Source organism: Heterodontus francisci, chromosome 3 (assembly GCF_036365525.1).
Source record: "Heterodontus francisci isolate sHetFra1 chromosome 3, sHetFra1.hap1, whole genome shotgun sequence".
Lineage (NCBI taxonomy): Eukaryota > Metazoa > Chordata > Chondrichthyes > Heterodontiformes > Heterodontidae > Heterodontus > Heterodontus francisci.
Window position 1 is genome coordinate 30776583 of NC_090373.1, and position 1153433 is coordinate 31930015.

Genomic DNA, 1153433 nt, shown 5'->3' on the forward strand with positions numbered 1-1153433 from the left:
CGGGTTCAATTCTGGGTACTGCCTGTGTGGAGTTTGCAAGTTCTCCCTGTGTCTGCATGGGTTTCCTCCGGGTACTCCGGTTTCCTCCCACATGCCAAAGACATGCAGGTTGATAGGTAAATTGGCCATTAGCAATTGCCCCTAGTATAGGTAGGTGGTAGGGAAATATAGGGACAGGTGGGGATGTGGTAGGAATATGGAATTAGTGTAGGATTAGTATAAATGGGTGGTTGATGGTCGGCACAGACTCGGTGGGCCGAAGGGCCTGTTTCAGTGCTGTATCTCTAAACTAAACTAAACCATGGGTTTCTGGAGCAGTACGTTGAAGAACCAACTAGGGATCGGGTTATTTTAGATTTATTATAATATAAGGGCTAATTAATAATCTTGCTGTAAAAGGAGTCTTTGGGAAATAGTGACCATAATGATAGAATTTTCCATTAAGTTTGAAAGTGATATAGTTCATTCTGAAACTAAGGTCGTAAATCTGAACAAAGGAAACTGAAGGTATGAGGGGCAAGTTGGCTATGGTGGATTGGGAAATACACCAAAAGATTTGATGGTAGACAGGCAATGGCTAGTATTTAAAGTATTACATGGTCTACAACAAATATACATTCCTCTAAGACACAAATACCCAACATGAAAGATGAATTAACCATGGCTAACAAAAGTTAAAAGATTGCATTAGGTCAAAGGAAGTAGCTTACAAGGTTGTCAGAAAAAGTGGTAAGCTGAGGATTGGAAGCAATTTAGAATCCAAAGGATGGTCAAGAAAAGGACAAACTTATGAATGCAAGCTAGCAAGAAACAGGCAAAATGTAAATGCTTCTTTAGGTATGTGAAAAAGGAAAATATTAGCGAGGACAAATGTGGGTCCATGACAGGCAGACAGGAGAATTTGTGGTGGAGAATGAGGAAATGGTGGAGAGACTAAACAATTACTTGCTTCTGTCTTCATGGAGGAAGATACAGAAAATCTCCCAGAAATACTAGGGAATCAAGGGGCTTGTGAAAATGAGAAACTGAAAGAAATTCGTATTAAAAAGGTACTCCTCAAAAAATTAACTGGACTGAAGGTTGACCAGATGAGTTACATCCCAGAGTGTTGAAGGAGGTGGCTATAGAGATAGTGGATGTATTGGTGGCCATCTTTCAAAATTCTATAGATTCTGGAAAGTTTCCTGCAGACTGGAAAGTAGCAAATGTAACCCCATTATTTAAAGGAGGGAGAGAGAAAATAGGAAACTACAGACCCGTTAGTTTGAAGTCAGTAGTCGGGAAAATGTTCAAATCTATTATAAAAGGATGTGATAACTAGACACTTAGAAAATATGATTGAGCAGAGTCAACATGGATTTATGAAAGGGAAATCATGTTTGACAAACCAGTGGGAGTTTTTTTGAGGATGTTACTTATAGCAAAAGATAAAGGAGAACCAGTGGATGTGGTGTATTTGGATTTTCAGAAGGTTTTTGATAAAGGCCCCACACAGGTGGTTAGTAAGCAAAATTAAAGCACATGGGATTGGAGGCAACATACTGGTATGGATTGAGAATTGGTTAGACAGAAAACAGTAGGAATAAACAGGTCATTCTGAGGATGGCAGGCTGCTACTAGTGGGGTACTAGAAAGATCAATGCTGGGGCCACAGCTGTTCAATCCATATTTGGATGTGAGGACCAAATGTAATATTTTCAAACTTAATGACACAAACTAGGTGGAAATGCAAGTTGCAAGGAGGCTTCAAGAGGACTTGGACAGGTTAAGTGAATGGGCAAGAACATGGCAGATGGAATGTATTGTGAGTAAGTGTGAAGTGATCCACTTTGATAGAAAATAGAGAGAGTATTTCTTAAATGATGAGAGGTTGGGAAGTGTTGATGTCCAAAGAGACCTGGGTGTCCTGGTTTATGAGTCACAAAACTAGCATGCAGGTGCAGCAAGCAATTAAGGCAAATGGTATGTTGGCCTTCATCGCAAGGAAATTTGAGTATAGGAGTAAAAATGTCTTGCTGCAATTGTATAGCGCCTTGGTGGGACCACACCTGGAGCAGTGTGTATGGTTTTGGTCTCATCTAAGGAAGGATATATAGAGGGAGTGCAATGGAAGTTCACCAGACTAATCCCTGGGATGGCAGGATTGTCTTATGAGGAGAGATTGAGGAAACTGGGCCTGTATTCTCCAGAGTTTTGAAGAATGAGAGGTTGAGGGGTGATCTCTTGAAACATATAAAATTCCTACAGGGTGTGATAGGGTGGATGTAGATAGATGTTTCCTCTGGCTGGTGAGTCTAGAGCCAGGGGACCTTGTCTCAGAATAAGGGGTAGACCATTAAGACTGAGATAAGGATGAATTTCTTCACCCAGAGGGTGGTGAATCTTTGAGCTTCCTCAGCCCTCTGGGGTAGAGAATTCCAATCATTGAGCATGTTTAACACAGAAATCGATATCTGGATACTAATGACATCAAAGGATACAGGGATAGTGTGGGAAAGTGGCGTTGAGACAGATGATCAGCCCTGATCTAATTGAATGGTGGTGCAGGCTCAACAGGCTGAATGGCCTACTCCTGCTCCTATGTTCCTTAGGCACGGAGAAGTGCATTGGGCAACATATCTTCTGCTTCATGCAGTTACACTAAATTGCTCTGCACTTTCCAAAAGCATTTCTGCACATCAACTTTACAAAGTCCTTGTGCTCCATGGTCGACTTGAAATAAAACGTAACTGACTGGAGTTAAGAGCTAGATGTATTCTAAGCTTTTGTTTTCAAGCTGCTTTTCTTTTAGGTACGGACATGCTGTACCCTCGGGCTGTTTCTGGGTCAAGGCCATGGAACATAAATAGCAGTATAATGTTCCCCTCATATTATTCCTTGGGGTACACTTTGGCATAGTCTGAAAATATCTGACCTGTGCATCTTGTAAAGGATTTTTTTTTTGCCTGTACTGGATGTCGCTGTGGTTAATGTCTGTAGTAAACCTATTAAAACAATATAGATAGAAACAGGAAATGCTGGAAACACTCAGTGGTGAAGCTGCGGAATTCACTTCCAGTGTTAGTGGTTATTGCAGCAGTGAAGATTAGATTAGATCGGTGGCTGAAGGATTATGAGAATAGGGTGGTGATAGAGCAAGGGAATGGGACAGGACTGGACTAGACAGCTGGTATGGACTTGATGGGCCAAATGGCCTCCTTCTATGCTGTAATGATTATGACTGAGATGTGGACTATTTGCTAATGTGGAGGGTAAATGGCACTATGGGCTGCTTGGGCTAAATAGCTTTTCTTGTGTTGCAACTTCTATGCAAAACTGGAAACACAATTAAAATTTCAGTTTAAAACCTTTTAGTCAGCTAAATCTTAAAAAATGTATCCTAGAATTTAGAAACAAAGAACACAAAAAAAAATGCTTTGAAAATTCTGCCAGACAGCATTCCTGAGTAGAATGGCCTCCATCGGCTGATAACCAAGATCCGGAGTAGAATGCATTTAAAACATAAATATTAAAACATTCAAACAACAAAAGACATTAAAAATATTGCATTATTACTGGATCAAACTGTTTTAATACTCATACTTTTTTGGCTCAATGTCACCACTGCAATGCTTTTTATTCAGGTCCAATGCTCTTCTGTATTCTCATCAACATCCTTATAGTTCGAGAGTCAGACCTATCAATATGACCAGATTGCAGCATAATAAGCATTTAGTGTAAGCTAATGCTTCTATTGCTTAATTTCTTCAAATATATATTGCCTCTGCACCTTGCACATTTGGCAGCCCTGAATTTGATGACACTGCTGGAAGTAAACATGGCAGCGATGCTGCTACTGACAGCCATTTTTCTGCCTTCAAGCAGGCTGTGCTCAGTTCATCCATAATGGCCAGCATTTTACCCATTGCTGTCCAGCCTCGTGAGTGGGACTTAGGTTAGAACTTTTAAGTGCGTGGTTGTTTGCCCATCACTACTTGGTGTTAAGGCATCTGTTCCACAACGTACAGGCTAGTTCATTTTAAACTTCAAGTTTTACAGAGCTGTTTCTTATTGTTCTGTCATATAAAGAGGGCATAAAATAAGCATCAAGAGTAAAACCCTAAGATGAACTATGTAACTAGGATACTTTTGTCTTGTTATGCAATAGTTAAATGGATATGAGTGGCAAAATTTTGATATGTTCATTCATCTTTTATGCACTCAAGACACGCTCATTGATCAGACACTGGCAACAATATGGTATCTGTCCTGAGAGTTTACCTGTATATCCTGTATATAAAATGTATATCCTGATACTGTAAAACTCAATGTTGCCGTCCTAAATATGCTCCCTAGAGACAACAGTTGAAATTTCCCCCTTTAGCAATCTTTGCAATGGCTGTAAACTTTAGCTTCAGCGATGATGTTTTGCTCTTGAGCATTAATACATAAAGCAAACTCATTAAATCATTCGTTAACATTAGATTGGTACCTTGGAATTTTATTTGATATTAGCAGGAATGGTCAGCTTTATTCTCTTGCAAGTTCAATTTCTGGTTAATTGCTTTATTTTCAGCAAATTAAATAAATTGGACAGAGTGCCCAGGAATGTAATTTCCAAAGAGTTACCCTATAGTCTTTTGAGAGGAGTGGGTTCAGTGGTCTGGGTACCTTTTTATTTATTTCTCATTCTATACTTCGACACTTTTATCTTCATCCATATACACCTTGCAGTATTTTCATTTAATTCCTGTTATTCAGTGATTCCGCTCTCAGCATCAAATCTTTCAATGGGAATGCAGACTGAAGTGGAGAGAGATCAAAGCCCATGTCCTGCACTCATGACCTTCCAGTTAATTTTAATGAAAACTTACTCACCTGTCAAGTGAGGACTCCAAATATTTGCTCTAACATTCGAGGAGGTGGGAAGTCAGTATGCCGAGTGACTTTTTCTCATCCTATATTTTGTGACGTTTATAAAAATTGACATCCTGGGGGTTACCATCGACCAGAAACTTAACTGGGCTAGCCCTATAAATAAATACTGTGGCTACAGGAGCATGTCAAAGGCTGAGAATTCTGCAGCGAAGAACTCACCTCCTGACTCCCCAATGCCTGTCCATCAACTATATGGCACAGATCAGGATGTAATGGCATACTCTCCACTTGCCTTGATGAGTGCAGCTCCAATAACATTCAAGAGTCTTGACACCATCCAGGACAAAATAACCCACTTGATCGGCATCCCATCCACCACCTTACACACATTCACTGTCTCCAGTACCAGCACACAGTGGTAGCAATATGTACCCACGTACAAGATGCTCTGCAGCAACTTGCCAAGACTCCTTCAACTACATCTTTCAAACCCAAAGCCCTTACCAACTAGAAGAGCGAGGGCAGCAGACGCATGGGAACACCACCACCTGCAAGTTCCACTCCAAGTCGCACACCATCCTGACTTGGAAATATAGCCATTCCTTCACTGTCACTGGATCAAAATCCTGCAATTCTCTCCCTAACAGCACTGTGGATGTACCGACACCAGATGGATTGCAGTGCTTCAAGGACGCAGCTCACCACCTTCTCATGGACAATTAGCAATGGGCAATAAATGCCGGCCTTACCAGTGACACTCATCCCAAAAAGGAACAAAAAAAAAAAATTACCTTCCAAATACACCTCAGTATTTTGGTCTAATTCCTCTCTGCAGTAGGGAAGAAAGTAAGTTTTCAGTATCTTAAGATTTCACTTGTGAATGCCAGAGGTTGGTGATGTGATCAGAAGCAAATGTTTTATATCCTAACTGCAGATTTTTCTGATCCAGATGCCAATGAGGGGAATCTCACGACCCTGAGCTACTGCAGGCCATGGCCCAACACACAGCTGTTCAAAAGGAAATGGATTTACTGGTTCACAAACATGTCATGAACACAAGCAATAGATGTTGTCTGTTTGTTCTGTGGTTGCCCTCTTGTGGTAGATTTTCATTAAATAAAAGTAATCTTGTCAAAGAAGAGATTCACATTTGCTTACATTAGTAGAAGCTGTCACTGTTTTAGGTTTTTATACTTGGTATTTTCCAGAGTTCAGTGTCACTGACCACTTTGAAGGTCAGAGGCTGGAATTCTGCAGCAAACAACTCACCTCCTGACTCCCCAAAGCCTGTCCATCACCTATAAAGGCACAAGTCACGATGTGATGGAATACTCTCCACTTGCCTTGATGAATGCAGCTCCAACAACGTTCGAGAGACTTGACACCATCCAGGACAAAGCAACTCATTTGATCGACATCCCATCCACCACCTCACACATTCACTCCCTCCTCCACCAGCACACAGCAGCAGCAGTGTGTACCACGTACAGCACTGCAGCAACTTGCCAAGGCTCCTTCAACAACACCTTCCTAGCCCTCAACCTCTTCCACCTAAAACGACAAGGGCAGCAGATGCATTGCAACACCACCACTTGCAAGTTCCCCTCCAAGTCATACACCATCTTGACTTGAATTACTACTGTTCCTTCACTGTCACTGGGTCAAAAACCTGGAACTCTAACATTGCAGCAGCTTTTTCAGGAGCAGAGTGTGAGCGAGTGAGCAGCTGGGAAGGTCAGTTTGAAAGTAAACTTAATTTCCTTTTGTTTTCGGCAGAGGCCAGGGGGCTGCTGGGTAAGTAAAACACTATATATTTGGGCGGTTTCTGAACCGAGACACCACACTTGTAGTGTCTCCCACCCGCCCTCCTCCTCTAACCAAAAAAAAAAGGACTCGGTGGGGTGTTTATAAGGTAAGGCTTTTTCTATTTCTCTGGTTTTATCGTGATTGGTAAAAACTTTTTGTTCCTTTTTCATTTAACTAAGTTAAGCTTAAGATTAAAAATGGCAGGAGATCTCAGACCCGTGTCATGCTCCTCTTGCTCTATGTGGGAGCTCAGGGACATGGCTGATGTCCCTGACTCCTTCACGTGCAGGAAGTGTGTCCAACTGCAGCTCTTGTTAGACCGTATGACGACTCTCGAGCTGCGGATGGACTCACTTTGGAGCATGCGCGATGCTGAGGAGGTCGTGGATAGCACGTTTAGTGAATTGGTCACACCGCAGATTAGGATTGCTGAGGGAGAAAGGGAATGGGTGACCAAAAGGCAGAGAAAGAGCAGGAAGGCAGCGCAGGAGTCCCCTGCGGTCATCTCCCTCCAAAACAAGTATACCGTTTTGGATACTGTTGAGGGAGATGGCTCACCAGGGGAAGGCAGCAGTAGCCAGGTCCATGGCTCCGTGGCTGGCTCTGCTGTTCAGAAGGGCGGGAAAAAGAGTGGAAGGGATATAGTCGTAGGGGATTCGATTGTAAGGGGAGTAGATAGGCGGTTCTGTGGTCGAAAACGAGGCTCCCGAATGGTATGTTGCCTCCCAGGTGCACGGGTCAGGGATGTCTCAGATCGGCTGCAGAACATTCTAAAGGGGGAGGGTGAACAGCCAGTTGTCATTGTGCACATAGGCACCAATGATATAGGTAAAAAACGGGATGAGGTCCTACAAGCAGAGTTTAGGGAGTTAGGAGCCAAGTTAAAAAGCAGGACCTCAGAGGTAGTAATCTCAGGATTGCTACCAGTGCCACGTGATAGTCAGAGTAGAAATGAAAGAATAGTCAGGATGAATGCGTGGCTTGAGAGATGGTGCAGGAAGGAGGGGTTCAGATTTTTGGGACATTGGGACCAGTTCTGGGGGAGTTGGGACTATTACAAATTGGACGGTCTACACCTGGGCCGGAGTGGAACCAATGTCCTTGGGGGTGCTTTTGCTAACGCTGTTGGGGAGGGTTTAAACTAATGTGGCAGGGGGATGGGAACCAATTGAGGTCAGTTGACAGCAAGGAGGTAGTAACAAAAGCCTGTAAGGAACTAGATAATGAAGTCAGTGTGACTAAGGGGAAGAGCAGGCAGGGAGCAGATGATGAATATAAAGGGACTGGTGGTCTGAGGTGCATTTGTTTTAATGCAAGAAGTGTAGTAGGTAAGGCAGATGAACTTAGGGCTTGGATTAGTACCTGGGAGTATGATATTGCTATTACTGAGACTTGGTTGAGGGAAGGGCATGATTGGCAACTAAATATCCCAGGATATCGATGCTTCAGGCGGGATAGAGAGGGAGGTAAAAGGGGTGGAGGAGTTGCATTACTGGTCAAAGAGGATATCACAGCTGTGCTGAAGGAGGGCACGATGGAGGACTCGAGCAGTGAGGCAATATGGACAGAACTCAGAAATAGGAAGGGTGCGGTAACAATGTTGGGGCTGTACTACAGGGCTCCCAACAGCGAGCGTGAGATAGAGGTACAAATATGTAAACAGATTATGGAAAGATGTAGGAGCAACAGGGTGGTGGTGATAGGAGATTTTAATTTTCCCAACATTGACTGGGATTCACTTAGTGTTAGAGGTCTAGATGGAGCAGAATTTGTAAGGAGCATCCAGGAGGGTTTTCTAGAGCAGTATGTAAATAGTCCAACTCGGGAAGGGGCCATACTGGACCTGGTGTTGGGGAATGAGCCCGGCCAGGTGGTTGAAGTTTCAGTAGGGGACTACTTTGGGAATAGTGATCACAATTCCATAAGCTTTAAAATACACATGGACAAAGCCGAGAGTGGTCCTAAAGGAAGAGTGCTAAATTGGGGGAAGGCCAACTATACCAAAATTCGGCAGGAGCTGGGGAATGTAGATTGGGAGCAGCTGTTTGAAGGTAAATCCACATTTGATATGTGGGAGGCTTTTAAAGAGAGGTTGATTAGCGTGCAGGAGAGACATGTTCCTGTGAAAATGAAGGATAGAAATGGCAAGATTAGGGAACCAGGGATGACAGGTGAAATTGTGAGACTAGCTAAGAGGAAAAAGGAAGCATACATAAGGTCTAGGCGGCTGATGAAAGACGAAGCTTTGAAAGAATATCGGGAATGTAGGACCAATCTGAAACGAGGAATTAAGAGGGCTAAAAGGGGTCATGAAATATCTTTAGCAAACAGGGTTAAAGAAAATCCCAAAGCCTTTTATTCATATATAAGGAGCAAGAGGGTAACTAGAGAAAGGATTGGCCCACTAAAGGACAAAGGAGGAATGTTATGCTTGGACTCAGAAAATGGGTGAGATTCTAAACGAGTACTTTGCATCGATATTCACCGAGGAGAGGGACATGACGGATGTTGAGGTTAGGAACGGATGTTTGATTACACTAGGTCAAGTCGGCATAAGGAGGGAGGAAGTGTTGGGTATTCTAAAGGGCATTAAGGTGGACAAGTCCCCAGGTCCGGATGGGATCTATCCCAGGTTACTGAGGGAAGCGAGAGAGGAAATAGCTGGGGCCTTAACAGATATCTTTGCAGCATCCTTAAACACGGGTGAGGTCCCGGAGGACTGGAGAATTGCTAATGTTGTCCCCTTGTTTAAGAAGGGTAGCAGGGATAATCCAGGTAATTATAGACCGGAGAGCCTGACGTCAGTGGTAGGGAAGCTGCTGGAGAAGATACTGAGGGATAGGATCTATTCCCATTTGGAAGAAAATGGGCTTATCAGTGATAGGCAACATGGTTTTGTGCAGGGAAGGTCATGTCTTACCAACTTAATCGAATTCTTTGAGGAAGTGACAAAGTTGATTGATGAGGGAAGGGCTGTCGATGTCATATACATGGACTTCAGTAAGGCGTTTGATAAGGTTCCCCATGGCAGGCTGATGGAGAAAGTGAAGGCGCATGGGGTCCAAGGTGTACTAGCTAGATGGATAAAGAACTGGCTGGGCAACAGGAGACAGAGAGTAGCAGTAGAAGGGAGTTTCTCAAAATGGAGACGTGTGACCAGTGGTGTTCCACAGGGATCTGTGCTGGGACCACTGTTGTTTGTGATATACATTAATGATTTGGAGGAAAGTATAGGTGGACTGATTAGCAAGTTTGCAGACGACACTAAGATTGGTGGAGTAGCAGATAGTGAAGGGGACTGTCAGAGAATACAGCAGAATATAGATAGATTGGAGAGTTGGGCAGAGAAATGGCAGATGGAGTTCAATCAGGGCAAATGCGAGGTGATGCATTTTGGAAGATCCAATTCAAGAGTGAACTATACAGTAAATGGAAAAGTCCTGGGGAAAATTGATGTCCAGAGAGATTTGGGTGTTCAGGTCCACTGTTCCCTGAAGGTGGCAACGCAGGTAAATAGAGTGGTCAAGAAGGCATACGGCATGCTTTCCTTCATCGGACGGGGTATTGAGTACAAGAGTTGGCAGGTCATGTTACAGTAGTATAAGACTTTGGTTCGGCCACATTTGGAATACTGCGTACAGTTCTGGTCGCCACATTACCAAAAGGATGTGGATGCTTTGGAGAGGGTGCAGAGGAGGTTCACCAGGATGTTGCCTGGTATGGAGGGCGCTAGCTATGAAGAGAGGTTGAGTAGATTAGGATTATTTTCATTAGAAAGACGGAGGTTGAGGGGGGACCTGATTGAGGTGTACAAAATCATGAGAGGTATAGACAGGGTGGATAGCAAGAGGCTTTTTCCCCAGAGTGGGGGATTCAATTACTAGAGGACACGAGTTCAAAGTGAAAGGGGAAAAGTTTAGGGGGGATATGCGTGGAAAGTTCTTTACGCAGAGGGTGGTGGGTGCCTGGAACGCGTTGCCAGCGGAGGTGGTAGATGCGGGCACGATGGCGTCTTTTAAGATGTATCTAGACAGATACATGAATGGGCAGGAAGAAAAGAGATACAGAACCTTAGAAAATAGGCGACATGTTTAGAGAGGATCTGGATCGGCGCAGGCTTGGAGGGCCGAAGGGCCTGTTCCTGTGCTGTAATTATCTTTGTTCTAGCACTGTGGGTGTACCTACACCAGTTCAAGGTGGCAGCTCACCATCAGCTTTCCAAGGTCAATTAGGGATGGACAATACATGCTGGTTTTGCCAGCGATGATCACATCCCAAGAATGAATAAAAAAAGGCAATGTAATAATCGTGGAGGACTTTAATCTTCAAAAAGATTGGACAAATCAAATTTGCAAAAGTAATCTGAAAGATGAGTTTGTAGAATGCTTATGTTCCAGGAAACAGTCACAATGTGTGGTGAAACCATGTAGGGACAAAGCTATCTTAGATCTAGTATTGTGCAATGAGTTAGGTTTAATTAATAATCTCATAGTAAAAGATATTCTGGGGAAAAGAGTGATTATAGTACAATTGAATTCCATATTAAGCTTGAAAGCAGCATACTCCAGTCCCAAACAAAAATCTTAAATTTAAACAAAGCCAATTACATAGGTATGAGAGGAGAGCTGGTTAAGGTTGATTGGGTAAATAGTCTAAAAGGTATGGTGGAAATAAACAGTGGGAAGCATTTAAACAATTCAAAATGTTCAAAGTACATTAAAAAAAAACACAGCAAAATGTTCCTTCCGTGGCTTCTCGGGTAAGTGAAGGATAGTATTAGATTAGAAGAAACTTATAATGCTGCAAAGAATAGTAATAAGTCTAGGAGTGTTTTAGAAACCAGCAAAGGGTCACCAAAAAGTTGATTAAAAACAGGGAAAAAATAGAATGAGAGTAAACTAGCCAGGAATATAAAAATAGATTCTAAGCGCTTTTACAAGTAAATGTTGGTCCCTAAGAGGCAGAGACAGGAGAAATCATCATGGGGAATGTGGAAATAGCAGACATTTGAACAAATATTTTGCGTCTGTCTTCACAATAGAAGACAAAAAATACATACCATAAATAGAGGGTAACCAAGAAGCTAATAAGATTGAGGAACTTAAGGTAATTTATATCAGTACAGGAAAAGTATTGAGAAATTTAAGGGATTAAAATCCAAAAAAAAAATCTACATCTATGGGTTCTAAAAGAGGTAGCTGCAGAGATCGTGGATGCACTGGTTATAAATTTCCAAAATTCCCTGGATTCAAGAACGGTTCCAGCAGATTGGAAGTTAGCAAATGTAACACCGCTACTTAAGAAAGGAAGGAGAGAGGGAACTACAGGCCAGTCAACCTGACATCAGTCATTGGGGAAATGCTGGAATCTATTAAAGGAAGTCTTAACAATGCACTTAGAAAGTCATCGTATCATTCAAGGCAGCAGCTCATCATCACCTTCTCCAAGGCAATTTGAGATGGGCAACAAATGCTCGCCTTGCCAGCTATGCTCACATCCTATGAACAAATAAAAATGTAAGCAGACTTCATGACCCTACAATCTGGAGTGTACCATATGCCCCCCCAATATAAAGATAAACAATAGCTAGACCAAGAACCCTACTGTATACACCAGCTACTGGAATGTATTATGTGCTGCCACACATTCCTCTCAGACTTGGGCTCTAAACCAATAGACTAAAGAACATTATGAAATACACAATTCTCAAGGTTGAAGTAGAAGACTGGGTAAAGTATCTAAGTGTTTCTGGGCACCAAGAAGACTCTCAGCATGCTGGAACTGAGTGGTGAACCGAGGTTTGTGCTAAAAAAAAAAATGTAGGATATGCTCCATAAATAGGGATGTGCTGTGGATTGGCATCAATTTAACATGTTAACTCATAAACCCAATGTCCCCACATTACAAAGCTGTGATGTACCCGTCAGAGAGCCTAAGAGGTTAAAATCTTGAGAATGGCACCCACCTAGTTCTGATAAGGGATCTTAAAGTGTAGTCATTTTTGCGGATGGAATGACACCAAAGGATAATCACCTGGAATCTGCCCTCCCCTTAAAGAATTCCAACAGCACTCACACATCCTACCCATTTAAAATCTCCAGAAAATGCTAGTAAGGGCCATAAACATCCCATAATATCATTAGACTGATGGCAGCTTTGTGCTTATTTGAAGATACCCAGGCTTCCCTCACCTGGTCATGTGACAGCTGCGAACTCCTAGCACCTGATAGATTAGTATGTACTCCACAAGGGTTAGATTCCATATTTCACACCACTACGTTTTCTGTTGACTCGAAATCCATATAGAAAACAGATACAAGATAATGTGGACCTTGTACAAGATCTTGTTTAGGCTGCAGTTAATATTGTGTGCAGTTTTGGACACCACATTATGGGAAGGAATGCGAGCAATGAAAAAGGTGAGGTTAGATTCACTGGAACTACTTCCTCTCGTTGAAGTCAGTGGTTAGCACTGCAGCCTCACAGCTCCAGGGACCCGGGTTCGATTCCGGGTACTGCCTGTGTGGAGTTTGCAAGTTCTCCCTGTGTCTGCGTGGGTTTTCTCCGGGTGCTCCGGTTTCCTCCCACAAGCCAAAAAAGACTTGCAGGTTGATAGGTAAATTGGCCATTATAAATTGTCACTAGTATAGGTAGGTGGTAGGGAAATATAGGGACAGGTGGGGATGTTTGGTAGGAATATGGGATTAGTATAAATGGGTGGTTGATGTTCGGCACAGACTCGGTGGGCCGAAGGGCCTGTTTCAGTGCTGTATCTCTAATCTAATCTAATCTAGAAGTCGGTGACAGGGGGTCATCAAATTAAAATAGTCAAGGACAGAGGATTGTAGGAGCATGGAATATTTTGCCACAGAAACCATTATGTCTTTGAAAGGAAAATAGCAAATATTTGAAGCAGAGGAAAATACAGGGCTATGGAGGGAATAGGGCAGTTGGAATTACATTGGATTGCTCTAGCAAGGAGGGTACAGGCATGATGGGTCAAATAGCCTCCTAAGATTTGAACTATGATTCTATGCATGTCACTCGGAATGAAAGCTTATAATTGCAAGGAGGGACTCGAGCCTTAAGGCTTTTTCACCAGAACTGAGTGGTTAAAAAGGTGACCTGATATAACCTTTCATAATCATGAAAACATCTATGAAGGATTAATTAATTAATTTATTTATAGATACAGCACTGAAACAGGCCCGGGTCTGTGCCGACCAACCACCCATTTATACTAACCCTACAGTAATCCCATATTCCCTACCTCCACTAGGGGCAATTTACAATGGCCAATTTACCTATCACCTGCAAGTCTTTGGCTGTGGGAGGAAACCAGAGTACCCGGCAAAAACCAACGCTGTCACAGGGAGAACTCCGCACAGGCAGTACCCAGAATCGAACCCAGGTCCCTGGAGCTGTGAGGCTGCGGTGCTAACCACTGCGCCACTACTAATGCCACCATTAAATGGTGATAGATAAGTTTTTGTTGTTCAACAAGAGTACGCTTATTTAACAGAAAAGTTTAGAATAAAGTTATTTTAAAAACTTTTATTTATACAATGCATTTCACAACAGCATCTCAAAGTAGTTCACAATGAACTAGTTTTGAAATGTAGTCAGTTATATGGGAAATTACAGCAGCTGAGAATGGTTACTACATGGAATTTTCTATCAGAAAGTCTTGTTTCTAGAGATGATCGAAAAAGCAGATTAAAAAGCATTGAATAGGAGATTGTGACTTAATTAGGTGGCTCATGTAGAGACAAAAACCCACATGGACTTAAAAGGGCCAGATAGCCTATTACTATGCTGTAAAGTCTGATTCTAACATTGCAGTAAAAATTAAGACTGATGGTGAACAACAATTTATTTTGAGGAAAGCTGCTCCATTTCTTTTTTTGGAGCTTTTTGTTCCCTTTTCACTGCCTAGTCCTGCCTTCAATGCCACTTAGTTACATCCTAGTGGCTAATATGAGAGCAGCCTAGCGATGACTCTTACTCTTCCGTGCGAGGAAGCAAGTGACTTCCTCATAATAACAGCTGTGAGCAAGAACGCAGCAGCATGAGAGACTGTGGACAGGAAGTCACAATGTGATACTGACAGCATATGCTGTTCTTTCACACGCATTGTCATACCACTTTGTTGATTGAACAAGATGGGCTGAATGGCCTCCTTCCATGCTGCAAATGACTGACTCAAACAAGATAAAGCTGCAGTTGGGCATGTTAAATTTAAGTACAGTGGTAAAATTCAGCACTGGAATTTATTTATTTAGAGATACAGCACTGAAACAGGCCCTTCGGCCCACCGAGTCTGTGCCGAAGAACCACCCATTTATACTAACCCTACAGTAATCCCATATTCCCTACCACCTACCTACACTAGGGGCAATTTACAATGGCCAATTTACCTATCACCTGCAAGTCTTTCGCTGTGGGAGGAAACCGGAGCACCCGGCGAAAACCCACACGGTCACAGGCAGAACTTGCAAACTCCGCACAGGCAGTACCCAGAATCAAACCCGGGTCCCTGGAGCTGTGAGGCTGCAGTGCTAACAACTGCGCCACTGTGCCACTCAGGAATAAAAGAGTAGAAAGTACAGTTCTTTTCAGTGAATTACCACATGTGCACATCTTATATAAAAGAGGTGTACTTTTTAGAAGGCAATATAATTCAGCATACAATGGATGAGGTCTACTCATCGTTACTCACAGTGACACCTATTGGCCAATACTGTTAAATGCAGCTATAACTTTTTTTGGATCAGAACGATTTTGCATTTGTATACAGGAGCACCCAGCCCACATTCACAGATGTCCCAAAGCATTTTGCATATAATGAATTGCTTTAAAATGTAGCCACTGTTGTTACGCAGGCAAATGTGAGAGACAATGTCAACAACAGGATTCCAAAAAAGCAACGAAATGAATCATAAGTGACACAATAGGCTTTATTTTTGTACTAAAATCTTGGACTTCTATGTGTTTAAAAAAAAGTGAAAGAAGGATTTGCTCAGTGAAAAACACCTGCAAAATAATTGGAATTCCTGCAATGTTTCGAAAGGAAGTTCAGAACAAAGAGTTGAACTTTATGGGTGTTTTGAAAGGAAGTTAAACTTGTAAAAGGACAGGAAAGCCAGCAGTTTCAAGGAAATCACAGGGGTTTGACCTGTCTTCAGAACAGCTTTTGAACCGGGGGAAACACTGTCTGGACGTGTGATCATGTTCAGGAAGGTTCTTTTTTCACTTTAGATCCTTTAAAAGCCTGTGATTTGGACAAAGAACAGGCATTTTGAAATCTTTGCTTGACCTGCCTGTAGCAAGAAAGAAAAGACCCATAAAAGTGCTACTTCTCTCTAAGTAAGACTCTCATCTCTTGAAAAAGAATCCTGCATTTGAAAGGTAATAGATTCCTGTTGCCTCTTGTCTCTGAAGAATTTCTGCATCCAGTGAGATTCCTGCTGCCTCCTGTGTTCTAAGAAAATCCTGAAACTTGCAGAATTCTTCAATTGCTAGACTGCTGCTTCAAAACCCAAGCAGGTCTGTTGCTACACCCCTGATAGAAGACCTATGTGACGCCTGCTGCAGTTAAATTGCCTTGAACACCTACCCATCACAGATTGTTCATCAACCTTGCCTGGAGAGACTTCAAGTGGCATCTGACTATTCAACTCTGAAAACATCCTACCAGAACGTGAACCTCAATTATTTTATTATCCCTTCTATTCCCAAGAAACAGTTATAATCCAAAAACCTGTTGAAACTGGTTAACCATTTCTTTTTGAATGTATGCATGTGTGCATGAGGGTTAAGGGAATAAGGGTTTTTTCATGTATAGATTTATCTTGTTAGTAGTTAAGACCTATGATTTCTTTTCTAATAAATAGTTAATGTTGTTGCTGTTTAAAGAAACCTGGTTTGGTGTGCTTTATTCTGGGGGGAAATGGTGTTTAATTTGGTTAGCTTCTTCGGTAGGTGGAAACTTTGTATACTATAACCTGTGGAGTAGTGGGACCGAATTAACAGTACATTACTCCCACCTTGGTTGTCACACAAGTTAATTTGTTTTTCGTTGTATTTGAGCTAGGATTATTGGGAAACGTCCTGAGATATTTTACATCCACTGGATTAGGCAGCCAAGGCCTTAGTTTAACATTTCATCCGAAAGACAGCATCTGACAATGTCACACTCCCATCAATACAGCAGGAGTACACCATTAATGGGGATAGTCTATAGGAAATGATATGGGAATTCAATGTAAAATGGCCTTAAGCTATAAGCACTATTTCATCACTATTGCACAAAGGGAAACTAAACCTCAGAGATAAAACATTAGTCCCAAGAGGAGATAAGTAGATTGGTATGCAAAGTACTAGTCTTCCTTCTTGAGTGTTGCATACAGTTCTGGGCACCATACTACAGGAGGATATACTAGACTTCAAGGGAATACAAGCAAAGGCCACAATGTTGAGAAATAGGATTGGACACCTGAGCTATAAAGACTAAAGGTACTGGGGATCTTTACATTGGTAAATTGATGATCTTGTTCAGGTGCCTAAGATCCTTGAGGTAATAAATAAACTGATGACCAAAAGAGATGTTTAATACCAAACTCCAGGACACATGGGCATGGATTCAAGTTTAGATGAACAAGCATGAGTAAACAGTTACAGTATAACTTCACACAGAACGGTGAATATGTGGAATAGACCATACAGACACGAAATGCAGGTTGTGGGTATTATCAGTTGTTCCTTTCCTGTATTTTTTAAAATTTAATCAGGACAGATCGGCAAGATCCTTATATTACCAGTAGTGGACTGTGGTACTGTTCTATTGCCATCTCTAATGACAATTTTTGCCCAATGGTAGTCATATGAAAAAATTGATGACAACTGGCTAATTTTATCATTATATTGTCTTCCCATGCATACATCAACATCTGATATTTCATGCTGCGAACTCCCTTATTTTGCATGTACATTTACAAATGTTGAACTCTCCCTAAAATGGTATTGTGACAGCTTCACCCTCTCTCTCTTTTAAAGACAGCATATTTGTGAGCTGTGGCACAGCAACAGGAGTCTTCTAACCCCAATGGCTGAACAAAATATATTTTGCACAGTGCAGAATACAAGTTCCATTGCAATAATTTACTTTGATGGCAGGGATGTTGGACGAATTGGACTTGGTGCCAGTCAAAAATTGGGAGCAGACTTTATGGAGGGTGGAAGATGGACGGCTGGCCAGGAGAGCATTGGAATAGTTGAGTCAGGAGCTAACCAAAAGACTGATGAAGGTTTCAGCAGCAAACAGACAGACACAGGGGCACAGATAGGTAGTCTTAGTGACAGAGAGAATCAGCTGAGATTCAAAAAGGATACAAGGGTTGTGAAATCTGGTTCAGCCTGCGGTATTGGCCAGGATGGGGAATTGAGTCAGTGGCGAGGGAACAGAGTGGGATAGCCTTCCACCGGCTAACGCTTGCACTGCTAATTATGGCGTAGGGTACTGGAGATCAAGTGAATGGTCAATAGATTACAGAATCATGGAATCTTACTGCAAAGAGAGGCCATTCAATCCATTGTGTCTGTGCTGCTTTTTGAAACAACTATCCATTAGTTTCACTCCCCTATTCTTTCCTGAAAGTCCTGCAAATTTATCCTTCAAGTATTTATTCAATTCGCATTTGAGAGTTAGTATTAAACTTGCTTCCAGGAACCTGTCAGGCATGGCATTCCAGATCACAACTTACTGCATAAAAAAAAACTGTCTTCACCCAAAGGTGTTAAATACCATCCTGTTAGACCAATACATTCAGGTTAAAACTAAGTGGGATTTATTTATAAGTAAGAGAATATATTTGATAATCCAATAGCTATTGGTGGGGTGGGGTGCTTAAACAGTGAATAAAACCAGAGCAGTACAAAATGCCCAAGGATTATTCAGAACAAATAACAGAAAAAAGCTGGAAACCCTCAACGCATCAGGCAGCAGCTGCGGAAAGAGAAACAGAATTAACGATTCAGGTCGATGACCTTTCATGAGAACCATGGGGAATCAAATTGGCATAACTTTAAATCTAAAGCTTCAAAGCCGGTTTTCTGAAGCTTCTAACAATAAAGTCGCGATTACATTTAGGAAAAATGTAAGTAAGAGAGTGATTCCCACACTTCCCTAATCTGTGTAAGAGACTGTAGTTTGACTGACCCTTTACTACAGGAGGCTGAGAGGACTCGATGCGTTGTCTGCACTAGTACGCGCTGCGTGTTTGGCGTTTCGATGACCGTTGGAGTCGCGGTCGGCGAAAGTCGGGAGTGGCGCGGGCCGAACGCGCGACAATCAAATCGAACAGACAAGAGAGTGCGGGCGAACCGTTAGAGTGGCGCGGACGGAACGCGCACAAATTCCAATCGAACGGACAGCAGCGCGCGGGAGTGCGGTTACCGTGGGCTCGGCCGGGCCGGGCCAGTGCGGTCCAGCTGAGGAGGGTAGAGGATGTTCGCCGGGATGAACGTGATGAGGATCCCCGAATCGCCGGCCTTTGACCGTCGGCCGAGATCCGTCTCCGGGAGCGATCCTGGGCCTCAGGGGCAACACCCACAGAAAAGAGGTATAATTGATAATAGAAAACGAGTCCCAGCGGTCTCCTGCCGCTGGCCAGGTTTTTAATTTGTTAATAAATGTGATTTTAATGTGATCATCCGTGCGTGGTCTCTCTCCTTTAACCGCACCCTATTCCCCTCCGGGATTGGGTTCTGCACTGGGCTCCTGTTGCTGATAGGAGCTGGCCTTCTATCCACACCAGACAGGTGACTGCTGATTTCCACCCCCTATCTCTGCACAGTGGACACAGACTAATTGCAATGTCCTTTTCATCAAATTGGTTTAGCTGAGCTAACTCGGTGCAGACCAATGCTAGAACCTGGGACCTTATGGTCTTTATAATTCAGCCACTTACTGGACAAATCCACTACGTCATCGGGGAGCTGAGGGAAGCCATTCTGTATTTTAGCAGAGATTAGTACTTTTTAAAAAAGTTGATTTTCTCTGAACTTGAAGCCATATTTTCTGATTTTTGCTATTATTCCTATTTTCATTTTTATACTTATCACTTCTATGTATGCTTCTACATTAATTTTAAATAAAGAATTGTATAATTTTAATATTCATGTTATGTAGTTGGTAGTATAATGTTCCAGATGAGTCTAGTACAGTAGCTGTTAACAATATTTATGGAACTAGCTGGTTATGTGGGTGTTAATATTTTCACTTTTTTAATTTTCATTGTTGATAAAACAATATTTCATAATTATTATGCAGTTACATGCATCATGACACATTACAGGACCTGTTTCAAAATAAACTGCAATAAATAGATCATATTGTCAACATTAAATTGCCATGGTTCCAAAAAAAACTGCATGAAAGCACATCATAGGTCGTGCAGTTTTATCTTCAACATGATAATTGAACCATCTGTTATTTGTGTTTTACTATTAATGAATTTAAGCGGGCAGCCATAAAGACAGGGCTAAAATGTGGCGAGTCGAAGAGACTTAGTAGTTGGCAGGAAAAAAGACAGACGCGCAAGGGGAGAGCCAACTGTGCAATAGCCCCGACAAACAAATTTCTCTGCAGCACCTGTGGAAGAGCCTGTCACTCTAGAATTGGCCTTTATAGCCACTCCAGGCGCTGCTTCACAAACCACTGACCACCTCCAGGCACGTATCCATTGTCTCTCGAGATAAGGAGGCCCAAAAGAATGAAAGAAAGAACTATTAATGAATTTAAGTAATTTACTTGAATTATTGAGACTAGAAATATAGTTTCCGTTGTCTCCTAAACCACCACATGACCTCATTTCCAATGTACTTGATAACTGAAATTATATTTAATGGAGGTTTGCCTTCCATTGAATGCTCCCATTCTAGTTTTGCATGAATTGCTCTGCAGCTGACTGTGATAACTATTGTGTTCATATAAGAATCTGCTTCTTGAAACTATGGTCTTTTCAGTAATTACTTCTCCATGTAGCTTAAAAGCCCACTGTTGTCCATTTATTATTTTAGCCTGATGCAGTGTTGGCAAGTTCCCATTCTTGAAACAGATGCCAACTTCTACCACTTCTTCCAAGAAAATACTGGGGCTAAAATTGGAAGCCATCCCTGATGACTGGAAGTAGCTTTAATAACTTAATATTGCTTTGATTCAGACTTGGGCCTGCTTTTTTTGGCCCCCACCTATTTGTCATCCACATGCTGCCCCTCAGCAATATCTTCTGAAAACACAGCATCGGTTTCTACGCATTGCTGACAACCCCCAGCTCTACCTCACCACCACCTCTCTGGACCCCTCCACTGTCCATAAATTGTCAAACTGATTGTTTGACATCCTGTATTGGATGACGAGCCCCATTCACTAGCCACCGACTTCATCCCTCTCCCTGGCAACTGTCTGAGGCTGAATCTGACTGTTCGCAACCTTGGTTCATATTTGACCCCAAGATGAGCTTTCAACACAGCCGCGCCATTGCTGAAACTGTCTACTGCCACCTCTGTAACGTCACGCAACTCCACCCGTGCCTCAGCTTATCTACTGCTAAAACCCTCAATCATGCCTTTGTTATCTCTAGACTTGACCACTCCAATGCACACCTGGCCGACCTCCCACGTTCTACCTTCCATAAACTTCTGCTGCCCGTGGTCTAACTCACACCAGGTCCAGTCCACCCATCATTCCTGTGCTTGCTGACCTACATTGACTCTCAGTTAAGCAACATCTCAAATTTAAAATTCTCCTCCATATTTTCAAATCCCTCCATGACTTCGCCTCTCCCTACTTCTGTAATTTCCTCCAGCCCCACAACCCTCCGAGATATCTGCACTCCTCTAATTATGGCCTCTTGAGCATCCCCGATTTTAATTATTTGGGCATTGGTGGCTGTATCTTAGCTGCCAAGGGCCAAAGCTCTGCAATTTCCTCCCTAAACCCCTCTGCCTCTCTTTCTTCCTTTAAAGACCCTCCTTAAAACCTACCTCTTTGACTAACCTTTTGTTCACCTGTCCGAATATCTCCTTTGAGGCTTGGTGTCAAGTTTTGTTTTTATAACACTCCACTGAAGCACCCTGTTGTTGCTGTTAATGCAGGAAGGGAGGAAAAATAAAAGAGAAGTTTTTCTCATCGTTGTCCCTGTGCATCTTCAAGTTGACTGACGTTTGTTAGCAGGTCAGCTGAAGTTAGTACTGGACAAGAAAATTGTGATTTTTATCCTCTTAACAGATCTCTAAAATTTCTAATAAATGTTAATAATTTGGTCACGGATTGAGAAGGAATGGTTTGCATAAAAGTTAATGCGACTAGATGGGACAGCTCTTTCAAAGAACCAGCCCGGGGATGAAGGGCTTACTGGCTGCCTGTGCTGTAAGATTCAATAATTCTTGGCACTTTTTTTCGCCCATTTTCTCCTTTCTGCATCTCTCCTTGCTATGATAATTGTTCCATATGTGCTGGTTGTCCTTTGGGTTCCTTGCTCAAATGGCTGTCATTCAGATCTGAGCCTGAACTGAGACAGTGAATGACAACAAGCATTTTTATTGTGGAGCCTCACCCAAAATGCGCACGTGTTTCTGACAAGGGTTGTTGGACAATGACCAGGGACAGGAACCCTGTATAAGCTTACTTGCATGGAGTGTTTCTATCATTACTCAGGTTGAGATTAGCTAATGCAGTGTAGTCTGGGGTTTGAATCTGACATTCATGGGCTGTATTCTTAGCTACTGTTGGTAAATATCAGTTTTTAAAAAATCAAAACTGCAGACAAAGCTAATGAACTCTAAAGAGGATTATGATCAAAGCACAATATATCCTAAACGCCCGTATTAGTATACAAGATCATCAATGGTTTAGTGATGCTTTTGCTTTTTTAAAAATTTAAATGTAATCCAAGCCTGTCAAATTTTTGCAAAGCAGAGATTTGGGTCGGTAAAAGGGAACTGGTTTTCCCCTAAGCTGAAAGCAATGGATATGATAACATCATTTCAGATATTGTGTACTTGACATCAGCAGCCTTATTTAGAATGAATAGTTATTGAATAGTCAATTATGCGTTGTAGTTCAAGATTAGAATTACAATTTGAAATTTAAAACCATGCTGAGGGTTTAAGGCACTTACTGTGATAGTGATAAAGTTGTGCTCTTGAAAATTAGAGCTTAAAATTACCTGCTGCTTTTGACCCAGTTGACAGAAATAAATTGAGAAAATCAAATCTTTTTCTTTAGAAAAAATGTAAAGTAAGTAATCTGTTCTCTATCCTACGGCAAATCATTCTAAGAGATATACATGGTATAGAATTAGTGTAATTGAAATGTTTTCACAAGGAAGTGCTGCTTTGTTACTTAAAAATTAGTGCTTTACATTTGTAGATATGTAGTTTATGTTTAGTATCCATTTTGACCAGGGCAGTTACTGTTAATATCTGGGCAAGTAAATTCATCTTCAGATTATTAAATATTGTCTAATCTTTTTCCAAAGGATATAATTGTAGATTAAAGAGATACATCATTTGTGTTGCGAGTTTCACTCTCTTTCGGAACAGCAATACTGAAGAGTAAACATTGACAGTGTAGTTGAGGGATCTGCTATTGTTGCTGCAACCGGAGAAGGATCAAAGAATGGTTACAGTACAGAAAGAGGACATTCATCCTGGGCTGTCCGTGCCGGCTCTCTGCAAGAGCAACTCAACTCGTCCTACTCCCGTCCTTTCCCCTTAGCCCTGCAAATTTTTTCTCTTCAGATAATTATCCAATTCCCTTTTGAAAGCCACAATTGAATCTGCCTCCATCACACTCTCATTCCAGATCCTAACCACTTGCTGCCTAAAAAAGATTTCCCTCATATTGCCTTTGGTTCTTTTGCCATTCACCTTAAATCGGTGTCCTGTGGTTTCCGACCCTTCCGCCAATGGGAACAAATTCATATATTTGTTCATGGGATGTGAGTGTTGCTGGCAAGGCCAGCATTTGTTGTTCATCTCTAATTGCCCTTGAGAACGTGGTGGTGAGCCGCCACCTTGAACCACTGCAGTGCATGTGGTGTGGGTACACATGCAGTGCTGTTAGGTAGGGAGTTCCAGGCTTTTGACCTGGCGACAGTGAAGGAAGGGTGACCCTCGTGATTTTGAACACCTCTGTCAAATCTCCTCTCTACCTTCCCTTCTGTAAGGAGAACAGCCCCAGCTTCTTCAAACTACCCACATAACTGAAGTCCCTCATCCCTGGAATCATTCTCGTAAATCTTTTCTGCACCCTAATGCCTTTTCATCCTTCCTAAAGTATGGTGTCCAGAATTAGGCACAGTATTCAGTTGAGGCTGAACCAGTGTTTTATAGAGGTTCACCATAACCTCCTTGCTTTTGTAATTTCTTCTATTTATAAAGCCCAGGATCCTGTATGTCTTATTAATTGCTTTCTCAACCTGCCCTGCCACCTTCAATGATTTGTGCACATATACCCCCAGGTCCCTCTGCTCCTGCATTCCCTTTAGAATTGCATCATTTAGTCTGTATTGCCTGTCCTCTTTCTTCACACTTCTCTGCATTAAATTTCATCAGCCATTTGTCCACCCATTCCACAAGGCTGCCTATATCTGCTTGAAGTTTATAACTATCCTCCTCACAGTTCACAATACTTCCAGGTTTGTGTCTTCTGCAAATTTTGAAATTGTGCCCTGTACACCCCAGTCTAGGTCATTAATATAAGTCAAGAAAAGCGGTGATCCTTGTACCGATCCCTGGGGAACGCCATTTTATACCGTCCTCCAATCCGAAAAGCAACCGTTCACTGCCATCCTTTATTGCTTGTAACTCAGCCAACTTTGTATCCATGTTGCCACTTTCCCTTTTATTCCATGAGCTTCAACCTTGCTGGCAAGTCTATTATGTAGCACTTTATCAAGTGCCTTTTGGAAGTCCATGTACACCACATTAACTGCATTAGCCTCATCACCTTCTCAAGGGCAATTAGGGATGGGCAATAAATGGTCTCCTAACCAGCGATGTCCACATCCCATGAATGAATTTTTAAAAAAAATTCTGTTATCTCATCAAAAAACTTAAAGCAAGTTAGTTAAATATGATTTGCCTTTAACAAATCCGTGCTGGCTTTCCCTAATTAATCCATACTTATCCAAGTGACTGTTAATCCGGGACAAAATTATCATCTCTAAAAGCTTTCGCACCACCGAGGTTAAATTGACTGCCCTATAGTTTCTGTGTTTATCGTTACCCTCTTTTTTGAACAAGAATGTAACATTTGCAGTTCTTCTGTCCTCTAGCACCACCGCTATATCTAAGGAGGATTAGAAGATTATGGCCAGTGCCTCTGCAATTTCCACCCTCAGTTCCCTCAGCATCCTTGGATTCATCTCAACCAGTCCTGGTGACTAATCAACTTTAAGTACAGCCAGCCTTTCTATTACCTCCTCTTTATCAATTTTTAGCCCATCCAGTATCTCAACAACCACCCTTTCACTATGATTTTGTCAGCATCTTCTACCTTGGTAAAGACAAATGCAAAGCACTCACCCATGCCTTCTGCCTCCTTGTGTAAATTCCCTTTTTTGGTCCCGATTCAGGCCCACCTCTCCTCTTACTACGGTTTGGCTATTTATATGCTTATAGAGACTTTTGGCTTCTCTTTTATGTTAGCTGCCAATCTCTTCTCGTACTCTCTGTTTGCCTAACTGATTTCCTTTTCTTGCTCCCCCTTTGAACTTCTTGTATTCAGCCTGGTTCTCACTTGTATTATCCACCTCACATCTATCATATGGCCCCATTTTCTGTTTCATCTTACTCCCGTTTTCTCTTGTCACCCAGGGACCCCTGGCTTTGTTTGTCCTTGACTGTACCCGAACCATTTCCCCTTTAAAGGCATGATAATATAAAATGAAAAAGGCCTTTAAAGGCACCTCACTGTTCAATTACAGTTTTGCCTGCCAATCGTTGATTCCAGTTTACCTGGGCCATATCTGTTCTCACCCCACTGAAATTGACCCTCCCTCTAATTTAGTATTTTTACTTTGCATTGCTCCTTGTTCTTTTCCATGGCTAACTTAAACTTTATGATACTATGATCACTGTTCCCTAAAGGTTCCCCAACTGACTTCCACTTGACCCACCTCATTCCCCAGAACCAGATTCAGCAATGCCTGCTTCCTCATTGTACTGTGAATATACTGATCAAGAAAATTCTCCTGAACACACTTTATAAACTCTTCTTCCTCTCTACCTTTACACTATTACTATCCCAGTCTATAATAGGGTTATTGACGTCTCCCATTATCACTACTCTATAGTTTTTGCACCTTTCTGTAATTTCTCTGCATATATGCTCCTTTATATCTCCCACCAGATGGTGGCCTGTAGAATATACCAAGTAGTGTAATGGCACCTCTATTGCTTCTTAACTCAAATCAAATAGATTCAGATCTTGACCCCTCCAGGATATCCTATCTCTCCAGCACTGTAATATTCTCCTTAATCATTACAGCCACCCCTTCTCCATTCTTTCCTTCCCCAGCTTTCCTGAACTCTTTGTATACAGGAATATTTAGTACCCTGTCCTGCTCTTTTTTTGAGCCAGGACTCTTGTTATCTCAGCAACATCATATTCCCATGCATGTGGCTATTTGTGCTTGCAGCTCACCAGCCTTATTTACCATGCTTCATGCATGTACATAAATGCACTGTAAACCTAATTTAGACCTTATTACATTACCTCTTGGTCTGAGCACACTAATACCATACTATTTCTACTCTAGTGCTAGCTGCTTCTCCCAATATTTTGTACACCTTGTTTATCCTTCCTGGTACATCTGGGTTCCCATACCACTGCCAAGTTAGTTTAAACTCCTCCTCCAACAGAAATAGCAAACGATCCTGCTGTATTTCTTGCAACCCATCCCGCCTTTATATGTCCCACCTCCCACAGAATCAGTTCCAATGTCCCGGGAATCTAAAGCCCTTCCTTCTGCACCATCTCCCTAGCCACGCATTTATCTGCTCTATCCTCCTATTTCTATACTCACTAGTGTGTGGCTCCAGGAGTAATCGAGAGATTAGTACCTGTGAGGTCTTGCTTACTAGTCTCTTTCCTAGCTCCCTAAAATCTGCTTGCAGGACCTCTTCCCTACTATGCCGTTGGTACCAATATGGATCACAAGCTCTGGCTCAGAGCACTGATGTTTGAGGTTCTTTCATGCTGACCTTTGTTGCAGTCAAACAGTAAGACCCCAAAGCAGTCTCCCCTGACATGCAGCAGTGCTACATTGGCAGGTTTAGTAAAAATTAAAAATCCATTTGGGGAAGTAAGGGAGATGGAGAACAAATATATTTTATAATTGACTAAATAACACAAGATAAAGGAAGAAGGTAGATAGAATATACTGCTGTTATCTAACACATTAGCCACTCACCCATGTGGATAATTGCATTTCTGATCAGTAAATAAAGAATGAGGAATAAAGGCCATAGGGCATGTCATCTCACTATGCATATTTGCACAGTATACGCGTGTGTACTTAAACCTTTTTGTTTGCAAAATTAGTAAAACAAAAGCAGAGTATGAGAGTATTTTTGATCGTTGTGAGTGCTTTACTTCTTTAATTATTGAATGGTGATAGGTGTTTGTTAACTAAATATACACATAAAAAATAGTCACTAATAAATCCAATAGGGAATTTAGGCGAAACTTCTTTACCCAATGAGTGGTCAGAATATGGAGCCCACTCCCGCAGGGAGTAGTTGAGGCGACTGGCATAGATGCATTCAAGGGGAAGATGGATAAGCATGTGAGCGTGAGAGGAATAGAAGGATATGTTAATGGGGTTAGATGAAGAGGGGTTGGAAGCTCGTGTAGAGCATGATCATGATCATGGGAATGGACCTGTTGGGCTGAATGGCCTGCTTCTGTGCTGTAAATACTTAGTAGTATTTTGTAATTTACCTGTATTGAGGGGCACATGTTCAATAAGTGAAATAATAACTAGAAAAAGCCCAGTCACCTCCAGGTCATTTTGCTCATTAATGTTGTGGGATCTTAATGTGTGCAAATTGGCTACCGCATTTCCTTACAACAGTGATTGAACTTCTAAAGTGATTCCTTGAATGTGAACCACTTTGTGATGTATAGATGTGAAAGGCACCATATAAATGCAAATTCATTCATTCTTTCTGAACTTCAGGTTCACTTTAGGGCATATTTCAATATCAGTGGTATGAACTGATTATTTCTGTAGCATCTTACCTGGTGCCACCATTAGAATATCCTGTTGCTTTCACATTTACTTGATTTGAAGTGGGACCTATAAAGGCGAGAATGGTTCCAGGGATGAGGAATTTCAGTTATGAAGATAGATTGGAGAAGTTAGGACTGTTTTCCTTGGAGAAGAGACGGCTGAGAGGTGATTTGATAGAGGTATTCAAAATCATGAGGGGTCTGGACAGAGTAGATAGAGAGAAACTGTTCCCACATGTGAATGGATCAAGAATGAGTGGGCACAGATTTATAGTATTTGGTCAGAGAAGCAAAAGTGACATGAGGGAAAACTTTTTCACACAGAGAGAGGTTAAGGTCTGGAATGCACTACCTGCGAACGTGGTGGAGGCAGGTTCAACTGAAGCATTCAAAAGGGAATTAGACAGTTATATGAAAAGGAAGAATGTGCAGGGTTATGGGGAGAAGGCAGGGGAATGGAACTGAGTGAATTGCTCTTTTGGAGAACCGGTGCAGACACGAAGGGCTGAATGGCCTCCTTCTGCACTGTAACAGTTCTGTGATTTTGTGACATATTGGTTTAGTTGTAGGTTAGGAGATTCCACAAAAAAATTAAATTTAACATGAGAATGTTGCTTATAAAGACATGGCTATTTAAATGTAGATAAAATTAGGTAAAATCATATGCCATTGTCATTAAATACAGATGAATATTACAATGATGGCAGTGATGAATTTGGAAATTTGTTTACTTATGTGGAGAAATTGACTGGGATTGAGTTTAATGTCTGAAATTGTTTTGTGATGCCTAATTTGGTTCTCTAGTTTTTCTCCGCTTCATTGGCTGTGAAGGGCTTTGGGACATTTGGAAATTATAAAATGTCCTATATAATGCACGTACTTTCATTTCTTCTGTTGATTGCAACTGATGCTGTTAAAAAGGGTAGTCACAGCCCAGTAATCAAAATGATTGAAGAGAAAATACCCGATTGCAGAGCATTTGCCAGGACATGGAGGTTTATTCGTGATTTAAATTAAAAAATGCAACCCTGGCATCTGCAAAATGTTTATTACATATAGTTAAAAGATTCTTTAACTCTCACCTTATCTCTTAAATATTGAAGGCTATATAGGACACAATTTAATATAATATCAGTAACTTTTATTTCAATATTTCTTTGTATGCTAGGATAATAGAATTATCAACATAATCATCGCAACATAATAAACTTGTATTATGAATGACAATAGTACAGCTTTTAGCTGTGTTCAAATTAACAATAAAATCCAATTTAGACGATTAAAGTAAAAAATTAACTCCTGTAGCCCCTTTAGCAAGTTAACATTCACACTTTAATGTTATGTCTATAACGTTGGCAGCCTTTTTGACCATGCAGCAGATTACTTGATGCATTGAAACAGTTTAGGCTTCCATTGCCTTGTGATAATAGAATATTTCTTCACCAGATTGTATCCAGATTCTGTCTTTGGTTTATTACCAATCTTATTGACCCTGCAAAAACTGTAAAATATATTCATCAAATGTTAATTATCTCTGCTAAGTCAGCTAAAATCTGTCTGACATTTTTTATTTTCTGCTTTTGATTTAGATGGAGCCTCATGAAATTTACCTTTATATCCACAAATTTAACTTCTTCATGCCAATGAAAGCATTGTCGCTGACATTCTAATCCACATCACGGTTAGGATTTCAATTAAAGCTGCATAATCATGTTTAAACTTTTAGCTGTCCTTCTCTACCTTTACAATATCCTTTACATTTGCTTTTAATTAAAAGTTAACAAGCCATATGTCGTTATTGGTATCACAGGTTTTTAAATGCAAACATTATTTCTGCAACAAAAGGAGGAAATGAAAGAACTTGCTTTTATATAGTATCTTTCATGACTTCAGGATGTCCCAAAGCACTTTACAGCCAATGAAGTAATTTTAAAATATAGCCACTGTTGTAAATCATAGCAATGAATTTGCATCCAACAAGGACCCACAAACAACAATGTTACATGACTAGATAATCTGTTTTTAGTAATGTTCGTTGAGGGAAAAATATTGGCCAGTTCACAGGAAGAACTCCCCTGCTCTTCTTTGAATGAGAATATTTTCCATCCACCCAAGAAGGAATACGGGGCCTCGGTTATTCTCGAGAATGCAGCTATCCCTCAGCACTGCATGCCTAGCTTATGTGTGTAAGTTCCTGGAGTGGAACTTGAATCCAGAGTCTTGTGGCTCAGAGGTGAGAATGCTACAACTGAGCCAAAGCTGACATTGAAACATAGAAACATAGAAAATAGGAGCAAGAGTAGGCCACTCAGTCCCCCGGGCCTGCACCGCCATTCAAAAATGATCAAGACTGATTGTCTAATTCAGTACCCTGTTCCTGCTTTCTCCCCATATCCCTTAATCCCTTTGGCATTAAGAAATATATCTATCTCCTTCTTGAATATATTTACTGACTTGGCCTCCACTGCCTTCTGCGGTAGAGAATTCCACTGTATGATTTATACCACTTTGCTGCAAGATCCCAGTAGTGCTTTAACGGCACTGCTAAGGGCCCAAAAAGGATCACAGAAATTCTTTTGGCCTCAGCTACTTTTCTCTTGGCAGTCTCAGGAAATGGCAGTAAGAGAGGTGGAGAGCAGCAAAATTGTCTTGGAAAGCCAGGCCCCATCCCTGTCGCTATTTATGTGCATTAGCCACGGAAGATGAGGCCAGCAGTGCTCCTGGCATGGTGGGACAGAGAAATGGGTAAGAAAGCCATGGTAGGGCTGACTACTTGATTTTACCCCTTTATCCATTATTATCCAGGACATGACTTTCTTGATGGTGATTCCTAAATTTCTTATTTTTTGATCACTGCACTTTTTTACCACCTCCCCCACTGATCCTTTAAAAATCCTCATTTATCATCTGCTTATACCTTTCTGTCCACTTTCTGCCTCTGCACTGAGTGACTGCTTATCTTCCGTATTTCACCTCTATATAGATACTAGTCAGGTCACAAATGACAGTCTCTGATACTGCAGTGCACTTCCCCTCCTCATCCTCCTCGAACTCTGTTGCCTTTGACACTGTTGGTTGTTTTGTCTTGGCTGTTGTCTTTCGTCAACAATACACCTTCGTGGTACTTTCCTTTATTGGTCATTTATACTGCATATCTTCCAGTGGTTTCTCCATGGCCGCAGTTATAACTGATGTACCCCAACATCCCAATCTTCATCCTTGCCTCTCATTGTCCATATGCTGTCCCTTAATAGCATATCTAGAAGTACAGGATCAAGTTTCTCGATGACATCCAACTTTCCCTTTTTGTCTCTCTCCTTGATTCCATTGCTATTGCTCGATTCTCCAACTGCCTGTACTACATTAAGTCTCAGATGAATCAAAATTTCCTCCAGCTTAATGTAGGGGAAACTGAAGCTTCCCTCCTTAGTTTCTGTCAGGTTCTACATGCCTCCTGACTGTAGCTTCATCAACCGTCCTGACTGCCATCTCAGGCTAAGTTGGCAATATGGAACCTGAGTGTTGCTAGATGTGGTGATGTTGCTGTGTTCCTTCCCTACATCTGTTGCCACCAAGATGACTGTTTCCCACATGCACAATATTGCCTGCTTCTGTTTCTACTACTCCTCTCCACCGCCCCGCCCCCCCCCCCCCCCCCCCCCCCACTCCCCACCAGTGGACGAGCATTATTCCATGCTTCTATCACCTGGAGGGCTGATTTCTGTAATACTCCCCTAGCCAGACTTGGCACTTCCACCCTACACAAATAGTAATTAATTCAGAATTCTGAAGTCTCTGTCCTATGCCACTGAAAGTCTTGCACTTCAAACAACGACAGCTTGTATTTATATAGTGCCTTTAAAGTAGCAAAACACCCAAAAGTGTTGCACTGGAGCATTATCAAACAAAACTTCACACCAAGCCACACAAGGAGGTATTAGGACAGGTGATCAAAAGCTTGGTCAAAGAGGTAGGTTTTAATGAGCATCTTTAAGACGGAGAGAAAGGCAGAGAGGCTTGGTGTTGGGAATTGCAGACCTGTGGCCTGCGCATCTGAAGGCATGACCACTAATGGTGGAGCGATTAAAATTGGGGATGTGCAAGAGACCAGAATTGGAAGAGCACAGAGATCTCAGATGATTGTAGGACTGAAGGAGGTTACAGAGATAAAGAGGGAAAAGGCCATTGAGGGATTTGAAAACAAAGATGAGAATTTTAAAATTGAGGTGCTACTAACTAATTCAGGTCAGCGAGCACAGGTGAATGGAACTTGGTGCAAGTTAGGATTTGGGCATCAGAATTTTAGATGCGTTTAATTTTATGAGTGGAAGGTGGGAAGCCAGCCAGCATGAACAAGCAGCATGAAAAGTTGGAGACAGTGGAGGAGGTCAAGAGAGGTGATGGTGAGATAGACCTGTGTGTTGTTTACATGTGGGACATGATGTTGTGTTTGCAGATGATGGTGGCATGTAGATGAGAAATAGGATAGATCCTTGGAGGACTTCAGAGGTAACTGAGGAAGTGGGAAGAGAAGCAATCGCAGGTGATTCACTGGTTACAACAGGATAAATAAGAATGGAAACAGTCGAGGACAGTCCCCCCAGTTGGATAATGGAGGAGAGGTTTTGGAGGAGGATAGTGTGGTCACCTGTGTCAGAGGTTGCAGACAGGTCGAGAAAGATGAGAAAGGATAGTTTATTTCCGAATTTGATGAGGGCCATTTCAGTACTGTGGCAGAGGTGGAAACCTGATTGGAGGGATTCAGACATTGAGTTGCAGGAAAGGAGGGCACGAATTTAGGTGGGGACATTTAAGGACTTCGGAGAGAAAAGGGAGCGTGGAGATGGGGCGGTAGTTTGCATGGATTGTGGGATCAAGCATGGGTTTTCTGAGGCAGGGGATAATTTGGAGCGTTTTGAGGACGGGGATTATGCAGCTGATTTGAAAGGGAGGGGGCAGTACCTGAGGAGATGGAACCATTAACAATATCAACTGGGTAGTCAGCAGTTCGGTGGGAATAGAGTTGGGGCAGCAGGAGGTGGATTTCATGAACTTGGCAAGGGGATGAGGGGCGATAGGAGAGAAACTAGAAAAAGATGTGTGTTCAGAGCTAGGACGGGGAGTTACCTTCGGGAAAATTTTGCTTGATGGGCTGGGGAAGGGAGGGAAGCAGCAGAAGCAGTTGAATGAATGTCTCAATCTGAGTGACAAAGAATTCCATGAGCTTCTTGCTGGAGGTGAGGGTGGAGGAGGTAGGAGAGAGAGGTTTAAGAAGATGGTTTGTATTGGAGGAGAGAAGCCAGAGGTTATCTTTGCACTTGAGATGATCCTGGAATAGTGAGCAGTCTTGGCAGAGGAGAGCAGGATCCAATAGTGCTTTGTGTTCCAGCCAGTTCTGGTTATGAATGGCTAAACCAGTTGTCTGCCATAAACATTCAAGTGTACATCCTTTGGATTTAAAGGGATGAGAGCCTTACCAAGGGATGGGGACCAGCTAAAAAGAATAATCGCTCTAGTGGAGACAAGGGGAGCAAATGTGGAGATGAGGGTGTAATTGAGCACATCTATAATGACAGAAATGTCATGGTGATTGGAGGGTCAAAGGTTAGACAGTTGGAAATTTGAAAATGCTGATGTGTGACTTGGGGAGAAGGTGGACACAAAGAAGTGAGGTTGGGAGGGGGAACGGGAATGTGAGTGGAGAGGGATACAAGATAGTGATCAGAGACTGCCTTGTCTGTGACACAGTGGGAGTAGTAGAGAGGCCATATGAGATGGCAAGATCGAGGGGGTGGGCGTGAATATGGTTGGAAAGCTTACGTGGACCAAGATTAAGGGAGGATAGGACGGCAGTGACTCAGGAGAGAGGGCATGATGAGTTGAGATTGAGATTGAAATCACCAATGATGATAAGTCGCTCGGTGCAGACGCTAGGGCAGAAAAGCAGTGAGGATACGTCAGTTGGTGTGGTACTTGGGTGGGTGGTAAAGGACAAGGATTTTAAAGGAGAGATTGGGGGGCTACCGGGTGAGATGCTCAAAGGAGGAGAAGGTGCCAGACGAGTAGGGCGATGGACCAAGGTTTGGTTTGCTGATAAAGGCCATACCGCCACCGAAGCGATGTGGATGGAGAAAGTTGTGGAAGGTATAGCCAGATGTGGAGGCTTCATTAAGGGGAAGGTGTATTACCTGTCAGCCCAGTTTTCACCAAGGCTGTGATGTTGATGCAGTCATCCGCAGTAAGCTCCTGGATAGTAAGGGCCTTTTCCATGAGTGAACGGACATTCTAGGGGGGCTGATGTGGCGAGTAGCAGTGATAATGGATCCACTGGCAGAGTCCACAGGGTAAGAACTGTGAGAGGTGAGTGAGATGGGAAATCGATTGGCAAGATTAGCCCCCAGTGGGGGCACACACGATGAGGGAGTAGGATGGGACAGTTGTGGTTGCTGCTTGTAAGGTGACAGCACAGGTACCTCGATGGGCCCTTCAGAAGATGCCAAGAAAGACACTGAAGGAAGCTGCAGGCTTTTCTAAGAGGAAGTCCAGCCTGGGCTGGCAGCAGAAGAGTAGCAAGGTTGAAGGGTGCTGAGGGGTTGGGTAGGGACTTGTGGGAGCAGAGTATCCAAGAAAAGAGAAATAAAAGGAGGCATGACGACATAAGAGAGGAGACTAGAAGGGATGATGAAGAAAAAATTTATAAAAATGAGGCAGGGGTGGTGGAGGGGAATAGAAGTGATGGGCTCAGAACCAGAGCAGCAGCCATAATGTACACATGACTGGACACGGAAACTCAAGTTACATTGATGTGGGTTACACAGTATGTGTAGGATAGTTTTGATGAAAGATCACTGACCTGAAACATTAGCTTTTGTTTTTCTGTCCAAAGATGCTGACTGACCTGCTGAGTACTTCTGCTTTTATTTCAGATTTCTCGATTCCACAGTATTTTGCTTGTATAAGAATAGAATAGATATGTCATGATTATAAATGGAAAGTAGAGCGAGAACAACAGGAGGAAGTCCAAAGTTAAAGTCAGAGGTGTCGTGGGATAAAGTTGATGTAGGTAGGGTGAGTCATTTTGGAGTATCAAAGAACTGATGCTCAGGTTCAGGGGCAGTTGTGGAGGGCGAATGAGTCCAGAAGCTATTTAAAGGGTAGATTGACAGGGCACGTTGCTGTAGGTATTTCTGTGGGATTGAAGAGCCAGGAGGCGGGCAGAACTGATCATGGGGCAGATAAACAATGACGAAGTTGGAGGTCACTAAGATTCAGAAGGGAGAAAATAGACTTCGGCCCAGGAGATTGCGTTATTGGCCAGGAAGCACACTCTAGCAAAATAAAGCTGATAAGCCAGTCGAACAGTCATAAGCTCAACAGGTTACAACAGCAGTGGGCTAGGAAAAGTTACCGTAAAACATAAGCATCTGAATACAGGATCAGTCACAGCAGCTGAATCATCCATTAGAGTAGCATAGTCTTAGCATCCAGAGAAGTCCAGTAATGTGAAAGTGATCACTGATGAAAGCAAAACAGGCATAGTCAGGGAGTGGGCTAACTTTAAATTTGTAGCTTGAACTTGGTTAGGGCTAAAATGCACTCACTATTAGTGCCAGGGAAAATAAACAGTAGAAGAGAGGAAGAAAGGGCAAAGGATGGTAATGAAAAGCCAAGGATCGAGTTACACAGCAAAGGAGCTCCCCAGGGGGCTGCCAGCCCTGGAGCCATCTTGAAGTTGTGAATTATGAGGAGCCAATCTTCCGCGTGTGAACCCTGGCCCTCTATTGCAGAGTAGAGCCCAACATTCCGATGGTGACAGGCACAAAGTGTAAAAGATGGTGAATGGTACATGGAGGTCACTTTCTTGAGACAAAAACTACAAAATCCAAGAAAATTAAAACTAAACATGAATGACAAAAGTAAACTATACATGACCAACATAACTTGTATCAGAAATAAAAACAAGAAAAGCTGGAAATACTCAGCAGGTCTGACAGCAACTGTGGAGAGAGAAGCAGAGTTAATGTTTCAGGTCAGTGACCCTTCAGAACTGGCAAATATTAGAAATGTGAAAGGTTTTAAGCAAGTAAAGTGGGGGTGGGGCAAGAGATAACAAAGGAGATGATGTTGATAGGACAAGGTCACAAAGAATAACCGACCAGAAGGTCATGGAGCAAAGGCAAACAATATGTTAATGGTGTGTTGAAAGACAAAGCATTAGTACAGATAGGGTGTTAACGGACTGAAAACTGAACAGCCACAAGTACAAACATGAAAAAAAAAGTGGGTAAGCAAACTGAATAAACCAAGATGAAATAAAATAAAATTTAAAAAGAAGAAAAAAGAAAAAATAATTAAAAGTAAAATAAGGGGCCAGTCAATGTTCAATAATTTCAGAGCATGACGGGCCCCCCATTTTACTTTTATTTTTAGTTATTTTTTTCTTTTTATATTTTTTTTGTTTTATTTCATCTTAGTTTGTTCAGTTTGCTTACTCTTTTTTTCATGTTTGTACTTGCGGCTGTTCAATTTTCAGTCTGTTAACACCTATCTACTCCTTTGTGTCCTTGATCTATCTTCTCCTTTGTTATCTCTTGCCCCACCCCCGCTTTACTTGCTTAAAACCTTTCACGTTTCTAATATTTGCCAGTTCTGAAGAAGGGTCACTGACCTGAAACGTTAACTTTGCTTCTCTTTCCACAGATGTTGCTTGGCCTGCTGAGTATTTGCAGCATTTTTTGTTTCTATTTCAGATTTCCAGCATCCGCAGTATTTTGCTTTTATAACTTGTATCAGTAATGCTTGTGATTTACTCAGTCTTGTGGCACATGGTTTAATTTCTGTAATCCACATGTACATGTGTGTAAATATTATGAGAACATTTTCTTACCAATTGAAGTGAACCACGATTCCAGTTTTGATTTTTTTTTAAAGAAACTGTGAAGCATAGTTTTTATCTATAGAGATTATGTTCTTTGTTAGTGGTCAATATTAACATATTGAAGAGTCTAATTTGGAAGCAATTAATAATATATTTTTTTTTAAATGTGTTTTTTTTTTCAGATCATTGTAGTTCAATACTGACTGGAGTCAGTACTTGCAAAAAGAAACTTTCAAAGAGACCAGGGTACATGAGGAAAGATGTTGAACAAAGGTTAAATCACCCTACACTTGTTGGTGTCCACTTAGTATCACAACACGTCGAAAATGAAAGAAAGACTTGTGCAGACTTGTCTTTTAATATTAATAAGCTGGAGGGGCACTGCTTAAATAATCTTAAACACCAAAGGGAAAACAAAATTGCAGAACATCAAAATACAGTTTCAAATCACTTAACTGCTGAAAGTCCTGTAGTTGCAGCTTTTAGGCCAAATATGATCATGTCAGAAAGCATTCGGTGTTCTCCTGATTCTAACTGTCAGTGGACTGACAGTTGTGATGGCTCCTGTTACACTGGAATTAATTCTTGCTCCAAGCATTTGGCAACCGGGTGCCTCCAGAAGCAGGATGCTTACCCCACACAGTGTGAAAAGGAAAAGGGTATTGATGTAAGCAAGCCACAAGCTGTTACTAGTCCAAATAAACAAGTGAAGAGTGAACATTTGCAAAGACTGCAGCCTTGGGATATAGATAAAGAAATAGATTCAGCTAATGCCTTCATTTCCAGCTTCAGTTTCATACAAATGTCATTAAATTGTAGCAGTATTAATGTTGACAGTAAAGACGAACTGCAGAAGAATGGATCTGTTTCAACTTTACAGTTTCCCAAAGCTGAACCACATTTGATACAGTATCATGTTAGTACTTTAGCAACAAATCAGTTCTGTCCCGAACCTTTAAGGGAGGATGTTGAGATTCCTTGTTTGCACATGTGTCAAAGTGTTGACATTAAATGTGGCACAAACACAGAACCAAAGGACAAGCCTCAGGATTATTACTCGCTCTCACTAGATGCAGACATTCCATTTCTGTGTTCGGCTGATTCTTCTGATGACTCTTCTGGTTCATCTGTAACTTCAGGGTATGAGAGCAGCATCACTGCCTTTGACCAGAAATGTAATTCCTTACTGAGGAAGTATGAGCCAATTCTTCAAGATTGCCTTCTTGAAAACAGAATGAAGTTAAAGGCTAGTATTAGAGTACTCTAAATAGTTAATGTTCAGTGTTGCATGCTCCATTATGTTATAAATGCAGTGTTAAGTTCTGAAACAAAATTTGTATAGACTGTAACTTCAAGGGTATGAATTCACAATGTCCTTGCCATAAAACAAGAACATTTTTACAACTTTCACTTCACTTAAAATGGTAATCCTCCTAGAACTTTCTGGAACTTTTGAAACTTTGTCATAACAAGTCTATCTGCAGAAATAACATTTTCCTTATTTTTTAAGAAAAAATAAAATATGTCCAGGAATTGTTAATAATTAGATGTAAAATATTATTTCAACTTGTGAATTCAATATTGAAAGATTAGGAGTGACTGCCATTTATCTGCAATCCCAAAGTTGAACTGTGCACATTCCACACCATCAGTAAAGCCATCCAGTGACTAACTGGAAAAAATTGATACTCCAGGGCTGTGGGTTCTCGCGATAATCTTTGTTATGAGATAATTAATTTTTTTTGGTGCTTGTTACATTCATTTTGTGTTATTTTGAGATACTCATTTTGGTACACAGTTTGTCTCGTTCCACAAAATGTTTCATTGAAAGTGAGTTGCACTTTTATCGTTTCCTCTTGGTCTGAAAAACTAAAGAAGGTTTGGTGAGCAGCTGTCAAAAGTTATCACCACTTTACGCTTCTTGCCATCGATGATCAGTAATTTTTGGAGAATCTGTTAGATTAGATTAGAGATACAGCACTGAAACAGGCCCTTCGGCCCACCGAGTCTGTGCCGAACATCAACCACCCATTTATACTAATCCTACACTAATCCCATATTCCTACCAAACATCCCCACCTGTCCCTATATTTCCCTACCACCTACCTACACTAGTGACAATTTATAATGGCCAATTTACCTATCAACCTGCAAGTCTTTTGGCTTGTGGGAGGAAACCGGAGCACCCGGAGAAAACCCACGCAGACACAGGGAGAACTTGCAAACTCCACACAGGCAGTACCCAGAATTGAACCCGGGTCCCTGGAGCTGTGAGGCTGCGGTGCTAACCACTGCGCCACTGTTGTTCTGTAACATCCCTGTATTAAACTAGTGAAAGAGTTCCTGTGTTTTTTTCTATATGTTCATGTGGGCGTCGCTGGCTAGGACAGCATTTATTGCCCATCCCTAATTACCCTTGAGAAGGTGGTGGTGAACTGCCTTCTTGAACCGCTGCAGTTCATGTGGGGTGGGTACACCCACAGTGCTGTTAGGAACTCTCCGCCTGACTCCCCAAAGCCTGTCCACCACCTACAAGTCACAAGTCAGGAATGTGATGTAATACTCTCCACTTGCCTGGCTGGATGCAGCTCCAACAACACTCAAGAAGCTCGACACCATTCAGGATAAAGTAGCAGCTTGATTGGCACCCCATCCACAAATATTCACTCCCTCCACCACTGACACACAGTGGCGGAAGTGTGTACCATCTACAAGATGCACTGCAGGATTTTGACCCAGCAACAGTGAAGGAACGATGATATAGTTCCAAGTCAGGATGGTGTGCGACTTGGTGAGGAACTTGCAGGTGGTGGTGTTCCCTTGCAACTGCTGCTTTTGTCCCTCTAGGCGGTAAGAGATCGCGGGTTTGGAAGATGCTGTCGAAGAACCCTTGGTGCGTTGCTGCAGTGCATCATGTAGATAGTACACACTGCTGCCACTGTGTGCCGGTGGTGGAGGGAGTGAATATTTTTAGAAGGGGTGCCAATCAAGTGGGCTGCTTAGTCCTGGATGGTGTCGAGCTTCTTGAGTGTTGTTGGAGCTGCACCCATCCAGGCAAGTGCAGAGTATTGCATCACACCCCTGACTTGTGCCTTGTAGATGGTGGACAGGCTTTGGGGAGTCAGGAGCTGAGTTACTCACCACAGGATTCCTAGCCTCTGAACTGCTCTTGTAGCCATGGTACTTATATGGCTACTCCAGTTCAGTTTCTGGTCAGTGGTAACCCCCAGGATGTTGATAGTGGGGGATTCAGCGATCATAATGCCATTGAATGTCAAAGGGAGATGGTTAGATTCTCTTTTGTTTGAGATAGTCATGGCCTGGCACTTGTCTGGCATGAATGTTACTTGCCATTGTCAGCCTGGATATTGTCCAGGACTTGCTGCATTTCTACACAGACTGCTTCAGTATCTGAGGAGTCACGAATGGTGCTGAACATTGTGCAATCATCAGTGAATGTCCCCACTTCTGACCTGATGATTGAAGGAAGGTCATTGATGAAGGTGATTGGGACTAGGATACTACCCTGAGGAACTCCTGCAGTGATGTCCTGGAGCTGAGATGTTTGACCTCCAACAATCACAACCATTTTCCGTGTGCTAGGTATGACTCCAGTCAACGGAGAGTTTTTCCCCTGGTTCCTATTGACTCCAATTTTGTTAGGGCTGCTTGATGCCATACTCAGTCAGATGCTGCCTTGATGTCAAGGGCAGTCACTCTCACCTCACCTCTTGAGTTCAGCTGTTTTGTCCATGTTTGAACCAAGGCTGTAATGAGGTCAGGAGCTGAGTGGCCCTGGCGGAACCCAAACTGAGTGTCACTGAGCAGATTATTGCTAAGTGCAGCTTTATAGCACTGTCAGTGACATATTCCATCACTTTACTGATAATCGAGAGTAGACTGATGAGGCGGTAATTGGCCGGGTTGGATTTGTCCTGCTTTTTGTGTACAAGACAACCCTGGGCAATTTTCCACATTGCTGGGTTGTTGACAGTGTTGTAGCTGTACTGGAACAGCTTGGCTCGGGGCATGGCAGGTTCTGGAGCACAGGTCTTCAGTACTATTGCTAGAATGTTGTCAGGGCCCATAGACTTTGCAGTATCCAGTGCCTTCAGTCATCTCTTGATATCACGTGGAGTGAATTGAAATGGTTGAAGACTGGCATCTGTGTTGCTGGGGACTTCACGAGGCTGAGATGGATCATCCACTTGAGACTTCTTGCTGAAAATTGTTGCAAATGTTTCAGCCTTACCCTTTGCACTGATGTGCTGGGCTCCCCCTTCATCGTGGTTGGAGATATTTGTGGAGCCACCTCCTCTAGTTAGTTGTTTAATTGTCCACCACCATTCACGACTGGATGTGACAGGACTGCAGAGCTTAGATCTGATCTGTTGGTTGTGGGATCACATAGCCCTGTCTATCGCATGCTGCTTCCACTGTTTGGCTCGCAGATAGTCTTGTGTTGTAGCTTCACCAGGTTGACACCTCATTTTGAGGTATGCCTGATGCTGCTCCTGGCATGTCCTCCTGCACTCTTCGTTGAACCAGGGTTGCTCCACCAGCTTGATGATAATGGTAGAATGGAGGATATGCCGGGCCATGAGGCTGCAGATTGTGTTTGAGTACAATTATGCTGCTGCTGATGGCCCAGAGCACCTCATGGATGCCCAGTTCTGTGTTGCTAGATCCGTTTGAAATCTATGCTATTTAGCACGGTGGTCGTGCCACACGATACGATGGAGGGTATCTGCAGTATGAAGATGGGACTTTGTCTGCGGTGGTCACTCCTACCAATACAGCCATAGACCGATGCATTTGTGACAGGCAGGTTGGTGAGGATGAGGCCAAGTATGTTTTTCCCTCTTGTTGGTTCCCTCACCGCCTGCTGAAGACCCAGTCTAGCAGCTATGTCCTTACGGGCTGGTTCAGTAATGGTGCTACCAAGCCGCTCTTGGTGATGGGTATTGAAGTCCCCCCCCCAGAGTACATTCTGCACCCTTGCCACCCTCAGTGCTTCCTTCAAGTGGTGTTCAACATGGAGGAGTACTGATTCATCAGCCGAAGTGGGGGTGCGGTGGTGGTAGGTGGTGATCAGCAGGAGGTTTCCTTACCCATGTTTGACCTGATGCCGTGAGACTTCATGGGGTCCGGAGTCACTGTTGGGACAGGACATACCCACTGATGGTGATGGTGGTGTCTGGGACATTATCTGTAAAGTATGATTCCGTGAGTATGACTATGTCAGGCTGCTGCTCGACTAGTCTGCGGGACAGCTCTTCTAACTTTGGTACAAGCCTCCAGATGTTAGTAAGGAGGACTTTACAGGGTCGCCAGGACTGGGTTTGCTGTTGTCGTTTCTGGTGCCTAACTTGTTGCCGGGTAGGCCGTCCGGTTTCATTCCTTATTGACTTTGTAGTGGTTTGATACAAATGGCTTGCTAGGCCATTTAAGAGTCAATATATTGCTGTGGGTCTGGAGGCACATGTAGGCCAGACCAGGTAAGGACAGCAGATTTCCTTCCCTAAAGGACATTAGTGAACTGCATAGGTCTTTACGACAATCAACAATGGTTTCATGGCCATCATTAGACTAGCTTTTAATTCCAGATTTTTATTAATTGAATTCAAATTTCACCTCCTGCCGTTGTGGGATTCCAACCCCTGTCCCTAGAGCAATACCCTGGGTCTCTGGGTTACTCGTCCAATGACAATACCACTGCGTCACTTGCCTTCCCTAAGGACATAAATGTATCGGATACTAAATATCATAGGTTGGTTCTCATGCTGCTTTGGATTAGTTAGCAGCATGCTGTAATATGAAGTGGTAGAACCTGCAGTTCTCTTAATTATCATGGCTAGAAGTGTGATAGAGTAGATAACTGCTACTTTCTTTATTAAACTCTGGAGGGTGAATTGTAATTATCTATACATAAACAACATTTCAGTAACTTATGCTTGCGTAGAAGGAGTCTCAGTGGCAAACTCTAAAGGACTTACTAGTTTGTTATAAGAAAAACAACATTGTTAGGTTTTAAGGAAGAAGTCTGGTGAGGTGTCAACACTGTTTCAAGAATGACTTAGTTTACTTGAACATAATTCTCTGCCTAGTGTTCTGAGATGATTTGTAACATTGTATGTGGGGGCACCATTGTTTAATGTATTAAAGCTGATTACATATAAATTATGGTTCTGTGAGGCCACTCACTAGTATATAGAGGGCCCAGTTTTGAACTGCACGGTAGTTTTTTAATCTCCCTCCCTCCTAGTGATCAATTAGTCTTTACATTTTTAACCATGCTAGAAAGAAATACTTGCTTTGCTATTTGTTGTTGGTTTCATAACTGTCTAGTTTATTTTCAATCCCCCTTATATTTGATGAAATGTTGTTTTTGATTGGTCTGCAACAGCGAGTTTGACCTGGAAGATAATAGTCACATCTTCTATTGAGCCACTGAGACACACTCAGTTCCCAGTTATTTTGGTTTCAGTTGACTCCTCATCAACCTTCCAGTTTTCCATTCCTAAGTACATGTTGAAAATTATGCATTCTTCCCAGTAACTGATGCCTGTTTACACTGTCTTCTGTTCTTTTAAAAAGGGATTTCCTTATTGCTAGAATCATATTCCTCTACAATCTTATCTAACTAACGAAGACCCAGAAAGTATATGCAGTTAAATTAGGTCTTTATTGCAACAGAACTTCTTTAAATACAGGATTTCTGGTTATTCTTTCACCAAAGACCTTAACAGAATCAAAACTTCTCACTCTGGAGAAAAGCTACATAAAGCTGCCCATGTGTAAAAACAGCCTAGGAATATAAATACAAATTTTGTCAAAAGTCTGGTCTTGCGACTTGTTTATAGTCATAGAATATGAGAGTTTGATGGGTAACTGTTTTCTCCTGAGTTAAAATGGCAGGTTTATATCTCACCATTATATATAATAATGGACACACAGTCCCGCTTTCTGTACTGGCAGACCCCGAGCTGCAAGGACGTGACAAAGAAGGAGATGATGATGTAACATTAAAAGACCTTTTACAAAAGAAAGTCCCAGAAAGGATTCACTTTTAGTGTATTAAAGTTCAATTATACCCTTTAACTTCCTCACCTCTTACTGTACAAGTGAAAACCAAAATTGAGAGAGACGGAGGTAAAATGTAATCACTGTCATATAAAATAAAGAGGGATTGAGTTTAAGTGTAACCGATATCAGGTCTACTGTATCAAATAATTGGCCCCCCCATTTAGCCACACTTAACCAATTCCATCATCTCATCCAAACCACCCATCCCCTCCCTCCAATTCCATCCCCCCTTCTGTGCCATCCCCATTCCATCCTTCTCATGCCATCCCATTCCTTCCATTGCTATCCCCATCCCACTTTTGCCATCCCCATCCCTGTTATCAATCCCGTTCCATCCCTCACAGAAACAATCTCTCCAACGAGGGTAACTTTGTAGTTGGGCTCCCCTTACCTCCCGCAGTGTTTGTTCTTCATCAACCCCCCCCCCCCCCCCCCACTTAGCACTGCCAACTGTTGGCAGCTGCAAGTACATGACAATGTAGGAGATGGCGTGGTAACATTCAAAAGTCCTAGAAAGGATTCACTTTTATTGAATTAAGGGGGGGGCCCAGAAGATCGCTACGGCTACTGCCCACCACGGAGCCCAATGCCGGGATTGCCGGGCCCGATCTTTCCGTGGTGGCCCCTGCCGCTCGGCAATGGGACCCAATGTTAAATATTTAAATAAAGGACGTGAGTGAATTAATATATCTTTCACTGTGATCTTGCCAGCTGTCCACGATCTTGCGTGCGGCGGCTGGCACTCACGTGCCTTCACTTTCCCATCCAGGCAAAGCTGGCACCTCCAAGGTGGGGAAGGAGGGAATTTAGGATTTTTAGTGTAGTTGGGGGGGGGGGGGGCGGGGAAGGGGTCACCTCTGCACTTTGTGCAGTGTGAGGGGGAAAGGTCACATATTAAGTACAAGTGTTTAGGTGGTGGGTGGGGGGGGGGGGTAGTGGGGAAAGGGGCAGCCTTTTTTTTTGTACTGGGTGGGTGGGGGTATGGGCCAAAAATCAATTCTTAGTGTTTTTGGTGGGGTTGGGTACGGTTTTCAACTGTGCAGGTCTGGAAGCCCTTTAAAAACGGAGCCAGTGTCTGCGTAGAGGCAGCTGACATCGCAGAGCCCGCCCCCACCACGTGTTTGGGGGTGCGGACTGCTCAATGTATGCAGATGAACTGCTGCGAGATAGATCGCTGCGAGCTATATCACGGTGGCATCGCGGCACACGGCATGTGTGTGTGGGCCGCCAATTTTGCGTCTACCACCAGGAGCGGTGGTGGGAGAATAAAATTCAGCCCTAAGTGAAAACCTTGAAGATATCTACTATAGACCTGATCTCTCTGTTGTATACGCGGTGTGCCCACCCACCAGTTCGACTGACCTACCAATCAGAAAAGTGCAGACAGACAGAAACTATTATATAAGATTTTGATTGTTCCAGAGAGATCTCTAGGTTCTGGGTCTGCAAATAGCACAAGCCAACTCCAAGTCAGATAGAAAATTAAACATTAGCACACAGGTATGTCAGGAATGCTCCAGTAAATAAATAGTGATTGAACAATGTTTTGTGCCGACTTATATCATTTGACACAGTAATGCTGTCCAATTTCTAGGAGGCATGATGGAGGCACTTTACATACAGGACGTCCTACTGGTTGACCTCCTAACAGATACATTGGCAGAAATCTGCGCAGAACCAGATTATCTGAATTGACTCAGCTACATTTGTCTCCATCCATAAGGAGATCTGACACTGATGTCATAAAAATCTTACAGACCTTTCTGCGCAACATCTTATGTGCTTGAAGAGTAAAGTCAAGTTGTACATTGTGACTAGCTGGTATTGTCAACATCTAGCAGCTGGCACTAAAGGAAGGAATATTTTATTTCTGTGCAATATGTAAGAAATAATAAATGTATATATAAAATATCTTTAGGATTTTCTTATACTTAGTGCATATCTATACGTCTGTATGTATTATATATCACCTAGCTTCAGAAAGCAGATTCTGCACAAACCATACCTTTTCATCATTAAGGAACTATGGAGATCCATGCAAGTTGAATTTTGGTTATAGTAAACTTCAACATTTCCAAAGAATTCATTTTGGAAATGTTCAAATGTGCCTGCGCATTGTGATTTAAATATGTTTCTGTTCTAGCTTTCTCTTTACAACCTTTTCCATTTTAATCATCTGTAGCTTCAGTCTTTGATCCTAAAGCTGAAGAAACTTCAGAAGAAGGCTGTACGGGAAGATGATTATGAGAAAGGTGGGCTCTTGTTGGGTTTTCTCAGAATTGTGAATTGCATTATTCCGAAATGTTATATTAGTCAAGGAATTAGTTCGTTTTTGAGAACATGAGCTGAATTTCCTCATAATGATTAGGACTGGAAAGTTCAGTGTCTTGTTGTGCTAGTGTACAAATGGGCTGTGACTATGATAGTGAGATGGGATATGTGTCCTAGTTTTTAACCTCAAATGAGTGGAAGTTGAGGCTTTCTATTTTGTCTTGACTGATCCCTTTCTCAGCGGTGTATCCCACTTAACTTATTTTAACTAAATTAAATTTAATTACCATTTATTTTAGTTTTTCTCTCATTCTATTGTGGTTTGCTTTCTTGAAATCATATACTTCTGTTCTGGCCTTAACTAGCTCTGATTGTCAGATCTCAAATTTGATTCTATTGTGATTACCCATCTTTGGAAATTCCAATATATCATGTCTACCTTCCTGATTGCTGGTGTGAATTTTCACAGTGGAATTACACTGTATCGGGAAGCAGTTGTGTGCCACATTTATCAGTTCAGATTCTGTCACCACACTTCCATTTGACCATTCCACTTAGTATTGGATTGGTTGAAGTTGCCAATTATTACAAAGTTATTAGCTATACAATCTCCTGTAACCTATAAAATACTGTTGGCTTGCTTCACTTGTCTTGGATACCTGTAGCAAAATTGCCAAATTAGTCCTGTGACAATTTCTTCAGATCTAGCTGAACTATTTCGTTTGTTTCCCTTCCCCTAAAATATTTTCTGTTTTCTTCATATCCAGATTGTCTTCCTTTTGTGTCATTTGCATCCTTCTGAACAATCTATATCCCTGAAAATTCTTCACTGCCATCGTCTGAGTTAAACCATGTTTAGATGGTCACTGTTTACTTCTACGATGTATGCTTTCAGTTCCAACATTTTTTTCTAAGGCTTCTAATTGTTGATTAAAGACACTTAATTTATATACTAGGACCTTTACCTTGAGTCCTCAGTTTCTGCATTTTCCTACCCGCCAGTCTTCATGTCATTGCTACTGGGTTCAGCCAGGCATCAGCATTCCCACATTTAAATGAGGACCTAAAGTTAAACTTGTCTGAGCCTCATGACGATGCCGTCATGAAGATCTTTTTTTCAAAAACTATAATTTATTCATAAAATTTGTAAAAGTACATTACATAATTCAAATTTAACATTATGTAAAGTGCAATACAGTTCAATTTCTTTCATTACAGTATTTGGCACTCTGTAAGTGTAGTGAGGCACCTCAATTACAGGTTATTGTACATTGTGCAATGCACATTTCATGTCAAACAAATGGGTTCCAGCCCGTCGGAGTACTATGGGGGGGAGGGCCTCAGAAAGTGGCCTTTCTCCATTGAGTATTTGTGGCGGCTCCCCCAAGCTTTAGTGCAATCCCCCAGCATGCACTTGTGGACCTTGGAGTGTGCCAATCTGCAACACTCAGTCGTGGATAGCTCTTTGCACTTTGTCTCCCGCACAGCACAAACCCGCCTTAGATTAAAATCAGGTTTCTGAGTGAACACATCCTAGTTTGTTCAAGTTTTCACCTGGATTAGTACTGGTGACTTATGCAATTGTGCAAATTTTGTACTCAACTACAAATTCTGTGATTATATAATGCAAACTGATCAAACTTAACAAAGGACGTACGCAGTGCACAGAGGGCAATCTTTAATTTGACCTGCTATGACAGCCACTCCTGCAGGGCTTCATTCTACTTCTCTGTTTTGTTTTGTGGGTTTCTCAAATTCTTGGTTCAAGACAACTGGACTACAGTCAGTTGTGACACTGTTTATGAAATCTCCAATACTGCTCTGAGTTATCTGTGCTTAGCTTTAGAAGGTTTTGATGCTAAATTTGGTTTTGATGCTAAATTTGCTATTCTATTGGTGTAATATATTTAGTTAACCATTTCTTTAGCATAAATTAAAATTGCTTTGTGGAACTATGTTGTGCACTTTTGTCTAATTTGCTTTTGATAATTTGCATACTGACAAACAATTGCAGAGCAGATCAGTATTAAACCTTAATTTGTAGTCTCGTTTTTATTGTAAATAGACTTAGTTTTTATTTATGAAGTACAGTTTTTAAATTATAGTTTGATTTTACTGTAGCTGACAAGTTCAACAAGAAGTTAGCAGAGTTGAAAAGAGAGAAGAGTTCTTTAAAGTTCCAATTGCCTTCCTGCCATCCTTGTATTACAAGATTTCTGCAAGAAGTTAAATGTCAAGTACAAGTTGCTGAGCACCATAGGTATGTATATAAGTTTATTATCTGAATATAAATAAATCTGGAAAGAAAAGCCAGTGTATGTAATGGAAGAAGGAAATTCTGGGAGTGTTTTTATAGAAAAAATTAATTATACCAGAAATTTCTTATATTTATTTGTTTAGATTTATATTTTATTGCTACCATTGGGACCTAAAGGTAGGCATTCCCTCGCTGCTGCGTTTCTCTATTGACACCAATTATAAGGAGAGTCTGAATCCCAGAGCAGTTCCATTGTAAGCTGCGAGACATGCTCATCCTTGCTATTTCTAGCCAGTAGCTGGGGCCTAGAATAGATTACACTCATGTTTTTCATTGTCCTGAGGTACCAAAGCACATGAATCATTTCAGCATCAACACATATGCTATAAGTGATGGGAACTGTATATACACCATAATGGACACATAGGTTTAAACTTTGTGTGGCTGTCGAGGCTCTTCAGTATGCACCTGTGTAGCCCATAAAAATAAAAAGCTTAGAGATCCCAGTTTAGTTGAAGATCAGGTTCTGAGAGAGAGAGAGAAAGAGAAAAAGTGCACGCACGGGTCCCAGTCAAATAAAGACTTTTATTTATATCGTGCCTTACATAACCTCAGGACATCCCAAAGTGCTAAACAATCAAGGAAATACTTTTGAAGTAAAAACAGAAAATGCTGGAAATACTCAGCAGGTCTGGAAGCATCTGTGGAGAGAGGAAGAGAGTTAATGTTTCGGTCTGTGACCTTTCATCAGAACACTTTGGTGTACTTTTGAAATGCATTCTTATAATGCAGGGAACACGGTAGTCAGCAAGGTCCCACAAACAGCACTGTGATAATTTTTTTATTCTTTCATGGGATGTGGGCGTCGCAGGCCAGGCCAGCATTTATTCCCCATCCCTAATTGTGCCTTGAACTGAATGGCTTGCTAGGCCATTTCGAGGGCATGTAAGAGTCAACCACATTGCTGTGGGTCTGGAATCACATATAGGCCAGACCAGGTAAGGACAGCAGATTTCCTTCCCTAAAGGACATTAGTGAACCAGATGGGTTTTTACAACAATCGACAGTGGTTTCATGGCCATCATTAGACTAGCTTTAAATTCCAGATTTATTAATTAAATTCAAATTCCACCTTCTGCTGTGGTGGAATTCGAACCCTGTCCCCAGAGCAATACCTGGGGCTCTGGGTTACTAGTCCAGTGACAATACCAGTACGCCACCGCATCCCCAATGACCAGGTAATTTATTTTAAATTGTTGGTTGAGGGTTAAATGTTGGCCAGGACAACGAGGATAACTCCCCTGCTCTTCAAAATAATGCCATACAATCTTTTACATCCAGCTGAGAGGGTAGACTCATTAAAATCACTTGATTTTTTAAAATTGCAATGTATATGTATGTTGGTGTAATCCTAGCTGTATGTACATGAAAATTGGTCACTTAGATATTAGTATTCCTTTACTTTGAATTCTGCTTCTCCCCTAATTTCCCTGTGGATCTCACCCAACCCACAAGTCTTGGCAATCTAACTGACAAAGTTTTGGCAACTGACTTCTATTTTTACTTAAGTTTCTTAGTCCCTGATTTGCCCTGTTTGAATTTTGTGAATCAAGATATTTGTAAAGGGCTGTTCTTAATACTGTTGCCTCATTTGTGGGTAAAATCCTAAATTAGCAAGATCTGAACTTGCAATATAAGGAAATTAACAGATGTTAATTTAAACTTTATATGTTATGGACAGGTGGGTAATGGCGTGGCTGGTTTCCACTGTTCATCTCCCAACTGATTGCACTGTTTTTGTGTTACTACTGTTTCAACCCCTGTGCTTTAATTGCCAAATAAACAGACAGTGACAGGTTTAAAACAGAAGATTACCTATTTATTAAACAACATTCATTCCCCAAAATGTTCGCAACACCACTCACGCACACATTTCACTCACACACACATTTCACTCTCACATGCACTCTCGAAAAGATAAATGGAAGGTAAAAGAGAAAGAGTTCAAGGTGTAAAAGTCTGTTGTTTCAGGGGAAACCTGTGGGATCCTCTTGGAAGGTGAATTTTACAGTTGCAGGCCTGGTTGCTGGTTGTTTTGTAATTGCTGGGCTGTTACAGCATTTTGGCAGTCCACTCCAGGTTGAAAACGGTGATGATGCTTAACAAAGAACAAAGAACAGTACAGCACAGGAACAGGCCATTCGGCCCTCCAAGCCTGCGCCGATCTTGATGCCTGTCTAAACTAAAACCTTCTGCACTTCCGGGGACTGTATCCCTCTATTCCCATCCTATTCATGTATTTGTCAAGATGCCTCTTAAACGTCGTTATCGTACCTGCTTCCACCACCTCCCCCGGCAGCAAGTTCCAGGCACTCACTACCCTCTGTGTAAAGAACTTGCCTCGCACATCCCCTCTAAACTTTGCGCCTCGCACCTTAAACCTATGTCCCCTAGTAACTGACTCTTCCACCCTGGGAAAAAGCTTGTGACTATCCACTCTGTCCATGCCACTCATAACTTTGTAAACCTCTTATCATGTCGCCCCTCCACCTCCGTCGTTCCAGTGAAAACAATCCAAGTTTATCCAACCTCTTCTCATAGCTAATGCCCTCCAGACCAGGCAACATCCTGGTAAACCTCTTCTGTACCCTCTCCAAAACCTCCACGTCCTCTGGTAGTGTGGCGACCAGAATTGCACGCAATATTCTAAGTGTGGCCTAACTAAGGTTCTGTACAGCTGCAGCATGACTTGCCAATTTTTCTACTCTATGCCCCGACCGATGAAGGCAAGCATGCCGTATGTCTTCTTGACTACTTTATCCACCTTAGTTCAATGTTCACAGTTAGAAGAGTAGTTTTACAAAGGCACTCTCTTGCTCTACTGTAGCTGGCTTCTAACTTGTCTCAACAGGGTTCAACTATGTTGGCTGGAACTGATCTCTCTCTCAGCCTTGCTGTAATTCAAAATGCCTTTAGATGGTTACAGTGTGGCTGAGGAGAGACCAGGCTGATCTTGATGTCTGATGTTCTGTACTGGCAAGACTCCTTTTGTTCCTCAACATGATTACCTTATAAGGTGAACTTACAAGTGTTAGTTTTACCCATGTGACTTTAGGTTTCAGTTCTTGCTGGGCTTCACAATGGCCTTTTAATGGCCCTATTTTGAGGATATGAGGGCTGTTCACACTCCATTGTAGTGAAGATTAATTGGAGACGAAAGATCTGGGGAAGGCCTTTGTCTTAATATGTTTGAGTTTCGCTCACATCCATGTGTGATTATCCATCTTATTTCCATGCAGATGAAGTTGATTGGTTTTCAGTCTTAGAAGACAATGGATGTGGATTACAGTACAGGAGGTGGTATGAGTCATGACTTGTCCTCCATTATAACTTAGGAAATGAAGATGGGCAGGTGGAAGGAGTGGCAGTGGGAGAGCATTTTGGTGGTAGTGATCATAATTCAGTCAGTTTTAACATAATTATGGAAAAGGACAGAGATAGAACAGGAGTTAGAGTTCTCAATTGGGGCAAGGCCGATTTTACGAAACTGGGGAGCGATTTAGTGAAAGTGGACTGGAAACAGCTACTTGAAGGTAAATCAGTGTCAGAACAGTGGGATGCATTCAAAGGGGAGATTCAAGGGGTTCAGGATAAACGTATTCCCACAAAGAAAAAGGGTGAGGTGGCCAAATCTAGAGCCCCATGGATGTCCAGGAGCCTACAGGGTAAGATAAGGCAGAAAAGGAAAGCTTATGCCTGACACCGAGAACTCAATACTACAAAAAGCTGAGAGGAGTATAAAAAGTGGAGAGGTGAAGTCAAAAAGGAATGTAGAAAAGCAAAGAGAGGACATGAAAGAATATTAGCAAGCAAATTCAAGGTGAAGCCAAAGATGTTTTATCAATACATTAAGAGTAAGAGGGTAACTAAGGAGAGAGAAGGGCCTATAAAAGACCAAAAAGGTAAACTATGTGTAGGAGCGGAAGATAGTGTTGTGGTTGTTAATGAATACTTTGCGTCTGTCTTCACAAAAGAGGGAGACGGTGCAGATGTTGAAGTTAAGGAGGAAGAGTATGAAGTATTGGATGCGATAAACGTAGGGAGAGAAGAAGTATTAATGAGATTAGCATCCTTGAAAGTTGATAAATGACCAGGGCCAGATGAAATGTATCCTAGGCTGTTAAAAGAAGCAAGAGGGGAAATAGCAGAGGGTCTAATCATCATTTTCCAGTCCTCACTGGATACAGGTGTGGTGCTGGAGGATTGGAGAATTGCTAACCTTGTACCTCTTTAAAAAGGGAGCGAAGGATAGACCGAATATAATTACAAGCCAGTCAGTCTAACCTCCGTAGTGGGCAAATTATTGGAATCTATTCTGAGAGACAGGATAAACTGTCACTTAGAAAGGCACAGGTTAATCAAGTATTGTCAGCATGGATTTGTTAAGGGAAGATCTTGTTTGACCAACTTGATTGAATTTTTTGAAGAAGTAACAAGAAGATAGATGAGGGTAGTGCAGTTAATGTGGTCTATGTGGATTTTAGCAAGGCTTTTGACAAGGTCCCACATGGCAGACTGGTTAAAAAAATAAAATCCCATGGGATTTGCAGCAGGGAAATGCAGCAAGGTGGATACAAAATTGGCTCAGTGGCAGGAAACAAAGGGTAATTATATTTATATTTAGAGATACAGCACTGAAACAGGCCCTTTGGCCCACCGAGTCTGTGCTGATCATCAACCGCCCATTTATACTAATCCTACATTAATCCCATATTCCCTACCACATCCCCTCAATTCCCCTACCACCTACCTACACTAGGGGCAATTTACAAAGGCCAATTTACCTATCAACATGCAAGTCTTTGGCTGTGGGATGAAACCAGAGCACCCGGCAGAAACCCACGCGGTCACAGGGAGAACTTGCAAACTCCACACAGGCAGTACCCAGAATCGAACCTGGGTCGCTGGAGTTGTAAGGCTGTGGTGCTAACCACTGTGCCGCCCTGTGGATTGTTTACGGCTGTTTTAGTGACTGGAGGGCTGTTTCCAGTGGCGTTCCGCAGGGCTCAGTACTGGGTCCCCTGCTTTTTGTGGTGTATATTAAGGATTTGGACGTAAATGTAGGGGGCATGATCAAGAAGTTTGAGGACAACACAAAGATTGGCCTTGTGGTAGATAGCGAGGAGGATAGCGGGAGGCTGCTGGAAGATATTGTTGGTCTGGTCAGATGGGCAGAAAAGTGGCAAATGGAATTCAACTTGGAGAAATGTGAGGTGATGCATTTGGGGAGGTTAAACAAGGCAAAGGAATACACGATTAATGGGAAAATACTAAGAAGTGTAGAGGAAGTAAGGGACCTTGGAGTGAATGAAAACAGATCCCTGAAGGTAGCAGGACAGGTTGATAAGGTGGTTAAGAAGGCATATGGAATCCTTTCCTTTATTAGCCGAGATATAGAATTTAAGAGCAGGGAAGTTATGCTGGAACTGTATAACTCATTGGTTCGGCCACAACTTGAGTACTGTGTGCAGTTCTGGTCATCTCTTTACAGAAAGAATGTAATTGCACTAGAGAGGGTACAGAGGAAATTTACGAGGATGTTGCCAGGACTGAAAAAATGCAGCTATGAGGAATGATTGGATAGGCTGGGGTTGTTCTCCTTGGAACAGAGAAGGCTGAGGGGAGATCTGATTGAAATGTACAAAATTCTGAGGGGCCTAGTGTTACGACCGACCACTCCAGTCAAAGCCCCCAATCAAAATATACGATTCTGATTGTGGTGGGAGAAACTGTTAATTCAATCCCGTCTCTCCATAGATCGCCTAACATATCGTTTTAAACTTTCCAAATTCAAGAAAGATTCAGCCAAATTGTACCATCAATTAACCCCCGAATGAGGCTAACCAAACCAGGTGTCTTTAAAGCAATAAAGTCCTCACAGCCATCCAATGGGGAAAAAAGGTTCTTCCACAGTAGAACAGTCCGTAGTCTAATTCCACCAGTAAGTGATGCTTTCCTTCCTTCAGCAAATTTCAACAATTAACGACTTGCAAAAACTTTTTTATGAATCAATTTGTCTTTAGGATTTTTGAGGGATAAAAGATTGTCACAGTCTAGCTTCCCTTCCTTCAGTTTAAATTATCAGAGATCTCTGTTTTGGCTAGACTTTCTTTTAGAATTTTGAGAGATGATAATTAAACAGACTAAATTCTGTTCCTTCAGTTTAAATGGCTGAGAGCTCTTTTTTCAGGTGCTAACACCAGCTGTCTGTCTGTTCTCTGTTAGAACAAACTGTCTCCAACTAAAAGGCTGTTCAAAATTGAATTGTAACAAAGGTATCGCATGATGCTCAGTCCAAGTGGCTGTATCCAAGGTAATGAGAATGCACCCTTTGAATCGCAGTCTCCGAATGGCTCTTGCCGGGTAACCAGGATGCATTCTCTGAATCTGGTTGATTCCCTCTCCATATGGGTGTATCCAATGGCAACCAAAAATGTATTTTCTATAACTCCTGAGGCCTGTTGGTTCTTAAAGCAGTACTGATCCTTTGCAAGCCTTAAAGGCAAACCGCATATTCCCCGTAGAAAAAAAACCACAGGACCATGACACCTGGATAGAGTGGAGGTGAAGGGTCTATTCACCTTAGCAGAGGGGACATAGACTTAAAGTGATTGGTAGAAAAATTAGAAGAGAGATGAGGAAAACCTTTTTCACCCAGTGGAGAGTGATGGTCTGGAACTCACTGCCTGAAAGGGTAGTTGAGGCAGAGACCCTCAAATCATTCAAAAGGAGTCTGGATATGCACCATAAGCTGCAGGGCAACGGACCAAATGCTGGAAGGTGGGATTAGAATAGGTGGATCGTTTTTCGACCGGCACAGACACGATGGGCCAAGCAGCCTCTTCCTGTGCCTTCAACTTTCTGTGATTCTATAATTTTATTTTGTTGACAGACAATATCCCAGTCTTTTAAAATTGTTCTAAGTTTATAACTTTTCCATTTGTTTCTGTATTTTCATCGCTACACTTCTCATGCGTGTGACATATGTGATCCACTGATCCTAGTTTCACACTTTAGACAGATATGAAACAGAAAGTTTGAACTCTCCTGCTCTAGTTTAACTTACCCTTACCTTGTCGAAATGTTTCTAATGTTCTGTCTAGCTTCTTGGGTGAAATCTGTTGAAACTGTATGAAAGGGGTAAACTAAAGAATTCAGTCAATAGCTAACATTAGCATTGGTTCTTCAATGGAAGTCCCTTTTCATACTTAAGAACTTTAGGATTTTGGGTATACTTGGGTTACATGTGCAAAGAATGTACATCTCAATAGTTAGTAACTTTTTGTGAATGTATGTTTAGCAATGCAGGTAGTTTCTTACTGAAAAATGTTGAAGATAAATATTCAGATTCAAATCCTGATAGCCTACAGCTGTCATGGTCAAGGAGAAACCAACTTATTCAAGACAGACAACAGTTACAGGTATGTGATGAATTGTACACATTTAGATAGTTAATGGCCTTTTTATTTGGATATTACTGCTGAAGTAAACTATATAGTTAACTCATTAGTTCCTGTGGAACATCTTTGAAATTTAAATTTACGAAAGGATTGTGTACAAATTAGTGAAAATACAATTTGCAATATTACTGTAGTTCACAATAGAGATGTATTGTAGGTGTAGATAAATATAAAGGTGTTGCGAGTGAACTCGGGGGCACACAGTTATACTGTCAGTTCTGCATCACTTCTGTGCCCAAAGAAAATAGAACTCTTTGCATGTATGATTGAGAGCCAAACTCCTTAAGTTCTCGCCACTCTTGCATAAGTGTGTTTTAAATGACTTCACATCTGAATTACACTGCAGAATTTGTGCCCGTGTGAAATAAAAGCAATGACTTGCATTTATATAGAGTCATAGAGTTATACAGCACAGAAACAAGCCCTTCGGCCCATTGTGGCTGTGCCGGCCATCAAGCACCTATCTATTCTAATCCCATTTTCCAGCACTTGGCCCGAAGTATGGTATGGCGTTTCAAGTGCTCGTCTAAATACTTCTTAAATGTTGTGAGGTTCCTGCCTCTACCACCCCTTCAGGTAGTGTGTTACAGATTCCAACCACCCTCTGGATGAAAACATTTTTCCTCAAATCCCCTCTAAACCTTCTGCCCCTTACCTTAAACCTATGCCCCCTGGTTATTGATCTCTCCGCTAAGGGAAAATGTTTCTTCCTATCTATCCTATCATTGCGCCTCATTAGTTTGTATACCTCAATCAGGTCCCCCCTCAGCCTTCTCTGCTCTAAGGAAAACAACCCTAGCCTATCCAGTCTTTCTTCATAACTGAAATGCTCCAGCCCAGGCAACATCCTGGTGAATTTCCTCTGCACCCTCTCCAGTGCAATCACATACTTCCTATAGTGCAGTGACCAGAACTGTACACAATACTCCAGCTGTGGCCTAACTAGCGTTTTATACAGCTCCATCATAACCCCCTGCTCTTATATTCTATGCCTCGACTAATAAAGGAAAGTATCCCATATGCCTTTCTTACCACCTTATCTACCTGTGCTGCTGCCTTCAGTGGTCTATGGACTACACCAAGGTCCCTTTGACCCTCTGTACTTCCGAGGATTATACCATCCATTGTATATTCTCTTGCCTGGTTAGTCCTCCCAAAATGCATCATCTCACACTTCTCAGGATTAAACTCCATTTGCCACTGCTCCGCCCATCCTACAAGCCCATCTATATTGTCCTGTAATCTAAGGCTTTCCTCCTCACTATTTACGACACCACCAATTTTCGTGTCATCTGCGAACTTACTGATCATACCTCCTATTTTCACATCTAAATCATTAATGTACACTACAAACAGCAAGGGTCCCAGCACCGATCCTTGCGGTACACCACTGGTCACAGGCTTCCATTTGCAAAAACAACCCTCGACCATTACCCTCTGCCTCCTGCTACTAAGCCAGTTTTGGATCCAATTTGCCAAATTGCCTGGATCTCATGGGCTCTTACCTTCGTAACCAATCTCCCATGGGGACCTTATCAAAAGCCTTACTGAAGTCCATGTACACATCAACTGCTTTATCCTCCTCTACACATCTAGTCACCTCCTCGAAAAATTCAATCAGGTTTGTTAGACGCGATCTCCCTCTGACAAAACCATGCTGACTATCCCTGCCTCTCCAAGTGGAGATTAATCCTGTCCTTCAGAATTTTTTCCAATAGTTTCCCTACCACTGATCTTAGATTCACTGACCTGTAATTACCTGGTTTATCCCTGCTACCCTTCTTGAATAATGGTACCACATTCGCTGTCCTCCACTCCTCTGGTACTTCTCCTGTGGCCCTGCTATCTCCTCCCTTGCCTCACATAACAGCCTGGGATACATCTAATCTGGGCCTGGGGATTTATCCACTTTTAAGCCAGCTAAAACAGCTAATACTTGCTCCCTTTCAATGCTAATTTGTTCAAGTATATCACAATCCCCCTCCCTGATCTCTACACCTACATTGTCCTTCTCCGTAGTGAAGACAGATGGAAAGTAATCATTTAAAACCTCACCTATGTCCTCTGGCTCCACACACGGATTGCCACTTTGGTCCCTACTGGTCCCTACTCTTTCCCTGGTTATATCTTACCCTTAATATACTTATAAAATGCCTTGGGATTTTCCTTTATCTTGCCCACCAGTGTTTTTTCATGTCCCCTCTTCGCTCTCCTAATTACTTTGTTTAAAAGTAACCCCCTACACTTTCTATACTCCTCAAGGGCTTCTACTGTTTTCAGCGCTTTGGAACTACCATAAGCCCCCTTTTTTTTTGTTATCCAATCCTCTATATCCCTTGACATCCAGGGTTCCCTGGACATGTTGGTCCTACCCTTCACCTTTATGGGAACATGTTGGCCCTAAACTCTCACTATTTCCTTTTTGAATGACTCCCACAGGTCTGATGTAGACTTTCCTACAAGTAGCTGCTTCCAGTCCGCTTTGGCCAGATCCTGCTTTATCGTATTGAAATCGGCCTTCCCTCAATTCAGTACTTTTTTTTCAAGTCCCTCTTTGTCCTTTTCTATAACTACCTTAAATCTTAGAGTTATGGTCACTATCCCCGAAATGCTCCCCCACTGACACTATCACCCCTTACTGTACCTCCACTCTGTATCCCATCCCCCTGCCAAATTAGTTTAAACCCCCCCCCCCCAACAGCACTAGCAAACCTTCCAGCAAGAATGTTGGTCCCATTGCGGTTCAGGTGCAACCCGTCCAACTTGTACTGGTCCCACCTTCGCCAGTGATCCAAAAAACTAAAGCCCTCCCTCCTGCACCATCTCTTCAGCCACGCATTCATCTGCTCTCTCCTCCTATTGCTATACTCACTAGCACATGGCACCGGGAGTAATCCAGAGATTATAACCTTTCAGGTCCTGCTTTTTTTAAAATCTGCTACCTAGCTCCCTAAATTCTTGTTGCAGGACTTCTTCCCTCTTTCTACCTATGTCGTTGGTACCAATGTGTACCACGATCGCTGACGGTTCGCCCTCCCCCTTCAGAATGTCCTGCAGCCACTCTGTGACCTGAACCTTTTGTTCCAGGAGGCAGTCACACGCCTTAGATTAAGTAGAACTTTAGAGTTGGTCATTGGTCAGTGACAGGAGGATGTGATGTCGAGTCAGACAGACATGGGGATCCAGGATGTAGTGATGGAGGAGCCTTGGCCCTCGACTTTGACCAACTGGTATGAGGTACTTACTAACTGTGAGGATGAGAACAAGGACTGCAAGGTGGGCAACTTGACCAAAGCAGCATGGTACAGGAAGCTATTGAAATGGGGGGAATGAAAAGGAATGTGGTAGTAATAGGGAACAGTATAATCAGGGGAATAGATACTGTTCTCTGTAGCCACGACCAGGAGTAACAAACGTTTTGTTGCTTTCACAATGTCCGGTTTAAAGACATCTCTCGCGGCTGGAGATGAACTTAGAGAGGGAGGGGAGGGGAAGATCCAGTTGTTGCAGTCCAAGTAGGGACCAACATCATATGTAGAATTAGGAATGATATTCTGCTGAGAGAATTTTAGGAGTTGGGGTCCAAATTAAAAAACAGAACCTCAAAGGTAGTAATCTCTGAATTGTTACCAGAGCCATGTGCCAATTGGCATAGGGATAAACAGATTAGGAGGTTAAATAAAATGCGTGGCTGAAGGAGTTTTCTGTCCATTAACCAACCCTCAATCCATGCTGATATATTACCCTCAATCCCATGATTCCTAATTTTTTGTAACAACCTCTTGTGTGGCACCTTATCGAATGCTTTTTGAAAATCTAAATACACTACTTCCACTTGCCTGGGGCTCTGGGTTACTAGTCCAGTGACATCACCACTATGCCACCACCTCCCACTTATGCATCTTACTCGTTAAATCCTCAAAAAACTCAGAACAGATTTGTCAAACACGATTTCCCATTCATAGACCTGTGTTGATTCTGCTTGATCATATTATGATTTTCTAAGTGCTCTGCTATCATGTCCCTAAGAATAAATTCTAGCATTTTTGCCTACTACTGATATTAGACTAACTGCAAGGTTGGGAGTTAAATATTCCAGGGTACTTGACTTAAGAAATAGGCAAAATGGGAAAGGATGTGGGGTAGCCCTGATAGTAAAGGAAGGGATATGGACAGAGAAAGAAAGGAATAAAAACAAGAAATGCTGGAACCACTCAGCAGGTCTGGCAGCATCTGTGGAAAGAGAAGCAGAGTTTACGTTTCGGGTCAGTGACCCTTCTTCCGAAGATTTCTAGGGGTCCTAAAGGAGGAAAGAGGTGGAGAGGTGTAGGGAGGGTATTCCAGAGTTTAGGGCCGAGGCAACTGAAGGCACAGCCATCAATGGTGGAGCAATTAAAATCGAGGATGCCCAAGAGGTCAGAATTAGAGGAGTGCAGATATCTCAGACGGTTATGGGACTGGAGGAAATTACAGAGATAGGGAGGGGCAAGGGCATGGAGGGATTTGAAAACAAGGATGAGGATTTTAAAATCAAAAGACGTTGCTTGACCGGGTGCCAATGTAGGTCAGTGTGCACAGGTGTGTTAGGGGAACAGGACTTGGTGCGAGTTAAGACAGGGCAGCAGAGTTTTGGATGACCTCAAGTTTACCGAGGGTAGAATGTGGGAGACCAGCCAGGAGTGCATTGGAATAGTCAAGTCTGGAGGTAATGAAGGTATGAATGAGAGTTTCAGCAGCAGATGAGCTAAGACGGGGTGAAGTCAGGTGATGTTACGGACGTTGAAATAGACAGTCTTAGTGATGGCACAAATATGAGATCGGAAGCTCATCTCGAGGTCAATGTGATGCCAAGGTTGTGAAAATAGATTTATACAGTGCAGAAACAGGCCCTTTGGCCCATCGTGTCTGTGCCAGCCATCAAGCACCTAACTATTTTCGTCCCATTTTCCAGCACTTGGCCCGTAGCTTTGTATGCTATGGCGTTTCAAGTGCTCATCTAAATACTTCTTAAATGTTGTGAGGGTTCCTGCCTCTACCACCCCTTCAGGCAGTGTATTCCAGATTCCAACCACCCTCTGGGTGAAAAACATTTTCCTCAAATCCCCTTTAAACCTCCTGCCCCTTACCTTAAATCTATGCCCCCTGGTTATTGACCCCTCAGCTAAGGGAAAAAGTCTCTTCCAATCTAACCTATCAATGCCCCTCATAATTTTGTGCACTAAAATACTAAGAATGGCTTAATCTCAGAATGTTGCCAGGGAGAGGGATGGGAAGTCCATAGTCAGGGAATCTAATTTGGAGTGGGGACTGAAAACAATGGCTTCAGTCTTCCCAATGTTAGTCTGATAATTTAGCAACAATGGAGGAGCCAAGAGAAATGGTGGTGAGGTAGAGCTGGGTGTTGTCAACATACATGTGAAAACCAACGCTGTGCTTTCAGATTATGTTGCTGTGAGGCAGCATGTAGATGAGAAATCTGAGGGGACCAAGGCTAGATCCTTGGGGAACACCAGAGGTAATGATGCGGGAGGTGGAAGAGAAGCCATTGCAAGGGATTCTCTGACTACAATTAGATTGAGAGCCGTTCCACCCAGCTGGACGGAGGGGTCGGCAACATGTTCGTACAAGGACACCAACGTCCATGGTAAAAAATTTAGAGGTCCATGACTAGTAATTTCAGGGATGAGAAATTTCCCATTGGCTTCTTCTTTCTGACCAGACCGGAAAAATCGGAAGCCGCCAGACAGTTGACAGGTGCTGAGAGTAGGAACAGCAGTTTCCAAACTTCGGACAGCTTCGTGGTTTTCCGATTTTTTTCTTTTTAAAGCCCACCGGGAAACCACAAAGCCGTCCGAAGTTAGGAAACCGCTGTTGCCACTCTCAGCAACGGTCGGGGCGGGGGGTGGGGGGGTGGTGATGCAGAGAGGGAGACAGAGTAAGGGGGTGAGAGAGAAGGGGAGATGGGGGTGCAGAGAGGGAGTGGAAAAAGAGAGAGAGTGCGGTCAGAGAGAGACGGGGGACAGAGGGGGACGATAACACAGAAAGGGGGGAATGACACAGAGACGGGTGGGAACAATATGGGGGAGGAGGGAAAACGACACAGCGGGGGGGTGGGGTGGGGGGAGAACAGAGAGAGGAGGGACACCAAGAGGGAGGGGGAGAGAGAGGAGGGAGATATTTGTGTAGGACACAAAACTAGGAGGGAATGTAAGTTGTGAGAAGAATGCAAAGAGGATTCAAGGGGATTGGGACAGGCTAAGTGAATGGACAAGAACATGGCAGATGGAATATAATGTGATTAAGTGTGAAGTAATCCACTTTGGTAGAAAAAACAGAAAGGCAGAGTATTTCTTAAATGGTGAGAGGTTAGGAAGTGTTGAAGTCCAAAGAGACCTGGGTGTCCTTGATCATGTCACTAAAAGCTAGTATGCAGGTGCAGTAAGCAATTAAGAAGGCAAATGGGATGTTGGCCTTCATTGCAAGGGGATTTGAGTACAGGAGTAAAGCTGTATAGCTTCAATTGTATAAAGCCTTGGTGAGACCATACCTGGAGCGTTGTGTACAGTTTTGGTTTCCTTATCTAAGGAAGGATATACTGGCCATAAGAGGGAGTGCAATGGAGGTTCACAGACTAATCCCTGGGATGGCGGGATTGTCTTATGAGGAGAGATTGAGGAAACTGGGCCTGTATTCTCTATGGTTTTGAAGAATCATTCAATCTTACAAAATTCTTACAGGGCATGACTGGGTGGATGTGGATAGGATGTTTCCCCTGACTGGTGAGTCTAGAACAAGGGGATACAGTCTCAGAATAAGGGGCAGGCCATTTAAGACTGAGATGAGGAGGAATTTCTTTCCTCATAGGGTGGTGAATCTTTGGAATTCTCCACCCCAGTGGGCTGTGGAAGCTCAGTCATTGAGCATGTTCAAGACAGAAATTGATAGATTTCTGAATACCAACGGCATCAAGGGATATGGGGATAGTGGGGAAAAATGGCATAGAGGTAGATGATCAGCCATGATCGGTTTGAATGGCAGAATGGGCTTGACAGGCCTAATGGCCTACTCCTGCTCCTATTTCATATAATCCTGTGGGAGAGCAATCAAGATCATTCCTGCCTTTATCTTTCTGAAATTGTCTCACCAGACTCTGATGTAGGACAAAAATTGTAATGTGGCTCCCCATGCGAGAAGGTTGGACACCCCTGCTCCAAGCCTTTACCTTGTGTTTTAAAATAACCTAGCAGCCAGGTTATTTTAAAACACAAGTTTAAAGGCTTGGAGCAGGGGTGTGCAACCTTTTCGCTTGGAACACAAGCTCCGTGACATGTTGAAAGTTGCTGGACTTTTACTTCTGTATAAATGTCGCAATTCCACTGCTATCCATTTGGAATCACATTATTCCAGTACTCGTATTGAGGGGAAAACAGGCAAGAAAATTCAAGGAATCTCCAGAAGTCAGCACTGTAAGTTCCTCATGAATACAAGAGAAGGGTGTAATGGGGCTGACTGATATTGGCAAAAACAGGATGCTGCTGACCCGTATACAGTAGTTAGTAAATATAATGTAACGGATAGCTTGACTAAACCTTAATCTATAATCAACTGTTTACGATTCCTTAAGAAAATCCATGCTGCATTTGCAGTTTTAAAAATTGTCAGGGAAGACATAGTAAAGATTTATTATGTTTCAATGAGCTTGTTAAAAACAGTCATTAACTGATTTTTTTTGCTGTGAATTGGATTAAAGGACTAATTTTACAAGTATGTCAAAGATCAGTAATTACAATGTGCATCATTTACTATCTAATTTGAGGCCAGATAACCTGAGTGGCCAATGCCATTTGAAAGCTGTCTATCAAATAATTACATTATGTTAAAAGTGCACCTTTGCTAACAGGTAAGAGATTTGGCTTGGACATAAATTGGTTAGTCTGGAGTACAATCTTATACATAGTGACTAAACATTTTGTAACTGAATAATACAGGCAGTAACAACCACTCAACGATTTGCAGAAAAGCTTTTTGTTAATTATCTTGTCAGAGCTGAATTGTAATCAACGGTGATAGACTGTGATATAGACATGTGAATTTAAGAGAATCGCTTTATTAGAGGAACTGAAGGGCACTCTGTATTTGTAATAGTGTTTATCAAATTTTGTCACGAGTTTTGGTGAGTAAATGACATATTGTGTGTGAAGATTCTGTTGTTTCTGTATTTTAGAATCCAGGACCTAGTTTAACAGCCTGTCAAGATGAATAAACGAGTCTTGGCTACCTACCGTTAATCTCTCTGTCCTTTCCTGTCCCACTCTGCTTTTCTGTTTTACATGACTCTTCTGAAGTACTATCTGCTCCATCCTATAAAATTTTCTTGATTTGGAGATCATACGAACGTACGAATTAGGAGCAGAAGTAGGCCATTCGGCCCCTCGGGCTTGCTCCGCCATTCAATAAGATCTTGGCTGATCTGTTTGTGTCTCGCATTCCACACTCCCATCCCATCCGATAACCCTTGATTCCCTTGTCTAACAAGAATCTATCTACCTCCGCCTTAAAAATATTCAATGACCCCACCTCCACCACCTTCTGAGGCAGAGAGTTCCAAAGTCTCTCAACCCTCAGAGAAAAAATTTCTCCTCGTCTCTGTCCGAAAAGGGCGTACTGCCCTTTTGTTGGATGCCCTGTCTTCGGACACATATTACAAGCAGGTGAAGTTGAACAAGCATTGACCATCACGGGTTAAATTGTCTTGTGACAATAGCAGTGTGAGAAATGATCCGTCTTCCTATTGCTGATTTTTCCACTACCTCACTTCAATAACAATCCTAGCTTTATGGTTTATTGGAAGAATTTGCACTCATGACACAGTGTGATCACAGTGTATCCACTATCTCCTTTGCTACCTCTTTCAACATTCTTGGATGTAGAATATCAATCCTGGGGACTTATCAACCTTCAGCCCCATTAATTTCTCCAATACAACCTTCTTATTAATACTAATTTCCTGTAATTCCCATTCCCCTAATCCCTTGGATCTCTAACTCTGGGAGGTTTCTTGTATCGTCCTCAGTGAAGACAGACACAAAGTAATCATTTAGCTTCTCTGCCATTTCTCTATTCCCCATTATAAATTCTCCTGACTGTGCCTGTAATGGACCCGCATTTGTCTTAGCCAAACGTTTCCTTTCTACATACCTAGAGAAGCTTTTACAGTCCGTTTTTACATTTTGTGCTGGCTTACATTCATATTCTGTTCTCCCTTTATCAGTTTCTTCGTCCTCCTTTGCTGTATTCTAAAATCCTCCCAATCCTCAGGTTTACTACTATTTCTGGCAACTTTATCGGCCTTTTCTTTTAATCTTATACAATCCTTAACTTCCTTTGTTATCCACGGCTGACTGCCTTTACTTTTGGGGTTTTGTGCCTTGAAGGAATGTATAGTTGCTGTAAACTATATAATAATTCTTCAAAAACTATTCTTGCCTATGTACTGTCATACCTTTTAATGTATTTTCCCAATCCACCTCCACCAATTTGCCCCTCATGCCTTCCTAATTCCTTTGTTCAAATTTAACACCCTGACTTTAGATTAAACTACCTCACTTTCAAACGTAATGTAAAATTCTATCATATTATGGCTACTCATCGCTAAAGGTTCTTTTACAACAACATTATTAATTAGTCCTTTCTCATTGCCTAATACTAGATCTAAAATAGCCTGTTCTGTAGTCGGTTCCTCAACATACTGCTCTAGAAAACCATCCCTAACACGCTGCAGAAACTCGACCTCCACAGCTGTCGTGCTCATTAGGTTTACCCAGTCTATATGCAGATTGAGGTCACTCATAATTACTGTATTACCCATGCTAAATGCTTCTCTAATCTCCCGATTAATGCCATGTCCCACACTACCACCACTGTTTGGTGGCCTATAAACAATTCCTCTCAATGTTGGCTGCCCCTTGCTGTTTCCTGGCTCCACCCAACCAGATTCCACACTTTGTTCTTCAGATCTGAGATCCTCCCTTACTAATGTACTGATCCCATCCCTTATTATCAGCGCAACACCACCTCCTTTTCCTTTATGCCTGTCCTAAATGTTGAATATCCTTGAATATTCAGTTCCCAGTCTTGGTTGCCCTGTAGCCACGTTTCTGTTATGGTAATTAGATCATACCCATTTACCTCTATTTGGGCCTTTAAATCATCTACCTTGTTGCGAATGCTGCGTGCATTCAGGTAGAGTGCCCTTAAACTTGTCGTCTTGACATTTTGCATTCTATGCCTCGTTGATGCTTGCCTTTGTTTCACCTGCCTTCTAATGTCACTTGCTACTTTTCTATCTCCTGTTGCCAGCTTTACTTCCTTCCAATTTGAGCTACCCCTCAGGTTCCCATCCCCTTGACCAGCTAGTTTAAACCCTCTCCAACAGGACTAGCAAATATCCCTGCAAGGATGTTAGTTCCAGTCCTGTTAAGGTGTAGCCCGTCCATCTTGTACAGGTCCCACCTGCCCCAGAACCAGTCCCAATGCCTCAGAAATCTGATGCCCTCCCTCCTACACCAGTTCTCCAGCCACATGTTCAATCGATCAATCCTCCTATTCCTATGCTAATTAGCACATGGTACTGGGAGTAATCCTGAAATTACTGCTTTGGAGGTCCTGCTTTTTAATTTCCTTCCTAACGCCCTAAAATCTGCTTTCAGGACCTCATCCCTCTTCCTACCTGTGTCATTGGTACTAATGTGGACCATGATCACTGGCTTTTCACCCTCCCCCAGAAGGATGTCCTGCAGCCGCTCCATGACATCCTTGATCCTGGCACCAGGGAGGCAACACACCATCCTGCCGCAGAAACGCCTGTCTGGTCCCCTGACTATTGAATCCCCTATCACTATTGCTCCTCCACTCTTCTTCCTCCCCTTCTGTGCAGCTAAGCCACCCTTGGTGCCGTGGACTTTGCTCTGGCTGCACTCCCCCGAGGAAGCATCGCTCTCACCAGTATCCAAAATGAAAAACCGATTAACAAGCAAGATAGAATGACAGGACTCCTGCACTGTTTGCCTGTTTCTCTTAGACTGCCTGGCAGTCACCCATTCCCTCTCTGCCTGCATACTCCTAACCTGTGGTGTGACCACCTCCCTGATCCTGCTTGCTACGTAGTCCTCTGCCTCGCGGCTGCACAACAGTGACTCCAGCTGCTGCTCGAGTTCTGAAACCCAGAAATCAAGCTTCTGCAGCTGGTGACACTTCTGCAGATGTGTTCGTCTAGGACACGTGGTGCGTCCATGACTTTCCACATACTGCAAGACATACATTCCACTTGGCCGAGCTGACGTAGAAACATAGAAAATAGGAGCAGGAGTAGGCCATTCGGCCCTTCGGGCCTGCTCCGCCATTCAAAAAAGATCATGGCTGATCATCTAATTCAGTACCCTGTTCCCGCTTTCTCCCCAAAATCCTTGATCCTTTTAGCATTAAGAAATATATCTGCCTCCTTCTTGAATATATTTAATGACTTGGCCTCCACTGCCTTCTGCGGTAGAGAATTCCACAGGTTCACTACCCTCTGAGTGAAGAAATTTCTCCTCATCTCGGTTCTAAATGGCATACCCCATATCCTGAGATTGTGACCCCTGGTTCGGCACTTCCTAGCCATCGGGAACATCCTCCCTGCATCTAGCCTGTCTAGTCCTGTTAGAATTTTATAGGTTTCTATGAGATCCCCTCTGATTCTTCTAAACTCTAGTGGATATATACCTAGTCAACCCAATCTCTCTTCATACGTCAATCCTGCCATCCCAGGAATCAGCCTAGTAAATCTTCTTTGCACTCCCCCCATGGCAAGAACATCCTTCCTTAGATAAGGAGATCAAAACTGCACACACTATTTCAGATGTGGTCTCACCAAGGCCCTGTATAACTGCAGTAAGACATCCTTGCTCCTGTACTCTCATCCTCCTGCAATGAAGGCCAACATACATTCAGCTTCCTAACTGCTTGCTGCACCTGAATGCTTGCTTTCAGCTACAGGTGAACAAGGATATCCAGGTCTCATTGCACGTCCCCCTTTCCCAATCTATCACCATTCAGCTAATAATCTGCCTGTCTGTTTTTACAACCAAAGTGGATAACCTCACATTTATCCACATTATACTGCATCTGCCATGCATTTGCCCACTCACCTAACTTGTTCAAATCACATTGGAGCCTCTTTGCATCCTCCTCACAGCTCATATTTCCCTCCACCCCCCCCCCCCCCCCCCCCACCAGCTTTGTGTCGTCTGCAAAGTTGGAAATGTTACATTTAGTTCCCTCACCCAAATCATTAATATATATTGTGAACAGCTGGGGCACAAGCATTGATCCCTGCGGTACCCCACTAGTCACTGCCTGCCATCCAGAAAAAGACCCATTTATTCCTACTCTCTGTTTCCTGTCTGTCAACCAATTCTTAATCCATGTCAGTATATTACCCCCAATTCCATGTGCTTTAATTTTGCTCACTAACCTCTTATGTGGGACCTTATCAAAAGCCTTCTGAAAATCCAAACACACCACATCCACTGGTTCTCCCTTATCTATTCTACTAGTTACATTCTCAAAAAACTCCAGTAGATTTGTTAAGCATGATTTCCCTTTTGTAAACCCATGCTGACTTTGCCCAATCCCATTGCCATAACATAACTTTAAAATTTTTTTATTATAATGAGAAGTAAAATAACTTACCAGTTGCTCACCAATCAGCTTCTTCCCCTGTACTGAAGAGAGAAGCAGCTTTTGGAGGCTGAAAAAAGGTGAAAGAAAGAAAGGAGCTCCTCCCTAAGGCACCAAACTCCCACTTTACAATCTGTGCACTCAAATTTATTTTTTTCTTTCTTTATATAGTGCCCTTTCTTGCCGAAGTCCCTCAATTACCAAACTTCCTTCTTCACACTCTGTGCCTCCAGCAGCAATCAGTGCAGACAAGCAGCACTGAGACTCCCCTGAATTTATACTCTGAAAACAATGCTTTGTCAGCTCTGCAAGAGCTCAGAAACCAGCTTAAGATAGCCACCTAATTAACTAGCTACAGCCACTCTCAGCATGTTAGTATACCCCTGTTTAAAACTGCAAGAAACCTAACTTATTTCTTAACTGGAACAGGAATTTCAATTAATTGCTAGATGTAAACAAAACAAAAACCAGTCTTGAGAGATGAACCCTTAAAATTTACTCACTTACCAAACTCCCTTCTTCATAGTGCAGCTGCATTCTGTCAACAAAAGTAGTTCACAGTGGCAGTGCATACTATTTTGCTTGCTAGCTAGCTAATACAGTTGTGCTGCTCTGCATTGATGTTTGTATGCTTAGCTACTTTATTAATAGGGAGAAATGTGTTTTAAATTGGACTGTGTTTTGATGGCATTGGATTGGCTATACACTATATACAGATTAATTATTCCATGTCCGTGGCTGAGTCAGTAATTCTGTCAAATGTTTGCAGTGCAACATGTTGGTGCGCATCACTGGCTGGATGACAGTGGAGTGGCCTTGACAAAGGCTGCAGATAGGTTGAGAAGGACGAGGAGGGATAGTTTACCTTTGTCACAGTCACAGTATGTCATTTGTGACTTTGAAAAGAGCTGTGGCAGGGCAGAAACCTGATTGGAGGGATTCAAACATGGAGTTCCAGGAAAGACATGAATGGATTTGGGATTTTAAACTGATTTTAAATGTAAACAAAGCAAACTACGTCTGTATGGGAGTGAGATGGCTAAGGTAGATTGGAGAACTACATTATAAGATAAGCAATGTTGAGCATTTAATAAATTAATATATAATTTGCAACTGATATACACTCCTCTTAAGGCACAAAAAAACCACAGAAAAAGTGGTTCAACATGGCCAACAAGAGGAGTTAAATATAGTATTAGATCTAAGAAAGAGGCCTATAATGCTGCCAAAAAGAGTTGTAAACCTGAGGATAGGGAGAATTTTAAAATTCAGCAAAGGAGGTCCAAAGAGAATATGAGAGTCGACGAGCAAGTGACGTAAAAACAGATTATATGGTTTCTGTGGGTATGGAAATAGGAAGAAATTAGTGAAAGTAAAGGTTGGCCCATTAGAGGCAGATGCAGATGAAATTATAATGGGAAATAAGGAAATGGCAGAGACATTAAACAAATGCTTTGTATCTGTCTTCATGGTAGAAAGCATAAAAAACATTCTGGAAATAATAGGTCTAGCGAGCTTGTGGAGCTTAAAGAAATCAGTGTAAATAAAGAAACAATATTAGAGAAATTAAGTGGCGACAAATCCCCGGGACCTGACGATCTGCGTCCTAGGATCTTAAAAGTGGAAGTTGCAGAGATAGTGGGCTCAGCTTAATGGCGGTGGCCCCATCCACTGGCCAGAAACCCTGCCATAGCCATTTTCAGAATCCCCAATGGGATTAAATGTCAATACGGCAGTTAACTGCCTGCCATCTGGGTTCCCGTGCCTTTAAGGCTGACGATCCCATCTCCAAGAGCTGCTGGCTAACCAGAGGGCTGGCAAGGAGATTGGAGAGGAAAGGAAGGTTGGAGATGGGGACGGTAGTTTGCAAGGAGAGAGGGTTCACGGGTGAGTTTTTTGACAAGAGTGGGGTGATGACAGCAGAGGGGAATGGAGGGAAGTGGCAGAGGTAACTGAGCTCAGCCTTAGTGATGAGGAAGTCTATGAGCTCCTCATACTTGTTGTTGGAGGTGGGGGGGAGGGGTTTAAATGATGGGTTATAGTGGAGAAGAGAAGTCAGGGTTGTCTTTGTTTTTAGGGATGTTGCTAGAAGAGTGAGCAGTATTGGTAGAGTAGGACCTGATAGTGCTTTTGTGGTTCAGCCAGATGTGGCAGTGAATAGCTAAAACCAGTTTTCTGCCATAAATGTTCCAGTCTGCATCCCTTGGACATAAGGGAGCAGAAATGAGGGTCTTACCAGAAGATCAACCAGGATGAGTGACTGTAATGGTTTTAATGGGGACTAGGGCCTTAAAGATGGAGGTGATGGTGTGATTGAGCAGATTGGTAGCTACAAAAGTTTCATGAATGGAGGGCCAAATGCTGGAATAGTTGGGGATTTGCGACTGCAGTTTTAAATGACTTGGGGAGAGTTTTTTTCCCAGAGCAACACAGGAGGAAGTGGGGTTCGGTTGTGGGGTGGGGGGGGTGGTGCGGGTGGGGAGGTGGCATGGGATGGGGAGGGGAATGTAAGCAACAAGGCATACAAGGAAGTGATCAGAAATGGCCTTATCTGTGATTGCCTCATGACTGCTTTACATGGACAACACCTTGCAATGTAACTGGACTATAATTCAATCGGGATGTACTTTTTATAGAACATTTATGATGTGCAGTTGTATTAATGCAAAATTTGGCTTTGTATCAATGTAAATAGATATCCTGAATGATTTCTTGTTAAACCTAGTTCAGCTTAGCTCAATGTAATAGTGACTCCACTAATTCAGTTGTTATGTCAGCAATCAATGTGCTTTGCCTTTTTCCTCCACAGTATCTCCCTGTCCTAAATGTAATGGTGGGTGGTGGGGACAACTGTAGTCTCCTGCCAGCAATTGATTATAAAAGAAAAATGCACAAATGAAGAAGGAGAATGATGAATAATAAAGCCACATGAAAAGAATTCTGAATAAAGTTACTGTGAACAAATTGAGTTCTAATTTTAATGGCAATTACATTTCTGGCATACTTGTGGAGGAAATAGCTTTGTAATGAAATTTGAACTTGACTTACTGCTATCTAGTTAAATAATGCATTTTATTACAAAAATAGAAAGAAATCACTGATCTGAAGGAACGACTGGCAGTGTTGGAAGCAAAAGATCATCAGCTGAGTATAGAAATAGCAGAAGAAAGCAAACTCATACAGTCATATGATCGTGAACTTCCTTCCTTATCAACTCTATCAGCTAGTGAGTTACAAGATCTGAATAAGACATTGAAGGATATTCTGCCATTACGAAATAAAGTCCTCCTCAATGCAAAACTCCCTGAAGACATAAAGAGGTAAAAGAATATTTAAATGTTACCTGACAGTCAAGCTAGCTTGTAATACAGTTAGGTGGTTTAAGCAAAAACTTGTATGTAGTCTTATGACTCTTGGGACATCTCAAAGCACTTCTCATATAACAAATTATTTTGAATTGGTATTTTATAGGTGTATGTGGCAACCAATTAGGGCACAGCAAAAATCCACAAACCGTACTGAGATAAATATCCAATTAATTTACCTTGGTGATGTTGTTTTCTGGCAAATTGTTGCTCAGGACACTGGGGGAATTCCCTTCTCTATTTTGAATAATACTATTGGATCCTCAACAGCCAACTGAACCACCGAACAGGCATACAGAGCCTGAACTTAACATCTCATTTGAAAGAAGCACTTGGTCACATAAAGGATAGTGGAAATCGGGAACTTATTGTTTCAAAAAGCTATTGAGGTTAGGGTAACTGAAAATTTCAAAACTTGTAGTTGAAGGGTGGTTGACTTCCAATAGGTGTTTTTCTTGTCCCAGGGGTGTCATTTAGTGGAATCCCCTTATGTTGGTTGGTTGAATCTCACCTGGTTTTGAGTAAGTAAATGTATGAATTACCATATGTAGTTATAAACCAGATTTTCATGCCTAAATTGAACTTCATTTTGACCAGTCATGTTACGAGTTTAGTCACAATTGTAAAGGAATTCATGGAGTAGAATATTCTGTCTCACCCATCATCATCTGGTGCTCTACCATTTCATAATGTTTGACATTTCCAAACCATATTATTAATTGTTCTCTCCTGCATCACCCCCCATCTTGCCACTGCCTCCCTTTGTGATGGCTTTCTCTTGCTGTGCAACTAAATTTTTAAAAGAAGTGGTAAAAGTATTTGGGCTAGACCAAATGGAGGTCAATCAGATTTTTATTTCAACTGTTAAGCTTAGAGGCTAGTGCAAAAATGAAAGGAAGATAAAATTCGTTACCAGGGTTCATTTATGTTATGTTTTGATTTTCACAGTGCCAATCTTTTGAAGTCCATGTTAATTTTAAAGTCCAGTTTGTTGCTGTTAATAGTCGAGAAACGATGCAATGCTAGCTGATGTATGGTTTTGTGATAGGACATGACTATCATATTTCTCCTTTGCAGTCTGGTTTTGCTGGTCTGATTTTGCATGCATGCATATAAACAAGATTTTTCTGACAGATTTTCCAAGAGCAAACTTTTAAATTTAAATCAACTACGATTGACTAGATAGTAGATAGTTTACTCTGGACATAGCACTACCCATTTTTCTACTGCACACAGAGGAATGGCTTCCTTTATTAAATTTCTTACAAAAAATTTTAAATCTTAAAACCTGTGCACACAATCAGTTTGACAACCTCTTCCTTCTCTCATTCCTCCTCCCCCAAAAAAACTTTGGATTTTTTTTTGGTTGTACATGTATTTTTCCTAGTGGCAATAGTGTTAGCTTCTTGTGCTCAGGAATCACTGTGATCGAAGAGCATGTTACAGGTTCACATGGACGAAAGATGATGATTGAAATACTGTAAATAGTAATTGTAAAAAAAATGTTTTTTATAGGCTTCAAAAGAAAGAACAATCATTAAGTATGGCTATTAAGACAGCTACGACTAAGGTAAGCACAATATTTTTTAAAACTCTCAGCATATAATTTTAGTGTTCTTCTCTTTCCCCCCCCCCCCCCCCCCCCAATTATTATTGATCGCAAATTATAAGACTGTCTTATTTACACTACATGTTTTTCCTTGGTTGTATTGTTCGGAAGTATTTTTGACATGCATCCACAAGAATGATGTTTGATGAAAAATAGGAAACAAATTGTTATGTATTTGGATAAATAATATAAAGAAATACAATAGTTGCACCTAGTGTACCTCATTAATCCAGAAATGCATTCCTGCAAAGAAGTCACATATTGAAGTTTGTGGATTGATAGTGTCTTTTAACTTCCTGGTGAGACTATGTTTGGAGTACTGTGCGTAGTTCTGGGCACTTTCAAAAAGACATTGATGCATTGGAGAAGTTTCAAAGAATGATAGGAATGATTCTGGTACTTGAGTTTCTACGTTATAGGAGAAATTTGCAGAATTGAACTTGTTCTTATCGGAGAAAAGATGATGAAAGGGGAATTGATGACACATGCCAGGATGTGCCTGCAGGGAATCTTTACTGCTGACCATACCAAAGAATGCAGGGTTGGGAAAGTTCTCCATTTTCCCCAGTACGATTCCACATTGTTGTCAATTGAACCCCTTTATAAGAAGGCTAAGAAAGTAAAACCCTTTAAATAAAACTTCAGGAGTCCAAGCCAAGTTTCGGTCTGGACCACTTCTGCAAACCAGGCAAGCTGGTATACCTTTTCCTGACAGTTTGCTCTCCAAAAATTAACACGTCTGTTACTAGTAAGCATTTTCTGTGGAGATTTCTTTGCTGTATCCACACAAATGTTATATCAGTGATTGCCTATGGGCTGTGCTTTAATAAAGATTTAGCCATTTCATGCTCGTTTTTCCATCACAGAAACCACTAACTCTGTAATGACATATTAAAAAGCTTGGTTTAAGTCTCTCTGTTAGCTTTTGAAAGGGTGTAGAGGAGATTTAGCAGAATGGTACCAGGGATGAGGGACTTCAGTTATTTGGAGAGAATAGAGAAACAGGGATTCTCCTCCTTTGTAGCAGAGAAGATAAAGGGGACATTTATTGGAGGTGTTCACAGTTATGAAGGATTTTAATAGAGTCAATAAGGAGAAACTGTTTCCACTGGCAGGATTGGTAACGAAAGGGGACAGATTTAAGATAATTGTCAAAATAGGGAGAGGGAATATGAGGGGAATAGTATTTATACAGCGTATTGTTATGATCTGGATTGTACTGTCTGAAAGGATGGTGGAAGCCGATTCAGTTGTAACTTTTAAAAGGTTGGATATAGACTTGAAAAGGCAAGAAATTGCCAGGCTGTGGGGAACGAGCAAGGGAATGGGACTTTCAAAGAACTGGCAAAGGCTCATTGGGTGAAATAGCCTCCTTCTGTACTGTATAATTCTGGATGGCTCCACAGACTAGTTTACTTAAGTTCCAATGTGTCAACCATTTTGCTAAAGGTAAGCACAAAAGTACTAAATTTTCTTAAATCTATTCTTTGTCTTCTCTCAGGCTCTTGCATTTAAGTACTTTCAACCAGAACTTCGAACAGTTCTTAAAACAACCACCAAATATGGTTGCTGTTCTGCCCCATCCCTGCTGCCCCCAAATTTAATACACGTTTGATAGAAATCTGGTGATATATCCAGCTACAAAGGTATATGAATGAAAGTATAAATCGCCATAACCGTACTCTTGAGCATAAGTGACAGCACTCATTAACATATTTAAATCAGATTCCCACAATGTAATTGGGAGCCTGATTTAAAATTAGCAGTTGCTGACCAGGTTTTCCAGAGCTTGGACCCAGCAGTAAAAGTGCGGTGGGAGTGGCTGGCTCAAGAAGATACGTGCCTTTTACAACATTCCTTGTGGTCCAAGAAAGAGCAGGAGTGCTCTCCCCACCTCTTACTGGGAGCCCTTAGATTTTCCTTTGCTGATTATGGCCTCTCTCTCCTCCTGCAGCATTTAATCAATTCCTCCCCCGTCCATTTTCCGCCCCAATCTCTGCCTCCTGGATTGCTGCTATCTTCTGCCCTCACCCCCACCAAGCCCAGATCTCTCGCCCCCTCCTTGTTTTTGTGCTGGTTTGTCCAGTGTTTATTCCCCTTGAGAAGGTAGTGGTGAGCCACCTTCTGGAATATAATTGAGTGCTTTACAGACTATCTCAAAGGGGTGGTAAAAGTCAACCACATTGTTGTGGGTCTAAAGTCACATATAGGCCAGACTGGGTGATGATGGCAGATTTCCTTCCCTAAAGTACAGTAGTGAACCAGATGGCTTTTTATGACAATCTGGTAGTTTCATGGTGACCATTACTGTTACCAGCTTTTTAGTCCATATTTTATATAATTGAATTTAAATTCCCCAGCTGCCGTGGTGTGATTTTGAACTCGTGTCTCTGGGGTTGTTACGCAAGGCCTCTGGATTACTAGTCCAGTAACATATTTGCTATGCTACCGCACCCGTGTTTTCTTCTTCCCCACTACACCCCTTGCTCCCAGCTTCCCGTTTGCCATCCTGTTCTACCTCACCGCCCCCGCCACCAAGCCCGGTCTCTTGCTCCCTGACTCCTGGTTGCTGCTCTCTTATCCTCATCAAGGCCTGATCTCTTGCTCCCTCCCTCCCAATTGCTGGGAACCATCACCTGCAGTTGGTTTTCCCGTAGTCGGCCAGCCTGACAATCTGACCATTGTTGGGCAGGAAACTGAAGATAAAAATAAGAAATGCTGGAAATACTCAGCAGGTCTGGCAGCATCTGTGGAGAGAGGAGCAGAGTTAACGTTTCAGGTCAGTGACCCTTACCTGAAACGTTAACTCTGTTTCTCTCTCCACAGATGCTGCCAGACCTGCTGAGTATTTCCAGCATTTCTTGTTTTTATTTCAGATTTCCTGCATCTGCAATATTTTGCTTTTATATAAAAATCATAATGATGTCCTGCAGTTAAATTTGGCACATCCTCATCCTTGCCAGGTTTGGGGCCCTTGTGTCTTTAGGATAACCTGGAATGTTAATATATCTTTCAATGCGCTTCTTAATGCAGTATCACAGTTTTATACCTTGCAGATCATGTTTTGCACCTTCTACAGTCTTCTAATTTCATATTAGTTTTCATGAAATGTATTTTTACATATTTAGGTCCTCGGCAGCCAAAAGCTGTGCAGCAATCTGAGCAAGAAGGTGAGCGACATTGAAACACAGACTCCAACTCTCTTCGAAGCCAAAGTGTTGGCAATATCAGGTAAGTTGTGTGTAGTGTAATCAAAATACTAGGGATGAAAATTCCTCAAAGCAGCCTAAAGTAAGGTGGGGGAGGATGTGTATTAAACCTAGACAGATGTGTAGAACATTAGCTCCTGATTACCACTTTGGCTTGAGACAAAAAGTCATTCAAGACAGGAGAATGGATAATTACTCTTATGTTGAAATGGTTTGGAATAGTTTCTAGGGAACCTGCACCCAGGGGGCTGTTAGCAGGTTTAACTGACATCCTTGCTCTGGGACTGGAAACGGGTCACCGTTTAGGCTGCTGGTTTTCTATGTAGCTAAGAATCAAAGAAGAAAATACATGTAAAATAAAAGCAAAATACTGTGGATGCTGGAAATCAGAAATAAAAACAGAAAGTGCTGGAAATATTCAGCAGGTCTGGTAGCGTCTGTGGAGAGAGAAACAGAGTTTCAGGTCCGTGACCTTTCATAAGAACTGTTCTCCCTCAGTGCTGCCCCTCCAACAGTGCAGCACTCCCTCAGTGCTGATATTGAGAGTGTTGGCCTGGATTTTGTGTTCAAGTATCGGAACTGGATTTTGTGTTCAAGTATCTGAAGTGGGGCTTGAACTCAAGTCCTTCTGATTCCGAGGCAAGATTGACATCTTGCTCTAGAGGCTCTAACTTTGATCAGAGGTGTAAGAGTTTATGACATAAACCCATTCAAAAGAAACTCCAGTGGGCTGACCTTTAAAAGCCCCGAAACTTGGAATTCGGGCCTAAGCTTCCACGTGCAGTCAGTACATATATCCAATAATGCTTCAGGTCGTCATAGAGTTATACAGCACAGAAACAGGTACTTCGGCCCATCATGTCCGTGCCGGCCATCAAGCACCTATCTATTCTAATCCCATTTTCCAGCACTTGGCCCATAGCCTTATATGCTGTGGCATTTCAAGTGCTTATCTAAATACTTCTTAAATGTTGTGAGGGTTCCTGCCTCTACCACCCCTTCAGGTAGTGTGTTCCAGATTCCAACCACCCTGTAGGTGAATTTTCTTTCCTCAAATCCCCTCTAAACCTCCTGCCCCTTACCTTAAATCTATTCCCCCTGGTTATTGACACCTCTGCTAAGGGAAAATGTTTCTTCCTGTGTACCCTATCTATGCCCCTCATAATTTTGTATACCTCAATCAGGTCCTCCCTCAGCCTTCTCTACTCTAAGGAAAACAACCCTAGCCTATCCAGTCTCTCTTCATAGCTGAAATGCTCCAGCCCAGGCAACATCCTGGTGAATTTACTCTGCACCCTCTCCAGTGCCATCACATCCTTCCTATAATGCGGCGACCAGAACTGTACACAGTACTCCAGCTGTGGCCTAACTGGTGTTTTATGCAGCTCCATCATAACCTCCCTGCTCTTATATCCTATGCCTTGGCTAATAAAGGCAAGTATCCCATATGCCTTCCTTACCACCTTATCTACCTGTGCTGCTGCCTTTAGTGATCTGTGGACAAGTACACCAAGGTCCCTCTGTACTTACAAAGGCCCTACCATCCATTGTATATTCCCTTGCCTTATTAGTCCTCCCAAAATGCATCAGCTCACACTTCTCAGGATTAAATTCTGTTTGCTCTGCCCATCTTACCAGCCCATCTATATCATCCTGTAATCTAAGGCTTTCCTCCTCACTATCTACGACACCACCAATTTTCATGTCATCTGCGGGATCATTTTTGTGATCATACCTCCTATATTCACGTCTAAATCATTAATGTACACTACAAACAGCAAGGGTCCCAGCACCAATCCCTGCAGTACACCACTGGTCACAGGCTTCCAATTGCAAAAACAACCCTCGACCATCACCCTCTCCCTCCTGCCAATTTTGAATCCAGTTTGCCAAATTGCCCTGGATCCCATGGGCTCTTACCTTCTTGACCAATCTCCCATGTGGGACCTTATCAAAAGCCATACTGAAGTCCATGTAGACCACATCAACTGCTTTACCCTCATCTACACACCTAGTCACCTCCTCGAAAAATTCAATCAAATTTGTTAGACATGATCTCCCCCTGACAAAGCCATGCTGATTATCCTTGATATATCCCTGCCTCTCCAAATGGAGATTAATCCTGTCCCTCAGAATTTTTCCGATAGTTTCCCTACCACTGATGATAGACTCACTGGCCTGTTATTACCTGGTTTATCCCTGCTACCCTTCTTGAATAATGGTACCACATTCGCTGTTCTCCAGTCCTCTAGCACCTCTCCTGTGGCCGGAGAGGATTTGAAAATTTGTGTCAGAGCCCCTGCAATCTCCTCCCTTGCCTCACATAGCAGCCTGGGATATAACTCATTTGGACCTGGGAATTTATCCACTTTTAAGCCTGCTAAAACTGCTAATACCTCCTCCCTTTCAATGCTACTTTGTTCAAGTACATCACAATCCCCCTCCCTGATCACTACACCTACATTGTCCTTCTCCATAATGAAGACAGATTAAAAGTTATCATTTAAAACTTCACCTACGTCTTCTGGCTCCACACACAGATTGCCACTTTGGTCCTCAATGGGCCCTACTCTTTCCCTGGTTATCCTCTTGCCCTTAATATACTTATAAAACGCCTTGGGATTTTCCTTTATTTTGCCCGCCAGTGTTTTTTCATGCCCCCTCTTTGTTCTCCTAATTACTTTTTTAAGTAACCCCCTCCCCCCAACATTTTCTATCTCCTCTAGGGCCTCCGCTGATTCAGCCCTCTGAATCTGCCATACGCCTCCATTTTTTCCCTTATCCAATCCTCTATATCCCTTGACATCCAGGGTTCCCTGGACATATTGGTCCTACCCTTCACCTTTATGGGAACATGTTGGCCCTGAACTCTCACTATTTCCTTTTTGAATGACTCCCACAGGTCTGATGTAGACTTTCCTGCAAGTAGCTGCTTCCAGTCCACTTTGAGCAGATCCTGTTTTATCATATTGAAATCAGCCTTCCCCCACCCCCCCCCCAATTCAGTACCTTTTTTTCTGGTCCATTTTTGTCCTTTTCCATAACTACCTTAAATCTTACAGCGTTATGGTCACTATCCCCGAAATGCTCCCCCACTGACACTTCTACCACTTATCTGGCTTCATTCCCTAAGATTTGGTCCAGTACCGCCCTTCTCTTGTAGGACTTTCTACGTGCTGGCTCAAAAAGCTCTCCTGGATGCACAACTCATGGGATAGGATCATAGGAAATAGGGCAGGAGTGTAGGCCATTCGACCCGTCAAGCCTCCTCTGCCATTCAAACCGATCATGACTGATCTACCTCTTCGCCATTTTTCCCCTTTATCCCAATATCCCTTGATGTTGGTTAATATTCAGAAATCCATTGATTTCTGTCTTAAACATCCTCAATGATTGAGCCTCCACAGCCCTCTGGGGTAGAGAATTCCACAGATTCACTACCCTCTGAGTAAAGAAATTCCATCTCATCTCAGTCTTAAATGGCCTGCCCCTTATTCTGAGACTGTGTCCCCTTGTTCTGGACTCACCAGCCAGAGGAAACATCCTATCCACATCTACCCTGTCACACCCTGTAAGAATTTTGTAAGTTTCAATGAGAACCTCTCGTTCTTCAAAACTAGAGAATACAGGCCCAGTTTCCACAGTCTCCCCTCATAAGACAATCCCGCCATCCCAGGGATTAGTCTGGTGAACCTCCATTGCACTCCCTCTGTGGCAAGTATATCCTTCCTTAGATAAGGAAACCAAAACTGTACACACTACTCCAGGTCCAGTCTCACCAAAGCTTTACACAATTGAAGCAATACATCTTTACTCTTGTACTCAAATCCCCTTGCAATGAAGGCCAACATACCATTTGCCTTCCTAATTGCTTGCTGTGCCTGCATACTAGCTTTTAGTGACTCATGAACAAGGACACCCAGATCTCTTTGGACATCAACACTTCCCAACCTCTCACTGTTTAAGAAACACTCTGCCTTTGTTTTTTTTCCCTACCAAAGTGGATCACTTCACACTTACATTATATTCCATCTGCCATGTTCTTGCCATTCACTTAGCCTTTCCAAATCCCCTTGAAGCCTCCTTGCATCCTCCTCACAACTTAAATTCCCTCCTAGTTTTGTGTCATGTACAAATTTGGAAATATTGCCATTGGTCCCCATTATCCAGATCATTTATATAGATTGTAAACAGCTGTGGCCCAAGCACTGATCCTTACGGTAACCCACTAGTAACTGCCTGCTATCCTGAGAATGACCCATTTATTCCTACTTGCTGCTTTCTGTCTGTTAACCAATTCTCAATTCATTGCAGTATATTACCCCCAATCTCATGTGCTCTAATTTTGTTTACGAACTGCCTGTGTGGGACCTTACCAGAAGCCTTCTGAAAATCCAAATAAGCCATATCCACTGGTTCTCCTTTATCTACGCTACAAGTAACAGCCTCAGAAAACTTGAAGAGGCTTGTCAAACTTGATTTCCCTTTCACAAATCTATGTTGACTCTGCCCAATCGTATTATTTTCCAAGTGTCCAATTATCTGATCCTTTATAATAGATTCTAATATTTTTCCTACTACTGACATCAAATTCATAGGTCTGTCGTTCTCTGTTTTCCCTCTCACTCCTTTCTTAAATAGTGGGGTTACATTTGCTACTTTCCAGTCTGCAGGAACCCTTCCAGAATCTATAGAATTTTGAAAGATCACCACCAATGCATCCACTATCTCTATAGCCACCTCCTTCAATACTCTGGGATGTAGCCCATCTGGTCCAGGGGATTTATCAACTTTCAATCTAATTAATTTTTCGAGTACTACCTCTTTATTGATACTAATTCCTTTCAGTTCCGCATTTTTACAAGTCCCTTGGTTGTCTAGAATTTCTAGCAGATTTTCTGTGCCTTCCTCCGTGAAAACAGACACAAAGTAATTGTTTAGTCTCTCAGCCATTTGCTCATTCTCCACCACAAACTCTCCTGTCTCTGCCTGCAATGGACCTACGTTCGTCCTTGCTAATCGTTTCCTTTTCACATACCTAAAGAAGCTTTTACAGTCCGCCTTTATGTTTCTAGCTAGCATATATTCATAATCTCTTTTCACTTTCTTTATCAGTTTCTTGGTCCTCTTTTGTTGGACTCTGAATTGCTCCCAATCCTCAGGCTTACCACTTTTTCTGGCGACCTTATAAGCCACTTCCTTTGACCTAATGCAAACCTTAACTTCTTTTGTTAGCCACGGTTGATTCACCTTTCCTGTTGGGTTTCTGTGCCTTTAGAGGAATGTATATTTGTTGTAAACCGTGTAATACTTCTTTAAATACTAGCCATTACCTGTCTACTGTCAAATCTTTTAATGTATTTTCCCAATCCACCATAGCCAACTTGCTCCTCGCACCTTCATAGGTTCCTTTGTTCAGATTTAAGACCCTAGTTTCAGAATGAACTATATCTCTTTCAAACTTAATGTAGAATTCTACCATATTGTGGTCACTATTTCCTAATGGCTCCTTTACAGCAAGGTTATTAATTAGTCCTTTCTCATTGCATAATACGAAATCTAAAATAGCCCAATCCCTAGTTGGTTCACACTGGTTGATACATTAATGGTGTGGATCAAAGTGAATTGCATGAGACTCTTCAGTAGTCCATCAACTTTAATCCCAATCCATGCCATTAGATAACACCCCAGCACTAACTACTTCTACTACTCCTCTTAGAATGAGAATCTCTGCTCCTGGCCTGCACTTCTGGGTTGGGCGTAGCTCATGGGGGTGGTTGCTCTGTCTGCCTGCCTCGTGTCTGTGGCTTTGTTTATGCCTGGGTGGCCCTGGAGAAGGAGCATGCAGTGTTTTCTATTATGCTTGATGCCTTCCACGATCATTGGATACTGGAGTACATAGTTGACAGTGGAGCAATATTATTTAATTTGTTAAGTTTCCTTCTTCTTTTGTATGATTTGGGTGTTTATTAATTGTGCCACTCTAAAAGGGGGACACTTAGGCTAGATCTTTTTGTTTGATGACACTGGGGCAACTCGATGTATCTTTAAGGGTTCAATTAAAAGAGTTAGAGTGAGAAGCCTCATTAAATATCAGGCAGAGCCAATTGAAGTACCAGTCAGTATTGCATTTCCCCTTATCCCTTCTTTGTTTAGGGAGATAATGGCTAAATTGAATGTGCTTACTCACTTTAGTGCCGTATTTGAGATAATCTCCCACTGAAGTCTTGACACCCCGACCTCCACACAGCCTAGAACATACGAACATCCGAATTAGGAGCAGGCCATTCGGCCCCTTGACCCTGCTCCACCTTTTGATAAGATCATGGCTGATCTCATTGTGGCCTCAACTCTACATTCCTGTCTACCCCTATAAGCTTTGACTCCCTTGTCAATCAAGAACCTATCTAGCTCAGTCTTAAAAATATTCAATGACCCTGCCTCCACTACTTTCTAGGGAAGAGAATTCCACAGACTAACAACCCTCAGAGCAAACATTTCTCCTCATCTTCATCTTAAATGGGAGACCCCTTATTTTGAATCTGTGTCCCCTAGTTCTACTTTCTCTCATAAGGGGAATCTCCATCCACCCTGTTAAGTCCCCTCAGGATCTTATATATTTCAATAAGATCCTCCCTCCCTTTCATCCCTTGATTTACTAGTATTTCTGGGATGTTATTTGTGTCTTCTACAGTGAAGAGAGACATAAAAATATCTGTTCAAAGCTTTAACCATTTCCTTATTTCCCATTATTAATTCCCCAGTCTCACTGTCTAGAGGACCCATGCTCACTTTAGTTGCTCTCTTCCTTTTAATTACTATCTGTTTTTAGCTAGCTTTCTCTCATATTTTAATTTCTCCCTCCCTTATTTTTATTTAGTCATTCTTTGCTGGTTTTTAAATTCTGTCCAATCTTCTGACCTACCACTAGTCTTTGCAGAATTGTAAGCTTTTTCTTTCAATTTGTTACTATCCTTAACTTACCTTGTTATCCATGGATGGTGCGTCCTTCTCACGGGGGGGGATCTTTTATGCTGTCCCCCGCACCGGATTTGGAGGCGGGGAGTGCATAAAATCGGGTGGGATGATGGTGGTGGGGGTTCCCGCCTCCGCCCAAACTTAGGCTGGGGCAGGAAGGCCTGTGAACAACCTTCCTGCCCCGCCATCAATTGAGGCCCTTAACTGGGAAAGTAACCCCTAATTAAGGGCCTCTTCCTGCCACAACCATGTGTGCTGCTTCCCGGCTCTGGGATGGGGGGCCCTCATTTAAAGGCACATAGTCCCTGAACGAGGGTCCCGGTAGCAGGAAGTGGGTGCCTGTTGATAGCCCCTGCCCTTGCTGTCAACCCCCCACCCCACAAGACCCCTCCTTCCCTGACCTATCTACGACCTGATTCCAGCAAAGCTCTTTGGCCACTGGAAGGTGCTCCTCCTGCAGCAACCACTGCCTCTGCGGTGGCTCTGCAGCTGCCAGCCTTTAATTGGCTAGCAGCTCTCCAAGGGTGGGACTTCCAGCAACGGGGTCCTTGATCCTGTGGAAGGCCTGCTGCTGTCCACTTAAGTGCCTGATTTTGGCTAGATTTGGTGGGCCTTCCAGAGAAGAGTGACACGGGATCTCGGCCTCGCTTTTTCGGAACGTCGAGATCCCCGCCACCAGAAATAAATTCCTCCCATAGTTTTTTTTCTCACTGGAATGTATCTTTGCTGAGAATTATGAAATATCTCTGCCACTGCATCTCTACTGTCATACCCTTTAACCTAATTTCCCAGTTCACTTTAGCCAGCTCTGTCAGCTTGTCTTAAACCCACGCTTCTCACCTTCAAACTGAATGCAAAAATTCAATCATGTTATGATCACTGCTACCTAGATGCTCCTTTACTATGAGGTCATTAATTAATCATGTCTCATTGCACATTACCAGGTCTAAAATAGCCTGCTCTAAGAAATTGTCCCGAATACACCCTATGATCTCATCTTCCAGGTTACCTTTGCCAATGTGATTCGTCCAATCTCTATGTAGATAAAAATCACCCATGATTATTGTGGTACCTTTCTTACAAGCCCCCATTATTTGTTCCTGCATGCTCTGTCCTACAGTGTAGCTACTGTTAGAGGTCCTTTAAACTGCCCCCACCAGTGATTTCTTTGCTGTTTCTTATCTCTACCCAAACTGCTTCTACATCTTGATCTTTAGAAATAAGGTCATCTCTCACTATTGTACTAATATCATCCATAATTAACAGAGCTACGCCACCACCTTTTCCTAGCCTCCTATCCTTCCGAAATGTCAAGTAACCTTGAATATTCAGGTTTTTAATAAAGGCAAAATGCTGTAAATCTGAAATAAAAACAAAAAGTGATGGAAATACTCAGCAGGTCTGGCTGTAACTGTGGAGAGAGAAGCAGAGTTAACATTTCAGGTTTTTGACCTTTCATCAGAACGTTATGTGTTAAATGTTGTTATTATTATTGAATATTCAGGTCCCAGCCTTGGTCACCTTGCAGCCATGTCTCTGTAATGGCTATTAGATCATACTTATTTATTTCTATTTGTGCTATGTTATAACTGAGGCGGGAGGAGTGCGCTGTCTTTTCTAGCTCCACTTCTCCACAGGTTACAATATATATTTAAATGTTTACCCAGTTACTGATACAGTCAATCATTGAATCTACTCTTTATCCCAGAATAAAATACACCAACCAGGTTTCTTTAATAAACAACAAAAATATCAGTTTATTATAAAACAAGACATAACCAGTAACGAAGGAAAGCAACAAAGAGTGAAATTTGAAAGTTCCCGTTTAGCGTGGCCCCTCTCACTCGCTCACTCACTCACACACACACACCGGTTAACTGAAAAAAAGAGATTTTCTCTTTAGAGCTCTGTTACAAAAAAAGACCAAAAAAAATGCTTTGGCCAAATACTTGCCAATTCTTGAAGAAAAAAGGGAAGATATGGAAAGAAGTCAGTTGTCCCTTTTTGGTTTGGCGTCCCAAATACGCATAGACGCTGTCACTGGGGATCTTTTGTAAAACAATTCTTTTCAGGCGACATTGAAGATCATTTTTGCAGGCTTTCCAGGGGAAATGTGCCAACAGGGGTTTCTGGCAGGCTTTTTAGGAGAAATGCAGCATCAGTTTCTCTATTTCTTACACTTGATTCTCAGGAAGTTCCCAAAGAGATGGAAGAGGTTGGTGATGGTGACTGCTCTCTTGGCTGGTTTTCTCCAACTGCCTTCAAAACCGTTCACACACCAACACACTGTTCAAAGCAAAACCAAAAACAATATCTCAAGAGTCAAGCCTCATGACCCCTAAAAATCTTGACCTGTCACTTTTCTGTAAACATCTCCCCAAAGTCAAGAAGCTCCTGCTGTGTATTTATCTGAAGACAGGTGACTTCCAGTAAATGTTGTTTACAAACAAGACCTCTCAGTGTCCTTTCAATGACCCCAGTGAAAAAAACATCCATGGAATCTTTTTCAGTTTTCCCAAATAAAACAATGTCTGTAATTCTAAAATACATGAGTCCTCAAAAAATACCTAACAAAACAAATAGAAGCACTATCATAACTGCTGACAATTCATATGGTTTGTTACAAATGCTACGTACATTCAGATACATAGCCTTTAGTTCTGTCTTTTTATTATTTTTGCAAACTCTGGCCTTATCTCCCGGTGCACTCTTAATTTTGTACGTTTTCCCCCTTCCTGCCACGCTCTGATTATCATTACCCTTATTACTACCTTGCTCTATTGCCTTGTCCTTTCCCTTTAATTTACCACATCTTCCCTCACGTGATCCCTCCCTCCCCACTCCCTACCCCCCACCCCCCCTCCCCCCCCACCCCGGCCACTCCTTAGTTTAAACCTCTCTCTACCGCCGGTTAGATGACTCGCCAGAAAACTGGTCCCAGCACAGGTCAGGTGAAGACCGTCCCAACGATCCCACTTTCCTCTGTACTGGTGCCATTGCCCAATGAATCGAAACTCATTCTTCCCACACTAATCTTTGAGCCACGCTTTTAACTCCCTAATCTTATTTACCCTACGCCAATTTGCTTGTGGCTGTGATAATTACCTTTGATCTTTTTAATTTAGCCCCTAGCTGCTCGTCCTGTCTAAGTCATTGGTACCCACGTGGACCACGACAACAGGATCCTCCCCCTCCCACTGCAAGTTCCTCTCAAGCCCTGAGTAGATGTCCCGGATCCTGAGATTCTTATTCCCAATGATCCCTGTGGATGTAGGGTGGTCTCAGATCCCCCAATGTAATACAGAAGTGAATCACCTCATATTCTCAGGATTGTCATCCCAGACCTTCATCTCTTGGGAAATGTCTGACTACTAAGTGTGTTGATCTCAAAGGGTTTCTGTAAAGCATCTACTCAGCAGATGGTTATGATTAAAGGAGTTGACTGCATCATTGCCTCGATTTGACATCTCCTAAGCAGAGTAACCACTATGGTCTTCACTACAAGAGTTGGGTAAGTTCCTTTGTTGGTACCACCTCAGGTGACCACCCCTGAGATAAATGTACTGCAAAAAGATGAATAAGAGGAAGAGTCTTCAGAAAGAGGAGGAGCTGGAGGAGAAAAAACACAGATTTTTATCTAGCACCATTCACTTCCTCAGGATGTCCCAAGGCACTTTACAGCCAATTAAGTACTTTTGAAATGTAGTCATTGTTGTCATGTAAGAAACATGGCAGCCAAATTGCAAACAGCAAGCTCTGACAAATTGCAATGTGATAATGACCACATGGTCTGTTTTAGTGATGTTGAGGAATAAATATTGGCCAGGGCACTGGGGAGAACTCCCTTACCTCTCTTCGAAATAGTGCAATGGTGTAGTGTTCTGCTGTGTTTTCTTAAGTCTTCATGAAATGATAACTGCAGACTTTACATTTGGATTCAACACAAACACTATTTATTGTCTTACTTATCTACATTGCATGATCTCAGGTCCAGGTCTTTTCCTTGCTTGTGCATGTGAGCTGCCTGTAAGCCATGTGCTAGGTGTGTCTCTCAAAATGCTGTCTCCTTATATATGTATGATGATGTCATGAATTGCATCAATGGCCTGGTTTCTTAAAGGTGAAGTCACCACTACACACATTACATTACTTTCTTTTAAATTTAAAGTTTTCTACTTTTCTTTAAAGATTAGGAATTGCAATCTAGTTGCTTAATCATATAAAATTATATTGAACAAAACTCAGACTGAAGTTTGAAAACTTGGTGGGGAGAGGTTTCAGACACATCACCCTCAATACCAGACTTTTTTTTCCCCGCCTGGCTCCCTTCATCATCGATGCACGACATCGTCTATAAATCGGACAGGTAATCAATGAGGTGTCTAGATGATCTTTTCAGTGGATCTTGCAATATCAACCTTGGCTGTGTTTGATTTGGCTGAGCCTCTTCTGGAGTTGTCACAGGTGTGAAGTCATCAAAGTTGTCTTCGTCCCTTCTGGAATTGTTTTACTATTGACTCTTTTGAAGAGAGTTACATTTCTGTTCACAACCTAGTTTCCTCTCTTTGATATGATCATGCTTCCTTTTCTCTGAATTACTGTAAGCACTTTTGGTTAACTGGTGAGCTAATTTTTGATGTTTTCTCTTGCCGAGCTAGGTGTCTATCTCCTTTTATCTTGCTATCTTTTGTGTGCATCCATGGGTCTGCATGTGTCTTTATCTTCTGTTTTTGACTCTTATCTCTTTCCCTCAAGCTTTCCATTGAGCGCTTGGTGTGAATTGTGGCAGTGGATACTTCAAGGTTTTCAAGATACTTCTTTCATCAGGTAGTTTGATCCTCTGACGATGTTGATTGTGATCAGCTTCAGTGTGCTGGCAGTTTCGAAACTTAGCAGATTTTCCTTGCTTGAGTCTACAACATGGAAGTCAGTCTGACTTGTAGACCCGTGGGTGGATTTGAGAGTGACTTGGATCATCCCTAGGACTGGTAGAGGGCTATCTGATCCGTAGGAAAGATGGGAACAGATTTGGGAGGCAACAACATGTTCAAGGACTATGGACAGGAAAGGGAGATTGGAGATGGAACAGTAGTTTGCAAGGATGGTGGGGTCAAATCAGTGATGCTCGTGTATCTTCTATGTGGCATAAGCACTCCTGTTGTGATAAAACAGTCTTTGCTCACAGACTCTGGGAAGATCTGGTATAAAAACAAATTTCTTAGATGAATTTAGTACAAAAATGGATTTAATTCCCCCAAGTGCAATTTTTAGTGCATCAGTTTGAACGTTAACATAAATTTCTGTCTGCACTGTTATAATGCAGGTGCCAATCCATTTATGTTAAATGAATAAACTGCATTCACAGAATCATTACAGTGCAGAAGGAGGCCATTCAGCCCATGGTGCCTGCACCAGCTCTCCTAACGAGCATTTCACCTAGTGCCACTCCCGCGCCTTCTCCCGTAACCCTGCACATTCTTCCTTTTCGTATAACTCCCTAATTCGCTTTTGAATGTCTTGATTGAGCCTGCCTTCATCACACTCTCAGGCAGTGCTGGAATTCTCAGTAAAGTTTCTACTGAGAAAACTACCAATTTTAGAATCCAAATACACCTGTGGCTATACTCCTTGTTAAAGGAATTGTGTGACGCCTGCTGCAACCGAAGTGCTTTGAACACCTATCCATTATAGACTCAAATTCGCTTGGAGACTTCGAGTGGCATCTGATTGTTCTAATTTGGAACACCTCACCAGCCAGGAACATAACTCACCAGGACTTACAACCCAGCTACTTATTTTATTCCTAAGAAATAGCATTTTTAAAATGGTTAACGGTTGATTTTTGAATATAAGTGTGTGTGCATTAGGGTTAAGAGAAATAAGTTATAAAGTCTTTTAGACATAGGTTTATCTCAATAGTGTTTAAGATTTAGTTTATTAATAAATAGTTAATTTGTTGTTTAAAGATACCTTGTTTGGTCTGTTTTATTCTGGGGGTTACTAAAATGTTTTAATTTGGCTAGTTTACAGTAGGTGGGATAACTAATAATATGCTGCGACCTGTGGAGTATTGGGACTGAATTGACAGTGCATTACTCCCGCCTCGGTCGTAACAGGGATAATTGCCATATCATGAAATTAATTAATGTTTAATTATAAAATTCACAAGATCTAGTATTGATCACAAGAGGGTGCTATTGGAACATTATAAAATCCTAACAGCAGTGTTTCTTTTGTAATTTTGAGTGGAGAAAACCCATTTGAAGCAGAGTATTGAACTTTCTCTATTATTATGTATTTTGGTTCATCAAAAAAAATCACCTATTTTAGAAAAATACATCTTGAAAAACACAGCTTGGGGAGAGTTTCCAGGTTCTGTATCCAGGTGTAATAGATAACTAAGTGCAGCAGGTATTCAAAAATAAGATACATTCCTCTATTAGTGGCATTCCTACCTGCCTAATTTTATGATATTCGCTGTGTCCAGGGAATCCAGAAAATTCCAGGTTAATTCTTGAGAAGGTTGGGGCGTTGCTGCTCCTGTGATGGCTAATTGACCAGGGCTGCTATCTGTTATGGTGTTTCTAAGGTTAGGCAGCCTGTCACAAAAATCTTTTTTGTTGCTAATTTGTAATGTAAATGTGAATTTGCTATATTTTCCTTGGTGCTGTCAAAATTGATATAGTTAGCTTGAATGATGCTGATATCATGGTAGGGCTGCATTAGTTCCTGCCAGTTAGCAGCAGACCAGGGCAGTCACTGGAAGATTTGTCTCTCAACAAAGGCATGCTATATTTCTTTTTTAGGGCTCTACTGACAACACCTACTCATATCAAAGCTTTGACATCCTGTTCTTGGGCACTTTGTTCAATAGCCAGCCCCTCCTTCTCTCTCGACACCTTGCTCAGTAGCCAGCCTCTTCTACTGTCTGGGCACCTTGTTCATTAGCCAACCCCTCCTGCTGTCTGGGCACCTTGTCCAGTGACTTCCCCTTTTGCTCTCTGAGCAACATGTTCAGTGGTCTGCCCTTCCTACTATCTGGGGACCTTGTGCAGTGACTTGCGCCTTTTGTTTTCTGGGCACCTTGTTCAGTAGCCAGTCCTCCTGCTCTCTGGGCACCTTGTTCAGTAGCCAGCCCCTCCTGCTCTCTGGGTACCTTGTTCAGTGGCCTGTTCCCTCCTGCTCTCTGGGCACCTTGTTCAGTGGCCTGTTCCCTCCTGCTCTCTGGGCACCTTGTTCAGTAGCCAGCCCCTCCTGCTGTCTGAACACCTTGTTCAGTAGCCTGTCCCCGCATGCTGTCTGGACACCTTGTTTAGTAGCCTGCTCCTCCTGCACTCTGGGCACCTTGTTCAGTAGCCTGGTTTTTCCTACCACCACCACCCTCCCAGGCTTCTGGCTCAGCAGTTTGTGCTGCTCCATGGTCTAGAAAATGGAGTATGGCAAGAAATAAAGTATTGAAGGGACAATAGGAGGAGTGACATAAGGATGGAAAGAAGAGGAGGGAAAGAAATGATAGAGAAGTGATAGGGGAAATAGATAAGTGGAGGTGAGGCAAACTGAATCAGGACAGAAAAAAAGTGGAATGATGAAAAACAAGACTTGTATTTATATAGCGTTTTTCACGACCACTGGACATCTCAAGGTGCTTTACAGCCAATGAAGTACTTTTGAAGTGTAATCATTATTGTAATGTAGGAGAGAGAAACCAAAGTAAAGCTTCATAGAAGTAAGTGATGGCGGGAAAAGAAAGAGACTCTTTTTGTTGGTAAAGCCCAGTCCCAGAAAATTGGAAATGGTAGTGCTTGGCCAAAAATGTCTGAGAACGACAGAATTATATTTTTTGCCATATTCGTTGCCAAAGATGAACATAATCACATGAGCTATGTGCAAAGAGTGAACTTAAAAGTATAAAAAGCACTTTGCTTCTATATTGTACTCCAACCATATGCTGAATCAAAATCCTGGGACTCCTACCAAACAACTCTAGGAGTATCTTTACCAAGGACTGTAGTTGTTCAAGAAGAAGGCTGTTGCAGGTGGTCATTGCCTTTCACTTGTGTGGTGTGAATTTTACTTGCCACTTATCAGCCCAAGCCCAAATGTTGTCCAGGTCTTGCTCCATGTCGGTACGGACTGCTTCAGTATCCGAGGAGTTGCGATTGGTACTGATCATTGCAATCATCACTAAACATCCCCACTCTGACCTTATAATGGCGGGCAGGTCATTGATGAAGCAGCTGGAGATAGTTGGGTCGAGGACGCTGCACTGCAAAACTCCTGCAGTGATGTCCTGGGAATGAGCTGATTGGCCTCCAACAACCACAACCATCTTCCTTTGTGCTGGGTATGACTCCAACCAGTGGAGAGGTCTCCCCCTGATTTCCATTGACCACAATTTTGCTAGGGCTCCTTGATGCCATACTCGGTCAGATGCTGCCTTGACATCAAGGGCAGTCACTCTCACCTCACCTCTGGAATTCAGCTCTTCAGTCCATGTTTGGACCAAAGAAATAATGCGGTCTGGAGCCACATGACCCTGGTCAAACCCAAACTGAGCATTGTTGCACAGGTTGTTGCTGAGTAAGTGCCGCTTGATAACATTGTTAACACCACCTTTCATCACTTTGCTGATGATTACGAGTGCACTGATAGGGTGGTAACTGGCCGGATTAAATTGATCCTGGTTTTTGTGGACAGGACATACCTGGACAATTTTTAATATTGTGGGGTAGATGCCAGTGTTGTAGCTGTGCTGGAACAGCTTGGCTAGGGGCGTGGCTAGTTCTGGATAACAGGTCTTCAGTATATAACCGGGATGTTGTCAGGGTCCATAGTATTAGCTGTATCCAGTGTGTTCACACATTTCTTGATATCATGTGGAGTGAATCGGATTGGCTGAAGACTGGCATCTGTGATGCTGGGGACCTCAGGAGGAGGCCAAGATGGATTATCCACTCGGCACTTCTGGCTGAAGATGGTTGTAAGTGTTTCAGCCTTGTCTTTTGCACTGATGTGCTGGCCTCCCCTATCACTGAGGATGGAGATGTTTGTGGAGCCACCTCCTCTGGATAGTTGTTTAATTGTCCACCACCATTCACAACTGGATGTGGCTAGACTGCAGAGCTTTGATCTGTTGGTTGTGGGATCTCTTAGCTCTGTAGCATGCTGCTTCTGCTGTCTAGCATGCAAGTAGTCCTATGTTGTAGCTTCACCAGCTGGACACCTCATTTTTACATATGCCTGGTCCTGCTTCTGGCATGCTCTCCAATACTCCTGATTGAATCAGGGTTGATCTCCTGGCTTGAGGTAATGGTAGAGTGAGGGATATGCTGGGCCATGAGGTTGCAGATTGTGGTTGAATACACTTCTGCTGATGATGATGGCCCACAGCACCTCATGGATGCCCAATTTTGAGCTGCTAGATCTGTTCAATCTATCCCATTTAGCATGGTGGTAGTGCCACACAACACGACGGAGGGTGTCTTCAGTGTGAAGCTGGGACTTGTTTCCACAAGGACTGTGCAGTGGTCACTCCTACCAATACATACGAACATACGAATTAGGAGCAAGAAGTAGGCCATTCGGCCCTGCAGGCCGATCATGGCCAATAAGATCATGGCTGATCTGTTTGTGTCTCGAATTCCACACTCCCATCTATCCCTGATAACCTTTGATTCCCTTGCCTAACAAGAATCTATCTACCCCCGCCTTAAAAATATTCAATGATCCCACCTCCACCACCTTCTGAGGCAGAGTGTTCCAAAGTTGCACAACCCTCTGAGAGAAAAAAATTCTCCTCATCTCTGTCCTAAAAAGGCAACCCCTAATTTTAAAACAGTGCCCCCTAGTTCTGGACTCCCCCACAAGAGGAAACATCCTTTCCACATCCACCTTGTCAAGACCATTCAGGATCTTATATACTTAATCAAGTCTCCCCTCACTCTTCTAAACTCCAGTGAAAAAAAGCCCAGTCTGTCCACCTTTCCTCATAAGACAGCCTGCTCATTTCAGCTATCAATCCAGTAAACGTCCTCTGAACTGTCTCCAACGCATACACATCCAGTTGTCGTGGTCCACGTAGATAACAACGACATAGGTAGGACTAGGAAAGTGGTTCTTCTGAGGGACTATGAGCAGCTCGGGGCTAAATTAAAAAGCAGAGCCTCAAAAGTAATAATCTCCGGATTACTTCCTGACCCAAGTGCAAATTGGCATCGGGTAAAGAAGATTAGAGAGGCAAACGCGTGGCTCAAGGATTGGTGTGGGAGAAATGGGTTCCGATTCATGGGGCACTGGCAGCAGTACTGGGGAAGGAGAGAGCTGTCCTTGACCACCTTTGTTGGGGACGGGCTTCATTTGAACCATGCTGGGACCAGTGACCTGGCGAATCGTAAAACTAGGGTTGTAGATAGGACTTTAAACTAATTAGTGGGGGGGAGGGTTCAATTGAAGGGATGTTTAGAAAGTCAAAAAGAAACAAGAGAACAGAGGTGCAGGGTAGTGAAGAGGCAAATGGTAAAGTGTAAGGAAGGGGAAGAAAATATAAGCAGAAGAGTGCAGCAGAAATTAGAACCAGAATGAGTAATAATGGCAAAAAGTAAAAGCTTAAGGCTCTTTATCTGAATGCATGCAGCATTTGTAACAAGAGAGATGAGTTGATGGCACAAATAGAAATAAATGAATATGACTTTATAGTTATTACAGAGACTTGGTTGCAGGGTGACCAAGACTAAGAACTCAATATTCAAAGGTATTCGACGTTCTGGAAAAATAGGAAAAAAGGAAAAGAAGGTGGGGTAGCTTTGTTAATAAAGGAAGGTATCAGTGCAGTGGTGAGTAGTGATATAAGTGCAATAGATCGTGATGTGGAATCAGTTTGGGTGGAAATAAGGAATAGTAAGGGGCAGAAGTCACGGGTGGGAGTCGTCTGTAGGCCCCCAAAGAGTTGCTCACTTTAGGACAATATTGAGGCGTGTAAGAAGGGCGCTACAATTGTCACAGGTGATTTTAATCTTCACATTGACTAGACAAGTCAGATTGGCAGAGGTAACATGGAAGACGAATTTGTAGAGTGCATCAGCTTCTTGAGTGTTGTTGGAGCTGCACCTATCCAGGCAAGTGGAGAGTATTCCAGGAGTGTGATTGAATACTCTCCACTTGCCTGGATGGTTGCAGTTCCAATAACACTCAAGTAGCTCAGTACCATCCAGGGCAGAGCAGCCCGCTTGATTGGCACCCCATCTACAAACATTCACTCCCTCCACCACCGACGCACAGTGGCAGCAGTGTGTACCATCTACAAGATGCACTTTAGCAATGCACCAAGGCTCCTTAGAATTCAACCTTCCAAACCCGCAACCTCTACAAACCAGAAGGACAAGGGCAGCAAATGCATGGGAACACTACCACCTGCAAGTTCCCCTCCAAGTCACACACCATCCTGACTTGGAACTATATCGCCGCTCATTCACTGTCGCTGGGTCAAAATCCTGGAACTCCCTTCCTAAGAGCACTGTGGGTGTACCTACCGCACATGGACTGCAGCGGTTCAAGAAGGCAGCTCACCACCATCTTCTCAAGGGCAATTAGGGATGGGCAATAAATGCTGGCCTGGCTAGTGACACCCACATCCTATGAATGAATTTTTTTAAAATCGGGGATTGTTACTTGGAGCAATATGTTGCAGAACCTACACGGGAACAGGCTATTTTAGATCTAATAATGTGGAATGAGGTAAGATTAATAAGAGATATCATAGTTAAGGATCCTTTAGGGGGTAGCGATCACAACATGGTAGAATTTCAAATTCAGTTTGAGGGCGAGCAACTCTGGTCTCAAACCAGTATCCTCAACGCAATTACAGAGGTATGAAGAAAGAGTTGTCTAAAGCAGCCTGGGAAAATAGACTAAGGAGGTCAGTGGATGAGCAGTGGCTGACATTTCAGCAGATATTTCATAATGCTCAGCAAAAATTTATCCAGGTCAGAAGGAAGGACCAGATGAGAAGGATGAACCACCCGTGGTTAACAAAGGTAGTAAGGAGAGTATCCAATCAAAGACTATGGCATACAAAGCGGCGAAAACTAGTGGTAGGCCAGAGGATTGGGAATTTTTTAGGAACCAGCAGCAGATGACTAAAAGGCTAATAAAGAGGGAGAAAATTGATTATGAAAGTGAATTGGGAAAGTAAGGGGGAACAGGGAAATGGCAGATAATTTAAACCAATATTTTGCATTGGTCTTCACAGTGGAGGACACTATAAACATCCCACAGATATCAGATAAGCAAGGAGCTAATGGGAGGAAAGATCTTGTAACAGTCTCTATCATGAGGGACAAAGTATTTGACAAACTAATGGGACTAAAGTCAGACAAGTCGCCAGGACCTGATGGCCTGCATCCAAGGGTTTTAAAAGAAGTGGCTGCAGAGATAGTGGAGGCATTGGTCGAAATATTCCAGAACTCACCCGATTCCGGAAGGGTCCCAGCGGATTGGAAAACTGTTAATGTGATGCCCCTGTTCAAGAGGGGAGGGAGACAAAAAGCAGAAAACTATAGGCCAGTCAGCCTAACATCGGTCGTTGGGAAAATGCTAGAGTCCATTATTAAGGAAGAAATAGCGGGACATTTAGAAAAGCTTAATGCAATCAAACAGAGTAAACATGGTTTTGTGAAAGGGAAATCATGTTTGACAAATTTGCTAGAGTTCTTTGAGGATATAACAAGCAGAGTTGATAAAGGGGAACCGGTAGATGTAGTGTATTTGGATTTCCAGAAGGCAATCACTAAGGTGCCACATAAAAGATTATTGCACAAGATAGGAGCTCACAGTATTGGGGGTAATGTATTAGCATGGATTGAGGATTGGTTAACTCTCAGAAAACAGAGAGTCGGGATTAATGGGTCTTTTTCAGGTTGGGAAGATGTAACTAGTGGAGTGTCACAAGGATCAGTCCTAGGGCCTCAATTATTTACTATTTATATTCATGACTTGGAGGAGGAGGCAGAGTGTAATATATCCAAATTTGCTGATGATACAAAAATAGGTGGGAGGGCATATTGTGGTGAAGACATAAGGAATGTGCAAGGGGGTATAGATAGGTTGAGTGAGTGGGCAAAAACTTGTCAGATGGAGTTTAATGTATGAAAGTGTGACGTCATGCACTTTAGTAGGAAGAATCTAAAGGCAGACTATTATTTAAATGGAGAGAGACTCCAAAAAGGTGCAGCACAGAGGGATCTGGGTGTTCTTGTGCATGAAACAGAAGAAGTTAGCATGCAGGTGCAGCAGGTAATTAAGAAGGCAAATGGAATTTTGGCCTTTATCGCTAGGGGGTTGGAGTTTAAAAATAGGGAAGTCTTGTTACAATTGTACATGGTGTTGGTGAGGCCGCACCTGGAGTACTGTGTAGAGTTTTGGTCCCCGTATCTAAGAAAGGATATACTGGCATTGGAGGCAGTTCAAAAGAGATTCACTCGGCTGATTCCTGGGATGAAGAGGTTGACTTTTCAAGAACAGCTGAACAGGTTAGGCCTTTATTCATTAGAGTTTAGAAGAATGAGGGGTGATCTTATTGAAACGTACAAGATTGTGAGGGGGCTTGGCAGGGTAGATGTTGAGAAGATGTTTCCACTAGTGGGGGAATCTCGAACTAGGGGACATAGTTACAGGCTTTGGGGAGTCAGGAGGTGAGTTACTCACCGCAGGATTCCTAGCCTCTGACCTGCTCTTGTAGCCACGGTATTTATATGGTGACTCCAGTTCAGTTTCTGGTCAGTGGTAAACCCCAGGATGTTGATGGTGGGGGTTGCAGCGATGGTAATGCTGTTGAATGTCATGGGGAGATGGTTAGATTCTCTCTTGTTTGAGATGGTCATTGCCTGGCCCTTGTGTGGTGCGAATGTTACTTGCCACTTATCAGCCCAAGCCTGGATATTGTCCAGGTCTTGTTGCATTTCTACACAGACTGTCTCAGTATCTGAGGAGTCGCGAATGGTGCTGAACATTGTGCAGTCATCAGCGAACATCTCCTCTTCTGATTGAAGGAAGGTCATTGATGAAGCAGCTGAAGATGGTTGGGCCTAGGACACTACCCTGAGGAACTCCTGCAGTGATGTTCTGGAGCTCAGATGATTGACCTCCAAAAACCACAACAATCTTTCTTTGCGCTAGGTATGACTTCAACCAGCAGAGGGTTCCCCCCCGATTCCCATTGACTCCAGTTTTGCTAGGGCTTCTTGATGCCATACGCGGTCAAATGTTGCCTTGACGTCAAGGGCAGTCACACTCGCCTTGTTGCATGAAGTACTGAGGAAGTCCTTTTTCTAGGTGAACATATTTGAAGGATGATTAAGCTGTACAAAAATGTTGGATCATCTTTCGTAAAGTCATTGAGAATAAAAGTGTAGCTATGGAGAGAGTAGGTCCCCTTAAGGATCAGTGTGGCAATCTATGTATGGAGCCACGGGAAATGGGCGAGGTCTTAAATGAATATTTCTCATCCGTATTTACCGTGGAGAAGGTCATGGAAGCTCGTGAGTTAAAGGGAGGGAACACCGATATCCTGGAGCATATCAACATTACAAAGGAGGAGGTGTCGGAGATTTTGAAGCGCATTAAGGTGGATAAGTCCCCAGGGCCTGACCAGGTGTATCCTAGGATGCTATGGGAAGCAAAGGAGGAGATTGCTGGGGCCCTGGCAGACATTTTTGTATCATCATTAGCCACGGGTGAGGTACCGGAAGACTGGAGGATAACTAATGTTGTTCCTTTATTTAAGAAGGGCAGCAGGGATAAGCCAGGGAACTACAGGCCGGTGAGCCTTACATCAGTGGTGGGAAAGTTATTGGAAGGGATTCTGAGAGACAGGATTTATATGCATCTGGAAAGGCATGGTCTGATTAGGGATAGTCAGCATGGCTTTGTGGGAAATCATGTCTCACAAATTTGATTGAGTTTTTCGAGGAGGTGACCAAGAGGATTGACGAGGGCAGGGCGATGGACGTTGTCTACATGGACTTTAGCCAGGCCTTTGACAAGGTCCCGCACGGTAGGCTGGTCCAGAAGGTTCGAACACATGGGATCCAGGGTGAGCTAGCAAATTGGATACAAAATTGACTTGATGATAGAAGGCAGAGGGTGGTAGTGGAGGGTTGTTTTTCAGATTGGAGGCCAATGACCAAAGGTGTGCCGCAGGGATCGGTGCTGGGCCCTCTGTTGTTTGTCATATGTATTAATGACTTGGATGTGAATGTAAGGGGCATGATTAGTAAGTTTGCAGATGACACCGAAATTGGTGGTATAGTGGACAGTGAAGAAGGTTGTCTAAGGTTACAACAGACTATAGATCAACTGGGAAAGTGGGCAAGGGAGTGGCAAATGGAATTTAATGCAGACAAGTGTGAAGTGATGCATTTTGGGAAGTTAAACCAGGGCAGGACATATACAGTGAATGGCAGGGCCCTGGGGAGTGTTCTTGAGCAGAGAGACCTTGGGGTGCAAGTACATAGTTCCCTGAAAGTGGCAACACAGGTAGACAGGGTGGTGAAGAAGGCGTGTGGCATGCTTGCCTTCATCGGCCGAGGCATTGAGTACAAGAGTTGGGATGTTATGTTACAGTTGTACATAATGTTGGCTATTCCGCATTTGGAGTACTGTGTGCAGTTCTGGTCGCCGCACTACAGGAAATATGTGATTAAGCTAGAGAGGGTGCAGAAAAGATTCACAAGGATGTTGCCTGGTTTGGAGGGCTTGAGTTATAAAGAGAGATTGGATAGGCTGGGTCTGTTTTCCCTGGAGCGAAGGAGGCTGAGAGGGGACATGATCGAGGTATATAAAATTATGAGAGGCATAGATAGGGTAGATAGCCAGAGTCTGTTTCCCGTGGTAGGGGTGACTAAAACTAGTTTTAAGGTGAGAGCGAGGAGGTTTTAAGCGGATCAAAGGGGTAAATTTTTCACACAAAGAATAGTGTGTATCTGGAATGAGCTGCCTGAGGAGGTGGTGGAGGCAGGAACAGTAGCGACACTGTGGGCGGCACAGTGGTTAGCACCGCAGCCTCACAGCTCCAGCGACCCGGGTTCAGTTCTGGGTACTGCCTGTGCGGAGTTTGCAAGTTCTCCCTGTGACCGCGTGGGTTTCCGCCGGGTGCTCCGGTTTCCTCCCACAGCCAAAGACTTGCAGGTTGATAGGTAAATTGGCCATTGTAAATTGCCCCTAGTATAGGTAGGAGAATGGTGGGGATGTGGTAGGAAATATGGGATTAATGTAGGATTAGTATAAATGGGTAGTTGTTGGTCGGCACAGACTTGATGGGCCGAAGGGCCTGTTTCAGTGCTGTATCTCTAAATAATAAAAAATAAAATAAAAATTAAAAAAAATTTAAGAGGCATCTGGACAGATACTTGAATGAGCAAGGCATAGAGGGATATGGAATTAATGCAGGCAGGTGGGATTAGTATAGATAGGCATTATAGTCGGCATGGACGTGGTGGGCCGAAGGGCCTGTTTCTATGCTGTACGACTCTATGACAGAAGGAGGCCAGTTGGCTTATCATGTCTATGCCGGCTCTTTGTTTAATTGTATATCTAATTTTTAAACAGAAAAAATACTTGTGTTTTAAGGGGTCTGTTGAATTTTTATAACACTGGAGAACCAAAATGTTGAGAATTCCTTTCCTAGAGCATTCCAGACTCTCTCAAGTCTTTTGTATACGTCAAAATCCAGACAGCTGCTCAAAGTAAGTTCAAAGCTCTAAATTCAAGTAGTCAGAGACATCTCCCCTACATATGCTCATTGTGGCTACATAAAGCATCCAGATGTCCGCACATCATAACAACCACACATTGCAGGCTTCAGCTGCCTCTCCATAACCGTGAACTGTTTTCGTTTAAAAGTTTAATAGTATCAAAACGGAGTGATTTAACCCCTCGGATATAACTTTAGAGTTACTACACCTCAAATCTAAATTCTTGCTGAGACTTAGCCCTGTGCTTTTCTGCTGTTTTGCACTTCACTGCGCTCTTGCCAGTGTGCTCAAATTTATATTGTTTCAACTCATACAACAAGTACACGGCCACAAGAAATAGCAGCAGCCAGTCACACCACTTATATAATCAGCTAATTAATCTCATGGGAGTGGTTGAACAATATGCTGTGACATGTCAGCGTCAGTCACACAATTGATTAAAAACCAAGAGTTTGATAACGGAAACAGGGCTGAATTTTACTAGCCCTCCGACATCGGGGGTCGTGGCGGGGGGCCAGAAAATCCTTCTGGGTGAGGCCCACCACCACCACCGACGTTGGAAGGCCTTGCCACGTTTTACCGGCGGCAGCGAGGACTTCATTTTAATATTAAAATGAAGTTAAACACATGCAAATGAACTTACCTTGTCCCAGCGGCGGTCCCACGCCGATATTCCAGCCGCCGGCCAGATACCGCGTGCCTTCAGAACTCCGTTTGGAGTTCCAAAGCGTGAAGCTGGTGGGGAGCGGGGAGGAGCAAAATTATCAGGGCAGGAATGGGGGGTAGCGGGATAGTGGCAAGGGGAAGGGCAAAGGTAGCAAAGTTTGGGGGGCAAAATTGGTGATGGGAAGAAAAGTTTTTCATGTGTGTTACATACATTAAACGGTCATGGGTGGGGGTGGGAGAGGGGCTTTCATCGGTTAATATAGTTTTAACTTCTAATTTGCCCTCCATGTCCCTTTCAAAATTAGAAGTGTCGGTAATGGCTTGCACCCCTTTAAAAATGGTGCTGGCACATGCACGGTGGCACCAGACGCCCTTGCTGGGGACGGAGTAGCCACCCCCTCTACGTCATGGGGGCAGTCGCTCCGACCCCTCCATTTAAATGAGCAGCCGCGCGAAATATCGCGGGGGCTCAGTGATGGCAAATTCGCGCATGCGGACTGCAGCGATTTGCAGCGCGCTCATAAAATTCAGCCCACAGTGTGGCGACATGCTACCTAGATTCTTGACTGACATCTCTACAGTGTGGTTATTCTTGCAAGAATAGAAGCAGTCAGAATTTGTTCAGTGGACGTCCTCCAAACAGATCAGTTTTATAGTATCTCCTCAACTCTGGAATAACTTCAGCAACTTCTTGTTTTGAAATTCAACTCCGTTTCAATTGAATAGTAATTCTGTGTGATCTTTTCTCTCCAGGTTTTATTGGGTGTTGCTATGAAATGTGTTTGACAACACAACCTATCCATATATCTGTAGCCCCTCCTTGAGATCCTAATTTGGTTCTGCATAAATTAATTTATCTTTACTTTCAGTCACTGTACTTGTGAGCTAACGTTTTCTTTGTAGAAAACTGCATTGTTGATAGTCTGTTTATGCTAACTAACCTCGAAAACATCCGACATTTGTTGACGAGTTGTAAGTTGGATTTTGATTGTATAATCCTCAGACTTTATTCCAAGTTTCTGTCCAAAGAAGTTTCTTAAGTCCAGCTTTAATGGAATATTGCATTCATTGTTTCATCTGCATTACTCTTGAGTTGGATGAGGTGTTCTCACTGCATTGATGGTGTCATGCAGGCCCCCACCTGCCAAGAATGAGGCACCTCAATTTCGCCACATGGACATTAAACTTAAAATTGTTGCTGGGATAAAAAGGGGGCCTGGCACAAGGAATTGCCTGGCCCCTTGCCAGAAAGACATTTTTTGCATACTAGCAGACAGTGTTGGAACAAAGGAACCAGTCCCTGCTCCCCCAATACACAGACAGATTTGGTCAGACCAGTTTAGTTACATGACTAACTGGCTGTTGGAGTTTTTTGAATTTGAACTTACCACAGAGAATTTGAACTCAGAAAGCTGTTTGCTCCTGGACTGGAAAAGACCTTTCTCCTGTCTGCTGATCTCTTTCTCACAGCTTTGGAATCCATTGAAGACACAGGAACCCCAAGAGTGAAAAGTCTCCTGCAGTGAACAAAGTTTAAGAAGAATACTGGGCCCCAACGAAAAGCAAGAATTACCTACAAAAGGACTACAGTGAGCTCGAAGCACAGTAACAAGAAACTTTTCTGATATTGCCTGAAACCTCTCTAACTTTATTTTTCTTCTCTTTCCTGTCTCTATTTGCATATGTGTATCATGTATGCATGCTAACGTGGGGCGAGGCATGTATTCGTAGGCATTAACCAAATTAGAGTTTAAGTTTTAATAAATTACACTTTTCTTCTTTAAACCTAAGAAAGCCTGTTTATGCTCATTTCTTTGCCTTATAATTGGAAAGTGGTGAACAAGGATTCACCAAGGAGGAGCTCAAAACACAGTGTGTTTAAAAGTTAAATCCTGTTACAATAAGACCATGTGAAGGCTGAAAGAGACCCTGAGACATCTTTCTCACCTGGTCGTAACAATGGTTATAAAAAGTTGCCATTCTGTATAGATTATAGCAGTTCTTCCAGCACTAGAATATAAGAAGACATAACCAGGCTTGTACAGTGGGTGGATAAATGGCAAATTAAATTCAATATAACGAAGTGTGAGGTGGTTCATTTTGGTCGGTGAAATAAAGAGGCCACTTATTTCTTGGAGGTAAGAAACTAAATGGGGTAGAGCAGCTAAGAGATCTAGAATTAGAGATATGTAAATCGTTCAAAGTAGCAACACAAGCTGATAAGTCCATGAAGTGTGCCAAATAAAGTATTGGGATTCATTTCTAGAGGAATAAAATGTAAAAGCAGGGAATAATGTTAAATTTTTATAAATCCATGGTTAGCAAATACTTGGAGTACTTTGTGCAGTTCTGATCTCCGTACTACAAAAGGGATATTGAAGCACTGGAGAAAATGCAGAAAAGATTTATACTGATGTTACCAGAATTGGGAGGATGCATATATCAAGAAAGATTGGTCAGACTTAGGTTCTTTTCTCTCAAAGGGAAGACAAAGAAGAGACCTGAAAGAGGTCTTTAAAATGATAATGGGGTTTGGTAGGGTGCATGTGAAGAAACTGTTTCCAGTTGTAGATGAGTCCAGAACAAGGGGGTTTAAATTAGGCATCAACAGAACAAATAAAGAATTTAGGAGGAATTTTTTTACATAGCGTGGTAAGAGTATGGAACATGCTGCCACATAGAGTGGCTGAAGCAGATAGCATTGCTGCATTTAAAGTGAGGTTTGATGCATACATAGGGGAGATGTTGGCATAGTGGAAATGTCACTGAACTAGTAATCCAGACACCTGGGGACACGGGTTCAAATCCCACCATGGCAGCTGGTGGAATTTCAATTCACTTAATTAATAAAAAAAAATCTGGAATTGAAAACCAGTCTTAGTAATGGTGCCATGAAATGATCATCGATTGTCACAAAACTCATCTGGTTCACTCATGTCCTTTAGGGAAGGAAGACTGCCGTCCTTACCTGGTCTGGCCTGTATGTGACTCCAGACCCACAGCGTGTTGTTGACTCTTAACTGCCCTCTGAAATGGCCTAGCATGCCATTCAGTTGTCAAGGGCAATTAGGGATGGGCAACAATGCTGGACAAGCCAGCGACACCCACATCCCATGAAGGAATATATTTTTTAAAAATCTAGCTCTACCTCACCACCCGCTCTCCCAATCCTCTGCCATCTCTAATTTGTCAAACTGTGGGCTGGCTTTTAAGCATCCCTCAACATCGGGATCTGTGATGGGGTGGGCCAGAAGATGTTCCTGGATGAAGCCTGCCACGGACATCGGCGCCGGCAGGGCCCAGCCCGATATTACCGGTGGCGGCGAGGCCTCGTAACGGCCCCCCACTGCTCGGCGATGGGACCGCAATTTAAATATTGAACTAAATTAAAATACCTGAATTAATTAATTTCACATTGCCTCCTGTTGTCGTGCCATGATCTTCACCCCAGCGGCCGGCATTGCCGCACCTTCAGATCCCCGGGAATTGAAGGGAAACACTTGGGGGGGGTTGGGAGTTAGGTTTATCAGTGTTGGGGGGGGGTGGGGTCAGTGGAGCTAAATTTGCATCATGGGTATAGGAGATGGTGGGAAGGGTTGTGGGTGAAAGTTTGTGCACTTTGCGGTGGGGGGGGGGGGAGGTCAGATGGTAACGATAAGTGTTGTGGGAGGGAAGGGCAAATAATTAATTTGTTATTGGTGGGGAGAGGGGCAAAAGAGATGCATTTATTTTTCTAATTCCATTTAACTTCAATATTTACATTTCCCGGTCGGGCTGACAGCCCTTTAAAAATGACTTCAACACCTGCACACAGGCAGCTGACGCCATTGCCGGGGACAGACAGCCCGCCCATTCCATGTGTTCGGGAGAGGCGGCCCGCCCCTGCTATTGTAATGAGCCGTCGCACTTGGAATTGTGGCAACTCTTTGGTGCGCACCGGTGGGCTGCCATTCTTTTTGCCCACTGCCAATTTCAGAGCTGGCTTATAAAATTCAGTCTGCCTGTCTGACATCCCACTACTGGATGATGTTATAAAGGTGTTTATATGTTTTAATATTTTTTGAGAACTTGTGTGTAAAAGTCTGTGGAAATCTGAGGAGCTGCTCAACTTTTTTTTTTAAAAAAAAGGTCACTGGAAGGATTTTGGGACTTGCTTTAAAAAGACACACTGGAAGTCACATGTCTTCAGCTAAGTAAACAGCAAGAGCCTTGGTGACTAGGGGGAGTTGTTTACAAAAAAGTGACATGTCAAGATTTGGTTTCATTTTGGATATTGTTTTGAGTCAGTTGGAGGTCAGCCTGCTCAGAGAGAAGACTAGTTCACCCTTTCTCCACCTCTCTGAGAAGCTCTGAGAATCCAGTGTGAGCTGAAACCCCTGATGCTGCATTGCTCCTGGAAAGCCTGCCTCGATGTCACCTGAAGAAAACTGTTCCAAAAAGTACCCAGTGACTGCCGCCTATGCTTATTTGGGATGCCAGAATAAAGGGTCAACTGATATCATTCCATATCTTTTCCTTTTCCTTCAAGAATTAACAAATATTTGGACAAAGTTTTTTTTGTAAAGAGACCTCTGCAGAGAAAACTATTTTTTCTTTAACCTGTGTGTGTGTGTGTGTGTTTTGGGCTAAGTTAGAGGGGAACTTTCATATTTGAATCCATGTGTTAATGTTTTGCATCTTTACTGAATAAGTCTTGCTTTATAATAAATTGATAATTTTGTTTATTAAAGAAACCTGGTTGGTGGACTTTATTCTGAAATAAAAAGAGTATATAATGGGCTATATCAGTAACTTTCTTTTGGGCCTCCTTATCTCGAGAGACAATGGATGCGCGCCTGGAGGTGGTCAGTGGTTTGTGAAGCAGCGCCTGGAGTGGCTATAAAGGCCAATTCTGGAGTGATAGGCTCTTCCACAGGTGCTGCAGAGAAATTTGTTTGTCGGGGCTGTTGCACAGTTGGCTCTCCCCTTGCGCCTCTGTCTTTTTTCCTGCCAACTACTAAGTCTCTTTGACTCGCCACAATTTAGCCCTGTCTTTATGGCTGCCCGCCAGCTCTGGGTAAACAGTAACTGGGTAAACATTTAAATATATGTTGTGACCCATGGAGAAGTGGAACTAAAGAAAGACAGTGCACTCCTCCAGCTTCGGTCGTAACAATGAGCAGAAATTACCTCCAACTAAATTTTGGGAAGGACAAAACTATTGTCTTTGGATCCCATCACAATCTCCATTCCCTAAATGCCAGCTCCCTCCCTCTCCCTAGCAACTGGCTGAGACTGAACCAGATTCTTTGCAACCTTGGTGTCATAGTTGAAGCCGAGATGAGCATCCGACCACTCCATCATCTAACTGCCAATTTCCAGCTCCGTAACATCACTTGACTGTGCCTGTGTCACAGCTTATTTGCTGCCAGAACTCTCCCATGCCTGTTACCTCTGAACTTGACTATTCCAACACAGTCCTTGTCAGCCTCCTATTTTCCACAGCCGTAAACTTGAGCTCATCCAAAGCTCTGCTACCTGCATCCTAACTCACAGCAAGTCCTATTCACAATCACCCCTGTGCTCGCTGACCTACATTGTCTCCAAGTCCAGCAATACCTCAAATTTAAAATTTTAATCCTTGTTTTCAAATCCCTCCATGGCCTCATGCCTCTCTGTCTCTAGCGTTCTACAGCCCTACAAGTTTTTGACATATCTGCGCTCCTCCAGTTCTGGCATCTTGCACATCCCCAATTTTAATCACTCCAGCATTGGCGGATGTGCCTTCAGTTGCTTGGAGCCTAAGCTCTAGAATTCCCTCGCTAAACCTCTCTGTTAATTCTTTATCAGTTGGGTGTTAATTGTATTCAAATGGTGAGTCTTAACTGGGGTATCACCTGTGCCCATATATATAGGAGTGGGCAGAAAGAGGGGTTGACTGGTTCGAGTTTTGTGATATGGAATGCCTGTCTCTGTAAGTAAAAGCTTCTAAGTGTACAAAGAATAGGCTCCAGTGTTCTATCCTTCACTGCCTGGCTATCTGACTTATAACACTCTGAACTACTGCAGTCTGTGTGGTGTAGGTACACCCACAGTGCTGTTAGGGAAGGAGTTTGAGGATTTTGACCCAGCGACAATATATTTTCAAGCCAAGATGGTGTGTGACTTGGAGGGAAACCTACTGGTGGTGGTTTTTCCATGGGTTTTCAGCGCTTGTTCTTCTAGGTGGTAGATGTCGTGAGTTTGGAAGTTGCTGTTGAAGAATCCCTTTCGAGTTGCTGCTTTGCATCCGGTAGATAGTATATAGTGCAGCCATGGTGTACTGGTAGTGGAGGAATGAATGTTTAAGGTAGTGGATGGTGTGCCAATCAAGCTGGCTGTGTACTCCTGGATGGTGTCGAGCTTCTTGAGTGTTGTTGGAGCTGCAGTCATCCAGACAAGTAGACAGTATTCCATAACACTCCTGACTTGAAGATGGTGGAAAGGCTTTAGGGAGTCAGGAGGTGAGTTACTCACCACAAAATACCTAGCCTGTGACGTCTCTTGTAGCCACGGTATTTATGTGACTGGTCCAGTTAAGTTTCTGGTCATTAGTGGACCCCCACCAGGATGTTGATAGAAGGGGTTCAGTGATGGTAATGCTGTTGAATATCAAGGGCAGATGGTTGGATTCGCTCTTGTTGGAGATGGACATTGCCTAGCACATGTGTGGTGCGAATGTTACTTGCCACTTATCAGCCCAGGCCTGAATGTTGTTCAGGTCTTGCTGCATCTGGACATGGGCTGCTTCACTATCTGAGGAGATCTTCTTCTTCTTCTTTGGCCTCCTTATCTCGAGAGACAATGGGTAAGCGCCTGGAGGTGGTCAGTGGTGTGTGGAGCAGCGCCTGGAGTGGCTATAAAGGCCAATTCTAGAGTGACAGGCTCTTCCACAGGTGCTGCAGAAAAATTTGTTTGTCGGGCTGTTACACAGTTGGTTCTCCCCTTGCGCTTTTGTCTTTTTTCCTGCCAACTGCTAAGTCTCTTTGACTCGCCACACTTTAGCCCCGCCTTTATGGCTGCTCGCCAGCTCTGGCGAACGCTGGCAACTGACTCCCACGACTTGTGATCAATGTCACAGGACTTCATGTCGTGTTTGCAGACGTCTTTAAAGCGGAGACATGGACGGCCGGTGGGTCTGATACCAGTGGCGAGCTCGCTGTACAATGTGTCTTTGGGGATCCTGCCATCTTCCATGCGGCTCACATGGCCAAGCCATCTCAAGCGCCGCTGACTCAGTAGTGTGTATAAGCTGGAGATGTTGGCCGCCTCGAGGACTTCTGTGTTGGAGATACGGTCCTGCCACCTGATGCCAAGTATTCTCTGGAAGCAGCGAAGATGGAATGAATTGAGACGTCGCTCTTGGCTGACATACGTTGTCCAGGCCTCGCTGCCATAGAGCAAGGTACTGAGGACATAGGCTTGATACACTTGGACTTTTGTGTTCCGTGTCAGTGCGCCATTTTCCCACACTCTCTTGGCCAGTCTGGACATAGCAGTGGAAGCCTTTCCCATGCGCTTGTTGATTTCTGCATCAAGAGACAGGTTACTGGTGATAGTTGAGCCTAGGTAGGTGAACTCTTGAACCACTTCCAGAGCGTGGTCGCCAATATTGATGGATGGAGCATTTCTGACGTCCTGCCCCATGATGTTCATTTTCTTGAGGGTGATGTTTAGGCCAAATTCATTGCAGGCAGCCGCAAACCTGTCGATGAGACTCTGCAGACACTCTTCAGTGTGAGATGTTAAAGCAGCATCATCCGCAAAGAGAAGTTCCCTGATGAGGACTTTCCGTACTTTGGACTTCGCTCTTAGATGGACAAGGTTGAACAACCTGCCCCCTGATCTTGTGTGGAGGAAAATTCCTTCTTCAGAAGGAATCTTAATATCTCCTTATATGACTGTGTCAAATTTTTGTTTGATAACAATTCTGTGAAGCGCCTTGGGGGCATCCAACTATGTTAAAGATGCTATTTAAATGCAAGTTGTTGTTGTAGATTAAATGTATGATGAATGATCCAATAGGGCTTAAGCATGTTGATGTGTAATTGGTACGTACTATGGTTCAATGTGCTGCCGTGTATTCAGTCTACTTATAATGTAGACCATTATGATGCGCCTTTTTATTTCTTCTCTTCCACAAAGCCTTGCATCATCTCACTGGGTCTCATTATATATATCTTTCTCCAAGACATTGAGAGGTGTGGTAGATGCTTCTTCCATTGTCACTTTGAAATGGAATTTGAAATGTTTTTGAAACCAATTCCATATTACTAACTATATGGTTCTGAGCATCTATTCTTCAGCATTGCTAAAATAACAAGGCTAAGTGTATGAGCCATCTGCTTCTCCTTATTTGTAAATTTACTTGGAAATTTCAAGATAATTTGCTTTAAGCTACATTAAAAGAATTAATTCCCAATTTCACTCTTTTCGCATCCTCACTAATTCTCAGAATTGATGAGTTTCAGCCTATAAATTCAGGAGGAAGACAAAACTGACCCCTTAAGTCCAATATTTTGCCGTAATTCCATTTTACAATTTGAACATTTGGTTTTAAGTGCTATACCAGATGTAGTTGCCACCTTGTCTTTAGCTCTTTAGCTTTGAGTAGTCAGGAGGTGAGCTGCTCGCCGCAGAATACCCAGCCTCTGATCTGCTTTTGTAGCCACAGTATTTACGTGGCCTTCGTGGACCTGCAACAGGCATGCTATATACATGACCTGCAGCTCACTCATCAGTGGTCCTTTTGGCATCTTTCCTTGCAAATGTGTTGTAAGGATGTAGGTGGACTTTGTTGGAAAGGATATTGGGTTGGAAGCTCAGCTCAGGGTCAAATAGGATAACAAGGTTGCAAATATGTTGGAGTTAAATTTTACCCCATAGGATTCCAGTCTCTTTTAGATGGCCAATTTTCTATGTTTTCAGTCCAGACACTAAGGATGGAATAAACACTTACTGTTGTATTTACTTTACTATTAACAAATTTGGTGTTTCTTTTCTATGTAATCCCTATGGCAAGAGTCTGTGGTGTGCCTAGCAGCTGAATTTCTTTGAGCGGCTCCTGGGTTACAGATGGCCCTTAACCTCTGTACGCATGGACCTGTTTCAGGCTGCTATTCTTCTCCAGGGCATGGGACAGTATAGCCCTACCTGATTTGTATTACCTATAACTTAATTGTAGGCTGATATGGATTAATTACCATCAGACCCCATGACAACAATGACAGTAATATAGCCCCTATAAATGCCTGTCTCTGTTCAATCAGCCATCCTGTTCAAGTAGAGCATGTGCTTGCAGTTTGTGGCCTGTAGAGCAGCAGTTTGAGTATTATGAAGAGATGCAAAAAATTGGTACAATGTCCTGCACCATGAGAAACTGTGCTCAGGTGCCCTCGAGCTGCCATTCTTTCCAAGATCAACTGCATATTCTCCATTCTATGCATTATGAATATGTGAAAAATTACAGACAGGGTAAGACCTACTGGTTCATCCTGTTTCTTCCTTTATAGTTTTGGTACCTTGTGCATCACAATACTGAGATTCGCCACCTCGCCAAGAGCCATGTAACCTCCTGGTTAATAGTTAAAACACAGGCCAATTAGGGAAACAAAATCTGGAAAATTCCTCTTTAATTAGTACCAATAAGTGCTGAAACTACTGAGTCAAGTTGCCTAGCGACTCCAATTATCTTGTGTAGTCATAAGGTATCCTTCTATTAAAATCTGGGTCCTGGCAATGAGGAACCTCCCTTCATCCAGTGTTGGTGGAGGTGATTATACCTTCAATCATGTGCCATCCTGCTCTTCCTGAACCAACTCTCTTCCTCCTGCACAGTTGTGTCCTGTGCATCACCTATTGTACCCTCAAACTGGCAGTCCAAATCAGATGGATCTCTGCTGTTGCTGGTAGAGTGAAATTGAATTTTGGAATGTTGGGAGAATCCATTTCTGAAGCCTCGCAACAGCTTCTTCTGCTATAAAGTAAAGACATAGAATGAAGTGTTCAGAATGTCATAGCTCCAGCACATAGGGTTCCCCCTCGGCATCACCAAACTCATCTTTCCTTCCCCTTTAAGCATTCCAAAGGGGACATTTCCTCTGTGACAGCTTTGTGCACTCTTCAGTCACCCTTATCATCTGCTCCCCTTCCCACAGATCATTCCCATGCAAGTGCAGGAGATGCAACACTTGCCCTTTTACTTCTACCTTTCCCATCGTCAAGGGCCCCAAACTCTTTCCAGGTATAACAGCGATTTACTTGTACTTCCTTCAGTTTAGTATACTGTATTCATTGCTCACAAAGTAGTCTCTTCAGCACAAGGGAACAAACACAGATTGGACAATTGCTTTGCTGAACACTTCTGTTCATTCCACAAGTGTAACCCTGAGCTTCCAGTCGCTTGTCATTTTGTTCCACTCCTTCTCTGACTTCCTGTTCGTAACCTCTTATACTGTTCCAGTGAAGCTCAATGAAAGCTTATGGAACAGCAACTCATCTTTCGATACGGCACCTTACAACCTTTGTACTCAACATTGAGTTCAACAATTCCAGATTATAACCACTCCATTTTTTAGACTGCAGGCACTGATAATGGTTCTGTTGTTGACATTTACAGCTCCTCTAGCCAACTCTTGTTTCTTTACTTGTCCAATTATCATCATATTTTGCCTTGTACCATCACTCCTGCCTTCCACCCTATTACAGACCTTCCCTTTTGTTCTTTGTTCCTCTCCCAGATTTTCCCTGCCTTTATACATGTTTTAAAAACAGCTGCATCTCTTAACTTTGTCCAGTTTTGACAAAAAGTCATCGACCTAAAATTTTAACTGTTTCTCTCTCCGCAGATGCTGTCTAACCTACTGAGTCTTTCTAGCATTTTCTGCCCTTATAACTTTATTGACAAGCAGTCTTTGCAAAACAGCCATGATGGAGCTGTTGATGTATGCAAGGTTGTGTGTCAGTGATGGTGTGACTAAATAGAATGGAATCTAAGGGAAGGTTAAGTGTTGTATCAAACCTGAGCTGGTGTCATTCCATTTGCTTCTCCATTTCCTGCTTTCTTTTCTAAGTCCTGGCCCTGAATTGAGCGAATTCACTCCTTGAATGTGGTCCTTCGGTTGTCAACATCTGCTGTGGGGCCTTCATTCATTAAATTTTCTGTGGATTCAAGATGAGCAGGAGTCCTGGTGATCCTTCTTGTGGAGTCACGAGAGGCACCGACAGCTTGGCCCAAATATGTAGATGAACCTGAGGCCCAATTTCAAACTTGCATCGGCCCTCGCTCTGTTTGGGCGTAGGCTGCTCTTGCAATGCAAAGTTTGGGTCCAAAAAAACAGACCCAGACTAATTTCTACCCCGATATGTCAGTAATTGTATACAATTACAAAATATGCAAGAAATGCAATTTTCTTTCTGGCTGAGAGTTACAGTTAGATTGTCGGAATATAGTATAGCTTTTAACTTCATATTTATGCATAATTATTATCTTGCAGTTTAGAGGAATTCATAAAATTACTACTATTTAGAGGATAGCGAACATATACAAATATGTTTTATATTGCATTCACCACAAAAACTATTAGATATTGATGGTTCATATTTTGCATTCATTTGCAGAGAATAACCTGAAGGAAAATGTTTTTAAATATATGGAAGTCCTAGAAGACAAACTTCATAGGTAAGGTTTTCTGTTGGATATTTAAATAGCAGTCTTCAGAATTTGAGATTTAGATTTAAGCATATTTTTATTCCAATCTAAATTCTGCATTTGTTACATCTTTACAACAGTGTAATTACAATTTAATTGTAATTTCTATTAATGTGTGGTTGTATTTGAGGAAACTGCATTTTAAAAGTAGAATTGTAAAACAATATGGTTCCACTGCAAGATTGTAAATATTGAATTCTAGTTTCAGTATTTCATAATGCTAGTACTTTTTGTACTAGTGAATTTCCTGTGTCATTGCTTACAGGAAGTCAGATGATAACAGGAAAATAAAAGTAAATAACAGAAAATGCTGGAAACACTCAGCAGGTCAGGCAGCATCTGTGGAGAGAGAAACAAGAGTTCATGTTTTGGGTCGCTGATCGTTCATCAAAACCATTTCAGATGATAAACTGTTTTAGATATTCTAGCATGGCCTCCTTGGACTGGGGGAAGAATAAGCAATGTCTCTTAGCAACAGAATATTACACTGTGTATCCTATGTACTGCACAATGCTTTTTGCAGATAAACTGGATTTTAGATGAACCCTCCTTTTAAGGCCACAGTGTCTAAAACTGCTCAAAATAAACACAGCCTGTTGAGATCAGTGTTGAATTGCATTTTGATGAATTAAGTTTTTAGATTGGAAGCTGCCTGTAAATTTCTGCCCAAAGAGGTAAAACACAGCATGAAATGATTGTCTTTCTTTCTCTTTTTTAAAACACTTTTGAGAATTGATATATGATAGCTGTCAATGTAGATGGATTTTACAAAGTCACTTCAAAAAAAATCACATCTATTACCTTATTACATTTACATTGAGTTTTTCAAAATGTTTGGCTTTTCACATTTAAATATAACTTGTCATTGTATTGCTTCTACCAGTGTCTTTCTCCACTGTGAAAATGTAAGTCAAAACGTGTGTTTTTCCTCTAAACTATAAATATTACAGGAGTTATATTTAGTGCTGTTGGCTGTCTGCTTACAATCCGCAGCTAACATTTGATGTGACAATATATGAAAGCGCTAGCTTTGAATACAATAGGAGATATCACATTGACTAAATAAAAGGAAAATGCTAACAATGTTTCATTAACCAAGGGAAATGTGTATGATAAAGCACCATTTCATATTATGCAGTTTTTTAAACCAGGAAACAGAGTCAAAAATTAGAGCTGGACCTTTCAGGAGTGAAGTTGGGAAGCACTTCCACATGCAAAGGGTGGTAGAAGTTTGGAAAACTCTTCTGCAAACAGCAATTGATGCTAAATCAATGATTAAATCTGAGATTGACGAATTCTTGTTAACCAAAGGTATTAAGAGATATGGGGCAAAGACATGAAGTTAGGTCACAGATCAACTATGATCTCGCTGAATGATGGAATAGGTTAGAGGGGCTAAATGGCCTACTCCTATTCTTATGTTTCTGTGTTTAAGCATCCAGATAGTTCTGATTTGTTATTTAAATTGCATTCTTGGAATATATGATTCAATGGAAAACAACTGAATCATTTAATTTAAATAAACTAAATGTGAACAATAGACCAATTTTTTATGTCCTAAGGTATTTCATTATAATAGCAAAAAGCCAGTATGGAACCTCAACTCTTACCGTAACAAGTTTAAATTTAGAAATATTTTGTAGCAACTTGACTTTGAGCACATTTCCTGATCTAGTAAATTTCTTCTGATTCCATCGGTGCTCTAAAGGGTATTTTGTTGCAAGCACTCATCAATTTATGTAAGAGCATTTTTAAGAATGTTTTAAAATGCAGTAAAACATTTGAAAACAGCATTGAAGAAAGTTACTGCAACATATCTTTGCTTTCACATCAAAATTACTTTTACACCAAGATTAACTGGTCATTTAGCTAATTGCTGTTTGAAGGATCTTGCTGTATAGAAAATGGCATTTGCCTACATGACTTCACTCATAGGGGTTCATTGTATGTGGAGCAACCTGACTTGTTGCTGAGAGATTTAATTAGGCACTACATAGTTGCAAGTCTAGCTATCATAAAACAGTTGTTAAAACTTTATGGCAGAGTATAAAATTTCTGATTCCAGTTATTTTGATTACTTCATTTTGTGATGAAATATTTAAAATGGGTTAATTGTAGATTTTTAAAAATACAATGGGCTGGATTTTACGGGCCCCACCGAGGCAGGATCGGAGGCCGGGGAGCACAGAGCATTGCAACGGGGAGGAGAGCCCGTCGCCCAGCGATCTTCCTGGGGCAGGATAGGCTGATGACATCCTTCCCACCCAGAGGCCAATTGAGGCCCTTAAGTGATCTATTAACGGCTTGGGGGTGATGGTCCCTCCTTCGTGGGTAATTTATGGCCCACGGAGGTCCCCCAATGGGAGCCAATTCACCCCCAGGAACCCCTTCCCCTGGACCACAAGACCACCGCAGCCCCCCCCCCCCCGCCAACCCCCCCTCGCCTGGGCCTTCCGGACTGGCCCTGGCAACCCTGCCTCACCTACCTCTTGTCTGAGGTTCCACCACTGAGCCTGGGTCCGAGGCCTCTATAGTACTGGCAGTGGCCACAGCTCCTGGTGCTGCCGCCGATACTGTTGAGCTGCTAGCCCTCTGATTGGCCGGCAACTCTTGGAGGTTGGATCCCTGCCCCTTTAAAGTTTTTAAAGTGACGAGGATCCCACTTCCTAAAACTTTGACACAAAAAAACCGGAGGATTGTTCTGGGGGGGTCGAGAAAATGAAGAGGCAGGACTCTCCCCGCCTTTTCAGCCCAGTGCTGGGGGTCTCACCTCCAGCACAAAATCCAGCCCAATTGTATCAATTTTTTATGTAACTGATTAAATGTACAATAACATACTTTGAGAAACAATTTAAACAAGGTCATTCTGAACTTTAAACGGGCAGCTTTTGCAGAATATCTCAAAACTTTCCTTGGCTCTTCTTTCAGTTATGGAAGCCAGCTGCTTGAGAAAGTGTGGGAAGCAGACTTAGAGGCCTGTGAACTCTTTATCAAAGGTTTACAGCTGAAAGAGGCCAGTTGCCATGCCTCTGAAAGGGACGAGTACCGAGCAGATGAAGAGGATGAGGCCATTGAAGATGCATGCTCGGAGGTTAAAGATACAAAGGACGGTGCCTTTTCAACTAAACAAGATTGGTGTGCTATACCGTGTTCTATTCCTGACCGAAAAGAAAATGATTCATCTGAGGTAACCATTGTATTCTGTATTCCACATATAGTATTTTGATACTGGCCACCAATGCAGTTCCACTGTTAGATTCAGTAACAGCTGAATCTTTAGCGATTGGGAGAGTCTTCAGGTTTCTTAGATAAGCTGCTCGCTTCATGTTCCCACATACTTATGGATATCATGACTCAAAAGCTGTCCTAATAGCTGATATGACTGTTACTAATAAACAATTATTGTCAGTTTGGCCAAAATCAAACATTGATTCAAATTCCAAACTGCATTGCTCACTTTGACCAATTGTAAAGTAGAAATATATAAAGATTGTGTGTATCCTCTATTTTAAATCCATATTTACTTCACTTGCAGGAAATTTGTTATTTTAATTTGTTCATAAAGAATACTTAACAGCTGCAGTTGCTTTACATACATTTTAATAGTAACTAAAGTTTTGATGTATTTTTTGCTCATGAGTTATACAATCAGCCTCACTATGAAATTAAAATCACAGGCCACTAACAGCTGTAAAATATTCTATTTATGAGATTTGTATTTTTAATCAGTTAAATGACTTAAAACAGAGAAAACCAACTAATGATATTTATAGTGTCATGTGTGTGGAAATAGCAGGATAATCTTCCATGTGAGTACTGTATAAAGAAGGGAGATTTGTATTGATACATTTGTTTTCAGTTTTGTCGTAAATCAAAATTTATTTCATTTATTCTAATAATAGCTTTCATTTTGATCTACGAGGGAGTCCAGGGTTAAGTGGGGGGCAGGCAGGAAAGTAGAGTTGAGGCCACGATCAAATCAACCATGATCATATTGTATGGCAGAGAAGGCTTGAGGGGCCAAATGGCCTACTTCTGCTCCTATTTCGTATGTTCTTATTAAACTGCTTTGTATAGGTATTGTTTTGGTATTTCAACAATGTTTCCATTAAGGGGACGGGACCCGTGAAGATTAAACAGAAATTTTAAGTGGAAAATAGGAAGACATGGTCAGCTGAAGAATCCATATAGGAAGAAGGCTATTGGTTTGCACATTGAAACAAGACATTTGACCACTAGCTCGCCAAGTTGACTTTGTGCTAAGCATCAATCTAAAAAAAATGTTCTGATTTCCTCTCACTGAATGAAAGGCACTATATATAGGCAGATAGAATCAAAAGCACAAGTAACGAAAAGATGTGGCAGTTGGCAGTACTGTTGCAAAGGTGAATGGAAATAGCTCAGTAATTGGCCAGTAAAAGATACAAATCCACATCTGAGGCAAAGGGAAATAATCTGAAAATGAAATAACTCTAATCAAAAAATAAAAACAGAAAATGTTGGAAATATCAGTTACGTGGATAGGTTGGAGAAGCTGGGTCTGTTCCCCTTGGAGAAAAGAAGACTAAGAGGCGATTTGATGGAGGTGTTCAATATCATGAAGGGTCTAGACAGAGTAAGAGTAGATCGGGAGAAACAGTTCCCATTGGCCAAAGGATCCACAATCAGAGGACACCAATTTAAGGTGATTGGCAAAAGAACCAGAGATGACATGAGGAAAACCTTTTTTTTGCAGCAAGTGGTTGGGATGTGGAATGCACTGCCTGTGAGTGTGGAGGAGGCAGATTCAATCGAGGTCTTCAAAAGAGAACTGGATAATTATCTGAAGAGAAAAATTTGCAGGGCTTCGGGGAAAAGGCAGGGAGTAGGACTAGGTGAGTTGCTCTTGCAGAGAGCTGGCACAGATACAACAGGCCGAATGGTCTCCTGTGCTGTAACCATTCTATGATTCTAAATGTAGCAGATCAGTTAGCACCTGTAAATGGAACATGTTTGGGTATGTAACTTTCAACAGACCTCAGAGGGAAATTATGTCATAGATTTAGTAGGATTTAAAAGAGAAAAATCCAAGCATAGGTGAAACAAGAACACATTTATACACTCTCAGGTTTTATTATTCATATGTGTAAGTTTTGGGAAGCAGAAATTTAGGAAAGCACATGAGGAAAATGGGGAAAACCGAAAAAGTAGCAATGGTAGGGTAGTTTATACACAGTCTTATCTTGCTCTGCAACTCACTATTGTTGCTGCAGGTTATTCCTTTAACCTAAATATTCATAGTAATGGAGTTACACAGATTTTATAAGGGGGAATAAGAAGTAACAGCTGACGTGATGCCCTAAAACCAATATCTAAAAATGTCTCTTCCGATAATGATTTGCATATGTTGTATACTCTTAACTTTTCATTGACCTGTAGAGAGTTGTTGAAAATTACATGATTACAGTACATTTTAGACAAAAAGTTTTATAGAATATGAATTCTTATAAAGATAGAATCCAACTGTCAGCTGAAACCAATTTAATATACTGGTGCTTTCAAAATGCTAACTTAGCCAAACTAAACACTTCTGTATGTATATAGAATTTTGGAAAAACAAAACTTGTCATTGCTATTGATGGCTAAGTGGGGTTGTGTGCTATGTTTGACAATAGTTCTTTCTCTTCCTTCTGCTGACTTAACTAAAAGTCTTCCTCATATTGCATGCCAATTCTCAGTTTAGATTCTGCATGCAGATCAGCAGCTTTATAACTGAACCTAATTTTGACTGTTCTTTCCAACGTATTTAGTAGTTTGTGGTAAATACCTGAAGCTTACTTTTTAATTTCCTCACTTTCTATGCCCTGCATGCTGTGCAGTGCTCCCTTTCTGTCCCTATGAAGGAGAGGCTGACCTTCCCAGTAACCTACTAGATTCCAAGTCAGTGAAGGTGAGAAACGGCAAAAGGTAACACTACTGCCACCTAGTATTTCTGTAGTAATCAGTTGGGTGCTATGTTGATCTTTAAAATGGACATTGAATGTAATATTTCTCATACACCAATAAAATTCTTTTCTTATTTTAGAAATTCTTAGCACTATATCTGTGATCCTGCACTTCCAGTGGAGAAACCATACTTGAAGGGAGCATGGATTTGAAATGATTCTAGGATAACGTAGTCTCAATTCTCAAACCTAGGCTTGCTCCCGGTGTGACTCCCTGCTGGGAACACGAGATCATAGAGTTACACTTCATAGGAAATAACATGTGCAATGCATGCTAATATTTTTTGTATATTGCTATGTACACATGATTTATAATCTGTAGCTGCTGTATTTGTTCTAACAACAATTACTAAGTACAGGTACCTATTTAACTACAGAATAGATATTTGAATTGACAGCCTAAATAACATTGATATACTTTATAGCGCAATTTGTTTTTGTCAATTATTTGTTATAAACATTTCTGAGGTTATAAGGCTGAATATATAAAAATAAGGATATAAACTAAGTGCAAGCCACAGTTCAAAATAGTTAAGTTTACTCAATGTGAACTATATTGTTTGAAATAGTACAAAGGAATCTCAAGTTAATCAAGTGAAGGAATAAATGGCTAATAATAGTTGTAACACTTGGTTTGTACAATTTTAGTTCTTCCCAAGGATGAAATGTAAAATGTGTATAATTTGTTTTTGTTTCTTCTGAATAGAAGTATGAGGTAAATATAAAATGGAAAGTTGCATCCTTCAAAAATAGACTACCGTGTATTGTTTTGCCTAAAGTTTACAAATATATAGGGAGTAAAATTGGTCTTGGTAACACAAAATACGTAAAAAAGAATCAGCAGCCCGTCCTACACTATACGTGATAAAGAAAATCAGGCAGGAAGTAAAATGGGCTGTGGATTCACTTTCGGCCATTTTGCACTTCCATCCAAAACTAATTTCACCCCCATACTAGAAGCACAGTGGACTAGTTTAACATATTTAACAAGCAAGTTGTAATCTCAGAACCTGAAAAGATTACAAAGACGGGTACGTAGTTAATCCTGAAATTAAGAAAGTTTCTTAAAATATCAAGTGACAAATTCAAGGATAAATTATGAAGGCCTTATACTATATTTCTGGATTTCTCACCTGTTGTTTGTTTACTGTTTGATTTTCTGCATTCAGTTTTTTGTGTAATGTGAGTCTCCACTGTGAGTTTACCACTCCTGCACTATTGCAGAGTACACATTTGTCTGCCATCATTTCCTTCCTTCATCAAAGCTTAGTTTTCTTTCATGTGGGGAGAGGCGACAGAAAAGATTATGTTGATTTTGTTCTGACTGCTTCCAATTTTTTGTTAAATTTTGAAGATTTGGGTTTTAAAACTGAAAAGGAGTCCATGGATCTGTTTTTTTTTACAAGGGTCACTGACAGGTCTGGACTGTAAATTGTTACTGGAAGGCACCTGTTTTCAAATAATTACCCAGCAGGGGTTGTTTTTGACTTGGGAAAAGATGTTTGCAGAGAAGTGATGGGTCAAGATTTATAGCAGTCTTTTGTGACATCGTTCATGGTTTTGTTTTGGACTGTGAGTTGGAAATCTGGACAATGATTTGAAAAGACAGTTAGAGAAAACTTGCCAAGGGGGGAAAACCCCAGCTCAGTCTGCTCCAGTTCTTTGAAAAAGCCTGCCAGTTTTCCATCTCTTGACAAGCTGAGAAGCAAATGTAAGAAACTGCCTGAAACCTCTGTTGCTGCATTTTTTCCTGGAAAGCCTGCCCAAACTGATCTTCAACGTCACCCAACAAGAACTGTTCTAGGAAGATCCCAGTGACAGCGGTCTATACGTATTTGGGATGCCAAACCGAAAAGGACTTCTGACATCTCTTTTTTCTTCAAGAATTAGCAATTATTTGAACAATGTTTTTTTTTGGGGGGGGGGGGTTTTGTACTACAGCTCTAAAGAGTAAATCTCTTATTTCAGTTAACCGATGTATGTGTGTGTGTGTGAGGGGGTAAGGTAAAAAGGGAACTTCCACAGGCGCTGCAGATAAAATTGGTTGTCAGTGCTGTTACACAGTTGGCTCTCTCCTTGCACTTCTGTTTTTATTCCTGCCACCTGCTAAGTCTCTTCAACTTGCCACTCTTTAGCCCCGCCTTTATGGCTGTCCGCCAGCTCTGGCGATCACTGGCAACTGACTCCCACGACTTGTAGTCGATGTCACAGGACGTCACAGAAGTCTTTAAAGCGGAGGCATGGACAGCCGGTGGGTCTGATACCAGTGACGAGCTCGCTGTATAATGCATCCTTGGGGATCCTGCCAGCTTCCATGCGGCTGACATGGCCAAGCCGTCTCAAGCGCTGCTGGCTCAGTAGGGTGTATATGCTTGGGATGTTGACTGCCTCGAGGACTTCTGCGTTGGAGATACGGTCCTGCCACCTGATGCCAAGGATTCTCCGGAGGCAGCGAAGATGGAATGAGTTGAGACGTCGCTCTTGGCTGACATACATTGTCCAGGCTTCGCTGCCGTAGAGCAAGGTACTGAGGATACAGGCTTGAAACACTCAGGCTTTTGTGTTCCGTGTCAGTGTGCCATTTTCCCACACCCTCTTGGCCAGTCTGGATATAGCAGCGGATGCCTTTCCCGTGCGCGTGTTGATTTTTGCATCAAGAGACAGGTTGCTGGTGATAGTTGAGCCTAGGTAGGTGAACTCTTGAACCACTTCCAGAGCATGGTCGCCAATATTGATGGATGGAGCATTTCTGACATCCTGTCCCATGATGTTTGTTTTCTTGAGGCTGATGGTTAGGCCAAATTCGTTGCAGGCAGCCACAATCCTGTCGATGAGTCTCTGCAGACACTCTTCTGTGTGGGATGTTAATGCAGCATTGCCAGCAAAGAGGAGTTCCCTAATGATGACTTTCCATACTTTAGTCTTCGCTCTAAGACGGGCAAGGTTGAACAACCTGCCATCTGATCTTGTGTGTAGGAAAATTCCTTCTTCTGAAGACTTGAACGCATGTGAGAGCAGCAGGGAGAAGAAGATCCCAAACACAGACCTGTTTCACGCCACTCAGGATAGGAAAGGGGTCTGATGAGGCACCGCTATGCTAAATTGTGCCTTTCATATTGTCTTGGAATGAGGTGATGATACTTAGTAGCTTTGGTGGACATCCGATCTTTGCTAGTCGTCTGAAGAGACCCATCTGCTGACGAGGTCAAAGGCGTTGGTGAGAACTATGAAAGCAACGTAGAGGGGCATCTGTTTTTCATGGCATTTCCCCTGTAGCTGGCGAAGGGAGAACAGATTGTCCATGGTGGATCTCTCTGCTCAAGAGCCACACTGTGCCTCAGGGTAGACACGCTCAGTCAGCTTCTGGAGTCTGTTTAAAACGACAGGGTTTAGTATGAAAGAATGAGTTGGTGATGCAGAGGTTGTGATAGGTACACAACAGCAGCGGTCTCTGTCCATTCTCATTCATCCTTCCAATGCCATAGCACCCAAGGCAGGAAGGCCATGAGTCATGGTCGGCCCCAACCCTGGCGTTAAAGTCCCCCAGCAGGAACAAATGTTCGGTATTAGGAATGGTGATAATGATATTATGGAGCTCCTCGTAGAACTGGTCTTTAACTTCAGGTAGGGAGCAGAGTGTTGGAAAATAGATGCTGAGTAGGTGTACTGGGCCAGAGGCGGTGAGCAGTCGGATGGACAGAATTTTGGGGTAAAATAGAGTCTATGATGGACCGTATAGGTAAGTAGGAAAAATTTAAATATATGTTGTGACCTGTGGAGAAGTGGAACTAGAATAAGCAGTGCACTCCTCCCACCTCGGTCATAACATATAATTGGGGGCACTTTGTGGGAAAATCCAACACCGACGACGTACAATTGTAAGTGGGGTAACAAACATTGAAAAGAGGAAAAGAAAAAAAAAAACGGGTTTCTTGTGTAGTAGATTAATGTTTACTCTACCGGAATGTCTCTTAACAGTTGCTGCGACAAGGAGGATGTATCCCTGAGTGATTTGAGAAACTTAACCAAGATTAAACTGAAGGATTTGGCAGAACTATTAGTGTTCGAGTTAAAACCAGGAGCTAAGAAGGAAGACATAATTGAAGTAATAGAACACCATTTGCAATTGGAAATGAAAAAACTTGAGCAGGAACAAGAAGTGGAAAAACTTAAGCTTGAACAGAAAAGGGAGGAAAAATAATTGAAAAGACTTGAGCTCAAAAGAGAATTGACAACGAAGAAGCTTGAATTTGTAAAAGAGGAAAGGGAAAAAGAGAGAGCATTTCAAAGAGAAAGACAAGGAAGAGAATTCAAAGTTAAAAAGATGGAAATAAGGCAAAGTGGTGGTCTTGACTCCAGTGAAAGTTCTGTTGAGGGAAGATCTGACTCCAGCTCAGTAACACAGTGGAGAGCTGTTTAGATTTGTGCAAGCCCTCCCTAAGTTTGAGGAAAGGGATGTAGAGGCATTTTTCATTTCTTTTGAAAAGATAGCCAAACTGATGAAGTGGCCAAAGGAAAGATGGACACTGCTTATGCAAAACAGGTTGATAGGCAGAGCTCATGAAGTTTATGCCAAGCTTTCTGAGGAGGCTTCTGCAGATTATGAGATGGCAAAAAGGCCATTCTCGCTGCTTATCAGTTAGACCCTGAAGTGTACCGGTAGAAATTTCAGAACCTCTGGAGGCAGCCTGGGCAGACTTGTATAGAATTTGAGAGGGTAAAGCAAATTAATTTTGATCGTTGGATACAGGCACTAAAAGATAGAGGTCACATGTGAGAACTTTAGGGAATTAATTCTCCTGGAAGAATTTTAAAATACACTCCCTCCGTTAATATGAACCCAGAAGATTTCAACGTCTAGCCAGGCAGCGGAAATTGCTGATGATTACGAGCTTGTTTATAAGCACAAACTCTTTGTCCGTCATTCCCACAAACCCGAGAAGGATAGAAGGTGGGAGAGTGAATGGAAGGTAAGTAGCCAGGAGTAAGAAGGAATAGCTGGAAACACCCCGGTATCTCCTCCTCAGGCCAAAAAGGAAGATGCTGAGTGAGGTCCAAAAGCCTAAGTGTTACCATTGTCACAAGGTGGGACAACTTCATGTAGAATGCTGAAAGTTGCGGGGTAAAACAATGGGACTTACTGAGGTACACAAAGTCAATGTAGAGAAAGGGATCCCGACCGAGAGTACAACAGATCAGGTTGTAGCTCTGACTGCAGCTGTAAGGCTGATTACAAAAACCACCGTGAATGCAGGGGTTGTGAATAAGGCACCTGAGAGTTATAGGGAATTCTGGTCAAAAGGGAAAATAACTCCTTATCCCTCAAGTGAGGCAGGTAAGCCTACAGTTATACTGAGGGATACAGGAGCCACCCAAAATCATTTGCTGGGAAATGGCCTAACATTTCCACCAGAGAGCGCACTGAATGCCAAGGTTTTAGTGAATGGTGTTAGTGGGGAGTATATACCAGTCCCTTTGTATCGTGTGCACCTAGAGTGTGACCTAATGTCTGGAATGGTAATAGTAGGAGTTGTCCATAGTTTGCCGGTAGACGGAGTTGACCTACTCCTGGGGAATGATTTGGCAGGATCAAAGGTAGTAGCTTCTCCAGTAGTTCAAGGAAAAACCTAGTGAAGTTAAAGAGACAGAACAGTTGCAGGAAAAGGTTCCAGGAATTTTTCCTTCATGTGTAGTGACCTGAGCAGTGGTTAAACAAGTTCCATTGTCGGAGGTAAAATTGGTACCACAGTCAGATAGTCGAATATCTGAAACTTTAGGGATTTGGATAATCCGAAGAAAATGTTTAATAAGTCTTCTCTTATCAAGGCTCAGCAAACCAATCCAGAGTTAAATAAAGTGGCACAATCAGCTCTAATTGAAGCTGAGGCAAGAGGAGTTCCAGAAGGTTAATATATTAAAAATGGGGTTCTGATGTGGAAGTGGAGATATCCTCACAGACCTACAGACGAAGAATAGACAGTAGTTCATCAGATAGTGATTACGCTAAAGTATCGCCAAGAAATATTAAGGATAGTGCATGAAATTCCTGTAGCGGGATATGTAGGGATCCGGAAGACCCAATCACGTATAGGTCGACATTTTTACTGGCCAGGTCTTTCCAAGAACCTGGTGCAGTTTTGTAAAACGTGTCATACATGCCAGATTGTGGGAAAACCCATAAAATTCTAATTCCCATACCAGTTTTTGGGGAACCATTTATTAGGGTGTTGGTAGACTGTGTAGGACCCTTACCGAAAACAAAAGCAGGATACCAATATATACTCACTATCATGGATATGGCTACTCGGTTCCCAGAGAGCATTCCCTTGAAAACAATTTCTGCTAAGGTAGTGGTGGAGAAGTTAACCCAGTTCTTCACTAGATATGGATTACTGGTTGAGATTCAGTCGGATCAAGGTTCCAATTTTATGTCTAAAATATTTCGCAAGTTATGGGGTATTTGGGTATAACACAGTTAAAGTCCTCAGCATACCACCTACAGACACAGGGGTCTTTAGAAAGGTACCATTAGACCCTCAAAACAATGATCAGGGCATACTGTCATGAATATCCACATGATTGGGATAAAGGGCTAGAATTTCTTTTGTTTGCCACTAGGGATTCACCTAATGAGATATTCCAGTTTTAGTCCTTTTGAATTAGTTTATTAATTAGACATTAGGTAAAAGATCCTCTAAAACTAATTAAGGAAATGTTTTTAGAACAGGGAGACGAATCTTCTGTGCTAGGTTATATATCCGTGTTCCAGGAACGGCTCACGAGAGCTTGCAAAGTGGCTCAACAACACCATAAAGCTTCCCAAACCAACTATGAATAGATGGGCAGACAAGCATGCCAAGACCCAAACATTTCAACCAGGGGATGAGGTGTTAGTATTACTGCCTTTACAGGGTGAACCGTTGAAAGTACAGTTCAGTGGTCCATGTAAAGTGTTCAAGAGAATTGGTAAAGTAACTTATTTGATTGACACCCCAGATCGCCAGAAAAAGAATCGGCTGTGTCATATCAATATATTGAAGCAATATTACCGGGAGGAGGATAAGCAAGTACAGGTATTTCAGGTAGTAGGGACTGTGAAGGATGAAAGGGATAGCGAGGATGAGGCAGAACGAGGCGCAGACAATTCTGAAATTGAACCTCCTACTGTCCGGTTAGCTAATACTGAATTGTTAGGGAGATTAGACACTATGCTTTCATATTTATATGCAGAACAATGAGAAGACCTAACAATGCTACTCACCAGCATTTAATAGAGTCTGTAGGGATAAGAGCAAAATACTGCGGATGCTGGAACTCTGAAATGAGAACAGAACGTGCCGGAAGTACTCAGCAGGTCTGGCAGCATTCAGTTCTGATGAAGGTTTGCAGACCTGAAATGTTAACTCTGTTTCTCTCTCCACAGATGCTGCCAGATCTGCAGCATATTTCCGGCACTTTCTGTTCTCATCATCTGTAGGGATAAGCCAGGATGTACAACCTTAGCCACACATGATATGGATGTAGGGGAATCCTTTCCTATAAAACAGCATCCTTACCGCTCACGTTCGGAGAAACAGGCCCAGGTTAAAGCAGAGATCCAATGTATGTTGGAAAACCATCTAATTGAACCCAGTCAAAGCAGCTTGAGTTCTCCAGTGGTATTAGTGCCTAAACCTGACGGTTCAACTAGACTCTGCATAGACTACAGAAAGATTAATGCATTAACAAAGGCAGACTCCTACCCAATTCCTCACTTGGAAGACTGTATTGACAGAGTGGGCAGTGCCATGTTTCTTACAAAAATAGTTTTGTTGAAGGGATTTTGGCAAGTTCCTTTAACACTCCAAGCTAAAGGGATATTGGCCTTTGTCACACCTTGGTCTTTTCCAGTGCCGGGTAATGCCATTTGGGCCTGTTACGACCAAGATGGGAGGAGTGTACTAACAATTCTGTCCCACTTCTCCACAGGTCACAACATATATTTACATTTTTCAACTTAGCGAAACAGTCAATCAGATACTCTATTTGTCCACAGAATAAAGCTCACCAACCAGGTTTCTTTAATAAACAGTAAAATTATCCGTTTATTATAAACCAAGTCAACCAATAATGAAGTAAACACATATTCATGCCCCTTATTTTTTATCCTATCCCTCACAGACACTCACATACATAACCGGGGGAAAAAGGGATTCTTGTTTACAGCGGTTACAAAGAAATAGAATGAATAAAAAAACACTTATGCTTGAAGAAGGTATGGAGGTCCTTTGCTTGGCGAGGTGCCCCAAAGGCGAATAGGTGGCTGCCACTAGGAATCTTTCCAGGCAATGTTGATGAACATTCTGGGCAGGCTTTCAAGAAATGCAGCTACAGAAGGCTTCACTTAGGTCTTAGGTGTGCAGCAACAAAGTTTCAATTCTCACACATTCGATGCAAAGTTCTTTTAAAGATGCAAGGTTTGAGCAAACATTCAGGATTTCTTCAAACACAGGAGGCACTAGTTCAACTTGATACAGGATTTGCTTTTCAAGAGAGAAAGACGGGCTGGCTGGATTTTCTTTTCCACCAGTCAATAATCAAACTCCAACTGCCTGTATTTAGCTAAACCAACTGGTTGTTCTTAACAGTTCAAAATGAAAAAAAAAACCTTTGCAGATGCAAGTCCTATGACACCATAAATCCTGACTTGTCGATAAGCAAATAGCTGTTAAGGTCAAAACACAACCCCCTGCTGTGTTTACTTGAAATCATGTGCCTTCCAGTAAATACGTTAACTGGTTGACCTTCCTTTAAAGAAAAACACCCACAAAGTTCAGAAATCTCCAGATGATTCAGTGTCCAAAATTCAACTATAATTTGTTTAAAAAAGCCCCAGCAATCGTTCAGAGACTAATAAACCAAGTGGTAGCCAGTGTTCCTAACTGGGTAGGTTACCTTGATGATGTGCTGGAATAGTGACACTTGGAAGGACCACTTGAAACAACTAGAAACTCTGTTTAAAGAATTAGTTAGCTGATTTGGTAATAAACTTTGCCAAAATTTCAAAAACCAGAATACTAGACTATTCCGATGGGGTTTACTATTACAGTACTATCACCTAAAGATTATTCACATTGCGGGCAAAAATAGTGTAAATACAGATGCTTTATCTAGAATCTAACTTTGCTTTGAGTTATCTGAATGCAAAGGTGGTACAAAGCAGAACTGCATTAGCTGCAGGTAAAGAGTGAATGAGTATGAGTTTGAAAATATGTTTTAAAATTTTTCACCTATTTTTTCCATACATTGGTGTTTCATTTCTCCAAGGGTGGAGGGTTTTTTTTTGTTAAATTTTGAAGATATGGGTTTTAAAACTGAAAAGGGGTTCATGGATTTTTTTTTCAAGGGTCACTGCCAGGTCAGGACTGTAAACAGTTACTGGAAGGCACCTGTTTTCAAATAATTACCCAGCAGGGATTGTTTTTGACTTGGGAAAAGATGTTTGCACAGAAGTGACAGGTCAAGATTTATAGGGGTCAGAAGACTTGTCTCTTGTGACATTGTTTATAGCTTCACTTTGGACAGTGAGTTGGAAATCTGGACAATAGTTTGAAAAGACAGTTGGAGAAAACTTGCCAAGGGGGACAAACCCCAGCTTAGTCTGTCCCAGTTCTTTGAAAAAGCTTGCCAGTTTTCCATCTCTTGAGAAGCTGAGAAGCAAGTGTAAGAAACTGCCTGGATCCTCTGTTGCTGCATTTTTTCCTGGAAAGCCTGGCCAAACTGATCTTCAACGTCGCCTGACAAGAACTGTTCTAGGAAGATCCCAGTGACAGCCATCTTTACGTATTTGGGACGCCAAACCAGAAAGGACTTCTGACATCTTTTCATATCTTCTCTTTTTTTTCTTCAAGAGTTAGCAAATATTTTGGCCGACATATTTTTTTTTTGTTTTTTTGTATTGGAGCCCTAAAGAGTAAATCTCAATTTTTTCAGTTAACCGATGTGTGTGTGTGTGTGTGTGTGTGTGAGAGGGGCTAAGGTAAAAAGGGAACTTTTATATTTCGATCTGTGTGTTTATGCTTTGCTTCATTACTGGTTAAGACTTGTTTTATATTAAACTTATAATTTTGTTGTTTATTAAAGAAACCTGGTTGGTGTGTTTATACTGGGATAAATATAGAGTCTATGATCGACTATATTGGTAAGTGGGAAAAAAGTTAAATGTATGTTGTGACCTGTGGAGATGTGGAACTAGAATAAACAGTGCACTCCTTCTGCCTCAGTTGTAACAATTTTTGTAATGATGACATTGAATGTAGGATGCAACTGATGTCATTTTATTCTATGTCCAAGCAACAAAACAAGGTTTACCAAACTTATTTTTAGAAGAGTGACTCTTCTAAATAAATGCTTATTCAGTGCTTCTCAAATCAGGAGTTATAGAGGTCCACGGTGTTCATGGCTACCCTCCACTGTCCTTCATAATTCTTCTGCCAATGCCAGAACATGCTCCTTTGTGTCACTGTTTTGGAACACTCTCCCACCTGTATATTATTCTATAGTTAACTGTGCTGTGTTCATTTACGTTTATTACCTTATTATCCCATTATGGTGGAAGAAAAGGGAGTGTAAAAACTTTAATGTTGTCCTAATGCCCTCCAGAAGACATTATTGGTAATTATAATTACCATTAAATCAAGTTGGTAGTTTTATTTGTGGTACATATAATACAGAATGGGGTTTAGTAGGATCTTGAGTCCTATATTCATGCCTAAGACCTTAACAACCAACTAACAATTTTGTTACTTGGATGTAAAGATTGCTGTCTTCATGGTACTCACTATTGCAATTGTATGCTTTTTGTATCTCTTACATAGTTATACAGATAACATAAACTACTTATTTTCTTTGCAAATTACTATTTTCACTTATATTTGGTATCTTGTTTCTAATTTATTACTATTACTGATGTATACTTTTTAGATTATAATTGATGTAAATCTCTTGCACCATCTACATCACATATTTAACAACCTTTTGTATATTTCTTAGGTGCCAATTAAATGTTCTTTCATCATCAAGGATACACAGTCAGAGGTGAGTGTTTGGATGTTCACTTTTGGTGCTGTAGCTTGTGGCGTGGCACAAATAGAAAGGGATTATATGATTTCTTACTGCGTATTTTAGAGGTACAGAGTGCAGTGTTTAAAGAGCCATGCTGTGTTGTTTTCCTAACAATCCAAATGTTCCGTTCTTGTTTATTACATATAAATATTGGTGTTGGATTTATACTTGTCTGTGGTGATCCGAGTATAAATTCTTATTGGCAGTGATCCGAGTGTAAATCCTTGTCGGTGGGTGTCCAAGGACCAACTCCTGCCTAAACACAGCATCGATGATGTAGGGCTAGTGGATGGGAATCTGAAGACTGCAGCTGGGGCCCTACAGAAAGGCTTCCTGCTCCTCCTCACCTATCTTTTTTTAAAAAAAATATTTAAAATTACTTAGCTTTTGTCTCACTTCAGGGTCTGCTGTGTTTCCCTAGCAAAGCAAAGCATGTGTTGACACCACAGCACAAAGTTAAAATAGCATTGGGGTCTGATTGAGATCATCAGGCCTCAACTGTTGCAGCAAAGGCCCACATGCCTCCGAAAAGCCGGGTGTTAAAGTGAACGTAGTGTCAAACCTGTACAGCAGGAGTCATTCTCATAAGGCATGGAAGAGTAAAAAATCGACCATTGAGTTTTTTTCCATATGTTAATGTAAACATTAGACAATAATGTTCGGGCGGCGCAGTGGTTAGCACTGCAGCCTCACAGCTCCAGCGACCCAGGTTCAATTCTGGGTACTGCCTGTGTGGAGTTTGCAAGTTCTCCCTGTGTCTGCGTGGGTTTTCTCCGGGTGCGCCGGTTTCCTCCCACAAGCCAAAAGACTTGCAGGTTGGTAGGTAATAAATTGGCCATTATAAATTGCCACTAGTATAGGTAGGTGGTAGGGAAATATAGGGACAGGTGGGGATGTTTGGTAGGAATATGGGATTAGTGTAGGATTAGTATAAATGGGTGGTTGATGGTCGGCACAGACTCGGTGGGCCGAAGGGCCTGTTTCAGTGCTGTAAGTCTAAACTAATACTATTAACCACTATTTTAGCAGTCCTTAAAGAAAGCATTTAAGACATGAAAGGCTAAAGTTAGCTCACCCAGGTTTTCAGGCGCAGAAACCATGATTCACTACCCATCCATGCCAGTTCTGTTGGAGGTAGTCAGCACGTAAAGTTCATGTTGCCACCTTGTTACCATGATTGTGCCTGGGGCTGAGCGTCTGCCATGCTGCTAGCTGGATGGCTGCACAATGGCAGGGGCAAGAGAGCTTACGAGGCTAGCACGTGTCCCAGCTAGCCTTCAGCTTTTAAAGGAAGCTGCACATCTGAGCTGAAGGCTGATTTTGAAACACTGAAAGGGATTTTGAAACACTGAAGGTCAAGACAATCAGCACACCAGGCAAGCAAGAGAGCTCCATGATGTAGTGATGCCATGTTAGAGGAACTAGTGACCCAAGTGGAGTCTAGAAGAGAGGCCGCATTTCCTCAAGGGACCAAGGGGCCCTCATGCAGAAGCCTCTAAAGGGAGTGGGAGTGCATGGCAACGGAGGTGTATGATCAGACTAGCCCTGAGGAACAGGCAGCAGTGCTACGAGCAGTTTAATGACCTCACACATGTTGCCAAGGCTAGTGAATGCATCCTGAAATTACATCACGTACTCACCACACCATCAACCTCTCAAACTGCTCAGTGAACCACACCCCCATCATGCACCCAGCAGCATTCGCTAGCACTCGGAACCCATGCCTTACATTCACATATTCTACCTCACCCACACATACCTTCCAATCATGCCAGCTTCATGCGCACCTCTCATTGCCTCCAAGTAGTTCCAGCTATTTGGCTATGGTGGGAACATCATCCAAACAAAGCACTAACATTCTGCCCTCTCTCGCAGGAGAAGGTGGCTCATAACAACAGGGAGACTCAGAGAACTGGCAGGGGAGCAGGCACGACTCCATCCCTGAACCTCCTTGAGGAGGTGGTGCTTAGAATCATGGGGCTGGCATCAGTGAGCCCATGGCATCTGCACCACCGAGGTCAACAGGATGAAGCTAAGTGACTTAAAGGCCTGCTGAGGTCGGGAAAAAGAACCCGACCGAGCCACAGCGGGCCCGAACCCGACCCGGCCTGAGTCCCTCCGATTTTGCCCCGAGCCCGAACCAACCTTCCCTTTACTTACCTTCTGATTCGGAACCTCCAGGAAGCTGCTGCGCATGCGTGATGACGTCATAGTGAAGCCACTTGCTCACTGCGCAGACTCAGTTTCGTCCCGGACTCCCAGCTCAGGTAAGTTTTTTAAATTTCAATTCTTACCAGCAGAGCACTTAACGTGTGTGTCCGGCCCGACCCAACCCGAGCCCGAAAGCCGAACCCAGAAGAGGGGCCCTACCCAACCCGAACCCAACACATGTCAGGGGAAGCAGGCCTTTAAAGTGACTGCCTTTTATGCCCCTTTCTCACCTCCCTCCTCACCTTCATCCAGAGATGTGGAATGAAGTGAAAACTGCGTATGGTGTGACCATGGACCTCCTGCTTCTCTCCCCACCCCACTTCCTTCACCCCAACCTTCCCCTTCTGCTTTTATGCTTTCAGGTACCCTGAAACTTTCGCCTGGACAACATCAATGTTGGAAGGAGGAAAAGGAAGAGCAACTCCACGACAGTGATGAGGCACTGTCACTTAATTTCTCAATCCCACCCACCAGCTCAGGAACTGGCACTGCGTGTAACTTTGCGGTTAATCTAGAGTCATGATCTGCAAGTGTTGCGTCACTGGGAACAAGTGGTCTGCATTCAGGCCTGGCTGAAAAGGTAGCTCATGTGCCAGTTCCCCGGAGGGTGAGGTCGCAGACAAGTTCTTCTACAGGGACCTCAAATGAGGAATTCATTGGGGCGGCCTACAGGAGAAGGCTGATGAACATGCACAAAGACATGCTTGGTGCATTGCCAGACCTGCCATATGGCCTTCTGTCACTGTCAAGGGGCACAGAGGAATCCGGCTCCAACATGGCAGAGGGCATTATGCAGAGCTTGGAGTCTGTACTTTACACCTTGGAAGTGGTGCCCAACTTCATGACTGCACTAGTAGACCCAGCTGTGATACAGCGTCTGGTGGCTACTGACTCAGTTTTCACTGCAGCACAGGCGGAAGCTACACAAGGTTTCAGTGCTGCAGTGGAATTTCATACTGAAGTCAAGAGATCCATGCTTAATGCTATGGAAACTCAGCTTGCTGCTATGCAGGATCAGACTGCTGCCATCATTGCTGTAGAGCGCAGTGTTAAAATGGGCATGCAGGCTCTCAACAGCCCAGCAATCTGCCCTCCAACAGATTATTAGGATTGCAGAGGTGCCGTCCTGCAGGAGTAGCAATGGCACCGTGAAGGTTGAACGTGCTATCCTCTCAGAATGACCCCATTTTGTGATCCCACCACAGCCATTCTGCTAATGCCTTTGCCAAGGTGGTGTTGTCTGAAGCAGGCCTGAAAGCCCAGAGCTGCTCGAGGGCATCATGCAAGGCCATCTACAGTCTCCCCTGCTGAAAGGAAATGCACAAGGGTGGATAGCTAATTTTTGTCTATTATTAGATGTATTGTTGGATAAAGGAATGTAAAGATTTTTGTTGGTGGCTTTTATTTGTTGGATGGTGGCCAAGGGTATGCTGTGATGGGACTGGGGAAGTTATCTCAATGGAAACAGAGCCTCACAATCCACTCTTATCACAGACCATCCAGTAACACAGGCCCAGGCCCACAATCCACTCTTATCACAGACCATCCAGTAACACAGGCACCTTCTTGCCTCCACCTCCTCTTCCTCCTGCTGCTCCTCCTCTTCCCACAATGGGTTCCACATCCCTGGAAATAATGACTGCGCCCTCCTCATGGTGAGGCTGTGGGGGACGCAGAAGACCATCAAAACTTTGAGACTATCTCTGACTGTACTGCAGTGCTTCCCCTGAGCGGTCGAGGCAGCGGAACCCTTGGTGGATAGGGCCTTCTATGGAATCCCCTCCTCCTCCCTCTGCAGAGCTTCCCTTCTGTGTCTCCTCCACTCCATGTCCTGGTCATGTTGCAGACCAGGAGGCAGTAGAACAACTGCCCCATACTTGAGTCACTTATTCCTTTGTCCTCCCTGCCAACTTCAACAACCCAGCACAGTGCTTCCACAAACTCAGCTAAGCAAAATGTAGGTCAACAGCACCTCACCTGCAACTTTTTGAGTGGCCCTTTAAATAGCACTGATGCAGAGCACATCTTGCAGCTTAGTGTTTGTTGTTTGCAGAGTGATGCGCAGATTCATGGCCTGGACCTGTGATCGAAATTAAGTTTCTTGGCATTCCATTAGCCAAGTAGGGGTGTATGGCGTCAGGATAACACTCCTTCACAGGCTTCCAGCACATGCTGGGTACAGCTGTGCAGATGTCGCTCTCAAGAAGCGGCTGGCGGCACAGTGGGTCCCAGCAAAACACCTCTAAGCCTCCACTGGGGGTTAAGGGTTCCATTTAATGGGACAATGGCATCAGTATTGGGAAAGAACTGTACTGTTAGGATGGGCTATGCCTGTAACGGGCTGGGACTGGGTCCAAGCAGAAAGGACGGTCACAAGCTGTTTAAACTAGTAAATGGGGGAGAGGGCTCAGGTGGAAAAGGTAGTATTAATAATAGATCAAAAACAAGCAAAAGGGAAGAGAGTAATTGTACCTTAGGCAATACAGGTAAAGGGAAAACTAAAAGATGTAAAGTGCTTAAACCAAGATAGAGAAATAAGAAACATGTGCGTAAACCATTAGAGCTGAGGACAAGTTAGGGTGTGTTTCCCAAACAAGTGTTTTTTATACAAATACATGGAGTATAAGGAACAATCTGAATGAACTACAGGCGCAAATTCAACTTGGAGGGTATAACACAGTAGCCATTACGAAGACCTAACTGCAAGATGGTCAGAACTGAGTATGCCAGGTTATAAGGTCTACAGGAAAGATAGGGAAAATGGTAGCGGGGGAGGAGTAGGCTTCATGATTAAGGATGAAATCACTTCAGTGATAACAGGATATAGCAAAAGAGCTAAGTGGGCAGTGGGGACTTTATGGGTAGAATTAAGCATTTATGATTGAGTTCAATGTAGTGTTTGAAAGGGAGAAATGCGGAACAGCTACTAAGGTTCTAGATTTATGTAAAGCTCACTTTTTTTTATTTGTTCATGGGATGTGGGCATCACTGGCAAGGCCAGCATTTATTACCTATTCCTAATTGCCCTTGTGAAGATGGTGGTAAGCTGCCTTCTTGAACCGCTACAGTCCTTGGGCTGTAGGTACACCAACAATGCTGTTAGGAAGGGAGTTTCAGGATTTTGACCCAGCAACAGTGAAGGAATGGTGATATAGTTCCAAGTGAGGATGGTGTGTGGCTTGGAGGGGAACTTGCAGGTGGTGGTGTTCCCATACATCTGCTGCCCTTGTCCTTCTAGGTGGTAGAGGTCACGGGTTTCGAAGGTGCTGTCAAAGGAGCCTTGGTGAGTTGCTGCAATGCATCTTGCAGATGGTACACACTGCTGCCACTGTGCGTTGCTGGTGGAGGGAGTAAATGCTGAAAGTGGCAATCAAGTGGGCTGCTTTGTCCTGGATGGTGTTCAGCTTCTTGAGTGTTGTTGGAACTACACCCATCCAGGCAAGTGGAGAGTATTCCATCACACTCCTGACTTGTGCCTTGTAGATGGTGGACAGGCATTGGGGATTCAGAAGGTGAGTTATTTGCTGCAGAATTCCTAGCCTCTGACCTGCTCTTGTAGCCATAGTATTTATCTGGCTGGTCCACTTCAGTTTCTGGTCAATGGTAACACCCAGGATGTTGATAGTGGGGGATTCAGCGATGGTAATGCCATTAAACATCCAGCAGAGATGGTTAGATTCTCTCTTGTTTGAGATGGTCATTGCCTGGCACTTGTGTGGCTCTATTGTTACTTGCCACTTACCAGCCCAAGCCTGGATGTTGTCTAGGTCTTGCTGCATCTGGACATGGGCTGTTTTAGTATCTGAGGAGTCGCAAATGGTGCTGAACATTGTGCAATCATCAGTGAACATCCACACTTCTGACCTTATGATGGCGGGAAGGTCATTGATGAAGCAGCTGAAGATGGTTGGGCATAGGACATTACTCTGAGGAACTCCTGCACTGATGTCCTGGATCTGAGATGATTGACCTCCAACAACCACAACCGTCTTCCTTTGTGCTAGGTATGACTCCAACCAGCAGAGAGTTTCCCCCTCTTTCCCATTGACTCCAGTTTTGCTAGGGTTCCTTGATGCCATACTCTGTCAAATGATGTCAAGGGTAGTCATTCTCACCTCACCACTGGCGGTCAGCTCTTGTCCATGTTTGGACCAAGGCTGCAATGAGGTCAGGAGGTGAGTGGCCCTAGCGGAACCCAAACTGAGCATCAGTGAACAGGTTATTGCTGAGCAAGTGTCGCTTGATAGCACTATCGACGACCCCTTCCATCACTTTGCTGATGATTGAGAGTAGACTGATAGGGCGGCAATTGGTCAGGTTGGATTTGTCCTGTTTTTTGTGGACAGGACATACCTGGGTAATTTTCACATTGCCGGGTAGATGCCAGTGTTGTAGCTGTACTGGAACAGCTTGGCTAGGAGCGCAGCTAGTTCTGGAGCACAATTCTTCAGTACTCTTACCGGAACGTTGTCAGGGCTCATAGTCTTTGCACTATCCAGTGCCTTCAGCCATTTCTTGATATCGTGTGGAGTGAATCGGGTTGGCTGAAGACTGGCATCTGTGATGATGGGGACCTCAGCAGGAGGCTGAGATGGATCTTCCACTCGGCACCTCTGGCTGAAGATGGATGCAAATGCTTCAGCCTTGTCTTTTGCACTAATGTGTTGGGCACCCCATTGTTGACGATGAGGATATTTGTGGAGCCTCCTCCTCCTGTTAGTTGTGTAATTGTCCACCACCATTCACGACTGGATGTGGCAGGACTGCAGAGCTTAGATCTGATCCGTTAGTTGTAGGATCGCTTAGCCCTGTCTATCACATGCTGCTTCCGCTGTTTGGCATGCAAGTAGTCTTGTGTTGTAGCTTCACCAGGTTGACATCTCATTTTTAGGTATGCCTGATGCTCCTCCTGCACTCTTCATTGAACCAGTTGACTTCAATGCAATGTGACAAAGACTGTCCACAGTAAACTGGGCAAATCTGTTAATGGGTAAAATGACAGAAGATCAGTGGGAGGTGTTCAAAAATAATTTAATGAGATAAAGAGCTGGTTTATTACCCCTAAGGGGGAGCTCTACTTGCCAAAAGAAACACCCATGGACTAAAGAGGTAAGAGACAACGTAAAACTAGAAGAAAAAGCATACAAAAATGCAAAAAAAAAAACCAGGTCCTTGTGAATGGGAAAGACACCAAGTACAGCAAAGGGTGACAAAGCAGATAGTAGAGCTACAAAAAGGCAAAATGAAAAGAAACTTGCAAGGGCCATTAAAATCAACGCAACATTTTTTTAAAATAGTAGGATGGTCAGGAGTAATGTGGGCCCCATGAAAACTATATTGTCAATTGAAAATAAGAAAATGGCGAACATGTTGAATAATTACTTTGCCTCAGTATTTACAACAGAAGAAGAGGTCAGCATGCCAGAAATCCTATTGAAACAGGGATGGGGACTCATGAAAATCGACATTAGCAAATCACAGTAATGAAGAAAATAATGGCAGTAAAGAGTTACAAACCTCCAGGACCAGATGGTTTCCATCCCAAGAATTTAAAGGAAGTAGGTGAGAACATTACAGATACCCTAACTATAATCTTCCAAAGTTTTTTTTTTTAGAATTAGAACAATACAGCGCAGTACAGGCCCTTCGGCCCTCGATGTTGTGCCGACCTGTGAAACCATCTGACCTACACTATTCCATTTTCATCCATATGTCTATCCAATGACCACTTAAATGCCCTTAAAGTTGGCGAGTCTACTACTGCTGCAGGCAGGGCGTTCCACGCCCCTACTACTCTCTGAGTAAAGAAACTACCTCTGACATCTGTCCTATATCTATCACCCCTCAACTTAAAGCTATGTCCCCTCGTGTTCTTTCAATATGGGAACTGTTCCTTTACATTGGAAAATTATGCATGTTATTCTGCGATTTAAGAAAGGTGAAAGAGCAAAAACGGGGAATTATGAAATAGCCTAACATCTGTTGTTGGGAAATTACTGGAGTCTATAATTAAGGATAGGGTAACTGAACACCTTGAAAATTTTCAGTTGATCAGAGAGAGCAGCTTGGATTTGTAAAGGGTAGTTCATGCCTGACGAACCTAACTGAATTTTTTTGAAGAGGTGACTAAAGTAGTGGACAGGGATGTTATGGAAGTTTTTTTTAATTCATTCGTGAGATCTGGGCATCGCTGGCTAGACCAGCATTTATTGCCCTTGAGAACGTGGTGGTGCGCTGTTACTTATACGGATTTCCAGAAGGCCTTTGATAAAGTCCCTCATAAGGGATTGTTAGCTAACATTGAAGCTCATGGAATTGAAGACAAATTATTGACCTATTTAAAAAAATTGGCTGAGTGGCAGGAGACCAAGAGTAGGGAGAATGGTTAGGTACTCTAATTAGTAGGTTGTGACTAGTGGTGTCCCTCATGTATCTGTGTTGGTGTATCTGTGTTGGGTCCTCAACTATTCTCTGTGTTCATTAACGATTTAGATGATGGTATAGAAAGCCACATATTCAAATTTGCCAATGATACAAAGATAGGCAGTACCTAAGGAGTGTAGAAGTAAGCATAAAATTACTAATAGATATTACCAGATTAAATGAATGGGCAAAACTGGCAAATGGTTTTCAATGTAGGCAAATGTGAGGTCATCCACTTTGGACCTAAAAAGGATACAACAGGGTAGTTTCTGAATGGTGAAAAGCTAGAAACAGTGCAGATCCAGACTTCAGGGTTCAGGTACATGGATCATTAAAATGTCATGAACAGGTACAGAAAATAATCAAAAAAACTAATGGAATGCTGGCTTTTCTACCTAGAGGACTAGAATACAAGGAGGTGGAAGTCATGTTTCAGCTATACAAAGCCCTGGTTAGACCACACTTGGAGTACTGAGCGCCGTTCTGGGCACCACACCTAAGGAAGGATGTATTAGCCTTGGAAGGAGTACATCATGGGTTTACTAGAATAATACCTGGATTCCAAGGGTTAAATTATGAGAAGCGATTACACAAACTACAATTTTATTCCCAGGAATTTAGAAGGTTCATAGTGATTTGATTGCAGTATTCCAAGTTATTAAGGGGAACAGATAGAGTAGATAAAAATAAACTATTTCTGCTGGTTGGGGAGTCTTGGACTCGTGGGCATAGTCTAAAAATTAGATCCAGATCTTTCAGGAATGAAATTAAGAAACACTTCTACACACAAAAGGTGGTAGAAGTTTGGAACTCTCTTCCGCAAACAGCAATTAATGTTAAATCAACTGTAAATTTTAAATCTGAGATTGATAGATTTTTGTTATCCAAAGTTATTAAGGGATTTGGGGCAAAGGCGGGTATATGGACTTAGGTCGCAAATCAACCATGATCTCGTTGAATGATGGAGCAGGCTCAAGGGGCTAAATGGCCTACACCTGTTCCTATGAGATGAATTTTTCACAGAAAGCCTTGAAGACCCATAAGTGATGTTGGGCAGGAGGTTGGAGTGCAGACTACAACATCTCATGCGATTGAAAAGCCTCGTATAGTGAGCAAGAGAGACATTGTCCTAACTGCATCTTCACCTTGCAGGCCAAGTGGGAGTTGAACACCAGGGAGAACAAGAGGGCACGTTTAGACAGTGAGGTGCCACAGCTCACTTTGCTGATGCACTTTGAGGTGCTGGGCCTTGGTACAGCCAGAGTGTCATGCCAAGGGATGCTGGAGACAGAGAAATGAGTGTCTGCTGTAGACAGGGTAAAAACATCTCAACATCTCCAGGTTCAGGGGATGCATGGCAATGCTCCCTGTGCAATAAGCTGTCAAAGCATGAGTTGCCATCTCATTATTTTCAGCAGTATGATCATATGTTGACTGTCCCGATGTCTCATCACCATCTTTTCTTATGTCTCCCACAGGGCCAGTTGCAGAGGGGCAGGAGCCTACACAGTGTCAACAAGATCCCAAGGAATCAGAAGGAAGATACCTCAGAGCCTGCACCATCACATCTTTCTTGCACACCCTTCACCAGTCCAGATACTCTCACCTTGGTGGGTCTCATGCGTTATTAGGGAGGGTGAAGCACACATCACATCAGAGTAGGAAGATATAGGGGAGGCAGAGTCAGCTAAGGCCAGCCCCCCCAGTGGATGGAGGACAGGTGCAGCCCTGCTCAGCAGGGCGGAGATGCAGAGCCCTAGGGAGTCACGAAACAGGCGGCTCTACCTGGAGAACCAGCATGAGATGTGTGCCCACATTTTGGAGTTATGTCAGGCACTGCAGAGTCATGGGTTGAGAATGGAGGAGTCCGTTCATTTCCTCTTCCACAATGTCTCAGTACTTTGAGCACATGAGCTCCTCCACTGAGAGAGTGGCCAATCTCATGGAGAGCCAAATGTGGCATGGCTCAGGGTAGATGCAGGAACAGCGTTGACATGCACAGAATGCATGCTGCAGTCTGTAGCATTGACTGGTCAGTGGCACAAATGGCACAACAAAGCAAGGAGTGGATGCTATCTGCGCCCCAACGGGTGGTTCCCTCCAGCAATCAAGGGCGCCATGAAAGGGCCGAGGTGGCAATGAGGGGGGCACCTCTCACGGGGCTCCATCATCATCCGCCCCCATGGCTCCCTGACGGACGAAACATCTGTACAGTCACACCTTATGACGGAGGTTTCCCCTGCAGTGATGCCAGTGCAGCAGCATTTGGAGGTCCTCCCCCAGCAACTCCACAATGAGGCTTAGTGCCATGGACATCTCAGGCCCAGACCGGCACTGGTGAGCAGTCTGCCTCCACCTGATCCTCAGCCTCAGAGGTAGCACTTCAAGCAAGGAGGTTATGTTGAACTTGTATAAGACACTAGTTCGTCCTCAACACTAAAATTTAAAAGAAAATGAGCAATGATAACATGTATTAGTTGTCTCTTAAAAGGTACCAAATGGTTGATGGGTTTTCCCAGCTGATAAGACATTATTAAATGTTTACATATTTAGGTTTAAAGTTTAACCTGTTGTAATAGGTCAACCAAATACAGATGAAGTAATTATTTCTGTGGTGCTAAATTCTTCAGTGTTATGTCCATACTGTTGGTGGCCTGAAATAATTGGAACCATGTGTTGGAGAGGCATGCCGAATACAATTAAAGGCAGTTAGTTAAAGAGTGTGTTCTTTGCAATCTGTTCTCCCCTGGGCTAATTGCTTATTACATGATTATATGATTTTCCAGCATATGACCTCTGATTACAAATTAAAGAAATACAAATTTTAAACAGTGATTCCTGACAACGCGGCCGGCTGCTGATGTCATCAGACTGCGCCAGGCTGTGTGCATGCGCAAACAGGCTCCTGCTCTCTGCGTGTGCGCAGCGTTCCGCATTGCCAGGACTGGCGACGTGTGCGCAGATGATGTCATCGAGTACTGCGGGGGGTGGGGGGGGGGGGGGGGGGAGTGGGAAGAGGAAGTGGGGAGGAAGCGGGGAGAGTGGGGGGGAAGTGGGAAGAGGAAGCGGGTAGTGAGCGGTCGAAGACCTTGGTGGCGGCGGATGCGTTCTCCTCCTCCCCCCCCCCCCCCCCCCCCCCCCCAGCCACTGGCTGCAGGCCGCTTACTCTCCCCCCAGACACATTTAAAAGGGCTACGCACTTAAACAAATCACCCACACACTCCACAAAAATATTAGAGGGAACATTGCTTTTGATCCTTTTCCAAAAAGATATTCTGATTAATGTGGAAGTCTCATACCAATCTAGGCCAAAAAACTAGGAAGTAGAACCTAAGTTGTCGTTATGAAGCTGTAAACGAATAAGAAATGTATTAATTAGCCTGTCAGTTTGGAGAAAATATTTTGACAGTTCAACTGTACAGTACCAGTATCTCGAGGGAATTCTATAGCTCTAACAAAATAGATTTCTAAAAATCCTAAATAAAAAGTTACAACATGATAGGGGGCAATTTTAACCTGGAGAAGTGCAAGGGTTTCAGCGAGAGGCTAAAATGGCAAAAATACGAGCACATTGGGAAATCAGCTGCAACCCGTCAACTTCCACGTTTAACTCAAGTGTGTTAAGCTGCTCGCACGCACCCCTTGCTCATTTGGAGCGATATTTCAATACACTTTTAAATTTAATGTCACATTCACGGGATTCATGGGCTTACTGAAGCACTGCAGTGAAAGCAAGGCAAGAAAAGAACAGCAATTGAGGGGCTGATCAAAATTCAGGCAATACTGCCAAAGATATGCAATATTCAATGCTGTTTTCTTACCTACCAGTAGGCAAGGGTTTGTTCACAATACTTCTGACAGTTTACTTGCAGGTTTTCTGAATCACTTCAGGATGAGTGGCACCTTGGCTGCCTTAGGATGGACCTCAGATGAGGAGCAATATGACTCAGCATCAGCAGCAACTCACTGTTGACTGACCTGTAGTATACATCAGAAAGGGGACCAGCACCAGCCTGCAGTTCAGAGACTTTCAGCTGAACAACAGAACTGAACAAAAAAAAACACATCCATGCAATCGTTTCGGTTTTAAAACACAGGTCCTCAAAAAATCTAACATGAAATGGAAGTATTTTTGTAACAATGAGTATATGGGAAAATGGTATATTGTGAAGTTTCTGTTCTTCAGCAGAATTTTATTCTTTTGTATCACTTTCTCAGCTTACAAATTCTTAGTTGCTGGATGGAAAGTTGTCTTTTAACTTGCTGAATGATAAATGGGAAATTGACAGGGACCAATGGGGGAGTGTGCAAGGTCTGGTTGATTGTTTGCAGGACTGCTTTGTGTCAGTTGCATGTGGGGGTGGGGGTGGGGGTGGGGGCAGGAGCAGAAAGACAGAATGCTGCATGTGGTTCTGACATCAGTCCACTGGTGCAACTGAAGTGAACCTTGCATTAATAAGCACATTCCTGGCAGCAGTGTGAACAGCTAGTGCTGTATTGTCCCCATGACACAGTACATAGGCAGAGGCTGAGTTTCCTTGACATGTCAGAACAGTGATGCTTTAGAAGGCAGCCTTCTAGAAGAAGGCAATCTCCCTGCTGGACCTTTTGGCCATGTATTACCAGTGGCTGTCCAAGTGACCACTTTCCAATGTTCCTTCTATGGTGCGCAGCCATGCAGCAATCTGGAAGATACTGCACAGTGCAGCATACAGGTTGCACACAACCAATGTTCCTTTTAAGATTCACGCATGTGCAGCCCTGCAACAATCTTAAAGGGATCATGGAATGCAACAAATAGGCCACACACAACAAAGAAAAATTAGCGAGAACGTTGCCGCTCCCCTCAATATTTTTGTCTCCGGATCCTTCCAGGGAGACATAGTCAGGATCTCCCAGTCAGCATCCTACAAGTGCATTATGACACCCATTATGACTGATGCATTGTTTGCCAGGGCCAGCATTATATGAACTTCACCTGCAATGACACCAGTCAGCATGAACGGGAGCTAGGGTTGGCTTCCCACAGAAGCAGGCATAATCTACTGCACACACATGGCAACTCACGTACCCCCAGGTCAACCAGGAGTACTTTGTAAACCATAAGGGCTTCCATTCCATCAGAGTGCAGCTGATGACCAACCACAAAAAGATATTTCTGAAGATATGTGCAAGATTATAATGGAGCTGCCATGATCCTGTGGTAGTCCAAACTCCCCATTGTCTTTGGATCTACAAGTACACTTATACGGTGGCTACTAGGAGACAAGGGATACCCACTTCAAACTTGGCTGATGGCACCCGTCAGAAACCCAACCAGTGAATGCCACATGACCAAATTTGTGATTGAACAAGCCATCAGCATGCTGAAGGTGCACTTCAGGTGCCTAGACACATCTGGAGGTCCTCTTCAGTATGCACCTCCTATGGTGTCCAGAATGGTCATGGTATTCTGCATTCTGCACTACATTGTGCAGCAGCAAGATTTGGACCTGGGGAAGGAACAAGGCGCAGAGTGTGCATTGTTTGCAGACAACTCCGAGGAGGAAGGTGATGGGGGCAATACAGCACTAGCTGTTCACATTGCTGCCAATAATGCGTTCATTAATGCAAGGTTCACTTCAGTTGCACCAGTGGACCGATGTCAGAACCACATGCAGCATTCTATCTTTCTGCCCCTCCACCCCCCACCCCCCCCAACCATGCAACTGACACAAAGCAGTCCTGCAAGCAACCAACCACGCCTTCCACACTCCCCCGTTTGTCCCCGTCAATTTCCCATTTATCATCAAGTAAGTTAAAAGCCAACCTCCCCTCAGCAACTAAGAATTTGTAAGCTGAGAAAGTGGTACAAAAGAATAAAATTTATGCAATTCTACTGAAGAACAGAAACTTCACAATATACCATTTTCTTATACACCCATTGTACCGAAAGTCCTTCCATTTTTTGTTACATTCTTTGAGGACCTGTGTTTAAAACTGAAACGATTGCATGGTTGTATATTTTTTTTACAAAGTTCACCTAAAGGGCATTTGTGATGGAAATCATGTGCTTTAAGCTCGATAGACAACAGAAACCTTGGTGACTTGGGGAAGATGTTTACAGAGAAGCCACATGTCAAGGTTTATGGAGGTCAGGAGGTTAACTTTCTGTTTGGGGTTTGGATATTGTTTTCAGTTCAGTTGGGGTGTGACTTGTTTAGAAGACAGTTGGTGTTTAGCCTGCCAAGGAAAAAGAAACCCCAGCTCATTTTGCCTGCACCTCTCTAAGACACCCTGAGAAGGCCAGTGTATCAGCTCCTCTTTCCTCCTGTCTTTGGAAACACCCAGCGATTCAAATGTGAGTTGGCTGAAATTCCTGATGCCACATGTCTTCTGGAAAGCCTACCAGATGATTTCTTGACATCTCCAGAATGAATTACTTCTGAAAAGATCCTAGTGACCCGTCTCCATGTACCCAGATGCCAGACCAAAAGGGACAACTGACTTCCTTCCATATCTTGTCTTTTCAAGAATTAATAAGTATTTGGCCAAAGTATTTTTTTTTATAACAGACCTCTGCAGAGAGAATTTCTGTATTTTTTCCCTCTGTGTGTGTGGGGGGGGGGGGGGGGGCATTTAAAAAGGGAATTTTCATATTTCAATCCATATGTTAATGCTTTGCTTCATTACTGGATAAGTCTTGTTTGATAATAAACTGATAATTTTGTTTTTCATTAAGGAAACCTGGTTGGTATATTTTATTCTGGGATGAAGAGTAGCGTATATGATTGACCGCATCAGTAACTGGGTAAACATTTAAATATATGTTGTGACCTTTGGAGAAGTGGAACTAGAAAAGACAGTGCCCTCCTCCCACCTCAGTCGTAACATACAATTGGGGACTCTGTCCGGGATAATCCAAAAGCTTGACAACGTGCAATTGTAATTGGAGTCATAATAATTGAAAAGAGGAAAAGTTAAAAATCAGTTTTCTTGTCCTTTAAAGTTTACACTACTGGAATGTCTTTGTTAGTTGCTACGACCTTTCTGGGGAAGGAGTGATTTCCCTGAGTGATTTGAGAAACGTAACCAAGGTTACACTAAAGGAATTGGCACAAAAGTTGGTGTTTAAAACCAGGAGCTAAGAAAGCAGATATAATTGAGGTAATAGCACTGCATTTGAAATTGGAAGAAGAAAAAGGTGAACCAAATGGTAATACAGTTGAATTAGCTAAAATTCACTTGCAGATGATGCAGCTTGAACCTGACAAAGAAAAAGAAATAGAGTTGGAAAAACTTAAGCTTGAACAGGAAAGAGAATTGACAATGAAAAAACGCAACTAGAATTTCAAAGAGAAAGTGAAAGAGAAGGAAGGGAATTCGAATTTAAAAAGATGGAACTAAGACAAAGAGGTGGTCTTGACTCCAGGGAACATATTGGAGGGGAAAGATCTGACTCCAGCCCACCTCCCAGTGGAGAGCTGTTTAAATTTATACAGCCCTCCCGAAGTTTGAGGAAGTTTGCAGTGTTAAAGGGTATTTATTTAAATGCAAGTATAGCAAATAAAGCCAATTAGTTGAGGGCACAGATAGACATGTGGCAACACGATATCATTGCGATAACAGAAACGTAGCTTAAAGAGGAGCAAGAATGGCAGCTCAACATCCCTGGATATTGAGTTTACAGGTGGGATAGAGAGGGGGATAAAAAAGGAGGGGGTGTAGCATTATTGGTTAAGGAATCAATAACAGCTGTGAGGAGGGATGATATGCTAAATGAATCATCAAATGAGGCCATATGCATTGAGCTCAGAAATAGAAAAGGGGCAGCCATACTACTAAGAGTGTATTATAGACCCCCAAATAGTGAGAGGGAGAAAGAAGAACAAATATGTAGGCAAATTTCTGAGTGCCAGAATTATAGGGCAGTAATAGTTGGGGCTTTCAACTACCCTAATACCAACTGGGATACATACAGTGTGAAGGGCACAGAGGGCACAAAACTCTTGAACTGCATTCAAGAGAACTTTTTTGGCCAGCACGTAACAAGCCCAACAAGAGGGGGCGCAATTCTAGATTTAGTCTTCGGTAATGAAGCTGGGCATTTGATGAAGTAGCAGTGGGTGACCATTTTGGAGATAGTGACCATAATAGTTAGTTTTAGCGTAATCGTGGATGGCATAACCAGTGGGAGGCATTCAAAAGCGAGATTCTACAGGTGCAGTGTAGGCATGTCCCCACAAAAGTAAAGTGTGGTACGGCCAAATCTAGAGCCCCCTGGATATCTAGAAGCATACAGGGTAAGTTAAAGCAGAAAAAGAAAGCTTATGACAATCAGAAAAAACTTAATACTTGAGTAAGCCTACAGGAGTATAGAAAGTGCAGGGATGAAGTCAAAAAGGAAATTAGAAAAGCAAAGAGAGGACATGAAAAATTATTGGCAGAGATGTTTTATCAGTACATTAAGAGCAAGAGGATAACTAAAGAAAGGGTAGTGCCTATCAGATGTACAAGGGAACTTATGCGTGCATGCAGAAGATGTAGGCAGGGTTCTTAATGAGTTTTTTGTCTCTGTCTTCACAAAGGAGAGGGTGATGCTGACATTGTAGTAAAAATGGAGATGTGTGAAATATTAGATACGATAAGCATAATGAGAAAGGAAGTACTAGAGGGTCTGACATCCTTGAAAGTGGCTAAATCGCCAGGGCCGGATGGATTGCATTCCAGGTTGTTAAAAGAAGCCAGGGAGGAAATAGCGGATGCACTGAGGATCATCTTCAAATCCTCACTGGATACAGGCAAGCTGCCAGAGGATTGGAGGTCTGCGAACATTGTACCATTATTTAAAAAGGATATGAGGGATAAGCCCAATAATTATAGGCCGGTCAGTCTGAACTTGGTGGTGGGTAAATTATTAAAATCAATTCTGAGAGACAGAATAAACTGCCACTGAGAAAGACACAGATTAATCAGGGATAGTCAGCATGGATTTGTTAAGGGAAGGTCATGTTTTACTAATTGATTGAGTTTTTTGAGCAAGTAACATGAAGGATTGATGAGGGTAGTGCTGTGGATGTGGTTTACATGGATTTTAGTAAGGCATTTGACAAGGTCCCGCATGGCAGATTGGTTAGAAAAATGAAAGCCCATGGGATATAGGGGAATTGGCAGTTTGGATCCAAAATTGGCTCAGTTACAGGAAACAAAGGATAATAGCCAACGGATGTTTTTGCAAATGGAAAACGGTTTCCAGTGGCGTTCCACAGGGATCAGTGTTGGATCCCTTGCTGTTTGTGGTATATATTAATGATTTGGACTTAAATGTAGGAGGTATGATTGGGAGATTTGCTGATGACTCAAAAATTGGCCGTGTAGTTGATAGTGAAGAGAATAGCTGTAGACTCCAGAATGATATCAATGGTTTGGTTGTGTGGGCGGGAAAGTGGCAAATGGAATTCAATCCATAGAAGTGTGAGGTAATGCATTTGGGGAGGGCAAATAAATCAAGGGAATACACAATAAATGGGAGGATATTGAGAGGGGTAGAGGAAGTGAGAGACCTTGGAGTGCATGTCCACAGTTCCCTGAAGGTGGCAGGACAGGTAGATAGAGTGGTGAAGAAGGTATATGGAATGCTTTCTTTTATTTACTGAGGTATAGAATACAAAAGCAGGGATGTAATGCTGGAACTGTATAAAACGCTTGTTAGACTACAGCTGGAGTATTGCGTACAGTTCTGGTCACCACATTACAGGAAGGACATAATTGCTCTGGAGAGAGTACAGAGGAGATTTACAAGAATGTTGCCAGGGCTTGAAAGTTGCAGCTGTGAGGAAAGATTGGATCGGCAAGGGTTGTTTTCCTTAGAACAGAGGAAGCTGAGGGGTGACTTAATTGAGGTGTACAAAATTATGAGGGGCCTAGATAAAGTAGACAGGAAGGACTTGTTTCCCCTAGCGGAGAGGTCAGTTACCAGGGGACACAGATTTAAGGTGATTGGTAGAAGGATTAGAGGGTACATGAGGAAAAGCTTTTTCACCCAGAGGGTGGTGGGTGTCTGGAATTCACTGCCAGGAACAGTGATGGAGGCAGAAACCCTCAACTCTTTAAAAAGGTACCTGGATATGCACCTGACTTGCTGTAATCTGCAAGATTACAGACCAGGTGCTGGAAGGTGGGATTAGATTGGGTGGCCCGTTTGTTGGCCGGTGTAGGCATGATGGGCTGAATGGCCTCCTTCTGTGCTGTAATTTTGCAGTCGTTGGAAGGGGACGCAGAGACATTTTTCATTTCTTTTGAAAAGATTAGCCAGACAGCATAAGAGTCCGAAGGAAAGCTGGACACAGCTTATGCAAAGCAGATTAACGGGCAGGGAATCATGAAGTTTATGCCATACTTTCTGAGGAGGCTTCTGCAGATTATGAGATGGCAAAAAAAAGCATTTCTTGCTGTTTGTCAGTTGGTCCCTGAAGTGTACGGACAGAAATTTCGGAACATCCGGAGACAGTCCGGGCAAATCTATATAGAATTTGAGAGGGTAAGGCAAATTTGATCATAGGATGCGGGCGCTAAAGATAGAGGCCACATATGAGAACCTTAGGGAACTAATTCTCCTGGAAGAACTTAAAAATTCACTCCCTCTGTTAGTAAGAACCCATGTAGAGAACCAGAAAGTTTCAACATCCAGACAGGCAGCAGAAATCGCTGATGATTTCGAGCATGTTTCCAAGCCCAAACCCTTTGTCTGTCACCTCCATAAACTCGAGAAGAATAGAAGGTGGGAGGGTGAAAGGAAGGCAAGTAGCCAGGGACAAGAAGAGATAGCTGGGAATGCCCTGGGATCTCCTCCTCAGACCGGAAAGGAAGATTCTGAGGATGGAAGTGAGGACCCCAAGCCTAAGTGTCACAAGGTGGGACACCTTTGTGCAGAATGCTGGAAGTTGTGGGCTAAACCCATCAACTTATTGGGGTGCACAAAGCCAATGTAGAGAAAGGATCCTGACAGGGCGTACGACAGATCAGGCTGTAGCTCTGACTGCAGCTGTAAAGCCAAGTACAAAAACTGCTGTGAGAGTTATAGGGAATTCTTGTCAAAAGGAAAAGTAACTCCTTATCCCTCAAGTGAGGCAGTTATACTTAGGGATACAGGAGCCACCCAAACTCTTTTGCTGGTGAAAGGCATAATTTTTCTACCAGAGAGCGCATTGAATGCCAAGGTTTTAGTGAATGGTATCGGCGGGGAGTATATACCCGTACCTTTTTATCGGGTGCACCTGGAGTGTGACATAATGTCTGGAACGATAACTGTCGGAGTTGTCCATAGATTTCCTGTTGACGGAGTTGACCTAGTCCTGAAGAATGATTTGGCCAGACTGAAGGTAGTAGTTTCTTCAGTGGTCATGGAAAAACCAAGTGAAATCAAAGAGAAAAGTTGCAGGAAAAGGTTCCAGGAATTTTTCATTCATGTGTAGTGACCCAAGCAATGGCTAAACAAGTTCTATTGTCAGAGGTCAGATTGGCACCACAGACAGATAGCCAAATATCTGAAACTTTCTTTGGGGATTTGGATAATCCAAAGGAAATTTTAGTAAGTCTTCTCTGATCAAGGCTCAGCAAGCTAATCCAGAATTAAATAAAGTGGCACAATGGGCTCTAACTGAAGCTGAGGCAAAGGGAGTTCCAGAAGGCTAGTGTATTAAAAATAGGATTCTGATGAGGAAGTGGAGATCTCCTCACAGACCTGCGGACAAATAATGGACGGTTGTTCATCAGGTGGTGGTACCGCCCAAGTATCGCCGAGAAATATTAAGGATAGTGCATGAAATTCCTATAGCGGGACATGTGGGGATCCTGAAGACCCAATCACGTATAGGTCGACATTTCTACTGGCCAGGTCTTTCCAAGGACGTGGTGCAGTTTTGTAAAACATGCCATACCTGTCAGATTATCGGAAAACCACAACCTGCCATAAAACCAGCATCTCTAATTCCCACACCAGTTTTTGGGGAACAATTTAGTAGGGCATTGGTAGACTGTGTAGGACCTTTACCGAAAACAAAAGCAGAACACCAATATATACTGACTATCATGGATATGGCTACTCGGTTCCAAGAGGTCATTCCCTTGAGAACAATTTCTGCTAAGGTAGTGGTGGAGAAGTTAACCCAGTTCTTCACTCGATATGGATTACTGATTGAGATTCAGTCAGATCAAGTTTCCAGTTTTATGTCTAAAATTTTCCAGGAAGTTATGAATAATTTGGGTATAACACAGTTAAAGTCTTCAACATACTACCCACAGACACAAGGGGCTTTAGAAAGGTACCATCAGACCCTCAAAACAATGATCACGGCATACTGTCATGAATATCCCCATGATTGGAATGAAAGGCTAGAATTTCTTTTGTTTGCCACTAAGGATTCACCTAATGAGACATACCAGTTTTAGTCCTTTTGAATTAGTTTATGGACATGAGATAAGAGGTCCTCTAAAACTAATTAAAGAAGGGTTTTTAGAACAGAGGGATGAATCTTCTGTAATAAAAACAAGAAATGCTGGAACCACTCAGCAGGTCTGGCAGCATCTGTGGAAAGAGAAGCAGAGTTAACGTTTCGAGTCAGTGAGTTCCAAAGAAGGGTCACTGACCCGAAACGTTAACACCGCTTCTCTTTCCACAGATGCTGCCAGACCTGCTGAGTGGTTCCAGCATTTCTTGTTTTATTTCAGTTTCCAGCATCCGCAGTATTTTGCTTTTATTTTAGTGATGAATCGGCTGTGTTAGATTATGTATCCATGTTCCGGGAGCAGCTCACGAGAGCCTGCAAAGTGGCTCAGGAACACCTGAAAGCTTCCCAAACAACCATGAAGAAATGGGCATGCCAAGACACAGACATTTCAACCAGGGGATAAGGTGTTAGTATTACTGCCTTTACAGGGTGAACCACTGAGAGCACAGTTCAGTGGAGCATATAAAGTGGTCAAAAGAATTGGTAAAGTAAATTATTTGATTGATACACCAGATAGCTGAAAAAATAATCCGCTGTGTCATATCAATATGTTGAAACAATATCATCGCCAGGAGGAGGAGAAGCAAGCATAGGTATGTCAGGTAGTAAGGACAGTGAAGGATGAAAGGAATACTGACGCTGAGGCAGAAGGAGGCCTAGACAATTCTCAAATTGAACCTCCTACTGTCCGGTTAGTTAATACTGAATTGTTAGGGAGATTGGACACTATGCTTTCATATTTAGATGCAGGACAACAAGAAAACCTAACAAGACTACTCACAGCATTTAAAAGAGTCTGTAGGAACAAGCTTAGCCACACATGATGTGGATGTAGGGGAATCCTTTCCTATAAAACATCATCCTTATCGCTTAAGTCCAGAAAAACAGGCCCAGGTAAAAGCAGAAATCCAATACATGCTGGGGAACCACCTAATTGAACCCAGTCAAAGTAGCTTGAGTTCCCTAGTCATGTTATAGCCTAAACCGGACGGTTCAACTAGATTCTGCATGGATTACAGAAAGGTTAATGCAGTAACAAAGGCAGATTCCTACCCAATTCCTCACTTGGAAGACTGTATTGACAAAGTGGGCAGTGCCTCGTTTCTTACAAATAAAGATTTGTTAAAGGGACTCTGGCAGGTTCCTTTGACACTCCCAGCTAAAACTTATCGGCCTTTGTGACACCAAAGGGTCTTTTCCAATGCCGGGTGATGCCATTCAGGCTAAAAAATGCCCCAGCCACTTTTCAGAGACTAATCAACCAAGTAGTAGCCAGTGTTCCTAACTTGTGGTTTACCTTGATGATGTGCTGGTATACAGTGACACTTGGAAGGACCACTTGGAACAACTAGAAGCTCTGTTTAGAAAATTACAATTGGCTGATTTAGTGATAAACCTTGTCGAAAGTGAATTTGCAAAAGCCAGAGTAACCTACCTCAGGCATATTGTAGGACAAGGACAAGTGTTGCCAAGAACAGCGAAAGTACAAGCATTGGTGACGTTCCCTACCCCTAAGACTAAGTGACAAATCATGAGGTTCTTGGGGATGTGTGGTTTCTACCACAAGTTTGTACCAAATTTTAGTACCAAAGCTGCTCCACTGACAGATTTGCTACAAAAAAAAACAAAGTCGTGTGGTCAGGGGAGTGCCAAGCACCTTTTGAGAGGCTGAAAGCCATTTTGGTTAATGAACTGATTAATGAATTGACTGCTCCAAATTTCACTAAGCCCTTCAAGGTTGCATTTGATGCTAGTGACCTGGGGGTGGGTGTGGTCCTGTTGCAAAACCAAGAGTCAGATATAGAAAGGAGGTGTTATGAAAGTGCTTCCATTTTTTGTTAATTTTCTTTGAGGACCTGTGTTTTAAAACTCAAAAGATTCCATGGATGTGGTTTTTTTTTTACAAAGTTCACTGAAAGGACACTTGAGATGTTGTTTGAAAACAACCTTTGCTGGAAATCATGTGCTTTAAGCTCAATAAACAACAGAACATTTGGCAACTTGGGCAACATGTTTGCAGAGAAGCCACATGTCATGGTTTATGGAGGTCAGGAGGTTGAGTTGCTTTTTGGGGTTTGGATATTGTTTTCAGTTAAGTTGGGGTGTGAACTGTTATGAACTGTTGGTGTATTGTCTGCCAAGGAAAAAGAAACCTCAGCTCATTTTTCCTGCACTCTCCAAGAGACCCTGAGAAGGCCATTGTATCAGCTCCTCTTTCCTCTTGTCTTTGGAAACGCCCTGCGATTCAAGTATGGGTTAGCTGAATCTCCTGATGCCACATGTCTCCTGGAAAGCCTACCAGACAATTTCTCGACAACTCCAGAACGAATTGCTTCTGAAAATATCCCAGTGACCCATCTCCGTATACCCCGAAGCCAAACCACAAGGGACAACCGACTTCCTTCCATATCTTCACTTTTTTCTTCAAGAATTAGCAAGTATTTGGCCAAAGTATTCTTTTGTCTTTTTTTTTGTAACAGACCTCTACAGAGAGAATTTGTGTATTTTTTTTCAGTGTGTGTGTGGGAAATTTAAAAAGAGAACTTTCATATTTCAGTCTGTGTGTGAATGCTTTGCTTCGTTACTGGATAAATCTTGTTTGATAAACTGATAATTTGGTTGTTCATTAAAGAAACCTGGTTGGTGTATTTTATTCTAGGATAAAGAGTAGAGTATATGATTGACTGCATCGGTAACTGGGTAAACATTTAAATATACGATGTAACCTGTGGAGAAGCAGAACCCGAAAAGTCAGTGCACTCTTCCCACTTTGGTCGTAACACCATGTACATCCCTTGTGCAATAAAAGGCTTTACTCTTCCTTTTCCTACCACTCCTACATGGTGCAACCCCTATGGCTTCAGCAGAGGGAGAGGCAGGCTTCTCAGATCCCTGCTTCAACTGCTGAGATGCTCTTGGCCAATGATCTCTGGGCTTTGGAGTCCATGAGGGCCCCACCAAAGGCTGCTGCTTCTGCACCTGTGCATGGTCAGACTCGGCCATCAGGACATGAGGCAGCATGTCTGGTACTGACTGAGGGGCTGCCAACGACTGAGAAGTGGAAGCGCTTTGAGTGGTTTTCCTACATCTGTTCCCCTTTACGCCATCATCCCTTTTAGCACTTCACTGCTACCAATGTGCTGAATAGCACTTAACTGCGTTTGATGTTCCATGGAGCTGGCTGCTGTATGACATTTCAAGATGACATAATCACAAAGCCCTGCGACGTCAGCCCACTCATGCATTCGCTGTACACTCGTGGTGTGTATGCTCGCACATTGCATGTTTTCTGGTACTCTTTGTTGATTATCCTTTTCATCGATGGCCCCCAGGGTATAGAATCTGTGTACAGCTGAGTAGAGCTTGGAGAGGGCTGTACGCTCTGATGCAGACTTTTCATAGTTGTCCCTGCCACCACCACGTGGTCTTGCTCACTTGTGAAGTGAGAGACACCAGGTGAAAACTCCGCTATCTAACTGGTCCCACTGAAGTGCGAGTATCAGAGCTGATGCATGGTAAGTCTGAGTCCTGTAATGGTGTATCCTCAGGTGAATCAGCTCCTCTGAGGATTCATCGTCTGCGATGCCCATGGACTCCTTTTGCATGCATGAAGGCCCTGACGGAGAGAAAAGATATGAATGAATTACCACTGGCAGCATAAGAATGTTGTAACTTCTCATTATCAAGTTGATTATATTTTTCTTGCTGTTGAAATCAACTCAACATGCCTGAGTTGTATGACATAAAGGTGGCTGATATTTAATTGTGCACCATGTAGTTGGGAGGCCCCCTACTCCTCATCTCGAATGGCCAGTGATGGCGAAATGCCACTGACCTGCAGTGCTTCCTCCTTTGCAGTTGTTAATTGTGATATCTGTGGAAGACCACCTTTGGTTCTCTTCCTCAAGTTCTGTGCTCTCTATCGCAACAGGGAAGAGACTTATGACTGACTGTAATGGCGTGTGTTCACTTTATTAATGGGAGTGTATTTGGTGAGGGTGACTATCAGTGAGAGGCATGAAATTGCATAAGGATCGGGGTGAGTCGCAGTGGTGGATGTTTGATGGGGATAAGAGGAACTGCATTGAAAAAGGAGGGTGGGTGTGCTTGCAAAATAAGTGTGTGTGAGGAGTTATGTGATGGAGTAGGCTTGAGGTAGCATGGTCATTTGAGACCTTGGGGTGGTCATCCCTACCCTTTTGCGAGCTGCCCCAGGTCCAGATAAGGGTCCCATCCTCATGGTTACAAGCCATGACCAACTGCAGCGAATTTTTGGTGGTGATAGCAGAGGAGTTAGAACCTCGAGGGACAACATCTGCTTACAGGCAGAGGATGCTTCAGGAAGAGGAAGGATCTTTAAAGCACACATGAGAAAGGCAACAAGAAACCACTTTGTATACTTTTTCCCTGGTCATAATGCTCATGGAAGTTAAAAATGGGAAGTTCTTACAAGCAACTGAAGAGGAAAGCGCAGGACCATGAGGCGCAGAAAAATGAGCAGAGGACCTGCCCTTGGTGAGGTCATTGAAGCACTTATTGCACTGAATCCAGGAACATGGTGCAATGCTCCCACTGCTGTCTTCCTGGGCCACCTCCAGCCATGCTTTCTTTGTGGCAGCAGCAGGTTTCTTCCTCCCGTTGCTGGGGAACAGTATCTCTCTGGTTCCTCACTGCACCTAGCAGTACATCAAGCTATCATCATTGAATTGAGGCAGAGCTCTTGACTCCTGGATCCATTATGAAATGTCTGCCTCTCTTTGTCCAAACACCCAACTTCTCCAAATTTCATCTTTGGATTAGCCTTTTAAATACTGGAGTTGACATCGTGGATCCTCGTCACACAATCGGCACCACACTCGGAAGTAAAATGATAATGAGGTGGTTGCATTAAAATGCCATAAACCAACTTACTTCATGTGATACTGGACTCTTCCCCCGCCTCCCCCCACCACCACCTTCCTGCTCCCAAAGCACCTCCGAGTTAATACCTGAACCATTAGGTTTCGGCTCTACCTGATTCTTTCCCCCCGCATCTCCCTCCCCCCCCCCCCCCCCCCCCCGCTCCCCACCGCCACTTTATCTTCCCTTGTCTTTGTTCTATATGTTTTATCTTATACTAGCCGATCTCTGTCAGTCAGTCATTAGTCTCTCTCAGCAAGACTATCTGAGGTTTAAAAAAAGTTGGTAGTTTTAATGTGAAATTCAAATTGAAAAACTCGTGGAATTTATTTTGTCCTTATGTAATTTGTAAAAGCAAACAGAAATACCTATAAACTGCAAAAAGACACAAACACAAATTGACATTTATAGAAAAATATAAACATTTTTTATAGAGAATAATTATTTACAATTCTAAATATAAGCAGAAAGCAGAGTTGGTGCAATCACTCTTTTATGCCTTGCTAAAGAAAGTTTTCAGTTCATTTTACAGCTTGTTTCTGGTATGCTTTACATGCCAATCTTCTCAGTTGTGAAAATTGGGGAATAAAAGCCCTAAAGTTAATGCTTTATAGAAAAAGAATCAGTTAAAACACATTTCTGCTTACTGTTAAGGGTATGGCTTACAACAGCAGGTTCTAGTAAGCATTCTGTTTCAGAAGTGAAAATGAGAACTTGATTTGAATGTGAAACTTTACCTGAATAAAGCTGTTAACATCCATTTGTCAGCCGATTGTCAAATAATTAGAAGAAACAGAGAAACTGTTACATAATAAGGAAAGAGAGGGCTGAATTTAGTGTGGGCCCAGAAATGGGCACTGTTCCCATTTGTCATGTGGGCGGCCTCCCCATAGTGATCACGTGGCGGGGCTGGGAGGCGAGATGCTGAATACGGTGTCACATGACTCTGGAGCAGATGCTGACCCCAGCCCTGCTTGCATTGCTTCCTTGCATTCACTTGCTGCTAGCTGTTCAAAACTGTGACCCATTTTGCATTGACTCGGAACCACCCCCCCACCCCAACCCAGACCCAGCAGGATGGCAGTGCCGAGACACAGGGTGATCCCATGGTTTAGTGAGTGATGCCTCCCTCCAGATTCTCCTCCACACTGCAAGGGAAAGGCGGGAGGTTCTCTTCCCCAGCAATGGCAAGAAGAGGTCCTCCCATTTGACCAAGCAAGCCTGGATGGAGATAGCTGAGGAGGTCAGTAGCCATGGGGGCACCGCCCCCCCGGCCCCCACTGGAACTGGGTACAGTGCCACAAGAGGGTCAACAACCTCCTGCGTTCTGCCAAGGTGAGTACTCCCCTCCTTTCCTTTTTAGTAATTTTAAGTGGCTGTGCAGGAGGAAGCAGGGCATGGGGAGGGTGGCACTACAACAGCAATGGCAGAGAGGGCTAGGGATCACCTCATCCTGAGATGCATGACTGCATCTCAGCCACAGGCCACCTTCTTTCACAGCTCATCCCCCATAACTCCCCTGAGAGCAGATGGTAACATGAGATATATGTGAAATACCAGTTGGGGATGAGGGACTGACACTAGCAGAGCTGTCATGTTAATCTCCCTGTGAATTATAACTATCTCCATCTCTCCTCTTGCAGGACAAGAGGGCCCGCAACAGGAGGGAGACAGTTCAAACAGGCAGAGGCATACTGGATCTTGGGCCTCTCAGCACAGCTGAAGAAGAGGCCTCAGAACTGGCAGGGATACAGGGTGCCCACGCCATATCCGATGGAGAGGCTTGAGTCTGCATGCAAGAGAGTGAGGATTGGCTTCCATTCACATACAGATCACTTCTGCAGACCCACCTCGCATATGGTTGGAATGCTGAGATGTGCACAGTCTAACCCACACATTTTTGTTCTCTCATACAGGTCGGCGTCTACAGAAGACTCAACCAGAAGGGGGACAGCCATCCACCTCTGAGGTTGAGGAGCAGCAGTCAGAGGATGCACCATCCCATAACTCTCCTGCATCTTCCACCAGCTCAGATACTTTCACCTCTGTGGGTTTCTCCTCGGCTGTAGAATCAGGGTTACAAGCTGATGAGATCACACACACCCAAGCAGCTGGCTGAAGCTGAGACAGCGGAGGCCACTGACAGTCAGAGGACTGTGCATGGCCAGGCCGATGCTGAGCCCCAGGCTGCTGTCGAGCCTCTGGCGTCCACAACACAGGACATGCTTGAGTTGCAGAGGCATACAAACATACGAATTAGGAGCAGGAGTAGGTCACTCGGCCCTTCGAGCCTGCTCTGCCATTCATTACATTCATGGCTGAACTGATTACTCCACATTTTCACTTCCTCCCGATAACCTTCCACCCCTTTGCTTATGAAGAATCTATCTACCTCTGCCTTAAAAATCTTTAAAGACTCTGCTTCCACTGCCTTTTGAGGAAGAGAATTCCAAAGACTCACGACCCTCTGAGAGAAAAAATTTCTCCTCATCTCTGTCTTAAATGGGCAACCCCTTATTTTTAAACAGTGACCCCTATTCTAGATTCTCCCACATGGGGAAACATCCACCTTGTCACGACCTCTCAGGATCTTAGATGTTTCAATCAAGTCACCTCTTACTCTTCTAAATTCCAGCGGATACAAGCCTAGCCTGTCCAATCTTTCCTTTTATGACATCCCGCCCATTCCAGGTATTGGTCTCTGTACTGCCTCCCACGCATTTACATCCTTCCTTAAATAAGGAGAACAATATTGTACACAGTACTCCAGATGTGATCTCAGCAATGTCTTGTATAGCTGAAGCATAACCTCCCTACTTTTGTATTCAATTCCCCTCGCGATAAACTATCAGCTTTCCTAATTATGTGCTGTACCTGCATACTAACCTTTTGCGATTCATGCACTAGGACACCCAGATCCCTCTGCATCTCACAGCTGTGCAATCTCGCACCATTTAGATAATATGCTTTTTTATTCTTCCTGCCAAAGTGGACAATTTCACACTTACCCACATTATACTCCATTTGCCAGGTCTTTGCCCACTCACTTAACCTGTCTATATCCCTTTGTAGCCCCCTTATGTCCTCTTCACAAGTTACTTTCCTACCTATCTTTGTGTCATCAGCAAATTTAGCAACCATACCTTCAGTCCCTTCATCTAAGTCATTTATACAAGTTGTAAAAAGTTGAGGCCCCAGCACAGATATCTGTGGCACACCACTTGTTACATCTTGCCAACCTGAAAATGACCCATTTATGCCTACTCTCTGTTTCCTGTTAGCTAGCTAATCTTCTATCCATGCCATGAGCTTTTATTTTCTGCAATAACTTGTGATGTGGCACCTTATCAACTGCCTTCTGGAAATCTAAGTACAATACAACCATCGGTTCCCCTTTATCCACAGCACATGTAACTCCCTCAAAGAACTCCAATGAATTGGTTAAGCATGATTTCCCTTTCACAAAACTATGTTGACTCTGCCTGATTACCTTGAATTTTTCTAAATGCCCTTCTATAACGTCTTTAATAAAAGCTTCTAACGTTTTCCCTAAGACAGATGTTAAGCTTACTGGCCTGTAGTTTCCTGCTTTCTGTCTCCCTCCCTTTTTGAATAAAGGAATTACTTCTCTATTTTCCAATCAAACGGAACCGTCCCCGAATCTAGGGAATTTTAGAAAATTAAAACTAACGCATCAACTATCTCATGAGCCACTTCTTTTAACACCCTAGGATGAAGTCCATCAGGACCCAGGGACTTGTCAGCCCGCAGCTCCAACGATTTGTTCAGTACCACTTCCATGGTGATTGTAATTTTCTTGAGTTCCTCCCTCCCTTCCATTTCCTGACTTACAGCTAATGCTGGGATGTTACTTGTATCCTCAATAGTGAAGGCTGATGCAAAATATCTGTTCAGTTCATCTGCCATCTCCTTATTATCCATTATTAATTCTCCAGACTCACTTTCTATAGGACCAATGCTCGCTTTGTTAACTCTTTTCTTTATTAAATAACTATAGAAACTCTTACTATCTTTATATTTCTAGCTAGCTTTCTCTCGTACTCTAATTTTACCTTCCTTATCAATCTTTTAATCATTCTTTGCTGTTTTTTATATTCTGTCCAATATTCTGACCTGCCTCCCATCTTTGCACAATTATAGGCTTTTTCTTTAACTTTGATACTATCTTTAACTGTTTTCATTAATCACGGATGGTGGGTCCCACCCTTGGAATTTTTCTTTCTCGTTGCAATGTAACTATTCTGTGTATTCTGAAATAACACCTTAAATGTCTGCCACTGCATCTCCATTGACCTATTCCTTAACCTAATTTGCCAGTTCATTTTAGCTGGCTCTGCTTTCATGCCCTCATAATTGCCCTTATTTAAGTTTAAAATACTAGTCTTGGACCCACTCTTCTGTCCCTTAAACTGAATGTAAAATTCCATCATATTATGATCACTGCTACCTAGGGGCACCTTAACTATGAGGTCATTAATTAATCCTATCTCATTGCACAATACCAAGTCTAGTATAGCCTGCTCTCTGGTTGGTTCCAGAATGTATTGTTCCAAGAAATTATCCCAAAAACATTCTATGTACTCCTCATCTAGGCTACCTCTGCCCATCTGATTTTTCCGGTCTATATGTAGGTTAAAATCCCCCATAATTATCACTGTACCTTTCTGACAAGCTGCCATTATTTCTTCCTTTATACCCCGTCCTACAGTGTGGTTAATGAAAGGTGGTCTGTACACCACTCCCATAAGTGACTTTTTGCCTTTATGATTTCTCATCTCTACCCAAACTGCTTCTACATCCTGGTCTCCTGAACTTAGGTCACCTGTCTCTATTGCGCTAATACCATCATTAATTAACAGAGCTACCCCTCCACCTTTTCCTAGCTTCCTGTCCTTCCTAAATGCTATGTACCCTTCAATATTCAGGTCCCAATCTATGTTGTCCTGCAGCCATGTCTCTGTAATGGCTATCAGATCGTACTTATTTATTTCTATTTGTGCTCTCAGTTCATCTGTTTTGTTTTGAATGCTATGTGCATTTAGATACAGAGCCTTTAGTTTTGTCCTTTTATTATTTTTGTAACCTGTAGCCTTATCTGTTGATTTACTCTTAGATTTGTACACTCTGTCTTTTCCTGTCACTGTCTGTTTATCATTTTCTCAAATTAATACCTTTCTCTCTTGCCTTGTCTCTACTCCTTGATTTACCTTATCTTCCCAAATTTGATCCCTTGCCCCCACTATTCAGTTTAAAACCCTCTCTACTTCCCTAGTTATGCAGCTCGCTCAAACACCAGCTCCAGCACGGTTCTGGTGTAGACCATCCCAACGGTACAGTCATCACTTTCCCCAGCACTGGTGCCAGTGCCCCACGAACCGGAACCCACATCTACCACACCACACCAGTCTTTAACATCTGGTGCAGATGCCAGAGGTCGTACAAAGCCATGAGCAGATGTTGGAGGAGTCCATCCATGTTACTGCCATGTGACTGTATGGCTTCCTCCATCGAGAGGTTGGGGACCCTCATGGAGAGCCAGATCCCACAGATGTGCACAACCTGGACACCATCGCCTTGGCCATGAGTTCTCTGCAACAGTGGTAATGCAAGAGAAGAACATGGCACCTGGAGTCTTCTCCAGCTCCTCATCTTTCTCTGATAAGCAGGGAGGTTCCAGTGAGCCTCGAAAGGGAGGAAAAGAGGCTGGCCTCCAGAGCTGGGGATCCCCTCAGGGCACTCTGTGTGGACAGCAGCTCCTCCGTCCCTCCGCCAGTGAGACCAGCTCCAGCAGCTGAGGTGCCTAAGGAGAGTCCTGGACCACTGGAAGAAACCCTCGGGCAGCCAGGGCCTTCCAGGCGTCAGGCAGACAGAGGATGGCCGCTGAAATCATAGGCCAAAGGCAGCATGATCAGCAGATTGCCTCCAGCCTAGCTGTGGCGCTACGTTCACACCTCGTAGAAGCACTCACAAACGTATAAAGAAAAGCACCTAGACACACTTGGGGGTCCACGGGCATTTGATATCTGACATATGATGCTTCATATAAAGTTCTTTTTTCAAGCCATTAACGTTCATTTTGTAAAAGAGATTATTCGATCATGCCTTAATTGTGAGCTGCTGACTTAATCCTTCCCCCTTAGTGCAAAGCCAACTAAGCAACAGCACTCATTTAAATATGGTCTCCCATGGGCACTAACATCTGTTTCAGCTGGGTGCTAGGCACGGAACACAAATGGAAAGGAGGCAACAGACTACATGCATTGAGGTCAGTCTTTATTGGATTATCTATGAGTGGGCATCAGGGTGGCTGGAAGCAGGTGATTATGAGATTGTTTCTTGCCTCCTTGGCATGTCACTCAGTCTGCCTGGCCTCTGGTGCAAGGCTTCAACATCCAGTCTTGCTTGCTCCTCCCCTCCTCAATGTCCTCCTCATCAGTGGAGGAGTGTCACACAGGCATCTCATTGTTATGCAAGGCCTTCCCGCTCTATTGTGCTAGATTGTGCAGAGCACAGCAGACCACTACAATACGCAATTGAGACAGCAGAATCTCGTCTTCAGCAGCCCAATGGCCTGCTTGATGGTTGTTTGGGTGGAGCCGTGGCAATTGTATCTCTCCTCTGCTGAATTGCAAGGGTTCCTCACGGGCGTGAACAGCCAAGACTTCAATGGGTAGCCCTTGTCCCCAAGAACCCATCCCTGAAGGCGAGCGGGGGGCCTGAAAAGCTGTGGCACCTCGGAACGTCAAAGTATGTAGGCGTTGTGGCTGCTTCCCGGGAAGCGGGCACACACCTGCAGGAAACGCTTTCGGCGGTCACAGACGAGTTGAACGCTGATGGAATGAGAACCCTTCCTGTTGATAAGACAGCTGGCTGGTCCATGGGAGCCTTGTTGGCCACGTGTGCAATCTATCACACCTTGCACCCGAGGAAGTCCAGCGATGGTCCCGAATCCAGTGGCCCTCTCTGCCTGACTGCCATGATTGGTCCGGTAACACACATAGTCATCAGCCCTCTTGATGCAGCAGTGAGCTTCTGCCTTTGAGACCCCACACATGTCCCCAGTGGATCCTTGGAAAAATCCAGACGCATAAAAGTTTAGTGCCTTGGTGATCCTCAGAGCCACAGGCGTAGGGTGACCCCCAAATCCTATAGATCATAACTCATCTTTCGGCAGGGCACAAAAGTCGGTGACGGCCTCCCTAGAGAGGCATAGTCTTCGCTGGCAATGCTGCTCAGACATTTGGAGGTAGGTGAATCGAGGCCGGCTGCTGTCACAGTCGTCATGGAGCTTCACAGGCAGGTGCAGCTGCTTCTGGGCCCTCCCTCCGTCGGAGACGCCATATCACGCATGGGAGTCCACAAAGACAGGATGTATGAGACCCATGCAAGGTGACCAGTGGGCCTATAGAGCACTCTCCGTGCCCTGGCAACAGAGGTTTTGTTACTTCTCCCGACAGTATCCCTATTGGCCCTCAGTGCCCACCCTTGCTGATGTCCAACCCTCTCATTCAGCAGTACTGGAAAACACACATCTCACCCAATAGTTTGTCACCCAATACAGCTACCCAAACCCAAGACACCACCCCCCCCCCCCCACCTTTTGCAGAGCCCCTGAGACCCCGAGCCCCACTACAGAGCCCCCAAGACCCCAATCCCCATTGCAGAGACCCCGCACCCCCTTGCAGAACGCACAGCAGTACAGTCCAAAAATGGCCCCTGTAACCTCCTTTCCCTCATGCAGTGCTGGTCATGGCTGCCTCCCGGTCACAGCACTGAAGCCTCACCTCGATGACAGCAGTTTCAACGATTGTGAACCTGAAAGCACGTGAGTGCTGCCTGCAGCCAAATTATCCCACTGCTGCGCGCCCCCCCCACAATTAAATCACGACAAATGAGATGTGAATGTATTGAAAGTAAGTGTTCTACAATTTAAAATACATTTCCGTTGTGTCGGGGCGTTGATTCCGCCTTCTTGTTTTCCCGCCGCTAACTAAATCCGGAACCATCACAACATCGGATTTCCAGGCAGATGCTTCCAATGCAATTCTCCATCTCCCCCTATGCCACCATTCCCACTTCAAACGGTCACACAAAATTCTGCGCGGAGTGTGCAACTTGTACAGTGGGAGAATTAACCTGATGCATGTGCTGAAATCCCGCACTTTGAACATGCTAAGACTGCAGAATCCAAAGAATTGCAGCAGAGTGATAGCTGTGGGAACATATCAACTGCAAGCCTAAGTTTTTGGGAAATCTGAGGCCTTGATGTAAAAATTTTAGTAAAGGTTTTAAAAGTCACAAAATACAATTCTGTATGGTTAATTTAATGTTATAAAACAATAATTTATTATTTTATTTTGCTTTTAACGTTATTTTGGAAATTAGAAATTTTAGTTACTTAGAAACTAATGGACGAAAGGAAATGGGAATTGTTTTGAATGGTTCGATTGGTTTGCCTTCTATTTTTCATTGTAACTTTTCCTAACTAGCCATTTGAGATTAGTTGTTCTCATAAGCCCTAATATAGTTTCTCATTTGGTAGTCTTCTAGCCACTTTCCATGCTTTTTGCCACCTCTTCACTTCTGATTTGATAGAACAATATGTGATGGAACCAACTAAGGTTAGAGCTATCTTAGATCTAGTATTGTGCAATGACGTATGTTTAATTGGTAATCTCATAATAAAAGATCCTCTGGGAAAAAGTGATCATAATACAATTGAATTCCATTTTAAGCCTGAAAGTGACATACTCCAGTCCCAAACAAAAATCTTAAAGTCAATTACGTAGGTATGAGAGGAGATCTGGTTAAGGTTGATTGGGTAAATATTTACTGCAGTACCTTTTAATCTAAACAGAGAGAAGCATTTAAAGAAACAATTCAAAATGTTCAACAAAAATACATTCCTTTAAAAAAAGCCAAACCTCAGCAAGAAAGATCTATCTGTGGCTTACTAGGGAAGTTATTGATTAAAAGAAGAGGCTTATAATGTTGCAAACAATAGTAGTAAGCCTGAGGATTGGGAGAGTTTCAGAAATTAGCAAAGGATGACAATAAAGTTGATAAAAAGGGAAAAAATAGAATGAGAGAGTAAACAAGCCAGGAATATAAAAAAACAGATTTTATGAGCTTTTACAAGTATATAAAAAGAAGCTAAAAGTAAACTTTAGTCCCTTAGAGGCAGAGACAGGAAAAATTATCATGGGAATGAGGAAATGGCAAAGACACTGAATAAATATTTTGTGTCTGTATTCACAGTAGAAGACAAAAATTGCATACCATAAATAGAGGGTAACCAAGGGGCTAGTAAGAGTGTAGAACTTAAGGTAAGAGAAAAAGTATTGGAGAAACCTAAGGGAATAAAAGCTGACAAATCCCCAGGACCCAATGACCAACATCCAAGGGTTCTAAAAGAGGTAGCTGCAAAGATTATGATTTTCCAAAATTCCCTAGATTCTAGAATGGTTCCAACTGATTGGAAGTTAGCGAATGTAACTCTGCTATTCAAGAAAGGGAGGAGAGAGAAAGCAGGGAACTACAGAACAGTTAGTCTGGCATCAGTTATTGGGAAAATGCTGGAATCTATTATTAAGGAAGTCTTAACAATGAACTTAGAAAATCACAGTATGATGAGACAAAGCCAATATGGTTTTACGAAAGGAAAATCGTGTTTGACAAAATTACTAGAGTTTTTGAGGATATATCTGGTAGGGTAGATGAAGGGAGCCAAGAGATGTAGTATACTTGGATTTCTAAAAGGCATTCAATAAGGTGCCACACAAAAGGTTAATATGCAAGATAAAGGCTTATGGAGTTGGGGTAATATACTAGCATGGATGGAGGATTGGTTAATATACAGGAAGCAGAGAGTAGGAATAAATGGGCCATTTTAAAGTTGGCTGGCTGTAACTAATGGAGTGCCACAAGGATCAGTGCTGGAGCCTCAGCTATTTACAATCTATTATTAATGACATAGATGAAAAGACCAAATGTATCTAAGTTTTCTGACAATACAAAGGTAGGTGGTTATGTAAGCTGTGAGGAGGACACGAAGGGGTTACAAAGAGACATAGACAGGTTAAGTGAGTGGGCCACAAGGTGGCAGTTGGAGGATAATGTGGGGAAGTGTGAGGTTATTTACTTTGGTAGTAATAATACAAAAGCATACTTTTTAAAAGCCATGTGCGCTCAGAAGAGGAACACAGAAAGTCAACATGCAAGTACAGCAGGCAATTAGGAAAGCAAATGGCATGTTGTCCTTTATTGCAAGGGGATTGGAGTCCAAGAATAAGGAAGTCTTGCTACAATTGTACAAGGCTTTGCTGAGTCCATACCTGCACAGTTTTGGTCTCCATATCTAAGCAAGAATATACTTGCCTTGGAAGTCGTACAGGGAAGGTTCACTAGATTGGTTAATGAGATGAGAGGGTTTTCCTATGATGAATGGATGAGTAAATTGGGCTTATACTCGCTGGAGTTTAGAAGAATGAGAGTGAGCTCCTATTCCTCTGTTCCTATATTCATGCAATATAGAGTTGAAATACAGTGTGAAAAAGTATGGAATTCTTCTAAAGTTAAAGTATATATTATAAGTATAAGGACCTGATTTCTAGCTAATGAAGCTGCTTAAGAACAGCCAGTGAAAAAGAAATTAATTTTCCTGTCTAACTTACCATCATCAGTAAATTTACATCGTTTGCTAAATCATACATATCTTTAGGGCTGTAAATGCACCTTGAATGTACTACCTAAAATAGCATTAATGGCTACTTACAGAACAATCCATTCCTAAATCGTAACTGATGCTAATTCAGGTCCTTCATGCTGTCAACCTGAATTACTTCTTTAAGCCTATCCATGGTATTAAACAGTAGTTGTTAAAACAAAATTGTTAAGAACATCAGAAATGATTATGTTCAAATTACTTGGAGACATGTAATTAGGATATTTTTGATACAAGTTAAAATGCAGTACTACTTTCAGAGTAATACAATTCATATGACCATGGTTTTTGTGTTTTTTTAGGTTGCCTATAAGGGTTCTGCAGTGGACATGGGAGAACAGTGTGAAGCAATTAGTGACAGACTGCTATGTTTGGAACACCAGCTGCAAATGGCAATTAACAATCAAGACGACAGTCTTACTCATATCCTTCAGCTTTAGGATCGTAGAATTTAAAGTTGGCTTTGCTGCAAAGCCTGCATTATCAGCCTTTGATGGGAAATATATATGTAAGATTACATAAGTTTTCACTGTGATAATTAGCCCTAAAATGATCCTTCACAGATTCATGGAGATTTGTTCAAATAGCATTTTTTCTATTGAGCTGTACTTTTCACATGATTGAAAAGTTATTAAAAGTTCAGGAAGAAGAGTTGTTATTTAGCACACTATATTGTTCTAAGTGAGGTGTTTGGTACAGTGCTGCACAACAGACTTGTGAGCAAAATTATAGCTCATGGAATAAACCGGACAATCGCAACATGGATACGGAATTGGCTGAGTGACAGGAAACACAGAGTAGTGGTTAATGGATGTTTTTCAGGCTGGAAGAGGGTTTGTAGTGGAGTTCCCTGGGGGGTCAGTGTTGGGACCCTTGCTTTTCCTGATATAAATGAGCTAGACCTTGGTGTACAGGGCATAATTTCAAAGTTTGCGGATGATACGAAATTTGGAAGCATTTGTGAACTGTGAGGCGGATAGTGTAGAACTTCAACAGGACATAGACAAGTTGGTGGAATGGGCGGGCAGGTGGCAGATGAAGTGCAATGTGGAGAAATGTGAAGTGAAATGTTTTGGTAGGAAGAACATGGAGAGACAATATAGAATAAAGGGTACAATTCTAAAGGGGGTGCAGGAACAGAGGGACTTGGGTGTATATGTGCATAAGTAATTGAAGGTGGCAGGACAGGTTGACAGAGTTGTTAATAAAGCATACAGTATCCTGTGCTTTATTAATAGGGGCATAGAGTACAAGAGCAAGGAGGTTATGTTGAACTTGCATAAGACACTAGTTCAGCCTCAGCTGGAGTATTGCGTCCAGTTCTGGGCACCACACTTTAGGCAGGATATGAAGGTGTTAGAGAGGGTGGAGAAAAGATTCATGAGAATGATTCCAGGGATGAGGAACTTCAGTTATGAAGATAGATTGGAGAAGTTGGGACTGTTTTCCTTGGAGAAGAGAAGGCTGAGAGGAGATTTGATAGAGGTATTCAAAATCATGAGAGGCCTAGACAGAGTAGAGAGGGAGAAACTGTTCCCACAGCTGTACAGTATAGCCAGCGCATCTCCTCCCACTCATGATCCCATCTGGATTCATCCTTGGCCTGCTTTTCCTTATCTACATGTTGCTTGATATCATCCTCAAGCTTGATTAGCTTCCATACGAACTCTTCAGAATGCCCAGCTTTTGTTCTCCACTACTTCCCTCATCCCCATGATTGTGCCTGTCCTGGCCGACTACATGCCTGATATTATGTTTTGGAGGAACAGTAGAAAGACCTAGCCATCACTTTCAGCCTCCTTCCACTGATTAGTAGACTGTAACTTGTGGAGTGCTGCAAAGATCAGTGCTGGGGCCTCAGCTATTTACAATATTTGCTAATGACTTCGATGAAGAGACTGAGAGTAATGTACAAAGTTAGGTGGGAATGTAAGCTTTCAGGAGAAGGCTGCCAAAAGACAGGTTAAGTGAGTGGGCAACAAGGTGGCAGATGGAGTATAATGTGGGGAAGCATGAGGTTATTCACTTTAGTAGAATAGAAAAGCAGAATATTTTTTTTTAATGTGTTAAGCTTTTACATGTTGATGTTCAAAAAGACTTGAGTGTCCTTGCACAAGGAACACAAAGTTAGCATGCAGGTACAGCTAGGAAGGCAAATGGCATGTTGGCCTTTATTGCAAGGGGACTGGAGTATAACAACAAGGATGCCTTTTTACAATTGTATAAAGCTTTGGTGAGACCACACCTGGAGTACTGTGCGCAGTTTTAGTCTCCATATCTAAGGAAGGATATACTTGCCTTGGAGGCAGTACACTGAAGGTTCACTAAATTGGTTCCTGGGATAAGAGAGTTGTCCTGTGATGAGAGGCTGAGTAAATCTCTTTCGAGTTTTGAAAATGAGAGGTGATCTCATTGAAAATTGCAAGGCTCTGAAGAGGTTTGACAGGGTAGTCAGTGAGAGGTTGTTACCACTGGCTGGGGAATCTAGAACATGGGACACAGTCTCAGGATGAGGGGTCGATTATGTAGAACTGAGATGAGGAGAAATTTCAGCGGGTTGTGAATCTTTAGAGTTCTCTACCCCAGAAGGCTATGGATGCTCCATTATTGTGCATATTCAAAGCTAGGATAGATAGATATTTGATCTCTCAGGGAATCAAAGGATATGGGGAGCAGGTTGGAAAGTGGAGTTGAGGAAGATCAGTCATGATCATATTGAATGACAGAACATGCTTGAGGTCTACTCCTGCTCTTATTTCTTATGATTCCATCATCATCCTCTGATCCCACATGCTCTCCATTACAAAGAGTACTTACTCTCAACTCTGTAACATCATCCGCCTTCGACCCTGCCTCAGCCCATCTGCTACTGAAACCCGCATTCATGCCTTTGTCATCTTCAGACACAACTATTCCCGTGCTCATCTTCCACCCTCTGTAAACACAGCAAGCAATTAGGAAGGCAAATGGTATGTTAGCTTTTGTTACATAGGGAGTATAACAGTAAAGATCTCTTACTACAATTATACAGGGCATTGGTGAGGCCACACCTGAAGTACTGTGTGCAGTTTTGGTCTCATTACCAAAGGAAGGACATACTTGCTCTAGACAGAGTTCAACGAAGGTTCATTAAACTGGTTTCTGGGGTAAGGAGAGATTGAGTAGACTAGGCCTGTATTCCCTGAATCCTAGAAGAGTGGGAGGTGATCTTATTGAAACATACAAAATTCTTGACAGCGTAGATGCTGAGAAAATGTTTCCCTTGGCTGGGGAATCTAGAACGCGAGGTCACAGTCTCAGAATTTGAGGTTGGCCATTTAGAACTGAGAACTGAGGAGAAATTTCTTCATTCAAAGGGTTATGATCTTTGGAATTCAATACTCCAGAGGGCTGTGAATGTTAAGTCTTTCAGCATATTCAAAACTGAGGTCGATAGATTTTTGGGTGCTAATGAAAGGTTATGGGGATAATGCAGGAAGTTGGAGTTTTAGAAGATCAGCCATGATTGTATTGAATGGTGGAGAAGGCTCGAGGGGCCAAATGGCCTACTCCTGCTCCTATTTCTTATGTAATTAACTACAGATTATCCAAAAATCTGTTGTCCATATCCTATCCCACACAAGGTCCTGCTTACCCATCACCTCAGCCCTCACCAACCTGGCTCCTGGTCCCCGAACACCCCACATTTAAAATTCTCATCTTCGTGGCCTCACTCCTATTTCTACACCACCCATCGTCCCCTTCCCTGCCCCCCATCCCCACAAAAATCTCTCTGTTCCCCTGATTCTGACCTCTACTGCATCACTTCTCCCTTTACTCTACCATTCCTGGCCTGGCCTTCAGCCACTTAAGCCTCACATTCTAGAATTTCCTCCCTAAACCTTTCAAACTCTCCACTTCCCTCTCTTTTTTGAAACCTATCTCTTTGAACTAGGTTTTGGTCATGCGTCCTAATATCGCTTTAGTTGGCTCAGTATCCATTTTTCCCTTGCGCTTCTGTGAAGTAGCTTGGATGTTCTTTCTATGTGAAATACACTATATAAATGCAAGTTATTAATCTTTATAACACTTTCTGGGACACTATTATTTACCTAAAGCTCAATGTTATAGGGCTCCTTTAGGTACCAACCAAGAGTAGTTTTTTTCCTACACTTTTTGTTTTGCTGTCAATTATACAATTATTAAACAACAAAGATGCTTAAAAGATGTTAGTGACATGGTGAGTTTGACTCATTGGTGAGTTACTCTATATTGCTAAGCACATTGGTGAAGTTATTTTGTAGAATGAACTGATATAAAAATTAAAATAATTCCATATAAGTGGTAATTATTTAATTACAAAATATTTCGAATTAATTTGAAAATGCAGTTATTTTAGCTGTGCCCAGCTGGTGATACTTTAGTCATTTCAGTTCAATTAATAACTCCAGTAGAACATAACTGCTAATCATCTCCATGTTTCATCCTTAATAACTGCCCACAGTATCTACAGAGAGAAATCCAGATGGTGAAAGAAACACTTCAGGCAATGTTGAAACAGCTTTTGCCCTTAGAAGAGGAAGAGAAAGAAGAGGAGTCAAGAGATTTTGTAGTCGACAGCTGGTGACTAAAAAGTAATTACTTGAAGGCAAATACATCTGATGTTGGCTTATAACATTCCACATGAAGACACTTTTATTAATTGTGTAATGTCTTAGCAAACCTTAGATTCGAAGACAGTAATTACCCAGTTGCAAAAATATGACATGCAGCTATTATAAAGCACTTAATTTAGTTTTTGAAAATTCAAGTGTCAGGGTTTGAATTTAATGACATTATCTGCCTTACATCAATAACTGTTTCTAGTATCAAATTTAATCAAGTATGGTCTTCTTTGGTATTGTATCTAATACTGTAGAAAAATCAAGACTAACATACAGCTTTTGATGTTTTATATAACAAACAATTGGAGCAGTTTCAAATATTTCTGCTCTTCTAAAAGGTAACCCCTCCCATCATTTGTGCTTGCAATATTTTTTTACTAAATTATTTTTAATATTTTCTGAATGTCTGTTTTCATCAAGATGATTAATAAAGAAGAATGGGGCATTTTCTACTGAGTGCAGCTACATCATTGGGCACTCAGTTCAACATTAATAAGTTTCCTCAATCAGCTTTCTTATTCATAAACCCAATGCAACATTGTGCTGTGTTACATTCAGGAAGACTACACACAGACAAAACACAAATAAAACTTTTTTTTGCAGGATCACAAGAGCTAGGTCCATAGTTTGCAGCAGAAGTTAGGAGGTGGTCCAGTTGGTGCTGTAAAGAATATTCCATGATAATGTTACAACCAGATGAGAAAGGGGTTTAGGGTTCCCTCTCAACCTTCACCTGGTCTTACCATAACAGCGTTTAATTTTAAACACACCGTGTTTTTAGCTCCCCTTTGGTGAATCCTGGTTCACTAACTGCCAATTATAAGGCAAAGAAACTGGCCAAACAGGTTTTCTTAGGTTTAAAGAAAAAAGGTTGAACTTTATTAAACTTAAACCCTAATACAGTTAACGCCTACAGATACGCGACGCGCCCACGCTAGCATGCATATGCGATACACACATGCAGATAGAGACAGAAAAGAGAAGAAATAAAGTGGAAAAGTTTGACGCAATATCTGAAGATGGTTTTGGTTACTGTTCTTCGAGCTCGCTGTAAGGTTCTTGATTGTAGGTAGGTCTTGCTTTTTGTTGGGGCCCAGTATTCTTCTTAAACCTTGTTCGATGTAGGAGACCTTTTTCTCTTGAAGTTCATGTGTCCTCAGTGGGTCCAGAGGCTTGTGAGAAAGATATGGGAGCAGACAGGAGAGGTCTTCTCACTCCAGGAGCAAACAGTCTTTCTCAGTTCAAAAAAACCCTGGACCAACCAGTTAGTCACGTGACCAGCTGGCGCTTGCAGCAACCGCTGCGGCCCAGGGAGCCCTTCCGCCTGTTTGAGTCGCTCGGGATCTAATTTTCATAGGCGCATTATTCTAAATGTTCTCAAGTTTGTCTCCTTCATCTGAATTGCTTTTAGACCCAGTACTAGAAGATAATGGCCCAGAATTTCCCTGGAGTATCTGCCAGGCTCTCACCATAACTCCAACAGAGGACCAGTGGAACTCACCAGAAAATCGCAGGGACTTAGTTGTGCTGGGTTCTTGTCATTTCCAGCAGCATCATAAAGGGCAGAAACACCATTTACCCCTTGCAAAGCCAATGATGTTGGGGGCAGCCCTGGGCATTGGGTCTCCCAATTCTAGGAGTTAGCACTTCTTGGTTCAGGTAGGGCTCAACTTGGGGTTGTAAGGCCCACTGAGGGAGATGAAGTGCCTCAGATTCCATATGGTGGAAAGTGAGCTGTAGTAGGGAGATCAGGCTAAAGGGGTGCTGAATGGGAATCTTGAACAGTTGGGAAACAATTCTCCCCAACCTGGCAAATTTTCTTACTGCATGGGGCAGGCAGTCAGGCACTACTAAAAATGTACCAGCTGGCCCCATGCATATTAGATGTCCTCCCACTGACCCTGCAAACTCTGTTAAGATTAGAGTTGGAGGGAACTGGTGGGTGTAATTCCAACATAACCACTGGGATCATGGCCTGTGAATTTCTGGGTCTAAAATCTTCAACAGTGATTTCATTGTCGATGCCTGAGATGCTACTTTTGGTGGAACTGTCATTGTCTACATAAGAAGGCACTCTTTGAACATCCTTACACAGTGATTGTCCATATTCTACAGGATAATGGCCAATGAAGCTCCTGCAGAAAACTGAACAGGTAATTCCAACAGCACAAAGTAGTTTCCTTACTATTTACAGCTTGCACCCTGTTTGATTCCATTGATTCTGCTCAGGTACGTAGAGGTTCAGTGCAGTAGTCCTAGTGGGCCCTTTTCCCCTCATGGAGATAGAAATTAATTCAGATTTTCTGCCTGTTTCCACTTATTCAGAATTGGGCAGAGGGTGCCTTACTATAAGAAATCTTTACTGACATTATGCATCTATACTATACTCCAGTAGCATTTCCAGTAAATATATTTATAGACCACTGCAGATGAACAAATATAAGGACTCTGCCCTAAAGGCCTGCTACCCGACCCAAACCTGACGGGACCCGACGACATGTGTCGGGTTCGGGTCAGGTTGTTCTTCCAGGTCCAGCTTTCAGGCTCGGGCCGGGTCTGGGTCGGACACACAGTGTTAATTGGATTTGAAAGGTTGTTTAAAAAGATGAAGATTGCAGCCACGACTCAGTGATTGTTTGGTCACGAGTTAAACAGAAACCCATGGAGTTGTACCCAGAAGGTTGTGCCACACTGTACCAGTATCTGTATTACTTAAAATAAAGAGCAATTGCCCGCAGGCTCAGAAAATATCATTATACATTACCTAGACTCCTGCTTTACAGGTTGAAATACTTGCTGCAAGTGTATCCAGTGAGCAGCTGAGATGCAGAGACCAGGAAGGTCCTGAGTGATTAATTATTATAAAATATACAGTATTTATGTAAAAAATATAAAATGATCACTGTCAGGACTCTAGTCTACACACATACAGTACTGTACAGAATGACAGTGAGAGAGAAGTAGTTTTAGGAATGGGCTGAATTTTCCTCACATTGGTGAATTGGTCTTTTTTTTTCGAGATACAGCACTGAAACAGGCCCTTCGGCCCACCGAGTCTGTGCCGACCAACAACCACCCATTTATACTAATCCTACATTAACCCCATATTCTCTACCACATCCCCACCATTCTCCTACCACCTACCTACACTAGGGGCAATTTACAATGGCCAATTTACCTATCAAGCTGCAAGTCTTTGGAGGTGGGAGGAAACCGGAGCACCCGGTTTCCACCACGCAGACACAGGGAGAACTTGCAAACTCCGCACAGGCAGTACCCAGAACTGAACCCGGGTCGCTGGAGCTGTGAGGCTGCGGTGCTAACCACTGCGCCACTGTGCCACCCATTGCGCCACTGTGCCGCCCATGTAGTGGGAATACTGCCTGTCCATGTAAATTCATCACTAACCTGCTGCAGTTGTATCCAAGGGCCCTTATTTGCTCGGCAGGGCAGGTTTGGAGTATTAGTGTGATTCCTGCCACTCAGTGGAAAGGAAATGCAGTTCTGCGGCAGTCCATTGAACTGCAGCGTCACTTTTCTGCAAGAATGTCTGAAGAAGCACCAGCTGCAAAAAGGACTAGAGTCTTTTATGACCTCAGATGTCCCAAAGGTTCATTACAGCTAATGAAGTACTTTTGAAGTGCAGTCACTGTTGTAATATAGGAAATACAGCAGTCAATTTATACACAGCAGTTCCACAAAAAGCAATGAAAAATAATGACCAGATAATCTGTTTTAGTGATGTTGGCTGAGAAATAAATATTGGCCTGGACACCGGGGAGAACTCCCCTGCTTTTCTTCAAATAGTGCCACAGGATCTTTTATGTCCACCTGGGAAGGACCTTAGTTTAACATCTCATCTGAAAGATGGCACTAACAGTGCGGTGCTCCCTTGGTACTGCACTGGACCATCAGCCTAAATTTTGTGTTCAAAGTTCCTCGAGTGAGACTTGAACCCACTACCTTCTGACTCAGGTGAGAGTGCCACCCACTGAACCACAACTTGCAGTTAAGGCGGCCGGATTTTGGGACATATCCATGGTGGTCTTTTTTACCAGAAGTGAGAGCCAGAAAAGTAAGACTACTGGTCACTAACAGTTGGAGGCAGATAGTGCAGTTTGGAAGCTGGTGGAGACAGTCAGCTCAGCCTGCACCAGGCCAAGAACTATTAGACAATGCCAGAAGGGGGTAATGACCTCACAAGGGTGGTCAAGTTAGGCTTAGGCACTGGTACCAATACAGACTTTCTACTACTCATTCAGCCTTCACTCACCTTTTTACCTTCCACTCTCACGACCCAAACGTCCTAGAAATTGTAGGCAATCAAGCAGGAAAGCCTATGGGAGACCATGAGGCTAAAGGCAAAGTACAACAGAAGGTTGGTGAAGGCTGGACAAGGATGATCATATGTAGTCTGCTCCATGGGCCTTCATCAAAGTATTCCAATGCTCTTACATTCAGCAACCATTTTCTCAAGGTGAAATATGCATAGCAAAACAAGCTGTTCTGTATTTCATATCATAGGGGACACTTTGTGCTAAGAGGCCAGTTACTCAGATGGCTTGTCCACAACTGCCACTTCTTCACCAGCATCTTAGCAAGAGACATCCACTCAGCAAGAAGTGGCTACTGACTCCAAAGGATTGTCATTGGGTGAAGCATTGAGCACCAGCAAGAGTGAGTACCTAGTACTGGGAGAGAGGGAAAGTGCACTTCCTGGGGGAGGGTGGGGGGGGGGGGGGGGGGGGGGTGGGGGAAGAGAGAAATTACCACTCTAAGCTGTGGAATCTAGAGATCCAGGTTTCAGGGGCTCCAAAGCTATAATTAGGGATCATCGATCTTATGGAAGCACTTTCCATGGAAATGACTGTGATGATGGACAATTGGGAGAAGCCCACTAACTACATCTGCAGCCACTTTGGAGGAAATTTCTCACAAACTGCAGAACACCCTCAAGGCTGTGACCACCCAGGAGATCAAGACAGTAGGAAAAGTTTGTAAAGAAATCGGTAGCTTTTGGAGTGGCAACTAACAGTGTCACCATGGATGTTTTGAAGAGGACTTTTCCACAGGGCTTCCAAGACTTGGTTAAGACTATCTGGCCAGTAAAGTTTCTGAACTTGTGCTCAGCACTACTGAGTTGCAAGGAATTGACACAGATATTTCTGTCTCCGGAGTGTGGGATTGAGCTTACGCGTGAGGGAACTTCAGACACGGGCCCAGTATGCCTTGCTGTAGCAACAAAAGGCTGCCATTAGCTGGTGCCTCTGGGACCGTTGTTTCCCTGAGACACAAGTCACTTTAGGCCTCTGAGGCTCCACAGGAGTTGGTGAAGACTGAACCTTGAAATTATGGACATCTCTGACAAAGAGGGAAAAATATAAGGGAAGACATGCAAAGTACTTCAGAAATTTGCATCTACTTGCTGGTAGAGAGGATTAAAAAGTATCCAGCCAGTGACCTACCTTGTCCCTTCTGGTGAGGTAATTGAATTTCTGCCTGCACAGCAGCCAGATACACTGTATATTGCTGCTGCCACTTATAAACTTCAGGCTCCTGCCATACGTTCGTCTCTCAGTCTTTGACTCCTTCCTTCTGTTTGCTGGGAACAACATTGTCCATCTGTACAGGCTGCAACAGGATCTCAGTGTTGTCATTGTCAAAGCATGGCATCATGCTTCTTCCTTGAGATGCACTGGTCATACTAGCCTTGTTGAGGTGCACTTATCATACTAGCTTTATTGAACAATAGGTGCAGAGTTGTACATGAAGACATCTAAAAAGGGAGAACAGGACTGCGCAGCAACTTATCAATTAATAGGGCTAAAACTGGATAAAATCAGATAAACAGTCACAGCTCAGAGACTACCACCTAAAATGGAAAAGAGGTAGCCAGGAATGTACAGAATGCACAGGAGGCTTCAAATCACAAAGAACCATGCAGCACAGAAGCAGGCCATACAGCCAATCATGCTTTTGCTAGGCCGAATGTCCATTTAAGATTGGTACACCCTTTAAGACCCCACAAAGGCTTCACTCGCCTCCAATATTTCACCTGGCCCATGCCCTCCATGTGTAAATTAACATCCAGCGGAAACTGGCGCACAATAGTCAAGGTCCTGGTAAAGTACATTTCTGGCGCATTCTACCTACCACACTCTGGGAATGTCCTGAGAGGAAAATTAGCTCTGTTGTGAGTTATTGGGTGTAATGCACCAAGGAACATTTTTATATGTTGCGATATAATAAATTAATCTCTCATGGCTTTGCTTACAGGCAATTTTTTTTTAATCTGGGAAAGTGACCATGAAACTGTCAGAATTTCGTCAAAACCCAAACTCAAACTAATGTCCTGTAGGGAAAGAAACTTGTTGTCCTTATCCAGGCTGGCCTACATGTGACTCCAGACCCACACCAACATGGTTGATTTTTAATTGCTCTTTGAAGTGGCCTGACAAGCAACTCAGTTATATTCAGCAGCTACAATCCACATGGACTGCAGTGGTTCAAGAAGGCCTAACGTCTCCTGCTCAGGGAGATTAGGGATAGACAATAAATGCTTCGCCAGCAATGTTGACAACTTGCAAATGCATTAAAAAAAATTAAGCTTTCTTGCTCCACTATAAATGCCAGAAATCTATTACAATACTTAGCACCCAATTAGTTACAATTACATGCATATTTTATTCCTTTGAGACCTTTTAATAACCGATTTATAAGAACTACATGAAGAGATAACTGCAAATAAATGTAAATACAAAAGGCACTACCACTATCTGTCAAAAGTATTTATAATCCATTGAAAATGTGTTTTTTAACTCTTAATGACTTTGATAAGGTAGACAGCTCAAGAATAACCACATAATTTAATACTTGTCTTTTGTACTTGGGTTTGACAGTTTGTTAATGTTTTGAATAATTAGTTAAATTTGTATATTATAATACATATTTACAGCTCTTCCTGTGCAACTTATTGAATAACACAGGGAATCCATTTGTAGACGACAGGAAGTTGTTCTCTACATGTATGTGGTTTATATACCATTAAGAATATATAATAAACTGTAATAATTATATGAAAAGTTGCTGAGAGTATTTTATTATCAAATATGGATCTTATAATACCAACTTATGTCCCTGGTTAATTTGAATTCTCACGTGTTGCTTAATTCGCTATCAAAGCTATGAATACTGCGGCAGTTTTTGTCCCCTAATTTTGGCTGCTTTGCTTTGTGCACAAAAATCTGTTGTGGGATGGTGCAAGCCACCACCGAGAAAAGAACTAGGTAAGAGAGAATTTTTAAAAAGGGGAAATGAAAAAATAATACACAGGAAGAACAGAAATATGTGTCCACCTTTATACCAACGTTTGACTCAAACCTAGATTCCACCCAAGATAGTTTCTGAATACCATCTTACTGAGAAAACTGTAATTCATTTTACTCACCTCATGCTTTGGAATTTTTTTTTATTCTTTCATGGAATGTGAGCATCACTGGCAAGGCCAGCATTTGTTATCCGTCCCTAAGTGCCCTTGTGAAGGTGGTGGTAATCTGCCTTCTTGAACCGCTGCAGTCCATCTGGTGCAGGTACACCCACAGTACTGGTAGGAAAGGAGTTCAAGGTTTTTGACAGTGAAGGAATGGCGATATAGTTTTTTTTATTCATTCATGGGATGTGGGTGTCACTGGCTGTGCCAGCATTTATTGCCCATCCCTAATTGCCCTTGAGAAGGTGGTGAGCTGCCTTCTTGAACTGCTGCAGTCCATGTGAGGTAGGTACACCCACAGTGCTATTAGGAAGGGAGTTCCAGGATTTTGACCCAGCGACAGTGAAGGAACGGCGATATAGTTCCAAGTCAGGATGGTGTGTGACTTGGACGGAAACTTGCAGGTGGTGACGTTCCTATGCATCTGCTGCTCTTGTCCTTCGAGGTGATAGAGATTGCGGGTTTGGCAAGTGCTGTCTAAGGAGCCTTGGTGCGTTGCTGCAGTGCATCTTGTAGATAGTACACACTGCTGCCACTGTGCGTCAGTGGTGGAGGGAGTGAATGTTTGTACATGGGGTGCCAATCAAGCTGGCTGCTTTGTTCTGGATGGTGTCAAGCTTCTTGAGTGTTGTTGGAGCAGCACCCATCCGGGCAAGTGGAGAGTATTCCATCACACTCCTGACTTGTGCCTTGTCGATGGTGGACAGGCTTTGGGGAGTCAGGAGGTGAGTTACTTGCCGCAGGATTCCTAGCCTCTGACCTGCTTTTGTAGCCACGGTATTTATATGGCTACTCCAGTTCAGATTCTGCTTAATGGTAGCCCCTAGGATGTTGATAGTAATGCCATTGAATGTCAAGGGGAGATGGTTAGATTCTCTCTTGTTGGAGATGGTCATTGCCAGGCACTTGTGTGGCGCAAATGTTACTTGCCACTTATCAGCCCAAGCCTGGATATTGTCCACGTCTTGCTGCATGTGGACATGGACTGCTTCAGTATCTGAGGAGTTGTGAATGGAACTGAACACTGTGCATCACTGAACATCCCCACTTCTGACCTTGTGATGGAGGGAAGGTCATCGATGAAGCAACTGTAGTTGGTTGGGCCTAGGAAACTACCGTGAGGGGTTCCTGCAGTGATGTCCTTGAGTTGAGATGTTTGGCCTCCAAAAACCACAACCATTTTCTTTTGTGCTAGGTATCTAAACATAGAAACATAGAAAATAGGAGCAGGAGTAGGCCATTGGGACCTTCGAGCCTGCTCCGCCATTCATTATGATCATGGCTGATCATCCAACTCAGTAACCTGTTCCTGCTTTCCCCCCATATCCTTTGATCCCTTTCGCCCCAAGAGCTATATCTAACTGCTTCTTGAAAACATACAATGTTTTGGCCTCAACTGCTTTCTGTGGTAGCGAATTCCACAGGCTCACCATTCTCTTGGTGAAGAGATTTCTCCTTATCTCAGTCCTGAAAGGTTTACCCCGTATCCTTAGACTATGACCCTTGGTTCTGGACGTCCCCACCATCGGGAACATCCTTCCTGCATCTACCCTGTCAAGTCCTGTTAGAATTTTGTAGGTTTCTATGAGATCCCCCCTCACTCTTCTGAATTCCAGCAAATATAATCCGAACCGACTCAATCTCTTCTCATATATCAGTCCCGCCATCCCAGGAATCAGTCTGGTAAACCTTCACTGCACTCCCTCCATAGCAAGAACATCCTTCTTCAGATAAGGAGACCAAAACTGCACACAATATTCCAGGTGTGGCCTCTCCAAGGCCCTGTATAATTGCAGCAAGACATCCCTGCTCCTGTACTCAAATCCTCTCGCTATGAAGGCCAACATACCATTTGCCTGTTTTACCGCCTGTTGCACCTGCATGCTTACCTTCAGCGACTGGTGTACGAGAAAACCCAGGTCTCGCTGCATATTCCCCTCTCTCAGTTTATAGCCGTTCAGAAAATAATAATAATAATAATAATAATAACCAGTGGGGAGTTTTCCTCCTGATTTCTACTGACTTCAGTTTTGCTCGGGTTCTTGATTACCACCCTCAGCCAAATGCTGCCTTGCTGTCAAGGGCAGCCACTCTAACCTCACCTCTTGAATTCAGCTCTTTTGTCCATGTTTGGACCAAAGCTGTAGAACAAAGAACAAAGAAAATTACAGCACAGGAACAGGCCCTTCGGCCCTCCAAGCCTGCGCCGATCCAGATCCTCTATCTAAACATGTCGCCTATTTTCTAAGGGTCTGTATCTCTTTACTTCCTGCCCATTCATGTATCTGTCTAGATACATCTTAAAAGACGCTATCGTGCCCGCATCTACCACCTCCGCTGGCAACGCGTTCCAGGCACCCACCACCCTCTGCGTAAAGAACTTTCCACGCATATCCCCCCTAAACTTTTCCCCTCTCACTTTGAACTCGTGACCCCTAGTAATTGAATCCCCCACTCTGGGAAAAAGCTTCTTGCTATCCACCCTGTCGAGACCTCTCATGATTTTGTACACCTCAATCAGGTCCCCCCTCAACCTCCGTCTTTCTAATGAAAATAATCCTAATCTGCACAACCTCTCTTCATAGCTAGTGCCCTCCATATCAGGCAACATCCTGGTGAACCTCCTCTGCACTCTCTCCAAAGCATCTACATCCTTTTGGTAATGTGGCGACCAGAACTGCACGCAGTATTCCAAATGTGGCCGAACCAAAGTCTTATACAACATGACCTGCCAACCCTTGTACTCAATACCCCGTCCGATGAAGGAAAGCATGCCGTATGCCTTCTTGACCACTCTATTGACCTGCGTTGCCACCTTCAGGGAACAATGGACCTGAACACCCAAATCTCTCTGTACATCAATTTTCCCCAGGACTTTTCCATTTACTGTATAGTTCACTCTTGAATTGGATCTTCCAAAATGCATCACCTCGCATTTGCCCTGATTGAACTCCATCTGCCATTTCTCTGCCCAACTCTCCAATCTATCTATATTCTGCTGTATTCTCTGACTATCACTATCTGCTACTCCACCAATCTTAGTGTCGTCTGCAAACTTGCTAATCAGACCACCTATACTTTCCTCCAAATCATTTATGTATATCACAAAAACAGTGGTCCCAGCACGGATCCCTGTGGAACACCACTGGTCACACGTCTCCATTTTGAGAAACTCCCTTCCACTGCTCCTCTCTGTCTCCTGTTGCCCAGCCAGTTCTTTATCCATCTAGCTAGTACACCCTGGACCCCATGCGACTTCACTTTCTCCATCAGCCTACCATGGGGAACCTTATCAAACGCCTTACTGAAGTCCATGTATATGACATCTGCAGCCCTTCCCTCATCAATCAACTTTGTCACTTCCTCAAAGAATTCTATTAAGTTGGTAAGACATGAACTTCCCTGCACAAAACCATGTTGCCTATCACTGGTAAGCCCAAATGGGAATAGATCCTATCCCTCAGTATCTTCTCCAGCAGCTTCCCTACCACTGACGTCAGGCTCACCGGTCTATAATTACCTGGATTATCCCTGCTACCCTTCTTAAACAAGGGGACAACATTAGCAATTCTCCAGTCCTCCAGGACCTCACCCGTGTTTAAGGATGCTGCAAATATATCTGTTAAGGCCCCAGCTATTTCCTCTCTCGCTTCCCTCAGTAACCTGGGATAGATCCCATCCGGACCTGGGGACTTGTCCACCTTAATGCCTTTTAGAATACCCAACACTTCCTCCCTCCTTATGCCGACTTGACCTAGAGTAATCAAACATCTGTCCCTAACCTGAACATCCGTCATGTCCCTCTCCTCGGTGAATACCGATGCAAAGTACTCGTTTAGAATCTCACCCATTTTCTCTGACTCCACGCATAACTTTCCTCCTTTGTCCTTGAGTGGGCCAATCCTTTCTCTAGTTACCCTCTTGCTCCTTATATATGAATAAAAGGCTTTGGGATTTTCCTTAACCCTGTTTGCTAAAGATATTTCATGACCCCTTTTAGCCCTCTTAATTCCTCGTTTCAGATTGCGCCTACATTCCCGATATTCTTTCAAAGCTTCGTCTTTCTTCAGCCTCCTAGACCTTATGTATGCTTCCTTTTTCCTCTTAGCTAGTCTCACAATTTCACCTGTCATCCATGGTTCCCTAATCTTGCCATTTCTATCCCTCATTTTCACAGGAACATGTCTCTCCTGCATGCTAATCAACCTCTCTTTAAAAGCCTCCCACATATCAAATGTGGATTTACCTTCAAACAGCTGCTCCCAATCTACATTCCCCAGCTCCTGCCGAATTTTGGTATAGTTGGCCTTCCCCCAATTTAGCACTCATCCTTTAGGACCACTCTCGTCTTTGTCCATGAGTATTCTAAAACTTACGGAATTGTGATCACTATTCCCAAGGTAGTCCCCTACTGAAACTTCAACCACCTGGCCGGGCTCATTCTCCAACACCAGGTCCAGTATGGCCCCTTCCCGAGTTGGACTATTTACATACTGCTCCAGAAAACCCTCCTGGATGCTCCTTACAAATTCTGCTCCATCTAGACCTCTAACACTAAGTGAATCCCAGTCAATGTTGGGAAAATTAAAATCTCCTATCACCACCACCCTGTTGCTCCTACATCTTTCCATAATCTGTTTACATATTTGTACCTCTATCTCACGCTCGCTGTTGGGAGGCCTATAGTACAGCCCCAACATTGTTACCGCACCCTTCCTATTTCTGAGTTCTGCCCATATTGCCTCACTGCTCGAGTCCTCCATAGTGCCCTCCTTCAGCACAGCTGTGATATCCTCTTTGACCAGTACTGCAACTCCTCCACCCCTTTTACCTCCCTCTCTATCCCGCCGGAAGCATCGATATCCTGGGATATTTAGTTGCCAATCATGCCCTTCCCTCAACCAAGTCTCAGTAATAGCAATAACATCATACTCCCAGGTACTAATCCAAGCCCTAAGTTCATCTGCCTTACCTACTACACTTCTTGCATTAAAACAAATGCACCTCAGACCACCAGTCCCTTTGCGTTCATCATCTGCTCCCTGTCTACTCTTTCCCTTAGTCACGCTGACTTCATTATCTAGTTCCTTACTGGCTTTAGTTACTACCTCCTTACTGTCCACTGACCTCCTCATTTGGTTCCCATCCCCCTGCTACATTAGTTTAAACCCTCCCCAACAGCGTTAGCAAAAGCACCCCCAAGGACATTGGTTCCAGTCCAGCCCAGGTGTAGACCGTCCAATTTGTAAGAGTCCCACCTCCCCCAGAACCGGTCCCAATGTCCCAAAAATCTGAACCCCTCCCTCCTGCACCATCTCTCAAGCCACGCATTCATCCTGACTATTCTTTCATTTCTACTCTGACTATCACGTGGCACTGGTAGCAATCCTCTGAGGTCCTACTTTTTAACTTGGCTCCTAACTCCCTAAATTCTGCTTGTAGGACCTCATCCCGTTTTTTACCTATATCATTGGTGCCTATGTGCACAACGACAACTGGCTGTTCACCCTCCCCTTTCAGAATGTTCTGCAGCCGATCTGAGACATCCCTGACCCGTGCACCTGGGAGGCAACATACCATTCGGGAGTCTCGTTTTCGACCACAGAACCGCCTATCTACTCCCCTTACAATCGAATCCCCGATGACTATAGCCCTTCCACTCTTTTTCCCGCCCTTCTGAACAGCAGAACCAGCCACGGTGCCATGAACCTGGCTACTGCTGCCTTCCCCTGGTGAGCCATCTCCCTCAACAGTATCCAAAACGGTACACCTGTTTTGGAGGGAGATGACCGCAGGGGACACCTGCGCTGCCTTCCTGCTCTTTCTCTGCCTTTTGGTCACCCATTCCCTTTCTCCCTCAGCAATCCTAATCTGCGGTGTGACCAATTCGCTAAACGTGCTATCCACGACCTCCTCAGCATCGCGGATGCTCCAAAGTGAGTCCATCCGCAGCTCCAGAGCCGTCATGCGGTCTAACAAGAGCTGCAGCTGGACACACTTCCAGCACATGAAGGAGTCAGGGACATCAGCCGTGTCCCTGAGCTCCCACATTGAGCAAGAGGAGCATAACACGGGTCTGAGATCTCCTGCCATTTTTAATCTTAAGCTTAACTTAGTCTTAACTTAGATAAATGAAAAAGGAACGAAAAGTTTTTACCAATCACACGAAAATAAATAAATAGAAAAAGCCTTACCTTATCTGCACACCACCGAGTCCTTTTTTTTTGGTTAGAGGAGGGCGGGTGGGAGACACTACAGGTGTAGTGTCTCGGGTTCAGCCGCTGCCCAAATATATAGGACTTACTTACCCAGCTGCCACCTCGCTCTCCCTGTCGCCGCTGCAAAAAGAATGTAATAATGTCTGGAGTCGAGTGGCACTGGCAGAACCCAACTAAGCATTGGTGAGAAGGTTATTGCTGTGTAAGTGTTGCTTGATAGCACTGTCGACGACTCCATCACTTTTCTGATGAGCGAAAGTGGACTGATGGGGCAGTAATTGGCCGGGTTGGATTTGTCCTGCTTTTAATGGACAGGACATACCTGGTCAATTTTCCACATTGTTGGGTAGATGCCAGTGTTGTAGCTGTACTGGAACAGTTTGGCTAAGGGCATGGCTGGTTCTGGAGCACAAGTCTTCAGTATTACTGTCAGGATGTTGTCAGGGCCCATAGCCTTTGCTCTATCCTGTGTATTATATTGTTCATTCATTCAGTTTCTGCATATACTAAGATATTTCTTGTCACCAACAAAGCAAATTACTGGGAACCTTTCCTTTAAGCAGTATTTTTTTTTTTTACAGTAGTTTTGTTCTCTTTCATGATATAAATATAACCTCACTGAGACTCTGTTTCAATTCTCTTTTCTAATCAATAGTAATACCCAGCTGTTCTCAAGACATAACTCTACGTCTGACTCTTCCTGCCCTCCCTTCCTCAAAATTACAATCTCACTTTTAACCATGTTTATGTTTTTGATGCAAGTTGACACCTCAGTTTGTGGCGGAAATCCTCTTACCCAAGATTTGTTTACCTTAATAGCTTACTTTGTTCTGATATGAACATTAATATAAGACAGATCCAGGTAACTGTTGGCCTGTTAATTTGGCATCTGTAATAGGAAAGATGCTTGAATCATTAGGGATGCAATATATGAGTGGTTAGACAGAGAAGATCATATCAGAGCAGGTCTAGAGGCATTAGTTTAAATTAATAGTTTAAACAAGGTACCAGATAGATTCTAAAAGAGCGAATAGAATTTTTTAGATTATGGATGGGCAGCTGAAACCTGTTGCTCGCAATTCCTGCACCATGTGGGAATCCCAGGACATTTCATGTGTCTTGGGCGACCATGTGTGCAGAAAGTGTCTCCAGTTTCTTCAGTTCAAGCTCAGAATTTCTGAGTTTGAGGGGCCGATGGAATTATTGAGGAGCATCAGGGAGTAGGAGAGTCTCCTGAATTGTATTTTCCAGGAGGTGGTCACCCCACAGGCAGTAAGAGTTCAGGATACTAGGTGGGTGGCCATCCAGAAGATTAGGAAGAGGGAGGAGGTGCAGGAGTCTCCAGGGTGTGTGCCATTCTCAAACAGGTACTCAGCAACGGAGACTACTGGGAGTGACAATACCCTGAAGGAGTGCAGTCCAGACCATGGTGCCAATGAGCAAGGGACTGTACAGGAGGGAGCAGCAAAGTGTAGAATTCTTTTTTATTCATTCCTAGGATGTGGGCGTTGCTGGCTAGGCCAGCATTTATTGCCCATCCCTAATTGCCCTTGAGAAGGTGATGGTGAGCTGACTTTTAGAACCTCTGCAGTCCATGTGGGGTAGGTACACCTACCGTGCTGTTGGGAAGGGAGTTCCAGGATTTTGACCTACCAACAGTGAAGGAACGGCGATATAGTTCCAAGTCAGGATGGTGTGTGACTTGGAGGGGAACTTGCAGGTGGTGGTGTTCCTAAGCATATGCTGCCCTTGTCCTTCTAGGTGGTAGAGGTCGCGGATTTGGAAGGTGTTGTCTAAGGAACCTTGATGCATTGGTGAAGTGAATCTTGTAAATGGTACACACTGCTGCCACTGTGCGTCAGTGGTGGAGGGAGTGAATGTTTGTAGATGGGGTGCCAATCAAGCGGGCTGCTTTGTCCTGCATGGTGTTGAGCTTCTTGAGTGTTGTTGGAGCAGCACCCATCCGGGCAAGTGGAGAGTATTCCATCACACTCCTGACTTGTGCCTTGTAGATTATTAGAACATTACAGCGCAGTACAGGCCCTTCAGCCCTCGGTGTTGCGCCGACCTGTGAAACCATCTGACCTACACTATTCCATTTTCATCCATATGTCTATCCAATGACCACTTAAATGCCCTTAAAGTTGGTGGACAGGCTTTGGGGAGTCAGGAGGTGAGTTACTCGCCGCAGGGTTCCTGGCTTCTGATCTGCTCTTGTAACCATGGTATTTATATGGCTACTCTAGCGCAGTTTCTGGTCAATGGTAACCCCAGGATATTGATAGTGGCGGATTCAGCGATTGTAATGCCATTGAATGTCAAGGGGAGATGTTCAGATTCTCTCTTGTTTGAGATGGTCATTGCCTGGCACGTGTGTGGTGCAAATGTTATTTTCCACTTATCAGTCCAAGCCTGAATATTGTCCAGGTCTTGCTGCATTTCTACACGGACTGCATCGGTATCTGAGGAGTCGCAAATGGTGCTGAACATGGTGCAATCATCAGTGAACATCCCCACTTCTGATCTTATGGTTGAAGGAAAGTCATTGATGAAGCAGCTGAAGATGGTTGGGCTTAGGACACTACCCTGAGGAACTCCTGCAGTGAGGTCCTGGAGCTCAGATGATTGACCTCCAACAACCACAACCACCTTCCTTTGTACGACTCCAACCAGCGGCCAGTTTCCCCCCCAATTCCCATTGACTCCAGTTTTGCTAGGGCTCCTTGATGCCATACTCAGTCAAATGCTGTCTTAATGTCAAGGGCAGTCACTCTCACCTCACCTCTTGAGTTCAGCTCTTTTGTCCATGTTTGAACCAAGGCTGTAATGAGGTCAGGAGCTGAGTGGCCCTGGCGGAACCCAAACTGAGTGTCAATGAGCAGGTTATTGCTAACCAAGCATTGTTAATGACACCTTCCATCACTTTACTGATGATTGAGAGTAGATTGATAGGGCGGTAATTGACTGAGTTGCGCTTGCCCTGCTTTTTGTGTACAGGACATACCTGGGCAATTTTCCACATTGCAGGGTAGATGCCAGTGTTGAAGTTGTACTGGAACAGTTTGGCTAGGGGCGCAGCAAGGTCTGGAGCACAGGTCTTCAGTACTATTGCTGGAATATTGTCAGAGCTCATAGCCTTTGCAGTATCCAGTGCCTTCAGTCGTTTCTTGATATCACGTGGAGTGAATCAATTGGCTGATGACTGGCATCTGTGATGCTGGGGACTTCAGGAGAAGGCCGAGATGGATCATCAACTCAGCACTTCTGGCTGAAGATTGTTGCAAATGCTTCAGCCTTATCTTTTGCACTGATGTGCTGGGCTCCCCCATCATTGAGGATGGGGATATTTGTGGAGCCACCTCCTCTAGTTAGTTGTTTAATTGTCCACCACCATTCACGACTGGATGTTGCAGGACTGCAGAGCTTAGATCTGATCCGTTGGTTATGGTATCGCTTCAGTATCTGGGGAGTCGCGAATGGTGCTGAATAATGTCTATTGCATGCTGCTTATGCTGTTTGGCATGCAAGTAGTCATGTATTGTAGCTTCACCAGGTTTACACTTCATTTTGAGGCCTGGTGCTGCTCCTGACATGCCCTCCTGTACTCTTCATTGAACCAGGGTTGGTCCCCCGGCTTGATGGTAATGGTAGAGTGAGGTGTTACGACCAAATAAGAAAGGTGTCACACAACACGATGGAGGGTATCCTCAATGTAAAGACGGGACTTTGTCTCCACAAGGACTATGCGATGGTCACTCCTACCAATATTGTCATGGACTGATGCATCTGTAGTAGGCAGATTGGTGAGGAAGAGGTCAAGTATATTTTTCCCTCTTGTTAGTTCCCTCACTACCTGCTGCTGACCCAGTCTTGTTCTAGGAGATTCCATAGTCAGGGGGACAGACAGACATTTCTGTCACCATCCCTGAGGTCTGCACGGGGAAGGGAGTGAGCCAGAAGTTGTGGTATGCATTGGTACCAATGACATAGCAAGGGCAGGTATTGAGGCCTCACAGTCAGATTTTCAGGAGCTAGTGAGGAAGTTAAAGAGTAGGACCCTGAAGGTAGTAATCGCTGGATTACTGGAAGGTAGGGAGGATCAATGTGTGACTTGAAGCATTGGTGCAGAAGGGAGGGCTTCTGATTCTTGGGGCATTGGGACCAATTTTGAGGCAGAAGGTGTGTGTTGTTGTTGTAGTTGCAGCATAGCTAGGGTGTTATTGAGGAAGTCTCAAAGTCTGGATAAGGTCAACTAACAAGTCTTTTGTTATTTACACATCCCTATTTACACTCTCCTCAAGCCTTCTTTGAGCTACCACTCTCTTCCTTTCCAAACCCATTACCCTGTGTCTGTTCCATCATCACCCTTACAGTGGGCAGGGTTGATCTCACTGTCTTCAGCTTAATCCTTACATGTCCTTATATTGCATCTCCCCCCCAAGTCTCTATGCAACATTTTCTTAAACATATATACATTCTTGACTTTATCTCCTACACTTTTACCCCCAAGTCTCTGACTTCACAGATTTAGTCTGTTAGGAGGTTTCACGACCCTCCTCAATCTTATAGTCTGATTGGAACGATCAGTAATCTTCCTTGTAAATCTGGATCGCTGACTTGGTTGATCTTTATTAAGGATTGTAGTATTTTGTTTGCTTTGTGTTTGTTCATTTTTGTCTTCCAAATGAATGATTGACTCTTGCTTCTGGGGAATAGGGATAATGTTTCTCCTATTTCTATATACGTTACCTTCAGTTGTGTGTACCACATACAATCTCTGGTAGTTTTCATCTGTGGATTACAGTACCTTCCCTTTCTCGGTCACATATCCATACGCTTTGGCGTATTCAGCTTTGGTAAGTCTCTGGCACGAAATCTCCTGCACTCTTCATTGAACCAGGATTGGTCTCCCGGCTTGATGGTAATGGTAGAGTGGCGGATATGCCAGGCCATGCGATTACAGATTATGGTTGAATACAATTCTACGCTGCTAATGGCCCACAGCGCCTCATGGATGCCCAGTTTTGCATTGCTAGATCTGTTTGAAATCTATCCCATTTAGCGCCACACAACACGATGGAGGGTATCCGCAATGTGAAGGCGGGACTTCGTCTCCGCAAGGACTGTGCGGTGATCACTCCTACCAATACTGTCATGGAGAGATGCATCTGCAGCAGGCAGATTGGTGAGGACAAAGTCAAGTATGTTTTTCCCTCAGCACCTGCTGCATACACAGTCTAGCAGCTATGTCCTTTAGGACTTGGCCAGCAGTGGTGCTACCGAGCCACTCTTGGTGATGGACATTGAAGTCCCCCACCCAGAGTACAATCTGTGCCCTTGCCACCCTCAGTGCTTCCTCCAAGTGATGTTTAACATGGAGGAGTACTGACTCGTCAGCTGAGGGAGGGCAGCAGGTGGTAATCAGCAGGAAGTTTCCTTGCCCATGTTTGACCTGATGCCATGAAACTTCATGGGGTCCAGAGGCAATGTTGAGGACTCCCAGGGCAACTCCCTCCCTACTGTGTACCACTGTGCCACACCTCTGCTGGGTCTGTCTGGTGGGACAGAACATACCCAGGGATGGTGATGACAGTGTCTGGGACATTGTCTGTCAGGTATGATTCCGTGTGTATGACTATGTCAGGCTGTTGCTTGATTAGTCTGTGGGACAGCTCTCCCAACTTTGTCACAAGCCCCCAGATGCTTGTAAGGAGAACTTTGCAGGATCAACAGGGCTGGGTTTGCCATTGTCATTTCCAGTGCCTAGGTCAATACCGAGTCGTCCGTCCAGTTTCATTCTTTTCTATTGACTTCCCAGCAGTTAGATACAACTGAGTGGCTTGTTAGGCCATTTCAAAGGGCATGTAAGAGTCAACCATATTGTTTTTACAACAATCGACAATGATTTGATAGCCATCATTAGACTAGATTTTTAATTCCAGATTTATTAATTGAAACCAAATTCCAGCTTCTGCTCTGGTGTCCCCAAAGCAATACCCTGGGTCTTTGGGTTACTAGTCCAGTGACAATACCACTATGCCATCGCCTCCCCCCCTTTAGAATTGTACCCTTTAATTTATATTGCCTCTCCATGTTCTTGCTACCAAAATGAATCACTTCACATTTCTCCGCATTGAACTTCATCTGCCACTTGTCTGCCCATTCCACCAACTTTTCTATGTCCTTTTGAATTTCTAAACCATCCTCCTCATAGTTCATAATGTTTCCAAGTTTCGTATCATCTGCAAACTTTGAAATTGTGCCCTGTACATCAAGGTCCAGGCCATTCATACATATCAGGAAAAGCAAGGGTCCCAACACTGATCCCTGGGGAACTCCACTACAAACCTTCCTCCAGCCCAAAAAACATCCCCCACTCTTTGTTAAAGGCCGGCTCGGGTCTGCAAATGAAACCCGACCCGAGCATGACAGAACCACATCCGACCCGAGCTCGACCCGGCCTGAGTCCTTTTCACTTTTTAAGTTTGTGCAGATAAGCAAGAAAAACTGTAACTGGACTTGAAAGGTTGTTTAAAAAGTACATTAAGATTGGAGCCACGTACCGGAGGTGGTGATAGAGTGTGTTCGACCTGGCTCGACCCGACCCGAGCCCGAATGCCGGACCCGGACGAGCGACCCGCACCGACCCGAACCCGACACACGTCGTCGGGTCCCGTCGGGTTCAGGTCGGGTAGCCATGCTCTAGCCTTTGTTTCCTGTCACTCAGCCAATTCCATATCCATGTTGCTACCGTCCCTTTTGTTCCATGAGCTATAACTTTGCTCACAGGCCTGTTGTGTGGCACTGTATCAAACATCTTTTGAAAGTCCATGTACACCACATCAACTGCATTGCCCTCATCAACCTTCACTGTTACCTCCTCAAAAAAACTCCAGCAAGTTAGTCAAACATGATTTTCCCTTAAGAAATCCATGCTGCTTTCCTTAAATTACCCACATTTGTCCATGTGACTATTAATTTTGTCCTGATTTATTCTTTCTCGATGTTTCCCCACCACTGTTGTTAAACAGACTGGCCTGTAGTTGCTGGGCTTATCTTTACACCCTTTTTTAAACCAGGCTGTAATGTTTCCAATTCTCCAGTCCTCTGGCACCACCCCCGAGTCTAAGGAAGACTGAAAAATTACGGCCAGTGCCTCCGCGATTTGCACCCTCACTTCCCTCAGTATCTTTGGATTCATCTCATCTGGTCCTGGTACCTTATCCACTTTCAATACAGACAGCCTATCTAATGCGTCCTCCTTATCAATTTTAAACCCTTCTAGTGTCTGAATTACCTCCTCTTTCACCATTGCTTGGGTTGCATCTTCTTCCTTGGTAAAGACAGATGCAAAGTATTCATTTAATATCTCAGCTATGCCTTCTGCCTCCATGCATAAATCCCCTTTCTGGTCCCTAATCGGCCCAACCCCTCCTTTTATCACCCTTTTACTATTTATATGTCTACAGAAAACTTTGGGATTCCCTTTAATGTTAGCTGCCCCACAGACTGGTCAAGCAACAGCCTGACATAGTCATACTCACAGAATCATACCTTTCAATCAACATCCCAGACACAACCATTAGCATCCTTGGGTATGTCCTGTCCCACCAGAGGTGGTGACACAGTGGTATATAGTCAGGAGCGAGTGGCCCTAGGAATCCACAGCATTGATTTAGGACCCCAAGAGGTCTCATGGCATCAGGTCTAATGTGGGCAAGAAGACCTCCTGCTGATTACCACCTAGTGCCCTCAGCTGATAAATCAGTATTCCTTTATGTTGAATACTACTTGGAAGAAGCACTGAGGTTAGCTAGGGTGCAGATTTCACTCTGGGTTGGGACACTTCAATGCCCATCATCAAAAGTGGCTCCATAGCACCACTACTGACCAAGATGGCTGAATCCTGAAGGCCATAGCTGCCAGACTTGGCCTGCAGCATTGTGATAGAACCAACACGAGGGAAAAACCTACTTGACCTCATCCTCACCATCTACCTGTTGCAGATACATCTGTCAATGACAGTATTGGTAGGAGGAACTACTGCACAGTTCTTGTGATATCTTCACATTGAGGACACTCTCCATCATGTTGTGTGACACTACCACCAAACTGAATGGAACAGATTCAAAACAGATCTAGCAGCTTAAAACTGGGCATCTATGAGGTGCTGAGGGCTATCAGCAGCAGCAGAATTGTATTTCACCACAAACCCCTTTCACCACTATACTGTTACCATAAAGCTAGGGGACCAATCCTGGTTCAATGAGGAGTTTGGGAGAGCCAGGAGCACCACCAGCGTACCTAAAAATGAGGTGAAGCTACAACTCAAGACTAAATGCACACTAACAGCATTAGCAGTATGCTATAAACAGAGCTCAGCGATTCTAAAAGCAACAGCTCAGATCAAAGTTCTGCAGTCATGCCACATCCAGTGGTGGACAACGACTAACGGGAGGAGGAGGCTCCATGAACATTGCCATCCTCACGGATAGCAGAGCACATCAATAGAGTGCAAAAAGCAAGGCTGAAACATTTGTAACCATCCAGAAGTACCAAGTGGATGATCCATCTCAGCCTTCTCCTGAGGTCCACACCATCACGGGTGCCAATCTTCAGCCAATTTGATTCACTCCATGCGATATCAAGAAACAGCTGTGGGAACTGGATACAGCAAAGGCTATGGGCCTGGACAACATCCTGGCTGTAGTGCTGAAAACTTCTGCTCCAGAACTAGTCATGCCTCTAGCCAAGCTATTCCAGTACACTACAAAATGCCATCCACCCTGCAAAATGGAAAGTTGCCCAGGTATGTCCAGTCCACAAAAAGCAGGACAAATCCAATGTGGCCAATTGGCACCCCATCAGTCTGCTGTCAATTACCAGCAAAGTGATGGAAGGTGTCAAGTGGCACTTACTCACCAATAACCTGCTCACGATGCTCAGTTTGGGTTCTGCCAGGACCTCTCTGCTCCAGATCTCATTGCAGCCTTGGTCCAAACGTGGGCAATAGAACTGAATTCCAGAGGTGAGGTGAGAGTAACTGCCCTTGACATCAAGGCAGCATTTGACCGAATGTGGCTCAAGTAGTCCTAGTAAAATTGAAGTCAGTTGAAATGTGTGAAAACTCTTCACTGCTTGAGGTTATGCCGAACACAAAGAAAGATGGTTGTAGTTGTTGAAGGCCAATCACCTAAGCCCCAGGATATCGCTGCAGGAGTTCCTCAGGGTAGTGTCCTAGGCCAAACCATCTTCATAGAATCACAGAATTGTTACAGTGTAGAAGGAGGCCATTCAGCCCATCATGTTTGCACCGGCTCTCCGAATGAGCAATTCACCTACTGCCATTCCCCCACTTCACATTTCTCCCCATAACTCTGCAAATTCTTCCTTTTCAGATAAAAGTCTAATCCCCTCTTGAAAACTTTGATTGAACCTGCCTCCACCGCACTCTCAGGCAGCACATTCCAGATCCTAACCTCTCGTTGCATGAAGACGTTTTTCCTCATGTCGCTTTTGTTTCTTTTGCCAATCACTTTATATCTGTGTCCTCTCATTCTCAATCCTTTCACGAGTGGGAACAGTTTCTCTCTATCTACTCTGTCCAGACCCGTCATGATTTTGAATACCTCTATCAAATCTTCTCTCAGCCTTCTCTTCTCCATAGAAAACAGTCCCAACTTGTCCAATCTATCTTCATAACTGAAGTTACTCATCCCTGGAACCATAGTTGTGAATCTTTTCTGCATTCTCGCCAATGCCGTCATATCCTTACTAAAATGCGACATCCAGAACTGGACACAATACACCAGCTGAGGCCAAACTAGTGTCTTATACAAGTTCAGCATAACCTCCTTGCTCTTGTACTCTATGCCCCTATTAATAAAGCCCAGGATACTGTATGCTTTATTAACCGCTCTCAACCTGTCCTGCCACCTTCAATGACTTATGCACGTATACCTCCAGGTCCCTCTACTCCTGCACCCTCTTTAAAGTTGTACCTTTATTCTATATTGTCTCTCCATGTTCTTCCTACCAAAATGAATCACTTCACATTTCTCTGCATTGAACTTCATCTGCCACTTGTCCGCCAATTCCACCAACTTGTCTATGTCCTTTTGAAGTTCGACTATCCTCCTCACAGTTCACAATTGTTCCAAGTTTCATATCATCCACAAATTTTGAATTTGTGCTCTGTCCACCAAGTCTAGCATATTAATATATATCAGGAAGAGCAACACTGACCCCTGGGGAACTCCACTACAAACCTTCCTTCAGCCCAAAAAACATCCATTAACCATTACTCTCTGTTTCCTGTCACTCATTCAATTTTGTATCTATGTTTTGACTGTCCCTTTTATTCCATGAGCTATAACTTTGCTCACAAGTCTGTTGTACGGCACTGTATCAAATGCCTTTTGGAAGTCCATGTACACCACATCAACTGCATTGTCCACATCAACCCTCTCGGTTACCTCCTCAAATAACTCCAGCAAGTTAGTTAAACAAGATTTTTCCTTAATTATCCTGTGCTCGCTTTTCTGAACTAATCTGCATTTGTCCATGCGACTATTAATTTGGTCCCAAATTATTGTTTCTAGATTAATTTGGTCCTGAATTATTGTTTCTAGTCATCTGCTTCATCACCTTCCCTCCATCATAAGGTCAGAAGTGAGGATGTTTGCTGATGATTGCACAGTGTTCAGTTCCAATTGCAACTCCTCAGATAATGAAGCAGTCCATGCCCACAGGCAGCAAGACCTGGACAACATTCAGGCTTGGGTTGTTAAGTGGCAGTTGACAATCGTGTCACACAAGTGCCAGGCAGTGACCATGTCTAACAAGATAAAACCTGACCAGCTCCCCTTGGCATTCAGTGGCATTGCCATCAAATCCCCGACCATCAACATCTTGGGGGTTACCATTGACCAGAAACCTAACTGGACCAGTTAGATAAATACTGTGGCTACAAGAGCAGGTAAGAGACTGAGTATTCTGCGACAAGTAATTCACCTCCTGACTGTCCAATCCTTTCTACCATCTACAAGGCACAAGTCAGGAGTGGAATGGAATGTTTAACTGTATGATAACTTGGAAGCATTGTAAACTGTGAGGAGGATAGTGATAGACTTCAAGAGGACATAGACAGGCTGGCAGAATGGATGGACGCATGGCAGATGAAATGTAATGCAGAAAATTGTGAAGTAGTACATTTTAGTGGGAAAAACAAGGAGAGGCAGTATGAAATAAAGGATACAATTCCAAAGGTGGTGCAGGAACAGAGACACCTGGTGGTATATCTGCACAAATTGTTGAAGAAAGCAGGGCTGTTTGAGAAAGTGGTTACAAAGGCGTGTGGGATTCTGGGCTTCATGAATAGAGGTATTGAGTATAAAAGCAACAGAGTTATTGTGAACCTTTATAAAACACTGGTTTGTAGTGTCCAATTCTGGGCACCACACTTTAGGGAGGATGTGAAGGATTTAGAGAGGGTGCAGAAAAGATTTACGAGAATGGTTCCAGGGATGAGGAACTTCAGCTACGTGGATAGATTGGAGAAGCTGAGGTTGTTCTCCTTAGAGAAGAGAAGGTTGAGAGGAGATTTGATAGAAGTGTTCAAAATCATGAGGTGGCTGGACAGTGTTGATAGGGAGAAACTGTTCCCGTTGGTGGAAGGGTCAAGAACCAGAGGGCCTAGTTCTTACACAGCGAGTGGTTAGGATTTAGAATGTACTGCCTCAGAGTGGGGTGGAGGCAGATGCAATCAAGGCTTTCAACATTGAATTGGATAAGCCCCTGCAGAGAGAAATAACTGCAGGGCTATGGGGAAAGGGCAGGGTGTGGGACTAGCTGAGTTGCTCGTGCAGAGAGCTGGCATGGACATGACGGGCCAAATGGCCTCCTTCTGTGCTGTAACCATTCTATGATTCTATGAATTTAATATTGGGAGTCAGGTGTGTGGAGCTTTTAAATATATTGGTTTAGATAGGAAGCAAAGTAGCTCTGGAATAACTTTAAATCAACAAACCTATTTAGAGAGTGTTACTCCCATCCTGGTTAATCATATTAGGTCATCAACATAAAGATGTTGTTATTTTAAAGAAGAGAGAGAGAGCAATCGCAAAACTTGATTGGTCAGTTGAATTCATTGTACACTCAGTTTAGATCACATGCTAGTTTTGATGTGCTGGAATTATGTACTGCGATGAAACACACTAAAGTGGAGAATGTTTGTAAGGTCAATAAAACATTAAGCAAATTAAATCTGGCATACTTAAGTTCCCATCCTTATGTGAACCAAAGAACATGAAGCTAGTCATGTTTAGAAATCCTTCACATGCTAATCTCCCAGATGGGTATTCTAGTGCAGCTGGTTTCATAATATTTCTTACAGGTGAAAATGGGAGAAGCCAAGAAAATAAAACGAGTGGTTAAAAATACTCTGGCTGCTGAAACATAGAACCATAGAAACACTGGCTCTTGTGGAGGCAGTGAGTTTGGGATTCTATTTGTTAAATATTTTAAGTGAGATTTTTAACAATGGAGACAGTCTACTCATTGAATGTTGTGTGGATAATCATTCATTGTGGGATAATGTGACCTTGCTGGCTTGAAACAAACACTGGAGAGGAAGGAAATTTCTAAAAGTAAATGGAGGGATGCAAGCCATCAACTGTCAGATTGATTTAGCAAAAAAAAATGCATGTCCGAAGAAATTGTTCGGGAGCGGAGCAGACAGGAATGGAGCGGGCCTGTGGGGAGAACGCCAAGAGCAGAGCCTATAAATCGAACCCAAGGATCAAGGCCCAGTCTCTTACCTTCCGGGAGCGGAGACGAGCAGAACGGACCTGTGGGGAGAACGCCAAGAGCGGAGTCTATAAATCAAACCCAAGGATCAAGGCCCAGTCTCTTACCTTCCAGGAGCAGAGCAGACCTGTGGGGAGAACGCCCAGAGCACAGCCTATAAATCGAACCCAAGGATCAAGGCCCAGTCTCTGACCTTCAGGGAGAGCAGTCCAGACACACTGGAGTGTTTGAAAAAAAACATCAACAGTGACATCACAGGAAAGCTGCAAGGCGATTGGTTGGTGAGTAACTGCTGTTAGGGAATAGCTCGAAAGAGCTGGCTTAGTAACAAAGGTAAGAAAGGTCTACAGTTTATTTTCATATACAGTAAGTAGTGTTTTTTAGGGAGTTCTATAGTAACGAGGACCAGGGAAGAAGGGCCCCAGAATAATTGATATTATTTGATATTAAGCATCTTCCAAAAGGTTTAATTTAAAGGGTTAAGTCATGGCAGGAGAGCTCAAAGCCGTGGTGTGCTCTTTGTGCTCTATGTGGGAAGCCGGGAACAAGTCCAGTGCCCAGGACCAGCATGTGTGCAGGAAGTGTCTCCAGCTGCATCTCCTGGAAGCCCGGGTTTCAGAGCTGGAGCGGCAGCTGAACTGTGGAGCATCCACGAGGTGGAGAATATCGTGGATAGCATGTATAGAGAGGTGGTCACACTGCAGGCTCAGACTCCACAGGCAGGAAGGGAATGGGTGACCACCAGGCAGAGCAAGAGCACTAGGCAGGCAGTGCAGGAATCTCCTGTGGCTATTCCCCTGCAAAACAGGTATACTGCTTTGGATACTGTTGGGGGGAATGGCCTCTCAGGGGAAAGCAGCAACAGTCCAATTCGTTGCACCATGGTTGACTCTGCTGCACAGGGGAGGAGTAAAAAGTGTGGGAATGCAATAGTTATTGGGGATTCAATTATAAAGGGAATAGATAGGCGTTTATGTGGTTGCAAACAAGACTCCAGGATGATATGTTGCCTCCCTGGTGCTAGGGTCAAGGACATCTCAGAGCGGTTACAGGACATTCTGAAGGGGGAGGGTGAACAGCCAGTGGTCGTGGTACACATTGGTACAAACGACGTAGGTAAAAAGGGATGAGGTCCTAAAGGCAGAATATAGGGAGTTAGGAAGTAAGTTGAAAAGTAGGACCTCAAAGGTAGTGATCTCAGGATTACTATCAGTGCCATGTGCTAGTCAAAGTAGAAATAGCAGGATATATCGGATGAATACGTGGCTGAAGAGATGGTGTGAGGGGGAAGTTTTAGATTCCTGGGACATTGGGACCGGTTCTGGGAGAGGCAAGACCAGTACAAATTGGTCAGGTTACACCTGGGCAGGCCCGGAACTGGTCCTGGGGGGAGTATTTGCGAAAGTGGTTGGGGAGGGTTTAAACTAAAATGGCAGGGGGTGGGAACCTTTGCAAGGAGTCAAAGGAGGCGGGATGAAGGACAAGAACAAAAGACAGTAAGGGAAATAAGAAAAGTGATAGGCAGAGAAATCAAGGGCCAGAATCAAACAGGGACACAGTGAAAAATAGTGGAAAGGGGACAAGTAATGTTAAAAAGACAAGCCTTAAGTCTTTGTGCCTTAACGAGCGTAGCATTCGCAATAAAGTGGATGAATTAATCACGCAAATAGATGTAAATGGATATGATATAGTCGGGATTACGGAGACGTGGCTGCAGGGTGACCTGGAATGGGTAATGAACATCCAGGGGTATTCAGTATTTAGGAAAGACAGACAAAAAGTAAAAGCCGGCAGAGTTGCATTGCTTGTTAAAGAGGAGATTAACGCAATAGTGAGGAAGGATATTAGCTCTGACGATGTTGAATCTGTATGGGTAGAGCTGAGAAACATTAAAGGGCAAAAAACGTTAGTGGGGGTTGTATATAGACCCCCAAACTGTAGTGGTGACGTTGGGAATGGCATTAAACAGGAAATTAGAGATGCATGCGATAAAGGAACATCTGTAATTATGGGTCCGTTCAATCTTCATATAGATTGGGCAAATCAAATTAGTCATAATACCGGAGAGGAGGAATTCATGGAGTGTATACGGGATGGTTTTCTGGACCAATACGTTGAGGAACCAACTGGAGAACAGGCCATTCTAGACTGGGTATTGTGTAATGAGAGAGGAATAATTGACAATCCAGATGTGCGAAACCCCTTGGGGATGAGCGACCATAATATGATAGAATTCTTCATCAAGATGGATAGTGACGTAGTTGATTCTGAGACTAGGGTCCTGAATCTTACTAATAGAAATTACGAAGGTATGAGGCACGAGGTGGCTATGATGGACTGGGAAACGTTACTTGAAGGGATGACAGTGGATAGGCAATGGCAAACATTCAAAGAGCGCATGGATAAACTGCAACAATTGCTGGCGCAAAAGTAAAACAGGAAAGGTAAAAGTTTCTATAGGTAGGTGAAGAGAAAAAGATTGGTGAAGGCAAATGTAGGTCCCTTACAGTCAGAAACAGGAGAATTTATTATGGGGAACAAAGAAATGGCTGTCCATCTAAATACTTTGGTTCTGTCTTCACAAAGGAGGACACAAATAACACACCAGAAATGTTGAGGAACACAGGGTTTAGTGAGAGGGAGGAACTGAAGGAAATCAGTATTAGTAGAGAAATGGTGTTGGGGTAATTGATGGGATTGAAGGCCAATAAATCCCCAGGGCCTGATAATCTACATCTCAGAGTACTTAAGGAAGTGGCCCTAGAAATAGTGGATGCATTGGTGGTCATCTTTCAAGATTCTATAGACTCTTGAACAGGTCCTACAGATTGGAGGGTAAATAATGTAATTCCAGGGAATTATAGACCGGTCAGCCTGATGTCGGTAGTGGGGAAAATTCTAGAGTCCATTATCAAAGATTTTATAGCAGAGCACTTAGAGAACAGTGGTAGAATCGGACAGAGTCAGCATGAATTTACGAAAGGGAAATCATGCTTGACAAATCTACTAGAATTCTTCGAGGATGTAACTAGTAGAGTTGATGAGGGGAGCCAGTGGATGTATTTTATTTGGACTTTCAGAAGGCTTTCGACAAAGTCCCACATAAGAGGTTAGCGTGTAAAATTAAAGCGCATGGGATTGGGGGTAGTGTATTGCGATGGATAGAAAATTGGTTGGCAGACAGGAAAGAAAGTAGGAATGAATGGGTCTTTTTCCAAATGGCAGGCAGTGACTAGTCGGGTATCACAGGGATCAGTGCTAGGACCCCAGTTATTCACAATATATATTAATGATTTAGATGAGGGAACTAAATGTAATATCTCCAAATTTGCAGATGACACAAAACTGGGTGGGAGGGTGAGTTGTGAGGAGGATGCAGAGAGGCTTCAGGGTGATTGGGACAAGTTGAGTGAGTGGGCTAATGCATGGCAGATGCAGTATAATGTGGATAAATATGAGGTTATCCACTTTGGTAGAAAAAAACAGTATCTAAACGGCTATAAACTGAGAGAGGGGAATATGCAACGAGACCGGGGTGTTCTCATACAACAGTTGCTGAAGGTAAGCATGCAGGTGCAACAGGTGGTAAAAAGAGCAAATGGTATGTTGGCCTTCATAGCGAGAGGATTCGAGTACAGGAGCAGGGATGTCTTGCTGCAATTATACAGGGCCTTGGTGAAGCCACACCTGGAATATTGTGTGCAGTTTTGCTCTCCTTATATGAGGAAGGATGTTCTTCTATAGAGGGAGTGCAGCAAAGGTTTACCAGACTGATTCCTGGGATGGCGGGACTGACGTATGAGAAGAGATTGAGTCAGTTAGGGTTATATTTTCTGGAGTTCAGAAGAGTGAGGGGGGGGATCTCATAGAAACCTATAAAATTCTAACAGGACTTGACAGGGTAGATGTAGGAAGGATGTTCCCGATGGTGGGGGAGTTCAGAACCAGGGGTCATAGTCTAAGGATACGGGTTAAACCTTTCAGGACTGAGATGAGGAGAAATTTCTTCACCGAGAGTGGTAAGCCTGTGGAATTCGCTACCACAGAAAGCAGTTGAGGCCAAAACATTATATGTTTTCAAAAAGGAGTTAGACATAGCTTTTGGGGCGAGAGGGATCAAAGGATATGGGGGGAAAGCAGGAACAGGTTACTGAGTTGGTGATCAGCCATGATCTTAATGAATGGCGGAGCAGGCTCAAGGGGCCAAATGGCCTACTCCTGCTCCTATTTTCTATGTCTATGTTTTCTATGGGTCCTAAAGGGGAGTTCTTGCAATATATGCTTTGTACAGAATATGAATGTCTTCTGATTTAATTTGTTTTCAAATTTTGGTTGTACATGTAAAATCTAATTCGTATTTAAAGAGAGAGCAGGGGATCTGTTAATTGTGTGTTTAATTGTATGCAGGTGGTGGGCATTAACTGGTGATTCACTTGTGCTTCTATAAATAGGAACAGACTGAAACTGTGGTGGTTGGGTTAAGAGGTACATGTTTGTAATGTGTATCCCTCCAAATAAAAGCTTATAAAATTGTGTAACGATTAGGCTCCAGTTCTATCCTTCACCGCCATGCTTCATGGAATAGAACATGGAATATTATTCTCTTGCCTGGACAAGTGCACCTCCAAAATCATTCAAGAAGCATGACACCATCCAGGACAAAGCAGCCGCTTGATTGGCACCTCATAAATCACCTTAAACATTCACTCCCTCCACCACTGAGAAATTCGCCAAGGCTTCTTTGACAATATCTTCCAAACTCGTGATCTTCACCACCTTGAAGAACGAGAGCAGCAGGTGCATAGGAACACCACCACCTGCAAGTTCCCTCCACCTCACACATCATCCTGGCTTAAAAAAAGACGTACATTTATTTACTGCCTTTCACAACCACCAGACATCTCAAAATGCTTTACAGCCAGTGAAGCATTTTTTGAAGAGTAGTCACTGTTGTAATGCAGGAAACACAGCAGCCAGTTTGCATACACCAAAGTCCCACAAACAGCAGTGTGATAATGACCAGATAATCTGTTTCTGTGAGGTTGATTGAGGGATAAATATTGGCCAGGACATCGAGGGTAACTCCCCTGCTCTCCTCTTTGAAATAGTGCTGTGGGATCTTTTACATCCACCCAAGCAAGCAGATGGGGGCCTTGGTTTAACGTCTCATCTGAAAGACGGCACCTCCGACAGTGCGGCACTCCCTTAGTACTACGCTGGAGTGTCAGCCTAGATTTTTGTTCTCAAGCCCTGGAATGGCACTTGAACCCGGAACCTTGTGACTCAGAGGTGAGAGTACTACCAACTGACTTGGAATTATATCGCCGTTCCTTCATTGTCTGTGGGACAATACCCTGGAACTCCCTACCTAACGGCATTGTGGGTGTACCTACACCACACAGACTGCAGCGGTTCAAGGCAGATGCTCACCACCAATTTCCCAAGGGCACTTATGGATGGGCTGGTCTTGCCATTGCTACCCACATCCCATGAATGAGTTTTTAAAAAGCACTGGAGTAATGAATCATTCAGCAATAGGAGGGATCAGTTATGGGTTTAGAGTGCATGTGCATAAATGCACATAGCATGGTAAATAAAGTTGGGTTGAGCTGGGAATTGAAGTGTGGCAAATGAACATGTTTCAGTGGGACAGCATTTGTGGAACAGTAATCATAATATGGTTTAGAATAGTTACGGAAAAGAATAAGGTACAATCAAGTGTAAAAAATATTTAACTGGGGAAGGGATAACTTCAGTGAGTTGAAAAGGGATCTGGCACAGGTGGATTGGCATCAAATTGGTCAGCAGAACAGGCAGGCCTTCAAACAGGATATGGTTTGGGTCTAGAGTCGACACATTGTTATGAGGAGGAAAGGAAGGGCATCCAAAGCTAGAGCACCTAGGATGATTAAAGATATAGATATTACAATGAGGCAGAAAAGGGAGGCTTATGACAATTGTGAGGTTCATAATACAGTAGAGAATCAAGCTGAACATAGAAAATACAGAAGAGATATAAAAAATGGAGTAAGAAGGAACCTTTTATGTTTTTTGTCTTTTATAAACAGATTAATAGTAAAAGGATAGTCAAAGGAAGGGTGGGTCCGATTAGGGAGCAAAAATAAGATGTTCTTGTGGAGACAGAGGGCATGGCTGAGGTACTGATGGGCACTTTGCATCTGTCTCCACTGGATGAGGATGCTGCCAATGTAGCAGCAAAGGAGGAGGCAGTAGCAATATTGGATAAGATAAAAATAGGTAAAGAGGTACTTAAAAGGTTGGCAATCTTGACCAAAGGTGGGAAGTAAGGGTGGCAATTGCAGAAGCTCTGACCCACAGTCTTCCAATCCTCCTTGGATACAGGGTGGTGCCAGAGGGCTGGGGGATTGCAAATGTTACACTCTGCTTTAAAAAAGGGGAGAGAGATAAACCCAGCAATTACAGGCCTGTCAGCTGAACGTTGGTGGTGGAGAAACTATTAGAAGCAATAATCTAGGACAAAATTAACTGGCATTTAGAAAAGTATGGGACAATAAGTGAAAGTCAGCATGGATTTGTTAAAGGTACATCATGTTTGACAAACTTGATTGCGTTTGTTGATGATGTAACAGAGAGGGTTGATGAGTGTAGTGCGGTTAATTTTGTGATGTGAACTTTCAAAAGGTGTTTGACCACATAATAGATTTGTCAGCAAAATTAAAGCTCATGAGATTAAAGGGACAGTGGCAGCATGGAGACAAAATTGGCTAAGGGACAGAAAGCAGTAGTGAACAGTTGTTTTTCAGACTAGAGGGAAGTATACAGTGGTATTCTACAGGGGCCAGTATTAGGTCCACTGCACTTCTTAATATATATTAATCACCTGGATTTGGGTATACACGGCATAATTTTAAAGTGTGCAGATGAAACTAAACTCAGAAATGTAGTAAACAGTGAGATGGATAGTAACAGACATCGGGAGAACATAGACAGACTGGTGAAATGGACACCCACATGATAGATAAAATTTAATGCAGAGAAGTGTGAAATTATAGAGCTATGGGGAAAGTGCAGGGGGTGTCACTAATTGGATAGCTCTCACAAAGAGCCTGCACAGGCACAGTGGGCTGAATGACCTCCTTCCAAGCTGGATCATTCTATGATTCTCTAACATGGCAAGATTGGCAATTTAATGGATAATGACAAGAAGTCTATGTCCTACCACTCCATGGCACGAGGCGACAGAATTCATCTTCATCATAACCGGTTAGCCTTGATTGGTTTTGTCTCTGTAAACTTCAGAATTCCTAGTTGAAACCTGTCTTTTACATATGTGTCCCATCTTAGAACACAGCAGTTCAAAATTTTACAACTTGGGTGGAAGCACCGGACCTGATCCTGCTCTTCTGAGGCTAGATGCATTGCCCTTAGTGGTCAACTGACATTAGCAGGTATTGATACATTTCCCACTGAAGTCTCAAGCCAAACCAATCATTTCTCCTGACAGAATATCCATCTCCAGGCTGCACAATCATAAGGATGAAGTAATGCATGTTAAGAAATTTCTGAAAAAAATAATCTGTATTTCCAATCTGTGGAACACAATCATTAGATGGGTATACCATACTCCTGCGAAACTGAAGCAGCTCTTGGAACCATGATGTGTTTTTTGGAGCCAGTGATGAAAACAAAAATGAGGGTGATAGATATTTTAATTCAGCAAAGTATTGAAAAATGCAAAAATAATAACTTTACATTATGAAGGAAAGACTATTGTGATATGTACAGCTTAAGTGCAACATCCTTCTGGTGCAGTAACAACAAATAGATGTTATGCCTAATTATAGAATGGTAACAGCACAGAAAGAGGCCATTCGACCCGTCGTGTCTGTGTCGGCTCTCTGTCGGAGCAACTTAGCTAGTCCCAATTCCTGCCTTTTCTCCATAGCCCTGCAATTTTTTTCTCTTCAGATAATTATCCAATTCTCTTTTAAAAGCCAAGATTAAATCTGCCTCCACCAAACTCTCAGGCAGTGCATTCCAGATCCTAACCACTCTCCACGTAAAAAGGTTTTTCCTCCTGTGACCTTTGGTTCCTTTGTCAATCACCTTAAATCAGTTTCTTCTGGTTCTTGACCCTTCTGCCAATGGAAACAGCTTCTCCCTATCTACTCTGTCCAGACCCCTCATGATTTTGGTCTTATAATTTCTATATATTTCCCTTGCAGATGCTGACTGGCCTGTTTTGTACTTCCAACTTTCTACATTTCTTTCAGAATTGGTCTTGAGAGACCTTGTGTAATAAGCAACATCTGTCTACATATTATAAACAAAAATTGCAGTCTCCATTTTGAGCAATCTTATTGGCACCTTACTCATCTCAGAGGGTTAAGGGGGAAGTCAGATTATATATCTTGTGCAGCACGGTGAAAATCAGGCAATGTATTGTACAAGTAACAACTGGTATACAGTGGTATTCCACAGGGGCCAGTATTAGGTCCACTGCACTTCTTAATATATATTAATCACCTGGATTTGGGTATACACGGCATAATTTTAAAGTGTGCAGATGAAACGAAACTCAGAAATGTAGTAAACAGTGAGATGGATAGTAACAGACATCGGGAGAACATAGACAGACTGGTTAGCAAGATGTAACGACTGGTGTGTCACAGGGATCAGTGCTGGGGCCTCAACTTTTTACAATTTATTTAAATGACTTGGATGAAGGGACTGAAGATATGGTTGCTAAATTTGCTGATGACACAAAGATAGGTAGGAAAGTAAGTTGTGAAGAGGACATAAGGAGGCTACAAAGGGATATAGATAGGTTACATGAGTAGGAAAAGATCTGGCAAATGGAGTATAATGTGGGAAAATGTGAAATTGTCCATTTTGGCAGGAAGAATTAAAAAGAAGCATAATATCTAAATGGTGAGAGATTGCACAGCTCTGAAATGCAGAGGGATGTGGGTGTCCTAGTGCATGAATCGCAAAAGGTTAGTATGCAGTTACAGCAAGTAATTAAGTAAGTTAATAGAATGGTATCATTTATTGTGAGGGGAATTGAATACAAAAAGTAGGGAGGTTATTCTTCAGTTATACAGGGCATAGGAGAGACCGCATCTGGCGTACTGTGTACAGCATTGGTCTCCTTATTTAAGGAAGGATGTAAGTGCATTTGTGAGAATAAGAAATACTGTAATGTTGTTTCTACAGCTTGTGGAAAGTTACCAAGAAGTCATTTGTGCACAACATAATGAAATCACTGAAAAAGAGAACTGATAAGGATATGTCAGTGGAGACCTTAAGACAGTACATCACTGACAAAGAATTGATAAGGGTATGTAAGTGGAGACCTTGGGACAGTACATCACTTAAAAATTGTGCTTAGGCAGATAACAGAGAAACAGCAAGAGTTAGAACAACGGATGTAGTGAATAAGAAACTGCCCCACTAAGATAAAGGCTGACAGCTGCAAGTTAAAACACATAATGGAGAGCCAAATAAGGTAAAACAAAAACAAGAGTTCGGGGCTAGAAAGTTAGAGTAGGGGGAGAAGTAAACAGAGGAGGAGACTGTAGCAACCATAGGATAGGTTAGTGTCATAATACGTTATAACCAATAATGTAAAATAAAGGCGTGGACAAATGGATTTGTATTGTATAAACAAGAACTGAATATGTTGATCGGTGTGCCTGCTTGGAGGACACCCGATCTTGCAAGACCGTTAAATAAACTTACTTCTTCAGAGTTTGACTTGGTGTAAATTATTATCAAGTGGGCTACGTTTCTCACAATTGGGGGCTCGTCCGGGATCTCTTCATCATTGCCGGGACTGCGGCCGACGACAGACGAGAAGACGCGTCCCGTTAATTTAAAAACGGTCTCGTTTCTCTCGTTGGTAGCGGACCCGAGTAATCGACTGAAAATGATCCTAGGGAAGTCACTCTGAATGAGTATTTAGTGCGGCAGGTACACACGTGAAGTCAGGCAACTCCGTGCACGGACCAAGGTAAGAAAAACGACTTTTAAGTATTATCTTGGTGACTTATGGTTAACTGTAGGATAAGACCTTCTAAGTACCAAAAGTCCTTAAGGAGTGAATTTTACAGTCCTGCAGTATAAGACCTTTCAGCTAGGAGGTGAGTACTGTATGGTATAAGACCCTTCAGTTAGGAGGTGAATACCGTAAGGTATAAGACCCTTCAGCTAGGAGGTGAATACCGTAGGGTACAAGACCCTTCAGTTAGGAGGTGAATACTGTGGGGCAGTATAAGACCCTTCAGCTAGGAGGTGAGTACTGTATGGTACAAGACCCTTCAGTTAGGAGGTGAATACTGTGGGGCAGTATAAGACCCTTCAGCTAGGAGGTGAATACCGTAAGGTATAAGACCCTTCAGTTAGGAGGTGAATACTGGTTAACTGTGGGATAAGACCTTCTAAGTACTAAAAGTCCTTGAGGAGTGAATTTTACAGTCCTGCAGTATAAGACCCTTCAGCTAGGAGGTGAGTACTGTATGGTATAAGACCCTTCAGTTAGGAGGTGAATACCGTAAGGTATAAGACCCTTCAGCTAGGAGGTGAATACTGTAGGGTACAAGACCCTTCAGTTAGGAGGTGAATACTGTGGGGCAGTATAAGACCCTTCAGCTAGGAGGTGAATACCGTAAGGTATAAGACCCTTCAGTTAGGAGGTGAATACTGGTTAACTGTAGGATAAGACCTTCTCAGTACTGCAGTATAAGACCCTTCAGCTAGGAGGTGAGTACCGTAGGGTACAAGACCCTTCAGTTAGGAGGTGAATACTGTGGAGCAGTATAAGACCCTTCAGCTAGGAGGTGAGTACCGTAGGGTATAAGACCCTTCAGTTAGGAGGTGAATACCGTAGGGTATAAGACCCTTCAGCTAGGAGGTGAGTACTGTATGGTATAAGACCCTTCAGTTAGGAGGTGAATACCGTAAGGTATAAGACCCTTCAGCTAGGAGGTGAATACCGTAGGGTACAAGACCCTTCAGTTAGGAGGTGAATACTGTCAGGTATAAGACCCTTCAGTTAGGAGGTGAATACCGTAAGGTATAAGACCCTTCAGCTAGGAGGTGAATACCGTAGGGTACAAGACCCTTCAGTTAGGAGGTGAATACTGTCAGGTATAAGACCCTTCAGTTAGGAGGTGAATACCGTAAGGTATAAGACCCTTCAGCTAGGAGGTGAATACCGTAGGGTACAAGACCCTTCAGTTAACCATGGGAAATAAATCGTCTAAAAAGGAAGACGATGGGAGACAAGGAAAGTCTGCCGGCAACATCCCTCCAGAAAGTCCATTGGGACGGATGTTGGAGTATTGGGACTTAGAGTCAAAAACCAAGGAGAAAAAGACCCAAATATGATCTAAGGACAGCAAGAAGGACCACCCCTAAACCCGACGATAACGACGACGATAGAGACAGAGAGTCTCCTCAGACAATGATGCCCTTGAGAGAGGTACCAATAGGAAATAATGAAATTGGATTTGTTAGTGCACCATTAACGTCAGGAGAGGTAAGAGTGTTTAAAAAGGAAATGAAAGTCCTCGTAGAAGACCCCTGAAAATTTGGGAAAGAGAAAACCCTCCCGGGGTAGGGGGAAACGAACCAGCCGAACAAAAATACCCTAATCAAGACCCGCAGTGGCAGAACAATAATATCGGCCATAGGGGCCAGATGAAAGACCTTAGAAATCTGATAGTAAAAGGCATTGTTGTAAACAAGTAGTTGAAGCCCCTGCAAAACTTATGCCTTTACAGAGTTACCGCAGGCCCCTCTTATGGCACAAGCAGGCAACGTATTGAGTGCGACCCCTCTGGGTGTTGAAGGCTGTTTCTAGATAAATAGAGACCATTAAAGGCACCTAGGTGGGATCAAGGGATTGATTCTTAAAAATGTTTTGAAGAATCAAAAGGGGGACTGTGAGAACAGAATTTAGATTTTAGAATTTTTAAGAACAGAATTACATGGGAACATTTAAGATGAAACAATTAATCAGTCATGTACTGCTAACAAGCTAGCTTCAGTGCTGCAGGGAGGGACAGCTTATCAGAAATGACTTCATAACTTCAGGGCTGCAGAGGCAGCTTGGCCTTGCAGCTGGTGCAGCGAGAGAGAGAGAGAGAGAGACATTGTATTTCAACAGCACTCTTCTTATCACCCAGACATGACAAAGTTAGAATGAAAAACATACCGACCAGGCTAATACACACCCCCTTTTGTTAGAGGGTGGCTCAGCCTACCCTTCTGATTCAGCAGTTGCTGAGTTTTTTATATTTGCTTTTATATTATACTGTTTAAATGTTATTTGAGTAAATGGATCCACATAATCCAAATATATATATAATCATATATAAGTTGATCAGTAGAGAGAAGGTTATCATAGAATGATAAAAGGGGGGAATGTGGAAGTGAGCAGAAAGGCATGGCACTATGCTTAATGGGAAATATAGCCAAGTTAAGAATAGTAGCTTTGCTGAGCTTTGATTTTAAGTGGCAGAAACCACAATGAAATAGCTAAAAGGGATGGCCAGAGTGTGTGCAAGCTGTGGCAGCCACAGCACTTCAGACCGAGGAAGTCATTTTACCTCGAAGCTATTACAAGAAATAGTTAGGGGATTGGGAATCCAATGGGACTTCCATACCCCTTGGCACCCTCCCTCTTCAGGGCGGGTGGAAAGAATGAATCAGACCTTAAAGAAACACCTGTCCAAACTGATACTTGAAACAAGGTTACCCTGGACAAAATGTTTACCTATAGCGATACTCAGAATTCGGACAGCCCCTAGAAAAGATGTGGGACTGTCCCCCTATGAAATGCTATTCGGATTACCCTATATGGGAACCAGGGGCGAGATGCCAACCTTAGAAACTAAAGATTCGTTTCTAAAGAACTATATACTGGCGTTGTCTTCCTCATTGTCATTCCTCAGGAAGCAAGGCCTGTTAGCACAGACACCACCTCTCGAATTTGCAGTGCCCAAGATCCAACCAGGAGATTGGGTTCTGGTGAAATCGTGGAAAGAGACTAAACTACAACTGAACTGGGAAAGACCATACCAGACTCTCCTAACCACTGAAACAGCCATAAGAATGGCAGAAAGAGGTGGGACCCACTACACAAGAATCAAGGGGCCGGTACAACCCCCGGCCGAGGAAGGAACTTGGACAACCGGATTAACAGAAGAACCATTGAAACTAAAGCTAAAAAGACTTTGAGTAACGAACTTAGTTTTATATAGCGGCGCGAGCGCGGAAATACTGTCTGTAATATTGTGTGCCTTCTCTCTTTCTTTTCAAAAGTAGCCAGGAAATAAAATGGGTTGGATGTTTTTGTATTACCCACTTCCAATTAGACAACAAGGCGTTTGGAGTAACAGTTAGAGAAGGGAAAAAGAAAGGTGAATTAAAATGTTGTTTTCAGGTAACAATAGATAAGACTGGTAAACCATCTAACAAACTAAAAGGGACCTCTCATAACGATCCTAACATAGTAAAAATAATAGAGGTAAAGGACCTGAGAAAGACAATTGAGATAGAAACCGGTTACGGGGACACAAATGCCTGGGTAGAATGGATAAAATTACCTGTAAAAAGTTTGAACAAAAACAATTGCTATGCTTGTGCATCTGGTAGACCGATAGCTCAAGTAGTACCTTTCCCGCTGGGGTGGGAGCGTGACCGAAAGGGCATGGAATGCATGTTAGCCCTATATCAGGATAAGACGGCTTGGGGTATTCAAACTTGCATATCCTTGTCAATAATGTTCCCTCCCCTAGAGAAAAAGGATTCAAGGACTCCCCCTTCATTTTTAGCCACCAGTGTGAATCACACATCATGCGTATGTTGACACGGTGCGGAGCTAACCAGAAATATGGGAGAGTTGAAGTGATGCATAGAGACTGAGGACGAAACTGGAAGAGTCAGGGGAGGGAAATAATCATCATTGAATGTCCCCAGAGCGGATTTATGGTGGTATTGCGGAGGAAAAATCCTGGGACAGACCCTACCCTCCCAGTGGAAGGGGACGTGCGCAATTGTTCAATTGGCAATACCATTCACCTTGGCATTTGAGAAACAAAAGATAATAACGAGGGAAAGGGGTAAAAGGGAAGCGATAGCGAACTCTTTTGACGACCAGGTATACATGGATTTCATAGGGGTCCCAAGAGGGGTACCTGATGAATTCAAGGCCCGAAACCAAATAACCGCCGGTTTCGAGTCTTTGTTTTGGTGGGTCACTATTAACAAAAATGTAGATTGGATAAATTATATTTATTACAACCAACAAAGATTTATAAATTATACTAGAGATGCGGTAAAAGGTATAGCTGAACAATTAGATGCCACTAGTAGAATGGCTTGGGAAAATCGACTGGCTCTAGATATGATCTTAGCAGAAAAAGGTGTGTGTATAATGTTAGGAGGGAAATGTTGCACATTTATCCCAAATAATACAGCACCCGATGGTTCAATCACCCGAGCACTGCAAGGGTTAACAACTTTAGCAGAAGAGATGGCTGAAAATTCAGGAGCAGACACTTCCCTGACGGGGTGGCTTGAATCCTGGTTTGGAAAATGGAAAGGCATGATAATCTCGGTTTTTACCTCCCTGATCATGGTTGTCGGAATACTAATAGCCATCGGGTGTTGTATTATTCCTTGTGTAAGAGGGCTGACACAGCGATTGATTGAGACAGCTTTGACGAAGCAGATGTCAATACAAAGAGGCCAGGAAGAAAGTATATACCTGTTAGGTAATGACAAAGTGGATAGTATCAACGGAGATACAGACATTGAAAAGGCGGCTGAAATAATGCTCAGAGGATTTGAGAGGACATATGAGAACCCTCCGCAGTATGTAGAAAACAACAAGGATTAAGTAAAAGAAAAGGGGGAATTGTGAGAATAAGAAATGCTGTAATGTTGTTTCTACAGCTTGTGGAAAGTTACCAAGAAGTCATTTGTGCACAACATAATGAAATCACTGAAAAAGTGAACTGATAAGGATATGTCAGTGGAGACCTTAAGACAGTACATCACTGACAAAGAATTGATAAGGGTATGTAAGTGGAGACCTTGGGACAGTACATCACTTAAAAATTGTGCTTAGGCAGATAACAGAGAAACAGCAAGAGTTAGAACAACGGATGTAGTGAATAAGAAACTGCCCCACTAAGATAAAGGCTGACAGCTGCAAGTTAAAACACATAATGGAGAGCCAAATAAGGTAAAACAAAAACAAGAGTTCGGGGCTAGAAAGTTAGAGTAGGGGGAGAAGTAAACAGAGGAGGAGACTGTAGCAACCATAGGATAGGTTAGTGTCATAATACGTTATAACCAATAATGTAAAATAAAGGCGTGGACAAATGGATTTGTATTGTATAAACAAGAACTGAATATGTTGATCGGTGTGCCTGCTTGTAGGACACCCGATCTTGCAAGACCGTTAAATAAACTTACTTCTTCAGAGTTTGACTTGGTGTAAATTATTATCAAGTGGGCTACGTTTCTCACACATTGGAAGCAGTTCAGAGAAGGTTTAATAGACTAATACCTAGAATGGCCTTATGAGGAAAGGTTGGACAGGCTACGCTTGTATCTGCTGGAGTTTAGAGGAGTAAGAGGCGACTTGATTGAAACATATCCTGAGAAGTCTTGACAGGGTGGATGTGGAAAGGATGTTTCCTCTTGTGGGAGAATCTAGAACTAAGAGGGCTGGATTTTACGCCGAGCGGACAGGAACTGGCTACCAACATAAAAGTCGGTGGCAGACCCGCATCTGCCCAGCCTGGGGATCCGACCCGCATTTTACAGGTCCCCGGGCTTTAAATGTTTAGAGGCAGGACTTCCACCTGCTTGATAAAGATGATGTCCCGCCTCATTGAGTTGTCGGCCAATCATCGGGCTGGCAGCACTTAGTCCAGCAGTGCCACCAGGAGCGGTGGCCACTGCTGGGACTGCAGCCCAGCCAAGGACATGGAGCCAGGACTGCAGGTAAGTAAGGGTTGCCTCGCCATGGGAATCGGTTGTGATCCGGCGAGGCAAGGGTGGTCGTTTGGGGGAAGGGGGCGTCTCAGGTCCTGGCAGTGGTTGGGGAAGCGAGGGTGGCCCTCAATCAGGCACCTTGTAGCCAATTGTCAGGGCCCTCCCCACCAATGTGCTGAGAGGCCACCAGGTATCACTGGGCGGCCTTCCACGTCTACTGGACGCCCGCTTTCCATGGGTAAAATACCCGTGGAGGCGGGCGATGGCCCTTAAATTGCTGTTAAGTGGCCACTTAAGGGCCTTAATTGGCCTGGGGCTGGCGGCCCATTTCTCGCCCCTCTCCCCCACCCCCCATGACCGAGGTAAAGTTGGGTGGACGCAGCAGCGTGCCTGGAAGGGCAATCTGGCTCGCTGGGGTGGCGTAAAATTCTGGCCAGAGTCACTGTTAAAAAATAAGGGGTTGCCCATTTAAGACAGAGATGAGGAGAAATTTTTTTCTGGAATTCTCTTCCTCAAAAAACAGTGAAAGTAGAGTCTTTGAATATTTTTAAGGCAGAGATAGATAGATTCTTGATAAGCAAGGGGGAGGAGGTTATTGGGGGTAGGTGAGAATGTGTAGTTGGGGTTACAATCAGATCAGCCATGATCTTGTTGAATGGCGGAGCAGGCTTGAGGGGCCGAGTGGCCTACTCCTGCTCCTACTTTGTATGTTCGTAGGCATGTTTGTATGTTCTCCATTTTGAACACCAATTGGAAGAAGCACTGAGGGTAGCAAGGGCACAGAATGTACTCTGGGTTGGGGATTTCAATGTTCATCACCAAGAGTGGCTCAGTAGCACCACTACTGACTGAGCTGACTGGTCATAAAGGACATAGCTGTTAGACTGGGTATGCAGCAGGTGGTGAGGGAATCAACAAGGGGGAAAAACATTCTTGACCTCATTCTCACGAATCTACCTGTCGTAGATGCATTTGTCCGTGACATTAATGGTAGGAGCAATCACCACACAGTCCTTGTGGAGACGAAGTCCCGTCTTCATATTGAGGATACCCACCATCGTGTTGTGTGGCACTTCCACCGTGTTAAATGCGAAAGATTTCAAACAGATCTAGCAACTCAAAACTGGGCATCCATGATGCGCTGTGGGCCATGAGCAGCAGCAGAATTGTATTCAACCACAATCTATAACCTCATGGCCTGGTATATCCCTCACTCTACCATTACCATCAAGCGGGGGGACCAACCCTGATTCAATGAAGAGTGCAGGAGGGCATGCCAGGAGCAGCACCGGCATACCTAAAAATGAAGTGTCAGCCTGGTGAAGCTACAATACAGGACTACTTGCATGCCAAACAGTGGAAACAGCATGCAATAGACAGGACAAAGCGATCCCACAACCAATGGATCAGATCTAAGCTCTGCAGTCCTGCCACATCCAGTTGGGAATGGTGGTGGACAACTAAACCGCTAACAGGAAGAGGAAGCTCCACAAATATCCCCATCCTCAATGATGAGGGACCCCAGCACATCAGGGCAAAAGACAAGGCTGAAGCATTTGCATCCATCTTCAGCCAGAAGTGCCGAGTGGATGATCCATCTCAGCCTCCTCCTGAGGTCCCCATCATCACAGATGCCAGTCTTCAGCCAATCCAATTCACTCCATGTGATATCAAGAAACGGCTGAAGGCACTGGATATTGCAAAGACTATGGGCCCTGACAACATTCTAGCAATAATACTGAAGATAAAAACAGAAAGTGCTGGAAATACTCAGCAGGTCAGGCAGCATCTGTGGAGAGAGAAACAGAGTTAACATTTCAGGTCTGTGACCTTTCATCTGATGAAAGGTCACAGACCTGAAAGTTAATTCTGCTTCTCTCTCCACAGGTGCTGCCTGACCTGCTGAGTATTTACAGCAGCTTCTGTTTTTATTTCAGATTTCCAGCATCCTTAGTATTTTGCTTTTATAATAGTACTGAAGACCTGTGCTCCAGAACTAGCCACGCCACTAGCCAAGCTGTTCCAATACAACTACAACACTGGCAGCTACCCGGCAATGTGGAAAATTGTCCAGCTATGTCCTGTCCACAAAAAGTAGGACCAATCCAACCCAGGCAATTACCGCCCTATCAGTCTACTCTCAATCATCAGCAAAGTGATGCAAGGGATCGTCGACAGTGCCATCAAGCAGCACTTGCTCAGCAATAACCTGCTTACTGACTCTCAGTTTGGGTTCTGCCAGGGCCACTCAGCTCCTGACGTTATTACAGCCTTGGTCCAAACATGGACAAAAGAGCTGAATTCCAGAGGTGAGGTGAGAATGACTGCCCTTGACATCAAGGCCGCATTTGACTGAGTATGGCATTAAGGAGCCCTTGCAAAACTGGTGTCAATGGGAATCGGGGGGGGAAACTCTCCGCTGGTTGAAGTTATACCTAGCAGAAAGGAAGATGGTTGTGGTTGTTGGAGGTCAATCGTCTCAGTCCCAGTACATCACTGCATGAGTTCCTCAAGTTAATGTCCTCGGCCCAACCATCTTCGGCTGCTTCACCAATGACCTTCCCTCCATCATAAGGTCAGAGGTGTGGATGTTTGCTGATGATTGCACAATGTTCAGCATCATTCGTGACTCCTCAGATACTGAAGCAGCCCGTGTCCAGATGCAGCAAGACCTGGACAACATTCAGGCTTGGGCTGATTAGTGGCAACATTCGTCAGGCAATAACCATCTCAAACAAGAGAGAATCCAACCTTCTCCCCTTGGTGTTCAATGGCATTACCATCGCTGAATCCCCTGCTATCAACATCCTGTATGTTACCATTGACCAGAAACTGAACTGGACCAGCTACATAAATATTGTGGCTACAAGAGCAGGGCAGAGGCTAGGAATTCTGCAGTGAGTAACTCACCTCCTGTCTCCTCAAAACCTGTCCACCAGCTACAAGACACAAGTCAGGAGTGTGATGGAATACTCTCCACTTGCCTGGATGGGTGCAGCTCCAACAACACTCAAGAAGTTCAACACCATCCAGGACAAAGCAGCCGCTTGATTGGCATCCCATTCACCACCTTCAACATTCACTCCCTTTACCACCGACGCAAAGTGGCAGAAATGTGTACCATTTACAAGGTGCACTGCAGCAACTCACAAAGGCTCCTTTGACAGCACCTTCTAAATGCGTGACCTCTATCACCTAGAATGACAAGGGCAGCAGATGCATGGGAACACCACCACCTGCAAGTTCCCCCACCAAGCCACACACCATCCTGACTTGGACTATATCGCCATTCCTTCACTGTCGCTGGGTCAAAAACCTTCCTCACTCTCTTCCTAAAAGCACTGTGGGTGTATCTACACCACATGGACTGCAGCGGTTAAAGAAGGCAACTCACCACCACCTTCTCAAGGGAAATTAGGGATGGGCAATAAATGCTGGCCTGGCCAGTGATGTCCACATCCCATGAATGAATAAATTTAAAAAAAGTATTCAACAGGGTGAGTTCCCAGAGTATGATTTTGTTGTTCCCAGAACCAGAAACTTGGCCAATCAAATTCACTATGATTAATATTCATTTTGCACCTCTCAAAGGACCAAACAGCCAATTAACTAATCGTGGAAAGGTTGTCAATTCGGCTGTAGGAGATTGAGCTGAGTAACAAATCTGCAAAGCCTAAGTTAAATTCAAACAGTTTTTGATATACAGTCTGCTCTTGATCTTCAGAGTTGTTTTATACACTGACAAAAATTAAATTATCTAAAAATTTGAATTAAGCAATGTAAATACCACAGGTAAGTGGAAAAATAATGCTGAAACATCAAATTAACACATAATTTGAATTAAGTAACTTTGAATTAAGGGGAGTAGACTGAACTTATATCTCTATATTTGAACAACCAACAACTGATGGGTAACTCAGCTATTGAAACAACAGTTGCACCCTCCTGCCAGTGGTGCAGCATCATCTCCCCTGAGGGAAGGTGTAATTTCAGCATGGCAAGTTTACATGGGCAGTTTCCATTATGAATGTGGACATAGACATTTATAATGGGAAAAACTGTCAGCAAATATGTTTAATATTTCCTATCATTTCCTAAAATGTCCTATCAATACCTTATCTATTGTTATCTCTTGCCCCACCCCCGCTTTACTTACTTAAAATCTTTTATATTTCTTATATCTGCCAGTTCTGATGAAGGGTCACTGACCTGAAACATTAACTCTGCTTCTCTCTCCACAGATGCTGCCAGACCTGCTGAGTTTTTCCAGCACTTTCTGTTTTTATTATGTTTAATATAGCATGGATATTGTGCCCAGAATTTGAACAATGCCGTCAGGCCATTGGAACTAAGGTGGACAGGATACTCATCTGCCTTTCGGCCAAATATAAATTGAGGAGTCAACTAAATTAAACAGGCAGAGACATAGAGGCTATATAAATACAGCCTGAAAAATCTTGGATATGTTGGGAAGAGGAGGCAATGGCATAACAGGTGGGGTCAGGCCCTAAAATGGCCATAAAGAGGGGGAGAGCCTGGAAAATACCTGGAGTGGGATGGGGAAGTGGGTAGGAGACAGGGACAGCAGGAGGAAAGACAGGATATCAACCCTTTTGCTACCTAGAGTCATACAGTCATACAGCCACAACACAGTTATACAGCACAGAAGCAGGCCCTTCAGCCCAAAGCGCCTGTGTTGACCATCAAGCACCCATCCAATCTAATCCCATTTTCCAGCACTTGGCCCGTAGCCTTGTATGCGATAGCGGTTCAAGTGCTCATCTAAATACTTCTTAAATGTTGTGAGGGTTCCTGCCTCTACCACCCCTTCAGACAGTGTGTTCCAGATTACAACCACCCTCAGGGTGAAAAGAATTTTCCTCAAATCCCCTCTAAACCTCCTGCTCCTTACCTTAAATCTATGCCCCCTGGTTATTGACCCCGCTGCTAAGGGAAAAAGTTTCTTCCTATCTATCCTATCAATGCCCCTCATAATTTTGTATACCTCAATCAGGTCCCCCCTCAGCCTTTTCTGCTCCAAGGAAAACAACCCTACCCTATCCAGTGTCTCTTCATAGCTGAAATGCTCCAGCCCAGGCAACATCCTGGTGAATCTCCTCTGCACCCTCTCCAGTGCAATCCCATCCTTCCTATAGTGCGGTGAAAAGAACTGTATTCCAGCTGTGGCCTAACCAGCATTTTATACAGCTCTAACATAACCGCCTTGCTCTTATATTCTATGCAATACTTAAAGGGGCAATGGAGGCCCTGAAGGCAGAAGGCAACCTGAGCAACAAGGATGGCACCCAACTTGAAGAAATGAGCACCAAGCATCAGAGAACTGGACCTGCATGTCCTCCTAATGGAGATATGGAAGAGGAGGGACAATCTGTTTGCCGTCATGGGGCAAGGGCCGCGCTAACAATGTGGTACGCATTTTCTGGAGGGTGGTTTCTAAGACAGTGAGTGCCATCTCCTTGAATCCCAAAACACCTTTGCAGTGCAGAAAAAGTTTAATGACCCCACCAGAACAGTTAATGTAAGCTGCACGCTCCCCTGACCATTCCTTGTGGTCTCTTTGTATATGGGGCACTTTATTATCCCAATGATTTCAAAGGTAAAAGTGGAGCTTGACCGTGAGAACTGGAGGCCCTACAGAAATGGTTCCTGAGCAGGTAGACTCAGATCTTGGAAGTACTGCTCTAAAAATAATATTGGATTAGCATTACACTCATATGGAGGTACTGTGGACCATCTCTGAAGACTTGAGACAGATGACAGGATAGGTTTAACTGCATGGAGAGGGACCAGATGGTAATAAGCACTTTCCATAAATATTGAAGCAGTAAAATTAATGGTCCAGTGGTGATCAATCTGTATTGCAAGCAGGACAAATGAAAGATTTGTTGATATAATAAATGATTGTTTCTTAACACAACAAGTTATTGAGGAAACTACGGATAATCAGATTTTGGAAGTGTAATAACCAAGGTGGGAGGAGTGCACTGTCTTTGCTAGTTCCACTTCTCCACGGGTCACAACATATATTTAAAATGTTTACCCAGTTACAATGCGGTCAATCATAGACTCTACTGTTGATCCCAGAATAAGATACACCAATCAAGTTTCTTTAATAAACAACAAAATGATCAGTTTGTTAAAACCAGACTTAACTAGTAACGAAGCAAAGTATTAACACAGATTGAAATAAGAAAGTTCCCTTTTTACCTGTTACTAAAAAAAGACAAAAAAGAATACTTTGGCCAAATAGTTGCTAATTCTTGAAGAAAAAAAGATACGGAAAGAGGCTAGTTGTCCCTTTTTTGGTTTGGTGTCCCAAATACACGTAGATGGCTGTCACTGGGATCTTTCTAGAACAGTTCTTTTCAGGCAATGTTGAAGATCAGTTTGGCAGGTTTTCCAGGTGAAATTTGGCATCAGGGGTTTCTGGCAGGCCTTTCAGGAGGAATGCAACATCAAGTTCTCTATTTCTCACACTGGCTTCAAAGAGCTTCGCAAAGAAATGGAAAAACTGGCAGGCTTTTCAAACAGATGGAACAGGCTAGGCTGGGGGAACTGCTCTCCTGGTGGTTTTTAAAACTCCAACTCAAAACACTGTCCATACTCCAACTGCCTGTCCAAAGCAAAACCGAAACAATGTCTCAAGAGCCAAGTCTCCTGACCCTTATAAATCTTGACCTGTCATGTCTCCATAAACATCTCCCCCATGGCAAAAAGCCCCTGCTGGGTATTTATCTGAAGACAGGTGACTTCCAGTACATGTTGTTTGCAAATAAGTCCTTTCAATGATAGTGAAAAAAACATCTATGGAATCCTTTTCAGTTTTCCCAAATAAAACACAAGTCCTCAAAATTTAACAAAAAAAGGAAGTACTTTCGTAACAGTAGTGATTCTGATAAAGTATCAAACTTCCATGTGAGGGATCACCTAAGTAACAGTGACCACAATACAATTACATAGGAACATATGAACATAAGAAATAGGAGCAGGAGTAGGCCATTCAGCCCTTCAAGCCCACTCTGCCATTCAGTGAGATCATGGCTGATCTTCTACATCAACACCATTTTCCTGCACTATCCCCGTATCCCTTGATGTTTTTAATATGTAGAATCTATCGATCTCAGTCTTGAACGTATTCAATGACTGAGCCTCCCCAGACCTCTGTGGCAGAGAATTCTAAAGATTCAACACCTCTTGGGTGAAGAAATTTCTCCTCATCTCAGTCCTAAATGGCCTACCACTTATTCTGAGACTGTGTCCCCGGTTCTAGATTCCCCAGCCAGGGGAAACATCCTGCATCTACCCTGTAAGAATTTTGTTTGTTTGAATGAGATCACCTGACATTCTTCTAAACTCCAGAGAATAAAGGCCCAGTCTATTTGATCTTTCCTCATGGGACAATCCCTCCATCACAGGAATTAGTTTGGTGAATCTTCGTTGCACTCCCTCTATGGCAAGTATATCTTTCTTTAGGTAAGGAGACCAAAACAGTACACAATACTCCAGGTGCTGTCTCACCAAGGCTCTACATAATTGCAATAAGACATCTTTACTCCTATTAGCACATCCTCTTGTAATAAAAGCCAACATACCATTTGCCTTCTTAATTGTTTGCTGTATCTGTTAGCTTTCAGTGACTCATGAACAAGGACACCCAAGTCCCTTTGAAGTTCAACACTTCTCAGTCTTGCACCATTTAAGACATACTCTGTATTTCTGTTTTTCCTACCAAAGTGGATAACCTCACATTTCTCCACATTGTATTCCATCTGCCAAATTTTTGCCCACTCGTTTAGCCTCTCCAAATCCTCTTGAAGCATCTTTGCATCCTCCTCACATTCATACTTGCACCTAATTTTGTGTCATCTGCAAACTTGGAACTATTACATTTGATCCCCACATCCAAATCATTGATATAAATTGTGAACATCTGGGGCCCAAGCACTGATCCTTGTGGTACCCCACTAGTCACAGCCTGCCAATCTGAAAATGACCCATTTATTCCTAATTTCTGTTTTCTGTTCATTATCCAGTTCTCAATCCATGCCAGTATATTTCCCCCATTCAATGTGCTCTGATTTTGTTTACTAACCTCTTGTGTGGGACCTTATCAAAACCTTTCTGAAAATCTAAATATACCACATCCACAAGTTCCCCCTTATCTATTCTGCTAGTTGCATCCTCAAAAAAACTCCCAATAGGTTTTACAAACATGATTTCTTTTTCATAAATCCATGTTGACTCCGCCCAATCCTACCATTATTTTCTACGTGTCCTGTTATCACATCCTTGATTATAGATTCAAGCATTTTCCCTATGATTGATTTAGACTGACAGATCTGTAGTCCCCGTTTTCTCTCCCCCTCCTTTCTTAAATAGTGGGGTTACAATTGCCACCTTCCAATCTGCAGGAACCATTCCAGAGTCTATAGAATTTTGAAAGATGACCACCAATGCATCTACTATCTCTACAGCCACCTCTTTCAACACTCTGGGATGTAGATCATCTGGTCCAGGGGATTTATCTACTTTAAGTCCCATTAATTGCTCTAATACTTTTTTTTTTACAAATATTAATATCTTGCAGTTACTTGTTTACACTAGTCCTTTGATTCTCCATTATTTCTGGGAGGTTTTTAGTATTTTCCTCTGTGAAGACAGGCAAAAAGTATTTCTTTCACTTCTTTGCCATTTCCTTATTTCCCATTATAAATTCTCCTGACTCTGCTTGTAATGGACCCATGTTTGTTTTTGCTAATCTTTTCCTTTTTACATCCCTATAGAAGTTTTTACAATCCGTTTTTATGTTTCTCACTAGATAATTCTCATATTCTATTTCCCCTTTCTTAATGTTTTTCTTGGTCCTTCTTTGCAGAATTCTAAAATGCTCCCAATCCTCAGGCTTACCATTTTTTTGGGCAACTTTATACTCCTCAATTAGATTCAACTTGATCAGACGAGAGAAAATTGTAGACGAAAGGCAGATTTGACTAAGGTCTTTAAAATGATGAAAGGATTAGACTTGATCCATGTGGATAGGCTATTTGAATTCTATAAGTATTGGAGGGTCGGGGAACACATAAAAGTTGCTTTTGCATCGTAGCAGGTTAGATGTCAGGAGATCTTTTCACAAAGGGCTGGCGGCTTTTGGAACAAGTCCATTCATGAGTGCAAACTTGATTCCCTGCAAAGGTTCAAAAAGAAGCTGAATGAGTTCCTAACTGTTGCTGACAGCACAGCATAAAAAAAGGAAGGCGAAGTATTGTGCAATGTTCCTCCCAGTCGCTATATTCTCCTGGACCTTGTTTGACCACCTTTGGTCGGAGAGGAATTTCACATTTTTTTTCCCCCGAATTGACTTCGGACTTTTTCTCTGCATTTCCACATCTCCCATGAGATTTATTGGCTGTTGGCAGAGGGCCAATGAACATTGTGGTGTTATGTTGCATCATGACTGAATGGAAGAGACTCATTGGACCAGCTGCTCTTTTCCTGTCAATTATTTTTGTATGTTTCAAACAACATTTGTGGACATTCAAAGCTGGTAAACTCAACCGCTTCCTGGCTTAATCAGTCATTCAGGTAATTTTACCCCGTCTTTTCTGCAGGCTTAAGGCCAGTGCAATTGTGGTGTAAATGGTGGAATTTCTGGGATAGCAGCTTTGCCCCTCACTATCCTGTCATTTGCAGACATGTATCACTTATGGAGATAGGTACCAAAAAGTTCTCAGAATTTCAGGGCCTGTGGCCTAGAAATCTGATCATTCCCCACTTTGCAGCTGAATTTCTAGGACACAGGGTAAAATTTCCCTGTGATCATTGGGAACCCAATGTCGGGATCATATCGGGTCTCAACATTGTTGCTTGACCTCGGGCTGAATTTTACAGGGGGTGACCAATTATTGGGTCTCCTCCGCGTTCACGGCCCAGTTAGAGTTGGCAGGCACAATCAGGAGGTGGGAGCTAAGATGTGGCGGGCCCCATTTAAAGGGCATCTGTCAGCCATCAACTTAGCTGCAGGTAGACTGGCTCATAACAAAAGTAGAGAGCAATAACGTGGCAGGCAACCATGGAAGGTCAGTCCCACAATTCAACGACACCTCCCTGGAAGTTATGTTCGAGGTGGTGAGAGCCCGGAGGGTGGTGCTGTTCCCAGACAGCAGCAAGAGGAGGCCAGCCAGCCAAACTAAGCAGGCATGGCTGGAGGTTGCTCAAGAGGTAGCTGCAGTGTGGTGAGCAGGATGTGGATCCAGTGCCGGGAGTACCTCAATGACCTTCTGATGTCTGACAATGTGAGTAACATGCAACGCCCAGATGGCAGCCCTGAAGTAGCAGTAGTGTTCGTCCTTTGTAGTCGTAGATGACCATGACATCAACTAGAATTCATTGAGTTACGTTTCAGGTGCAATGTGTTCCAAGATGACTCATCAGTCCAATTTGAGCACAAAAAGATCTGTTGCATGTTGGACTCACATGTATTGTTGGTGCAGAAGAGGTGCTTGCAGCTCTGCAGTTGTGAAGCGCATGTTTCCTGTTGGCCAGTGCAACTCTGTTCATAGCAGGTGGCCCCTTTGCTGATGAAACTACACCACATAGAGCAATACTTTGCAAGGTTCTCCCATGTCTCGGGGCAATATTGAAACTCTTCAGTGAGACCTTCAGGGTGACCTTGAAGTGCTTTATCTGGCCTCCATATGAACGTTTCCCTTCAACTAGCTCACTGTAGAAGAACTTTTTAAACAAATGCTCATCAGGCATTCTGGCAACATATCCTGCCCATCTTATCTGCGCTCTCTTCAGCACAGTGTGGATACTAGGCGTATCGGTCAGGGAGAGAATTTCAGTATTAGGAACCTTGTCTTGCCATCTGATCTTGAGTAATCTCCGCAAGCAGGTCTCGTGAAAGTGGTGTAGCTTATTTGCGGCCTAGAGTAAACTATCCATGTCTCACAAGCATACAAGATGGTGGGAAGGGCAACAACTCTGTATACCTTCACTTTTGTCAAGAGACTAATTCCTCTCCACTCCCAGACAGTTTTTCGTAGCTTGCCAAAGGTAATGCTGGCCTTGGCTATTCTGGCATTGACTTTGTCCTCAATGTGAACTGCTCTGGAGAGGGTGCTGCCAAGGTAGGTAAATTTGTTAACTGTTTCAATCCTTTGACCATTGACTGTAATAGTTGGCTTTATATAACTGCTTTTGTGGGGCAGATTGGTACATGACTTCAGTCTTTTTGCTGGTGATGGTGAGACTGAAGTTATCACATGCAGATGAGAAACAGTCCATGCTATGTTGCATTTCTTGTTCTAAACAGGCATTTACGGCACAGTCATCAGCTAAAGGAAAGCTGCCACAAACCACAGCTCTGGCGTGTCTTTCTTTTCTTTTGGGCCTCCTTATCTCGAGAGACAATGGATACGCGCCTGGAGGTGGTCAGTGGTTTGTGAAGCAGCACCTGGAGTGGCTATAAAGGCCAATTCTGGAGTGACAGGCTCTTCCACAGGTGCTGCAGAGAAATTTGTTTGTTGGGGCTGTTGCACAGTTGCACAGTTGCACAAACCACAGCTCTGGCGTGTAGTATCCTCAAATTGAAGATTTTGCCATCTGCGTTATCTAATGTGAATGACACTTCCGCTAACATAGAATGCTTCAGAAAGCATGGCAAAGAACATTATACTGAACAGGGTAGGAACCAACACACAGTCCCACTTCACTCCATTTGTGACTGGGAAGGTGGCAGAAGACTCTCCACCGTCCAGGACATGAGCTGGCATGCCATTGTGGAATTGCTGTATCATAATGATGAATTTTTCTGGACAGCCAAATTTTGCCATGATCTTCTGTAGGCCCTCACGACTAACTCAGATCAGCAAATGTTGAGCACAAGTTGCAGTACTGCTCTTGGCATTTCTCCAGGAGCTGACATGCAGCAAACACCATGTCAACCATACTACCATCTTTCCTGAAACTGCATTGATTCTGTTGTGGAAGGTCCTGTTCAAGCTGCAGTGTCAAGTGGTTTAGCAGAACTCTTGCAAGTATTTTTCCAGCAATGCACAATAGGGAGACTCCTCAATGGTTGTCACAAATTCAGTGATTTCCCTTCCTTTTGTAAAGGTGGAGAACTGATGCATATTTGAATTCCTGACAAATGGCTTCCCGGTTCCACATTATCTGGAATAGTTTGTTGAGTTTGTCAGTGAGTATTGTGCCTCATGTCTTGTATATTGCATCTGACCCTGGTGCCTTGCCACTCGACAGGCGTCTGATTGCTTTCATGATCTCAGCTTTGTTGGGTGTGTCAGCAAGTGACATATTGACAAGCGGGCAATTACTTCATCATTGATTGTTGAGAGCTGATATAGAACATTGTTACAATTGTTATAAATCTCTCCAGGATTTTGGCTGTAATCAAGGTGGTTCCATCAATGTTGAGATGAGGAGATTGTCGTCAGAGAAATGTTTAGTATCATTTCTGTCTACATGTGATAATATTCCTTCTGTCTTTTTGCTTAGCCAGTGATCCTACATCTCTCTAAGCTTTGATTGGATGATTTTACAGATGTTGTTGAAGGTGGCTTTCTTTGAAGCTGATGAATGGTCATTTTGTGATGAAATGATCAGCACACCTATGAGCAGTAAGGTCTCAAGGCAGAGAATGCCCAAGAGTACTGAGGACATGTGTGTCCAGGTCTGCTCCTATTCAAGGGAAGCGCTTACACCAGTTTCATTTACAGGAGAGATGCAACAAAACTATGGACATTGTATTGCAATAATCATTACTGTGAGTGCACCTTATTATGTGCGGATGGGAAGCATTATGGCCATAATACGCTTATCTTCACCTTTCAGGAGAAAACAGCACACAATGCCAACAAGAGTGATCACACCAGGAATCGAGTGGCCCACCTGACAATAATGACGCCAATGGAGAAGGAGGCCTCTGACATTGACAAGCTGTTCACAGGGTAGGCCATCGCCGAGGTCAAGATGGATGACCAGCAAAAAGAGGGTGAAAGCATCTTGTTGTATCCATGCAAAAAGTTTAGAGCAGCTTTCATCATTTGTGTAGTTGTATCTATTAGATCACAGTTGACAGGCTGCCAGATGTTTGATGAAGCAGCTACTGAGAGATGGGAGGTTACCTAACTGATATCTTCTCTCTCCCACAGTGCTAGTGCCAGAGGAGAAGCAGCTGATTACTGTGGTGGATGCAACAAAGGACGAGATACACCCTGAGGATCTGCCATCACAGGAGTCAAGCGTACTTGCTACAAGTACAGATGCACGTACCTCGGTGGGGCCTCAGAGGCGTTTAGACGGGTGGGATAAGGTAAGCAGCATGTCACATGTGAACAGGAGCAGGTGATGGAGGCAGCAGCAGCTGTGGATAGTCCCCATCAGAGGACGGAGGAAGCTCCAGCCATGCTTACCTGGTTGGAGATGCTGAACCACGGCGATCACATACAAAGCGGGTGCTTGTGGAGCAACAAAGGGAAATGTGTGGCCATCTGTCAGAGTTTCCTGACACAATTAATTAATTACACTTGGAAGACAAACACGAAACAACTGGGAGACTATGTTTAGAAAGTTGAAATGGGCTAATTGGGACAACTTTTGTAAGATTTTAAGCCAAAAATGTTTTGATGGAACTTGTTGCTGTAGTCTTATCATTTTAGAAAAATTGTGTATATAAAATATATATCGGAAAAAAACTTAGTTTTTTTTTCAATTTCTATTTTTTGCATTGTAATGAAACGCATTTCGGGAATGGTGTTTCAGTTCACCAGGGGCAGAGTTATCACGGTCCTGTGTTATTTTGTTTCTTTCTCCTCAGAAATATTGCGGTGCGCCTTTAAGAGTGTAAAGAGATCAATGCATCTTTAAGAACTCACCGGAGACAGTGAGCCAAGGTGCATTCTGCTTGCCAAAAACAGCCACACAGAGAGGGAGAACACGAGATTCAATGTAGCAGTTTTGACTTTGAAAACTAGATGGCAAAAAACTGGTTTGGACAGAGACAGACTGTTCCAGCAATTGAAGGAAGTCAGTTGAGAGCTCTCTGAGAAACAATTTAAACTGAATGGGAACGAGATGTGTTATTCCTCTCTCAAGAAGATTCTACAGAGCAACAAGATGAATCAATTCCCTAAGAAAAATAAGAAAAGATTTTCTCTCTTAACAAAGTATTAGTATTGATGTGTTTATCACTAAAGGGACAGTTTATGCTACAACTGCCGAACTGAATTGTTGAATTCCTATCCTTGGAAGATGTTTCATCAGACCTTGAAAGACTGAAGGAGAACTTTGACTGTGTTATATTGGAAAACTACATTCATCAGGAATGTAACTTGCAAAGACTTTTTAAATTTTTTTTTCAGGCAGCTAATTAAAAACCAAATTACTGTGAGTTTGAGTATATGTGTGCGAATGCGGGAGTTAGGTTTTTAAATAAGAAGTTATAAGGTCTTTAGATATTGTGTTTTAAGATTTTAGTTTTTTTAAAGAAATAGTTGATTTGTTGATATCTAAAGATACCTTGTTAGGTTCACTTCATTCGGGGGTTACTAGATTGTTCAATTTGGCTTCTTTTTTCTTCGATTTGAAAAACTTAAAGAAATATGCTGCGATCTGTGGAGTGACAGGACTGAATTGACAGTGCGTTGCTCCCACTGCGATCAGAATCATATATTTTGATTGGGAGCTTTGTCCTGAGTGGTCGTAACAATGGATAATATTTGTAGCGATAATCATATAATTATAAGGACTGATTCATTGAAAACTTAACCTGTTCATGATTTATTCAGAAAAAGTTACATCTGAGGTGGGAAGGCATGGTGAAGAAACCCATTGTACACACAGGATGTTATCAGATTGGTAGAAAACTCATTAGGAATAAGACAAAAATACTTTTGTCGCTGTGCCTGAACAGATAAGTACCGGTCAAAGGAAATCCTGTTGACTTTTTCCTCCATCAATCAGTGAAATGTCTCTCACTTAGTGACTCAGTGGAGGCCAGCCTTACTCTATGAAAAACTGAGAGCATGAGTGCACGTGCTGCAGCTCTGGGACACAGCATGTACATATACCAGCTCGAGAAACAGCATCTCATTTACCCATTAGGCACGCTACAGCCTGCTGGACTGAACATTGAGTTCAATAATTTCAGAGCATGATGGGCCCCCCTTTTTATTTTTATTATTCACTGACCGGAAACGTTAACTCTGCTTCTCTCTCCACAGATGCTGCCAGACCTGCTGAGTATATCCAGCATTTCTTGTTCTGATTATGTACATATACCTGTCTGCCTACCTGTGTGAAAAATTATAATTCTGGTTTAAATTCATGAGAGAGTGAGCTATCAGAAGTATCTGTGACTGTGAGGGAGGTTAGATTCCATGGGACAATCCATAGTGTGCCAGATTTGTTTTTTGCCACTTCTGTCTTGTTCCCAGGATGGTGAGACTGTCCTAAGAAGAGAGATGGGGGAAACTGGGCCTGTATTCTCCAGAGTTTCAAAGAATGAGAGGTGATCTCATTGAAACCTACAAAATATTTAAAGAGATGGACAGGGTAGATGCAGGTGAGATGTTTCCCCTGGTTGGGGAGTCCAGTACCAGGGGACACAATTTCAAAATAAGGGGGAAGACACTTAGTTTAGAGATACAGCACTGAAACAGGCCCTTTGGCCCACTGAGTCTGTGCCGACCATCAACCACCCATTTCTACTAATCCTATATTCCTACCACATCCCCACCTATCCCTATATATTTCCCTACCACCTACCTATACTAGGGGCAATTTGTAATGGCCAATTAACCTATCAACCTGCAAGTCTTTGGCGTGTGGGAGGAAACCCACGCAGACACAGGGAGAACTTACAAACTCCGCACAGGCAGTACCCAGAATCGAACCCGGGTCCCTGGAGCTGTGAGGCTGCGGTGCTAACCACTGCGCCACTGTGCCGCTTAGGACAGAGATGAGGAGAAATATCTTTACTCAGAGGGTTGTGAATCTTTAGAATTCTCTACCTCAGAGGGCTGTGGAAGCTTAATCATTGAGTATGCTTAAAGCAGAGATTGACAGATTTTAAAATACCATAAAGGAATATGGGGATAGTTGGGAAAAAGGCATTGAAGTGGATGATTAGCCATGATCATATTGAATGGCGGAGCAGGCTTGATGGGCTGAATGGCCTAGTCCTGCTCCTATATTCCTATTTTCCAGTGCGGACCCTTGACAGAGAATGGAGGAGTCCATTCAAGACATGAACACCGCAATATCTCGGGCATATGAGCACATAAGCTCCTCCATTGAAAGAGAGTGACCAACCTCATGGAGAGTCATATGTGGCAGTCCACTGAGTGGATGCAGGAGCAGTGCTCATTCTGCAGCATTGATCAGTCAGTTGAAGTGATGGCACATAGATGCATGGACAGGTAGCCAGGTGCTCTCCCGTGCATGGCCATGATAGGGCTGAGGCAGGCAGGGATGCTGTCGATGGGGTCATTCCTCAAGGCCCACCCCGTTGACCCCTCTGGCTGAAACACAATGTCTCAAACCATTACCGAGGCTGCGCCTGCACATGGGCACCACGACCCCAAGGACGGGTGCCACAGGCATCTCAGCCACCAGGATCAACAACCGAGCAAGCTGCCTCCACTTCTGCTTCAGCTACAGGGGTGGCACCCCCATAGAATTTCCCATAAGAGGACAGAGAAACAACAGTAGCATTGCTTTGGGTGCTGTTCATAACACATCTGTCGTAAGCATGTACTTCATTGGAATAAAGTGGCTTATGTTTGTTCCCTGATATATGTTGTGTCATTATTGTTGGAATATTGCAACACCAGCATAAGATGCTGCCTGTGTGAGACATCTGTGAGTGGCCTGGGTCACAGTGTGGCTGGTGGAAAGTACTGTAAAGAGGTAATGCATCCCAGCAGACGTATCAGTGTTGTTGGCCTCTTGGTAGCACCCGCAGCGGCTGAGAGAGGTGTCCAGATGGGGCAATTACACTCCAGGATCTACCGTCCTCAGGGGAAGCGTGCCTGAAATCTGTCTTAAAATCTGTCAATCTCTGCTTTAAACATAATCAGTGACTGAGCTTCCACAGACCTCTGGGGGAGGGAATTCTCCTCAGGGGAAGCATGCCTGGCTCAGGGCTTCCCTGACATCCTGGTCTATGTGTTGCTGCCTCAGCAGGAACACACGCAGGACAATCGTCCTCACAACTTCCTCCTCCAATGTGATGAGGTGGAACAATCTTCCACGTGTTCCTTACCAGTTCCACATTTCTCGGCAGGGCCATGCTGCGTAGAGTATAAGAGACCACCACAATGTGGGAAAACCTTGAAAGGGTGAAGTGGAGGGCACCCCGACCAGCCAAGGCACCGGAACCGCATCTCTGGAGACTGATGGCCTGCTCAATGATGGCCCTTGTGGTGATATGGCAGCAGTTGTATTGCTCCTGCACCTCTGTTGTACGTTTCTGCACAGGTGGCAGCAGCCATTTCCTCAATTTTGTCAGCCAGCAGAGATCCACGGAGGCTTTCCAGTGACATGAACAGCTGAGGCACCTCAGGCTGCTGCAGGAGGAATGCATCATGGCAAATGGCAGGAAACCTTGCACACACCTGCAGGAAATGTTTGCGATGGTCACACACCAGCTCTACGTTAAAGGGGTGGAACCCCTTCCTGTTGGTAAGTGCACCAGGCTGCTCTGCCAGGGCCTTGATGGCCACATGCATGAAGTGAAGGGAATCCTGCCATGGAGGCAAATCTCACAGCCCTCTGGGCCTGAATGGTTACATCTGTGTTGAACACGAAGTGACAGGGCATCTGTAACCTATGGGAGCTGCTTGCAAGATTGCACATAGGTCCACTGCCGACCCCTGGAACAGGCCAAATGCAAAAAAAATTCAAGGCCGTTGTCAACTTGACAGGTACTGGCAGTGGGTGTCCACCTGCTCCTTGAGGACTAAGGTCCTGCTCCAAGATGGTGCAAAGATCAGCAATCACCTGCCTAGAAAGGCACAGCCTTCAGCGGCACTGCTGCTCAGATATGACCAAAAAGCTGAGCCTTTGGTGCTACACCCTATGGTGAGGGTAGCACCGTTGTGCACCCCCTGCCCCTCGGCCAGTGCCTCTGAGTCCCTCTTCCCCAAGGGGCTGCATGTGTTGCCGAGGCCGCTGCTCCTCATCACTGCTCCAGCCCACCACTGAATCCAGGGACCCCATGTTCAGAGATGCCCTTACTTTCCAACCAGCTCTCTGCAAAGTTTCCTTGGCCTTTTATACTGATGCAGACTGACCCGACACTTCCATCCTCCTGCACGTTCGCCAGCACCAGTCTGACAGCTCTGCCTCCACAATGGCATCTCCATGCCAATGGATGAGCTCCTGATTCCAAGTGAATGGAACAAGTGAATGAACGGTTGCTGCTTTGCTGAGTGGCTTCCTGCTGTGTAGCCTCCTCATCTGCTTTGACAAGTTGCTGACACAGAGAGGGGCACGTGTCAAAATTGCACCTCAGTCTCAAAATACCTGTCAATTGATTGATTAACTGACTACCCACTGCTTCTGGGTGGGTAGCTGTCATCCTAAGAAACTAGCTAGGAGGCAGCAACATGTCATGCTGCTGGCTTGCTGTCCTCTGGCGCAAAATTGCCAGCATGCTCGCCTCCAAAGTCACCTCTGACTCTCGAGGAAAGTTCACCCCTTAGTGTTCAGATCTGTTAGTCTTCTGGGAGCATCTAATTTCTGAGGGTTAGTGTCGGCCTCAGCTTTTGTTAGCTGAATTAGTATACTGCCATGTTAGGGAAAGTCAAGCACTGTAATGATGAAACTCCACTATATTGATGAATATATAGTTATATTCTGCGCTACATGGGCCCGGTTTGTTGTCTGTTCTTGGGGCCTAGGAGCCTTGCTGCTAAGGATTTGGGACAGGAACCTCAGGAATATGTGAATGCTATATGCATCACTCTTGACCGTACATTGACCATCAGCAACACCTCCAGAACACTGCAGCCAAGTGAAGACGAGAGTGAATCTCATAAGGAAACTGGCGGGTACCACCTGGGACAGCAGAGTCAACAGACCACGCACTGCTTCACTCACACTGGTCTATCCAACAGCAGAGTGCTACTCCTCAACCTGGCTCAGGAGCCGCCACACAAACATGGTAAATATCCACCTCCGGGAAATCATGAGGATTATTTCTGGAAACCAACACAGCTCAAGTGGCTTCCTGTGCTAGCACACATTGAACCTCCTGATGTCCGCAGGAAAAATAGTCGTCTCAAAGAACAGCACCAGCTGACAGCGAATGCAACACTCCTACTGTTACAGGGCCTCAAAAAAACCCACACACACAGCTGAAATCTCATAGCCACTACTGGAACACACTCCACACCCTACTAACTGACGACAGCCCCACCTCTTGATGGCGCACCTCCTGGTTAACTGCTAACATCACCAACCGCAATCTGGTAACTGATGCAAGTGGTCAAGCCCCAGGTTTCAGCCTCCCATGGAAAATCTGGACAACCCTCAACTGCTTGGGGACGGGCCAGGGAAGATGTGGCCACTTGCTCCACATGTGGAACATGAGGACCAGCTCAAATTGTGACTGTGACCATCCAAGTCAGGCCATCGCCCACATATTGAACACTTGCCCCGAGAGATCCATTCCTGGTGGCATCACAAACCATTCACACTGCATCAGCTGAATCCATTCAATGGATTATTAACTTCGACATCGAACTATAACTGCTTTCCCAGCCACACAAATATATTTACCCTCACTACAATATTCATACAAATACAAACACAAGAATCTAGGAAGGGCATAAAGAGGACAGTGAGCCCCTCGAGCATCAGATCTGACCACTTTTCATCCTGTACCAAACCTGCATTCTTCTGCTTGCTCCTGACTCAGGAATGCTCCGATCCCTTCTGGAAACTTCCGATGAGTATAGAACTTGCTGCACTAGATGGCAGCCAAGTCCATCGATTGAATGCTGTAGGCAGGAAGGAGCTATTTGTCATGTTCAGTTTAGCTGCACTTTCTGCAGCTTATAAATCATCTCCTGTGCTTCTATCTTGGGTTTTCACAAAATATCTTTCTAATTCAACCTGATCAATTCCTTTCATGCAAAAAAAATCAGCTGGAAAAATGGAGGGCTGGCGTAATAACTCACAAAATTACATATCATTTTGGAAATCGTAATGCAACAGAAGATGATAGTGTGCCCATAATAATCACATCATTGTGCATCTCACAATCTTGGACATATTTTAACGAAAGCTTTCTGAAACATTGTTATTTAATGTTTACTTTTGGATGAATGTCACTGTTGGACAGATCCATATTACTGACCCACAGGATAGCATCTTGCATGTCATTGATCTGAAGATCCAAAAACAGTACTATTTATAATCTGAAACAATATTTAGATGCTTTTTGTTTTTTTTCACCGTGCTTCAGGTTCCCGAGGGTGCTGCCTTTCTTCACACAAACATTCCCAATAAATAGAAAGTGCACAGAAATAACTGATGATTCAGATTTCCAGCATCCACAGTATTTTGCTTTTGCAAGGATAAGTCTTCCCTGTATTGTTTCTTGTGAGGAGCAACTCATTACCTATTCACGAAGTCAGTCACTAAGCACCAGGTGAAGACCAGAAAGTTACAATAGAATTGAAGACTGCGCACTCCCACCTCAGTGACATCACCTCCTCACTCCCACTATTCACTCCCACCTCAGTGACATCACCTCCTCACTCCCACTATTCACTCCCACCTCAGTGACATCGCCTCCTCACTCCCACTATTCACTCCCACCTCAGTGACATCGACCCCCTCCTCACTCCCACTATTCACTCCCACCTCAGTGACATCACCTCCTCACTCCCACTATTCACTTCCACCTCAGTGACATCGCCTCCTCACTCCCACTATTCACTCCCACCTCAGTGACATCGACCCCCTCCTCACTCCCACTATTCACTCCCACCTCAGTGACATCGACCCCCTCCTCACTCCCACTATTCACTCCCACCTCAGTGACATCGACCCCCCCCTCACTCCCACTATTCACTCACACCTCAGAGACATCGCCTCCTCACTCCCACCTCAGTGACATCGCCTCCTCACTCCCACAATTCACTCCCACCTCAGTGACATCGCCTCCTCACTCCCACTATTCACTCCCACCTCAGTGACATCGCCTCCTCACTCCCACTATTCACTCCCACCACAGTGAAATTGCCTCCTCACTCCCACAATTCACTCCCACCTCAGTGACATCGCCTCCTCACTCCCACTATTCACTCCCACCTCAGTGACATCGACCCCTCCTCACTCCCACTATTCACTCCCACCTCAGTGACATCGCCTCCTCACTCCCACTATTCACTCCCACCTCAGTGACATCGACACCTCCCCACTCCCACTATTCTCTCCCACCTCAGTGACATCGCCTCCTCACTCCCACTATTCACTCCCACCTCAGTGACATCGACCCCTCCTCACTCCCATGATTCACTCCACCTCAGTGACATCGACCCCTCCACACTCCCAGTAATCACTCCCACCTCAGTGACATCGACCCCCCCTCACTCCCACTATTCACTCCCACCTCAGTGACATCGACCCCCCCTCACTCCCACTATTCACTCCCACCTCAGTGACATCGCCTCCTCACTCTCACTATTCACTCCCACCTCAGTGACATCGACCCCTCCTCACTCCCACTATTCACTCCCACCTCAGTGACATCGACCCCCCCTCACTCTCACTATTCACTCCCACTTCAGTGACATCGACCCCTCCTCACACCCACTACTCACTCCCATATCAGTGATATCGCCTCCTCACTCCCACTATTCACTCCCACCTCAGTGACATCGACCCCCCCTCACTCTCACTATTCACTCCCACCTCAGTGACATCGACCCCTCCTCACCCCCACTACTCACTCCCATATCAGTGACATCGCCTCCTCACTCCCACTATTCACTCCCACCTCAGTGACATCGACCCCTCCTCACTCCCACTGTTAATTCCCACCTCAGTGACATCGACCCCTCCTCACTCCCACTATTCACTCCCACCTGTGACATCGACCCCTCCTCACTCCCACTATTCTCTCCCACCTCAGTGACATCGACCCCCCCTCACTCCCACTATTCACTCCCACCTCAGTGACATCGCCTCCTCACTCTCAATATTCACTCCCACCTCAGTGACATCGACCCCTCCTCACTCCTACTGTTAACTCCCACCTCAGTGACATCGCCTCCTCACCCTCACTATTCACTCCCACCTCAGTGACATCGCCTCCTCACTCCCACTATTAACTCTGATCTGTGACATCGACCCCTCCTCACTCCCACTGTTAACTCCCACCTCAGTGACATCGCCTCCTCACTCCCACTATTCACGCCCACCTCAGTTACATCGACCACTCCTCACTCCCATTATTCACTCCCACCTCAGTGACATCGCCTCCTCACTCCCACTATTCACTCCCACCTGTGACATCGACCCCTCCTCACTCCCACTGTTAACTCCCACCTCAGTGACATCGCCTCCTCACTCCCACTATTCACTCCCACCTGTGACATCGACCCCTCCTCACTCTCACTATTCACTCCCACCTCAGTGACATCGACCCTTCCTCACTCCCAATATTTATTCCCACCTCAGTGACATCGACCCCCCCCTCACTCCCACTATTCACTCCCACCTCAGTGACATCGACCCCTCCTCACTCCCACTATTCACTCCCACCTCAGTGACATCGACCCCCCCTCACACCCACTATTCACTACCACCTCAGTGACATCGACCCCCACCTCACTCCCGCTGTTAACTCCCACCTCAGTGACATCGCCTCCTCACTCCCACTATTAACTCTGACCTGTGACATCGACCCCCACCTCACTCCCGCTGTTAACTCCCACCTCAGTGACATCGCCTCCTCACTCCCACTATTCACTCCCACCTCAGTGACATCGACCCCTCCTCATCCCCACTATTCACTCCCACCTCAGTGACATCGCCTCCTCACTCCTACTGTTAACTCCCACCTCAGTGACATCGCCTCCTCACTCCCACTATTCACTCCCACCTCAGTGACATCGACCCCTCCTCACTCCCACTATTCACTCCCACCTCAGTGACATCGCCTCCTCACTCCCACTACTCACTCCCACCTCAGTGACATCGCCTCCTCACTCCCACTATTCACTCCCACCTCAGTGACATCGACCCCTCCTCACTCCCACTATTCACGCCCACCTCAGTTACATCGACCACTCCTCACTCCCACTGTTAACTCCCACCTCAGTGACATCGACCCTTCCTCACTCCCAATATTTATTCCCACCTCAGTGACATCGCCTCCTCACTCTCACTATTCACTCCCACCTCAGTGACATCGACCCCACCTCACTCCCGCTGTTAACTCCCACCTCAGTGACATTGCCTCCTCACTCCCACTATTAACTCTGACCTGTGACATCGACCCCTCCTCACTCCCACTGCTAACTCCCACCTCAGTGACATCGACCCCTCCTCACTCCCACTATTCTCTCCCACCTCAGTGACATCGACCCCCCCTCACTCCCACTATTCACTCCCACCTCAGTGACATCGAACCCTCCTCACCCCCACTACTCACTCCCACCTCAGTGACATCGCCTCCTCACTCCCACTATTCACTCCCACCTCAGTGACATCGACCCCTCCTCACTCCCACTAACTCCCACCTCAGTGACATCGCCTCCTCACTCCCACTATTCACTCCCACCTCAGTGATATCGACCCCCCCTCACTCCCACTATTCACTCCCACCTCAGTGACATCGACCCCTCCTCACTCCCATATTCACTCCCAGCTCAGTGACATCGACCCCTCCTCACTCCCACTGTTAATTCCCACCTCAGTGACATCGCCTCCTCACTCTCACTATTCACTCCCACCTCAGTGACATCGACCCCCCCCTCACTCCCACTATTCACTCCCACCTCAGTGACATCGACCCCCCCTCACTCCCACTATTCACTCCCACCTCAGTGACATCGCCTCCACACTCTCACTATTCACTCCCACCTCAGAGACATCGACCCCTCCTCACTCCCACTATTCACTCCCACCTCAGTGACATCGACCCCCCCCTCACTCTCACTATTCACTCCCACTTCAGTGACATCGACCCCTCCTAACACCCACTACTCACTCCCATATCAGTGACATCACCTCCTCACTCCCACTATTCACTCCCACCTCAGTGACATCGACCCCCCCTCACTCCCACTATTCACTCCCACCTGTGACATCGACCCCTCCTCACCCCCACTACTCACTCCCACCTCAGTGACATCGACCCCTCCTCACTAACATATTCATTCCTACCTGTGACATCGACCCCTCCTCACTCCCACTATTCACTCCAACCTCACGGACATCGACCCCTCCTCACTCCCACTATTCACTCCCACCTCAGTGACATTGACCCCTCCTCACTCCCACTATTCTCTCCCACCTCAGTGACATCGACCCCTCCTCACTCCCACTATTCACTCCCACCTCAGTGACATCGCCTCCTCACTCCCACTATTCACTCCCACCTCAGTGACATCGCCACCTCACTCCCACTGTTAACTCCCACCTCAGTGACATCGCCTCCTCACTCCCACTATTCACTCCCACCTCAGTGACATCGCCTCCTCACTCTCACTATTCACTCCCACCTCAGTGAGATCGACCCCTCCTCTCTCCCACTATTCACTCCCACCTCAGTGACATCGACCCCCCCTCACTCCCACTACTCACTCCCACCTCAGTGACATCGACCCCTCCTCACTCCCACTGTTAACTCCCACCTCAGTGACATCGCCTCCTCACTCCCACTATTCACTCCCACCTCAGTGACATCGACCCCTCCTCACTCCCACTATTCACGCCCACCTCAGTTACATCGACCACTCCTCACTCCCACTGTTAACTCCCACCTCAGTGACATCGCCTCCTCACTCTCACTATTCACTCCCACCTGTGACATCGACCCCTCCTCACTCTCACTATTCACTCCCACCTCAGTGACATCGACCCTTCCTCACTACCAATATTTATTCCCACCTCAGTGACATCGACCCCCCCTCACTCCCACTATTCACTCCCACCTCAGTGACATCGCCTCCTCACTCCCACTATTCACTCCCACCTCAGTGACATCGACCCCTCCTCACCCCCACTACTCACTCCCACCTCAGTGACATCGCCTCCTCGCTCCCACTATTCACTCCCACCTCAGTGACATTGCCTCCTCACTCCCACTATTAACTCTGACCTGTGACATCGACCCCTCCTCACTCCCACTGCTAACTCCCACCTCAGTGACATCGACCCCTCCTCACTCCCACTATTCACTCCCACCTCAGTGACATCGCCTCCTCACTCCCACTATTCACTCCCACCTCAGTGACATCGCCTCCTCACTCCCACTATTCACTCCCACCTCAGTGACATCGACCCCTCCTCACTCCCACTATTCACTCCCACCTCAGTGACATCGCCTCCTCACTCCCACTATTCACTCCCACCTCAGTGACATCGCCTCCTCACTCCCACTATTCACTCCCACCTCAGTGACATCGCCTCCTCACTCCCACTATTCACTCCCACCTCAGTGACATCGACCCCTCCTCACTCCCACTAACTCCCACCTCAGTGACATCGCCTCCTCACTCCCACTATTCACTCCCACCTCAGTGACATCGACCCCCCCTCACTCCCACTATTCACTCCCACCTCAGTGACATCGACCCCTCCTCACTCCCACTATTCACTCCCAGCTCAGTGACATCGACCCCTCCTCACTCCCACTATTCACTCCCACCTGTGACATCGACCCCTCCTCACTCCCACTGTTAATTCCCACCTCAGTGACATCGCCTCCTCACTCTCACTATTCACTCCCACCTCAGTGACATCGACCCCCCCTCACTCCCACTATTCACTCCCACCTCAGTGACATCGACCCCCCCTCACTCCCACTATTCACTCCCACCTCAGTGACATCGCCTCCTCACTCTCACTATTCACTCCCACCTCAGTGACATCGACCCCTCCTCACTCCCACTATTCACTCCCACCTCAGTGACATCGACCCCCCCCTCACTCTCACTATTCACTCCCACTACAGTGACATCGACCCCTCCTCACACCCACTACTCACTCCCATATCAGTGACATCGCCTCCTCACTCCCACTATTCACTCCCACCTCAGTGACATCGACCCCCCCTCACTCTCACTATTCACTCCCACCTCAGTGACATCGACCCCTCCTCACCCCCACTACTCACTCCCATACCAGTGACATCGCCTCCTCACTCCCACTATTCACTCCCACCTCAGTGACATCGACCCCTCCTCACTCCCACTATTCACTCCCACCTGTGACATCGACCCCTCCTCACTCCCACTATTCACTCCAACCTCACTGACATCGACCCCTCCTCACTCCCACTATTCACTCCCACCTCAGTGACATCGACCCCTCCTCACTCCCACTATTCTCTCCCACCTCAGTGACATCGACCCCCCCTCACTCCCACTATTCACTCCCACCTCAGTGACATCGACCCCTCCTCACTCCCACTATTCTCTCCCACCTCAGTGACATCGACCCCCCCTCACTCTCACTATTCACTCCCACCTCAGTGACATCGACCCCTCCTCACTCCTACTGTTAACTCCCACCTCAGTGACATCGCCTCCTCACCCTCACTATTCACTCCCACCTCAGTGACATCGCCTCCTCACTCCCACTATTAACTCTGATCTGTGACATCGACCCCTCCTCACTCCCACTGTTAACTCCCACCTCAGTGACATCGCCTCCTCACTCCCACTATTCACTCCCACCTCAGTGACATCGACCCCTCCTCACTCCCACTATTCACGCCCACCTCAGTTACATCGACCACTCCTCACTCCCATTATTCACTCCCACCTCAGTGACATCGCCTCCTCACTCCCACAATTCACTCCCACCTCAGTGACATCGACCCCTCCTCACTCCCACTGTTAACTCCCACCTCAGTGACATCGCCTCCTCACTCCCACTATTCACTCCCACCTGTGACATCGACCCCTCCTCACTCTCACTATTCACTCCCACCTTAGTGACATCGACCCTTCCTCACTCCCAATATTTATTCCCACCTCAGTGACATCGACCCCCCCTCACTCCCACTATTCACTCCCACCTCAGTGACATCGACCCCTCCTCACTCCCACTATTCACTCCCACCTCAGTGACATCGACCCCCCCTCACACCCACTATTCACTCCCACCTCAGTGACATCGCCTCCTCACTCCCACTATTCATTCCCACCTCAGTGACATCGAACCCTCCTCACTCCCACTGTTAACTCCCACCTCAGTGACATCGACCCCTCCTCACTCCCACTATTCTCTCCCACCTCAGTGACATCGACCCCCCCTCACTCCCACTATTCACTCCCACCTCAGTGACATCGACCCCTCCTCACTCCCGCTGTTAACTCCCACCTCAGTGACATCGCCTCCTCACTCCCACTATTCACTCCCACCTCAGTGACATCGACCCCCCCTCACTCCCACTATTCACTCCCACCTCAGTGACATCGACCCCCCCTCACTCCCACTATTCACTCCCACCTCAGTGACATCGACCCCTCCTCACTCTCACTATTCACTCCCACCTCAGTGAAATCGACCCCTCCTCTCTCCCACTATTCACTCTGATCTGTGACATCGACCCCTCCTCACTCTCACTATTCACTCCCACCTCAGTGACATCGCCTCCTCACTCCCACTATTCACTCCCACCTCAGTTACATCGACCACTCCTCACTCCCACTAACTCCCACCTCAGTGACATCGACCCCCCCTCACTCCCACTATTAACTCTGATCTGTGACATCGACCCCTCCTCACTCCCACTGTTAACTCCCACCTCAGTGACATCGCCTCCTCACTCCCACTATTCACTCCCACCTCAGTGACATCGACCCCTCCTCACTCCCACTATTCACGCCCACCTCAGTTACATCGACCACTCCTCACTCCCACTGTTAACTCCCACCTCAGTGACATCGAGCCCTCCTCACTCCCACTGTTAACTCCCACCTCAGTGACATCGCCTCCTCACTCCCACTATTCACTCCCACCTGTGACATCGACCCCTCCTCACTCTCACTATTCACTCCCACCTCAGTGACATCGACCCTTCCTCACTCCCAATATTTATTCCCACCTCAGTGACATCGACCCCCCCTCACTCCCACTATTCACTCCCACCTCAGTGACATCGCCTCCTCACTCCCACTATTCACTCCCACCTCAGTGACATCGACCCCTCCTCACCCCCACTACTCACTCCCACCTCAGTGACATCGCCTCCTCACTCCCACTATTCACTCCCACCTCAGTGACATCGACCCCTCCTCAGTCCCACTATTCACTCCCACCTCAGTGACATTGCCTCCTCACTCCCACTATTAACTCTGATCTGTGACATCGACCACTCCTCACTCCCACTGTTAACTCCCACCTCAGTGACATCGCCTCCTCACTCCCACTATTCACTCCCACCTCAGTGACATCGCCTCCTCACTCTCACTATTCACTCCCACCTCAGTGAGATCGACCCCTCCTCTCTCCCACTATTCACTCCCACCTCAGTGACATCGACCCCCCCTCACTCCCACTACTCACTCCCACCTCAGTGACATCGCCTCCTCACTCCTACTGTTAACTCCCACCTCAGTGACATCGCCTCCTCACTCCCACTATTAACTCTGATCTGTGACATCGACCCCTCCTCACTCCCACTGTTAACTCCCACCTCAGTGACATCGCCTCCTCACTCCCACTATTCACTCCCACCTCAGTGACATCGACCCCTCCTCACTCCCACTATTCACGCCCACCTCAGTTACATCGACCACTCCTCACTCCCACTATTAACTCTGATCTGTGACATCGACCCCTCCTCACTCCCACTGTTAACTCCCACCTCAGTGACATCGCCTCCTCACTCTCACTATTCACTCCCACCTCAGTGACATCGAGCCCTCCTCACTCCCACTGTTAACTCCCACCTCAGTGACATCGCCTCCTCACTCCCACTATTCACTCCCACCTGTGACATCGACCCCTCCTCACTCTCACTATTCACGCCCACCTCAGTGACATCGACCCTTCCTCACTCCCAATATTTATTCCCACCTCAGTGACATCGACCCCCCCTCACTCCCACTATTCACTCCCACCTCAGTGACATCGCCTCCTCACTCCCACTATTCACTCCCACCTCAGTGACATCGACCCCTCCTCACCCCCACTACTCACTCCCACCTCAGTGACATCGCCTCCTCACTCCCACTATTCACTCCCACCTCAGTGACATCGACCCCTCCTCACTCCCACTATTCACTCCCACCTCAGTGACATTGCCTCCTCACTCCCACTATTAACTCTGACCTGTGACATCGACCCCTCCTCACTCCCACTGCTAACTCCCACCTCAGTGACATCGACCCCTCCTCACTCCCACTATTCACTCCCACCTCAGTGACATCGCCTCCTCACTCCCACTATTCACTCCCACCTCAGTGACATCGCCTCCTCACTCCCACTATTCACTCCCACCTCAGTGACATCGACCCCCTCCTCACTCCCACTAACTCCCACCTCAGTGACATCGCCTCCTCACTCCCACTATTCACTCCCACCTCAGTGACATCGACCCCCCCTCACTCCCACTATTCACTCCCACCTCAGTGACATCGACCCCCCCTCACTCCCACTATTCACTCCCACCTCAGTGACATCGACCCCCCCTCACTCCCACTATTCACTCCCACCTCAGTGACATCGCCTCCTCACTCTCACTATTCACTCCCACCTCAGTGACATCGACCCCTCCTCACTCCCACTATTCACTCCCACCTCAGTGACATCGACCCCCCCCCACTCTCACTATTCACTCCCACTACAGTGACATCGACCCCTCCTCACACCCACTACTCACTCCCATATCAGTGACATCGCCTCCTCACTCCCACTATTCACTCCCACCTCAGTGACATCGACCCCCCCTCACTCTCACTATTCACTCCCACCTCAGTGACATCGACCCCTCCTCACCCCCACTACTCACTCCCATACCAGTGACATCGCCTCCTCACTCCCACTATTCACTCCCACCTCAGTGACATCGACCCCTCCTCACTCCCACTATTCACTCCCACCTGTGACATCGACCCCTCCTCACTCCCACTATTCACACCAACCTGACTGACATCGACCCCTCCTCACTCCCACTATTCACTCCCACCTCAGTGACATCGACCCCTCCTCACTCCCACTATTCTCTCCCACCTCAGTGACATCGACCCCCCCCTCACTCCCACTATTCACTCCCACCTCAGTGACATCGACCCCTCCTCACTCCCACTATTCTCTCCCACCTCAGTGACATCGACCCCCCCTCACTCTCACTATTCACTCCCACCTCAGTGACATCGACCCCTCCTCACTCCTACTGTTAACTCCCACCTCAGTGACATCGCCTCCTCACCCTCACTATTCACTCCCACCTCAGTGACATCGCCTCCTCACTCCCACTATTAACTCTGATCTGTGACATCGACCCCTCCTCACTCCCACTGTTAACTCCCACCTCAGTGACATCGCCTCCTCACTCCCACTATTCACTCCCACCTCAGTGACATCGACCCCTCCTCACTCCCACTATTCACGCCCACCTCAGTTACATCGACCACTCCTCACTCCCATTATTCACTCCCACCTCAGTGACATCGCCTCCTCACTCCCACAATTCACTCCCACCTCAGTGACATCGACCCCTCCTCACTCCCACTGTTAACTCCCACCTCAGTGACATCGCCTCCTCACTCCCACTATTCACTCCCACCTGTGACATCGACCCCTCCTCACTCTCACTATTCACTCCCACCTTAGTGACATCGACCCTTCCTCACTCCCAATATTTATTCCCACCTCAGTGACATCGACCCCCCCTCACTCCCACTATTCACTCCCACCTCAGTGACATCGACCCCTCCTCACTCCCACTATTCACTCCCACCTCAGTGACATCGACCCCCCCTCACACCCACTATTCACTCCCACCTCAGTGACATCGCCTCCTCACTCCCACTATTCATTCCCACCTCAGTGACATCGAACCCTCCTCACTCCCACTGTTAACTCCCACCTCAGTGACATCGACCCCTCCTCACTCCCACTATTCTCTCCCACCTCAGTGACATCGACCCCCCCTCACTCCCACTATTCTCTCCCACCTCAGTGACATCGACCCCTCCTCACTCCCGCTGTTAACTCCCACCTCAGTGACATCGCCTCCTCAGTCCCACTATTAACTCTGACCTGTGACATCGACCCCTCCTCACTCCCACTGCTAACTCCCATCTCAGTGACATCGACCCCTCCTCACTCCCACTATTCTCTCCCACCTCTGTGACATCGACCCCTCCTCACTCCCACTGCTAACTCCCATCTCAGTGACATCGACCCCTCCTCACTCCCACTATTCACTCCCACCTCAGTGACATCGCCTCCTCACTCCCACTATTCACTCCCACCTCAGTGACATCGACCCCTCCTCACTCCCACTATTCACTCCCACCTCAGTGACATCGACCCCTCCTCACTCTCACTATTCACTCCCACCTCAGTGACATCGACCCCCCCTCACTCCCACTATTCACTCCCACCTCAGTGACATCGACCCCCCCTCACTCCCACTATTCACTCCCACCTCAGTGACATCGACCCCTCCTCACTCTCACTATTCACTCCCACCTCAGTGAAATCGACCCCTCCTCTCTCCCACTATTCACTCTGATCTGTGACATCGACCCCTCCTCACTCTCACTATTCACTCCCACCTCAGTGACATCGCCTCCTCACTCCCACTATTCACTCCCACCTCAGTTACATCGACCACTCCTCACTCCCACTAACTCCCACCTCAGTGACATCGACCCCCCCTCACTCCCACTATTAACTCTGATCTGTGACATCGACCCCTCCTCACTCCCACTGTTAACTCCCACCTCAGTGACATCGCCTCCTCACTCCCACTATTCACTCCCACCTCAGTGACATCGACCCCTCCTCACTCCCACTATTCACGCCCACCTCAGTTACATCGACCACTCCTCACTCCCACTGTTAACTCCCACCTCAGTGACATCGAGCCCTCCTCACTCCCACTGTTAACTCCCACCTCAGTGACATCGCCTCCTCACTCCCACTATTCACTCCCACCTGTGACATCGACCCCTCCTCACTCTCACTATTCACTCCCACCTCAGTGACATCGACCCTTCCTCACTCCCAATATTTATTCCCACCTCAGTGACATCGACCCCCCCTCACTCCCACTATTCACTCCCACCTCAGTGACATCGCCTCCTCACTCCCACTATTCACTCCCACCTCAGTGACATCGACCCCTCCTCACCCCCACTACTCACTCCCACCTCAGTGACATCGCCTCCTCACTCCCACTATTCACTCCCACCTCAGTGACATCGACCCCTCCTCACTCCCACTATTCACTCCCACCTCAGTGACATTGCCTCCTCACTCCCACTATTAACTCTGACCTGTGACATCGACCCCTCCTCACTCCCACTGCTAACTCCCACCTCAGTGACATCGACCCCTCCTCACTCCCACTATTCACTCCCACCTCAGTGACATCGCCTCCTCACTCCCACTATTCACTCCCACCTCAGTGACATCGCCTCCTCACTCCCACTATTCACTCCCACCTCAGTGACATCGACCCCTCCTCACTCCCACTAACTCCCACCTCAGTGACATCGCCTCCTCACTCCCACTATTCACTCCCCCCTCAGTGACATCGACCCCCCCTCACTCCCACTATTCACTCCCACCTCAGTGACATCGACCCCTCCTCACTCCCACTATTCACTCCCAGCTCAGTGACATCGACCCCTCCTCACTCCCACTATTCACTCCCACCTGTGACATCGACCCCTCCTCACTCCCACTGTTAATTCCCACCTCAGTGACATCGCCTCCTCACTCTCACTATTCACTCCCACCTCAGTGACATCGACCCCCCCTCACTCCCACTATTCACTCCCACCTCAGTGACATCGACCCCCCCTCACTCCCACTATTCACTCCCACCTCAGTGACATCGCCTCCTCACTCTCACTATTCACTCCCACCTCAGTGACATCGACCCCTCCTCACTCCCACTATTCACTCCCACCTCAGTGACATCGACCCCCCCCTCACTCTCACTATTCACTCCCACTACAGTGACATCGACCCCTCCTCACACCCACTACTCACTCCCATATCAGTGACATCGCCTCCTCACTCCCACTATTCACTCCCACCTCAGTGACATCGACCCCCCCTCACTCTCACTATTCACTCCCACCTCAGTGACATCGACCCCTCCTCACCCCCACTACTCACTCCCATACCAGTGACATCGCCTCCTCACTCCCACTATTCACTCCCACCTCAGTGACATCGACCCCTCCTCACTCCCACTATTCACTCCCACCTGTGACATCGACCCCTCCTCACTCCCACTATTCACTCCAACCTCACTGACATCGACCCCTCCTCACTCCCAATATTTATTCCCACCTCAGTGACATCGACCCCCCCTCACTCCCACTATTCACTCCCACCTCAGTGACATCGCCTCCTCACTCCCACTATTCACTCCCACCTCAGTGACATCGACCCCTCCTCACCCCCACTACTCACTCCCACCTCAGTGACATCGCCTCCTCACTCCCACTATTCACTCCCACCTCAGTGACATCGACCCCTCCTCACTCCCACTATTCACTCCCACCTCAGTGACATTGCCTCCTCACTCCCACTATTAACTCTGACCTGTGACATCGACCCCTCCTCACTCCCACTGCTAACTCCCACCTCAGTGACATCGACCCCTCCTCACTCCCACTATTCACTCCCACCTCAGTGACATCGCCTCCTCACTCCCACTATTCACTCCCACCTCAGTGACATCGCCTCCTCACTCCCACTATTCACTCCCACCTCAGTGACATCGACCCCTCCTCACTCCCACTAACTCCCACCTCAGTGACATCGCCTCCTCACTCCCACTATTCACTCCCCCCTCAGTGACATCGACCCCCCCTCACTCCCACTATTCACTCCCACCTCAGTGACATCGACCCCTCCTCACTCCCACTATTCACTCCCAGCTCAGTGACATCGACCCCTCCTCACTCCCACTATTCACTCCCACCTGTGACATCGACCCCTCCTCACTCCCACTGTTAATTCCCACCTCAGTGACATCGCCTCCTCACTCTCACTATTCACTCCCACCTCAGTGACATCGACCCCCCCTCACTCCCACTATTCACTCCCACCTCAGTGACATCGACCCCCCCTCACTCCCACTATTCACTCCCACCTCAGTGACATCGCCTCCTCACTCTCACTATTCACTCCCACCTCAGTGACATCGACCCCTCCTCACTCCCACTATTCACTCCCACCTCAGTGACATCGACCCCCCCCTCACTCTCACTATTCACTCCCACTACAGTGACATCGACCCCTCCTCACACCCACTACTCACTCCCATATCAGTGACATCGCCTCCTCACTCCCACTATTCACTCCCACCTCAGTGACATCGACCCCCCCTCACTCTCACTATTCACTCCCACCTCAGTGACATCGACCCCTCCTCACCCCCACTACTCACTCCCATACCAGTGACATCGCCTCCTCACTCCCACTATTCACTCCCACCTCAGTGACATCGACCCCTCCTCACTCCCACTATTCACTCCCACCTGTGACATCGACCCCTCCTCACTCCCACTATTCACTCCAACCTCACTGACATCGACCCCTCCTCACTCCCACTATTCACTCCCACCTCAGTGACATCGACCCCTCCTCACTCCCACTATTCTCTCCCACCTCAGTGACATCGACCCCCCCTCACTCCCACTATTCACTCCCACCTCAGTGACATCGACCCCTCCTCACTCCCACTATTCTCTCCCACCTCAGTGACATCGACCCCCCCTCACTCTCACTATTCACTCCCACCTCAGTGACATCGACCCCTCCTCACTCCTACTGTTAACTCCCACCTCAGTGACATCGCCTCCACACCCTCACTATTCACTCCCACCTCAGTGACATCGCCTCCTCACTCCCACTATTCACTCCCACCTCAGTGACATCGACCCCTCCTCACTCCCACTATTCACGCCCACCTCAGTTACATCGACCACTCCTCACTCCCATTATTCACTCCCACCTCAGTGACATCGCCTCCTCACTCCCACAGTTCACTCCCACCTCAGTGACATCGACCCCTCCTCACTCCCACTGTTAACTCCCACCTCAGTGACATCGCCTCCTCACTCCCACTATTCACTCCCACCTGTGACATCGACCCCTCCTCACTCTCACTATTCACTCCCACCTTAGTGACATCGACCCTTCCTCACTCCCAATATTTATTCCCACCTCAGTGACATCGACCCCCCCTCACTCCCACTATTCACTCCCACCTCAGTGACATCGACCCCTCCTCACTCCCACTATTCACTCCCACCTCAGTGACATCGACCCCCCCTCACACCCACTATTCACTCCCACCTCAGTGACATCGCCTCCTCACTCCCACTATTCATTCCCACCTCAGTGACATCGAACCCTCCTCACTCCCACTGTTAACTCCCACCTCAGTGACATCGACCCCTCCTCACTCCCACTATTCTCTCCCACCTCAGTGACATCGACCCCTCCTCACTCCCACTATTCACTCCCAGCTCAGTGACATCGACCCCTCCTCACTCCCACTATTCACTCCCACCTGTGACATCGACCCCTCCTCACTCCCACTGTTAATTCCCACCTCAGTGACATCGCCTCCTCACTCTCACTATTCACTCCCACCTCAGTGACATCGACCCCCCCTCACTCCCACTATTCACTCCCACCTCAGTGACATCGACCCCCCCTCACTCCCACTATTCACTCCCACCTCAGTGACATCGCCTCCTCACTCTCACTATTCACTCCCACCTCAGTGACATCGACCCCTCCTCACTCCCACTATTCACTCCCACCTCAGTGACATCGACCCCCCCCTCACTCTCACTATTCACTCCCACTACAGTGACATCGACCCCTCCTCACACCCACTACTCACTCCCATATCAGTGACATCGCCTCCTCACTCCCACTATTCACTCCCACCTCAGTGACATCGACCCCCCCTCACTCTCACTATTCACTCCCACCTCAGTGACATCGACCCCTCCTCACCCCCACTACTCACTCCCATACCAGTGACATCGCCTCCTCACTCCCACTATTCACTCCCACCTCAGTGACATCGACCCCTCCTCACTCCCACTATTCACTCCCACCTGTGACATCGACCCCTCCTCACTCCCACTATTCACTCCAACCTCACTGACATCGACCCCTCCTCACTCCCACTATTCACTCCCACCTCAGTGACATCGACCCCTCCTCACTCCCACTATTCTCTCCCACCTCAGTGACATCGACCCCCCCTCACTCCCACTATTCACTCCCACCTCAGTGACATCGACCCCTCCTCACTCCCACTATTCTCTCCCACCTCAGTGACATCGACCCCCCCTCACTCTCACTATTCACTCCCACCTCAGTGACATCGACCCCTCCTCACTCCTACTGTTAACTCCCACCTCAGTGACATCGCCTCCACACCCTCACTATTCACTCCCACCTCAGTGACATCGCCTCCTCACTCCCACTATTCACTCCCACCTCAGTGACATCGACCCCTCCTCACTCCCACTATTCACGCCCACCTCAGTTACATCGACCACTCCTCACTCCCATTATTCACTCCCACCTCAGTGACATCGCCTCCTCACTCCCACAGTTCACTCCCACCTCAGTGACATCGACCCCTCCTCACTCCCACTGTTAACTCCCACCTCAGTGACATCGCCTCCTCACTCCCACTATTCACTCCCACCTGTGACATCGACCCCTCCTCACTCTCACTATTCACTCCCACCTTAGTGACATCGACCCTTCCTCACTCCCAATATTTATTCCCACCTCAGTGACATCGACCCCCCCTCACTCCCACTATTCACTCCCACCTCAGTGACATCGACCCCTCCTCACTCCCACTATTCACTCCCACCTCAGTGACATCGACCCCCCCTCACACCCACTATTCACTCCCACCTCAGTGACATCGCCTCCTCACTCCCACTATTCATTCCCACCTCAGTGACATCGAACCCTCCTCACTCCCACTGTTAACTCCCACCTCAGTGACATCGACCCCTCCTCACTCCCACTATTCTCTCCCACCTCAGTGACATCGACCCCCCCTCACTCCCACTATTCACTCCCACCTCAGTGACATCGACCCCTCCTCACTCCCGCTGTTAACTCCCACCTCAGTGACATCGCCTCCTCAGTCCCACTATTAACTCTGACCTGTGACATCGACCCCTCCTCACTCCCACTATTCTCTCCCACCTCAGTGACATCGACCCCCCCTCACTCCCACTATTCACTCCCACCTCAGTGACATCGACCCCTCCTCACTCCCACTATTCACTCCCACCTCAGTGAAATCGACCCCTCCTCTCTCCCACTATTCACTCTGATCTGTGACATCGACCCCTCCTCACTCCCACTATTCACTCCCACCTCAGTGACATCGACCCCTCCTCACTCCCACTATTCACTCCCACCTCAGTGACATCGACCCCTCCTCACCCCCACTACTCACTCCCAGCTCAGTGACATCGCCTCCTCACTCCCACTATTCACTCCCACCTCAGTGACATCGACCCCTCCTCACTCCCACTAACTCCCACCTCAGTGACATCGCCTCCTCACTCCCACTATTCACTCCCACCTCAGTGACATCGACCCCCCCTCACTCCCACTATTCACTCCCACCTCAGTGACATCGACCCCTCCTCACTCCCACTATTCACTCCCAGCTCAGTGACATCGACCCCTCCTCACTCCCACTATTCACTCCCACCTGTGACATCGACCCCTCCTCACTCCCACTGTTAATTCCCACCTCAGTGACATCGCCTCCTCACTCTCACTATTCACTCCCACCTCAGTGACATCGACCCCCCCTCACTCCCACTATTCACTCCCACCTCAGTGACATCGACCCCCCCTCACTCCTACTATTCACTCCCACCTCAGTGACATCGCCTCCTCACTCTCACTATTCACTCCCACCTCAGTGACATCGACCCCTCCTCACTCCCACTATTCACTCCCACCTCAGTGACATCGACCCCCCCCTCACTCTCACTATTCACTCCCACTTCAGTGACATCGACCCCTCCTCACACCCACTACTCACTCCCATATCAGTGACATCGCCTCCTCACTCCCACTATTCACTCCCACCTCAGTGACATCGACCCCCCCTCACTCTCACTATTCACTCCCACCTCAGTGACATCGACCCCTCCTCACCCCCACTACTCACTCCCATACCAGTGACATCGCCTCCTCACTCCCACTATTCACTCCCACCTCAGTGACATCGACCCCTCCTTACTCCCACTATTCACTCCCACCTCAGTGACATCGACCCCTCCTCACTCCCACTATTCACTCCCACCTGTGACATCGACCCCTCCTCACTCCCACTATTCACTCCAACCTCACTGACATCGACCCCTCCTCACTCCCACTATTCACTCCCACCTCAGTGACATCGACCCCTCCTCACTCCCACTATTCACTCCCACCTCAGTGACATCGACCCCTCCTCACTCCCACTATTCTCTCCCACCTCAGTGTCATCGACCCCCCCTCACTCTCACTATTCACTCCCACCTCAGTGACATCGACCCCTCCTCACTCCTACTGTTAACTCCCACCTCAGTGACATCGCCTCCTCACTCCCACTGTTAACTCCCACCTCAGTGACATCGCCTCCTCACTCCCACTATTCACTCCCACCTCAGTGACATCGACCCCTCCTCACTCCCACTATTCACGCCCACCTCAGTGACATCGACCCCTCCTCACTCCCATTATTCACTCCCACCTCAGTGACATCGCCTCCTCACTCCCACAATTCACTCCCACCTCAGTGACATCGACCCCTCCTCACTCCCACTGTTAACGCCCACCTCAGTGACATCGCCTCCTCACTCCCACTATTCACTCCCACCTGTGACATCGACCCCTCCTCACTCTCACTATTCACTCCCACCTCAGTGACATCGACCCTTCCTCACTCCCAATATTTATTCCCACCTCAGTGACATCGACCCCCCCTCACTCCCACTATTCACTCCCACCTCAGTGACATCGACCCCTCCTCACTCCCACTATTCACTCCCACCTCAGTGACATCGCCTCCTCACTCCCACTATTCACTACCACCTCAGTGACATCGACCCCCACCTCACTCCCGCTGTTAACTCCCACCTCAGTGACATCGCCTCCTCACTCCCACTATTAACTCTGACCTGTGACATCGACCCCTCCTCACTCCCACTATTCTCTCCCACCTCAGTGACATCGACCCCCCCCTCACTCCCACTATTCACTCCCACCTCAGTGACATCGACCCCTCCTCACCCCCACTATTCACTCCCACCTCAGTGACATCGCCTCCTCACTCTCACTATTCACTCTCACCTCAGTGACATCGACCCCTCCTCTCTCCCACTATTCACTCCCACCTCAGTGACATCGACCCCCCCTCACTCCCACTACTCACTCCCACCTCAGTGACATCGCCTCCTCACTCCCACTATTAACTCTGATCTGTGACATCGACCCCTCCTCACTCCCGCTATTCACGCCCACCTCAGTTACATCGACCAGTCCTCACTCCCACTGTTAACTCCCACCTCAGTGACATCGCCTCCTCACTCCCACTATTCTCTCCCACCTCAGTGACATCGACCCCCCCCTCACTCCCACTATTCACTCCCACCTCAGTGACATCGACCCCTCCTCACCCCCACTATTCACTCCCACCTCAGTGACATCGCCTCCTCACTCCCACTATTCACTCCCACCTCAGTGACATCGACCCCCCCTCACTCCCACTACTCACTCCCACCTCAGTGACATCGCCTCCTCACTCCCACTATTCACTCCCACCTCAGTGACATCGACCCCTCCTCACTCCCACTATTCACGCCCACCTCAGTTACATCGACCACTCCTCACTCCCACTGTTAACTCCCACCTCAGTGACATCGAGCCCTCCTCACTCCCACTGTTAACTCCCACCTCAGTGACATCGCCTCCTCACTCCCACTATTCACTCCCACCTCAGTGACATCGAACCCCCCTCACTCCCACTATTCACTCCCACCTGTGACATCGACCCCTCCTCACTCTCACTATTCACTCCCACCTCAGTGACATCGACCCTTCCTCACTCCCAATATTTATTCCCACCTCAGTGACATCGACCCCCCCTCACTCCCACTATTCAGTCCCACCTCAGTGACATCGCCTCCTCACTCCCACTATTCACTCCCACCTCAGTGACATCGCCTCCTCACTCTCACTACTCACTCCCACCTCAGTGTCATCGACCCCCCCTCACAGCCACTATTCACTCCCACCTCAGTGACATCGACCCCACCTGACTCCCGCTGTTAACTCCCACCTCAGTGACATCGCCTCCTCACTCCCACTGCTAACTCCCACCTCAGTGACATCGACCCCTCCTCACTCCCACTATTCTCTCCCACCTCAGTGACATCGACCCCCCCTCACTCCCACTATTCACTCCCACCTCAGTGACATCGACCCCTCCTCACCCCCACTACTCACTCCCACCTCAGTGACATCGACCCCTCCTCACTCCCACTAACTCCCACCTCAGTGACATCGACCCCTCCTCACTCCCACTGTTAATTCCCACCTCAGTGACATCGACCCCTCCTCACCCCCACTATTCACTCCCATCTCAGTGACATCGACCCCCCCTCACTCCCACTATTCACTCCCACCTCAGTGACATCGCCTCCTCACTCCCACTATTCACTCCCACCTCAGTTACATCGACCCCTCCTCACTCCCATTATTCACACCCACCTCAGTGACATCGCCTCCTCACTCCCAATATTAACTCTGACCTGTGACATCGACCCCTCCTCACTCCCACTGTTAACTCCCACCTCAGTGACATCGCCTCCTCACTCCCACTATTCACTCCCACCTCACTGACATCGACCCCCCCTCACTGCCACTATTCACTCCCACCTCAGTGACATCGACCCCTCCTCACTCCCACTATTCACTCCCACCTCAGTGACATCGCCTCCTCACTCTCACTATTCACTCCCACCTCAGTGACATCGACCCCCCCTCACTCCCACTATTCACTCCCACCTCAGTGACATCGCCTCCTCACTCTCACTATTCACTCCCACCTCAGTGACATCGACCCCCCCTCACTCCCACTATTCACTCCCACCTCAGTGACATCGACCCCCCCCTCACTCCCACTATTCACTCCCACCTCAGTGACATCGCCTCCTCACTCCCACTATTCACTCCCACCTCAGTGACATCGACCCCTCCTCACTCCCACTATTCACGCCCACCTCAGTTACATCGACCACTCCTCACTCCCACTGTTAACTCCCACCTCAGTGACATCGAGCCCTCCTCACTCCCACTGTTAACTCCCACCTCAGTGACATCGCCTCCTCACTCCCACTATTCACTCCCACCTCAGTGACATCGAACCCCCCTCACTCCCACTATTCACTCCCACCTGTGACATCGACCCCTCCTCACTCTCACTATTCACTCCCACCTCAGTGACATCGACCCTTCCTCACTCCCAATATTTATTCCCACCTCAGTGACATCGACCCCCCCTCACTCCCACTATTCAGTCCCACCTCAGTGACATCGCCTCCTCACTCCCACTATTCACTCCCACCTCAGTGACATCGCCTCCTCACTCTCACTACTCACTCCCACCTCAGTGTCATCGACCCCCCCTCACAGCCACTATTCACTCCCACCTCAGTGACATCGACCCCACCTGACTCCCGCTGTTAACTCCCACCTCAGTGACATCGCCTCCTCACTCCCACTGCTAACTCCCACCTCAGTGACATCGACCCCTCCTCACTCCCACTATTCTCTCCCACCTCAGTGACATCGACCCCCCCTCACTCCCACTATTCACTCCCACCTCAGTGACATCGACCCCTCCTCACCCCCACTACTCACTCCCACCTCAGTGACATCGACCCCTCCTCACTCCCACTAACTCCCACCTCAGTGACATCGACCCCTCCTCACTCCCACTGTTAATTCCCACCTCAGTGACATCGACCCCTCCTCACCCCCACTATTCACTCCCATCTCAGTGACATCGACCCCCCCTCACTCCCACTATTCACTCCCACCTCAGTGACATCGCCTCCTCACTCCCACTATTCACTCCCACCTCAGTTACATCGACCCCTCCTCACTCCCATTATTCACACCCACCTCAGTGACATCGCCTCCTCACTCCCAATATTAACTCTGACCTGTGACATCGACCCCTCCTCACTCCCACTGTTAACTCCCACCTCAGTGACATCGCCTCCTCACTCCCACTATTCACTCCCACCTCACTGACATCGACCCCCCCTCACTCCCACTATTCACTCCCACCTCAGTGACATCGACCCCTCCTCACTCCCACTATTCACTCCCACCTCAGTGACATCGCCTCCTCACTCTCACTATTCACTCCCACCTCAGTGACATCGACCCCCCCTCACTCCCACTATTCACTCCCACCTCAGTGACATCGCCTCCTCACTCTCACTATTCACTCCCACCTCAGTGACATCGACCCCCCCTCACTCCCACTATTCACTCCCACCTCAGTGACATCGACCCCCCCCTCACTCCCACTATTCACTCCCACCTCAGTGACATCGCCTCCTCACTCTCACTATTCACTCCCACCTCAGTGACATCGACCCCCCCCTCACTCCCACTATTCACTCCCACCTCAGTGACATCGCCTCCTCACTCTCACTATTCACTCCCACCTCAGAACATCGACCCCCCCTCACTCCCACTATTCACTCCCACCTCAGTGACATCGACCCCCCCTCACTCCCACTATTCACTCCCACCTCAGTGACATCGCCTCCTCACTCTCACTATTCACTCCCACCTCAGTGACATCGACCCCTCCTCACTCCCACTATTCACTCCCACCTCAGTGACATCGACCCCCCCTCACTCCCACTATTCACCCACCTCAGTGACATCGACCCCTCCTCACTCCCACTATTCACTCCCACCTCAGTGACATCGACCCCCCCCTCACTCTCACTATTCACTCCCACTTCAGTGACATCGACCCCTCCTCACACCCACTACTCACTCCCATATCAGTGATATCGCCTCCTCACTCCCACTATTCACTCCCACCTCAGTGACATCGACCCCCCCTCACTCTCACTATTCACTCCCACCTCAGTGACATCGACCCCTCCTCACCCCCACTACTCACTCCCACCTCAGTGACATCGCCTCCTCACTCCCACTATTAACTCTGACCTGTGACATCGACCCCTCCTCACTCCCACTGCTAACTCCCACCTCAGTGACATCGACCCCTCCTCATCCCCACTATTCACTCCCACCTCAGTGACATCGCCTCCTCACTCCCACTATTCACTCCCACCTCAGTGACATCGACCCCTCCTCACTCCCACTATTCACTCCCACCTCAGTGACATCGCCTCCTCACTCCTACTGTTAACTCCCACCTCAGTGACATCGCCTCCTCACTCCTACTGTTAACTCCCACCTCAGTGACATCGCCTCTTCACTCCCACTATTCACTCCCACATCAGTGACATCGCCTCCTCACTCCCACTATTCACTCCCTCCTCAGTGACATCGACCCCTCCTCACCCACTATTCACTCCCACCTCAGTGACATCGCCTCCTCACTCCCACTATTCACTCCCACCTCAGTGAAATCGCCTCCTCACTCCTACTGTTAACTCCCACCTCAGTGACATCGACCCCTCCTCACTCCCACTATTCACTCCCACCTCAGTGACATCGCCTCCTCACTCCCACTATTCAGGCCCACCTCAGTTACATCGACCACTCCTCACTCCCACTGTTAACTCCCACCTCAGTGACATCGCCTCTTCACTCCCACTATTCACTCCCACATCAGTGACATCGCCTCCTCACTCCCACTATTCACTCCCACCTCAGTGACATCGACCCCTCCTCACTCCCACTATTCACTCCCACCTCAGTGACATCGCCTCCTCACTCCTACTGTTAACTCCCACCTCAGTGACATCGACCCCTCCTCACTCCCACTATTCACTCCCACCTCAGTGACATCGCCTCCTCACTCCCACTATTCAGGCCCACCTCAGTTACATCGACCACTCCTCACTCCCACTGTTAACTCCCACCTCAGTGACATCGACCCTTCCTCACTCCCAATATTTATTCCCACCTCAGTGACATCGACCCCCCCTCACAGCCACTATTCACTCCCACCTGTGACATCGACCCTTCCTCACTCCCAATATTTATTCCCACCTCAGTGACATCGACCCCTCCTCACTCTCACTATTCACTCCCACCTCAGTGACATCGACCCTTCCTCACTCCCAATATTTATTCCCACCTCAGTGACATCGACCCCCCCTCACTCCCACTATTCACTCCCACCTCAGTGACATCGACCCCTCCTCACTCTCACTATTCACTCCCACCTCAGTGACATCGACCCCACCTCACTCCCGCTGTTAACTCCCACCTCAGTGACATCGCCTCCTCACTCCCACTATTAACTCTGACCTGTGACATCGACCCCTCCTCACTCCCACTGCTAACTCCCACCTCAGTGACATCGACCCCTCCTCACTCCCACTATTCTCTCCCACCTCAGTGACATCGACCCCCCCTCACTCCCACTATTCACTCCCACCTCAGTGACATCGACCCCTCCTCACCCCCACTACTCACTCCCACCTCAGTGACATCGCCTCCTCACTCCCACTATTCACTCCCACCTCAGTGACATCGACCCCTCCTCACTCCCACTAACTCCCACCTCAGTGACATCGCCTCCTCACTCCCACTATTCACTCCCACCTCAGTGACATCGACCCCCCCTCAGTCCCACTATTCACTCCCACCTCAGTGACATCGACCCCTCCTCACTCCCACTATTCACTCCCAGCTCAGTGACATCGACCCCTCCTCACTCCCACTGTTAATTCCCACCTCAGTGACATCGCCTCCTCACTCTCACTATTCACTCCCACCTCAGTGACATCGACCCCTCCTCACTCCCACTATTCACTCCCACCTCAGTGACATCGACCCCCCCTCACTCCCACTATTCACTCCCACCTCAGTGACATCGCCTCCTCACTCTCACTATTCACTCCCACCTCAGAGACATCGACCCCTCCTCACTCCCACTATTCACTCCCACCTCAGTGACATCGACCCCCCCCTCACTCTCACTATTCACTCCCACTTCAGTGACATCGACCCCTCCTCACACCCACTACTCACTCCCATATCAGTGACATCGCCTCCTCACTCCCACTATTCACTCCCACCTCAGTGACATCGACCCCCCCTCACTCCCACTATTCACTCCCACCTGTGACATCGACCCCTCCTCACTCCCACTGTTAATTCCCACCTCAGTGACATCGACCCCTCCTCACTAACATATTCACTCCTACCTGTGACATCGACCCCTCCTCACTCCCACTATTCACTCCAACCTCACTGACATCGACTCCTCCTCACTCCCACTATTCACTCCCACCTCAGTGACATCGACCCCCCCTCACTCCCACTGTTAACTCCCACCTCAGTGACATCGCCTCCTCACTCCCACTATTCACTCCCACCTCAGTGACATCGACCCCTCCTCACTCCCACTATTCACGCCCACCTCAGTTACATCGACCACTCCTCACTCCCACTGTTAACTCCCACCTCAGTGACATCGAGCCCTCCTCACTCCCACTGTTAACTCCCACCTCAGTGACATCGCCTCCTCACTCCCACTATTCACTCCCACCTGTGACATCGACCCCTCCTCACTCTAACTATTCACTCCCACCTCAGTGACATTGACCCCTCCTCACTCCCACTATTCACTCCCAGCTCAGTGACATCGACCCCTCCTCACTCCCACTGTTAATTCCCACCTCAGTGACATCGCCTCCTCACTCTCACTATTCACTCCCACCTCAGTGACATCGACCCCTCCTCACTCCCACTATTCACTCCCACCTCAGTGACATCGACCCCCCCTCACTCCCACTATTCACTCCCACCTCAGTGACATCGCCTCCTCACTCTCACTATTCACTCCCACCTCAGAGACATCGACCCCTCCTCACTCCCACTATTCACTCCCACCTGTGACATCGACCCCTCCTCACTCCCACTGTTAATTCCCACCTCAGTGACATCGACCCCTCCTCACTAACATATTCACTCCCACCTCAGTGACATCGACCCCCCCTCACTCCCACTACTCACTCCCACCTCAGTGACATCGCCTCCTCACTCCTACTGTTAACTCCCACCTCAGTGACATCGCCTCCTCACTCCCACTATTCACTCCCACCTCAGTGACATCGACCCCTCCTCACTCCCACTATTCACGCCCACCTCAGTTACATCGACCACTCCTCACTCCCACTGTTAACTCCCACCTCAGTGACATCGCCTCCTCACTCCCACTATTCACGCCCACCTCAGTTACATCGACCACTCCTCACTCCCACTGTTAACTCCCACCTCAGTGACATCGAGCCCTCCTCACTCCCACTGTTAACTCCCACCTCAGTGACATCGCCTCCTCACTCCCACTATTCACTCCCACCTGTGACATCGACCCCTCCTCACTCTAACTATTCACTCCCACCTCAGTGACATCGACCCTTCCTCACTCCCAATATTTATTCCCACCTCAGTGACATCGACCCCCCCTCACTCCCACTATTCACTCCCACCTCAGTGACATCGACCCCTCCTCACTCCCACTATTCACTCTCACCTCAGTGACATCGCCTCCTCACTCCCACTATTCACTCCCACCTCAGTGACATCGACCCCTCCTCACCCCCACTACTCACTCCCACCTCAGTGACATCGCCTCCTCACTCCCACTATTCACTCCCACCTCAGCGACATCGACCCCTCCTCACTCCCACTATTCACTCCCACCTCAGTGACATTGCCTCCTCACTCCCACTATTAACTCTGACCTGTGACATCGACCCCTCCTCACTCCCACTATTCACTCCCACCTCAGTGACATCGACCCCCCCTCACTCCCACTATTCACTCCCACCTCAGTGACATCGACCCCCCCTCACTCCCACTATTCACTCCCACCTCAGTGACATCGCCTCCTCACTCTCACTATTCACTCCCACCTCAGTGACATCGACCCCTCCTCACTCCCACTATTCACTCCCACCTCAGTGACATCGACCCCCCCCTCACTCTCACTATTCACTCGCACTTCAGTGACATCGACCCCTCCTCACACCCACTACTCACTCCCATATCAGTGACATCACCTCCTCACTCCCACTATTCACTCCCACCTCAGTGACATCGACCCCCCCTCACTCTCACTATTCACTCCCACCTCAGTGACATCGACCCCTCCTCACCCCCACTACTCACTCCCATACCAGTGACATCGCCTCCTCACTCCCACTATTCACTCCCACCTCAGTGACATCGACCCCTCCTCACTCCCACTATTCACTCCCACCTGTGACATCGACCCCTCCTCACTCCCACTATTCACTCCAACCTGACTGACATCGACCCCTCCTCACTCCCACTATTCACTCCCACCTCAGTGACATCGACCCCTCCTCACTCCCACTATTCTCTCCCACCTCAGTGACATCGACCCCCCCTCACTCCCACTATTCACTCCCACCTCAGTGACATCGACCCCTCCTCACTCCCACTATTCTCTCCCACCTCAGTGACATCGACCCCCCCTCACTCTCACTATTCACTCCCACCTCAGTGACATCGACCCCTCCTCACTCCTACTGTTAACTCCCACCTCAGTGACATCGCCTCCTCACCCTCACTATTCACTCCCACCTCAGTGACATCGCCTCCTCACTCCCACTATTAACTCTGATCTGTGACATCGACCCCTCCTCACTCCCACTGTCAACTCCCACCTCAGTGACATCGCCTCCTCACTCCCACTATTAACTCTGATCTGTGACATCGACCCCTCCTCACTCCCACTGTTAACTCCCACCTCAGTGACATCGCCTCCTCACTCCCACTATTCACTCCCACCTCAGTGACATCGACCCCTCCTGATTCCCACTATTCACGCCCACCTCAGTTACATCGACCACTCCTCACTCCCATTATTCACTCCCACCTCAGTGACATCGCCTCCTCACTCCCACAATTCACTCCCACCTCAGTGACATCGACCCCTCCTCACTCCCACTGTTAACTCCCACCTCAGTGACATCGCCTCCTCACTCCCACTATTCACTCCCACCTGTGACATCGACCCCTCCTCACTCCCACTGTTAACTCCCACCTCAGTGACATCGCCTCCTCACTCCCACTATTCACTCCCACCTGTGACATCGACCCCTCCTCACTCTCACTATTCACTCCCACCTCAGTGACATCGACCCTTCCTCACTCCCAATATTTATTCCCACCTCAGTGACATCGACCCCCCCTCACTCCCACTATTCACTCCCACCTCAGTGACATCGACCCCTCCTCACTCCCACTATTCACTCCCACCTCAGTGACATCGACCCCCCCTCACACCCACTATTCACTCCCATCTCTGTGACATCGACCCCTCCTCACTCCCACTATTCACTCCCACCTCAGTGACATCGACCCCCACCTCACTCCCGCTGTTAACTCCCACCTCAGTGACATCGCCTCCTCACTCCCACTATTCATTCCCACCTCAGTGACATCGACCCCCACCTCACTCCCGCTGTTAACTCCCACCTCAGTGACATCGCCTCCTCAGTCCCACTATTAACTCTGACCTGTGACATCGAACCCTCCTCACTCCCACTGTTAACTCCCACCTCAGTGACATCGACCCCTCCTCACTCCCACTATTCTCTCCCACCTCAGTGACATCGACCCCCCCTCACTCCCACTATTCACTCCCACCTCAGTGACATCGCCTCCTCACTCCCACTATTCACGCCCACCTCAGTGACATCGACCCCTCCTCACTCCCGCTGTTAACTCCCAACTCAGTGACATCGCCTCCTCACTCCCACTATTAACTCTGACCTGTGACATCGACCCCTCCTCACTCCCACTGCTAACTCCCATCTCAGTGACATCGACCCCTCCTCACTCCCACTATTCTCTCCCACCTCAGTGACATCGACCCCCCCCTCACTCCCACTATTCACTCCCACCTCAGTGACATCGCCTCCTCACTCCCACTATTCACTCCCACCTCAGTGACATCGACCCCTCCTCACTCCCACTATTCACTCCCACCTCAGTGACATCGACCCCTCCTCACTCTCACTATTCACTCCCACCTCAGTGACATCGACCCCCCCTCACTCCCACTATTCACTCCCACCTCAGTGACATCGACCCCCCCTCACTCCCACTATTCACTCCCACCTCAGTGACATCGACCCCTCCTCACTCTCACTATTCACTCCCACCTCAGTGAAATCGACCCCTCCTCTCTCCCACTATTCACTCTGATCTGTGACATCGACCCCTCCTCACTCCCACTATTCACTCCCACCTCAGTGACATCGACCCCCCCTCACTCCCACTATTCACTCCCACCTCAGTGACATCGACCCCTCCTCACTCTCACTATTCACTCCCACCTCAGTGAAATCGACCCCTCCTCTCTCCCACTATTCACTCTGATCTGTGACATCGACCCCTCCTCTCTCCCACTATTCACTCCCACCTGTGACATCGCCTCCTCACTCCCACTATTCACTCCCACCTCAGTTACATCGACCACCCTCACTCCCACTAACTCCCACCTCAGTGACATCGACCCCCCCTCACTCCCACTATTCACTCCCACCTCAGTGACATCGACCCCCCCTCACTCCCACTATTCACTCCCACCTCAGTGACATCGCCTCCTCACTCCCACTATTCACTCCCACCTCAGTGACATCGACCCCTCCTCACTCCCACTAACTCCCACCTCAGTGACATCGCCTCCTCACTCCCACTATTCACTCCCACCTCAGTGACATCGACCCCCCCTCACTCCCACTATTCACTCCCACCTCAGTGACATCGACCCCTCCTCACTCCCACTATTCACTCCCAGCTCAGTGACATCGACCCCTCCTCACTCCCACTATTCACTCCCACCTGTGACATCGACCCCTCCTCACTCCCACTATTCACTCCCACCTGTGACATCGACCCCTCCTCACTCCCACTATTCACTCCAACCTCACTGACATCGACCCCTCCTCACTCCCACTATTCACTCCCACCTCAGTGACATCGACCCCTCCTCACTCCCACTATTCACTCCCACCTCAGTGACATCGACCCCTCCTCACTCTCACTATTCTCTCCCACCTCAGTGACATCGACCCCCCCTCACTCTCACTATTCACTCCCACCTCAGTGACATCGACCTCTCCTCACTCCTACTGTTAACTCCCACCTCAGTGACATCGCCTCCTCACCCTCACTATTCACTCCCACCTCAGTGACATCGCCTCCTCACTCCCACTATTAACTCTGATCTGTGACATCGACCCCCCCTCACTCCCACTGTTAACTCCCACCTCAGTGACATCGCCTCCTCACTCCCACTATTCACTCCCACCTCAGTGACATCGACCCCTCCTCACTCCCACTATTCACGCCCACCTCAGTGACATCGACCCCTCCTCACTCCCATTATTCACTCCCACCTCAGTGACATCGCCTCCTCACTCCCACAATTCACTCCCACCTCAGTGACATCGACCCCTCCTCACTCCCACTGTTAACTCCCACCTCAGTGACATCGCCTCCTCACTCCCACTATTCACTCCCACCTCAGTGACATCGACCCCTCCTCACTCCCACTATTCACTCCCACCTCAGTGACATCGACCCCTCCTCACTCCCACTATTCACTCCCACCTCAGTGACATCGCCTCCTCACTCCCACTATTCACTACCACCTCAGTGACATCGACCCCCACCTCACTCCCACTATTCACTCCCACCTCAGTGACATCGACCCCTCCTCACTCCCACTATTCACTCCCAGCTCAGTGACATCGACCCCTCCTCACTCCCACTAACTCCCACCTCAGGGACATCGCCTCCTCACTCCCACTATTCACTCCCACCTGTGACATCGACCCCCCCTCACTCCCACTATTCACTCCCACCTCAGTGACATCGACCCCTCCTCACTCCCACTATTCACTCCCACCTCAGTGACATCGACCCCTCCTCACTCCCACTATTCACTCCCACCTCAGTGACATCGACCCCCCCCTCACTCTCACTATTCACTCCCACTTCAGTGACATCGACCCCTCCTCACACCCACTACTCACTCCCATATCAGTGACATCGCCTCCTCACTCTCACTATTCACTCCCACCTCAGTGACATCGACCCCTCCTCACTCCCACTATTCACTCCCACCTCAGTGACATCGACCCCCCCCCTCACACTCACTATTCACTCCCACTTCAGTGACATCGACCCCTCCTCACACCCACTACTCACTCCCATATCAGTGACATCGCCTCCTCACTCCCACTATTCACTCCCACCTCAGTGACATCGACCCCCCCTCACTCTCACTATTCACTCCCACCTCAGTGACATCGACCCCTCCTCACCCCCACTACTCACTCCCATACCAGTGACATCGCCTCCTCACTCCCACTATTCACTCCCACCTCAGTGACATCGACCCCTCCTCACTCCCACTATTCACTCCCACCTGTGACATCGACCCCTCCTCACTCCCACTATTCACTCCAACCTCACTGACATCGACCCCTCCTCACTCCCACTATTAACTCCCACCTCAGTGACATCGACCCCTCCTCACTCCCACTATTCACTCCCACCTCAGTGACATCGACCCCTCCTCACTCCCACTATTCTCTCCCACCTCAGTGACATCGACCCCCCCTCACTCTCACTATTCACTCCCACCTCAGTGACATCGACCCCTCCTCACTCCTACTGTTAACTCCCACCTCAGTGACATCGCCTCCTCACCCTCACTATTCACTCCCACCTCAGTGACATCGCCTCCTCACTCCCACTATTAACTCTGATCTGTGACATCGACCCCCCCTCACTCCCACTGTTAACTCCCACCTCAGTGACATCGCCTCCTCACTCCCACTATTCACTCCCACCTCAGTGACATCGACCCCTCCTCACTCCCACTATTCACTCCCACCTCAGTGACATCGCCTCCTCACTCCCACTGTTAACTCCCACCTCAGTGACATCGCCTCCTCACTCCCACTATTCACTCCCACCTCAGTGACATCGACCCCTCCTCACTCCCATTATTCACTCCCACCTCAGTGACATCGCCTCCTCACTCCCACAATTCACTCCCACCTCAGTGACATCGACCCCTCCTCACTCCCACTGTTAACTCCCACCTCAGTGACATCGCCTCCTCACTCCCACTATTCACTCCCACCTGTGACATCGACCCCTCCTCACTCTCACTATTCACTCCCACCTCAGTGACATCGACCCTTCCTCACTCCCAATATTTATTCCCACCTCAGTGACATCGACCCCCCCTCACTCCCACTATTCACTCCCACCTCAGTGACATCGACCCCTCCTCACTCCCACTATTCACTCCCACCTCAGTGACATCGCCTCCTCACTCCCACTATTCACTACCACCTCAGTGACATCGACCCCCACCTCACTCCCGCTGTTAACTCCCACCTCAGTGACATCGCCTCCTCATTCCCACTATTCATTCCCACCTCAGTGACATCGACCCCTCCTCACTCCCACTGTTAACTCCCACCTCAGTGACATCGCCTCCTCATTCCCACTATTCACTCCCACCTCAGTGACATCGCCTCCTCACTCCCACTATTCACTACCACCTCAGTGACATCGACCCCTCCTCACTCCCGCTGTTAACTCCCACCTCAGTGACATCGCCTCCTCACTCCCACTATTAACTCTGACCTGTGACATCAACCCCTCCTCACTCCCACTGCTAACTCCCACCTCAGTGACATCGACCCCTCCTCACTCCCACTATTCTCTCCCACCTCAGTGACATCGACCCCCCCCCTCACTCCCACTATTCACTCCCACCTCAGTGACATCGCCTCCTCACTCTCACTATTCACTCTCACCTCAGTGACATCGACCCCTCCTCTCTCCCACTATTCACTCCCACCTCAGTGACATCGACCCCCCCTCACTCCCACTACTCACTCCCACCTCAGTGACATCGCCTCCTCACTCCTACTGTTAACTCCCACCTCAGTGACATCGACCCCTCCTCACTCCCACTGTTAACTCCCACCTCAGTGACATCGCCTCCTCACTCCCACTATTCACTCCCACCTCAGTGACATCGACCCTTCCTCACTCCCACTATTCTCTCCCACCTCAGTGACATCGACCCCTCCTCACCCCCACTATTCACTCCCACCTCAGTGACATCGCCTCCTCACTCCCACTATTCACTCCCACCTCAGTGACATCGACCCCTCCTCACTCCCACTGTTCACTCCCACCTCAGTTACATCGACCACTCCTCACCCCCACTGTTAACTCCCACCTCAGTGACATCGCCTCCTCACTCCCACTATTCACTCCCACCTGTGACATCGACCCCTCCTCACTCTCACTATTCACTCCCACCTCAGTGACATCGACCCCTCCTCACTCCCACTGTTAACTCCCACCTCAGTGACATCGCCTCCTCACTCCCACTATTCACTCCCACCTCAGTGACATCGACCCTTCCTCACTCCCACTATTCACTCCCACCTCAGTGACATCGCCTCCTCACTCCCACTATTCACTCCCACCTCAGTGACATCGACCCCCCCTCACTCCCACTACTCACTCCCACCTCAGTGACATCGCCTCCTCACTCCCACTATTCACTCCCACCTCAGTGACATCGACCCCTCCTCACTCCCACTGTTCACTCCCACCTCAGTTACATCGACCACTCCTCACCCCCACTGTTAACTCCCACCTCAGTGACATCGCCTCCTCACTCCCACTATTCACTCCCACCTGTGACATCGACCCCTCCTCACTCTCACTATTCACTCCCACCTCAGTGGCATCGACCCCTCCTCACTCCCAATATTCACTCCCACCTCAGTGACATCGCCTCCTCACTCCCAATATTCACTCCCACCTCAGTGACATCGCCTCCTCACTCCCACTATTCACTCCCACCTCAGTGACATCGACCCCCCCTCACTCCCACTATTCACTCCCACCTCAGTGACATCGCCTCCTCACTCCCACTATTCACTCCCACCTCAGTGACATCGACCCCTCCTCACTCCCACTATTCACTCCCACCTCAGTGACATCGCCTCCTCACTCCCACTATTCACTCCCACCTCAGTGACATCGACCCCCCCTCACTCCCACTATTCACTCCCACCTCAGTGACATCGCCTCCTCACTCCCACTATTCACTCCCACCTCAGTGACATCGACCCCTCCTCACTCCCACTATTCACTCCCACCTCAGTGACATCGCCTCCTCACTCCCACTATTCACTCCCACCTCAGTGACATCGACCCCCCCTCACTCCCACTATTCACTCCCACCTCAGTGACATCGCCTCCTCACTCCCACTATTCACTCCCACCTCAGTGACATCGACCCCTCCTCACTCCCACTATTCACTCCCACCTCAGTGACATCGCCTCCTCACTCCCACTATTCTCTCCCACCTCAGTGACATCGCCTCCTCACTCCCACTATTAACTCTGACCTGTGACATCGACCCCTCCTCACTCCCACTGCTAACTCCCACCTCAGTGACATCGACCCCTCCTCACTCCCACTATTCTCTCCCACCTCAGTGACATCGACCCCCCCTCACTCCCACTATTCACTCCCACCTCTGTGACATCGACCCCTCCTCACCCCCACTACTCACTCCCATCTCAGTGACATTGCCTCCTCACTCCCACTATTCACTCCCACCTCAGTGACAGCGACCCCTCCTCACTCCCACTAACTTCCACCTCAGTGACATCGACCCCCCCTCACTCCCACTATTCACTCCCACCTCAGTGACATCGACCCCCCCTCACTCCCACAATTCACTCCCACCTCAGTGACATCGACCCCTCCTCACTCCCACTATTCACTCCCAGCTCAGTGACATCGACCCCCCCTCACTCCCACTATTCACTCCCACCTCAGTGACATCGACCCCTCCTCACTCCCACTATTCACTCCCAGCTCAGTGACATCGACCCCTCCTCACTCCCACTGTTAATTCCCACCTCAGTGACATCGCCTCCTCACTCTCAGTATTCACTCCCACCTCAGTGACATCGACCCCCCCTCACTCCCACTATTCACTCCCACCTCAGTGACATCGACCCCTCTTCACTCCCACTATTCACTCCCAGCTCAGTGACATCGACCCCCCCTCACTCCCACTATTCACTCCCACCTCAGTGACATCGACCTCTCCTCACTCCCACTATTCACTCCCAGCTCAGTGACATCGACCTCCCCTCACTCCCACTATTCACTCCCACCTCAGTGACATCGCCTCCTCACTCCCACTATTCACTCCCACCTCAGTTACATCGACCCCTCCTCACTCCCACTATTCACGCCCACCTCAGTGACATCGCCTCCTCATCCTCACTACTCACTCCCACCTCAGTGACATCGCCTCCTCACTCCCAATATTCACTCCTACCTGTGACATCGACCCCTCCTCACTCCCACTATTCACTCCCACCTCAGTGACATCGACCCCCCCTCACTCCCACTATTCACTCCCACCTCAGTGACATCGACCCCCCCTCACTCCCACTACTCACTCCCACCTCAGTGACATCGCCTCCTCACTCCCAATATTAACTCTGACCTGTGACATCGACCCCTCCTCACTCCCACTATTCACTCCCACCTCAGTGACATCGACCCCTCCTCACTCCCACTATTCTCTCCCACCTCAGTGACATCGACCCCCCCCTCACTCCCACTATTCACTCCCACCTCAGTGACATCGCCTCCTCACTCCCACTATTCACTCCCACCTCAGTGACATCGCCTCCTCACTCCCACTATTCACTCCCACGTCAGTGACATCGACCCCTCCTCACTCCCACTGTTAATTCCCACCTCAGTGACATCGCCTCCTCACTCTCAGTATTCACTCCCAGCTCAGTGACATCGACCTCCCCTCACTCCCACTATTCAGTCCCACCTCAGTGACATCGCCTCCTCACTCCCACTATTCACGCCCACCTCAGTGACATCGCCTCCTCATCCTCACTACTCACTCCCACCTCAGTGACATCGACCCCCCCTCACTCCCACTATTCACTCCCACCTCAGTGACATCGACCCCTCCTCACTCCCACTATTCACTCCCACCTCAGTGACATCGACCCCTCCTCACTCCCACTATTCACTCCCACCTCAGTGACATCGACCCCCCCTCACTCCCACTATTCACTCCCACCTCAGTGACATCGACCCCTCCTCTCTCCCACTATTCACTCCCACCTCAGTGACATCGCCTCCTCACTCTCACTATTCACGCCCACCTCAGTGACATCGCCTCCTCATCCTCACTACTCACTCCCACCTCAGTGACATCGCCTCCTCACTCCCAATATTAACTCTGACCTGTGACATCGACCCCTCCTCACTCCCACTATTCACTCCCACCTCAGTGACATCGACCCCTCCTCACTCCCACTATTCTCTCCCACCTCAGTGACATCGACCCCCCCCTCACTCCCACTATTCACTCCCACCTCAGTGACATCGCCTCCTCACTCCCACTATTCACTCCCACCTCAGTGACATCGCCTCCTCACTCCCACTATTCACTCCCACGTCAGTGACATCGACCCCTCCTCACTCCCACTGTTAATTCCCACCTCAGTGACATCGCCTCCTCACTCTCAGTATTCACTCCCAGCTCAGTGACATCGACCTCCCCTCACTCCCACTATTCAGTCCCACCTCAGTGACATCGCCTCCTCACTCCCACTATTCACGCCCACCTCAGTGACATCGCCTCCTCATCCTCACTACTCACTCCCACCTCAGTGACATCGACCCCCCCTCACTCCCACTATTCACTCCCACCTCAGTGACATCGACCCCTCCTCACTCCCACTATTCACTCCCACCTCAGTGACATCGACCCCTCCTCACTCCCACTATTCACTCCCACCTCAGTGACATCGACCCCCCCTCACTCCCACTATTCACTCCCACCTCAGTGACATCGACCCCTCCTCTCTCCCACTATTCACTCCCACCTCAGTGACATCGACCCCCCCCTCACTCCCACTATTCACTCCCACCTCAGTGACATCGCCTCCTCACTCTCACTATTCACTCCCACCTCAGTGACATCGACCCCCCCTCACTCCCACTATTCACTCCCACCTCAGTGACATCGACCCCCTCCTCACTCCCACTATTCACTCCCACCTCAGTGACATCGAAAACTCCTCACTCTCACTATTCACTCCCACATCAGTGACATCGCCTCCTCACTCTCACTATTCACTCCCACCACAGTGACATCGACCCCCCCTCACTCCCACTATTCACTCCCACCGCAGTGACATCACCTCCTCACTCTCACTATTCACTCCCACCACAGTGACATCGACCCCCCCTCACTCCCACTATTCACTCCCACCTCAGTGACATCACCTCCTCACTCTCACTATTCACTCCCACCTCAGTGACATCGACCCCTCCTCACTCCCACTATTCACTCCCACCTCAGTGACATCGAAAACTCCTCACTCTCACTATTCACTCCCACATCAGTGACATCGCCTCCTCACTCTCACTATTCACTCCCACCACAGTGACATCGACCCCCCCTCACTCCCACTATTCACTCCCACATCAGTGACATCGCCTCCTCACTCTCACTATTCACTCCCACCCCAGTGACATCGCCTCCTCACACTCACTATTCACTCCCACCTCAGTGACATCGCCTCCTCACTCCCACTACTCACACCCACCTCAGTGACATCGCCTCCTCACTCTCACTATTCACTCCCACCTCAGTGACATCGACCCCTCCTCACTCCCACTATTCACTCCCACATCAGTGCCATCGACCCCTCCTCACTCCCACTAATCACTCCCACCTCAGTGACATCGCCTCCTCACTCCCACTAGTCACTCCCACCTCAGTGACATCGACCCCTCCTCACTCCCACTATTCACTCCCACATCAGTGCCATCGACCCCTCCTCATTCCCACTATTCACTCCCACCTCAGTGACATCGACCCCTCTTCACTCCCACTGTTAACTCCCACCTCAGTGACTTCGCCTCCTCACCCTCACTATTCACTCCCACCTCAGTGACATCGACCCCTCCTCACTCCCACTATTCACTCCCACCTCAGTGACATCGACCCCTCCTCACTCCCACTATTCACTCCCACCTCAGTGACATCGCCTCCTCACTCCCACTATTCACTCCCACCTCAGTAACATCGACCCCTCCTCACTCCCATTATTCACTCCCACCTCAGTGAAATCGCCTCCTCACCCTCACTATTCACTCCCACCTCAGTGAAATCGCCTCCTCACCCTCACGATTCACTCCCACCTCAGTGACATCGCCTCCTCACTCCCACTATTCACTCTCACCTCAATGACATCGACTCCTCCTCACTCCCACTATTCACTCCCACCTCAGTGACATCGCCTACTCACTCCCACTATTCACTCCCACCTCAGTGACATCGACCCCTCCTCACTCCCACTAATCACTCTCACCTCAGTAACATTGCCTCCTCACTCCCACCTCAGTGACATCGCCTCCTCACGCCCACGATTCACTCCCACCTCAGTGACATCGCCTCCTCACGCCCACGATTCACTCCCACCTAAGTGACATCGCCTCCTCACTCTCACTATTCACTCCCACCTCAGTTTCATCGACCCCTCCCCACTCCCACTATTCACTCCCACCTCAGTGACATCGCCTCCTCACTCCCACTATTCACTCCCACCTCAGTGGCATCGACCCCTCCTCACTCCCACTGTTAACTCCCACCTCAGTGACATCGCCTCCTCACTCCCACTATTCACTCCCACCTCAGTGACATCGACCCCTCCTCACTCCCACTATTCACTCCCACCTCAGTGACATCGACCCCTCCTCACTCCCACTAGTCACTCCCACCTCAGTGACATCAACCCACCCTCACTCCCACTATGCACTCCCACCTCAGTGACGTCAACCCCCCCTCACTAACTATTAACTCCCACCTCAGTGACATCGCCTCCTCTCTCCCACTATTCACTCCCACCCCAGTGACATCGACCCCCCCTCACTCCCACTATTCACTCCCACCTCAGTGACATCGCCTCCTCACTCTCACTATTCACTCCCACCTCAGTGACATCGACCCCCCCTCACTCCCACTATTCACTCCCACCTCAGTGACATCGCCTCCTCACTCCCACTATTCACTCAACCCTCAGTGACATCGGCCCCTCCTCACTCCCACTATTCACTCCCACCTCAGTGGCATCGACCCCTCCTCACTCCCACTGTTAACTCCCACCTCAGTGACATCGCCTCCTCACTCCCACTATTCACTCCCACCTCAGTGGCATCGACCCCTCCTCACTCCCACTGTTAACTCCCACCTCAGTGACATCGCCTCCTCACTCCCACTATTCACTCCCACCTCAGTGACATCGACCCCTCCTCACTCCCACTATTCACTCCCACCTCAGTGACATCGACCCCTCCTCACTCCCACTAGTCACTCCCACCTCAGTGACATCAACCCACCCTCACTCCCACTATGCACTCCCACCTCAGTGACGTCAACCCCCCCTCACTAACTATTAACTCCCACCTCAGTGACATCGCCTCCTCTCTCCCACTATTCACTCCCACCCCAGTGACATCGACCCCCCCTCACTCCCACTATTCACTCCCACCTCAGTGACATCGCCTCCTCACTCTCACTATTCACTCCCACCTCAGTGACATCGACCCCCCCTCACTCCCACTATTCACTCCCACCTCAGTGATATCGCCTCCTCACTCTCACTATTCACTCCCACCTCAGTGACATCGACCCCCCCTCACTCCCATTATTCACTCCCACCTCAGTGACATCGACCCCTCCTCTCTTCCACTATTCACTCCCACCTCAGTGACATCGCCTCCTCACTCTCACTATTCACTCCCACCTCAGTGACATTGACCCCCCCTCACTCCCACTATTCACTCCCACCTCAGTGACATCGCCTCCTCACTCTCATTATTCACTCCCACCTCAGTGACAGCGACCCCTCCTTACTCCCACTATTCTCTCAACCCTCTGTGACATCGGCCCCTCCTCACTCCCACTATTCACTACCACCTCAGTGACATCGACCCCTCCTCACTCCCACTATTCACTCAACCCTCAGTGACATCGGCCCCTCCTCACTCCCACTATGCACTCCCACCTCAGTGACGTCAACCCCCCCTCACTCACTATTAACCCCCACCTCAGTGACATCGCCTCCTCTCTCCCACTATTCACTCCCACCTCAGTGACATCGAAAACTCCTCACTCCCACTATTCACTCCCACCTCAGTGACATCGCCTCCTCACTCCCACTATTCACTCCCACCTCAGTGACAGCGACCCCTCCTCACTCCCACTATTCACTCCCTCCTCAGTGACATCGCCTCCTCACTTTCACTATTCACTCCCACATCAGTGACAGCGACCCCTCCTCACTCCCACTATTCACTCCCACCTCAGTGACATCGCCTCCTCACTCTCACTATTCTCTCCCACCTCAGTGACATCGCCTCCTCACTCTCACTATTCACTCCCACCTCAGTGACAGCGACCCCTCCTCACTCCCACTATTCACTCCCACCTCAGTGACATCGCCTCCTCACTCCCACTATTCACTCCCACCTCAGTGACATCGAAAACTCCTCACTCCCACTATTCACTCCCACCTCAGTGACATCGCCTCCTCACTCTCACTATTCACTCCCACCTCAGTGACAGCGACCCCTCCTCACTCCCACTATTCACGCCCACCTCAGTGACATCGACCCCTCCTCACTCCCACTATTCACTCCCACCTCAGTGACATCGCCTCCTCACTCCCACTATTCACTCCCACCTCAGTGACATCGCCTCCTCACACTCTCTATTCACTCCCACCTCAGTGACATCGACCCCTCCTCTCTCCCACTATTCACTCCCACCTCAGTGACATCGCCTCCTCACTCTCACTATTCACTTCCACCTGTGACATCGACCCCTCCTCACTCCCATTATTCACTCCCACCTCAGTGAAATCGCCTCCTCACTCTCACTATTCACTCCCACCTCAGTGACATCGACCCCTCCTCACTCCCACTGTTAACTCCCACCTCAGTGACTTCGCCTCCTCACCCTCACTATTCACTCCCACCCCAGTGACATCGCCTCCTCACTCCCACTATTAACTCTGACCTGTGACATCGACCCCTCCTCACTCCCACTATTCACTCACACCTCTGGGACATCGCCTCCTCACTCCCACTATTCACTCCCACCTGTGACATCGACCCCTCCTCACTCCCACTATTCACTCCCACCTCAGTGACCGACCCCTCCTCACTCACGTTATTCACTCCCACCTCAGTGAAATCGCCTCCTCACTCCCACCTCAGTGACATCGACCCCTCCTCACTCCCACTGTTAACTCCCACCCCAGTGACATCGTCTCCTCACTCTCACTATTCACTCCCACCTCAGTGTCATCGACCCCCCACTCACTCCCACTATTCACTCCCACCTCAGTGACATCGCCTCCTCACTCCCACTATTCACTCCCACCTCAGTGACATCGACCCCTCCTCACTCCCACTATTCACTCCCACCTCAGTGACATTGCCTCCTCACTCCCACTATTAACTCTGACCTGTGACATCGACCCCTCCTCACTCCCACTGCTAACTCCCACCTCAGTGACATCGCCTCCTCACTCTCACTATTCACTCCCACCTCAGTGACATCGCCTCCTCACTCCCACTATTCACTCCCACCTCAGTGACATCGCCTCCTCACTCCCACTATTCACTCCCACCTCAGTGACATCGACCCCCACTCACTCCCACTATTCACTCCCACCTCAGTGACATCGCCTCCTCACTCCCACTATTCACTCCCACCTCAGTGACATCGCCTCCTCACTCCCACCTCAGTGAAATCGCCTCCTCACTCCCACTATTCACTCCCACTTCAGTGACATCGCCTCCTCACTCCCACTGTTAACTCCCACCTCAGTGAGATCGTTTGACACCCCCCACTCCCACTGATAATTCTCAACTCAGTGACATCCCCTCTCAAATATCCTCACTCCCACTATTTATTTCCATGCAAACTTGGAGACTGGTACTTTGGGTGATCCAAGGCATTGCAGCTACCTGGCGGATGGAAGCGGGCCCCACTGGAGGTTGCGATCTGTGCCTGAAAATTGAGGAGGGGATGTGCAATTTTTTTCAATGTTATTTATTTGTTTGCAGGATGTGGGCGTCGCTGGCTAGGCCAGCATTCATTGTCCATCCCCAGTTGCCCTTGAGAAGGTGATGATGAGAACCGCTGCAATCTGTTTGGTGAATGTATTCCCACAGTCCTGTTAGTTTGAGTTTTCCAGGATTATGACCCAGTGATGATGAAGAAACAATGATATTTTCCAAATCAAGATGGTGTGTGAGTTGGGGAACTTGGAGGTGGTAGTTTTCTCATTCACCTGTTGCTCTTTTAATTATTAAAGTTGCCCTCGATGGGGCCTCAATCCCCCGCATCCTGAGCAAATACCCCCTCGGGCTGCCCCAATACTGCCTGAGTTTCTGGGGTCTTTGGAAGAACTTTGTTACCACAGGATGCATCCGTTATATATACTTCTGGAAGCCACTCTCCTGACCCATAACCTTTGGCCAAGTCAGCAGCAAGAGTTCCAGAGCAGCCATGATTCCAGAGTAACTGTTATCCGGGTTACTTTTTCAGGGGAGAGTGCTCAGAATTATGTCTTTTTTCCTTATTTACTTATAATACCAGTGCCCTTAAACACACCAGCTACTTATTTTAGAAATTACAAACAATGAATTCTTACCTGCTGTGCCTGCCAGATTCTGAGACTAATTGATATTTTGCTATTCTTGCCTGCAATCGTTTTTTAGTGAGATTTTATGGGCTGATTTTTACACACCCGACATTGGGGGTTGTGGCCAGGTGGGGGGTGGTGGGGCAGGAAAATTCCTCCGAGAGGGCCCGCCACGGACCTTGACGCTGGAAGGCACGGCCCCATATTGCCAGCAGCGGCGAGGCCTCGTGGCGGGCCCTCCCACTGCTCAGCTCAATTTAAATATGGTAAATTAATGTAAATAAATGAATTGATTGCCGTCACACTCGCACTATCCGTCCCGGAGCGATATTGGTGCTAGTGGCCGACACTCCCGCGCCGTCGGATGGGGATCCGAGGCGGAACATTGGTGGGGAGAGGGGAGCAGCTACGTTTTTCAGTGTGGGGATGGGGGAGCGGAGTCAGAGTCATTTCATTGGTGTAGGGGATGGTGGGAAGTGGTAATGTTTAAAGTTTATGAACTTTGGGGGAGGGAAGGTTCGGTGAACAATGTAAGTATTTTGTCGGGGGTGGGGTAAGAGGGAAAGGAATTAAATCTATGGTTGTTGTGGGGGGGGGGTGGGAAAGGGACAAGATCAATTAATTTTTTTGAATCCATTCTCCTTTAAATATTTAAATTTAACGATAGGGCTCGAAACCCTTTAAAAATAGCATCAGCGCCTGCACAAAGGCAGCTGACGCCATTGCCAGGGACGGACCCGCCCCCCCCCCCCACCGCCCCCTCCACGTCATCGGGGGAGTGGGCAGTCTGCACCGGCCATTTAAATGAGCTGCCATCTTTAATATTGACGTGTGACCCGCACAGGTGGCCTGCACCCATTGTTCACGTCTGCTGCCAATTACGGCGGCAACATCATAAATTTCAGCCCTATTACTGTTCTCATGCCTGACACCCAGTCAGGATAATTCTCCCATAGACCTAGTATTCAAAGAACTGTTGTTATAGAAATCTCACCTGGATTTCAGTCAGAAAAACAAGATTACAAAATAATTACAGATGAGGGAGTCCATTTGGTCCATTTTAATCTATCTCGAGAGATTTTAACATCCCCAATTGTAGCATCCAGTTGTTTCTTAAATGATTCCAAGATTTTTACCTCCACTGCTCTATCTGAGAGTCTATTCCACACATTGATCAATACCGTGTGAAGAAGCATTTCCTGACATCCGTCTTAAAATTACCTTTTACTAGCTTGAATCTGTGTTCCTTTGGTCTTTCCATTCCTGCATTTTAAAGTCATATTCTGGATTAAATTTTCTATTCCTTGAATAATCCTGTATCCTCTATAAGATCATCACTTGAGAAACCTTAGTTCCTCCAAACTTTCCTCAGAACTCACACTCCTGACATCAGAGTATCAGCCTTGTGGTTCTTTCTCTGCTCTGCCTCCAGCCACAAAACTCTTAGGCTTATCAACATCCTCATGAGAAACCATAAGTTCTATGTCTATCTTGGTGACAAGACCAGACAAATAGGAATGCTCTACAATGGTCTGCCACACCGTCTTTTTCAAAATCTATGTGGTGGACATGCCCTGCCCAGATCCTGGAAGTTCGTCTATGCCAATGACACAGCACTGCTGATACAGACATCAATGCTAGAGGAAGCAAGTCGGACACTCACAAGTGACCTGGACTTACTGGAATGCTACTTTCAAACCTGGTGCCTGTGCCCTAATCCTGAGAAACAATTGTGTCAGCGTTCTGTCTGAGCAACAAAGCCACCGAGAAAGAACTCAATGTTTCCTTCTGTGGAGGGCAACTTACCCATGATTCCTACCCAAAATACCTGGGTGTCACCCTGGACAGGACTCTCACCTATCAATCTCATCTTGTTAACACTAGCCAAAAGTAAAAGATCAGATTGGGCCTGGTCTGGAAACTTGCTGGGAACATCATGGGGAGCACAGCCCAAACACTTCATACCCCAACTGTGGCTCTAGTTTATTCTGCTGCTGAATACTTCTCTGTCACATGGTCCTGCAGCCACCACACAAAGGTCGTGGATGTGTAACTAAATGCTGCCATGAGGACAGTGTCAAGGTTGCTTAAGTCTACTCCAACTGAGTAGCTCCTGGTGCTGTCCCACATTGCCCCACCTGCCATTTGCTGTGATACCATTGTGCTCTGTGAGATAGAAAGAAATTATGAGCAACACAGCCCCTCCAATTCACAAAGACTTGAAAGATCGACCAGGAAAGCATTGAAAATCACACCAGCCATTCTAGAAGCTAATATTCTTGAAGCTGGTATCAACTCACTATCCAGATGGACGGAAAAGCAGACGCATGCAGCATAAGGAACCAACACCTCAACAGTGACCCAACAGCAGAAGTTCCTAACTTCAATCTCCCTGAAAAGACTGTAGACAGCATTCAACCAAACCCACACAGGCTATGGATGATGCGGCCACCTGCTCCACAAGCGCAAGGTGAGGGACAACCTGAAGTACAATTGTGGTTATGAGTCACAGATCATGGAACATATCAACCTGCTCACTAAGATTTATTGCCTCATTTTTCCACTCGGTGCCTCAGGAGGCCATCGAACGGATAGCCAAACTTGTTTTCCCATTAAATGTTTTTCTCATCATACAAAAGTAGTAGTAGTACTGCCTCCAGCCCTTGAAGACCAGAACTGGATGCAGATTCAAGGAACGGTCTGACTAGGGTGCTATAAAGTTTGATCGTTGAATGCTTCATTGGCAGTAGTCACTCTATTGACCATTACCCCCTCTGACATATATAGTCCTGTTTTGGTTATTTAGGTCAATGTTCTAATAGATTTGTAAATTTACTACTCTGCATTGTTTGAAATGTTGATCAATGAGTCTCCAAAGTCTCCTAGATGTCATTCAGCTTCATCCTTAGCTATTACAACACCATTTATTAAATATGTCTGCTGCCTATTTTTTCTAACCATGTGTAGCACTTTACACTTGTCTGCATTAATTTTATCTCTCATTGTTCTACTACACTCACATATTTTGTAATTTTTGAGCTGCATCCTTCCATTCTATTGCCCCTCTTTAGAATTATCTGCAAATGTGACTAATTTACATTGAGTTTCTCAATCCAAGTCAATGATATTAATTTGAAACAGTAGCAGTCCCAACACTGAGCCCTGGGGCACCCCACTCAATACTTCCTCGCCCAAGTTCAGTACTACCCCCCACCCCCCACCCCACAGTACTCCCCTCACTCAGTACTTTATCTACCCCCCCCCCCCAACTCAGTACCTTCCCTGCACTCACTACTCTCCCCCACTACTTTGCCCCTGCTCACTACTTTGTCCCCACTCACTATTTCATCCCCACTCACTGCTTTTCCCCTCACTCACTACATTCCTCCCCTATTCACTACTTTCACCCCCATTCACTACTTTTCACCTCACTCACTACATTTCCCCCCTTAGTCACCAAATCCCCTCCACTCACTAATTTTCCCCCGACTCACTACTTCGTTCCCCACTCAGTATACCCTACTCAAGACTCCTTCACCCGATTTAGTACTTCCACCTCCACTCAGTACTCTCTCCACTCGCTATTGCATTTCCCACTCAGTACTTACCCCTGCACTCACGATTCTCTACCCCCCACAACGCTTGGTACTTCCCCACATTCACGCCTTCATTTCCCACTCACTACTTCCCCCCAGTTGGCACTTTTCCCCCACTCAGTTCTCCTCCCACCACTCACTACCTACCTTGCAGGTTGGGTAATTTGGATCTAATACAAAGGCTAATCTCCTGTTAAGGATGCCAGCAGATTACCACACCTGAACCAGAGTGGGTTCTTAACAGTTTCAGGTTGGTTGCTAATCAGCATTTCATACTTTCTCCGTGGCAGTCGTTTCTTTACACTGTATTTTCCTCACTTTACAAAATTCAAATCATCTTAGACGGGTACAGTGACTCATCCTGTTGGCTCAGTGGGCAGATGTGCTACTTGTTTAGTCCCTGGACTGTGCTGAGTTAATGGGCACCACTATTGGCATCAATAGTCCTGGATTAGGGAGGAGGGACAGCTGCTGGAAAGTGCTTGTGTATGGGGATTGGGTTCAGTTGTTGTGGCCTACAGCTTACTAACCAAAAGAAAGAAAGGCTTGCATTTCTATAGCACCTTCCACAACCTCAGGATGTCTCAAAGCGCTTTACAGCCAATACTTTTGAAGTGTAGTCATTATTCTACGAAACTCGGCAGCCAATTTGCACACAACAAGCTCCCACAAACAGCAATGTGATAATCACCAAATAATCTGTTTTTGTGATGTTGATTGATAATTATTGGCCAGGACACTGGGAATGACTGCCCTTTTGGGATCTTTTGTGTCCACCTCTGAGAGCAGATGGGACCTTGGTTTAATGGCTTGTCCAAAAAGACAGCACTGCATTCCCTCACTATTATATTGGAATGTCAGCCGAGATTTTGTGCTCAAATCTCTGGAGTGAGATAGGAACCAACAGCCGTCTTACTGAGCCACAACCAACACATACATTCATATATGAACAAGGCACTTGGTTAATATTACTTATTGCCCATAGATATATTCCCCCAATATGAATCACAGAGACGTAGGTAGGAAGAGAAAAATCCCTCCAATTTTTTAACATTAAAATCCAATTGCCGTTCGCTATAGCTGTCTCACACACCAGGGCCTCTGGGATAATATACCCTATTGTTCTGTCAAACTTAGAAAGCCCTAAATAAAAACTCTTTATCACAGTCTCCAGTGTCACACATTATTTGTGTGGCACCCAAATAAATGATAGCTGAATAAAACCGATGTCAGCAGAGGCCAGTAAGTGCAAATTGGGCCTGAACAATTAATGTTTCCTGTTCTTGTGTCCAGAGGTTTTACCATGTGTGTTGCTGCTTACACCTGGTCAAATGTTCTGGCCTCCAAGCCTTCCAGTATTCCTTGTTGCTTCTGACATGTGACATGAGGAATAAGAGTGTGATGGACATAACTCCACCTCAGTCACAAACTTCAAGAAGTCAACACACAGCTTAGTAAATAGGTTGGAGTGGCGGGTCTTGAATTCATTAACACAGTGGGATTCAAGTGCCAAGGGGCTTTTCAGAGGTCTAGGATTGACTTACCCTTCAACTGTTACACTTTTTATACATCATGAAACCCAAAATAAAGTAAAATACCTTTATTCATATCTTCCTAAACATATAAATCAAATACATTTCACAGACTTTAAGGAGTAAGACTTGCCTTTAAAAAGTTTTACTTGCTGTCTTTAGGCTTCCATTCATCTTAGTCCACATGTTGCACATCCTGGAATCATGCCTTGATCGGACTCTGACATTGAGCACAGCATTATATGAAACAGCAGGAACAGAAATCTGAACAACACAAGGCAATAGATTACTGCTCCTTTATCAGGCAGTGCACTGTGTCAGAATGTCCTTATCAGCAGTTTTAGACTGGCTTTTTTCTTCCCACATTCTGTTGGTACTGAGGACAGGGTCAAGGACTGCAGTTTATCATCACTGCATGTAGTTTTTTAAAAACGGAGGCCCTGAGGCATATATAGGTATCTATATTGAAAGGTGCAACGCAGGATGCGATTCAGTATTCACAATTTCCTACAAGCATTTTTCCTTATATATGCTCAGTGGGGTGAAGGACAGCTGTATAGGGAATTATACAGGGTATTGGTGAGACCACTGTGTGCAGTTTTGGTCACCTTATTTAAGGAAGGATTTGAATGTGTTGGAGGCGGTTCAGGGGAGGTTTACTAGATTAATACCTGGAATGAGCTGCATGTTTTATGAGGAAAGGTTGGACAGACTGTTTACACTGGAGTTTAGAAGAGTGAGGGGAGACTTGATTGAAGTTTATAAGATCCTGAACAGTCTTGACAAGGTGGATGTGGAAAGGATGTTTCCTCTTGTGGGTGAGTCCAGAACTAGGGGGCACTGTTTTAAAATTAAGGGGTCACCCTTTTAGGACAGAGATGAGAAATTTTTTCTCTCAGAGGGTTGTGCGACTTTGGAACTCTCTGACTCAGAAGGTGGTGGAGGTGGGATCATTGAATAATTTTAAGGCAGAGGTCGTATTTCTTGTTTGGCAAGGGAATCAAAGGTTATCGGGAGTAGATGGGAGTGTGGAATTCAAGACACAAACAGATCAGCCATGATCTTATTGCATGGCAGAGCAGGCTAGAGGGGCCGAATGGCCTACTTCTGCTCCTAATTCGTGTGTTCGTATGTATGTTAAATGGAATATAATTTCCACTTTGTACTCACTGACAGTCAATGAAACTTTTTTTGCAATTAAACAAAATGGTTTAAAGTGTATAACTTGCTGTGGGGGGCACTAATCTGTAAAAGTGTTCCAAATAGCTAAGGAGACAATTGGAGAAAATTAAAAGGGCAAAAGGATGCACTGAATAAAGTGCATTATAATTAAAGTGGCAAGATTTGTAATTATCCTATAGGGCAGCATCGCATAACTGCCTGTTGTGTGTACCCAGCAGGGAAAGTCAGTCGAGCTGGTGGTAAACAAGCAAAGTCGACTGCAGCCTTCAGACCATACATATCTTACTGTCATCAAAAAACACTGCAGTAATAAAAAATGCAGAATAACATCACAATCCAGGATCAAATAAAACTGTCCCCGAGTGAAAATTATTTATTGAAAGGGGATGAGCAAAACTGAACATAAAAAAACATTCCTGCTTGATTATAAATTAAAGAGATCAGGCCAAAACTAAGGGCTAGTACCCAGCACACTGAAAGACACTGTCAGAAATTCTTGCAGAGGGCCACAAATCTTATATTTATAGCAACATTCTCAAACCTTTTCTCTTACCTGCAATTCCCCTGCTGAAAATGTATTTTGTTTCATTTGTTGTGAAACATAAACTCTAATCTCAGATTCCCACTGGTCCACTTCTTGTCAGAACTATAATTAGGCCGAGAGATTTGGCACCTTGCAATGTGACAACCACAACACTATAGAACATTGGAAAGTATAGAACCTGAAAGGACTCTTGTCATTCATCTGTCTGGTCACAAAAATTAATTCCTAATGAATATTCTACTGTATCAAGGGCTTTTGATTTGGCATCAGAAACATTTCTATTTTTGGTTCTACATTTGTATTTTTTTTCTCTTACTTCTCTCTATGTTGTTCTTGCACTGATATAATTAAATTATTTTCTCCTTTCTGTTTCTTTGTTTGCCTCTTCTACCCTCTTTGTCCCATTCTTTGCCTCTCTGTTTCCATGCCACTGTGCATGGTACAAGAAGCCATTTAATCCATCTAGTTCGTCCAGCTTGCTCCACCATCTGTTGGGGTTGGAGGTGCAGAGGGATTGGACATCCATGTAAAAGCAGAAGGTTAGGACCAGGAAACTGGAAACTGTTAAAGTGGCAGAGGACATCGGAAAAGTCATGGATGTAGGTGGAAAGAGGCTGGACAAGGGGAGAAAAAAGAGTCGAGATAGGAAGAAATCAGTTATGTGGGCGAGAACAAGCTGAAATGATGGGTCTACAAAGGCAGTCCTTGTTGTAGATCTTGGGAAGGAGACCATCACCAAACACAGCTTCCCCCCTAACCACCCCCCTCCCCCGATCCTCCCCCTCCCCTTTCAGCATTCCAAAGGGACCATTCCCTCAGCAGCACTCTAGTCCACTTCTCTATCACCTCTCACTGTCCCTTTCCTTCCCATGGCACATTCTCATACACACAAACATACGAATTAGGAGCAGGAGTTGGCCACTTGACCCCTTGAGCCTGCTCTGCCATTCAATAAGATCATGGCTGATCTGATTGTAACCCCTGACTCCACATTCCCGCCTACCCTCAATAACCTTCCACCCCCTTGCTTATCAAGAATCTATCTACCTCTGCCTTAAAAATATTCAAAGACTTTGCTTCCACTGCCTTTTGAGGAAGAGAATTCCAAAGACTCACGACCCTCTGAGAGAAAAACTTCTCCTCATCTCTGTCATGAATGGGCTACCCCTTATTTTTAAACAGTGACCCACAGTTCTAGATTCTCCTAAAGGGGAAACATCCTTTCCACATCCACCCTGTCAAGACCCCTCAGCATATTTTATGGTTCAAGCGCAGCAACTACCCTTTTACCTCCTTCCTTCTCATTGTCCAAGGCCTCAAACACTCCTTCCAGGTGAAACATGACTTACTTGTACTTCTTTCAATTTAGTTTACTGTTTTCACTGCTCACGATGCCACCTCCTCTACACTGGAGAGACCAAACACAGATTAGCTTACTGCCTTGGGGAACACCTCCGTTCAGTGCACAAGCATGACCCCGAGCTTCTAGTCATCTGTCATTTTAATTCTCTATCTCACTCTCACTCTGATGTCTTTGTCCTCAACCTCCTACACCTCATCTTTCAATTAGGCACTTTACAGCTTTCCGAACTCAACACTGAGTCCAACAATTTCAGATCATAACTTCTGCTATCATTTTTTTCAGATAGCAGTTGTTGGTGATGATTCTGCTATTCCCATTTATACCTACTCTGGATCCATTTTTTGTCTCTTTACTTGTCCCATTACCACCTTCTTTTGCCTTACATTATCATCCCTTTTGTCACTTAATCCCTCCTGCCTTACATCCCATCACAGATCTTCCCTTCAATTCTTCCCCACTCATCCCTCTTTCTCTGCAATCTGTACATGCTTAAAACCTGTTACATCTCTAACTTTAAAAGCTCATCGACTTGAAACCTTGGGCCCTATTTTAATTCTGTGCAAGTTGATGTGTTTTGAATCAATTAAAATCTCACTCCTTAACTCAGTTTCTCTCTTCATGTATGCTGCCTGACCTGCTGAGTGTTTCCAGCATTTTCTGTCTGTTTATAATGCAGATACCGGTCTCAGATCAGCAACACTAAAGGTTCAAGCTCATCAGTACCCTTTTATATTGTAGATACTGGTCTCAGATGGGTAACACTAGGGGTTCCAGCCTGTCAGTACCCGTCTCAGACTGATAACAGTAAGGGTTCAAGCCAGTTCATACCTATTTGTTTACCTTAGTCATTGTTCCCGTTCTGCTGTCCAGGAGAGTTCTATGCCTGTGTGTATAACTGATTACACAGCTCCTGTCACAGGGGTTAGGGCCTCACATTCTAAGCATTTAAATCAGTTTGGGGTAGCTTAAAAAGGTACATGTTTAAACCCAGTTATGCTTTCATTCCACTCCATGCAGCAGGAGACTACCCACTCTACGATGTGTCTCAGAGCACGCCGCCAGGGCTACAGCTTTATATTAGACTTGACCATTTTATTCTTCGAGTGAAGCAGGGTCAGAGGGTTGGGATAACTGGACCAGGATGCGCAGACATAATCCCTATGTCTGCATTTATAATGATAGCTGGCTTTGTATGCTGCAAGGTCACACTGCTTTGCAGCCATGGTGAAACTGCACTATTAACACACCCTTAATCAGCTGACCACTGTTTTCTTTAAAAACTTTGAATCATCATCCATCAATTCATTTATCTACTGTTGACAACTGCTGGAGCCCATGCTGTTGTGAAAAGATAATATTCGCCTTCCTGCTATCTGAGTTGATGCACATTTCTATAACATGTTTAAAATCTTGGCCCTCAAATTCCTCCTGGTCTCCTGACATTAACTTTGGCAAGAGACTGGCGGAATCTCAAGGGAAGTAGTGCAAAGGCCATTTTTAGCTGTTTCCATGATGTTCTGCTGCTCTCAAACTGAAGTAATATCAGGAGACCAAGAGATTTCCATTTTGTCTGCACTCACTTCCTGTCAATTTTTCCCATTATAAGTTCCTATGTCCAGATTTACAATGCAAACTACCCATGTAAACTTATCACACTGTCATTCCATACTCCCTCCCCAACTTCCAGTGGAGACACTGCTGTTCCAGTTCTGGCAGGAAGGTGTAATTACATCAAGACAAGTTTACAAAGGCAGTTACCATTATAAATGTGGACAGAGGGATATATAAAGGAAATATAACAATAAGGACAGAATGGGGACTAAATTATGTCTGCTGCCATGTTCCAATTATCCCTCATCTTCTAACCTTGCACTGAGCACAATTTATTTCAGCAGCAGGTATTTTCCAATTTTCCTACCCCCTCTGCTTCTTTAAATCATTTCAAACACTATTGGCTTTGCTTTATGCTGACATTCCTTCAGTGTAACGGTTCCAGTGTACACTTCTGAAGGGAGTTACCAAAAGCATGGTCAAAATTAGGCCTAGCACAAACGTAAGTACTGTAGGGAAATAGAGTTAAGAGATGTGAAAGGGAAAATAAAGTATAACCCTACATAAAATGTCTAAGAAGAGAAACGAGAAACAGCATGATAAACAAAGACAATCTATTTTATTTCACAATCAATATAGAAACTCCATACTCTATCTCAAACATGGTGTAAAATTTAGCCACTAGGCAGTAATAATCTTCAGAAACATGTTAGAGCAAACTGACATCCAATATGCCTGCAAGCAGCTTCTACTAAAATATAATGATAGCAGTGTCACCACCATCACCAACAAATTCAAATTTCAAGACACAAAAAATCTGCAGCATGCCAGTTCACATATCAGTAAAGAACGTATCATGTCCACTCTCAATGCAATGAATCCTGCATTCAATTCCAGAGAAATAAAAATGTAATATAAAGATGAAATGAAAATAATAAACAAAGTATATGGCACTATTTGTTCCAGTACATTGTCCTTTAAAACCGTCCTACCAGAAGGAAAGTAAATAGAGATGAATACAGAACCTGAAATTAGATCAGTTGCAATTGAGCACTTTAACGGATTTGTCTGAAATTCCTCTCTGCATTGTTTTATTTATAGGAACATAGGAAATCAGAGCAGGATTTAGGCCATTCGGCCCCTCGTGAGCTTGCTCTGCCATTCAACTGGACCATGTCTGATCTACCTCAACACCATTTTCCTGCACTATCCCCATATCTCTTCATGCCTTTAATATCTAGAAATCTATTAATCTATCTTGAACATACTCAATGACTGAGCCTCCACAGCCCGCTGGGGTAGAGAATTCCAAAGATTCACCTGCCTCTGAATGAAGAAATTCCTCCTCATCTCAGTCCTAAATGGCCTATTCCTTATTCTGAGACTGTGCCCCCTGGTTGTAGACCCCCCAGCCAAGGGAAACATCCTTCCTGCATCTCCACTAAAATAACATAGCCAAAAGCATTGTGTTCATATACTAGTATTCCACGGTAATTTGTTCAGAAAGGAGGAAATTCAAAGGTTCCAGGGATGAGGGTTATATTCCAGTTATATAGACAGACTGGAGAAGCTGGGGTTGTTCTCCTTGGAGCAGAGAAGGCTAAGAGGAGATTTGATCGAGGTGTTTAAAATCATGAGGGGTTAAGATAGAGTAAATAAAGAGAAACTGTTTCCAATGGTTGATCAGTTGATAATCAGAAGGCATAGATTTAAGGTCATTGGCCAAAGAACCAGCAGCAACATGAAGAAAAACCTTTTTTATGCAACAAGTGATTAGGATTTGGAATGCACTGCTTGCTAGGATAGTGGATACAGATTCAAGGCAACCTTCAAAAAGGGAATTGAATAAATACTTGAAGAAAAAAATTGCAGGTATATGGGGAAAGAGCGAGGGAGTGGGACTAACTGGAATGCTCTATGAAAGAGCCAGCACAGACTTGATGGGTTGAATTCTTCCTTTTTTATTGTACGATTTGATTTAATGAGGCTGCTTGTGTAAAAGGACAGTACCATAATGTTCATTCTACAATCTCAGTGTAAACAATTGCAGCCACAGGAGAAGGTAAAGTAATTACAGTTCAAATATTCAGAAATTCCATTGATAGTATCCCTTTTCCCTGATGTGGTACATGCTATGTCACAAAACAGACAGAATTCTGGTGCACTAGTGGTGGGCATGATTGAATTTGGGATGGACCTGCATCACCCAGCTTTCAATCTCATTTAAATTTAATAGTAACTCACAAAGAAAGAAAAAAAAAAATCTTGCTTTTATCCAGGACCTTTCACAACCTCAGGATGTTCCAAAATGTTTTACACCCAATAAAGCCCTTTTAAAGTAGTCATTGTTGTAATGCAGGAAAGCGCAACAGCCAATTTGCTCACAGCAAGGTCCCACAAACAGCAATGTGATAAATGATCAGATAATCTGTTGAATGAGAGATATTTACTGGCCAGGGTACCTGAGCGAACTTCCCTGCTCTTCCAACAGTGCCATGGAATCTTTTATATCTACCTGAGAGGACCACGGTTTAACATCTCATCTGAAAGACAGCACCTCCCAGAGTGCAGTACTGCACTGCAGTGTCAGCCTAGATTTTGTGCTCCAGTCTCTGGTGTAGGACTTGAAGCTACAAAGGTGGGATTTTAAAACCCACATATAATTATCATCCAGATATTGTGCCAAGAAAATAACCTCAACCTTCACCATGAAGCTGATGCCATAGATAAAGGCTTAGGACTGGACTTTCAAATGCCAGTGGGGTCGGGACTGGGTGTGGATGGGATTTTAAAAAATAACAATCCTGGAGGCTGTCTCTTGATCCAGGTGCATCTGGGACAGACTCCAATTTTTAAAGTGAGGGGTGGCACAAGGGAATGGGGAACTTGTTCGCCTCCTAATGGCCCATTAAACTTCAAGAGGATCTTGCTAAGGGGCCAGGGAGATCGGGATTGGAATTTTCAAATTGGATCCTGAACAGTCTGGTGCACAGCTGTTGGGTTCACAACAGGGCGAAAGAAAACTTATTTTTGAGGTCAAAAAGTATGGGGCCCTTGGGGATCATGTGCAGGATCGTGCTCATTACCTCAGACTTGAATGCTTGTACACCGTCTTATTCCTTTATGCAGCTGGTCCTCTAAGGAGTTGCCTGCTTTCTTTTCCAAGGCAGGAACAGGCACCATTATGGTTGCTGTCTGACTTTGCCACTCAGGCTCTGTGTGCAGTTCTCACCTCCTGGAGACGCTTGGCACCATTAATTGGGCTCCGACCTCGCCTCCTGCCCAATTAGGGCATTTACATTTCAAAATAATGTCGCTTGAGTGATGCAGTTGAGGCACGGCATCAGTGACAGGAAATTATCAGGGCTTTAGGTTCCCGACCTCGTTTGTCATACTAAATATTGGGGCATTTTTAAAAATTCCTTTTTGAAAACAATTGACTAAGAAACCCTACCAAAAATCATATTGTTCTTCCTTCACCTGAACTACTTAGGGGAGCTAAGTTGATAGACTGAAGTGAACAAATGAAGAGTCTGAAATCATAAACTGCACTTGTCTTGTTCCAGCTTGTTCTGAGGTAGATCCACAAACCAATCGATGAAGAGCTGCAAGGGAGAGCAGCTGACCTCGACCTATTGCTCAGGAAAAGACCGTTTAATGACATCAGTCTCACTAATGAATAGTGAATGAGGGGATAAGGTCTAATGCAGTGTCCTCAACAAGCTCCCATGAGCTTTATATCATGCTGCTGATGGTGATGTGGGAACCTGACACGGATCCAGTCTATAGGAAGCCGCAGATGGGACGTGAGGACTTGCTGCTGTTTATGAATGGACAAGGTTAAACAGTAGGAAAAAGCTCAATTCATTGAACTGTATCTGGTTACTCAAATTCCAATTAATGTACCTCATTCAAATTAGTTTTCAATTGATTTGTTTTTTTCATGCCCAAACTGCATTCTATTCATTGAGTTCAAAGCAGATTGAATCTGTAGTGCAGTTAAAAAAACAGAAAGGGAGATTGTAACTCCCTTTGCCTGGGAGAAATGAGATAATAGCAGAGTTAAAACTGAGGTGATCGATTTACCTGTTCCTTGTTACTTACTTGTTCCTGTTCCATTTTAACTCAGGCCTTCTACTGGGCAGCCCAGATACCAGCCTGGATCAGGTGGGAGCCTCAGTAACCTATGTAAATCATGGTCCTATGGCATACAGAGGACCCTGATGCAATTATCATGGCCTACCAGGAGAAATGTACACTGTGAAAACATTGCTCAATGAAACCTGAAAAGGCCCTAAAAAGGTAAGTCTAAAATTATTAGGAGCAGGCTTCCTCCTCCCACTACCTCAATCCAAATACATGCAGCTGCCATTTTCAGGTCTGCGTCAAATGTATAAACATCCTGTGATTTATTTTCTATCCATAATCCCCTGCTGTTTCAAATCAGGGGAATGGCAAGTTTATGAAGCAGAACCACACATTTCAGTAATTGCCTCAATGTGACAGAAGGCTTTTTGACATAACAGTGTAACTCCAATAGTCATGGTTCCACAGAATAATAGATCCTACTGCAGTGATTCAGAGATCAGAAACAACCATTGCCTCTTCTTCTGCTTCTTTAGTTCATCAAATTGATTGAATCAAACGCCACCCAATGGCCTTCTACACTAAGTAGCTGCCAATTGTTGCCCCAGGAAGAGTCAGAAGTGAAGCTGAAGGCAATTGAAACCATGAAGGGCTTCACGCAGCAAATCCTTCTCATAGCCCTTAGCTGCAAGCTACATGGTCATCAAATGACAGTATGGGTTGCAACAGGGCTCTCATGTGACATCTGATGTGATACTTAAACGTGCAACACCACAGGAGAAGATGTTTCATAACAAAAGGGAGCAGACAGAAGTCAGAGGAAAACCAGAGATGTCAAGCCCTTAACTTGGGGGAGGCGGTAGCATAGTGGTTATGTCACTAGACCAGTAACCCAGAGCCCCAGGCTAATGATCTGAGGACATGGATTTGAATCCCACCATGGTAGATGGTGGAATTTGAAATCAAATAATAAATTTTGAATTAAAAAGCTAGTCCAGTGTTGACCATGAAACCATTGTCGATTGTTGTAAAAACCCATCTGGTTCACAAATGCCCTTTAGGGAAGGAAATCTGCTGTCCTTACCTGGTCTGGCCTACATGTGACTCCAGACCCACAGTCTCTTAAATGCCCTCTGAAATGACCTAGCAAGCCACTCAGTTGTGTCAAACCGCTACAAAGTCTTAGAAAAGGAATGAAACCAGACGGACCACCAGGCATCGACCTTGGCACCAGAAACGACAACAGCAAATCCAGCCCTGTCGACCCTACAAAGTCTTCCTTACTAACATCTGGGGGCTTGTGCCAAAGTTGGGAGAGCTGTCCCACAGACTAGTTAAGCAACAGCCTGACATTGTCTTACTCACGGAATCACACCTGACAGAAAATGTCCCAGACACTGCCATCACCATCCGCGGGTATGTCCCGTCCCACCAGCAGGACAGACCCAGCAGAGGTGGCGGGCGACACAGTGGTATACAGTAGGGAGGGAGTTGCCCTGGGAGTCCTCAACATTGACTCCGGACCCAATGAAGTCTCATGGCATCAGGTCAAACATGGGCAAGGAAACCTCCCGCTGATTACCACCTACCGCACCACGCACGCACCCCTCCCCCACCCTCGGCTGATGAATCAGTACTCCTCCATATTGAACACCAACTGGAAGAAGCACTGTGGGTGGCAAGGGCGCAGAATGTACTCTGGGTGAGGATTTCAATGTCCATCACCCGTGATATCAAGAAACAACTGAAGGCACTGGATACTGCAAAGGCTATGGGTCCTGACAACATTCCATCAATAGTACTAAAGACCTGTGCTCCAGTATTGCCGCGCCCCTAGCCAAGCTGTTCCAGTACAGCTACAACACTGGCATCTACCCGGCAATGTAGAAAATTGCCCAGGTATGTCCTGTGCACAAAAAGTAGGACCAATCCAACCTGGCAAATTACCGCCCTATCAGTCTACTCCCAATCATCAGCAAAGTGATGGAAGGGGTCGTCGACAGTGCTATCAAGCGACACTTACTTAGCAATAACCTGTTCACTGACGCTCAGTTTGAGTTCCGCCAGGGTCACTCAGCTCCTGACTTCATCACAGCCTTGGTCCAAACATGGACAAAAGAGCTGAACTCCAGAGGTGAGGTGAGAGTGACTGCCCTTGACCGAGTATGGCATCAAGGAGTCCTAGCAAAACTAGAGTCAATGGGAATCAGGAGGAAAACTCTCCGCTGGTTGGATTCATACCTAGCACAAAGGAAGATGTTTGTGGTTGTTGGAGGTCGATCATCTCGATCCCAGGACATCACTGCAGGAGTTCCTCAGGGTAGTGTCCTCGGCCCAACCATCTTCAGCTGCTTCATCCATGACCTTCCCTCCATCATAACGTCAGAAGTGGGGATGTTCACTGATGACTGCACAATGTTCAGCACCATTCGTGACTCCTCAGATACTGAAGCAGTCCATGTCCCGATGCAGCAAGACCTGGACAATATCCAGGCTTGGGCTGATAAGTGGAAAGTAACATTCACGCCACACAAGTGCCAGGAAATGACCATCTCCAACAAGAGAGAATCTAACCATCTCCCCATGACATTCAATGGCATTATCATCGCTGAATGCTCCACTATCAACATCCTGCGGGTTACCATTGACCAGAAACTGAACTGGAGTAGCTGTATAAATATTGTGGCTACAAGAGCAGGTCAGAGGCTGGGAATTCTGCAGCGAGTGACTCACCTCCTGTCTCCCTAGTGCCTGTCTATAAGGCACAAGTCAGGAGTGTGATGGAATACTCTCCAGTTGCCTGGATGGGTGCAGCTCCAACAACACTCAAGAAGCTCGACTCCATCCAGGACAAAGCAGCTCGCTTGATTGGCACCCCATCAACAAACATTCACTCCCTCCACCACCAACGCACAGTGGCAGCAGTGTGTACCATCTACAAGATGCACTGCAGCAACTCACCAAGCCTCCTTCGATAGCACTTCCAAACCTGCGACCTCTCCCACCTAGAAGGACTAGGGCAGCAGATGCATGGGAACACCACCAACTACAAGTTCCCCTCCAAGCTACACACCATCCTGACTTGGAACTATATTGCCATTTCTTCACTGTTGCTCGGTCAAAATCCTGGAACTCCCTTCCTAATAGCACCGTGGGTGTGCCTACCTCACATGGACTGCAGCAGTTCAAGAAGGCAGCTCACCACCACCTTCTCAAGGGCAATTAGGGATGGGCAACAAATGCTGGCCTTGCCAACGACGCCCACATCCCACAAACAAAAAAAACTGTGGTTGTAGCGGTCTCACTGGAACAAATCAGCTATAAGGGCAAAGATGGAATGGGAAAGCTCAGGGTTAGTTCCATGAAGTTCTTTTTGTGTCTTGTATCCTACTTAATTGCCAACCTATTTATTCACTCCTCACTACCAAAGCATTCTCTCACTCAGTCATGAATCTTTCACTAAAAGCTCATTCACCAACCCATTCACTCACAACCACCTTACTCAAAAACTCACTTACTCCTTCTCTGTCGCTCATTTCCTCTCTGTCAGTGTCTCTCACTCTTATTCACATACTCTCTCACTCACTTGCACATTCTTTCTGTCACAGGCAGACACTGAATATAAAACTATCACACAGAGTGGCTCTGAGTTCCATGGGGATTCTACTGGTCTCCCACCTTAAGGCTCAGAGGAACAGTGTAAACCATCATTTCGAGCTGTTTACTCTATCCCTAGATTGGTTCAACTGATCTCCCACTGGAGCTTTGGCAGGAGACTGTTAGATTTTCAGGGTCAGTATATCACAGTGCCAACTGTGGTTGAAGGTGTCTCTTACAGCCACTGTTGTATATTTCTCTTACGTTTTTACAGACATGGGGGAATTGATGGATGGTAGTGGATGGTCCATCCATTATGACGGGTGGTGCATTCCATTATGACGGGTGGTAGTGGATGGGACACCCATTAAAATGGGCAGTAGAGGATGGACCATCCATTATAATGGTGTTAGTGATTGGACCATTCATTTCATGGACAGTAGTGAAATGGACCATCCATTATAATGGCAATATTGGATGGAATGTCCATTATAATGGGCAGCTGAAAATGGCCTGTCCATTATAACAAGCAGTAGAAGATGGATTGTCCATTATAATGGTGAAAGTTGAAGGACTGTATTATAATGGGCATTTGTAGATTGACTGTCCATTTCAATGGATGGTAGAGGATAGGCTGTCCATTATAATGGGCAGCCGATCTGCTTTTGCCTGTTTCGTGGGCCTTCACTGACCATGACCAGCCCCTCACCACCTCCCCCCCCACACGCACCCCTTCCCCTTCACTCTAACCTGGGTTCACTGGTTGGTATTTTATATTCTGATGCCTGTGTATAACAGAGAGCCTGTCATGTTTCCGTGTGCAGTTGTATCATAATTTAATTACTCACATTGGATCGATTAATAAAATACTGACAAGTTGTGGTCCTAAGTAAGGACTGTGAGTGCTGGAGATTAATGCCACGCTTAAATAAACGCAACTTCGAACAAACAACCGCAGACATACTTCAACAAATGAAGCTGGGAAGTGCATATTCTGTTTACTTAACTATCGACTAACTACTTAACACGTTGATGATCTCCTCCATGGTACACCTCTGAGAAGGACTGGTTTGAAAGACAAATGACCTGCTAGTTTATGGAAATAGTCAATCTGCTGCTTAACAAATGCATGCTCCAGTCAAACTGACGGGTTAATGGGTTTCTGTCTGCAATTAATAGTCCCCGAGGCACTGGGGGAATTCTGAAATGTTGCAAAGCTGTTACATGGTACAGCATTGTTCATGTGGATTCTCAGGGATTTAAGATATTGCTTTTCCATTTCACACACTATGTTTGGGAAATCTGGCAATTTGGAGTACTGTTTCAGAGCCACAATGCCATGAATGTCACTGAATTTAAAACTGATGGAGTCCAGAAACAAGGAATGAGAAGGCTGTATTAATCTTGAGTGAGTGCCTGTGAGATGCAGTTTGAATATAACAATTTGTTTTTATTATTACCCATTTTAGGAATGTGGGCATCTCTAGTAAGGTCAACGTTTATTGTCTATCCCTAGTTGCCCTTGACAAGGTGGTGGTGGATCTTCTTTGTGAACCGCTGAAGGCATTGTGATGAAGGTGCTTGCCATTCTGTTAGGTTGGGAGTTCCAGGATTTTGCAGCCATTGATTTTGTATCCAGAACTTTTCTCTGAGTTTTATATGCTCTCCGGTTGATCTCCCACCTTGCACCTTACATAAACTTCAGCTCATACAAAAACTCTACTGCATGTATTTTTTCATTTGTTCGTGAGATGTGGGCATCGCTGGGTAGGCCAGCATTTATTGCCCATCCCTAATTGCCCTTGAGAAGGTGGTGGTGAGCTGCCTTCTTGAACCACTGCAGTCCTTGTGGTGTACGTACACCCACAGTGCTGTTAGGAAGGGAGTTCCAGGATTTTGACCTAGCGACAGTGAAGGAACAACAATATAGTTCCAAGTCAGGATGGTGTGTAGCTTGGAGGGGAACTTGCAGGTGGTGGTATTCCCATGTACTGCTGCCCTTGTCCTCCTAGGTGGTAGAGGTCGCATGTTTGGAAGTGCTGTCGTAGGAGGCTTGGTGAGTTGCTGCAGTGCATCTTGTATATGGTATACACTGCTGCCACTGTGTGTCAGTGGTGGAGGGAGTGAATGTTGAAGTTGGTGGATGGGGTGCCAGTCAAGCAGCTGCTTTGTCCTGGATGGTGTTGAGCTTCTTGAGTGTTGTAGGAGCTGCACCCAACCAGGCAAGTGGAGAGTATTCCATCACACTCCTGACTTGTGCCTTGTAGATGGTGGCCAGGCTTTGGGGAGTCAGGAAATTAGTTACTCGCCACAGGATTCCTAGCCTCTGACCTGCTCTTGTAGCCATGGTATTTATATGCCTACTCCAGTTCAGTTTCTGGTCAATGGTAACCCCAGGATGTTGATAGTGGGGGATTCAGCGATGGTAATGCCGCTGAATGTCAAGGGGAGTTGGTTAGATTCTCTCTTGTTGGAGATGGTCATTGCCTGGCACTTGTGTGGCGCAAATGTTACTTGCCATTTATCAGCCCAAGCCTGGATATTGTCCAGGTCTTACTGCATTTCTATACGGACTGCTTCAGTATCTGAGGAGTCACGAACGGTGCTGAACATTGTGCAAGCATCAGCGAACATCCCCACTTCTGACCTGATGATTGAAGGAAGGTCATTGATGAAGCAGCTGAAGATGGTTGGGCCGAGGACACTATCCTGAGGAACTCCTGCAGTGATGTCCTGGAGATGAGATGATTGACCTCCAACAACCACAACCATCATCCTTTGCGCTAGGTATGACACCAACCAGCGGAGAGTTTTCCACATGATGCCCATTGACTCCAGTTTTGCTAGGGCTCCTTGATGCCATACTCGGTCAAATGCTGCCTTTATATCAAGGGCAGTCATTCACACCTCACCTCATGTATCTTGACTCACACCAAGTCTTAGTCATCCATTACCCCTGTGATCACTGACCTGCACTGGCTCCTGGCCTGACAACACCTCAATTTTAATAAACTGATCCTTGTTTTCAGATTCCTTCATGGCCTCGCCCTTGCCTATTTCTATAAGCCCGTCCAGCCCTACAAACTTTTGAGATCTTTGTGTCCCTCCATTTTCGGCTTACTCTGTATCCCCAACTCCCTTCATTTCTCACCATTGGTGGCTTTACCTTCTGCTGTCTAGGCCCTAAGCAATGGAATTCATACCCTAAAGGTCTGTGCCTCTCTGCTGCTCTCTCCTCCTTTAAGACCCTCAGTAAAACTTTGTTGACCCAGCTTTTGATCACCTGTCCTAATATTTCCTTATGTGGTTTGGTGTCAAATTTTGTTTGATGATGCTTCTCTGAAGTGTGTTGGTTAAAGCTGCCATAAAAATGCAAGTCATTGCTATTTCTCTGAATGAAAGGCATTCAGACACCACTTTATAATCCTGTCTGTACGGGTGATCTTGAGCCTCTATCATTTTAGGGCATGTGGGTCACAAGCACTACATTGACACAGCCTCAGAAGAAAACCTCTCCAACACTTGCCTGTTGGCAAACCTGGGGCCTAAGGCTTTGCTTGAGGCCTGAAGCTTTACCTGGGGCCTTGGTTTCACCTGTGTGGCTTAATCTGTGGCCTGTCATTTTACCTGAGGCTTGTTGGTTTACCCGTGGACTGTGGCTTTTGTCAAGGCCTGAGGGTTTACCTGGGGCCTTGTTAATTACATATTAATTATTTAATTGTGTTGAGGTGGTGTCATTAAATGGGGATGCACTTGTGCATAGGAGCAAACTGAAACTGTAGTTGTTGGGTTAGGCGGTGCATGTTTGTAATTTGTGTCTCTGTAAATAAAAACTTATAAAGTGTGTAACTATTAGGTTCCAGTACTATCCTTCACTGCTTAGGATTCTGGGGAAGAACAGGCCTGTTGGATTCAGAGCCTCTGGCTTTATCTGGGGTTTGTTGGTTTACTTGGGGCTGTCTGGTTTACCTGGGATCTGTGGCTTTACTCAAGATCTGTGGGTTTATCTGGGTACTGACTTTACCTGGGGCCTGTTGAATGCTGGGATGGTTTCGTGTCTGGATTAAAACATAATTAAGGACTAAGTGGAGCATTTCAAACATTTTTATGAAACTCTTGAAGTCTTTGTGCCAATCTGCAAACAGTGAGTCAGAAAATACATTGCTGTCATGTTAGGGAGTACATAAGTACATTTGAAAGGTGATAAGGGGATCAGAAGGTTTGGGTCGGGGCTTTGTTGATTTATTGGCTGTGATGTTTGAAATGTAGAGCTGAAATGGAAAAACTGTTTAGGATGTGCAATTTTAGTACATGCAAGGAAATGTGGTTAAAGAGCTAATGTCTCCTTAATGTTGGCCTTTGGATATTTGGTGGAGAGATTGTAATTTCAGTCACTGAATTTTTTGAACAGCATTATTTCCGGAGGAGAACAAGGCATCGTCACACTGACAGGGTCTGCCCTCCTCTCACCAACAGAACTCTGATAGTGGGTGGGGTGACTACTATACAATATCCCACAGCCTCTCCCCTCCCTTCTTCCCCAGTATCAGGAACTCTGCTATGAGTGAGATTTCATAAAATTACTCCTGGAATATTTTAAAAATAATAAGATGAAAATGGACTCAAAGAAACTCAATTTTAAATAAAAAATTGAATAAAGCTTCCCTCGTTGCCCATCCTAGGATGTACCCTCATGCAGGTTTAAATTCCTAGTCCAGGAGTCTACAACCTGTGGCTCCAGACTCACATGCGTCTCTTTATCATCTTATTTGCAGCTCTCACCCTTTTCCAGTTAACATGAGAAAAGCCCAAAAAAATTAAGTCAAGAAAAGAGCCATGTTTTTATTGTAGGGTTAAAAAACTAATCATTATGCTATCAGTACTGTTTCAAAAGATTTCTTCTTTTTCTTTGGCCTCCTTATCTCGAGAGACAATGGGTAAGCGCGTGGAGGTGGTCAGTGGTGTGTGGAGCAGCGCCTGGAGTGGCTATAAAGGCCAATTCTAGAGTGACAGACTCTTCTACAGGTGCTGCAGAAAAAATTGGTTGTCGGGGCTGTTACACAGTTGGCTCTCCCCTTGTGCTTCTGTCTTTTTTCCTGCCAACTGCTAAGTCTCTTTGACTCGCCATGCTTTAGCCCCGCCTTTATGGCTGCCCGCCAGCTCTGGCGATCGCTGGCAACTGACTCCCACGACTTGTGATCAATTTCACAGGACATCATGTCACGTTTGCAGACGTCTTTAAAGCGGAGCCATGGATGGCCGGTGGGTCTGGTACCAGTGACGAGCTCGCTGTACAATGTGTCTTTGGGGATCCTGCAATCTTCCATGCGGCTCACATGGCCAAGCCATCTCAGGCGCCACTGGCTTAGTAGGGTGTATATGCTGGGGATGTTGGCCGCCTCGAGGACTTCTGTGTTGGAGATACGATCCTGCCACCTGATGCCAAGGATTCTCCGGAGGCAGCAAAGATGGAATGAATTGAGACGTCGCTCTTGGCTGACGTACGTTGTCCAGGCCTCGCTGCCGTCGAGCAAGGTACTGAGGACACAGGCTTGATACACTTGGACTTTAGTGTTCCGTGTCAGTGCGCCATTTTCCCACACTCTCTTGGCCAGTCTGGACATAGCAGAGGAAGCCTTTCCCATGCGCTTGTTTAATTCTGCATCGAGAGACAGGTTACTGGTGATAGTTGAGCCTAGGTAGGTGAACTCTTGAACCACTTCCAGAGCGTGGTCGCCGATATTGATGGATGGAGCATTTCTGACGTCCTGTCCCATGACGTTCGTTTTCTTGAGGCTGATGGTTAGGCCAAATTCATTGCAGGCAGCCACAAACCTGTCGATGAGTCTCTGCAGACACTCTTCAGTGTGAGATGTTAATGCAGCATCATCAGCAAAGAGGAGTTCCCTGATGAGGACTTTCTGTACTTTGGTCTTCGCTTTTAGACGGGAAAGGTTGAACAACCTGCCCCCTGATCCTGTGTGGAGGAAAATTCCTTCTTCTGAGGATTTGAATGCACGTGAGAGCAGCAGGGAGAAGAAGATCCCAAACAGTGTAGGTGCAAGAACACAGCTCTGTTTCACACCACTCAGGATTGGAAGCGGGTCTGATGAGGCGCCGCTATGCTGAATTGTGCCTTTCATATTGTCATGGAATGAGGTGATGATACTTAGTAGCTTTGGTGGGCATCCAATCTTTTCTTAGTAGTCTGAAGAGACCACTTCTGCTGACGAGGTCAAAGGTTTTGGTGAGATCAATGAAAGCAACAGGGAGGGGAATCTGTTGTTCACGGCATTTCTCCTGTAGCTAGCTAGTGGATCTCTCTGCTCGAAAGCCACACTGTGCCTCAGGATAGACACGCTCAGCCAGCTTCTGGAGCCTGTTTAAAGCGACACGAGTGAAGACTTTCCCCACTATGCTGAGCAGGGAGATTCCACGGTAGTTGTTGCAGTCACCGCGGTCACCCTTGTTCTTATAGAGGGTGATGATATTGGCATCGCGCATGTCCTGTGGTACTGCTCCCTCATCCCAGCACAGGCAAAGCAGTTCGTGCAGAGCTGAAAGTATAGCAGGCTTGGCACTCTTGATGATTTCAGGGGTAATGCCGTCCTTCCCAAGGGCTTTTCCGCTGGCTAGAGAATCAATGGCATCACTGAGTTCCGATTTTGTTGGCTGTACGTCCAGCTCACCCATGACTGGCAGAGACAGGGTTGCATTGAGGGCGGTCTCAGTGACAACATTTTCCCTGGAGTACAGTTCTAGGTAGTGTTCCACCCAGTGGTCCACTTGCTTGCGTTGGTCAGTGATTGTGTCCCCTGATTTAGATTTGAGGGGGGCAATCTTCTTGACGGTTGGCCCAAAAGTTCTCTTGATGCCATCATACATCCCTCTGATATTTCCTGTGTCAGAGGCCAGCTGAATATGACTGCATAGGTGTTGCCAGTAATCATTTGCGCAGCGCCTGGCTGTTCTTTGTGCAGCGCTTCTGGCAGCTTTAAGTGCTACGGATGTTAACTCGCTGGGGGCTTTCTTGTAGTTCAGCAGTGCAATACGCTTAGCGGCTATGACAGGTTTCAGCTCTTCAATGTGAGATACTGTTTCAAAAGATTATTTTAACTAAAGACATCATCATGCTCTAAATAAACCTGTTCAAGTGGTATAGCTGTACCACGGTTAGAGATAATGCCTTTGGTTCGAGTAACAGGTTTTATAGTTGTGACCATTATTGCTTCTAATATAACTGAGATGATAAATTACTCTGAATATGCTTTATTTATCACTTGAATCAATAGCTGAAAAAATGTCTTGATTCTACGCATCTTAAGTTATAGTATGTTTTAAAGATGACTTTACTGACAAAATTATAGTTTAAAAAAAGTTAAATAAAACACGATAATTCAGAGTTAGGTCAATTTTAATTTTTGATTTTTTTCTATTGATACCTTATTCAATACATATATTTTATTTATTATATATGCAAATTATGCATTCTGCCAGAGACACTTGGCAATCTGCCAAGTATTTGGTTTAGCAATGCCTAAATTTCGTCTTGCAGCTCCCAATAATTTTTATTTTCAGCATTTTTTTTTAAAAAGGTTCTTCAGGTAAAAGGAAGTTTCTGACCCCTGCCCTAAACTATGTTGAGTTCGCCAATCTCAGCAGCAGAAGCACTTCTATTAGCCTCAGGAAACCTGGGCTAGGAGCAGTGGAATCACTCTGAGCTCTTGCTCTTGATTGCAACAATGATTGGTGCTGGCAAATGCATACATGGTAGGGTGGGGGACAGGATTGGGCTTGGCTGTGATGCCCCCACAGTTGGACAGCCTGCCAATGAATGACTGCCCAGATAGAGGCTTTGAAACCGTTCCCCTGGACAGGATGCGGTCCTCATGTGAAATGCGTTGTACAGTCTCAGTTCAGTTACTAGTGGCTGTGGGTGAACAGAACTTGCTAGAGTAATCTTGCTCGGAGAGGCCACTGGATGGGCATTGTGGGAAATGGACAAATGCCATGCCATTACAGCAAGGGGATGCTGTGGTGAGGGACACTCTGCTGAGGGACAGGCCTGAATAGTGTTGCCAACCCTCCAAATTACTCTGGAGTCTCCCAGAATTGAAGAATGTGTGGAAAAGAAAAAAAAATTAAAAGCTAGATATAAATAATTTAGATTAAGATATGGCAGAGCAGGTTGTGTGTCTGAACGGCACTATGTGGAAGTTTGTGGACAGGGAGACTGTCCCAAACGAATGCAGCTGCAGTAGATGCCTCCATCTCAAATCTCTCTGGTTCAAGAGTCATTGAGCTGGAGTGTGTTGGAGACGCTCTGACATATAAGGGAGGGGGAGCAGTATCTGGACAGTTTGCTCCAGACTTTGATCACACCTCATAGAGAGGTACAGGTTTGGAATGGGGTTGGCATAACCGATAATATGTGGAGTAAGTGAGTTAGAAAACGTGAAACTGCTCCATTCCAACAGGTACAATGTATTTGCTACCTCTGAGTATAAGGATAAAGACTGTCAGAAGGACAGCCAGAACATGGACCATGACACCTTGGAGCAGGAGGCTGTCCAAAAGTGGGGGGTAAGGGGTGGGGTGTGCGGGAGGAGGAGGAGGAGGAAGAGAGGTAGTGTAATGTGGTACTTGTCGGGGATTCAATAATTAGGGGGACAGATGACAGCTTTTATAAGCAGAATCGAGTGTTCCGAAGAAGGGTCACTGACCTGAAACGTTAACTCTGCTTCTCTTTCCACAGATGCTGCTAGACCTGCTGAGTGGTTCCAGCATTTCTTGTCTTTAGTCCTGTATGTTGCCTACCTGGTGCCAGGGTGAGGTACATCTCAAACCAGCTTGAAAGGATATTTGAGAAAGTGGGGGGGGGGATCCAGTTGTTGTGGTCCATTTTGTGACCAACAACATAGCAAAGAGGAGGCAAGAAGTCTTGTTTGGAGAGTACCAGGAACGAGGAGCTAAATTAAATAACAGGACCTCCAGGGATATAAATCTCTGGATTATTACCCGAGTCACATGCAAATTGGGATAGGGGTAAGCATATTAGGGAGGTGAACATGAGGCTAAAGGAGTGGTGTGGGAAAGAGGGGTTCCATTTTATGGGACACTGACACCAGTACTGGGACAAGAAGGAAGTGTACCATTGTGATGGGCTCCACCTGAACCAGGCTGGGACCAGAGTCTTAGCAGAAAGGATAACTAGGATGGTCACAAGGATTTTAAACTGGTAAATGGGGGGAGAACTTAGGTAGAAAAGGTAGTATTGATAATAGTTCAAAAACAAGCAGTAGGGGAGACAGTGGAATAAAAGTCATAAATTGTGCTCTACCGAGAACAGGTAGAGGGAAAAATTAAAAAATTAATCCAGGAGACAGAAATAGGAAACAGTGAGTAAAAGCATTAGGCCAGGACACGTTAGGGTGTGTGGCCCAAATAAAAGTTCTTTATACAAATGCACGGAGCATAAGTAATAAATTGAATGAATTGCAGGTGCAAATTCAAATTGGAGGGGGAATGACGTGGTAGCCATTACTGAAACATGGCTATGTTAGAACTGGGAACTAAATATACCTGGTTATAAGATCTACAGGAAAGATAGGGAAAATGCTGAAGGGGAAGGAGTAGCCTTCATGATTAAGGATGAAACCACTTCAATGATCGGAGAGGATGTAACAAGTGTTAACAAGTCAGTTGAAGCTTTCTGGGTCGAATCAAGTAGCTTTTTTTTTATTATTCATTCACGGGATGTGGGCGTCGCTGACCAGGCCAGCATTTATTGCCCATCCCTAATTGCCCCTGAGAAGGTGCTGGTGAGCTGCCTTCTTGAACTGCTGCAGTCCATGTGGGGTAGGTACACCCACAGTGCTGTTAGGAAGGGAGTTCCAGGATTTTGACCCAGTGACAGTGAAGGAACGGCGATATAGTTCCAAGTCAGGATGGTGTGTGACTTGGAGGGGAACTTGCAGGTGGTGGTGTTCCCATGTATTTGCTGCCCTTGTCCTTCTAGTTGGTAGAGGTCGTGGGTTTGGAAGGTGCTGTCGAAGGAGCCTTGGTGCATTGCTGTAGTGCATCTTGTAGATGGTACACACTGCTGCCACTGTGCGTCGGTGGTGGAGGGAGTGAATGTTTGAGGATGGGGTGCCAATCAAGCGGGCTGCTTTGTCCTGGATGGTGTTGAGCTTCTTGAGTGTTGTTGGAGCTGCACCCATCCAGGCAAGTGGAGAGTATTCCATCACACTCCTGACTTGTGCCTTGTAGATTGTGGACAGGCTTTGGGGAGTCAGGAGGTGAGTTACTCGCATCAAGATTCCTAGCCTCTGACCTGCTCTTGTAGCCACGGTACTTATATGGCTACTCCAGTACAGTTTCTGGTCAATGGTAGCCCCTAGGATGTTGATAGTGGGGGATTCAGCGATGGTAATGCCGTTGAATGTCAAGGGGAGATGGTTAGATTCTCTTTTGTTGGAGATGGTCATTGCCTGGCACTTGTGTGGTGCAAATGTTACTTGCCACTTATCAGCCCAAGCCTGGATATTGTCCAGGTCTTGCTGCATTTCTACATGGACTGCTTCAGTATCTGAGGATTTGCAAATGGTGCTGAACATTGTGCAATCATCAGCGAACATCCCCACTTCTGACCTTATGATTGAAGGAAGGTCATTGATGAAGCAGCTGAAGATGGTTGGGCCTAGGACACTACACTGAGGTACTCCTGCAGTGATGTCCTGGAGCTCAGATGATTGACCTCCAACAACCACAACCATCTTCCTTTGCGCTAGGTATGACTCCAACCAGCGGAGAGCCTTCCCCGTGATTCCCATTGACTTGAGTTTTGCTTGGTCTCCTTGGTGCTACCCTCAGTCAAATGCTGCCTTGATGTCAAGGGCAGTCACTCTCACCTCATGAGTTCAGCTCTTTTGTCCATGTTTGAACCAAGGCTGTAATGAGGTCAGGAGCTGAGTGGTCCTGGCGGAACCCAAACTGAGCATCACTGAGCAGGTTGTAGCTAAGCAAGTGCCGCTTGATGGCAATTTTGATGACACCTTCCTTCACTTTACTGATGATTGAGAGTAGGCTAATGGGGCGGTAGTTGGCCGGGTTGGATTTGTCCTGCCTTTTGTGTACAGGACATACCTGGGCAATTTTCCACATTGCAGGGTAGATGTCAGTGTTGTAGCTGTACTGGAACAGCTTGGCTAGGGGCGTGGCAAGTTCTGGAGCACATGAAGTGGTAGCTTGTGTAAATGCTGAAAATAGACAAGCAAGTAGGAAAGGCTGAGTAGTTTTAATAGGGGAATTTAACTTTCATTGGGATAAGCACTCGAGCACATGTCGGAAAGCTAGTGAATTTCTTGTGTATTCGGGATAGTTTTCTGCAACAATATGTCCGAGAACCATTTAGATTTAGTAATGAGACAGATTTAGTTAATAGCCTGATGGTGTGCGAACATTTATTAAACAGTAATCATAATGTTCAACACAGTGTTTGAAAAGGAGAAATGTGATACAGCTTAAGATTCTAGACTTGGATAAAGCTGACTGACTTCAGTGTGATGAGACAGAGACTGTTCACAGTAAACTGGACAAACTTGTTAATGGCTAAAATGATAGAAGCTCAGTGGGAGGTGATCAGCCATGGACAACTAAAGAGGTAAGAGACAATATATGGGCGGCACAGTGGCGCAGTGGTTAGCACCGCAGCCTCACAGCTTCAGCGACCTGGGTTCAATTCCGGGTACTGCCTGTGCGGAGTTTGCAAGTTCTCCCTGTGACCGTGTGGGTTTTTGCAGGGTGCTCCGGTTTCCTCCCACAGCCAAAGACCTGCAGGTTGATAGATAAATTACCCCTAGTATAGGTAGGTGGTAGGGGAATTGAGGGAAGGTGGGGCTGTGAGAGGGTAATGGGATTAATGTAGGATTAGTATAAATGGGTGGTTGATGGTCGGCACAGACTTGGTGGGCCGAAGGGCCTGTTTCAGTGCTGTATCTCTAAATAAATAAAAGAAAAAGCATGCAAAAAAAGCACAGATTCTGGCGAATGGGACAGATAGAAGAGCTGCAAAGGGCGACAAAAACAGATCGTAAGAGCTATAAAAAGGAATATGAAAGGAAACTTTCAAGGGATATCAAAGTCAACACAAAAAAATTACAATTACATTAGGAAAAAGAGGGTGATTAGAAGCAAAGCAGTTCACCACCATCTTCTCAAGGGCAATAAATGCTGGCTTAGCCAGTGATGCCCACATCCCATGAACGAATATAAAAAAAATGTGCCCCTTGAAAACTGAAAATGATTTTTGTCAATGAAAATAAGGAAATAGCATAAATGCTGAATAAGTACTTTACATCAGTATTTACAGCATGACAGACAGCCCAAGCAAACTTGAAAATTGAATCAGGGACAGGGGCTCAACAAAATTAATGTAAGAAAGATAACAGGAATAGTGAAATTAATGGCACGAAAGTGTGACCAGGACCAGATGGTTTCCATCCTAGGATTTTAAAGGAACTAAGTGAGAACATTACAGATGCTCTAATTATAATGTTCTAAAGTTTTCTTGATTCGGGAACCATTTCTTTAAATTGGAAATTTGCGCATGTCACTCTGCTATTTAAGAAGAGAGAGAAACCAGGGAATCATAGACCAGTTAGCCAAACATCTGTTGTCAGGAAATTGCTATAGTTTATTAGGATAAGGATAGTGTGACTGAATACCTTGAAAACTTTCAGCTGATCAGAGGGAGTTAGCATGGATTTGTAAAGGGGTTGTGCCTGATGAGTCTGATTGAATTTTTTGAAGAGGGCAATTTCTATGGATGTTATTTATGTTCACTCCCAGAAGACGTTTGATAAAATCTCGCATAAGAGACTGTTTGCTAAAGCTGAAGGTCATGGAATTGAAGGCAAATTATTGACCTGGTTAGAAAATTGGCTGAGCAGAGGAGACAGAGTAGGGAGAATGGGCAGGTACGCTAATTGGCAGAATGTGACTTTGGTGGTGTCCATAAGGATCTGTGTTTGGACCTCAACTATTCACTGTGTTCATTAATGACCGTGGGATGGAAAGCCATATACAGGTCCTCCACTGTCTCTAAATTGTCAGACTGCTTGCCTAACATCCAGTACTAGATGAGCAGAAATTTCCTCCAACAAAATATTTGGAAGAGCGAAACCATTGTCTTTGGCACCCGCCACAAATTCCATCCCGCTCCCGAACAACTGTTTGAGACTACGCCAGCCTGTTCACAACCTTGGTGTCATATTTGATCTTGAGACAAGCTTCCGGCCATATATTTGCATCATCATTAAGACCGCCTATTTCCACCTCGGTAACATCGGTTGACTCAGCCCTGCCTCATCTCATCTGCTGCTGAAACCCTCATTCATGACTTTTGTTACTTTCAGACTATCCAATACAATCCTGGCTGGTCTCCCATGTTCTATCACAGAATTGTTACAGCACAGATGGAGGCCATTCAGTCCATTGTGTCTGTGCAGGCTCTCCAAAAGAGCAATTTACCTAGTGCCACTCTGCCACCTTCTCCCCATAGCCCTGCACATTCTTCCTTTTCTAATAACAATCCAATTCCCTCGTGAATGCCGCAATTGAACCTGCCTCCATGTTGCCATTGCATCTTTTGCCAATTGCCTTAAATCTGTGTCCTCTTGTTCTCGACCCTTCCACCAATGGGAACAATTTCTCCCTATCTACCCTGTCCACACCCCTCATGATTTTGAATACCTCTATCAAATCTCCTCTCAACCTTCTCCAGTGAAAACAGTCCCAACTTCTCCGATCTATCCACATAATTGAAGTTCCTCATCCCTGAAACCATTCTCATGATTTTTTTCTGCACACTCTCTAATGCCTTCACATCTTTCCTAAAGTGTGGCACCCAGAACTGGATGCAATACCCCAGTGTTCTATACAAGTTCTATATAACTTCCTTGCTCTTGTACTCTATGCCCCTATTAATAAAGCCCAGGATACTGTCTGCTTTATTAACCGCACTCTCAACCTATCCTGCCACCTTCAATGACTTATGCACATGTACATCCAGGTGCCTCTGTTCCTGCATCCCCTGCAGAATTGAACCCTTTGTTTTATATTGTCTCTCTGCGTTCTTTCTACCAAAATGAATCATTTCACACTTCTCTGCATTAAATTTCATCTGTCACTTGTCCGCCCATTCCACCAACCTATCTATGTCCTTTTGAAGTTCTACACTATCCTCCTCATAGTTCACAATGTTTCCAAGTTTTGTCTCATCCGCACATTTTGAAATTGTGCCCTGTATACCAAGGTCGAGGTCATTAATATATATCAGAAAAAGCACTGACCCCTGGGGAACTCCACTCCAAACCTTCCTCCAGCCCGAAAAACATCCATTAACCACTACTCTCTGTTTCCTGTCACTAAGCCAATTTCGTATCCATGTTGCTACTGTCTCTTTTATTCCATGAGCTATAACTTTGCTCACAAGTCTGTTGTACAGCACTGTATTAAATGCTTTTTGGAAGTTTACCCTCCGAAAACTTTCAAGTCACCTAAAACTCTGCTGATGTCCTAACTTGCACCAAGTCCTGTTCACCCGTCAATCTTGTGCTCACTGACCTGCATGGGCTCCCAGTTAAGCAATGCTGTGATTTTAAAATTCTCATTTGTGTTTTCAAATTCCTCCATCGCCTCACCCCTCTCTTTCTCTGTAATATCCTCCAGCTCCACAACCCTCCAAGATATCTGTGCTCCTCTAATTCTGGCCTCTACAGCAATTGTGATTTTAATTGTTCCACCATTAGTGGCCCTGTCTTCAGCTGCTAAGGCCCTAAATTCTGGAATTCCTTCCCTAAACCTCTCTACCTCACTTTCCTCTTTTTAGACACTCCTTAAAACCTACTGCCTTTAACAAGCTTTTAGTCACCTGCCCTAATACCTCTTTCTGTCGCTTGGTGTCAAATTTTGTTTGAAAACATTTTATTAAAGGCAGTATATAAATGCAAGTTGTTGTTGATTACAAGAATTGGCATGTTGTGTGACCAATGGGGGGGCAGCAGCTTGTGATAAAACCTCCTGGAATATGGTCCACCCAGTGTTGGCAACCCCAGAGTAGTGAATGTTTATCCAGTATTAACTATACAATGCTTGATCTGGGAGAGTTAGATGCCAATTCTTAAGTGTTCAAAATAATGGCACAAACATCCTCTTACCCTTGAAAAGCAGCAAATTCACAAAAAAAGAAAGCGCAAACAAAAAATAATCAGTCGTCACCAGGCGAGACTGAGACACCCCAGTGAGTATATTGTTGGATTGTGGAGCACACTTCTCCCACTATTGGAAAGGGGCACACTGCCCCTCAACTCTATTGAAACAATGGAGCTGGTTGGTGCCCATGATCAGTATTGGAGCAGCGAAAAAGCAGCAGTCCTCAGGTGGTCAGATTCAAGACTTGGTTATGGGCAAGAGATGAAGCAGTAATATGAAGTTAATGGGTTGTCTGAGTAAACTGGGTAGGCTGAGTAATTACCAGTAAATCAATGCTTTAAGATTCATACCAAGTTCCTGGGTGAAGGACATTTAGTTGGTATTAACTATCGATCCCCATGCAGAGCAGAATTCACCAGGAAATAAAAGTTGTTCCAATCTAAAATTGCACTCTCATGACATCACTCTTCTAATCAATCCTTAAGTAACACATGGGATCGAGAGGTAGTGAGTAAAGAATTGAAGTTAAAAATAAAATTTATATGAGTCAGACAGCAGAGACTGATGAAGTGTCACAGAGCATTCAGATAGGAATCAATATCCATCTGGACACCCATCAGACTCAGGTGAACTGGATGAGACCCTCTGTGAAATACTTCTTCAAGGGGAGCATCTTCCCTTCTAACATTACAGTCAAATGATCTGCTCTTCAATGCATTACAAATGATCTGAATGAGGGGATTAACATCACAGGTGGGTCTAAGCTCTGGAGGAACGTAAGCTAAGTGGCAGATAGCAGCCTTCCTCCTCTTGCAACTTCACTCATCATAAATTCCTATCTGAATTTGTATGCCTGGGATAAGCACAGTGACTACAAATTAAATTTCCCATCCTTAAATTTAAATCTCTTTCCTATTCTATTCCCTTCTTATCTCTGTAACCTCCTCTGTTAACCCCCTCAACCACCCCAAATTCTATTCCTCTAACTCTGGCCTCTTGTGCATTCATTAGTTCTGGATTTCCCCATCAGAGGAAGTAGCTTGCCCGTATCTACCAGACTTAAAAAATGAAGGTAGGAAAGAAATACAGTAGATGGGTGACCCTTATTCAATGTTCTGAACTGTAGGTGCCATGGGAGCACCAGGACATGGATTTGTCCATCACACCTTCTATGGCGAGTTTCTTTGTTTGAGAATTCGGAATGATGTTCTATTTCCATCCCCCCCCTTGCTCATTTGTCTCTCCACATATGGATTTCTCTGGGTCTCACTTCATTGGCTGTTGATCACACAGCTGTACCAACAGCAACATAGTCACAGTGGCTACACAGGCAGCTATCACATGTGGCATCAATGCCCCTTCCAGCTTTCCCACATTGCACTCTTCATTTCTACCCAGATCAATGCGAGGATCCAGTTGGAATCCAAATCTTAAGCAAATGTTGGGCCAGTAATTTTTATTTTCACTCAGTCCCTTTTCGAGAATGATTACAGTTTGGACCTCTGTGTTATGGGCCAGGAATGATGGATGCACCCGAAATAGATATGGACAATATATCTCAGAGCATAGGGACGATTCCAGACAGAATATCTGACTCTGAGCTGAATCAGCACAGATATCTGACCCAAAGTGTCACAGTGCAAACCTTCATTGCAGGAAAGTTGTGTAGTGATAAGGGTTGTGCTGTTCTCAAGATCATTGCTGGATCTCCAACTGGAAGTTGGAGAAGCAAAGGATAAACAAAGGAATTTATTCATGCTTAGCAAAGTAAAAGAGTCAGGGCCTGGCCCTGATAATTCTGATCACATCTAGCTTGTGGTTCAGGAGATATTTGTTCCTACAACCCACTTCCCACCCTACCGCCCAATCTCTCTTTTCAAATTCTTAACTTTGTTTTCAATTTCCTCCATGGCCTTGCCCCTCCCTATCTCTGTAACCTCTTCAGCCCAACAACCCTCCGAGATCTCTGTGTTCCTCCAATCCTGGCTTTTTTTTAATGCCTCCCCAATTTTCATCACTTTACTACATTTAAAGGCACTTTATAAATACAAGTTGTTCTTCCCTCAACTCTGGCCTCTTGTGCATCCCCCTGCCATTCATCCCATCATTGGTGGCTATGCCATCAGCCATCTAGGCCCTGTGCTTTGGAATATTCTCCCTAAACTCCTCCTCATTTCCCAGCTCCATAAGACCCTCCTCAAAACCCACCTTTTTGAGCTTTAGGCCACCACTCCTAATATCTCCTTCTTTGGCTCAGTGTCTTTTTTTCCTAACATCTCTGTGAAGCCCCTTGGGATATTTTTCCCATGTTGAAAGTGCTATAAAAATGAAAGTTGTTGTTAAGTACCCAGACTGATGTGGTGTAACTGTTTATTAATTGTATGTGTTTACAGTGATAGCACCAGCAAACTTTGCACAGAGCAGAATAGTCTGACGGAGGGAGGAAATGCAACTATTACCCAGTGATGTGATCTGTGCTTTATCTCCAAAGATACTAATAAGGAATTTCTACAATTTGTGTGGAAAGTTTGAGTTATTTCCAATAAATCTTAAGAACTGCTGCTACTCACTGTTGTCCCATATTCTTGGGTTACTGAATGACTGAGGGGAGTTAAGAATCAGGCCCAAGACACTAACTGGTGAATGATGAATAACACTTATCCAACTGCCAGACCAGTTGTTTCGTCTGGAGGGTCTTTCCCCCCCAAAGAAACAATCATCCAGATGTATATAAATATGATGGGGCTGCTGTACCCCCATGTCACAGCTGGAATACACTTGCTAGTCAGTCTCTGATGTACTTGTTACCCCAAACATTAAGTACCTGAGGAGGGAGAGAAACCAGATCCCGCTCCCCGAATTATTCAGTGTTACTGCAATTCCTTGTTCTCAGTATTTTTCATGCAACTATATTTCCCCCACCCTTCCACTCTGGTTATTTTAACACAGTTAATCACACAAAACCATCATGAGCGTATCCATGGTCTCTCTCTGTCGCAGCAAAGCCCAGCGCTCCCGCCAAGAAGCCTTCACTCATTAATTCACAGTTCTAAATTTTACATTCTGCTTTATTGGTTTCTTACAAGTGAGCTGTGAATCCTTATTCATTGTAAGGGTTGCCAATGCCAGGAAATTAAACACTTGCTACTTCTGATGCTCCCAGAGTTAACAGTAAGACCTCCTATCACCTGCCTACAATACCTTCCAGTCATTCCCAAGTACTTGCTTTAGTCCAATCTCAGAAGAGCAGGGCTCCAGGAATGATTTTCCTCTATTTCCAGTATAGCCTCTGTGTGCAATAGTTAAGTTATGGATGGCTTTGTGCTGCATACTGGCACTCACTCGGAATGGTGCTGAGAAGAAGCTGCTGCGTATCCTTTAGGTTTATGCTGTGGTCAGTCACCTGAGCAAACTGACCACCACTGTGTTCAGGGTCACCATTTCAAACCTCCCACTGAGCATATGGAGTTCAAAACTGGACAAAATTACCTTTTTTTTGGACCTTCTGAGGGAGAAGTTTGGCAGCATCAAATAATTATCCTTTACATCTATCATCTTGATGAAGTAAAGAAAAATCACAGAATTATATTTAATACATCAGTTTTCTGAGTGAAAATCTTGTAAAGAAATGGCATACAAGATTATTGGGCATTTCCTAGAATACACTGGGTGAAGGAGAAGCCATATTATGCTTTTATGTATTTAATGACATGGTGACCGGAAGTAGTCACAGTACTACAAACGATGCACAATCTTGTGAATAATGTGCACCTTCCATCCATCGGTGTGAATTTCATTTGCCATTTGCAGAGCCAAATTAAGAATTCTTGAGGCCCTGAATTAAGGCTTTGGAAGGGTGCAGAGGAAGGCCGTTTGACTAATTCCCAATTTTAAGTTATTAAAATAGACTAAAAGAGTTAGGACTCTACACTTGAAGCGTAGACTTAGGGACAATCTGATCAAGGTGTGTAAGATTGTGTTCTGGTTGATATTTTGTTCCAATTAAACAGGTTCGGGAGGACCTGGGTCACAATTTTAAGTTTTATGTGACCAGATCTAGGTCAGATGTCAGGAGATGGTTCTTTAATCAGAGAATAGCGGATCTCTGGAACAGACTGCCGACTTGCGCGTGGACGCCAATTCACTGAATTCCTTCAAGTGAGAGCTGGATCCATCCCTGGCTGGGGCAGAGATCACCTTGTACAAAAGGCTGGCAGTGCATTAAAGTATAAGGCTAGAGTGATCTTCTGGACTAGTTTTGATCACCTAAAGGTGTTGGAGGGAATTTCCCAGATCTTTATTCCTCTGAATTGGTCTGGGTTTTTAAGCTGTTTTTTGGCCTCTCCCAGATCACCACATGGTTTTTGGGTTTGGGTGGAGAGTGTATATATTGTGATGCACAAGTTGTGTGGGACAAGCTGGACGGACCTATCCATCAATGTTTTCCATCCTCCCAGCACAGTATTTTCCATCCTGAATGCTAAGGGAGTGTTACCAGCCTTGAACGGAGAGCCTTCGAGACAACACCTTGTGTACTTAGAATTACATATTTACTGTTCCCCATTATTCATCACCATGGACTTTAATCTGATCTACATTCTCAGTTTAACCTGATCAGCCAGCACACTGACATTAACATATTTCATTTAAAGTGAGATAATAGAAAAAGGTGTGCTACAAAATACCAACTAAATTTTACCCACTTTTACTTCACAAGTGAGGTTACTTGCAGAGCCACAGGGAAAGGAAGTGCAGCAAGATTTGGAAGGAAAAAATAAACCTAGGTCACTGTAGACTGCACTACAAGAGTTTTTATTTAAATGAGCACTGGAAGGTTTGGCTTCAGATGCTGTCACACTTTCAGTTCTGAGACCTACGGGTCGAACTCTACCTCTTACATTGCAAAATGTCTCAGCTCAGCTCTGAGCGACAAAGATTTAGCGACTAAAAATCCTTATGGTTCACATCCGCAGTCCAGCTCTCAAGTAACTCCTGGGTTGCCTGGAAGATCCAAGAACCTTATATGTGGCTGAAGGTCCCTGATACAAGCCCTGTAGTTTCCCTACATGAATCCGGTCCTCAATCTCCAGGTTATCAATGTCGATTAGAAACTACTAGGGCCTGATCATGTACCCCTGCATTGCTCAACTCAACCACCACCCCACCCCCCAACATTACTCCTCTCACAAATACTCTTTGCGTTTTGGATTTTCTAACGTCTGCTCCAGTCCCATCTCTGTGAATCTTTCTATTTGTGTCTTTGCCAAAATCTCTAAGAAAATCTGATAAACCATCTTCTTCAAAGATATCCTGATGCATCATCAGGCAGGAACCTCCCCCTCTTGGTGCATCCTGGCTGTTTCCTACTAAGCTTTACTATATAGGCCCCTCTTCAGCATACCCCAAAACCATTCATGTTACTGATATTAATTGATGTACAGTTACCTAGGTTTAATTTGTTTTCCTTTTTTGCCTATTGTCCCTTCCTAGTCCTGCAGAATCTCCCTAGTGATTCCTGGCTTCTCTGGTATGGTAGCCAAATTCCTCACCCTAGGATATTGTCTGGCTCAGATTTGTTAATCTTAAATCTGTTTCACTTGTCCGATGTGTGATCAAAGTCCCTTTATTTTACTGAGTTTACAACAATAAATGATCTTCCTATTTCAGCAACACTTTACAATCCTAGCTTCTCTCTACAGTAATGGGTCGGGAATATGTTTGTGCTCCTTCCACTGGCAACACTGAACTGCAGGTGCTCCATAATTATAGGACCTGTGCGACAACAGAAGTGAGACTTACTTCCATCCTTGCTTCAGGCAGCCTATTCCCAGGAGTGTGTGTGGTAGTGATTACATCGCAGTGGAATGCACAAGGTCACAATTCTGCCTCCTCAGGAATTTTTATAATTGCTTTTTAGGGCCAGCATTTTCTACTAACATTGAGAATCTAATCTCCTTCAAAATCCCAATTTAACTAAACTAGTGTCTAGGGGATACAGAGCAAGAAAGAAAATCACTTTACATCTCCATTTAGTTTGTGATAAACCTGCAATTAAATCATTGGTTGATTGGCTTGGCTTGACTGCTGAGTAGGGTTGTCTATTTGGCTTGGAGCATGAGTAGGGGAAATTAAACTGTAACGTTCTCAGATATATTGTGTTCCAGCAATGTGAATGGGAATTACATAGGTAATGTGTAAACTGGTTTCACAGTATTTGCAGCATATAGAACCAAAGGCTGTATGGGGGGGGGGGGGGGGGGGGGGGGGGTGGGGTAGATGGGAGATGAGGTACAAATCAGTCATTAGCTAATTGAATGGCAGAATATGGTTAAGAGGCTGAATAGCCTCCTCCTCTTATACTCGTTGGAAGAGTTTGGAGTATAATGATTCAAAGGATCCAGATTCGTATTTGAATATTTACTGAAAGCTGATGCTGAGACTTTGTGAGTCTTCCTATAAATAGTCAGACCATAGGCTTACAAATGAAGAAATCAGATGCAATGAAACACCATTACCAATCAAAGCACTGGGGGATCAACAACATCATCAGCACATAGAAGGTGCGAGTGAATCTTTTGTGGGTTATTGATGGCGTAGAGACAGCCAATCAGATGGATTCCTTGGGTTACAGTGCAGTATCCTTTAGAAACAAGTGGGCCTCTCTAAAGGCTAATGGGAGCATCAGTGGTTGGGTTAAGCTCAGGACTTTTCTGACTTTGGACTGGGAGGTTTGGATTTCCAGCCAATGTGAATCAGACACCAAAAGTGCAGTTTTTAAAGCCAGTAGCAGTTTTTGATTAACCACCAAAGAAAAGGTCCAGCCACAAACCAACCCCCTGTCCTATGTCTGCCTTCTGTTTGTATTTAGAAGCTGCCTCCATAAGGCAACCTGATGTCTGTGGTGGTGCGGGAGCTTATTTAACTGCTGGAGTTGGCAACTTAAATCACTGTAGTGCTGTCGGGTAAGTGAGGTGGCCCATGGCATCCATAGGGCGCTGATGTGAATCGCTTCATGAGACAAGAAGAGTGTATCGCAATCTATTCACTATTTGCAAGATGGGGAAACTATTTGATGAACACTTTCTGCTTCAGAAAGGTTTTGTTATTCACACTGTAAGGGAGGGGACATGTCCGTTCAGTCCACAAATGTGGCCATGAGCTTCCAGTTGCTTGCCATTTTAATTCTGTGTCTTACTTCCACGCTGATCTCTCTGTCCTCAGCTTTCTTGACTGTTCCTCTGAAGCTCAACGGAAGTTTGGGGAGCAGCACCTCATCATTCAATTAAGCATTTTACAACCTTCCGTCCTCGACATTGAGTTCAATAACTTCAGATCATGACCACCGTTCCCATTTTTTTTCCAGACAGCAGGTTCTGGTAATGATTATGCTGCTGCCATTTACAGTTCCTCTAAACCCATCTTCTGTTTCTTCATTGTACCATTATGATTCCTTTGCCTTGCGCCATCATTCCTTTTGTCATTTAATTACTCCTGCCTTCCACCCTATCACAGACCTGCCATTTTGATCTTTCCTCCTTGGTTGAAATATACCCCATCTCCCCTGTCCTAGCCCTTTTTATTTGAGAGAGATTCCCAGTTATTTATGAAGGTACCATTGTTCTCGCACCACGCTGCCAACCATTCGCACAGCTCCTCAATTCTTCTGCTGAACTCTCCCTATTTCCAAATAGTGAGAGTTTATTCTGCATCCTCTACCAGTTTTCAGCCAATCCACATTCATGTGGCCCTGAAAGCCTCTATTCTATTTCCCTTTATGTCACACACCTTGATTTAACAGTGGGGATTAGAACAGTACCCTTTGCTGTTGTTACGGCTCTCAGTCTGGTCTTTGTGCTCTGGGCAAATAAGCAAGCTTACTCAGATCTATTGTCAACAGCGTTCTTGAAGTGATTGATAGTAACTTTGCTGCTGATTGTCTTTCCACAAACGCTTCCAATTATGTGGTTTTAAAAAACCCAATCCCTTCTCGCTAACTCACCTGGTGGCACAATCAATGCCTTACCATGGGAGATCAGAAGCCTCATCCTCCTACACTCTGTATGCACTGATGTATTAACACATAGTATCATATTAAAGAGATTAAATAACCATAGAAATGAGCCCCAAAACCAGTAGCGTCAGAAGGTGCTCCTTCTACGTCATGACCTGTTACAAAAATAGAAGATCGAGCAACTAACTTTATGTCCTACATTTATTAAAAAAGCAACCGTATGTCACATTTCAAATGAAGTAGTTTAAAAAGAACACATTTCTCAAAGCATACAAACCGTGGAATATTATATACTAGCAGCATCCAAATGTTAGATTTGCTACAAACCATGACAGTCTTTGTACTGACGAACTACAGACAACACAATTTACAGCAAACTCTGTTTTTCATAGTGCAGATAAACAAAACTTAATAAATTTAACGATTTAAGGTTAAATAATTTTAAATAACTGTTAAATACAGGACACTTCATTTAGAGCTTCTGTACAAAGATAAACAAATTTGGCATTGTACAAGTGGCTTGCCGACTCACTGTGTACACACTCTATGGAGAAAGGTGCACCATTGATCCTACAGCCTTAAATGAACTGTACAAAACTCAGTGAAGTTGTAGATTAAGTAGTGAGCCATTCAAAAGGCAAGTGTAGCATCAAACATCAGAACACTGCTTGTTTCAGGCACCAATGTTTATTCCTGCAAATGAACATTCCCCTAAAGTAACTGTGTCTAAACCTGCTCCATCAGACCTATGCTAAATTCCAAACAAAGCCCTGCGAGTATCACTAAAGTCTTATTGCTATGACACTGCGACAATGAAAAGAAACTAATTACAAAAAATAGAGCACCTTTTACATTGAAGTTACCGTCTCAAGATTCTATTTTACAATACAAGAGACTGCGAAGGTTCTTCGCAAGTTCAACCACTGGGTTCAACTATATTCTTGTCATTGGTGTTCAAATGAACAGAATTAGACACATAAATATAGCTACAACACCTATACCTATTTCTGAACAGATTAGTATAACATTCTAGAAGTTAATGAAATTTCCATCTAGTGCTTTTTATCAAGGTCCTCAGTGTCTGTATATCAGGATTTCTTGTCGATGGTGTTGAAAAACCATTCAGTAAATTTCCGTAACTGTGCGGCAGCGGTCTGGGACTCCTCTTGAAGCCGCAGGTTATCGTGTCGCAGGTGGTGAACTTCAGCTTGGAGCATTGCCTTATCTTCCTTTTCCTGCTCAGAAAAGTATTACATGAAAGAAAACAAATAGCGCTGGTTGCTTCGCTGTATCCTGCAGGACTTTGCCTGATTGGGTCTTACACTATTCGATTTGGTACATGTACTTTCTCCGAGGTGCTGTGATTCATGCCCAGTCCATTAGATTAATGGTTTTAAAGCCACATGATGTGGCAAATACTTGATTGTTTAGATTGGTTGCCAGGCATGGCAATTAATGTAAGATTGATCAAAATTTTAAAGCTTTAAGATTTCTAAATATTTTTGGTTTTTTTGGACAATATTATATAAAGTAAGCATTCTAATTTTTTTAATCGTTCCTGGGATGTGGGCGTCACTGGCTAGGCCAGCATTTATTCCCCATCGCAAATTGCCCGGGAGAAGGTGGTGGTGAGCTGCCTTCACAAACAGCTGCAGTCCATTTGGGGTAGGTACACCCACAGTAATGTTGGAAAGGGAGTTCCAGGATTTTGACCCAGTGACAGTGAAGGAACGGCGATATAGTTCCAAGTCAGGATGGTGTGTGGCTTGGAGGGAAATTTGCAGGTGGTGGTGTTCCCATGCATCTGCTGCCCTTGTCCTTCTAAGTAGTAGAGGTCGTGGATTTGGAAGGTGCTGTCAAAGGAGCCTTGGTGCGTTGCTGCAGTGCATCTTGTAGATGGTGCACACTGCTGCCACTGTGCATCGGTGGTGGAGGGAGTGAATGTTGTGAATGGGGTGCCAATCAAGCGGCTGCTTTGTCCTGGATGGTGTCGAGCTTCTTTAGTGTTGTTGGAGCTGCACCCATCCAGACAAGTGGAGAGTATTCCATCACACTTCTGAGTTGTGCCTTGTAGATGGTGGACAGGCTTTGGGGAGTCAGGAGGTGAGTTACTCATCACAGGATTCCTAGCCTCTGACCTGCTCTTGTAGCCATGGTATTTATATGACTACTCCAGTTCAGTTACTGTTCAATGGTTATCCCCAGGATGTTGATAGTGGGAGATTCAGCGATCATAATGCCATTGAATGTCATGGGGAGATGGTTAGATTCTCTCTTGTTGGAGATGGTCATTGCCTGGCACTTGTGAGGCGGGAATGTTACTTGCTACTCATCAGCCCAAGCCTGGATATTGTGTAGGTCTTTCTGCATTTCTACACGGACTGCTTCAGTATCTGAGGAGTCGTGAATGGCGCTGAACATTGTGCAATCATCAGCGAACATCCCCACTTCTGACCTTATGATTGAAGGAAGGTCATTGATGAAGCATCCGAAGATGGTTGGGCCTAGGACACTACCCTGAGGAACTCCTGCAGTGATGTCATGGAGCTGAGATGATTGACCTCCAACAACCACAACCATCTTCCCTTGCGCTAGGTATGACTCCAACCAGCAGAGGGTTTCCCCCCTGATTTCCATTGACTCTAAAACAAAAACAAGAAATGCTGGAATCACTCAGCAGGTCTGGCAGCATCTGTGGAAAGAGAAGCAGAGTTAACGTTTCGGGTCAGTGACCCTTCTTCGGAAGAAGGGTCACTGACCCGAAATGTTAACTCTGCTTCTCTTTCCACAGATGCTGCCAGACCTGCTGATTGATTCCAGCATTTCTTGTTTTTGTTTCAGATTTCCAGCATCCGCAGTATTTTGCTTTAATTCCATTGACTCTAGTTTTGGTAGGGCTCCTTGATGCCATATTCGGTCAAATGCTGTCTTGATGTCAAGGGCAGTCACTCGCACCTCATGTCTTGAGTTCAGCTCTTTTGTCCATGTTTGAACCAAGGCTGTAATGAGGTATGGAGCTGAGTGGCCCTGGCAGAACCCAAACTGAGTGTCAATGAGCAGGTTATTGCTAAGCAAGTGCTGCTTGATAGCTCTGTCGACAACACCTTCCATCACTTTACTGATGATTGAGAGTAGGCTGATGGGGTGGTAATTGGCCGGGTTGGACTTGTCCTGCTTTTTGTGTATAGGACATACCTGGGCAATTTTCGACATTGCAGGGTAGATGCCAGTGTTGTAGCTGTACTGGAACAGCTTGGCTAGGGGCACGGCAAGTTCTGGAGCACAAGTCTTCAGTACTATTGCTGAAATGTTGTCAGGGCCCATAGCCTCTGCAGTATCCAGTGCCTTCAGCTGTTTCTTGATATCACGCACAGTGAATCGAATTGGCTGAAGACTGGCATCCGTGATGCTGGGGACGTCAAGAGGAGGCCGAGATGGATCATCAACTCGACACCTCTGGCTGAGGATTGTTGCAAATTGTTTCGGTGCTGTATCTCTCTCTGACTCTAAATGCTTCAGCCTTATCTTTTGCACTGATGTGCTGGGCTCTCTCATCATTGTGGATGGAGATATTTGTGGAGCCATTTCCTCCAGTTAGTTGTGTAATTGTTCACCACCATTCACGACTGGCTGTGGCAGGACTGCAGAGCTTAGATCTGATCCATTGGTTATGGGATCGCTTAGCTCTGTCTATCACATGCTACTTATGCTGTTTGGCAGGCAAGTAGTCCTGGGTTGTAGCTTCACCAGGTTGACACCTCATTTTGAGGTATACCTGGTGCTGCTCCTGGCATGCCCTCCTGCACTCTTCATTGAACCAGGGTTGGTCCCCCGGCTTGATGGAAATGGTAGAGTGGGGGATAATTTTAAGGAGAAATAAAGTATTTAGTTAAGGTTTACTCTAGTAGTTCGATATCTTACGAACTTATAATTGCATTTTCAATCTTGCAAAAAATTTTCTTCCCAAATACTTCAGATACACCATATGTGCTCAAGTAGCAGAGTCCATGTGTATGGAGAGAGAGGCGGGCACAGGGTGAGGAGGGGTGTATGGAGGAAGGATAGGTATATGGACTGAGGGAGAGAGGGAGGTGGAGTGTGTGGAGGGGATGAAGGGAGGGAGGAGGATGTACGGAGGGGAGAGGGGGATGAGGGGCATGCGGAGGGAGGAATGGGGGGTGTATGGAGGGAGGACTGGGAGGGGGCATGGGGTATGGAAAGAGGAACGGGGGTGGGTTGTGAGTGTCTGGAGGGAGAAATGGGGGGGCACTAAGGAGGGTGGAGTGTTATGGAAGAAGGGAAAGAGGGTGGAGGGAGGGTGGGAAGGAGAGATGGATGGGGGCGTATGGAGGGAGAGATTAGAATTAGAATTAGAACATTACAGCGCAGTACAGGTCCTTCGGCCCTCGATGTTGCGCCGACCATCTGACCTACACTGATGGGCGAGGGTATACAGAAGGAGGGAGGAGGGGGGTACAGAGGGAGGGAGGATGGGGGTACAGAGGGAGGGAGGAGGGGTATACACAAGAAGGGACGATGGGTATAGAGGGAGGGACGAGGATGAAGGGGTACAAAGGGAGGAACAAGAGGGTACGGAGGGAGGGGGGAGGGATGTGTGGGTAGGAGGGATATATGGAGAGAGGAGGGTGTACGGAGGAAGGGACGAGGGGTTACAGAGGGAGGAAGTTGGTGTATAAAGGAAGGATGGGTTTACGGAGGAAAGGGGCTATATTTTTAATACTATTACAACATTTTGCAAGGTGAAATAGATCTGAGGAATAAGCAGGTTAACAGGCAATACCTTTCGTAGGTCATCCTGAAGCTGAATGAGAATGGTCTCCAGCTGATTCACTTTTCCAGTGATTGTGTTTGCACTATTTCCCCTAAATGAAAGCACCAGGAAAAAAAAAAATCAGTGTTGGGCAGTTTCACAAACATCAGCTGATCATTCCATTCTTAGATTAATGCATGGAAGAGGTAAATAGAAATAATAGAAATACATAGCAAATCTGAGAGCATCTGTACAGGCTAACATATCAGCTGAAATCCTTCACTAGGAGTCACACAAAATCATAAGATATAGCTGAGGGGGCCATTCGGCCAGTCGAGACGGTGCCAACTCTTTGCAAGAGCAATCCAACTAGTCCACTCCCCTGTCCTTTCCCCATCGCCTTGAAAATTTTATTTTCCTTCAAGTGCTAATCTAATTATCTTTTGAAAGCCATGATTGAATCTGCCTCCACTATGCTCTCAGATCGTGCATTTCAGATCATAACCACTCGCTGTGTAAAATAGTTTTCATTATGATACCTTCGGTTCTTTTGCCAATTACCATAAGTCTGTATCCTCTAGTTCTAGGTCCTTCCGCCAATGGGACCAGTTTCTCTCGATCTACTATGTCTAGACACCTCATGATTTTGAACACATCTATTAAAATGTAAAGGAGAATGACCCGGGCTTCTCCAATATATCCACATAACTGAAGTCCCTCATTCCTGGAACCATTCTCAAAGGCCTTAACATCCTTCCTAAAGAGCGGTGCCCAGAATTGGACGCAATACGCCAATTATGGCCGAACCAGTGTTTTATAAATTTATAAATTGTGCCCTGTGCACCCAAGTCCAAGTCATTAATATATATCACAAAAAGCAGTGATCCTTGTACCGAGCTGTAGGAAGCCCTGCTGTATAACTTCCTCCAGTACATAAAACAAACAGCCATTCACCACTAATCTCTGTTTTCTGTCCTTTAGCCAATTTCATATCCATGCTGTCACTGTCCCTTTTATTCCATGGGCTTTACTTTTGCTGCCAAGCCTATTATGTGGCACTTCATCAAATGCCTTTTGAAAGTCTGTACACACCATATCAACTGCATTGCCCTCATTTACTCTGTTACCTCATCAAAAAATTCAATCAACTTAATTAGACCCAATTTGCCTTTAACAAATCCATGCTGGCTTTTCTTAATTAATCAGCACTTGTCGAAATGACTGTTAATTTTGTCCTGGATTTTCATTGCTATACGCTTCCCACGACCGAGGTTAAGCTGTCTGGCCTGTGGCTGTTGAGTTTATCCTTACATCCTCTTTTGAACAAAGGTGAAACATTTGCTATTCTCCAGTCTCCTCACATCCATCCCCTCGCCACCCCCCCCCCCCCCCCCCACCCTGAATCTAAAGGAGGATTGGAAGATTATGGCCAGTATCTCCACATTTTCCACCCTTCCTTCCTTCCATCTTCTTAAATGACAGCAGGCGTTTTTCAAGTATAGCTGGGAGTCCTCAATGAAATGTTTTGCAGATGCTGGAAGTTGTGATTTGGCTGAGTAGATGTTTAAGATTGTGTGATTGGGGGAAAGAGGGAAGATGGAAGTCATGGCTCATGAGAACCAAAGCTGTTTGAGAATAGAGGTCCTAAAGCGGAAATGTTGAGGTAGGGAGATGAAGAATGCTTGTTCAGACATTGAGACAAACAGATTAAGCGGATTAATGCTTCGCTCAACATATGGGGTAGAAGGGAAGAGGGGGCTTAAGTTCCTCTTCCAATGGGGCCCCCTCTGGGAATGGGGTGCAGGAGGAAGATAAGTCTGCACCATTGAGAGGGCCTTCAGCTTGGCTGATACAACAATCAAGATAAATAAAATGGGTGGGAAGAATTTACAATGGGCGAGCAAAGGGGAGAAGACAAGATTGTGGAATCATCACTCGGAATCAGTCAGGGTGATACAACAAGGAAGACAGATTACTCAAAGGTGTATGTATAAGAATGATAGGAGCAAAGAAATAAAGTGGATGAGTTAGAATTGATTGTGAGTGGGAGCAAGTATGATGGGAGTTTCTGAAACTACTAAAAGGATGATGAGTGGGAAACAGTGCAGGGATGTGTGTGAGAGAAGCAGGAAACACAAAGGGAAAGGCTTTGTTCATGTCTTTTTATTCCCTCATTAGACAAGTTGAAGTGGAACATTTGGAGTTTAGAATGTTGTTAGTTTCAGTGGCAGTGTGTGTGGAGTCTGAAGAGAGTGAAGTGGTAGAGTTGCTAAATCATTATTTTGTGAGGGGAGCAATGTCTGAACAAAAGGAGCAGCATAAGGGAGAGGGAACAGCCTGGAAATCCAAAAGAAAGACTTGTATTTATATAGCACTTTTCACAACCTCAAGATGTCCGAAAGCACTTTACAACCAATGAAGTACTTTTGAAGTGTAGTCACTGTTGTAATATGGCAGCCAATTTGCACACAGCAAACTCCTACAAACAGCATTGTGATACTGACCAATTATCTGTTTTTAGTGATGTTGATTGAGGCTTCCCTGCTCTTCTTCAAAATAGTGCCATGGGATCTTTTATGTCCACCTTAGAGAGCAGATGGGGCCTTTTTTTAATGTCTCATTCAAACGATGGCACCTCCAACAGTGCAGCACTCCCTCAGTACTGCACTGGAGTGTCAGCCTACATTTGTGCTCAAATCCCTAGAGGGAACTTAAACCCACAACCTGCTGACTTAAGGAGAGAGTGCTACCAACTGAGCCATGACTAGCACAAGGGAAACACAGTAGGAAGGTTTTGGAAGCTGAAGGTAAACAAGGCTCCAGGCTCTGACAGTTTCCATCTAAGGGAATTGACTGAAAAAACTGCAAATCCCCTCATCAATTTCTTTCAAAGCTCACTGGAATCCTGTAATGTCCCAAAGGATTGGGAATTGGTGATTGTGCTGCATACAAATAGGGCAAGGGTAACAGAGTAAGATGAAGCAGAAAAACAGTGCATATGAGAGCTATCAGGTGGGTAATACAATTGAGAACTAGACTGAATATAGAAGGTTCAGAGGGGAGGTGAAAAAGCAAATAAGAGAAGCAAACAGAGAATGAGAAGAAACTGTGGCTAACATAAATGGGAATCTAAAAGTCTTCTATAGACACATAAATAGTAAAAGGGTGGTAAAAGGAGGCGTGGAGCCAATTAGGGGCCTAAAAGGGGATTTATGCATGAAGGCAAAGGGTGTGGCTGAGGTACTAAATGAATACTTTGCATCTGTTTTTACTAAGGAAGAAGATGCTGCCCAAGTCATGAAAAAACAGGTGGTTGAGACACTGGATGGACCAAAAATTGATGAAGAGGAGGTATTAGATAGGCTGGCTGTACTTAATGTTGATACGTCAGCAGGATCGGATGAGATGCATCCGAGGGTACTTAGGGAAGTAAGGATGGAAATTGCAGAGGCACTGGACAGAATCTTCCAGTCCTCCATAGATACAGGGATGGTGCCAGAGGACTGGAGAATTTCAAATGTTACACCCTTTTTTGAACAGGGTGCAAGGTCAAACCCAGTAACTACAGGCCAGTCAGTTTAACCATGGTGGTGGGAAAGCTTTTAGAAACAACAATTTGGGACAAAATTAATAGTCACTTGGACAAATGTGGATTAATTAAGGAAAGCCAGCATGGATTTGTTAAAGGCATTTCATGTTTGACTTTTTTGAGTTTTTGATGAGGAAACAGAGAGAGTTGATGAGGGTAATGCGGTCAATATGGTGTACATGGACTTCCAAAAGGCATTTGATAAAGTGCCACATAACAGGCTTGTCAGCAAAAATAGAGCTCATGGCATAAAAGGAACAGTGGTAGTATGGATATGAAATTGGCTGAGTGACAGGAAACAGAGAGTAGTTGTGAACAGTTGTTTCTTGGCCTGGAGGAAGGGGTTCCCCAGGGGTCGGTGTTGGGACCCCTGCTTTTCTTGATTGATGTACATTAATAATCTAGACTTGGGTGTACGGGGCACAATTTCAAAGTTTGCGGATGACACAAAACTTGGAAGTATTATGAACTGTGAGGATAGTGATAAACTTCAAGACGACAGAAAAAAATTGCAGTCTTCAGGGAAAAGCCAGGAGAGTGGGACTTGATGAGTAGCTCTTGCAGAGAGAGCCAGCATGGACACGACAGGCCAAATGGCCTCCTTCTGTGCTGTAACCATTGTATGAATTGGTGAAGGGATAGGACAGAAAGTTCATTTGGAAGTATAGTGTTTTACTAAAGAGAGTCTGCACAGGTTCAGATAGAGCGGTCCGTGTCTGACGAATGTACAGGATTTATCTCAAAAGATTACAGATCTGGTGGTGAGATACGGGATATTGTCCCACTGGATTTCAGGAAAAAATTTGATTCTATCTCACATAACATACTGATTCACAAGGGGTGTGCCTTGTGCCTGTGGGATAGATGGCAAAATATTAGGCTGGATTAATGTGTAACTGAAAGCTACATAACAAGGGGTGAAGATGATTGGAAAGTCATTGCCAGTGGAGTCCCAGGGATCGATCTTCAGGATTCTGTTTCCATTTATAAATGACTTGAAGGATGGAATATTATCTAAGGTGTTGAAGTTTATGGATGACATAAAATTGGATGCAGCAGTCAGTACAGAGGTGAAAGAAGCGAGAATGTGGAGTACCTATTAAATGGTAACATGATTGTGGTGAAGCAGGAAAGAGAACTAGAGGTTTGAAACATAGAATATTAAAACCCTCGGTTTGGTGTTTGCCGGTGGTCAAGAAAGTAAATAAAATGTTGTGATATATAGCTAGGGTATGACAAGTCAAAGCAAGTGTTCAATTTTGGTTTCCGTGTAACAGAAAGGATCTTGAGTTGTTAGGAGTGTTGGGTGACATGGGTGTAAAGGGTTAAAATGTAGTGTGCTGACTCCAGTAAAATAAAAACAATGCACAATTGGGGACAAAAATTTCTGTCTGTACCATCATGCTGAAGCAGCAGATTTTACCTGCATTCTATGAATATATGATACTGACTGCTACTAAACTTAATTAAAAAGATCTGGAAACCTGTGAAAGTAAAGATAAGGGGAACTTGCTTGCTTTAGTTTGTTGGAGGATAGATAACAGGATGATAGAATGTCGAGTCCGTTTCACTCATATCAAAGGATTTTGAATCTTGTACATTTGTAGCTCAGAAACAGAGGTGATTAGGTCATCCTGCCATGCAGGGCATGTCATAAAAGGGAATTTTGATAAGAAACCAAGGTATATAAATAAGCGAATATTGCATTGAGTATTTGGATTTGACTCGGAAGATTGAGCCCAAGAACTATAACTCAAAACAACATTGTTTCCGTAGCCAAGCTAGCTTGGTTATGAATATTTAACTTTATTTGTGGAATTAATGCTTTGAATTAATGAACTTTGCTTGTTAGCACATTGTCCTACCATCACTGATTGAACTCTCATAACTAAGTCAACTGATTAATAGGGGAAAAGATATGGGGTTATTGCAGGAGAATAGATAAAATTATTAGCGGATAATGGGTTATTAAAGGAAAAAGGATAGAGATGGAGGAAAAAGGACATGGAATTATTAGAGGAGAAAGAACAACTTTAGTTCCCTTCCCTGAAGGACATCAATGAACCAGTTGGGTTTTTAATGACAACTCAGAAGCTTTTATGGTCATTTTACTGTCTTTACAGTTATTGTATAGTATTTCCCATCATATCTTTAACATTGTAAGTGGTTTAGATTAGTTGTTTTATGCAGGCTGGGGTGCAGAATACTATATTTAAAATATGCTTTCGATGGACCCTTGAGATTGGGAGTGGAGACTAAGTTTTTCCGCTGCAAACACTAATTTTTTGAATATCTTGTTGCAGAATTTAATACAATCAAAATGATCATCACTTATTAGTTAAGATTTCCCATATATGAGGGAGAAATCCTGAGTTTGTGTTAAATTACATCATTGCAACTATATTTCAGGAGTAAAAAAATTATTTGGCAATGGAATACTTGCCTTTTACGTAAAGAAACTTTTAACATGTTGTTGCTATTTGGAGCAAACTTATCTTAAACAAGCTGCTAATGAGAACAGATGGCAACATTTTTCTCACTTGGGAGTTTAAGAGGAATCACATTACACAAAACAAATGTAAAGTCATGAATTTCACAGATCCTGCTGGCAGAATGCAGAACTTAAGAGTTCCCAATCAATCCCATTTAATCCATATTTATTTATACTGACTGAAACCTATTACTATGCAGTGCTGTGTCAGCAAGACCAATGCAAGAGACAGACACAGACGGTCTCACATACATAGACAACAGTTTGGAATAACGTGGTTTTAACCATTCTGAAGATTTATAAATCACTGTTGGGTCAATACAATTACATTTGATGAGGCTTGTAGCTAGTTGGTTCTCAGCATGACTTGTGTGATATAGTCAAAGGGAACACAACTCAGTTACTTTCCTGAGAACAATAATTTAAAAAAAACTGAACTGCTGGAACAAAACCAGGTCCAGCCAGGTATCCAAGGTCAGCAAGTTGCACATTACACTCTCTGCTTCTACTCTTAAGCCTCCTGATTTGTTTGAAAGGCCTGTCTGTGTGCTGACTGCTGCTATACCTGCGGCTGCCCATGTTATGAGTTACACTCAAGACTCTCCTGTTTGCTGTGTAAGTCTTGGGCATCTTACAACAGTTTGATCATTTCATCTCATGTTGCCAAAGTTGCCAGTTGATAGTGGAAATAAAAGTTGCTGCAGGGATTTAAATGCATGTGTATATGAGTGCCGTGATGCTGAAGCTTTTACTTAAGGAATCAGACTGAAAATATCCAGAGATGTGTACCCACTCTCAGCCAAATGGAATCCAAAATTCTAACTAACGTCCCAGCAAATGAGCATGTGTGTAGCAGAGGGAGGAATAGTAAACAAAGCAAATAAACCCCATCACAATCAGCCAGCGCTTTAACAACAAATTACTTTACACATTTTACAATGTTTCCCATTTAAACTCATGAGGCAGTGGAATTAAATTACTGCATTTGCATTTATCTTGCTTTGGGAACTGTTCATCACGGCTGGTTTTAATTGGTACAGAACCGGGGTGGGGGGAGGACCTAACTACACCAGGGACGGAGCAATTAAAATGCATATATTATCTTATGGAGTAGATCTTATTTATCTTACTGATTTGACAAATTCCCATGTTGAATGATCTATATCTTCAGCATAAAGCTGTATACAGTTGTCTAGTTCTGAAAAGACTGATAATAGGTTTTTTCTCGGAGCAGTTCTGGTTAATTTTGTTTTAATATAGACACTTCAATCCTATTGCTGTTGCAAAGCTGACTGACTGCAATTTACTAGTTCTATTATTTCCAATAACACAATGGATTTTTAAGATAGCTAGGGCAAGGCAGGCTTGTAATTCAACTTTACTCATAATTATTTGAATGCGTCAATGAGGGTCAAGGGGAACGACCTCCAGTGGTTGGAGTAGCACCTGACCAAGGTTGGTCGAGGAAAAGTTACTGCAGCCCTAGGACATGACTGCAGGAGTTCCTCAGGGCAGTATCCTTGGTCTAACCACAGTCAACCTCTTTATTAATGACCTTCCTTCTTTTATAAGGTCAGGACTGAGGCTATTTGATGATGATTCTACAGTGGCCAGATCCATTCATAATTTTTCCAATAAATTAAGCAGGCCATTTCAGCCTACAGCAGGATCTGGATAATTTCCAGGCTGGGCTGACAATTGGCAAGTAACATTCATATTACATAAATGCCAAATAATAACCACCTTTAACAAGAAGAGGCTCAACTACTGCCTCCTGTCAATTACAGCACCATTGTGGAGTTTTCCATCAACATTGTGAAGGTCACTGATTGGAATCATCGGACCAGTCATATCAACAAGAGCAGGGCAGAGGCTGGGTATCCTGAAATGAATGGCTTACCTCAAAGCCTCTCCACTCTCTGCAAGGAGTGTGATGAAATGCCACTAACCTGGAAGGGTGCAGCTTCAACTATGCTTGAATATCACACTGTTGCCCCTCCTACTGAATATAATATCCACCCCCACTGGCACACCATGGCTGCAGAGTTTACTGTCTACAGGATTCACTGGAGCATCTTGCCAAGATTACATCCAAAGCACCTCCCTCTCCTTTGACCTCTACCTCAGAGAAGCAAAAGAGCTACAGAGTCCACGTTCTCTCCAAGTCACACATCATCTTGACTTGTACAAAGTGCTGCTTCTTCATTACAGCTGGGCCAAAATTCTGGAATTCCCTGTGTTACATTATGGGAGTACCATTAGCACGTGGACTGTAGCAGTTCACTTGAAGGCCCACCACCAACTTCTCAGGTTAACTAGGGATGCTGCCATGGTAGTGTCACCCATGTCTCGATGACAAAAAAGAAATCAAGCACCTTACAATTTTTTTTAATGATGAAAGGCATCAATAGCTTCCAAACAACAGATCTGGTTAGTTCACTCTTTCCCACTATTTGGATAGGGACTTCAGTAACTTTGACCCATGGCTGTTCAAATAGTCTAATATTTGAATGAAAAGTCGCTTCTTCTCTGATGATTCTATTTACGCTGAGGAAATTTGTACGATTTTGAACTATGTCGCTATGTCAGCTGAAAATTTTCTTGCCTTGTCTACAAGAAGATTGCAGTTGTCAGGCTATCTGTAGAATTATGGCTGGCTGCAGGATTTAGCCCAGGTGCTTTGCTTGGCAGGTCAACCAGCATTGTCCTAAACTAATCTGTTTATGTCAGGGCATTAATTGGGTATATAAACAAGCTGGTGATTAGTATTCAACTCACTTGGTGTCATGGCATAGGTGTTTTTGCTCCTGTTTTTGATTGACAGTCTGATACCCTGGATTGTCCTGATATCTTTGAATGCTATTTTTGATTGGCAGTTTTGTATAACTGTGAAGGATAGCTTTGATTTTTCTTTGTATAGATTGTATATCAAAAGGAAAGAGAGAAGTATAATCAGACTGGAGGTCCTCTTATCTTCAGTCTCTTATTTTGTTGGATCTCTCGGTAGGTTGGGGCTTAATGAGTACTCATCAGATTCATTTCTCACATAAAGAGTGCTTTCATTACACGTTCATGATTAAAAATAACTGAAAACAATTACAAAGACAATATAATCAAGAAATGAACATGAAATTAGTGATTGTAAACCTGTGCCCTACCACATTTGACCTTTCTGTTCCAGGGACCAAGGCAGTTGTGCTACTCCATCCTGTACTGAGAATCATTTGTAAAGTTCAAATATAAGAATCAACACCAATCCTGGTAACTCCGTAACGACGGAGGCAAACTTGGTTCTAAAACCTACTGAATGTTGAGAATCAACCAGCCCAAATGGAACAAGTTTTTTCATCGCTGGTGAACTTTTCATAAAACAAATTGTACTTTTTTCATCTGATGCCTCTCTTCTTGGGCGAGGTCAAACTAAATGCTTAAGAACATCTCAACAAAACTTGTATTTAGAGTCAGAGAGTCATTTACGGCACAGATTACGGCACAGAAGGAGGCCATTCAGCCCACCGTGTCCATGCCGGCTCTCCGCGGAGCTATTCAGTCAGCCCTGCTCAATCCCGTAACCCTGCAAGTCTATTTCCTTCAAGGGGCCATCCAATTTCCTTTTGAAGTTATTGATTGTCTCCGCTTCCGCCACCTTTGTGGGCAGGGAGCTTCCAGGTCATTACAAGTTCTTCCTCATATTCCCCCTGTATCTCTTGCCTGAAACTTTCAGTCTGTGTCCCTTAGTCCTTCTACCATTAGCTAATGGGAACAGTTTTTCATTGTCTAACATAGGAGCAGGAGTAGGCCATTCAGCCCGTTGAGCCTGCCCTGCCATTTAGTATGTTCACGGCTGATCTTCCACTTCAATGCCTTTTTTCCACACTATCCTCTTTTCCCTTTCTGTCATTGGTATTTAGAAATCTGTCAATCTCTGCTTTAAACATACTCAATGACTAAGCTTCCACAGCCCTCTGGGGTAGAGAATTCCAAAGATTCACAACCCTCTGAGTAAAGAAATTTCTCCTCATCTCTGTCCAAAGTGGCTTCCCCCTTATTTTGAAATTGTGCCCCCTGGTTCCAAACTCCCCAACCAGGAGAAACATCTTACCTGCATCTACCCTGTCTATCCCTTTAAGTATTTTGTAGGTTTCAATGAGATCACCTCTCATTCTTTGAAACTCTATTTCTATTAAATCCCCCCTCAATCTCCTTTGTTCTAAGGGGAACAACCCCAGTTTTTCCAACCTAACCTTGTAACTAAAAGCCCCCATCCCAGGAATAATTCTGGTAAATCTTCTCAGTGTCCTCTCAAGGTCCCACATCTCCAAAGTGTGGTGACCAGAACTGGGTGCAATACTTCAGTTGGGGCCTATTCAGAGCTTTATAAAAGTTCAGCATAACTTCCCAGTTTTTGTACTCAACGTCTGTTTATGAAGGCCAAAACCACATATGCTTCATTAACTACTCTCTCAATATGTCCTGCCACCTTCAAAGATCGACGCACATGCACCCCCAGGTCTCGCTGTTCCTGCATACCCTTTAGAACTGTGCCATTAAGTATATATTACCCTCCCCATTCCTTCTGCCAGAATTCATCACCTCACACTTGTCAGTATTAAATTCCATCTGCCACCTGTCTGCCCATTCTGCTAGCCTATCTATGTCCTGTTGCAGGCAGTTCATATCATCTTCACTGTTTGCCACACCTCCCAAATTTGGTACCATCAGCAAATTTTGAGATTCTACTCTGGCTTCCAAGATCCAAGTCATTTATATATAGCAAATAAAGCAGTGGTCCCAGCATTGATCCTTGGGGAACACCACTATCTACCATCCTCCAGTTTGAAAAACAACCATTTACTATGACTCGCTGTTTTCTTTCCTTAAGGCCAATTTTTTACCCAATTGGACACTGATCCTCCTATTCCATGAGCCTCAATTTCATTAACCAGCCTTTTATGTGGGACATTATCAAATGCTTTCTTAAAATCCAAATAAGCAACATCCACTGCATTCCCTTCATCAACCTTCTCTGTGACTTCATCAAAAAATTCAATTTGATTAGTCGAGCATGAATTGCCTTTTACAAATCCGTTCTGGCTATCCTTAATTATATCAAACCTCTCCAAGTGTGTCCTTACACCCTTTCTTGAATAAGTGGGTCATGTTTGACACTCTCCAATCCTTTGGCACCTCGCCCTATATCCAGTGGATTGGAAGATTACGGCAAGCCCTTCCGTTAGCAACATCCCACTTCCTTTAGCAACCTGGGATGCAAGCCATCTGGACCAGGTGATTTATCTACCTTTATATAGAAAAGCAAAATACTGTGGATGCAGGAAATCAGAAATAAAAAACAAAACTGCTGGAAATTGGAAATAAAAAACAAAACTGCAGGATATACTCAGTGGGTCAGGCAGCATCTGTGGAGAGAGAAACAAAGTTAACGGTCATCTGTTTCTCTCTCCGCAGATGCTCCCAGACCTGCTGAGCATTTCCAGCAGCTTCTGTTTTTTATTATATTTATACAGCGTCTTTAACATAGTAAAACATCTTAAGGCGCCTCACAGGAGTGTTATCAAACAAAATTTGACACCGAGTTACCTAAGGAGATATTAGGGCAGATGACCAAACGCTTGGTCAAAGAGCTAGGTTTTAAGGAGCATCTTAAAGGAGGAGAGAGAGAGATAGGGAGGCGGAGAAGTTTATTGCAGAGATTAGGGCCTCAGCAGCTGAAGGCATGGCCACCAATGGTGGAGTGATTAAAATCGAATATCCTCCAGAGGCCAGAATTAGAGGAGTTTTAAAAAATTCTTTCATGGGTTGTAAGCGTCGTTGGCGAGGCCAGCATTATTGCCCATCCCTAATTGCCCTCGAGAAGGTGCTGGTGAGCTGCCTGTTAAACCACTGCAGTCCATGACATGTAGGTACACCCACACTGCTGTTAGGAAAGAAGTTCCAGCTTTAGACCCAGCAACAGTAAAGGAACGGCGATATAATTCCAAGTCAGGTTGGTGTGTGGCTTGGAGAGGAACTTGCATCTGCTGCCCTTGTCCTTATAGGTGGTAGAAGTCGCAGGTTTGGAAGGTGCTGTTGAAGGAGCTTTGGCGAGTTGCTGCAGTGCATCTAGTATATGGTACAATAAAAGCAAAATACAGCGAATGCTCAAAATCTGAAATAAAAGAGAAAGTGCTGGAAATACTCAGCAGGTCTGGCAGCATCTGTGGAGAAGGGAAACAGAATTAACGTTTCAGGTCTGTTTTGTCCTGGATGGTGTTGAGCTTCTTGAGTGTTGTTGGAGCTGCACCCATCCAGGCAAGTGGAGAGTATTCCATCACACCCCTGACTTGTGCCTTGTAGATGGTGGATAGGCTTTGGGGAGTCAGATATCTTGGACAGTTGTAGCACTTGAGCAGATTACAGAGATAGGGAGGGGAGTGCTAAAATCGAGGCATTGCCTAACTGAAAGCCAATTTAGGTCAGTGAGCCCAGCGTGAATGGAACTTGGTGTGAATTAGGCCATGGGCGGCAGCATTTTGGATGACCTCGAGCTTATGGAGGGTAGAACGTGGGAGGCCACCCAGGAGTACCTTGGATAGTCAAGGCTATAGGTGACAAAGGTATGGATATGGGTTGCAGCAGCAGATGAGCTAAGGCAGGACATAGTCGGACAATGTTATATAGGTGGAAATAGGCATTTTACGTGATGTTGCGTACATAAAATAAACTCTAAAAATGGCTGGTCAACTGTTGGAAGAAAAAAATCTAGCAGTAGTTGCTGGGATACACTTAAAAACTTTATGCTCATTAAGGGGAAGGTATTGGTTTTGGAAAATGAAGACACTTTGCAATTCAGGCCCCCGTAACAGCATAACACCCCCAAGTCAAGTATAGCACAGCGAGATTTAGAACAAAGCTCTCTCTATTCTTATCTACCGCAGAAAAGCAGACCCTACAACACCAGTGTGTTATTCCAACACCCCCCCTCCCCCCAAATTCCTAACAAACCTATCGAATTATGGGTATCCAGTGCATAGACCCAGGCCCAAACAGGGACTGGATTGAAGTTGTCCAATTTCTATTCATGTAGGACCCTTAGAGCCAACAGAGAGAGGATTCCATCAGTCTGGGCTAGATTTGAACACAAGCTCCCATGCATAACTCACTGCATCACCCAGTTCACCTGGGTGTATCTTATAGGAAGGATTTATGCCCATGAATCCTATTTTGCAAGGCAAAACTTTTTTAAAAACTACTTTTAAAAAAATACAATTCAAATATTGTGACTGCAGGCAGCCTGAACCCAATGTGAAGGACATAATCTGAAGAATAACTGATATCTCCTGTAATGTTTCTCTTGGCAAGTCAGATGATTCGCTGCTCCGTAACAACACAATTGTACCAAGTAATGAACAATGTTCTATACCGCTGTTAAGACGCAATCGTTTTAACTTGCCCTGTCCCTTTAAGGCTGAATTTCTGACAATGAGGTCAAATGCTAGGGTGTCAGAGGTTTGCAAATTGGCAGGTGCTTTTAAAGTTCCTGCCCAGGTTAGAGTAACTAGCATCAAATTTCTGTTAAAATATATTTTTGACATTGTGAAACATGATGTGTGAAGTGTGATAGACTCAAATCGTTGTGTGCGTATTGTTACGACCAAGGTGAGAGTAATGCATTGTTAATTTAGTCCCACTACTCCACAGGTCATAGCGTATCAAATAAAGTTTCCCACCTACCGAAGAATAGCCAAATTAAACACACTATTAACTATTTACTAGAAAAGAAATAATAGGTCTTAACTCAGGAGATAAATCTATATATATGAAAACCTCCTTAATTCCTTCACCCTCATGCACACACAAATACATTCATTTGGTTTACAGCTGTTTCTTAGGAATATAAGGAATAATAAAAATAATTGAGTTTATCATGTTCTGGTAGGATGTTTTCGGTATGGTGAGCTGACCCAGAGTCGAATAGTCGGATGCCACTCGCAGTCTGTCCAGGCGAGCTTGATGAACAGTCTGTGATGGGTAGGTGTTCATGGCAATTTCACTGCAGCAGGGGTGTAGCAACAGGTCTGTTTAGGTAAGCAGCAGTCAAGCAGTAGAAGAATTCTTCAGATTTTAGGATTTCTTAAGACACAGGAGACAGCAAGAACCACACTGGATGCATGGTTTCTTCTCAAGAGATGTAAGATTCCTGTACAGAGGGAGGTAACACTTTTCTCGGTTGTCCTCTCTTGCTCCAGATAGGTCAAAGAAAAGATTTCAAATGCCTCCCTTTGTTAAATTCACTGTTTTTTCAAAGGGTCCAAAGTAAAAAAAAACTTCCTGAACATGGTCACATATCCAGACATAGTGTCTCTTGTCCTTCAAAAAAAAACTGCTCTGAAGGCGGCCAAACCCCTGTGGTTTCCTTGAAATTGCCTGCTTTCCTGTCCATGTACAAGTTCAACTTCCTTTCAAAGCACCCATAAAGTTCAACTTTTGTTATGAACTTCCTTTCAAAACATTGCAGGAATTCCAACTATTTGCAGGTGTCCGCCACTGAGCAAAAATCCTTTTCTCAGTTTTTTTAAAAACACACAGAATTCTAAGTTCTGAGTACAAAAAATAAAACCTTTGTAACAGTATATATGTACAGATAGAACAAGAGCAAGAGAGAAGAACGAGAATAAGACCACATGAATTGATAGAAAAAAACTGCAGTCCATCGAGTTTGCCTTTTACTATCCTGGTGTTCACTCGATACAACAAGTTGTTGTTGACTAATCACAACAATAAATCTCTATCAACTAGGCTACAACAGACCAGGTATGAGGTGAGGAAAAGGCCAGTGGTGGAAAGGTTTGGGAACCAGCGATCCAAAATTACCCATTTCTCCCAAACCATGTCATGTCTCAAATTACTCACATACTATATCCCAAAGTGTTATTTTCTGAAAGAAATTTATCTAATTTACAGTAGAATCTATACTAACGGCTTCCACAGTCTCTCTAGGGATCCTGTTCCACTGACTGACCTCTCACTCACTGAAATAGAAACATAGAAAATACGAGGAGTAGGCCATTCTGCCCTTTGAGCCTGCTCCGCCATTCATTATGATCATGGCTGATCATCCAACTCAGTAACCTGTTCCTGCTTTCTCCCCATACCCTTTGATCACTTTAGACCCAAGAGCTATATCTAACTCCTTTTTGAAAACATACAATGTTTTGGCCTCAACTGCTTTCTGTGGTGGTGAATTCCACAGGCTCACCACTCTCTGGGTGAAGAAATTTCTCCTCATCTCAGTCTTGAAAGGTTTACCCTGTATCCTTAGACTATGACCCCTGGTTCTGGACTTCCCACCATTGGGAATATCCTTCCTGCATCTACCCTGTCAAGTCCTGTTAGAATTTTATAGGTATCTATGAGGTCCCCCATCACTCTTCTGAACTCCAGCGAATATAATCCTAACCGACTCAATCTCTCCTCGTATGTTGGTCCCGCTATCCCAGGAATCAGTCTGGTACACCTTTGCTGCACTCCCTCTTTCGCAAGAACATCCTTCCTCAGATAAGGAGACCAAAACGGCACATAATATTCCAGGTGTGGCCTCACCAAGGCCCTGTATAATTGCAGAAAGACATCCCTGCTCCTGTACTTGAATCCTCTCGCTATGAAGGCCAACATACCATTTGCTTTTTTTACCGCCTGTTGCACCTGCATGCTTACCTTCAGTAATATAAAAGCAAAATACTGCGGATGCTGGAAATGTGAAATATGAAATACCTTACCTTCAGTGACAGGTGTACGAGAACACCCAGGTCTCGCTGCATATCCCACCCCCCCCTCTCAGTTTATAGCCGTTCAGATAATAATCTGCCTTCCTGTTTTTTCTGCAAAGTGGATAACCTCACATTTATCCACATTATACTGCATCTGCCATGCATTAGCCCACTCACTCAACTTGTCCAAATCACCCTGAAGCCTCTCTGCATCCTCCTCACAACTCACCCTCCCAATCAATTTGGAGATATTACATTTAGTTCCCTCATCTAAATCATTATATATTGTGAATAGCTGGAGTCCTAGCACAGATCCCTGTGGTACCCCACTAGTCACTGCCTGCCATTCGGAAAAAGACCCATTTATCCCCACTCTTTGTTTCCCAAGATTAATTTTGAATTTCAAGTGCTGGCTATGTCCTCTGATTCTACTGTTCTGGACAAGGTGAAACAGCTGATCATGATCTACATTATCTAGTCTCTTCAGATTCCTTAAAAACAGCAACATATCACCTCTCAACCTTATCTGTTTCCAGTGAAAACCTACTCAATTTACATCATCACTCCAGCCCCTCAATAGAATACAGTAGATCTCTATTAAGGAGTGTTGTGTGATTGCCTTTAAGAGTAATGTACCTTTAAGACCTTAGTATGCTAATAAGCCAAATACCGAGCACTCTGTAAGTGTAACACCCTCGAGGCAAGTCATGTAAATAGTTAGCTCTGCACTCTGCATATACTTGTTAGCTTCAATAAACCTGTTTGAGATCTTCAACAACTGAACTCCACGCATCTCATTTATGTTGTATCAGACAATATAAAAAGCTTCTTTTTACAAACAGTACAAGGATCCGATTCTAACAAAGGGCTTCAGGTTAGATGTCCATACTGCTCAAGCTGAGCTCACCATTAAAAAGAAATGTGCGATTCAATGAAAGGACTTTAGAGCAGCATTTGCTGGAATCAAATGAAAACCTAAAATAGATCTAAATGAAGAAGTTATTTATTGAATCAAGGCCAAAAGAAATTAGAGCAAAAGCTATGTGAGTAACTGACTGGTTACAGAAAACTTACCATGACCTGTTCAACTACTGCACAAACAAAGGCATCTGTCGATACGTTTCAATGTTAAAAGCACAACTGTCTGATACTATCGAGAGATGTATTATTGAGACCACAAAACCAGCATTGCAGCCAAAGTTCAGTAAGATCTGGCATTGTGCCTTCCTCATATCGGACTTCTAATGAATCCCTCAGTATTGGGTTGGTGCCAAGCAGCAGCCAGATCACTGAAGACTGTGCATTTGGGAAATGACAGAGACCGCAGACGTCATTAAACAGGAGAGAAGCTGCATATATGGCAACCCAGAAAGCAAGCAAAAGTCAACCAACCGCTTCAAATACAGCCCTGAACATAGACTAGCACATGCAATAAAAACAAAAAAATGCTGGAAATACTCAGCAGGTCTGGCAGCATCTGCGGAGAGAGAAGCAGAGTTAAAGTTTCAGGTCAGTGACCGAAAATTTCATCAGAATTGGCAAAGGTTAGAAATGTAATAGGTTTTAAGCAAATAATGTGGGGGTGGGGCAAGAGATACCAAAAGGGAAGATGTTGATAGGACAGAGGGGTCACAGAGAATAACTGACAAGGTGGTTATGGAACCTATTATATTTCTAACCTTTGCCAGTTCTGATGAAAGGTCACTGACCTGAAACGTTAACTCTGCTTCTCTCTCCACAGATGCTGCCAGACCTGCTGAGCATTTCCAGCATTTCTTGTTTTTATTTCAGATTTTCAGCATCTGCAGTATTTTGCTTTTATATTATTTTTGGGGCGGCACAGTGGCACAGTGGTTAGCACCGCAGCCTCACTGCTCCAGCGACCCGGGTTCAATTCTGGGTACTGCCTGTGTGGAGTTTGCAAGTTCTCCCTGTGTCTGCGTGGGTTTCCTCCGGGTGCTCCAGTTTCCTCCCACATGCCAAAGACTTGCAGGTTGATAGGTAGATTGGCCGTTAGCAATTTCCCCCAGTATAGGTAGGTGGTAGGGAAATATAGGGGCAGGTGGGGATGTGGTAGGAATATGGAATTAGTGTAGGAGTAGTATAAATGGGTGGTTGATGGTCGGCACAGACTCGGTGGGCCGAAGGGCCTGTTTCAGTGCTGTATCTCTAAAACTAAAAAAAACTAAAACTAGACTAGCACATGCAGCCTGGTTGAAAATGCAGTGGCATCAAGACTTGTCACAGGTGACGCTTCACGTACACCCCAGCATTCTCCCACTTGTACAGCACAAGTTTGTGGAACAATTGCATGGATTTTCCCTCGTTTTCGTAACAAAGCATTTGCAGACTGTTCTGGATCTGTTGCTAAGTCTGATTATTAAACAGCTTTAAAACCGTTTACATATTTGCCACATTGACACAAAGCAAATCTCTCCTCAATTTACAGAATTACACATCAGATAGCTCATGACTAAGCTTTCTTTCCCTTACTACAGCAATAGGAAGGAAGGGCCAGTAGCAGGGCTGCAGGGAGGGGCCAGGAGCAGGGTCACAGGGAGAGGCCAGGAGCAGGGTTGTTTTGGGGTTGGGGTGGGGTTTAGGGTCAGATTGTGATCCACAAACCCAAAGGGGTAAATGTCATTCAGCCCCTTGAGCCTGGTCAACCATTCAATTCGTTCACGCTGATCCGTACCTCCACTCCGTTTGCTCACCCGTGACCCATATCCCTTGATGCCCTTACCTAGGTGCAATCGGAGTCTTGAAATTCCAATTGACCCCCAGCATTCCCAGCCTTTTTTGGGAGAAAGTTCCAGATTTCCATTACCATTTGTGTAAAAAATGTGCTTCCTGATTTCACTCCCGAATGGCCTAGCTTTAATTTTATGTCTGTTGTCCTGTTCTAGATTCCTCCACAAGAGGAAATAGCTTCTCTGTATATACCCTATCCAATCCCTTAATCATTTTAAAAACCTTGATCAGATCACCCCTCAACTGTCTAAACTTAAGGGAATATAAACCAAGTTTATGCAACCTGTCCTCATAATTAAACTACTTACTGTGCTTCCCGTCAGCAAATTTGGATATACAACTCTTGATTCTTTCATCCAAATCATTTATATATGATGAAAAGCTGAGGTTACATTACAGATCCCTGGGGAATACCACTTGTCACCTCTAGTGAGTCTGACAATGTTTATTTTATTCCATGATATCTTTCATTTAATCTCTCCTGCCCTCTGTCCTATCACAGACCTTCCCTTTTGTTCTTCCTGCCACCCCCCGCCCCTTTTCACTTGCTCAAAATATATTACATTTCTAACTTTTGATGAAGGGTCATCAACCTGAAAAGTTAACTCTGTTTCTCTCTCCACAGATGCTGTCAGATCTGCTGTGTATTTTCAGCACTTACTGTTTTTATTTCAATGTTTCCTTTATGTCTAATACAAAAGCAAAATGCCCCAAATACTGGAAATTCTAATGAAAGTTATTGATCTGATACATTAACCCTTTCTCTCTATCTCCACAGATGCGGTCAGACCTGCTGAGTATTTCCAGAATTTTCTGCTTTTATTTCTATATGCCTACTCTGTGTCTCACACCTCCCAACCCAAAAGGTTACCTCAATTCCCTGCGCTTTCATTTTAGCCAATAATCTTTTGTACAGAACCTTAACAACTGCCTTCTGGAAAATCAGGCTTCAACCTTGGTTCAGTGGTAGCGCACTCACCTGAGTTAGAAAGACTGATGCTTTGGTGCAGTACTGAGGGTGTGCTGCACTGATGAAGTGCTGTCTTTTGGATGAGACATTAAACCTCTCAGTTAGACATAAAGATTCCATAGCGCTATTTCAAAGAGTAGGGGAGTTCTCCTCTGTGTCCTGGCCAATATTTATCTCTCAATGTCATTAAACACAGATTATCCATTCATTATCTCATTGCTGTTTGTGGCCACTTGTTCTGTGCAGATTGGCTGCCACGAATCCCCACATTATAACAGTGACTACATTTAATCAACTACAAAGTGCTTTAGGATGTCCTGAGGTTGTGAAAGGCACCATGCAAAATGCAGGTTCTTCTATGTTGGTGACACTGTACAAATAAGCAGATAATACAGTAAATACTGTTACACATTGTTTAAAATCTATTTTTATTGCTGTGATTTGCTATGTATAATTTTTCTGACACTGAATTTTGAAGTAATGGTCCTATCACCTAACAACAGGTTTTCAAATCTACACAACAGACATGAGCTATAATCTCAGATAAAGATAATTCCAATACACAAGCCTCTTGTGGCTCTTGAGAATCATCAAGTAACAGCTCAGTCATTCTAGAGAAGCTAAAAACACCAAGGGTTAATGGGATAGGAACATTAAATGCAACTCAAGATGTTAAACATGAATAATGAGGTCCAGGACACAGAGAACTGATTGAGGTCTAATACTGTGGTTCAAGACCACTCACTGCTAATCAAATCCAATGTGATGTTGGAATAAAAATGTTAGATTACTTACTCAGGCTGTGGCATTTCTCATTTGATAAAGTTCAAACTTCACTAGTTCCCATATGGGGGGAAAAAGCAGTTGGGGAACTGCTTTCGGGAAACCACAATAAAAGTGGTCAAGACATCTCTCTTTCCATGCACCTGCCCCACCTCCACTTCACCAATTAAAACAAACGCACAAATGCACCCTCACTTCTGTGCCTGGAAGGGCACTAACTGAGATCCCAAGTGAAAGCAAGAGACCGGGCCCAGATTTTCAAAGCCCGCTTAGTGCAGGCACAGAGGTGAACACACTTTGAATACTGTATTCATGGAGGTCGGCAATGGGACCTGCTGCTGCCTCTGGAACGTGCGCCATTTTTAAAGGGATGCCAGCAGTGAAGGAACGGGTCGGGCACACACGTCCAATTAAGTGCATGCTGAACTCATTGAAGAGCTCATTAACAGGCATGTCAGCATCAGTTTTTAATTTTTAAAGGCTGAGAATGTGGAGGATGCCATGGGGGGGAACACAACAGGCTGTTCAAGATGTGAACACAGTGTTTGGCGGGGGGGGGGGGGGGGGTGGGAACATGAGGGCTATGGGAAGGGCTGATTAAAAGATTGCAGAGGCCCAAATAAAAGCTCAGCTGCTCGAAAAGTGCCACAGAGTGGCCACTGCTGGAGCTGTAAGACTTGGTTTTCTCAGTGGTGAGTAGCAGGAGAGGGATGTGAGGCCGCTGGCACCACTTGGGCAGCTGGGGTTGGCAGGGCAAGGCCTGGTGAATGCACTAAGCCCAGCTGAGGGAGATCAGTGGGAACAATCTACTCTGACATTGGACAGAGCAGTCAGGATGAGCTGCGACCGATGCAACCTCCTGGACAGCAGGAGGCCAGAGGAGCACCAGACGGGGGGTGGGAGGTGGGGGGGCTGCAAGTGGAGGAAGGTGCTACCCAAGACATCGGGTGCACAGCCCAAGAGTCGGCTGTTTGCAAATGACAGAGCACTAGTGCCATAGAATGCTGTGTCTATCTAGGCAGATGGTCTCAGTCCTATGTGCTCTGATCCACAATGACCTGAGGCCTTATCACCCCCAATGGCAGTTCCCTACCTGCAGCTGTAAAGGTATATTTCTAAGCAACCGGGTCATTCCAGGGATCAGCTGTGGACCTAGGTGGCATCTCACAGTCAGCAGCTCATCAGGCAGGTCGTGGATGCCATTTTCAGAAGGGCAGGGACTACACACTTTGACACAGATGGGCCTGCGCAAGCACAGAAAGCACTGGGATCAGCCTCCATCGCTGGATTCCCCCAGGTGCAGGGCATCATCCCTTGTGTCCAAGTAGCCATCAAGGCACCCAGTGACTGGCCATTGAGATCCATCAACAGGAAGGGCTTCCACTCCCTCAACATCCAACTGGTCTGTGACCACAACAAGAGCTTCCCCCATGTGTGCGTTCACTTTCTTGGCAGCTGCCATGACTCCTTCACCCCCGCCAGTCCGGGCTGCCCCAGTACATCACTCCATTCCACAAAGTGCATGGATGGATCTAAGGAGATCAAGGAAATCCCTTGAAGAGATGGCTACTGACCCTTCTACGGGAGCCCCAGACAGAGGCACAGAGGCGAAACAATCAATGCCACCTGCTCAGCAGGACAACCATTGAGCAGGCCATTGGGTTTCTGAAGATGTGATTCTGGTGCCTGGATCAGTCAGGTGGCATTGTGGTGGTCTGCTGCACTGTCCATAACATGGCCCTTCAGAGAGGTACGAACTTTGAGGACAATGAGATCCTGGGAGGAGACAGCTCATCGGGGAAGGAGCAGGAGTTAAGAGAGAGAGGAGGAAGAGGGAGCAGAGGGGGATAACACTGAACAAAGAGGTGCCCCTGATACATGATGAGATGGCCTCCTCCTGCCAACCTCTGAGGAGAGGACCTCCTTCCTCCCCCTCACAGCATCTAGCATTAGATCCAGGTGGGCATCGATGAAGCGAAGGTCAGTCCTGCCCCTAGTGTCAGGCCTCCAGCTACCCTGTGACATTTCACTTCCATCTGTTGCTGTGGAAGGCAGATCTCTCCCTCAGGACAACAAGCAGCCTCAGCGATGGCTGCCGTGGAAGTCTACATGAGCCCCACATTTGATCTTACCCACTGCCATTTTCAATCCCACTGGCTGTAAGAGGACAGGAAACCCATCTCCATATCAATTAAGGGCTTTAACCATTTGAAAATTGCAATCTGAATCAGTTCCTACAGGAGGCAGGTTTCTGTTCTAAAACCAGACCCGGTTCCTGCTTCCCACCTCCATAATGAAAATCCAGCCATATAAAACCATACAGTAAAATAGTTTCATGCTGTACCAACTCACACAAAGGGTTGTGGAAATTTGAAACTCTCTTCCCCATAAAGGAAGTAAATGCTGAGTCAATTAGAGCTTCCAAGACTGAGAGATGCATGTATTTGTTAGGTGGGTAAATGGAGCTGAGATACAGATCAGCCCTGGTCTAACTGATTGGCAGAACAGGCTCAAAGGGCTGTATGGCCTCTTCCTGTTCCTATGTTGGTCAGGTCAGAGATGAGAAGGTTCTGTTGGTGGAAGTTGATTCCTTTCTAAGGATGGGGAACATCCCAAGCATAACAGGTAATCAAACATTGTTCCTCATTCACTCAACCTTTTTGAAAAAACAGAAGTTTACCAAAGCAGTACCAGTGGCAGCCTTCTAAAAGCCCACATCTTCTAATTGATTTGGAGCACAGCAGTTAATAGTGCATGGAACCTGTGCAGCCAACTCAAGATGACGGTGCTTAGTAAAAGCAAGCCTACAGCCCCACGTTTCGTTCTTCAGATGGGCCTGAGAAGGATTCATGGGATACTGCCACATGATCCTCTACTGCCAGTGAGTAATACAAGGTGGTACAGTCCACAAACCATTTGCTTTGCACTGGCTTTGCTCGTAAAGAAATTAAACAATTGCCTAGCTTGATAAAACCCTTGTGTTCTGCGTACAAAAGAGGCCAGTGTAGTGTTCACATTATGTAAGTGACCCTTCCTTCTGATGGAAGAAGTGAAATGGCAGATAAAATGTTACACTATCCATAGGCTATTAGACATGGAACAATAAACAAAGCACTTCCATTTGGTATTGTCCGCCTTCAAAATGGATTCCTTCTAGGTGCCAGAAATGTTCTAATTGCCTCTGACGAGGGGCCTTATCACACTTTGCACTTGACATAATTGGTGAGTCAGCAGGGGGCCAGGAGAACAGAAACCTCTGATTTGTTTCGGAGAGTGGGGTGGGGTGGGGTGGTGGGACTGGGGGAAATGACAGTGTCAATCATGCCTAGATGCTATAGTAATCTGGAATAATTTTTCTTAAATTGTCTTTGGTGATCCATATTAACTGGCAAAGGTTAGAAATGTAATAGGTTTTAAGCAAGTAAAGCTGGAGTGGGTGGGAAAGAGAACAAAAGGGAAGGTGTGTGATAGGACAGAGATCCGGAGAGATTAACTGACAAGCAGGTCATGGGTCCATTTCTAACCTTAGCCAGTTCAGATGCAAGGTCACAGACCTGAAACGTTAACTCTGCTTCTCTCTCCATAGATGCTGCCAGACCTGCTGGGCATTTCCAGCACTTTCTGTTTTTATTTCAGATTTCCAGCATCTGCAATATTTTGCTTTTATTCCATCAGATTATGGTGGTTCCAGGTCATTATTGGACACCCAACTGAGAATGAGTTCTTGCATTGTACTTATTGAATGTGTTACAACCAACCTCTCCTGTCAAAGCCCCCAATCAAAATATACGATTCTGATTGTGGTGGGAGAAATGCACTGTTAATTCAATCCCATCGCTCCACAGATTGCCTAACATATCATTTTAAACTTTCCAAATTAAAGACAGATCCAGCCAAATTGTACCATTGATTAATCCCCAAAATGAGGCTAACCAAACCAGGTGTCTTGAAATCAACAAATTAACTGTTTAATTAGAAAAACTAAATTCTTAAACACTATGAAGATATAAACAACATTTAAAATAGAAAAAATTAGAGTCCTTGCAAATTTAAAGTCCAATGTTGCTTGAAGTTCTCATAGCCGTCCAATGGGGAAAAAAGGTTCTTCAACACTAGAACAGTCCATACGTAATTCCAGCAGTAAGTGATGCTTTCCTTCTCCAGCGATGGATTTCAACATTACCAACTTGCAAACACTTTCAATAGAATCAATCTGACTTTAGAATTTTTGAGGGATAAAAGATTGTCACAGTCTAAATTTAAATTACCAGAGATCTCTGTTTTGGCTTGACTTTTTTTTAGAATTTTGATATAATAATAATTAAATAGACTATATTCTCTTCCTTCAGTTTAAATGGCTGAGAGCTCTTCTTTCAGGTGCAAACACAAGCTGTCTATCTGTGTTCTGTTAGAATAGACTGTCTTCAACTAAAAAGCCAGTTCAAAATTGAATTGTAACAAATGTAACACTTGATACTCAGTCCAAGTGGATGTATCCAAGGTAACGAGAATGCACCCTTTGAATCGCAGTCTCCAAATGGCTGCATCCAATGGCAACTAAAAATGCACTTTTGCCAACTCCTGAGGCTTGCTGGTTCTTAAAGCAGTACTGATTCTTTGCAAGCCTCAAAGACACACTACATATTTCCCCAGAGGAAAAAAACTACAGGACCATGATAAATGATACAAGTGCTGAGCAAGCACCATTTCCTATCTTGGTGGGAGCAATGTCTCATATCAGAGCACTTGTTACCATCATCCTGCTCTTCCACCTCTAAGGCATGGGTCAGAGTAGGAATTAGATATAAAAGAGGCATATGATAAATATAGCAAGATTAAACAGAAGGAAACTATACAAAATATAAAGAAGTAAAGAAAAGGGAGAGATTATTTGAGATAAGGAGGAAGGAAGGAAGGCTGAGTCACCATAAGGGTTAATAGGCAAGGGCTTTGTCAGCATGTAAATTAACGATCAAATGGATGGGATCACTCAGAGGTGATGAGGCAACTTGAACTTGAAAGGGAGGGAATAGCAGAGACTGAGTAAGTATTTTGTCTCAGTCTTTGTGTAAAGTGTGGGGGGGGGGGGGTTGGAATGGGAGCGGAGGAGGCGAGGGAGTGGGAGCAGAGGAGGGGTGCAAGTGACAGCTGGAGATAAATATCTAAGAGAATTTTACATAATTCATTATTTTTGTCATATCAAAAGTCCTGATAATACATTATCCCTTAAACTGTGTAATACCCCATGTTATAAAGAAGTAAATTGTGACTTGTGAACAATACCATCTTCTAACGTTATACATACTTCATGCCACACTGCAGACATCCTATGCTGTCTAATGTGAATATCTATATTGAACTTTTAAAAAGAAGCATAAAAGAAACAAAGCCAGTCATTTGAAAAACTCTCTAGGAAATAGGGATATCTGGAGCCACAGTGTCTGCAGGCTCTTAACTGACATTCCCACAAACAGATCCAGGGTTCTGTTTCCAAACTGAAGAGCAATTAATCTCTGTACGATGTCATCCAATGTTAATTTAGGAATTAGACCTTGTTAGTCTTAATGAGACAGGCAGACCAACTCTGCCCTGGTGGCTAAACATCACCACTGTACCCCAGAGTACCAGCGAACAACGCAGGGGATCAATTAGTGACTGACTATTTATTCATCATTGTATTCTTTAATACACAAAGTACTGAAGTATAAAGAGTAGGTATTGTACAAATCATTGTAGGACTTCCTTCCAATGTTAATACAAAGATATACATGCTCACCAGTTAATGTAGATCAGTACAATGAGGTAAGGGGAGAAAAGTTGACAGAACTTTGGCTGTAACTCAACAGAGCTCAATGCATTGATCTGCAGGGGAGGTACTGCTAACCCAGTGCTGCGTCAGAGAGTCACTGCCAGATTGAAACATGGACTGAACTGCTCTCTTAATTGAAGGGAGGAATTATAATAGCTGAAGACAATGGGCTGTGGGATGGGGGTGCCCAAGTGTCATATATAAAAAATGTGAACATTCAATTCGTGGTGGCAAATAAAGTGTAAGCAACAAAGGCTAAATGGCTGACACGCCTTACCCTTTCAACTTACTGATTTATATTTCATGAACTGTTTTAACCATTTCTTTGCTCCATTATTCTGCACATTTGGTGATTGAACTTGAACAATCCTGAGGTTTTTGTACACATTACGTCAAGGTCACTGTGGTACCCTTTGAAAGGAAACATGGAGTTATACCTACCCTGTATCGTCAGAGTGATCCTTCCTGTCTGCTTGGCCAATGTGCAGAGACAACTCCTCAGCACCCTCCATGCTCTGCGCTGACCGCATGTCATTCAGTGTGCAGAAGGAGGTCACTCTCTGGTCTGTAGGTGCAGAAATGAAGACGGTTACCACACAGTGCACAGCATCACATTCAAAGCGACAAAAAGCCATGGTGCTACAGCAATTCAGTCAGGTTCATCAGGAAACCACGCAGGTACCTCACATTCAGCATTAACTCTCCTCAGTCGGTTAATGCCAAAGGCAGGTTAGTGACATTCATAAAGTATTCAATTCAAATCACTCCCAGGACTGAAGATTTTTGCAACACCGCTACAAGGGAAAGCAGAAGACATCAAACCCTCAAAAGCTCACTTGCTTTTTGACAGTTACAGCCAGAGGCTAGCCCTGAGTTCACATGTCTACACACATCAAAGGTAACAGACAAATTCATTCTGATTAGCCGTTTTTAATTGGAACAGTAGGATGTTCTTACCTAGGCCTCCAAAAACTAGCAGAATCCAAAGAGACATTTTAGACGCAACTGTCCTTTTACTTAATCTAAACGACATCAAACAAACATGCAAAGGACCATAAAACAGGTGCCACATTCACATCACTGCTACTCTGAAACCACAACAGTCATCTCAGTAACATGTGTGATGGTGAACAGACCCAAGATCTTCAACAGAGTCAAAGCCTGAAATTAAAGTTAAAACAGCCTTTCCCATGGTATCCACAGGCCTCTGATTACACTCCAGGAAGTATTCCTGCATATATAAAGTATGACAGCATTCCCAAGAAAGGGGTCAATAGCCTTGTAATATGAAACCCTGAAAATCACTTAATTATACCGAGAGGCTGATCGTAAGCTAGTTTACATCTAACAAGTTATCTTGAAATTCGAAAATATAAACAGGTGGAAGTATCATCACAGCCCACTGAAATCACACATTCAGCAACTCTGTCTAAAGAAAATAACAGAAATCACTTAAAAAAAAGGTTACACAGAAGTGATTAGACTTTGGAATAGTCCTGCTGTCTCTATTTGAGAACTGGGAATGGTCAATCTGCATAGTTCAAAAAATCTCTGGGAATTATGCCACATGGTACATTTGTACTGAAAGTGTAGGAGGGAGCTTGGAAGAACAAAGAAGAACAAAGAACAGTACAGCACAGGAACAGGCCATTCGGCCCTCCAGGGTCAGTTTAACTTCTCTAACATTCTCCTCTCTGACCTCCTGAGCTCTATCGCATAATTTCTCCACTCGAACTTCTTCCTACACTCTCCCGCTGACCTTCCAAGCTCTCTCCTACACTCTCCCTCTGACCTTCCAAGCTCCCTCCTACTCTCTCCCGCTGACCTTCCAAGCTCCCTCCTACACTCTCCCGTTGACCTTCCAAGCTCTCTCCTACACTCTCCCGCTGACCTCCCAAGCTCCCTCGTACACTCTCCCGCTGACCTTCCAAGCTCCCTCGTACACTCTCCCTCTGACCTCCCAAGCTCTCTCCTACACTCTCCCGCTGATCTTCCAAGCTCTCTCCTACTCTCTCCCTCTGATCTTCCAAGCTCTTTCCTACACTCTCCCGCTGACCTTCCAAGCTCCCTTGTACACTCTCCCGCTGACCTTCCAAGCTCTCTCCTACACTCTCCCGCTGACCTTCCAAGCTCTCTCCTACACTCTCCCGCTGACCTTCCAAGCTCTCTCCTACTCTCTCCCGCTGACCTTCCAAGCTCTCTCCTACACTCTCCCTCTGACCTTCCAAGCTCCCTCGTACACTCTCCCGCTGACCTTCCAAGCTCTCTCCTACACTCTCCCGTTGACCTTCCAAGCTCTCTCCTACACTCTCCCGCTGACCTTCCAAGCTCTCTCCTACACTCTCCCGTTAACCTTCCAAGCTCGCTCCTACACTCTCCCGTTGACCTTCCAAGCTCTCTCCTACACTCTCCCGTTGACCTTCCAAGCTCTCTCCTACACTCTCCCGTTGACCTTCCAAGCTCTCTCCTACACTCTCCCGTTGACCTTCCAAGCTCTCTCCTACACTCTCCCGTTGACCTTCCAAGCTCTCTCCTACACTCTCCCGTTGACCTTCCAAGCTCTCTCCTACACTCTCCCGCTGACCTTCCAAGCTCTCTCCTACACTCTCCCGTTGACCTTCCAAGCTCTCTCCTACACTCTCCCGCTGACCTTCCAAGCTCTCTCCTACACTCTCCCGTTGACCTTCCAAGCTCGCTCCTACACTCTCCCGTTGACCTTCCAAGCTCTCTCCTACACTCTCCCGTTGACCTTCCAAGCTCTCTCCTACACTCTCCCGTTGACCTTCCAAGCTCTCTCCTACACTCTCCCGTTGACCTTCCAAGCTCTCTCCTACACTCTCCCGTTGACCTTCCAAGCTCTCTCCTACACTCTCCCTCTGTCCTTCCAAGCTCTCTCCTACACTCTCCCGCTGACCTTCCAAGCTCTCTCCTACACTCTCCCGTTGACCTTCCAAGCTCCCTCCTACACTCTCCCGCTGACCTTCCAAGCTCTCTCCTACACTCTCCCGCTGACCTTCCAAGCTCCCTCCTACACTCTCCCGCTGACCTTCCAAGCTCTCTCCTACACTCTCCCGCTGACCTTCCAAGCTCTCTCCTACACTCTCCCGCTGACTTTCCAAGCTCTCTCCTACACTCTCCCGCTGACCTTCCAAGCTCTCTCCTACACTCTCCCGCTGACCTTCCAAGCTCCCTCCTACACTCTCCCGCTGTCCTTCCAAGCTCTCTCCTACACTCTCCCGCTGTCCTTCCAAGCTCTCTCCTGCACTCTCCTGCTGACCTTCCAAGCTCCCTCCTACACTCTCCCGCTGACCTTCCAAGCTCTCTCCTACACTCTCCCGCTGACCTTCCAAGCTCCCTCCTACACTCTCCCTCTGTCCTTCCAAGCTCTCTCCTACACTCTCCTGCTGACCTTCCAAGCTCCCTCCTACACTCTCCCTCTGTCCTTCCAAGCTCTCTCCTACACTCTCCTGCTGACCTTCCAAGTTCTCTCCTACACTCTCCCGCTGACCTTCCAAGCTCCCTCCTACACTCTCCCGCTAACCTTCCAAGCTCTCTCCTGCACTCTCCCGCTGACCTTCCAAGCTCCCTCATACACTCTCCCGCTGACCTTCCAAGCTCCCTCCTACTCTCTCCCGCTGACCTTCCAAGCTCCCTTGTACACTCTCCCCACTGACCAAGCAATCTCACTAATACACTCTTCCCAATGACCTCCCGAGCTCCCTCCTATAGTCTCCCAGTGACCTTCCAAGCTCTCTCCTACACTCTCCCTCCTGAGCTCCTACAGTCTCCCAACTGACCTCCTGAGCTCTATGCTACATTCCATCGCCACACATTGGCTCTCTGTCCCTCTAATGTACTGAATTCAGAATCATGGTCCTTGTTTACAAGCCACCCATGGACTTGCTCCACCTTGCCTGTCACCTCTCGTCATTGATCCCTGTCTTTTCATCTCCCTACTCTGACCTCCCATGAGTTCTGATGAAAGGTCATCAACCTGAAATGTTAACTGTTTCTCTCTCCACAGATGCTGCTTGATCTGCTGAGTATTTCCAGCATTTTTGTTTACTCCCATGCGTCACCCCCTGCACCTCTTAGTAGCAATACCGTTAGCCATCTGAACTCTCACTTCTCAAGCCTCTCCTTCCTGCTACTTCCTGCCTTTAAAAAACCTGCTCTGCCTATCTTTTTGACCATGATTCAGTCATTTATTTTAACACCACAGCCACTCGGAATCCACTTCTTCTCAATGGCATTTACCACAGAAAAAAAGCTGCATAAATGTAAGCAATTGTTGTGCTTAACGTAGAAGCATAGGATCAGAAGTAGATCATTTAGCATCTCTTGCTGGACACTGGCTAAATTAATCCAGAATTTTTTTTAACAGAAGGATTTCTCCTTAGTTCATCATTGCCTTTGTGTAGTAACAGAAAGAGAATGTAAAGCAAAATGATTAACGGTAAAATAAAACTGCAGCTTAACGCACAGAATGACTAAGAAGGGTCAGATGTCACATTCTGCAAGAGACCAGAATCAGTGGATGAAAGAATAACTACAAGATGCGCACAACAAAATAGGGATTAGGACAGATTATTTTTGGCACAACATGCAACAGCCTTGGTAGGACTAAAAAGTGAAATAACAGTCAGCCAAACCTACAAAAAGCAGCCATCACTGCATCAAATATTCGAGGTCCTTGGCAGACACTTGCATCTTTTCAGAAAGAAAATAGTCTGATGTTTTGCACTGTATCAGATAAATTAGTTTACACGCTGCAGTTTGTTAGCCAGAGGCTATTTACATTGCCGCAACGAAGTGGGTTGTTTTAAACAGAATTCCCTTTAAAATTGAGTGAAACAAGGCAATCTATCCTTGATACACAGTTAATATACTACTCGGTGAGCTGACATTAACTTCAAAGTTGGTGATTATTTTGGGCAAAACTAATGGCAAAAAAGAAAAAAACTTGCATTTATACAGCTTTTTTCACAACCACTAGAAGTCTCAAAGTGCTTTACAGCCAATTAAGTACTTTTGAAGTGTAGTCATTGTAATGCAGGAAATGCAGCAACTAACTTTGCATGCAACAAACTCCCACAAACAGCAATGAGATATGACCAGATAATCTGTTTTTGTGATGTTGTTTGAGGCGCACCAGGAATAACTCCCCTGCTCTTCTTCGAAATAGTGCCATGGGATCTTTTACATCCCAGAACACGCGATGGGGCCTCAGTTTAACATCGCACCCGAAAGATGGCGCCTCTGACAGTGCAGCACACTCTTATTAACGCACTGGAGTGTCAGCCTTGATTTTTGTACTCAACTCCTGGAGTGAGACTTGAACCTTGAACTGGTGACTCAGAGGGGAGACTGCTACCAACTGAGCCACAGCTGACACTCAAATGGAACAAATATTATTTCCTAAATCGTCAAATGGAATCAAGCTGCTTTTAGTTTAAAAATTAACCACAGTCATGAATGCTTTGAAAGTAAAATTGGCCCTAAGCAAGCAAAACCAATCTGGTTACCCACTCCTGATCACTATCTAGTCAGCCCAGTTGGAAGGTGCATTTTCTGATGTCAATGAGGGCAGAATCATGTTTGGCTGTGATGCCTCTCATGGTCAAACAGCCTCTAGACAATCACCATAAATAAAGAATGGCCACTCGGGCAAAGTACCAGAGAACTGCCAGCATCAGTAGGAGACGACACGACAATGCACCTGACACTGGCACAGAAAGGGAGAAAATCGATTAAAAAAAATATACCCATGATTTTCCAGTCCTGATAACATTTTGTTGCAGCTACAGTATATGTGGTTAACGGCTGTTTACCAATTCCCAAAAATCACAATACTAAAAGGACAACATTTGTATCATCTGTATCCCTGAACTGAGTTTATGTTGCAGCAAATGGAATGCAGCAGAAAATCTCACACTACATTAGACTGTAATTTTCAATTTCTTTTTTTACCTTCAAGAAAACAATGCATATGACAATTCTGGAGAAAGAGATATAAAACTTGTAAGAAGTAGTAAACAGAATTATAGAAATCATATAAATTTACAGCATGGAAGGATGTCATTTGGTCCATTGTGTGCACGCTGTCCTCCAGCTGTGGAAAAACCACTGTTTTATACAGTGCCAGCACAAACCTCCCTGCTCTTTTATTCTATGCCTCGGCTAATAAAGGCAAGTATCCCATATGCCCTCTTAACCACCTTATCTACCTGTCCAGCAACCTTCAGGCATCTGTGGACATGCCTTCCAAGGTCCCTCTGTTACTCTACACTTCTCAGTACTCTACCAATTATTGTGTATTCCCTCATCTTGTTAGCCTTCCTCAAATGCATTATCTCTCACTTCTCCACACTGCTCTTCATTTGTCACTGTTCTGCCCACTTGACTAGTCCATTGATATTTTCCTGCAGTCTACACCTTTCTTCTTCATTATCAACCCTACGGCCAATTTTTGTATCATCTGCAAACTTCTTAATCATATCCTCTACATTCAAGTCCAAATCATTGATATATACCATAAAAAACAAGGGACCTAGTACTGAGCCCTGCAGAACCCCACTGGAAACAGCCTTCCAGTCACAAAAACACCAATTGATCATTATCCTTTGCTTCCAGCCTCTGAGCCAATTTTGGTTCCAACTTGCCACTTTGCCTTGGATTCCATGGGCTTTTACTTTCATGACCAGTCTGCCATGTGGAACCTTGTCAAAAGCCTTGCTAAAATCCATATAGACTACATCAAATGCACTACCCTCATCGACCCTCCTTGTTACCTCCTCAAAAAATTCAATCATGTTAGTCAGACACGACCTTCCCTTAACAAATCCATGCTATCTTTGATTAATCTGTGTCTTACTAAATGAAGATTTATCCTATCCCTCAGAATTCTTTCCAATAATTTTCCCACCACTGAAGTCAGGCTGACTGGCCTGTAATTACTCAGTCGATCCCTCTCTCCCTTTTCAGCCATGTCTCAGTAATAGCTATATCATCATATTCTCAGTCTGTGCTCTTAGCTCATCTGCCTTATTCCCTAAACTTCTTGCATTGAAGTATATACCATTCAGCACTGCCAAACTATCTTCTTGTCTATTTTCTAGCCTTTGTTTCCTCTGCCTTCCAAACACGCTTACTAATTTTCTGTCTTCCATTTTCAACTTTTTTTCTCTCCCTTCTGAATCTACTCTCAGGTTCCCATCCCCCTGCCAAGCTAGCTTAAACCCTCAAATAAAAGTAAAATACTGCGGATGCTGGAAATCTGAAATAAAAACAAGAAACGCTGGAAATACTCAGCAGATCTGGCAGCATCTGTGGAGAGAGAAGCAGAGTTAACGTTTCAGGTCAGTGACCCTTCTTCAGAACTAACTCTGCTTCTCTCTCCACAGATGCTGCCAGACCTGCTGAGTATTTCCAGCATTTCTTGTTTTTATTTTAGTTTAAACCCTCCCCAGCAGCACTAGCAAAACCCCCTGTGAGGATATTGTTCCCAGCCCTGTTGAGGTGCAACTTAGCCAGCTTATACAGGTTCCACCCACACCCCCAGAAACGGTCCCAGTGCCTCAGGAATCTAAAGCCCTCCCTCCTGCACCATCTCTCCAGCCACATACTCATCAGCTCTATCTTCCTATTTCTGTATTTACTAGGGCATGGCACTGGCAGTAATCTGGAGATTACTGCCATCGAGGTCCTGCCTTTCAATCTCTCTCCTAGCTCCCCAAACTCTGCCTGCAGAACCACATTCCTCTTTCTGCCCATATCATTGGTGCTGATATGGACCACAACATCTGGCTATTCACCGTCCCCCCTAAGAATGTCCCATAGCCGCTCAGTGACATCCTGGATCCTGACACCAGGGAGGCAACATACCATCTGAAGTTACGTCCGCAACCGCAGAAGTGCCTGTCTATTTTCATCATTATCGAATTCCCTACCACTATTGCTCTTCCACTCTTCTTCCTGCCTCCCATCCCATGCAGGTAAACCACCCAAGGTGACGTGGACTTGACTCTACCTGCACTCCCCAGAGGAACCATCACTCTCACCAGTCTTCAGAACTGAATATCGGTTGGAGAGTCAGATGCACTCAGGGGATCCCTGCCCTGCCTGCCTGCCTGGTCTTCCATGTCCCTCTCTGCCTGTACATCTTTAAGCTGTCGGGTGACCAGCTCCAGAAACGTGCTATCCATGAAGCTCTCAGCCTTGCAGATGCACTGTAGTGACACCAGCCACCGCTCAAGTTCTAACACCCAGAGCTCAAGCTGCTCTAGCTGGTGACACATCCTGCACATGTGGTCGCCCAGGCCACGAAAAGCATCCAGGATTTCCCACATGGCACAAGATGTGCATTCCACGGGGCTGAGGTGCCCTACCTTGCCCTTACTTTCTAGAATATTAACTAGAAACACCTACCAGTTACTCACCAAGTGACTCCTTCCCTGGTTGTGATGTTACTACAGCTGGTTTTGCAGATGTTGCTGATTTGCTGAAGGTTCTTTCCCATGCTATAACTCCTCAGTCGCTGTGCTTAGTCTCCACTCTGGCCACCGCCACCACTGCTGCCCATCAGTTTCTGGGCTGCACACCACACTCAAACGAGCAGCATGCAAAGACTCACAGAGTGAATCACAGAATAGCTGTAATACAGTTTATTATTCATTTCTAATCTGTTGCTTCAAGTTTCTTTTCAGGCCTTTCAAGATTTAAAAAAAAAAATTCAGTCACGGTGTGTGGGCATCGCTGGTGAGGCTGACATTATTGCCTATCCCTCAATGTCCTTGAGCAGGAGTTTGTGAGCTACCTTCTTGAACTGTTACAATTTGTGTGGTGAAGGTACTCCCACAGTACTGTTAGGTAGGGAGTTCTAGATTTTGATCCAGTGATAATGAAGGAATAGCGATACATTTCCAAGTCAGTATGGTGTGTGCCTTGGATGGGAACTTGAAGGTGATGGTGTTCCAATAAACCTGCTGCCCTCCTCCTTCTACATGGTAGAGGTTCCAGGTTTGGGAGGTGCTATTGAAGAAGCATTGGTGACTTGCTGAAGTGTATCTGGCAGATGGTACACACTGCAGCCATAGTGTGCTGGTGGTGGAGGAAGAAAATGTTTAAGTTGATAGATGGTAGCCAATCAAGTGGGCTACTTGGTCCTGGATAGTGTCATGTTTTTTGAGTCATAGAGTCATTATGGCAAAGGAGGCGCCCATTTGGCCCATCGAGGGTCCATGCCAGCTCTCTGTAGAGCAATTCAGTCAGTCCCATTCCCCGCTCTATCCCTGTAGCCCTGAAAGTTTATTTCCTTCAAGTGCCCATCCAATTCCCTTTTGAAATCATTGATTGTCTCCACTTCTATCACCCTTGCAGGCAGCAAGTTCCAGGTCATTACCACTCGTTGCATTAAAAAATTCTTCTTCTCGTCCACCTCTGTATCTCTTGCCCAACACCTTCAATCTGTGTCCCCTGGTCCTTGTATCATCAGCTAATTGGAACACCTTACCTAAACCTGTCATAATCTTGTACACCTCTATCAAATCTCCCCTCAATCTCCTTTAATACAAGGGGAACACCATCAGCTACTCCAACCTAACCTTATAGCTAAAATCCCTTATCCCTGGAACTGTTCTGGTAAATCTCTTCTACACCCTCTCAAGTTCCCTCACATCCTTCCTAAAGTGTGGTGACCAGAACTGGATGCAATACTCTAGCTGTGGCCTAACTAGAGCTTTAGCATAACTTCCCTGCTTTTGTACTCAATACCTCTATTTATAAAGCCCAAGATCCCATATGCTTTGCTAACACTCTCTCAATATGCCCTGCCACCTTCAAAGATCAATGCGCATGAACTCCCAGGTCCCTCTGCCCCTGCACATTCTTTACAACCGTGCCATTAAGTCTATATTGCCTCTCTTTATCCCTTCTGCCAAAATGCATTATCTCACACTCCTCTGTATTAAATTGCATCTGCCACTCGTCTGCCCATTCTGCTAGCCTATCTGTGTTTTTTTTTTTACAGTGACGTCTCATGTTCTAATTCGATCCTCTAATTTAAACTGTACTGCAAAAAACTTGCTGTACAAGTCGGAGTTATATCTGTATTCTTGGAAACATGGAGCAATTTGCACATAAGCCAAATGGTACCTTCCAAACTGGACTTTATATCCTTTCCATGTAAGGTTCACCCACCCAGTCACAAACAATTTTTATCCATAGCAATTTGCAAAATAATAAATCTGTTTAGGCTAGCTAACCATGAATGCCTATTAACCGAATTAGAGACCCAACCATCTCCGCAGAACACAGGTGGCTTTTCTCTTTACCTTCAAATGCTCTTGCAGCATCTACAAGGTTCGACCAGTCTAAGCCAGAAGCAGTATCTGGAAGAGGCATCAAGCCAGGATCGGTGAACCTTGACTTATCCACTAAAGATCCATCAGAGAACCAGAATTCAGCTGTGAGGAGAAAGGGGAGAAAAAGTGTGTCATTCTGCGATAATATGCATGCAATTTAGATTCTTAAATTCTTAAGATTTTAATCACTACTGAGATTTGATTTTTTTTTTTTACAACCACATATCCTGGTCACCAGTGGCAGACAGCAGACTCCCAGCAATGAACTATGTCCCTGGAACAGAAGGGTGACCTTGGACATATTGGACGGTATTTCATGGAGGCGACAGGTCTCTCACCCGCTGGCTGAAGAGCCAGCGAAAGCCCTGCATTGCCTCTTCTTAGCAAGTTCCGCATTACATGCCAATCAGGCACTTAACTGGGCAACGGCGCACTTTCCCCGGGATTAAGGAGCCCAGGAATGAAAGCTGCTGGTCAGACACTGGCAGATCTTTTAATTTTTCTCCCCCAAAAATATACTTTATTCATAAAAATCTGTAAAAAATACAACACAGTTCAAAACAGCACCAAAATGACATTCCAAAAAGTGCAAAGGAAATCAGTTTTCTTCAACACAGGATTGAGTTGCCTCACAACCCTTCCATTCCATTTTACATGCCATGCACATTTTACAGCAAACCCATATTTGATGTATACAGCCTGAGGGGTCTCTCATGGGTCCAGCCCCTCAGTTCACTATGGCGGGAGGACCTTACACAGTGGTCTTTCCCCATTGAGCCTTTGCTGCGGCTGCCCCAAGCTTTAGTGCATCCCTCAGCACGTAGTCCTGGACCTTGGAATGTGCCAGTCTGCAACACTCGGTCGTGGACAACTCTTTGCATTGGAAGACCAGCAAGTTTCGGGCAGACCAAAGAGCGTCTTTCACCAAATTGATGGTCCTCCAGCAGCAGTTGATGTTTATCTCGGTGTGCATCCCTGGGAACAGCCCGTAGAGCACAGACTCCTGTGTTACAGAGCTGCTTGGGATGAACCTCCACAAAAAAAACTGCATCTCTTTCCACACCTGCGTTGCAAAGGCAGATTCCAGAAGGAGATGAGCAACTGTCTCTTCCCCACCACAGCCACCTCGAGGGCAGCGTGCAGAGGGGGTGAGACTCTGGGCGTGCAGGAAGGATCTGATGGGGAGGGCCCTTCTCACCACCAGCCAAGCCATGTCTTGGTGCTTGTTTGGAAGTTCTGGTGATGAGGTATTCTGCCAAATGACTTTGGCGGTCTGCTCGGGGAACCATCCGAAAGGATCCACTATCTCCTTTTCCCATAGGGCCTTAAGGATATTCTGTGCAGACCACTGCCTGATGAATTGGTGGTCAAAGGTGTTTTTCCGCAGCAACTTTTCCACGAAGGATAGGTGGTACGGCACGGTCCAACTGGATGAAACGTTCTGCGGCAATGTGACCAGGCTCATCCTTTGCAACACCGGGGTCAGACAGAACCTCAGCACGTAGTGACACTTAGTGTTTGCGTACTGGGGTTCTACACACAGCTTGATGCAGCCACACACAAAGGTGGTCATCAGGATGAGGGCGACGTTGAGCACATCTTTTCCGCCCTTATCCAGAGGTTTGAACATCGTGTCCCTCCGGACCCGGTCTATTTTGGATCTTCAGATAAAGCGGAAAATGGCTCGGGTGACCGCCATGGCGCAGGAGTGGGGTATGGGCCAGATCTGCGCCACATACAGCAGCAATGTGAGCGCCTCGCACCTGATGACCAGGTTCTTACCCACAATGGAGAGAGAATGCTGCTCCCACATGCTCAGTTTATGGTGTACTCTGGCTACTCGCTCCTTCCAGGTTTTGGCGCACGCCCCGGCCCTTCCCAACCATATTCCCAGCACCTTCAGGTAGTCTGACCTGACAGTGAAGGGGACAAAGGATCGGTCAGCCCAGTTGCCAAAGAACATGGCCTCACTCTTGCCGTGGTTAACTTTGGCTCCTGAGGCCAGTTTGAACGGGTCGCAGATGCTCATCAGTCTGCGAACGGACAGCAGATCCGACCAGAAGACGGCGACATCATCCATGTATAGGGAGGTTTTAATCTGAGTGCCTCCACTGCCTGGGATTGTCACCCCTCTTATGCTCGCATCCTTCCTAATAGACTCAGCAAAAGGTTCGATACAGCAAACAAACAAGGCAGGAGAGAGTACAGCCCTGTCTGACTCCAGATTGGATCAGGAAACTTTCCGATTCCCACCCACTGATTGAGACTGCAGTACTGATGTTTGTGTAGAGCAGTTTGATCCAATTGCAGATTCCCTCCCCAAACCCCATTTTGGAAAGCACGTCCATCATGTAGGCGTGCGATATCCTGTCAAAAGCCTTCTACTGGTCCAGGCTGATGAAGCAGGTGTCCATCATCCTGTCCCGTACATAGGCGATCGTATCCCTGAGTAGCACAAGACTATCAGAGATCTTCCTGCCGGGTACAGTACAGGTCTGGTAAGGGTGAATCACCAACACCAGAGCAGACCTGACTCGACTGGGATGACTTTGGACAGAATCTTGTCGTCTACATTAAGCAGTGAGATGGGTCGCCAATTTCTGATTTGTGCCCTCTCCCCCTTCCGCTTGGTGATGATGCCTTTCCTCATGGATTCTGACAAGCTGCCAGCCAGAAGCATACTCTCGTATACTTCCAGCAGGTCCGGGTTGATCCAGTCCCACAGGGCCGAATACAACTCAACCGGTAAGTCCTCGCATCCGGGAGTTTTACTTGTCTCGATGGACCTGATGGCGTTTGTCAACTTGTCCAGAGTTAGCAGTTTGTCCAGACTCTCCCGCATGCTGTCATCTAAGACCTCTGTGATAGATGACAGGAAGGACTGGGAAGCCGTGCTGTCCGTGGGCTTCATGTCGTACAGCCCAGCATAAAAGGATTTGCTGATCCTTTGTATGTCGGACTGCGAAGATGTTACCGAGTCATCCTTTTCCTTCAGGCTTCTGATCACAGAGCTCTCTCTCTATACCTTTTGGAAGAAGAAACGCGAGCACATCTCATCCTGCTCAATGGAGCGGACTCTGGACCGGAAGATGATCTTGGAGGCCTCCGTGGCAAAGAGCGAGGCCTGCTGGCTCTTCACCTCTTGGAGGTCCTCCTTGACCTCGACCCCCATTGACAGCAGCCAGAGCAGATTTTGCATTCTTTTCCGGAGTTGGGACATTTCCCTCTGTCTCTCTGTCGCCCTCTGAACACCTTTGAAGATAAAGAACCTCTTGATGTTCTCCTTGATCGCTTCCCACCAGTGCACCGGAGACTCAAAGAGGGGTTTCACAGTTCACCAACCTTTGTAATCCCTTTTGAGTTCCTCAACGTTCTCTGGGGTTAGCAGTGTAGCATTGAGCTTCCATGTCCCCGCCAACCCACTGGTTATCCTATAAGTGACAGTTCGCTAGTAAGAGGCAGTGGTCAGAGAAAAACACCGGCTTGACGTCGGTGGATCAGACTGTGACAGCACGGGACACAAACAGGAAGTCAATCCTGGAACGGGCAGACCCATCCGATCATGACCTGGTGTATCTACGCTGTGCTCCGTCTGCAGGTTTGCTGAAGATGTCGTGCAGCTTGGCGTCTTTTACTGTTTCCATTAGGAATCTGGACGTAGCGTCCAGTTTGCTGTCGTCACTGTCGGATCGTCCAGCTGCATCAATGATGCAGTTGAAGTCACCGCCTAGAATGACTGGCCTGGACGTCACCAGCAGCAGTGGGAGCTGCTGGAAGACGGTCAGCCGCTCGCTGCATTGAACCGATCAACTGGAGTAGAGCATTGTTGTACATTACATCTGCTACGAGTACATGATGCCCACCACTTACTTAACTTCGGAGTTGGTGAAGTTGTCTCCCCGCAGCAGAATACCCAGGCCAGAGGAATGGGAATCATTTCCCCCTGACCAGATCGATGTCCTGTGGGACCACCATCGCAACCGTTGCTTGGCGAGGTAGCCCAAGGTCGAAACACATCGCCTAGTGGATTTAACGCTACACACATTAATCGAAGCAATCTTTACACCCATTTTAAAGTTGGGTGTTGCTTCCCACACCAGGTGTCCTTGCTAGTCCCAGTCCTTGGGTATGTTCTTGCATACCCATAGTGTACACAAGCTGTTTCACATTCGCTGGGCTCAGAAACCCCTCCTGGTTACTCATGACGATTTTGTTCCACTGGGTTGACATTGGGGGAGGCGGTGTTATAGGCAGCAAGGCTTGGGCTGTATCTGCTGGTGGTGTCTTTCCCTTCTGTTCCTCCTCGAAGACATAACTGCTCTCGGCTTCCCGGAGCTGGAGTGCACCAGCCACTTCGTTTCTCTTGGTGCTCCGGAGCTGGGGTGCACTGGGCATCTCGCTGGGTTCGGCGCTTTGGGTTTAAGGCGCGCTGGGCCCATCACAGTTTCCAGTGCCCTGGAGCTGGGGGGCTTTATCTTCCAGCTCCTTTGAGTTCTGCTGCTTCTTTTGCAGGTGCCATCGTTCCGGCCCTTTCTCGTCCAATGAGGAGGAGCTGTCATTGTCTGTCTCAGATGGTAGCCTCCTCTGTATCACTTGTCATTGACCAGTTTGTCCATCTGCTGCCTCCTCCTCCATTGATTCTGTCTGCAGAGGAGTTTCTAGGCACGGGTAGGTGTTGGGTCACTGGTTGCAGCTGCCTCCCCTTTCTTCTCCTTCTCAGGTAGACTTTCCTCGCTGCGGAGAGGGTTGCTTGTCTCCTTCCCAGCACCAGGCGTGTTCACCATTGCTTCTCCCAGCCTTTCCTTAGACCTTGCTGCCTGAGCATAACTGAGGCAGCGTTTGGGGCAGGTTTTCTAGAGGTGGCCTGCCCCACTGCACAGGTTGCAACACTTACTCTGCTTATAGTCCTCGGTCTGATGGCCTTCCTTCTTGCAGACGACTGTGCTGCAGTTAGTTGCCACGTGACCAGATTTGCCACAGGTGCAACAAACTCTGGGCTGCCCCACATAGACCAAGAAGCCTCGACTTCCCCCGATAGCGAAGCTGGAGGGTGGATGGATGATGGCTCCACTGGCATTGACCTTCAAGGTCACCTTGACCTGCTGCTTGCTGGTCCAAATCCCAAATGGGTGCTTAACATCAGTGCTGCTGCTGGCCACCTTGACGTACCTGGTGAGGAAGGTGAGTGCATCCACAACAGAAACATGGGAGTTGTAGAGGTGGATTGTCACCACCTGGTCACGTTGTGACGTCAGCATGAAGAGTGGCTCCACTGTGAGGATCAACAGCGGCGCCTGGTTTCCCCTCTCCTTGAACACCTTCAGGAGCTTCATGCAACCCACCACGTTCTTAACCGTCAGGTTGAAATATCCACTGCTGGGGAAGTCCTGCAGGCAGAAGATGTCTGCAACTTGGAAACCACAGCAATAAATAAGGATTTTCTTAATGAAGGAGGTTCAGTCCACAGGTGCATCTCCTTCATTAATCTTCATTACCACCCGAACGGTGTTACGCACTCCCTGGCCTGAAGCTCTAGAATTGGTTACAACCATTTTACTCAAAACCTACATGGAACAGATCCAAAGGCCATTGATCAGGGTGTCTCCCTGCCAGATGGCGGTACATGCTGCCATTAATGCACACACCCGAGGCCCAGGATTGTCGATGGTCCTAAGCCACAGTTGAGTGATGGTGAGCAGTGTTTCACGGGGTGGAGGTTGTTGGGGGGAGCGAGTCTTGTGGGGGGGGGGTTGGCAGCATGGGCAGGGGTGTGGCTCTCAGTGGGCTCCCCCTTCCCGATGCCAAGTCCCTCGATCAGGCACTAAGTGCCTTTTAACAAGGGACACGCCCCCACTCCTGGGAATCGGCAAGCAACCTGCATGGGTTTGCTTGTGCTCCCGACATGGTGACAGGCCTGCCTGCCAGTGGGCTAATACCAGCGGCGGTGGGAAGAGGTCCTTAATTGGGCATTAATTGCCCACTTAAGGGCCTCAAATGGCAGCGAGGCGGGAAGGCTGTTCATGGGCCTTCCAGCCTCTGACTTAATTGGGGTGGAGGCGGGAACTTGCCCGATTAAATGCTCTCCCCGCCTTCAAACTCACCACGGGGTGCGCATAAAATCCAGCCCATCATAGCATGTTTTACTGCACGGTGCAGGGATTGTTATTGCTTATTTACAATTCATTATTTTGAATAAAGTTGATATTGTTTAGACAGTAAAAATCTATCTTGTCTCAGTGTCCCACCCACTTTACCGTTCAGCATGGTTGACTCTTTACTGCCCTCTGAAGTGACTTAGCAAACTACTCAGATGGCCCACCACCACTTTCTGGCGCAAACAACAAATGCCTGTTTTGCCAGCGATGCCCACATCTCTAATTGGTAAAAACACAGGCAGGAGCTTGCTGTTTGATGCAGGATTTTTGATGCTGGAAATATCACTGTTCCCATCATGTTTCAAGATTTGGCCTAGTAGAGATGTTATGCTTTGATGTGAACTCAGTCTTGGGATTCCAAGGATTAATTGTACAGAATCAACATTTTAACTTGATAGAGAAACACTATAACAATGGGGTATTTTATTAACCTCTCCCAAGAGGATATAGAGGAGACACCTAGACGGTTAGCCACATTAGTTTGAGACAATGGAGAGGTCACTAACATATTCCAACACTCCTTACTGATGCTTGCACATGTAATGCAAGAATGGCTTCACTTTAGAGGTTGGGAATTCTGCAGCGAGTAACTCACCTGAGTCTGCAAAGCCTGTCCACCATCCAGAAGACACAAGTCAGGAGTGTGATGGAATACTCTCCACTTGTCTGGATGAATGCAGCTCCAACAACACTCAAGAAGCTTGATACCATCCAAGACAAAGCAGCTTGATCAGCACCCCATTTAACACCTTGCACATTCACTCCCACCACCACAGAAGAGTGGCAACAATGCATACTATCGACAAGATGCACAGCAGCAACTCGCCAAGGATCCTTTAACAGCACCTTCCAAACCCATGCCCTCTACCACCAAGAAGAACATGGACAGCAGATGCATGGAAGCACCACCACCTGCAAGTTCCCCTCCAAGCCACACACCATCCTGACCTGGAACTAACTTGCCATTCCTTCACTGTTGCTGGGTTAAAATCCTGGAACTCCCACCCTAACAGCACTGTAGGTGTACCACATGGACTGTAGTGATTCAGGAGGATGGCTCACCACTAGCTTCTCAAGGGAAATTAGAGATGGGAAATAAATGCTCGCTTTACCAGCGATGCTCACATCCCAAGGATGAAATAAAAAGGAAACTGGATTGGTGAGTGTGGGTGCAGTGGGGGTTAGTTTTCCAGGCAGATGGTAGCTAGTTGCCTTGTGGTTCTGCTGCCCTATGCGTGGACACAAAGATGGGGGAGGGCTTGAGGTCACACCTTTGCCTTCTTGTCTAACTGAAAATGAAAGAAATATGTGATCTGCAGACACAAACTGGTCAGAATTGGTAAGGACTGTCTCCTTAAGCTCATTATTGACCAGTTTCAGAGAAATTAATGGTGATGAGGGTATTTACACCAGTAACAGGTAGCAACACAAGGAGCATTACAAAATAGGTTGAAATTCACTGCAATCGTTACTCTGTTCGTTTACAGATTTATGGAAAATAAATTAGTTTGCTAACTTATAACTGGCCTCGTTGTAACAGTGTTGATCAGCTTTCCTGTTAGCAGATAGGAGAAGCGCATAGTGGGCACACATGAGGTTATCATATCCAGTTCATGCAATGAGGGGTTTCATTGTTAACTCTTTTATTCACACTACTGTCCAATATCTAGTTGCATGATAGAGTTAAATCCTGATTGTAAGGGATATGGGGTCCACTTTGAGGAGACTTTTAAAAAAATTCTTAGGATGTGGGCATCACTGGTAAGGCCAACACTTATTGCCTGTGCCTAGTTGCCCTAAGAAGATGGCTGTGATGCGTTCTTAAAGCGCTGCAGTCTGTATGGTAAGGTACTAATTCTTTGTAGCGCTTCTGACACAACCGAGTGGCTTGTTAGGCCAATTCAGAGGGCAGTTCAGAGTCAACCATGTTGGTGTGGGATTGAGTCACATATAGGCCCAGAATGGGTAAGGACGACAGGTTTCCCTTATTTGAAGAACATTGGTGAATCAGCTGGGTTTATAATGACAATCCAACAGCTTCACAGTAACTTTCACTGATACCAGCTTTTTATTTCCAGATTTTTAGTTCAAATTCTCAAACTGCTGTAGTGGATTTGCACTCGTATTCTCTGGATTATTGGTCCAAGCCTCTGGATTACTTGTCTAGAAACATTACCATACGTTACAGTACCTAGTGATAATGAATTGAGGAAATATTTATTTATTTAGAGATACAGCACTGAAACAGGCCCTTTGGCCCACCGAGTCTGTGCCGACCAACAACCACCCGTTTATACTAATCCTACATTAATCCCATATTCCCTACCACCTACCTACACTAGGGGCAATTTACAATGGCCAATTTAGCTATCAACCTGCAAGTCTTTGGCTGTGGGAGGAAACCGGCGGAAACCCACATAGACTTGTAACGTGTTTCTGTCATGTGGGACAATGCGGAGTCTGGACCATGAGCCTAGTGATCCAAGACGCCATGGAGACAAAGCTAATAAAGAACTTAAGCTTTCCTCTTTTGGATTATAATGCCATCTCAACCCAGAGTAACTTTACAACCATATAACAGATTGCAGACTGTGTCTGATACACAAGCACAGGATGAGCTTTTTGATATTTAAAAGCTACTATTGGCTCGCACGAGTCTATGGATTATCAATTGGAATTATATGAGATACTTAAAAGAACATTTTCAATATCAAGCTTTCTAGGTCATTCTATCAACATCTTCATCAGTGGATTGGCAGGTTAGCAAAGTGTCTGACAGGGAGTGTTAAAGGCTGAAGAAAGCCTCCTGACTTTTGCCTATTTACATCATAGAACTTGTCTTAAAGTGGAATAAGATACGTGAAGCAGCAACAAAATGAATTACTACTGGTTGATCTCTCGTGGCAATACACAGAGGGAATCCAGACCAAATGTAGTCTTCAGATGAAGTGATGTTATAGAATTGGACCAGGCATAATTTGATCCCCATTTTAAAAGGCATAAATTCTTTAAGGGCAGAAAGTATGTCTTTAAATGCACCAATGTGTCATTCTGGCGATCGCATGTGTCACACCAATATGCCAATAACTCCATTTTGGTAATTCAATGTGTCGCATAATGTGCCATCATTATCCCTGTTTTCTTTAAAGTTTGAAATTAATGGGGTAAATGTGTCATTTTGGAATCTAAGTCAGTGGAGGCCAGGAAATATTGCGCCCAAAGAATATAAAGTGGAAATGGACAGAAAGACTCTGTTCCTCCCCATTGCTCCCCAAACAGCTGGAACAATAGTTATTCTCACTAAACTCTCTGCTTAGGTCTGTTTCACCACACTTCTTATAAACAATTACAATTCAAACATTTAGTTAAATGTGTTGAAAAGTTTCACTTTAAGTGCAATAGCCACTGCTGAGATATTTTCAGCACACCTGTGACTTTCTCCATGCTTTGCATAATATATGTGAATTGCTGGGTACTGTGAATCACACTGCAACAGTCTGGCGATTACTAGCGAGAACTGGTATTTACAAATATTCGAAAATCAGAACAACGTTTTCCTCTTGCAATTTCTACAAATTGCAGACCCACTCTGAAAGGAGTTGAAAATACTGATCAAACACTGAAGCAAGAGGCTCCAAGTGATGAGAGAAAGTGCCAGCTTGGAAATACAGCAAGATCAGCTTGTCCCATCAGAAGTCATCTGAAAATCTTCCAAAGTTCACAATAAGATGCACTTTTCTTGCTGTTCACAAACACTCTTGGCACTTGCTCTATGCAAAGATCCTCAGTTGCATGGGACTCCCTCTCCAGCAAATTTTGATTAGTTACAGTTTTAACGAGTACACATCCACCACTAGAAAATGCCCAACCAGCTATTTCACAGCAGGGGAAACATTATTTTATAGCATACTTTGTGATTAGCAGAGGGAGAAATGTTGCTGTTTACTCACTGCGTAGGCCAGAGGCACAAGGGCTGAGTGAGGCACGCGGGGGTAGGGTGCAGTGGTACGGTGGGGTGGTGCTGAATAGGATGTCATTCGGCAGTGCTTGTTCAAGCATTGAACTTCGGGAGCTGTTGTATGAAGAGCCTCGCCGATTACTGCATATGCTTTCATCAGAGAGCGTGCGATATAGGGACTTCCTTGGTGACAAATTCCCAGAAACAGAAATCTTCACAACATGGGAGGAGAAGACAACAGCATTAAATACAACCTACACTTTTGAACTGAATGTTGCAATACAATGGCATCTAAATGTTGTATTTGGAGTGTAAAGGAGTTCTGCATAATTTTAATTACATTAAAAAAGGTACTTTATAATCGCTCCCACAAAGGCTAACAGCACCTCTGATGCTTGATTCTGCATTGCTATCCTTCGCTGAAAGTGCTGGCTGCTGCTAGGGTATGGTTTGCCCAGGCTAAGAGTTAGCTTGCATCACTCTCACCTTGGAAGCAGAAGGCTTTGGGTTCAAGGCTCACTCCAGAGCCATGAGTACATAACCCAGGATGACACTTCAGTGCATTACTGAGGGGATTTCAGCAGGCTATCAGCAGTGTAGGGCATCATACCAAGTACTCACTGGATGTTCATAAATGCACACATTCCAGCTTCCCCCATTAACCTCCCTCCCTAATCCAGGGGCATTGAGACAAACTGCTGAACTCCTACTGCCATCTTTAATTGTGAGGCTGTGAAATGTGTTACCAGAGTCAGTGATTGAAGCGGGGACCACGTCAACATTTAAGAATGAGTTGGAAAGGTGATGGAATGGAAGAAGAATAAAGGCATATGAGAACTGAGTGGTGACATCGGATTAGGACTACTGCATATGTGCAGGGTAAACATCAGCATGGACTGGCTCTGTAGAGCAATTTCTATGGAGTTCTATGAATGAATTTTGTGCTACTCCACATTGAAGCTGGTACCAACCTGGATGGTGCAGTTACCAATCGAGCCACTGGGGACTGTCAATGGCACTGGATTGAAAGCAAAACTGATTGTTTTGTTTTGGTTACAAGCTCATTCACCTATCTGCTGTAGTTAACATTCATGAGGTGGACATTTTAATAGATTTTAAGCATATACAGAACCAGGAAAAGTATTAAAATTGTTTTTCCTTTACCCCACCCTTCCCTGTCTCTGTACTTACTTAAAAACTAACATCTTCCAGTGCCGATAAAAGATCATTTTCCTGAAACGTTAACTTTGTTTCTCTCTCCACAGATATTTAGCCTGACCTGCTGAGTATTTCCAGAATTTTCTGTTTTTATTTAACATTTATAGGGTTACTTCTCCGCCAAAACTTCCAGAAGTTTATAGGTTAATGATGACCAGCGAATTATTACTTTCTAGGCATCTTATGATGGCTGTACACAGCAAGCATGCAATGCATCACATCATTTAAATGGAACTGTCAGCTTTCAAGCTCCTTTGTAATACATGAAGAGCATGATAATCTCCACTGATGTCTGAAATTTGGAGGGGGTTGGGGTGGAAGGGAGTGGGGAGGTGGTTGACCTGTGACCATTGACAGGCTGACTATGTATCCTGAGAAATGCTTAGCTTACTGTCTTATAGCAGGTTTTCAGTAACTAATTATACATTACATACTTGCTGAATTTCTTGATAAAATCAAATAAAGCTTTTAAACCCTAATGACAGTGATGGCTCCCAGGAAAATGTGAGGCCAGCAGTCCTGGCAGTATTTATTAAAAATCATCCTTTGCCCCACTTGATTTTAATATGAAATGACTTTATTTTAATATCATGCCTTTCTGCATTGATCAACAGCATGTGATGCGCAGCCTTATTTAGATAACAAAGTACCAAGGATTTTGGAACAGAAAGGAAAGCTGTATCAGCGAAGGCTGTTGGTGCTTCAAAACTGACTCTGCCCCACTGTTACTGTCTTTGGTACATTTACTTAGCCTTTCTGCACCCAAGAAAAGGAAACTCTCAAGTACTGCTCTTTTACATCCTCATTTTATGCCTCTATCTCCTGCCAGGATATAATCCTTCCTTACCAACCCATGACTAAACAATTTTCCCAATTTTTGTCACTGGCCAATGGAACCTGTACCTCAGGGAGGTTCCCGTCTCCCTCTCCCAGTCCTGCCCCCACCAACTGCTCATTGGTTGGTTCCATCAACTGACGAAACTCATTCCCAACCATGGAAGTGGCCTTCATTGAAGGCAATAAGAGGGACCATTTGCTCTGTTGTGATATCAAGCCAATCCTAGTGTCTTGGCAATCTGCACCCACACACATTTAAAAAAAATTTGTGATTGGGGCATGAGCGTCGCTGGCACAGCCAGCATTTATTGCCCATCTCTAACTGCCCTTAAGCAGGTGGTGGTGAGCTGCCTACAACTTTGACTTGCTAGACCATTTCAGATGGCAGTTGAAGAGTCGCTGTGGGTCTGGATCACATGTAGGCCAGACTGGGTATGGACAACAGATTTCCTTCTCTGAAGGACATTAGTGAGCCGGATGAGTTTTTACAACAATCCAAGAGACTAGTATTTTATTCCAGATTGATTAATTAATTGAATTTAACTTTCTCCAGTTGCTGTGGTGGGCTTTGAACATTAATCCAGGCCTCTGCATTACTAGTCCAGTAACATTACCATTATGCTACCGTTCCCCTTTCCGATCGTCTCTGTGTCCCACAGTTCTGCCTTTGAAGGCAGCAATGTCCAGGTAAACAAGGCAGCGTAGGTGGCATCTGAGGCCAGGAGCACCACCTCGCAAGGCAGCTCCATTTCCGATAGTCTCTGCACAAACCCAGGTTGTGTGGCTGCCAGAACTCTGCTCGCTGTCAGGACTTCCTATTTGAGTCTGCCTGAGAACAAACTGAGAGCTCAGCTCAAACCAGCGATGCACGGTGGAGAGTCACGAAGGTGACTTCAACTTTGTACGGAAAGCCAATTTCAAATTATATTAGTGATCGTGTATCTCTTCTGATGTTGGCAAATCTGCCAGAAGGTATAAATTGAAAAATTCAGCAAAACCTGGGTTTATGCTGGAGAACTGCAACATTGGAAACTGGTTTGTAATTAAAGTGAGATATGAGAAAAAGTTAGTAAGACTACTCTCTCCGTTTTATAATATCATCTGCATGTGCTGAGTCGGAGCATGAATGGAGCTCACAGCACATACTGTTCGTATAATTAACATCCAGAGACTGCAAGTGTGGCAAAGCAGGTGATGACATGAGGTTCTGAGGTGGAATCATAAGCCACTTGAGCTCCACTCAGGCAGATTATCAATGGATGATGTGTTTTGTCATCAAAGCAACAGGTTTGTCATGGGATTGAATCTATTCTTATCAGGAGTTTCTTTTTGTTGGCAACAGAAAAGTAATCAAAGCTCAAAATCAGAATTGTCAAGAGGTGTGATGGCCATGGTTTTAGGTAATTGAAAACAAAGTTACAGCAAAATAGCAGTGTGTGAATATATAATAGGACAATAGAAATTACAGGTCATTTAACTAGTTGCTCAACATGTTATCTATTCTAATCCCAATTACTGTTTTTCCCCCAGTATCCTTTTTATATTTTGTCTTTTTAAAATAATTATTCAATGTTATCGTCTCTACAGCCATATGGTAAAGGACTCTGAGTGGTAATTATTCTGAATAAAGAAATGCTTCCCATCTTGCCCCTTTGCTCTTTTACTGATAATAGTTTGTGTTCCCTTTTTATCAATCCACCAATCACCAAAAACGACTTTTCTCTGTGTACCCTCTCAAAATCTTTCATAATTTTGAACATTTATATAAGATCCTCTTTATTTTCTCTGTTCCAGTAAAACATAAACTAACTACAGTAATAATGCAACTGCAATGCTTCTCTTTGTGGGTAGGAATATTCTTGAAGTTAACAGTTCAAGGTTGTAGCATTCTCACAAAAATCCAAATCAAAGCATTGCTTAAATGAGACAATATTAATCACAAAAGTAAGCTCAGATACTAAGGTTTATTTGTTCCAATCATATGAAAAAGTGTTTTTGTGAAATAAAAGTTCTCACATAATTTGAAGCTGAGGGGCGTAATTTTTTTCTGAGTTAAGCTGCTGGTGTCTGTGAAACAGAAGCCTCCAACACAGGCGAAGTATCAAGTGCCACCCTACATTTTCTACCATTTAGAATGCTTCCTCCCATCCCATAATTTTCATTCCCCTGATACTGGCCTCTGGCACCACACCCAATTGACAATTCTTTATTTGTGAGTCAGAACAATTAATGTCATCAGGCTATCCAGCTGTGCAGACAGAAGAACGAACAGTGCCTTTTACGACCTCAGGATGACCTAAAGTGCTTTACAGCCAATTAAGTATTTTTGACATGTAGTCACTGTTGTAATGTAGGAGATGTGGCAGCCAAGTTGCGCACAAGATCCCACAAAGCAGTGAGAAAATGACCAGATCATCTGTTTTAGTGAGGCTGGTTGAGGGATAATTATTTCCAAGGACACCATGATATCTACCCTTCTCAATAGCTTACATTTGTCTTTCTTCTTTCTTTTTCTTTTGGGCCTCCTTATCTCGAGAGACAATGGATACGCGCCTGGAGGTGGTCAGTGGTTTGTGAAGCAGCACCTGGAGTGGCTATAAAGGCCAATTCTGGAGTGACAGGCTCTTCCACAGGTGCTGCAGAGAAATTTGTTTGTTGGGGCTGTTGCACAGTTGGCTCTCCCCTTGCGCCTCTGTCTTTTTTCCTGCCAACTACTAAGTCTCTTCGACTCGCCACAATTTAGCCCTGTCTTTATGGCTGCCCGCCAGCTCTGGCGAATGCTGGCAACTGACTCCCACGACTTGTGATCAATGTCACACGATTTCATGTCGCGTTTGCAGACGTCTTTATAACGGAGACATGGACGTCCGGTGGGTCTGATACCAGTGGCGAGCTCGCTGTACAATGTGTCTTTGGGGATCCTGCCATCTTCCATGCGGCTCACATGGCCAAGCCATCTCAAGCGCCGCTGACTCAGTAGTGTGTATAAGCTGGGGGTGTTGGCCGCTTCAAGGACTTCTGTGTTGGAGATATAGTCCTGCCACCTGATTTGTACAGTGCCTTTAACTTAATAAAATAAAATATCCCAAGATGCTTCACAGCAGCATTATAAAACAAAATATGACACTGAGCCACAGAGATATTAGGTCAGATGACAAAAAATTTGGTCAAAGATGAAGGTTTTAAGGAGCGCCTTAAAGGAGGTAAGCGAGGTAGAGAGGCAGAAAAGTGTAGGGAGGGAATTCCAGAGTTTAGGGTTGAGGGAGCATGGCCACCAAAGGTGCAGCAATTAAAATCAAGGATGCTCAAGAGGCCAAAATTAGATGAGCGCAGATATCTCGGAGGGTTGTAGGACTAGAGGCAATTATAAAGATAGGGAGGAGCGAAGCTATGGAGGGATTTGAAAAGGAGGATGAGAATTTTAACATCAAGGCATTGTTTGACTGGGAGCTAATGTAGGTCAATGAGCACAGGGGTGATAGGTGACTGGGGCTGGGTGTGATTAAGACACTGAGTTTTGGATGACCTCAAATTTACAGAGGGTAGAATGTGGGAGACAGTCAGGAATGTGTTGGAATAGTCAAGTCTAGAGGTAACAAAGGGATGGATCGGGGTTTCAGCAGCAGATAAGCTGAGCCAGGGGTGAAGTCAGGTGATGTTACAGAGGTGGAAATGGGTGGTCTTAGCGATGGCGCAAGCACATGGTCAGAAGTTTATCTCTAGGTCAAATATGATACGACGATTGTTAACAGACTGGTTTAGTCTGTTGCCAGGGAGAGGGATGGAGTCAGTAGCTAGGGTACGGAGTTTAGTATGGGGCCCAAAAACAATGGCTTCAGTCTTCCCAATATTTAATTGGAGGAAATTTCTGCTCATCCAGTACTGGATGTCAGATAAGCAGTCTGATCATTTAGCAACAGTGGAGGAGTTCAGAGAGGTGGTGGTGAGGTAGAGCTGAGAGACATCAGCGTACATGTGAAAGCTAACGCTGTGCTTTCGGATGATGTCACCAAGGGACAACAAGTAGATGAGAAACAGGAGGGGGATAAGGATAGACCTTTGTGGGACAGCAGTGGGAAATAGTGCCCGGTGATCTTTTATGTACACCTGAGAGGGCAGAAGGGGCCTCAGTTTAGCTTCTCACCTGAAAGACGGTACCTTCTGACAGTGCAGCACTCCCTCAGAACTGTACTGGAGTTTTAGCCTAGAGTTTTTGCTCAAGACTCTGGAGTGGAGCTTTAACAAACAACCTTCTGACTCATAGGCAAGAGTGTTACCCACTGACCCATGGCTGACATAAGATGGTGGCCATCCCTTATCTGGTCCACACCAAGCATTCACACTCACCCTTACAGTGTGGGCTGCTGCATAGCAATCAACCTCCACCATCCCAAACAACTTTCCCTTCCCTAACCAAGGGAAACAGTGAAAAGTGACAATGCTTCGGCTGAGATCAGCTAACTCATCATAGACCAAGGATCCAACCTGGGGCCTTCCTGCTGCATGGTGGAGATGAAAGTTTCATCTCTGACCTATATGGTTAAGCTAGAGAAAATTGCTGTGTATTGAAGCACCAGCACATTCTGCCACAGAGCAGAGGAATCCAGATTTCAACCCTCACTGTCAAATTTTGAATGTTAGTTACACCATTCTAAGACCACCATAAACAGAGAGATGGTATCTCCTCAGATGTGGCAGGTGAGGGGCGGGGGAATTCAAAAAAATCAGATGGGGCCACATTGACCACACCACTCATACGTGCTTACATGTGATTGGCTAACAGAGACATTCGTGGTCAACTGGTATGTGGCCCAGAAGCATCAGAGGGGCAGGAAACTGGGGGATGGGAAGAGGCTGATGGGTGGCGATTTCAAGACAAGAGATCATCTTATGTAGCGTTAGTTTTCAGTTTACTACAACATTTATGTGCCCTTCTTATGCTTTGTTTAATTCAGATACTTTCCATGTGCTCAATTTCAGAGACCATTCCCAAGGGGAAGCCTCACTCCTTATGTGAGAGAGAGAGAGAGAGAGAGAGAGAGAGAGAGAGAGAGAGAGAGAGAGAGAGAGAGAGAGAGAGAGAGAGATCAAGGGGTTTAAAAGAAACTCTCATTATTATTCCCAGCTAACTGGATATATCACAAGTTCCCTTATGATTTCCTAGACTTCAGGAAGTGACACAATAAATATCACCAGTCTGTGGATTAGATACAACATAAACAATAGATTTAATAACATTAAAGAGCTAAGAAAGCAAAGATAATTCTATGATTCTATTCGAAGAGATTATCTGCAGATTTACCACAATACACAGATTATAACTACTACCTCACAGATGTAGAAAGCAGATGTATTCCACTGCTACAGCTCCAAATCAAACTGCACCTAACATAGGGCCCACTGACAAAAAGTTTATCTGGCAACAAGAGCCCAACTTCTCACTGAGACTCTTGTCCCTCAGTCTTGGAAGGACCAGTGTCCCAGGGAAGATGATCTCTGGTACATATATACCTGGTGTATTCTTTCAAGTTCAACCTGAAGCAAAGGGCTTCAGAAAGACTGAACCTACATTTATTTAGGTCAGGTCTGCATCTCTCAACTGCATCAGGTTCTTTCCTGGGATAAATTCAACTCTTTCTGATGTTTTTTGAATGGACATAGACATCCACCTTATTTATAGAACAATCAGCCTACTGGACTGTTTTTAGAACAAAGCCAGGAGCTGAACAAGAATGTGAGTAACGACTTCCTGACCTATACAACAGAAACATTGGGCCAGATTTTCAAAGTGGAGGCGGGAAACAAAAGCCTGGTTAGGTTTTTTGGCCTGAAACTTGCCTCCTTTGGGAAACTGATTCAGATTGCTACTTTCAAGTGGGAAAGCCTTCATTGGTATGGAGACGGGATGCATGTCCACATAGAGCCAGTGTGATTGAAAATGGCAGTGGGACAGATCAAGTGTGGGGTTCATGTAGACTTACACGGCAGCTATCATAGAGGCTGCTGGTTGTCCTGAGGGAGAGAACTGCCTTCCATAGCACCAGAGAGAAGGCAAGATGTCACAGGGGAGCTGGAGGCTTGGCAGTAGGGGCACGGCAGACCCTCACCTCATCAATGCCCATCTGGATCCAATGCTGCAGGCTGTGAGGGAGAGGAGGGAGGTCCTCTTCCCAGAGGGTGGCTGGAGAAGGCCACTCGTCGTGCAGCAGGGGCATCTCTCTGTTCAGTGTTATCCCCCACCACCTCCGCTTCCTCCTCCTCCTCCATTACCTCCTGCTCCTCTGCCGATGAGCTATCTCCTTCCAGGGCCTACTGTCCTCAAGGTCCACACCTCTCTGGAGGGCCATGTTATGGAGTGCACAGCAGACCACCACAATGACCAAGACTCTTGCAGGAGGGCATTGGAGGGTGCTTTCTGACCAATCCAGCCACTAGATTCACATCCTCAGAAATCCGATGACCTGCTCAATGTTGGGCCTGCTGAGAGGTGGCATTGGTTGTTTCTCCTCTCTGCCTGTGTCTGGGACTCCAGCAAAGGGGTCAGTAGTCATATCGTCAAGGGATTTTCCTTGACCCCTTGGAGCAAGGTGTGCTCTTTGGGGGACAGAGTGAAGGACTGAGGCAGCCTGGACTGGCGGAGGATGGAGCAGTCATGGCAGCTGTCTGGAAAATAAGTGCATACATGGAGGAAGCTCTTGTGGTTGCAGACCTTATGGATGTTGAGGGAGTGGAAGCCCTTCCTGTAGATGGATCTCAGTGGTCGGTTGCTGGGTGACTTGATGCCACATGGATGATCTCCTGCATCTGAAGGAATCCATTGATGCCATCAAACCTGAATGCCCTGTGTGACAGCACAGGCCCATCTGTGCCAAAGCAGAAGTTGTCCCTGCCCTCCTGAAAAGGGCATCCATGACCTACCTGATGGCCTAATGAGATGCCTGCTGGTCCACAGCTGATCCCTGGAACAGAGCAGTTGCATAGAGGTTCAGGGTGCCTGAGACCTTGACCGCTGCAGGTAGGGAACTGTCACGAGGGCCGTGAGGCCTCAGGTCATTGTGGACCAGAGCACAAAGGACCGAGACCATCTGCCGAGATAGTTGCAGTCTCCTATGGCACTGGCGCTCTGACATTTGCAGGTAGCTGACTCTTGGCCTGTGCACCCATGACTTGGATAGCGCCTTCCTCCCCTTGCAGCCCTGCCATGTGCTCCTCTGGCCTCCTGCTGTCCAGGAGATCGCATCTGCAGCAGCTCAACCTGGCTGCTCTGTCCAATTTCAGAGTTGCCTGTTCCTATCTGACATCCATCAGCTGGGCCTTGAACACTCACCAGGCCTTCCCGTGCCAACTCTAGCTGCCACTGTGATTCCAGCAGGCTCACTTCCCTATCTGGTTTCATGCCATTCTCCAATGTTACATTTAAGTCTTCTAGTTTCAACAATACCCAGACTGAGACACATCTGAGGCAGCTGAGTGTTATTTACTGCTTCTGATTTAATTTAATCCCATAGCTCTCATGTCCGTCTATAATGCTCACATCTTCACAACCCTGTCCTGCTCCCCGCATGGCGTTTTCCCCATTTGGAGCCTTTGAAAAGAGCTCCCTGCTGCTGACAAGCCTGTTAATGAACTCAACAGGCACGTAATTGGAGGCGAGCACCTGATTCGTTCCCTCCTTGCTGGCTGCACTTTGAAAATTATGCCAACCTCTGAGAATGCCTTCTTCAAATTGCCGTCCCTGCTCCCAGCTGGGTTTGAAAATTCAAACCTTGTCTCTGTTCCTGGGCTGTTGTTCAACCACTGGAGAGCGCAACTTCTTTAAAAAAGCGAACCCAGCTTTAACCCCAAAAGTACCATAATGAGAAAAAACAGACCAAGAGTAACATGCCACGGATAAAATAACTACCCCATGAGATGCCATTTCTCGGTTTCCTATAAAACAACACATCCTTCTACAGCATCCTTAATGTAGTAAAATGTCCTAAGGTGCTTCACAGGAGTGTTTGCAAACAAAATTTGCCACAGTCACAGAAGGAGATAAAAGGAGGTGAGGTAGGTTTTAAAAAGCGTCTTAAAGGAAAGAGAGGCAGAGATGTGGAGAGGTTTAGGAACGGAATCCAGAGCCTATTGCTGAAGGCATGGCTGCCAATGGTGGAGCAATAAAAATCAATGATGTGCAAGAGGTTCGAACTGGAGGAGCACAGAGATCTCATGTCATAAAACTCATGCCATTCTTCTTGAAAAGCAGTTTCAGAATTCACGATAAGCCATGTTGTACCATGATTTAGGTCTCTTGTTCTACTGGATAACACCCTTTATAGGTGACTCTCTATCTATTTATTTAATGCAAAGATGAGAATAATACAGCAGCATCTCATTAGCATCTACTTGTCCCCTGAATAACGTTCCCAGTCTTGCATCTGCACAACAGCAGCTTTTTCAAACATACTCTATTTGAAGACAGATGGAATGGAAGGTAATAGTCACAGAATCAGACACATGCAGTGGGTAGCAGAGGTGAAATAAATAGCCTGCTCCATTGTGCAAGTGCTTCAAGTTCTTCAAAACACCCTCTGAATGCCCATGGCGTCTGGGCTCTTGCTGATACTAACTTTTTCTAAAAGCAAGAACAACTGAAAGATCAAGGGCATGACTGTATAAAAAGACGTTCAACTGAACATGCGAGTTTGCTCAATAAGTTTGAAAAGAACAAACTTACCTTTGTACAGCACCTTTCACAACCACTGGATGTCCCAAAATGTTTTACAGCCAATTAAGTATTTTTGAAATGTCGTCACTGCTGTAATATGAAAAACATGGTATCCAATTTGCACCCAGCAAGTGCCCATAAACCATGGAGAGATAAATGACCAATCTGTTTTTAGTGATATTGGTTGAGAAAACAAGACTTGAATTTATATGGTGCCTTTCATGACTACCAGATGCCCAAAGCCAATGGAAGTACTTTTGAAGTGTAACCACTGTTGCAATGTAGGAAACATGGCAGCTAATGTGATAATCACCAGATAATCTGCTTTCTTTGTGATGTTGATTGAGGGATAAATATTGGCCAGGACACCGGTTTAATGTTGCATCAGAAAGGTGGCACTTCTGACCACATAGCACTCCCTCAGTACTGCACTGGAGTATCGGCCTAGATTTTTGTGCTCAGATCCTGGAGGGGGACTTGAAGTCACAAACCTTAGACTCAGAGGCGAGTATGATAGCACCAAGCCATGCTGACACTTATTACAACTTGCTTACATCCATCAACAAATAGAGACAAACTAACCTATTAAACAGGCGGAAAAATACATGAAATTAATCTATTTATTGTTAAAATCAGTGAGCCTTGAAATTTAACTTTGCATCTTATTTCCAAAAGACAGTAAGAAACTCTGTTCTTAATATCAATTCTGCAAATATACTCAGATGAGGTAATGCCGAAAAAAGTCATCTTTAATTGAACAAATGATGGTGGAAAGCATTTAGAGAATCTGCCTGCTGACAATAAACTTGAAGATTATAAATCAGTGGCTGACCCTTAATTCCACACAGCTGGCAAAAATGGATAAAAAGTGTGTGCAAGGAGACAAGGTGGTGAAGTGAGAAAAGGCAACAGGAATGACAAGAGACCATGATCTCAAGATAAGCACTATATACATAGACAGAGCAATTCAGTGGCACTTTTTGCATGGTTATCAGGATGGAGAATACTTTGCCACAAGTGGTGTTTGATGCTAAATTGATTATTGCATTTAAAGATGAAAGATATGGGGCAAATACTGGAAAATGGGACTGCGCAAAATTGGCTACTGAGAGGGGCTTAAATTCAGTGCAGGCAAGAAGGGACGAATGATCTCCTATTGTGCTAAAATATCTGTTTTTATGAATTACAGCATTAACTTCACTTTCTGAAAAAAATTCTAGAATTAAACAATTTTCTTTCTTTAAAATAAGCATCTCCTACCCAAAAATTAAAACACAAGTGGCAAATGAAGAAATTAATGTGTTACACTTGACATTTTTTTTTCCTGCAACAAAGTAATCAATTTCTGGTTTCAGTGGAAACGTGTTGAACTTTTGCAATATGTTCAAAGTGGATTCCTTCGAATTATGTGTACTTACTGTAGAAAACACACAATGAGTAATACGAAATTAAAACAGCTGATTTATATGTCGGTGAGTATGTGAAGAGGGACAAGGTTGTTCCTCTTTGTATGTAATTGTGTTTAGTGATTGCTAAAGGTCTAATAGGCAGTGTCATTTAATAGTCTGCACATGGAATGTAAATATGGTGTAGGCTACAGGATCAGGCCATTAAGATATGTCTGCTGAAGATAACAGCCATCACAATTCCCCAGTGTCACCACCTCTCCAAAACCCAGGCATGGGGTACCACACGAGTGAGCAGCGTTGAAATTTTCCAGTTTATCCATTTTATAATCATGTTCTCTCTCGTGTGTGTTTCAGTTTTCACTACTGCAGATAATGTTAAGGTGCCAGCTTAGGGCTGGAGCTGAAAATTATTCTATGAAAGTAAATGCAGAATCGGTCTTAGCTAGGATTAAGCTGTTCAAACCTGTCTGAACAGCTGCCCATCCCAGACTGCTGAAGGAAATAGGAGATGTATTAGATGACCTAATGGCATGTATACTGAGGACTAGGTGCCAGCTATGGCTTAGTGGTAACACTCTCCTTTCTGGATTGGAGGTTGTGCATTCAAGCCCCAGCCCAGAGACTTGAGCACAAAATCTAGGGTGTCCTGGCTCACATTTATTCCTCAACCAACACCTAAGACAGTTTATCTAGTCATTATCTCATTGCTGTTTGTGGGAGCTTGCTGTACAAAAATTGGCTGCCACATTTCCTACATTCCAACATTGACTACATTTCAAAAGTACTTCACTGGCTGTAAACTGCTTTAGGGTGTCCCAAAGTTAGGAAAGGTGCTACATAAATCCAAGATTTTTCTTTCTTTGCCCCACTTCCAATAGACTGAAGGGATGACCCAATTGAGTTCTTTGACAAAGTGCCAAACTAGTGGATGATGCCTATCCAGTAGAGGTTATGTACTTTAATTTCCAGACAGCCTTTGATAAAGGGCCACATCGATGCCTATTGGAAGAGGTTACATTATATAGTATTTGCAGTCAGCTAGATAGGTAACTGGTTGCAATCTCATAGGCAAATGGTTATTATGAATGGCAACGAGCATGGGGCGAGCTCATGAGTGGACTCTTGCAAGACTCTGTGTTGAATAACTGCTGTTCATAATCATTAATGAGTTGAATGAGGTTAACAAAGGAACCATTCAAAAGTATTCACTGAAGGCTATGCAGCAAGAGAGGAACCTGGAGTTCATACTGGATATATCACCGAAGGATCACAGCAGCATAACTAGGCTATTGGAAAAACAAATAGGGTTTTAATGTTCTCATGAAGGTTCACTGACCTGAAACATTAACTCTGCTTCTCTCTCCACAGATGCTGCCAGACCTGCTGAGTATTTCCAGCATTTCTTGTTTTTATTTCAGATTTCCAGCATCTGCAGTATTTTGCTTTTATTTTAGGGTTTTAATGTTGTATTGGTAAAAAATAGAATCTAAAATTAAGAATACTCTACTTAGGCTGTACAAAGCTTCAGCATGATCACACTTGGGAGCATCGTGTCCAGTTTTAATGCTCACATATGGTAGATTTAGAAGCCCTGGAGAAAGTACAGAGGAAGATGTCCAAAATTATATCCACTCTGAGAGCTTGTAACTATCAGGTTAAGCTCAAGGAGATGTGAGATTATCTCTGGAGAAATATAGTCTGAGAGAGGATATGATTGAGGATTGAGAAAGAGGTGATGAAGTCTCTGGTCCTGTCTGTCCTACAGTTTTGCAGAAGATGGATTAATTCTATCGTCAAGAAAATCCAAATGCCAAATGAGAAATATTAATTTCATCAGTTGGAAACTTATATTAGACTTTTAATGGAAAAAATCCTACAGTTAACTTTAAAAACCTAGCAGCCAAGATGGCCACTGTAATTTGCATCTGAAATACCAGGAGATTGAACCGGAGACAAAAGTCTAACAAGATATCCAGCCAGATCAATGTTTTGTCTAACTGAATAGATTATGCAGATCACCCTCGTTAGCAGGACAGTCAAAGCTATCTTGAGGCATTCATAAGTGGAGAAATCCCTCCAGGGGATGAACACTGACAACCCCACCTAAGAGAGATTTTGGGTTTTAGACTTTGGGCCTCATTAAATACAAAAGCGATTGGGAGAACCATATGACCGTCTGTCTATCTCTGGAAAAACTGGAAGTTTTGTTACACTCACAAGAGACAAGCAGTAACTGAGTGTACAGCAGCAGAGAAGGCTGCATGCTTCCCTTTCTCTCTCTCCAGAAAACATCAAGTTTGAAAACTATCTGTGACTGTGGACCCTCCAAGCCTTCAGACTGCAACAGCCAGAAACTAGGCGAAGAGAGCCAACTACAATTCTGCCTTCAAGAAAACCCTGAGCAAAGCAGGCCAACCACAAAGTGCACTTTAACCAGTGAGGACTTCAAGAATACAGCTTCAGCCGAGGACTACGGGATCATCCACTTCACAGACTGTATTTAAGTTCCATTTATTCTGGACTTCAATCCAACCACCAAATCTATTTTTCCCTCTGTATCTATTTATGTGTGTGTGATTCCCTTGTGAATGTGTGCGTGAATGTGTAGCATATTTTTTTATTATTTTTAAATCAGGGTTAAAGTGTTAACTTAGCTCTTTCTTGTTTAAACTCAGAAAACCTATCCAATTGGGTTCTTTCATGATCACAGTAAAGAGAAAAGATAAAACACTCACAGAGGTGGTAAGCACAACCACTGTTTAAAAAGAATAAACCCTGTTGCGGTCAAATAAGAAGAAGGGCAAGGGGGAGGCGACTGTGAACCCCTCCTTCACGGAAGGAGCCGTGATGAAAAAACAATGAAATGGAAAGATTATGAATTTTTAAAAAATCAACTGTTAAACAAAACTACAAGAACATGGCCACTTATACCACAGTCAAAATGGAGTAGCAGTCACTTGACCCCTCCTGTACTGGAAATCAACAATCCTGTCTACAAGAATGAAACTTATTAACCTCGTCTGAAAGAGCTCCAGGAAGAACCCCTCTGAAATTGAAAAGGGCACTGTTGCAGTAATGACTCTTATCAACATGAATGAACTAACAAAGGATTCTGGAGACCGACGGACTCACAGCATCAACCAAAGCTGAATAGATGTGAAATAGCACCATGTTAACAGAAGGGTCTCCATTCAGCCATCAATTGATAGCCACGGTCTCTACATCTTGGTCCATTGTGTGGTCACACCAGGGGAGCGAGCCATGTCTCTCCTAACAGAAACTCTATCGTAGGATGAATTTTTATCTTAAAAAGGTAACCCTCTGGAGAGAGATGGGGAGATCAAGCCAATACCTTCAGAAAGCAGTCCAGCCAAGCAAGGAAGCAGCCCTGCGACTAATTCTACACTTCAACTTGCTGCAGCTGAAAACTTAAAGTGATCACCACCTCCAGTCTGAAGTTTTAACCACCAGAAAATTTACAACACCACAACAAGTTCAAGACGACAAACACCCAGGCCTGAACCTTTTAAAAGAGACTGTCCTCCTGAGAAAATTCAACAGGTTTACCGGAAACCACGAACACCTACCTCACTTTAAACTACTTACCCTTTTTTCTCTATCTATCTATTCTTATGTGCATGTGGGTGAATGTGTGCGTGGTGAGTTTGTGACTATTTCACGAATTGTGTAAAAATAGTTACTTTTTTTTTAACCTAAGAGAAAACCTGTCATTTGTCTGTCTATTTGACCCGAAAGACACTCAGGAGGTAATGCAGGCAGCATTTTTAACAAAACATGATTGCAGTCAGTTGGGAGGTGGCCAGTGGAAACTACCCACACCCCTTTCTACCTGTCCATAACAAGATAAATGTGTTGGCTGTATGCACATAATATGTACATACTGTACATCCATGCTAATACTTGAAACATGGCCCAAGGGTAGTCCCAGTGACAAGTGATGTGGGCCTGTCTAGTCTCATCTGCATTCACCTCAGGGGGGACCAAACATAAGCCATTACGATTTGTCTATATGAGTGCACTTTAAAATTTAAATAATTAATTCTGCATACTCTTGATTTTCCATTCTTAAAATATGGAGCTTTCTATGATTGTACAGAGAGGTTGCAGTGCCTTATAGGTATTCCCATTACAGTACTGGCAATCTCCATTTTAAGGGTAGGTGCATGTTGGGCAGGAATAACTTCTCAGAATATTGCCATTTCACCCATCCCCCTGTGCACACTCACCTATGCTGGCTCCTGGTCATGCAATGCCTCAATTTAAAAATTCTTAGCCTTGTTTTCATGTCTCCCCATGGCCTTGTCCCTTCCTATCTGTGCAATCTCTACCAGCCCCACAACCCTGTGAGATATCTGTGCTCATCTAATTCTGGCCACTTGAGCATCCCCAATTTTAATTGCTCCACTATCGGTGGCCGATAAGTCCTCAGCTCTGGAACTGATTCCCTAAACTTCTTTTCTTCTTTAAGATGCTCCTTAAAATCTACCTCTTTGACCAAGTTTTTGGCCATCTGCCCTAATATTGCCTCATGTGGCTTGATGTCAAATTTTGCTTTATGAAACTCATGTGAGGCACCTTAGGGTGTTTTATTACATTAAGCTGCTATATAAATACATGTTGTTATATTTCATTTATTACAGTTTTTAAGTGCTTTAGTAGAAGAGTCTGATGCAGATATTGATTGATAAGGTTCAATATTTAGGCCAATGCTTTCCCTATAAAGACATTTGGAAGCTGAATTTTCTGAATGGTATTTTGCAGAAATTACGCTGATGTTACACTGGTTTCTGTGCCAAACCTAAACCCAAGTTTCCTATGGAGCTTGGTTGCCTACAGCAGGAAGTAAAATCCAGTGCAAATGCAGGACCAACATGGGAAATGTATCAGGCTTCTGTCTGCCGTCATAGCGCCTCACACTCAGAGCCTCTTGCCTCTGCTGCTCACCTTTCACACCATTATTAAGTAGAACAAGGGTATTCCTATTGTGAAGGCCATTCTGAAGTAGTCCTTCTGAACATGTGGGTTGAAGGTTGCGCAGGGCTCTGAAAACTTTTGGGTGCACTGAGGCTGACAGAATAGACCTTAATCACTTACCAAATACTCACCAAACAGATAGTTTCTTTCCCAACCAATCACCTACCTGCTTGCCTGTGATATCACACTTGATTTTCTTGAACGAGGTCGTTCCACTGAACTGAACAGAGGATCCGATAGAGGAAACGATAGGATAGGCTCTCCCCACTCTTTCTGAAGTGAAGCCCCACCCCACTTTCTGCGCTCTTTATGAAGTGAAGCCTCTCCCCGCGCTCTGTGCTCTTTCTGAAGTGAAGCCTCTCCCCGCTCTCTGTGCTCTTTCTGAATTGAAGCCACTCCCCGTTCCTTGTGCTCTTTCTGAAGTGAAGCCACTCCCCGTTCTCTGTGCTGTTTCTGAAGCGAAGCCACTGCTCGTTCTCCACACACTTTTTGAAATGAAACCTCTCCGCGCTCTTTTTGAAGTGAAGCCTCTCCTTGCTCTCCACGCTCTTTTTGAAGTGAAGCCTCTCCTTGCTCTCCGCCCTCTTTTTGAAGTGAAGCCTCTCCTTGCTCTCCGCACTCTTTTTGAAGTGAAGCCTCTCCCCGCTCTCTGTGCTCTTTCTGAAGTGAAGCCTCTCCTCACTCTCCGTGCTCTTTTTGAAGTGAAGCCTCTCCTTGCTCTCCGCACTCTTTTTGAAGTGAAGCCTCTCCCCGCTTTCTGTGCTCTTTCTGAAGTGAAGCCTCTCCCCGCTCTCCGTGCTCTTTTTGAAGTGAAGCCTCTCCTTGCTCTCTGCGCTCTTTTTGAAGTGAAGCCTCTCCTCACTCTCCATGCTCTTTCAGAAGTGAAGCCTCTCCCCGCTCTTCCTTTTGAAGTGAAGTCTCTCTCTGCTCTCTCAGCTCTTTCTGAAGTGAAGCCTCTCCTTGCTCTCCGCGCTCTTTCTGAAGTGAAGCCTCTCCTTGTTCTCCGCTCATTCTGAAGTGAAGCCTCTCCCTGCTCTCCGCGCTCTTTTTGAAATGAAGCCTCTCTCCGCTCTTTCTGAAGTGAAGCCTCTCCCCACTCTTCCATTTGAAGTGAAGCCTCTCCCCGCTCTCCGTGCTCTTTTTGAAGTGAAGCCTCTCCCTGCTCCCCGCGATCGTTTTGAAGTGAAGTCTCTCCTTGCACTCCGCGCTCTTTCTGAAGTGAAGCCCCTCCCCGCTCTTTTTGAAGTGAAGCCTCTCCTTGCTATACGTGCTCTTTTTTTGTAGTGAAGCCTCTCCTTGCTCTCCACACTCTTTTTGCAGTGAAGCCTCTCCTTGCTCTCCTTGCTCTCTTTGAAGTGAAGCCTCTCCTTGCTCTCCGCGCTCTTTTTGCAGTGAAGCCTCTCCTTGCTCTCCGCGCTCTTTTTGAAGTGAAGCCTCTCCTTGCTCTCCGCACTCTTTTTGAAGTGGAGCCTCCCCCCCCTCTTTTTGAAGTGAAGCCTCTCCTTGCTCTCCGCGCTCTTTTTGAAGTGAAGCCTCTCCTTGCTCTCCGCACTCTTTTTGAAGTGAAGCCTCTCCTTGCTCTCCACGCTCTTTTTGAAGTGAAGCCTCTCCCCGCTCTTTTTGAAGTGAAGCCTCTCCCCGCTCTCCACGCTCTTTTTGTAGTGAAGCCTCTCCTTGCTCTCTTTGAAGTGAAGCCTCTCCCCTCTCTCCGCACTCTTTTTGAAGTGAAGCCTCTCCCTGCTCTCCGCGCTCTCTTTGAAGTGAAGCCTCTCCCCACTCTCTTTGATGTGAAGCCTCTCCCCACTCTCTTTGATGTGAAGCCTCTCCCCACTCTCTTTGATGTGAAGCCTCTCCCCACTCTCTTTGAAGTGAAGCCTCTCCCCACTCTCTTTGAAGTGAAGCCTCTCCCCACTCTCTTTGAAGTGAAGCCTCTCCCCACTCTCTGCGCTCTTTTTGAAATGAAGCTCTCCTTGCTCTCCGAGCTCTCTTTGAAGTGAAGCCTCTCCTTGCTCTCCACGCTCTTTTTGAAGTGGAGCCTCTCCTTGCTCTCCGCGCTCTTTTTGAATTGAAGCTCTCCTTGCTCTCCGCACTCTTTTTGAAGTGAAGCCTCTCCCCACTCTCTTTGAAGTGAAGCCTCTCCCCACTCTCTTTGAAGTGAAGCCTCTCCCCACTCTCTTTGAAGTGAAGCCTCTCCCCACTCTCTGCGCTCTTTTTGAAGTGAAGCTCTCCTTGCTCTCCGAGCTCTTTTTGAAGTGAAGCCTCTCCTTGCTCTCTTTGAAGTGAAGCCTCTCCCCTCTCTCCGCACTCTTTTTGAAGTGAAGCCTCTCCTTGCTCTTCGCACTCTTTTTGATGTGAAGCCTCTCCCCACTCTCTTTGAAGTGAAGCCTCTCCCCACTCTCTTTGATGTGAAGCCTCTCCCCACTCTCTTTGAAGTGAAGCCTCTCCCCACTCTCTTTGAAGTGAAGCCTCTCCCCACTCTCTTTGAAGTGAAGCTTCTCCCCACTCTCTTTGAAGTGAAGCTTCTCCCCACTCTCTTTGAAGTGAAGCCTCTCCCCACTCTCTTTGAAGTGAAGCCTCTCCCCACTCTCTGCGCTCTTTTTGAAGTGAAGCTCTCCTTGCTCTCCGAGCTCTTTTTGAAGTGAAGCCTCTCCTTGCTCTCTTTGAAGTGAAGCCTCTCCTTGCTCTCTTTGAAGTGAAGCCTCTCCTTGCTCTCCGCGCACCTTTTGCAGTGAAGCCTCTCCTTGCTCTCCGCACTCTTTTTGAAGTGAAGCCTCTCCTTGCTCTCTTTGAAGTGAAGCCTCTCCTTGCTCTCCGCGCTCTTTTTGAAGTGGAGCCTCTCCCCGCTCTTTTTGAAGTGAAGCCTTTCCTTGCTCTCCGCGCTCTTTTTGAAGTGAAGCCTCTCCTTGCTCTCCGCACTCTTTTTGAAGTGAAGCCTCTCCTTGCTCTCCGAGCTCTTTTTGAAGTGAAGCCTCTCCTTGCTCTCTTTGAAGTGAAGCCTCTCCTTGCTCTCCGCGCTCTTTTTGAAGTGGAGCCTCTCCTTGCTCTCCGCGCTCTTTTTGAAGTGGAGCCTCTCCTTGCTCTCCGCGCTCTTTTTGAAGTGAAGCTCTCCTTGCTCTCCGCACTCTTTTTGAAGTGAAGCCTCTCCCCACTGTCTTTGAAGTGAAGCCTCTCCCCACTCTCTTTGAAGTGAAGCCTCTCCCCACTCTCTTTGAAGTGAAGCCTCTCCCCACTCTCTTTGAAGTGAAGCCTCTCCCCACTCTCTTTGAAGTGAAGCCTCTCCCCACTCTCTTTGAAGTGAAGCCTCTCCCCACTCTCTGCGCTCTTTTTGAAGTGAAGCTCTCCTTGCTCTCCGCGCTCTTTTTGAAGTGGAGCCTCTCCTTGCTCTCCGCGCTCTTTTTGAAGTGAAGCCTCTCCTTGCTCTCTTTGAAGTGAAGCCTCTCCTTGCTCTCCGCGCTCTTTTTGAAGTGAAGCCTCTCCTTGCTCTCCGCACTCTTTTTGAACTGCTTCGCTGCATTAAATTTCATCTGCCACTTGTCTGTCAATTCCACCAGCCTGTTTATGTCCTCTTGAATCTAAAACTATCTTCCTCACAGTTCACAATACTTCCAAGTTCTGTCTCTGCAAATGTTGTCGTTCACATTAAAGTCTAGATCATTAACATATATCATGAAAAGCAGTAGTCCTAATATTGACCCCTGGCGAACCCCACTGTAAACCTTCATCCGATCCACAAAACTGCTCACCAGTACTCTCCATTTCCTCATCACCCAGCCAACTTTGCTTTCACGTTGTCACTGTTCCTTTTATTCCATAGGCCTCAACTTTGCTGGGAAAGTTATGAAATGCCTTTTAGAAGTTCATGGACATTCCATCATCTGCATTACCCTCATGAACTCTCCATGGTACCTAATCGAAAAACTCAATCAAGATTAAAGAGATCTGCCAATGTGCCATCTCCCTGCCCGATGCTCGGGCATGGTGTATAGAATTGGGGCAAATAATGTAGAAAACAACTTCAAATCCCACTTTTAGCCAATGTTAGGATGTGAAAGCTGTTCATCGCTAACAACTTCCCATCCTGATGAAAGTCAACAGCCTGAAGCGTTAACTCTGTTTCTCTCTCTGCAGATTCCGCCTGACCTGCTGAGTATTTCCAGTTTTTCCTGTTTTATTTTTTAATATGTGCATAGCGTCCCTAGACAACAAAATGTCTTGTGCATTATATATATAGCACAGCATGGAGACAACGTGGAACTATTCTGCAACAAATGAACGAAATGGGAGACACACAAACTTATTGGAGTCGCACACAACAGTCACAATGCAGTCATCTCGGTTTCTATTCAGCACCATTTAGTAGTCAGCAGCCTTTCCATTTAGCACATCAAAAAACTTAATTCAGAACTAAGCCAAAACTCTGCTGCCTGAATCCTAATTTGCACAATTCCTGTTCACCTATTAAACCCCTGTGCTCTCTGACACAGGCTCCCAGTTCAACAATGCTCAATTTAAAATTCTCAGCCTTGAATTCAAATCCCACCATGAACTCTCCCCCTCCCTATTTCTGTAACTTCCTGCAACCTACAACCCTTTAAGATATCAGTGCTCCTCTAATTCTGGAATCTTGTGCATCTCCCACTCCCTTCGTCCCACTGTGCATTAAGCTTCTAGGCCCTAAACTCTGCAAGCACCGCCCTAAATCTCTCTACCTTCCTCTCATCCTTTAAAATGCTCCTTAAAACCTATCTCTTTGACCAACCTTTTGGTCACCTGTCCAAAGATTTCCTATGCGGCTCGGCACCAATTCTTGTGTCTGCTTTTGCTCTGATGTAGCACCTTGGGAGTGCTTAAATGCAAGTTGTTATTAAACTGCCCCACATATACAATCTGTTGTTTTTGCTTGTTTATAATTTGCAGTTCTCGATAGATTTCCTTGTAAACAGCTTCACAAAATACAGATGGGAGCAGCACGGCAGGGAATCTGCAGGCCTGTCAGTCACTGGTTTGGAAGTAAGTTCATACAGCAGCTCATCCCCCTTCAACTGACTGAAGACTAACTGTTCAATACTGGTCAACCTAACAGTTGTTATTTTTAGTAAGTAGTGAACTATGTTAATTGTGTAACAATTATTTAATTATATGCAGGTGGAGGGTATTAATTGGGGTCTTACTTGAGCACTTATCAGGAGACACTTACTGAGACTGGTGGAAGTTGAGTGAGGAGCTACTTGTTTATAATCCTTTTTACTTTGTGAAATGTGAAACTGAGTAAAAATAGGCTCCAGCATCATCCTTCCACAAAAAGCTTTCTGGAATTTAACATGGTAGCAGAAGATGGTTGCCTAAAGCTGAAGGTTGGAAACTAACATTTTTTTTTTAACATAGAAAACTAAAATCTCACTGGCTATTGTGGAAAATATGGTAGAAAGCAAGTGTGAATTGTCAGGGCATATTAACCTCTGATGTTCTGACTGAATCCATATGACCAGTGGAAGAATGAAGTGGATTTGTGGACATGGGTTGCGTCGCTACCAAAGAGGAAACCAGGTATCTCCCTGGCTTTGTCACTTCCTACCAAAAGTAAAATCAGAAGTAAACTGTTTTGTTAACTAGATGCTCGTCAGTTGGAAACTGATGAAGGTTTGGATCTTCTGTTAGAATTCTTGGATGAAATTTACAAAAAAGACTCCGTTAGATCAGATGTCCGCAGACTTAAAGAAATTCCTGGGGAAACGGTCATTTCCTGTAGCCCTGGTAGAGCAAACAGGGCATTCTGCGGTAACACAAAGAATGGAAATTCAATGTTTACCGGATTTCAAAATGGTCCAGATACTGGACGCAGGCATAAGTACAATGGAAGAGTTAAAGACAGGAGGAATGAGGATGAAAGCACCTTTAGCAGGTCTGACTATTACAGTGGAAGACAGAATTGGAACAGCAATCATAAGCGAATGAATCCCAGGAATGCCCAAGGAACAGTTAACAGGTGCTGCAGGTGTGATCCAAAGTATTATTATGCAATGAACTACCCAAAGTGGAGAGGCAGAGTCCTCAAAATAACACATGTCACAGAAAATTCTGAGGTAGCAGAGCAAGATACTGATGAATCTGAACGAGCTGCAGTCCTGAATGTGTTAGTTGCAGATTTGTTCAACTGTGCTCTGGTAGATAGAACTTGCACATCGACAGTCTGTGGAACAGATTGGTTACAATGTTATCTGGATTCACTAAGTAGTGAGGAGCGCAAAAGGTTAAGGAATATAAAAGTATTATCAGTTTTAGGTTTGGTGATGACAACACATTGAAGTCACTGAAGAGAGTAGTAATGCCATGTAAAATAGCTGGAGTAAGCCACTTTATCAATACTGATGTAGTCTCTAGTGAGATATTTTCACTGTTGAATAAACCTTCAATGAAAAAGGCACAAATAATAAAGTGAATTTTCAGTTTACCCAGTTAGGGAATTACTGTATCACCTTGACAAAACCTGATGGGCTGGATTTTAAGAACCCGCCACCGATCTTGGCGGCGAGCTCATAAAATGGTGGGCTGCACGCCGAAGAGCCACCGCACTCCCCTGCACGGTAGCTCATTTAAATAATTGGGGCAGCCCGACCCCCAAATCACATGGAGGGGGCGGACTGGCAGTCGCTGGCAATGGCGTCAGCTGCCTGTGCACAGGCACTGGCGCCCTTATTAAACGGCAGCCAGCCCTGCTGGCATATTTAAATTTTAAAGATACATACGCCCCCCCCACCCCCTTCTAAAATGTATCAAATAAATTTCTAACGCCCCTTCCCCAAACCCCAATAACAATTACATTAACTGTTTGCCCTCCCCCACCCCACCAAAACACTTGCCTTTTAAATCTGGCCATCCCCCCCGACTGCACAAAGTTTATAGTTCACCCCTTCCCACCAGCCCCAATACACATTACGTTTATTTGACTCTGTTTCTCCTCCCCACCAGTGTCACGCCAGCTTTCCCCACACAGGGAATTGAAGGCGCCGGAGTGCCTGCCGCACTGAAGATTACGGTGGGCCCAGAAGATTAAAGGTAAGTTTATTTAAACTTATTCATCCTGTTGATTTAAATATTGTAATTCAGTTCCCATTGCCCAGCGGTAAGGGGGCCACCACGGAGCCTTGCTGCCATTGGGAGGATCGGGCCGAGCCCTCCCAGCGTCAGCCTCCATGGCGGGCCTCTGCCAGAATAATCTTCCACCCCCCCACCACGGAGCCCAACATTTTGGGCTTGGTAAAATCCAGCCCAATGTTTCTAGGCAGAGTGTTACAGAAATATTAATGGCATCAGGTGATGAGAATCAGCGAGGGGAAAAAAAGCAAATTGTCTTAAAGTTACACAGACAATTTGGTCACCATTCTAGTCAAAGATTAAAAACCCTGCTAAAGGATGCAGGTGTGATTGATAAGAGTATAGAAGGATAATAGAAGAGGTTAGTGAAAAGAGTGAAATCAGTAAAATGTATCAGAGGATGCCATCACATCCTATTGTCAGCCTTTCATTGGCACGTGACTTTAACGAGGTAGTGTCTGTGGATTTAAAGGTATGGGACAAACACAGGAATATTTTCATTCTACATTTTATAGATCTAGTAACTTGATTTAGTCTTTCTACAATAATACATAGCAAGGACAAAAGGGTGATGATTATAGTTAAAATTGTGGAGAAATGGATAGGGACTGGACTTGGGGCACCAGCGAAGTTTCTGACTGATGTCATGGTCCTGTGTTATTTTCTTTTTCTCTCCTCGGAAATAGTACGGTGCGCCTTTAAGACTGTAAAAAGAACAGTGCGCCTTTAATAACTCTCCAGAGGCACAGTGAGCCAGGGTGCATTTTGGTTGCCAAGCAACAGCCACAGAGAGAGCGAGGACACGAGATCCAATATTGAAGTTTGACTTTTGAAAACTGGCTGGCTGAGACTGGTTTGCAGAGAGACTGTTCCAGCAATTGAAGGAAGCAGAGCTCTCTGAGACAATTTAAACTGAAGGATGAAAAGCTGTGTTATTTCTCTCTCAAAATTCTACAAAGCTTCAAGCTAAATTAATTCCATAAAAAAATAAGAACAAACCTTTTTTCTTTCACAACAAATTATTGATATCTGCTGTGTTCATTGCTGGGAAAAAAAGAGTTTAATACGTCAATAGCCGAACTGTTAAACCCCTATCTTTGGAAGGACCTTTCTGTTTTCATGGGGCTTGGAAGTTTGCAAGTGAACTTTGACTGTGTTGTATTGGAAGACCATTCATCAGGAATGTAATTTGCAAAGAATTTTATTTTTTTTTCTATATTTTCGGTCAGCCAGTTGAAAACCGAGTGTATGTATGTGAATGCGGGAGTTAGATTTTTAAATAAGAAGTTATAAGGTCTTTAGGTATTGTTTTATCTTAGTAGTGTTTAGGATTTTAGTTCTTTTTTAATAAATAGTTAATTTTTTGTTTCACTTCATATGGGGGTTACTAGATTGTTCAATTTGGCTGCTTTCTTTCTTCAATTTGGAAAGCTTAAAGAAATATGATGCGACCTGTGGAGTGAAGGAACTGAATTGACAGTCCATTGTTCCCACTGCGATCAGAATCGTATATATTGATTGGGGGGCTTTGTCCTGAGCGGTCGTAACACTGATAATGGAGGGGAATTTGCCAATGATGAGTTCAGAAATATGTGTGAAATCATGAACATTATAGTTATGAATATCGCAGCCGAAAGTCCTTTCAGCAATGGGCTCTGTGGAAGGAATCATACAGTGATCGATGAAATGCTGAATAAAATATTAGCTGACCAAACAAACTGCAAGTTGACAACTGCCCTGGCAAAGAACTCATTTCAGATGGTTGGGGATATAGGCCTTATCAATTGGTCAATGGGTGAAATCCCAAATTGCCTTCTTTACTGTGCGACAGTTCTCATGTTCTAGAAGGTACTACAATTTGTTTTGCACATTCGAATACTTTATATGCAGGGAGACGGGCTTTCATCAAGGCTGAGGTCTGAGAAAATTCGGAGCACTCTGAGGTATCGTATAAGGCCATCTGAGGTGGACTTTAATTCAAGTGATTTGGTGTATTATAAAAGAGAGTGTCATAGGGGATGGAAGGGCTCTGGTAAGGTTGTGTTGGTTCTCAAGCATGTAAATCAAACTGTTAAGGTTAATTCCTCACAATTAATTGGGGTTGATTACAAAATCTCAGAATCTGAGCAGCTGATAGAGGGAAACGAGGCACCTTGTACCTCAAATACTCATGTATTTTGTAATGAAGGTCCTGGGGAATGGAATACGTTCAAGGGTTGGATAGTAACGTGAGGGATCATGACGCTCAGGAAAGAGCTAATGCATCCAAAGGCCAACTGCCCCAAGTAGGCACTCAGGTGACATATATTCCAGAGGAGTCTAATAAATGGAGGGATGCAACAATGTGGGATGTGCAGGAAAATCTACTGGCATTTAAATATTGGTTGAATGTTCAAGTTTATTGGCCAAGAAGCAAAGTCCATGGACTGGCAGAATGGGATGAAAGAGTGGAGAGTAAGAAAGCGCAGTGCAATATCTAATAATGGGTCTGGTAGTGACTATTGTGTAAGGAAACGATCACATATTAGAGAAAGAGTCTCCGATAGTGTGTGAGGGAGATCTTATAGCAGTAGTCCCGAAAGACTCCCAAGTGCTAATATCGGCCATAGTTTGAACAAATTATACAATGAAATGAAGGCTAGAGAGCAGTCTCGGAATAGAACTAGAGGCAGAAGTCCTCATGACTGTCAAGATTTCGTTTATCCTCAAGTTTATTGGCAGCCACTAATAAAAAAAAAAAGCAAAGCATAAGGAATTAGAGTGGAGAGAGTTTGGAGTTTATTCTGAGATACCAGATAGGGGACAGCCAGCCTTGTCACATAGATGGATTTCAACTGGGTGATAATGACGTTAGAGTGGACTCTCTCACAGCTGGAAAAGTAATCTTGAAAATCTTTTTAGCTCTTTTGGCCACATATTCATGGGAGTGTAGATCCATTGACATAAAAGCCGCATTTCTGCAGGGTGATACTTTTCAGAGAGAAGTGTTTCTGAAACCACCCAAAGAAGCAGCAGATGCTGAAAGAAAATTATGGAAATTGAACAAATGCATCTATGGCCTTAATAATGCTTCCAGGCTGTGGTATTTCTCAGTGAGATCTGTTTAGTTGAAAATTGGCTGTATTTAACTAAAAGCAGATCCTGCAATGTTTTATTGGTATCATAAAGGCATCTTCATCATGCATGTTGATGATTTCTTATGGGGGAGTACTGCGAATTTTAAGAAATATATTAAGATTAGGGCAGAATTTAATATTGGGAGTCAGGCTTGTGGGGTCTTTAAAATATATTGGTTTAGACATTAAGCAAACTAAGTCTGGAATAACTTTAAATCAACAATCCTATTTAGAGAGCATCACTTCCATCCTGCTTAAATGTGCTAGGTCATCACAGAAACATGATGATATATCTAAAGAAGAGACTGAGCAATTGCGAAGCTTGATTGGTCAGATAAACTGATTATGCACTCAGACTAGACCTGAAGCATGTTTTGATGTGCCGGAGTTAAGTACGATGATGAAACACCCGAAAGTTGAGAATGTTTTAAGGGCAAGTAAAACATTAGTAAAATTAAATCTGGAGAAATGTGTACTGAAGTTCCCATCCTTAGGTGACCCAAAGAATATGAAGCTAGTCATTTTTAGTGATGCATCACGTGCTAATCTTCCTGATGGGTATTCGACTGCAGCTGCTTTCATAATATTTCTGATGAGTGAAAATGGGAAATATTGTCCTTTTAGCTTGGGAAGCTAAGAAAATTAAAAGGGTCGTTAAAAGCACTTTAGCTGCAGAAACACTGGGTCTTGTGGAGGCAGTGGATATGGGGTTCTATTTGTCAAATATTTTAGGTGAGATTCTGAACAAGACATACTAAAGATAGGATACCCATTGAATGTTATGTGGATAATTGTTATTTGTGGGATAATGTACACTCTAGCGTGAGTGAGACAAGCCTAAGTATTGATCTTGCTAGATTGAAAAGTAAATGGGTAGATGCAAGTCATTAGCTATCTGATTATTTTTCACAAAAAGAAATGCCAGTACAAAGAAATTGTTAGGGGTGCTAGAGGAGGTGCATCTTGCAATGCAATACTTTGTACCTGATATGGAATTTAAATTTTTTTATTTTAAACTGTTTGAGCATGTTAATGCTTTGTATATAACATGGAATTTATTTTGAAATGTTTTATTACAATTAACAGATTCCCTTCTTTCTTTTATATTAATAGTTTAATTATATGCAGGTGGAGGGTGCTAACTGGGGTCTTACTTGAGCACTTATAAGGAGACACTTACGGAGACTGATGGAAATTTTGAATGAGGAGCTAATTGTTTATAATCCTTTTACTCTGTACAATAAATATGAAACTGAGTAAAGATAGGCTCCAGCATTATCCTTCCACAAGAAGCTTTCTGGAATTTAACAAACTACATTTAGTACACAGACATATGGATAACAAGTAAAAATAAATTTCCATTCTAGGTGCTCATGCTAAGCATGCAGTAAATGTAACAGGAAAAGCTGCCATCCACATTGGAGTACTGTGTACAGTATTGGTCTCCTTATTTAAGGAAGGATGTAAGTGCATTGGAAGCAGCTCAGAGAAGGTTTACTAGACTAATACCTGGAATGGGTGGATTGTCTTGTGAGGAAAGGTTGGATGGGCTAGGCTTGTATCCACTGGAGTTTAGAAGAGCAAGAGGCGATTTGATTGAAACATATAAGATCCTGAGGGGTCTTGACAGGGTGGATGTGGAAAGGATGTTTCCTCTTGTGGGAGAATCTAGAATTAGGGGTCACTGTTTAAAAAGACAGAGATGCGAAGAAATTTTTTTCTCTCCGAGGGTCGTGAGTCTTTGGAACTCTTCCTCAAAAGGCGATGGAAGCAGAGTCTTTGAATATTTTTAAGGCGGAGGTGGATAGATTCTTGATGAGCAAGGGGGTGAAAGGATATCGGGGGTAGGCAGGAATGTGGCGTTGAGCTTACAATCCAATCAGCCATGACCTTGTTGAATGGCGGAGCAGGCTCGAGCAGCCGAGTGGCCTACTACTGCTCCTAATTCGTATGTACGTACGTATTATGGACCGATTGACCTGAAGTGTTGGACGTGCCAGTATATTTGCAATGCAGCCAGAATGTCTCCCTGGGAGTATTTCTGTAGAAGAACGCTCACTGCTTTACCTAGCATTGTTCAGAATTTTGCTCTCTGTCAGTTAGAGTTTTGTTAAAAGTATCAGTGGACGTGTCTTGTGAATTAACCCTGACAGGTGCACAGACTAAAAAGAGATGGCTAACCTTCCTCCTTCTCTGCTCCAAAGGAGGGCTGTCTGGCAGCATCAGCTTCAGAAACTCCTCTTTGGTAAAGGTTTGCTGTGGTTTACTGATAGGGTTCAGATCTTGTGCCGAAGCCTGATGTTGGCTGGAACTGGATATTTCTGTTACATCACCGTACAGCCTCCTAGAGAGGGAAAAGATGACGTATTTGGTGAATAACAGCATCTAAACTGAGCTTTATACTCGTGCCTGATTACAGGTTTTGAATGATGTCATACACAAATATAAGTCCTGTGAAAGTCAAACTTTTAGCATTCAATAAATGATTGGAAAATGAGGTGATTGCAGCATCCACAATTCCCCAAAACACAAACAATATGAGGCACATTTATTTCACTGCTAAGTTGATTTTTTTTTTTAAAGTCCAGCATTATAGTACATTGCAGGATCTCTTTTAAACAATAACTTGCATTTATATATTTTTTTATTTATTTTATTTAGAGATGCAGCACTGAAACAGGCCCTTCGGCCCACCGAGTCTGTGCTGACCATCAACCACCCATTTATACTAATCCTACACTAATTCCATATTCCTACCACATCCCCACCTTCCCTCAATTCCACTACCACCTACCTATACTAGGGGCAATTTATAATGGCCAATTTACCTATCAAACTGCAAGTCTTTGGCTGTGGGAAGAAACCGGAGCACTCGGCGAAAACCCACGAGGTCACAGGGAGAACTTGCAAACTCCGCACAGGCAGTACCTAGAATCGAACCCGGGTCGCTGGAGCCGTGAGGTTGCGGTGCTAACCACTGCACCACTGTGCCACCCATATAGCATCTTTAATGCAGTAAAATATTCTAAGGTGCTTCACAGGACTGTCCTCAAGCACAATTTGACACCGAGCCACAGAAGGTGGATAGTGAAGTAAGTTTAAAGGAAAAGGGAGGTAGAGAGGTTGAAGGAGATTAGAGGTTTGGAGGGGTGAGGACATGGAGGGATCTGAAAACAAGGATGAGAATTTTAAAAGTATGGCGTTGCCAGACTGGGAGCCAATGCAGATCAGAGTGCTGGGGTAATGGATGAACGGGACTGGGTACGAGTCAGAATACAGGAGGAGTGTTTTAGATGAGCTCAAGTTTACGAAGGGTCGAAGACGGGAGGCCAGCCAGGAAAGCAATGAAAGAGTGAAGTCAAGCGGTAACAAAGGCATGGATGAGGGTTTCAGCCGCAGATGAGCTGAGGCAGGATTGAAGTCAGGTGATGTTGTTGGTCTTGGTGAAGGCATGGCTATGTGGTCGGAAGTTCATCTCGGGGTCAAACATGACAGTAAGGTTGTGAACAATCTGATTCAGCCTCAAACAGTTTCCAGAGAGAGGGATGGGGTCAGTAGCTAGGGAACAGAGCTGTCAGCTAGGGAACAGAGCTGTCTGATCCCTGGGAGTGACACCGACACAGGACTGTGTGGAATGACTGGTCCCTGGAGTGGGGTGGGGGGGCAACCCGCAACCTGGGGTAATTCACGGTGACCTCCCTCAGCCACCAGAAGCACCTTCCATGGTGAGACATAGCATCATGGCAGAATCCCCACTACTGTGCTGGGCTGGCCACAGTTTGCAGCAAGGCCATAGAATTATGTTTTGTACCAAAAAGTGGGACGGAATCACAGATTGCATTGGTAGAAATCATAGTGTCTCATGTAATAAAAAATAGAATTTTTCATTGTGAACTGGTTTCTCTGCTCATCAGGAATGCTGCATATTTTAAAATCACACAGACTTCACCATACAATATGTAAAATACAAGGCATGAATGTGGAAAGAAAAGCAGAAATAAATTGTATGGCCCACAGTTTAATTCCAGTATTCACAGAATCTGTGTACAAATTGTTAACTGGTTATATTTATAGTTTTGATAGAAAATACAGCCCTATAAAGTTAATTTATTTTAAAATCATTTCAATATTCTGTAAACTGTCCTCTTTTTAGATATTCTGTCCTAAGTAAAGGGCACAGACTTGAAATTATTCTCTGCTTACTAAGTGTGAATGCTTAATATTCTAAATTATTTTGTATGTTATTTTAACAAAACCATTTAACCCATTTATTTTAAAATGTTGGACTGAGGGACTTGGTATAAATGCTGTTAGCCGGAACTTGTATATAATTCTGTGCAACCAACTTTTATTCAGAACCTTTTTATACTCAGCAACTGGGGAGCCTTGCCATTTCGAACATCAGAAAAACTCCCAACTTCTTTTTTTGGGACAGCAAATTTAAGCTGATTCACTGTTTTTGCTGATTTATAAGGCAATAAAAATGTGTTAAGCACTCACATACTAATCTCCACACAACACAACTTCAAGGGTACAGTTTTAAGAAGATAATCTATATTTGTGACAGATTTTGGTGTTGGAAAAATTGCTTGCAAGTTTACTTCTGTGAGGGATTACTTTAGACATATGTTGAATCACTTATAATTGCAAACCATTGCTCCTATATATTATTCAGAGGTGCTGTCAGCTACACACTGAGGCTTTATAATCTATAAAGACTTTATATAGTCGACAATATAAAGTAAAATCACAGCCATTTTTCCAGAATTTGATTTACCTCAGTATTTTACATTCACAAAAATCTAGAATGAGAAATTAAATACTTGAAAAATATTTCTTTGGTTTTTGTGGATATTTTGTACAGTTACATAAGCAATGTGTGCAATTAACATTTGCAACAGCTTCTATTTAATTTAAAGAAAAGAACTTTAACTTTGGAGAGTATTGTGGTTGTTTTAAAATTTTCAGATCGCTGGAGACATGTCAATGGACTCAATGTTCAGATTTCTAGAAACAGTTTACATTCATGTAGCCTCTTTAACATATTAAATGTCTTGAGGTACTTATAGAATCATAAAATGGTTACAACACAGAAGGGGGCCATTTGACCCATCGCATCCCTGCTGGCTCTGTGCAACAACAACTCAGCTAGTCCCACTCACAGAAGTGAATTAGATGAAGGGCAATTTGGGAAGGTGACAGCACAGTCAGAAAGATAGGTTTTAAGATGCTTTAAACAGTGGGAAGGAGTTTCAGAAAGTGAGGGTGATGTGGATCAAAGCTTTATTACTGATGGCACAGCAGAAGAAGGGAGGGAATGCACAGGAGTCCAGAGTTAGAGGATTAAAAGTCACAGCTCTGGAAGTAGGGCTGAATGAAGTTGCAGCGGTACAGTAGGCCGGGCCACTTTTGTGCTGAGTCTATATGTACTCAGAAGTGTACTGAAAATGGATTTCAACCTCGTTCTAGCATTAAAAGGTCAATGTGTAACCCATGGCATCACACACTCATCTCTTTCTCCCCCTTCAACTTTATGGCTTTTAAAAATGGGACAAATTCCTTCAAGATCTGATAGATCTGATGACTGAAATTCTTATGACAACACATCAACACGAAAACCAAATCTCAAAGTAAAATGTGAACTTGTCAGGGAGTTACTTCAAGCTGCCTTAAAGCGAGCAATGAATAAAATCGCTCAGGGCAAGTCAGGTTGTACTCTGTAAACTACAAGAAACATGAAATGTTCTTGGATTCTGACCATTTTGCAAGAGCAGCTAAAATAAAACTAAAGGAGCAGCGGAGGTGGTGAAGGTAACCTTCCTCCTTCTCACCCAGGAAACCGTTACAATTGCAGAGATTTGTTGTTGGATATGGAGGAGGAGATGCAGGATTGTATGTTTGACAGAATTTAACTCCTGGCCCCGTAACAGCGCTGTGGGTGTATCTACACCACAAGGAGTGCAGCAGTTCCAGAAGGCGGCTCCCCACCACCTTCTCAAGGGCAATTAGGGATGGGCAATAAATGCTGGCCTTGCCAGCGATGCCCACATCTCATGAATTTTTTTTTTTTTAAACTGTGGCAAAGACACAAGTTCTATGCTATGATTATCTGAAAATCAAAACTTTCACAATTAGCTCGTGAAAATGTGTAACAAACCAGTCAATCTGATAAGTGTGAGCAAGGAAGCCACACCAAGAGTGTTGGTGAAACAAAGGGGCATAACTAACAGTAAGGCTTAACATTTTAATCTCACTCTTGCAATGCTGTCAATGCAAAGTTGCATTCTCTCCAATCAGAATACTTTTCATCCTTGACACCCACCTTTCAAAATAAGCCTGCCTTTGTTATCAGTTTAATGGGACTTATTTTAATGGCATAATATTGGAGTGCAGTGCATTTATTATTTGCATAATACATGTGCCTTTATGGAGATTCATCCAGTAAAAATACAGGAAGAGAAAAATCAATCTCTGGTTGGATGAGAATAGGACCCTGATGTATCAGGGACTAGCACATAGAATGGGAGAAAACATTTGGAATGAGACAAAAGAGGAACTAATTTGCACCAGTTTACAACCCTGTAAATTTTTGGAATTTAATTACTTTCCCCATTTCCCTATCACCACACTTAATCATAATCTTATCATTTTGATATAGCAACAGGAGAAGGCCATTGAGCCTCATGCCTATTCACCATTTGATTAGATTATGGCTGGGTCTGTATATTAACTACATTTAGCCGCCTTGGTTCCATATCCTCAATGCCATATTACGATCATCTAGTTTCATGGTTTATATTAATATTTTTAGAGTTCACTTTTAGTGTTGGGGAAATTAAATCTGTAATTGTAAGGTAACATACTTTGGGCTGAATTTTTCTGGCGAGCTTCAAAAATGGCGCAGTGCACACGCGAGATGTGTACCGCGGAGCCTCCACAATATTTAGCGCAGCGGTTCATTTACATGTCTGGGTTGAACCGCCCGCTTCCAATGACATAGAGGGGGCCCAGTAAAATTCTGGGCTCTGGAATTCAAAAGCTGCCAGACCATCCAAGGTATTTACACTTCAAAGATCCTTCCACGGGTACTTACAGGGTTAGAGTTAGAGGGGTGAGAGTCATAAAAAAACAGGTGAGCTTGTTTAATTGGAAAACAGAAGACAGTAAGTCTGAAAAAGAAAATGTAGGATCCGGATCAAAGTTTCTGTTTTGAAGCTAGAAGTTAAATTAGTTTAAGTTTCTATCTGGGACATCCCAGATGTACTACTTTGCTATCGAGATAGATTATGCAGGGAGATGCCTTTGGTCTGGTGTTTTATCTCTGATTGCTCACAAAAAAGTTGAATCTGTTTTTGGAGCAGCTGGAACCACGGCAGGGAATGTGCCAGAAGCTGGGACAAGGAGCAGAGAGGCCATCAGGAACCAGGGTGTTTCTGGCTTGGAGTCACTATGCAAAAATGCAATTGAGGCCCATGCTTAGAGTGGGGAAATCCAAATTCATGAGGTGTTGAAGTAGGGTTGGAGGGTTCGCCTAGCTGGTTGCTGGAGTGGCAATCCCCAAGTAACACCTCACCTTGGAAGATAGCTGGGAAACTAAGGAGAATCGGAGTGAATTTCCGGGAGCTGTGGTATGCTTTGGATTGGACCCAGGAGAAATGAAGGAACCCTCAAGATCTTGTAAAGTATAGGGGAACTCTTGGGTGGAAGTAAAAGTGAAATGGGGAGTGTTCTATTGAGATGTTGGGTTTAAGGTATAAATGATTACAAATTATAGTGCTAAGTTAGTAGTGCTTGCTTTGTTTAACTCTTGTACAGAGAAGATTTTTGTTTAAAACGTGAAAGCTTGTGGCGTAATTCTTCCAGTTAATAACAGGGAGTTCACATTTCTTTTCAAAAATGTTACTGGTCTCTACCAAGATTGTAATAACCCTCAACGAATAAAAATCAAATTGAACTCAGCCGTGAAGATTTCATTTGACCCCCAGCGGCCCTACCTAACAGTACCGACACCACACTGCCTACAGCGGATCAAGAAGGTGGCTCACCACCACCTTCTCAAGAGCAATTAATGTTGGCCTTGCCAGTGACACCCACATCCTGTGGACGTGGTTAAAAAAATCCACAGCCTTTTATGGAAGAGAATTCCAGATTTCTACTACCCATTGTGAAGAAACACTTCCTGATTTCACTCCTGAATGGCCCGTTGTTTTAGATTTCCCACCAGAGGAAACAGTTTCTCAGTATCTCTGCCATCTGACTTTGGATAGACTTTTATAATGATCATAAAATAGGCCCTTAAAGCTAAAGAATGTTTCATATCTCCACAGTCTGGGGAATGCAACCTGATATCATAATGTCATTCACTGATCACCATTATATGACTGTCTCATTAAACTGTCTGGTAACAATAATTAGGACAACAAAAAGTAAATGTCAGCTATAGGACCAGAGAGAAGCTAGTTCTGTAAACACTCTTGTTACAGACAGAAAGTCATGTCAAATTTTTTGTGTTACTAGGAGCGCTTGTGTCAGGAATTTTGCTATTTGTAGCTAAGCTGCAGTACACTTCAAGACATACAGCTCCTCACGGAGAAACAGCAGCAAAGGGGAGATCAGCAATGGTCCCGATGCACTATCAGCAGTAACTTCTCTTCTAAGCTCACCTTTCACATGCAGCTCTGCTTTTAAGATTTCATAGATATTTCAGATGTATTTTTGCTCAGAGTGAGTACGACACTCTTTTTACTGCTGCTGGGACTGTCCTGCTGGTGCCACCAAATTCATCCAGGTAGGGTGTTCAGTTAAGTAATGAAAATAAGACGATGAAAGCTGGATATTTGTCAAAATGTTGTGATAGGAATAATTTAATTTCACTGTTAAGGCCACATGGTGTGATGTGGGTGGCTCCCACTTTTCAACTCCCCCCTGACCGCAGCAAGTGTATTTGTATTAGAGATTAGCCCCTTTGTGTTTTATTTTCAAATAATCAGACAGTGACCGGTTTTCTGGTAGGTTTTTAAAAATAGAAAGTCAATTGTTTATTGATCAATACGCCTATCCCGAAATTGTTGCAACTGCATCCACTCGCGCATTCACGCATATGTGCATGCACATGCGGACACGCACACGACGAAACAGATGGGAAAGGGTAAGGTATTTTTTAGTGGGGGGGGGGGGAGAGGTTATGATAAACTTGTTGAATTCTCTTGAGAATCAAGTTCTGGATGCATGCAGGCCTGAGATGATTGTAGATTTCTCTCTTGATTGAAGATTCTGTTGAAGATGGTGGGTTACTTCTTCTTCTCACTGCTGTATACTGTAGATGTCAGATTTTTTCAACAGGGCGCTGTGCTTCCTGGCTTGGCTGGAACTCAAGCTAGTACAATTCTTGAGTTCTTTTAGCTCAGTTTCTCTCTTTCTTTGGCTATTTTAAAAAAAAAGTAAAACTGTCACCTCTCACCTCCTGGTTGGAGATATTCTCTCTTTTCTGTGGTGATTGTAAAATGGCCCAGGATCAGGCAACTTCACACCTTTGTTTCAGAAGAAGACATTCAATTCTTGCTTTTCAGAGGTGTGAAATAGGCTTCATTAACACCTTTTGGCTTTGAAGATTTGTCCTTTGTCTTTGATTGAATACACGAAAGGCCAATTCCCTTTTCTTCGGCAGCCACTTTGGACCATTGTTCACTTTTTAAAATAAGGGCTAATTTTTTTAAAGACAAAGTCTGTTTCTCATAGCTCTTCAGGGTTAGTCCACGATTGCTGTATCATCACACTTCTGATGTTGTGACAACTGGTTATTAGCCCAAATGTTTCAGCTCTGGGCACTGCACCTCGGGAAAAATATATTGATCTTGAAGGGGATGCAGGGCAGATGCACCAGAATGATACCAGAGCAAAAAGGGTTAAACTGAGGTCAGGTTATATCGACTGGGCTTGTTTTCCCTTGAGTATAGAAAATTAAAGGATGATCTAATTGAGGTGTTTAAGATGATTCTAGGATTGGATAGGGTAAATAGAGAGAAACTATTTCCTCTGGTGGAGGTGGCCAGAACAGGGGGGCATATAACCTAAAAATTAGAGCTAGATCATTCAATGATGATGTCAGGAAGCACTTCTTCACATAAAGGGTATTGGAAACCTGCAACTCTTTCCTCCCAAAAGCTGTCGAGGCTATATCAATTGAAAACTTCAAAACTTCAAAATAGATCTTAGTTAGGCAAGTGTTATGAAAATAAGGCAGGTAAATTGAATTAAGATATAAATCAACCATGAGCTAACTAAATCTGCAATCATCACCAGTGTTCAGTACCATATGCAACTCTTGTGATACTGAAGTAGTCTATGTCCACATGCAGCAAGACCTGGACAACATTCCGGCTTGGGCTGATAAGTGGCAAGTAACATTCGTCCCACACAAGTGCCCGGCAATGACCATCTCCGACAAGACAGAATCTAACAATTTCTCCTTGACATTCAATGGTCTTATCATTGCTGAATCCCCCAACATCAACATCCTGGGAGTTACCATTGAACAGAAACTTAACTCGACCAGCCATATCAATACTGCAGCTACAAGAGCAGGTCAGAGGCTGGGAATTAGACAGGAAGCAACTTGCCTCCTGATTCCCCAAAGCCTGTCCACCATCTACAAGGCACAAGTCAGCAGTGTGATGGAATACTTTCCACCTGCCTGGATGAGTGCAACTCCAACAACATTCAAGAAGCTCGACACCATCCAGGACAAAGCAGCCCTCTTGATCAGCACCCCATCCATCACCTTAAACATTCCTCCCTCAACTACCAGCACACAGCGTCAGCAGTGTGCATCATCTACAAGACGCACTGCAGCAACTTTTCAAGGCTTCTTCGACAGAACCTTCCAAACCCACGACCTCTACCACTTGAAAGGACAAGGGCAGCAGACACATGGGAACACCACCACCTGCAAGTTCCCCTCCAGGTCACTCACCATTCTGACTTGGAATTATATTGCTGTTAAAATCCTGGAACTCTCTCCCTAACACTGTAGGTGTACCTACACCACATGGACTGCAACTGTTCAAGAAGGCAGCTCACCACCACCTTCTCAAGGGAAATTAGGGATGGGCAATAAATGTTGGCCTTGCCAGTGATGCTCACATCCCAAAAACAAATTTAAAAAAAATGGTGGACCAGGCTCAAGGGTCGGAATGGCCTACCTCTGTTCCCTTGTTCCTACATTTGCGTTGCAACATTTTTTTAAAAAGGTGCTTCATATTCTGTGCCATCACCACCCAGAAATGAATCTGACCGACTGTTAACTGTTCTTGTATAATTATACTGAATGATTAAGGATGGTGAGACTATAAGCAGTAAAACGTTTAAATACCCATTTTAGTAAGTGTAAAAGAAATCTCATGTATGTCGTTCCCTACTAAAGTTGTCACGATTTTTTTTTTAAAGGTGCTGAATGTCACACTCGTGTGAAGTGCAGCAATTGAAAATACAGAATCCAAACTGAAGAGTTATAAAAAAAAAAATAACTTTTCCTAAAAAAAAAGTGCACAATGTGCTGCAAAATAGCCACTGAAGGTAAAACGACCTGGTCCTGTACTGTCTGTTAAGGACAAAAGGATACATTCCATGCTAAGAGGTGTCAATTAAAATTACACTTCTCCTGAATCCATCAAGAGTCATTTTTGAATTGAATGGGTTTTCTGAAACAAAGATGTGAAGAAGCCACTTCCGGGCTTATTGTTGGTCACCACAGGGGGCGGGGGGGTGTCTGCGCCTCCCAGAGGCAACATGTGAGCGAACTGTACCTTTAAAAAGTAACTCTCTGAAGAGAGAGGGAGAGAATCAGAACAACATCACAAAGGCCTGTCCAGCTGAGAGATCCAGCAAAAGCCAAAGAAGGAGCCCTGCTGCAAATCCCACCCTTCAACTCAGTGCAGCAGAGATCCCCAGGCTGAGGTCCTAACCACCAGAAAAATCTACAAACAACCCAGGCCTGTAACTTTAAAAGGGAAATTATCCTCTGAGAAGATTCAACAGGTTTACTGTGAACCATGAACACCTACCTCACTTCAAACCACTCACCCCTTTTCCTCTCTATCATTGTGTGTGAGTGTATGTGCGTGCGTACACCAGCGAATGCATGTGTGGGTGTGGTTGTAACCATTTTGGGAATGAATATTGCTCAATAAATAGTTAATCTTCTGCTTTAAACCTAGAAGAAAACCTGTCACAGTCTGTTTATTTAACAAATAAAACACAAGGGGTAAAAACCCTAGTAACAAAAAACACTTGCTGCAGTCATTTAGGAGTTGAACAGTGGGAATCACCCACACCCCTTACCACCTGGCCATAACATGATAATAAACAAAATAATCATAGTCCCACTCAATAATGTTATTTCAGTCCCTCTTCGGTCCTGCTTCCATGTCATGCTCTATACTCTCTCTGGGAACGTGTTCCTACAACTCCACCAGTGTTGCTGGAAGCAGCTACCAGCAGGCATACACGAGCAACCTGTTTTGACTCACAGTCTGCCCTTCCGTCCTTCTCACTGGGGAATGCCTCGTCTCCATCTGGTACCTCCTTTAATGGCTCAGCTGAAGTCAAACATGCTGTGTGGGCAACTGCACTGGCAGACTGCAGCCGACCATTCTATAGTGCAGCTTATTGTTATTCAACAGCCAACATCGGAGTACCACAGGTACTAAGTTAGATTTGCATTAATTGTCTCAAGTTTATCAATATTAACCTCATTTGGCAGCTTACAAATGTTTTTACATGTCAGATGTGTGCTTGGAACATATAACCAAACAAGTTATCATAGATAATGATGCATAATTAAATACTTAATTTTATAAAACATTTTTTTTCAGTGCAGTGAAAGAGTTTTTATTTTTTATTTTATTTTTATTTGATTATTTATTTTATTTTAACAGAGTTAACTGTTTCTCTCTCTATAGATCCTGCAGACCTGCTGAGTACTTTAAGCATTTTCTGTTATTTCGGATTTCCAGAATCCTCAGTAATTTTGCTTTTGTATTTTCAGTGCACCTAGTATCAAGGAACACTACAACTAAACAATTTTCCTTTGCTCGGCATCACATTTGCAAGTTTGAAAACTTTTAGCAGTTTCTTCATCTTTACTGCCAAGCAGTAAAATTGAAGACTACTTAAAGCAGTTATATTTCAACAGGATGAAATCATAGAATGGTTACAACACAGAAGGAAACCATCGTGTCCAGCTGGCTTTTTGCAAGAGCAACTCAGCTAATCCCACTGCCCAGCCTTTTCCCCATAGCCCTGCAAACCTTCTCTTCAGATAATTATCCAATTCCCTTTTGAAAGCCACAATTGAATCTGCCTCCACTATACTCTCAGACAGTGCAATCCAGGTCCTATCCACTTGTTACATAAAGTTTTTCCTCATGTTACCTCTGGTTCTTTTGCCAATCGCTTTAAGTTGGTGTCCTCTGGTTTTTGACCCTTCTGCCAAAGGGAACAGTTTAGTCCTATCCATTCCGTCCAGACCCCTCATGATTTTGAACATCTCTATCAAATCTCCTCTCAACCTTCTCTTTAAGGAGAACAACCAAACTATCTTCTCCAATCTATCCTCGTTACTGAAGTGTCTCATCCCTGAAACCATTCTTGTGAATCTTTTCTGCACTTTCTCTAATGCCTTCACGTCCTTCCTAAAATGTGATGCCTCTCAGATTCGGGTTCCCAACCTGCTGCCGACCCCATCACCCCTCCTGCTAGCCTATCGGTTTTGTCAGAATTCTGCCCATCAATTTAAAATTCATCATCCTAAACTCCTTCCATCTCTGCAGTCTCCTTCAGGTCTTTAATGCTTCCATCCCCCCAAAATGTGCTATTCCACTCACTCTGGCCTTTTGCCATCCAATTAATGATAGTCTTCAGGTCCCTGAGTCTACTCTCTTGGGCTCTCATCCCTGAACCTCTGTACCTCTCTCCTTTTAAAAAGTCTTCTATCAACCACCTTTAGGCTAAGGTTTCAGGTAACCCTCCTCGTCTTTCCCTGCTTTGCTTAGCAACAGTTTTCCCACCTGACTGCAGCAAGTATTTTTTGGTTATGAGGGTATAACCCTAACTTGTTTTATTTGTCAAATGAACAGCTGCCTTGTGGGCGTCTCGGGAGAGACCACGGCTAAGGGAGTAAACCCTAACAGAAAATCCGGAGTGGAACCCCGTAGGCGGTCATGTGTCACCTTTGGCATGTTTCCGGCAGTTCCTGCAGCCATACCGGTGCCAAACGTCGTGCTCTGCACTCCTTTGGACCCCACCAGAAAGGCCGAGAGGGGGGTTTTGACGCTTGGGCAACTCTCAACCTCCATACATTCGCCCAGGCATGCGCCATGGAGAGGTCACCCATAGTTGCCTCACAGCGACTGACACCACTGACCACCTCTAGGCGCTTACCCATTGTCTCTCGAGACAAGGAGGCCAAAGAAAGAAAGAAATTAAACACAATACTCCAGTTGAGGCTGAACCAGCGTTTTATAAAGGTTCATCGTAATTTCATTGCTTTTTCACCCTATGCCTCTATTTATAAAGCCCAAGATCCCGTACCCCTTATTGCTTTCTCAAACTGCCCTGCCACTTTCAACCATTTGTGCACATATAACCCAAGGTGCCTCTGCCCCTGTACCCCTTTAGAATTGCACTCTTTAGTTTAGATTGTCTTTCCTCATTCTTCTGATCAAAATTAATCACTTCACAATTCTTTACATTAAATTTGCATGACTAAAGCTTTAAAACTACCAAAATTGGGAGTTGCATGTACAGTTCTCAAAGCATGTAATCACCTCACTTCAGATTAAGCAATTCGGCAATGCTAACAGCATTCCTTTCAATTGGGTCACTGACCTTCTGCAGTCTGCCATCTCTGGCTCCTCGGGAGTGGGGCTTCCATCTAGCTTCTTCCAGCCAATGACATATTTATTACCGGCGCCCTGGCGATGGTAGGATCCAGACAGTGACCCTAGGACTTGTTGAGAGCTGTTCTGAGAAACTATGTAAACTTTGGAGGCATCAAGTGATCCACTGGTTTTAGAAACACGTGGTGAGGGGCTTCCTGAATGATGCGAACCACTAAAGAAACAGAGGTTTGGGGAAGGGATGGAAGAGAATGATCACACAGTTAACAATTCCAACTGTCTCCCCAGAGCTCGTCTTACTAATTAAAGAGGCTTAATTATTCCTACCCTCCAGCAATGCTTAAAGTCAGTATTGCAATTAACATTTGTATCACATAACACCCACCAACATCAGTACAAGCATCACTTTGGAACACATAAATACCAGCTAATGAGGCAGTTTTTGAAAACAAAAAGACACAAAGGCAAATTCTGGGCAGATATGAGGAAAACTTTCTTGCGAAGAGTGATTGAATTGATTTAAATTCATTGATAGGTAAGAAAAGTCAAAGGGCTGAATTTTGAAAGCTCGCCACCAAGATCGGCAGCGAGCACGAGAAAAGGCACAGCACACGTGACTTGTGCACCGCTGAGCCACCGCAATATTTCGCGCGGCGGCTCATTTACATGGAGGGCGGAACGCCCGCCCCAATGATGTAGAGGGGGCAGGCGCTTCGTTCCTGCAACAGCGTCTGGCGCCACCATGCAGGTGCCATTTTTAAAGGTTTCAAGCCCTTCAGTTTAATTTCCATGTTTAAAAGCACAGGTTCGTTTAAAAATTGAAAAATATTTGTTCACACCTGCAATGCCCGCTCCCATCCCGCCCCCCAATGAATAAACAGTTAATTATTTTTCCTCTCCCCCAAAAGTAAATTCCCGATCCCCACCCCCCGCTCTGAACTTTCTGTAGTTTGACATTCAACCCCTTCCCATCGTCTCCACAATCAATAGCATTCCTTTTTTCCATTCACCCCCGCCGCCCTCTACCTGAAAATTTCACTCCACCCCACTCAGCACCAGTGTTATGCCTCGGATCTCCGAACAGAGATCCAAAGGCGCGGGACTTCTGGCAACTGGCCGGAATATCGATGTAGGACGGCCGCTGCTACAAGGTAAGTCATTAGTCATTCATTTTAATGTTATTAACATATTTAAATAAAGCCTCTGTCGCCTTGCGGCAGGGAGGCCGCTACAAGGCCTCGCTGCCGCCAGTAAAATGGGGCGGGACTTTCCCAGCGCCAAGGTCCATGGTGGGCCTCTCCCGGAACGATTTTCCGAGCCCCCCTGCCACGACCCCTGACGTGGGGGGCTTATAAAATCCAGTACAAGATGTCTGGAATGTTCTGAGAACTAGCTGATTATTATGATGGGCAGCTGCAGGTTAAGGTGGATGGATGAGTCAGAAGGGAGTGAATGGGCTTCCTCATCCATATTTATTGTGTAATAAAATTATGGATGCACAACACAGCTGACTGAATATGCAAAGATATTGATGAGATTTTTTCCAAATTACAGTTGGAAGACATATTACTGAGGGCAATGAAACAGAACTATCCCCTCCTATCCAGTGTGTTATTATAATTAAACAGTCAAAAACCTTTGCAATTTTCCTCACTGCAAGTTCATTTAAAAGTGTGCATTTTTGATCGTGGTAATTTAACTTACAACAGCAAATCTTCCCCACTATATTAATTGCTACAAACTAAAAATACTGAGAGACTCTTTTTAGATAGGGGAGAAGAGAATAATATGTCATTCCAGGATAACTGAAATGCGACTGATGCCATCTTGGTTTTTAATTGATGTTTGATGGGAAGTAGTTGACCTTGATGCTGACTTCTAACATTTGATGAAGTGACAGCAGCCTTTCCAAGTTATTGCCGTGTGAAATTAAGAGCGGAGTTACTGACTACAGGAGGCTGCTTCTGCAGATACTCGGTAAATATGTTCAGTAGCAATGGGAGCCAACATTAAATCATTCCTTTCTCTTAAACAAAAGTTGATGGTTTCAAAAGCATTGACCAAGTATATTTCCATGTATCAAGATTCACAATACAAATTTCCTGCTAAACTAAATGCAAAAGGTATTGCAGAAAATAAGAGTATTAATTCATGCAGAAAATGTCACAAACAATATATTAATTCATGTAAAATAAAAGCAAAATACTGCAGATGCTGGAAATCTGAAATAAAAACAAAGGTCTGGCAGCATCTGTGGAGAGAGAAGCAAAGTTAACGTCTCAGGTCTGTGACCTTTCATCAGAACTGGCAAAGGTTAGAAAAGAATTAGGTTTTAAGCAAGTGAAGGGGAGGGGGGTGGGGGAGAGAACAAAGGGAAAGGTGTTTGATAGGGCAGAGGCATATTCTGATATGACTTCCTTTTTTCCTCAACCGAGAATATCCCCCCCTCCACCCCATAGTGATCTTCAACCGTGTCCGGCCCATTTCCCACACTTCTGCCCTCACCCCAGCCGTTGCCTCCCAGAACCGCGACAGGGTTCCCCTTGTCCTCACTTTCCACCCCACCAGCCTCCACATGCAGAGGATCATCCTCCGCCATTTCCGCCACCTCCAGTGTGATATCACCACCAAATGCATCTTCCCTTCCCCTCCCCTGTCAGCATTCTAAAGGGATCGTTGCCTCTGTAACATCCTGGTCCACTCCTCCATTATCCCTGCGACCTCATCCCCTTCCCATGGTACCTTCCCATCCAATAGCAGGTGGTGTATTACCTGCCCTTTTACCTCCTCACTCCTCACTATCCAAGGCCCCAAACACTCCTTTCAGGTGAAGCAGCGATTTACTTGTACTTCTTTCAATTTAGTATGCTGTATTCACTGCTCACAATGTGGTCTCCTCTACACTGGGGAGGGCAAATGCAGATTGGGTGACTGCTTTTCGTAACACCTCTGCTCAGTCCGAAAGCATGAGCCCACGCTTCCGGTTGCTGGCCATTGCAACACTCCCCCCTGTTCTCATGCCAACATTTCTGTCTTTGGCCTGCTCCAGTGTTCCTGTGAACATCAACCTCGAGGAGTAGCACCTCATCTTTCGATTAGGCATTCTACAGCCTTGCGGACTGAACACGGAGTTCAATAACTTCAGAGCATAACTGGCCTTTTTTATTATATTTTATTTTTTAACCATGTGCCTGCTTTTTCATATAGTCAGAGCTACTCATTATTCTGCTATCAACACTCTCTCTGGACTAATGCTTTGTCTTTCACCACAAGCATCAACACTTTTTGCCTTTGTCCCAAGCCAGCTTTGTTATTTAATCACCCTCTGCCCTATTTGTTCCGTCCTCCACCTCCTCCCCTTCACTTGCTTAAAACCTAATTCTTTTCTAACCGTTGTCAGTTCTAATGAAAGGTCACAGACCTGAAATGTTAACTTTGCTTCTCTCCCCACAGATGCTGCCCGATCTGCTGAGTATTTCCAGAACTTTTTTGTTTTTATTTTATATTAATTCATGTAGATAGCATTGCATAAACAGAAGAAAATTAATGCATGTAAGCAATGCTGCATCAACTAAAGAGTATTAATTAATGCAGACAGTGTCATAAACTAAGTATTGATTCAGGTAGACATGCGTAAATTGAAGAGTATTAACTCATGTAGACAGTGTCATAACCTGAAACTTATTTATTCATGTAAACCGTGTCATAAACTGAAGAGCAATAGGTAGTTTTGCTTAAACTGACATCTATTAATTAATAGACAGTATTGCATAAACTGAAGTGCATTAATTGACAGTATTGCTACAGTGAAAAGTATTAATTCATGTAGACAGTGTTGTGTAAATAGACTATTAATTCATGTAGACTATGTCAAACTGAAATGTATTAATAGACAGCATTGCATAAACTGAAAAATATTAATTCCTAGTAACAGTGCCATCAATTAAGAGTGTTATTTCATACAAACAGTGTCATAATCTGAAAGTATTAATTCATGTATCAGAGTATTAAATCCTGTTCGGACATTTGATTGAATTGGTAGGAGGGTCAGTAACCAGCGGACACAGATTTAAGATAATTGGCAAAAACCAGGGGTAGATGAGATAATTGTTTTTTCTTTGACACAGCAAGTTGTTATGATCTGGAATGCATGGCCCGAAAAGGTCAGTGAAAGCAGATTCAAAGGTAAATTTCAAAAGAGAACTGGATTTATACTTGAAAAGGAAAAAAAAAATCACCAGGCTATGGAGAAACAGCAAAGAAGTAAGACTTGGATAGTTATTCTTGGCGTATTTCAGAAAGTGCTCACATGAATAAAGTCAGGCTAAACCTCTTTACATAGAGGATTGTTGGTGTGTGGAATGCTTTACCACGGAGTAGTTGAGGCGGAGACCTTTGCATCTTTTAAGGGAAAACTGAATAAATATTTGAAGCAAAGCAGGGCAAGGGGATTAGTTTAGGATTGATTGAGGGCTATGGGGAGAGCACGGGACAGAGAGATTAGTTTTGAATTGATTCAGGGCTAAGAAGAGAAAGTGGGATTAATGCTGGATTTCTCTAGCAAACATCAGCACAGAGGTGATGGGCCAAATGGCCTCCTTGTGGACTGTAAAGTTCTACAGATCTCAACATTTACTAAAAGGTTGCATTATGAACTCCAGATTGGACTCCTACAGCATCCTGAGAGACAGAACTTTCAGAAATATATTGCAGACAGCATGATTTCCCTCAGTTGTCAGCACCATCAGTAAATTAATGCAGTCCAAGTAGTTAAGCCTACTTTTCTGGTACAGGCGACAGTGTACGTGCTTCCCATCTTAATCAAAGGTGTTCATTTAAGTGCTTTTGTTTTGTAATGATGATTTAACATGATATTAATTCACATGGTGTGGCCATGTTAAGTTTGTTCCTTGAACTGGGAACTAACTCTCTGTACCTGGAATGTGATGACATCTCACTGAGATCACCGGTACTTCCTTGGGTGGCAAGACCGGCGGAAATTGCAGCTGTATAGTTGTGAACGGTGTACGATTTTGCTTGTCCGTCTTCAGGCCCTCCATCTTCAGAATGCTCCACCCACTGCACCATCTGCTCTGCTCTACTTTGCACTGCTGACCTGTTGCCAGTTAAATGAACCGTACCCATCAAGGGTGGTGGAATACATGGGGCTGTGTCGATCCCACTGTCAGTAGAAGCCCCCTTAATGTATGTTAATCCCAGCAATTCTGGATCCATTAAGTCGCCAGAACCAAACTGTTTATCATCGCTATTGCTGGATGCATTACTGGACAAGGTATTACTGCTGGAATGGCTCGAGCAATTGTTATCTGTAATCTAGAAATGAGGAAAAGGGATACACAACCGAAGAATAGTAATTACGTCCTGGAGCACTTGTGTACTTAAACATATTCATTTATCAATAATTATAGTTTTACTCTAATAAGTACTAGCACCAAATCTGATTCACGTTCATAGGACAAGATTAATAGTATATTTTAATTTTCCATTAGCATTTACAGTAAAGATACCAAAACAAAATGAGCTGAATTGCTAATGATTGTACCCTTTGACTCTGGGGCAGCAGGTTATGAAAATATACTGTGGTGTGATCTCATTATAAAAACATACTGTATTTATAACTATTAGCTTCAAATACATGTGTATGAGCTGCACTATAATCCAAGGAGAATCTAACAGCCTTCACTTACTCCAGGTTCGGTCTGTAGACATGCTAATTTACAAAATACTGTCTTAAAACTGATCTAAATACCAGGGAACATGCTTAGTATATGTGCTAATATACGTGCTTCTATTGCCTTTCCCAACCCAATTTCACAAAGGACTATCTCCTCACCAAATGCTATAATTGCATTAATTTGCATGGTTACCTTTGACACAAAGGGTGTGAGATTGATAGAGCTTCTCTTTGTCAGCACTATTGCTTTCATTGAGCTCTAATGAAAAAGTGAAGCCACTCATGCTAATTGTTGTTAATTAAATTGAAAATGATTGGGAGAAAATGCCCTATGGCAGGGTTAGAATAAACATATCCAATTTGCTCCACATTTATTTTTGTTTTTGAAACAATCAATTTCAAGCACAATTACTGACAGCACAGCAATATTTACTTAAATAATAGGAATCTTCTGGTAACAATGTGATGTGACATTGGAAATGATTGAAAGAATGGTTTCATGGTTTTGCTGCACAGAGCAACTCTGCCCCAAGTCTACTCTTCCAGTGCGAACATTGCTGTAACAAAGGGCAGGCAATAAAGGTGTTAGGACAAGTAACTGTGCGACCAATATCAAGTTTAAAAGGATAATCCTTGCAGCTCACACAACTATACCTAATGGCCCAGTTATAGTGTAAAATAACAAAGCAAATGAAGTCACACAGCTGATGCTGCTTTTGGGTAAGTTGTCTAATAGGGAAAGCAGAGGAGATTGAGTGGGGCGACACATCATCACGTGGTGTCCTCAACGAGTGCTGGAATCCACTCCCACCATTGTGCTTTTTCTTTACAAATTTAGCCAACATATATGCAGGGAACTGTGCAGTGTACTGTACAGGTAACTGGAGCTCTGAGCAGTGTACAGTCACTTTTCAGGTAAATGGAGCTCCACAGAGTGTACAGTCACTTTTCAGTAACTGGAGCTCTGAGCAGTATACAGGACAGGTAAATGGAGCTTCACACGGTATACAGTCACCATTTCAGGTAAATGGAGCCCCGCACAGTGTACAGTCACTTTTCAGGTAAATGGAGCTTCACACTGTAGAATTACAGGACAGGTAAATGGAATTCTGCACAGCATGCTGAACTCCATGCGGCTTGACACAGCAGTGCAGAGCTGTCATCAGATCCCTGTGCTACCAGCTCCACACTCAGGTAATGGTTTTAAACCAGTCCTTACAATGCAGAAATAGATTATTAGTAAGGACCCTGGATCTATTCAACCCATCTCATTATACAAAATATTACAACCCTAACAACTACAAAGGTTTATTAACTTGGGTCTGCATACACTCACTGTTTTACAATCTAACTACTGATAGAAATTTAACAGCAGACACGCTGACCAAATAGTCATATGATATTACCAGGCTGAACCAGTTTTGGTTAGGGTTTGTAATTTGACATTCTCCCTCCTCTCTGGTTTAATGGACCATGTGACACTCTTCCCTACCTTCAGCCTTCATCTCACCCCTCAAGAGGTTTGCAGAGTGCTGTGTGAAAGCAACTCCGTGAGTCACCCCACCTTCCTGAAGCAGCTAATGTCTGCTCAGCGGACCCTCACAGGCCCAGTGTCAGCAGTGACCGCTCAACAGAATGCAGGGGAGGCTACTGCAATTTGGAAATAGTAACACTGAGCAAACTCAAACATGCTGACGACATTTTGGTGATGGCTGGTGAATCTTACATGTAAAATCTTATTTGGAGATTCTTTGCCTATAGTTTCCCTTTGCAGTCCTTTGTAAGAACTCAGCATCTTTGTTGATGGGACATGCCATCTTGCTTCTAAAAGAGAAAACAATATTTAGAAAAATGTACATTGGTGCCCATTTTGATCAGCAGTTAATAGAAAAACATAAGATTACTTGCAAGATTTCAAATTTACATTTTGACCTTTACTGCTTTCATTTTTTTTTCTTCACAATTTTCTCAATTTGATCCCACTACTGCCAACTGTTCAGGGGTTAGAGACTATTCTGTAGCCACCCGGAAAAAAAGTCAGGCAATGTTGGGTTAGTTACTGGCACCACTTAAGGACGATAAACTTTATAGAAGGTCTTTTTGAACTGCCTAGGTTAGTACTTCATGGACATTGCCAAGTCCTATAAGGACTTTCCCTACCCAGTGTCTGACCCTGGTGCACTTTACCTTTCCTGTCTACCCAACTCTTTTGGTTGCTCAGCACTTGGTTGGATTTTCTCTCCCTTCTGAGCAGATAGGAGAACTGGTCAAATGTGGCTTGTCACCACAGCCAACCATCAAGGGCTTGAAGCCCTCAGAAGCCTCCCCATCAACAGGACTCGAAGTCCTAACCCAGCCAGTTTGCAAATGGATGGGTGTCTTTATTGTGTAGCTGTGATGGGTGGTGGGGTGGAGGTGGTGGTGATGGTGGGAAAAAGACACACACCACTGGGGCCATTGATCCAATACTTAGCAACACACTGTGGATTTGCTAGACTGCTGTCAATGGTGATGACCTCTCACTATTCTTTTCTCATTTATCCATCAGTATAACATTCAAGGTTCACAAACAAATGCAGCTGATGACATCCCCAGGAGCTGCTTCTTCAACCTACATTTCTGCAACATCTCCTTGAAACTCGTTCTGTCCATTTTTACCTTCATTTGCCAGCTTCATCAAAGACAAGGCTCACCTTTCTGACTCTTTTGCACTTCCGTTATCTTTCATGTGCATCACTCTCCTAACCATTGGAACTCTTCACAACTGTCAAACATTTTGTCAAGCAAAACTGAATTTACCCAACTCCTAATTTCCTCTCTACTGAAATCACTACTCTTGGACTTAACTGCACTGATCACAAACTAATCTGTATGGTGCAATGTGCTGGGGCTCCTGCTAGCAGCAGGGAATACAGGAGAGCAGGTTAATCCAGGCCACTTTTCCATGACCCCCAGTGTCTCACTCAGTATCAGTAATACTGTGACAATAACTTTGTGCACTTTTCATACTAGAACTTCAATCACATCTGCCTCTAGCTGAAGGAAAAACCCAGCGAAGCCATCCACATTCAAGCTAGGCTTTTTCCATAATTGGGTATTTTCTGAATCCACCAACTTACTGTTTAATGATATAAAGGTAGCAAAAAAACATTAGCTGCCTTTGTTATACAAAAGTCAAACTGATTAAACTAAACAAACTGGAAAATTAAACATTATACACTATGAAAATGATTGCATAATGATGAAACACTAATAATATCCCTAAAAGTGGTTAAACAAACTCCAACTCACTCAAAGTTCCACCCAAAACTCCACTGCCTACATGTTATCTTGTACTATCATCCCTGTTCTTATAGACTTCTACTGCTCCTTATTCTCCAACACGGATTTCAAAAGATTTATTCTTCTTTACTGGTTCCTTCATGTTTTTACCACCCTACCATGCAGCTTGTACTCTTAGCTCTTCTGAGTCCAAATCAAAGGTGGTCTTTACTCCCCTCCACTCTGTCGATGACACAACTTATAGCCAACACGTTCCAGGCCTCTTGAATTCTCTTCCTAATTCCCTCTGCTTTTCTGGAACTCTCCCCGCACCTAAACCTCTCTCTCTTCTTGAGTTTCAGTCACCCTACCTCTTCTCCTAATTCCTGCTCCAGCTCCCCGCTGATGAATCTGCTCAAGACATTTTACTGCTTTACAGTTGCTTGCATTTGGGCTGTTGTTGTCCTTATAGTTGAATGAATGGGCACTGTTGTGCATTGTCCCAGAGTATTCTTTCAACAATTCAAATATCCCTTTGTTTTACTGATTTCGAATCGTAGAATCATACAACAAAGGAGGCCATTCAACCCAATGTGCCTGTGCTAGCCCTGTGAAAGAGAAATCTAGTTATTCTCACTCCCCTCTTTCCCTTTGGCCTGAAAATTTTTCCACTTCAAATATTTATCCAATTTCCTTTTTAAAGTTACTACTGAATCTGCTTCCACCACCCTTTCAAGCAGTACATCCCAAATCACAACTGCATTAAAAAAAATGTTCCCTCATATCACCTCTAGTACTTCTGCCAATTACCTGTGACTGCTGGTTATCAACACTTCTGCCACTGGAAACAGTTTCTCCTTATTTATTCAAAAAAAAAAGCTATCAAATATCTCCTTAACCTTCTCTGCTCCAAGGACAATAATCCCTAGTTTCTCTGTAACTGAAGTCTTTCATCTCTGGTACCATTCTAGTAAATCTCCTCTGCACCCTCTCCAAGGCCTTGACATCCTTCCTAAAGTGTAGTGCCCACAATATTCCAGCTGCAACTTAATCAGTGTTTCATAAATGTTTCGCATAATGTTCTTGCTTTACTCTATGCCTCTATTTATAAAGCTATGGGTTTCCAATGTCTTTTTAGAGCCTTTTCAACATATCCTGCCACCTTCAAAGACTTGTTTAGATACACTCGAGGTCTCTCTATTCCTATACCCCCTTTAAAATTGTACTATTCTGTTTATATTGCCTCATTCTTTCTACCAAGTGTGAATCACTTCACACTTTGCCTTGTTTATCACCTGCCATGCCTGTCCATTTCATCAGTCTATGTCCTGATGAAGCCTGTTACTACCATCTTCACTGTTTACTACATTTGAGTTTCGAATCATCTGCAAACTTTGGAATTATAAGAAATAGGAGTAGACTGTATGGCGCCTTGAGCCTGCCTCAACTCCACTTTCCTGCCCACTCTCCATATCTCCTGATTCCCTGAGACACCAAAAACCTATCTATTCCAGCCTTATATATACTCAATGATGGAGTATCCAGTACCCTCTGGAGTAGACAATTTCAAAGATTCACAACCCTCTGAAGAAATTTCTCATCTCAGTCCCAAATGATCAATTCCTGAGACTATGGCCCCGTGTTCTAGATTTCCCAGCGAAGGGAAACAACCTCACAGTCTCTACCTTGTCAAGCTCCTTCAGAATCTTGTATGTTTCAATGAGAACACCTCTCATTCTTCTAAACTCCAGAGAGCATAGGCCCAATTTACTCAGCCTGTCATCATAGGACAACCTTCTCAACACAGGAATCAATCTAGTGAATGTACTGCCTCCAAGACGAGTATATCCTTCCTTAGATATGGAGACCAAAACTATGCACAGTACTCCAGGTATGGTCTCACCAAAACCCTATGCAATTTTAACAAAACTGTCTTATTCTTGTACTCCAATTCCCTTGCAACAAAGGACAACATGTCATTTGCCTTCCTAATTGCTTGTTGTACCTACACGCTAACTTTGTTCCTTGTATGTGTATACCCAAGTCTCTCTCAACATCAAAATTTAGAAGTTTCACACCTTTAAAAAAATTCAGTTTCTCTATTTTTACTACCAAAGTGAATAACCTCATACTTCCCCATATTATACTCCATCTGTTGCCTTGTTGCCCATTCACTTATATTCACTATATCTCTTTGCAGCCTCTTTGTGCCCTCTTAACAGCTTACATTCCCACCTAACTGTATCATCAGCAAAAGTGGATACATTACTCTCCGTCTCTTTGTCTATGTCATTAATATAGATTTGTAAATAGCTGAGGTCCCAGCACTGATCATAAATGACATTTCTATAATAAACAGTTTGTAAAATTTGCTTGTACAATGACACAGAAAAGAACTTGTTCTAAATACAGGACTTTAACTGTAGATACAGTTTCCTAGTATTTTATTGACGACTGTTCTCACTATCTACTTCTGATGAGATTTGATTATTTTTACTTTGAAGTATTTAGTTTATAAAGGGAAACTTATTACTGCCCTAATTATTATTGTAAAACCCTATAAGGGTTGTTAAGAAATACTGGCATCTTTCTGCCTGACCAATGGAGATTATCCATTGGTTCTAGTGTCCAACAACCCAACACTGTTTTCCAATGTACAGGTGTAACAATTATGGGAGCGTACAGGTGGTGACAGAATGGGGCATTGGAAGAAAGGGTCCAAGAGAGTAAACAGTTCAGGGAAACCGTGACAGAGCTGGACATTGCAGGAGAGGTCGAGAGAGAGCATTTAAACAGTGCAGCGAGTCAGAGCGGTGATAGGGTGGGGCATCGCATGAAAGGTTCAGAGAAAGCTTTTAGTAACAGTAAAGAGTCCAAGCAGTGGCATAAGAACATAAGAAATAGGAGCAGGAGTAAGCGATTCAGCAAGATGGATGATCTTCTACCTCAACTCCACCTTCCAGCACTATCCTCATATCCCTTAATTCTCTTAATACCCAAAAATCTATTGACCTCTGTCTTGAACATACTCAACAACTGAGCATCTGCAGCTCTCTGGGATAGAGAATTCCAAAGATTCACAATCTCTGAGTGAAGAAATTTCTCATCTCAGTCCTCAATGGCCATCCCCTTATTCTGAAACTGTGACCCTTAGTTCTACTTAGACCTGAGTATTTCCTGCATTTCTTGTTTTTATTACCCTTAGTTCTAGACGCTGCAGCAGGGGAAACATCCTTTCAGCACCTACCCTGTCAAGGCCCTTAAGAATTTTATATGTTTGCACCTCATTTTTCTAAATTCTAGGGAAAATAGGCCTAGTCTACTCGATCTCTCATCTTAGGACAATCCTCTCATGCTAAGAATTAGTCTAGTGAACTTTCGTTGCACTCCTTCTATGGCAAGTATATCCTTCCTTCTGTTAAGGAGAACAGAACTGTACACAGCATTCCAGGTGTGGTCTCACTAAGGCCCTATATAATTGTAGTTAGATTTCTTTACTCTTATGTAAACCTTTATACTAAAAGTATTGAATTATATCAGTTTGCCTTCCTAATTGCTTGCTGTGCCTGCATGTTAACTTATTGTGATTTGTGTACAAGAACACCCAGGTCCCTGTGAGTACCAACATTGCCCAGTCTCTTATCATTTAAAAATGTTCTGCTTTTCTATTTTCCTATCAAAGTGGATAATTTGACATTTCTCAAATATATCCCATCTGCTACGTTCTTGCCCACTCATTTAACTTCCTCACAGCTTACTTCCCACTTAACTTTGTATTGTCAGCAAACTTAGATACATTACACACGGTCCTCTCATCTAGGTCATTGATAATTTAAAAAGCTGAGGCCTATGCATGAATACTTGTAGTACCTCACTAGTTACAGCCTGCCAACTTAAAATAACCTGTTTCTTCCTATCCTCTGCTCCTTATCCATTAACCAATCAACCCATGCCAATTACTGCCAATCCAATAAGCCTTAATTTTGTGTAATAACCTTTTGTGTGGCACCTTATTGAATGTTTTTTGAAAATCAAAATACACTATATCCACTGACTTCCCCTTATCTCACCTGCTACTTACAACCTCAAAAAACCCTAACAGATTTGTCAAACATGATTTCCCTTTCACAAACCAGTGTTGATTCTGCCTAATCAGATTATGATTTTCTATGTGACCTGTTACCACGTCCCTGATTATAGATTCTAGCATTTTCCTGATGACTGATGTCAGGTTTACAGACCTATAATTATGTTTTTGATCTCCCTTCTTTCCAGACAGCAGGGCTTTGTTTGCTACTTTCCAATCCACGGGGACCGTTCTAGAATCTAGGGAATTCTGGAAGATCACATCCAATGCATCCACTATCTCCATAGCTGTTACTTACTTAAACTCTAGGATGCAGGTCACCAGATCTAGGGGATTGTTGATTTTAGTACCCAAAAATGCACTAACCATCTGAACTAACCAGGACAGACATTGCAAGAAACATCCAGAAAAAGAATTTAATAACAGCATAACAGTGCAAAGAATCTGGTGAAGCAAAGAGTGAAGAATCTGAATAGTGACATCATAGGTAACACAGAGGAAAGAATGGCAGACACTAAGAAATAAAATCTAAGCAGTTATTTATTTACGCTTTAGTATTTAACAATACAGTAGATTAAGGGGTTACTAAACTTAAATTAATTCACAGGAGGCAAGGGCAAAAACCAGACTATCACTTATAAGTAAACAGATGTAATAGGCCAAATATACAAAACTGAGAAATAGATTAATACAAACCAAATTAAATTCAACTGTTAATCATAATTTAGTATTAAAATTGAATGCGCACTAGAGATCAATAAATAACTGCTGTAAAATAAAGAAATAAATATAGAATAGATAATGGGAGTCAGGACTGCAGAATGTGGGAATGTCAGACCATTCTGGATGATCATACCTGTGGGAAAAGTTCAATGCCGAGCCACTATAGCTCAGCTGTTGAGCTGGACTGAGAATATGGGACACTCTGACACATGAGGGAGGGGGTGAAATGTCTGGATCATTTACTCCAGAACAGTCACATCCCATAGAGATACAGGTAGAGGAGTGTGCGAGTGGCAATCAGCAGGGCAACAAGGACGTAGCGGAGGCAAGGAAGAATGAAATGCAGTAACTGGTTTTTCCTCAACAGGTCTGATGTACTTGCTGCATTTATGGACGTATCGAAGGCATCATGGAGCAGGAGACAGACTGGCCTTATCGTGCTTATGGGGTATGTAAAACTAGGTCAAAGATAATATTAAGGTAAAACAAAAAATTACAAAATGCAAGGAAAAGAGGAAATCAATTTGACTGGGAGACATATACAAAAACAGCGAAGAGGTACAAAAAAGTTGCAAGAGGTGCACAAAAAGGAGTTTGAACAAAACCTTGCAAGAACTATCAAAGCTAACGTAAAAGTTTTTGCTATTAAGAGAAAGAGAGTGGGAAGAGGAAATGTGGGTCTATTAAAGAAAGCTGCAGGTGATATTATATTGGAGAGGTAAAACTGAATCTCAATAGGTCAAAGGGAGAAACCTAATGGATTTAATACGTTAAGAAAATGGTAAGGGCAACAATAATGGGGCTTAGGAACATAGGAGCAGGCGTAGGCCATTCAGCCCATCGTTCCTGCTCCGCCATTCAATCCGATCATGCCTGATCATCCATTCAATACCTTTTCCCCACAGTAGCCCCATATCCCTTTGTGTCATTGGTATTTAGAAATCTGTCAATCTCTATTATTGCACAAAATAGGAGCTCAGGGTATTGGGGGTAATGTGTTGGCATGGATTGAGGATTGGCTAACACACAGAAAACATAGAATCGGGATCAATGGGTCTTTTTCAGGTTGGAAAGCTGTAACTAGTGGGGTGTCACAAGGATCGGTCCTAGGGTCTCAGCTATTTACTATCTATATTAATGACTTAGAGGAAGGGTCAGAGTGTAGTGTATCCAAATTTGCAGATAATACAAAAATAGGTGGGAAGGCATGTAGTGATGAGGACACAAAAAATCTGCAAAGGGATATAGATAGGTTAAGTGAGTGGGCAAAAACTTGGCAGATGGTTTTCAATGTGGGGAAATGTGAGGTCATGCACTTTGATATGAAAAATAAAAAGGCAGATTATTATTTAGATGGAGAAAGACAACAAAATACTGCAGCACAGAGGGATCTGGCTGTTCTTGTGCATGAAACACAAAAGGTGAGCATGCAGGCGTAACATGTAATTAGGAAGGCAAGTGGTATTTTGGCCTTTATTGCGAGGGGGTTAAAGTTTAAAAATAGGGAAGTCTTGTTACAAGTGTACAGGGTGTTGGTGAGGCCACACCTGGAGTACTGTGTACAGTTTTGGTCCCCATATTTAAAGAAGGATACACTAGCATTGGAGGCAGTTCAGAAAAAATTCACTAGGCTGATTCCTGGGATGAAGGGGCTGTCTTATCAAGAACGGCTAAACAGGTTAGGCCTTTATTCATTGGAGTTTAGAAGAAAGAGAGGTGATCTTATAGAAACATATAAGATTTTAAGGGGGCTCGACAGGGTAGATGTTGAGAAGATGTTTCCACGAGTGGGAGAATCTCGAACTAGGGGGCATAATTACAGAATAAGGGGGCACACATTTAAAACTGAGATGCGAAGGAATTCTCTGCCTCAAAGAGTTGTGGAGGCTAGCTCACTAAATGTATTTAAGGAGGAGGTAGATAGATTTTTGAAATCTCGGGGAGTCGAGGGTTAGGCAGAGCAGGCCTGAAAAAGTTGAGGCCTGGGATAGATCAGTCATGATCTTATTGAATGGCGGGGCTGGCTTGAGAGGCTGAATGGCCTACTCCTGCTCCTATTTCTTATGTTCTTATGTTGTTTAAACATACTCAATAACTGAGCTTCCATAGCCCTCTGGGGTAGAGAATTCCAAAGATTCACAACCCACTGAGTAAAGAAATTTCTCCTCATCTCGGTCCTAAGTGGCTTCCCCCTTATTTTGAAATTATGCCCCCTGGTCCTAGACTTCACAACTAGGGGAAACATCTTACCTGCATCTACCCTAACTATCCCTTTAAGTATTTTGTAGGTTTCATTTAGATCACCTCTCATTCTTTGAAACTCTAGAGAATACAGGCCCAATTGCCCCAATCTCTCTTCATAGGATAATCCCGCCATCCAGGAACAAGTCTGGTGAACCTTTGTTGCACACCCTCTATGGCAACAATATCCTTCCTAAGGTAAGGGGACCAAAACTGCATACACTACTGTAGGTGCGGTCTAACCAAAATTCTATACAATTGAAGCAAGACTTTGCTATTCCTGTACTCAAATCCTCTTGCGATAAAGGCTAACATGCCATTAGCCTTCCTAATTGCTTGCTGCACCTGCATGTTAGCTTTCAGTGACATACTGACGAGAACACCCAGTCTTCAGACAAATCTCCAGAACCTGATGGTTTCCACCCATTGGCATTAGAAGAAAAAGGTAAGGAAATAGAATATGTGTTAGTCATAACTTTCCAAAGTTCTCTAGATACTGGAATTGTGCCTTTAGATTGGAAAACTAGAACATATGAACGTACAAATTAGGAGCAAGAGTAGGCCACTCGGCCCCTCAAGCCTGCGCCCCCATTCAATAAGATCGTGGCTGATCTGATTGTACCTCGACTCCACATTCCCGCCTACCTACCCCCAATAACCTTTCACTCCCTTGCTTATCAAGAATCTATCTACCCTTGCCTTAAAAATATTTAAAGACTCCACTTCCACTGCCTTTTGAGGAAGAGAGTTTCAAAGCAATGTCACTCCAACTGATTACAGCTGTAAATGTACCGTCACTCATGTTCAAAAAGGTGACTTGCTGTTAATGCGACTGTAGGCATCGAAATTCGAACACATTCAGCTCCAATTGGATCTTAGTCAGGTTATTCACTAGTTTGTATTTATAATTTGGTGTTCAAAGCTGAATTCAATCTGATTAAACATTTGCAGCTTGAATTTTATAAATTGTCACCTTGACAGAGAAGTAAACAATCTTCTCAAATTCAAATTTGACGGTTTAAAAAAAAGTTTTCATCTGGAATGTTAAACTGTACGATCATTGTGAGCTGTAAAATTGATTAATGGTGCGTTTATACTATTACAATATGACTCTAATAGTTTTGCAAATGGTGCATTAAATTACTAAATGATTGAGTAAATCTGCTTGCTGTTCTATTCCCAGTCTGAAATTCTGATATTAGAATATTTCCCCTCAGCCCACAGCTATGGTCTGAACAAGACTGCAGCTTCCCAGTATCACTGGTGGCATATTAAACACATACTTTGGTTCTGTCTTCACAAAGGAGGACACAAATAATCTCCCAGAAATTTTAGGGAGCCAAAGGTCTAATGAGAGGGAGGCACTGAAGGAAATCAGTATTAGTAAAAAAAAAAATAGTGCTAGGGAAATTAATGGGGTTAAAGGCTGACAAATCCCCAGGGCCTAATAATCGACATCCCAGAGTACTAAAGGAAGTGGCCCTGGAAATAGTGGATGCATTGGTGGTCATCTTCCAAAATTCTATAGACTCTCGAGCAGTTCCTACAGTTTGGAGGGTGCCAAATGTAACCCCACGATTTTTAAAAAAGGAGGGAGAGAAAAAAAACAGGGAACTACAGACCAGTTAGCCTTACATCAGTAGTGGGGAAAATGCTAGAGTCTATTATAAAGGATGTGATAGCAGAATACCTAGAAAGTATAAACGGAATTGGGCAAAGTCAGCATGGGTTTACGAAAGGGAAATAATGCTGAACAAATCTACTGGAGTATTTTGAGGATGTAACTAGTAGAATAGATAAGGGAGAACCAGTGTATGTGGTGTATTTGGATTTTCAGAAAGCTTTTGATAAGGTCCCACATAAGAGATTAGTGTGCAAAATTAAAGGACATGGGATTGGGGGTAATATACTGGCCTGGATTGAAAATTGGTTGACAGACAGGAAATAGAGAGTAGGAATAAACAGCTCTTTTTCTGGGTGACAGGCAGTGACCAGTGGGGTACTGCAGGGATCAGTGCTTGGACACCAGCTATTCACAATATATATTAATGACTTGGGTGAGGGAACTAAATGTACCATTTCCAAGTTTGCAGACAACACAAAGCTGGGGGGGAATGTGAGCTGTGAGGAGGATGCAAAGAGGCTCCAATGTGATTTGCACAAGTTGGGTGAATGGGCAAATGCATGGCAGATGCAGTATAACGTGGATAAATGTGAGGTTATCCACTTTGGTTGTAAAAACAGACAGGCAGATTATCTGAATGGTGATAGATTGGGAAGGGGACGTGCAGCGAGATCCTTTTTAAAAAAAAAAATCATTCATGGGATGTGGGCGTCGCTGGCTAGGCCAGCATTTATTGCCCATCCCTAATTGCCCTTGAGAAGGTGGTGGTGGGCTGCCTTCTTGAACCGTTGCAGTCCATGTGAGGTAAGTACACCCACAGTGCTGTTAGGAAGGGAGTTCCAGGATTTTGACACAGCGACAGTGAAGGAATGGCGATACAGTTCCAAGTCAGGATGGTGTGTGACTTGGACGGAAACTTGCAGGTAGTGACGTTCCCATGCATCTGCTGCTCTTGTCCTTCGAGGTGATCGAGGTCGTGGGTTTGGAAGGTGCTGTCTAAGGAGCCTTGGTGCATTGCTGCAGTGCATCTTGTAGATGGTACACACTGCTGCCATTGTGCGTTGGTGGTGGAGGGAGTGAATGTTTGTAGATGGGGTGCCAATCAAGCGGGCTGCTTTGTCCTGGATGGTGTCGAGCTTCTTGAGTGTTGTTGGAGCTGCACCCATCCAGGCCAATGGAGAGTATTCCATCACACTCCTGACTTGTGCCTTGCAGATGGTGGACAGGCTTTGGGGAGTCAGGAGGTGAGTTACTCACCGCAGGATTCCTAGCCTCTGACCTGCTCTTGTAGCCACGGTAGTTATATGGCTACTCCAGTTCAGTTTCTGGTCAATGGTAGCCCCTAGAATGTTGATAATGGGGGATTCAGCGATGGTAATGCCACTGAATGTCAAGGGGAGATGGTCATTGTCAGGCACTTGTGTGGCGCAAATGTTACTTGCCACTTTTCAGCCCAAGCCTGGATATTGTCCAGGTCTTGCTGCATTTCTACACGGACTGCTTCAGTATTTGAGGAATCACGAATGGTGCTGAACATTGTGCAATCATCAGCGAACATCCCCACTTCTGACCTTATGATTGAAGGAAGGTCATTGATGAAGCAGCTGAAGATGGTTGGGCCTAGGATACTACCCTGAGGAACTCCTGCAGTGATGTCCTGGAGCTCAGATGATTGACCTCCAACAACCACAGCCATCTTCCTTTGTGCTAGGTATGACTCCAACCAGCGGAGGGTTTTCCCCCTGATTCCCATTGACTCCAGTTTTGCTAGGGATCCTTGATGCCATACTCGGTCAAATGCTCCCTTGATGTCGAGGGCAGTCACTCTCACCTCACCTCTTGAGTTCAGCTGTTCTGTCCATGTTTGAACCAAGGCTGTAATGAGGTCAGGAGCTGAGTGGCCCTGTTGGAACCCAAACTGAGCATCACTGAGCAGGTTATTGCTAAGCAAGTGCTGCTTGATGGCACTGTTGATGACACCTTCCATCACTTTACTGATGATTGAGAGTAGGCTGATGGGGCGGTAATTGGTCGGGTTGGACTTGTCCTGCTTTTTGCGTACAGGACATACCTGGGCAATTTTCCACATTGCCGGGTAGATGCCAGTGTTGTAGCTGCACTGGAAGAGCTTGGCTAGGGGTGTGTAAAGTTCTGGAGCACAGGTCTTCAGTACTATTGCTGGAATATTGTCAGGACCCATAGCCTTTGCAGTATCCAGTGCCTTCAGTCATTTCTTGATATCACGCGGAGTGAATCGAATTGGCTGAAGTTTGGTATCTGTAATGCTGGGGACTTCAGCAGGGGGCCGAGATGGAGCATCAACTCGGCACTTTTGGCTGAAGATTGTTGCAAATGCTTCTGCCTTATCTTTTGCACTGATGTGCTGGGCTCCCCCATCATTGAGGATGGGGATATTTGTGGAGCCACCTCCTCCAGTTAGTTGTTTAATTGTCCACCACCATTCACGGCTGGATGTGGCAGGACTGCAGAGCTTAGATCTGATCCATTGGTTATGGGATCGCTTAGCTCTGTCTATTGCATGCTGCTTATGCAGTTTGGCATGCAAGTAGTCCTGGGTTGTTGCTCCACCAGGTTGACACCTCATTTTGCGGTATGCCTGGTGCTACCCCTGCCATGTCCTCCTGCACTCTTCATTGAATCTCCTGGCTTGATGGTAATGGTAGAGTGGGGGATATGCTGGGCCATGAGGTTACAGATTGTGGCCGAGTACAATTCTGCTGCTGCTGATGGCCCACAGTGCCTCATGGATGCCCAGTTTTGCATTGCTAGATCTGTTCGAAATCTATCCCATTTAGCACGATGATAGTGCCACACAACACGATGGACGGTATCCTCAATGTGAAGGTGGGACTTCGTCTCCACAAGGACAGTGTGGTGGTCACTCCTACCAATACAGTCATGGACAGAAGCATCTGCGGCAAGCAGATTGGTGAGGACAAGGTCAAGTATGTTTTTCCCTCGTGTTGGTTCCCCCACCACCTGCCGCAGACCCAGTCTAGCAGCTATGTCCTTTAGGGCTCGGTCAGTAGTGGTGCTACCGAGCCACTCTTGGTGATGGACATTGAAGTCCCCCTCCCAGACTACATTTTGTGCCCTCGCCACCCTCAGTGCTTCCTCCAAGTGGTGTTCAACATGGAGGAGTACTGATTCATCAGCTGAGGGAGGGCGGTAGGTGGTCATCAGTAGGAGGTTACCTTGCCCATGTTTGACCTGATGCCATGAGACTTCATGGGTTCCAGAGTTCATGTTGAGGACTCCCAAGGCAACCTCCTCCCTACTGTAGACCCTGTCCGGCATCTCTGCTGGGTCTGTCCTGCCGGTGGGACAGGACATACCCAGGGATAGTTAGTGAGACAATGTCTGGGACATTGTCTGTAAGGTATGATTCTGTGAGTATGACTACGTCAGGCTGTTGCTTTACTAGTCTGTGGGACAGCTCTCCCAAATTTGGCACAGGCCCCCAAATGTTAGTAAGGAGGACTTTGCAGGGTCGACAGGGCTGGGTTTGCCGTTGTCGTTTCTAGTGCCTAGGTCAATGCAGGGTGGTCCATCCGGTTTCATGGTTTCATTCCTTTTTATTGGCTTCGTAGCTTCGTAACTGAGTGGCTTCCTAGGCCATTTCAGAGGGCGTGTAAGAGTTAACCACATTGCTGTGGATCTGGAGTCACATGTAGGCCAGACCAGGTAAGGACAGCAGATTTCCTTCCTTAAAGGACATTAGTGAACCAGATGGGTTTTTACAACAATCGACAATGGTTTCATGGCCATCATTAGACGAGCTTTTTAATTCCAGATTTATTAATTAAATTCAAATTCCACCTACTGCTGTGGTGGGATGTGGGTGTCATTGTAAACTAGTCACTGATAGCAAGCATTCAGGTGCAGCAAGCAATTAGGAAGGCGAATGGTATGTTGGCCTTCATTGCAAGAGGATTCGAGTACAGGAGCAAGGATGTCTTACTGCAGTTATACAGGGCCTTGGTAAGACCACATCTGGAGTACTGTGTGCAGTTTTGGTCTCCTTATCTGAGGAAGGATGTCCTTGCCATGGAAGAAGCGCAAAGAAGATTTATTAGGCTGATTCCTGGGATGGCAGGATTGACGTATGAGGAGAGATTGGGTCGAGTATTCCTATATTCACTAGAGTTTAGAAGAATGAGAGGGGATTTCATAGAAACCTATAAAATTCTAACAGGACTAGACAGGCTAGATACAGGGAAGATGTTCCTGATGGCTGGAGAGTCCAGAACCAGGGGTCACAATCTCAGGATACGGGATATGCCATTTAGAACTGGGATGAGGAGAAATTTCTTCACTCAGAGGGTGGTGAACCTGTGGAATTCTCTACTGCAGAAGGCAGTGGAGGCCAAGTCATTAAATATATTCAAGAAGGAGAAAGATATATTTCTTAATCCCAAAGGGATCAAGGTAAATGGGGAGAAAGCGGGAACAGGGTACTGAATTAGACGATCAGCCATGATTTTTTTTGAATAGCGGAGCAGGCCCGAAGGGCCGAATGGCCTATGCCTGCTCCTATTTTCTATATTTCTATGTCACTGATGTTTCCATGTGCCTGGTCATAGAACAGTAAGACACAAACTTGCGCTCAGTTTCCCAATAGGTGTGTCCTTCCCTGAGACCTTCAGTCCAAGGCAGGTATCAAGCAGGAAAGTCTCTACAGGCTGTCCTTTCGCACTTTTGAGCTACCATGGGATCAAGATCAGTTGGGGAATGGTGCTCATTATCAGACAATGTAAAGGTGGAAGAGAAACTCCATTTTAAATAGTGGGTATTATGTAGCATTTTGTCACTTCTCTCCGAATTACCTCAAATAAAATTAAATACTCTGAAGTGCTTTCTTGCATAATGCAACAATCATTCTCTGCAGTGTAAGAACCCATCACCAGCAATGTGGGATTGCCCTTGTAATCAGATTATATTGTTCAGAAATCCAGGACCCTTGGATTACACCCTGCCCTTCTTCAAGTGGTCCCACTGAATCCCTAACCTCCATATGAACCATCGGAGTGGGCAGACCAGACCTTAAACGAATGGTTGATATGAAGAGCAGCAGCTTCCTCAATGGAGCACAGCCTCAACAGCAATAACAATTGGTATTTATATAGTGCCTTTAACAAAGTAAAATATCTCAAAACACTTCACAGGAGCATTAAACAAAATCTGACACCGAGCCACATTGTTAAACTCCAGAAAGCTTGTTGGAGGATTATGCTGGAGCCAATCTTTACTCAGTCTTGCATTTATTTTACAAAAAGATTACAAACATGCAGCTCCTCACTCAAACTGTAACCCAATTTCATTAAATGTCCCCTTATTGTGTCTGAATCCACACCTGCCAAAATGAAATATATTAATTTCATCATATGGAACATTATTTGAATACTTACTGGACATTGAACATAACTTATTTTAAAAGACTACAGAACAGTGGCTGAAAACATGGCTGCATGTTTGCATTCTGAAAGACAATTGCATAGAGAGACAATGGAAGTACTCCCTGATCCAATTCGCCAGATGGGTTTTGTCAATACTGATGCCCAAAAGACATTGAGAGTCTTTGACTGTGTAAGAGCCAGCAGCCCACCCCTACTGAGTGTCTCTGGTAAGCTTGGAGGAATCCACAAACCTCGCAGGAGAGGCTGTTTCAAACAGGGAGCTAGTCACATGACTAAACTGCTTGTCAGCCTGAGGCTTTATGAATTGTGCCTGACACAGAAAGAGACGGCAACTGTACTTCAAGAAGCGAGCACTTCCTTCTCTCTGTCTCACTCCCTTCTCTCACGCAAAGTACCAAGGGCCCACATAAGTAACTTAAGCCTCAAGACAAAAGACCAGTGAAACAAGGCTGAAAGTGTGCACTGGGTCCCAACAAGAACTGCAAGACCTAACTTCAATCAAAGACTTTACATCCAACCCAAAACCAGTAACTGAACTCCACCTATTACTTCAAACCGTTCCCCTTTAATTCTTTCTCCTCCTCTGTCTCTATTTGCGTGTGTGTTTATCGCGTTGCATGCTAGTGTGGTCGCATCGCATAGTTTTAGTAGTTTTAAGATGAATAAACTTACATCTTTCTTATTTAATTCTGAGAAAACCTGGTTGATTTCTTTGTAATTACAATTAGAGAGCAGTGAGCAAGGACTCACTGAAGGGAAGCTAAAAACACTGTTCTAAAAGTTAAACCCAGTTACGGCCAAACCAGGACAAGGCTAAGAGGGGAGCCCTAGACCCCTTCCTCACCTGGTTGTAATATTGTATAGACTCCAGCAAGACTCTAATTCACACCCTCCACCTGCATATGATTAAACACAATTAACACACACAAGGAGATATTAGGGCAGATGCCCAAAAGCATGGTCAAAGAGGTAGGTTTTAAGGGGGTTCTTAAAGGAGGAAAGAGAGGTAGAGAGGTTTTGGCATGGAATTCCAGAGCTTAAGGTCTTGGCAGTCAATGGTGGAATGATTAAAATTGGGGATGCTCAAAGGCATGGGATGAGTGTTTCAAGAACAACCGAGCTAAAGCAGGGGCAACATGGGGTGATGTTACAAACATGCAAATAAGCAGTCTTAGTGATGGTATGGATATGTGATTGGAAGCTCACCTCGGGGTCAAATATGACACGAATGTTGTAAACAGTCTGGTTCAGCCTTAAGACAGTTGCTAAGGCGAGGGATGGTGTTAGTGGCTAGGGAATGGAGTTTGTTGTGGAAACCAATGACAATGGCTGTTATCTTCCCAATATTTTGTTGCAGGAAATTTCTGCTCATCCAGTACTGGATGTCAGACAAGCATTTTGACAATTTAGAGAGTGTGGAGGTGTCGAGAGAGGTGATGGTGAGGTATAGCGGAGTTCATCATTGTACATGTGGAAACTGGCACAGCGTTTTTAAATGATGTTGCCTCAGCACTACGCTAGATGTCAGTTTAGATTGAATACAAACTCCTGACCCAGAGATAGGAGTGCTACCAACTAGTTGAACTGAATAACTATACAATGCACGGTAATATTATTTACTAGTCATGATTTAAAGAATTGTATGAGTTAAAATGTTGAAGGCTTGAATTATTGAGAAGGGCATAAGTTGAATTTGTTACAACTGTAACATAATTGGGTATACTTTTAAATGAATAAATTGTTACAATTTAACAAATGGATTCCAAATGCAAGGCTTACCAACACTTCTGGTCCTCTCCAATGTGCCATCTCTTTCTCTTGGTCCGTCATACTCTGTCAGAGCACTGGTGGAACCTTGATGATCGTGTAGAATAGGGGATTGGCACCTATTAATTATAGGTAGGACATATTTAATATCAACAGTATGCATACTCATCCAATGAAGAGACATACAAATTTTAGATAGCTGCTGACAACAATCTAAGAAAGATAAGTAGCTGATCTAAATCTATTTTATACTTCAGGACTACACAGACACAAAGCCAATGTTGTTATTATATTGGCCGTGGAAATGTTTGACTGAGGAGATTTTTAAAAAGTAATTTTAATAATCCGGATTTTGATTCTAACAAACAAAATTGCATTTATATAGCCTCAAAATTTCCTGAAGCACTTCATGAACAATACATTAGATTTGAAGTACAGTCACTTGTTAAGTAAGCAAATATAGCAACCAATTTGCACACAGCAAAGCTCCACAAACAGCAAATTGAAATGAAGAAGTTATTAAATTGGTTTGCTGCTGCTGGTCAAGGGATAAACAGGACATCAGAAGAACTCCCTGATCATCCTCAATTAATGCCATAGATCGTTTATGTCCACCTGAACAGGCAGTTAAGGCTTGGGTTTAACATTGCAACTGAAAGATAGCACCAACAAAAAAAAATCTGCTCTGGTCTTTCTGAATCTGAAGTCAATTCTAGTCAATCACCCTCATAATACAGTATCATTGATTACCTGCATAACGAAATGACTATACTTCAAAAAGTAATGCATCAGTTGTGACCTATTTTGGGACATCCTGAGGACTATATAAATGAAAGTTGTTGTTGTTCTTCAATTATTGAGAGTGTTATGCATCAGTGGGCCATTTGCTATTAAGAAAACATCCCATAATGCACTAAAGCACTCAGCAGCCCTCCAACAGAATGCTGCTCACTTGAAACAGACCCTGATGGGGAGATTGCCACACACACTATACAATATAGTTGTGCCATAAATGGGCTTTGCAGTATAAGCAAAACAGCTGCAACAAACATTTAGGACACATTATAAAAATTTTGAAATCTGAAACTTTAAACAAAAAATTGTTTGTCACGTGTAACATGGTGTAAAGGGCCCCTGGATTATAATGACCTGTTCTTTTTAGGAAAAGCTTTGAAAAAGTTCATGACTTACTTGGCTTTTGAGTCAAGCTGGCAAGCTGCAACTCCCAGCATGAACCCGTATTTATAACTTTGAAGAGCAAGCCAGGACCTTCGTTTGCTCTTTATCTTGCTTTCTTTAAATTACTGGATAATGCAAAGTTTTAATGCAAAAATGATTCTGAATCATCAGGAATAAAACTGTATTTCTTGGACTTCACTATAAAAATGCACACTCCAATGACATTTGTCGTAAACGATTGCACTCCCAAATTACATGCACTCTCTATTTAAGTACATTCAACATTTACTTATCTATCTACGTACAAGGAATATGGAAATCCTCTATTTATTTTCCAAGAATCAATCAAAAAATATTTTGCCCATCTTTAGGGAGATCTCTTACAAACTCCTCCCCCAATTCCTTCACTGGAATTGTGCACCCCTTCCTTACTTCTACACCACTTTTTTCTACAACCTTTTATTTTAAACGTGTTAAGTTATGTGTCACAGTTGCATCTGATGGACCAATACAAAAATTGAGCCGAACAGCAAACAAGAAGTGAAGTAGTTTGGGATGAATAAGGGTCACCAGTAAGAATACAGTGATGGTTTTGTGTAAACTCCATTCCTCTCCTTGGCGACAATCTGAGATTAAGCCAGTCTGTTTGCAACCTTAGTGTCACACTTGACCCAGAGATAAACGTCCGGCCTCATATTCGTGCCATCACTAAGATGGCCTACTTCCACCTCCGTAACATCGACTGACTTTGTCAGTTCATCTGTTGTTGAAACCCTCATTCATGTCTCGTTACCTCTAGACTTGACTATTCTAATGCACTTCTGGCTGGTCTTCCACATTCTACTCCCAATAAACTTGAGGTCATCCAAAATTCTGCTGCCCGTGTCTTAACTTGCACCAAGTCCCGTTCCCCTAATACCCCTGTGCTCGCTGACCTACTAGTCAAGCAACGTCTTGATTTTAAAATTCTCATCCTTGTTTTCAAAGCACTCCATGGCCTCGCCCCTCCTTATAAAGAACAAAGAACAGTACAGCACAGGAACAGGCCATTCGGCCCTCCAAGCCTGCGCTGATCTTGATTCCTGCCTAAACTAAAACCTTCTGCACTTCCGGGGACCGTATCCCTCTATTCCCATCCTATTCATGTATTTGTCAAGATGCCTCTTAAACGTCTCTATCGTACCTGCTTCCACCACCTCCCCCGGCAGCAAGTTCCAGGCACTCACCACCCTCTGTGTAAAGAACTTGCCTCGCACATCCCCTCTAAACTTTGCCCCTCTCACCTTAAACCTATGTCCTCTAGTAACTGACTCTTCCACCCTGGGAAAAAGTTTCTGACTATCCACTCTGTCCATGCCGCTCATAACTTTGTAAACCTCTATCATGTCGCCCCTCCACCTCTGTCGTTCCAGTGAAAACAATCCATGTTTATCCAACCTCTCCTCATAGTTAATGCCCTCCAGACCAGGCAACATCCTGGTAAACCTCTTCTGTACCCTCTCCAAAGCCTCCACGTCCTTCTGGTAGTGTGGCGACCAGAATTGCACGCAATATTCTAAGTGTGGCCTAACTAAAGTTCTGTACAGCTGCAGCATGACTTGCTAATTTTTATACTCTATGCCCCGACCGATGAAGGCAAGCATGCCGTATGTCCTCTTGATTACCTTATCCACCTGCGTTGCCACTTTCAGTGACCTGTGGACCTGTACGCCCAGATCTCTCTGCCTGTCAATACTCCTAAGGGTTCTGCCATTTACTGTATACTTCCCACCTGCATTAGATCTTCCAAAATGCATTACCTCACATTTGTCCGGATTAAACTCCATCTGCCATTTCTCCGCCCAAGTCTCCGACCGATCTATATCCTGCTGTATCCTCTGACAATCCGCAACTCCACCAACCTTTGTGTAGTCCGCAAACTTACTAATCAAACCAGCTACATTTTCCTCCAAATCATTTATATATACTACAAACAGCAAAGGTCCCAGCACTGATCTCTGTGGAACACCACTAGCCACAGCCCTCCATTCAGAAAAACACCCTTCCACTGCTACCCTCTGTCTTCTATGACCGAGACAGTTCATCAGTGCAAAAGATAAGGCTGAAGCATTTACAAAAATCTTCAGTCAGAAGTGCCGAGTTGATGATCCATCTCGGCCACCTCCTGAAGTTCCCAGCATCACAGATGCCAGACATCAGCCAATTTGATTCACTCCGCGAGATATCAAGAAACGACTGAAGGCACTGGATACTGCAAAGGCTATGGGCCCTGACAATATTCCGGCAATAGTACTGGAGAACTGTGCTCCAGAACTTGCCGTGCCCCTAGCCAAGCTGTTCCAGTACAGCTACAACACTGGCATCTACCCAGCAATGTATCACAAAAGCAGGACAAGTCCAACCCAGCCAATTACCATCCCATCAGCCTACTCTCAATCATCAGTAAAGTGATGGAAGGTGTCATCAACAGTGCTATCAAGCGGCACTTGCTTAGCAATAACCTGCTCAGTGACGCTCAGTTTAGGTTCCGCCAGGGCCACTCAGCTCCTCACCTCATTACAGCCTTGGTTCAAACATGGATAAAAGAGCTGAACTCAAGAAATGAGGTGACAGTGACTGCCCTTGACATCAAGGCAGCATTTGACCGAGTATGGCATCAAGGAGCCCCAGCAAAATTGAGGTCATGGGAATCAGGGGGAAAACCCTCCGCTGGCTGGAGTCATACCTAGCGCAAAGGAAGATGGTTGTGGTTGTTGGAGGTCAATCATTTGAGCTCCAGGACATCACTGCATGAGTTCCTCAGGGTAGTGTCCTAGGCCCAACCATCTTCAGCTGCTTCATCAATGACCTTCCTTCAATCATCAGGTCAGAAGTGGGGATGTTCGCTGATGCTTGCACAATGTTCAGCACCATTCGTGATTCCTCAGATACTGAAGCAGTCCGTGTAGAAATGCAGCAAGACTTGGACAATATCCAGGCTTGAGCTGATAAGAGGCAAGTAACATTTGCGCCACACAAGAGCCAGGCAATGACCATCTTCAACAAGAGAGAATCTAACCATCTCCCCTTGACATTCAATGACATTACCATCGCTGAATCCCCCACTATCAACATCCTAGAGGCTACCATTGTCCAGAAACTGAACTGGAGTAGCCATATAGATACCATGGCAACAAGAGCAGGTCAGAGGCTAGGAATCCTGCATCAAGTAACTCACCTCCTGACTCCCCAAAGCCTGTCCACCATCTACAAGGCACAAGTCAGGAGTGTGATGGAATACTCTCCACTTGCCTGGATGGGTGCAGCTCCAACAACACTCAAGAAGCTTGACACCATCCAGGATAAAACAGCCCGCTTGATTGGCACCCCATCTACAAACATTCACTCCCTCCACCACCAACGCACAATGGCAGCAGTGTGTACCATCTACAAGATGCACTGCAGCAATGCACCAAGGCTCCTTAGACAGCACCTTCCAAACCCGTGACCTCTACCACCTAGTAGGACAAGGGCAGCAAATGCATGGGAACACCAACACCTGCAAGTTCCCCTCCAAGTCACACATCATCCTGACTTGGAACTATATGGCTGTTCCTTCACTGTCGCTGGGTCAAAATCCTGGAACTCCCTTCCTAACAGCACTGTGGGTATACCTACCCCAAATGGACTGCAGCGGTTCAAGAAGGCAGCTCGCCACCACCTTCTCAAGGGCAATTAGGGATGGGCAACAAATGCTGGCCTGGCCAGCGATGCCAACATCTTATGAATGAATAAAAAAAAACAATGCTTCCAAGTTTCGTATCATCCGCAAATTTTGAAATTGTGCCCTGTACACCAAGGTCTAGGCCATTGATATATATCGGCAAGAGCAAGGGTCCTCACCCCAACCCCTGGGGAGCTCCACTACAAACCTTCTTCCAGTCCGAAAAATATCCATGAACCACGACGCTTTGTTTTTTTCCCGTCACTCAGCCTATTTCATATCCATGTTGCCATTGTCCCTTTTATTCCATATAACTTTGTTCACAAGTCTGTTGTGTGACACTGTATCAAGTGCCTTTTGAAAGTCCATATACACCACATCAACAGCATTGCCCTTATCAACCCTCTCTGTTACCTCTTCAAAAAACTTCAGCAAGTTAACTCAACATGATTTACCCTGAACAAATACATGCTGGCTTTCCTTAATTACCCCACTTTTACCAATTAATTTTGTCAGGAATATAGTTTCTAGAAGCTTCCCCACCACCAAGGTTAAACTGACAGGACTGGAGTTGCTGGGCTTAAAGGCCTGCTACCCGACCCGAACTCGACGACATGTGTTGGGTTCGGGTTGGGTCGCTCTTCCGGGTCCGGCGGTCAGGCCGGGCCAGGCTGGGTCCGGGTTGGGCACACACAGTATTAATTGGACTTGAAAGGTTGTTTAAAAAGATAAAGATTGGAGCAGTACAGTACAGTACTCTATGTGTGCAGACTAGAGTCCTGACAGTGATCATTTTATATTTTTTAAATACTGTATATTTTATAATAATTAATCACTCAGGACCTTCCTGGTCTCTGCATCTCAGCTGCTCACTGGATAAACTTGCAGCAAGTATTTCAACCTGCAAATCTGTATAATGATATTTACTGAGCCTTCGGGCAATTGCTGTATTTATTTTAAGCAATATAGATACTGGTACAGTGTGACACAACCTGTCTGTGCACAACTCCATAGGTTCCTGTTTAACTCACGACCAAACAATCACTGACATCGTGACGACCATCTTTTTAAACAACTTTTCAAGTCCAATTACAGTTTTTGTTGCTTATCTGTACAAACTGAAAAAGTGAAAAACGGATTCGGAATCGGAAGGTAGGTAAAGTGAACATTCTGGTGGTTGGGCTCGGGTCGGGTCGGGCTTGGGAAAAAATGGAAGGACTCAGGCTGGGTCGGGGTCGGGTCTGATGTGGTTCTGTCGGGTTTGGGTCAGGTTTTATTTTCCAGACCCGAGCAGGCCTTTAGATGGGCTTATCTTTACACCTTTTTTTGAACAAAGGTGTAACATTTGCAATTCTCCACCCTCGGGCACCACCCCTGAGTCTAAGGAATACATGAAAATTATAGTCAATGCCTCCACAATTTCCATTCTTACTTCCCTCAGTATCCTTGGATGCATCTCATCCAATATTCATTTAATACCTCAGCCATGCCCCCTGCCTCCATTTGTAAATCCCTTTTTTGGTCCCTAATCGTCCCCACTCCTCCTTTTACCACCCTTTCACTATTTATATGCCTATAAAAGGCTTGTGGATTCCCTTTATGTTAGCTGCCAGTCTCTTTTCATGCTCTCTTTTTGCTTCTATTTGTTCTTTCACTTCCCCTCTGAACCTTCTGTATTCATCCTGGTTCTCAATAGTATTTTCTACCTGGCATCTGTCATAAGCACACTTTTTTTTTTCTTTATCTTAATCTCTACCTCTTTTGTCATCCAGGGAGCTCTGGATTTGTTTGCCTACCTTTCCCCTTCATGGGAATATACCTTGACTGTTCCTGAACTCTCTCTTCTTTAAAGGCAGCCCATTGCTCAGTTACCATTTTGTCTGCCAACCTTTGATTCCAATTTATCTGCGTCAGATCTACTCTTACCCCATAGAAGTTGGCTTGCCCTCAGTTAATTATTCTTACTCTGGATTGTTCCTCGTCCTTTTCCATAGCCAACCTAAACCTTATGATACAATGTTCCCCTACTGACACTTGATCGATTTGCCCACCTCATTCCCAAGAACAAGGCCTAGCAGTGCTTCCTTTCTTGTTGGACTGGGAACATACTGCTGGAGAAAATTTTCCTGGACACACACTAGGATATCTTGCCCCTCTCTGTCCTTTACAATACTATTATCCAAGTCTATATTCGGATAATTAAAGTCCTCCATTATAACTATTCTATAATTCTTCCACCTCTCTAACTTCCTTGCAAATTTTTCCCACTAGTTGTTGGCTTATAGACTGCACAGGACAATGTAATTGCACCCTTTTTATTCCATAGTTCTAGCCAAATTGGTTTTGTCCTTAACCCCTCTGGGACATCCTCTCTCCAGCACTGCAATGTTGCACTTAATCAATACTGCCACCCCTCCCTCTTTCCTCTCTTTTCCAGCTTCCTGAACACCTTGCATCCAGGAATATTTAACACCCAGTCCTGCCCGTCTTTGAGTCAGGTCTCTGTTATAGCCACATCATATTTCCACATGGCAATCTGTGCCTGTAACTCATCAATTTTATTTACCACACTCCGTGCAGTCACATACATGCACGGTAACCCTAACTTAGACTTTTTTACTTTCTCCCTTACTCTGAACCCACCTAATAACTTAACAATTCCTACTCTGTTATCTGTCTCTCCCAGTATTCTGTGCACCTTGGTATTCCTCTCTGATATTACCTCCTGATTCCCACACCCCTGCCAAGTTAGTTTAAATCCTCCCAAACAGCACTAGCAAATCGCTCCACAAGGAAATTGATCCCGGCTCTGTTTAGGTGCAATCCACCCGGCCTGTCCAGGTCCAATCTCCCCCAGAGCTGGTCCCAATGTCCCAGGAATCTAAAACCCTCCCTCCTGCACATTCTTTCCAGCCACACATTCATCTGCTTTATCCTCCTATTTCTATACTCACTTGTGCGTGGTACTGGGAGTAATCTGGAGATTACTGCTTTTCAGGTCCTGCTTGCTAATTTCCTACCTAGCTTGCCAAATTCTGACTGCAGGGCCACATCCCTCTTGCTGCCTATGTCATTGGTACCAATGTGGACCACGACTGCTGGTTGTTCATCCTCCCCCCTCAGTGTGCTCTGCAGCCGTTCAGTGACATCTCTGACCCTGGCTTCAGGGAGGCAACATACCATCCTAGATTCACATCTGCGGCCACAGAAATGCCTGAAAATAAAAGTAAGGATATTATGCTTGAGTTATAAAGGACATTGGTGAGACCACATCTTGAATACCGTGTGCAGTTTTGGTCTCCTTATTTCAGGAAGGATGTGAATGCATTGGAAGTGGTTCAGAGGAGGTTTACTAGATCGATACCTGGAATAAGCGGGTTGGCTTATGAGGAGAGGTTGGACAGACCAGGCTTGTTTTCACTGGAGCTTAGAAGAGGAGAGACTTAATTGAAGTATATAAGATCCTGAACAGTCTTGACAAGGGGGATGTGGAAATGATGTTTCCTGTTGAGGGTAAATCCAGAACTAGGGGGCACTGTTTTAAAATAAGAGGTTACCCTTTTAGGACAGATATGAGGAGAAATTCTTTCTCTGAGGGTTATGCAACTTTGGAACTCTCTGCCTCAGAAGATGGTGGAGGTGGGGTCAATGAATATTTTTAAGGTGGAGGTATAGATTCTTGCTAGGCAAGGGAATCAAAGGTTATCGGGGGTAGATGGGAGTGTGGAATTCGAAACACAAACAGATCAGTCATGATCTTATTGAATGGCGGAGCAGGCCTGCAGGGCTGAATGAGGGCTACTTCTGTTCCTAATTTTTATGTTCATATGTTCTGTCTGTTCCCCTGACTACTGAATCTCCTATCACTATTGCTCTTCCAGTCTTCTTTGTGCCCCCTGTGCAGCTGAGCCTCCCATGGTGGCATGGACTTGTCTTTATATGCACACCCTAAATGAACCATCACTCTCATCAGTATTCAGAATGGAATACAAGTTAGAGAGTGAGATGCACTCAGGGGACTCCTGCACTACCTGCCTATTTCTTCTTGACTGTCTGGTGGCCACCCACTCTCTCTCTCCCTGCTTACCCTTAAGCTACAGGGTGACCACATCTAATAATGTGCTACCCACGAAGCTCTCAACCTCACGGATGCACCGCAGTGATGCCAGCTGCTGCTCATGGACAACGCTTCCTGCACATATGGTTATCCAGGACACGGGAAGTTTCCTGGAGTTCCCACATGCACTCGAGAGATCGGAGCAGCCCGGCGATTCCACAATCTATTAGATAATAAACCTTGCTACTAATACTTGCTACTTAAAAATAAAAGAGAAGACTCACCAACTTCTCATTTCCCTTCTGTTGGTGACACTTGAATATAGCTAACTTCCTAATTTTGAAGAAAGAGAAATAAAGCTGCAATACTCACCAACCAATCAACTCACAGTCCTCCTGTGATGTCACAGTTCTTTCCCCTTCTCTCCTTTAAGTGACCTCGGTTTGCTGCGCAGTGATCCTGACCTGCTTCACACTCCTCCCGGTCTCCTGCGCAGTGATCCTGACCTGCTTCACACTCCTCCCGGTCTCCTGCGCGGTGATCCTGACCTGCTTCACACTCTTCCTGGTCTCCCGCGCAGTGATCCTGACCTGCTTCACACTCTTCCTAGTCTCCTGCTCAGTGATCCTGACCTGCTTCACACTCTTCCTGCTCTCCCGCGCAGTGATCCTGACCTACTTCACACTCCTCCCGGTCTCCTGCGCGGTGATCCTGACCTGCTTCACACTCTTCCTGGTCTCCCGTGCAGTGATCCTGACCTGCTTCACTCTCTTCCCGGTCTCCGGCGCAGTGATCCTGACCCGCTTCACACTCCTCCCGGTCTCCTGCGCAGTGATCCTGACCCGCTTCACACTCCTCCTGGTCTCCTGCGCAGTGATCCTGACCTGCTTCACACTCCTCCTGGTCTCCCGCGCAGTGATCCTGACCTGCTTCACACTCCTCCTGGTCTCCCGCGCAGTGATCCTGACCTGCTTCACACTCCTCCCGGTCTCCTGTGCAGTGATCCCGACCTGCTTCACACTCCTCCCGGTCTCCCGTGCAGTGATCCTGACCCGCTTCACACTCCTCCTGGTCTCCTGCACAGTGATCCTGACCTGCTTCACACTACTTCCGGTCTACTGCGCAGTGATCCTGACCTGCTTCACACTCCTCCCAGTCTACTGTGCAGTGATCCTGACCTGCTTCACACTCCTCCTGGTCTCCCGCGCAGTGATCCTGACCTGCTTCACACTCCTCCCAGTCTACTGCGCAGTGATCCTGACCTGCTTCACACTCCTCCTGGTCTCCCGCACAGTGATCCTGACCTGTTTCACACTCCTCCTGGTCTCCCGCACAGTGATCCTGACCTGCTTCATACTCCTCCCGGTCTCCTGCGCAGTGATCCTGACCTGCTTCACACTATTTCCGGTCTGCCTCACAGCTTGGGAAAATATTGTGTTGTGAATCAGAAAACACTGGTACGGAGAATGCTTGGCCTATCTTGAGGCGACCATTACTTTCATGTAAAATGAACTTTGTGGTGATACATTTGATTAACTGGAAATCTGCTGCCCTTACCTGATCTGGCCTACAGACCCATAGCAATGAGGTTGACTCTGAACTGCCACTCAGTTGCATCAAACTTCTACAGAAAAGTTGCAGTTCAAGAAGGCTCAAGGGCAATTAGGGATGGGCAATAGCTGTTGGCCTCGCCAGTGATGCACATCCCACAAACGAATATAAAAAAAAGGTCTGCAGAGTGTCTGCATAGCTGAGTTCAACCCTCTGTAAGTGTATGCCTGAAAGCACTGCATACCCGTCATATCCAGACTGCTGTCTCCAATGACTGCTGCCACTGGGTCCTGGATCACTCGAAGATGACTGGTTGCTGGGGGAGTTTCTGTAATGCTGACTGGCATCACCAACATTGGATTGTGAGAGCTGAGCATTTTCCACATCTTGCATGGACCTGCGTACAACAGGGAAACAAAATCAGTCTGTTTTCAGCTGTTGATTAAAAGGACAATATACTGAAGCGCACCTAGTTTCCACTATGTGCAAATAAACATTCATATTTTATGATTACGTAGAATTACAAAGAATTTACAGCCATTCGGCCCAATTGGTCCATGCTGATCTTTATACTTTACATGAACCTCCTCTCATCTCTCTTCTAACTTCATCAGCATATCACAGAATCGTTACAGTGCAGAAGGAGGCCATTCGGCCCATTGTGTCCACACTGGCTCTCTGAAAGAGCAGTTCCCTCAGTTCCATTCCCCCGCCTTCTCCCTGTAACCTTGCACATTTTTCCTTTGCAACTGGGTTGTTTCAGTTTGCTATAGCTCGGCATTACCGAAATACTGACCTGGATGATTTTCCCGAGTACAGAGACGGAGAAAGGAGGAAAACAGGGTGGGGAGGGCCTCAGACTGAGACCCCCTCCCAAAAAAGCAGCCGCTAGGAGTTTCACACATGCTCTGTGAGCTGGTGGGGGGGGAGCTGGTTGCTGGAGACTGTTTTGCCAGAGAGGCTGTTGGGCAGCCTGCTTTTAACTATCCCCAGAAAAGGGCTTCAGTAGGAGGATGCCACCTCTGTTGATATAGTTTGTGGGTTCTCATATGGAGCCATTATAGCCACGACACCCATTGATGACATCTTAGCCTTGGTGAAATCAAGCCACTTGGTGAAAGCTGAATTCACACACTTTCTCATTTGCTGAGTCCATGAAAAAGAGTACAATGCCTGGAGATGACAACTGTGACCCATTTGATTAAATGTCAATTGACTGTGAATGAACTCCCACAAAACTGCCTGGAATGATCTAGTAGCATGAAAAATTAAGAGCTTTTGTTAATTTTACCAGCACTGACAAAGCTGTACCCTCAATAGAGGTGGCAGCATCAGGGGTAGCACGGTGTCTCAGCAAGGAGACAGCTCTTAATTGTTTATGCGGTTCAGTCACATCGGTCAGTTGGATATGCACCAATGCATCAAACAGGCATCTTCAGGCATGCATTACAGTTTATAACCTTTCTTCATGGACCCAGCAAATCAGAGAATGTGCATTCAACTTTTACCAAGTGTTGGATTTCCCTAAACCCAGGATATCATCAATGAGGCACATGTAGCTGCAAAGGTTCCAGATGAGCATCCACTGTACTAAATAAACAGAGATGCTATCCTCTCACCCAGTGCTTAGATGCTATATGAATCCCACGAATTCCAAGAATGATACTTGGAAATGCCTTCTGTCTCGGAAACTCAACCAATCCACAGAATAATGGCACAGAATACTGGGGGAGATAGATAGCACAAGAGTAGGGAATAGTACGTTATTACGTGGGGTCAGAGTAAGGGAGAAAGTAATAAAGTTTGAATCAGGGTTAATGTGCACGTTTGTGAATGCACGGCGTGTGGTTAATTAGACAGGTGAGGTACAAGCACAGACTGCCATGTGGAAATATGATTTTGTGGCTATAACAGAGACCTGGCTCAAGGAAGGCCAGGACTAGGTGTTAAATATTCCTGACTACAAGGTGTTCAGGAAAGATAGGAAAGGAAAAAAAGGGGGAGGGGTGGCAGTGTTAAGGAGAGCATTGCAGTGCTGGAGAAAAAGGATGTCCCAGAGGGGTCCAGAATAGAATCAATTTGGCTGGAGCTAAGGAACAAAAAAGGTGCAGTTACATTGCTCGGTGTTGTCTACAGGCCATCAGCTAGCGGGAAGGATGTGGAGGAACAAATTTGCAAGGAAATTACAAAGAGGTGCAAAAATTATAGGGTAGTTATAATGGGGGACTTTAATTATCCAAACATGGACAGGGATAATATTAGTGTAAAGGGCAGTGAGGGGAAAGAGTTCCTAGAATGTGTTCAGGAAAATTTTCTACAACAATATGTTGCTAGTCCAACGAGAAAGGAGGCACTGCTAGACCTGGTTCTTGGGAATGAGGTGGGCTAAGTGGATCGCGTATCAGTAGGAGAGCATTTAGGGGATAGTGATCATTGTATCATAAGGTTTAGGCTGATTAAGGAAAAGGATAAAAAGGAGCAATCCAGGATAAAAATAATTAACTGGGTAAAGAATGGAGCTTGGGCGAATAAATCGGAGTCAAAAGTTGACAGGAAAACCGGTAGAACAATGAGCTACCTTCAAAGAAGAGATAGTTCGGGCAGAGTCAAGGTATGTGCCCTCGAAGGGGAAACGTAGAGCAAACAAATCCAGAGCGCCCTGGATGACAAAAGAGGTAGAGATTAAGATAAAGAAGAAAAAGTGTGCTTTTGACAGATGCCAGGTAGAAAATATTGAGAACCAGGCTGAATATAGAAGGTCCAGAGGGGAAGTAAAAAAGCAAGTAAGAGATGCAAAGATAGAGCATGAAAAGAGACTGGCAGCTAGTGTTAAAGGAAATCCCAAAGTTTTCTGTAGGCATATAAATAGTAAAAGGGTGGTAAAAAGAGGAGTGGGGTCAATTAGGGACCAGAAAGGGGATTTACACATGGAAGCAGAGACCATAGCTGAGATATTAAATGAATACTTTGCAACTGTCTTTACCAAGGAAGATGATGCAACCCAGGCAATGTTGAAAGAGGAGGCAATTCAGACACTAGAGGGGTTTAAAATCGATTAAGAGGAAGTATTAGATAGGCTGTCTGTACTTAAAGTGGATAAAGCACCAGGGCCGGATGAGATGCATCCAAGGATACTGAGGGAAATGAGTGGAAATCGCAAAGGCACTGGCCATAATTTTTCAGTCTTCCTTAGACTCGGGGTGGTGCCAGAGGACTGGAGAATTGCAAACGTTACACCCTTGTTCAAAAAAGGGTGTAAAGATAAGCCCAGCAACTACAGGCCAGTCAGTTTAACTTCGATGGTGGGAAAACTTCTAGAAGAAATAATTTGGGACAAATGTGATAATTAACTCGCAATTGTCCATGTGACTAAGGAAAACCAGCATGGATTTCTTAAGGGAAAATCATATTAACTAATGCTGCAGTTTTTTGAGGAGATAACAGAGAGGGTTGATGACATGTACATGGACTTTCAAAAGACATTTGATACAGTGCCACACAACAGACTTGTGAATAAACTTGTAGCTCGTGGAATAAAAGAGCCAGTAGCAACATAGATACGAAATTGGCTTAGTGACAGGAAACAAAGAGTATTGGTTAATGGATGTTTTTCGGGCTGGAGGAAGGTTTGTAGTGGATTTCCCCAGGGATCAGTGTTGGGGCCCTAGCTTTTCCTGATATATATTAATGACCTAGACCTTGGTGTACAGGGCACAATTTCAAAGTTTGTAGATGATACGAAACTTGGAAGCATTGTGAAGTGTGAGGAGGATAGTGTAGAACTTCAACAGGACATAGACAAGTTGGTAGAATAGGCAGACAGGTGGTAGACGAAGTTCAATGCAGAGAAATGTGAAGTGATTCATTTTCGTAGGAAGAACTTGGATAGACAATATAGAATAAAGGGTACAATTCTAAAGGGGGTGCAGAAGCAGAGGGACCTGGGTGTATATGTGCATAAGTCATTGAAGGTGGCAGGACAGGTTGAGAGAGCGGTTAATAAAGCATACAGTATCCTGGGCTTTATTAATAGGGGCACAGAGTACAAGAGCAAGGAGGTTACGTTGAACTTGTATAAAACACTAGTTCAGCATCAGCAGGAGTATTGCGTCCAATTCTGGGCGCCGCACTTTAGGAAAGATGTGAGGACATTGGAGAGAGAGCAGAAAAGATTCACGAGAATGGTTCCAGGGATGAAGAATTTCAGTTATAAAGATAGATTGGAGAAGTTAGGGCTGTTTTCCTCAGAGAAGAGAAGGCTGAGAGGTGATTTGATAGAGGTGTTCAAAATCTTGAGGGGTCTGGACAGAGTAGATAGGGAGGAACAGTTCCCACTCATGAAAGGATCGACAATGCGAGGGCACAGATTTAAAGTAATTGGTAAGAGAAGCAAAAGTGACATGAGGAAAAACGTTTTCACGCAGTGAGTGGTTAAGGTCTGGAATGCACTGTCTGAGAATGTGTTGGAAGCAGGTTCAATTGAAGCATTCAAAAAGGAAGTAGTCAGTTATATGAAAAGGAAGATTGTGCAGGGTTATGGCGAGAAGGCAGGAGAATGAAACTGAGGGAGTTGCTCTTTCAGACAGCTGGTGCAGACATGATGGGACGAATGGCCTCCTTCTGCACTGCAACAATTCTGTGATTTTGTAATCCAATACGCCTGCATAATTTCCTTCAAGAGTGACTGCAGTTCAAGTATTACTTCATTAATTGTAAAGTGCTTTGAAACATCTTGAGATCATAAAGATACTACACTAATGCAAAATTTTTTTTCTCTTTTTAATTCATCTGGAGGAATGTGTTGAGAACAAGGATAAACCAAACAACGCTGGCTGATTATGCCAATGCAGTGTCCAAGGTCAGTTAAGGATAACAGGTACAATAAAGTACTGGCAGGTACAAACACGATCACTAAAGAGGATACTAAAGTGCCATTTCAAGTGCCTGAACAGTTCTTCAATAGGCCTCTGGTACAGCCCAGCCATGCAGGGCCTGGGGTAGCCTCCGGTGCAGCCCAGCCATGCAGGGCCTGGGGTAGCCTCTGGTACAGCCCAGCCATGCAGGGCCTGGGGTAGCCTCCGGTGCAGCCCAGCCATGCAGGGCCTGGGGGTAGGCCTCCGGTGCAGCCCAGCCATGCAGGGCCTGGGGGTAGGCCTCCGGTGCAGGCCAGTCATGCAGGGCCTGGGGTAGCCTCCGGTGCAGCCTAGCCATGCAGTGCCTGGGATAGGCCTTCGGTACAGCCCAGCCAGGGCCTTCCTCGTAACAGTGGCATGTTACAAGCTTCACGACTCACAATTCAAAAAAGGATTGTTCCTTCCTTCTGCTGAAGAGGAGTGAGGGCAGAGCCCTCGACTTCTAGAGCATGTAGATCACACCTATGAGGGAGAGGAGGTGGCTCAGAACTTCATTAGAGACTAGATATTAAGCAGACCATTACCAGAAATCATCACTGAATGAATGGCCCCTTGCAATTACCCACTGCCCAAAGTTCATTCCTCATGTCATAGAAAATGGGCTAGGATCCTGAACATTGATTGACTTTCCTCCTGGGGTATGGCTCTATGTATTTGGAGGAGGATGGCAAGAGACAGTGATAACAGAGAAAAGTAAAGGAGCACCATCTTCCTGAGAAAAATGGTCAACCAGTCTTGTCAACTGTAAACAAATATAAGACACAATGACATAAATTACACTGAACTGACTGAGTATCACTTGAAAATGGATCACCACAGTGAAATAATGCACCAATTTCTCTCAGCAAATAAAAATAATTCTGCCAAATGCTTCATCAGGAAGACAGGACCACTTTGAGCATAGATAGATTTTCTGTAGATCAAAATTAATTGCAATCCGTGTTTAACTAATTAATCAGATCTAGGTGGATAAAATTAAAATTAAATAAAGAGGGATAGTAACACGAAAGGGTTCCTATTTTTTCATTAATTAATATGAGATGTTTATAGATAATAATAGATAAGTAAAACATTTAGGTTAACCTACCTATAAAATAAAGTGACATCAGCACAAGGACAGAGCTGATTGTGGAGTTGCTGGTGAGTGTTTATTTCAGTATTGTATTTATTTCTCAATTTATTATCCAAATATAGACTGGCAGGAAGTGTTGTCAGTTGGAGGAGCTCGAGCTCCAGCAGCAGTTGGCGTCACTGTATTGCATCTGCAAGTCAGAGAACTATGTGGATAGCATGTCTCTGGAGGTGGTCACCCCGCAGCTTAAGTGTGAGCAGGCAGAGGGGGAATGGGTGAAGGCCAGACAGTCAAGGAAACCCAGGCAGGTAACACAGGAATCCCAAGTGCGCCTCGCTCTCGAACAACAACAACTTATATTTACATAGCACCTTTAATGGAATAAAATGTCTCATGGTGCTTCATAGGGGCATTATAAAATAAAAATATGATACTTAGCCACACAAGGAAATATTAGATCAGATGACCAAAAGCTTGATCAAAGAGGTAGGTTTTAATGGAGTGTCTTAAAGGAAGAAAGCCAGGCGGAGAGGCAAAGGGGTGTAGGGAGGGCATTGCAGAGCTTGGGGCCTAGGCAACTGAAGGCACGACCATCAGCGGTAGAGCGATTAAAATTGGGGATGCTTAAGAGGCCAAAATTAGAGGTCTTGGAGGGTTGTGGGGCTGGAGGAGACTACAGAGATTTTTTGGGGGGGTGGGGTGGTGAGGACATGGAGGGATTTTAAAACAAGGCTGACAAGTTGTTGCTTGACCAGGAGCTAATGTAGGTCAGTGAGCACAGAGGTGATAGGGAAACAATACTAGGTACGAGTTAAGACACAGGCAGCAGAGTTTTGGATGACCTCAAGTTTACGGAGTGTAGAATGTGGGAGACCAACCAGGAGTGCATTGGGATAGTCACGACTAGAGGTAAAAAAGGCATGGATGAGGGTTTCAGCAGCAGATCAGCTGAGACAGGGGGAAATAGGCTGTCTTAGTGATGGCGTGAATATTAGGTCGGAAGCTCATCTTGGGGTCAAATGTAACACCAAGGTTGCAAACAGACTGGTTTAATCTCAGACTTTTCCAGGAAGACGGATGGAATTGGTAGTTAGAAACGGAGTTTCGAGTGGGGACTGAAAACATTGGCTTCAGTCTACCCAATATATAATTGGAGGAAATTTCTGCTCATCCAGTACTGGATGTCGGCTAGGCAGTCTGATAATTTAACAGCAGCGGAGGAATCAAGAGAGGTGTTGGTGAGGTAAAACTAGGTGTTGTTAGCATACATGTGAAAACTAATGCGTGCTTTTGGATGACGTTGATGAAGGGCAGCATGCAGATGAGAAACAGGAGGGGGCCAAGGATAAATCCATGGGGAACAGCAAAGGTAAGGGTGCGGGATCTGGAAGAAAAACCATTGCAAGTGATACTCTGGCAATGATTAAACAGATAAGAATGGAACCAGATGAGAGCCGTCCCACCCACCTGGATGACAGTGGAGAGGCGTTGGAGGAAGATGTCAAAGACTGCAGAATAGGTCGAGAAGGACGAGGAGGGAAAGTTCACCTTTGTCATAGTCACATAGGATGTCATTTTGACTTTGACAAGAGTTGTTTCGGTACTGTGGCAGGATAGTGCAAGTAAAGTAAGCAGTCTTGTTGAGGGGTATGTTGTGGTATTTAAAGCTGGAAATGCCCTTCCAGCTTAAATGTGTTGAACACAGACGTGCGCCATAATTGTAGTAAGTACAGGTCACAAGCCTGGTCATGCACGACTGAGAACAACTAGGTCATGTAAAAAAAAACTAACACAAATCTGCGCAAACGCTCCCACAGAGAAAACAATGGGAATGCGAGTGGAAAGGAAATGTATCAGGTTCTGCACAGGATAGTGGTTGCACCTGCATGTGTGCTGTTACTGATTTCAATGGAAGCACTAAGTATTGTCATAAGCCCCTCTCCAGGTTCACAAACAAAATATTCCTCAACTCAACACATGTAAAAACATTTGAAATAATTTACTTTTTAACACTTTGCCCCTCCTCTTTAAATTTCTCTTTTTAAATTATATAGAATTCTCCATCTGATACGGAGTCAGTTTCAATCTGAGACTGTAACTGACGAGGGGGATGCAATCAATGATGAGGATATGGAGCCCAGGATGTATCTTCCACCAATTCTTTTCCCTCTTCCTTAATTCAAATTCAGCTATTTCTTTTAATAGTGTGGAAAAAATCAGAGACTCCTTATGTAGGAAAAGGCCTGTACCCGACCATTCTGTTACCCACACTGCGGCATATTTCACACAATGTGAAACTGCATTCAGTATAAACTAAGCAGGGGAGGTGTATGGAATACTACTGTACTGCACAGTGTGTCAGTGCAAGCTGAGAGAGAATGAGCACTAAACTTGTCATCTGCCTGCACGCAGAACATTGGATGGTGCAGCTGTCCAAGACTGAGAAATTATCAATTTCCAATTGGTGTCAGCCATGGCTCAGTGGGTAACACTCTCGCCTCTGAGTCAGGATGTTGTGTCTCCAAGTCCCATTCTAAAGAATTGAGTATAAAAATCTAAGGTGACCCTCGAGCGCATTACTGAGGGAGTCCTACACTGTCAGAGGTGCTGTCTTCAGGTTGAGGCATTAAATTGAGGACCCAACTGCTCTCTTAGGTGGATGCAAAAGATCCCATGCGCTATTTCGAAGAAGAGCGAGGGAGTTCTTGCCAATATTTATTGCTCAATGAACATGACTATAAAACAGATTATCTGGACATTATCACATTGCTGTTTATGGGAGCTTGCTGTGTGCAAATTAGCTGCTGTGTTTCTTACATTACAACAACGTCTAAACTTCAAAAGTACTTCATTGGCTGTAAGGCACTTGGGAAGTCCTGATGTAGTGAAAGTTGTGATATAAATGCAAGTCTTTCCTTCTTTAATATAAACAATTCAGTTCCTAATGTTGTTACAATCCCCTGTGTTGGCTGCAGGTTAGTACTGCATAGCTGCAGTATTAAGGGCAAAGCAGACACTATGTATGTTTTTGGGGATGATTTGTTTACCAATGTGTTGCCTGGGCTGTGAAATGTTGCCAGGGTCAATTGTCTTCAATCTAGCTTATTGGCTATCTTGCTGTTTCTAATACACACAAATTGTCATGTTCAAATATTTCCAATGGGTAATACAGAAAGAAAAACAGCAGCCAGTTCTGAAATCAGATATTTATGGATAAAACCTGGCTGTTTTGAACATAACATTTCTGCAAGCATTTCACAAATGCTATTAGATTATTTCTTCACCTCCAAAAGAAACAAATTCCACGCTTGCCTTGCAGCAGATGGTCTAATCCTATTAATAGAAAAAGTAAATTGCATCTCTCTGTATCAATGATCAGACAAATTCAGAATTCCAATATGAAACCTGACACACAATACTTAAGGCAAGAGATCTTTGGAATGCTAATGGCCCCAGAGAACTGATGTAACCTAAAGCATTGGAGGAATTTTCAAGGTCAAAGAAGGAATGAATGATTAAAATAGTCTATTTATTCTTGCTTCGATCCTGCAAAACATCGCCGTTGTCAGGGAATGGCTAATCCTTGTGTCTCAGAGCTGGTCTGTGTGATAGGATGAAGGTGTGCCTAAATGAGCTATTGACTATTTCTTCCAAATTCTCACCCTGTGCCTGTTTTATACTACCATGGTGCTGTGGCAAAGAACTAAGTACTTGTATTTATATGCCACCTTTCATGACCTCAGGATGTCCCAAAGCACTTCACAGCCAATGAAGTATTTTTGAAGTATAGGCACTGCCATATTGTGGGAAGCGCAACAGCCAATTTGCACACTGCAAGATCCCACAAACAGCAATGCGCTAATGACCAGATAATCTTTTTTGAGGGATAAATACAGCCAGATCACCAGGCAGAAGTCTCCTGGTCTTCTGCAAAATAGTGCCATGGGATCTTTTATGCCCACCCGAGAGAGCAGTCAGAGCCTTAATTTAATGCCTCATCCAAATGACAGTACAGCACTGAGTGTCAACCTCAATTATGTGCTCAAGTCTCTGGAGTGGGAAGTCTAAGGGAAGAAAAATGAAGCACGAGCCCTACCTGGGCAATCAATAATGAGAGGCTAGAGAAGATGATGTAAAAATGGGTGAAAGTGAATGAGGGCAACATTTGTAGCAAGAAAAAAAAACTTGTGGATTTTGGCAATCACTGGGAAAAGAAATTCTCTTTCATAAAAGTAAAATACTATAGATGCTGGAAATCTGAAATAAAATCACAAAATATTGTATATAATCAGTAGGTAAGGCAGCATCTGTGGACAGAGAAACATAGTTAACATTTCATTTCAATGACCTGAGTTCTGATGAAAGGTCATTGATCTGAACCGCTAGCTTTCTTTCTCTCTCCACAGATGTTGCATTTCCAGCATTTTTTGTTGTTATTGTACTTTCATGTTAATTTCAAATAAAACCAATTTTAAGAGTTAAAATCTTGATGGTTAAATCATAGATGATGATGATTACATTTGAACCTTGTCAGTGCTTGATATAGATGTAGTTTTACAACATTATGCTCTCTCTTCATACCTGTTTCTAGGTCTGAGACACAGTAATTACAGCTGTGCTCATGAATGATGAGATGATGATTCTTGGATACCACACTTCTCCAGTTTCTGAGTGTTTCTCCCCATTGCTCATTCTCACAAGTGTATACTTAACAAATATTGAAAAGTAAAATATTCCTTCTTTAAAAAAATCTCATCCCATTGATGTAGTTAATCCCAAGCTTGAATACTTATAACTTAAATGTTCTCCCACGTCATACTGTCTTCAATACATCTGTTGCTAATTTTCCTGTGTCTTTCGAAATTCTGCCGATCCTAGAATTTTAAAAAAATCCTTCTTGTGTTGTTCTATTTGTCATTTTTCATAGATCTGTGGAGTTACTGGTGGAACAGGATTGTTAGAATTGGTGTCAATCTTGGCCATAGTGCTAACACTTTCGCCTGAATCATAAATTGTGGGTTCGAGCCCCATTCCAGGGACTTGAGCACATAATCTCGGCCAGCACTTCAGTACTGTGGGAGTGCTGCACTGTCAGAGGTGCTGTCTCTTGGGTGAGATGTTAAACTGAGGCCCCTTTTGCTCTCTCAAGTGAAGATCCCATGGCACTATCCAGCGTCCTGGCCAATATCTAAACCTAAACGAACACATTACACTTCTCCATAATTTCAGCATATGTCTTAAAATACCCCTACTCCCTTGATGGCATTTGGCACAATTCCCTCTCCTGCTATTTTAAAGCCTCCACCAGCCTTCCCCTCCCCACAGACAGATCAACTGTGAACTGTCTGTATTGAAAACAGTGTTGGTAGAGTTCCATCCCACCACTGTATGGTGCAATGCATTAATAAAACCAATATGTTACCCCATTGAGCTGCCTCACCATTAGCCGATTTCGGTTGGCTCCTCAGTCTCACCAGTGCAGTTTGTTCCTCACTTTCTTTGTAATATCTGTATTCAGCACACCTGAAACTTTGATTTGCAAAACTTGGATTTAAGGCAACATTTCCATCACCCCCATACCTCTTCCCTTTCAATAACCTGCCTTCCTTTTCATCCTTAATGACCTCTGTGGTACTGCTCATGGCTATTGTTGCGAAGCGATGAAAAGCAAAGATTGATTTCTATTCTGAGGACATGTCTATAAATTATTTATAAAGCTTCTAGATGGTTAGATTCTGGTTATTCTCTCTGTGCTTTGCTACATTTCCCATTAACCCATGATCACTGAAATAATATTACTAGATAAGAATTTCCTACAAACTACAGAAACTCATTATATAGTCAACACGTTCCTATTTATTAAACCCGTTAAGTTGTGTCTTAATATCAAAACAGAGTTGTTCAATAGAATAACTGACCCCACTATATATCCCTAACCTGTAAACTCCACCCTGTCTCCTGGTCGGGTTGAGTGACAGGTGTAATATTTATTAGAAAATAGGTTTGCTGGGAGTGCTCAGTGTGGATATCCTTAGGTCAATCAGCAAAATGGTGTACGAAACTGGGAAGCATTTAGTGCTACACTCATTTCATCACCAATTTTCTGACTATACACATGCGTTTGGCAGACTGTTGGTGGCAGAATCCCAATATTAGCTGTTCCATCACATCCTGGGAATGTGACACTGCTTGCTCCACTGCTTTGACAGTAGAATTTTAAACATTTTAATTTGAACTTTTTATGAGTTTCGTTTGAAAGGTTATATTCTTGCTTTAGCCAGTTTTAGTTTTTTTGCTGATCTAAAAATGATTAAGAATGTCGGTCTTCCTAATTGGGAAATGAGTGTTTTGTTCCCACTGTAGATGCAGACTTAGACTGTTGGCTGTCTGCCCTATATCTATCTGGAAGGAGTAAGAGCCTGTCTGAGCAGCTCCTAATTGCTTCACCATCTCTGAGCACCACTGATGTCCACAGGGTTCATAACCCTACCAGTCCATAGGGAATAATTAACAAATGTGGCTCAGGGCTGTGGGGGTAGGATATAGGAAGCACAGGTGAAAAGGAGAAAGTGGGAGACTGCTTTACAATGTAGCACAATCGATAAAAGTCGACAGTTTAAAATGCAGTTTAGCAGCTCAATTTTTATTTTCTCTGAGGAATTTGCTTGATATAAGTACAGCTGTGTTTATGTCAATGTGATCTAATTAGATTACCAAGGCAGGGATGCATAAAAAAGTGAGTGAGTGTGAGTCAGGCTTCCTGTTTACATGTATTCCACATGACCCACACACCACAGTGTGTACTTTTTGTTATTGAACCAGCAGACAGTGCCACTTAAGAATTTGATGCTGAAGGTTGCTTGAAGCAAATGGTCTGCACTGGGATCACAGGGAAAAATAGAGATTTTTCATAGCATAATACACACGGGCAACAACACTGTCTGCAAATACTGCCAGGAAAGCAATGTGTGAAGTTTCAACACTGGCACTCTGTTGCAGATCTATCTGTGTGATGCAGAGGACTGGCATGAATATTAAGGTGAGGGATAAGTGCCAGCAATTCTGGTGATGCTGCACCAGTGCAGAAACTTGTGAGAGAGCCAGATTTCTTCAGTGTGAGGGGGAATTGACCGAGAGTGTCAATGGTTAGGTTTCTGTCCAATGGTCTGAAAATTGTGTGGTGTGAAATCCATGTAAGAACCGACATTCTCAGGGACCCCTGTAAATATGGACACACTCCCAGGGATGCCCTGGAAATACTGCCATACTACTAAAGACCTCTGGTAAATACCAATACACTCCTGGACACCCTTACAAATATTGACACATTCCTTCCCCAGCCCCCTCTCCCAAATACTGACACATTGCTGGAGACCCCCGGCAAATGCTCATTTGGTCCCAGGAGCCTCCTTTAATACAGCGCTCCTGGGGACCCCATGCACACACTAATTCACACCTGGGGCCTCCCAGGGCTTAACTTTCAACTACCCAAAGCCATGTATAACTGCAGAATTTGATTTGTTACCACTCCAAAAGAAATAACATGCTGTTGAGAATTAACACATACAAAAAAACTAAACCTGAGATATTGCTTTCTGTGTAACAGTGCCTGAGCCTAAACGTTCAGAAATCTGATTACCACTACCCCCATGAGCTGATGCTAAGCAATGACTGAAGATAACCAACCCTGCACTCTGATCCCAAGCAATGAATGAGGACCACTAGCTCTGCATTTTGATCCCAAATGGTCAAAAATCAGAGAAGGTCCACTAGGCTGATCCCTGGGATGAAGGGGTTGTCTTATGAGGAAAGGTTGAGCAGGTTGGACCTATATCCCCCTCATGGAGGAATCCAGAATTTGGGGGCAAAGTTTCAAAACAAAGGGTCTCCCATTAAAGACGGTGATGAGAAGGAATTTCTTCTCTCAAAGGGTGGTTAATCTTTGGAATTCTCTTTTCCTGAGAGCAGTGGAGGTTGGGTCATTGAATATGTTCAAGGTTAAGCCAGACAGATTTTTTGATTGACAAGAGAGTAAAGGGTTATGGGGGGTAGGCAGGAAAGTGGAGTTAAGGCCACAATCAGATCAGCCATGATCTTATTGAATTGCGGAGCAGGCTCGAGGGGCTGAATGGCCTTCTCCTGCTCCTTTTTCTTATGTTCTTATGACTGAGGACCACTAACTCGGCACTCTGATCCCAAATGATGAGAAAGGGCCGCTAATATCTGCACTCTGACCTCAAATGGTCAGAAATCTAATAAGCGAAGACCACAACGCTTACAATCTGCTGCTCCTGTGGACATTTTTGCTGATCTAGTTTCATAACCAAGCACTTATAGAAGAAAACAAACCAAAGCACCAAATATACTCAGGAACAGGATGATTTCCAAAATTTCACTGAAAACTCAAAGAAATCCTTAACCCTTGTATAAGACAAGGATTAACTGGATGGTCCAGCTTTAAACCCCACAACATATCCCTCAACAAGACTGCTAACTTTACTTACACTATCATGTCCATCATTTTCCTTGCTCTCCCCACTACTGAAACTCTCAGTCCTAATCCTTGGAACTCCTTCCCTAAATCTCTCCACCTCTGTACTCACACCTTTTAACAAACCCTCCCTTTCTGCACTGTAAGATTCTACGATTCTATATTGCAGGGCTATGAGAAAAAAGTAGTGTACTATTTGGATAGCTCTCTCAAAGAGGTGGCACAGGCATGCTGGGCTGAATGGCCTCTTTCTTTGCTGTAAGATTCTACGGGCTGGATTTTGCCGCAGGCTAAATAAATCATCAGTGCAATTGCTGTCAAGATTTACCTATGCTACCCCCAAAGCTGCACTGCAGTTCGACAATTCACAGCTGTTTCTCCTTCAGACAACACTCATTTTGGTTTACAAGCTTACTAGGTATGCTGCATTAAATCTGCCCTCAAAGCAGTATTCACCCTTCAGAGCTGCATACAATTAACGAGTGAGCTTTATTCCCAGCCTCCTTGGTATTGGTGGGATTTCAGAAGTGAAATTTCAGAAGCATAATAGGAATTAAGAAAAGTATTACCTCACACCATCTGGCAGCTTTCTGTCAAAGGATGTACTGCGAGGGATAGCTGCGCGGACCTGCTGCAACATTTGCTGGGATTGATGCCTGTCGGCTGCTCCTTGTATCGGGGAGCACCGGGAGAGTGGCTGCCCCGCTGGTGTGGCTACTCGGTGCCACGTAGTGTTTCTTCTGAAGGGGGTTTTGAACTCGCAAGGAGTGCCTTCATTGTCCACTTTGTATTCGACCATTGGTATCCTGTACAGCTCTGAGCAGCCTCTGCCCAAAAAGAATATTTGGTTTGTTAAACAGAGTACAATAACCTTAAGTGCAGAACTGAAAATGCCCTTCAATAGTCACATGAAAAATATCAAAAAGGCAAATAATTAAATATAAAATGCAGTTGGCATTACTGTCTAATAGGGGTGACCTTGGTTTTCATGATTAAAGCAGCCCTTCTCTCTACTCCTACTAGGTGCAGCTGACTGATCTGACTGTACTGCAGGGACCAGTGTTGCTAGCAGATTTAATCTTTTGAATAATGCACAATAAACCCAAGTACAGCAGATATGACATCACTCCTCACTGAGTTTCTGCCAATATCACAGTTGAAAATAACTCTACATGTGCTAGAAGTACTGTTCTACAATAGATCTGGACACTTGCTGCGGAATCTATGAATGAGGGCAGGCCTAATTTATAACTTACATTTTGCAATCTCAGTAAAACAGGGACATGGTGGGGGTGGATTTAGGGAGGGATTAAGGCTGCCATATGGGATATGTGTATGGCAGTAATTAAAAAGCGGAGTATAGCACAGCTGCTTCAGAATTACATTTTTAGCAAATGTAAGGTGGAGCTGAAGATACTTTCCATCTGAAAATAGCAGCCCTCACACCATGTGTGCGAGTTAGTTAGACTAATAGAACCCCATATACCATGTGTGTGAGAGTTAGACAGACTTGTTTCTGGAGCACAGCTCGATTTCAGCAGTACAATTTGCGCTCTCATATCAACAGGCCTTTCCTTCACTCCTGGAGTCTGCAAACCATTGTCAGAGCCCGCAAGAGTATGGCAGCAGATGAGGGGCCTGGGTTGTGCGGGTGCGGGACAAAATATCATTCTCTTCACCCCCTCCTCACCCAGGCAGGTATTGATGGATCCCATTGACAGCTGATGAAAGTTTAAGTTACCAAACTGTGGTGAACTGAAGCTTAAAAGGTCTTCTCGTGAAATAAAATAATTCAAATGTGTGCTACACACAAACATAGAGCCTGGAAGGCAATTTGGAAGTGGCAGCTATGTAAAATGAATGTGAGCCCAACTGTTAGTAAGGAAGTGCCAGCCTGTTTGTAAACATTATGATTCCACGAAAACCCTTGTCCATAGTTCAAAACTGCACTACAGGATAATTGAACACACATTTTAAATATACCAAACTGCAAATCCTCCGCCCCAAAACAAAAACAAACAATCTCTTAATGCCTGATTTCATGGAACGATACAGCACAGATGGAGGCTATTTGGTCCATCGTTCCTGTGCCTGCTCTTTAAACCAGCCATCCAATTAGTCTCACTCCCCTCCTCTTCCCCACAGCCCTGCAAATATTTCCTTTTCAAGTATTTATCCAATTCCCTTCCAGAGTAAAACAAAATGTTTACTTTATCTCTGGATTGTTGATGAAATATATAGCAATGAATGGCAATGAATACTGAATCAGCTGGTACATAATTCAAGAGCGAGCTGAGAAATATCATTTTTCTTTAAAGGTGAGAGGTAGAGAAATGGAAATGACTTCAGCAGCTGCTCTGCACAAGCCCAAGGGGGCTTGATGGATTGCAGGGAATTACATAGAAATTCCAACACACGTAGGCCACTCATCCCAATCTGTCCATGCTGTGTTTATTTTCCATATGACAGAAGTCCTAATCCTGTGTGTCCATTCTGTTCCATATTCCTTCATTCCCCTTTCCTCAACCACCTAACTGGCCCAGTCTTAAATGCTGACATGGTCTCGGCTTCAATTATTAACTCCAGTAGTGCATTCTACAGCCTCACAACCCTATATGTAAATACATTTCCCCTATTCTCAGCTCTAAACTCTTACTATCCCAGAACTGAGATTTGTACTTGCCTGGTTATTTATCTATGCTCCTGTCAATCATTGGTAAGTCTGTCCCAATCCTTCAAAACATTAAACACCTTGCCTAAATCACCCCATAATTTCCTGTGTTGTAATGAAAACAGCCCCAAATTTTCAAATCGAAACAGAAAATGCTGGAAATACTTAGCAGGTCTGGCAGCATCTATGGGTAGAGAAACAGACTTAACGTTTCAGGTCAGTGACCCTTCGCCGGACCTAGGAGTGCTTAGAGAAATAATAGTTTTTAAGCCAGGCAGGGAAAGTGGGGGGTGGGGAAGGGGAGGGAAGAACAAACAGGAAGGTCTGGGACAGGGTGGAAGGCAGGAGAGATTAAATGACAAAAGGAATGATTAAAAGACATCCAACCTATCTACACATCCATCCTCCACCAGGACATGCTGAGGGTTCTCCAATTTTTCCTTGAATGGAGGTCCAACCAGTACCCATCCACTATCACCCTCCACCATCTGGTTGAACCAGTTCTCACATTGAACAGCTTCTTCTTTAACTCCATTCACTTTCTTCAAATAAAAGGTGTTGCTATGGGAACCTGTATGGGTCCTAACTATGCTTGCCTTTTCATGGGATTTGTGGAACATTCTTTGTTCCAGTCATACTCAGGTCCCATCCCGCACCTCTATTTTCGATACGTTGATGACTATAATCGGTGCTGTTTCTTCCTCTTGCCCTGAACTGGAAAATGTCATCAACTTTGCTTCCAATTTTACTCTTCCCTCACCTTCAGATGATCCAACTCCAACTCTTTCCTTCCCTACCTCGACTTCTTTGTCTCCATTTTTGGAGATAGGATATCGACCAATATTCACAATAAGCCTGTGGACTTTCACAGCTATCTTGATTATGCTTCCTCATAATTACTTTTTGTAAGGACTCTTCTTTTCTCCAAGTTTCTCCCTCATCTGTTATGATGACACAACCTTCCATACCAGAGCTTCCAATATGCCATCTTTTTCCCTTGGCCGTGTCGATTTCATTTCTTGCACTTTTGCTCTCAACCCTTTCCTCCTCTCCCAGAACCACGCTAGGATTCCCCTTGTCCACACCTTTCATGCCACCAGGCTCTGCATTCAACGGATCATCCTCTGCCATTTTCACTGCCTCCCGCGTGATGCCACCACCAAACGCATCTTCCCCTCCCCATTCAACCTTCTGAAGGGACCCATTCCCTCTGCGACACCCTGTGTTAGTGTCTAATAAGTTCTGTTAATGGATGTTCAATACCTAGTAGTTGAAGGTAATAGGATGAACAGATGTTGGGTGTTGATTAGTTAATTGTACGCAAATGTAGATATGAAGAAGAGCCAACCAGCACTGGCTGGGTGTTGTCAGGAGCGCAGAAGTGAGCTCTGTAGCAAGCAACAGCCTCCATCAAAGCATCATAGTCTCAGTGCTTTCTTCACAAACAGGCTTGCAGGTTTCTCTAACATTGGTAGCAGAGGATGGTTGCCTGAAAGTGAAGATTGAAGGCTAAGATTTGATTTCAGACAGGAGATTAGAATTGGAGTTTTTTTTTGAGAAGGCTGTAATTGTAGCTTTTTTTTTTTGAAGTAAGATGACTGAAATCAGGTGTAAGGGTTGGGATATGAGTTTCCACTGCTATTTTGTGAAGCCGAACCTTTCAATCAATGGAAGGATGAAGTTGATCTATGGACACAGGTTACGTCTTTACTAAAAAGGAAGCAAGGAATAGCCCTTGCATTTCACCTCCTACCAGAAGCAAGTTCAGGGGCAAAGTGTTCTCGGAGCTAGTGCCTCATCATTTGGACAAGCTCTTAAAATTTATGGATAAAATTTATATGAAAGATGACTTATTGAGTGCCTATGAGGCGTGGTTGGACTCTGATAGATTTAGAAAAATGGATGCTTCTTCCATAGAAGAATATATTATGGAGTTTAACCAACTCTACACAAGGTTACCAGTGATTCTACTTGGAAATTCCTAGATCAATAATTGCCTTCAAATTGTTGGACTGTGCTAGGATATAGAACATGGCTAGGCTCTTGATATTAACCAGAGTTAGATTCAAAGAAAGATACACTTTTTGATCAGATGTCTGACGCCCTGAAAATTTTTTGGGGAAAACATTTCTTTCTGGCCGCTTTCATGGCACAAATGGACTCTTCAGCAGTGACACAGAAGGTGGAGGATACAATGCTAGTAGCGTTTCAAGGCTGCTCAAAAATGGGGCCCAAACATTAGCATGAAAGGAGAATCATACACAAAACGAATGAGGATACAGACCCTTTTGGCAGCTATAACAGACGACAGGAATTGGGCAATTATGGCAGAAAGATAAACCCCAGGAATAGCCAAGGGGTGGTCAACAAGTGTTTCCGATGTGACTCAAAGTATCATTATGCGTTGCGTTTTCCAAAAAGGAATAACAGGATTTTTAAGATGATACATGACGTGGAAGGTTTGGAAGGCGAGGATGACGCTACTGATCAATCAGAAGAAATTGTACTGGTCACAAGAAGCTTCAGTCCAGTAATGAGTGCCCTAGTCGCAGATCTGTTCAATTGCACAGTACTAGACAGTGGGTGTATGTCCACGGTATGTGGAGTGGATTGGTTAAGGTGTTATATGGATTCTTTAAGTAAGGAAGACCGAAGTAAGGTCAAAGAATATGACAGTTCTACCTGTTTCAGGTTTGAGGATGACAACACATCGAAATCACTAAAAAGAGTGGTAATTCTGTGTAAAATAGCAGGTGTAAACCATTTTATTAGTACGGATGCAGTATCCACTGAAATACCTTTGCTGATCAGTAAACTGTCTAAGAAAAAGGCTCTGATGAAATTGGATATGGAATATGATAAGACGATTGTCTTTGGGAAATCTGTAGCTTTGTGGTATTCCTCTAGCAAGACCTAACATCTCTAAGCAGGATGTTAAAGAAATATTAATGGCACCTGAGGGTAGGGATTTAAAGGAGAAAAGGCAAATTATTTCAAAACCACATCATCAGTTTGCACATCCGTCTTGTCATAGGTTGAAGATTTTGTTAAAATATGCAGGAGTAACAGATGATGATTACACTAAACTTAGAGGATGGCAGTGAAAAATGCGATATCTGTGAGAAAAAAAAAAGAGGAAGACGCCATCTCGACCCGTAGTGAGTCTCCCATTAGCAAGTGACTTTAATGAAACCGTAGCAATGGAATTGAAGGTATGGGATAAAGACAAAAACATTTGTCTTCTACACTTTATAGACATAGTGACTAGATTCAGTCTGTCAATGGTAATTTATAGTAAAGACAAAGAAGTATGGAATTAGTGTAGGATTAGTATAAATGGGTGGTTGATGGTCGGCACAGACTCAGTGGGCCGAAGGTCCTGTTTCAGTGCTGTATCTCTAAATCAAAAAAATCAAATCAAGTAATAGTGGACAAGATAATGGAAAGGTGGATTGGAATGGGACAGGGAGCACTGGCTAGGTTTTTAACTGACAATGGAGTATGTGTGGAAATATGAATATTGTAGCAATGCACACGGCAGCAGAAAGTCCTTTTAATAATGGGATTTGTGAGAGAAATCATGCCGTGATTGACTAAATGCTCCGAAAAATTTTAGCCGACCAACCAAATTGTAAATTGACTACTGCTCTGGTGTAGGCAGTACAATCGAACATACATATGAATATACGAATTAGGAGCAGGAGTAGGCCACTCGGCCCTTCGAGCCTGCTCCCCCTTCAATAAGTTCATGGCTGAACTGATTACTCCACATTTCCACCTACTCCTGATAACCTTCCACCCCCCTTGCTGATCAAGAATCTACCTCTGCCTTAAAGATATTCAAAGATTCTGCTTCCACCGCCTTTTGAGGAAGAGAATTCCAAAGACTCACGACCCTCAGAGAAAAAATTTCTCCTCATCTCTGTCTTAAATGGGCGACCCCTTATTTTTAAACCGTGACCCCTAGTTCTAGATTCTCCCACAAGGGGAAACATCCTTTCCACATCCACTCTGTCAAGACCCCTCAGGATCTTACATGTTTCAATCAAGTCGCTTCTTACTCTTCTAAATTCCAGCGGATACTAGCCTAGCCTGTCCAATCTTTCCTCCTAAGACAGCCCACCCATTCCAGGTATTAGTCTAGTAAACCTTCTCTATACTGCCTCCAACGCATTTACATCCTACCTTAAATAAGGAGACCAGTACTGTACTCCAGATGTGGTCTTACCAATGCCCTGTAGCTGAAGCATAACCTCCCTACTTTTGTATTCAATTCCCCTCGCGATAAACGATAACATTCTATTAGCGTTCCTAATTACGTGCTGTACCTGAATATAACCTTCTGTGATTCATGCACTAGGACACCCAGATCCCTCTGTATCTCAGAGCTCTGCAATCTCTCACCATTTAGATAATATGCTTTTGTTTATGCTTCCTGCCAAAGTGAACAATTTCACACTTTCCCACATTCTCCTCCATTACCAGGTCTTTGCCACTCACTTTACCCATCTATATCCCTTTGTAGCCCCCTTATGTCCTCTTCACAACTTACTTTCCTACCTATCTTTGTGTCATCAGTAAACTTAGCAACCATACCTTGGGTCCCTTCATCATTTATATAAATTGTAAAATGTTGAGGCACCCCGCACAGATCCCTGTGGCACACCACCTTTTACATCTTGCCAACCAGAAAATGACCCATTTATGCCTACTTTCTGTTTCCTGTTAGCTAGCCAATCTACAATCTATGCCGTTAGGTTACTCCCTACACCATGAGCTTTTATTTTCTGCAATAACTTTTGATGTGAAACCTTATCAAATACCTTCTGGAAATCTAAGTACAATACATCCGCTGGTTCCCCTTTATCCACAACACATGTAACTCCTTCAAAGAACTCCAATAAATTGGTTAAACATGATTTCCCTTTCACAAAACTACGTTGACTCTACCTGATTACTTTTAATTTTTCTAAATGCACTGCTATACAATCTTTAATAATAGCTTCTAACAATTTCCCGAAGATAGATCTTAGTAGTTTCTTGCTTTCTGTCTCCCTGCCTTTTGAATAAAGGAGTTACATTTGTTATTTTCCAATCTAACGGAACCTTCTCGGAATCTAGGGAAGTTTGGAAAATTGAAACTTACGCCTCAACTATCTCATGAGCCACTTCTTTTAACACCCTAGGATGAAGTCCATTAGGACCCGGGGACCCGTCAGCTGACAGCTCCAACAATTTGTTCAGTACCACTTCACTGGTGATTGTAATTTTCTGGAGTTCCTCCCTCCATTCCATTTCCTGACTTACAGGTAATACTGGGATGTTACTTGTATCCTCAATAGTGAAGACCGATGCAAAATATCTGTTCAATTCATCTGCCATCTCCTTATTATCCATTACTAATTCCCCAGACTCACTTTTTATAGGACCAATGCTCACTTTGTTAACTCTTTTCTTTTCAAAATATCTATAGAAACTCTTACTATCTGGCTTTATATTTCTAGCTAGCTTTCTCTCGTACTCTAATTCTACCTTCCTTATCAACCTTTTAGTCAATCTTTGCCCTTTTTTATATTCTGTCCAATCTTCTGATCTGCCTCCCATCTTTGCACAATGATAGGCTTTTTCTTTAAATTTGATGTTATCTTTAACTGTTTTAGTTAACCACGGATGGCGCGTCCCACCCTTGGAATTTTTCTTTCTCGTTGAAATGTATCTATTCTGTGTATTCTGAAATATCCCCCTAAATGTCTGCCACAGCATCTGTATTGACCTATCCCTTAATCTGATTTGCTAGTTCACTTTAGCTAGCTCTGCTTTCATGCCCTCATAATTGCCCTTACTTAAGTTTAAAATACTAGTCTTGGACCCACTCTTCTGTCCCTTAAACTGAATGTAAAATTCAATCATATTATGATTGCTGCGACTTCGGGGCACCTTAACTATGAGGTCATTAATTAATCCTATCTTGCTGCACAATACCAGGTCTAGTATGGCCTGCTCTCTTGTTGGCTCCAGAACATATTGTTCCAAGAAATTATCCCGAAAACATTCTATGTACTCCTCAACTAGGCTACCTCTGCCCATCTGATTTTTCCAGTCTATATGCAGTACATGCAAAAAACACGCTTCAAATAGTTGGGCACTACAGCCCCTATCAATGAGCTTGTGTCTGGAAAATACCTTTAATAATGTGGGATCATCCCCCGGCTTTAGAGGGGACTACAATTAGTTCAATTTTTGCGGAACATTTGACTGCCATGCATGCAGGGAAAAGAGCATTTATTAAGGTGGAGGTTTCAGAAAAAATCAGGAGAGCTTTGAGGTATCGGATCAGACCATCAGAAAAGAATTTTAGTACTGGGGACATGGTGTATTACAAAAGAGAAGGGCAGAAAGAATGGAGAGGTGCAGGAAAAAGTTATAGGCACTGATGGCAGAACGATAATCTTGCACCATGACAACCAAACCATTGGAGTACATTCCTCGCAGCTTATTGCACTGATTTATACATTGACAGAGTCTGAACAAATGATGGACAGTGATGAGGCACTATGTACATCACATGCATATATGTCGAACCTTTACCAGCAACAGACTGTGGCAGATAACGGGCTAACTGAGAGTGGACCAAGTGATAGTGAAGATCAAGATAAGGCCATTTATCCCAAAGGTCAACTACCGAAAATTGGGATTAGAGTGACATATATGCCAGAAGGGGCTAGTGAATGGAGGGAAGCCACCATTATAGGAAGGATTGGAAAGGCCACAGGGAAGTACAAACATTGGCTGAACGTGCAAGACAAGGGACAGGATATCAGACCTATAGATTGGCAGAAGGAATTGAAAATTTGGAAGGTCAGAAGACGTAGTGTAAGTTCAGACAGTGGGCCTGAAGATGATCATAGTCCAAGGAAAAGGTCACAGACTTGTGAAAGGATGTCTGGTTGTAGGAGGGACAGGTCGAGTAGTAGCAGTCCAGAAAGGAATAGGAACTCTAGTAAGGAATGTGGTTTCACAAGAGCAAGGACCAGAGAGCAGGTGAGGAGTGCCACAAGAAGTAGGAACCCTTACGATAGAGAAGCTCAAGTGGCTACTAACAAGTTAGATGGTGAGTTGGTAAAGGATGCAAAACAAAAAGAGCTTGACAGTTGGAGAGAGTTTGTCGTATACACAAAGGTGCCAGATAGAGGACAACTAGCATTGTCCCACAGATAGATTTGTACAGAGAAAGTATGTCCCAATGGTATGTATCGGGCTAAGGACAGACATGTAGCTCGGGGATTTGAGGGATGACTAGGTGACCAAGAAGTTAGAGTGAACTCCCCAACAGCAGGAAAAGCAAGTTTGAGATTTTACTAGCCTTTTTAGTGACACACTCATGGGAATGTAAGTCCATTGACATCAAAGCAGCATTTTTGCAAAGAGAGAAATTTCAAAGGGAAGTATTTTTTAAAGCCACCAAAAGAAGCTGGAGATATGGAGGGGAAATTATGGAAGTTAAACAAGTGTGTTTATGAGCTTAAATGATGCATTCAGGGTGTGGTATTTTTCAGTTGGGTCCGTCCTACTAAAAGCTGGTTGCAGTCAGCTAAAAGCGGATGCGGCAATGTTTCATTGGTACTATGAAGAAAAGCTAGCAGGCATTTTCTTGATGCACATAGACGATTTTCTTGGGGAGGATCTGCGGCATGAGAAATTTGTGGTGGATAAAGCTCTACAGGAATTTAAAATTGGAAGTTGGGCTTCTAGAGATTTTAAATATATACTGTTGAATATTAGGCAGTGTTACATTTGTTACGAATGAGGTGGGAGAAGGGCACTGTTAATTCAGTCCCACTTCTCCACAGGTCACAATATATATTTACATTTTCCCACTTACCGAAACAGTCAACTAGATACTCTATTCGTCCCCATAATAAAGCACACCAACCAGGTTCCTTTAATAAACAACAAACTGTTTATTATAAAACCAAGTCTTAACCAATAATAAAGTAAAGATACACGTGAATTGAAATATTAAAGCCCCTTATTCATCCTAGCCCTCATGCACACACTCATATACACAGCCGGTTCACTAGGAAAAAAAGGGATTTTTGTTTACAGCTGTTACAAAGAAATAAAAAAAACACTTATGCTGAAAAGAACATATAGAAGGAAATCCTTTGTTTTAGTGAGGTGTCCCAAAGGCGAATAGGCGGCTGCCAATGGGATTTTCCCAGAACAGTTCTTTCCAGTCAATGTTGATGATCAGTCTAGGTAGGCTTTCCAAGAGAAAGCTCCAGTCAGGCTTTACAGCAGGAAGCAGCAACAAGGATCTTCCTAGGTATTATGTAACAGTAAAGGTTTCTTCAAATACAGGAGGAAATGGTAAACCCTTGATGCAGGTATTCTTTTTAAGAGAGAAAGATATCAGCTGTCTTCTCCTGACAGGCACATAGCAACTGCCTTTTTGTAACAGTTCAAAATGAAACCAAAACTGTTTAGGTGCAAGTCCTGTGACATCTATAAATCTTGGCCTGTCATTCCTTTGCAAATTTTTTTTCAAAGTTACAAGCACACTCCTGCTGGGTTATTTGGACACAGGTGCCTTCCAATCTGTTTGTATTTCACTCAGTTCTAAACCTTCTGTTGACCTTCCTTTTACTTATTTTAAAAAAAGCACCAAGTTCAGCAATCTCCAGATGAATCAATGTCCAGAATTCAACTACAAGTTCTTTGAAACATATTTTACAAAAGAAACTGAAGAAATCTTGTAATACCTAGAGAATGTTAATAGGATCCCAATAAATCAGGCCAGATCCTCACAAAACGAAGACTCTGCTCCAAGGAAGAAGCAGACCTGCTAAGGAGCTTAAATCGGGCAATTAAACTGTTTTTTGCTATTTGTTTGTGGGATGTGGGTGTCGCTGACTAGGCCAGCATTTATTGCCCATCCCTAATTGCCCTTGAACTGAGTGGCTTGCTAGGCCATTTCAGAGGGCATTTAAGAGTCAACCACATTGCTGTGGTCTGGAGTCACATATAGGCCAGACCAATAAGGATGGCAGATTTCCTTCCCTAAAGGACATTAGTGAACCAAATGGGTTTTTACAACAATAGACAATGGTTTTATGGTTACCACTAGACTAGCTTTTTAATTCCAGATTTATTAATTGAACCCTGCACAGCAGGGTTCATTATACTTTTGGTGGGAAGAAATGATAAGTGCTGTCCATTAGCCTGGGAATCAATCAAAATAAAGAGGATAGTTAAAAGCACCTTAGCTGCTGAGGCACTTGCACTGATAGAAGTGACAGTTATGGGTAGAAATTTATTGAGTATTTTAAAGGAACTCTTAAATTGATAGGGTTGTTAAGAAGGCGTATGGTGTGTTGGCTTTCATGAACAGGGGGATTGAGTTTAAGAGCTGCGAGGTTATGCTGCAGCTCTATAAGGCCCTGGTTCGACCACACTTGGAATATTGTGTTCAGTTCTGGTCGCCTCATTATAGGAAGGATGTGGAAGCTTTAGAGAGGGTGCAGAGGAAATTTACCAGGATGCTGCCTGGACTGGAGGGCATGTCCTATGAAGAAAGATTGAGGGAGCTAGGGCTTTTCTCATTGGAGCGAAGAAGAATGAGAGGTGACTTGATAGAGGGGTACAAGATGATGAGAGGCATAGATAGAGTGGATAGCCAGAGACTTTTTCCCAGGGTGGAAAGGGCTATCACCAGGGGGCATAATTTTAAGGTGATTGGAGGAAGGTTTCGGGGAGATGTCAGAGGTAGGTTCTTTACACAGAGAGTGGTGGGTGCGTGGAATGCGCTGCCAGCGGTGGTAGTAGAAGCAGATAAATTAGGGGCATTTAAGCGACTCTTGGATAGGTACATGGATGATAGTAGAATGAAGGGTAGGTAGTTAGTTTGATCTTAGAGTAGGTTAAAGGTTCAGCACAACATCGTGGGCCGAAGGGCCTGTACTGTGCTGTACTGTTCTATGTTCTTATATAAGGGGCAATCGGATAAATATTTTCCTATGGAATGCTACATAGATAACCATTCCATCTGGGAAAATGTCCATTCGACAAAAGGTGTCACAGAAAAGAGGTTGAGGATTGATCTCACGAGTATAAAAGAAATGTTGGAAAGAAAAGAAATTTCCAAAGTAAAATGGGTTGACGCAATTCATCAGTTGTCGGATTGTTTTACAAAGAGAGGTGCTTGTTCAAAGAAATTGTTGGATGTCCTCGAAGAGGGCCGTCTTTATTTATTTATTTTTATTCATTTAGAGATACAGCACTGAAATAGGCCCTTCGGCCCACCGAGTCTGTGCCGACCAACAACCACCCATTTATACTAACCCTACAGTAATCCCATATTCCCTACCACATACCTACACTAGGGGAAATTTACAATGGCCAATTTACCTATCACCTGCAAGTCTTTGGCTGTTGGTGTGTTGTGATGAGTTAGGAAAACGTGGAATTTTTTAATGTTAGATCAGTTTGTAATTCTTTAAACAAGTTTTTTTTTGTTTAAAAAAGGGGGAATATACAGTATGTTAATGGCTGGTGCTGTTGAAGGATTATGGCATAATGTAAGATTTAAAAAAATGTATTATTTTGTCTCCCTTTTTTGTTTTATATATATGTATTTAATTTGAAGAAAAAAAGAGGGGAATCTGTTACTGTCTAATAAGTTCTCTTAATGTACGTTAAATAGTTGAAGGTAATAGGGTGAACAGGTGTTGATTAGTTAATTGTACTCAAATATATAAATAAAAGAGCCAGCTAGCATTGGCTGGGTGTTGTTCGGAGTGGAGAAGGAAGCTCTGTGGCAAGCAATAAAGAATCTCCATCAAAGCATCCTAGTCTCAGTGTCTTCTTCATAAACAGGCTTAGAAGTTTCTCTAACACACTGGTCCATCCTTCAATCACCCCCATTTACCATGACACCTTCCCATGCAAGAGCAGGCGATGCAACACTTGCCTTCTTACTTTTCCACTTCTCACTGTTCAAAGCCTTAACCACTCCTTTCAGGTGCAACAGTGTCTTACTTGTACTTGTTTCAATTTAGTATACTGTATTTGCTGCTCACGATGCGGTCTCTTTTACACTGGGGAGACCAAACATAGATTGGGAGATCACATTGCAGAACACCTCCATTCAGTCCGGAAGTGTGACCCTGAGCTTCCACTTGTCTGTCATTTTAATTCTCTGCTCCACTCCCACTCTGACCTTTCTGTCTTTGGCTGCCTACACTCTTCCAAAGAACACAAGTTCAAGGAACAGCATCTCTTTTTTTCTACTAAGCACTTTACAGCCTTCCAGACTCAACATTGGGTCCAATAATTTCAGATCATAACATTTGCCCCTTTTGTTGGATGGCAGTTGTTGGTGGCGATTCTGCTTTCCCATTTAGACCTCCTCCGGACACATCTTTTGTTTCTTTACTTGTCCCATTACCATCTCTTCTTGCCTTGCACCATCATCCCTTTTGTCAATTAATCTCTCCTGACTTCCACCCTATCACAAACATTCCAGTTTGTCTTTTCCTCTCCTTCCCCCACTTTCCCTGCCTGACTTAAAACCTGTTGCCTCACTAAGGACTCCCAGTTCTGATGGTCACCTACCTGAAATGTTAACTCTATTTCTCGCTCTACAGATGCTGCCAGACTTGCTGAGTATGTTCAGCATTTTCTATTTTTATTTCAGATATCCAGCATCCATAGTACTTTGCTCCTATCCCAAATTTTCAAATATTTCTTTGTAATTTCATTTCCTCATAGCAGGCAGCATCCATGTATACCCTCGCTGGAACCTCAGGATTCTTGCTATAGATGTCCCCCAGGGCTTGTCCTGCTCTGTACCATAACTTCCCTAAGTGGGAGTAGCCCTAAGAAATTTGCTCTTGGAAATGCCCTCCATCTCTGTGGGAATGTCTCGCCTTCCTTAGCGCTCTCTCCCATTAGCACAGTGTTACGACCAAGGCTGGAGGAGTGTACTGTCTTTCTCTAGTTCCACTTCTCCACGGGTCACAACATATATTCAAATGTTTTACCCAATTACTGATGTGGCCAATTAAACACTCTATTTTTATTTCAGAAGAAAATCCACCAACCAGGTTTTTTAAATAAACAACAAAGTTATTAATTCATTATAAAATAAGACTTATTCAATAAAGATGCAAAGCATTAACACAGATTGAAATATGATAGTTCCCTTCTAAATTAGCCCAACACTCTCTCACAAACACGCACACACTGGTTAAAGGAAAAAAAAAGTTGTCTCTGCAGCCATCTCTTACAAAAAGGATTTTAAAATACTTAGGCCAAATACTTGTTAATTCTTGAAGGAAAAGGATAAGATATGGAATTATATCAGTTGTCCCTTTATTCTGGCATCCCAAATACGCGTAGATGGCTGTCACTGGGATCCTTTGGAGCAGTTCTCTTTAGGCGACTTCGAGGATTAGTTTGGCAGGCTTTCCAGGAGAAATGCAGCATCAGGGGTTTCAGCTATCACACTGGATTCTCAGGGTTTCTCAAAGAGATGGAAAAAGGGTGAGCTGGTGGCTTCTCTCTTAGCAAGCTTCCCTCCAACTGACTCAAAACAATATCGAAAATGAAACCAACTCTTGACCACCATAAATCTTGACACGTCACTTCTCTGTAAACAACTCTCCCTAGTCAGAAGTCTCCTGCTGTTTACTTAGCTGAAGACAGGTGACTTCCAGGAAGAGTATTTTTAAACAAAGTGACAAAATCCTTCCAGTGACCTTTTTTTTAAAAAACAGTCTAGCATCTATAGAATCTCTTCAGTCTTTCAAATGAATCAATTTCCACAACTTTTAAACACAAGTCCTCAAAACATATTAAAAAATATGTTTCAAGATTTCAATATTTTAACTGTCAAGACTAGGAGTTTGCCTTGTGGTAAATTGTGAGCGACCAGTTATGAACACTCTGGGACAAGGTGCAGCATTGTAGGGTAGAAATTTATTGCAACTCACTTTTCTAACCTAAGAAACAATTTCAAGGCAAGAATTTCAGTGTCCTTACTCATTTAAAAAAATCAAATACATGATTAAAAAGAAATGGATTGTCAAAAATTCTCTTTTTTTTCTACTTAACTTTTCTTTGGCATTGTTCAAAACAGTGAGTACTCACACCACTGGGAATGAAACTATAAAGACGAGAGTGGTCCCAAAGGAAGAGTGCTAAATTGGGGGAAGGCCAACTATACCACAATTTGGCAGGAGCTGGGGAATGTAGATTGGGAGCAGCTGTTTGAAGGTAAATCCACATTTGATATGTGGGAGGCTTTTAAAGAGAGGTTGATTAGCGTGCAGGAGAGACATGTTCCTGTGAAATTGAGGGATAGAAATGGCAAGATTAGGGAACCATGGATGACAGGTGAAATTGTGAGACTAGCTAAGAGGAAAAAGGAAGCACACATAAGGTCTAGGAGGCTGAAGAAAGACGAAGCTTTGAAAGAATATCAAGAATGTAGGACCAATCTGAAACGAGGAATTAAGAGGGCTAAAAGGGGTCATGAAATATCTTTAGCAAACAGGGTTAAGGAAAATCCCAAAGCCTTTTATTCATATATAAGGAGCAAGAGGGTAACTAGAGAAAGGATTGGCCCACTCAAGGACAAAGGAGGAAAATTATGCGTGGAGTCAGAGAAAATGGGTGAGATTCTAAACGAGTACTTTGCATCGGTATTCACCGAGGAGAGGGACATGACGGATGTTGAGGTTAGGGACAGATGTTTGATTACTCTAGGTCAAGCTGGCATAAGGAGGGAGGATGTGTTGGGTATTCTAAAAGGTATTAAGGTGGACAAGTCCCCAGGTCCGGATGGGATCTATCCCAGGTTACTGAGGGAAGTGAGAGAGGAAATAGCTGGGGCCTTAACAGATATCGTTGCAGCATCCTTAAACACGGGTGAGGTCCCGGAGGACTGGAGAATTGCTAATGTTGTCCCCTTGTTTAAGAAGGGTAGCAGGGAAAATCCAGGTAATTACAGACCGGTGAGCCGGACGTCAGTGGTAGGGAAGCTGCTGGAGAAGATACTGAGGGATAGGATCTATTCCCATTTGGAAGAAAATGGGCTTATCAGTGATAGGCAACATGGTTTTGTGCAGGGAAGGTCATGTCTTACCAACTTAATAGAATTCTTTGAGGAAGTGACAAAGTTGATTGATGAGGGAAGGGCTGAAGATGTCATATACATGGACTTCAGTAAGGCGTTTGATAAGGTTCCCCATGGTAGGCTGATGGAGAAAGTGAAGTCGCATGGGGTCCAGGGTGTACTAGCTGGATGGATAAAGAACTGGCTGGGCAACAGGAGACAGAGAGTAGCTGTAGAAGGGAGTTTCTCAAAATGGAGACGTGTGACCAGTGGTGTTCCACAGGGATCCATGCTGGGACCACTGTTGTTTGTGATATACATAAATGATTTGGAGGAAAGTATAGGTGGTCTGATTAGCAAGTTTGCAGACGACACTAAGATTGGTGAAGTAGCAGATAGTGAAGGGGACTGTCAGAGAATACAGCAGAATATAGATAGATTGGAGAGTTGGGCAGAGAAATGGCAGATGGAGTTCAATCAGGGCAAATGCGAGGTGATGCATTTTGGAAGATCCAATTCAAGAGTGAACTATACAGTAAATGGAAAAGTCCTGGGGAAAATTGATGTACAGAGAGATTTGGGTGTTCAGGTCCATTGTTCCCTGAAGGTGGCAACGCAGGTCAATAGAGTGGTCAAGAAGGCATATGGCATGATTTCCTTCATCGGACGGGGTATTGAGTACAAGGGTTGGCAGGTCATGTTACAGTTGTATAAGATTTTGGTTCGGCCACATTTGGAATACTGCGTGCAGTTCTGGTCGCCACATTACCAAAAGGATGTAGATGCTTTGGAGAGGGTGCAGAGGAGGTTCACCAGGATGTTGCCTGGTATGGAGGGCGCTAGCTATGAAGAGAGGTTGAGCAGATTAGGATTATTTTCATTAGAAAGACGGAGGTTGAGGGGGGACCTGATTGAGGTGTACAAAATCATGAGAGGTATAGACAGGGTGGATAGCAAGAAGCTTTTTCCCAGAGTGGGGGATTCAATTACTAGGGGTCACGAGTTCAAAGTGAGAGGGGAAAAGTTTAGGGGGGATATGCGTGGAAAGATCTTTACGCAGAGGGTGGTGGGTGCCTGGAACGCGTTGCCAGCGGAGGTGGTAGACGCGGGCACGATAGCGTCTTTTAAGATGTATCTAGACAGATACATGAATGGGCAGGAAGCAAAGAGATACAGACCCTTAGAAAATAGGCGACATGTTTAGATAGAGGATCTGGATCGGCGCAGGCTTGGAGGGCCGAAGGGCCTGTTCCTGTGCTGTAATTTTCTTTGTTCTTTTGTTCTTTATGGAGCAGTAATGAAACCTAACACCATGATAGGACATTAATACTGGTAATACCCTGTGTTAATAACAGTATTAATTCAGCTTCTTTTCAATATTGCAGCCAGTAAATACACTGAACCAAAACCCAGATTATATAATTATGACTCATTTAAAAAACTCAGCAGCATTAGATACAAGGAAAAGCATAGTTAATCATGGTTCTTTTTAATGGCTTGATTTTTTTAAAGCCTACCCTGATGGCAAGATTCCCTCTAATCAAACCCACATTTATAGATTGATGGCATCCAAAATTTAAAATGTGCTTTTACACAGAGAGGGGGAGATAGATAGAGGGGGAGATAGAGAGAGAGAGAGAGAAAGAAAATGAGAACGTTCTCAAGGAGGGGAGGGACTGTCATAGAGAGTGTTTGCCTTGGGCACAGTTTTAGCATACTTTATCACTCAACTTGGACAGCTATGATCCGGGGTTCAGGACCTGGGTGAAATAGAGGGACCCGATACTCGTCCAGATAAATTAAAAACACTGACCCATGACCTACAAGAATGAACAGATAACATTCAGATGTCAAGCTGACAGTTTATGAGACATGTACAACCAAAGTAAATGACATGGGCAGTCCCTACAGGGTGATGAGCGTTATCTAATTTCTTTCAAAACAGCAATTTCCAGCAACTAGATTGGCGTCCCTCCAAGAAACTAGTTCTAGTTTTCGGTGAAGCTCCTTTTCATTAATTCTTCATGACAGTACTCAACTAATTTAGTAGCTAAATGACTAGCTTGTTTTACCCTGAATTTGAAATGTTATTCCTTATGTGTTATGTCAAAGTGAATGTTTACTGTGAAACACAAAAAAGAAGCATTTAATTAAAAGAAAATCTTCCGTTCAGATACACCACTCCAGTTCCTGAGCAATCCTGTACACAACACACACAACAGCACTTCATTGTTTAAGAGCCATTGTATCACACAACTCAAAACTAAGATATACAAAATACAGTACACAACTCCTCGTACTTAAATAAGTCTTCAGAAATTCAGTCAACGAAATAAGTTTGAAGATGAAATTTGATTTCACTAAAATTTACATACTCATTTGATTCCGTAAAAGGAGAAGTGCTTGAATGAGGAAGAGAAGGAGCAGATTTAAATCCACCCATTTACACCAGACGAGGAACAAACACATTTGCTGCAGGGATAGCTTTCAAGTATTATTGTCTTTGTGAGAGTGTTTTTTGTTGCAAAGCCTGTGTAAATGCGACAGAAGTTTAAGGGTCCTGCGTCATTTGTGTCATCATGATGTTTTTCAATGCAGGCGCAGATTATTGCATTCAAACATTTTTAAAAAAGAATTTTGTGAAAACACTTTGCGCAGCGGTTCTGTCCCTTTAGACCACTTTTAATAGAAGTCTAGTTTCCAGTCCATCACTGACGTAGACTTTGGAAAACCATGGAAACTTGGCAGGTTTTACATTCGTATATTTCATGTTTTTCCTCTTTCAATAAGTGAGATGGCAAGAACTAAAACTATTCCTAAAACCCTATTTCATGATGTTCTATAAAAAAATTTCCTCTGAGCTGCCAAATCAAGCAGCAGCAAGTACCATGATTACACTTTATAGCAATAGGCAACAAAGCAAGTTGACATTTACTTTTTAAACTTATTTACTGCGTAGATGAAATTAAAAGTGAATTGCTGCCAGGAACTAACTCATTTTTATATTGACTTTAACATAATAAAACGTCCCAAGGCACTTCACAAGAGTATTATAAAACAAAATATGACACAAGCCATATAAGGAGACATTAGGTAAGACGTCCAATAGCTTGGTCAAACAGGTAGATTTTAAGGAGGGTCTTAAAGGAGGAAAGCAAGGTGTCGAGCGGAAAGGTTCAGAGAGGGCGCTTAAGGCTTAGGCAACTGAAGGCCCGGCCACCAATGGTGGAGCGAATAAAATCGAGGAGGCTCAAGAGGCCAGAATTAGATGAGTGAAATCAGAGGATTGTGGGCCTGGAGGAGATTACAAAAATAGGGACATGGAGGGATTTGAAAATAAGGATGAGAATTTTAAAACCAAGACTTGCTTGACCGGGAGCCAACATAAGTCAGCGAGCAGAGGGGTGATAGGCGAACAGGATTTGGTGAGAGTTAAGACACTGACAGCAAAGTTTTGGATGACCTCAAGTCTACGGAGGGTAGAATATGGGAGACCAGCCAGGAATGCATTGGAATAGTCAAGTCTGGAGATAACGAAGGCAAGATTGAGGATTTCAGCAGCAAATGACTTGAGACAGGGGCCAAGTTGGGCAATGTTATAGAAGTGGAAATAGGCAGTCTTAGTGATGGCATGAATCTGAGGTCAGAAGCTCATTCTGGGGTCAAATATGACACCAAGGTTGCAAACATGAATAAATACAAGATTATTCCATGTGATTTTGGAGCCGAGTATTATGTTGATTCAGCGGTAGAACTCTTGCTTGAATCAGAAGGTTGCAGGTTTGGGTCCTGCTCCAGACTAACACATTACCTAAGACACTCCAATATTGAGGGAGTGCTACACTGTCGGAGCTGCCTTCTTTTGGATGAGACATTAAACGTAGGACCTCTCTGCCCGCTTAGGTGGATGTGAAAGACCCCTTGACACTATTTAAAGAGGAGCTGGGGAGTTCTCCCCAGTGCCCTGGCCAATATTTCTTCCTTGACCAAAACTACTAAAGCCAAAGTTATCTGGTCACTTACTTTCATTGCAATTTGTGGGATCTTGCCAAGTGCAAATTGGTTGCTGCATTTGCCTACAGAACTATAGTGACCATAGCTCAAGTAGTAACTCAATGGCAGTGAAGCACTTTGACATGGGGATGAGAAAGGCACTATATAAATGCAAGTTCATTCTTTCTTTCCACAGATGTGCATTTGTAATGTTGATTCAAATCATCTGTAGATCCAAAGCAAATCTCAACGGAGCTGTGAAGCAGAAAGGTTTTAGGTTGTTTATTTCCCAAGAATGACTTCTTTAATCTAAAAGTACAACTGTCTATTGACAGAAAACTACTCTTGATAGACATGCATTAGCAACATTGTCGAGTGCAATGCTGTCTGAGAAGCCTTTTAACAGTTCACACACCGTGACAAATCCCAACATCTTCAAACTTCTCAAGTAATATGTAATCAAAGAAAAGAGGAAGAGCTTTGTTTTTAATATCTGGACAACCCACTGGAACTCTTCCTTTAGTTCACAGTGGTACCCTGGGGATGTACCTGTATACTGTCATCACCTGCAACACCAAAGGTCGGTGGGGGAGCCTTGGAATGCGACCTAGGCTGCTTGTTGACAGAGGAGGAATTGAGACAGATTCTCAACATTACCACCTGGAGAAATATGATCTTCCGAAGTATCAGTGAGTTAATGCACCACAATGTATGGCGCTGAGTCACTTTGGTTCTGAAGATCCCAAGTTCAGTCCCTTCTCTGTGCTGTTAATTCATCACACCCGGGGCAACGGGACCACTACGTCTGGCCCAACAACCTCAGCTACAGGGAAAGTACTAGAGCTCCCGTTCCAGACTGCTATTCAGGAACTCCTTCGGGTATTTGGATGTTAGGTGTCATGTGTAACTGATACCACCACACTGCTCCATTCGCTCTTATCCCTACCATTTCATGGCCAAACAGCTCAATATTTACTGCTAGGCTCACAGTAGGGCAGCACAGTGGCGCAGTGGTTAGCACCGCAGCCTCACAGCTCCAGTGACCCGGGTTCGATTCCGGGTACTGCCTGTGTGGAGTTTGCAAGTTCTCCCTGTGTCTGCGTGGGTTTTCTCCGGGTGCTCCGGTTTCCTCCCACAAGCCAAAAGACTTGCAGGTTGATAGGTAAATTGGCCATTATAAATTGTCACTAGTATAGGTAGGTGGTAGGGAAATATAGGGACAGGTGGGGATGTGCTAGGAATATGGGATTAGTGTAGGATTAGTATAAATGGGTGGTTGATGTTCGGCACAGACTCGGTGGGCCGAATGGCCTGTTTCAGTGCTGTATCTCTAATCTAAAAAAAAAGAACGAACGTTTGGATGAGGTAATGGGCCACTTTTTAAAATTCATTCATGGGATATGAGCGCTGGTGGTAAGGCCAGCACTTATTGCCTTTGAGAAGGTGGTTGTGAGTCACCTTTTTGAACCATTGCAGTCTGTGTCATGAAGGTACACCCAAAGTGCCGTTAGGTAGGGAGTTCCAAGATTTTGCCCCAACGACGAAGGAATGGCGCTATAGTGCCAAGTCAGGAAGGTGTGTGACTTGGTGGTACAGGTCACGGGTTTGGAAGATGCTGTCAAAGCAGATTTGGCAAATTTCTACAGTGCATCTTGTAGATGGTACACACTGCTGCCACAGTGTGCCACTGGTGAAGAGAGTGAATGTTCAGGTGGTGGATGGGGTGCCAAACAGGCTGCTTTGCCCTGGATGGAGTTGAGCTTCCTGAGTGTTTATTTATTTTATTTCGAGATACAGCACTGAAACAGGCCCTTCGGCCCACCAAGTCTGTGCCAACCATCAACCACCCTTTTATATTAATCCTGCATTAACCCCATATTCCTACCACATCCCCACAATTCCTCTACCACCTACCTATACTAGGGGCAATTTACAATGGCCAATTTACCTATCAACCTGCAAGTCTTTGGCTGTGGGAGGAAACCGGAGCACCCGGCGAAAACCCACGCGGTCACAGGGAGAACTTGCAAACTCCGCACAGGCAGTACCCAGAATTGAACCCGGGTCGCTGGAGCTGTGAGGCTGCGGTGCTAACCACTGCGCCACTGCGCCGCCCCCAAAAGATGGCACCCCATCAGTGCAACTGCTTCAGCAATGCACTGGGACTGGCTGCCTAGATTTTGTGCTCTGGTACCTTGAATGAGAATTGAACCCACTTCCTTCTGACTCAGAGTCTGTGGCGCTAACCACTGAGCCATGGCTGACATTGTTGTTGGAGCTGCACTCATCCCGTGGAGAATATTCCATCATGCTCCTAACTTGTGCCTTGGAGATGGTGGACAGGCTTTGGGGAGTCAGGAGATGAGTCACTCACTGCAGAATACCCAGCTTCTGACCTGTTCATGTAACCAGAGTATTTATCTGGTTGATCCAGTTAAGTTTCTGGTAATGGTGACCCTCCAGGATGTTGATAGTGGGGGATTTGATGTTGGTAATGCTGTTGAATGTCAAAGGGAAGGTGGTTAGACTCTCTCTTGATTGAGATATTCATTGCTTGTTATTCGTGCTGTATGAGTTTTAAATGCCACTTATCAGCTCAAGCCTGAATGTTGTCCAGGTCTTGCTGCATGCAGATATGGACTGCTTCATTATCTGAGGAATTGCAGATGGAACTGAATGCCCTGCAATCTCAGCAAATAGTTTTTCACGCAGCAAGTAGTTAGGAGCAGGAATGTCCTGCTTGAGAGTGTGGCAGATTCAATCATGGCTTTCAAAAGGGAATTGGATAAATATCTGAAGAGAAAACAAATTGCACAGCTACAAGGAAAAGGCAGGGGAGTGGGACTAGCTGAGTTGTTCTTAGAGATCTGGCACAGACATGATGAGCCAAATGGCCTCCTTCTCTGCTGTAACCATTCTATGACTCTATCCCCATGTCTGACCATTTGATGGAGGGCAGATCATTGATGAAGCAGCTGAAGATGGATGGGCCTAAGACACTACCCTGAGAAACTCCTATAGTGATGTAATAGGGCTGAGATGATTGGCCTCCAACAACCACAACCATCCTTCTTTGTGCTAGATACGATGCCAGCCAGAGTTTTCTGCGATTCCCATTGACCTGAATTTTACTAGGGCTCCTCGATGCTACACTTGGTCAAATGCTGCCATGCTGTCAAATGCAGTAACTCTCACCTAACCTCTGGAATTCAGCTCTTTGTCCATGTTTGGACCAAGGCTGTAATGAGGTCTAGAGCCAAGTGGTCCTGTGGGTACCCAAACTGAGCATCGGTGAGCAGGCTATTGGTGAGTAAGTGCTGCTTGATAACACTATCAACGACCCTTTCCATCACTTTGCTGATGATTATGAGAAGGCTAATAGGGCAGTAAATGGCTGGATTGGATTTGTCCTGCTCTTTGTGGACAGAACATACTCGGGCAATTTTTCATATCGTGAGGTAAATGCCAGTGTTGTAGCTGTACTGGAATAGCTTGGCTAGAGGTGCGGCTAGTTCTTCAGCACAAGTCTTCAGCTGGCTTGCTGTCAGGACCTATAGCTTTCCCTGTATCCAGTGCACTCAGTCATTTCTTGTTTTGTCGTGGAGTGAATCAAATTGGCTGAAGATTGGCTTCTGTGATAGTGGGGATCTCACGAGTTGGCCAAGGTGGATCATCCACTTGGTACTTCTGGCTGAAAGTGGTTGCAAATGGTTCAGCCTCATCTTTTGCACTACACGTTGGGCTCAGCTATCGTTGAGGACTTGAATATTTGTGGAGCCTCCTCCATCAGTTAGTTGTTTAACTGTCCATCACCATTTACAACTGGATGTGGCAGGACTCCAGAGCTTTGATTTGATCGGTTGGTTGTGGAATCACTTAGTTCTGTCTATAACATGCTGCTTCCGCTGGTTACCATGCATGAAGTCCTTTGTTGTGGCATCACCTGGTTGGTACCTCATTTTTAGGTATGCCTGGTGCTGCTCCTGGCATTATCTTCTGCACCTCATTGAACCAGGGTTTTCCCCCTGATTCCAATTTTGCTAGGCCTCCTTGATGCCACTCAGTCAAATGCTGCCTTGATGTCAAGGGCAGTGACTCTCACTTCACCTCTGGAGTTCATCTCTTTTGTCCATATTTGGACTAAGGCTGCAAAGAGGTCTGGTGCTGAGTGGCCCTGCTGGAACGCAAATCGAGCATGTTATTGTTTAGTAAGTGCCGCTTGATAGCACTGTCGCAACACCTTCCATCACTTTCACAGAATCGTTACAGTGCAGGAGGCCATTCGGCCCAGCGTGTCCGCACTGGGTCTCTGAAAGAGCAATTCCCTCAGTTCCATTCCCCCTCCTTCGCTGATGATCGCGAGTAGGCTGATGGGACAGTAATTGTCCAGGTTGGATTGATCCTGTTGTTTGTGGACTGGATATACCTGGGCAATTTTCCATATTGGTGGGTAGATGCCAGTGTTGAACTGGAACAGCTTGGCTAGGGATGTAGCTAGTTCTGGAGCACATCTTCATTACTACAGCTGGAATGTTGCTGCATCCAGTGCCTTCAGCCATTTCTTGATATCACATGGAGTGAATTGAATTGGTTGAAGACTGGCATCTGTGATGCTGGGGATCTCAGGAGGAGGCCAAGATGGATTGTCTCTAAATTATCAGACTGCTTGTTCGATGTCCAGTACTGGATGAGCAGAAACTTCCTCCAATTAAATATTGGGAAGACCAAAGCCATTGTCATCAGGCCCCACCACAAACTCTGCTTCATAACCATGGACTCCATCCCTCTTCCTGGCAACTGTTTGAGGCTGAACCAGACTTTTTGCAACCTTGGTGACATATTTGACCCTGAGATGAGCTTTCAACCACATATATTCACCACCACTAAGACCACCTATTTTCATCTCCATTGCATCGCAGGACTCTGCCCCACCTCAACTCATCTGCTGCTGAAACCCTCATCCATGCCTTTGTTACCTCCAGACTTGACTAGTCCAATGCACTCCTGGCCGGCCTCCCGCATTCTACCCTCCGTAAATTTGAGATCATCTAAAACTCTGTTGCCTGTGTCCTAACTCGCACCAAATGCTGTTCACCCATCTGTGCTCACTGACCTACATTGGCTCCCTGTTAAGCAAAGCTTCAATTTTAAAATTCTCATCCTTGTTTTTAAATCCCCCCAAGGTCTCACCCTCCTCCATCTCTAATTTCCCTCAACCCCACAAGCCTCTGAGATACCTGCACTCCTCTAATTTTGACCTCGAGCACCCCTAATTTTAACTGCTCCACCATTGGTAGCCCTGCCTTCTGCTGCCTCGGCCCTATGCTCTGAAACTCCCTCCTTAAACCTCTCCACCTCACTTTCCTCCTTTACAACACTCCTTTAAACCTACCTCTTTGACCAAGCTTTTGTAGCTCGGTGTCATATTATGTTTTATAATGCCCAGTGAAGCACCTTGGGATGTTTTATTATGTTAAAGGTGCTATACAGATCCGAGTTGTTTTTACTGTTGTAGATACATAAAGTTTGTTTACTTCTATAGGAGGGCTCAGCTAATGAGCAGAAAACTACACACACATACAGGAACTTAGCACAATATAAAACGTTACACTCTATTAAAACCCTCCCACAATGATAGATAGTTGAAATTAAATAAATGTGACCAATCAAGTTAAAAGATCAACTCCTACCTGACCAATACAAGATCATCTTACTGGTGATGATGAGTCATGGCATTTCTTTTATAAGGCAGTAAAACCCATTGCACACGAGGACAATCCTATTTATTAGTGTTAGAATTCCTGGTCAGTTCAGATTCTTGGGACACATTTGGTTTCGTCTGTGGCAGCACAACTCATGATAGATGAGCACTGGAAAAGCCATAGCATACAAGGCTACCGGCCAAGTGCTAGAAAATGGGATTAGAATAGATGGTGCTTGATGGTTGGCACAGACACGATGGGCCAAAGGGCCTGTTTCTGTGCTGTATAACTCTGTGACTCTATGTGACCCTCCCGCACTTGATGGAGCAATGAACCTTGCAGCTGCAACAACACTTAAGTAGCTCAACACCATATGGGAGAAAACATCTGCCTGATCGACGCCCCTATCATTGCACTCAATATCCATGCACTCCAACACCAGTGCACTGTGGCTACAGCCTGTCAAATCCATAGGATGCACTGCAGCTATTTACTAAGGTTACTTTGACATCATTTCACAAACTATGGGCGGCACAGTGGCGCAGTGGTTAGCACCGCAGCCTCACCGCTCCAGCGACCCAGGTTCAATTCTGGGTACTGCCTGTGTGGAGTTTGCAAGTTCTCCCTGTGTCTGCGTGGGTTTCCTCCGGGTGCTCCGGTTTCCTCCCACATGCCAAAGACTTGCAGGTTGATAGGTTAATTGGCTATTATAAATTGTCCCTAGTATAGGTAGGTGGTAGGGAAATATAGGGACAGGTGGGGATGTGCTAGGAATATGGGATTAGTGTAGGATTAGTATAAATGGGTGATTGATGGTCGGCACAGGCTCGGTGGGCCGAAGGGCCTGTTTCAGTGCTGTATCTCTAATCTAATCTAATCTAATCTCTACCACAAAGAAGGATGAGAGAGCAAGATCATGGTTACGTTGTTAGCTCCAACCTCTCCTCCAACATAAAAACCATGCTAACATGGACATATTGTTATTCCTTAATTGCTACAGGGTGATTATTTTGGAATTCCCCACCTAGTCCCATTTATAGGAGCACCATCATCACAAGGACTGAGTGGCTCAAGAAGGCGGCCAGTCACCAACTTCTTGGGATAACTAGGAATGGGCAATAAATGTGTCACCTACATTCCAAGAACAAATCAAAAAGACTTTTTGTCTACAAAACATTACTTCCTGTTGTCATTTAACAATAGAAATGATTCATGTAAACTTGTCACACTGTAATTGTACCATTTGGCCACTGGGTGGCTTGTGAAGCACATTTTTGAAAAGTTTCTCCCAACTTTGACAGCATCTTGTTTTTCTGCTTACTGCCAAATAAGCTTACAAGAAAGTCATTTTTTTAAAACATTAAATTCTGGTCTTTTTTTTAAAAAGATAATGCTAGCTGATTCCTCCATGGGGAGTCAAAACCTAGTATGGTCTAAGGGTGATGAGTTTAGGGAATGGAGGAATAACTGTCCACAGGACCTTTTCAAACAGCGGGGTGCAATTACAACACAAGTGTACTTAGTTTTAGGAATTTAGAATGATTGAAGTTAAAAAGCAAGTTTTATAGACAAGTAGTTTACTTTTTTTTTAAACTACAATTGTCTTAAATAACCCACTCCCTGGGCCTTTTTATTTGAAGATATTACTACTCACCTTTTAATTTTTCAACACTCAGGTTCTCTTTTTCATTCTCTGCATGGCCAATTTTAAGATAAGCATTTACTGTCCCCATGGCTTTGTTCTCCTGACTACTCTCATAGCTTCGCCACCAAAGCAGGCTTGCCACAAATTTACAGAACAATAGCACCTCAGATGGATTTGTAAGAGGTAGTTTTCCTATTCATTTGCTTATGCACCCTGTGGCCACTGCTCTATTAATTTATTCATTTATTCCTGCCTTCTGCTGCATTTATTTATGAATTTGTTGGTTCCTGTACTTGGCTATTAATTTATTCATTCATTACTTTGCCCATGGCCTCCTGTACTAATACGCTCCTGACTGCTGCTGTATTAATTTGTTGGTGCCCACTTCTCTATGAATTTAATTCATTGGAGCCTTCTCCTCCATTAATGTACTGATAGCCTACCTGCTGATCTACGAATTTATTTGTTCAGTGGAGGCCAATCCTATATTCATTTTTTTAATCCACTCCTGCCTGCTTAGCTGTGCTGTTCCCCTATGTCCCACAAAGCCAATGTGATTATTAATGATCGCAAAGATTTGACCATCAACAACATTTTAGTGCAGATGGAGGTCATTTGGCCTGTGATGGTACAAGCTCCACAACAGAACCAATTACTTTCCTCTTCTTTCCCAAAGAATTATTATTTTTGCTCCAACTGTTAAATTCCCTCTTAAATACCATGGTCTAGTCTGCTTCAGTAGCTACATGGCAATGTGTTCTATATTTTAATTACTCTATGTTGAACAAAGATCTTCTAAACGCCTTTTAAACAAAGAGCTTGTATTTATATAACACCTTTTCACATCCTCAGAATGTTCCAAAATGCTTTACAGCCAGTTATTTGAAGTGGAGTCATTGTTGTTTTGTAGGAAACATGGCAGCCGATTTGCATACAGCAAGATCCCACAAACAACAATGTGACGAATGACAAGTTCACCTGTTTTGGACATGTTGGTTGAAAGATAAATATTGGCCAAGACACCAATAGAACTTTCCATCTCTTCTTCAAATAGTGCTATAGAATCTTTTACATCCATCTGAACAGGCAGATGGGGCCTTACTTTGGAAGAGAGAAAGACATCAAGAGGGCCATGTTTCATCTACAGAAATCATGCACATTGAACAGTCTCCTGATCTCTCTATCCCATTGAGAGATTGCATTTGCCTCAATGAAAATTTAGCATCCAGTGATCGCAATGGATTAATCAGCTCGACGTGACAGGAGAGGAGCGGACCTGCGGGAAGAACATGGAGCAAGGAGCCGATAAATACAGCCCAAGGATCGCGGCCAAAATCACTTACCTTCCGGGAGAGCAGCAGAGAGGAGTCCAGGCGCGCCGGAGTTCGAAAACAAAGTGAGCAGTGACATCAGAGGAAAGCTGCAAGGTGAGCAACTGCTGTTTAGGGAATAACTCTAAATAGCTGAGTTAGTACACCAATGTTAGGGTGTGTGTGTAAATAGCTTAATAATAAGGAACAAGTGAGTAACTTTTTTTTTTTGAGTAAGGTTTATTTTAACTAGTGAACTGTATTGATTTTTAGTAGGATTTATCAGTAGCTTCAAAAGGGAGGGCAAGGACTTTAGATTGTAGTGCGTAGGGTTTGGAGTAGAACAAGGCCCCTAGCGTAATTAGTGTTTTTTAATTAAAGGGAGTAACTAAGGAATCTAAAGGTAGGTCATGGCAGGAGAGCTCGCACCCGTGATATGCTCCTCCTGCGCTGTGTGGGAAATCAGGGATGCTTCCAGTATCCCTGACGACCATGGGTGCAGGAAGTGTATCCATCTGCAGCTACTGGGTACCTGCATTACGGAGCTGGAGCTGCGGGTGGATTCACTGTGGAGCATCTGTGATGCTGAGATTGTCATGGATAGCACGTTTAACGAGGTGGAAAATGCTGCAAAGGCATAAAGGGAATAGGTGACCACCAGGCAGATTAGAGGAAGGCAGGTAGTTCATGAGTCCCCTGTGGCTGTCCCCTCTCTCACAGATTTACCGCTTTGGATATTGTTGGGGAGATGACTCAGGGGAAAAGCAGCAAGAGCCACGTTCGTGGCACCATGAGTGGCTCTGCTGCACAGGAGGGAAGGAAGAAGAGTGGCAGGGCTATAGTGATAGGGGATTCAATCGTAAGGGGAACAGACAGGCATTTCTGCAGCCGCAAAAGAGACTCCAGGATGATATGTTGCCTCCTTGGTGCTAGGGTCAAGGATGTCTCTGAGCGGCTGCAGGGTATTCTGAGGGGGGAGGGCCAGCAACCAGTTGTCGTGGTACATAGGTAAAAAAGGGATGAGGTCCTACAAGCTGAATATAGGGAGTTAGGACGTAAATTAAAAAGAAAGACCTCAAAGGTAGTAATCTCAGGATTACCACCAGTGCTATGTGCTAGCAAGAGCAGAAACAGCAGGATATATCAGATGAATACATGGCTGGAGAAATGGTGTAAGGATTTAGATTCCTGCGCCATTGGGACTGGTTCTGGGGAATGTGGATGGGCTGCATCTGGGCAGGACTGGGATCAAGTTCCTCGGGGGGGTGTTTGCTAGTGCTGTCGGGGAGAGTTTAAATTAGAATGGCAGGGGGATGGGAATCTGAGCAGGGAGAGAGGGGAGGGGGAAACAAGGATAGAAATGAAAGGCAGAAAGGTAAGAAGCAAAAGTGGAAGGCAGAGAAAACAAGGGCGAGAAACAAATGGGGCCATAATGTAAATAAAGCTAAGGTGACTAACAATGTTAAAAAGACAAGTCTAAAGGCATTGTGTCTTAATGCGCGGAGCATTTGCAATAAGGTAGATGAATTAACAGCGCAAATAGATATAAACAGTTATGATATAGTTGTGATTACAACCGCTGCAGGGTGACTAAGGATGGGAACTGAACAAGGGGTATTCAATATTTAGGAAGGACAGACAAAAAGGGAAAGGAGCTGGGGTAGCGTTGTTAGTAAAGGAGGAAATCAATGCAATAGTGAGGAAGGATATTGGCTCGGAAAATCAAGATGTGGAATCTGTATGGGTGGAGCTAAGAAACACCAAGGGGCAGAAAACGTTGGTGGGGTTGTCTATAGACCCCCAAACAGTGGTGGAGATGGAAGCGATGGCATTAAATAGGAAATTAGAGGCGCATGCAACAACTATAATTATGGGTGACCTTAATCTACACATAGATTGGTCAAACCAAATTAGCAATAATACTGTGGAGGAGGATTTCCTGAAGAGTGTACTAGACAGTTTTATAAACCAATATGTTGAGGAACCAGCTAGAGAACAGGCTATCCCAGACTGGGTATTGGGCAATGAGAAAGGATTAATTAACAATCTTGTTGTGTGGGATCCCTTGGGGAGGAGCGACCATAACATGATAGAATTCTTCATTAAGATGGACAGTGAGGTCGTTGAATCCGAAACTAGGGTCCTGAATCTAAATAAAGGAAACTACAAAGGTATGAGGCGCGAGTTGGCTATGGGTAGATTGGGGAACTTTCTAAAAGGGTTGACGGTGGATAGGCAATGGATAATATTTAAAGAACGTGTGCATGAATTACAACAATTATTCATTCCTGTCTGGCGCAAATATAAAACTGGAAAGGTGGCTCAACCGTGGCTTACAAAAGAAATTAGGGATAGTATTAGATCCAAAGAGGAGGCATATAAAATTGCCAGAAAAAGCAGCAAGTCTGAGGATTGGGAGCAGTTTAGAATTCAGAAAAGGATGATAAAGAGGTTGATTAAGCGGAGGAAAATAGAGTACGAGAGTAAACTTGCGGGGAACATTAAAACTGACTGTAAAAGCTTCTATAAATATGTGAAGAGAAAAAGATTAGTGAAGACAAATGCAGGACCCTTACAGTCAGAAACGGGGAAAATTATAATGAGGAACGAAGAAATGGCTGAACAATTAAACACATACTTTGGTTCTGTCTTCACAAAGAAGGACACAAATAACCTCCCAGAAATGTTAGGGAACCAAGTGGCTAATGAGAGCAAAGAACTGAAGGAAATCAGTATTAGTAAACAAAAAAATAGTGCTAGGGAAATTAATGGGGTTAAAGGCTGACGAATCCACAAGGCCTGATAATCTACATCCCAGAGTACTAAAGGAAGTGGCCCTGGAAATAGTAGATGCATTGGTGGTTATCTTCCAAAATTCTATAGACCCTGGAGCAGTTCCTACAGATTGGAGGGTGGCAAATGTAACCCCACTATTTAAAAAAGGAGGGAGAGAAAAAACAGGGAATTACAGACCAGTTAGCCTTACATCAGTAGTAGGGAAAATGCTAGAGTCTATTATAAAGAATGTGATAGCAGAACACCTGGAAAGCATAAATGGGATTGGGCAAAGTCAGCATGGGTTTACGAAAGGGAAATCATGCTTAACAAATCTACTGGAGTTTTTTGAGGATGTAACTAGTATAATAGATCAGGAAGAACCAGTGGATGTGCTGTAATTGGATTTTCAGAAGGCTTTTGATAAGGTCCCACATAAGAGGTTAGTGTGCAAAATTAAAGCACGTGGGATTGAGGCTAATCTACTGGCATGGATTGAGAATTGGTTGACAGACAGGAAACAGAGTAGGAATAAATGGGCCTTTTTCCGGATGGCAGGAAGTGACTAGTGGGGTACTGCAGGGATCAGTGCTTGAACCCCAGCTATTCACAATATATATTAATAACTTGAGTGAGGGAACTAAATGTAACATTTCCAAGTTTGCAGACAACACAAAGCTGAGGGGGAATGTGAGCTGTGAGGAGGATGCAAAGAGGCTCCAATGTGATTTGCATAAGTTGGGTGAGTGGGCAAATGCATGGCAGATGTAGTATAACGTGGATAAATGTGAGGTTATCCACTTTGGTTGTAAAAACAGAAAGACAGATTATCTGAATGGTGATAGATTGGGAAAGGGGGAGGTACACTGAGACCTGGGAGTCCTTGTACACCAGTCGCTGAAAGCAAGCATTTAGGTGCAGCAAGCAATTAGGAAGGCAAATGGCATATTGACCTTCATTGTAAGATGATTTGAGTACAGGAGCAAGGATGTCTTATTGCAGTTATACAGGGCCTTGGTGAGACCACACCTGAAGTATTGTGTGCAGTTTTGGTCTCCTTATCTGAGGAAGGATGTTCTTGCCATGGAGGGAGTGCAAAGAAGATTTACTAGGCTGATTCCTGGGATGGCAGGATTGACATATGAGGAGAGATTGGGTCGACTAGGCCTATATTCACTAGAGTTTAGAAGAATGAGAGGGGATCTCACAGAAACCTATAAAATTCTAACAGGACTAGACAGGCTAGATGCAGGGAGGATGTTCCCGATGGCTGGGGAGTCCAGAACCAGGGGTCACAGTCTCAGGATATGGGGTATGCCATTTAGAACCGAGATTAGGAGAAATTTCTCCACTCAGAGGGTGGTGAACCTGTGGAATTCTCTACCGCAGAAGGCAGTGGAAGCCAAGTCATTAAATATATTCAAGAAGGAGAAAGATATATATCTTAATGCCAAAGGGATCAAGGGATATGGGGAGAAAGCAGGAATGGGGTACTGAATTAGATGATCAGCCATGATCTTTTTTGAATGGCGGAGCAGGCCCGAAGGGCCGAATAGCCTACTCCTGCTCCTATTTTCTATGTTTCTATGTTCAGCAGGTAGGAGGGTATCAATACATTGCTGTAGATTCTCTTAAATACTCATTCTATTTAAATTCACAAGCAACAGTCCACTAAACACAACCCCACAGCTAAACACTCTACTTTGACACTGCACTGATGTTCTATACCTTGCACGTCCCTTAGGAAAACAAAGCATTATTCTTGTACTACTGTAACCAGGCAGAATAAACACTATGAAAAGAGAAGCAGAGTTAACGTTTCGGGTCAGTGACCCTTCCGAAGAAGGTCACTGACCCGAAACGTTAACTCTGCTTCTCTTTTCATAGATGCTGCCAGACCTGCTGAGTGATTCCAGCATTTCTTGTTTTTATTTCAGATTTCCAGCATCCGCAGTATTTTGCTTTTATATTGGAATAAACACTATATTTAACTTTGTAGCTTGCACACACGAACAGATATAAAATGAATAAGCTACAGGGCTTATTTTTCTTTCCCTGAGGTACACAGCACTACTCATAATTCCCTTTCACATTATGGATTTCTTTTCTGAACACAGCAACTATTTCTTCCAGTCTATCAGTTGATTAATGAAAGAGTTTTAAGTTCTCTGTGTAACCAAAGGGAACCATAGCAATGCTATGATTCCATTTTGTACACAGCGTTGCCAAGGACAAATGTTTGACAGTAACTGCAATAGGATAAGACAGAATTGCATTTCTCAGCTTCTGGGATCAATTCACACACAATATTAACTAAATCCCTTATATGTTCATTCATTTAGCAAATGCTTTGCTACTAGATCACTATTTAGCACTGATGGTTGATGTGTTTATAATACATTGTGTCTGAAGTCACTGCTTCCAGATTTGCGACACAAGCACTAGGTCTGAATCATTGAGACCGTAGGTAGCAGATATATACACAGGCATGCAGAAAGGACAAAAGAAAACACACAATCATAAGCACAGGTTCTAAACTAAGGGAAGTCAAGGGAATATTTATTTAAAAGAAGCCCAACTACTTTCTTTGCAACTTTTCCAAGCACAGCAATGACCCCGAGAACGGTCACCGATATAGAGGGAGTATTTCCAGTTGATGGAATAGTACGGCTGGGTCAGAGCAGGAATTATTTAAAGGACACTCACTACCATGTTTTATTTTCTCATCGAAGGGAAATTCACACAATTCATAAACTAGGAAATCTTAATAAAAAAGTTATTGAAATTCCAACAATTTGAATATTTGCACAGATTGCATAATGGGAAATTCTGCAAATGGCAGAATGCAGAGGTGCAATTGAAAGTTCTCTCTGAAAACTCAACATTGAGGTAAAAAGGCATTACAACACAAATCAATGGATACATTTAATCAGGTTATTGTCAAATCTGTCATTTTGTAAAAAAAAAATTGTGATTTGGGCATTATATAATTTCAGTTAATGAGAAGAAAATAGTGGACAACAATTGGGGTGGGGGGTGGGGGGGAGGTTTAAACTAATTTGGCAGGGGGATGGAGTGGAGGTACAGAATGGAGGTACAGTAGGGGGTGATGCACAGTCAAATGTCGAAGAGAAACTAAATCAGTCTGGAAGTCAGAGCAAAAATGTCCTTTCAGACCTGTTAAAGGCACAAGCGAATAATACAAGGCTGCATTGCATCTATTTTAACGCAAGGATAAGGCAGATGAATTGAGGGTGCTGATTAACACATGGGAATTTGATACTATTGCTATCACAGAGACATGGTTGAGGGAAGGGCAGGACTGGCAGCTCAATATTCCAGGGTATAGAATCTTTAGGCGTGACAGGCGAGGGTGTCAATAACTAGGGGGCACAGATTTAAGGTAATGGGCAGGAGGTTTAGAGGGGATTTGAGGAAAAAAATTTTCACCCAGAGGGTGGTTGGAATCTGGAACACACTGCCTGAAGGGGTGGTACAGGCAGGAACCCTCACAACATTTAAGAAGTATTTAGATGAGCACTTGAAACGCCATAACATACAAGGCTATGGGCCAAGTGCTGGAAAATGGGATTAGAATAGATAGGTGCTTGATGGCCAACACAGACACGATGGGCCGAAGGGCCTGTTTCTGTGCTGTATAACTCTATGACTCTATTTGAAGAAGTATTTTGAGTGATTCAACTGGTTAATCAACAAACTATGGCAGTATGAGTTGACATGGGAAAATAAATGAGAAAAGCAGGCATAACAATTCACAATTGGAAAGGTAGGCATAAAACTGTTGCGGTGGGAGCATTCCCAATTGGGCGATTGCTTTGTGGAACACCTCTGTTCAGTCTGCAAGCGTGACTCTGAGCTTCCTGGCACTTGCAATTTAAATTTTCTGTAACACTCCCACTCTAAGCTCTCTTCCCTCAGCCTCCTACGTTGTTCCAATGAAGCTCAACAGAAGCTTGAGGAACAACACCTCAGCGTCCGATTAGGTACCATACACCCTTCTGGACTCAACATCGTGTTCAACAATTTCAGATCATAACTACCACTTCCATTTATTCTAAATAGCAGATGCTGGTAATGATTTTGCTCTTCATTTAATCACTTCTGCCTTCCACCCTTTTACACACCTCTTTTGTTCCCCCGCCGCCCCCACCGCCTCCGATCTCCAGGCCTCTGTACTTGCTTGAAACCTGTTACACCTCGAACTTTTTCCAGTTCTGATGAAAGATCACAGACCTGAAACATTAACTTGTTTCTCTCTCCACAGGTGTTGTCCAATCTGAGTATTTCCAGCATTTTCTGTTCATATTTCAGACTTCTAGAATCAGCAGTACTTTACCATAAAATACATGCATTTACTCTTCCATAGAATGTACACCATAGAAACAGCCATTCAGCATAACAAGCCCATCCATGGCAGTGTTTATCATAGAATGGTTACAGCACAGAAGGAGGACATTAAGCCAGTTGTGTCTGTGCCAACTCTCAGTCAAGAGCTACTCAGCTAGTCCCACTCCCCTGCCTTTTCCCCTTAGCCCTACAAATATGTTCTCTTCAGATAAATATCCAATTCCCTTTTGAGAGCGATGATTGAATCTGCCTTCATCACCGTTTCAGGCAGTGCATTCCAGATCCTAACCGCTCGCTGCATGAAAAAGCTTTTCCTCATGCCTCCTTTGCCAATCACCTTAAATCTGTGTCCTCTGGTTCTCGTCCCTTCTGCCAATGGGAATAGTTTCTCTCTACCTACTCTGTCCAGACCCCTCATGATTTTGAACACCTCTATCAAATCTCCTCTTCACCATTTCTCCAAGAACAGCCCCAGCTTCACCAATCTATTTACTTAAATGAAGTTTCTCATCCCCGAAACCATTCTCCTCAATCTTTTTGGTTCTCTCCAATCCCTTCACCTCCTACTGAAGTGTGGTGCCCAGAATTGGACAAAATACTCCAGCTGAGGCCAAACCAACGTTTTATAAAGATTCACCATAATTTCCTTTCTTTTGTACTCTATGCCCCTATTTATAAAGCCCAGGATCCCATATGCTTTATTAACCACTGTCTCAACCTGCCCTACCACCTTCAATGATTTGTGCACATATATACCCAGATCCCTCTGCTCTTGTACCCACTTTAGAATCGTATCCTTTATTTTGTACTGCCTTTCCTTGTTGTTCTTAACAAAATGTATCACTTCACACTTCTCTGAATTAAATTTCATCTGCCACGTGTTCACCCATATAAATACCGTGGCTACAAGAGCAGGTCAGAATCTAGGAATCCTGAGGCAAGTAACTCACTTCCTGACTCCCCAAAGCCTGTCCACCATCTACAAGGCACAAGTCAGGAGTCTGATGGAATACTCTCCACTTGCCTGGATGGGTGCAGCTCCAACAACACTCAAGAAGCTCGACACCATCCAGGACAAAGCAGCCCACTTGATTGGCACCCCATCTACAAACATTCACTCCCTCCACCACCAACGCACAGTGGCAGCAGTGTGTACCATCTACAAGATGCACTGCAGCAATGCACCAAGGATCCTTAGACAGCACCTTCCAAACCCGCGACCTCTACCAACTAGAAGGACAAGGGCAGCAAATGCATGGGAACACCACCACCTGCAAGTTCCCCTCCAAGTCACACACCATCCTGACTTGGAAGTATATCGCCGTTCCTTCACTGTCCCTGGGTCAAAATTCTGGAACTCCCTTCCTAACAGCACTGTGGGTATACCTACCCCAAATGGACTGCAGCAGTTCAAGAAGGCAGCTCACCACCACCTTCTCAAGGGCAATTAGGGATGGGCAATAAATGCTGGCCTGGCCAGTGACGCCTACATCCCATGAATGAATAAAAAAAAACTAGCCTGCCTATGTTCTGTCAAGTCTATCACTATCCTCCTCACAGCTCACAATACCTCCAAGTTTAGTGTCTGCAAAATTTGAAATTCTGTTCTGCACACCCAAGTCTCGGTCATTAAAATGGATCAAGAAAAGCAGTGGTCCTAACACTGACCCCTGGAGAACCTCACTATATACCTCATCCAGTCCAAAAAACAACAGTGCACCACTACTCTCTATTTCCTGTCCCTCAGCCAACTTCATATCCATGCTGCCAGAGTCTCTTTTATTCCATGGGCTTCAACTTTGCTGACAAACCTGTTATGTGGCACTTTATCAAATGCCTTTTGGAAGTTCATGTGCACAATATCAACCCTCTGTTACTTCATCAAAAAACTCAACCAAGTTAGTTAAACACAATTTGCCCTTACCAAATTCATGCTGCCTTTCCTTAATTAATCCACATTTGTCCAAGTGACCATGAATTTTGTCCTGGATTATCGTTTCTAAAAGCTTTCCCACCACTGATGGACTGACTGGCCATAGTTGCTGGGTTTATCCTTACAGTGGTGCAACATTAGCAATTCTCCATGCTTCTGACACCACCCATATATCTAAGGAGGATTGGAAGATTGTGGCCAGTGCCTCCACAATTTCCACCCTTACTTCTCTCAGCATCCTCAGATACAGCTCATTTGGCCCTGATGACATAGAACATTTAAATACAGCCAGCCTTTCTAATATTGCCTCATCAATTTTTAGCCCATCCAGTGTCTCAATTACCTCCTCTTTCACTACAACTTTAGCAGCATCTTCTTTCTTGGTAAAAACAGATGCAAAGTGGTGGGCTTAGGGTTGGGGGTACTAGGAGGCTGCAGCCTGTCTATGGTTGTTGCAGGGAGTTAAGGGGGTGTTGGCCAGGGGCTGCAAGAAGTACAGAATCTGTTACAAACTGCTGGATAGTTCATGAACTAAAAGTAACCGGTGCTCAGACACTGGCCTGTGCTGGTAAAAACCAGTTTGAACTAATTAATTTATGTGACAAGACAAGGAGAGCGATCACAGGAATAGAGCCTTATTTGGACACGGTGTGATACCGGGGTCTTTGGGCCTGGGCCAATAAGAAAAAGATACGAACAAGGTGAGCAGGCCTAAGCCAACTGGAAAGAGACAGTAAAGTTTGAAGAAAGAAGAAAGAAATAAGTATAGAGATTCTCATGCATAGAGCCAGCGAGAAACTCCGGAGACCAACCATCGCGTAAGTGCAAGACCCTGCGTGAGCAACGCGGTGACGACGTAAAAGAGAGTGAGAACGGAACGCCTGGCCAGCGTCAGCTCTCCCCTTTTTCGGGTATTATCCTTTGTTTTCTGTGACTAGGTCAGGAAAAGGTCAGAGGAACCTAGTGGGTGTGCTTATCGATTCTAGCTAGCTTTGTTATTAACTGTATAATCCAGTTTGAGTTGCATGCTTTTGTTTAACCAAGTGTATAAGCCTTATTCTTACATTGTACAACAACGTGAATAATGTAAAGTGATAGTTAAAGAAAGGACTGAGTTTCCTCCTCTTTGTACTAAGCCATTAACTGTCGCCGGTGGATTAGTGGAGGGCGGCTCTCCTGTAACCCGATATCTCAAACACCTAGCCTGAGCCTGAATTAAGAGGACTTAGTCCCACGTGACGGCCAGGATCAAGTGGGTGAAGGGAATAAAGGGGCCAAGGGGGAGTTGACTCCGTGCCACGGTTTACAGGGGGATTGGGGGTTTTGTCCCTGGCTAGTTGGGGATTAATCCCCCGGGTTATTGGGGTTTCCCAGGCTAATTGGGATTTCTGTCCCTGGGATGTTGGGGTTTATTGGCCATCCTGGCCCCCAGATGCGTGGCATGCAGGCCCACCGGTGAGTGATTCCGCCCTGGTGCTAAGAAACAGATTCCCAGCTACGGGTAAATAGCCTCACTGCCTTGTGGGTGTCTTGGGAGTGAAGCGGCTAAGGAAGTAAACCCCGAGAGAAAATCAAGAGTGGAGTCTGTTATACAGTTACTTGTTACGTATCAGACAGCTTTCCAGCAACTCCTGCAGCAGAGCTGACACCAAACAGTACGTTTTGTTTTCCTTCCTTTGAACAATACTAGCAATGCCGAGAGGAGAGTCCTGATGCTTGGGCAACTCAGGGTCTCCATACTATTTGCCCAGGCCTGCACTTGGACAGGACTCCAGCTTCATGGTTAAACATTGGCACAACATGGGAAGCAAGAGTTACCGGTTATAAGCTCTCGGTCGATTGGCATAGAGTATGAGCACCAGGGATTACTTCCAACAGTGCGAGGTCTCATTGGATAGCTACCTCCCTCCCAAAGCTGGGCAGCCCCCAGTCAGTTAGGTGCTGTCTCGTCACGACCTCCTTGCTTCAATGAGTGCTTGGAGCTTAGACAGTCATCTCTCGACAGGCGGGTTGATAATCTATGCACCAAGCAAGACAAACTCAACAAAGACGACACCAGTCCTTTGCATCGCAAGCTTGAATGCAAGGACCATGCCTCCAGGTCTTACAGACGACCTTCTGCAGGTTGATGACGCATGCAAGACAGTTGTGATCGACAAAGAACTCACGAGGCTCTAGGTGGACATTGCTGTATTGCAAGAAACTAGGCTCACTCAAAATGGATCCCTTAAAGACAATCACTACACGTTCTTCTGGCAGGGGAAAGTCCAAGAGGCAACATGTGAGCATGGAGTGGGTTTCACAGTAAAAAAACATACTACATGCGATGATTGAACCCCCCCACAGAAGGCACAGAAAGGCTTCTTACTCTTCGCTTGTCAACAAGCGTGGGCCCAGTTAATCACATGTGCATCTATGCCCCGACATTCACCTCTATCCTAGATGTCAAGGATCAGTTCTATGAGACACTTGATGCTGTCATTCGCAGAATTCCCAGCACCGAGGGACTGTATCTTCTAGGGGACTTCAATGCGAGGGCGGGTACCGACTACAAAGCTTGGCCAACCTGAATAGGGCACCAGAAAATTGGCAAGATGACGAAAATGGACAGAGGTTGCTGGAGTTATGCTGTTAGCGTTGATTCTCTGTGATGAGCAGCTACTTCCAGACCAAGCCATGCCACAAGGTGTCCTGGCGACATCCAAGATCACGCCACTGGCACCAGATAAGACGTTATCATCACCAGATGTACCATCCTCAGCACTCACAGCTTTCACAGTACTAAGTGTGACACTGACCAGTCCCTGGTGTGTAGCAAGGTCAGGCCCCAACCAAGGAAGCTAAACCACTCCAAGAAGAAAGGTCGTCCTCGGATCAACACTTGCTGTACCACTGACCCAAAAAGACCCAGGAGCTCCTTGACATCCTCGATCAGGCTCTTTCGGACAACAGTGCCCAAGGCCTGAGTGCAGTGTCAAAGTGGAATCATCTATGTGCCACCATCTATAACTGTACTCACTGCGTATGGGAAAAGAGTTCGGAGGAATGCTGACTGCTTTGAGGCTTATTGGACTGAAATGGAGCAAGTTACTGCAACTAAGAACAGAGCCCTCATGAACTACAAGCAAGTCCCCAGCAAACAAAACCTAGATGCTCTCAGAGCTGCCAGCAACAAGTCTCAACAGACTGCTCGGCACTGCGCCAATCAATACTGTTAAAACTCTGCAACAGCATACAATCTGCTGCTGTATCTGGGGATGCTAGAGGAATGTATGAAGGAATTAAGAACAGGGATAGGCACCGATATGTTGCACCATGGACATTTCACAAAATTATTGACTCAGCCACGGACATGGGGACAATTAATCTCTAGATAAAGTGTATAGCTAATCTAATGCCATGAAGACAGTCCGATTTAAAACACATTTCTCCCTATAAATAAAGTAGCCCAGCATACGAATATCAATGGAGAGCAGCACAACTCTATTAGCTAGTTACACCATGTCACGGGTTGGTAGATGGACCTTATCGGATGATCTCTGTGGATTCACACTGTGTCAGGAGTGCAAATTCATCCAATAAACCATGAAACTCAAGGAGAGGATTGTTATTGTGGTTATTGAGGTGAGGCAGTAGAAAAGTCAGCAATAGGAAGATGGACCATTTCTCACACTGCTGTTGTCACAAGACAATTTGACCCGCAATGGTCAACGTTTGTGCAACATCTCCACTTGCTTGTAATGTGTGTCTGAAGACAGGGCATCCAACAAAACGGCAGTGATCTCCAAATCAGGAGAATTTCATAGGATGAAGCAGACAGTACTTCAGAAGAGTCATGTGAAACAGAAAAGCAGAGTGGGACAGGAAGGGACAGAGAGACTAATGGTAGGTAGCCAAGACTAGATTATTCATCTTGACAGGCTGTTAAACTAGGTCCTGGATTCTAAAATACAGTAACAACAGAATCTCTAATAGACAAAATGGTATTTGTTCACCAAAGCTTGTGACAAAATTTGATAAACACAATTACTAGTAAAGAGCACCCTTCAGTTCCTCTAATAAAGTGATTCTCTTAAATTCACATGTCTATATCTCAGTCTATCTTTGCCGATTCCGATTCAGCTCTGACAAGATGATTATTAACAAAAAGCTTTTCTGCAAAACGTTGAGTGGTTGTTACTGCCTGTATTATTCAATTACAAATGTCTCGTCACTATGTGTAAGATTGTACTCCAGACTAAACAATTTATGTCCAAGCTAAATCTCTTACCGGTTAGCAAAGGTGCACTTTTAATATAATGTAATGATTTGATTCAGAAAACTTACAAATGACATTGGCCACTCAGGTTACCTGCGCTCAAACTGGACAGTAAATGATGCACACTGCAGTTACTGATCTTTTACATACTTATAAAACTTGTCCTTTAATCCAATTCGCAGCAAAACAAAATTGGTTAATGACTGCTTCTAACATGGTCATTAAAAATAATAAATTTTTACTAACTCTTCTCCAAGTTTTTAAAAACTGCAAATACAGCATGTATTTTGTTAAGGAATGGTAGACAGTTCACCATAGATTAATGTTATTAAAGCTATCTGTTACATTATATTTTCTAACTATCGTATATGGGTCAGCAGCATTCTTTTGCCAGTACCATTCAGCCCCATTACACTGGACTCTTATATTCATGAGGAACTGACAGTGCTGACTTCTGGAGATCTCTTGGATTTCTTGCCTGTTTTCCCCTCAATACAAGTGCTGGAACAATGTGATTCGAAATGGATAACAGCAGAATTACGGCATTTGTATAGATGTAAAAGTCCAGCAACATTCAACATGTCACTGAGCTTGTGTCCCAAGTGAAAGTAATGCGTGCCAGGGCGTAGAAATCGAGACATTCCCCAAGTGACTTTTGCCATTGTAAAATGAGTTTACATAACACAAGCCTTTAAGCTTGTGTTTTAAAATAACCTAGCTGCTAGGTTATTTTAAAATACAAGGTTAAGGGTTGGAGCTGGGGTGTCCAATCTTTTCATATGGAGGGCCACATTACAATTTTTGACTTACATAAGGGGCCAGTGAAACAATTTCATAAAGATAAAGGCATTAAAAACTTATCTTACTATTAATCAAAACAACAACAAATGTGTATTTTTGTGAAGAAGCTTTAAGAGCTTTAATTTATTGACTTACTTTCTCGTCACTATGTTGGACACTGATTTAGAGATACCTGGCATTTTACGCAAGTAGTCAATGTCTGCCTGCTCACTTGTTGTAGTTATGTGGAGTATTCCAAATAGATGTCCATCAGTCAGGAGTGATCTTGATCGCTCTCTCCCTGTTTGTCCCCTGCTTGCTCTCCCTCTCTGTCCCCCTGCACTCTCTCTCTCACTGTCTCTCTGTCCCCCTCTACTCTCTCTCTCTCTCTATCTGTCCTCCCCTGACCTTCCCTCCTCACTCGCTGTTTTCCCCTCCTCTCTCACTGTTCACTCGCTTGCTCCCTCTGTTCCCCCACTCGGGATTACGGAGAGGGGACAGAGAAAGAGAGAGAGGGACAGAGGGGTCCATAGAGAGGGAGAGAGGAAAGACACAGAGGCAGAGGGAGAGAGCGCACGAGGCAGAGAGAGAGAGAGCGTGAGATGGAGGCAGAGGGAGCGAGCGCGAGGTAGAGGGAGCGGGCGCGAGGCAGAGGGAGCGGGCGCGAGGCAGAGGGAGCGGGCGCGAGGCAGAGGGAGCGGGCGCGAGGCAGAGGGAGCGGGCGCGAGGCAGAGGGAGCGGGCGCGAGGCAGAGGGAGCGGGCGCGAGGCAGAGGGAGCGGGCGCGAGGCAGAGGGAGCGGGCGCGAGGCAGAGGGAGCGGGCGCGAGCGAGCGCGAGGCAGAGGGAGCGAGCGCGAGGCAGAGGGAGCGGGAGCGAGGCAGAGGGAGCGGGAGCGAGGCAGAGGGAGCGAGGGCGTGGCAGAGGAGCGGGAGCGAGGGCGTGGCAGAGGGAGCGGGAGCGAGGGCGTGGCAGAGGGAGCGGGAGCGAGGGCGTGGCAGAGGGAGCGGGAGCGAGGGCGTGGCAGAGGGAGCGGGAGCGAGGGCGTGGCAGAGGGAGCGGGAGCGAGGGCGTGGCAGAGGGAGCGGGAGCGAGGGCGTGGCAGAGGGAGCGGGAGCGAGGGCGTGGCAGAGGGAGCGGGAGCGAGGGCGTGGCAGAGGGAGCGGGAGCGAGCGCGTGGCAGAGGGAGCGGGAGCGAGCGCGTGGCAGAGGGAGCGGGAGCGAGCGCGTGGCAGAGGGAGCGGGAGCGAGCGCGTGGCAGAGGGAGCGGGAGCGAGCGCGAGGCAGAGGGAGCGGGAGCGGGAGCGAGCGCGTGGCAGAGGGAGCGGGAGCGAGCGCGAGGCAGCGGGAGCGAGGCAGAGGGAGCATGAGCGCGAGGCAGAGGGAGCGAGCGCGAGGCAGTGGGAGCGGGAGCGAGCGCGAGGCAGTGGGAGCGGGAGCGAGCGCGAGGCAGTGGGAGCGGGAGCGAGGCAGCGGGAGCCGAAGCGAGGCAGCGGGAGCGAGCGCGAGGCAGCGGGAGCGAGCGCGAGGCAGCGGGAGCGAGCGCGAGGCAGCGGGAGCGTGCGCGAGGCAGAGGGAGCGGGAGCGTGCGCGAGGCAGAGGGAGCGGGAGCGTGCGCGAGGCAGAGGGAGCGGGAGCGTGCGCGAGGCAGAGGGAGCGGGAGGCAGAGGGAGCGAGCGCGAGGCAGACGGAGCGAGAGGCAGAGAGATGGCTCCGCCGAAAGCGAGCAGGGCAGAGAGAGAGAGAGAGAGAGAGAGACAGCAGGGCAGAGAGAGAGAGAGAGACAGCGGGGCAGAGAGAGAGAGAGAGAGAGAGAGAGAGACAGCGGGGCAGAGAGAGAGAGACAGAGACAGCGGGGCAGAGAGAGAGAGAGAGAGAGAGACAGCAGGGCAGAGAGAGAGAGACAGCGGGGCAGAGAGAGAGAGAGACAGACAGACAGCGGGGCAGAGAGAGAGAGACAGAGACAGACTGCGGGGCAGAGAGAGAGAGACAGAGACAGACTGCGGGGCAGAGAGAGAGAGAGAGAGAGAGACAGACAGCGGGGCAGAGAGAGAGACAGCGGGGCAGAGAGAGAGAGAGACAGACAGCGGGGCAGAGAGAGAGAGAGAGAGAGAGAGAGAGCGGGGGAGAGAGAGAGAGAGAGAGAGAGAGAGAGAGCGGGGCAGAGAGAGAGAGAGAGAGAGAGAGAGAGGGGCAGAGAGAGAGAGAGAGAGAGAGAGAGAGAGAGAGAGAGAGCGGGGCAGAGAGAGAGAGAGAGAGAGAGACAGCCAGCGGGGCAGAGAGAGAGAGAGAGAGAGACAGCGGGGCAGAGAGAGAGAGAGAGAGAGACAGCGGGGCAGAGAGAGAGAGAGAGACAGCGGGGCAGAGAGAGAGAGAGAGAGACAGCGGGGCAGAGAGAGAGAGAGAGAGAGAGACAGACAGTGGGGCAGAGAGAGAGAGAGAGACAGTGGGGCAGAGAGAGAGAGAGACAGACAGCGGGGCAGAGAGAGAGAGAGAGACACACACACACAGAGACAGCAGGGCAGAGAGAGAGAGAGAGAGACAGCGGGGCAGAGACAGAGAGTGCCAGTGGGGCAGAGACAGAGAGTGAGACAGCGGGGCAGAGAGAGAAAGACAGCGGGACAGAGAGTGAAAGACAGCGGGACAGAGAGAGAAAGACAACGGGACAGAGAGAGAAAGACAACGGGACAGAGAGAGAAAGACAACGGGACAGAGAGAAGGATCACTCCTGACAGATGGACATCTATCCAGAATACTCTGCATCACTGCAACAGTGTGCGGGCAAACATTGGCTACTTGTACAAGCAAAAAATACCGGTTAACTCACTAAATCAGTGTCCAACATAGGGACGAGAAAGTAAGTCAATAAATTAATCTCATTTAAAGCTTCTTCACAAAAATGCACATTTGTTGTTTTGATTAACTGTAAGATAAATTTGTAATGCCTTTGCCTTTCTGAAATTGTCCCAGCGGCCCCCTATGTAAGGCAAACATTGTAATGTGGTCCCCCTGTGTGAAAAAGTTGGATGGCCCTGTTCTAGCTGATTCTGTCTGACATTGATCGGGAGCCAAGAAAATACTGTAAGGCCATCAAGCTTGTGGTTTATGAACAGAGGTGTAATTGCATGGGATAGCAATGGGTTGCACATGTTATTTAAAGAAGTTGGGTGCTTGAACATGTATGGGACACCCTTTTGATTGCTTGTTTATCTCCCCGTGCTCCTCAGTCATTTAAATTACAGAACCAGATTTATTCATTCTTATTGTTTCAACAGACTCAAACAATTTGTAGCAGTAAGCAGCTTAGCTTGCACTCTGCTAAAGGCTCTCTTATTCTTGCGGTGCCTTGCTGAGTGGCAAATTGTGGATGGTAGTATTTTCCTTCTAACAGGAAGACAAATACTGCAATGCATGGACATTATAATTTAGGGAACAACAAAGGGTGAATAAAATTACAAGCAGATGCTTACTGCCACATTAGCAAGCATTTCAAAAAGCTTAAATCTACTTTTCATCATCCACTTTGCTGAAGCTCAGCACATCCCATGCAACAATGTTGGAATTCAAATTAATTAACCAGGTTTTGAAGTAAATAGCCATTTTAAAAAACACAGCTAGTTGAGAGGGAATTACTCCGAATTACACTGACATGAGTAATCAAGAAGGGAAATTATGTCATGCACCTGTAGTCAACAGCTTGAAGTCCTGGCACATCCAAAATCACAAACCACCACTAACTCACAAAACATCCATCTTGACCTGGGCACAGCAAGAAAGTAAGATTTCATTCATTAAGACCCTTGCACAATGATAATCAGGCAAGCTACAAAGACTGCCGAATGGCTTGAAGAAAGGATTGCTGCATCCAGCAGGCTTCATTAAAACAGAAGCAATGTTCTGCTCACTTATTATCTTTATACTGAGTTCCTTAAAGCAGGGCAAGTTTGTTTTCACAAGCTTTATTTTTCATAAGAGTTTGGGGAGACTGGGGGTGGTGGCAGAGCTGAAAAAAACCATGTTACAAAGCTTGGGCTGAAATCACACCACACAGGTTTTGTTACAGGGTTGTTATTGCCATGGCAATTTCTTTTTTAAGCAAGGCTCAATCCCAGCAACTCTGTTTTTAAAATAAAAATTATGCCAGTCATGTATAATTTACACTCCGAAGGCAGAAAGTCTTAGAGTATTTCCCAGTTTTATTTGGTCACTTTTTTAACATTACATTTCCATTAAAATGAGGATTAAATTTATTGCTGGCAAACGGCAATTACATCACTGCACTTTGCAGGATCAAGATACTCTCAATACTTTAGCTCATGTCCAAACCCCTTTACAGCACCTGTCAAAAGACATATACCATAAATCATTAGACAACATGTCACAAAAGGACCAAGTTTTTTACCTTCTGGGTGATCCATCTTCATGTGGCTGAATAATCACCACTTTTACTGTCACGGATGTTCGTAACAGGTCAATCATCTGTTCGTGGGTCAATGTCGCCACAGCTACTTTGCAGATCTCAACGAGGCGACTCCCTTGCCTCAGGCCAGCTTTCCACGCAAAGCCAAATGGTTCAACATCTGCCACAATACCTTCAAAGTTAACATGGAATCCTAGCTGTCCAAGACCATTTCTTCTCAGAGTCATTTCTGCCGTTTCACAGCCTCTGGTCACTAACTGGATAAGAAGAATCACATTGTTAAGTAATTGTTCCCTCTAGTCATTTTTACATATGCAAGGAGATAACTCAAATCAGTTTACCTGAGCTAATTTACTAACTTCAAAAATTTTGATAATATACACCATCGTCAGAAGGGTGAAATGCAATCACCTTTGTAACACAGAAATAGCCTGTAACACGACTGTCCCAAAACAGCCTATTCCTTGCAATTGCGTACACAGCAAAGCAACTTTCTCTCTGCCAACTGCTCTTTCTCAAATTCTCTGAATTCCCATTTGGTTCACATTCACACCCACTCCCAACTCCTGAAACTGCTCTATGCACTGCATGGCTTTACTAAAGCATTGATTGCATCCTTGGTGCGTTGCAATCCTGCTGTTTGTGAATCAGGCTGGAGCCAAATAAGAGAAGAAAATGTTCCTGAAATTTCTCTCCAGGATTTCTGAAGTATCCAGAGCGTTATTTTTTAATTCTGGAAAACAGTAGAACAATTCAGGAATTCCGGCAACCCTGCAGTTATCTTATAAAAATCCTCCAATTACAACTATCACAATCCTACAGAAATAATTGCAATGGAGATTGAGTGACAAGTGTACAACCTTCACATTCAGATACAGGTAAGGAGGAGGTTAGAATTAGTCAGAAAGTTGATCTTGGAATTTTCCAGGAACAATGTGGATTGATGGAATACTGACCGGTTTCTCCTTAATGTTTGAAATTAAAACAAACATCCAACTGGATTTCTTGACTGCATAGAGTGACACCACTATTCCTGGCCAGAATGAATATGATCTGGTAATTCACTCATCAATCACTGCTGTCAGTGACTGGAATTGATCTTGCACTCTTAATTTGTACTATGTAACCATCCTCCTCTCAGCCCCAATCCACTTCCAGCTCATTGGCTGACCAAGTGATAGCAAAAATTACTCTTTTAAGACAATGGAGGCTTCCATAATTATTCTGGCTATCTGGAATATTTCTACAGGAAGTTACAAGCATCCATTTGCGGATGCCTTAAACAATGGTAAAAACATGAATTATTAACGGAGAAAAACAACAAAGCAAAGAGTGTGTTATTTCATCTGTGAACTGCTTTTTATTGTTGTTTTGAGTTAAGAATATTAAACACTGTCTCCAAAAAAAGATCTCAGCAGAGGCTGGAAACAGAAATTTCAACAAAAGTTTGCTTTACCTTATGGACTAATGGGACAGCAGGAAAGAACTTATTAACTGAGCTGAAGAATATACTGTAAGATTTACTTTATTTTTCTTTGGAAATTACTGACAAAGTATATGTATTGAATTTATTAAACTTGATTGCAATAGTGACAGACCAAAAAGCAAAGGTTATGAAACAGCTTCACGGATACTATAGAACAGAACAGGGTAAGTAACAGCAAATAGATCAAAGTGGTGAGCATAAAATCCTCTGCTCAAGGTTCGTCACATCACACAGCGATATGTGAAAGCAACAAAGGCCCACAGAAATGGAGGAGAAAACATACAACTGGGGCGCTTCAATATCAAAGTTGCATTTATTTTTGCATTCAAAATACATGTTGATTTCTGGCAGTTAAATATATAGCTACATAAATATTTATATATGAAATAAAATAAACCTCAAAAAATGTTATCATTTTGAAACTGAATACTATATTTAGCCATAAAATCAGCCATGAAATTTTACAATGCTTTCAACATATTTCCCTTGTTATAGGGTTGCCTGGGGCTTGAGTCCTCAGGTCCCCGAACAAGTGCCAGAATCTCCTAAAGCGCTAGCGCTAATGTGAATGTCACTTTGATAAACAACAACTTTGAAGATGCATTAAAGCTGTCTCTTTATCCCCAAACTAAATTGTCAGCTATAGCTCTGTACTAGCATCCTTGCCTCGGATTTAAATAGATACATTCTAACGAGAAAGAGAAATTCTAATGGGAGGACTCACCATCCATGGTCAACAAAAAATGTTAAAGAAAGTATCAAACTTAAAGAAAAAGCATATAATTGAACAAAGACGGGTGGCAGGTCAGAAAACTGGACAGAATATAAAAAGCAGCAAAGAACAACTAAAAGATTAATAATGAGGGAAAAATTAGAGTATGAGAGAAAACAGGCAAGAAATATAAAGACAGACAGTTAGAGTTTCTATAGATATTTAAAAAAGAAAAGAGTTAACAAAATGAGTGTTGGTCCTATAGAAAGTAAGTCCGGGGAATTAATATTAAAATAAATTAAGATGGCAGATGAATTGAACAGGTATTTTGTATCGGTCTTCACCATAGTGTATACAAGTAACATCCCTGAAATAGTTGTAAATCAGGATATGGAAGGAAGGGAGGAACTCAAGAAAATTACAATCACCAGGGAAGTGGTACTGAACAAATTGTTGGAGCTGCAGGCTGACAAGTCCCCAGGTACTGATGGACTTCATCCTAGGGTATTAAAAGAAGTGGCTAGTGAGGTAATGATGCGTTGGTTTTGATTTTCCAAAATTCCCTAGATTCTGGGAAGGTTCCCTTACACTGGAAAATAGTGAATGTTACTCCTTTATTCAAAAAGGGGAGACAGAAAGTAGGGAAACTACAAACCAGTTAGCTTAACATCTATCATAGGGAAAATGTTAGAAGCTATTATTAAAAACGTTATAGCAGGGAACTTAGAAAAATACAAGGCAATCAGGCAGAGTCAGCATGGTTTTGTGAAAGGGAAATCACGTTTAACCAATTTATTGGAGTTCTTTGAAGTAACATGTGCTGTGGTGAAGGGGAACTGATGGATGTACTGTATTTAGATTTCCAGAAGGCATTGATAAAGTACCATATCAATGGTTACTGGAGAAATTAAAAGCTCATGGTATAGGGGGTAACATATTGGCATGGATGGCTAGCAAACAGGAAACAGAGAGTAGGCATAAATGGGTAATTTTCAGGTTCGTAAGGTGTAACGAGTGGTGTGCCACAGGGATCTGTGCTGGGACCTCAACTTTTTACAATTCATATAAATGACTTAGATGAAGGGACCGAAGGTATGGTTGCTAAATTTGCTGATGACACAAAGATCGATAGAAAAGTAAGTTGTGAAGAGGACACAAGGTGGCAACAAAGAGACATAGATTGGTTAAGTGAGTGGGCAAAGATCTGGGAAATGGGAGTATGATGTGGGAAAAGTAAAATAGTCCATTTTGGCAGGAAGAATAAAAACGCATATTATCTAAATAGTGAGAGATTGCAGAGCTGCTGAGATGCAGAGGGAATTAGCTGTTCTAGTGTATGAATCGCAAAAGGTTAGAATGCAGATACAGTACGTAATTAGGAAAGCTAGTAGAATGTTATCATTTATTGCGAGGGGAATTGAATATAAAAGTAGGGAGGTTATGCTTCATCTATACAGGGCATTGTTGAGACCACATCTGTAGTACTGTGTACAGTACTGGTCTCCTTATTTAAGGAAGGATGTAAATGTGTTGGAAGCAGTTCAGAGAAGGTTTACTAGACTAATACCTGGAATGGGCGGGTTGTCTTATGAGGAAAGATTGGACAGGCTAGGCTTGTATCCACTGGAATTTAGAAGAGTAAGAGGCGACTTGATTGAAACATATAAGATTCTGAGGGGTCTTGACAGGGTGGATGTGGAAAGAATGTTTCCTCTTGTGGGAGAATCTAGAACTAGGGGTCACTGTTTAAAAATAAGTGGTCGCCCGTTTAAGACAGAGATGAGGAGAATTTTTTTCTCTCAGAGGGTCGTGAGTCTTTGGAACTCTCTTCCTCAAAAGGTAGTGGAAGCAGAGTCTTTAATATTTTGAAGCCAGAGGTAGATAGATTCTTGATAAGCAAGGGGGTGAAAGGTTATTGGGGGTAGGCAGGAATGTGAAGTTGAGGTTACAATCAGATCAGCCATGATCTTGTTGAATGGTGCAGCAGGCTCGAGGGGCCAAGTGGCCTGCTCCTGCTCCTAATTCATATTTCATATGTATGTTTGTAGGGTGTGCACCCCATTCCAGATTGAAACATCTAACCTAGGTAAACACTCCAATGCAATGCTGAGGGAGCGCTGTACTGTCAGAGGGCAACGCTACAGATGAGGAATTAAATTGAGGCCCCATCTATCCTCTCAAGTGGGTGTAAAAGATCCAGGAGGAACAAGGGAGTTTTCCTGTTGTCCTGGCCAATATTTATTCCTCAACCAGCATCACCAATACCGATTATTTGATTATTTATCTCAGTCAAATCACTGGACCTGGAGAAAAGCAGAGGCTTAATTGTTAAATAGAGGTGAGGTGAGGTGAGACCAACTATTAGAATCTATTTTCTGTATTGGATTTCCAATCAAAAGGCTGTATGTAAAAGAAAACTATTTTGTTTGCCCAATCAGAAAATCAAGAGGTGTCTTCAAAGTAACAGAATTTTTGTATAATTAACAGCAGAGCTGTTTATGGGATCTTGCTGTATGAAAGTTGGCTGCCATGTTTCCTTACAACAGTGACAACATTTTCATAAGTACTTCATTGGCTGTGCAGCACTTTGGGATGTCCTGAGGTTGTGAAAGACCATAAATAAATGCAAGTTATTTCTACATTTCAATCTACTACAGTATTGGACAGGTAGCGTGCTGTTTACAAACACAGCACACAGTATAAATGTTAATCGTACAAAATTTCTGTAACTTTAAAGATCATCTCTCGATTTCCTGATTGGAAATTCGGTGTCGAATATAGATTCTCTCTAACAGTTGCCCTCACCACATATCAGCTCTATGTAACAGATCCACATGTTCCCTGCTTCTCTCAAGGTCCAGTGGTTTAAATTTAAATACACTATCCCGCCAAAACCTCATCCCGCATTAGATCACTCTACGCAACTATGCTACGTCTTAGATTGCCTGTCAGCAATGTTAAAGGAGATTAGCTAGTGGGTTAGAATAAATGTTAATATTTTACAGTAAAACCCCGAGAGATGAGACTCATGTACCGTCTCTCAGATAAAGAAAGATTTAAGAGCTGTATTTTATGAGGCACCTGAATTGTGCCTCTCTGGCATTCATAAGATACATGTATTGCCATCACAGCAGGCAGGGGGGGTGTTGCAGACAGAAATCAGTAGTTCAGCATCAGGAAGTAATATGTAAATGGACATGTGGACAGAAATGTAATGCAAAGGAGATGATAATTTAAATAATAGTGAGCTGGAGATTAAATTGTCCTTTATAAAATTATTTTAGTTAAAACATGTCAAAGCAAAGAGTAGAGAATAATACTGTGTTCGGAATACTTTCGAGATGAAACTTGATCATTCGTGCCTCATGAACGCAGAGGTAAATTCAGTGATAAACATTGTCACAAGTGTACTGGTGAAATTTTAAATTTTGTTAATTAATTTTCTTTATTTTTACACTTCTCCCCAATTCTCACCAAGATCAAATGCAATGACCTCTGTTGATGGTTTCCCTGTAACCAGCCTTAGGAGACACAAAAAAACAGCTCAACTCAACTTGGACTGAGATGTCCTCGTAGGTGAGGTCCATAGGGTCTCCAGCATATGCATTAGCAGAGTGGTTGTATCTCCAAGATATGACACATAGCTGCACCTTGTAACGAAATGCTCTCAATGTAGCTGAAACAGACAGTGAGATGCAAGTGGTATGAAGTAATTAACTTGTTTCTCCCTCTCTTTAGGTTCCTTTGCAGGGTATGATACCCAACTAAAGATGGGCAGGGCACTTGCTAACCATACACTTCCTAATGTCCCAAAAGGAAAGAAGTCGCAGGTTGATTCACTGGTTAATTCTCCCTTCTCCTTGTGGGACAGCATTTTGCCTTTGATCAACTGTATAGTACTAGATGTGTATTACCTACAATATGCTTTTTGCTGTATCACTTTAGTTAAAAGCAGCCAACTTCCTTTTACCAAGGAGCAACTTCAAATTGTGGAAAAATTAAGAATGAAACCCATTGGGTTAAACGAGCTAAAACTCCATTTAAATAGAAAAAAGTCAAGAGATGCTTACAAACACTCGACTGGCTTGGTGCTTAAGGTGTTGATTCTGAAAGCCAGGTCAGAATGATGTTAGAAACAAAAGAGCAGAGGATATAAAGTTTAAAAAGAAAAGTCTCTTTGCCCATTCAACCTTGAAAATATTTCCTAAATGATAAGCACTAAAATTGGTAGAGTAACGGAGAACACCTTTGACATATAGTCAGAGCAACAGTGTGTCTTCACTTTGTTTACAATTGTTGATGGTGAGTAGTAAGTCTCTATAAGCTGACAACTCATGTGAAACCATCTTCGGGCCACTCTTTCATAGACTGCGGAAAGGTTGTGCAAGATAGGGTGGAATGGTGCACCACAGTCAATCGATTGCTGACCAGTGTCCCTGGTAAAAACTTTGAGGTCCGTGGTAATTTTAAATGCCTTGCTCCAAGCCTTTAAACTTGTGTTTTAAAATACAAGTTTAAAGGCTTGGAGCAAGACATTGATAATTATCAGCAGCAAAAGTAATTACATCGGGCTAGTTCCTACAGCCCACCAACATTTTATATCCGGCCCGCCAATCTAAAGCATGAATGGTTTGCCTGCGCCCGGACCTCCGTCCAGTCGGAGCACAGGAAAGGCGGGGACTAGCAGGGAAGACTGCAGCCATCAATCAGCTGTTCCCTGCCCATATCTGATCTGGGGAATCAGCCCTGGACAGCAATGGTGCGAGTAGAACAGCAATGATAGAACTGGAAAGGCAAGACTTCTTTGAGCCAGAGCAAGCTGGTTATTTTCGGCAGACAGTCCACTTTCTCAGCTCTTCAAACGCCCTGGATTCTCTCAAAGTGTGGAGCCGGCGCTGAGGGATAATGTGTTTCCGCTCCTGGTGCATGGTGGGGTGGAGGTGGCTGAAGAGAGAGGGCGGACGAGAAAGAGAGAGAGAGACACACACACACACGAGAGAGAGAGGTAGGGGACGAGAAGGAAGGAGGGACAAGAGAGAGAGAGAGAGAGAGAGAGAGAGGGGGACGAGAGAGAGAGAGAGAGAGAGGGGTACGAGAGAGAGAGAGACGGGGGGGTACGAGAGAGAGAGAGACGGGGGGGGGGTACGAGAGACAGAGAGACGGGGGGGGGGTACGAGAGACAGAGAGACGGGGGGGTACGAGAGAGAGAGAAACGGGAGGGGGGACGAGAGAGAGAGAGAGACGGGGGGGGGGGGACGAGAGAGAGAGAGACGGGGGGGGGACGAGAGAGAGAGACGGGGGGGGGGGGGACGAAAGAGAGAGAGACGGGGAGGGGGACGAGAGAGAGAGAGACGGGGGGGGGGGGACGAGAGAGAGAGACGGGGGGGGACGAGAGAGAGACGGGGGGGGGGACGAGAGAGAGAGAGACGGGGGGGGGGGGGGGGACGAGAGAGAGAGAGACGGGGGGGGGGACGAGAGAGAGAGAGACGGGGGGGGACGAGAGAGAGAGAGACGGGGGGGGGGGGGACGAGAGAGAGAGAGACGGGGGGGGACGAGAGAGAGAGAGACGGGGGGGGGACTAGAGAGAGAGAGACGGGGGGGGGGACTGGAGAGAGAGAGACGGGGGGGGACTAGAGAGAGAGAGACGAGGGGGGGGGGGACTAGAGAGAGAGAGACGGGGGGTACGAGAGAGAGACAGCCGGGGGGGGGACGAGAGAGACAGACGGGGGGGGACGAGAGAGAGACACAGATGGGGGGGACGCGAGAGAGAGAGACAGATGGGGGGGGGGACGAGAGAGAGAGAGAGAGAGAGAGAGAGAGAGGGAGAGGACGGCAGAGAGAGAGAGAGAGATAGGGGACGAGAGAGAGGGGGGGACATGAGGGGGGGGGACATGAGAGGGGGGGGACATGAGAGGGGGGGGGAGACATGAGAGGGGGGGGACATGAGAGAGAGAGAGGGGGGGACATGAGAGAGAGAGAGGGGGGGACATGAGAGAGAGAGAGGGGGGGACATGAGAGAGAGAGAGGGGGGGATGAGAGAGAGAGAGAGAGAGACGGGAGGGACAAGAGAGAGAGAGAGAGAGAGACGGGGAGAGAAAGAGACGGGGGGACGAGAGAGACAGAGAGAGACGGGGGGGGGGGACGGGACGAAAGAGAGACAGAGAGACGGGGAGGATGAGAGAGAGACAGAGAGAGACGGGGGGGACGAAAGAGAGACAGAGAGAGACGGGGGGGACGAAAGAGAGACAGAGAGAGACGGGGGGGACGAAAGAGAGACAGAGAGAGACGGGGGGGACGAAAGAGAGACAGAGAGAGACGGGTGGGGGACGAGAGAGAGAGAGAGAGAGAGAGAGAGAGAGAGAGACGGGGGGGGGAACGAGAGAGAGAGAGAGAGAGACAGAGAGAGACGGGGGGACGAGAGAGAGACAGAGAGAGACGGGGGGACGAGAGAGAGAGGGAGAGACGGGGGGTAGAGAGAGAGACGGGGAGACGAGGGAGAGATGGGGGGGGGGGAAAACGAGGGAGGGGGGACGGGTGGGGCAGTGGAGGGCAGGGAAGGGTGAAGGAAAGGGGGGCAGAGGGGAGAGGGAAGGGGGGAGGGAATAGGGACGGGGGTGTGGGAAGTGGGACAGAAGGGGGAGGGTAGCAGGACAGAGGGTGGTGAAGGAGAAGGGGCAGAGGGGAGAGAGGAGAGAGACAGATGGACACAGAGAAGAAAGTGAGAGGTGAGAGAGATGGACACATAAAGGAGAGAGGGAGAAGGATGGAGAGAGGGAAAAAAGAGATAAAGATCATTCCTGACAGATGGACATCTGTCTGAATTCTCTGCATCGCTCATCGAGTGTACGGGCAGGCACTGACTACTTCTGCAAGCAAAAACAATGCCAAGTATTTCACTAAATAGGGAGAAATATGTTTTAAATTGACTGTGTTTGGATGGCATTAGATTGTCACTTTTGGTATTTCTTCACGAACAAAGGTTTTGGACCCGCTGGCAGCTAGTCTGGCCTATCTGTGACCGGCAGATTCTCCCACAGTGGGTACAAGTGAAGGTATAGTCTCTGCTGGGGGCAATTGGATTTATCCTTCTCCTCCTTTTCTCTTTCATGCTGGCTCTTCGCTCAGTCTCAAAGGTGTCTGTAACCGCCCTGATGTAGCATATCCAGGCATCACAATCTATGGCCTGCACTTCCCACTGGTGATGGACGACATGGTACACAGAGAGGGACTTCTTCAGGGAGTCCTTGAAACGTTTGCATGGGGCCCCTCTGTTCCTTTCACCCATGGTCAGCTCTCCAACAACACAATCTTGGGCAGGCAACAGTCGTCCATCCGGGCAACGTGACCCGCCCAATACACTTTATATATAGATTAATTGCACCCATGTCCGTGGCTCTGTCAATAATTCTGTCAAATATCTGTTGGTGCCCATTCCTGCAACAAGACCTACAGATGTTTTTTGCTAAACGGGATGAAAAAGGAAGTATATCAATTTTGGCAAAGAAAAGATTGATTGATCAAATTGCCTGAATTTTTATTTTGCCGTTAAGATTTAAGAAATGCATCATTATTGACTTAGTTTCTGGTTAGATAGAGGAAGAGGAGCAGATTACTTTCAGAAGGAAAAGGAGAACCCTTGCGAAAGTCAAGAGAATTCAATTTAGTGTAGGGAAAAGTTTAGCAGATGTTTGAACAAGTTTACCCAGTAGTATAAGTGGTTGAATGATAAGAAATTGATTGTAAATCACTAAGTATATATGCACAGAATAAGCTACAAGAAAGAGAGACAAAGTTGCCTGAAGAACCAGGAACAAAAGACAATCACAAAAACCAGGCTGCAAACACAGTCTAGGTATTGTTACGAAGGTGCTTCTATTTTCTGAAATTTTTTTTTAGGATTCGTGTGTTAGAATTGTGGACTTGGATTCATTGGAGAACTGAAGTAATTCCATAGATGTCGGACTTTGTTTTTTTAAAAAGAGGTGGCCGGAAGGACACCTGAGGTCTTGTTTGAAAAAAACCTTTACTGGAAGTCACATGCCTTAAGCTCAACAATGAACAGAAACCTTGGTGACTTGGGAGATGTTTACAGAGAAGTGACATGTCACGATTTATGAGGGTCAGGAGGTTCTGACTTGCTGTTTGGTTTTGCTTCTGAGATATTGTTGTGGTTCAGTTGGGGTGTAGACTGTGTTTGAAAGCAATTGGAGATCAACCTGCCAAGAGAGAAACACCCAGCCTGCCTCCTTCCTCTTGTCTCCGTGAAATGCTGAGTTTATCCTGAGGAGCTCCTGGAAAGCTCGCCAGATTAATTCTCAACGCCACTGCTCCAGAAAAGATCCCAGTAACCCGGCTACATGTATTCGGATGCCAGACTGTATGCCATTTTGGGACACAACATTTCTCATCTGTTTTCTTCAAGAATTAACAAGTATTTGGCCAAAGTATTCTCTTTTTTGTTTTTTTTTGTAAAAGAGCTCTGCAGAGAAAATCTCTTTTTAGGTTAACTTGTGTTTGTGAGAGAGAGGCAGGCTAAGGTAAAAAGGGAACTTTCATATTTTAATCTGTGTGTTAATGCTTTGCTTCGTTATTGGATAAGTCTCATTTTATAATAAACTGATAATTTTGTTGTTTATTAAAGAAACCTGGTTGGTGTATTTTATTCTGGGATAAAGAGTAGAGTATATGATTGACCATATCGGTAACTGGGTAAACATTTAAACATATGTTGTGATCTGTGGAGAAGTGGAACTAGAAAAGACAGTGCACTCCTCCCGCCTCAGTCGTAATGGTATCACTCAAGTTAAATATGGATGGAGACGGCCATGCGGCCCATTTTAGTTTGCAGTATCAAATTGGTTCTTAAACTATGGTGGGTTTTCACCTCGATCTAGGTGTCTGTTCGTGCACACATTTCCACTGTCGTTTGATCCAAACCATTTCTTTCCTCTACCACCAACTCTCTCCTCAAGCCCCTCTCTCTCCAGTTCCCTCCACCTTCACCTCCAACAAGTGCAAAGAGCTCATGGACTTTTGTCATAAAAACTGAGACTACCACTCAACTGCCTCTGTCATCCTCGCCCTTTCCCATGCCCACCACAGCAAACGTCTCCCCAGGCTCTCTTGAACCTCTCGAGTTTCTTTCCCCTCATGAGTTCATCTTGTCTGTGACACCCACTTCCTGCTCCCTTGACCTCATTCCTTCGAAACTGCTGATGACCCAACTTCAATTCTTGGCCCCCATACAACTTGAATTATAAACAATTACCTCTTCTCAGGTACTGCCCTCCCCCACCTTGCCAAACTCCGTTTGCAAACTACTGCTCTAGCTCTAACCTTCCTTTCCTTTCCAAAGTCCTTCAATGTGTTGTTGCCGCCCAAGCCAGGCCCATCTTTCCTGCAAATCCGTTTAAACTTCTCCATCAGGCTTTCCACTGAAATGATCCAAGTCAAAGTTACAAATGACATCCTATGTGACCGTTGGAGCAATATTCCATCCTGCCCTTTCCAACTTTTCTATAGTCTTTGACATCATTCTACTCGAACGCTTTTCATTAGTTGTTCACCTCACTGGGACTGTCTTTGCTTAGTACAACTCTTATCTATCCAATCACAGCCAAAGCAGTTCCAGCAATGGTTTCTCTTCCCAAACTTGGACTGACCTATCCTTGGCCACTCCTCTTTCTCAGCCATAACAAGGAAAAGATTAGCAAAGACAAATGTGGGTCCATTCCAAGCAGTCAGGAGAATTTATAGTGGGGAATAAGGATATAGCAGAGAAACTAAACAAATACTTTGTGTCTGTCTTCACGGAGGAAAATACAAAAAACCTCCCAGAAATAATGGAGAATCAAAGGACTAGCGTAAGTGAAGAACTGCTGGATAGTGTTCATAAAAAAAAGTACCAGAGAAAGTAATGGGATTTAAAGTAGATAAATCCCCTGGACCCAATGATTTACATCCCAGAGTGTTGAAAGAGGTGGTTATAGAGATAGTAGATGGTCATCTTTCAAAATTCTATAGACTCTGGAATAGTTCCTGCAGATTGGAAGGTGGCAAATGTAACCCCGCTATTTAAGAAAGAACGGAGAGACAAGATGGGGAACTACAGACCTTTTAGCCTAACATCAGTCGTAGGGAAAATGTGAGAATCGATACTTAAGGATGTGATAACAGGACACTTAGAAAATAATGGTAGGATTGGGCAGAGTTAACGTGGATTTATGAAAGGGAAATCATGTTTAACAAACCTGCGGGAGTTTTTTTGAGGATGTAACTGGCAGAATAGATAAGGGGGAACCAATGGATGTGGTATATTTAGATTTTCAGAAAGCTTTTGATAAAGTCCCTCACAAGAGATTAGTAAACAAAATTAGAGTACATGGGATTGGATGGGGAATATACTGCTATGGATTGAGAACTGGTTAGACAGAAAACAGAGTAGGAATAAATGGATCATTTTCGGATTGGCAGGCTGTGACTAGTGGGGTACCACAAGGATCAGTGCTTGGACCCCAGCTTTTCACAATCTATATCAATGATTTGGATGCAAGGAGTAAATGTAATATTTCCAAGTTTGCAGATGACACAAAATTAGGTGGAAGTGTGAGTTGCGAGGAGGATGCAAAGACGCTTCAAGGGGATTTGGAGAGGCTGAGTGAGTGGGCAAAAATTTGGCAGATGGAATACAATGTGGAGAAATGTGAGGTTATCCACTTTGGTAGGAAAAAGCAGAAATACAAAGTATTTCTTAAATGGTGAGAAGCTGAGAAGTGTTAAACTTCAAAGGGACTTGTTCATGAGTCAGTGAAAGTTAACATGCAGGCAGTAAGCAATTAAGAAGGCAAGTGGGCCTTCATTATAAGAGGATTTGAATATAGCAGTAAAGATGTCTTGCTGCAATTATATAGCACTTTGTGAGACGGTACCTGGAGTATTGTGTGCAGTTTTGGTCTCTTTACCCAAGGAAAGATATACTTGCTATAGAGGAAGTACAAGGAAAGTTCAACACATTAATTCCTGAGATGGAGGAAAGACTGATTATTCTCTGGAGTTTAGAAGAATGAGAGGTGATCTCATTCAAACATACAGAATTCTTACAAGGTTTGACAGGATTGATGCTGGAAGGATGTTTTCCCTGGCTGGGGAGTCCAGAACCAGGGGACACAGTCTCAGAATAAGGGGCAAGCCATTTAGGACTGAGATGAGGAGGAATTTCTTCACTCAGAGGGTGGCAAATCTTTGGAATTCTCTGCCCCAGAGGGCTGTGGAGGCTCAGTCGTTGAGCATATTCAAGACCGAGATTGATAGATTTCTACATATTAAAAACAACAAGGGATATGGGGATAGTACAGGAAAGTGGTGTTGAAGTAGAAGATCAGTCAAGATCTCATTGCATGGCAGAGTGGGCTCGAAGGGTTGAATGGTTTACTCCTGCTCCTGTTTCTTATGTTCGTTAATGCTACCTCTTGGCGACATCATCTAAAGACATGGCAACATGTTCCACACATACAGTAATAATTGCCCGGCTCAATCTCTCCACCACCTCTCTCAACCTGTCCACTGCCTCGGTGTTGTCAGACTGCTTGTCTGACATCCAGCATTGGGTAAGTCACAAGTGCCTCCAGTTAAACATCAGGAAGACCAATGCCATCGTCGGCGATTCCCTGCCACAAACTCCATACTTTCACCATCAATTCTAATCCCCTTCCCAACTACTGTATCCAGTTAAAGCAGACGGTTCACAACTTCATTGTCCTATTTGATCCTGAACTGAGCTTCCAATTTCATACAATCTCCATCACAAATACCACTGACTTTCACCTCAGTAACAGACAGCCTTTGCCCCGAACATAAAGAGGGAGGGTGACAATGGGGAAAAAAGTGAAGGACAAGAAGATAGAAAAAGCGAAGAACAGCCATGGGAAACAAGAGGGAGCAGCAACAAAGTGACAGAGATTACAGGAGGGCTAACAGAAAATAGGGGCAGCCAGCATCTAACGATCAGTTTGGAATGGGAGTCAGCAGCCACGAACAGGGCCATTTAAGGTCAGACTAGGTCCGGAATATGGCAGCCACACAAATGGACATTTATCGGTCAGGTTGGGTCAGCAGCTATTCAAGGACAGATCAAGTTGGAGACACAGCATTCATTCAATGGACCTGGCTGGTCAAGGATTCAGTATCCATTCAGAAGTCAGGGAACAGTAAGACACAATTTGGTTGGGGATCTGCCAAGCACGAGAGTTAGGTCAGGAAGCATGCTAAAATTTCAGCATCAGCTAATGAACATTCCCATCACCAATTAATTATGAAGAGTAAAAATAGCTGAATATAATTAAATTAGAAAACTTACTGTCAAAAGAGCAGAGTACAGAAGTTTGTGTGCACTATCTTTGACTATTCCAACACTCTTGACTAGCTTCCCACTTTGCACCCTCCATAAACTTGAACTCTTCCAAAACTCTGCAGCCTGTATCCGATCTCGCACCAAGTCCCGTTCACCCATCACCCGTGCTTACTGATCTATGTTGGCTCCCAGACCAGCAATGTCTCAATTTTAAAATTCTCATCCTTTTCTTCAAATCACTCCATGGCCTTGCCCCTCCCTATCTCTGTAACCTCCTCCAGCCCTACAACCCTCTGATATTTCTGCAGTCCACCAATCCTGGCCTCTAGTGCATCCCTGATTGGCAGCCATGCCTTCAACTGCCTAGGCCCAAAGCTGTGAAATTCCCTCTAAACTTCTCCACCTCTCTTACCCCCTTTAAGACCATCCCTAAAACCTACCTCTGACCAAGCACCAAGCTCAAAATCTCATTGCCTGTGTCAAATTTTGTTTGATAATGCTCCTGTGAAGCACCTGGGGACATTTTACTATGTTAAAGGTGCTATATAAATGTAAGTAGTAGTTGTTGTTTGTACCACAAGACAGCACCTGGGACGGGGGGGGGGGGGGGGGAGGGGGTGGGGGGAGATTGATCCAGACATTGTTAACAATGGTGGTTGACCTGGACAGAAAACTGAGGCATCAACAGTGGAGGGGGGTCTGCAATTGCACTGTGACACTTAAAATGGCAAAAATTTAACTGGAAATGTTGGCAAAGAAAATCAAAATGGGAAATGTTGACATTAAAAAAAGTACGACCCAAAGTCATGAAAATCGAAGACAAGGTGCGTGGAGAGGAGTTTAAATATACACAGGAGTTTAAATATAATTATACATGTTGATAGCCCACACACAAGGCCATACTGAAGGTCCACACTATGGCTGTGGTGAAATGCAGGTTCAACTGCTCCCCTCCACTGTGCTTCTGATCTCAGTCATACTATGGTGGGAAGACAGATCATCTTCAAGAGTCACTTTTTGAGGACACTTCCAAGCACATCTAGCAAACAGCAGCATTGGTAAGAGGCTAGGGAGCAGATCAATCAATTTTAGGTGGCTTGTGGCCAATGGAACTCCAAAGTAAATGAAGGGAAATTTCAGTCTAAAACACCAAGAAAGTTAGTTGTGAGTAATAATCCAAATGCTATTTTGCCTATTTCATGTACACATTTCAACTTCATTAGAACCACAAAGGAAGATTCCACAGTTATCACAACATTTTATTTACTCAATTTTCTATAGGGTAGGTTACAGCTTATGACCTGGGCGTAACACTGATGCACTGTCTGTACAGTAGCACACCTAATTGCAGTCCACAGTAGCCTGCAACCAATAGCTTTAGGATCAATGCTTTGGGTGTGTTTTTAATTACTTGCTTGGTAAACGTAACATCCTCATGAAAAGTCAATGTCAAGCCCAATGGGATTCACTGAAAAATGTCTCTGGTTTAAAATCAACCAAATAGATTTTATTGGTGTCGCACTGTGGGTGTTCTGTAAAGATAACCTCATAAACCTTTACTGTAATGGAAGCAAGTGAGTATACTTAGAACTAGTGTGAACCTAAATATCTTTGTGTGCTCTTGCCTATCTTATTGCATTAACTACAGAGTCAATGGGCTCAATTCCAAGGTTGGGACCCCAATGTCGCATTCATTTCCGGGTCCTGACTCTGTACTGCATCGGTAAGGCACACGCGTTGCAATTTTAATTGGGAAACCACATAACTGGCTCAGAGTCGCATTCACTGCCAAATTAGTGGCAGCGGACGCAGGAAGAAGACAGGACATAGAGAGGAGCGGGCATGATTTAAAGGGTGAGCAGCGCCATTGCTGTAGTTGTTGTTCGTCTCAAGAATGGAAGAAGCTGAGTAGAGGGCAGTGGGTAGGGAGGGCCTCCATGCCAAGACAGCTCATTTTTCTGGCGCTGGAGGCAGTGATAGCACGGAGAAACATCCTGTTCCCAGCCAGTAGCACAAAAAAGTGTGCAAGGCTGACCAAGAAGGCATGTTTGGAGGTGACTCATAAGGTCAGCAGAAGAGAAGAGGAGGAACAGGGTCCAGTGTGGGGAACGTTTCAATGACCTGCTTATGTCTGGCAAGGTGAGTCTAAAGATAAACCCAGATGGCATGCCTCCTGGTCAGCAGTCACCAGAATGCAAAAGTGAGGGGCATCCTGAGGGCACTTAGAGTTCTCCTGACCATAGGAGTGATGTGTGTTCAGCAGCATTGATGACCCATAAGCACAGTTCATAAACCGAGCACTACTGCATAGTCGGCTGCAGGGAAGTTTGCAATATCCCATGCGAACGAAAAGCTGCAAGTAGTGAGAGAGAGTGAGAGGGCGTGCTTGGAAGTTGGGGTCCCCCAGATCGCATCACTGACACATTTTGAGGAGCTGTCCCTTGATCTGGCCAGAGTGGCAAACCACCGGGACATTGGAAATGGAGAAATGGGAGTCCAAAAGGACAGGGTGAAAAGATCTCAACATTCACAGGTTCAGGGATGCATGGTAATCCACCTAGTACAAGGAGCTGTCAATGCATAAGCTGTCATCTCATTATTTCAAGCAGCAGAAGCATCTGTTGATTGTGCTGATTTCTCATGATCACCTCTTATTGTCTCTCATTGAGCCAGCTGCAGAGGGGGAGAAGTCAAGTCACCGCCAACCTATTGTGCAGGATCAGAGGAGGGAGACACCTCGGAGCCTGCACCGTCACATCCTGCTTGTGCACCCTCCACCAGTGCAGATACTCGCACATCTGTGGGTCCTCGCACATTATTAGAGACAGTGGCACAGATGAAACACACATCACTTCACGGCAGGAGGATACAGGGGAGGCTGAGTCAGTTGTGGCCGGACTCCCTCGCAGGATGAAGGACAGATGCAGCTTTGCTCAGCAGGGTGGAGTTGCAGAGCTCAGAGAGTCACAAAACAGGCGGCTCTATCTGCAGAAACAGCATGAGATGTGTGCTCAGATATCGGAGTTATGTCAGGCACTGAGGAGTCATGGGATGAGAATGCAGGAGTCCATTCATCTCAAGTGATTCATAATGTCTTTCAGCACATGAGCTCTTCCATTGAGAGAATGGCCAACCTCAATAAGAGCCAAATGCAGCATCACTCAGAGTGGATGCAGGAACAACGCACTGACATGCAGAATGGTCAGTGGCACAAATGGTGCAAAGAAGCACAGAATGGATGCCAGCAGCGACCCAGCTGGTGGTTCCCTCTAGTGATCACGAACGAGATAAGGTAGCGACAGATGACGATGAGGGGGCCACCCCTCATGGGACTCATCTGTCCCCATGGCTCCTTGAACAGACAAAACATCTGTCGAGTCATGCCCTGTAACAGAGGCTGCCCCTGAAGTGATGCCATGCAGCAGCCTTTGGAGGTGCCCGTACCACCGACCCCTACCACCCCCCCAACCCCACGGGCATCCCAGTCCCAGACAGGCATGAGCAAGCAGTCTGTCTCCACCTCATCCTCAGCCACAGGGGGAGCACCTCGTAGGAGTGGCCATGAGCGCAGGCCACTGCATTGGAAATGTCAATTGGTGGGTCACTTGGATGTGTGTTAGACATGACATCAAACTGTTCTGTGATAAAGCACCGAACATGTTGTAGCACTAAGACAGACATGTGTGTTTTCACTTCATCATGGTGAAAGGCAGGATAATGGAAAATAAGGGTTAGCAGGGCAAAGGAGTGTGTTGGGGAAAGTGCATCAGGTGGAAACTCTGGTGCCTTGCAGTGTTTGTGGCATTGTACGTTTAGTGACCTTTGTTGTTAATGGATGCTTGCTCCCACTAAGATGGAGCAGGAGAATCTCCTCTCCAACTGTCCTGCAGACTGGAGGATCACTCGGGTGAAACGTGTCTGGATCAGAGTGGCCTTAGCATCCCTACCATCCTGATAAGCGCTCTGCCTCCCGGGCTTACCTCAGCGACATCCCTGCAAAGCATGGGGACTGTTCTCCAGTTCTCCTTCAGCCTCCTCCTCTTCCACTTCTGAGGAGCAGTGCTATTTTCAGCCCTTTTCCCTCTTCAAAGTCCACACCACTCTGGAAAACCATGTTATGAAGTACGCAGCAGATCACCACAATATTTAAGACCCTTGAGGGAGTGTAATAGAGGGTGCCACCTGACCGGTCAAGGCATTGAAACCTCGTCTTCAGAATGCCGATGGTCTGCTCAATGATGACACTCGTGCTCACTTGGCGTCGATTGTAGTGTCTCTCAGCCTCCAAGGCAGGGTTATGCACCAGAGTCATCAGCCATCTCCTCACGGGCTAAGTCTATTCACTAACAGCCATCCATGGATTTCCGATGGCTCCATGAAGAACTGCAGCACCTGTGATTGCCGTAGGATGAGGTATTGTGGCAGCTTCCAGGATAGCATGCAGCCAACCTGCATGAAGTGCTTGCTGTGGTCGCATAACAGCTGGACTTTTAGGGAGTGGAATCCCTTTCTGTTGAGGAATCTCCCTGGCTGGTCAGTCGGTGCATTGACGGCCACATGGGTGCAATCGATGATCCCCTGCACACGAAGGAATCTGATGGCGGAGGCAAATCCCACTGCCCTTTGAGCTTGAGTGTCGCTATCCACCTTGAATTCAATGTAATCCCCTGTCCTCTTGAATACAGCATCCATTACCTCCAGCATTCAGAAATGTGCTGCTGCCTGCGAAATGCCACCAATATCTGATGACGCTCCTTGGAAGGACCCGGTTGCAAAAAGGTGCAAGGCCACTGTGACTTTTACAGCCACAGGAAGGCCATTCAATGATGGCACACAAATCAGAAACCATTCGCCTGGACAGGCACAGCCTTCTGCGGCGCTGAGGTTCCAGCATGTCCAAGTAGCTTCTCCTTTGGTGGTAGACCCTCTGCTGAGGGTACCACCTTTGCTGCCTTCCTGTTCCTTGTTCCTCACCCCTGCGCCTCTGTTGCACAGGTATCTGCCTCTGCTCCTGCAGATGTTGTTCCACATCGCTAGATGATCTTATCTTGGAGTAGCTTAATCCCATTTCCTGTTATGTCCTTGCTTCCTATTGGAATGAGCAGACTTCCTGAAATCCCCTCTCGTGAACCAGGGGTTGCCCAACCCCCACCCCCACCCCCAAAATGTCCTCGTCAAGAGTGAAGAGATAAGACAGATAATTTTCCCGACTCTGTACAATTGTTGCCTGTGAATTAGGGCCTTTTCTTAGCCTTCCCTTATTAATAGTGCCTCTTGCTGCTCTCTCACTGTTTTGACTTGCTCTCCACTGTGTTTGCGCTCCTCCCTGTCGTGGTTGAAATCCTGTGTGGGTTCTGTGCCTTACAAAGAGAATTCAAAACTGGCCCATAGTGAGCTGAAAAAAGCTCGTTAAGTGGCTTAACTGGTGACTTATTGATCTCTGGTGGGCTGCCTCTTCCAGCTCTCTGCAGAGCCTTTTAAACTTTGACCATGTTGGTTTTGCGTTGGGAAACCAGAACGGCGACCAGAGGAGTTCACCCATGTGACCACCCATCCCTGCCCTCTCATTGAAATAAAAATCCCGCTGAGTATGTTCATTCTATGTGTGTGATTATCATTCCATTACTTACAATCTCCTGTGTTGAACAGATTTCATACTTACACAAAACTTTTAATTCAATGTCAGAGGCAGGACTCTAGCAGATAAAAGGAAACTGCAAGGATGAAGTGAGACTGTTATACCTGCAGCATTTGGACTGTTCCCTACCCAGAATCAATGGCAGTGCCAGGCAGGATTACACTACCAGCTAATTCATGCACGTATGCTTTATTTTTGCAGCAGAAAATTACAGATTTCCAAAAGGCGGTTTATACTCGCTTGATTCACTACTGCCTTGGATCAGAACAAATCATTTTGAACCTTTAACTTTGGCAACCGTATGCCAATCACAACCTAAGTCTACAGCCACAGTGTAAACTGGCAAAAAGATTAATGCTCTGAATTCTCCATCAAAGTTCTAGCTCCAGAGAGGGAAGAGAAACAAAATGATATAATTGGCAGAAGCTTACAGAATGCCAAAATGTTGGATAAATGGCCATTTATAGATTGTGAAGTAGAACAGTGAAACAAAATCTGACTGGTTGGATTCTGTTTCATTCACTTTCAGATGGACTCGCACTGCATGAAAAGGTGACATCAGAAAAAAAAACACACCCAGCAGCTGCTGTAATACCAGAGAGATAAAGGACTCCTCGCTCATCACACAGAGCCCAATGCTGCTATGGTTACCATACTTACACTTGATAGGCAGCCGTCTCAAGAAAGGATTGAGCTATCAGAAATAGTGTGACCCAGAGGCACTGTGTAAGAAGTGATAGTTAAGGACCATATCCTAAATTATACTGCACTAAAATTATAATTAACAAAGATAAGAATGATGTTAGTATCTGCATTAAAGGGCTGCTTGAGATTTCAGTAGCAGTGAGGATGAGAGTGGTGCTCAGGCTGGCTGTATTACCAAGGGATGAGGTCAGAGGAGGCAACAGCAGAATGTAGAACTGAGAAATGGGCCGTCAGGAGCAGCATAGGCTCTGTATATGCACAAGCATCAAATGGCTTGCTGAACCGTTCAAATACTGATCAGCCTTTCTACTGCAGTCTTTGTTTCTGTCTTTTTCTGATCTGAACCATTTGCAAGGTTTTTCTAGCTTTACTGTATAGGTTTTTTTTTAAGGTTTCCACCAATTTAACCTGTGACATCACTTGGAGTCACCCAACTTAAACACATGCTAACCTTCCATGCAAGTGCCCACAATAAAACTCTACAGTATTTATATTCGAGGTTGGAAGTGGGAGGAAACTGGACTTTTACCTCTGGGTTCAAATTCTGCCCTCATAAATCTTCAGTTTTCTTCACCATGCCTTGAGCTACCTAGGCCCCAAGCTCTGGAATTCGCTCCCTAAACCGCTCCACCACTCTCTCCTTCTTTAAGACACTCCTTAAAACCTATTGCTTTGACTAAGCTTTTGGTTACCTATCCAGTGTCATATTTTGTATGATTGGGATGTTTTACTATTGCCATGAAAACCCTGCCAAATGGCAAATATTAATTTCATCAGTTGGAACCTTGCCTTAGACTTTTGCTGGAAATTCTTACAAGTGACTTATTTTTTAAAAAGTAAACTGGCAGCCAAGATGGCTACTGCAATTTACATTTGAAACACCAAAAGACCAGACTGGAGACAACACGACTGACTCAACCTAGCCAGAACAACGGGATGCTCTCTGATTAAATTACCTGAAATTGCCTTATCAGTACAGTTGTCAAAGGCCATCTACACCCACAGACTTTGAAAGAACCAACCCCTACCAAGTGTGACTGGACTGCTTGAGGAGTAAAGCCTTGAATATCAGAGAAGCTACCAGAAAGACCTCATTAAAACACAGAGGGGTTTGGGCATGTCATGTGACTGCTTGTGCAGCTCTGGAAAGACTAAGCTTTGTCACTCAGAAAGCAGAGAACAGTAACTGAAAAGCCATCCACAGAGCAGCTCTCTTTCCCTCTCTCTCTATCTCCAGTAAAGATCCAGAGAAGCCCCGGCTGCAACTGGTAATGCCTCCAGTCTACAGACCACCACCAACAACCAGGGGGACAAGGATTGAACCCCCTCTTCTGCCTCTGGAACCTGAGATGCAAGCCCGCAACTCTGCAAGTGGCCTAGCGAGGACTTCAGGACTATACTTTCAATTGAGAAATCTGGGACTGATGTACTGTATTTAAATTCCATTTATTCCAGACTCTAATTCGACCACTAAATCTGTTTTCCCTCTATAATCTATTTGTGTGCGCATTTGACTCTCGTGTGAATGTGGGCATGAATGCCTAGCACATTTTAGTAATTTTAACAGGTTAGAGTGTTAAGAGTAATAAACTTACATCTTTCTTGTTTAAACTCAAGAAAACCTGTCTGATTGATTCTTTTGCAATTACATTAGAGAACAGGAGCAAACACTCACTGAGGTAGCAAGTTCAATCACTGTGTTAAAAACAAGGATAAATCCTGTTGTGGTCAAACCAGAGAAGGTTTGAGACCCTCTTCCTCACCTGGCCATAACACTATGTTCAAAGTATATATAAATGCAAGTTGTTGTTGATACTGAAGGGATAAAAGTCTCCTGTCTGTTGGCTGTTTCAGTCCTGTATGAAATAAGCTTGGATGGTCTCAATCTAACAGTGAGCAATTATAGGTCTACAGCACAAAACAACCCGAATTCAGCATAAAGGAACACTGCTACTCTGACAGGCCCAAGGATGCTCAGTGCAGGCAAACAGAATACATCACATTAAGCGTGTTCTTCTGAGTTTAGGACTGAGGGAGAGCAGAGACAGAGATAGCCAGGAGAGAGGCTCTCTTCTTCCAAGTTCAGTTGCAATCTGACCCAAACTGGGCTGTGAGCAGTTCAAACAAAAACCTGGGCCAGTAGGTTAGTCATGTGACTCCTGCGTTTGTGGATTCTCCATCTTAGCAGACACCTTGGAATGCTGGCTTTATTACACATTCAATGTCTGATGATCAAAATCCATTTGGGTTGATTGGATCAAGGAGCAGTTCTATTGTCTCTCTACGCAACTGTCTTAGTATGCAAATTTTTCCAGCCACTTTTAACAATTAATTTCTTCAGTCTAGCAACAGTTTAAAATTAATGTTCATATGATGAAATTAATATGCTTCATTCTTGGCAGGTGGGGCCTTCATGACATGATAAATTATTCTGCAAATGTCATTTTAATTCATGATTAAGCTTACAAGAGATACAGGTGACAAACAATATTAAATACCAGCATGCCAGAAAACATTTTAGCCTTCATCCAGAATTCTTTCTTTTGTATCTAGAGTTACTAGAATGCAAAGGAAGGGGTGATGAAGAATCAGTGCAAGATCTTCAGCTGCAGCCAGAGTGTTGTGCAGTTTTGATATTCCACTATCGGAAACACATGGAAAAGGTGCAGGGTAGATTTGCCTGGCTGGGAATAAGGGGTTACAGTTATGACAAGAAACTTGAGAAGTTGGGGATTGTTTTCACTTGAGCTGAGAAGGTTAAAATCCTGATTGAGGTGTTCAAGATTACAAAGGATTATAATGTCAGTATAGTGTTTCCACAGGTTGACAAAACAGTAATATGAGCGAGATCACCACAAAAACAATTAAAAGGGTGAGCCGGAAAAAGTTCTAACAGAGGAGAGTCAGAATGTGGAATTGTCTTCCACAAACGGGTCAAAGCAGAGCCCAGCACTCCTTTTAAATAGTTTCCTGAAAAAGAGGAATATTCAACATTGGGAGGGGGGTGGGGGAGGAGGTGGGGTGAGCAGGAAGGTGGGATAAGCAGGAGAGTGGGATTAGACCAGGTGTCTCAAGTAGAGACAAACACTGGTTAAGACTGGATGGGGTGAAGGGTCTATTTCTGTGCTATAACTTTCAGTGACTCTAGGGAACTTTTAGAAAAACCTGGAAAACAAGCTAGTACACATGGTTACTCACAGATTCAAGCATGTAATTTATTCACTAAATGGTCTCAGTACAGTATAGGACTAAGGTGACGATTGCGCTGTTTACAGCTGGAATGTTAATTTAATTATAAAGCAGTATTTTATTTTTGAGGACTTCTTGTATCAAATCATAAAACTTTTGGCTTAGCTTTATCACAGGCAATCTCCTGCCAACACAATTCTTCCCTCTCACTGTGCATTCCTTCCATCATCTAATCTACACTATTGCAGCTGACCAAAAGATTTCAGTCCTACGATTTCAGAAGCCTGACATCTTATCCACTGAGCTGGCAGAACAAATGTTAAGTGCGTCCTACTATGGATAGCTATTTTGTATCGCTCTTAAGCATAATAAAATCAGCCTCAAGTCATCAGCAGATGGGATCTTCTCAACTGTTCAAATTGAAGATATGTCATTGATGCAACCAAGTAGCGAAGGTGGTAGTGGGAGCCATTGTGAGAAAACAAGAACTTCCTGCCAGCAGAATCAGGCTTTTGGCCAAACCATAGTTAATCTCTACCCCTTCGACTCTTCCACCTTGAATCAGAGGGTAACTTATAAAGATGCACAAGATACTATTTCAAGTTAAACCACCACTGCAGATACAAATTGGTCAAAGGTAAGATCGAATCCGATGTCAGCAAGCACTTTCCTACATAGTGGTGAGAAGCCTGGATTGGTCCTCTGAGTAGGGTGGTGAAGGTAATTAAATACTATGACGATCGAGGGAGGCAGGATCCAAAGTTCCTATGGAAGGACAGGCCAAATGGCTTCCCTCAACTGGACTAATCTCTGTCTCTCCAGTCAGGATATGCCATTTAAGACTGCTTCACAAGAATACCCACTACAATACATAGGTCAGTCAGCCTCAACACCAATAACGTTAAATATCTGCACACTGCATAAAGGGACACCTTAATAAAACTTTCCTGTAAACATTGTGTTATACAGAAGGCCCTCATTTTGAGTAGTTTTTTTAACCCAAGCTAACTCAATAGTCAATGTTTCTGTAAACCATTGTGCCCATAATTTATTCTACAACTCACAAAGGGCAGATATTTACTTTCTCTGTAATGACTTACTTCTCAATAGACCTGCGAGCTAATTCAATTCCCTTCTATAAACATTCCTGTGCACAAGCACATCGTCACCTTATCCAACAAACCGCAGAAGCTATGTCTCAGCTAACAAGTACCAACATCATTGCAATTACATTTGAGGCAGAACAAAGCTTTAGCTATTTGACAGATGATTTTACAATCTATAGCAGACAAACTATATAGAAAGGAAGTATTTCAGGGGTGAAATCTGATCCCAGATGCAAGCAATCAAAATCAGCAACCACTACAATTTTACTTTTACAATTGATGCCATCGTCTGACGCCCTTGTTTAGACTTGAACTTTATAACTCCTGTATGACCCATTATTCTCCATGTAATATTATAGTGCTTTGTAATTGGCATCAACAGCCTATTGCAGGTAATGAGATAGGCGAGCTTTTATTCACTGACTCTTCCTCTGCTAATGCATTTTAAGATATCTGAAATTTTGTAGTTAACTTATCAATGTCAACACCAATGTACATTGATCCTTGGGGGGACACTAATGGTAATGGTGTGGGAGCAGGAAGAGAAGCCACAGTAAGTGATGCTCTGTATACAATTAGATAGATAAGAATGGAACTAAGTGAGAGCAGTGGAGGAGGATTGATGTGGTCAATCAAGCCAAAGGCTGCAGACAGGTCGAGAAGGACCATGAGGGAAAGTTTACTTTTGTCACAGTCACATAAGATGTCATTTGTAACTGTGATAAGAGCTGTTTTGGTACTGGGGCAGGGTGGAAACCTTATTGGAGGCATTCAAACACGGAGTTCCGGGAAAGATGGGCGGTAACACGTTCAAAGACTTGAGAATAAAGGGAGATTAGAAATGGGGCAGTAGTTTGCAAGGACAGTGGGGTCAAGGGTTGGTTCAGATCACTTATGGATAGAATACTTTCAGCTTTCGTTTCAAGTATGCATATATGAGCCTGCTGTGAAAATGTCAATTAAATGAGAGATGGCCTGATTAAATTCATGCTGGGTTGCTGATTATTTGAGTGGCCAACACACACTGTTTATCAGTTTAACTTAGGGCGGTCATTAATGGGCCTAATACTTACCACAGTCAGCAAGATTTTGTCCTATTGTAGCTCCATCATCCTTCCAGAGAAGCAAGAGGGAAAATGGGAAGCTGGAAAAAGCTGACTGCACCCATGTATTGAGGTTATGAAGAGGCCACCTGCAGATCGCCTGTATCTCAGACGCCCCTTCATCCCCCAGGTTTGCTGCAAGTAGCTACACAGTGAGCCAGAATAGGATTGGGTGATAGTTAGGCCAAGACTGCAGGAAGCTTGCAATGCTCACATCCCATGAACAAACTTAAAAAATAAGTCTCTTGCTGCAAGTTTTCTCCTGCACATGCATGTTACTTCACAGGCTGAGTTTACGTAAAATCTGAAATCTCAGGGCCGGTACTGAGGGAGTTGACCCCAGCCCGAGTTGAGCAACCTTTGTTTATTATAACTGAGAAACTGGATGGAGCACCACACAGAGAAAACTAATCAAGAACCAATCCTACTTCAATCACGGTGCCGAGGAAATACACAAGAGGCAAACAGCATTATTGAAAGAGAACAAAGGTTAAAAAACTGGCAATGTGTAGATTAGCTTACCAATTGTACTCAGTTTTCATACTGATCAGCCCTCTCTTATTTTCTCATTATATATCGTCAAGGCTGTAACTTGGTTGCGGGGTGTTGGCTACCCTCCAATCTCTCGCCAATGTGGGCACCCTTCAAATGGGAGCCTAGACAGTGAGCATCTGTTGGGTGTTTGAATGGTGGGGTAGGTTTCACTTTTGGATTTTTGGCACAGTAGGATTGTGGTACAATTTATACTGAAATGTTACCTTTAAAGTTGAATTTAGCTCTACAGGATAACCACATGCTAAAAACATGGATCATAAGTCAGAATGAAGCATCTATCCAGATTGCTTAATACAATGGATGTTTGTTTTTTAAAAAACACAAGATTGGAAAGCCTTCTCCTCTCCAACTTTGTAGTGACTAGTTTTAAGGTGCTGACACCTGTAGCAGGTGAGAGCAGTAGCTGGTTTAACTGGCAGCTGTGCTAACCAATCCCCAGAAAGGGCAAGGGTAGGTGGTAGTGTCTGGTCCAGGGGAGGAAGAGAATAAAGAAAAACACATGGTACGGTGGCAGTTCGGTTAAGGACTGGGGTCAGAACTCAACCTAGTGAAAGCAAGCTGCATTATTTAAAGTTTAACATCAGTCAGATTCACGAAGGTGACAGACCAGGAAGGAGTTACACAGCTTACTAACTAGATAGTAAGAAGCATGCCTTGTTTTCTACCCCACCGCACCCCCCCCACCCCGCCCCAAATTGTGGGGAGGAACTAAGTTAATGGCGGCCGTGTCTTCAGCTGCCTAGGCTATAAGCTCTTGAATTTCCTCCTGAAATCTCTCCACCTCTCTCTCCTCCTTCAAGAGGCTCCTTAAAACCCACCTTTTTGACCAAGTTTTTGGTCACCTGTCCTCATATCTCTTTATGTGGTTTAATGTCAAATTCTGTTTGATAATGTTCCCATGAAGCATCCCTGGCCATTTGCTCAACTGTTACACTATATGTTCACCTCCTGATTCAAATAAAACAGCTCAATGATCCGTATCTGTCCTTGTCTCTCTAAAGTGACAGCTTAATGATCCGTATCTGTCCTTGTCTCTCTAAAGTGACAGCTCGCCTTGCAGGAGTTAGGAGAGGTTCACATGGATTAAGTAGAAGGTTATAGTATCCAGCTTACATAGAAAGGCAGCTTCATTGTTATAGATCCTGGAGTCTTTTTAAAATTTGTCTTTGGGATGTTGATGTATCTGTCTTTATGCTCCATCCTTTGCTCTTTACAGAGAAACTTGCTAGGCCACTTCAGAGGGCATGAAGAATCAACTGTGTAGAACAGGGAAGCTGTACATCACTTTAACTGAGGCCTTGAAAGGCATTTGACAGTTGCCCTGTATTTGTGCGTGCATCATTGTGTCTGTAACAGAGACTGACAACTATTATATCTCACAACAGTACAGAGGTTAAATCTGTCAGTGTTAAACAGTCACTGAAACTGACTTGATATCACATTTGAAGTCACTCCAATGTTGAGTGAATGTGAAAACAGTTACCAATGCTGTCGGTGGAGCTAAAGTCCATCGGGAACCATGTGGAAGAGCCCCTTTACTAATGTGCAGGCATCACTATGGTACAGCCTGCAACAGTTCAGTGCTATGACTTTTCACCTCACCCACAGGTTACCAATGTGCCTCTGGTATATATTGTCTTCTGATCCACAGCCAGATCTCTCATGTTCACAGTTCCTGTTCAGCACAACAGTAAAGGAGTGCTGCATTGTCAAAGGTACGTTGCAATGAGATGTTAAACAGAGGCCCTCTCTGCCTGCTCAGATAGATGTAAAAGATCCCATGGCACTCTTAAGTTTGAAGGTGTCCTGGTCAACATTCATCCCTCAACAAACATCAATAAAACAGATTATCTGGTTGTTTATTGGTTTGCTGTTTATTGAATCTTACTACGCACAAACAGGGTATATTCGCCTTAAAACACATTTTAAGTAATACCTACAACACAGAGATTGCACTTTAAAAGCACTTAATTAGTTGTAAAGTGCTTTGGGGCATCCTGAGGTTGTGAAAGGCACTGTACAAGTGAAAGTCTTTTTTCTTTCATTGCCTGTGCAACACTTTGGGACGTGCTGAGAATGCTAAAGATGATATGTAGATTAAGTTTGTTGTTCTTTCTCTCTGAATTCACATTAATGATTTTGAGTAGTACATGTGTGAACCTTACAGACATGCAGCTCCCCACTGGTTGCATATCCATTCATTAGTATAGAACGCGCAAGTTTCAGTACGCAGGAGACTGGTACATATTACCCCATTTCGAAGTGGTGCAGTAATTATGATGTTAATCTACAAGAACCAACCCTCTGCACTGGATTGACAGTAAAGATTTTCTGCCTTTTTTCTCAATCGATAATTCAGAATTGGATTTGCTTGGAGCAGGTTTTTGCTCTTTTCCTATATCTGTAATATTGTTTTTACATTGAGCATTATTTGAGGTTCCTTTAATTTGTACTTGGAACATCTTTAGCAATTAAATCAATTTAATGATTTAGATTAGATTAAACGCTCATATAGTAAACAGTGACTGTAATGGTCTTGGGCAATAAAAGTCATTAGCTCTGTGAGAGTGGTACCAATTGCTCTCTACTGCATTTCAGAAAGAAAACAAGAATTTCCATTTATATCGTGCCTTTCACAACCTGGGGAAATCCCAAAGCACTTCAGAGCCAAAGAAGTACTTCTTGAAGTGTAATCACTGTAGCAAATGCAGCAGTCAAAATTGCACACAATGTGCTGAATTTTGTTCAGCCCTTGACTTTGGGCTCCGGGGCGCAGGGGGCTGGAAGACCGGAGTGGCAGTGGCCGTCACGAAGCCCGACACTGGGATTGCTAGGCCCGATCGTCATGGCGGCGGCAAAGTTCTGTAGCGGACCCCCCACCCTCCACCTCACCGCTCAGTGACGGGACCCGACTTTAAACATTTAAATAAAAATTAAGAATACATTTAATTACAATCCCCCGCGATCTTAGCTGCAGTTCGGGATCTTCCATGCGACAGGCAGCACTCACGGGCCTTAACATTCCCATCCAGGGAAAACTGGCGCCACTGAGGTGGGGGAGGGGGGGACCTCTGCCTTTTTAGTGTAGTTGGGGGGTGAAGGGCAATACCGGGCCAATGCTGCATTTGTAGTGCAGTTGGAGGAGAAGGGGTGAACCCTGCAATTTAAGTGTTTTTTTAAGAGGGGGAAAATGGGGTGAACATTTATTTGCAATGTAGTGGGGGGGGGGGGTACGAGCTTCAACTCTGCAGTCGCTGGGCAGGTCTGGCAGCCCTTAAAAAATGGCGCCAGCGCCTGCGCAGAGACAGCTGATGCTGTTCTTGACGTCGCTGATGCCGCCCCTGCCACGTGATTGGGGTGAGGGTTTGACCGCCCTGCATATTTTATTGAGCTGTCACGCTCAAGATTGTTCCGGCGTGGCTGGCCGCCATTTTTTTTTTAGGGGAAAATAAAATTCAGCCCAATATGATCATACAAACAGCAATGAGATAATGTCCAGGTAATTTGTTTTAGTGATGTTGGTTGAGAGATAAATATTGGCCAGGACACTAGCAGAACTTCCCTGCTCTTCCAATAGTGCCAGTCGGTCCAGATGAGGGGGCAGATGGATCCTCAGTTTAACTTCTCACCCAAAAGACAGCAGCTCTGACAGTGCAGCACTCATTCAGTGCTGCACTGAAATACCAGCCTGTACTAAGTGTTCTCAAGTCCATGGAATGCAATAGCAAACTCACTTTAAAATAAAATAGATTCTATGCATCATTTATAAGTAAGGTCCAAATGCAATTTGGTCCAATATTATCTTTTGCATCTACCCGAGAAGTGTTTCAGAAATTGGAAAATATCAGTTGTGAAAAAAAACTGTGCCAACTGTGCTGCACATTGTATACAGTGCAGTTCACTTGAAATCCAACTTTTTCATGGTCTTTCCAATTGGGCAGTCCATTTGTACTTTTGTTGTTCATATGTAAACTTGGCTTTCTATCCAAAAATGCAGAGAAAGCAAATCTGAGAGAAAGTATGCTGCTGAATGGTGCAGATTTGGTACTTGCGATATCAACAGTACAAATAGCTTAGTGGGGGGCACAAATGAATCTATCTCATGATTGCAGGATTTGCAATCCAACAGCCTTTCAGTGATGTTTCTGTACACGCATTTCATAGTCAGAAATTCAAACCAACAAAGTCAAAAAAAAAGGTCTGCCAGTTTCTATATTCATACAAGAAGCTAAAATGCTTAATTTTAAAGGTATTTTCTTTTGGAGAAGGGTTTCAATGCTCACAACAAGTTATTTTTTTTAGTGCCTTTAACGTAATGAACAGTCCTAATCCGCTTCACAGGAGCAAAAGGACACTCAGCCACATAAGGAGATATTAGGTCAGATGAGCAAAAGCTTGGTCACAAAGGTAGGTTTTAAGAAGTGTTTTAAAGGAAGAAAGTGTAGTAGAGAGGTAGATAGGTGTAGGGAGAGAATTCCAGAGCTTAGACCCTTGACAACAGAAGGCAGGGACACCACGATTAAAACATGGGAGGAGATTACTGAGGTAATGAGGGGTGAGGCCATGAAGTGATTTGAAAACAAGGATGAATTTTAAAATCAAGATATTGCTTGACTGGGAGCTAATGTAGGTCAGCAAGCATGGATGATAGGTGAACGGGACTTGGTGTGAGTTGAGACATGGGCAGCAGTGTTTTGGAGAACCTCAAGTTTACATAATGTAGACTGTGGGAGACCAGCCAGGAGTGCATTGGAATAGTCAAGTCTAGAAGTAATAAAGGCATGAATGAGGTTTTCAATAGCAGATGAACTGAGACAGGGGCAAAGTTGAGCAATGTTACACAGGTGGAAACAGGCAGTCTTACTGATTGTGGTCAGAAGCTCACCTCGGGGTTTAAATATAACACCGAAGTTGTGAACAGACTGGTTTAATCTCAGACTGTTGCCAGAGAGACATGGAGTGTGTAGCTAGTGAACGGAGTTTGTAGTGGGGCCCGAAAACAATGGCTTCAGTCTTCCCAAAATTTAATGAGGAAATTTCTGCTCATGCAGTATTGGATGTCAGATAAGCAGTCTGATGATTTAGCAATAGTGGAGGAGTTGAGATGGGTGGTGGTAAGGTAGAGCTGGGAGTTGTCAGCGTACATGTGAAAACTAATGCCGTGTTTTCGGATGATGTTGCCGAGGGGCAGCATGTAGATGAGAAATAGGAGGGGGCTAAGGATAGATCCTCGGGGAAACAGAGGTGATGGTGTGGGAGTGGGAAGAGAAGCCATTGAAAGAAATACTCTGGCTATGATTATGTATATATGAATGGGACCAGGTGACAGCAGTCCCATGCAGCTGGATGACAGTGGAGAGGGACTGGAGGAGAATGGTGTGATCAAATATCTCAAAGGCTGCAGCCAGGTTAAGAATGACAAGGAGGGATAGTTTACCTTTGTCACAGTCACATAGGATGTCATTTGTGACTTCAATAAGAGCTGTTTCAGTATTGTGGCAGGAGTGGAAACCAGCTGGAAGGATTTAAACATGGAGTTCCAAGAAAGATGCGCATGGATTTGGGACTTGTCAACACGTTCAAGGACTTTAGAGGAAAGGGAAGTTGGAGATGGGTAGTACTTTGCTTCGATGGTTGGGTCAAGGTTTGTTTTTTTTGAGGACAGAGGTGATGATGGTAGATTTAAAGGAGAGAGGGACAACAACTGGAGAGAGGGACCCGTTAACTATCAGCTAACAAAGGGACCAGGAGGGGAGATTTAGTAGGAATAGGGTCGAGGGAGCAGGAGGTGGGTCTCATGGAGAAGACGAGCTTGGAGAGGGTATGATGGGAGATAGGAGAGAAACCAGAGAAAGATGCGAGTTCAGGATTAGGGCAGAGTGGAACCCGAGAAGAAGTTAGGCTTGGTGGGCTGATGGAAGGAAGGGACACGGGCAAAGGCAGCTGATTGGATGGTCTCGATCTTAGTTTAGAAAGGAATTCCATGAACTCCTCGCACATATTGTTGGGAGGTGAGGCTGGAAGAGACAAAAGAGAGGGGTTTAAAACGACAGTTTGCAGTGCAGAAAAGAAGCAGGGCGTTATCTTTGCATTCCAGGATGACCATGGAATAGTGAACAGTTTCAGCAGATACGAGCAGGACCCGACAGCGCTTTAGGTGATCCAGCCACATCTGGCAGTGAATGGGTAAAGCAGTTGTCTGTCATATCCTTTCAAGTCTACAACCCTTGGACTTAATGGAGTACAGCTAAAGGTCGTACCAGGGGACCGGCCTGGGTGAAAGACAATAATGGTTTTATCAAGGACCAGGGCTTCAAAAGGTGGAGGTAAGGCTGCGGTTGAGCAAATCAGTAGCTGCAGAAATGTTGTGGTGAATGGAGGGCCAAATGCTAGACAGTTGGGATTTTGAAAGTGCAGTTATAAATGATTTGAGGGATAGTTATTTTCAAGGACAGATACAGGAGGAGGTAGGGTTGGGGTGTGGAAGGGGAATGTAGGTGGAGACAAGTATATACAAGTTATTTGTGACTGATACGATGGAAGAAGATAAGATACTCAAAGGAGGAGAAAATGCCAAAGGAGTAGGGGGGTCAGACTGAGGTGTGATCCAGTGATAAGTGCCACAACTGCCGATGTGATGGTCTTGACGGGGCAAGTGGTGGAAGATATTGTCAGGCATGCAGGCTTCATTAAGGGAAAAGATGTTATCATCCCTCAGCCAGATTTGTGCTAAGGCCATGATGCCAATGCAATCATGCACAATAAGTTCATGGATGGCAAGGACCTTGTTCACTTGTGAATGGATACTCTGTAGAGAAACGCGGAGAGGGGCGGTGAGAGCTAATCTGCCAGTAGAGTTCACAGTGTCAGCAGTGGGAGGGGTGAGTTGGACAGGATTAGCCCCTGGCGGTTGCGCTGGGTGGAAAGGCCGATGAGAGAGTAGGATGGGGCAATTGGTGTTGCTGCTCGTAATGAAACAGCGACGAGCGCCTCAATAGGCCCCTTCAGGGTCGCTGAGAGAGAAGCTGTAGGCTTATTTAAGAGGGAGTGAAGCCAGGGACAACGGCAAGAGAGCAGAAAAGTCGAGGAATACAGATGGTTAGGGGTAGGGAATTGGAAGGGCACAGCACCTGAAAGTGGACAAGTGAAAGGAGGCATGATGATAGAAGAGAGGGGTAAAGAGAAAAGAAGTTTAAAAAAAAAGAGCAAAAGTGGGGATAAAGTGATGGGTCCAGGTCTGGAGTGGCAGCTCAAACATGCACGCACGTGGACTCTGGGAAAGCTCAAATGACGTAGGTGTGGTTACATAAAAATTGGGATACATGAAATCTGATAGTAAATGGGAATAGTAAATAGATAGCAGATAATAGGAAGGAGTCCAGAGTTAAATTCACATCATCAGTAGATTAAAATGACAATATTAGCCCAAAAATCATCCAGCCATCTATATTCAACATAAAAGTACAAGGTTTACAAATGGGATGCACAGCCCCACCAAATTCGTAACTTTGCGGCATTTTACTGTATTCTCAGAATATTGCTTTAGAAAATCCAAATTTATAATCACTTTTCCAGTATAAGGTAAACTGGAGATTTCACTGTAAAACAAGTTCTGTGATTTGCACCAGGTAATTGAGCTGTTTGAGTTTCATACAGAGGATTCCTGGAGAGCTGCAAGATTCCTTTCACCAACTCAAAAATGTAGCCAAGTTTGCTGATGATACAAAGTTAGGTGGGAATGTAAGCTGAGAGGAGGTCACAATGAGGCGGCAAAGCGATATAGACAGGTTACGTGAGCAGGCAACAAGGTGGCAGATACAGTATAATTCAGGGAAGTGTGAGGGGAAAGGGTGGTGTAGCAGTAATGACACTGGACTAGTAATCCAGAGAACCAGGCTAATACTGTGGACACAGATTCAAAGATGGTGGAATTTAAATTCAATTAATTAATTAATTAAAGAAAATGGGGAATTGAAAGCTATTCAGCACTATTGACCATGAAATTACCATCGATTGTTGTAAAAACACATCTGGTTCACTAATACCCTTGAGGAAGGAAGGTCTGGCCTATGTGTGACTCCAGACCCACAGCAATGTGGTTGACTTTTAAATGCCCTCTGCAATGGCCTAGCAAGCCACTCAGTTGTACAAAACCACTACACAAAGTTGAAATGCATCTGGGGGCTTGTGCCAAAATTGGGAGAGCAGTCCCACAGTCTAGTCAAGCAACAGTCTGACAGTTAGACTCATGGAAACATACCTTATATCCATTGTCCAAAAACACCACTATCGCCATTCCTGGGTATGTCTTGTCCCATCGGCAGGACAGACCCATCATAGGTGGTGGCACAGTGGTATATGGTCAAAAGGGAGTTGTTCCGGGAGTCCTCAGCATTGACTCTGGACCCCATGAAGTCTCATGGCATCAGATCAAACGTGGGCAAGGAAACCTCCTTCTGATTACCACCTACTGCCCCCCCTCAGCTGATGAATCAGTACTCCTCCATGTTGAACACCACTTGGAAGAAGCACTGAGGATGGCAAGGGCACAGAATGTACTCTGGGTGGGGGACTTCAATGTCCATCATCAGGAGTCGCTTGGTAGCACCACTACTGACCGAGTTGGCCAAGTCCTAGGTCCAACCATCTTCAGCTGCTTCATCAACGACCATCCCTTCATTATAAGGTAAGAAGTGGGGATGTTCGCTGATGATTGTACAATGTTCAGTACCATTCGCATCACCTCAGATACTGAAGCAGTCTGTGTCCATATGCAGCAACAACTGGACAACATTCAGGCTTGGGCTGATATGTGGCAAGTAACATTCACACCACACAAGTGCCAGACAATGACGATCTCCAAGAAAAGAGAATCTAGCCATCTCCCCTTAACATTCAATGGCATTACCATTGCTTAATCTTCCACTATCAATATCCTGGGGGTTACCATTGACTAGAAACCGAACTGCTGCAGCCACACAAATATAGTGGTGACAACAGCAGGCTAGAGACTTGGAATTCTGCAGTGAGTAACCCACCTTCTGACTCCCCAAAGCCTGTCCACCATCTACAAGGCATAAGTCAGGAGCGTGATGGAATACTCGCCACTTGCCTGGATGAGTATGGCTCCAACACTCAAGAAGCTTGACACTATCCAGGACAAAGCAGCCCGCTTGACTGGCACCCCATCCACCACCTTCAACATTCACTCCCTCCACCACCAACGCACAGTGTCAGCCATGCTTACCAAATACAAGATGCTCTGCAGCTACGGACTACACCTCCTTCGACAGCATCTTCCAAACCAGTGACCTCTTCCACCTAGAAGGAGGAGGGCAGCAGGTGTATGGGAACACCACCACCTGCAAGATCCTCTCCAAGTCACACACCATCCTGACTTGGAACTATATCACTGTTCCTTCACTGTCACTGGGTCAAAATTCTGGAACTCCCTTCCTAACAGCACTGTTGGTGTACTTACACCCCAAGGAGTGCAGCGGTTCAGGAAGGCAGCTCACCACCACCTCCTCAAGGGCAATTAGGGATGGGCAACAAATGCTGGCTTGCCAGCGACACCCACATCCCATGAAAGAATTTTTAAAAATCACTTTGGTAATAAGAGTAGAAAAGCAGAATATTTTTTTAAAAGACGTGAAACTTTTAAATGCGGATGTTCAAAAAGAGTTGGGTGTGCTCATACATGAATCACAAAAAGTCAGCATGCAGATACAGCAAGCAATTAGGGAGGCAAATTGCATGTTGGTCTTCACTGCAAAGGGAATGGAGTACAAGAATAAGGAAGTCTTGCTACAATTGTAAAAGGCTTTGGTGAGACCTCACCTGCAGTACTGTGAACAGTTTTGATCTGCATATCTAAAGGAAGGACATATTTGCCTTAGAGATAGTGCAGCGAAGGTTCACTGGAATCTGGGGGTTCATATGCATTGACCTCTGAAGGTGGAAGACATATTGAGAGAGTGATCACCAAAGCATATGGGACCTTGGCCTTCATAAATAGAGACATTGAGTACAAAAGCAGGTAAGTTATGCCGAACCTTTATAAAGCTCTGGTTAGGTCACAACTGAAATATTGCATCCAGTTCTGGTCACCACACTTTAGGAAGGGTGCAAGGCTCCCCGAGAGGGTGCAGAGAAGATTTACCAGAATGGTTCCAGGGATGAGAGATTTTAGCGACAAGGTTAGATTGGAGAACATGGGATTGTTCTCCTTGGAGAAAAGTAGATTGAGGGGAGATTTATTCGAGGTGTACAAGATTATGACAGGTTTGGATAAAGTAGACAAAGATAGCTGATGGTACAAGGACTAGGGGACACAGATTTGACAAGAGTTGCAGAGGGGAAGTGAAGAGCTTTTTTAATGCAGTGAGTGATAATAACCTGGAACTCACTGCCTATGAGAGCGGTGGAAGCGAAGATGATCAATGATTTCAAAAGGAAATTGGAAGGGGACTTGAAGGAAATACACTTGTAGGGCTATGGGGATACAGCAAGGGCAATGGGACTGACTGGATTGCTCTAGAGAACCAACATGCACTTGATGGGCCAAATGGCCTCCGTCTGTGCTGCAATGACTCTATGATTCAACAACATACTGCTTCAGAGGGAGGGGGCTACAGAGAAAACATACACACACCAACAGTTGCTGCAGGCTACAACAGTAACCAAACACCTATCGAAGAATCTGTGCCCAGTTAACCACAGCCCCACAGCCCATCCCTGCCAAATCTGATCCCGAAATGTGTCAAAGTGCAGTTCAAATATGCACAACCATGAAAATAGATTCATGTTGTAGAGTTGGTGAGCAGAGTTTCATTTTATAAGCCTCCTGGAAACACATTTGCCTGTGTGCACATGTGAATACCATGAAAAAAGGTACAACTGAAAACAAGCTAAAGGAATCATCACTTTTGGAATTTTCCTCTCAATCCCAGCCATGGGTTCAGGTTGCAGGCATTTGAATTTGAATGCATGAGCTGGTAAACCTTGCATCTTCATGGCGCCTTGCACTGCATAATTTTAACCTAAAAAGGGACAGACTTCTAAAACAAGATTTTCAAATTCATAAAAATAGAAAGTTACTTTCACTGTTGAAAGGTCATCAAGCTAGAATATTGGGCAGGAATTTGGACCAGAACCTCAACATCGGGGCCAAATGGGGGTCCTGAACCCGTACTATGTGAGTGACAGTCAGCCGGCAGTGACTTACCTCGAATTGGCCAATTAGTGGCTAGAGGGCACACTTGCCATCCAATTAAGGATGGCAGGTGGGCGCTCGAAGCTGGAGGGTTGAGAGGAGGCCCTCCAGCACTGAGGGAGCTGCAGCCTGCTGTTTCAGGTAAGGGAGAGGGGGCGCCTCCGTCTGGAGGTGTCCTCTCAGCAACTTTTAAATTTACAAAATGGCCACAGTTGCTAGGCCACCATTGTGGACGCCTCCACAGGGTGGCCTGTGTCCGCAGCTGTGGCCAGGTAGGCAAAGAGAACCTCAAAGCCTGCCTGGCGTGCTGGCCTGCCAGTCTGTTGCCGGGAGGCCACTTCCAGGTAGCTGGCCTGTTCCCCACGCCACAGGGGCTCGCAGGCCGATCAGGAAATTCTCATACTCTAAGTGGAGAGGAGTTTTAGACAGCCAGTACAGGCAGATGGGCTGTATGACCTCTTCCTGTTCTAATAGCTGATACCTTCCCTAACATCCAGTTTGTTCTAAATTTGATTTTTTAAAATTCACTCATGGGATGTGGGCGACACTGGCAAGGACAACATTTATTGCCCATCCCTAATTGTCCTCGAAAAGGTGGTGGTGAGCTGCCTTCCTGAACCGCAGCAGTCCTTAGGGTGTAGGTACACCAACAGTGCTGTTAGGAAGGCAGTTCCAGAATTTTAACCCAGCGACAGTGAAGGAACAGCGATATAGTTCCAAGTCAAGATGGTGTGTGGCTTAGAGGGGAACTTGCAGATGGTGGTGTTCCCATGCACCTGCTGCCCTTGTCCTTCTAGGTGGTAGAGGTTGCGGGTTTGGAAGGTGCTGTCTAAGCAGCCTTGGTGAGTTGCTGCAGAGTATCCTGTCTATGGTACACACTGCCGATTTAGCCACATATTAAAAATTATTTTGCCAGGTTATCAATTTGAGAAGCAAAAGGAAGATATTGCGAATGCTGGAAATCTGAAATAAAAACAGAAGGTGCTGTAAATACTCAGCAGGTTTGGCAGCATCTGTGGAGAGAGAAATAGGGTTAATGGGCAGAATTTTCAGCCCCATATGGGGATGAGTAGGGAGGCGGGTGGAGGTGAAAGTTTGTGCTGTCAGCCGCCTTGCTGATTTGCTGGCACCATCCCGCCTCAGGCCATTTTACCGAGGCAGGATAGAGGTCGGACGTGCTACCCATCTGCAAGTGGCGTGCAATCAATTAAGACGAGTTAATGGCCTATTAAGGAGAGAGACTGCAGAATGCTGCAGTACAGAGGGATCTGGGTGTCCTTGTGCATGAATCACAAAAGGTTAGCATGCAGGTACAGCAAGTAATTAGGAAGGCAAGTGGAATGTTCGGCTTTATTGCAAGGGGGTTGGAGTATAAAAGTAGGGAAGTCTAGCTACAACTGTACAGGGCATTGGTGAGACAGCACATAGAGTATTGCGTAAAATTTTGGTCTCCTTATTTAAGGAGGGATATACTTGCATTGGAAGCTGTTCAGAGAAGGTTCACATCGGTTGATTCCTGGGGTGAGGGGTTTGTCTTATGAGGAAAGGTTGAGCAGGTTGAGCCTATACTCATTGGAGTTTAGAAGAATAAGAATCTTATTGAAACATATAAGATTCGGAGACGGCTTGACAGGGTAGATGCTGAAAGGATGTTTCCCCTCATGGGGGAATCTAGAACTAGGGGGCAGTTTCAAAAAAGGGATCTCCCATTTAAGATGGAGATGAGGAGGAATTTCTTCTCTCAGAGGTAGTTAATTTTTGGAATGTTATTCCCCAGACAGCAGTAGAGGCTGGGTCACTGAATATATTCAAGGCTGAGTTAGATTTTTGATCTGCAAGGGAGTCCAGGGTTATCGGGGGTGGGGGTGGGGGAGCAAGCAGGAAAGTGGAGTTCAGACCACAGTCAAATCAACCATGATCTTACTGAATAGCAGAGCAGGCTTGAGGGACCAAATGGCCTGCTCCTGCTCCTATTTCTTACTTAGTCTTATTCCCTTGCTCTTTACCCTAACATAGCCTTTTAAATTGTTCCTTCTCGAATATTCATTCATCTTTCCTTAAAGGCTAGTGTGGATTCTACTTTCCCTCGTGTTTCTGCTATGCTATTCATCTACTAACAACCCTCTGCACAAAAAGTTTCTCTAAACCTCTCACTTGGCTCTTTGATCTTAAACTATGCCTTCTAATTACAGATACTGGCTTTTCCTGGGATATATTCCCCATGAACATTAAAAAAATACAAAATGGTGTATTCTGGTTCACTTTAAACTTAATACTTTTAATAATAGCCTTTATACGTAATAATTGATGGAATTTAATTATAAAATTCTAAAGAGAGCTGCTTCTGGTTTCTTCTCTCCACCCCTTGGCAATTGCTCTTTGTTACTCCCAACCCCATTTGCTGCTCCAGTTTTCTCCCCTACCGTCCAAGGGCTCCTCCCACCAACTCCCTCCCTCCACCAACAGCACTAGCAACCCCCCACACCATAACCATCGCAACTGGCTTCTCTACGCCTACCCTGCCACCCTCCAGGTGCTACTGCTGAAATCTTCACAACCACTCAACCCTACAACTGTTACTGCTTTTGGTTTCTGTCCTCTCTGCTCCCCTGCACACCAACATGCACCCCAAGACTTCTGACTCTAGTATATCCTGTCTCTCCAACACTTCCCAGATGCGCCGTTCTAACTTCCCCTCCAACCCCAAGACTGTTTTTGACCTAAACTCCTAATTTTTGAGATTCCCGGTCTTGCAAAAATCCCCTCCCCGTCACATTGTACAGCGCCAAATACAATGGGAGTGCCAGTAGCTAAGAGCTTGGGAAATGCACTTGGCCCAGGGGCTTGGTCCATGAAACTGCACCAGATTCCCAAAATACTAACTGTTGCACATCAAATATTAATGGTTAGTTTGTAAAGGAAAGAAAGAGTTTGTTTTTATGTAGTGCCTTTTACATTCTCAGGATGTCACAAAGCCCTTCATAGCTATTGAGTCATGTTCTAATGCTTACAATGTAGATTTTACTTGAAGGCCTCAGTTTCAAAAGCATGAAGCTTCGACTAGATGCATATAAAAACTTTAAAACTGCATTAAAATTGCAATGAACTTCCAGTGTTCACGGAGGTCATTTTCATTTATTGATGGAAACTTATGCTAGTTAAACACTGTGTCAGTTAACTCTAAATGTGCATTTCTGGTACAATCTGGGACAGCACAGCAGAAAATTGTGCTCCCCAGCTCATAATTTTCCATCTATAAATTTTAACAAGCAGAATTGTTTCTGCTCAAATTGTTTAAGGCAAGAACAATAAAACAAATGGCTAATTTTCCCAGACATGCAGAAGCTTGGAGTTTGATCATTCGAAAGGGGACAAAGACACTCTTGATCCCTAACCGCACTAGAGTGTTAGGCCCTCATCCCTCCATATATTGACAGATCCTTGTAATCACTAATTCTTCACAATCCCCAAGTCCAACTGAACACAGGACCTTTCTCATCAGATGTGCTCCATTCCTAAATCCTATAACTTCTCTCAATACCCACATGCTTCCAGAGCTCATTCCTAGTGCTCCCTGATCTCAGAACCATCCGAATGTCGCCAGAACTTGAGAATTCCCTCTTCAATGTCCCCAGATTGCAGAATCCCTCTGTCAGTGAGCAACTTCACAAAGTTTTCTTGTTTTTCCCTGGTTGTTTACCATCAGGATAATTAACGGTAAGACAAACTGCATGTTTTTGAAATGAAAGCATTTTTCCACCTTGTCTGTTTATACAGTTATTTGCATATATGAATACAAGAATTTTTAAGAGCAGGAAAAGACCACTAGTTTAAAAAAAAATGTTGCTCTTTAATATACAAGTCCCTCGAACTCCTATCTTACCTTATCTCACAACCCCACCTCGCTCCAGAAACATATCCATTTATAGCTTGAACCTAACCAATGCAATCTACTTCAAAGGCATCCCCTGGTAATATGTCATAACTCCATTACTCTTTGATGAAAAAGTTCTGCCAATTCCCTTCTTACTCCTGAATTCCACATTTTGAACTTGTATCCCCTAGGATTGGAACTTATCATTATAGTGAACAATTACGGAAATTATTTCCATAATCTTGAAATTTCAATTAGATCACCTGGAAGTCTCCAGTTTCAGATAGAAACAAGCTAAACTTCCTTAACCTTTCCTCATAGCTTAAATTCCTGATAATTAGAATCCTCATTGTTGAACTCTATATCCTCTCAAGGGCAGTAAGATATAAAAGCAGAGAAAAATATATTAATTCAGATTTAAAAAACACATACTGACCAAGTACAACAGCATCACAAATCAAAATGATCCACAAGAACAAGTATTAGCTTTCTAAGGATTCACTCTATGCATACTTAACCAGACTGCTTTCACACTAAAAGAAATGCGTAAAATCAACATCATTACTTGTGTTTGAGGATCCCAATAGGAATTCTAATTTATGGTGAATACTACTATTTTATAACATTGCAAAGTTTTGTCTTGGTGTTCAAATCCCTCCATGGTCTCGCCCCTCCCCATCTCTGTAATCTCCTCCAGCCCCACAATATCTGCGCTCCTCCAATTCCGGCATCTTCAGCATCCCTAATATTAATTGCTCCATCATTGGTGGCTGTGCCTTCAGGTGCCTAGGCCTAAGCTCGAGAATACCCTACCTGCCTTGCTTTCCTCTTTTAAGACACTTGAAAACCCACCTCATCTGACTTAATATCTCTTTATGTGGCTGAGTGTCATATTGCTCCTGTGAAGCGCCTTGATTACATTAAAGGCGCTATATAAATTGTTGTTTCTTCAAAAGAAGCATTTACACAGGGAAGTGTTGAATTTTACACCAAACTACTGATGTACTAAAGTGGGCTATATTAGCTGTGCTGGACGGGAGGGGGGTCACTAGTCGGCAGGGACATAGTCATTTGAGGAATGGAGTACCAGAAGAAATGGATATCAGAAAAAAAAGTGATAATTAATCACAATGTGAAATTAAGTGTGGCTGCCACTTACAGGCTTCAGATCATTATACATCCTGCATCATTCCTACTGAGCAATAAGAACCACGATAATGCCATGACCTAGTTTCACTCATTTCTGGTGACTGGGTGGCTTGAAGCATAGACTAGGTAAGGTGCGAAAAAAAAACACACCGATCCCTACACTGTCCAGCAGGCCAGGCGAGTGGCCAGGAAGAGGGAGGCAAACGGGGAACCATATGCCTCAAACAGGCTTTGTTTAAAGATTTTTGGGAGCGTGTCTGTCATGTACAACAACTTCTGTCTTACTGATGGTGTGGGGCTTCCAACTTAAATGACCCCCATTAGAAATGGGTATGCGAGGTTATAGAAAAGGAGACAGTAATAAGAGGGAAAGTCTATTTTAACCATTTATTAACCACCTGTCTTCATTTATTTTTTCTTCCAACTGCGAGCATTTCATTTTTCCTGAGTATCTGTCTCAATTACTGTAAACTATTTCCTGCCCCAGCACAATTATCAGCACCAATCGGTTTTCCAATGAAAAGTCCCCTTATCTGATGTGCTTGGAAGAGGAGGAGGGCCTATAGAAGGTACCAAGGTCATGCTGCATGTGGGAGATGGTCTGTGTCCACCCAATTGTACCCACAACTGTATTTGTGGACAGAGGTGAACATATTGAACTTTGGAAGACCATGAGTGCTAGCAAATGCTCCCCCTTCCACAGAATGAAAAGAAAGGTAGGACTTGCATGAATGTAGTGCTTTCACAATATCAAGACATCCCAAAGTACTTAACAGCAATGATGTGCTTTTGAAGTGCAGCCCCTGATGTAATGTAGGAACTGTGAAGTTAATTTGTACACAGCAAGCTCCCAAGAGCAATGTATAATGACTAAGTCATCTGTTTTACTGATGTTGGCTGAAGCATAAATATAAGCCGGGACACTGGGAAGAGCTCCCCTTTGAAATAGTGCCCTTGGATCTTTCACGTCTAGCTGAGGGAGCAGACGGGGCTTCATCCGAAAGACAGCACCTCAAACAATGCAGCGCAGTATCAGTATTGAACTGAAAGTGTTAGCCTAGATTATGTGCTCAAGTCTCTGGAACACCAGACCCATAGGTAAAACTAATATGTGAATGCCTAATCATGTTGCATGTTTACAGTGGCATTAAAAGAAAGAAGGCAAGCTGGTGTAATCTGATTAGCAGCACCCAAGATGCCACCAACTATTTCTGGAGATCCTGGCACTCCTATCTGGCAAGAGCAACTTAATTTATTCAGCGCCTATAAATGTACAAAAAAAGTCCCAGATTGTTTCACAAAGGTAAATAAACACTAAGCCAAAGGAGATGATATTAGGAGGAGTAACCATCTCCTAACAAACGATTGAAGAGCCTTCTTCATCCAAACCTATTTGTGGCTCATCTTTTCATCTTTAAGTACTAAGAAGAATAGAACAAGGTAAGCCTGAGCACTGTTCCTAGTTAAACCACTCCAGGGACTTGAGGATAATCTAGGATAACAGTCTGTGCAGTACTGAGGGAAGGCTGCACTGTCCAAGGCGTCGTCTCTCATATGAAATGTTAAACCAAGGCCCTGTCAGGCTTCTCAAGTGGATGCAAAGAAAAATTCCATGACATTATTTCAAAGAAGCACAGGGAATTCTCCCCGATGACATGACCAATATTTATCCCTCAACCAACATCACAAACAGATGATCTGGTCATTATTTCATAGCTGTGTGTAGGATCTTGCTGTGCGCAAAATTGGCTGCATTTTCTACGATACGACAGTGATGACACTTCAAGAGTACCTCATTGGCTGTGAAGTGCTTTGTGACATCCTTAAATGGTGAAAGGTGCTATAGAAATGCACACATGTCTTTCTAACTGCAGATTAATCAACAACTGAATGACTTTTCCAGGTTGGGTAGTGAAGGAAGATGATGATTGGAAATCATTCAGGAGGTAATTAGGTGTTGTGACGGGGGCTCTTTAATGAAAGGGTAAGTTGAATGGGCTCCTTTATCTGTATTATTTTGGTGACTGTGTTAAGAGATTTCTTCTGTTTCTTTTGTAAAATACGTTTTAAAGAACTTATATTTGAATTCTGGACAGTGATTCATCTGGAGATTGCTGAATTTTGTGGTTTTTTTAGGCAAAAGGTCAACAGAAGGTTTAGAACTGAGTGAAAGGTAAACAGACTGGAACGCACCTGTGTTCCAATAATCCAACAGGGGTTGTGCTTGTGACTTTGGAAAAAAAAGTGTTTGCAAAGGAGTGACAGGCCAAGATTTATAGATGCCACTGGACTTGCATCTGAACAGTTTGGTTTCATTTTGAACTTACAAAAATTTCAGTTGTTGCGTGCCTGCCAGAAGACAGCTGATATCCTTTTCTCTTGAAAAAAATTCCTGCATCAAGTGTTTACTATTTCCTCCTGTATTTGAAGAAACCGTAACTGCTACATTACTGCTATAAGATCTAAGAAAATCTTTGTTGCTACTTCCTGCTGTAAAGCCTGACTGGAGCTTTCTGTACTGCATTTCTTGGAAAGCCTACCCAGATTGATCATCAACATCGCCTGGAAAGAACTGTTAGGAGGATCACATCGATAACTGCCTATTTACCTTTGGGACACCTCACCAAAACAAAGAACTTCCACACCTTCTTTTCAGCTTAAGTGTGTTTTTTATTCCTTCTATTTCTTTGTAACAGCTGTAAACAAACATCCCTTTTTCCCCATTAAACCAGTTTTGTGTGTGTGTGTGTGTGTGAGTGAGAGAGAGCTTAGATAAATAAGGGGCCTTAGCATTTCAATTTGTATGTATGTTTTACTTCATTATTGGTTAAGACTCAGTTTATAATAAACAGATAATATTGTTGTTTATTAATAAAACCTGGTCGGTGTGCTTTATTCTGGGTAAAAATAGGGTATCTGACTGACTGTTTCGGTAAGTGGGAAAATTTAAATACATGCTGTAACCTGTGGAGAAGTGGGACTGAATTAACAGTGCACTCCGCCTACCTCGGTCATAACAATTCTATGGAAAAGCCACAATATACACCAGCATTCCAGACATTTGTATAACTTCCTATCAGGCTGATTCTCAGATAATTTTCAAAAATATTATGGAAATTACCGTAGGCTCCACTCCTAATCTTTCAACAATGCAACAAAATCACTTTCTAGCCACTTTCAACAAAATGTAATTAAAGAGCTGAAAAGTGCTATACTCAGTGTCAAGGACAACCAACAAAAACACATTCAAATGGATTTGCTTTGCTAGGAGCCAGGAAAAGCAGTTTATACAGATAATTAGACGTTTGCTTTCCTTTCCTTTTTTTCCAAATGCCAGGGACATTCAAAAGGAATTTCAAACAACTCGTTCATCAGATTTTGTCCACAATTATTTATACCTATCGCAAATGCTGAAGCGTGCACACAGTTCAAAGCTGCTCCTTTTTAAACATGTGACTATCAAAGCTAGTTCAGGCCCCAAACATTCACATCGCATGGAAATCAGTGCAAAGACACAGGCCCACTAAATAGTAGGTGCATTTTTAAAGTTTTTGCTAACAAAAACTACTTAATTTACCAAGAAACAGACAAGTATACACCAATGAAACTGTTAAATGGTTCAATATTAAAGGAATTTTTGGTGATTTTAAATTACTCACAGGCAGAGGACGAGACACTTATTAAAAGTGCTTATTTCTGGTGATAAACCCATTTTCAGCTGTATTAATAGAAATGCATCAGGTTACCACTCTTAAATAGATCAAGGAATATTTTTTAAAATGGAAAGAAAAAAAGGAAAATTATATTCTATTAGGCTGCTTGATTACACTGGTTCATGGAAAATGTTACGTTTCTGGTTATGGAAATAAATTTTAGGAGAAATATGAACTGTAACCTTACTAGCGTAGTGTCCAGCACACTCTGGGCGCAATTCCCAATTGCGGTCAAAGCAGAAACTCCATCCCATAGTCTTTAGTGCGCATTAGTGAACTTGCTGACTTCTGCACTCTATCACTTTCCATAAGCAAATAAAAAGCACATCAAAAAAGTTAAAAAGCCAATTGTTTAATCAAAAATATGAGCCATTTTTGACTGAAGACATATAACAAAAATAAAGAAATAATTGACTAAAGGAAGGCCATTCTGGATAAATAACTCTTGATTTCCATTAGAACCAGCAAAGAAACCATGATCACAGCTGTTGCCTCTCAGCAGTTCACAGCAGAAAGCTGCATTTTGTAATAATGTCATGACTTGTCTGAAATAAAGCTTTGCAAAGTAAACCTTCTCCTGCTGCTCAGCTTGTACGCTGGGAGATTCCATTAACTGGACATGCTCAAGATGCATAGATGTGGTTCAAAACTCTCTAACTATAGTTATCCAGTCAAAGCCCAAGCTTTTGAGACAGGCTGAGGCCACCAAGGGTAGTTTTCCAGTGAAGTGGGGCTAGAGGGCAGGGGATAATTGGACCAGAAGGCCTTTTTATAAAATGTGTAAACTCGAACAGGCGTGACAAGTTAAATATCTGGGAAGTAGAATTTTTTAAAATATATTCGTTCATGAGATGTGGGCATTGCTGGCAAGGCCAGCATTTATTGACCATCCCTAATTGCACTCGAGAAGTTAGCAATGAGGCACGTTCTTGAACTGCTGCAGTCCGTGAAGTGTAGGTTCTTCCACAGTGCTGTTAGGTAGGGAGTTCCAGGATTTTGATCCGATGATGAAGAAACGGCAAAATATATCCAAGTCAGGAATGTGTGTGGCTTGGAGCGGAATTTGCAGGTAGTGGTGTTCCCATGTGTATGTTGTCCTTGTTCTTCTAGGGGGTAGAGGTCGCAGGTTTGGAAGACATCAAAGTAGCCTTGGTGGGTTTCTGCAGTCCATTTTGTAAATAGTACACACTGCAGCCACAGTGTGCTGGTGGTGGACACAGTGAATGTTTAAGGTTGTGGATGGGTTGCCAATCAAGCAGGCTGCTTTGTCCAGCATGGTGTCAAGCTTCTACAGTGCCATTAGAGCTGCACACATCCAGACTACTGGAGAGTATTCTATCACATTCCTGACTTGTGCCTTGTAGATGGTGAAAAGGCTTTGGAGACCGAAGATGGCAGATTTGTCAAAGAGGTGAGAGCTAGGATTACAATGGGAAATGTGCCATTTATTAGAAGGAAGAGGATATTGATTGGACAGCCAAATGGAGAACTGAACAAATGATTAGTGAAGAGTCTGATATGGTGCTGAAATGTGGACCCTATGTAAAGAGGTCTGGTTTTGAGAGCACTTTTGGGATGTGGGCTTGGAGAAAGTAAAGTCAGAAGATAAGATAAGAGATGAAGAGGTGTGGACAATGATACAAGATGAACATAATTTCATTGATGTCATCAGAAAAAGGTAAATGAATTGAATTAGATATGTGCTGGCAGCACTTAAGAGTGATCATCGTATCACAAGGTTTAGTCTCGTAATGCAGAAAAGCAAGGAACGCTTTAAAATAGAATGGCTAGATTTGGAAGAGGGCTAATTTCAATGCAATGAGAAGGGATCTAGCCAGGATAAAGGGGAGCAAAAGACTGACAGGAAAAACTGTAATGGAACAATAGGTTATCTTTAAAGAAGAGATGCGCCAGGTACAGGCTAGGAACATTCCAATAAGGGCAAAAGATAGGGGAACCAAAAACAGGGTTCTTTGGATGATGAAGGAGATAGAGATTATGATGAAACAAAAAAAGAGGGTGTATAATGTATGTCAGGAGAATTCTTCAAGTGACATTGTGACACCCTTATTCAAGAAACGGTGTAAGGACAGTCCTAGCAACTACAGTCCAGTTAGTTTAACATCAGTGGTGGGTAAGGTTTTAGACACAATAAATCAGGGGGGGGAAAAAAAACAGGCACTTGCAGATGTTTGAGTTAATTAAGGATATCCAGCATGGATTTGTAAAAGGCAGATCATGCTTGACAACTCTAACTGAATTTTTTGACGAAGAAATGGAGAAGGTTGATGTTGGCTAAGTGGATTTTAAGGAAATGTTTAATAAAGTACCATATAAAAGGCTGGTTAACAAAATTTAGGCCCATGGAATAGGAGGCTCAGTGTCCAATTGGATAAAAAAAATTAGTTTAAGGACAGAAAACTGAGAGTTGTGATAATGGTTGTTTTTTTTCAAAGACTGGAGGATGGTAGACAGTGGTGTTCCCCAAGAGTCAATGCGAGGCCCACAGCTTTTTTTGAGATATATTGTTAGGACCAAGGTGGGAGAAATGCACTGTTAATTCGGTCCCACTTCTCCACGGGTCACAGCAAACAAACAAAGAACAAAGAACAGTACAGCACAGGAACAGGCCATTCGGCCCTCCAAGCCTGCACCAATCTTGATGCCTGTCTAAACTAAAACCTTCTGCACTTCTGGGGACCGTATCCCTCTATTCCCATCCTATTCATGTATTTGTCAAGATGCCTCTTAAACGTCGTTATCGTACCTGCTTCCACCACCTCCCCCGGCAGCAAGTTCCAGGCACTCACCACCCTCTGTGTAAAGAACTTGCCTCGCACATCCCCTCTAAACTTTGCCCCTCTCACCTTAAACCTATGTCCCCTAGTAACTGACTCTTACACCCTGGGAAAAAGCTTCTGACTATCCACTCTGTCCATGCCACTCATAACTTTGTAAACCTCATCATGTCGCCCCTCCACCTCCGTCGTTCCAGTGAAAACAATCCAAGTTTATCCAACCTCATAACTAATGCCCTCCAGACCAGGCTATATCCTGGCAAACCTCTTCTGTACCCTCTCCAAAGCCTCCACATCCTTCCGGTAGTGTGGCAACCAGAATTGCACGCAATATTCTAAGTGTGGCTTAACTAAAGTTCTGTACAGCTGCAGCATGACTTGCCAATTTTTATACTCTATGCCCCGACCGATGAAGGCAGGCATGCCGAATGCCTTCTTGACTACCTTATCCACCTGCGTTGCCACTTTCAGTGACCTGTGGACCTGTACGCCCAGATCTCTCTGCCTGTCAATACTCCTAAGGGTTCTGCCATTTACTGTCTACCTCCCCCCAGCATTAGACCTTCCAAAATGCATTACCTCACATTTGTCCGGATTAAACTCCATCTGCCATTTCTCCGCCCAAGTCTCCGACCGATCTATATCCTGCTGTATCCTCTGACAATCCTCATCACTATCCGCAACTCCACCAACCTTTGTGTCGTCCGCAAACTTACTAATCAGACCAGCCACATTTTCCTCCAAATCATTTATATATACTACAAAGAGCAAAGGTCCCAGCACTGATCCCTGCGGAACACCACTAGTCACATCCCTCCATTCAGAAAAGCACCTTTCCATTGCTACCCTCTGTCTTCTATGACTGAGCCAGTTCTGTATCCATCTTGCCAGTTCCCGTCTGATCCCGTGTGACTTCGCCTTTTGTACCAGTCTGCCATGAGGAACCTTATCAAAGGCTTTACTGAAGTCCATATAGATAACATCCACTGCCCTTCCTTCATCAATCATCTTTGTCACTTCCTCAAAAAACTCAATCAAATTAGTGAGACACGACCTCCCCTTCACAAAACCATGCTGCCTCTCGCTAATAAGTTTGTTTGTTTCCAAATGGGAGTAAATCCTGTCCCAAAGAATCCTCTCTAATAATTTCCCTACCACTGACGTAAGGCTCACCGGCCTATAGTTTCCTGGATTATCCTTGCTACCCTTCTTAAACAGAGGAACAACATTGGCTATTCTCCAGTCCTCTGGGACCTCACCTGTAGCCAATGAGGATGCAAAGATTTCTGTCAAGGCCCCAGCAATTTCTTCCCTTGCCTCCCTTAGTATTCTGGGGTAGATCCCATCAGGCCCTGGGGACTTATCTACCTTAATGCTTTGCAAGACGCCCAACACCTCCTCCTTTTTGATAATGAGATGACTGAGACTATCTACACTCCCTTCCCTAGGCTCATCATCCACCAAGTCCTTCTCTTTGGTGAATACTGATGCAAAGTACTCATTTAGTACCTCGCCCATTTCCTCTGACTCCACACATAGATTCCCTCCTCTGTTCTTGAGTGGGGCAACCCTTTCCCTAGTTACCCTCTTGCTCTTTATATATGTATAAGAAGCCTTGGGATTCTCCTTAATCCTGTTTGCCAATGACTTTTCATGACCCCTTTTAGCCCTCCTGACTCCTTGCTTAAGTTCCTTCCTACTGTCTTTATATTCCTCAAGGGATTCGTCTGTTCCTAGCCTTTACGAATGCTTCCTTTTTCTTTTTGACGAGGCTCACAATATCCCACGTTATCCAAGGTTCCCGAAACTTGTCAAACTAATCCTTCTTCCTCACAGGAACATGCTGGTCCTCGATTCTGATCAACTGACATTTGAAAGACTCCCACATGTCAGATGTTGATTTACCCTCAAAATGCCGCCCCCAATCTAAATTCTTCAGTTCCTGCCTAATATTGTTATAATTAGCCTTCCCCCAATTTAGCACCTTCACCCGAGGACTACTCTTATCCTTATCCACAAGTACCGAAAAACTTATGGAATTATGGTCACTGTTCCCGAAATGCTCCCCTACTGAAACTTCGACCACCTCATTCCCCAATACCAGGTCCAGTACGGCCCCATCCCTAGTTGGACTATCTACATATTGTTTCAAGAAGCCCTCCTGGATACTCCTTACAAATTCTGCCCCACCCAAGCCCCTAGCACTACGTGAGTCCCAGTCAATATAGGGGAAGTTAAAATCACCCACCACTACAACCCTGTTACCTTTACATCTTTCCAAAATCTGTCTACATATCTGCTCCTCTGTCTCCCGCTGGCTGTTGGGAGGCCTGTAGAAAACCTCCAACATCGTGACTGCACCCTTCCTGTTCCTGAGCTCCACCCATATTGCCTCGCTGCATGACCCCTCCGAGGTGTCCTCCCGCAGTACTGCTGTGATATTCTCCTTAACCAGTAATGCAACTCCCCCACCCCTTTTACATCCCCCTCTATCCCGCCTGAAGCTTCTCAATCCTGGAACATTTAGCTGCCAATCCTGTCCTTCCCTCAACCAAGTCTCTGTAATGGCAACGTCATAGTTCAAAGTACTAATCCAAGCTCTAAGTTCATCTGCCTTACCTGTTATACTTCTCGCATTAAAACAAATGCACTTCAGACCACCAGTCCCGCTGTGCTCCGCAACATCTCCCTGCCTGCTCTTCCTCTTAGTCTTACTGGCCTTATTTACTTGTTCCCCCTCATTTATTTCACTTGCTGTCCTACTGCTCTGGTTCCCACCACCCTGCCATACTAGTTTAAACCCTCCCGAGTGACGAGCATATCAATAATTTTTTCCCACCTACCAAAGCATAGCCAATTAGACTCCATTTGTCCCCCAGATTAAAGAACAGCCATCAGGTTGCTTTAAACAACCACATTAACTATTAGAAAAAAAATAAGTTTTAACAACTAATGGGATAAATCTACAGCTCCTCATTGCTCTAGTCCTCATGCACACACACATACATTCAAAAAAAAAATGGTTATCCGGGGAAAAAAGGTTTTTGGTTTACTGCTGTTTCTTAGGAACAGAAGGAATAATAAAATAAATCAGTTTGTCGCGTTCTGGTAGGAAATTCTTTGGTTGGGTGAGGTGTCCCAGAGTCGAATAGTCAGATGCCACTCAAAGTCTCTCCAGGCAAGGTTGATGAATAGTCTGTGATGGGTAGGCATTCAAACCAATTCAGCTACAGCAGGTGTCACCTAGGTCTTTCAGCATAGGTGTAGCAACAGGTCTGCTTCGGACTCACAGTAGCAGTCTAGCAGTAGAAGCTTTCTTCCAGTTCTAGGATTTCCCAAAACATAGGAGGAAACAGGAACCACACTGGATGCAGGAATTATTCAGAGACAGGAGGCAGTAGGAATCTGCCACCTTTCAAATAAAGGGTTTCTTTTCAAGAGATGCAAGTTTTCTTTACAGAGGGAGGTCTTTTTTGGGACTTTCACCTTAATCTCCAGGCAGATGAGAAACCAAATTTCAAACGCCTGTTCTTTGTCCAACTCACTGGTTTTAAAAAGGTCAAAAAAAAAGCAAACCTTCCTGAACCGATCAGATGACCAGAAACAGTGTCTCCCCTGTCAATCAAAGTGTTGCTCTGAGGCTGGCTTCCTTGAAACTGCTTGCTTTTCCTATTCTTGTATACAACTTCAACATCCAAAAATTTTAGCTATTTGCAGCTGTCCATGTCCACTGAAAATCCTTTTTTCAGTTTTTTAAAAACACACAGAATTCTAAGATTTTCGTACAAAAATAAAACTTCTTGTAACATTAGAAATTACCTGGATCTTGGAATGCACAGTAGAATTTCAAAATTTGTTGCTATCAAATAAAACTTGGAGGAGTGAGGTTGATATGAACTGCCTGCAACAGGAGATAGACAGACTAGCAGAATGGGCAGACAAGTGGCAGCTGGAATTTAATATAGACAAGTGTGACATGATGAATTTTGGCAGAAGGGACACGGTAAGGCAATATAAACTTAATGGCGCAGTTCTAAAGCTTGTGCAGGAACAGAGGGGTCTGGCGGGTGCATGGGCATCAATCTTTGAAGGTGGCAGAACATATTGCGAGAGTGGTTAGTAAAGCATATTGGATCTTAGGCTTCATAAAGAGAGACACAGAGTATAAAAGCAGGATATTATGCTGAAACTTTATAAAGCTCTGGTTGGGCCACGACTAGAGTATTGCATCCAGTTCTGGTCACTACACTGTAGGAAGGACGCGAGGGTCCTTGAGAGGGTGCAGAGGAGATTTACCAGAATAGTTTCAGGGATGAGGGATTTTAGTTTCATGCTTAGGTTGGAAAAGCTGGGGTTGTTTCCCTTGAAGCAAAGGAAATTAAGGAGAGATTTGATAGAAGTGTACAAGATTATGACAGGCTTAGATAAAATAAACATGGAAAAACTGTTCCCATTAACTGATGGTACAAGGACTAGGGGACACAGATTGAAGGCTTTGGCCAAGAGATGCAGGGGTAATACGAGGAAAAACTTTTTTATGCAGCGAGTGTCAATGACTTGGAACTCACTGAACATGACAGTGGTGGAAGTGGACACAATGATTTCAAAAGGAAATTGGATGGGCACTTGAAGGAAATAAACTTGCAGGGCTCTGGGGATTGAGCGGGGAGTGGGATTGACTGGATTGCACTGCGGAGAACCAGCATGGACCTGACGGGCCGAATGGCCTCCTTCTATGCCATATATGACTCTATGGTGGAAGGACAGATAGTACGCAAATGACCAAGAGGAAGGGAAATAAGGAATCTTCTCACCCACCTGAAGAATGGGAGAGAAAAACATAAGACAGCATGGAGAATTGAGCCAGAAACTACCTTCGGCAGATCACCGATGAAGATGATGTGAATTGGGGTTCAATTCAGCAAAGCTTAGAATCAGTGCTCAGATCAGTATAGCTTTGACATATATCCTGTGACTGTTTCAAACCATCGTTAACAACTCCTCCCATTACTCACTGTTTCATGCACTGTGGCTAAAATCTGGTATTTCCAAGACTTTTCTTCACATTCTTGAACTTGAGCATTGTAGTTGTCATACACAGTGCAAGCTGCAGTGAGGGCTTGGGGTGAAAATCAAGCTGTGACTGGTGAAATTGGGAGGTGATCAATCGACACAGTTTGTTTTTTGATCCCATATCCAGCAAACTGAATGGAAGCCTTCTCGATCACCCTGTCCCCTCTCCATAGTTTTTTGTAAGATTTGCAAGTATTTGAGGAATTGCACATGATGCCTGATTAGAGACTCCCAGCAAACATACACAGTCAAAACTAACAGCTGCCAATTCTTCCATATTCCACACACCTGTAATAAAATTATGGAATGAAAATACTTCCTAGGAATTCTCTCTTCTCTTCCTGATTCATGAACAAGAGCAATGTTGTAGCTTGCTATGAGACGTGAACACTGTTTTCATACATGTTTTGATAACCTAATGTAATCTGTCCTCTTTATTATTTTACTTGGTAGAGTGGCTGCTGAGAAAGAAGTTGCCGACCTCAGCATCTGTATATTCAAATGAAAAGATTTCCTTTGCTTTTCAGAAGAATATTTTTCACTGTTAACATTCTTAACCCAATAGTTTCAGCTGTCTCTATTGACAGGGGCAAAAGTGAATCCCCAGTTAATGCCCACCACCTGCTCCATTAGGGCTGGAATTGGGGGGAGGTGGGATGAGAGTGGGATTAGATTGAGGAATGTGCAGGCAGGGAGAGGTGGGTTGAGGAGTCTGGAGGTGGGTTAGGGAATGTGGGAGATGGGGTGGATTGTGGAGTGCTGGGGATGTGTGGATGGAGAGGTGAGGAGCGGCTACAACAGGAAGTGGGGTACTACAGAGAAGTCACTGGAAAAACCTGTTTGAGCAAAACAAGGCAAAACAAACCAATGCTGGTTCCTGACTTTAACAGTGCTTGGTTGGGATTGTGTAAGCTGTTGATTCGTGTTTTGCTCCAATATAGACAGGGTAGCAAAAGATGCCAATCAGCATGGTTAATGTAAAGCAAGAGTGATTATTTGAGTCAAAGGGTGACTGACAATGCCCATGGTGATAATTTCCTGAGCTTTACAGCAGTGCGCAAATGTGAACTATTTTGAATGCGTGATTGTAGTGAATATTGTGAACAAGCCACCTGTCCTCTTGCTCTTTAGATACAATTGTACATCACAGAATCATATAGCACAGGAGGAGGCCAATCAGCTGATCATGCTTGTGCGGTTCTTTGAAAGACCAGAAGTCCAGTTTTCTCCTAATTAGTTATGACCTACTTTTGCTATTGTTATGATCCTGTAGTTTTTTTTCAGGAAGAATGCGGTGTGCCTTTAAGGCTGGAAAAGGAGCCGTACTGCTTTAAGAACCAGAAAGCCTCAGGAGTTTGAGAAAGTGCATTTTAGTTGCCATTGGATACAACCATATGGAGAGGGAACCAACCAGCTTCAAAGAATGCATCCTGGTTACCTGGCAACAGCCATTCAGAGACCAAGGACCGGATATACAATGTTGCAATTATTTTTCGAACCGGCTTTTTAGTTGAAACAGTCTGTTCTACCTCAGAAAAACAGACAGACAACTTGTGTGTTAGCATCTGAAAGGAGAGCTCTCAGGCCATTTAAACTGAAGGAAGAGAATTTAGCCTGTTTATTTATTACTCTCACTCAAAATTCTAAAAAATCAAGCCAAAACATAGATCACTGAGAATTAAACTGAAGAAAGGGAAGTTAGACTGTGACAATCTTTCATCCCTCAAAAATTCTAAAGTCAAATTGATTCATTAAAAAGTGTTGGCAAGTTGTTAATTGTAGAAATTTATCGCTGGAGAAGGAAAGCAACAATTTCGACTTCTAGATTAGGCTACGGACCGTTATACTGTTGAATAACCTTTTTCCCCCATCGGACGGCTGTGAGGACTTCAAGCAACCTTGGACCATGTCACATCCGGCAGGAGCGTAAATTTGCAAGGACTCTAATTTTTTTCTCTTTTAAATGTTGTTTATATCTTCGTAGTGTTTGAGAATTTAGTTTTTCTAATTAAACAGTTCATTTATTGATTTAAAGACACCTGGTTTGGTTAGCCTCATTCAGGGGTTAATAGATGGTACAATTAGGCTGGGTCTTTCTTTAATCTGAAAAGTTTAAAATGATATGTTAGGCGATCTCTGGAGGGAAGGGATTAAATTAACAGTGTGTATCTGCCACCACAATTAGAATCGGATATTTTGATTGGGGGATATGACTGGAGTGGTTGGTCGTAACACTGTTCACCACTCATTTTGCACAAAACCTCTGTGCACACATAATCCCTCCAAATTTCCTGGCCAATCACAATGCTGCAGTTCCACTGGCTCTCCCAGTTTATTATACCCCATGAAAATAAAATGTAATACAAAAAAAAGAAACATTTCACTGAAACAAAAATCACACATCTACCTGCAAACCCCACATCCCAAATTCCAGTGGCTCCAATGGCTATTCTTCTTCACCTCACACACAATATGAGTAAGTCTGGCCCTGGATATACCCTGCCCCATAGCAGACAGGACCACACCCAGTGACACCCGACTACGTCCAGGTTACAGCTTTAAATGTCTCATGACATGGCAATTGACGTATGCATAGCAGAGCAAGAAACACACATTGCCAGTTCTGTCTCTGTCCATCTGGCCCTCTGCACCCTCCTGCCTGGTTCTTTCTATAGCTCTGATCTCAAAGTGCAGAGCTGCCAACCATTGAAAGAAGGGGCATCAGTTGGCAAGGGACACAGGAATAACAGAGAAAGCATTGTAGAGCAGTGAGAGAAGCAGTGAGAGGAAGAAGGGGACCAGACAGAACGAGTGTAGCTAAGAAGAAAACAATAAAGTGGCAGAAACACAAACCAGGAGGCTTACAGAACAGCTCTCCCAATACAAAACAGGGAGCACACACAGCAGTTCCCTGTGTTGGGACTGTCTGGGCACAAAACTTCACATAGATGCAAATCATCTGGCTGGCTACAACTGCCAGGATATTTCAAAGGTTGAACTTAATATTGGACAGGAAGAGTGGAGCTTAAACAGGAAGTTCAATCAAAAATAAATGCAGATCATTTCTCCATTCCATGCAACTTTAAAAGACCCACTGTGAAAAGAACTCTTGCCAAAACCTTTCCTACTTTGGTGACACATTCTGGGTTGTTAGTGTTTGGAGCAGTAGAGGCTAAGTCACTGAATATATTCAAGGCTGAGTTAGACAGATTTTTGATTGACAAGGGAGTCAAGGGTTATGGGGGGGCAGGCAGGAAAGTGGAGTTAAGGCCACAATCAGATCAGCCATGATCTTACTGAATGGCGGAGCAGGCTCGAGGGGCCGAATGGCCTACTTCTGCTTCTAGTTCTTATGTTTTATCCAAGTGGGCACAACAATAAAAACAAATTCCTTTTTCTGTGCTCATCCTTTCACCAGGTCTCCCCCAAACTCCAACTCTGCTGTGGCTGGGAGCCATAATCCAAAGTCCAAGCTAGAGCCACCTGCTAAATTACAAGAGCTGCCAAGTTTGGCTCCAACACTGATTTTCACCTTCCTTGGGCAAATTGCCTGGGCTGGGCACCTCCACTATGCAGCCGGTGCTGATCACAGACATGGTTTAAATTGCAGCCATCAATTCTTGTCCTACTTTAACAGAAATTTATTTTGCGTTTGCTCAAATATTTAACAAATTGGGGTTAAACGGCTGAGTCAGCAGGACTCTATGATTTAACTGCAATGGCAAAAAACTCTTTCATCTTGTGTCCATGATCAGATCAATAATTGGAAAATGCTAAGAATTGATGTGTAGTAACTTTGATTTTGGATGCAGTTTCTTGACAACCTGCTTTTGTATCAATTTTCCAGTTGGATTTCTTGATCTAGTTAGCTTCTATTTTATAGCTATGATTAAAATATCCAAGTTGAGAGATTATATATTAATAAATGAAGTCTAGCTTTTGAAACTGTTTACTTTTTCTTCCCTGATACCCATCCTTTCCAATTGAAAACACATGTTCTTGCTGGCTTTGGTTGGGTAGTTGCAAACGGTCATGTCTGAAGCTCTTAAGACTACTTTTTTCTCTCAAACTGACCAGGGATGGATTGATTTGATTGTAATAATTTGAAGAGGGGACATACTTTACATATGGGTTTCATAATTTTGAGGTGGAAGGATTAAATTTAAAGAATTTTTTTTTTTTTTAAACTGCTCCATTTTGAAGCCGCAGCCTCACAGCTCCAGCGACCCGGGTTCAGTTCTGGGTACTGCCTATGCGGAGTTTGCAAGTTCTCCCTGTGACCGCGTGGGTTTCCTCCCGCAGCCAAAGACTTGCAGGTTGATGGGTAAATTGGCCATTATAAATTGCCCCTAGTATAGGTAGATGGTAGGGGAATTGAGGGAAGGTGGGGATGTGGTAGGAATATGGGATTAATGTAGGATTAGTATAAATGGGTGGTTGATGGTCGGCACAGACTCGGTGGGCCAAACGGCCTGTTTCAGTGCTGTATCTCTAAACAAAAATAAACAAATAAACAAAAAATATACAGAAGACACCACTTTTATGGCATTCATTTCATATTAATGTGTCTGGAGTAAATCTAAAATGTTATTTTTATTTTAAAACGAAGTATTATACCAGAATTCAGTGAATGCTAAAGTGAACTGGCAAATCAGGTTAGGAGATAGGCCAATAGAGATGCAGTGGCAGACATTTAAGGGGATATTTCAAAATACACAGAATAGATACATTTCAACGAGAAAGGAAAATTCCAAGGGTGGGATCTGCCATCCGTGGCGAACTAAAACAGTTAAAGATAGATCAAACTTAAAGAAAAAGCCTAGAATTGCGCAAAGATGGGAGGCAGGTCAGAAGATTGGACAGAATATAAAAAACAACAAAGAATGACTAAAAGATTGATAAGAAAGGTAAAATTAGAGTACAAAGCAAGCTAGCTAGAAATATAAAGACAGATAGTAAGAGTTTCTATAGACATTTAAAAAAGAAAAGAGTTAACAAAGTGAACATTGGTCCTATAGAAAGTGAGTCTGGGGAATTAATAATGGATAATAAGGAGATGGCAGATGAATTGAACAGATATTTTGCATCGGTCTTCACGATAGAGGATACAAATAATATCCCAGTATTAGCTGTAAGACAGGAAATGCAAGGGAAGGAGGAACTCAAGAAAATTACAATCACCAGGGAAGTGGTACTGAACAAATTGATGGAGCTGCAGGCTGACAAGTCCCAGGGTCCTGATGGACTTCATCCTAGGGTGTTAAAAGAAGTGGCTAATGAGATAGTTGATGCGTTAGTTTTAATTTTCCAAAATTCCCTAGATTTGGGAAAGGTTCCGCTGGATTGGAAAATAGCGAATGTAACTCCTTTATTCAAAAAGGGAGGGAGACAGAAAGCAGGAATCTACAGGCCAGTTAGCTTAACATCTGTCTCAGGGAAAAGGTTAGAAGCTATTATTAAAGATGGAATAGCAGGGCATTTAGAAAAATTCAAGGTTATCAGGCAGAGTCAACATGGTTTTGTGGAAGGGAAATCATGTTTAACCAATTTATTGGCGTTCTTTGAGGGAGTTACATGTGCCGTGGATAAAGGGGAACTGGTGGATGTATTGTACTTAGATTTCCAGAAGGCATTTGATAAGGTGCCACATCAAAGTTTATTGCAGAAAATAAAAGCTCATGGTGTAGGGGCTAACATATTGGCATGGATAGAAGATTGGCTGGCTAACAGGAAACAGAGAGTAGGCATAAATGAGTAATTTTCTGGTTGGCAAGGTGTAACGAGTGGTGTGCCACAGGGATCTGTGCTGGGGCCTCAACTTTTTACAATTTATATAAATGACTTAGATGAAGGGACCGAAGGTATGGTTGCTAAATTTGTCGATGACACAAAGATAGGGAGGAAAGTAACTTGTGAAGAGAACATAAGGGGGCTACAAAGGGATATAGACAGGTTTAGTGAGTGGGCAAAGACCTGGCAAATGCAGTATAATGTGGAAAAGTGTGAAATTGTCCACTTTGGCAGGAAGAATAAAAAAGCATATTATCTAAATGGTGAGAGATTGCACAGCTCTGAGATGCAGAGGGATCTGGGTGTCCTAGTGCATGAATCGCAAAAGGTTAGTAAACAGGTACAGCACATAATTAGGAAAGCTAATAGAATGTTGTCATTTATCGTGAGGGGAATTGAATACAAAAGTAAGGAGGTTATGCTTCAACTATACAGGGCACTGGTGATACCACATCTGGAGTACCGTGTACAAAACTGGTCTCCTTATTTAAGGAAGGATGTATAAATGCTTTGGAGGCAGTACAGAGGTGGTTTACTAGACTAATACCTGGAATGGACGGGCTGTCTTACGAGGAAAGATTGGACAGGCTAGGCTTGCATCCGCTGGAATTTAGATGAGTAAGAGGTGACTTGATTGAAACATAAGATCCTGAGGGGTGTTGACAGGATGGATGTGGGAGAATTTAGAACTAGGGGTCACTGTTTAAAAATAAGTGGTTGCCCAAATAAAGACAGACATGAGGAGAAATTTTTTCTCTGAGTCATAGAGAGATACAGCACTGAAACAGGCCCTTCGGCCCACCAAGTCTGTGCTGACCAACAACCACCCATTTATACCAATCCTACATTAATGCACTACACTATTTGGGATTTTCTTCTCCCTGCTGCTTTCACATGCGTTCAAATCCTCTGAAGAAGGAATTTTCCTCCACACAAGATCGGGGGCAGGTTGTTCAACCTTGCCCGTCTAAGAGCGAAGTCCAAAGTACGGAAAGTCCTCATCAGAGAACTCCTCTTTGCTGACGATGCTGCTTTAACATCTCACACTGAAGAATGCCTGCAGAGTCTCATCGACAGGTTTGCGTCTGCCTGCAATGAATTTGGCCTAACCATCAGCCTCAAGAAAACGAACATCATGGGGCAGGATGTCAGAAATGCTCCATCCATCAATATTGGCGACCACGCTCTGGAAGTGGTTCAAGAGTTCACCTACCTAGGCTCAACTATCACCAGTAACCTGTCTCTAGATGCAGAAATCAACAAGCGCATGGGTAAGGCTTCCACTGCTATGTTCAGACTGGCCAAGAGAGTGTGGGAAAATGGCGCACTGACACGGAACACAAAAGTCCGAGTGTATCAGGCCTGTGTCCTCAGTACCTTGCTCTATGGCAGCGAGGCCTGGACAACGTATGCCAGCCAAGAGCGACGTCTCAATTCATTCCATCTTCGCTGCCTTCGGAGAATACTTGGCATCAGGTGGCAGGACTATATCTCCAACACAGAAGTCCTTGAAGCGGCCAACATCCCCAGCTTATACACACTACTGAGTCAGCGGCGCTTGAGATGGCTTGGCCATGTGAGCCGCATGGAAGATGGCAGGATCCCCAAAGACACATTGTACAGCGAGCTCGCCACTGGTATCAGACCCACCGGCCGTCCATGTCTCCGTTATAAAGACGTCTGCAAACGCGACATGAAATCGTGTGACATTGATCACAAGTCGTGGGAGTCAGTTGCCAGCATTCGCCAGAGCTGGCGGGCAGCCATAAAGACAGGGCTAAATTGTGGCGAGTCGAAGAGACTTAGTAGCTGGCAGGAAAAAAGACAGAGGCGCAAGGGGAGAGCCAACTGTGCAACAGCCCCAACAAACAAATTTCTCTGCAGCACCTGTGGAAGAGCCTGTCACTCCAGAATTGGCCTTTATAGCCACTCCAGGTGCTGCTTCACAAACCACTGACCACCTCCAGGCGCGTATCCATTGTCTCTCGAGATAAGGAGGCCCAAAAGAAAGACATTAATGCCATATTCCCTACCACTTCCCCACCATTCTCCTACCATCTACAACACTAGGGGCAATTTAGAATGGCCCATTTACCTATCAACCTGCAAGTCTTTGGCTGTGGGAGGAAACCAGAGCACCCGACGGAAACCCATGCGGTCACAGGGAGAACTTGCAAACTCCACACGGGAAGTACTCAGAACCGAAGCCGGGTCACTGGAGCTGTGAGGCTGCGGTGCTAACCACTGCACCACTATGCCACCAGAGGGTCGTGAGTCTTTGGAATTCTCTTCCTCAAAAGGCGGTGGAATCAGACTCTTTGAATATTTTTAAGGCAGAGGTAGATAGATTCCTGATAAGCAATGGGGTGGAAATGTGGAGTAAAGTTCAGCCATGAAATTATTGAATGGTGGAGCAGGCTCGAAGGGTCGAGTGGCCTACTCCTGCTCCTAGTTTAGTTTAGTTTTAGTTTAGTTTAGAGATACAGCACTGAAACAGGCCCTTCGGCCCACCGAGGCTGTGCCGACCATCAACCACCCATTTATACTAATCCTACACTAATTCCATATCCCTGCCACATCCCCACCTGTCCCTATACTTCCCTACCACCTACCAAGACTAGGGGCAATTGCTAATGGCCAATTAACCTATCAACCAGCAAGTCTTTTGGCATGTGGGAGGAAACTGGAGCACCCGGAGGAAACCCACGCAGACACAGGGAGAACTTGCAAACTCCACACAGGCAGTACCCAGGATTGAACCCGGATGGCTGGTGTTGTGAGGCTGCGGTGCTAACCACTGCACCGCCCATTCATATGTTCGTATGAATTCTACAATTACAAACTGGACTTCTAAACATATTATACATTTCACTTTGGCAGCCGTTACATAACAGGATATTGCATCTCTCATGACTACGTAAACGAGCCATTTTCAGTAAAAGTAAATTTATTACATATGCTTAATTCATCATAAATTCTTTGTTTTTGTATCTTTTAAATTAAATTGTGATTACTTTCCCCCACCCCCACTATTACAAGCCTGATAACACCTGAGCAAACTCACCAACAAATCCACTTTGAGGTGTTCTGTTCATGCAGTTTTAACTTCTGTTCATGTTACCATTGAATTTAAGTCCTGTCATGCTGATTCTCCCTCTCTCCCAAAGCTCTCCATTACAGGAATGCTAGAAGTGGATTTTGGCTATTAGCTGTTTTTCCATTTTGTTCGCAAGTTATTCCATTCTATTTTCACCACTCTGTCTTAAGTCTCTCTTACCTTTACATGCATAATTCCACTTTCTCTCTCACACACAATGGCGCCTTCTAAATTCAACAGTAGACTTCACTGATTGATTCACTGACTAGTGTTGTTGCATCAATCAGCATTTTTACCAAATATATTACTTTTATCTCCTGCTGGTGGCTGCCTGCTAATAGCTGCCGTATGTTGTAACTTAAACCAAGACTTTGTTAAATATCTATCTAAATACCATCCAAACAAATCATGTGCCTGATTTGCAAGTACTGGTTAAACAAAAAAAATCTTTAATTTTTTTAATATTCTTTCATGGCATGTGGGCATTGTTGGCAAGGCCAGCATTCGTTGTCCTTCCCCGGTTGCCCTCGACAGTTGGCTTGCTAGGCCATTTCAGAGGGCAGTTAAGAGTCAACCACTTTGCTGTGGGTCTGGAGTCACATGCAGGCCAGACTAGGTAAGGACGGCAGATTTCCTTCCCTAAAGAATATTGGTGAACCAGGTAGATAGTTTGATGGCACCATTACTAAGACTAGCTTTCAATTCCAAATGTTTATTAATTAGATTTATTAATTAAATTTAAGTGGTGGGATTTGAACCAGTGTCCCCTGTATATTAGCGTCGGCCACTGAATTACTAGTTCAGTGACATTACCACTACACCACCACCTCTACAAGTCATTCATTCAGGCCTAAGGCCACTACATCCAGTAACCTACCTTCCATTTAACCATACAAAAATAGTGCAAATAAAAAAACATATTTCCTTGCTTATGGTGTCAGAATTGAAGCCGTAATGTTTCTGTGTTTTACTATGAAAGGAATTCTCAAACTGCACCCTTGGGATCACTGCAGCTTTTGAACTAGAGCAACCCTGGCCTACTTGGACTTGTATTTCTTCAATGGTTTGTCCTGTTTACATTTTGTGGATCTGGAGTTTTGCAAAGGGCTGTTCTTTGCGCTGTGCCTCATTGTGGTTGAGCAAATCCCATGACCTGCTGGTGTTAGCAACTGGAGAAAATCCCACAGTTGGCTAGTGTTAGCAGCTAGAGAAATCTGCAAACTAATGGGATGTGAGCTTAAACTTTGCATGTGGCCCCCACAGACTCTGCTACACAAGTAGGCATCCCAAAGCAATAAACGATTTGGGCAATCTTGTGTTTGTCATATCATATCTCCACATTCTTCCCCACCACAAGGCTACATGTGTCTTGGCATCATCATGGTATGTGGAGAGGTCAGCAGCATTACAGGATTCAGACAGGAATTGACAGTGAAGTGGAGCAGGTGGTCTGCTGTTTGTGTGTCATCGCCACAGTTGCATATCACTGAGCTATCATTGTGACTCCATTCCTGCCTCAATACTTTTACCCGCAGCTTAAATCCTAAAAATTCATAGAATAATACAGCACAGGAGGCAACCATTCGGCTCATCGTGCTATCCAATTAATTCCACTCCTCTGCTCTTTTCGCATAACCCTTTAAATGTTTTCCTTCTTACAATGAATTTCCTTCCACATGTTGGATCCTTTTTGTGAAAAAGGGTCAGCTCGTCAGAGGTTTCTGCTCTCATGCAAACATAGGGCTGGAATTTGTGCAGGGGGTGGTGCTCCTAGCGCTGGGCCGAAAAGGCTGGAGGCACCCTGCCTTGCCCTCTGCTCTCCACCCCCTCCCCCCCACCACCACGCGATCCTCTGTTGCTCTGGAGGCTAGGTTTCCAGCGCCGGGATCTACATCCTTTTAAAGTCAAGGACCCCGCCTCCAAGAGCTGCCGGCCAATCACAGAGCTGGCAGCACAGCAGTATTGGCAGCGCCACTGGGAGCGGTGTCCACTGTCGGTATTGCAGAGGCCTTGGACCCAGACGCAGCGCTAGAGCCCGGATCCAAAATACGTGAGGCAGAGTTGCCGGGACCAGTCCGGAAGCCCGCGTCAAGGGCTTGGGGGGGTGGGGGGTAGTGGTTGGATGGGTGGTCGTAAAACCCATGGTGAGGGGGTCCTGGGAGGTGTAGTGTTTCCCGGCCGAGGCCCTCCATTGGCCACAGAGGCACCCCCCCACTGCTGGTCAGATCCCAGTGACGGCGGAAACAGGCCCTTAAGTGGCTGTTAATAGGCTACTTAAGGGCCTCAATTGGCCTCTGGATGGGAAATCCGTCGTCGGCCTAGCCCCACTCCGGCAAGATCGCTTGGCGATGGGCCCTCTGCCCCCTGCCACGATTCTATGGGCACCCCCCCGCCTCGGGGGGGGGGGGGCCCATAAAATCCAGCCCATAGATTCTGTTTATAATTAGCAAAAAAAAAAAGAAAATTCAATATTGTTGTTCTTGTTTTTAAATCTCTCCATGGCCTGACTCCACCCTATCTCTGTAATTTTTACCAACCCTCCAACTCCTCCCCACTCCACTGAAGATTCCTTTCATTGGACTCCAGCCTCTAACCCCACCTCCTAATGATGGCCATTCCTTAAACCACCTGGGTCCCATTCTCTGAAATTCCCTTCCTAAACCTTGTGCCTCTCTGCCTTTTAAAAACCTTCTGAAAATCCATGTCCTTTACCAAGTGTTTGGTCACCTATTCTAACCTCTCACTTTCTGACTCAGGTGACACCTGCTTTCCTTACACACCTATGAAGCATCTTGGGATGCTGTTTACATTGAAGGTGCAAGATAAATGCAAGCTGCTGTTGTTGAATGACATCCCAAGTATTGAGATGTGACAATTCCATGGTAAAAGTGCATTACAAGTGCGAACTGCAAGTACTGAATTTGAAAATGTAGGAGAAAAAAATTCAACGTTTGAGAGTCAAGTTTCAGAAATGCACTAGGAGGACATCTTAAATCCTCTGATTTGCGACATGTCTAACCACCACCAGTCCTCAGCAGGAAACAGCTCAGTCGTTTAAAAATGGTCCTTCAATTGAAATAAACCAGAAAATAGTGTTTCCCTCAGTAAGAAATGGTTTAACTGGCTGTCAGAAATGGTCACATAACTGTTTTTCACAATATTAACTATACAGAAAAACAGTCCCTGGATCTATCTGCAGTGCATACTGCCTCAGCCAATAAGAGAATCCACAGCATCACCAAGTCAAGCTTTACAGACCCAAGTCTCCATCAGCTATAGAGTCACCCATCTGAGCCATAGAGGCTAAATTTCTGTAATGAGGATTCCATTTCCAGAATGGACAGTACGGAATCTGAAGGTGGAGGAAAAGCGACAAAAGTATTTCAACATTTTAAAAAATGAAACGCAAAAGTTGAAAGAAAGCATATTATTTAGGAAGAAGAGGCTTTAAAATAATAAAAACAGAATTGGCAAAAAGGCTAAGATGACAAAATTCAGGCCTGCCCTAGTTGTCTGAGTGTCGTATATTCAGGAGTGTACCCGTACTGCCCCATAACTAATAATATACGTTAGCATAACCCCGGGGTTTATTAATCGAATCCTTATGATTGGGAGCTGGATATTGTTTCTTTTACATGTGTCCACACACACACACACACACACACACACATACTTCTCGAAATTTTCAGCAGGTGGACTGATAAAAATTTAGCAAAATAGGGCCAGATGAAAATCATTAAGCTGGTTTACTTCACAGACAGGAAGTGATGGTACAAAATTTGATTTTACACATACAGCAAGAGCCTACATGCAGCATTGATTCACTCTTTCCCACTATCTCCTGACCTCCCAATCTGCAGTCATGCATCTCTTTGAAAAGGCAAAACAAAAACAAAGAGGAAAAACCTTCAGCTAATTTAGGAAAAAGCTCGGGGAAAATTCTCTCTCATTGCTGGCAAACTCATTAATGATCCTAGCTATCCCTCATCTATTTTCTGTAACTCAAGCTGTTCTCCATTCTCAGAATGACACCCAGCACCTTTTCAGAGATTTCATATTTACCACTTGTTTTGGTAATGTATCTAGAGGTCAATCTCTCTGAAAATAAATACTCCTTGCCATCCAAACCAACTGTCCTTAGATCTCCCAACCCTATTCAGCTCAAATAATCTAGCAAGGAACTGGTGCCCATGCAGAACTGGTTCCATTAATTACTACACGGCAGCTTTAGTCTGATCACTGACCTATCACAGCTCCCCCTGTCACCACCACATGCTGTTGTATAATCTTTTCCCTGTAAATCACAAATTTCTTTCTGAAAAGTACTACTTTTATTTTTCCCCCTTCCATTGAAATTTAACATCCAAAATAAGATTTTAAACAATTTTCTTTTCTACACATGATTGAATGTATCCATTGAATTGTTTATCAAGTCTTTTATGATCTTTTGTAAAGCTTTTACTTCAAGGCTTTAGCCTCTCAAAAGCCAGGGTTTGTTCAAAGCTCTGACTGGTAGTTAACGTAGATTGTGTAGTCTGAGCATGTGAAGTATACCCAATTTCCCAGACTGCTTCAGTAGTTAGTCAGCTAAACAGTCGAATATATTTCATGAGCTTGTAGCAGTTTTTTACTCAGTTGATTTTCCAAAATTGCTGGAAAAGCAGCAGAGTTTGGGAGAGGGAAGAAAATAGAGAGAGAGACACACACACACAAACAAAAGGAAATCCAGAGAGATACTGCAACACAAGGATATATCAACAGTAAATTGTATTAAAATTAGTAGCAATGAAAATATTTTATAGTCTTACCTCAAGCCTCTGTACTATTTCCCTGATATCATCAGCACAGCTTTCCATAGCAGACAGCAGGATGCATTCTCCTCTTTCATAAAAAATCTTTATGGTCATTAATCCAGAGGTCCAACCAATGACGTCCCTACATGAGCAATTAAACACTACATTTTTGGAATCTTGCTCTACAAGCACAATGAATTCATTGGAGATTCCGAGAAGACATTCAATATCGTTAGATTGGCCAAAGTCCCGAGCAATAACATTCCACACAATAGCTCCAAAACTGTACAGCTGCGCATCCTTCCGAGGCTTTGACTTCTCCTTCTTCTTTGCCCCAAGAGTGATGAAGCTGAATTTCACTGAAGAGTCAACTGTAGCCGTGGTTACAAAGTTTTCTGCCAAATCCTTTAAGTACTCCTGCCTTGTCCTTGTGGCCATTGCCCGGAACTTCTCAGATTTGTGCGCTGCATTTTCTGCATTGATAACTTTGGCAAGAAGAAAGTCCCTGAATACTGCTGATTTGGGAAAGGTGACTCCTTTGGGAATTGGTGGGCCAAATGGTGGCACATCTTTAGACCTGGAGACAGCCACACTGTATGTGTTTAAAGAGACAGCATATTAGCTTTGTAAACAACTTCAAATTACAGCAAGTACAGTTTGACATTAGCTGAAAGACAGAAAAAAATACAAATAACTGACATGATATATCTGATATATCCACATATATCCAAGGCCCTGATCTGTGAGGCTTAGTACAACATGAGATACATTTGTCCACTAAGCAACGAGCAAATTAATACTTGAACTTTTTGCAACACTGGCCTCTACAGCTTACCAACTCCAAAGCAGATTTAACTGGTTCTGGAATTTGTCCATTGGTCTCAACATAATGTATTGCAATCTGTCACTTCCTGATTTCAATTTTTCTGCTCAACAGATCCCGTAAAGGATATATCTTGACTTTCAAATTTCATCTTTTATACATGGCTAATATATTTCTGCAAATACTTTTTTTGCTATGCACAATCTACCTTTTGTTCCTTTACTCTTTTCAATACTCTCATTGGTTATCAATGGATTTTTGTAAAATGACAGCCAGAGCCTTCAAGATAAATCTGACCTCCTTATACGGCTATGGCACCTATTGTTGATATTTTCCCCTTTATTTTATTGGGATATATTCCTTTTACTCAAAACAATTTTTTTTTAAATCAATTATTCTTCATCTTTTTTTAAAACTGTTTCTCGTTTAATGCTCGCTAAAGCTCTTCTCACAAATGTGCACCATGTGAATGAGTTATTTTTTTGCCTTAACCTTTCATTACAATAACAAACTTAACCATAAAATGATTACTAGAACTGTGATTTTTATTATCCATATGGAGGTCACTGTTCAGTTCTGGTAGAGTCCAAGATCATCACTTCCTGTTAACAATTGGATCAGCAGGTCACAATCTACCCCTTCCTTTTGAGGAGCTAGTTGATAGCATTTGGCCAATTATTAATTTGTTAATTAATATTACTAGTTACCAACAATCCCACCTCACCACCTATATTATTAATATTCTATCAACTCTAGACTTCACCTCATCCATTTTCTGCTGGTGGTCTAGTTTCACGACACAACCAGCAGGAAAGCCAGATGGGCACTGGATTGCCAAATAAACAATATTGTTTAACAGGTACACTTGTTTACAAAATCCAAGAGAATTGCTGGCATTTCTTACATGACTGTCACTGTAGTGGTATTCACAGAACAGCTAGTCACTAAAAAGAAAACAATCTTCAAACTCATCCATCAATGAAATGGAAAGGGGAGAAAATGTCTATTATAAACAATACAGAAACAAAAGATTAATAAATGACATGCATCTTTCATGACCCTCTGATCATATTTCATCTGTTTTCTTTGCTTTTTAAAATCTCCTACCTATTCTCCCCACAGGTTTTCACTTCTCCTGAAGACACTAAGTCTGGTACCATTTCGTGCAAGGCAGCCACAACTCTGCTACCTCCCTAAAGTCCTTATTCCATGAGCAAGTCAGACAGCAAGTATTACTAGGCTATTCATCCATGTGGTGCATCAAGCTAAACCCCTTAAAAAAAAATTCATTCATAGGGCATGGGTGGTATTGGCAAGGCCAGCATTTAGTGCCTATCCCTAATTGTCTTGAAGAGGAGGTGATGAGCTGCGTTTTGAACTGCTGCAGTCCGTGTGATGAAGGTATTAATGCTGTTAGGTAGGCAGTTCCAGAATTTTGACCAAGCGATGATGAATGAGCAGTGATATATGTCCAAGACAGGATGGTGTGTAATTTGTGGGGGAGCTTCGAGCTTGTGAAATTCCGATGCACCGGCTGCCCTCGTCTTTTTAGGTGGTAGAGGTCGCAGCTTTGGGTGGTGCTGCCTCGGCAACTTGCAGCAGTACATCTGGTAGAGGGTACACACTGCAGCCAGGGTGCGCTAGTGGTAGAAGGAATGAACGTTTAAGGTGGTGGATGGACGTTGATCAAGAAGATTGCCTTGTTCTGGATGGTGTTGAGCTACTTGAGTGTTGTTGGAGTTGCACTCAACCAGGCAAGTGGCAAGTATTTCATCACACTCCTGACTTATGCCATGTAGATGATGGAAAGGCTTTGGGGAGTCAGGAAATTCTTTCCTCGCTCAAATCCCTCCCAAGAAATCTTTAAGCACACAGTTAAAAAATTGTGCCAGCTTGGGAAGAACGGAAATTATGGCAATAAAATTAAACTAAGTTTTAAGAAATTGAATGGGACACAGTTTCATGAAAGTAATATCTGGCATTTTTTGAACTGTGGAAATCATAGTTAGACCAACTGCTGTACTGGCCCACAAACAAATAACTAATTCAGGTCAATAAAGTGACCAGATCAGGATACAATCACAGACATTTCCAGGAAAACCAATCTCAACTGATGTCAATTAGGACCCACAATGGGGTTAAATTGAGCCTTTGGTAATGTATCCGCTTAGAACACATAACCAAACCACATTTTCATCATTAGCAGTGATGTTATTTTGTTACTGCAACATGAATAATGGCTCATTCTTTATAAGTGGATTGTGCACTTTCAGAAGTGGAGACATTAGTTATAAAGATCACTTAATTTAGCACTAAATCAATGACCATTGCAAACAAAGAGAAAAATATGCTCTGCAACTAAGTCAGTAGGTTTGAGCTTGGGCAAGATTAATTTCCAAGTAAGCAAGCTAGACGATGGTTAATGAGGTCTATTAGTAGTATATTTAGTTTAGTTTAGAGATACAGCACTGAAACAGGCCCTTCGGCCCACCGAGTCTGTGCCGACCATCAACTACCCATTCATACTAATCCTACACTAATCCCATATTCCTACCACATCCCCACCTGTCCCCATATATTTCCCTACCACCTACCTATACTAGGGGCAATTTATAATGGCCAATTAACCTATCAACCTGCAAGTCTTTGGCATGTGGGAGGAAACCGGAGCACCCGGAGGAAACCCACGCAGACACAGGGAGAACTTGCAAACTCCGCACAGGCAGTACGCAGAATCGAACCCGGGTCCCTGGAGCTGTGAGGCTGCGGTGCTAACCACTGCGCCACTGTGCCTTCAGTACCCTGATCAAATCACACATCATTTACATATGCAATGTACCATGGACCAAAGACTAATTTGGCATTCAGTTCCCCATATGAGGAGAGGAGAGCACTTTCTTCTACACAGCTTGTAGAGTTACTGTGACATTAGTAATGGGTTTATGATTTTGTTGCACATATCACACTGAGGAGAACTACCTCCATGGTAAATTCCACTATGATCAGCAACAGGTACGGAGCAGGGAAGCCATTTGCCCATCGAGCTCATCCTTAATAGAAATTTGCAATCCCCACTGTCAGAGCATCTAAATGCTTTTTGAGTCACTCCAGGAATTTTGCTTCCCTATTGAGGAAGCCATTCTAGGTATAGATTATTCTTGACAAAGAAATGCACCTCAATATCAGCCCTGGACTTGCCTTTTATCATTTGGTACCTTCATTGTCTTGTCCTGCAGTCATGACTTAATTTGAAACTGTGCTAAAGATAAACTGTACAGTTCTTTCATTTACCTTCTTTCAAAACGCAGTCCTTTGATTCTATGGATTAGCTTTGTGGTTCCTCTCTGCACCACTTCTAGGGCTTGGATGTTCCAAGTCTTGCTGACCAAAACTCAAGATGCAGCTGACCAGAGCATTGGCTCTGCTCACACTTGCAGGAACAAGTTCACTGATGCCCCCACTCAAAGGGCTGTAGATTAAAAATCTAGTCTTGTCATCCTATTACCAATCACACTCCCTTCAAGTGCATCTCCCCATCAAGAGCATGGATCAGTGAATTTACCCTTTATTCTGCTGACTTGGCAATATAAAGCTCAGCATCTGATTGTTGCTCGACAATGACTGAATCCTGACCATGTTCAGTCTACCATTACTTCCAAAGCTTTCTCACCTGGTCCCCAAGCTAGTTCAACGCCACTATTAAAAACAATTCTATGAAGCATGTTCAGTGTTCTCCTTCCAATATGTAACTGCTTGCTTTTATATCGTTATTAAATGCATCTGCCATTGTTCTGTCCACTTGGAAATGTTGCACAGATCCTTCTCCAACACCTGGACTGTGTCAGCATTAGTCTACTGAGCCTGTGAAATTAGCCAATTTACAATGAGTTTCCAAATCCAGATCATTTGCATAAATCAAAGAACAGCACTAACCATGGGCACCCTGCTCAGCACATCTTCCAGCGCTAATACTATGGCATTCTACTAGAATACACTGTTAGACTGATCTTTCTGTTAACACATACCTTACTTACCACTTCCTTAAATAAAAACAAAATACTGCGGATGCTGGAAATCTGAAATCAAAACAAGAAATGCTGGAACCACTCAGCAGGTCTGGCAGCATCTATGAAAAGAGAAGCAGAGTTAACGTTTCGGGTCAGTGACCCTTCTTCCGAAACGTTAACTCTGTTTCTCTTTTCATAGATGCTGCCAGACCTGCTGAGTGGTTCCAGCATTTCTTGTTTTTATTACCACTTCCTTACTTATCTCTTCCTCGGATCAACCAGTCATCTTGAATTATTTTTGCTCCCTTCATACTACATATTTGTAGTCAACCTATCTGTTTGGAAAGCTTATCCTGTACCATGGAGTCTATTTCCTTTGTCTCCCAGGTGTGTCTAATGTGCAGAGCTGTTCCACATCTTTTGCTGTTTGAGATCCAAAATACATCAGTTACTAATGCCACAACAATGAGTTCATTTATTTTGTTGTGAATGTTTCTAGGACTAATTTTTATGCTCTATTTTCCCTCTCTGAAAGAACAGTGGTACCAATCAGTTTAGATGCACTCATTCCATAAAAACAGCTTCACTCTGTTCCTCCTGCATTATCTCCAGCCATGCCCTGATGTATCTAATTTGTTTCTACTGATTTGGTCCAATTATAGCGTAATCCTGCAGTTATCAGAGGTTGGCACTTCAATTTAGAACCCATTAAATTCTTCTCTGCAAGTCATCCATTTGGCTTCTAGATCACTTCCTCCTACATAAAGCACAACTTCTGGTCCTTTTCCTCTCATCACTCAAATATATCTGCCACAATGGAAACCAGTCTTTGTCATCCTGGACAAAATATAGAGTAAGCTATTAGCTATCAAGCTGTAAAATATTGGACATTCAATCACAGAATTACATTGCATAGTATTTGTAGCACAGAAATAGACCATTTGGCCCAACTGGTCTATGCCAGTGTTTATACTCCACAAGAGCCTCCTCCCACCTTACTTCAACTCACCCTTTTAACACATCCTTCTGTTCCTCCCTGATGTGTTAATCTATCTTCTCCTTAAATGCATCTCTTCTATTTGTCTCAACTGGAATTGAAAATCTGAAATTGGAAGCTAGTCTCAGTAATGGTGCCATGAAGCTATCATTGATTGTCATTAAAAACCCATCTGGTTCACTCATGTCCTTTAAGGAAGTAAATCTGCCTTCCTTACCTGATCTGGCCTACATGTGACTCCAGACCCACAGCAATGTGATTGACTCTTAACTGCCCTCTGAAATGGTCTTGCAAACCATTCAGTTGTCAAGGGCAATTAGGGATGGGCGACAAGTGCTGGCCTTGTCAGCGATGCCCACATAACTTGAAAGAATAAAAAAAAACTACTCCTTGTAGCAAGTTCTGTGTTCTCACCACTCTGGGTATAGAAGTTTCTCCTGAACTCCCTATTAAACTTATTTGTGACTATCTTATTTATGACCCCTAGTTTTGATCTCCATCACAAGTGGAAACATCTTCTGTATGTTTACCCTATCAAACCCCTACCATGCCATCCCTCAGCCTTCTGTTTTCTAAAGAAAAAAGCCCCAGTCTATTCAGTTGTGCCTGATAGACATAATCTCTCAGTTCTGGTACCATCCTTGTGAAATATTTTTGCACCTTTTTGAATCCTTTTACATCTCTTTGTAATATGGAGACTAGAACAGTGCACAGTACTCCATGAATCGATATTCAACATACCAACTCCAAATGACATTCAAACCTGCATCTCTCATCAGGCAATGCTAACCAGTGCCTGGGCCAGCTTAGTTGATAAAACTCTGCAAAGTAAGAAATAAAAACTAAGGCAGAATCTATCAAACTAGGCAAAAAAAATGTGCAGGTTGTCAGCTCAACGAGTTATGAAGTAGTAATGATGATGAATGTAGAGAAGTCTGCAGTCAATATCATTTTGCTCTTGGCTGAAAAGGAAGACACGATGATGGGATTCAGAAGAAACACTTGGTGAAATGAAGTGCCTTGTGCTCACAGGGTAGTGACACAACTAATTTATTGAGGTGCCGGCTGATCATGAAGCAGCATTTTCAGCCTAATACATACTTGTAACTTCAAGAATGATATGCAGGAGAAAAGCTCCATTGGGGGAAAATACAGACGATGAAAGAAGAGTTTAAAAACACTTCAGTAATAGATCCAAAAGCAACTGCATGGATGTTGAGCACTTACCTGTAGCAGACATTCTCTGTACATGGATTATGAACTCTGACAATGACAAAAACATGTTGGAAGTGGGATCGGATGTTTCTGGGAGTGAAAGGAAGTGCTCCAGGCTCTTGAAAGACAATTGTAACTATGTCATTTCCTATGTGTCTCTTCCTCAAGAGCTAGGGGAGTACAGAAACAGAGGTCTAGTTAGCCAGGTTTGAACTACAGATTTATTGCTGTATATAACTACTGCATCCAGTTAATACCCTCTCCAAACGTAATTTATGCTTAAAATGAGTTCATTCTTTTCCTAGGTAATTAATCAGTTAATATCTTTTCTCCATTTTTAGTCACATTTCTTTCCTACTAAAACAGAAGTTGCAAATGTGTCATTCATTGAAGAAGATTTTACCAGTTGAATGACACTCCAATGTGTTCTGTCAGAAGTGCCATCTTTTGGATGAGATGTTAAACTGAGGCCCCAATGCCCTCTTTTATTCAGTCTCCTGTGCTGATTTTCGGTCGTCTGTTGTCATTTTGGGCAGTCAGCACTTTTAAAGTAGTCAGTTTATCACAGTTTTGTAGGTTAACACTTATGGGAAAGATACCCCACAAAAAAAGGAAGGATTTCACACAAAGACAACTTCAAGCAAACACATCAATATCTACATGTTATCTACATGTTAATTACCATTTGCAATAGAACACTGTAGCAACTGAAGAACATTCATACATAATAATGAATGGAGATCTGTCAACTTCAGCCTTTTAAAAGGATGAAGTGAGTGTACTCAGTGTCTACTGTCATTGTATTCTCCAGTTATTTCTGGAATCCAGAAAATGATCTTTTCTGTAATGTGACTTGAATTTATGACTAAACTGGAGCGGTCCTAGCAAAAATTTGTCAGGAAGGCAAACCATCTTTGAATTTTATCATTCAAATGCAGCACAAGTTAAGAATGTAGAAACTGATCAAGAGAACTATAAATACAGTAAAGTTTTCGAGATACCATCCAAGGAACTTGATTCATTTTTTTTGTCTTTAGGCAAAGCAGTACATCGAGCACTTTATGCTAATGCTGCACTCTATCTGAATGAGCTTAGAGGAGTCAAGAGATGTAAATATTATGGAAGAAAACTGGTTCTATGGGCTTATCACAGTTAAGTATTGGCCATGACTTTGGTTAAATCTACAACCCATAGCCATCAGCCCACCCTTGTTATAAACAACACATTCATTGTGCTGTTGCAGGAATTTGGGGCCTTGGCTTATGATTTTTTTCAAGTTCATAGAATCCTGATCAATCAGGCAATAAGCTAGAGTATGGAAACACAACAATTTTGCTGAATAGATTCATACCATTTCATAACTATTTTAATTCAGTTAATTTGCATAACCATCTGCAGCCCAGTGCTTCCTAGGAATGCTCAGGTGCACTGAGCGGGGACTGACCTAGATTGACAGTGATGTTGCCCCTATGTAGATTGAATTTTAAAGCATTCCTTCTCCAGTATCCTATAGCATTGTGGGTTAAGTTTGATGCTTTGTATTCAGTCACTGTTACATAAAAGCGCTTGATCACCAATGATCATAAAATTATGACCCTATGGATGTCCAGATGGATACAGTTATTATTTAAAGTTTATTGTTCCTAATTTTGCATGGGGTCTGTACAAAGCCCCTCAACATCTTCTACACTTGTCGCCATGACATATGATGTATTTTTCTCCTGTGAGGGAATGACTCTCCTGCCAGCTGCTTCATTACTGAAACCCAAGATAATTTTTCACTAAAGTACGTGACTGTGGATATAAATAAACAAAACTGAGAATTTGGATTAAAATTTACAAAAGTGGCGCAGTTTAGGAACTGCGTGCCGTTTTACACCACTAAGTAAACCTGTTATTTCACACAGCTGTGCAAGTTCTTCGCATTCACTCTATGTATTAAAATGAGCCATAAGTTATAAATATAGCCTCAAACTTGCACTTTCTCCTCCCCCCCCCCCCAAAAATACTAAAGCAATTACAGAACACCTTATCCTTACTGGTGGAAATTATTCTGGGTGGGAAGAGAAATGGGTTTTAATAAAGTTTTACTGAACTTTCATGAATATATGATACAACAGTTTGCATTCAAATAAATTAGCAGTGTTTTACCCCAGAATGACATTATTATTTATTTCTACCATTACCCATATCTTTGTGCTTTTCTCCATGGTCCTGATCCATGCCCTCTACCTGTGGTGAACATACACAGGAGCATTTTGCTAAAACATGAACTTTTATTTTCTATACAAATTCTAACTGTCCTGCTCAGTATTTGTGACTTTTGTTGCTTTTGTTATAGACCTCTAGCACTAGCAGTGTTTTGTGAATACTGACCCATGACACAGATCCTTAAACAATCTCCTGTGCTCATGCCACAGGATCATATCCCTGCAGTAGCTTCTCATGCTCTACATTTGCCTCAGTTGTTGTCCTATCTCTTCTTCCAACTATGGATTCAAGACCACATTCCATATTGACACTCTGCTATCCCCTGCACAAAGTAGATTTCTAAGCCCATTTTAATGACTGTTGCTATCAGGTGGTCAATTCACCATTTACCATTCATTTTGCGATATAAAACCTGAAAGATATAAGATACATATATCTGACTTTATGAAGATCAATGGTTCCACAACCTATGACAAACACTTCAACAAGTCTTACTAAAATATTTGCCTGTCAAAAAGTACAGGTATCTCCAGCATTATAGTTTTTGGCATGACCCACCTGAAACAAACTCTAAGGGTAAGAGACATCCATTACAGTATTTTTAATTAATCTAAATCCAAAACAACTGAAATCAGAGTAGGTATTGAGCTAATTTATCTGCTATCCAGATCTCCCAGTTAATCCTCCCTTTGGCTACAATTCCATTCTTCTGGGGCTTAATATCTAGACAGATAAAATCATGGAAATTACAACATAAAAGGAGGCCATTATGCCCATTGAACCAGTCAAGGATGTTATATGGAGCTATTTACCCATATCCCATTTCCTATCCTGTTCCCAATATTCTTCTGTATTCCACCTTTTCAAACACTTATCTAATTCCATTTTAAATATTCACTTGTAGCAAGTCATTCCATTTTCTAATCATAGAATGATACAGCACAGAGGGGGGTCATTCAGCCCATTGTATCTTACCAGCTCTTTAGAAGAGCTATCTCATTAACTTCACTCCCTTGCTCCTTCTCATAAGAACTAGGAGCAGGAGTAGGCAATTCAGCCCCTCGAGCCTGCTCCGCCATTCAATATGATCATGGCTGATCTCATCTCGGACTCAGCTCCACTTTCCTGTCCGTTCTTCATAACCCTTCAACCCATTACTAATTAAAAATGTCTATCTCCTCCTTAAATTTACTCAATGTCCCGGCATCCACCGCACTCGGGGGTAGTGAATTCCACAGACTCACGACCCTTTGAGAGAAGTAATTTCTCCTCATCTCTGTTTTAAATCTGCTACCCCTTATCCTAAAACTATGACCTCTCATTCTAGATTTCCCCACCAAAGGAAACATGCTCTCTACGTCTACTTTGTCAATCCCCTTAATCATCTTATATACCTCAATTAGATCTCCTCTCGTTCTTCTAAACTTTAGAGAGTAAAGGCCTAAACTGCTCAATCTCCCTTCATAAGACAAACCCCTCATCTCTGGAATCAATCTAGTGAACCTCCTCTGAACTGCCTCCAATGCAACTACATCCCTCTTCAAGTAAGGGGACCAAAACTGTACGCAATACTCCAGCTGCGGTCTCACTAATGCCTTGTACAGCTGCAACAACACTTCCCTACTTTTATACTCTATTCCTTTAGCAATAAATGCCAAAATTTCATTTGCCTTCCTTATTACCTGCTGTACATGCAAACTAGTTTTCTGCGATTCATGCACAAGGACACCCAGATCCCTCTGCACCGAAGCATTCTGAAGTTTCTCTCCATTTAGATAATAATTTGCCTTTCTATTCTTCTGACTAAAATGCATAACCTCACACTTATCCACGTTAAACTCCATCAGCCAAATTTTGGCCCATTCACCTAACCTATCTATATCCATTTGTAAATTTCTTATTTCTTTATTGCAACTTACTATCCCACCTATTTTAGTGTCAATTTGGCTATAGTACCTTCTATCCCTGCATCCAAGTCATTCATATAGATTGTAAATTGTTGGGGCCCGAGGACTGAACCCTGTGGCACCCCACTAGTTACATCTTGCCAACCAGAGAAAGACCTATTTATCCCGACTCTCTGTTTTCTGTTGGTTAGCCAATCCTCTATCCAAGCTAATAAATTGCCCCTAGCCCCATGTGTTTTTACTTTGTGTATTAACCTTTTCTGCGGCAGCTTATCAAATGCCTTCTGGAAGTCCAGATACACAACATCTACAGGATCCTCATTATTCACTTTGCTTGTTACAGCTTCGAAGAACTCTAGCAAATTAGTCAAACACGATTTACCCTTCATAAACCCATGCTGACTCTGATGGATTGCGTTTTGACTTTCTAAGTGTCCTGTTTACACTTCCTTAATAATGGATTCTAACAATTTCCCAACGACAGATGTTAAACTAACTGGTCTATAGTTTCCTACTTTCTGCCTCCCTCCCTTTTTGAATAAGGGCATTGTGTTAGCTTTTTTCCAATCCACTGGAACCTTTCCCACATCCAGGGAATTTCTCCATAGGCCTGTAAGATTCTTCCCTTCAAGTACTTATCCAATTTTCTTTTGAATGTTACTATTGAATCTCCTTCTACAACCCTTTCAGAAAGGGCATTCCAGATCACAACAACTCGCTGTGTAAAAAAAGCCATCTCGAGTTCTTTTGCCAATCTATGTCCTCCGCTTACTGATTCTTCTGCCACTGGAAACAGTTTCTCCTTACTTAACCTATCGAAACCATTCAAGATTTTGAACGTGCGGCCAAATCTCCCCATAACCTTCCTTGCCTTAAGGGGAACAATCCCAGCTGCTCCAATCCCTCCACATAACTGAAGTCCCTCATCCCTGGTCCCATTCTAGTAAACCTCCTCTGCACCCTCTCCAAGGCCTTGACATCCTTCCTAAGTGCACAGCCCAGAATCAATCACAATGTTCCAGCAGAGTGTTTTATAAAGATTTATTTTTTATTTTATTTAGAGATACAGCACTGAAACAGACCTTTCGGACCACCGAGTCTGTGCTGACCAATGACCACCCATTTATACAAACCCTACACTAACCCCATATTCTCTAACACATCCCCACTATTCTCCTACCACCTACCTACACTAGGGGCAATTTACAATGGCCAATTTACCTATCAACCTTAAAGGCTGCCTTTGAAGAGAAAATAGAAACACATTGAATACAAAGGCTAGGAAATGGTGTTGAATTGCTGTATGTTGTTCTGGACCCTCACAGTCTAGGAATGATGGAACGAGCTTAGCAAAGGTTCATCAGCATGATGCCAGGAATTTAAAGGTTTTAGTTGAAAGGCTGGAAAATTGAAGGATCGACCAGAAATTTTCCACAGTATGGAAAGTTTTGAGGGGGCAGATAGTGAAAGATTACCAGTGACTGAAGAATTGGTAACATTCTTAGGCGCAGAATTATCACTAAAAGAGGGAAATTAGTAAATTAGAAAAAAAATGTTTGAGGGTTATTATGGAAAATTGGAAATGTAGGCAACAATGAGGAGGATAGTAACAGACCTCAGGAGGACAAAGACAGACTGGTAAAATGGGCAGACACATAACAGGTGAAATTTAACCCAGAGAAGTGTGAAGTAAAACATTTTGGTAGGGACCATGAAGAGAGGCGATATAAAAATGATACAATTTCAAATGAGGTGCAGGAACAGAGAGATCTGTGGATATATGTACACAAATCCTCAAAGGTGGCAGGGCTTGCACTCTATTATTAAAGTCAAGAATGCCTAGGGCTTTTATTTTTAAATCAGCTTTCTCGACTTGCCCTGCCACTTTTGAGGATTATAATCAAAGCAATGGCTTCAAATGCTGTACTAATTATTGTGTTATTGCTGTATCACACGAACGTCTTTCGGTAGGATCACAGAGAGAAAACTGAGAGCAGTTCATTGAATAAACTATTTTTACGCAAGTACACTTCCACTTTGTTTGAATAATATTTCATTCGTTTGCCAACTATTAAGGGCAAGACAATATAGTTTCCACATATGACTTGGTCAACTTTATTGACTATAAAGAAATTAATTCAAAATACTTGTCACTGCTGCACAAATCTCCTTTTCTCTCTTACTATCCTGGGTCTTTAGTGAGCTTCAGCCCAGCCACAGCTTCAGCTTCACTAACACCAGAGTGCACAGGATGTGTGGCATTGGATGGTATATTTAATTCCAGTTGACACAATGTATTTCCCACACATGCCAACTGTCTATGTTTTAAGTGAACAATTATCAGCATTTGCTGACGAAAATCTGAAGAGATTTAAAATTCCTATTTGCCCCACGTGCCACTATGACTGAGATGAGGAGAGATTTCTTCACCCAGAGAGTGGTGAACCTATGGAATTCTCTCCCATGGAAAGCAGTTGAGGCAAAATCATTAAATATATTCAAGAATTAGATATAGTCCTTAGGGCTAATGGGATCAAGGGATACGGGGAGAAAGCGGGAACAGGTTACTGAGTTTGGATGATCAGCCATGATCGTATTGAATGGCGCAGCAGGCTCAAAGGGTCTACTCCTGCTCCTATTTTTCTATGTTTCCTTCATGTGACTCCTGTAATCTCCTGCAGAAGTTATTCAAATGAAGATGGAGTTTTGACATATTCTACAGTGTACCTTTTAATGGACTACTGACATTGAATTAACAAATTTCTGATGAAGATCAATGCTTTAGTGGGATGCAGTGAAACACAAGAAAGAAAACCCCATCAACTACAGAGTGAGAAGTGTGCAGGAATCCCAACATTGCCGTCCACCACCATGCTAGTTTCATGCTACCCTACTAAAAGACAGGAGTAAACAGCGAGATGGGATCTGAACTTTATGAAAGGTCCTAGAATGACTGGTTCTGCCTGGCAATTTTCTAGTGATGCAGTACAGTGAACACAATTGGACTGAGTTTTCCTAAAGCTGCTCTGCGCCCTGGGCTGAATTTTACAGATCCTATCCCTGACGTCAGGGTTCATGGTGGGGTCAGGCCGGAAATGCCTCCAGGAGAAGCCTGCCACGGGCCTCGACGCCGGGAAGGTGCGGCCCGATATTGCCAGGGGTGACGAGGCCTCATAGTGGCCCCCACCGCCGCTCGGCAACAGGAGCCCAATTTAAATATTTAAATTGACGTAAATAAATGAATTAGTTACTCTGTTCCCGCCGTCTGTCCTGGTGCGACCTTCGTGCCGGTGCCTTCGGATCCCCGTCCGAGGAACCTAGGCGGAACACTGGTGGGGAGGGGGGAAACAGGTATGTTTCTCTGTGCAGTGGGGGGAGCGGGGTCAAAGTAGTATCATTGCTGTAGGGGATGGTGGGAAGGGTTAGATAGTTTAAAGTTTATGCACTTTGGGAGGGGAAGGTCAAGTCAACAAGGTAAGTGTTTTGGGGGGGGGAGGGGAAGAGGGCAAGTGATTAATTATATGGTTATTGGGGGGGGCGGGGGTGGGAGAAGGGCAAAATAAATGTTTTTAATTTTTTTCCTTCAATCTCTCTTTAAATATTTAAATTGAAATGTAGGGCTCGAAGCGGACGCCATTGTTGGGACGGACAGCCCGCTCCCTCCATGTCATCAGGGTGGGTGCTCGGCCCCGGCTATTTAACTGAGCCTCCGCAATGCTATTATTTTCGTCCGCCGCCAAAATTTAAATTTCATCTCCCTGCAACCAGCACACGACACTCTGCTGCAGCTGCTGAGTGTGATGTCACTATGTGCGTTTATGCCCTGGTTTGAGTTCTGCAATTGCCATAAAAAAAAATTTTAAAATAAATCTGAGAAGGGTCATTCATGGAATCACATCCAGTAGAACCTTAGTCAGAAGCTTAGTAGAAACACGGTAGGAGCTTAAAGCTAAACTTAAAAAGAATAAATGTGATGATCTAGTTAGAAACAAATTAAAAATTGATAAAGACCAACATTGTGCATGCAGGGTTAAATTCTAGGGGGAAGAACCTGCATCATTATATTGAATTTTTAAGATATCTCTAACCCTTCCAAGATGGATTATTTTGGACTTGCAGACAAACTTACCAGTTACTTCAAATGGCTGGAAATTACAGCAAAGTTTGCTGAAAAGTCAAAGTCAAACATTTTCTGGAGTTGCAGCACTGATTCACTATAATGATAACAGGGCTTGGCTAAATTACGAGGTCAGGTTGCATAAACTTGGTTTGTATTCACCTTGAGTTTAAAAGTTTAAATGGGTGATCTGATCAAGCTATTTAAACTGTTAGAAGGATTCAATAGGGTGGATATAGAAAAATATTTCCTCTGTTCGGGGAGTCAGGAATAAGGGAACATAATCTTAAAATTAAGGCAGGGCATTTAGGATGGAAATCAGAAAACATGTTTTCTCACAAAGGCAAGTAGAAATCTGGAACTCTTACCCCATCCCCACGAAAAAGGCTCTGGGTGCTGGAAAAACTGGATCTTTCAAGTATGAGATCAATAGATTTTTGTTGGGTAATGTTATGAAAGTAATTCAATTTTTTGTTAAAAGTTGAGTACTTGTGTTTTAAAACTGAAAGAAGGATTCCACAGATGCTAGACTTTGTGTATTCTTTTTAAAAAAAGGTAATCGGAAGGTTTTTTTGGACTTGGTTTGCAAACAACATGTACTGGAAGTCACCTGTCACCTGTTTTTTTGACTTGGGAGATGTCTACAGAGAAGTGACAGGTCAAGATTTATAGGAGTCAGGAGGCTTGACTCTCGAGATATTGTTTTTGGTTTCGCTTTGGACAGAGTGTTGGAGTTTTAAAAACCAGCTAGGAGAGCAGTCACCGCAGCTCAGTCTTCTCCATCTCTTTGAAAAGCCTGCCAGCTTTTCCATCTCTTTGAGAAGCTCTTAGAAGCAAGTGTAAGAAATTGAGAAATTGATGCTACATTCGTCCTGAAAGGCCTTCTTGAAACCCCTGTTGCCGCATTTGAGACACTTGGAAAACCTGCCAGATAAATCCTCGACGCCGCCTGAACTAATTGCTTGAGAGAAAGATCCCAGTGACAGCCGTCTACATGTATTTGGGACACCTAAACAAAAAAGGGACAACTGACATTTTTCCATATCTTCTCTTTTTTCTTCAAGAATTAGCAAGTATTTAGCCAAAGTATTCTCTTTTGTCCTTTTTTTTGTAACAGAGCCCTAAAATGAAAATCTTTTTTTTTTGGTTAACCGGTGTGTGTGTGTGTATGTGTGTGCACGAGAGAGAGGGGCTAAGGTTAAAAAAAAGGAACTTTCATATTTCAATCTGTGTGTTAATGCTTTGCTTTGTTACTGGTTACAACTTGTTTTATAATAATGATAGTTTTGTTCTTTATTAAAGAAACTTGGTTGGCATATTTTATTCTGGGATAAAGAGTAGAGTCTATGATTAACCTTATCGGTAACCGGGTAAACATTTAAATATATGTTGTGACCTGTGGAGAAGTGGAACTAGAAAAGACAGTGCAATCCTCCCACCTTGGTCGTAATAGTAAGCATTTTGTTATGAAAGTATTTCCATTTTTAATTAAATATTTGAGGATTCATATTTAAATTGTGGAAGTGGATTCATTTTTTTGAAGGTTGCTGATTTCATAGATGCTTTGATTTTTGCTTTGATGCTTTGTTTTTGTTGAAAAGACTCCATGGACATGTTTTTTTCTACAAGGGTCATTGAGAGGTCTCGTTTGAAAACAACCTTTTACTGGAAGTCATATGCCTCAAGATCAAAAAACATCAGAAACCTGGTGACCTGGGGAAGATGTTTACAGAGAAATTACATGTCAAGATTTATGAGGGCCGGGAGGTTCAGACTGGCTGTTTGTGGTTTTGCTTATGAGCTATTGTTTTGGTTCAGTTGGGGTGTGGACTGTGTTTGAAAAGCAGTTGAAGATCAACCTACCAAGAAGGGAAACCCAGTTCATTTTTCCTGCACCCGCTAAGAGACCGAGAGGCCCAGAGTGTCGATTCCTCTTTCCTCCTGTCCTTGGAAAAAGGCCTGTGAAACCAGTGTGATAGTTGATGCCCCGATGCCACATTTCTCCTGAAAAGCCAGATGATTTCTTGACATCTCCAGAACAAACTGCTTCTGAAAAGATTCCAGTTGCCCATCACCATATACCCAGACGCCAGACCAAAAGGGACAACTGACATCCTTCTACACATTTTTTTCTTCAAGCATTGGCAAGTATTTGGCCAAAGCATTTTTTTGTACTTGTTTTTTTGTAACAGAGCTCTGCAGAGAAAATTTCTGTATTTTGTTCAGTGTGAGAGAATTTGTGTGGTGGGATATTTTAGAAGGGAACTTCCATTTTTTTTGTTCATTCATGGGATGTGGGTGTCTCTGGCAAGGGCAGCATTTATTGCCCATCCCTAATTGCCCTTGAGAAGGTGGTGGTGAGCTGCCTTCTTGAACCGCTGCAGTCCATTGCAGGTAGGTACACCCACAGTGCTGCTAGGAAGGGAGTTCCAGGATTTTGACCCAGCGACATAGTTCTAAGTCAGGATGGTGTATGGCTTGAAGGGGAAATTGCAGGTGCATTAATGCTTTGCTTCTTTACTGGATAAGTCTTGTTTTATAATAAACTGATAATTTTCTATTTATTAAAGAAATCTGGTTGGTGTATTTTATTCTGGGATAAAGAGTAGATTGACCCTATCGGTAACTGGGTAAACTTTTTAAAATATATGTTGTGACCTGTGGAGAAGTCGAACTAGAAAAGGCAGTGCACTCTTCCCGCCTCAGTTGTAACAATATCAAGGGATAAGGAGCTAAGGTGAGTTAAATGGAGTTGCAATACAGGATAAGGGGACCAAGGGATATGGAACCAAGGCAGGTAGATGGAGTTAAGATACAGATCAACTATGATTAAACTGAATAGCGGAGCAGGCTTCAGCAGCTGAATGGCCTCCCTCCTCCTGTTCCTACATTCCTATGAACATCAATGAAGAAAGGGAGGAGAGGTATTAGTATTAATTACAGACACCAGTACAGCACGAGACAATAAGGAATGAGAAATAATTTAAACAGAATCTTTCTATTGTGCCAAATAACAAGGGATTGGTCACATTACTGGGAGTATAGCGTACACCGGCAAACAGTAGAAAATACATTGTGATGAAATTTGTAAACAAATTAGACAGGCAAGCCTGAATAGAGATATAATTGTGGAACATTTTAATAATGCAAAAATAGATTAGGATAGGAAAAATGTGGTGTAAAGGGGAGATTTTTCTTGGCAGTGTGTTCAAGCTGGTTTCCTCAGTCAATATGTTGCTATTCCTAACAAGGGAGGAAGCACTGCTTGAACTGCAGCTGGGTAATGAGGCACAGCAAGTAGGTAATCTTTCAAATTTGTGGACACTACCAAGATATGTATGAGAATCAGGTCTGTAGAGGATGCTCGACTACCACAGGCAGATCTGGGTGTGTTGGAGGATTGACTCTGCGTTCAATTTGGAAAATGTAGGGTCATGCACATGGGCAGGTCAAATGCTAAACATACATAAAGTCTAAAGGAAAAAGAATTAAAGCCAGTGGTGAAAGAGAGAGATCTGAGTGTTTAGTGCACAGATCTCTCAAGATTTGTGACCAACGATATGAAGCGATAGCCGAAGTTTTAGGATGTATTACCAAGCAATTACTATTTTGTCCTTGTACAAGACCTTGGTTAGGCCTCATTTAGAATACAATGTCCAGTTTTGGTCTTCTCACATTGTGGAGGATATTGAGGCTTTGGAAAGGGTGCAGAGAACGAACACAAGATTAATTCCTGCTTTCAAATACCTTAGTTACCCAAATAGGCTCAAAGAGTTGGGTCTCTATAGTTTAAAATGTGTCGACCCAGGGATAATTTGATTGAGGTTTGTAAAATAAAGATATGCAAAGGAAGATCTAGGTTTAATGTCCTTCCCTTCCCAGAGAAAGGTGAACATCTGGAACAAGCAGCTGGTTCTTGTGGTGGATGTCAATTCGCTGAATTCTTTCAAGCGAGAGCCAGACCTGTTTCTGGCTGGAGCAGAGATCACCTTTTACAAGAGGTCGGCACCTGGTAATGTAAATCATGATAAGTGTGATCTCCTGGACTAGCTTAAGGGGTCGAAAGGGAATTTTCCAGTTTTCTTTTCCTAAATTGGAGCGAAGAAGGATGAGAGGTGGCTTGATAGAGGGGTACAAGATGATGAGAGGCAAAGATAGAGTGGATAGCCAGAGACTTTTTCCCAGGGTGGAAAGGGCTATCACCAGGGGGCATAATTTTAAGGTGATTGGAGGAAGGTTTCGGGGAGATGTCAGAGGTAGGTTCTTTACACAGAGAGTGGTGGGTGCATGGAATGCGCTGCCAGCGGTGGTAGTAGAAGCAGATACATTAGGGACATTTAAGCGACTCTTGGATAGGTACATGGATGATAGTAGAATGAAGGGTAGGTAGTTAGTTTGATCTTAGAGTAGGTTAAAGGTTCGGCACAACATCGTGGGCCGAATGGCCTGTACTGTGCTGTACTGTTCTTTGTTCTAAATGGCCAAGATTTAAACTTATGTTGCCTTATTCAGGAGATCACGTGGCTCCAGATGGGGTGGGGAGTGAAGCATAAGGCATCACAACTGTGTGGGACTGGTTGGATGGGCAAGTAAGTCTTTTCCTGTCTGTCACTGTTCATATATTTATATGAATCTGACAGGGGAACATTTGGGAAGCAGTGATCACAATTCACTGTAAGAACAGAAGAAGGAAAAATAAATCAGTGACAAGGGTATTTGACTGGACAAAAAAAACAAAAGACAGTAAGGTGAACAGAGACCTTACCCACGTGAAATGAAAGCAAAAACTGGTAGACAGAACAGATCAACAATGGGAAATATCTAAACAGGAGATGGAAGAGGTACAAACCAAATACATTCCACTAAGGAAAATGGGAGCGTACTTGAAGGCTGGAGTTCAAATCAAACTTTAAAAAATTTTAGTAATAACAGGGCATGTGCAAAAGTGAAAATGAGGGAAAATATAATTAATATTGAAAAGCTATGAAAGGGCAGATTAGAAAGGATACTATGACAGTACATTCGCAAACAACAAAAGAGAAATTAAAAGGTTTTCTGTTGACTGTAGAGTTAATGGGCTGGATTTTCATTGGGCTGAGGAGAGGGGACCAGAGGCAGGTAGGCCAGAAAGTTGCTCTCAGAGTGCGGCGTGCCAGTTTGCCGGTATCTTCCCACCTCCGGGCCATTTTTCAAGAGGCTGCTTTGGGGTGGGGTGGGGGGACAGTGACAGATACCCGCCCTCAAGCGGGCGGACTGGAATTTTCCAGTTGGCATGCTAGCCACCTGCTGAGGCTGAAACCTGGTCGATGAATAGAAGTGGCCTCCTGGTGGCAGACTGGAGGGCCAGCGCTCCATCATTCAAGTTAAGCCCCTTTGCAGTCACAATAACCATAGGGCCACAGCTGTGGCTGTAGGCTGCCCTGTGGAGGGGCTTCCCCTCCACTATGAATAGAACATAGAACATAGAACATTACAGCGCAGTACAGGCCCTTCGGCCCTCGATGTTGCGCCGACCTGTGAAACCATCTGACCTACACTATCCATTTTCATCCATATGTCTATCCAATGACCACTTAAATGCCCTTAAAGTTGGCGAGTCTACTACTGTTGCAGGCAGGGCGTTCCACGCCCCTACTACTCTCTGAGTAAAGAAACTACCTCTGACATCTGTCCTATATCTATCACCCCTCAACTTAAAGCTATGTCCCCTCGTGTTTGCCATCACCATCCGAGGAAAAAGACTCTCACTGTCCACCCTATCTAACCCTCTGATTATCTTATATGTCTCTATTAAGTCACCTCTCCTCCTCCTTCTCTCCAACGAAAACAACCTCAAGTCCCTCAGCCTTTCCTCGTAAGACCTTCCCTCCATACCAGGCAACATCCTAGTAAATCTCCTCTGCACCCTTTCCAAAGCTTCCACATCCTTCCTATAATGCGGTGACCAGAACTTCACGCAATACTCCAGGTGCGGCCGCACCAGAGTTTTGTACAGCTGCAGCATGACCTCGTGGCTCTGAAACTCGATCCCCCTACTAATAAAAGCTAACACACCATATGCCTTCTTAACAGCCCTATTAACCTGGGTGGCAACTTTCAGGGATTTATGTACCTGGACACCAAGATTTCTCTGTTCATCTACACTACCAAGAATCTTCCCATTAGCCCAGTACTCTGCATTGCTGTTACTCCTTCCAAAGTGAATCACCTCACACTTTTCCGCATTAAACTCCATTTGCCAATAATGGCAGCTTTTTAATTTAACATTTTGAAGATTCTTCAGAGGACACCTCCATCTTGAGGTACCCTCTCTTTTTCCTACCTACATCGCCAGCGACCATCTCTGAGCCTCCTATTAGCCTTCCAGCCTCGGGAACCTGCCTGCCATCCTTAATTGGATGGTGAATGTGCCATCTAGCCACTAATTGGCCATCTTTTTGAAGATTGAGTCGGGTGCTATGCGCTGACACGATGCAGGGTCGGGACCTGGAAATGTTCATGACGTCAGGGTCCCAACACAAAAAACTAACATTCAGCCCAATAAGAGGGCAGTCAAAGTGATAGGAACACTAAGAGCTGAGACAAACTAGTATAGGGTGGAGGAATGCTAGAATACTGAATAAGGACTTTACCTCAGCTTTCGCAGAGGCAGTTGATATGAGATTGTCAAGCCATTAGAAGCAGGCGGTGGTGATTAGGGGAGGCGGTGGCGTAGTGGTATTGTCACTGGACTAGTAACCCAGAGACCCAGGGTATTGCTCTGAGGACATGGGTTCAAATCCCACCACAGCAGAAGGTGGAATTTGAATTCAATTAATAAATCTGGAATTAAAAGCCCGTCTAATGATGGCCATGAAACCATTGTTGATTGTTGTAAAAACCCATCTGGTTCACTAATGTCCTTTAGGGAAGGAAATCTGCTGTCCTTATCTGGTCTGGCCGACATGTGACTCCAGACCCACAGCAATGTGGTTGACTCTTACATGCTCTCTGAAATGGCCTAACAAGCCACTCAGTTGTATCTAACCGCGACAAAATCAATAAAAAGGGTTGAAACCAGACGGACCACCCGGCATTGACCTAGGCACCGGAAACGACAACGGCAAATCCAGCCCTGTCGACCCTGCAAAGTCCTCCTTACTAACATCTGGGGGCTTGTGCCAAAGTTGGGAGAGCTGTCCCACAGACTAGTCAAGCAACAGCCTGGCATAGTCATACTCACGGAATCATACCTTACAGACAACGTCCCAGACACTGCCATCACCATCCCCAGGTATGTCCTGTCCCACCGGCAGGACAGACCCACCAAAGGTGATGGCACCGTGGTATACAGTGGGAGGGAGTTGCCCTGGGAGTCCTCAACATCGACTCCGGACCCCATGAAGTCTCATGGCATCAGATCAAACATGGGCAAGGAAACCTCCTCCTGATTACCACCTACTGCCCTCCCTCAGCTGATGAGTCAGTACTCCTCCATGTTGAACAGCACTTGGAGGAAGCATTGAGGGTGGCGAGGGCACAAAATGTACTCTGGGTGGGGGACTCCAATGTCCATCACCAAGAGTGGCTCGGTAGCATCATTACTGACCGAGCTGGCCGAGTCCTAAAGGACATATCTGCTCGACTGGGTATGTGGCAGGTGGTGAGGGAACCACCAAGAGGGGAAAACATACTCCACCTCGTCCTCACCAATCTGCCTGCCGCAGATGCATCTGTCCATGATAGTATTGGTAGGAGTGACCACCGCACAGTCCTTGTGGAGACGAAGTCCCGCCTTCACATTGAGGATACCCTCCATCGTGTTGTGTGGCACTACCACCGTGCTAAATGGGATAGATTTCGAACCGATCTAGCAATGCAAAACTGGGCATCTATGAGGCGCTGTGGGCCATCAGCAGCAGCAGAATTGTATCCAACCACAATCTGTAACCTCATGGCCCGGCATATCCCCCACTCTACCATTACCATCAAGCCAGGAGACCAACCCTGGTTCAATGAAGAGTGCAGAAGGGCATGCCAGGAGCAGCACCAGGCATACCTCAAAATGAGGTGTCAACCTGGTGAAGCTACAACAGGACTATCTGCATGCCAAACTGCGTAAGCAGCATGTGATAGACAGAGCTAAGCAATCCCATAACCAACGGATCAGATCTAAGCTCTGCAGTCCTTCCACATCCAGCCGTGAATGGTGGTGGACAATTAAACAACTAACTGGAAGAGGTGGCTCCACAAATATCCCCATCCTCAATGATGGGGGAGCCCAGCACATCAGTGCGAAAGATAAGGCTGAAGCATTTGCAACAATCTTCAGCCAGAAGTGCTCAGTTAATGATCCATATTGGCCTCCTCCTGAAGTCCCCAGCATCACGGATGCCAGACTTCAGCCAATCCGATTCACTCCGCGTGACATCAAGAAATGACTGAAGGCACTGAATACTGCAGAAGCTTTGGGCCCTGGCAATAGTACTGAAGACCTGTGCTCCAGAACTTGCCGCGCCCCTAGCCAAGCTGTTCCAGTACAGCTACAACACTGGCATCTACCCTGCAATGTGGAAAATTGCCCAGGTATGTCCTGTACACAAAAAGCAGGACAAGTCCAACCCGGCCAATTAGCGCCCCATCAGCCTACTCTCAATCATCAGTAAAGTGATGGAAGGTGTCATCAACAGTGCCATCAAGCGGCACTTGCTTAGCAATAACCTGATGCTCAGTTTGGGTTCCGCCAGTGCCACTCAGCTCCTGACCTCACTGCAGCTTTGGTTCAAACATGGACAAAAGAACTGAACTCAAGAGGTGAAGTGAGAGTGACTGCCCTTGACATCAAGGCAGCATTTGACCGAGTATGGCATCAAGGAGCCCTAGCAAAACTGAGGTCAATGGGAATCAGGGGGAAAACCCTTCGCTGATTGGAGTCATACATAGCGCAAAGGAAGATGGTTGTGGTTGTTGGAGGTCAATCATCTCAGCTCCAGGACATCACTTCAGGAGTTCCTCAGGGTACTGTCCTAGGCCCAACCATCTTCAGCTGTTTCATCAATGATCTTCCTTCAATCATAAGGTCAGAAATGGGGATGTTCGCTGATGATTGCACAATGTTCAGCACCATTCGTGACTCCTCAGATACTGAAGCAGTCCGTGTTGAAATGCAGCAAGACCCGGACAATATCCAGGCTTGGGCTGATAAGTGGCAAGTAACATTCGCGCCACACAAGTGCCAGACAATGACCATCTCCAACAAGAGAGAATCTAACGATCTCCCCTTGGCATTCAACGGCATTACCATCGCTGAATCCCCCACTATCAACATCCTAGGGGCTACCATTGACCAGAAACTTAACTGGAGTAGCCATGTAAACACCATGGCTACAAGAGCAGGTCAGAGGCTAGGAATCCTGCAGCGAGTAGCTCACCTCCTGACTCCCCAAAGCCTGTCCACCATCTACAAGACATAAGTCAGGAGTGTAATGGAATACTCTTCACTTGTCTGGATGGGTGCAGCTCCAACAACACTCAAGAAGCTCGACACCATCCAGGACAAAGCAGTCCGCTTGATTGGCACCCCATCTACAAACATTCACTCCCTCCACCACCGACGCACAGTGGCAGCAGTGTGTACCATCTACAAGATGCACTGCAGCAATGCACCAAGGCTCCGAGGACAGCATCTTCCAAACTCGTGACCTCTACCAACTAGAAAGACAAGGGCAGCAAATGCATGGGAACACCACCACCTGCAAGTTCCCCTCCAAGTCACACCATCCTGACTTGGAACTATATGGCCGTTCCTTCGCTGTCGCTGGGTCAAAATCCTGGAACTCCCTTCCTAACAGCACTGTGGGTATACCTACCCCAAATGGACTGCAGCGGTTCAAGAAGGCAGCTCACCACCTTCTCAAGGGCAATTAGGGATGGGAAATAAAAGCTGGCTTGGCCAGCGACACATCCCATGAATTAATTCAAAAAAAGGTATACAACAGTTAAATAGAAATTATTTAAAGAGAAAATGGGATTAAGGAAGTTATTCAGACCCAAGGTAGGCAAATGCCAGGGGTGAGACGGTTTACTCTCAATGATCCCAAGGGAAGCTAGGGAACAAATAACAGAAGCTCGGACTATAATTTCCATATATTTTATGGAAAGTAAAATAGTGCCAAAGGACTGGAGGGTAACAAACGGGACTTTCCTATTCAAAAGCAAAGAGGAAAAGGCCATGAAATTGCAGGCCAGTTACTCTTACTCCAATTGTTGGTCAAGTGCTAGATGCAATTAGCAAGCACTTGGAGAAATGCGAGCTAATCGAGGTATGGGACTGAGCAAAAAAGTGAGATTGGTGTGGGAAGCTCATGTGAAGATATACACGATTTTACCATTGAGATACATATAGCTCAGACGATATCCTTCCTGTAAATGAACTTAATAAAATTTGAAATATCAGAAATATATGCCCTTCTCTGTTTTACTTTGGCAATGAATGCCATTCAAAATAGAAACATTTAAGATGCAGTCAAAATCAAAACTTGATATTTGACACATAGAAATTGAAAAACGTCAAGACACAGATGTAAAAATGTAACTGCACTCTGGAAATGCATAGGATTTGTTTCTCTTACTGTGCAAACTGATATCCCATAGAGAAGCAAATCTACTGTCCTGCCATTTACTTTTCTTTCCTTCAGGCTTTCTGTTGGATCATTTTACTCAAAGTAAACCGATGTTCCCTAAAGCATTAGGGAACATCTGTAACTGTCATAATTTAAAGTGGTTGCCTCCCCTTAAGACACCACGCAGCCAAAAACTACTCAAACAATTTGTAACTACCAACATTGGTTAACAGGAAGTGGAAGCAAAAAATCTGCATTATACCAATAAAAGATACAATGAATTGTTTTTCCTGTTTTTACATTAAATTTGTTTCATTTAACCTCATCTCTATAACATTGCTACACTCAGGTCGTCACCCGTGTTCAAGCAAAGATCCAGATTGCTATAAAAGTAAAACATTGATGGTGAAGCTCGAGATTTGATCAGAATTTTCAATTAATTGACAGTAAACCGACCAGCAATATTTATTCGTTAATCAGTTCACTATCAGCAAGCATAATTTTGTCGCTAGTAGTATCCAATTAATATTTGTTGAGGTACTTTTGGAGCCTTGTACAACAAAGCAGGAATATTTAATTAATGACAATGTAAAAGTGACATGTAAAATAATTGTTACCCAGGCAACTTTGCTAGGCTTTTCTCTGTTTTCTTTTCTCTGTAGAATTATCAGGAAAGACTGATGTGCAACAAGACACTATGGTAACGTATGTCTTTAATGGAGATGAGAACTTGCATTAACTAGGGAATGAGGAACACAATATTGCCTACAACCAAATGAATGGGGATTAACCTGGCTGAGGCTATATTATAAACAACTCGTTGTGTTATCATAGAGTCATGGAGAGATACAGCAGTGAAATAGGCCCGTAGGCCCACCGAGACTATGCCGACCAACAACCACCCATTTATGCTAATCCTACATTAATCCCATATTCCCTACCACCTACCTACACTAGGGGCAATTTACCTAGCAACCTGCAAGTCTTTGTCTGTGGGAGGAAACCGGAGCACCCGGCGGAAACCCACGCAGTCACAGGGAGAACTTGCAAACTCCACACAGGCAGTACCCAGAACTGAACCCGGGTTGCTGGTGCTGTGAGGCTGCGGTGCTAACCACTGTGCCACCCCTAAATATCATACAACGGGAGGTGCACATTTAGTTATGACACAACAAAATTAATATACTTGGGTTTTTTCCTTTTTTTTGTGTTCAAGATGAGGGATGTTAATACTGGGGAATGGAATTAATCTCATTTCAAGGACCCGTGAGCACTAACCACTTCCACGTCAGATATGGCACTGTCAGATGCAGAGTAAACCTCTGCCCTGAGTTTCAACTCAATCCCAGAAAGCACTCATTACTGCATGCTTCTTATACCAGTTTCTCTGAATGGGATTGCAAATTAGGGCCAAAATAGGGAGGTAATGGCGTAGTGATAATATCACTGGACTAGTAACCCAGAGGCCCCAGGCTAATGCTCTGGGGAGATGGGTTCGAATCCCACCATGGCAGATTGTGGAATTTGAATTAAATTAATTTTTAAAAACCTTGAATTAAAATATCTAGTCTAATGGTGACCATGAAACAATTGTTCATTGTTCTGAAAACACATCTGGTTCACTAAAGTCCTTTCGGGAAGGAAATCTGCTGTCCTTACCTGGTCTGGGCTACATATGACTCCGCATCTACAGCAATGTGTTTGACGCAACTACCCTTTGAAATGGCCAGTTGTATCAAACCAATACAAAGTCTAAGAACAGGAATGAAAAAGGGCAGACCACCCGGCATTGACCTAGGGACTGGAAATAACGACGACAAAGTCCTCATTAAGTTCAAGGCAGACTATGAAAGAAGCAGAAAGGAAGGATAACTTAGGAGTTATTATTAGAGATGTTGGAAATCATGAGGGTAAGAAACTTAGCATAAAGGCACTTTACCTGAATGCTCGTAGCATTCGTAACAAGGTTGATGAGTTAACGGCACAAATCATTGCGAATGAATATGATTTGGTAGCCATTACGGAGACATGGTTACAGGTTGGTCACGACTGGGAGTTAAATATCCAAGGGTACCAAACTATTCAGAAGGACAGACAGGAAGGTAAGGGAGGTGGTGTAGCTCTGATATTCAAGGACGACATCAGGGCGGTGCTCAGAGATGATATAGGTTCCTTGGAGAATGAGGTTGAATCCATTTGGGTGGAAATTAGAAACTCTAAGAAGAAAAAGTCATTGATAGGTGTAGTCTATAGGCCACCAAACAATATCACATTGGGGCGGGCAATAAACAAAGAAATAACTAATGCCTGTAAAAATGGTACGGCAATTATCATGGGGGATTTTAATCTACATGTAGATTGGTCAAGCCAGCTCAGTCAGGGTAGCCTTGAGGAGGAGTTCATTGAGTGTATCCGTGATAGTTTTCTTGAACAGTATGTAATGGAACCGACGAGGGAGCAAGCTATCCTAGATTTAGTCCTGTGTAATGAGACAGGAATAATTAATGACCTCATAGTGAGGGATCCTCTTGGAAGGAGTGATCACAGTATGGTTGAATTTAGAATACAGATGGAGAGTGTGAAGATAAAATCCAATACCAGGGTCCTGCGCTTGAACAAGGGGGACTACAATAGAATGAGGGAGGACTTGGCTAAAGTCGACTGGAAACAAAGATTTTATGGTGGGACAGTTGACGAGCAGTGGAGGACTTTCAAAGCAATTTTTCAAAGTGCTCAGCAAAAGTATATTCCAGTGAAAAGGAAGGACTGGAAGAAAAGGGTAATCTGCCATGGATGTCTAAGGAAATAAGGGAGGCTATCAAATTGAAAGAGAAGGCATACAAAGTGGCCAAAAACAGCATGAAACTAGAAGATTGGGAAAATTTTAAAGGTCAACAGAAAGCCACAAAAAGAGCTATGAAGAAAAGTAAGATAGAACATGAGAAAAAACTAGCACAGAATATAAAGACAGATAGCAAAAGTTTCTATAAATATATAAAACGAAAAGGAGTGGCTAAAGTAAACGTTGGTCCTTTAGAGGATGAGAAGGGAAATTTAGTTATGGGATATGATGAAATGGCCGAGGCATTGAACAGGTATTTTGTATCGGTCTTCACAGTGGAGGACATTAATAACATGCCAGTAATTGACAAAGAGACGAACGTAGGTGAGGACCTGGAAACAATCATTATTACGGAAGAGTTAGTGTTGGGCAAGCTAATGGAGCTAAGGATTGATAAGTCTCCTGGTCCTGATGGAATGCATCCCAGGGTACTAAAAGAGATGGCGGGAGAAATAGCAGGTGCACTGGCGGTAATTTTCCAAAATTCACTGGACTCTGGGGTAGTCCCAGCAGATTGGAAAACAGCAGATGTGATGCCACTGTTTAAAAAGGGAGGTAGAAAAAAGATGGGGAATTATAGACCAGTTAGCTTAACCTCTGTAGTGGGGAAGATGCTTGAGTCTATTATCAAGGAAGAAATAGCAGGGCATCTCGATAGAAATTGTCCCGTTGGGCAGACGCAGCATGGGTTCATGAAGGGCAGGTCATGCTTGACAAATCTTTTGGAATTCTATGATGACATTACGAGCAAGGTGGACAGTGGGGACTCAGTGGATGTGGTGTACCTGGATTTCCAAAAGGCCTTCGACAAGGTGCCACACAAGAGGCTGCTGCATAAGATAAGGATGCATGGCATTAGGGGTAAAGTATTAGCATGGATAGAGGATTGGTTGACTAACAGGAAGCAGAGAGTGGGGATAAATGAGTGCTATTCTGGTTGGCAGTCACTAGTGGTGTGCCTCAGGGATTGGTGTTGGGACCGCAATTATTTACAATTTATATAGATGATTTGGAGTTGGGGACCACGTGTAGGTTGTCAAAGTTTGCAGATGACACTAAGATGAGTGGCAGAGCAAAGTGTGCAGATGACTGTGAAACTTTGCAGAGGAACATAGCTACATTGAGCGAGTGGGCAAAGGTCTGGCAGATGGAATACAATGTTGATAAATGTGAAGTCATTCATTTTGGTAGGAGTAACAGTAAAAAGGATTATTACTTGAATGGTAAAAAGTTGCAGCATGCTGCTATGCAGAGGGACCTGGGTGTCCTTGTGTATGAATCGCAGAAGGTTGGTCTGCAGGTACAGCAAGTAATTAGGAAGGCAAATGGAATTTTGTCCTTCATTGCTACAGGGATTGAGTTTAAAAGCAGAGAGGTTATGTTGCAGCTGTATAAGGTACTGGTGAGGCCGCACCTGGAGTACTGTGTGCAGTTTTGGTCTCCTTACTTGAGAAAGGATATACTGGCACTGGAGAGGGTGCAGAGGAGGTTCACTAGGTTGATTCCGGAGTTGAGGGGGTTGGTTTATGAGGAGAGACTGAGTAGATTAGGATTATATTCATTGGAATTCAGAAGAATGAGGGGGGATATTATAGAAACATATAAAATTATGAAGGGAATAGATAAGATACAAGTAGAGAGGATGTTTCCACTGGCAGGTGAAGCTAGGACAAGAGGGCATAGCCTCAAGATTAGAGGGAGCAGATTTAGGACTGAATTAAGAAGGAACTTCTTCACCCAGAGGGTTGTTAATCTATGGAATTCCTTGCCCAGTGAAGTAGTTGACGCTTCTTCAGTAAACGTTTTTAAAGCTAAGGTAGATATCTTTTTGAATAATAAAGGAATTAAGGGATACGGTGAGAACGCGGGTAAGTGGATCTGCGTCCACGAAAAGATCATCCATGATCTTATTGAATGGCGGAGCAGGCTCGATGAGCCGGACAGCCTACTCCTGCTCCTAGTATTTATGATCTTATTACTAACATCTGGGGACTGGTGTCGAAATTGGGAGAGCTGTCCCACAGACCAGTCAAGCAACAGCCTGACACAGTCATACTCACGGAATCATACCTTACAGACAATGTCCCAGACATCACCATCACTATCCCTGGCTATGTCCTGTCCCACCGGCAGGACAGAACCAACAGAGGTAGTATACAGTCTGGAGGGAGATGCCCTGGGAATGCTCAACATTGACTCCAGACTTCATGAAGTCTCATGGCATCAGGTCAAACGTGGGCAAGAAAACCTCCTGCTGATTACCACCTACTGCACACACACCGCACCCCCCACCCTCGGCTGATGAATCAGTACTTCTCCAACTTTAAGGGCATTTAAGTGGTCATTGGATAGACATATGGATGTAAATGGAATAGTGTAGGTCAGATGATCGGCGCAACATCGAGGGCCGAAGGGCCTGTACTGCGCTGTAATATTCTAATTCTAATTCTAATTCATATTGAACACCAACTGGAAGAAGCACTGAGGGTTGCAAGGGCACAGAATGTACTCTGGGTGGGGGACTTCAATGTCCATCACCAACAGTGGCTCGGTAGTACCACTACTGACCGAGCCCTAAAGGACATAGCTGATAGAGCGGGTCTGCGGCAGGTGGTGAAGGAACGAGCAAGAGGGAAAAACATACTTGACCTTGTCCTCACCAATCTACCTGTCACAGATGCATCTGTCCATGATAGTATCGGTAGGAATGACCACTGCACAGTCCTTGTGGAAACGAAGTCCCGTCTTCACACTGAGGATGCCCACCATTGTGTTGTGTGGCACTACCACCGTGCTAAATGGGACAGATTTCGAACAGATCTAGCAACTCAAAACTGAGCATCCGTGAGGCGCTGTGGGCCATCACCAGCAGCACAATTGTATTCAATCACAATCTGGAACCTCATGGCACAACATATCCCCCACTCTACCATTACCATCAAGCCGGAGGACCAACCCTGGTTCAATGAAGAATGCAGGAGGACATGCCAGGAGCAGCACCAGGCATACCTCAAAATAGTGATGCTACAACCCAGGACTACTTGCATGCCAAACCACGGAAGCAGCATGCAATAGACAGGACAAAGCAATCCCACAACCAACGGATCAGATCTAAGCTCTGCAGTCCTGCCACATCCAGCCGTGAATGGTGGTGGACAATTAAACAACTGACAGGAGGAGGGGGCTTCACAAATATCCCCATCCTCAACGATGGGGGAGCCCAGCATATCAGTGCAAAAGAAAAGGCTGAAGCATTTGCATCCATCTTCAGCCAGAAGTGCTGAGTGGATGATCTATCTCGGCCTCCTCCTGAGGTCCCCAGCACCACCAATGCCAGTCTTCAGCCAATTCAATTCACGCTACATGATATCAAGAAACAGCTGAAGGGACTGGATACAGCAAAGACTATAGGCCCTGACAACATTCCAGGAATCGTACTGAAGACTTGTGCTTCAGAACTAACTGCACCCCAAGCCCAGCTGTTCCAGTACAGCTACAACACTGCATCTGCCTGACAATGTGGAAAATTGCCCAGGTATATCCTGTGCACCAAAAGGACATATCCAACCTAACCAATTACTGCCCCATCAGTCTACTCTCAATCATCAGCAAAGTGATGGAACAGTGCGATTAAGCGGCACTTGCTCAGCAATAACCTGTCCATTGACACTCAGTTTGGGCTCCGCCAGGGCCACTCAGCTCCTGACCTCATTACATCCTTGGTTCAAACATGGACAAAAGAGCTGAACTCCAGAGGTGAGGTGAGAGTGACTGCCCTGGACATCAAGAAGCCCTAGCAAAACTGGAGTCAATGGGAATCAGGAGGTTGAAGTCATACTCCGCTGGTTGGAATCATACCTAGCACAAAGGAAGACGGTTATGGTTGTTGGAGGTCAATCATCTCAGTCCCAGGACATCACTGCAGGAGTTCCTCAGGCTAGTGTTTAGGCCCAACTATCTTCAGCTACTTCATCAATGACCTCCCCTCCATCATAAAGTCAGAAGTGGGAATGTTCGCTGATGATTGCACAATGTTCAGCACAATTCACAACTCCTCAGGTACTGAAGCAGCCCAAGGCCTGGACAACATCTAGACTTGGGCTGATAAGTGGCAAGTAACATTCGTGCCAGACAAGTGCCAGGCAATGACCATCTCAAACAAGAATCTAACCATCTCCCCTTGACGTTCAACAGCATTAACATCACCAAATCCCCCACTATCAACATCCTGGGGGTTACCATTGATCAGAAACTGATCTGGACCAGCCTTATGAATACTGTGGCTACAAGAGCAGGTCAGAGGCTGGGAAACCTGCTGCGAGTAACTCACCTCCTGTTTCCCCAAAGCCTATCCACCATCTATAAGTCAGGAGTGTGATGGAATACTCTCCACTTGCCTGGATGGGTGCAGCTCCAACAAAATTCAAGAAGCTCGACACCAGCCAGGACAAAGCAGCCCACTTGATTGGCATCCCATCCACAAACATTCACTCCCTCCATCACCAATTGACAGTGACAGCAATGTGCAACATCTGCAAGATGCACTGCAGCAACTCAATAGGACTGCTTTGACAACACCTTCCAAACATGCGACCTCTACCATCTAGAAGGACAAAGACATGGGAACGCCACCATCTACAATTTCCCCTCCACGTCACACACCATCCTGACTTGGAAATATATCGCCGTTCCTTCACTGCCGCTGTATCAAAATCCTGGAAATTCCTTCCTAACAGGACTGGTGTACCTACAACCCAAGAACTGCAGCGGTTCAAGAAGGCAGCTCACCACCACCTTCTCAAGGGCAATTGGGGATGGGCAATAAATGCTGGCTTAGCCAGCGATGCCCACATCCCATGAACAAATGAAAAAAAAATAGGGATGAGGTTTTCTCTGTGGGTCCATGCCCATTAACAACTGGACTGACTCTGCCTAAACTCACTCATTTCATACAGGACTCTTGCAGCCAGCAGACAGAGGAGATGTACGCATTAATCTAGGCTGGATTTAAACTTTGGCTTCACAGGTGAAAGATCAGTGTCGAACCAAAAGCACTGCTCAGTTGCCCAATTTTTCCAATGCCCATTAACCTTTCTATCCCCCTGGGAAGGGGTTGGAATGGGGGTAAGCAAGATGAAATGTCTGGTGATAAATGCTCTGAACCAAGTCAAATCTCTGTGGTAGGCTGTGGGCAATCAGCTGAGCAGCTTCACAGTAACAAGAAAAAAGACTTGCATTTCTATAGCACCTTACATGACCTCAGGGCGTCCCAAAGCATTTTACAACCAATGAAGTACTTTTTATAGTATAGTGACTGTTGCAATGTACTCCAGAACATAGCTGCTGACTGAACAGGCAGCCTGGTTCACTAATGGAACCTGCAGGATTGATTGGTCACTAAGATTCTTCCATCTCACCTCCAGATAACCTTACAAACTGATGAACTAACCAATATAGAGAGTGATCCTAGCTAGATATACAGCACGAAACTTGCCAGCAATTTGCACAACTGCAGCCAGTCAAACTCCAGCAGTATATTTGCACAACCTTAGGGTCCCTAAGTTCTCTGGACCAGTAAGCAGGACATATACAGCAAAACGTGCTTCATAGAGAGCAAACAAAATCTTACAGGCATGGATTTCTCAGTAGCTTGGTGCGGAGGCCTAAACAGGTGCTTCTCCACATGTTAATCACCAAGCTTCAGCTGGAAGGAGCACAAACCTGTGAATCCAAAGATGTCAAGAAATGTCTGAACTAGTACACGAACAGATTTACAGCTTCAATTCATTTCTACAATTACTATTGTTATGGCCAGGTGGCCGATAGCGAGGCTTGTTCCCACTCTTCACTTCCCAACTGACCACAGCAAGTGTTTTTGTTATTAGTATTCTAACCCCTTGTGTTTTATTTGCCAAATAGACAGAGATAGGTTTTCTCATAGGGTAAAAAAAATAACTATTTTTAACAAATCCCAAAATGATCACAACACCACCCACACATGCATTCACTCTCACATGCATTCTCAAAAGATAGCTAGAAAAGTACGGGTATTAGGAGTTCAGAGTTCAGGTTGTAAAAGTCTGTTGTTTCAGGAATAAATGTGGGATCCTCCTAGGAAGGTGATTTTTTTAAGTTGCAGGTCTGGTTATCTGATGCTCTTTGGATTGAATACTGTGATGTGTTAGGTCAGTTCTCACCAGTAGAAAAGTCATTTTTGCAAAGGCACTCTTGCCTCTGTTGTAGTCTGCATCCAAATTGTCTCAGCAGGGTTCACCTGTATTGGCTAGAAATGATCTCTCTCTCTTAGCCTTGCTGGAATTCAAAATGGCTTTTTTGTTATTGTACTGTGTGGCTGAGGAGAGACCACACTAATGATGATGTCTCTAGACCTATCCTGAAAAGACTCCCCTTTGTTCCTCAAAACGATTACCTTTTAAGGTGAATTTTTTTTACAAGGGTTGGCTTCGCCCATATGACTACAGGTTTCAGTCCCAGTTGGGCTGTGTAATGGCCTTGATGATGGCCCCATTCTGAGGAGATGAGGGTAGTTCACATTCCATTGTAATGGAGGTTATTCAGAGACGCGAAGTCTGCGAAAGGTCTAATTGTGTTTGAGTATAGCTCACATCCAAGTGTGGTTATCTGTCGCATTTCGATACAGTAGGGGTTTAGTTGGTTTTCAGTCTTAGTAAACACGGATATGGATTTGAGAGCAAGAGATGCTGAGGGCCATGTATCTTATCCTCCATTTTGCTGACAGCACATGTACCAGTCTCTCTGAAATTGTTACAATTTTTTTTTATAACTCGTCAGTTTGGTTTGGTATTTTCATCGCTGCATTTCTCTTGAGGTCCAACAGCACACGTGGTTATCTGACTAACACGCATTTCAAGATTAATCAATAATAAAGGATGGAAAGACACTGGCAACCCTTTGATCATGTATCAGCAATGATTTTTTTCAATTAGAAGATTTTGTTTTCAAGAACAGCATCTCAATGAAAACTTTAAAAGCATCTTTTCAATATATATGGTCAGCATTCAAGTGAACAGTTTATATTTAATCTGACACCACCTCAGGAAGCTGTGACATTACTTTAATGGGCTATAAGGAATTGGCACTCTGAAAAATAAATCAATTACATTGATAGACAAGGTAGCGATTTTAATTGAACACAAAATTGAGCCATTAAAACTGAACAGTTTAAAGATTAGAACAGCTTCCAATGACTTGTCTGGCTAGGATAATCTCGCCTGTTGGGCTTTAAGCTTGCAGGGTTATCTGGAACCATATGGGAAGAATCCTGGCCAGTGACAGGCCCACCCCTCCAGGTTGTGTCGGTGAGCAGGGCCCGGTTGGTCAGTCATTCCCAGGGTCCAGGCATAATCAAGGACCTGCTCAGCTGGTTACTGAGACAGCCACAGAAGTTTGACTTGGTTTGAACACATATTCATTCCGAATTGCGTATTTTATATTCAATGAACACCCAGTAGAGAGTGTCACAGCAAGGAGAGGGGCAGGTGCTACTCTACAGGAGGCGAGAGAAAACATTTAAAATAAATAGAGGGGCCATTGTTCCCCTGGTAAGTGCTATCAACTAGCTCTGTAGAAGCTTACAAACTGCCTGTACACCCAATCAGGTAAATCCATCAGTTTAGTCAGCTCACAGCTAACTTACTTAATTTCAGTTACATCATAACCCAAGACACATTATTCTGAACTGGTTACTAAATAAAGAAATTAGTGTGAATGCATTTCATTTTCCTCCTACAGATGTCCTCTAACAGGCAGGCTGTTTGGCAGCACTCACACTCTGTACATCCATCAGTGCCAAAGAAACAAACAGAAAATTGATTTGCAATCATTTCTGAAAGCAGTCTGCAAAAGGAATTTTAGTGGCAATTCCCTCCTGACCCATATACACTGCTACATCACAGGCAATTTATTTAAAACAAGAAAAACTTATCACATGAAATTCTATTGATATTCTAATGAAAAGAGACGTTTTCCTCTCTTACCCCCCCTTCATCTTCGATAGTCATGGATAGATGCAGGTAAGATGTTTCTCCTGGTTGGAGAGTCTAGAACCAGGTGACAATTTCAAAATAAGGTGGAAGCCACTTAGGACTGAGATGAGGAAAACATAGAAACATAGAAAATAGGAGCTGGAGTAGGCCATTCGGCCCTTCGGGCCTGCACCCGCCATTCAAAAAAGATCATGGCTGATCGTATAATTCCTGTTCCCGCTTTCTCCCCATATCCCTGGACCCCTTGGACATTAAGAAATATATCGATCTCCTTCTTGAATATATTTAATGGCTTGGCCTCCACTGCCTTCTGCGGTAGACAATTCCACAGGTTCACCAACCTCTGAGTAAAGAAATTTCTCATCTCGGTTCTAAATGGCATACCCCGTATCCTGAGACTGTGACCCCTGGTTCTGGACTCCCCAGCCATCGGGAACATCCTCCCTGCATCAAGCCTGTCTAGTCCTGTTAGAATTTTATAGGTTTCTATGAGATCCCCTCTCATTCTTCTAAGCTCTAGTAAATATAGGCCTAGTCGACCCAATCTCTCCTGATATGTCAATCCTGCCATCCCAGGAATCAGCCTAGTAAATCTTCTTTGCACTCCCTCCATGGCAAGAACATCCTTCCTCAGATAAGGAGACCAAAACTGCACACAATACTTCAGGTGTGGTCTCACCAAGGCCCTGTATAACTGCAATAAGACATCCTTGCTCCTGTACTCAAATCCTCTTGCAATGAAGGCCAACATACCATTCGCCTTCCTAACTGCTTGCTGCACCTGAATGCTTGCTGTCAGCGACTAGTTTACAATGACACCCAGGTCTCATTGCACCGCCCCCTTTCCCAATCTATCACCATTCAGATAATAATCTGCCTTTCTGTTTTTACAACCAAAATGGATAACCTCACATTTATCCATGTTATACTGCATCTGCCATGCATTTGCCCACTTACCCAACTTGTCCAAATCACTTTGGAGCCTCTTTGCATCCTCCTCACAGCTCACATTCCCCCACCCCACCCCCCGCCCAGCTTTGTGTCGTTTGCAAACTTGGAAATGTTACATTTAGTTCCCTCACCCAAGTCATTAATATATATTGTGAACAGCTGGGGCCCAAGCACTGATCCCTGTGGTACCCCACCAGTCACTGTCTGCCACCTGGAAAAAGACCCGTTTATTCCTACTCTCTGTTTCCTGTCTGTCAACCAATTCTCAATCCATGCCAGTATATTACCCCCAATCCCATGTGCTTTAATTTTGCACACGAACCTCTTATGTGGGACCTTATCAAAAGTCTTCTGAAAATCCAAATACACCACATCCACTGGTTCTCCCTTATCTATTCTACTAGTTACATCCTCAAAAAATTCCAGTAGATTTGTTAAGCATGATTTCCCTTTCGTAAACCCATGCTGACTTTGCCCAATCCCGTTTATACTTTCCAGGTGTTCTGCTATCACATCCTTTATAATAGACTCTAGCATTTTCCCCACTACTGATGTAAGGCTAACTGGTCTGTAGTTCACTGTTTTTTCTCTCCCTCCTTTTTTAAATAGTGGGGTTACATTTGCCACCCTCCAATCTGTAGGAACTACTCCAGAGTCTATAGAATTTTGGAAGATGACCACCAATGCATCCATTATTTTCAGGGTCACTTCCTTTAGTACTCTGGGATGTAGATTATCAGGCCCTGGGGATTTGTCAGCCTTTAACCCCATTAATTTCCCTAGCACTATTTTTTTTTTACTAATACTGATTTCCTTCCTCTCATTAGACCCTTGGTTCCCTAACAATTCTGGGAGGTTATTTGTGTCCTCCTTTGTGAAGACAGAACCAAAGTATGTGGTCCATCTCTGACACTTCCCTTCCCTTCCTCGACTTCTCTGTCTCCATCTCCGGGGATAGGTTGTCTACCAATATCCATTATAAGCCCACTGACTCCCACAGCTACCTCGACTACACTTCTTCACACCCTACCTCCTGTAAGGACTCCATTCCATTCTCCCAGTTTCTCCGTCTCTGACGCATCTGCTCTGATGATGCGACCTTCCATGACGGTGCTTCTGATATGACCTTTTTCCTCAACCGAGGATTTCCCCCCACTGTGGTTGACAGGGCCCTCAACCGTGTCCGACCCATTCTCCGCACCTCTACCCTCACCCCTTCCCCTCCCTCCCAGAACCGTGACAGGGTTCCTCTTGTCCTCACTTTTCATCCCACAAGCCTCCATATCCAAAGGATCATCCTCCGCCATTTTCGCCACCTCCAGCGTGATGCCACTACCAGTCGCATCTTCCCCTCCCTTCCCCTGTCAGCATTCCGAAGGGATCGTTCCCTCCGCGACACCCTGGTCCATTCCTCCATTACCCCCACCACCTCGTCCCCGTCCCAGGGCACCTTCCCCTGCAATCGCAGGAGGTGTAATACCTGCCCATTTACCTCCTCTCTCCTCACTATCCCAGGCCCCAAACACTCCTTTCAGGTGAAGCAGCGATTTACTTGTACTTCTTTCAATGTAGTATACTGTATTCGCTGCTCACAGTGTGGTCTCCTCTACATTGGGAAGACCAAGCGCAGACTGGGTGACCGCTTTGCAGAACATCTCCCAGTTCGGGGGCGGCACAGTGGCGCAGTGGTTAGCACTGCAGTCTCACAGCTCCAGGGACCCGGGTTTGATTCTGGGTACTGCCTGTGTGGAGTTTGCAAGTTCTCCCTGTGTCTGCGTGGGTTTTCTCCGGGTGCTCCGGTTTCCTCCCACAAGCCAAAAGACTTGCAGGTTGGTAGGTAAATTGGCCATTATAAAAATTGTCACTAGTATAGGTAGGTGGTAGGGAAATATAGGGACAGGTGGGGATGTTTGGTAGGAATATGGGATTAGTGTAGGATTAGTATAAATGGGTGGTTGATGGTCGGCACAGACTCGGTGGGCCGAAGGGCCTGTTTCAGTGCTGTATCTCTACTCTAATCTAATCTAATCTAATCTCCGCTCAGTCCGCAAGCAGGACCCTGAGCTTCCGGTTGCTTGCCATTTCAACACTCCCCCCTGCTCTCATGCTCACATCTCTGTCCTGGGATTGCTGCAGTGTTCCAGTGAACATCAACGCAAGCTCGAGGAACAGCATCTCATCTACCGATTAGGCACACTACAGCCTGCCGGACTGAACATTGAGTTCAATAATTTCAGAGCATGACAGCCCCCCATTTTACTTTCATTTTTAGTTATTTTTTCTTCCTTTTTTTTACATTCCTTTTTACATTTTTTTACAATCATTTTTTGCATTTATTTCATTTCATCTTAGTTTGTTCAGTTTGCTTACCCACTGTTTTTTTCAGGTTGTTTTTCTTCAGGTTTGCACTTGCTGCTGTTCAATATGCAGTGTAGTCACACCTAATCTGTACTAATGCTTTGTCTTTCAACACACCATTAACATATTGTTTGCCTTTTCTCCGTGACCTTTTGGTCAGCTATGTGGCCTGGTCCAATCTGCACCTTCTCCTTTGTTATCTCTTGCCCCACCCCCACCTCACTTGTTTATAATCTGTGACTTTTCTAATATTTGTCAGTTCCGAAGAAGGGTCACTGACCCGAAACGTTAACTCTGCTTCTCTTTCCACAGATGCTGCCAGACCTGCTGAGTGATTCCAGCATTTCTTGTTTTTGTATCAGATTTCCAGCATCCGCAGTATTTTGCTTTTATTATTATGTGTTTAATTGTTCTGTCATTTCTTTGTTCCCCATTATACTTTCCCCCGTTTCTGACTGTAAGGGACCTACATTTGTCTTCACTAATCTTTTTCTCTTCACATATTTATAGAAGCTTTTACAGTCAGTGTTAATGTTCCCCACAAGTTTATTCTCATACTCTATTTTCCCCGCTTAATCAACCTCTTTGTTCTCCTTTTCTGAATTCTAAACTGCTCCCAATCCTCAGACTTGCTGCTTTTTCTGGCAATTTTATATGCCTCCTCTCTGGATCTAATACTATCCCTAATTTCTTTGGTAAGCCATAGTTGAGCCACCTTTCCAGTTTTATTTTTGAGCCAGACAGGAATGAATAATTGTTGTAATTTCTTTACTCAGAGGGTTGTGAATCTTTGGAATTCTCTACCCCAGAGGGCTGCGAAAGCTCAGTCGTTGAGTATGTTTGAAGCAAAGACTGACATTTCTAAATACCAATGCCATAAAGGGATATGGGGATAGTGTGGGAAAAAGGCATTGAAGTGGAGGATCAGCCATGATCGCATTGAATGGCGGAGCAGGCTTGATGGGATGAACGACCTACTCCTGCTCCTATGTTCCTATGGTATTGGATTTAATAGGGATCCAAAAACTGGCAAAAAAACTGTAAAAATATACAGCTGGAAAATCTCTGCAAGTTGACAATCTACTGCACACCTGCACAATAACAACTTACACTTATATAGTGCCCTTAATGTAGTACAATATCCAAGGCGCCTCACAGGAGTATTATCAGACAAACTTTGACACTGTGATCCACAGAAGGAGGTATCAGGACAGATGACCAAAAGCTTGGTCAAAGCGGTTGGTTTTAAGCAGCATCTTAAAAGAGGAGAGAGAGAATTCCAGGGCTTTGACAGCTGAAGGCACGACCACCAAAAGTGGTACAATGGAATAGGGATCGGCAAGAGGCCAGATTGGAGGAGCGCAGAGATCTTAGAGGGTTATACATACTCGAGAACACTTCCACACAGTCTGTTCCTGCCAGCTGGACCCCCCCCCCCCCCAACAAGAACCCAATGAGTAATGGGCACTACTGGCAAAGTCCAAGGGCCAGACTACCTACCTGCTCCTCCATTAGCACATACTGAAAAGAGGATATAAAAAGCAAAATTAAATGCTGGAGAGGAGGGAGTAAATCAGAAATCGCTATTGGGAACTTTAGCATACATCATGTGTGCTATGGTCCGTAAGATGCTCCCAACTGAATTAAAACTAATAATAGGACATCATGTATTAATAATGCATCAGGTCTAAGTCCAGGCTCCCAGTACTTTACTAGGAATGCTCAAAAGGTTTGATGAACCCTTGATGCACTCTGCATTGACATTACATAGCACTGTGCAATGTTGCATCATAATTATTAAGATAAGTGGTTAATTAGAAAACGTATCTGTTGGGATTACATGGTAGCTGTATTCTAAGACTATCCATACATGTCTATGTTTTGTAATACCTTTGTAGGTGCAGATAACATTAGGAAAGGTGTAGTAGGAGAAGCGGGGTAAAAGAGAGGTAATGGGTAAGATAATATAATTAAGTTAAATTTAAAGAGCACCAGAAATAAAAGAACAGAGCAACAAGCAGTGGCAGCCACATTCCTATGGGAACCAAGGCTAGGTGCCTTAATTGAAATATGATCAGGAGTAAGGGAGGACTGGTGTCCTGGTTCAAGACAGGATTGGCTGGGGGGTGGGGGGGGAACTGTCTTTAGCTGGAATCATTAGGTCATCAAGGCCAGTTCAAAAGATGCCCCTTGTATTGTCACAATTGCACTGATAACATTTTCAGTAGTAGGAAAACAAGTAATGTCAGGGGTTATTCAACCAAAACCAGAGAAAGCCAGGGATCTTGTGTACATGCTATCCCTATAATTGGACAATAAGGTGATGTGCATAAGCCAATGATTGGTCTAGTGAAATTTAGAGGTTTTGTATTATAGCAAGGAGGGGCTCCTTCTTACAGAAGTACATAAGACTTTAAGAGACACTCAGAGGGCGAGCCAGGGGTTCAGGCCAGAGGATGCAGGCACTTGGTACTGCGACTTTTACCAAAGGCATAAACAGGGTAATATAATTCTTAATTGTACCTTGTAAACAACAGCTTGCAACTGGAATGTACCAAGTCTTGTGTGTACTGAATAAAGTTTAATCATTGTCACCAACATCGGTCAAAATCAAATCATTGACTATTAAGGTTCATTAGAAAGAAAACCCAACATGGCTAGACTCTAAATGTGTTCTATTATGTTTCTCCAGGCCAATTTTCCCCTGACTGTCTTCTCCTGCAGGTACTGGCTCTTGCTGAGTAACCTGTCCAATGAGACCAAATCCTTGTCCAAGATGCAGCTCTTTGTCTCAGCACAACAGTTCAAAATGGGGTCTACCGACCTCTCTGGGTCTTTCCAGGGGGTCCATGATGCAGGGCTGGCCTTACGAGTGGGCAGCCGCCTGAAGTGCCATGGTCATGAGTAATTGAATGAGTGTCGGCCGGAAGCAAGCTCTCCTCTTCTCCCCTATTGCTCTCTTTGGGCTCCTGCACAACCCCCCGGCCTCCCCTAGTGTTTTCTCCGGGCTGCTGCCCAGGATAGATTGACTCTGCAGTGAGAAGCAGGCACACCCATCTCACTGATATCTATAAGTAAATTCCTGTTTTCTTAAAAGCATTATTAAAACATTCTTTACATGCAGTACTTTCATATAATGCGCGTTATATAATATTATAATTTAGATAATAAATTACTAATTACTAATCCTGTGATTATTAATCCATTTGAAAAAGGGGCATTCAACCAAAAAAAATTTCAGAACCACTGAGTTGGAGGGCACTTCAGCCAAGCCCCTTGCCCTACCTCCACTCTCACACTCCAAAGCCAAGGTCACTAGATAGTCATCAGGAGCAGCTGAATTTTTCCCCTCCCTAGTTTAGATGCAGAGGCAGCATCTTAAAACCATTCCAGCTGAGATTAGCTATCTCAGCACAGACCAAGAAACAAACCTGACTCTTTTAGTTTAGATGCTTTAATTATATGTTGGTTTGATCAATTGAGCCAACAGGGAACCACAACCTTTTGTTTTAAGATTCACACTGAATCAATTGTACAAATTAAAATTTGATTACATATTCTTGCAGCAGACCTCAATTACAGAGCAGTGCTTGGAAACAGACAGAACATAGTACGAGGAATGGTTTGTGTATTTCAGGTGTAACACTATCAAGTGCATAATTTGCCTAGAATGTGGACACTGAACTATTAATGTCTATTACACTGCTTGGAAAAGAAGAACAAGATTATACAAATTGTTAAACTACTGCACTGAGTTAGTTACAAATACAGATGTAAAATCTGGGACCAATTTTAATACTAGCATTTACACCAACCAAATTTCATAGTGAAAAAGACACACGACAATTTACTGCACCCACACAGGGGGAAAGAAGACAATGTTGCACTAGATCCAAGCTCTTGTTATATACAAGAGAACCGTGTGACTTGGTGGTCTAGGTGAAACAGAGAACTTAATTTGTTAAGTCTTCCACGTAAAATTATTAATCATCTCTACTGATGCCATGTTTGACTTCAGTGCCTTATGTACCTGCTGTCTATTGTTGGGTGTGTATGGAAGCATTGTTGACACGTGGAACATGATTTCATAATCCTTGTATGTAGTATACAGAGAATGAGTTCCTGTGGAGTCAGCTGAAACATAAAAATAAAGCACGCTGTACAATCATTTGGAAATGAAGAGCGATTACGTGCAATAACTCCTTTTCTAAAGGATACATTTGGGTTGGGGGGTTGGTGCAAATGTTCAATAAGATGAAGGATGGCAGTACTGGGGAGTGGAAATGTTTCCATTTCCAAGCCAGGTAAGCACAAGTAGGAGGAAAATAAATCATATTTAACTTTCACTCAACTATGTTTAATGAATCTGAATATCTGAAGACACCAAATATGCCATTGGACAGTTCCCACACCAGTCACGTACGCTTATGACCCAAGTATGATTATCACTGTTACCCAAATTCTGAGTATGTTGCCCACAAGAAACTGGCTCAAGACCATATCAATCAATTCACTTCATATAAAAGTCTTAGAGATACAAGAACAGTATGCTATCTATCCCATTGTGATTCCCTCAAACCCCAACCAGTAGGAAGCCTTTTGGAAATTAATTTGTAGCTGCATTTATTAATTCACTAAGCCAAGTCTATTGATAAAACAATTTTTAAAAAACTCGGCAAAACGTGTAACATGTTGTTCCTTGATCAAGTTACTCTAATCAAAAGGGGGGGACAGCACACTGTAGTGTCACTCTATAACTGAAGAGTGAAGGAACTCTTCAAACTTCCAGGCATTGTCAACAGCACAACAAACCAACTCAGAGGCTGCTCCTTTTTCCCTTCCCCACCTTGCCTGATAACCCACCCAAAGAAACCCAGTTCCAGCCTCCCCATCCACCCCATCAGTCATTCTGCATAATTTAGCATGCTGAACATCATCTCTACTAAATACCATCGATGTCAGGTCAGGTCTGCCATCAACGCTCCACATTACTTATCAATCAATATGGAAGCATATTTTACTGAATTGGCACTAACAACTTCAAAATCATCAAAAAGGCAACAACAGGTAAATGGGATGCAGATATCTTACTTGGTAACACAGGATTATGGGGCAATTCACCAGAATTTGAAGAAATTCTAATTCTGCAAATAATAAAAAAATCTAGTAATACTAAAAACTGCATATCTGATTCGTAAATCCGATTTGACCAAAATATGTATAGGTAAGCAAGAGATAGACAGAGATAGATAAATAGATAGAAATGGATATATAAAAGTACTTCCCTCTTAATTTTAACAAAAAGGCTATTTGGCAATGTGCCCCTCCCTGGTGCAGCTTGTTGATAAATTCATCTTGCTTAGACAGGCAGATGCTGAACTAGTCAGGTGCTACAAAATCAGTTCACTCATATCACATTTCAGCAACAGCTGATGCCATCACAAACCAGAATTTTTGAGTGCCATAAAAAGGTCAGGTGTTGCCTGCCTGCTCTCACAGAGGAGAAACACTGGAGGATCATTTAAGAACACCTTACAAAAGGGAAGAAAATACTTACTTTTGTTATCCAACTGTGCTCTGTACTTGCTGAAGCCCTTTAGTCTCACCCTGTGGCCAAGGAGATCGAGGAACTCTTCAAACACTGGGCCTCCTGTCTCATTGTTGTACATCTCCTCCTCAGTGCTTTGGCCTGCTTTACAGTAAAGTACTCCAACTTTGTGCTGGAAGCTTAGCTGAAACAAAAGTAATCATTTTAACAAACCACCACCAAGCACATAATTTCAGGAATGATTGTTAAATTTAATTACATAAAATCTCTTCTGTCCCATAATGTTATATTTTATTTTCTCCAAATTCCACAAATGAAGCCTGTTACAATGAAAGGTAACCAATTCAAGTTTCTGCCAATCTATTCAAACATATCCATTACTCCTGATCTAAACTTCCTGCTCGGAGATGTGTGAAAAGAAAAAGAAAAACTTGTACTTATATATGGCCTTTCAGGACATCCCACAACCACTTTTGAAGGGTAGTCACTGTTGTAATGTAGGAAACATAGCAGTCAATTTGCTCACAGCAAGGTCCCACAACCAACACAATAAGGATAATCTCCATCATCTATTGAAGAAGAATTATGCTTGAGTATCATGCAGGCCCCCACATGCCAAGCATGTGGCATATTAATTTCGACACATGGACATTAAATTTCAAATTGTTGTTGAAGTGAAGAAAGGACTTACTTTTAAAAATTGCCATACCTTGGCTGGACAAGACACTTGCATATTAACAGATAGTGTTTGGAAGGACAGGACTATTCCCTGACACATTCAACCCACAATGGACTTTTGATCACCAGACGTTGAAAGTGGGGGAGCTCGCATTCCAGGTTGACTGCTAAGTTGGCTGAATACACAAACGGACATGGTCCAACCAGCTAGTCACATGACTAACCTGCTGGGCAACCGGAGTTTTTTGAATTTGTACAAACAGTTTGGGCAGAATGCTCCTCGACTGAGAAGATCTTTCCTGGCTGGCTCGCCACAGCCTCTCCTGTCTGCCTACTCCCATCACTTTCTCACAAGCCTCTGAATCCACTGAAGACACAAAAGTCTCGTACAGCAAACAAGGTTTAAGAAGAATACTTGGCCCCAACGAAAAGCAAGATCTACCTACAATCAAGGACTCTACAGTGGGCTCGAAGAACCATAACAAAAACTCTTCAGAGATTGCCTCAAACTTTTCACTTTATTTTTCTTCTGTTCTTTTCTATCTCTATTTGCATGTGTGCATCACGAATGCATGCTAGCATGAGTGCGTCATGTATCTGTAGGCGTCAACCGAATTAGAGTTTCAGTTCAAGTTTAATAAATTTCAACTTTTCTTCTCTAAATATAAGAAAGCCTGTTTGTGCTGGATTTTTTGCCTTACAATTGAACAAGGATTCACCAAGGGGGAGCTAAAAAAACAGTGTTTAAAATTAAACCCTGTTACAGTGAGACCAGACGAAGGCAGAGAGGGACCCCAAGACACCTTTCTCACCTGGTCGTAACATTGAGAAATTCTCTTCCGAGCGTAGAATGGATGAATTTCAATAAATCAATCATGTGCAACTACAATCAATTACACACATCTGCATGAATATTTACTGCATCTAACTTTATTAGAGTCATAGAGTGATACAGCACTGAAACAGGCCCTTCGGCCCACCGAGTCTGTGCCGACCATCAACCATCCATTTATACTAATCCTACATTAATCCCATATTCCCTACCTTCCCTCAATTGTCCTACCACCTACCTACACTAGGGGCAATTTAGAATGGCCAATTTACCTATCAACCTGCAAATCTTTGGCTGTAGGAAGAAACCAGAGCACCCGGCGGAAACCCACGCGGTCACAGGGAGAACTTGCAAACTCCACACAGGCAGTACCCAGAACTGACCCCGGGTCGCTGGAGCTGTGAAGCTGCGGTGCTAACCACTGCGCCGCCGATTAGAGTATTTATTACTGATTCATCTTTTTTGATGGACAACATTGCAACAAACTATCCTGGAGTGTTGGCTGCAGTTGGAAGAACTATTACAGCTCTTTGACCATTCCCTACAATTTTCTGTTTATTTCTAGCCCTGAGTTTTTGTAGTCTGGGGCAATAAATTGAAGCTTGAGTATAGCCGTTAATGAGCTACCCTTTTTTGTACTTGCAATTGAATACAGAGAAGTCACCCCACATTTTAAGCACAATGTAGTCAGCCGAGGATGTAGACAGACTTTGGAGCTGACCAGATAGCTGTACAATAAAGCTCATCTTATTTAGTATCGGGTGTAGGCGTTGATCTTATTTTCTGGAATTCCTACATGGAAGTCACAATATCCATGATTATAGTTATACCATGCTAACAGTCTGAGAACCAATGCTAGAGAGTTGATTTGCAGCCAGTAACATTTAATTTGTACAGTTCAGATTAAACTGCAGCTAGGACTGTAAATTGCACATGTGCATGGGGTTTTGCTCCCAGATGGGAACTTTTGATGGGAGTGGATAGGAGGTTTCATACACTGAAAGCATTTTTCATATAACTCGTATTTATATAGCACCTTTAATAAAACATCCCAAAGTGCTTCACAGGAGCATTATAAAGCAAAATTTGACACCAACTCACCTAAGGAGATATTAGGGCAAATAACCAAAAGTTTGGTCAATAAGGTAGGTTTCAGAAGCATCTCAAAGGAGGAAAGCAAGGTAGACAGGCTTAAGGAGGCACTTCCAATGGTGAAACAATTAAAATCATGGACGAGCAAGAGGCCAGAATTAGAGGAAAACAGATATCTTGGAGGGTTTTGGCCTGGAGGAGATTACAGCGATGGGGAGAGGCGAGTCCATGGAGTGATTTGTAAACAAGGATGAGGGGTTAAAATTGAGGGGTTTGTTGCTTAAGCAGGAGTCCATGTAGGCCAGAGAGCTTAGAGGTGATGGGTGAACAGGACTTGGTGAGAACAAGGACAAGGACGGCAGAGTTTTGGATGACTTCAAGTTTACGGAGGGTAGAATTTGGGAAGCCAGTCAGGAGTGTGGTAGAATAGCCAGGTCTAGAGGTAACAAAGGCTGAGGGTTTCAGCAGCAAATGACCTGAAGAAGGGACAGAGTGGGATGATAGCACAGAGGTAAAAATAGGTTGTTTTAGTGATGGCACAGATGTAGTCGGAAGCTCATCTCGGGGTCAAATATAACACCAAGGTTATGAGTGGTCTGGTTCAGCAAGAAGGACTTTGGAAAGAAAGAAATGTATTTTTATAATGCCTTATGCAACCTTAAGAGGTTTCAAAGCACTTTACAGCCAATGAAGTACATTTTTGAAGTGTAGTCGCTGTTATCATGTACAACACACAGCGATTTGCACCCAGCAAACTCTCAAACAGCAATGAAATAAATGACCAGATCATCTGATTTAGTGATGTTGTTTTAGGAATAAATGCTAGTCAGGACACCAGGCAGAACTTCGATGCTATTTTTCGAATAGTGGCCGTGGGATCTTTTACATCACCCTGAGGGGTAAGGCGTGGCGTTGGTTTAAATTCGCATTCAAAAGATGGCACCCCATCAGTGCAACTGCTTCAGCACTGTACTGGGACTGGCTGCCTAGATTTTGTGCTCTGGTACCTTGAATGAGAATTGAACCCAATTCCTTCTGACTCAGAGTCTGTGGCGCTAACCACTGAGCCATGGCTGACACTTTGCTTCAGTTTGCAAAGTGCCCTAGATGTCCACTGCGTAATTTATAACCCACCTTTGAGTGCTACTCCATGTGGAGTCAAGCTCAAGTGCTATGATTTGCCCTCCCAGAGAGTTTCTCACTGCTATGTTTCAGAGTCAGATCAGTTGTATACTATGACATTGCTAGTGCTGAAAACCAGAAATGGCTTTGCAACAATAAGGTGGCTGAATAACTGTAACCAACTGTAATATATTGAAAATATCATGTCTGAACCCACATCCACTTCACTAAATTTGATTCCCTTTTTTTGTTGCACAAAATTCTGGCAAAGCCCAGATTTTTCCTCCACACGAAGCAGAGCAGAGGGAACCCCTACCACCCAACAAGCCCCTGCAATATCGTCAAACTCCTAGACCCCTATCTTAGTTCTGCCAAACCTCAAAGACCATCCCCCAACATTTATCCCTCAAGCAACATCACGAAAACGGTGTTGCCAAAACACAGCACATTTTCCCGCCTGCACTGCTGAGTGCAGCTGAACTCCTTCCTCCAAAACACCAACTACCTAGCTCCAGCTGGTTCATCTCTCATACCATTTTTAAAGCTGAGAAAAAAACAGTAAGAGATAATGAATAATAGATGGAGTTCAATTCGATTCCCAAGGAATCAGTAAAATTCCTAGGATACCATGTATTAAAAATGGAATTTGATTTTTCAGTCACCAAGTCACTGCCTCTGCTGTTACCCACTACATGGGATAACCATCCCTATTTTTATGGGGCACTAAATTTTCTGAGCCAGTGTGCAACACCCGGGATATGTACTCGTGTATCCTGCTCCATTTATCCCCTTTCCTTCAACCCTCTTCACCTGAAGACTGCACTTGGTCCCAACTCCCAGTGAACAAAGCCACAGGAAATCAACTTGTTACAAAGAAAATAACTTCACATTTCAAACAAGTTCAGTCTCCCATCTGCAGTCAAGCAGTGAAAGAGTCTGTCCTTAAAAGCATCTAATTAATTAAGCCTAAATTTAAATAGTCTGAAACGAAATTCCCATTAGTGAATCTTACCATCATAACTTAGAGTAAAAATACATTGCTGCAACTAACTATTTCATATCCTTTTGTTTTTGTCTATTAATGTGTTGAATATTTTGGTTTAAAAAGGAAGTGCTTAATCTGGGGTTGGGGTTGGAAAAGTTGCTGAGTCAGAGAATTTGTGAATGCTAAATGAAGATAAATAGCTGATGTTGAAATATACTTAAGGTGAAGGATTCTGTCTGCTGACGTTATCATTTTCCTCATCCACACTGCTAGCCTCAGTATTTCATTCATTCCAAAAGCTATAGTGATTTCATTTCTCACAGTTTACCTATCTTAAAATTAGCAACTCAGCAGAACAAAACAATTTTTTTTTAAATAAGGTCTCTTGAAATGGTTTGAAATCTAAAATTATGGTTCTTAAAATTTGTTTGTTCCATGCTTTTTGTAAAAGGCCCAGCCCAGAGATTTGAGCCTCTAATCCAGGTTGACACTTTAGAGCAGTACTGAGGAAGTGCTGCACTGTTGGAGGTGCCATCTTTCGGATGAGCTATTAAGCCACCTAAGTATCGAAGCCATCTCTCTTTTGGAGAAGACAGGCAGTGTTCCCAGTATACTGGCCAATATTTATCCTTCATCCAACATTACTTAAAAGAATTATCCGGTCATTTACCTTGTTACTGTTTGTGGACCTTGCTGTGTTCAAATTGGCTGCCACATTTCCCAATATTACAACAATGACTACACTTAGAAGTACTTCATTGTTCTAAGGTCATGGAAGGCACTATAAAAATGCAAGACTATGGGCTGAATTTTGTTGAGCTCCCGACGTTGGGCTCCATGGCGGTGGAATCTGGAAGACTGTACTGGCAGCGGCCTGCCATGGAGTCCGCGCCAGGATTGCTGGGCCCGATCTTCCCGGCGATGGGGAGGTCCCCACACCGCTCGGCAACGGACCCAACTTTCAATATTGAAATAAAGGACATAAATAAATTAACATACTATTCCTTGAGATCTTACCTGCGATGGCTGTCACTCATGCTTTCACTTTCCCATCTAGGGAAAGGTGGTGCCACCAAGGTGGGGAAGGGGGGAATCTTAGGATTTTTAGTGTAGCTGGGGTGTGGGGGGAGGGGGGGCAGGGTCAATTCTGCATTTCCAGTCCGGGGGGGGGGGGGGGGGGGGGGGGAGGGAAAGGGGTGACCTCTACACTGTGCAGTTGGTGGGGAGGGGGGGGGGGGCGGTTGGAATTTTTTTTTTCCAAAATATACTTTATTCATAAACATCTGTAAAAATTACATTGCCAGACAGTTTCCAAACAGCACCAAAAAATACAAACATTGCAAGGGAGATCAGTTTCCTTCAATACTGTCATGAGTTCCTTCCCAACCCTTCCTTTTCACAATTGTCATGTCAATTCCAGTTTTACATTTACAGCAATTGAGAATATTAACGATACAGTTCAAGGGGTTTCCCATGGATCCAGCCCCTCAGTCCAGCTTGGTGGGGGAACCTTACACTGTGGTCTTTCCCCATTGAGCCTTTGCTGCGGCTGCCCCAAGCTTTAGTGCGTCCCTCAGCACGTAGTCCTGGACCTTGGAATGTGCCAGTCTGCAACATTCGGTGGTGGACAACTCTTTGCGCTGGAAGACCAGCAAGTTTCGGGCAGACCAAAGGGCGTCTTTCACCGAATTGATAGTCCTCCAGCAGCAGTTGATGTTTGTCTCGGTGTGCGTCCCTGGGAACAGCCCGTAGAGCACAGACTCCTGTGTTACAGAGCTGCTTGGGATGAACCTTGACAAAAACCACTGCATCTCTTTCCACACCTGCTTTGCAAAGGCACATTCCAGGAGGAGGTGGGCGACCGTCTCTTCCCCACCACAGCCAACGCGGGGGCACTGTGCGGAGGGGGCGAGACTTCGGGTGTGCATGAAGGATCTGACGGGGAGGGCCCTTCTCACCACCAGCCAAGCTACGCTTGGTGCTTGTTTGAAAGTTCTGGTGATGAGGCATTCCGCCAAATGACTTTGACGGTCTGCTCGGGGAACCATCCGACAGGATCCACCGTTTCCTTTTCCCGTAGGGCCTTGAGGACATTCCGTGCAGACCACTGCCTGATGGACCAGTGGTCAAAGGGGGGCGGTTGGAATAGGTCAACTATTCAAGTGTTTTGGGTGGGGGGCGAACAGGGCTACCATTTATTTTCTGTGCATGGGGTGGTTGGTTACACATTTATGTACAGTGTAGTGGGGGTAGGAGGGTTCAGGGTTGAACTTTGTACTCTCTGTGCAGGCCTGGCAGCCCTTTAAAAATGGGGCAGATCGCCCTGTGTATTGAAATGAGCTGCCGCGTGCTAGATCGTGGCAGCATGGTGGCATGCGGCCTGCGCTTATAGCCTGCCATTTCTATCGCCCGCCACTGCTCCTGGCAGCGGGAGAATAAAATTCAGCCCTATATTTCTGCAAGAGGCTCCACTAAGCACCTTACAACAACAATTTGCGCTTATTTTAGTACCCTCAACATAGACAAATGTCTCAATACTGTATGGACACATAATCACACACTGGACACCATGCAAAATAAAGAAAAGATTAGAATGGGTGACTAAAAGTTTGGTCTAAGGGTTGGGGTTTTAAGGAGGACCATAAATGTCACTCCACTGCTTATTTCACTCAAACAGCATCTTTCCCTTCGCTGAAGAACTTACTGGATTTTCACATTAATTGCCCAGTAAACTCACCACAGAAAATTAAGTCTGGTTATTAATAACAACACTCAAGAAGCTCGACACCATCCAGGACAAAGCAGCTGCTTGATTGGCACCCCATCCATTCATTCCCTCCACCACCAACGCACAGTGGCAGCAGTGTGTACCATCGACAAGATGCACTGCAGCAATGCACCAAGGCTCCTTCAACAGCACCTTCCAAACCCACGACCTCTACCAACTAGAAGGACAAGGGCAGCAAATACATGGGAACAGCACCACCTGCAAGTTCCCCTCCAAGCCACACATCATCCTGACTTGCAACTATATCGCCGTTCCTTCACTGTCTCTGGGTCAAAATCCTGGAAGTCCCTTCCTAACAGCACTGCGGGTGTATCTACCCCACATGGACAGCAGTGGTTCAAGAAGGCAGCTCACCACCACCTTCTCAAGTGCAATTAGGGATGGGCAATAAATGCTGGCCTGGCCAGCGACACCCACATCCCATGAATGAATAAAAAAAAAAGTGCAAGTACCTTTTAAACAATATGATAATCATTAATGCAACTGCTCTAGCCCAGGAAGGGAACTAATTAAACTGTTAAGTCTCATTCCTGCATGTAGTAAATTATTGTTGAGGAAATTTAAAAATATCAGATTTTGATTTTTTTTCTTACTTTCCTTTGTCTTTTTTTCTCTCTCTCAATCCGAGCTTTCTTTCCCTCCCTTTATTTCTCTTTCTGTACCGGTGTTGACATAATTCACCCCATTTCCTTCTCTGTTGTTCCTGTTCCTTTCTCAATCCTTTAATCTAATTAATTAAGAAGATAAGACTGTTGGTCATGTTGTTCACTAAGGTCACAGATGGCCTATTCCCCTCAATGCACCACGATCAGCACACACCGCCAGCAAGTTACAGCACAAAACAAATTTTGAGCTGAAGGGTGCACAAGAAAGTCTAACATTGCACACCGCAAGTGCCTCATTCCAGAATTATCTAGCCTAGTATCTCCAGATTCAATGAAAATACTGAAAAACAAAGCACCCTGCTCACTTAACAAAATTCCGTAATGTATGATCATATAAAATATCCAGTAGAACAAAATTATGCAACTTTGTGATAAATCTCAGCTGGGAATTTTTTAAATGACTTTTTACTTGAATACTTTCAGGTGAGGGCAATTATTAAATGATTTTTTTTAACTATACAAAATCAAAATCTTTGATTTAAACTTATTTCTACACAGGTTTTTCTGCAACTTCCTCAGAATTGAATACCCAATCCTTTGTTTTGACAATTGCTCAAATTAAAAGTCTATGCATTATGCAGTGAGTACTAAACATGTACATGGTATAATAATTGATTGTCAAAAAAGAAAATGTTGTTCAAAGCATAGACGAAGGAGTAAACAGGAATGTACTTTTACGGCACGGCTTTCATAACCCAAGTCAGTAGTTTAAAGTACTATGAATATTTATAAATCCATTTACAGCAAGTGTATTCATAAAACACATCCAAGTTCCAAAATGGGTAAAAGCTTCATTAAATTTTCACAAAGCTTAGACTTCAAATGAAATACTTGAGCTGTCTAAGCAATGCTCACTTTCTTTGACCAGGAGTCCTTCACCTGATCAGTAGACCCATTCATCCGCCACCAGCATTCTCCCTCTACCTGGACCCCTCCCCCTGGCCTCTTACCCGCTCTTGATCTTTTCATTGAAAACTGTCGGCGAGACATTGGTCATCTCAAATTCTCTGCTCCGCTCACTCACTCTAACCTGTCCCTCTCTGAACTTGAGGCACTCCGTTCTCTCAGGTCTAACCCCGACATGGTCAACAAACCTGCAGACAAGGGTGGTGCTGCTGTTCTATGGTGTACCAACCTCTACCTTGCAGAGGCTCAGCGCCAACGCTCAGACACTTTTTCCTACCTCCCTCTGGACCATGACCCCACCACCAAACATAAAGCTACTGTCCAAAGGACTGTCACTGACCTCATCTCCTCTGGCGATCTTCCCTCTACAGCTTCCAACCTCATAGTCCCACAACCCCGGACAGCCCACGTCTACCTCCTTCCCAAAATCCACAAACAGGACTGTCCCGGCAGACCCATTGTGTCAGCTTGCTCTTGCCCCACTGAAATTATTTCTTCCTATCTTGACTCTATCGTTTCTCCGCTGGTCCAGTCTCTTCCCACCTACATCCGTGACTCTTCTGACGCCCTACGTCATTTTGACAATTTCCAACTTCCTGGCTCCAATCACCTCCTCTTCACTATGGACGTCCAATCTCTCCACACATCCTTCCCCCACCAGGACGTTTCGAGGGCTCGCCGCTTCTTCCTTGAACAGAGGCCCAAACAGTCCCCATCCCCCACCCTCCTCCGCCTGGCTGAACCTGTTCTCACATTGAACAACTTCTCCTTCAACTCCATTCACGTCCTTCAAGTAAAAGGGCGGCGCAGTGGTTAGCACCGCAGCTTCACAGCTCCAGGGACCCGGGTTCGATTCTGGGTACTGCCTGTGTGGAATTTGCAAGTTCTCCCTGTGACCGCATGGGTTTTCGCCGGGTGCTCAGGTTTCCTCCCACAGCCAAAAGACTTGCAGGTTGATAGGTAAATTGACCATTATAAATTGCCCCTACTGTAGGTAGGTGGTAGGGAATATGGGATTACTGTAGGGTTAGTATAAATGGGTGGTTGTTGGTCGGCACAGACTCAGTGGGCCGAAGGGCCTGTTTCAGTGATGTATCTCTAAATAAATAAAAATAAAAGGGGTTGCTATAGGTACCCACATGGGTCCTAGTTATGCCAGTCTTTTTGTGGGATATGTCGAACATTCCTTGTTCCAGTTCTACTCAGGCCCCATCCCTCAACTCTTTTTCCAGTACATTGATGACTGTATCGGTGCCGTTTCCTGCTCCCGCCCCGAACTGGAAAACTTCATCAACTTTGCTTCTAATTTCCACCCTTCTCTTACCTTTACATGGTCCATCTCTGATACTTCCCTTCACTTCCTCGACTTCTTTCTCTCCATCTCTGGAGATAAGCTGTCTACTAATATCCATTATAAGCCCACCGACTCCCACAGCTACCTCGACTACACTTCTTCACACCCTGCCTCCTGTAAGGACTCCATTCCATTCTCCCAGTTTCTTCATCTCCGACGCATCTGCGCTGATGATGCTACCTTCCATGACAGCGCTCCTGATATGTCTTCCTTTTTCCTCAACTGAGGATTCCGCCCACTGTGGCTGACAGGGCCCTCAACCATGTCCAGCCCATTTCCCGCACCTCTACCCTCACTCCTTCCCCTCCCTCCCAGAACCGCGACAGGGTTCCCCTTGTCCTCACTTTTCACCCCATCAGCCTCCACATCCAAAGGATCATCCTCTGCCATTTCCGCCACCTCCAGCGTGATGCCACTACCAAACGCATCTTCCCCTCACTTCCCGTCAGCATTCCGAAGGGATCGTTCCCTCCGTGACACCCTGGTCCACTCCTCCATTACCCCCACCACCTCATCCCCTACCCATGGCACCTCCCCTGCAATCGCTGGAGGTGTAATACCTGCCCATTTCCCTCCTCCCTCCTCTCTCCTCACTATCCCAGGCCCCAAACACTCCTTTCAGGTGAAGCAGCGATTTACTTGTACCTCTTTCAATGTAGCATACTTTATTCGCAACTCACAATGTGGTCTCCTCTACATTGGGGAGACCAAACGCAGATTGGGTGACCGTTTTGCGGAACACCTCCACTCAGTCTGCAAGCAGGACCCTGAGCTTCCGGTTGCTTGCCATTTCAACACTCCCCCCTGCTCTCATGCTGACATCTCTGACCTGGGATTGCTGCAGTGTTCCAGTGAACATCAACGCAAGCTCGAGGAACAGCATCTCATTTACCCATTAGGCACACTACAGCCTGCCGGACTGAACATTGAGTTCAATAATTTCAGAGCATGACGGGCCCCCCATTTTACTTTTATTTTTAGTTATTTTTTCTTTTTTTGTGTGTTTATTTTATTTCATTTCATCTTAGTTTGTTCAGTTTGCTTACCCACTGTTTTTTTTCACATTTGTACTTGCAGCTGTTCAATTTTCAATCCGTTAACACACTATCTATACTAATGCTTTGTCTTTCAACACACTATTAACATATTGTTTGCCTTTGCTCCATGATCTTCTGGTCAGCTATTCTGTGACCTTGTCCTATCTACACCTTCTCCTTTGTTATCTCTTGCCCCACCCCCGCTTTACTTGCTTAAAACCTTTTACATTTCTAATATTTGCCAGTTCTGAAGAAGAGTCACTGACCTGAAACGTTAACCCTGCTTCTCTCTCCACAGATGCTGCCAGACCTGCTGAGTATTTCCAGCATTTCTTGTTTTTAGCTCACTTTACATGCTTCAATTGCCTGTTTGAGCCTTTCATCTTTCAAACACTAAGTAACCTTGCCCTTAGGATAAAACCATATCAGTTTGTAAGTTTATGTGCAGGAAACTGTATGTTCAAATTCATGAAGATCTATTCTGACCATTAAACACTAAGGAATGAGTGGAAAAGGGCAATGACTATACTAGTTCCAGGCTAGCACTAAAAACCAAAAGAATGACAACTTATTAAGCTGTCCATTGCAGTAGAGACAGACTACAGCCATCATAAATAAATGGACAATTGGTGTCTGTTGTCCTCACCATTAATGAAGGCAAACTGCACTTACCATGGTCAAGAAATTCCACTCAATGGAGACTACAGGAACTTGTTCACACCATGTAAAAGCATTTACCCACAGAAGGCTGTTCCAGCTCTGGCTCCCTCACCAGCACTTATTCATGGCTGGACAGCAGTTTCCATAAGTAGATCTTATGAACAGAATCTTGTGTGCATGGGACAGCACACCCAGTCTTACCTATTCACCCCTAATCATTATATTAGAGTCATAGAGAGATACAGCACCGAAACAGGCCCTTCGGCCCACCGTGTCCGTGCCAACCATCAACCACCCATTTATACTAATCCTACATTAATCCCATTTTCCCTCTCACATCCCCACCTTCCCTCAATTGTCCTACCACCTACCTACCTACACAAGGGGCATTTTTTTTTTTTACAATGGCCAATTTACCTATCAACCCGCAAGTCTTTGGCATGTGGGAGGAAACCAGAGCACCCGGAGGAAACCCACCCGGTCACAGGGAGAACTTGCAAACTCCGCACAGGCAGTACCCAGAACCAAACCCGGGTCGCTGGAGTTGTGAGGCTGCGGTGCTAACCACTGCGCCATCCTCATATTTTCACTACAGAACATATGGGATGCCCAACACATTCCCCATCACTTCCAAAGGCAAAAAACAACATCTGCAGACCAATATGTACAGATCCAGGCTACTTGGTCAAGTTTACTTTCAGCGAAAATAACAGATGCAGAATATACTTAAAAATGCAATAACCAGACTTAGAAAATAAATGAGTTAGTTAATTATTTAAAAACAAGAGGGATAGTCTGAAATCCTTGCCATTCTACACAACAGACACCATTGATAAGTTACATGGGAGATGATCCTCATAATGCCCCAATTAGCTGTCTTACATTTTAAGGGCAAAGCATGGAACTAAAGATTCCAAGGAAGTTTGCAGGTTTTAACAGCATCTATTCCTTTGATGTGAAAGCAGACCCTTTGAAGATTGTCCTTGGTCAACACACATCACAACAAACTAAAGGCCTGCTAGCCAATCCAAACCTGACGACATGTGTCGGGTTCGGGTTGCACTTCCGGGTCCGGCATTCAGGCTCGGGTCAGGCTGGGTCGGACACAATCTATCATAGGTAAGTGGCTCCATTGTTAATTTAATTTTTGAACTAGAAAAGTGGTTTGTTATAGTGATTTTAAACTTGTGCAGATCAGCAACAAAGTGAAAAACGGAAAGTAAATTAACTGATGCTCAGGTCGGGTGCAGGAAAAAATGGAAGGACCCGGGGGCCAGGTCGGGCTCGGGTCAGATGTGGTTCTGTCAGGCTCAGGTCGGGTTTTTTTTTTGCAGACCCGAGCAGGCCTTTACAACAAACCATGCATCAAACATCCAGGAAACGGTGCATAATTACAGTTATGTGCACAGTTTCTTATCAGATTGGCTCAACACCCAATAGAAATTGGCATTACTTTTTGAGGGAGCCATCGCTACGAGGAATTCACAAAGAACAGCAATGCAAAGGATCCTATGGGCTACATTTTAAAGAGACCGCCGCCGAAGTAGGCGGTGGACATAAAAAAATGTGGCCCGCGCACACGGGCACCACATCATGGAGCCGCTGCAATTTCAAACGCAGCGGCTCATTTGCATGGCCGCGATGACATGGAGGGGCAGGCGAGCCGTCGCAGCCAATGGCATCCGGTGCCAATGCGCAGGTGCCATTTTTAGAGGACGAATTAAAAATTTAAGGGGCCAGATAAGTTTAAGTTTCCTAAAACTAAATAAAATAAACTTGTAATGCACTCTCTCACCCCACTCCCTCACAATGGCAAATCTCAACATTCCTGCCCTTTTCCCTTCCGGAATACAGATATTTAAAATTTAAAGGCGCAGCATTGTCAGCCACCCGAATGAAGATCGGTGTGGCGATTCAGGAGGCGATCGGACCTTCATTAAATCAGGTATGTAAATTAGTTTACATATTGAAATGGGGTCCTTCACCAAGCAGCAGGACGGCTGCCAGGAGGCCTTGCTGCCGCCGAGATCAGCATGGGGCCTGCCGCCGTCAGGGTCAGTGGTGGGCTTCCGCCGCACCGATCTTCACTGACATCCCCCCCGCCACCTTTCCCGACAGCAAAGGTGCTTTAAAATGCAGTCCTATGGACACAAACAAAGGACTGTAGTTGGGTAGCCTGTTAGTCATAGAAACTAATTTGAGCCATTTCCTGCTGAATAAATAGCCCAAGTCTGATTGCATGCAGCCAAGAGTGTTCCAAGCAAGCACTTGGATTCCCCTGGCAGTTGACACCTCTCCCTCTAGGCATCTCCAATGTCTCCCACCCTGTCCCTGTTCCTTTTTATTTCAGAAAAGATTTTGCCTATTCATGTCCTGCTAGGTTTTTCCCCAGTGCCCTTTTACCTTTGTACAAAGGGATAGTCTGAAATCCTTGCCATTCTACATAACAGACACCTTTGTACAAAGTACACTCACTCATATGCTGCCCTGTCATACTGGTTTAGCACTGGGGCAGGCCAGCTTCCTAATATTTGCTGCTCTGGCCTACCCAATGCATACCTAAATTTTGCATGTCCATCATCCTTCCAGCATCTTCCCAATACCTCCTGGTCTGATCTGCAATATTTACTGGTTAACCAGTGGTTCTGTTCTCTCAGCAGTGGACCACCATGGTGGGATAAGTGCTGAATGGGTGTGAAGATGCAGTCAAAGTCCAAAGTATAGGCATCGGAAGGCCCCAGCCCCACAGTGAAAGAGCAAGTTATGGGACTGTGTCTGGAGGAAGCCTGCATGCAAGGGAGGCCAGAAAAAGGCAGATCAAAAATTTTAAAAAACTGTTGATGGGACAGGAAGGGTAAAGTTTTTTTAAATTATTGACAGAAAAAATTGAAGGTCAGATATATGGTGAACCTGGTGTCACTAGTGGTGAAAGGCCTGCAACTGCAGAAACAGGCAACTGTTTACATCGACAACTTCAATATTAAAATCCCAAAATGATTGCATCAATATTTACATTTCAAAGAAGTGTGACTTTATAACAGTGACAACAGAAAGTAAATTTTGGGAAAGGAAGCACAGGCCATACACAAATGGGAGATCAAAACTCTTTTTGCAGCACAGGCACCAAACAAATTTATATAGCACCTTTAACATAGTAAAACATCTCAAGGTACTTCATAGGAGTGTTAACAACCAAATTTAACACCAAACCACAGAAGGAGATATTAGGTGACCAATAGCTTGGTCAAAGAGGTAGGTTTTAAGGAATGCCTTAAAGGTGGAAAGCGAGGTCCAAAGGCAGTGAGGTTTAGAGAGGGAATTCTAGAGCTTCAGGTCTTAGCAGCTGAAGGCACGGCTGCCAATGGTGGAGTGATGAAAATCGGGGATGCGCAAGACAACAGAATAGAAGTGCAGAAATGTTGGAGGGTTGTAGGAATGGAGGAGGCTACAGAAATATGGAAGAGGCAAGACCATGGAGGGATTTGAAAGCAAGGATGATAATTTTAAAATTCAGGCGTTGCCAGACTGGTAGCCAATGCAGGTCAGTGAGCACAGGGTGACAGGTAAACTGGAATTGGTATAGGTTAGAAAACAAGCATCAGATTTATGAATAAGCTCAAGTTTATGGAGGGTGGACGATAGAAGGCCGCAAGGAGACCTCTGGAATAGTCAAGTCTAGAGGTAGCAAAGGCATAGATGACTGTTTCACCAGCTGTTATGAAAGTACTTTCTTTTTTAAAAAGATTTTTTTTGAGGGTGTGTTAAAACTAAAAAGATTCCACAGATGTGTTTATTTTTAACCAAGTTCACCGAAAGGACACTTGAGATGTTGTTTGAAAGCCACCTGTGCTGGTCATATGCTTAGCGCTCAGTAAACAAAAGAACCCTTGATGACCTGGGGAAAAATGGTTACAGAGAAGCCTCATGTCAAGGTTTATGGAGGTCAGGAGGTCAACTCTCTGTTTGGGGCTTGGACATTGTTTTCAGTTTAGATGGGTGTTAACTGTTTGAAGACAGTTGGTGTTTTTCCTGCGAAGGAAAAAGAAACCACCCAGCTCACCTCTTTCTCTACCTCTTTGAAGAAATCCTGCAAAGATCCAGTGTGGGAGAGCTTCCTTTTTCTGAGAAGCTGGAAAAAAAAGTCCTGCGATTCAAGTGTCTGCTGGTGGAAAACCCCAACGCCACATTTCTCCTAGAAAGCCTACTAGAATAATTCTCGATATCTCCAGAATGAACTGCTTCTGAAACAATCCCAGTGACCAGTATCCGTTTACCTGGACGCCAGACCAAAAATGAGACAACTGACAGCCTTCCATATCTTCTCTTTTTTCCCCAATCAAGAATTAGCAAAAGTAGTCTCTTTTGTCATTTTTCTAACAGACCTCTGTAGAGAGACTTTCTGCATATATTTCCTGTGTGTGTGTGTGTGTGTGTGTGTGTGTGTGTGTGAGAGAGAGAGAGAGTGTAATTGGGGAAGTTAAAAAGGGAACTTTCATATTTCAATCTGTGTGTTAATGCTTTGCGTCGTTACTGGTTAAGTCTTGTTTCATAATAAACTGATAATTTTGTCGTTTATTCAAGAAACCTGGTTCGTGTATTTTATTCTGGGATTTTAAAAAAAGCATATGACTGGCTGTATTGGTAACCAGGTAAACATTTAACTATATGCTGTGACCTGTGCAGAAGTGGAATTAGAAAAGACAGTGCACTCCTCCCGCCTCTGTTGTAACAAATAATTTAGGGCTCATTGTACAGGATACCCAAACCCGACGACGTGCAATTGTAAGTGGAGTAATACGAATTGAAAAGAGGAAAAGTAAAACAAAAGCAAGCTGCTTGTGCATTAGACTGAAGTACATAACTGGAATGTCTTTGTCAGTTGTTACAGCCATTCTGGGGAAGGAGGATGTATCCCGGAGTGATTTGAGAAACTTAACCAAGGTTAGATTAAAAGGAATTGGCAGTAAAATTGGGGTCAGAGTTAAAACCAGGAGCGAAGAAAGCAGACATAATTGAAGTAATAGCACAGCATTTACAATTAGAAGGCAGCGGCAAACCTGCAGTTGAAATAGCTAAAATTCAGTTGCAGATGAGGCAGCTTGAACCTGACAAAGAAAAAGAAATAGAATTGGAAAAGCTTAAGCTTGAACAAGAAAGAGAATTGAGAATGAAAATACTTGAACTAGAATTTCAAAGAGAAAGTAAAAAAGGAAGGGAGTTTGAATTAAAAAAAGATGGAACTAAGACAAAGGGGTGGTCTTGACTCCAGTGACTTGTTTCATAACTTGGTGGACAAAGATCTGACTCCAGCCCAAGACCCAGTGGAGAGCTGTTTAAAATTTGTACAAACCCTCCCAAAGTTTGAGGAATGGGACGTGGAGGCATTTTTCATTTCTTCTGAAGATAGCCAGACAGATGAAGTGGCCGACGGAAAGTGGGACATTGCTTACGCAAAGCAGGTTGATGAGCTAAGCTCATGAAATTTATGCCATACTTTCTCAGGAGGTGTCTGCAGATTATGAAGTGGCAAAAAAGGCTATTTTTGCTGCTTATGAGTTGGTCCCTGAAGCGTACAGGCAGAGATTTCAGAACCTCCGGAGACAGCCTGGGCAGAATTGTATAGATTTTTGAGAGGGTAAAGCAAATTAATTTTGATTGTTGAATACGGGCACTAAAAGGCAGAGGCCATGTATGAGAACCTTAGGGAACTAATTCTACTGAAAGAATTTAAAAATTCACTCTCCCTCCATTAGTAAGAACCCATATAGAGAACCAGAAGGTTTCAATAGTCAGACAGGCCAAAGGCTAGACAATTAGGGATTTGAAATTGCAGTTGTGTATGACTTGGGGAAGAGTTTTTTCTAGGGGTGCTCACAGAAGGAAGTGGAGTATGGGTGAAGAGTGATACAAGGTAGTAATCAGAGATGTCCTGATCTGTGATTGGCACAATGGGAGTAGAGGGGCCACATGAGATGGCAAGATCGAGGAAGTGGTAATGAATATAGGTAGAGGAATGTATATGAAGGGAGAAATTATGAGGATCAGAGGGCAGTGAACTCAGGAGAGGGGGTACCATGAGCTCAGCTGGAGATTGAAAACACCGAAGATGAGAAGTCACTTGGTGCAGAGGCTGAGGGAGGAAAGCAATCTTGGTGAGAAACTTGGTGTGGTGCTTGGGTAGGTGGTAGAGAATGAGGATTTTAAAGGAGAGGTGACAGGGGTGGAAAAAGGTGACATGTTCAAAGGAAGGGCAGGTGCCAGAGGAGTAGGGGGACAGACCAAGGTGTGATTTACAAGGTTCAGCTACCAGATTCCAATTCCACATATGAGAAACTGCTCTCCCGCTGATTGGATACAAAATTCAGAAAAAACACACTTTATTAAAAAGTAGGCGCACTTCCAAACAGATGACAAAATCTTCCACTGAAGCATGACATCTAGATTCTTTTCAAATTATTTGTTAGTAATAATTGATATCTCTTTTACCATCAACTGAGATAGTCTTAAGAGCTTTGTTGTTTCTCACTCTTTTCCTTCTCTACGCCTGTAACCTCCTCCACCTATTATTCACCCCGATCCATTCTTGATCATACTGTAAATTTATCAAGTTCTTACAGATTACAGTCACATTAGTGCACACAATAAACATTCTTCTTGTAGTGAGAGGGCACTATCACTTGATTTTTGCTCTGCCCTTTTACAGGGCAATGACATTTTTGGCCTTGCTATTTCCTCTGATCTCAAATAGAATCCATACATCTCCAGAAGTGTGACATCTACCTCCAAGAAGAACAAGCCCCTCTTTTGTGCCATAGTTTTCCTTTTCAACAACTCTAAGCTCTCCATAATGCCCTAACCCATCCCCGGAGACTTTTGCAGCTCTCTTCTGCTTGTTGACAGAATACAAGAAACATTTTGTTTCCCAATAAATGATTCTACCCAATGGCAATATTTACATGATGTTTTGATGTCTTTCTCATTGACTGCAAATTCACAATCCTACAATCTCTTCCTTGCATCCTCACTATGCTGAAACTAAGACTCATCAAGCTCAAGCCCATCCTTTTCTAGCACCTAAAGTTCTGGCCTCTCAATATTTCCCCACTCTTTACTATTGATAGGCTTTTTATTCCAAGTTCCTAACCTCTCCTCCGATTTGTCTTGTTTTAACCTCTACCCATTTCAAACTTGATTGTATTCTACAAAAATTGTGCACCATTAAAACATACATACACAAGACTTCTCTTCTCTGATAGGACACTAATCCAGTTTGTCTTCTCCGTCACTCCAAGAAAATAGACGAAAAGCAAATACAAAAACTGGTACTTGGTTTTTACTTGTTCTTGGGATGTGGATGACTCCAGCCACACAGCGTTTATTGTCTATTCCTAGTTGCCCCGAGGATATTAAAAGGGAACCAGGTAGTATCAAAATTTAGTCACAGCTAAGCCAGAATGAGTAAGGGATCCAGGTTCCCTCTCCTGAAGGAGATTAGTGAGCGAGCTAGTAGAGTTTGTATGTGAGTACAGAAGCTTTCATTGTCATTTTGCTAGGCAGCAACTTACCAGGTTTACTGAATTCAGTTACATAACTTGCTGCGGTAGGCAACCATCACAGTGAACTGATCAGCGTTCAGCTACATCTAAGCAGAGACGGCCCGTGCCATTTGTCACGTTAAGGTGACATGCCACAGTGAACTAATCAGCGTTCAGCTACTTCTAAGCAGAGATGCCCATGCAATTTGTCAGGTTAAGGTGACATGCCACAGCTTTAGCAAGGACAAGAGAACCAATGAAAATCCTTGGTTCTTGTTGGCACTCAAGTGTACAATAAGTCATTCTACTGATGAGGGCAAGCAAGCAAGAAATTTCCATGCTTATAAAAAGCTTTTAAAATTAAAGTTCAATCCCCTTGGGGACAGTCTTCACCATTTGGATGTTGGCAGCTATCAACTCCCAAAGAGCGAGAAGGCCAATTCTTCCTCTAGCTGGGTGCAGTTGGATCTGCAAGGTGTTTTTCCAGTAGTTGATGTAGTTGTCCAATGTTAGTAAGTGAGCATGGAGGCAGTGGCACGAATCAACTTGGAATCTTCAACAGCTGATGCCAGAGCACAGGCACTTGAAATTCCAGACAGTTCAGCGATGCGAAGCTGAGGAACTGACTCAAAGCACATTTGAACACAGATGTTCCAAAAGAGGACAAACCCTAAGGGGTATTCCTTGACTGGTAGAACTTGCTAATAATATTGCAATGTTAGTCCAACTGGTGTTAAACAACATTCACATTTTACAGCAATCCATGATGTGTAATGAACACTGTCTCATGCCATCCAGATCCCACAACTCATCAGTTGTGTTGGATTCTACTAGCGCTGCTGTGGGCAATTTTCAAAAGTGCATTTTTATGTAAAGTTCATTAAAATTATCAATAAATGAATATTTTTCCATTATTTAAAAGACAAGAATTAATAAACACTCCACATATTGATTTGGATACAAATGTATGACTTAAATACCAAAAGCATTTATTCTCATTATGCTAAAATGAATTGAAAATATAACCACTTTTCTGACGAATTTTTTATTTACCGGATAAACATGATGGACTGCTCTTTGGTGAACTATTCCTTTGAGCCATGCATCTGGTTGAATTGAATCAGTATGAATACAGCAATTCAGCAAATGAACAGGATACGGATTATGCAAGGCAGATAAATCTCTATACTTATAATGCATAGACAGCTGTGAATTATTTATTAGACTTTGAACCGTTCAGCTTTCTGTGATGCTCTGTTGAACAATGGTGTGCCTTTTGAGCGGATTTCAGGCATGAGATGCGATAGTGGTTTTCTACTCAACCAGTAAAGTTTAATGATACCATTAAATCTGTTCTGACCATCTAATTGCCCTCAGAATGTGTCATACCCTTTTTCCTTTGTGAAAATCCCCAATACTGTATTCATACTGTATGAATATACCAAGAGATAGGTTAATCAGTCATTGCTGCCATATAATGCTGTTGTCATGGTAACACTAATTCTATCCACAAGGCAACAGCTCTTCACTTTGTCATTTCAGGTTAACCTTTTCAGAACCAAATGTGTCATTTTAATATTTACATTTTGAACAAGTTACATAACCTATTTCCTCCCCACTGCACCAGTTAACAGACATAATAACATAGACTTGAGCTATCTTAATGCTTCCCTAACGAAGGTGCACTGAAGAATGGATCACTACAAAGAACTGAGTAGTCAAACAGCTGTGAATGATAACTCTACAGCTCAATGGTGTGGTAATTCACTACAATGGAACTTTGAACGATAATCAACTAAATATTATTCAGTGGCTTGAACAACAAAAAAAAAGATTCTAAAACCTGTATTGTACTTCTGGCAATCTTACACTTGTGCAAAAAGATCATCTAAACCAGTGCTGTCCAATATAATAGCCACTAGCCACATGACTAATTTGGATTTCCATTTAATAAATGAGGAATAGATACCACCATTGGGCATGAGATCTCAATATTTATATTCGCACAGCATATGCACGTGAAGTTTAACCTTCTTGTGCATCTGTTGGTAAAACAGTAAGACAAAAAGCAAAGTATGCAAGTGTTCTTTTGATCATTGTGCTTTACATCCATGGTATTGAAGGGTGGTAGGTAAATTTTAAGTAAATATACACATGAAGTATATTTATCAGTATTGTGTGTAATGCATTTTCTACTGAAATTAATGTACGTGATTAAAATGGTCCACGTAGCCAAACCCATGGCTAGTCAGTGATTTCTATTGTTTAACACTGATATAAACTCAACTACAACTGTTGGTTTGTGGCTACGGTCACGTAAGCCCAGCCACATTTCTTCAAGGAATCCTATTTTGCCTTAGACGGATAGGTCCCTAACCATTTTAGGAGTTAGCTAACTACTGGACGCATTCTCGGAATGGCTCTTTAGGTTGGGCAGATGCACCCGAGAAAGGCAGCAACTCCAAGGCTATCCCACAGAGATTCCTTTGACATGGAGCACTAGCAGCAGTGTGGAGTTCCTCAGGGAGACTCAAGATATATATATAATGAGACATAATCATGAAACAGGATTGCCTGGACAGCAGCCTGTTTTAAATGTATTAAGAGAATGGAGAAGTAGTCCATTATCTACTATTTCAAGTATACTGAATCTCAGTGATTTCGAGTAACCTGGAAAGGGTTGCTGGATACTTTTTATTTAGTACACTCAGCATGCAACTACGCCAAGTTATGGATTGATCTGGAATTTACAACACTCTCCTTTTTTCTTCCTCTGAGGAACCAGTTGTCCTCTGTGGTCACTGTTTGCATATAACATTAATCTGTGGTAATTAGCGAAGAGAAATTGACAGCAGTCTTACTGAACAGATTTGGTGTTGAACCACAAAGGAATTGGAAGGGCAATCCAGAAAAAAAAAGTACATAGGAGATTTTTTTTTTTTTTTTAATATTTATTCTTGGGATGTGAGCGTCACTGGTAAGGTTGGCATTTATTAATACTCTTCCTCCTCCTGCTCCACTAGACCCCGATTCAGATAGTCTATGGGTTAAGGCAACATTGTGGAGCCCTTACATTGGAAAATTTGGAGGAAGGAAGGGGCTCTGGAAGTACATGCTTCCAGATTTGCTTTTGAACCATCTTGGGAAAAAGCTGGATAATTTGCCCACAGCTACCGGATATAACAAAGTGCAGTTTAAAACAGTGTTGTTGCAAAGAAGCAGTCCCATGATAAACTGTAATGTTATTCTCGCCTGCTTCCATCTCCGTAACTTCACCCGATCTGTCCCTGCCTCAATTCATCTGCTGCTGAAACTCTAAACCATGCCTTTCTTATCTCTTGACTCAACTCTCAACTTTTCCTATGCTGTCCTAGCCAGCCTCTATAAACTTGAGCTCATCCAAAACTCCACTATCTGTACCCTAACTTGCACTGAGTCCCCTCCACCCTTCACTTGCTGACCTACACAGGCTCCCGTTTAAGCAATGCCTCGATTTTAAAATTCTTATCCCTGTTTTCAAATCCCTCCATAGCCTCGCCCCCTCCTCATCTCTGTAACTCCTCCAGCCTTACGACTGTACAAAAGTAACAGGGAAGGTTGATGAAGGGAATGCGATGGATGTTGTCTATTTAGATTTTAAGAAAGCCTTTGACAAAATACCACTTAAAAGGCTGGTTAACAAAATTGATACTCGTGGAATAGGAGGGCCAGTGTCCAATTGGGTAAAAAATTGGCTTAAGGCAGAAAACAGCAAGTCGTAGTAAAAAGATATTTTTCAGACTGGAGGATAGTAGACAGTGGTGTTCCCCCAATGGTCATTTCTAGGACCACTGCTTTTTTGATACATATAAATGACTTGGATATTGGAATAGAGTGTAACATTTCAAAATTTGCCAATGATATCAAACTTGAAGGAATGGCAAACAGCGTGGATGATACAAATCAATTGCAATGGGACACGGACAGGCTAGCAGAATGGACAGACAAGTGCAAATGGAATTTAATAGAGAAATGAGAGGCGATGCATTTTGGCAGAAAGGATGGGGAAAGGTCATATAGATTTAATGGCACAGTTCTAAAAAGTGTACAGGGAGGGGGACCTGGGGGTGCATGTGCATAGATCTTTGAAGGTGGCAGAATATACTGAGAGAGCGGTCAGCAAAGCATATGAGATCTTGGGCTTCATAAATAGAAGTATTAAATACAAAAGCAGGGAAATTATGCTGAACCTTTATAAAGCTCTAGTTAGGCCACAGCTAAAGTATTGTTCCAATTCTGGTCACCACACTTTAGGAAGGATGTGAGGGTTCTTGAAAGGGTGGAGAGGTTTACCAAAATGGTTCCAGGGATGGGGGATTTTAGCTACAAGGTAAGGTTGGAGAAGCTGGGGTTGTTCTCCTTGGAGTAAAGGAAATTGCAGGGAGATTTGATAGAGGTGTAGAAAATTATGATAGGTTTGGATAAGATACACAAAGAAAAACTGTTCCCATGAGCTGATGGTACAAGGACTAAGGGAAACAGATTAAGGTTTTGGGCAAGAGATGCAGAAGGTAAGCAAGGAAGAACATTTTTTACAATGTTGGAAACACTCAGCAGGTCTGACAGCATCTGTGGAGAAAGAAGCAGTTTCAGGTCAGTGACCCTTCCTCAGAATTGGCAAATATTAGAGATGTAAAAAGGTATAAGCAAGTAAAGTGGGGGTGGGGCAAGAGATAACAAAGGAGAAGGTGTAGATAGGACAAGGTCACAGAATAGCTGACCAGAAGGTCATGGAGCAAATTTATGTTAATAGTGTGTTGAAAGACAAAGCATTAGTACAGAAAGGGTGTTAACGGACTGAAAATTGAACAGCCAGAAGTACAAACATGAAAAAAAAAGTGGGTAAGCAAACTGAACAAACTAAGATGAAATAAAATTAAATAAACACAAAAACTATATTAAAAAAAGGAAAACGAAAAAAATAACTAAAAATAAAAGTAAAATGGGGGGCCGTCATGCTCTGAAATTATTGAACTCAATGTTCATTCCGGCAGGCTGTAGTGTGCCTAATGGGTAAATGAGCTTGCGTTGATGTTCACTGGAACACTGCAGCAATCCCAGGACAGAAATGTGAGCATGAGAGCAGGGGAGTGTGTTGAAATGGCAAACAACCAGAAGCTCGGGGTCCTGCTTTCAGACTGAGTGGAGGTGTTCCGCAAAGCAGTCACTAAGTCGGCGTTTGGTCTCCCCAATGTAGAGGAGACCACATTGTGAGCAGCGAATACAGTATGCTACATTGAAAGAAGTACAAGTAAATCGCTGCTTCACCTGAAAGGAGTGTTTGGGGCCTGGGATAGTGAGGAGAGAGGAGGTAAATGGGCAGGTATTACACCTCCTGCGATTGCAGGGGAGGTGCCGTGGGAAGGGGATGAGGTGGTGGGGGTAATGGAGGAGTGGACCAGAGTGTCATGGAGGGAACAATCCCTTTGGAATGCTGACAGGGGAAGGGAGGGGAAGATGCGTTTGGTAGTGGCATCACGCTTGAGTTGGTGGAAATGGTGAAGGATGATCCTTTGGATATGGAGGCTGATGGGGTGGAAAGTGAGGACAAGGGGAACCTTGTCACGGTTCTGGGAGGGAGGAGAAGGGGTGAGGGTAGAGGTGCGGGAAATGGGCCGGACACGGTTGAGGGCCCTGATGTTTTTTGTTAATGCGTCGGATGAGACGAAGGATGAAATGAAACTGTGGTGTAGAACAGCTTTGAGAAAAGGTGAGTTGGTGCTGCTGGAGAGTGAGGTTCAGTGTGTACATGTGGCGGCACATAGCACTGAGTGTGGATCTCAGGATGCAGCGAGAATAGCAGTCCGAGGAATGCTGTATTCTCTCTCTTGCCCCACCCCCACTTTACTTGCTTATAACCTTTTACATTTCTAATATTTGCCAGTTGTGAAGAAGGGTCACTGACCTGAAACTCTGCTTCTCCACAGATGCTGCCAGACCTGCTGAGTGCTTCGAACATTTCTTGTTTTTATTTCAGATTTTCAGCATCTGCAGTATTTTGCTTTTAATTTGGTGTTTAATTCACTGCCACTTCTCTTCCAGGAATGCCTACATTGAAGAAGTTCTGCCCTTATCTCCGACGGGATTTTCGTTTGTCTCTTTTACCTTGCCCACCTTCATTGCTTTCTATTTCCCACCTGGTGTTTGATATAGTGTCTACCAAAACTCGTTTTCACAGCCACATCTCCTTCCTCAGTGACTGTCTCCGGCCCGGATTTATTCCACGTGGATTCCAACAGCAGTTTCACCCATCATGCTTTGAATCCACCCAGGATTACAGGTATCTCCAAGAAATACAACGTTCCTCGGACTGCTATTCTCGCCACATCCTGAGATCCACACTCAGTGCTATGCGCCGCTACATGCACACACTGAACCTCTCTCTCCAGCAGCACCCCCTCACCTTATCTCAAAGCTGTTCTACTCCGCAGTTTCATTTCATCCTTCGTCTCATCCGACGCATTAACAAAAAACTTTTTTCTTCCTTTCAGGTGTCAAGGAACGCAAGCTCAGCAGCTGATGGGGACTAATGCCCCTCTAGATCCTCCTTCCCCTTCACTTCCCTCTGACCCCACCACTTCCCGTGTATTCACTCTACACTCTGACCTCCCCCTCTCTGATGCTGAACGTTCTGTATTCAGCAAAGGTCTCAGTTTTATCCCCTTACACCCCCACCTCAATGAATTTCACACTCGGCATGACGTTGAACTCTTCTTCCGTCGCCTCTGCCTCCGGACTCATTTCTTTGACCAGGAGTCCTCCCCGCGATCAATAGACCCATTCATCTGCCTCCAGCATTCTCCCTCTACCTGGACCCCTCCCTCTGGCCTCTTACCCGCTCTTGATCTTTTCATTGAAAACTGTAGGCGAGACATCGGTCATCTCAATTTCTCTGCCCCACTCACTCAATCTAACCTGTCCCCCTCTGAACTTGAGGCACTCCGTTCTCTCAGATCTAACCCCGAAATTGTCATCAAACCTGCAGACAAGGGTGGTGCTGTTGTTGTCTGGCGTACCAACCTCTACCTTGCAGAGGCTCAGCGCCAACTCACAGACACTTCTTCCTACCTCCCTCTGGACCATGGCCCCACAACTGAACATCAAGCAACTGTCCACAGGACTGTCACTGACCTCATCTCCTCTGGAAATCTTCCCTCTACAGCTTCCAACCTCATAGTCCCGCAATCCTTCCCAAAATCCACGAACAGGACTGTCCCGGCAGACCCACTGTGTCAGCCTGCTCCTGCCCCACTGAAATTATTTCTTCTTATCTTGACTATCTTTTCTCCGCTGTTCCAGTCTCTTCCCACCTACATCTGTGACTCTTTGGACGCCCTATGTCATTTTGACAATTTCCAGTTTCCTGGCCCCAACCGCCTCCTCTTCACTATGGACGTCCAATCTCCCTACACCTCCATCCCCCACCAGGACGGTTTGAGGGCTCTCCGTTTCTTCCTTGAACAGAGGCCCAACCAGTCCCCATCCACCACCACCACCACCCTCCTCACCTGGCTGAACTTATTCTCACATTGAACAACTTCTCCTTCAACTCCACTCAATTCCTTCAAGTAAAAGGTGTTGCTATGGGTACCAGCATGGGTCCTAGTTATGCCAGTCTTTTTGTGGGATATGTCGAACATTCCTTGTTCCGGTCCTACTTAGGCCGCCTCCCCCAACTCTTTTTCCGGTACATTGATGACTGTATCGGTGCCGTTTTCTGCTCCCGCCCTGAACTAGAAAACTTTATCAACTTTGCTTCTAATTTCCACCTTTCTCTCACCTTTACATGGTCCATCTCCGACACTTCCCTTCCCTGACTCGACTTCTCTGTCTCCATCTCTGGGGATAGGTTGTCTACCAATATCCATTATAAGCCCACCGACTCCCACAACTACTTCATCTACACCTCTTCACACCCTGCCTCCTGGAAGGACTCCATTCCATTCTCCCAGTTTTTCCGCCTCCGACGCATTAGCTCTGATGATGCTACCTTCCATGACAGCACTTCTGATATGTCTTCCTTTTTCCTCAACCGAGGATTCCCCCCCACTGTGGTTGACAGGGCCCTCAACCGTGTCTGGCACAGTTTGCTTACCCACTTTTTTTTTCATGTTTGTACTTGCAGCTGTTCAATTTTCAGTCCGTTAACACCCTTTCTGTACTAATGCTTTGTCTTTCAACACACCATTAACATATCTTTGCTCCATGACCTTCTGGTCAGCTATTCTGTGACCTTGTCCTATCTACACCTTCTCCTTTGTTATCTCTTGCCCCACCCCCATTTTACTTGCTTATAACCTTTTACATCTCTAATATTTGCCAGTTCTGAAGAAGGGTCACTGACCTTGAAATGTTAACTTTGCTTCTCTTTCCACAGATGCTGCCAGACCTGCTGAGTGTTTTTCTTGTTTTTATTTCAGATTTCCAGCATCCGCAGTATTTTGTATTTTGCTTGTAACAGTTTTTACACAGTGAGTTGTAATGACCTGGAGCTCGCTGCCTACAAAGGTGATGGAGGCAGAGGCAATCAATGATTTCAAAAGGAAACTGTATGGACACTTGAAGGAAATAAACTTGCAGGCCTACGGGGATAAAGCAGGGAATGGGACTGATTGGATTGCTCTACGGAGAGCTAGCATGGACCCAATGGGCCGAATAGCATCCTTCTATGTTGTAAATGACTCTATGAACTCTTCGGGATTTCTGCGTACTTCAAATTCCGGCCTCTTGTGCATTGCTGATTTTCTCTGCCTCACCATTGGGGCCCTGACTTCAGCTACCTAAGCCGTAAGCTCTGGAATTCCCTCCCTAAAATTGTTGCGCCCCTTTTTCTTGGATGAAGATGTTCCTTAAAACGTATCTCTTTGACCAACCTTCTGGTCATCTGCCCCAATATTTCCTTACATGGTTTAATGTCAAATTTTGTTTGATAATGTACCTTGGGACATTTTATGACATTAACGTTACTATATAATGCAAGTTGTTTTTCTGCAGGAATCCCCCAATGAATGACCTAGAATTTGTGTGTTTGTGTTTAGATTTGGACTACAAGCCCAATTCCATCCAATCCTCAGTCAGTAGTGGTGCTCTAGGCAAAGATATCTCCACCTTAACATTTTAAATCTCTCCCGCTGTGCCCTTCAGGAGAGATGTAAATAAGTTTCAGACTTGCCAAAGTCGTGTCTCGTATAAAACAACAAACATTTTTTCAGAGTATTAAATGCTTTAAGATCCCCGATAAGGATGTACACAATTCGTTGGCATGTACTACAAGAGGTTGCAATTGTAAACCATAGTTTTTTTTCAAGAAAAGTGACATACTCGGTGCAGGAAAAATATGTTCATGTGAAAATGTCAAAATCAAAATACTAACAGCAGCAAGCACATCCAAAGATTAGAATCAGCAATCAACTCTTAAGGAAAAAAGAACCAGTATATAAATACTGAAACAACAGCTCTGGAAAAAGATCAAAATTCTTAAAGGGACAGTGCGTCTGCTTTTTCTTTTGTTCGACTAAGGCCCTATCCTCATGCTTGGAAAGGATAAACAAATGAAGATCATTCTTTCCTCTTCAAATATACAGCCATTTAAATTGATGTTCTATAAATTGCCAGAATGTTGGCAAGTCAATGCATGATATTGCACTGTTGAAAGGACAGTCTTGGATTTCTTTGAGCAGGAAAGTGAAACCAGGAATGCTATTTAAGTTAGTTATTCAGGATGCATTCACACTATAACCAATGAGCAGTTTCATTTCACACCAATGTGGCAGTTGTGTGAATGCAGCCTCACACCTTGGTCAGGACCTGACCAGACACCAGAGAAAAGCCCATATGATCAGGCAGAGTCAACAAGATTTTATGAAAAGGAACTTGTATTTGACAGATCTATTTGAGGTTTTTGAAGATGTAACTATATTTGAATTTACAGAAAACATTCAATAAGATGCCACATGAAAGGTTGTTATGCAAGATCAGGGCTCATGGGGTTGGGGACAATATATAAGCACAGATACAGGACTGGTTTAAGGACAGAAAAGAGACAGTGGGAATAAATGAGTCATTTTTTAAGCTGTTACCAGTGGAGTGCCTCAAGGATCAGTGACGGGGCCTCAGCTATATAAAATCTATATTTACGACTTAGACGAAGGGACCGAGTACAATGTACCCATATTTGCTGATGATACAAAACAAGGTGAAAAGTAAGCTATGATGGCACAAAGGGCTGTTAGTGTGCCAATTCCGTTGTTGGGTTGAATTGCAGGTCAGGAACCTGGAAGAGTGAGTGGTGGGAATTCAGCTGCCATCTTCCCAGAGGTGGCCAATTAAGAAGCCATCTCCAGGAGCATCATCCAATTTAGGGATACAGGTGGGCACCGGACGCAAGAGGGTCAATCAGAAAAGCCAAAGAGAAGGGTGGTCGGCAGCCTCACTAAGAATGGTGAACGGAGAGGGAGGGGGTGCCACAAGATGGCTGATCTTCAACCTTAACTCAACTTTCCCGCCCAATCCCCATATCCTTTGGTTTCCTTTACATCAAACATCTATCAATTTCAGCCAAATATATTCACTCAGCATCCACAGCCCTCTGGGATAGAGAATTACAGTCCTCTGGGATAGAAAGTTCCAAAGATTCACAACTCTCAGTGAGGAAATGTCTCATCTCAGTCCTAAATGGCCAATCCCTTATCCTGAGACGATGTCCCCTCATTCTAGACTCTCCAGTCAGGGGAACAGCCACAATACTGGCATCTACCCGACAATGTGGAAAATTGCCCAGGTGCGTCCTGCCCAATATAAGCAGTACAAATCCAATCAGGCCAATTACTGCCCCATCAGTCTACTCTCAACCATCAGCAAAGTGATGGAATGTATCGTCAATAGTGCTATCAAGCAGCACTTACACAGCACTAACCTGCTCACCAATGCTCAGTTTGGGTTCTGCCAGAGCAACCCGGCTCCAGACCTCATTACAGCCTTGGTCCATTTATGGACAAAAGAGCTGAACTCAAGAGGTGAGGTGAGGTCAGAATAATTGCCCTGGACATCAAGGCTGCATTTGACTGAATGTGGCATCAAGAAGCCCTAGGAAAATTGAAGTCAATGGGAATCAGGGGATAAGCTCTCACTAGTTGAAGTCATATCTAGCACAAAGGAAGAAGGTTGTTGGAGGTCAATCATCTCAGCCTCAGGATATTGCTGCAAAAGGTCCCCTGGGTAGTTTCCAAGGCCCAACAATCTTCAGCTGACCTTCCCTCCATCATAAGGTCAGAGTGGGGATGCTCGCTGATGGTTGCAGCGTTCAGTACCACTTGCGATTTCTCAGATACTGAAGCAATCCATGTCCACATGCAGCAAGACCTGGAGAACATTCAGGTTTGGGCTGATAAGTGGCAAGTAACTAGTCACAGGCAATGACCATCTCTAACAAGAGAGAATCTAACCATCCATGATGTTCAATTGCATTACCATTGCTGCAACCCCCACCATCAACATCCTGGGGGTTACCATTGACCAGAAACTTAACTGGACCAGCCATGTATACACTGTGGCTACCGAATTCTGCAGCGAATAACTCATCTCCTGACTCCCCAAAGCGTGTCCACCATCTACAAGGCACTAGTCAGGAGTGTGATGGAATATTCTCCACTTGCCTGGACGAGTGCAGTTCCAACAACACTCAAGAAGCTTGACACCATCCATGACAAAGCTGCCTGCTTGATCTGCAGCCCATCCACTACCTTCAACATTTACTCCCTCCATCCCTGGCGCACAATGGCAGCAGTGTGCACCATATACAAGATGCACTGCGGCAACTCGCCAAGCCTCCTTAGACAGCACCTTCCAAACCCGTGATCCTCTACCACTTAGAAGGACAACGGCAGCAAATGCATGGGAACACCACCATGTGCAAGTGCACCTCCAGGCCACAAACCATCCTGACTTGGCACTATATCGCTGTTCTTCACTGTTGCTGGGTCAAAAACCTGGAACTCCCTTCCTAACAGCACTGTTAGTATACCTACACCCCAAGGACTGCAGCGGTTCAAGAAGGCAGCTCACCACCACCTTCTCTAGGGCAGCTAGGAATGGGCAACAAATGCTGGCTATGCCACTGATGTTCACAATCCAAGAAAGAATTTTGAAAAACCTTTCGGCATCTTCCCTGTCAAGCCCTCTTAGAATCTTGTATGTTTCAATTAGATCACCTTTCATTCTTCTAAATTCCAGAGATTATAGGCCCATTCTACTCAAACTCTCCTCAAAGAAAACTCTGTCATCCCAGGAATCAATCTAGTGAAATTTCATTGCACTGCCTCCAAGGTGAACATATCATTAATTGGGTATGGAGACCAAAATTGTGCACAGAACTCCAGCTGTGGTCTCACCAAGTACAATTGCACGAAGACGTCCTTACTCTTGTACAACAAGCACTATTAAGTTGGAATCAGCAGACAAATCCTGACGCCCAGAACTATCAGGTGGATTTATCTACAGGGGAAATGCTTCCACTTGAAAGAATTTGCCAGGGATGCCCTGAATGAAACCTATGTGCTGATCTAAAGATAACTCTGCATATTCATTTCATGGTGCCCTGATCTCCCGCTGTGCTCTCACCTCCTATAACTGGATGAGCTGCAGACATAGCAGGGGTCCAGTGTGCCTCAGGCAAACTGCCAATGCCCTCGAAAAATGCCAGTTAATTGATGCTATAATGGCCTCAATTAGCTTCCCACTGCTGAGAAAAGTGGCTGGGGGCAGGAAAATATTGGGATGCCAGCCTGACGCACTATTTAAAAATATTCCCCCGGCCCCCTCCCACCTCCGGTCTGCAAAGGAAACTAGGTGGGTTAAGTGAGTGGGCAAAAAGGTGACAGATGGAGTATAATGTGCGGTTATTCATCTTGATAAGAAGAATAGAAGAACAGCATTTTTTTTCAATGGTGAGAAACTATTAGTGTTGGTATTCAGAGGGGTTGGAGTGTCCTTATACATGAAACACAAAATTAACATTCAGGTACAAGCAAGCCATTAGGAAGGAAAACGGTATGTTGGCTTTTATTGTAAGGGGGTTGCAGTACAAGAGTAAGGAAGTCTTTCTGCAATTGTACAGGGCTTTTGTGAGATATGGCCTACTCCTGCTTCTACTTCTTATATTAAGACCTGGAGGAGGTTCAGGCTTTGCCTTGATTTAGATTTAGCAAAATGAAATGACTTCATAGCAACACTCAACTTTTCTCAATGCCTATCTACTGCTGAAACTCTCATCCATGCCTTGCCAATCCCAGACAACAATACTTAATGCTTAAATAAAAGCAAAATACTGCGGATGCTGGAAATCTGAAATAAAAACAAGAAATGCTGGAACCACTCAGCAGGTCTGGCAGCATCTGTGGAAAGAGAAGCAGAGTTAACGTTTCAGGTCAGGGAGTTCCGATGAAGGGTCACTGACCCGAAACGTTAACTCTGCTTCTCTTTCCACAGATGCTGCCAGACCTGCTGAGCGGTTCCAGCATTTCTTGTTTTTATTATATTTAATACTTAACGCTTTCCTGACCAGTCTCCCACCTTCCATTCTCAGTAAACCTAGCTCCTCCACCCCTCTAATGCTCATATTCCATACTGCACCCAAGTCCCACTCACCCATCACCCTATCTCTTCTTGAACTGCATGGACTCCACTACTCCAGAATCTTTGGGGATCGATAAACCTTGGGCTTCTTTTCTCCACTACCAAGTGTCTACTTAAACCTTGGTCTGCTGCACCCTCTTCCCTGATCCCAACAAATGTGAGGCGCTCGTGGACTTCTTAACAACTAAGATTGAGACCACCTATGCAGCTGCCTCTGCTTCCCCTTGACCACCGCTCTAAACCATCCCAAAGCTTCTCCCTGCCCAACCCTAATCCCACACATTTCTCTAATTTCTTTCCCTATTTCCCTTCAAGCCCTATTTGAACTCATCTGAAGACGTACCTCCTGCTCCCTTGACCATCAGCTGCTGACCACGCAACTTCCCATCCTGGCCTCCATGTTTGCTGATATTATAAATGGCCTCCTTTCAAGTACTGACCCACTTCTCAGAATGCTCACTCTTGACGCCTGTGGCACAATAAACTATTGCCCCATCTTCTTTGGGGCCCTTCTCTTTATTCTTCAATGTCCTTTAACACAATGTCCCAATCCATGCCCATCTTTCCTGCTTTCCATGTTCAAATGTTTCCGATCAGGTTATGGCCCCCACCACAGCAATTAAACAGTCCTAACCAAAATCATAAATGACATCCTCCGTGACTGTGACTTTGGTGCATTTTGTCTCCTCGACCTCCCTGCAGCCCTTGACATTGTTGACCATGCTAGCCTCTAAATGACTCTCCACTGTTGTCCAGGTGACTGGGGCTGTTCCCACTTGGTACCATGCTTACCTATGCAACCATATCCAGCACCTCCAGTAACGGTTTTGGTTCCTGTACGGTTCCTGCAGATTGATCTATCCTTGCACCACTTCTGTCTCATGGCACCATCAACCGCAGCCAGCTTCCACGTGTACATTGACAACACCCAGCTGTGCCTCTCCATCAGCTGTTTCAACCTTCTGTCTTAATGCTGTGATACTGTTGGTTAGACAGCCAGTCCTGCATAACTGAGTGTCTATACAAATAAATATGAGCACAAGTCTGCTCCCGTATTAAGCAAATTTTGATTGTTTTAATTATAAACTTACAACTTTCATTAGCTTTTCCACCAGATCATTTAAGCTGGCATATGCAAGTGTTTTGTCTCTTGTGGATACATTAGGTACACCCTGGGGTCTCAATGGCCACATATATGCCCAGATTTTGTAGTAAAAGTGCTCATCATTATTAAAGTCTAATTCCCACAGCAATAAGGAAATCTACCATCCTTACCTGGTCTGGCCTACATGTGACTCCAGACCCACAGCAATGTGGTTGACTCTTAAAATGCCCTCTGAAATGGCCTAGCAAGCCACTTATTTCAAGGGCAATTAGGGATGGGGCCTAGGGATTAAATGCTGGCCTAGACAGAGATGCCCACATTCAGCAAACTAATTTTTAAAAAACTCTGGCATCTGAGCGTGGAATGTTAAATGTGGAAATTAGGAAGTTGCTGTCTGGTTTGCCCTGCTCCTCCACAAGGGCTGCTACACTTTACAATTGTGCAGTCTAGTTCCTTCAGATTTTAATTCTTGTTGGAAATTTTAAAAGAAAATTAAAACTTTTAAAAATCTTTTCTTCCTCTTTCATCTCCCTCTGAATCCCATCTTTCTTTCCCTTCTGTTATTTTGCTTTCTGTGCATAATTTTATAGAGTTAAATATCTGAATTCACTCTCCTTGGTTTAGACTCTACCAGTAAGTGAGGACTTTTCAATCTCATTAGTTGAAGAGACATGATGTTACTTGCCCTGATATTACAGGTCCCAGCCCTCCTGTTGAGAGCGTTGTGCCAAAATGGATCTCCAATTACCATTACGTCGTCATGCAAAAGCCCTTGCAAAGTCTATGGGTATCTGCAAGCATAATGACCTGTGTGCACCATTTGTTCACCACTGACTGCAAAATCCAGTCAAGCTGCTAAAATTAACACATCTTTGGTGTTCTGACTTAGTGCTTATCCATCAATGAGGCAACAGCGCGAGAACTCCAGGTTGAACACGTTCAAATAGGACAAGCCAGTGATTAAGGAATAGAAGCACTCAGTCACTTGGGTTTTAAGAGCTGAATAGCCAGGCTGGAGAATGATATGGCCTCTGGACAGTAATGTGGACACCCAATTTAAGTTTAGTCATAGTAGAATAGTAAATTTTTGCATGTGATTGGAAGAATAACCAAAAATAAAGTACACTTTATTGATTTTTTTTCTATAACAATGATACATACATAAACCCATACACTTAAGACAAATCTTACAGCTGCTTTCAACCAGACCCGACATTCACGAGTTTCCAGCAGTTTATATCCAAGCTGATGCTCAGATACAGAGAAGGCACCAAAAATCCTTGACCCTTTGCTCTGGACCCCACTGGAGGGTGCAGGATTGAATCACAGGTGCATGCCAGTAAGGCTGGATGTAAGGCTCCTGCTATAGGAACTAGTAAGTGCTGCGCTGGATGGACACATCGGGGGTGGGGGGGAATGGCCTGTTAGTGCTCCCCCATTAATTGGTGCAGGAAACCAAAGCGATTCTCCTCTTTTAGAAATCCAACACAAGCAAGTCATTGAAGGATTCTGCGCACAGTGGTGGATGTCACTTTCACCAGTACAGAAAACATTACCGCTGATTGTTCTTGGCATCCCGATCACTGGGCAGAAGGGAGACATGAGTCAAGCAAATGACCAGCAAGGGGAGGTTACTGCCCACCCCACGTCATGAACCATATTTGGGTCAGGTGGAAAACCCTCCTGCCTGCCTAAGGTGTCTGGTGTCATTCTGCTGGGCAGGACCTGGAGTTTCCCATCTCATCGAGGATCTTATGCCGATTTCTTACACTGGTAGATAACGAGGATTTTTGGGCCTAAGACTTCTACATTTCAAGATGCAGATGGAATCACGTGCAATTTTATATTTAAAAAAAGGACTTCTTAGACATAGGAACGAAGGAGCAGGAGTAGGCCATTCAGCCCATCAAGCCTACTCCGCCATTCAATATGATCATGGCTGATCATGCACTTCAATGCCTTTTTCCCACATTATCCCCATATCCCTTTATGTCATTGGTATTTAGAAATCTGTCAATCTCTGCTTTAAACATACTCAATGACTAAGCTTCCATGGCCCTCTGGGGTACAGAATTCCAAAGATTCACAACCCTCTGAGTAAAGAAATTTCTCCTCATCTCTGTCCTAAGTGGCTTCCCTCTTATTTTGAAATTGTGTTCCCTGGTTCTAGACTCCCCAACCAGGAGAAACGTCTTACCTGCATCTATCCTGTCTACCTCTTTAAATATTTTGTAGGTTTCAATGAGATCACCTCTCATTCTTCGAAACTAGAGAATACAGGCCCTGTTTTCCCAATCTCTCTTCATAGGACAGTCCCGCCATCCTGCAAACAAGACAGAAGTGGCAAAAAGATTCCTGTACTTGAAACTGAAAACCTAGGACTGCACCAGCATCACAAATGTTTGAGAGTCTGATTTCAGACAGAGGCCTGGAAATAATAAATTGTACTTTATCCCATTGAAATGAATGGAAAATTAAATATCATTCTGGAATTTGCCTCATCACTTTTCACATCACTTTTGTTGCTACAAGTTTTAGCTTAACTTTTTTTGACTGTAAAGAACCCATTATTATATTTAGTGTAGGAAATGTGACCAACCACTTCAAAAAAAAACTAAACTTCTTGAACAAAAGTATAATTTTCCCAATGGATAAACTTCCCATGCCCCATTTCTTTACTAAATCTGGCATGCTGTGGACTGTCCCATGGAATCTAACCTCCCTCATAGTCACAGATACTTCCGATAGCTCACTCTCGAATGAATTTAAACCAGAATTACCACTTTTCACACAGGTAGGCAGACTGGTATATGTACATGCTGTCTCCCAGTGCTCCAGCATGTGCAATCATGCTCTCAGTTTCCCCATACAGTAAGGCTGACCTGCATTGAGTGGGAGACATTTCACTGATAGAGGGAGGAAAAGGTCAACAGGATTTGATTTGATTGGTATTTATCTGTTCAGGCACAGTAACAAAAGTATTTTTGTCTTATTCCTAATGATTTTTATACCAATCCGATAACATTCTGCGTGTACAATGATTTTCTTCACTGCGCCTCCCCATCTCAGATGAATCCTTTTGTGAATAAATCATGAACAAGTTATGTTTTCAATGAACCAGTTCTTATAATTGTATGATTATCACTAGAAATTGTACCCATGCAACTGAAATATCATTAAACTACTTTGTAAAGTTTCATATTAGTTTATCCCACTGTGGGCAGGGTTTCTAATAGTAACAGGTCATGCAGCACCTAACACAGAAGGGCACTGTAATTAAGGATGCACATTTAGTTAAAATTAGTAGTAACAGCATTATGCAGTTAATAGTGATAGTGAGAAAATGGATTTAATTTTTATCAAGTTACAGAAATATCCAGCTCAGAACTTCAACAAGTGGAATGCGTGTATTTAATAAAGTTACTATCCACAGTCATAGTTACATCTACTGCTCAAATACAATGCTAGCTGCATCAAAACTGCTCATAGATTTGCCATTCTAATGAAGAAGTTAATTCTGGATAAACAACAATCTCGTGAACTGGAAGAAATGGCATTCTGCCTGCTGTTTGAAAGGTTTGTGGGAAGGCTGTCTGGCAAATCACCTGAACAACAGTCACTTCTCTCTGAAGAAGCTCGGCAAAGATTATGTGTTTCCAATGAAAAAACTCCAGAACAAATATAAACCAACTTTAATCTTTGGATTATGAATTTGTCTCATCACTGTTGGGTGGTTATGTCCCATTAAAAAGCATTGCAATGCCTGCCTACATGTTTTGTACATTTGGCACATCCAATGTTTTCACAAATGTAATTTCTCGCCAATATTAGCATTTAATTGCATTTGATTTTCATGGCTTGTTTGTTTTTGTTGATCTTAGTATATGTAATTAATTAATTTTAAATTCAGGATCGTCTTGGAAAAAGTTCTGTTTTTAGTGTATAAATGTATTACCACCAAGCAAGACTCATGAGCCTCTACAACTTTTAAAAGTTCATCCAGTTTTGGCCAAACCAATCACGTTATGAAAGCAATTTTAAAGTTAAGTTCTCTAAATGATAAATTTAGTATTTTCATGTGCTACGTTATGCTTAAGAAGAAACAGAGTTAAACTTCCTTATTTTAATAAGAGGTGCAGCTGCATAACCTCCTCCTTGAAAAGCGGAAACAGATTGTCCATATCTCATGATATGACAGAATTCTAACATGATGCCCCAGCGCATTGTCACACACAGAATCGTCTTCAGAAAAGCTATGTAACAACATTTCAAACACTTTTCAGTGAGTAAAATTAAATGTTGTACTATCACACCATAAACTTTAAAAAAAACTTCAAATGTAAACAATTGTATAGTCATGTCTTACTTATCCATTTTAATGAGTTCCATTTCAAACCACTGCAAATAGAAAACAAATGTAAAATAATCTAGTGTTCGTTTTAAAACAATGAAGGGCCTTCGGAGACATTGCTTATTGGTCTCAGCCAAGAGTAGACCTGTAAGATTCAGGCCAGGTTCAAGGAAGCAAACTGGTCACCTTTAATAGGAAAATGGAAGTACCTTCTCCCTCCCTGACACATGTTTAACCTGTCGAACCTCTGCATATAACATGAGCTAAAATGGCCAGCTGAACAGCCAGCACTTGGTTGAGAACTGAGAATGCAGAAGCCTGAAAGGCTACACAAGGATTATGAGAGTCGAGGAAGGGGTTTGGAGAAGCGACTTCAGTTTTCCTGCAGTGAAACTGGACTCTTGGCTTTTCAAGTGGGCACTCTGGATCGTGCTTTGCAGCTTTCATCTTGTTCTGAAGCTTGTAAGCATCTCTCCCTATTGCATTGATATATATAGCTGGATAAAGTTCAAAAAATTTCTGTTCAGATGTTTCCATGGAAATCAGGTGGCCAGCACCATATTCATAAAACAGAAAACCAAAAGTCACAGGTATACAACATAAAAATAAATCTACAGCTATCAGATTTTTGTGACATAAACTTATGCACACACCATATTGTAGTTTTTTATTCTAATTTGCAGATTTTCCTTTAATTTGCAATGCGACTTAAAATATTTCGCCTTTCAGTTCCTGGTATGTTTCTTCATGTTAGAGGAATAAATTATATTTTTTAAGCAAGAATAAAACATTTGTTTTTGAACATTTTCTGATGGCTATTGAGTAGAGAATCTCCCTAACTAGACCATCAGAAGGGCAGACTGGTCCATTCGTTTAGGTCTACATTTTCAGTAACCAAGAAATTTTTTTTTTTTAATTGCATTTTTCATTCTTTGAATATATCTGTATTCATAACTAAAGGTTCTGCTTTTGTGCAAGGAACTCATGAATTTCTTTGTTATCAAGACTGAGACCATCCGATCAGCTGCCTCTACCACTTTCTTTCCTTCCCCTAGCCCATTGAGCCAAAATTCCTCAAAGGCACCCCCTGTTCTAGTCCTGAACTGTACCTTTCACTAGTTTCTTTCCTTTCTCCCCTCATGTCATTTCCAAGCTTATCTTGCCCATAAGATCTACTTCCTGCTCTCTCAACCCTATCCTCACTGACCACCCAACTTCCAAACCTGCCTCCCATGTTAGCTGGCATTGTTAACGATTTTCTCTCCTCAGGTTCTGTACCCCTCTCCTTCAAATCTGCGTCACCACCACCTCTCTCAACCCTTCCACTGTTTTTCAATTTTCAGGCTGTTTTCCCGACATCCAGAACTGGATGAATTGATATTTTCTCCAATTAAATATTGGGAAGACTGAAGCCATTGTCTTCTGTCCCTGCTGCAAACTCCGCTCCCTCGCCACTGATTCCATCCCTCTCCCTGCCAATTGTCTGAGGGTGAACCACTGTTCCCACCTCAGTGTCATATTTAACCCCGAGATGAGCTTTCAACCACATATCTGCACTGCCAGTAAGACCGCCTATTTCCACCTCCATAACATTGCCGGTCTTCACCCTGCCTCAACCCTTCTGCTGCTCTCGTCCATGTATTTGTTATTACCAGACTTGACTATTTTAATGCACTCCTGGCCGGCCTCGCATATGCTACCTTCCGCAAATTTGAGGTCATCCAAAACTCAGCTGCCTGTGTCCTAACTCACACTAATCCCATTCACTCATCACCCCGGGCTTGCTGAGCTACACTGGCTCCAGTTAAGCAACGTCTGAATTTTAAAATTCTCATCCTTCTTTTCAAATACCTCCATGGACTAGCCCCTCGCTATCTCTGTAATCACCGCCAGCCCTACAGCCCTCCAAGGTACCTGCACTCCTCAAATTCTGGCTGATTTTAATTGTTCTATCATTGGTGACCGTGTTCTCAGCTACCTAGGCCCTAAGCTCTAGAATCCCCTCCCTAAACCTCTCCACCTCACTTTTCTCCTTATAGCTTAACTAAGCTTTTGGTCATGTATGCTCACATCTCCTTATGTGGCTTGGGTGTCATATTTTGTTTTATAATGTCTCTGTGAAGCCCCTTGGGACGTTTTATTGTGTTAAAGGCACTTATACAAATACAAGTCGTTGTTACTTAATTTTTTCACAAGATCCTTTCAAACTTTATCATACAATTCGTCCAGAATTTCTTGCTTTTCTGGTAACCCTTATTTATACTGTTTGCTTTTGAGTTCTCTGTCAGATATATACAATTAAATAAGTGTGGCTGCTCTAATCATTTATAATAATGCACTAAAACATATAACCATGGCAACATTTCCAAGTGTGAAATTTTATTGGGTGCAATATGTGGGGAAAATATTGAGGCAAGGGTATGCTGAACAAAACAAGAGCCAATTAGAGAGAGAAAGTGAAACTTTTTAAAAAGTTATTTTTAACATTTTCTATAAATCAAATTTCAGGTGCTAGTCATAAGCCTTCAGTTTAGTACTGCATTCTCAGATAATTAACAAGATTACAGTCATAAACATTTTCAAAAGCTCTCAGTGGTTTCCCTTTTCCAACATGCTGTTTTATTGCTAGCTATTTGTTCATTGTTGATGTCCCCACCTGCTTGCTCATTCATAGATTTCCAATCTGTTAATTTTTCCGACATTACATATCAGATTTGTTCCTTTTTTAAGTTAAGATGATATTTGAGCCAATCATGTGCTCCATACACTTGATATAGATACTCAGTGTAAGAACTTACCCCTTGCTCATCTAGTTTCAGCAGTTGCTCCAATACTTTGGGAGAATTTGAAGCTACCCTAAGGCACTGGATGTTCACCTCAGGTATCACATACTCCAGTACCTCCTTCATTGGCAAACCTCGAGCTGTGCCATGTCGAGCTGTGGATGGTACAGCATCTTCCAGCACTGCTCCTCTGAGAGTGGAAAGCTAAAGATGGGGGAGCAGGGGAGGGGAGGGAAAGAAGTGTTTCAAATTAAGAATTAAACCTTTTTTTCACTATACAAGCATCAAATTAATACGTCCTGTTTTGTGAAATTAATACGTGCAATTCACTTAGCAAATTGAAAATTTACATCAATGTTGCATTATCAGCTGATCCAATTTTCTACAGTTAATAGTTTACCAAGGACAAATTAAATTTTTTTTACAAAATAGCTTAGCTTATAATACTAAACTGATACAGTATGGCAAACATAATTCATGCTGAAAACGTATGAGTATGTATTAACATGGTAAATAACCAGCAAACAAACTTTTTCTCACTTTAAAAAAAGACACTAATTGTTAAAAGTCAGAATGAAAATGAATGATGCTGATGTAGAGTGTATTTTGCCTGCGCTGGAGGAGTATTCTCTAGATCCGATTTTTTTGACATTTTCTTCACCTTCTCCCCATCATAACTTTACAGTACAAAAGAAGGACCATCTGCAGACTCATTTTCTGTTGGAACAATCCCATTTATATCTCACTGCTAGGTGCTGTCTGTTGGAGCAATCGCAGACTAATACACTTTAAAAAAAAATTGTTCTTGGAATGTGTCCATCCCTAATTGCCCTTGAGCAGGTGGTGGTGAGCCACCTACAACTGAGTGGCTTGCTAGAGGGCAGTTAAGAGTCAACCACATTGCTGTGGATCTGAAATCACATGTAGGCCAGACTGGGTAAGGACAGCAGATTTCCTCCCCTGAAGGACATTAGGGTTTTTATTTTTACAACAATCGAGTAGTTTTATGATCATTATTAATGAAACTAGCTTTTTGATTAAATAATTGAATTTAAATTCATCCAGTTGTCATGGTGGGATTTGAATTCATGTCTCCAGAGCATTAGTCTGGGCCTCTAGATTACTAGTCCAGTAACATTACCACTAAGCTACCATCACCCATACTGCCCTGTGTTCTCTGCTAGAGCAATCCCAGACTAATCCTAATGCCAGGTGCTCTCTGCTAGAGCAATCTCAGACTAATCCCACTTCCCCGTGCTCTCCCACTATTGTCCAGTATCTTCCTTTATTCCAAATCATTACGTACTCTTCTCTTAAAAGGTGCAATGGTTTCAGCCTCAACAACTCCCTATCAGAAAGCATTCTGTTCTCCAACAGAGCAATGACATTTCTGCTAACTTCTCTCTTCACTCTCTTAGTGGTAGTTTAATACTGATAGTCCCTCTTCACTTACGCCTGCTTCATTATACTTCACAACCATTCTCCCAAACTCATTTCCTCCCCTCCTGGTTGTTCAAGTTATGGATGCTCAGTTGTTGAGTATATTCAAGTCAGAGATTAATAGAGTTTAGTATACTCTCAGAATCGAGGGATATGGGGACAGTATGGAAAGGTGTAGTTGAAGTAGAAGATCAGCGTGATTTATTCCAAATTTTTAAAATTGCTTTCAGCTTCATTTTGGCTTTGTCCTTTACAGGCTCAGCCATTTTTGCTGTTTCATTATTTCAGTGGATAGCTTAAGGAAATTAATGGGGTGTGATTAATGCTTTTAAATGAAAGGGGGAATAGCCATAAAAACAACAGTATAACAGGCAGTAAAAGAGAGGCAATAGGCTGAAAGCAGTCTGAGTATGCAACAGAGCAAAAAGAAAATCAAGAGCAATACAGAGGTGGGAGTTGGGAAGGATGGTTGGAAGAAGACCTAAGAACATGAGAACCTAAGAAATAGGGGCAAGCCCTTCGAGCCTGCCCTGCCATTCAATATAATCATGCTGATCTTGTACTTCAACTACACCTTTCCATACTATCACCATATCCCTTGATTTCGAGAGTATACTAAACTCTATTAATCTCTGACTTGAATATACTCAACAACTGAGCATCCATAACTCTGGAGTAGAGAATTTCAAAACTTCACAACCCTTTGAAGAAACTTCTTCTCTGTCTTAAATGGCTGACCCCTTATTCTAACTCTCCAGCTAGGAAATGTAATAGACTTTGAGCAAGTGAAAAGGGGTGGGGGTGGGGGGCGGGGGGGGGGGGGGGAATAAAAGGAAAGTCTGAGATAGGCAAGAGACATTAAATGACAAAAGGTTTCATGGTACAAAGCCATGTATAGAAAAAAAAAGATGTGTCTGGATGAGGTATAGATGGCAGTATAGCACCCGTCCATCACAAAGTAAAGGGATTAAGAAAGAAACAAGGTGGGGGGAAAACAACCCAGCAATAAAAAAAACATGAAAAAAGGAAAAGTAAATATGTATGCTTCAATGAAATCACTTCTTATTCTTCTAAACTCTATGGAAAATATGGTTAGACTACTCAATCTCTCCAGCATAGGACAATTCTCTCATTCCAGGATCGAACGTCCTCTTTTAAAAAAAAAATGACAAGTCAGCTTTTTGGGATTCAGATTTATATCTTCCCAGTTCATTTAAAAGAAATTGCACAGAAATGCTACACAAGGTCCAGAAGGATTTGCACAGAGGGTGAAAAAAAATCCCAAAACATAAATTTGCATTTATATAGCACCTTTAACATAGTAAAACATCCAAAGGTACTTGATAGACAAAATTTGACACCTAGTCAAAAAGGAGATATTGGGATATATGATCAAAAGCTTGGTCAAAGACGTAGATTTCAAAGACATCTTAAAGGAGGAAATGGAGGAAAAAAGGAGGAGAGGTTTAGGGAGGGAATTACAGAGCATAGGGCCGAAACACCTGAAGGTACGGACACCAATAGTGGAACCATTAAAATTGGGTATGCACAAAAGATCAGAATTGGAGGTATGCAAAGATCTGAAGGTTGAAGGGCTGAAGGAGATTACAGAGAAAGGAAGGGGCAAGGCCTCAGAGGGATTTGAAAACAAGGATGAGAATTTTAAAATTGAAATGTTGCTTAGCCAGGAGCCAATGGATATCAGGGAGCATAGGGATGATGGGTGAATGGGGCTTGGTGCAAATAAGGACACAGGCAGCAGAGTTTTAGATGAGCTCAAGTTTACAGGGGGTAGAATGTGGGAGGCTGGTCAGAGTACTTTGGAATAGTCAAGTCTAGGGTAACAAAGGCTTGGATGAGGGTTCGAGGAGCAGATGAGCTGAGGTAGAGTCAGGAGATGTTATGGAGATGGAAGTAGGTGGTCTTAGTGATGGCGCGTATTTGTGATTGAAAGCTCATCTCGGGGTCAAATATGACACCAAGGCTATGAACATTCTGGTTCAGCCTCAGATAGTTGCCAGGGAGAGAAGAATCGGTTGCTAGGGAACAGAGTTTGTAGTGGGGATCAAAGACAATGGCTTTGGCATTCCCAATATTCAACTGGAGGAAGTTTCTGCTCGTCCAATATTGGATGTCAAACAAGCAGTCTGATAATTTAGCAACAGTGAAAGAGTCAAGAGAGGTGGTGGTGAGGTAGAACTGCATGTTGTCAGCATATATGTGAACACTAACGCTGTGTTTTTGGATCATGTCGCCTAAGTACCATAAGGCTTAGATCGGCTATGGAAAAAGACAAGAAGCAATCTAGAGTAAAAATACTTAATTGGAGGTCGGCCAATTTCAGTGGGTGGAGAATGGACCTGCCCTGGGCAAATGGGAATGAAAGATTGGCAGGCAAAACTGCAATGGAACAATGGGCCGCCTTTAAAAAGATGGTTTGGGTACAGTGGAGGTAGATTCCCACTAGGGGGAAAGGTAGGGGCAACCAAAGCCAAAGCTCCTTGGTTGACAAAAGAGATAGAGAGTAAGATGAAGAAAAAATATAGGGTGTATGACAGATGTCAGGTTGATAATTCAAGTGAGAACCAGGCTGACTATACAAAGTTCAGAAGGCCAGTGAAAAAACAAATAAGAGAGGCAAAGAAAGAGTATTAAAATAAAGCGAATACAAAAGTCTTCTATAGGCATATAAATAGTAAAAGCTAAAAGGAGTGAGGCCGATTAGGGAGCAAAAAAGGGATTTATGCATGGAGGCAGAAAGCATGGCTGAGATACTAAATGAGTACTTTGCATCTATTTTTACCAAGAAAGAAGATTCTACCAAAGCCATAATGAAGGAGGAGATAAATGAGATACTGGGTAAGCTAAAAATTGATAAAACAGGTATTAGAAAGGCTGGCTGTACTTCACGTTTGTAAGTCACCATTACTGGATGGGATGCATCCGAGGATGTTGATGGAAGTAAGAGCAGAAATTGCAGAGGTACTGGCCAGAATTTTCCCCTTTTTTGGTCCCTAATCGCCCCCACCCTTCTCTTAATACCATTTTACTATTGCCAATCCTCCTTAGGTATAGGGTGGTGCCAGAGGACTGGCGAATTGTAAATGTTATACCCTTGTTCAAAAAAGGGTACAAGGATAAATCCAGCAACTACAGGTCAGTCAGTTTCACCTCGGTGGTGGGAATATTTTTAGAAATGATAATCAGGGTCAAAATTAACAGTCATTTTTAGACAAGGGTGGATTAACTATGGAAAGGCAAATAGTGGTTCAATAACTTGATTGAGTTTTTTTGAAGTAACAGAGAGGGCTGATGAACATAATGTGGTGTACATGGACTTCCAAAAGGCATTGCATAATGGTTGGTTGGCATCCTTCCATCTACAAAAGACAATGGCCATGCAGCAAGCAATCCATTTAGGTGGGATGTCTTCTCTTGGTGCACCTTTGCTGATGGCTGTGAAGGCCAATCCTTGATAGGCAGGTTCTGCTACAAGTGCTGCACGTGAAGCTGCCAAGTGACGCTGAGCTGTTTTTGACATTGGCACCTGTTGCCAAGCTGCTGTAGCAGTTGGTCGTCGTGGTAGTGCACACCAGTCCACAGGATGTGTTGCCATTCCCTCTATCAGCTAGTGACTCCCAAGTACGTTAGTCGACATTTAGGGTCTTCATGTCACGCTTGCAAGCATCCTCGAAGCGGAACTTTAAGTGCCCCACTGGTCGTCTGGCCCCAGCTACCTCACCATGCAGAAGGTCCTTGGGTATGCGACCATCTTCCATCCTGTGGACGTGTCCGATCCACCGTAGCCGCCTCCGTTTGATCAGTGCTAATACGCTTGGGAGTTCTGCCGCATTTGTGATTTTGTCTTGGCAGGATATATCCATAATGAGCGCGGACAGCGAATATAGAAATTATTGAGCTTTTCCTGGTAGATGCAAGTCGCCCATGCTACACAGCCATACAGCATGGTGCTGAGAACACAGGCCTTATAAACCAACAGCTTGGTCCTAAGGGTCAGCTTGGTGATATCCAATGTGCTTTTCACGAGTCAGCAAAGGTGGTAGCTGCTTTCCCTATGCGTGTATCGAGCTCTGCATCAAGGGACTGATTGACTGTTGCCATGGACCCAAGGTAGCAGAATTTGTTAACCACTTCCAGTAGGGTGTTATTTAGTGTGATCAGGGGCGGAGATGCAACACCTTGTCCCATGACCACGGTTTTCTTGATGCTTCTAGTCAGGGAAATAAAGTTTGGTAAAGTGCCACATAACAGGCTTGTCAGCAAAGCTGAGGCCCATGGAATGAAAGGGACAGTGGCAGCATGTATACTAAGTTGGCTGAATGACAGGAAACCAAGAATAGTGCTCACTGCTGGCTTTTTGGACTGCAGGAAGGTGGTGCTCCCCAGGGTTCAGTATTAGGACCACTGCTTTTCTTGATATGTATTAATGACTTAGATTTGGGTGTTTTGGCCATGTGGTGAGAGGTTTGGTGGTTCCCACTGTTCAACTCCTACCTGACCGCAGCAAGTGGTTTGGTTTTTACATCAAAACCTGTGTTAAAACTTGTTTTTATTTGTCAAATAAACAGACAGTGACAGATTTACTTGTAGGTTTAAAACAGAAAATCAGTTATTTATTGTTCAATATGCCTTAACCCAAAATTGTTGCAACTGCACCCACTCATACGTTTGCACGCACGCACACACTCTCTCTCAAGAAACAGATAGAGAGGAAAAGGGGTAAGCGATGGTAAGTGGGGGGTTAGATATCCAGGTGGGGAGGGGAGGTGTCACGGTTAACCTGTTGAATTCTCTCAGACGTCAAGTTCTCATTGGTTGCAGGCCTGAGGTGTTCGTAGGTTTCTCTCTTGGTTGCACATTCAGTTGTAGAAAACAGATCACTTCGAATTTACTGCTGTGAAACATAGAAAATAGGAGCAGGAATAGGCCATTCGGCCCTTCAAGCCTGCTCTGTCGTTCATTATGATCATGGCTGATCATCCAACTCAGTAACCTGTTCCCGCTTTCGCCCCCTACCCTTTGATCCCTTTAGACCCAACAGCTATATCTAACTCCTTCTTGAAAACATACAATATTTTGGCCTCAACTGCTTTCTGTGGTAGCGAATTCCACAGGCTCACCACTCTCTGGGTGAAGAAATTTCTCCTCATCTCAGTCCTGAAAGATTTACCCCGTTTCCTTAGACTATGACTCCTGGTTCTGGACTCCCCCATCATCGGGAACATCCTTCCTGCATCTACCCTGTCAAGTTAGAATTTTATAGGTTTCTAGGAGATCCCCCCTCACTCTTCTGAACTCCAGCGAATATAATCCTAACTGACTCAATCTCTCCTCATAAATCAGTCCCACCATCCCAGGAATCAGTCTGGTAAACCTTCGCTGCACTCCCTCTATAGCAAGAACATCCTTCCTCAGATAAGGAGAACAAAACTGCACACAATATTCCAGGTGTGGCCTCACCAAGGCCCTGTATAATTGCAGCAAGACATCCCTGCTTCTGTACTCGAATCCTCTCGCTATGAAGGCCAACATAACGTTTGCCTTTTTTACCGCCTGTTGCACCTGCATGCTTACCTTCAGCAACTGGTGTACAAGAACACCCAGGTCTCGCTGCATATTCCTCTCTCTCAGTTGATAGCCATTCAGATAACAATCAGCCTTCCTGTTTTTGCTACCAAAGTGGATAACCTCATATTTATCCACACTACACTGCATCTGCCACGCATTAGCCCACTCACTCAACTTGTCCAAATCACCATGAAGTCTCTCTGCATCCTCCTCACAACTCACCCATCCACCCAGTTTTGTGTCATCTGCAAATTTGGAGATATTACATTTAGTTCCCTCATCTGAATCATTAATATATATTGTGAATAGCTGGGGACCTAGCACCAATCCTTGCGGTACCCCACTAGTCACTGCCTGCCGTTCGGAAAAAGACCCATTTATCCCTACTCTTTGTTTCCTGTCTGCCAACTAACTTTTTATCCATTGCAATACACTACCCCCAACCACACGGGCTTTAATTTTACATGCTAATCTCTTTCAACTTTGTCGAAAGCCTTCTGAAAGCCTAAATAAACCACATCCACTGCCCCCCCCCCCCCCATCAACTCTACTAGTTACATCCTCGAAGAATTCTAGTAGATTTGTCAAGCATGATTTCCCTTTCGTAAATCCATGCTGACTCTGCCCGATTCTACCACTGTTCTCTAAGTGCTCTGCTATAAAATCTTTGATAATGGACTCTAGAATTTTCCCCACTACCGACGTCAGGCTGACTGGTCTATAATTCCTGCTTTCTCTCTACCTCCCTTTTTAAATAGTGGGGTTACATTAACTACCCTCCAATCTGCAGGAACTGTTTCAGAGTCTATAGAATCTTGGAAGATGACCACCAATGCATCCACTATTTCTAGGGCCACTTCCTTAAAGTACACTGGGATGCAGACCATCAGGCCCTGGGGATTTATCAGCCTTCAATCCCATCAATTTCCCCAACACCATTTCTCTACTAATACTGATTTCTTTCAGTTCCCCTCTCTCTCACTAAGCCCTGTGTTCCCCAACATTTCTGGTATGATATTTGCGTCCTCCTTTGTGAAGACAGAACCAAAATATGCATTTAGTTAGTCAGCCATTTCTTTATTCCCCATTATAAATTCCCGTTTCTGACTGTAAGTTACCTACATTTGTCTTCACCAATCCTCTTCTCTTCACATAGCTACAGAAACTTTTACAGTCAGTTTTTATGTTCCCCGCAAGCTTGCTTTCGTACTCTATTTTCCCCTTCTTAATCAATCCCTTGGTCCTCCTTTGCTGAACTCTAAACTGCTCCCAATCCTCAGGTCTGTTGTTTTTCCTGGCAAATTTATATGCTTCTTCCTTAGATCTAATGCTATCTCTAATTTTCCTTGTAAGCCATGGTTTGGCTACCTCTCCCGTTTTACTTTTGTGCCAGACAGGGATAAACAATTATTGCAGTTCATCCATGCGCTCTTTAAATGTTTGCCATTGCCTATCCACCGTCATCCCTTTAAGTAACGTTTCCCAATCCGTCATGGCCAACTCGCACCTCATACCTTCATAGTTTCCTTTACTAAGATTCAGGACCCCAGTCTCAGAATCAACTACATCACTCCCCATCTTGATGAAGAATTCTATCATATTATGGTCGCTCGTCCCCAAGGTGTCTCGCACCACTAGATTGTCAATTATTCCTCTCTCATAACACAATACCCAGTCTAGGATGGCCTGTTCTCTAGTTGCTTCCTCAACGTATTGGTCCAGAAAACCATCCCGTATACACTCCATGAATTCCTCCTCTACGGTATTGTGACTAATTTGATTTGCCCAATCTATATGCAGATTAGAGTCACCCATAAATACAGATGTTCCTTTGTCGCATGCATCTCTAATTTCCTGTTTAATGCCATTCCCAACATCACCAATACAACCCTCACTAACGTTTTTGGCCCCTTAGTGTTTCTCAGCTCTACCCATACAGATTCCACATCGTCAGAGCCAATATCTTCCCTCACTATTGCGTTAATTTCCTCTTTAACCAGGAATGCAACTCCACCGCCTTTTGCTTTTTGTCTGTCCTTCCTAAATACTGAATATCCCTGGTCACCTTGCAGCCATGTCTCCGTAATCCCGACTATATCATACCCATTTACATCTATTTGCGCGATTAATTCATCCACTTTATTGCGAATGCTCCACGTGTTAAGGCGCAAAGCCTTAAGGCTGGTCTTTTTAACATTACTTGTCCCTTTCCCACTATCTTTCACGGTGACCCTGTTTGATTCTAGCCCTTGATTTCTCTGCCTATCACTTTTCTTATTCCCCTTACTGCCTTTTGTTCTTGTCTTTGATCCGCCCCTCCTCTGACTCCTTGCAAAGGTTCCCATCCCCCTGCCATTTTGGTTTAAACCCTCCCCAACCACTCTAGCAAATACTCCCCCTAGGACATCAGTCCCGGTCCTGCCCAGGTGTAACCTGTCCAGTTTGTACTGGTCCCACCTCCCCCAGAACCAGTTCCAATGCCCCAGGAATCGAAAACCCTCCCCCTCACACCATCTCTTCAGCCACATATTCATCCGATATGTCCTGCTATTTCTATCTGACTAGCATGTGGCACTGGTAGTAATTCTGAGATCACTACCTTTGAGGTCTTACTTTTCAACTTACTTCTTAGCTCCCTATATTCTGCTTCTAGGATCTCATCCTTTTTTTTTTTACCTATGTCGTTTGTACCAATGTGTACCACGACCACTGGCTCTTCACCCTATATTTTGCACTTTTGGAAAGATGTGAAGGCTTTAGAGAGGGTGCAGAAAAGATTTATGAGAAAGGCTCTAGAGATGAGGGACTTCAGATATGAAGATAGAGTGGAGAAGCTTGGGTTGTTCTTGTCAGATAAATGAGAAGGTTGAGAGGTTGAAAATCATGAGGAGTCTAGACAGAGTAGATAGAGAGAAACTGTTCCCTTTGGCAGAGGGGCCAAGAACCAGAAGACACAGCTTTAAGGTGTTTGGGAAAAGAACCAAAGGCAACAAGAGAAAACATGTTTTTATGCAGTCAGTGGTTCGGAATGTACTGCCTGAAAGGGTGGTAGAGGCAGACTCAATTGTGGCTTCCAAAAGGGAATTGCATAAGCATCTGAAGATAAAAAAAATTTGCAGCATTACAGGGAAAAGGCAGGAAAGTGGGACTAGCTGAACTGCTCTTGCAGAGAGCCGATGCGGACTTGGCAGACTGACTGGTTACAGCACAGAAGGAGGTCATTTTATGATTCTGAGGGTTTGCATGTAGATGGAAAATAGGAGGGAGCCAAGGGCAGATCCTTGGGGAATACCAGAGGTAATGGCATGGGTGCAGGAAGAGAGGCTGTTGCAAGTGATACTTTGGCTACAATTATAGATAAGAAAGCAACCAAGTGAGCGCGGTCTCACGCAGCAGGACAGCGGTGAGGAGGCATTGGAGGAGGATGGTGTGGTCAACTGTATCAAAGGCTGCAGACAGGTCGAGAAGGACAAGGAGCGATAATTTATCTTTGTCACAGTCACATAGATGTCATTTGTGAGTCTGACAAGACCAGTTTCTATACTGTGGTGGAGGCAGAAACCTGGTTTGAGGGATTCAGAGATGGAGTTCCAGGAAAGACGGGAACAGATTTGGGAGGCGACAGCACATTCAAAAACTTTGGAGAGGAAAGGACGGTTGGAGATGAGGTGCTAGTTTGTAAGGACAGTGGGGTCAAGGTTTTTTTTTAAAGCGGGGTGAAGACAGCAGTTTTGAAGGGGAGGGAGACAGCACCTGCAGAGAGAGAACCGTTAACAATATAAGCTAACATGGAGACCAGAAAGAGAAGCTGGATGGTCAACAGTTTATTGGGAATAGGGTCAAGGGAGCAAGAGTTAGGTCTCATGGACAAGATGAGCTCAGTGAGGACATGAAGGGAATCGGAGAGAAACTGCAAAAAGATGAGAGTTCAGAGCTAGGATGGGGGGAAATGTTAGAAGAAGTTTGGCCTTGTGGGCAAGAGGAAAGGAAGAAAGTGTGGCAGAGGCAGCTGATATCAGTCTTAGTGACAAAGGAGTCCACAAGCTCCGTGCACTTCTTGTTGGTGAGGGAAGAAGAGACAGGGGCGGGGGAGTTAAGAAAATAATTGGCAGTAGAGAAAAGAAACCGGGGGCAAATTCCAGGATGAGCAACATCAACCCCAGTACTACAAGCACAGGCCCAGCCAAACCAACTTAACCTTGATTTAAAAATCTTCCTCAGAGTTGGGGTTAAAGCACTTTGCTGGTGCTCCAAACCGCAGTTGCCCACTCTATGTTAGACCAGAGGATATTTGATGCTGTTACTGGGGGAAGGTTGCCCTGTCAGTACTCTGGCCCTCTGGAGGGGTTAACCCTGCATGATTGGGGCATTTTGCCATTATTAATTCGAGAAAGTTTATATGTAGTTGCTCTCAGCTTACTCAAATGACTTGAGAATAGCGAATAGTTCTCGCAATCTCTCTACTTATCCAGGGATTGATCTGCTGCCACAGCATGGCGAGAGGGCTTTGTTCACCACAAAAGATTTTGAGAACATACCAGAATCTCCTTTCATAGGAACACAGGAACAGGGATAGACCATTAAGCCCCTCAGTCCTGTTCTACCACTCAATGGTTGACTATCCCTACACTATTTATCCAGCTTGGTTCCAGATCTCTTAATACCCTTGGCTAACAGAAATCTATCAATCTCACTTTAAATTATTAATTACGTATGCAGCTACTGTTTATTGTCGGAGAAAGTGTTCACTTCAGCCACCCTTTTGCACGAAGAAGCATTTCCTAAAATTCTCCTAAATGGCCTATGACTTTTAAGGTTATGCCCCCTTGTTCTAGATCCCCCACCAGTGAAAAACGTTCCTCTCTGTCTACCCTATCAATTCCTTTCAAAATCCTAAAAACCTCAATCAAATCACCCCTTAACTTTCAAGACTAGTTTATATCAACCTCTTCTCATAATTTAACCCTTGGAACCCTCATAACATTGTGAATTTGCCTTGCACTCCATCCGAGGCCAATATATCCTTTTGAAAGTGCAGTGCCCAGAACTGTGCACAATACTCCAGCCATGATCTAGCTAGGGCTTTGTATAGTTGTAGCAAAACTTCTTCCCTCTTACACTTCAGGCCTCTAGTTATAAAGGATAGCATTCAATTAGTTTTTCTGGTTACTTTTTGTACCTAACTACTACATTTTAGTGATCTAAGCACATGGACCCCTACATCTCTTTGGATCTTCACTGCTGCTAGCTTTTCATCATTAGAGACAAATCAGTCAAGATATGACTGAACCATGAGGAATATTTAAAGGGATGCTGAAAAATATTTCAGAGGATTGCAGCAGCAAGTTTGATGACTACAGTCTGGTTTCCAGGATGCAAAATGTCTATGAACCAGTCTTTTGGAAGGGAAGTTGGTCCCCAGAGATTGTTTATTGGATTTTTAAAATTATTTGTTCCTGGGATATGGGCATCGCTGGCTAGGCCAACATTTATTGGCCATTCCTAATTGTCCTTGAGAAGGTGCTTCTAAGCTGCCTTCTTGAACTGCTGCAGTCCATGTGGGGTAGGTACACCACAGTGCTGTTGGGAAGGGAGTTACAGGATTGTGACCCAGCGACAGTGAAGGAACGGCAATATAGTTCCAAGTCAGGATGGTGTGTGGCTTGGAGGGGAACTTGCAGGTGGTGGGTTCCCATGCGACTGTTGCCCTTGTCCTTCTAGGTGGTAGAGGTTGTGGGTTTGGAAGGTGCTGTCGAAGGAGCCTTGGTGCATTGCTGTAGTGCATCTTGTAGATGGTACACACTGCTACCATTGTGCATCGGCGGTGGAGGGAGTGATACAGTAGATTGTACTGTGAAAGAAGGAGCCACTTGGGTAAATTCAGGAGAAACCTGATGACACAAAGTTAACTTTGTGCCCACTGTCAGAGGTTGATTAGATGGTTTAAGCCAGCCAACTGGTTCATTAAGGAATCGGTGTGTACTTCCTGACATGGACTTGAATATAATTCTGGGCAGTAGCCAGAACAAAATGAAGCATCTTGTTCTGAAAGTATTTGTAAGAAACTATGAATCTTAAAATGTGATTTTATGGGAATATAGGAACATGCAGGAAATTATGAATTTTAAAATATGATGTTATAGGAACATGGATGTAGGTGATTTTCAGATCTATAAAGGCCGGGTTGAATGTTCTCATCTTGTCAACTTTCTTAAATCATTAATGAGAAAACCCTCCTTTTGGACAATTGATATAATTTCAAAGTAAAAATTTAACACCTGGAGAGTCCAACTTATTATATCTGACAAAAGACGTACAGGAATATATTAGTATATTAGTTCGATCTCTGATAGCACTGCTCAGGAACAAAAATGATGCAAATTATAATTTGAAATATTTGTTCTTGTTATGTGCAAGATGTAAAATGCAGTCCACTCAGAAAAGTTAGCCTTGTGTAAAGGTGAAGGCTGTGAATTCCATCAAACCTCTTAAAATAACTGATGGAGCACCAGGTTTGCTTAAAATTGCAACAGTTAAAATTCACAGCATTAAAAAATAACATGACTGCTGTGGAAAAGTCATAGATAAATAAAGGAATCTGTTCACGTGACAAAAATAAATAATTCAAATGATTTATAATTTGAACAATTCAATCTGACCAAGTGTCTTGGTAAAATGGTTGCTAGGATTTTTTATTTAAAAAGCAAAAGAATCATGGGATTCTGCTCACATGACAAGCAAAAATAAAAAGCTGCATGTTAAAATTCACTCAGGGTAAAAAAATAAATGTCTGCAGCAGTAAACTAAAGATAAAGAAATCACTGTATACTAGAATTCACTCAAAGCTAATAAAGGGTGGAGTTAAAAGCTCATAGGGAGTGAAATTGCTACAGATTGACTGAGGAGGAAAAAATAGCCTCAAAAACAGAAAGGGAAGATCTTTAACAAAAGACAGCATACAATAGAGGGCCATTTCAGAAATAAAATAGGAACAACTTTCAAAAATGGCTGAGATAAAGAAAAGAATAAAAACGGGTCAAACCTCCGCCTGGTGAATCAGCAAGTGACAGAAAGGCAAATACATCAAATGAATGCTAAAATAATTTAATCACATCCTGATAATTAAATGCATTAATCTGAGGAAAAATAGAACTATTTACAAGCTAGAAAAGAAGGCTATTTTTAAACTGAGAAACAATAGCTATTTTTAAGCTGGAAAAATGCGATGAAAAAAACAGATCAGGAGCAAATAATGGCTGCTACACATCTAGCACACTGAAGCATTGAATTGGGGGAATGAATCACATGGCACACACACACACACACACACACACACACACACACACTAAAGCACGAAGACAGAAAGTGCGGTACTGGCATATTATTTTCATAGACTCATTTAAGGTAACTGGTCAGGCGGTCATCACAAACCAATTAGATTCCTAGAAAGTAATGGGGGTGCTGAGCACCGTATTTTCAGGTCCTTTGGCAGAACAACAGGGGCATAGGACACAATTGGAGCAGACCAGACGGCGACATGGAACATTTTATACCCTTTCCTAGCAAAAATCGACATATCTCAGTCTTGCAAGTTTCAAATGACTCCCAACATCCACAGCCATCAGCGGGGAGACAGTTCTAGATTTCCACCACCCGTGGCATAAAATAGTGTTTCCCGATTTCACTCCTAGGGCTAATTTTAAGATTATGACTCCTTGTTCTGGATTTCCCCACCAGAGAAAATAATGGGCTGAATTTTATGCAGCCGGCAGAAATCCCCCGGCAGGCCAAAAAGACAAGGGGAACCCTGCCTCGGGTTTTGGGGGACCTATGGCTGCATTTTAGGGCGCACAGGCAATTAACTGCCCAGCACCAGGGTCTCCAAGAGCTGCTGGCAAATCAGAGGGCCAGCAGCTCAGCAGTCCCAGAGCTACCGTGAGCAGTGGCCACTGCTGGCACTGCAGCAGGCCCCAGACTAGGAGCAGCCATGGAGTCGTGGACTGCAGGTAAGTGGGAGCGGGCTCACTGGGCCAGTCAGGCAGGCCCCAGCGAGGAGTTTGAGGGGGTGGATTAATGAGGGCAGGTGGGTGGGTGTTAGCACAGGGGCAGCCTTTGCTGCCAGGAGCCCTCTGTGGGCCACAGATTACCCAAGCAGGAGGGCCCCCCACCCCACAACCAACCCGCAGGGAGGCTGCCTAGTGTTACTGGGTGGCCTCCACATGTGGTGGAGAGCCCCCCCCGCATTGCTGGTTAAATGCCAGCAGCAGGATGAGGTCCTTAAGTGGCCTTTAATTGACCTCCAAAATGTGACTACACTTTGAATAAGATGGAAATAATATCTCAATCAGCAATCTGTTCATCTCAAACACAGACTAAAATATAGCCTCAGTTTCTATTCAGACCTCTTCCCCAACATTTTCCTCACAGTTAGACCATAAGCAGACTGAGCCTTTTGTGAACCAAAATCTGAGAACTTATTCTCTTCCATGTATGGGTGAGTTTAACAGTTAACCCCTAATAGCTGTAAATCATTGACTTGAGGATATACAGGATGCCTATCTTGATCTCCTATCACATAAGACGGAAAAATAACATGCTGCCATGCATGTAGACTAAACTATTTGCACGGAATATACAGAAGCAATAAGGCATAGCAACATAATAATATAACCTAACACAATATTCATATATTTGAATTGGTCTGAGTATTTAAAAAAGACAAAAATCCAAAATCATTACACGATTACTCTGGATATACTTGGAAGCATAGTGACGGTTATTACTTTGCATGGAATGATTCTTCATGCAATCTATATTAGCACATAATAGGGGTTCAGCATATAGAGAACCAAAGACCCCAAAAAGCTATCAGAATTGTATAGGTCTCTATTTTTGATGTAAAAGCGGGATCTTTGAAGATTTGTCCTTAAATGCACATTATAAAAAAATGCAATAGGAATTCAGGAAACAAATCTCTATTCAACAGTGTTCTCACCTTTCCAACTCCATTGGGCCTCTACACCAGACAATAATTAGAAAATGCTCCAATTGGCCTCATTATAAACGAGGGATGCAAGTAATAGATTTTATTAGATCAGAAGCTCTCTCACCATGAATCTGAGCAACTGAGACCCATTTTAAAGAATGTAATGAATACTCTTCACTTGCCCGGATGAGTGAAGCTCCAACAACACTCAAGAAGCTCAACACCATCCAGAACAAGTAGCTTGGTGATCAGTACCACATCCACCAGCTTAAACGTTCGTACTCTCCAATACTGACGCACAGTAGCAGCAGTGTGTACCATATACAAGATGCACTCGCCAAGGCTCCTTCGACAGCACCTTCCAAACCCATGACCTCTACCACCTAGAAGAACAAGGGCAGCAGATGCATGGTAACACCACCACCTGCAAGTTGCCCTCCAAGCCACACACCATCCTGATTTGGAACTATATCATCGTTCCTTCACTGTCGCTGGGTCAAAATCCTGGAACTCCCTTCCTAACAGCATTGTGAGTGTACCCACAGCACAGGGGCTGCAATAATTCAGGAAGGCAGCTCACCACCACCTTCTCAAGGGCAATTAGGGTTGGGCAATAAATGCTGGTCTTGCCAGTGATGACCACATCCCACGAATGAATAAAAAAAACTCCACTTGAGAATCTATTATCAGCTGACACCTCTAAACATATAGAAATATACACCTGATGGCAAAAACTTTTGCCTGGAATTTCCCCTCAAATGTACTGGGTTTTTTTCAGTGCAATTTGACCAAAATTGGTGTAAGCAATGCACAGGATCATGGAATTTTAAGCACAAATTGTGTTCAGTGCATAGAACTTTCACAATCATTTGTGCTAGAAGCAGGTCCTGCCCATAACTGGCCATGCCCCCAGGGTGAATTAATCACCATTGGGCGTTTCCACTAACTGCACTCCTTTGTAAGCCTTCAAGGAAGCTCCAAAAATTAAGCTGGAACTTTTGGGCACACAGAAACGAATAGGCACATTTTGAAAGATTTTGAATGTTTTTTTTAAAATTTACTACGGAACTGACTACTGTACCCCAATCTTACTGCAAAATAGTTTTGTATGCTTTTTTTTTTATAAGTCATCTTCAGGAATTCAAATTCAGGTTACTCACAGGTGGTGGACTGACACTATGATTGAAAATGCTCTTGAACATATCAAGGATTTTTTTAAAAAAGCAAAATATACTTTTTAAAAATAACTTCTTGAAACACTGCTAGATTGTACTGCTCCATTGCAGATTTTGCATTCTGCAATATGTAAATGAGCTCAAGCAGAAACGAGTGAGAAATAAAATACTTTTCAAAACTGCTGCACTTTTGGTGCTAGAATCATCAATTGTGCCCAATGCAGAAACACTAACGCTCTATGTTTATTATCTCTGCATCCTTCTGATAAACTGAAAGAAAGATTCCCCTGAATGCTCATCCCTCCCACAGCATCACAAAATTTTGGGTCAAATATTTTCTTTTTTATCCCCTTTGCCTCTTCAACTGGATTCAGCATTCTTCACTGCAATTACAGAACAATCAGTACAAAGGAACTTCCAAAATACCTTGGAAGCACCTCTACATGCTGAACATTTGTATGACAAAGTCTGGATATGCCTTTTGGTCTTTTGCACCAAGGACAGCTGGTCACATTTGGACCCTAAAGGGCATCCTCCTCTTAAAGAACACATCAGTTTGATCTATATATGACTGGCATCCTCAACCAGCCAAGCACAGCAATTAAGAGACAGAGAAGCTGATGACCATCACTTTCCAAAATTGGATTTGAATTCAACTCAATTGCAAACTCTGGAACATGATTGTCCATCTTGTTCCACAGTAGATGTTGGGTCACTAACTATACATATTGGCAAAGTTCATAAATAGAATTTAATTAAACAAGTTCAGAAATAAATTGCAACATGTTGTTGCACCGAACTGGTGGAAATGGACTCCACCACAAAAGGCTAACCAAACGAACTGACAGCTAGATATTCAGTGAGTAAAATTCAATCTCATTTTTTATTTACATTGTAATGTCAATGTAGCTCAGTGGCAGCACTACCAACTTAGTGTTAAAAATATAATGCATATTCAAATATTTCTTCAAAGCAGTATTACAGACTTAATGCACGCATTGAGAATGTCATTCCTGCTTTGCCAGAGGCTTAGGAGGACTAACTGTGTCGGTGGTCTTTGATGTCAATGACATAGCACACAAAGCAAGTTAAATGCTTGGTTGGTTATTTTACTAAAATACATATATGTAATGAGGGAAAAAGCACCAGCTGACTTAGTTGTGGAGGGCACCAGAAGCTTTCAAGAAACTACTTTTGCAGAGTAAAACCTGACTGCCTGTGTGTGGAGCACCAGCGCCCTGACCTGCACTTTGATGAGAACTAAATTCACTGGGAGTGGGAGATGTGGGGCAGGGATTAGAGAAACTCTGCAGGAAAAAAATAGCTTATTTTGCCTGTCTCCAGGGACTAATTTATGGGACTGACAGATTATTGCTGAATAGGAATTTTGTCATTATTCATGCAGAAAATGTTCTTGTTAATTAAAAATCTTTTGATCACAGGAACAAGTATTGCTAAGTCAAATTAACTGGTTTCTTTAGGACATGTTTAGTACAGAATACTAATTGTGCTACAATGCTACGAAAATAACATAATGTAAAGTTAGAATAGTGGCACTCTCAGCTACAGGAACTGAAGCTAAAACCCAGACAGGATTCTGATTTGCAATGCAGTTTCCTATAAGAGGTAAGTCTGCCATTCTTTACTCTGTTCGCAAGGGAAGAGGAAAAAGTACAGAATTCAATTCCTTCAAATAATATGCTTGTGTGGGTAAAGGGAGGGGGAAAAAAGAGAATCAGATCACATCATACCTTCACTAGGGCAACGATTTAGAATTCTGGTCAAGTTCCTAGAAAATGCAGAAGTTAGACTATGGCAGTGAAAAGATTAGTCAGTCAAAACCAAGTACCTCATGCTGTGCATCGATGTCAGTTCCAATTTATAAGAAGCTGCAGCAAGCAATTTTACTGGGCATGGCTTTTTTTTTCTATTTGCTTCATGAGATTTGGGCATCGCTGGCAAGTCCAGCATTTGTTGTCCATCCCTAATTGCCCTTGAGAAGGTGGCAGTCCACCTGGTACAGGTACACCCAGTGTTGTTAGGGAGGGAGTTCCAGGATTTTGATCCAGCGATAGCGAAGGAACAGCGAAATATTTCCAAGTCACGATGGTATGTGGCTTGCAGGGGAACGTTCAGGTGGTGGTGTTCCCACGTGTATGCTGCCTTGTCTTTCTAGGTGGAAGAGGTCGTGGGTTTGGAAGGTGCTGGCGAAGGAGGCGTGGTGTGTTGCTGCAGTGCATCTTGTAGATGGTACACACTGCTGTCACTGTGTGTCAGTGGTGCAGGGAGTGAATTTTTAAGGTGGTAGATGGGGGTGCTGACTAAGCAGACTACTTTGTCCTGGATGTCGGCAAGCTTCCCGAGTGTTGTTGGAGCTGCACTCATTCAAACAAGTGGTGAGTATTCCATCACACTCCTGACTTGTGCCCTGTAGATGGTGGACAGGCTTTGGGGAGTCAGGAGGTGGGTTACCCACTGCAGAATTCCCAACCTCTGACCTGCTGTTGTAGCCACAGTATTTATGTGGCTGCTCCAGTTCAGTTTCTGGTCAATGGTAACTGCCAGGATGTTGATAGTGGGGGATTCAGCAATGTTAATGCCATTGAATGTTAAGGGGAGATGGTTAGATTCTCTCTCGTTGGAGACCGTCATTGCCTGGTACTCGTGTGGCGTGAATGTTACTTGCCACTCATCAGCCCAAGCCTGAATGTTATCCAGGTCTTGCTGCATGTGGACACAGACTGCTTCAGTATCTGAGGAGTTGCGAACAGTACTGAACATCATACAATCATCAGTGAAGGTCCCCAATTCTGAACTTATAATGGAGGGAAGGGAAGGTCATTGATGAAGCTGCCTAGGACACTACCCTCAAAGACTTTCTGCAGCAATCTCCTGGGGCTGGGATGATTGATTGGCCTCCAACAAGCATAACCAGCTTCCTTTGTGCTTGGTATGACTTCAACCAGTGGAGCGTTTCCCCCGCAATTCGCATTGACTTCAATTTGGCTAGGGCTCCTTGATGCTACACTCGGTCAAATGCTGCCTTGACATCAAAGGCAATCACTCTCACCTCACCGCTCTGAAGATTTAGTACATAATTTGTACATTGGCTGAAGATTTGCATGCTTTTCTCACCATCAGACCTGGTGATGGGATGGTCAGGACTGAGCATATTTCAAACTTGTGCTGGCAGAGTTTCTCTGTCACCTGGCCATACTTTCTGGAAGAACTGAAACTAGAGGGGTCCTTTAAAACTGGAACACTGAACCTTGGACAATTATCAGAGTAGGTTTGTTGCAAATTAAGATGGCCAGAATGAGTCTTCTGTCAAGTTTGGAGTGAGCTTCCACTTCTGAAAGTCTTACAATGTCCTATGACATATCAGCCAACTGGGAAGGGCATTCAACACCAATCTGGAAACTGGCATAGATTAGAGATCAGAGGAAAGTCAACCGCAGCCAGTTAGAAGTAAACATTCATGAGCCAAAAGCAAACTAGACATCACCACCCGCTTTCCCCTCCACCGCCCCCACATCATCACCAATGTGTAGAAAGTGTAACCCAATTGGCCAAATCAATCATGATAATAAAATAACTCTTATAATAAAGTAACTATTTAAAAGAGCTTCAACTGAAAACTCAAAAGAACCATCAAGCTGACTTTTGAAAAGATTTCAGGGCTGCATGAACAATTTATGAAAAGCTACATTTTTTCAGCACTGAAAAATATTAAAACTGGTTAAAAAATATATTTTTCTACTGTAAATCAAAACAATCAAAATTGCTGCTGGCTCTTGGGTGACAAAAAACTGGGTGCACTTTTAGAATGAGGCCTCATCACCAATAGAACGCAGGAAGCTCAGTACTGAATAACCAGCACGAGCACCAATCTTTTCAGAGAAGGTGAAATCCCTCCACCTAGCTAGGACAATGGCAAAACCCAATTGTACGTAAAGGCTGAATATACAAGGAAGGGTAATTAATGTACAGGAGTCATGCCCAAGCTGCAATCTCAATTCTGAGTTTAGACCCAATTTTAAAACATTTCACAGCCAATGTGTAGTAAGCCTTTTTTAAAAATGAAGCATATATGGCAGCAGAAACAGAATCTCACCTCGCTGGTCCGGAAAGCTATACGGTAGTTGTACTGCAGCCCATCTTTCTCCTTTGATTCATCTAGCTTCTCCCTCCGGATGCTGACAGCCACAGGTCCCAGGCTTTCGTCAGTTCCAAAGTAGTTCTGATGCTCTGTGGAAAAGGTGGGGTATGGGAGAGGCAGACAAAAGAAATACAAAGAGTGCGAATGTATGAGTTACTGAACAAACAAGCCTTAAACAAACAGTTTATAACTCTCGACAGGTGAAGCCTCATTGGAACTTTGCAGCTACTTTCTGTCCATGGTATGATTTATATTCAAGTAGTTTTCTCAAATAAACAAAACTGGTGGTGCCCATGGGGCAGATATTCAAATTAAGAATCAAATTTTTATATTTTCATTTTAGTTTAAGTTCCTCTTGTTGACGGTCCTTGTAGTCAACGTTACATACTTGTCCACAGGAAAAGATATAGTAAAAACAGAAAGTGCTGGAAATACTCAGCAGATCAAGTAGCATCTGTGGAGAGAGAAGCAGAATTAACATTTCAGATCTGTGATCCTTCATCAGAACTAGCAAAGGTTAGAAAAGAATTAGGTTTTAAGCAAGTGAAGGTGGGGGGGGGGGGGGGGGGGGGCGGGGGAGGTGTGTGATAGGGCAGAGAGATTAAATAACAAAGATGTCATGGGAAAAAAGCAAAGAGAGTGTTAATGCTTGTGGTGAAAGACAAAGCATTAGTTCAGAGAGAGTGTTAATGGCAGAGTAATGAGCAGCTCTGTCCAGAAACACAAACATGAACAACAGGCACATGGTTAAAAAATAAAATAAAATAGAATATATAAAAAAGTTCAGTCATAATCTGAAATTGTTGAACTCAATATCGAGTCCGCAAGGGTCTAGAGTGCCTAATTGAAAGATGCAGTGCTGCTCCTTGAGCTTGCATGGATGTTCACTTGAACACTGCAGCAGACCAAGGGCAGAAAGGTGGGCATGAGAGCAAGGGGCTGTGTTGGAATGGCAAGCAACCGGAAGCTCGGGGTCATGCTTTCAGACTGAGCGGAGATGTTCCGCAAAGCAGTCACCCAACCTACGTTTGGTCTCCCCAAAGTAGAGGCGGCCGCATTGTGAGCAGCAAATACAGTATACTAAATTGAAGGATGTACGAGTAAATCGCTGCTTCACCTGGAAGGAGTGTTTGGGGCCTTGGATGGTGAGGAGAGAGGAGGTAAATAGCAGGAGGTTTATTATAGTACCTTTCACAATCTCAGAACTTTCCAAAGCACTTTACAGCTAATTAAAAACTTTTTTTTTTTGAAGTGTAGTCACTGTTTTAATTCAGGAAATGTAGAAGTCAATTTGCACACAGTAAGGTCCCACAATGAGCAATGTGATGATGGTCAGATCTTTTATAGTGATGTTGGTTGAGGAATAAATATTGATCAGGACACCAGAGAGAATGCCGCTGCTCTTCTTTCAATAGTGTCATAGGATCTTTTTATGTCCACCTGAGAAGGCAGACAGGGCCATGACTCATCCAAAAGTCGATACCTCTGGCAGTGCAGCACTCCCTCAGTATTACATTAGAATGTCAACCTAGATTTTGTGCTCTAGACGCTGGAGTTGTACTTGAACCCACAATCTTCTGCATCTGAGGTGAGAATATTACCAACTGAGCCACGGCTTGACACCAGGGATGGTGAAAGCCTTTCAATCTGACACTGTGCAAACCATCTCCTGGGATTGCCTCATGGGGTCAATATACAGCACCAAAAATATATTTAATGAAAATACAATGATGCTACTTTAAGCTTCTCTTTGACACAAAGATGAACAAAATGAGTTTGCTCTAACTTAATTCTATTTTCTTGAAAAACATGTGTGTTCCCATTAGACTGGCATTGTTATTCTTTACTAATGTCCTTTAGGGAAGGAAATCTGCTGTCCTTAACCTGGTATGGCCTACATGTGACTCCAGACCCACAGCAATGTGGTTGAGTCTTACATGCCCTCTGAAATGGCTTAGCAAGCCACTCAGTTGTATCTAACTGCTACGAAGTCAATAAAAAGGAATGAAACTGGACGGACCATACAGCATTGACCTAGGCACCGGAAACGACAACGGCAAACCCAGCCCTGTCGACCCTGCAAAGTCCTCCTTACTAATATATGGGGGCTTGTGCCAAAGTTGGGAGAGCTGTCCCACAGACTAGTCAAGCAACAGCCTGACATATCCACACTCACGGAATCATACCAGACAGACAAGGTCCCAGACACTACCATCACCATCCCTGAATATGTCCTGTCCCACTGGCAGGACAGACCCACCAGAGGTGGTGGCACAGTGGTATACAGTAGGGAGGGAGTTGCCCTGGGAGTCCTCAACGTTGACTCTGGACCCCACGAAGTCTCATGGCATCAGGTCAAACATGGGCAAGGAAACCACTTGCTGATTACCACCTACTGCCCTCTCTCAGCTGATGAGTCAGTACTCCTCCATGTTGAACAGCACTTGGAGGAAGCATTGAGGGTGGCAAGGGCACAGAATGTACTCTGGGTGGGGGACTTCAATGTCCATCACCAAGAGTGGCTCGGTAGCACCACTACTGAGCAAGCTGGCCGAGTCCTAAAGCATATATCTGCTAGTCTGGGTATGCGGCAGGTGAGGGAACCAACAAGAGGAGAAAACATACTTGACCTCGTCCTCACCAATCTGCCTGCCGCAGATGCATCTGTCCATGACAGTATTGGTAGGAGTGACAGTTGTTGTGGAGACGAAGTCCCGCCTTCACATTAAGGATACCCTCCTTCGTGTTGTGTGGCACTACCACCATGCTAAATGGGACAGATTTTGAACAGATCTAGCAATGCAAAACTGGGCATCCATGAGGCGCTGTGGGCCATCACCAGCAGCAGAATTGTACTCAACCACAATCTGTAACCTCATGGCCCAGCATATCCCCCACTACCATTACCATCAAGCCAGGAGACCAACCCTGCTTCAATGAAGAGTGCAGAAGGGCACGTCAGGAGCAGCAACAGGCATACTTCAAAGTGAGGTGTCAACCTGATGAAGCTACAACACAGGACTATCTGCATGCAAAACTAGGTAAGCAGCATGCGATAGACAGAGCTAAGCGATCCCATAACCAACGGATCAGATCTAAGCTCTGCAGTCCTGCCACATCCAGCCGTGAATGGTGGTGGACAATTAAACAACTAACTGGAGGAAGTGGCTCCACAAATATCCCCATCCTCAATCTGAAGCATCGGCAACAATCTTCAGCCAGAAGTGCCAAGTTGATGATCCATCTCGGCCTCCTCCTGAAGTCCCCAGCATCACAGATGCCAGACTTCAGCTAATTCAATTCACTCCGCGTGATATCAAGAAATGACTGAAGGCCCTGACAATATTCCGGCAATAGTACTGAAGACGTGTACTCCAGAACTTGCCGCGCCCCGAGCCAAGCTGTTCCAGTACAGCTACGACACTGGCATCTACCCTGCATTGTGGAATATTGCCCAAGTATTTCCTGTACACAAAACGCAGGACAAGTCCAACCTGGCCAATTACCGCCCCATCAGCCTATTCTCAAATCATCAGTAAAGTGATGGAAGGTGTCATCAACAGTGCCATCAAGCAGCACTTGCTTAGCAATGACCTGCTCAGTTACACTCAGTTTGGGTCCGCCAGGGCCACTCAGCTCCTGACCTCATTACAGCCTTGGTTCAAACATGGATAAAAGAGCTGAACTCCAGAGGTGAAGTGAGAGTGACTGCTCCTGACATCAAGGCAGCATTTGACCGAGTATGGCATCAAGGAGCCCTAGCAAAACTGAGGTCAATGGGAATCAGGGGGAAAACACTCCGCTGGCTGGAGTCATACCTAGCACAAATGAAGATGGTTGTGGTTGTTGGAGGTCAATCATCTCCTGACTCCCCAAAGCCTGTCCACCATCTACAAGGCACAAGTCAGGAGTGTCTTGGAATACTCTCCACTTGCCTGGATGGGTGCAGCTCCAACAACACTCAAGAAGCTCGACACCATCCAGGACAATGCAACCCGCTTGATTGGCACCCCATCTACAAACTTTCACTCCCTCCACCACCGACACACAGTAGCAGCAGTGTGTACCATCTATAAGATGCACTGCAGCAACGCACCAAAGCTCCTTAGACAGCACCTTCCAAACCCGCGACCTCTACCAACTAGAAGGACAAGGGCAGCAAATGCATGGGAACATCACCACCTGCAACTTCCCCTCCAAGCCACACACCATCCTGACTTAGAACTATATCACCATTCCTTCACTGTCACTGGGTCAAAATCCTGGAACTCCCTTCTTGACAGCACTGTGGGTGTACCTACCCCAAATGGACTGCAGCGGTTCAAGAAGGCAGCTCACCACCACCTTCTCAAGGGCAATTAGGGATGGACAATAAATGCTGACCTGGCCAGTGACGCCTACATCCCATGAATGAATAAATTCTTCAAATAACATCAATATTTTACTCATAAATGTCCAGAACCATTTTTCTTTTTGCTGTCAAATTTTCAAAGATATCTTCATGCTTCACCATACAGGTAACAACTGAAGATCAATAATATGTATCTGTGTGCTAAGTTAATGTGAATCTATTCTGTAATAGGGTTGTATTCCTTCTCTGTAAACTAGCTCTGCAGGGAACTGTCCCATATTATGCTCATCACATAAAAAGTTTGCATCAGTGCACCACTGCTATTAAAAACTAACAAGTGTCCTTTCACATCCCACCATAGAAACTTGGCCAAATGGCATAAATCCAGAATTCTCAGGGTTTAATGTAGTAAACTTCACTTACAGACCATCTTTCAGGACACTAACAACAATGCAGACTTACCACTTTAGCAGGAACTACGAATTGCATTAATAGTAATGAAAGCACTCGATCTGCTTCAAAGACTCAGGAAATTCATTAGCAGATACATTTCACCAAGTATTATGTACACAGAGTACATACAAAGGGATATTTATAGATACATTTAGGAAATGCAACCTCTATTTGACCAATAACTGCAAGCTAATAAACTTCCCAGTCTGGCCTGGGATCTGGAACATGCTCCTCATTTTCTAGCCCAATACTTCTGCAGCAAAGTTCACAGGCACAGAGTACCCTATTCACCCAACAAAATGAACGAGATTGGGCTCCACTCCCTGTTTAAACTTGACATTGCAACTGATCTCTATTGTACCTTGCATGATAGCTCACCTGCAGAGTCACAACGTTCATGCTGGTACAATTAAAACAAACAGAAGACTTGCATTTATATAGCGCTTTTCAGGACCACCCGATATTTCAAAAGCACTTTACAGCCAATGAAATACTTTTGAAATGTAGTCACTGTTGTAATGTAGGAAATGAGGCAGTCAATGCTCGCACAGCAAGGTCCCAAAAACAGCAATGTGATAATGACCAGATAATTCATTTTGTGATGTTGGTTGAGGGATAAATACTGGCCAGAACACTGGGGATAGCTTCCTGCTCTTCTTTGAAATAGTGCCATGGGATCTTTTACATCCACCCAAGCAGGCAGATGGGGCCTCAGTTTAACATCTCATCCAAAAGACAGCATCTCCGTCAGTGCAACTCTCCCTCAGTACTGTACTGAAGTGTCAGCCTTGATTTTGGTGCTCAAGTCCTGCTCCAAATAATTGAAAGTTGGCGCTCTCGTCAACTATGCCGAAAAGCACTCAAAAAAGCCAGAAAGTTGTCTGAGCTGTTGGAGTTAGCAAGATCAATGTCGCTGTCAGAATTCAGATCTACTGAAGTTGAGGCTGCTAACAGTAGCTATCATAGTCCAATTTCAACTCCTGCGACCATGTTCATCGCTCACATGCCAGGAAACTACCTCCAAAGCACAACATCCGTCTCACAAACAGTGCTGCGACTTGTCCAATGAATGGACAATGCTTATCCACACCAGACATAGTGTTCTGCTATTGATAAACAGTGTAAAGCTTGTGGAAAACCCAACCACTTTGTTCGTGTTTGTCGCTCATCAGCAATATCAACTAAGACCAATACCAACAAAAGTGTGCCATGTGTATGTATCACAGCAAAAGGGAAAGAAAATGTAGCCAAAATAGAGGCGGATGACCCTGAACGTTCTTTTGTCCTCTCTCTCTCAGACACAGCAAACAGCCACGTGTGACAATGACCACTGGCTGCTCTCACAGATGGAGCAGCATCTGTCAATGTCATAGGAGACAAAACATTCAACAAACTTCATGATTGCCTCATTCTCTACAAACCAGGGAATACGAAAATTTTCCCTTACAACAGTGACAAACCACTGAAAATTCTCAGGACTTTTGAAACACCAGTCTCATTCAAAGACACTAGAATGAATGCTCTATTCTACGTCATATCTGGAGAATGTGACACATTTATCAGTTTTCACACAGCAACAGATTTGCACATAATAGCAATTACATACGCGATTCCTACGCATAACAAAATCATTCTCCAACTGTATGCTGACAGCTTCACTGGTATCGGCAAACTGAAAGATATTACATGTAAGCTGCATGTAGACCGCAATGTGACCCCGGTCGTGAATCAACAGCGACGAATACCATTTCACATCAGGAAGCAGACAGAAAAGAAACTTTAACGCCTACTTGACCTTGGCATTACTGAGAAAATTGGGGGTTAGTCTACCCCTTGCGTCTCACCCATACAAGTCAAGAAACCCAAGAGTGAGAACCAGATTAGAATCTGCATTGATAAGCGATCACCAAACCAAGCCATAAAACGAGAAAGACACTTGACACCAACAATCGATGATATCATATCGAAAGTGAATGGCGCTAAACACTTTGCTAAACTTGACTTTCAATGCAGGGTCCCATCAAATCGAGCTTACAGAAGAATCGAGATAACTTATTGTATCCTCTATTCACATAGGACTTTTTCGATACAAGAGGCTCAATTTTGGAGTCAATTCTGCAGCTGAGGTATTTCAGCATTGATTCAATCTGCACTTCAAAGACTTGAAGGCACGCTGAACATCAGTGACAACATTCTCATCTACGGTCACACTGAAAGGGAACTCGTGGCATGCCTACAATGTCTCAGAAAATGTAACCCCACCCTGAACAAAGACAAGTGCTTGTTTAATGAAAGCAGAATTCAATTCTTGGGTCATGTGTTCAGCAGTGAAGGAGTATCACCTGATCCATGGAAAGCTGAAGCCATTGCAAATGCTGCTGATCCTATAAATGTGCAAGAAATCCAGAGTCTGCTTGGACTCATCACATACTGTAGTCGTTTCACTCCTGACCTTGCTATGCTATCTGCCCCCCTGCGCGATCAACAAAAGAGACCACCATTGGGAATGGACTAAATCATACAAACAGGCAGTACACCAGATCAAATGACGTTTGTCAGCAAGTTGTAAATGCCTATTTCGACCCTAAGAAAACCACCCAGCTACTTGTGGATGCAAGCCCAATTGGCTTTTGTGCAGTTCTCATACAGAAAGACAAGACAGGTAACCCATCAATCATTGCGATGATTGCTAACGCCCGTAGAGCAATGTTATTCTCAAACAGATAGAGAAGCACTCTCACATAGGGTATCTTACACTTTCATCTACATGGAAGCGAGTTTAAAGTAATAACCGATCATAAACCATTAGTGAGCTTGTTCAACAATCCACATTGAAAACCACCCATTCGAATAGAACGTTGGATACTCAAACTACAAGAGTACGAGTTCCGTGTTGAGTATCAGCCAGGTAAGGTCAACCCAGTGGACTACCTTTTGCGACATCTGCTGCCGACAGTCAGTCCTGCTAATCATGAGGACCAGGTTGCTGAACAACATTTTAACCACGTTAGCATAAATGCGGTGTCAAAATCGCTAAAACTAGCTGATATCAAGGCAGCAACAAAACAAGATGTGGCTTTACAATTATGTATGAAGACTATAGAGTCACAAAACTGGAAAGACATGATCGAGAGCGCGCCTACAAATGAAAATCGCTCACACACTACAAGGTCTTCACAATGTTCAAAATGAGCTCACCGTTACAACCACATCTGGTCTTATATTACGCAACAACTGTATTGTCATTCCACATTCATTAAGGGAATGTGTTGTCTAAATAGCACATGAAGGACACCAGAGAATTGTCAAAACCAAACAACTCCATAGGGAAAAGGTATGGTTCCCAGCAATTGGGAGAGCACAAAATCAATCAGCGCTTGCCAGGTCAAATGTCAAATCTTCATGATCCTCTCAAGTCCAAATGTCCAAACTATCTCTAGGACCATGGATTGAAGTCAGTGCTGACTTTGCAGATTTTCCCAGAGGTGAACACCTGCTTGTTGCCACTGACAACTACAGCAGATTCCTAATCGTGGAATTAGTTTGTCAATTTCAATGAAAGCAGTTATCCCAAAACTTGACCAGATCTCTGCCTTGTTAGGAATCCCTCAAACAGAAAGAGGTGACAATGGACCCCACCCCACCCCCCCAACAGCGTTGAGTTCAGTAAATTTGCGAACTACCTAGGGTTCACTCATTGAAAAATCATACCCCGTTGGCCAAGAGCTAATGGAGATGTGGACAGATTTATGCATACCCTGAAAAAAGTACGTACAGCTACAGCTGAGAGCAAGTTGTGGAAGCAAGAGCTCTATTGCTTTGTTCATAATTACACAGCGATGCCTCACTCAACTACTGGAAAAGCTCCAGCTACATTCATCTTTTCACATTCTATGCACACGTCATCCTGAGCTACCCTGCAGAACTAATGATCAACATGTATGTGAATGCGATCGAAAACAGGACTATGAAAGAATCAGAAAGGAAGGATAACTCAGGAGTTATTAGAGATGTTGGAAATCATGAGGGTAAGAAAGCTAGCATAAAGGCACTTTACCTGAATGCTCGTAGCATTCGTAATAAGGTTGATGAGTTAACGGCACAAATCATCGCGAATGAATATGATTTGGTAGCCATTACGGAGTCATAGTTACAGGTTGGTCACGACTGGGAGTTAAATATCCAGGGGTACCAGACTATTCGGAAGGACAGACAGGAAGGTAGCTCTGATATTCAAGGACGACATCAGGGCGGTGCTGAGAGATGATACAGGTTCTATGGAGAATGAGGTTGAATCCATTTGGGTGGAAATTAGAAACTCTAAGAAGAAAAAGTCATTGATAGGCGTAGTCTATAGGCCACCAAATAATATCACATTGGGGCGGGCAATAAACAAAGAAATAACTAATGCCTGTAAAAATGGTACGGCAATTATCATGGGGGATTTTAATCTACATGTGGATTGATCGAACCAGCTCAGTCAGGGTAGCCTTGAGGAGGAGTTCGTTGAGTGTATCCGTGATAGTTTTCTTGAACAGTATGTAATGGAAGCGACGAGGGAGCAAGCTATCCTAGATCTAGTCCTGTGTAATGAGACAGGAATAATTAATGACCTCATAGTTAGGGATCCTCTTGGAAGGAGTGATCACAGTATGGTTGAATTTAGAATACAGATGGAGAGTGTGAAGATAAAATCCAATACCAGGGTCCTGCGCTTGAACAAGGGGGACTACAATAGAATGAGGGAGGACTTGGCTAGAGTAGACTGGAAACAAAGATTTTATGGTGGGACAGTTGACGAGCAGTGGAGGACTTTCAAAGCAATTTTTCAAAGTGCTCAGCAAAAGTATATTCCAGTGAAAAGGAAGGACTGGAAGAAAAGGGGTAATCTGCCATGGGTGTCTAAGGAAATAAGGGAGGCTATCAAATTGAAAGAGAAGGCATACAAAGTGGCCAAATAAAGCATGAAACTAGAAGATTGGGAAAACTTTAAAGGTCAACAGAAAGCCACAAAAAGGGTTATAAAGAAAAGTAAGATAGAACATGAGAAAAAACTAGCACAGAATATAAAGACTGATAGCAAAAGTTTCTATAAATATATAAAACGAAAAAGAGTGGCTAAAGTAAACATTGGTCCTTTAGAGGATGAGAAGGGGAAATTAGTTATGGGATATGATGAAATGGCCGAGGCATTGAACAGGTATTTTGTATCGTCTTCACAGTGGAGGACATTAATAACATGCCAGTAATTGACAAAGAGACGAATGTAGGTGAGGACCTGGAAACAATCATTATTACGGAAGAGGTAGTGTTGTGCAAGCTAATGGAGCTAAGGATTGATACGTCTCCTGGCCCTGATGGAATGCATCTTAGGGTACTAAAAGAGATGGCGGGAGAGATAGCAGGTGCACTGGCGATAATTTTCCAAAAGTCACTGGACTCTGGGGTAGTCCCAGCAGATTGGAAAACAGCAGATGTGACGCCACTGTTTAAAAAGGGAGGTAGACAAAGGATGGGGAATTATAGACCAGTTAGCTTAACCTCTGTAGTGGGGAAGATGCTTGAGTCTATTATCAAGGAAGAAATAGCAGGGCATCTCGATAGAAATTGTCCCGTTGGGCAGACGCAGCATGGGTTCATGAAGGGCAGGTCATGCTTGACAAATCTTTTGGAATTCTATGATGACATTACGAGCAAGGTGGACAATGGGGACCCAGTGGATGTGGTGTACCTAGATTTCCAAAAAGCTTTCGACAAGGTGCCGCACAAGAGGCTGCTGTATAAAATAAGGATGCATGGCGTTAGGGGTAAAGTATTAGCATGGATAGAGGATTGGTTGACTAACAGGAAGCAGAGAGTGGGGATAAATGAGTGCTATTCTGGTTGGCAATCAGTCACCAGTGGTGTGCCTCAGGGATCGGTGTTGGGTCCGCAATTATTTACAATTTATATAGATGATTTGGAGTTGGGGACCACTTGTAGGGTGTCAAAGTTTGCAGATGACACTAAGATGAGTGGCAGAGCAAAGTGTGCAGATGACTGTGAAACTTTGCAGAGGAACATAGATACATTGAGTGAGTGGGCAAAGGTCTGGCAGATGGAATACAATGTTAATAAATGTGAAGTCATTCATTTCGGTAGGAGTAACAGTAAAAAGGATTATTACTTGAATGGTAAAAAGTTGCAGCATGCTGCTATGCAGAGGGACCTGGGTGTCCTTGTGCATGAATCGCAGAAGGTTGGTCTGCAGGTACAGCAAGTAATTAGGAAGGCAAATGGAATTTTGTCCTTCATTGCTAAAGGGATTGAGTTTAAAAGCAGAGAGGTTATGTTGCAGCTGTATAAGGTACTGGTGAGGCTGCACCTGGAGTACTGTGTGCAGTTTTGGTCTCCTTACTTGAGAAAGGATGTACTGGCACTGGAGAGGGTGCAGAGGAGGTTCACTAGGTTGATTCCGGAGTTGAGGGGGTTGGCTTATGAGGAGAGACTGAGTAGATTGGGATTATATTCATTGGAATTCAGAAGAATGAGGGGGGATCTTATAGAAACATATAAAATCATGAAGGGAATAGATAAGATATAAGTGGAGAGTATGTTTCCACTGGCAGGTGAAGCTAGGACAAGAGGGCATAGCCTCAAGATTAGAGGGAGCAGATTTAGGACTGAATTAAGAAGGAACTTCTTCACCCAGAGGGTTGTTAATCTATGGAATTCCTTGCCCAGTGAAGTAGTTGACGCTTCTTCAGTAAACGTTTTTAAAGCTAAGGTAGATATCTTTTTGAATAATAAAGGAATTAAGGGATACGGTGAGAACGCGGGTAAGTGGATCTGAGTCCGCGAAAAGTTCAGACATGATCTTATTGAATGGCGGAGCAGGCTCGAGGGGCCGGACGGCCTACTCCTGCTCCTACTTCTTATGATCTTATGAAATGAAGGTAAATGCAGAGTAAAACATGGAATTTAGAGCTACACTGCTAAATCCAGGAGATAAAATACTTGTGAAATGTGATGGTCATGTTGGAAAACAAACAACCCCTTATGACATCCAACCATTTATTGTGACCAACACAAAAGGATCAATCATCACTGCTAAGCACGGTTCACAAATTTCACAGAATTGTTACAGCAGAGAATGAGGTCATTCGGCCCATCATGTCTGTGCAGTGTCCTTCTTCAAAGCACTGAAAACACCACTCGCCAGCATGGAATCTGATTCCGACATAGACATCTCAGATGAAGAACATGAGTCAAATGAGACTACACCTGATGTCAGATGATATCCTGATGAGAGAAAACACCCACCATATTTAAGTGACTGTCACGAAGTGAACTATTTAAGTTTAAGTTTATTGTTTGCATTTTTGGCATGCTAAGTCTCTCATTTATTAAGAAGGGCAGGGATGTATTGTTTGAAAATTGCATTGTGAATTTTATTCACTTGAAGCTACTACACACAGGGGCTGGAAAGTAAAAGTTAAAGAATAAAGAATCCATTGTTTTCAACATGATGCAGTCTCATATCCTTTACTAAACTCAGCTAAATCTTACTTCAATCCCGAGAACATCACAGACAACATCTCCAAGGACTCTGGTTGAAGTTGGGGCAGTGGCTGGCAAGGACAGAGAGGGGGCTAGAGTAGGTTTTTTGGGGGGACGATGATGGTGTTTTTGAAAAGGATAGGGACAGGACCATAGGAAAGGGAACCATTTACAATGTAATCTGTCATGGAGGCCAAGAAGAGTAGTTTAGTAGCCAGCAGTTTGGGAATTGGGTCAAGGAACAGGACATGGGATTCATGGCGATGAAGAACTTGAAAAGATCACGAATAAAGATATGAGAGAAACAAGAGAGAGTTATGGGTTCAGGACTAGGGAAGAGGAGAAGGAGCCTGGGCAAAGGTTAAACATGGTGGGCTAAGAGAAAAGGGGAAAGCAGAGGCAGTTTAAATGAAGGTTTCAATCTTGATGACAGGGAAGTCCACGAGCTTCTCGGGCCTGTGGGCAGAGGTGGTAGAATAGAGGAGTTTAAGGAGACATTTGGTAGTGGAGCAAAGAAGCTGGGGATTTTCTTTGCTCTCCAGGTACGAAAATACATTACAGACCATAAATCAGATAAACAAAAAATTCCCCACGATCGTGAAATTACATTTAATGTCTGTATTTTAATATACTTACACAGATAAATATAGTTTTACATAATTAATTCTGTCAAAAACACACACAGTTGCCCTATTGGATACTACTTCAGATAACTTACAGTTGATTGTAAACAGTTCTTGTTACATTTTGAGCAGCAATTGCTACTCAATCATAGAACCTTATTTAAATGACCTTCCCAGACTTCTGAAGAATGCCAGCTAGAAATACAGAGAGCCTTCTATTGACTTTCTATCCGTTATTTATTCAATTGAGTTTTAAAACTTTCTTCTGAAAGAAGGAAATAGAGTCAATACAAGACAAGGACAATCTAGCTCCAGTGTGTGTACTACATTCTTGTATTTCATGAAACACATAAATTGTACATGCAAGAAATTTGCACTTTTGCCTATAACAATGTGCTTAAGAAAAGACAGATGGTCTACCTACTAACAGTATCTTCATTCTTTAAATTACATGTATCATCCAGAAACCAGAGCCTATGTTTTGGGAAAACAAAACATGCGCAAGGCAATATCATTTGGACACTGCATATAGGGCAGTGCTACATTTTCCTATTCTAACATCATATAAAAGCACTAAGACCTACACCATGCACCAATTTATTTGGAACATATGCTTAAAACAAACTAGTTTACTCTCACCTCCTCCCCCTGCCCCCAAATAAACTATATCTCCAGGGTTTATAGGAATGAATGGGTGAAATTTTGGTGTGTGAAGTACATCATCTGAAGAATAAAGTCCATCCTACAAGACAGACAATAAATCTTAAATCAACTATCCTCAAAAAACCGTGGGAACAAAGGACAGAGAGGCCCTGTATGAGACTCACAACACAAGCTATAAAGGCTGGCAGCAGTGCGTTTGTCAGTGGCTTTTTAACCCAGCTACTTCATTGGCATCTGACTTCCAGATTTCGCAACCAATTAGGGACGGCGGGCGTGATGATGACATCAGTCTCTCTCAGCTCCATTATTAAAACGAACCTGGTCAGGATCAGGCTTGTAGGATGGTAGAGGTGTGCAGACAGAGACAAAATCTCCAGAAATGGAGGCTCAACACAGCAAGGCAGCACAATGCTTCTCTGAGACATCCCTGGATGTCATAGTGTGGCTGTTACAGCCCGCAGGGAGATTCTGTTCCCCGTGGACGGAAGGAAGAAGGCTGCCACTGAAAACAAAACAGACGCCGTTGGAGCGGCAGAGGAGGTCAGCAGCAGTGTGGTGCCTTGCTCCTGGCTACAATGCCAGAAGAGGTTCAACAACCTAATCGGGACAGGAAAGGCAGGACGCATGGCAAGGGCAATTAGGAATGGACAATAAATGCTGGTCTTGACAGCGACGCCCACATACGTTGAACTAATAAAAAAAAACATTCAAATACAAATCCCTTCGCTCTGCCCTACCAAGTCTTTTCCTGCATGTCACTCCTCATACCAACACACCTTGCAGGTGCACCCATCCCTCTGTTGAGGCTCCACCTTGCATCTGCATCTGACCTGCAACCATTGACACTCATCTTCATCTTACTACAATGCCATACCCATCCCTCACAGTAACACTCCACAAATGTTGTCCGTCCATCCTCTCATAACATTCCACTTCTCACGCTCAGAAGTCTCTTTCCCTGCAGGAGAAGACAGCACAGAACACCAGTGAGAGGCAGAGAACCAGAGGTAGCCCTCTAATCATCCCCGCCTTAACAGCTGCAGAGGCGATGATGATGAGCTGGGTCTTGACATGTCTGGCCATTGGACATGGAGATATGAGGGGTCACCCAGCCACCTGGTGACAGACTTAAATATCACACAGCCACATGGTATACAACACGCACTCATGCTGACCATGTCAGCAGGCAATGAAAAATGATAACATGCACAATGATGACTTAACCCACTCACCTTGCTCGTTCTAATTCATGTATTTCATCTCCCACAGGTCCTTCAAGCATCCCTCAGCAGGTGGTGCAGGAGGAGGACAAGAACCCCTCAGAGGAGGTCACTCACTCTGAGGATACGTCGTCACATCATGACCACCAGCTCAGTTACACACACATTGGTGGGGCCACCAAAACAGGTAGTTGGGTTGTCACATGGAGAGGCGCACATCTCAGGTAGGCGAGTGCAGGGGTGGCAACAAGTACAGCAGTGAAGAGTCCCAGTTGCACAACGCTCCAGCTCTGCTGAGCTGAATGCAGCTGCTGAGTGTGAGGAGCCATCGACGAGAGCGACTATTTTGGAACAGCAGCAGAAAATGTGTGAGGTCCTGTCAGACTTTCCAGACGCACTGCACATGATTGAGGGGAGATTGGAGGAGTCCATCTCTAGCACGAGTGCCATGATGTCTCAGGCCTTTGTGCTGATGCCTATGTCCATGGAATGAGTGGTCACCTGCACAGAGCATCAGATATGGCAGTCAACCGAGTGCATGCTGGCCTTCACCAAAGGCCTGCACATTCAAAATGCTACTTTACTGAGGATAACCTTGCCTTGGTCATTCTGTGCCTCACTGAAGTGCAAGAAATGCTCTCCAGCTCTTTGCTAGCAGGGTTGAGCCATGAGAAGAAAGATGGAGAAAGGGAACATGGAAGTGGGGACTCTGCTCCAAACAATTTCACTTCTGACCTCTTGCTTCTCCCACTTCCCACTGACAGCCCCACATGCTGCCTCCTGACATGATGGCAGTCTGTCCCTGCACAGGTGCAGTGTTTTCCCATCCTCCCAAACCCAGAACACATCAACCAAGAGCATATGACAAGTCAGAGCAGGGATATGAGTAGCCTGCCTCTAGCTTTACTGAAGCCACAAGGACTGCACCACAAAGGAGTCATAGAAAAAGGAAGATAATGGATTTGTAGTTGCACGAGGGTATTCACTAGGGTATTTAACAGTGTTGCACTGTCACATTTCTGTTTCATGTTTTTGCACCTCTTCATTGTCCTGTCTTGCCCATTTTTGCCTGCCACGTCAAGAGGCCACCTGCTTTGTGAAGCGTGGTAGGACGTGTTAAAAGTTGAACGACGGATATATGTGAAAGGGATGTATTGTTGATTGTGGGACTGCTTTGCACTTGGGGGAGTTCAGTGGATTCAGATTTTGCATGCCAGATGACAGTACTGCCTAGCTTAACTGAAGCTTGCCTGAATCAGACTGTCCCAAGAATCTTGGGCAGCTATATGTGCAGCTACTGGCGCCCTGGTCACATCACGCTCCTCCTCCAAAGATGCACAGTGCTCATCATCTTCCTCCTCCTAGTTGTCCAGGCCTCGTTGCAGCGCAATTTTGTGCAAGGTGCCGCAGACTACTACCATTCTGGAAGCCCTGATGACACCTGTGAGTCCTAACACTGACTCCCAGGATGGGCACCCTCAAATCTGTCCAGGCACTGGAATCACATCTTCTGCATCCCAAATGCTTGCTCAATTACAACTCTGGTGTTGGCACCTTTCCTGGGAATCAGTATTAGGGCTCTTCACAGGCTTCAATTGTATAGAACCTTGGTTTGACCACACCTGAAGTACTGTGTGCAGCTTTGGTCCCCTTACCTTAGGGAGGATATTATTGCCATAGAGGGAGTGCAACGAAGGTTCACCAGACTTGTTCCCGGGATGGCAGGACTGTCCTATGAAGAGAGATTGGGGAAACTGGGCCTGTATTCTCTAGAGTTTCGAAGAATGAGAGTTGATCTCATCGAAACCTACAAAATACTTAAAGGGATAGACAGGGTAGATGCAGGCAAGATGTGTCCATTGGTTGGGGAGTCTGGAACCAGGGGACACAATTTCAAAATAAAGGGGAAGTCACTTAGGACAGAGATGAAGAGAAATTTCTTTACTGAGAGGGTTGTGAACTTTTTGAATTCTCTATCCAAGAGGGCTGTGGAAGCTCAGTCATTGAGTATGTTTAAACAGAGATTGACAGATTTCTAAATACAAATGACATAAGGGGAAATGAGGATAGTGTGGGAAAAAGGCATTGAAGTGAATGATCAGCCATGTTCGTATTGAATGGCGGAGCAGGTTCGATGGGTTGAAAGGCCTACTCCTGCTCCTATGTTCCTATGTATCATCAGCCAGGTCTCCAGAGGGCAGCTCTTGCCTCCAAGGAGACATCGGCTAACTCTGCTTCAAGGTGTGAATGTCTCTAGGAGATCTGACTGGTGCAGGATGAACGCATCATGGCAACTCCCCGAGAATCTTGCACAGGCATGCAAGATGATCTTTCAGTGGTCGCAGACCAGCTGAAAATTGATAGAGTGGAATCGTTTCCAGTTATTGAAGACTTCTGGGTGATCTGGGAACGCCTTGATTTCCACATGTGCAGTCGATAACTCCCTAGACTTGTGGGAAGCCAACCACGGCGATAAATCCAAGAACCTGCCCATTCTGATTGGCCTCATCAGTTCCACACAAGTGCTGATCCTGGCAAACATGGCATCAGTCACCTATGGGCAGCAGATTGAGAGGTTCTACAAGCATCACTAGCAGATCCCTGGAAGGGGCCAGAACCGAAAAAAGCAAGGGCTCTGGTGACTTTTACCGCCACGGGCAATGCACATCCACTGCTCTAGTTGGCAGAAGGCCGCAGATGTTAGCCACCGCCTGACAAGAAGTGGCACCTCCTCATGCACCAGTGCTCAGTCATGCCCAGGAAGATTTTTTTTTAATTCTTTCATGGGATGTGGGCATCGTTGGCTAGGCCAGCATTTATTGCCCATCTCTAATTGCCCTTGAGGTGGTAGCAGTGAGCTGCCTTCTTGAACTGCTGCAGTCCATGTGGGGGTATGTATACCCACAGTGCTTTTAGGGAGGGAGTTCCAGGATTTTGACCCAGCAACAGTGAAGGAATGGCGATATAGTTCCAAGTCAGGATGGTGTGTGACAAGGAGGGGAACTTGCAGGTGATGGTGCTCCCATGCATTTGCTGCCCTTGTCCTTCTAGTTGGTAGAGGTCGCGGGTTTGGAAGGTGCCGTCTAAGGAGCTTTGGTGCGTTGCTGCAGTGCATCTTGTAGATGGCACACACTGCTGCCACTGTGTGTCGGTGGTGGAGGGAGTGAATGTTTGTAGATGGGGTGCCAATCAAGCGGGCTGCTTTGTCCTGGATGGTGTCGAGCTTCTTGAGTGTTGTTGGAGCTGCACTCATCCAGGCAAGTGGAGAGTATTCCAAGACACTCCTGACTTGTGCCTTGTAGATGGCGGACAGGCTTTGGGGAGTCAGGAGATGAGTTACTTGCCACTTATCAGCCCAAGCCTGGATATTGTCCAGGTCTTGCTGCATTTCTACATGGACTACTTCAGTATCTGAGGAGTCACGAATGGTGCTGAACATTGTGCAATCATCAGCGAACATCCCCACTTCTGACCTTATGATTGAAGGAAGGTCATTGATAAAGCAGCTGAAGATGGTGGGGCCTAGGACACTACCCTGAGGAACTCCTGTAGTGATGTCCTGGAGCGGAGATGATTGACCTCCAACATCCACAACATCTTCCTTTGCGCTAGGTATGACTCCAACCAGCGGATAGCCTTCCCCGTGATTCCCATTGACTTGGGTTTTGCTAGGGCTCCTTGATGCAACCCTCAGTCAAATGCTGCCTTGATGTCAACGGCAGTCACTCTCACCTCACCTCGAGTTCAGCTCTTTTGTTCATGTTTGAACCAAGGCTGTAATGAGGTCAGGAGCTGAGTGGCCCTAGCGGAACCCAAACTGAGTGTTACTGAGCAGGTGATTGCTAAGCAAGTGCTGCTTGATGGCACTGTTGATGACATCTTCCATCACTTTACTGATGATTGAGAGTAGGTTGATGGGGCGATAATTGGCCGGGTTGGATTTGTCCTGCGCTTTGTGTATAGGATAACTGGGCAATTTTCCACATTGCTGGGTAGATGCCAGTGTTGTAACTGTACTGGAACAGCTTGGCTAGGGGCGCGGCAAGTTCTGGAGCACAGGTCTTCAGTACTATTGCCGGAATATTGTCAGCGTCCATAGTCTTTGCAGTATTCAATGCCTTCAGTTGTTTCTTGATATCACGCAGAGTGAATCGAATTGGCTGAAGTCTGGCATCTGTGATGCTGGGGACTTCAGGAGGAGACTGAGATGGACCATCAGCTCAGCACGTCTGGCTGAAGATGGCTGCAAATGTTTTAACTTATCTTTCGCACTGATGTGCTGGGCTCCCCCATCATTGAGGACGGGGTTATTTGTGAAGCCACCTCCTCCAGTTAGTTGTTTAATTGTCTACCCCCATTCATGGTTGGATGTGGCAGGACTGCAGAGCTTAGATCTGATCTGTTAGTTATGGGATCACTTAGCTCTGTCTATCACATGCTGCTTATGCAGTTTGGCACACAAGTAGTCCTCTGTTGTAGCTTCATCAGGTTGACACCTCATTTTGAGGGATGCCTGGTGCTGCTCCTGGCATGCCCTCTTGCACTCTTCATAGAACCAGGGTTGGTCTCCTGGCTTGATGGTAATGGTAGAGTGGGGGATATGCTGGGCCATGAGGTTACAGATTGTGGTTGGATACAATTCTGCTGCTGCTGATGGCCCACAGCGTCTCATGGATGCCCAGTTTTGCAATGCTAGATCTGTTCGAAATCTATCCCATTTAGCACGGTGATAGAACCACACAACACGATGGACGGTATCCTCAATGTGAAGGCAGGACTGCGTCTCCACAAGGACTGTGCGGTGGTCACTCCTATCAATACTATCATGGACAGATGCATCCACGGCAGATAGATTGGTGAGGACGAGGTCAAGTAACTTTTTCCCTCTTGTTGGTTCCCTCACCACCTGCCGCATACCCAGTCTAGCAGATATATGCTTTAGGACTCGGCCAGCTTGCTCAGTAGTGGTGCTACCGAGCCACTCTTGGTGATGGACATTGAAGTCCCCCACCCAGAGTACATTCTGTGCCCTTGCCACCCTCAATGCTTCCTCCAAGTGCTGTTCAACATGGAGGAGTACTGACTCATCAGCTGAGAGAGGGCAGTAGGTGGTAATCAGCAGGAGTTTTCCTTGCCCATGTTTGACCTGATGCCATGAGACTTCATGGGGTCCAGAGTCGATGTTGAGGACTCCCAGGGCAACTCCCTCCCGACTGTATACCACTATGCTGCCACTTCTGATGGGTCTGTCCTGACGGTGGGACAGGACATACCCGGGGATGGTGACGGCAGTGTCTGGGACATTGTAAGGTATGATTCCGTGAGTATGACTATGTCAGGCTGTTGCCTAACTCATCTGTGGGACAGCTCTCCCAACTTTGGCACAAGCCCCCAGATGTTAATAAGCAGGACTTTGCAGGGTCAACAGGGCTGGGCTTGCCGTTGTCGTTTCCGGTGCCTAGATCGATGCCGGGTGGTCTGTCCAGTTTCATTCCTTTTTATTGACTTCGTAGGGGTTAGGTACAACTGAGTGGCTCCTCTGCCTGTGTAACCTGCGACAGGTGCAATGCATCCCACGGGCTGGAGCTCTGTGCTGATCCCCTCTTCTGTGGAGTGGCAGGTGGTTGAAGAGAAGGCTGCTGCTACTCCTCATATGAGGTCCAAGGTAGATCAGCATAAGCAGTTCTCATGCTGATCTGAAGGTTGACAGCTGGAAAGTGCAGATGAAAGGCAGAAAACTCCAAGATTGTTGAAATGACCTCCAAAGTAGTAGAAATCACCTCCGAAGCAATGGAAGCACACTCTCAACACAAGTCCTGTGAGCAAATGCCTTTCACTTAGGCAAGGAAATAGTTGTTAGATCTCAGTTTTTAAAGCATTTCTTGCCTGTCAATTGCTCAGCCTAGTCACCTCCTGCTGTCCTCTCTCCTTGTTTTACCTGCCGAGATCCAGGAACCCTGGGAAACCCATTGCTCACATATTAAAATTCAAAATTCAGGGTTAAAGAAGCACCTAATGAGCAGTTTATATATTTAAATAAGAGACCCATCTGTCCCACAGGAGTTTCCCATGCACTCCAGACCTGCGCTCAAGCTACAAGATGTAATTCGGCGGGTTCCTATCAGCTTCCCCACACGTCGGCAGTTTCAAGTGTTTTAAGCTGTCACCCACTCAAAAACCCACCTAACTATGTCAGGTTAAGATTCTCGCCCACCAACCCCCTCCCCATGATTCCACAGTATGGGAGCAAGGAACAGAGTATGTGCTAAATGGAACACTGCTGCAGAATGCTAACCAGGAAGCTGGATAAACTTTTGAATCCATGAGCATAACGTGTCATCATAGTCAAGAAAAGGCAAGTTAAATATTGGGTTGCATATTAGCAAAAGTATTGAGTACAAACCAGAGGCTTTCATGTTGTTAAATAAGGTGTACTATGTGAAGTTTTGGTCATCTAATTAGAGGAAGGATATTACTGAGGATAGAGAGGGTAAAAAGATTGATTCCAGTTATGAGGATTTGAAGTTAAGAGAAAGCTAATATTCACTGAAAAATTGGACAATTGAAGATGGTTTGATGAATGGAGTTGGTTAAGTTCATCCAGGCAAATTGTGCAGAATGGAGAACAGTCTCAATCATGAGGAACACCAGTTATATGCAACGAATAGGAAGGAAGGTGAGTGTTGAGTGTAACATTTTAAGCTGAATGACTAATAACAGCTGTGAATAATGAGAAGGTGGTGATGGGTCTTTGCCTTGAATCACTGCAGTCCATTGCAGAAGCACCATCACACAATGATGTTAGGCAGGAATTACCAGGACTTTAAGCCAGCAATGATGAAGGCGCAGTGATATACATCCAAGTAGGACTTAGAGGGGTACTTGGAGCTGATGGTGTTGCCATATTATTGTTCACCCTCCTCAGCAGCAGAGGCTGCAAGGGAGTGAGGTGCAGTCAAAGTAACCCTGACTCTGCAGTGCATCTGTAATGGAGCAGTAGGTTGAGAGTCCAGTGGCATCCATCAAGCTAACTACTTAATCCTGGATAGTGTCAAGCATCTTGAATATTGTTGCTACCACACCTGTCCAGACTAACAGTAAGCTTTCCATCACACTTGAGCCCTGTTGATGGTGGAGAGGCAATGAGGGGCTAGGAGATTGCAGAGTACTCAGCCTCTGCCGGGCTTTTGTAGAAAGCGTTGATATTGCTGGCCCACTTAAGCTCTTGGTCAACAGTGACACTCCCCAAACCACCCACTCCCCCAACAAGATGTTGATGGTGGGGTCTCAGATGATGCTGCTGCTGAAGGTCAGGAGGATGGCTGAGCTTTCTTTTGCTCAATAAGGTCACTTATGGTCATTTATGCAGTGTGAATATTACCTGCCATAGGTCATCCCAAGCTTGGATGCTGTCCAGGTCCTGCTGTAAGCTGACAGAGGCTGTGTCACTTATCAGGGATGGCCAATGAAATGAATAGTATAAATGGATTACAGAAAAGGTACAACATAGAAACAGGTCATTTAGCCCAGATGGTCTGTGTCAGTGTTTATACTCCACATGAACCTCCTCCCACCCATCTTCACCTCACTCTATTGGGATAGCCTTCTACTCCTTTCTCCCTCATGCACTTATCTAGCTTCCTCTTAAAAGCACCTAAGCGATTCCTCTCAAACACTCCTTGTGATAATGAGTTCAACATTCTCATCATTTGAGACAATTACATTTATTTCTGTATATAAATGGATTGAGGGAAATGGGGAAAAGCAAGTAGGGTTGATTGCTGAAAAAAGAGCAGACTTGTTGGCCCTAACAACCCTTTCTTTTGTTCTAATGTACAAAAGTCTGTATAACTAAGCCATAAAAACTGAATAAGAATGAACAATGCTGTATACTGATCCACTCAGTATTGTGCTCATGCAGTAATCAATCTCTGCCACTAGGTAGTGCTAGCAAGCAATACTGTTACGACCAAGGCGGGAGGTGTGCATTGTTAATTCAGTTCCACTTCTCCACAGGTCACAGAATATCAATAAATTTTCCCACTTACCGAAACAGGCAATTAGATACTCTATTTGTCCCCAGAATAAAGCACACCAACCAGGTTTCTTTAATCAACAAAATTAACTATTTATTATAAAAACAAGTCTTAACCAATAGTTTTAGTTTTAGAGATACAGCACTGAAACAGGCCCTTCGGCCCACCGAGTCTGTGCCCACCATCAACCACCCATTTATACTAATCCTACACTAATTCCATATTCCTACCACATCCCCACCTGTCCCTATATTTCCCTACCACCTACCTATACTAGGGGCAATTTATAATGGCCAATTTACTTATCAAGTCATAAATCCTCTCCTGTCACAACTTCGGTCAAACCCCAGCTGGTTTCTTTTAAATTACCTGCTTTCCTGTCCTTGTTTACCAGTTCAACTTTTGTTGAACTTCCTTTCAAAAACATTCATAAAGTTCAGCTATCTCCAGATGTCTCAATGTCCACTGAAATCCTTTTCAGTCTTTAAAAATATAGAATCCCAAGTTTTAATACGAAAAAAATGAAAATCCTCATAACAATACATGCATTCTAGTAACAGCTATACGTAAAATGGAATCTATATGGTTCAATTTCTGCTCCGTGCCAGGTCAGCTGATCTCAGCTGGATAGCCACAGCCAAGGGACACTGTAACTGAACTCATCAGCCCTCGGTTAGGGAACAGAAAAGCAGCCAAAGTTTATATACCTGACCGTTCATTGCAGCCCTTACGGAATTGCAGTGTAGGTGCTGGAAGAGAACAGGATAAGGGGTTGGCTGTTATGCCCTTGCCTTGAATAGCCTGTGTTTATTCAAGGTTCACATATGAACCACCATCATTTCGGCGATATATCGAAGGATAACCATGGAACTATACTCAAGCAATGAGTCAATAACTTCAGAGAGGGAGAAAATTGGTGGAGGGGGGGGGAAAAAAATAGATTTAATCCACTAGTATCCAACAGTATGTTTACCAAAATTCAAGTACACGCGCACTAGACCCTCACTATAATGCTACATGTTTATAATATTTCTGCAATGATTTCAAATCATTACAGTGAGCTTAGAGTGGCACTGAGGTATTCTGGCTAAATGATTTCTCTTAACTATAGTATTGAAATATAAAATCCTTGTGTTTGCAACAATTTGGCCTGAATTTCTATCAAATTTATCGGGTGTGTGTTCTAAATTGTAGTTGGGCTGCACTCCTTAGTCCTATGCTACAATCAAATAATTTTATTATTGCTAATCAGCTTCTAAATTTCTGTTTGTGCTTCCCAGATTTGGATATGACTTTATATAGCATTTGGATTATCGTTTCAGTGCTAAAGCTATAAATGAATTTACCTTATCTAAACAGAGCTGCACAAAATACTATAAGAGGAGCTACAAGACTTAGCACTTGGGCAGGGAACTGGAGTAAGGTCAGTGCCTGTGGAATCATACCTCTGTTAGTGTCAGCACCGCCAAGAGAAAAGGAAAGAAAATTAATTTACAAACTGCTTCTGAACTGCACTGGAGTGATTTAAAAGTCTGAGTGCTCTGGCACTAAGGTGTTCTAAATCCTAACATACAACTATCAAAAACCATCACTGCAATTGCTGTTGGTACAATGGAGCTCTTCTGTTAATCACGATGCAGCTACCATTTTAATCAACAAACAGAAGCAGACATTTAAATCTATGAGCAACAATGCAGACCCATCAGACTCACTTCTGTCAGCACACTGAAACAGGATGGCTGCCAACATCTGGAACTGCACATTGTTTGCAAAGTAATTGTTTTCTGGTATTTTCCTAAATTAAATTGACAGTGATACAATGTCACATCTTATTCAGTCATATCACTGTTTTCTTCCATTTCCTTTCACCTTTTAAAGCATTAAGTGGGGAGCTGATTGAAACGAATCGTATTCTGAATAAAATTAAAAGTGAATTTAATGCAGCATTTATTTGCACAATTAAACACACATCATCCATTTCCTGTTTTTGACTCTTGCTCTGCAATAACTTGTGCTCTACTGCAGTATCTGATCTGGCTGCCAAGTAATATGTTGCAATTAAAACTAGCCTGAAGCAAACAATGACTACAACCCATTAATGGATCTTAATGCTGTGGAATTTTCCAACCCTTAATCTGAGACACAGACTAATGCTTTGCTATCATCTATGTACACCATTAGGATTCTACAATATTACTTTTTCCCTAGGAATCGGTGTTTTTTAAAAAAAAAATATTACAAATGGCATTTTATCACTTTAATGCCGTTTCAATGCCCGCAAACCCCCATCTAAAACCTCAGTGCATTTCTTTTGCAGTTCTTCCACTTTTCAGAGGATACTGGCCATCAGCACACGTTCTTTTGACCTGATAAGCTCTTTTTGTCCTACACTTGCATGGATATTTAATTAGGATGCAAGGAAATGTTAAATCTCAAGTTTTTTTTATTTTAACTTTAATTATAAAAATTCACACCCTGAACAGATGGGAAGGCGAGTTAGCTTTGCTCCTCACATTATATGGACATATTTATTTGTATGTATAAGCACTGTGTGAAAGAACAAATGCAACCTTCTTGCAGTTAAGAAGGAAAATACAATTTGTTTTCCACTGCATTACTGAGTGAGAGCAAGTAGGTCCCATGGGTGTGCGATACACATTGATTCACAATGTCCAGGTAGGAGCAGGTCTTGTGGAGAGCACGTTCCCATAATTGAGATTCCAGAAAAATAAAGACTTGCATTTATGTAGCATCTTTAACAATTGTAATTCTGAATACTGGTGAGAGTGCAGGTAGAGCCAAGTCCTTGGCACCATGGATGGTTCAGCTGCACGGGGTGGAGGACAGAGAGACACTTCTGCAGCCGCAGATGTGACTCCAGGATGGTATGTTACCTCCCTGGTGCTAGGGTCAAGGATGTCACTGAGCGGCTACAGGACATTGGTGAGGGGGGTGGGGAGAAGGGTGAACAGCAAGAGGTCATGGTCCATATAGGCACCAATGACATAGGCAGAAATAGGGACGAGGTCCTGCAGGCCGTGTTTAGGGAACTAGGAGAGAGATTGAAAAGCAGGACCTCGAAAGGTAACAATCTCCGGATTACTTCTGGTGGCATGTGCTAGTGAATACAGAAATAGGAAGACAGAGCTGATGAAGAAGCGGCTGGGGAGATGATACAGGAGGGAGCGCTTTAGATTTTTGAGGCATCAGGACTGCTTCTTGGGGAGGCAGGACTTGGCCAAGCCAGATGGGTTGCACCTCAATAGGGCTGGGAGGGATATCCCCACAAGGAGGTTTGCCAGTGCTGTTGGGGAGGGTTTAAACTAGCGTGGCATGGGGATGGGAACCTGAGAGTAGATTTAGAAGCATGAAAAGAAAAGTTGGAAATGTAAGGCAGAAAATTAGAAAGCGTGTTTGGAAGAAAGAGGAAACAAAGGCTAGAAAAAATACAAAGGAGTTTGACAGTGCTAAATGGTGTATACTTCAATGCAAGAAGTCGAGAAAATAAGGCAGATGAGCTGAGAGCACAGATTGATGCATGGGAATATGATATTATAGCACAGATTGATGCATGGGAATATGATATTATAGCTATTACTGAGACAGGGCTGAAAGAAGAGCAGGAAAGGCAGCTCAACATTTGTGGTTTCAGGGATTTCAGACAAGACTGCGAGGGATTAAAAAAGGAGGGAGTGGTCGCAATATTAATTAAAGAAACAATAACAGCTGTGAGGATGGATGATGTGGTAGAATGATCAAATGAGGTTACATGGGTTGAACTCAGGAACACAAAAGGGGCAATCACACTACTGGCAGTGTGTTATGGACTCCCAAATAGAGAGAGAGAGATAGAAGAGCAAATATGTAGCCAAATCTGAGAAGTGCAAAAACAACAGTAATAGTAGGGGATTTCAACCACCCTAATATTAGGGCAATATTAGTGGAACAGAATTAGAGTGAAAGGTACAGAAGGAGCAGAATTCTTAAAATGCATTTAGGAGAACTTTTTTAGCCAGTACGTAGCAAACCCGATAAGAGAGGGGCGGTTCTGGGGAATGAAGGTGGGCAATTGGCAGGAGTATCAATTGGGGAGCACTTTGGTGGAAGTAATCATAATTCAGGTAAATTTAGGGTAGTTATGGAAAAGGACAAAGAGAGACCAGGAATAAAAGTTCACCATTGGGGAAAAGCTTACTTTACTAAGCCGAGATGGGATTTAACTAAAGTGGACTGGAAACAGCTACTTGCAGGTAAATTAGTGCCAGATCAGTGGGATTTAGTGAAGGAAAAGTTAGTGAGGATTCAGAGCAAGTACATTCCCTTAAAAAAGGGTGGGACTATCAAATCCAGAGTCCCCTGGATGTCAAGGGGCTTAAAGGAGGGGATAAAGAGAAAAGGGGAAGCTTATGACAGATACAGAGGGCTCAATACTGCAGCAAACCTAGAGGAGTATCAAAAGTGTGAGGTGCAATTAAAAAAGCAAATTACAATATCAAAGAAAGGGCATGAAAAAATATTGGCAAGTACAATCAAGGAAAACCCAAAGATTTTTTTATACAAATACATAAAGAGCAAGAGGGGAGAAAGAAATTGGGCCTATCAGGGACCATAAGGGTAACCAGCGTGTGGAGGCGGAGGACATGGGTATTATTCTTAATTACAGAACAGGAGGCAGCTATTTGGCCCATCGGGTCTGTGCCGGCTCTCCAAAAGAGCAATTCACCAAGTGCCACACCCAGCCTTCTCCCCGTAATCCCTGCACTTTATTCCTTTTCAGATAAAAATCCAATTCTCTCTTGAATGCCTCGATTGAACCTGTCTCCACCATACTCTCAGGCAGTGCATTCCAGATCCTAACCACTCGCTGCATGAAAAAGATGTTCCTCATGTCGCTATTGCTTCTTTTGCCAATTACCTTAAATCTGTGCCCTCTTGTCCTTGATCCCTCCAACGGAAATAGATTTTCCCTATCTACCCTGTCCAGACCCCTCATGATTTTGAATACTTCTATCAAACCTCCTCTCAACTTCTCTTCTCCAAGGAAAATAGTCCCAACTTCTCCAATCTATCCACATTACTGAAGTTCCTCATCCCTGGAACCATTCTCATGACCTCTCTCCAATGCCTTCACATCTTTCCTAAAGTGTGGCACCAAGAACTGGACGCAATACTCCAGTTGAGGCCAAACCAGTATTCTATACAAGTTCAACATAACATCCTTGCTTTAGTACTCTATGTCCCTATTTTTAAAGCCTAGGCAGCTGTATGTTCTATTAACCTTTCTCTCAACCCATCCTGCCACCTTCAAAGACTTATGCACATATATACCCAGGTCCCTCGGCATCTGCACCCCCTTTAGAATTGCACCATTTATTTTATGTTGGCTCTCCATGTTCTTCCTACCAAAATGAAGCACTTCACACTTCTCTAAATTTCATCTGCCACTTATCCACCAACCTGTCTACGTCCTTTTGAAGTTCTACACTATCCTCCTCACAGTTCACAATGTTTCCAAGTTCTGCATCATCTGCAAATTTTGAAATTGTGCCCTGTACACCAAGGTCTCGGTCACTGATATACATTAGGAAGAACAAGGGTCCTAACATCGAACCCTGGGGAGCACCACTACAAACCTTCCTCCAATCTGAAAAACATCCATCAACCACTACTCTCTGTTTCCTGTCACTCAGCCAATTTGGTATCCATTTTGCTACTGTCCCTTTTATTCCATGTGCTATAACTTTGCTCACAAGTCTGTTGTGTAGCACAGTATCAAATACTTTTTGGAAGTCTATGTACCACATCAACAACATTGCCCTAATCAACCTTCTGTGTTACCTCATTAAAAAAAACTCTAGCAAGTTAGTTAAACTATTAACTGCGCTCTCAACCTATCCTGCCACCTCCAATGACTTATGCACATATACCCCCAGGGTCCCTCTGTTCTTACAGCCCCTTTAGAGTTGTACCCTCTATGTTATACTGTCTTTTCATGTTCTTCCTAACAAAATGAATCACTTCATATTTCTCTGCTTTGAACTTCATCTGCCACTTGTCCGCCCATTCCACCAACTTGATCAACAGATGCAAAGTATTTATTTAATACCTTGGCCATGACCCCACCTCTATGTGTAAATCCACTTTTTGGTCCCTAGTCGGCTCCACTTCACCTTTCACCACCTTTTTACTATTAATAGGCCCATAGAAGGCTTTTGGATTCCCTTTTATATTAGCTGCCAGTCTTTTTGTACTCTTTCTTTGCTTCTCATATTTAATGAATACTTTGCATCTGCTTTCACAAAAGAGAGGGACGATACAGATATTGCAATCAAGGAGGAGGAGGAGTGTGAAATATTAGATGAAATTGACATAGTGAGAGAAGAAGTATTAAAGGGTTTAACATCTTTGAAAGTGGATAAATTCCCAGGCCCAGCTGATATGTATCCTAGACTGTTCTAGGAAGCAAGAGAAAAAATAGCAGAGGCTCTGACCATCATTTTCCAATCCTCTCTGGCTGCAGGCATGGTGCCAGAGGACTGGAGTACAGCTAACATTATACCTTGTTTAAAAAGGGAGAAAGGGTTAGAACCGAGTAATTACAGGCCAGTCAACGTAACCTCTGAGGTGGGAAAATTATTGGAAAAGAATTCAAAGGGACAGGATAAATCTTCATTTAGAAAGACACAGATTAATCAAAGACAGCGTGGATTTATTAAGGGAATGTCATGTCTGACTAACATGGTTTAATTTTTTGAGGAGGTAACAAGGAGGGTGATGAGGATAGTGCATTTGATGTAGTTTATATGGATTTTAGCAAGGCTTTTGCCAATGTCCAACATGGTAGACTGGCCACAAAAATAAAAGCCCATGGGATCCAAGCCAAAGTGGCAAGTTGGATCCAAAGTTGGCTCAGAGGCTGGAAGCAATGGGTAATAGTCAACTGGTGTTTTTGTGACTGGAAGGCTGTATCCAGTGGGGTTCTGCAGGCCTCAGTATAGGTCCCTTGTTTTTTGTGGTATTTATCAATGATTTATACTTGAATGGAGGGGATATGATTAAGAAGTTTGCAGATGATACGAAAATTGACCATGTGGTTGATAATGAAGAAGGTCTAGACTAGACTGCAGGATGATATCAATGGACTAGTCAGGTGGGCAGAACAATGGCAAATGAAGTTCAATCTGGAGAAGAGTGAGGTAATGCATTTGGGAAAGGCTAACAAGACAAGGAAATACACAATAAATGGTAGGATACGGAGAAGCATAGAGGAACAGCGGGACCTTGGAGTGCATGTCCACAAGATCCCTGAACAGATAGATAAGGTGGTCAAGAGGGCATACAGGATACTTGATTTTATTAGCCAAGACATGGAATACAAGAGCAGGGAGGTTATGCTGGGACTGTATAAAACACAAGTTAGGCCACAGATGGAGTACTGCATGCAGCTCTGATCATCGCACTATAGGAAAGATAATATGTAATAGGGAGGGTATAGAGAAGACTTACAAAGATGTTGCCTGGACTGGAGAATTTTAGTTATGAAGAAAGATTGGTGAGGCTAGGTTTGTTTTCTTTAGAACAGAGGAGAGACCTAATTGAAGTGTGTAAAATTATGAGGGGTCCATAGATTTATGGTGGATATAAAGGCCCTACTCCAGTTGGTTGAGGGGTTCATAACTGGGGGGGGGGCATAGATTTAGGGCAAGAGGTAGGAGTTTTTGAGGGAATTTGAAGGGAAATCTTTTCACCCCGAGGGTGGTGGAGATCTGGTTCTTACTGCCTCAAAGGGTGATAGAGGCAGAAACCCTCACATTTAAAAAGTGCTTGGATATGCACTTAAGTGGCATAACCTAAAGACCAAGCCAGAAAAAGGGATTAGGCTGGATAGCTCCTGGTCAGCCACCATAGACATGATTGGCTGAATGGCCTCCTTCTGTGCTGTACATTTCTATGATATCCCAAACACGTGACAGCCAATTCAGTACTTTTGAAGTGTAGTCACTGTTGTAATGTAGGAAATGCAGTAGCCAATTTTCACACAGTAAGCTCCTACAAGCAACAATATATGACCAGATAATTAGAGATGTTGATACAGAGGGAAGCCCATTTACAACAGATTAATTTTTCACAAGTTTCTTCTAAGAAATGTTGATTTTATTTGTATTTAGGGTTTTGATTCCTATTGGTATGGTTCAGTTGTGATTTTGTGAAAATGAAGAAATTTACATATGAGCCAATCAGCAATGAGTCTGCGGGCTGAAGTGTGACTGATGGGAAATGTGTGCTGGACGTTACATGTTAATCACACTATAAGCAGATTGACTGTGGCATTGCTCACAATTACTGAATACACTGCTTTAGAAAATCAGGAGTGCTGGGTGAGCTATGTACTGCAGAAATGATCAGGGTCACTGATTTATGCTGACTGAAGCAGTCAAATTCACTGGACATGAATGTATGTTCAGTAGCTTTCTTGGAACCCCAACATAATGAGGTATTGCTGAGAAAAAATGCTAAGCCTTCAGATTTTTTTTAATTGTTGTCTGAATTTCAGAAGATGCAGCAGTAACAAGGTGATCTCTATTTTTATGCATCAAAGAACTACGAATTTTAAAACAGCAAGTTTAAAAATATCTGGATAATGCTTATGCATTATGTTAATGCTTGTAATACATAACCATGACGACACAGTTGAGTACGACTTCCAGGTCAGAAATTAACTATCAAATTCATAACTTGTTACTTGAGAAGATGACAGCAAATGGTAAGAGAGCTCCATGCAACAACCAAACACAAACACTGACAACCAGCCTGGTGTTATGATATATCTAAATATATAACCGAATTGCCCTTTGGCTTGCAGTACAATGGTCACTAGGCTCAGTATTAGACATTCTGGAGATTGTCAGCCCCATCATCTATCATTTTACTTAAGGTGAAGTCTTACTGATGTCTAAGCTGTGCCTCGTTTTATCTGGGAACCTAAATATAAATCCCAGTGCAGTTCTGTTGCAGGGAATTCAGGAAATTGCAGTACAGGCTTTAGCCCAGTCTCCACTCACTACTCAATTCCCTACAAAGGGACGGGAGAGGTGTCTCTTGCTTGGCAGCTTAAAAGTATGAAATGCAAAGAGAATGAATGTAACATTCAGGATAATGAAGGGATACAGCATACAAGTTAGATTGCCCAATTAGTAGTGAATTATGAGTAGCTCTGTGCTACAGGCATTTGTCAAACATGGACTGAGACCGTCTGTTCTCAATTAAATTCAGGACACTTAACTAACGGAAAATACTTTTCATTCCATTAGTGAGAGTCAGACAATTAACCAGTCATTGAAGCCATTTGTTATGACACCAGTTTACCCTTCATTTAGGTTTTAATATAAGCAATGAAGAATTTCTTGCACAAGTTATAGCATTAAAAACTTTCAGGTTAGGAAATTATTTTGTAGTTTTTTTTTAAAAGAAGCAATTTGTTATTTAAGTCAGCACTGATGAAATTTGTGAGGAACAATGCACATTTTGATGAAAATTACTAACCAAGCAGAACTTGATTTGACCAACCCAAACAGTTAACTCTGTTATTTCCTATTTCACTCATTCCATCATATTTTGTCTAGAATCACAGAATGGCTTCATTCTGTGCTGAAACCATTTGGCCCATTGTGTCCGTGTCAGCTCCCTGCAGGAGCAAATCAGCTAGTCCCACTCCCCATGACTGTTCCTGTAGCCCTGCAACTTTTTTCTCTTTATGTTTTATCCAATTCCCTTTTCAAAGCCACAATTGAATCTGCTTCCATCACACTTTCCAGCAATGCATCCCAGATCCAAACCACTCCCTGCATAAAAACGTTTTTCATTATGTTGCCGTTAATTCTTTTAACATTCACCATATATATGTGTCCTCTGGTTCTCGACCCATCTGCCAACGGGAACAGCTTCTCTCTATCTCGTCTGTCTAGATCAGTATTGTCCAATAGGATTTCGATGCTTGCCAAAATTGTGGTGATCAGGTCACCATATTCTGACATGGTACAAAATGTATGCAATATTAGAGTCATACATGGTAAAGAAGGGGGCCATTCATCCCATCAAGTCCGCACTGGCTCTCCACGGAGCTATGCACTCAATCCCACTCCCCAGCTCGATTCCCATAGCCTTGCAAGTCTACTTTTCTCGGGTGACTATCCAACGTCCCTTGAAGTCATTGATTGTCTCTGTTTCCACCACCCTTGTGGGCAGTGAGTTCCAGGTCATTACCACTGCTGCATAAAAGAGTTCTTCCTCATATTCCCCCCACATCTTTTGCACAAAACTTTCAATCTGTGTCCCCTAGTCCTTGTACCACTTGTTAAAGGGAACAGTTTTTCCTTGTTTAACTTATCAAAGCCTGTCATAATCTTGTACACTTCTACTAACTCTCCCCTCGACCTCCTTTGTGCTAAGGAGAACAAACCCAGCTTTTCCAACACAACCTTGTAACTAAAGTTCTCCATCCTGGAACCATTCCAGTAAATCTCCTCTGTACCCTCTCAAGGACCCTCGTATCATTCCTGAAATGTGTTGACCAGAACTGGACACATTACTCCAGTTGGGGCCTAACCAGAGCTTTATAAAGGTTCAGCATAACTAATAAAACAAATGCACAATCTTTTGAAAATAGGTTTGAGGTTTTAAACTGTCAGCAATCAAGATTGACACACTCATTGCCAGAGCCAGGAGATCTGCTTCAAAGGGTTTTGCAATCCAAATGTTCGGCAAAGCAAGCCTGCTATATAACACTCTCAAAAGGTGGTGACAATCTTTTAACTGTGCTCCAGTTTATTTTTAAAAATTTCAAGAGTAAACTGTCTCTATTTTATCAGAATTGATTTATTAGGAGACTTGGAGAGGGAAAAGAATCGACAATTCTCACATACTGTCTTCTCTGCTCTGAATCTTGCCTTGCTTGCTCTCTGTTGCCTGCCATTTCCCATCACAGCATCTGGACATTTAATAGGCTTTTGGCTCATGGCCAATCTCTCCTTTCACACCAATAGTGCACTATTTCTTTCAAATGCCATTTCAACAGATCTATTAAGATGAACACTGAACTCATTTGGATGTTGCTGCACTACCCCAGCATGCCAAAATTGTACATTTCAACCCTCATTGGCAGCCATGCAGTGCTGTCCATCACTTGCGCACCTCAACTGTTTTGTGAAAACCATCAACGACCAGCCAACAAAACCAAGTTCTTCAGTTAGCATCCCCCGTGTCACTAGAGTCCCCAAGAAAATTTCGAGAGCAATTGGATCGATGTCCTTCCGAAGGCTTTACAGCATGGTCCCGCAAATCTAAATGTATCATTTAGACACACCCAAAGAGAACAGGAACAGAGAAAGTAACAAACGGCAGACTATTTAAAAAAAAAATAAAAGCAAAATACTGCGGATGCTAAAAATCTGAAATAAAAACAGAAAGTGCTGTAAATTTTCAGCAGGTCTGGCAGCATCTGTGGAGAGAGAAAGAGAGTTAATGTTTCAGGTCTGTGACTAATTTTCTTGTTTCATTGAGCAAGTGTCCCTTCAGCTTCCAGGTCACTAGAAAACAGACAACTATATTCTGATCAACATTGTCAGGGTCTGACTGATAATGTGACTCCTGTCTAACAGCAACATGGTTGATTTTTCCTTGCTCAATTAGGGACGGATGACAAATAGCAGTCTAGCAATAATACCCAAACTCATACCCACCACTGCAACTTTAACACAACTCAGTATTGTGTGGCTCTAAAAAGATGAAGAGCACCAATGGACCACGTCTGTGGCCGATTCGCCCATGTGGCGAGCATATTGGACAACACTGGTCTAGACCCTTTATGATTTTCAACACCTCTGTCAATGCTCTTCTCAACCTTCTGTAAGGAGAAAAGCCCCATCTTCTCCAATCTATCCATGTAATTGAAGCCCCTCAATTACATCCCTGGAACCATTTGCATACCTCTTTTCTGTACTCTCTCTAAAGCCTCCACATCCTTCCTAAAGTGTGGGGCCCAAAATTGGACAATACTCCAGTTGATGCCGAACCAGTGTTCTATAAAAGGTTCATCATAACTTCCTTGCTTTTGTACACTATGCTTCTATTTAAAAAGCTCAGGTGCCCGTATGCCTTTTTAAACACTTTCTTAAGCCGCCCTGTCACCTCCACTGATTTATGTACATATACCCACAGGTCTCTCTGTTCCTGCACCCTCTTTGGAATTGCACCCTTTATTTTATATACTGAAGCAGTCCATGCCCGCATGCAGCAATACCGAGACAACATCCAAGCTTGGCTGATAAGTGGTAAGGAGCATTCGTGCCATAAGAATACCAGGCAATGACCATCTCCATTGCCGAATCCCCCACCATCAGCATCCTTGGGGAACCCATTGACCAGAAACTTAATTGGACCAACCATATAAATATTGTGGCTACAAGAACAGGTCAGAGACTGGAAATTCTGTGGCAAGTAACTCACCTCCTGACTCCCCAAAGTCTGTTCACCACCTACAAGACACAAGTCAGGAATATGATGGAGTATTCCCCACTTGCCTGGATGAGTGCAACTCCAACAATACTGAAGAAGCTCAACAACATGCAGGACAAAGCAGCCCACTTCATCAGCATCCCATCCTCCACCTTAAACATTCATTCACTCCACCACCGGCGCACTGTGGCAGCAGTGTGTAGAATCTACAAGATGCAATGCAGCAACTCGCTAAGGCTCCTTTGACAGCATCATCCAAACCCAGGACCTGTGCCACCTGGAAGGACAAGGGTAGCAAACGCATGGGAACACCACCACCAGCTGCAAGCTCCCCTTCAAGCCACATACTGTTCTGACTTGGAACTAAATCACCATTTCTTTACTGTTGCTGGGTCAAATCCCTGGAACTCCCTTCTAAACAACACTGTAGATGTACCTACACCACATGGATTGCAGTGGTTCAAGAAGGTAGCTCACCACCACCTTCTCCATGGCAATTAGCGATTTGCAACAAATCCTGGTCTTGCCACCGATGCTCATATCCTATGAACATACAAAGAAAAAAGAAAATCACCTCTCCTTGTTCTTCCTACTAAAATGCATCACTTCACATTTCTTGGCATTAAATTTCATCTGCCATGTGTCCACCCATTCCACCAGCCTGCCTATGTCCTCTTGAGGTTTATCACTATCCTCCTCACAGTTAAAAATACTTGCAAGTTTTGTGTCATCTGCAAATTATCCTTTTATCACCTTGAATATTTTCTGCCATTCAATTAGGTCATGGCTAATCAGTACCTCAAAGCATTTACTTGCCTTTGCTCCACACTCCTTGATCTACTTACCCAACAAAAACTTATCAATCTCAGTTTTGAAAGTTTCAATTGCTCCCCACCATCCACAATCTTTTGGGAAGGGGGGAGGGGCAGGGGTGAGAAAAATGTGTTCCACATTTCCACTACCCTTTGTGTGAAAATTGCTCCCTGATTTCACTCCTGAATAACCTGGCTCTAATTTTAAGATCATGCCATTTGAAGACATTCACTAAGACTGGAAAAGAAATATATAGATACATACACAAAGAGAAGCAGAGAATATGGACAACAAACATACAGAGTGAAAGAGAGTCAGAGTAACGAGATAGAACCTCCAAGTCAGGAAGAAAGGTAGAAGTCGAAAGTGGAATAAACAGACACAGGTGCAGGAAGTGAATTTTTTAAAGCTTCTGCTGAGAAATGCCACAAAAAACATAAACTAATAAAGAAGCTGAAAGTCAAAACTTATTTAAAACATGGAGCTTACCTTTCCCGTAAAAGTATTTGCGATAATAGTATGCTCCAAGATCAATATGCTCTATGATGTATCGCTTCACTTTCTCTCGGTGGATTGCCTGGTTTTCTCTTGGCACCTCTAATACTGATACACCTGCATTAGTGCAGTGAGAGCTGAGTGAGGACTCAAAGGAGCAACTTTCACTGCAAGTAAATGAACAGGAGTTAGCCCTGGAAAGTGCAATGCGCCTCTCCCCTTCCCCTCCAATCTCATTTCTGAAGTATGGGCAAGCCAAGGCCAAGTTATTGCTTTTCCCATCTCCCTCATCAGAATCCAAGCTCTCCTTTGAGTTTAGTTCCTCTTTGCTGCCCGTTGGAGACTCACAGTTTGCAGAGTAGCCTCCCGGGATTGGATGCTGCGAAGCTGCAGAAGCACCAGTGGTTGTGTTTTTTCTTTGCCCTACAGTAGCCCTGTTTGCCATTGCTTCATTTACATTAAACAAAATGCTCTGGACATCATAGTGTGCAAAACACTTATGGCACATCCATAGTTGGTTGCTTTTCTCCAGTCTGTTCTCCTCTTGCTCGAAAGAGAACTTTAAAGCCTCATGTTCACTTTTTGCAGTTCTCAATTTTCTAAAAAGAGATGCCTCTATTGTTTCAGGTTTCAATCTCCGTTTGAATGACTTATCTCTATCTTTACAAAAGAAAATTGGGCTGTCCACATAATCAAATCCAGAAATTCTGACAAATTCAGCTCGAGAAATCTGAGTTGCTGCTTGTAGGCTGGGTGACATTCTAGAATCACAGCGCAACAGATCACTAAGCCCAAGTGGGCCAGGGCTCCTCTGGTCCTCGCTTTCACTCCTATATCCTCTAAGCATGGCGAAGAAACTATCACCAGTTATACCCTGTCGGTCAATTGAAGAAGTGCTTCCATATTCACGATGGAGAGCAGCACCTGTGTTTGGATTTACTGCATTCTGATCAAGAACATCTTCAGAATCTATATCACTGATAGTAACATCACTGTTGCTCCTCTGCCTTATTGGGTGAAGCCCCCTCTGTGGGGACCTGTTGAAGAGGTCTCCAAAAACATATCTTGCATCTGCAAATTCCAAGTCCTCAGTAATGTCCGTGTTTTCCTCAGACAGACCTTCAATGCTTTGGTCATTCTGTCCATTCTGACTAGCTCTCATCATGGATATATTATCATAACTGGCTATTGACCTGCTATCCCATGTCATTAGGTTACTATTTGCTCCCTCTTTTGAAAAATCTTTCTTTGGAGGCCATTCAGAGATTCTTGCCCTCACGCCCATCTTTGGCATGGCAGGTGTTCCGTTAACCTGACTGCTGTTGTCAGATTTGCAGGGTGTACCAGAAGGAATGGGAGGTCCCATGTTACCATTAATGACTTTGTATTTTCTAGCAAAGAAATCATCAGACTGCATGCTTATAGCAGACTCTGTGGCGAATCCTGAAGCACCAATGGAATGAGGTTGTTCTTCGTGTATGAACTTTTTGTCATTCATATCCATTCAGAAAACAAGCAACCATTCTTAATCAAAGATGACCAAGTCCACTCCATTACATTATGGTCAATTTTGTGAAGTGTATACCCAGGCTGGAATGAATTCCGTTTATAAAAGAAAGCTAGCTATAATGGGTGCAATTGTTTAAAAATAAAATAGAATTCAATGTACCATCTCCAGATCCAAATTACTTGAACAGCACCTAGATGAATCAATACAACTTGCAGTCAGAGCTGTGCATCCTGTGCCCCTCTCGTGTCTGCGCTCAGTCCTTCACATTGCATATCACTTGCTGCCATCGGTGCCTTCAGTGGACCAGCAGCTCAAAGCAAAGATGGTCTACACGACAGATGCTTCAGTAAGTTTCAGAGATGGACTTTGGTTAAGGATCTACAAGGGCAAAAATAAGCAAATAAAGCTGCAATTAGTGCGATTGCATAGGGTACCAAAATCTATGCATGAGTTTAAACAGTCAAAAATAACTAGCATTTTACAGAATGTTGGAAAATAAATTTAAATTAAGACACTTACAGACTGCAATTCATTGACAGTAAAATAAAGAAAATTTGCTTCAGTTTTCATGAACAAATAGTTAAAATTTATACATCACCATAAAGGAATGAAACTGGATGGACCACCCACCATCGACCGAGGCACTGGAAATGACAACGGCAAACCCAGCCCTCTCAACCCTCCAAAGTCCTCCTTACTAACATCTGGGGGCTTGTGCGAAAATTGGGATAGCTGTCCAACTGACTAGTCAAGCAACAGCCTGATATAGTCATACTCACGGAATCATACCTTACAGACAATGTCCTAGACACTGCCATCACCATCCCTAGGTAGATCCTGTCCCACCGGCAGAACAGACTCACCAGACCATGGCAGCACAGTGGTATACAGTTGGGAATGAGTTGCCCTGGGAGCCCTCAACGTTGACTCTGGACACCATGAAGTCTCATGTCATCAGGTCAAACATGGGCAAGGAGATTTCCTGCTGATGACCACCTACAATCACCACCCCCTCGGCTGATGAATCAGTGCTTCCCCATGTTGAACAGCAATTGGAGGAAGCACTGAGGGTGGCAAGGGCACAGAATGTACTCTGGGTGGGAGACTTCAATGTCCATCGCCAAGAGTGGCTCGGTAGCACCACTACTGACTGAGTTGGCCGAGTCTGAAAGGACAAAGCTGCTAGACTGGGTCTGTGGCAGGTAGTGAGGGAACCAACAGTAGGGAAAAACATACTTGACCTCGTCCTCACCAAATCAATCTGTCGCAGATGCATCTGTCCATGACAATATTTGTTGGAGTTACCACCACACAGTCTTCACATTGAGGATACCCACCATTGCGTTGTGTGGCAGTACCACCGTGCTAAATGGGATAGATTTTGAACAGATCTAGCAATGCAAAACTGGGCATCAATGAGGCACTGTGGGCCATCAGCAGCAGCAGAATTGTATTCAACCACAATCTGTAACCTCATGGCCCGACATATCTCCCACTCTACCATCACCATCAAGCCGGGGAACCAACCCTAGTTCAATGAAGAGTACAGGAGCGCATGCCAGGAGCAGAACCAGGCATACCTTAAAATGAGTGTCAGCCTGCTGAAGCTACAACACAGGACTACTTGCATGCCAAACAGCAGAAGCAGCATGCAACAGACAGAGCTAAGCGATCCCATAACCAATTGTCCACCACCATTTATGACTGAATGTGGCAGGACAATTAAACAACTAACTGGAGGAGGTGGCTCCACAAATATCCCCATCTTCAATGATGGGGGAGCCCAGCACATCAGTATAAAAGACAAGGCTGAAGCATTTGCAACCATCTTCAGCCAGAAGTGCCGAGTTGATGATCCATCTCGGCCTCCTCCTGAGGTCCCCAGCATCACAGATGCCAGTCTTCAGCCAATCTGATTCACTCCACGTAATATCAAGAAACGGCTGAAGGCACTGGATACTGCAAAGGCCATGGGTCTTGACAACATATTGGCAATGGTACTGAAGACTTATGCTCCAAAACTAGCCAGCCACGCCCCTAGCCAGGCTGTTCCAGTATAGCTACAACACTGACATCTACCCAGCAATGTGGAAAATTACCCAGGTATATCCTGTGGACAAATAAAAGGACAAATCCAACCCAGCCAATTACTGCCCTCTCAGTCTACTCGCAATTATCAATAAAATGATGGAAGGGGTCAAAAACAGAGCTATCAAGCAGCACTTGCTCAGCAACAACTTGCTCAGTGACTCTCAGTTTGTGTACCGCCAGGGCCACACAGCTCCTGACCTCATTACAGCCTTGGTCCAAAAGAGCTGAACTCCAGAGGTGAGGTGAGAGTGACTGCCCTTGACATCAAGGGGCCCCAACAAAACTGGAGTCAATGGGAATCAGGGGGAAAACTCTCCACTGGTTGGAGACATACTTAGCACAAAGGAAGATGGTTGTGGTTGTTGAGGTCAATCAACTGAGTCCCAGGACATCACTGTAGGAGTTCCTCAAGGTAGTGTCCTTGGCCCAACCATCTTCAGTTGCTTCATCAATGACCTTCCCTCCATCATAAGGTCGGAAGTGAGGATGCTCTCTGATGAACGCACAAAATTTTGCACCATTTGCTCAGATACTGATGCAACCCATGCCCAGATTCAGCAAAACCTGGACAACATCCAGGCTTGGGCTGATAAGTGGCAAGTAACATTTTCGCCACACAAGTGCCAGGCAATGACCGTCTCAAACTCCCCTTGACATTCAATGGCATTACCACTGCTGCATCCCTCACTAACATCCTGGGGGTCACCATTGATCAGGAACTGAACTGGACCAGCCACATAAATACTGTGGCTGCAAGAGCAGGTCAGAGGCTGGGAATTCTGCGGCAAGTAACTCACCTCCTGTTTCCCCAATGCCTGTCCACCATCTAGAAGGCACAAGTCAGGAGTGTAATGGAATATTTGCCTGGATGACTGCAGTTCCAAGAACACGAAGACGCTCGACACCATCCAGGACAAAACAGCCATTTGATCAGCACCCCATCCATCACCTTCAACATTCACTCCCTTCACCACCAACGCACAGTGACAGCAATGTATACCATCTCCAAAATGCACGGCAGAAACTCACCAAGGCTCCTTCGACAGCACTTTCCAAACCAGCGACCTCTGCCAACTAGAAGGACAAGGGCAACAAATGCATGGCAACACCACCACCTGCAAGTTCCCCTCCAATCCACACGCCATCCTGACTTGGAACTACACCACCATTCCTTCACTGTCGCTGGGTCAAAATCCTGGAACTCCCTTCCTAACAGCACTGTGGTTGTACCTACCCCACATGGACTGCAGTGGTTCAAGAAGGCTGCACATCACCACCTGCTCAAGGGCAATTAGGGATGGGCAATAAATGCGACGCCCACATCCCACGAACAACCAAAAAAAGGCATGAATGGCCAAATCATAGCACAGAATGCTAAGAGTGAAAGGTAAATCCAGAAGTAGTGACGCACTGAAAAAAACAGTGGAATTTGGCATTTCCTTCTCCTGTTCCATCTCTTATAAAAATCTGCAATATTATTTGATTTCAAAAGAAATTACAACAAACCCGCTTATTACTTTATTTGTATTAATGAAGTATTACTGAACAACTGGCCATAGAAGATCTTTGCAGCCAACTTTAAACAAACACTTTCAGAATGCCAAAGACTTGCAGGTTGATAGGTTAATTGGCCATTATAAATTGCCCCTAGTATAGGTAGGTGGTAGGGAAATATATAGGGACAGGTGGAGATGTGATAGGAATATGGGATTAGTGTAGGATTAGTATAAATGGGTGGTTGATGGTCGGCACAGACTTGGTGGGCCGAAGGGCCTGTTTCAGTGCTGTATCTCTAAAACTAAAAAAAAACTTAAAAAAAAACTAATATTTATATTCATCACTTGCTGAGGCAGTTTGAACCTTCCAGATGGTTTTATTTTATTTTAATGTTTCATAGTTGTATTGTCAGCACATCAAAGTAACCTCCCAAATATAAATAGATGCACTTTCACAACTCCATCACTAATGGAGAGCATACAGTTTACACCATGTCCCTTCTTATAATGTTTCTATTATTGCAACACATTTTCATTTCACAGATGTATGCTATTTTCAGGTACTTTAAGGTAGTTTTAAAAAATTGGATCTAAATGTAGATCGCATTAAATCTAGTATGTTTTATGGCTGCAGTAAATTATCAAATAAATACATGAGCAAAGACAACAAAGACACATGCTTTTCTCCTTTATCAGGCCTTTTCCTATGTAGTTTGCTTCAGCAATGCCACTGGGTGTGGAAAAGCCAAATCCTCGACAATTTCAGTCCCAATACTGCTTGGCAATCAAAGGCAAACAACATTTCAGATAGTGCTCTAATAACTGGTATTGGATTACTTAAATGAATTTATAATTCCAAAACCTTTTTTAAAAAGCAGGACAATGTTTATTCCAAATATAAAATAAGCCTTAAGAATGAAGTACAATCAAATATACTGCAGATTATACACAATAAAGTAAAAACAGCATGCAGTTACTCAAATATGAAACTCATGCAAATATGAAAGAAACAGAAAAAGATTTTTAAAAACACGGAAAAAGGAATATATTAGTCATCAGTTCTATATGTGGGTAAACTTCTTCTTTGGCCTCCTTATCTCGAGAGACAATGGATACACGCCTAGAGGTGGTCAGTGGTTTGTGAAGCAGCGCCTGGAGTGGCTATAAAGGCTAATTCTAGAGTGACAGGCTCTTCCACAGGTGCTGCAGAGAAATTTGTTTGTCGGGGCTGTTACACAGTTGGCTCTCCCCTTGCGCCTCTGTCTTTTTTCCTGCCAACTACTAAGTCTCTTCGACTCGCCACACTTTAGCCCCATCTTTTTGGTTGCCCGCCAGCTCTGGCGAACGCTGGCAACTGACTAGTAAAAACTACATGTAAATATATAGAAAATTCTACATCTTCACATACCTCCAGTCAACATTTTACATCAACTATGTCCATATTTATAATATAACGTCATTGAAGTAAATTAGAAACAGTAGTGGTCCCAACTTTTGAGGCCTGGGGCACCCCATCCAATGAGCGGCACAGTGGCGCAGTGGTTAGCACCGCAGCCTCACAGCTCCAGCGACCCGGGTTCAATTCTGGGTACTACCTGTGTGGAGTTTGCAAGTTCCCCCTGTGTCTGCAATGAGCTAGACCTGCTCGGAGCTTTGCCTGACTGCAGCCTAGAATCCCTTTAAGTAATGCTGGAAGTAGCGTCCTCCTGACCTGTACGACCTATAGTTTGAGAGAAAGTTGAGGAACTGGAAGTTATAATGTGGATTGAAACAAAAATGGGGTCTTAACTGCATCATTTGATCTGGCAGGATCGCTGGCCCCTAAATCGACTCCATCCAAAGATCAGACCAGGTGGACCTCCAGCATTAAGCCGCAGAACTAAATTTTCTAATTTTTGTCCAGCTACTGCCCCCATTTTAAGACGTAAATGAAGATGAATATCTGCTCTCCCATCTGCAGTGCACTTTTTTGGGGCATGAGAGGACGAACCAATATATTTTACACAAGTCCTTCATTACACTTTAATTACCCCTCTTGCTGGCTGATCATTGAGTAAAACATACCCATGCTTCCAGTTGGCCAAGAATCTGTGACCATTGCTTGTTCCAAAAGGTAGAGAAAGGAAAGGGGGCACGGGCAGCAGAGAAAAAGGGGGAGAGAGAGAGAGACAGACACAGACAGAGAGACAGAGAGAGAAAAAGGAATCCCACAAGATGTTCAGTAGTGCACTGGTCATTGTGCTGCTGTGCAGATGAAACAGAACTTAATGAATAACTGTTTTTAAGTTCTGTAGAAGAAAATCCACTGACCAATTTAGCAAAAGTAAGCAATTTCCAATTGGTTTGTCCTCCTGATTTTTTTTTAAGATTTCCTGCTGAGCACCGTAATCCAAGGAGACATAGATAGCTACAAGTCTTTTTCACACAGCTCAGTAATTCCAGCTGTACCACAGTATCTTTGTAGCAAAGCCTGGAGAATTGGTGTGTGGCAGAAACTTATTTTTAAGTCCCAAATGTCCCCTGAGCAAAGGATATTTATTATTCCATTTTGTGTTATCTAGATATATTTCAGCCACTCAGCTACAGTAACAAAATGCCATCAGGAAAATACTCGTCATGCCAGACCACTATGTCTTGTACTTACAATCAAAGTGCATTACGTCTCATTTTGATTGGAGATGTTTTCTTTCCCTACCCATCAACTCTTCACTTTTAATCTTAAATCTAGCCACAGCAATTACAAGTACCAAAAATGGGCTCTACTTTATGAAGTAATTTCCTGAATAGCAACAAGAGCACATTAAAATGTTAGTTTAAAGAGCACAGGACCCAAAAAGGCCATTGTAATACCTCATGATTGGTGTCAGATGTCAAAAAATGCCACATTATACTCTCTTATGCTTTTTGAGTACTAATCTTGCACAAAATATCTGTTCAGTTGCCTCCTGAATTTGTTGACAATCTACCTCCACTGTCTCCCTGAACAATCTAATCCCATTCATCACTTTCCATGTGAAGTACTTAAGCCAACGCTGTGTATTCATTGCCCCACTTCTGCACTGGACTCCATGTCTCTGGTTAAAAATCTGTAAGCAATTTATTAGTAGTTAGTTTACTAAAAGCCCTTAAAAGCTCGAAAATGAAGAAATGGTTGATAAAATGGGATGGAAGGACATTGGCATTTCACTTCTATGACCGGGACTCAATTACACCCAGACTGATCGAGCAAGTGTCTTCTCTGTTGGCTCCAAGGGCCCTATGTGAGATGAGTTTGTGCGGGTTCATTCCCATTCCTAGTAGACATGGGCCTATAGTGTAAATATTCCCCAAATCAGCATTAATTGGCAATCTCATTCAAAGGTCACATGATGAAAAAGTCACATTCCTGCAGAGAGGATGTTTTTTCTGAGGTACGTTGCTGAGGCAGAGTTCAGGGAGCTTTACACTGTATCTGTCTCTGCTATATCTGATGTTAACAAACTTTGTCCAAAATGGAAAGGGTTCCGTTGCCTAGTGCCACATCCTTGACCTAGCACAATAAATTTTTAAAAAGCAGCTTTCTTTTTTCTCCAGTGTAATGATCCCTAGCTTGTTTATTCTCCCCTCAGAATTCAGGTATGTAACGTCCCATTATCACTTAAGTTTATTCTTTAAAATTCTCATTTTCTACAACTAAAGAAAAACCCACTTTCTTGTTAAACATGCTCTCTATAAAAGGAATAACTGAATTTTGCTATAATTGAAGTGGGGAGGCGGGTGTCATTAGGAATGGTGTGCCACCTCCACTTGTGCTGGATTAAAGCAGAGTGGAAGGAAAGAGATGTAAGAAAGGAGTCTTCCTGAGGTAGCTAGTTTACTGTCAGGTTAATTGTCCTTTGTACCAGTGCCACTAGCTTCCTTTAAAAAAACAATTCAAACACCCATTACAACTCAACTTTTTTAAAAAGTGACCTGTCCTTAACGCTAGCCAATCAATACAGCAGAGGTACACAGAATCAGTGCACACATTACTCTATAGCAATTTACTTAGCAGCCAGGTATAGAATACATTAAAATACCACCGGGTAGGTACATACAGCAGCTAACAGCATAATCTTTCTCAGCTTTAAGCCAGTAATAGCTCTGCAGTTTGCCGCTGTGACAAGCAACTTCCACGAAATTCAGACCCAGTCATTTCATCATACATTCCTTTGTGCTGTTGAATGAATCCAAAAAAAAAGCCTTGTTTAAAGAAGTTGATCTACTGAATGAGCCCCATTCTACACAAAACCCCATGCTCTGACCATTTCACCGAGCTCTGACTTAAATGCTGCCATTTCTGAAAAAAATTAGAAAATGTAACTAACAACTAAGGAATTTCAACCGAAACAGCATATGATATCATAGGATCATAGAATGATAACAGCACAGAACGAGGCCATTCAGCCTGCCATGTCCATGCCGGCTCTCTATAAGTGCTACTCAGCAATTCCACTTTCATGCCCTTTCCCCGTAGCCCTGCAAATATTTTTCTTCAGATAGTTATCCAATTCCATTTTTAAAGCCATGATTGAATCTGCCTCCACCGCACTCTCAGGCAGTGCATTCCAGATCCTAACCATTCGCTGTACAAAAAGTTGTTCCTCATCTCATGTCTGGTTCTTTTGCCAATCACCTTAAATTGCTGTCCTTTGGTCATTGACCCTGCCGCCAGTTTTTTCCTATCTACTCCATCTAAACCTCTCATAATTTAGAACACCTCTATCAAACCTCCTCTCACCCTTCTCTAAAGGAGAACAGTCCCAGCTTCTCCTATCTATCCTCATAATTGAAGTCTCATTAAAAAAAAAAGACTTGCATTTATATCATGGTGTTCATGACAACCGGACATCTCAAAGTGCTTTACAGCTGTTACGACCAAGATGGGAGCAGTGCACTGTCTTTTCTAGTCCCACTTCTCCACAGGTCACAACATTTTTTAAATGTTTACCCAGTTACCGATGCGGTCAATCATACTCTACCCCAGAATAAAATACACAAACCAGGTTTCTTTAATAAACAACAAAATTATCAGTTTATTATAAGACAAGACTTATCCAGTAACGAAGCAAAGCATTAACACACAGATTGAAATATGAAAGTTCCCTTTTTAGGTTCTCCACATACATACTCTCACACGGAGAAAAATACAGAAATTCTCTCTGCAGAGATCTGTTACAAAAAAAGACAAAAACAAAGAATACTTTGGCCAAATACTTTCTAATCCCTAAAGAAAAAAAAAGATATGGAAGGAAGTCAGTTGTCCCTTTTGGTCTGGCGTTCAGGTACACGGAGGCGGGTCACTGGGATCCTTTTTTGGAGCAATTCGTTCAGGCAGCATCGAGGATTTATGTGGCAGGTTTTTCCAGCATCTCAGGAGAAATGCAGCATTAGGGGTTTTCAACTCCCACACTCTCGATACACAGGATCTTTTCAAAGAGGTAGAGAAAGAGATGAGCTGGGTGTTTTTCTCTTTCTTTGGCAGACAAAACCAACTGTCTTCAAAACAGTTCACATCCCAACTGACTTGAAAACAATATCCAAAACCCCAAAACAGAAAGTCAACATCTTGACCTCCATAAACCTTGACATGTGGCTTTTCTGTAAAAATCTTCCCCAGATCACCAAGGTTTCTGTTGTTTATTGTGCTTAAAGCACATGACTTCCAGCAAAGTTGTCTTTAAACAACATCTCAGTGTCCTTTCAATGAACAGTCAACAACAAAGAAAAGTCCAGCTTCTATGAAATCTTCAAGCCTTCCAATGAATCCATCTTCACAATTTAAATAGGAGTCCTCAAAAAAAATACTTAAATTTGGAAGCACTTTGGTAACACGGCCAATGAAGTACTTTTGAAGTACAGTCACTGTTATCATGTAGGAAATACAGCAGGCAATTTGCGCACAGCAAACTCCCACAGCAGCAATGATAATGACCAGATAATCTGTTTTTTATGCTGTTGATTGAGGCATAAATATTGGCCAGAACAGTAGGGATAACTCCTCTGCTCTTACTCAAAATAGTACCATGGGATCTTTCACATCCACCCAAGCAAGCAGATGGGGCCTCAGTTTAACGTCTCATCCAAAAGACGGCACCTCCGACAATGCAGCAGTCCTGCAATAGTGCACTGGACTATCAGCCTTGATTCCTGTGCTTAAGTCCTGACTTGGAACTTGAATCTTGGTGACTCAGAGTGACAGTGCTTCTGCAATTAACCACAGCTGACCCCTGGAACCATTCTTGTAAATCTTTCCTGCACCCTTTCTAAAGCCTTCACATCCATCCTAAAGTGTGAGACCGAACCAGTGTTTTATGAAAGTTCACCATAACTTTTGTACTCTATGCCGTTACTTATAAAGCCCAGGAGCCCATAAGCCTTAGTATCTGCTTTCTCAACCTGCCCTGCCACCTTTAATGATTTGTGCACATACACCTGAGGGTCCCTCTACTTCTTACCCTCTTTAAAATTGTATCCTTTATTTTATATTGCCTCATCTCATTCTTCCTACCAAAATGTATCACTTCACTCTTGCCTGTACTAAATTTCATCTGCCACATATCCAACTATTCCACCAGCCTGTCTATGTCCTCTTGAAGTCTATCAGTATCCTCCTCACAGTTCACAATACTTCCAAATTTTGTCTCATCTCCAGATTTCGAAATGAACACCCAAGTCTAGGTCATTAATATAGATCAAGAAAAGTACCCCTGGGGTACCTCACAAGATACCTTCCTCCAGTTGGATCAGATGAAACCTACTGTATCTTTAATGATGTTCATACTGCATTTTACTATAAGAGCAAATATAGGATCATACATCACAATGACTCGAGAATTAAACAAGTTTAAAAGGAGTGTGCCAAAACAAACTCTTCTAATCAATTTGGCAGAAGACCACACATTTTCACCAAATTTCTATGATGTCAACTGTCATTGTGCTGCATGCGACAAGAAAAGTAACGCTCGTCAATAATAATACCTCCAAATGCAATTCTTCATTCAGCTGGAGTACACATTTCTCAACACATCCTGATGATGTATCCGGACAAAAGAGCTGAACTCAAGAGGTGAGGTGAGAGTGACTGTAGTTGACATCAAGGCAGCATTTGACCGAGTATGGCATCAAAGAGCCCGAGCAAAACAGGAGTCAATGGGAATTGGGGGAAAATACTCTGCTGGCTGGAGTCATACCTAGCGCAAAGGAAGATGGTTGTAGCTGTTGGAGGTCAATCATCTGAGCTCCAGGACATCACTGCAGGAGTTCCTCAGGGTAGTGCCCTAGGCCCAACCATCTTCAGCTGCTTCATCAATGACCTTCCTTCTATCATAAGGTCAAAAGTTGGGATGTTTGCTGATGATTGCACAATGTTCAGCACCATTCGCGACTCCTCAAATACTGAAGCAGTCCGTGTAGAAATGCAGCAAGACCTGGACAATATCCAGGCTTGGGCTGATAAGTGGCAAGTAACATTCGCGCCATACAAGTGCCAGGCAATGACCATCTCCAACAAGAGAAAATCTAACCATCTCCCCTTGACATTCAATGGCATTACCATCACTGAATCCCCCACTATCAACATCTTCGGGGCTACCATTGACCTGAAACTGAACTGGAGTAGCCATATAAATACCGTGGCTACAAGAGCAGGTCAGAGGCTAGGAATCCTGCGGCGAGTAACTCATCTTCTGACTCCCCAAAGCCTGTCCACCATCTACAAGGCACAAGTCAGGAGTGTGATGGAATACTTTCCACTTGCCTGGATGGGTGCAGCTCCAACAGCACTCAAGAAGCTCGACACCATCCAGGACAAAGCAGCCTGCTTGATTGGCACCCCACCTACAAACATTCACTCCCTCCACCACCAACGCACAGTGGCAGCAGTGCGTACCATCTACAACATACACTGCAGCAACGCACCAAGGCTCCTTAGACAGCACCTACCAAACCTGCGACCTCTACCAACTAGAAGGACAAGAGCAGCAGATGCATGGGAACATCACCACCTGCAAGGTCCCCTCCAAGTCACACACCATCCTGACTTGGAACTATATCGCCGTTTCTTCACTGTCACTGGGTCAAAATCCTGGAACTCCCTTCCTAACAGCACTGTGGGTATACCTAACTCACATGGACAGCAGCGGTTCAAGAAAGCAGCGCACCACTACCTTTTCAAGGGCAATTAGGGATGGGCAATAAATGCTGGCCTGGTCAGCGATGCCCACATCCCATGAATGAATAAAAACAAAATCCTGGCAGAGAATTTAAAACAAAGCAAGTCTCACTCTAGTATCATGTCATTTAACACTATTCTCAAACATTGCCATCTTGTTATTTAAAACAAATCAAGTTTGCGCTGTGGTTTTTTTTGCAGCAACCCATTCAATCTACTATTTTGCAGTTCTGTTATACTCAGAATGTCATATTGCTGTGAAATCTACAGTTGTGATGTGATTATTTCAAATGCCATGAAACATCACTGTTTCTTCTGACTTGAGATTCATAGGTTGAAAGGGGCAAAACTTGATAAAATCAAAAAGTATCCATGGGTGAGTAAAAGCCTGTATTGTACTGAAGCGCATTAGAAAGAAAGATTTATAGAAAAACAGAGTTTATGTAGCACAGAAACAGAAAGTTCGGCCCAATTAGTCTATGCTGGTGTTTATGCTCCACTGCACACAGTATAGTACAGTTAGTACAGTGGAAGTTCTTCTTTCTGCCTCACCCAATTAGACTGCACTGTCAAAGAAAGTTGAGGACATGGTACCTCTATAATAGAGTGCTCGACTCCTAGATAATGAAGGACAAAAACATATGCGGGGTTGTTTAAAGCAGAGTTTACAAAGCTAGAGAGAACATCAAGTGGTATCAAAAGAACGAACAAACTTGCATTTATATAGGGCCTTTCATGACCTCAGGATGCCCAAAGCACTTAGAGCTAATGTTTTGAAGTGTAATCACAGTTTAATATATGAAAATGAGCAGTCAACGGACTTCAGTTAGTAATTATCGCAATGATGCGGTGGAAGGGAACTGCCTCTGTAAATAATGGGAACAATCTTGCTGGTAGTAATCTACACAAGGCAGATGGTCCACGCATGATCAGATAACTATTTAAACAAGTCAATCAGCAGTGACTGGGGGATAAATTTTCCGTTAAGTCCCGCCACCAGGGATAAAAGTGGGAGCTGATCCCACTCCAGTAGGTGGCAGGACCTGATACGGCATTTTGCCAGCGGTGGCCAATTAACAGGCTGATGCCAAGACCACCGGCCAATTGAGTTTGCTAGCCTGACCCCCTCAGAGCTACCGGTCCAATCAGTACCTTCGGGAGCGCCAACCCTAGCAATGGCCAGTGCTGAGGTTGCATCACCAGGCAGAGGGCATCTCAATGCCAAGAGCAGGTGAGTTAGTTTTGAACAGCCATGGCCAGGCAGGCAGGCCCTGGTGATCGGCAGCAGTGGGGACTGGCGGGGAGTGGGGTCGTGGTGCACTGGCGGCAACTTAGGCACAGGAGTCACCACTGCCGCAGGGCCATGTAGCACCTATCAACGAGGGATCCCCCCCAAGAACCCACTGGCAGTCTCCACATGCAGCGGCGTGCCCACAGGGGTGGAAAGTGGCCCTTAATTGAGCCCTTAAGTGGCTCAACTGGCCATCCGCTAACATTCCCACCAGCGGCAATATGCTATGGTGGTGGGAAGACATCAGACTCCCCTCCTGATGCCTTCCTCCACCATATTGCCAGCCCTCCCACCACGTTGCCATAGGGCTGGGAAATTCAGCCCTGGGATTCACTGAAAACAAATTTGGAGGATCCACAAAAATAGTGAACGTTCCCCTCCCCAACCCAGGAGAGACAGGATTGCAAATAGATCATAAAGTACTAACAGGGATAAAGCAATGTTGAAGGATGAGATCAAAACTTTATTTTAACACTAACAATGGAATTAGAGCGGTGTGCAATGCAGAGAAAATACTGGCATCACAGGAACATGACTGCAAACCGCACAGCAACTGATGAAGTTAGGAGGATTAAAAAGTGCTTGGAGAATCACTGTCATCATAAGGAAGGAATGAAGCGAAAACAGGAATTCTGCACTAAACCACCCGAGATTTTCTGTCCATAGGTGTAAATTTTCAGGCCCATCAAGCATAGGAATGGAATTTGTACTCTTACGTTTCAATGAAGGAAAGGAGCAACAGAGCAAGGCTAGGTTTACAATGGTTGAATGAAGGCAACAATCTGCATCACGACATATATAGAAATGAAGCACAAATGGCGTGGGCTGGGAATGATAGAATAGTCAACTGAGGACAATTAAATGAGTACTTGAACATGCAAGAGGACAATAGACAAGTGCATTATAGATCATTAAAGATCCGAGGGTCAATTTTACATATGAAAGAAATAGATGGACAAACAAATACAAGTTAAGTAAAGGGCCAGGAATGGTAGATGTACTAAATGGATTCTTCACATCAGTCTCCACAAATGCAGTCTGTAGATAAATTGCAGATTTAGTCAAATCAGCTTGGGAACATGCCTAGAGGTCAGTAAATTGTCAACTGCAATAATTGAGGACCTCATTATCTTCAGTGCAATAGTTTCAGCAGAGAAGTAGATATGAGCATAAAATGTAAGCTCAGTAAGTCTGTATTTAGCACCAATTGGAGGATTTCTTCATGTCCAAAATAAATATTAGTGAAACATGAGAAAAATACTTGATTTTGTTCATTAGATTATTTTAAAGTTCATGGATTCTGAATTTTAGTTTTATTATTTCACAGGATGTGAGGGTCATTGGCAAGGCCAGCATTTGTTGCCCATCCCTAACTGCCCTTGAGAAGGTGGTGGTGAGCCACTTTCTTGAAACGCTGGAGATCATGTGGTGTCGGTACACCCAGATTGCTGATAGGAAGGGAGTTCTAGGCTTTTGACCCAACAACAGCAAAGGAATGGCAATGTAGTTCCAAGTCAGGATGGACTGTGGTTTGGAGGGGAATTTGCAGTTGGTGCTTGTTGAGGGACCACCTTGAGAGAAGACCACCTTAAGAGGCTGTAAGTGAAGGTCACTGGAGGAAGTAACGTCATGTCACACATGACCAGGGAGTTGTGGGTGTAGCCCAACGTAATGAGATGTGTGTGGATGTGGCTTGTGCAGTAGCTGTGTATATATGTTCTAGTTGTTATAATAAAAACACCATATTCTTTGGATATCACTTGTAGTCCTGAGAGTCTTACAAAAGTTCACGTACCAAAGGGTCAAGCAATATTATATGGTGGCAATATTTGGGAAATATTTTTTCTGGAGAACACCAAATATTATATCAAGGCAACGCTTGATTTTTTTTTCTGAAGAACACACTAAGAGAGAACAAGGAACAGCAGGTTACTTACCAGGAGTGCAGCTGCCGGGAAGACCTACAATGGTGCACAGGGCTGTTCAACGTTTTGGCCCCATAGGTCCCCAATTCCGCTGAACGAGCAGCACTGTTTAGGGAACTGCTGCGTAAAGATACCCCTTACTTGAGGCAGGAAGACCACCAGCAGGCGTTTGAGTCCTTAAAGTTAGCTCTGTCAAGACAAGACAGCGTGCTACAGTATGATGACCCAACCAAAGAGACCACGCTTGAGGTTATCACTTTCCAGAAGGGATTAGGTGCCTGCATCATGCAGGAGAGGAAGCCAATCACCTTCACTTTGAAGAGTTTGTCACATAAAATACTCCAACATTGAATGTAAAACCCTAGTTCTGGTTTTTGGTATCGCTAGGTTTCACACTTGTTTGGAAAACATTTTACCGTGGAGAATGACCGAAAGCTACTTGAAACCATATGGCGCACACCGCTTATGAGTGCTCCTCTATGGTTGCAGAGGCTTTTGGTGAAGGTCCAAGGCTACAATTGTGACATCCGATATAAACTGGGCAAAAAAATGGTCACATCGGACCCTGAACAGGTTGCCTGACCCGAATAAAGATGCAGATGTCTCACTAGACTTGCATGTCCACGGTATGGATACTGAGATTGAAGATGTCTGGAAGATCGACCTCATAAATTTTGGATCCCACAAATGCGAGCAACTAAGAGATGAGATGGCACCTAACCCTACCCCATCATTGTTGTGGAAGATGATTGTGGAAGGATGGCCTGAAATTATACAGGAAGTAACCGAACATCTTTGCTGTTTCTGGTGTCACACGTGCAAGAAGTGCGACGGTCAAAATATTATGGATTAAAACTGAAAAGTTATAAAAATTGACATTGTCTTTTAAAAATCAGACCTTTCTTTTAAAAAGTGAACAATTCTGCTAAAAATGTCTGTTGAAGGTAAATGGCCTGGTCTTTGTATATTCAAACAGTCTGACAGGGACAAAAGAATACCTACAAAGCTCAAGGTGTCAATTACACCCATCCTAAACCCATCCTGAATTGAAGAAGTTCTTCTGAAACAAAGAAAGTGTAAAGTAGCCACATCCTAAGCCATTGTCAATCACTGCAGGGGAAAAAATCCCTGTCTCCCAGCAGAGGCAAGATGCAACAAATTTTTACGTTAAAAAGGCAGAGAGAGAGAGAGAAAGAGAAACACCAAGAAAGAAGGATCACCAAACAGCTTTTCCAGCTAAGGGGCTGCGAGAAATCCAGCCAGCCAGCAGGGACATGTCCTGCTGTAGAATTCTTCATCTATACTTATACAGCAATAAATCAGAAGTGATCCACTGTCTTCAATTGAACTTTCAACCAAGAGAGAAACCTACAAACACCTCAGGCTTGCAATCAACTAAAACTTGACTTACTAGAAAATTCAATAGGTTTCCCGTGACTACCGAAATCTACCCCTACTTACAACTGCTTACCCCCTTTTCTCTCTATCGGTCTCTTCATGTGTGTGCGTGTGTGCAGGTGCACATGCGCAAGAGAATGCATGAGTGGATGCAGTGAGACAATTTCAGGTTAGGGAGTATTGATCAATAAATAATTGATATTCTGTTTTAAACCTACAAGAAAACCTGTTGCTGTCTGTTTATTTGACAAATTAAACGCAAAGGGGATAAATCCTAATAACAAAAAAGACTTGCTGAGGTCAGGTGGGAGTTGAACAGTGAGAACCACCCAAACCCCTCACCGCACAGCCATAACACTGGCCTTATCGAGGCGAGCTCGTTATATCACAAGGTGTGATTTTCAAAGGGAAACAAGTCCTGAGAAGGCTCTGCATTCTGATATTCTAACCCAACTGCATCAAGGGCATTTAGGAATAGAACATAGCAGACGCCTTGCCAGCTAGCCGGTCTACCGGTCAGGTATCAACAGTGACGTTGAGATGGTGGTGAAATCCTGAGAGCAATGTCAAAGTTGTCAGCAGAAGGAACCCTTGATTCCACATGAAACATCTTCACATCCATGGGCAAAGACTGGCACAGATTTATTTCACGTTCAAGGTGATGAATTCCTCCCTGTTATGGATTACTTCAAGTTTCCGATCCTCAGGCGGCTACGAGATACATAAAGTGCAACGGTTGATGATAAGGTCAGTGCTCTGTTCAGCCTATTAAGTGTGCCAGAAGAAATTATCTCCGATAACTGGCTGCAAAAAACAGGAAGACCATTCCAAGGCATGTGGGCCAAGTGGGGAGTCCATCACGTGACATCGTCCCTGCAGTATCCAAAGTCCAATGGCATAGTTGAAGGTATGGTGCGCACCACCAAATAGCTAATTTTAAAGTGTAAACGGACGGGACAAGAACTCAAGGTTGCAATGCTGCACCTCTGAGCTACTCCATCGGACATGGGCTTACCTGCCTGCAGAGTTGATGTTTGGATAGCAGATAAGAACTACCCTGACCAGTCATCATCTAAGTTTTCTACAGTAAAGAATATACTTCTTTCTAAACATGGGAAGACGAAGGCATAATATGACAGGCAAGCAGGACCAGATTTGGCTCGATTGCAGGTAGGATAGAAGATCAAAGTCCTCAATCATGTATAACAAACTTGGCATCCTGCAGAGGTTGCTACGATATGTGACCAGCCCAGATTGTACCAGGTCCAGTGGTGCGATTCTCAGACTGAACCGAAGTCAACTCAGAGGGCTGTATGCGACAACACTACGTGACAACCCTGTAGCATCGTGGACATGTTCCAAAACAAAGTCTACTGGGGCGGCACAGTGGCGCAGTGGTTAGCACCACAGCCTCACAGCTCCAGTGACCCGGGTTCGGTTCTGGATACTGCCTGCAAGTTCTCCCTGTGACCGCATGGGTTTCCGCTGGGTGCTCCGGTTTCCTCCCACAGCCAAAGACTTGCAGGTTGATAGGTAAATTGGCCATTGTAAATTGCCCCTAGTGTAGGTAGGTGGTAGGAGAATTGTGGGGATGTGGTAGGGAATGTGGGATTAATGTTCTTTGGCCTCCTTATCTCGAGAGACAATGGGTAAGCGCCTGGAGGTGGTCAGTGGTGTGTGGAGCAGCGCCTGGAGTGGCTATAAAGGCCAATTCTAGAGTGACAGGCTCTTCCACAGGTGCTGCAGAAAAATTTGATTGTCGGGGCTGTTACACAGTTGGCTCTTCCCTTGCGCTTCTGTCTTTTTTCCTGCCAACTGTTAAGTCTCTTCGATTCGCCACACTTTAGCCCCGCCTTTATGGCTGCCCGCCAGCTCTGGCGAACGCTGACAACTGACTCCCACGACTTGTGATCGCTGTCACAGGATTTCATGTCGCGTTTGCAGACGTCTTTAAGGCGGAGACATGGACGGCCGATGGGTCCGATACCAGTGGCGAGCTCGCTGTACAATGTGTCTTTGGGGATCCTGCCATCTTCCATGCGGCTCACATGACCAAGCCATCTCAAGCGCCTCTGACTCAGTAGTGTGTATAAGCTGGGGATGTTGGCCACCTCGAGGACTTCTGTGTTGGAGATACGGTCCTGCCACCTGATGCCAAGTATTCTGCAGAGGCAGCGAAGATGGAATGAATTGAGACGACGCTCTTGGCTGACATACGTTGTCCAGGCCTCGCTGCCGTAGAGCAAGGTACTGAGGACACAGGCTTGATACACTTGGACTTTTGCGTTCCGTGTCAGTGCGCCATTTTCCCACACTCTCTTGGCCAGTCTGGACATAGCAGTGGAAGCCTTTCCCATGCACTTGTTGATTTCTGCATCTAGAGACAGGTTACTGGTGATAGTTGAGCCTAGGTAGGTGAACTCTTGAACCACTTCCAGAGTGTGGTTGCCAATATTGATGGATGGAGCATTTCTGACGTCCTGTCCCATGATGTTCGTTTCCTTGAAGCTGATGGTTAGGCCAAATTCATTGCAGGCAGCTGCAAACCTGTCGATGAGACTCTGCAGGCACTCTTCAGTGTGAGATGTTAAAGCAGCATCGTCAGCAAAGAGGAGTTCCCTGATGAGGACTTTCCGTACTTTGGACTTCGCTCTTAGACGGGCAAGGTTAAACAACCTGCCACCTGATCTTGTGTGGAGGAAAATTCCTTCTTCTGAGGACTTGAACGCATGTGAAAGCAGCAGGGAGAAGAAAATCCCAAAAGGTGTGGGTGCGAGAACACAGCCCTGTTTCACGCCACTCAGGATAGGAAAGGGGTCTGATGAGGAGCCACCATGTTGAATTGTGCCTTTCATATTGTCATGGAATGAGGTGATGATACTTAGTAGCTTTGGTGGGCATCCAATCTTTTCTAGTAGTCTGAAGAGACCACGTCTGCTGACGAGGCCAAAGGCTTTGGTGAGATCAATGAAAGCAATGTAGAGGGGCATCTGTTGTTCGCGGCATTTCTCCTGTATCTGACGAAGGGAGAACAGCATGTCAACATTCGATCTCTCTGCACGAAAGCCACACTGTGCCTCAGGGTAGACACGCTCGGCCAGCTTCTGGAGCCTGTTTAGAGCGACTCGAGCAAAGACTTTCCCCACTTCCACGGTAGTTGTTGCAGTCACCTCGGTCACCTTTGTTTTTATAGAGGGTGATGATATTGGCATCGCGCATGTCCTGAGGTACTGCTCCCTCGTCCCAGCACAGGCATAGCAGTTCATGTAGTGCTGAGAGTATAGCAGGCTTGGCACTCTTGATTGTTTCAGGGGTAATGCTGTCCTGACCAGGGACTTTTCCGCTGGCTAGAGAATCAATGGCATCACTGAGTTCCGATTTGGTTGGCTGTATGTCCAGCTCATCCATGACTGGTAGAGGCTGAGCTGCATTGAGGGCAGTCTCAGTGACAACATTCTCCCTGGAGTACAGTTCTAGGTAGTGCTCAACCCAGCGGTCCATTTGTTTGCGTTGGTCAGTGATTATGTCCCCTGATTTAGATTTGAGGGGGGGCGATCTTCTTGATGGTTGGCCCAAGAGCTCTCTTAATGCCATCATACATTCCTCTGATGTTTCCGGTGTCTGAGGCCAGCTGAATATGACTGCATAGGTGTTGCCAGTAGTCGTTGGCGCAGCGCCTGGCTGTTCTTTGTGCAGTGCTTCTGGATGCTTTAAGTGCTACGGATGATAACTCGCTGGGGGCTTTCTTGTAGTTCAACAGTGCAATGTGCTTAGCGGCTATGACAGGTTCCAGCTCTTCATTATGAGGTTGAAACCAGTCTGCATTTCTCCTCGCACTTTTGCCGTAGGTGGTCAAAGCTGACTCATAGATGGCGTCTCTGATGTGGGCCCACTTGGTCTCAGCATCCCCTGTGGGAGTGTTTTGAAGGGCTGTTACAAGTGAATTTAGAAATTTTTGTAACAGCTGTGGGTGAGAAATTCTGCTCGTGTTGATGCGCGGGTGGCCCTTCAGCTTGGAATGATGCAACTTCTTTGGTCTGAGTCTAACCTTGCTGCACACCAGGGAGCGGTCGGTGTTGCAGTCCGCACTGTGGAAGCTGCGTGTGATTTGAACACTGTTTAAGCGGCTCGCCTTGTGACAATGAGGTCTAGCTGGTGCCAACGACGCGATCTTGGGTGCCTCCATGAAACCTGGTGACAGGGTTTAGTGTGAAAGAACGAGTTGGTGATGCAGAGGTTATGATAGGTACACAACTCAAGCAGTCTCCGTTCTCATTCATCCTTCCGATGCCATAGCGCCCAAGGCAGGAGGGCCATGAGTCATGGTCGGCCCCAACCCTGGCATTAAAGTCCCCCAGCAGGAATTGGTGTTCGGTGTTGGGGATGCTGCTAATGATGTTATGGAGTTCCTTGTAGAACTGGTCTTTAGCTTCAGGTGGGTAGCAGAGTGTTGGAGCATAGATGCTGAGTAGGTGTACTGGGCCAGAGGTGGTGAGCAGTCGGATGGACAGTATGCGTTCCGAGCCATTTGAGGGAGGCTCTATCATGCTGAGCAAGGAGTTTCTGATGGCGAAGCCCACTCCATGCTGTCTTGGTTCTTCAGGACCCAGGCCCTGCCCTGCCAGAAGAAGGTGTAGTCTTGCTCTGCTAGAGATCCACTCGCGGGGAGGCGTGTCTCCTGAAGTGCTGCAATGTCTACATTGAGTCTACTGAGCTCATTGTTAATGATGGCGGTCTTCCGAGAATCGTTGATTTGTGTAAGGTCTTCCGACAGGCCAGGACACATAGTTCTGACGTTCCAGCTTGCAAAGCGAAGGGCTGGTACCTTCTTTCCTTTTTTCGTGTTGTTTGGTGCGGTGTTTCAGTCCACCTTTCGGGCAATGACCCTGAGCTCCAAGCACCCATTGAAGCAGGTAGACTGTGGCAGGACAGAACCTTATTGACCGGGGGCTGCCCGGTTTGAGGCTGGCGGTAGCTGTCCAGTGAGGTGCGATGACCTCTCCCACCGACAAAGGCAACCCGTGGCGCCCAGTTTCTACGCCAATTTATCTGGACTTATAACCCGTAACTGCTGCCTTCCGTGTTGTTTCAGTCACTGTGAGGCAACTATGGAGTGACCTCTCCATGGCGCATGCCTGGGCGAATTTATGGAGGTTGAGAGTTGCCCAGTCGTCAAAACCCCCCTCTCGGCCTTTCTGGTGGGGTCCAAAGGAATGCAGAGCACGACGTTTGGCACCGGTATGGCTGCAGGAACTGCCGGAAACATGCCAAAGGTGACACATGACTGCCTACGGTGTTCCGCTCAGTAGGATTAATGTAGGATTAGTATAAAATGGATGGTTGATGATCGGCACAGACACGGTGGGCCGAAGAGCCTGTTTCAGTGCTGTATCTCTCTATGACTCTATGAATGTACAGAGGCTATGAGCACAGAGGAAGAACATGCTAACCAGATTTTTGAGTCACCAGAATCTCAGAGGAGTTGTCAAGACGAGCTCAGCTCTGGAAGAGGTTTATGATAACAAGATGGTGACAAATAAGCAAATCTCTATGTTTTATAGAGTGTTAAACTTGCTTACTTCCAAATAAGTTTTGTTTTAATCATGTATAGTTAGTCCAACCGCAACATCATTGTATGTTGTACATATGTTTTTATCTTTGGAGGAAAAAGGGGATGTTGTGGGACCACCTTGACAGGCTATAAGTGGAGGTCATCGGAGGAAGTATTGACACGTCACACATGACCAGGGAGTTGTGGGTGTAGCCAGACAGAGTGAGATGTGTAGATGTGGCTCGTGCAGTAGCTGTGTATATACGTTCTTGTTAAGTTACAATAAGAACACACCTATTCTTTGGATATTACTTGTAGTTCTCTGAATCATACAATAGTTCACATAGCAAGGGAACAAGTAATATTACAATGGTGTTCCCATGCATCAGCTGCCTTTGTCCTTCCAGGTGATAGAGGTTACGATTTGGAAGGTGTTGTCGAAGGAACCTTGGTGAGTTGCTGTAATGATTGTACACACTGCTGCCACTGTGCGCTGGTGGTGGAGGGAGGGAATTTTTTTTTTCAAAGAGGTGGATGGGATGCCGATCAAGCTTTCCTGCATGATGTCGGGCTTCCTGAGTGTTGGCATCCATCCAACCCATCCAATGTGAAAGACTAATGGTTCTATTGTGGACCAGGACATCAAAGATAGAAGTGAGGGTGCCACTGAGCAAATCAGTAGCTGCAGAAATGCTGTGGCGAACAGAGAACCAAAGGCTAGATAGTTGGGATTTTGAAAGTGCAATTGTAAATGAATTGTGGGGTAGTTTATTCCGGGGACAGATACAGGAGGTAAGGTTGGGGCATGAAAGGGGAATATGGGTGATGACTGATACAAGGAAGTGATCAGGGATGGCTTTATCTGTACTTGATATAACGGGACCAGCAAGGCCACGTGAGATGGCAAGGTCAAGGTGGGGCGGGGGGGTGGGGGTGGCCATGAATAGGAGTTGGGAAGTTTACATGGAGGAAGGGATTTAGGGGAGATCAGGGCAGTGAAGTCAGAGGAGAAAGAACATGAGTTGAGATGGAGATTGAAGTCACTGAAGATGAGAAGTTGTTCAGTACAGAAACAGAGGGAGGAAAGCAGTGAAAATATTTCGGTGAGAAAATTTTCATTCTTCTGAGGGCAGTAGAGAACGATGATCCCAGGATGTTGATAGTGGGGGATTCAGCATTGGTAATTCTATTGAACATCCTGGGGAAATGATTAGATTTTCTCTCGATGGAGATAATGATGGGATGGCACTCGAGTGTCGCGAATGTAACTTGCCACTTATCAGCCCAAGCCTTGCTGCAGGCAGGCATGAACTGCTCGAGTTTGAGGAGTTGTGAATGGTACTGAACACTGCAAACATCAGCGAACATCTCCACTTCTGACCTTATGATGGAGGGAAAGTCATTGATAAAGCAGTTGAAAATGGCTGGCTAGCTCAGGTGGTAGAGCATGAGACTTGTCATCTCAGGGTCATGGGTTCTTGCCCTACATTGGGCGAGTTAGACTTGATCGGGGGTAGGCGGGAAAGTGGAGTTGAGGCCACAATCAGATCAGCCATGCTCTTATTAAATGGCAGAGCAGACATGAAGGGACTGAATGGCCTATTCCTGCTCACAATTCGTATGTTCCTAAGATGTTTGGGCCCAGGACACATTCAAAGAACAAAAGAACAAAGAACAGTACAGCACAGGAAGAGGCCATTCGGCCCTCCAAGCCTGCTCCGATCTTGATGCCTGCCTAAACTAAAACCTTCTGCACTTCCGGGGACCGTATCCCTCTATTCCCATCCTATTCATGTATTTGTCAAGATGCCTCTTAAACGTCACTATCGTACCTGCTTCCACCACCTCCCCCGGCAGCAAGTTCCATGCACTCACCACCCTCTGTGTAAAGAACTTGACTCGCACATCCCCTCTAAACTTTGCGCCTCGCACCTTAAACCTATGTCCCCTAGTAACTGACTCTTCCACCCTGGGAAAAAGCTTCTGACTATCCACTCTGTCCATGCCGCTCATAACTTTGTAAACCTCTATCATGTCGCCCCTCCACCTCCGTCGTTCCAGTGAAAACAATCTGAGTTTATCCAACCTCTCCTCATAGCTAATGCCCTCCAGACCAGGCAACATCCTGGTAAACCTCTTCTGTACCCTCTCCAAAGCCTCCACATCCTTCTGGTAGTGTGGCGACCAGAATTGCACGCAATATTCTAAGTGTGGCCTGACTAAAGTTCTGAGTCTTATTCCGTTCAATTCCATTTGCACAGCAGGCTGGAAGAGTTAGGTATGCAGATGCTAGAGAGAATTTTGCTTATACGTCCAACAGCATGCATGACAGTTCGATGAACCGAGTCCTCATCTCACATATTTAAGCGGCAGGGTGGAGAGGGCAGAGAAAATTACACTTTCGCACAGACACTAAGATAATCCATGTTCTTACAACAGGAAGAAGCTATTTGCATTTTTCAATTTGGGGCATAACTTAGGTTCAGTAGCGTAAAGAATGAACAAAATGATTTCCATAACGAAGACGCGTTGGGATGTTGATTGTACTTGCTGTGGAAATTGTATTGTGTAATCGTTTACGCTCCGTGAAATAAACCAGTTTGTTGAAACTGTACCTGTCTCTACAGAAGGCTTTTCGTTACACATTCTGTAAAGAGAGATCATCTGGCATTCATTTGGCGCCTTTCACCACCTCAGGACATTCCAAAGTGCTTTGCAGCTAATTAAATACTTTTGAAGTGTAGTCACTGTTGTAATGTAGGAGCCGCGTAGCCAATTTGCACACAACATCCACAAACAGCTATATGATAATGACCAGATCATCTGCTTTAGTGTTCTTAGTTGAGGGATAAACATTTGTCAGGACACCAGGTAAAACTCCCAGACTCTTCTTCGAATACTGCCTTGGGATCTTTCACATCCAACAACTTGTATTTAATAGCACCTTTAAAAGTAGTAAAATGTCCCAAGGCACTGCACAGGAGCATTATCAAAAGAAAACTGACACCAAGCCACATAAGGAGATATTAGGACAGATAACCAAAAGTTTTGTCAAAGAGATAAGAAGCATCTTAAAGGAAAAGTGAGAGGTAGCGAAACAGAGAGGTTTAGAGAGGGAATTCCAGAGCTTACCACCATGGCAGCTGAAGGTATAGCCCTCATGGTGCAGCGATTAAAATTGGGGATTCTAGAGAGAGCAGACGGGACCTCAGTTTAACATCTCAACCACAAGTTGAAGAATTCGTACACTGGTACATGAATACTTCAGTAGCAGGTATGCTGAGAAAAGGTTCTCAGTTATGACCTTTGGATTTCACCATTGTTTATCTAGATATTGTTCTGCTTAAGGAAGTGATGGGCAATGCTGAACCAGAGGAAATATCTAATAAAAAAAAAATCTGAAAACCGTGACAGCTGAAAAATTGTCCTTACATACAACAAGCAGCTCAGGAGGAATTTCTTTAAAAAAATATATATAAATAGTATTGCAAAGAGTCTACTCCTAGCATCTCAACTAGAATAAGCAATCACTCTCTGAAATAAATGAAGCATAATATTTGCTGTTTTGAGCACGTGATTTTTTTCGGATCATATCTTTATTTTATGAATCTGTTGCAGTTGTGCAAGTGGAGTATAGTGATGCATTAAGATTTTTAGCATGGCGGTGCAATTTGGTCTTGGTTTCTCTGGCTCAGTTAGGTCAGGGAGCCCTGCCTACTAACAATGAAATTGGTTGAGGTTGCTGCATCTGCCTGCTAGTTAATCTGCATCTTCCTGAAGTGGTCTTGAAGGCAGTTGGCGTAGCACTGAGTGAATCTCAAAGAAAAGACATCAGACTGCTTGTTACTTCTCTAGCTGTAGGCAAAAAGCTAATGTTATTCATTTGGATTGGGATATTTCCCACAGGTGATTCAGCTACATGTTTCTAATGTGGAGAACATTTGTATCTTAATCACCTCTCCCTTATGCTAGCTTCTACAAATATGTTTAAAAGAAAATGGAGAAAATTGCAATTTATTATTTCAAATTATAAGTAAATCAATGCAGTAATACATTTAAATCAGGTTTAAAGGGATCAACCATCTGAAACATTTATTTTCTTTCTTAAAGTTAACATTATTGCCATTGTTTCATATAATCATTGTTGGGCCATCTGATCTCATTTTCTTCTCAGTTTTACAATTTAAACTCTGTTCCACAAGGCAATCTGTATATGACTGGAAGTTTGTAACTGCTCTCAAAGACATCAAGGACCATTCTCCCAAAAGACAATGTAAACACAGGCAAAAATATTAACAAGGAGAAAGATCAGCCAGAATGAAACTTGGGCCAGAACAACACATGGAATAAGACAAGCTAGTCAAATGTTGGAGGTAAGAAACAGTTGAAAGAGTATAGCCCAAGCACATTGAGGGCCCTGGCTATCTTAGAATTACCTGTATCTCGAAGTTACTTGAAAGCGTTTCACACAAAACTGTGCATTCCAGAGCAGTATTAATAAATGTCTCAACATTTCTATTGGTAAGTGGCCAGATAGCTGCTTGAAAATCATGAGGATAACTGCTACAGGAGCCCACAACTGGCTACAATGTTGGTTATAGCTAACAAATCTTAAATCAGATATTTCTAAACCATCCATTCCTACAATGCTAACTCATTTTATGATAAAAGGCAAAAATATGGCTCCCCTACATGTCTCAAGTCAATAAGATGACCTCAAAATAGCAAGTGTAGAACTCTGAGTTAGTCCCAGATCCAGGACTTTGTGGCCAGCTACATAGAACAAAATGGGCTTTTCCAGTCTTGTGTGCTCCTACCTTACTAGGATCAATGGGAAAATAGGAATGATTAAGTTTGGTATTTTTAGGGGTTCCTAAAATATCTATTATCAAAGTACTGGAGGACAGTGATGTATTCCAAAATCCAGTGAGCCAAGAATTGGGGATTTCTTTACTGATTAGCATAATATCTTAGTGGGGAACTATTGAAGATAATGTTGATGGAATGTCATCAATGTTCATACATAGGTTATTGAGACTATGAGTCACCATATATTTATACTTAGAAACAAAAGGTCATACTTTATTAGTGGACTGGAACTTTTATAAGTTATATATATAATTCAGTGATGCAGCTATTTATGTCAGAACTAGTAATAGAAAATGATACCGACACCCAGCTGTGTGGCCAACTGGCTAATACAGGGAGATGGCATCAAAAATGGACCAATTAAGTTAAAGGGCGAGGAACAATATATCAATTGTAATATGTTACACGTTAGTTTTTTAAAATTTATTCATGCACAGTATGTGGGTATCACTAGAAACGCTGGTATTTATTGCCTATACTTAGTTGCCCAACATTAGATAGTAGTGACCCACCTTCTTGAACCACTGCAGTTAGTGTATCGAAAGCACACCCACAGTACTGTCAGGTACAGTCCCAATAACAATGAAGGAACGGCAATATATTTCCAAGTCAGGATGGTGTGTGACTTGGAGGGGTACTTAAAGATAGTGATGTTCCAATGTGTCTGCTACCCTTGTAATCCTCGGTGGTAGAGGTCACAGGTTTGGAAGGTGCAGTCAACAAAGCCTTGGCAAGTTGCTGCAGTACATGTTGTAGATGGCACACACTGCAGTCTCATAGTGCCAGTAGTGGAGGGAATGAATGTTTAAGGTGGTCGATGGGGTGCCAGTTAAACTGGCTGCTTTGTCCTGGAAGCAAGTTCTTACCAGACATGCACATGTAAAGTTAGGCTTGTGTTGGCTTCCCTGCAGTAAGGCACAAACAGTTTAGAGGAGAAGAATTCAGGAGCTAAGCAAGTGGCTGGCAGCATGGTGTGAAAACCGCATCATCTTCATAAATAACTAGGAATCCCTCTAAAATCAAAAGATCCAGGACAGAGGAGATGGAATCTTCAACCGAGTAGAGGCAAAGAGACGTGAGGAACACTGAGGTAGTGGACAGAGAATCATTTAAACTAGACAGGTGGAGTGTGTAGGTGGGTATTGTGGTACAACTTTAAGAAGATGTGGTTATGTTTTTAATGTACAACAGCATAAGGGAAATGATGTCATGTACCAAGTGACCTGTGTAAGATTGCTCCTGGTTGCACACCTGCAGTACAGTTATAAACAAAGAACCTATGTTATGTGTTAACCAATCCCTTATTGATTGGTTCTTGTGTATAGTCATTACTAACACAAGGAGAAGGCAAACACAACAGTAGGCAGGCAGGAAACATGATTGTAGGGGAGAAGGCAGTCGGGTAGACATGGACACAGATACCCAGGAAGACACACACACACAAACCAGGAGCAGACAGCAGGGAACAAGGGAGAGAGAAGGCAGATCTATAATAAGGTGAATACTAGCAGCATTCGATGCAAGATGCTAGAACTGGAGGCTATTGTGGCAAGAGGAAGCTACAATATGACGGGAATACAAGAAACATGGCTTAACCCAACTGATAGAAATTAATAGAATATCCAGAACGTTTAGAAAAGGCAGAGCGGACAAAAACGTGCTGCGGCCCTATCTATCATGGACATTTACGAGGTAAAAGGAGTTGACCATGTGGAAGGTCGAAAGAGAGGATGCTCAATAATACTTCTGCAGAAGGCAAATGGTATATAACATTGAGCATACAGGATACATACAATACCAAAGCTAATTAACTTCAGGCTAAACAAACATGATGCTAAATGCATCAGCAAACAAATTAAACGTAGGTAAAGAGGAAAAATTGGAACATACAAATGTTGTTGAGAGAAAAGAGAAGGGGCCCACCAGGATGAATACATGAATTTGCAGAAACTCATTAAAAGGATCATCAAAGAGAGACATACCTGTAAAAATAAACCTTGCAGCTGAGGCCAAGTATGACAGTAAAAATAATTTCAGTACCACTAACAGCAAGAGCTCAATTGTGAAAAGGTGAAAACCACAAAAGAAGTGAACAGGCTTGAAACTGAGGACGATTATAAAATAATAAATATTCTAAATGAATACTTCCAAGTATTCACAAGAGAAGGTATGAGTAACACACTATCTCCAAACAATGATATCCCGGGTGAATTCAATGACTTGATTATAATGGAGATGGAAATCCAAGATGGACTAACCAGTTTCAAAACAAAAAATCCCCAGGGATGGATGATAGTTATTCCAGTGCGCTGAAGATACAAGAGCACGGATAATCATTCTGAGAGTGCCATTGGACATTGGGGAAGTACTGGATGATTGGAAGCAGGCTAATATGGTGTCCTTTTTTTTTTAAACTCATTTTTGGAACGTGAGCATCACTGGCAAGGCCAGCATTTATTGCCCATCCCTAACTGCCCTTGAGAAGGTGGTGGTGAGCAGCCTTCTTGAACCACTGCAATCCTTGGAGCGTAGGTACACACACAGTGTTGTTAGGAAAGGAGTTCCAGGATTTTGATCCAACGACCGTGAAGGAACGGTACTTTAGCTCCAATTCAGGATGATGTGTGGCTTGGAGGGGAACTTGCAGGTGGTGGTGTTCCCATGCATCTGCTGCCCTTGTCCTTCTAGGTGGTAGAGGTTGCAGGTTTGGAAGGTGCTGTCGAACGGGCCTTGGTGAGTTGTTGCAATGCATCTTGTAAATGGTACACATGGCTGCCACTGTGCATCTGTCGGTGGCGAAGGGAGTGAATGTTTAAATGGTGGATGGGCTGCCAATCAAGTGGGCTGCTTTGTCGTGGATGGTGTTGAGTTTCTGGAGTGTTGTTGGAGCTGCAGTCATCCAGGCAATTTGAGAGTATTCCATCAGACTCCTGACTTGTGCCTTGTAGATTGTGGACAGGCATTGGGCAGACAGGAAGTGAGTTACGCCACAGAATTCCTAGCCTCTGACCTGCTTTTGTAGCCATAGTATTTATGCGGCTGGTCCAGTTCAGTTTCTGGTCAATGGTAACCCCCAGGAAGTTGATAGTGAGGGATTCAGCGATGGTAATACCACAGAACATCAAGGGAAGGTGGTTAGATTCTCTCTTCTTGGAGATTGTCATTGTTCGGCACTTGTGTAGTACGAATGTTACTTGAAACATATCAGCCCAAGCCTGAATGTTGTCCAAGTAGCAGGGCAATTGGAGGGTATGTGGTGATGGGTGAAGAGGGGGGCACACAGATGTGGGTGGGGTGGAGGGTAGAGGGGGCGTGCGGACATGAGGGGAGGGAAGAGAGGGGCGCGCAGTCGTGGGGGAGGCAGGTAGGGGGCACAGGCGGGGTGCGGTGGTGTGTGGGGCCGTGGCACGCTACCGCGGGGCAGGGGGAGCACATATGTCCGCGGGGGAGGCAGGGCGCGGCTGGTGAGGGGAAACGAAGGCAGATGGAAAGATCGTTGGTGTTAATTTGCAAGATGGCTTCTCACTCTCACTTGTCAGGAATCCGGACATGTGGTCAAGTTTAGTTTGAAATACAATAACAGGTATACAACAAGAAGCAAACGTCCAATGGCAAACAGCAGGTGCCAGTCACACTGCATAGATTGCATATATTCCCTGCCACTTCCCACCATGCACTTATCCACAATTTCTATGCTTTCAGTTCCCATCACAAGATATAGGCATCATTGGCAAGGCCAGCGTTTATTGTACATCCCTAATTGACCTCGAGAAGGTGGTGGTGAGCTGCCTTCTTGACCCACTGCAGTCCATCTGGTCTAGATACACCACGGCAATGTTAGAGAGAGAGTTCCAGGATTTTGATCCAGCGACCATGAAGGAACAGCGATATATTCCCAAATCAGGATGATGTGTGGCTTGGAAGGGAATTTGCAGATGGTGGTGTTCCCATGCATCTGTTGCCCTCGTCCTTCTCGCTGCATAGGTCGCAGGTTTGGAAGGTGCTATCGAAGGATGAGTTGCTGCAGTGCATCTTGTAGATGGTACACATTGCTGCCACTATGCATCAGTGGTGGAGGGAGTGAATGTTTGTAGCTGGGTTGCCAATCAAGCAGGCTGCTTTGCCCTGGATGGTGTTGAGCTTCTTGAGTGTTGTCGAGCTGCACTCATCCAGGCAAGTGGAGAGTATTCCATCACACTCCTGACCTATGCCTTGTAGATAGAGGACAGGCTTTAGGGTGTCAGGAGGTGTGTTTCTTGCCACAGAATTCCCAGCCTCTGACATGTTCTTATAGCCATAGTATTTATTTCGCTGCTTCAGTTCAGTTTATGGTCAACGGTAACCCCTAGGATGTTGATAGTGGGGGATTCAGCATTAATGTCATTGAATGTCAAGGGGAGTTCATTAGATTCTCTCTTGTTGGAGATGGCCCTTGTGGGGTGCGGATGTTACTTGCCATGTATCAGCCCAAGCCTGAATATTGTCCAGGTCTTGCTTAGTAATTAACTAAGTAGAGATGGCTGGGCAGGTGATGTGCTGTAGCTGTATGATATGGGAGCTGGCTGACCCTATTGTGAACGGCAGGGACCACATCTGCAGCAAGTGTTGGTGGCTGGAAGAACTCCGGCTCAGAGTTGATGATCTGGAATCTGAGCTTCAAACACTGCGGCACATGCGGGAGGGGGAGAGTTACCTGGACGTTTTGTTTCAGGAGACAGTCACACCTGGTAGATTAAGTAATTCAAATTCAGTTAGTGATCAGGGACAACAGGGTGTGATTGCAAGTGAGGCAGGTAGGGGGATCCTGAGTTCAGGAGTGGAGGAGCCTCAGCCTTTGACCTTATCCAACAGGTACGAGATACTTGCTCCCTGTGTGGATGAGGAAAAGGGCTGCGGGGAGGATGAGCCAACTGACCATGGCACCAGGGTGCAGAAGGCCATTCAAGAGGGGGAAGCAAAAAGACAAGTGGTAGTTATAGGGGATTCTATAATTAGGGGGATAGATAGTATCCTTTGCAAGCCGGATCGGGAGTCCCGCATGGTGTGTTGCCTGCCCGGTGCCAGGATGCAGGACATCTCTGACTGGCTTGAAAGGATATTGGAGCGGGAGGAGGAGGATCCAGTTGTTGTGTTCCACGTTGGGACTAACAACATAGGCAAGGCTAGGATGGAGGACCTGTTTGGGATTTTGAAGCACTAGGAACGAAATTAAGGAACAGGTCCTCGAAGGTCATAATCTCCGGAGCCACGTGCAAATTAGCTTAGGGATAAGAATATAAGGGAAGTAAACACGTGGCTAAGGGAGTGGAGTGGGAAAGAGGGGTTCCATTTCATGGGGCATTGGCATCAGTTTTGGAACCGGGGGGATCTGTACCGATGGGACGGTCTCCACCTGAACCGATCTGGAACCAGTGTTCTAGCAAAGCGGATAAATAGGCTGGTCTCTCGGACTTTAAACTAGTGACTCGGAGGGAAGGGAAAGGGAAAACGACAGAGAGTATGATGGTAAATAAAAAGGTAAGCAGCAGGTTAACATGTGTGCAGGAGGGTTTAAGTTCATGGCAGACTATGAAGGAAGCAGAAAGGAAGGATAACTCAGGAGTTATTATTAGAGATGTTGGAAATCATGAGGGTAAAAAAGTTAGCATAAAGGCACTTTACCTGAATGCTCGTAGCATTCGTAACAAGGTTGATGAGTTAACGGCACAAATCATCGCGAATGAATATGATTTGGTAGCCATTACGGAGACATGGTTACAGGTTGGTCACGACTGGGAGTTAAATATCCAGGGGTACCAGACTATTCGGAAGGACAGACAGGAAGGTAAGGAAGGTGGTGTAGCTCTGATATTCAAGGACGACATCAGGGCGGTGCTGAGAGATGATATAGGTTCTATGGAGAATGAGGTTGAATCCATTTGGGTGGAAATTAGAAACTCTGAGAAGAAAAAGTCATTGATAGGCGTAGTCTATAGGCCACCAAATAATAACATCACATTGGGGCGGGCAATAAACAAAGAAATAACTAATGCCTGTAAAAATGGTATGGCAATTATCATGGGGGATTTTAATCTACATGTAGATTGGTCGAACCAGCTCAGTCAGGGTAGCCTTGAGGAGGAGTTCGTTGAGTGTATCCGTGATAGTTTTCTTGAACAGTATGTAATGGAACCGACGAGGGAGCAAGCTATCCCAGATCTAGTCCTGTGTAATGAGACAGGAATAATTAATGACCTCATAGTTAGGGATCCTCTTGGAAGGAGTGATCACAGTATGGTTGAATTTAAAATACAGATGGAGAGTGTGAAGATAAAATCCAATACCAGGGTCCTGCGCTTGAACAAGGGGGACTACAATAGAATGAGGGAGGACTTGGCTAAAGTGGACTGGAAACAAAGGTTTTATGGTGGGACAGTTGACGAGCAGTGGAGGACTTTCAAAGCAATTTTTCAAAGTGCTCAGCAAAAGTATATTCCAGTGAAAAGGAAGGACTGGAAGAAAAGGGGTAATCTGCCATGGGTGTCGAAGGAAATAAGGGAGGCTATCAAATTGAAAGAGAACAAAGTGGCCAAAAACAGCATGAAACTAGAAGATTGGGAAAACTTTAAAGGTCAACAGAAAGCCACAAAAAGAGCTATAAAGAAAAGTAAGATAGAACATGAGAAAAAACTAGCACAGAATATAAAGACAGATAACAAAAGTTTCTATAAATATATAAAACGAAAAAGAGTGGCTAAAGTAAACGTTGGTCCTTTAGAGGATGAGAAGGGGAAATTAGTTATGGGATATGATGAAATGGCCGAGGCATTGAACAGGTATTTTGTATTGGTCTTCACAGTGGAGGACATTAATAACATGCCAGTAATTGACAAAGAGACGAACGTAGGTGAGGACCTGGAAACAATCATTATTACGGAAGAGGTAGTGTTGGGCAAGCTAATGGAGCTAAGGATTGATAAGTCTCCTGGTCCTGATGGAATGCATCCCAGGGTACTAAAAGAGATGGCGGGAGAAATAGCAGGTGCACTGGCGGTAATTTTCCAAAATTCACTGGACTCTGGGGTAGTCCCAGCAGATTGGAAAACAGCAGATGTGACGCCACTGTTTAAAAAGGGAGGTAGACAAAAGATGGGGAATTATAGACCGGTTAGCTTAACCTCTGTAGTGGGGAAGATGCTTGAGTCTATTATCAAGGAAGAAATAGCAGGGCATCTCGATAGAAATTGTCCCGTTGGGCAGACGCAGCATGGGTTCATGAAGGGCAGGTCATGCTTGACAAATCTTTTGGAATTCTATGATGACATTACGAGCAAGGTGGACAATGGGGACCCAGTGGATGTGGTGTACCTAGATTTCCAAAAGGCCTTCGACTAGGTGCCGCACAAGAGGCTGCTGCATAAGATAAGGATGCATGGCGTTAGGGGTAAAGTATTAGCATGGATAGAGGATTGGTTGACTAACAGGAAGCAGAGAGTGGGGATAAATGAGTGCTATTCTGGTTGGCAATCAGTCACTAGTGGTGTGCCTCAGGGATCGACGTTGGGAACGCAATTATTTACAATTTATATAGATGATTTGGAGTTGGGGACCACGTGTAGGGTGTCAAAGTTTGCATGATGACACTAAGATGAGTGGCAGAGCAAAGTGTGCAGATGACTGTGAAACTTTGCAGAGGAACATAGATACATTGAGTGAGTGGGCAAAGGTCTGGCAGATGGAATACAATGTTAATAAATGTGAAGTCATTCATTTCGGTAGGAGTAACAGTAAAAAGGATTATTACTTGAATGGTAAAAAGTTGCAGCATGCTGCTATGCAGAGGGACCTGGGTGTCCTTGTGCATGAATCGCAGAAGGTTGGTCTGCAGGTACAGCAAGTAATTAGGAAGGCAAATGGAATTTTGTCCTTCATTGCTAAAGGGATTGAGTTTAAAAGCAGAGAGGTTATGTTGCAGCTGTATAAGGTACTGGTGAGGCCACACCTGGAGTACTGTGTGCAGTTTTGGTCTCCTTACTTGAGAAAGGATGTACTGGCACTGGAGAGGGTGCAGAGGAGGTTCACTAGGTTGATTCCGGAGTTGAGGGGGTTGGCTTATGAGGAGAGACTGAGTAGATTAGGATTATATTCATTGGAATTCAGAAGAATGAGGGGGAACCTTATAGAAACATCTAAAATTATGAAGGGAATAGACAAGATACAAGTAGAGAGGATGTTCCACTGGCAGGTGAAGCTAGGACAAGAGGGCATAGTCTCAAGATTAGAGGGAGCAGATTTAGGACTGAATTAAGAAGGAACTTTTTCATCCAGAGGGTTGTTAATCTATGGAATTCCTTGCCCAGTGAAGTAGTTGACGCTTCTTCAGTAAACATTTTTAAAGCTAAGGTAGATATCTTTTTGAACAATAAAGGAATTAAGGGATACGGTGAGAGCGCGGGTAAGTGGATCTGAGCCCACGAAAAGATCAGCCATGATCTTATTGAATGGCGGAGCAGGCTCGAGGGGCCGGACGGCCTACTCCTGCTCCTAGTTCTTATGATCTTATATGGACACTGACTGCTTCAATATCTGAGGTGTTGCGAATGGTACTGAACATCATACAGTCATCCCCACTTCTGACTTTATGATTGAGGGAAGGTCATTGATGAAGCAGCTGAAGATGGTTGGGCCTAGGACACTACCCTGAGGAACTCCTGCAGTGATGTCCTGGAGCTATGATTATTAGCATCCAACACCCACAGCCATCTTCCTTTGTGGTAGGTAGGACTCCAACGAACCAATGGTTCACTATATTCTGACCAGTACAAAATTATCAACTGTGCTCATTTACAAGCAAAGAAGATTGAATTTCTTGTGATTTTCCAGGCGCAAGTTATCAAGTAACAGTGGAAATTCATTGCTGAGTTACAGGGTTCTTAAAGTGTCAGATCCAGAGAATTCCAAGCACCCAACATGTTCGAGTGTAAGGACAGTGGAAAGACTGCAGTATCGAGACCGGACTGGATAGCAGCATGTGTCTGCCGACACTACAAGCAGGTCTGAAAAACATCAGTTTTTTTTCCAGCTGCTCAGGATTCTAACTCCAATACTAGGCACCTCTTTAAAGTGGAAGTTTATGTGCTCAGTGAGCTACAAGAACAAGTATTCCTTATGAAATCCAAATGTTTTTCAACTACAATTCAGTATTTGGATTGAAATAAAAAGATCAGCTTTAGGCTGAACATTTGAAATTCTGTTTGTATTAGCTCTTTTTGCTTTTCTGAATATGGAAAATTCCTGAAGTTAACACATGAAATAGAGTGTAATCGGACAATTACTCAGAATACTAGTCAAATATGCACTCCTTCTGTTCCACAATGCTGCTCTCCTGGCATACTTCCCCTGTCTTTCTGGCACACACCAGTATTACCTACTCCCCACCCCACCCCCCCACCCATCTGATGCATTTTATGGGTAAAAGGTTGTTGGAAGCAGGTTGCAATCAAATATCACAGTGAATACAAACTACGGCCCTTTGACCACACAAATCTTTCTCCGACTGCAGTTTTTTTCACACCTTTACCATGTTCTCTTTTGCGTCTCCTTCAAAACTCTGGTCAACCTGCCAGGAAACATGCTCGATGGGCATGGACTCCTCCCTAGTCTACAGTGGTGGAATGTTTCCTTTAGGAAAAGAAGCCATCTGTTTTCTGTCCAGAGGAGGTTTTATAGCCAGCCACAAATGGATTTTTTTCCTCCTCCCACAAGTGAGTCTTTGTCACTGCTTAGTTACGATCCACTTCATGAGTCAAAATGTTTCACGGCTGGCATAACATTTCTGTAACCTGTTTGTACAGTAAAATTATTTCAGTAGTTTTGTTTTAAAGTTTGAAAGCAATATAAGACAAAGCAACATATAATGAACTCTCCATTTCTCCATCTCACATTAAAACCTATATCTTTGCCCAAGCTTTTGGTCATCTAACCTAATATCTCTATGTGGCTTGATGTCAAACTTTGCTTGATAACACACTGGTGCAGCACCTTGGGAGATTTTACTACATCAAAGGCGCTGTATAAATGCAAGTTGTTGTTGTTATTACTAGATTATTAACCAAGTTGCGTCAGCTGCATTAACACCACTCAGGTGCTATATTTTACACTAGGGTAACAGTTGTTCTGTTACAATCATGAGACACATTCAAGCTGCTTTTGTATTGACTTTTTAAATCTAGATTTTGGCAAACAACGTCTAAGCCTGCCACACCATTTACTAACTCTGCTTCCCTTATCCTCGTGGTACAAAAAACTCAAGTCTACAAGTCTATGGCCAGGATAAGGGAGTCCAATTTATTTTTTTTATTTTTTATTTAGAGATACAGCACTGAAACAGGCCCTTTGGCCCACCGAGTCTGTGCCGACCAACAACCACCCATTTATACTAACCCTACAGTAATCCCATATTCCCTATCGCCTCCCTACACTAGGGGCAATTTACAACGGCCAATTTACCTATCACTTGCAAGTCTTTTGGATGTGGGAGGAAACCGGAGCACCCGGCGAAAACCCACACAGACACAGGGAGAACTTGCAAACTCCGCACAGGCAGTACTCAGAATCGAACCCGGGTCCCTGGAGCTGTGAGGCTGCGGTGCTAACCACTGCGCCACTGTGCCGCCCATTTACTAATGTAATTATCAGGATCCAGCTCATTGTTGCCAGTCTGCCAGAAATGAATTAAAACAAGGCCAGTATAAAAGCTGCTCTACATTAAATATAAATGCTCTCCCTGGAAAGCAGTGCCCAAACAGACACCTCAATGTGCCACCATGACTTGGTCACTGCTTTTGCACTGTAATGGATAACCTAACTGCTTTCCTAAATCTGACTGTTATCCGTGGAATTTACAGCACAGAAACAGGTCGGTCCATCCAGTGTTTATGATCGACACGAGACTCATCCTGATACGCCACCCCTCTCCTAAAAAACTATGAAAAAACTCACCCTCAATCCTCTGTCTTTACAATCTGTTACCCCACCTCCATTTCCGTTTGTACATCCCTCCTTCCTTTACCCCACCTTTGGTGGCTATGCCTTTGGCCACCTAGACCGACATTCTGGATTTTACTGCCTAAGCTTCCGCACCTCTCAACCACCCTCTCTCCTCCTTCAAGATCTTTCTTAGAACCCAATTCTTTAACCAAGCTGCCCCCTCCCGACCAATATCCGTTCTTTGCCTCATCATCTACTTACTTTTGATAATGCCACTATGAAGCACCTTAGAGTCATACAGTCATTTATGGCACAGACGGAGGCCATTTGACCCATCGCGTCCATGCCAGCTCTCCACAGAGCTATCCAGTCAGTCCCACGCCCCTGCTCGATCCCCGTAACCCTTCAAGTCTCTTTCTCTCAAGTCATTGATTGTCTCCGCTTCCACCATCCTTGTGGGCAGCAAGTTCCAAGTCATTACCACCCGCTGTGTAAAACAGTGCTTCCTCAAATTCCCCCTGCCCAAAACTTTCAATCTGTGTCCCCTAGTCCCACTATAATGGATTATCCATTTCATCAGAAACTGCAGGCACATGCCCATATCCAACTACTTGATGGCACTAGGTCTTGGAGTTTCAAGGCACTTCCCCAACATACTAACTTTTTCTTACCCTTCTCAAAACTTAATGAGTATGATTACTTTGCTAAGATGCTCACAGGCCTCTCTATTTCTTTTTCTTCTCCTCATGTGACGTATCATATTATTCAGTATAATCTATTCATAAATGCAAATGTTCAACTTTTTGGCTGTGCTTCTGTGTCCTTATAGTTACAGGAAAAAACCATGGGGGAAATGTGTTTAGCTTCTGACAAGATACAGTAAGTGTCTTGTTTTATTTTGAAGTTTAAAATCGTGCCCCGTTTGCCCCTCTGCTCAGCAGAAACCCAGTTGAAATCACCATCCAAGTGTCTTTGTGGTACAACACCTTTTATATTAACATACAACAATTGTTTGGAAAACAATGGTGGGGTCAACTCTTCAAACTGTTTTGACGGCACCATTTGTGAGAAAACTGGTGGCTGTGTGTAGAGAGGACAGTAATGGGAAGGGTGGGAAAACAGACCATCTCAAAATCATAAATGAAGAAAACAGAGGATCAGCAATCTTCAATCTTAGTTACGTAGTGAAATTAAGTCATTGTGCAAATGATGTAGGTGGCTTTATATTCCAAGCTCTCCTGGCACAAGTATTACAAGATTTTGTAATATGTAGAGCAGTAATCTACTGAATAAATGTCTATAATCTTCTAGCTAGTGTCACAAGTGTAACTCTTTGACAGCCTGAAAATATAAATTACATCATTTAAGGGCTCAGAATACAATTAAACTTAAAAGCGTTGGGCAGACCAAAACCATTGTCTTTGATCCCTGCCACAAGCACCTTTCCCTAGCCACCAACTCTATCCTCTTGCTGGCAACTATCTGAGACTGTACCACACAGTTCACAACCACGGTGTTATATTTGACACAGAGATGAGCTCCCGACTGCACTTCTGCACCATCACCAAGACCACTTACTTCCACCTCTAACATTGCCCAGCTCCATTCCTGCCTCAGCTTATCTGCTGCTCAACGGCTTTATTATCTCTGCAGTCGATTATTCCAATGCACTCCTCCCATCTTTCACCGTTCATAAATTTGAACACATCCACAACTGTTGCCTGTACCCTAACTCACACCAAGTCCCATTCACTCATCAATCCTGTGTTCACTGACCCACATTAGCTTCTGGTCTGGCAACACCTCAATTTTAAAATTCTCATCCCTGTTTTCAAATCATTCCATGGCCTGGCCCCTCCCTATCTTTCCAACATCCTCGAGCCCTACAATCCTTCAAGAACCTTCCAATACCGGCCTCTTGCACATGCCTGATTTAATACTCCATCCACCCCTCTACTTTTCTGTCTGCCTTTAAGATGCTCCTTAAAACTTGCCTCCTCCATCCCAATAGCTCATGTGGCTTGGTGTCAAATTTTGTTTGATAATGTTCCTGTGAAGCACCTGTGTTATTTTAAGGGTGCTTTTTAAATGCAAGTTGATGTTGTTGAATAAGATCATTTCCTTGCAATCACTCTGTTATCCACTGTTCTCTTTACAAGTCACGCTTTGGTTGCCTGCATGGCGACATAGTCTCACTTTAGTTTCTGTAATGTGGTCCATATCACATTTCCATTCTGTAGCGCATATTGTAGAAACTTCCCGTGCTGGTAAACATTGGAATTTCTGGGAAATCGAAGTCAAAACTAAATAAAGGCTCGTTTGTGGAGTCGAATACAAGTAGAAAAGCTGTAAAAACCAGCAAGTATGAAATCCAGTAAAAAGATCCAAAGAAGATCAATAGAGAGAGACAGTTAATACTTGGTAAAACAGCATGAAATATTTTTCAGTAAAACTGCCCCTTCTGGTTACATACGGTTTTGGACTTTTCTTATGAATACCTCATTTTCCTACCATGTGATCTGAAACTGCAGGGCACAACTCCACAGTAGTAATGAGATACAGCAGCCTTAGAGCAAAACGCAAGCTGGAATGCAAAACACAAATGCAGGGGCAAATACTGAAACAATATTTTCAGACATAGGCCCAAAGCATAATAATTGATGAGCTTTCCAAAATATCTAACCAGGAATGAGAGCAAGGTATTAGAAGAGCCGCAGAAAAAGGAGCAGTATACAAAGGTTTGCCAAATCAGAACTCTATATCCGCCCCTGGAAAAAACTATCACAAGCGTAACTCTGACATCCTGAAAAGCACTTCTACATAAATGTAAATTACTTTATTCAAGGGCTCAGAAAACAATAAAACCAGAGTTTCTTTAAGACTGAAGCCATTATCTTCCATCCCCATTCCAAACTCCGCTCCTTAGCTACCAACTACATTTCCCTTCCTGGCTATTATCTGAGACTAAACAAGACTGTTTGCAATCTTGGTGTCATATTTGACCCCAAGATGAGATTCTAACCACATCTCCGCACCGTTATTATACGTCCTATTTTCACCCAAATAACATCGCCCAACTTTGACCCTGACTCAGTTCATCTGCTGCTCATTTATACCTTCGTTACCTCTAGACTTGACTATTCCAACACTTGCCTCGCTGGTCTCCAACATACCCTCTAATTTATTTTTGGAGTGCATGGGTGATTTGTTTAAGTTTGCGGCCCCTCTAAAATTTTTGTGCAGCCACGCATGCACGCAACTTAAAGGGGCCGACTTGTGTGCAGCCTGCACAGGAACTTTCATGTTGCTGTGCAGCCACGAGGCCGCACAGTCTACAAAGAACATTGCTGGTCTCCCATATTCTACTCTCCATAAATATGAGGTCATCCAAAACTCTGCTGCCCATGTCCTTACTCCCACAAAGTCCAATTCACCCATCACCCGTGCTTGCTGACCTATTTTGCCCCCAGTCAAGAAACACATTGATTTTAAGATTCTCACCCTTGTTTTCAAATCCCTCCTTGGCCTCGCCCGCTCCTTATCTCTGTTAGCTCTTCCAGTCCCACAACTATCCAAGATATCTGCGCTCATCTACTTCTGGCCTCTTCAGCATCCCTGATTTTAGTTGTTCCACCATCGGTGGCCATGCCTTTGACTGCCTAGGCCACAAGCTCTAGAACTTCCTCCCTCAACTTCTCAAACTCTCTACCTTTCTTTTTTTTCCTTTAAGACACCTCTTGAAACTTGCGTCTCTGGCTAAGTACCTTAATATTATCTTATGTGGCTCAGTGTCCAATTTTGCTTTATAACAATCCTATGAAGAGCGTTGGGACTTTTTTTTAAAACTGTGGTTTATAAAACTGTGCTATATAAATATAAGTTATTGATGTTGTTGTTGAGGAGAAATCCTACCCCTCCAAAGAAATGTAGGAGTTTGTATTTGTCATAGAGTCATAGAGTGATACAGCACCGAATCAGGTGCTTCGGCCCACCGAGTCTGTGCCGACCAACAACCACCCATTTATACTAATCCTACATTAATCCCATATTCCCTACCACAGCCCCACCATTCTCCTACCACCTACCTACACTAGGGGCAATTTACATTGGTCAATTTACCTATCAACCTTTGGCTGTGGGAGGCAACCGGAGCACCCGGCAGAAACCCACGCGGTCACAGGGAGAACTTGCAAACTCCGCACAGGCAGTACCCAGAACTGAACCCAGGTCGCTGGAGCTGTGAGGCTGCAGTGCTAACCACTGCGCCACTGTGCCACTGTGAAATCAGAGCAGACACCTATACAAAGAATTGTAAAGATTAATCACCAAGAGTGGAGCCATCAATTAGCTATCCTGTCATTTGACTTACTGAAGCAAAATATAACTTTTACACCATTTTTGCCTGCCTTGTAAAATAAATGTTTGAGTACTATCAAGCTAAAAGGAAAAAAGAAAAGCTGATTAACTTAGCTAACAATTGATAGCCAGATTAATATACACTTGCAAAAGAGAAAAAAAGCCCTATTTTAACATTTATTCACTTTGGGTATAATCTCTGCTGTCCACTCAAAACGTACTTATGTCTGTCAAAATAAAAGAAACAATCAGGAACAAACTTGACTATTCGTATAAAAATAACCAAGAAGATGGTCATCAATGCAGTTTCAAAGGAAATAGGGCGATCCTGGTTGACCAATCCCCTTGTCCTTATTTTTGAATAAGTGACAGCCCAATTTAACATTGCTGAGCTCTCAATGTACCTAAACCTTCTTCAATTAAATTCCACAGGCAAGGCTTCTAAACAGAGGGCAGGGAAATTTTCAGAGGTGGATAATGAATTGGCCAGAAAAAGGAAAGCAGGTGGTGAGGAGAATGCTGTTGAACTGGGGTGATGGAGGAATATAGGAATAGGAGTAAGCCATTTAGCTACTTGAGCCTGTTCCACCATTCAATGAGATCATGGCTAAACTGAGACCTAATTCTATACACCCAACTTTTCCTGAAATCCCTTGATACCTTTGAGAGAGAGCGAGAGAGCGAGTGTGTGTGTTTGAATATAGAAGTGTTTCCTATTTTCACCACTGAAAGGTCTGGCTCTAATTTTTAGACTGTGCTGCCTCGTGCTAGACCAGGGCTGTCCAACCTTTTCGAGTAAAGGACCGCATTACCATTTTTGCTTGGCCCAGGGGGCCAGTGAGCAAATTTAGAAAAATAAAGGTATTAAAAATTTATCTTACGAATAAAAACAACAACAAATATGCATTTTTGTGAAGAAGCTTTAAATGAGACTAATTTATTGACTTATTTTCTCGTCACTATATTGAATACTGATTTAGTGACATACCTAATGTTTTCGCTTGCATAAGTAGTCAATCCCTGCTCGCACACTTGATGTAGCAACGCAGAGTATTCTGGATATATGTTCATCTGTCAGGAGCGATCTTGATCTCTCTCTCGGTCTCTCTCTTTCCCAATATTCCCCCCTCTGTGGGCTGTTCCCCCCCCCCCGCCCTTTCTGTGTCGTCCTCACTCTCTGTATTCTCCCCCATCTCCCTCTCTCTGTTCCCCCCCTCTCTCTATCCCCCCTCCCTCTCTCTCTGTTCCCCCCTTCTCTCTGTGTCTGTCCCCCTCCTCTCTGTGTCTGTTCCCCCCCCTCTCTCTCTCTCTCTCTCTCTGTCTGTCCCCCCCCTCTCTCTCTCGGTCTGTCCCACCACCACCCCCCCTATCTGTCCCCCCCTTCTCTCTCTGTCCGTGCCCCCCCGTCATCCACTTCCCTCTTTCTCTGTCTCCCCCCACCCTCTCTCTGTCCTCCTTTCCCACATGCCCCCCCGCCCCCCACCAACTCTCTCTCTATCTCTCTCTACCTCTGTCTGACAATTGCACTGAGCGGGAGTGCTCAGCACAGCAGCTCTGTGCTCAGTCAGTTTGTTTAAAAACATCATGCTGAGTTTCACAGCTCAGCTACTGAAGCAGGAATATGCTTCCCAACATCGGACAGATTAGGGGTTTTCCTGCGGGCTTTAAAAAAAGTGGGAAAAGCCGGAATCTGTCGAAGTTGGGAAACGCGTTCCTGCTTCAGCAGCTGAGCTGTGAAACTGGCAGCGTGATGTTTTTAAAAAGGCCGCTCTGCAAGAATATGACGATGGGAAATTCCCCATCTCCAGTCACGGAGCCCTCGGGAGGATGAGGAACTGCCTCGGGTACTGTCTGCATCCACGGGCCAGATGGAAACCTTTGGCAGGCCAGATCCTGGCCTATGGGCGTTATGTTGGACAACACTGTGCTAGACGCTCTAACCGGCAGAAATAGTTTCTCTCTATCTACCCTATCTGTTCCTTTAATATCTTGAAAATTTAGATCAAATTACCCCTTAACCTTCTAAATTCCAGGGAATACAACCCAAGTTTGTGTAATCTCTCCTCGTAATTTAACCCTTGGAGGCCAGGAATCATTATCGATAATCCACTCTGCACTTCCTCCAAGGTCAATATATCCTTCCTAAGGTGTGGTGCCCAGAGCTGTTCACAGCACTCAAGGTGTGGTCTAACAGGAACCTTGTATAGCTGAAGCATAACTTCAATCCCCTTGCATTCTAGTTCTCTGGATATAAAAGCCAGCATTCTATTGGCCTTTTTGATTATTTACTGTAACTGCTCATGACATTTTAATGATCTATGCACATGGAGTCCCAAGTTTCTTTGGACCTCCACTGTTAGTAGCTTTTCACCATTTACAATGTACCCTGCTCTTTACTTTTTAGGTCCAAAGTGAATGACCTCATATTTACCTACATTGAGAACCATTTGCCACAGTTTTGACCAGACTACAAATCTGAGAGCACATGCTGAAATTGTACAGTGCTCTTCAAGTACTGTGGTCAGTAACAACCACCCAAACGCAAAGGAAAGAGCTATGAGGCTAATTAATCTCTAGTGTCAGAGGACTGAGTTATGAAGAAAGGTTAGAAAACTAGGCATTGTCACCCATTAAAAAGCTGAATGAGCAGGACCTCTATACAGGTTACCTAGTGGATCAGAAAATGTAAACCCAGAACACTATTTTAAGCTAATCTATGATTGATGAGCAAGGTAACAAAGCTTGAAAATAACTGGTAAAAGGGCGAATTCAGCAATGACATCAAGAAACATTTTCTCAGGCAGAAATTTGAGTATCTGATATGATCGAGGTAGGGCAAGAGGAAAAAAATCCAGTTATTCAAGAAGCCCTGCCACATTTTATGGAAGGATAAACTGGACAGTTACCTTTCTTCACCTCAGACACACAAACATAGATGACAAGCAATGGCATTAATTTACTAATATTGTATTTGACTACTGTTCTCAGTTCAGATATTTAAAATGGCTACTTAAAGAGAGCAGTATGGAAGGAGTCTACCAAAACAGGGGTGCACAATAATACTTCAACACTGAAAATTAATGCTACAAAATATGATAACGGGTCAAAGCTTTTTCAGCCCAACTAACTGGATTTGTATCTCAAAGCATCACAATATAATAATTGTTTAGATTGTATTTTATGGCAGATTTGACTTCAGCAATTAAAATTTCCCACAGGTAACAGTCAAGGCACGGTACAACACTCAGGAAAACGAGACATTTGACAGAATTTTTATTTTCCTCCCTCCCCATAGAGAATCTAGCTCACAGGGGGTTCCCAATGCTGCTCTGCCATCAACCAATCGAGACCTACATTGAATAGAATGAGAAGAGTTCTAAACATTCCTCCCTCTACTCCAGGTGACCCAACAGAGATTGAAGATCTCCCTCAGAGGAAAGTACTAATATGAGTGAAGAGCACTCAATTTCCATCTCTGTTATCTTCGCTGGAGAATTTCTGACATTGTTACAGATGGGGCTGTAATTATATAATTAAACATGGTACATGTGGATGAAGTAACAGCGGGTCTCCATTCTGGAAATAGTGACCATTATACAATTAGCTTTAAGCATAATCATGAAAAAGGACAAGGATAAAACAGGAATAAAAGTTCTAAATTGGGGGAAGGTAAATTTTGCGAAGCGGAGAGGAAAATCAGTGGCAAATCAGTGGGAGGCATTCAAAAGCGAGATACAACAGGCACAGTGTTGGCATGCCCCCACAAAGATAAAGGGAGTTACTGCCAAATCTAGTTAACTAGAAGCTTACAGGGTAAGTTAAAGCAGAAAAAGAAAGCAAAAAGATCACAAAAAAAACTTAATACTTTAGAAAGCCTAGAGGAGTGCGGAAAGTGCAAGGGTGAAGTAAGAAAGGAAATTAGAAAAGCAAAGAGAAGAGCTGAAAAATTATTGGCAGGTGAAATCAAGGAAAACCCGAAGATATTTTATCAGTTCTTTTTGGGCCTCCTTATCTCGAGAGACAATGGATACGGGCCTGGAGGTGGTCAGTGGTTTGTGAAGCAGCGCCTGGAGTGGCTATAAAGGCCAATTCTCGAGTGACAGGCTCTTCCACAGGTGCTGCAGAGAAATTTGTTTGTCGGGGCTGTTGCACAGTTGGCTCTCCCCTTGCGGCTCTGTCTTTTTTCCTGCCAACTACTAAGTCTCTTCGACTCGCCACATTTTAGCCGCGTCTTTATGGCTGCCCACCAGCTCTGGCGAACGTTGGCAACTGACTCCCACGACTTGTGGTCAATGTCACAGGATTTCATGTCGCATTTGCAGACGTCTTTATAGCGGAGACATGGACGGCCGGTGGGTCTGATACCAGTGGCGAGCTCGCTGTACAATGTGTCTTTGGGGATCCTGCCATCTTCCATGCGGCTCACATGGCCAAGCCACCTCAAGCGCCGCTGACTCAGTAGTGTGTACAAGCTGGGGATGTTGGCCGCCTCGAGGACTTCTGTGTTGGAGATACGGTCCTGCCACCTGATGCCAAGTATTCTCCGGAGGCAGCGAAGATGGAATGAATTGAGACGTCGCTCTTGGCTGACATACGTTGTCCAGGACTCGCTGCCATAGAGCAAGGTACTGAGGACACAGGCCTGATACACTCGGACTTTTGTGTTCCGTTATCAGTACATTAGGAGCAAGAGGATAACTAAGGAAAGGGTTGGGCCTATCAGAGATGGACAGGGGAACTTATGTGCGGATGCAGAAGGTGTGGGCAGGGTTCTAAATTAGCTTTTTGTCTCTGTCTTCACAAAGAAGAGGGTTGATGCAGACATTGTATTTAAAGGGGAGTGTGAAATATTAGATACGATAAGCATAATGAGAGAGGAATTACTAGAGGGACTGACATCCTTGAAAGTGGATAAATTGCCAGGACCGGATGGAATGCATCCCAGGTTGTTAAAGGAAGCCAGGGAGGAAATAGCGGATGCGCTGAGGTTCATCTTCAAATCCTCACTGGATACGGGCGAGGTGCCAGAGGACTGGAGGTCTGTGAACGTTATACCATTGTTAAAAAAGGGTGCGAGGGATAGGCCAAATAATTATAGGTCGGTCTTTCTGAACTCGGTGGTGGGTAAATTATTAGAATCAATTCTGAGGGACAGGTTAAACTGCCACGCAGAAAGGCACCGATTAATCATGGAAAGTCAGCATGGATTTGTTAAGGAAGGTCATGTCTTACTAACTTGATTGAGTTTTTTGAGGAATTAACAAGGAGGGTAGTGCAGTGGATGTGGTCTACATGGATTTTAGTGAGGCATTTGACAAGGTCCTGCATGGCAAGCTGGTCAGTAAAATGAAAGCCCATGGGATACAGGGGAATGTGGCAGGTTGGATCCAAAATTGGCTCAGTGACAGGAAATAAAGGGTTGTAGTTGACGGATGTTTTGGCGAATGGAAAGCTGTTTCCAGTGGCGTTCCACAGGGCTCAGTGTTGGGTCGCTTGCTGTTTGTGGTATATATCAATGGTTTGGACTTAAATGTGGGAATCATGATTGGGAAATTTGCTGATGACACAAAAATTGGCCGTGTAGTTGATAGTGAAGAGGATAGCTGTAAACTCCAGAATGATATCAATGGTTCAGTGGGCAGAAAAGCGGCAAATGGAATTCAATCCAGAGAAGTGTGAGGTAATGCATTTGGAGAGGGCAAATAAAGCACAATAAATGGGAGGATATTGAGAGGGGTGGAGGAAGTGAGAGAACTTGGAGTGCATGTCCACAGGTCCCTGAAGGTGGCAGGACAGGTAGACAGAGTGGTGAAGGAGGCATATGGAATGTTTTCCTTTATTGGCCGAGGTATAGAATGCAAAAGCAGGGATGTAACACTGGAACTGTATAAAACGCTGGTTAGGCCACAGCTGGAGTATTGCGTACAGTTCTGGTCACCACATTATGGAAAAGACATAATTGCTCTGAAGAGAGTACAGAGGAGATTTACAAGAATGTTGTTGGGGCTTGAAAGTTGCAGCTATGAGGAAAGATTGGATCGGCTAGGTCTGCTTTCCCTCAAATAGAGGAGGCTGAGGGGTGACTTAATTGAGGTGTACAAAATTATGAGGGGCCTAGATACAGTACACAGGAAGGACCTGTTTCCCCTAGCGGAGAGGTCAATTACTAGGGGGCACAGATTTAAAGGTGATTGGTACAAGTATTAGAGGGGACATGAGGAAAAACTTTTTCACCCAGAGGGTGGTGGGTGTCTGGAAATCACTGCCAGGAACGGTGGTGAAGGCAGAAACCCTCAGCTCATTTAAAAAGGTACCTGGACATGCACCTGAAGTACTGTAACCTGTGAGGCTATGGACCAGGTGCTGGAAGGTGGGATTAGATTTTTCGGCCAGCACGGACACAATGGGCTGAATGGTCTCCTTCTGTGCCGTAATTTCTCTATGGTTCTACATGCATTGACAACCAATTTTCCACTGAACTAAAGACAGCAGGCAGTACAATATAGGCTCTACACCTCCTCATCACCGCATGGTGCCAACGTCAGTAAAAGTACTCCCTAGTTATACCAATAAAAGGAACATACCTCTTGCATGGCTTTGTTTTAATAGCTAATTTCCTGTCAGATGCTTACTATTTCAGTCTCTGCTCATGCCCAGTGATGCGTTGGTGGTTTATGTTATGAGCAACTCTAATCGACAAACTCAGAAATTAGCACCAACCAAATACATAAACATCTGGCAGATACTAAGTTGGTCTGGCCTGGCTAACTCCAGACGGGTCGGAACACTAGCTCCCATATTAACTCAAAAACGCATGCAGACAACTTTGTCTCATCAACAGAACAGCTGAAAGTGGCAGCAGAGATTTGAAATGGCATTTCTACATGGGAACAGGATGGGTAAATGTAATGAGGACTATTAGCTGAAGAGAAGGATAAAAGTCAACAAAGACTGAATTTTGACCGAGGGCAGAATGGTCTGTTGTGTTATAACATCTATGTATTTCTTTGTATGTAGTTCTGACAAGCCTCCCAAACCTTTGGATGGAATATATTTAATGCACCATGAAAAACAAAATTCTCATGTTTTTGAAAATAAACAGAGGAAATAGATGTAACTTTAGTTTATAGAACATATCACAGCATATTTGAAGGGACTTAGCTTTTGGAATTGCCTGTAACTGTGAAACAGTGATGAGCATTATGCAGCCACTTTTAAAAAAATATTTGTTCATGGGACGGGGGTGTTGCTGGCTCAGCCAGCATTTTATTGCCCAACCCTAATTGCCTACGAGAACGTGGTGGTGAGCTGCCTTCTTGAAATGCTGCAGTCCTTGGGGTGTAGGTACACCCACAGTGCTGTTAGGAAGGGAGTTCCAGGATTTTGACCCAGCGAAAGTGAAGTAACAGCGATATAGTTCGTAGTCAGGATGGTGTGTAGCTTGGAAGAGAACTTGCAGTTGGTGGTGTGCCCTGCTGCCCTTGTCCTCAGTGGTAGAGGTCGCAGGTTTAGAGGTGCTGGCGAAGGAGCTTTGGTGTGTTGCTGCAGTGCATCTTGTAGATGGTACACACTGCTGCCACTGTGCGTCGGTGGTGGAGAGTGTGAATGTTTGTAGATGGGGTGCCAATCAAGTGGGCTGCTTTGTCCTGGATGGTGTCGAGCTTCTTGAGTGTTGTTGGAGCTGCACCCATCCAGGCAAGTGGAGAGTATTCCATCACACTCCGGACTTGTGTCTTGTCGATGGTGGACAGGCTTTGGGGAGTCAGGAGGTGAGTTACTCGCCACAGAATTCCTAGCCTCTGACCTGTTCTTGTAGCCACAGTATTTATGTGGCTGGTCCAATTCAGTTTCTGGTCAATGGTAACACCCAGGATGTTGATAGTGGGGGATTCAGTGATCATAATGCCATTGAATGTCATCAGGAGGTGGTTAGACTTCTCTCTTGGTTGAGATGCTCATTGCCTGGCACTTGTGTGACACGAACGTTACTTGCCACTTATCAGCCCAAGCCTGGATAATGTCCAGGTCTTGCTGCATCTGGACGCGGGCTGCTTCAGTATCCGAGGAGTCACGAAAAGTGCAGAGCATAGTGCAATCAACAGCGAACATCCACACTTCTGACCTTATGATGGAGAGAAGGTCTTTGATGAAGCAGCTGAAGATGGTTGGGCCTAGGACACTACCCTGAGGAACGCCTGCAGTGATGTCCTGGGACTGAGATAATTGACCTCCAACAACCACAACCATCTTCCTTTGTACCAGGTCTGACTCCAACCAGTGGATTTTCCCCCTGATTCCCATTGACTCCAGTTTTGCTAGGGCTCCTTGATGCCATACTCGGTCAAATGCTGCCTTGATGTCAAGGGTAGTCACTCTCACCTCACCTCTGGAGTTCAGCTCTCTTGTCCATGTTTGGACCAAGGCTGTAATGAGGTCAGGCTCCGAGTGGCCCTGGTGGAACCCAAACTGAGCATCAGTAAGCAGGTTATTGCTAAGCAAGTGCCGCTTGATAGCACAGTCAACAACCCCTTCCATCACTTTGCTGATGATTGAGAGCAGACTGATCGAGCAGGAATTGACCGGGTTGGATTTGTTCTGCTTTTTGTGGGCAGGATATACACGGGCAATTTTCCACATTGCCGTGTAGATGCCAGTATTGCAGCTGTACTGGAACAGCTCGTCTCGGGGCGCGGCAAGTTCTGGCATACAAGTCTTCTGTACTATTGCCTGAATGTTGTCAGGGCCCATAGCCTTTGCAGTATCCAGTGCCTTCAGCTGTTTCTTAATATCACGTGGAGTGAATCAGATTGGCTGAAGATTGGCATCTGTGATTGAAGACTTCAGGAGAAGGCCGAGATGGATCATCCACTCAGCATTTCTGGATGAAAATGGATGCAAATGCTTCAGCCTTTTTTTTTTGCACTGATGTGCTGGGCTCCCCCATCATTGAGGATGGGGATAATTGCGGAGCCCCCTCCTATTAGTTGTTTAATTGTCCACCACTAATCACAACTGGATGTGGCAGGACTGCAGAGCTTAGATCTGATCCGTTGATTGTGGGATCGCTAAGCCCTCCCTATTGCATGCTGCTTCTGCTGTTTGGCATACAAGCAGTCCTGTATGGGAGCTTCAGCAGGTTGACACCTCATTTTGAGGTATGCCTGATGCTGCTCCTGGCATGCCTTCTTGCACTCTTCATTGAACCAGGGTTGGTCCCCAGCTTGATGGTAATGGTGGAGTGGGGATATACCGGGCCATGAGGTTACAGATTGTTATTGAATACAATTCTGCTGCTGCTGCTAATGGTCCACAGTGCCTCATGGATGCCCAGTTTTGAGTTGCTAGATCTGTTTGAAATCTATCCAATTTAGCTCAGTGGTAGTGCCACACAACATGATGGTGGGTATCCTCAATATGAAGAAGGGACTTCGTCTCCACAAGGGCTGTGTAGTGGTTACTCCTACCAATACTGTCATGGACAGATGCATCTGCGACAGGTAGATTGGTGAGGACGAGGTCAAGTAGGTTTTTCCTCCTTGTTGGTTCCCTCACCACCTGCTGCAGACCCAGTCTAGCTCGGTCAGTCGTGGTGCGACTCCTGGTGATGGACAATTAAGAACCACACCTCCACCTCCCACCCCCAGAGTGCATTCTGTGCCCTTTCTACCCTCAGTGCTTCTTCCAACTGATGTTCAACATGGAGAAGCACTGATTTATCAGCCAAGATTGGGGGGGGGGGGGGGGGGTGGGTAGGCGGAAATCAGGAGGAGGTTTCCTTGCCCATTTTTGACCTGATGCCATAAGACATCATGGGGTCCAGAGATGATGTTGAGGGCTCCCAAGGCAACTCCCTCCTGACTATATGCCACTGTTGCACCACGTCTGGTGGGTCTGTCCTGCTGGTGCAACAGGACATACCCAGGGATGGTGATGGTGGTGTTAGGGACATTGTCTGTAAGGTATGATTCCGTGAGCTCTTCCAATTTTGGCACAAGCCCCAGATGTTAACAATGAGGACTTTGCAGGGTTGACAGGACTGGGTTTGCCGTTCGTTGTCTTTTCCAGTGCCTAGATTGATGCCAGCTGGTCCGTTTGGTTTCATTTCTTCTGTTACTCTTTGTAGTGGTTTGATACAACTAAGTAGCTTTCTGGGCCATTTCAGAGGGCATTTAAGGGTCAACAACATTGCTGTAGATCTGGAGTCACATGTAGACCAGACCAGGTAAGGACGGCAGATTTCCTTCCCTAAAGGATATCAGTGAACCAGATGGGTTTTTATTTTTAACAACAATTGACAATGGTTTCATGGTCACCATTAGACTAGCTTTAAAAATTCCATATTTATTATCTGAATTCAAATTTCACCATCTGCTGTGGTGGGATTCGAACCCAGAGCATTCGCCAAGGTCTCTGGATTACTAGTCCAGTGACATTACAACTATGCCACTGCCTCCCCTAAAGCAAGGTTTAATTTTGTGCTCATATGAAAAAAACCTTTCAGAAACAAAGCCTGAACTGTTAACAGCAGATAGATAGTAAGAGCCAGAAGAGAATTATGTTATGTATTGTTACATTATTTGCAACGAGCTAGGAACTAATTGTTCTGGGCAAGTGTGCGCCAGGTAGCCACAATCACTGCTGCAGTGGAATCTTATGATGTGTAACACTACACCGCTCAAAGGCAGTCCTTACCAGGCAGCATGGAAGCTGAATGAAATAAAGAAAGAGCTCCAGCCTTTCCAAGTCTAAAGTGTGATTATTTCTAAGTCATGGAAACTAGAAAACAACCAGGAGGCATAACATGGTGACAGGTGTCTCGAGTAAGCCTGAAACATTTTAAACAAACTTAATGCTGAATTAAATTGAAAAAAATCGACCCAAATTAGTGCCAGAGAGAGAGAGAAAAAGACTGAGTGAATTGCACTGGAACAAAAGTGACCGCTGGCACAAGGAATGCACAGCTACAGCCCATAATGAATTGTGAAGCTGATGACGACGTAGAGGCATTTGAGTTTAAACAAAAATGCAGATTGGCATTCAGCAGTTTTCTAAAAGGCACCAGTGAAGAGGAGAGGGTCAGCTATGTCCTTCTGCGGGCAGGAGATAAAGGATTATATTTATTTAATAGTTGGGACAGAGTGAAGAGGACAGCAGAAACCCAGACAAAACTTTTGAAAAATTCAGCACCCATCTCCAGCCAAAATCAAATTATTGGATCTACCAATATGTATCTCGAGGCCTCAGACAGGAATTAGGTCAGCCTATCGACAATTTCATAAGATTGAAAAATGCAGCTAGAAAATGTAAATTTAAGAAAACAGATGCAAGGCTGATACATCAGCTAATTTAGATTTCTGCACACCCTGAAGTACAAAAAGCTCTAATTGGGAAGGACAAGCTCACAATATCACAGGCTATAGACACTGCCAGAGCACATGAAGCCACAAGCAGATAGATGAAGACACTGACTACCCAAACAGCTAGCCTCCAGTTAAGCTAAGAGAAAGGCAGCAGGATTGATGCAGTGAAACAGCAACAAAAGAATGCACACCAGACAGAGAGAAAGACGTGCAGGAGCTGTGGATGACCACATGAAATCACAAATAGAAGGAAACGTCCCGCATATGGATCAATCTGCAGAGCTAACGGAAAGGCCAGTCACTGACAGAGGATGTGCAGAACAAAGAAGGTGGTAGACAGGTCACCAAAGACAGAACAACAGTGCAAATGAATAGGAAAAGAAACCAAAACATCCATACCCTGGAAGATGATGAGTTTAAGAACATGATAGACATAGGAACCATACAATTACACGAAATGTCTGGATGCGATAGTTCCCAGAGAAAAGAAATCCACACAATAATTCAGATCAGGAAGAGGGTGAGAAATAAGCCCACAATAATAAATCTGAAAGTGAAGATCGATACCGGAGCAGAGTAACATCATACCACTTAGACTATACCAGAAAATCTGGAAGAAAATGGTTATCCAACGAGAGGGACTCTGAAACCGAATTACATCATGCTAACAGTATACGGGGGAACTGAGATTTGACAGCTAGGAGCAACCCAAATTAGAGGGACACACAAAGGAAAAAATGTCAACTCTATGTTCTAAATCACTGAAACAGATGGTCCTGCTATCCTGCGGATGAACAATAGTGAAGAGCTGCAGATTATCTCAGTAACTCATGAGGTGAAGGAGGCAACACCGAGGGTTAAATATAGTACGCCCATTGAAAAGCGCCCTCCAATCAGAAGCAAAGAACATCTGGTATAAATGTACCCAGAGTGTTTTGATGAGCCAGTTGGATGCTTTGAAGAGGAGTATCATTGACTATTCACTTACCAATGAAACCAGTGATTCATCCCCCACGTAAAGTACCAATAGAACTAAAAGGAAAGCTTGAAAGAGAGCTGAAAGTGATGGAAGAAATGATGGTGATTGCCAAAGTCACAGAGCCTACAGATTGGGTAAATTCCATCATGGTGAGAGAGAAGCTGAATGGATGGCTAAGAATTTGCCTGGATCCCAAAGATCTTAATCAAACAATAAAGGAATCACTACCCTATTTCCAACACTGCAAGAGATCAAACCCGCACTGGCAGGGGCAAATGTTTCAGCAAGCTCGATGCCAGAAATAGCTACTGGAACGTGAAGCTTGACAAAGAATCTGCTGTTGACAATATTCAACACACCCTTTGGACAGTACAAATTTCTGCATCTACTTTTTGGCCTCAAAGTAAGCTAGGATGTGTTCCAGCAGAAAGTAGACGAGACAAACAGGGGATGTAAAGGAGCAGTCAGCAGTGCTGATGATATCCAGATATATGGTGTAGATGGAAAAGATCATATCTACCATCTACATGAAGCCATGGAGAGAACTGGGAAAGCTGAGATCAAGTTAAATGCAGACAAATGCATTGTGAAAGTGACAGAATGCCAGTTCTTCGGAATGGTGCAACACATTGGGCAGCACTGTGGCGCAGTGGTTAGCACCGCAGCCTCACAGCTTCAGCGACCCGGGTTCGATTCTGGGTACTGCCTGTGCGGAGTTTGCAAGTTCTCCCTGTGACCGCGTGGGTTTCCACCGGGTGCTCCGGTTTCCTCCCACAGCCAAAGACTTGCAGGTTGATAGGTAAATTGGCCATTGTAAATTGCCCTTAGTGTACGTGGGTGGTAGGGGAATTGAGGGGATGTGGTAGGGAATATGGGATTAATGTAGGATTAGTATAAATGGGTGGTTGATGGTCGGCACAAACTCGGTGGGCCGAAGGGCCTGTTTCAGTGCTGTATCTCTAAAAAAAAAAACTGATGGAAACAAGCAGAGTCCTGAAAGAATCACAGCTATCTCTGGGATGGAGGCCCCAAGACAGGAGAGCGTTGAGAAATTTCCTTGACTAGATCCACTAACGAGCTCCTTCAATATCACATATATTGGAACACACAGCAAAACTGCAGCAGCTGATAAAAGAAGTTGAGTACCAGTGGTCAGAGTCACACGACAGGAGTTCCACAACTCAGAAAGTTAGTATGTAAGGAGACAAGTCTGTCATGCTAGAACAGAAAGAAACCTGTCATTCTGCAAGTAGATGCTTCTACAAAAGGACTCGAGGCAGCCCTGGTACAAGAGGGAAAGCCAATAGCATTCACATCCAAAGCTCTAACCTTAGCTGATACCAGAGTTACCAACATAGAGAGAGCGCTTTTGGCAATAGTGTATGGCTGTGAGCAATTCCATACATATCTCTATGGGAGAAAGTTCATAGTGGAGAATGATCATCGTCCACTGAAGCAGATGTACAAGAAAAATCTATGTAAAGCACCAGCAAGACTGCAGAGGTTACTCTTGAGGCTTCAGAGTTATGATTTCCCTCTGCAATACAAGCCAGGAAGAGAAATGGTGCTGGCAGATACCCTACCTTGGTTGTCGCCACAGGAGAAATACAAGATAGAAGATCTAGGTACAAAGATTCATCACCTAGTGAATGTAAAACCACCGAAATTGTATCAAGTTAGAGATGTGATCAGCAAAGATGAAGAGTTACAGGTGTGCTCTCAGCAAGTGATCCAGGGGTAGCCTGATAAGATGCAAACACAGCCAGCATTACGGCAGTACTGGGCTATCAGAGATGACATCTCACTGGAAGATGGTGTTCTGTCAGCCAGATCCAGGATAATCATACCCAAACCAATGCAGGAAGAACTTCTCCGTTAGATACACGAAGACAACATGGGGATGGAGAAATGTAAGCTCACAGTCAAATCAGCTGTGTACTGGATAAGCATATATGAAGATATCGAAAATATGGTGTCCACATGCAATGTATACCAGAAGTACAGAAACACACAGTAGAAAGAGGAGATGATAGCTACTGAAGTACCACCCAGACCATAGCATACTGTAGGAGTTGATTTATTCACGCATAATCAAGAATGGTATCTCATAGTAGCAGACTACTACTCAAAGTTCCCGTTTATCTGGAAGGTGAAAGACTTGAGAACCACAACAATCCTCTCAGCAGAGTACAAGTGCTGTCCGCTGAGAAAGGGATTCCTGAAAGATTAATATGTGACAATGGAACCCAATTCACCTCCAGAGAATTTAAGGAATTCGCTGAACAGTATGGGTTCAACACCATCACCTCTTCACCACATTAACTACATGGATACGGGTTTATAGAAAGACATGTCCAGACAGTCAAAAGAACTCTTGCGAAATGCAGAGACGAAGGAAGACCCAAACCTTGCCTTGTCACTCCGATCCACACTTCTCAAGGCTGAGATGAAATTACCTGCAGAGCTGTTGAATGGAAGAAAGTGTAAGACAACTCTGCCAAGCAAAATACATCCTCCAAGTGATCAGGACAACACCTCACTGAAGCACAGGTAAGAGAAGATCAACACTTCACAAGCAAGCTAAATCACTACCTGAGCTGTTGAAATGACAAACTGTACATGTACAGGATCCAATCTTGAAAACCTGGAGCCCAGCAAAAGTTGCTGGTGATGCTGAGACTCCAAGGTCATGCATCATTGAGACCAAAACCGGTAAGCAAATGAGAAGGAACAGTGTCCATATTTGACCTACACCAGAGCTAGAAAAACAGAAAAGATTATCTACAACACTGGAAACATCACTACTCAGCAAGACAACATCAACAGCAAGTGATGCAACATTAGCAACAAGAAACACGACTCCTACGACACCAGGAGCAACAGGCGTGACATTGCCTGTGCAGCATGCCAACTCACCACTGAGAGCAAAGAATGCCAAGTCTACAAGATGGAGGCACAACATCTTTCCTAAGCGATACCATGAATAATATTTTTGAAGAAGAAAATAAGCCATAAAAAACTCGACAAGGGGTTCAGTTTATTTCTATAAAGAACTAGGAAATAATTAGCTAGGAACTAATTATTATGGGTAAGAGTACTCCAGATAGCCACATTCACTGCTACACTGGAGTCATATGATGTGCAACAAATAAAAACTGCTCTACGGCAGTCCTTACCAGGCAGCATGGAAGCTGAATGAAATAAATAAAGAGTTCCAGCCTTTCCAAGTCTAAAGTGTAACTCATGGGAACCAGAAGCCACCAGGAGACGAAACAATTTATTACTTTACAAAATACAAACACTGATCAAGTCCAGCTCAGAAACCACAAAACAGTTCAGTTTGAAGAGATGTTAGAACAGCACGCATTCCCAGTACTTGTCTCCATATTCCTATAGCACTTCAAACTACTATTTGAACAAGGGATTACCCAGGACAGCATTGATCAGCAACTTCCATTTGCACTTCATTCTCAGTTTCTGCTCCTTTTCACAGCACTGCCGAAAACAGCAAGTAAACCTTCGCCTGCCACCTACAAGCACCTTTGGGTTTAGAAGCACGTAGCAAGGTTGAAATGGATACAAATGAAGTCGCACGGACCTTGCCTTTGTGTGGAATTAAAATCATTGGACCAAGCGAGAAAATACAATAGGCGACAGCTGAAATCACCACGTGCAAATGGAACATCCCCAGGGAAGAATGTGCTATCGACTGTTCCACCACAGCTGTTAAAACACAAGTGGGGGAGGGTGCATGCTGTTAGTGGGCAAAATAACCTACTGTTATTCAGACAAGCTACCAAAGCTCAGTACTGCTATCAGAGAACTATTTGAAAATAAACCAAGAATTTCAATCAATGTAGATTTCAAGCACCTCAATACTCAAAACCTTTACATAGATGTTACAAAACACCTTGAACAGCAGCATTTGAAAATAAAGAATATTCATAAATATAAAAACAGATTGCTTTGTACACTGGGATGGGATAGATGAAAGCCTTTTTACGCAACTGTTAATTGAAGGGATGAGATTACACTATAACCGGAGCTCATCAATAAAGCAGGCTTATTCTCATTTCCCATTCCAACTCCTGTAATTGCTATTGTCGTAGCGTAGCTGTAATCGAACAGCATAACTGTAACTCATGCTGAGAGAGAGATGGGCCAACGCAGAGAAATGGGCAGGCACTCAGAGAAATCAAGGGACAGATTGTGCTCGCCATACTGATCACGGGATCAGACATAGGCCACAGCTAACTCATATTGATAAATTTGCAGGATTTCCAATAGTTTCTGGTGTGAGTCAATGTGGTGAAACACATCACAATGTTTTAGACAAGAAATACATTTTGTGACACTCCCAACACCCCAAAACTAACCAAGTCAGTACAGATCAGGAATCTAACCAGGGCTTTGCCTGGTCTGTACCGCACAGTGCACACATTTACCAGTCAGCGGAGAGCATTTGTCCAATCTTACAACAAAAATCAGAAAGAAAGAGGAAAACTAGAAAAATTATTTGAATTCATACAGCAACTATCAAATATCTCAAACATCTCCAAGGCACTTTATATCAGTCAACAACTTTGAAGCACTGTGATCACTGCATTATGTAGCGAAGATTTTTTTTATCCTCTCCACGGGATAAGTTCATCTGCTTCAGTTTATTCCCACAAGATAATATTTAAAGGTATTAAGGTGTAATTGGACAATAGCAATAGATTTCATATGTTTTTCTCCTTTCTAAAGTAAGGATGAGTTTGAAAACTTGCACCTTGATCTTTTTCTTTCACACAGCTTTGTTTAATTTCACTTTGCTAGGACAATACACAGCATGTCTCGGGCCATGAGCCTTTTGTTCTCTTGAGCCCATAGGTGCACACCCTGAAACCTCAGGACCAGATACAAGATTTAAATCCATATTCCGATTAATATATAGTTATCTCAAAGTTACCGATGTAAGCAAATCTTGTTCCAATTTAGGATTTATCCACCAGTGAGGCAGTAACATTACAAACAGGCTTTTCTAGATCTTCAGAGGCACAAAATTACATATACAGAAACAGGCCATCTAGTTCAACCAGTTCTAGTCAGATATTACCCCCTAAACAATTCAAGCTCAAACAGGAGCAAACTGAAAAATAAGAAAAAAAAATTTTATTTCCAAAATATACTTTATTCATAAAATTGTGTAAAAAATACATTACTAAACAGTTTCGAACAGCACCAAATCAAAAAATACCAACAGTGCAAGGGTGATCAGTTTCCTTCAATACAATCATGAGTTGCCTCACAACCCTTCTATTTCATTTGTCATGCCATATACATGTTTACATTTTACAGTAAACAAAAATTTTCCCGATACAGTTCGAGGGGTTTTGCATGGATCCAGCCCCTCCGTTCAGCTTGGTGGGGGGACCTTACACAGTGGTCTTTCCCCATTGAGCCTTTTTTTTGAGAAAAAAAAATAGAGAAAGAACCCAGAGTTGCCTGGGCCTCAATAAGCAGACTGCATGGGCTCGCTGGAGTGGGAGATCATTCTCCACTTTAAGGCGATTATAGTCATTACTCAAAATTGTTCTGCACCAGCGTGGGATTGGCATGAATTCTTGATTAGTTCTATTGAAACAGAGAGACATTTTTTTGGAATGGCATCCTTCAAGGATCCCAGAGCGATACTAGATTCTAGTTATTTTCATCACGAATTAATAATTCAATCATTATTTTCAACAGGAACAGCTCAGGACAGGGTGGTGGTTGGTTTTAAGGGTGGGGCAAACAATTAAATTTAGGAAAAGAGCAGCCGAAAGAGACTGCAGGAAGGTTGGAATACCAGTATGAACTGGAATACTGTAATTACACTAAAAATAGTAAACTTTTTGCGTCGATATTCCCCAGTTTGGTTATGTTGCTGTTCTAATCAGTCTTTGATTTTATTTCTCATCTCACTACATTTTTACTTTACTCGCGAAAATAAAAATAGTTTAAATTTTGCCTCTTTAGTTCATTCACCAGTTTAATTTATTATTTTCTCAGTCCCACTCATTTTTTCCTGTTTGTCTTCATTTATTCTTCGACTTGGGGCACCTTTTGCACCAGACTGGAAGCAGAGGTTGCAGCATTTGCAGCCATTTTGGCAAGAGCAGAAATTCAGTTTGTCTTGTAATCGATTCATCAAAGCAGCTCAAAAACATTCCAGCTTTTAGATTTAAACTAGCATGAATGTCACATGTAGGCGGCTACCAAAGTGATAAATGAAGCATGCATGAGTCTTCAAAGCCAGCTTGATGGAAACAAAAGGGGATAAGGGAGGGAGGAATGAATAAGTAAAAGAATAAAAAAAATTAGAGTTTACCGCTTCTCCTCCCTACAACCCCCCAGAACAAAGAACACTGTAAAGCAGAGGAAAGTTATTCAAACAGCAAAACTAATTTTTAAAAAAAATATTTTAGATTTTTCAAAGAAAGAAACATCTTTGTCTCAAGCTAAAATGAAATTCCAACTACAAATGAAATTACAGCATCACAAGCTATTTCAGGAGGAAGACCATTTGGCCCATCTTAATTCATCCATTCAGAGATACACCTTAGTCTCCCCATTTTCAGCATTTAATTACTAATTAACTGATGCCAGGGTTTTCACCTCCACTGCTCTCTCTTGGAGTCCTTCCACCTATTGATCACTCTCTGAATGAAGAACTTCCTGATAGCAGCTGTAAATTTACCTTTTACTAGTTTTAACCTATGCCCCTTTGCCTTACTCCCATACTTTCAAGTAATACTCTAGATTTACTCACTCCCTTAATTATCTAAAACTCTGTTCATTTCTCAGACATCTTATTTCCAGATTGAAGAGCACAAGACTCTCTATCCTTTCCTAACTCAGACCCTGGACATGGGCAGGAAATCAGCATCATGCCTCCTGTGCTTGTTTCCCTCGTGTTTCAGCGACCAGATTGGACCAGTACTCAAGGTGGGAACTGATCAGAGCACTGTATGGTTTGATTGAGTCTTCCCCTGACTTGTACTGTTTTGCCTACTTGGTTCAATAACGGTTTTGTTGCGCTGCATATTGGTTGGATACATTGAGCATTGAGTCAACCAAGATGCCTCTGTCGCTTCCAACTTCATCCCTAGCTGCTAGCTTGAGCAGTCAGTGTGTTAAGGGAGATCATAAACCAAAATATCCTCAGAACCCAGAGACTATGCCACATCCTCAGTTGTCATGCCTTATTATATTAGGTGGTTTCTTCCTCTCCAATATACTTTTCCCTTCACATGCGAACATATTACAGTTGACACCTATTCTGATACATTCTCACACTGGGGCAGTCTTGTTGCAGGGTACAAAAAGTTTGTTTTATGGTAATAAACCTTACATAACAACTGCCACTGTAGAATAAATGACAATATTGTCTTTTTCCTTTTTGATTAATAAAATGTATGTAGCCATATAGTAATACTCACCTATAATGCAATAATAGTTTAAAAGATTGATACATAATATCCTTTAAATAATTTTTAAAGTCCTTTCATATTAAACAATAAATTCCATTCTAAATTCTCATTTCCTCTGTCCTTAAGGCTGGGGACCTGACAGAGGTTTTTAAAATTATGAATGGTTTGATAGGGTATAATAGATGTTTCCACTCATGGGTGGAATCCAAAACTAGGGGTCATAGGTACAAGATCGTCACTAATAATGCCAATAATGGAATTCAGGAGAAAATTCTTTACTCAGAGTGTTGAGAATATGGAGCTTGCTACCACATGGAGTGGTTGAGGTGAGTGACAGATGCATTGAAGGGGAAGCTGGATAAACATGAAGGAGAAAGGAATAGAATGTTATGCTTGCAAGGTGGGAGGAGATTCGTGTGGAGCATAAACACCAGCACAGACCAAATGGGACAAATGGCCTGTTTCAGTGGTGTAAAGTCTATGTAATCAATGTTAAAAAATAACCGCAGCTGTATGAAATCTGAAACAAAAGCAAAAAATGTTCAAAACAATTAGCATCTCTGGAGAGAACAGACAAGTTGATGTTTCAGGTGTGGAACTTTCACCAGAACTGGAAGATATTATACATGAACAGCATTTAAAATAACAAGTAAATAGAACAGGGGATTTTTCCCTCCCCATTCCCTCTGTTCTTTTTAAAGGTTGTTCATCTGTAACATCATCTCTAACATGAAGGGTCCACATCAAATACCTCTTAATAATTTGGTTGCAAGTGAAATGGAAATTATATAAAATGTACAAAATCTTACAGAACCACAGCACCACCCCTTTTTAAACTGTAAGTGAAATTTCAATCTACAACTTAAGAACTGAAACATTTGCAGAGTCTGCAAAAGAAATTCAGGTATGAAGGTCAAGAAAGGCACCAACAGTTCAGCCAACATAGTACAAAACCTCTCGACACCTCCGCACCCGCCCCCACCCCCCCCACCCCCCGCTGTCCCAATACAAGGCTGAAGAATGTACAATTACAAACACTAATAATGCAATAAAGAAAATCTATGCTGACATGCATCATTATTTGAAAGATAAAGGTATAAATGTATTATCCCATTGCAAATATTACTAATTCTCTAGTTCACAGAGAGCCACTGTTTTGGGTCAGACTCCTGACTTAACCACTGGGGCAAAGACTGTTAGTTCAAGGAGTGTCTGCATCGTCACGCAGGTCCATTCACTTTATTGGGGCTGCTCTGGAATGCACTCTGCCTGACCACACAAGTAATGTTACGATAGTAGTTAAGAGGGGACAGCAAGGAAGTGGCAGGTCACAGCAAGGCAAGAAAACAAAGATTACAGCAAATTATGAGATTTAATTATACACTCTCTTTCAAACAGATTTGGAGTTAAGGGAGCACTTCAAACAGAAACTGCTTTCCTTCCTTTGAAGCGAAAATTACAGACCAAGATCAACTTAAATTGATGTCAAAAACAGATACAAAATCAAACTTTCTGTGCTAAATTAACAATTTCAAAACAAGTTAATGGGATATTAATAAAATCAATGTAATGATTGGGAAATTTGCTGATGACACAAAAATTGGCCATGTAGTTAATAGTGAAGAGGATAGCCATAGACTCCAGAATGATATCAATGGCTTGGTTGAGTTGACGGGAAAGTGGCAAATGGAATTCAATCCAGAGAAATGTGAGGTAATGCATTTGGGGAGGGCAAATAAAGCAAGGGAATACACAATAAACGGGAGGATATTGAGAGGAGTAGAAGAAGTGAGAGACCTTGGAGTGCATGTCCACAGATCCCTGAATGTGGCAGGACAAGTAAAGAGTGGTGAATAAGGCATATGGAATGCTTTCCTTTATTGGCCGAGGTACAGAATACAAAAGCAGGAATGTGATGCTGGAACTGTATAAAACGCTGGTTAGGCCACAGCTGGAGTACTGCGTACAGTTCTGGTCACCACATTACGGAAAAGACATAATTGTTCTTGAGAGAGCACAGAGTAGATTTACAAGAATGTTGCCACGGCTTGAAAGTTGCAGCTATGAAGAAAGATTGGATACCCTAGGGCTGTTTTCCCTGAAACTGAGCAGGCTGAGGGGAGGCCTAATTGAGGTGTACAAAATTATGAGGGGCCTAGATAGAGTGGACAGGAAGGACCTGTTTCCCCTGGCGGGGAGGTCATTTACCAGGGGACGCAGATGTCAGGTGACTGGTGGAAAGATTAGAGGGGACATGAGGGGAAACTTTTTCACCCAGAGGGTGGTGGGTGTCTGGAATTGGCTGCCAGGAACGGGTGGTGGAGGCAGAAACCCTCAATTCTTTTAAAAGGTTCCTGGGCATGTACCTAAAGTGCTGTAACCTGCAAGGCTATGGACCAGGTGCTGGAAGGTGGGATTAGTTTGGGTGGCTAGTTTTTTTGTCTGGCACAGACACGATGGGCTGAATGACCTCCTTCTGTGCCGTAATAGTTCTATGATTCTAATCTGTCTAATGTAAACGCTTAAAATAAGCAGAGTTGTTTAAACATAGGTAATGACTGCTAATCATGAATCAATATATTTGTCACCCCAGACCAATCCGGAAACCATTATTCCGCAAAATAAAACTATTGCTAATAAATTACGACAGGAGGTGCTAAATTAAATATAAGTAGTAAAAGTCTATGATCAGATTAGCCCATATTCATTGTGACGGAAATCACCTGCCAAATGGAAACATATTAATTTTGTCATATGGGACACTAGTTGAACTTTTTTTTACTGGACATTGCACAGAACCTGTTTTTAAAAAAAACAGAATTCAGCAGCTGAAAACATGGTTGCACATTTGCATTCTGAGACACAGTTAAATAGAGAGAAAATGGAAGTGCTCACTGATTCAATTAACAAGATTGGTCTGGGCAACAGTGATGATCCACATCTTCTCTGTGTAAGAGCCAGCACTGCCCCCCCCCCCCCCCCCCCACCGAGTGTGTCGAGTAAGCTTTGAGGTCCAGCAACGCCCCCCCCCCCCCCAACAAGAACCTGCTGGCCAACCTGGGGACTTTTTGAATTGTGCCACACAGAACGCTAACAGACTGCAATTTGAAGACGAAAGAGAAGGAAGCTTTCTCCCTCTCTCTAGCAAAGTCCCAGGGACCCACAGCAGCAGCTTCAGCCTCAAGACAGAGCACTTCTTCAGCCTACTGGTACCAGAAAAGCAAGGTGGAAATTGTGCACTGGGCCCCAGCGAGAACTCCAAGACATCAGCTTTTATCAAAGACATTTCCACCCAGTAACTGAATTTTCTTTATTACGAATTCTGCTTCAACACCCCCCCCACAATTCTTTCCTCCCCTCTGTATCTATGCGTGTGTTTCTCTCATACACATTAGCATGTTTGTGTCTCATATTTTAGTAATTTTAACTGAGTTAGAGTGATAAGGTTAATAAACTTACATCTTTCTTGTTTAAACCTAAGAAAATCTGTCTGATTGGTTCCTTTGCAACTACAATTAGGGCGCAGTGAGCAAAGGGTTCACTGAGGGGTAAGCTAAAATCACTGTGTTCTAAAAGATAAACCCTGTTATGGCCAATCCAGGAAAGGTGCAAGAGGGGAGCCTGAGACCCCTTCCTCACCCTGTCATAATATCATAAATCCTCAATACTATCATTTACTTCTTTTATATTGGGTATTTTAACATAAAGATACATGCCAGTACACTTCACAAATTTAGTTTAGAGATACAGCACTGAAACAGGCCCTTCGGCCCACCGAGTCTGTGCCGACCATCAACCACCCAATTATTCTAATCCTACACTAATCCCATATTCCTACCAAACATCCCCACCTGTCCCTATATTTCCCTACCACCTACCTATACTAGTGGCAATTTATATAATGGCCAATTTACCTACCAAACTGCAAGTCTTTTGGCTTGTGGGAGGAAACCGGAGCACCCGGAGGAAACCCACGCAGACACAGGGAGAACTTGCAAACACCACACAGGCAGTACCTGGAATTGAACCCGGGTCACTGGAGCTGTGAGGCTGCGGTGCTAACCACAGATAGAAGGAAACAGATACCAAGCCAGGAAGATTAAGAGAGGTGACCAAAAGACATGTTTTATGACTTTAAAACAGGACACAGAGATTGGAGAGGCAGAAACACTTCGGGTGGAAGTTTCAGAGAATGGGTTGAGGCAGCTGAAGGATTTGTCAGTAATGGTGGAGTAGAGACATGCATGTGGTTAAAGTCAGAGCAGTTTGGTACAACAGAGTGGCTTGCTCGGCCATTTCAGAGGGCAATTAAGAATCAACCACATTGCTGTGGGTGTGGAGTCACATATAGGCCAGACCAGGTAAGGACAGCAGATTTCTTTCCCTAAAGGACATTAGTGAACCAGATGGGTTTTTACGACAATCGACAATGGTTTCATAGTCACCATTAGGGTGGCACAGTGGTGCAGTGGTTAGCACCGCAGCCTCACAGCTCCAGCGACCCGGGTTCGGTTCTGGGTACTGCCTGTGCGGAATTTGCAAGTTCTCCCTGTGACCGCGTGGGTTTCTGCCGGGTGCTCTGGTTTCCTCCCACAGCCAAAGACTTGCAGGTTGATAGGTAAATTGGCTATTGTAAATTGCCCCTAGTGTAGGTTGGTGGTAGGAGAATTGAGGGAAGGTGGGGATGTGGTCGGGAATAGGGGATTAATGTAGGATTAGTATAAATGGGTGGTTGATGGACGACACAGACTCGGTTGGCCGAAGGGCCTCTTTCAGTGCTGCATCTCTCTATGACTATGATTACTGAGACTAACTATTTTTCATTCCCGATTTAGTAACTGAATTTCCACCAGCTGCCATGGTGGGTTTGAACCCTTGTCCCCAGAGTACTAGCCTGGGCCTCTGGATTGCTATTCAGTGACACTAACACTACGCCACCACCTCTCCTAACATGCATCAGCAACTCACCAAGGCTCCTTCAACAGCACCTTCCAAACCTGCGACCTCTACCACCTAGAAGGACAAGGGCAGCAGATGAAGGAGAACACCACCACCTGCAACCTCCCCTCCAAGCCACACACCATCCTGACTTGGAACTATATCACAGTTCCTTCACTGTCACTGGGTCAAAATCCTGGAATTCTCTTCCTAACAACTCTGTGGGGGTACCTGCACAACATGGACTGCAACGGTTTAAGGTGGCGGCTCACCACCACCTTCGCAAGAGCAATTGGGGATGGTCAATAAATGCTGACCTAGCCAGCAACGCCCACATCCCGCGAAAGAATATAAAAAAACGTCAGAGAAAGCTCTGGATTATTATCGGAGCCATGTGCAAATTGGCATTGGGAAAATAAGATTAGAGAAATTAATGCATGGCTCAAAGACTGGTGTGGTAAAAGTAGGTTCCAGTTCATGGGGCACTGGCACCAGGACTGGGGAAAGTGGTGGCTGTACCATTGGGGTGGTCTACACCTGACCCATGCTGGGACCGGTGTTCTAGTGAACCACATAACTAGGGAAGTGGAGAGGGTTTTAAACTGAATAATGGGGGCAAGGGATCGAATTTGGGAAGATATGGCAAATCAAGGAGTATAGAAATGGCAAGAGAGAAAGGTATTAATATGGGAAATTATAAACAGATCGTGACAGGAAGGGACAGAGTGTATAAATCTAAGATTAAATCAACAGATAAGGCTACAGGTTACAAAAATAATAGAAGGACAAAAGTAAAGGCTCTGAACCTGAATCCACGCAGCATTTGAAACAAAACAGGTGAACTGAGAGTGCAAATAGAAATAAATAAGTACGACCTGATAGCCATTACAGAGACATGGCTGCAGGATGGCATGGATTGGGACCTGAATATTAAAGGGTACATGGCATTTAAGAAGGACAGGAAGCTAGGAAAAGGTGGAGGGGTGGCTCTGTTAATTAATGATGGTATTAGCGCAATAGAGAGGGATGACCTGAGCTCAGGAAACCAGGCAGAGGCAGTTTGCATAGTGACGAGAAATCATAAAGGCAAGAAGTCACTTGTGAGAGTGATGTACAGGCCACCTAGCATAAACCACACTGTAGGATGGGGTATAAAGGAAGAAATAATGGCAACTGTCAGAAAGGTACAACGATAATCATGGGGGATTTTAACCTACATATAGACTGGAAAAATCAGATGGGCAGAGGTAGCCTAGATGAGGAGTACAGAGAATGTTTTCGGGATAATTTCTTGGAACAGTATATTCTGGAGCCAGAGAGTGGGCTTTACTAGACCTGGTATTGTGCAACGAGATAGGATTAATTGATGACCTCATAGTTAAGGCGCCCCTAGGTAGCAGCGATCATATGATTGAATTTTACATTCAGTTTGAGGGAGAGAAAAGTCGGTTCAAGACTAGTATTTTAAACTTAAATAAGGGCAATTATGAGGGCATGAAAGCAGAGCTAGCTAAAGTAAACGGGCAAATTAGGTTAAGGGATACTGCACACAGTATTCAAGTTGTGGCCTAACTAATGTTTTATATAGTTCCAGCATAACCTCCCTACTCTTATTAGCATCGACTAATAAAGGAAAGGATTCCATACGCCTTCTTAACCACCTTATCGCCCTGTCCTGCTTCTTTCAGGGATCTGTGGACATTCACTTCAAGGTCCCTCACTTCCTCTACACATCTCAGTATTCTCCCATTTATTGACCTTCCCAAATGCATCACCTCACACTTCTCTGGGTTAAATTCCATTTGCCACTTTTCTGTCCGCCTGACCAGTCCATCAATATCTTCCTGCAGTCTACAGCTATCCTCCTTGCTATCAACCCCACACAGCCAATTTTTGTGTTGCCTGTAAACTTCTTGATCATTCCCCCTACATTTACGTTCAAATCGTTAATATATACCACAAAAAGCAAGGGACCTAGCACTGAGCCCTGCGGAATGCCACTGGAAACAGCCTTTCAGTTGCAAAAACACCCATCAGCAATCACCCTTCTATAATAAAAGCAAAATACTGCGGATGCTGGTAATCGGAAATAAAAACGAGAAATGCTGGAATCACTCAGCAGGTCTGGCAGCATCTGTGGAAAGAGAAGCAGAGTTAACATTTCGGGTCAGTGACCCTTCATCGGAACTGACAAATATTAGAAAAGTCACAGGTTATAAGCAAGTGAGGTGGGGGTGGGGCAAGAGATAACAAAGGAGGTCTAGATTGGACCAGGCCACATAGCTGACCAAAAGGTCACAGAGCAAAGGCAAACAATATGTTAATGGTGTGTTGAAAGACAAAGCATTAGTACAGATTAGGTGTAAATACACTGAATATTGAACAGCAGCAAGTGCAAACCTGAAAAAAAACAGTGGGTAAGCAAACTGAACAAACTAAGATGAAATGAAATAAATGCAAAAAAAAATTGTAAAAAATATAAAAAAAGAATGTTAAAAAAAAAGAAAAAATAACTAAAAATGAAAGTAAAATGGGGGGCTGTCATGCTCTGAAATTATTGAACTCAATGTTCAGTCTGGCAGGCTGTAGTGTGCCTAATCGGTAAATGAGATGCTGTTCCTCAAGCTTGCGTTGATGTTCACTGGAACACTGCAGCAATCCCAGGACAGAGATGTGAGCATGAGAGCGGGGGGGGGTGGGGGGGGGGGGGGGGGGGGGGGGAGTGTTGAAATGGCAAGCAACAGGAAGCTCAGGGTCCTGCTTGCGGACTGAGCGGAGATGTTCCGCAAAGCGGTCACCCAGTCTGCGCTTAGTCTCCCCAATGTAGAGGAGACCACACTGTGAGCAGCGAATACAGTATACTACATTGAAAGAAGTACAAGTAAATCGCTGCTTCACCTGAAAGGAGTGTTTGGGGCCTGGGATAGTGAGGAGAGAGGAGGTAAATGGGCAGGTATTACACCTCCTGCGATTGCACGGGAAGGTGCCCTGGGACGGGGACGAGGTGGTGGGGGTAATGGAGGAGTGGACCAGGGTGTCGCGGAGGGAACGATCCCTTCGGAATGCTGACAGGGGAAGGGAGGGGAAGATGCAACTGGTAGTGGCATCACGCTGGAGGTGGCGGAAATGGCGGAGGATGATCCTTTGGATATGGAGGCTGGTGGGGTGAAAAGTGAGGATAAGGGGAACCCTGTCACGGTTCTGGGAGGGAGGGGAAGGGGTGAGGGTAGAGGTGCGGGGAATGGGTCGGACACGGTTGAGGGCCCTGTCAACCACAGTGGGGGGAAATCCTCAGTTGAGGAAAAAGGAGGTCATATCAGAAGCACCGTCATGGAAGGTAGCATCATCAGAGCAGATGCGTCGGAGACGGAGAAACTGGGAGAATGGAATGGAGTCCTTACAGGAGGTAGGGTGTGAAGAAGTGTAGTCGAGATAGCTGTGGGAGTCGGTGGGCTTGTAATGGATATTAGTAGACAACCTATCCCCAGAGATGGATGAGCAATCACCCTTCGTTTCCTGCCAATTTGTATCCAGCTAGCCTAGATCCCATGGGATTTTTTTTTTAAACCAGTCTGCCATGTGGCATGATATTCATGATTTATGATATGATGTGCAAAACTACAAACAGCACATTTAATGCCCAAATCCAGCACACTCAATTATAATCTCTGAGAACCTGAATTTAAGCACATAAAAGCCCATTCCCTCAAACCTCCTACCAGAGCAATGGGCTACTATGCTCAGTTTTGTGTACTTGGGAACCTCAATGTCCAATTTGTTTAACCATGCACACTACTCATTATTCCAATTCAACTGGAGGTGGAACCAGTACCATGGTAAATACGTTCTGAATATTACATTATAGTTTTGATCAATAGCTTTCCTGATGACTCAGCAGGCTTACTGAGTAGCTGAACTTTGTACACCAGGAAGGATGAATTTCCAGTCTGTATTAGCTGATCGCAACACAAACCACCCACCCCCCCCACCCCCAAAAAAAGCACTACCACTTTGGATTGCTATCATGATCCACTGGGAAGTGCAGATGTTTGAAGATCAAGTTGGATGGGATTAACATTGGGCTTTGAGGTCTTCCACCCGCTCAAATAGCCTGCTGACTCTCAATGTCCACTGAATGAGGCAGTGGAGGATGACTGATAATTGTAGAACTGTACCTAGCAAGGAGTTGATGCCTTTGGGAGGGAACGGAAATCTGTCCAAGCAAATTAGCCTGTTAAGGCATCGGGGAAGGAAGGAAAAAGCTTGCACGAAATCTTTTTTCACAATGTATTCACAGGTGTTTATATATGCACAGCAAAACAAAGTGACCAAAAAATACAATGTGGAAAAAAGATATGGTATGCAGGGGAAGTCAGAAGATGGCATTGAAGTGCTGTAAATTAGCAGTGCAAACATGCATGGAGAATTATGTAGCAGCTAAGAAACAACAAAATTCACAAGGTAGGAAAAATAAGTTGCCAAAAAATGTTTTAGAAGTATTGCACAAAACTGCTACATTTTTTAACCTAATCATGCTCCTTTGGGATGTCTGACAAGAACATTTGAAAGAAGTAGTCAGGTTCAGATCACCTGACCATTCTGGCAGCTCTTCCGAAAACAGTAACCTCATCCATCGTATCTTCCGTGACCATATAGTTGCGAAATCTACACTGTGTCGCAGAAGTTTCCAAACTTTCAGCTAGACCTACAAAATGGCCACAGGAAGCAACAGCAACTCTATGCTTCCACAACTTTATGACAAGGCTTCCACAATGGGTGTGGGTTACTAAATATGCTTCAAAAGGTACACTCTTCATATATCATACCCACCCTTTATATACACAAAGGTTTTTATAGAACCCAACACTTGCACCTCAAAAGCCACCAGGAGAGGCAGCAATTGTTCATCTGCTGGCAGAGTTTGAAGGGTCAGTGGTGGATGTGATCAGGATGGGAAGGAAATTGGTGAGTATAGTGCCTATAGGGCATTCTGGTTGGGGTGGTTGTTGAGGATGAATGTTGCTTAGAAGGCAGCAGTAATGGGTGCCTCAATAGAACGAATAGAAAATGTCTAAAGAGGTAAAAGAGGGAAACTGTGCATTTATACAAGAGGCATTCAAGCCTGGGACAAGGGCAGGAGTAGAGGGAAGACAGATAGTGATGGGCTTGAATAGATATTAAGTGTCGGGGGAGGGCAAAGTACCTGACAGGAGGGGAAAGTACTGAAGTGACTTAGTGTTAGTGGCTTAAGTAAGTTGCTTTGTTTAGCCTTCCATTGGTTTGCAATTTTCCCTTTCCACAAGGAACACAAGAAATAGGAGCAGGAGTAGACCATATGGCCCATCGAGCCTGCAATGTGAGTACTACAATTACTCAGGTTAAACAATTTTTACTTTTTGAAAACAGCACTAGAAAAGCTTCAGCAGGCCCAGTACCAGAGTTACTGCAGCACTCAGCAAGGTCCTTACCTACTAATGAGTATAAGTCCATGGCAAATATTAACACTGCACAAAATGAAATGTGGATCTTGTGTTGATAATTTGGAAGAGATTCTATGGACTATCATACCACTCTTCCTTTTAGTATTTCAGGTACACATCCTCAGTCGGTGTAACATGGCATACCTTTTCTCCCGCACTTGCTGTCAGCATGACATAGTGCTGACAGTAAAGTTTTCTTTGGAAGTGCAAACTCCGAACATTCCCAAATTCTTCAAAGAAAATCCTGGCTGCCTTTGGGAGTCAATTAGCGGAAATCCATACAGCTGATCTATAATCCTTATTCCTTCCACTCTTGGTCGAACAAAGAGACCAACTGCTAATAATTAGCATATGTAAAGGAAAGGGCTAGACCATAACATTCAGATTTTCTGCTTTCTATAAATGAATCAATTGATTGTTCTGAAAAGGGCAAGGCTCCTAAGCAAATGACAGGGGCCATGAGGGGCACAAATTGCAAGTCAAAGCTGGAATCTACTTGGAAGTTATAATTGTGGGGGCGGGCATGGTAAGTACCATTTTAAAATCAATCCCAAGAACCTCCATCCTATAAAGGTTAAAAGAGGAACATATTCAATCTTCTCCAGTATAAAAGTCATGAATAATTACTACTCCATTGCTCTTTTCCGATAGTCAGCTGGGATTTCAAGTGGATGATAATTAGACCTGTACAAGATCTGAAAAGTTAAAATATTGCATTTGTATTTTTCTATGTCATTGAGATGTGCAGTAATAATGCCTGGTAATGAGTTAAAGTATCATAAAACTCTGACCAAAGGTCCAATATGCAGCTAACCTGTGGCACTCTTGTGATTGAGAAAACATTTTAGAACCTCGATATGCATTTTTTTCCACAGCAAAGTTAGTATCCATCAAAACATTTCCATTGCAAGAAATGTTGATAGCTCTATAATATAAACTTGGTGTAGAAGCACCTTATGTCTGTGTTGCTGATGGTCAGCAATTTGAATTTTTAGCCAGATTCTTATTACAGTGATGAGGCAGATAGGTAGATGTAGATGCACTAGACATGTATTTAACATTTACAGACTGCACACTTCAAATCCTTCTCACACAACTGTGTATAAAGCATTATGGGAGAGAATAGATCTTGGTAAAATCTTTCCATTAGTTCTCCCAAGGTGCATTAACATCTAAAAGCATCTCACCTTTTGCAATCATTGTGCAACAAAATGTTAGTACATGGTGTCAGTCAATAGAATTTTTTCTACAAAATAAGATTCAAGTCCCACTATATAGTGGCAGCACACAAGATGCTTTCACATCACAGGAGTTCAACTAATTACAGAGGCTATTCTTCCAGTGCTGGCTACACTGTACTGCATTCCTAAATATAAACAGTGGGAACCTATGGCCAGTATAGTCCCTGGAAATGTGAGGGTCTACAAATCTGTCCGGTTAAGACATCCTGCTCCAGCAAAGCAAACTGAGGCAACCATGTTTGTTTGCAATAAAAACAGAAAATGCTGGAAATACTCCACAGGTCAGGCAGCATCTATGAAGAGTTAACAGGGTTAACATTTCAGGTCAGCACCTTTTGTCAGAACTTTATGTTTGCACTTTTAATGATGGGACTGTAATGCTCCGGAACCAAACTCACATCTGCTTTGCTAATTTGTGAATCATGGATGGTTTCAGACAGCAAATTCTGCCTTCCTTATTTAATTCAAACAACAGATTTCTCTGCAACCCTTATTTGAAGATGGATAAAGTCTTAGTATTGAAAGAGCACTGACTGAACTGCTGTGCAACGTCTTATGTGCTTTACACTCAGTTGCCCAATTTTAACACAAGACATAAGAGGGCTGTACTTACCTAGCAGCTGGTTGGAGAGCAACACTGGCTGGAGGCCAGGAGCAGGTCATCGATCTTTCCCAAAACTGCTGACTCTCCCCCCACCCGCCTCCCCCCAAAAAAGAGCGGGTGTGGGAAGTGCTTACAAAACTAGGGCTGGGATTTTGTTCGGCTCCCGACGTCGGGCTCTGTGGCATGGGTGGCTGAAAGATTGTAATGGCAGCAGCCTTCCAGAGCCAGATGCCGGGATTGCCAGGCCTGATCTTCCCAGCGACAGCAAGGCTCCGAGGCGGCACCCCCCCACCCTCCACTCGGCAATGGGACCCAACTTTAAATATTGAAACAAAGGACACGAATAAATTAACATACTATTCCCCGCGATCTTACTGGCTGTCCACTATCTTCTGTGCGATAGCCAGCACTCATGCCTTCACTTTCACGTCCAGGCAAAGCTGCCGCCACTGAGGTTGGGGGGTGCGGGGTGTGGAAGTAGGATTTTTACTGTAGTGATGTTTTTGGTGAGGTGGGGGGGGTGTCAACTCTGCATTTCTAGCATGGTGGGGGAGAACCTCTGCACTTTGTGCAGTTGAGGGGGGAAGGAGTGGTCAACTATTCATTTTTGTTTTGGGGTTGGGGGGGGTGCGAATAGGGCTACCATTTATTTTCTGTATACTGGGTGGAGGAGGAGGGGGGGGTGGAGGAGGAGGGGGGGTGGAGGAGGAGACGGGTCACATTTATTTACAGCGTGGCTGCGGGGGATATTCTGGGGTTGAACTTTGTACTCTGTGCGGGTCTGGCAGCCCTTTAAAAATGGTCCAGCACCTGCATAGAGGCAGTTGATGCTGTTGCCAGTGTCGCAGAGCCTGCCCCCGCCACATGATTTCGTGGTGGGGACCAGCCTACGTATGGAAATGAGCCGCTGCACGCTAGATCGCAGTGGCATGGCAGCACGCAGCCCGTGCATGTGGCCCGCCAGGTTCAGCCCTACGTTTACTTTTTTAAATGAACATACATGAGGATAGAACTCTAGAAAAGTAATACAAAACTCAGGGTTCTGATGGCATTTATAAAAACTTTAATCTTGATGTTTAGGATGTCACATGAAACAATTAAGATTACAATCCCAGACTGGCTCTCTAATATCCAAGATTATTTCTTCATATTTCTTGATCCCTTGTGACATTGTCTGGGGTCAGAAGCATCATGGCGATGTTTAGCAGAAAAACTGGCATGTTCCTTAAGGCCATCGATCAGATACTTCCTGGGCAAAAGTGATCTAAATAGGTACAGCTTTACTTCAATTGGCTGACAATTCCTGTTGCTGATGAAATTTCCCTGGTATGGCAGCTGTTTGGCTCCTCCTGGGGAAAGCTGAGGTTATCTCAAGGTCTGGAAATCTAGCAGAATATGACTAACTTCTTTTTCTTTTCATCAGCTTTATTTTTTTTATAAAGCATTCGGTACTGACCTGTTCATGTTTCACACATAGTACCAAATTTGAAGACAGAGATAGGTAGGGAAGGGAAGAACTAACTGGAGGCAACTTAATTTTGAACCAAAATTTTGACAAACATTTTCTTTCAGGTTTTTTCCCTGTGACACTGGGGTTTTCTGCTGTTAGCTGGGAAAGGAAGCCTCACTTAAGTGAATCGTGTGGTAGGTCAACAAGGGAGTGGCATTGGATGAAGCCCATTGAGATACAGGACGCCGGTTTCCAACACTGCATAGAAAATGGAGAACAAAAAGATGCTGGGAATTGTCAAGAAGACACAGCTAAAGTTGAAAGACTCCACTGGAAAACACAGTTGCTTTGGCAGCAGACACTTACTATGCAAAGCAGCAAAAACACATGCTACCTCTCAGTACGGATTAACTCTCAGCACTGCATGTGAATATTTATTATGGATGTGCCATATGGACAGCATTAATTGCTGTTAAAACATATTCCGAGTCCATTTTCTTCTGATAAGCCTGGAAAATATATTTTGAAGATTGAAGTTGTCAATGGCTTTGGATCATCCTGGTTTACTTAACTTTGTGGAACTGAGCTAAATCTTTTGAAATAAATCAATAAGATCACTGTCCCAAAAGATTACCTTTTTCAGTGCATCACACTATGATTAGAAAGCTCCCTGGTATAATCATTTTTTTTAAGTAGTGTTGAACTTTAATTTTTCAATTCCTAGTTAGTTATTTTGGCAGCATTGCCAACCTCTAGCAATCAAAAAGATCATGGCACAAGAAATAAAATCTGATTACTAGCTAACAGTTTGAGATAACAACCCAATTCCACAGCATATTTCTAGTATTTTTTTTATTTCAGATTTGCAATTTTTCCTTTTTATTTTACAGAACAACCTTCATCTGAAACACTATTAGCTCAGATTTTTATTTTTAAGAACTTAGAACCTATATAAAATGAAGATATTTTTTCCTAATTGTTTTTCTCCCCCATTTGTGATCACAGTCAGATAGTTTGGTGGAGTCTGGATACTGGAGCGCTAACAGAGAAGGAACAAAGCCCCCATGATGCAGAAAACCCCCATGATAAAGAAAAGAATGCCTTTCACGCACATACAAACACCACTGTCCCCAAAAGGTACACATGCGCGCCACACAGACTCCCACAAGGCCGCTCATGCACACACACTCAACCCTTCCACAGATGGGCACACTCACATATCTCCCCACAGGCACATGCATACACATATCCCCACTCCCCCACCAGGTCAGCCTCACAGACACACCTCACCCCCTAGACAAACACACACATTTCCCAGGCTCAGCTGAAGTAACAAGCCTCTGGAAATAAGGCAGAATTCAAGTCCCAGAAACAGAAACAGACCTGTACAAGGAGAAACGTATGCCATACAATGGTTAAGTACTATTTTTCAAAATTCCTTAATTATAGGAATTTAAATAGTAAACTAACTTTTCGTCCTCACACAAGCTCAATAAGTTCTACTTGCCCAAATTGGTAAGTGGACATTACAGTCCATTAGTACTTTGTCCCATCTATTTTAGTTTGTGCCTGGGATGTGGGTATCGCTGGTAAGGTTGCATTTAAACGCCCATCCCAAGTTGCGGTGAGAAGGCGTCGATGGGTCTTCTCCTTGCACCATCACAGGCTTTATGTTGGTGCTCCCACAACAGTATTAGGTAGGGAATTCCAGGATATTGACCAAGCAACAATAAAGTGATGCCAACATGTGTCCAAGTCAGGATATGGTGTTCCCAAAACACTGTTGATTTTGTTCTGCATGGTGGTTTGGTCACATTTCAAAACCTGTACAGCAATATTTAATTGCGGTGCATATACACCATTGCAGGAGGCAGCATTTGAAGCCAATGGTTGGAATAAGCAGAGGGATAAACAAAGGAACATTGTATACACTCATTTCCCTTTCCCTGGTTTGTTCCATGTGTCTTCTCTTATTCATTTTATGCCTAATGCCACTTCCTCAAGCCTCTCATTCTACATGCCATCCAGTATGCAATGTCCCTAGGCTTTTCTCCATCACCCCACACCTACCCAAACACTATAACTCCCTCATTCACCACCCAAGTACTTTGGTTTTCAGTCTCAAGAAAAATGAAAGACCATCACTGAACGGCAGGGCTATGTATGTCTCCACTTCACTTTGAAACTTGCCTACTCCCTAATTCTCAGAATAAGTAACAGCAAGAGTAAGCAGACAATAAAACTTTCAGTGAAAACGTTTTAAACCAATGAATAAAGATTATTGCAAGCCAAGAAGTGAGTAGTTAAAGTTCAACTAGGGCAAACACAAAAGTGTGGGCAATATGGGAACCAAAACAGTGTCATGATTATGCTTGTTACTTATGTTTGCCTTGCCATACGAGAGTCACCCAGAAGATAAAAGGTGCAAAATTAATGTTTTAATGCAGTAATGCATTTATCATCCAAATACTGGCAATAGGTTTAATGCTGGAGTTACCAGACCAGGGAAAATAACCAGTTTATATGATTAAACAAATGTTAGTATAACTAGACTTACCATTTTGCCCAATGACACCTGGAAACCCAGATTTAGATAGATGTAGGTAGGAGCACACACCAGGCTGGACTACAGACTTTATTTAACAAAGCTCTTTGCTAATTGGTCAATAGCAATATTGACTCAAGTCTAATCAAAAGATCAGTTTTCTTTAAATTTCATTTTCCTCCTTCCTCTCCAGAATGAAACACCTTGCTCTTTGGCAACATGTACAGTGCCCTTTATAGCCACTCCAGGCGCTGCTTCACAATCCACTGACCACCTCCAGGCGCTTACCCATTGCCTCTCGAGACAAGGAGGCCAAAGAAGAAGATGACGACGACGACAGTGCCCTAACCAATAGGTAACCCCTGGGACTTCAGATAGACAGTCATTACTCAAGCCTCCAACTAGTTTCTGAATAAAAAATGTATTTGGTTCTTTGCATTGACAAATTGGGGGAATATTGGGGGAAGTCATATTTACATAATTCATTCCACAAATAATTTATCCATTTACAATCACTACAAATGTCTATTTACCTACTTGAACTTAAAAGGTGGCTGAAAAACTATTATACAAGTTAAGCTACACTTTAGCAATAGATTTCTTATACTTCTTCACCGAGTAAGCATTCTTTGTATGTCACACACAATTCTCCCAGTACAAGATTTTTACTTTTCATTCTAGCTGCAGGGATGTTTCTACATTCTGAGGCTCACATGCAGAAAGGTTCACCACGCCAAAACACCATGTGATAACTACTGCACATTACAGATCAATTAATACAGCAACAATCTAAAGGATTTTGCCTCAAAGTTTTAAACTACGCAATTGGCTATTCGCAGATAAATCTGTAACAGACTCACCAAATCCTTCATTAAAACACACAAAGTGCTTTCAAAAATAATTTTTAAAAGTTGAAGAATTTAATGTAGTCCCCAGGTAAAATATTTTCAAAGAGGGTATCTTACATTTCTTTTACAAAGGAAAGAACTCCTACCAGAATTCAGCCAGTAGCTCATCATATTGGAATCAACTAAAGCCCCATTCAGTTGTATTTAATGAGTATATCCACTGTGGACAAAATCAAAGACTTTGGTGATTGCATAGAGATGCTTTCATTCTCCACAGATCTCTAAAGTATTGTGATCAGGAAAACTTTAAACTTTACAGTTAATATTCTATTCCTTGTGTACAGTTATGATTAATATACTAGAAATGTAGGACAAGACGAGTCTGCCAAGAATACAGAGTAATCATCTTAGCAGTAAGCCACATTATTGTTAGACTGTTAACACAGGGCTGTGAAATCAGCTAGCCAGACATTAATGGATGATTGATTAATTTTCCTCCCTCTCCAGCTATTCATCTTCCTCCTACTCATTTAAGTTTTTTCTAAATAAACCATAGCTTGAGTCAGAGAAGAGTCAGCACTCTGCAGGTTTTTTCAGTGCACGAGCAATTTTTACCTTCTCCACAGCAATGTCAACACGGCAGCTGTAACCCTCAACATATAACCACAGCTAAAATTCTGATGGTGGAAGCTGGAAAACAGCAGAACCAACCCGTGCATCAGTACAAACAAGGTGTACTGCAGAGAGCTAAACAAAGCAGCTTAACATCCACCATTCCCAACATGTCTATTAGGCTCGGTCAAATCTCTCTGCTTAGAACGAACGCAAAGCTCAGAACTCTCCAGCAGGAGAGACGTTCTGGTGTGCGCCTAGGAGCTCATAGGGAAAAGCTTGATCCTACATTTCTAACCTTTTTAAAAATTATGGGGCTATTCACTAACAAATTTGACTGAGTTTTCCCACTAAAAAGAATATTTAACAGCATTTTTCACATTGATAAATAATTTATTATATGGCCTTATGGAGGCTTTATGCCGGTGCATTCTTTCAAAGAAGAAAAAATTTCACTGCAGACAAAATGCCCCTTTAAACATTGCATAACAGGACATTGATGGATATTTCAGGGGGCTGATGCAGTAAGCTATGACCCACTTGCATATGTGATTACAATGAATATTACAAACTGTCCTTCAGATAAACAACTAATCATTGTACATATGTGAACTAATCTGTTTTGTGCAGAATAAAGCTTAGAATACAGGGATGCCTTTGAATTGGAACACTCTGTAGGCCTGTTAAACATCAATTATTCTTAAATGAACTTAATAAATACAGTTACACATGCAACTGAAGATCAGAGCCAATGCTGCTTTTAAATCAACACTCCCATTAACGGGTTTCGACAAACATACCAAAATGTTCTGATGTATAATGAAGAATACTGCTAAAATAGAAAATATTGATTATACTAGTACAGTACAATTATTGAGACTGTAGTCTTAAAAACATACATACAACATGGTGAAAAACGATAACAACTTGGTGAGGGTAGGAGAGGTAAAGAGAAACTTATATTTATTTAATCAATTACCCATCAATAATCAGGTTATCATGTAGTAGTAGACAGAGTCTGAACATATGGGACCTACATGCAGAAGCTGGTATTTGGAGAAGCTAAATTGCTCATTCTTAATTGAAATTTAGCCATACTGTCAAAATAAACTTAGCTTTTTAATGCCTGCCATATGTTAAATCTCAATTCCATGCATTAGCCTTGGAAAACACCCACCCCCTACCAATCGTTTGTCTTTTTGCAATTGATGTACAGCAGACAGTTGCTGTAAAATAATTCATAATGGAAATGCATAAGACTTTTTACCTATGATGCAGTAAACTGAAGGCATTTTATGATGTAGTTCAGAGTCTTAAAATTAGACACCATCAAGATAGCCACAGACATCCCTATAATGTTGGGTTCCTGTAGTCAAGGAGAGCTTCTGATCCTTCCCTACTGGAAAGGGGAAACTATAAATACAAGAGGCAACCAATCTAGGATGGCTCATGCAAATAAGAGGGGCTAATGACATTGTAGTGTTGGGAAGTAGGTTTGCTCGCCACTCCTTGTTGTCACTCTCCATGCTCTGCACTGACCAGAACTGTTGAAGGCAAATATGGAACTTCTTCAAAAAAAGTTACCTTGCATATTGAAAACCATCCACTCACTCCACCTTGAGCTCCCCACTCTTGTCCAGACACAGTTTCTCTTACTCTCAGTATTTTCCATGTCTTTGCTGCTGTATAATTTTATTTTTAAATGTTCTGTAGCAATTCCTAGATGTGGTGCTGTTACTTGGGGCCATAGCTCCAATCTACCCCAACAGGAAATCCATCAGCCCAGGAAAGGCACACATTCCAGACGTGACCACAGTTTATTGCATGCTCTGGGTTTTAATAAAAAGACTCAAACCAAGTAAAAAGAATGTGTGTGTACACAAGAGTGAGCAAGGGCAAGATTTACAAAAAGCTGGTGAGAAAGGGGAAGTGAGAAAAGGAAAAAAGGTCAGTGACAAATATAAATGAGAGATAGTTTTTCTTCTCATCATCCACTTTTTTTCAGAAGACTGTTGACAACTGGGTTTGCCATGGATACCTTTTCAGAATCAATGGTGTCAGTTCCTCCATCAAGCATTAAGTGTCTTACTTTTACAGAAGATGATTCACACTACTATATATCAATATGTACAATAACATAACCAAGAGTTATAACAATAGCATCCCCTTGTGACTGGGAGAAGATCCCCATGTATTTTGCAAGTCTATTTCTTCAACACCTTCGAAGGTGAACAGAGTTAATATTAGGTGAGGCTTAGTTCAAAAATGTTTTATTCCAGTGCAACAGTTCAATCATTTCCATCAATATAACTTATCTTTGTGTAATAAAAAATGTATATGCTACAGTATCTTTACCTTGCTTGACTGTAATAAACCAACTCCTCTAAATGTTTGAGCTTACCTTTCTGCCTAAGTAGCTTCTCGGTTGCAAAAGATAGGCTGCATTTTAGTTGTCTGACATACTGCTTTTATTCCCAACTATAATACCTGTAAAGAGGTCAAAAACCTCCCAACACAATGGGAGTGAGGCATTTATAGATTACAGAGACAAACTACCAAATTGCTTATCATTTGCAGTGTATGACAAAATAATGTAAAAGCTGGCTCATCAGTACTTCTTTAAAGATAAAAACAACACATAGTACTTTTCCCTGACCACACCCTCCCAAAATCCATCTGCATAAAGATGATCACAAAAGATCCCAAACCAAAATAGTGGCAGAGTGTCAACAGAGAAGTAGAAACACAGGAAGAGATACATAATTTTTGCTTGTATGTAACACAGCAGGAAATCAACCACTAGAGAAAATAGAATCATAGAATGATTACAGCACACAAGGAGGCCATTCGGCTCGTCATGTCTGTGCTGGCTCTCTGCAAGAGCAACTCATCTAGTCTCCCGCCTTTTCCCCGTGGCCCTACAAATTCTACAATACTCTTTTGAAGGGCTCGATTAAATCCGCCTGCACCACATTTTCAGGGAGTGCACTCCAAATCCAAACCACTCACTTGGAAAAAACATTTCCCTCATGTCACCGTTCTTTCTTTTGCCAATCACCTTAAATCGGAGTCCTCTGGTTCTCGACCATTCCACCAATGGGAAGTTTCTCCCTTTCTACTCTGTTCAGACCCCTCATGATTTTGAATACCTGTGTCAAATCTGCTCTTAATCTTCTCTTCTCCAAGGAGAACAGCCCCAGCTTCTTCAATCTATCCACATGGCTGAAGTTCCTCATTGCTGGAACCATTCTCGTGAATCTTTTCTTCACCCTCTCTAATGCCATCACATCCTTTCTAAAGCGTGGTGCCCAGAAGTGGACACAATACTCCAGTTGAGGTCCGAACAGTGTTTTATACAGTTTTATCATAACTTGATAACAATGTGGTCGCCTCTACATTGGGGAGACCAAATGCAGATTGGATGACCGCTTTGCAGAACACCTCCGCTCAGTCCGAAAGCATGACCCCGAGCTTCCGGTTGCTTGCCATTTCAACACAGCCTCCTGCTCTCATGCCCACATCTCTGTCCTGGGCTTGCTGCAGTGTTCCAGTGAACATCAACGCAAGTTCGAGGAACAGCATCTCATTTAGCGATTAGGCACGCTGCCGGACTGAACATTGAGTTCAATAATTTCAGAGCATGACGGCCCCCCTTTTTATTTTCAGTTTTTTTTTTTCTTTTTTCTTTTTATTTTATTTTAGTTTGTTTCATCATTTTTCTTACCATGTGCCTGCCCGCTGTTTTTTTTCATATTTGTGCTTTGGGCCAGGGCTGTTCATTTTTCTGTCCATTAATAACCTCTGTACTAACGTTTTGTCTTTCACCACACCATTAACACACTGTTTGCCTTTGCTCCATGACCTTCTGGTCAGTTATTCTCTGTGACCCTGTCCTATCAACACCTTGCCTTTTGTTATCTCTTGCCCCACCCCCGCTTCTTTCTTTTGGGCCTCCTTATCTCGAGAGACAATGGATACGCGCCTGGAGGTGGTCAGTGGTTTGTGAAGCAGCGCCTGGAGTGGCTATAAAGGCCAATTCTGGAGTGACAGGCTCTTCCACAGGTGCTGCAGAGAAATTTGTTTGTTGGGGCTGTTGCACAGTTGGCTCTCCCCTTGCGCCTCTGTCTTTTTTCCTGCCAACTACTAAGTCTCTTCGACTCGCCACAATTTAGCCCTGTCTTTATGGCTGCCCGCCAGCTCTGGCGAATGCTGGCAACTGACTCCCACGACTTGTGATCAATGTCACACGATTTCATGTCGCGTTTGCAGACGTCTTTATAACGGAGACATGGACGGCCGGTGGGTCTGATACCAGTGGCGAGCTCGCTGTACAATGTGTCTTTGGGGATCCTGCCATCTTCCATGCGGCTCACATGGCCAAGCCATCTCAAGCGCCGCTGACTCAGTAGTGTGTATAAGCTGGGGATGTTGGCCGCTTCAAGGACTTCTGTGTTGGAGATATAGTCCTGCCACCTGATGCCAAGTATTCTCCGAAGGCAGCGAAGATGGAATGAATTGAGACGTCGCTCTTGGCTGGCATACGTTGTCCAGGCCTCGCTGCCGTAGAGCAAGGTACTGAGGACACAGGCCTGATACACTCGGACTTTTGTGTTCCGTGTCAGTGCGCCATTTTCCCACACTCTCTTGGCACTCTTCCCACACTCATCAGAGACGCCATCTATGAGTCAGCTTTGACCACCAACGGCAAAAGTGCGAAGAGAAATGCAGACTGGTTTCAATCTCATAATGAAGAGCTGGAACCTGTCATAGCCGCTAAGCGCATTGCACTTTTGAACTACAAGAAAGCCCCCAGCGATTTAACATCCGCAGCACTTAAAGCAGCCAGAAGTACTGCACAAAGAACAGCTAGGCGTTGCGCAAACGACTACTGGCAACACCTATGCAGCCATATTCAGCTGGCCTCAGACACCGGAAACATCAGAGGAATGTATGATGGCATGAAGAGAGCTCTTGGGCCAACCATCAAGAAGATCACCCCCCTCAAATCTAAATCGGGGGACATAATCACTGACCAACGCAAACAGATGGACCGCTGGGTTGAGCACTACCTAGAACTGTACTCCAGGGAGAATGCTGTCACTGAGACTGCCCTCAATGCAGCCCAGCCTCTACCAGTCATGGATGAGCTGGACATACAGCCAACCAAATCGGAACTCAGTGATGCCATTGATTCCCTAGCCAGCGGAAAAGCCCCTGGGAAGGACAGCATTACCCCTGAAATAATCAAGAGTGCCAAGCCTGCTATACTCTCAGCACTACATGAACTGCTATGCCTGTGCTGGGACGAGGGAGCAGTACCCCAGGACATGCGCGATGCCAACATCATCACCCTCTATAAAAACAAAGGTGACCGCGGTGACTGCAACAACTACCGTGGAATCTCCCTGCTCAGCATAGTGGGGAAAGTCTTTGCTCGAGTCGCTCTGAACAGGCTCCAGAAGCTGGCCGAGCGCGTCTACCCTGAGGCACAGTGTGGCTTTCGTGCAGAGAGATCGACTATTGACATGCTGTTCTCCCTTCGTCAGATACAGGAGAAATGCCGTGAACAACAGATGCCCCTCTACATTGCTTTCATTGATCTCACCAAAGCCTTTGACCTCGTCAGCAGACGTGGTCTCTTCAGACTACTAGAAAAGATCGGATGTCCACCAAAGCTACTAAGTATCATCACCTCATTCCATGACAATATGAAAGGCACAATTCAACATGGTGGCTCATCAGAGCCCTTTCCTATCCTGAGTGGTGTGAAACAGGGCTGTGTTCTCGCACCCACACTTTTTGGGATTTTCTTCTCCCTGCTGCTTTCACATGCGTTCAAATCCTCTGAAGAAGGAATTTTCCTCCACACAAGATCAGGGGGCAGGTTGTTCAACCTTGCCCGTCTAAGAGCGAAGTCCAAAGTACGGAAAGTCCTCATCAGAGAACTCCTCTTTGCTGACGATGCTGCTTTAACATCTCACACTGAAGAATGCCTGCAGAGTCTCATCGACAGGTTTGCGTCTGCCTGCAATGAATTTGGCCTAACCATCAGCCTCAAGAAAACGAACATCATGGGGCAGGATGTCAGAAATGCTCCATCCATCAATATTGGCGACCACGCTCTGGAAGTGGTTCAAGAGTTCACCTACCTAGGCTCAACTATCACCAGTAACCTGTCTCTAGATGCAGAAATCAACAAGCGCATGGGTAAGGCTTCCACTGCTATGTTCAGACTGGCCAAGAGAGTGTGGGAAAATGGCGCACTGACACCCCCGCTTCAGTTGCTTGAAACCTAATACATTTCTAACCTTTGCCAGTTCTGATGCAGGGTCACTGACCCGAAACATTAATTCTGCTTCTCTCTCCAAAGATGCTACCAGACCTGATGAGTATTTCCAGCAATTCTTATTTTTCTTTTATCATAACTTCATTGCTTTTGTACTCTATGCCTCTATTTATAAGGCCCAGGATCCCGTATGCATTATTAACAGCTTTCTCAACCTGTCCTGCAACCGTCAATGACTTATGCACATATACACCCAGGTCCCTCTGCTCCTGCACCCAGTTTAGAATTGTACCCTTTAATTTATAATCCTCTCCTCCCAAAATGAATCGCTTCACACTTTTCTGCATTAAATTTCATCTGTCACCTGTCTGCCCATACCAACAGTCTGTCTATGACCTCTTGAAGTTTATCATTATCTTCCTCACAGTTCACAATACTTCCAAGCTTTGTGTCATCTGGGGATTTTGAAATTGTGCCTTGTACCCCCAAGTCCAAGTCATTAATATACATCAAGAAAAGCAGGGGTCCCAACACCGACCCCTGGAGAACCCCATTATATACATTCTTGCAGTCCATAAAACAACCGTTCCCCATTACACTCGGTTTCCTGTTACTCAGCCAATTTCATATCCATGCTGCCACTGTCCCTTTTATTCCATGAGCTCTAACTTTGCTGACAAGTTGTTATGTGGCACTTTATCAAATGCCTTTTCAAAGTCCACATACAATACATTAACCCCATTATCCTCACCAACCCTCTCTGTTACCTAATCAGTTAAACATGATTTGCCCTTACCAAATCCGTGCTGGCTTTCCTTAATTAATCCACATTTGTACAAGTGACTGTTAATTTTGTCCCGAATTATTGTTTCTAAAAGCGTCTCCACCAACGAGGTTAAACTGACTGGCCTGTAGTTGCTGGGCTTATCCTTGCACACTTATTTTTTGAATAAGTGTGTAACATTTGCAAATCCCCAGTTCTCTGGCACACCCATGCATCTAAGGAGGATTGGAAGATTATGGCCAGTGCCTCTGCAATGTCCACCTTTACTTCCCTCAGTATCCTCAGATGCATCTCACCCAGTCCTGGCGACGTATCAGCCTAATACCTTCTCTTCGTCAATTTTTAGCCCATCCAGTGTCTCAACTACCTCCTCTTTCACTATAACTTGGGCAGTATCTTCTTCCTTGGCAAAGACAGATGCAAAGTACTCATTTAGTACCTCAGCCACACACTCTGCCTCCATGTGAAAATCCCCTTTTAGGTCCCTAATCGGCCCCACTCCTTTTACGACATTTTTTACTATTTATATGCTTATAGAAGACTTTGGGATTCCTTTTTTGTTAGCTGCCAGTCTCTCCTCAAACTCTCTCTTTGCTTCTCTTATTTGCTTCTTCACTTCCCCTCTGAACCGTCTATATTCAGCCTGGTTCTCAATTGTATTATCCACCTGACATCTGTCAGATACACCCTTCTCTGCTTCATCTTACTCTGTATCTGTTTCATCATCCAGGGAGCTCTGAATTTGTTTGCCTTACCTTTCACCCTCATGGGAATATACCGCAACTGTTCCCAAACTATCTCCTCTTTAAAGGCATCCCATTATTCCATAACAGTTCTGCCTGTCAATCTTTGATTCCAATTTATCTGGGCCAGATCTGTTCTCACCCCATAAAAATTGGACCTCCCCCATTACTTATTCTACTCTGGATAGCTCCTTGACCTTTTCCATAGCCAACCTAAAGCTTGGAATACTATAATCACTGTTCCTTAAATGTTCCCCTAGTGACACTTGGCCCACCTCATTCCCCAGAACTAGATGCAACAATGCCTCCTTGCTCGTTGGACTGGGAACATACTGATGTAGAAAATTCTCCTGAACACACTTCAGAAACTCTTGCCCTCTCTGCCCTTTACACTATTACTATCCCAGTATACATTAGGATAATTAACATCCCCCATTATAACTACACTATAATTCTTGGACCTCTGTAAATTCCTTGCAAATTTGTTCCTCTATATCTTCCCCACTAGTTGGTGGCCAATAGAATACACCCAGCAATGTAATAGTACCTCTATTGTTTCTCAGCTCGAACCAAATACGAACATACGAATTACGAGCAGAACTAGGCCATTCGGCACCTCAAGCCTGTTCTGCCATTCAATAAGATCATGGCTGATCTGTTTGTGTTTCGAATTCCACACTCCCATCTACCCCGATAACCCTTGATTCCCTTGCTTAGCAAGAATCTGGTCGAGGGTTGTTTTTGTCAGCGGAAGCCTGTGACCAGTGGGGTACCGCAGGGATCGGTGCTGGGACCCTTGCCGTTTGTAGTGTACATTAATGATTTAGACGTGAATATAGGAGGTATGATCTGTAAGTTCACAGATGACACGAAAATTTGTGGTGTCGTAAATAGTGAGAAGGAAAGCCTTAGATTACAGGATGATATAAATGGGATGATAAGACAGGCAGAGCAGTGGCAAATGGAATTTAATCCTGAGAAGTGTGAGATGATGCATTTTGGGAGGACTAACAAGGCAAGGGAATATACAATGGATGGTAGGACCCTAGGAAGTACAGAGGGTCAGAGGGACCTTGGTGTACTTGTCCATAGATCACTGAAACTTGCCTTTATTAGCCAAGGCAGAGAATATAAGAGCGGGGAGGTTATGATGGAACTGTATAAAACGCTAGTTAGGCCACAGCTGGAGTACTGTGTACAGTTCTGGTTACCACACTACAGGAAGGATGTGATTGCACTGTAAGAGGGTGCAGAGGAGATTCATCAGGATGTTGCCTGGGCTGGAGCATTTCAGCTATGAAGAGAGACTGGATAGGCTAGGGTTGTTTTCCTTAGAGCAGAGTAGGCTGAGGGGGGACCTGATTGAGGTATACAAAATTTTGAGGGGCATTGATAGGATAGATAGGAAGAAACTTTTTCCCTTAGCAGAGGGATCAATAACCAGGGGGCATAGATTTAAGGTAATGGGCAGGAGGTTTAGAGGGGAATTGAGGAAAAAAAATTTCACCCAGAGGGTGGTTGGAATCTGAAACACACTACCTGAAGGGGCGGTCGAGGCAGGAACCCTCACAACATTTAAGACTTATTTAGATGTGCACTTGAAACACCATAGCGTTCAAGGCTACGGGCCAAGTACTAGAAAAAGGGATTAGAATAGATAAGTGCTTGATGGCCAACACAGACATGATGGGCTGAAGGGCCTGTTTCTGTGCTGTATAACTCTATGACTCTATAATCTATCTACCTCCACCTTAAAAATATTCAATGACCCCGCCTCCACCACCTTCTGAGGCAGAAAGTTCCAAAGTCGCACAACCTTCTGAGCGAAAAAATTTCTCCTCATCTCTGTCCAAAAAGGGAGACCCCGAATTTTAAAACAGTGCCCCCTAGTTCTGGACTCACCCACAAGAAGAAACATCCTTTCCACATCCACCTTGTCAAGACCATTCAGGATCTTATAAACTTCAAACAAGTCTCCCCTCACTCTTTTAAACTCCAGTGAAAACGAGCCCAGTCTGTCCAACCTTTCCTCATAAGACAATCTGCTCATTCCAGGAATCAATCTAGTAAACCTCCTCTGAACCGCCTCCCTGTATAACTGAGACAGAACATCCTTAGTTTTATTCTCAATTCTTCTCATAATAAGCAATAGCATTCCATTAGCCTTCTTTATTACCTGCTGTACCTGCATACTAACGTTTTGTGACTCTGCACTAGAACACTTCGATCCCTCTGCACCTCGGAGTTCTGCAGTCGTTCTCCATTTAAGAAATACTCTGTTTCTTTACTCTTCCTGCCAAAGTGAACAAATACACATTTTCCCACATTATACTCTATCTGCCGGATTTTTGTCTGCTCACTCAACCTATCTATAATTGGTTTGCAACCTCCTTATGTCCTCTTTGCAACCTACTTTCCTACCTATCTTTGTGTCCATGCTGTCCAGCTACTATGCCATTGCTCCCCTTATCTAAGTCATTGATATAAATTGTAAAAAGTCGAGGCCCCAGCACAGACCCCTGCAGGACTCCACTCGTCACATCCTGCCAATCAGAAAAGGACCCATTTATGCATACACTGTTTTCTGCCAGCCAGCCAATCTTCTATCCATGCTAATATGTTACCATGAGCTCCTACTTTGCGCAATAACCTTTTATGTGGCACCTTATCAAATGCCTTCTGGAAATCCAAGTACATGATGTCAACAGGCTCCCCTTCATCCACAGCACATGTCACTCCTTCAAAGAACTCCAACAAATTAGTTAAACATGATATCCCTTTCACAAAACCATGCTGACTATTCCCGATTACCTTGATTTTTTTTTATATAAGTGCCTAGCTACAACCTCCTTAATGATAGATTCTAACACCTTCCCCATGACAGACATCAAATTAACTGGCCTCCTGTTTTAACCGGTTTTCTGCCTACCCCACTTCTTGAATAGAGGGGTTATATTTGCTACTTTCCAGTCTGATGGAACCTTTCCAGAATCTAGCGAATTTTGAAAAATTAATACCAACGCATCTACTACCTCATCAGTCACCTCTTTTAAGACCCTAGGATGAAGTCCATCAGGACCTGGGGACGTCAGCCCGCAGCTCCATCTATTGGGTCAGTACCCCTTCCCTGGTTGTAATTTTACCCAGTTCTTCTCTTCCTTCCACCTCCTGATTTACAGCTATTGCCGGAATGCTTTTTGTATCCTCTATAGTGAAGACAGAAGCAAAATATTTGTTCATTGCATCCGCCATTTCCTTATCTACTATTAGCTCCCCATTCTCACTCTCTAGAGGACCAACACTCACTTTACTTACTCTTTTCCTTTTTCAATACTTGTTTTCCCCCAAAATATACTTTATTCATAAAAAATCTGTAAAAAAATAAATTAGAGAACTGTTCAAAACAGCACCAAGTTGACATTCCAGAAAGTGCAAAAGGAAATCAGTTTACTTCAATACCAGAGTGAGTTGCCTCACAACCCTGCCATTCCATTTTACATATAATGTACAATTGACAGCAAAACCATATTTGGTGTATACAGCCCGAGGGGTTTTCCATGGGTCCAGCCCTTCGATTGGAATTTCACCAAGTTCTTCTCTTCCTTCCACCTCCTGATTTACAGCTATTACTGGAATGTTTTATGGATCCTCTATAGTGAAGATAGAAGCAAAATATTTGTTCATTTCATCCACCATTTCCTTATCTATTATTAACTCCCCGTTCTCACTCTCTAGAGGACCAACACTCACTTTACTTACTCTTTTCCTTTTTAAACACCTGTAGTAATTCTTGCTATCCATTTTTACATTTCTAGCTATCTTCCTCTCATACACTAATTTCTTTCTCCTGATTAACCTTTTAGTCATTGTCAGGCAGGCCCCATCTGCCAAGGATGAGGCATTATTAATTTCGCCACATGGACACTAAATTTCAAATTGTTGCTGGGAGGAAGAGAAGACCTGTTACAAGGACTGCCAGATATTGGCTGGAAAAAAAAGACATTTGCATATGAACAGACAGTGCTTGAAAGGACAAGACAACCCACAAAGCCAGAAGTGGTTATACCAGTCGGTCACGTGATTACCCTGCTGGCCAACTTGGGGAGTTTTAAATTGTAGAGACAGTGTTTGAACTGAGAGCCTGCAGAAAGCAGAATGCTCCTGGACTGAAGACGACCTCCTGCCCGTCTGCCTGCTCCCACCTCTTTCTCACGGAATTCCAAAATCGACTGAAGACCCATGAACCTCAAGAAATAAAAGTCTCCTACAGTGAACAAGGTTTAAGAAGAATACTGGGCCCCAACAAAAAGCAAGATCTACCTACAATCAAAGACTCTACAGCGAGCTCGAAGCACAGCAACAAAAATCCTTTTGAAATTGCCTCAAACTTTTCCACTTTATTTTTCTTCTGCTCTTTCTGTCCCAATCTGTATGTGTGTATCACGTATGCATGCTAGCATGGGTGCATCGTGTATCCGTAGGCATTAACCAAATTAGAGTTTAAGTGTAAGTTTAATAAATTTCAATCTTTCTTCTTTAACCCTCAGAAAGCCTGAGTGCTGGTTTCTTTGCCTTATAATTGGAAAGCGGTGAAGAAGGATTCACCAAAGGGGAGCTAAAAACACTGTGTTTAAAAATTTAAACCCTGTTACAGTAAGACCAGGTGAAGGTTGAAAGGGAACCCTAGACCTCTTTCTCACCTGGTCATAACAGTCATTCTCTACCGTTCTTTGTATTCTGACCAATCATCTGAACTGCCATTCATCTTTGCGCAATTATATACCTTTTCCTTAAGTTTGATGTTTTCCTTAACTTTTTTTATCCACGGATGGTGGGTCTTCCCCTTAGAATTTTTCTTTATAGTAGGAATATACTTATTCTGAGTATTCTGAAATATCTCCTTAAATGTCTGCCACTGCTTCTCTATTGATCTATCTCCAAGCCTAGTAACCCAGTTCACTTCAGCTAGCTCAGCTTTCATGCCCACAAAGTTGCCCTTATTCAAGTTTAAAATACTAGTCTTAGACCCACTCTTCACTCTTTCAATCTGGATGTAAAATTCAAACATATTGTGGTCACTGCTACCTAGAGGTGCCTTTACTCTGAGGTCATTCATTAGTCCCGTCACATTACACAATACCGTCTAATATAACCTACTCTCTGGTTGGTTCCAGATTGTGCTGCTCCAAGAAACTATCCCAAAAGCATTCTCTGAACTCCTCATTCAGGCTACAATTGCCAATCTGATCTTTCCAGTTTGTATGTAGATTAAAATCACCCATGATTATTGCCGTCCCTTTATCACAAGCACCCAATATTTCTTCTTGTATACTTCGCCCTACATTGTGATTACTGTTCGGGGGCCTGTAGACCACCTCCACTAGTGACTTCTTTCCCCTAGTATTCCTCATCTCCACCCAAACTGATCCTACATCCTGATCTCCTGAACTAAGGTCATCTCTAACTATTGCACTAATGCCATCCTTGATTAACAGTGCTACCCCTTCACCTTGCTTCCTATTCTGCTTGAATGTCATATACCCCTCAATCTTCAGGACCCAATCCTGATCATCCTGCAGCCACATCTCCTTAATGGCTATCAGATCATATTTATTTACTTCAATGTGCGATCAGTTAGTCTACTCTGTTACAAATGCTACAAGCATTCAGATACAGAGTCCTTAGTTTCGTCTTTTTGTTATCTTTGTAACAACTAGTCTCGACTGTTGGTGTATTATCATGTTTTTTCTCTCTGTCCCTTCCTGCCATTCTCTGGCCTTCATTTCCCATATTACTATTCTGCTGTCCTGCCTTGACTCTACCCCTTGATTTGCTACATCTACTCAAGATTGATCCATCACCCCCTTTGTTTAGTTTAAAGCCCTCTCTACTTTCCTAGTTTGCTAGAACCCTGTTCCCAGTACGGTTCCGGTGCAGACTGTTCCAACGGTACAACCCCCACTTGCCCCAGTACTGATGCCAGAGCCCCACGAATCGAAACCCATTTCTCCCACACCAGTCTTTGAGTCATGTACTCATTTCATTAATCTTATATGCCCTCTGTCAATTGGCACGTGGTTTAGGTAATAATCCAGAGATTCTGTCCTTGATTCCTCTAGGACATCCTCTCTCTCCAGCACTGTAATATTCTTAGTCAATATTGCTACCCCTCCTCCTTTCTTTCCTTCCTTCACTAACCTGAACACCTTGTATCCAGGAATATTTAGTACACAGTCCTGCCCCTTTTTTGAGCCAGTACTCGTTATCGCCACATCATATTCCCATGTAGCTATTTGTGGCTGCAGCTCATAAACCTTATTGACCATACTCTGTGCATTCACCTAGATGCACAGAAAATCTAATTTAGACCTTATTACATTTTTTCTTACTCTGACCCTACCTAATACCTTACTATTTCCTACTCTGGTGCTACCTGTCTATCCCAATTCTCTATGCACCTTGGTTTTCCTCTAATCTTACCTCCTGGTTCTCACACTCAGACCAAATTAGTTTGAACCTTCCCCAGTAGCATAAGCAAACCGCCCCGCAAAGACATTGGTCCTGGCTCTGTTCAGGTGCAATCCATCTGGCCTGTATAGACCCCACCTTCCCCAAAACCAGTCCCAATGTCCCAAGAATCAAAGCCCTCCCTCCTGCACCATCTCTCCAGCCACATATTCATCTGCTCCTATTTCTATACTCACTTGCATGTACTACCTGGAGTAATCTGGAGATTACTACCTTTGAAGTCCTGCTTGCTAGTTTCCTTCCTCGCTCCCTCAAGACTGCCTGCAGGAATACATCCCTCTTTTACCTATGTCATTGGTACCAATGTGGACCATGACTGCTGGCTCTTCATCCTCCTCCATCAACCCCAAGAGTGCTCTGCAACCACTCAGTGCACCAGGCAGGCAACATACCATCCTGGATTCACATCTGCAGCTGCAAAAATACTTGTTTGCTCCCCTAACTATTGAATCCCCTATCACTATTGCTTTTAAAATTGCTGCTGGTAAGAAAAGAGGGCCTATCACAAGGAATTGCCAGGCCCCTCGCTGGAAAGATCTTTTTTGCATACTAGCAGACAGTGTTGGAACAAAGGAACCAGTCCCTGCTTCCCCAATACACAGAAGACCTGGTCAGATCAGTTTAGTCACATGACTAACTGGCAGTTGGAGTGTTTTGAATTTGAACTTGCCACAGAGAATTTGAACTCAGAACGCTATTAGCTCCTGGACTTAGAATATCTCTCTCCTGTCTACTCTCATCTCTTTCTCGCAGAACTAAAGACCCATTGAAGACACAGGTACCCCAAGAGAGAAAAGTCACCGACAGTGAACAAGGTTTAAGAAGAATACTGGGCCCCAGCTAAAAGCAAGACTACTTACAAAAGGACTACAGTGTGATTGCGCGTGCATGCTAACGTGGGCGCGACGTATATCCGTAGGTATTAACCGTATTAGAGTTTAACTTTACATTTTAATAAATTTCACTTTTCTTCTTTAAACCTAAGAAAGCTGCCCAGTGTAAGATTATATCTTAAGGGGGATTGATCAGTGCTATGCAGCATGAGGTAGGAGATTCAACTTTTTCTCAGGTGGGTAATGGCCATTACTTCTCCATCCAGACTTTGAGGATCCATGCTGTGCGGAAAAGCAAAAGAGAAGATACAGAGACTTTCCATTTTACCTGATCAACAGGCTGTCAAGAGCCTCTAACAGTGGGATATCAATACTTCTTATAAAAACTTTCCCTGACGACATCTACTTCAGCCAGCACAGTGGCGCAGTGGTTAGCACCGCAGCCTCACAGCTCCAGGGACCCGGGTTCGATTCCGGGTACTGCCTGTGTGGAGTTTGCAAGTTCTCCCTGTGTCTGCGTGGGTTTTCTCCGGGTGCTCCGGTTTCCTCCCACAAGCCAAAAGACTTGCAGGTTGGTAGGTAAATTGGCCATTATAAATTGTCACCAGTATAGGTAGGTGGTAGGGAAATATAGGGACAGGTGGGGATGCTTGTTGGGAATATGGGATTAGTCTAGGATTAGTATAAATGGGTGGTTGATGTTCGGCACAGACTCGGTGGGCTGAAGGGCCTGTTTCAGTGCTGTATCTCTTTAAAAAAAAAAATCTCTTGGAGATGAGGCAATCAATCTTTACATATAGAGTCCATTTGAGATCAGATTTACACCTTTGTTAGATCCTTTACTGTTCCATCCTGCATTTCAATTTCACATTGGTCTCTTCCATTCAAGAATGTTTAATTCCTTTGATCTGAAGATCAGTCAGTTTGCTAAGCATGCAATGCACTGAAAACTGTACATGCACAGTTAGGCCCATTAAATCACTTTTTGCACTCTGCTGGTGTTTCCGGGGAGGGCAAAACATTGAACCTTCATCTTATCCCTTGCAGTAAAGATATCAAAATGTTGAGCAGCTGCTGCCGCTGGCCACTAAGACCTGTTGTTTGTGTCAGTCTATGCCTTTACCAGGCAGGGTATTGGCATTTGAGTAGTTCACTTATGTAGAATCTTTACCAATGAGACTGATCAGGTGCTTTTCACATTTTCAGATTGTCCTGTTGTTGCATGGGATAAGTTTGTATAAAATTATTTCATTTATTTCTGGTGGCTGGAAGATATACAAGAGAAAAGGGTAGAATTATTTGTTTTGAAATGATTCTGTAAATGGGCGAGTTACAAGGTTGAAATAGAAGAGCTCTTTGGTTATTCTGGGAAACCTGTAAAGTTTGTTACATTAACAAGTCATTTGGCTCAAGTTCTGCTCAATATTGCTTGCAGATTTCCACAAAGAGGAAGATGTTAAAATTTGGGAATATCTGGTTTTCAGAAATGAAGAGGTCCCCAAGGGAATCTTTGTTAGCACCCAAGTACATAAGGAACTTGAAATTCTTATTAGGAAATATTACAAATGTAGTTTCAAGACACAGGTAGCCAAGTCAGAAACATAGTTCTCTGTACCTGTGAAAACCGTGTGTGTGTGTGTGTGTGTGTGTGTGTGTGTGTGTGTGTGTGTGTGTGTGTGTGTGTGTGTGTGTGTGTGTGCCCCTCCTCACTTACAAATCTTCACTGAGAAAGTCAGGAGGCTCAGGGTAAAATCCAGCCATTTCCATTGGATGCCCTGCAGCAGCAAAAAAATGCTTTAGATGATGCCAAAGCACCTCTAGCCTTCAGCAGTATCAAGCTGAGCATTGCTGTGCTCTCAGCAAGAGCTGTAATTTTGGCAAAAGTCAAGAACTCCTTTGCAGCTAAATTTATGTTGCCTATAGGGAAGGGGCAGAGGGATCCCTGATCTCTGGAAAGGAAATGTAGCCACCCTTCATTTTCTTAAAATGTCCAAGTGAACTAAAAGAAAAATCTTCTAGAGCCAAGATGAGAATAATTGAAATGATTCATTTACTGTCTAATTATGGAGAGGAATTTCTTGCCAAGCAGTAACATGATTTGCAACATACTGTTTTGGTGTTGAAGAGCAAAGGATTTATTAGACCTCAGAGATACAATCACCAGTTACATAGAAACTACAAAACAAAAACAGGTGGTTCAGCCCAGCCTGTGTTGGTATTCATCATCCAAATTATCAATAATCTTAATCCTGTTTTTGTTCTGCTCCCATATTCCTTTTATCCCCTTTCTTTCAATTATCCACTGTTCTTAAATGTTGACATGGTATCTGCTTCAAACATACTGTACATTCCAGTCTCCCATTCTTCTGTGTAAAAGATGGCCTTGGTCATAAATATCTTCCTTATAATTTTATACATTTGTTCCTTTGTTCTAGGCCAATCAATAAAAGAAACAGTATGTTTCTACCTACCTCCTTTGTGATCATAATTTTAAACACCTCCACCAAATCACTCCGTAATCTTCTCTGTTTGAATAAAAACAGCCACTCTTCTTCCTTTCTTTGTACCAAGAACAGATGAACTAACTCGGATTTATATAGCACCTTTAACAGTCTCAGGACATCCGAAAGGATTTTGCATCCAATGAAGTACTTTTGAGGTGTAAGCACTGTCGTAATGTAGTAAACACAGCAGCCAATTTGCACAGAGCAAGATCCCAGAAACAGCAATGTGATAATGTTTGAGTGATGCTTGTGAGGGATAAATATTGGCCAGGATATTAGATATGGGATAATTTACATCCACCTCAAAGTGCAAACAGTGTCTTCGTTTAACGTTTTATCTGCAACATGGTGCCTCTAACATTGCAGCACTCCCTCAACACTCCATTGAAGTGGCAGTCATAGAGTCATATACAGCAAAGAAGGGGGCCATTCGGCCCATCGAGTCCATGCTGGCTCTCCACGGAGCTAGGCTCTCACTCCCACTCCCCCGCTTAATCCCCATACCCCGCAAGTCTATTTCTCTCAGATGGCCATCCAACTTCCCTTGATCATTGATCGTCTCTGCTTCCACCACCCTTGTGGGCAGCAAGTTCCAGGTTATTACTACCCATTGCATAAAAAAGTGTTTCCTCATATTCTCCCTTCATCTCTTGCTCACAACTCTCAATCTGTACCATTTGTTAATGGGAACAGTTTTTTCTTTTCTTTTTATTCATTCATGCAAACTTATCGAAGCCTGTCATAATCTTGTACACTTCTATTAACTCTCCCCTCAACTTCCTTTGTTCTAAGGAGAACAAACCTTTTTCAACCCAACCTTATAACTAAAGTCCTTGATCCCTGCAATAATTCCGGTAAATCTCCTTTGTACCTTCTCAAGGACCCTCACATCCTTCCTGAAGTGTGTTGACCAGAACTGGACGCAATACTCTAGTCGGGGCCTAACCAGAGCTTTATAAAGTTTCAGCATAATTTCCCTGCTTTTATATTCAATGCCTCTCTTTATGAAGCCCAAGATACCATATTCTTTACTAACCACTCTCTCAATATGTTCTGCCACCTTCAAAGATCAACGCAGATGCACCCCCTACCCCAGGTCCCACTCTTCCTGCAACTCTTTAAAACTGCACCATTAAGTATATATTGCCTCTTGCTATTCCTTCTGCCAAAATGCATCACCTCACACTTGTCAGTATTAAATTCCATCTGCCACCTGTTGCAGGCAGTTCACATCCTCACGGTTTGCCACACCTCCAAGTTTGGTGTCAGCAGCAAATTTTGAGATTCTACTCTGCATTCTAAGATCCAAGTCATTTATATATAGCACAAAATCAGTGGTCCCAGCACTGACCCTTGGCGAACACCACTGTCTACCATCCTCCAGTCTGAAAAGCAACCATTTACCATGACTTGCTGTTTTCTGTCCTGAGCCAATTTTTTTATCCAATTGGACACTGACTATTCCATGAGCCCCAATTTTGTTAACCAGCCTTTTATGTGGTACTTTATCAAATGCTTTCTTAAAATCCATATAGACAACATCCACTGCATTTCCTTCATCAATCTTCTCTATTACTTCATCAAAAAATTCAATTAGATTAGTCAAGCATGATCTGCCTTTTACAAATCCATGCTGGCTATTTATTTATTTAGAGAGACAGCACTGAAACAGGCCCTTCGGCCCACCGAGTCTGTGCCGACCATCAACCACCCATTTATACTAACCCTAGAGTAATCCCATATTCCCTACCACCTACCTACACAAGGGGCAATTTACAATGGCCAATTTACCTATCACCTGCAAGTCTTTGGCGGTGGGAGGAAACCGGAGCACCCGGCAAAAACCCACGGGATCACGGGGAGAAATTGCAAACTTCGCACAGGCAATACCCAGAATTGAACCCGGGTCCCTGGAGCTGTGAGGCTGCGATGCTAACCACTGCGCCGCCCTATTCTTAACTAACTCGAACCTCTCCAAGTATCCGTTGATATTTTCCCCAATTATTGTTTCTAAAACCTTACCCACCACTGATGTTAACTGGCCTGTAGTTGCTAGGTCTGTCCTTACATCTTTTCTTGAATAAGGGTGTCACATTTGTCACTCTCCAATCCTCTGGCACCTCCCCCGTATCTAGGGAAGATTATGGCAATCCCTTCAGCTACCTCCATCCCCCCCTTCCTTTAGCAACCTGGTGACTTTTCTACTCTAAGCATAGCCAGCCTTTTTAGTACCTCACCCCTCTCAATTTTTATCTTATCCATTGCCTCTTCTCTCTCCGTTCCTACCAACATTTTGTCAGATTCACCTTCCTTAGTGAGCACTGGTACAAAGTACTCATTAAGTATATTAGCCTTGCCTCGCTTATATTACTCTCTTTGTCCTAATAGGCCCTACCCCATCTCTTACGATTTGCTTACTATTTACATGCCGGTAGAAGATCTTTGGGTTCCCTTTTAACTGCCATTCTACTCTCATATTCTCTCTTTGCCAGTCTTATTTTCCTCTTCACCTCCCCTCTCAACTTATTGCATGTGGCCTGGATCTCACTTGATGGAGTGGAACTTGAACCCACAACCTTCTGACTCAGAGGTGAGAGTGCTACCCACTAGAGTGCACTGACACCTACACCGGAAAAACTCCAAAAGTGAATATTGTGGTTAAAAGGCATTATTTCAATCAACATGCACAGCACATTGTAAAAGCACCAATGTAGCAGCTTTGACAGAACCAGTCATGTCATATTAATTTACAGACATGACAAATGAACTGATCAGTTAGTGGGGGGAAAAAGACATTATATCTTGTATTTATGAAAGTCTATCACTTGCAGTTGACCAGATCATTAATACAGCACTAATGATAGCATGACAGATAAAGCTGCCTTTAATGATGTCAAAGCTTTTGCTGAAAGAGATGCATGTCAGGCAGATATTAATTGAACAAACATTGGTACTTCCATTAACAAGCACTCGGTAGATCAAAAATGGAACTACTACTTTCTGCCAAATAGTGTCTGCTATCCTAAGAACACTACACACTGTGCCAATCAGTACAGTTTGCTGAAGTCTGATCATCCTCACACCCAGGGAATTAAGTAACTGGATGACTGTACCTCAATTTAAACTACTAAGTCTTCACAATTTGCATCCAGTAAAGAGAAACTGCTGGAAATGTCAATTTACGGGTGTTTTCAGAAGAAATGTACTCCACAGATTTAATGGAACCGACAGGTTTGCCATATCAATCCATGCAAAAATATTTCTTTTGGTTTATGGTTTCCGCTTCAATATGTTTTACCTTAGGCACAATTACATTATTCACATCACATTAAAATATCCAATCTAATTTATAACGTTTCAGAGTTTAACACAAGTGGACTTTTACACCATGAACTCTGGATCTTATGTCTGTTCTCCATTCAAATTTCTGGAGATGAACTAGCACCTTCTGCACCACTGGCTTGTGTGTATTAATGGGCATTCAGAGAATGCAACCAAGCCAGCCATAATTCCACGTTTGGTGAACACTGATTAAAACTAAAAGTCTGCACAAACATTAGTCAGTGCAACAGGTGCTTGCTTTCATCAGCTACGTATGATGACTATAGGAAAACTGAAAAATGAGGAGAATCCCAGATAATTGCCCAGAAGAAAGCAGATGGTATTTGTACATACATCAGTGTCATGAAAACCCCATATGCCAAAGGGGAAATATTAATTTCATCAGTTGGAACCTTACATTAAACTTTTAATGGAAAAGTCTTGCAAGTAACTTTTTGTAAAAACTGGCAGCCAAGATGACCACTGCAATTTACATTTGAAACACCAAAAGATCAAACTGGAGACGACAAATCCCATTCCAGCCTAGCCAGAACAATGGGGTGCTCTCAGTGATTAAATTACCTAGAATGGCTTTATCAACACAATCGTCACAGCCATCTACACCCATTGATTTGGAAAGAGCCAACCCATCCAAGTGTGATTGGACAGCTTGAGGTGTAGCACCATGAATCTCAGAGAAGATTCCAGAAAAAACACATTAAAACAAAGACTTGCAGGTTGATAGGTAAATTGGCCATTAGCAATTGCCACTAGTATAGGTAGGTGGTAGGGAAATATAGGGACAGATGGGGATGTGGTAGGAATATGGAATTAGTGTAGGATGAGTATAAATGGGTGGTTGATGGTCGGCACAGACTCGGTCGGCCGAAGGGCCTGTTTCAGTGCTGTATCTCTAAACTAAACTAAACTAAAACAACAAAAGGGGCTGATAGCATCATGTGACTGCCTGTGCAGCTCTGGACAGACAGTAAGCTTTGTCACACAGAAAGCAGACAGGAGTAACTGAAACGCCATCAACGGAGCAGGTCTCTCCCTCTCTCCCCAGTAAATATCAAGAGAAGACCTGGCTGCAACCCCCCACGCCCCACAAGCCTGCAGACCATCACAGCTAGCAACAAGGGGACAAGAATCAAACCCCCTCTTCTACCTTCAGCAGCCCTGAGAAAAGCAAGTCCACAACCGTGAACGTGGCCCAGTGAGGACTTCAGGACTACAATTTCAACTGAGGACTCTGGCACTAATATACGTATTTAAATTCCATTTACTCCAGGCTTTAATCCAACCACAAAATCTGTTTTCCCTCTGTAGTCTATTTGTTTGTGTGTGTGTGAGAGAGAGAGAGACTCTCGTGTGAATGTGTGTCTGAATGTGTAGGTTATTTTTAGTAATTTTAACCGGATTAGAGTGTTAAGAGTAATAAACTTACCTCTTTCTTGCTTGAACTCAAGAAAACCTGTCTGATTGGTTCTTTTGCAATTACATTAGAGAAACAGGAGTGAGCACTCAGAGGTGGTAAGTTCAACCACTGTTGAAAAAAAACCCTGTTGTGGTCAAACCAAAGAAGGGGTGAAAGGGGAGCTTGAAACCCCCTCCTCACCTGGCTGTAACAATCAGCCTTCACAAACCTAATGAGGTTTTTGTGGTGCTGTCACTCACTTTTTTTTTTAAAAAAGCAACTGGCTGCATAAAATAAATTCTCATCTTGCTTCTGATTGCTTTGTCAGTTACCTTAAATTTGTATCCTCTGGTTACTGATCCTGTCAGTGGAAACAGTTTCTTCTTATTTACTCGATCAAAACCATTCATTACTTTGAACATATCTATCAAATCTCCCCTTCACCTTCTCCGCTCTAAAGAAAACAATCCCAGCTTCTCCAGTTTCTCCACATATGTGAAACCCACACCACAGGTATCATTCTGGTAAATTTCCTCACCACCCTCTCCGATGCCCAGAATTGGCCACAATACTCCAACTGAGACCAGTGATTTGTAAAGGTTTAGTTCCTTGTTTTTGTACTCCATTTATAAAACTCAGGATCCCTTAACAGTCATATAAACTTGTCCTGCCACCTTCAAAGCTCTGTTTGTGAATGAACATCCTGGTCTCTCTGCTGCTGCATCCCCATTAAAAATGTACCATTTCATTTATATTGCCTCTCCATATGATTCCTCCCAAAATGCATCATTTCACATCTTTCTGCATTAAATTTCATCTGCCATGCATCTGTCAACAGTCTATGTACCTCTGAAGTCTGCTATTATCTTCTTCACTGTTAACACATTTCCAAGCTTGATGCTATTTGCAAAGTTTGAAACTATGCCCTGTGTAACTAAGTTCAGGTCATTAATATATATCAAAAAGAGCAGTGGTCCCCAGTGGAATACCTTCTTTCCAGTCTGAAAAACAACAGTTCGCCACCACTCTCTGCTTTCTGTCTCTTAGACAATTTTGTATTCATGCTCCACTGTCTCTTTAAACCCCATGGGCTTTAATTTTGCTAGCATGTGACCTTTTATCAAACACATTTTGTACTGTCTTTATCAACCCTCTCCATTATTTCACTGAAAACCGAATTAAGTTTGTCAGAGATTATTTGCCTTTAGCAAATCCAAATCAGCTATTTATTAAGTCATATTTTTCTAAGTGAACATTAATTTCATCCCAAATAATGGTCTCTTGAAGTTTTCCCACAAATTAGGGCTAATTTTGTGCTGTGTACACATGGAATTGGATTGATACCCAAGCAAAGTTTATAGCGAGATTCCATTTTCACATTGGTGATGTGCTTTGGGACACTTTACCAAATTAAATGCAAGCTGTTATTGTTGACCTATACCAGAAGCCCAGAATAGATTCTTATTTGGAAAATTTTGAACATCATAGTTGCAGGCAGAGCAAGACCTCAGTTATCCATACTGCACCATTTCAACCTATTCAGCAACCAGAAGGAGCACACTGAATCATTTGAATTTACTCCTGGTGACTGTTGTGAAACAGGTACAAAGGGCATATTAGTACAGTAAATGGTTTAAGTTATTTGTTTCACCAGGTGAGTACAAAAATGATCAAATTCCTATGTATTACTTCAGTAGAGAGAAACCTCAAAAAAACTGAATTTAAATGATACATCTCAGTTTGTCTCAAGATATTGTTGAATTCATTTGACAGAGAGGAATTAAACGTCAATGCTCATTAGTCCCTATTTTTTGTGCAAAAGATAAAGACAGACATTTCAAATCATGTTTCAGGGAATTTTTCTATGACTCTCCAGACTACATGTACAAAGAGGAATGTCTGTGAATTGGGCTCAGATGTACCAGCGCACATTTTCCATGGTTTCAGCTACTTACAGGGTCTTACCCACTTACTGAAGATCTGAAATCACACTTGCACTGCTCAAACTTCACCTCCTACTGCCCGATGACGAAGCAGTGTTGTGTCAATCACAGAGAAGATGGTGGCACAACTCATTACACCCTCTTGATTACAAGATGTGCAGCAGCACCATTTGCACAAGACCTGCAAGGAGAGGAAAATTGCAAGATTACATTGGAACTTTGCATTTTTCTACTTGGTATACTAAAGCACGTTATTGAAAAGAATTTTTTTAATCTACCATGGATATGTAATGCTCCAGCAACTCTACAGCCAAAACAGATGCTTTCCCTTTTAACTATTACCTGGTGAAACTTCAGCTGATAATTTTCACAGGCACATTTGGAGTTGAAATAATTTCTGAGGAATAGATGCCCAAGAGAGATCAAGTTTAAAAAACGGTCAAAAGACAATCTGCTAGAGAAGCTAGGGAAAGGGAATATTCACAAATGGCAACATTCAAAAAAGCAACTTTGACTTGAAATATATAGAATGGATTAACCACTTGCCTTTATATAGCGCCTTTAAAGTAGTAAAATGTCCCAAGACACTTCACAAGAGCATTATCAGATCGAGTTTCACAACTGAACCACCTCAGGAGATATTAGAACAGCTGACCAAGAGCTGGGTCAAAGAGGTAGGTTTTAAAAGCCAAAAGACTTGCAGGTTGGTAGGTAAATTGGCCACTATGAATTGCCCCTAGTATAGGTAGGTGGTAGGGAAATATAGTGATAGGTGGGGATGTGGTAGGAATATGGGATTAGTGTAGGATTAGTATAAATGGGTGGTTGATGGTCGGCACAGACTCGGTGGGCCGAAGGGCCTGTTTCAGTGCTGTATCTCTAAACAAAAAAGAGTGAATTAAAGGAGGAGAGAAATGTAGGAGGGAAGAGAGGTTTTTATGGCGTTTAAGGTCCAAGCAGCTGAAGACACAGATGCCAATGGTGGAGTGACTAATATTAGCGAATGCACATGAGGCTGGAATTGGAGCAGCGCAGAGATCCTAGAGGGTTGGAAGAGTCTGCAGACAGGGCAAGGCTAAGGAGGGGTGGTATGAGAAGTTTAATTGAAATCCTGCCCTCCAACCTTAGCTTCAGTGTGTAGCAATGGCCTCAGCTACCCTGCATTCCCCTCCAAAGCGGGTTCTGGCCATAAAGAACCTGGTAGCAAACATTAGGGTGAGCTTCAACGTTCACAGAGTAGCTGCTGAAGGAACCAGACACAACATGTGTGTCAACGATATCCTAATTTAGGTAACTAACCAAACTAACCACCCACCCAGGTCTCCACTCCACTTCACTCCCATCATCCAAAAGATCCAAGAGTTCAGCCAACTCTCATGTTACAAGCAGAATTTCTCCAAACCTGAAGGTATGGTTCCTGTGTAAAACATTACCAAACCTTTTGGGCAGGCTCAACTTTAACACTAGTCTAACCCATCCCCACTTTCACAAATTCCAACTCATTCAGAATGCTATGACTTGCAGCCTCTCTTGTACATGGCTGGTCCATACTTCAACTCCATTTGCCCACTTCTTTCCATATCCATTGATTCCCTCAACTAACAAAAAAACTATCAGTATACGACACAATAATGACAAATTTTCTGGCAGGATATCTTCACAATCGTTATGCCATTGCCAGGAATATTCTTGTGATCAGCACAGAATGGTGTTGGGGTACATGGGAGCAGGTCTCTACAGGTCTTAGCCATAGATGGTAAGAAAAGGATATGTAACCTTAGGCTGGGGGAGGGGGGGGGGGGGGGGGGAAAATGAGGGAATATATATTTTTTTTAAATCTCAGGAGGTGCAGCACTCTAACATTCCATTCTACCTCCAACAACTTGCATTTATATAGCACCTTTAATGTAGTAAAATGTCCCAAGGCAATTCACAAGAACATTATAAGACACCAAGCCATATAAGGAGATATTTACCACTGAGGTAGGTCTTAAGTAAGTAGGGAGCAAGAGAGGCTTAGCAAGGAATTCCAGGTTCATAGTTAAGCCTTTTAGATAAGAAAAGTGAAGTCTGAGAGGGAGAAAATGTACAATACGTAAAAAAATTATTTTTTTCTTTTAATACTTTTATTCCATGCACAAAGTATATAAGCGGACAACAAAGAAAGACAGTAGGCAAGCACCATCTGGTCTGAGATCAAAGAAGCTACTGAAAGCCATCAGTTCTGAACAGAATTTATATTGTATTTTTTTCATAGCTTGCAGCTAAAATGAACAACTTTTAAAAATATGCCCACAATTCCTTCTTCTCCCCGTGGCAGTGAAATGTTAACTATTCAGTATACAAACTGTAAAAAAAAGTGCTGGCACTAAGATGTGCAGAGCTAACCTGTAGACCTGAAATGCCATGTCCTGACCGAAAGGAATGCTGCTGAAGGTCAATATTACAAAATTAATATGACATTGCTCATATTATTTAAATGAGATCAGATTAACATGCCAGAAACAGCAATGAAAACTGTGCAAACTCTTGCATTGTTAAAGCACTGTCTGTACATTTATCAACATTACATTTTTCAGCTGTATTATGATGGGGGTTTACAGCTCCAGCTGTTATTCCAATTAGAAAAAAGGTCAGCTCATTCCTCATTAGAGTCCAATGACAGTCTCTCTGGGGCTGTAAAATGCACTAGCCCTTTGTGCTGAACACAGCAGTTTGTTTTCAGACATAGCCATTTGGCTCACATGATTTTGCTAAACATTAGGTTTTTGAATCCTGCATCACAAAATACAAATTCCAGCAACAGTATTGACTGCATGACACACAAACATCTAACCAGCTCCTCTGAAAAATCGTCTAAATTATACCATAAATAGAGAAACCATCAATGCTACCTTGTCAAGCTACCTACAAAGTACTTACGGCACAGAAACAGGTCATTCAGCCCAACACTTATGATCCACATGATCCTCCTTCCACCCTTCTTGATCTAATCTTAACATATCCTTCTACTCTTTTTTCCCTCGTGCTTATTTAGCTTCCTTTTGAAAGCATCTAGGCTATTTGCCTCAACCATTACCTCCGATATCGAGTTCCATATTCTAACCACTCTCCAGGTAAAGAAGCACCCCTGAATTCCCTATTGGATTTATTAGAGACTGCCTTATATTTATGGCCCCTAGTCCTGGTCTCGCCTGCAAGCGAAAATATCTTCCCTATATCTAACCTATCAAACCATTTCATAATCTAGAAGACCTCTATCAGGTCATCTCTAAGTCTACAGAAAAGAACCCCAGCCTATTTAATCTATCTTATACCAACATGTAGGTATGTGAAGTTCAATTCCCTTCGCTGGGCTATACACCAACATTGATCATCATGTGCTGTGTCAATGTCTTGCAATATACTTCCCTATTCACAGCAGATGCTGAGAGCTATCTGGACTGCTGTAACTTGGATTCATTAACCTGAATGGCACCAAGCACACAATCTGCTCACAATATATTCTGAAGTTGTTTGTTAAAAAAAACAACAGAAAATTAAACAGATTTGATGGATTCCATTAAGCAAAGCAGTTTGTTTTGAAAAATGGACATCATGGACAAAGAAATCTGACGAACTCAGTAAGTGTATGATAGCACAGTAATTTTTGGACTATACGTTTTAAAGTTAATTTACAGTGAGGTAATGGTTTAATAATGTTACACTTGTGTCCCAATTAAATAAAGCAATGCAAGTGAATGGACTGACCCCAAATAAGTCAAATCGGATCAGTACTCATTTTATAATAGGCATTGCACAATTTCTGCATTTTTCAGATGAGGAAGCAAACCTGCGCAGCACACAGTTCAATCCATATTTACATTATGAATCCACAAACTACTCTGATAAGGTCCATACAACTACAGCTATTTAACAATTCATTAGTGGTTGGAATACTAAATTAAAGCCAATATTTCAGCTTATTAATAAATATTGGATTGTCCACTGAAGGTAAGTTAGTTATACCCTTGCTGCTATTGTGGTCATTTAAATTCATGACCCAGCAAATTAATCTTTGTTCAGCTGAATCCATTTTCACTAGTGTCTGGCACACACCAGCAATTACAGCATTGTGGCATTCAGTGGAATGCTGAATAAATACATTCACATTAAATCAAAACCAGATTAATACATACTCATGGCGTACTGATTCAAAGTAATGGCTCGCAATTCAATTAAAATCCTGTTTGTTAAAATGTTAGATAGTTTACACATCCTGTGAACTTTACAGTCCAGTTTTTCAAAGCACAAAATCTTTTAGGCATTGAAAACTCAAGGGAGGGGACTGTCTATTTATTTCCCCTTATTATTCATTTCCTAGAGGCAGTGATTGACGTGGTGCACCGGTCGTCTGAGGAAAAGTGTGTTTGACGACAATGACCTCCAATCTGGCACCAAGCTCATGGTCTACAGGGTCGCAGGGTTACTTGCCCTCCTGTATGCGTCGGAAACATGGACATTGCACAGCAGACATCTCAAAGCCCTGGAGATATATCACCAGCAGTGCCTCCACAAGATCCTGAAAATTCAGTGGCAGGACAGGCACTCCAGTAACAGTGTCCTATCTCAGGCCAACACCCCCAGTATCGAGACACTGGTCATGGCTAGTCAGTAACATTGGGCGGGCCACATCGTGCCCATGCCTGACACAAGACTCCCAAAACAAGCTTTCTACTCCGAGTTCCGTCACGGCAAGAGGTTACCAGGAGGGCAGAGGAAACGCTACAAGAATGTCCATAAAACCTCCCTGAAAAAATGTGACATCTCCACCGATTCGTGGGAATCTCTTGCCCGAGAGCGCCCAAAATAAAGAAGCATCCGCAAAGGTGGCAGCCAGTTCGAACGTCGACATGCCCAGGCAGCAACCAAGTGCAAACAGCGGAAGGAGCGTTCAGAAATTCAAGCATTTCATCCACTCGCCTCATCATCAAGAGTGTGCGGATCCAGAATTGGACTATTCAGTCACCGAAGGACCCACAATCCTGGAGTGGAAGAAAGTCATCCTCATTCTTGAGGGACTGCCTAAGAAGCAGCAGCACCATTCTACATATACAAATAATGCTCTGCTACCTTTTTTAAGCAAACAATCTCCGTGTGTGGCCCTGGAGCATTAGTGTTAACTGGTACTTAAACAATAGGTGACAGCAAACTTAAGCTCAATGTGGTTCTCACTAAAAATCCAGATACAAGACAACAAACAAACGACAGAGATCAAGAGCCCTAGCCTATTTTTTCATCCTCCCTGTTCCTTGGATTAGGAGGCTATAAACATCTTGCATTTATATAGCAATCTTAGCACAGTAAAGCATCTCAAGGTGCTTCACAGAGCATCTGAAACAAAATTTGACACTAAGCCAGATAAGGATACATTAGGACAGGTGACCAAAAGCTTAGTCAAAGAGGTAGGTTTTAAGGAGCAGCTTAAAAGGAGGCGACTAAGAGAGGTGGAGAGGTTTAGAGAGGGAATACTACATCCTAGGGCTCAGGAAGGCACATCACCAATGGGGAAGCAATTAACTGGTTACAAACCAACCAGTGAAGAATGAAACTAGACGCAGATTGTTTCCTTGATAGTCAGTTTATTCACAGAATGCTGATCTATGCATCACTGCTTTCTTTTCACCAACCACACTTGGGTAGAGCAGGCTCTCTTTAAATTCACTTCATATCCGTAATGGAACAATGCCCTTCAGCTGTTTACCTTTAAGATAATCAACCATTAACAGATTTCCCTTTCTTTAACGGAAACTTAAAAAATTACAAAGCAAAAGAGATAAAAATGATTTTCCACATTTAATAAAGCTCATATTACAAGGTGTCCCTCTTCTAGGACCTCCAATAATTTCTTGGAGCAAGCATTCCTTTTAATAAACAGTATGCTAAATTGGTGACTTGCACAACCCATTTTACATCAAAGATTTCTTTTCTCTCCAATTATTCTTTTATACTGGCAAGGACAATCCTTTCTCAGTGACACACTTTGTCGAATGAACATTATCCCAAAGTGAACGGTTATCCACGCAACATTCAATGGGAAAACATTTCTCAGAATGCCCCTTGTATAGGATTTCTTTCAAAATGTTAGATAAGTAAAATCCCATATCTACCACTTCTACCAATGTCAGTGTTTATGCAGCTAGAGTGCTCTTAACTACTCTTTTTATTTCCTTGGTTTCCCAAGCCAAGAGACAACACTTCCCATGTTTTCCCACCAAAAATATGATGAACCCGGCTGTACTCTATCTATCCAGAAGATTAGCATGAGAAGCGTCACTAAAAATGATAAACTTCATGTCTTTTGAATCACCCAATGCTGGAAACTTGAATATGCATTTCTCCGAGTTTAATGTTTTATTTACCCTCAAAACTTTCTCAATTGTAGCATGTTTCATCATAGCACTAACTTCCAAAATGTCATAACTGGCATCGGGCATTGTCTGAGTAAATATCCAGCTTAACAATCCAATCAGGCTTCTTAGGTGCTCCGTTTCTTCTCTGGACACAAGATCATCTTGCTGTGACGACCTGGCACAATTTATGGGGATCCAATTAACACTTTCTAGATATGATTGTTGATTCAAAGTTATTCCCGACCTATTCCTATTCCCTTGCTGTTTGTAGTGTACATTAATGATTTAGACGTGAATATAGGAGGTATGTATAAGTTCGCAGATGACACGAAAATTGGTGGTGTTGTAGTGAGGAGGAAATCCTTAGATTACAGGACGATATAGATGGGCTGGTAAGATGGGCGGAGCAGTGGCAAATGGAATTTAATCCTGAGAAGTGTGAGGTGATGCATTTTGGGAGGACTAACAAGGCAAGGGAATACACAATGGGTGGTAGGATTCTAGGAAGTACAGAGGGTCAGAGGGACCTTGGTGTACTTTTTCATAGATCACTGAAGGCAGCAGCACAGGTAGATAAAGGTGGTTAGGAAGGCATATGAGATACTTGCCTTTATTAGTCGAGGCACAGAATATAAGAGCAGGGAGGTTATGATGGAGCTTTATAAAATGCTAGTTAGGCCACAGCTGGAGTACTGTGTACAGCTCTGGTCACCACACTATAGGAAGGATGTGATTGCACTGGAGAGGGTGCAGAAGAGATTCACCAGGATGTTGCCTGGGATGGAGCATTTCAGCTAAGAGAGACTGAAAAGGCTAGAGTTGTTTTCCTTGGACCAGAGTAGGCTGAGGGGGGGACATGATTGAGGTATACAAGATTATGAGGGGCATTGATAGGATAGATAGGAAGAAACATTTTCCCTTAGCGGAGGGGTCAAGAACCAGGGGGCATAGAATTAGGGTAAGGGGCAAGAGGTTTAGGGGGGGATTTGAGGAAGCATTTTTTCACCCAGAGGGTGGTTGAAACCTGGAACACACTGCCTGAAGAGGTGGCGGAGGCAGGAACCCTCACAACATTTAAGACGTATTTAGATGAGCACTTTAAACGCCATAGCATACAAGGCTATGGACGAAGTGTAGGAATATGGGATTAGAATCGTTGGGTGCTGTATGGCCGGCACAGACACAATGGGCCGAAGGGCCTGTTTCTGTGCTGTATAACTATGACTCTATTCTGATCAATGTGATACGAGTAGATCATTGCCAGATCTGCTTTCAGCTGAATATAGCCTACTTTCAACAAGACAGACCTAAGTGAGAAATACCACGCTCTCGACGCATCATTCAATCCATAAAAACATTTGTTTCATTTTCACAGCTTCCCTTCGACATCACTCGCTTCTTTAGGTGGCTGCAAAAACACTCCTCTGCAAATTGCGGCTTTTACTGTCAAACAACCTACATTTCTACGAGTAGGTCGGTAAAAGAGCTAAGAAAATTTTCAAGATCAGTTTTCCTGCCGTGGGGGCATTGGAGGAGGGGGGTGGTGGGGGGGGGGGGGGGGTGGAGCGGACTCCCCTCTCACATCTTGATCACCAAGTCTCTCTTCGAAACCCTGAGCCATGAGTCTTGCTTTAACCTTATACGTCCCATCTGGGTGTACTTTTTCTGTATATATACACATTTGTGAGATTAGGCTGGCTGTCCCCTATCTTTGCACTTCAGAATAGATACCAAGTTCCTCCCAATTTTCCAACTCTTTTTGTTTTGCCTCTCATCAATTTTTCTTCTAATTTATTTGCAGCCACCATAACTTCCGGATCAGAAGGGCTTCTACTTCTGGTATAAAAGTAAAACATTGTGGATGCTGGAAATAAAAACAAAGTGCTTGAAATACTCAGCAATCTGGCAGCATCTGTGGTGCGAGAAGCAGAGTTAACGTTTCAGATCTGTGACCTTTCATCAGAACAGTTAGAAATTAGAAGTGTAATAGGCTTTGAGTAAGAGAAGGGTGGGGGGGGGGGGGGAACAGGGGGAAGAACAACAAAAGGGAAGGTGTGTGATAGGGCAAAGGGCAGGAGAGATGAAAGACAAATGTCACAGAAGCGCAGAGCCCCTGGTCCAGTCTCTTCCCACCTACATCCGTGACTCTTCTGACGCCCTAAGTCATTTCGACAATTTCCAGTTTCCTGGCCCCAACCGCCTCCTCTTCGTTATGGACGTCCAATCTCTCTATACCTCCATCCCCCACCAGGACGGTCTGAGGGGTCTCCACTTCTTTCTTGAACAGAGGCCCAACCAGTCCCCATCCACCACTACCCTCCTCTAGCTGGCAGAACTTGTTCTCACATTGAACAACGTCAACTCCATTCACCTCCTCCAAATTAACGGTGCTGCTGTGGGTACCCACATGGGTCCTAGTTATGCCTGTCTTTTTGCATTGTATGTTGAATACTCCTTGTTCCACTCCTACTTAGGCCCCCTCCCCCAACTCTTCCCAGTACATTCAAGACCTAAAAGTGCTGTTCCCTGCTCTCACCCAGAACTGGAAAACTTCTTCAACTTTGCTTCCAATTTCAACCCTTCACTCAGTCATACAGCATAGAAACAGGCCCTTCAGCCCACCGCGTCCATGCCGACCATAATGCCTATCTATACTAATCCCACCTGCCTGCATTAATTCCATATCCCTCTATGCCTTGCTCATTCAAGTACCTGTCCAGATGCCTCTTAAATGTCGCTACTGTTCCTGCCTCCACCACCTTCTCAGGCAGCTCATTCCAGATACCCACTATTCTTTGTGTGAAATATTTACCCCTTTGATCCCCTTTAAACCTCCTCCCTCTCACCTTAAATCTATGCCCTCTAGTTTTAGTCACCGCTACCATGGGAAACAGACTCTGGCTATCTACCCTATCTATGCCTCTCATAACAGACCCAGCCTATCCAATCTCTCTTTATATCTCAAGCCCTCCAAACCAGGCAACATCCTTGTGAATCTTTTCTGCACCCTCTCTAGCTTAATCACATCTTTACTGTAGTGCGGCGACCAGAACTGCACACAGTACTCCAAATGCAGCCTAACCAACGTTATCTACAACTGTAACATGACGTCCCAACTCTTGTACTCAATACCTCGGCCGATGATGGCAAGCATGCCATACGCCTTCTTCACCACCCTGTCTACCTGTGTTGCCACTTTCAGGGAACTATGTACTTGCACCCCAAGGTCTCTCTGCTCAACAACACTCCCCAGGGCCCTGCCATTCACTGTATATGTCCTGCCCTGGTTTAACTTCCCAAAATGCATCACTTCACACTTTTGTCTACGTTAAATTCCATTTGCCACTCCCTTGCCCACTTTCCCAGTTGATCTATATCCTCTTCATTGCCCACTATACCACCAATTTTGGTGTCATCTGCAAACTTACTAATCATGCCCCTTACATTCACATCCAAGTCATTAATATATGACAAACAACAGAGGGCCCAGCACCGATCTCTGCGGCACACCACTGGTTACCGGCCTCCAATCTGAAAGGCAACCCTCCACTACCACCCTCTGCCTCCTATCGCCAAGCTAATTTTGTATCCAATTTGCTAGCTCACCCTGGATCCCATGTGTTCCAACCTTCTGGACTAGCCTATCATGCAGTACCTTGTCAAAGGCCTTGCTAAAGTCCATGTAGACAACGTCCATCGCCCTGTCCTCGTCAATCCTCTTGGTCACCTCCTCAAAAAACTCAATCAAATTTGAGAGACATGATTTCCCATGCACAAAGCCATGCTGATTATCCCTAATCAGACCTTGCCTTTCCAGATGCATATAAATCCTGTCTCTCAGAATCCCTTCCAATAACTTTCCCACCACTGATGTAAGGCTCACCAGCTTGTAGTTCCCTGGCTTATCTCTGCTGCCCTTCTTAAATAAAGGCACAACATTAGCTATCCTCCAGTCTTCTGGTACCTCACCCGTGGCTAACGATGATACAAAAACCTCTGCCAGGGCCCCAGCAATCTCCTCCCTTGCTTCCCATAGCATCCTAGGATACACCTGGTCAGGCCCTGGGTACTTATCCACCTCAATGCGCTTCAAAACCTCCAACACCTCCTCCTTTGTAATGTTGACATGCTCCAAGATATCGTTGTTCCCTCCCTTGAACTCACGAGCTTCCATGACCTTCTCCACGGTAAATACGGACGAGAAATATTCATTTAAGACCTCGCCCATTTCCCGTGGCTCCACACATAGATTACCACACTGATCCTTAAGGGGACCTACTCTCTCCCTAGCTACCCTTTTACTCTTAATATACTTACAGAATCTTTTAGGATTCTCCTTTATCTTATTTGCCAGGGAAATCTCATGGCCCCTTTTTGCCCTCCTAATTTCCTTCTTGGCATCAGGTGGCAGGACTATATCTCCAACACAGAAGTCCTTGAAGCGGCCAACACCCCCAGCTTATACACACTACTGAGTCAGCGGCGCTTGAGATGGCTTGGCCATGTGAGCCGCATGGAAGATGGCAGGATCCCCAAAGACACATTGTACAGCGAGCTCGCCACTGGTATCAGACCCACCGGCCGTCCATGTCTCCGTTATAAAGACGTCTGCAAACGTGACATGAAATCGTGTGACATTGATCACAAGTCGTGGGAGTCAGTTGCCAGCATTCGCCAGAGCTGGCGGGCAGCCATAAAGACAGGGCTAAATTGCGGCGAGTCGAAGAGACTTAGTAGTTGGCAGGAAAAAAGACAGAGGCGCAAGGGGAGAGCCAACTGTGCAACAGCCCCAACAAACAAATTTCTCTGCAGCACCTGTGGAAGAGCCTGTCACTCCAGAATTGGCCTTTATAGCCACTCCAGGCGCTGCTTCACAAACCACTGACCACCTCCAGGCGCGTATCCATTGTCTCTCGAGATAAGGAGGCCCAAAAGGAATTTCCTTCTTAAGTGTACTCCTACATCCCTTATACTCCTAGAGGGACTCACTTGATCCCAGCTGCCTAATCCTGAAATATGCCTCCTTCTTTGTCCTGACCAGACCCTCAATATCCCGCGTCAACCAAGGTTCCCTAAACTTGCCAGCCTTGCTCTTCCATCTGACAGGAACATGCCGGCCCTGAACTCTTCCTATAAAAGCCTCCCACTTGCCAGACGTCCCTTTACCTGTAAACAGCCTCTCCCATTCAACTTTTGAGAGTTCCTGTCTGATGCCATCGAAATTAGCCTTCCCCCAATTTAGGACTTCAACCTGAGGAACAGTCCTATCCTTTTCCATAACTATCTTGAAGCTAATAGAGTTATGGTCACTGGTCCCAAAGTGCTCCCCACTGACACATCAACCACTTGCCCATCCTCATTTCCGAAGAGGAGATCGAGTGTAGCCCCTTCTCTAGTAGGGCCATCCACATACTGCTTCAGAAAACTATCCTGGACACACTTAACAAATTCTTCCCCATTAGCACTAAGGCAGTCCCAGTCAATATTAGGGAAGTTAAAATCACCTACTATTGCAACTCTATAATTCCTACACCTATCTGTGATTTCCCTACATATATGCTCCTCCACTTCCCTCTGACTACTGGGGGGGCCTACAGTATAATCCCATCAAAGTGATCACCCCTTTCTTATTTCTAAGTTCTACCCATATGGCCTCGCTGGACATTCCCCCCGGGATATCCTCTCTAAGTACTGCCGTGATGTCCTCCCTAATCAATAGTGCAACTCCCCCTCCTCTCTTACCTCCACCTCTGTCACACCGGAAAGATCGGTACCCCGGAACATTGAGCTGCCAGTCCTGCCCATCCCTCAACCACGTTTCCGTAATAGCTATATCATCACAATCCCATGTATCGATCTATGCTCTGAGTTCATCTGCCTTACCTGTAAGGCTTCTTGCATTAAAGTAAATGCAGTTTAGCCTACCAGACCTTCCACGCTCCCTGTCCTGCCTACTGAACTTGCTTGCTTTAACCTCTACGTTTGCCTCAACTATCTCATCTGAGAGACTACTACTTTGGGTCCCACCCCGCTGCAAGACTAGTTTAAACCCTCCTGAGTTGTGCGAGCAAACCTCCCTGCATGGATATTCGTCCCCCTCCAGTTTAGATGCAAACAGTCCTTCTTGTACAGGTCACCTCTGCACCAGAAGAGATCCCAATGATCCAAGTAGCTGAAGCCACTCGCTTTCACATGGTCCATCTCTGACACTTCCCTTTCCTTCCTCGAAATCTCGGTCTCTATCTCTGGGGATAGGCTGTCCATTACTATTCTTTATAAGCCCACCGACTCCCACAGCTACCTCGACTACACTTCCTCACACACTGCCTCCTATAATAAAAACAAGAAATGCTGGAACCGCTCAGCAGGTCTGGCAGCATCTTTGGAAAGAGAAGCAGAGTTAACGTTTCGGGTCAGTGACCCTTCTTCGGAACTGCCTCCTGTAAGGACTTCATTCCATTCTTCCAGTTTCTCAGTCTCCGCGTATCTGTTCTGATGATGCAACCTTCAACAGTGTTTCTGATATGTCTTCCTTTTTCCTCAACTGAGGATTCCCCCCCCCACCGATCCCACCACAACTGTGGTTGACTGGGCCCTTGACTGTGTCCGACCCATTACCCTCATTTCTGCCCTCACCCATTCCCCTCCCTCCCAGAACCACAACAGGGTTCCCCTTGTCCTTGCTTTCCACCCCACCAGATTCCACATTCAAAAGGATCATCCTCCAGCATTTCCGCCCAGCGTGATGCCACCAAACACATCTTCCTCTCCCTTCCCCTGTCAGCATTCCAAAGGGACCGTTGCTTCCATGACACCCTGGTCCACTCCTCCATCATTGACGAAACCTCGTCCCCTTCCCACAGCACCTTCCTATGCAATTGTAGGTGGTGTAACACCTGCCTTTTTACCTCCTCTCTCCTCACCATTCAAGGTAAAGCCTGGCTCGGGTATAAAATTAAAACCAGACCTAGGCCCGACCCAACCTGACCCAGGCCAGAGTAATTTCTTTTAATGCCCGACCTGACAATATCAAACACCGACCTGAAAATATCAAACGTTATTGACACAGAAAAAAAAATCGCGTCAAAACGTAGATTACAAAGAAAACAATACAAAACAAAACCCGACCACAGCCAACCCGAACCCGACCCGACCCTAGCCCGAGTGCTGGACACCGAATATAGATCCAACCCAAACCAAATACATGTAGTCGGGTTTGGTCGGGTTCAGGTATGGTAACCAGGCTTTAATTCAAGGCCCCAAACACTCCTTCTAAGTGAAGCAGTGATTTACTTGTTGTTCTTTCAATTTAGAATACTGTATTTGCTGCTCACAATGCAGTATCCTGTACAGTGAGGAGACCAAACATAGATTGGGTGACCGCTTTGCGGAACACCTTCATTTAGTCCGCAAGCATGACCCCGAGCTTCCAGTGCTTGCCATTTTAATTCACCACATTGCTCTCATACCCACATTTCTGTCCTTGACCTGCTACAATGTTCCAATGAAGTTCTCAGTAAGCTTGAGGAACCTTCTGGACTCAACATTGAGTTGAACAATTTCAAAGCATGACTGCCATTTAAATTATTTATTTATTTTTTAGACCATGTGCCTGTCTTAAACCTGTTTTTCATGTTTTTGATTTTGGACAGAGCTGTTCATTATTCTGCCATTAACACTTTCTCTGGACAATGCTTTGACTTATACTACAACTATTAACACTGCCTTTGTCTTTTGTTCTGTGAAATCTCCGTCGTTAATCTCTCCTGCCCGCTGCCCTTTCACATGCCTTTTTTCTTCTTCTCCCCCTCCACTTGCTTAAAGCCTATTACAGTGTCAGAACAGTGGGAGATTCAAGGGGTTCAGGGTAAACATGTTCCCACAAAGAAAAAGGGTGAAGCAGCCAAATCTAGAGCCCCATGGATGTCAAGGAGCCTACAGGGTATGATAAGGCAGAAAAGGAAAGCTTATGTCTGACATTGAGAACTCAATCCTACAGAAAGCCAAGAAGAGTATAGAAAGTGGACAGGTGAAATCAAAAAGGGAATTAGGAAAGCAAAGAGAGGGCAAGAATATTGGCAAGCAAAATCAAGGTAAACCCCCAAAGATGTTTTATCAATACATTAAGAGTAAAAGGATAACTAAGGAGCAAGTAGGGCCCATAAAAGACCAAAAAGGTAACCTATGGTCCTTAATGAATACTTTGCATCTGTCTTCACAAAAGAGGGGGATGATGTAGATATTGTAGTTAAGGAGGAAGAGTGTGAAGTATTGGATGTGATAAACATAGGGAGAGAGGAAGTATTAATGGGATTAGCATCTTTGAAAGTTGATAAATCACCAGGGCCAGATGAAATGTATCCCAGGCTGTTAAAAGAAGCGAGAGAAGAAATAGCAGAGGGTCTGACCAGTCCTCACTGGATACAGGTGTGGTGCCGGAGGATTGGAGAATTGCTAACGTTGTACCTCTGTTTAAAAAGGGAGCGAAGGATAGACCAAATAATTACAGGCCCGTCAGTCTAACCTCAGCAGTGGGCAAATTATTGGAATCTATTCTGAGAGACAGGATAAACTCTTCAATCAAGGATAGTCAGCATGGATTTGTTAAGGAAAGATCTTTGTTTGACCAACTTGATCGAATTTTTTGAAGTAGTAACAAGGAAGATAGATGAGGGTAGTGCAGTTAATGTGGTCTATGTGGATTTTAGCAAGGCTTTTGACAAGGTCTCACATGGCAGACTGGTTAAAAAAATAAAATCCCATAGGATCCAGGGAAATGCAGCAAGGTGGATACAAAGGCAGAAAACAAAGGGTAACTGTTGACAGCTGTTTTAGCAACTAGAAGGCTGTTTCCAATGGCGTTCCGCAGGGCTCAGTATGGGTCCCCTGCTTTTTGTGGTATATATCAACAATTTGGACATAAATGTAGGGGGCATGATCAAGAAGTGGACAACACAAAGATTAGCCGTGTGGTAGATAGCGAGGAAGATAGCTGTAGGCTGCAGGAAGATATTGATGGTCTGGTCAGATGGGCAGAAAAGTGGCAAATGGAATTCAACTTGCAAAAGTGTGAGGTGATGTATTTGGAGAGATCAAACAAGGCAAAAAAATACACGATTAATGGGAAAATGCTGAGAAGTGTAGGAGAAGTAAGGGACCTTGGAGTGAATGTCCACAGATCCCTGAAGGTAGCAGGACAGGTTGATAAGGTGGCTAAGAAGGCAAATGGAATCCTTTCCTTTATTAGCCAAGGTATAGAATACAAGAGCAGGGAGGTTATGCTGGAACTACATAACTCATTGGTCAGGCCACAACTTGAGTACTGTGTGCTGTTCTGGTCACCTGATTACAGAAAGGATGTAATTGCACTAGAGAGGGTGCAGAGGAGATTTACGAGGATGTTGCCAGAACTGAAAAAATGCAGCTATGAGGAAAGATTGGGTCGGCTGGGGTTGTTCTCCTTGAAACAAAGAAGGCTGAGGGAAGATCTGATTGAAATATACAAAGTTTTGTGGGGCCTGGATAGAGTGGATGTGAAGGGTCTATTCACCTTAGCAGAGAAGTCTGTGACGAGGAGGCAAAGATTTAAAGTGATTGGTTGAAAAATTAGAGGGGAGATGAGGAAAAGCCTTTTCACCCAGAGTGTGGTGGGGGTCTGGAACTCACTGCCCGAAAGAGTTGTTGAGGCAGAGACCCTCAACTCATTCAAAAGGAGTCTGGATACGCACCTCAAGTGCCATAAGCTGCAGGACTACGGACCAAATGCTGGAAGGTGGGATTAGAATAGGTGGACCGTTTTTCGGCCGGCACAGACACGATGGGCCAAGCGGCCTCTTTCTGTGCTTTAAATTTTCTATGATTCGATGAACCTTACTGCTTAGTGAATCTAAATAACAGTTCAACCAATCCGTTCCACATACTGTGGATGTGCAACCACTGTCCAACACAGTGCAATTAAATTAATCCGTGACTAGTACACTCAATGCTGGACTGACGCTTCTTGTAACTAGTACAATTCCTTCAGACTGATTGACATGTACAAAATTGTGAGAGGCCAGGATAGATGGATAGGAAGGGTCTATTTACCTTAGCAGAGAGGTCAGTTACTAGGGGGGCATAGATTTAAAGTGGTTGGTAGGAAGATTAGAGGAGAGATGGGGGAAATCTTTTTCACCCAGAGTGTGGTGGGGGTCTGGAACTCACTGCCTGCAAGTGTATTAGAGGCAGAAACCCTCAACTTATTTAAAAGGTTCCTGGATAGGCACCTCAAATGCCAAAAACTACAGGACTATCAACCAAATGCTGGAAAGTGGGATTAGGCTGTATGGCTCGTTTTTCAGCTGACACAGACACAATGGGCCAAGTGACCTCTTTCTGTGCCGCAAACTTTCTATGATTCGATCAATATCATCTTCCAGTTCTGAACCTTCTGTGTCACCCATTGCCTTGAAAATCCTGTTCCAATTTGGACAGTTTACCACATAATGATATTTTGAATCACATCTGAAATGCCTGTTGATAATTCCCTGAGCATTCCTGGGGTTCATTCGTCTGTTATTACTCCATTCCTGTCACCTGCCAGATCTGCCAAAAATGTCTCCGCCTTCATTTTGTTTGCCTGTGATTCTTTTGTATTGATGCCTGCATTCATGTTTGAACAATCTCAAAACGGGATGACCATAGAGTCTTCCATCCTCTGTGACAGCGCCAAACGTCCCATTTGTGCCACGAAGTCTGCTGGAAATGACTGCTTTCCCAGGAATTTTTAAGGTATCAGACATTTGATCCAGAAGTGTGTCTCTTTCTGAGAATCTAACTCCAGTTAAGACCAGGAGCCGATCCATTTGCAACGCGATAGTGCAATCCAACAATTTGAAAGCAAGCACCGAACAAGGAATTTCCAAATAGAATTTCTGCAGTTTGTTATATAGTGTTTAGTTTAGTTTAGTGATACAGCACTGAAACAGGCCCTTCGGCTCACCGAGTCTGTGCCGACCATCAACCACCCATTTATACTAATCCTACACTAATTCCATATTTCTACCACATCCCCACCTGTCCCTATATTCCCCTACCACCTACCTATACTAGGGGCAATTTATAATGGCCAATTTACCTATCAACCTGTAAGTCTTTGGCATGTGGGAGGAAACCGGAGCACCCGGCAAAAACCCACGCGGTCACGGGGAGAACTTGCAAACTTCGCACAGGCAGTACCTGGAATTGAACCCGGGTTCCTGGAGCTGCGAGGCTGCGGTGCTAACCACTATGCCGCCATATATTCCAGAATATATTCCTCTACAGCATGATTGTCTTTCTAAATTTATCAAAGTCTGACCATGCCTGGTATCATTTAATAGATCATCTTTCTTATAAATTTATCCACAAAATTTAATAGAAGCTCCAAACCTTCCTCTGTGTCCAAACTGATGGGCCTCTAGCTCACAAAATACTTTGCTCCTGATCTTCCTATTTTTAAGCAAGTGACAGTGCCAAGGCCATGCCTTGTTTTCTCTTTGGTAAGGGCAAAACCCATGTCCACATATTCACTTCATTCTTGCATTGGTCATAGGATCATATTCAGAGAACATGGCCGGAATTTAACAGTGGAAGGACGGGAGCGGGACTCCAATGTGAAGGTCGGTGGCAAACCCGCTTCCGCCTAGCCTGGGGATCCGTCCCGTATTTTACAGATCCCCAGGCTTTAATTGTCCCGAGGTGGGACTTCCACCCACTTGAGGGAGGAGGTCCCACCTTAGTGAGCTGCCAGCCAATCAGCGGGCCGCGTGGCCACTGCTGGGACTGCAGCCAAGCCGACGCCATGGATCGAGGAGGGAAGGTGAGAATCGGTCCTTCCCTGGTGAGGCTAAAGTGGTCCTTTGGAAGGACGGGGGGGGGGGGGGGGGGGGTGTCTTGGGTCCCTGGGGTGGGTTGGGAGGTGGGGACGGCCCTCAATCGGGCACCTTGTGCCCGACTGCCATGCCCCGCCACCCCCCCCCGGGGTGCAGAAAGTCCGGCAGCTATCACTGGGCGGCCTTTCACGTCCCCAGCACACCCGCCTGCCATGGGTAAAATACCCATGGAGGCGGGCGAGGGCCCTTAAGTGGTCAATAAGTGGCCACTTGAGGGTCTTGATTGGCCTCAGGCAGGCGGGCTGTTTACCACCCCCCCCCCCCCCGCCTAACCTCCGTAAACTTGTCCGGAGGCAGAATCGGGGCGGTAGGCCTCCCTGAGCCTGCCGCCCAATTTTACGCCACTCCCACACCACCATCTGACCCGCTGGGGCAGTGTAAAATTCCGGGCCATTGGTGGGAAATCATACCCTGACACTTTACACTTGGTTTCAGCCATTCTTCCCAAAGGTAATTAAGATTACAACCTTCCATTGGAAAACAAATTCTTAGTTCCCAATCTTCACCTTTTAGGTAACCATCCTCTGCTACCATGTCAAATGGTTCCAAGCCAAACAGTGAAGAATGAAACTAGATGCAGATCCTTTATCTTGATAGTCAGTTTATTCCAAAATGTAGCATTACACATCTCTGTGTTCTGTTCACCAACCGCACTTGTGTGCGGCAGGCTCTCCTTAAATTCACTCCATAGCCTTAATTGAACAATGCCCTTCAGCTGTTTACTTTTAACAACATAATTAACCATTAACATTCAAATTAGGGATACACAAGCACCCAGAATTGTAAGAGCACAGATATTTCCTCAGAGGGTTGGAGGGCTGGAAGATTCAGTTTACAATCACCATTGAATGGTAAGGATGAAAAACTAAAATTCTGATGAAATGGAGTGGTTATTGTACTGGAGATTCCTGAGTGTCTTTTTGTCCAGCATACAATTCTAGTCTGGATTTATAGGCTGAAGCTCTTTCTCAATCTCCCACAAGTTTCAGCAGCAGCAGTCCCCCATCACAGACTTCAGATCAAAAGAGCAGCTGCACGGTAAATGACAACATACTGCCGGGGAAATCTGCATTGCCAATAAAAAGGTTGCATTCTTAGCTGTGTCCCAAGAAAAGTCTAAGTTGTCTGAATAGTGTCATGCCAATTTGCTTTGTTGAATGATAATTTTCTTTCATCCACTGGAGATTTGAATTTATATTTTTTGAAATTTTTAAAAATAAAAAATGACTATGCTGGCGGCTTAGGACAGACACCTACATTGCAAGGCCTGTGAGGCGGAGACAAAATGGCTGCTCATCCCAGCAAGAACCTAGACCCAGGAAGTTTAAGGGAACTAGCTGTTCTTTTTAGCAACAGAATCATTGCTATCATGTTTGAATTGTTGGGTGACTGTCATGTGACAAGCCCCTCCCCATCTGTGGTTTTAAGCTTGTGCTATCTCTACAGTAGCAAGGAGAAGCTTCTGGACTCTGACATGTGAAGACCCAAGTGGGGGGGCCCCTCCCCCACCCACCTCTGTCTCTCTCTCTCTTTTTTCCTATGGAATATAACTCAACCGAATTACCTTTCCCCACTCTATAACTTATTTGTGTGTGTGTGTGTGTGAAAGTTGGCGCATAATTTATTCTTTTTATTAATTCAGTTTAGGTACAATAAAGTTAACCCCTTTCTTTGTTAACTCAAGAAAACCTGTCAGGTTGGTTCTTATTATGATCATAGCAAGTAAGTAATCAAATACCTAATGAATTGACCAGTACATCCACTTTAACAAAGAATTAAACCTGTTGTGGTCTAACAAGGAGAGGGAAAAGAGGGCAGCCCTTCAACCCCTCCTCACTTGACCATAACAAAAAGCAACAATACAAACCACTTAATTCCTAATCATAGCCATGGGTCAGGGTCAGGTTAACAGTGGCGGGGATGGAGAGGCAACTATGGAACAGCTGGGGACACGGAGAGCAAGAATTTTGTAGGAAATGGACAGTCACAAGTTCTGGGGCTGGATGGGGCAACATGATGAACAAGGAGGCAGAAAAAAGTGTGGTGTCGGACAAAAAGACAAATGAAGAAAACCTTTTTCTCTCTGAACCCTCAGAATACTCAACAAAATGGCTTGTCCAGCAATGAGTTTGCACCATCTTCATTATTTAAAAGGAGAAGAGCACTTAGGGAAACCTGTCTTCCAAGTTGGTTAAGTGCTTTTAAAAAAATATTAGCCTTGGGAGCTGGTGGCGTAGTGTTAATGCCATTGAGCTAATAATCCAGAAGTCCAGGCTAATGCCCTGGGAGACACAGGTTCAAATCCCACCACAGCTGGTGGAATTTAAATTCAATTAATTTCTAAAAATCTGTGGGAATTGAAAGCTATCGATTGTAGTAAATTGAAAACCATCAAATGTCGTAAAAACCCATCTTGTTCACTAATGTCCTTTAGGGAATGAAATCTGCCATCCTCATCTGGTCTGGCCTACATATGACTCAAGACCCACACAAATGTGGTTGACTCTTAAATGCCCTCTGAAATGACCTAGCATGCCACCCAGTTGTCAAGGGCAATTAGGGACTGGCAACAAATGCTGGCCTTCCCATCGCCTCCCACATCCCATGGAAGAATTTTAAAAAACTTAAAATCACTTACATTCACCATCAGGAACAGACCTTATTTTTAAAAAAATTTAGAGTGCTGATTCCCTAAAGGAAATGTTTTGGGGGACTCAGGTCAGAAACTAACAGCAGAAGTAGCCCGGTAAGACTAGGGGCAGGAGTGGAAGTGGTGGTAGGGTGAGATGAAACAGCAGCAGTAGCAACAATGTGCATTTATATAGCACCTTTAACACAGAAAAACATTCCAAGACACTTCACAGGAACATTAATAAAATGACACCAAGCCACATAAGGGGATATTAAGGCAGAGGACCAAACGCTTAGTCAAAGAGGTAGGTTTAAAGCAGCATCTTAAAAGATATAGAGTAGAGGCGCTGAGGTTTAGGGAGGGATTCCAGAGCTTGGGGTTCAGCAGCTGAAGATATGGCTGCCAATGTTGAGGTGATTAAAATCGGAGATCTGCAAGAGGCCAGTATTGGAGCAGCACAGATATCTTGGAGGGTTATAGGGCTGGAGGACGTTAGAGAGATAATGAGGGGCAAGGCCACCAAGGTACTTGAAAACAAGGTTGAGAATTTGAAAATCGAAGTGTTGCTTAACTGGGAGCCAACATAATTCACTGAGCACAGGCGTGATGGGTGAGCAGGACTTGGTTTGAATTAAGGTACAGACTGCAGAGTTTCGGATGAGCTTAAGTTTATGGAGGACAGAAGGTGGGAGGCCAGCCAGGAGTGCATTATAATAGTTATGTCTGGAGGTAACAAAGGCATAGACAAGGGTTTCAACAGCAGATGAACCGAGATGAAGCGGAGTTGGGCAATATTATGGAGGTGGAAACTGATGGTCTTAGTGCCAAACATCTCCTTATGCTGCTCGGTGTCAAATTTTAATTGATAACTCTCCTGTGAACTGCCTTGGGACATTTTAACAATAAAGGTGCTACATAAATACAAGGTTGTATATTAAGTCCTTACCTTGCTAAACAAAATCAAACAGGCTAGGCACATCAAATGCCAAAAAGTGATTTATGCATCTGGGAATTAAAACACATGAATTAAAATGGAAACCTGCAAGATCTGATAGCATATCTCAAAAAGTGCAATTGAAGAATACAATATGCACTGCAGTAACTCGCCAAGGCTCCTTCAACAACACCTTCCAAACCCGTGACAAGGGCAGCAAACATATGGGAACACCACTACCTGCAAGTTCCTCTCCAAGCCACACACCATCCTGACTTGGAAATATATCGCCTTTCCTTACTACAGCCTTGGTCCAAACATGGTCAAAAGAGCTCAATTCCCGAAGTGAGGTGACAGTGACTACCCTTGACATCAAGACAGCATTTGACCAAGTGTGGCATCAAGGAGCCCTAGAAAAATTGACGTCAATGGGAATCAGGGGGAAAGCTCTCCACTGGCTAGTGTCATATCTAGCACAAAGAAAGATGGTTGTGGTTGTTGGAGACCAATCATCTCAGTCCCAGGACACTGCTGCAGGAGTTCCTCAGGGTAGCGTCTTGGGCCCAACCATCCTCAGCTGCTTCATCAATGACCTTCCCTCCATCATAAGATCAGAAGTAGAGATGCTCTCTGATGATTGATTAGTACTCAGTACCATTTGAAACTCCTCAGATACTGAAGCATCCATGCCCAATGCAGCAGGACCTAAACAACATTCAGCCTTGGGCTGGTGAGTGGCAAATAACATTAGTGCCAGGCAATGACCACCTCCAACAAGAAAGAATCCAACTATCTCCCCTTGACGTTCAACAGCATTACCACCGCTGAATCCCCCACCAACATCCAGGCAGTTACCATTGACCAGAAGCTTAACTGGACCAGCCACATAAATACTGTGGCTGCAAGAGCAGGTCAGAGGCTGGGAATTCTACAGTCATAGTCATTTATGACGCAGGAGGCCATTTGGCCCATCTTGTCCATGCCGGCTCTCCACGGAGCTATGCACTCACTCCCACTCCCAAGCTCGATCACCATACCCGTGCAAGTCTATTTCTCTCAGGTGGCCAACTAATGTCCTCTTGAAGTCACTGATCGCCTCTGCTTCCACCATCCTTGTGGGTAGCAAGTTCAAGATCATTACCACCACTGCATAAAAGAGTGTTTCCTCATATTCCCCCTGCATCTTTTGCCCACAACTTTCAATCTGTGTCCCCTTGTCCTGGTACCATTTGTTTTTCCTTGTCTAACTTATCAAAGCCTGTCATAATCTTGTACGCTTCTATTAACTCTCCCATCAACCTCCTTTGTTCTAAGGAGAACAAACCCAGCTTTTCCAACTTAACCTTGTAACTAAAATGCCCCATCTCTGGAACCATTCTGGTAAATTGCCTCTGCACCCTCTCAAAGACCCTCACATCCTTCCCAAAGAGTGGTGACCAGAACTGGATGCAGTTCTCCAGCTGGGGCCTAACCAGAGCTTTAGAAGGTTCAGCATAATTTCCCTGTTTTGTAATCAATCAATGCCTCTATTTATGAAGTCCAAGATCGGATATGCTTTACTAACTATTCAATATGCCCTACCACCTTCAAAGATCGATGCACACGTACCCCCAGGTCCCACATTCTTTAGAACTGCGCCATTAGGTATATGTTGCCTCTCCCTATTCCTTCTAGTAAAATGCATCACCTCACACTTGTCAGTATTAAATTCCATCTGCCACCTTTCTGCCCATTCTGCTAGTCTATCAATGTCCTGTTGTCATATCATCTTCATGGTTTGCCAAACCTTCGAGTTTGGTGCCATCAGCAAATTTTGAGATTCTACTCTGTATTCCAAGTTCCAAGTCATTTATATATCGCAAAAAAGCAGTGGTCCTGGCACTGACCCTTGGGGAACACCACTGTCTACCATCCTCCATTTTGAAAAGCAACCATTTACTATGACTCGCTGTTCTGTCCTTAAACCAAACTTTTATCCAATTGGACACTGATCCTCCTATTCCATGGGCCTCACTTTTCTTAACCAGCCTGTTATGTGGTACCTTATCAAATGCTTTCTTAAAATCCAAACAAACAGCATTCACCGCATTCACGCCATAAACCTAGTCTGTTACTTCAAAAAATTCAATTAGATTAGTCAAGCATGATCTGTCTTTTACAAATCATGCTGGCTATTCTTAATTAACTCAAACCTCTCCAAGTGTCCATTGATATTTTCCCTGATTATTATTTCTAAAACCTTACCACCACTGATGTTAAACTAACTGGCCTGTAGTTGCTCAGACTGTCCTTACACCCTTTCTTGAACAAGGGTGTCACATTTGTCACTCTCCAATCCTTTGTCACCTCCCCTGTGCAGCGAATAACTCACCTCCTGGCTCTCCAGTGCCTGTCCACAATCTACAAGGCACAAGTCAGGAGTGCAATGGCATATTCTCTACTTGCTTATGAGTGCAGCTCCAACACTCAAGAAGCTCTATCCCATCCAAGACAAAGCAGTCTGCTTAAATCGGCAACCCATCCTCCACCTTAAACATTCACTCCCTTCACCACCAGTGGTGGCACAATATGCACTGCAGCAACCTGCCAAGTACCCTTTGACAGCACTTTCCAAATCTGCAACCTCTACCACCTAGAAGAACAAGGACTGTAGATGCATGGACTCACCGCCACCTGAAAGTCCCCCTCCAAGCCACACACCATCCTGATTTGGAACTATAATTGCCATTCCTTCATGGTCACTGGGTCAAAAACCTGGAATTCCCTTCCTAACAGCGCTGTGGGTGTACCTACACCAGGTGGACTGCGGCGGTTCAATAAGGCAGCTCACCAACATCTTCTCAAGGGTAATTAAGGATGGACAATAAATGCTGGCCTTGCCAGCAATGCTCACATCCCAAGAATGAATTTTTAAAAATTATATACAAAAACAATCTTCCTAAATATAATGCAGGTCAATGAAACAACCTATAAAAATTATAGTGTAGTACCGAGCATATTAGTTTTTGCAGCATGGAATGTTTTACCATGGGAAATAGTTGAGGAAAAGGACATTACATCTTAGAAGGGAACAGTAGAAAAACAATTGATGTGGAGTAGGATACAGGAAGAGAGAGAGAGCAGGGCAGTAAAATGAGTTTTGGATTGGTCTAGCAAAAAATACATATGCCCAAATAGTCTTCTGTTCTGGAACCTTCTATAGTTCTATATATTTAATTAAACAAGTAATTCTTATAACTAGAGTAAAGCAATTGGATACATCCATATATAAGGAAAAAAATCCAATAAACTTTGAAAAGAGTCAATGACAAGTATGTAATGTTTCAGAAAACCAATACAATTAAAACCGTTGAAGGATTGGGGAATTATGAATTTGAGTTCAAATGATCTTACCAATTAATACTACCCACTTTTATTTAAATTACTGTATTTTAAAATGACAAAATAGTTATTCCCTCAGTAAATGAACTATTTCAGCAGAAAAGTCCAGAAACAATTTCATGCTTTACTACATTGCTGAAATTATTCCACTGCATGACAATTCTTTGCAAAACTAATCTCAGTTCACTAACACAATTATAACAAACTACACGAATGACGCATTGCATAGGGTGATCTATTAGTCATGCAATAAATTCAATTCCTGTACTGGTTCAAATAAAAATAATGCTATACATGCATAATTTGTGTGTCCAAGAATGCAGTCAAGAGCTACTAAGGGAGCACACTTCACTGCAGACAGCATCTGTTTGCACAGCCTCTGCATTCTGACCCAAGGGCAGCCCGGTGTTGCTCTGCATTTAAATCAGATCAACTATTACGCTAGGTAAAATAAATTTCAATTAAGTATCACTTTTGTAATCAATAAAGGTGAAAGATCAATATTCAACAATTGATTGAACATATCCCCTAAGTCTAGGCTTTAGAATTTCAGGCAGGGAGGTGTGCAGTGGAAGTTTTTTCAAAAAACAATTATTTTTTTACTTGCTTAGTAACTCAAAGACATACCCCATAATTTCCCCTTGGTCCTGAGGGTAGGGACAGGGGGAGCTCCTGGCATCTACTTGACATTTCAAGATCAGAACAGACATACAGCACGTTGGTATATCTATCAATTCTCCTTGCTTCACCCCAAGGTCATCTTATAATTGGCTGAAATATATGCTTGCTATATCTCTCAAGACAAAAGGCAAGGCTCTGAAAAGCAACTATCATTCAGAAATTGACAGCATCAATAGTCTTTTGGTTACAGTACAGTACGTTCTTCAGTCATTAATTGAAGTGTGTCCCCATCATCCACTAATCAGTTTTAGACTTAGTTTCAGGCAATGAAGTTGGGCAGGTGGAAGGAGTGGCAGTACATTTTGGTGGTAGTGATTATAATTCAATCTGTTTTAACATAATTATGGAAAAGGACAAGGATAGAACAGGAGTTAGAGTTCTCAAATGGGGCAAGGCCAATTTTACTAAGCCAAAGAGTGATTTAGCGAAAGTGGACTGAAAACACTACTTGAAGGTAAATTAGTGTCAGAACAGTGGGAGGCATTCAAAGGAGAGATTCAAGGGGTTCAGAGTAAACATGTTCCCACAAAGAAAAAGGGCAGGACAGCCAAATCTAGAGCCCCATGGATGTCAAGAAGCTTCCAGGGTAAGATTAGGCATAACAACTCAATACTACAGAAAGCCAGGAGCAGTATAGAAAGTGGAGGGGTGAAATCAAAAAGGAAATTAGGAAAGGCATGAAAGAACATTGGCAACCAAAATCAAGGTGAACCCAAAAATGTTTTATCAATACATTAAGATTAAGATTAACAGGATAACTAAGGAAAGAGCAAAAAGGTAACCTATGTGTAGGGGCGGAAGATGTTGGTATGGTTCTTAATGAATACTTTACGTCCGTCTTCACAAAAGAGGGGGCAATGCAGATATTGTAGTCAAGGAAGAGGGGTGAGAAGTACTGGATGTGATAAACATAGGGAAGGAGGAAGTATAAATGGGATTAGCATCTTTGAAAATGGATAAATCACCAGGGCCAGATGAAATGTACCCCAAGCTGTTAAAAGAAGCCAGAGAGGAAACAACGGAAGGTCTGACCATCATTTTCCAGTCCTCACTGGATACATGTGGTGCCGGAGGATTGAAGGACTGCTAAAACTGTCCCTTTGTTTAAAAAGGGAGGTGAGGGATAGACCGAATAATTACAAGCCAGTCAGTCTAACCTCAGTAGTGGGCAAATTATTGGAATTAATTCCGAGAGACAGGATAAACTGTCACTTAGCAGGGCACGGATTAATCAAGGATAGTCAGCATGGATTTGTTAACGGAAGATCTTGTCTGACAAACTTGATTGACTTTTTTGAAGTAGTAACAAAGAAGATTGATGAGGGTAGTGTCATTGATGTGGTCTACATGGATTTTAGCAAGGCGTTTGACAAGGTCCCATATGGCAGACTGGTTTAAAAAAAAGCCCATGGGATCTAGGGAAATGCAGCAAGGTGGATGGATACAAAATTGGCTCAGTGGCAGGAAACAAAGGGATATTGTTGACGGGTGTTTTTGTGACCCGAAGGCTGTTTCCAGTGGTGTTCCGCGAGGCTCAGTACTGGGTTGCCTGCTTTTTGTGGTATATATTAACAATTTGGACATAAATGTAGGGGGCATGATCAAGAAGTTTGCAGAGGACACAAAAATTGTCCCATGTGGTTGATAGCGAGGAGGATAGCTGTAGGCTTCAGGAAGATATCAAATAGATTGGTCAAGTAGGCAGAAAGTGGCAAATGGAATTCAACCTGGAGAAGTGCAAGCTGATGCATTTGGGGAGGTCAAACAAGGCAATGGAATACACGATTAATGGCAGAATACGGAGAGGTGTAGAGGAAATGAGGGACTTTGGAGTGAATGTTCACAGATCCCTGAAGGTAGCAAGACAGGTCAATAAGATGGTTAAGAAGGCATATGGAATCCCTTCCTTAAGAATACATGAGCAGGGAGGTTATGCTGGAACTGTATAACTCACTGGTTAGGCCACAACTTGAGTACGGTGTGCAGTTCTGGTCACCTCATTACAGAAAGGATGTAATTGCACTAGAGAGGGTATAGAGGAGATTTACAAGGATGTTGCCAGGACTGGAAAAATGCAGCTATGAGGAAAGATTGGATAGGATGGGGTTGTTCTCCTTGGAACAGAGAAGGCTGAGGGGAGATTTGACTGAAATGTACCAAATTGAGAGGTCTGGATAGAGTGGATGTGAAGGGCCTATTTGCCTTAGCAGAGAGGTCAGTGACTAGGGGACATTGATTTAAAGTGATTGATAGAAAGATTAGAGGGAAGATGAGGAAATTATTTTTCACCCAGAGGGTGGCGGGGCTCTGGAACTCACTGCCTGAAAGGGTAGTTGAGGCAGAAACCCTCAACTCACTTGTAAGGAGTCTGGATATGCCCCTCAAGTGCCATAAACTGCAGAGCCATGGACCAAATGCTGAAAGGTAGGATTAGCTGCATGGCTCATTTTTTGGCCGGCGCAGACACAATGGGCCAAGTGGCCCCTTTCTGTGCAGTAAACTTTCTAGGATTCTATAATCCACAGTTGCAGCTCCCTTAGAAGTATCCTTCACTTACCAAAGATTGCATACTGAGCTAATTGTTCTTGTACACAGACTGCAGTACTATTTCAAATTAGCCCTTCAGCAGCAAACTAGTTATTACATAATTGCTACATGTATGTCACAATCCTTGCAAAGTAAATCAAAGTTTACTCGGTCTCCACTTCAAATGTTCACAATAGCTCCTTCTCTTATTCTTTCCCATCTTTTCAATTGACGTCCATTTCTAAAACACATAATAAATGTGACAGGATAGCAGAAACGGTTATTTTTATTTCCATTCTGCTGTTTCTTAAACATATTTCATTCATCATCAAGAGTTCCCTTTGGCTAGTCATTTTGTAGCTAACAGCAAGTACTGTATTATCCTTTTTTAGGCTTTAATCCATCCAGCAGAGTTAAAAGGGGAAAGTAAAAACTGTCCTCCTCAGCCAGGGTATTTAAATATTGTCCTAACGGACTACCTAAGCAAGTGCCAGTATTAACACTGGTGTCAGGTTCCTGGTGACCAACTATTCATGATCAGATTCTTGTTGTCCACACTATTAAACCTTCTCCTAGTAGCAGACCCAGCTTTTCATGCCAAGCACTGGTATAAAAGCAGCTTTTGTTGCTTATCAAGGTGTCCTGCAGGCCACACACAAATAATACTGGTTGTCAATTTTGAAACATTTTTGCTGTTGTAAACCTATTACCAACTGACCACCCTTACTAATTGTGTAATTAATGCATAGAAGTACACGTAAGCCAAGTCAGATTTAATTATTTGTAGCTGAGAACCTCTCAAAGCAATAATTTTCACCCTCCTCCCAGCCAAATCATAAACTGATTAATTCATCAGGGCTGCCAAATTCACTTTGTTTTACTGGGTTCACCCATTTAAAATCTGGCAGGACTGTTTTGAAATGGTTTGATCTGAATTCTACTCCTTGAGAATAAACCTATAGAATCCTTTCTAAATCAAACAGGTGAAAACACCACTAATATTCTAACTGGAAACAAGTTTGGGATAAACAGCAGAGCTGGGGACTCAACACCATTAAATACGCAAGCCAGGACGCAAGGGCTATCTGCATAATAGCTTGCAGATCCATGTTTTGCACAATTCTAGGACAATCAGTCCCACCTCTGAAACATAACATTCAAAAAGATAACGGTTAACTTCCTAAACACAATGAACAACTTCATAAAACTAATTTCTAAGATTTGCCAGTTCTGATGAAGGGTCGCTGACCTGAAACGTTAACTCTGCTTCTCACTCCACAGATGCTGCCAGAACTGCTGAGTATTTCCAGCATTTCTTGTTTTTATTTCATAAAACTTATTTTCCTTCCTGAGATACAGTATATATCCTGTAAACAATTCCCACTCACTCTAACAAGAGGAAGCTGGATGGCCACCTGAGAGAAATAGACTTGCAGGACTACGGGGATCGAGCCAGGGAGTAGGACTGACAGCATCGCTCCATGAAGAGCCGACATGGACTCGATGGGCCAAATAGCCTCCTTCTGTACCGTAAATGACTAAGACTCTAATGATTAACCAATCATTTTATGCTATAAAGAGGAAAGGCTCAGGAATGAAATTGTTTGCCTCCACATTTTTAGTAGCCAAAGGCTTGGTTCCAGATCTTGATTTGCAGGTGGCTTCAATGTATAACTGACCAAGATTTCAACAGTCACACTGCTCACAGTGAACACATTTCCTGGCTACAGAACATGTAACACCAGCCATATTTGCTTAACTGTTGTGCAAAGTAAGTTATTAGACATTTCTTTTGAAAAGAGATAGAAAAAGCCAACTGCCTCTTTCCACTTGCCTACAACCAAAGGTATTGAAACTTCAACAAAAAAAACACACACCTCTCCTGTGGCAATGCTCACAATGAGTCAGATATGCTGCTTTATAATTACAGAACTGTTACACTGCATAACATGCAATGTATTATAATATGTGATCTCCTCTGGTTTTTCTTACAAAAAAAAAAATCACTTTGCCTCTTCCTTTCCCACTCTGTCTTCCTACTTTTCTTTCTGTCTCTTCATCTCTCCATGACTGACATATACTTTCTCAATGGTGTGTCTGTCTTTTTTGTTTCTGACTTCCTCTCTCTGTAGTAACCTCTCTCTTTTGTATGTTCCCAATGTCAGTGTAGCTGTCACAAATATTCCTTTATGGAGGTCTCAATACTTACCTCCTTTAAAATCTAGAATGTACAGGTTGGAAGTGGGGTCAGAGAAAGCCTGGCACATCTGTGGAGAGGAGCAGGGAGCTTGTGCGAATACTCAGGGCTCAACCAAATAATTCTAATCACATTGTGTTCCTGGATCCTGATGTCGGAGTCGGCCTCTCCACAATTCCTTTCCCATGGTTTTGGTGTCCAATGCAGAGTTTCCACAGTTTTTAGCATTCTACATCTAATTTGCATAATTTTAGCATCTCTCATAAGCTTTTGCAGTAATGTATTTTTCTTTTTCGGCGCTTTTGCACATACTACTGTTGAAATTTATTCAAGATACATTATCTAACAAAATGGCTTTAAAATTATATCAATGTTAGGTGATGCTGCTGGAATTACATTTAATTAGCATTATATGTATTCTTTAGTCCCAAATTGTCTTACTGAGTTTGTATTGGACATCTAGCTGCTCAGACCTGACTTGTATAGATTTTGAATATTAATTTATTTCTGCTGACCCTCCCTCCCAAAAATATATAAAGTTTAAATACGTCCACATACAATCCTCAATTCCATCGAGGGGTTGAGCTAAACAGTATTTTACTAGACTAATAATCAAGAGAATGCAAAGGTCTTGGGACATATTACTACATTAAAGGTGCTACATAACTACAAACTGTCAATGTCTGCAGGATAACGACAAGTCACTGTAATGTTCAAATTGTTCAATTTAAATTGTACATATTTTATTTCCAAACCAGAAAATAAGAGACGCCTAGATCTGATACTTATCATTCACTGCTACTAAGTGACTGCATGAGTCTACGATAGGACAATAAAACCTACTTTCAACCATGATCTTCTTCAAGTAGTGCTACAAGATCTTTTACATTCACTTGCGAATGCAGATGGAGCCTTGGTTTCATGTCTCATCCACAGAACAGCATCCCCAACAGTGCAGCACTCGAGTGGCAGCCTGGATTGTGTGCTTTTATCCATATGTTTGTTTAAATCTGTCAAAAAGATTTGGTTTCTGTGCTGGAAATAAAAATTGCACAAAAATGTGTTTTTCAGGAACAGGCAAAGAGAGAGATGAATTTTGAGAGCCTAGGGTTTGCAATCTATTAATAACAACATGTCTCAATCCTTCCCCAAGGATGTTGACAATTCTAAAAAATCATGGTCTTAAAACTCCTCAGCAAGAAAAGGAACCTCCACCACACACACAAAGAAAAAGGAAACTACTTTAAAGTTACAGAACATAACCAGGCTCTACACTCATAAAACATTGCTGCAGTTTACATCACAGATACATGTTCTGTAGAAAAAAAATTACCATACCAACCCCACTCCCTAGGTGATACACTAGAAGTCATCTCAGCTTAAAAAAAATGTCTGTACTAGTTTTGAAGAAAACAAACATTCACATACGGTAACCTTAATTTTCTAGAACTTTCAGAGAAGTGAAACGTTCTTAAAAATTGCATTTTAAAAACTGCAGCAGTAGTATGAGAAACTGATGCCTCATCAACTCGTTCCATAAAGCTCCAATCCTGCCTTTCAAATGGTCTGATTTCTTTAGTGAACTTCCAGTTTGCCTTCCAATTGATCCGATTGGTTCATATTGACAACCTCCAATCCCAGTGCAAAAGGCTGATTTTTAAGGAAACACTAAGAAACTGCTGTATGGGTTGAAACCCTACCTGTCATCTGAGAAAGCTGAATTCTTCTATTATGCAGAAGTCCATTCCAAATATTGATTACTGTGTTAAGAACTTCTCAGCCCTAAATTTTCCCCTTACTGGTTTGACCTTGTGCCCTCCCCTCACCCTTACAATTTGAATTTTTTCCAGATTCATTTTTTCCATACATTTAATGCCTTGGATATCTCACATGTTCACACTCAATTCCTTCAAATCAAAATTTCAGAAGAAATGCACCATCATTTCACTAGTTTATAACAAGTTTAACAAGTTATACATTATCAACCGTTTGATTTTATCTTTACTATCTTTGAGGCGGTATCCAAATCCACTTGTCCAAAGACATTCATCTCTTGCAACACACACAACTTACTTGAAAACTATCCCTTTGAAGAATAGTTAAATTTTAAATTAATTAGAAGCATTCAGGACACATAAAAAATCCTGGGGAAAAAAGTACCAGAGAAACGTTAGTTTATAACTACATCAGTGGAAGGAGGATGAGGCAGAGGCCAACGATTATTCACAGGATTTTGTTTATCAAGGCATACTGCACACCTCCGACTAGCCAGTTATTGTGCAATATTTGCAGATGTGTGGAAGCAAGTCAACTACAACCTTCTCAGCTTAGAAATGGTTTGTGTGGATGTAAAGCTGCAGGGGTGGTAGGGGTGGGGTAAGAGAAGACAAAAAAGAGATGCAAAAATTTGGGGTTCAAATTTTCTAAGGTACAACATACTAAAAGTATCAAGAACACAAATGTTGAGTATTCAAATGATACAAAAAACATAAATCCATTATTGTAGTCTCTTTTTTGTGCAGCAGCAGCTTTAAGCTTCTTGTGTGTCTGGCTGAGTTATTCGCACTCTCACCACTGAGTCACAAGGCTCTGGGTTCAAGTCCCACTGCAGGACTTGAGGACAAAAATCGAGGCTGACATTCCACTGCAGTACTGAGGGAGTACTTCACTGTTGGAGGTGCTGTCCTTCGGAGGTGCTGTCTTTTGGATGAGATATTAAACCAATGCCCCATCTGCCCTCTCAGAAAGATGTCAAAGATCCCATGGCACTATTGTGAAGAGGAGCAGGGGAGCTATCACCAGTATTCTGGCCAATATTTATCACTTAATCAACATCACAAAAACAGATTATCTAGTCATCATCACCCTGCTGTTTGTGGAAGCTGCTGCACACAAATTTACTCACACATTTCCTGCATTACAACAGTGACTATAGTTCAAAAGTACTTCATTGGCTGTAGAGTGCTTTTCTTTTTTCCCCTTTCTCTTTTCATAGAAATACATTGACTCATTCACTGAACCATATTCTCAGTGCAACAAACAAATGAAAGAAAGTATTGTGCTTGTTCAGTATTTTTCCTTTGACTTAATCATTTTTTCTTATAACTGACCCATTCAAGTTGAACAGTAAAGCTTTAAAGAATCATCATGAAAATAGCCTCTTTTACAGGACATGAATTTGACCGTTAAGTACCGTTAGAGTAGAGAATACGGTACTTAGTTTCTCACATGATTCAAATCTCTCATTCTTTTACATCCAACTTTACATACTTTGGAACTAAAGACAATGACACCCCATTCACATGTACCGTTGACCTGAACATTATTTGGTAATTTATTCAAGGAAGTGAATCCAAAATATGAATGAACAAATCAACTAGTCATTGCATAGTTCACTGGGATTCTGACTGGTCTTCAAGTGTGCAAGCGCATACATATACAGCGCTTCCCCACATCACAACAATCACTACTTTAAAATAGCTCATTGGCTGTAAAGCACTTTGGGTCATCCTGAGGTCATGAAATGTTCTGTAGAAATGTAAGATTGCAAAATCTTCGAGTAGCATTACTTTTCCATTGTAAACAATGTTGTCAAAAACTCATTCAAAAGTGATAACTGTTACTTAAAGGAATCGGTTAAGAAATAATTAAAAAGAAATTGTGACTGGCCTATTTATGACTACTGCTAAGTGAACTATACATGAACAACTTTTAAAGGCCTCTCATTCCATTAAGATCTTGGTAGCTTTTCTACTCCTTCAGTCACTCATTCAGTGGTTCCTTTGTGCTCTTCGCTCCCATAATAAGACAATTTAAGTTTTTTTCCTCAATTTTAACTGCTTTGAAAAGTCTTCAAAAAAGAGGGAACAGTAAGACCATATAAAGACAATTCAAGTGACTTATTTTCAGATCACAGAATTTTTAAATGGCCCTGAAAGTTGCTTTCATTATTTTTTCTTTTGATCATTTTCCATAGAAAAGATCAATGTCATATTGCGAGCAACTCTTTGTTCAACACTCACTGGCTGCACCATCCTTGTGGGGTTCTATGCTAACTTAACAGTTCAGAATGCATTTCATTTTGCACCAATGCCTTACAGCTATTATGCAAATACACACAAATCCAGAGTCACAGCCTGATCCAACACCAGAAAGAAGCAATACTCACCGAAAGTGGGGTCAGGTGCAGCCTTAACTCCACATTTACATTGCGCTAACAATAAATTTGTGTAAAGTGAAAGTCACTTCAGACTAATACTACAGTTGTTATGCAAATGTGGCCATGGTTAGTTTCCTCCATTTAGTCTCATGTCAAAGTGGGCACAAATAACTCACAACTTAGCTTAAATGCACCTTGTCAATGCTGCTGAGCTATATTACCAAAAGAATTTGCATTTATATAGCATTGAATCGTATCCTCAAAATGTCCCAAAGTGCTTTACAATAAATAGATTATTTCTGAAGTGTAGTCACTGTTGTTATGGCAAACATGGCAGCCAACTTTTTCACAGCAAGATCTTACGAACAATGAATGAATGAAGGAATGATTAGATTGAACTACTTTTGGTAGAGTTGACTGACAGAAGTATATTGGCCAGGGCAAAAAGGTTGATCATTGAACTACAAACCTTGGAAAATAAGAGTAGATGTATTTTCATTTAGAAAAATACAAGGCAGCATTTTGGAACAAGAAACATGGAATATATTTACATAATGAACAGCTATCCATTAGCAAAAGTAGAAAAGAATTTGGGATGGTTGATGAGGCTACTTCTTTACAGGGATATAACTTTAGGTTATTTGTCTAATTTGAAAGTTGTTGTTCTAACCCTGCATGAATTACTGGAAAGATCACTTTCAGAATACTGTGTATAGTTGTAGAGCACCCAGTCTTCAAAGAATACCAATGAGTTGGAGAAAGTTCAGAGAACAACCAGTATCATGGCTCCAAGTTATGAAAAGACATATACTGAGTGACTGGAAACTGTGTAAAACGGGCTGTATGCACTAGAGAATGTCTGACACAAAATGTAAATGTACACTGTAAATATAACCTGCTACTGCAAGTGTAGTGAGGTGCTTTAAGTACTGTATTGAAAGAAACTGATCTGAATTGCACTTTATGTACTGTCAAATTTGAACTGTTATGTAATCTACTTTTACAAGTTTTATGAATAAAGTATATTTTGGGGAAAAAAATCCAAGCTTTGAAAAGATGTTTTCAGAGTGGATCTATTTTCATTGGAATAGGGATTGACAGGAGAGTGTTTTGCTTACACTGTTGAGGGGAAAGGAAAATATGACTGCTAGTAGATTAAGAGCACAGAATTAAAGCACCTAACATTAACATACCTCAAGCACAAATTAAAAGGAAGAATCAGGTTTCCCCACACAGGATCATTCCTAGCAAAAGGAGTTGATGTTCAGTTGATTAACAGCTTCAGAATACTTATGGCTGGGTTTCTCCCATAACTCAGTGATTTTAACCAGTGAACCATAGTCACACGGACTAGGAAGATCCCAGTCTGTGCAACAGCAGTAGACGTTTTACATTTTATGAATCCCAAAATTAACGAGCACTTCTTATAGCTAAGCAACAACCCCTGCTGGAAATTGACTTGTGGAAATATCAGGAGAAGAATTTGTCTCAGACATATGCAATACAGGCTTGGGCAAGTACCAAAGGGCAACTAGAGCACTTGAAACCAAACTCCCTAAAGGAGAGAAATGGAGAGCATTTAAAAAGAACAGAATGAACATCTGTCTAGGAACTGATCTTGAGTTTTAAGGGTAATCAGGTTCTGTGCAGGATATCTGATTACTGAGCTCAGATAGTTAAAAAAAAAAACATGCATTAATGTAATTTTGCTGGTGGTCACTAGGGTCAAGACTTTTAATAAATGTAGGTTAATGAGACTAGAATACACATACCAGTTGCAGCTGAAAGAAAAGACCATATGGAGTTCTCATTATTTCCATTAGGATTTAAAAGAAATATAAACAAGTACTCTCACTCACTGCAGTGGCTAAAATTGAATTTGTAACAAGGGAGTATTCTTTCTGCTTCTCCAACCAATTACACACTTGGATCCTTTTACTGTAGTTAACTGGCAACTTTCTTGAAATGAATCAGTTGGCCAGCAAAATTAAAGACAAAACCCCAAAGCCACAGAAAAAAGCTCAGAAGAAATTGTGTTATTATACCACCTTTATATTACAAAACTGCTTCAAGAAGAATCTGTAATAATAATATACAGTTTCTGGCTGTGTGCATTTTCTGATTGGTTGGTGGTTTGATTTGGTGGACAGAGCCTGGCGTATAGACCTCGGTTATGAGCCCCCAGCTCTCGCTGCTCCCCAGCGCCGGACCCCACCACTCCCCGGCCTTGGTTACTGGCCTGGCTGTCACTGCTCCCCAGCCCTGGTTACTGGCCCACAGCTCTCGCCACTCCCTGGCCCCAAGCCCCATTTGCTACTAGGCCTTGCTTAGTGGCCGCCACCCTTGCGGCTCATGACAATTTGGCGGGGGGTTGGAAAACAGCATGGGAAGGGGTGGGGGGTGGGGCAAGAAGGCATGGGATGGAGGGAGGAGAGAAGAGAAGAGAAGGAGGTCAACGGGATGAAAGGGAGGGAGGGGAGAGGGGGTTTTATGGCACTGAGGGGGGGACAGAATGGGGGAAAGGGAACGGTATGGAAAGGAGGGAGGGGGAGGATGGCATAGGGAAGGGGAAGGAGGTAGAGGGAGACAGCAATGTGGGGGGGGGGGGGGGAAGATATGGCATGGCGGGGAATGAGGGAGGGCAGACAGCATGGGAGGGAGATGTCATGGAAAGGAGGGGTGGGAGATGCATGAGGGTGGGGATGAGGTGAGGGAAGACAGCATGGGAGGGATGGAGGGGCGTAGAGCATGGAAGAGAGGTTGGGATGGCCTGGAGGTGTGGAGGGGGGGATGGAAATGGCATAGGAAGAAGCGGTGGAATTAGGGATGAGATAGGGATGATATGACAGATAAAAGGAATATCCCTGCTGGGGAGCAGGGATGGCATAGGAAGGATGGAATAGCATGGGATGGGGATTTAAAGAAGTACTGTTGCAATAAAGACACTAATTTCACTGCAAATGTTTTGTAGGTCTCTGCTAGTATTCTATAATACATATGGGTATGCTAGCCACCTGGTTACAGTACTAGACTAACAACCCAAAGGTCACACGTTCAAATCCCCCACTGCAAATTGTGAAACTGAATTCAACAAATCTGGAAACACTCATTTTATTCATTTCCTCCCGGAAAGAGACCCACCATCCCTATCTGCCCTGGCCTACCTATGACTCCAATTCCACCTTATATGGTGGACTGTCAATGCCCTGGAGGAATGAGAAAGTGCCTTACTGGTGTCACCCAAATTAAATAAAATTCGCAGGGTTCATGTTGCATGTTGCTGGGCAGACTCCATGATGTGACAGCAACAAAAAATTGTAAGGTCTGATCTACAACTATTTCTGGTGGCTAGGCTGCCTGCTACTTGAGTGTAAAATGCTCAAGATTCTATTTTTAAATAGTTTTTAATTCTTTAGTGGAAAAGAGAATATAAACCCTGGATCTTTCAATCCACAAGGTTCAACCTGTATTTGCTGTAACAGATTTTTTTCCTTTCTATAGCCAGTAAGTTTCCTTTGATGCCAGTTATGAACAGTCAGATGAAGCACAGTTTTATAACAGGAGTGTTTTACCATGTAATCTATTACTATTCTGCTGCTAAAGTGCAACTGTATTTAAACCTGCTTGCCCCGTTAAGGCCATGAACTAATTAATGCTTAAAGTAACAAACTAATTGCTGTAATGAAACAAAAACTGTTTGGAAAGGGAAGCTTGTAGTCTGGAAGGTGCTTGAAAATTTCCAAATTTACAAGTCAAGGGGAAAAAAAACGATTTTTCTTTTTCTTCTGTGACAGAAATTTTAAATTTTAGACAACTCCCCCAGTGATAGATGAGCCATTGTTGATAATAAGGTTTCTTTTTATTCCTCAGTAACAGCTTATCTGTCATTACTGAGAAAACAAGATTCAAAATACTTAAATTAAAAAACCATAGTGGAAAACAGGATTTAAATGCTGGATTATTCCCCATTGTTGGGTTTCAAATATATATTTATTACATATATTACACACACAATAAAAATATACAAATACTTGTCTATGTATTGGAAGAGACCCAGGTTAATCACTCAGAAGTGGCCTTGTAGAGGCAGCATACAAGGGATCCAGGAATTCAGCAACATATCACAGACTAGGAGGGATCCAGGAATTCAGCAATATACCAAGGACTCAGATCCCTGAAGGACTGAAATGTGTTCTGGGCAATTCCTTGAAACTTTAACCATTATCTTAAGATGCTTTTAGCCCTGAAGTACAGGAAGGCTCCTTCAGTTCCTTGCTGGCTACCCTCATCCTCCCAATTCATTCGGATTCTTTCATGCTTTGCAGCCACAAAAAGAAAAACTGCATGGCAAGAACGCAAACTACTTGTTCCAATTATTATCCATTTTCTTTCTTTCTCTCCACCCAATTCCCCAACAAACAGTAGCTTGCTGGGATCTGCATTAACAGGGCAAGCTTTCTTCAACATTTGTACTCAGTGCATGAGGATAAAAACAGAGCATTAATCACATATGCATTAATTCAAATTATTCAGCAACACGAATCTTCTTGGAACTAAGAGTTCATATTCCAACATCACATCTGCAGCTTCTGTAAAGCATTGATAATTTCATTTGAGCGATAATCTATTAGTTACAATAACAAATCCTCAAATTATATTTTGGATAAATTAAATATAAAAACAGGAGCAAATTAAAGGTTGTGAGAAAATGTAAACTCAAAGATCAAGCATAATCATACGTTACTGTATTCATGGAATAATTGTAAGGCAAAATACTAAGTACTTGACATCTCAGATAGCTTTAGAAAAATCTGGTCAGTGAATTTGCATCCTGTGGTACTAAATCAATTGAGAACAGTGGGCAACATTTTAAACAGAAACCAGCGGACACAGAAACAGGCTAAATTACATTAAAAATTTCTATGATAATATTTCACAAAGCTGTTATAATCAATATATTAATATCAAGAAATATATCTCTCAAGTCAAATTGTCAAAGATTTTGAAAGTGGAAAGTGAGAAGACTATTCAATGAGGTAAATTAGAACCTGAAGATTATGAAATGGAAATTGGATATATATATATATATATATATATATATATATATATATATATATATATAAATAAATGGTGCTAAATGTAGTTTAAAGCATTTATATTAATTTAGATTGTACACTATTGAAGATCAGTGCCCCATAGTTAGCAAAACTCTCACAAAAAGGTAAAGGCTACTAATTCCACATTATATTGGTTGATCTCTCAAAACATTGCTCAGATGAAAATGAAATCTATTAGTCACTCTCTGTAGCTGTCACCCTGCTGGCCTCCCACTCCCAAGTTTGTTATTGTCCGTTACTTTATCTTGCGCTTTTTTTCCTCTCTGTACATATGGCTCTATGAACTTTGTACTGCTTTCTGTTTTTCCTTCCCTCAACAACAATTGCATTTATATAGCACTTCACCATAACAAAACACCCCAGGACCCAATAAGAAATCACTAGACTAGTAATCCAGAGCCCCAGGCTAATGCTCTAGGGACATGAGTTCAAATCCCACCACAGCAGATGGGGGAATTTGAATTCAATTAATAAATCTGGAATTAAAAAGCTAGTCTAGTGGTGGCCATAAAACCATTGTCGATTGTTGTAAAAACCCAACTGGTTCACTAATGTCCTTTAGGAAAGGAAATCTGCTGTCCTTACCTGGTCTGGCCTACATGTAACTCCAGACCCACAGCAATGCGGTTGACTCTTAAATGCCCTCTGAAGTGGCATAACAAGCCACTCAGTTGTATCAAACCACTACAAAGTCTGAGGAATGAAACCAGACGGACCACCCACCATTGACCAAGGCATCAGAAATGATGAAGGCAAACCCAGCCCTGTTGACCCTACAAAGTCCACTTTACTAATATCTAGGGGTCTGTGTCAAAATTGGAAGAGCTGTCCCACAGACCAGTCAAGCAACAGGTTGACAGTCATACTCAAGGAATCATACCTTGCAGACAATGTCACAGACACCATCATCACCATCCCCGGGTTTGTCCTGTCCCACCGGCAGGACAGACCCACCAGAGTTGGCAGGAGTTGCCCTGGGAGTCCTCAACATTGACTCTGGACCCCATGAAGTCTCATGGCATCAGGTCAAACATGAACAAGGAAACCTCCTGCTGATTAACGCATACCAACACCACCACCCCACCCCCCACCTCCCCAACTGATGAATCAGTGCTTTTCCATGTTGAACACCAATTGGAAGAAGCACTGAGGGCAGCAAGGGCACAAAATGTATTCTGGGTGGGGGACTTCAATGTCCATCACCAAAAGTGGCTCAGTAGCACCACTACTGACCGAGCTGGCCAAGTCCTAAAGGACATAGCTGCTAGACTGGATCTGTGGCAGGTGGTGAGGGAACCAACAAGAAGGAAAGACCTGCTTGACCTCGTCCTCACCAATCTACCTGCCACAGAGGCATCTATCCATGACAGTATTGATAGGAGTGACCACTGCACAGTCCTTGTGGAGACAAAGTTCTGTCTTCACACAGAGTACTCAACATCGTGTTGTGTGGCACTACCAGTGTGCCAAATGGGATAGATTTCAAACAGATTTATTAACTCAAAACTGGGCATCCATGAAGCGCTCTGGGCCATCAGCAGCAGCAGAACTGTATTCAACCACAAATCAGTAACCTCATGGGCTGGTATATCCCCCATTCTACCATTACCATCAAGCTGGGGGACAAACCCTGGTTCAATGAAGAGTGCAGGAGAGCATGCCAGGAGCAACACCAGTCATATCTCAAAATGAGGTGTCAGCCTGGTGAAACTTCAACACAGGACTAATTGCAGAAGCAGCATGCAATAGACAGGGCTAAGCGATCCCACAACCAACAGATCAGATCAAAGCTCTGCAGTCCTACCATATCCAGTAATAAATTGTGGTGGACAATTAAACAACTATCATAACAACGTCATAGTGACGTCACTCATTCACTGCACAGACTCAGTTTCATCCCGGACTCCCAGCTCAGGTAAATTTTTTTAAAATTTCAATACTTACCAGGAGAGCTCTTACCGTGTGTGTCTGGCCCGACCACGACCCAGACTCGGCCCGACCCATGTCGGGTCCCATCGGGTAGCAGGCCTCTAGTTCCAGTACAGCTACGACACTGGCATCTACCTGACAATGTGGAAAATTGCCCAGGTGTGTCCTGTCCACAAAAAGCAGGACAAATCCAACCCGGCTAATTACCGTCCTATCAGTCTACTCCCGATCATCAGCAAAGAGATGGAAGGGGTCATTGACAGTGCTATCAAGTGGCACTTGCTCAGCAATAACCTGCTCACTGACGCTCAGTTTGGGTTCCGCCATAGCCAAACAGCTCTTGACCTCATTACAGCCTTCGCCCAAACATGGACAGAACAGCTGAACTCCACAGTTGAGGTGAGAGTGAATGCCCTTGACACGAAGGCAGTCTTTGACCGAGTATGGCATCAAGGAGCCCTAGCAAAACTGGAGTCAATGGGAATCAGGGGAAAAACTCTCCATTGGTTGGAGTCATACCTAGCACAAAGAAAGATGGTTGTGATTGCTGGAGGTCAATCATCTCAGTCCCAGGATATCACTGTAGAAGTTCCTCAGCATAGTGTCCTAGGCACAACCATCTTCAGCTGCTTCATCAATGACCTTTCCTCCATCAAAAGGTCAGAAGTAGGGATGTTTGCTGATGATTGCACAATGTCCAGCACCATTCACAACTCCTCTTCTGAAGCAGCCCACGTCCATATGCAGCAAGACCTGGACAACATTCAGGCTTGGGCTGACAAGTGGCAAGTAGCTTTTGTGCCACACAAGTGCCAGGCAATGACCATCTCCAACAAGAGAGAATCTAACCATCTCCCCTTGACGTGCAATGGCATTACCATCACTGAATTCCCCACTATCAACATCCTGGGGGTCACCATTGACCAGAAACTGAACTGGACCAGCCACATAAATGCTGTGGCTACAAGAGTAGGTCAGAGACTGGGAATTCTGTGGTGCGTAACTCACCTCCTGTCTCCCCAATGCCTGTCCACCATCAACAGACAGAAGTTAGGAGTGTGATGGAATACTCTCCACTTGCCTGAGTGGATCCAACTCCAGCACTCAAGCAGCTCGATACCATCAAGGACAAAGCAGCACGCTTGATTGGCGCTCTATCCACCACCTTCAAATTTCACTTCCTTCACCACCGACACACAGTGGCAGCAGTATGTACCATCTACAAGATGCACTACTGCACCTTCCAAACCTGCAACCTCTACCAACTAGAAGGACAAGGGCAGCAAATGCATGGGAACACCACCAACTGCAAGTTCCCCTCTAAGCCACACACCATCCTGACTTGGAACTACATTGCCGTTCCTTCACTGTTGCTGTGTCAAAATCCTGGAACTCCCTTCCAAACAGCACTGTTGGTGTACCTGCATCCCAAGGACTGCAGCAGATCAAGAAGGCAGCTCACCACCACCTTCTCAAGGACAATTAGGGATGGGCAATAAATGCTGGCCTAGCCAACAACACCCATATCCTCCAAATGAATTTTAAAAAAATAAAGTGACAGTGAGCCAAAGAAGGAGCTCAGGAGGGTTGATCAAACATTTGGCTGAAGAGGTGAGTTATAAGGAAAAAAAGAGAGGTAGGGAATTGCAGAGCATGGGGCCTAAACAGCTAAAGGCACAACAGCAATGTGGTGGTGGTGGGAGGTAGAGGGCTGCTCAGGTCGGGAAAAACAAACCCGACCGAACCCAACACTGCCCGAGTCCCTCCGATTTTGTCCCAAGCCCAACCCGACTCGAACCCGCCCCGACTCGACCATCCCTTTACTTACCTTCAGACTCGGAATCCCCAGGAAGCTGCAGCACATGCGTAATGACGTTATAGTGACATCACTCGCTCACTGCACAAACTAAATTTCGCCCTGGACTCCCAGCTCAGGTCAGTTTTTTTAAAATTTCAATACTTACCAGCAGAGTACTTACCGTGTGTGTCCAGCCAGACTCGACTTGACCTAACCTGAGCCCAAACGCCGTACTCTGAAGGTGGACCTAACCTGACCCGCACCCGACACATGTCGTCGGGTCCCGTCAGGTTCGGGTCGGGTAGCAGGCCTCTAGTGGGAGGGGCAGAAGGAAAGGAGACAAAAAAAAGTTATCAGAATTCATGAGGGGGCCTGGAGAATGTTAGAGGAAAGGAGGGCAAGGCATAGAGACTGAAGCCATTGTCTGTAGCAGCAAACCCTGCCGCCCACACCCACCATAAATTCTGTATCCAAGCCATAGTTTCCAACCCTCTCCCTGGCCATTGTTTGAGGTGGCATATTGAATTCCAAACCAAGCTTCTAACCCACACCCTCAACATCACTGACCACCAATTTCCACCCATCCCAACCCCTGCTTCACCTCATTTCGTGCTGAAACCCTCATTCATGCCTTTGTCACCTCGAGATTTGACTATTCTAATGGTCGTGGCCAGTCTCCAATCTTCCACCCTCCAAAACTCTGCTGCTCATATCCTAATCCATATTAAGTCCCATTCAACCACTACCCTGTGCTTTTTGACCTAACTGATTCCCAATCCACCAGCACCTCAATTTTAAAATTTTCATCTTTGTATTTTCTTGTTGCCAAGATCCTCACCATCTCTGGGTGCCAAGATCCTCACCATCTCTGGGTGCCACTGCTGTGGGTCAGGTCGAAGAGAGAGCAGGCCTGTAAAGTCTAAATAACTAATACCCAGAATATCTCAAATGCATTATTGAGTTTGAAGACAAAAAATTCAGTTGGATATGATTCGCACCTGCCACTGATTTAAACCCCTCAAGCTTTCTATTTAAATGCACGATGCAACTGGGTTCTCACCCTGACTCATCATCTCACCTCGGAGATAAGTCACAGTTCAAGCAGATTGTTATGCAGTAACTATAATGTATTTTTAAACATGAAAGTTACATTATCCTACAAGGAAGTGGTTGGCCAGGAGACAGAACCAAGCCAGCTCAGAATTAGTGGGGTCTGGGACTGGGGATAGAACAGGAACAGCAAAGCGAAAAAGGAATCAAGAAGCCGAGCGAGCCAAGAATGGGAAGCAGTGACTCGGGAGCATCAAATATACTAGATCCCACATCCAATTGACCATGTACTGATAGTATAACAGTTACGTGGCTAGCATTCAAACAGGTTCCTGAAAATCAAATAAGATGGCAGGAAATATATTAACTTGAAATACATATTTTTTAAAAATTCATCAGTTTTTTAATTCCTTCGTCTTAAATTTAGAAGATATTCAAGCTGAAGCACGTCAACTTCAGGACAGAGAAATTATGTACTCAAGGTGCTGACCATTGCTCTTTAATCTACCATCTCAAACAAGAAGCAGAGGGAAATAGCACAAGTACACAAGGCCTAACAATCCTAAAACTGACCTCAGTTGATAGAACTTGAGTATTTTCATAACGCATGTCTGTAGAACAAGCGTTTTAAAGGTAGACTTCTGTGGAATATAACAGCTTTACATACCTAGCTTAGAAAAGGTCGGGTGTTTGTAGGGCAGGCAAAGTATCTGACATGACTCACAGAACACAAAGTATGCCAGCCATTTTGTTAGCAAATGTGAAGTTTGACCAACATGCTCCCAAAAATCTCAATTTTTTTCCCCTAAGTCCTCAAAGTGGCCATGTTGCTTTCCCACCCCACTGCAAAATAAAAATTATAATATAAAAATTCAAGTTAGCCAGGGGTGGAAATCACAAAACTGGCCCACAAATTTAACCCCACTACCCAACACCTTTCTCCCATACAGATACTCACTGTGTCAGGGACCTCAAGCTTTCTGTTCCATTCAGGGTCTCCGTCTTTAAGCTAGACCTTCAGATACAATGTTGACCGTAGGGGTCACCGAAGGGTGACGAGAGAAAACTGTTGTTTAGTGGAACATGCATACTCGGTTAGGATATTTTCCTAGCCGTTCACAATTCCATGATTCCAGCCACAGGAGATCGACAATTGTTTACTGATCAGGCTGTTCGCCACAGTGTTGAAACAGAATAAATAAAGAACTGATTTCCTGCAGCTGCAGAGTTTGTTCTTTTCTTTGTCAGTCTGTTTTTCGTTTTGTCACAAAAATGATGAAAAGGGACAGTGGTGAGTGGGGGGGGGGGGGGGTTGGGCGTGAAAAAGAGAGAGACTGGCTAATACAGGAGAATGTTTTTACATATTCCCTAAAAAAATACAGAACACAAATTTAAATGTGCTGCATCAGTAATAGTGCATCACATGTGCAAAGTGTCAGTTCCCTGACTCAGATATGCATGGACACCAGAGAGTGATGGAGGCAAGGTCATTGAATGTTTTTAAAGCAGAGGTAGACAGATTCTTGACAAACAAGGGAGTCAAAGGGTATCGGGCATAGGCAGGAATGTGGATCAGCCATGATCTTGTAGAATGGCAGAGCACGCTTGAGGGGCCGAATAGCCTACTCTTATTCCTCATTCATATATATCCTCCTGTGTGCTGAATGCTCTCCCCTACTCCTCCATCTCCAAGTGCAAATTGACTCCATCTTCCATTTCTCTCAGGCCTCAGATCACTTTTCTAAATGTTTCTATGCCTCAAACCCTCCAGAATGCTCCCTGCCTTTTGTGCAAAAAAGTTCTCAAACCCACCCTCCACTAAGTCCCTCACCACCCAGTTTCAAATTACAAGTTGTCCACTCCCTCCTCCATTCCACCCACAGAAGCCCCACATATCACAGCTCCCCAAAATCAATCCCGTCCCACAGTATATTACACCAGACAGCCAGGCCACACCTCAAATCCACAACATGTCAGATACGCTATTGCTGTATACTCTGGACTTTAAAAACTGACAATATGTTTGAGGAAGAAACAAAATTTAAGAGTGGTATTAACAGTCAGACACAAACCCAAGAGATACAGATACAATGGGAAGTGTCAAATAAAGACAAGTGCAAAAAGAACATGCAAAAAGAATTTAAAAACTAAGAAAGCAGAGAAACAGTTACAGGACATTACCATTTTAAAGCCATGGAAGTTTAACGTGCAAAAGATGTTGCTTGAGCCATTTATCTCTAGCAGATCTGATAACTTTATGCACAACTATTGTAGGCTTCCTTTAGGACACCACGGAGATGGGAACCCGACTTACAGGGAAAATGTCTATTTATTTGTCACCTTTCTAACTCATCTGTGGTTGTCTTAATGGAGACTCATTTAAAAACATTATCCATTATGTACTTTAACTTCTCACTATATCCTCTCAACATCTCACAATCGTTTTCAACTAAGAGGCTCGAGAACAAAAAGAATTAAAGGCAACTCAAAAAAATCTAGACAAATAAAAAAGGTTGAATATGCTGGGAAAAAAGATAGATATAAAATGCGAGGATTGATATTCCATAATACAGCTTACTGCACTTCATTCACTAATTCCAAGCTCCCAAAAGACATTACGCCCTTTCTCCTCCAGCTAGCACATTTGAAAATCACATAATACAAATCTTTACAGAAACTTAATCAGATTTTTTTCTAAAGAATATTTCCTCATACCCGTGTATAACTCACTAGCTGTGGAAACCATATAGTTAAAAGCAATTGGTATTTAAGTTATTGTACCCTATTTAGGTTAGGAGTGTAGAGGTTATTTTATTATTTTATTTTATTTAGAGATACAGCACTGAAACAGGCCCTTTGGGCCACCGAGTCTGTGCCGACCAAGAACCACCCATTTATACTAACCCTACTGTAATCCCATATTCCCTACCTACACAATTTACAATGGCAGTGGGAGGAAACTGGAGTTTTTTTTTAATCGAAAACCCAAGCAGTCAGAGGGAGAACTTGCAAACTCCGCACAGACAGTACCCAGATTTGAACCCGGGTCCCTGGAGCTGTGAGGCTGCGGTGCTAACCACTGCGCCACTGTGCCACCCCAAAACTATGGTACAAAACTAGCTATAGCAGCTACAAGAATGAAGGTGCTATATAAACGCACAATGTAAACAAATGACCTGTGGCGTAAATAAAAAAAAAAGACGAGTCGTAACCTCAGTTCTTATCACGGCAATTTAAATTGAACTTAATAATTTTGATAATTTGTGGGCTCGCGACAGGAAAAATAAGTTTGCGAAGATCCATCTGGGAAGCCTTCCATCCCACTACACCCCTACCCTACCCAGTCTCACTTACATGTGACTCCAGTCCCATAATATGTGGTGGACTCTTAGGGCCCTCTGAAGTGGCTTAACAAGCAATCACTTCTGGCAACGAGGGATCGACAATAAATGCAGAGAATTTTTTAAAAATTGTATACAAGCTGAAACTGCCAATACTGAAGATTAAACACTCTTCGTTTCCGTTAGAATACAATTAGATATCGCTGCTTAAAATAGAGAACTGTTAAAACATCATCGTTCAACGTACCCCCTTCCCCTGAACCCAAAGAGAATCTCTAAGCAATGGATTTTTAAAATTCCAATTGTACCAAGTTTGGCTTTTGAAGAAAGGGCCATTTCATTTTCAGATTTTGCCAGCTCTTGGCATAAGGTCCAGTTCCTTGTCATTTTCTGGAAATATTCAAATGTACAACAATAAATCAAGCATGGTTCTGTGTTCTATCAAATTATGAATTAAGTAAGTTGCTTTCTATTTTTAACCCATCCATCATTTGTTAGATATTGATTGATGCTTAAGTATGGCAGTAACAATCTCATTTTATGGCTGATCAACCGGTGCAATTCTGTACTGCATGACAACACCTTAATAAATCCATTATACTACATTTTTGAGTTTACTGCGTATCTTCATTTTTTTTTTAAAAACCCGCTGTAAACAATGTATCTAGCATCCTCAGCTTTGCTCTAGGCCCTACCTAATGCACGTTGTGGTTGATTTCTGTATTCTAGCCACATTGTGACTTAAAATGAATCAGAAGTATTTATCTTGTTACAAATGATGTTGACACAAATCAAATACATTTGTGATGCTACTGAGACTATTATGTCCATAATTAGATCAGAGCCATTCTTTTCTCTGGGTCTGAATTCTGCTCTGTTCTCAGCGATTGAAAATTTTCCAGGCCTACTCTTTCAAAATTTGCACAAAATCTGTGCCCATCAATGCTTCTTTTAGGAGCCTACACATAAACAGCTTATCAATGCCCTTCAATACTAGTTTGTGTATGCAACACATGCTCCGGCTTTCCAATATTTCCTCTTTTTTTCCCTACAAGTGGTTCACACCACACACTTTCAAGTTTCACCCTTACTTAAAGGGCCAGAACCTGTTGTTTCCAGAACCTAATCTCTCTTTTATTACTGCCAGGTCCTCATTTGCAGTTTTTTTTTTAGTCTTTCCTAACCTGCTCACCTTAGATTTTTTCCTACGTTGTATCTTCATTTACTCTCCAATCCTTTCAGAGTATCTATCCTTGCCTTGAGATTTAGGTAAGCTTTTAGTAATGTGCCAGTCAAGAAAACCCCATTTGCCAAATGAGAAATATCAATTCCTTTAGGATTAATCAGGGCACACCAGCCCGGTGCAGAAGGGGCCCTAATGGAAAGCACAGCAGAGCAGGCTGTGGCTTTAACTGCAGCAGTAAGAACCTGTAAACATACTGCTGTGGGTGCAGGAAAAGTTAAAAAAAAATCCCTGAAGGTTATCAGGATTTTAATCCCAAGGAAAAGTGACCCCATACCCCTTGAGACAAGCAAGACCATAGCCATACTCAGGGATACAGGGGCCACCAGATCCCTTCTGCTGGGAAAAGGCATAACCTTTCCCCCAGAGAGTGCAGTGAATACTAAGGTGTTAGTGAATGGTATCGGAAGGCAATGTATGCCCATACCTCTATATCGGGTCCACCAGGAGTGTGACCTAGTTTCAGGACCGGTAACCGTGGGGATTGTCCCTAGTCTACTGGTAGATGGGGTTGACTTGCTCCTGGTTAATGATCTGGCAGGGGCAAAGGTAGTAGCTTCCCCAGTAGTTTTAGAGAAACTGAAAGAGGTCAGGGAGACAGGGAAGTTGCAGGAGACGGTCCTCAGCATTTCCCCTGACTGGGTGCCGACTCGGTCCATGGCCAAGCAAACTCCCTCAGAGGAAGCTGAACTGGCACCACAGACAGATGACCATGCTGTCTGGTTATCGGAAACCTTCTTTGGGAAGTTAGAGGACCCAAAGAACGGGTGAGACAGATCTTCCCTAGATGAGGCTCAGCAAGCTGACCCAGTATTAAAGAAGTATTAGCACAGACTGCCCAAACTGAAATTGAAGCAGAGGGAGTCCCTGAGGGCTACTATTTAAAGAATGAGGCGCTGATGAGGAAGTCGAGACCTCCTCACAGACCTGCGGATGAAGAGCGGACAGTGATTCACCAGATAGTGCTGCTGCCAAGGTACCCTAAAGAATGGCCCACGAGCTTCCAATGGCTGGACAAAAAAAATAAAGCTTGCATAAGACAGCATTTTGACTGGCCATAACTCCACAAAGATATGGTAGAGTTCTGTAAAACTTGCAACACGTGCCAGGTTGTGGGAAAGCCCCAACCTGCAATAAAACCTGCACCCCTAATTCCCATACTGGCTTTTGGGGAACGCTTCAGCAGAGTGCTACTGGATTGTGGGGGACCCCTGCCAAAAACAAAAGGAGACAGACAAGTGCTGGTCTGTCAGACAGTTAGGGATGAAGGGGATGAAAAGGACAGTGAGGACAGGTTAGAGGAGAGTCAGGAGGATTCCCAACTGGAACCCCCTACTGTCTGGTTAGCCAACCCTGAAATGTTGAAAAAAATTAGACCCCACACTCTCCTACATAAATGCAGGCCAAAGAGGAACCCTACCAAGGATGCTAACAGTATTTACAGAAACCTGCAGGGACAAGAAAAGTTCACAGAAAGGCAAATCAACAGTGAGGGTGATGCCTCATCTAGACGAAGTGCCACAGGGACGTGCAGTAAAAGCTGGACAGACACCTGCGAGCAGGAATATCCCGGAGGACATGGGGCAGACTAGCAAAGAGACTCTCCCTGCAGTAAAAGGAAAAGAAAAACAAAAATGCCCTCAAGGAAACAGCAATTGTGTGAGTCACCACAAAACTAAAAGTGAGGTCAGGGTAGATCTACCCACTGAAGAACCCAATGATCAGGGCCCAAACCCAAAGCTAATCAAACCCAACAATTTCAATTCAGAATTCAGAAAGAACAAGGGCTAGAGGAAACCTCAGGCACCTCAAAGGGGCTTAAAATCAATTTATTACTGACTACCACTATAGGGAGAAAAATTATCAAGGTACTGGAACCTGAATGGTTAAAGCCACATGTTGCAAAAACAGCAGTTGAAGGGTTAAAGCTTGCACATACAGGAGAAGTTGCCTTAAACAACAATGGCAATTTGCAGACCCCAAGCTTCACCAACAACTACTACATGTTTACTAAGATATACAACCCCAGGGTATTACAAATTGATACTAGAGAAACTTTAACCCCATTTGACAACATGTGACCATCCAAGACAAAACTCCCAAACAAAAATTAAATCAGTATCACTGTTGCCGACAAAGCCAGCTGCAGAAGTTCTAAGAGTAATAAGTGAATTTGGGGAGTGAGTGAGAATGAATGTGTGTTTTCTTCTTTTTCTTTTCCACCCTCTGTAATGAAATGTTCCTATAGTCACAGTTCATTCCACATGGGCCAAAAGTGTCAGGAAAACCCCACATGCCAAATGTGAAATATGAATTCATCAGTTGGAAATTTACATTAGACTTTTAATGGAAAAAATCCTACAGTAACTTTTAAAAATAAACTGGCAGCAAAGATGGCCGCCGTAATTTGCATTTGAAATACCTTTGCACATTCAAAGGCCCAACTGCAGACAGAAGTCTGAGGAGCCCTGGACCCAGAACAATGGCTTGCTCGAAGTAATTGAATTACTTAGGATATCTTCATTAGCACAACAGTCAAGGCCATCCTGACACATTGACTTTGAAAGAACAAACCCCTCCAAGTGCACATATTGGCATCCTGGAACCTGTGGAGCCAATTCTGAACCTTCTACCTCATTAAAAACAAAGGGGATTGAGAGAACCATGTGACCATCTGTCCATCTCTGAAAAAACAGAAGTTTTGTTACACTCACAGAAGACAAGCATAACTCAGTGTGCTGCAGCAGAAAGCTGCGTGCTTCCCTTTCTCTCTCGCTCTCTCTCCCCAGAAAACGTCAAGTTTGAAAACTGTCGGCAACTGTGGACCCTCCAAGCCTACAGACCGCTACAGCCAGCGACCAGGGGAAAGAAAGCCAACTATAACACTGCCTTCAAGAAAACCCTCAGCAAAGCCAGCCAACCACAAAGTGCACTTTGACCAGTGAGGACTTCAAGAATACAGCTTTAGCCGAGGACTTCACAGACTGCGTATTTAAGTTCCATTTATTCTGGACTTTAATCCAACCACCAAATCTATTTTTCCTCCTGTAATCTTCTTGTGTGTGAGATTCTTGTGTGAATGTGCGCGTGAATGTGTAGCTTTTTTTTAGTAATTTCAAATCGGGGTTAGAGTGTTAAGTATAATAAACATACCTCTTTCTTGTTTAAACTCAAGAAAACCTGTCCGATTGGTTCTTTCAAGATCACAGTAAAGGAACAAGGTAAAACACTCAGAGGTGGTAAGCAAAACCACTGTTTAAAAGGAATAAATCCTGTTGCGGTCAAACAAGAGGAAGGGGCAAGAGGGGAGCCTGAGACTCCCTCCTCATCTGGCTGTAACAATGCCCTAGAAATGAACAGCAATCCTATCTAATAATGGCTTTTAGCTATTGTACTTATTTTGTGTTTCTATAAAACCTCATTCCCATCTTTGAAAGCAGCAGGGCATCACATCATACCTCATTTTAAATTTACCTGATAGTTTAAACTTAAAGATGAACAAGCACATAGTGTAGTTCTATTTACAGTAGATATTCTTCCAGTCAACTCCCTGAATGGACAAAAATAAAAAAGCACAACTTTAAGAACCCTTCCGTAATGCTCATAAATGAAGAAATTTCTTTCCAAGAATTTTGTGCGACTGAGGGGGCTTAATTAAGGAGAAAGAATTGCAGCGATATGGGGAAAGAGCAGGGGAATGGGACTAACAGGATTGCTCTCTAAAGAAATGGCACCGACCCAATGGGCCAAATGGCCTCCTTCTGTGCAGTACTATTCTATGATTCTAATCTAAACTTTTCATTGAAAATGCAAACAAATTTTCTCCTACAGGAGTTTCAAAATGATCAGCTCTTTGAGATTTTCAACAAATTATTCAAATTAAACAGAACATCTCTTATCTACAAGAACAGTGTCACTGGGGCTTTCTGAATTTTAATTAACTGACCATTCAAATCTAAAAAACACCATCAACCATATACAAACTGAGCCAGTCCCACAGCATTAAAAGTTAAAATGATTGCTTTTGCTTCATCCTCAAACTGAAATTGTTTTTAAAAAACTACTTGAGTATTGACGGTATTTATGGAACAATAATCAAACCAAAACTGGACTAAAACAATCCTTTGTCACACCCCAATCCCTCATTTGTGCACTTTTCTTCTACCTTTACAGTCCAAATCCTTTATTTTCTTTTCACTGCTGCGGCACACTCAGCTAATGGCTTCAACAATCTAGCTACCTGTTACCCCCAAATCCTGCTCATGTGTTGTGTCTTGTAAAATATTATAATATAACCACAATACTATTATTCCGTGGTGCAAAGTCTGCAGTCTGTATTTTTTATGGTGCGATGTTGCATGTAGAACATATAAGCTTCCCACAGCCACAGGCCTTGGCATGTACTTGCAAGAACTAAAAGGCTGATATATTGGTCTATCAAGTTGAATTGTGACAAGCTCCCAACATTTCTACTGTTAATGAAGTTTCCTTATAATGGGCAGATTTGTAGACCCATAGTATACAGACTGTCAGTCTATTGAAACAGGATTTAATAGCACAAACACCAGGAGATGACTCATGGATGCTAGACTCCCAGAATCAGACACAAAAGACCAGCCTTAAAATGCCTAAAGACTACTAGCCAGAAATGGGATAATTGTCTCCTGAGAGCACTTTGATGTAAAACCATTTCTTTTGAAACAGCCAAGCAAATAAAATGTTAACAATCATCACACCTTAGTAGTTAATGGCCTTAACATTTAGGTATACTTTTGGCAACTCCTCTTTGATTATTTTCATATATGACCACAACCAGAAATTACATCTGTGACAAAAGCTGCCCCCATCAGCATTCTAAACATGCTACCCAGCTATCAAAGGGAGCCTTTATCAGCTAATTCATGGTCACCAAGTCTGCTTGCTTCAGGCATTTCTCTCTGATCCATCACTTTGTACTTTTACACTCCATTTTAAATCATAGCTACTTTAAAATGACAAAACCTAATATAGTGAAATCCTCAGTTTTACCCTCCTCTCCTGGGTGCTATCACACAAAAGACCACCTGTTCTACTCCCAAACCCTGCTATAACCGTAGTGCTTGTGTTTTTTCAACCCCTGGCACCTCCACCCACTCTATCCCACAAATAAAGCCCCACCCTCCTTTCAAGTCTCAGACACCTCTCCTCTTACATTTCTCTCTCATATCCCAGGCAGTCCATCTCCACGCAATCCTCATGTTCACCTATGACCCAGAATTTTGTGTATACTCTTTGCTTTACCAAAAGGTAAGATACTGAAACAAAGTAACCAAATGCACTGGGAGACTTAAAAGGAAAGACAAGAAAGAAATAGTATGTAGAGCCAAACAGGCGAAAAGATAAGCATTGACACAAAAGAAAGACAGAGAGACGGACACAAAGAATAAAGCATGGGACAGCAAAGAAACAGTTGTTGGAACAGGACTTTTTTGCACATGCAAAACAATAGAGAGATAGAATAGACAGGAAGGACCTGTTTCTCCTAGTGGAGAGGTCAATTACCAGGGGGCACAGATTTAAGGTGATTGGTAGAAGGATTAGAGGGCAAATGAGGAAAAACGTTTTCACCCAGAGGGTGGTGGGTGTCTGGAATTCACTGCCAGGAATGGTGATGGAGGCAGAAACCCTCAATTCTTTTAAAAGGTACCTGGACATGCACCTGAAGTGCTGTCACCTGCAAGACTATGGACCAAGTGCTGCAAGGTGGGATTAGGTTGGGCGGCTAATTTTTTTTAGCCAGCACAGAAATGACGGGATGAATGGCCTCCTTCTGTGCCGTAATTTTTCGCTGGTTGCAAGAAATCAGTTTATATAATAGCATAGTGTGTTACTGAGTTTTTAATTTGTTTTTTATTCGTTGATGGGATGTGGACAAAGCTGGCTAGGACAGGATTTATTTCCCATCCCTAACCACCCTTGAGAAGGTGGTGGTGAGCTGCCTTCTTGAACTGCTGCAGTCCAAGTGGGGTAGGTGCACCCACAATGCTGTTAGGAAAGGAGTTACAGTAATTTGACCCAACGACGGTGAAGGAACGGCGATATAATTCCAAGTAAGGATAGTGTGGGGCTTGGAGGGGAACTTGCAGATGGTGGTGTTCCCATACATCTGCTGCCCTTGTCCTTCTAGGTGGTAGAGGTCGCAGGTTTGGAAGGTGCTGTCTAAGCAGCCTTGGTGCGGTACTGCAGTGCATCTTGTAGATGGTACACACTGTTGCCAGTGTATGTATAAGATTTTTTTAAAAAGCAACTTTCACATTCTCTGGAAATCTTGATGTGCTTTAGTCAGTGATACAGATCTGGTAAATGAGTAAATGAGTAAAATGTGGGTGATCATGATAAAATAAAATTTACTTGTCTAAAATAGAAAGGGGTAAAGTTAGTATAAATACAAGGGCACAGGGATGGGAAAGATTTTAGAAAATGAGGAATGAGTTACATAAGGCGAGGCAGTAAGAGAAATTAGCAGACTGTAGACCAACAATGACATATTTTTTAAAAGATGATTGGAAAGTTGAGTAAATATACACAATTAAATAAGAGATACTACCTTAAGTTTCAGAATTCTGTGAAGTAATAAATTGAAAAAAGTACACTGTCTATAGGGATGCTAAAAGTAAGAGGGAATATGAGAAAATAAGGAAAGGGATAAAGAAAACAATATGGGATTATGTAAAGGGTACCTCAAAATTTTGAATAGCAATGTATTCCAGAAACATATCAGTAAATAAAAATTGTCAAATGTGAGGCAAGAACCCCGCAAGCAGTGAATTGTGATTTAGTAGAGGATGAGCAAAACTAAGTAGTGATACTCGTCATGGTCCTGTAGTTCTTTTTCGGAATATGGGGTTTGCCTTTAAGGCTTGCAAGGGATCGGTATTGCTTTAAGAACCAGCAAGCCTCAGGAGTTATAGGAAGGTGCATTTAAGTTGCCTTAGAAACAGCCATTTGGAGACTGCGATTCAAAGGGTGCATTCTCGTTACCATAGAAAGAGCCACTGGGAGTGCGGATCATGCGATACATTTGTTACAATTCAGTTTTGAACTGGCTTTTAGTTGAAGACAATTTGTTCTAACACACAGACAGAAGATACAGTTGTGATGACAGCACCTGGAAAAAGAGCTCTCAACCACTTAAACTGAAGGAATAAGATTTTAGTCTGTTTTATTATCTCAAAATTCTAAAAAAAAAATGTCAAGCCAAAACAGAGATCTCTGGTAATTTAAACTGAAGTAAGGGAAGTTAGACTGTGACAATTTTTTATCCCTCAAAAAAACTCTAAAGTCAGCTTGATTCCATTGAAAGAGTTTGCAAGTTGTTAATTGTTGAAATTCGCTGGAGAAGGAAAGCAACATTGTGAGGACTTCAAGCAACATTGGACAGTAAATTTGCTGCAACATTCTGTGAGCACTTCAAGCAACATTGGACTGTAAATTTGCAAGAACTCTAACTTTTTCTATTTTAAATGTTGTTTATATCTTCATAGTCATAGAGTCATAGAGAGATACAGCACTGAAACAGGCCCTTCAGCCCACCGAGTCTGTGCCAACCAACAACCACCCATTTATACTAATCCTACGTTAATCCCATATTCCCTATCACATCCCCACCATTCTCCTACCACCTACCTACACTAGGGGCAATTTACAATGGCCAATTTACCCATCAACCTGCAAGTCTTTGGCTGTGGGAGGAAACCGGAACACCCGGAGCAGTCACAGGGAGAACTTGCAAACTCCGCACAGGCAGTACCCAGAACTGAACCCAGATTGCCGGAGCTGTGAGGCTGCAGTGCTAACCACTGCGCCACATAGTGTTTGAGAATTTACTTCTTCTAATTGAAGAGTTAATTTGTTGATTTAAAGACACCTGGTTTGGTTAGCCTCATTCGGGGGTTAATAGATGGTACAATTTGTCTGAGTCTTTCTTTAATTTGGAAAGTTTTAAATGATATGTTAGCTGATCTGTGGAGCAATGGGATTGAATTGACAGTGCGTTGGTCCCACCACAATCAGAATTGTATATTTTGATTGGGGGCTTTGAGTGGAGCAGTCAATCGTAACATACTTAATTACGTTCTCAGTGTATACAAAAGAATATATGGACAGCAGGCAAATCCTAAATTGATTAAAAGCAAGATGAGAGATATTACAATAAAATTGTAAGTATTAGGGAAGTTAATTAAGGTAAAGAAACACAAAGTGATGGGATACATTCAAGGATCCAGAGGGAACTGGAAGAAGAAATAGCACAAGCTCTGGAAATTGTATTTCAGGGATCTATGGAGAATGGATGTGTGCCAGAAGACTGGAGAGCGGCCAATGTAATACCCATTTTGAAAAGGTAGGCAGAATTAAGCCAGATAATTACAGGCCAGTTAGTTTACCATCTGTGGTAGGGAAAGATTTTAATTAAAGATGAAATTACTTAAATAGCTAGATGACGAGACAATAATTAGAAGCAGCCAACATTGAATTCAAAAGAAGATAGCATTTGACAAACCTTAGAGTTGCTTGGGAAAATGATGGATATGGTGAATAGAAACTTGTTTCATCACACAGAGCATAGTGAGGCTGTGGAATGCACTACCAGAATTAGTGATTGAAGCAAAGATAGTTAGATAGGTGCTTGAAGGAAAGTTGGATAATGGAATTTGAAAAGACATGTTGATTAGGACTGCTACTGCAGTGGAGGATAAACACCAACATGTACTGGCTGGGCAGAACAACCTACTTCAAATGTTGTAATTGCTACATGATTACTTTTTCAAATGTAGTCACTTTTGCAACGTAGGCAAACACAGTTGCCAACTTCCGCCCAGCAAGGTTCCACAAACAGCAATGACATGAACGACCAATCAAACCGTTTTTGAAACGGCTGTTTGATGGATAAATGTTGGCCAGGACTCTAACATATTATAATCTATATATTATATATTGTATGGTATCAGAAAACTATTATAAATAGAAAATCCTCCAATCCACCATGAGCAATCCTAGAATTGTCTTTAGTTTTCTAAGTCTAGATATCCATGATATATTGTTTGGGTTAAACAAACAGTACTCCAAGTTCATCAACAGCTCTGCAAGCTGCAAGTAGAACTGGACTCCTGCAAAAATTCCTCTTTTCAGTAAAGTGAACTGGCAAGAAACTAATCTGTTAAATACAATAGCTATGTAAGTTTTTCCATCTAACAAATAAGCCACACAAATACTGTACAATAAAATATTCCTTCAAAATTCCCTCAGGGACAGAGAAAAATTACACTGGCATGGACCAGCTGGGCCAAATGGCCTGTACATTATGTAAAAATTAATATGTGCCATTAGAAAAGGAACCTAACAATCTATAGTATAACCATTGCCTGTATTAAAATGCAGCAATAAAAGAAAAACTTGCATTATATAGCACCTTTCATCGGAAACAGGAGGTGTAGACCATTCAGCCCCTCCAGACTGCTCCGCCATTCAACGAGATCATGGCTGATCTTCTACTTCAACGCCATTTTCCCACACAATCCGCATATCCCGTGATAGAATTCTAGATATTAAAGCTATCGATCTGTCTTGAACATACTCAATGACTGAGCCTTCACTGCCCTCTGGGGTAGAGAATTCCAAAGATTCACCACTCTCTGAGTGAAGAAATTCCTCATCTCAGTTCTAAATGGCCTAGCTCTTATTCTGAGACTGTGTCCCCTGGTTCTAACCACCGCCCCCCGCCCCCCCCTTCACCTCCCCCCCGCCCAATAGCCAGGGGGAAAAAAATCCTTCCTGCATCAACCTTGTTGAGCCCTGTAAGAACGGTGTACTTCAATGAGATCATCTCTCATTCTTCTAAACTCCAGGGAATATGGGCCCAGTCTCCTCAATCTCTCCTCATAGGACAATCCCGCCATCCCATGAATCAGTCTGGTGAACCTTTGTTGCTCTGGAGACCAAAACTGTACACAATGTGCGGCCTCACCAAGGCTCTATATAATTGCAGTAACACACTTTACTCCTATACTCAAATCCTCTTGTAATAAAGGCCAACACCAACCACTTGCACATTTTCATGACCACCGGACATCCCAAAGCGCTTTACAGTCAATTTTGCACTTTTCAAATGCAGCAGCTAACTTGCACAAGCTCCCACTAACAGTAATGTGATAGTGGCCAATAAGGTGTTTTTGTGATATTGATTGAGGGATAAATATTGGTCAGAACACCAAGAATAACTCCTCTGCTCTTCTTCAAAAAAATCGTGCCATGGGTTCTTTTATGCTCACCTGAGGGGGCAGATGGGGCATTGGGTTAATTGATGACCACATATTGAAGGCACCTCTAAGTGGCCGCGATCATATGATTGAATTTTACATTCAGTTTGAGGGAGAGAAGAATGGGTCCAAAACTAGTATTTTAAACTTAATTAAAGGCAATTATGAGGGCATAAAAGCAGAGCCAGCGAAAGTGAACTGGCAAATTAGGTTAATGGATAGATTAATAGAGATGCAGTGGCAGACATTGCACAAAGATGGGTGGCAGGTCAGAAGATTGGACAGAATATAAAGAACAGCAAAGAATGACTAAAAGATTGATAAGGGGGTGGGCGAAGTTAGCATACGAGAGAAAGCTAGCGAGAAATATAAAAACAGATAGTAAGAGTTTCTATAGATATTTTTTAAAAAGTTAACAAAGTGAGCGTTGGTCCTATAGAAAAGCAAGTCTAGGGAATTAATAAGGGAAAATAAGGAGACGGCAGATGAATTGAACGGGTATTTTGCACTGGTCTTCACCATAGAGGATACAAGTAACATCCCAGAAATAGCTGTAAGTCAGGAAATGGAAGGGAGGGAGGAATTCAAAAAAAATTACAATTACCAGGGAAGTGGTACTGAGCAAATTGTTGGAGCTGCGGGGCTGACAAGTCCCCGGGTCCTGATGGACTTCATCCTAGGATCCTGAAAGAAGTGGCGAGACAGATAGCTGATGCATTGCTTTAAATTTTCCAAAATTCCTTGATTTGGGGAAGGTTCCAATAGATTGGAAAATAGCAAATGTATCTCCTTTATTCACGAAGGGAGGGAAACAGAAAGCAGGAAACCACAGGCCAGTTAGCTTAACATCAGTCTTCGGGAAAAAGAAGCTATTATTAAATAGCAGGGCACTTAGAAAAATTCAGGGTAATCAGGCAGAGTCAATATGGTTTTATGAAAGGGAAATCATGTTTAACCAATTTATTGGAGTTCTTTGAGGGAGTTACATGTGCTGTGGATAAAGGGGAATTGGTGGATGTTTTGTACTTCGATTTCCAGAAGGTATTTGAGAAGGTGCCACATCAAATGTTATTGTGGAAAATAAAAGCTCATGGTGTAGGGGGGTACATATTGGCATGAATAGAAGATTGGTTAGCTAACAGGAAACAGAGAGTAGGCATAAATGGGTCATTTTCTGGTTAGCAAGATGTAACGAGTGGTGTCACAGGGATCAGAGCTGGGGCCTCAACTTTTTACAATTGATATAAATGACTTGGATGAAGGGACCAAAGGTATGGTTGCTAAATTTGTTGATGACACAAAGGTATGTAGGAAAGTAAGTTGTGAAGAGGACATAAGGAGGCAACAAAGGGATATAGATAGGTTAAGTGAGTGGGCAAAGATCTGGCAAATGGAGAATAATGTAGGAAAATGTGAAATTGTCCATTTTGGTAGGAAGAATAAAAAAGAAACATATTATCTAAATGGTGAGAGATTGGAGAGCTCTGAGATGCAGAGAGATCTGGGTGTCCCAGTGCACGAATCACAAAAGGTTAGAATGCAGGTGCAGCAAGTAATTAGGAAAGCTAATAGAATGTTATTGTATATTGTGAAGGGAATTGAATACAAAAGTAGGAAGGCTATGCTTCAGTTATACAGGGCATTAGAGAGACCACATCTGGAGTACTGTGTACAGTATTGGTCTCCTTATTTAAGGAAGGATGTAAATGCATTGGAAGCAGTTCAGAGAAGATTTACTAGACCTAATACCTGGAATGGGCAGGTTGTCTTATGAGGAAAGATTGGACAGGCTAAGCTTGTATCTGCTGGAATTTAGAAGAGTAAAAGGCGACATGATTGAAACATGCAAGATCCTGAGGGGTCTTGACAGGGTGGATGTGGAAAGGATGTTTTCCCTTGTGGGAGAATCTAGAATTGTGGGTCACTGTTTAAAAATAAGGGGTGGCCCATTTAAGACAGAGATGAGGACTTTTTTTTTTCCCAGAGTGAGTCTTTGAAACAAAAGGCAGTGGAAACAGAGTCTTTAAGTTTTCTTAAAGCAGAGGTAGATAGATTCTTGATAAGCAAGGGGGCAGGCAGGAATGTGGAGTCAAGGTTACCAACCAGATCAGCCCTGATCTTACTGAATGACAGAGCAGGCTCGAGGGGCCGAGTGGCCGACTCATGCTCCTAATTCGTATGTTCATCTAAAAGACAGAACCTCCAACAGGGCTGCACTTGATCTTTGTGCTCAAGTCCTGGAGTGAGACTTGAACCCACAAACTTCTAACTCAGAGGCAAGTGCGCTACTGACTGAGCCACAGGTGACACAGAGTGGAAAATGGTACATTTGTTCTGCTATTGCTTTCCACAGTACTGTAGAATACCTGAACATAGAAACAATGCACACCAGGAATCACGTGGAAAAGAGCCACGAGTAAATAAAACTTGTTTATTTGGTCATTATGCATTGTGATTACCTTAGTCAAGGCAGATATGACAAAAATGTAACATATGTATTGTAGTGAAATTGCTTTTTATCCTATAGGCAAATGTCTTTATATAATTACACTATTTGAAAAGTTAGCTCTACAAGAACTGAGCTCAAGCAACTTTTAGTCTCAGCTCCCAAAAAATCAGGTTACAGCCTTCGCATTCCACCTCCAATTATCCGTAGAAAATAGCAATATAACAAAGCTTACATTCATCAAGCACATCTCAACAAGACTGAGGATATTCAAATCTTCATTACCAGAGCCAACACTTAATTCACTTACACCAGATTAAAACTGACAACTCAATAACTGTCTCTCTCGCTCTGAGTACACAGAGCTTGAAGACTCATTTCACATCCTCTCAAGATTTAGTTGTAGCCCAAGTATTATTCTACATAATATGCACAGTTTTTCAATAGTATACCTTTCAGCCAACCTGCTGATGCCCAACAATACCCTGCAGTGCATGTGGTGCTGTGCTACATGACGCACAGTAGGGTATTACCTGTACACTGCCCTCTACTTGAGTGTAATCACAATGGATCCACAGCATCACATGATTGAATACACATTACAAGATTATTTGTGCAGAAGATTCCTGGATTAAGTCCTGTATCCTAGGGGATCTGTTGCTGTGTTGTTCATAGCAAACTGAATGATATACTGCTTTAAATTGACAATGATATTGTACAATGTATATCAGGATGTATTATTCTGCTGCCGAACTGGTTTACGCTTGCCTGCTTTTTGAAGCCAAAAGTCTAATCATTTTAAGTAAACACTTGAGTTCAGAGCTTAATCCTTGTTTCATCAGGAAATTTAGCAGAATAGAATGTGACTATCACTTTCAGGTTGTAGTTTAGAAATACCTAGTATTTTAATCTGTAACAGAGTGCGACTTTGCTATTAATACATTATACTGGCAAATCTCCTGTCATATAGGATCATATGCAGTTTTATATGGTCAGGAGTGTTATGTTATGTAAAGCCCAATGTATCAGCTGGCTGGATGGTGGAGCTATGTGTTTTCAAGTTTAATTGTAAAGCAAACAGAGCACTTTACCTACTGCAGCTGGATAAATAACTCAATGTAAAATGATGATTTTGGAATTTTCAGCACAAACAAAATACATCTGTTACAATCATATCACTGAAGCAAAAAAAACACTTGTAAATATTTTTTCTGTGCAGCTTTGCCTCAAAAAGACTTCTAAAATCCATGCTCCAGCATGTTTGGAAATAATTTGAAAAGCCAAACCAAATACTGTTAAAGCCCAAGGAAAGACACAAAGTATTATTGAACAGATTTGCTTAGAGACGAATACTGACACGCGGGGCTGGATTTTACGTCAGGCAGACGGGAGCTGCCACCGACGTAAAAGTTGGCGGTGAACCCGCTTCCACCTAGCCTGGGGATCCATCCTGCATTTTACGGGTCCCCAGGCTTTAATTGTTCCGAGGCAGGACTTCCACCACTTGAGGGAGGAAGTCCTGACTCATTTGCCTCATTGAGCTGCCGGCTAATCATCGGGCCGGCAGCTTTTAGTCCCAGCAGTGCCACCAGGAGCAGTGGCCACTGCTGGGACTGCAGCCCAGCTGAGGACAGGGAGCCAGGAGTGCAGTTAAGTTTGGTTTGCCTCACCAGGGGTAAGCGCTCGGGCCCCGGCGAGGCAAGTGTGGTCCTTCTGGGGGGTGGGGGGCGTCTTGAGTCCTGGGGATGGTTGGGGGGTGGGGGGGGAACAGGTGTGGCCCTCAATCGGTCACCCTGTGCCCGTTTGTAGTCATGACATTTATTATTGTTAAGAGCAAAATAAATGTAGACAAGATGATTTTAGGAACAAAAGTTGATAGGAGTTGAATGACACTTAAAACCAAAGCCAAATGAATAGTTCAATCCAAAAATAAAGTTGTCTAACTCTTTTGCACATGATTTTTTTCTGTTACTAGGTTAGACTATTAACCTATTATACCTGAGTTTAGCATGCAATAAGACAGGTGCTTCAATCAGCAATTTCTGATGAATCTAGCTGTGACCAATGTCAAAACTGGTAGCTTTTGTTGTTGCCTGGGCAACAAACATTAACGAGATGTTAAGCATCGAATGTTGGCCTGATAATACCTATCCAGATTATATAACTAATGTGGCTCCTGATAATTGTTTGGAAGTAGAATCAGCAGTAGGCTTCTGTAATAGAAATGGGACAACCTCTGTAGTCATCTTAGACGTACTTGAAGAATATATTGAGAGCTACAGGCAATTGAAACTTTTACAACTTATAGTCATGTTTATCTATGTAATCTTCTCTTCCAGGGGAACATGGAGATGCTATAACAGGTCAGCCCTCCGCAAACTGCAAACTTCTGCATAATAATTTATTCCAACAATAGAAACTGAGGTCGCGATACCTCACAAAAATGGCAAACTTTGCTCACTGCAATACACCCATTTTAGTCCCGAATACCTTTATTACATTTGTTAATGTTTTTCAGCTGAAACAAAAAGTTTAAATTATTTGGCAAATAATATCTGGGGAAAAAAGGGTACTGTCAAGCCATGATCAAAATCAAACCCACTTTCAACCTTACACAATTTGAAGGATTCACAATGCCATCTTTCGACTCCAGATAACTCACTTCAGTCGAATGTCAGGCTCTTGATTAATGTTAATTCGTCAACACCTTCCAGCCATTGTGGCCCAAGGTCACATGTCCACTCCAGCAAAATGACCCGAAACCCCTTCAACGTTTTTTGCAATAACAGCCGTTGGGGCTTGATCTCCGCAGATCCCTCTTCCACATCTTGAGTGGTCACTATTCAGCATCTTAAAGTGATGAGGGATGCTTATACCAAGCAATCAAAACCACTTGGAGTGTGACTCACTGACGCAGAAGATGCAAAATGATCACAGCTATGATAACCAGACTCCAGTGCCAGCTCCTGGGGTCTTTTGGCAGTTATTACCAAGTCCAGCCTGACAGAACAAAACCTAGCTACCAGACATGGATTTTGACAAAGTTTTGACAGACAGCCCCTCATAAAACCCAAATTACTCTCGGAATCTAGAGTAAACTACTCTAGGCAAAAATATGCATCAATCGAACAGTCAGTAGTTAGATTGTTACAGCCAATAGTATTCAACTTTAGCCAACATAAAATATTGCTGCCCCAGCAGACCACGTGAAGATGCAACTCATTGCAATTTATAACAGGCAAGATCATCGCAGTTACAGTAACTAGAAAACTCTCTTACATTATTATAGTGCCTTTAATGTAGTAAACATTTCAAGCCGCTTCACAGGAGCACTATTAAATAATATTTGACACAGAGCCACAGACAGAGATCATAAGACAGTTGGCCAAAAGGTAGGTTGTCAGGAGTGATTTTGAAACCATCTTTCAGCTTTTAGTAGGAATGCCAATTCAAAATCTATCATTGAAAGATTCAAAAGCTTAGGGATAAAAAAAAGTTAAATTTGATAGTGCCTGCACATGTTTTTTAAAATGGTGTTGCGAAGTCGCTGTACTGCATTTGATGCAGCCCTACTAAATTTTAGACAGCTAAATACAAGCTTCATTTTCTAAATCAGTGTATTTTATAGAAAGAAACATTATCCTACTGGTGATCAGAAAAACTATTTCCAACACCCAAATCAAAAATAAACCTTAAACGCACTGATGCATAAGTCATTGCATTTTGCTGTATTCAACACATTTTATGATTATACAACTGCAATTCAACCAGCAGTTCAATTTTTGCTTCAAGTATTGGCTTTGCATTCAGCACCAGGTGAATTGGTGCGTTGTGCAGAATTTTATGCTGTATTTGGCATCCATAAATTAAACACCCTCAAGTAGCAAGGCGACCAAACATTCCTCATTCCTATTCCCGACCAATTTCCATTTTAAAAAGGCTACCCCAGGAAGAGGCCAAATGCTTGTGATTTTGCACATGCTAGAATGTGCACCAGTAAGTACAATGCAGTAGAGTATCTTGTTGCAGTCCGCCCATGATGCAAGTTTCCAAATGAAAAGGCTCTGATTCAGCTAATTAACTGTGAATCCAAACGCTGTTCCAGTGTAAACAGAGACGTACAAAACTCTTCTCAGATTGCCACAGCATGAGCCATGACCAGACCATCTGCAAACCCTCTGGTGCCTCCCTCCCCCATTCAAATAACACACCAGCCAAAAAACAGTGAAGGTATCACTGAGGCTGCTAGTTTTCACTTGGGAAAAGCTCAGTTCCTTCCTAATGTTTAACTCATCAGCATAAAATTAGCACAACCAGCACATCACATCTGCACTGAAACCCAAATAGGGATGACCTCATATGCAGTAGCCCTTAAATGATTTTCCACAATCTGTGTGGTGTCACAGGCCAGCAGTATGAACTCTCAGCTTCAATGATTATCCCTGTGGCCCAAGATCAAGTTGGTAGCCATAAAGGGAATCCTTATTTAAGTCTTTTGATGGCAGCTTGGAATGAAATAAATGAACAGGATGAGTATGTAGTTAGACCTCTTAACCAGCAATGTACATTTTCCCCACTGCTTCACAAAGCTCACCATTCAGTTTCCATAAGGGATTAGATTTCTACTTCAGTATTCCAAGCAGGCTACCATTCACTTTAGCCTGCTCTGTAAATGAAACAATCTGACTTCAAAGCTCTAAAATGTGTTATCAATGTATTGTGCAAGATTTTTGGCCCGGCAGGAAAGTGTTTGTAGAAATAAGTTCAATATATTTGCACCAAAGTAATTTTAAATTTTTTCAGGAAAAGAGTGCATTAATTTTGAGTGGGGTAAGAAGAGCTCAGTTATTTAAATATCAGGATCAGCTACAGGAGCTGAATGCAAATTGAACAATCTGTGATATTTAGTAATATCTGAACATTTGTACTCCAGACTACTAAGGCAGGAAGAGTGCACTATTAATTCAGTCCCACTTCTCCATAAGTCACAGCGTATCAATAAATTTTCCCACTTACCGAAACAGCCAATTAAACACTTGACTTGTCTCCCAAAATAAAGCACACCAACCAGGTTTCTTCAATAAACAACAAAACCATCCATTTATTATAAAACCACATTTTAACCAATAATGAAGTAAATATATACGCAAATTGAAATATTAAAGCCCCTTTTTATTTATATATATATATATATATATATATCCTAGCCCTCACACACACTCACATACATCCAAAAACCTGTTAACTGGGAAAAAAGGGGATTTTTGTTCACAGCTGTTACAAAGGAACAGAAGGAATAAAAAAAACTTTACTGAAGAGAAGAAATGGAAAGTCCTTTGTTCAAGCGAGGTGTTCCAAAGTCTAATAGTTGGCTGCAACTAGGAATTTTCCAGGCGAGGTTGATGAACAGTCTATTTGGGTAGGCATTCAAGGATATTCAACTGCAGAAGGCTTCACATAGGTCTTCCATCTGGTGTGCAGCAACGGAGGTTTAGTTCCAACACATTCAATGCAAAGTTCATTTGAAGATGCAAGATTTCTGCAAATATTCAGGGTTTCTTAAAAATGCAGGTGGCAAGAGTACCACTTCATACAGGCTTTTGTTTTTCAATAGATTCTTCAAAAAGAGGTAATAGCTTTCTTCTGAACTCCTGGCTTTTAACAGTTCAAAACTAAATACTTTTCCAAGCAAGTCTCATGCTAATCATAAATTCTGTCTTGTCACAACAAAGCATAGCTATTAAGTCAACCACTCCCTGTGGTGCTTACTTGAAATCACCTGGTTTCCAGCAATTATTTACTGGTCAAAATCAGGAACCTATCAGCCATGAATTTTTTTTTAGTTTAAAAAAAATATAGATTCCCAATTTTTAAACAGAAAAAATGGAAATTCCGCAACACTAAAGTAGTGCAAGAAATCTAAACAGTTTAATTAGAAGGGGGAGAAAAGTATGGTTCAAATAAAGCAGCTGCATCTTAGATGTTTTCTGGAATTACTTTGAAGCTGGAATCACAGCACTATTTGCTGCTCCAACATTGACTTTCAGCAGTTCTTCTAGTTATTCCAGATTTTCACCCTCTCATTTTTTATTCAAATATTTTGGAGCACACAAACTAACTGTACTCAATCACTGATTATAATCTATATTAAAAATGAATATGATTTATTCCAGAAAATAAGTACCGTAAAGCCAGAGTGTTGGGAACAATAACACTTAAGAGTTTGTATGGTGTCAAAGTGTTTCTGCACATTGCAAATTTAGCTCTAACTCCTTGGACATAAGACAACAAACCTTTCACCTTCTGCTATTCAGGCTTTTTTTTTAAAAAGGGGAAATTTTTAATTGTGGAGAAGTAAACTTCTACTTTAACCAGCTAGGCTGTCAAACTTTATTCATTTTTAACAGCATCATTCTTAATTTTCATTAGCATAACAATCATCCCTCCAAAAATTGTACTGTACTCCCCAAAGCATTCTTTGATTTACTAGATGACAAAAAACTGTTGATTTTAAGTTACATCACTCTGCAAAGATTCACTCCTGCATTTAACAAGATAGGTCACATTCATTACTGCTTTGAAATTTTACTACAACTGTTTGGACTAAACAGCCAAAAAACCTCCACAGCCCATTCAGTGCAACCTTGCCACTGGAACTTGCAGCCTATTCTGATGTATAGCATGTCACCGCAATTAGTCTATTGGGTCACAGTTTGCTTCTCCACAGTTTCAAGGTCTATAGATAATATTATTCAGGGGAAGATTAAGCAGACTGACACAATCCAGCCTTAAAGCAACTTTCTGCTGCATCATGCTGCACATCCAGTCGAATGCTGTCACAATTTTAACTGTTTTTAGAAATTGATATTATGATTAACATTTAATTCAAAAAAATAACAGAACATCTTTCAATGCTGCCAGATTAAAGAATTTATGTCACAAGACAAGATGCATTTACTCTGCCCATAGCACAGCTGCCACCATTAGCAACACCGTTACAAAGCAAGATACTCAATTCCTTCCATTCACTGAAGACTGGAAATAATCACCCGTTGCCCTGACAACTTCTAAGTCTGAACACTGAGCTTACTTAAGGCCAGTAGAACATGAAGGATAACCTCTTCCCCTTCAGTACTGACCAATTTTTCAACAACTGCTGCATTGAAATAAAAAAAGCACAGTACAGTAGAACCTACTTTACTTCAGACACTATATCAAAAGCAAAGGTCACATTGATTGTTGAGAAAAAAAAACTGCAAATAGAAGCAGCCTTCTGGAAAACATTTTAGTTTCAATATTCTAGTGCCTTTGTATATTTGTTACAGTAAAACTTTCATTCAAAACTCTTGTCTGTATTCCAGTAATTCTACACAGCTATTGTGGGATTGGCAGTTTACCATTACAGTATGCATGAAATGTTAATAAATGAATACATTGTGCCAAATATTTTGTTTTTGGGCATAAGTAATACATATTCACTCTGATAACTGATCAGACCAATATCCATTAAATAATGTACTTGCCCAAAGTAGGAAAAAGCTTACTCTGCCAAATCAGACTTACTAAAAACACAATAATGCCAAACTGTATCATATTATATAAACCACACTGCCAGAGGTGGAAACTACTCAGAATTGTATGCAATGGTCTGACTCTGAAGCACTGAATCAGCTTTTCACATCCTTGTCACAATACAAAAGCATTGAAAAATTTGTTAAACACATAAATATTGTTTTCTTAAACATACAAATCCTGTAAATATTATGTCTAATTTACCACCACTTGATCCTAATAGGTAACCACATTAAAGAACAGGGGCTGTTAACCCTTACCCTTCTGTGAAGACAAAAAACCTCTGCAAGGTTACCATGACAAACGTTGCCACTGGTACTGCACGACATTAAAGGACCAAATTTTGCATTAGTCGTAATTATATCAGCCATACATTATGCATTTACTCAGAATATAGTTGGACTGAATTGAAATGAAAATATTTATTAAAAATACACTATAACACAATTAGTTAAATAAACGGCGAATGTGATCGATTACATTGTTCATGGTCAGCGACAGTGTAATCATTACAAGCTGGGGGGATTTTTAGGTTGCAGATAATGCAATAAGTTACCGAGTGGGGCCCTGATAAAAAAACATCCTTGAAAGATGATATATGATATTGATATTTTCACGGAATCAGCTATTATACTTAGGAGCATTGATCAACGAAACGAAATCCGCTGCATCGTCCGTTTTTGCATTTGCCGATTTCACAGTTTGCAGTAGAACATTTTTTTCAAATTAAAGCTAATCGATTAGTTTACAACCACCTTGAAATAGTAATCATAGTTCTGTTGTGCTTTTCCACTTGTAAATTTATACTTGTAAACAGTGCAATGAAGGGTGGAGAAAACAGTAAACAGTGGTGACCACTGGAGAAAATAATATCCATGTGGGAAGTATTCTGGTGCAAACTGAACTCGAAAATCCGACCGTGCTGTAATTCAAGGCCATCTAGCGGACAAAGCTAGCAGACAGGGGAAAAATACAGCAATCAAACCAATTCCTGAAAAAAATATAAATCAACCGATGCCCTCAACTTCCAGAGAAACAAGGCGATGCGCGATTGGGATCTCAGTAGACACCGGGTTACACGCACTCTTGAATACAAGTCTCCACTTAAACCTTAAATCAATGAAATGCTTGAACCGGAGTCTGGTGGATTTTGCAGGCTTTCAAGGTTGGAGAGTGAGGGGCAGCTACGGGGGGCTGGGGAACAAACCCTTTGGTTTTAACAAAAGGGAAAACGGACGTAAATAAATAAATTGGACAGCCTGATCATTTTGCTGAACCGACAGTAGCACCTGTTCCCAAAGCAGACCGCTCCAGGGGAAAGGTCCCGCAATCCCTGATCTGTCTCCAGATCCAGATTACATCAGGAATACAACCAGCAGCAGGAGAAGGGGTGTTGTCTTTCCTTGGAAGGAGACATTTCTGGGGTTGGGGTATTTCTGAATGGCGAGGGATGCTGTCCTGCTTTGGAGAGAGCAGGAAGAGAAGGGTATTTCTGGGGGAGCGGGAGGCGTGCAGAGGTAGAAGCGTGAGCCCCCGGCCGCGGGGTAAGGGGGCCAGGTAGCTACCGGTGCCAACTCCCTGCCCAGTAACGGCACCCAGCCCGAACCCACATCTCAGCACACCGAGTCAGAGTAGCAAAGGCTGGGCTCCAACTGCGGCTCTCTTACCCTCCCTCTTCAGGGAGACACTGACTTGTCAACAAGCCGCCGCTTCACGTCTCCCTCAGCCTCCCCTTACCTGGAGACGCCGCGCCGGGGCAGAAACCGGAGCCGTACATGTAAGCAGGAGATCCTTCACATAGTCCGAGCCTGTGCCACGACATGGAACCGCCAGCCGATTCCTGATCCTGATCCTGACCCCGCTCCACTCGGCTCTCGGCCTCCGATCGCAGCACCACCTCCCGCGGCTGGGAAAGTTTTCACATTCTCCCGCACCTCGACCCAACCTGACGCCAGATGCCCCGCCCCTCGTTTACTGGATGTCCCGCCCTTCGATCGCCGGCCTTACGCCCGGCCCATTGGCCGTACGCCTCCGGGACACAGCAGCTTGGCTCTCCATTGCTCGGATGTGCCCATCAGTCTAGCGCAACGCCCCGCCCACTCCTCCCCCCCCCCCCCCCCCCCCAGTTGCTGGTGAATGCTCGGGGGAGCAGATGCCCAAAGGTACGATGGGAGTTGTAGTTTAGAGGTTTCCAGGAGAAGTCGGAAGCTCAGCTGGCCCGGAATTGGACTACAGCTCCCAGTGATCAATGCGCATAACCCCCCCAATACGTCAGCCCCGCACTCTCGCGATAGTTTACGAGGGAGCGTTGCCAAGGTTTCAGCTCCACAGCTTCTGTGCGGTTGGAGTTTTGCTCTTGGGTTTCAGTTACACCCCAGGAGGGGAAAAAGCCTCCTGATATTCAGCCTTTTTATGTCTAAGTATGAGTGCAGCCAACACCCCCGCCATGGAGACGCTGTTCTCTTTGGAGCTGCTGGTGGATTACGTGCAGGTTGAGCAGAGGCCTTGGACTCGCCCCGGCCCCTTGCTGGCCGTGGCTTTCAGGCTGCTGGACTTCCCGACTTTGTTGGTACATCAAACTGAACCGGAGCGAGCGGAATACATACGGCGGAGCTGGGAGTGCGGCAAGGAGAACGCGGCCCCCGAACGGTTGCCGGATGGCTCTAACATCCGGTTCAGCAAAGGGAAATCCTGCCTCTTCAAGATCAGCCTGGCCTCCCTGCACAGCCATTTGAGCAATACCCCCTTGTACGCCATGCTGCTGGACGTCTTCCCTCGGGTGCCCAAATTGCTGGGCAGTTGCCTGATTTCGCTGGCAGGTGCGGTGGAGAAAATCAGGCGAGAGGTTGAGGAGCACGGCGTTGCAGTGCCCTCGGTGCAAGGGAGCAAGGGGCTACACGCTCTCTGTAACCTCATGGGTGGAAAGGTCGGCCACATTTCGGTGAGATACAGACTCCTGAGTTTGGGGGCGGGATTACTGCCGCATATTCCAGAGAACCAAGTCCAGAAAGTTGAAATGCGCGACACGAAGGACTTTCCACTTAAACCTGCAGAAGCGCCAGTTTTGCCCAATGGGCCACGTATGTCGGAGCAGGTCAGAGAAGAGCTCAAGAAGCCCGCGGATCAAGTTACTGGGGACACCTCATCTCACTCTGCAAAAAGCCCTGATCAGTTGCCTGGTGATCGGGTTCTCCTCCAGCATGTCCAATTAGGCGAGAATGAAGTACCTTTAATCATCTCGGAGTCAAAGGAGAAATGTAAACCAAACAAACTGGCAAAAGGGGCACACATGGAACACAAAATGAGACTCCGGAGAATAGAAACTGAACTAAGTATGGATATCGGTGTAGACAACGTTTTTTGTCCGCCCCCAATGTACTACAGCCAGTCAACACGTGAGCCCAAAGAAAACATGACTGAAATACATAGCACAGTGGAACCCGAGACAGATTCTGACCCACTCGAGGAATTGGATTCAGCTAAAACTTGTGAATCGTTCGAAATGACTTTAAGTACTTCTAGGCTGCCCGAAAGTCGATCAGAAACGACATCCAGGTTAAAACCACAAGTACAAAGGAAGCTCCCGCAATCTGATCCAGGTAATCATATCCAGCAGTTGCCTTTACTGAATGCTCTTCTGATGGAGCTTTCTTTGCTACATGAACAGATTCCTCAGCGGATTCCTCTAACCGTTCATCCTCAGCTTGCTTGGCTTTACAGTGGATTGGAGAATGATTCGCCCGAATTTCACAAACCGACTAGTTCAACATCAGAACGTCCTAGATCTATCAGTTCAAATTTTAAGAAACATAAAGAGAGGTTTCAAAAATACCCGATATCCCTAAAACACCCTGATAAAGAAAATACTCCGAAACAAACTAACACAAAGAAAGACTCGGAACATCCCAAAAGAAAGCTGATGTATGGATTGACGCATACGTTGCGGTTAAGGTTACAGCAGTCAAACCCAGATATGTTGATATTGCATGAACAAAGAGAGTTGTCAAGAAAAAAACAACTGAAAGAGAGAAAGACTAAGGGAACGCGCCATAAAGGCAAAGAGGAAAAAGGTTCTTCAACGCGTCTCCAAGATGACCAACATCTTCCTGGAACCTTTTCTTTCCAAAGTGGCCGTTTCGAAGAAAACATCGAAACATTGATTCAAAACAGTGTTGACCTTCATTCTTCAAAAGTTCTAAGAAATGGAAAGATTAGAGGCAAAAATAACTTTCGAGCAACTTCGGAACTGGAAAGTGCCAATAGTAAAGAAACGATACGTGTTCAACCTCTGGGACCATTAAATCACTGCGCGGAGGTGTCAGATTTGCAGAAGTTGAATAAGGCAACAAATAGCAGGAGTCTTGTTGGAAAAGATGTAAAGATCAGTCTACCCAAATTATTCAATCATGATTCTGACCACAGTATCAATGAGACTCACAATAAAGAGGCGGATGCGCTGCAGATTTCAGAGATGAATCCTGACTTTACGATTGATGCAGCAATGGTAGAAGACAGTGATGCACGGATTTCTTTCAATAGCTATAATGGTAGTCCTGACCCCAAGTACTCTGAGGACTTCACAAGTCCTGAAGCAACAGGATTCTCAGAAGATTTTACCAGTCCTGAACATACAAGCAGACATTCAGATAAGTTGGGTAGTAGTACAGAGGCTGCATCCACTCGGGTGAAACATATATATTCTAACAATGAATCTGAATCTAGCCTTTCCAAATATTTCAGTGATGATCAGGGAGCAGATCAGAGTGAGAGGGAAGACGATTCATTTCTACTACCAATGCCATCTGAGCAATCTCCAGTTCGGTCTTTAAAAGGAATATACATTGTAAAAAGTCACCATCAGAGATTAGCATTGTCCGCAGTCTCAAATCAATCTGATGATGCAACCAGCTCAATAGAGGGAAATCAACTTAAAAACATATTGAACCCAGCAAAGAAAGAAGAAAACAAGAAACAGTGTAAGTCAACTGTCCCGCACGGTTCTAGGTCAGACATCAATCCAGCTAGCACAGAGGTCCCCCAACTTTCAAGTTCAACGAATGGACACAGGTCTTTAGAGGAGAGCCAATCTTTGGGGACATCTCAGGTGAGTTCTTACGTACCATCCAGTGTGTCTGACCTTGCCTGCAGTGGACTTGAAATGAACACACAGGATATTCAAAAGGAAGATGATGTCAATGAATTGGGCATGATCCGAATTGTCAACGAATGCAGACACATTTCTGAACTAACCGCCAACAAACTTCCTGGATATACTTTATGACACCAGCGCTGAAGTTATTGAGCTTTTTGTTTTTGTGTTTAGCTTCTTAAGACTACATTACAGTTAATTTTATTTCTCTTCGTCCATGAGTAAACTTTACCTGTGCAATATGTTATTTATCATACATGTGACAAAATGTGAGTGGTAGAAGAGATGAGCAGTTTTAGCCCTCTACCTGAAAGTGTTCTGCTTCTCTACCTCTCTGAATCCTTTGAAACAGTGAGCAACGCCCTCCTCCTCCTTCAATCCCCCTTCTCCAATGTCCAGTTCAGGTTTCTTCCTTCCTTATTTTCTATCTAATCAACTGTAGCCTGAACATCTCTAGCAATGGTTTCTCTTTCCAACCATGCACCTCAGTTCCCTAGAAAGACATCTTCCTTATCTACATGCTGTCCGTTAGAAGCATCATCTGTTAGACCAGATCAGATTCTACATGTAATAATGAAAGGTCATCAACCTAAAATGTTAACTCTGTTTCTCTCTTCATAGATGCTGCCTGACCTGCTGAGTATTTCCAGCATTTTCTGTTTTTATTTCAGATTTCCAGCAACCGCAGTATTTTGCTTTTGTGTCAGGTTCTACATGTATGCTGACAATACCCAGCTCTAGCTCTCCACCTGTCACAACCCCACCACTGCCTGTGTTGTAACACAACTTGTCTGACATCCAGCCTTGGATGAGTTGCAATTTCTTCCAGTTAAATGCTGGGAAGAAGGAAGCCACCGTCTTCATACCCTGCCATAAATTCTGTACACCTCCGACCCCTCCCCACTATCTTAGCTGAACCAAACTCAGTGTCACATTTGACTCCAAGCTGAGCTTCTGACTTTAATGGCTCCATCATAGATAGTCTACTTCCACCTCTCTCTGTTCCCAGTTCAGTTTATCTGGTGGTGCTGAACTCTCATCCTTTTTCCACACCTCCAGACTTGACTATTCCAATGTTTTCATGGGCAGTCTCCCACTCTCCACCCACCCTCTGTAAATTACAACTCATACAAACCTGTACCCTATTCAGCACAATGTCCCACTTGCATATCACCATGGTTCTCACTGACCTGCATTGGTTTCTGGTCTCCCAAAACTTACATTTTAAATTCCCTTCCTTGTGTTTAAATCCCTCCATACACTTACCCTATCCTATCTAACTTGTTCTCATGCAATATAACCTTGCCCCATCTCCCACCCAGACTCTCAATTTCTCTGACTTCAGTTTCTTGTGCACCACCCCACTCCACCACCACTTCATCCCACCATTGGAGGCTGTCCCTTCTCAGGCAGAGATATTATCCATTTAGCTTCTAAGGTTAATTGGCAATTATTACTAAAGGTGGAAGCAACTTAGACCAGTTCAATTAAAATGGATTGGGAGAGGGATCAAAAACTCTAAGGAAAATTAATTTTGAGGATCGCAGGAAACAAAAACAGAAAATGATATACATACATTAGTCAGTTAGTACCTATAAAGGGAAAAGAAAAGTTAATGTTTCAGATGTAATTGTGTTTTGATGATAGGTTATAGCCAAAACATTAATTTATATCAAAAGTTACATCTGAAACATTAACCTGCCTTTTTCTTTACTGGTGCTGACTTACCCAGTCTGTGTTTTCCACATTTATTTTGCTTTCAGATTTCCTGAATTTGTAGTTTTGTTCGTTTCAGAATATCATTGTTTTATGTAAGTAATTCCTTTTTTCACATTACATTTGCTGTGTCAGACTGCACTATCACAATTTTTGAATATTTAACAAATGATAATGTAGGATGTTACAAACTATGACCAAAATCTAACAATAAAGCAAAGCCAAAACTGAACCCATCAAATAGCTGATTTTTAAAAAATCTTTTTGGCTACAACAAATTGGAACTTAGTAACAATAAGACAGAGCAAAATTTTCAAGTTCAATAAAAACAGACATTGAACAATTAAATCACTCATTTTTAAACATTTTTCATCTGCCATTTTTTTCTCATAAGCTATCAACGACACACAGGTAAAGAAAGAACATACATTTATACAGCACCTTTTACTACTTCAGGATATCCCAAATTGCTTACAGCCAATTAAGTTCTTTTGAAATGTAGTCACTTTTGTAATGTAGGGAAACCGAGCATTCAATTTTCACACAGCAAGCAAGGTCTCTCAAACAACAAGGAGATAAATGTTTTAATGATATTGGTTGAGGGATAAATGTTGACCAGGATGCCAGGAGAACTCCCTTGCTCTTCACCTGTGCCATCGGATCCTTTATATCCACCTGAGAGGGTAGATAGAACCTCATCTCATCCAAAAAAGAATGCTTCCAACAATACAGTACTCCTCAGTACAGGACTGATGTTTCAGCCTAAATTATGTGCTCAAGTCTCTGGAGTGGAACTTGAGCACATGACTGTATGACTCAGACATGTTTGTAATCACTGAGCTAAGGCTGACACCTTAAAAAATGTAACTTTATAACATAACTAGTCAAAAAATTGCTAAACTGCCCAAATTTAGTGTTGTCCCGAGGTCTAACATGTCAAGAGACTGGATGTTGAGTATATCACCTACACTGAATTGATGAGAACTGCTCCTGGACACCAAGCCCTATTTACAGCCCACACTGATCTGTTCCAGACAACCAACCACAATACTTTCTTTACCTATCGGGATCCACTCTTAAGCTGTAGTTTCTGCTCACCAAATCTTTCCTGTCCTCTCGACATATTCTTGACCTCTCAAGGCTTTAAACTCACTTATACTGTTACCACTACAGTACAAGTACATCTAACACTAAAGCCACTCTAAACTGGCAATGAAACCTGAGAGGCAGGAGCAAGTTTAGAAGATGAAACTAGAAAATAGAATTTAATTACCCAAACTACTGGTCATAATACCATGTAATAAAAATGGAATTTGACTTGTTCAGTCACTGTAAATCAGTGGCTGTTATATACAACAGCACACACTCTGATTCACCATGAGCACTGACGGTACCAAGGACACAGAATGTGCTCTGGGTGGGACTACAATATTCATCACCAAATGTGGCTTGGTAGAACTACTACTGACCAAGCTGGCCAAATCCTGAAGGGCATATCTGTCAGACTGGGCCTGCAGCAAATGGCAGGAGAAACAACAGAAGGGAAAAACATACTCTATTTCGTCCTCGTCAGTCTACCTGTTGCAGAAACATCTATCCATGACAGCATTGGTAGGAGTGACCATGGCATCTTGTGGAGATGACGTTCTGTATTCACGTTGAGGACACCCTCTATCGTGTTGTCTGGCACTACCATCGTGCTAAATTGGATAGATACAAAGAAATGGAATAGACTGGCAGCTCAAACTGGGCATCCATGAGGCACTGAGGGCCATCAACAGCAGCAGAATTGTGCACATTCATCACCAAGTGTGGCTTTGTAGCACCACTACTGACCAATGTAGCAGCATTCTGTAGACAGAGCTAAGCAATCTGATAACGAACGATCAGATGAAAGCTTAGCAGTCCTGCCACATCCAGTCGTGAATGGTGGTGGACAATTGAACAACTAATGGGTGGAGAAGGCTCCATGAACTTCACCATCCTCAACAATGACGGAGCCCAGCAAGTCAGTATGAAAGACAAAGCTGAAGCATTTTCAACAGTCTTCAGCCAGAAGTGCAAAGTGAATGATTCATTTTGGCCACCTGCCGCAGTCCTGAGAATCACAGACGCCAGTGTTCAGGGGATTTGATTCACTGTATATGATATCAAGAAAAGGCTGAGCACACTGGGTACGACAAAGATTACGGGTGCCGGCAACAGCCCAGCTGAAGACAAGCCTCGTCCCTCGCCAAGCTGTTCCAGTACAGCTACAACACTGGCTTCTACTCAACAATGTGGAAAATTGCCCAGGTATGTCCTGTCCATGAAAAGCAGAACAAATCCAATCTAGCCAATTGCCACACCATCGGTTTACTCTCAATCATCAGCAATGTGATGGAAGATGTCATCCTCAGTGCTATCAAGCGGCACTTACTCAATAACAAGCTGCTCAGTTTGGGTTCTGCAAGAACCACTCAACTCCTGACCTCATTACACCTTCAGAGAAGGCTCCACAAATATTCCCATCCTCAACTTTGGGGGAGCTCAGAACATCGGTGCAAAAGACAAGGGTGAAGCATTTGCATCCATTTTCAGCCAGAAGTGCCGAGTGGATGATCCATCTCAGCCTCCTCCTGAGATCATCAGCATCACAGATGCCTGTCTTCAGCCAATCCATTCAGTCCAATCCGATTCAGTCCACGCGATAACAGGAAACGGCTGAAAGCACTGGATACAGCAAAGGCTACGGGCCCTGACAACATTCCGGCAATAGTACTGAAGAAATATGCTCCAGAACTAGCCGTGCCCCTAGCCAAGTTGTTCTAGTACAGCTACAACACTGGCATCTACCCAGCGATGTGGAAAATTGCCCTGTCCACAAAAAGCAGGACAAATCCAACCCAGCCAATTACCGCCCTATCAGTCTACTCTCGATCATCAGCAAAGAGATGGAAGGGGTAATTGACAGTACTATCAAGCGGCACTTGCTCAGCAATAACCTGCTCACTGACGCTCAGTTTGGGTTCCACCAGGGCCACTCAACTCGTGAGCTCATTACAGCCTTGCTTCAACATGGACAAAAGAGCTGAACTCCAAAAGTGAGGTGAAAGTGACTGCCCTTCACATCAAGGTAGCATTTGACCGAGTATTGCATCAAGGAGCCCTAGCAAAACTGGAGTCAATGGGAATCGGGGGGAAAACTCTACACTGGTTGGTGTTGTACCTAGCACAAAAGAAGATGGTTGTTGTTGGCGGTCAATCATCTCAGTCCCTGGACATCACTGTAGGGTAGTGTCCCAGGCCCAACCATCTCCAGCTGCTTCATCAATGACCTTCCCTCCATCATAAGGTCAGAAATGGGGATGTTCACTGATGATTGCACAATGTTCAGAACCATTTGTGACGCCTCAGATACTGAAGCAGCCCGCTTCCAGATGCAGCAAGACCTGGACAACATCCAGGCTTTGGCTGATAAGTGGCAAGTAACATTCGTGCCACACAAGTGCCAGGCAATGAGCATCTCAAACGAGAGAAACCAATCATCTCCCCTTGATGTTCATTGGCATTAACATCGCTGAATCCCCCACTATCAACATCCATTAATCAGAAACTGAACTGGACCAGCCACATAAATACTGTGGCTACAAGAGCAGGTCAGAGGCTGGAAATTCTGCAGCAAGTAACTCCCCTCCTGTCTCCCCAATGCCTGTCCACCATCTGCAAGGAACATGTCAGGAATGTGATGGAATACACTCCACTTGTCTGGATGGGTGCAGCTTCAACAACATTCAAGAAGCACGACACCATTCAGGACAAAGCAGCCCGCTTGATAGGCACCCCATCCACAACCTTCAAAATTCACTCCCTTTACCACCAATGCACAATGGCAGCAGTGTGTGCCATCTACAAGATGCACTGCAGCAACTCACCAAGGCTCCTTTGACAGCACCTTCCAAACCCGCGACCTCTACCACCTAGAAGGACAAGGGCAGCAGATGCATGGGAACACCACCAACTGCAAGTTCCCCTCCAAGCCACACACCATCCTGACTTGGAACCATCTTGCCATTCCTTCACTATCGCTGGGTCAAAATCCTGGAACTCCTTCCTAACAGCACTGTGGGTGTTCCTACACCCCAGGGATTGCAGCGGTTCAAGAAGACAGCTCACCACCTTCTCCAGGTCAATTAGGGATGGGCAATAAAATGCTGGCCTAGCCAACGATGCCTGCATCCCATGAACAAATAAAGTTCCATTAGCAGCTGCTCAGATAATGAAGCAGTCCATGCCTGCATGCAGTAAGACTTGGATAACATTCAGGCTTGTGCCACTAAGTGACGAGTAACTTTTGCGCTACACAAGTGTCAGGCAATGACCATCTCCAACAAGCAAGTTTAACGACCTCAATTTGACATTCAACACCATTACCATCACTGAATCCCCACTATCAAAATCCTGGTGGTCACCATTGACCAGAAATTTAAGTCAATCAGCCACATAAATACTGTAGCTACAAGAGCAGGCCAGAGGGTGGGAATTCTGCAGCGAGTAACTCACCTCCTGACTCCTCACAGCCTGTCCACCATCTACAAGGCACACGTCAGAAGAGTGATGGAATACTCCCTACTTGCCCAGATGAGTGCAGCTCCAATAACACTCAAGAATCGACACCATCCAGGACAAAGCAGCCTGTTTGACTGGCACCCCATCCATCACCTTAAACATTTTACTCCCAACACCACCGGTGCACCATGGCTGCAGTGTATACTATCCATAGGATGCACTGCTGCAACTCTCCAAGGCTTCTTCAACAGCACCTTCCAAACCTGTAACCTCTACCACCTAAATGAACAAGGGTAGAAGCACATGGGAACACCATCACCTGCAAGTTCCCCTCTAAGTCATCCACTATCCTGACTTGGAAATATATCACACTTCTGCATCGTCACTGGGTCAAAATCTTGGAACTAACCTAACGACACTGTGAGTGTACCTACACCACACGGACTGCAGGAGATCAAAAAGGTAGTTTGCCACCACCTTCTCGGGAAATTAGGGATGGTCAATAAATGGCCTTGCCAGCGATGCCCACATCCATGAATGAGTAAAGAAATTACAGGAGATCCACTGGTGTATGGTTTGCACACATTTACTGTCTTAATCCTACTGTAACATCCGCTTTCATAGAGAGAAAGAGAGAGAGAGTCATAGAGAGATACAGCACTGAAACAGGCCCTTCAGCCCACCGAGCCAGCGCCAACCAACAACCACCCATTAATACAAATCCTACATTAATCCCATATTCCCTACCACATCCCCACCATTCTCCTATCTCCTACTTACACTAGGGGCAATTTACAATGGCCAATTTACCTATCAACCTGCAAGTCTTTGGCTGTGGGAGGAAACCGGAGCACCCGGCGCAAACCCACATGGTCACAGGGAGAACTTGCAAACTCCGCACAGGCAGTACCCCAAGCTGAACCCGGGTCGCTGGAGCTGTGAGGCTGCGGTGCTAACCACTGCACCACTGGGCTGCCCTTTCATTCTTTTTAAAAATAAAGGCAGTCACTTGGAATGTACTGTCCTCTGGTAACTGAAAACATCTGACTCTGCCAACCACCTTTAAATGAAAAGACAGGTTTCTAACCTGCAACCTGACACATCAACTCTGATCTCATTCAATGTTTGCTTATCAGTTAGGCTGTGTAACTTTAATGAGGCACAATTTCACCTTCACAGCAGAATAATACATTATGGATTATATGGTATGTATCTGTTCTTATAAAATAACATATCATCTGGCTTAGTATGAACAATGCCACAAGAGAACTATTTAAATACTATTAAGTGTAGGTGTAGTACATAATGTAAACAAATTTGTTAGTGTTCTTGGTTCCTGAGTTTGCTCCAATAAATAAACAAATCATTTAAAGACTGTTGCAGGATCTTCATCAGGAGATCACCTAGTATATCCTTTTATTTTTCCCTTCAAAGGGCTTAGCTGTAAAGCAAACCCAGATGCTTCTAGTATCTTTAATCTATCTGAACCTGGAATCCCACTTTTATGAGGTCATTTATCCAAATGGTTGCATGACAACAGTTGCCATTTGAAGGTGGTAATAATGTGTGGCATGCTACAATATGTAAAGATGAGTGAACTGTCTTATGAGGCTTAGCTTGTAGCCTCAGTCAGGCTGTAACATGGAGATAGCAAACTATTAGTAGCCTGCATACTTTGTCCTGGTCATATTTACACGTGACTGTTCTCCATGGTTGTTTGAGGTTTCAGGAGACAGTGCTGATGAGGTTAGCTTCAGTATCCTAGTTCATATTTGGATTCTTCTATCATTGTCAAATAATCTTAGCGCTGTTGATTGCTGGCAGACAAGTGGAGATTCACAAGCATGAACTTGTTTTGATGGTCATAAATGACCTGCACTTTGATGCATTGGAAACCTTTAAAATTCATGAAGACAATGGGATTGTGGTGGCGGGGGTCTGTAGGACCACATGACTGCCATGAATTAATTATGTTATAGTCATTGGGGTATCATGCCATGTCATAAAATTGCACAGACCTAATAAGAATTTAAAATATATTAAAATATTTCAGCCAGAGCTCCTTAAGCCCACTGAAAGTTTGTGAACAATGTAACATTGGCAGAGATCCAATGAGATGAACCTGTATCTAATTTTCTGACCCTTCCAAAATCCGTTCTGCTTTCACAGCATCAGCAAAGGCTACTGGAAAATTTCTTCTGATAAGTGATCATATCCACGTTTAACATGACCAGTAAGCCTGGTGGGAAAATATTATGCAGCCCATACTTCCCTTCACCTATCTAAAGACATCCACAATCCTTAGTGCACCCCAAATTCAGCATTGGAGCTCTGACTTCATCATTTTATAATTTAGCCATGTAAATAACAACTTGCATTTGTCTAGCACCTTTAACATAGTAAAACATCCCAGGCACTATACAGGAGTCTGATCAGACAAAATTTGAAACCGAACTGCATAAGGAGATATTAGGGCAGGTGACAAAAACTTAGTCAAAGAGGTAGGTTTTAAGGAGCGTCTTAAAGGAGGAGAGAGAGAGAGATGGAAAGGTTTACAGTGAGCATTTAGGGCCAAGGCAGCTGAATGTATAGCTGCGTGGTGCAGTGATGAAAATCAGGGTTAGGGAGGGACATCATGGTTGTCCTTGAAAACAAGGATTAGAACTGAACAACTCAGTCAGTCCCAGAATCAATGTTTGACTTGATTTTTAATAAAATATCATCAATATATGGTGTGGCAATGATTACCTCTCTGTAGCCCCTCCACCAAAATGGTCACTGACAGTGGTGCATGGAAAGGGTTGGTTCCATTTTGGTTCTGCTGGTAAACATTCTTCCTTACTGTCTGATGGATGGAAGGATCAAAACTCAATATTCTTCTCTCTCAAGTATGGTCTCTGAGGCTCAGACTGCCTCGAAACATTGCTCCTTACTGATCTGCAATGCAGTCATGATTTATTAAATCTTAGAGAAAGGAAAGGAAAACTTGCATTGATATAGTCTCTTTCACAACCTCAGGACATTTCAAAGCACTAATCAGCCAATGAAGTACATTTGAAGTGTAGACACTCTTAAAATCAGCCCAATGTGAACCTGTACTTGCTCTGTGGAATATGCAGTGTCAAGAAAACACTGTTAATTGAACAGGAAATGGAACAACAAGACAAAGACCCATTTTTGTCAACTGATGTCATGCTTGACATTCATCAAAGTGAAGTTATCAATTGTAGGAAATGAACTTGTGCACAAGGCAAAAACTTGCCCGGCAGTGTAGCAGCAAACTTTCCAAGGTCGAGTATAGCTGAGGCCACATTAAGTATGGTAACAGATCCCAAACTGTTAAATGCTGGAAGCAGCCACTCGCTGTGGTGCATTAAAGAGCCAATATGTTTCAAATATTTTATTAGAGGAGTTCATAGTTTATATCTTAAACTCTGAAGGTTTGTGATGAATTATAAAATGTTTTTAATATTCATAGGAACTACTGCAATTTTGAAAGTATTTTCTTTCAGTTTCCTGCTGCAATAGAGGAGCTTCCCCAAATGCTTTCAAATGAAAGTTTCTTATATTAATATTCTAAATTTAAATTCATATTCCTGATTGTATGGCATGTTTGTACTTTTATAGTGCATATACATATGGTTAAAAAAACTTGGTATGATGTATTTCTGTTTTAGATTGCTTAAGGCCATTACAAGATTAAATGTATTTCATGACAGTTTACATTATGCCAAAATAGAGAAATAAATATGCAGCAATTATCATTGTTATTTTAAGTTGCAATAGCAGATGCTTACTTAATATTTTCTTCAATAAACAGATGCAGGTTCCTGTGAAATGTGATAGTAATTGCCAGATGTGTTCATTGCTATTATAGTCCCAGAAATGTCACCCTAATTCACAGCAGAAATTTCAAATGTGCCGTGGAAGACACTTGACATGCAATGATACATTTTTTTTACAGTCCATCACCTTCAGTTTATTATACGCATACTATCTTGTGTCTGATTTTCTGTGTGGATGATTACCTGAATGATTGGTGTGAAGGCACAAATAGAAACTCATTTCAAAAAAGCAAACTGCACAACAATACTTATATAATGTGATAAGGTGCAGAATACTGGACCTAAATAGTTCATTTTGGCATTGTGCAATCATTCAGAATTTTTCTGGATGATCTAACCATTATATTCCTTCATACATGCTTTCAAAATATTATACATGAGATCATAAGAAATAGGCTATTCAGCCCCTTGAGCCTCTCTGCCATTCAATAAGATCAGGGCTGCTCTGATTGTGGCCTTAACTCCACTTTCCAACCAGCCCCTCAAAACCCTTGCCTGCCTTGAATATCAGAAATCTGTCTAACTCAGCCTGGAATATATTCAATGACACAGCTTCCACTGCTCACTGGGGAAGGGAATTCCAAACACTAACGACCCTCTGAGAGAAAAAATTCCCTCCTCCTCTCCATCTTAAATGGGCGACCCCTTAATTTGAACCTCTGCCCCCAGTTCTAGATTCCCCCACGAGGGGAAACATCCTCTCAGCATCCGCTGAAATCTGAGGTCACTCTTGCTAAATTAGTGTGACCGCAAATTGTTTACTTCAGTTGATTAAAACAACTTCAAAAAGGCTGAAAATCTTTTTTTGACTTGTAGCTTAACATTGGAAATAAATTGGTAGGATCATTTTATTGTTTAGTGTAATTATTAATGTTGCTTGTCATTCTTTGTCTCTTCCCCAAGTTAGCTCTGTCTTACCATACTATCTTCCTTGATTGTGAGGGCAACATAGCCCAGACTGTAGATGTGTCCAAAACCAGAAAGTGTAAGCATCCCTTGACTTCAAGAGATATTCGTGAGTGATGAAGGAAAGGATTCTTCCCCTGATGATTTTGGCACCCTCTCCCAATGTCCAGATGAGCATGACAAGTATGGTCCCGAAGTATGCCAGTCGTTTTATATGTAGCTTATCAGTTGCTTTGGATATAATATTAATACTAATGCCATCAAAAGTGCACTATATATTCAAATATCTGAAAAAATCCAACTTTTTCTTAAATTTTCTGTTCCCACACTACTGCCTCCCCCTTCATCCAGGAACATCAGGTCAGTTTATTTTATGGAATTTCAGAACAGGCACCGTCATTTATAATTTGTGACTGACCAACAAGAAGTGCATGTCTCCATGATAGAATGATCTTTACATCTGCCCCACTGGGCACTGATTTCTATGGTGTTCATAGTGTAACAGCTTGGTCAATGACTGAAAAAACTGACTTCAGTGCGACTAGTATGTCAGTTGAGGCTCTGATTAAAATTGACTTACTCTTGGAGCTGGAGCCCAGGTGAAGCTAACAGCACTGCCTCGCTAGCCCACAATAAGAACAGGATTTACAAGATGGTTTGTTTGAGGTCGAATCTTTTTTCAATTCTCACCCACTGTTACCACTATAAGCAAAACCACTTCAAAAGGGTTGCTGCTCAGCGGGTAAGGGATGTCATGGAACAAGGGAAAGGAAACCAACTATGGGCATCTACTATAGACACCAAGAATTGGACCAGGAACTTTGCAGTTAAACTAAAAGTGTATGTACAAGAACAGATGCAGCTGTAATAGGTGCCTTCAGTTTATCGGAGATAAAGAAAGGGTGCAATAGGAATAAGATCCTGGACAAAATATTGGATTGTTAGATGGAACCCATCAGAGCTCGAATCCTATTGGACTAGAAATTAAGCAACAACCGGGAGATGGCAGAACAGATCAGAGTCAGAGCTTGCATGGGAACAGTGACTACAATATGGTGGTGTTTAAGGTTATGTTTGTGATGGGTAAAGGAAGTACAATAGAAACATTCAATTTTAGAAAGGCAGTCTTTGAGAGATGAGCTCAGGAACTAGACTGTACAGCACTGTTAGAGAGGAAGAAACTGGATCTCGTTTAGAAATACAGGATAGATACATATACTAGGGAAGAATGATAATAGAAGAAAAAGACTATGGCTACTATTGACACTGCAACGGCCACACCTAGAGTGCAGTATATAATTTTGGTCACGACAGCGAAGACATTCTTTGGAAGCCATGCAGAAAAAGGCAACCAAACCAAATATGAGACAAAAACATCTAAATTTTGAGGAGAGTTGAAAAGTCTGGGATTGTTTACTCTGAAGGGGAGAAGGTTTTAGGGAGAAATGATTTAAGATTCTTAAGGAAATAGATAAAGTTAGTTTTAATAATATTTTATGATTGGCAGAAACTCTGAAACCAGAAAGTATAGAGGCACCTTAGATTTAACCACTACACACAGATAGAGACAACTTAGATTTAACCATTTCACACAGGGCTGGATTTAGTGAGGCAGTTTGGAGCAGGAATGGAGGTGTGGGGGTCGGGGAATAGCATCAGACATATCTGCCTGGAAATCCAACGCTGTGATGTTGATTCTGGATTTAGTCAGTCGCAGGAAAGCACCAAGGCGGCGTCACCACCTTGACGCTATGGGACTGCAATTTAAATTGTAGAACAGTTAGTTTTAATGCATTAGCATGCAATTGATCGTGATTCAATGGGGAGCTTAGAATTAAGTGGACAACGGGCTGCCCTCATGTGCCTTCAGATCCCCGGCCACTGAAAGCTGCTGTCACCAAGATGAGGCCTCAGTGCCGCGACGGGTAGGCGGCAAAGACCAGCAGTACTTAGAGGAAGAGGGGGGAGTGGATGTCATTGTCGGCCTACAGTGCTGTGCGTTCTGCCCGGGTGGACTTATTTTCTCAGGTGGCTGTATCGGGGAGATTGGTCTGGGGTGGCAGTACTGGGGGGGGGGGGATTGGTTTCGGGCGGATCGGCCTCGGGAGGCAGTAACCGGGGGGGGCAAATAGGTCTGGGGTGGCAGTACTGGAAGGGCTTGGTCTCAGGTGGCAGTACCGGGGGGAGGGATTGGTTTTGGGGGGATTGGCCTCAGGAGGCAGTAATGGGGGGGAGGGGGGCAAATTGGTCTTGGGTGGCAGTAGCGGTGGGGGGGGTGGGTGGTGATTGGTCTTGGCTGGTCTGCACGGGGGGACATGGTCTCAGGTGAAATGGGTAGCCATACTATTAGGTGAGACGGTCGGGTGGCCATACTATCAAGTAAGAGGCTTAAAGGGTGGGAACTGAGGGCCATTAGCGAGACAGCCAAGAGGATTAGCAAAGGGAAAGCTACCCAGGCAGGTTTGTCTCTGCAACGACAGCGCTCTGGAGGTCTACTGATCATCTGGCATGGGTCTCATACACCCTGTACTTTTGGACCCCTGTGGTGTGATGCAGCGCCTCTGACAGAGGGAGGGCCAGGAAGCAGCTGCCCCTGCCCTTAAAGCTCCACGCCAAGAGCATCAGCAGCCGGCTATGCCAAGAAGGGCCTACTTGCATCGGACAGTGTACTGGAGTTGAATCAGCTCCCTCCAAATGTCCGAGTGGCATTGTCTACGAAGACTACAGCTCTCCAGGGAGGCCATCACTGACTTAGGCGCCCTGCTGCAGGATGAGTTGTGATCTATGGGATTTAGTGGTCATCCTATGTCCATGGCCTTGAAGATCACAGAAGCACTTAACTTTTACACATCTGGATCATTACAAAGATCCACTGGGGACATGTGTGGGGTCTCCCAGGCCGCAGCCCACCACTGCATCAAGGATGTGACCAATACCCTGATCAAGAGGGCCAGTAACTATGTGCACCACTGGACCAATCCTGACAGGCAGAGTGGGTGCTCTGATTTAGGGGCCATCACTGGATTCCCCCAGGTGCAGGGTGTGATAGACTGCACGCATGTGTCCATCAAGGCTCCCATGGGCCAGCCAGTCGCCTTCATCAACAGGAAGGGCTTCCATTCCACCAAAATTCAGTTGGCCTGCAAGCACCGGAAGTGTTTCCTGCAGGTGTGTGCACACTTCCTGGGAAGCAGCCAGGATGCCTACATACTTCAACAGTCCCAAGTACCACAGCTTTTCACACCTCCCGCTTGCCTTCAAGGATGGATTCTTGGGGACAAGAGCTACCCATTGAAGACCTGGCTACTGGCAATGTGAGGAACTCTCGCACTGCAGCAGAGGAGAGGTACAGCTCTTGCCACGAGTGACCATCGAGCAGGCCACTGGGCTGCTGAAGATGAGATTCCAGTGCCTGGATTGATCCTGTAGAGGTCTGCAGTATGCCCCAGCAAGGGTCTCGTGTATCGTAGTGGTATGCTGTGCTCTGCACAATCTAGCACTGCAAAGGAGGGAGGCCTTGCATGATTGCCTGCCACTCTTCAACTGACCAGGAGGACGCAGAGGAGGGTGATGAGCAGGCAGCACTGAATGTTGAACCCCTTGCAAAGGAGGCCAGGCACATTGAGCGATGGACCAAGGAGGAAAGAAACAGTCTCATACTTATCCACTTCCAGCCACCTTGATGGCCTCTCAGAGTGAAGTCAATAAAAACTCACCTCAATGCTTTCAGTCTATTGCCTCCTTTCTATTTGTGTTCCGTGCATAGCGTCCAGCTTAACCATGTGTTGTGGCCCATAGGAGATGTTAACCAAATGAGGGCAGTGCCTATAATAAAAACAAGAAATGCTGGAAATACTCAGCAGGGCTGGCAGCATTTGTGGAGAGAGAAGCAGAGTTAACGTTTCAGGTCAGTGACCCTTCATCAGAGGGCAATACCTGCACTGGCAGCCACTAAGGGTGAAGTCAGCATATCACAATTAAGGCATGAAAGAATAACACATTTTCCACAATGAAAGTTAACTTCAATAACAAAAAAACATGATAAGCCAAAACAAATGTCAAATCCCAAACACCTGTGAAACCCCAAGTGTGTCGAGGTGGTTTTCTTTATACGTTTTCGACAGCTTCTACGAGGTGTAACCCCTGCACTAGCAACTGGGCTGAAGGCAGGCAGGCAGCTGATAGAAAGTTTACATAGAAAGTTTACAGCACAGAAAGAGGCCACTTGGCTCAGCTGACTTGGCTGGCTAATCATGCTGCTCCTTGGCCTGGGATAGGTTCGGCAACCGTCCTCTGGCTGCCTGGCGCCTGGAGGGCCTCGGCTGCCTAAGGGTTTCCTGCACAGGTGCAGGACTCTCCTCAGGTGTTGCGGCTACTGGAGCTGGGCTGACTGGCGGAGGGGCTGAGGAGCCGCTGTCCGCACCCGGAGTGCCCTGAGGGGAGACCCCATCTGTGGAGGCCAGCCTCTCCTCCCTTTCAAGGCTCACTTGATCCTCCCTGCACAAAAGGGCGAGGAGCTGGAGAAGACTCCAGGGGCCTTGTCCTTCTTTCACCTAGCCACTGCTGTGTCAAGTTAATGGCCAAGGCCATGGTGTGCAGGTCTGCACGCATCTGTGGGATCTGGCTCTCCATGAGGGTCGTCAACCTCTCGATGGAGGAAGCCATGCGCTCGTACACCTGAGACATGGCAGCACTAATGGCATGCATGGATTCCTCCATCGTCCACCCATGGCTGCGGATGGCCTCTGGCATCTCTGCCAGATGTTGCCTTACCTCTCCACAGCTCCAGCATGCCCTGTGCTGGTAATACCAAAGGCTCATCAGGAGTTTCGGGCTCAGCCTGGGCCAGATCACCCACAGTCCTCTGACTGTCAGCGGCCTCAGCTGACTCAGCCTCAGCCAGCTGCTCGGGTGCATCTGAAGTGCTCTCACCAGCTGGTGACCCTGATTCCAAAGCTGAACAGAAACCCACCGAGATGTAAGTATCTGCGTTGGTGGAAGGTGCAGGGAGTCATGTGACGGTGCATCCTCTGACTGCTGCTCCTCTTCAGAGGTTGAATGATCTCCATCTTCTCCTGGAGTCTCCTGCCGATGCCAACTTGCATGCGAAAACATAAACATGTGTGGGTTAGGCTGTGCAGATCTCGTTATGCCAACCATGTGTGATGTGGATCTTCAGAAGTGAACTGTATGTCATTTGAAGACAATCCTCACTCTCTTGCGTGGAGACTCAGTCTCACCATTAACTATTAATGGCCATCCTGGGTCCCTGCGAATTCCAGTGCCTCTTTCTCAGCTGTCAAGAGAGCCTGGGAGTCGAGTATTCCTCCACCAGTCCATGATGTTTCCCTGCTGTTCTGGGCCCCCTTGTCCTGCGTGGAAAGAGGGAGGTACCCAGCTGAGAGATCAACATGACAGTTATGCTAGTGGCAGCCCTTCGTCCCCTGCTGGGGTTTCCTGTATAGCGCAATTTCCCATCAGCTCTCAGGGAGTTAATGGGAGTGAATATAAAAGAGGTGGCCTCTGGCCGAGATGCAGCTATTCATCTGTCAGGATGAGGTGATGCTGAACCCACTTTGTCGGCGCCTTTGTGGTGCCTCCCTCCCCATGCCCTGCTTTCTCCTGCATAGCCATATGCAATCCCTAAAAAAGAACAAAGGAGGTTGTTGACTCTCTGTGGCACTGGACCCATGTTCGGGGGGTGACCCTGCAGCTACTTGGTTGCTTGGTCTGGCGGGAGGATTTCTTCTTCCATCACTGGGGAAGAGGATCATCCGCCTCTTCCTTGCAGCCTGGAGGAGAATCTCGAGGGAGGCTAAACCATGGAGCCACCATGTCATTCCTCTGCCATCCTGTGGTGTCCTTCACTGGGGAATGTAATGGGTAGGGGGGTCCAGGAGTTACTACAACAATGGATTCAACAGAGTCCATGAAACAGCAGCTAAGTACAAATCCTCAATGCAAGCAGAGCTGGCAGGGCTTTAAAAATGGCGGCACCTCGAATCCTGCCCCCATCGCGTTGTTGGCTGGGCCCCACGCCTCAATTATGTTTACAGTGGGCCGGCCGCACACATGACTAGTGGAGACGGCACCCACTTCCGGATCTGCCACCAGGACTCATGACGTGCTCAGTAAATTCAGCCCAGAGGGTGGTGAATATTGGAATTAGCTATCCTATGAGGTAATTGTGTAGAAATTTAAGGGAGAATTACTTGAGAAAGGGCACAATTGACAGAGATAAGCTTTTGGGACCAGCTAGCTGCCTTCTAGTCCTTTAATTTCCTATATAAATTGGAAGTCTCATTTAGAGGGGCTAAAAGGTGTCTGATACAAGAAATGGCAAAAAGATCACATTTCAGCAGTGGTCACTTTTCTCAATCTAAGCAATTTAGTAGAGTAGGAGGAGCTTTACTCTGCACATGTTCATGCTATTTGATAGTGTTTGATGATGACACAGGGCAACAAAAGTAGAGAAAAAATGTTTACTTCTTTCCAAACATTGATGTCAGTAATATTTCACAAATACATACTTTTGGTAGTACAGAACTTGAGTATTGCTGAAAATAGAGAGAGACATGTAGTCAAAGCTTTTCGTCTTGCTCTCATCAGGACAATCCACATGAATACCAATGTAAGGGAAAACAACAACTTTATACTGTATGAGAAGAGAGTGCTGATTGGTTGGCAAGTGAACTCTGATTGGTAGAGGCATTGTGATGGAGAATGCACCAGTTTACAGTGACTGATAGTTAACTGCCAAGCTTTGTTTGAAATTTAAACCAGGCAACTTGACTCTGATTAGTCAAGGCATTGCCCTGAGGAATGAACCAGCAAATGGCAGTCACTTATTTTGCTTAGCTGAAACAGGCACAATGTTTGTACATGTTCTTTCTGTCTGCAAAGAACAGGGTCCTTTGTATTAATATATGTTGCTTCCAGTACATGCAAATGCACCACACTGTGAGCCCTACTGACAATCTTAAATTGATTGTCAGCGTAATTCTTAGCAAACTGAGGATTATTTAGCAAATGTTGTCCAATCGCGGAATCACATCAATGTTGGACACTGTGTTTTGAGCTTTGCAAGCACGGGCTGGTTGGGTACAGCCTGTACCTTGCCCGTTGTAAACAGCGGAAGGGACATGTTGTTTGATACGATCCACCTGTCTTTGGGACGTACAGCCTATGTACCTAGTATCACACTAGCATTGAAATTTGTATATCACATTATTCATTTGTGTGATAGGCAGGACGTCGTTTTGGCTTGACGGCAGCATCCTGTTAGTGGCGAATGCCACACGTGTTGCTACTGCACAGTAGCAGCGTGAAACAGCTAACTTTACCTGTTGCTCAAAATTTTGGGATACATTACCCTTCCAGGGTAATCTGAGGTAGACTGGGCACTTTGCAGGGCCGAAAATGAGGTTCACAAGTTTGTGCGATATACAGCGAGAAATGATCTGATCAGGGTAGCCATTGTCACACAGGATGTCTTTGATTCGCCCTATTTCAGCATCAAGCTTGCACAGTGGGCAAATGGCTCGGGCCCTATTTACGAGGTTGCCGATAAGGCCAATGTTATAGCGCATGGAACTGCAAGAATCCCAACGCATGTATTGACCAGTGAAGGCAGGTTTGCGGTAGAGAACCCCAGTGGTAGAGAATGCTATAGTGAGACACAGTCCCACAATTGAGCGAGCATTTGTGCGAGATGAAATTGAACAGATTGGTAATAGGTTTAATCATTTATGCCGTGCCCTACACTGCTCTTGGTCTGATGTGTGCAAATTTATTTCAGTTTTTGATATGATCCGTTTATGCCGCTTATGTTGCTTGAATAGATTTTTGATCATGCAAATCCTGCTAACAGCTTTCCTTAAACATACATACCTGAACATGCATTCAGCTGCATGAGGAAACACCCCAACCCCAACCCCCACCCCCACCACCAACCACCCATGAACTAGCACTATTTAAAGGCATCAGCATGGGACGTTCAGGTGAGGTTTTTTTGACTTTCTTTTGCTGTTGCAGAATAGTGGAAGTACTAGTATTGTCTTGTTGGAGGAGTTCTGAAAAGCTGTTGTAATCAGAAGTGAGTTATGCTGGACATTTCCAGGGAGTTCAGTGGAGTTTGAAGGCCTGTCAGCAGAAAGCCTGCTATTACTCATAGGGGCTATATTGCAGTCCCTTGTGGGCTGCAGCACAACAGGGAGACGGAGCACAGGCAGCAGAGAGGGGAAGTAGTGCACAGAGGGAGGAGGAGTAGGTGGACTTCATCAGTAGGCCATACTCTCTTAGGGTATTCAGGGAGCACTACCTCCATCTCAGCCAGGAGCAGTGACTAAGGTGGCTATAATTCACGAAAAAGGTGGTCATTAAACTGCGTCACCTCCTCCAACTGAACTTGTAGCCGCTGAGCAGGGTGAGGATGATGCTGTCAGTGGCCCATAATTTCTATGCCTCAGGAACCTTCCAGGCTAGAATGGACGACATCGCCAACATCTCACAGTTTACCATCTATCACTGCATCAGGAAGGTCACAGAGGCCCTGCACACAAGGAGAGGTGACTTCATTGTCTCTCTGATGAGACAGAAGGAGGAGGAAATGAACACCTGATTTGCAGGGTAGTGGGATTCCCAATGGTGCAAGGAACCATTGACTGCATGGACATTGATCTATGGGCGCCGCATCTCAATGGGGAGGTGCACCGGAATCACAAGGGATATGACTCTCTTAATGTACAGTTGGTGAATGACCATGCACAGAGCATCATGTTGATGAATGTCCACTATCCTGGCAACAGCCACAATGCTTTTATCCTACGCTCATTAACCACGAAGAACCAGAGGGTGGCTGCTTCTTGACAAGGGCTACATGCTCTACATGCAGCGAGTGGTTAAGGTCTGGAATGCGCTGCCTGAGAACTTGGTGGAGGCAGATTCAATTAAAGCATTCAAAAGGGAATTAGACAGTTATATGAAAAGGAAGAATGTGCGGGGTTACAGGGGAAGGCAGGGGAATGGAACTGAGGGAATTGTTCTTTCGGAGAGCCAGTGCAGACACGATGGGCTGAATGGCCTCCTTCTGCACTGTAATGATTCTGTGATTCTATGTGGCTCATGACTCCCCTCTACCATCCGACCAGACATGGACAGTACACATACAATGAGAGCCATGCACCAGAAATGTTATGGAAATAACTTGATGTTCTGAAACAATGGTTCCACCGCCTGGACTGCTCGAGGGGGAGCCCTACAATACTCACCAGAACATGTCTTCAAATTCATGGTGATCTGCTGTGTGCTACATACCTGGCTGTCATGAGGGCACAGCCCTTGCCAGCAGGCCTTCAGCAAGGATCTCAGGAGGAGGAGGAGGAGGAGGAGTAAGAAAGGAGGTATAAGGACCTATTCACTCTGGATAGACTGTCATGAGTATCTAATCAGACCCCGGTTCCCCTAAAATGATTCCGACATCACCGCTGCTCCACAATTCCCCACCTTTCCATCCCTCTGCAACACCCTTCACAGCATCCTCTAGGCCAAAATCCTGAAATAAAAGGCAACCCAAAAAAAATTCCATACCAACTTTATCCAGTACTTCCAATAGTACATACAGAACTGAACTATTCACCCTTTATCTGTCTTGCAGGTACCTTTGCCTGACCTAGTACTCCTACGCAGTGTTACCCTATAGTTTGCAGCATGGCTGGTGGAGGCTGCTGACTTTCAGGAAGGATACTGCAGATGGCCTTGTAGGATGCCATTGAGCAGCTCTGGACCTTGAGGGCCCGGCTTCAGACTGCACCACCTTGGCCTGGGCGGCAGCAGTTTGCCAGGCATCAGCCAAGGCACTGGAGGACTGGCAGTGGTGAGAGCATAAATGCTGTCCTCCTGAGATAGGACGGCAGGTTTGTGCATCAGGGAGTCACACTCACTTGCCCCATGGTTGCCCCTCCGCAATCCTAGTGATCTGCTGGAGCACAGATTGCTGGACTTCTGTGAGAGCCTGTATGCCCCTTGAGCACCCTTATCTGCAGCCATGATGGCAGCAGCCTGAGCCTGCATGGCACCAAGCATCTATAGGAAAGATAGGGATAAAGGTAGAGGGGGAAGTGTAGCCTTAATGATTAAGGATGAAATCGCTTTAATGATAAGACAGAATATAACAAGACATAAGCAGGCAGTGGAGACTTTATGGGTTGAATTACAAAATAGAAACGGATTTAAGACTGTAGGGGTTGTTGTGTATAGGCCCCCTGGTAGTAGCTGTGAAGTAGTAGCATATGTAAGTGCTGCGATTAGGCAGGCATGTAGCAAAGGCAGAGTGCTTTTAATGGCGGATTTTAACTTTCATGTAGATTTGGATAAGCAGACTAGCACATAGCAAAAATGTAGTGAAGCTTTGAGTGTGTTTGGGATAGCTTTCTGCAACAATAGCTGGACTTTTACACCCCCCACCCCACCCCAAACAGGAGCAGGCTGGTGGCGGGGGTACGTAGAATTGAGTGGGAGGTGGTGGGGTGGTGAGTCCGTTCCGGCACCTTCCCGCCCCCGCTGCAATTTTATCAAGGATGACAGCGGTGAGAAATGGCCCACCCACCCCAGGCCAATCAGGGCCCTTAAGTAGCCAATTAACTGCCACTTGGGCCTTCTCCTGCCGCCAGTGGTATTTTACCAGCGGGCGCCTCAGGACCTCCTCCTTGTGGGCTGGGGGGGCCCTCCCGATTGGGCCCCCTGTGCCCCATGGAGGACCCCCCCCCCCAAAGCCCCAAATGTCCCCACTAAAATAAAGACCCCCCCCCCCACCTCACAACCAACTAGTTGTCCCCAGCGAGGCCCCAAAACTTACCTTTCTTTCGGGGCTGGCATCCCTCTGGCTGCCGATGCTGGCTGCAGTCCCAGCAGCGGCCACTGCTCCCGGTGGCTCTGCTGGGACTAAGAGATGCTGGCCCGCTGATTGGCCAGCAGCTCTTGGAGGTGGGACTTCCTGCCTCAAGGTGATAGAAGTCCTGCCCAAGTCCAATTAAGGGCCTGGGGCAGTGTAAAATCCTGGCATGGCTCCCCAAGCCCGGCGGGGGTGGGCTCGCCCTTGACTTTATGGCAGTGGGCGGGACCTCCCGCCCAACATAAAATTCCTACCAATATGCCTAAGAACCAATAAGGGGCAGGCCATATTAGATTTAATAATGATTGATGAACCAGATATAGTTAACAGCCTAATGGTGCGAGCAATTGTAATATAATTACGTTTAACATAGTTTTTGAAAGGGAGAAAAGTATTCAGAAAAGAATTTAATGTGTTCCAGTACCAGTCTATACCCTAAAGGGCAAACGTTCTACTTACCAAAAAAGACAGTCATTGACAACTAAAGAGACAATATAAAACTTAAAGAAAAAGCATACAAAAATGCAAAAAATAGCACAGATCCTGGTGAATGGAACAATACAAAAAGCAGCAAAGGGTGATAAAACCGGTAGTAAGAGCTACAAAAAAGAAGAATAAAAAGAAACTTGCAAAGGATCTCAGAATTAACACAAAAAAATTTTACAATTACATTACGGAAAAGAGGGTGGTCAGAAGCATTGTGGACCTGTTGAAAACTGATAATGGTGATGTTGTTAACAAAAATAAGGAAGTGGCAGACATGCTGAATAGTTACTTTGCATCATTATATACAGTAGAGGTAGAGGTCAGCATGCTAATAGTATTGAATCAGGGACAGGGACTCAACAAAATTAACGTATGCAAGATAACTGTAATGTAGAAATTAATGGCACTAAAGAGCACAAATCCCCAGGACAAGATGGTTTCCATCCAAGATTTTAAAAGAATTAGGTGAGAACATTGCAGATGCCCTAGCTATAATCTTCCAAAGTTGTCTTGATTTGGGAACTATTCCTTTAGATTGGAAAATTGTGCATGTCACCCCGTTATTTAAAAAAGGTGAGAGGGAAATCGGGGAATTGTAGACCACTCAGTGTAACATTCTTTCTTGTAGGCGTGCTGCACCTGGGTGAATAATCTTAAATTTGCACATTCCAGGACGTGAGACTTAAATAGACCATTAAAGGTCTTACAGAGGTTTACAGAGAACACACTGACACAAATGGGAATGCACGGGTGTCACAGCAATGTAAATACGTCTTTCAATAAATGTTCCTCACCAACATGTGTGTCCTTTTCTCTGTGTAAATAATGTGTGCCAGGATGTAGTGCCAATGTCACATCCCTTTGCACCATTGGCCCTTCAGGAGAGCTAACGTATGCAATAACATTACTGCCATGCCACCATTACTCATGAGTGTCTCCACGGATGCAGTGACATGGACATTGACACAGTCAGCTGCTGCCTCTAATGGTTTACACAGGGATGCTGCAGATGTGGACTGGTGCACAGCAGGTGAGCGAGGGTGATGTGTGGCTTGCAGAGCGTGTGTCGGTTCCTATGGAGCAGGCAGCCTTTGACTGATAAGCCACTTCCGTACATCCCTAGCTCACTGCTAGCCCAGCGTGCAGAGCCTGGGTGCCATCTACCCTCCCATTTGTCTTTTATGTTGTAGGTCCTCAACGTCCTCATAGTCCGAGGAGGATTCCTGTTGATGTCTCTCTTCATCATACCAGGCCTGGCCCCTATTGGGCGCGTAGCTGTGCAGAGCAGCAAAGAAAAGAGCTGGACTTTTCGGCCCGTAGTACAGGGCATCACCCTATTCATACAGGCATTGGAGGTGCTCTTTTAGCATGCTGATCTCCTGTTCAATGGTGGTTCATGTAGCTCAGTGGCTGGCATTGTATCTCTCCTCTGCAGCAGTGGTGAGGTCTCTCACTTGTGTCAGGAGCCACGTGTCCAAAGGATAGTCCTTATCTTCAAGAAGGCACCCCTCCATCTGAGTCAGTTCAGTGAACAGGAGTGGCAGCTGGGACTGGTGCAAGACCCAGGTGTCATGGCAGCTGCCTGAGAAACGGTCACATATTCGCAGCAAGCATCTGCGGTGATCACATACCAGCTTCACCTAGATTGAGAGGGCTCCTTTAATGGTGACGTCTGCAGGTGGTAGCCTGGCAGTAGGCCTGATGGCCATATGAGTGCAGTCTCTGAACATTACAAGCTATGTTTCTCCGGCAATGCTGCCAGAACCAATGGTCCTCTGGGCCTGGCTGTGAGAGTCTGTCCTGAAGCGGACACACTCACTGGCCCTCCGGTGAAGGGCACTGGTGACCTCCCTGATGCAGGGGTGCACTCCTGACTGTGTGACCCCACAAAGGTCTCTGGTGGGCCCCTAAAAATCTGCAGAGGCGTCAGGCTTGAGAACCACTGCCACTATGAAGAAAAAAGGCATGGGATGTCCACCGGAGCCGATGGGCTGCAGGTCATCCTTGAGCAGGGCACAGAGATGTGTCACCACCCTCTCTACATTGTAATCTCCTCTGACACTGGTGGTCTGACATCTGATGGCATGTCATGTGGGGCCTGTAGATGCATGGCAAATGTAATGGTGAGCTCCCCTTGGGGGCTGCTGCTCACGACCGGGAGTCTCTACGTGGATCACACCTGCCTGTTGATATTGCCTCTGGCGCGTACAGATCCTCATGAGTAGAGGATCACACAATGTCGGATGAGCCATACCTATTTCCATGTGATAAATAAAGTTGAACCCTTCATGTATTCAAAGGTTCCTAACAGGACATGGATTGGTGTTGACGGGTACATCAGCTGCTTTCCTGGATCAACTATGTGGCGTGCCATGGCATTGCCCATCTTGGCCAACACTCAGAGTGGCACAGCATGACCACATCAAGATCCTACCAGCTGAATCGATTGCCCCCACCATCCATAGAACCTTAATGCTCCTGCCCTTTCTGGCACCCTCCCCACACACAGGGTGCCTAGTGTGCCATTGCTCCCTCACAAACACAAACAAACACAGAGCGTACACTGTTAACGGAGGGAGGGTACACAGTACCTCCCTTTATGCCAGCAGAGCTTTCCCTCCAGTTATGCCAGACCCCCTCCCTTTAAGAATACAGAGTGAGACCCCTGTGTATCCCCCCTCCATCCTCCTTTCCAGTATGCAGAGTGAGACCCCTGTAATGCCCCCCTCCCTCCTCTCTTTAGGAATGCAGAGTGAGACCCCTGAAAAGAAACTTACCTTCTTCCGTGAAACCTTCTGCCTCTATGGACCCACCGGCTTTTCTAATTGTGAACAGGACGACACGTGACGGCCGCCCATACATCGAAAAATCAGGAAATGTCAATGGAGAGGCTGCAGGCTGCAAAATCAGCAAAGATAAGTACCGTTTACCATATGCTGATTGTGGTGCCACAGTCATGTGGCGGGGGGTGGGGGGGCGGGTGTGCACACTGAGGTCCCCCTGCTGCCAGTAATTTGCGGCGGGCCCTTCTCAACGTTGCGGGTCGAGGTGGGCCTCTCTCTGTAGCATTTTACTGGCCCCTGCGCCGTGACCCACGGCATCGAGGGGCCAGTAAAATTCAGCCCTATGTGACTGAGTATCTGAGAAACCATTCTAGTTGCACCCTGAAAAGAACAGGCAACATCCTAAAAACTTCCTATTTATACATAATATAGATTTGAAAATTGGCAGGGAAGGTTAAAAGACAATTCTGGTGACAGAAGTGAAAAACAGTATTTTATTTCAAATATTTGACATATGTAAATTAAATGTGGAGTTTATACTGTAAACTCAATCTACATGACAGTGTTTCTTCACAATAATCTGAGGTTGTAGCTGTGAAATAGAAGAAAACTAGAAATTGATAAAAAAAAAAGAGAAAGATAAAGAAAAAGATGAGAGGAAAGAAAAGATTCCTAATTAACTTTTACACTGTCGACACCTCTATTCAACAGCGAGTCAAGTGAAAACCACATTTTCACCGTTTGCTTACATTGCACTGAAAATGAGCAAGGTAGAACTCCAGACATACATTATCACTAGCCTTATACTACCAAGATAATTCTTCTTACAGTTAACAACAAAAGTGATTCAGTTGCTTCAGAATTCAGAAAACCTGTGATTCAGAGCAGTTGCATCGGCATTAACAGAGTAGTGAACATGGTCTGAAGTATGGACAGTCTTTCCTCCATGGCCCATGACAGATGCATTTTGCCAGTTGTCCCCACATCAATGTCTCAGGGATTATGGTGAACTCATGACTGAAAATCTTCACTACTTATTTTCGAAAATTTATATGTTCATTGTGATACCATGTCTCTATGTAATTTTCTTTTAAAGTTTGATGTACTCTATGCTTATGCTCTGTGTAAAAATATAAAATGAGCACACTATAAAAATAATGCATTATTATGTCAGTTCCTTGAATCAAATGTGAAAAGGTTTGCTCTTGAAAAACAGGAATGCAAATATGCATGAAAACCTTGCCCTGGCAGAGCCAGTGTATTTTTCTGTCCTCTTGCACTCTCATTGTTTCATTGGGAAAGCGTGCATGGTTGCAGTATAAAATCATTAATTAGATTTGCTGTACAATCAGTTCCCGAAGCTACTCGCCTCTGGTGCTGAGTACTGTGCTCTGATTGATGTTTTGATAGTATTCTACATTAGCTCAGTAATTATAGTTATAAAATTGTGAAAATCATTGTTAAACCAATGTGTCTTCATCACCAAACTGAATTGCAGTTTCACCATATAATAATGAGGGGAAAATACACTATAAATGACAAGTGGCTCAGCAGTTTAAGCAGAAAAGTGGCAGATATCCAGCTGGAGGTTTGAGTCCCAGCTGTTAGATGGAATGTTTCATGTGAGTGAATGATTCCACCTCAGTTCTTGCCTTTCGGGTAGGGGAAGAGGCTAGAAATTGACTGATTATCTCAATTTGTTCTGCAATCATAGAGCGGAGGTAGTTCTGGTATGTCTGGAACATTGACTGCCCTATCTGCTTAGTCAGAGTCAGGGGCAGGAAATTGGACTGGGAGTAAGTGGCACCTTGAAGGGAAAAGTCTGAGGAGGGAAGCGCAATAAAAAGTCCATTACAAATGTCAAAATGTGAATGAGTAATGATTGGCTGAAATTCAAAAAAAGAATGACATATGTTGTAGAATATTATCAACATGAGAAAAATAACTGTGAATCCATGTGGTAAGCAATGGTGAAAAAAGTCATAACCAACGAAAATGAAATTATTAACTGATTTCTGAGTATATAAACTCACCTCTATAAGAATTCAGTATAATGTATTTATACTGTTACGACCAAGGCGGGAGGAGCGCACTGTTGATTCAGTCCCACTTCTCCACGGGTAACAACATATATTTAACTTTTCCCACTTACTGAGTCAATCAGATACTTTATTTTACCCCAGAATAAAGCACGCCAACCAGGTTTCTTTAATAAACAACGAAATTATCCATTTATTATAAACCAAGTCTTAACCAATAATGAAGTAAAACATACACGCAAATGAAAATATTAAAGCCCCTTATTTATCCCAGTCCTCATGCACACACACATTAATACACAACCGGTTAACCGAGAAAAAAATGGATTTTTGTTTACAGCAGCTACAAAGAAATAGAAGGAATTAAAAAAACATTTAGGCCTAAAATAATTATGGAAGGGAGTCCTTTGTTTTGGTGAGGTGTCCCTAAGGCGAATAGGTGGCTATCAATGAAATCTTTCTAGAACGGTTCTTTCCAGGCGATGTTGACGATCAGTTTAGGTAGGCTTCCAAAAGATGCAGCACAGAAAGCTCCAGTCAGGCTTTACAGCAGGAAGCAGCAACAAGGATCTTTTTAGGTCTTATAGCAGCTGTATAGCAGTAAAGGTTTATTCAAATACAGGAAGAAATAGTAAAACCTGATGCAGGAATTCCTTAAAGATGCAGGAATTCTTCAATGGGAGAAATATATCAGCTGTTTTCTCCTGCAGCAACTCCTTCCTTCCGTTTTTAGGTCATAGAACAACTGGCTTTTAACAGTTCAAAATAAAACTAAACTGTTCAGCAGCAAGTCACATGACATCTATAAATCTTGGCTTGTCATTCCCTTGCAAACATCCTTTCAGAGTCACAAGCACAACCTTTGCTGTGTTATTTACAAACAGATGCTTTCCAGTAAGACTTGTTTACTAGCCAACCTTCTATTGACCTTCCCTTTTTTTAAAACACGAAGTTCAGCAATCTCCAGATGAACTCAATGTCCAGAATTCAACTATTGGTTCTTGAAAACGTATTTTACAAAAGAAACAGAAGCAATCACGTAAGACCTCAGCCCTTGGGGAAATGAAATGCCATTCTAAATGCATTTCATTGCAATGCGTTGAAAACATATCAAAACACATTCTCACACTCATCCCTCATTCACTTTTTATTTGTCATAGAGTCATAGAGAGATACAGCACTGAAACAGGCCCTTCAGTCCACCGAGTCTGCGCTGACCATCAACCACCCATTTATATTATTCCTACATTAATCCCATATTCCCTACCACATCCCCACAATTCTCCTACCACCGACCTACACTAGGGGCAATTTACAATGGCCAATTTACCTATCAACCTGCAAGTCTTTGGCTGTGGGAGGAAACTGGAGCACCCGGCGGAAACCCACGCGGTCACAGGGAGAACTTGCAAACTCCTCACAGGCAGTGCCCAGAACCTAACCCGGGTCGCTGGAGCTGTGAGACTGTGGTGCTAACCATTGCGCCACTGTGCCACCCCTTGTACAAACTTGTAGTTAATACAACTTTGCTGTGTAACATCTTTGCACTCATATAATTCAAAAAAAGTTAATTTCGTAATAAAGCATCTGCAATAACATTATTTTTACCCAAAATGTGGACAATCTATAAGTGATAGGACTGCAGTAGTAAACTCCATTGGAATATTTTGGCCTTCTGGGTTTTAAATGTTTCCACAAAGGTTAACCAAATCAGCCAATTGCAACCTTCCAAACAAAGCCCCCCAGACATTTCAAGTGTTCCATCCAAATGTCACTGTAGACCAGCACATCACCAAGGTAAACTACACAGTCAGGGACACTGGCTACCACTCTCACCAGTCTCTGAGATGTTTCTGGAGTACCCCCTAACCTGTGTGGTATCACTTGGCATTGAAAAAACCCGTAAGGCGTGACAGAAGCTGACATTTCTTTAGCTTGGGTGTTAAAGGAACTTGCCAGTATCCCTTTAACAAATCTATCTTTGTAAGAAACATGGCACTGCCCACTCTGTCAATACAGTCTTCCAAGCAACAGATTGGGTAGGAGTCGGCCTTTTTTACTGCATTAACTTTTCTGTAGTCTGTGCAAAGTCTAGTTGATCCATCAAGTTTAAGTACCAATACTATTGGTGAACTCCAACTGCTTTGACTGGGTTCAGTTAGCATGTATTGGATTTCTGCTTTTGCTTGGGCCTGTTTGTCTGGACTTAAGCAGTAAAGATGCAGTTTATAGGAACAGATTCCACTACATCCACATCATGTGTGGCTAAGGTTGTACCTCCTGGCTTATCCCTACAGACTTTTTTAAATGCAGTGAGTAGCCTTGTAGGTCTTCTCATTCTGCATCTAAATATGAAAGCATAATGTCCAATCTTCCTAGCAATTCAGTATGAGCTAAACGGATAGTAGTAGACTCAATCTGAGAATTGTCTAGGCCCCCTTCTGCCTCATCCTCACTACCCCTTTCATTCTTCACTGTCCCTACTACCTGACATACCTGTGCTTGCTTATCCTCCTCCTGGATATAATATTGTTTTAACGTATTGATATGACACAGTCAATTCTTTTTCCGGCGATCTAGGGTGTCAATCAAATAATTTACTTTACCAGTTCTTTTGACCACTTTATATGGACCACTGAACTGTGCTTTTAATGGTTCACCCTGTAAACCAATTTGTCATATGAACATTGATTTTTAAACTGTTGCTAGAGTGAAGGGTAGCACAGTGGCGCAGTGGTTAGCACCATAGCCTCACAGCTCCAGCAACCCAGGTTTGGTTCTGGGTACTGCCTGTGTGGAGTTTGCACGTTCTCCCTGTGACCGCATGGGTTTCCTCCGGGTGCTCCAGTTTCCTCCCACATGTCAAAGACTTGTGAGTTGACAGGTAAATTGCCCATTGTAAAAAAATTGCCCCTAGTGTAGGTAGGTGGTAGGAGAATTGAGGGAAAAGTGGGGATGTGAGAGGGAAAATGGGACTAATGTAGGATTAGTATAAATGGGTGATTGATGGTTGGCATGGACTCGGTGGGCCAAAGGGCCTGTTTTGGTGCTGTATCTCTTTATGACACTATGAAGAAATGACTTGTTTGACGATTACCAGACACTAAGAGCCACAGCTTGTGGAGACAAAAGGCTAGTCCCTGCTCCAATTAAACCCAAATGGATTTTGATCACCAGACATTGAAAGTGCAAGGAAGCACATTCCAGGCCCTGCTAAGATGATACAATCCACAGAGCCAGGACTGGTTAAACCAGCTGGTCACATGACTAACTGGCTGGTCCAGGTTTTTTTGAACTAGCCACAGGACAGTTTGAACTCAGAAGGGAGTGTACAACTGAAGCTGAGACAAGCAAGTCTCTCGTCTGACTGTCTGTCTCTCTCTCACTTTCTCCCCAAGCCACCAGACCCATGGAAGACACATAAACCTCAAGAGAGAAAAGACTCCTACACTGGAACAAGTTGAAGCATGAACTGGGCCCCAAGGAATTGCAAGATTTACCAGCAACCAAACACTCCACATTGAACTCAAAGGACTGTAACTATCAGCTATTGCCTCAAACGTTTCCCCTTTATTCCTTCTGCTTTTTCTGTCTCTATCTGCATGTATGTTGATCGCATAGGCATACTAGCATGGTCGCTTCACATATTTGTAGTCGGTAACTGGATTAGAGTTTAAGATTAATAAACTTCTACCTTTCTTATTTAAAATCTAAGAAAAACTGTCTGAATGGATTTCTTTGTTTTACAATTGGAAAGCGCTGAACAAGAATTCACAAAAGCGGGAGCTAAAACACGGTATTTTAAAAAAAGTTAAACCCTGTTAATGTTAAACCAGGCAAAGGCTGAGAGGGAACCCCGAGACCCCTCTAACCTGGGCATAACAGCATGCTTGTCTGCCTATTTTTTCATAGTTGTTTGAGATGCTTTAAAGTGTTCCTGAGCCACATTGCAAGCTCTCATGAGCCATTTCCAGAACACGGATACATAATCTAGCACAGAAGATTAATCTCTCTGTTCTCAAAACTTTTCTTTAATTAGTTTTAGAGGACCTCTTATTTTATGTCTGTAAACTAATTCAAAAGGACTAAAATCTGTAGACTCATTCGGTGAATCTGTAGTGGCAAACAAAAGAAGGTCTAGCCCTTTATCCCAATCATGGGGATATTCATGACAATAAAAGCAAAATACTGCAGATGCTGGAAATCTGAAATAAAAACAAGAAATGCTGGAAATACTCAGCAGGTCTGGCAGCATCTGTGGAGAGAGAAGCAGAGTTAACGTTTCAGGTCAGTGACCCTTCTTCAGAACTGGCAAATATTAGAAATGTAAAAGGTTATAAGCAAGTAAAGCGGGGGTGGGGCAAGAGATAACAAAGTAGAAGGTGTAGATAGGGCTGGATCACAGAGTAGCTGACCAGAAGGTCGTGGAGCAAAGGCAAACAATATGTTAATGGTGTGTCGAAAGACAAAGCATTAGTACAGACAGGGTGTTAACGGACTGAAAATTGAACAGCCGCAAGTACAAACATGAAAAAAAACAGTGGGTAAGCAAACTGAACACTTATTTTATTTTATTTCATCTTAGTTTGTTCAGTTTGCTTACACACTGTTTTTTTTTCATGTTTGTACTTCTGGCTGTTCAATTTTCAGTCCGTTAACACCCTGTCTGTACTAATGCTTTGTCTTTCAATACACCATTAATATATTGTTTGCCTTTGCTCCACAACCTTCTGGCCAGCTATTCTGTGACCTTGTCCTATCTACACCATCTCCTTTGTTATCTCTTGCCCCACCCCCACTTTACTTGCTTATAACCTTTTACACTTCTAATATTTGCCAGTTCTGAAGAAGGGTCACTGACCTGAAACATTAACTCTGCTTCTCTCTCCACTGATGCTGCTAGACCTGCTGAGTATTTCCAGCATTTCTTGTTTTTATTTCAGATATTCATGACAATATGCCCTGATCATTGTTTTAAGGGTCTGATGGTACCTTTCTAAAGCTCCCTGTGCCTGTGGATGGTATGCTGAAGACTTTTAACTGTGTTATACCCAAATTACCCATAACGTCTTGAACTATCTTAGACATAAAATTGGAACCTTGATCTGACTGAATTTCAATTGGTAAGCCATACCTAGCAAAGAATTGAGTTAACTTCTCTACCACTACCTCAGCAGTAATTGTTCTCAAGGGAATGCCCTCTGGGAACTGAGTAGCCATATCCATGATTGTGAGCATATATTGGTGTCCAGCTTTTGTTTTCGGTAAGGGTCCTACACAGTCTACGAACACCCTACTAAATGGTTCCTCAAAAAATGGTATGGGAATTAGAGATGCCAGTTTTATGGCAGGTTGCAGTTTTCCCACAATCTGGCACATATGGCACATTTTACAAAACTGCACCACGACTTTGGAAAGACCTGGTCTGTAATAATGTTTACCTTTACGTGATTTGGTCTTCCAGATCTCCACCTGTCCTGCTATAGGAATTTCATGCGGTAACCTTAATAATTCCAGGTGGTACAACTATCTGTTGAACAACTGTCCATTTTTCGTCCGCAGGTGTGTGAGGTGGTCGCCACCTCCTCATCAGAATCCCATCTTTAATATAATAGCCTTCTGGAACTCCTTTTGCCTCAGCTTCTGTTGAAGCTGTTTGTACCACTTTAATTCTGGAGCATCTTGCTGAGTTGTGATAAGAGAAGATTTACTAAATATTTCCTCTCAATTATCTAAACCCCCCAAAAAGTTTCATATGTTCAGCTATCTGTCTGTGGTGCCAATTTTATCTCCGACAATGGAACTTGTTTAGCCATTGCGTGGTTTACTACACAGGAAGGAAAAATTCCTTGAACCTTTTCCTTTAACTTCACTTGGTTTCTCTGTGACTGTGGGAGAAGCTACTACTTTTGCTCTGTCCAAATCATTCCCTAAGAATAGATCAATTCCGTCCACTGGTGAACCATGGACAACTCCTACAGTTACCATTCCAGTCATTAGGTCACACTGTAGGTGCACCCGATACAGCGGTACGGGTATATACTCCCCACCAATACCAGTCACTAAAACTTTAGCATTGTGTGCTCTCTGGTGGAAATCTGATGCCCTTCCCCAGCAAAAGAGTTTTGGTGGCTCCTGTATCCCTAAGTATAATTATAGGTTTGCCTGCCTTAGTTGAGGGATAATGAGTTACTTTTCCTTTCAACAATAATTCCCTATAACTCTCAGGTATCTAATTCTCAACCCCTACACTCACATTGGTTTTTGTATTTGGCTTTACAGCTGCTATCAAAGCTACAGCCTGATCTGCTGTACTCTCAGTCAGGACCCCTTTCTCTGCATTGACTTTGTGTACCCCAATAAGTCCCATAGGTTTACCTCGCAACTTCCAGAATTCTGCACGCAGATGTCCCATGTGTGACAATAGTAACTCTTAGGCTTGTGGATCTCACTTCCACCCTCAGCACCTTCCTTTCTGGCCTGAGCAGGGGATCCTGGGGTGTTCCCAGCTGTCCCTTCTTGTCCCCAACTACTTGCCTTCCTTTCACTCTCCCACCTTCTCAGATTTGTGGGGGTGACGGACAAAGGGTTTGGGCTAATACACAAGCTCAAAATCATCAGCAATTTTCGCTGCCTGTCTGGCTGTTGAAACCTTCTGGTTCTCTACATGAGTTCGTACCAACGGAGGGAGTGAATTTTTAAATTCTTCCAGGACAATTAGTTCTCTAAGGTTCTCATACACGGCTTCCATCATTAGTGCCGGATCCAACATCAAAATAAATTTGCTTTACCCTCTCAAATTCTATATAAGTCTGCCCAGCCAATTTCCGGGGGTTCCGAAACTTCGGTCAGCAAACTTCAGGGACTAACTCATACGCAGTGAGAATAGCCTTTTTTGCCATCTCATAATCTGCAGAAATCTCCACAGAAAGCATGGCATAAACTTCATGAGCTCTGCCCATCAACCTGCTTTGCATAAGCAATGTCCAGCTTTCCTTTGGCCATTTCATTTGTTTGGCTATCTTCTCAAAAGAAATGAAAAATGCCTCTATGTCCCTTTCCTCAAACTTAGGGGGAGCTTGTATAAATTTAAATAGTTTTTCGCTGGGTCCTGGGCTGGACTCAGATTCTTCCTTACCTGAATCTTCACTGGCATCAAGACCACCCTGCTGTCTTAGTTCCATCTTATTTTAAATTTGAATTCCTTTCCCTCTCTTTTTCTTGATCTTTCCTTCTCCTTTTCCTCAAACTCAAGTTTTTTCATAGTCACTTCTTGTTCAAACTCAAATTTAAGTTTTTCTATTTCCTGTTCCTGCTCAAGTTTGCTTAGTTCTTTTTCTTGTTCAAGTTTTCTTGTTACTATTTCTTTTTCTTTTTCCTGTCGAAGCTTCATTTGCTTCATCTGTAACTGTATTTTAGCTAATTCAACTTCACTACCCTCTAATTTACTTTCTTCTTCTTCCAATTTCAAATGTTGGACTATCACTTCAATTATCTCTGCTTTTTTTTAGATCTTAATTTCAATTTTAACCCCAATTGTAATGTCAATGCTATTAGCTTGACCTTAGTTAAGTTTCGCAAGTTACTGAGGGATAGATCCTCCTTCCCCAGAAAAGTTTCAGCAACTGCTACATACATTCTGGTGGTGTAGAAGTTACCCTATTACACAAGAAACCCGGTTCTTTTATTTTCCTTTTCCAACTATTATTACCCCACTTACAATTGAACGTTGTCGGCATTGGGTTTAAATCCCGACAAGAACCCGCAATTAATATGTTACGACCAAGGCGGGAGGAGTGCACAGTTGATTCAGTCCCACTTCTCCACAGGTCACAACATATATTTAACATTTCCCACTTACCAAAACAGTCAATCAGATTTACCTCAGAATAAAGCACACCAACTAGGTTTCTTTAATAAACAACTTGTGACGAAACCACACCTGCCAAGTGGAAACATATCAATGGAACACTATTTGAACTTTTACTGGACATTGAACATAACTTGTTTGAAAAGATCATAGCGCTGAATGACTGAAAACATAGCTGCACATTTGCATTCTGAAAGACAGTTGCATAGAGAGCCAATGGAAGTGCTCCCCAATTCAATTAGCCAGATGGGTTTTGTCAATAGTGATGATCAAAAGACATTGAGAGTCATTGGCTGTGTAACAGCCAGCAATCCACCACCACTGCCGTCCCACCACCTCCCACCGTGTGTGTCTAGTAAGCTTTGAAGAATCAACAACCCACGCAGGCAATGCTGTTTCAAACAAAGAACTGGTCACATGACTAACCTGCTGGCCAATCTGGGAATTGATTGAATTGTGATTCACAGAAAGGTTTGGGCAGACTGCAAGTGAACTTCAAGAAGAAAGCACTGCTCTCTGTTTCTCTCTCTAGCAAAGTTCCAGGGGCCCACAGATGCAGCTTAAGAGGACTTCTTCAGCCTTCTGGTACCAGTGAAACAAGTCTGAAAGAGTGCACTGTGCCCCAAAGACTGCAAGACTTAACTCCAATCAAGATCTTTACATCTAAACCAAAGACAGTAACTGAATTCCATTTACTACTCCAAACCCCCCGCACTTTATTCTTTCTCCCATTCTGTATCTATTTATGTGTGTGTTTATCGCGTATACATGCTAAAGTGGTTGCGTCGCGTATTTTTAGAAACTTTAACTGAGTTAGAATGTTAAGGTTAATAAACTTACACCTTTCTTGTTTAAACCCGAAAAAGCCTGTCTGATTGATTCGTTTACAGTTACAATTAGAAAGCAGTGAGCAACGACTCACTGAGGTGAAGCTAAAGACAGTGTGTTTTAAAATGTTAAACCCTGTTATGGCCAAACCAGGAAAGCAGCCAGACCCCTTCCTCACCCGGTCATAAAAACTAAATTATCTGTTTATTATAAACCAAGTCTTAACCAATAATGAAGTAAACATACACACAGATAGAAATATTATAGCCCCTTATTTATTCTGATCAGCACAGAAAGCTCCAGATAGGCTTTCTCAGGAAGCAGCAACAAAGATCTTCTTAGGTCTTATAGCAGCAATATAGCAGTAAAGGTTTATTCAAATGCAGGAGAAAATCGTAAAACCTGATGCAGGAATTCTTTGAAGATGTAGGGATTCTTCGAAGAGAAAAATATATCAGCTATCTTCTTCTGGCAGGCACACAGCAACTCCTTCCTTCTGTTTTTAGGCCAACTGGCTTTTAACAGTTCAAAATAAAACTAAACTGTTCAGCAGCTTGTCACATGACATCTATAAACCTTGGCTTGTCATTCCCTTGCAAACATCCTTTCAGAGTCACAAGCACAACCATTGCTATGTTATTTGCAAACAGATGCTTTCCAGTAAAACTTGTTTACTAGCCAACATTCTGTTGACCTTCCCTTTTTTTAAAACACAAAGTTCAGCGATCTCCAGATGAACTCAATGTCCAGAATTCAACTATAGGTTCTTGAAAACATATTTTACAAAAGACACAGAAGCAATCTTTTAACAATACAAGTATTTAAATATAAGCCCAAAAACAATTCAGATATATTTTCTGGCATTGTCAAAGTTAGTGATTGAAGCAGGGACCATAACAATATTCAAGAATAGGTTAGACTATCAGCGACCCACAAAACATTAGCGGTGAAATTATTGCAACAGTACTTCTTTAAATCCCCATCCCATGCCATTCTATCTATTGTAGTGGAAAATTGCACTGATAAACTTTCTGTCATATGCTGAGTGCTGGTTCAGCCCACCAGGTGCCTGCCTGCACCTGTGGAATGACAGTTGGTTAATTATATATTTGCAAATTTGATTTTGGCATTTAGGTACTGAGTGTACCGGCTGTGGATTCTCCCTAACGGTTATGAAGATCAATAGTTTTTTTAAAGCTGGGTGGAAATTTTCACATCTGTTAGAAACACTTGTCAGGCATTTCAAGACGAAGATCGCAACAAGACTTCCTCAAATGTAGGATCTTGTTCAATCTTTTACAGCTGAATTCTTCAGTGTGTACTGTTATGACTGAGGTTGGAGGATTGCACTGTCTTTCTCTAGTTCCAACACTCCACTGGTCACAACATATATTTAAATGTTTTATTCAGTTATTGATATGGCCAATTATACACTTTATATTAGTTTCAGAATAAAGATCCATCAACCAGGTTTCTTTAAACAACAACAAATTGTTGATTTATTATAAAACAAGACATTCAATAAAGATGCAAAGCTTATTAACACACAGTTTGAAATTTGAAAGTATATATATCCACCCTTACAAAATAACCTAACACAGGTTAAGGAAAAAAAGAAAAATGAGAAAACTGGCTCTGCAGAGATCAATCTTTTAAAAACATACTTTGGCCAAGTTATTGTCAGTTCTTGAAGAAAAAAAGGATAAGATATGAAATGTTCCAGATGGCTTTCGGTCTGGCATCCTAATACAGGTAGACAGGTGTCACTAGACGCATGTGGTTGTCACTGGAATCTTTTCAGAAGCAGTTCTGTTCAGGAGACGTCTAGTAGTAGCCTTTTCAGGAGAACTACTGCATCCGTAGTTTCAGCTATCACACTGGATTCTCAGAAGAATTTTCAAAACTGATGGAAAAGGATGAGTCATGTGGCTTAGTAGGATACACATCAACTGACCATTCAAACAGTCCAGCCCAAAAACAGAAAAAAAACCTGACAGCCATGAACCCAGACAGGTGACTTCTTTAAGTCCAAACAGTTTCATAGTCCATAAGGCTCCGGCTGTTTACTTAGTTTAAGACAAGTGACTTCCAGTAAGTGTTTGTTTCTAAACAAAGTCCCAAGTGTCCTTCCAGTGACCCTTTAAAAAGGCATCTTCTGAGGTATTTTCCACAGTCTTTTAAATACAAGTCCTCAAAAAAAATATTAATAATGGAAGCACCTTCATGATACCTCCATCCTTGGAGGAATGAAATGTCATTTTTAAATGTGTTTCATTTGAAAGTGTCGACAAAATATATTTAAATAACACATTTACACACTCATTCTCATTCATTCTTTACCTGTAACTCATACAGTACCTGTACCATCTTTGTACTCAGATAACTCAAAACAAAGTTTTTTTTATTCATTCTTGGGATGTGGTTGTCACTGGCTAGGACAGCATTTAATGCCCATCCCTAATTGCCCTGGAGAAGGTGGCGGTGAGCCACCTTCTTGAACCGCTGCAGTTCTTGTGAGGTAGGTACATCTACAGTGCTGTTAAGAAGGGAGTTCCAGGATTTTGACCCAGTGACAGTGAAGGAACTGCGATATAGTTCCAAGTCAGGATGGTGTGTGGCTTGGAGGGGAACTTGCAGGTGGTGGTGTTCCCATGCATCTGCTGCTCTTGTCCTTCTAGGTAGTAAAGGTCGCGGGTTTGGAAGGGGCTGTCTAAGGAGCCTTGGTGCGTTGCCGCAGTGCATCTTGTAGATGGTTCAATTCAAAGCATCAGCAATTACATTGTTTTCTCCTGCAATGTGAATAATCTTTGAGTGATAGGGCTGCAATAGTAAACTCCATCGAAATAGTCTGACATTCTGGATTTAGAATTTTTCCACAAAGGCAAGGGGGTTATGATCAGTGTCTCCCTGTAGCTGTGGTAGACATATACTTCAAAATGTTTAAGAACTAGGAGTAAGCCCCCAGTGTTTCTTTTTCCACTGTAGAGTATCTCTTTTGGTGTCGAATTAGCTTTTTGGAAAAGTATCCCGCTGGCCTTTCCATGTCCGATTCATCTTCTTGTAACAGAACTGCACCTACCCCCAGATCACTAGCATCAATTGCTACCTTGAAGTGCTTAGTGAAATTTGGGACAGCCAACACTGGTTCATTGATCAAAAATGTTTTCAGCCTCTCAAAAGATGCTTGGCACTCCCCTGACCACACTACCTTGGCTTTCTTTTGTAACAAATCTGTCAGCGGAGCAGCCATAGTGCTAAAACTTGGTACAAACTTGCGGTAGAAACCACATATCCCCAAAAACCTCAGGATTTCTCATTTAGTCTTAGGGGCAGGGTACTCCACCAATGCTTGTACTTTTGCTGTTCTTGGCAACACTTGTCCTTGCCCTACTATATGCACTAAATAGGTTACCCACACTTTTGCAAATTCACTTTTGGCAGGGTTTTATCACCAAATCAGCCGATTGTAATTTTCTCAACAGAGCCTCTAGTTGTTCCAAGTGGTTCTTCCAAGTGTCACTGTATACCAGCATATCATCAAGGTAAACCACACAGTTAGGAACACTGGCTACCACTTGATGCATTAGTCTCTGGAAAGTTGCTGGGGCATTTTTAATAAATTCGAATGGTATCACTCAGCATTGAAAAAGACTGTTGTGACAAAGGCTGATATTTCTTCAGCTTGGGGTGTTAAAGGAACCTTTCAGTATCCCTTCAACAAATCTATTTTGGTAAGAAATATAGCACTGCCAACTCTGTCAATACAGTCTTTCAAGGTGAGCAATTGGGTAGGAGTCTGCCTTTGTTACTACCTGTCTGTAGTCTATGCAGTATCTAGTTGAACCATCAGGTTTAGGCTATAACACAACTGGAGAACTCCAGCTGCTTTGACTGGCTTCATTTAGGTGTTTTTCCAACATGTATTGGATTTCTGCTTTAACCTGGGCCTGTTTCTCTGGGCCTAAATGATAAGGATGCTGTTTTATAGGAGAGGATTCTTTTACATCCACATCATGTATGGTTAAGGTTGTACATCCTGGTTTGTTCCTACAGACTCCTTTAAATGCTGTGAGTAGCCTTGTTAAGTCTTCATGTTGTTCTGGATCTAAATATGAAAGCACAGTGTCTAATCTCCCTAACAATTCCATATTAGCTAACCAGATAGTAGGAGGTTCAATTTGGGAATTGTCTAGGCCTCCTTCTGCCTCATCCTCACTATCCCTTTCATGCTTCACTGTCCTTACTATCTGACATACCTATGCTTGCTTATCCTCCTCCGGGCAGTGATATTGTTTCAACATATTGATGTGACACAGCCCATTCTTTTTCTGGCGATTTGGGGTATCAATCATTTACTTTACCAATCCTTTTGACTACTCTATATGCACCACTGAACCATGCTTTCAGCGGATCACCCTGTAAAGGCAGTAATACTAAAACATCAGTTGAAATGTTCAGGTCTTGACATACTTGTCTGCCCATTTCTTCATGGGAAGCTTTCAGATGTTCCTGAGTCATTTTGCAGGCTTTCGTGAGCTGCTCCTGGAACACGGATACATAATCTAACATGGAAGATTCGCCCCTCTGTTCTGAAAACCTTCCTTTGATTAGTTTCAGAGGACTTCTTACCTCATGTCCATAAAATAATTCAAAGGGACGACAACCAGTTAACTCATTAGGTGAATCCCTAGTGGCAAACAAAAGAAATTCCAGCCCTTTGTCCTGACCATGGGGATATTCATGACCTGATCATCATTTTGAGGGTCTGATGGTACCGTTCTACAGCTCCTCGTGTGTGTGGGTGGTATGCTGAGGACTTTAACTGTGCTGTACCCAGATTACTCATAACTGCCTGAAAGATTTTAGACAACAAATTGGAACCCTGATCCGACTGAATCGCAATTGATAATCCATATCTAGTGAAGAACTGGGTTAACTTCTCTACCACTACCTTAGCAGAAATTGTTTGCAAGGGAATGGTCTCTGGGAACCGAGTAGCCATATCCATAATAGTGAGTATATATTGGTGTCCCGGATTTGTATTCGGTAAAGGTCCCACACAGTCTACCAACACCCGACTCAATGGTTCCCCAAAAACTGGTATGGGAATTAGAAGTGCCACTTTTATGGCAGGTTGCGGCTTTCCCACAATCTATCATGTATGACACGTTTTACAAAACTGCACCACGTCCTTGTGAAGACTTAGCCAGTAAGAATGTCAACTTATATGTGCTTGGGTCTTCCGGATCCCTACATGTCCTGCCAAAGGAATTTTATGGCCTATCCTTAACATTTTTTGGCAATACTTGAGTGGTACCACTATCTGGTGAACCTCCGTTCATTCAGCATCCGCAGGTATGTGAGGAGGTTTCTGCTTCCTCATCAAAAGCCCATTTTTAATATAGTATCCTTCGGGAACTCCCTCTGCTTCAGCTTCAGTTTGAGCTGATTATATCACCTTACTTAACTTTGGATCGACTTGCTGAGCCTCAATCAGAGAAGACTTACTGAATATTTCCTTCGGATTATCCAAATCCCCAAAGAAAGTTTCAGATAGCCAAATATCTGTCTATGGTGCAATTTGACCTCCAACAATAGAACTTGTTTAGCCATTGCTCAGGTCACTACACATGAAGGAAAAATTCCTGGAACCTTTTCCTGCAACTGCTCTGTCTCCCTGACCACACTTGGCCTTTCTATGACTACTGGAGAAGCTACTACCTTTGCTCCAGCCAAATCATTCCCCAGGAGTAGGTCAACTCCGCCTACAGGCAAACTATGGACAACTCCTATGTTTACTCTTCCATACATTAGGTCATACTCCAGGTGGACCCCACACAAAGGTACGGGTATATTCTCTCCACTGATACTATTCACTAAAACCTTGGCATTCAATGTGCTCACTGGTGGAAAAGTCATGCCTTTCCCCAGCAAAAGAGTTTTGGTGGCTCCTGTATCCCTAAGTATAACTATAGGTTTACCTGCCTCACTTGACGGATAAGGAGTTACTTTTCCTTTTGACAAGAATTCCCTGTAGCTCTCATGTATCTTGTTCACCTTCCCCGCACTCACAGTGGTGTTTGTACTTGACCTTACAGCTGCAGTCAGAGCTACAACCTGGTCCATCATACTCTTGATCAGGGCCCTTTTCTCTGCATTGGCCTTGCGTACCCCTATAAGTCCCATGGGTTTACCCCACAACTTCCAGCATTCTGCACAAAGGTGTCCCACCTTTTGGCAATGGAAATACTTGGGCTTTCGGACATCACTTCCATCCTCAGCGCCTTCCTTTTGGCCTGAGCAGGAGATCCTGGTGCATTCCCAGCTGTCCCTTCTCGCCCCTGACTACTTGCCTTCCTTTCATCCTCCCATCTTCTATCCTTCTTGGGTTTGTGTGGATGATGGGAAAAGGGTTTGGGCTTGTGGACAAACTTGTAATCATCAGCCATTTCAGCTGCCTGTCTCGCTGTTGAAACTTTCTGGTTCTCTATGTGGGTTCTTATTAATGGGGGGAGTGAATGTTTAAATTCTTCCAGGAGAATTATTTGCCTAATGGTGTCATACATGGCCTCTACCTTTAGTGCCCACGTCCAACGATCAAAATTAATTAGCTTTACCCTCTCAAATGCTATATAAGTCTGCCCAGGCTGTTACAGGAGGTTCTGAAATTTCTGCCTGTCAGCTTCAAGGACCAACCCATAAGCAGTGAGAATAGCCTTTTTTGCCATCTCATAATCAGTAGAAGCCTCCTCAGAAAGCATGGCATAAAATTCATGAGCTCTGCCCATCATCCTGCTTTGCATAAGCAGTGTCCAGCTTTCCTTCGGCTATTTCATCTGTTTTGCTATCTTTTCAAAAGAAATTAAAAATGCCCCTACAACTCTTTCCTCAAACTTTGGGAGGGCTTGCACAAATTTAAACAGCTCCCCACTGGGTCTTAGGTTGGAGTCAGGTCTTTCCTCATCAGAATTTTCATCAGGGTCAAGGGCATCCTTTTTTAGTTCCATTCTTTTTAATTGGAATTTCCTTTTTCACTCCCTTTCTCTCTCCTGCTTCTCTTCACTTTCCCTTTGCAATTCTAATTCCAGCTAATGAAATGGTCTTTCTTTTTCCTTTTCCTCTCTATCAAGTGCTTTTGTTTCTCTTGCCCTTTCTTTCTCCTGCCTCTCCAGAAAGGTCATAGCAACTGGCAAAGCCATTTTGGTTTTCAATATGTACAGCAAAATTCACCGCAAAAATCTTGATCAGCTTTAACCTCAGCATGGCCCAGTGCTTGTATTTGTCTGTAGATTTCGAATCCCAGATCAGTCCCCAATTATATGTTATAACTGAGGTTGGAGGAATGCACTGTCTTTCTCTAGTTCCACTACTCCACTGGTCACAACATATATTTAAATGTTTTACCCAATTACCAATACAGCCAATTATATACTTTATCTATGTTAGTTTCAGAATAAAAATCCGCCAACCAGGTTTCCTTAAACAACCATAAATTGTTGATTTATTATAAAGCAAGACTTATTCAATAAAGATGCAGCAGCGCGTTTTGAAGTCAGCGGCCTTCCAACACGGAAGTGCCGCTGCAGAGCCCCTGCGATATTACGCAGGGGGGCTCATTTAAATGGAGGGGGTGGAACGGCTGCACCCTCTACATCATCGGGGGCAGCCGCTGTGTCCACGGCAATGGCGTCTGGCACCACTGCGCAGGCGCTATTTTTAAAGGGCTTCAAGCCCTGAGAAGAAAGTTACATTTTAAAGGTACCTCTTTGTTTCAGGAATGTTGCAATAATCCATGCACACCAGCAATCCCCTCTCCCACTACCCCCCCTCCCCCCCACCACCGACGAATAAACATTTAATTTTATGCCCAAGCCCCCAAAAAATTAGTTCTCACTCACGATCTTTCCCCCCCCAGAATTTTAATCCTTTTGGCTCTCAACCCCTACCCACCATCCCCACAGCCAGGAGTGTATTGCCCGCTACCCGCCTCCCCACTCTGATAATTTGTTTGTAAGGCCAGCAAGCCCCACAAAGAAGGCATGGCTGGAGGTGGCCAAGCAAGTCAGTACCTTTGAGGTGTCACAAAAACATGGATCCAGTGCTGGAAGAGATTCAATAACTGGTGTGATCTGGAAAGGTGAGTGGCATTCATAATTGCAAACTGACAGTCCAGCATGAATGAAAAGACGGCCATGAAATGTGAGGACAAAGAACAAAGAACAGTACAGCACGGGAACAGGCCATCCTGCCCTCCAAGCCTGCGCCGATCTTGATGCCTGTTGAAACTAAAACCTTCTGCACTTCCGGGGACCGTATCCCTCTATTCCCATCCTATTCATGTATTTGTCAAGATGCCTCTTAAACGTCGCTATTGTACCTGCTTCCACCACCTCCCCCGGCAGCAAGTTCCAGGCACTCAACACCCTCTGTGTAAAGAACATGCCTCGCACATCCCCTCTAAACTTTGCCCCTCGCACCTTAAACCTATGTCCCCTAGTAACTGACTCCTCTACCCAGGGAAAAAGGTTCTGACTATCCACTCTGTCCATGCCACTCATAACTTTGTAAACCTTTATCATGCCCCCCTCCACCTCCGTCGTTCCAGTGAAAACAATCTGAGTTTATCCAACCTCTCCTCATAGCTAATGCCCTCCAGACCAGGCAACATCCTGGTAAACCTCTTCTGTGCCCTCTCCAAAGCCTCCACGTCCTTCTGGTAGTGTAGCGACCAGAATTGCACGCAATATTCTAAGTGTGGCCTAACTAAAGTTCTGTACAGCTGCAGCATGACTTGCCAATTTTTATACTCTATGACCCGACCGATGAAAGCAAGCATGCCGTATGCCTTCTTGACTACCTTATGCACCTGCATAGCCACTTTCAGTGACCTGTGGACCTGTACGCCCAGATCTCTCTGACTGTCAATACTCCTAAGGTTCTGCCATTTACTGTATACTTTGCACCTGTATTAGACCTTCCAAAATGCATGACCTCACATTTGTCCGGATTAAACTCCATCTGCCATTTCTCCGCCCAAGTCTCCAACCGATCTATATCCTGCTGTGTCCTCTGACAATCCTCATCACTATCCGCAACTCCACCAACCTTTGTGTCGTCCGCAAACTTACTAATCAGATCAGCTACATTTTCCTCCAAATCATTTATATATACTACAAACAGCAAAGGTCCCAGCACTGATCCCTGCAGAACACCACTAGTCACAGCCCTCCATTCAGAAAAGCACCCTTCCACTGCTACCCTCTGTCTTCCATGACCAAGCCAGTTCTGTATCCATCTTGCCAGCTCACTTCTGATCCTGTGTGACTTCACCTTTTGTACCAGTCTGCCATGACGGACCTTGTCAAAGGCTTTACTGAAGTCCATATAGACAACATCCACTGCCCTTCCTTCATCGTTTGTTTGTAATAAGGTCGTTTGTTTCCAAATGGGAGTAAATCCTGTCCTGAAGAATCCTCTCTAATAATTTCCCTACCAGTGACGTAAGGCTCACCGGCCTATAATTTCCTGGATTATCCTTGCTACCCTTCTTAAACAAAGGAACAACATTGGCTATTCTCCAGTCCTCTGGGACCTCACCTGTAGCCAATGAGGATACAAAGATTTCTGTCAACGCCCCAGCAATTTCTTCCCTTGCCTCCCTCAGTATTCTAGGGTAGATCCCATCAGGCCCCGGGGACCTATCTACCTTAATGCTTTGCAAGACGCCCAACACCTCCTCCTTTTTGATAACGACATGACCCAGACTATCTACACTCCCTTCCCTAGACTCATCATCCACCAAGTCCTTCTCTTTGGTGAATACTGATGCAAAGTACTCATTTAGTACCTCGCCCATTTCCTCTGACTCCACACATAGATTCCCTCCTCTGTCCTTGAGTGGGCCAACCCTTTCCCTGGTTACCCTCTTGCTCTTTATATACGTATAAAAAGCCTTGGGATTCGCCTTAATCCTGTTTGCCAATGACTTTTTTGACCCCTTTTAGCCCTCCTGACTCCTTGCTTAAGTTCTTTCCTACTGTCTTTATATTCCTCAAGGGCTTCGTCTGTTCCCAGCCTTCCAGCCCTGACAAATGCTTCCTTTTTCTTTTTGGCTAGGCTCACAATATCCCTCGTTATCCAAGGTTCCCGAAACTTGCCAAACTTATCCTTCTTCCTCACAGGAACATGCTGGTCCTGGATTCTAATCAACTGACGTTTGAAAGACTCCCACATGTCAGATGTTGATTTACCCTCAAACAGCCGCCCCCAATCTAAATTCTTCAGTTCCTGCCTAATATTGTTATAATTAGCCTTCCCCCAATTTAGCACCTTCACCCGAGGACTACTCTTATCTTTATCCACAAGTACCTTAAAACTTATGGAAATATAGTCACTGTTCCCGAAATGCTCCCCTACTGAAACTTAGACTACCTGGCTGGGCTCATTCCCCAATACCAGGTCCAGTACGGCCCCATCCCTAGTTGGATTATCTACATATTGTTTCAAGAAGCCCTCCTGGATGTCCTTACAAATTCTGCCCCACCCAAGCCCCTAGCACTAAGTGAGTCCCAGTCAATATAGGGGAAGTTAAAATCACCCACCACTACAACCCTGCTCCCTTTACATCTTTCCAAAATCTGTCTACATATCCGCTCCTCTACCTCCCTCTGGCTGTTGGGAGGCCTGTAGTAAACCCCCAACATTGTGACTGCACCCTTCCTATTCCTGAGCTCCACCCATATTGTCTCGCTGCATGACCCCTCCGAGGTGTCCTCCCACAGTACAGCTGTGATATTCTCCTTAACAAGTAATGCAATTCCCCCACCCCTTTTACATCCCCGTCTATCCCACCTGAAGCTTCTAAATCCTGGAACATTTAGCTGCCAATCCTGTCCTTCCCTCAACCAAGTCTCTGTAATAGCAACAACATCATAGTTCCAAGTACTAATCAAAGCTCTAAGTTCATCTGCCTTACCTGTTATACTTCTCGCATTGAAACAAATGCACTTCAGACCACCAGTCCCGCTGTGCTCAGCAACATCTCCCTGCCTGCTCTTCCTCTTAGTCTTACTGGCCTTATTTACTACTTCCCCCTCATTTATTTCACCTGCTGTCCTACTGCTCTGGTTCCCACCCCCCTGCCACACTAGTTTAAACCCTCCCGAGTGATGCTAGCAAACCTCGCAGCCAGGATATTTGTGCCCCTCCAGTTTAGATGCAACCCGTCCTTCTTGTACAAGTCCCACCTGTCCCTGAAGAGATCCCAATGATCCAGATATCTGAAACCCTCCCTCCTACACCAGCTGTTCAGCCATGTGTTTAGCTGCACTATCTTCCTATTTCTAGCCTCACTGGCACGTGGCACAGGGAATAATCCCAAGATTACAACCCTAGAGGTCCTGTCTTTTAACTTTCTACCTAACTCCCTAAACTCCCCCTGCAGGACCTCGTCGCTCTTACTGCCTATGTCGTTGGTACCGATGTGTACCACAACCTCTGGCTGTTCACCCTCCCCCTTCAGAATTCCCCCTGTCCGTTTAGAGACATCCTTGACCCTGGCACCAGGGAGGCAACATACCATCCTGGAGTCTCTTTCACGTCCACAGAAGCGCCTATCTGTGCCCCTGACTATAGAGTCCCCTATAACTGTTGCTCTTCTGCGCTTTGTCCCTCCCTGCTGAACAACAGTGCCAGCCGTGGTGCCACTGCTCTGGCTGCTGCTGTTGTTTTCCCCTGATAGGCCATCCCCCCCAACAGTATCCAAAACTGTATACTTGTTAGAGAGGGGGATAGCCACAGGGGATTCCTGCACTGACTGCCTGCCCCTTCTAGCAGTCACCCATCTATCTGCCTGCACCTTGGCTGTAACCACTTCTCTAAAACTCCTGTCTATGACGCTTTCTGCCACCTGCATGCTCCTTAGTGCATCCAGTTGCTGCTCCAACCGATCCATGTGGTCTGTGAGGAGCTGCAGCTGGATACACTTCCTGCAGATGTAGTTGTCCAGAATGCTGGAAGCATCACGGACCTCCCACAGCACTTTACCCCTCTAACTGACATTTCTAGTACTAATTAATAAATTAATTTAAAATAAATAAATACTTCTTAAATCCTTACTAAATTATGTTCCAATTAACTATATGGTCCCTAGTGCTAGATTTCTAATATAAATATTAAATGCTGTCTAAATACAGTAATCTCCTCCCTCCGGTTTAGTTACTCTACTTATTAATTAATTCGTTAATTAGGGTCTTAATCAATTTTTATCAATGTTTTATTTTCAAATTCAGTACAAATTCCCTACCAGAAAATCAGGTCACAGCTTTCCTGTGACATCACTTCTTCAGTTTTTTTTCCAGTTTTTTTTTTACCAGAGGTACGTTTTTTATACTTACCGGTCTGGAACTCCGCCCTCCGAGTCTTCTCCCTGGATGAAGGCTGCGAATCCCCGAGGTAAGTTTTTTATACTTACCGCTCCGGAATTCCGCCCTCCGAGTCTTCTCCCTGGATGTAGGGGAGTCAACAAGTGGTTGACTCATGCATGGGACATGACCAGGTACCACTGTCCACATTGAGGTGCCCAGTTTTCATGCACCCGAACCCCATGGTCAGTCAGAGGTGAGCAGTGCATTGAGATGGCTGAATTGCTGCTTGCCGCAGCCATCCCAGTGGCACACTGCTGCACATTTAGCAGCACAGCTGGGCCATGGGACAGGAGTGACACTGCGTATGACTGTGCTTGCAGGAGAAGCGCGCTCATAATTCCAGGGAGCATGAAGGGATGGGAGGTGGAGTGCCATTCATCACTGTGGTGATGCCAATGGAGAAGGAGACGATGGAGATCAGATGGGTTGTGGCAGTGCAGCCTTTCACTGAGGGCAAGGTGGGTATGCAGCAGATGGACAGTGAGCAGAGCGATGGTTGCGTCCATCATTTGATGGCAACGTGGCTGCCTCAAGGAGAGGACTTAATGTTTTGGTGGCCCGTTGCACTGAAACACATGCAAAGAATGTGCTGATGAGAGAGTCACGAGTCTCCCTGGTACGCATGCCACTGCCAGCTCCATTGGCCAGCAGCTGTCGAGGTGCCTCAAGCTGATCCTCCTCTGAGGAGGAGGCAGTGCACTCACTGTGGCACTCCCCTCTGTGCTTTCAGAAAAACATAAAAAGCAGGAGTAGTAGTAGACCATATAGCCCTCGAGCCTGCTGCACCATTCAATATGATTATGGCTGATTTTCTGCCTCAACTCCACTTTCCTGCCTGCTCCTCATATCCCTTGATTCTTTGAGAGATCAAAAATCCATTTATCCCAGCCTTGAATATACTCAAAGATGGAGCATCCACAATGTTCTGGGGTAGAGAATTCCAAAGATTCACAAACCTCTGAGTGAAGAAATTTCTCCTCATCTCATGATTGAACTCTTATCATTATCTGTACCCCTGAGTTCCAGATTTCCCAGCCAGGGGAATCACCTCTCTGTCTCTATCCTGTCAACCGTTTCAAAATTTTGTATGTTTCAATGAGATCACCTCTCATACTTCTAAATTCCAGAGAGTATAGGCTCAATTTACTCAGCCTCTCATCTTAGGACAACCCTCTGATCCCAGGTACCAATCGAGTTAACCTTTGCTATACTGCCTCCAAGGCAAGTATATCCTCCTTCAGATACGGAGACCAAAACTGCGCACAGTACTCCAGGTGTGGTCTCACTGAAGCCCTGAACAATTGTAGCAAAAACTCCTTATTCTTGTATTCCAGTCCCCTTCCATAAAGGACCGCATGCCATTTGCCTTTCTAATTGCTTACTATACCTGTATGTTAACTTTCTGTGTTCCTTGTATGAGTACACCCAAGACTCTCTGAACATCAACATTTCAAAATTTCATGCCTTTTAAAAATAGTCTGCATTTCTATTCTTACTACCAAATCTCTTTGCAGCCTCTTTGTGTCCTCCTCAAGTTTACATTCCCACCTAGCTTTGTATCGCCAGCAGATCAGCAGACTTGGATACATTACTCTCGGTCTCTTTGTCAAAATCATTAATATAGATTGTTAAAAGCTGAGGCCCCAGCACTGATCCTTGCGGCACTCCACTAATTACAACCTGCCAACATGAAAGTGCCCTGTTTATCTCTACTCTCAGCTTCCTATCCATTAACCAATGCTCCATCCATGCTACTATATTACTACCAACTCTCTGAGCCCTTACCTTGCATATTATACTTCTGTGCAGCATCTTACTTGAATGCCTTTTGGAAATCCAAGTATATTACATGTACTAGCTTTCTTTTATCTATCCTACTAGTTACACTCTCAAAAAACTCTAATAAATTTGTCAAACACAATTTCCCATTCGTAAAGCTAAGTTGACTTTGTCTGATCATAGTATGATGTTCTAAGTGCATTGTTAAGACTTCTTTCATAATAGATTCCAGCATTTTCCCAACAACTGATGTCAGGTTAACTTGCCTGTAGTTCCCTGTTTTCACTTTCCCTCCTTTATTGAATAGCAGTGTTATATTTGCTAACTTCCAATCTGCTGGGACTGTTCTAGAATCTAAGGAATTTTGGAAAATCATAACCAGTGCATCCACTAACTCTAGCTCTTTTAGAACCCTAGGATGTAGGCCATCAGGTCCTGGGGATTTGTCTTGCTTTTAGACCCTTAAATTTCTCCAATACTTTTCTCTGCTAATATTAATTACTTTAAGTTCCTCACTTTTATTAACCTCTTGGTTATTTCTGGTATGCAATTTGTGTCTTCTACTGTGGAGACAGAGGCAAAATATTTGTTCAATGTCTCTGCTATTTCCCCATTCCTCATGATAATTTCTCCTGTCTCTGCCTCTAAGGAACCAACTTTAGCAACTCTCCTTTTTAAATACTAGTAAAATCTCTTACAATCCATTTTTATATTTCTGGCTAGTTTACTCTCATTCTATTTTTTCCTTTATCAACCTTTTGCTCGCCCTTTGCTGATTTCTAAAATTCTCCTAATCATCAGGCTTACTACTATTCTTTGCAACACTATAAGCCTCTTCTTTTAATCTACTACTATCCTTAACTTCCCTAATACGCCCAAGATGAATCTTTCTCGCTGAGCTTTTGTTTATTAATGGAACGTATTTTTGTTGAACATTTTGAATCATTTCTTTAAATGTTTCACACTGTTTATTTACTGCATACTTTTTAGTCTATTTACCCAATCAACCTTAGCCAGCTCTCCCTTCATATTCAAGTAATTGGCTTTGTCTAATTTTAAGATTCTTGTTTTTTAGACTTGAGTATGTCGCTCTCAAACCTAATATGGAATTCAATTGTATTATGATCACTTTTCCCAGAGGATCTTTTACTATGAGATTATTATTTAATCCTGTCTCATTATATAATACCAGATCTAAAATAGCTTTTGCTTAGTTGGTTCCACAATGAATTGTTCGAGGAATTGTCATGGAAACATTCTACAAACTCATCTTCCAGACTACCTTTGCCCATTGGATTTGTCCAGTCTAGATGAAGATTAAAGTCCCCCAGGTTATTACATTGCCTTGGTTTTAAGCACCAATTATTTGTTGCTTAACAGTTTGTAACAGTATAACTACTGTTGGGGGAAGAGGCAATAAACTACTCCCACTGTGTTTTCTGACCCTTGTTATTCCTAATCTCCACCCATACTGATTCTACTTCCATATCTTCTGAGCCAATATCCTTTCTTATGTCACCCTTTATTATCAGGGCTTTTCCTCCTTTTTCATTCTGACTGTCTTTTCCAAATGTTGTGTACCTTGGAATATTTATTTCCCAATCTTAGTCTCCTTGCAACCATGCCTCTGTAATGGCGATTATATCAAACCCATTTGTACTTGCGCTGCTGGTTTATCTATCATATTACAAATGCTTTGTGCAGAAAAAGAGCTTTTAATTTTACTTTTTTAACCGCTATTCTTTGCATGGAACTTATTCACTGATGCACTATTACTGTTAAACTCTCGGTTCCTTCCTGTCCCACTCCACTTGTCTTTACTCAAGTTGCTACATTTCTCTATTGACTAGATTTTCCTCTTTAGATTTCTAAATCTCCCTTCACCTGACCCCTCCCTCACTTTTAGTATAAAGCCCTATCCACAGCCCGAGTTATACGATTTGCCACAATGCTGATCCTAGCCCGATTTAAGGGCAACCCATCCTAACGGAACAGCTCCCTCTTTCCCCAGTACTGGTGCGGGTGCCAAATGAATCTAAGCCCCTTCTACCCAAAACCACTCTTTGAGACACTCATTTAATTCTCTAATCTGCTTGACCCTATGCAAATTGGCACGTGGCTCAGGTAACAATCCAGAGATTATTAGCTTAGAGGCTCTGCATTTTAATTTGGACCCTAACTGCTCAAACTCTCTCAACATAACATCATTCCTAGTTCTAACTATGTCATTAGATCCTTTCCCTCCCACACCAATTGCATCTCCAGCCAAGAGGAGACGTTTTTAACCTTGGCACTCGGCAGATAACATAACCTTCCGAACTCCCAGTCTCAGCTGCAGAGAACAGTATTTATCCCTCTGACAATACAGTCCCCTATCGTTACCACATTCCTTTCACTCCCGCCATGGTGCTATGGTCAGTTTGCCCACCCACACTGCAGTCCTCCTTCTTATCCACACAAGTAGCAAGTATCTTAAACCTGTTGGTCAAAGTCAAGGACCAAGGCTCCTCCATCATATTGAAACAGCTTAAAGTACTCGTCATATTTTGGGATTTCTGTTCATTAGGTTATTCTTCATGGAAAGTACCGAGGAATACATTATATTTTAGTGTTTTAAAATAAAGTGAATTTTCAGAGGATTAAAAATGTCATAGGCATTAAAGAAAATATGTATTATAGCCAGATGAGCCAGTTAGTAGAATGTCACAGTTCATAATCTATTTCAAACTGACATAATGAGAGTCATTGTCTCATCTGAAACCCATTATCCAGGATGGCACCAAGTCATTTTAAGAATAACACAAGAGGTTTTCTTTAAACCTGTACCCCAAGGGAGATGTAAGAAAGAAAGACTTGCATTTATATAGTACCTTTAACCTCAGGACATCCTAAAGTGCTTTACAGCCAATTAAGTTCTTTTGAAGTGTGGTCACTGTTGTAATGTAGAAAACACAGCCACCAATTTGTGCACAAGGTCCCACAAACTGCAAGGAAATAATGACCAGATAGTCTGTTTCGTGATGTTGGTTCTTCAAATAGTGCTATTCTACATCCACCTGAGAGGACAGACGGGGCCTCAGTTTAATGTCTCACTCAAAAGACAGTACCTCCGACATTGCAGCAGTCCATCAGTAGCTGGTTTTATTGATAGACCCACTGGCAAATTACTGAACAACAAAAAATTTTGGCTGGGAACACAGAGAAAAGGACAAAGGGATACAAGGGAGGTCAGGTTTTCAACAAAGAACTGTGAGGGCACTCCTTGGTCAGGGGGTTATTTTTCCCATTAGATATTGTCTAAAGGAAAGGTAATGCCAATAACAAGTTAATTAGTCCAAGAAAGGAACAGCACATTGCTTATTAGATTTTCCCATTTTTCAAGGACAACAGTATGACAAATAGAATTTGATTTGACTGTTGCTTGCTGTCTGTAAAATAAAGCACCTTAATAATTCATAGCTGGCCTCATTCTACTAAGTATTTTTCAGTCTGCCTTCATAAAGATTGGAGAAATGTTTGTGACAGCACATGCAATAAAGCATAATTTCTAGATCAGATCGTACTCCGAAACATATGATGCTTGAACTGCTAAGAGGAGTGATCAGTACGGCTGTAAGTAAAAACTGGATTACGGCAGATTTGACACGTATAACAGTGCTTCGTGCATTGAATTGCTGTTTGAGTGCAGTGATTGTTATTCAATCTAGATTGTGATTTAGTACTAAGCTCCAATAACATTTCATTCTCAAGGGACTAAGTTGTCAACTTTATAAATTCTAGTTAAAACAATCAGAAACATCAGTTAGCTTTGTTTATCTGAATATAGCAAAATCCAGAAGATGTTCCATATATTTACAACCTCAGGGAACGTTAAGCTGTTTTCTACACTCGTACTATTTACATAGATACTGAAGCAGTCTGTGTCTGAATGCAGCAAAATCGTGTCATGCTTATGAAAGGATCAGTGATGAAATATGAAGTGATCTGAAGGAATTATGAAGTAAAATTCAACTGTTGAACTGAACTGCAAAAAATGGACACAATAGTGCCACAGACAAAATGGAGTAGAGGTCAGGTGACCCCTCCTGTACTGTCAAAAAACATGTTTGTTGAAGATGAAATTCATTATCCACATCTGAATTAGCTTTGGGGAAAACACATTGAAATGGAAAAGCAACACATTGAAATGGAAAAGCAGCCCGTTCCATGCTTACAACTTCTATCTGCATGAATGGAAGAAATAAAGACTTTTGCAGTCAGACTGATTCCAAAGCCAAGGCCAAAATAATAGTTGTGAAATAACACCTATTTATCAAAATGGACCACATTCCGATGCCATCATGTAACAACAGTTCCCATATCCAGGAAAATTGTATGAATCACCCGGGGGGGGGGGGAGAGCCCTTAGTCACCTGACCGACACCCCAACCTGACAAGTTTCTACCTTAAAATGTATCTTTCTGGAGACAGAGTGGGAGAACAGCCAGAGACCAATCAGAGAAGGCCTTTACCAGCCAGAAAAGTTGTGAGACAGTTCCAGATAAGCAGGAACCCTGCTGATAACATATTTTAACTACTGCAGCAGAGAAATTGCAAAGTGACTTTGGAACTCCCCATTTGTGAAAGTGAACCAAGATTTCCACCATCGACTTCAGATTGAGGCTTAACCACAAGTAGCCCAAAGCACTACCTCCTTTTCAAGTCAAAGAACATTCAGGCCTGCACTGCAGAAAGATTTCCTCCCAAAAAGTTTCTAAAGGTTTTTAAAACAACAAACTCTTTTGCAACAATTGAACTCTGAGTTGCATGCTACCACTACCATCTATCTTTTCTTGTGCTTGTGAATGTGTAAGTGGGTGAAGTCGGGTATATTTTTTGGTTATTTTGTAAAAATAAATATTAATCTTTTTTTAAACTATGAGAAAATCTTTCATTTGTCTATTTATTTGATCCTTAAAAATACTCAGGGTCTAAAACACTGGGGTGAATTAAACAGACCACCTGATGTCGGGCTCATAGCAGGGGGGCCCATAAAATGCCTCTTGGAGAGGCCCGTCGCGGACCTCGATGCCGGGAAGGCCCAGCCCCATACTGCCAGTGGCGGTGAGGCCTTGTGGCGGGTCCCCCGCCATGCGGCGACCGGAGGCCTATCTGAATATTTAAATTTATTAATTACTTAAATACTTACCCGCTCCTGCTGTCTGTCCTGCACGTCATCAGGAGGGGCAGTCCGCCACGTTTAATATCACGGTGGCTCCACAGAGTAAATCCCACGTGTGCGCACCACCACCTTTGAGCGGCGAGCTTGTAAAATGCAGCTCACTATTTTTTAAAACACCATCTGTGGTCAGTTGAGCGATGAAAAGCAGAAGACACTCACTCCACTTCCCATTTGTCCATACAGATTGGAGGCTCGAAGCTGGCATTCTGAAACATCAGATTAAATGAGGGATTTGGAAAGGGGAGGAAAATTGATCCCTAAAAGCGTAACAACTAAAAAAGGCCCATGGCAGGTCTCTCCCGGTAGTATTTTCTGGGCCCCTCCGCCATGACCCCCGACATCAGGGGCCTGGTAAAATTCAGCCAAAGTTTTCCAACGCTGGATACGGTCTCTCAAGTTAGACTTCTCATATGAAAATTTGAGAGAGGTGATTCTATTGGAAGAATTTAAAAGCAGCATTCCCATCAACATAAAGACCCATATTGAGGAACAAAGGGTCACAAGAATGAGAGAAACTGCTGCCATGGCAGACGATTATGAGCTCACCCATAAATCCTTTTATCAAGGAAAATCCTTCCATAGTAATCCCCGGAGGTCCATGAAGGACGGAAAGTGGGATAGTGAGAAAAGATGGGGTGCTAGTGTTACGACTGAGGCAGGAGGAGTGCACTGTTTATTCTAGTCCCACTTCTCCATAGGTCACAGCATATATTTAAATTTTCCCACTTACCGATATGGTCAGCCATATACTTTACTTTTCCCAGAATAAAATACACCAATCAGGTTTCTTTAATAAACAACAAAATTATCAGTTTATGATAAAAACAAGTCTTAACCAGTAATGAAGTAAAGCATTAACTGTAGCTCCTCACACTCACACATACTCCAGTTAACCGGAAAAATAAAGGGATTTGCATTTTAGAGCTCTTTTACAAAAAAACAGACAAAAGAAAAAGCACTTGGGCTGAATACTTACTCATTCTTGAAGAAACAGCAGATGAGATATGTTGTGTTCCAAAACTGGCATACAGTCTGGCCTCAGAGTACACGCAGACGGGTCACTGGGATCTTTTAGAACATTTCTTTTAGGCGGCGTTGAGAATTAATTTGGCAGGCTTTTCTTCAAAGATAGGAGACGAGATGAGTTGACACAGTGGACTTCTCAGGGTCTTTTAGAGAGATGCTGGAAAGCTGAGTTGGGGTGTGGTCTTCTCTCCTTTCTTGGGAATTCTCTCCTTGTAGGTTCTTCTTCTCTCCTTGGAAGTTCTCTACCTTTTTATTTCTTCTCTTATTCTCCTTGGAAGTTCTCTTCTCCAACTGCAAACAATTCCAAAGTGAAACTGGAAACAGAAAGTCCACCTTCTAACCTGTCACTTCTCTGAGGGTGGGTACATGTTTCTATTCTATTTCTAACTTGAGTCATGTGACAATCAGTAAATGTTATTGTCAAACAAATCCTTTCAGTGTTCTCTTAATGACCCTCTTAAAAAAACTGGTCCAACCTTTCTTCAGTTTGACTATGAATTCCTCAAAAAATATATTTAACAAAAACAGAGGCACTTGCCTAACACTAGTGAAAGGGAAAGTAAAAGTGACAACACAGGGAGCCCTTTACCAGTCAGGAAAGAAAGTGCAGAGGATAGGAATGTTTTCCACAGACCCTTGTGATCCCATTGTAGCAAGTGCATGTGAAAGCTGACTGCTGGAAATTGAAGGGGGGAGGGTGGGTCACTGAGTTTTGTGGGAGTTCACAAGGTTAGCCTAGAAAAGGGTGCCCCAGCTGGTAGCAAGGCAAACAGGCCTGTGGCCCTAACCACAGTGAAGGATCCCTCAAAGAATACTGCTCTAGATGTGGCAGAAACAGAAAAAATTCCTCGTACCCCTCTGATGAGACAGGCAAGTCCATTGTCCTGCTCAGAGATACAGGTGCCACTCAATCCTTAATGCTGGATAAAGGCATGAACTTTTCACCAGAGAGCTCGCTAAAGGCAAAGGTTCTGGTAAAATACATTGAGGGTGGGTACATGTCTGTACCCCTATATCGGGTCCACCTGCAGTGTGACCTAGTCTCTGGACCAGTTACAGTAGGGATTGTTCCTAGTCAGCCTGTGGTCGGAATAGATTTGCTGCTCGGCAATGATTTGGCTGGAGGTAGGGTCATAGCAGCCCCAGTTGTTTTAGACCAACCAAATGAGGCCAAGGAGACTGAACAAATACAGGATGTCGTCCCTGGAATATTCCCTGACTGTGTGGTAACCAGGTCCATGGCTATGCAAGCTCCACCACAGTGGAGCCAGTAATTCAACCAAATGACCCCGAGGTCTGACTGGCTGAAACAATTTTCAGAGATTTAGGCAAGGAGAAGGAAGTATACTGTAGGACGTCTTTAATTGAAGCCCAGCAAGCAGACCCTGATTTAAAAAGAAGACAGCAGACTGCCTGATCTGAGGAAGAGGCAGAGAAAATGCCTGAATATTATTACTTGAACAATGGAGTAATAATAAGGAAATGGAGGCCTCCAGAATGGCCTGCAAAGGTGGAGTAGACACCAAATTTTAGTCTCCTCTAAATATCATAGGGAGATCTTGAGGATTGCCCTTGAAATCCCAATGGCTGGGCACGGCAGTATCCAAAAGACCCAGGCCCGGATAAGCCGACACTTTTACATACGTACATATGAACCCGCCTCCACCAACTTCTGAGGCAGAGAGCTCCAAAGTCGCACAACCTTCTGAGCAAAAAAATTTCTCCTCATCTCTGTCCTAAAAGGGCGACCCCTAATTTTAAAACAGTGCCCCTTAGTTCTGAACTCACCCACAAGAGGAAACATCCTTTCCACATCCACCTTGTCAAGACCGTTCAGGATCTTAAAAACTTCAATCAAGTCTCCCCTCACTCTTCTAAACTCCAATGAAGACAATCCCAGTATGTCCAATCTTTCCTCATAAGACAATCTGCTCATTCCAGGTACCAATCTAGTAAACCTCCTCTGAACCGCCTCCAACGCATTTACATCCTTCCTTAAATAAAGAGACCAAAACTGCACAGAGTATTTGAGGTGTGGTCTCACCAATGCCCTGTATAACTGAAATATAACATCCTTACTTTTATTTTCAATTCCTCTCATATTAAAGGATAGTATTCGTTTGACTTCTTCATTACTTGCTGTACCTGCATCCTAAAGCTTTGTGACTCATGCACTAGAACACCTAGATCCCTCTGCACCTCGAATTCTGCAGTTGTTCTCAGTTTAAGAAATACTCTGCTTTTTTATTCTTCCTGCCAAAGTGAACAACATCACATTTCCCACATTATATTCCATCTGCCAGGTTTTGCCCACTCACTCAACCTATATATATTGGTCTGCAACCTCCTTATGTCCTCTTCACAACATACTTTCCTTCCTATCTTTGTGTCATCTGCAAGTTTAGCTACCATGCCATCGCTGCTCTCATCTAAGTCATTGATATAAATTGTAAAAAGTTGAGGCTCCAGCACAGACCCCTGTGGGACTCCACTCATCACATCCTGCCACTTAGAAAAGGACCCAATTATGCATACTCTCGGTTTTGTGCCAGCCAGCCAATCTTCTATCCATGCTAATATGTTACCCCCTACACCATGAGCTCCTGCTTTGCGCAATAACCTTTTATGTGGCACCTTATCAAATGCCTTCTGGAAATCCAAGTACAGTACGTCAACCGGCTCCCCTTTATCCACAGCACATGCCACTCCTTCAACGAACTCCAACAAATTGGTTAAACATGATTTCCCTTTCACAAAACCAAGCTGACTATTCCCAATTACCTAGAGTTGTTCTAAGTGCCCAGCTATAACCTCCTTAATGATCGATTCTAACACCTTCCCCATGACAGATATTAAGCTAACTGGCCTATAGTTACCTGTTTTCTGCCTCTCCCCCTTCTTGAATAGAGGGGTTATATTTGCTACTTTCCATCCAGTCTGATGGAACCTTTCCAGAATCTAGCGAATTTTGAAAAATTAACACCAACGTATCTACTCCTCATTAGCCACCTCTGTTAAGACCCTAGGATGAAGTCCATCAGGACCCAGGGACTTGTCAGCCCGCAGCTCCATCAGTTTGCTCAGTACCGCTTCCCTGGTGATTGTAATTTCACCAAGTTCCTCTCTTCCTTCCTCCTCCTGCTTTACAGCTGTAACTGGAATGTTTTTTGTATCCTTTATAGTGAAGACAGAAGCAAAATATTTGTACATTGCATCCGCCATTTCCTTATTATCTACTAGTAGCTCCCCATTCTAACTCTCTAGAGGAACAAAACTCACTTTACTTACTCTTTTCCTTTTTAAATACCTGTAGAAACTCTTGCTATCTGTTTTTACATTTCTAGCTAGCTTGCTCTCATACTCTAATTTCCTTCTCCTGATTAACCTTTTAGTCATTCTCTGCCGTTCTTTACTTTAACTAGCCTCAAATCCACAAGGACGTGGTTAAATTTTGCAGAAACTGCTATACCTGCTAGGTTGTTGGGAAACCACAACCTACAATCAAACCTGCTCCACTAATCCCCATTCCCGCTTTCGAAGAACCCTTCAGCAGAGTTCTGGTCAATTGCATGGGACCCCTATCTAAAACTAGGTAATCATCATGAATATGGCCACCCGATTCACAGAAGCCATACCCTCGAGGAAAATTACTGCTAAAGTTGTAGTCAAGGGGCTGACGCAGTTTTTCACCCGATACGGACTGCCCAAAGAAATTCAGTCCGATCAAGGAACTAATTTCATGTCCCAAATGTTCCAAGAAGTCATACACAGCCTTGGTATTGACCAGCTGAAATCTTCAGCACATCAACCACAGTCACAAGGGGCTCTGGAATGATACCATCAAACCCTGAAAACCATGATCAGGGCATACAGCTGTGATTTCCCCCATGATTGGGACAAAGGAATAGGTTTTTTGCTGTTCGCTACCAGAGATTCACCAAATGAATTCACAGGCTTCAGCCCATTTGAATTGGTTTATGGACATGAGGTGAGAGGCCCCTTGAAATTGATCGAGGAAAAATTCCTGGATCAAAGGGAGGAAACCTCATTGCTAAATTACATATCCACTTTTTGTGAGAGACTTTTTTTAAAGCTTGTGTTGTCGTGAAAGAACACCTGAAAGCATCTTAGCAAAACATGAAAAGGCGGACGGTCAAACGGACTGCAGTTTGAGAATTTAAACAAGGGGACCAGGTTCTGATACTGCTACCATTACAGGGTGAACCCCTAAAAGCCAGATTCAGCAGCTCATACGGTGTAGGGAAAAAGGTTAGTGAAGTGAATTACCTAATTAACACACCAGAGCGGAGAAAAAAGCAACGGCTGTACCACATAAATATGCCAGAAAAAAACAGTCGGGAAACCAGATAGACCAGTGAGTGTATGTCAGGCAGTGAGAACAGAGGAGGAGGACAGCACTAGTGAAGATGTACTAGGAGAGGAAGGGAACCCAGAAAATTCTCAAATTGAACCCTTTACAATAAAATTGGAAAATACTGAAATTCTAAGACCAGATACATATTTGACTATCTACTTGACCAGCAGAGAAGGACCGAGCAACACTTCTAAAGGAGTTTGAGGAAGTTTGTAGGGACAAATGGGTCGTACCTCCCTGCCAAAGCAGCTGGAGTTCACCTATATTACTAGTCCTCAACCTGATGGGTAAACCAGACTTTGCATTGATTACCTCAAAGTTAACGCAGCAACCCAAACAGACTTGTACCCAATCCCCCATATCGAGCACTGCATTGACCAAGTAAGAAGCTCCACCTACATTAGTAAAACCAATTTATTGAAAGGATACTGACAAGTCCCCATGAAAACCCAAGCAAAACAAATTTCAGCATTTGTCACCCCGATGGCTTATTTCAATGTAAAGTAATGCCATTTGATTTAAGAATGGCCCAGCAACTTTCCAAAGACTAATGAACCAGACAGTAGCTGGTTTAAGCAACTGTATCATGCACCTGGATGGCCTGTTAGTTTACAGTGATACCTGGGAAGACGACTTCAACCATTTAGGGGAACTCCTTAAGGGTCTACAGAAAGCTCACCTAGTGGCCAATTTAGCAAACAGTGAATTCGCTAAGGCTAAAGTAACCTATTCGGGCCACATTGTAGGCCAAGGTTGAGTGGTACCAAGGACAGCAAAAGTGCAATCCCTGGTATATTTCCCCATTCAAAAAACTAAGGAACTAGTCATGCGGTTCCTGGGAATGTGTGGTTTCTACCAAAAATATGCTCCCAACTTCAGCACCTTAGATGCACCCTTAGCTGACTTATTAATGAAAAATGTAAAAGTAGTGTGGTCAGAGAGGTGCATCTGGCTTTTGAAAGATTGAAGGAAGTTTTAACAAATGACCCAGTATTGGCAGCCCAAAATTTTAACAAACACTTTAAGATGGCTATTGATGCCAGTGATGTTGGAGTAGGAGCAGTCTTACTCCAAGTTGACAATTCAGGCCTCGAGACACCAGTTGGCTACTTCTCCAAAAACACTAAACAAACACCAAAGAAAATATTCCACAATACAGAAAAAGGTATTAGGACTCCTACTAGCCCTTCAACAATTCAAAGTTTATGCAAAGAAATTGCTGGGGCCTTGACAGAAATCTTTGCATCCTCATTGGCTACAGGTGAGGTCCCAGAGGACTGGAGAATAGCCAATGTTGTTCCTTTGTTTAAGAAGGGTGGTAAGGATAATCCAGGAAATTATAGGCCGGTGAGCCTTACGTCAGTGATAGGGAAACTATTAGAGAGGATTCCTCGTGACAGGATTTACTCCCATTTGAAAACAAACGAACTTATTAGCGAGAGGCAGCATGGTTTTGTGAAGGGGAGGTCGTGTCTCACTAATTTGATTGAGTTTTTTGAGGAAGTGACAAAGATGATTGATGAGGGAAGGGCGGTGGATGTTGTCTATATGGACTTTAGTAAAGCCTTTGACAAGGTCCCGCATGGCAGACTGGTGCAAAAGGTGAAGTCACACGGGATCAGAGGTGAGCTGGCAAGATGGATACAGAACTGGCTCAGTCACAGAAGACAGAGGGTAACAGTGGATGGGTGTTTTTCTGAATGGAGGGATGTGACTAGTGGTGTTCCGCAGGGATCAGTGCTGGGACCTTTGCTGTTTGTAGTATATATAAATGATTTGGAGGAAAATGTAGCTGGGCTGATTAGTAAGTTTGCGGATGACACAAAGGTTGGTGGAGTTGCGGATAATGATGAGGATTGTCAGAGGATACAGCAGGATATAGATCGGTTGGAGACTTAGGCGGAGAAATGTCAGAGGGAGTTTAATCCGGACAAATGTGAGGTAATGCATTTTGGAAGGTCTAATGCAGGTGGGAGGTATACAGTAAATGGCAGAACCCTTAGGAGTATTGACAGGCAGAGAGATCTGGGCGTACAGGTCCACAGGTCACTGAAAGTGGCAACGCAGGTGGATAAGGTAGTCAAGAAGGCATACGGCATGCTTGCCTTCATCGGTCGGGGCACAGAGTATAAAAATAAGCAAGTCATGTTGCAGCTGTACAGAACCTTAGGCCACACTTAGAATATTGTGTGCAATTCTGGTCGCCACACAACCAGAAGGACATGGAGGCTTTGGAGAGGGTACAGAGGAGGTTTACCAGGATGTTGCCTGGTCTGGAGGGCATTAGCTGTGAGGAGAGGTTGGAAAAACTCGGATTGTTTTCACTGGAACGACGGAGGTGGAGGGGCGACATGATAGAGGTTTACAAAGTTATGAGCGGCATGGACAGAGTGGATAGTCAGAAGCTTTTTCCCAGGGTGGAAGAGTCAGTTACTAGGGGACATAGGTTTAAGGTGCGAGGGGCAAAGTTTAGAGGGGATGTGCGAGGCAAGTTCTTTACATAGAGGGTGGTGAGTGCCTGGAACTTGCTGCCGGGGGAGGTGGTGGAAGCAGATACGATAGCGACGTTTAAGAGACATCTTGACAAATATATGAATAGGAAGGGAATAGAGGGAAATGGGCCCCGGAAGTGCAGAAGGTGTTAGTTTCGGCAGGCATCAAGATCGGCGCAGGCTTGGAGGGCCGAATGGCCTGTTCCTGTACTGTAGTGTTCTTTGTTCTTTAAATAACAGATACAGAGAAATTCAAATCTATACTGACCACAACTCCCTCACATTTCTGCAAAAATTTGAAGTTAAAAATGCCAGACTATTCTGATGGAGCTTACTTCTCCAGCTGTTCAATTTGAAAATTGTACATATAGCTGGGAAGAACAACATTATTGCCAACACACTGTACTACCAGAAATCTGTAAAGAAATCATGACCGAAAGCCTGAGGAATGAATGTATGCAGATGTGTTCTATCCTATGTCTTACTTTCCTTCTTTTGGAAAAACAAAAAACAACAAAAAATTAAATACCAAGGAATTTCACTTTTTCCTTTTTTGCGGAGAGGTATCACATTCACAAAGGGAACAGTGACAAAATATGAAATGAACTGGAAGAATTGTGAAACAAAAGTCAACTGTTGAACTGAACTACAAAAAATGGACATTTTTGTGCCACAAAGTGGAATAGAGGTCAGGTGACCCCTCCAAAACTGTCAATAAGCATGTTTGTCTGTTGAAGATGAAACTCATTATCCACATCTGAATTAGCTTTGAGGAAAACACATTGAAATGGAATGGAATTCCACGCTAACAACTCCTATCTGCAGGAATGGAGCTAACAAACAGCAGATCGACTGACTCTGAAGCCAAGGCCAAAATATTAGGTGTGAAGTAACACCTATTTACCATGTAACAATGGTTCCCATATCCTGGAAAATTGCATGAATCATCCCATGGGAGTGAGCCCTTAGTCGCCTGACCTGACACAACCTGACAAATTTCTACATTGAAATGTATCTCTCTGGAAAGAGAGGGGAAGAACAGCTAGAGAAGGTCTTTTCAAGCCAGAACAGCTGTGAGACAGTTCCAGCTAAGCAGGAGCCCTGCTGATAACATCTTTAACATCTGCAGCAGAAAGTTTGCAAGGTGACTTTGGAACTTCCCATCCGCGAAAGTGAGCCAGGATTTCCACCATTGACTTCAGATTGAGGCTTAACCACAAGGAGCCTGGGATACTACTTCCTTTTCAAGTCAAAGAACATTCAGGCCTGCACTGCTGAAAGATTTCCTCCTGAAAAGCTTCTAAAGGTTTTTTTTAAAAACAATGAACCCGTTTACAACAATTGAATTCTGAATTGCATGCTTACCACTCTACCATCTATCTTTTCTTGTCTGTGTGGGTGTATGTGGCTGTGTGCGTGTGTATGAGAATGCGTGAGTGGGCAAAGTTCCGTATATTTTTCAGTTATTGCGTAAAAATAAATATTTATCTTTCTTTTTTAACCTATGAGAAACCTGTCATTTGTCTATTTATTTGAACCTTAAAAATACTCAATGACTAAAACATTATTTTTTAAAACAATATCTGTGGTCAGTTGAGAGATGAAAAGTAGAAGTCACTCACACCACTTCCCATCTGTCCGTAACAATCTGGACAACATTTAGGTTTGGGTTGGTAAATGCCAAGCAACATTCATGCCACACAAATTCCAGGTAATGACCATCTCCAACAGGAGAGAATCTCAGAAGCACAGAACTGTTACAGCACACAAGAAGGCCATTCGATCCGTTGTGTCTGTGCCGGCTCTCCGAAAGAGCAGTTTACCTAATGCCACTCCCCAGCCTTCCCCTGTAGCCCTGCACGTTCTTCCTTTTCAGAAAACAGTCCAATTCCCTCTTGAATGCCTCAATTGAACCTGCCTCCACCACACTCTCAGGCAGTGCATTCCAGATCCTAACTACTCACTGCGTGAAAAAGCTTTTCCTCATGTCACTATTGCTTCTTTTGCCAATTATGTTAAATCTGTGCCCTCTTGTTCTCGATCCCTCTGCCAATGGGAACAGTTTTTCTCTACCTACCCTGTCCAGACCCCTCATGATTTTGAATACCTCTACCAAATCTCCTCTCAACCTTCTCTTCTCCAAATAAATCAGTCCCAACTTCTCCTATCTATCCACATAACTGAAGTTCCTCATCTCTGGAACCATTCTCATGAATATTTTCTGCACTCTCTCCAACGCCTTCACATCTTTCCTAAAGTGTGGCACCCAGAACTGGACACTGTTATGACCGAGGTGGGAGGAGTGCACTGTCTTTCTTTTTTTTATTCATTTGAGGGATGTGGGCGTTGCTGGCTAGGCCAGCATTTATTGTCCGTCCCGAATTGCCTTTGAACTGAGTGGCTTGCTAGTTCCACTTCTCCACAGTTCACAGCATATATTTAAATGTATACCCAGTTACCAATACGCTCAATCTTCTACTCTATTTTTTGTTTCAGAATAAAATACACCAACTAGGTTTCTTTAATAAACAACAAAATTGTCAGTTTATTATAAAACAAGACTGATCCAGTAAAGATGCAAAGCATTAACACAGTTTGAAATATGAATGTAAATATATATATTCCCTTCTGGATACCCAACATACATATATACACACACACACATATGCACACACACCGGTTAAACAAAAAATAAAAAAGTTTTCTCTGCAGGGATTCACTTTACAAAAAGACAAAAAACAAACTTTGGCCAAATACATGTTAATTCTTGAAGGAAAAGGAGAAGATATGGAAGAATCTCACTTGTACTTTTGTCTGGCATCCAGGTACACGGAGACAGGTCACTGAGATCTTTTCAGAAGCAGTTCATTCTGGAGATGTCGAAAATTAGTCTGGTAGGCTTTCCAGGAGAGATGCAGCATCAGGGGTTTCAGATAGCACACTGGAAACACAGCGTTTCTCAGAGACAAGAGGAAAGAGGTGAGTTGGGTGCTTCTCCCTTGGCAGGCTGACCTTCAAAACAGTCCACACCCCAAGTGAACAAAAACAATATGCCAAAAGCGAAACCAGCTTTTGACCATCATAAATCTTGACATGTCATTTCTCTCGACTCTCTCAACTCTCCCGAGTCACCAAGGCTTCTGTTGTTTATTTATCTTAAGGCATGTGACGTCTAGTAAAGGCTTGTTTTCAAACAAAACCTCAAAAGTCCTCCCAGTGACCCTTGTAAAAAAACACATCCATGGAATCTTTTCCAAATGAACCAATGTCCATAATCTTTTAAAACATTTTAAGAATGGCGCACCTTCATAACACAATACTCCAGTTGAGGCCGAACCAGTGTTCAAGTTTAACATAACTTCCTTGCTTTTGTAGACTATGCCCCTATTAATGAAGCCTAGGATGCTGTATGCTCTATTAACCACTTTCTCAACCTGTCCTGCTACCTTCAATGATTTATGCACATATACGCCCAGGTCCCTCTGCTCCTGCACCCCCTTTTGAATTGCATCTTTTGTGTTGTATTGTCTATCCACGTTCTTACCAAAATTAATCCCTTCATACTCCTCTGCATTAAATTTCATCTGCCACTTATCTGCCCATATGTCCTTTTGAAGTTCTACACTATCCTCCTCACAGTTCACAATGTTTCCAAGTTTTGTATCATCTGCAAATTTTGAAATTGTGCCCTGTACACCAAGGTCTAGGTCATTAATATATACCAGGAACAGCAAGGGTCCTAACACTGACCCTTGGGGAACTCCATTACAAACCTTTCTCCAGTCTGAAAAACATCCACTAACCACGACTCTCCGTTTCCTGTCACTCAGCCAATTTCATATTCATCTTGTTACTGCTTCCTTTATTCCAAGAGCTATAACTTTGCTCACAAGTCTGTTGTCTGGCACTTTATCAAATGCTTTTGGAAGTCCATATATACCACATCAACAGCATTGCCCTGATCAACCTTCTCTGTCATCACATTAAAAAACTGCAGCAAGTTAGATAAAGACCATTTACCCTTCACAAATCTGTGCTGGCTTTCCCTAATTAACCCACATTTGCTGAATCTAACCATTTCCCCTTGTGTTCAACCACATTACCATCATTGAATTTTCCACCATCATCATCCTGGGGGGTTATCACTGATCAGAAACTTTACTGGATCAGCCATGTAAATACTGTGGCTACTGGAGCAGGTCAAAGCCTGGGATTACTGCAGCGAGGCTCCCACCTCCTGACTCCCCAAAGCCTTTCCACCATCTACAGGGCTCAAGTCAGGAGTATGATGCAATACTTCCCACTTGTCTGGATGAGTGCAGCTCCAACAACACTCAAGAAGCTTGAAACTATTCAGGACAAATCAGCCTGCGTGATCAGCTCCTCACTCACTGCCTTAAACATTCACTCCCTCCATCACTACACAGTTCTGCACAGTGGCAGAAGTATGTAACCTCTATAAGATGCACTACTGCAACTCGCCAAGGCTCCTTCGACAGCATCTTCCAAACCTGCTGTCTCTACCATCTAGAAGAACAAGGGCAGCAGATACATGGGAACACCATCATCTCCAAGTTCACCTCCAAGTCACACACCATCCTGACTTGGAACTATATTGACACTCCTTCACTGTCACTGGGAGAAAATCCTGGAACATACTCCCTAACAGAACTGTGGGTGTACCTACACTACATAGAATGCAGTGGTTCAAGAAGGCGACTCACTACCGCCTTCTCAAGAGGAATTAGGGGTGAACAACAAATGTTTGTCAGTGACACTCACATCCCATGAATTAATAAAAAAAACCAAGTCCAGTTCTATTAAAAAATTGTTGACTTGGAGTAGGAACTAGTTTATCAATTTTGAAATATGTCAACATTTACTTCGTGTAATTCAGCTGATCTGTTGATTTCATCTGTTTTATCAATAAATTCAAATTAGTTGACAGGAAAATTAACAAAACCGGCTTTGCAAATAACTCTTCCAACTGCACTAAATGGGCTGGATTTAATGGGCCCCCCTTCTTTTTCCAAAATATACTTTATTCATAAAAATCTGTAAAAAATACATTACGAAACAGTTTCAAACAGCACCAAGTCAAATATTACAAACAGTGCAAAGGAGATCCGTTTGCTTCATTACAATCATGAGTTGCCTCACAACCCTTCCATTTCGTTTGTCGTGCCAGATTCATTTTTACATTTTACAGTAAACGAAAATTTTCCCAATACAGTTCGAGGAGTTTCCCATGGATCCAGCCCCTCAGTTCAGCTTGGTGGGGGGACCTTACACAGTGGTCTTTCCCCATTGAGCCTTTGCTGTGGCTGCCCCAAGCTTTAGTGCGTCCCTCAGCATGTAGTCCTGGACCTTGGAATGTGTCAGTCTGCAACATTCGGTGGTGGACAACTCTTTGCGCTGGAAGACCAGCAAGTTTCGGGCAGACCAAAGGGCGTCTTTCACCGAATTGATAGTCCTCCAGCAGCAGTTGATGTTTGTCTCGGTGTGCGTCCCTGGGAACAGCCCGTAGAGCACAGACTCCTGTGTTACAGAGCTGCTTGGGATGAACCTCGACAAAAACCACTGCGATTTAATGGGCCCCCCAGCAGGGAGCCCATAGAATTGCAACAGGAGGTGCGGGGGGGGTGGGGGCATGGTGGGGGGGTAGGATCTGTCGCCTTCTCGTTGCACCACAATTAAGTCGGGGCGGGATAGGCCGATGATGGCCTTCCTGCCCAGAGGCCAGTTGAAGCCCGTAAGAAGCCCATTATCACCTACTTAAGGGCTTCTTCTGCCCACTGATGGTATTAAGCTAGCAACAGAGGAAGCTTCTGCCTTATGGAGAGGTTGCTCAGTAAAACGAGGGTTGGGGGGGTGAGCCACTTCCATGGACAATCTGTGGCCCACAGAGGGCCCTCGGCAGAAAACTACCCACCTCCCTGAACCCCACTCCCCCTGCTCACCCTCAATACCCACCCTCTCTCCCCTCATCACCGAGGCCTGCTGGGCAACCCCACCTTACTTACCTTGGATCCGAGTCTCCAGAGCTGGGCCTGGTTCCAAGGCATCCTGCAGTATCAGCAATGACCACCACACCCGGTGGTGCTGCCGTTACTAAGCTGCCAGCTCTCTGATTGGCAGCTCTGGGAGGCGGGATCCTCATCCTGAAAGGGACAGCGATGCCAGCGCCGGGCAGTTAATTGCCTGGGCACTGTTAAATAGAGACTGGGGGTGGGGGGGGCTCCGAATGGCCGAGGTGGGTTTACTACCGCCTTTTCGGCTCGACGCTGGGAGCCCCATCGTCTCCCTAAATCCAGCCCAATGTGTAAGAACAGCTGATTTTTGGTAGTGATACTTTGTTGTGCTTTGTCAATGTGGAATAAGGGGTGCAGAATTGTACACACTTTTGATGCACTACAAATAAAGTATTTTGAGGGTGTTATCGCTGTGGAAAATCAGCCAATTTCAAGCTGATTTGTAGAGGACCAATAGCAGTAATTATGATATACAATGAATGAGTATCAAATTTTAATCTTGGTTTACGTATCCGATATATGCAAATATCCTAATTAATATTTCTATGACAGCAGTAGCTTGTTATCGGCTGATAAACAGCTCACTGTTTATACCTAGGTAAGGAGCCATGGCTGTAGGGAAGAAAAAGAGAGATATCCCTCTCCAATTTCAATTATTAGCTCCCTTGCCCCTTCTCAAGTTAGTTGATAATTGTAACTCTCTTTGAAGTACTATGACCTTTGATCTACATATTTCCTGTGGTTTTATCTGCTGATAGAGAAATTATAGAAAGTAGCCTGTCTCCGAGGATGCGTGTTTTATGTCAATGAAGGCAGTGTAAAGTCTTAAAAACACTCCAATATCTCTTCCTCTTTGAATGTTATTTTGGCAATTAGAAAATTGCACAGCTTTGTTCTTTAGAGTATTATTGTGGAATAACTCAGTGTTAATAATTGATAGGCAGCCATTTCATTTTAAATCCTGAATAACCCAAGGGATCAAAAAAATCTGAGATGCTTGGATTTACGGGAATTCACAACCGCAAGGAATAGTTCAGATGAGTAACATAGATGCATTTAAGGAAAGCTAGATAAGTATGAGGCAGAAAGGAATAGAAGGGTATGCTGATAGGGTTAAATGAAATAGGACAGGAGGTGGCTCGTATGGAGCATAATCTGTCATCTTAGGCCACTTGAGCTGAATGGCCTGTTTCTGAGCTGTAGACTAGATGTAATGTAAATTAAATGCCTAATGAGAAGAAACTAAGATAAAGATTGGGAAAAACATCAAGAAGCAGAGGAGAAAGAGAAAATCTGTATAAATCTATTTGCTTCAACTAGTAAGGAATTTGTGCTATAAATCAATAATGCCTAATCCAACTGCTTATGTTGTTCACATATAACACTTGTTATTAGTATGCCAGAATGTGAAATGGTGGAGAATGCTGTTTGTCTTAGAAAATCAGTCACTACAAAGGAATTCTTTCATGCACTCAAGCGTTCTCTGTGAAGATGTCCATTGTGTCAACAGAAAGGAGTTACTGAAAAAGCAAACAGTTGACAAGTATCCATAGCAACCAGTGACCTAAAGTCATGCTAAACATTCAAGGTCAGAGACAAAGCAAAATGGCAGATCATTCATGAACATCAAGGATTCCATGTGGATTATCTTTCACAAGTAGATGTATTTTTCTCTTGACTTAGAGGACATAGGACATCCGTTAGAGAGCACCCATTTGTTGTATGGTTTTATACTACAAGTGAACCTGGCCCGATAATCAAGGGAGGAATAATTCATCAGCTGGAAATTCTGGCTGATTCATTATTTTAATGGGCTTGTTTATCGGAGATGGTAGCTGTATATTCTGTTTACCTCAACTTTTTCCTTCAATGCTTAAGTGGGTCAAACACTTCTCTGTGGTTTATTACTTTTATACCATGGCATAAATTGTAACAAGCATAGCCTGTGTGTGAACATAAAGTGGCTGTCTAAATATTTCCCATATCACATCCCAGGGGGCAAAATAAGGTATTGGCCTTAATCTCAAGACTTAATCACATAAGGTGAAACTGAACTGATCTTTTTGCGATGATGGCTGTAACAATTCAGAATATTATGCTGGCTCCGTGTTCACGTTAGGTTCTGAGCTGGGCCAGTCAGAATAACTGAGGCAGACACACAACAGCTATGATTATATCAAAAATATAAAATATACCAGGAAATAATTACAAAAGCAGTAAACTAAGCAAAAGAACTCATTGAAGTGGAAATTTCCTAATCTACCAAATTATAAGGGCTCTCTTAGCGGATAATGGAAATTGGTGGATAATCGAGTTCCCAAAAATGGACCTCACCCAGAAGCATTAGCAATACCCTGGACACATGAATAAAGGCATCAGCTGCATAGAATGAGGGGAGAGCTCTGGCGTGGGTCAGAAATTGGCTCAATCAGAGGATGCAAAGAGTGATTGTGGAGTGGCATCAAAATGGAAGTGTCTCAAGGATTAATCTTAGAGCTATTACTGTTTACAGTGCATATTAGTGATGTGGAAGTGCGGACAGAAACAAAGCAATCCAAGTATACTGATGATATAACATTGGGGATAGGGTGCAAATAACAAGAAACAATCAAACCAAATACAGAAGAGTCTGGATAGATTAGTCTGACAAGTGGCAAATGTTTAATTTAAATACAAATTTAAGAAATTCAAGATGAGACTGGGCAAGAGGAACTAACATTAAGATGAATGACATTAGACTACAGGACACACACAACTCATTAGAGGAATCTGGGGTGCTCGTGAATGGCTCAATGAAGCCAACAATGCAATATACAACAAAAGTAAAGAAGGTCTTATGGTATGTAGCCAGATAGAACATAAAACCCAGAGCATAATAGTGAGCTTGTAACAAACAGTAGTTCAGCCTCACCTGGAATATTGTGTACAATTCTCGTCACTGTACCACAAGGGAGACATAGGAACATAGGAATGGGAGTGGTGGTATGCCTTCAGCCCATTGGGCCTGCTATGCCAATTCAACTAGATCATGGCTAATCTACCTCAATGCCATTTTCCCACACTATCCCCATATCCTTTGATGCCTTTAATATCTACAAATCTATTGATCTCTGCCTTGAACATATTCAATGACTGAGCCTCCACTGTCCTCTGGGGTAGAGAATTCCAAAGATTTACCACTCTCTGAGTGAAGAAATTCCTCCTCATCTCAGTCCCAAATGGCCTACCCTTTATTCTGAGACTGTGTCCCCTGGTTTTAGACCCCCCCAGCCATGGGAAACATTCTTCCTGCATCTACCCTGTCGAGCCCTGTAAGAATGAGATCACCTCTCATTCTTCTAAACTCTAGAGAATACAGGCCCAGCTTCCTCAATCCCTCCTCATTAGGGTAATCCCACCATCCCAGAAATTAGTCTGGTGAACCTTTGTTGCACTCTCTCTATAGCAAGTATATCCTTTCTTAGGTAAGGAGACCAAAACTGTACATAATACTCCAGGTGCGGTCTCACCAAAGCTGTATAGAATTTCAGCAAGACATCTTTAATCCTGTACTCAAATCCTTTTGCAATAAAGGCCTGCTCAATTGCTTGCTGTACCTGCATGCTAGCTTTCAGTGACTCATGAACAGGGACACCCAAGTCCCTTTGAAGTTCAAAACTTCCCAGCCTCTCACCATTTAAGAAATATTCTGTATTTCTGTTTTTCCGATCAAAGTGGATAACTTCACATTTTCCACATTATATTTCACTTGTCCACTCACTTAGCCTGTATAAATCCCCTTGAAGGTTCTTTACATCCTCCTCACAACTTGCATTCCCACCTAGTTTTGTGTCATCAGCAAACTTGGAAATATTACATTTGGTCCCCACATCCAAATCATTGATATAGATTGTGAATAGCTGTGGCCCAAGCACTGATCCTTGCAGTATCCCACTAGTCACAGCCTGCCAACCTGAAAATGACCCATTTATTCCTACTCTCTGTTTTCTGCCCTCTAACCAGTTCTCAATCCATGCCAGTATATACCCCCAATCCCATGTGACATCTGGCTTTGTGAAACTTACATTCATAAACTACCTTCCATGTTTTCACAGTCAATGAAGTACTTTATTGAACTGTAGTCACGATTGCTATGACATGGCAGCCAATTTGTGCAAAGGTCCCAAAAACAGCAGAAGAGATAAATGACCAGTTAACCTGTTTTACATAGAAGTAACAAACCGGAAACAAGCTATTTGATACGACTAGTATATGACGGTGTTTACCCACCTTCCAAGCAAACAGTCCTAATCACATTTACTCGCATTGTTCCCATATCCCTTCATCCCCTTTTCCTTTATTCACCTATCCATCTAATCTAATCTTGAATGTTGATGCAGTTCAACCTCACTAACTCTGGAAGTGAATTCCACAGCCACACTGCTCTCTGCATAAAGATGTTTCCCTTGTTCTCGGTTCTAAATCTCTTATATTTAATCTTGTATCTATGGTCCCTTGTTCAAGATCCCTCATATACTGGAAACAGTCTGCTTCTAACTATCCTGTTCTGCTCATTCCTAATTTGAAATAATTCTATCATATTTTATTGTGTTGTTCTAATGAAAGAAGCTCCAATTTTTGAAATTTTTTTTGTATTTCTATTTCCTCATATCAGACAGCAGCCTAATGAATCTGTGCTGTACCCTTTCTAAGGCCTCAATATCCTTCCTATTATGTGGAGCTTAATAATGCACACAGTACTCCAATTGAGATCTTATTAATGTTTTATATAGGAAACATTCAGCCGGTCTGGCAACATCTGTGGTGAGAGAAACAAAGTTTTTTCATCGACCTGAAACATCAACTCTGTTTCTCTCACCACAGATGCTGCCAGACCTTGAGTATTTCCAGCAATTTCTGTTTTTATTTCAGATTTCCAGCATCCACAGTATTTTGCTTTTGTATAAGGTAGGCTATAAGATAGGCTCGTCATTTGGCTTTTATATTCCATACATCGTGATAAAATCCAGAATCCAATTATTTTTTTTGCAACCTTATTAACTGAACCTATACACCCAAATCCATTTGTTCTTCTAATGCACTGAGCTAACTTCCATTCCAAAATTACTCCTTTTATTACTAAATGTATCACCTCACAATTACTGACAGTGAATTCCATCTGCCCCTTTTTTGGTGGTGTTCTTTGAAAAATATATCTTGGCTGTACACTGGGAAAACTGCCATATCATCAGGCCAAAATCCATTTGTTTCACTAGTTTGATCCTGTGTCCCCCTTGAGCTACTTTCATGGTTTAGTTTGAAGTAATTTCCTGTGCTACTTACTATCTTTAAAATTCATACCAATCGCTCATCATCCACACGCTAACTGCCACCCATTTCCATTGACTTTTTTGAACCCAGGTCATTATTAAAGGGGTTCCCTGGGAGTACAAAGGGATTAGACAATCGCCATTAACTAGTGAAAAATAAGTGTGCAACTGGCTTCGGGGTCAGCTGACGGGGCGCGCGTGCGCGGGCTGCGGGGGTCAGCTGACGGGGCGTGCGTGCGCGGGCTGCGGGGGTCAGCTGACGGGGCGCGCGTGCGCGGGCTGCGGGGGTCAGCTGACGGGGCGCGCGTGCGCGGGGGTCAGCTGACGGGGCGCGCGCCTGGGGTGGTCAGCTGACGGGGCGCGCGTGCGCGGGCTGCGGGGGTCAGCTGACGGGGCGCGCGTGCGCGGGCTGCGGGGGTCAGCTGACGGGGCGCGCGTGCGCGGGGGCCAGCTGACGGGGCGCGCGCCTGGGGTGGTCAGCTGACGGGGCGCGCGCGCGCCGGCTGCGTAGTTAAGCGCAGGCGTCTTGCTGCCGGTGTTGTGTGGAGGAGGTCGGGCAGTGAGATGGGGAGACATGTTTTCCTGACGGGCCTTCCAGGTAGTGACAGCCAAGGTTCATTTAGCGGTATCGGAGTGTGTGGAAGAGAAAAAACCAAAGTAGCAGCGCAGGCGGTTACCTAATGGGGCCCGGGAAAAGAGTACGGTCTGGAATCGGAGAGCACGCCCCCCCCCCCCCCCTTCAATCCGGATCCTCTTGCATCCCTTCCCCCTCCTGTTTGTGAAATCTTGCTGTGCGTAAGTTGGCTACCGCGTTCCCGCACATTACACCAGTGACCACATTTCAAAAATACTTCATTTGAATAACGAATGCGGTAGTTCTATTGATCGATTAATTAATCAGCTTTTTACACCCCCAAAATATTCCAACACAGCAAACCTCACTGTCCAAGGGTCAGTGTTCTTCCATGGTGTGATAGTCTCCAGAAACCATAAGGACAGAGAACAGCGAGTCACAGTAAATGGTTGCTTTTTCAGACTGGAGGATGGTGAACACTGCTGTTTCTCAAGGGTCACTGTTAGGAACAGTGCTTTTTTTTTATATGCCAGCAAACAAATTAGGAGCAGGAACAGGCCTCTCGAGCCTGTTCTGCCGTTCAATAAGATCATGGCTGGTCGGATTGTAACCTCGACTACATATTCCCCCCTATTCCGGATAACCTTTCACCCCTAGCTCATCAAGAGTCAGTCTATCTCTGCCTTAAAAAATATTTAAAGACTCTGCTTCCACTGCCTTTTGAGGAAGAGAATTCCAAAGACTCTCAACCCTCTTGAGAGAATTTTTCTGCTCATCTCTGTCTTAAATGGATAACTCATTTTTAAACCATGACTGCTAGTTTTAAATTCTCCCACAAGGGGAAACATCCTTTCCACATCCACCCTGTCGAGACCCCTCAGGATCATATATGTTTCAATCAAGGCACCTCTTACTCTCCTAAACGCCAGCGGATACAAGCCTAGCCTGTCCAACGTTTCCTCATGGACAACCCACCCATTCCAGGTATTAGTCTAGTAAAGCTTCTCTGAACTCCTCCGATGCATTTACATCCTTTTGCTATATATAAATGACAGACAAATCTTGGAACACAGAGTAAAATCTCAAAATTTGCCGATGACACCAAACTTGGAGGTGTGGCAAACAGAGAGAATGATATGAATTGCCTGCAACAGGACTAGTGGAGTGAGCAGACAGGTGGCAGATGCAATTTAATACAGACAAGTGTGAGGTGATGCATTTTGGCAGAAGGAATAGGAAAAGGCAATATATACTTAATGATGCAGTTCTAAAGAGTGTGCAGGAACATAGGGACTTGGACATGCCTGTGCATTGTTTTTTGAAGGCAGGACATATTGAGAGAGTAGTTAGTAAAGCATTTTGGATCTTGGGCTTCATAAATAGAGGCATTGAGTACAAAGCAGGGAAGTTATGCTGAATCTTTATAAAGCTCGGGATAGGCCCCAAGTGGAGTATTGCATCCAGTTCTGGTCACCGCACTTTAGTAACGATGTGAGGGTGCAGAGGAGATTCACCAGAATGGTTCCAGGGATGGAAGATTTTAGTTACAAGGTTAGGTTGGAAAAGCTGAGTTTGTTCTCCTTAGAACAAAGGAGATTGAGGGGAGATTTAATAGAAGTGTACAAGATTATGACAGGCTGGGATAAATTGGAAGAGGAAAAACTGTTCCCATTAAATAATGATGCCAGGACTAAGGGACACAGATTGAAAGTTTTAGGCAAGAGATGCAGGGGAATTATGAGGACGGACTATTTTACACCGGGTGGTAATGGCCTGGAAATCGCTTCCCACATGGGTGGTGGAAGCAGAGACAATGAATAACTTCAAGAGGAAGTTGGATGGCCACTTGAAGGAAATAGACTTGCAGGGCTATGGGGATCAAGCAGGGTATTGGGACTGACTGGATTTCTCTGTGGAGAGCTGGCATGGACTCGATGGGCTGAATGGCTGCCTCTTGTGCTGTAAATAGGAGCAGGAGTAGTCCATTCAGCCCTTCAAGCCTGCACCGCCATTCAATACGATCATGGCTGATCATCCAAACTCTTATGTCACATCTACTTGTTATTGGTCTCCAATCTGGAAGTAGGCCATTAGGAACAGACGGTGAGACAAGCCCAGCACCAGAAGGACACAATCAAGTGCCTCCCTTGTAACCCCAGGGAGGGGAGAAGTTCTTTGACCAGCCCTAAATGGCTCCATTAACTGGATTGGGATTGTGCATTTGATTAAATCCTGGGAAGTCTTGCTACAGAAGAATATATGTTACTGGAGTGACCTAGAGACAAAGGAATCCATCACAGTGAGTCTCTGCAGGGTGAGAAATATGACATTTCAAAAGCCAGTTAAGATACCTTTTTTTCAATTTACAATAGAGCAGCACTTTGAATAAAAACTTCTCTCTGGTCTTTCCATTTTTCAACTTGCCTTTCTGGTTTACTTTGCAGGTGGATTTTTGTTTAAACACATTTTAATCAAGATTCAAATTAGGGACACATTTTTAAATTTAAATTGTGAATAGTTTTATGAAAATTTGAGTGTCTATAACACTGGTCCCAGTAGTAGAGAGCAAGAAGTTGCGAGTACAGTGATACCTATCTTTTTGTTTCTCCAAGGGTGCTAAGTTTACTTTTCTCAATGGTGTTGGCAGTGAGAGAAATCGGAATCTATTTGTGTAGGTAAAAATACTTTTCTTCTCGTCCAACTCTTCAAAAAAGCAAGCCAGTTACATTTACACACTGAGACAGTTCTCATAAATCGTTTTATTGCAGGCATGCACAATCTCTCTTCTCCCTCCCCCCCCCCCCCCCAGTTTTACTTTTAAAATAGACTGTTAAAGCCTGCATTAAAATACAAAGGAATGTCATAATATATATGTTAAACGTGGTGCTAATATTGTTTCTAGGCTTTGGTCAGCAGCTGTGAAGAATCCATCAAGGAAAAAAGCTGTGTGTTTGGGTGAGGTGTTAAAGCCATTCTATCAATAGGTTGAGTTGCAAACATGTGGCAATAGAAAATGCCAAAAGTTTAAAAAAAATATACTATATACATAGATATGGGGAGTCAAGACCAAACATAAAGATACTAGGCACCATAAATACAATAACAACTGTCATTTAAATAACACTTTAATGCAGTAAACCAAGGTGCTTCACAGGAGTAAATTCAAACAAAAATTTACACTGAGCCAAAGAAGACGACATTAGGACAGGTGAGCAAAAGCTTGGTCAAAGAATAGTTTTGTTGGATTCATGAATATAAACGTATTTAAAGGTGTCCTGGGTTTCTACACAACATACAATAGCAAAATACACTGCAAAGTTTAGAACTTCAATAATAGCTATAGCTGAAGTGTTAAAGGCACCTTTTTGTAGTTGTGTAGTGGTGCTGTATTAGTACAGTACTGGCAGTCTGAGTCCTACAGTTCCACTGATAATTCAGTTGATGCTTCAGCTCACTTTACAGAGCATGGGAGATTGATGTGTGTAATAAAGTGCAAGAACAAGTGTACTTTTGGGCTTTAATTAGGGAAATGTCTGTCCTCAGAATTTTACAAGAAATGTTATCACTGTAGTTTAGCATTCCTTTTAAAGATGCTTTGTGATGGAAATGGTACGAAAGTCTATCTTCCATATAGGTTTAAAGTCAGGTGATTAAGTAGTTTACCCTACAATGTATGATGGAATGGACTGTAAACATGTTTTTGCATTTTTTAAAAAAGTGTAATTTTTCTTCAGTAAAAACAATTATCTAGTAATTCAGCATATTTTTCTCTGTCACTCAAAGCCCAACCAGAAGTTGCAATAACTGTCAACATAATATTTAGTGTTCTTAATAAAAGGGCTATCACATGATAAATTCCTTATACCTTCAGAGCCACCAAAGGAAGTGCTGAATGTAGGGGAAGCACTTTTCCTGAGAAAGTAGAAGGAAAAGCTACTCAATTATAGAGTGGCATTGGGCGCATCACACTTTTCAAACCCGGGGATTTTGCCTGGTGAGAGGAAACCTAAAGAATGTTTAATCCACAAGGTTTTCTTTAGTCTATTTCATGTTAAATTATTCTAGTTTAGTATAGTTATACTAGCCAATCCTACTTATCAGTTGAAGAAATTGTTTCATTTTTCTCCAGGTGTTGGCAAAACAACCCTAATCCACAAAACCATAGATGTGTTGAAATATTCTGGGGTTTCTGTTGATGGATTTTATACTGAGGAAGTCAGAAAAAATGGAAGAAGGATAGGATTTGATGTTGTTACAGTGTCTGGTAAGCGAGGAACTTTGTCCAGAACTAGGTATAAATTGTTTTCATTCCTCAAACCTATTAAAACATTATTTCAAGATAATGAGTTTGGTAGTTTTAAAAAATATTTTCCTGCCCCCAGCAATGATTCAGGTACTCTGAACAGTGGGAGATACAGAGTTGGTCAATATGCAGTGGATCTTCCATCATTTGAATGCCTGGTTCTGCCACTTCTCAGAAAAGTAGGTGGCGAATTATGATCTCAAAAGATAAACTGGCTCATTTGTTTTCTATCTGTTATAACTGTAGGTCTGTACCATTTGACATGAGACTTGCTCTAATTATGGAAATTCAAATTTAAGTAGAAGAAATTAAAGACTGGCTGTGACAGTTGAGAAAATACTGTCCAAAAATATGAACCTTACGGTGCCATTAGAGAAATCAATAGGTTAGTAGGGTAGCACTCTTTGTTTCACTCTTTGTAGCACATTTGTTTCTCTAATTCTTGTAGGTTAATGGCGGTGATGACATAGAGAAAAAGGTGTACGTGATCGATGAGATAGGAAAGATGGAGCTTTTTAGTGAACCCTTTATCCAGGCTGTACGTCAAATCCTAGATGGAGCTGGTGCCACCATACTCGGGACTATTCCTGTCCCTAAGGGAAAACCTTTAGGACTTGTGGAAGAAATCAGAAGCAGAAGGGATGTTAAAATCTTTAATGTAAGAACTTGCATATTGACATTTGAAACTTGAGCAGGCACAGTGAATTTACTCTTTAAAAAAAAAATTATCAAATAGTAAAATATTTATAAGTTTTTAGAGTTATACTTCAACACTTGAGGACAAAACTACTAAATAATCTTCAGTTTATAAGGACTTTGTTTATACCTTGGTCCATTTTTCCCAAGTCTTGAGATGGCCTTGATTGTAACATGAATATTAACTATTACATTGTTATACTTGTTTTACAGATTACAAAGGATAATAGGAACAGCATTGTGCAAGAGATTGTCACATCAGTGCAAGACTGTCAAAAGTTAAAAGGAAACTGATTTGAATTCCGCTCGGGCTTGGGATTCAGATTGTGGATGATTACTGGAGGATGTGCCCAGTGAGCTGTTCAGCTTTCTGGTTGGGCTTTATATACTGTTTAATGCTTTAGATTTTTTTTGATCTCAACACTATTTTCAGTAATGCTTAAAAGATTTAATGTACTTCAACTTCCAGTGCTAAAATAATTTGTTCTTGTATATAAAAGTGGTTATTTGCATTCATGCTTTTCTCCTAGTTTCTGTATGTTCTTTAAGATAGTGGTTGGATGCTTACAGGAATGTATACTCATTTGGTTTGCTGATCAATGTGTATGAAGTGCATGGAAGCAACAGTCAAGTGATCTGAAAGTTTAAGAACAATCGTGGGAAGTCTTGTCCTCCAAACTGAGCTGATGTAAAATTAAGACGTTTTAAATATGAGAACACATTTGAAATAGGGCTATCCTCATGGTTGCCACACAAACAGCTTTTGTGCATTTCCTGAGGAAATAGATTTTTTGTTTTGCTAATGAAAGTCATTCAATTCCAAACTTTAAAATTATAAAATAAAAGAGAGATATCACTACTGTTTGAGATCAGTACTCTTTTAACTCTTTTAAAATAGCTGCTGGTATCCAATCCTGCCCACGTTAGTAAATTCCAGGAAGTGGTTTGTTTTTTGATCAATATAGCCATCTGGCCTGTCTGTGCAAATTAAACTTCTAATACGTTGTATAATCTTCATTATGGCATGCTTTGTTGATGCTGTTCTGCTGCTAATCAATTAAAACTCAGTTAATCATGCAACAGAGTCAAGAGTGAACCAAAAGAAGTTGGACCTACAAATGTCAATATAACATTCCAAATCTTCATTATTACCTCTTATATTTAGTGGAAAATGCAGTATCTTGCAGCCACTGAGAGTTTTCTATAGTTTTCTTTTGTTTTTGCAATTACCTTACTGTTAGTAAGCACAAAATTTAATTAAAAAGGTAGGTTGCTCATGTAGTGTGACAATCTACATTCCCTCAACTGCACCTAACTTCAACATATGTCAACTTTGTCAGTATTCCAAAAGTGATGGTCTTGGGCCTGTTTGTACAACAGTTAGATATTGGAACATCATAAACCAGGCATATGCAAACTATGCTTCCATGGGCCATTTTAGGTGCATACCATGAGAGCCACAATCCATGCTCCCATTAAGTTACACATCCCTCAGATTATGGATATTAAAACATATTGGTGTTCTGATTTGGAATTATCCAGAAATGAAACAGTAGTATTAAAAGGAGCTCTCTCCAAACCAGAGAATTTAAACAAAACAATCCAGTGAATAAAGTATGCATACAAATAGAACTGGGTTACTTTGACTTGCGAGGGTTTAGGGACTGCATGTGACCTGAGGGCTTACAGGTTGGACACCACTGCCTTGAGCCAAACTCTCTGATGTAATACTTGGCATCATCCTGTGTGGTATTTATATTCTGTTTCCTGTTAGTGCTATGCATTTTTTGTACTGGTCCACCTAACAAGATTTCAAAAAGGCAGCATCTTTTACAAAAAACAATTACAAAGAACTTCATCTTTGTTAGCCGTTACTACTCTTCGTCTTCACCTGTTTAAATTATTATCCTAAACAGAAAGACTCTTTTGGGAGGACAGAGAGGGTTAATAGCTTGGAGCAGTTACTGATCTTGCTGACATGAGGCTGAATTCGTACTGTATTTGCCTATGTAACAGTGACTACATTTCACAAGTAATTCATTGGCTGTAAAGTGCCTTGCGATGTGAAAGGTGCTGTACAATTGCAAATTTGTTCATTTTCTTCTTCATCAATCTGAACTTCATTCAAAATTCCAGTGGTAGAAAGACCCAGTGCTGCTGAACTACCCTGTCCTATGTGGAAGACCCTCAGAAATTATATAAATCTTACGGGTGCTGAACATACCATGGCTTGATTGCAAGTGGAAGGTGTCAGGAAAACCCTACATGCCAAATGAGAAACATTTAATTTCATCAGTTGGAAACTTACTGCAGACTTTTAATGATGAAAAACCCTACAAGTAACTTTAAAAAACCTAGCAACCAAGATGGCCACTGGTATGTACATTTGAAATACCAGGAGATTGGACTGGAGACATAAAGTCTAACAAGCCCAGCCAGGGCAATGTCTTTAAGTGATTAAATTACTTAGGATGGCTTCATTAGCACGGCAATCAAGGCCATCCCCACCCATTGACTTTGAAAGAGACAACCCCTTCCAAGTGTGAATGGACACTTTGGGGCATGTCGAACCTTGAATTTCATTAGAAAATTCTGGAAAAACCTGAGAATACGGCTGCTCTCCTGTCTCTCTCTCTCCCCAGAAAACATCAAGTGAAAACTGTCTGCGACTGGGGGACCCTCCAGGGCTACAGACCGCTACAACCAGAAACCAGGAAAAGAGAACCAACTACAAATTCTGCCTTCAGGAAAATCCTGAGCACAGCAAGCCAGCCAACATACACTTTGACCAACCAAGAACTTCAAGCATACAGCTTCAGCTGAGGACTACTGGATCACACACTTTACAGACTTTATTTACGTTCCATTTATTCTGGACATTAATCCAACCACCAAATCTATTTTCCCTCCTGTAATCTACTTGTGTGTGTGTGTGTGATTCACATGTGAATGTGCATGAATGTGTAGCATATTTTTAGGTATTTTAAATCAGGTTAGATTGTTAAGTATAATAAACTTACCTCTTGTTTAAACTCAAGAAAACCTGTCCGATTGGTTCTTTTGCAATCACAGGAAAGGAAAAAGGTAAATAAAATACACTCAGAGGTGGTAAGCACAACCACTGTTTAAAAGGAATAAACCCAGTTGCGGGCAATTAAGAGGAAGGGGCAAGAGGGGAGCCTGAGACCCTCACCTGGCCGTAACAAAGGTATTATGCTCATCTCACACAGGGATTTACTGTTAGTGGGGGTGGGGTTCATATAAATTAGAAGCAAGCCAATAATCTACAGATGTTCCTGATCTCCTAAACTTAATGCTGTGACCTTTTAGTTTTTAAGCCTGTAAACAGCCAGCATCCTTTAGCTCATTTTGACCAGAAGTCAGTGCACATGTTTGCTGCTGTCAGGAATTGTAGTTTCGGGCATGATATCTGCACCAGCTGCAAATCCAAACATTTAAATAAAGGCAGAGTTTCATTTATATAGCACTTTTCATGACCGCCGGATGTTTCAAAGCTGAAAATTCTGAAGTTTGGATGCTAATGTTGGCAAGAGAAGCAGATGAACGTGTAATGCATCTTTATGACATTCCCTTTATTGACGTGCTAAATTAGCAGACAGTGGAATGTCATATGAACACACTAAGCACTTGTCTAACAGAACCTGCCTTTTGTCACTTTGAGCCTCGATCTTTAACTTTCAGCCTTTCTGCACTCATTTTGGAACTGGTTTGAACCTGTTCTTGATAAGCTGGTGTTTTTTCTCTGCAGCAGAGGAGAAGCAACTGGACTTTGACATGAGCAGACCCTACGTGGGCGTCCCCCTCTCTCCATTCTAGCTTGAAACCTTTCAAATCATGCCTGCTGACTGACCACCTTTGCATACTCAGGCTATAATCAGAAACCCCATTGAGGAAATCATCCGCATTGCTATCGCCAAGAGACTCACTGAACCAGTCATCTACCTCTTCAAACTAAAAGCCTCAGGACCACTGAATTCAGCGAGAAGCCAGCTGAATCACCAATCTCCAAAGACTTTTTTATGGCCTCTAACTCAACCCATCTACCTTTCCCCACTCTGTAACCTATTTGTGTATGTGCAAACCTCTAGTGTGTGTGAGAGTAGAAGTTGGCATGTTGTTTATTCTTTTATTAGTTTGGTTTAAGTACAATAAAGTTAACCTTTCTTTGTTAACTCAAGAAAACCTGTCTGATTGGTTCTTGAAATGATCACAGTAAGTAATCAAACACCTACTGAATTGGCCAGTACATCCACTTTAATAAAGAATTAAACATGATGTAGTCTAACAAGGAGAGGAAAAAGAGGGAAGCCCTTTAACCCCTCCTCACTTGACCATAACAATCTGAAGTGGTGAGTGTCTGTTTACACTATTGGGATAAAGTATCAGCAGCTTATCAGTGACAGTATACATCATGATGAACTGATGTCAGATACAACAAGAAAAAAATCTAAATAGGTGCAGAGAGTCAAAATGATTTGGTGGTTCTATCATGCTTTCCTTGTAGTGGAAGATAAGGCTGAATGTTTGAGTAACTATTTAGGATCACCCAGTTTGTTTTATGCTGATGATAATCAGGCATTTTAAGGACTAAAATCGACAATAGCAGCTGAACCTGGCATTTCAGTAAAACATTAGATTTAAAAGACAATGAATCACCAACCCCACTCTCAAATGATTGCTCTTATTTCAAACAGAAGTTTTAAACAAAACACTATCCAAGAAAGAATATCTATAGAAGTAGTGTGGAGATAAATGCAATTTTGGTTAGTCCTCATCACTTGGTTCAGATGTGGGCTTCATGTTCCACTGACTCGACACAAGTCCACCACCTCCTTGCTCCACATTTAGACTATTCAGACAATTAATCAATTGCGGGGTATTGACATTGCCAACTGGAAAAACTACACCCTGTATTAAAGAAGCATTCTTAGGTTATGTGGAGATGAATATCTGTGTAGAAATTGGATCACCTACCTACACTAACTGTAGACCAAATTAAGTTCAAACTCACCTGTAAGCTCAACACAAGAGTCTTCGCCCTGAAGGATGAAGAATGACACCCTTCTATTATTGATGATGCATTAAATTGCCTTGTTTGGCCCCATAAATTATAGCAGCCACTGTGGTGTTCAAATACTATCAATAAACCTTTCAGCAAACAAGGTAAAAATTGCAATGTTTAATTTTCTGAAATGATATAAAGATTCAATACTGCATCATGCATAACAATTTAAACAGTGTTCATAAAATTCCAAGACAACTGATTTAACATAAATATATACTGTATTTTAAGTTAGCAGAAATAAGATCTAGAATCTGATATTTATAGTGCATATTCCCACGATGTATAAAGAATGCACAAATGTGCCTATAGTTCAAGAATATGTTCAGTGCAATGACATTGTATAATTAAACTTTACATGGTTTAATGTTTAAAAACAAGTTACATTCCATTCTATTCTATAATTTGATCCAATAATATCTTAAACCTTCCATTTTCATTTAAACTAACAGGGCTTTAAGTTTATAAGTATTATTTAGCATATCTCACCAGGCAATCTCATGCAGTTATATTTAGTGCAGGACTCTGAGTAGCCCAACGCATAATTCATCTTTTCCCTGTGCATCATCAGTATAAAGCAGAGAATGCTGAACTCCTGATATTACATTGACTTGTTATATGTCCATAAATCTGTGCTTGAAAAGGTAAAAATAAATTTTAAAAAACACCTTTTAAAACTTCATTTCAGTAATTTGAAGGAATAATTAATTGTTGAAATGATCTATGCTATTTCCAAGAATCAAAAACACTGCAGAAATGTAACAATGAAACAAGAAAAGCATAATTATGAATTATTCAAAACATTACAAGCAGTGCTAATGTGCACTAGAGTAAGGCAGTAAAAAAAAGTACTGAGGACAGTTAGTTCTCTTAACTGGTATTGCACATCAAGTATCTTCCGACAGGAAAGCACACTTTCTGCAATAACTCAACATGGTTACTATCAACCAGTTAAAAAGAACTGATAATTGTATAATCATCAATTTAAGAAGACATGCAAATAAGTGAAGATGTTTTCAATGAAAAAGCCACCTCTGCTACTAGTCACCTTTTCTGTTATGGTGATTATCTTTCTTTCTTTCTTTCTTTTGGGCCTCCTTATCTCGAGAGACAATGGATACGCGCCTGGAGGTGGTCAGTGGTTTGTGAAGCAGCGCCTGGAGTGGCTATAAAGGCCAATTCTGGAGTGACAGGCTCTTCCACAGGTGCTGCAGAGAAATTTGTTTGTTGGGGCTGTTGCACAGTTGGCTCTCCCCTTGCGCCTCTGTCTTTTTTCCTGCCAACTACTAAGTCTCTTCGACTCGCCACAATTTAGCCCTGTCTTTATGGCTGCCCGCCAGCTCTGGCGAATGCTGGCAACTGACTCCCACGACTTGTGATCAATGTCACACGATTTCATGTCGCGTTTGCAGACGTCTTTATAACGGAGACATGGACGGCCGGTGGGTCTGATACCAGTGGCGAGCTCGCTGTACAATGTGTCTTTGGGGATCCTGCCATCTTCCATGCGGCTCACATGGCCAAGCCATCTCAAGCGCCGCTGACTCAGTAGTGTGTATAAGCTGGGGATGTTGGCCGCTTCAAGGACTTCTGTGTTGGAGATATAGTCCTGCCACCTGATGCCAAGTATTCTCCGAAGGCAGCGAAGATGGAATGAATTGAGACGTCGCTCTTGGCTGGCATACGTTGTCCAGGCCTCGCTGCCGTAGAGCAAGGTACTGAGGACACAGGCCTGATACACTCGGACTTTTGTGTTCCGTGTCAGTGCGCCATTTTCCCACACTCTCTTGGCCAGTCTGAACATAGCAGTGGAAGCCTTACCCATGCGCTTGTTGATTTCTGCATCTAGAGACAGGTTACTGGTGATAGTTGAGCCTAGGTAGGTGAACTCTTGAACCACTTCCAGAGCGTGGTCGCCAATATTGATGGATGGAGCATTTCTGACATCCTGCCCCATGATGTTCGTTTTCTTGAGGCTGATGGTTAGGCCAAATTCATTGCAGGCAGACGCAAACCTGTCGATGAGACTCTGCAGGCATTCTTCAGTGTGAGATGTTAAAGCAGCATCGTCAGCAAAGAGGAGTTCTCTGATGAGGACTTTCCGTACTTTGGACTTCGCTCTTAGACGGGCAAGGTTGAACAACCTGCCCCCTGATCTTGTGTGGAGGAAAATTCCTTCTTCAGAGGATTTGAACGCATGTGAAAGCAGCAGGGAGAAGAAAATCCCAAAAAGTGTGGGTGCGAGAACACAGCCCTGTTTCACACCACTCAGGATAGGAAAGGGCTCTGATGAGGAGCCACCATGTTGAATTGTGCCTTTCATATTGTCATGGAATGAGGTGATGATACTTAGTAGCTTTGGTGGACATCCGATCTTTTCTAGTAGTCTGAAGAGACCACGTCTGCTGACGAGGTCAAAGGCTTTGGTGAGATCAATGAAAGCAATGTAGAGGGGCATCTGTTGTTCACGGCATTTCTCCTGTATCTGACGAAGGGAGAACAGCATGTCAATAGTCGATCTCTCTGCACGAAAGCCACACTGTGCCTCAGGGTAGACGCGCTCGGCCAGCTTCTGGAGCCTGTTCAGAGCGACTCGGGCAAAGACTTTCCCCACTATGCTGAGCAGGGAGATTCCACGGTAGTTGTTGCAGTCACCGCGGTCACCTTTGTTTTTATAGAGGGTGATGATGTTGGCATCGCGCATGTCCTGGGGTACTGCTCCCTCGTCCCAGCACAGGCATAGCAGTTCATGTAGTGCTGAGAGTATAGCAGGCTTGGCACTCTTGATTATTTCAGGGGTAATGCTGTCCTTCCCAGGGGCTTTTCCGCTGGCTAGGGAATCAATGGCATCACTGAGTTCCGATTTGGTTGGCTGTATGTCCAGCTCATCCATGACTGGTAGAGGCTGGGCTGCATTGAGGGCAGTCTCAGTGACAGCATTCTCCCTGGAGTACAGTTCTAGGTAGTGCTCAACCCAGCGGTCCATCTGTTTGCGTTGGTCAGTGATTATGTCCCCCGATTTAGATTTGAGGGGGGTGATCTTCTTGATGGTTGGCCCAAGAGCTCTCTTCATACCATCATACATTCCTCTGATGTTTCCGGTGTCTGAGGCCAAACTAACATATTCAAAATTCCGAAAGAGTTGGATAACTGTTTCTGATCCTCTGAACAGATTGTACATACTTGCACATTCTCTCAAATGGCCAAATTTTCATACCTACTTTGCCTTGCCATTTAATAGTAAACAGTGCAAAAGGCTGAGAAGATCTAACTGATCTAATTACACATCAATACTGTGGTAACTCAAAGACTCAAAATTCAACAGGAATTTTAAACTACTAAAAAGCAAATTAGGACATTGCGTATTACTAAAAACAAATAGAAAGCTAGGAGGAAATTAAAGGAGAAATTGCCTTGTGGAAAAGTTTTTTCTTGTCTATTGCAAACCAATTCCAGATATCCAAACACTTATGTTGCTGTTATGTGGTGTGGTTTGTAATATTGAATTTGTTCACCGGCAGAGGATATCCTTCCTGCTCCATCTTACACTGCATGCTACATAGTCTGACTTTATGGTTCTCTGCAATATGACAATATGAAAGGCACAATTCAACATGGTGGCTCCTCATCAGAGCCCTTTCCTATCCTGAGTGGTGTGAAACAGGGCTGTGTTCTCGCACCCACACTTTTTGGGATTTTCTTCTCCCTGCTGCTTTCACATGCGTTCAAATCCTCTGAAGAAGGAATTTTCCTCCACACAAGATCAGGGGGCAGGTTGTTCAACCTTGCCCGTCTAAGAGCGAAGTCCAAAGTACGGAAAGTCCTCATCAGAGAACTCCTCTTTGCTGACGATGCTGCTTTAACATCTCACACTGAAGAATGCCTGCAGAGTCTCATCGACAGGTTTGCGTCTGCCTGCAATGAATTTGGCCTAACCATCAGCCTCAAGAAAACGAACATCATGGGGCAGGATGTCAGAAATGCTCCATCCATCAATATTGGCGACCACGCTCTGGAAGTGGTTCAAGAGTTCACCTACCTAGGCTCAACTATCACCAGTAACCTGTCTCTAGATGCAGAAATCAACAAGCGCATGGGTAAGGCTTCCACTGCTATGTTCAGACTGGCCAAGAGAGTGTGGGAAAATGGCGCACTGACACGGAACACAAAAGTCCGAGTGTATCAGGCCTGTGTCCTCAGTACCTTGCTCTACGGCAGCGAGGCCTGGACAACGTATGCCAGCCAAGAGCGACGTCTCAATTCATTCCATCTTCGCTGCCTTCGGAGAATACTTGGCATCAGGTGGCAGGACTATATCTCCAACACAGAAGTCCTTGAAGCGGCCAACATCCCCAGCTTATACACACTACTGAGTCAGCGGCGCTTGAGATGGCTTGGCCATGTGAGCCGCATGGAAGATGGCAGGATCCCCAAAGACACATTGTACAGCGAGCTCGCCACTGGTGTCAGACCCACCGGCCGTCCATGTCTCCGTTATAAAGACGTCTGCAAACGCGACATGAAATCGTGTGACATTGATCACAAGTCGTGGGAGTCAGTTGCCAGCATTCGCCAGAGCTGGCGGGCAGCCATAAAGACAGGGCTAAATTGTGGCGAGTCGAAGAGACTTAGTAGTTGGCAGGAAAAAAGACAGAGGCGCAAGGGGAGAGCCAACTGTGCAACAGCCCCAACAAACAAATTTCTCTGCAGCACCTGTGGAAGAGCCTGTCACTCCAGAATTGGCCTTTATAGCCACTCCAGGCGCTGCTTCACAAACCACTGACCACCTCCAGGCGCGTATCCATTGTCTCTCGAGATAAGGAGGCCCAAAAGAAAAGAGCAGCTATAAAATTTTGCCTCATAAGTGAGACTGATGTCAATTTTTATCAGGCAAGACCCTGTGAAAAGATGAATTGCACTGCTATTTTTGTCTGATTATGCTTCCATGAAGTGCCTTGGGATGTTTTTCTATGTTAAAAGCACTATATAAATGCAAGTTGTTTTCATAGGCACAGGAGTGGGAACAGTAGGCAAATGATTTTGTTCATGAATAAACTATTAGAAATGATAATACTGGAAGGCAAAGTGGAAACTGCAGAAAGGGAGAAAGTTAAATGGATAATCAGAAAACACTTCAGTTACCCTCTACCCACTAGCTACAATGTAGCATAGTTTGATGGCCTTGCCCAGTCAGTTGCTCCCCATGGCAAGGGATTCATAGGGTTTCCAGCACTGAAATAGGTCACTTGGTCTGTTGTACTTGTGTCAGTGCTAGCTGTAACTGAAGCTGCCTACTCTAATCACATTTATCTACACTTTCTCTATATTCTTTTACATTCTTTTCAAATACTTAACTAATTCCTTTTTAAATCTAAATGTTTTTCTTCCTAAATATCCATGTGTGATAAAGCATTCCATGATCTGGTAACTCTCAATTTCTCCTTCATTCTTCAAGTGATATTCTTCAGTTTATGATGACTTATTACTAACCAATGGAAGCACTCTTTCACTATTTATCATCTCAAAACCTTTTATAATTTTGAACATCTCTAGTAGATCCCCGGAACCTTACTGTTCCAGTGAACAGTCCCAATTTTTCAAGCCTTTCTTTGTAACTATAACCTCTCAGTCCTGGTGTTCTACTGAATCTGCAGTGGACATTTTCCACAGCTCCAATTGCTTTCCTATAATGGGGTAGTCAAAGTGCACACAGTACTCCAAGTGTGCCTAACTAGTATCATAGAATAGAATTATACAGCACAGAAGGAGGCCTTTTGGTTCTTCATGCCTGTGCCAGCTCTTTCAAAGAATTATTCAATTAGACCCACTACCCTACCCTTCCCCATAACCTTGCAAATTTTTCCTTTTCAAGTATATATCAAATATGTGTCAGCCCTGGGTCAATGGATAGCACTCTCACCTGAGTCAGAAGTTGTGGGTTCAAGTCCCACTCCAGAGCTCAAAAATCTAGGCTGACACTTCAGTGCAATATTGAGGGGATACTGCACTGTCAGAGGTGCTGTCTTTCAGATGAAATGTTAAACCAAGGCCCCGTCTGCTGTCTCAGGTGGTCGTAAAAGATCCCATGGTATTATTTTGAAGAGGAGGAGGGGAGTTATCCCTAATGTTCTGGCTCCCTCAATCAATATCACTAAAAATCAGATTATCTGGTCATCGCATTGCTGCTGTGCTTCCTATGTTACAACAGTGACTACAATTCAAAAGTACTTAATTGGATGTAAAGCATTTTGGGACATCCCAAAGGCATGAAAGGCACTATATAAATGCAAGGCTTTCTTTTTTTTAAATTCCCTTTTTAAAGTTACTATTGAATCTGCTTCCACCCTTTCAGGCAGTGCATTCCAGATCATAACACTACATAACACTGCATTAAAAAAATCTATTATCTCTTCCCCTCAGTTCTTTTGCCAATGATCTTAAATCTGTGTCCTCTGGTTACTGATCCACCTGCCAGTGGAAACAGTTTCTCCTTATCTACTCTCAAAATCCTCCATAATTTTAAACAATTCTATTAAGTCAACCATTAATCTTCACTGCTTTAAAAAGAATAATTCCAGATTGTCTAGTCACTCCACATAACTGAAATTCCTTATCACTGCTATAATTCAGGTAAATCTCTACATCCTCCCCAAGGCCTTGACACCCTTCTCAAAATGTGGTGCCCAGGATTGTAAACACTACTCCAGCTAAGGCCAAAGCAGTGATTTATAAAGGTTTAGCATAACTTCCTTGCTTTTGTAGTCTATGACAAGGTTCTGTATGCTTTTTAAAAAACTTAACATCTCACCTGTGTTTATATATTAAATACAGATATGTTTTAAAACACAATCGTATTTGTCTTTTTGTGTCCTTAGCTACTTGTATTCCTATCTTTTAGGAGCTCTATAGCTGCAACCTGAGCTCTCCATACAATTAATGTATGAGTCTTACCATTTAGGGTATGCTCCCTTTCACTCTTTTTCCTAAAATATATACTTCACATTTCTTTGCATTGAACTGTATCTGCTACCTATCTGGCCACTCTACTAATCTGTCCTTTTCCTCCTGCAATCTACTTCACTACTTTCCATGTTGATACCATCCTCTCTATATAAGTAGCAAAAACAATTTCTGGGACACAGCACTACCCACCAAACTGTTCTCCAGCTGTCCCTCTATCCATGTCGCTACATTTCCTTTAGCACCGTGTGCCATATTTGTAACAAGTCCAAACCCACGACCTCTACCAACTAGAAGGACAAGGGCAGCAAATGCATGGGAACACCACCACCTGCAAGTTCCCCTCCAAGTCACACACCATCCTGACTTGGAACTGTATCGCCGTTCCTTCACTGTCGCGGGTCAAAATCCTGGAACTCCCTTCCTAACAGCACTGTGGGTATACCTACCTCACATGGACTGCAGCAGTTCAAGAAAGCAGCTCACCACCACCTTTTCAAGGGCAATTAGGGATGGGCAATAAATGCTGGCCTAGCCAGCAACGCCCACATCCCTGAATGAAAAAAAAAAATGGTGGCAACTTATTCAAATTTCTTCTGAAGATCCATATATTCAGCATTCCTTCACGTTTGCTTTATCTGTTCATCCTGTGATTTCCTTAAAAATTCAAGCATAACCCGTCCTTTACAAATCCACATTGACTGTTCCTGATTGGCCCATATCTTTCTGCCACTTGCTCATTAACTTCAAACTGTATTATGGACTCGAGATTTGCCCACAGCTGATGTAGGACTAATTGCTAGTCAATTTCTGGCTTTTTTTAAAAAAGAGGTGAATATTTGCCACTTTCCACGCCTTTAACACAATTCCCATTTAGTCCATCCGCTGTCTCCTCCCCAACCTCCTCCACTATTTGGGATCAGGGCATGGTGACGTATCTAATTTTCAACTCACTGATTTAGTTTGTGAATACTTATTTCTGCACTGTGCTTAGGTCCTCTACTACAGTCCTACTTTGATCTATAAAAGATGTAAGTAATAATTAAACATTTTTGCCATTTCCTCAGTGTCATGCGGTAACATTCTGAAACATCACATTGATTTAAATGTTGATGTGAATTGTCGGAAACTCAAAACAAAATAGTAAAGACATCAAACACTATAGCTTATTTCATCTCAATGAAAGAGCAATAGCAGTGTGACACATCTCTAAAGGTTAATTATAGTTCAACAACATGCATACACAGATTATATTCAATGGGTGAATGTTACTGAGATGACAGCTTTAGATAAAAACAAGAAATGCTGGAACCACTCAGCAGGTCTGGCAGCATCTGTGGAAAGAGAAGCAGAGTTAACGTTTCGGGTCAGTGACCCTTCTTCGGAACTCACTGACCCGAAACGTTAACTCTGCTTCTCTTTCCACAGATGCTGCCAGACCTGCTGAGTGGTTCCAGCATTTCTTGTTTTTATTTCAGATTTCCAGCATCCGCAGTATTTTGCTTGTATGACAGCTTTAGATATCTTGTGCCTCTTTTTTCTGCCCAGTCCCAAGTTGTAGCTCTAAACTCTTTACAAAATACACCTTCCTAAAATGTACCATTCTTTGGAGAAAGGTTTTGTGCTTCAGTAAAATACTACACTCCTTAAACAGAGTGTATCATGTATCCCCAACTTAACAGGAAAGCTGATACACCCTGCCAGCCATTACCGTATAATTTTATTGGAATATAGATTCTATCGAGCTGTATTTTCTCTGTCCATAGGAAAGCAGAGAAAAAAGTTTTTCTTCATTATTTTTAATCTGATGAAATTGTGGAAAAACACCATTTATAGACCTGAAATTTCATGGAATGCAGTTTCATTAGTGGAAATGAGAGAAAAAATCATCAATCTTCAACCTGTAATAACGAATCTCTCAACTTCATGAACAGCTGATGAACCACTTAAACCAGCATGGATGTTGCTAAGTTAACCTATCCAAGTGTGGAACGGACAATTTATGTACAAGAAGGGCTAAGCAGATAAACAGAAACACTCAATTTCCTGTATGTTTCGAAGCTTGGCTCCCTCACAATGGAATGGCATTGCCCTCAGATTCCCACAAACTTACCCACTGCATAGACTATTAGTTTTAATAATGATATTAGCATAAAATACAGGTATTGTGAGAATAAGAAATACTGAAATGTTGTTTCTACAGCTTGTGAAAAATTACCAAGAAGTCATTTTTACACAACATAATGAAATCACTGAAAAAGAGAACTGATAAGGGTATGTAAGTAAAGACCTTGAGACAGTACAGCAGTTAAAAATTGTGCTTAGGCAGAGAAAAGAGAAACAGCAAGAGTTAGAAGAAAGGATGTAGTGAATAAGAAACTGCCCCACTAAGATAAAGGCTGACAGCTGCAAGTTAACACACACAATGGAGAGCCAAATAAGGTAAAACAAAAACAAGAGTCAGGGGCTAGAAAGTTAGAGTAGGGGGAGAAGTAAACAGAGGAGGAGACTGTAGCAACTATAGGATAGGTTAGTGTCATAATATGTTATAACCAATAATGTAAACTAAAGGCGTGGAAAAATGGATTTGTATTGTATAAACATGAACTGAATATGTTGATCGGTGTGCCTGCCTGTAGGACACCCGATCTTGCAAGAACGTTAAATAAACTTACTTCTTCAGAGTTTGACTTGGTGTAAATTATTATTAAGTGGGCTACGTTTCTCACAGTATCGATCTTCACTCCTGGGCAAAACATAGCAAAGTGAGTGATTTTAATGTCCAGGAGTAGCAATTGGCAGACTTGATAATTTTTAACAGCTGGGCCTTATTTACATGCTTCTTATCAACTTCCTGACTACATTGACAGGAAGCAGCTGCCTGTTAACATTGTGCTGGTCAGAGACAGCGGCTGGGACCAGAGGGAATGGGGGGAATGGAGGTATGGTGGAGGGGAAGGGGGTTTGTTGGGGGGGGGATGGGGGAGTGTTGGGTTGGGGGGTGGTGGGAGGTTATGGTAGGGGTGTGGGGGTTGTGGTGGGAGGGTGTGGGTGTGTGGGGTGTTATGGGGGTATGGGTGTTGTGGAGGGATAAGGTGTGGGGGCATGGTTGGAGTGTGGGTGTTGTGGAGGGGTGGGGGGGTGTGGTCAGGGGTGGGTGTGTGGTCAGGGGTGGGAGGGAGGGGTTGTAGTCGGGGATTGTTGGGGGGGATGGGGGCAGGGGGGGTTTGTGGTGTGGTGGTGGGGGTGTGTGATTGGGGGGTTTGGTGGGGGTGGGGGTGGTGGAGTCGTGTGGTGGGAGGGTGGGGGATGGGGTGGGGGTATGGAGGTATGGTCAGGGGGTGGGGGGTGTGTTCGGGGGTTGGGAGGGGGAAGGAGTGGAGAGGGAATCCTGGAGCAGGGTAGGTTGAAGATTTCTTTGTGGGGCCAGAAGGACAACTCCTGCTCCATGTGGCCCACAAGGAAACTGAAGAACTTAACCTCATTCTACATCTTCTGTTCCTGGCAGGTCTGGCCTGGTGGGAAACCACCCCTGCTACTCTCCCCTGCTCAGGCCTCAGGTTAAAATTGCAGCACAGGCCTCAGTGACATAATCGAAGGCCAATCTGCATATTTAAAGGGGACCACGTTGGCTTGCGGTGGGTGTCTTGTCACCTGCAATTTGAAGTTGCACTCAGTCAGATTGGGGCATGAAAGAAGTGGGTAAGATCCTCCACTCCATTTTAACTGACCTCCCCCCACCCCACAACTCATCCTGGTTGTTTACCCCAGGCAAGGCTATAGTGTCGGAAGGCTTATCCTCATGTAAAAGCTGCAAGATATTTAGTATCCAACTAAAATAAAGTTTTACAAGTATTGTTGGAAATCATTGACCATTTGAATTCTTGGTATCCCTACTTGCTAATTCTACCACCTATTTCATGTTACCACCTATTGCCTCCTTCTCTACATGCTCTTTTGATAATATGCCCAGATTCTCTAATGGTAAACTTTTAATAAACCCTATTTCATTAAATGAATATTCACTATTATCAGCATATGGAATATTTAGAATTTTAATGTTAATGAAAGATGCCCTGAATATTAGCAGCAATTAAATGCAATGTTCAGTACAAACTGCAGCTTTATATTCACACATACTCTAAGCATCAGCCTGTGGAACTGATAATGGGATTTCCACAAACCACCTGCGTTAGTGTAGCAGGAGGACCATACTGTTCCTGTAAGAAAGACACTCTCAAACTCTTTTATCTCTGCTTTTTAAACTCATCATCCAAGTTTAACTTTTCTTTCTTGCCTATACCGTAGTAACATAGGAACAAGAGTAGGCCAATTGGGCCCTCAAGCCTGTTCTGCCATTCAATGGGATCACAGCTGATCTGTGACCTAACTCCATATACCTCCTTTGCCTCATATCCCTTAATACCTATGGTTAACAAAGATCTACCAACCTCAGATTTAAAATTAACAATTGACCAGCATCAACTGTCATTTGCAGAACAGAGTCCCAAACTTCTACCACCTTTTGCATGAAGAAGTGTTTTCCAACGTCACTGCTGAAAGGCCTGGCTCTAATTTATACATTATGTCCCCTAGTCCTCGACTCCCCAACCAGCAGTTTCTCTCTACCCAATCAGTTGCCCTTAATACCTTGAAAGCTTTGATCAAAATCACCCCTTCACCTATAGAGAATTTAAGTTTGTGCAATCTCTCTTTATGGTTTAATCCTAGGAGTCCAGGTGTCATTCTGGTAAATCTACGCTGCACACCCTCCAAGGCCAATATAAATTCCTGTGGTGTGGTGCCCAAATATGCTCACAGTACTGCAGGTGTGGTCTAACCAGGGCTTTAGCTGTAGCATAACTTCTACCTATTTGTATTCTAGTCCTCCAGATATAAAGCCCAGCATTCCCTTAGCCTTTTTGATGATTTTCTGTACCTATCTATGACATTTTAACTATCTATGTTGTCATGCAGGCCCCCACCTGCCAAGAATGAGGCACATATATTTCGCCACATGGACATTAAATTTTAAAATTGTTACTGGGAAGAAAAGAAGGCCTATTACAAAGGGGTTGTCAAACCCCTGGCTGGAAAGACATTTTTTCATACTAGCAAACAGTGTTGGAACAAGGAACCAGTGCTTGCCTCAATACACAAAAGAGACCTGGTCAAACCTGTTGGTCACGTGACCACCTGCTGACTAACTAGGGGAATTTTAAATTGGAGAAATGTGTTTGAACACAGAAAGCTGTTTTCTCCTGGACTGACAAGACCTCTCATGGCTGGCTTGCTGTAGCCTCTCCTGTCTGCTCTCATTTTTCTCACCAGCTTCGGAATCCATTGAAGACATATGAACCCCAAGAGAGAAAAGTCTCCTACAGTGAACAAGGTTTAAGAAGAATAGTGGGCCCCAACCAAAAGCAAGATCTACCTACTAGCAAAGACTACAGCGAGCTCCAAGCACAGTAACAAAAACTCCTCTTCACAGATTGCCTCAAACCTCTCCACTATTTTTCTTCTGCTCTTTTCTGTCTCTATTTGCATGTGTGTATCACGTATGCTTGCTAGTGTGAGGCGCGGCGTATATCCGTAGGCGTTAACCGAATTAGAATTTAAGTTTAAATGAAGTTCACTTTTCTTCTTTAAACCTAAGAAAGCCTGTTTGTGCTAATTTCTTTGCCTTATAATTAGAAAGCGGTGAACAAGGATTCACCAAGGGGGAGCTAAAACACAGTGTGTTTAACACAAAACTCTGTTACAGTAAGATAAAAGCAAAATACTGCGGATGCTGGAAATCTGAAATAAAAACAAGAAATGCTGGAAATACTCACCAGGTCTGGCAGCATCTGTGGTGAGAGAAGCAGAGTTAATGTTTCAGGACCCTTCTTCAGAACTAGCAGATATTAGAAATGTGAAAGATTTTAAGCAAGTAAAGCGGGGCTGGGGCATACCCACTGTTTTTTTTCATGTTTGTACTTGTGGCTGTTCAGTTTTCAGTCTGTTAACACCCTATTTGTACTAATGCTTTGTCTTTCGACACACCATTAACATATTGTTTGCCTTTGCTCGATGTCCTTCTGGTCAGCTATTCTGTGACCTTGTCCTATCTACACCTTCTCCTTTGTTATCTCTTGCCCCAGCCCCGCTTTACTTGCATAAAATCTTTCACATTTCTAATATCTGCTAGTTCTGAAGAAGGGTCCTGAAACATTAACTCTGCTTCTCTCTCCACAGATGTTGCCATACCTGCTGAGTATTTCCAGCATTTCTTGTTTTTATTTCTGTTACAGTAAGACCAGGTGAAGGCTAAAAGGGACCCCTAGACACCTTTCTCACCTGGTTGTAACAATGTATGTGGATCCCCAAGTTTCTTTGGACTTCCACAGTTTCTAGCTTTTCACAGTTAAGAAAATATAATGTTCTATGTTCCTTTGCATTTGCTCCTTGTCCATGTATCTTCTCTTCATTGGCCTTGAATGATGAATCGTTCCCAAAACCTGAGCAACTGGGAATACTAAGAGCATTTATAATCCACCAATTGCTGCATCACTTAACCTATTTCTTGATTTTTCTTGTTATGTTCAACCCTGGTGTTGACCTACACTGTGGGTCTTAGCCCCTCACTCTAGACTTCCCAAAATAAAAAGGATACTATTATATTTTAAAATTCTCCATTCCAATACCCTGTGCATCATTCTCTGTTTGAAAAATCACTGCCAATGTTGGAGTACAAGGCAGCATGTACAAGCTGCCACATTTGGGGTGGCATTGGTCTGGAATCTCAAAGTTAACTGCCGGCAGTAATGCAAGAGCTACTTTCAGAGCACATTTTAAACACACAAGAAATCCCCCAAAGACAGCAGTATTTAATTATCTCGCAAAATCGATAAAGATGCCAGGAAATATGATGTGAGGTGTCTGCATCTGAGCCCATGTATAAGGACCTGCTGTTATTAAGCCAGCACAGATTTTCATTATTACCACTTCTGCCCTTTTAAATGTTCACTTCGGCCTTGTTTCTACCCTGCCCCTAATACACAGACTTTAGGGTAAGACAGCACACCCCAAGTTTGAGATCCTGAGCTCAGCTCTGAACATGAATGCTAAGAGTCCTTCCCTCTCTCCAGCAATTCTCCCCGTCTGCGTTAAACTGAGGGGATTCATTCAAACCTCCTTCTTCTCTGTCCTTCCACAATCCTGGCTTCACTGTCATGGTAATACTTCAAAATCTTCACATTCTTTGAGCTCTCCAACAGCAGGACTGGAAGGAGTAAATACTCACTTTATAATTTTACATCGTATTTATAGTACAGAAACAGGCCATTCAGCCCAACTGGTCTGTGCTGGTATTTATGATTGAGCCTCCTCTCCACCCCCCTTCTATTCATTTCTTCCTCTAGCTTCTCCTTAAAATCATCTAAGCTATTTGTGCCGGCGGCTCCACGTTTAGCAAGTTCTACATTCCAACTACTCTCTGGGTAAAGAAGTTTCCCCTGAATTCCCTTTTGGATTTTTTTAGAGACCTTCTAATATCCATGGCCCCTAGTTTTGCTTTCCCCATGAGTGGAAACATCTTCTCCATGTCTACCGTATCAAACCCCTTCATAATTTAATCAGTCACCACTCAGCCTTCTCTTTTCGAGAGAAAGGAGCCCCAGCCTCTTCAATCATTCCTGATAGATATAACCTCTCAGTTCTGGTATCATTCATGTAAATATTTCTTGCACCTTCACAAGTATTTCTTTTTATAATATGGAGACCAGGACTGTGCACAGTCAAATGTGGACTAAGGTTCAATTTAAGTTTAAATTATATAAAGTGACTGTAGCTGTGGAATGCTTAACAAGTTCATCAGTCATGATTTTAATAAGCACCCTCCCAGCTTTCTGATAATGTTTGATAATTCATTTTGGGAGGGTAGACTTTCTAAGAGCAGTACTAAATACCAGTAAATATTCTGTTACTCCTTTCTAGTGACCTCGCTCACCCTTCACCCACATCTATTTGTTAGTCAAAACTATTGAGTGATAAACACGTGACCTTATGCCTATTCTGGGAACTCGCTCGAACACTGGGGAAGTCCGATCAATTTCAGGTTCGGCTAGTCTGGCTGAATAAACAGGCATATGACCTTTAAGCCACATGAAATGACACTGTTATTCACAGGCATCCACTTTTCGATGGGACTGCAATCGACTTTGAAAATGAAAGTATACATTCACTGCTCTAAATAAGGTAATTTTTAGCATTTAATTCCCCTGGATTATTATGTTTTCTCCAGTTTTGTTTTCTGGATGATGGTGCATTCTGTACCCATTCCTCCTCTCTTTAGTATTCTATGCTTTGTCACTCTACTGGTTTCACTGCTTTATTTAGACCCGAGCACCTCCGGTTTATACTTGAGGTCACTGGTCATTCTGGTCTCAGTTGGGTGAGAAGTCACATTCCTCTGTACATCCTCCAACTTGTGGCCTTCATTCTGAGAGCGTGAAGCATCATCTGTGTGCATTGCATCTTTCTGCTGGCTGGAACATGTAACATCCAGAGATGACCAGGCATCAGAGGTGCCCTTTAAAAAAGAACAAAAGAGTTAATCACCTTCCACATAGTATAGAATCATTCAGCGCAGGAGGAGGCCTGCTGGCCCATCATGCCTGTACCAGTTCTTTGAAAGAGCTATGCAATTAGTCCCAGTCACCCTGCTCTTTCCCGACAGCATTGCAAATATTTCCTTTTCAAGTATATATATATATATATATAATTTAATTCATTCTTGGGATAGGAGCATCGCTGACAAGGCCAGCATTTATTGCTCCCCCCTAATTGCCCTTGAGAAGGTGCTGGTGAGTTGCCTTCTTGAACCGCTGCAGTCCATCTGGTGTAGGTACACCCATAGTGCTGTCAGGAAGGGAGTTCCAGGATTTTGACCCAACAACAGTGAAGGAATGGCGATATAGTTCCAAGTTAGGATGGTGTGTGGCTTGGAGGGGAATTTGGAAGGTGGTGATGTTCCCATCCGCCTGCTGCCTTTGTCCACCTAAGTTGTAGAGGTCACGGGTTTGGAAGGGGTTGTCGAAGGAGCCTTGGCAAGTTGTTGCAGTGCATCTTGTAGATGATACGCTTTGCTGCCACTGTGCACCAGTGGTGCAGGGAGTGACTGTTTAAGGTGATAGATGGGGTGCTGATCAAGCAGGCTGCTTTATCTTGCTGGTTTCAAGCTTCCTGAATGTTGCTGGAGCTGCACCCATCCAAGCAAGTGGAGAGTATTCCATTACACTTCTGACTTGTGCCTTGTAGATGGTGGACAGGCTTTGGGGAGTCAGGAGATGAGTTATGCGCTGCAGAATTCCCAGTCTCTGACCTGCTCTTGTAGCCACAGTATTCATAAGGCTGGTCCAGTTAAGTTTCTTGCCAATGGTAACCCCCAGGATGCTGATGTTGGCAGATTCATTGATGGTAAAGCCGTTAAATGTCAAGGGGAGATGGTTAGATTCTCGTTGTTGGAGATGATCATTGCCTGGCACTTGTGAGGTGCGAAAGACACTTGTTACATAACAGCCCAAGCCTCAAGGTTGTCCAGGTCTTGCTGCTTTCAGGCATGACTGCTCCAGTATCTGAGGAGTTGTGAATGGTACTGAACACGGTGCAATCATCAGTGAACATCCCCACTTCTGACCTTACGTTTGAGGGAAAGTCATTGATGAAGCAGCTGAAGATGGTTGGGCCTAGGACACTACCCTGAGGAACACCTGCAGTCATGTCCTGGGCCTGAGACGATTGGCCTCCAACAACCATAACCATCTTCCTTTGTGCTAGATACGACTCTAACCAGTGGAGGGTTTTCCTTGATTCCCATCGACTTCAACTTTGCTAGGGCTCCTTGATCCACACTCAGTCAAATGTGCCTTGCTGTTAAGTGCAGTCACACTCACCTCACCTCAGGAATTTAGCTCTTTTGTCCATGTTTTGACCAAGATTGTAATGAGGTCTGGAGCCAAGTGGCCCTGGTGGAACCCAAAGTGAGCATTGGTGTGCAGGTTATTGCTGTGTAAGTGCTGCTTGATAGCATGGTCGATGACACCTTCCATCACTTTGCTGATGATTGAGAGTAGACAGATGGGGCAGTAATTGGACAGATTGGATTGGTTCTGCTTTTTGTGGACAGGACGTACCTGGGCAATTTTCCACATCGCCAGGTAGATGCCAATGTTGTAGCTGTACTGGAACAGCTTGGCTAGGGGCATGGCTAGTTCTGGAGCACAAGGATTCAGTACTACAGCTGGGATGTTGTCAGGACCCATAGCCTTTGGTGTATGCAGTACCTTCAGCCATTTCTTGATATCACAGGGAGTGAATTGAATTGTCTTAAGACTGGCATCTGTGATGATGGTGACCTCAGGAGGAGGCCGTGATGGGTCATCCACTCGGCATTTATGGGCGAAGATGATTGCAAATGCTTCAGCCTTGTCTTTTGCACTGATGTGCTGGGCTCTCCCATCATTGAGGATGAGGATATTTGTGGAGCCTCCTCCTCCTGTTAGTTGTTTAATTGTCCACCACCATTCATGACTGGATGTGGAAGGACTGCAAAGTTTTGATCTGATTCATTGGTTGTGCAATCATTTAGCTCTGCCTATCGCTTGTTGCTTCTGCTGTTTAGCATGCATGTCATCCTGTGTTGTAGCTTCACCAGGTTTGCACCTGAATTTTATGTATGCCTGCTGCTGCTCCTGGTATGCTCTCCTACACTCCTCATGGAACCAGGGTTGGTCCTCTGGCTTGACGTTAATGGTAGAGTGAGGAATATGCCAGGCCATGAGGTTACAGATTCTGCTGCTGCTGATGGCCCAATGTGCCTCGTGGATGCCTAGTTTTGAGCTGCTAGATCTGTTCTGAGTCTATCCCATTTAGCACAGTGGTAGTGTCACACAACACAATGGAGGGTGTTCTCCGTGTGAAGACAAGACGTCATCTCCACAAAGACTGTGCAGTGACCACTCCTACCAATACCGTGATGGACAGCTGCATCTGCCATAGATAGATTGGTGACAACGAGGTAAAGCAAGTTTTTCCCCCTCACTGCCTGCTGCAGGCCCAATCTCTTAGATATGTCCTTTAGGACTTGCCAAGTTCAGTCAGAAATGGTGCTACCAAGCCACTCTTGATGATGGACAGTGAAGTCCCCCACCCAGAGAACATTTTGTGCCTTGCTACCCTCAGTGCTTCTTCCAAGTGGTGTTCAACATGGAGGAGCACTGATTCATCAGCAGAGGTGATAATCAGCAAGAGGTTTCCATGCCTGTGTTTGTCCTGATGCTATGAGACTTCATGGGGTCCGGAGTCAATGCTGCGCTCTCCCCGGGCCACTCGGTCCTTACTGTATGCCACTGTGCCGCCACCTCTGGTGGATCTGTCCTGCCAGTGGGACAGGACATACCCAGGGATGGTGATGGAGGAGTTTGAGAAATTGGCTGTAAGATATAATTCAGTGAGCATGACTATATCAGGCTGTTGCTTGACTAGAGAAGGACTTTGCAGGGTCGACTGGGCAAGATATGCCTTTATCATTTCCCATACCTAGGTTGATGCCAGGTGGTCCATTAGGTTAAGTCTTATTTGACTTTCTGTAGTGGTTTGATACAATTCAGTGACTGTCTAGGTTATTTCAGAGGGCAGTAAAGAGTCAACCACATTGCTGTGTGTCTGGAATCACATGACTGGGTAAGGACAGCAGATCACCTCCCCTGAAAGGCATTAGTGAATTAGATGGGTTTTTAACAACAAACCAGTAGTTTTGTGATTATTATTAATGAGACTATCATTTTATTTCAGATTTATTAATTAATTGAACTAAAATCCCTTCAGCTACCATGGGTGGGATTTGAACTCATGCCTTTGGAATATTAGTCCTGGCCTTTGGTTTACTTGTCCAGTAACATTACCACTATGCTATCGTTCCCCATTCCACCTTCTACAAACAAAAGCACAACATGCCAGATGAAATTTATTATAAATAAAACTGCTATATATACACATAAACATTTAAGTATCAAAGCATAGGCAATTGAAAGTTTAGATTGAATCTGCTTCCTCCACCCTTTCAGGCAGTTCATTCTAGATCATAACATCATGCTGCATCGAAGAAATTCTCCTCATCTTCCCTCTGCTTCTTTTGCCGATTATCAGAAAACAGTGTCCTCTGATTACTGACCCTCCGGCCAGTGGAAAGAGTATATCCTGATTTATTTTATCAACACCCCTCATATTTTTGAGCACCTCTATCAAATCTCCCCTTAACCTCCTCTGCACTAAAGAGAACAGTGCCAGGTTCCCCAATCTCTCCACATAACTGAAGACCCTCCCAGTACTATTCTAGTAAATCTCCTCTGCACCTTTTCCAAGGCCTTGACATTCTTTCTAAGTAGCTTCAACTCCAGTAGGCATACTAGGGGTGATTTCTGATGGCTCCCTCAGGCATTAAAGGCCTCAGAGGTGGCTAAGAAGGGAACTTGAGCTGAAACACCGGTTTAGCTTGCGTTTAGCACAAGACGCTATGAATGGCCACCCGGAGGACTGTTAAGGGGATGATTGCCACTTAGATTGCCTGCTAGCATTCATTAACGAAAGTGCATGATATTTTGTGACTAGGGCTTGACCTAATGGACTCTCCGAACCAGTGGCCAGCTGATTGGGAGTAAACCAGCTATTGCTGAGGATTTTGAACTCTACTTAAAAGGTACATCATCTTTTACTGTTCACTTGTTGTTGGAGGTTTACAGGACTTTTGAAACACATCTGGAGACTCTCTGGGACACTTTGCCAAGACTTCACCAACACTTGAACAACATTTGTTCCAGAAATTTGCTGAGGACTTCACCGAAAAAGAGTGCTGTGCCTTATTGGACACCTTATATGAGTCACCAGGGGAAATGGAGTTCTTGATCATGGATATCTTGTTAGCAGTCTTCCTTGGTCTGCAGGAGGAATGGGAGGAGGACATAGCATCATCAGCTGTTGCAGGAAAAGAGAGGAGGGCAAGGCAGACTCCATGCCCGCTGTGGATACAGGTCATCCCTCTGCCTCTGCACCTCCTCTGCCAGACCTCTAGCGCCACGTCCAAGAATCTGTTGACATCTCTGTCAGTCCGAGTCATCCTAAAACCTGCTGCTGTGTACCAGCCAGCGTACTGCTCACTTTAGTGGAAGTGGGTTTGTGGAGCCCACATAAACTGCTCCATGAAATTTGCGTCTAATCAGCATTTGAGTGCTAAACCTGCAAGTGTCTGTTTGAGCATTACCAGGCAAGTTCAAATTATGGTAATCAGCCATTAGGACCAAAATTGCGGTCTAAAACCGAGCTTTCAAACCGGCGTGTCTTATTTGCACGGCATCCATTTAGTGTCTGTTTTCACCCTTTCACCAAAATAACCCCCACTATCTCCTTCAACATTGAAAAAGGGAGGTACATTACAATCAATTAAGACTCATTGTAAATAAAACTACCTTTGTTATGAAATGTCATAGGGTGGATTTTCAGGAGTAGTGATGTAGCTCAGAAGGTCGGGTGCTTGTGCAGATTGAGCCAGAAATATGCAATGAGCCAACTGTATTCAATGTTCCGTGATCAGCTAATTTGCATAATTACATATTGCTTCCCCTGCAGTTTTGGCCTTGTGTCAGAAGCCAGGATAATGGGACAAGGGAGATAAATAGTCACATAGCAAGCAAACATTTTTCCATATGTAGACTAGTTGATTGTCTAACATGGCACTCATGGACAAAACAAAATTGCCCCTCTCTCCCTGTACCTGTCTCTCCTCCACTTGTTTTCTTTCTCTCTTTGTCTCCACTTTTTCTGTTTCTCTCTCGCACACTTTCCCTTGTTCCCATCTCAATCTTTGTTCATCTAAGATTTTATTCTGTGATTTCGATTCTGTAAGTTGATAAAGCAGGTCGCCACACTGTATGGTGGTAGAGCTTTCTAAAGTTGGCCTTATTTCCATATTCCTTTTGTGTTCACAACTTTGCAGAACAGAATCCTTTTCTGATACAGTTCTTTAGGATGTTTGGGTGGATCAGGGGATCACAACTCCCGTTCACCCTCTTGAACTGGGAAGATTTTTTTCCAGCTCTGCTTCAAGATTCTCTTGTTTAGAACAACTCAGTGCTCTCAGATGATGCAATTTCTCTTTTGTCCAAGCTCTCAGAATATACACTTATTAATGAAGAGCCATCTGTTCCTACAAAGTCTTTGGGAGACTGCCAGATATGTAGAGATGTCACAGAGGGACTAATTCCTGCTCCATTAATAGCCACCATTTATGCTTAGCTTCCTTATGACTCATTTCTGCTGTGGGTAATTCATTTAAAAATATGGCACCTGGGACTATCTCTTGGTTTCCAGAAAGTTGAAAGTAGGTTTAAACACGACAAAGTCAATAACATTTTCTACAAATAAAAGCACAGATGCAGTCAACAACCCCCGCCCCACCCACCCACCCACCCTCTACCCCCAATAGCAAGGCCCCAAAGGGTTCCCTGTGTAACTCAGAACATTTCATTTCAGTCCCTAGATTCTACACTGTGGGGTGGATACACACATACCCCCTCGGTGTGCTTTCACCTGATCAGCTGCAGTCAGTCACTAAACAGAGATAATGCTGAGTGCAAAATTATAAATATTTCTTAGGCACTAAGGGCTTGAGCTTGTTGAGAATACAGGGGTATCACACGCCTCCTGTTTTTTGGGTGCTAAGGCACCTTAACACCTCAAGATACTGGGGGGACTCGCATGCACATTTCTGACTAGCAGTGTGCCATCCACCATAGTGAATGAAGACAAGCAAGGGGCATGCTTTCCCCTAATGTCCCTGCCTGAAGTGACTCCCCATCTCACCCTGCAACTTTCCATCTCCCACCTCCCCATCACCCCAGGCATCCCCCACCCCATCCCTGACCAGATCCCTGAACCTACTTTTCTGAGATCCTAATTTCTCACTAGCCCTCTCCACCCTTCCCTATTGGGTTGCAGGGCCAGGTTACCTCTATTACAGTGAGATCTGAGGCCCAATATCAGGCCTGCCTCAGACTGCATCATTCTGTGTCACCAACACATGCCCAAAAATGATCAATCTTGAACTTTTGGGCCAGAATGTGTTATTTCTGAATGAAGATCATTGGAGTGGCTTATACCAGAACTGCAAATAGCAACACTACAAGGTCAAATTAAAACTCAACTGTCTGGGATCCATATCCCTTTAGTCACTATAATTGAGAACTTCCATTCAGCTGCTTCTGCCAATTCGTGAGCCTACCAGCCTTCCCCTAATATCCCCCACTACCCTAGTCCTAAATGTGCATCTTTTTCTAATTTCTTTCCTTCTCCCTGGGATCCACTTCCTACTCCCTCAAACCTATTTCCATCAAACTGTTGACAACCCAACTGCTCTTCCTGGCTCCCATGTTAGCTGATATTGTTAATGGTTCTCTGTCCTCAAGTACTATCACCCCTCCTTCAAATCTACCATCATAACCTCTCTCCTCAAAAAACCCATCCTTGACTCCTCTGTCCTTGCCAACTAACGCCCCATCTCCAATCACCCTTTTCTCTCTCCGAAGTTCTTGAACGTGTTGTCTCCTCCCAAATCCACGTTCACCTTTCTCACAATTTCATGTTTGAAAGCCTCTGATCAGGTTTCTGTCCCCACCTCTGTACTAAAATGGTCCTTATCAAAGTCACAAATGACATCCTATGTGACTGTGGTTGTGGAAAATTATCCCTTTTCATCCTCCTCAACCTGTCTGCAGCCTTTGCACAGTTGACTACACCATCCTCCTCCAATGTCTCCTCCGTTTTCCAAATGGGTGGAACTGCCCTTGCCTGGTTCCATTCTTATTTATCAAATGGTAGCTTGAGAAATACCTGCAATGGCTTCTCGTGCCACTCCCATGTTTTTCCTCTGGAGTCCCTCAAGGATCTAACTTTGGCTCTCATCTACATGCTGCCCCTCAGCATCATCATTCAAAAACACAGCATCAGGTTCCACATGCATGCTGACAACATTCAGCTTTACCTCACCACCATCTCTCTTGACGCCTGCACTGTCTCTGATTTGTCACATAATTTGTCTGACATCCAGTACTGGATGAGAAGAAATTTCCTCCAATGAAATACTGGGAATGCCAAAGCCCTTGGCCAGGTTTTTATGCTTGTGACAGGAGTCTCAATGTCCTGAAAAAGCGACACAGAGAACCCAGCGTACGTCATCTCCAGAAGGCCCGCCGAATCTAGTGCCAATCAGGCACTTAGGTGGACTGTGGTGGGCCTTCCACGGGATCAGGGACTCTGTCACTGAAAGTCCCGCCCTTGGAGAACTGCCAGCCAATCAGAGGCCGGCAGTTCTTCCACTGAACAGCGCAGAGGAGCATCTACCAGAGGCCCAGGAGTGGCGCTGGACCCAGGCCACAGATATGTCAGGGTGAGAGGGGTCTTGGGGGTGGGGGTTGTGGGGGGGTGTAAGGGGGTGGCTAGCAAAGGTAGGGGAGTGGCTCTCAGCAGGCCCCCTTTTACTGATGCTGGGTCCCTCATTCAGGCACTGTGCCTTTTAATGAGGGAACCCCTCCACCCAGGAGCCAGGAAGCAGTCTGCACAGTTTTTCGTGCTGTGCTTCCCGTGTGGCGACAGGGCCGCCCGCCACATGGCTAATTGGGGGCGGGATGATTGGTGATTAATTGCCCAGTTAAGGGCCTCAATTGGCGGCAGGGCGGGAAGGCCTTTCACAGGCCTTCCTGCTCCAGACCAAATTTTGGCAAAGCGGGATGGTGGCAGCTGCCTAGGTCTAAGCTCTGGAATTTCCTCCCTAAATTTCTCCCCCTCTCTCTCCTCCTTTAAGATGCTCTTGTACCTACCCCTTTGACCTTGGTCATCTGTCCTAATATTTCCTTCTATAGCTCAGTGTCGAAATTTTTATTGATAACGCTCCTGTGAAGCACCCTGGTATATTCTGCAACGCAAAAGGCACTATCCAAATACAAGTTGTTGTTGTAAATACAGAAATAACGGCTGTAAAATTGGACAGTGCCTGAAAATGGTGCAAGTGTAGCCCTTGCCCATTACTTCTGATGGAGGCAGCATGCAAACTTCGTGCTGCCTGTTAAGTTAAATGACTGTAGCTTTCAGCAGAGCTAAGCATGCTGTTGACTGCATGCATGCCTGAACAGGAGGTGCAAAATCATGAGAGGCTTGCATGAGTTAAAGCTAACATGCATTACTTAACGCCAACCTGCTCCTCTTAAAGAGGAGGTGCATTGTGGCTGGAGCAGGTGCTGGAGGTCATTGTAAAAGTGAGGTTGACCTGGGAAAGACGCAAGAATAGCACAACATGGCAGAGAGCGGGCTCCAAGATTTTCTGACACTGCACTGGCGGCCTTGGTGCAGGAGGTGGAGTGGGGAGAGATGTGGTCTATCCACAGGAAGCCCTCCAGTTAAATTTTGTGAAGGCAGTGGAACCAGATAGTTCTAGAAGTCAATGCCAGCAGTCTGGACCCGAGGACCTGGATGCAGTGGCAGAAAAAGTTTTATAACCTCACACGAGTGGTCAAGGTCAGAGAATGTATCTTCAAATGCCATATCCCACCAACTGGATCTCTAGCCTCACAATCTGCTCAATGCACCACACCCCCATCACTCACCTAACAATAATTTCTATCAATCATAATTCATATCTACAATTCATAGCTTTACCTCACCCTAATACACTTAGCACTGCTGCAAGCCTCACACCCATATCTCACAGCTTGGACACATTGCCAGCTATTCAACCATGACAGCCACATCACCCAAACACATTGCAGTACATTCACTGACATACTTCCCTCCCTCTTGCAGGACAAGGTGGCACACAACCGCAAGCAGCAGGTGCCAACCGGCAGGTACGCGCACACCTGCATATCCTTACCCTGATGGAGGAGATGATGGTTGCCATCATTTTTGTGGCCATTGCTGATGCCGTGGTCAGCGACGGGTTGAAATCATTGAAGATGATGGTATGCTCATACCTAACCCTCCTTCTCACATTCCAATTCCCATTAATCCCACAATCTCTTCTGATTTACAAGTTGCATATGGTGTAATCAAGCACCTTTTGCTTTCCTTCCTCCCCTCAACACAACCCTATCCTTGTGCCTTTCTACCTAGAGATAGTCGAGAACTGCAACTTGGCCAGGTAGTGGTGAAAGAGCTAGAGGTGGAAGAGCAGGAAGACAGTGATGAAGATGAAACAGCGTCGCCCACAGCCACCAGCTCAGGTACTGACACTGCGCGTACTTTAGAGGAGAGCTTAGAGGCAGAATCTTCACGTGGTGATACACCGGACACGAGTAGCCTGCAGGGTGGGCAGGGACAAGAGTAGCGCAGATGCCAGCTCACTGGATTTCTTCTGCAAAGGACTCAGATGAGACCTTTGATAGGGCGGCCTAATGAAGAATGCTGATGGGTATGCACAATGAATACTTGACACACTGGCAGGCCTGCCAGAAAGCCTGCGATCAATGTTAAGCAGCATGGAGGAGTCTGGCACCAACCTGGCACAGGCTTTGCGCAGAACTTCGAGCCCACCCTTTCCAGCGGAAGTGGAGGCCAAGTCCATCAGCACACTTGCAGACCCAACCATGATTCAGCGTCCGATGGCCGATGTTTCAGCTTCTACTGCACTGCAAGCAGAGTTACCCAATATCTACAGCAGAATCTCAGACTGACATTAAGCAAGCTCAGCTTGCTGTCACACAAGCTCAGACTGCTACCGTCATGGCTGCAGATACCAGTGTTCAAAGGGGTTTGCAGGGGTCTCATAGGAGTCCAGCAACCTGTCTTCCAACAGATTAAAGGGCTGCTCGGATATGAAATTGAAACCTGACCCAGGCCCGACCCGACCACATCCAACCAGAACCCGACCCCGGCCCGAATCCTTTGATTTTTTCCCGCACTCAACCCGACCTGACCCAACTACCGTAACAAAGTTAATTATATTAAACATACCAAATGCTGCGATCCTCCGTTCCGGCAGCAGGCTATTCCTGCAGAAATTCCCTCCCTTTGCAGACGACACAAAGCTGGGGGGGAATGTGAGCTGTGAGGAGGATGCAAAGTGGCTCCAATGTGATTTAGACAAGTTGGGTCAGTGGGCAAATGCATGGCAGCTTCAGTATAATGTGGATAAATGTAAGGTTATCCACTTTGGTTGTAAAAACAGAAAGGCAGATTATTATCTGAATGGTGACAGATTGGGAAAGGGGGAGGTGCAACGAGACCTGGGTGTCCTTGTACACCAGTCACTGAAAGCAAGTATTCAAGTGCAGCAAGCAGTTAGGAATGCGAATGGTATGTTGGCCTTCACTGCAAGAGGATTTGAGTACAGGAGCAAGGATGTCTTACTGCAGTTATACAAGGCCTTGGTGAGACCACATCTGGAGTATTGTGTGCAGTTTTGGTCTCCTTATCTGAGGAACAGTGTTTTTGCCATGGAAGGAGTGCAAAGAATATTTACTAGGCTGATTCCTGGGATGGCAGGATTGACATATGAGGAGAGATTGGGTTGACTAGGCCTATATTCACTAGCGTTTAGAAGAATCAGAGGGGATCTCATAGAAACTCATAAAATTCTAACAGGACAAGACAGGCTAGATGCAGGGAGGATGTTCCCAATGGCTGGGGAGTCCCAAACCAGGGGTCACAGTCTCAGGATATGGGGTATGCCATTTAGAACCGAGATGAGGAGAAATTTCTCCACTCAGAGGGTGGTGAACCTGTGGAATTCTCTACTGCAGAAGGCAGTGGAGACCAAGTCATTAAATATATTCAAGAAGGAGATAGATATATTTCTTTAAGCCAAAGGGATCAAGGGATATGGGGAGAAAGTGGGAACAGGGCACTGAATTAGACGATCAGCCATGATCTTTTTTGAATGGCGGAGCAGGCCTGAAGGGCTGAATGGCCTACTCCTGCTCCTATTTTCTATTTTTCTATGAGCAAGGCAGCACTGTGTCCATGTTCAGCCCGACCTGACCTGAGCCCGATTGCCAGACCCGGAAGAGACCCCCGCACCAACCTGAAGCCGACACATGTTGTCGAGTCTGGTCAGGCTCGGGTTCGGGTTGGGTAGCCATGCTTTACAACAGATTACTAGGATTGCTGAAGTGCCACCCCAGAGGTGTGGAAGTGGCCCTGTGGAGCACAGACTGCTTTTATCTGTCAGGATGGCAGCATTTGTCCTCCCACCACTGTCACTCTGCCAGTGCACTTGCTGTTGCCTGTCCACCAGCTAGCCCAGATTGCTCCCGCCTATGGCAAGATGGTGCAGTATAAAGCTGGGCAATTTAGCTCCAGAGCTGATCAAGATTGTTCTCCACGGTTATCTGCAATTTCCCCCACTAATAGTCATGCAGCCTTCCACCAATTATGCTGCAGCCACTGGGGTAGTGCTACATAAGGAGCACTAGGACAGGCAAAGGCAAATGGAAGACAGACACTAAGGGGGTGCACAAAGGTGATTAATTGAGGTTTGTATTCAATATACATGGGTTGATTCATAAATTTGGTTTGGAATGTTTGTTTTATGGTGGCTTTTAATTTAACATTGTGGAGAAGTGGACACTGTGATGGTTAATAACAGAGGGAAAGTAAGGTGCGGGACTGTTGGTGAATGGGGAATTAGGGTCACATTTACCAATATCGCCATCGGATGAGTCAACTCTTCCTCCTCCTCCTCAGCTGGTTGCTGTATAACTGATCACAAGAGCTATGCCCTAACGATGGTGAGCTCGTGCAGCATGCAACAGATCACCATAACCCTGACAACTGCTGGGCCGAGTACTGCATTGACAAAGCATAGTCCGTGTCACCCAGTAGCCACCCATTGGTTTGTCATAGTGGCTCAAATGCAGATGGCACAGCAGACTGCCACAGAATGAAGGCCATTATTGCAGTTAGGATACCGGGCAATGACCTGCATGATACATATTTTAGAATGATAGAATGGATACAGCACAGAAGGAGGACATTTGGCCCATTGTGTCCGTGACAGCTCTTTGCAAGAGCAACCTACTTTCCCGCCCTTTCCCCATAGCCCTGCAAATCTTTTCTCTTCAGATAATTACCAATTCTATTTTGAAAGCCACAATTGAATCTGCCTCCACCACACTCTCAGGCAGTGATTTCCAGATCCTAACCACTCACTGTGTAAAGACGTTTTTTCAGAAGGGCGGGAAAAAGAGTGGAAGGGCTATAGTCATAGGGGATTCGATTGTAAGGGGAGTAGATAGGCGGTTCTGTGGTCGAAAACGAGACTCCCGAATGGTATGTTGCCTCCCAGGTGCACGGGTCAGGGATGTCTCAGATCGGCTGCAGAACATTCTGAAGGGGGAGGGTGAACAGCCAGTTGTCGTTGTGGACATAGGCACCAATGATATAGGTAAAAAACGGGATGAGGTCCGACAAGCAGAATTTAGGGAGTTAGGAGCCAAGTTAAAAAGTAGGACCTCAGAGGTAGTAATCTCAGGATTGCTACCAGTGCTACGTGCTAGTCAGAGTAGAAATGAAAAAATAGTCAGGATGAATGCGTGGCTTGAGAGATGGTGCAGGAGGGAGGGGTTCAGATTTTTGGGACATTGGGATCGGTTCTGGGGGAGGTGGGACTATTACAAATTGGACAGTCTACACCTGGGCCGGACTGGAACCAATGTCCTTGGGGGTGCTTTTGCTAACGCTGTTGGGGAGGGTTTAAACTAATGTGGCAGGGGGATGGGAACCAAATGAGGAGGTCAGTGGACAGTAAGGAGGTAGTAACTAAAGCCTGTAAGGAACTAGATAATGAAGTCAGCGTGACTAAGGGGAAGAGTAGGCAGGGAGCAGATGATGAACGCAAAGGGACTGGTGGTCTGAGGTGCATTTGTTTTAATGCAAGAAGTGTAGTAGGTAAGGCAGATGAACTTAGGGCTTGGATTAGTACCTGGGAGTATGATGTTATTGCTATTACTGAGACTTGGTTGAAGGAAGGGCACGATTGGCAACTAAATATCCCAGGATATCAATGCTTCAGGCGGGATAGAGAGGGAGGTAAAAGGGGTGGAGGAGTTGCATTACCGGTCAAAGAGGATATCACAGCTGTGCTGAAGGAGGGCACTATGGAGGACTCGAGCAGTGAGGCAATATGGGCAGAACTCAGAAATAGGAAGGGTGCGGTAACAATGTTGGGGCTGTACTACAGGCCTCCCAACAGCGAGCGTGAGATAGAGGTACAAATATGTAAACAGATTATGGAAAGATGTAGGAGCAACAGGGTGGTGGTGATAGGAGATTTTAATTTTCCCAACATTGACTGGGATTCACTTAGTGTTAGAGGTCTAGATGGAGCAGAATTTGTAAGGAGCATCCAGGAGGGTTTTCTGGAGCAGTATGTAAATAGTCCAACTCGGGAAGGGGCCATACTGGACCTGGTGTTGGGGAATGAGCCCGGCCAGGTGGTTGAAGTTTCAGTAGGGAACTACTTTGGGAATAGTGATCACAATTCCGTAAGTTTTAGAATACTCATGGACAAAGACGAGAGTGGTCCTAAAGGAAGAGTGCTAAATTGGGGGAAAGCCAACTATACCAAAATTCGGCAGGAGCTGGGGAATGTAGATTGGGAGCAGCTGTTTGAAGATAAATCCACATTTGATATATGGGAGGCTTTTAAAGAGAGGTTGATTAGCGTGCATGAGAGACATGTTCCTGTGAAAATGAGGGATAGAAATGGCAAGATTAGGGAACCATGGATGACAGGTGAAATTGTGAAACTAGCTAAGAGGAAAAAGGAAGCATACATAAGGTCTAGGCGGCTGAAGAAAGACGAAGCTTTGGAAGAATATCGGGAATGTAGGAACAATCTGAAACGAGGAATTAAGAGGGCTAAAAGGGGTCATGAAATATCTTTAGCAAACAGGGTTAAGGAAAATCCCAAAGCCTTTTATTCATATATAAGGAGCAAGAGGGTAACTAGAGAAAGGATTGGCCCACTCAAGAACAAAGGAGGAAAATTATACGTGGAGTCAGAGAAAATGGGTGAGGTTCTAAACGAGTACTTTGCATCGGTATTCACCGAGGAGAGGGACATGACGGATGTTGAGGTTAGGGATAGATGTTTGATTACTCTAGGTCAAGTCGGCATAAGGAGGGAGGAAGTGTTGGATATTCTAAAAGGCATTAAGGTGGACAAGTCCCCAGGTCCGGATGGGATCTATCCCAGGTTACTGAGGGAAGCGAGAGAGGAAATAGCTGGGGCCTTAACAGATATCTTTGCCACATCCTTAAACACGGGTGAGGTCCCGGAGGACTGGAGAATTGCTAATGTTGTCCCCTTGTTTAAGAAGGGTAGCAGGGAAAATCCAGGTAATTATAGACCGGTGAGTCTGACGTCAGTGGTAGGGAAGCTGCTGGAGAAGATACTGAGGGATAGGATCTATTCCCATTTGGAAGAAAATGGGCTTATCAGTGATAGGCAACATGGTTTTGTGCAGGGAAGGTCATGTCTTATCAACTTAATAGAATTCTTTGAGGAAGTGACAAAGTTGATTGATGAGGGAAGGGCTGTAGATGTCATATACATGGACTTCAGTAAGGCGTTTGAAAAGGTTCCCCATGGTAGGTTGATGGAGAAAGTGAAGTCGCATGGGGTCCAGGGTGTACTAGCTAGATGGATAAAGAACTGGCTGGGCAACAGGAGACAGAGAGTAGCAGTGGAAGGGAGTTTCTCAAAATGGAGACATGTGACCAGTGGTGTTCCACAGGGATCCGTGCTGGGACCACTGTTGTTTGTGATATACATAAATGATTTGGAGGAAAGTATAGGTGGTCTGATTAGCAAGTTTGCAGACGACACTAAGATTGGTGGAGTAGCAGATAGTGAAGGGGACTGTCAGAGAATACAGCAGAATATAGATAGATTGGAGAGTTGGGCAGAGAAATGGCAGATGGAGTTCAATCCGGGCAAATGCGAGGTGATGCATTTTGGAAGATCCAATTCAAGAGTGGACTATACAATAAATGGAAAAGTCCTGGGGAAAATTGATGTACAGAGAGATTTGGGTGTTCAGGTCCATTGTTCCCCGAAAGTGCCAACGCAGGTCAATAGAGTGGTCAAGAAGGCATACGGCATGCTTTCCTTCATCGGACGGGGTATTGAGTACAAGAGTTGGCAGGTCATGTTACAGTTGTATAAGACTTTGGTTCGGCCACATTTGGAATACTGCGTGCAGTTCTGGTCGCCACATTACCAAAAGGATGTAGATGCTTTGGAGAGGGTGCAGAGGAGGTTCACCAGGATGTTGCCTGGTATGGAGGGCGCTAGCTATGAAGAGAGGTTGAGTAGATTAGGATTATTTTCATTAGAAAGACGGAGGTTGAGGGGGGACCTGATTGAGGTGTACAAAATCATGAGAGGTATAGACAGGGTGGATAGCAAGAAGCTTTTTCCCAGAGTGGGGGATTCAAATACTAGGGGTCACGAGTTCAAAGTGAGAGGGGAAAAGTTTAGGGGGGATATGCGTGGAAAGTTCTTTACGCAGAGGGTGGTGGGTGCCTGGAACGCGTTGCCAGCGGAGGTGGTAGACGCGGGCACGATAGCGTCTTTTAAGATGTATCTAGACAGATACATGAATGGGCAGAAAGCAAAGAGATACAGACCCTTGGAAAATAGGCGACATGTTTAGATAGAGGATCTGGATCGGCGCAGGCTTGGAGGGCCGAAGGGCCTGTTCCTGAGCTGTAATTTTCTTTGTTCTTTGTTTTTCCTCATGTCACCTCTGGTTCTTTTGCCAATCACCTTAAATCAGTGTCCTCTGGTTCTTGACCCTTCTGCCAATGTGAACAGTTTCTTCCTATCCACTCTGTCACCCTTATGATTTAGAATATCTCTATCAAATCTCCTCTCAACCTTCTCTGAAGAGAACAGTCCCAGCTTTGCTCATCTATCCACGTAACTGAAGTTCCTCATCTCTGGAACCATTCTCATAAATCTTTTCTCTACCCTCTCCAATGCCTTCACATCCTTCTTAAAGTGTGATGCCCAAAATTGGACACAATACTCCAGTTGAAACCGAACCAATGTTTTGCAAAGGTTCACCATAACTTCCTTGCTTTTGTACTCTACGCCTCTATTTATAAAGCCCTCGATCCTGTATGCTTTATTAACCACTTTCTCAACCTGCCCAACCACCTTCAATGATTTATGCACATAAACCGCCAGACCCCTCTGCTCCTGCACCCCCTTTAGAATTGTACCCTTTATTTTCTATTGCCTCTCCTCATTCTTCCTACCAAAATGCATCACTTCACACTTCTCTGCATTAAATTTCATCTGCCATGTGTCCACTCATTCCACCAGCCTGCCTATGTCCTCTTGAAGTTTATCACTATCCTGGTCACAGTTCACAATACTGTTAAGTTTTGTGTCATCTGCAAATTTTGAAATTGTGCTCTGTACACCCAAGTCTAGGTCATCAATATAGATCAAGAAAAGCAGAGGTGCTCGTACTGACCCCTGGGGAACCTCACTACACACCATCCACCAGTCTGAAAAACAACTGTTCACCACTACTCTGTTTACTGTCACTCAGGCAACTTTGTATCCATGCTGCCACTGTCCCTGTTTCAACTTTGTTGACAAGCCTGTTGTGTGGCACTTCATCAAATGCCTTTTTGAAGTCCATTTCAGCTGCATTACCTTCATCAACCCTCTCAGTTACTTCATCAAAAAACGCCATCAACTTAGTTAAACATAATTTGCCCATACTAAATCCGTGCTGGCTTTCCTTAATTAATCTATATTTGTCCTAGTGACTGTTAACCTGAGACAAAATTATCATTTCTAAAAGCTTTCCTACCACCGAGGTTAAACTGACTGGCCTGTAGTCACTGGGCTTATCCTTACACACTTTTTTCAACAAGGGTGTAACATTTGCAATTCTCCAGTCCTCTGGCACCACCCCTGTATCTAAGCAGGATTGGAAGCCAGTGTCTGCACAATTTCCACCCTTACGTCCCTCAGTATCCTCGGATGCTTCTCGTCTGGTCAGGTGACTTATCATCTTCAACTAAGCCAGCCTTTCTAATACCTCCTCTTTATCATTTTTTAGCCCCTCCGGCGTCCCAACTATCCCCTCACCATGACTTTGGAAGCATCTTCCTCCTTGGTAAAGACAGATGCAAAGTAGTCATTTAGTATCTCAGCCAAGCCCTCTGTCTCCATGTGTAAATCCCCTTTTCGATTCCTAATTGGCCCCACTCCTCCTTTTATCACCCTTTTACTATTTATATGCCTAAAGAAGACTTTTGGATTCCCTTTTATATTAGCTGTCAGTCTCTTATACTCTCTCTTTGCTGCTCTTATTTCTTTTTTCACTTCCCCTCTGAACTTTCTATATTCAGCATGGTTCTCATATGTATCAACCATCCTTTTTCTGCTTCATCTTACTCTCTATCTCATTCATCATTCAGGGAGCTCTAACTTTCTTTGTCCTATCTTTCCCAAGGTGGGAGTGCAGCTCGACTGTACCCGAACTACTTCATCTTTAGAAGCAGCCCATTGTTCAGTTACAGTTTTGCCTGCCAATCTTTGATTCCAATTTACCTGAGCCGGATCTGTCCTCACCCCATTTAAATTGGCCCTCCCACAATTAATTATTTTTATGCTGGATTGTTCCTTGTTCTTTTCCATTGCTAACATAAACCTTATGGGTGGAATTTTATGCTCTCCCCCGCAGCCGGTGTGAAGGCAGGGACAGCATAAAATCGGGTGGGATCCCAGCTCTGCCGAAATTTAGTTCGAGTGGGAAGGCCTGAGAACGGCCTTCCTGTCCCACCACCAATTGAGACCCTTAACTGAGCAAGTAACCTCCAATTAAGGGCCTCTTTCCGCTGAAGCCACAACTACCCGTGCGACGGGTGGCCCTGTCACCGCATGGGAAGCACAGCACAAAAAACCGTGTGCTGCTTCCTGGCTGCAGGGCCAGGGGCCCTCATTCAAAGACATTTAGTACCTGAACGAGGGACCCGGCATCGGGAAGGGCGGGTGGGGCGGACCTGCTGAGGACCACACCTCTACCCTTGCTGCTGGACTCCTGCGATCCCCACCCTGCGAGACCCCTTCCACCCTCATCAACTTTAGCCTGGTTCCAGCACCGCTCTCTGTGTCTGGTTGCTGCAGCTACAGCAGCAGCCTCCGCCTCTGCAGTGGCGCTGCAGCTGCTGGCCTCTGATTGGCTCACAACTCTACAAGGGACTTCCAGCCATGGGGTCCTAAATCCTATGGAAGGCCCGCTACTGTCCAGTTAAGTGCCTGATTGGCACTAAATTCGGCAGGCCTGCCGTAGAAGAGGCGACACGGGGATCTTGGCTTCGGTTTCCCCTGACATCGGGATACCTGCCGCCAGCATAAAATTCCCCCTCATGACTCTTGTCCCCTAAATGTTTCCTTACTGATACTCAATCCATTTCTCCCATCTCATTCCCCAGAACCAGATCCAACAATGCCTCCTTTTCCGTTGGACTGGAAGCACACTGATGTATAAAATTCTCCTGAATACACTTTAGAAACGCTTCCCCCAATCTGCTCTTTACACTATTACTATCCCAGTCTATATTAGGATAATTAAAGTTCCCCATTATAACTACTCAATAGTTTTTGCACTTCTCAGTAATTTCCTTGCAAATTTGTTCCTCTCTATCTTTCCCACTAGTTGGTAGTATATAGAATAAACCCAGCAATGTAATTGTACCTCTGTTGTTTCTTAGCCCTAACCAAATAGATTCTGTCCTTGACCCCTCTAGGACATCCTCGCTCTCCAACGCTGTAAAATTATCCTTAATCAATACAGCTACCCCTCCTCTTTCCTTCCTTCCCTATCTTTCCTGAACACCTTGCATCCAGAATATTTAGAACCCAATCCTGCCCTTTTTTGTGCCAGGACTCCATTATTACCACACCCTCATATTCCCACATGGCTACCTGCAGCTCACCAGCCTTACTTACCACACTCCGTGCGTTCACATACGTGCACAGTGAACACAATTTGGGCCTTATGCTTTTCATCTTACTCTGACTCCACCTAATACTGTACTATTTTTTACTCTAGGACTATCTGTCTGTCCCAATTCTTTGTGCACCTCGGTTTTCCTCTCTTGTATTAACTCCTGGTTCCCATCCCCTATCACTATTGATTTCCCAATCTTCCTCCTTTCCTGCTGTCAGCTAAGCCAGCTATGGACTTGGGTCTGGCTGCACGCCCCAGAGGAACCATCACTCTCACCAGTATTCAGAACTGCTGCACTCAAGGGACTCCTACACTACCTGCCTGGTAATTACATACATTGTATATGGTCACACATCAGCTGGATGTTGAGGAGGTGGAATCTCTTTTGGTTCTGGTACATCTCAGAATTGGCCTGCACCATGGGGAAGCCTGCAATTCTCATGAAATCACATGCTCGCTCAGCCTGCTTCTCTCTGGCATGACAGAATGAGATGCGTTCAACTCTCTTGAAACACAGAGCCTTGGTGGCCTCCCGTATGCAACAGCAGACAGCAAACTGTGAGATGTTGCAGGTATTGCCTGCTCCAACCTGGAAGGAGCCGACACACTGAAGTTCATGGCCAGTCAACTTTACAGCCACTGGCAATGCCCCCCTAGTCCTGCTCTGAGACTGCAGTTGAAGCTGTAGCAGGTAGCAGATTTCAGTGAGTCATCTTTACTAAAGCAGAGAAATCTGACACACTGTTCATCGCTGAGGTTCAGGGAGGAGAATTTCTCCCTGAACACCCTGGGCAGATATGGCCTCCAGCTGAGAGCTCTTCTCCCTCTCCTCTGACTCATTCTTCCAGCAGCTTGTCCTGCTCTGTGTCACCTCTATTCATTACCTCTGTCATTCCAAGGGGAATGCATACTACTGCACCCATGTCTGGGAGCACATGGCTTGTGCAGAATCCTTGAAGTCAGAACTAAGTCCTTCAGCACATGCCACAGCACCCCCTGTAGACTTTCGCAACTTTAATCAATTCTAGGGACCACCAAACAATTCTATAATCGTAGCAACAGCCAGTAGAAATCAATCAGAAACTAAGCTGAAAGTGCAAGGTTGAGAGAGGGTGTTAGCTGGAGTGTTGAGCTCCAAAATGGCAGTGCTGGCATCTAATAAATGATTGAAGTCATGATCAGCCTGCTCTGCATACTTATCATGGATGTTCTCTATATGCACGCTAATGCCCTCACCAAAATAGCGTCCAGCACATTGTCACCAAAGGTTGCCGCTTGTTCCGACCACATTTTGGAGGCCAAACAGCACTCATAGTGCTGAAAAACTGGGGGATAAGGAACCAAGTTTCACAGCCCACACATTTTGAGACAAACGGAACAATACTCTGGTCTCCAACTTGGCGCAGATCTATTTACTGTCAGTTACTAACTCATCCCGTCAGACAAGTGTCTTTTAACTATTTCGCAAATTAGACAACGTGAGGTTTTTATAAATGGATTATCATAAGTGATATTAGTTTCAGTGATTTACATCAAGGGCTAATACTTACCTTTACTTCCATACTTTGCTATCGGGTCTTACCGAGAAAGATTAAAACATATTGAGTTCAAACATAGCAAAGCAGCCTAGTTAGGAAATAAATGAGCAGTGATCAAGCCTTCAGGGCTGCCTGTTGAATTATATAAAATCCCAGCATCAGAATTAGCTCTCATTTAAATTAGAGTAATTCAGCAAAGATTTGCTGCAGGAATTCTCTTAAACACTTGGCAGGAATATTGATCTTGTTAAAGGACAATAAGAACTCCCTTAACTGCAAATCCTACAGGATTAATAATACCATTTAGCAGACATCAGAACCAGCTGAAAGACTGTGACTACTCACAGAGACCCTCAACTATCGAATGGTGATCAGCAAATACTGAGTTGACAAATTGTGTTGATTGTTATACTTTACTCACACAATCTCAACATTTGAAATGCGGTCCTGATGCTGAGATAGCTGAATTAGGTTAATGTTGGAGCCTTTAGAGGTTACTCTACTCATTTAAACAAACAAACATACTGCAAGTCAGAAACAAGGACAGAAAAAGCTGGATACCTTTACTGGTCTGTTGGGGAAACTCATGTCAAGTATAAACCCTTCCTCAGGCCTGAAAGATACTGCAGTTGATCAGAATACAAGAACGAACTTGCACTTATACAGCGGCTTTCATGACCTCAGGACATCCCAAACAGCTTTACAACCAATGAATAATTTTTGAAGTGTAATCACTGTTGTTATGTAGAAAATGCAGCAGCCAAATTGTGCACAGCAAGCTCCCACAAACAGCAATGAGATAAATCACCAGATAATGGGCGGCACAGTGCCGCAGTGTTTAGCACCGCAGCCTCACAGCTCCAGCGACCCGGGTTCAGTTCTGGGTACGGCCTGTGCGGAGTTTGCAAGTTCTCCCTGTGACCGCGTGGGTTTCTGCCAGGTGCTCCGGTTTCCACCCACAGCCAAAGACTTGCAGGTTGATAGGTAAATTGGCTATTGTAAATTGCCCCTAGTGTAGGTAGGTGGTAGGAGAATGGTGGGGGTGTGGTAGGGAATATAGGATTAATGTAGGATTAGTATAAATGGGTGGTTGTTGGTCGGCACAGACTTGGTGGGCCGAAGGGCCTGTTTCTGTGCTGTATCTCTAAATAAATAAATAATCAATCTGGTTTCAGTGTTGGTTGAGGCCAAGACACTGGGAAGAATTCCCTTGCTCTTCTTCGAATAGTGCCATGAAATCTTTTATGTCCACCTGAGAGAGCAGAAGTTTTCTTGGTTGTACTTTTGAAGTGTAGTCACTGTTGTAATATAGGAAATGTGGCAGTCAATTTGCAAACAGCAAGATCCCACAAACAGCAATGTGATGACCAGATAGTGATGTTGGCTGAGGGATAAATGTTGACCGAGACACAACAAAAAGGAACAGAACAAAAGGAAAGGGGGCTGGTGAAAAACGCATAATGGGGCAGGCACAGAATAAAATGGTACAATAGAATCAGGAAACAGTTAAAGAGAGAAGTGTCATAAGAACATAAAAATAGGAGTAGGCCATTCGGCCCTTCAAGCCTGCTCCACTATTCAATTGTGGCTGATCTCCTACCTCAACTTCACCTTCCTGCACTATCCCCATATCCCTTAATTCACTTAGTATCAAAAAATCTATGGATCTCCCTTTTGAATATGTTCAACATCTGAGCAATGTTCACAGATCTCTGGAGTACAGAATTCCAAAGATCCACAACCCTTTGCGTGATGAAATTTCTCCTCATCTCAGTCCTAAATAGCCGACTCCTTATTCTGAGACTGTGACCTCTAGTTCCAGATTCCAGCCAGGGCAAACATTCTTCCAACATTTACCCTATCAATTCCTATAAGAATTTTATATGGTGAAAAACTAGAAACAGTGGAGGTCAGATACTTGGGGGTCCAGGTACATAGATCATTCAAATGGTACATTAAAGTGGAGCAGGTACAGAAAATATTCAAAAAGGCTCATGGAATGTTGGCCTTTATATCTACAGGAATAGAATACAAGAGGGACGAAGTCATGCTTCAGCTGTATAAAGCCCTGGTTAAACCACTGGAGTACCTTGAGCAGTTCTGGGCACCACACCTGAGGAAGGATATACTGGCCTTGGAGGGAGTGACACGCAGATGTACCAGAAAGATACTGGACTCCAAGAGTTAAATTACGAGGAGAGATTACATTAACTAGGATTGCATTCCCTGGAATTTAGAAGATAAGGGGTAATTTGATCAAAGTTTTCAAAATATTAAGGGGAAGTGATAGGGTAGATAGAGAGAAACTACTTCTGTGGTTGGGGAATCTGGGACTCGGGGATAGAGCCTAAAATTTAGAGCCAGGCCTTTCAGGAGTGAAGTTCAGGAGTAAATGAAAGAATGGTAAAGTTTGGAACTCCTTTCTGCAAACAGCAATTGATGTTACATCAATTGTTAATTTTAAACCTAAGATTGATAAATTTTTGTTAACCAAATGTACTAACGGATATGGGGAAAAGATGGGTTTATGGAGTTACATGACAAATTAGCCATGATCTCACTGAATGGTGGCACAGGCTGGAGGAGCTAAATGGCCTCCTCCTGTTCCTATATTCCCATGTGTTTTTTACATGTTTATATGTTCTTTCTCCTGATTGCAATGTATCTGAATCTCTTCTCATTTCAGTTTTTTCCATCACTATCTGTACACAAAGGTAACTGTGTGCATGTGATAGTGAAAACCAGACTAAACATACCTGGACTGGCAGATGTTCTGAATCACTAAGCTTGTGCCCCGAGGTCTCGCCTGCTCACAGACTATTCAGATTTCTGTCTAGCTCAGTGCACATTTGATAGAATGCATGACAAACATTTTGTTCTCCGGCCCACTCCACATCACCCTCCTCCTATTACAGCAAGTGGTTTGTGTCCCAGGTTAAAATCTTTAGCTGAAACTTTTCAATAGATCGTCATAAATGAAGCGATCCATTTCATTTCTGCCGAGCTAAAGGTTGCTGGTTAATGATCACTTCTAATTCACCGGATCAGCCATCCAACACAAATCACATTGCTTTCTTCTCCGTGTACTGCCATTCCTCCTACATCAGGGACCATGGCCTATACTTTTTTTAAAGATTTTTTCTTTTTCCTGTCATTACAGATTAGCTAGTCATTTATTTCATTGCTCTGTGCAAATTGGCTGCTGCATTTCTCCACATTGCAACAGTAATTACACTTCAGAAGAATGCACTTCATTGGCTGTAAAGCCCTTTGAGAGGGGAACCAAAGGGGAGTTATTTTAGGAAGAATCCCAAGAGCCATAATTTCTCCCTGCATTTGTTTGCTTCATGGCAGTTTGATGTGATATATGTCTGCTAACAGATTTGTTATTGTAGTTGTTTCTTTTGGTTGGCACTGAGCTCAATCAGCTTATCCAATTTTGCAGTTCCGCACATTTCTCTCTGTTTTCCCTCTGCCCACCTAGCCCCACCTACATTCAGCCTGGAGGGGAGGATGAACCAGACCGTCCATCAACTTTGTCAGAACTGTGTGTGAATCATCCAGCTGTCAGGTGCAGAATGAACAAAATTCTTCCAACTAAACAAGTCAGCTGAAATGATGGACACCCCGAGACTCAAATTCACAACCCTCTCACTCCAGATTCAAACACCATCCAGGACAAAGCCACCCACTTGATTGGCATCCCACCCACTACCTTAAACAATCGCTCCCTTCTCCACCAGTGCATTATGGCTGTAGTGAGCTCCATCTTCAAGATGCACTGCAGGAACTCACCAAGACTTCTACAACAGCACCTTCCAAATCCGTGACTCTACCTCCTAGAGGAAAAAGGGAAGCAGGCACATGGGAACAGCACCACCTGCAAGTTCCCCTCGCACACCATCCTGACTTGGAAATATATTGCCGTTCCTTCGTCGTCACTGAGTCAAAATCATAGAACTGCCTACCTAACATCACTATAAGTGTTCCTCCACCACACAGACTGTAGTGGTTTGCCATCATCTTCTCAAGGAGAATTCGGGATAGGCAATAAATGCTGGCCTTGCCAAGGACACCCATATCCGGAGAATAAATAAAGTAACCTTCGGGCACTGAACCTTATTAGGACCCCCCTAGAGTGAAGGTGAAGAATGGTAGCGTTACCCTTGTCATCTGGCTCCCACGGCTGACTGATGGCCCAAGTGCGAGGTTGACGCTGCTTGTTGACTGGGTATCAGTCGTGTTCTCTCCCTCTGCTGCTGAGAGCCCGGATATCACGAGTCCGCTGGATAAACTTCTTTTCCCGAACAAGAGGCTGAGGGTGGAGCTGGTGGAGGAAGTGATGCTGCACCTGTTCTGAGCGCCTGAGTGACCCTGACTACTGACTTGGCTTGCGGTGGAAAGTCGAGGTACTTGAGATAACATAGAAGCAACTGAATTATTGAACGATAGCTGGCTGTTGGATAACCTTTGAACCAGACCCTGGACAGATGTTGACACCTGTGAAAGTCGCTGCCGTGTTTCCAGCACGGACCCTGAATGACTGGTAGCAGGTGGTTGCTGGATCTCTGATTCAGATGAACGAGCCTGCACTGAACAGCTTCTTTGTTCCCTCCGTCCTGCAATGCAAAAGGAACAGATCGAACTGTAATTCATTCATCGCAGCCTCACTAATACAATTAAAATGCTTGGACAAAGTCAAACTGGATCCATTGGCTCTTCCTGTATACTTTACACAAGGCTAGATATAGATGTTGCCTGTTGGCTGATTGCAATTGTACAGCAGCTGACTATTCAAATGAAGAAAATTTGACAAATATATGACTTAAATTCCCTCCCCCATCTAGAAGGACAAGGACAGGAATAGCAAGTCACACACCATCCTGGCTTGGATACTGACCATTTCTTTATTGTCATTGGGTCAAAATGCTGAACTCCCTATTGAACAGCACTGAGGGAGCACCTTCACCACACGGAGTGCAGCAGTTCAAGAAGGCAGCCCACCACCACCTTCTCGAGGGGAACTAGGGCAATAAGTGCCAGCCTTGCCAGCAATGCCTATATCCCGAGAATGATAAATTAACAAAAGGAGAGCTTGGACTCCCCTGAATAATTCACTACAGTTATGTAAAAGCAATAATTTATCCATGTATCTTTCTATTGAGTTGACGTCCTTGCATAGGACAAAAATCAAAGAATCCAAACAAAGCACATTGTCAACATCTAGGGTGTTCATTAGGGTCCTGAATTCAACCTTAATTTGCAAAAGCATTCTCAGATATGGTTGGAGATGTGATTTAAAAAAAATACAGGACAGTCTTTAGTATATCTCAAATGTTTTGAAACTAAGTGGGACTGGAGATCACATTCGTGGCAATGTAGAAACTTCCTACAGCAAGCAATTACAAAATATCCCAAAACTCTGTTATGTAACTGAGTCACATGCTCAATTAAAAGAAAATGTTATTCTTCTTGCTGAATTTGTTATCCAGATAAACCTAAAATATATTAAAAAATCTTACATCTATTAACTTTATCTAGGATAAATTTACATAGATACTCTGGATGATAAATGAAGACTTTGGAATTATAATGGAAACATAAAAATAAGGACAGAAGACTTGGAATATTAGGATCATTTCATTAAAGCATGGTAGATTATGGGGCGAAGTGATGGAAGTGTTTCAAATTATGAAGGGATGGGAGAGACTATTTCCAGTAGATGAGAGACCTTGAATGAGGGGCCATAGATACAAGATTAAATGTAAGAGATTTAGAACAGAGAACAAGAGAAACATCTTTACACATAGAGTTGTGAGGCTGTGGAATTCACTTCCAAGGTTAGTGATTGAGGTAGAAAGTATGTCCACATTCAAGATTGAATTGGATGGATGGGTGAATAAAGGAAAAGGGGATGAAGGGATATAGGAACAATGCAAGTTAATATGATTAGGACTGTTTGCTCGGTGTGGTGCCCAGAACCAAAGCTAATATTCCAGATGGGGTCTAACTATATGATTGGTCTCAGGGAGATTTATGTTATGTTTTAGCCTGTCTATCAATCACTGGCTCATTAAATGAAACACCTGTGTTGGTTCTTTACCCAAATACACACTGGCTGATGCAGCCAGACATTATAAAGGTTTCCAAACACTCTTTTATGGAGAATTGCATTTAGTTGATCAATAAAAAAAGTTGTTATTTGTATGGGTTTGTTTTTTTTGAGAACTTTATTCAGTTGAGGTTGTTAATGTTACAGTACTCACAGAGTAGAGCACTTGACTGTAGCTATTGCGATTGGACTCCCACTGTGAGGCTTCCTGTGAGTGCTTTCATACATCCTTAAAACATCTCTTGCTACACTGGATGATTGGAGTTGTTGCTTTCCTGAAGATGAACTGATTAAAATTTAAACCACAACAATCTATTAAAGGGACACTGTTATCCCTGAGCAGTAATTGGCTAATGTTTTTGATGTGTGATTAGTATCAGGTGGCAGGACCGTATCTCCAACACAGAAGTCCTCGAGGCGGCCAACATCCCCAGCTTGTACACACTACTGAGTCAGCGGCGCTTGAGATGGCTTGGCCATGTGAGCCGCATGGAAGATGGCAGGATCCCCAAAGACACGTTGTACAGCGAGCTCGTCACTGGTATCAGACCCACCGGCCGTCCACGTCTCCGCTTTAAAGACGTCTGCAAACGCGACATGAAATCCTGTGACATTGATCACAAGTCGTGGGAGTCAGTTGCCAGCGTTCGCCAGAGCTGGCGGGCAGCCATAAAGACAGGGCTAAAATGTGGCGAGTCGAAGAGACTTAGTAGTTGGCAGGAAAAAAGACAGAGGCGCAAGGGGAGAGCCAACTGTGCAACAGCCCCGACAAACAAATTTCTCTGCAGCACCTGTGGAAGAGCCTGTCACTCTAGAATTGGCCTTTATAGCCACTCCAGGCGCTGCTTCACAAACCACTGACCACCTCCAGGCGCTTACCCATTGTCTCTCGAGATAAGGAGGCCCAAAAGAAAGAAAAAAGAAAGAAGTATTGGAATGATGACACTCAAGTCAAAAGCATCACTGGAACACCTGACACAATCAATGTTCCTTCTTGCCTAAAACAGTGACAAATCCCCTTTCATTTTAAAAATGTCAAATTTTGAAAAATTAGAACGTAAGAAATAGGAGCAGAAGTAGGCCATATAGCCCCTTGAGCCTGCTCTGCAATTCAATAAGATCATGACTGAACTCATACACCTACTTCACTTTCCCACCCTATTTCTATATCCCTCAATTCCCTTATTGCCCAAAATCTATTGATCACAGTCTTGAATATACTCACCGACTAAGAATCCACAGCCCTCTAAATTGGAAAATTCCAAAAATTCACAACCCTCTGCATGAAGAAATTTCTCCTCTTTCACAATTCCTAAACATTTGACCCCTTGTCCTAAAAGTTTTCTGGCAATTCAACACCGACTGAGGTCAAGATGTGCTCCTAACAACAGCCAAGATGTGTACAGGGTCTTGCTAGCTCATAAATGGGAACAATGTTTCATCTAAAGACTTGGCAAAAAACTGGCAAGAAGCTTTTCCAATAGGATACTGTCATTCGAGGCAGGAATCTGAACTGATGACCTTCCCCACCATTGGAACTTGGGAATTTACTGCCAGAGGTCGCAGGTCACCCAATCTAAATTAATTTTAATATTAGTTAAGATCAGATCAACAAGGATGTTCTACTGCAGTGAAATGTATACAGGTCCAAATAAATGGTAGAAGTGGTTGTGGAGGGCACCTTGCTTTACTGCTCAGACCTGCATTTTTAAACAAATTGAGCAGGGCAGAGGCCTGAACCTGGTCTCACCAGGCCTACAATTCACTGCTAAATTGGTCAGGGCCTATCCCTTAGGTGGCCCTGGCAGCCACTTGAAACGAGTCCTCAATATTGAAAAGAGGCCCTTTTGCTCATTTCCATTTCTAAGACAACAACTTGCAATTATCATAGTAAAACACCTCTAGGTGCTTCAGAATTGTATATCGGAATTTGATAATCACATAAGAAGATATTAGGATAGCTTGGTCGAAGACGTAGGTTTTAAGGAGCATCTTAAAGGTGGAAAGAGAGGCAGAGAAGTTTGGGGAGGGAATTCCAAAGCACAGGGTCTAGGTAGCTGAAGGCACTGCCAAATGTTTTTTATGGGCTGTTCCTAGGGATGCACACCGAGATAAATATCAACTGTTGCTGGAGGACCATCAACTCAGTGAAAGACGCTCTTTGGTCTGCTCGAAGCTTGCTGCTCTTCCAGAGCAAAGAGTTCTCCACGACCGAGTGTTGCAGACTGACACATTCCAAGGTCCGGGAATACGTGCTGAGGGATGCACTAAAGCCTGGGGCAGCCGCCGCAATGGCTCAATAGGTAAAGACCACAGTGTAAGGTCCTCCCGCCATAGTGAACTGAGGAGCTGGAACCCGTGTAAAGCCCCTTGGGCTGTATACACCAAAATGTTGTTTTTACTATGTAATGCCAATGTACATTGCATTTAAAATGGAATGGCAAGAATTGTGAGGCACTTCATGTTTCTGTATCAAAGAAATCTGATCTCTATTGTACTTCCCGAAATATGAAATTTGAACTGTTATGAACTGTTTTGTAATGTATTTTTGCAAATTTTTATGAATAAAGTATATTTTTAGAAGAAAAAAGCCAAGTGTGGGATGTATATGGGCAACTGGATTCTAGAAAGTACACTTTGATGCTACTCTCACACTAGAACTCAAATGTGTGTGCACATTTAAAAAGGTACATGCTACATATAGTTTCCCCAATGCTAATTTATTGAAGGGATATTAGACTAACAGATAAGTTGTATGAGCAGCTTTCAGCGGCACCTGCACTACTAGATATCCGGCAAAAGTTCATGACCCCAATGTGATTGTAGGGGAGATGGTTAGATTTTTCTCTTGTTGGAGATGGTCATTGCCTGGCATGTCTTGCTGCATTTCCATACAGACTGATTCAATATCTGAGGAGTTGCGAATGGTGCTGAACATTGTGCAATCATCAGCAAACATTCCCACTTCTGACCTTATGATGGAGGGAAGGTCATGGATAAAGCAGCTGAAGATGGTTGGGCCTTGGGCACTACCCTGAGGAACTCCTGCAGTATTGTCCTGGAGCTGAGATAATTGACCTCCAACAACCACAACCATCTTCCTTTGCACTAGGTATGACTCCAACCAATGGAGAGTTTTCCCCCGATTCCCAATGACTCCTGTTTTGCTAGGGCTCCTCGATGTCTTACTCGGTCAAATGTTGCCTTGATGTCAGGGCAATCATTCTCACCTCACCTCTGGAGTTCAGCTCTTTTGTCCATTTTTGAACCAAGGCTGTAATGAGGTCAGGAGCTGAGAGGCCCTGGCAGAACACAAACTGAGCGTCAGTGAGCAGGTTATTGCTAAGCAAGTGCTGCTTGATAGCACTATTGACAACACCTTCCATCACTTTACTGATAATAGAGAGTAGACTGATGGGGATGTAATTGGCCGGGTTGGATATGTCCTGCTTTTTGTGTACAGGAAATACTGGGCAATTTTCCACATTGCCGGGTAGATGTCAGTGTTGTAGCTGTACTGGAACAGCTTGGCTAGGGGTGTGGCAAGTTCTGGAGTACTATTGCCAGAATGTTGTCAGGGCCCATAGCCTTTGCTGTATCCAGTGCCTTCAGTTGTTTCTTGATATCACGTGGAGTGAATCGAATTGGCTGAAGACTGGCATCTGTGATGTTGGGGACTTCAGGAGGAGGCCGAGATGGATCATCAACTCGGCACTTCTGGCTGAAGATGGTTGCAAATGCTTCAGCCTTATCTATTGCACTGATGTGCTGGGCTCCCTCATCATTGAGGATGGGGATATTTGTGGAGCCACCTCCTCCAGTCAGTTGTTTAATTGTCCACCACCATTCATGACTGATTTGGCAGGACTGCAGAGCTTAGATCTGATCCACTGGTTATGGGATCACTTAGCTCTGTCTATCGCACGCTGCTTACGCTGTCTGGCATGCAAATAGTCTAAGTTGTAGTTTCACCAGGTTGACACTTCAGTTTGAGGTATGCCTGGTGCTGCTTCTGGCATGCCCCCCTGCATTCCTCATTGAACCAGGGTTGATTCCCCGGCTTGATGGTAATGGTAGAGTGGGGGATATGCTGGGCCATGAGGTTACAGATTGTGGTCGAGTACAATTCTGCTGCTGATGATGGCCCACAGCACCTCATGGATGCCCTGTTTTGTATTGCTAGATCTGTTCGAAATTTATCTCATTTAGCACAGTGTTAGTGCCACACAACATGATGGAGGGTATCCTAAATGTGAAGAAGGGACTTCATCTCCACAAGGACTGTGGGGTGGTCACTCCTACCAATACAGCCATGGACTGATGCACCTGCTCAGGCAGATTGGTGAGCATGAGGTCAAGTATGTTTTTCCCTCTTGTTGGTTCCCTCAGCTTTGGTGCTCCTGAGCCACTCTTGGTGATGGACATTGAAGTTCCCCAACCAGAGTACATTCTATGCCCTTGCTACCCTCAGTGCTTTCTCGAAGTGGTGTTCAACGTGGAGCAATACTGATTCATCAGCTGAGGGCGGGTGTGTGGGGGGGAGGTGCTGTAGGTGGTAATCAGCCATATTTGCCCATGTTTGACCTGATGCCATGAGACTTCATGGGGTCCAGAGTCGATGTTGAGGACTCCCAGGGCAACTCCCTCCCGACTGTATACCACTGTGCCGCCACCTCTGCTGGGTCTGTCCTGCCAGTGGGACAGGACATACCCGGGGTTGGTGATGGTGGTGTCTGAGACATTGTCTGTAAGGTATGATTCCGTGAGTATGACTATGTCAGGCTGTTGCTTGACTAGTCTGTGGGACAGCTCTCCCAACTTTGGCACAAGCCCCCAGATTTTAGTAAGGAGGACTTTACAGGGTGACAGGGCTGGGTTTGCCATTGTCATTTCCGGTGCCAAGGTCGATGCCGGGCGGTTTGTCCGGTGTCATTCCTTATTGACTTTGTAGCGATTTGATACAACTGAGTGGCTTGCTAGGCCATTTCAGAGGGCATTTAAGAGTCAACCATATTGCTGTGGGTCTGAAGTCACATGTAGGCCAGACCAGGTAATGATGGGAGATTTCTTTCCCTAAAGGACATTAGTGAACCAGATGAGTTTTACGACAATGGTTTCATGGCCATCATTAGACTTAGCTTTTAATTCCAGATTTATTAATTGAATTCAAATTCCACCTTCTGCTGTGGTGGGATTCAAACCCATGTCCTGGGTCTCTGGATTACTAGTCCACTGACAATACCACTATGCTTAGGCAAGGTTTGTTGGTCCTTGCAAGGCGGAGAATATACTCGTCCCAGCTTTCTCTGATCTAAAACCACTGTTCTCATCAAAAGTGGAACATTAAACAATTGGGTCTGGGCAGTTTAGTATTTCACATTATGAAGTGCAGCTGCTTTATCTGTCTCATTCGATCAGCTGCCCAGCCATGTACAGCAGTCAATAATCTTCTCAAATCCTAACATATGCTGTGCTGTACCCTCGTGCTACAGATTCCGTCACATGCTGAGAACCTAATGCACACAGACAGCAGCTCCCAAAAGACTGTTAATCGCCAAACAGCTTCTCCAGAAATATTCCGGCTCAGAAAATATTTATTTGAGAAATCATTGTTTTAAAAAATTAATTCCCTAATTTGCTGTGTGCTCTCCTGTAGAATTATTTCAATGTAATTTTCCTATAAATTTGACAATCCCAACTTACACCTCCCCAGAATCCTTCCCCCTTACCCCTCCCCAGAATCTGCCCCCCTTATCCCCTCTCCCCAGAATCTCTCCTCCTTATCCCCTCTTCCCCCAGAATCTTCCCTCCTTACCCCCACCCCAAGAGCCCCCCTCCTTACCCCCTTCCCCTAGAATCCCTCCCCTAATCCCTCTCCCCCAGAATCCCCCTTACTCCCTCTCCCACAGAACTTTTCCTCTTTACCCAGCTTCCCCCAGAATCCCTCCTCCTTACCCCTTTCCCCCAGAATCCCCCCTCATCCTCTTCCCTCCAGAATCCCTCTCCCTTACCCTCTCCCCAGAATCCCTCCTCCTTACCCTCTCCCCAGAATTCATCCCCCTTATCCCCTCTCCAGAATCCCCTTACTCCCTCTCCCCAGAATCCCACCCCCTTACCCCCTCCCCCAGAATCCCTCTCCCTTACCCCCTCCCCGAGAATCCCTCTCCCTTACCCCCTCCCCCAGAATCCCTCTCCCTTACACCCTCCCCCAGAATCCCGCTCCCTTACCCCCTCCCCCAGAATCCCTCCTCCTTACCCTCTCCCCAGAATCCATCCCCCTTATCCCCTCTCCAGAATCCCCTTATTCCCTCTCCCCAGAATCCCCCCCCCCCCTTACCGACTTTGCCCCAGAATCCTCCTTACCCCCTCTCCCCCATTGAGTCACACAAGGGGATATCAGGACAGATGATCAAAAGCTTGGTCAAAGAGGTAGACTTTAAGGAGTGTCTTGAAGGAGGAACCAGAGGTGGAGAGGTTTAGAGCGGGAGGATAACAGAAACAGTAATTATATCCAGCAACTCCGTGATGTTGTGACTTGGCTGATGACATACCCCTGGCCTGGTGAGCAGTCAGCGAGGCTGCTGTGTTTGGCCTCCAGGCTCTTGTTGACTTGGAGCTGATGCTTTGAGTGGTGTTCCCAGTGTGGTTGTTACTGCTGGACAAGGATGCTCCTCCACAATCCGAATCATCAATATTGCCTCCGGTGCAGCCCTTGCGCAACCTAAAGATGTGAAGACATCAACATCAGACGTAAATCGTGGACACCTGGCTGCATCTGGGCACCTCCAGCCTCTCCATAATAATTAACACAGTCCATAAAGTAACTGGCACTGCTTAGTGTTAAATACACTGTATTCTCTAGAGTTTCGAAGAATGAAAGGTGATCTCATTAAAACTTACAAAATTCTTACAGGGTATGACAGGGTAGATGTTTCCCCTGGCTGGTGAGTCAAGAACCAGGGGACATGGTCTCAGAATAAGGGGCAGGCCATTTAAGACTGAGATGAGGAGGAATTTCTTCACTCAAAGGGTGGTGAATCTTTGGATTTCTCTACCTCAGAGAGCTGTAGAAGTTCAATCATTAAGCATGTTCAAGATAGAAATCAATAGATTTTTAAAAAATTTGTTTGTGGGATGTGGGTACCGCTGGCTAGGCCAGCATTTATTGCCCTTCCCTAACTGCCCTTGAACTGAGTGGCTTGCTAGGCCATTTCAGAGGGCATTTAAGAGTCAATCACGTTGCTGTGGGTCTGGAGTCATATGTAGGCCAGACCAAGTAAGGACAGCAGATTTGCTTCCTTAAAGGACATTAGTGAATCAGATGGGTTTTTACAACAATCGACAATGGTTTCATAGTCATTAGACTATCTTTTTAATTCCAGATTTATTAATTGAATTCAAATTTCGCCATCTGCCATGGTGGGATTTGAACACATGTCCCCAAAGCATTAGCCTGGGCTCTGGATTACTTGTCTAGTGATATTACCACTACATCACCACTTCCAGATATCTGGATACTAATGACATCAAGAGATATGGGGATAACACGGGAAAATGGCATTGAGGTAGATGATCAGCTATGATCTGTTTGAATGGCAGAGCAGGCTCGACAGGCTGAATGGCCTACTCCTGCTCCAATGTTCCTATGATCATAAATGTTGAAATTCATACATGTCAGACGTATGATATTGCATGCAATAAATAGGATGAGAGTAAAGAGAGCAACAGAATAAATGACAAATAAGCTGACTATCGAAGCATGAGTAAAGTTCAGAGGGGAAGTTATTTTGGTGGTCAGCATATGGTGCTATCTATTGGAGCAACAAGCGAAACATCCAATGTATCCGGTTTCTATTTGTGAACTCAAGAGATTAAAGAACATTAGGATTGACATAAATATTTATATGGTGTGTTTACCCTCATGTGGCTTATGAGGTTTAAAAGTCAGACAGAATTTGAAAGTACCATCCCATTCGTCCCACTCCCCTGCTCTTTCCTCATGGACCTGGAAATTTTTTCCCTTCAAGTATTTATCAAATTCTCTTTTGAATGTTACTATTGAATCTGCTTCCACCATACCTCAGGCAGTGCTTTCCACATCACAACAACTCACTGTGTAAAAAAACAGTTTCTTCATGTCACCTCTGGTTCTACTGCCAGTCACCTTTGTAGGCAATGTATTACTTTACCTCTTAATGTTCTTCTTCTTTGGCCTCCTTGTCTCGAGAGACAATGGGTAAGCGCCTGGAGGTGGTCAGTGGTTTGTGAAGCAGCGCCTGGAGTGGCTATAAAGGCCAATTCTAGAGTGACAGGCTCTTCCACAGGTGCTGCAGAAGAAATTGTTTGTCGGGGCTGTTACACAGTTGGCTCTCCCCTTGTGCTTCTGTCTTTTTTCCTGCCAACTACTAAGTCTCTTCGACTCGCCACACATTAGCCCCACCTTTATGGCTGCCCGCCAGCTCTGGCGATCGCTGGCAACTGACTCCCACGACTTGTGATCAATGTCACAGGACTTCATGTCACGTTTGCAGACGTCTTTAAAGCGGAGACATGGACGGCCGATGGGTCTGATACCAGTGGCGAGCTCGCTGTACAATGTGTCTTTGTGGATCCTGCCATCTTCCATGCGGCTCACATGGCCAAGCCATCTCAAGCGCCGCTGACTCAGTAGTGTGTATAAGCTGGGGATGTTGGCCACCTCGAGGACTTCTGTGGTGGAGATACGATCCTGCCACCTGATGCCAAGGATTCTCCGGAGGCAGCGAAGATGGAATGAATTGAGACGTCGCTCTTGGCTGACATACGTTGTCCAGGCCTCGCTGCCATAGAGCAAGGTACTGAGGACACAGGCTTGATACACTCGGACTTTTGTGTTCCGTGTCAGTGCGCCATTTTCCCACACTCTCTTAATGTACAATCACTTTTTAACCATGTAACTGTTCTTTTTTTTTTGTATTAATGAATGTCGACCAGTTGTGGTGGAGTCCTGTGTATGTGGAGTTTGTCTCGTGGTGGCAACGTGGAGCATCGGCATACCCAGACCGAAGGCATCTAATAAACTGTATTGTGGACTTGAAAACGCAAGGCAAGATGGTCAATTCTAGTCTTGACAGTGCCTTGTCAGAATTAGCAAGGTCTGCAAAACTAATCAAACTGAAAAAGTGCTGGCATCTGGGAAGACATCCAGGTCTTGCTCATTCAGAGTTAAAAAAACATGTCTGTCTGTAACAGGCTGAAGATCGCTAATGGTGCCAGAGATAATGAAGCAGAGAAACTGTCTTTGTTATCTGAAGCATTGGGCTTTGAAACTCCCACATGATGCCCAAGCCTGTAGCCATATACCTTGTTTTTCCAAAAGGACAATGAGGTAATTGCAGACCACTTGAAGGAGTTAAAAACAGGTTTTACCTTATATGGAAAAGGGCCATAGCAAAAAAGGTCTAAAGAAAGAGCCCACAGGAACATCTTTGCTGCAATGGTTAGGGTGGTGTGGTTGGCCATCCGGAAGTTGGCGCACAGAAGATTAGCCAGTGGATTGACCAGCGGGAAGGACTGTACTATTGCTTAGTGGTATAATAAAGATGTACCACATCTAGTGGAACAGTATCTGAGTTGTTGGTGTGCCATTGATACCCAGAGTAAAGGCTAGAACCTTTAGACCAGATAGAGGGTCTTACAGAATTTGGCGAGCCAGCCAGGAGCCCTGAAGGTAAGGAAATGGTAGAACATACTATGGATGGCTTAGTCACGAAGCACGTGGCAGGGAAATACCTCTCAGAGGTGGGTTTGGGTTATCTTGAAGGGGGTGATCCAGTGGATGAAGTAGAACAGTGGACACACGGGTCCACTTATAAGCAGGCCTTGATGAAAGCAGTTTGGCTGATGTCATACCAGTGACAGGACAGATGAGGCTGAGAAAATAAAAACTCAGGTAGGAACTTTATATATTTTTGTGGGACCCATTATAGGAATTAATATTTCTAATAGCAAGTGCTGGAAATACTCAGCAGGTCTGGCAGTATCTGTGGAGAGAGAAGAAGAGTTAACATTTCAAGTCAGTGCTCAGAAGTGTTGTCACATCTCTCTCAGATAAAAGAAGAGAATTTTGCAGGAAGTAATGTGTTTGGGTGAGAATGAGTTTGAGATTTTGAATCAGTACAGAATGGGTAATGCAGATAAACATCAGGAATTGGAAGTTGGTTTACGTGGGGAAAAGGATAAGTTAAGATGAAATGAAGGAGAATGGAAGATTCTGTTTGAATCTCCCTGAAGCTGTGGAAAGTTTGCAGGCTGCGAAAACTCTGCCACATAATGTGTGAATGCTTGGCACTACTTGGAACTCAGTGATGCCATTGATTCTCTAGCCAGTGGAAAAGCCCCTCGGAAGGACGGCATTACCCCTGAAACAATCAAGTGTGCCAAGCCTGCTATACTCTCAGCACTCCATGAACTGCTTTGCCTGTGATGGGATGAGGGAGCAGTACCACAGGACATGCGCGATGCCAATATCATCACCCTCTATAAGAACAAGGGTGACCGCGGTGACTGCAACAACTACCATGGAATCTCCCTGCTCAACATTGTGGGGAAAGTCTTCGCTCGAGTCATTTTAAACAGACTCCAGAAGCTGGCTGAGCGTGTCTACCCTGAGGCTCCAAGGCTCCTCAGACAGCATCTTCCAAATTCACGACCTCTACCAACTAGAAGGACAAGGGCAGCAAATACATGGGAACATCACCACCTGCAAGTTCATCTCCAAGTCTCACACCATCCTGACTTGGAACTATATCGCCGTTCCTTCACTGTCGCTGGGTCAAAATCCTGGAACTCCCTTCCTAACAGCACTGTGGGTGTACCTACCCCACATGGACTGCAGCGGTTCAAGAAGGCAGCTCACCACCACCTTCTCAAGGACAATTAGGGATGGGCAATAAATGCTAGCCTGGCCAGCGATGCCAACATCCCATGAATGAATAAAAAAAAAGGCACAGTGCGGCTTTCGAGCAGAGAGATCCGCCATTGACATGCTGTTCTCCCTTCGCCAACTACAGGAGAAATGCCACGAACAACAGATGCCTCTCTACGTTGCTTTCATTGATCTCACCAAAGCCTTTGGCCTCGTTAGCAGACGTGGTCTCTTCAGACTACTAGCAAAGATCGGATGTCCACCAAAGCTACTAAGTATCATCACCTCATTCCATGACAATGTGAAAGGCACAATTTAACATAGCGGTGCCTCATCAGACCCTTTTCCGATCCTGAGCGGCGTGAAACAGGGCTGTGTCCTCGCACCTACATGGTTTGGAAGATAGCAGGATCCCCAAGGATACATTGTACAGCGAGCTCGTTACTGGTACCTGACCCACCGGCCGTCCATGTCTCCGCTTTAAAGACGTCTGCAAACACGACACAAAGTCCTGTGACATTGACCACAAGTCGTGGGAGTCAGTTGCCAGTGGTCGCCAGAGCTGGCGGACAGCCATAAAGGCGGGGCTAAGGAGTGGCGAGTTGAAGAGACTTAGCAGTTGGCAGAAAAAAAGACAGAAGCGCAAAGAGAGAGCCAACTGTTGAACAGCCCCAACAACCAATTTTATCTGCAATGCCTCTGGAAGAGTCTGTCACTCTAGAATTGTCCTTTATAGCCACTCCAGGCGCTGCTTCACAAACCACTGACCACCTCCAGGCGCTTACCCATTGTCTCTCGAGACAAGGAGGCCAAAGAAAAAGACTGTGATTTTCTTTTGTGTGAAAGAATGTTGCTTTTTGTTTATTTGTGAGAATTAACTTTTTCTTTAATTTTTGATTACAGGGATTTGAAAGGTACCTGTAGAAAGAAGACAAGTGATGTAATTTGTTTTTGTTCCCCTTTTATTTAAAAAAAACCTGTGCTGTTTTACTCTGTGTTTAGTTGATAAAGTAAGGTTGTATTTAAAGCAAAACTGAGCGTTGTGAGGATGGAGAATTAAAGTGTACAGCATAAGGGACCTCCTGCTTGTGTGTGGGGCTTTGTGTGCTTCAAGTTTTAATGTGTTTTTGTTCCTGAAATTGTGATTTTGCGGCAGGAGTTTTAGCACTTTGTACAAGTACCCTTAAGTTTCTCTGAACATCAACACTTACCAGTTTTACACCTTTTAAAAAATATTCTGCTTTTCTATTTTTACGACCAAAGTGAACAATTTCACACTTCCCGACATTATACTCCATTTGCCATCTTGTTGCCCACTCACTTAACCTGTTGTTACGACCAGGTGAGAAAGGTGTCTAGGGGTCCCTTTTAGCCTTCACCTGGTTTTATTGTAACAGGGGTTTGTGTTAAACACACTGTGTTTTAGCTCCCCCTTGGTGAATCCTTGTTCACCGCTTTCCAATTATAAGGCAAAGAAATGAGCGCAAACAGGCTTTCTTAGGTTTAAAGAAGAAAAGTGAAATTTATTAAAACTTACAATCTAATTCGGTTAACGCTTACAGATACACACTGCGCCCTGCGCTAGCATGCATACGCGATACGCACATGCAAATTGAGACAGAAAAGAGAAGAAAAAATAAAAAAGAGATGTTTGAGGGAATCTCTGAAGAGGGGTTTTTGTTACTGTGCTTGGAGCTCACTGTCGTCTTTGCTTGTAGGTAGATCTTGCTTTTCGTTGGGGCCCACTATTCTTCTTAATCCTTGTTCACTGTAGGAGACTTTTCTCTCTTGGGGTTCATATGTCTTCAATGATTTCCGAAGCTGGTAAGAGAGATGAGATCAGACAGGAGAAGCGGCGGCAAGCCAGCCACACGAGGTCTCGTCAGTCTAGGAGCAAACAGCTTTCTGTCTTCAAACCTTGTTTCTCCAATTTAAAACCCCCCTAGTTGGCCAGCAGGTGGTCACGTGACCAACGGGTTTGACCAGGTCTCTTTTGTGTATTGGGGCAGGGACTGGTTCCTTTGTTCCAACACTCTCTGCCGGTATAAAAAAAATGTCTTTCCAGCCAGGGGCTTGACAACCCCTTTGTAATAGGCCTTCTTTTCTTCCCAGTAACAATTTTAAAATTTAATGTCCGTGTGGAGAAATATATGTTGCTTATTCTTGGTAGGTGGGGGTCTGCATGACACCTCCACATCGAGACGAACAAATGTGATTTGAAAAAAAAAGGCGCATTTCATCAAAAGGTTTGAGAGAAATATAAGATATAGAAAGAAAAACCACGCATTTCTCTCATTCATTTCCATTCATTCATCAATCTGAAAGCCTATTAAAAGTAGTCTTTTCAGGGTGCCAATGCTGCTTTAATTTCCCCTTTTTGGCATCCCAGTAGCCATGTGGTTCTTTGGGGATGCTTTTCTTTAGTTTGCCCATTGCCATGACTGCCTAGGATTTTGTTCCTGTTGAGGCAATGTTTTTTTCTAGGAGAGTTAGTAGTGGGTGGGTCTATCCTGAACTCTCTTTCAGTGCTTTGCTGAGTCATGCCAAGGCTTTTGATTTCAGGGGATGGGTGGTTCCCTTTTTCTCTGACTGTGGGGGAGGAGACTTTGTAAATCTACCCTTTGTTCGCTGGGACACACTGACCTGCAGGTATGTGTGCAGATTTGACTGCACTCTCCTGTGGCACTTCGACTAGGTGAGGCATCATCCTCACAGTTTCTGTGTCCCCTAGAGGACTGTCTTTGTCTCTGCAGGTTCTTGTAAATGCTGTCAGCAACTCTGGTGGGGTGCTCCTAGTGTCTGCATTTACATGGGAGAATGTGGGGTTTAACTTTGCAAATTTTTCGAGGTTGGCTGACCAGACAAAAAGAACAAAGAACAAAGAAAATTACAGCACAGGAACAGGCCCTACGGCCCTCCAAGCCTGCGCCGATCCAGATCCTCGATCTAAACATGTCGCCTATTTTCTAAGGATCTGTATCTTTGCTTCCTGCCCATTCATGTATCTGTCTAGATACATCTTAAAAGACGCTATCGTGCCCGCGTCTACCACCTCCGCTGGCAACGCGTTCCAGGCACCCACCACCCTCTGCGTAAAGAACTTTCCACGCATATCCCCCCTAAACTTTTCCCCTCTCACTTTGAACTCGTGACCCCCAGTAATTGAATCCCCCACTCTGGGAAAAAGCTTCTTGCTATCCACCCTGTCTATACCTCTCATGATTTTGTACACCTCAATCAGGTCCCCCCTCAACCTCCGTCTTTCTAATGAAAATAATCCTAATCTACTCAACCTCTCTTCATAGCTAGCGCCCTCCATACCAGGCAACATCCTGGTGAACCTCCTCTGCACCCTCTCCAAAGCATCTACATCCTTTTGGTAATGTGGCGACCAGAACTGCACGCAGTATTCCAAATGTGGCCGAACCAAAGTCCTATACAACTGTAACATGACCTGCCAACTCTTGTACTCAATACCCCGTCCGATGAAGGAAAGCATGCCGTATGCCTTCTTGACCACTCTATTGACCTGCGTTGCCACCTTCGGGGAACAATGGACCTGAACACCCAAATCTCTCTGTACATCAATTTTCCCCAGGACTTTTCCATTTACTGTATAGTTCACTCTTGAATTGGATCTTCCAAAATGCATCACCTCGCATTTGCCCTGATTGAACTCCATCTGCCATTTCTCTGCCCAACTCTCCAATCTATCTATATTCTGCTGTATTCTCTGACAGTCCCCTTCACTATCTGCTACTCCACCAATCTTAGTGTCGTCTGCAAACTTGCTAATCAGACCACCTATACTTTCCTCCAAATCATTTATGTATATCACACAGGACCTTCCAAACCCGCGATCTCTACCAACTAGAAGGACAAAGGCAGCAGAAGCATGGGATCACAACCACCTGCAAGTTCCCCTCCAAGCCACATACCATCCTGATTTGGAACTGTTTCACTGTTCCTTCACTGTCGCTGGATCAATATCCTGGAACTCCCTTCTTACTGTAGGTGTACCTACCCCACATGGACTGCAGCAATTCAAGAATGCATCTCACCACCACCTTCTCATGGGCAATTGGGGATGGGCAATAAATGCTTGCCTGGCCAGTGACACCCACATCCCCAAAAACGAATAATAAAAAAAAAGAGCATATAGATTAGAAATAGGAGGGAGCCAAAGTTAGATCCTTGGGGGCCACTAGAGGTGATGGTGTCCGAGCAGAAAGAGAAGCTATTGCAAGTAATTCTCTGGCTGTGTTTAGCTAGATAGGAATGGAATCAGATGAGTGCAGTTCCTCCAAGCTGGACAACAGTGGAGAGGCTTTGAAGGTGGATGGTGTGGTCAACCATGTCAAAGGCTGCAGACAGGTTGAGAAGGACGAGGAGGGAAAGTTTACCTTTGTCATGGCCACATAGGATAAACACCCTGATGAGAGTCAAGGCTCATGAGAGAATGCCATGAGTGCAGTTTTTTTACCCAGCGGGTGTTGGGGGTCTGGAATTCACTGCCTGAAAGGGTGGTCGAGGCAGAAAAACCTCATCTCAATTAAAAGGTGCCTGGAGGTGCACCTGAAGTGCCATAACCTGCAGGACTATGGACCAAATCCTGGAAAGTGGGATTAAGCTGGGTGACTCTTTTGTTTTTCCCTCGGCCGGCGCAGACACGATGGGCCAAGTGGCCTCTTTCTATGCTGTAAACTTTCTATGATTGTAACAACTAGGACAGGTTAGGGGGGATAAATACTGGTGGGGAGCAGAAAAGGAGAACACTACGGGCTGGATTTTAAGCGCCCGCTGCCGCATGTGCAGGCCACGCACCGAGATCAGACACGTGGCGGCTCATTTAAATACCAGGTCAGCACACAACCGGCCTGAATCACGTGGAGGGGGTGGGCTCGCCAACACCAGCAATGGCGTCAGCTGCCTCTGCGTAGGCGCTGTCGCCATTTCTAAAGGGCAGCCAACCCTTTAAATTTTTAAAGGCATGCCCCCGCCCCACTGTTGCAATAAAAATTTGATCGCCCCTTCACCCCCCCAGAACATTATTTGCCCCAACGCCACCCACCCCCCACAAAAAACATTTACCTTTGAAATACCTTCCCACAGTAGGGGTTTTCATCCAGGATTCCTCCCGTACTTCCTTTAACGCGTTCTCTTGGTCACTTTTTCCCCTCTCTTTCTAAACTTTTGCCAGCCATGTGCCTGCCTGTCCCCTTTTGTTCTCGGTGGGGGTTCCTTACAGTTCACCAGCCCTCGGCTGGAGGGTCCTCCTAACACCGGTACAGGACTTAGGGGTGCAGGTTTCACTGTAGGTTGGGGTTTCCCCTCAACCTGGCACATGTGGCAACTCCTGCAGTACTCCACCACATACTTGTGGAGTTTTGGCCAGTCGAACTGCTGTCTTATGTGGGCTTTGGTCTTTCATATACTGGCATGTACAGTCACTGTAGTCTCGTGGGCCCTTCTTAATATTTGTCCCTGGTACCTCTGTGGCACCACTAACTGGTGAACTACTGTCCTCTCCTTGCCCTCAGGTCTGTGAGGAGAACTCCATTTCCTCATCAGTACCTCATTCTTTAAAAAGTAGCAATCAGGGACTCCCTCTGCTTCACTTTCAGACTGGGCAGCCTGTGCTAACTCTCGCAATACTGGGTCGGCTCACTGAGCCTCACCCAGGGAAAATCCATTTAATTCATTCCCTGGTCTCCTAACTTTCCAAAGAAAATCTTGGACAGGCAGATCTCATGGTCATCTCCCTGCAGTGCCAATGTAGTCTCCTGTGGGGGAGCTGGTTTGATCATGGACTGAACCACTACACATTCAGGGACACTACAGGGGACCGTCTCCTGCCACTGCGCTGTGTCTCTGACCTCCTGCGGTCTTTCTTTCACTACTGGAGAGGGGACAACCACCTTCACCCCCACCAGATCATTACCCAGGAGCAGGTGAACCCCGTCCACAGGCAAATTAGGGGCAATCCCTACGGTCACCGGTCCCGAAACTAGATCGCACTCCAGGTGCACTCGGTTTACAGGTACAGGCATACACTGCCCTCCAATACCATTCACCAGCATTTTGGTGTTCACGGCATTCTCTGGGGGAAAGATCAGGCCTTTTCCCAGTAAAAGAGATCTGGTGGCCCCTGTGTCCCTGAGGATTATTATGGGCTTGCTTGCCCCACTCGAGTGGTATGGGGTTACTTTCCCTTTAAACACAAAATCCTGATAACCTTCAGGAATCCTATTAACTTTTCCTGCACTGTCCGTAGTAAGCTTCCTGGGTTGCACTCTTACTGCAGTTAAAGCCACAACTTGCTCTGTGCTTTTCATCAGGGTCCCGTCTTCACTGAGCGGGTGTGCCCTGATTAACCCTACCGATTTTCCCTTTAGTTTCCAGCAGTCAGCTTTTAAATGCCCTGCCTCATCACACTGGAAGCACACAGGTCTCCGGGTCTCACTCTTGCTCACAGCATTTTTTTTGGCTGGAAGGCCCCCTGTGTCTCCTGCTTTCCTTTCTCTCCCAGGACTGCCTGGGCGGAGATCACCTTCCCACCTTTTGTCCTTTTTGGATTTGTGGGGGTGATTAGGAAAGGTTCGCCCCCGGGAAGAAATTAAAGCAAACTCATCGGCTTGAAAGCGGCTGGTTGCCGGGCTCCCTGAACCTGCTGCTCCTCTACATGGGTCTTTATTGATAGTGGGAGAGAGTTTTTAAATTCCTCTAACAGAATTATTTCTCTGAGAGTCTCATAGCTGAGCTGTATTTTAAGAGCCTTCAGCCACTGGTCAAAAGCCAGCTGCTTACTTCTTTCAAACTCCAGATATGTTTGAATAAACGTCATGGGTTTTTCCAGTTAGCTTACTTTGTATTAAAAGAGACCAGGTCTCAGCTGGCCATTTTAGCTGCCTTGCCAGTTTCTCAAAAGACACAAAAAACGCTTCCACATCTTCCTCATTTAATTTTGAAATTAGTTGGGCGAGTTTTAGCAATTTTGTACCCAGCCCTGAATTACGCTCCTCCATATTGGCCATGCTTTCACTGGGGTTACTCTGTCGCCCCCTAGTTAACTCAAGCTGCTTCAGCTCTCTTTCTGCATATTCTTTCTGGAATATTCTTTCTCTCTCTCTCTCCTGCCTCTCTCTTTCTCTTTCCTGTCTGTTTCTTCATGTACCTTCTAGAAGGCTCTTTCTTTCTCCCTTTCCTGCCCCTCTCTCTTTTTCCTGTCTCTCCCTTTCTTTTTCCTGTCTCTCCATTTTTCTTTCTCTTTCCCTGTCATCTAATTCAAATTTCCTTTGTTCCAATTATATCTTTGCCAGCTGCACCCTGTCTGGGTCTACTTCTAACACTGCTTCTGCTTCTTCACATTCAAGGGAAAAATGGTTGGCCACTAGCCTTAGAAGTTCAGACTTCCTAGCCTTGCCACGTACAGTGATCCCACACTGCTCAGCCATTTTTCTCAACTCCACCATACACAGTGCTTTCACTTATCCCAAGTTACTTCAGCCTGGCTTGGAGAGCTACTCGTTTCAGTTGCAGACATGTTAGCGTTCAATCACACACAACCACAAGAAAACCTGTATTAATCTTGCTTTTTTTTGATTGGGAACAATTTGGCTTCCCATTTCCAATTTCTCTCGTTTGTCTGTGGGTAAAATTCCGGATGCTAGCACCCAAACTTCTGTTACGACCAGGTGAGAAAGGTGTCTAGGGGTCCCTTTTAGTCTTCACCTAGTCTTATTGTAACAGGGGTTTGTGTTAAACACACGGTGTTTTAGCTCCCTCTTGGTGAATCCTTATTCACCGCTTTCCCATCATAAGGCAAAGAAATGAGCGCAAAGAGGCTTTCTTAGGTTTAAAGAAGAAAAGTGAAATTTATTAAAACTTAAACTCTAATACGGTTAACGCTTACAGATACACGCCATGTCCCGTGCTAGCATGCATACGCATGTGGTTTGAGGCAATCTCTGAAGAGGGGTTTTTGTTACTGTGCTTGGAGCTCGCTGTAGTCTTTGCTTGTAGGTAGATCTTGCTTTTCGTTGGGGCCCAGTATTCTTCTTAAACCTTGTTCACTGGAGGAGACTTTTCTCTCTTGGGGTTCATATGTCTTCAGTGGATTTCAAAGCTGGTGAGAGAGATGAGAGCAGACAGGAGAGGCAGCGGCAAGCCAACCACAAGAGGTCTTGTCAGTACAGGAACAAACAGCTTTCTGTCTTCAAACACGTTTCTCCAATTTAAAATTCCCCTAGTTGGTCAGCAGGTGGTCACATGACCAACAGGTTTGACCAGGTCTCTTCTGTGTATTGAGGCAAGCACTGGTTCCTTTGTTCTAACACTGTCTGCTAGTATGAAAAAATTGTCTTTCCAGCCAGGGGCTTGGCAACCCCTTGTAATAGGCCTTCTTTTCTTCCCAGTAACAATTTTAAAATTTAATGTCTATGTGGTGAAATATATGTGCCTCATTCTTGGCAGGTGGGGGCCTGCATGACACTGTCTATATCTCTTTGCAGCCTCTCTCTATGTCCTCCCCGCAGCTTACATTTCCACCAAGCTTTGTATCATCAGCAAACTTGTAGTGGGAACTGAAGACAATGGCATCGGTTGTCCCAAAAGTTAATTGGAAGAAATTTCCTGCTCATCCAATACTAGGTTTTGGACTAGCAATCTAACAATTTAGTGACAGTGGAAAGGTTGAGAGAGGTGGTGGTGAGATAGACCTGGATGTCATCAGTGTACATGTGGAAAATGGCACTGTGATTCCGGATAATGTTGCCAAGGGGTAGCATGTAGATGAGAAATAATAGGGGTCAAAGGATAGATCCTGTGTTGGCATGGTGGGGGGGTTGGGTTTCAGAGGTGACGATGCAGGAGCAGGAAGAGAAGCCATTGCAGGTGATTCTCTGACTATCATTCGATAGATAAGAACAGAACCTGGCAAATGTATCCAGCTGGACGCTGGTGGAGAGGCATTGAAGCAGGATGATATGATCAACCGTGTCAAAGGCTCTAGACTGGTTGAGAAGTACGAGGAGGGATAGTTTACCTTCGTCGCATTCAAACAGAATGTCATTTGTGACTTTAATGAGATCAACCCTCATCCACTGTTTTCATTACTTCATCAAAGAAAGTCAGTCAAACACCATTTTCCTTTAACAAATCCGGGTTAACTTTCATGTGTTAATTCAGGCTTATCCAAATGCCAATTAATTTTGTCCTGGATTATTGTATCTCGAAGTTTCCCCACCACCTATGTTAAGCTGGCTGGATTGTAGTTCCTGAATCTAGCCCTCTTCTTTTTTCAACAGGGGTGCAACATTTGTAATCCACTATTCTACTGGCACTCCCATCCCCCCCCCCCCCCCCCCACCTCCACCAACCATAGCCAAGGAGGAATGGAAGATTTTAGCCAGACGCCTCCACAATTTCCACCCTTATTTCTTTCAGTAACCTAGGATACATCCTATTCGGTCCTGGTGACTTATCTACTTTGAGGACTGTCAACCTTTTAAGTACCTCTTCTTTATCTATGTTTATCCTATCCTATATCGCTATTGTCTCCTGCTTTACTGCTACCTTGACTGCATCCTCGTCTTTAGTAAAGATGGATGCAAAGTACCTCATTTAGTATCTCAGCATTTTATTAAAAATCTGGCATGTGCACCCTCTTCCCATCTCTAAAAATGCAACAAATTACTGTGACAAATTGTGACCTCTGTTCCCCTCTGCTATCTATGGGCTGTCTAGCCACCACATAATAGGTGTCAGTGTGGTCACTCCACTGTTTCTGAGCAATTTAGTGCTCCAGCCGCAGCTTCTGCTCCGCTGCCTCAAAACTTCCCGTACAAAAATCTTAATACTTTAGAAAGCCTAGAGGAGTATAGAAAGTGCAGGAGTGAAGTAAAAAAGGAAATTAGAAAAGCAAAGAGAGGACATGAAAAATTATTGGCAGGTAAAATCAAGGAAAACCTGAAGATGTTTTATCAGTACATTAAGAGCAAGAGAATAACTAAGGAAAGGGTCAGGCCTATCAGAGATGTACAAGGGAACTTATACGTGGATGCAGAAGATGTGGGCAGGGTTCTTAATGAGTTTTTTGTTTCTGTCTTCACAAAGAAGAGGGTTGCAAAATGGTAAAGAAAATTGAGATTAGCCAACACGCCAAATACGCCTGCTTCTTCTGTGGGAAGACTAAGATGTATGCAGAGGGTGGTCGGCATTGTGGATTCTGCATGAGAACGGTGGCTGGAGGGGTTTGGGCCTACAATACCCCCTCAGCTTCACTGTGAAGTCTGCAATGCTGCCAGTGGAAGCTGAAGGACCAAAGAGCTGGGGTGGGGAGTCTGATCCCTTCCAAAGGTTATATCTCAGGAAATTTGCTAATAAATGGTTAAATGAAAAGGCAAAAAAAAAAATGTTTTGAGTCTTCAGCATGCAGTTGCAGGCCTCCCATCACTGGTGACAATGTAAAAAGCATTGCTGTCTCATAAACCCTAGGGGTGTCTGCATATGAGATTGTCAGACCAAACAAGACTATTTTAAACTGTCTATTTATCAAATAGGAATTTCAACAACTGATATTTATATTACGCCTTTAATGTAAGTTTTAAAGACTGTCATGAATGAGGAGAGGGCTGGGGAGAAACAGAGAGGTTTAGGGATTGAATTCCAGAGTTATGGGTCTCACAGCTGCCAATGGTGGAGCTCCAGAGCCCAGCCCGGAATTGGAGGAGTACAGAGTTCGGAATGGAGAGGAAGATGTTGTTCTGCTGGAGGAGGTTGCAGAGGTAGGGAGGGGCAAGACCATGAAGGGAACTGAATTCATGGGTGAGAATTGTAAATTGGTGGAATTGAGGGACCAGGAATCAATGCAGACCAACACTTACTTCTGCCACCTGGAAGTGAACCAGAGGTTAAGATTCTCCAAACTGATTGGACCTCCCCAGATGTTCTTGAGCTGTTTGTGTGATCCAGCGTAGGATGTAGTAAGAGGCGAGACGTAAATCGGGTAACCAATCGGCTGATCACATGAAGAATTGATCATGTTTCTCAAGGCCTGCTTGGCATTCTGTATGCTGCCTCGTTCCGGGTTGCGATTCTGGAGGAACACCAGCTCTAGTTGCTGTCCTGCCCACAGCCCCTTCACACATTCTTTATTGACCTATTGCAAGAGAAGGGAAAAAGTCCTCTTAATGTACAATATTGATACAGCACTATGTTACGATCATCTGGTTCATGGTTATATTAATTTTCTGGAGGTAACTTTTACTTTGGGAATTGAATTTTTTTTAACGTAAGACAAATGAAAACACTTGGTTTGAGAAGCTAGCAAACAAACCTAGGATGTTTACAAATCAAAAGGTGGCCCATGTTTATTTAGTAAGGTCCTAATGGGAAGTGTAAAGACCCTACACAATGGGAATCCCTCTTGATGATGGAGATGGTGTGTCTACAGCTACCTTAAGGGTTTACATTATTCATATAATTTCCGAGATCAAAGAGAAGATTTGGAGTTGGAAATAATTAGTTTAAATTGCTATCTGGGACATCCCACGTGTACTATTTTGCTCTAGAGCTAGATGATGCAGGGGTGCCTGTTGGGATTTTGATCTGTGTGCTTGCTGACACAGTCAATCAGTTAGCCTTTGGACAAGTAGTTGGCTTTTGGAAAGCTATTGGCTTCAGAAAAGCAGTTGGCTTTTGGAAGTCAGTTGAACTCAGGAGCAAAGAAGCCATTGGGAACCAGGGGTGTTTGTGTTTGGAGTAAAGCCCGTGCTCAAGCTGGGAAGTCCAGATCTGGGAGAGCTGATACCTCAGCAGATTGCTAAGGAATTAAGGAAATCGAAGTGAATTCCTAAGAGCTGTGGTACATTTTGGATTGGTCCCAGGAGAAGCGAACAAACTGCCAAAATCCTGTAACGTATAGGGGACATTTTGGGATGAAAGTAACAGTCAAACAGGAGTGTCTGTTGAGATTTAGTGTTCAAAGCACACAGTTTCATGTTCTGTAAGATTTTGAGTTTAAAGTATAAATGTTTCCAAATTGTAGTGTTAGGTTAGTAGTGTTTTGCTTTGTTTAACTCTTATATAATAATATTTTTGTTTAAAAATTGAAATCTTGTGGCATAATTCTTTCAGTAATAACTGTGAATTCGATTTTCTCTTTTTAAAAGTTAAAGGTCCCTAACGGGATCATAACACGATGAATATTAATAAAACAAATGCTACACCGAGGGGTGCTGATCTTGGAAGCAAGATGGGCCATAAATATGAGATAAGACAAGTAATAAATCCAATAGGGAGTTCGGGAGAAACTTCTTTACTCAGACAATGTGGAACTCACTGCCACACAGAGTAGTTGAAGCAAATAGTAAAGAAGCATTTAAGTAGAAGCTTGATAAGTACATGCTGGAGAAAGGAATAGAAGTTTATCTTAAAAGGGTTAGATGAACAAGGGTGGGAAAAAGCTCATGTGGAGCATAAACACCAGCGTCAAGCAGTTGGATCCGATTTATGGCTTCTAGTTTTGATCTCCCCCACATGTGGAAACATCTTCTCTACGTTTATCCTTCATAATTTTAAAGACCACAAAAAAGACGCATTTCTACAGCTCCTTTCATGACCGTAGGTCATCCCAAAGTGGTATACAGCCAATGACTTACTTTTGAAGTATAGTCACTATTGTAATGTAGGAAATGCGACAGCCAATTAGCACACAGCAAACTCCCACAAATAACGAGGAGATAATGACCAAATAATATGTTTTAGTGATGTTGTTTGAGGGATAAATATTGGCCAGGAAAACTCCCCTGCTCTTCTTTGAAATTGTGCTATGGAATCTTTTACGTCCACCTGAGAGGGCAGAGGGAGCCTCAGTTTAACAGTCCATCCGTGAAACTGCTCCTCCAATGGTGCAGTGCTCACTCCATACTGCACTGGAGTGTCAGACTGGATTATGAGCTCAAGTCTCTGGAGTGAGGTTTAAATTCATGACCTTATTACTCAGAGGTAAGTGTACTACCACTGAGCCACAGCGGACATCTATTAGGTCACCCTCAGCCTCCCCATTTCTAGAGAAAAGAACTCAGCCTGTTCGGTATATGTGGATGAGAAGTATATATTGACGGTAACTACCTTCACCACTTTAAAGCTGAGATAGCGTCGATGAAGCATAATTATCTTGTACTCATCAGCTCCATCATCAACCACATGCCTGAGCGCAAGCAGAGCCTCTGCATTTGACAGGATGGACTGGCGCCACAGCGGGTCTCCCTCATGACAGATGACCAGTGTCCGCTCGTGGCTGCTGATGGCCTCATACAGCATATCAGGATCCTCGTATTCATCAGATGAGGTGAAGTGGTCCTGGACATAGAAAAGACAATCGTAACAGATTCAACGGCACTCTGCATAATCGGAGAGACTTCTTGGGTCCGCAGTTTGAGAATGTGATGAGAACCTACTCCCCCAAGCCCCCACTGTGAAGCAGCTGCTGTGCTGAGCAGGTTTTATCAGCACTATATTCCATTCTCACTATAAAAACCAGGGTGCATTTCCTTTACCTCATGGCCTCTTCCCTCAATCAGCTCAACTGTTCTCTCTCTCTGTGATCCCAGCCTCTTTCTTTCTCTGTGACCTCAGTTCTTCCATCTCTGTGGCCTCAGCCTCTCTTTCTCTCTCTGTGATCCCAGTCTCTCTTTTTCTCTGTGACCCTAGCCTCTCTATCTCCCTGTGACCCCAGCCGCTCTTTCTCTCTCTGTGACTCCAGCCTCTCTTTCTCACTGTGATCCCAGCCGCTTTTTCTCTGTGTGATCCCAGTCTCTCTTTCTCTCCTTATGACCCCAGCCTCTCTTTCTCTGTGACCCCAGCCTCTCTTTCTCTGTGACCCCAGCCTCTCTTTCTCTGTGACCCCAGCCTCTCTTTCTCTGTGATCCCAGTCTCTCTTTCTCTGTGATCCCAGTCTCTCTTTCTCTCCTTATGACCCCAGCCTCTCTTTCTCTGTGACCCCAGCCTCTCTTTCTCTGTGACCCCAGCCTCTCTTTCTCTGTGACCCCAGCCTCTCTTTCTCTGTGACCCCAGCCTCTCTTTCTCTGTGATCCCAGTCTCTCTTTCTCTGTGATCCCAGTCTCTCTTTCTCTCCTTATGACCCCAGCCTCTCTTTCTCTGTGACCCCAGCCTCTCTTTCTCTGTGACCCCAGCCTCTCTTTCTCTGTGACCCCAGCCTCTCTTTCTCTGTGACCCCAGCCTCTCTTTCTCTGTGACCCCAGCCTCTCTTTCTCTCTGTGATCCCAGCCGCTTTTTCTCTCTGTGATCCCAGTCTCTCTTTCTCTCCTTATGACCCCAGTCTCTCTTTCTCTGTGACCCCAGCCTATCTTTCTCTGTGATCCCAGTCTCTCTTTCTCTCCTTATGACCCCAGTCTCTCTCTCCTACTGCATCCCTAGTTTCTTTCCTTGCAAGTCTGCTGTGTATCAGCCTTGCACAGTGTATTGTGTGTCAGCCTTCCCCCCCATAATTTTTACAATTATAATAGGAGAAAAAGGGTAGTCAGGAGCAATGTGGGCTCCTTGAAAACTGATAATGGTGATATTGTCCATGAAAATAAGGAAATGGTGGACAGGTTGAATAATTACTTTGCATCAGTACTTACAGTAGGGCAAGAGGTCAGCATGTCAGAAATCCCAAGGAAACTAATGTTGAATCATGGACAGGGACTCACTAAAATTAACATAAGCAAAATAACAGTAATGAAGAAAATAATGGCACTAAAGAGCAACAATTCCCCAGGACCAGATGTGTTCCATCCCAGAGTTTTAAAGTAAGTAGGTGAGAATATTGCAGGTGCCCTAAATATAATCTTGCAAAGCTCTCTCAATTTGGGAAGAGTTCCTTTAGATTGGGAAATTGTGCATGTCTCTCTGCTATATAAGAAACATGAGAGGGAAAAACCCAGGAATTATAGACCAGTTAGCCTAACATCTGTCGTTGTAAAATACTAGAGTCTATAATTAAGGATCGGGTGACTGAACAGCTTGAAAATTTTCACTTGATCAGAGAGAGCAGCATGGACTTGTAAAAGTCATGCCTGACGAACCTGATTGATTTTTTTTGAAGAGGTGACTAAAGTAGTGGGTATGGCAATATCTATGGTTTTTATTTATACAGTCTTTCAGAAGGCATTTGATAACGTTCCTAAGAAGAGACTGTTAGAGCTAAAGTTGAAGTCCATGGAATTGAAAGCAAATTAGTGACCTGGTTAGGTAAGTGGCTGAACGGAAGGAGTCAGAGAGTAGGGATAATAGGCAGGTACTCTAATTGGCAGGATGTGACTAGTGATGTCCCGCAAGAATATATTTTAGGGCCTCAACTATTCACTAATTTATTAATGACTGAGATGATGGGACAGAAATCTACATATCCAAGTTTGCTTATGACACAAAGATAGGCGGCATTGTAAGCAGTGTAGATGGAAGCATAACATTACGAAGAGATATTGGTAGATTAAATTAATGGGCAAAACTGTGGCAAATGGATTTCAATGTAGACAAATGTGAGGTCATCCACTTTGCACCAGAAAGGACTGAACAGGATTACTTTCTAAATGGTGAAAAACTAGAAACAGTGGAAGTCAGAGACTTGGGGTTCCAGGCACATAGATCATTAAAATGTCATGAACAGGTGAGAAAATATTCAAAAAGGCTAATGGAATGGAGGCCTTTCTATCTAGAGGACTAGAATACAAGAGGGAAGAAGCCATGTTTCAGCTTTGCAAAGCCCTGGTCGGACCACACCTGGAGGACTGAACGCCATTCTGGGTATCACTCCTTTGGAAGGATATGGAGGCACTCCTTGGAGGCATTGTTTACCAGAATGATACTTGGATGAGGAGAGATTGCACAAACTAGGGTTGTATTCCCTGGAATTTAGAAAGATAAGGGGTGATTTGATCAAGACATTAAGGGGAACTGATAGGGTAGATAGAGAGAAATTATTTCCGCTGGTTGGGAAAATTTAGGACTAGGCGACATAGTCTAAAAATTAGAGCCAAACCTTTCAGGAGTGAAATTAGTAAACACTTCTAAATGCAAAGGATGAAAGAAGTTTAGAAGTCTCTTTCACAAAGGGCAACTAATGCTAGATCAATTGCTAATTTTAAATCTAAGACTATTAGATTTTTGTTACCCAAAGGTATTAAGGGATAGGGGGAAAAGGTGGGTGTTCAGAGGTAGGTCGTAGATCAGCCATTATTTCATTGAATGGTGGAACAGGATCGAGGGGTTAAACGGCCTACTCCTGTTCCTATTTTCCTTTGCGCACAGTGTGTTAGCCTTGCACAGTGTGTAGCATACCAGTCGACTGTCCAATACTCTACTGCTGCTTTGATTTAATAAAGTCTTCTTCATTGGTGGATTACTGACAGTAGGTGGCACAGTGATCAGCAGCACGATTCCGAGTCATGATAGCAGCCTGTCTTGCTGCCCAGTGTTGTGCAGGTAATATCACTGAACAATGTTTGGATCCGAATACTTAAGCCCAAGGCATTACTTTGGCAAACATGGAACCTACAGATTAGATTCCTTCCACTGTATAAATCCACAAATCTGCTCTCAGGAGGCATAAACAGCTTTGGAATGCAAACAGGAAACCCTTGCTTGTTCCAATTAAATATCTGTGCAGTGTCTGTAGCTGATGCCAGACCCAGAGGGAATGGGTTTCCCCTTCCCCATGACATTGCCTGCTCGGGAAATTACCCTGCAGTCAACTTCACTTCAATCTTTAGGGTACGCTCGTATAACAGTCTATGTTACTGGACTAATCTGTGGGTTCAACTCCTGCCATGGTAGTTTGAGAGTTTGAATACAATTCTTTAAAAATCTGATGTGAAAAACAGTATCAGTAAAAGTGACCATGAAGCTGTCAGATTGTCACAAAAACCCAACTGCTTCACTTATATCCTTCAGGGAAGGAAACCTGATGTTTTTACCCAGAATGGGCCTATATGTGACTCCAATCCCATACGAACTTCCCTCTGAAGTGGCCTAATGAGCCCCTCAGTTGAATCAAAACTGTTACCAATGGTTCAAGAACACTCAACACCAGCTTCTCAGGGCAACTAGGGCTGGGAAATAAGTGCCAGTCTTGCCAGCAGTCCCCATATACTGAGAATGAATTTCAATAAATGATGAAACAAGTGATCTGGAGATCAAGGCCAACTGCACAGCCTCTGATTCTTTCCTACAGAGTGCACTCTGAGTTCTCCCCGAGACGACACTCTGACCCACACCAAAGGTGAGTTTCCACCATGGCTCCCGGTACAACATGAGGGGCTGTGATTTTGCAACGAAAAGAAGCTGAAGTGTAGCATGCTGACTGCGGGACCCTGCTCTTTTCTCATCGGCAGCACAGATGGAACAGGAGGTACTCGCTGCAGACCCTGTGCCTCCTGACACTGAGAGGGAGCACAAACAGTGGCCAGTTCTGTCCTAAAATACAGATAAGGGTTGGGGGAGGGGGCATACTTCTCTGTACATCATTGTACCCTGATGATGTTGTAAAAGGGGAGTCCCCTGACCCAGAAGTCAGGGTGCTCTGGCACCTCCCTCAGCAATGACCCCAGGGTGGCTGGGTGGAATAGAGATTGCAACGGCTGGACAGGAACAGTAAGTCATTCCCTGCCATTTTTGAGGTGTCAGTGCCCTGTTTCTGCCGGGTGGGAGCCCTAAGTATTTACTTCTAGAAGTGGGATTTAGCCAGGCTGTGCCGTGGCAAGTGGAGTCTCCCTCAATGGCCATGAGTTGGAGGTAAAGATGGACCTGCCGGTCCCGAGGCCTTCTCTCCAACAAGGATTTGTGTCCAAAGTGCTGCCTCCCTGAATAATATCGTCCCGTCTAGCAGGTCTGTCTGATAAATATTTTCGCTAATGCTTCAAATACTTTTTCCAAGGTTATGGGGAAAGATCAGGTGAGCAGGACTAACTGGATAGCTCTTTCAAAGAGCCAGCACAGGTATGATGGGCTCAATGGCACCTTCTGTGCTATTTCATTCTATGTTTCTAGTTCTATAAGCCTGTTAACCAAATTATGCTATCAGGCAACTCCTGTGGAGAATGTACTGTATTCACTACATCCCTGGGGCTTACTGACGTGCCTAGTCAATGTATCTCACCCTGATCAAGGAGCATCTGAACAGCAGATTTACCTGATGAAGCTTCAGGGACATTCGGATTCCTGGGGCAACGACCCTGTGAAGCAGGTCTATGTCTTCAAAGATCCATTCCTGCTTGGCAGTGAATCTGAAATCTCCTTTAAATAATGCGTGCAGCCCGTACAGAAATGATTCCAAGCTGCAAAGACATACACGTAGTTCAGTCCTGACAAGATCATTCTTATTAATGCGTACATGACAATACGCCCATCTCCTTGACAGTCAACTCCCAATAACTCAAGTGTTTATTTTGCACTAAAGAAAAATTGATTCACCGATAATTTGAATCAAGCAATGTAAATAACGCAGCAATCAGTACTTATTATCAGATCATTCCAATTAAACAACTTCAAATTAAGAGGAATAGACTGTAATCTCACTAGCCACTGCTTAAAATCAGAGCCAGGCCATTCAGCAGTGAAATCAGGAAGCACTTCCACACACAAAGGTTAGTGAATATCCGGAACTCTTGCCCCAATAGGCTGTGGATGCTGCGGAACAATTGAAAATTTCAAACTTCAGATTAATAGATTTTTGTTGGATAAGGGTATCAGGAGTTATGGAGCAAAGGCAGGTAAATGAAACTGAGGGACAGATCAGCCACGATCTAACTGAATGTTAGAATAGGCTCATGGGATTGAATGGCCACATCCTGTCCCTACAATCCTATGATCATCATTATCATTTTTACTGTGCCATTAAGGCAGTCATCCAAATCTGCCTTGAGCATTTGCCTCCAGCTCCTGCAATTGAGGCATTTCGTCTGCATCTGTTCTTACTGTGTTCCGCCAAGGTCCTCTGGGTCCACCTAAGGGGGTAGAAGGGGCCTCAGTTTAATGGCTCATTTGAAAGATAGCACCATCGACAGTGCAGGGCTCCTTCAGTACTGCAATGGGAGTATCAACCGGGATTACAGGGCTCAAGTCTCTGCAGTGGGACTTGAACCCACAACCTTCTGACTGAGGCGAAAGTGCTGCCCTCTGAGCCAGGGCTGACACTGCGCTTATCATCTTGGCTGAGCTCACTCCTGTATGGACCTTCTCTCAACTCATTAAACTCGTAAAAGAATCTGGACAAGAGACAGCTGGGAAAAAATAATCTAGTAAATGAGAAATAGAAGAAAGGAAAAGAGCTAGGAATGATTGTACTGCGTGTGGCATTTTTTTTAATCCTAGAAAATAAAAGACAGAGTATTTTCAAGGAATTATTCTTTCATGCACAAGGATAGCAGTATAAATTCAAACTAAAACAGCTGTCCTACTGTCATCTGAAAGCTACAGAAAATTACAAGGTCAACAAACAATCTGCCAGCATGCACAAAGGCACTGATGAACAAGTGATCTGAGCTAATCAAAGCAGTCACATTTCCCATAACAGGAACACAGACAATTTGTTTATCGGTGCTCTGATCAGTGGTCAAATTTGCTGAGATGCTGTGCAATGCCACCTAACTTATAACATTATTTATCTTAAACTTTTCATCCTCATGTTCAGATCTTTCCATTGCCTCACCCCTCCCTACCTCTGTAATCTCCTTCATCCCTACAACCCCTTCACCCATTCCCCACCACCACCCCCCCACACTGCCCCCCCCCACCCCGAGATTTCTGTGCTCCTCTAATTCTGGCCTCCTGTGCATTCCTGATTTTAATCACTCCATCATTGGTGTCATGCTTTCAATTGCCTGGGGCCTAAGCTCTGAATTTCCCTCCCTAAACCTCTCTACCTCGCTTTCCTCCTTTAAGATGCTCCTTAAAACCTAACTCTTTGGACCAAGCTTTTGGTCATCCACCCTAACATCTCCTGATGTGGCTCAGTGTCAAACTTTGTCTGATAATGTTCCTGTGAAACACTGTGGGGTAATTTTACGATGTTATAAAGGCACTGTATAAATACAAGTTGTTATTGTAGTACGTTTACTGCAGTTTTTGGACCTACCGCATGGATATTTTTGTGCAAATTATCTCGTGCTTAAACTGTTTATTTGGATTTGTCTGCTGGATAAGTAGTGTATGCAGTGGCTGTTCTCCCAATCACGTTCCTTACAAGCTGTACATACACAGTTAGGCACGTGGACGGCCATTTTATGCTTTGGGCTGGAAATCAAATGGTCAGACTCACTGGTCCCTATTTAATTACTGTGCAATGAAATAAGCCATTGGGCCCAATAAGCCACCTGTGATTTGACTTATTACATCTCAGGAGAGAGGACACTTATCACATAGAAAACTCTCTCTGAACCCTCAAAGGGGAAGGAAAGTCTCAGAGAATAAGGTTTGATTGAAAGTATTCCCTCATTTTATTGAAGAAAGGAACAGACTGAGGAGAATTTTGACTTAGTTTGTTTTTTAGAGATCACTTTGTTATAGGGTTGCCAACTCTCTTGGATTGTCCTGGAATTTAAGGTTAATCTCCCAGACACTCCTATGAGCAAACCCAGGAAGAAATCATCGGGAGAATTTCATCTTTCATTTCACTCCAGCCTCTGGCGAGATGCACATCAATCAGCAGGGCTGCAATGTGCCCAGGATGCAATGGAGCCCTGGCGCATGCACGCTCAAACAGGTAAAACCAGGTGCCGGATAGACTGTTCTAATGAAAGGTCACAGACCTGAAACGTTAACTCTGTTTCTCTCTCCACAGATACTGCCAGACCTGCTGAGTATTTCCAGCATTTTCTGTTTTTATTTATGATGGATGGAGCAGTTTCTAGACCACAGAGAATTGTGGGTATTGTAGCCACCATTATTGTCAGATTGCAGCCAGGATCAACACGCGGGGCAACCAATGGCAGGACGCTAGGAGTGGAGCAACTGAAGGCAGGAGAAGGCCATGCAATGAAACCTCCCAGAATACAGTCCAATCAGAGATGGTGACCCCCGGTGAATGTGATTGGCATGGAAACCAATTCCTATGCAGTTGTAATAAAAACAGAAAGTGTTGGAAATACTCACAGGTCTGGCAGCATCTGTGGAGAGAGAATCAAAAGTTAACATTTCAGGTCGATGACCTTTCATCAGAACTGTCTATCAATTGCGTGGTTTTACCGGTTTGAGCATGCATGCACCAGGCTCCAATGCATCAGAAAGGTAATCGACCCGAAACGTTAACACTGTTTCTCTCTCCGCAGATGCTGTCAGACCTGCTGAGTATTTCCAGCACTTTCTGTTTTTATTTCAGATTTCCAGCATTTGCAGATTTTGCTTTTATCCTATACAGTTGTGTAGTTTTATGGGATTCCGACAGTCCCAAACCAGCTGTCAGACTGGTTTGAAGTCCAGAGATTCACTGATTCCTATCGAGACTCACTGATCTGGGGGAAACTTTCCACTCTCTGCAAAAGAACTTAAGGCCATTTGTGTTCTTTGATATAATGAGGGATACTTTGAGTAAAAAATACTTCCCCGAGACTTTCCTTCTTTTACAAATTATTTAATTGCTAATTTATGTAATATTTACAATCAATCTTGTTCCATTGAGTATCTGATTACCACCGTCTGCAGTTAGCTTTATTCAGTTAATCCCATTCTTAACCTGATATTTGCTCACCTGTTTGCTTAGACTTATCTGTTTTTTGTTGGGAGTCTTTCCCTCATATCTACTTTGCTTGAATCTTGTTAACTTTATACTTTTGCTGTCTAGCTCTGTGATCACAGTCCGAAGTAAATAAACTGTAATGATTTACATTATTGCCTCAGCAACTGAAAGACCCGGATTATATTTGCTCTTAATCTTCTTTTCTCTAAAACCAATTTCAGCCTCTCTGTAAAAACTGACAGCCACAGCCCCTAGAATGACTCCACTCTGAACCTGTTCCAGAATATCCCACATGTGGCCACACCCATGGTTAAAATGACCTGTTTCAACTTGGAATCAAATACTCTTTGGAGCACCCCAATGTTGATTCACCTCACTGATAACAGTTTGATGAAATAAGTCAATAACCACAACTCATTTCCATTTCCATCTTTGCTCACTTTGTGAGGTATAAGTTTCATGATTTCTGGGCCGCAAAGTCCATCTGACATTGCTTAACTCATTCATTTATTTGTTTCGAATCTCTGAGTGCTATTTATATTCGTCACACGAACAACTTTGGTGTCAGCAGCAAGATCTATATTATCACAAGAACATCCCCCTTCATAAGATCTCAGTTCGAGTACGATATGTGGTACTGAGCTCCATGCAGTAGAAACAGTATTGAGGCTTTACAGAGGGTACAGCACAGATTCATTCGGATGCTGTCTGGTATGAAGAAATACAAATATGAAGAATGATTTTAGCAATTGGGGCTTCCTTCATTAGAATAATGCAGACTACAATATAATATGATGGAAGTATTTCAAATTATGAAAGAACAGGACAGGCTGGATAGAAGCACATTGTTTCCAGCAAAGGAGGGACCTTGAATGAGGAGCCATAGATACAAGATTAAATTTAAGAGATTTAGAACAGAGAACAAGAGAAACATTTTTACATAGAGTTGCGAGGCTGTGGAATTCACCTCCAGAGTTAGCAGTTGAGGCAGAAACTATGTCGACATTCAAGATTAGATTGGATGGATAGTTGGATAAAGTCACTTACATCCAAATAGTATGTTTCCATCCTCATCACCTATGTTTAATATCTGACAATTTTAATTTCAGTCGGGTTTTCTCCCATTAATTTCACGACAGGGCTCCGAGGAGGAGGGCAGGGTTGAGGGGAAATGGAGAAGGGAGAAGGGAAGGGGAGCGTGCGTTAAGAATGGGGGGGGGGGTGCAGGGAGGAGTGGCAGGGAGGGGATCAGGGCGATGGGAATGGGGGGATGGCGGGGGGTAGAATGGTGTGGAGGTCAAGAATGGGGGAGTCCCCGTTGGAGGCCCAGCAGATTATTACTAGCCAGTCAGCTGCTCTCCCACTTTGGGAGGAAACTGAAAACTTGTTAGATGGGAATGGGGTAGGGGAGGTGGGATGCGCTGAATAATTGGGCAGAGAGGGGCACACTGGCAACAAAGAAAAGCTTCCAACAGGCAAGGTGAGTCTGGTAGGGAGCACAGTGGGGGTGGGGAGAAATTCCACTAGGGAGCATTAGGGGACGGGTATCAACTATGATACAGGACACTGATTTACATTTATGAATGAGTCCGATGAGGGATTGGCAGGAAATGAAGCTGCTCCTTTGTAAGTGCTCCACTCAGATTAAGATCACCCCTGTAGAAGCTCACAGATTGTGACAAAGTTCGTATTTGTCACATGCACTGTACCGTTTTATAATCAGATTGGATACAACTGTGGCAGATTACCTGATGGACATGTTGTGTGTTGCCGTTCCTAAAGCTCTCCTACCAAGGATAGAGAGGCTGTAACAAAGAGTTACGAGTGAGGAATCTCCATCACTTCTCACAGGCTGTAACATAACACAGAATGGGGCAGCATTAAATGCAGCTCACAACCTGTACATGACAGCACAACCAGACACAGAATCATGCAACACAGAATGAGACCGTTCCCCCTGCAAAGGGCAGAGCCCTGCAAATTTTTCCTTTTCACGTATATATCCAAATCCTAAGTCGGTAACCAGAGGACACAAATTTAAGATAACTGGAAAAAGAACCAGAGGGTAGATGGGGAGAATTTTTCCATGTAGTGAGTTGGTATTATCTGGAATGCACTGTCTGAAAGGGTAGTGGAAACAGATTCAATAATAACTTTCAAAAGAAAATCAGATATATACCTGAAAAGGAGAAATTTGCAGATTTGTGGGTTAGGAGCTAGGGAGTGGGACTAAATGGACAGCTCTTTCAAAGAGTATGCATAGACACACTGGGCCGATCCAGATCACAACTCACTGCAATAGTAAAGAAATAAGTAAAAATAAAATTCATACAAGTGGAACAAGGCAAGTAGTAGGAAGAAAAATTAAGAGCAGGAAGAGGCCATTCAGCCCCTTGGGCACGTCCACTACTCTGATCTGTATCTTAACCCTCTTTCCCTTTCTTGGTTCCATAACCCTTAATATCCTTGCCCAATAAAAAATCTATCAATCTCAGTTTTGAAATTTTCAATTGACCTCCAACCTCAACAGCTTTATTGGGAGGTGAGTTCCAGATTTCCACTATCTTTTGTGTGAAGAAGTGCTTTCTGGCATCACCCCCGAATAGCCTAGCTCTAATTTTAAGATTACACCCCCTTGTACTAGGTTTCTCCACCAGAGGATAAAGCTTCACTCTATTTGCCCTATCAAATCCCTGAATCATCTTAAACACGTCAATTAGGTCACCTGTTAATCTTCTATAGTCAGGGAAATAAAAGCCTTCATAATTTAACTTAAATAAAAGCAAAATACTGCAGATGCTGGAAATCTGAAATAAAAACAAGAAATGTTGGAAATACTCAGCAGGTCTAGCAGCATCTGCAGATGTTAATGTTTCAGGTCAGTGACTCTTCATCAGAACTGATGCCAGTCTCTTCTCATACTATCACTTTGCTTCTCATATTTCTTTTTTCACTTCCTCTCTGCACTTTCTATATTCAGTCTGGTTCTTACTTTGTGTTATCAACCTGATAACTGTCACAGGCACCCGTTTTCTGCTTAATTCTTCGTCATCCAGGGAGCTCTGGCTTTGTTCATCTTACCTTTCCCCCTTGGTGGGAATGTATCTGAGCTGTACCCAATCTATCTCCTCTTTAAAGGCAGCCCATTGTTCCATTACAGTTTTGCCTGCCAATCTTTGATTCCAATATACCTGAACCAGATCCATTCTCACCTCACTGAAATTGGCCCTCCCCCAATTAATTATTTTTACTCTAGATTGCTCTTTGTTCTTTTCCACTGCTAACCTGAGCCTTATGATACTATGTTCACTGTCCCCTAAATGTTCCCTTATTGACACTCGATCCACTTATCTCACCTCATTCCCCAGAACCAGATCCAGCAATACCTCCTTCCTCATTGGACTAGAAACATACTAACATAGAAAATTCCCCTGAACACATTTTCGAAACTCCTCCCCCTCTCTGCCCTTTACACTATAACTATTCTAGTCTATATCAGGATAACTGAAGTCCCCAATTATAACTCTGCTATAGGTTTTGCACCTCTCTGCAATTTCCTTGCAAATTTCTGCCTCTATTTCTTTCCCACTAGTTGGTGGCCTGTAGAATACACCCTGTGGTGTAATGGTACCTCTGTTGTTTCTCAGCTTGAACCAAATAGATTTTGTCCTTGACCTCTCCAGCACTGTAAAATTATTCTTAATTAATACTGCCATCCCGCCTCCTTTCTTTCCTTCCCTATCTTTCCGGAACAACTTATATCCAGGAATATTTAGTACCTCGTCCTGTTCTTTTTTGAGCTGGAATTGAGCAGTTATAACTATCAGGAAAGACTGAACAGACTGGGGCTCTTTTCTCTAGAAAAGAGAAGGCTGAGAGGTGACCTGATAGATGTCTTTAAAACTATACGGTAGACATAGAAAAGATGTTTTCACATGTGGAAGCCACAAATATAAGAGTGTCACTAATAAATCCAATACGGAATTCAGGAGAAACCTCTTTGCCCAGAGTGTGGCGGAATGTGGAGCTCACTACCACATTAGGTGAACAGTATAGAGGCATTTAAGAGGAAGTATATGAGGAGGAAAGAAATAGAAGGGTATGCCAATACAGTGAGATGAAGAGGGGGGGGGGGAGGAAGCTTGTGTGATGCATACGAACTGGCATAGACCTGTTGGGCTGAATGGCCTGTTTCTATGCTGTACATTCCATGTATGACTATATGGAAACACTGGGAAATGAACACAATAATTAGGAATGAGATTACGGGAGGGTGAATTGAGAAAAATCATTTAATTGTGTACCTTTTTCCTTTTACTAGTGCAGTGCTGAATCCACTCCAAATAAGCATTACAGAAGCTGGCTCTTGAGATTCCCTTGAGGCAATGATCATAGTCTTCATCAATGTTCACATTAAAAACCCCTGGGTCCCTGTCGATGTAATTCCATGCTGTGCACGGATGCAGAGCTTCCTGTATGGATTCATTGCTTAACCAGTCTTCCAGTTTTGGAGAGCGAATCAAATAATATATTATGCTCTGCCGAGAGAAATCCATTAATACACAATCTCATCTTACTGTTGCAACAGATGCGCTCATTCATACCAGCTGATCTCAGTACAATTCTTTTCATTGACAATGATTCAAAGAAGACATTAAGGAATGACATGAATGCTACTTTTTAACCATTGCTGAACGTGGAATATGAAACAGGACCTCTTAAAGCATTTATATCAAGAAACAAAATTGCTTTAGCGAGAACTATTTTGCATTTATACAGCAATTTTAACATAGAGAGTCATCCCACATAAGGAAATGGGACTGCAAATCAATGAAGGAGATGTTAGGAGACATGACCAAATGCTTAGTAAATGGGTTTTTAAGGGAGGAGGGGGGAGGTGGAGAAGGGCAGGGCTTTAGCAAGTGAATTCAGAGTGTGGGGCTTATGCAAAAGAAAAGTATGTGAAAGTTTCTCATTTTTTTTCTGGTAGGTTTTATTGCAGGTCAGGGCAGAAGTAATTCAGAGCGAAGTAAACAAGTGCTCAGATGTAACAAAAACAAGAAATGCTGGAATCACTCAGCAGGTCTGGCAGCATCTGTGGAAAGAGAAGCAGAGTTAACGTTTCGGGTCAGTGACCCCTCTTCGGAACTGACAAATATTAGAAAAGTCACAGATTATAAGCAAGTGAGGTGGGGGTGGGGCAAGAGATAACAAAGGAGAAGGTGCAGATTGGACCTGGCCACATAGCTGACCAAAAGGTCACGGAGCAAAGGCAAACAATATGTTAATGGTGTGTTGAAAGACAAAGCATTAGTACAGATTAGGTGTGAATATACTGAATATTGAACAGCAGCAAGTGCAAACCTGAAAAAAAACCTGAAAAAAAGTGGGTAAGCAAACTGAACAAACTAAGATGAAATGAAATAAATGCAAAAAAAGATAGTAAAAAATGTAAAAAAGAATGTAAAAAAAAGGAAGAAAAAATAACTAAAAATGAAAGTAAAGTGGGGGGCTGTCATGCTCTGAAATTATTGAACTCAATGTTCAGTCCGGCAGGCTGTAGTGTGCCTAATCGGTAGATGAGATGCTGTTCCTCGAGCTTGCGTTGATGTTCACTGGAACACTGCAGCAATCCCAGGACAGAGATGTGAGCATGAGAGCAGGGGGGAGTGTTGAAATGGCAAGCAACCGGAAGCTCAGGGTCCTGCTTGCGGACTGAGCGGAGACATTCCGCAAAGCGGTCACCCAGTCTGCGCTTGGTCTCCCCAATGTAGAGGAGACCACACTGTGAGCAGCGAATACAGTATACTACATTGAAAGAAGTACAAGTAAATTGCTGCTTCACCTGAAAAGAGTGTTTGGGGCCTGGGATAGTGAGGAGAGAGGAGGTAAATGGGCAGGTATTACACCTCCTGCGATTGCAGGGGAAGGTGCCCTGGGACGGGGACGAGGTGGTGGGGGTAATGGAGGAGTGGACCAGGGTGTCGTGGAGGGAACGATCCCTTCGGAATGCTGACAGGGGAAGGGAGGGGAAGATGCGACTGGTAGTGGCATCACGCTGGAGGTGGCGAAAATGGCGGAGGATGATTCTTTGGATATGGAGGCTGGTGGGATGAAAAGTGAGGACAAGGGGAACCCTGTCACTGTTCTGGGAGGGAGGGGAAGGGGTGAGGGTAGAGGTGCGGGGAATGGGTCGGACACGGTTGAGGGCCCTGTCAACCACAGTGGGGGGAAATCCTCGGTTGAGGAAAAAGGAGGTCATATCAGAAGCACCGTCATGGAAGGTAGCATCATCAGAGCAGATGCGTCGGAGACGGAGAAACTGGGAGAATGGAATGGAGTCCTTACAGGAGGTAGGGTGTGAAGAAGTGTAGTCGAGGTAGCTGTGGGAGTCGGTGGGCTTATAATGGATATTGGTAGACAACCTATCCCCAGAGATGGAGACAGAGAAGTCGAGGAAGGGAAGGGAAGTGTCAGAGATGGACCATGTAAAGGTGAGAGAAGGGTGGAAATTGGAAGCAAAGTTGATAAAGTTTTCTAGTTCGGGGCGGGAGCAGGAAACGGCACCGATACAGTCATCAATGTACTGGAAAAAGAGTTGGGGGAGGGGGTCTGAGTAGGACTGGAACAAAGAATGCTCGACATATCCCACAAAAAGACAGGCATAACTAGGACCCATGCGGGTACCCATAGCGACACCTTTTACTTGAAGGAAGTGCGTGGAGTTGAAGGAGAAGTTGTTCAATGTGAGAACAAGTTCAGCCAGGCGGAGGAGGGTGGTGGTGGATGGGGACTGGTTGGGCCCCTGTTCCAGGAAGAAGCGGAGAGCCCTCAAACCATCCTGGTGGGGGATGGAGGTGTAGAGCGATTGGACGAAGTGCTCATCAGCACATGAAGTTCATTAAATTCAACTGCTTCCAAACTATTCCTGTGATTCATCAGAGTCCCCTCTAGTTTATCTGACCCTCCCTTTCTTGACAAATCACCTGTGTCCTGAGTTTATTGCCACTAGTCACTTGCTAGTTACGCTCATACATCTGTTTGTTGCAACAATGCCCCCCTCCATCTAGTTTCTACCACAACCACACCATTTCGCTGCAGTTTCTCATTACCAAGATCACACTTGTTAATCACTCCTGCCCTCTGATTTCACAATAATGGTGCCAGCCATGGCTCAGTGGTTAGTGCTCCCCCCTCTGGAACAGATGGTTATATGTTTAAGCCCCACTCCAGAGACTTGAGCACAAAATCTAGACTGAAATTGCAGTGCAGTACCACGGGAGTGCTGCACTGTCGGAAGTACCGTCTTTCAGATGAGACTTTAAATGGGGCCCCATTTGCCCTCTGGTCATCATCATATTACTGTTTGTGGGATCTTGCGTGCAAATTGGTTGCTTGTTACTCGACATTAAAACAGTGATTACATTTTTTAAAAAAAAGTATTTCATTAATTATAAGGCACTTTGGAATGCCCTGAGGTTGCAAGAGACGCTATATAAATTTAAGTCTTTCTTTTTATTCACAGCACAAAAATATCTGGACAGTTTACACCAGCAGGTAAACTCAGAGCCCTCCAATAACCAACACTCAAACAATCTTAACTCATCTGATGGCAGTTAATTCTCTGTCGTTGATCTTCTCCTCAGAGGGAAAAGTGTTCCAGAGATGGACATGGCCTGGGAGAACATTCCAGAGGTGTATAAGGTTTGCCTTTGTAAGTCTGTGCAGATCTCTTTGATTGACACAGAGTTCTACAATGCACAAGTGAAGTGTTGTCCTAATGATCAGGCAGCAGTCTGACAGTTTGTTGTGTCGACACAGAGTGGGTCCAGACAAGCAATCACCCAAAGGACAGGCTCTGAAAGAAGTGAGATTTAATTCCACTACTGTATACCAATATCAATTTCAACACCTAAAGAAATAAATTATTTGCATTTATATAGTGCCTTTCACAACCTGAGGATATCCCCAAGTTTGCTTACCAATGAAAGAGAGATAGTCGATTGACTTGCCGTAAACTGTATAAGAAATATGGGTTTTTATATATTTTAGGTACAGTACTTTATATCTGTGGTATGGGTTCTTTTAGTAAACAAAGAGTTAACTGCTAATAAACTGCAAATAAAGAGTTCTGAAGAAGGGTCACAGACCTGAAACGTTAACTCTGCTTCTCCCTCCACAGATGCTGCCAGACCTGCTGAGTATTTCCAGCATGTCTTGTTTTTATTTCAGATTTCCAGCATCGGCAGTATTTTGCTTTTAGTTAACTGCTGGGATGTGGAAAGCTGTTTGATTAGGTTAGGCGCGATGATTAGAGAAAACATGTTGGATGAAACTAGTTGCTTATAGAAACAAGGGGTTGAATTTAGTGCCGTAGGAATCGTGACTTGGCGAGCTTGAGCACCCCCCGCGCTACCCCCTGGGAGCGATCCTACGACACCAGGCCAATTAACTGTCCGGCATGGGGATCCCCGGCCCTTTAAAGATAGGGATCCTACCTCCAAGACTGCCAGCCAATCACAGGGTCGGCAGCTCAGCAGGATCGGGAGCACCACCGGGCGGGGTGGCCACTGCCGGTATTGCAAGAGAGTATTACGACCAGGTGAGAAGGGGTCTAGGGGCTCCCTCTCAGCCTTTGCCTGGTTTAACCGTAACAGGGTTTAATTTTAAAAACACCGTGTTTTAGCTCCCCCTTTGTGAATCCTTGTTCACTGCTTTCCAATTGTATGGCAAAGAAATCAATTCAGACAGGTTTTCTTAGATTTTAAAGAAGAAAGGTGGAAGTTTATTAATCTTAAACTCTAATCCGGTCACCGACTACGATATATGCGACGCGACCACGCGAGCATACATACGCGATAAACACACACGCAGATAGTGACAGAAACGTAGAAAACAATAAAGGGGAAAAGTTTGAGGCAATAGATGGGTTTCTATTTTACTGTTCTTTGAGTTTGTGGTGAAGCCTTTGGCTGCCGGTCAGACATGCAATTCGTTGGGGTCCAGTTCAGGCTTCAACTTGTTTTGAGGTCGGTGTCTTTTCTCTCTTGAGGTTTACGCGTCTTCTGTGAGTCTGGTGGCTTGGGAGAAAGCGGGAGAGAGAGAGAGAGAGAGAGAGAGAGGCTTTCTTGCTCCAGGTTCCAGTTCAAACAGCCTTCTTCTCTGTGACACAATTCAAAAAACCCCAGGTTGCCCAGCAGGTTAGTCATATGACTAGCTGGTTTGCCCACTTCTGTTTGTGGATTCTGCCATCTTAGCAGTCATCCTGGAAGGTGAGCGTCCTCACCTTCAATGTCTGGTGATCACAGCCCATTTTGGGTTAAGTGGACCAGGGAATCGTCCTTTGTCTCTTCAAGCACTGTCTGTTAGCATGCAAATGTTTTTCTAGCCAAGTGCATGGTGATATTTTTAAACAAGTCCTTTCTTCACTCTAGCAACAGTTTAAAATCAATGTTCATATGACAAAATTAATATGGCTCATTCTTGGCAGGTGGGGGTCTGCATGACACCAAGCCAGGCCCAGTGCTGGAGCCTGGACCCAAGGTAAGTGAGGTGGGGTCGCAGGGGCCAGACCGGCAGGCCCCAGCAAAGGGGGGTGGTCGGGGAGTGGGGTTCTGGGAGGTGCAGGTTTTCCCGGCGGGGGGCCCTCCATGGTCCACAGATTTCCTGCACAGGACGGACACCCCAAGCCCGCAGGGAGGCCTCCTCGTTTTACTGGCGATTTCCCCACATGGCTGTTAATAGGCCATTTAAGGGCCTCAATTGACTTCTGGGTAGGAAAGCCATCTTCGGCCTATCCTGCCTCCGACAAAACTGCTTTGCGATGGGGAGGTGATGGGCCTCCCCACCTCTGAACATGTCTCAAGGGGGCCCATAAAATTCAGCCCAAAGGTTGGGATATTGGAATAATTCAGGAAGATTTAATGGAAATCAGAACAGTTTAAAATAATTGTGTGTGTCTGAGGAATGTATAGTTCAACAATTAGAGACGGGAAGAAGACAGTCAAATGGTTATACTGTTCAAAGATCCCAATTGTGAAGGACAATGTAAGCCTTTAAGGTGTCTGCATGCTAACGTTGTCTACTGTAATCCAGGAGATGGCCACGATTCTGTGTGATGGTCTGCTGATGTAATTGTGAATGGGCTAATTGTACTAATTATGGTGTGAATGGTGAGAGTTAAAGTTAACTACTTTTTGTCGTTTGGTCGTACAGAACTTGAGTATTGCTGAAAAGAGACATTTTGTCGAAGCTTTTCATCATGCACACATCAGGACAATTCGCAAGAATACCAATGTAAGGGAAAGCAATAAATTTATACTATATGAGAAGAGAGTGCTGATTGGTTGGCAAGTGGACTCTGATTGGTAGAGGCATTGGCATGGGGAATGCACCAGTTGGTTCATTCCTCAGGGCAATGCCTTGACCAGAGTCAAGCTGGCTGGTTTAAATTTCAAACAAAGCTTGGCAGTTAACTGTCAATCAGAGTCCACTTGCCAACCAATCAGCACTCTCTTCTCATATAGTATAAATTTGTTGCTTTCCTTTACGTTGGTATTTTTTCAAATTGTCCTGATGAGTGCAAGATGAAAAGCTTCAACATAATGTCTTTGTTTTCAGCAATACCTAATTACTTTTACCAAATATGGTAGGAGAAATTATGGCAGGCAGCCATAAAGGCGGGGCTAAAGTGTGGCGAGTCGAAGAGACTTAGCAGTTGGCAGGAAAAAAGACAGAAGCGCAAGGGGAGAGCCAACTGTGTAACAGCCCCGACAAACAAATTTCTCTGCAACACCTGTGGAAGAGCCTGTCACTCTAGAATTGGCCTTTATAGCCACTCCAGGCGCTGCTCCACACACCACTGACCACCTCCAGGCACTTACCCATTGTCTCTCGAGATAAGGAGGCCAAAAGAAAGATTGGTAGGAGAAATCATAAACTGGTGGATCTTGTTTAAGCTGAAACACCTATTGTAGTGCTTGTCAACCTTATTTTCATACTGTGAGTAAACATTATGCTTTTGTATGATTAAATGTGTATGAACCTTCAGTAACTATAGAGTTAGCTTTAGAGGTTTGCAACTATTGGGAAATTACAGCTTGCTTAAAGCAAGGTTCGACAGTGTTACGTGTTCAGACAATGTGAATAAACAGAGAAACCAGATGACGCGGGTTAGGACAAGGTGTAAAATGAAGAGTGGAATTACAGAATCGTTACAGCACAGGAGGCCATTTGGCCCATCCTGTCTGCACTGGCCCACCGAAAGAGCAGTTTACCTAGTGCCACATCCTCGTCTTCTCCCCGTAGCCCTGCACATTCTTCCTTTTCAGTTAACAATCCAATTCCTCCTTGAATATCTCAATTGAACGTGCCTCCAACACACTCTCAGGCAGTGCATTCCAGATCCTAACCACTCGCTGTGTGAAGAAATTAGTCCTCATGCCGCTATTGCTTCTTTTGCCAATTACCTTAAATCTGTGCCTTGTTGTTCTTGATCCCTCCACCATTGGGAACAGTTTTTCCCTATCTACTCTGTCAAGAACCCTCATGATTTTGCATACCTCTATCAACTCTCCTCTCAACCTTCTCCTTCAAAGAAAACAGTCCCAATTTCTCTGATCTATTCATATAACTGAAGTTCCTCATCCCTGGAACCATTCTCCTGAGCCTTTTCTGCACTCTTTCCAATGCCTTCACATCTTTCCTAAAGTGCAGCACCCAGAATTGGACACAATACTCCAGTTGAGGCTGAACAGTGTTCTATACAAGTTTAACGTAACTTCCTTGCTCTTGTACTCTATGTCCCTCTTAATAAAGTCTAGGATGCTGTATGCTCTCTTAATCGCTCTCTCAACCTGTCCTGTCACCTTCAATAATTTATACACGTATACACCAGGTCCCTCTGCTCCTGCACCCTCTTTTGAATTACACCCTTTATTTTATATTATCTCTCCACGTTCATCCTACCAAAATGAATCACTTCACACTTCACTGCATTAAATTTCATCTGCCACTTGCCCACCCATTCCACCAACTTGTCTATGTCCTTCTGAAGTCCTATATTATCCTCTTCACAGTTCACAATTGTTCCAAGTTTCGTAACATCCACAAATTTTGAAATTGTGCCCTATACACCAGGTCATTAATATCTATCAGGAACAGCAAGGGTCCTAACATCAACCCTTGGGGAACTCCACTACAGACCTTCCTCCAGACCAAAAACATCCATTAACCACTACTCTCTGTTTCCTGTCATTTAGCTAATTTCATATCCAAGTTGCTATTGTCTGTTCCCTATGTACAAATAATGTGATTAGCCAGACTGCTGGGCCTGACTGAACATACAGAAACATAGGAAGATAGGAACAGGAGTAGGCCATTCAGCCCCTCAAGCCTGTCCCGCCATTCAACGAGATCATGGCTGATCTGCGGCCTAACTCCATATACCTGTCTTTGGCTCATATCCCTTAATATCTTTGCTTAACAAAAATCTATCTATCTCAGATTTAAAATTAACAACTGTTCTAGCTTCAACTGCTGTTTGCGGGTGAGAGTTCCAAACCTCTACCACCCTTTGCGTGAAGAAGTGCTTCCTAATATCTCTCCTGAACGGTCTGGCTCTAATTTTTAGACTATGCCCCCTAGTTTTAGAATCTCCAACCAGTGGAAATAGTTTATCTTTATGAAAATGTAGACTGCGGAAGGGGCTCCGTCATTAACAAGAAAACTAGTTATCAGGAACCAAAGAGAAAGCAACTAACAAACCCAAGACCAAAAAAGGAATGCATGAGACCAGAGACTGACCCACCAGAATATGCGATTAGAACTGTATAAAAATCCCTGCAGCCTGTCCGAGGTACTCTAGTTAGTACTGAACACCAGAAGAAGAGGAACAGAGGGGAGAACGTCACCTAGAGTCTGACAGTTTCAGGAAAGCAAGGACCCATGGACAGCCATTGCTCCTTGTCTGGTGTCAAGTATACTGTAATCAATTCTAGTTGATTAACTATATTTTGGCCGTTATCCCCGTCACCAAACTGGTTGTCTTGTCCGAACTAAAATAAAGAAAAAGGATATTTTTCTCACAACTGGGGTCACAGCCAATACCCAATATATGCAATCCATGAGGATCCTGTTTAAAAGGCATAATTAGATAAAATGTAGCAAACACTTTAGGATTGACACTAGAAACAATAGCCAACCTTGATTTCCAAGTGAAGTCCCCACCATTCGTACCATCCCCCTTAGCCCAGGCACCCACCTATATCGAGCAAATGGCATTGACAGTTTGCCATCACCTTCGGCATCAATTACAAAGACACTGCTTAAACCGTATTAAATGGGCCAACTATTTCAGGAAGTTCAACAGTTGTTTGCACCTCCTTGAAGTGTGATTACCTGTCATTAAGTCCTGTGGTGGTGTACTGTTGCTGTCACAGGCTTCATCTGAGCTATTCCCCATATCTAAAGCATTGCAAGAGGAAGTACAAGTGTGTTGAAAGGGGCGATCTCCCCTTCATTCCTTTGTAATAATGATTTCGACAAACTACTGAACTTTTAACGAAATCAACCCCTTACAACACATTCTCCCTCTATTGTCCTGTCAAATTTCATGGAACAAGCTGTGAAGAGTTTATGTGGATCGTTAATTAAGCTTCGCCAGTTTCAGATCCAGTGAAACCTGGTGGGTTGTAAAAATATTCAATTAAACTTCAACTAGTGTCAAAAGAGAATAATACCTAAATCGCTGGCATCTCAGAATTATATAAATGTAAAATGTTTCTGTTGCATTCTTGGCACAAGTCAGTTCCTACAATGCTCCTTGATGGGATCTTGTTCCGTATCGCCAGATTATGAAGCACAAATAACCAGTTGGAGCAACAGGACAATTTAGAGCTCCCTGTTTTACAATATATAAAATTCCAAATTTAAATATTTAATAAGGCTGTTTAGTTATTGCGGTATGAGAGATAGCACTGGAGCAGAGTGGGAAGTGAAGAGACAAGAGTGGAAGCAGGGAAATTGCACTGGGGACTGCATTGGGAAAATGGATTGTGTTGGACACCATCAGAGCAGTGAGAAGCCCAGAGTTAGGGTTGGCAACTCTGTATTTCTGGAGGTGTCATCAAATGACCAACCAATGCCAACTGTCCTAGCCCCAGGCTCTCACAAATGGTTGTCTGACACGTCCATTCTCATGGTGGCCCACCCCCACACTCCTGCTACAGGTCACCCAACACGCTCATCTCACCCTTGCAGTGCCCCTGCCACCCCACCACACTTTCAAGCATTGGTCCACAATCCTGGAGGCTTTGCAACACTACCAACAGTCAGTGTAGGCTCAGTTGCTACAGGCAGTTCTGGAGAGCTTTGGCCAGGTCACCAGAGGGATTTTCCCTCCACCCAAATAAAATTTAAACCCAAACCCTGACATATCCATCGTCACAACTGGCGTTCCAACAGCCAATCAGAAAGTGAACAGACTCTTCGTTACCCGATTGGATGATTCTTAGTTGTCAATCAAGCAACCTTCTTCTCAATCTCCAACATTTATATAACTACCAAACAAAAATGTTCAATGAAAACTTTTAAAAATGCAAATTTTTAACATCCCTATATATTTACTCCTGGGTTTTTCTCACAGCAGTGTCCTGGAGGTTAGTCTTCAATTCCTGGAGACTTTGCAACACTACCAACAGTCAGTGTAGACTCAGTTGCTCCAGGCAGTTCTGGAGAGCTTTGGCTAGGCCACCAGAGGGATTGTCCCTCCACCCAAATAACATCTAAACCCAAACACATCTCCATCATGGTTTCCTCTACTCCCAGTTATTGTCCAAACAAGACTTCAGTTAAATAAAAGAAAAATACTGCAGATGCTGGAAATCTGAAACAAAAACAAAAAATGCTGGAAGTACTCAGCAGGTCTGGCAGCATCTGTGGAGAGAGAAGCAGAGTTAACGTTTCAGGTCAGTGACCTTTTATCAGAACTAGCAAAAGGTTAGAAATGTAATAGGTCTAAAGCAAACAAAGTGGCGGTGGGGCAAGAGGTAACAAAAGTGAAGGTGTTGATAGGACAGGGTCACAGAGAATAGTTGAACAGAAGGTCATGGAGCAAAGGCAAACGGTATGTTAATGGTTGAAATTATTGAACTCAATGTTCAATCCGGCAGGCTGTAGGGTGGAAAGCGCTTCTGATATGTCTTCCTTTTTCCTCAACTGAGGATTCCCCCCCACTGTGGTTGACAGGGCCCTTAACCGTGTCCGGCCCATTTCCCACACCTCTACCCTCACCCCTCCCCCTCCCTCCCAGAACCGTGACAGGGATCCCCTTGTCCTCACTTTCCACCCCACCAGCCTCCACTTGCAGAGGATCATCCTCCGCCATTTCCGCCACGTCCAGCGTGATGCCACTATCAAATGCATCTTCCCCTCCCCTGTCAGCAGTCCAAAAGGATCGTTCCCTCCGTGACACCCTGGTCCACTCCTCCTTTAGGCCCACCACCTCGTCCCCTTCCCACGGCACCTTCCCATGCAATCGCAGGTGGTCAAATACCTGCACTTTTACCTCCTCTCTCCTCACTATCCAAGGCCCCAAACACTCCTTTCAGGTGAAGCAGCGATTTACTTGTACTTCTTTCAATGTAGTATACTGTATTTGCTGCTCACAATGTGGTCTCCTCTACATTGAGGACACCAAACGCAGATTGGGTGACCGCTTTGTGGAATACCTCCGCTCAGTCCGAAAGCATGACCCCGAGCTTCCGGTTGCTGGCCATTTCAACACTCCCCCCTGCTCTCATGCCCACATATCTGTCCTTGGATTGCTGCAGTGTTCCAGTGAACATCAACGCAAGCTCGAGGAACAGCATCTCATTTAGCGATTAGGCACGCTACAGCCTGATGGACTGAACATTGAGTTCAATAATTTCAGAGCCTGACGGGCCCCCCCTTTTTATTTCAGTTATTTTTTTTCTTTTTATTTTATTTTAGTTTGTTTCATCATTCATTTTTCTTACCATGTGCCTGCTCATCGTTTTTTTCATGTTTGTGCTTTGGGCCAGGGCTGTTAATTTTTTTGTCCATTAACAACCTCTCTGCACTAACACTTTATCTTTCAACACACCATTAACATACTGTTTGCTCCATGAACTTCTGGTCAATTATTCTCTGTGAGCCGGTCCTATAAACACCTTCACTTTTGTGATCTCTTGCCCCACCCCCACTTTATTTGCTTAAAACCTATTACATTTCTAACCTTTGCCAGTTCTGATGAAGGGTCACTGACCTGAAACGTTAACTCTGCTTCTCTCTCCACAGATGCTGCCAGACCTGCTGAGTATTTCCAGCATTTCTTGTTTTTATTTAAGGCTTCAGTTAAAGCTGAATTGCAGTCTGATTCTTGCTGTTTTATTGTAGTTGGCAGTTCCGACAGGCTGTAGGAGGAAGAGATCTAAAAAAAAACGGTAGGAGGTGGAGGCAAAAAACCTATTTATGAAACAAAATAACATATTAGAAACTTACTGGCATACTACTACCTTTACGTAATAGGTGATAAGCATCTTTCTCAGGTCAAACATCTGCAGCATGCACGCTGCGTTGTTGTCACTGATGCTGTAGCCTTCCAGCACGTATTTTGATGACGTAACTTCCCAGGCTAGCCAGCGCTGCGTAAAGGCTGCATTAAATGACAACATATGAGGCAAATGCCCCGGCTCGCAGCAACAGCAGCAGCCCTCATCATCCTCGACCCCCTCTGTTATTGCTTCAACCTCCCTCTGCTGACAGTATGTACCTGAAAAGAAATATAAAACAAGCTAAGTCACCTCAAAAATAATCAGTTACCAGACATAATACAATATGTACCGTACGATATATCCCATACAACGTGTAATACATTACATCTTGCATAATATGTACCAGACAATATATCCCAGATAATATATTCCAAATATGCACTGTAAAATAAATCCTATATAATATGTAACCATACGATATATACCGAACAATATATAGCCTACAATTTATAGCATACAATATAACCCGTAAAATATGTCGTGTGCAATGTTTCCTGTACAATGTATTCCTGGACAAAATGCACTGTACGATACACACCGGACAATACAAAGAACAAGAACAAAGAACAGTACAGCACAGGAACAGGCCATTCGGCCCTCCAAGCCTGCGCCGAACTTGATGCTTGCCTAAACTAAAACCTTCTGCACTTCCGGGGTCCGTATCCCTCTATTCCCATCCTATTCATGTATTTGTCAAGATGCCTCTTAAACGTCTCTATCGTACCTGCTTCCACCACCTCCCCCGGCAACAGGTTCCAGGCACTCACCACCCTCTGTGTAAAGAACTTGCCTCGCACATCTCCTCTAAACTTTGCCCCTCTCACCTTAAACCTATGTCCCCTAGTAACTGACTCTTCCACCCTGGGAAAAAGCTTCTGACTATCCACTCTGTCCATGCCGCTTATAACTTTGTAAACCTCTATCATGTCGCCCCTCCACCTCCGTCGTTCCAGTGAAAACAATCCAAGTTTATTCAACCTCTCCTCATAGCTAATGCCCTCCAGACCAGGCAACATCCTGGTAAACCTCTTCTGTACCCTCTCCAAAGCCTCCACGTCCTTCTGGTAGTGTGGCGACCAGAATTGCACGCAATATTCTAAGTGTGGCCTAACTAAAGTTCTGTACAGCTGCAGCATGACTTGCTTATTTTTATACTCTATGCCCCGACCGATGAAGGCAAGCATGCCGTATGCCTTCTTGACTACCTTATCCACCTGCGTTGCCACTTTCAGTGACCTGTGGACCTGTACGCCCAAATCTCTCTGCCTGTCAATACTTCTAAGGGTTCTGCCATTTACTGTATACTTCCCACCTGCATTAGACCTTCCAAAATGCATTACCTCACATTTGTCCGGATTAAACTCCATCTGCCATTTCTCCGCCCAAGTCTCCAACCGATCTATATCCTGCTGTATCCTCTGACAATCCTCATCACTATCCGCAACTCCACCAACCTTTGTGTCGTCCGCAAACTTACTAATCAGACCAGCTACAATTTCCACCAAATCATTTATATATACTACAAACAGCAAAGGTCCCAGCACTGATCCCTGCGGAACACCACTAGTCACATCCCTCCATTCAGAAAAGCACCCTTCCACTGATACCCTCTGTCTTCTATGACCAAGCCAGTTCTGTATCCATCTTGCCAGCTCCCCTCTGATCCCATGTGACTTCACCTTTTGTACCAGTCTGCCATGAGGGACCTTGTCAAAGGCTTTACTGAAGTCCATATAGATAACATCCACTGCCCTTCCTTCATCAACCATCTTTGTCACTTCCTCAAAAAACTCAATCAAATTAGTGAGACACGACCTCCCCTTCACAAAACCATGCTGCCTCTCGCTAATAAGTCCATTTGTTTCCAAATGGGAGTAAATCCTGTCCCGAAGAATCCTCTCTAATAATTCCCCTACCACTGACGTAAGGCTCACCGGCCTATAATTTCCTGGATTATCCTTGCTACCCTTCTTAAACAAAGGAACAACATTGGCTATTCTCCAGTCCTCTGGGACCTCACCTGTAGCCAATGAGGATGCAAAGATTTCTGTCAAGGCCCCAGCAATTTCTTCCCTTGCCTCCCTCTGTATTCTGGGGTAGATCCCATCAGGCCCTGGGGACTTATCTACCTTAATGCTTTGCAAGACACCCAACACCTCCTCCTTTCTGATAATGAGATGACTGAGACTATCTACACTCCCTTCCCTATGCTCATCATCCACCAAGTCCTTCTTGGTGAATACTGATGCAAAGTACTCATTTAATACCTCGCCCATTTCCTCTGGCTCCACACATAGATTCCCTTCGCTGTCCTTGAGTGGGCCAACTTGCTGTTTATATACGTATAAAAAGCCTTGGGATTTTCCTTAATCCTGTTTGCCAATGACTTCTCATAACCCCTTTTAGCCCTCCTGACTCCTTGCTTAAGTTCCTTCCTACTGTCTTTATATTCCTCAAGGGATTCGTCTATTCCTAGCCTTCCAGCCCTTACGAATGCTTCCTTTTTCTTTTTGACGAGGCTCACAATATCCCGCGTTATCTAAGGTTCCCAAAACTTGCCAAACTTATCCTTCTTCCTCACAGGAACATGCTGGTCCTGGATGCTAACCAACTGACATTTGAAAGACTCCCACATGTCAGATGTTGATTTACCCTCAAACAGCCGCCCTCAATCTAAATTCTTCAGTTCCTGCCTAATATTGTTATAATTAGCCTTCCCCCAATTTAGCACCTTCACCCGAGGACTACTCTTATCCTTATCCACAAGTACCTTAAAACTTATGGAATTATGGTCACTGTTCCCGAAATGCTCCCCCACTGAAACTTCGACCATCTGGCCGGGCTCATTCCCCAATACCAAGTCCAGTACGGCCCCATCCCTAGTTGGACTATCTACGTATAATAAAAGCAAAATACTGCAGATGCTGGAAATCTGAAATAAAAACAAGAAATGCTGGAACCACTCAGCAGGTCTGGTAGCATCTGTGAAAAGAGAAGCAGAGTTAACGTTTCGGGTCAGTGACCCTTCTTCGGAACCCTCTATCTACGGACTATCTACGTATTGTTTCAAGAAGCCCTCCTGGATGCTCCTTACAAATTCTGCCCCATCCAGGCTTCTAGCACTAAGTGAGTCCCAGTCAATATAGGGGAAGTTAAAATCACCCACCACTACAACCCTGTTACCTTTACATCTTTCCAAAATCTGTCTACATATATATCTCATACAATATGTACTGTACAATATAAACCACACAATATTGTTATGAACGCTGGACTTTGTAGTGTGATTATATTTTAAAAACTGTGAACTTTAATACAGTGTAAGAAGGATTTGGAGGAGACATGTGACCTCACACCAAGTCTTCCCAGAAACAAGCATGGTCTTGGTTATCATGAGCACAAGAAACCTTTTGAAAACAGAGTACAGGGTAGCACCTGACGGACGATGGGTTTCGGTCTCCCAGAGTCTGAGAGCCAGGGACTCTAAAAGTGCAAATTCAAGTTGCATTTGCTAACACCTGGAAACAAAGGAGGCCCAAGTGGTTTTGCTATGGCCAGACTGATAGACTCTTTTTTTTAAAAATTCATTTGTGGGATGTGGCTAGGCCAGTATTTATTGCCCATTCCTAATTGCCCTTGAATTGAGTGGCTTGCTAGGCCATTTCAGAGGGCATTTAAGAGTCAGCCACATTGCAGTGGGTCTGGATTCACATGTAGGCAGCAGATTTCCCTAAAGGACATCAGTGAACCAGATGGGTTTTTACAACAATCAACACTGGTTTTATGGTCATCATTAGAGTAGTTTTTAAATTCCAGATTTATTAATTGAATTCAAATTTCACCATCTGCACTGGTGAGATTCGACCCATGTCCCCAGAGCATTAGCCTGGACTTTGGATTATTAGTCCAGTGATATTACCACTATGCCACTGCCTTCCCCTCTGAATATTGTAAAAGGAAAACACCTATTGACTTTTAATTCTGGATTATTTGAACAGGCATTCCTAGGTTTGGAGGCTCGTAAGGAAGAAAGGAAGACCAGCAGGGGCAGACTCAGAAGAGAGAGAGAGAGACAACATCTGTTTTCAGAACACTGATACAGTGAAAGCCTACTAAGACTTCAACCCTATTCGACAGTGAGGTTTGCGGAGGAAAAAAGATCAAAGGGGTCACCAGAGATCGCCTTATTAACGGAAGTCCAGTCAAATGTACTCAGAGGAAGTGAGCGAAGAGGACACTGGTTTTTGAGAAGAACTAGGAGATCAAACCCACTGCAACTGGGAGGAGTTTGGGACTTTTAACTGCAAAGATACCGATTCACTGAGAACACTGTGTAATGTATAAATGTGGTGTGGGGTTTTTAAGGGTTTTAATGAGTTAATGGGAATTACCTTTCTTTGTAATTTAGTGTATTAGCTACCTAAGTACAGTTTTGTTAATGTTGATTTTTAGTTTAGTTGTTACAGTAAGAGTCTTAAAATGTGAAATTTTGTGTAATTCTTTAATCGGTCTGGGTAGTTCGTATCTCTTGTTTTAAAGTTAACGGTCTCTACTGAGGTCATAACGATATATACTGTGCAATACATCACATACATGTCCCATACAGTATGTAGTGTATATCTCATACAATACATACCATATAGTAAACATACTACAATATGCACTACACAGTGCATCCCGTGCAATATGTACCGTACAATACATCCATACAATATGCACTGAATATATACTGTACAATATGCACCATACAATATGTACTGTACGATATGCACTCTATTTACTGTACAATATATATGGTACAAGTATATCGTACAAGATATGCCATACAATATGCACCGTACATTTTCCATTCACATGTTAACTGTCACAATGAAATTACATATTCTGATCAATAGTGAAGCAGATCTCCCCTCCCAAAATCCAATGCAGTCTTGTATATAAAAAGAACAATTGCATTGATACAGCATCTTATTGCTTCCTCAAAAAAAATCCCAAAATGCTTACATAATCAATAAATTTCTTTTAAACCTCCAGTCTGGTATGTTAGCAAATGCAGAATCCAAACTGCACACACATAATCCCACAAACTGCAAATGAGATGAATGACCAGTTAAGCTGACTTTAGTGGAATATAAAAATTCTTATGCTGTTAGTTTGATGTCTGATAATGGTCTCTTAAAATGTCACTCCAGACTTTTCTCAAATGTTGACAGCTCCATTTAGTGCATATTACACACAGGAGTAAGGCACTTATCTCTGTCGGTCTTTCCCTGGTCCTCTCCTAAACTGACATCATTAATTAATTATCAATTCTCCCCATATTCCATTGCCCTGTGTTACTGCAAATATTTTCTCGTGATTCCTTATAAAGGGTTTTTTTTTACTTTCACATAGAAGTTTCTGTTCTGAAGACATTTTTGTTTCTTTGCTCTTTAATTTCTAATCTTCCAGGGGTCCTGACATGGTGCCAACATGTGCAATTTGAATACAATTCCACTTGAATTCGCATCCACATTCTCACCAGTGTGCATAAATTTACATCACGGAAATCTGCAACCACAGCGAAATTAAAACAGACTGGACTATTACCACAGCGACAACTTTGATTTATTTGGGTTAGAATCTGCACTAGCGTCACAACTGAATAAAGCCGGGGGTGGGGAGATACAGTGACCCACTCTGGCAAACAGTGATGGTGAAATCAGCATCTCGCCACTGAAGACTGGGGAGCATTCTCTCACAGGCAGCCTAATCCGTATCGCAAGCTTTACACCCCAGTGACGAGTTTAAGATCAACCCATGGTCTTTCCAATGCACAACTCTACCAGATTCACCAGCATTTGGTGTCAAGACCTTCATCCCCTAAATCTTTTATGTACATGTGGGGCATTCAGGCAGAAAGGTTGAAATGCTTTATTTAAAATTGTTAATCGTGGATGCAGTTAAATACTAAAATGTCCCGGTACCACACAACCCTGATTTAGAATCACTCCAAAGTGTATTTATATCTTTACATTATCTTTTTATTCTTCGTTCTTCTGCAAGACCATGAATAGATAAGATATTAAATGTCCAGACAGCTAAAACCTAACAGTAAAGACCATTCAGTGAAGGTACTAAATTCGAACATTTCATCTTGCTCTGCACTAATCTGTGCAGCCTCAGTATCACAAAAAAATTAATGTTATGTTTGAGCAAGTGAACATAAAATAATTAAACATGGAATCCCGGAATAAAACACTGCATCTAAAAGTTTGGTAAAGCATCCACTATTTATCTGTCAAGTCAGAAGCACTTGAAATCATGTAATTTACCATTAAATTACAATGTGATAATTAAACCAAAGGCAAAGCAGTCTCAGTGACAGCTTGAGGTTAGTAGCCATGACAAATACCCATGCTACTTGTGCAGATGTCTGCAAAATATTACCAGAATGCAAAATATAGTCATCCTTAAACATAATTGGATGTTTATGTAAGGACATAGAAAGACTGCATTTATATTGCGCTTTTCACGACCTCAGGACATACCAAAGTGCTTTAGAGCCAATTTTGAATTGTAATCCCTGATGGAATGTAGGGAGTGCTATAATTTGAACACAGCAAGGTCCCACAAACAACCATGATATACATGAGTGGATAATCTGTTATTTTTTGTGATGCTGGTTGAGGAATAAATATTGGCCAGGACACAGGGGAGAACTCCCCTGATCGTCTTCAAAATAGTGCTGTGGGGATCTTTTCAGTCCACCAGAGAGGGCAGACAGGTCCTCAGTTTAATGTTTAATCTGAAAGGCAGCACCTGTGAAGGTGTAGCACTCCCTCATTACTGCACTGATTATGTGCTTAAGACTCTGGAGTGGGGCTTGAATCCACAAACTTCTGACTTAGAAGTGAGAATCCTACCCACTGAGGCATGGCTGACCCACTACCATTCTGGTATTCACGTGATCCAGCAATAATGGAGTTGTTGACTAATCACAGCAATCAATCCCCATCAATTAGACTACATCAGATCCAGGCATGAGGTGAAAAAAATCCCCAGTGGTGGAGAGCTTTGGGAATCAAGTCACCAGTTCCTCCCAAGCCTGCTACACTTGCCAACATGTCATGACTCAAATATTGTACCCCTTTGATTTTACTATGACTCAGATCTTCCAGAGCTCACCTCTGAACTCAAGTCCTCTGAGCTGGAAGGTTACTAGGCCATTGCCGATCTCTATCAACTGAACCAGGGCGTTGAGATAATCAGAGGCCAGGATGAAGCAGTCGCCCGTGCTGTAGCTTCCCCAGCGACCCAGGATCAAGTCACCACACAAGTTCTGCTGCAGCGATCTCGTCAGGTGCTCATAGAAGATGGAGTTCAGGTTGTTATCATCAGCCCCTGGATGCGCAAACACCAAACAGAACAAGGATTAACTTTCAAGCTGGGGTTTAAACAGAAGAAAGAATGTCAGTGCGTACAGTGTTGAGACATAAACACTGTCCCTGACACTTATTACTGAGTGCTGCTCGTGCAAACGCGATTTTTCTCACTCTGCATTGGCCAGTATAGCCGGACAGCAGAGATCCTGGAGGTAGTGAGACTGTAATCCTTACAATCTTCAACGACATTTCAGATTAAAGCTTACACGAAATAATTACATAGAATGTACTGCACAGAAATAGGCCATTCAGCCCAACTAGTCCATGTTGATGTTTAAGCTCCACACAACCCTCCTGCTACCTTACTTTATCTCACCCTATTAGCATAACCTTCTATTCCTTTCTGTTTCATGTACTTACCCAGCTCCCCCATTAAATGTAACTAAGCTATTCACCTAAAACATCCTATGTAGCAGCGAGTTTCACATTCTCATTACTCTGTGGGTAAAGAACTTACTGCTAAATTCCCTATTGATTTAATAGTGACTATCTTATATTTATGGCCTCTAGCTTTAGTCTTTCCCGCAAGCAGAAACATTTTCTCTGTGTCTACCCTATCAGTTTTCTCTTTTCTCAAGAAAAGAGCTCCAGCGTGTTCAGTCTTTCCTGATAAGAATAACCTTTCAGTTCTGGTTTCTTCCTTGTAAATCTTTTTTGCAACTTCTCCAGTGCTCTATATCCTTTTTATAGCATTGGGACCAAAACAGCACTATAAGGGCAGAATTTAATGTGCCCCTTGGGAGCAGGCTATGAGGCAAGGAGGGGGAGCAAAGGGCCTTAAAATTGGGAGGGAAGGTGGGGGGGGTGGAGTGCACATCACCCACCCGACGCTGTGCAATTTTATCAGCAGCAGGGAAGATCGAGGGCGGCCTTTCTGTCAGAGGCTAATTGAGGCCCTTAAGTAGCCAATTAATGGCCATTTAAGGGCATCTTCCCGCCACCATTGATATTCTATTAGTGGTGGGGGAGCGGGGGGTGATGCTCTCCTCCACGTTAGAAGACTGCCCAGTAAAAGTTGGCAGGCTTCCTGTGGACTCGGGGGAGGGGAGGGGTGGGGGAGGGCCCTCCTGATCAGGCACACTGTGGCCCACGGAGGGTTGCACCTGTGGAAACACCCTCCGCCCCCCGCCCACACTCGCCGGGGCCCGCCTGACTGGCTCTGGCAAGCCCAACCCCACTTACCTGGGTTCCAGGGCCTCCTCCATGCTGGCTGGTCCTAGCCGGGTGCAGTCCCAGCAGTGGCCAATGTTGTCGGTGGTACTGCTGGGATTGAAGAGCTGCTAGCCCTTCGGTTAGCCCAGATGGAGCCCTGATGCCAGGCAGTTAATTGCCTGATGGGCACAGAATTGCGTCAGGTCTCCTGGAAACTGCTGAGGTGGTGTTGCCCCCGGCTTTCTGGCCCACCGTCAGGGCCACTGCCACTCGCTCTAAATGTGATCTGAACAAGGTTTAATACAAGTTTAACATAACTTCCCTGCTTTTCAATTCTCTCTCTTTAGAAATGAATCCCAGTGCTTAGTTTACTTTTTTTCATGGCCTTATTAATTTGTGTCACTACTTTTAGTGATTTTTGTATCTGTACTCCCAGATCCCTTTGCTCCTCCACCGCACTTGGACTCAAATTATCCAACCAACATGTGACCTTCCTTTTCCTCTTACCAAAATGTACCACCTTACACTTATCTACAAATAATCTACAAGGCACATTCGGTGGAGCAGCCCTGCTCAGCCTGATCTCTGGCTTCATTTAAACTGAAATCCAACACATTGAGAACCTCCTGGCTTATCTCTGAGTGACTTTCCATCTGTTTATAATACTCTCTATAACTTGTACTGCTTTGCAACGTGAATACAGAATTGAATCCTGATGTGTAGTTACGTTCAAGCACATTTTGTCACAAATTAATGACCTGGATTTTGCGATCAGAATAACGGTGAAGCTAACCGTTATCATAGAGTAAATAGGGCAGCAACTTGCAGAATACGCACATACACAGTTAAATGCGGAAATCCAGAAGTTGCGCCTTCACAGACTATGCTATAACTGTATCTCACCGATAGACTCGGCATTGAAATCCATGCGAGGGTGTGAAATTGCTGTACTTACCCACTAGTTACCCATTTAACATGGCAGAAAAAGTTAGGGTTTGTGCCTTCAGGTGTAAGGGAATTTTTAACAACATGATGTGATAATTACTGCCAAGTAACCACTCTGACCCTGGGAATTTAATTTTACAAGTGTGGTGTCTCATTCCTTCAGAAATTAATTATTGTTGGAGGTTTAAATAAAATTGAAATAAAATCTATTTTTTCCTTTTTCTGACTCTTTTATCTGTTTCGCTCTTGATCACATCTTTCTTTCCCAATCTTTATTTCACTTTCTGTACATGATTTATATCTATTATATATCTCATGCTTTATATTTTCTGATTTAGACTCTGCAGGCTGAATTTTCCCAGCCCCACGGTGGTGGACTTGGTGGCGGGGTGGGAAACGGCTCCCTGATGCATTCCCACCACATGGGGCAGCCTGGAAACATGGGTGAAGGCATTGTCATATATATGGAACTGTGATTTCCCTCCATCTTTCACCAACCTCATGGGACGAATGGTTTGGAGGGAATCCTTGGTGTGTGGAAACACCTAAGTGGCATGTCCTTCCCTGGCAACTCACTTTTGTCATACTACCCTTGGCTCTCCAAAGCGTTGGGGGGGGGGGCAGGGGGGGGGGTGGTGGAAAGGGGAACATATCTGAAACTCAGCACTGCAAGATCACAGGAAACAACACTACAGCTTGGGAAGTACAGATTTTCCATCCCATAGCTCTGTTAGGCAACCCTGGAGTGTCTTGCAGACGGTCTGTTGCTGTTCCAGTGATGCTTGGGAATGCTCCCAAGCACAGTGGGGCAGCACAGTGGCGCAGCACAGTGGCTAGCACCGCAGCCTCACAGCTCCAATGACCCGGGTTCAATTCTGGGTACTGCCTGTGCGGAGTTTGCAAGTTCTCCCTGTGACTGCGTGGGTTTTCGCCGGGTGCTCCGGTTTCCTCCCACAGCCAAAGACTTGCAGGTTGATAGGTAAATTGGCCATTATAAATTGCCCCAAGTATAGGTAGGTGGTAGGGGAATTGTGGGGATGTGGTAGGAATATGGGATTAATGTAGGATTAGTATAAATGGGTGGTTGATGGTCGGCACAGACTCGGGGGGGCTGAAGGGCCTGTTTCAGTGCTATATCTCTAAATAAATAAATCAATAAAATCATGTTGCCTCGAAGGGTGGGTACAGGGAGAGGGGATCCCAACTGAGTGGCCCATGCCAGAGAGAAAATTGATGCATTTTAACAAAAAACATTCAAAATTCTCTTGAGGCAAATAAAAATTCAGAGTTTTTAAAAAATATGCCCCCAAGACACTTTGGTTCACCTTTAAGTTTATGCCTGTCCCAGATCAAACTATAGCAAGGACAGAGTTTCTATTTTGTCCTTTTTTCAGTCAATCTGCAGAGGTGCACAGAAGGTGTTCACTTATTCTCAGAGTGAAAGGAACAGAGACTACCACTTTCATTAACCATCAGTCACAAAGCTCTGTTTCTGTGTTGGCTACTCTATATCAAAATCGAGAGCCCATTTTAAAGTCACACATTCTCTCCTTTTAGCTTTTTCATTAAAAATTCCCACTTCTGCATATGTAATGGAAACTCCCTATGTAAACCTGTCATGCTACAAAGGATAAATCTGCAGGGCTATGGAGCAACAGCAGGGGCGTAGGACCAAATGGATAGCTCTTGCAAAGAGCCAGCAAAGGCACAATGAGTTGAATGGCTTCTTTCTGTGCTGTATCATTCTATGGTGCAGCGGGTGGGCACTTTTGAGTTTAGGACTGAGACACATTATTGGAAGAGAGTAGAGACAGTTTTATCTAAAGTTTATGTGAGAATGCTTAAGATTGACACTTTCTGAAACAGCATCTCTCACCTCAAGAAGCACAAAATTCACAGGAACATTTCATTCTTGTTGTGCTTATATTTTTAGGGGCTAGACAATCCTATCACATCAAAGTCTACATAATCATGATGCCAAGGGAGGCTAGCTGCAGTTGTACGATCTCTTTCTACTTACCAGTACTTCTGTTTATCTGTGAATCCAGCCTGGTATTTGAATGATCCACCCGTTTGGTGCTGGAAAAAAGTCACAAGCAATCATGTGAACGTTGAAATTTACCAGTCAACCTCCCGTCTCATTGACCACAGGGAGTGACAACCAGTATACAGCTGAAGTAGGGCTAGACCCAGGATAATTGGGTCAGTGTGTACAAACATAATTCAGGTCCATTTTACAGCAACACATTCCATCCTTTTCACATTTTCAAAATAAATTCCTGTATCCATATTTAAAAGGCTGTGTTTGCTGACAACGCTACCACTAGGTGGCGCTGCAGTGGCACATGCGTAAATGCAGCATGTGCCACTAAAACGTCACAGTCTGTGACTTCAGGCAGCTGCCAGGACTAAAGATGGTGCTGTTCAAATAATCACACGAAGGCAACCTAACCTAAACACATGGCAGCACACAATGGCGGCAGGGTGAGAGCAAGTGAGCGGGCCGGGACGGGGGGAGTGGAGCGGGCCCGGGGATGGGGGGCGGCAGGGGAACTGAGCAGGCCGGGCCCGGGGTGGGGAAGTGACGGGGAGTGGAGCAGGCCGGGGCTGGGGGGGGGGAGCGGAGCGGGACGGGGGTCGGGCAGCAGAGTGGCCGGAGAGAGCAGCGAGGGGGGAGCGGAGCAGCTGGAGAGAGCAGCGAGGGGGGGGGAGCAGAGCAGCCGAATGAGCGGAGCTTGACGCATGGTTGAATATGCTAGCGTTGCATTGCTGTATGCATAAAGCACATGCGCAGAGGCCGACCAGGCGCGTTGCCCAAAGATGCACATGTCATGCGATGACATCATCGGCACATGTGCTAACCAGTCCTGGCAAGTCGGAATGCAGCGCACGCGCAGAGATCAGGAAACCGTCTGCGCATGGGCGCACCTTGGCGCAGCCAGATGACGTTAGTGGCCGGTTGTGTTGTCAGAATCACTTTGTATTTACAATGGGAACACACTATATAAAGTTATCATGATGTAATTAGAACCTGCTGCCAGTGGTGGTGCTGCACCACTTCCACTGGCAGCAGAGTGTAATTACAGTGTGACAGGTTTACATCGGGAGTTCCCATTGTAAAGATGAACATAGGAATTTATAATGGAGAAAGTTGGAGAGGATGTGCCTGCAGATGTAGGATTCTTAATACATTATAGAAGTACTGTTGACCACAAACTTCCTTTCCATGCTCTGGTTGTAGTTGTGGGGCAGGTAAACAGACCGAACACTATGGATTATCTTAAACAACTTCAAGTGAAGCATTTCAAAATGGGTCAATCATGCAGGTAATTTCTTTGTACAATTTTCATCTTTTCCTTCTCTCCTGGAGTTGTTGACTTCTTGCTGTGGTACAACACGTACACCTTTCCTTTAGTACCTTACACAAGAAGTGAATCACCATGTGCAAGTCCAGATAGAAAGGACTGGCATACTATCTGACCGTGAGATTAGAGCATGGCTACCCGACCTGAACCCGACGACATGTGTCGGGTTCGGGTTGGGTCCGGTCGCTATTCCGGGTCCGGTATTCGGGGTCGGGTCGGACACAGCGACAGCCAGGAGGTCAAGGCGGGAAACACTCCGCACTAGTCTGCAGTGAGCAATTCTATCCAAGATAGAGCACAACCTCTTCAATAAAGTTCATTATATTTGGTCGGGTCGAGTCGGGCGCGGGAAAAAATGAAAGGACTCGGGCCGGGTCGGGCTCAGGTCGGATGTGGTTCTGTCGGGCTCGGGTCAGGTTTCATTTGCAGTCCCGAGCAGGCCTTTACATGAGATACATCACAGCCAAACCCAATCTTATTTTTGCCCGGTGTGTGCATCTGCAACAGAGACTGGAGGATAGCAGTTGAGAAGGGGGAACCTTCAGGCACTAAGATCACCTTTAGTCCCACAGTCACCACCTGGGTTCCAATCAGTTACCTCAGCATAAAATGAGAATTGAACCTGGGATCGGTACTTTTTACATGTTGTAGTGCTTTGGAAATTTACAACTCAACATTTATAATTTAAACAGATTTCCTCTCATTCCACACAAGAAAAAACTTTGGTCAAATTTTCAAAATAATCGAAGAATTGTAATATCAGCCACACAGACAAAGCACAATCGCAACTTTGGTAAGGTGGGTGCATATGGTAACACAAATAGGGAGAAATTATTTCCACTGACTGGAGGGTTGGTAACAGGGGATACAGATGTAAGGCAATTGGCAAAAGAACCAGTAGGGAGATGGGGAGAATTTCTTTATGCAGCAAGTTGTTATGATCTGGAATGCGCTGCCTGAAAGGGTGGTGGAAGCAGATTCAATAGTAACTTAAATGCTTAAAAAGGGAAAATTTACAGGGATTGTAGGGAAGTCAGCCTAATTGGATAGCTGTTTTAAAGAGCCAGCACAGGTACAATGGACTGAATGGCCTCCTTCAGTGCTGTAAGATTTTATGAATGAATGTGAATGGTTTTAAACTAGTTGTCCGCCCTCATTCGCAGTCTCCACTGCCCAGCACATTGCCCTTAACTCCAGCTTTGGAGCCTGAATAGAGAAACTGGCGAATGGTAAAGTTGCCCGAATGATGCCAAGAGGCAGGTCAGGAGTTACAAACACCAGCATGACAAGAACGGACATTTCCCACATCTCCCCCAAGCAATCAGACCCCCATCTGCAAAAGAAGCCCCCTTACTTGTAATTCTTTTCCCAGAACTTTACTGGCCTAGCGTAGGATGTGATGAAAATGGCACTGCCAAGGAACGGAGTAAGAGGAGTGGAAAAGAGTGCAGATATAAGAGCTTGGATGAAGAGCATAGCTGAATCTGAAACCATGCAGTTAAGGAATCAATTTCAATGCTCCTGTGGAAGTGATATAGATATTTAATCAATGCACGCAGACAGATTTAATGATTGGGGCACTGATGACCTGAAGCATTATTAGATATATGCACTGACTGCACGTGGAAGCTTAGGCCCGAATTCCAAGTTTCGGGGCTTTTAAAGGTCAGCCCACTGGAGTTTCTTTTGAATGGGTTTATGTCATAAACTCTTACACCTCTGATCAAAGTTAGAGCCTCTAGAGCAAGATGTCAATCTTATCTCGGAATCAGAAGGTCTTGTGGTCAAGTCCCACTTCAGATACTTGGAACACAAAATCCAGGCCGACACTCTCAATATCGGCACTAAGGGAGTGCTGCACTGTCAGAGGTGTCATCTTTCAAATGAGATGTTGAAACAAGGCCCCTCTCATGTGGTTGTAAAATATCCCAGGGCACTAGTTCAAGGAACAGCAGGGGAATTCTCCCCAGTGTCCTGGCTAATATTTGTCCCTAACCCAAAAGAAGATTATCACATTGCTGTTTGTGGGACATTGCTTTATGCAAATTAGCTGCTGTGTTTCCTACGTTACGGCAGTGACTACACTTCGAAAGTACTTTGGGCTATGCTGAAGTTGTGAAAGGCGCTGTATAAATGTAAGTTTTTTTCTTTCTTTCAATCATTTCTCTTCCATGACAGTCACCTCTGGAGTCCCTCAAGGATCCATCCTTGACTCTCTCCTCTTCCACGTCTACATGCAGCCTCTTGGCAACATTATCTGAAAACACATCAAGTTCCACCATCTCTCTCAGCCCCTCCACTGTTTCTGATTTGTCACACAGTCTGACATCCAGACTTGGAGAGACCACAGTTTCCTCGTTGAGAAGCTCTAAGTCATTGAATTTGATCCCTGCTACAAACTCTGCACCCTGGCCACTGTATCTGGTTGAACAAGACTGTTTGCAACCTCAGCATCCTATGTGATCCTGAGCTGTGCTTCCAACTCATAGCCACAAACTACAAAGACTGTCTACTTTCACTTCTGGAACATCGCTCATCTCTGCCCCTGCCTAAGTGGCACTGAAACCCTCATCCATGCCTTAAAAAGGCAATGGTTTTGGTCTTCCCAAAGCTTCTAAGTTTAATTGTATTCTGTGGCCTTAAATGATGTAATTTATATTTTCAGGCTGTCAAAGAGTTACACTTGTGACACTAACTAGAAGATTATAGGCATTTATTCAGTAGATTACTGCTCTACATATTACAAAATCTTGTAATACTTGTGCCAGGAGAGCTTGGAATATAAAGCCACCTACATCATTTGCACAATGATTTAATTTCACTACGTAACTAAGATTGAAGATTGCTGATCCTCTGTTTTCTTCATTTATGATTTTGAGATGGTCTGTTTTCCCGCCCTTCCCATTACTGTCCTCTCTACACACAGCCACCGGTTTTCTCACAAATGGTGCCGTCAAAACAGTTTGAAGAGTTGACCCCACCATTGTTTTCCAAACAATTGTTGTATGTTAATATAAAAGGTGTTGTACCACAAAGACACTTGGATGGTGATTTCAACTGGGTTTCTGCTGAGCAGAGGGGCAAACGGGGCACGAATTTAAACTTCAAAATAAAACAAGACACTTACTGTGTCTTGTCAGAAGCTAAACACATTTCCCCCATGGTTTTTTCCTGTAACTATAAGGACACATAAGCACAGCCAAAAAGTTGAACATTTGCATTTATGAATAGATTATACTGAATAATATGATACGTCACATGAGGAGAAGAAAAAGAAATAGAGAGGCCTGTGAGCATCTTAGCAAAGTAATCATACTCATTAAGTTTTGAGAAGGGTAGGAAAAAATTAGTATGTTGGGGAAGTGCCTTGAAACTCCAAGACCTAGTACCATCAAGTAGTTGGATTTGGGCATGTGCCTGCAGTTTCTGATGAAATGGATAATCCATTATAGTGGGACTAGGGGACACAGATTGAAAGTTTTGGGCAGGGGGAATTTGAGGAAGCACTGTTTTACACAGCGGGTGGTAATGACTTGGAACTTGTTGCCCACAAGGATGGTGGAAGCGGAGACAATCAATGACTTGAGAGAAAGAGACTTGAAGGGTTACGGGGATCGAGCGGGGGAGTGGGACTGACTGGATAGCTCTGTGGAGAGCTGGCATGGACTCGATGGACCAAATGGCCACTTTCTGTGCTGGAAATGACTCTATTACTTCTAGACTTGACTATTTCAATGCTCTCCTGGCTGGGGTCTCCTGTCTTCCATCCTCGATAAACTTCAGTTCATCGAAAGCTCTGCTGTCCGTAACCTAACTTGCCGTCAGTCCCGTTCTCACTCCTGCTGTGCTCGCCGACCTAATGTTTTTAGTTTGTAGATTATTCAACATTTCATCAATCAACAGTATAGGCACACGCTAGATATATGTCGGACGATTTGCTGATTTACAAGGGCAGGAGTTTACACTGTGGAATGTAGAACATGGTATTCTGTTGCTAAGGTGGGGCGATGTTCCTTTAAGGCTACAAATTCTAACTGATCCATAAAAAGAGCTTTGGTGAACTTGGAGTGTTGATCAGAGAACATGCTCAGGGCTCCCAGCTAAGAAGCTCACAGCAGTTTAAGATCGACTTGCCTCTGTGATAACATAGGACATCTGGAGTGTGACTGCAGATTTATCACTGGATCAGGAAGTGTATCATCATATTAACAGATACCTCATTCCGATGTTAGCTTGAGTTAGGTCAACTGTAACCAAATAAAAACGGTTGAAATAATTAAAGTTTCTTTTTAGGAAGAAAGAATCTAGAATTATGTTGCACCTTAGTACACCCCTCAGCAATGTCCCCTAGCACTTAATGTCCACTATTTTGAAGAGCAGGTGCTGCAGTTATATAGGGGCAATGGCAGCCATTTTGCATACAGCAAGGTCCCATAACGACGAGATGAATGACCAAATGTTCCATATTTTATTGTGTTGGATTGCGGGGGGAATTGTAGGAACTTCCTGCTTGTCTTCAAATCGTCCCATGGGATTTTTATCACTTGAACAGCCAGATGGGGCCTCAGCTTAACATCTCATCTGAAAGATGACACCGCCAAAAGTGCAGCGCTCCCTAAGTACTGCCCCTCACAGCACTCTTTCAATGTTGCCCCTCTGAGTGTGCAGCGCTCCCTCAGTCCACCCCTTTCGACAGCGTAAGATTCCTCAGTACTGCCCCTCCACCGCTGCATCACTCCCTCAGTACCTACCCCTCCGAGAGTGCAGCACTCCCTCAGTACTGCCATTCCCACAGTGCAATAATCCCTCCCTACTGCCTCTCCAACATTGCAGCATTCCCTCAGTACTACCCCTCCGGCAGTGCAGCACTCCCTTACTACCTACTCCTCCGACAGTGCAGCACTCCTCCAGTACTGCCATTCCTACAGTGCAGTAATCCCTCCCTATTGACCCTCCAACAGTGCAGCAATCCCTCAGTACTGCCCCTCCAACATTGCAGTACTCTCTCAGTACTGCCATTCCTACAGTACTGCACTGTGAGTATCAGCCTAAATTATGTGCTCAGGTCTCTGAAATGAGACATGAATCCACAGTCCACTGATTCAGAGGGGAAAGTGTTACCTACTGAGCCAAACTGACAAGGGTTAACTTTTACATCAGTTTTTCTTGAAAAGCTAGCTACAAAACCAGAGCCTCAGTAACTGGAATTAATCCATTGAAGGGAATTAAAAGTGTAGAGATCTAAGGTGAAATCAATGTTCTGCACAACTAGAACTTGGGTGCATCTGTGGTGGAAAATTCATCCATCTCCTCCTGCTCCACTGATGTTACTTTGCCCTAAACACCACACTTCTGCCGAAGTTATGCCGGCAGAGATGCAGCAGTTATCAGGAAATTCCTGGCCTATCTTGCGTGCACAAAGTTTGTCATTTTTGTAAATGAAAAGATTCAATGAGGCGCTGAATTCTAAACTCAGTCTTCCTGTCGGCATCCGACAACCTGGCAACTCTTTGTCAGATGTGAAACTCCCCCTTATGAAGGATTCCAGATGTTCACTTTAAATCCCGAGCATAAAGCACCGCTAGATTCCCAGCTCCATTACATACACAGTCATTGGCCACCCTGAAACTTAAGCCTGCTCCTTTCTTTTAGGAGCTGATCATTTCCACATTCAAACCTAAAGGGAAAAAATTTGTGCAGAGTTTCAGACAAGATGCTTTCCACTTCCTTCATACTCTTTCATGTATGTATGTGTGCTATTTAAAGCATCAGTCATCATTAAGCAGAGTAAATAAATCAAAGTTGGACAGTTATTTTTGGTGCTTCGTGACAAATTCTGAAGAACCATTGGCCTAGAATTTGCTGTAGTGGGACATCTAGTGATGTATGCTGTTAGTTAGACTTTTTCCTGCACCCTTCAGCTCGAATTGTTTTTGCCCTGTATGTTGCTGGAAGTGCGAGCTGATAATGGCACAGCAAGAGCAATGGAGCATCTGGGACCAATGGGACCAACATGTATCCCCTTAAACAATCAGATTTAAGGATGGAGAAAGAAACAGAGGAATGATGGTGAAGAAAATCAGGTGAATTAGAGTCAAATCAGATAAAGAAGGGAAATAAAGGGAGAGAAAGAAAGACTGGATTAAGAGAGAGAAAAGAAACAGAAAAGAAAAAGAAAAAAGTTAACGTTGACAATTTTAAAAATCTAATAACAATTTAGCAGGAAAGAGACCCCACAGCTTAATTTATTCACTTCCTAGCTGGAGAGGTTGAATGGCATTGCAGAAACATAGATTTCCTCATTAAAAAGTTACCTATGCTGATAAATACCAGGTAATTAATAAGAAAATACTGCAATTCATGAAACCGAAGGGGAGCTTGAGGACAAACTGCCATTTCTGCAAAGCTAACAGTTGAGCGGCGCAAACTGTTCACCTCTCAAGGTGAGTTGCAATCCACAAGGTATCTTCTCCTCGCCACAAGTTTCTGGGTTATTGACACATTAATAACAGTAAGCACCATTCAACTCACCGTCACTTCCCAGCTAAATCTGGGTCAATTCTACTTCAACGTTGGTTATTGCTGAAATGTTAAGGACTTTAAAGAAAACCCTACAAACTACATTTTAACACTCTGTGATAGTTATAGACCTTGTAAAGAGGAAGCGAATTATATTCTTCGAACGGTTTTTCTCAGTATTAATGTAAGCAGAGACACTCGGCTCCTCTGACGCTCAGTTTTCCTTGGGGCAATCTCCGACACATCCGGACACTTTAACTCCTCTAATCAGATTCAAAAGGATACGAGGTATGGCAAAGGGCTGTGCGAAAGCATGGAAGGCCGAGCCCCACGCGATCTGCCAAGGAGCAATGTAGGTCATAACGAACTGCAGCTTGTGCAGCAAGTCCCACAGCTACACATGGAAAGAAAGAATATTCGTCAACATTGCATGACAATCACTGCAAGCCAATACCATTAAAAACAAGTCCGGTTTAAAATTAATTGTGGCATCCTATAAACTGCATTGTGCTCCCTGTTTCCACGTCGAAAACCCACATTTAAAAATACTCTAAGATGCCACACAGAAAACTTACTGCCACTTCTTAAATGGTAACGGATTTCAGCAGTTAAATGACCAAATTTCAAATAACACAATTGAAAGAATCAAATCAAAACGTTTGACACAGCATTTGTGCAGCAGGTTAGATAATCTAATCAGAATTCCAGATAGTCTAGTACTTTGTTGTCCAATTTCTATGATACAATATTCTGTAAAGAGGCTTATCCATCTACTGTTATTTTGCAGATAGCAAACCAAGGCAAACCAAGCTTCCACTTGGCTTGAATTTCAATATCATCCTTGTTTTTAGGAGGCTTGTGCTAAGTTTGCAACTTGCATGGTTTTATTTCCAAATCTGGCAATGCTGTAATTTCAGTGTCAACTAACTGGAGGCATAAGGGCAACATCCTATTGCTCTTTCTTAAAGGATGGTGACTTGTTTAGTTGAGCATACCTGCTACAATCTCCATAATAACGTTAGTTTGCCGAGTTTTACTGATGCCAATTCCCTGTAGTTTATTCTGCAATGAGACCGGGGCTTAAATTATGACAGGTTGAATACACTTGGTTTGTATTCCTTGACTTCCAAAAGTTGAGGGATTATCTAATTGCAGTCTTTAAAATGATTAAGGGATTTAATAGGGTAAATAGGGATTGACTATTTCCTCCGGTGGGGGAAATCCAGAACAAGGAGGCAAGATCTTAAAATTAGAGCCAGGCCAATTAGGATTGAAATCAGGAAGTACTTCTTCAAACAAAAAAAAGGTAATGAAAATCTGAAACTCCCTCCCTCAAAAGGCTGTGGATCAATTGAAATTTTCAAGTCTGAGTGTGGTAGATTTTTGTTGGGTAAAGGGTACCAAGGAATATGGGGCAAAGATAGATAAATTAAATCGAGGTACAAATCAGCCATGATCTAACTGAATGGCAAAGCAGGCTGGAGGGACTGAATGGCTTGCTCCTGTTCCTACATTGCAGTGACTCCTTATAGGTTGCAAGTATTAGACATTTAAATGTTGGGGTCAGAATAACTTGGGAATACGTGCAAATGCAAAATTGTACTGGGATGTTCATATCTTGGCTGACCCAAACACATTCTGTTCTAACAGCTCCTGTCACCAGGAAACAATTATGCAGTTTTTGCCGAAGTTTTGTCTACATTTTTTTTAGTTTCACAACATAATCACAATTTAAATCTATGCCATAGCCTTTTACATTTTTAATCTTCATACTGCATGGAAGGCAAATAAAGCAGTTGTTCAATTCTAATTACTTATAAAGTAACTTCTTTTCAATTAAAGACTTTTTCTTTTAGAGGTTGAAAATAAAGTTGTGAAAAAGGGAATGCTTATTAGACCTCCTCTGAATCCATCTTTTGTTTCTTTATTTGTCCCATTACCTTTTGCCTTAATTACCATCCCTTTTGTCATTTAATCTCTCCTACCTTCCACTCTATCAAAGACCTTACATTTTGTTTTTCCCTCCCCTCCCCTCCTTTCTCTGCCTCTGTCTGTTTCTATTGCCACAGATGCTGCCTGGCCTGCTGAGTCTTTCCAGCATTTTCTGTTTCTATTTCAGATTTCCAGCATTCTCAGCATTTTGCTTTTGGAGGGTTGTTTTGTTCGAGATTTTAAAAAAGTTTTAGAACATGAAAACAGTCTATAAATTCACAAACTACAGTCAGAAATTGCACTTGTATAGCGCCTTCAAGGTAGAGAAGTGTTTCAAGGTGCTTTGCAAAGAGCGGCAGGGTGTCAAGCAGGAGTTTGAGAAAGGGTTGGGGAGGTGACTGAAGATGTGGTGAATAAGAGTGGGGAGAGATATGACAAGGTGCGGCATATTTTATAAAGGTTGCCATTCCTGATTGGCTTCCAGTAACCTCAGCTGGAATGAATTTGCAGATATGGGAGTGAGGGTCTGCTGCAGCCTGGTTGTGATGCCCCGACTTATATTCGACACCCTTCTTTGTTTAAAAAGGAAAAACTTGCACTTATATAGTGTCTTTCATGGCCTCGGGTTGTCCCAAAGCTCTATACAGCCAATCAAGTACTTTTCACTGCTATGATGTAGGAAAATGAAGCAGCCAATTTGCACACAGCAGGATCCCAAAAACAACAATGTGACAATGATTGAGGGATAAATACTGGCCAGGACACCAGGAACAGCTCCCTTGTTGTTCTTCGAAATAGTGCACAGAATTTTTTTTACATTAAATGACAGTTAAATGCAAAAGAAGGAGAATCAGAGCAGTTTTTTGACAGCACCTCCCAAACCCGCAACCTCTATCAGCTAGAACAGGGGTGTCCAACCTTTTCGCATGGGGGATCACATTACAATTTTTGTCCTACATAGGGGTCCGGTGAGAAAATTTCAGTGAGATAAAGGGATTAAAATTTTATCTTACTATTAATCAAAACAACAACAAATGTGCATTTTTGTGAAGAAACTTTAAATTTATTGACACTTTCTCGTCACTATGTTGAACACTGATTTAGTAACATATCTGGCATTGCTTTTGCTTGCATAAGTACTCAATCTCTGCCCGCACACTTGATGTAGCAATGTGGAGTTATCCGGATAGATGCCCATGTCACGAGTGATCTTGATCTCTCTCTCCCCTCGCTGCGTCCATCTCTCTCACCCTTTCTATCTGTCTCTCTCCCCTCTCTCTCGGTCTCCCTTTCTCTATCTCTCTCTCTCTCTGCTGTCTCCCTCTCTCCCCACTGTCTGGCTCTCTCTCCCTTCTCTCTCTCTCCCCATCTCCCTGCTCTCTCTCTCTGTCGCTCTCACCCACCCCACCCCCAGCTCTCTCTGTTGCTCTCTCCCCCTCCCCAGGTCTCTCTGTTTCACTCTCCCCCCCGCTCTCTCTCACTCCCCACTGCCCGTCTGTGCACTCAGCGTAAATGTGGATAATAGAGGCAGGCTGTGAATGCTGCCTGTCAGTTGGGCACAGCCATGTTGTGTAGGAGTGGGGTCCTGACAAACCTATAGCTGCCCACCGAGGTGCCTGCTAATCTGGCAGTTTACATCCATGGGCTGGATGGAAACCTTTGGAGGGCCGGATTCCGGCCCTTGGGTCATATATTGGACAAGCATGACCTAGAAGGGCAAGGGCAGCAGGTGCATGGGACCTTCAAGTTCCCCTCCAAGCCACACACCATCCTGACTTGGAACTATATTGCTGTTCCTTCACTGTCGCTGGGCCAAAATCCTGGAACTCCCTATTTAACATTACTACGAAAGCACCTTCACCACACTGACTGCAGCGGTTCAAGAAGGCAGCTCACCACCACCTTCTCAACAGCAATTAGGAATGGGGAATAAATGCTGGTCTTGCCAGTGATGCCCACATCCCATGGATGAATTAAAAAAGTTTAATTTCCAATTGAAAGGTTATAATTATCAGAATAGACTGAACAGCCTGGGACTCTTATCTCTAAAAAAGAGAAGACTGAGCAGTGACCTGAGAGAAGTCTTCAAGATTATGAAAGGGTTTGGCAGGGTAGACATAGAGAGGATGTTTATACTTGTACGGGAGTCCAGAACTAGGGGCCTTAAAAAGTGAGTCACTCCAATAGGGAATTTGGAAGAAACCTCTTTACCTAGGAAGTGGAACTTGCGAGCATATAAAGTGGCTGAGGCGATTAGCACAGATGCATTTAAGGGGAAGCTAGATAAACACATGAGGGAGAAAGGAAGGGAAGGATATGCTGATCGGGTGAGATGAAGTAGGTGGGAGAAGGGTCATATGCAGCATAAATACCGCATGGACCAGTTGGTTCAAATGTACTGTTTCTATGCTGTAAATACTATGTGATCCTCTGTCTAACTCCAAATATAGATGACAGATTAGATACATGTGCAAACAGTACTTCTTTATGATATGAACACCTGTGTACACGAGGCATTCAATGTGGAATATATTACTAGCAGGACTTGCTTGGTCCCATGCAATTATAGGATAAATGTTAGACTCAGTGCTGCAGTGCTGAATAAAATGCAGATTCATCTAATAAAATAAATGGAGGATAGTGGAAATGGATCCTTCACAGTGAATTCATAGCTAGACACTAGATAGTAACTTTGTCAAGCACATTGATTTGGTGAATCATTGATTCTGCACCTTTTGCAGTATTACCAATTAAGAATTTATAGAAGAATGTGAGTTTAGTGTAGGAAGTGCAGGTCGATAGCAAATTTTAAAAATAATTCACTTTGCAATATGATGCAGGTTTTATATACGTCTAAACTTTGAAACATAACAGATTCAATTTATAAGTAGCTTTTATTTTGTTATTCATTTCTCATTTTTGTTTTGCTAATACCTCTCTTTCAATATTTCTTTTTAAAAATCTGCAAACATCACCCTTTTTTCTGTCAACTCCCGCACCCATCATCAGTCACACGAGAGAGAACATTTGTGTACGTATGTTTCGCTATCATTTGCTTGTCACGGCAACCAGATGTCGGTGTTCACAGCTCCCTACAGACCAGCTGAGGAATAAAATAAAAATTCTTTGGAAAGTCAGCTAGAGTAAAATGTGCAAGGCTGATCCTAATGCAGAATATTTCATCTCGATTTCCGCCCTCCCATGAAAGCTTGGAATGGCCATTTCACGTTTATTGAGGATTTATTATTAAGTTGGGGGGGGGGGGGGGGGGTTTGGTGGAAAAATAAGCAACAGAAATAAAAAGAATCTACTGCATTTCTCTTCCCACTTAATACTAAGGAGTGGGAGTTCAAACAATGAGTTCTGTCACAGCATTAATCTGCAGAGCTATCATCTGCAAATTAACCTTTAATTAAGAGTTTTCAGAAGCCAGCACCATGTGGTTACCATAGCAACTGAAAGCGTTATCCCCCCTCCCCACCCCAGTATGTCTCAGTAATTTAATAACTGCTAATTAGTTTCAGTAACACACGAATATGAGTCACTCCTTCTGCCAAAGAAGTGTTTGTGAAAATACCTTCACACAATCCTTAAACGAAAGCTTTTTGCAGTTGATATGTACATGAGCAATTACCCAAATCCAAACTTAAAAGCTCAACGTGCTCTATAAGTCTGACTTTTATTTTTAAAGTGGGTACAGCTGTTTTATTCGTGCCTTTATATGGTCAGGTTAGCCTCTATAGCTTTGTATCCGCGTATGACTGCAGATAGTAATTAAGTTAAAAATAAAATCCTTGAGAGACTTTGAGCGGGTGCGTATTGATCACGGTGGTACTCATCATTGTGAGGCTGGTTTTTTTCGTTTTATGGGAGCCTGCTAAGTGTCTCAAACTGTCCCTCAGATATCATTAGTGGGGTTGCAGGGCAGTGGGGTACTGTACCTATGCATTTTCCTGTATGCGGAAACCGGAAAAGGGCATTTTGCCTCTCAAGCCTGTTCCGTCATTCTGTTAGAATACAGTTGACATGTACCATAACTTCATTTTCCCCTCTTTGTTCCATATCCCTTGATACCCTTATCCAGCAAAAATCCATTGATCTCAGCTTTGAAATTTTCAATTGACCAGCAGCATCCACTATAAGCACTGGGGCATAAGCTAAAGATACGAATTCGTGCTAATTCCAAATCTATCAATCTTTGTGCTGAATTCCAAAGGATTTGTTTTAAATAATTGAGGTTTATTGAATGAGCAACTTATTTTTTTTCTCTTATACATGGCCACTTGTGTCACCTCGTGAGCTAATTACCAGATCCCCTCCCCACAACACACCAGACAGGATCAAAAGCAGCCTGGCCATTGAGGAGCAGGTTAAGGTCTTAATGTTTCACGGTCACTGTTTGACACTCATCTACCTGCGGTGTCTGCCCATCACCTTCACCCAATGTCAGCACTGCAGAGACAAGGGAGCAGAAATGGGCCCCTCCCTCCACTGTTCCGTCTGAGCAGAGTCACTTACTGCTCATGTTTAAAAGTAAAAATAGAATATACAGCATAGAAACAGACCATTCAGCTCAACTGTTCTGTGCTGGTGTTTATGCTCCACACGAGCTTCTTCCCACCTCTCTGTATCTAACCCTGTCGGCATATCCTTCTATTCCATTCTCCCTCATCTGTTTATCTAGCTTCTCCTCAAATGCATCTTTGCTACTTGCCTCAACCAATCTTGGTAACAAATTCCACATTTTAACAACTAAAGAAGTTTCTCCTGAATTCCCTATTGGATTTATTAGTGACTAACTTCTATTTATATAATAAAAGCAAAATACTGCAGATGCTGGAAATCTGAAATAAAAACAAGAAATGCTGGAAATACTCAGCAGGTCTGGCATCATCTGTGGAGAGAGAAGCAGAGTTAACGTTTCAAGTCGGTGACCCTTCATCAGAACTGGCAAAGGTTAGAAATGTAATAGATTTTTTTAAGTTTAGTTTAGTTTAGAGATACAGCACTGAAACAGGCCCTTCGGCCCACCAAGTCTGTGCCAACCATCAACCACCCATTTATACTAATCCCACACTAATTCCACATTCCTACCACATCCCCATATTTCCCTACCACCTACCTATACTAGGGGCAATTGCTAATGGCCAATTTACCTATCAACCTGCAAGTCTTTGGCATGTGGGAGGAAACCGGAACACCCAGAGGAAACCCACGCAGACACAGGGAGAACTTGCAAACTCCACACAGGCAGTACCCAGAATCGAACCCGGGTCGCTGGAGCTGTGAGGCTGCAGTGCTAACCACTGCGCCACTGTGCAAGTAAAGTGGGGATGGGGCAAGAGATCACCAAAGAGATGGTGTTGACAGGACACGGTCACAGAGAATAACCGACCAGAAGGTCATGCTGCAAAGGCAAACGGTATGTTAATGGTGTGGTGAAAGACAAAGCATTAGTACAGAGAGGGTGTTAATTGACCGAAAAATTAACAGCCTGGCCCCAAGAACAAACGTGATAAAAAATCAGTGGGTAGGCACAGTAAGAAACAAACTAAAATAAAATAAACAAATTAAAAAGAAAAAATAACTAAAAATAAAAATAAATGCTCTGAAATTATTGAACTCAATGTTCAGTCCGGCAGGCTGTAGCATGCCTAATCAGTCAATGAGGTGCTGTTCCTCAAGCTTGTGTTGATGTTCACTGGAACACTGCAGTAATCCCAGGACAGAGGTGTGGGCATGAGATGGCCAGCAAACGGAAGCTTGGAGTCATGCTTTCGGACTGAGCGAACTCTTCTATTTATGGCCTCCTAGTTCTGATCTCCCGCACAGTGGAAACAGTTTCACCATGTCTACCCTATCAAACCCCATCATTATTTTAAAGATCTCTGTCTGGTCATCCCTCAAATTTTCAAATAACAGTTATAGTTATAATAGTCAGTTATATTCTTTTTATTTTATGTTAATCATGTTCTAGTCCTTCTGGGGCTAGAAGTTTGAAGCCACGTTGAATAAATGAGCCAGAGACTGACTAACCCCATCTCCTACTATCTGAGCACAGACCAGGATAGTGGCTGGTCGCTTACTGAGAACCAAGGACTGTTTAGAAACCAAAAATTGCTGAGAGGGGTTAGGACACAGACAGTGAAGGTGGGAATAAAGAAAGAGAACGAATGATCCCTTTTACTTGCTCTTGTCTCATACAATCTGTCCCCCGGGCAAAAGCTAGGGTTCACCTTAAGTCATGCATAACTTCAATTTCCTTCACTCCCTGAGTTAGTGAGGAAGTTAATTATCGAGTGGTGAAATCTCCTCAACACAGCTAGTGAGTGCCCTCTGCTGGATAACTCAGGAACACAAGGAGAGGAATCAGTGTGTGAAAATGTTGGGGGGAGAGACTTTCATCCTTTCATTCTGGCTGTTGCACTTCAGCTGGGTGGAGAGCTGAGGTGTCATTCTGGCAGGGAGGATTGGACCCGCCTGAATAGAACTAATGGGTGATTTGCCAACTACCAGATTTGCCTCTCCAGGATCCACCCTAGGACAGGCTTAGCAGCCAGGCAAGAAGGATTGGAAAACCTGCTGCATGGAGTATTGATTAAACTCTGTTAAAATAAAGGCTTGCATTTCTATAGCACCTTTCACAACCTCAAGACATCTCAAAGTATTTTACAGCCAGTGAAGTACTTCTGAAGTGTAGTCACTGTTGTAGGAAACACAGCAGCCAATTTATGCACAGCAAGATCCCACAAACAGCAATGAGATCACGACCAGCTAATCAGTTTTAGTGACTTTGGTTGAGGGATAAATTATTGGCCAGAACAGCAGGGAGAACTCCCCTGGTTTTGTTCAAATGCAGTCCTGGGATTTCACTGCATCTCACTGGTCACTGATGCCCTCTTTTCCAGAGCTGGACAGCACATTCATTTAATGACAGACATGGCCTCACAGGGACAGAAGGCACTGGGTTTCACCTCCATCACAGGATTCCACAGGTGCAGGGCATCATTGATTGAACCCATGTGGCCATCAAAGCACCCAGCAACTAGCCAGTGAGATGCATCAACAGGAAGGGCTTCCATTCCATAAATGTCCAACTGGTCTGCGATCACAACAACAGCTTCCTCTATATGTGCACTCGCTTTCCTGGCAGCTGCCATGACTCCTACATCCTTCGCCAGTCAGGCTGCCTCAGATCTTCACTCCAACCTCCAAATTGCTTGGATGGATCCTAGGGGACAAGGGATATCCCTTGAAGAGATGGCTAATGACCACTCTACAGGAGCCCCAGACAGAGGCACACACAGAGGCGATACAACCAATGCCACTGCTCAGTAGAACAACAATTGAGCAAGCCATCAGACTTCTTAAGATGCGATTCCAGGGCCTGGACAAGTCGGGTGACACCTCCAATACCCTTCTGCAAGAGTCTCGGTCATTGTGGTGGTCTGCTGCGCTCTCCATTACATGATCTTCCAGAGAGGTGTGGACCTTGAGGACAATGAGGCCTTGGAAGAAGACAGCTCATTGGAGGAGGAGCTTAAGCTGGAGGTGAGAGAGGAGGAAGAAAAGGATGTGGAGGGAAACAACACTGAACAGAGAGGTGCCCCTGCTGCATGATGAGGTGGCCTCCTCCTGCCACCCTGTGGGAGGAGGACCTCCCTCCTCTCCCTCATGGCCTCCAGCATTCGATCCAGATCAGCATCGATGAAGTGGGGAGTTGCCCTGCCCCAGGTGCCTGGACTCCGGCTCCCCAGTGACATCACGATTCTCTCTGGTGCACTGGAAGGCTTTGGCACAGGATTTACTTTTATTTTTTCATGGGATGTGAGCGTCACTGCAAGGCCAGCATTTGTTCTACTTGTCCTTGAGAAGGCAGCGGTGAGCCACCTTCTTGAACCACTGCTGTCCATGTGGTGTAGGTACACCAACAGTGTTGTCAGGAAGGGAGTTCCAGGATTTTGACCCAGCAACAGTGAAGGGATGACAATGTAGTTCCAAGTCAAGATGGTGTGTGACTTGGAGGGGAACCTGCAGGTGGTGGTGTTCCCATGCATCTGCTGCCCTTGTCCCTCTAGGTGGTAGAGGTCACAGGTTTGGAAGGTGCTGTCGAAGGAGCCTTGGTGAGTTGTTGCAGTGCATCTTGTAGATGGCATACACTGCTGCCACTATGTGTCAGTGGTGAAGGGAGTGAATGTTGGAGGTGATGGATGGGGTGCCAATCAAGCGGGCTGCTTTGTCCTAGATGGTGTCGAGCTTCTTGAATGTTGTTGGAGCTGCACCCATCCAGGCAAGTGGAGAGTATTCCATCACACTCCTGACTTGTGCCTTTTAGATGGTGGACAGGATTTGGGGAGTCAGCCTCAGTGATGGCTGCCGTGGGAGTCTAAATAAGTCTCACACTCATCTGACCCACCCCCAATCCCACCCACACTGGCTTTTAGTGGACAGGAATCCCAATTAGGAGTTTACCAACACAGAAATTTTAACTTTAATCTGCTCCCCCCCACCCAGAGACAGTTTTTAACCCAAAAGCAATCTTGGCTCCTGTTTCCCACCTCTGTAGTGAAAATTAAGCCCTCTGTGTGTGCTTAACGGTTTAAGGACACCACCCAATCCCTAGCTATCCCACCTGACTTTCACCTAGCCAGGTGGGACTGATAGGTATTAAGTGGCACAATGCTAAAAGTCATTGAAATATACCCGAATCTGAAAGGTTCAATTTGACACCAAATTGTCGTTAATTTGTGAATACTGCTACTTTTCACACCCAACAAACTTGACCTACTAAAATGCAGCTTTTGCAAAACCAGCTGATTAAGGAGATGGAATCATTGGCGCTAAATAATCACTGTGAATTTCAGTCTTTGTACAGCTCCCCTGCATATGAACTCTGCAAGGTGTGAAATGCACAGGAACTAACAAACTGCAAATGAATGCAATTAGAAGATTGGTGTCAACTGCCAACATTTGACTCCAGAACAATTGATACTGGCACAGGGTACAGTCGAAATTGGTCTATTTACCAATCTATCCCTCGTACAAAATATATCCTCATATCCTACACAGACTATTCACCAGCATAACCCACCATACGAACTCTTCACCATGATTTGGCGCATGGACTATTCACTTTCATATCCCATACGGAATATTCACCATCATATCCCCCACGGATTATTCATGATCATATCCCACCACACGGCCTATTCACAATCATATCCCATACGGAATATTCACCATTGTATCCCACCACATGGGCTATTCACTATCGAAGAAGGGTCACTGACCCGAAACGTTAACTCTGCTTCTCTTTTCACAGATGCTGCCAGACCTGCTGAGTGGTTCCAGCATTTCTTGTTTTTATTTCAGATTTCCAGCATCCGCAGTATTTTGCTTTTATCTATTCACTATCATATTCCCCCATGGACTACTCAGCATTATATCACAACACCTGGACTATTCACCATCAAATCCCATGCTGCATATTCACCATCACATCCCACCACACGGACTATCCGGCATCATATCTGGCACAAGAACAACAGATTTTATTAATACAACACCTTTACTGTAGCGAAATGTCTCAAGGCATTTTACAGGAGCGATAGCAAACAAAATGTGACACTGAGCACATTAGGAGATATTAGGGCAGATGACCAAAAACTTGATCAGAGAGAAAGGAAAAAAAAGACAAACTTGCATTTATATAGCTTCTTTTTATGACCACAGGATGCCCCAAGTACTTTACAGCCAATGAAGTACTTTTGAAATGTAGTCATTGTTGTAATGTAGGAAACACGGCAGCCAATTTGCAAGCTCTCACATGAGCAGATAATCTATTTTTGTGATGTTGATTGAGGGATAAACATTGTCCAGCAGACCGGGGATAATTCCCCAGCTCTTCTTCGAAATAGTGCCATGGGATGTTTTATGTCCACTTGAGGGGGCAGACAGGAACTCAGCTTAACATCTTATTCGTAAGACAGCACATCCAACAGTACAGCACTCCCTCAGTCCTGCACTGGAGTGTCAGCTGGGATTATGGACACAGGTCTTTGGAGCAGGACATGATTTCCTAACCTTCAGACTCAGAGGCGAGAATTCCAGTGCTTAGGGCCCAGAAAGTTGACAGCACGGCCACCAATGGTGAAGTGATTAAAATCGGGGATGTTCAAGAGGCCAGAATTGGAGTAGCGGAAGGATGTGGAGCTGGAGGAGATTACAGGGATGGGGAGGGGAGAGGCCATGGAGGGATTGGAATGCAAGGCTGAGAATTTTAACCAAGGCTGTCATGAGGTCTGGAGCCGAGTGGCCCTGGGGAAACCCAAACTGAGCATTGGTGAGCAGGTTGCTGCTGCGCAAGTGTGACTTGATCACACTGTCAACAACACTTTCCATCACTTTTCTGATGATCGTGAGCAGACTGTTGGGGCAGTAATTGGTCGGTTTGGATTTGTCCTGCTTTTTGTGGACTGGACATATCTGGGCAATTTTCCACATTGTTGGGTAGATGCCAGGAATGTAGCTGTACTGGAACAGCTTGGCGAGGGATGTGGCTAGTTCTGGAGCACAAGTCTTCAGTACTACAACCAGGATGTTGACAGGGCCCACAGCTTTTGCAGTATCTAGTCCCTTCAGCCATTTCTTGATTATCACGTGGAATGAAACGAATTGGCTGAAGATTGGCATCTGTGGTGGTGGGACTCTCAGGAGGAGGCTGAGATGGATCATCTACTCGGCACTTCTGGCTGAAGATGGATGTGAATGTTTCAGCCTTGATGTGGTGGTCTCCCCCATCGTTGAGGATGGGGATATTTGTGGAGCCGCCTCCTCCCATTAGTTCTTTAGTTGTCCACCACCATTCATGACTGGATGTGGCAGGACTGCAGAGCTTAGATCTGATCTGTTAGTTGTGGGATTGCTTTGCTCTGTCCATTGCATGCCGCTTCCGCTGTTTAGCATGCATGTAGTCCTGTATCACAGCTTCACCAGGTTGGCACCTTATTTTTAGGAATGCCTGGTTTTGCTCCTGACATGCTCTCCTACACTCCTCATTGAACCAAGGTTGGTCCCCTCTCTTGATGTTAAAGGTAGTGTGAGGGATATGCCGGACCATGAGGTTACAGGTTGTGGTTGAATACAATATTTTTTAAATTTGTTCATGGGTTGTGGGCTGCTGCTGATGGCCCACAGTGCCTCATGGATAGCCAGTTTTGTGCTGCTAGATCTACTCTGAATCTATCCCATTTAGCACGTCGGAGGATACCCTCAGTGTGAAGACAGCACTCGGTCTCCACAAGGCCTGTGTAGTGGTCATTCCTACCAATACTGACATGGACAGATGCATCTGTAACAGGTTGATTTGTGAGGACGATGTCAAGTAGTTTTCTCCCTCATGTTGGTTTCCATACCAACTGCTGCAGGCCCAGTCTGGCACATATTTCCTTCAGGACTTGGCCAGCTAGGTCAGTAGTGGTGCTATCGAGCCACTCTTGGTGATGAACATTGAAGTTCCCCACCCAGAGTACGTTCTGTGCCCTTGCTACCCTCAGTGCTTCTTCCAATTGGTTTTCAAGATGGAGAAGCACTGATTCATCAGCCAAGGGGTGGGGGAGGGGGGTAGGTAATCAGAAGGAAGTTTCCTTGGCCGTGTTTGATCTGATGCCATGAGACGTCATGGGGTCCAGAATCAAACCCAGGGCCACTCCCTCTCTACTGTGCCGCCACCTCTGATTTATTTATTTAGAGATACAGCACTAAAACAGGTCCTTCGGCCCACCGAGTCTGTGCCGACCAACAACCATCCATTTATACTAATCCTACATTAATCCCATATTCCTACTACATCTCCACCATTCTCCTTCCACCTACCTACACTAGGGGCAATTTACAATGACCAATTTACCTACCAACTTGCAAGTCTTCAGCTGTGGGAGGAAACCGGAGCACCCGGCGGAAACCCACTCAGTCACAGGGAGAACTTGCAAACTCCGCACAGGCAGTACCCAGAACTGAACCCGAGTCGCTGGAGCTGTGAGGCTGCGGTGCTAACCACTGTGCCACTTGGTCTGTCCTGCCAGTGCAATGGGACATACCCAGGGGAATTGCTGCAGGTGTCTGGGACATTGATTGTAAGGCTTTAAATGTCAGGCTGTTGCTTGACTGGTCTGTGGGTCAGCTCTCTCAGTTTTGGCACAAGTCCCAGATGTCAGTGAGAAGGACTTTGCAGGGTGTGTCTTTGTTGTTTCCGGTGCCTAGGGCCATGCCGGGTCGTCTGTCCGGTTTTATTATTTTTTGAATTGACACTCGGCCATTTTAGAGGGCAGTTAAGAGTCAACCACATTGCTGTGGATCTGGAGTCACATGTAGGCCAGAATAAGTAATGACAGCAGATTTCCTTTCCTAAAGGGTATTAGACAATCAGATGGGTTTTTACAACAATCCGGCAACTTCATGATCACCATTGCGGATTTATTAATTAATTTAATTTAAATTCCATCAGTTGCCGTGGTGGGATTTGAACCAGTGTCTCTGGGATATTAGTCTGGGCCTCTGGATTATTTGTCCAGTAACATTATCAATATGCTACCATTCCAACTATAAGTAGATAAAGACAGCAGCTAAAATAAAGATAAATACACTTGAACAAAAAGTGCTGGGAATACTCCGCAGGTCTGGCAGCTTCTGTGGAGAGAAGCAAAGTTCACAGATGCTGCCAAACCTGCTGAGTATTTCCAGCACTTTTTGTTTTTGTTTCATATTTCCAGCATCAGCAGTATTTGCTTTTATTATATAATTACACTTGAATCTTTTTTTTAAACATGCAAATTTTTTATCATTGTGCAGAAATTTGACAATCCGAAAATATAAAATTAGCTTCTCAGGGCTAGTGAGGGTGTTTAGCAGCAATTATGAAGTTAGTACGCAGATAAAAACCCAAATACATCTCATTCAACAAGGTGCAACTTTTTCCACGGTTTTTACAGTGAAACTGACAGCGTTATAGAAGTCGTTCGCATCAATTGATTTCCTATTAATTGCAGTCGGACGTTTGGTGGGGGGCGGGGGGGCGGTGGGAGTGCCTCAACAATACACCCTCAGGGGAAACGTAGAATCACTGGCAGCAACTTCTGGATTTCTGTGTTATTCTGTGTGTGTGGACTCCAGACATTGCTGTCAGTTTCAGTGGAGAAATGACAAAGAAAGCTGCCAGTTTCAGCGTCATTATCATGGCAAAGTCTGTCTCAATGTCTTCAATCTTCCAATACTCATTTGGTGGAAATTTCTGCTCATTCAATACTGGATGTCGGACAACATCTGACAATTTAGAGACAGTGACGGGATCGAGATAGGTGGTGATGACGGTGTTATAAAAGGACATTTGGAAACTGATGGTATATTTTTGGATGATGAAAAATAGCCTTTTAAATAGCACAAACTATTCAGCAGCATAACTCACCACAATCTATTCTCAATCCATCCCAGCACACAGACTATTTGCGCCACAGGGACTATTCACCATCATATCCCACTACACAGACTATTCACCATCATATCCCACTACACAGACTATTCACCATCATATCCCATGACACAGACTATTCACAATCATATCCCACTACACGGACTATTCACCGTCATATCCCACGACACAGACTATTCACCATCATATCCCATGACACGGACCATTCACAATCATATCCCACTACACGGACTATTCACCGTCATATCCCACAACACAGACTATTCACCATCATATCCCACCACACGGACTATTCTCCATCATATCCCACTACAGAGACTATTCACCATCGGATCCCACGACACAGACTATTCACCATCACATCCCACGACACGGACTATTCACCATCATATCCCACGACACGGATTATTCACCATCATATCCCACGACACGGATTATTCACCATCATATCCCACGACACGGACTATTCACCATCATATCCCACTACACGGACTATTCACCATCATATCCCACTACACGGACTATTCACCATCATATCCCACCACACGGACTATTCACCATCATATCCCACGACACGGACTATTCACCATCATATCCCACTACACGGACTATTCAAAATCATATCCCACCGCACGGACTAGTCACCATCATATCCCACGACACAGACTATTCACCATCATATCCCAACACAGGGACTATTCATTATCACATCCCATGACACGGATTATTCACCATCATATCCCATTACACGGACTATTCACCATCATATCCCACGACACAAACTATTCACAATCATATCCCAACACAGGGACTATTCACTATCATATCCCATTACATGGACAATTCACCATCATTTCCCACTACACAGACCATTCACAAACATATCCCAACACAGGGACTATTCACTATCATATCCCATTACACGGACTATTCACCATCATATCCCACTACACAGACTATTCACCATCATATCCCATTACACGGACTATTCACCATCATATCCCACTACACGGACTATTCACCATCATATCCCACTACACGGACTATTCACCATCATATCCCACTACACGGAGTATGCACCATCATATCCCACTACACGGATTATTCACCATCATATCCCACTACACAGACTATCCACCATCAGATCCCACCACACGGACTATTCACCATCATATCCCACCATACAGACTATTCACAATCATATCCCAACACAGGGACTGTTCACCATCATATCCCACTACACGGACTATTCACCATCATATCCCATTACACAGACTATTCACAATCATATCCCACTACACGGACTATTCACAATCATAACCTACCACATGGACTATTCTCGATTATATTGCACCACACTGACTATTCACCATCATATCCCAGCACACGGACTGTTCAGGACCATATCCCACCATAAGGACTATTCACCATCAGATCCCACGACACAGACTATTCACCATCATATCCCACGACATGGACTATTCACCATCATATCCCACTACACGGACTATTCACAATCATAACCTACCACACGGACTATTCTCGATTATATTGCACCACACTGACTATTCACCATCATATCCCAGCACACGGACTGTTCAGGACCATATCCCACCATAAGGACTATTCACCATCATATCCCACCATACAGACTATTCACAATCATATCCCAACACAGGGACTATTCACCATCATATCCCACTACATGGACTATTCACCATCATATCCCATTACACGGATTATTCACCATCATATCCCACTACATGGACTATTCACCATCTTATCCCATTACACGGACTATTCACCATCATATCCCACGACATGGACACTTCAACATCATATCCCATTGCACGGACTATTCACCATCATATCCCAATGCAAGGACTATTCACCATCATATCCCACTTCATGGACTATTCACAATCATAACCTACCACACAGACTATTCTTGATTATATTGCACCACACTGACTATTCACCATCATATCCCAGCACACGGACTATTCACCATCATATCCCACTACATGGACTATTCACCATCATATCCCATTACACGGACTATTCACCATCAGATCCCACGACATGGACTATTCACCATCATATCCCACTACACGGACTCTTCACCATCATATCCCACTACACGGATTATTCACCAGCATATCCCATTACACGGACTATTCACCATCATATCCCACTTCATGGACTATTCACCATCATATCCCATTGCACGGACTATTCACCATCATATCCCAATGCAAGGACTATTCACCATCATATCCCACGACACGGATTATTCACCATCATGTCCCACTACACGGACGATTCACCATCATATCCCATTACACGGACTATTCACCATCATTTCCCAATGCAAGGACTATTCACCATCATATCCCACTACACGGACTATTCACCATCATATCCCACTACACGGACTATTCACCATCATATCCCATTACATGAACTATTCACCATCATATCCCACTACATGGACTATTCACCATCATATCCCACTACATGGACTATTCACCATCATATCCCACTACACGGACTATTCACCATCATATCCCACGACACAGACTATTCACCATCATATCCCACTACACGGACTATTCACCATCATATCCCACTACATGGACTATTCACCATCATATCCCACTACACGGACTATTCACCATCATATCCCACTACACGGACTATTCACCATCATAACCTACCACACGGACTATCTTCGATTATATTGCACCACACTGACTATTCACCATCATATCCCAGCACACGGACTATTCACCATCATATCCCACTACATGGACTATTCACCATCATATCCCAATGCAAGGACTATTCACCATCATATCCCACTACACGGATTATTCACCATCATATCCCACTACACGGACTATTCACCATCATATCCCACTACACGGACGATCCACCATCATATCCCATTACACGGACTGTTCACCATCATTTCCCAATGCAAGGACTATTCACCATCATATCCCACTACACGGATTATTCACCATCATATCCCACTACACGGACTATTCACCATCATATCCCACTACACGGACTATTCACCATCATATTCCACTACACGGACAATTCACCATCATATCCCACTATATGGACTATTCACCATCATATCCCATTACACGGACTATTCACCATCATATCCCATTACACGGACTGTTCACCATCATATCCCACTACACGGACCATTCACAATCATAACCTACCACACGGACTATTCTCGATTATATTGCACCACACTGACTATTCACCATCATATCCCAGCACACGGACTATTCACCATCATATCCCACTACATGGACTATTCACCATCAAATCCCATTACACGGACCATTCATCATCATATCCCACTACACGGACTCTTCACCATCATATCCCACTACACGGACTATTCACCATCATATCCCACTACATGGACTATTCACCATCATATCCCACTACACGGAGTATTCACCATCATATCCCATTACACGGACTATTCACCAAAATATCCTACTACACGGACTATTCACCATGATATCCCAATGCAAGGACTATTCACCATCATATCCCATTACACGGACTATTCACCATCATATCCCAATGCAAGGGCTATTCGCCATCATATCCCATTACACGGACTGTTCACCATCATATCCCACTACATGGACTATTCACCATCATATCCCACTACACGGACTATTCACCATCATATCCCACTACACGGACGATTCACCATCATATCCCACTACATGGACTATTCACCATCATATCCCACTACACGGACCATTCACCAGCATATCCCACCACACAGACCATTCACCATGATATCCCACTACACAGACTATTCACCATCATATCCCATTACACGGACTATTTACCATCATATCCCACTACATGGACCATTTACCATCATATCCCACTACATGGACTATTCACCATCATATCCCAATGCAAGGACTATTCACCATCATATCCCATTACACGGTCTATTCACCATCATCTCCCAATGCAAGGACTATTCACCATCATATCCCAATACACGGACTATTCACCATCATATCCCAACACAGGGACTATTCACCAGCATATCCCATCAGAGGGACTATTCACCATCATATCCCACTACACGGACCATTCACCAGCATATCCCACCACACAGACCATTCACCATGATATCCCACTACACAGACTATTCACCATCATATCCCATTACACGGACTATTTACCATCATATCCCACTACATGGACCATTTACCATCATATCCCACTACATGGACTATTCACCATCATATCCCAATGCAAGGACTATTCACCATCATATCCCATTACACGGTCTATTCACCATCATCTCCCAATGCAAGGACTATTCACCATCATATCCCAATACACGGACTATTCACCATCATATCCCAACACAGGGACTATTCACCATCATATCCCATCAGAGGGACTATTCACCATCATATCCCACCATACGGACTATTCTCAATTATATTGCACCACACTGACTATTCACCATTATATCCCAGCACACGGACTGTTCACGATCACATCCCAACATTGGGACTGTTCACCTTCATATCCCACGACACGGACTATTCACCATCATATCCCACTACATGGACTATTCACCATCATATCCCACTACACGGACTATTCACCATCATGTCCCACTTCATGGACTGTTCACCATCATATCCCACTACACGGAGTATTCACCATCATATCCCATTACGCGGACTATTCACCAAAATATCCTACTACACGGACTATTCACCATGATACCCCAATGCAAGGACTATTCACCATCATATCCCATTATACGGACTATTCACCATCATATCCCAATGCAAGGGCTATTCACCATCATATCCCATTACACGGACTGTTCACCATCATATCCCACTACATGGACTATTCACCATCATATCCCACTACACGGACTATTCACCATCATATCCCACTACACGGACGATTCACCATCATATCCCACTACACAGACTATTCACCATCATATCCCATTACACTGACTATTCACCATCATATCCCAGCACACGGACTGTTCACGATCACATCCCAACATTGGGACTATTCACCATCAAATCCTACGACACAGACTATTCACCATCATATCCCACCACACGGACTATTCACGATTATATCGCACCACAGGGAGTATTCACCATCATAACCCACCACAGGGACTATTCACCATCATATCCCACCATAAGGACTATTCATCATCATATCCCATTACATGGACTATTCATCATATCCCACTGCACGGACTATTCACCATCACATCCTGTTACATGGACTATTCACCATCATATCCCACTACATGGACCATTTACCATCATATCCCACTACATGGACTATTTACCATCATATCCCAATGCAAGCACTATTCACCATCATATCCCATTACATGGACTATTCACCATCATATCCCAATGCAAGGACTATTCACCATCATATCCCATTACACGGTCTATTCACCATCATCTCCCAATGCAAGGACTATTCACCATCATATCCCAATACACGGACTATTCACCATCATATCCCAACACAGGGACTATTCACCATCATATCCCATCAGAGGGACTATTCACAATCATATCCCATCATACGGACTATTCTCAATTATATTGCACCTCACTGACTATTCACCATCATATCCCAGCACACGGACTGTTCACGATCACATCCCAACGTTGGGACTATTCACCATCATATCCCACTACATTGACTATTCACCATCATATCCCATTACACGGATTATTCACCATCATATCCCACTTCATGGACTATTCACCATAATATCCCACTACACGGAGTATTCACCATCATATCCCATTACGCGGACTATTCACCAAAATATCCTACTACACGGACTATTCACCATGATACCCCAATGCATGGACTATTCACCATCATATCCTATTACACGGACTATTCACCATCATATCCCAATGCATGGACTATTCACCATCATATCCTATTACACGGACTATTCACCATCATATCCCAATGCAAGGGCTATTCACCATCATATCCCATTACACGGACTATTCACCAAAATATCCTACTACACGGACTATTCACCATGATACCCCAATGCATGGACTATTCACCATCATATCCTATTACACGGACTATTCACCATCATATCCCAATGCAAGGGCTATTCACCATCATATCCCATTACACGGACTGTTCACCATCATATCCCACTACATGGACTATTCACCATCATATCCCACTACACGGATTATTCACCATCATATCCCACTACACGGACTATTCACCATCATATCCCACTACATGGACGATTCACCATCATATCCCACTACATGGACTATTCACCATCATATCCCACTACATGGACCATTCACCAGCATATCCCACTACACAGACCATTCACCATGATATCCCACTACACAGACTATTCACCAACATATCCCATTACACAGACTATTCACCATCATACCCCATTACACTGACTATTCACCATCATATCCCAGCACACGGACTGTTCACGATCACATCACAACATTGGGACTATTCACCATCACATCCTGTTACACGGACTATTCACCATCATATCCCACTACACGGACTATTCACCATCATATCCCACTACACGGACTATTCACCATCATAACCCACCACAGGGACTATTCACCATCATATCCCACTACACGGACTATTCACCATCATAACCTACCACACGGACTATTCTCGATTGTATTGCACCACACTGACTATTCACCATCATACCCCAGCACATGGACTGTTCAGGACCATATCCCACCAGAAGGACTATTCACCATCATATCCCACTACACGGACTATTCACCATCATATCACACTACATGGACTATTCACCATCATATCCCATTACACGGACTATTCACATTCATATCCCACTACACGGACTATTCACCATCATATCCCACTACATGGTCTATTCACCATCATATCCCATTGCACGGACTATTCACCATCATATCCCACTACACGGACTATTCACAGTCATATCCTACCACACGGACTATTCTCGATTATATCCCACCATTGGGACTATTCACCATCATATCCCAATGCAAGGACTATTCACCATCATATCCCACTACACGGACTATTCACCATGATATCCCATTACACGGACTATTCACCATCATATCCCATTACATGGAGTATTCATCATATCCCACTGCATGGATTATTCACCATCATATCCCATTACACGGACTATTCACCATCATATCCCACTACACGGACTATTCACCATCATTTCCCAATACACGGACTATTCACCATCATATCCCACTACACGGACTATTCACCATGATATCCCATTACACGGACTATTCACCATCATATCCCACTACATGGACTATTCACCATCATATCCCACTACACGGACTATTCACCATCATATCCCACTACACGGACTATTCACCATCATATCCCACTACATGGACTATTCACCATCATATCCCAACACAGGGACTATTCACTATCATATCCCATTACATGGACTATTCATCATATCCCACTGCATGGACTATTCACCATCATATCCCATTACATGGACTATTCACAATCATATCCCAACACAGGGACTATTCACTATCATATCCCATTACATGGACTATTCATCATATCCCATTACATGGACTATTCATCATATCCCACTACACGGACTATTCACCATCATATCCCATTACATGGACTATTCACCATCATATCCCAATGCAAGGACTATCCACCATCATATCCCATTACACGGTCTATTCACCATCATCTCCCAATGCAAGGACTATTCACCATCATATCCCAATACACGGACTATTCACCATCATATCCCAACACAGGGACTATTCACCATCATATCCTATCAGAGGGACTATTCACAATCATATCCCACCATACGGACTATTCTCAATTATATTGCACCACACTGACTATTCACCATCATATCCCAGCACACGGACTGTTCACGATCACACCCCAACATTGGGACTGTTCACCATCATATCCCACGACACGGACTATTCACCATCATATCCCATTACATGGACTATTCACCATCATATCCCACTACACGGATTATTCACCATCATATCCCACTACACGGACTATTCACCATCATATCCCACTTCATGGACTATTCACCATCATATCCCACTACACGGAGTATTCACCATCATATCCCATTACGCGGACAATTCACCAAAATATCCTACTACACGGACTATTCACCATGATACCCCAATGCAAGGACTATTCACCATCATATCCCATTACACGGACTATTCACCATCATATCCCAATGCAAGGGCTATTCACCATCATATCCCATTACACGGACTGTTCACCATCATATCCCACTACATGGACTATTCACCATCATATCCCAACACAGGGACTATTCACTATCATATCCCATTACATGGACTATTCATCATATCCCACTGCATGGACTATTCACCATCATATCCCATTACATGGACTATTCACAATCATATCCCAACACAGGGACTATTCACTATCATATCCCATTACATGGACTATTCATCATATCCCATTACATGGACTATTCATCATATCCCACTACACGGACTATTCACCATCATATCCCATTACATGGACTATTCACCATCATATCCCAATGCAAGGACTATCCACCATCATATCCCATTACACGGTCTATTCACCATCATCTCCCAATGCAAGGACTATTCACCATCATATCCCAATACACGGACTATTCACCATCATATCCCAACACAGGGACTATTCACCATCATATCCTATCAGAGGGACTATTCACAATCATATCCCACCATACGGACTATTCTCAATTATATTGCACCACACTGACTATTCACCATCATATCCCAGCACACGGACTGTTCACGATCACACCCCAACATTGGGACTGTTCACCATCATATCCCACGACACGGACTATTCACCATCATATCCCATTACATGGACTATTCACCATCATATCCCACTACACGGATTATTCACCATCATATCCCACTACACGGACTATTCACCATCATATCCCACTTCATGGACTATTCACCATCATATCCCACTACACGGAGTATTCACCATCATATCCCATTACGCGGACAATTCACCAAAATATCCTACTACACGGACTATTCACCATGATACCCCAATGCAAGGACTATTCACCATCATATCCCATTACACGGACTATTCACCATCATATCCCAATGCAAGGGCTATTCACCATCATATCCCATTACACGGACTGTTCACCATCATATCCCACTACATGGACTATTCACCATCATATCCCACGACACGGACTATTCACCATCATAACCCACTACACGGACGATTCACCATCATATCCCACTACATGGACTATTCACCATCATATCCCACTACACGGACCATTCACCAGCATATCACACTACACAGACCATTCACCATGATATCCCACTACACAGACTATTCACCAACATATCCCATTACACAGACTATTCACCATCAATTCCTACGACACAGACTATTGACCATCATATCGCACCACACAGACTATTCACGATTATATTGCACCACAGGGAGTATTCACCATCATAACCCACCACAGGGACTATTCACCATCATATCCCACCATAAGGACTATTCATCATCATATCCCATTACATGGACTATTCATCATATCCCACTGCACGGACTATTCACCATCACATCCTGTTACACGGACTATTCACCATCATATCCCACTACACGGACTATTCACCATCATATCCCACTACACGGACTATTCACCATCATAACCCACCACAGGGACTATTCACCATCATATCCCACTACACGGACTATTCACAATCATATCCTACCACACGGACTATTCTCGATTGTATTGCACCACACTGACTATTCACCATCATACCCCAGCACATGGACTGTTCAGGACCATATCCCACCAGAAGGACTATTCACCATCATATCCCACTACACGGACTATTCATCATCATATCACACTACATGGACTATTCACCATCATATCCCACTACACGGACTATTCACCATCAAACCTACCACACGGACTATTCTCGATTGTATTGCACCACACTGACTATTCACCATCATACCCCAGCACATGGACTGTTCAGGACCATATCCCACCAGAAGGACTATTCACCATCATATCCCACTACACGGACTATTCACCATCATATCACACTACATGGACTATTCACCATCATATCCCATTACACGGACTATTCACATTCATATCCCACTACACGGACTATTCACCATCATATCCCACTACATGGTCTATTCACCATCATATCCCATTGCACGGACTATTCACCATCATATCCCACTACACGGACTATTCACAATCATATCCTACCACACGGACTATTCTCGATTATATCCCACCATTGGGACTATTCACCATCATATCCCAATGCAAGGACTATTCACCATCATATCCCACTACACGGATTATTCACCATCATATCCCACTACACGGACTATTCACCATCATATCCCAACACAGGGACTATTCACTATCATATCCCATTACATGGAGTATTCATCATATCCCACTGCATGGATTATTCACCATCATATCCCATTACACGGACTATTCACCATCATATCCCACTACACGGACTATTCACCATCATATCCCAGTACACGGACTATTCACCATCATATCCCACTACACGGACTATTCACCATCATATCCCATTACACGGACTATTCACCATGATATCCCATTACACGGACTATTCACCATCATATCCCACTACATGGACTATTCACCATCATATCCCACTACACGGACTATTCACCATCATATCCCAACACAGGGACTATTCACTATCATATCCCATTACATGGACTATTCATCATATCCCACTACATGGACTATTCACCATCATATCCCACTACACAGACTATTCACAATCATATCCCAACACAGGGACTATTCACTATCATATCCCATTACATGGAGTATTCATGATATCCCACTGCATGGATTATTCACCATCATATCCCAATACACGGACTATTCACCATCATATCCCACTACACGGACTATTCACCATCATATCCCACTACACGGACTATTCACCATCATATCCCACTACACAGACTATTCACCATCATATCCCACGACACAGACTATTCACCATCATATCCCATTACACTGACTATTCACCATCATATCCCAATGCAAGGACTATTCACCATCATATTCCACGACACAGCCTATTCACAATCATATCCCACTACACGGACTATTCACCATCATATCCCACTACACGGACTATTCACCATCATATTCCACTACACGGACTATTCACCATCATATCCCACTACATGGACTATTCACCATCATATCCCACTACACGGATTATTCACCATCATATCCCATTACACGGACTATTCACCAAAATATCCTACTACACGGACTATTCACCATGATATCCCAATGCAAGGAATATTCACCATCATATCCCATTACACGGACTATTCACCATCATATCCCAATGCAAGGGCCATTCACCATCATATCCCATTACACGGACTATTCACCATCATATCCCACTACACGGACTATTCACCATCATATCCCACTACACGGACTATTCACCATCATATCCCACCACACGGACTATTCACGATTATATCGCACCACAGGGACTGTTCACCATCATATCCCAGCACACAGACTATTCAGGACCATATCCCACCATGAGGACTATTCACCATCATATCCCACTACACGGACTATTCACCATCATATCCCACTACACAGACTATTCACAATCATATCCCAACACAGGGACTATTCACTATCATATCCCATTACATGGAGTATTCATGATATCCCACTGCATGGATTATTCACCATCATATCCCAATACACAGACTATTCACCATCATATCCCACTACATGGACTATTCACCATCATATCCCACTACACGGACTATTCACCATCATATCCCACTACACAGACTATTCACCATCATATCCTACGACACGGACTATTCACCATCATATCCCATTACACAGACTATTCACCATCATATCCCAATGCAAGGACTATTCACCATCATATCCCACGACACAGCCTATTCACAATCATATCCCACTACACGGACTATTCACCATCAGATCCCACTACACGGACTATTCACCATCATATTCCACTACACGGACTATTCACCATCATATCCCACTACATGGACGATTCACCATCATATCCCATTACACGGACTATTCACCATCATATCCCACTACATGGACTATTCACCATCATATCCCACTACACGGACTATTCACCATCATATCCCATGACATGGACTATTCACCATCATATCCCACTACATGGACTATTCACCATCATATCCCACTACACGGATTATTCACCATCATATCCCATTACACGGACTATTCACCAAAATATCCTACTACACGGACTATTCACCATGATATCCCAATGCAAGGAATATTCACCATCATATCCCATTACACGGACTATTCACCATCATATCCCAATGCAAGGGCCATTCACCATCATATCCCATTACACGGACTATTCACCATCATATCCCACTACACGGACTATTCACCATCATATCCCACTACATGGACTATTCACCATCATATCCCACTACACGGACTATTCACCATCATATCCCACTACACGGACTATTCACGATTATATCGCACCACAGGGACTGTTCACCATCATATCCCAGCACACAGACTATTCAGGACCATATCCCACCATGAGGACTATTCACCATCATATCCCACTACACGGACTATTCACAATCATATCCTACCACATGGACTATTCTCGATTATATTGCACCACACCGACTGTTCACCATCATATCCCAGCACACGGACTGTTCACGATCATATCCCACCATTGGGACTATTCACCATCATATCCCACTGCACAGACTATTCACCATTACATCCCAACACAGGGACTATTCACAACCATATCCCACCACAGGGACTATTCACCATCATATCCCAGCACAGACTATTCAGGACCATATCCCACCATAAGGACTATTCACCATCATATCCCATTACACGGACTATTCACCATTATATCCCACTACACGGACTATTCATTATCACATCCCACTGCACGGACTATTCACCATCATATCTCACTACATGGACTATTCACCATCATATCCCAAATCAGGGACTATTCACCATCATTTCCCAACACAGGGACTACTGACCACCATATCCCAACACAGGGACTATTGACCATCATATCCCATTACACGGACTATTCACTATCATATCCCACCACAGGGACTATTCTCAATCATATCCCGCCACAGGGGCATTCACAATCATATCCCACCACACGACAGATTCACCATCATATCCCACCATACGGACTGTTTTCCGATATACCGCACTACTATTTGTGTGTTCAAGGACTACAATAACACAGTGTTTCTGAAATTACTCGCCTTGCTGAATAAGATTGACATCAGGAAGAAATCCAACAAAAAAGTCTCGGAGATGCTGCTGTAGTCAAACTGGAAGAAGAGGACTGTGAAACTCAGAGTTATGTAATGGTACGTTGGATTACAGAAGGATGAGCGCAGCAGCTTCATACTGGCCACCGTCATCATTAAAACATCGCAGCTGCAATGCAAAGTACAACAGTAATTAATAAATGCAGATAATACTGGTTGTTCTCCCATGGGCTGTAGTCTACAGGTGTGACTGGTTTAGCCGGTGGGAGTAAATTGAACCAGGGTAATTCAGGCGCTACTTTAAAGTCATATAGATTATTCATATATTTTTATTCTAAGCTCGTATGTTCACATTTTAAATGGAGTTTGCCTATGTAAACTTGTCACGCTATATTTGCACCATCCCGCCAGTGTTGACGCTGCAGCATACGTATCAGCTGCAGAGAGGACGTAAATTGTAGTGTGATAAGCTTACACAGGCAATTACAATTAGAAATCCAAACATGGGAATTGATACTGTAAAAAGCTAAAAGGAACTGCATGCAGATGCAGCATTTTTAATACAATATAGATTATATATGAAAAGGTACATTTTGTGATTTGTGATTGTGCACATTTTCCATTTCTACCATTTTGTTACACCTGTGTGCCACTTGGCAACACCTGAGAAAAGTCTCACTTAACCTTCTTTTAATGGTTAAAGTCTACCCATCTGTACCTTTCAGTCTTCCCAACACTAGGAAGCACTGTGACACAAATCACCCAGGTTCAGCTCCCATTTTGTTTCTCTCCTGATTTCTGTGTGTTTCCCCCTCTGTCTCCACACCTGGGCAGGTTGGTTTGTCGATGTTTATTGTTTCATATCTTGAAGTAGAAGTGGTGCCACAGAGGAGAGTGATGTGGTCAGCAAGGTCAAACATGGTCACGGGATGACACTGGATAGCTGTGATGGCATCCTGTCTACATTATAAGCCATTCCCTAGTTGAATGGTAAGTCCCTGTCTCTGTTACTCTATAACTGAGGTGCTTGACACCGAGACATGATCATTTGCCTACAGTGTTTACTTTTTTTTTTAAATCGCTGGGGGTGAACTAAAACAAGGAGCTGACCACGTGTATAATTACAGGCACAAAACCCCCCAAGCCAACAGTATGCTACAGTATGTTGACACTGTACTGCACCTTTACAGAGAAATTACAACATGCAAACAGAACACTCGGTCCAACCAGTCCATGCTGGTGTTTATCCTCAACACAAAAAGTATCCTAATCCCATATGCTCTCCCTATTCCCATATCCCTTCATCCCCATTTCCTTCAACTATCTACCTAACCTATCCTTGAATGGTCTCTGCTTCAATCTTTAATCCCAGTTGCACATTCCACAGCCATGGACTTGATGGGCTGAATGGCCTCCTTCTGTGCTGTAAGTGATTCTATGACCAACAACCCTCTGTATATTAAAAGTTTCTCCTACTCTAATGCACTTTCCCAGAGGCTAGTGGACCTTTCTGGTTATGTACAGTCAAACTGCACCAAGATAAGATTGGGTAAATAATTCAAAATGGTTCACAAATGCCCTCGTTGAAATCGATTAACCATTACTATCAACAAAGACACAGTTAAGAACCATTAAAGGCAGTTAATAAGTTTTCTAAAAAATAAAATAAAAACAAATAATATAAATGTGTAGCAGCTTACTGTATGCCAAGCTTCTTGTGACTACTGAGAGAGAAAGCATCGTTGGTGAGTGCATTGAGCACGACAGCTGGGTAAATGACGTACTTCTCCAAACACAGGAGCCAAACGTACAATCGCTCAAACCACATTAATTGGGCTGCATCTGGAACACAAAACAACGAATTATATAGAATATAAAGAAGGCACAGACACACTGTTTTTGGTTATGGAACAAAGGTGAGTGGATGGAGTTAAAACACAGATCAGTCAGGATCTAAATAGTGGAACAGGCTTGACAGACTGAACGGCCTCCTCTGTTTTGATGATTTCAAGGGGCTCAGATGATGGCTTAAATGGGGAGGCAGTGTTATAAATGTCATATGGAATTCCAGACTGTTGATTTCTTCCTCTCTTTGTTAAACACACTTTGTCAGTGCTTGCATAACATTGTATTTCAGGTTGGGCGCTCTGCACTTGGAAGGTGAGGAGGCAAGAAACCAGCGACCAACTCTGCACTCTGATTTTCGACTTTATAAGGTGGGTTGCAGTTGGCACCTTGGGTCAGATCTCCCCTACTCCTACCCCACCTTTAACTGCAACATTTTGGTTCAAACCCAGCCCAGCCCAGGCCAATGGCCTAGATAAAAGTCGACCCTTTCAACTAGCTCTAAAGCTTCTACATAAATTGTCTTCATCCAGTTCCTACTGAGTTGAAGGCCTCTGCAGAAATTTTTGAGTTGCAGGTGCTGTCGTTTGGATGAAACGTTAAACCGAGGTTCTGTGGATGTAAAAGGCAATATTCAAGAATAGCAGGGGAGTTCTCAGCCAATATCTATCCCTCAACTAACATTACTAAAACAAAATATTTGTTCATTATTGCATTACTGTTGTTGGGACCTTGCTGTACGGAAATTGGCTGCCACATTTCCCTACATTGCAATGGTGACTACACTTCAAGAAGTACTTGATTGGCTGTAAAGCGCTTTGGATATTCTGAGCACTGAAAGCAATATATAAATGCAAGTCTTTCTTTCATCCTTCATGTGAGATCTGTGAGTAGCAGCAGCACTGGGCACTGACCCTGGTCGGTACAGCTCTACTCCTTAATCTCTTAATGTGATGAGCCATCAGGATACAGAGGATTTCATCTCGAATGAATATTGGTGCTTGAAGGATTTTTAATATGTTTTTGTTGTAAATGCAAATCTAAATCAACAATTTAATTTGCAGTCTACTTCACAACCTTTTTAGCATATTTTCTGAGATCTGAAGAACTCTGTTTAATTACAATCATGTTTTAGCTCCAGGTGATGTATTGCTTTAATTTAAGCCCCATTTCACATTCAGTGCAGTTACTAGGCATGAAGGTTTTAATTCCCTACTATTGTCTCGATGCTCAAGCAAATTAAGTTCCACTCCTATGTAACCATATACGGTTATAAATGCAGCAATTCAGAGGCTCTTGTCAAATCATTTTCACACATCATTTTCAATGATCATTATCACTTTCAACAAGCAGAAATGTGCATTAAATGCAGACACATTATAACAGCCAAGAAAATATTCATAATTGAAACAAAGCCAGACAGTTTCTAACCAGATTTTGCTTCATACACCATGTAAACTTGCACAGTGATGCAATGTTTTGCAGGATATTCTCATCACAGTATCTTTTAGCAACAAAAACTTGCATTTATTCAGCACCTTTAACTTGGTAAAACACCACAGGAGTGCTTTTAAACAAATTTTGACACTGAGTCACGTTAGGAGATAATTGGGGCAGATGACCAAAAGCTTGGTTTTAAAGAGTCTCTTGGAGGAGAGAGAGGCGGAGAGGCAGCGAGGTTTAGGGAGGGAATTCCAGAGCTTAGGCCCTAGGCAGCTGAAGGCCTGGCTGCCAATGGTGGAGCAATTACATTCGGGGATGCTCGAGAGATGAGAATTGAAGGAAAGCAGAGATCTCAGAGGGCTGTAGGAAGTTACAGAGATAGGGAGGGGCGAGGCCATGGAGGGATATGACAAAAGGATGAGAAATTTTTAACTTTAACACCAATAATCCCTCAATGTGTACAAATGATTGACAAAGCCACGGCTGGTTATAACTGATATCATTTGAGCCGATTAATAACTTGCATTGCTGCAAAAGCACACGCGAGGGATCAAATAAATTTAGCAGGAGCTTTGTCGGCAGAACAATGAGCGATATCAAATAACAAATTAAAAGGAAAAACATTCATCCATTTATGAATTATTAATAGTACACTGCTCCAGTGCTGTTATTTAATGCTAATGGATGTACTCAGGCTGCCCAACTCTCCCACAGAAATCTGAGATGGGAGGTCACACACTGGTTCAGCCATGTAATCTCCCATCTCTTTCCCTGTGCTGTTCACTCCTGCAATTTCTCTCAAAGTATTCAACAGAAAAGAAGAGAATGGAATGGAGAGGGAAAATACCAGCTCCCATGGCAGGATGGCCAGCTTTCTACTGCCACTACAGGTTCAAACAGGGCTGTCACCTCCCTGATAATCCCCACTTATACACCTGTCCCTTACACTCACCTTGATAATTACTGGAATAGTCCCACATACACACTTGCCTCTTACACCCTTCGAATATGAAAGTAAACTAGTGAGAAACATAAAAACGGACTGTAAAAGCTTCTATAGGTATGTAAAAAGGAAAAGATTAGCAAAGACAAATGTGGGCCCATTACAGGCAGAGACAGGGGAATTTATAATGGGGAATAAGGAAATGGCAGAGAAACTAAATAAATACTTTGGGGGGAATTTTATGCTGGTGGCAGGGATCTTGATGTCGGAGGTAACCAATGCCGAGATCCCCGCGTTGCCTCTTTTCCAGAAGGCCAGCCAAATTTAGTCCAAATCAGGTACTTAAGTGGACAGCGGAGGGCTTTCCATAGGATTTAAGACCCTGTTGACAGAAGTCCCGCCCACGGAGGTGGTGGCTGCTGCTGCAGGTGCAACGACCAGAGGCCGAGGAGCATTGTAGAACGAGGCCTCAGGTAGTTCAGGGCGGGAGGAGTCCTGCGTGGGGGTCACCGGTGGGGGTCGGCAGCAAAGGCAGGGTGCTGGCCCTCAGCAAGCCCCTCCATTCCGGATACCAGGTCCCTCGCTCGGGCACTAAGTGCCTTTGTAAAATGTAGGAAAATGTAGTTGGTCTGATTAGTAAGTTTGCGGACAACACAAAGGTTGGTGGAGTTGCAGATACTGATGAGGATTGTCAGAGGATACAGCAGGATATAGATCGGTTGGAGACTTGGGCGGAGAAATGGCAGATGGAGTTTAATCGGACAAATGTGAGGTAATGCATTTTGGAAGATCTAATGCAGGTGGGAAGTATACAGTAAATGGCAGAACCCTTAGGAGTATTGACAGGCAGAGAGATCTGGGCGTACAGGTCCACAGATCACTGAAAGTGGCAATGCAGGTGGATAAGGTAATCAAGAAGGCATACGGCATGCTTGCCTTCATCAGTCGGGGCACAGAGTATAAAAATTGGCAAGTCATGCTGCAGCTGTACAGAACCTTAGTTAGGCCACACCTGGAATATTGCGTACAATTCTGGTCACCACACTACCAGAAGGATGTGGAGGCTTTGGAGAGGGTACAGAAGAGGATTACCAGGATGTTGCCCGGTCTGGAGGGTATTAGCTATGAGGAGAGGTTGGATAAATTCGGATTGTTTTCACTGGAGCGACGGAGGTGGAGGGGCGACATGATAGACATTTACAAAGTTATGAGTGGCATGGACAGAGTGGATAGTCAGAAGTTTTTTCCCAGGGTGGAAGAGTCAGTTACTAGGGGACATAGGTTTAAGGTGAGAGGGGCAAAGTTTAGAGGATGTGCGAGGCAAGTTTTTTTACACAGAGGGTGGTGAGTGCCTGGAACTTGCTGCTGGGGGAGGTGGTGGAAGCAGGTACGATAGCGACGTTTAAGAGGCATCTTGACAAATACATGAATAGGATGGGAATAGAGGGATACGGACCCCGGAAGTGCAGAAGGTTTTAGTTTAGACAGGCTTGGAGGGCCAAATGGCCTGTTCCTGTGCTGTACTGTTCTTTGTACGAGGGCACCCCCACCCCGGAGCCACGATGCAGCCCGCATGGTTTTTCCTAGCATGCTTTCCATACGGTGACAGGGCCACCTGCTGCACAGGTAATTGCAGCTGCGACAGGAAGAGGCCCTTAATTTGGGGGTTAATTACCCAGTTAAGGGCCTCAAGTGGCGGCAGGGTGGGCAGCAACAACAACCCCAACACCATCCCACCCAATTTTATGCTCTCCCCACCTCCAAACCCACTGTGGGGGAGAGCATAAAATTCCACCCTTTGTGTCTGTTTTCACGGAGAGAGATACAAAAAAAACTCCCGGAAATACTAGAGAACCAAGGGACTAATGAGAATGAGGAGCTGAATGAAATTAGTATTAGCAAAAAATTAGTATTGGAGATATTAATGGGACTGAAAGTTGATAAATCCCCAGGACCCGATGATCTATGTCCCAGAGTGTTGAAAGAGGTGACTGTTGAGATAGTAGATGTGTGGGTGACTATCTTCCAAAATTATATAGATTCTGGAATGGTTCCTGCAGATTGGAAGGTAGGAAATGTAACCCCACTATTTAAGAAAGGAAGGAGAGAGAAAACAGGGAACTATAGACTTGTAGGCCTGACATCAGTAGTAGGAAAAATACTGGACTCTATTATAAAGGATGTTATAACTGAACACTTAGAAAATGATGGTGGGATTGGGCAGAGTCAACATGGATTTACAAAAGAGAAATCATGTTTGATAAACCTGTTGCAGTTTTTTGAGAATGCAACTAGCAGAATTGATAAGGGGGAACTGGTAGATGTAGTATGTTTAGATTTTCAGAAAGCTTTTGATAAGGTCCCACACAAGAGGTTAGTAAACAAAAATAGAGCACATGGGATGGGGGGGGGGGGGGGTGGTGGTGGTGGTGGTGGTATATACTGGCATGGATTGAGAACTGGCTAACGGACAGAAAACAGAGAGTAGGAATAAATAGGTCATTTTCAGATTGGCAGGCTGTGACTAGTGGGGTACTGCAAGGATCAGTGCCTGGACCCCAGCTATTCACAATCTATATCAATGATTTGGATGTGGGGATTAAGTGTAATATTTCCAAGTTTGCTGATGACACAAAACTAGGTGGGCATGTGAGTTCTGAGGAGGATGCAAAGAGGCTTTAAGGAAATTTAGACAGACTAGGTGAGTGAGCAAGAACATGGCAAATGGAATATAATGTGGAAAAATGTGAAGTTATCCACGTTGGTAGGAAAAACAGAAATGCACAGTACTTCTTAAATGGAAAGAGATCGGGAAGTGTTGCTGTCCAAAGGGATCTGGATGTCCTTGTTCATGAGTCACTGAAAGTTAACATGCAGGTACAGCAAGTAATTAGGAAGGCAATGGTATGTTGGCCTTTATTGCAAGAGGATTTGAGTACAGGAATAAAGATGTCTTGCTGCAATTGTACAGATCCTTGGTGAGACCGCACCTGGAGTATTGTGTACAGTTTTGGTCTCCTTAACCAAGGAAGGAGATACCCTATATAGAGGGAGTGCAACAAAGGTTCACCAGACTGATCCCTGGGATGCGGGATTGTCCTATGAGGAGAGATTGAGGAGACTCGGCCTCTTTTCTCTAGAGTTTAGAAGAATGAGCGGTGAACTCATTGAAGCATACAAAATTCTTACAGGTCGCGACAAGGTGCAAGATGGATGCTTCCCTTGGCTGGGGTGGTCTAGAACCAAGGGATAGTCTCAGAATAAGAGGTAGACCATTTAGGACTGAAATGAGAATGAATTTCTTCACTCAGAGGGTGGTGAATCTGTGAAATTCTCAAACCCAGCGGACTGTGGAGGCTCAGTCATCGAGTATGTTCAAGACAGATCAATAGATTTCTAGATATTAAAGATATCAAGGGATATAGGGATATTGCAGAAAAATGGCGTTAAGATACAAGATCAGCTATGAACTAGTTGAATGGTGGAGCAGTCTCGAGGGGCCGAATGGCCTACTCCTGCTCCTATTTCCTATGATAGATACTGGGACAGTCCCACTTATGCACCTGTCTCTTACAGTCACCTCAATAGATATCAGGCAGTCTCACTTACACATCTCGATAGATACTGACACAGTCTCACACACACATCTCGATAGATAATGGGACAGCCTCACTGACGCACCTCAATAGATACTGGGACAATCTCACATACACACCTCGATAGATACTGGGAGTCTCACATACGCAACTCGATAGATACTGGGACAGTCTGACATACAAACCTCGATAGACACTGGGAGTCTCACATACAAACCTCGATAGATACTGGAGCCAAAATTTTCCCACTCTCAGCAGCTCCGGGGAGGATGAAGTGGAAGCGGATGAGGACTCCGATCCCGCTCTGCGCCTCCCAGCCACCGGCATCACATGCGGGGCAGCCAATTAATGGCCCTGCGGCATCTTTGTGACTTGAACGGGCGCACGCAGGCGGGATGCTGCGCAGTGGTGGTGGCAGGGCCACATCTGGAGAAGGCTGCTTTAAGCCCTTTAGAAAGACTTACAGCATTGAAATGGACCAGTTGATTCTTATCTGACATCAGAGGAAGACAACTGGTGCTTCCTGTGGAAAGTTTACAGGAGGATATCAAGGCTCTGCGCCTGCAAGGATTGAAGGAGGACTGGCAGTGTCCAGGAGCAGGAAAGAAAGAGAGAAAACATGCAAGCTGCAGAACAATCACCAGTAATGGAAGGGAGAAGTTTCCACACGGCCCCCAGATTTTCTGAGGAATCACTGCAGCTGCTCCTCCAGGCGTTAGAGGCGAGGCGGGAGGTCCTCTTCAATCCAGATTGCAGAAGGCAGTCCTCCCAAGTGACCAAGAGGGCCTGGCTGGAGGTCGCGGAGGAGGTCAGCAGCCGTGGCGTTGTAAGGAGGACATGGCTCCAGTGCTGAAAGTGGGTCAATGACCTGCTTCACTCTGCCCGGGGAAGGGGCATTCCTCATTCATCTCATTGTTACTGTGTCAAGGGAGGGTCTCTGTGTCTTCACACTGCAAGGTGGGAACCCTCTATGATCATTGCTTGGCTGCTGCTTTGCATTGGGACGCAAGATGGGCAAGTCTGAGATGCACGGTGATCCAGAGGTGTTCAAGTTGGACACTGCACTGGCATAGCAGTGAAATGCAACATCAAACCCTATGGGTGAGTGTGTGAGATACCAACTAATATGTCTAAACTAAGTATTTTTGTTTAAATAGGAAAACAGGGCACATAATGCCCGAGAAGGGTCCCGGACGGGTGGTGGCGTGGCCAATCAGGCATACCTTACCAGAATGGAGGAGGATGCCTTGATGCTAGCAGGGGAGGACGCGCTGTAACAAATGGCGAGGCCAGTGGACCTGGCCAGGAGAGTGAGTGACCCATTATGTGGTGTAAGAGTGTATGGGGGTGGGGGGGGCGGGGGGGCGGGGGGGGGGGCGGTGGTGCAGGGGTGTGGTGATTGTCTAATGCACTGAAGTGTGCTCTCAAAAGTTGAATCACACAGATGTGGCCAAAATGCAGTCAATAACATGTGTTTAAGTCTGGAATGCTGATCAAACAAACAAGGGTCTGATGAAAGGTCACTGACCTGAAACATTAACTCTGCCTGTCTCTCCACTGATGCTGCCAGACCTGCTGAGTATTTCCAGCAATTTTTGTTTTTATTTCAAATTTCCAGCATCTGCTGTATTTTGCTTTTATTTTAGTGTCGGAATTTCCTGATAATCGGTTTTCTCACACTTCATGTAAGAAAGAGGGACAGGTTCACTCGAAAATGACCGACCAAGGGTTGATAATTCAACTATAAAACTAAACAAGTTAGAATGATGGAATGATACAGCACAGAAGGAAGACATTTGGCCCATTGTGACAGTGCTGGCTCTTTGCAAAAGTTTCCAATTGGTACCACTCTTCTGCTTTTTCCCCATCGCCTTGCAAATTTTTCCTTTTCAAGTATTTATCCAATTCCCTTGTGGAAGTTATCATTGAATCTGTTTCCACTGCTCTTTCAGGCAGTGCATTCCACAATTGACTGTGTCAAATAATTCTCTTCATCTCACCTCTGGTTCATTTGGCAATTATCTTAAATATCTGTCCTCTGGTTACTGACCCTCCTGGCAGTGGAAGCAGGTTTTCCTTATCTATTAAAACCCTTCATATTTTGAACACCTGTATCATATCCTCCCTTAATCTTCTCTGCTAGGGAGAACAATACCAGCTTGTCTAGTCTCACCACATAAATGAAGTCCCTCATCCCTGGTACCATTCAGGTAATTCTCCTCTGAACCTTCTCTAAAGCCTTGACGTCCATCCTAAAGTGTGGTGCACACAATTCTCTAAGTGATTTATAAAGATTTAGCATAACTTCTGAATTAAAGGGGGAAAATAAAGGTGTGAAAACAGTTAAACTCTGTTAACACTTTCAAAATTGATCCAAATACGCAGGTCAAAGGTCAGGGCAGTTTCAATAGTGTCATTTTTCTTGTTCACCCAATTACCCCTTTAATTATCTGACAATGAGAGGTACCAGATATTTTGTTGTGAAGAAAGAATACACAAATTTGACCTCTATTTCATTTCTTGCCAGATTGATAGATATAATATGAAATATATTTATACTGTGCTGTGCAGCAGTTCCTCTGTTACTAACCTTGGACTTCAAACTGTAGATATTCCTTTGTTTTAAGCACAGGGTGTGCAAAGCAGAACCACGGAACTTGTGTGCGGAGTCGAGGGAGCAGGTAATGTGTCAGGAATCCTACTGTCCCAGCTAAAGCATACAGCACAATACCAAGAAAGGGCTGGAACCAAGAAAGATGATTAATTAGAATCAAGAGGTGGCTGTTAAAATAATCCAAAAGCAATTCAGAATCTGCAGCCAAACTTTAATGGGTTGTCAGCTTTAAGAATCACAGGCTCTGACCTTTGTTTTATATTTCCTCAATTATTTGGATTGATTCCTGTTGAAATTATACTGAATGATGATCCTGGAAGAGAGCAGCAAACCTGGAAGATAATGATGCACCACTGTGCTTGTTGACCTACACTGACTCCCGGCCCAGAAAATTCTCCAATTTAAAATTCTTATCACCTTGGTACGTTGCCTCCCTGTGCCAGAAAGAAGATATCACCAAGTGGGTGCAGGGCATTCTGCGAGGGGAAGGGGAACAATCAGATGTCATGGTCCATATTGGAAACAATTATATCTGTAAGAAAAGTGTTGAGGTCCTTCAGGCAAAGAAAAAGAGCTAAGAAAAAGATTAAAAGACAGGACCTCAAAGGTAGTAATCTCAGGATTACTCCAAGTGCCACATGCTAGTGAGTACAGAAACAGGAAGATGGTGCAGGAAAATGCATGGCTAGAGAGGTGGTGCAGGAGAGAGGGTTTCAGATTCTTGGAGCATTGGAACTGATTCTGGGGGAAGGGGCATTTTTACAGGATGGACTGGTTACATCTGAACAAAGCTGGGACCAAAGTCTTCACTGAGAGGTTAACCAGGGGAGGGTTTAAACTAATTTGGCAAGAGGAGGGGAAACAAAAATAGCAGAAAGGGGCAGAAATGAGAGCAGAGGACAGAAAGATATAAACAGCAGCAAAATTAGAAACATCCCAAAAATTGCAGGAACCAGATTGAGGAAAATAGCAAAAGTGACAAAGGAAATATTAAATTCCATAGTGTCAATGTCCATAGAGTAACTAATAAGGTTGGTGAGCTGCAGGCACAAATCGTTACATGGAATTATGATGTGGCATTTACAGAGACATGGCTCAAGCAAGGTTAGGAACTGGTTATTAATATTACTGGTTACCAAGTATTCAGGAGCAATAGAGAAGGAAAACGAGGAGTGAACGTGGCAGTATTGATTAAAGATGATGTTACAGTACTAAATAGAAAGGATTTTACTATATGGTTCTAGGACTGGATCTATTTGGCTTGAGTTGAGGAACAGAGGGACAGCTATTATATTGTTGCATGTTTTTAATCGAGTTCTAAACAGTGAGAAGGAGCTAGGTGAGCATATTTCACACACATGTAACAAAAATAGAGTTGTAATATTGGGAGATTTTAACTACCCTAATATAGAATGGGATAAACAGTGGTAAGGGTAAGAGAGAAGAGGAACTTCTGATACATGCACAGGAGAACTACTTGATCAATATATCTCCAATACAGCAAGTAAGGAAGCAATATTGAATCTGATTTAGAAAGTGAAGTGTGTTACAGTAGGAGATCATTTAGTTAACAAGGACCACAACATAATTCGATTTAAAGTAATTATGAAAAAAGACCAGAAAATATCAAAGGTAAAAATGCTCAACTAAGGAAGAGCTAAGTCCATTGATTTAAGAAGTGATCTAGCACAGGTAGATTGGAAAAGACAATTGCTGGGTAAAGTAGTAATGGAGCAATGGAGGGCAATCTGGGAAGAGATAGCTCAAGTGCAAACCAGGTATACTCTTTTGAGGGGAAATAATAAGAGTATCCAAAGCTAATATGCCCTGGATAACAAAGGAAATACAAATTAAAAGAAAACAGATAAAGGAGGTTTATGACAAATGTCAGGAGCAAGATTCAGTTAATAACCAGGAAGATTATGGGAAGCACCGGAGGATATGAGAAAAGATTAGCAGACAATATTCAATTGTACCCCAAAACATTTCATATAAAATGCAAGCAGTTTGCTAGGGAGAAGGTTGGGCCTTTATCAGGACCCAAAGGGAAATCTCCATTCAGAAGCAGAGGACATGACAAGTATTAAATGAGTGCTTTGCATCTGTCTTCACAAAGGAAGTGGATGCTGTGATGGTTACACTAAAAAAGAGGGAAGTTATGAACAGGATAATAATAGATAGAAAAGACGTACTAAAAAGATAATAAATACTGTAGGTTGGTAAGTAATCTGGTCCATCCCAGGTTGCTGAAAGAAACAAAACTATAAATAGCAGAGGCACTGGTCATGTTTCAATCCTCATTGGTTACAGAAGTAATGCAGAGGACTGGAGGGTTGTTAATGTCCTAGCACCATTCAAGAAAGGAAAGAGGGATAAACCAGGAAACTACAGGCCAATCAGTCCAACAACAGTGGTGGGGAAATTATTGGAAACTATTATCAGCGACAAGATAAATTTTGGAAAGATATAGGTTAATCAAGAAGAGCCAACATGGATTTGTTAAAGGTAAATTTTGTCATACTAATTGATGGAATTCTTTGAAGAAGTAACAGAGAAGGCTTTTCAAGGTAATGCAGTAGATGCTGTATATATGGACTTCCAGAGGCATTCAACAAAGTGCCACACGGGAAGCTTATTAAGAAGATGGAAGTTCATGGAATTAAGGGAAAAGTGGCTCATTGACAGGAAGCAAAGGGTGGTGGTGGAAGACTATTTTTCAGACTGGGAGGTGTTTTGCAGTAGTGTTCCTCAAGGGCCAGTTTTGGGTCCATTAGTCTTAGCAATTTATACAAGAGCCACAAAGAGCCAGCATAAGCACAATGAGCCAAATGGCCTCCCTCTGTGCAGTAAGTTTCTATGTTTCTATGATCCTTGTTCAAATACCTCCATGGCCTCGCACCCTACCACCACCCTACCCCCATCTATCCTCCTCCAGCCCTACAACCCTCAGAAATCTCTGCATTCTTAAAACTCTGACTCTTGCGCGACCTGGATTTTCATTGATCCAACACTGGCAGCTGTGTCTTCAGCTCCCAAGGCCTAAGCTCTGGAATTCCTTTTCTAAACCTCTCTGCTTCACACCTTCTCTACCCCCTTTCAGTGGCTCCTTAAAACCTGTCTCTCTGACTAAACTTTCAGTAACCTGCCCTAATATCTCCTTCTGTGGCTTGGTGTCAAATTTTATTTATCATGTGAAGCCCCTTTGGACATTTTACTACTTTAAAGGTGTTATACAATGCAAGTTGTTGTTCTACAGCAGTGCTGTCCATTACATTAACCACTAGCCACATATGGCTAATTGAAATCCAGATGTTGCTAACTGGATTTCTGATTAACAAATAAAAATGAGTAATAGACACTGTCCTTGGGTGTGTGATCTCTATACTCATAGTTGCATATGACATATACCTTAACCTTTTTATTTGTTTGTTGGTAAAATGATAAGATGAAAACCTGAGTATGAGCATTTTTTGATTATTATGAATGCTTTATTTCCTTAGTTACTGAATGGTGGTAGGTGTTTAAGTAAATATACACGTGAAGTACATTTACCTGTATTGTGTGTCTTCTACTAAAATTAGTGCATGTGGCTGAAAGCTGTCACAGTCGCCATACCTGTGGTTAGTCAACAATTTCTACTGGACAACACTGGGTTATGTTAACCAACTCTCCAGAATTATCCTGGAGTCTCCAAGAATTAAAGATTAATCTCCTGGATTCTTCTGGGAGCAACTCAGGAGGAAAAATGATAAAATCATTCAAAAAATGATTTTCATCTTTGAACATGGGGAGACGGCTGTTTGACTGACAATCAAGTATCTTCCAATCGAGTAAAGAAGGGTATGTTCGCTTTTCAGTTGGCTATGTGAAGGCAAGGCTTTGTGAGGATGGACACACTGGGCAACCAATGGCAGGAGTGCAGGTGGGGTGGTGAGCGTGGAACACCGCAAGATGGACTAATGGCCAGAGTGCGAGGGTGGGGTGCGGGTTCATGTGGTGAAACCGCCTGAAATATGTCCAACTAGAATTGGCGACCTTAGTGCTGGTGCAGTGTTGCTGAGCTACAAGACACAGCAGCAAGGAGGGGGACCTGTGTCCTAGATTGTAATTCCGCATCACAGATCATCTGGGTGAAGCTCTGACATTTCTTCACAGGCCAAAAGGGAAACTGGAGGGTTAGTCAACCTAACAACAATCCCAAAGCAAAATCCTAGGACCAGGTCATTAGTTGTCCTCTCTCAGGAAATGGTCAGTGCTGCTGAGGAAATTAAAACCATACAAAAAAAAGGTAAAAAAGTGAACTTAAAATTAACCTTGGGGGCTACATAAAAATATTTGCTACATTAAGGGGTCAATTAAAAGTCTCTTTTCTCATTCAAGAAAGGGTGTTTTTTTTTAATCTTTCATGGGATGTGGGTGCAACTGGCAAGGCCAGCATTTGTTGCCCATCCCTAACTGCCCTTGAACTAAGTGGCTTGGCTAGGCCATTTCAGAGGGCAGTTAAGAGTCAACCACATTGCTGTGGGTCTGGAATCACATGTAGGCCAGACCAGGTAAGGACGGCAGATTTCCTTCCCTTCAATTCCAGACCTTTTACTATGAATTAACTGAATTTATTAATTAATTGAATTTAAATTCCACCAGCTGCCATGGTGGGATTTGAACCTGCGCCCCCAGTGCTTCTGGATTATTTAGACCAGGGACATTACCAATACACCATTGCCTCCCCTTGAAAGCCTTAGAGAGAGTGCAGAAAAGATTTATAAGAATGGTTCCAGGGATGAGGAACTTCATTGATGTGGATAGGCTGGAGAAGCTGGGACTGTTCTCCTTGGAAAAAAGAAGATTAAGAGAAGATTTGATAGAGGTTTTCAAAATCGTGAGGGGTCTGGACAGAGTAGATAAGGAGAAACTGTTCCCACTGGCCGAAGGATCCAGAAGCAGAGGGCATCGATTTAAAGTGATGATTGGCAAAAGAAGCAATGGTAACATGAGGGAAAACTTATTTAAGCAGCGAGTGGTTCGGATCTGGAATGCACCGCCTGGGAGTGTGGTGGAAGCAGATTCAATCAAAGCCTTCAAAAGAGAATTGGATAATTATCTGAACAGAAAAAATTTGCATGGCAACGGGGAAAAGGCAGGGAAATGGGACTAGGTGGATTGGTCTTGCAGAGAGCCAGCATGGATATGAAGGGCCAAATGGTCTCCTGTGCTGTAACCATTCTATGAAATGTGCAACCAATGCTACGCCCAGCCAATCGGGAGAGACAGCTGTGATAAAGGTCACAGGTCACTAATTATTGACATCATCACCCAAGTTCACTAGGAGACAAAGGAATATACAACTTGCCATTAACAGTAACCTCGAAGTTCTGTCCTTTGTATTAGGAACATAAGAACAGGAAGAGGCCATCTAGCCCTTGGAGCCTGTCCCACCATTCAGTTAGATCACGGCTGATCTGTAGTTTAACCCCATTTACCTGTCTTGATTCCGTAACCCTTAATACCCTTAACTAACAAAAAATCTATCAATCTTGTTTTGAAATTTTCAATTGACCCCCCCTCATCCCCCACAGACTCAAGAGCTTTTTGGAGAACAGAGTTCTAGATCTTCACTACCCTTTGTGTGAACAGATGCTTCTTGACATCACCTCTAAACAGCCTAGCTCTAATTTTAAGATTATGTCCCATTTCTGGACTCCCCCACCAGAGGAAATGGTTTCTCACAACCTGCCCTATTGAATCTTCTATATTCAAGGAACGTTCTTTTTTTTTAAACCCTAGGCTAATACTGGTGAGGATGAGTTATTGGAATGTGCATTCAATGCAGTGATGGAAGCAGATGTTTGTGCTCTTGAAATTTAGGGGCACAAGGGCTGGCTGCATTACAGAAGTAAGTATGGAGCGTTCCCAGGGCAGACGCCAAGTAAAGCTCCCTCTACTCTATAGAACCACTTTCTTCATTTATTCCGACCTCATAACGGCAGCTTCTACCAATGTATGATTTTCCATATTCAACACTTAACGTGACCAGCTGAGTCAGTTTTTGCAAACTTAAGTCTTGTGCCATAACTGACATCTGTTCGAAATGGGTTAAGAGTTGAATATTCATTTAAGACACTTGCCGTTGAAAGAGAGCACCTTTCAGGTCAATAGGGCTGGCCTCGATTCTAACTCAGTGGAAACGACAACAAAATGACAAGGTTCCGTTGAACCACTCAGCTCAAAAAGGGGCCATTTTTAACATTTTTATTCAATGGACTGCTGTCAATTTTTAAAAATAATCTTTCAGGAACATTTTGATTAACATTGGGCTGTTTAATCTTGTGTCAAGTTATGCTGTTAAATACAAGAGAACTCCTTTGATAAATGTTATAAAATGCTAATGCCCTGATTAAGAGTTTTTGTCTTGACTGTATAGTTTTGCAGGTTCTTCAATTTAGCAAGTGGAATTTTCACCTCCTGTGCTGTGAGCAGAAATGGTTCAAGCATGTTCAAGCATGTTGTAAAAGATCTTCATGGTGCTAATTTCAACAGAATTCAATTGATCCTTTTTTTAAAAAAAACATTAAGCTGTAACACATCTTGCCAAAAAAAAAGCTGAAGTGCCAATATGGAAGAACAATAGTCAATGCAAACATATACCTTCAAAGAAAGGAAAACAGTAGTCGCACTGATTGCGAAGGTTAGAAGGGTAATGACTGCACACACAATAAGATCGGACTTCAAGATTTCTCTCTGGAAAGACACAAATACATTATTGGCATTATTCCAATGGGCAACCAAAACAATTCCAAATGTTATTTTTAAAACCTATTGAACAACATAAGAACATAAGAAATAGATGCAGGAGTAGACCATACAACCCTTGAGCCAGCTCCGCCAATCAATACGATCATGGCTGATTTTTTACCTCAACTCCACTTTCCCGCCCGTCCCCATATCCCTCGATTCCCTAAGACCAAAAATCTATCTATCCCAGCCTTAAATATACTCAACAATGGAGCATCCACAACCCTCTGGGGTAGAGAATGCCAAGGATTCATAACCCTCTGACTGAAAAATATTCTCCTCATCTCAGTCCTAAATTATTGACCCCTTAACCTGAGACTATGCCCCATGTTCTACATTGCCCAGCCAGGGGAAACAACCTTCAGTGTCCACCCTGTCAAGCATCTTCATAATCTGTTCTGATGAAGGGTCAATGACCTGAAACGTTAACTCTGCTTCTCTCCACAGATGCTGCCAGACCTGCTGAGTATTTCCAGCATTTCTTGTTTTCATTTCACATTTCCAGCATCTGCAGTATTTAGCTTTTACCTTCACATTCTTGTTTGTTACAATGAGATCGCCTCTCATTTTTCTAAACTCCAGAGTATAGGTCCAATTTAGTCAGCTTCTCATCATAGGACAACCCTCTCATCTCAAGAACCAATCTAGTTAACTTTCGCTGTACAGCCTCCAATGCAAGTATATCCTTTCTTAAATGTGAAGAACAAAACTGCACACAGTACTCCAGATGTGGTCTCACCAAAACCTTGTACAATTGTCGCATAGATGGGAGGCCATTTGGCCCATTGTGCCTGAGCAGTTCTTTGTAAGACTATCCTATTAGTCTCACTCCTGCAAAAAGAATAGCCCTGCAATTATTTTCTTTTCAAGTATATATTCAATTCCTAAGTCAATAACCAGAGGACACAGATTTAAGAACCAGAAGGGAGATGATGTCGGGGTGGGGGGCTAATTTTTTTTACACAGCTAGTTGTTATATTCTGGAATACACTACCTGAAAGTGGTGGAAACAGATTCAAAAATAACTTTGAAAAGGGAATTGAATAAATACTTGAAAAGGAGAAATTTGCTAGGCTATGAGGAAACATTGCAAACTTTCTGAATGAATGGTTTTCTATATGCCAAAGTGTCCCTGCCAACTAGTTGCTGGAAGCCTACTGTTTCGAGGCTGGACCAATCCCAATCCATGCCCTGTGTGTGTTAGATGCCCCAGGTGTTGCTGTTCCACACCTGAACATTTCCTTTGGGGGAATCCTCATTAGTTAAACCCAGAGGCACAAATGTGGAGAAACAAGCAAGATGACTCCTCCCCAACCTTCTGACAGATTCTTGACACAAGGTAAAAAGTACAAAAGGATCATTCTCCTCCAAGGAACCACCAAAACCAGAACTGCTGTTAGGAACAGGAAGAAGCCATTCAGCTACATGAACGTTCCACCATTCAATTAGAGCATGGCTGATCTGTATCTTAATGCCATCTACCAGCCTTGGTTGCGTAACCCTTAATACACTTAGCTAACAAAATTCTATCAATCTCAGTTTTGAAATATTCAATTGATCCCCCAGTTTCAGAGCGTTTTGTGGGAGAGAGTTCCAGATTTCCATTAGCCTTCCCATGCAGAGTTGCTTCCTGACATTACCCCTCAGTGGCTTAGCTCTAATTTAAGGTTATATCCCCTTGTTCTGGACTTCCCCACCAGAGGAAATAGTTTGTCGCTATCTACTCTATCAAATCCTTTTATCATCTTAAACAGCTCAATTAGATCATCACCCTTTAATCTTCTATACTGAAGTGAATACAAGTCGGGTGTTGGCAACTTGCCCTCATAATTTAGCCCTTTTAGCCTCAATATCATTCTGTTTTAGATTCTGGAATAAAGCTGCAGTCTTTCATTCTGAAAACAAGTTAGGAGATTCTGCTCTACAATACAATTTAAAATATTTTATTTCAATGCACCAAAACAGCACTTTTGTCAAATTATCACACTAAGATGACTGACTGTGAGAAGGAACATATACCACAGAATTCCTCAGTTTTTCAGGAAGAATATCCTTGTTTTCTGACAGAGGATGCTCAGGATTCCAGACTTGTAATTCGTTGAACAGCTTGGAGCGAATGAGAGACCTGTAGTGAAATAAAACACCCAATTAGTTAGCAGCATGTCTACACAAACTGGTTTATGCAAGGTATTTTGCATTGGTCTTCACTATAGAGGATAAAAGTAACATCCCAGAAATAGCTGTAAATCAGGAAATGGAAGGGAGGGAGCAACTCAAGAAAATGACAATCACCAGGGAAGTGGTACAGAGCAAATTGTTGGAGCTGCAGGCTGACAAGTCCCTAGTCCTGATGGACTTCATCCTAGGGTGTTAAAAGTGGCTAGTGAGATAGTTGATGCGTTAGTTTTAATTTACCAAAATTCCCTAGATTCGGGTAAGGTTCCATTAGATTGGAAAATAGCGAATGTAACTCCTTTATTCAAGAAGGGAAGGAGACAGAAAGCAGGAAACTACGGGCCAGTTAGCTCAACATCTGTCATAGGGAAAATGTTAGAAGCTATTATTAAAGATGTTATAGCAGGGTACTTAAAAAAATTCAAGGTAATCAGACAGTCAATATGGTTTTGAGAAAGGGAAATCATGTTTAACTAATTTACTGGCGTTCTTTTAAGTAACATGTGCTGTGGATAAAAGGGAACCGGTGGATGTACTGTACTTAGATTTCCAGAAGGTGCCACATCAAAGGTTATTGCTGAAAATAAAAGCTCAAGGTGTAGGGGATAACATATTGGCATGGATAGAAGATTGGCTAGCTAACAGGAAACAGAAGGGAAGCATAAATGAGTCATTTTCTAGTTGGCAAGATGTAACGAGTGGTGTGCCGCAGGGATCAGTGCTGGGGCCTCAACCTTTTACAATTTAGATGGATGAAAGGACCAAAGGTATGGTTGCTAAATTTGGTGATAACACAAAGATGGCCAGGAAAGTAAGTTGTGAAGAGGATATAAGGAGGCTACAAAAGGATATAGACAGGTTAGGTGAGTGGGTAAAGATATGGCAAATGGAATATAATGTGGGAAAATGTGAAATTGTCCATTTTGGCAGGAAAAATAAAAAAGACGCATATTATCTAAATGGTGAGAGATTGCAGAGCTCTGTCCTAGTGCATGAATCGCAAAGGGTCGTATGCAGGTTCAGCAATCAGGAAAGCTAATAGAATGCCATCATTTATTGCGAGAAGAACTGAATACAAAAATAGGGAGGTTTTACTTCAGCTATACAGGGCAAGGGTGAGACCACATCTGGAGTACTGTGGGTTGTCTTATGAGGAAAGGTTGGACAGGCTGGGCTTGTATCTGCTGGAGTTTAGAAGAGTAAGAGGCGAGTTGATTGAAACATATAAGATCCTGAGGGGTTTTGACAGGGTGGATATGGAAAGGATGTTTCCCCTTGTGGAAGAATCTAGAATTAGGGGTCACTATTTAAAAATAAAGGGGTCGCCCATTTAAGACAGAGATGAGGAGAAATTTTTTCTCTGAGGGTTGTGTGTCTTTGGAATTCTCTTCCTCAAAAAGCAGTGAAAGCCAAATCTTTAAATATTTAAATAAAGGTAGAGGTAGATAGATTCTTGATAAGCAAGGGGGTGAAAGGTTATCGGGGGCAGGCGGGATTGTGGTCAAGGTTACAATCAAATCAGCCTTGAACCTATTGAATGGTGGAGCAGCATCAAGGGGCTGAGTGGCCTACTCCTGCTCCTAATTCATATGTGCGTATATTTGTATGTTCGTAATCTGCTTCACCCCATTAGTTACAGGTTTTTATGCAAACATTTACCTGCATTTGTTCCATAGCCTTGATACTGTTACCTAACAAAAATCTTTCAATCTCAGTCCTGAAAGCTCCAACTGATCCCCAGCATCCACAGCCTTTGGGTGGGGGAGGAAGAGAGTTCTACTACCCTTTGAGTTTTGATGAAAGGTCATTGACCTGAAATGATGGGCTGGATTTTATGGGCCCCCCCCTGAGGCGGGGTCGGAGGTGGAGTGGCACAGAGAATTGTGACAGGTGGTTGGGGGGGGATAGCGGGAGGGCAGCGGAGGGCCCATCGCCAAGCAATCATACCAGGGGTGGGATAGGCCAACGACGGCCTTCCTGCCCAGGGGCCAAATGAGGCCCTTAAGTAGCCTATAAACGGTCAATTAGGGCCCTCTTCCCACCACCGCTGTGATCTTACCAGTGGCAGGGGAGTCCTACACTGCTCGTTGAGGGCGCCTTGTAACACGAGATGCACTCCCTGCAAGCTTGGGTGAGGGTGGCTCCCTTCTCCCTGGGAAATCTGTGGCCCACAGAGGATCCCTGCTGGGAACTTTACCCACCCACCCCCCCCACCCCCCCGCTCGGGACTCCCCTCCCCTTGGACTGCACGACCACCCTCACCGCCCCTCGCCGGTGCCTCCTGGAGTGGTCCCGGCGACCTGCCTCACACCTGAGATCTGAGGTTCCAGTGCTGGGCCTGGGTCCAAGGCTTCTGCAGTACCAGCAGTGGCTACTGTTCCCGGTGGCACTGCCGATACTGTTGAGCTGCTGGCTCTCTGATTGGCCGGCAGCTCTTGGAGGTGGGATCCCTGTCCCTTGAAATAGCTCATGAAAATTAGATTTAAAAAGACCCGAGGATCACTCCTGGGGGGCGCATGAAAAGGCTGAGGCGGGCTTTCCTCCGCCTTTACGGCCCGACGCTGGGAGCCCTGCCTCCAGCACAAAATCCTGGCCATTAACTCAGTTTCTCTCTCCACAGATGTTGCTAGACCTGCTGGGTATTTCTAGCATTTTCTGTTTTTACAAGAATTACCTCTCTTTGATTACAGAGCCACCCTGCAACCATTAACAACTTAGATTGGTGAGCCAATCTGATCCAGGATCAAAGATTCTTTTAGGTGGACAGGTTTGAACCTCATTTGACCTCTTGATCAGTAATGACTGTGGAACTTCTGATTAAAATGACTTACAACAATACTGCTGGTTCACTGCTTTGTCTGCTGAGGTGATAGGAACAAGCAACCAGCAGTCCACAGTAAGTAGAAAATAACACTGGAATATGCTGAGTATCCCACGGTCTCTGCAATGCAGGAGAAATATATCAGACAGCCACATCCTCACTTGTTTTATTAAATCTCTAACAGTACTTTACCATTTCATACCGTAAGTGGAATCTTTAATTTGAAAGACCCTCAGCTACATGTATAGGCTCAAGGACATTGGTTGATTTACTTTAGAGCAGCATAGACTTAGAGGTAACCTGATCGAGGTCAATAAAACAATTACAGGCTGGATAGCATCTCTATTGATAGATTATTCTAGTTTAACAGATTGAGGAGGACCAAAGAACACGAGTTTAAACAATGTAAGAGAGGGAATACACTGGATATTAGGCAGTTGTTCTTTTCCCAAAGTATAGTGAGTCTCTGGAATGCATTGCCAGTTAGTGTGGTGGGTGCTGACTCTCTACATGCCTTCAAGAGGGTGCTAGACTGGTTCCTGACTGGGGCAGGGATCACATCATATGGATGGTGAGTGGCTTTATAGATAATATGTAAACCGTGCAATCTCTTGGTCAGATTTCAAAGACCTGAGGGGGTCAGAGAGGAATTTTCCACAGTATCTTTTCCCTTATTGGCCCTTTTTTTATCCTTTCTTTGCCACTCCCAGGATATTACATGGCTGTGGGGGAGATTTGGGGGGGAGGGGTTTGTGATGGCATAGTGGGAAAGGGAAGAAATGTTTAGTTCTGGTACTTTGGCCATCGTGATGTGGCGCGGGCTCGAGGGACCAGCTGGTGCTTTTCCTGCCCATTAATTTTGTAAATCAGTGACTCAGCTTAGATGGTTCCCACAAGTGGGCACCATAGCTGTTTTTGAGACATATTAGTGCCAGACAACCCCCAAATGCTTTCAAAAGCCTCAATACCAGCATAACATAACAGGATGGGACAAGCAGACATCTTCTGCCTTTTTCACAGGAGATACAGCACAGAAGCAGGCCACTTGGCCCAACCAGTCTATGCCAGCATTTATACTCCATTCGAGCCTCCTCCCATCATCCCTCATCTCACTCTATCAGTATCGCCCTCTATTCCCTTCTCCCTCATATGCCTATCTATTCGCCCCTTATATACTATTCGTTTAAACTACTTGATAGTGAGTTCCACATTCTCACCACCCTCTGGGTAAAGAATGTTTCTTCTGAATTCCCTACTTGATTTTTGCTGGCTGTCTTATTGGCTCTAGTTTTGCTCCTCCCCACAAATGGAAACATTCTATCTGCATCTACTCTATCAAACCTTTCATAATTTTAAAGACCTCTATTAAGTCACCCCTCAGCCTTCTCTTTTCAAGCTTTTTCATCCCCTCCTGATAGATATACCCCCGTCCCCCATTTTTCATATCATCTTTGTATATCATTTTTGCACCCCCTCCCATGCGTCTATATCTTTTTTATAATATGGAGATTTACACGCTCACTGACGTACAAATGTGCCCCCCCACAACCTGGGTTTACACCCCCTCCAATTTACACTGCTCCTGATTTGCACCGTATACAGTGACTCAATGGAAAAGGAAGTCAGGCTGGATTTAAAACTGGCTGCCAATTTGTTATCACCCATTTCCCACCACCACCCAAGATTTATTTCACCCTTACCTAAACTTCAACAACATTACTGTTTCAGTTCATTTCTATCTGTTGACTTTACTTCCAGTAGCTTCAAATTAGCCTTTAGCTCAAACATCCAATTAACAGCTTACCTTTACTGTGCCAATACATAAAGCATACAGCAGCGATACAGCAAGTAAACTGCGGGAAAAGCCATACAGTGATGAGATTAGCCCTGTCGCAGCTGAAAGACACAGGCATTATGCATGTTATTTTATTTTTAAACGTCACAAATTCCTCCACAGCCAATAATCACCACACCATCCACTCTATAGTTAACAGAGGCTGCAAGTTTCTCCAAGGCCACATCTCCTCATGCCATTATGGAACAGAATTGCACAAGTAAACCCAAGAGGTAAAAACCAAATGGGTGTGTAAATAGCAAAAGAATTTCAATATAGGTAAGTGTGAGGTGGTGCATTTTGGTAGGAAGATTTAAGGGGCCACATACTTGCTTGGGT

At 43.7% G+C, this 1153433-nt stretch overlaps 5 protein-coding genes and 2 long non-coding RNA genes across 22 annotated transcripts in view; 5 read left to right on the forward strand and 2 right to left on the reverse strand.

Annotated features, from left to right (window-relative positions):
* Positions 1 to 18857: 18857 nt before the first annotated feature.
* disc1 (DISC1 scaffold protein) lies at positions 18858 to 175040 on the forward strand. Of its 11 annotated transcripts, none has more exons than XM_068020804.1 (15): positions 18858 to 19283; positions 37025 to 38088; positions 46111 to 46180; positions 48321 to 48459; positions 55817 to 55937; positions 71784 to 72016; positions 73577 to 73631; positions 76799 to 76901; positions 112909 to 112969; positions 115928 to 116186; positions 117735 to 117873; positions 118858 to 118928; positions 130015 to 130059; positions 167154 to 167273; positions 171332 to 175040. In XM_068020804.1, exons 1-15 carry the CDS (start codon positions 19169 to 19171, stop codon positions 171455 to 171457), a joined length of 2721 nt encoding a protein of 906 aa, XP_067876905.1. In that variant the 5' UTR covers positions 18858 to 19168; the 3' UTR covers positions 171458 to 175040. The 11 variants fall into 11 exon arrangements, 9 of the variants coding, with proteins under 9 accessions (XP_067876905.1, XP_067876921.1, XP_067876937.1 ...); XM_068020820.1 differs by lacking the exon at positions 171332 to 175040 and adding an exon at positions 157751 to 157910 and having other exon boundaries at positions 167154 to 167210; XM_068020836.1 differs by lacking the exon at positions 171332 to 175040 and adding an exon at positions 164671 to 164749 and having other exon boundaries at positions 167154 to 167194.
* A 32658-nt stretch (positions 175041 to 207698) lies between these two features.
* LOC137355594 (uncharacterized) lies at positions 207699 to 212644 on the forward strand. The gene is made up of 2 exons (XR_010970949.1): positions 207699 to 208002; positions 210947 to 212644. It is a non-coding gene; the product is annotated as an uncharacterized lncRNA (long non-coding RNA).
* Positions 212645 to 223541: 10897 nt separating this feature from the next.
* On the forward strand, positions 223542 to 228456 carry LOC137352108 (uncharacterized). Its single transcript, XR_010969639.1, has 4 exons — positions 223542 to 223604; positions 226875 to 227034; positions 227195 to 227355; positions 227860 to 228456. It is a non-coding gene; the product is annotated as an uncharacterized lncRNA (long non-coding RNA).
* Positions 228457 to 318448: 89992 nt separating this feature from the next.
* On the reverse strand, positions 318449 to 900410 carry sipa1l2 (signal induced proliferation associated 1 like 2). Of its 5 annotated transcripts, none has more exons than XM_068020901.1 (22): positions 900126 to 900410; positions 828806 to 828964; positions 723262 to 725155; positions 686517 to 686650; positions 665228 to 665416; positions 623658 to 623832; positions 622131 to 622234; positions 585099 to 585256; positions 578060 to 578636; positions 509682 to 509956; positions 462300 to 462557; positions 447499 to 447651; positions 436777 to 436883; positions 419350 to 419447; positions 416865 to 417262; positions 411918 to 412142; positions 399213 to 399375; positions 369647 to 369866; positions 359512 to 359643; positions 349622 to 349745; positions 323051 to 323132; positions 318449 to 319484 (listed from the first exon to the last, which is right to left on the reverse strand). In XM_068020901.1, exons 3-22 carry the CDS (start codon positions 724769 to 724771, stop codon positions 319338 to 319340), a joined length of 5229 nt encoding a protein of 1742 aa, XP_067877002.1. In that variant the 5' UTR covers positions 724772 to 725155; positions 828806 to 828964; positions 900126 to 900410; the 3' UTR covers positions 318449 to 319337. The 5 variants fall into 5 exon arrangements, with proteins under 5 accessions (XP_067877002.1, XP_067877012.1, XP_067877029.1 ...); XM_068020911.1 differs by having other exon boundaries at positions 828796 to 828964; XM_068020928.1 differs by lacking the exon at positions 900126 to 900410 and adding an exon at positions 874450 to 874587.
* A 289-nt stretch (positions 900411 to 900699) lies between these two features.
* Positions 900700 to 914434, forward strand: map10 (microtubule associated protein 10). Its single transcript, XM_068020951.1, has one exon. It carries the CDS (start codon positions 900811 to 900813, stop codon positions 903667 to 903669), a length of 2859 nt encoding a protein of 952 aa, XP_067877052.1. The 5' UTR covers positions 900700 to 900810; the 3' UTR covers positions 903670 to 914434.
* A 64164-nt stretch (positions 914435 to 978598) lies between these two features.
* On the forward strand, positions 978599 to 984761 carry ntpcr (nucleoside-triphosphatase, cancer-related). 2 transcript variants are annotated; one of them, XM_068020966.1, is made up of 5 exons: positions 978599 to 978706; positions 982812 to 982974; positions 983065 to 983164; positions 983434 to 983643; positions 983895 to 984761. In XM_068020966.1, the coding sequence occupies exons 1-5, from the start codon at positions 978673 to 978675 to the stop codon at positions 983973 to 983975; spliced, it is 588 nt and encodes a 195-aa protein (XP_067877067.1). In that variant the 5' UTR covers positions 978599 to 978672; the 3' UTR covers positions 983976 to 984761. The 2 variants fall into 2 exon arrangements, with proteins under 2 accessions (XP_067877067.1, XP_067877077.1); XM_068020976.1 differs by lacking the exon at positions 978599 to 978706 and adding an exon at positions 978890 to 979666.
* A 3705-nt stretch (positions 984762 to 988466) lies between these two features.
* Positions 988467 to 1153433, reverse strand: part of LOC137366750 (pecanex-like protein 1) — a 329693-nt gene continuing 164726 nt past the window's right edge. The window contains exons 15-35 of the mRNA XM_068028407.1: positions 1153065 to 1153156; positions 1151271 to 1151380; positions 1148284 to 1148389; positions 1146118 to 1146210; positions 1139449 to 1139599; positions 1130732 to 1130873; positions 1129023 to 1129200; positions 1100345 to 1100453; positions 1094895 to 1095024; positions 1092196 to 1092254; positions 1087822 to 1088037; positions 1080616 to 1080872; positions 1068385 to 1068618; positions 1065829 to 1065932; positions 1060538 to 1060682; positions 1055476 to 1055706; positions 1053228 to 1053502; positions 1037990 to 1038159; positions 1029491 to 1029945; positions 1004114 to 1004296; positions 988467 to 988610 (exon numbers count right to left, since the gene is read on the reverse strand). Of these exons, the coding sequence (XP_067884508.1) occupies positions 988467 to 988610; positions 1004114 to 1004296; positions 1029491 to 1029945; positions 1037990 to 1038159; positions 1053228 to 1053502; positions 1055476 to 1055706; positions 1060538 to 1060682; positions 1065829 to 1065932; positions 1068385 to 1068618; positions 1080616 to 1080872; positions 1087822 to 1088037; positions 1092196 to 1092254; positions 1094895 to 1095024; positions 1100345 to 1100453; positions 1129023 to 1129200; positions 1130732 to 1130873; positions 1139449 to 1139599; positions 1146118 to 1146210; positions 1148284 to 1148389; positions 1151271 to 1151380; positions 1153065 to 1153156 (3584 nt within the window). The remainder of the gene's footprint in view (positions 988611 to 1004113; positions 1004297 to 1029490; positions 1029946 to 1037989; positions 1038160 to 1053227; positions 1053503 to 1055475; positions 1055707 to 1060537; positions 1060683 to 1065828; positions 1065933 to 1068384; positions 1068619 to 1080615; positions 1080873 to 1087821; positions 1088038 to 1092195; positions 1092255 to 1094894; positions 1095025 to 1100344; positions 1100454 to 1129022; positions 1129201 to 1130731; positions 1130874 to 1139448; positions 1139600 to 1146117; positions 1146211 to 1148283; positions 1148390 to 1151270; positions 1151381 to 1153064; positions 1153157 to 1153433) is intronic.

Excerpts from the sequence above, each read along its gene's own strand:
- disc1 (XM_068020804.1), top strand. The coding sequence starts at position 19,169 with ATGTTCGCCGGGATGAACGTGATGAGGATCCCCGAATCGCCGGCCTTT. Across the intron at positions 46,181-48,320 it reads GGAAGATGATTATGAGAAAG|CTGACAAGTTCAACAAGAAG; the intron begins GTGGGCTCTTGT and ends ATTTTACTGTAG. Across the intron at positions 117,874-118,857 it reads AAGGCAGGGAGTAGGACTAG|TGCTCCCTTTCTGTCCCTAT; the intron begins GTGAGTTGCTCT and ends CATGCTGTGCAG.
- sipa1l2 (XM_068020936.1), bottom strand. The coding sequence starts at position 724,771 with ATGGATATGAATGACAAAAAGTTCATACACGAAGAACAACCTCATTCC. Across the intron at positions 419,448-436,776 it reads GGAGAGGACCAGAAGTGTTG|AAGCAAGATGGCATGTCCCA; the intron begins GTAAGCCTTGCA and ends TTTCTCTTTTAG. Across the intron at positions 399,376-411,917 it reads GAGATGGCAGACTGCAGAAG|GAGGCTGTACGGTGATGTAA; the intron begins GTCAGTGACCCA and ends TTCCCTCTCTAG.
- map10 (XM_068020951.1), top strand. The coding sequence starts at position 900,811 with ATGAGTGCAGCCAACACCCCCGCCATGGAGACGCTGTTCTCTTTGGAG.
- ntpcr (XM_068020966.1), top strand. The coding sequence starts at position 978,673 with ATGGGGAGACATGTTTTCCTGACGGGCCTTCCAG. Across the intron at positions 978,707-982,811 it reads TTTCCTGACGGGCCTTCCAG|GTGTTGGCAAAACAACCCTA; the intron begins GTAGTGACAGCC and ends ATTTTTCTCCAG. Across the intron at positions 982,975-983,064 it reads GGAACTTTGTCCAGAACTAG|CAATGATTCAGGTACTCTGA; the intron begins GTATAAATTGTT and ends TCCTGCCCCCAG.